Source organism: Cetorhinus maximus, chromosome 2 (assembly GCF_964194155.1).
Source record: "Cetorhinus maximus chromosome 2, sCetMax3.hap1.1, whole genome shotgun sequence".
In the NCBI taxonomy this organism is placed as follows: domain Eukaryota; kingdom Metazoa; phylum Chordata; class Chondrichthyes; order Lamniformes; family Cetorhinidae; genus Cetorhinus; species Cetorhinus maximus.
Window position 1 is genome coordinate 98,583,907 of NC_135880.1, and position 1,153,433 is coordinate 99,737,339.

A 1,153,433-nucleotide genomic window follows, 5' to 3' on the forward strand; every position below is an offset into this window, starting at 1 on the left:
AAAGTGCATAACCTCACATTTTCCCACATTATATTCCATCTGTCAAGTTTTTGCCCGCTCACGTAACCTGTCTATAACCCTCTGTAGACTCTTTATGTCATCCTCACCACTTGCCTTCCCACCTATTTTTGTGTTATCCACAAACTTGGTGATAGTACATTCACTTCCCTCATCTAAGTCATTATTATATATTATAAATAATTGAAGCCCCAGCACTGATCCCTGTGGCACTCCACTAGTTACAGCTTAGATTATGTATTTCTAAATGCTCTGCTATTACATCCTTTATAACAGATGCTAACATCTTCCCAATGACAGATGTTAAGCTAACTGGCCTATAGTTACCTATGTTTTGTCTCCCTCCCTTTTTGAATAAGGGTGTTACATTGGCCATCCTTCAATCCTCTGGAAATTTTCCAGAATCTAAGGATTCTTGGAAGATTACTACCAGTGCATCCATTATCTCTGTAGCTACTTCCTTTAATATCCTAGGATGCAGCCCATCAGGTCCGGGGGACTTATCAGATTTTAGCCCTATTAGCTTCCCTAGTATTTTTTCTCTAGTAATAGTTGTTGTATTTATTTCCCCACCTGCCACCCCCCTTTTGCCCCTTGATTATTTAGTATTTTTGGAATGCTATTAGTATCTTCTACCATGAAGACTGAAGCAAAGTATTTATTCAACCCCTCTGCCATTTCCTGGTTCCTCATTATTATTTCCCCAGCATCATTCTCTAAGGGACCTATGTTCACTTTGGTCTCTCTCTTCCTTTTTATATATTTAAAGAAGCTCTTACTGTCTCTTTTTACATTACTTGCTAGTTGACCCTCAAAGTTTATTTTCTCCTTTTTTTTGGTTATCTTATGTTTGTTTTTAAAACTTTCCCAATCCTCTGGCTTACCACTAATCTTTGCCATATTGTATGTTTTTTCTTTCAATTTGATACTGTCCTTGACTTCCTTGGTTAACCATGGTTGGTTTATCCCCTTCCTTGAATCCTTCTTCCTCACAGGGATATATTTTTGTTGACAGTCATGAACTATTTTCTTAAACGTCTGCCATTGTTCATCAACTGTCTTTTCTACTAAATTTCTTTCCCAGTCCACTTCAGCCAACTCTGCTCTCATTCCACTGTAATTCCTCTTATTTAAGTTTGGCACAGTTGTTTCTGACCCAAGTTTCTCACTCTCAAACCGAAGCTAAATTCTACCATATTATGGTCACTGTTTCCTAGGGGATCTTTTACTCTGAGTTCAGTTATTAAACCTGATTCATTACACATTACCAGATCCAAAATAGCCTGATCCCTGGTTGGATTCACAATATATTGTTCGAAGAAACAGTCCCAAATACACTCCATGAATTCTTGCTCGTGTCTTATAGAGTCATAGTCATAGAGGTCTACAGCACAGAAAAAGGCCCTTCAGCCCATCAAGTCTGCGCTGGTCAAACAAGTACCTAACTACTCTAATCCCATTTTCCAGCACTAGGCCCATTGCCTTGTCTGTCATGGCATCGCAAGTGCACATCCAAATACTTCTTAAATGTTATGAGGGTTTCTGCCTCTGCCACCCTTTCAGGCAGTGAATTCCAAATTCCCACCACCCTCTGGGTGAAAAACTTCTTCCTCACATCCCCGCTAAACCTCCTGCATCTTACCTGAAATCTATACCCCCTGGTTATTGATCCCTCCACTTGTCTACCCTATCTATGCCTGTCATAATTTTATACACCTCAATCATGTCCCCCCTCAATCTTCTCTGCTCCAGGGAAAATAACTCCAGTCTATCCAATCTCTCCTCATAACTAAAACTCACCAGCTCAGGTAACATCCTGGTAAATCTCCTCTGCACTCTCTCTTGTGCAATCACATTCTTCCTAGAATGCAGATTCCAGAACTGCACGCACTACTCTGGCTATGGCCTAACCAGCGTTTTATTCAGTTCCAACATAACCTTCCTGCTCTTTTATTCTATGCCTCGGCTAATAAGGGCAAGTATCCCATATGTCTTCTTAATCATTTTATCTACATGTCCCGCTACCTTAAGGGACCGATGGACATGCACACCAAGGTCCCTCTGATCCTTGATACTTCCCAGGGTCCTACCATTTATCATGCATTCCCGTGCCTTGTTTGTCCTGCCCAAGTGCATCACCTCACACTTATCCGAATTAAATTCCATTTGACCAGCCTGTCTATAACCTCCTGTAATCTAAAGCTATCCTCCTCACTATTTACCACACCACCAATTTTCGTGTCATCCGCGAACTTACTGACCAACCCTCCTACATTCAAGTCTAACTCATTTATATATGCCAAAAAAAGCAAGGGACCCAACACCGATCCCTGTGGAACCCCACTGGACACAGGCATCCAGTCACAAAAACACCCCTTAACCATCTCCCTCTGCTTCCTGTCACTCAGCCAATTCTGGATCCAATTTGCTAAATTGCCTTGGATCCCATAGGCTCTTACCTTCTACGTCTGACAATTTGATTTTCCCAGTCTACATGAAGATTAAAGTCACCCATGATTAATGTATTGCCTTTTTTACATTCCTTCATTATCTCCCGATTTATTCCCTGTCCTACAGTACAGCTACTGTCAGGGGACCTATAGTCTACTCCCACAGTGTCTTCTTCCCCTTGTTATTTCTTACCTCCACCCATATGGATTCTACATCTTCCGATCCAAGATCCTTTCTTGCTATACTACTTATTCCATCTCATACTAACAAAGCTACCCCGCCACCCTTTCCTTCCTGCCTGTCCTTTTGAAAAGTCACATACCCCTGAATATTATTTCCCAGCTTTGATCTCCTTGTAACCACGTCTCCATAATGGCTGTTAAATCATACCCATTAACCTCTATTTGTGCCGTTAATTCAATTATTTTGTTCCGAACACTACATGCATTTAAGTAAAAGGCCATTAAGTTTGCCTTTTTACCATTTTTTCCTCCTTTGACCCAATTTGCTGTTTTTTTATGTTTGTACACACTGTCCCTTCCTGTCACACTCTGGGTATCATTACCTAAATAGCTGCCCTGCAAGGCTGCCATATCCTTTTGCTTTGTTAGCCTACATATCCCCTTTCCAGAACACTCCCCGCCCAACACCCCCCACCCTCCCCACCCCCACCCCCTCTGCCCCCTTCCCCCGCGCCCCCCCCCCCCCCCCCGCTCCACCTCCCCACTATTTAGTTTAAAGCCTCACTTTTTTGTGATGGCGATTTAGAAATGTTTTGTAATGTTCTTCCAAATATTTTATGAAGAAAGTATATTTTTCAAAAAAAAAGTTTAAAGCCCTCTCCAGAGCCCTAGTTATTCGGTTCGCCAGGACACTGGTCCTAGCACAGTTCAAGTGAAGCCTATCCCACCGGAACACCTGCCTTCTACCCCAGTATTGGTGCCAGTGAACTGAAACCCATTTATCCCACACCAATCTCTAAGCCACGGAATTAACTCCTTGACTTTATTTACCCTATGCCAGTTTGCCCATGGCTCAGCTAGCAATCCTGAGGTTATTACCTTAGAGGTTCTGCTTTTTAATTTAGCTCCAAATTGTTCAAATTCTTTCAGCAGAACCTCCTTTCTAGTCCTATCAATGTCATTGGTAGCAACATGGACAACAACTGGATCCCTCCTCTCCCACTTCAAGTTCCTCTCCAGCCTGAGGAGATGTCCTTAACCCTGGCACCGGATAGGCAACACAACCTTCGGGGCTCATGCTCACGGCTGCAGAGAACAGTATCTATCCCCCTAATTATATTGTCCCCTACCGCTACTGTGCTCTCATTTCCTCCCCCCACTTGAATGGCTCCCTGTACCATGGTGCCGTGGTCAGTTCACTCATTCTCCCTGCAGTCCCCGCTCTCATCCACACAGCTTGCAAGAACCTTGTAACTGTTGGACAATTGCAGGGGCCAAGACACCTCGAACGCTATCCCCTGGGTCCCCACACTTGCTTCACCTGCAGTCACACCCTGTTGTCCCTGATCACAGACCAAATTTGAATGACCTAATCTGAGAGGTGTGACTGCCTCCTGGAGCAACATGTCTAGGTAACTTCCCCCTCCCTGATGTGTCACAATGTATGCAGCTCGGACTCCAGCTCCTTAACTCGGATCTGAATTTCCTCGAGCTGCAAACACTTGGTACTGATGTGTTCGCTCTGGATCACCTTGGTGTCCAGCAGCTCCCACATGCTGCAGCAGCAACACATCACCCATCCTGCCATCGTTATCATATTGTATTCAATGTATTAATTAATTACTCTAGTATCCCCACTCTTTACACTTAACTATAATTTTTTTTTATACGCACCAGTATCACTCTTATACTTAACAAGCTATCTTTAAGAAAAAGAGAAAAAAAAGACTAGAGACCTAAACATAAAGTCCTTACTTTTACTTTAAAGACTAGAAATACTCACTAATCCTACTCACCAATCAGCTGCTGTCCGCACTCTTTTCCCTCTCATGCTCTTTAATGGTCTTACACTCTTCTCTCACTCTCTCACTGTAAATGGCCCTGCTGTTTCTCTCTCTCTCTCCACCCTGTAAATGACCACGCTGTTCCTCTCACACTCTCTTGCTGTAAATGAGCAAGCTGTTTTTCTCACAATCTCTCACTATAAATGACCATGCTGTTTCTCTCTCACTGTAAATGACCACATTGTTTCTCTCTCACTCTCACCCTTTAAATGTCCAGTGGGAGGTCAGGGTTTGGCGAAGTGGGGGTTGTAGTGGGGTGGGTCTTTAGTATAGTTACCCATGAATTAGAAGTGGTTTTAATCCTTCTAACTTTTCCTGGGTAGCTATTCTGCTAAAAGAGTTGGACTATCCAGTCTCCCACACTCTCTCATTTACAGTGAGAGAGTGTGAGAGAAACAGTGTGGTCATTCACAGCAAGAGAGTATGAGAGAAACAGCGTGGTCATTTACAGGGTGGAGAGTGAGAGAGAAACAGTGGAGCCATTTACAGTGAGAGAGTGAGAGAAGAGTGTGAGACCATTAAAGAGCACGAGAGGGAAAAGAGTGCGGAGAGCAGCTGATTGGTGAGTAGGATTGGTGATTATTTCTAGTCTTTAAAGTAAAAGTAAGGTCTTTATGTTTAGATCTCTAGTCTTTTTTTTCTCTTTTTCTTAAATCGAAGTATTGGATGGTTCCAAGTGCAGAGTAATTGCCCATCAGCATTTTAAAATTCCCAGGCAATTGCCATGCAGTCCTTGCATGGGGACTTCCAGGCCAGCCCCCAATGCATCTTCTGGATTACTTCTGGGGTATGGTCCCTCGGAAGTCAGAAGTTCTGGGCCAATGATTTCAATGAAGAAAGCTTTGCGAGCATCAACCCACAGCACTATCTGCTCTGGGGAAATTAAGGCAAGTTTGTACGAACCAAACAGATTTTTCCCTATATATGTTTGAATTTTGAAATCTCTTTGTCAGCTATTTTAATGAAGGTATTAGCCAGTTTATTTTAAATGAGATTATGCCTCTGTCAAAATTAAAGACAAAAAGAATTTCTAATTGCAATCCTACATTATGTATTAAAAGAGTGTATTTTTAAAGCCTATTCTGAATCTCTAGAATATTCCCACTGACTGGTTTGCACCAATATCCTCTTAATTCAAGTTTCTTGATCAATTAATCTTGGCGAAGTTCAATAAATATGAAATAATAAATAAATTCTGAAGAAGCACCATATTGGACTTGAAACGTTAACTCTGTTTCTCTCTCTACAGATGCTGGCAGACCTGCTGATTTTTTCCAGCACTTTCTGGGCAGAATATGGAGCTCGGGGGCTGGGCGCGATCCTAAGCCATCCAAGCGTAAAATTACACGCGATGACATCAGGCAAGCGTTCTAATGTCATCGCATAATCTCGCGAGTTAGGTTGGCGGGCGTGCGCTGGAGCTGGAAGCGCGCCCACTGACAATTAAAAGGCATATTAAGGCCATTAAGTCAACATTTGTCCTGAATTTTTCATTGACCATTCAACCTAATGGCTGACAGGCAGGCGAAAAGGCCAAGCTGCCTTTGTATTTTTAGGAAACCTCATCCACAGGCGGGATGAAGTTTCCTAAAGCAAATACAAATAAAATAAGAGTTTTACACTTGAATTAAAAACATGTTGCTACTCCGTCACATGAGGGGACATGTTTTATGACATTTTTATTTTGTTCATTAAGTTTTTTCAAAGAGTGCTTCATCTCCCTGAGGCAGCTCTGTGCCTCAGGGAGATTGAAGCGCTCTTTCACGCGCAAACATGAAGTTCGCGCTAGGTCCGCTCGCCCTCCTCCCCCTGCCCACACAGGCAGTGCTGAGCACTGCTGCTTGCATTCCACACTGGGCGGGCCTTAACTGGTCCGCCCAACTAAAATCGCAATGTGGTGCCGATAGTGGGTGGCGGTCGGCTTCCCGATCGCCCCCCCGCCCCCACCGAGCACCCCGCCAAGAGCAAAATCCTGCCCTCTGTTTTTATTTCAGATATTGAGCATCTGCAGTATTTTGCTTTTATATCAATGAATATTCTATGCATTACACTATATAATACCTTTGTGCTCAAGATATCTGTGCTGTTTGATACCCTAGCTAGATAAGACTCTCTCAAATCTTCAGCGTTTTGAAACTAGTAATCTTGTCCCCAACTCTTATTATGCTATACATTGTGATATCTCAAATGCACTCAAGCAAGGGCATTTATGTATGAAGACTCTTTAGGGAAGTTACACAATCTTACATTCACTTGGCATTGTTAACTACAAGAGTATAGAATATGGGATATTTCAGTTGAATGAAAGTGCTGTTACAACCATATTTTGTACACATGATGTGCTTTATGTCAAGTAATTATTTATATAACCCCATTAAACCTTATGGTAGGAAAGTAAGAAATTGTTTTGTGAATATTTTAACAAATCTAATATGTTTTGCTTTTTACAACTGAGTGGTCTGTTGCCTTTTGTTTTTGAGTAATTCAGGGTCATCTATGCAAAATAAAGTACAGGTTTTTCCTTAAGGATCTTGAACTTCTTTGTCTAAGAACATTAACATCTTCATTTGCTGCCATCTAGTGGATGAGTAAAGTAGGTTAAATATCCTGGAACAAATGTTCCTTTTCAACAAATAATTGGGGCTATAAGCATGCACATGGATCCAAACATATATATGTGAACATTATGCCCAAATAATGAGAAAATGGTATATGTATATTCACTTTCTAACTATTTAGAGGTCTAGTTGAGACATTAATGTTAAGTTTGGATAAAGTGGCGAGTATGAAAGATATTTTTCCAATGTTTTAAAAAATGTTCTTTTCTTTTAAAAATTTCCAACTCTGTCAATGTTTTGTTTCTTGCTTTAAATACACACAATTCATTGGTTTTTTTTCCTCCAACTTTAATTGTGTAAAGAAATTGGGCCTTATTCACATCATTAAAGCAACACTTGTATTGTTTCAGAACTAAACCAAACAAAATTTAATGCCCTCAGTCATTTAAGGAAAATGAACACAATCCTTTTTAAAAACATTCATATTTTCCATGCAATCAGATCCACTGTAGGCAAGGATTAGAGATTACGGCATAATCCCTTTACAGGCTGTGAGCAATTCAAAGAAAAATTCTTTCCCATCTCTATGTTTGCAGTGAAACAGGCACTAGTTAAGCAATTACAAGTTACTTGATGGGATACTAAGATAATGCTTAAAGCAGAAATTTCTTTCCCCATTATTATAGTACTGCCTTTTTAAAAAATAGGCTATAGCCGGGATCTTCCGGCCCCGTCACGGGCAAGACCTGTCACGGGCAAGGCAGCGTCCCAGCCAGAAGTCCATTGACTTGCGGCGGGACCAGAAGATCGCGGCGGCAGGCGGGTGCAGAAAATCCCACCCTATAACAATGAATTCTGTTATTTTCAGGTGAATTATCAGGTCTTTCCAAGAGCAATCCTTTCCCAATCCTCAATTTTGCTTCTGCTCTCTCCTGAAAACACTGATTTATGGTGAAATATGATTCTGAGGAAACTAACAGCTTACCAATAACTTGTCCAAATGGTCATACTTCATCTGTGACCCTAGGCTGTGAGTATGGCAGGTATCCAACCAAGATTGATGTGCACAGACATCTAGATAATTCACCAAGGCTCCTTTGACAGCACCTTCCAACCCCGCAACCTCCGCCACCTAGAAGCAGCAGATGCATGAGAACACCACAACCAGCAAGCCACACACCATCCTGACTTGGAGCTATTTCGGCGTTCCTTCAATTTTGCTGGGTCAAAATCCTGGAACTCACTTCCTAACAGCACTGTGGGTGTAACTACATCACATGGACTGCAGTGGTTCAAGAAAACTGCTCACCACCCCTTCTCATGGGCAATTAGTGGTGAGCAATAAATGCTGGCCTGGCCAGTGACGTCCACATTCCGTGCAAGAATAAAAAATATCTAGCAGAGATTACTGAATGACAATGAGAAATGAGAACTCTGGATATGTTTTTCTGTTCCCTAGTCCAGGGATGGGGATGCCAGTTGCACCATTCATTTTATTAGCTAGTTGAGATTAGTTAACTCAACACTAATTAGGAGCTTAATATGGGACCCTCTTGGTTTACGTAACTCAATATCATATCAAATAATGCTGCATTAACTATTGAATGCATTAACATGCATTAACCAATGAGCCACCAGTGGCTTAAATTAAAAACAATTAAAGTATCATCTCAGTTGATTTGACTTGCAGGGGAAATTTGGAGAAAACATCAGCATTTACTCAGAAAAAAAACATTTTAAAACAAAGAATTTCAATCAACCTTTTAAGTGCAGCAAACTGTTCTAAATAGATCATTCATGGTTCTTTGTCATCAAATAGTATCAGTCAGCTATAAATGTGCCATCAAGCTAATTCCAAGAGGGCGACATTGTAATAGAAAATGAACTCTGCAAATTATGTGATTTTGTTTCAATTTAACTTAGCAATGTATTCATGTGGGCAAATTGCATAGGTTGCTGCAGTTCACTCCAAAAGGTCAGTGGAATTGAAGTGGAGAAAGAGTGAGCTGCTTATTTGTGAATATAGCTACATTTTGAAACTGTTTTGACTAATACATTTAATGAGTCACTCAGGATAGTTCTACTTGTGTGTCAGTGACTTATTTCTGCCTGTCATTTTTCATGGCTCATTTTGAAAAGTAATTTGTGAGCTTCTGCGGTGTCAAACAGTGGAGAGAATTTTCTCCTTATTGGGCGGGCCAGTCAGGAGCGGGCGCGGAGCTGATCACCGTCCACGATCGGCTGTGCGCCATTTTACATGGGTGGGCCAATTAAGACCCGCCCAGCGTAACGCGTGCCTGGTGGCGCTCAGCACTACCTGTGCGGGCAGGGGGAGGAGGGAGAGTTGGGGCCTGCGCTCTTTCACGCATGCGCACGAAGGAGGGCAGAAATCTTCCTGAGGCATGGAGCTGCCTCAGGGAGATTAAGTTCAGTTTTAAAGTTGGGGAAAAAAATTATTCAGACATGTCCCCTCATGTGACAGTGTCACATGAGCTGGGACATGTTTATGAATTTCCATAAAAATTTTTATTTAATTAATAAAACCTTCATGAAACCCCGACCATGGGTGAGGTTTCATGAAAAATGCGAAGGCCGCCTGGGCTCTTGGCCTGCCTGCTAATCTTAAGGTTGGATGGGCATCTTTCGCAATTGTGTTAATTGGTTTGTAAATAGCTTTAACAGGCCTTTGATAGTTCGGCGGGCGCGCAGCCAACTCCGGTGTGTGCCCGCCGAACGAAAGATTGGAATGACGTGCAGTAATGTTGGGACGCATGTCCGGCGTCACTGCGTGTCATTTTACGCGACAGCGTGCAGGGCCCACCCCCCACACAGCAAACAGAAAATGCTGGCCAGTATCTTTCTGATTATAAAATGCAAGTCAATCTCCTAACACAAAGAATTCACGGAAGTAACAAACTAAATGATAATAGCTGGCTACAAACTGAGGCCTAGAAAGATCTTTTTTGAAATATAAGTAACAAAATATGCTTGTATGCAACATCAATTTGTCACAAAGGCAAAGAAAATGGGGAAACATGGAATCAATTCAAAAAGGAGGTCCAAAACTGCCATGTTTTAATCTGAACAGATAAAATTTAGCAGGATTGTTTCATTTTCATGATCTTCAACCTTGAATGGAAGCTGTTGTTCCTAATGCCTATTTATCCTGTAGACTATCTCAGCTTCTAAGTGGATTTTATTATTTTTTTTAAATGGGCATTTTGAGAGAATGGAGTCTCATCACCTTCTATTTGGGACTGAACCCAAGTTAAAAAGCAAAATAATGATTTTCTGCACTCAGTACTCTGCAACAGTTGGTTCAATAGTAGCCAGAGAATTGTCAATGTAACCACATCTTTTACAATTGAAGTGCAAGATGCCTCTGCTTGTGACAATTTTCCTCCCTCATGCTTCACACTTTTTAGTCCTCCATCTTCGCTTTCTCCAAACCAGCCGATTTTATCCTCCTTGAACTCAATTCAGTTATGCTTGGTAGTCCTCTTCAGGAACTTCGAAACCTTATAGGTGATAACTGGAAACTGAAGGATGAAGGATAGACAAAGAACTGAACCAAAACTGAATGCATCTCATTTCTCTAGATAAGTTGTGCAAATTCTCACTCATTAAAATAAACCATTCATTTAAGGCTGCCTATTACATATAGAATGGAGTGAAATACATTTAGCAAATTACTGAATAAATATCATGCTGGTGTTGCAATTCCTCAAACATTTAAGCATTAGTATATTTTTACAATTCAAGCAAAAGACATTAAATGAATCCCTTCTCTTCCTGTCAAGTATAAATGTCCAATCCAAACCACAGTAGACATGAATATGTAGCTGGAAAGGCTGTGGATTTTTAGAGTCACATTGTCTAGGGTTATACATGAAGAATGGCCATATGAGAAAAGTACTAGATTGAGAATATTGTAGTACCCATGGAACTATATTCCAATGAAGAGTCACTGGCCCTGAAATGTTGCAGGGGTTCTCTTTCTCTCCTGTCTATAGATTGGCAGATGACTAACAGAAGCACCAGAGAAACAGTGTAAATGACTGAGAGCAATTAGTTGAACCATTTCTCTGGAGTACCCATCAATCTCCCATCAATATTATTGCAAATGACAAGTGAAAAACAATATCCTAAAAAAAAAAGCTTCTTAATTTCATGGTTTGCAATTAAATCTTTCCAATGAAACAAAATAAAATTACATAGAAATTACAACATGAATACAGGCTGTTTGACCTAGCCAACCTGTGTTGGTGTTCATCCCGCACATGAACAATTCTTCCCCATTACATGACAAAGTGACATACAACTTCAACAGAAGCTTATTTAAACCATGGATTCATAATATTCATATGTCATGGAAGATATTCAAATCATATTTGCAAATAAAAAAGGATTTTAATGGCATGATATCACAGCCCCTATTGTTGATTTTAGCAAAACACAAATTCCAGGATTAAAAACTGAGTGCTACATAACATTATTCACACTTTAAAAAGATTTATTACTCTTGCAATGAATGGCAGAAGCTGGCCTAGTTTCACTGGGAGTTATATATAGAAAGCACAGCCAGCATTGCCAGATTCCTGCAAAAGGAAGTTCAGATGCACTACTGCATTATCTCCAACTGTCACATCGCAAAGTTTAAAATTAACTTGCCAAACAACACCACAAGGTGGGGATCACATAACAATCAAAAATACATTTATGTTGTGTGCATAGAATATCATAATTTGATATTATTAGGTTACTTATATAATTGTGTCTTATAATCGTTATTGAAATCAAATCACTTGTTCGATTACCTTCCAGATTAATTACATAATTGCCAAACTGACTTGAATATGCTGATACATGATACCTTGTTTGCTAAAAATATAATAAAGCCTGTGACAAAAGTGGATGGCATTCCATTCCATTTTTGCAACAGACCTTGGTAAAATAATGTGACCTAGTCTAAACAAATTAAATTGACCTCACAATTTAAAGACATGCTGCACAGAGTTGATCACTTCAAATGTCGTCTTTGTATAATCAAAATTTAAGAGCTAAACATTAAGAAGACCAGAGCATCCCAGTTTATAGCCAAAATGACAGAGAGTGTAATGGTGCTTGCAGTTATTCATGAGTAAATTGTCCAGCAACTTCTGGGGCTGAATTTTCCCCCCGTCGGGGGGGGAAGTTGATGGGCGGGCGCGTGCAGGCGCGCTTCCAATCGGCGCCCCCAATCGGAGGTGCAGCGCCATTTTACGTGGGCGGGCCAATTAAGGCTCTCGCTCGCCGATGGTAAAATCCTGCCCATGGTGTGAAAGACACACCCCATGAATTATGATTCGCCACAAGTTTCTGCTCTGCTGTTGGCCTTGTAAAATAGCAGTTTATCCTCAACCTTCCCCTGAATTTTTTGAACTCATGAATTGTTGCACATGAATCAGTTGTACATAAATTGCCCATTAAACATGTTGCAGGAAGTTAGGGTTAGTACTTATCAGCATAAGTGCCTTTTTAATGAGTTCACTTATGATCCTGCAATGTCAAATGAATCTCTCCTGCCCAGAAAGGGGACCATTTACACTGTAGAGTACCATTCCTGTAGGTAGTAAGCTTGCTATAGGTCTTTAAATTTTTTAATATTTTAATGTATTTCTTTTTTTCTTTTCTCTCTCTTCTCAATCTTACTTTCCCTTTCTTTTTTAACTTTCTGTACCTGATTTAGCTCTAATTCACCCACTTCTTTCTCCATTATTCCACATTCTTCCTCAATCCTTAAATGTCATTGGTTAAGGAGACAGTCTGTTTGTCCCATTATTCACCAAGGACCCAGTGCCCCACTGGCCTTGCCACATAGTTAGCAACACAGACTTCTAGCAATTTGCAGCGTGATGATTTTTTTGAGCTGAAGGGTGAGGGAAAATGTCTAACTAAAGGGGAAAACCATGAGATGACCCACTACAGCAAATTCTGGGGCAGGATTTTATGGCTGACATGCGGGTGGCAGAGCCCACATGTCAGCGCTTAAAATGTCGCGCGCTGACGTCGCGTCAGCGTCCCGATGTCAGCGCGGGGCATCACGATATTTAGGTGGGTGGGCGCTATGAAGCGCGACACGCACCCGCCATTAATTAAAGGCCTTGTTAAGGCCCTTAACTCGGCAATTGAAGCCAGTTTTGAGGAGCCCATGCGATCTTCACTTTGGCGCACGGGCCCAACAAGCAGGCGGGTACCTGATTTTTTAACAAACCTCATCCATGGGTGGGATATGTGGGCTCAGAGGGGTTGTTCATGTTTTTCCTGAAGTATTTAATGCAGAAAGTGTTTTAAACTTGCCTGTGTGATCGTTAGCAGTTCAGATCGATTTCCAATAGTTTCCTCTGTACTTTGAAACTTCAGCTCAACAGTCTGCAGACAGTAATCTTTATTGGGCCTGCAGCTTTCCGGAGGCCTCCATTTAGCCTGGGTATGGGTTCTGACATCTCCACTGGAGGCAGCTCCTCTGAGGAGGAAGGAAGGGATAGAATAAGGAGGAGGCCAGGAGTTGACAATCAGCCTCCAGGGGAGCCACCTTTGGGAGGCCAGGCGCAAGCACAAGGGGCGCAGGGCCAAGAGGTTGTCCAAGGTGGAAGGGGCCACAGAAGACGCCAATATCCTGCTGCCAGGGTAAACAGTCGGCGAAGCAGCTACCTCAATATGACTGAGGTGCAGTGCCAAAGGAGTCTCCATCTGTCAAGGGAGACAGTCAACTATATCTGTCAGATGATTGGCCCTGAGATCTCCCCTGACTGTGTGGGTGGACACCCCATGCCAGCAGCTCTGAAGGTCACAGTTGCCCTCCACTTCTATGCATCTAGCTCCTTAAAGGGCTCAGTGGGTGATCTTTGTGGTGTCTCCCAATCAGCTGTACACATTTGTGTCAAGCAGGTTACAGACGCTCTGTTCAGACGGGCATTGACCTTCATCCACTACTGTTGGGAGCAGGCAAGCCAGACACAGCCAGCCAGAGGCTTCGCGGCCATTGCTGGCTTCCCCCGCGTCCAGGGTGCAATAGACTGCACACATGTGGCCATCAAGGCACCTGCAGGTGAGCCCGGTGCCTTTGTTAACAGGAAGGGATTCCACTCCATGAACGTGCAGATAGTGTGTGATCACAGGGTGCAGATTCTGCAAGTTTGTGCAAGGTACCCAGGCAGCTCCCACGATGCCTACATCCTCAGACACTCCCAGGTGCCGGCGCTCTTCAGTGCTCCGGCTCGGCTGAATGGTTGGCTGGTGGGTGATAAGGGCTATACCCTCAAAAGGTGGCTCATGACGCCTCTCTGCCATCAAAGAACAGAAGCTGAGGAGCACTGCAATAGGAGCCACGGCACCACAAGGGCTGTGGTGGAGAGAGCCATCAGTCTTCTCAAGATGCGCTTCCGTTGCCTGGATCGCTCAGGGGGCGCAGTCCAGTACCCCCCAGATCGCGTCTCTGTGACAGTTGGAGCATGCTGCGCTCTCCACAATCTTGCGCTGGAAAGGGGGGATGCAGTTGACGATGAAGATCTTGACGCAGTGGACGAGGCTACACATGATGAATCCAGCAGTAGCTCAGAGGATGAGGAAGCACAGGGCAATGAAGAGCGGCAGCACGCAGACCTGCTACTACACCAAGGAGGCAGGGACACCTGGGACACTTTAATCCAATGAACCTTCAGCTAGCTCCACACACATGGATCAGCAGGACCAGCATTGCCTGGCGCTTCCACATGTGGCACTTAGGTGCTACATCTTCCACCTTATCAGCTGCAACTAAGGGTTTAGTACAGAAACATCAATGTCCACTCAAACACTCATGATACATCTGTGAAACATATAAATGCAGCACAAAGGAAACACCCTTAGCCATGGTCAGAAAACTGGACTCTATTCCCACCAAAATAAAATACAAATGTCGCTCAGACGTACATAATTATATTTTCCCTAATCTAGGGCCAACACAAAATCACCAGTGACAAACCCATGGATGCCTAACGTGCCTTATGCTTACATTTGTGGGTGTTACGTCTGGGTGCCGCCCCATCGCTCAGAGTGGCTTGTGAGACAGCCTGCTGACTCTGCTGTCCTGTTGGCCTCGATGACCTTGGCGGCTGTCCTCTGGCCCGTGGAGCCTGTGATGGCCCCGCCTGGGAGGGAGTGGCCAGTTCCAGAACTGGCACCTCCCCAGTTGTCGCAGGCTCAACGGATGCAACGGTCACTGGCAGAAGGGCGGAGGAGCTGCTGCCCTCATCCAGAGTGCCCTGAGAGGAGCTCGCAGCGAGGACAGGCAGCTGCTGCGCCAACGTGAGGTCACATTGGACCTCCCTGCTCACCACAGATGGATGGGCACCGAGGGGTGACACTTGGTGCCCAGAACATCTCCCACATTGCGAATGACCACCTGTGGCCATTAGCGCTGTGAGGGTTTGCAGGTCAGAGCGTAACCCAATCAGATGCTGATCAATCCATTGGAAGCCCCTCTCCATGAGAGTCACCAATCTCTCAATGGAGGAAGCCTGAAGCTCTGTCCTGAGGTTCATGCCTTCACTGACACTATGCCTGGACTCCTCCACCCCAGAGACCAACTGAAGCACACCCTCATGCAACCCTGCCAGATGTTCCCGCACACCCGGCCGCTTGTCCTGCAGCTGCTGCATGATTGACATCTCCAGAGGCACATCATCACTGCCAGACTCAGCATGTGCCTGGTCCCCTGCAGTACTCCGGCTGCTGGTGCCATCGGCACTCTCTATCCGTGCCATCTCCTCCAGCGATTGTGAAGTGCCCTCTCCACTGTGCCCCGGGACATTAGCCGACATTATATTCCCCGCCGAAGTGTTTGTCGCTGCGCTGGTGCCTGGCTCGCTCAAAGGATGTGACGTAAGTTTCAAGTCATGGCCCTCAGGTGTGGAGATGGGGCGCTGGACGTGTTGGTGGTGGCCATGCGGTGGTGATGCTGAAATTAACAACAAGGACAGTGCATCATTTAGCGTTCAGTCAGTAACACCTTTCATCCCCTTCCCCCCCAGCCTCATAGTTCGCTCACCCTTCAAGAACATAAGGAGACGAACATTGGTGGGGTGGTAAATAGTCAAGAGGAGGCCCAAACATTACACGCGCATACAGACAGGCTGGTTAGATGGCCTAAGGAATGCCACATGGAATGTTATGTGGATAAGTGTTTGGTTAAACACTTGGGCAAGACAAGCAAGGTATGGGAATACATGAGTAATGGTAGGAACGTGGGAAGTCACGACGATTACAGGGACCTTGCTGGGCAGAACCGATAAGGTAACAGAACAGGAACATAAGGTGTTTAACAAGGTCGAAGCCAGGCTTGCCTTTATTAGCCGAGGAATAGAATGTAGGAAAAGGGAGGTCATGTTTCAAGTGCAGAAAACGCTGTCGAGGCCACATCTACACTTCTGCGTTCAGTTGTGACCTGCGCTTCACGGGAGGGATGGCATTGGAGTGGGGAGAGTGCAGAGGTTCCTGATCTGGATGCATGCTGGCCTGGAGAGTTGGAGTTATGGGGAAACATTGCATACACTTGCGACATTTGCCGTGGAGCACAGGAGATTGACAGGTCACATTATTGACCTTCATACCGTTATGAGGGGCATAGAACGGGTAGGCAGAAGGCAACATTTCCCCTTGGTGCAGGGATGACTAACGTGGTGGCATTTATTTAAGTTGAATGCCATGAGGTTGACAGGTGAGGTGCTGAGGACCTTTTGGACAGAGTAATGTGGGACGCACTGGCTGAAAGGGTGGTGTAGGTACAAACCCTCCTAAGATGCAATAAGTCTTTGGATGTGCAGCAGCGATGCCATGGCATGTTAGGCCATGGGAATAGTGGTCAGAAATGGGATAAGGCGACTTTTGAAGTTGCTAGAGACGCACATCCTCAAGGGGCCGAGGGACCTTTGTGTATGACCCACACGTCTGACTGTATCAGTCTGTGAATGAGCAGTGTTGCTGCATTAACGATTGCAGCAACCATCAGTGCTTTGGATGGTGGGCAGACAGAGTGGATGGGACTGTGACCCTCAAATACCTGGCCCCTGCACCCCAGCCTCGCCGACACCTGCCGACCTGGCCGCCTGCCTCCTCCCCAGCTCCATGGCCTGCTCCTCATATGTGGTGAGGCGCTGCAGCACGGCGTGCCCACCAACAGTCTGCTGCTGCTCCCGCATATTGCTCTCAGTTTTTGCCTGCAGAACAGAGAAGAGCATTTATTGGGGCTGATCGCTCACGTACTCTGCACGCGCACGCCGCACCCCAACCACAGTGGCCCATCTGAAGCCTCCAACGGTTCCTGTCCACACTACTGGTGATCAGTCCCCAGAAGATAGTATGGCTGCTCCCAACCCCCTCCCCCAACGGCCACCTTGGACACATTCGGCGTCCATCACTTTGAATAACACACGGGTCTTAGTGCCCATGGCAAGGAGGTGCAACTAGGTGCGGCAACAAGGCCAGGAGATGGCTCTTGGCCACGACACCTTGAGGCTCCCCTTCCACCATCTCATCACCATTAATAAGAGATGTGTTGGAGTTCTGAGCATGTGTCTAGCTGCCTCCCCTGCAGGTTGCCCCCAGACTACTCAAATGCGACAAACACCAACATACGCTGCGGGGAGAACCCATCTTCTCATCAACCACTAAGGCTGATGTAAGCATGGTCACTATCTGTTTGCCCACCCAGCGTGCGTCAAAAGCCCAATGCAGTAACGACACTAAGACGTGGGGTGGGGGGGGGCCTCAAAGGCTAAGGCTACCTGCTGGGTCAAATGGCCAAGGCCAACATGGTGCTTACCCTTCCAGAGCGCAGCAAATCATTGAAGCACTTGCGGCACTGTGTTCTGGTGTGCCGCACAGCATCATGAGAGCTAACAGCCTCTGCCACCTCCTGCCACACCTGCCTGGTGACGTGGGGGGCCCTCCTCCTCCCATCCTCCGGAAACAAGACATCCCGATGGTGGGACACCTCTTCCAGGAGGGCAGCAAGGCAGGCATCTGAGAACCGAGGGGCACAGTGGCCCCCCGCTAGCCTATCCTGCAGCCTGCCACCCTCCCCCTCCTCTGCCCTCACATCTTGTGCTGCCCGATGACTGGCCATGGTGAACAGCCTAAAAGAGGCTGCCTGGCCGCTCTTTATACAGACTGCCAGTTCCCTATTGGAACCAGTGGTCTGAACACGCCTGCCGCCGATTTAATTCTCCCGATGAACATGGGAGTCGAAACCTCGCTGGGCGGGCCTTAATTGGCCCGTCTGCGCAAAATGGTGGTGTGGCCCATTTCGGCAGCTGCGATCGGCTGCCCGCCCGCTGCCAGGTCGATCGGGCCTGCCCGCCCATCAAGCACAAAATTCAGCCCCTGGGCTGTTGTCTTTGGCTCCAGCAGCAAGCTCTTCACTCTTGCCAGAGACTCTATCCTTTTTCCCCAGTTACTGTTTCAGATTGCATCTAAGTTTTCATAACCTCAGTATACTATTCAAGCCCAAACTGAATTTCCACCCCTGAACATCTGCCTCAGAAAACCCACTTCAACCTCTTTAATATTGTCTACTTTTGGCCTTATCTCAGCTATTTTCCTTTCAAACCCCCATTAATACATTTGCCCTATTAATACATATTATTCCAGTGTTCTCTGGCTTTTCTTGAACCTCAATTATCTTCATTGTTGACAAAATTTCAATGCCTGTATTACATTTCTCACCAAGTCCTGCACATTTTTGTCCCTGATCTTGTTGAACTACATGGACTTTGGTACCCCAATGCTTCAAATTTTCAAATCACATCTTTGCATTTAAATCTCTCCATGGTCTTGCCCTTCCCTATCTCTGTAACCTTCTCCAGTGCTACCATTATCCTACCTGACAGGAAGTACACTACTCTTCTACAGAATTAGCAGGTCAAAACTGGGCATCCATAAGGTGCTGGGCCATCAGTAGCACCAGAGTTGTATTCTATCACAGGGCAGAATTTTACATTTGGCGTGCGGGCACGCACCCAACATGCCGGAACGTAAAATGACACGCGATGACGTCAGGCATGCATCCCAATGTCATCACGAACTCGCGTGACATTTCGTTCGGCGGGTGCGCGCCGGTGTCGGCTGTGCGCCCGCTGATAATTGAAAGGCCTATTAAGGTCATTAACGAGGTAATTAATCTGAATTTTACGCTGCCCATCCGACCTTACAGTTGGCGGGCAGGTGAAAAGGCCAAGCGGCCTTTACATTTTTTAGGAAACCTCATCCACGAGTGGGATGAGATTTCCTAAAGCAAGAACAAATTAAATAAAAACTTTCTTTGAAAAATAAAAACTTGTCCCATCTCATGTGACACAGTCACATGTGAGGGGACATGTTTCATTCAATTTTTAATGTATTTATTTACTTTTTTAACAAGGGCTTCAATCTCCCTGAGGCAGCTCCATGCCTCAGGGAGATTGAAGTGCTCTTTTGCGCGCATGCGCGAACTGCACTCGAGGCCCGGCTCTCCCTCCTCCCCCCGCCCGCACAGGTAGCGCTCGCACTACTGCTCATGATCCATGCAGGGCCGCCCTTAATTGGCCCACCCGTGCGAAATCGCCGTGCGGAGCCAATCGCGAGCGGTGGTCAGCTCCGCAACTGCCCCCAACGAATGGAAAATCCTGGCCCCAATCTCTAAACTCTTGGCTTGACATATACATCACTCTACCATTGTCATCCAGTTAGGGGATCAGTCCTGGATCAATGAAATGTGCAGATGAGCATGCCAGGAGCAGCACCAGTCTCAACTGAAAATGAAATGCAAACATGGTGAAACTACAACATAGGACTACATACATGCTAAACCGCAGAAGCAAATTGATATAGGCAGAGCTAAGCGATCCCACAAGTAGGAAATTAAATAAAAGCTCTGTAGTCCAACTATATCCAGTCGTGAATGATAGTGGAGCAGTCTCCACAAATATCCCAACTTTCAGTGATGGTGGAACCCAGCATGTGAGTGCAAAAGTGGATGAATTAATCGTGCAAATAGATGTAAACAGTTTTGATATAGTCGGGATTATGGAGACATGGCTGCAGGGTGACCAGGGATGGGAGCTGAACATCCAGGGGTATTCAGTATTTAGGAAGGTCAGGCAAAAAGGAAAAGGCGGTGGAGTTGTATTGCTGGTTAAAGAGGAAATTAACGCAATAGTGAACAAAAATATTAGCTCCGGCAATGTGGAATTTGTATAGGTAGAGCTGAGAAACACTAAGGGGCAAAAAACGTTAGTGAGGATTGTATATAGACCCCTAAACTGTAGTGGTGATGTTGGGAATGGCATTAAATAGGAAATTAGAGACGCATGCAATAAAGGAACATCTGTAATTATGGGTGACTTTAATCTGCAAATAGATTGGGCAAAACAAATTAGTAACAATACCATAGAGGAATTATTCCTGGAGTGTATATGGGATGGTTTTCTGGACCAATACGTTAAGGAACCAACTAGAGACCAGGCCATCCTAGACTGGGTATTGTGTAATGAGAAAGGAATAATTGGCAATCTAGTTGTAGCCCCTTGGGGATGAGCGACCATAATATGATAGAATTCTTCATCAAGATGGAGAGTGACGTAGTTGATTCTGAGACTAGGGTCCTGAATCTTAATAAAGGAAACTACGATAGTATGAGGCGCGAGTTGGCTATGGTGGATTGGGAAGCGTTACTTAAAGGGATGATGGTGGATAGGCAATGGCAAACATTCAAAGAGTGCATGAGTGCACTGCAATTGTTTATTCCTGTCTGGCGCAAAAGTAAAACAGGAAAGGTGGCCAAACCATGGCTTACAAGGGCAATTAGAGATAGTATTAGATCCAAGGAAGAGGCATACAAATTGGCCAGAAAAAACAATAGGCCTGAGGATTGGGAGCAGTTTAGAATTCAGCAAAGGAGGACCAAGGGATTGATTAAGAAGGGGAAAATAAAGTACGAGAGTAAGCTTGCGGGGAACATAAAAACTGACTGTAAAAGTTTCTATAGGTATGTGAAGATAAAAAGATTGGTGAAGGCAAATGTAGGTCCCTTACAGTCAGAAACAGGGGAATTTATAATGGGGAACAAAGAAATGGCTGACCAACTAAACACATACTTTGGTTCTGTCTTCACAAAGGAGGACACAAATAACATATCAGAAATGTTGGGGAACACAGGGTTTAGTGAAAGGGATGAACTGAAAGAAATCAGTATTAGTAAGGAAATGGTGTTGAGGAAACGGATGAGATTGAAGGCCGATAAATCCCCAGGGCCTGATAATCTACATCCCAGAGTACTTAAGGAAGTAGTCCTAGAAATACTGGATGCATTGGTGGTCATCTTCCGCGATTCTACAGACTCTGGAACAGTTCCTATAGATTGGAGGGTAGCTAATGTAACCCCACTATTTAAAAAGGGAGGTAGAGAGAAAACAGGGAATTATAGACCTGTCAGCCTGACATCAGTAGTAGGGAAAAGTCTAGAGTCCATTATAAAGGATTTAATAGCTGAGCACTTGGAAAACAGTGGCAGAGTCGGACAGAGTCATCATGGATTAACGAAAGGGAAATCATGCTTGACAAATCTACTGGAATTTTTCATTGATGTAACTAGGAGAGTTGATGAGGGGGAGCCAGTGGATGTGGTTTATTTGGACTTTCAGGAGACTTTCAGCAAAGTCCCACATGAGAGATTGGCGTGTAAAATTAAAGCGCATGGGATTGGGGGTAGTGTATTGAGATGGACAGAAAACTGGTTGGCAGACAGGAAACAAAGAGTAGGAATAAACGGGTCTTTTTCCGAATGGCAGGCAGTGACTAGTGGGGTACTGCAGGGATCGGTGCTGGGACCCCAGCTATTCACAATATATATTAATGATTTAGATGAGGGAACTAAATGTAATATCTCCAAATTTGCAGATGATACAAAGCTGGGTGGGAGGGTATGCTGTGAGGAGGATGCTGAGATGCTTCAGTGTGATTTGGACAAGCTGAGTGAGTGGGCAAATACATGGCAGATGCAGTATAATGTGGATAAATGTGAGGTTATCCACTTTGGTAGCAAAAACAGGAAGGCAGATTATTATCTGAATGGCTATAAATTGAGAGAGGGTAATGTGCAACGTGACCTGGATGTCCTCGTACACCAGTCACTGAAGGTAAGCATGCAGGTTCAGCAGGTGATAAAGAAGGCAAATGGTATGTTGGTCTTCATAGCCAGAGGGTTCGAGTACAGGAGCAGGGATGTCTTGTTGCAATTATACAGGGCGTTGTTGAGACCACACCTGGAATATTGTGTGCAGTCTTGGTCTCCTTATCTGAGGAAGGATGTTCTTGCTATAGAGGGAGTGCAGCAAAGGTTTACCAGACTGATTCCTGGGATGGTGGGACTGACACATGAGGAAAGATTGAATCGGTTAGGATTATATTCACTGGAGTTCAGAAGAATGAGGGGAGATCTCATAGAAACCTGTAAAATTCTAACAAGACTAGACAGAGTAGATGCAGGAAGGATGTTCCCGATGCTGGGGGAGTCCATAACCAGGGGTCACAGTCTTAGGATACAGGATAAACCATTTAGGATTGAGATGAAGAGAAATTTCTTCAACTAGAGAGTGGTGAGCCTGTGGAACTCGCTACCACAGAAGGTAGTTGAGGTCAAAACATTTGTATGTTTTCAACAAGGAGTTAGATATAGCTCTTGGGGTGAAAGGGATCAAAGGATATAGGCAGAAAGCGGGAGCAGGCTTTTGAGTTGGATGATCAGCCATGATCATAATGATAGGCGGAGCAGGCTCGAAGGGCTGAATGGCCTACTCCTGCTCCTATTTTCTATGTTTCTATGTAAGAGATAAGGCTGAAGAATTTGTAATCATATTCAGTCAGGGATAGTTAGTGGATGATCCATCTTGACCTCCTCCTCAGGTTCCCATCATAACAGAAGCCAGCTTCAGCCAATTCGATTCACTCCATGTGATATTAAGAAACAGCAGCAAGCACTGGATTCGGTAGAGACTATGGGCCCCGAGAACATCCCAGATGTGATGCTGAAGAATTATGCTCCAGAATTACCCATGCCCCTCATCAACTTTGTCCAGTACAGTTACAATAATGGCATCTACTTAATGAAGTGGAAAATTGAACCAGTATCGCCTGTCCATAAAAAGCAGAACAAATCCAATATGGCCAATAACGACACCATCAGCCTTCTGTCAATCAGCAACAAAAGTGATGTTTTGTGCATTGACAATGCTATCAGCCTACTGTCAATCAGCAGCAAAAGTGATGCTTGGTGCGTTGACAATGCTATCAAAGGCTATAACCTGCTCACTGATTCCCAATTTGGGTTCCGCCAAGATCACTCAGCTCCAGACCTCATTATGTACTTGGTCCAAATTTGGACAAAAGAGCTGAGTTCCAGAGGTGGGGTCAGAGTGATCTTCCTTGACATCAACGCAACATTTGACCAATGTGGCACCAAGGAGCCTTCGCAAAATTGAAGTCAGCGGGAATCAGCCGAAAATTCTCTACAGGTTGGAGTTATGTCTAGTACAAAGGAAGACAGCTGATGTTGTTGAAGGCCAATCAGCTCAGACCCAGGACTTTGATGAAGGAGTTCCTCAGGACTGTGTGTTAGGCTCAGCGTCTTCAGCCATTTCATCAGTGATCTTCCTTCCATCATCAGGACAGAAGTGGGGATATTCACTGGTTATTGTGCAGAATTCGGTTCCATTCACAATACTCAGCTAATGCAGCAGTCTGTGCCACAGTCAGCGAGACATGAACAACATTCAGACTTGGGCTGATGTTTGGCACAAATGTTACTTGAGTGCCAGGCAATGACCTTGTCCAACAAGGAGAGTCTAACCACCTCCCCTTGACATTTAATGGCATATACCATCGCTGAATCTCCCACCATCCGCATCCTGGGGTTCACCATTAACCAGAAACATAACTGGGCCAGCCACAAATATTGTGGCTACAAGAGGAGGTCTGAGACTAGGGGTGGAATTTAATTCCCCACCATGGAGGTGAGTTTGGAGGTTTTTTTTTAAAAATCGAGCAACAGGGTGCAGTATGGGTACCCTACCGCCCTCCACCTCTGTCCAATTAAGTCTGGGATGGGAAGGTTCATGGACAGCCTTCCCACTTGGACTCCAATTAAGGCCCTTAAGTGGGTATCCTACCGCTACTGGTATAAGAGGAGTTGCCGCATGGGGAGCCCAAAAAGCAAACTCTGTCATGTTTGCAGGAACTCAGGGGACGATGGGGGAGTCCCTAGTTCAAAGTGTGCAGTTCCTGATCAAGGGACCCAGCATTGGGAAGAACCACTGAAAGCCACCCCCTCCCTTTGCCTCATCCCCCCCTCCTGTGACCTCCATCCAGCAACCCCCATCTCGCCATCTGTTACCTTTGGCCTGGGTGCCTCGTTGATCCTGGCCATCTGGTGGGTGCATTGTCGGCAGCTGCCACTTATCCCGCTGGCACTGAAAGCATTGGAGAACTGTTGGCTTCTGATTAGCTTACAGCTCTAGTGCTCCTGGGGTTGGGGGGCAGGATTTCCACCTCTGGGGTTCTTAATCCTAGGAAAGACCCAATAGTGGCCACTTATGTGCCTGATGGGCACTTAATACAGTAGGCCTTACCCAATGGAGGTGGCACAGGCCTCTTGCTGGTTCTCCAGCCAGCAGGCAAGACTCCTGTTGCAAATATTAATTTCCACTCTAGATATCCTGATGAGAGTAATGCAACATCCTCACTGCTCCCAAAGCCTTTCCACCATCAAAGGGCATAAGTCAGGAATGGGATGGAATATTCTCCTCTTGGCTGGATGAATGCAACCCCAACAAGTCTCTAGAAGCTTCACACCATCCAGGGTGAAGAAGTCCATTTGATAGGCACCACATCCATCACCTTAAACATTCAGTCCCTCACCATTTGTGGCAGCAGTGTGTACCATCTATAAGATGCAGTGCAGCAACTTGCCAAGGCTTCTATAATACCACCTCTGAAACCCATGAACTCTACACCCAGAAGAGCAAGGGTACCATGCACATGGGATCACTATGACCTGCACGTTCCCTTTCAAGTCAAAAAACATCCTGATTTGTAAATATATCACCAATCATTTATGCCACTGACTTAATGTTCTGCAGCATCACACCTAACAGAACTGTGCAATAAATTTCACCACATGGACTGCAGCGGTTCAAGGAGATGGTTTATCACCACCTTCACAAGGGAAATTAAGGGTGGACATTAAATGCTGGCCTAGCCAGCAGTGCTCACATCAAATGAATGAATGAAAAATAACTCAGACTCTGGACTCTTGTGATTCCTCTTTGTCCCAAATTGGCAGTTCCTTTTTACAATTGCATAACATCGTTTAGAAGAGAGGCATGTTACCCAAGCTTTTCGTCTTCCACTCATCAGGACAAACGCAAGAAATCCAAATTTTAAATGATCACAACAATTTCTACTACAGGAGAAAAGAATGCTGATTGGATGTCAAGTCAACTTTGGTCAAGGCATTGCCATGGAGAAAGCATCGGGGAACTATGTGCTCCCGAAGTTCCCAGGTAACTCAAAATAGGTGTGAGGCTTGAACATATTCCTTTTATTTGCAGAGAACAGGCCCCTATCTATGAATGTATGTCACTTCAAGCAAGAGTAAATGAGCCATGTTATGAGCTTGACTGATTACCTTAAATTGGTTGTTAGTGTAGCTCACTCAGGATTGTTCAGCAAGTGTTGCCCAATCATGGAATCACATCTACCAGTAGATGTTTTGGTTTGGGTTTTGCAAATGCGGGCTGGTTGAGTATGGTCTGTATTCTGCCTATTGTGTTCTGCCTACCACACATCTGAACATCGTGTATGCCGGTGTGATGCCAGGTATGTTGGCTGTGTCCCAGTAATTGATCAAATTTAACAGTATGTTCCGTTGTTTGTAATAGGCAGAGAACAAAAGATATAAAATTAATAAGGACCTTATATAACTAGCAAGTCATCAAATTGTGTAGAAAGTGTTTTCAAAGAGAACAAGGGATTAAAATATGAATAAGCTGGCAAATCATTTATCACTGGCCCCTTATTATGGATTTTCAGCTTTATTGGAAAGTCTTCACACTAATTGCAAGGAGTCCATGTGGATCCAGTAACCTAATCCACGTTGGTATATTGTACAGCAGCAAACAAATCTAGTTGGTAATCAGAGACTGTCAACAGCAAACTTTTTTTTTTTACAAATAAAGCATTTGATCCCTCCTGAATTGACTTTATTTCTATTAAACTCCAGTAAAACTCTTTCGAGTTAGGGTATGTTTGACAGTGATTCTCTATCTTCATCAGTCATCTCCTGTTAATTCCCCTCCTCCACAAAGATCTGTCAGGCTCCTCTCTAATTAAATTGTTCAGCCAAGAGTATCTTCATACTCAAGTCACACTGCCTCAGTCCTCACAATCTTTAAAAAGAACTAGCTCCTTCTCAACTGATGCTTTCCACCCCACAGATAATAGGCCTACTGCTTCCAAAGAATCTTTTCAGTTGTCAAACTCATGTCTTTAGATTTCCTTTTGCACCTTCAGCAATATGCTCCATTGATCTACTCCAGTGCCAGGAAAGATTATTTGAGGAGCACATGATCTTGCTTAACAAAAGAGGCACAGTCAGACTCTCAGCTGAATGTGTCCTAAGTAAATTTACCTTTTGGGTGTGTGTCATCGCAGTTGAAGAGCTGTATGCTGAAAATTGCGAGGCGAAAAATGTTAGCTGCCATATGCTTTTGCAACTGATACCAGGCAAAATTCTTAAACAAAGCAGCATCATAATCAAAAACAATTTAATTTTAGATGAAGACTTCTTTTTTGATGGGATAGCTTAGAAAATCGACAAGAATATGCTCCTCAAAATGAATATTATCAATAAATGAACAAATAAAGAAATAAATGTGATACTCAGCTTGGAGTAAAAGGACTCCCCTCATTAATACTACTTTCGCCTCTGAAGTATTCTGAAGGTTCATATCATGGGAATCTGCATTCTATTGCTAAGGTATTACATCAATTCACAAAGCTTTTGGTAATCCTTTAAAATTGAATTTTAAGCAAATTGACAGCCAATTAAGATACATTGCAGAAAAATATGTTTTAACAAATCTGCAATAGGTTTACAGACTAGAGTTGATTTTACCAAGAAACATCAGTGGCATGGCACATTCAAGTACAATGCTCCTCACTCTGCCTTCCCTAGTCTTCTGCTCTACATCACTTCTCTAATCAACAAACCATGCAGTCTACGTTGAAGAACCTCCTGACATTCCCATTTGACTAGCCATCACTGGCACTTACCCTCACTGTCATGAAAAGATATTAATGTCTATAGTGTTACTGGAAATTATTTTTAAACTGGGATTGTAGGAGTCTATGTCTGTGTATGTCTTAATTGGATTAAAACCAGCTAGTCTGGGTGCTTTGATGTACACATAGAAACATAGAAACTAGGAGCACAAGTAGGCCATTTGGCCCTTTGAGCCTGCTCTGCCGTTTAATATGATCATGGCTGATTCTCTAACTCAACATCATATTCCCACTTTCTCTCCATACCCCTTGATGCCCCTAATATCCAAAAAATTATCAATTTCTTTCTTGAATATACTCAGTGACCCAGCCTCCACAGCCTTCTGTCGCAGAGAATTCCACAGGTTGACCACACTCTGAGTGAAGAAATTTATCTCCATCTCAGTCCTAAATGGCCTGCCCCATATCCTGAGACCGTAGACTAGACTCCCCAACCAGGGGAAACATCCTCCCTGCATCTAGTCTGTCTAGCCCTGTCAGAATTTTATACATTTCAATCAAGTCTCTTCTCATTCTTCTGAACTCCATTGAATACAGGCCCAGTCGAACCAATCTCTCCTCATATGACAGTCCTACCATCCCTGATATCAGCCTAGTGAACCTTTGCTGCACTCCCTCTAATGGCAAGTATACCCTTTCTTAGGTAGGGAGACCAAAACTGCATGCAAATCTCCAGGTGTGGTCTCACCAAGGCCTTGTATAACTGCAGTAAGACATCCCTACGTCTGAACTCAAATCCTTTTGCAATGAAGGCCAACATACTATTTGCCTTCCCAATTGCTTGCTGCACCTGCCTGTTTACTTTCATTGACTGGTGTACAAGGGCACCCAGGTCCCTTTGTACATCCACATTTCCCAATATATCACCATTTAAATAATACCTTGCCTTTCTGTTTTTCACACCGAAGCACATAACTTCACATTTGTCCACATTATACTGCATCTGCCATGTGTTTGCCCACACAAACAAATTGTCTAAATCACCCTGAAGCCTCCTTGCAACCTCCTCACAACTCACAACCCCGCCCAGTTTTGGGTTGTCAGCAAACTTGGAAATATTGCATTTGGTTTCCTCATCCAAGTCATTGGGCCCCGCACGCACGCGCATAAAATGACGCACGATGACATTGGGCAAGCGGGACGCCTTCACGGCGCGCCTTTGCAATATTTCATGGGGCGAGCGCACGTTGATCTCTGATGCGTGCCCACCATTAATTAACCGTCCACTTAAGGCCCTTGAGGCGCCAATCGACAGCGATTTTTTGGCGCCCGTACAATCTTCAGGTTGGCGCATGGGCACAACGGGCAGGCGGGTAGGACACATTTGTATAAACCTCATCCACGGGCAGGATAAGAGGGCTCAGTGGGGTTGCGAGTGTGCTCTGTCAAATATTGATGTTTCAAAGTTACTGATACTTGCCTGTGTGATCTGCAATACTTCAAAACGCATACCAGCTGCTTGGTCTGGACTCACAACCTTCAGGTCAGCACTCTGCAGTGAGGAATCTTTTTTGGGCCTGCATGTTTCAGGAAGCCTTCCATTATCCTGGAAACGGGAGCGGAACTCTCCACTAGAGGCACCTCCTCTGAGGAGGAAGGGGCGGCTAGAAGAGGGAGAAGGCCAGGAGTGCACATTCAGCCTCCAGGGGAGCCACCTTTGGGAGGTCATGCGCAGGCACATGGGGTGCAGAGCCAAGAGGTACTCCAAGGCGGAAGGGGCCGCAGAAGACGCCACTATCCTGCTGCCAGGGTATACAGGTGGCAAAGCAGCTACCTCAATATGTCTGAGGTGCAGTGCCGAAGGAGGCTCCGTCTCTCAAGGGAGACAGTCAACTATATCTGTCAGATGATTGGGCCTGAGATCTCCGCGAACTGTATGGGTGGACACCCCATGTCAGTGGCTCTAAAGATCACAGCTGCCCTCAACTTCTATGCCTCTGGCTCCTTCCAGGTCAGTGGGTGATCTTTGTGGTGTCTCCCAATCAGCTGTCCACATTTGTGTCAAGCAGGTTACAGATGCTCTGTTCAGGCTTGCATTGACCTTCATCCACTACCGTTGGGACCAGGCAAGAGAGACACAGTGAACCAGAGGTTTTGCGGCCATTCGCGTCCAGGGTGCAATAGACTGCACACATTGGCCATCAAGGCACCAGCAGGTGAGCCTGGTGCCTTCGTCAACAGGAAGGGCTTCCACCCCATGAACGTGCAGATAGTGTGTGATCACAGGATGCTGATTCTTCACATCTGTGCAAGGCACCCAGGCAGCTCCCACGACGCCTACATCCTCAGACACTCCCAGGTGCCGGGGCTCTTCAGTGCTCTAGCCCGGCTTGATGGATGGCTGCTGGGTAACAAGGGCTATCCTTTCAGAAGGTGGCTCATGATGCCTCTCCGCCATCCAAGAACAGGAGCTGAGCAGCGGTACAATAGGAGCCACGCCTCCACAAGGGCTGTGGTGCAGAGAGCCATTGGTCTGCTCAAGATGCGCTTCTGATGCCTGGACTGCTCAGGGGGCGCATTCCCAGATCGTGTGTCGCTTATAGTGGTTCCATGCTGCTCTCTCCACAAACTTGCGCTGGATAGGGGAGATGCAGTGGACGATGAAGATGTAGACACATTGGCTGCGGCTGCAAATGATCAGTCCAGCAATGAGTCCAAGGATGAGCACACACAGGGAAATTCTGAGGGGGTAGGCGCTGACCCGGGCATACTCCACGTAGGCAGGGGCACCTGGGAAGCTTTAATCCAATAAACCTTCAGCTAGCACACCTCATATGGACCTCCAAGACAAGTCTGGGCTGTGGGCTCCATATTCGAGACCTAAGTGCAAAATCTGTCTGGTTAGGAACATTAACTAAGGTCCTTGTCAATAAAGCTGAACATCCCACAAATCACTCATTACATTATTGGAAACCATCCACCTACAGAAGAAAAGAGGCATCCTCAGCCATGGTGACATGTCTGAATTTAATATTACAACCAAAGAAACGTAATGAAACAAAATAACAAAGGTGTTAAAAATCACACCAACTCATAAAGACCTCATTGTGGGCCAACACAAAAGCACCAGTGATAAACCCATGGTGTGCCTAAGGTGCCTTAAGTTTATGTTTTCGGGTGCTATGTCTTGGTGCTGACCCCTCGCTGGGAGTGGCATCTGAGACAGCCTGCTGACTCTGCTGTCCTGTTGGACTTGATGACTTTGGCGGTCGTCCTCTGACCCGTGGAGCCTGTGCTGGCCCCGCCTGGGAGGGAGCTGCCAGTTCCACAGCTGGCATCGCCCCAGTTGTCGCAGCCTCACCGGATGCAACGGTCACTGGCAGAGGGGCGGAGGAGCTGCCACCCTCATCCGGAGCACCCTGAGAGGAGCCCGCAGAAATGACAGGCAGCTGCGGCGCCGATGTGAGGTCGCTTCGAACCTCCCTGCTCACCGTGGATGGATGGGCACCGAGCTGGGAAACTTGGTGCCCAGACCATCTCCCACACTGGCACTGACCAGCTGAGGTCAATTCCGATGTGAGGGCTTGCTGGTCAGAGCGCATTCCCAGGAAGCCCTGATGGGTCTCTTGGAGGAGCTTCTCCACGAGAATCGCCACTGTCTCCATGGAGGATGCATGGCGCTCGGACATGTGGCTCATTGCTTCGGCGATAGTCCACGTAGACTCCTCCGCCACGGACACCAAGCCAAGCATAGCCTCATGTATCTCCCCCAGATGCTCCTGCACACCTGGCTACATTTCCTGCACTTGCTGCATCGCGGACAACTCCAGAGGCACATCCTCAGGCACTGACTGAGCATGTGCCTGGTCCCCTGCAGTCCTTTGACTGCTGGCACCATGGGCACTCTCTGTCTCTGCCAGCTCCTCCAGTGACTGCGAAGTGCCCTCACCGCTGTGCCCCGGGACACTAACCGATGTTCTAATTCCCACTGAGGTGCTAGTATCTGCACTGGTGCCTGCCTGGCAGAGATGGTATGACGCTGGTGAGACTTCAGGGCCCTCAGGTGCTCCTCCTCCTGGCCCTGCTGCGCCACTGATGCTGAAAGGAAAAAAGGAAGAATGAAGATATTGGATCAGTTAACGTGGAGACCATGTCAATGTGCATCCCTGTCTCCCGGATCATTATGCGCTCATCCTTCCATAAGCAATGGTCAAGCCATGTTGCAAGCTTCAATCATTCAACATTCAGCACTGCCATGGCTGCTGGGAGAACAACGGTGACCTCACTGCTGGGCAAATATACCTGCCCGTGGCACCCCAGCCTCACCGACACCAGTGGACCTGGGCGCATGGCACCTCTCCAAATCTTCAGCCTGCTGCTCAAAGTGGCTGAGAATCATTTACTGGGCCGGCCCGCCGCCAGTCCTCACCCGCCTGGCTGCACTATGTGCATTCTTCTCCTGAAAAGGAGAGAAAAGCATTGATTAGTGTTAATTGTACCTGGACTCCCTTCGCGAACGACCCACCCCAACCAGAGTGGGACATTGCAGGGCTCCAGTGTCTTCTCACCCCGCTGCTGCCGAACATTCACACAAACATGCTAGGCCTATCCCCCCATCAGACCCCTCAACCCCCTTGGCCAAATGCTACCTACATCACATTAGGCACCACACGGTCTAACCTTCCATAGTAAGGAGGCGCAAGCATGTGGAGCGCAGAGAACAGCAGATCGATCGGTGCCATGCCACCTTGAAGCTCCCCTCCCAGCATGTCATCACCCTGACTTTGACATGTCCTGACATTCCAGCACTGCACCTAGATGCAGCTCCTCCAGGTTGCCCCCAAAACAGGGTCTCAGTGTACCACATACTGCGGGGGCAGAACTCACCTCTTCACCACCCTCTCAGGGTGACCTCGGTATGGCCCACCCAGTGAAGGACACATGCCGTCAATGATTCAATGCAGTCACTACACTCAGAATTGGGCAGGGTGGGGGGCCACACCTTGGGGGAAAGCCTACCTGCTGGGTTAAGTGACCAATGCAACATGGTACTCACCCTTCCTGAGCACAACAGGTCATTGGAGCCCTTGCAACACTGGATCCAGGTGTGCCGCACCACGTCGCAGGAGCTCACCACCTCCGCCACCTCCTCCCAGGCATGCTTGGTCATGTGGGGGGGCCTCCTCCTCCTGTCCTGTGGTACGAGGACCTCCCCCCATGCTGCCACCTTCTCGAGGAGGGCAGCAAGGCTATCATTGGAAAAACAAGTGGCACAGTGTCCTCCTGCCCTACCCTCCTGCCTGGCCTGCTCACCAGTAGCACTCTGGGGAGCCCTATAACTGGCCATGATACGCAGCCTTTGAAAGGCTGCAGCAACTTTTTAAAATAGGCCACTAGGTTGCCATTGGACCCATGTGTCATTGCAGTCCTGCTGCTGCCTGCCCAATCCCGCTGTCCTCGGGAACCGCGATTCAAGCTGGGCGGACCTTAATTGGTCCACCTGTGTAAAACGGCGGTGTGGGCCCGGTCATGGGCAGTGATCAGGTCTGTGCCCTCTCCACCCCCCCGCCAGCCAGAAAATTCTGCCCCAAATGTTCTGTTACCACATCTTTTATAATAGACTCTAGCATTTTCCCCACTACTGATCTGAGGCTAACTGGTCTGTAATTCTCTTTTTCTTCTCTCCCTCCTTTTTTAAATAGGAGGGTTACATTTGCCTTTTACCGTCAGTTTTTATTTCCCTGCAAGTTTACTCTCATACTCCATTTTCCGTTTCTTGATCAAGCTTTTTGTCCACTTTTGCCAAATTCTAAACTGCTCCCAAACCTCAGGCTTACTGCTTTTTCTGGCAATTTTATATGTCTCCTCTTTGGATTTAATACTATTCCTAATTTCTTTTGTAATCCATGGTTGAGCCACATTTCCTGTTTTATTTTTGCACCAGATAGGAATGAATAATTGTTGTAATTCATGCATACATTTCTTAAATATTAGCCATTGCCTATCCACCGTCAACCCTTTCAGTAAGGTTCCCCAATCCATCATTGCCAACTCACGCCTCATACCCTTGTAATTCCCTTTATTTAGATTCAGGGCTCTAGTTTCAGATTCAACTTCTTCACTCTCCGTCTTAATGGGCAATTCTATCATTTTATGGTCGCTCTTCCTCAAGGGACCCCGCACAACAAGATTGTTAATTAATCCTTTCTCATTGCACAATACCCAGTCTAGGATAGCCTGTTCTCTAGTTGGTTCCTCAATGTATTGGTTTAAAAAACCATCACGTACACACTCCAGGAAATCCTCCTTCATAGTATTATTGCTAGTTTGGTTTGTCCAATCTATATGTAGATTAAAGTCACCCATGATTACAGTTGTACCCTTAGTGCATGCGTCTCTAATTTCCTGTTTGATGCCTTCCCTTACATCTCCGTTACTGTTTGGGGGCCTATGGGCAGCACCCACTAACATTTTCTGCCCCTTGGTGTTTTTTATCTCCCCAGATTCCACATCATGATTTTCCGAGCCAATATCCTTCTTCACTATTGTATTGATTTCCTCCTTTACTAACAGTGTTACCCCACCTCCTTTCCCTATTTGTCTGTCCTTCCAAAATATTGAATACCTCTGGCTGTTTAGTTCCCATCCTTGGTCACCCGGCAGCCATGTCTCCGTAACTGGAACTATATCATAACCGTTTGCATCTATTTGCGCTGTTAATTTATCTACCTTATTGCAAATGCTCCACGCATCAAGATATATTGCCTTTAGACTTGTCTTTTTAACCTTGTTAGTCATCTTAGCTTTATTTTGCACTATGACCCTATTTGTTTATCACCCTTATTTTTCTGCATTCCACTTTTGCTTTTTACTTTTCTGTCTATCGTTTCTATCCTTGTTTCCCTCTCCTCTGTCTCCCGGCTCAGGTTCCCACCCCCTGCCATTCTAGTTTAAACCCTCCCTGACAGCACTGGCAAACACCCCCGCTGAGCATATTGGTCCCGGTCCTGCCCAGATGCAACCCGTCCTGTTTGTACTGGTCCCACCCTCCCCAGAACCGGTTCCAATGTCCCAGGAATCTGAATCCCTCCCCTCTACACCATTTCTTCAGCCATGTATTCATCTAATATATCCTGTTATTTCTACTCTCGCTAGCACCTTTGAGGTCCTATTTTTTAATTTATGTCCTAACTCCTTATATTCAGCTTGTCGGACCTCATTGCTTTTTTTAACCTATGTTTTTGGTACCAATATGTATCACGGCCACTGGCTGTTCATCCTCCCCCTTTAGAATGCCCTGCAGCCTCTCTGAGACATCCTTGACCCTGGTATCAGGGAGACAACAAACCATCCTGGAGTTTCTTTTGCAGCTGCAGAAACACCTGTCTGTTCTCCTTACTGTTAAATCCCCTATCACTATAGCCCTGCCATTCTTCTTCCTCCCCTCTTGTGCAGCAAAGCCACCCGTGGTGCCATGGGCTTGGCTCCTGGTGCTTTCCCCTGAGAAGTCGTCTCCCCCAACAGTATCCAAAATGATATATCTGTTAGAGAGGGGGATGGCCACAGGGGACTCCTGCACTACTTGCCTTCCTCTGCTCTGTCTGGTGGTCACCCATCCCCTTTCTGCCTGTTTAGTCTTTACCTGCGGTGTGACCACCTCACTGAACATGTTGTCCACGACAATCTTAGCATCGTGGATGCTCCACGGTGAATCTACCTGCAGCTCTAGCTCTGAAATGCAGTTAGCCAGTAGCTGCAGCTGGATACACTTCCTGCACAGATGGTCACCAGGGGCACTGGAAGTGTCCATGACTTCCCACATAGAGCAGGAGGAGCATGTTACAGGTGCGAGCTCTGCTGCCATGACTCCCCTTTAGATTAAGCTCGTTAGTTACTCCCTTTAAAGAGTACTAATTACGTTAGGGGCGTTATTCCCCTCCAAACACTCCCAATATAGTCCAAAGTCCTCACCCTATTTTGTTTAAGCTAATAGACTGCAGCAGTTTAATTAGTAGAAAAAGTAGAAGTAGAAGTACTCACCTGACCCTACTTGCCAATCAGCAGCCTCCCCTGCGTCGTATCACTTTTTGAATTGTGACGTCACTTCGAACTCCACCCCCTGAAGGTCCTGAGGGTATGCCTGTCCTCTCCGGTCTCGGCCTCTGTTTCTCACACGCTTTTATATCGCTCTCACTGGTCTCTCCTCTCCCATCTAAAACTCACCTTTTTCCAGCTCTAACAGCAACTTTTAGTTAATAGCTAAATTAAAGAAAGACTAGACATTAGATAGAATTTAGCCCTTAATTTAACCCTTAAACTCCCTCAGTCACCAACCTCCAACTGAAGCTCTCTACTGCAGACAAACACAGCACTCCAGTGCAGACAAAGTCAGCACTATAAGATAACCTACTTTTATACTCTCTGAACCTAGCCTCTGAAAACCTGATTAAGCTAGTTATCTAATTAAGGGGTATGCGGAACATTCCTTGTTCCAGTTCTACTCAGGCCCCCTCCCACAACTCTTTCTCAGGTACATCGATGACTGCTTCATTGCCGCTTCATGCTCTCGTCTGGACCTGGAAAAATTTATTAATTTTGCTTCCAATTTCCACCCCTCCATCATTTTCACTTGGTCCATCACTGACGCTTCCCTTCCCTTCCTTGACCTCTCTGTCTCAATTTCTGGTGATAGACTGTCCACCAATATTCATTACAAGCCTACCGACTCCCACAGCTACCTCGACTACAGCTCCTCACACCCCACTTCCTGTAAGGACTCCATCCCATTCTCTCAGTTCCTTCACCTCCATCGCATCTGTTCTGATGATGCCACTTTCCAAAATAGTTCCTTCTTCGTTAATCAAGGTTTTCCACCCACAGTGGTTGACAGGGCCCTCAACTGTGTCTGGCCCATCTCCCGCGCATCCGCCATCACACCTTCCTTTCCTTCCAGAACCATGATAGGGTCCCCCTCGTCCTCACTTATCACCCCACCAGCCTCCGCATTCAAAGGATCATCCTCCGCCATTTCCGCCAACTCCAGCATGATGCCACCAACAAACACGTCTTCCCTTCACGCCCCCTGGCGGAATTCCGCAGGGATCGTTCCCTCCGGGACACCCTGGTCCACTCCTCCATCACCCCCTACACCTCAACCCCGTCCCATGGCACCTTCCCATGCAACAGCAGAAAGTGCAACACTTGCCCCTTTACTTCCCCCTCCCCACCGTCCAAGAGCCCAAACACTCCTTTCAAGTGAAGCAGCACTTCACTTGCACTTCCCTCAATTTAGTCTACTGCATTCAGTGCACCCAATGCAGTCTCCTCTACATTGGAGAGACCAAATGCAGACTGGGAGACCGCTTTGCGGAACACCTTCGGTCTGTCCGCAAGCATGACCCAAACCTCCCTGTCGTTTGCCATTTCAACACACCACCCTGCTCTCATGCCCACATGTCCGTCCTTGGCCTGCTGCAATGTTCCAGTGAAGCTCAACGCAAATTGGAGGAACAGCACCTCATCTTCCGACTAGGCACTTTACAGCCTTCCGGACTTAACATTAAGTTCAACAACTTCAGATCATGAACTCTTTCTCCAACCCCACCCCCTTTCCAATCCCCCTTTTTCCAATAATTTATAATTTTTAAATATATTTTTCTTTTCCCACCTATTTTAAAATTTTTTTTTGATCTATCGTTTTATCTCCACCTTTTAGCCTATTTCGATCCCTTCTCCCCACCCCACCCCCACTAGGGCCATCTGCTACTTGCTTGTCCTGCTTTCTACCCTTAATGTCACCATTAGCACATTCCTTAGATAATATCACCACGGTCAACACCCCTTTGTCCTTTTGTCTATGACACCTTTGGCAATCTCTTCTTTGCCTCCACCTATCACTGGCCCTCTCTCCAGCTCTACCTGTCCCACCCCCATCAACCAGCTTATATTTCATCTCATTTCTCTACTTCCTTAGTTCTGATGAAAAGTCATACAGACTCGAAACGTTAACTGTATTCCGCTCTGCAAATGCTGTCAGACCTGCTGAGTTTTTCCAGCTATTTTTGTTTTTGTTTCAGATTTCCAGCATCTGCAGTATTTTGCTTTTATCTAATTAACTAATTACAGTTGCAAGCAGAGCCTGTATGAGCCCTGTTTTAAGGCTGGACTAAAACTCACCTTCCAACCCTAACAGCAACTTTTAGTTAATTGCTAAATTAAAGAAAGACTAGACTTTAGATATAATTTAACCCTTAAACTGCCTCAGTCAGCAATCTCCAACTGAAACTCTCTAATGCAGCCAAACACAGCACTCCTCTGCAGACAAATTAGTTTGAGATGTTAATTGGGCAAACAGTAAGGAGGATAGAAGGTAGAGTGTAAATTTGCAATTGTTGAATAAAGCATTCAAGAGTGGGAGTAATATTTTGCACCAAGCTGGTAGACACCAAGCAATGTGTTTATATTACTATTAAAATTGGTGGAATGAAAGGATATTATTGTTAGGAGATGTGAAGAAATGCCAAGTGATACTATGGAAAATTTACATTCAAAGAAAAAGCTAGGTATAAACAGAAAGAGGTTTGTGTGTGTAGGGCAGAGGCATTTAAGATCTAACCAGCCTGTAAGCCTACAACTGTGTCTGCAAAGGAATCAAATTGCAAAGGAGCCTCATTTTGAATTTGTAAGGTCAAACGTGCTTTGTCTGGTGTCTGTTTAAAGTCTATGGGTTACTGTTACCTGGGAGTGATTAATTTGGGGATTTGTTTTAAAGTTATTATGGTAGTAATTTGTAGATATGTGTTCAATTTATTGTTAAATTAATAAATGTTTAATTTAGTTTTATATTAGAAACCTTTTGAGGCTAGGTGGTCTTATTCCTGAATTCAGAGCTGCATCTCAAACATACCAATTGAAAATATAGGTCATGACAGTTGTTCAAGTTTCCCTCTGGGATTTAAACAACTCAGCCTTTACCAGCTGCTGTGTTATAACAGATCAGTCCTCCTCTTTCTGCACTGGATGGTGAACCTCTTCTGTGCAGTGTTGGCATTGACCACTACTGCTACCGCCTCCCAAGCCAGAGTGGTGACACTGATGGGTCTCCTGTGGCCAGTGCGGGCGTAGAGGACATCACAGTGGGCTCCAACAGTGTCAAAAAGGTATCCTGGGGTGCATCACTAAATCAGAAGGCTGCAGTCTTCTTGCCTTTTGGGGCCATGTCTTCTGTGCAGCAGTCCTGGGCTGGAAGCACTGAGAGGTATGCATGCGGCTGCACTTTAAATATGGTGTCCAGCATGAGGAAGCAGCGAGGTGATGGCATGGTGGGCAAATGAGAACTGCCTGCCTTCAAAACGGCATGTTTTGCAGGAATGCATGATTAATGAGGCGGGTTTGGGACAATATGGAGCAAAAACCCGCCATTTCAGCCAGCAGGTAAAATGTTCTTTCTCCCTACCTACCACACTTTGTGCAAATCTGGGGTGATTCCACCCCTAGAGGCTGATTATTTCAATAGGAGTCGGATCTGCTTTTGGGCCAGAAACCTACCTCCAAAAGAAAACAAATTAAAGTTCAGAGTTTCACAAGTGTAAGCCCTTAATTGATATGGAGACTGATTTCCTGTCCACTTACAGGCAGAGGGGGCGTGAATGGAGGTTGATCAGACAAAGTATGAAACTCATTTAGGCACTGTTGCCTTGGTGGAGAAATTATGGTAGTAATTTGTAGACGTGTATCTGTTTAATTTGTTGTTAAATTAATAAATGTTTAATTTAGTTTTATATAAAAAGACCTCGAGGCTCAGCGGTCTTATTCCTGAATTGAGAGCTGCATCTCAAACATTCCAATTGAAAATATCAGTTGTTCAAGTTTCTCTCTGGGATTTAAACAACTCAGCCTTTAACAACTGCTTGTGTAATAACACTCATCTTATTACAATGTCACACCCACCCTCATGGTAATTCTCTGAAAATGTCCTTCTATCCTCTCAAAATATCCACAGCTCACACTCATAGGTTTCTTCTTTCTTTCCTTGCAGGAGAAAATGGCACAAAACACTGGGGCGAGGCAGAGTACCGAAGGTGGCCCTCCAGTCATCTCCACCTTGACAGCTCTGGAGTAGGCAGTGCTGGAGATAAGCTGGTTCTTGGCATGTCTGGTCAATGACAATGGAGGGATATGGGGCTAAATATTTGTTTGCCTAGTGCCACTTAAAAGCAGTGCTACATAGACTATATCAATTCACTGGGGGGGGGGGGCGGGGGAGAGTGCTACGGGCTGCTATCTGCATGGCCCTTGTGGCATTCCTCAGTGATTACATCAAAGGAACCCATGCAGGTTGTGCAGGTAGCGGCTAACGTAACTTTTGCCCATGGGGAATCAACTTAGTATTTGTAGCATCATTTTGAAGCAGGGCTATGCAAGCAAATACTTAGCTTGGGGTCTCCCAGCTACATGGTGACATAATTAAATACAACACAACCACATAGCATATAACAATCACTCATGTAGACTTGATGTCAGCAGCCACTGATATATGATGATCTACACAATGATAACTTAGAATGCTCTCAATTTGTCAGTTCTAATTCTTCAACAGGTCCTAAGGGTGTCCCTTAGGAAATGGTGCCAGAGGAGAATGAAGCGTCTTAGGAGAAAGTCACTCTGAGCTCTCAAAGCTCATGTGCCCCCTCCACCCTCAGGAGTCAGTGATGAAGAGAACTGTATGGGAGCAGCAGAAAATGAAGATACCCACTCCCCGGTGGTGTCAAGGCACAGGGTAGTTTGGTTGTCACATGGCGAAGCGCACATTGCAAGTGAGCAGGAGCAGTCGTTGGATACATGTCCAAAGTGGAGAGCCCCGATTGGGGGTGCAAGGTCCTCCATACACTGCTCAGCTAAATGCAATGCTGAGTTTCATGAGTCATTGGGAAAGAGAATGCTGTTGGAGCTGCAACAGGAAATGCATGAGGTTCTGTCAACCTTTCCAGAGGCACTGCACACGATTGGAGAAGTATGCCTCTAGCATGAGTGCTGTGATACCTCAGGCCATCCATATCTGCAGCCATGGAAAAAGCAGCCACCTCCAAGGAGCATCAGATGCGGCCTCACCAATGGCCTGTACGCTCAGACTGACACCTTTAAGCAGGGTTAAAGGAAAATTTCACCTGGGCCATTCAACATCTCATTAAATGGCAGCAAAGTGCTCTCCAGCTGTTAGCTAGTGGGGTAATGTGGAGGGACCATGAGAGGGAAGATGGAAAAAGGGCAGATGGAAGTGGGCACTCTGTTCAAGTGCTTCCATTATTGACCCTTTGCTCCATCTTCTGTCAGAGCCCCATATGCTGCAACCTGTCCTGGTAGCTGAGAGGTAGCTGTGCCACTGCAGAGTTGCAGGTGGAGCAGTTTTTGGTGGGGCCTTCTCTGCCTCCCAAACCAGGGGACATTAGCCAAGAGCATCTGAAAAGTCAGAGCAGGGAGACAAGCAGCTATACTGAAACCTCAGGGATTGCACCACATAAGTGTAGTAAAAAAATGAAAAAGTATATGCAGTTGCACAAGGGTATTCACTTGGGTGCTTAGCACTGTGTTACATGGTCATATTTCCGTTTTATGTTTATGAACTGCAAACTTTAGTTCAAAGTTCCATTATCCCCTCCTTCCCATTTTTGCTTGCTGCCTGCCAAATGGCCTTCTGCTTTGTGAAGAATGGTATGACAAAAGTATAAAACAAGCAATAGATGTCTGAGAGAGGAATGAATTGTGTTGCTTATAAGATGGCTCTGTGCTGGAGGACCACAATGGTTTCAGAGTCGTTATGCCAAGTGGCTGCACTGTTCTGAAGTTTGCCTAAATCAGTCCATCTTGGGCATCTCTGGCAGCTAAGTGAGTGGTTGCAAGTGCCTTCGACACAACAGGCTCTTCCACTTCCTCCAAAGATTCAGATCGCTCATCACTGTTAATCATATCAATTAAAGTTAAATACATACAGGTGGAGCATATTGATTGGATGGTTACTTGAGCACATTTAAAGAGACACTGACACAAGGGTGGAGTGGAGTCAGGAGATATATATTTGTAATGTTTCACTCTGTGAACAAACCTATTCCAAGTAAAGTCTGGCTTTGCATTCTTCCTTCATCAATTTTCTATCAGAAGTATAATATGGAAGCAGAGAATGGTTGCCTAAAGGTGAAAGTTGGAAAATAAAATTCAAGCAGATTACAATCCTAGTGGCTACAATGGAAAATGGCAGAAAGCAAGTGTAAATTGTCAGGGTATGATCACTCTTCGATGTTTTCAGAGTCTGAACTATATGACCAGTGGAAGAATGACGTGGACACAGATTATGTCCCTACCAAGGAGAAAAGAAGATATGACCTTCGCATTAGAAGCAAAATATTTTATGGAGGAATGCCTGTCAATTGTATACTGATGAAGGTTTGGATCTTCTATTCGGGTTCCTGGATAAAATTTACAAGAAAGATCATTTATTGGATGTCTACAAGACGTAGTCAGACTTTAATAGATTTTGAAAGACAGAGGGTCATTTCATGGAGGAATATATCATGGGCTCTAACAGACTGTCTGAAAGATTCAAAAAATTCAATTTAGAGATCTGTGGTTCAGCATTAACATTTAATTGCTGGATTGTGCTAGTGTGTCCATACGGACAGTTTCACGGTTCTAACTGCGGTTTGGTTCTCAGAGAGAGACTCCCTGTTGGACTAGATGTGTGCTACCTTAAAAAAAATTCCCAGGGAAGCAGTTCTTCCCAGCAGCCTTGGTGGAACAAATGGCAGATTCCATGGTGTCACAAAGAATAAAAGACTCCGTGAGTGTTGCATTTCAAGAGCGCTGATACTGGATGCAGGCCAATGGAAGAGCTACAGACAGGAAGAATGAGGATGAAAGCAAATCTTTAGTAGATCTGGATATCACAGCAGGAGACAGAATTGGAACAGCAATAATAGCTGAATGAACCCCAGGAATGCCTGGGGAACAGTTGACAGGTCCTTCAGGTATGACTCAGAATATCATTGAACTAACCAAAGTGGAAAAGTAGGGTCTTTGAAGTGACACACACCACAGAATCCTGAGCCTGAAGAAGATGATAATAATCAAGCAGAAGGAATTGTATTAGTCACAAGGAGCTTTAGTCTGGTGACGAGTGTGTTAGTTGCAGACTCGTTCAATATGCTGCCTCAGATAGTGGTTGCACTTTGGTGATATGTTGTACAGGCTGGTTAATATGTTAGCTAGATTCACTTGGAATTGAGGATCGTTGTAAGGTTAAGGAGTATGAAATTTCTACTTGTTTTAGGTTTGGTGATGACAACGCATTGAGGTCACTAAAAAGTGATTATTCCACACAAAATCGCTGGAGTAAGCCACTTTATCAGTACCAATGTAGTCTCTAGTGAGATACTCTTGTTGAGTTGTTGTCCTTGCCTTCATCGTCTGCTGTCATTCGATTTGAGGATGATGTCTACTCATGGTTGTGAGTTTCTACCATAGGTATTCATGTGACTGAACAGGCCGATTCTTGACCCAAAATCTTTGGGCATACGGGGCAGGATGTCCCACAGGCAGTGGGATCCAGAGTGCAGAATTTGTTTCCTTTTCTTTCCTTCTCTGCTGCTCTCTGCCTCATCATTAATAATAGACCCTGGTAGAAGTCTGTGATCTGTTCAGTCACGTGAATACCCATGGTGACTTGCAACCATGAATAGACATTGTCCTCCAATTGAGGGGCAGCAGACGATGAAGGCAAGGACAACATTTCAAAAGTATCTCCCCAGAGACTACATTGGTACTGATAAAATGGCTTACTGCAGCTATTTTGTGTGGAATAATCACTTTTTAGTGACCTCAATGCATTGTCATCACCAAATCTAAAACAAGTAGAAATTTCATACTCCTTAACATTGCAACATTTAAATGGGTCCTTGGGGTGCCATCATAGTCCGCATGATCTTGACAGGCTGGTGATTAGATTTCACTGACATGTCAAACCATAATTGCCCAGACCCTCTTGCTGCTGCAGCCTTTGTCTGCCTTCACAGTCGGTCTGCTTGTTCTGCCTTTGAGGGCTTTTTGGACTACACTTTGTCTGGTACCTCTTCCTGACCTTGCTGCCATTGGTGGCCCTACCAGGAGGAGGGAGCTCCTTTGACATCACTCAAGGGATTGCTGGAGTGCACAAGGCTCTCCACCACGTTAAGATGGCAATCCATGGAGGGATGCTGTTGTGTAAGCTTTCCATGAAAATGAAACTGGACATGGAGCATGATGAAACAATTGTTTTTGGAAAGTCAGTGGATGTGCAGTTTACTCAATCAAGGCATTATTACATTCCCCTAACAGTATTTGATGTTTCTAATCAAGGTGTTGGAGATGTATTAGTGGCATCAGATGATAAGAATCAGAGAGAAAAAAAGGGAATTGTCCTAAAGTTACTTAGGCAATTTGCTCACCCTTCCTGTCAAAGATTAAAAATCCTGCTAAAAGAAGCAGGTGTGGATGATGAAGAGTATATGAGGCTCATAGAAGAGATTACTGCAAATTGTGGAATCTGTAAAAAGTATCGGAGGACACGCGACTTTAACAAATTAGTTGCCATGGATTTAAAGGTATGGGACAAAGACAGGAATACTTCAGTATTTAAAATATTTTAATTCTACACTTTATAGACATGGCAATCAAATTTAATTTTTGCTCAATTATACAAAGCAAGGATAAAAAGGTGATTATAGACAAAGTACTGGAGAAATCAATAGGGTTGGGAATTGGGACAGCAGCTAAGTACTTGATTGATATTGAAGGGGAATTTGCTAATGATGAATTTAAAGACAAGTGTGAAAACATAAACATTATAGCCATGAATACTGCAGCTGGAAGTCATTTTAGCAATGGACTCTGTGAAATGAATCATATGGTGATCAATGAAATGCTGCATAAAATCTTAGCAGATCAGTCATACTGCAAGTTGATAACTGCACTGGTATGGTGGTTCATACAATAATTTGCTTCAGGTGGTTGCTGGGTATTGTCTATGTCAATATTTATAATAGAAATCCCAAATTGCCTTCTGTGCTAAATGATTGTTTTCCTGCTCTAGAAGGTTTCTCTTTATCTGCACATTTAAATTATTTACATGCAGGAACAAGGGTTTTCATCAAACTGGGGTCTCAGAAAAGTTTTGGAGAGCTCTAAGGCATCATATAAGACCAATCGAGGTAAACTTCAACTCAGGAGATTTGGTGCATTCAGAAAGAGAGGGCCGGAAGGAATGGTAGTCGGTTGTGATGGTAAGAGAGTGGTAATCCAACATGGTAATCAAACTGTTCAGGTTCATTCCTCCCGATTAATTGGGATTGATTACAAAATCTCAGAATCTGAGCAGATGATAGGTGTTGAGGCACCCTACATTTCACATACTTGTGCTTTGGCATCAAGGTGCTAAGGAAAGGAATATGATAGGTCAAGGGCTGGATGGTGATAAGAAGAGTGATCATGACATGTAGAACAGGGCTATCACATCCAAAGGCCAAATGCCTAGAATAGGAACGTGGGTGACATGCATTCCAGAGGGGTCTAGCAAATAGAGGGATGTAACAACTGTGGGACGTGAAGGAAAATTACCAGCAAGTTTAAGCATTGGTTGAATGTTTAGGATGATAGCCAAGAAGTGAGGCTCATGGACTGGCAGAATGGAAAGTAAGAAATCATAGTGCGAGTTCTAATTGTGGGTCTGAGAGTGACTCTTGTGTTAGAAAACGATCGTGTGCAGGACAAAGAGTCCCCGACCGTGTAAGGGAGAGATCTTACAGTAGTAGTCCCAAAAGTTATTGAAATGCAAGTAGAGGCTGGACTTTCAATAGATTACACAATGAAATGAGCAACAGTCTTGAGAAACGACTAGAGGTAAAAGTCCTCATAACCATGAAGTTTTGGTGGCTGCCAATAAATTTGAGGATAAATTAATAAGAGTGGGGAAAAAAGGAATTAGATAGTTGAAAGGAATTTGGAATGAATTCTGACATATCAGATGGGGATAGCCAGCCTTGTAACATAGATAGATTTATATTGAAAAGGTCCTTGCAAATGAGACTTATAAGGCTAAAGCGAGGATAGTTGCTCAGGGTTTTGAAAAAAGACTGGGCTATACAGATGTTAGAGTGGACTCTCCCACAGCAGGAAAAGTAATCTTGAAAATCTTTTTGGTACCAGTTTTCCAGGCACGCATTCATTTGCTTTATCCTACTACTTCTAAACTCACTTATTAAGGAGAGCATTTCAGTGCTGGAGAAAGAGGATATTCCAGAGGGGTCAAGGGCAGAGTCTATTTAGCTAGAGCTAAGGAACAAAAAGGTGCAATTATATTGCTCAGTGTATTCTATAGGCCACAAACTAACGGGAATGATATAGAGGAACAAATTTGCAAGGAAATTACGAAGAGATGCAGAAATTATAGAGTAGTTACATGGGTGACATTAAATGTCTGAATACAAACTGGGATAATGATAGCGTAAAGGGCAGAGAGGATCAAGAGTTTCTAGAGTGTGTTCAGGAAAATTTTCTACAGCATATGTTTCTGTTTTAATGAGAAAGGAGACACTGGTAGACCTGGTTCTTGGGAATCAGGTGGGCCAAGTAGATCAAGTGTCAGTAGGAGAACATTTAGTTGACAGTGATCATTGTATCATAAGGTTTAGGCTGACTATGGAAAAGGATAAAGAACAATCCAGAGTAAGAATAATTAGCTGGGGGAAAGCCAACTTCAATGGGGTAAGAATGTATCTGGGCTGAATAAATTGAGTCAAAAGTGGCAGGAGAAACAGTAGCTGAGAAGAGATAGTTCAGGCACAGTCAAACTATATTCCCTCAAAAGGAAAATGTAAGGGAAACAAACCTAGAGCTCTCTGGATGACAAAGGGATAGGGATTAAGATAAAGAAGAAAAAGTGTGCTTAAGACAGATGTCAGTTAGAAAATACAATTGAGAACTAGGCTGAATATAGAAGGTTCAGAGAGGAGGTGAAAAAAACAAAAGAGAAGCAAAGAAGGAGTATGAAAAGTGACTGGCAGCCAACATAAAAAGGAATCCCAAAGTTGTCTATAGGCATATAAATAGTAAAAGTGTAGTAAAAGGAAGAGTAGGGTCAATTGAGGACCAAAAGGGGGATTTACGCATGGAGGCAGAGGGCATAGCTGAGGTATTAAATGAATATTTTGCATCTGCCTTTACCAAGAAATAATTTGTTACCCAGGCCATGGTAAAAGAGGAGGTAATTCAGACACTATAAGGGTTTAAAACTGATAAGGAGGAGTGTTAGATAGATTGTCTGTACTTAAAGTTGATAAGGCCCCAGGACCGGATAAGATGCATCCAAAGATATTGGAGGAATTGAGTGCGGAAATTATGGAGACATTTGCCATAATTTTTTGATCTTCCTTAGACTGAGGGGTGGTGCTAGAGGACTGGAGATTTGCAAATGTTACACCCTTGTTCAAAAAAAGTTAAAAGGATAAGCCCAGTAACTCAGTTAAAATTTGGAGGTGGGGAAACTTCTAGAAACAATCATTTCGGGGAAAATTTATAGTCACATGGACAAATGTGGGTTACTTAGAGAAATCCAGCATGGATTTCTTAGGGGAAAATCATGTTTAACTAACTTGCTGGAGTTTTTTGAAGAGAGGGCAATGCTATTGATGCGGTGTACATGGACTTCCAAAGGGCATTTGATATAGTGCTGCACAACAGACCTGTGAACAAAGGTATAGCTCATGGAATAAAAGGGACAATGGCAACATGGATAAGAAATTGGCTTACTGAGAGGAAACAGAGAGTAGTGGCTAATGGACTTTTTTTGGGCTAGAAAAACGTGTGGTGTTTCCGGGGTCAGTGTTGGGGCCCTTGCCTCTCCTTATATATAATGACCTAGCTTTTGGTGTACAGGATACAATTTCAAAGTTTGCAGATGATGTGAAACTTGGAAGCATTGTGAACTGAGGAGGATAGCGTAGAACTTCAAAAGGACATACACAATTTGGTGGAATGGTTGAACAGGTGGCAGATGAAGTTCAATGTGGAGAAACATGAAGTGATTCATTTTGGTAGGAAGAATGTCAAGAGACAATATAAAATAAAACATACAATTCTCAAGGGGATGCAGGCACAGAGGGACCTTGGGCCAGGATTTTGCCCTCGTCGGGTGGGCTCAGCAGGGGTGGTTGGGAGCGGTCAGGAAGCTGACTGCCGCCTGCGATCGGGCCACGACCGCGATTTCATGCTGGCAGACCAATTAAGGCCTGCCCAGCATGAAATGTGTGCTGCAGCGCTGCCTGTGTGGGGTGGGGAGGAGGGCGAGCGGGGAACTGCGTGCATGCGCTTGGGTGTGTGCAGGAAAAGCTTTCTGAAGCACAGAGCTTCATCTCAAGGAGATGAAGATTTATGAAAATAAAAAATAAAGAATTTTAAAATGTTAAAACACATGTCCCCTCATGTGACTCTGACACATGAGCAGGGACATGTTATTAATGAAAAGTTAAATTTTTAAATTTATTTTTGATTGATGTGGAAACCTCACCCGGCTTGTGGATGAGGTTTCCTAAAAAATGCAAAGGCCACTTGGCCTTTTCGCCTGCCCGCCAACCATAAGGTTGGACAGGCATTGAAAAATTACATTTAATTGGTACTTTAATGGCCTGTTGTCAGCGGGCGTGCTGCCAAATCCCGTGCGCGCCCGCTGACCAAAATATCACGCGTGTGTTCGATGACGTCAGGACGTTTGCCCAACATCATCCATCGTGCGTCATTTTATGCCCATTCAGGGCGGACATGCACCTACCCAACGTGTGAAAAGTTCTGGCCTTGGTGTATATGTGCATAAATCATTGAAGGTGGCAAGCAGGTTGTGAGCACGGTTAATAAAGCATACTGTATCCTCAGCTTTATTAACAGGGGCATAGAGTATAGAGCAAGGAGAACTTGTATAAGACAGCAGTTTGGCCTCAGGTGGAGTATAGCATCCAGTTCTGGGTGCCGCACTTTAGGAAGGATGCGAAGGCTTTGGAGAGAGTGCAGAAAAGATTCATGAGAATGGTTCCAGGGATGAGGAACTTCAGTTATGAAGATCAATTGGAGAAGTTGGGGCTGTTCTGCTTAGAGAAAAGAAGGCTGAGAAGAGATTTGATAATATTCAAAATCATGATGGGTCTGAACAAAATAGATAGGGAGAAACTGTTCCTGCTTGGGAAAGGGTCAAGAATGAGAGGGCACAGATTAAAATAATTAGCTAAAGAAGCAAAAGCGATATGAAGAAATACATTTTCTCACAGTGAATGGTTAAAGTTTGGAATGCACTGCCTGAGATTGTGGTGGAGGCAAGTTCAATCAAAGCATTCAAAAGGGAATTAGACTGTTATCTGAAAAGGAACAATATGCAGTGTTACAGTAAGACGGTGAGAGAATAGTGTTTCAAATTGGTTTTGGGGTCTAGATGGGGTTTCTTAAGAGTTTGCCTGTTACCCAAATAATGTTACCATAGTCTGTTATTCATAAAAACCGTTCTCGTTTATTGAAAATCTATGTACATTTCAGTACTTAACACAAGGTTGTACTTCTGCTTCCAACTAGATCGCAGCCCCTTAGTCATGTGACATTGCATCATAGTTACATTATCAGTTACATCAGTATCAGGTGCTCCTCATATTAACCCTTTACTCTACATCTTCCCCACAAGTCTTTATCCCAACCACATACATCCTCCTACATCTCCCCCCAAAGTCTTAGACTTCACAGGGTTAGTTTCTACAGTGCCTTGACCAAGTTCCCTGATCTGGTTCTGATTATATTTCAAGGTTGAGGATGAACTGCTCTCTCTCGCTGTTCTTCTACTTGGGTGGTTGGAGAGTTTCTACTTCTTTTTGGTTCCTTGTCTCCATCCGGATCTGAGTGGTATGTCTAAGGTTCCATTGGTTTCTTTCCCAATGATATCAAGGCTCTTCAGTTCCTTTTAATATTTCCCTGGGTCTGTCTCAATTCTATAAGGTAGAATCAGCTGTGGAGTTCTTTCTATGACAATGCCTTCTTTCTGTTGATCTCGCATCCACACTCCCTACACAAGCTGTAGCACTTTCAAGTCTCATGCTCTGTGCCTGAAGTTGAAGTTACAAGCCCGACTGTCTCTTTGAGGCTCCTCACATTTCCTAACTTTCTAACAATCATCTGAGGTAATGTTAGATTGAGCTGGAAGTTATGCCTGCAGCTGTCTTCCCATCAATAGTTCTGATGGTGAGAACCTATTTTTTTAGTGATGTTCTGTAGTTACAAAGGGTTAAGTTAATATCTTTGTTCTTTTTCATCAATTCCTTGATTGTCAGTTCTTTTTCTGCTTCTCCATTCGACTGAGGAAATCTAGTCACATGTATTAAATCATATTCCTGCGCAAAGTTATAGAACAATTTGTTAGCAAACTGAAGTCCGTTGTCTAATACCACAACATCTAGGATGCCATGTGTCACAAAGTTTCTTCTCGGTGATGTAATGACTGTCTCCGCCATGGTACTATGCAGCCTGTTCACTTCAAACCATCTGGAATAGTAATCAATGACCACGATGAAAGCTTTGCCTTTAAACCCAAATAACTGCCATGACCTTGAAGGAAAAGTGGAAGGTGCCGGTGGTTCGCTCTGTCTTAGCTGTTCACTGCACATGTAAGGCAATTTGTGATAACTCTTCAATGAAATGACTGATGCCTGGCCAACAATCTGACTCCTGGACTTTTGCTTGGCATTTCACTAATCCCAAGTGACCTCAATGGTTCTTCTGGAGAATATCAAGTCAAATTGTTTTAGGGATGACTAGTCTGTTGTTAAAAACTAAGAAAGCATCGATGAATGTGAGATGATTTCTCTGTTCAAAGTATTGGCTTGGTACTGGGTTGTTGGGAATATAATCTGGCCATCCATTCTGGCAATACTCTTTTATTTTGACACACTCACAATCCTGCAGTTGTGCTTGCTTAATTTCTAGTAATGTCTTCTCAGTGACTGGTAAGTGTTTGCTAATGAGCAAAGTATATGCTTTAAAATTTAAATCTTCCTGCTTGACTCCATCCACTGGTATTCTTGACAATGCATCTGCTGTTGTCTGGATCTTCCCTTGAATGTACTCCAGTAGCTGAATTGTATCTCATGAGTCTCAGTATGAAACATTGAATTCTAGGCGACAGTTTTGCAATTTCCTTTAGGTTAAGGTGAGTAACCAAAGGTTTGCGGTCAGTTTCAATTTTAAACCTTAATCCCATGGCATAGTCAGGGAACTTCTCACAGGCCCATGTGGCTGCTAATGCCTCTTTCTCAATGGGTGCGCACCTCTTCGTATCTAAGAAAGATCTTGAGGCAGAATAAACTGGACTTCTTTGTCCATCTTTTCGAACTTGGATCAACACTGCGCCCAAGCCTGTAGATGATGCACCCGCTGCCACAATTGTTGACAACTCTGGATTGCAGTGTGTTAGAACTTCAGGTGAAATTAAGTGATTTTTGATCTTGTCAAAAGCATTTTGCTTGTCTATGTTTCAGCACTACTATTGACCTTGTCTCAACAATTGTCATAGTGGCTCATTGATTTCTGTCAAGTTTGGAAGGATCTTGCCAGCTTGATTGACTATCCAAGGAATCCTTGTAATTCTGTGATTGTTCTAGAATCACCTTGGTTTTCTGCAGCTTGGCAGCAATTCATGAAGTTTGCACAGTGTGACCTAAGAATTTTATAATAGGTTTTGTAAATTCACATTTGTTGTTCGATGTCAAACCTGCTTCTTGTAGAACCTTGAAGAACTTGTTCTCACTCAATGGTCGTGTTCTTCCCATGATGAACTGAGTACGAGAATGTCATCCATATGGGATGATATTCCTTCCTTGCCTCCCAGGGTCTGAGACATCATTCTTTAGAATATCTCGGGTGTAGAAGCAATTCCAAATGGTAACCTGTTAAAACAATAATGACCAAACGGTGTGATAAAAGTAGCTAGCAATCTTGATTCTTTGTCCAGAGTCAACTGCCAAAAGCCACTGTTAGCATCCAATTTTGTGAAGAAGGGGTCTTTTGATAATTTGGCGAGACTTCCTTCCACTGATGCCATCGGTAGATCTTGCGCTCCACTGACATGTTTAATTGAGTCAAGTCCACACAGATCCTAATTAAACCATTAGGCTATGATACTGTGACCATTCCAGAACACTACTTCATCAGTATGGTTGCTAGAGAGATGACCCCTCGTTGTAAAGTGTGTTCAATCTCGCTCTTGACTTTGTCTAAGAGTCAGTGAAGGACCTCCCTTGCTGTGAAGTGACATTTAAGCTTAGCATCTGCCTTATGGTTATGTGAAAGTCTGTCTTCAGCTTTCCTAAGCCTGAAAATGTGGATGTAAATTAATTCCCGAATACCTCACTAGACTGCTTGTAAGCAATTCCATCAACTGTGTAAGTTAGCTTCAGCTGCAAGCATGCTTTCTGCTCATTACCACTGGTTCTGTATAGCATACAAGGGCTCCACAATTTCTTCATCCTTGTATCTTAATCTCATCAAGTGTTGGCCTTATATGGGATATAGATCGGTTGGAGACTTGGGCGGAGAAATGGCAGATGGAGTTTAATCCGGACAAATGCGAGGTAATGCATTTTGGAAGGTCTAATACAGGCAGGAATTATACAGTAAATGGCAGAATCCTTAAGTGCATTGACGGGCAGAGGGATCTGGGTGTACAGGTCCACAGGTCACTGAAAGTGGCAACGCAGGTGGATAAGGTAGTCAGGAAGGCATATGGCATGCTTGCCTTCATTGGCAGGGGTATTGAGTATAAAAGCTGGGAAGTCATGCTGCAGCTGTATAGAACCTTGGTTAGGCCACACTTGGAATATTACGTGCAATTCTGGTCACCACATTACCAGAAGGATATGGAGGCGTTGGAGAGGGTGCAGAGGAGGTTTATCAGGATGCTGCCTGGTCTGGAGGTTATTAGCTATGAGGAGAGGTTGAAGAAACTCGAATTGTTCTCACTAGAGCGACGGAGATTGAGGGGCGACTTGATAGAAGTTTACAAAATTATGAGTGGCATCTACTCTGTAGTAGATAGTCAGAAGCTTTTTCCCAGGGTGGAAGAGTCAATTACTAGGGGACATAAATTTAAGGTGAGAGGATAAAACTATAGAGGAGATGTGCGGGGCAAGTTTTTTACACAGAGGGTAGTGAGTGTCTTGAATTCGCTGCCAGAGGAGGTGGTGGAAGCAGGTACAATAGTGGTGTTTAAGAGGCAGCTCAACAAATACATGAATAGGATGGGAATAGAGGGATACGGACCCCAGAAGTGCAAAATGTTTTAGTTGATGGGCAATATGATTGGTGCAGGCTTGGAGGGCCGAAGGGCCTGTTCCTGTGCTGTACTTTTCTTTGTTCTTTGAATTTTAGTGTTGTCTCTCCTAGTCCTTTCAACTGCTTGGAGGATGGCTGTAATATGATATTTTAAGCCATTTTACTTCATCAGTTAATACTGAAACACCTGCGCCAGTATCTAGCTTAAATTCTGCGAGGTGACCATCATCTTCTAATGTAATGCCCCAATAATTATTTTCTGTTTCATTTACTTCTCTTAGGAAGGTTATCTGTTTTTTCAGTGGCTCTTTCACTACTTGGATTCGACTTGGCCTTATTATTTTCTCTTTCTTCCTGTGAGTCACTTGTATTTTAGATCGGCTGACAGTTTTAAGATGTTCTAACTTGCCACAGTTGTGGTACACTGTTCCCTGTGGTGGGCATTCTTCCCTCTTGTGCAGAATTTTCCCAGTACACCGAGACCATTTCAAGATGGCAGTTAGCACACTTCTCCCAAATTTTGCAGGCTTCTGCTTCAACATGCTTTCACTTTTCTGTCCGGCATATTGAATGGCCTCACTCATTCTTTTTCAAGGGACATCACTTTCCCCAAGAACAACCTCTATGTTTTGCATGCTAAGCTCAGTTTGTCACACTATCTGTACTGCCTTTGTGAGAGTTAAATCTTTCCTCATTAGCAAGAGATAGGGTTTGATCTAGCATCCCGGCTACTATGCGATTGCATATTTATTCATTTCGGAGAATCCCGCAGTCCCAATTTTCTGCTAACCTGCATAGTTCATTTTTGAATGAATCCATGCATTCATCTGGTTTTTCTTTTGTCTTATTAAATTTTGCTTGTGCAATGATCATATTTTTTCAAATACTGAAGTCCGCAACAAATGCCTGGAGCACTTCATTGCATGAGCTTGAAGCCTCGACTCCCTATCTTGCCTGAAGGACTTCATTGTATGAGTTGAAGCCTCATCGATTCCCTGTCTCACTGTTGAATCATTTGCAATAGCCCCTACTACATAGAGTAAAGAAGTGACCTAATCCTTTTGTTCCTTCTTATGCAAACCTGAAACTGCTTTGTATCTGGAGTATCTACTCCTCCAATTGTCCCAGTGTTGAGTCTGTTGTGAGCCTTCAGTACTTCAGAAAGGTTCTGGGAGTGGCAATGTAGATGTAAGCTCTGGATCTGTTTTTGCTTCAGTAGTTTGGCTTGTAGATTGTGATCTGTGCTCACTGCAGTCTGGACTCTGGGTTTGTGTGTCAGCTTGCATCTGTTGCACCCACAATTCTGCACTCTCAGGTGAGTGTTCCATTTTTCTTCTTCTAGTCCTTTTTCCAAGGATTTCAAGATCTTTCAAGTCTGCAGTCTTCACATGGAGTTTTTTTGGATCTTTACGCTCTGTCCACTGCCACCATGTTTTGCCTTGGGTTCAGGGTCTAGATGGAGTATTTTTAGGGTTTGCCTGTTACACTAAGTGAATTGCTCATTTGGAGAACTGGTGCAGACACAATGGGCTGAATGTTCTCTTTCTGCACTGTAACAATTTTGAGATTCTGAACTCTTTAGGTCACATATTCACAGGAGTTTAGAATGCTATTCATTAGTTATTCATAAAAAAACATTCTTGTGTAGATCTATACATACATCTCAGTACTCTACACAAGGTTGTATTTTTGCTTCCCACCAGATCGCAGTGTCTTAGTCATGTGACATTGCTTCATAGTTGCCTCATTAGTTACATCAGTATCAGGTGCTCCTGATGTTAACCTTTTAATCTACAAATGTCACTAAGTGAATTGCTCATTTGGAGAGCTGGTGCAGACACAGCGGCCGAATGTCCTCTTTCTGCACTGTAATAATCTTGAGATTCTGAACTCTTTAGGCCATATATTCATGGGAGTTTAGATCAATTGACATAAAAGCTGCATTTCTGCATAACTTTCAGAGAGGAATGTTTCTGAAACCGCCTAAAGAGGCAAGTGATGCAGAAGGGACACAATGGACACTAAACAAATGCATCCATGGCCTGAGTGATGCTTTGAGGGAACTTTTCAGTGAGATCTGTTTTGCTTAAAATAGGCTGTGTTCAATTAAAAGCAAATCCTGAAATATTTTATTGGTATCATAAAGGAAAACTTTCAGACATCTTCATGATCCATGTTGATGATCTCTTATGGGGCGGTACTGCAGAATTTGAGAAATGTGTTACTAACTGGATGAAAGGGGAATTTCAGATTAGAATTCAGGCTTCTGGGGCCTTTAAATATAATGGTTTAGATATTAAGAAGAATAACTTTATATCAGCAATCCTATTTTAGAGTCTTATTCCCATTCCGGTTAATCATGCTGTCATCGGAGAAAGATGACATTACATCTAAAGAAGAGACCGAGCAGTTGCGGAGCTTGATTGGTCAGTTGATTGATTATGCACTCAGACAAGATTGGATGCTAGTTTTGATGATTTGGAATTAAGTACACCCGAAAGTTGAGGATGTTTTATGGGCAAATAAAACATTAAAAAAATTATATCTGGAGAAATGAGTGCTTAGTTTCAGTCCAAGAACTTTTTACAAATAACATAAAGCTAGTCATTTTTAGTGATGCTTCACATGCTAATCTTCCCGATGGGTATTTAAGTGCAGCTGGTTTCATAATATTTTTGATGGATGAAAATGGGAAATGTCCTTTTGCCTGGGAAGCTAAATAAAAGGGTTGTTACAAGTACTTTAGCTACAGAAACACTGGTTCTTGAGGAAGCGATGGATTACTTTCCCCCTCTTGGAACTCTGGTCCTTGCTGCTGTACAGTGTTATGCAAGGCACAGCAGACCATGTCATTCTGAAAAGCCTTGCTAATGATCCTTGAAGTGCACCCCCAGATTTGTCCACGCAGCTGAGTTGCATCTTCAGTATCCTGATTACTTGCTCAATTACAACTTTTCTGCTCCTGTGACATATGACTCCTAGGTGTCACCGGTGGGACTTCTCACAGGTATCATCAGCCACGTCCTTAAAGAGTAACTCTTGCCTCCAAGAAGCCATCATCTGACTCAGCTTTATGGTGTGAATTTGTGTGAGACTTGACTGGTGCAGGATGAATGCACCACAGTAGCTCCCTGGGTATCTTGCACAGACATGCATGAAGATCCTCTGGAGGTTGCAGGCCAACTGAGCATTGATGGAGTGGTATCCCTTTCAGTTGATAAATACATCTGGGTGATCTGTGCACACATGATTGCCAAATGTGTGCCTCCCTGGGCCTGTGGGAATCCAACCAGAACAGCAAATCTAAGCACATATGAACATATGAATTAGGAGCAGGAACAGGCCACTTGGAGCCTGCTCTGCCATTCAATAAGATCATGACTGCTTCATTTGCAATCTCAACTCCACATTCCCACCTACCCCAATAACCTTTCATTCCTTTGCTTATCAATAATCTATCTGCCTCTGCCTTAAAAATATTCAAAGACTCACAACCTTCTGAAAGAAAAAAATTCTCCTCACCTCTGTCTTAAATAGGCAAACTCTTATTTTTAAACAGTGACCCCTAGTTCTAGATTCTCCCATAAGAGGAAACATCCTCTCCCCATCCACCCCGTTAAGACCCCTCAGGATCTTGTATGTTTCAATCAAATCGCCTCTTACTCTTCTAAACTCCAATGGTTACAAGCCTAGCCTGTCCAATTTTGCCTATTTCTGGTGTAGTAAAACTTCTCTGAACTGCTTCTAACGCATTTACATCCTTCCTTAAATAAGGAGACCAATACTGTACACAGTACTCCAGATGTGGTCTCACCATTGCCTTGTTCAACTGAAGCATAACCTCTCTACTTTTGTATTCAATTCCCCTCACAATAAACAATAACATTCTATTAGCTTTCCTAATTACTTGCTGTACCTCTTATTCTGACTGGTCTCATCACCAGCAAAGTGCATGCAAGTGCTGGCCCTGGCAAACATTGCATTTGTTACCTGTGAGATGCACTTGTCGGCAGCAGATTGAGAGATTCAACAAATAGCATCATCAGATCCCTGCAATGAGCTGAAAGTGAAGAAATTAAGCATTGTGTTGAGTTTGATTGCCATTGGTAACATGCACCACCTGGTGCACTTGGAAGGAGGCCTTCTTTCAGGAGGCTTCAAAGGCCAGCAACTACCTGAAGAGAAAATCTGAGCCTCCTGAGGCACTGGTACTTGGTATTGTCCAGGAAGCTAATCCTTTGTCTGTAGAGCCTGTGTTTGGGATATTAGCTCCTATAAAAATGGAGCTTTGTGCCCATCACCTTTGTCCCACTGAGTGGCAGGTATTTGAGGAGTAGGTTGAGCCAGGAGCTTGGGTGAGAGCCTAGACTCTCATAAAAAGATTATCTGAGTTTGTTTACACATGTGCACATCCTTAAGTGGTTATAAGAAGTTATTTTTTTCTGCGATCTCTTTTGTCAATGTCTCAAAGTTTATTTGCACAAGATTAAGAGGTGTCAAGTGATTAAAGCTTCAGTTATTGATACTTTAATAGTCTGTTTGATTGACACTTGTATAGGGTGGTAGGAACACAAGTGTTTTTTTACAAATTGTGATTGGCTGTTTTTTTAAGCAATTTGACACAGGCCACTGTTACAGCAGAGTTCATTGATTCTGTACATAGTGTATTTTTTTTTAATTTGTTCATGGAATATGGGCTTTACTGGCTAGGCCAGCATTTATTGCTCATCCCTAATTTCCATTGAGAAGGTGGTGGTGTGCTGCAGTCCATGTGTTGCAGGAATTACCTACAGTGGTGTTAAGGATGGAGTTCCAGGATTTTGACCCAGCAACAGTGAAGGAATGGCAATATAGTTCCAAGTCAGAATGGTGTATGACTTGGAAGGGAACTTGCAGGTAGTGGTGTTCCCGTGCATCTGTTGCCCTTGTCCTTCTAGGTAGTCGAGGTTGCGGGTTTAGAAGGTATGCTGGGTGAATGGACATGGAATAACATGAGTTGGCATGGAGAGTGAGGGGCCATTGGGCATGAGTTGACATTAAGTTGTCTTGGGGCATTGAGATGGCATAGGAAGTGGGCGGGGGCTGATGGGGTGTGAAGGTTCGAGGGCCTAAAATTTACCATTTCCAAGAATTCGGGGCAGGCCTTTTAACAAGACCACCTTGGCACTTGGCAGTTCCTGTGGCTAGCTCTAATCTACTTCTGGGACCAGTGAGCTTGCTCCTGTCTCCCCGGACTGTAAAGGGGCATTTTATACTGAGGCGAGAATGCAGATTCAAAATGTTTCTTGACTCAAGCTGCCTGTCTCAGTAGCGAAAATCCGGTCTGCTACTTCAACAATGCATTCTGGCACAGATTTTCAGCCAGTAATAGGAACTGATCACTGTAAGTTCCAGAGGTGGTCTGTTGCATGGAACCAAAGCACTGGTATTGAGAAATGAAGCAGGTGGAATTCAATCTGCTCTACAGGAAGGTCTGTAAAGTAGATGGGATTCAATCTGCTCTACAGAAAGGTTTGTTTATGAGTCTAACCACAATTACTGCACAGTCCATTTCTTAAGCAGATGTTTCCCTATTGTTTCGACATTTGAAACACAACTATCGAATCAGTTAACAGTTATAGAGTGGCGCAATATGCTTGGCAAAGATTTTCATTCTTGGAGATAACTGGCATTGTGAAAGTACCTTTACCATATAGATTTCAGCAGTTCAAAATGGTCCACCAGCAGCTTCTCAAGGACAATTAGTGATAGATAATAATTGCTGCCCTTGTTAACAACACTTATATCCCAAAAATGACTAATAAAAAGAAACATAAGCCTAAATATGAACAAAGAATGCATGGTAACCCCCCCTGTCTAAGAAGGGAGTGAGGCAAAAGATGGGAAATTACAGGCCGATTAGCCTGACCTCGGTCGTTGGTAAGATTTTAGAGTCCATTATTAAGGATGAGATTTCAGAATACTTGGAAGTGCATAGTAAAATCGGGCAAAGTCAGCATGGTTTCATCAAGGGGAGGTCATGCCTGACAAATCTGTTAGAATTCATTGAGGAGGTAACGAGTAGATTAGACAAAGGAGAGCCAATGGATGTTATCTACTTGGACTTCCAGAAGGCCTTTGACAAGGTGCCGCACAGGAGGCTGCTCAGTAAGATAAGAGCCCATGGTGTTAGAGGCAAGGTACTAGCATGGATAGAAGATTGGCTATCTGGCAGGAGGCAGAGAGTGGGGATAAGGGGGTCCTTCTCAGGATGGCGGCCGGTGACTAGTGGAGTTCCGCAGGGGTCAGTGTTGGGACCACAACTTTTCACTTTATACATTAATGATCTAGATGAAGGAACTGAGGGCATCCTGGCTAAGTTTGCAGATGATACAAAGATAGGTGGAGGGACAGGTAGTATTGAGGAGGCGGGAAGGCTGCAGAAGGATTTGGACAGGTTAGGAGAATGGGCAAAGAAGCGGCAGATGGAATACAATGTGGGCAAGTGTGAGGTCATGCACTTTGGTAGGAAGAATAGAGGCATAGACTATTTTCTAAATGGGGAGAGAATTCAGAAATCTGGAGTGCAAAGGGACTTGGGAGTTCTAGTCCAGGATTCTCTTAAGGTTAACTTGCAGGTTGAGTTGGTAGTTAGGAAGGAAAATGCGATGTTGGCATTTATTTCGAGAGGACTAGAATATAAAAGCAGGGATGTGCTGCTGAGGCTTTATAAATCTCTGGTCAGACCACATTTAGAATATTGTGAGCAATTTTGGGCCCCGTATCTCAGGAAGGATGTGCTGACCCTGGAGAGGGTCCAGAGGAAGTTCATGAGAACGATCCCAGGAATGAAAGGCTTAACATATGAGGAACGTTTGAGGACTCTGGGTCTATACTCGATGGAGTTTAGAAGGATGAGGGGGGATCTGATTGAAACTTACAGAATACTGAAAGGCCTGGATAGAGTGGACGTGGGGAAGATGTTTCCATTAGTAGGAGAGACTGGGACCCGAGGGCACAGCCTCAGAGTAAAGGGAAGACCTTTTAGAACAGAGATGAGGAGAAACTTCTTTAGCGAGAGAGTGGTGAATCTATGGAATTCATTGCCACAGAAGGCTGTGGAGGCCAGGTCATTGAGTGTATTTAAGACCGAGATAGATAGTTTCTTGATTGGTAAGGGGATCAAAGGTTACGGGGAGAAGGCGGGAGAATGGGGTTGAGAAACTTATCAGCCATGATTGAATGGCGGAGCAGACTCGATGGGCCGAATGGCCTAATTTCTGCTCCTATGTCTTATGGTAGGGTGAACCTTGCAAAAACTGAAGTTTACATTACTAGGGTAATCTAGTTCATGCCAACCAATATGCTCCACTTAAACTTCCTCCTGTCTTTCCTCTATCAGAATAAACTTCTATTCCCTGCTCCTTATATGCTTATCTAGCCTCCCTTTATATTCGTCTGTACTACTTGATGTGGTTGTGAGTTCCACGTTCTCATCATTCTCTGAGAAAAACAATTACTTGTGAATTTCCTATATTTTTGGTGACCGTCTTATGTTGATGACCTCTAGTTTTGCTTTTCACCACAAGTGGAAACATTCTATTTGTGTCTATTCCATCAAAATGTTTCATAATTTTGAAAGACCTCCATTAGGTCAGCTCTCAGCCTTTTCCCTTCAAGATATGTATATCCCACATTTCTGCTTTCATCATTGCAATTCATTTTTGCACCCTTTCCAGTGTCTATGTTTCTTTTTTTAGAATATGGGACCAGAATTGTATAGGGTACTGCAGATGTGGGCTAACCAAGGTTCGATAGAAATTTAACATAATTTTTTGACAATTCAATTCTGCTGGGAATAAACCTTAGTTCTTGGTTTGCTTTTTAAATGGCCTTGGTTAATCTGATTCTCTACTTTTATTGATTTATTTATTAGTTTGGGACCTCTGTGAAGCTCAATTCTTTGTACTAGGAAAACCAGAGCAGGCACCTTCTGATTTTAGGCCAGCCTGTTAAATTGGCAAGATTATTTGATACATTAATCATGAGACTAGTTTTAAAAGCTGGCATGCCACATTAAATTGCCATTGTCCTCTTGGCCAGTCTTCTGGAATTGAGATAATTTGTGGGGAAGCTTCCCAGGGCTGAAGCTGTAAAAACGTGTTACAAGCTTTTGCTATTCTGGTGAACAGCAGCTATGCCTACATCATGGCTGTGGATGAATGCTGTGGAAATCTTAATTCTCCACAAGGCAGCTCAGTCAGAATACAACAGACGTGCTGGGTTGAAAATATATGATGAAGAACTTCCTTGTCAACTTACTAGGGAGTTCACCTTTGCAAAACAAGCATCGTTTTGAATGTTTGCCCAGACCCTTTGAGGGCAGTGCACCCAAACTACATATTAATGGCAACCATCTACATAAAACTGCTTGCTCTCAAGTAGTGTTATGTAGATGGTTCCCATTAATATCATGTATTGGGTAAAATAGACTGGGTAAACATTCAAACATGCTGCAATACCAAGAGTCCATGAATAGTCAGTTTGTTTGTTTCATATCTTCACACTTTTTCCCCTTTGGGGAACAGTAGGGAAGTGTTGTAAGAAGATTGTCAACCTGTTTGAACTTTTTTGTAGTTTCACCTCTTTCAGTGTTGACCAGTGTCAAATATATTTTTATTTCTAGATATGCCCCAGTTCTGTCTGGTACTAGAGACTGGTGAAGAGACAGCTGGAAAATGGCCTCAGTTAGCTTTTTTATCCACATCAGTGGCACTACAATCAGGTTGTTAGAAGTTTGGGTCTTATCGTGACTAGCTCAAGTAAATTATTTAAGACTAAAATTTAAGTGTGATCCTGCACTGCCCACTATTAAAATAGTTTAATCCGAGGGTGTAACAATGCGATCTGAAATGGAATAAAACAGAACATGCTGGAAAAACTCAGCAGGTCTGGCAGCATTTGTGGAGAGCGAAACAGAGTTAACGTTTCAAGTCGAATGTGACTCTTTTTGGAAGTAGATCCTGGTATTTTTCGGTGCATATCTTCAATCTTTCTACAGTCAGAAAGACTTAATTGTACAAGGCCTGATATGCACTTTTAAGCTGCTTTATTTCACAACAAATTAAGATTTAAAAAACAATTGTGATTGAACTCAATTAAGGCCCAATTAGTACAGTTGCCCTTTACAGAATAATGAACATACTACGCTTCAAAGTAGCAAAGGGTCATTTTGTTTGATTTAAAGTAAATTGTAAATTCCTTCCTGCAGGTTAATCTTCTGAACTTGGCCAAAGAATTGTCCTTGAAACTTGCAGATCAAAAATAAAACTGTCAATAAGTGTTCCTTGTTTTTAATCCTCTCATTCGGATAGAAAACCTGGGCTCCACAATGGCGATGAAGCGCGACATTTACAAAAAAAATAACCAGAGCTCGCCACGGTGAACAGCTCATTTCACATCATTAACTCACGCCTGCTCCTCCTGCTTCTGTTCCTCTCACCCCATCGGGCACACGTAGATGCGGGAGCGAGCAAAAGGCGGCGGTCTGAAGTGACGCGCACAACGCCCGCCCCAAATGGTTTTCGAGAGTTGCCATTGGTCGAAATGAACGCGCGTCGCTATTAAAGGGAGTGAGGCAGCGAGGCTCGCGCTAGTTCCGGTTCGCTGGGCGATCGTTGTGTTTTGAATCATTAAATTTGGTTCGGGTGCTCGGCGTTCGTGCTGAGAAGAGGCAGCGGCTCCGGCTGGGCCGAGAATGGTGATCGGGAGACGATGGTGTTCGAGTCTTTAGTGGTCGAGGTGTTGAACCGTTTCTTGGGAGATTACGTGGTGAACTTGGACACCTCGCAATTGCAATTAGGAATTTGGGGAGGTATAGTTTATGATCTGAGCGTCAGTTTTATATACAGTACCTATATAACGTCCGGGTGTTTGACAAGTACCTGCGTGAGCAGCTGCTGTCACTGGGTGTGGATCTCGGCACCCTAGCGAGGGAGTGACCCACCCATTAGGATCCTGCAGTAAAATGCACCATGGCAGGCAATTTTGTTATTAATAAAACAATTGATTTAAACAGTCTGCAATCAACCGAGAAATGTCACTTTTGCGCATTGATTATTAAAATGTTTCATGGCTGTTGCAAAGGTGCAAGTAGCTTTTTGTGCAAATGCTATTTCGGTATTGCATGGCTTTATATTCACATTTCAAGTCTTAGCTACTGCACATGCATTAGTGAAACATTTACTGATAATAGTCTATATTTAATTTGATAACGGAGGTATACGGAGAACATAACATGGGGTATGTTTTAAACATGTCGCCCATGCATTATATAGCAGTCTGCACGATATCTGTTCATTCCCTGTTTTAATGCTTCTCCAATATATGCAATGTGATGTATTAACTTAAATAAATGTAATCGTATACACATTTCATCCTTTTTGTAAAGGCGAATGTTGAAATAAAATTGAGCTACTAGATCGATTGAAAAAAAAGAAGCGCGCATAAACATTCTCTTCAAACTTGTTACTGGCTAGTTAATAGAAGAATGGCGTATAATCCGAGTTGTAAACTTTGAAGTCAAGGATTGCTTGATTTATACAGCCTGAAATGTAATCCAATTTCTTAGTTTCTTTTTCACTTTCGCTGAGTGTTGTGCTTTCTTCTTTGCAGTTATTTATCTTTGTGGTGTTATTGCTGTCATTATGGCTACAGAGTTGTTATGGTTCTGTCCGATCACTGGAAAATATAAATCGTTGTTTTGCAGTTCTGATTGGAGTGGACAGTTTAACTGGAAAGTAGTATATATTTTTAAAAAATCTTTCATTGATACTTAATATTCTATGCCAGATAAGTGACAAGGGCTGCTGAATGGTTTAAGCAGTCTGTAATGTCCTTGGGCCAGCATAAAGCAGGAAAAGCTTATTTTTGCTTCTAAGTGTGCGCTTATGGTTGTGCATACTTTATGTAAAGCAGCATGACTTCACCCCTAGGGAGTGCATTGGAAGGATTTGTTTGCGATCAGATATTATGACAAAATATCTGGGAATTAGTACTTCTGCAAGCTTGACTAGTATTGAGGTTGCTGGAAGCACATATGCTCAATTCATACATGTGAACTTAGATTGTGTTGGAAGCAGTTCAGAAAAAGTTCACTTGGCTGATTACTGGGATGCAGGTGCTATTTTATGAGGAAATGTTGTGCTAGTTGGGCCTATACTCATTGGAGTTTAGAAGAATGAAAGGCAATCTTATTGAAGCATAAGATAGAGGAGCTTGACAGTGGATTTTGAGAGAATGTTTTCTCTTGTGGGGGAATCTAGAACTAGTGGGCACAGTTCCTTTTTTATTTAAGACTGAGAAGCATTTTTTTTGAGTAGTTAGTCTTTGGAATTCTCTTCCCATAGAGTTGTGGAGGCAGGGTCATTGAATATATTCTAGGTTGAGTTAGACAGATTTTTGATTGACAGAAGAGTTAAGGGTTATGGGGACAGGCAAGAAAATGGAGCTAAGGCCACAATCAGATGAGCCATGATCTTATTGAATGGCAGAGTGGGCTGAATGGCCTACTCTTTTCTTATGATCTTATAGAATGATCCAAAAAGCTGACTGTGTTCAAAGCAGCCCTGGATGTAGGGTTGATGACACTTGAAGATAACAAGTTGAACTGAAAGCAGAATGGGACACAAGTTTGTCATAATTTTTGTTGGACATATCCAATTTTGGTTGATTCCTAGTGAAAATTTAAACATTTACAACAATCTAACTGGCTGATTATTCTATGTTCATACAATAATCATACAACAATACTATCTCATTAGCCTTTCCAACCATGTCCTTAGCCCCATAAACCCATTAACCCATTTAAAATAAATTGTTAATTCCCCCATTAAATTGTGGGCAGAGGAATACAATATAAACATTAAGCGATTGTAAACAACAATTTCTAATTTTATTTTGTCCTTGACCCTGTTGAAAAATACATTTTATGTGGAACAAAAAGCATTAAACACTGCAACTACAAAATTCTGCTAGTGACTCTTTTTTCTTTGAGTGCTCTTGGGTAGTCATGACTTTCTACAGCATGGCGTTTGCAACCCGTTTTGCTTTTACTTTACAACAGTGACTACCCCTTCCAATACAACTGACTGCAATACAAAACTACTTCATTGGCTGTAAAGAGTTTTGATGTTCCAAGGTTCTGTAAAGTGCTATATAAATGCAAGTCATTCATTCTTTTCTTCTGTCACTCCTTTGATGTGGATGTTGACTATGCGATTGTAGATAATGTGAGTTGCTACATGATTAATATATCGCAGTAAAGAAACATTTACAGATGCATATAAATCAGCTGAATACAGCTTTCTAAATTAGAGAACATAATCACATTTTAAAAGGCCAATAGATTTAACATTGCATAACAAAATTATAAAATAAATACAGATGGAGAAGCTATTGGCTATTTCAAATATTTTAGTGAGTCATAGCATAGTAATTAAGCTACTGCATGAGTAACCTAGAGGCCTGGACTAATAATCCAGAGATTTGAGTTCAAATCCACCACGTCAGCTGGGCATTGTAAATTCAATAAATTCAATCTGGAATAACAAGTTGGTATCAGTTATGATGACTGTGAAACTTCTAGATTGTTGTAAAAATCCATTTGGTTCACCATGTCCATTATGGGAGGAAATCTGCTGCCTTTATCTAGCCAGGCCTACCTGTGAATCTAGACCCACAGCAATGTAGTTGACTCTTAATTGCCCTCTGAAATGCCACAGCAAGCCACTCGGTTGTATCAAACTGCTATGGAAAAGTCGAAGAAGAATAAAATGGGATGAAACACCTGGCATCAACCTGGGCGTGACAAAGGCATATTTAGTTCAGTTGTCCTCACTAACATCTTGAGATTTGTGCCAACATTTGGAGAGCTGTCCCACAAATTAGTCAAGCCTGCCATGGTCATACCCACAAAATTGTACCTCTCACCCAATGTCCCAGCCATCTCATTCTTCAGTATGTCCTGTCCCTCTGTCAGGATAGACTCACCAACAACGGTGACACAGTGATATAGTCATGAAGATGACTTGTAGAGACAAAGTTCCGTCTTCATGCTGAGGTCACCCTTTATTGTTTGTTTGGCACTACCACTACTAAATGGGATAAATTTAGAGCAGATCTAGCATTTTAAAACTGGACATCCATGAGGCTCTATGGGCCATCAAAGGCAGCAGAATTGTATTCCATAACAATCTGTAACCTCATGGCCTGGCATATCCCCTATTTCTAGCAGTAGTGTAGAAAGCATGCCAGGATATAGCTAGAAATGAGACCTGATGAAGCTACTGCCCAGGAGAACATGCATGCTAAACAGCAGAAGCTGTGTGCTGCAGACACAACTAAGTGATCCCATAACTAACAGATAAGATCAAAGTTTTGTGATATCCAGTCATGATTAGTTGTGGTCAGTTGAACAACTAATGGAAGAAGGAGATTTCATGAGCAACCCATCCTCAATGATGGCAGAACCCAGCATATAGTGTCATTATGGCACATAAAGAGGTCCTTAGTCCATGCCAGCTCTCACTGGAGCATTCCAATCTGTCCCATTTCCCTGCTCTATCTCTATAGCCCTGCAAGTTTATTCCCCTCAGTGCATATCTAATTTCCTTTTGAAATCATTGATTGTCTCTGCTTCCACCACCACGCTTGTAGGCAGAGTTCCAGGTCATTACCACTTGCTGCATAAAAAGTGTTCTTCCTTGCATTCCCCTGTATCTCTTGACCAAAGCCTTAAATTTGTGTCCCTCTGACCTTGTACCATCAGCTAATGTGAACAACTTTTCTTTGTCTGTCTGATCTAAACCTGTCATGATGTTGTATGCCTCTATCAAATCTGCATTGCTCCGAGTAGATCAAACCCAGCTTGTCCACCCTAACCTTGTGGCTAAAATCCCTCATCCCTGGAGCCATTCTGCTAAGTCTCCTCTGCACTCTTTCAAGGACTCTCATTCTTTGTAAATGTGGTGATTAGAACTGGGCATAATATTCTAATTCTGGCCTAATCAAAAATATTTAAAGGATCAGCATAACTTCACTGCTTTTGTATTCAATACAGTAAATCCTCACTTAAGGCTATTCCTAAAATTTTTAAAATTGGACAAAGACCTTATAAAATGGCTGAAGCTTTGTCTGTCTGTGACCCTCAAACAAAATAAGCTGTCTGGCAATATCAGGTAAACTCTCACCTTGTTAGCTCTGAAGAGACACTAACCCGTGGGCTGCACAAACTAAATTCAAAGAGAACTGTACAAAGGCCATCTGCATTTCCTAACCCAGGTTAGCCAACCAGAGTTTACTCATCTGCTAGAACAAAGGACCCCATAACCTTCTGTTCAATTCTTGATGGTTAAATGTCTCAACCATCTTGAGGACCCAGATAAGGGATATATAGCCCTTGTCAAAGAGAATGTGGAGAGGTGGGAGTCATTTAACATGGACCTCTTGCTTGTGGAGCCAGTTATATTCCTTTGCTGTACTGGATACTCAGTCTGCTGTTTACCAGCCTACAAGCAGACTCACCAGAAAAGGGACTCTGCCCAGGCTGAGTCTCTGGCCCCATCTACACTGGGCTGGAACTTCTGTACTATCACCTACAAGACTGATTCATCTCTGCATGCCTACCTTATCGTGTGAAATCACCACCACCAGAAAAATGAATGAACCAGCATCGGTTTTCAGCCCGCTGACCTCTGTGAAAGACTACCTCGTTGGACTTTGATTTGGGACTCTGGAACTCATGTGAAACAATAATTATTTTCTGTCGTCTTTGCCCTGTAAATCTTTTTTTTCTTTATCCATCTTTTTACTGTATGAATGCAAAGGGGAAACATTGCGACCTGCCGCTCACATTTTGAGTGTGTCTAAATAAAGTAATCCTTTGAGTTCATCCTACTCAAATTTGCTGTGGGGTTATTAGTGGAAATTGGATCACATCAAAACTATGGGGCTGGGGAATGTGCCACCGCTTATAATGGGATAAGCAAATCAAAACGCCTTTCTGTTCATAGACGGATCGTGAGAGGAGAAATTAGTCCTGTTTAAATTAAACCACCCAATCATATCCATAATAATACCCTGTAAGTTAAAATACTTTGCTAAATTTCTATATTCATAAATCAAACAACTTTTAAAATAAATTTAAAGGAAATATACTAACTTATTTCACCAACCTTCCTGCTCCCCAATCCTCTGGCTCGCAGTCTATCTCGCTCCCTCACCCTCCCAGTCACCACACATCCTGCTCCCATTCGCCGTTTCCCTCTCCTGAACCCGCACTGTGGGCGAGGGCTTGGGTGATTAGTGGCAAGAGGCATGAAGAGCAGCTTTGAGTTGGAGGGTTGCAGAGGTAAGGGTTGGCAGCAACTGGGAGGTTTGGGAGCAGGAGTCAGCTCCATAATGGTGCCAAATGGGTGTCTCAATCTTATGTCAGACCTGGCGTGAAACAATGTTAAAACAAAATTCCAGATTCTAAACGTGAATACTAGCCCATTAACTCTGTAACGTTAAAGAGCGACGACTTAAAACGGGATAACTTAAAATGGGGACTTAACTTCTATTTATGAAGTCCAAGATCACTATCTTTTGGTAATTACACTCTCAATATGTCCTGCCACCGTCAAAGGTCTATACATATGAACCCCCAGGTTCTACTGCCCCTGCACACACTTCAGAACTGTGCCAAGTTTATGTTGCTTCTCCCTATTGTTATGATCCCTAGCTGAGGTTATCACTGGACAAGCCCAATCTTTGGGTGGAACCCAGCTTGATAGATCTTAACTTATTTGTTTGTTTAAATACAAGGAGGGGGTAACTGAACAGAGTCACCGGAGCCAGCTAATGAACTTTTTAACAGAAGCGTAAACCATTTATTAAACAAGAAAAGATGAACTATATTACAATACTCCTTCACCCACAACTATACTTTTTACAGATATATACAGATTTGTATGGATAACGCAAGTTACAAAGCTATCTTATGCTCTAATGTTCACAGTAAATACACAGTTCATGTAAACCAATAGGCACCACACCCTGTGGTCAGACGCACCACACTCTGAAACCAAGTGACAGATGCCACCTCAACCAGACACTCTGGATCTCTCCTCAACTCCCCCCAGACACTTGTCACACCGTGAGCCAACTGGTCTCACTACATTCCATCTTTCACACGAGGGTTGCCAATCTCCACTTTCCAAGAACTTGCCTTGGAATCTACTCCCAACCGACGCTTTCTCTCAGATGCCTTCCACAAGGGTTCACCTCCAGGGTTTCGAACTCTCTTCCGATGTTCCTCTTCCCTGGGTCACCACATGCATTCAAGCTGTCTTCAACGCACTCTTTCTCACCGACTCGGCTGTCAACAGTACACCACAACTTCACATGCCCATAGCAAAGAGTTGTAGACGTTCAGCTGTCTCTTTGGACCTTCTTGCCTCTTGTAAGCTTTTCTTGCTTTAAATCTGCTTTCTGCAGCTTTTGTCTCTCTAAATCTGAAGTTGGAGCCATTCTCTTTGCCCCTCACTCTTAACTTCATTCACAGGACCTTTTCCAGGTTCCTGTCCTTCTTTGACTAGAAGGTCTGCTTGGGACTTTTCCATGTTTCTGTCTCTCTCCTTTGGCCTTGGGACCTTTTTAGCTCTTTTGGAAAATCTCCCACTCTGCAGTTCCCCTTCCAGTATCCAGTCTCTCGAGTCCTGGTTTCAAACTGAACTCAAAACTGCTGTTTCCGTAGTTTTTCTTGTGTATGTCTGTGGGAGGGATCTGCCTCTCTGGACCCCTGTTGCTCGGCAACAGCCCAGTTTCTCTACTCTTGTTTGTTTAATTTAGCTGCCACAGTCCTAAAACACTTATTAGAAATGCAGACACCTTTTAAAGTGAAACTAAATCTCAATTTGACCTTTCTTAACACACTGATACAGAAATACAAATCAAATTTAAACATTAAAGCTAAGATTCATTCCTAACATCCACAAATACAAATATAACTTACTTAAACTGTCTCTATTTCCTAACACTATCCCTTAGGTCAAAATGCATCACCAAACACTTTCTGTATTAAATTCCATCTGCTGCTTGTCTATTTGTTATGCTAGCATATCTATGTCCTGTTGCAGTCAATTGGTGCCAAGTTTGGTATCATCATCACATTTCTCCAAGTTTGGTATTGTCATCACATTTTGAGGTTTTATTTTGTACTCCAATGTCCCAGGTTACTTATATACACCAAAAAAAGTAGTTGTTCCTGCACTGTCCCTTGGGAACATCGCCGTCCACCATGCTCCAGTCTGGGGGTAAAAAACAACCATTTACCACTACTCACTGTTTTCTGTTCTTAAGCCTATTTGGATCCAAGCTGACACTGACCCCCTCATTTCACAAGCTTCAGTTTTGTTAGCAAGCCTTTTTATGGTACTTCGTCACACAGTTTCTTAAAATCCATGTAGACAACTTATATTGCATTTCCATCATCTATCTTCTCTGTTACTTCATCAAACAATTCAATCAGATTAGTCAAGCACGGTCTGCCTTCTAAAATCCATGCTGGCTCTCCTTTTTAAATCAAACATCTCCAGTACCCGTTGATTTTTTTTTCCCCCTTGTTTATTATGTCTAAGATTATACCCACAACTGATGTTAAACTGAATAGCCTGTAATTACTAGGAATGCCCTTACACTCTTTCTTGAATGTGGGTGTCACATTTCCTCTGGCTTCTTTCTATATCTAGAGAAGATTGGGACATTATGGCAAGCCCTTCCACCACCTCCACTCCTCCTTGCTTTAGTAGCTGGCCCCCTGCATCTGTAAGCGCATATTACCCTATTTGTCCTTAATTGGCTCCACTCTGCCTCTTGCCACCTGCATGCTTACCACTCATATACTGGTAGAAGGTTTTTGGGTTCTCTTATGTTAACTGCCATTCTGTTCTTTCTATGCCAGTCTCATTTTCCTCTTCACTTTGAATCTCAACTTGGCCTGGTCCTTGGTAGAAGAATTCATATGGCATGCATTATACACCCTCTTTCTTTTTGTTTGTTCATATTCTCTATCTCCCTCATCATTAAAGAGTCCTAGCTTTGCTTCTTCCCCTTGTTGGAACGTACCTAGTTTTCATGTTATACTTCTCCTTAAAGATCATCCATTGTTTCATTGCAGTTTTTCCTGTCAGTCTTTGATTCCATTTTACCCTGGTTGGATTCCCCTCTTATTCTTATGAGGTTAGCCCTCTTATGTGGAAACTATAAACAAAGTAACCAAATTTACTGTGTGACCCTTGAATGAAGAAATTACCAACAAGATTTCACTTTTTGTAGCTTTTACTATAACATAAGTCCTTACCAATGCAAAGTACACATGCCATTAGGTAAATGATATTTCAAATAAACAAATAAATTTCACTTTAAATAGGTGATACAACAAATATACATGTTGTGCAGCCACAAGCATTCACATCACTCTCCACACAAACATGCACTACGTAGCTACACAGTTCTACAGTATTCATGCAGGGTGTGTTGGGATATGAGTATCGTTGGCTAGGCCAGCACTTTTCTTGCCCATCCCTAGTTGCCTTTGGTGGTAAGCCACCTTCTTGAACCGGTGCAGTCCATGTACTGTTTGGGAGAGAGTTCCAGAATTTTGACCCAGTAATAGTGAAGGAACAGCGATAACGTTCCAAGTGAGGATGGCATGTGGCTTGGTGGGGAACTTGCGGATGATGGTGTTCCCATGCATCTGCTAACCATGTGCCTCTAGGTGGTAGAGGTTGTGGGTTTGGAAGGTGCTGTCGAAGAAGCCTTCGTGAGTTGCTGTAGTGCATCTTGTAGATGGTATATACTGCTGCCAACGCGCATCAGTGGTTGAGGGAGTGGATGTTGGAGCTGGTAGACGGGGTACCAGTCAAGTGGGCAGCTTTGTCCTGGATGGTGTCGAGCTTCTTGAGAATTGATGGAGCTGCACTCATCCAGGCAAGTGGAGAGTATTCCATCGCGCTCTGACTTGTGCCTTGTAGATGATGGACAGGCTTTGGGGAGTTAGGAGGTGAGTTACTTGCTGTGGAATTCTGAGTCTCTGTCCTGCTCTTGTAGCCACAGTGTGTGGCTGGTCCAGTTCAGTTTCTGGTCAATGTTAACCCCCAGGATGTTGCTAGTGGGGGATTCAGCAATGGTAATACCATTGAATGTCATGGGGAGATGGAGATGGTTGGATTCTCTCTTGTTGGAGATGGTTATTACCTGGCACTTGTGTGCCACGACAGGTCAGGAGTGTTGTCCGACAACCAGCTTTCACCTTCGAGTTTCACAGGTATGATTATCGTCAGTAAGGCATACCTCTATGACCCCCCTCTACCTTGGGGCAGGATAATCCTAGTGGTGTAACTTTCCAGATTTCCATTTCAGCTGACCAACCAAAAACACCCTGGTTCATGGTTTGGCCACTTCTGGGGAAAATGCCCAGCTCTTTAGCAGCTCTGTGCTATTCTCACAGCTTTTTAGGTTTCGGATCTTTTTAGCCAGCTCGCACAGTACCTCCACGAGCTCCTGCCTCCTTTTCTGTCAAACAGAAAAGCTGACCGCTTCCCAAGAGTGATTTGCTGCTGCTTCTCAAGAATTCTGTGTTCCTCTTTCTGTCTCTGTCTGCTTTCTCTTTGTGCTGATCGCCTTCACCCTCCAGCTTTTTTACGGCTTTCCTTTCTGTCTGCCAGTCATACGGCTTCTTTCTTAACTTCCTCCTTGTTGGTCAAGGATTGCCAGGTCACATGGGCCAACATTTTATTATCCAAGAAAGTTACAATTGATTCCTTTTATAATTGATACAAGACTTTTTCAAACATTCTTAAAAACGATTACAGATTCCACAACCTTTAAAATTACAATTTTCTTTACATGCTTCTGGGTCAAAGGTTCTACTTTAGAATGTTCCTTGCTCTTCTCCATTATGTATCTAAAGTTTATGATGATCACTATTACCCAAATATTCCAACACAAACACTTGGTTCATCTCGTTTCCCAACACCAGATTCAGTAATGCCTTTTTCCCTAGTCCGATTGAGAACATACTGGTCAAGGAAGTTCTCCTGAACACATTTCAGAAATTCCTCTCATTCCTCTCGTTCCTTACCCTTTACCCTAACATTAATTTATCTAAATCTCGATTGAGATAGTCTCCCAATATCACAACTACATATTTCTTCCACACTTACTGTGATTTTTTTTCCTACAGATTTGCTTTTCTATCTATCTCTCACCATTTGGAGGCCTGCAGAATACCCCCAGTAAGAAGATTTCCAAATGGATTCTGTCCTTGCTGTTGAAGGTCATCCTCTCTTTCAGGTCTTTGGTACCACAGCTGGAATACTATTTGCAATTTTGGTCTCCATATTTAAGGACGGATATACTTGCATTGGAGCAGGACAGTGAAAGTTTTTTAAAATTATTCATTCAAGGGATATGGGCTTAGCTGCCTAGGCCAGCATTTATTGCCTATCCCTAATTGCTCCTGAGAAGGTGGTGGTGTGCTGCTTTCTTGAAATGCTGCAGTCCATGTGGTGTGTAGGTACACCCACAGTGCTGTTAGGGAGGGGGGTTCCAGGGTTTTGACCCAGCGACAGTGAAGGAACGGTGATATATTTCCAAGTCAGGATGGTGAGTGGCTTGGAGGGGAACTTCCAGGTGGTGGTGTTCCCATGTTTCTGCTGCCTTGTTCTTCTAGATGGCAGTGGTCGTGGGTTTAGAAGGTGTCATTGAAGGAGCCTTGGTGGGTTTCTGCAGTGCGCCTTGTTGTTGGTGTACACTGCTGCCACTGTGTGTCGGTGGTGGACGGAGTGAATGTTTGTGGATGGGGTGCCAATCAAGCAGGCTGCTTCATCCTGGATGGCGTCAAGTTCCTTGAGTGTTGTGGGAGCTGCACTCATCCAGGCAAGTGGGGAGCATTCCATCACACTCCTGACTTTTGCCTTATCGATAGTGGACAGACTTTGGGGAGTCAGGAGGTGACTTACTCGTCGCAGGATTCCTAGCCTCTGACCTGCTGTTGTAGCCACAGTATTTATATGGCTAGTCCAGTTCAGTTTTTGGTCAGTGGTAACCCCCAGGATGTTGATAGGTTCACTAGGTTGGTCCCTGGGATGAGAGGGCTGTTCTTGTGAGAAACTGAGTAAATTGGGCCTATATTCTCTGGAGTTTAGAAGGATAAGAGGTGCTCATATTGAAGCGTACAAGATTCTGAATGGGCTTGACAGGGTAGACATTGAGAGGTGGTTTTCCCTAGCTGTGGAAATCTAGAACACCATCTCAGAATAAGGAGCCGGCCATTTAGGACTAAGGTGAGGAGAAATTCCTTTACTCAGGTTTGTGAACTTTGGAATTCTCTACCCCAGAGGGTTGTGGATGCTGCATCATTGAATACAGCATATTTAAGGCTGAGTGGACAGATTTTTGGTGTTTCAGGGAATTGGGGGATATGGGGAACGGACAGGAAAGTGGAGTTGAGGCCGAAATCGGGCAGATCAGACTCGACAGGCCATATGGTCTACTCCTGGCTCCATTTCCTCATGTTCCAACACCTTAATCAGTTCTGCCACTATCCTTTTTGAATACGTTGGGTCCTTGGAATATTAAGGACCCAGCCCCCACCATTTTTTAACCCATGACATCATGTGCCCATGTGGCTATTTGTGCTTTTGGCTCGCAAACTGTATTTACGGCGCTGTGCGCTTACATATGTGCTTTCTGAATCTGTCATTGTATTGCTCATAGTCTTTCTTAATCTGCTAACTAATTTGGTACTACTTCCTTTTCTAGTACAACCCAACACTTCGCTTCTTTATGCACCTTTATTCTTCTTTTCTAATTCTATATGCTGATGCCCATCCTCCTGACAATTTAGTTTAAACCCTCCCCAACTATACAAGTGAACCTCCCTGCGAGGGCATTGGTTGAGTCCTGGTAAGGTGCAACCCATCCATTTTGAATAGTGCCTCCTGTCCCAGAACTGGCTCCAATGCCCTAAGAATCTGAAGCCCTTCCTTCTGCACCATGCCTCAAGCCATACATTGGTCTTCCCTATCTTCCTATTTCTACTCGCGCTGGTGCATGGTACTGGGGGTAATCCAGAGATTATTATCTTTGAGGTGCTGCTTTTTAACTCCCTCCCTACTGCTAAAAGTCTGACTGTAGTACCTCAATACTTGCCTTCTATGATGTTGGTACTGGCATGTACCACAACATCTGCCTCACTGCCTTTACCCTGAGAATATTTTGCACCTTTTTGGTGATGTCCTTTACCGTGGCACCAGGGAGGAAACTCAACATGCAGGCCTCACGATGGTTACAGAAATGCCTGTCTGTTTGTCTACCCGACTATGAAATCTCCTATAACAACTGCATTTCTATTCTTTGCTGTTCCCTCTTGTGCAGTCTCTTGGTCTGGACTCCACTTCAAGGTGTCAATACTCTCAGCTGAATCCAACTGAGTACTGGCTTGAGAGTGACACATACCTCAAGATTCCTGCACTTCCTGCCTTTTCCTAGACTTCCAGATGACCACCTATCTACTATTTGAACTCAATCTGCCTATGGGATGGCCACTCCTGCAATGCATAATCCAGGAAACACTCAGCTTCTCTGCTCCACAGTAATTACAGCTGCTCTCAAGCTTGGGAACCCTAATCTTGAGGTGAAACAACTGGAGAAACCTCCGACAGCCATGCTCCCCCAAGATACATGAGGTGTCCTGAAGCACCCATGTAACCCAGGAATTGCAAGCAACAGGTCTCTGCTTGCCTATCAGTGATCTTAAAAAAAAAAGGAAAAGCAATGTGCCACAGACAAGGCTGAAGTGTTTGCACTTTTGGCTGAAGATGGTTGCAGTGTGGATGATTCATCTCTGCCTTATCCTGAGGTCCCCACCATCACAGATGCCATTCTTCAGTCAATTTAAGAGCAAGAAATGGTTGAATGAACTAGATACAATAAAAGCTGTGGGCACTGGTAACATCCTGGCAGTAATACTGAAGACTTTATGCTGTAGAACTAGCTGCACCCCTAACCAAGCTGTTGCAGTAAAGATACAACACTGCCACCCATCTGACTAATTGGAAAATTTGCTCCGTTATGACCTTTCCACAAAAAACAGGACCAATCCAATCTGGCCAATTGCCACCAATCATCAGCAAAGTGATGGAAGGTATTGATGATCAATGCTTGATGATCAATGCTTGACATCATCCATTACCTTAAATATTTACTCCCTCCATCACTGGTGCACCATGGCTGCCCTGTATACCACCTACAAGATGTGCTACAGCAATTTCCCAAGACTTATTGACAGCAGCGCTCCAAGCCTGCAACCTCAGCACTGAGTAGAACAAGTGTAACAGGTGCAAGTTCCCTTGTAGAGCACAATTTATCCTGACTTGGAAATATTTTACCATTCCTTCACTGGGTGAAAGTCCTGGAGTTCCCTCCTGAACAGCACTGTGGAGTATCTTCACTACACAAACTGCAGCAATTCTAGAATATAATTCACCATTTTCTTGAGGGCAGTTAGGAATGGGTAGTAATGCTGGCTTTACCAGTGATCTACACATCCCACAAATAAAAAGAAAATTCAACTATAAATACCCTACATTGCTCCATCACTGTATCCAACTGATACTCACTCATTTGGTAGTACAGAACTTGAGTATTGCTGAAAAAAAGAGACATGTCAAAGCTTGTACTCAGGACAGTTGCAAGAATACCAATATAAGGGGAACGCAATAATTTATACTGTATGAGGAGAGGGGGCTGATTGACTGGCAAGTGGACTCTGAGTCCACTTAGTGGACTCACTACAGTATAAATTGTTATACTGTAACAATTTACAGTTTGTACTCATACAGTATAAATTGTTGTGTTCCCCTTATATTGGTATTCTTGCAACTGTCCTGATGGAAAAATACAGCTTCAACATGCCGTGTTTTTTTCAGCAATACTCAAGTATCCAACAATTTCTAAAATGTTTTCAGGGTTTGGACATCCACTAACCTACTTTGGAAGTGCATTTTAAATGTAAAGTCCTCTGGGGTGCAATTCATATTCCTAGTGAAGAGCTTTATGCAACAAAAGTGCATTTTGGAGAATTTGAATGTGGACAATGTTTACCTCCATGCTTGAGTTTACTGAAATGTACTTTCTTGTCAAAGCTCTGCATCACTTTAGAAAATGGAGCCTTTTAGACGAAGAAGGATTTCCTAAGTGCCCACATTTGACTTTTAATTATTTGATCTTTGTCCTAAAACCGTGATTTAGTTTGAAAATGTGCCATTTTCTTTGTTTCTGTCTAGTTTCCTCCTTTATGTCTTTGACAACAGACCCTGACTTTGTGCTCGAGATGTAGTTTAATCAGAGCAGGCAACTCTCTCTACATTCTGCTGTTCTGACTGTGTAGTTCAGCACTCAGTTTGTTTGGTTGATGACTGCTCTGCAGGATTAGGTATGTTGAACATTGAAGTAGTACACTGAGGTAAAGTTCTAAAAAGACTTTAAAAGAAAAATAGAAATACAGGTGATGATTTTTGTTTTTGCAAACCATGGTAGTTCTGTCAATACAAATAATGGCAAGTAATGCATCCTCTTAAGTGGCTGTTTTGTTGAAGAAGTCCCAAGACAGCAATTCTGTATGCCAGAGCAAATCCCTTTGAAGAAAGCAAAACATTTTAACAGATCATTTTCATAGGCTGCATTTTAATTGGGGGCAAACACAGACTCGTAACTGATTATCAGAAACTATTGTTCAATTTCAAACCTTTCTGCCTTAAATTCATGTGAAAGCGACAGTGGGAGAAAGCAATACCTGATAGGACTGCAGTTCACCAGAACCAATGCTTCAGTCATTTAGCTCTAACCATTTTAAGTTGTGACCTCTGACCAATCTGGTTCTGACATGCACCAGTCTTACTCTCCAAGATGGCAACTCCCAAACCTAGTGGGTAAATGATTTTTCATATCATAATCTGATAAATTAATTGATGTGCAAATGCTTCAATGGGAATTATAGTGCTTTGGTCAAACAAAATGTCAGCGCTCTTCTAAGGGAAGACCTTCTATGCTCTTCCCGTGAAAGAGAATTTCAAAGTCCTCTATAGGCATATAAGTAGTAACAGGGTGGTAAAAGTAGGAGTAGGGCCGATTAAGGTCCTAAAAGGGGATTTACGCATTGAGGCAGAGGGCATGGCTGAGGTATTAAATGAATACTTTGTATTTGTCATTACCAAGGAAGAAGGTAATTCAGACATTAGAAGAATTAAAATTTATAAGGAGGAAGTATTGGATAGTCTCTGTACATAATGTTGATAAAGCACAAGGACCAAATAAGATGCATCCAAGGATACAGAGGGAAGTGAGTGGAAATTATGGAGGCATTGGCCATAATTTTTCAGCCTTCCTTAGACTCAGAGGACTTGGGCTGGAGGAAGGTTTGTAGTGGAGTTTCCAGTGTTGAGACCTTTGCTTTTCCTGATTTTATTTAAATATAAAAATGACCTAGACCCAGGTGTACAGGGCACAGTTTTAAAATTTGCGAATTATACGAAACTTCAAAGCATTCTGAACTGAGGAGGGTAGTGTAGAACTTCAAAAGGACATACACAAGTTGGTGGAATGGGTGGATAGGTGGCAGATGAAGTTCAATGCAGAGCAATACATCACGTCAAAATCATGAGGGGTCTGGACAGAATTGATGGGGAGCAACTGTCACCATTTGTGAAAGAATCGAGAACACGAGGGTACGGATTTAAAATAATCTGTAAAAGAAGCAAAAGCGATGTGAGAAAAAACTTGTTCACACAATGAGTGGTTAAGGTCTGGAATGCACTGCCTGAATGTGGTTCAGTTGAGGCATTCAAAAGGAAACTAGACTTATTTTTGGGCAAAAGTATAATGATTTTCATAATATTTTTGATTTATTGTGAAGTAGGTTTATGGGGGTAAGTATAGATAGTTCTGTCTGTGTGACTTAATTCCATTTGGAGTCAAGTAGACTGCAAGCTTGAAATCATCAAAAGAAGCTAGGTGTAGAAATGTGCTTGATGTGCTAATGAGTAAACATCGATGCTGCCTTTGCATGTAAAGCGTGAAGGGAATTTGCATTTTTAGATAAATGAAGGGATTGTTGGATTTCAAAAGGATCTTAGTCTGTTTACAACTAGCCAGATAAGCAAGGCTAAGGAGTGTGTTTATTTTCCCCAGAGGTTATTGACAATATTGGCAACATGAAAGTTTTTATATTGAGGAAGATATAGCTTTAAAGACATACAGAACAATAGAATTTACATATTAAATAGAGGGAAATATACATAAAGGAGAATGAAAGGCAATTGGGGAAGGCCATGTAAGATCTAATGGGCGTGTGTGAAACAGCCTTCAAGAAGTCTCCAGCCATTTGTGCCGAAGTTTGCCATGTAAAGTAACTGAAGTTTGTGAAAAACCGTTTGGAATTCCACTGCAAAGTGGTTATTGGGTTAACTTGCTGGTTGTGCTTTAAATCTAAAATCTACTTGGGACTGTTGCCTTAAAGGGGGGTGTGTAATTGGGAGTCCGATCAATTCAAAATTTTAGGATTTGTTATAGTATTAAGTAACTGTAGTCTTATGTATGTACTTGAAATCTTTTATTTTGTTAATATTTTAATTTGATTTTTAAAAAATCTCTAAAGGTCTTGGTGGGCTCATTACTTCTGAATTCAGTGCATGCATCTTCTCATAATAAATAAAAATTGCAAAACCATTGTGATAACACAACCAAGCTTCCCTTGTGGATTTGGTCTGCCTGGCACACATCATCTACCATGTCATAACATTTGAATTCAGTGCACGCATCTTCTCATAATAAATACAAATTGCAAAACCGTTGTGATAGCATGACCAAGTTTCCCTTGTGGATTTGGGCTGCCTGGCACACGTCACCTGCCATGTCATAACATTTGAAAAAGAACAATGTATAGGGAGAAGGCAGGCAAATGGCACTAAGGAAATTGCTCATGCAGAGAGCTGATGCTGATACGGTGGGCCGAATAGCTGTCTCCTGCGTTGTAACAATTTCGTGAAATTCTGTGGGGGCGGAGAGGGGGAAAAGAAATGTAATGCTGCTCTTGATAAACAGCCTAGTCTGCAAATCTGTTTGGTAGTGGTATAGGCTCCTGTATTAGCTGAAACCTACAAAAGAGAGGTGTATATTTTCAGATTTAAATGATCATTCCAGATACATGTTTTATTAATCAGCCAAACCATTGAACAGCAACAATATTCTACTATTCTGGCTGTATAGTTTAGATAGGTAATTTTTGAGAGGTTGATGTATTTTGTAAAATTTTGCTTTTCAAGGTGATTAGCAGTACTGGAATAAAACATCCTTCAGCTCATGCATGCAATGGCTGTATTAAGTAGTCACAGATCAAATGGCTAAATTTTAAAAATGGAAATTGAAAGTCAAATCAGGAAATACTGAAAATACGCAAGATTAGTCAGCATATGAAAAGAAAAAAGATTAACACTTTGAGTACAGATCAAATGTCGGGAGAATTAACCTGTCTTTGCTTTTCAGATATTAATAAATATTTTGTATATTTCTAATCTTTTGTGTAATAAGTTAAATATTGAAACTTTCCATTCTTCAGCAATAAGATTAGGAATTTTAGGCGATCAGCGTCCATTGCACCTGCATGACATGTTCCTTGATTTAAACTCTGGTCCCAGGGATCACTGGACAATGTATTATGCTACCAGTCTGCGAGGATGAGACTTCGCAAATTGAAACTGTGGTCAATATGTGTAGCCAAACAAAAGTGGTTTCCCTGATTCTGTGTGGTGAGATAACGGTGGAGTTACTAGTGGAACACAGGAGTGGCGATGCCAGTTGGTGAATCTGGAATTCAGATGGGCCCTCTTTGGCCTGTATGTAACGGTAAATAAAATGTTAAATTTTTTTGCAGTATTTCAGGAATACAATAGACCTGGATGTTGTGAATAAGGATATCTAATGTGTACTCATTTGATACAATCAGTTAGTACTTTGCAGATACTACCTATGTGTCTGCATTCACAAATAAATATTGGCATGAGACAGGCTATAGCTCCCAGTACCACTCCAGTTGTTGTCCTGCTGTTGTTGCTGCAAGCTGAAGCAGTTCTTAAGTTTTGTATTTATTCATTCATCAGTTGTGGGTGAAGTTGGCAAGGCCAGCATTATTGTCCATCCCTGATTGACTACTATTCACTGCCATCTTCAAGAACAATGTGGTGAAGGTGGCCCCAGAGAGCTGTTAGATAGGGCATCGCTGGCTAGACCAGCATTTGCTGCCCATCCCCACTGGCCCTTGAGAAGTGGTGGGCCACCTTCTTGAACCGCTGTAGTCCATGTAGTGTGCGTTATGGTGTTAGGAAAGGCATTCCAAGATTTTGATCCAGTAACAATGAAGGAACAGTGATATAATTCCAAGTCAGCATGTTGTGTGGCTTTGAAGGGAACTTGCTGGTGTTGGTGTTCCCATGCATCTACTGTCCATGTCCTTCTAGGTGGTAGAGGTCACTGGTTTGGAAGGTGCTGTAGAAGGAGGCTTAGTGAGTTACTGCAGTGCATCTTGTATATGGTACACACTGTTGTCACTGTGTTGTTGTGTTGAAGTTGGTGGATGTGGTGCTGATCAAACAGGTCTTTGTCCTGGATGCAATGAAGCTTCTCGAGTGTGATTGCAGCTGTACTCATCCAGGTGAGTGGAGAGTATTTCATCACACCCCTGACTTGTGCCTTGTCGATGATGGACAGGCTTTGGGGAGTCAGGAGGTGAGTTACTTGCCTCAAAAATCCCAGCCTCTGGCCTGCACTTGTAGCCACAGTATTTTTAAGGCTAGCCTAGTTCAGTTTCTGGTCAATAGTAAGCTCCCAGGATATTGATAATGGGGGATTCAGCGATGGTAATGCCATTAAATATTAAGGGGTGATGGTTAGATTCTCCCTTGTTGGAGATGGTCATTGTCTGGCACTTAAGTGGCAAGTAACATTTGTACCACTTATCAGTCCAAGCCTGGATATTGTCCAGGTCTTGCTGCATTTGGACACAGGCTGCTTCAGTATCTGAGGAGTTGTGAATGGTGCTGAGCATTGTGCAATGACCAACGAACATCCTGACTTCTGACCTTATGACAGAAGGAAGGTCATTGATGAAGCAACGGAAGTTAGTCTTCCAGTGTCCTTTGAAGATCACTCCACTCAATCTTCTAAGTACCCTGAACTGACTTCCAGCAACAATACCCCCTCTGGTGACTCCTTGTTTCTTAAATCTCCATCAGTCCTGAGTCTTTGAACAGAGAACCAGTTCCCTTCAGCATTCTGCTTGGTATCTATAACAAAAAATGGTCTTTTCCTCTACATAGCAGCAGCTGTTTCTGTCTCTCTCTATGTCTCTTTGACTGCGTGGTTATGTCCAGAAAAGCAGCTGACCCTCTTGTGTCAAGGTGTGAAACCTGTCAATTAATTTTCAATAGGTTTTGGGTGCAGATCACATGGACTTGTCTCCAGGCAGAGTTTAGTATGATTACCATTCCCCTAGTCAGCTTAAGTTAAAGGAGACATTTTAAAACTCAACTTTCTTGTAAAGTCCCGCAATCATTAACCAGCTGTACTTGAACAGCTTGGTTAGTGATCAGCTAGTTCTGGAGCACAATCTTCAATACTATTGCTGGGATGTTGCCTGAGTCCACAGCTTTTGCAGTACTCAGTGCTTTCAGCTATTTCTCTATCACGTAGAGCGAATTGAATTGGCTGAAGACTGGCATCTGTGATGCTGGGTACATCAGGAAGGCTGAGATGGATCGTTCACTTCGCACTTCTGGCTGAAGGTGGCTGCAAATGTTTCAGCCTTGTGTTTTGCACTGATGTGCTGGGCACCCCCATCATCCTCCCTCCTGTTAGTTGTTTAATTGTCCACCACCATTCACAACTGGATGTGGCAAGCCTGCAGAACTTGGATCTGATCAGTTGTTTGTGGGATTGTTTAGCTCTGTCTATTGCATGATGATTCTGCTGTTTGGTGTGCTGTTAGGTATGCCTGGTGCTGCTCCTGGCATGCTCTCCTGTGCTTATTGAACTCAGTTGATTCCCCTGGCTTGATGGTAATGATGGAAGAGAGGAGATGTTGGGCCAAGGGGTTACAAATTGTGGTTGAAGGCAATTCTGTTGCTGGTGACTCATGGCGCTTTTATATATACCCCCGTTCTCAGCTGCTAGACCTGTTCTGAATCTATCCCATTTAGCATGGTGGTAGTGTCATAAGACATGATGGATATTATCCTCCGTATGAAGGTGGGACTTTGCCATGGACAGATGCACCTGCAACAATTATATTAGTAAGGGTGAGGTCAAGTATATTTTCCCTCTTATTGGTTCCCTCACCACCTGCTGCAGGCCCTGTTTGGCAGATATGTCTATCAGGACTCGGCCAGTTTGGTCAGTAGTGGTGCTACTGACCCGCTTTTGCTAATGGGCATTGAAATCCTCCAGCCAAAGAGTACGTTATTTGACCTTGCTTGTTGCTACCTTCAGTGCTTCTTCCAGTTGTTCCTCAATGTAGAGGAATACTGATACATCAGCTGAGGGACAGTGGTAGGTAGTAATCAGATATGTTTGACCTGATGTCATGTGACCTCATGGGGTCCAGAGTCAGTGTTTAGGACTAAAAGGGCAACTCCCTCTCTCCTGTATTCCATTGTGCTGGCATCTCTGTGGGTCTGTCCTGTCGGTGGGAAAGGATATACCTAAGGATGGTAATGGTGGTGTCTGGGACATTGTAAGGTATGATTCCGTAAGTATGACTATGTCAGACTGTTGCTTGACTAGTCTTTGGGACAGCTCTCCCAATTTTGGCACAAACCCCCATATGTTGAATTTCGTCAACTTTGTGACATGGACAGAATTTGTTAACTTTTCCGGCCCATGATCAGTGTGTTTTTTAATTATTCATTGGATGTGGGCATCGCTGGCTAGGCCAGCATTTATTGCCCAACCCTAATTGCCCTCGAAGCTGCCTCCTTGAACCGCTGCAGTCCATATGGTGTAGGTACACATTCACTGCTGTTGGGGAGGGAGTTCCAGGATTTTGACCTGGCGACAGTGAAGGAACAGTGATATATTTCCAAGTCAGGATGGCGAATGGCTTGGAGGGCAACTTCCAGCTGGTGGTGTTCCCATGTGTCTGCTGTGCTTGTCCTTCTGGATGGTGGTGGTTTGTGATTGGAAGGGGCTGTCTAAGGAGCCTGTACGAGTTCTCGCAGTGTATCTTGTAGATGGTACACACTGCTGTCTTTGTGTCGGTGGTGGAGAGAGTGAGTGTTTGTGGATGGGTGCCAAACAAGCGGGCTGCTTTGTCCTGGATGATGTCAAGCTTCTTGAATGTTGTTAGAGCTGCACTCACCCAGACAAGTGAAGAGTATTCCATCACACTCCTGACGTGTGCCTTTGAGATGGTAGACAGGCTTTGGGGAGTCAGGAGGTGAGTTACTTGCCGCAGGATTCCGAGGCTCTTACCTGCCCTTGTAGTCACAGTAGTTATATGGCTAGTCCAGTTCAGTTTCTGGTCAGTGATAACCCCCAGAATGTTGATAGTGGGGGATTCAGTGATGGTAATGCCATTGAATGTCAAGGGACGACAGTTAGATCATTGCCTGGCACTTAGTTGCCACTTGTTAATCCAAGCCTGAATGTTCTCCAGGTCTTGCAACATTTGGACATGGACTGCTTCAGTATCTGAGGAGTTGCAAATGGTGCTGAACATTGTGCAATCATCAGCAAACAGCCTCACTCCTGACCTTTATGATGGAAGGAAAGTCATTGATGAAGCAGCTGAAGATGGTTGGGCCTAGGATACTAACCTGAGAATGCCTTGGAACTGAGATGATTGACCTCCAACAAGCACAACCATCTCTTCCTTTGTGCTAGGTATGACTCCAACTAGTGGAGATTATTCCGCTGATTCCCATTTTGCTGGGGTGCCTTGATGTCAAGCACAGTCACTCTCACCTTACCCCTGGAGTTCAGCTGTTTTGGCCATGTTTGAACCAAGGTTGTAATTGGGTCAGGAGTTGAGTGACCCCGGTGAAACCCAAACTGAATATCAGTAAGCAGGTTATTGCTAAGCAAGTGCCACTTGATAGCACTTTTGATGACCCCTTCCATCACTTTACTGATGATGGAGAGCAGACTGATGGGGCGATAATTGTCTGGGTTGGATTCATCCTGCTGTTTGTGTATAGGACATACTTGGGCAATTTTCCACATTGCTTGGTAGATGCCAATGTTGTAGCTGTAATGGAGCAGCTTGGCTAGGGGCGTGGCAAGTACTAAAGAAGTGTGCTCCAGAACTATTGCTGGAATGTTGTCAGGTCCCAGAGCCTTTGCAGTATCCAGTGCCTTCAGTTGTTTCTTGATATCATGTGGAGTGAAACGAATTGACTGAAGACTGGCATTTGTGATGCTGGAGGCCTCTACAGGAGGAGGCCACGATGGATCATCCACTGGGCACTTCTGGCTGAAGATTGTTGCAAATGCATCAGCCTTATCTTTTGCAATGATGTGCTGGGCTCCCCCATCATTGAGGATGGGGATATTTGTGGAGCCTCCTCCTCCAGTGAGTTGTTTAATTGTCCACAACCATTCACAACTGGATGTGGCAGGACTGTAGAGCTTATCTGATCCATTGGTTGTCGCTTAGCTATGTCTGTTAGTTGCTGTTTTTGGTGTTTGGCACACTAGTCTTATGTTTTAGCTTCACCAGGTTGACATCTCATTTTTAGGTGTGCCTGGCATACTTTCCTGCACTCTTTGTTGAACCAGGCATTGACCCCCTGGCTTGGTGGTAATGGTAGAGTGGGGGATATGCCAAGCCATGAGGTTACAGATTATGGTTGAGTACAATTCTGCTGCTTATGGCCCACAGTGCCTTATGGATGCCCAGTCTTGAGTTGTTAGATCTGTTCGAAATCTATCCCACTTAGCACGTGGTGGTTCCACACAACAGGATGGAGGGTATCCTCAATGTGAAGATGGAACTTTGTCTCCACTGGGACTGTGCGGTGGTCACTCCTACTGATACTGTCATGGACAGATGCATTTGCAGAGGCAGGTTGGTGCGGATGAGGTCAAGCATGTTTTTCCTTCTTGTTGGTTCCCTTCCCACCTCCCGCAGACTCAATCTAGCAGCTATGTCCTTTAGGACTCGGCCAGCTTGGTAAGTAGTGGTGCTACCAAGTTACCCTTGGTGATGGACATTGAAGTTCCCCACCCAGAATACCTTCTATGCTTTTGCCAACCTCGGTGCTTCCTCCCAAGTGGTGTTCAACATGGGTACTGATTCATCAGCTGAGGGTGAGGTGGGGGCAGTATGTAGTAATCAGCAGAAGGTTTCCTTACCCATGTTTGACCTGATGATATGAGACTTCATGAGGCCTGTGTGTTTCTGTGTCTGAGTGTGTTGAGGACTCCCAGGGCAACTCCTTCCCGACTGTATACCACTGTGCCGCCACCTCTGCTGGGTCTTTCCTGCCAATGGGACAGGACATACTCTGGAATGTTGGCGTCTGGGACGTTGTTTGTAAGGTATGTTTCCGTGAGTATGACTATGTCAGGTGGTTGTTTGATTAGTCTGTGAGACAGATGTAAGGAAGACTTAGCAGGATCGACAGGGCTGAATTTGCAGTTGTCGTTTCCAGTGCCTAAGTTGATGCCGGGTGGTCTATCCAGTTCCATTCCTTTTAGATTTTTTAGCGGATTGATATAACTGAGTGGCTTGCTAGGCCATTTCAGAGTGTATTTAAGAGTCAACCACATTATTGTGGGTCTGGAGTCGCATATAGGCTAGACCAGGTGAGGACGGAAGATTTCCTTCCCGAAACGACATTAGTGAACTAGATGAGTTTTTGTGACAATCAATATTGTTTCATGGTCATCATTAGACTTTAAATTCCAGATTTTTATTGAATTCAAATTTCACCATCTGCCTTGGTGGGATTCAAACCCATCTCCCCAGAGCATTATCCTGTGTCTCTGAATTACCAGTCCAGCGATAATACCACTACACCAATTAAACAATTGCAGCAGCATGTTTTTGAGAGTTTAAAACCAAAGAATATTATTTGTTATCACACACTCACCCTGAATTTAATGCAATGTCTCACTCATTCATCTCGCACACAAAGATTAGATACAGATGATGGTAGTATGCTGTTACAGCTTAAAATTATCTCAGTCCCTTTTGTGGCATTCCTGTAGTTTCTTGGATGAAGTTTGTGCTTTAGCTGAAGTGAAGGTCTGATAAAGTGAAGGATTCTCAGTAAGCAGTGACGTTTCTTGTAGTCGAATTTCTGGGAGGTTGGATCTCAGATGAATTCTTGAGTTGGAATAGGTTGGAGAACCCATCTCCAAATAACTATATTTTTGTATATACTCTTATACTTATTTATATATGCATGAAACAGACTGAAACTTTTGTTCTTGTGTGAGGAGGTGCATGTTTGCAATGTGTATCTCTTGGGTGAGCAGAGATTGCTCACTGGAATACTCAGATGATGAAAATAACATTGCTGATTGCTCAGCTCAATCATCAGCCTCCATGAAGAAACCTTGATTCCCATGTGCAGTTTATCTTGGACCATTGATTAACATTATAGGATGTTTGGCAATTCCCTGCTAGTACAATCATATTTTCTTCAGTCAGTAATTGTTGCAAAAGAACAAAAGGCATTAGCATAAATTGCTACACTACATGCAAATCTCTGAAGTGCAAGCTGCTTACCAGCATTCAAGTTGAATGGTTAATATATATCTATTGGAACTGCTTCCAACATAGTGGAATACTGCATAGCACTGTAGGAATATGCAATCTAGACATGTGTTCAGAGTTCAGTTTACTATGGTTGTTACATACATGATGTAACAAAATAGTGTTTGCTCCAGCAGTACCAACAATGTTCAATTTGGGCTGAGGGTGTTGAGGAGCAATTTAACAAAACAAAGGGGCATTGTGTTTATCGAACCAGGGTGATCTCCCATGTTTTGATACATACCCCTACATAACAACCCTCCCTCCCCTGGTCAAAGAAGGGCATGGCAGATTAGAACATTCAAGTTATGCTTGGCTGCCTTGGAGTCACCGAGGAGACAAACTGCTCTACTTTTACATTTCACTGAATTGGAGGTGCCTTTTGTTATTTTGCCCCAAAAGCCAGTGTACTTTTTCAGGGACACATTTTTCCACCAATGCTCAGGAACAGGGGAAAACAGTAGAGGAGTTTGTATGCTCGTTGAAATGACAGGCGTTTTGAATGATTTATCGTCTGTGTTGAGCAAATCAAGAATGGGTTGTTGGCAAAAACTGGTCCTCCATGTTGAGGTGTAAACTGTTAGAGAGGGACATCACTTCACCTGTACAAGTTGTTGGAAATAGCCAGTGCTCTTAAGCAGATGAACCAGGAATGAAGTGGTGAATGCAATTGACAAGAGTAAGGGTAGAACTGGCACAAGGAAAACTAAATGCCTGCAACTGAAATGGATATTTTGCAGTATTTTTTTCTGGTAACACCACAGCTAGTGGGTGGGTTGAGTGTACCAATTAGTCCAAAGTAATGCTACCTGATGCTGATGGGGATGTTGAAGTATGCAAGGATATGTGGTGTGCTAATGCTGCATTGTTAAGTAAATGCCATTCATTTCTAATGCTGGAGGAGGCTATCTAGGAATCTTGGCAGTAAAGTGTGTTCTAAGTTGGATCTGAAATGCAAGTTTCCACCAAATTGAATTAGCACTCGAGTCGAGGTTTCTCGCTGTTATACAGACTGAAGACTAGTACAAATATGTGATTTTTAGAATTTATGATGCATCTATTAAAATTGAAAACCTTTTCAGATAATGCAATGGTTAAAGTTGGCAAAAACAAAAATACCTGGAAAAACTCAGCAGGTCTGGCAGCATCGGCGGAGAAGAGAACAGTTGATGTTTCGTGTCCTCAACAGAAAGGGTTGACTCCTTGGCAATTGGCTCCCGAGAGATCTCCTCACAATGCATGTTTATCTGTGGCCATTTGTTGCAATCCATTGATCTCATCCTAAATTCTTCTCTTCTGCAGTTTAAGTTCCCCTGATTCTAACAATGGTTGCATTTTAGCCAAACTTCAAGTTATTCCCTCTTCCTTATTGTTTCACAGCCAGCATATGTTGCCCATCCTAATTTTGCTTGATAAGGTGGTAATGAGCTGCTGCCTTGAACCACTGCAGGCCATGTAGTGTAGGTACACCCACAGTGCTGTTAAGGAAGGAGTTCTAGGATTTTGACCTAATAATAGTGAAAGAACAGCGATATAGTTCCAAGTCAAGATGGTGTGGCTTGGAGGGGAACGTGCAGGTGATTCCATGCACCTGCTACCCTTATCCTTCTAGATGGTAGAGGTTGTGGGTTTGTTGAAGGAGCCTGGGTGAGTTGCTGCAGTGCAACTGGTAGATGGTGTTGTTGGAACTGCACTCGCCAAGCAAGTGCAGAGTATTCCGTTGCACTTCAGACTTGTGCTTTGTAGATGGTGGACAGGCTTGGGCAGTCTGGAGGTGAATTACTCACCACAAAATTCCCAGCCTCTGACCAGCTCTTGTCAACACAGTCCTGTTTAGTTTCTAGTCAGTGGTAGCCCTCAGGATATTGTTAGTGTGGGATTCAGTGATGGTAATGCCATTGTATCTCAAGGGAAGATAGTTGGACTGTCTCTCGTTGGGGATGGTCATTGCCTGGCACTTATGTGGTGTGAATGTTACTTGCTACTTATCAACCGAAGCCCGAACGTTGTTCAGGTCTTACTGCGTAACCACACCGACTGCTTCAGTATCTGAGTAGTCATGGATGGAATTGAACAAACATCCCCACTTCTGACCTTGTGATGGGGCAAGGTCATTGAAGCAGCTGAAGATGGTTGGGCCTAAAACACTATCCTGAGGAACTCCTGCAACAATGAGCCAGGACTGAGATGATTGACCTCCAACAACCACAAGCATCTACCTTTGTGCTCGGTATGACTCCAACCAGTGGAGAGTTTCCCTCCAGATTCCCATTGACTTCAGGTTTTCTAAGTCTCCTTGATGCCACACTTGGTCAAATGCTGCATTGAGGTCAAGGGCAATCACTCTCACCTCACTTCGAGTTCAGCTTTTTTTGTCCACGTTTGGACCAATGCAGTAATGATGTCAGAGCTGAATGGCCCTGGTGGAGCCCAAACTGAGTGCCAGTGAGCAGGTTATTGCTGTGTATTTGCCACTTGATAGCACTTTCAATGATGCCTTGCATCACTTTGCTGATGATTGAGAGTAGACTGATGGGGGTGGTAATTGGCCAGGTTGGATTTGTTCTGCTTTTTGTGGCAGGATTAACCTGGGGAATTTTCCACCTTGCTGGTTAGATCTTAGTGTTGTTTCAGTTCTGGAACAGCTTGGCTAGGGGTGCAGTTAGTTTACCGTTTGTTTAAACTGTTTCTATCTTAGTTCAAACCCCTATCCCCAGACCTTATCTTTACTGCAGTTCACAAGATATGGAAAAGACCTGCATATGGGTTTTCTCTCAAGTCTGGTTCAAATTCCTGAACTTGTTTGGATATCAAAATCACATTTGTGCTGAACTACATTGGAATAAACCACAGGACTCTGCTTCTGTCTATATTCTGCTGCTATTTTTTGATCTATGAACTGTGAAATTTTTCCAGAACTTTTAAGTCTTCTCTTAAATATGGCTTCAAATTCCTGGATTTTGCTCGTCATCCAGAAGATGCTTCTGCTTTGGACTACATTCTTATACACTAAGACCTAACTACTGACTCTGATTAAGAACAGAGTTGGAAATACTCAGCAGGTCTGACAGTATCTGTGGGGAGAAAAACTGTTAATGTGTCAAGTCAAATATAACTCCTCTTCAGAGCTGCAGTGACTGTGTGTGTCCTCTGATACTCTACCCTCAAATAGCTTCTGGACTTCACTTGCTTCACTGATCTCCACTTGGATAATAGCTTGTCGATACCTCATGCTGATTCTGTCCTACCTACATCATTGTTATCCCATCAATAGAGCTCTGACTTAACACTAGATGACTTACCTTTGATCTATTTCCTGTTCATTGTTACAATCAGGTTTTTATATACATTAATTTTTATGTAACCAGATCGATATAACTTGAGCTCTCTCCGAGTCCATACACATGCACGCTTTGGCTGCTGCTCTGGACCTGAGCCCATCACTTTCTGTTTTTGCTCTTTTTAACTTCCTTCCTCTTTTCCTGTCTTAGTCCCTCTCTTCTATTGTCAAGCCTGCCTTCATTTCTGTGAGCAATGGAAAATAAGATCTGGAAAAGCTAGATGTCTCAAATGTGGCTTAAAATCCCTGGACTTTTCAGGTACCGTGCCCGCCCAATTCCCTACCTCAACCCTATTACTTGACTTTCATGCTGTCTCGCTGCAAGCCTGGGCTTGACCCTCTTTAGGCAAGTCTGCAGCTTCCCTCTGTGCCTTTTTAGCATCCTTTAGTAGCATCCTCTGATGGGCTTATTATGAGTGGGAGCCTCTGTTGCCCCATTTCACACTCTTGTCAACCTTCCCACTTAGTGTGCCTGCTGGGGGCTAGCCTTGCTAATCTCCTTCCTGCCCAACTTGCCCTTCCCGTTGCTGATCCTTTGGCCTTTGCCAGAGGATCAGCTCTCACCGTCCTTCTATGCACCTCCCTACAGAATACCCATTCACTTGTGATCAAGACCCTTGCCATCCATGAACTGTGGATGATTGTATCAACATCATCATGGCCTTAATGGAAAACTAGCTGAGGGATGATGACAGTGCCATTTAGTGCAGCTTCCCTGCCTGGCTACAACTTCTACCACTTGCCCAGCCAGGATTGTTGTGGTGGCAGTGTGACACTTTTCACCAGATCACCAGGAGGAGATGGTGGTGTTGTGGTAATGTCACTGGACTAGTTAGCAAGAGCCCCAGGCTAATGTTCTGGGGACAAGGGTTCAAATCCTACCATGGTATCTGGTGGAATTTAAATTCAATTAATCGAGTTGAGAAGTTAGCCTCAGCAACAGTGACCATGAAAAACCCATTTGATTCATTAAGGTCCTTTAGGGAAGGAAACCTGCCAGCCTAACCTGGTCTGGCCTACATGTAACTCCAGACCCACAGCAATTTGGTTGACTCTTAACTGTTCTCTGAAATGGCCTAGCAAGCTACTCAGCTCAAGACAATTAGGGGTGGGCAATAAATCCTGACCTTGTCAGTGATGCCCACATCCCATGAAAGAATAACTTTTTAAAAAAAAAAGTCACACATTGGCCTGATCCTCGTCCTCTTCGTCCGGCACTTCTTCCTCCTCTGGCACCTCTTCCTCCTCCTCTTCCTCCTCCTCCGGCACTTCTTCCTCCTCCTCCTCTGGCCTTATTCCACCCATCTTTCCTCTCTTACAAAATTATTGTTCTTTACTGCTGTCCCAAGTATAAAACTTTCCTGCAGTTTTCCTCTCTCAGCCTCGGCCTCTGCGCCAAACAACTTCTCATCCTTGGTGATTTCAACCTCCATCTCAACTTCTCATGCTCTCTTGCTCCTCTTGAGTTCACTGCATTCTTATCCTCTCTAAATCCTCTATGTAAACTCCCCATGTCTCTGCCACGCCCTTGACCTTGCCATCTTGTGCTCTTGCTAGTCCCATCGTATCAGTTATAAATAAGGCCATCTCTGATCACTTCCTTGTATTACTCAACCATATCTCCCTTCTATGACCCAACCCTACCCACTCTTGTATCCACCCCTGGAAAGAACTATCTTCCCCCACCCCACCATTCACTTACAACTGGGCTTTCAAAATCCCAACTATCCACCCTTTGGCCATCTGTTTGTCATAACATTTCTGCAGCTACAGAATTTCTCACCTGTGCTCTCACAGCTACCTTTGCCATAGTCCCTAATAAAACCATCACATTCTCTCAGTTGGCAGTTCCCTCTGGTATGGTGTTCATCTCTTTTTCCATAAGTCCAAGGGATACTGACTTGAAAAGATGTGGCTGGCAACTGATTTAGCTGGATGTGACTGGATCACTTGGAAAAACTATTGGGTCCAGTTCTCATCTGCTGAAACTTCCCACTATTCCAGGATAATCCTAGAATGCAAAGCTAACCCCTGATCCCTTTTCTCTACTGCAAACTGTTGTCTGAAACACTGCCCCCCCCCCCCCCCCCCCAAACAATAGGTTGAAGGTACTCTTGGGCTTCTCTATCATTTGAGATAGAGAACATCCAGTCAGTTCCTTTCCACTGGCCTACCTGGCTGGAATTTCTCTAAAGCTCATTGCTGCACTAACTCTGAACTCATATCTTTCTCTGGTTTGTCTCCTGTCTTCCCTCCTCTGAGTTCATTTCACGAGATCCACCTCCTGCTCCCTTGACTCTATTGGCATTAAACTCCTGACTATATAGTCCTGATCCACACAGTAGATGATATTCTTAATGGTACTCTTTTCATTCTTTTTTCAGGTGTTGCCCCTCTCTACTTTTAAATTTGCTGTTATCATTGTTATCCTCAAAAACCCAACACTTGACCAAGCCCTCTTCCCACCACTTGTCTTTGCAAACTAATGTCCCATCTCCAACCTCCCTTTTCTGTCCTTGAACATGTTGCTCTGAAAATCCATGTCCACCTTTCCCAGGGCTCTATTTTTGAACCCCTCCAATCAGGTTTCTGCACTGCCACAGTGCCAAAACAGCTCTTATCAAAGACACAAATGGCATCCAATGTGACTGTGTGACAATGCTAAACTTTTTCTCCCTCCTCCTTCTCAACCTGTCTGTGGCCTTTGACACCATCCTTCTCCAATGCCTCTGCCCAGTTGAATTTATCTGTTTGCAATTTATCAATTTAATCGTAGCCAGAGAATCACTTGCATTGGCCTCTTTTACTGTGTGCATGCCATTACCTCTGGTGTCCTTGAGATTTATCCTTGGCTCCCTCCTATTTCTTATTTATATGCTATCCTTCAGTGACATCATCCTAAAACAGTGTTAGTTTTCACATGTATGCCTAAAGCACCCAGTTCTACCTTGCCACCACCTCTCTCGACTTCTCCATGGTTGCTAAACTATCAGACTACTTATTCCAGCATCTGGTGCTAAATGAGCAGAAATTTCCTCTAATTAAATATTGGGAAGACTGGAGCCATTGGTTTTAGTCCCCCGTTCCAAATTCTGCTCCCGAGTTACTGACTTTATCCCTCCCATAGTGTCTGTCTGAGGTTAAGCACAACCTATGGTGTCACATTTGATCTCGATAAGCATCTGACCTCATATTCATGCCGTCACTAAGACCACCTATTTCCACCTTTTGTAACTTAGTTGCAGTCTCAAGTCATCTGTTGAAACTCACATTCACGCCTTTGTTACCTCTAGACTTGACTATTACAGCACACTGCTGACTGGTCTCTCACATTCTAGCTTCGGTAAACTTGAGATCATCCAAAACCTTGTAGCACATGACCTAATTTGCACCAAGTCCTGTTTTTTGATCAACCCTTGATTGCTGATCTACATTGGGTCCAGTCAAACAACATCTTGATTTGAAAATTTTCATCCTTGTTTTCAAATTCCTCCATGGTCTGATCTTGGCTCTCCTATCTCCCTGTCAGCTCCACAACCATCTGAGATGTCTGCACTCATCTAATTCTGCCCTGTTGATCCCCAGTTTTAATCACTGCACCATCTGTGGCCATGCCCTTCAGTTGCTTAGGCCCTAAGCTCTGGAAGACCCTACCTACACACTTTTAAAACCTACCCCTTTGAATCTTTTGGTCACCAGGCCTAATATCATATGTGGCTCATTGTCATGTTTTATAATCCTCTTAAAGTGAGTTGGAGTATTTTATTGCATTAAAAGCACTTGTATAAATATAAGCTGTTATTTCACTTTAGCTATTAGTTCTTTCATGTTCATCCAGAAGATCTTCCTCAAGTTTTTAACTGAATTGCATTGTGCTAGGTCCTGTTTTAGGCATTAACTACCAAATAAATTTACCGAACAGTAAATGAACAAGGCAATAAATAAATAGAAGACTTGTTGCAGCAGATTTTAGACTATGTTAACTTGGAGAGAAAATAATAAATAGAGGTTCACAACCTCTACATTAACATTAGCTTGGACTTTGTGGTAAACTAACCATTCACCCCGCTGATAGCTGCCTGCAAAAGTTGTTTTATCTGATTTCTGCTCTAATCAGCGCAGTGCTTTCCAGGGCACCTCTGGTGTCTGTGAACCGGGCAGGAGATAGCAAACGCCTTAAAACAATTGAAAAACCTTCAGAGTTATATAGTCTGAATCAAGTTTGAATCGTGTACAATAAGAAAAATAAAATTTTGGAAAGACGGATGAGATTAACTGAATGAGATGAAAGGCCAAGTTTTTTTTTGAAAAAAGCAAATCTTGAACTCCTTAACTTCTGAAGGAATGAGACTCCATACTTTAGAAGTTAAATTATCAGGACAGGGGAGGTTATTTGTTAGTAATTATGACTTGCCACATCATTTTAAAAATTCACTTACTCCTGGAAGTATCTCTCTCATTTATTACAGAGTCTTTAGTGGAAAACCAGTGAACAAATACCCCAACTTGATGCCATTGTATTGATTTCTGTGCCAATTCTATTGGTGGCCTTTAATAGCTGTGGAAGAGTGGATATCCCTGATAACATTTACTGATTTCCATATTTAGCTGTGCATGTGCAGACACCTGAAGTTGCAGTCTGAAATACTTGATAATGGTGAGCCTCACTGTTAAATAATAGCCTGTAATTTGCATAAATATCAAAATGTTGTCAGAGAGATGCAAGTGATTATTTGTATCACTAACCAAAGGTGTACCTGGTTAGCTAACATTTTCAAAGGTTTATGACCAAGTTGCTCAATGTCGCTAAAAGCCTCTTCCTCATGAGAAACACCCAGATTGATTCAGAAGCTAAACATGGGCATGGGATTTCCAAGATGGTCCAAGTGGTGATGTACCCCATAAAATTCCCACGCAGCAAGACAAATCCTATCTAGACAATTTTTATCCTATTAGTCTATTCTCTTTCTTCCAGAAGATTTAAATTGATGGAAGGACTCATCAACAGTGCCTGCAACCAGCACTTGCTCATCAGTAACCTGCCCACTGATGCTCATTTTAGGTTCTGTCAGGAGCACTCAGATCCAATATTTCAAAGAGGCTCTGTCCCTCCATTTTCTCCTTTTCTCCTCTTTCACCACCACCCCCCCAATCCTGCCCCCACGCACCCCATACCCCCATGCATCACCCCACTTGCCATTCTTTGTTGTACAGATTTCAGACGTCACACTCTTGCACTTGGATTCATGGGTTTATGGAGTATAAATTCAAAATAGACGCTTCTCCATTTTGTTTTTCAAAAGTATGGACACTCTGCTTTCGAAACAAAATGGAGTTGAGAAGTCCGGTAACCTTTCTTTTTTCTGTCAATTTACATGGAACTACACAAGGCCCTGGAAGGCAGCCTGCATGTCTGGCCAAGACTTTAAAATGCAAACGACCTTTTGGGACATGCCAATGAGAAGACATTAAAATGCAACACAAAGATAAAAACAAAAAGCTAAAAGCTACTGCGGATGCTGGAAATCCAAAACAAAATAAAAACAGAATTACCTGGAAAAACTCAGCAAGTCTGGCAGCATCGGTGGAGAAGAAATCAGTCAACGTTTCGAGCCCTCATGGCCCTTCAGCAGAACTGAAGCATAGTTTCAACAAGGGAGAAATATAAATTGGTTTAAGGTGGGTGGGGGGGAAGAGACACATTGAGGGTGTGGTGTGAGCAGATAATCAAAAGATGTCAGAGACAAAAGGGTCAAAGAGGTGTTGAAGGTGGTGGTCTTTGTCTGAGAAAAGTGCTAATTAAGAATGCAAGACAGGATATTCAAAGTACAGCTCTAGTGGGGGTGGGGTGGAAAGACTAAAGGTTTTAGTTTTAGATTTATAAATAATGGAAATAGGTGGGGAAAGAAGAATCTATATAAATTATTGAAAAAAAGGCGGGTGGGGGGGGGAAAAGAAACGGGGTGGGGATGGGGGGAGGGGGAGTTTAAGATCTAAAGTTGTTGAATTCAATATTCAGCCCAGAAGGCTGTAAAGTGCCTAGTCGGAAGATGATCATTTCCCTCATCTTCCGACTAGGCACTTTACAGCCTTCTGGGCTGAATATTGAATTCAACAACTTTAGATCTTAAACTCCCCCTCCCCCCATCCCCACCCCGTTTCTTTTCCCCCCCCACCCGCCTTTTTTTTCAATAATTTATATAGATTCTTCTTTCCCCACCTATTTCCATTATTTATAAATCTAAAACTAAAACCTTTAGTCTTTCCACCCCACCCCCACTAGAGCTGTACTTTGAATATCCTGTCTTGCATTCTTAATTAGCACTTTTCTCAGACAAAGACCACCACCCTCAACACCTCTTTGACCCTTTTGTCTCTGACATCTTTTGATTATCTGCTCACACCACACCCTCAATGTGTCTCTTCCCCCCCACCCACCTTAAACCAATTTATATTTCTCCCTTGTTGAAACTATGCTTCAGTTCTGCTGAAGGGCCATGAGGGCTCGAAACGTTGACTGATTTCTTCTCCACCGATGCTGCCAGACTTGCTGAGTTTTTCCAGGTAATTCTGTTTTTAAAATGCAACACATCTCTCCTGTTGGATTAATGGCTGTGATTGTCCAAATAATTGCAGAAACTACTTCACACTGAACTTGCCGACTTTTTAGCTTCTGAGTGGAATTTCAAAGAAAGGATGGGCTTTCTTTGTAGCCAATCACAAGGATATGCGAATGGGTGAAACTTGAAGATCATTGTGTGACAATGGCCAAGTTGTCAGAGACCATTTGTGAGGGCAATAGAGAAAAAAATACTCATCACGTGACAGACACCAGGTCTGATAAGGGACATTGAATAAGGGAGCATTTTTGGGAACAGCAGATGGAGAGAAAGGAGGAGAGTTCCAGACCAGCAAAGGAACGGGACTCTGCCTAAAATCCATCAGGAAACAGAGCATTTGGCCTTTACTTGCCTATTTGAAGAACCAAACCAGGTTTTGGCTACATGGGTGAAACTGTACCTTAACTGGAGTGAAGCCACAGAAATGTGCCACTACATGCAGTAAGGTACTGTGAATCCATCTAAAACCTCTTTCTTTAGTAGACCAAAATGGGAATCGCAGGTCTCCAAAGTTTCAAGACTTCATCTCAGTGAAGCAAGCATGACAGTGACTCTTTAGACTTTTAAAACCTAAGTGCATGCCACCTCCTCTTCAATCATCTGTGTGTCATTGCAAATACATTTTTGATATTATGTAATAAACATTTAACTGCTTTTTAAAATTCTACTGAAAAACCTATCATTTCTCTTTTCTGAGAGTTACAGCACTCAGTCAGGAGGGTGGGATTAAACACGTTTCATTTGAAACACGCCTATCTTTGGTCAGTCGAGAGGTGGAAAAAGGGTCGGTTGGGGCTGGGAACTATCCTGCTATCTCTCGATGGATCACCATCTGTCCATAACACAGCAAACAACCTAACTGTTTGAGGCAAAAATTGTGGTCATGCTGTATTGCAACCTGCACTATCTTTTATGTGCTGCTGTTGTGCAGGAATTGCAGCATCACAAAATGTTTGGTACCAGGAGCTCAATCTGATGAGAGAGATAGCAGGCCCTGATTATATGTTTGACTTTGGAAATGGCATGAAGTCAGCATTTGAAAGATCAGTGAATTTGACTTTCAGTGTCAGTCTTTTGTGTGACAGGGCTAGAAAATCCATCACCTTGTGGCTTCAAAGGAAGAACTCATCCTATTCGCAGCTGCATCTTTGTACCAAAGTATTAAGTGGTGTACGGCATAATGTTCCCACTTTATAACATCTCAGGAAACATTCTATTGTAAGCAGCACCATAGAAGTTTTATTCTACAGAATAACCAAAATTTGCTATTGATATCAAGGTAGAAATTCATTGAACCTTATTCTCCTGTGGTTTGTTGATTATTTATCATGTGTATATTCTATATTGTTACTTAATATCCACCCCCACCCGACCCTGCAACATGAAAAGTTTATTTCATATAAAAATTTATTTATTTTTTTCTTTTGCAGGAGATGTGGTACTCAATAATCTAGAAGTAAAAGAAAATGCACTGGTAAGCTGCCTTTTAAGTTTGATTTTTGTGTAGCAAATATTCTGTATTATTTATTATACTTAGCATTTTGCATTATAAATAAAAATCCAAGGCTCAAGTTTAAGTCTCACTACTGGAGGGGGATTAGGGTAAAACTGACTAGTTGAGCTGTGTTTTGTTGCCAGCTGGAGAACTCTGTTGGCTATGAGCTAATCTAATCTTTGTCATGGCCAAAGACCATGTGTGTAGCTATAAAGACGGAATAAAGTGGAGAAGGAAGCAGGACCATTGTACTGCCAGGCCAAATGTTACTTGATGTCGAGAGCATTCACTCTCACCTCAGCTCTGAAATTCAGCTCTTTGGTTCATGTTTGAACCAAGACTGTGATGCGATGAGGAACTGAGTGGTGCTGGCAGAACCCAAACTGAACATCGGAGAGCAAATATGTTATTGCTGTGTAAGTGCCACTTGATAGCACTGCCGGCGACTTTGCTGATCTAAAGTAGACTAGTGGGGCATAATTGGCTAGATTGAATTGGCTCTGCTTTTTGTGGACAGGATACACTTGGACAATTTTCCACATTGTTGGGTAGATTTCAGTGTTTTATTTGTACTGAAACGTTTTGGCTGGGGGTGCAGCTAGTTCTGGACCACAAGTCTTCAGTATTACTGGGATGTTGTCAGGGCCCATAGCTCTTCCTGCATCCAGTGCCTTCAGTTGTTTATCCATATCCTGTGGAATGAATCAAATTGGCTGAAGGTTGGCATACGTGATGCTGGGGACCTCAGGAGGGAGGCCAAAATGGATCATTCATTGCGACCTCTGGCTGAAGTTGGTTGCAAATGCTTCAGCCTTGTCTTTATCGCTGACATGCTGGGCTTCCCTGTCAATAAGGATGGGGATATTTGTAAAACATCATTCTGTGGTTAGTTGTTTAATTGACCACCACCGTTCAGAACTGGATATTGCAGGACTGCAGAACTTTGATCTGATCTGTTGGTTGTGAGATCTTAGTTCTCTGTACTGCATGCTACTTCCACTGTTTAGCATGCTTACAAACCTGTGATGTAGTTTCATCAGGTTAGTGCCTCATTTTTACATATGCCCGGTGCTGCTCCTGTAATGCTCTCCTGCACTCCTCCTTGAACTGGGGTTGATTCCCTGACTTGATGGTAATAGTAGAGAGGAGGATATGCTGGGCCATGGGGTTACAGGTTGTGGTTGAATACACTTCTGCTGCTGATGGCCCACAACACCTCATGGATGCCCAGCTTTGAGCTGCTAATTCTGTTCTGAAACTATCCCATTTAGCACTGAGATTTTGCCAAACAACATGAGTGAACTGTAATTTCCCAGTTTAACTGAAGGGTTATGGTCAAAAAAATTAACTTTGGTCTGTATAGATGTTGACAGACCTGAGTGTTCCCTGCACTTGCATTAATAATTTCAAAAAATGGATTGTATTAATAATGCCACTGGCTGCAGGACTCTCTTTCACAGGTTCCGTTAAAAATGAAGATTTGTATTGGTTCAGTGGGAACACCTGTAGATTAGATTATGTCAAACATTGCATCAAGATATGACAGAGTCATTTGATTCATCAGGACCCGAATGTTATCATGTTATTGGCAGGAAACAGGCTATGACAAGGGGAGGATTTGCAGACAGGAAAGTCATCCAAATGTTACATCGAGATCTGACAAATTCATCAGGACTTGTATATTATTGTCCTTTGTGTCTGCAGGCTCCAGCAAGAGATTGTAAAATTGAAAATGGTGTAATTGTGAAATTGTTTCAGACATCTCCAGCATTCGCAGTAATTTGTTTTTGTTTCAGAATCAGTCTAAACCCACATCAAACCTCAGTAACACAACTATTGCATTACAGGGCAGATTATATTTGAACAGAAGCCCAACCAGTCCTTTTACGCTGTCACCTTCCTCGTCTGGCTGAACTTGTTCTCACATTGAACGACTTCTTCTCCTTCAATTCTACCCACTTTCTTTAAATGAAAGGTGTTGCTGTGGATACCTGCATTTCATTGACTCTGTTTCAAAATTCCACCCTTCTCTTACCTTCATCTGGGCCATGTGACTCTTCCTTTTCCTTCCTTGACATTTCTGGTTAGGTTTCTGGAGATAGGCTATTATTCACTATAGCCCATAGGTTCTGACAGCCATCTTGACTATACGTCCTCACACCCCACTTCTTCCTGCAAGGACTCTATTCCATTCTCTCAGTTTCTAAGTTCCCATCGCATCCGTCGGGACAGTGCAACTTTCTGTACTAGCGCTTCTGATATATCTTTTCTTCAACTGAGGATTCCCCTGCAGCACCCCCCACCCCCGGCTTTGTTGACGGGTTGCTCCACCGTACCTAATCTACTTCACACACTTGTGCTCTCACTCCTTCCCCTCCCTACCAGAATCATGATAGGGTTCCCCTTGTCATCACCTTTCACCCCACCGACCTCTGTATTCAATGGACCATCCTCCGCCATTTCCTCCACCACCTGAGTGATGTAATCACCAAGCACATCTTCCCTTGCCCTCCCCTTTCAGCATTCTAAAGGAACCGTTCCCTCTGCCATGCCACATCCTGGTCCACTCCTCAGCCACCCCCAATACTCCCTCCTTTTCCCACGGCATCTTTTCAGGCAAGCAGAGAAGAGGCAACACCAGTCCTTTTACCTTCTTGCCATCCAAGGTCCCAAATGCACCTTTCTGGTGAAACAGGAATTTACTTAAACTTATTTCATTTAGTCTACTGTATTCGCTGCTCACGTTGTGAAGGTCTCTACACTGGGACAAACAAATACAGACTGGGTGACCACTTTGCAGAACATCTCCTTTCAGTGCGCAAGCATCACTCTGAGCTTCCTGTCTCTTGTCAGTTCAATTCTCTGCCTTGCTCCCAGTTTTGCCTTTCTGGCCATGGCCTGCTACAATGTTCCAGTGAAGGTCAATGAGGAACAACACCTCATTTTTTGATTCGGCACTCTACAGCCTTATGGACTCAACATTGAGTTCAGCAATTTCCGATCATGAGCTCTGCCTCCGTCTTCTTTGTTTTCTTTATTCCTTTTGTGTTGTGTTCAGATAGCTGCTATGTAGCCATTCGCATCTCATCTGGACCCATCTTTTTGTTTCTTTACTATATTAATTCCCACTTTCTTTGGATTTATAACATGAAACCTTTTGTCATTTTATCACCCATGCTCTCCACCCTATCACAGAACGTTCTTTTTGTTCTTCTTGCCACTCCCTCCTTTCCACTGGTTTAAAACCTATTATAATTCTATCTTTCCTCTGTTCTGATGAAATGTCATTGATCTGAAATGTAGGGCTGGGTTTTACTTTCCCTTGCCAGCGAGTTTGAAGGCAGTGGTCTGCTCGTTGTCTACCTGCCTGTCTCTGCCCCCAGTGCAATTTTGTGAACTGCGGATGTTTCCCCGACTCATGCCAGCTTGGCATTTGGTGAGAGCCCCAAACACTGATGAGTGAGATGAGAGGAGTGCACTGTTTGTCTCTAGTTCCGCTACTCCACAGATCACAATGTATATTTAAATTTTTCCAGCTAGCTATACAGCCAAACGTGTGCTTTACCTATTAATCTCAGAATGACCACTCAATGTCCAGATTCCTTCAATAAACAACAACATTATTAGTTTGTTGTAAAACCAGGCTTGTCAAGTAGAAGGCAAAGCTTATTAACATACAGTATGAAATATGAAAGTATAATTATTCTTTCTAAATATACTCATGCACTCGCACTCATTCGCTCACGCGCTTATTCACTTGCACGCACTCTCATGCATGCACACACACACATTCTCACCTAAAATAAGATAGAGGAATTCTGCCAAAAGATTTAGTCAATGGTTCAAGGAAAAATGATAGAAGATGGAGTTCTTGAAATCCCATCTGGTTTGTACGGTTGGTTTCTCAGTGCTAGTCTGTGAAACAATCCATGACGCACTACTTTTCAGATGGATTTGAGGACAACTTGTAGGCACTCAATTGTAGAACATAGAGCAACTTAGGAGCAGCTTCAATTCTCTTCTGGCATTGGACTGACTCTGTAAAGGAAATATTATTTTCAGTAATATTACTGTGGGATACTGAAGCAGATTTGAGTGTGTATGTTTGTGTGTGGATAAGTGACTAATTTAATTGAACTAAAGACACTCAGACTGCAAGGTTTGAATCCTCAAAGGGGTTAAATGTAAAAAAAAAAGCAGGCATTTTGAAATGGAGATGTGCAAGCTAAGATGAGTTGCAGCAGATAGCGTGAATGGAATTTGTATTTGTAGATAAGTTGAGAGGTTGTTTGATTTTTAAAGGGACATGATAAGATGTTTTACAACTGGCAAAATAAATTAGGCAAAGTTATTGAGCAGAATTTTGCCCTAGATTGGCGGGCGGGCCCCAATGGCTCGGTGGCGGGCGGGCAGCCGAACTCCGCTGCCGAAACGGACCCCACCGCCATTTTAAGCGGGCGGGCAAATTAAGGCCCGCCCAGCAGCCTGCCCGATGGGAAGCGCCTATGTGCTTACTGTGCTGGGGGGGGGGGGGGGGAGGATTCCCCATCTGTCAAAGTGCGTTCTCTCGTGCATACGCGCGAAAGAGCGCACTGCTCCCTGAGACTAAGTGCTGTCTCAGAGATCAATGAAAGTTTTACAAACTTAAAAAATATAAAAATTATTAACATGTCTTCCTCATGTGACAATGTCACATGAAATGGGACATGTTAATAAATATCACATAAAACTTATTAAACATTTTTAAAGTGGACATGAAACCTCATCCCGCCAGTGGATGAGGTTTTATGTTTTTTCTATTGCCTGCTGGGGCTCCTGGCCTGCCCGCCAGCCTTAAGGTTGGACGGGCAGAGCCTTTAACTACCTTAATTATCCTGTCAATGACCTTAATTGGCCATTGACAGGTCGGCGGGTGGACAGCTGATTTCGCTGTCCGCCCGCCTTCCTCAAAATTTAAGAGGTGTCAGCTGTGGCTCAGTTGCCTTTGAATCAGAGGGTTGTGGGTTCATGTCCCGCTCCCGGAAACCAAGAACTGTGATTGTACTCGAAAGAGTTGCAATCTGTGACTGTTGATAACTCGAAAGAGTTCCTCAATATTTAAATGGACCGGGATGATGCCGGGGGTTCTTCCCGATGTCATCCTGCGTCATTTTCCTGTCGGCGAGCGGACCCCACCCCCAAATCGCCGACGGGAAAATTAAGGCCATTAAGAAAGGGTGGGCAACATGAAAAATTTTTAAATTCTGGGAAAAGTAACTTCCAAAGCAAGGGTGAATCAATGGCATTTACAGATCAAAAGGGAGAAAATATATTTAAAGAAAGATGGAAAGCTGTATGGTGAGTGGCCCTTTGAGATCTTGAGAGGTGGACTATGTGAAATAGACCTGTGAGAAAGCAGCCTCTAGCCACTCCAGTGAAATGCTGGTTTGGTCCAGAGTGCAAGATTTTGTTAAAAGCCTTGGAGTTCCATTGTCGAGAGAGAAGCTGTGAAATACCTCCCTTACAGCAGCAGTGGGTGCTTGTGGTAGTATTGCTGGAAGTTTTTATAGATCAAGAATCTATTTGGAATATGTAGTTGAGTTTCTAGTCAAGTAGAAATCTTTTGGGAACTGTTATGAGATTAAGTATAACTGTATAACTGTAATCTTGTGTAGTTAACTTTTTCTTTTCTTTTGTTAATAAACGTTTTAATTTAATCTTTAAAATCTCCAAAGGTGGTAGTGGACTCTTTACTTCTGCCTTCAGTGTACATACCTTCTTGTAATAAATACAAACTGCAAAATCATTGTGAAAGCTTGACCAAGTTTCCCTTTTGGATTTGGTTAGCCTCGCAATTACGATCTGCCATATCATAACACAAGCAGTTGATCGTTTTCTTCCTCCGCAGCAAAACCAAGACCAGCCTTAAAACCTAGTTTTCCAGGCATGGTTTATGGCTTTGAAAAAAATCACCATGTGACACCTTTTGTACACAGTCCACCAGGGTCAAGATTCCCTTAAAACTGCCGAATGACCTTTTCTTGTAAAATGCTGTCTCTTCCATTAATAGCTAAGTCCTTGCATTAACCCTCTAAGGGATAGTGTTGTTTAAGAACACAAATTCTTCCAGAACCTTTATAGTCCTTGAAAATGAATCATTTTCTGTGATCAAAGTGTACATGACAACTGAACCAAATCCTGATCCAATGCTGCACACTTCTGTTTCGAAGAACTGGAGAGCTGCCAACCCTCTGATTAGCAGATCCTTCCTATCCCTGACAGCTCCATAAATGGTTGTGGGGCGGCTGGCGTTCTCCTTAGCAAGCTCCTTCCCCCTTTTTTTTTCCCCCTTCCCACCCTGACTTTTTAGTTGGGGAATCTGTAAGGAATCCTGCGCCTTGCATAATTCAGCCCACTAACTCTGTTTCTCTCCACAGATGTTGTTGTTTCTCTCCACAAACATTGCCTGACCTGCTGAGTACTTCTGTTTTTATTTAATTTTCCAGCATCTGCAGTATTTTGCATTCTTATTAGGCTGTATTTAGTTTTGTTCAATGCTTAAACATAGAGAATGATTTTGCTAGGTTTGTTTGTCAGTGTCTTTAAAATCCTAGAGATAAAAACAAAAAGCTAAAAGCTTAAAATCCTAATTGTACAGAAAATATTCCAGCAAAAGTAAAAATGACGAGGAATAGGAGCATCTTCATGACTGTTGATCTTGAGGATGAGTTATATTTGACTGTAACTTTTGCAGTTGTTTAAACATAACTGATCTTTTTAAACCTTTTTTCAGTGCGAGCTGAATGTTCCATTCAAAGTTAAGGCTGGCTATATTGGTAAGTATTTTTTTTCTCTGTTTTGTCTAGGCTGCTGTAATTAACTTATAAGGCCAGAGGATACCCAACCTATTAGATTCAAATGTTTGACGCTTTCTCTCAGATGCCTTCTGCAAGGGTTCACCTCTAGGGTTTTAAACACTCCTTCCCTTGTTCCTCTTCCCTGGGTTGCCACATGCATTCAAGCTGTCCTCCATGCCCCCTCTCTCACCAACTCAGCCGTCAACAGTACCACTGCTTCACATGCCCATAGCAAAGAGTTACAGACATTCAGCCGTCTTTTTGGACCTTCTTGCGAGCTGTTCTCGTTTTAAATCTGCTTTCTGCTGTTTTTGTCTCTTTAAACCTGAAGCTTGGAGCCTTTCTCTCCGCCCCTCACTCTTAACTTCACTTAACAGGACCTTTTCCAGGTTCCTGTCCTTCCTTTGACTAGAAGTTTTCTTTGGACTTTCCCCTCTTCCACACCTCTGGATTTTGGGGTTTTCCTTAGCTTAGGACTGACAATGTAGAAATGGGAAAACACAGAATCATTATCAAGTTGCATGTCCTAGAATCATAAAATGATTACAGCGCACAAGGAGGTCACTTGGGCCATCTCTTTGTGCCGAATCTCTTTGAGAACAATTTAGCCTGTCCTACTCCCTGACCTTTCACCCCTGCGAATGTTTTCCTTCCCAGTGTTTATCCAATTCCCTTTTGAAAGCCATCCTTTCAGGCAATTTCTTTCCCGATTGTAAACACTTGATGTATAACAACAACATCTTGCCTGTGGTTCTTTTGCCAATCACTTTAAGTCTGTTCTTTCTGATTCTTGACTATTATGACAATGGCAATGGTGTCTTTCTATCCTTTCTGTCTAGACCAGTGCTTTCCAAACTATTTTTCCAATGTGACTCCACTTTAACACTTAAAATTAATATGACCCTAGATGCCAGCAAAAACAAAACCAACAAAGCAGCACAGTAACCTTCAGTGTATAATTATTAAAGTTCACATATTATACATCAACATATAGTACATCATATAAATATGAAAATCTGTGTTTTTAAAGCATTTTGTAAAAATGCTACGTGTATTCATGTAGTGTCAGCCAAGTTCCCTATATTGCCTGGTGACAGAGGACTCGGCGAAGCCCCTTTTTCTTTCTCTCCCCCCGCCCCCACACTGTATTAGCTCTTTGCACACTCGCACGCTCACACCCTCCTCTCCCGCCACCACTGCCTGCCCTCCACCCCCACCTTTTTTTGGTCTAGCTGCCGGTGCCTTCGAAACAGTCGAAACACAGTAAAGTTTGAAGTGCCACCGCTCACCTTCCCAGCTCAGCAGCATGACCTCCTGGTTTTTTTTTCTGCTAGTCACTGAGTTACACTTGCCTGTCTCTGCCTGCACCAAGTCAGCACATAGACACCCTGGGCCTGCTCGGTGAGTGCCACTAGAAGTGCTTCCCAAGGTTAAAGCACTCTTTGGGTTCACCATCCACCTCTTTTATTTATTTTTTTATTATTCATCCATGGGATGTGGGCATCGTTGGCTAAGACAGCATTTATTGCCCATCCTTATTTACCCTTGAGAAGCTAGTGGTGGTGAGCTGCTGCCTTGAATAGGTGTAGTCCATATGGTGTAGATACACCCAAAGTGGTGTTTTAGGGACGGGGTTCCAGGATTTTGACCCAGCAACAGTGAAGGAACGGCAATATATTTTCAAGTCAGGATGGTGTGTGGCTTGACAGGGAACTTCGAGGTGGTGGTGTTTCCATCTGTTTGCTGCCCTTCTACTAGATGTCGTGGTCGTTGGTTTGAAAGGTGCTGTCTAAGGAGCCTTGGTGAGCTCCTGTAGTGCATCTTGTAAACGATACACACTGCTGCCACTGTGCGTCAGTGGTGGAGAGAGTGAATGTTCATAGATGGGATGCCAATCAAGCAGGCTGCTTTGTCTTGGATGGTGTCCAGCTTCTTGAATGTTGTTGGAGCTGCACTCATCCAGGCAAGTGGAGAGTATTTCATCACGCTCATGACTTATGCCTTGTAGATGATGGACAAGCTTTGGGGAGTCAGGAGGTGAGCTACTTGCCACAGGATTCCTAGCCTCCTACCTGCTCTTGTCGCTGCAGTATTGGTATAGCTAGTCCAGCTCCGTTTCTGGTCATTGGCAAATCCCAGGATGTTGATAGTAGGTTATTCAGTGATGATAGTGCCATTGAATGTCAAGGGGCGATGGTTAGATTCTCTCTTGTTGGAGGTGGTTATTGCCTGGCACTTGTGTGGTTCCTTGCCACTTGTCAGCCTATTGTCCAGTTTTTGCTGCATTTGGACATGGACTGCATCAGTATCTGAGGAGTTGGGAATGGTGTTGAACATTGTGCAATCATCAGCGAACATCCCCACTTCTGACCATATGATGGAAGGAAGGTCATTGATGAAGCGGCTGAAGATGGTTAGGCCTAGGACACTACCCTGAGGAATCCCTGCAGTGATATCCTGGAACTGAGATGATTGACCTCCAACCATTTTTCTTTGTGCTAGGAATGACGCCAACCAGTGGAGAGTTTTCCTCTGAATCCCATTGATTCCAGTTTTGCTGGGGCTCCTTGATGCCATGCTCAGTTAAATGCTGCCTTGATGTCAAGGGCAGGCAATATGTTCAAAGTCATGAGGGGTCTAGGCAGAGTAGATTAGGAGAAACTGTCCCCATTGCCAGAAGCTTTGTGAACCATAGGATATTGATAAAGAAGCAAATGTGACATGAGGAAGAACCGTCTTCATGCATCAAGTTAGTTGAGATCTTTACTGCGTTGCCTGAGCGTGTGATGGAGGCAGATTCAATCATGGCTTTCAAAAGGAAATTGGATAAGCACCTGAAGAGAAAATTTGCAGGACAACTGGGAGAGGACAGGGGTATCAGGGTAGCTGAGTTGCTCTTGCAGAGAGCTGACACAAATTGCCCACTTCTGTGGTTGTAACCATTCTATGATGATAGGTCAGAGCTGGAGTCAGGTGCTGAGGAAGGAGATGTGGCTATTTAAGTAAGTCTTGATAGACAGTTGATCAAACAACGCTTCCATTTTCCACCCTTCCCATACCTTCACAGGGTCCACCTACGACCCTTCCCTTCCTTAAGTTCTCTGAATCCATTTCTATGGATAGGATATCAACTAATATTTACTATTAGCCTACTGACTCTCACACTACCTTGACTATTTGCTCACGTCCTGCTGCCTATAGGGACTCTATTCCATTCTTTCAGTTTTTTAATGTCTGTTTCATCTGTGCTGACAATGCAATTTCCATGCTGGTGCTTCCAATATGTTTTAGACTTTTTTCCTCGACTCTTTCCCCGCTCACCCCCAACAATGAGGTTGGAAGGGCTGTTGCTTGTATCCACTCCCTTTCTGCTCTCAATCCTTCCCCTCCCGTGCAGAACCATGATAGGACTCCTGTCCTCGCGTTCCACCCCACCAGCCTCCATGTTCAACACATCATCCTTCACCATTTCTGCAACCTGCAGCATGATGACATTGCCAAATAAATCTCCCGCTTCCCCTTTCAACACTCTGAAGGGTCTGTTTCCTCTGCAACATCCTGGTCCACTTCTCTATCACCCCTTCCCATGGCATCGTTCCATGCAAGTGCAGCAGATGTAACACCTGCCATTTTACCTTCTTGCTCTTCACTCCAAGGCCCCAAACACTCCTTTATGTTGAAACTGCAATTTACTTGCACTTTCAGTTGAATCTACTGCATTCACTGCTCATGATTTGCTCTCCTCTATATTGGGGAGACCAAACGCAGGCTGGGTGACCGCTTTGCAGAATATTTCCTTTCAGTCTACAAATATGACCTGAGCTTCCAGTTGCCTGTAATTTTAAGTCTCCACCATGCCACTCTGATCTCTCTGTCCTTGGCTGAGAGCCCAGACATCCATTAAAGCTGTGCCCCCAGGGAAAACAATGTTTGGTTGACAGCTCTGGCTCTCTGATCTAGTCTGTCAATTGCATGATGTTTATTTATACAAGATAAAGAGGATTCAGATTGGCATGGGTATGGCCTTTTAAACTTAGCTTTCAAAAGGTTCCCTCATCCAGACTATGGTTCACGACACCTCTGAGGTGCTATGAACCACCAGTCCTTTAAAAGCTGGCCCAACTCCATGAAAACTACGGAGGACTAGGCCATGCCAATCCCAGCTATGGAGCCAGCCAGGTCGGGAGTGCAGGGTGAGGGGCTCATGACCCGCAGCAGCGCTCATCCTAAACCCACACTGATGAAAATTGGAGCCCTGGAAATAGGGTCGGGAGTCCTGGCTGTCATTTTCACACCTCCATGGAGCCTCCCCATCTCCATGAAAATCCAGCCCATTAACTGTTTCTCTCTCTATAGATGCTGCCAGACCTGCTGGTGTTTCCAGCATTTTCTGTTTTGCCTTACTTGCTCCTTAGTAGGCCTTAAAGCAGACCAGATTGTCACTTCAAATTTTTAGTAGACTGTATCAATCTTTGTTACTTCTGCACTATTTCTGGGTATCATTACTTTCTATAACCTTTGCTGTTTGAGTATTTATAAGGGGAAGGTGGTGGCATAGTGTTATTGTCACTGGACAGGTAATCCAGACACCCAGAGTAATGCTCTGGAGACCTGGGTTCAAATCCCACCAGGGCTGGCAGAATTTGAATTCAATAAATATCTGGAATTAAAAGTCTAATGATAATCATGAAACCATTGTTAATTGTCATAAAGATCCATTTGGTTCATTAATACCCTTTAGGGAAGGAAATCTGCTGTCCTTCCCTAGTCTGACCTATATGTGGTTGACTTTTTTTTAAAAAAAGATGCCCTCCGAACAGCGATGCCCACATCCCACGCCCACGAATAAAATTTTTAAAATGAGCTGAGAAATGAGCCAGGGCAATGTTAAAGATGTGGTCTTAGCGATGGCACAAGTGTGACACCAAGGTTGCGAACAGAATTGCTTAATCTCTCACTTGCCAAGGAGAGGGATGGAGTCAGTATCTAGCGAACACCGTTTTGGTGTGGAGACCGAAAACAGTGGCTTAAGTCTTCACACTATTTAATTGGAGGAAATTCTTCCCAAGAATTCTTCTCCAGTACTGGATGTGGAATAAACAGTTTGTTAATTTAGCAACAGTGGTGGAATCGAGAGAGTTGATGGTGTGGTAGAGATGTTGTCAGCATACATGTGAAAACTAATGTTGTGCCTTCAAATCATGTCGCTGAAGGACAGCATATAGATAAGAAATAGATGGGGGGTGGGGTTGCAGGATGCCAAAAATAGTTCCTTGGAGGACATGGACTATTTGGGAACCATTGCAAGTGATTCTCTAGTTATGATTTAGATAGAATAAGAATGGAACTAGGTGAGAGTAGGCCCACCTAGCTAAATGACTGTGGAAAGGAGTTGGAGGAGGATGGTGTGGTCAACTGTGTCAAAGGCTATAGACAAGTCAAGAAAGATGAGGAAAAGTTTCCCTTTGTCACGTCACATTGGATGTCATTTGTGACTTTGAGAGCTGTTTTAGTACAATGGTAGGGGCGGAAACCTGATGGGATGGATTCAAACAAGAGTTCTGGGAAATCTGGTAACAAATTTAGGAAACGACAACACATTTAAGGAGTTTGGAGTGGAAAAGGAATTTGGAGATGGGATGGTAGCTTGCAAGGCTGGTGGGGTCAGTGGTTGTTTGTTTTTAAGGAAAAGGGTGATGACAGCAGAGTTAAAAGTTCATTTCATAGCAAATCGCATCTGCTTGTTTCTGCTCATTCTGCTAAATTGTCTGTCTTGCTGGTGTTTTTTACATTCTTTTGCCTTTTTCAAACTATGTAATTTTCTGTTATCAGCAAATTTCAACATTGTGCTCCCCATGCCCAAGTCCAAATCTATATATACTGAGAACAAAAGTAGAGGAGCACTCATCCCTAAAGTAAAACAATTCTAACTCTTGTCCAATCCAAGCAACTCCTGCTTATGCTGTTTCCTGTTATATAAGTAAATTTCTATCCATGCTAGATTTCTTTGTACCATACACCTGATTTTTTTTTAAACAAGTCTGCTGTGAGCTGTCTTGTCAAACACCCTCTTAAAACCTATGTACAATACGTCTGCATTTCATTCAATTGTCAAGTTGGTTACGTCAAATAAAGAACTCTGTTAAACTTGTCATGTTTGTCTGAATCTCAGTCTATTAGATAGAACTTACATCATCCATAGACTGATGTGTTCTTTACAAGGGTTTCTTCACCTGGACATGAGGAAGAGTTTCTAAAGATCACCCAGTGTGATACCATTCTGACGTACCTTTTAGATTTTTGGCTGCCTATTTTAATTCCTATTTAACAAAAATTGTTGTTTTCTTAGCTAAACTTGAACTGAAGATACCATGGAAGAATCTTTACAGTCAAGCAGTGGAAGCTACATTGGATGGAATCTATTTGCTCATTGTTCCATGTGCCAGTAAGCAAAATGCATCTTGTAGTACTTTGGTTGTTTGTGCTAGGCAGAGTACAGACCAACCCAACCAGCCCGTGCTTGCAAGACCAAAAATAAAATATCCACTGTTTGATGTGATGCTGCGATTTAGCAGCACTTGCTGAACAATCCTGAGTGCTAATAGCTATACTAACAACCGATTTTAAGCTAACCAGTGGAGCTTGGCTGCATGTGTTTACCACTTTGTGCAACTTTCCAGAGTGTTGGGTTGTTGAAGATGCTCATATATGGCAGCGAGTGCTCTAAAGGCAGTCGATCAGTAAAGCAACTTCTGGGTTTTTGCATTTGGTTTTCCCACAGAATTCCAGATTTTGTTCAAGCTCCTTTTTGGTAAGGAATGTTGTAACTCACCATCACCTTCTGTCGGGCAAGTAGGGATGAGCAACAATTGCTGGCCTTATCAGTGATGCTCATATTCCGTGAATGAATGAAAGACAAAGACTTTTGAGGTCTAGTCTTCATAAACCTAAACATTTAATGTCTTGTCTGCAGAATTTCTACTGTTTCCTACAGCATTTGTTTTAGTTTCACAGGTTAGCGAGTTTATTTTAGAAAGATTGGAATATTCACAAGAGATTCTGATTTCAGTCTAGCTCAGCTTATTGCTGGGTTGGCAGGTGAAGCTTTTTTTGCTGTGAATTCGTTCAAAGGTATTTTTACTACTGTCATATATTGGGAGAGAGCATTGATTCTGATGTTTTTTCTACTGTCCTACATTGGAACAGGTAATTAAAACATCTTGAAAAATCTTTTTCTATTGTCCTACATTGGGAAGGCGCATTGATTCTGGTATTGCCTTTTCGCAATTTTTACCAGAATTTGTAATTGAAGCAGAGATGTCAACATGCAGGAATAGCTTAGGTAGGCACTTGAAAGAGAAATATAGGGAGATGGAAAGAGGCAGACGTGTGATTAGGATACAACCAGTGTGAACAGTAAACAGCAGACTGTTGGGCCAAAAAGTCTGACTATGTTTTGTAATTTCACACAGTTCCAATGTGAGCTACAGTAGGTAAAGCAATTCTAAAGCAAGATTTCTGTTCATTACTTGAGTACACAATTAGTGTAAATGGGTGCAAACTCAAATACAATTTTTAATCAATGGGCTTGAAATTCATCAGCAATTTTATCCTCTAGCTTGTTGAGGTCAGTGGTGGTTGGTTGGCATTGCAAGGTTCCCATCTGATTTTAGTGTGTTTTTTTTCCATCGGCGTGTGTAAATAGAAATTTTTGGCACTGACAGCAATAGGAATAGTGAACAGTCATCATAAATCAGTCAACAGCAAAAAGTACGTATAAAGCGCTCACAGTTTGTAGAATGTGGAACCACCTGGCAGCAAGTTAGTCCTAAAGTCTTTATCACAACCATTGTCAACTAACAACAATTTAATGAACAGAAATCTTGCTTTAGAATTGCTTTACCTACTGTAGCTTACATTGGAACTGTGTGAAATTCAAAAATGTAGTCAGACCTTTTGGCCCAACAGTCTGCTGTTTACTGTTCACACTGGTTGTATCCTAATCACACATGTCTGTCTCTTTCCATCTCCCTATATTTCTCTTTCAAGTGCCTATCTAAGCTATTCCTGCATGTTGACATCTCTGCTTCAATTGCAAATTCTGGCAAAAATTGCGAAAAGGAGTACCAGAATCAATGCGCATGGCTGTGGCCCCCTCCCCTCCACTGTCATGCACTCACCAGCGCTGCACACAGCTCTCCTCTCGGTGGCCTGCTCTCTCAAACCTACCCCCAAATAACCGCGCCCCCTCCCCCCCAGCCCCCAACTCTCTCAGGCAGGTCAGCACACGTGCCAAAGTGTCCCAAGAGTTGGTCACCCTGCTGCCCAAACCATTGAATTCGAGCATTGTTGTCACCAGGACTGCTGCAATTTTATAGTGGCCTCGCCAGAACCCATCAAATATACTATGTTCATTTATAGTCTGAAACATTAAGAGCTGAAGAAAGAGCAATGAGATTCATCACTAGAGTCAAAGGTTTGATAAAATGTGAAATAGTTCAGTTTTTTTTCTCTGTCACTGCACATTAATTTAAGGAAATCGACTATTGAGATACTAAGAAAAATCCCCATTGCATTGTTGCTTCACCAGTGTAAGTTTGCGTGACCTGCACTGATCAGGTATGTCTTAGCTGTAAAGCAAACTTGCAAAACTGATTGTATTTTTTCACTGTGCAAATCTTGCTAAGCAATTCATTCTTCAAAGTGCTGAGATGTTTTCCTGAGTTGTAATAAGATGCTAGATATATTGTAGAATCCGAGTTCTTCACTGACCATTAGTTGGTGTTGGTATATATCATCTAACAGTCAGATGGTACAGAATCATTCTTGCTAGATTATTTTGCTTTAATAACTTGAAAGTGTCAGAAAATATACTTACAAGGTATATCACTCTTGCAAGAGTCAGTCTGATTCATTATTATTATTAAGCAACAAAAATTTCAAGCAAAATACAAATGAACTCTAGATATCACAAGTCAGTGTATTTGTGTGCCGTTTTTGAGTAGTAAAATTGTACATGGCCAAATGAATTTTAACTATATTGTACAATGTAAATGCATGTGGCATTGTATGTAAGTTGTCATGACTGCTAACACTTGTATTTGTAAGTTGCGTTTTTAATTTGTTTTAGGTATCCAATACGATGCTGAAAAAGAGGAATTGCAGCTTCAAGAACTGAAGCAGAGAGAATTGCAAAGAATTGAAGAAGCTAAGCAAAAGGTTGCTGACAAAGGTACAGTGAACTGATTATATGTGTACCTTTCATTCGTCACGGCATAATATTTATGTTCTTATCAGCAAACGTCAATGCTATACAATGAAAGAGTAGAGAAATAAAGAATACCATGTAGGGAAGATGTCCAGTTGGTAAATATACCAGTGTGTACCTCATATATGCCTAAACTTGTATAAATCTTGCTCACATTCAACTCCACATACAAATGGATTGAAGTTTTGGTAGTTGGAGGTAATAGAGGAAAAAACAATCATTTGAGGTATCATACATGAAACAGTGACTCAATTCTGAAAAATGTTTGAATTTAAAAGGTCTCTCTGATCACTCCATAGATTAGATTAAACTGCTGTGTATTTTATGCCCTTCTGTCTTTTTTTGTTTCAGATTTCCAGCATTTGCATTCTTTTTTTTTTATTATTAGTTAAATTAGCTGTTTTAGCCATTAGGTACTTTGAATAGTGTGCCACTTTTGGGTGGCGGGGAATTTTATTTTCCATTGAATGAAATGACTTAAAATACTGAGGGGCATTTAATGGAGGTGACAGAGGGATCTCTGCTGTTGCAGCCTGAGCTGGCGAGAGACCCGAATTGCATCCCTTGGGGAAGGCCTGCTGAATTAGGGGCAATCAGACAATTAACAGACCATTAGCTGGCCTTCCACAGAATCAGGGCATTGTGGGTAGGATGCTCTGCCAACTGAGTTGCCGACCAGTCAGACACAGGCAAACCTTTCACTCAGCAGCGCCACTAGGGAAATGGTGGCTGCTACAGGAAATACTCACCACTGGCCCAGGATCGCAGAGTGACCTATGTCAATGATGTGATGGCGGGACGGGTTTTGCGGGATGGGGCCCCGTATGTAGGGAGGTCAGCAGTAAGGGCAATGGGGTGGCTCTTGGTGGGCTCTCCCTTCCCAATGCTAGGTCCCTTGATCAGACATTGAGTGCCTTTGAACGAGGAACCCCCTGGGACCACAAGCAACAGGTTTGCTTATCGTGCTCTCCACGTGGCATCAGATCCACCTGCCAGTGGTAGATGGATGAGGCCATTAATTGCCCACTTAAGGGCCTCCATTGGTGGTGGGCATGAAGGCCGCCCACCCATGGGTCTTCCTGCCACGACCTTAATCAGGGTGGAAATGAGAAGGTAGTGGGGTCTCCACCCTCCATCATCCCATGATATTAACTGCCCTATTCCCCTTCAAAAGCATAAAACATTGCCCAATTGCAGTCTATGGCATCATTTTTGGTGTGATCTTAATTTATTTTCTGCTGTTGACCTGACCTGAGATCAGTTAACTCATCACATACCAGGGATTCAATCTGCAACATTTCTGCATTTTGTAGATCAATACCACAACCATTTACCAGTACCGATACCATTTACCCATGGGAAATCACAGATTTCTAGATGTACTTTTAGAAGTGTAAAGGAAAAGCTTTGACAGATTATGAACCAAATCACATGATTTCCCCTTTATGTATGAAAATATAATCTAATATCCAGTTCTGTAACATTTATTCTTCATTTCATGGGATGTGGGCATCGCTGGCAAGGCCAGCATCTGTTGCTCATCCCTAACTGACCTTGCTAGGTCATTTCAGAGGGCAGATCAGAGTTATTCACATTGCTGTGGGCCTGGAGTCACATGTAGACCAGACCAGGTAAGAATGGCAGATTTCCTTCCCTAAAGGACATTAAAAACCTATCTGGTTTACTACAAGAATCGGTGATAGTTTCATGGTCACCATTACTGAGGGTAGCTTTATATAGCTGCCATGGTGGGATTTGAACCCATGTCCCCAGAGCATTAGTCTGTGTCTCTGGATTACTAGTCCAGTGACATTACCAATACGCCAACATCCTCCCCTCTTAAGAGAAAGGAGTGACCAGTTAACATTGCAGAGTATATTAAAGTGTTGTAGTAACAGCCTTTTAAGTTATATTTAAAACTTTATAGTGCATTTTAACTAATTTACAACTCCTAAGGTGTTTTAGTTGCAAGCTGCCCTAAATGTTGATCGAAGCTCTGTTAACTTTTGAATTTATTTTAAAATATGAGTAGGTAACTTTCTGAGTATGCACTTGTGACATGTAACATTTCCTGCTACATATTGGAAACTATTGGATATTTTCACAATTTTCTGATGATGATTGAAGTTCCTCCTGCCAGAACATTTTTGAAGATGGAGGAAAAATAATGAAAGTAGTGTGATTATTGCTGTTTTTAAAATTGAATTTCATTTTTACAGAAAATCCAAAAGAAGAAGAGCAAGACACTTTCGTTGAAAAAATAATTACTCAGGTTATTAAGAATTTGCAGGTCAAAATTACCAATATCCATATCCGTTATGAAGATGATGTGAGTATTTAGTTTCTTCCTATGTTTAACTTAGGTTCTTTGCGTTTGTGATGAGATTTGTTTTTCTTTCAGTTATGCTTTTAAAGACATGCACGTTTCTTCTGAGACACTTATTGCAGAAAAGAAGTTTTATCATAGTGTTAAAATTGCAATGTCTTTTTAATGATACATGAGATAGTACAAATATTGTAATCTAGTTAAATTACAATAGTAAACAATTGTGAGGGTCCTCCAGTTTTCCTCTTCTCCTCCTCACTGTAAGAGACAGTATGCTTTACTTGATCCAGAGTCTCTGGAGCAGGAACGAAACCTGCATCTGTTGGCTCTCAGGGCACTGGCTTGTGCAGCTGAACTAACTGCCTATTTTATGCTTGGTAAAATTTTCAGTGACTGAACACTTATAGTTCTGAGCTTGAGATGAGTTATGTTTTTTAAAAATGAGTTTTTCTTTCCTGATAATGCAATAATTTGAAGTTTCCATTGACAATATGCTGTGGAGGAAGCATGAGAGTCCTAAATGAGTGAGTACATCTTAAATAAGAAAGAAGAAAGCTGACACAGAAGTAATGTATAATTTGCTTTCCACTTTTTCACAGAAGACTAAATTTCTCACACCTGACTGAGATTCCCTAAAACATTTTCTGGCAACATGATCTATAAAATTGCCATGTTAATAAGTTTTTGCATACTTACTGAGACTTGCTTGTTGTTGAATAAGTTTAAAAACGTAGGGTTCTGCATCAACACTCAATTTTAAGACAAGTTATCTGAGCACATCTTTTATTAGGATGAGAAAAATAGCATAAAAATTCAGAAAGCTAGAAACAAATTATCAGCTTAATTTAATGGAATGATTTTGAAGAAAGTTGGATTTTCTGCATAGACTTATGTGGTAACAGATTTTGTGATCAGTGAAGGTGAGTGTTATTTCTTTATTTAAGTCACTGACAGCTGCCCACAATCATAGGCTTTTGATTTGAAGACTTGCTCTGATACAATGCACAAGTGCCATGCAGTATCTGTGGTCTCTGTGAGCAAGGCAAGAAACATTGAGGCTAATTAACCAATCAGATTGAAGAATCATCACTGAACCACACAGAATCTAAGCCAAGAAGTATAAAACAGATTTAAACCATGTGTAGAAAGTGAAATTGATTGGGAAAGACAAATGGAACAGAGAACCAAGAGACTGACTGAATTAATTTTTTTCTTTTTAATCTTCAACACTATTAAGTTATGAGAGAATGAGACTCCACATTTGTAAAATTAAAATTTCACAGCCTAAGCTGTTAAAAATTCACTCACTCCTGGATGCACCAGTCCAAATGTTTTCTGGTGTCTTTAATGGGCAACAATTGGGCAAGTACCCCAATTCACACCATTGCATTGATATCACTATCAGGACTATTACAGCATACCCTGTGGAGGAGGGGCACATCTCTGACAGTGACTTCCAGATTTCTGTTTTTAACTACACGTTCAGCCAGCAGACGTTGCTGCCCAATTTACTCAGTTGTAATGGAGTTGCAATGGTGAGGGCTATTAGCCTCACTGTTATTAATGCAAAATCCGGGCAATGAATTAATCACAGGTTATAATTTTAGGAAGAGAAAGTCTTGAGATGGGTGATTCAAATTTGCCATTACGATTACTCAGTTCTGAGTTTGTCACCGTGGGCTGGACTTTCTTGTCCTAAATTAGGATGGAATGGAGGTGGCATGGCAGAAAAATTGGTGCTGAAAGCCTGCCTGTCGGTTTGCTGCCTATGTTCCTGACTCTGCTGACTTTCCCAGGATGGGGGAAGAGCAAGGAACGGAGAAGTGAAGTTGCTCACCTAGTTAATTGGGTGTGGTGAGGTCATTAGGGAGCTTGTTAAGTGTTTGCCTTCTGATATTTTCATAGGGGCAGGCAGCCTTTAGGAGTTTCCTGAAGCTGATTAGTTGCAGCCTGGTTTAAACAAGGTGATGGCACTGAAACAATTTTATTTGATGCAAAAAGAAAGTGGAAGTTTGAACTAAAGAACTACTGAGCAGTAATTAAATTTTAATAACCAACCTTTCCGACCCTATTCCGGGTCACAACTCTCCATTTGTTCTGGCTACTTTGAAGGTGAAGATTCTCTCTCTTTCATAGTTATGGCTGTAGATTTGGGCGAGAATGTGGCCAGCTCCCCTGGTTTTCCTCCATTATAGCTCACCTAGCCACTAATTGGGCAGCAGACCTGTCTCTAGGGTTATTAAGATCCTGATCCCATGAGAATTGTGCTTCATGGTAGGCTGGAAATGGAGACAGAAACATGATGCGGGATTGGTTCCCCCTTTCAATTCCTGCATTTGATGAGGAAAATTTGGCCCAGTGTCTTCGAGTTTTATAATGCAGTGTGCACTAGAGGGATCTGAGAAATGAGAATGATTTATTTCTCAGAAGGTATGTGGAGTTTCATCTTTACAAACCAGACCAGTTAATTTAATTGACATGCTGGAAGTGATAAAATTTAAAAATCAAAGTTTTTAAAATTTTGTGTATGGTAACAAGTTAATTCTTTGCAACCACAAAAGGAAAACTAAATAGCAACCTGTTAGCATTAGTAAGGCACAACAAAATTTGTATCAGTTTCTATGCCACTTAAAAGGATGTTGGCTACATTGGATAGCCCCTGAAAACAGGCAAGGGGATTGTGATATATGATTAACCCACACCCCTTTGATGTAATGCAGGCAGTGTGCCAACTTCATGTTACTTGTTTGACTGATTGCTGCACTCTTCATTGGCTACACGCATCAGCAGTTGGCTCCAAACCATAATTTCTATGCACAGGGTTGGTGCAAGACCCTTAGGCATCCTAGGTGAACTTTCATCCTGGTGCGCCCTCGCTTCACTAAGCTACGTGACGCCAGTGTTCCCTTATCAAGGACTGTGCATTAACAAAAAGCACACATGCACAAACGCACATACACAGATAAATATGAGGTTCCTTTAGTAACGAAAAGGCAGGCATGCTGTATTTGCAGTTTTCCCCAGAATGACTCTTATGAAGCAAATCCACACAATACAGGGAATCACTGACCACCAATGCAGCAGACAAGGCACAGGGAATTTTGATGAAAAATGCTATTAAACTTCACGTGAAACTCTTTGAAGCCCATTTTATATTATGTTAGTGCTGCCAACTCCCAACAGACAGAAAAAGCAGTTTTAACATGCCTTATGCAAATAATGCCTTTAGTTTTACCTTAGTCTGACTCAAACCAAATTCCTGACCAGTATTAACAGAACAGAGAGGAAACTGAAATCTAAATATTAATGAGAATAATGATCAAAGTCATTGATAACATATACAATTACTGATGGTTCAAGTAATAGTTCAAATGGAGTGACAATGCGGGCGCTCCCAAGCACTTGTTCCACCTGAAGAGTTGCTTCAAAGCTAATGAGGGCCCAATCCAAGAACAAATCATGGCCACCAAATGCAAGACTGCTGCACGACAGGAATAAGGTTCCCCAAGAGTTGGGTGGGGGGAACCGAGAGCAGCATGGTGAAGTCCTCCCTTCAGCCACCATCATTGGCAGCCTGATAGCAGGAGAGGACAAGCTGAAAGTCCCCTGGGACTGGCAAGAGTTGTGATTTGAGGAGCAGTGAGTGTGGGAGTGACAGAGCTGCTCTTCCTAAAGCAGATTCTGTTTCTCCCACACTTTGCTGTTCTGTAGTAGAAGGATCTGGTGCCTAAAGTGTTAACATGAGACTGAGTACAATACTGCTTGGTGATGTAAGAAGGCACATGATCTAGAGCTAGGGCTAGTCTGCAGACAAGTACCAATGTGTAAGGGCCTAGTATGGAGTCCTCTCCATACCTACTGTAAATATGTACATAGTTAAGTATTGTTAATAAAGACTCCTTGCAACTTATACAAGACTGCCTCATGATGTCCACACAGTATCCTTCAAGCATAGCAACAACAGAATATATCATGGTGACAGCAATAGAATCTTGATGTTCCAGCTCCTGCAACCACTGTTCTCTCTCACTCTTTTACTGCTCCTCCAGATACAGAATCTTTGATTAGAGGAGCAACAGCAAAAGTGGGAGAAAGGGAATATGTGATTGGAGTAGCTGGAACAGCAAGTGTGGGAGAGAGAGAATCTGTGATTGGAATAGCAGCTCTGTCCCTCCCATGCTCGCTTCTCCTCTAACCACAGTCAATTGCCACTCAGTAACTGTCAATTTAACTGACCGGTAATGTTTTGTTAAAAAAAAGCAAAGAAATGACAGTTGGTGAAAGCAGGAAAGATCTTTGGGCAGCTCAGTTGGTTGGCTTTAAAATAAAATAAAAAATTCAGAATTGTCAGTTCTGATTTTTTTTTAAAACCAGCATCTTCAGATGAGGACTCAGATGAGCACTTTGGGGGAGCCTACAGAAAGATGCTGATGGGATTCATAACAAAGCCCTTGGTGAAGTGGGAAGACTGCCTGAAAGCCTGTGGTCATTGTCAGGGAGCTTAGCAGAGTCCATCACCAATCTGGCACAATACTTGGAGCTCTTTTCCAGAATGGAAGTAGTCGCCAACTTTGTTTACACAGCTGTAGACTCCACCATGATACAGCATTTAATGGCAGATGCTGCAGCTTCTTGTGCAGAACAAACAACAGGCACTCAGTGTTGAGTGCTGCAACCAAAGCTCAGACTGCTGCCCTCATCGCTGCAGATTAGTGTTCAAAAAGGCTTGTAGAGTCTTCCAGTAATCCAGCAATCTGTCCTCAAACAGATTACTAGGATTCCTGATACACTGTCCTGGCAGAATGGCAGTGTGCTCCATGGAGCACAAACCTGCTGTCCTCTTGGAACAGCACTGCCACTCAGCTGGTGCCCTAGCTGTTGCCTTTCCACCAGCCAGCCCAGACTGCTGCCCATGGCGAGATGGTGCAGACGGGCTATCTAGGATCAGAGCTGCTTGAGATTGCCCGACAAGGTCACCTGCAGTGTCCCTCACTGAAAGTCAGCAACCCTCTGCCAGCCATAATTGGGATAGTACTGTGTCGAAACACTTGGACAGGCAAAGGCACACTGAGGATGGGTAGTACAGGAATGCGTAAGGGTTTTTAGTTTTTTTGTATTCAATATGGCATGATGTATATTTTTTAAAATTGCTTTGGAATGTTATTTTGTGGAGACTTTTATTTTGTATTGTCTTTTTATTCGTTCATAGGATGTGGGTGTCGCCAGCTAGGCCAGCATTTATTGCCCATCCCTAATTGCCTTTGTTCAGAGGGCAGTTAAGAGTCAACCACATTCTGGAGTTGGGAGGGTCTGAAGTTGCATGTAGGTCAGACCAGCTAAGGATGGCAGATTTCCTTCCCTAAAGGGCATTAGTGAACCGGATGAGTTTCTACAACAATTGGCAATGGTTTTGTGGTGGTCATCATTTAATTCCAGATTTTTATTGAATTCACATTCACCATCTGCCATAGTGGGATTTCAACCAGGGTTCCCAGTGCAATACCCTGGGTCTTTGAAATACTAGCCCAGTGACAATGCCACTGTGCCACCATATGTGATGGTCAGTGACAAGGAAGGTAAGGTTTTAGACTGTTGGTGAATGGGGTATTGGGGTTACTGTTCGTGGCAACATACAGGGGTGCTTTCTTCATGAACATGCATACAAATTAGGAGCAGGAATAGGCCATTCAGCCCTCAAGCCTGCCCTGCAATAAGATCGTGGCTAATCTGATTGTGACCTCAACTCCACTTTCCTGTCTGCACCCCATAACCCTTGACTCCCTTGCTGGTCAAAAATCTAATCTAACTTGGTCTTGAACATTTTCAATGACCCAGCCTTCGCTGCTCTTTAGGGAAGAGAATTCCACAGACTAACGACCCTCAGAAAAAAGTTCTCCTCATTCCTGTCTTAAATGGGAGACCACTTATTTTTAATCTGTGTCCCCTAGTTCTAGTCTCTCCCACAAGGGAAACATCCTCTTGGCATCCACCCTGTCAATTCCTCTTAGAACTTCATTTTTCAATAAGATCACGTCTCATTCTTCTAAAGTGCAATGGATCGAGGTCCAACCCTTCCTCATATGTTAATCCCTTCATCCCAGGAATCAGTTGAGTGAACCTTCTTTGAACTGCTTCTAATGATATTGCATCCTTTCTCAAGTAAGGAGACCAAAACTGTACGCAGTACTTCAGATGTAGTCTCACCAGCATAGTACAACTTCCCTACTTTTATATTCCATTCCCTCACAATAACCAAAATCCCATTTGCCTTCCTAATGACTTGCTGTATCTGCACACTAACGTTTTGTGATTTATGTACCAGGACACCCATACTCCTCTGTACTGCAGAGTTTTGCAATCATACTCCATTTGAATGACATATTGTTTTGCTGTTTTTCCTGCCAAAGTGAATGAGTTCACATTTCCCCATATTCTACACCATCTACCAATTTTGTACCCACTTACTCAATCTATCTTTGTAGACTCTGTCCTCCTTACAATTTACTTTTCTATCTATCTTTGTGTCATCAGCAAATTTAGCAACCGTACATTCAGTCCCATTCATACAAGTCATTTATATAGATTGTGAATAGTTGAGGCCCCAGCACTGATCCCTGTGCCACTCCACTGGTTACAGCTTGACAACCCCAAAATGACCCATTATCCATACATTCTGCTTCCTGTTGGCCAACCAATCCTTTACTCATGATGATTATTACCCCCTACACTGTGAGCTCTTAATTTGTGTAGTAACCTTTGATGTAGCACCTTATCAAATGCCTTTTGGAAATCCAAGTATACCACATCCACAGGTTTCTCTTTATCCATCTTACTTAGTTATTTCCTCAAAGAGCTCTAATAAATTAGTCAAACACTATTTCCCTTTCACAAAATCATGTTGACACTGCCTAATTGCATTAATACTTTCTAATGTGCTGCTGTAATCTCCTTTAATAATAGCTTCTAGCATTTTCTCTATGACAGGTGTTATGCTACCAGCCTGTAGTTACCTGCTTCCTGTCTCCCTCCTTGAATAGAGGAGTTACATCTGTTATTTTCCAATCTGATAACACCTTTCTAGAATCTAGGGAGTTTTGGAACATTCCAACCATTGCATTTACTATCTCTGCAGCCACTTCTTTTAGGACCCTAGGATGAAATCCATCTGGTCTTGGCGACTTGTCAGCCTTTACTTCTAATAGTTTTCACAATATCCTTTCCCTGGTGATTGTAATTGTTTTAAGTTTCCCCCTCCCTTTCACCTCTTGATTTACACTTATTTCTGGGATGTTATTTGTGTCCTCTACAGTGAAGATAGACACACAATATCTGTTCAACACTTCCACTATTTCCTTATTTTCCATTATTAATTCCCCAGACTCATTCTCTAGAGGACCCGTGCTCACATAGTTACTCTTTTCTTTTTTAAATACTTATAGAAACTCTTACTATCTGTTTTTATATTTCTAGCTAGGTTTCTCTCATACATGAACTTCTCTCCCATTATTACCATTTTTGTCATTCCTTGCTGGTGTTTAAATTCTGTCTAATCTCTGTGGAATTGTTTGCTTTTTCTTTTGATTTAATACTATATTTAACTTCTTTAGTTAGCCACAGAATTTCTCACTGGAATGTATCTTTGCTGAGCGTTAATAAATATCTGCTACTGCGTTTCTAGTGGCCTACCCCTTAACCTATTTTCACAGTTCACTTAGCCAGGCCGGACAGGGGTTGTCGAGATTCCCCCTCCCCGCTCCTCCTCCTTCTGCTTCTCAGCTGTTCACTGTACAGCTGGCAGCTAGGGTTGCAGCAGATCACCGCAAATCTTAACATCTGCTCAGCCGAGCATTGGTATCCCTCCAGAGCGGGTCTTCCAGGTGGCATGATGTTGTTTCACCACTGATCGGCTACATTACATTTTGTGTAGCAGCATGTATTGTATGCATGTAAAACACATGAGTGGGAGTGGATTCATCAGCCATGTGGTCAGCAGATAGCCCTGTTCCCATGGTAGCCATCCTTTGGTTTACAATGGTGACTTAACAGCTGACTCAGCAGACTGCCATTTAACGTAGACATCGTATCTGCTGTCAGGAAAAAGTCATTGACCTGCATGAAGTGCAGACCCTGGCCCCACACCAGCTGCACAATGAAGGGGGTTGAATTCCTTTTAACTCTGGCATGGGGCAGAGTTGACATGGTGCCCATGAAGCGATGTAGGTGTTTTTTTTATTCACTCATAGGATGTGGGTGTCTCTGGCTAGGCCAGCATTTATTGCCCATCCCTAATTGCCCTTGAGAAGGTGGTGGTGAGTTGCTGCTTTGAACTGCTGCAGTCCATATGGTAGGTACACCCACAGTGCTGCTAGGAAGGGAGATCCAGGATTTTGACCCAGCGACAGTGAAGGAACGGTGATATATTTCCAAGTCAGGATGGTGAGTGACTTGAAGGGGAACTCCCAGTTGTTGGTGTTCCCACCGCCTGGAAGTCAGTGACACCCTGCAGTCCTAGCAAAGCCAGGTACTTGCCTTACCTGCTTGTCTCTGTCAATAGCAAATTAACATGTAGCTACCTTTGAGTAGAGAGCTTCAGTGACTTATGCAACAGTAGAAAGCTAACTACCAGATATTTAAAATGTCCCCAGTTCCAGATGGAAGGAGCTGGATGCATAAGATTATTGCCAGAACCACTGGCAGTGTGGTCTTTGACATGTTCTGAGGCTACAGATCTGGCTGCAGCAGGTGACAGATTTCAGTTATGTGTTCCACGTTGTTCTTCACTGAGATTCAGGTAGGAAAGTTGCTCTCTGAACGTCGTAGGCAAATGTGGCCTCCTGCTCTTCCCTTCCACCTCATCCATCTTTCTTTTATTTTTAATTAATTCACATTATTTGGTGTCACTAGCAAGGCTTGCATTTATTGCCTATCCATCGGTAATTTTGAGTAGGTGTTGGTGAGCTGCCACATTGAAAAGCTGCAGTCTATGTGGTGAAGGTAGGGCGTTCCTAGAATTTGACCCAATTCTGATGAAGAAACGGCTGTATATTTCCAAGTCGGGCTAGTGTATGACTTGGAACTGGTAGTGCACCCATGATCCTTGTCTCTAGGTGATAGCGGTTGCTGGTTTGGGAAAGAACCTGTGGCAAGTTGCCAAGGTGTATCTTCTAAATGATGCACTCTGCAGCCAAGGTGTTCTGGTGGTGGAGGGAGTGAATGTTTAAGGTGGTGGATGGGGTGCCAATCAAGTGGGCTGCTTTGTACTGGATGGTGTTGAGCTTCTTGAGTGTTGTTGGAGCTCTGCTGATCCAGGCATGTGGAGACCGTTCCCTCACACTCCTGACATGTGCCTTGTAGTTAATGGGCAGGCTTTGGAGAGTCAGGAGGTGAGTTAGTTAAAGGAGGCCAGAGACTTGGAATTCTGCATTATAAAACAGAAAATACTGGATATACCTAGCAGGTCAGGTAGCATCTATAGAGAGAAACAATTGACATTTCAATTGGAGATCTAGGTAGGGCATGGAGGGTTTTGATGTGAAATGTTAACTGTTTCGCTTCACAGATGTTGCCTGGCCTGAGTATTTACAGCATTTTCTGCTTTTATTTCAGATTTCCAGCATCTGTAGTGTTTTGCTTTTGTTCCTCTGATTTGCTGTTGTAGCCACAGCATTTGTGGCTGATTCAGTTCAATTTTTGTTCAATGGTAACCCACAGGATGTTGTCAATGATGATAATTCCGTTGAATGTCAAGGGGAGATGTTGGAGATGATCATTATATGGCACTGGCAAAAATGTTAATTGCCACATCAGCCCAAGCCTGAATGTTGTCCAGGTCTTGCTGGATACAAGCATGGACTGCTTAATTGCCTGAGGAGTTGCAATGGTACTGAACTCTGCCATCATCAGCAACCTTCCCCACTTCTGACATTTTGTTGGAGAGAAGATCATTGAAGCAGCAGAAGATGGTTGGACCCAAGACACTGCCATGAGGATCTCCTGCAGCGATGTCTTGGGGCTAAGATGATTGACCTCTAACAGCCATTTGTCTTCCTTTGTGCTAGTTATGTCTTCAGGCATTGGAGGGTTCTCCCCTCCCTGCCCCTGATTTCCATTAACTTCAATTTTGCTAGGGCTCCTTGATGCCACACTTGGTCAAATGCTGTCTTGATGTCAAGAACAGTTACTCTCACCTCACCTCTGAATTTAGCTCTTTTTTGTCCACATTCGGACAGACGCTATAATGAGGCCTGGAACTAAAACCCTACATTGGTGAGTAAATGCCACTTGATAGTGCTGTCAACGATACCTTCCATTACTTTGATTTGAATGTTGGCTGATGGACCAGTAATGGCTGGATTGGATTTGTCCTGTTTTTCATTCTCCAAGTCACACTGCGTTTGAAGTGGAATGCATACTAAATTCATGTCTGTGATAAACTGGTTTATGCAGAAGCCTTGAAGTCAGTGTCATAAAGAGATATTAATGTCTATAATGTTACTGGAAATTATTGTTAAATTGGAATTGTAGTAGGGTCTGTGTCTGTGTGCATGTCTGTGTGAGTAGCTCAATTGGATTAAAACCAGCTAGTCTGGGTGCTTTGATGTATAGCAATTTTGAGGTGTTAATTAGATAAACATAAATCAGTTAGAAGCCAAAGAATACATTTGCATTTGTTGAATAAAGCATTCAAAAGAATGGGTAAAACCTTGCACCTAGCTAGAAGACTTTAAGCGATACGTTTTTTTTTCAGCTTACTAATAAAATTGGTGGAATGAAAGGAGAGGTAAAATTTAAAAACCTAGTAATAAAATGGAAAATTTGTATTCCAAGGGGAAGCTAGGTATAAACAGAAGTATGTGTGTGTGTGTGTGAGTCAGAGGCATGTAAGATCTAACCAGATGTAAGCCTATAACTGTGCAAAGGAACCAAATTGCAAGGGATCTCATTTTGAATTCTTAAGGTCAAATGTGCTTTGCCTGGTGTCTGTTTAAAGTCTATGGGTTATTGCTGCCTTGGGTAAAGATTTACCTGAGAGTGATTTAATTTGGGGATTTGTTTAAGAGTTATTATGGTAGTAATTTGTAGACATGTGTATATGTTTAATTTGTTAAATTAATAAATGTTTAATTTAGTTTTATATAAAAAAATGTCTTGAGGCTCGGTGGTTTTATTCCTGAACTCAGAGCTGCATCTCAAACATAGCCATTGAAAATATAGGTTATGACACTTGTTCAAGTTTCCCTCTGGAATTTAAACAACTCAGTCTTTACCAACTGCCATGTCATAACAGTCAGCAAGAGGTTCTTTAGCACCTGCTAGTTTTCCACAACCTGAGATAACTATAGAAAACATCAGACACTTGTACAATTGTTGCAACAGCCAGAAGAAACCAACAGCAGCTAAACTGTAAGTAATCGATGATCCATTTTAAAGAGCACTGATGGGCGTTCCTTTCTACTGCTGAATGTGTATTTAGTTGCATGAAGATAAAATAAGGTGTTAGTGGAGAGTTGTGCTCCAAATTTGCATGCTGATGTGATTTGCCCGCTCTGTGTACTTCCAGCGGATATACAGCTTTTCTCCGATATGGCAGCTGGTATAATTTTTTACTTTGGAGCTATTGAGGGCAGCCAAGATTAGGTCAACCATGAACTTATTGAATGGTGGAGTAGACATGAGAGGCCAAATGGCCCGCTGCTGCTCCTGTTTCTTATGTTTAGTGATAGTGCCCAAAAAAATGGATGCTGACTTCTTGCCCATCGTGTTTTGCTATATCTGCAAAGTGGCATTAGAAGGAACATTATATATCACTATTGAACTTTGTCTTGTTTTCTCTAATTTCAAAAGTACAGAAACATTTTGAAAAGTTCACATCAATCTAGAAGAGAATTGCTATTCATTTGAACCTTAAATGATAACCATCATCATTTCTATCTAGTTTTGAGTAGCTTTTTCCAGCTGTACATGTTTTTGATAATTCTGTTCTTATTTGCAGATCACAAACCAAGACTCCCCATTGTCATTCGGAATTTCACTTCAGAATTTAAGTCTTGAGGTACTGTGGATTTAGGGCTTTTAATTCTTTCCCTCTTGAGATCTTTATTATGGTTTAGTGGTAGCACTCTTGTCTCTTGAGTCAGAAGCCCATGGTTTTAAGCTCCACTCCACAGACTTGAGCATGTAATTTAGGCAGGTACTGTCCTTCAGGTGAGATGTTAAATCGAGGCCCTGTCCACTGTCTCATTTGGAAGATCCCATGCACCATCAAAGACTTGCCAGTGTCCTGGCTAAAATTTACCCCTTTATCAACATCTAATAAATCAGATAATCCATTAATTTATTTCATTGCAGTTTGTGGGACCTTGATGTGAGCAAATTTGCTGTCACGCTTCCTTATCTTACCAATGCTTACACTTTAAAAACATTTAATTGACTATAAAGTACTTGGGATGTCCTTAGATTGTGAAAGGTGCTATATAAAGCTATTCTCCCCCTTGCTTTTTCTTCCTGAAGTTACTGAGATAGCATGAAAGCAAAATACTGCAGATACTGGAAATCGGAAATAAAAACAGAAAGTGCAGGTAAAACCCAGTAGGTCTGGCAGCATCTGTGGAGGGAGAAACAGAGTTAAGTTTTGAGTCCGTATGATGCTTCTTCAGAGTCGAAATGTTAATTCTGTTTCTCTCTCCATGGATGTTGCCAGATCTGCTGATGTTTTTCCAGCATTTTTTTTTTTGTTTGTTTTTATTACTGAAATAGTATATAGTTAGTGGTTGGCGACGTATTATGTGGGCACGTAATTAATTTCATGTGTATATCCATGACATGAACTTTGCTCGTTTACATCATTTGTCTGCTTGACCGATCACCTCCGTGTCCTTAGGCTACATGTAGGTGAGCCAGAATTTCCTCCTGCGGTACATCAGGAAAACCAAAGCTTTTTTTTTTGTCTTGTGTCAAACTCATTATTGGCACTATTCTTCTCCCTGGTTGTTTGTTCAGACATGTCAACTCCATTGTCTCATAAAGAAACAAACTCCTTTTAAAAAAAAAAATCAGATTTTGGTATAAAAATCATGCACTGTCTGTTCTCATAAGCAAATATAGATTGAAAATTGGTTTGTAAATTTGATTGCTGGCTTATTTAATCTCCCAACAGGTCATGGTTCTTTATACAAGCTATTATGTTACTGGTTCTCTCTCTTCAGGTACCTGCACTCTCTTTCAAACTACCTTCATCAAACTTCTCCTTTTTTAAAAAAAAACAACCCTTTGTGCCACCATTTTTGCAAACTATCACCATGTCTTCAACCTCCCTTTACTCTTGAGTCCCTGAATGTGTTGTTGTCTGCCAAATCCATATCCATCTTCCCTGGAATTCCACACTTGAATTCCTTCAATCAGGTTTCTGCCCCTGCCACAATACTGAAGCAGCCCTTATCAAAGTCACAAATGACATCCTTCGACTGTGACGAAGATAAACTATCCCTCCTCATCCTTCTCTACCTGTCTTGCAGACTTTGACACAGTTGACCACACCAACCTTCTCCAGTGCCTCTCTAGCATTGTACGGTGGGGTTGGAATGTATTATCTGTCTGCACTCTTATCTATCTAATTGTAACCAGAGTATCACCATCAATGGCTTCTATTCCTGCTCCCAAATTACTACTCTAGTGTTCCCAAGGATCTGTCCCAGGCTCCCTCATTTTTCTCATCTGCAAGCTTCCTCTTGGCAACGTCATCCGCAAACAGTTAATTTTCACGTACGCTGATGGCAACCAGCTCTACTTCACCACCACCTCTCTCAACCCTTCTATTATGATGTGGAAGGTAATATGTGCCAGGCAGACCAAATCCACAAGGGAAACTTGGTCGCACTATCACAACGGTTTTGCAATTTGTATTTATTATGAGAAGGCTTAATGTACTGAATTTTACAATCTCTAAAGTTGTTAGCGGACTCAATTCTTCTGAATTAAATTAAAACATTTATTAATAAAAGAAAAAATTAAACAAACACACACAAGATTACATTTACATGGTTATTTAGTCTTAACAGGTCCCAAAATTCTTAATTAAACAGGCTCCCAGCTACGCACCCCCTTTTAAGGCAACAGTCCAAAATAGATTTGAAATTATAAAATAAATCCAGCAAGGTTACCACAGCAGCCACTCGATAGTGGATTTCCAAAGGCTTGTAGCACCACTTTAGGTACTGGACACGGCAGACTTCTGCTAAAGTGGCTAGAGGCTTTTCCCCAAGGAATGCTTCACATGGTGTACCTTTCGATCTCCCACGGCCACACACTCTACATAGCCTCCCATCCTTCTATACGTTTTTTTTCTCTTTAATCTGTAAATTCCACTTTTCTACAGGTCTTTTGAAATTTACTTTTCCATAATATAAAAATCTTTCATGTTGTCAATATGGCCTTTTTCCATTTGGGAAAAATAAACATCATAACCTTGCCCTATTTATCATCTTAGTTGTAGACATCCTACCATCCCTTGGAAACCCAAACATCTGTCCACTTATCTTAAAATGCAAATTTCCTTCACACCTTATCTGTGGAACCCTCATCCATGTTTACTTAATAGCATTTTAAATATCTTTTTACCCTCATTTTCTTTTGATAATTTCAACCTTGCAGTCTATCTGACTCTAATTTAATTAAATCAGCCGCACAGACAACCATAAACCCACAATAATATTATGAAAAATATTATAATTTTATGACATCTTCAGTGTTGCTAACTTGTCAGATTGCTTGCCGTGCTGGATGAACAGAGATTTTCTCCAAATAAATATTGACAAGCCATCATTTCTGCTATACTATGGACTCCCACACCTATAAACTTGTATAGCCTCTGCGACTGACCCTGATCCCAGACATCCAAGAGCCTGGTGAAACAGCTGCGTCCAAGGGAAAGCATAGCTTGATTGATAGCTTTCCCTCAAATCTATTTCTCAGTTGCTCGGTGGGGGTTATTTACACAAGGTAAAAAAGTGTCAAGCGCTTGCAGATTCCACAATTGATGCGTTATAGGGCTGTACTGAATGAAGTATTTTGTAAGAAAGTTAGGATTTTTTTAAAGCTTTTTCCAGATATGACATTGTTACTGTAGGGCTCATTGGTTCTATATAGAGTGTATACTTTGTAATTTTTTTTATCCCTTCACGGGATGTAGGCATCACTGGCTAGGCCAGCATTTATTGCCCACCCCTAATTGCCCTTGAGAAAGTGGTGGTGAGCTTCTTTCTTGAACCGCTGCAGCCCACGTGGTGTAGGTGCACCCAAAGTGCAGTTAGGGAGGGGATTCTATGATTTTGACCCAGCAACAGTGAAGGAGCAGCGATATATTTCAAAGTCAGGATGATGAGTGGCTTGGAGGGGAACTTCCAGGTGGCTGTGTTCCCATGTGTCTGCTGCCCTTGTCCTTCTAGATGATAATGGTCCTGGGTTTGGAACGTCTAGATGATAATGGTCCTGGGTTTGGAACGTGCTGTCTTAGGAGGCTTGGTGAATTCCTGTACTGCATCTTGTAGATGGCACACACTGCTGCCACTGTGCTTCGGTTGTGGAGGGAGTCAGTGTTTGTGGATTGGATACCAATCAAGTGGATTGTTTTGTCCTAGATGGTGTCAAGCTTCTTGGTTGTTGTGGGAGCTGCACTCATTCAGGCAAATGGAGAGTATTCCATCACACTCCTGACTTGTGTCTTGTAGATGGTGCACAGGCTTTGGGGGGTCAGGAGGTAAGTTACTTGCTGCAGGATATGGAGCCTCTAACCTGCTGTTGTAGCCACAGTATTTATATGGCTCGTCCAGTTCAGTTTCCGGTCAATGGTAACACCCCCAGGATGTTGTTAGTGGGGGATTCAGTGATGGTAATGCCATTGAATGTCAAGGGGTGATGGTTAGATTCTCTCTTGTTGGACATGGTCATTGCGTGGCATTTGTGTGGTGCATATGTTCCTTGCCACTTGTCAGCCCAAGCCTGGATGTTGTTAGGTCTTGCTGTATTTGGACATGAACTGCTTTCAGTATTTGAGGAGTCACAAATGGTGCTGAACATCCCCACCTCTGATCTTTATGATGGAAGAAAGGGCATTGATGAAGCAGCTGAAGTTGGTCAGGCCTAGGACACTACCATGAGGAACTCCTGCATTGATGTCCTGGAACTGAGAGGATTGACCTCCAACAACCACAACCATCTTCCTTGGTGCTAGGCATGACTCCAACCAGTGGAGAGTTTACCCCCTTATTCCCGTTGACTCCAGTTTTGCTAGGACTCCTTGGTGCCATACTCAGTCAAATGCTGCCTTGATGTCAAGGGCAGTCACTCTCACCTCACCACTGGTGTTCAGCTCTTTTATCCATGTTTGGACTAAGGCTGTAATGAGGTCAGAAGCTGAGTGGCCCTGATGGAACCCAAACTGACCGTCGGTAAGCAGGTTATTGCTAAGCAAGAGCCGCTTGATAGCACTGCTGATGACCGTTTCCATTACTTTACTGATGATTGAGAGTAGGCTGATGGGGCGGAAATCGGCCGGGTTCCTGCGTTTTATCTACGGGGCATACCTGGGCAATTTTCCACATTGTTGGGTAGATGCCAGTGTTGCAGCTATATTGGTACAGCTTGGCTAGGGGCGTGGCAAGTTCTGGAGCACAAGTCTTCAGTACTGTTGCCAGAATATTGTCAGGGCCCATAATCTTTCCAATATCCAGTGCCTTCAGCCATTTCTTGATATCGCATGGAGCGAATTGAATTGATTGAAGATTGGCACCTGTGATGATGGGGATCTCTGCAGGAGGCCGAGATAGATCATCCACTCAGCACTTCTGGCTGAAGATTTGTTGCAAATGCTTCAGCCTTACCTTTTGCACTGATGTGCTGGGCTCTCCCTGGAGCTGGAAGCAGCTCCTCTCTGGAGCTGCTTCCTCCACGGAGTTATTTAATTGTCCACCACTATAGACAGCTGGATGTGACAGCACTGCAGAGCTTGGATCTGATCCGTTGGTTGTGGAATTGCTTAGCTCCATACAAACCTATGGCATTGAAGCGCCATAGGTTTGCATGGAGGGTTTTTGGGGCCATTGGGGTGGGTGAGGTGGTATAAGTTGGCATAGTCAGGGCATGGGGTGTGCATGTGGTGAGGGGGTGTGAGGGGTAAGAGTTAGGCTGTTTTCTGTTTAATTGTAGTTGGGATGTAGTCCCAGAGCGCACAGGTGGTCCTTTTAAATACCCTGCCTCAGCACCCAGCGGCTCCTGTGACTGTCTCCACCGTTTTTTCCAGGGGCATTGCACCCAATTCCTTCTTGCCACCAAACAAAAATCCTGCACTTTCTCCCGAGACTCCTGCTACCCACATTGAAGATGAAAATCTAATCCAAAATGTCAAACAAAAATCTTTCAGCAATAATATGCTTAATTAATCTTAAGCTAGTCAAAACATTTTTTTAAATAATCACAAATGACATCCCTTTACCAATCATATCATATTTCAATTGGATATAATCAGTGTTAGCAATAATGTGTTAACAATTACTGGGAAATAAGAGTGGGGATAAGGGGGTCCTTCTCAGGATGGCGGCCGGTGACTAGTGGAGTTCCGCAGGGGTCAGTGTTGGGACCACAACTTTTCACTTTATACATTAATGATCTAGATGAAGGAACTGAGGGCATCCTGGCTAAGTTTGCAGATGATACAAAGATAGGTGGAGGGACGGGTAGTATTGAGGAGGCGGGGAGGCTGCAGAAGGATTTGGACAGGTTAGGAGAATGGGCAAAGAAGTGGCGGATGGAATACAACGTGGGCAAGTGTGAGGTCATGCACTTCGGTAGGAAGAATAGAGGCATAGACTATTTTCTAAATGGGGAGAGAATTCAGAAATCTGGAGTGCAAAGGGACTTGGGAGTCCTAGTCCAGTATTCTCTTAAGGTTAACTTGCAGGTTGAGTTGGTAGTTAGGAAAGAAAATGCGATGTTGGCATTTATTTCGAGGGGACTAGAATATAAAAGCAGGGATGTGCTGCTGAGGCTTTATAAGGCTCTGGTCAGACCACATTTAGAATATTGTGAGCAATTTTGGGCCCCGTATCTCAGGAAGGATGTGCTGGCCCTGGAGAGGGTCCAGAGGAGGTTCACGAGAACGATCCCAGGAATGAAAGGCTTAACATATGAGGAACGTTTGAGGACTCTGGGTCTATACTCGATGGAGTTTAGAAGGATGAGGGGGGATCTGATTGAAACTTACAGAATACTGAAAGGCCTGGATAGAGTGGACGTGGGGAAGATGTTTCCATAAGTAGGAGAGACTAGGACCCGAGGGCACAGCCTCAGAGTAAAGGGAAGACCTTTTAGAACAGAGATGAGGAGAAACTTCTTTAGCCAGAGAGTGGTGAATCTATGGAATTCATTGCCACAGAAGGCTGTGGAGGCCAGGTCATTGAGTGTATATAAGACCGAGGTAGATAGGTTCTTGATTGGTAAGGGGATCAAAGGTTACGGGGCAAAGGTGGGAGAATGGGGTTGAGAAACTTATCAGCCATGATTGAATGGCAGAGCAGACTCGATGGGCCGAATGGCCTAATTTCTGCTCCTATGTCTGATGGTCTTATGGAAATGGGGTGTAATGTAGGGAAATGTGAAATTGTCCATTTTGGCAGGAAGAATAAAAAGAGAAGCATATTATCTACATGGTGAGAGATTGCAGAGCACTGAAATAAGGATTTTATTTTATACTAATTTTATTTTCATTGTGTTCACTTGTGGGGTGGGAGTTGGGTGATTTAAGTACTTCCTACTTCTGACTATTCAGGAAAATCAGAGCTGGAAGAATAAATCAGAAATTTGGCTTCCAGCTGTGCAGTGGCTACAGTGTGATTAGTTTACTGCAGAATAATAAATGTGCACATGCTAATTTATAATGGAGATAAAAATGACAAACACAACAAAAATAAATCAAATGATATAGGCCAGAAGTGCATGAGCATAATTTCTTAATGAAATACAATGTATTTATCTAGGCCTTCTTTGTGAAGTTGTTTTTCTCTGAAACCTAAGTGAAGTATGTTGTGCTAAATTTTGGTTTCAATATTATAAAACTGGAAAGATTTACTCTTTGAATAAATACCGAACCTGTGTTCCTGATTAAATGCAAATCAGAAGTTTGATATTAATTGTGCAAAGATTTATTATAATGCTATTTTAATGCAGACGGTTTTAAACATATTGTTTAAATTATAGACTACAGACGAGAGATGGAATCCATGCTTGCATGATCAATGTGAACATGTCTTCAATAAGGTAAAACTAGTTATCGTTTGTAACACAAATGCCAAATAATTTGATTTTAGTATGTATAATTTCTAAACTAATTGCTTGCATGTATTTATATTATCTTTTAGCTTGTTCGATTAGACTACCTGTGTGCATATTGGAATGTCAACACGAAAATGTATTCTAAAAGCAGTCAGGCTGAAGCTTTGGTAAGTTGACTTTAATATGATAAACATTCTGATTCCATGCTCCTGCTGCTGAGCTTTGCCTCCCTCCTTCCCTGCCTTCACCCCTTCCCCAAATTGTGTAAGCAGCTCCATGATTTTGCATCTATTAATTTTAATGGACAAGATACCATGAGTGGCTCATGCTTTTTTTTAATATCATAGTGCACAGGAGAATGCCATTTAGCCCATTGTTCCCGTGCCAACTTTTTTCAAAGAGTGATCCAGTAAACCGAGGGAAAAATATTCACCCCCCTATCAGAGAGGAGGGTGGGGGAGAGCGGGAGGGATCCCAATCGGCAGCCCTGGTTGGGGGTGCCCTGCCATTTTCTGTGGGTGGGCTAATTAAGGCCCGCCCAGCGTGATGTCCGCGAGGAAGCGCTATGCACTCCCTGTGCGGGCGGGGTGGGATTCCCTCAGCCGGGAGTGCGGTCTTTAGCGCGTGCGCGCGAAAGAGCGCACAGATCTCCCCGAGACTAAGTGCTGCCTCAGGGAGATTGGCTCCGTTTTGAAACTTTTAATAAAGGGTTTTAAAAATTTTCCCTGCCATGTCCCCTCGTGTGACACTGTCACATGAGTAGGGACATGTCCATAACCTTTTTTGCAACCTTTCATTAAAATTTAAAAATCCTCATGAAGCCTCATCCCACCAGTGGATGAGGTTTCATGTTTTTTCACAAGCCCGCCTGGGCACCTGGCCTTTAAGTTGGACGGGCAGGTCCATTAATAAGCTGAATTGGTTTCTTAATGGCCTTAATAGGCCGTTGACAGGTCAGCAGGTGCACAGCCGACTCGGCTGCGTGCCCACCAATCTGAAAATGTAAATGACATGGGGTGACGTCAGGAGTTCCACCTGACGTCCCCCCACGTCATTTTTACACGTTGACGTGCAGGTCCTGCCCCCTGCACGCCGATGGAAAAATTCTGCCCCTAGTGTCCGTTCCCTTTCCCAATTGTACTATTAAGTTTCCTTTTGAATATTTTTCTAATTCCTTATTGGCAGTTATTATTGAAGCTGCTTCCATCACCTTTTCAGGCAGTGCATTTCAGTTCATAAGGGCTCAATGCATTTGGGGAAAAAACAAGTTCTGCTCATGTCACCTCTGGTTCTTTTGCCAATTTCCTTTAATATGTACCCTCTGGTTACTAACCCTTCTGTCACTGGGAACAATGTCACTGTAGTTTCTCATCAAAACCATTCATAATTTTTCAACATTTCTATTGAATTTCTCCCTAATTTTTTGCTTTAACTGAAGTCCTGTATCCCTGGTACCATTCTAGTAAATATCCTCTGCACCCTCTCTTAAGACCCAGAATTGGACAGAATATGCCCTCCAATATTTTCTGTCCTGAAGTGCAAAGAAACAATAATTAAGAAGGTAGGAACTTAGAAGCAGGAGCAGGCCATTTGGCATGTCGAGCCTGCTCCGCCATTCAGTGAGATCATGGCTGATCATCTACCTCAACACAACTTTCCTGCGCTATCCCCGTATCTCTTGATGTCATTAGCATCTAGAAATCTATTGACTTCGGTCTTGAGCATGCTGAATGATTGAGCTTCCACAGCCCTCTGGCGTAGAGAATTCCAAAGATTCACCGCCCTCTGAGTGAAGAGATTCCCCCTCATCTCAATCTTAAATGGCCTGCTCCTTATTCGGAGACAGTGTTCCCTAGTTCCAGCCAGACTAAGCATACTATCTACATCTACCCTGTCACTCCCTGTAAGAATTGTAAGTTTCAGTGAGATCACCTCTCATCCTTCAAAACTCTAGAGAATACAGGCCCTATTTCCTCAATCTCTCCTCATAAGACTTTTGATCTGAGGAAGCATCATGTTGGCTGCATTAAAATGCATATGTGAATTATCTTTCTTGTTAAACTTGGACAGCTTATAAGCAATGTTGACTTGGGTCACTTCGATAGATTTGATGAGCATCTTTTTTTTAAGTAACTGGGTTGTTCCAATACCACCTCATATATTGGATAATTCCTGTGGCTTCTGAATACAATGCCAGTTTTGAGTTGATTTTGAAAGCAATCTCATATTGCTCAGTTCCACTGGGAACTAAATACCAACTAATCAAATACTTTTCATTGAAGCTATTTATATAACACATGATATGATTTTGTATTCTGGTGAAAGGATAGTTTTCTAACTCACTTAACCTCCTAAACTTTTAAAATATGTTTTATTCTGACGTCAAGCCTGAACAAATGCTGTTGCTGGATATTGCTGTGTAACGTAAAAATTATCTTTTCAGAAAGACTTAAAAGATGGAGTTTCAACAAGCAACTTTATTCCAGAGACTTATCAGTTCAGTAAGTTGCATGTTCTTGCACTTGTGTAATGCTTTTAACAAAATTGTACTGTAAATTCCAAAGGAATCCACTTTCTTAGACTATTTAGTAAGTTGACTAATAGCTTTTGGATAAATATACAAATATGGAAGGTGTATCCATTAAATTTGAAAAACGTCTCTCAGATTCTTTCTGAAAACTTGCCAAAGCAGCTGCCAGCATAAGGTGCAATGAACCAGTTAGTGTGACCCATGTTGAAATGAGAAACAGAGGTTCCTGCCAAGAGTCTCGGGAGCTAAAGTGAAAAAGCAGAACTTCTCTGATAATAATTTCAGGATTATTATCTGAGCATCTGATAACAATTTTAGGATTATTATCTGGGCAACAAGAAATTTGGGACGGGGCAAGCAGATTGGGGAAGTCATTGTGGTGTGCAAGGCTGATTTCCATTTCATGGGACATGAGCACCAATACTGGGAAAGAAAGGAGCTGTACTAATGGAACAAGTTGCACCTGGATAGGGCTGGAACCAAGGTCCCAGAAAGGATAAATAGGGCTGTAGCAAAGTCGTTAAATTCCGCTGCCTGAAAACAAGCCTAATCCAATTTATTTCTTCTATCATTTTCAACAGTGCATGTCTAATGTTGCTCCTGCAGGAAATGCCTCTCTCAACTGTCAGATCAAGACATTGGAATATGTAACAGGGCGAGGCAATTCTGCCCCTTAAACCTTCAATGGCCAATATATGTTTCCTCAAGTTCAGTCCTCATAGCTGAATGCAGTACTTCACATGGGGTCTGATCAAGGCTATGTACAACTGAAACATAACTTCCTCCGCTTTGTATCCCAGCATACCCTTTTTGAGATAAAGATCAGCATTCCATTTATCTTTTGAACACTTGATAGCTATCCACTGGGTATGAATGATTGATTTCTGTTCAAGGACGCACAATTCCCTTTATTACTGCACACTCCCAGTATATCTGATCAAAAATTCCAATTGGATCCAAAGTGGATTATCTTTTACTCGCCTGCATTGTACTCCATCTGCCATAGTTTTGCCATTCAATTAATGTGTCTATGTCCCTTTGTAACTTCTGGCTCCTATTTAAGCAACATTGAGCCTCCTAACTTAGTGTTTTTGTAAATTTGGATTGACATCTTTGTTCCTTCATCCAGATCATTAAATCATCATATAAGGCATAATACCACAGGTACTGGAAATCTGAAATATAAATAGAAAATGCTGGAAATATTCAGGTTTGCTGATATCAATGGAAAGAGTAAGGATTAACGTTTTGGGTTTGGAAAGTGATACAAATATTACCGGTTTTAAGCAAGTACACCGGCAGGGAAAAGGCAGGTAGATGGGAGGAAAAAGCAAAAGGGAACACCTGTGATAAAGTGGCAGGTACGAATGATTTAAATAAAGAAGAATTTGCATTTATATAGTTCATATATAAATGATCAAAAGGTGGGGTCCATGAACCTCCTCGCTGCCTATAGAGACTTTGCAAGGGTCTATGAAATAATTGAGTAGTGGTCGGAGACAGGCGTGGAGCCAGGAGGCAGGAGTAGAGTGTGGCTGCCAAATATGCCACCCCAATTTTAGAACTGCTACTGTACAAGTCTCTACGAATATTTTTGGGGATTAGTAACATTGTTGATCCACTACCTGGTCCCCTGACCTTAAATAAGTATTAATGTAAATATGTTCTCATTAGTTTTCCATAACATTTGTGTACTTGTTGGCTCCTTTTGTCTCTTGCCACATGTTGTTAAGGAATCAAAAACTTGATTGAGTCTATAATGCAATGGAGTAGGAGATGATCACCTCCCTGGATGCCAGTTTTCTTTTAAGGGGTAATGTCCCTTGCTGGTTACCCTGGGAGGTTGACCTTCTATCAAAGAATGAGGAAGGCTACTTGGTGCAAATGAACTGACTTGAATTTACATTGCTTTTGGCATGTGGATACTAACTTAATTTGAAAAACAAAATTTCTATGCAAAATTTTAACAAATCTACCTTTCAACTTTTTTTAAAAAAAAGTTTTTCAGCCACTATCTGCCAAAGCTAAACTTGAAATGAATCCACGAGCAGAAGTTGACTTTGCTTCACCAAAAATGAACTTGGAAGTAAATCTACAAGACATAGCCATTGAACTGAAAAGACCTCAGGTAATAGCTGCTGGTTAACTGTTTACTTGCTATAACCAGCTACAACTGTTGTATATGTTTCCTATGTAGCACATTGTAATAGCTTCGTAATTTCAGTAGTTGTGTTTTTAGGCTTGCATGATAATACGGTGAAGCCATTCAGAAAAAGTGAAATGTGGTCATGCCTTGCACATTCTTGTCAGTTGCAGAATTTGGGCTAAAGTCAATTATGATGAATGATCTCAGTTATGCTACTTAAATTTTGTTTGAAAAGTTGCAATGAAATGATACTCTATTAAAATAACAATTAAAATTTAACAAATGGGACTTCTCTAGATAAATTGCCTGCATATGGGTAGAAAGTTTCCTTGAGCAGGAGACCCAATTCAAAACAGTTTTTTTTCTATTTATTCCATAAAGAAGTTAGATTTTTGACATTCTGCAAGGGTGTTTCAAAAAGAAACAGTTTTGATGCAAGGCGTACAAAGTTCCCCATAATGGCTCTAGAATATTATTTTTATTGTGAGGGGACTAATATCTCACCCTGTAGATATTTTTTTTATAAAATAGATATCCTCATGGCTATTTCTAAAATGTTAAAAACTGGACAAATGCCTTTTTAAAATGGCTGAAACCATGTCTGCCTGGCCCTCAACTAAACGAGCTAACTGGCAGTATCAAAGAAACTTGCACCTCGTTATCTCTGAAGAGACATTAACAGCTTCTCTGTGGGCTGTACAGACCAAATTCAAAGAGAGCTATACAAAGGCCATCTGCATTTCATAATCCTGGTTAGCCAGCTGGAGTCTACTCGTCTGCTAGGAAAAAGGGCCCCACAACCTTCCTTTCAATTATTAATGGTTGGAACACTTCATAATCTTGGAGACTCAGGTAAGGAATGCACATCCCTTGTCAAAGTTGATGTGAAGAGGTGGGAGTCATGTGATACGGACCTCTAGTTTGTGAAACCAGTAATATTGCTTTCTGAAACTGCAAGCTTTGTCTGGAGTTTACCATTCAACACGCACCCTCAGAAAAGGGACTCTGTCCAGATTGAGTACCTGGGTCCAGATTGAGTACCTGGCTCCATCTGCACTATTTCTGCTGGAATTTTACCATCACTACAAGACTGGTTCATCTCTGCATACCTATCTCATTGTGTGAAGTCAACTCCACCAGAAAAGTGAATTATATAGCATTGGTTTCAGCCTGCTGACCTCCATGAAGGAATACATCATTGGACTTTGATTCTGGACTCTGGAATCCCTGTGAAACACCATTTCTTTTCTCTGCGGTCTCTGCACTGCAAATCTTTCTCGTCTCTATCCCTCTTACTGTATGAGTGTAGCAATGCTGTGACCCTTCTCCCGCAGTTTGAGTGTGTGCAAATAAACTAACCCTTTGAGTTCATCCTATCTCGAGTTTGTTGTGGGGTTATTAATAGAAATTGGAAACAGAGGGTGGGAAATATGCCACCGCTTGTAAAGGAGGAAGCAAATCAAAAACACCTGTTTATGGACAGGTGATGAGAAGAGAAATTGGTGCTGTTTAAATTAACCACCCTCCTGTCTGTAACATGTATAATTTTTTTTAATTTATACAATTCGCAAATTGAAATTCCTCTTGGTATGGTAGGTAAATGACTGTTGCTGTCTATAAATGTAGCTGAGGACTCTACAAACACAAATTGAAATAGTTGGAGAGTTGCTCATGTAAGAAAGCCACATGGTGTACTTGAGGGTTGGAGGGTCTCAATGTGGTGGCTTAAGGAACTCCGGGAAAACCAAATATGGCTCCGTGTTTCGCCTTCTGAAAGAGACTTGACATCATGCCAGACTTGAGTGATTCTAGTGTGCTAAATGTTCCATTATAGGGACAAAAGTTGGTAATTTGTCCTCTCAAGTCTGTTTTGCCACTGTCATGGCTGATCCGTACTTCAGTTATATTTATTGACCTTTGCTCCATTCTTCAGGACACATTTACCTAATTTAAAACTATCAAACTTCATTCTAAATTTCAGTTAACCTAGCATCTATGTTCTTGTAGGGATATGAATTCTGCCAATACCCTTGTGTCAAAGTGTTTCATGAATTACCTCATAAATGGCCTAACTCTAATTTTAAGATGATGCCTCCTTGATCCAGATTCCCCTACCAGAGGAAGTAGTTCCCCTGCATCCGGCATATTGAATCTCTTAATAATATCATCCCTCAACTTTTCAAACTTAATGAAATACAAGCTAAGTTTAAGTAACTTGTCCTTATAATTTGACCCTATCAATCTGGTGAATCTGTGTACTGGGATGATCCTTGTATTTCACTGTAGGCGTGTGGATTTGAGATGGTTTGTGCGATCAGTAATACTTATGTAAGATTAGTACACAATTCCTTGTGATTTGTTAGTCTCAGGTTCTACACCAGCTATTTTATCTTGCTGAGGATATTTGTCTTGGCACAGAAATTTCTCTTGTCCTCTGTACAAATTCACTATAGCCCTAATACCAATCAACCCATGATGTTGCAAAAGCAAAACACTATAAACCTGATATAAGAAAGTAGAAAATGCCAGAAATACACAGCAGGTCTGGCAGCATCCATGAAAAGAGCAACAGAGATACTGTTTCAGGTCAGTGACTGCATGACTTGTTTCTGTGCTGTAGAATCTGTGTAATTCTAAGTACCCCTGAATCCTCCAATACTAGTCCCCTCCTGAGACCAAAATATCTTTTCCTGAGGTGTAGTGCACAAAAATATCCAAATGGGGTCTAATCAAGGTGCTGCATAGCTAACGCATAGCTACCCCTTGAAAAGCTTCCATTCCACCTCCACCTCACAGGCCTAAAATATTAATTCTGAACGTGCCTACTGAATTTGCTTTCTCTCCCTTTTTAACGCAGTGCATTCTGGATCACAAAAACTTGCTGAATGAAAAAATGTTTTCTTATGTCATTTCTAGTTCTTCTGCCAATTGTGGTGAATTATCATCCTAGCCCCTTTTCTTTGTGAGAGGAGGGAGCAATCCCAGATCAGGCACTTTTCTTGGATGATTCCTCTAACTTTAGATTGAGAAAGACAGATCCTAAAGAAGTTAAATGGGTCTGAAAGACTAATTGGATTTGTTTGGCGCTCCATGCCAGTGGCCCTCGAGGTTACAGCAGTACTCAATTTCTACACCAGAGGTAGCTTGCAGGTATCTCTCAGGCGGCCACACATGGGTGCATAAAGGAGGTCTTCCTATTTAGTTGTGCCAATGATTTTATCCACTTCGCCACCGATGAAGACAGCCAGGCTACAATGGCAGCTGCATTTGGTGCCATCGCTCGGTTTCCTCGAGTACAAGGGGCCATTGACTGCACTTGTAGCTCTGAAAGCTCCCTGGGAACAGCCAACTGCATTTGTAAATTGCAAAGAGTTTCACTCCTTGAATGCACAACTGGTGTGCGACCACAGGAGAAGAATAATGCAGCTCGTGATCCAGGAAGCTGTCACGATGCATACGTCTTGTGCAACTCATGGTTCACAAAGCTTTTTGAAGCTCCGGCCCAAGTTGATGGATGGATCCTGGGTGAACATAGCTGATAATGCCAGCGAGGCATCGCCAGAGTGAAGCAGAGGAGCCCTATAACAAGCTTATGTGTCCACCAGAGCCATCATTGAGCTCACCATTGGGCAACTTGAAATGTGCTTCTGCTGCCTTGACTGTGAAAAGCCTCCAGTATTTGTGCATTAAGCTGCTGTTTACAGAAACCAAAGCTGCGAAAAGCCACTTTGAATTCTACTATCCAGGGCATTATACTGCCTTGCCTGGATCTGTTTAAATCTATTTGTTTTTACTGTTGCCTTAACGGGAGTGTAAGTGGAAGCCTGATTAATTAGGGGTTTTAGGAATTATTATAGTAGTAATTTGTAGACCTATGTAAGTGCTTGAAATATTTTCTTTTGTTAATGTTTAATTTAGTTTTCTAAAAATGTCTGAAGTCATGGTAGACATATTACTTCTGAATTCAGAGCATGCATCTCAAAATAAAATATAAACTACAAAACCATTGTGACCGTGTGATCAAGTTTCCCTCATGGATTTGATCCACCTGGCACACATCTGCTGTGTCATAACAACAGTGACATGAGGAAATTTTTTTACATAGCAAGTGGTTAGGATCTGGAATACACAGCACACAAGTGATTAAAATAAGGCCTTCAAAAGAGAATTGGGTAATTATCTAAAAGAGGAAAAACTTGCAGGGTCGCCTTCCTTCAGTGATCATTTCTTAATCATTCACTGATTGACAGTTTGGCCCCTTGCAAGCCCTTTGGGTTCAAAAACAGCAGGTAAATGAAGGCCAACACACAATGCACCTTCAAGCCACCTCTTGAGGTGTCAGCTGTGGCTCAGTTCATAGCACCCTCGCCTTTGAATCAGAGGGTTGTGGGTTCATGTCCCACTCCCGGAAACCAAGAACTGTGATTGTACTCGAAAGAGTTGCAATCTGTGACTGTTGATAACTCGAAAGAGTTTCAAGCCACCTCTTGAGGTGTCAGCTGTGGCTCAGTTCATAGCACCCTCGCCTTTGAATCAGAGGGTTGTGGGTTCATGTCCCACTCCTGGAAAAACCAAGAACTGTGATTGTACTCGAAAGAAGTTGCAATCTGTGACTGTTGGTAACTCGAAAGAATTTCAAGCCACCTCTTGGCCACTTTTACCCAGAGCATATCACAAACAGGATTCAAAATGTAGTTAAGTATAAGATTCAATGTAACTATCAGTCATTGTATTTAAACAAGTTTTCATCAATTAGCAAGGAAACTTGATGTAGGGATTTCCCAGGGGCTGGATTTAACACAGCCGTTCACTACGGGAACCATGGTAGCTGGGCCCACTTAATGGTGGGAGCGGCTCTGCATTAGTCTCCTGATAGTGGGCAAGCCATTCCACCACCCCCCTCCGGACCCCACCGATTTAAGTTGGAGGGCGGAAGGGGCTGATGCAGGATTCCTGGCTGGCTGTGGCGGGATATCAATTAGGCTCTTTTTAATGAGCAATCGATACCCGTTATCCCTGAGCCCACTGCAATTTAGTGGTGGCTCGGATTAAATGGGGGGTCCGCACTGCTTTCTGCATCCCCAGAAGGCCGCCCAGCAAACCTAATCAGTTCCGCCTCTTGGGGGGGGGAACCCTCAGTTGGGCACCCCTGAAAGCCACCCAGATGCCCTTGCCCCCAACCCTCCCACCTCATTCTCTCCTGTGATCCCCATCACATTATCACTCACCTTTGGTCTGGAGTCCCTCGTTGATCCTGGGACTCTAATGGGCGAATTGCCACCAGCAGCCATCACTCCTGCTGGGGCTGGCATCATTGAGAAGCTGCCAGCTTCTGATTTGGCTGGTATTTCTCGGGTGGGGCTTCCGCCGCTGGGAATCTCAATTATGGGGAAGGCCCGTGTGACTGCTTCTGTTGAATTCATTCGGCATCCCCCCCCACCCCCACAGAACTGATGGTTCCTCGCCGGTTCTCTGACTGGTGGGTAAGAGCCCTGTCGATTTGACAGAATCCCAACTCATGATTCTTACAACAGGTGATAGATAATTTTAGCCCAGAAATTACAATTGGTGATATTTGTAGATAACTGATCTCTGGATTCAAGACATCTTTAGCCTGCTGGTTTCAAATAGATTACTACTGCTGTTAAGATAGTCCAGGAAAGTAGTACAATTCTGCAAACTTCTAGGCTTTGCCTATATTCTCATAGAGAACCTATTTCTTTTTCTTTGAACAGTACCTCAGCATCATGGAGCTACTTGGATCCATTGAGATGATGTCACGAAATCTGCCATATAGGAAATATAAACCAAATGTCCCCTGTAAAAACAATGCTAAAGAATGGTAAATATTTTAATTAGGTTTGCTGTTTCAGAAATAAACTTCCTTATTTGAAAGGATATGATATAGAAATGAAATTTAAAAAATTTTTGGGAGAGAACTTAATTTTATTTTTGTTTATTAATTGAGTTATTTTAGTTAGTTTGTTAAGATTGTTAAGATACTCACATGCAATTTAACTTTAGCTGCTAACTATGCTTCATTACAATTCTTGGATGATTTATATATTTATCATGTATTTAACACTTTAATATAGGGACGTTTCTCAATAGAATGAGAAGTGCAATATACTATTTGAAAATTAGATATTGCTCTTTTAAAAGTAATTATTTAAATTTGGTCCGACAACAATTACACTTCCATGCTTGCATTAAGATTTTGCCACATATGTAGACTATCTGATGTTATTTATTGATTCCTTAAATTGACTTGATGGGCCAAATGATGATCTTCCGTGCCGTAATGACCCTGTTACATAGAAAAGTAGAAACTAGGAGCGAGACTAGGCCATTCGGCCCTTCGGGCCTGCTCCGCTATTCACTATGATCATGGCTGATCACCCAACTCAATAGCCTGCTCCTGCTTTCTCCCCATATCCTTTGATCCCTTTTGCCCCAAAAACTATATTTAACTCCTTCTTGAAAACATACAATGTTTTGGCCTCAACTACCTTCTGTGGTTGCGAATTCCACAGGCTCACCACTCTCTCCGGGTGAAGAAATTTCTCCTCATCTCAGTCCTAAATGGTCTACCCCATATCCTCAGACTGTGACCCTGGTTCTGGACTCCCCCATCACCGGGAACATCCTTCCTGCATCTACCATGTTTAGTCCTGTTAGAATTCTATAGGTTTCTATGAGATCCCCCCTCATTCTTCTGAAATCCAGCAAATATAATCCTAACCGACTCAATCTTTCCTCATATGTCAGTCCCGCCATCCCAGGAATCAGTCTGGTAAGCCTTCGCTGCACTCCCTGTATAACAAGAACATCCTTCCTCAGATAAGGAGACCAAAACTGCACATAATATTCCTGGTGTGGTCTCACCAAGGCCCTGTATAATTGCAACAAGACATCCCTGCTCCTGTACTCGAATCCTCTGGCTATGAAGGCCAACGTACCATTTGCCGCCTTTACCGCCTGCTGAACCTGCATGCTTACCTTCAGCGACTGGTGTACGAGGACACCCAGGTCTTGTTGCACATTCCCCTCTCTCAATTTATAGCCATTCAGATAATAATCTGCCTTCCTGTTTTTGCTACCAAAGTGGATAACCTCACATTTATCCACATTATACTGCATCTGCCATGCATTTACCCGCTCACTCAGCTTGTCCAAATCACACTGAAGCATCTCTGCATCCTCCTCACAGCTCACCCTCCAACCCAGTTTTGTGTTATCTGCAAATTTGGAGATATTACATTTAGTTCCCTCATCTAAATCATTAATATATATTGTGAATAGCTGTTGGCTCTGGGGCAAAAATATTTATTGGTAGATTGTACATACTCTGGCATAGTGCTTTGCAAACTAGAAGCCTAAATTGGGCATTTGGATGTGGTGGTGTTAGCCCTTATTGCAGGATTCTTTTGTCTATTAAAGTTAAAGTTCTGTGCTGACAACATGCATCTGTAAAATCCATTCTTCAACACAAAACTGGCCTATCATGCTTTTATTTTAGTATATTTAAAGCAACAGTACTGAACATGCAACTTGATAAACTTTTCTTTTTTTAGAACTAGGGTGAGAAAATGTCTGCTAATTTACCAAGTAGTAAATTTCATGTAATTATGATGCTATGATTTGCTGTGGTCCCATTAAGAATTTAACTGGAGTGAATGTTCTATATCAGTGCTTGACATATCATTTAATGGTGCTAAAAATACAAATTCTAATTGTTTTATTATTTAGTGGGGATTTATTACTGTTGCTCTCAATATACCACAGTAAAAGCTAATTGCAGACATTACAAGTTATATGGTCAGGATATATTTTACAATTGCAAGTTTCCAGCACAGAACTTGAATGCACAAAAAACCTTGCAGTGTGAGCTAACTACCCAGTGTGTAAACCACTACACTAAAGTGTAAATATGTGAAATCTACACTCAAATATTTTTTTATTCATTCATGGGATGTGGTCATTGCTGACTAGGCAAGCATTTATCGCCCATCCTGAATTGCCCTTGTTCAGAGGGCATTTAAGAGTCAACCACATTGCTGTGGGTCTGGAGTCACATGTAGGCCAGACCAAGTAAGGATGGCAGATTTCCTTCCCTAAAGGACATTAGAAAACCAGATGGGTTTTTATAGCAATCGATAATGGTTTCATGGTCATCATTAGACTTTTAATTCCAGATTTTGATTGAACTCAAATTCCACCATCTGCCATGGCAGGATTCGAACCCCGGTCTCCAGAGCGTTACCCTGGGTCTTTGGATTACTAGTCCAGTGCCAATACCACTACGTAGAGGCAACAAGAGGTTCTTGTTAGAGCAAATACATTTAAGGAATGAATCCATCAGTGCATTCGGTTGAACTTGGAAATGCTGTAAAAGAGTTTTTTCTATAATGGCTGTCTTTGACTGCTACTTTATAGCATAACATTTGGGAGATAAAACATATACTTACAGATCTTAGCCTAGAACTTACCATTATGTCACCATTCAGATGAACATGCCACCCTTTAACTGAACTCCAAGGTTTGACCAAATATTTACTGTAAATTGCAGAGTTTGAGTCAACCTGGCGTTGAAGATTACCTAATATTTCTGGCCCAAAAATCATGGTTTTGCTTAGACGTTGCATATAAGTTGCCCCCGCCCTTTTCAGCCACGACATGCTATACTTGCATTTGTAGTCAGGCTCAATTTTTCTCCCCAAAAATGCATGTTTTACTTAATGGCACTTTACAATTGGGGGAGGGATCAAGCAGGCAACATGGCTTATATTGTGAAGGTCTACAGGAGTTTTAAGACGTGTCACTCTTTGAGTTGGAAGTAGATGACATTTCAAAATGGCGACCACCCATTGCCACATGGGGTGTTCCACTTTTATATTTGATGTATAAGTTGGCTCCCATTTTTGGAGAGATTTTTCAAGGCTTCAAAAGTTAACTTATACGCCACTATCTAAGGCAAACGGTGTTCTTATAGAAGAGTTGAAATATTTCTGTACAAAATGACTTGTAATCTCTTTTTAAGTGGACATTGTTGTATTGCTTTTGCCATAATCAGGTGGGCATATGCTATAAAGAGCATTTTGGAAGAGAATATAAAGCCTGCGCTTAATGCATGGTCATGGAAGCACATTCAAAAGCACAGGCAAAAAATAAAGAATTACAGGAGCATCTATAAATCAAGAATCAAAACCAAGAAACCAGATGAAGAACTTATCAGCGCACTTAAGGTTGGTGGACAGCTTACATTAAACAAAATATATTTAACCATTTTAAAATGTTATTTCAAACAATATAATTATCCTATCATTTACATGGAATTCAATATGCCATGATACTTGATAAACTATAACAAATTGACCAACTTGACTATAATTTAGTTTTTGAATTTTTTTTTAACACAAACTGGAACCGAAAATTCAAGGCCCTAGCGATCCAAGTTTAAATACTAGGCTGTACCTGCCCACAATTGCACTGTCTGTCAAAATTCTCATTAGGGTGAAGCTGTTTACTTTAAATAAGATAGGTGTCTTGACAGTAATTGTCAACTGACTGTGTCTGTGGTGGTATTATGTTCAACTCAATCCTGTTCTCAACTAATGTATTGACACAAATGCACTTTTACCAGGAATGCAGGACACTGGCTAATTCACTCTATTCTGATCCAAGATTGCAAATAGAATCATAGAAAAATATAGCACAAAAGGAGGGTATTTGACCCTCCTGTGCCTGTTCCAGATTGTTGGAAGAGCTATTACTCCCATTCCACTGTCTTTTCCCCATTGCACTTTTAAGTTTTTCCTCTTTCAAATATTTATCCAATTTCCATTTGAAAGTTGTTATTGAACCTACTTCCATCACTTCCAGGTAGTGCATTGCAGAACACACCAAGTCGCTGCATAAAAGCAATCCTCATATTGCCACTCCCCCTTAAACAGCATAAATTTAATCACATTTCCATTCCCTTCAGCTCTGAAGAAGGGTCATACGGACTCGAAATGTTAACTTTGTTCTTCTCCCTCCACAGATGCTGTCAGACTTGCTGAGTTTTCCAGCATTTTCTGTTTCCAGCATCTGCAGTATTTTGCTTTTATCCTCATATTGCCCCTGGTTCTTTTGTCAACTGCATTTTTAAAATCTATAATCGCTGGTTGCTGACTCTGTTCTGCCACTGAAAATGCTTTCTCCTTATTTACTCTCTCAATCCTTTATGATTTCCGATATCTATTAAAGCTCCCATTCGCTTTCATCATTCCAAGGAGAACAATCACAGCTTCCCCAGTCTCTCCACATAACGGAAGTCTTTCATCCCGGATACCATTCTAGTAAATCTCTTCTACACCCTGACCAAAGTTTTAGCGTCCTACCTGACGTGTGGTGCCCATAAACTGTCCATTATGCTGCAGCTGAAATCTAACCAATGAATTATTGGCCTGGATCTTCCGCGAAGTGGCAGTCATCAGCAGATTGCTACGCCACTCGAACCTTTCCATGCCTTGATGCTTCTCTGTATTTCTTGCCGGGTCTTCCAAACGCAGCTTCTCCAGAAATGAGGAGTGCAGCATTCCTTGGAGAACTCCATAGCAGCTCTGCAGCGTTGTGGGGGTGGGGGGCAGCGGATCAAGACCTGCCCCATTTTAAGGGCACTAGCTGCTGTATGGTAACTTTAAAGGTCCATTGTGAATATTGGTGAATGGGTAAGTAGATGAATAAATGAATAGTTAGGTAGATGAGGTAGGTGGGTGTAGGTGTAGTGGCAGGTGGGTCAGGAGGTGTTATCGGATTGGGGGCAGTTGGGTGGTCATCGGGGGTCGAGGGGTATTGGGGTGGGGGGTAAGTGAGAGTGATTTGGGGGAGGGCCAGTTGTGTTGTTAGCCAGAAGTTAGACTAGATTTTTTTCTTCTAACTTTCCTGGGTAACTATCCAGGTAAGTACTGTGGAATTGTCCAAAGTCTCCAACTCTAACTCAGAGTTGAAGACATTTGTGCAGGCTCCCGATGAGCAGGAAAATTTCCCAACGGAAGTTCAAACTTCCCAGGCAATTCCCACGGAGGTCAGCCCCTCAGGACCTCGGTGGGGTTCTGACGTGCATCTTTGGTCATACACCTGGTCTCCAATGATCTGGAGACCGGAAGATCTGGGCCAATAAGGTTTAGCATAATTTCCTTGCTTTTATACTCTGTTAATGAATCCAAGAACCTGCCCATTTCACCAATCTATGTCCTTCTCAAGTATGTTACCATGGGTTTTATCCCCAGAATGATGCCTGCATTTTACTTTTATGTTTCTTAAGCCTGGCACCCAGGTCTGGAATCCCAGGTGAGCTTCAAATCTGCCTTTCAGCAGACTGAGCTTGGAATGTGTGACCTTGCAGCCCGGGACTCCTCTACATCACTGTTCAGGTGGGTGAAGGGTCTGTTTGAGTAAGGAACTGTGAAAGTTGCCAAGGAAGAGGAAGTCCAGGAGTGAGCACTTCTAGGTCCTGATCTAATTTGTGGCTGTTTTGGTAGAATCTCACTGGTGCTCTGGTAAGAGTGCTGGATGCTGATCACAATATTTTCAGAAAAGTGGGTAATGAATAATTATCTTCTGAAATGGTAAGGAAATAACCTAAAAGAAGTCTGAAATTTTGAGTTTGGTTATTAATGGCCTAAATGTTGATTTTTGAATTACATTCATCAATGTTTTCTTTTTCAGGAACTTGAAAAGGAGCTTGATTTATTCAATATTACACTCGCACGACAACAAGCGGAAGTGGAGGTATTTGGGCAGGAGGATTTTAAAAAGCTAATTAATTTAAGTAGCAAAGAACAGTTTTCCAATTCTGCTTATCTGGCTTTTTTGATCATTTTATAGAAGAAACCAAAATGTTTATCATATAAACTGATTTAAATTATATGTATAGCACACCAACAAACAAATTATAATTATTTATGTACATACATAAAGCATCAAATTCAGTGCCAAGAAAGTAAAGACAATGTGTTATTAAATATTTTGCTAGGTTATGAAATCAGGGCATAAGATTTACAGACCAGGTGCAAAGGTTGAAGAAGATAACTCTAGAGGATGGTTTGGTTGGGCTTGGAGTTGGACAGGAGCAAAAGAAGAGAGACCGCGAGACTCGAAATCTGGTACAAATGTTTTATTATCCATCAAAGCAGATACTTAATATTAAATGTGATGTAAAATTAGAAATTGCTGCTGGCAAATCCTCAAAGGATATATATGAAATTCCTATTTGCTTTATTGAGACAATGGACCCTATAATAACCTAGAACCTGAAAGGAAGGGGGAGGGTGGGGTGTGAGATTTCTGTTAGGAAACCCAGCAGTAAGAGTTTCCTAAATTTCGTGGGATCTATTTTAAGTTATCTGCACAGGTTTCCCACCTGACAGCCAACCAGATTCACAGAGAGGTGGATGGAATCTAGCATTTTGTGGTGGAGGAGGATTGTGATGGTGTGGGTGAAATCAGATACTGGGAGAGTCGGGGATCTGGGATATCTGAGAGGGGAGTGGGGGCATTATATTGTGGATGTTGCAGATAATTTTGCCAGCTGGGATGGGCGAAATGGCCACAAACTGTACTAAGAAGCTATGTACCTCATGGATCCAGCCTTGTTGCCTCCTTTTAGCTGCTGTATTTCCAGAGGCTGCAGAAGTTGAAATGGAGGCACATAGCCTCCTTAAAGTACTTTATTGAGATATGATTGGTCATCCACATCTCAACCCACCTCTGTTAAAATTAGCAGTGGAGTGGTGTGGTTGGGTTTCCTGATTGTTGTATCCTCCCATCCGCCACCCATCTAACCCACCCTGGAGAGTTAAAACCCTTTGCAATTTAACTTAAAAACCTAAAATTAACTTAAAAGAGATATTGGCATAGAGACAAACTTGAGTTAGGAAGAGGTACATTGGCCTGTGCCTGTGCCTGTACTGGAAATGGATTGTGTGGGAACATTGGTTGAATATAGCTTTGGGCTGGTCTGTAATGGCCCCACCATTCAATAGCCTGCTAAGCCTTGAAGGTGAACAATGGCTACTTAGTTGATGTACTGGAAGAACTATTGTCCATTGATTGCATTATATTATAAGGAGTTCACTTGTGCATGAGAGGAAGGGATGAGGAAAATTGGCAAGTTGTGGGGAGATGAAATATCTCTGTTTACTCACTGTATAAATATAGTTTCAATTTGAGAATCATCCTTAGTCCTTTGACCCTGTGGTCTGCACCATCTCTTTGTCCATGAACACAATTTTTTTTTTCATTCTCAAATAGCTTTTCCTGCAATATTTTTGATTGCAAGTAATCTAGTTTGCATTTCTAGGTCGTTTGCTTCCCTGCCATCAAAGTAATTCATGTTGAATTTTTTATCATAACACTGCAAATCGGGCTCGATCAAAGGTGGCAGAAAATAATTTCTTGCAGCATAAATCTCAAAACATGATCTTCTCATTCTCCAAACTTTTCCCATCTACATGTGCAATTCTTCCAACAATTTCTGCCGCTTAACTATTTCTAATTTCTTGACCTTAATCATCTCCTTTTCACTGTGGTCTTTTAATCCCTCTGCACCTTCATTTCCAACCAGGATGGCCTGCAGGACCTCTGTTCTTTGAATGGTGGCCCAACCAGTTCTGATTCACCACTACACCCCTTCACCTGACAGAACTTGTTCTTCTGTTGATCAACTTCTCTGCCCACTTCCTTCAAATCTCAGGTGTCAGTATAGAAACCTGTATAGATCCTAGCTATGCCTACCTTCATGTGGGATGTGTGGACCATCCTTTGTTCCAGTCCTATTCAGGTCCACTCCTTCGCCATCAACTTATTTTCTGATACCGTGATTGAGTTGGTGCTGCTTCATTGGAAAATTTCATTTTTCCTGAGCTGTAAGCCCTGCTTCCAATTTTCACCTTTTCCTTGGCTTCACGTTGTCCATCCCTGACTCTTCTCCTCCCTTTCTGAATTTCTGTATATCCATGGGGATACACTGTCAACTGATATCTAGCATAAGGCCACCAACACCCACAGCTACCTTAACTCCATTTCCTCCCATTCCACTTTTCTGTAATGATTCTCTTCCACTCTCTGGGCAGATTTTTCTGCCTATCGGGCGGGCCTGACCCAATCTCTGGCGGGCGGGGAGCCAATCCCCGCCGGAGAAGTGGGCCCTGCTGCCATTTTAAGTGGGCGGGCCGATTAAGGCCTGCCCAGCGTGACGCCCGGCAGGAAGTGCTATGTGCTTCCTGTGTGGACGGGGTCGGCGGGGGGGGGGATTCCCCAAATGCGAGAGTGCGCTTTTTCGCGCATGCGCACGAAAGAGCGCACATCTTCCTGAGGCTAAGTGCTGCCTCAGGGAGATCGCTGAAAGTTGTACAAACATTAATAATAAAAAAAAAAATCCCTTAACATGTCCCCCTCATGTGACAATGTCACATGAGATGGGACATGTTAATAAATTTCACAAAAACTTTATTACACTTTTTTAATCCCTACATGAAACCTCATCCCACTGGTGGATGAAGTTTCATGTTTTTTCTACTCCCCACTGGGGCTCCTGGCCTGCCTGCCAACCTTAAGGTTGGACGGGCAGGACCTTTAATTGTTTTAATGATCTGTCAATGGCCTCAATTGGCCATTGACAGGTCGGTGGGCGCACAGCTGATTTGGCTGTGCCCCCACCTTCCTGAAAGTTTAAAATGGGGCGGGATGACGTCAGGGGTTCCCCCCGATGTCATCCCGCTTCATTTTGCGTGTTGACGAGCAGGCCCCACCCCCTGCTCGCCGACGGCAAAATTCAGCCCTCTGTCTCTGCTGCATTTGCTCTGACAATGCCATCCTCCACACCTACTGATATGTCTTCCTTTTTCCCCTCAATAGAGGATTCCCTTGTTAGGGTTCTTAACTGCTTCCAACCATTTTTTGTACTTCTGTCCTCTCCTCTTTCCCCTAACTCCTAGAACCACAGTAAGGGGCCCCCTTATCCTCCTCATCTTTCTTACCAGCCTGCACATTCAATGGACCATCCCCCACCTCCAGTGTGTGGCCATCACCAAACACATCCGCTCCTCCCAGTTTAACATTCCATATTGACTGTTCCCTCTAAAGGCCTGGTCCAATCTTCCATCACCTTCAACACCTGTTTCCCTTCCCATACAAGTGTAGGAGATGCAATAGCTAAATTTTTACTTGCCCTCTTCCACCTTTGGGTTCAAGGCCTCAAGCCATCCTTCCAGGTGTAACAGCATTTAACTCTCCCTTTTAATTTGGTACACTATTTGCTGCGCTCAATGCGGTTTTCTTGACATTGGGGATAGCAAACTCCAACTGAATGAACAGTGGCATTCAGTGAAATGATCAATCGACAAATCTTACCTTGCGCTCCCCATCTCTTGTCATTTCAATTCTTTTTCCAAGTCTGATTCTGACCTCTGTGACCTCAGGCTCTTACACTATTCTATTGAAGCTCCATTAAAAACAGCTTATCTTTTAAGAAGGCATTTTACTTCTCAACTCTTCATTAATTAAGATCTCAAGTTGTTGAACTCCTGTTCCAATTTTTTTGTACAGCAGGTCCTGACAGTGGGTCAGCTGTTGCCATATATAGGTTCTAGACCCATCTTTTGTTTCTTTTACCTGCTCTATAATCACCCCTTTTGCCTTGGATGAGCACTATCATTTATTTTTATTATTTAATTATTTCTGCCCTCCAACTTTTCAGACTGTCACCTTTGTTCTTTCCACCCTCTTCCTTTTCCTTTTTATCTCTGGCTCTGTACTTGCTTATAAACTTAAACCTTTCACTACTTCTAGTCCTGATGAAAAGTCATCAATCTGAAACATTAACACTCTCTCTCTCTCTCTCCACCGATGTTGCCTGACCTACTGAGTATTTCCAGTATTTTCTGTTTTTATTTGATTTGCAGCATACATGCATACATAGTATTTTGCTTTTATTCTTGCCATGTTGTTTGATATGATTATACTCCTACAAAGAGATTTTTAAACTGTTTTTCACACCTTACTAAAGCCTACTTTGAGATGATATGTTTAAAAAAAACAATCACAAAAATGTAATATTAGTGTAACTTGCATGACGATGAGGTGTTTCCCTCACTCTAACATGGCCCTCCAGCTAGGGGACCATCCTGGGTTTAATGAAGAGTGCTGGAGAGCATGCCAGGAATAGCACAAGGCATATGACAACAGCTTATTTATATAGCACCTCTAACATAATGAAAAGTTCCAAATCGCTTCACAGGAGTATTATAAAACAAAACCGCTGAGTGTTGTGGGGCTGGAGAAGATTGCAGAGATAGGTAGGTAGGCAATGGAGGAATTTGAGAACAGTGTTGAGAATTTTAATGTCAAGACATTGCTTGATTTGGGAGCACTTGGAGTTCAGCAAGCACAGGGGTGATGGGGGAATGAGACTTGCGGAAAGTTAAGATTTGAACAGCTGAGATTTGGATGACCTCAAATTTACAAAGCCTACCTGAAAATGAGGTGCTAACCTAGTGAAGCTACAACGCATACTACATGAGTGCTAAGCATTGGATGCAGCATGCTATAGGAAAAGCTAAGTGATTCCACAACCAACAGATCAGATCAAAGCTCTGCAGTCCTGCAACATCTAGTCATGAATGGTGGTGGACACTCAGACGACTAATCTGCAGAGATTCTATGAACATTCCTATCCTCAAAAATGGCAGAGCCCAGCACATGCAAAAGACCAGGCTGAAGCATTTGCAACCATCTTCACCCAGAAGCGTTGAATGGATGATCCCAACTTCACCATCTCCTAAGGGCCCCTGCATCACAGATGCATGTCTTCAGCCAATGCAATTCACTCCATGTGACATAAAGGAACGGCTGAAGGCACTGGATACAGCAAAAGCCATGGGCCTCGACAGTATTCCGGCTGAAGACTTGTGCTTCAGAGCTAGCCATGCCCCATCCAAGTTGTTCCGGTACTGCTACAACATTGGCATCTATTTGACAACGTGGTGTGCCCTTTCCACAAAAAAGCAGGAAAATTTAATCCAGCTAATTACTGCCCCATCTCTCCACTCTACTCAATTATCAACAAGGTGATGGAAGTTGATGTTGACAGTACTATTGAGCAGAACTTAGGCAGCAACTGTGTGCTCACCAGTGCATAGTTTGGGTTTCACCAAGGGCACTCTGCTCCAGATCTCATTATAGCCTTGGTTCAAACATGGAGGTTCAAACATAGACAAAAGAACTGAATTCCAGAGGTGAAGTGAGATTGACTGCCCTTAACATCAAGGCAGCATTTGACTGAACGCGTGTGACATCAAGAAGCCCTAGCAAAAATGAAATCAATCTAGCACAAAGGAAGATGTTTGTGGTGTTGGAGGCAAATCATCCAACCCTAGGACATTGCTGCAGGTGCTCCGCTGGGCAGTATCCTAGGCCCAACCATCTTCAGCTGCTTCATCAATGGCCTTTTCTTGGAGTCAGAAGTGCGATCTTTGTTGATTGCACACTAATCCGTTCCGTTCACCACGACTCAGATGATGAAGTACATCATGCTCCTTGGAGCAAGACCTGGGTAACATTCAGGATTGGGCTGAGAAGTGATCAGTAACATTCATGTCCCTAAGAACCAGTTAATGACCATCTCCCATAACAGCGAATCTAACCACTTTTTACACTCAACAACATTACCATTGCTGAATTCCCCAGCAACAACCTTCGGGGATTCACCATTGACCAAAAATACAATGGGGCCAACCATACACAAACTGTAGCTACAGGAGCAGTTCAGAGGCTGGGAATTTTGTGGCGTGTAACTCACCCCTTGACTCCTTAAAGCCTGTCCACCATTAACCAGGCACAATTCAGGATTGTAATAGAATACTTCCCACTTGCTCAGATGAGTGCAGCTCCAACCACAGTTGAGATGCTTAGCAACAGGACAAAGCTCCGTTCTTGATCCGCATCACATCCACCACCTTAAGGTTTGCTCCTTCCACCACCAGCACACTGTAACTGGAGTGTCTACCATCTACAAGATGCACTGCAGCAACTGGCGAAGACTCCTCTGACAGCACCTTTGCAACCCATTACCTCTATTACCCAGAAGAACAAGGGCAGCAAGTGTGTGGGATCACTACAATCTGGAAGTTCCCATCCAAGTATCTCGCCTTGTAACTGACTTGTAAATATATCACCATTCCTTCATTGCTGCTGGCTCAATTTCCTACAACTCCTGTGTGGGTATACCTACACCACACAGATTGCAGTGGCTCAAGAAGTTTGCTTATCACAAGAATGATCCCAAGATCATGAGGGGCCTATACAGAGTACATAGGGAAAAACTGTTCCCGTTGATGGAAGGATCAATAATAAGCAGGCACAGTTTTAAGGTAATTGGCAAAAGAAACAATGGTGACATGAGGAAAAAGTTTATTTCTTTCAATGAGTAGTTAGGATCTGGAATGCACTGCCTGAGAGTTTGGTGGAGGCAGGCTCCACCAAGACATTCATGAGGGAATTGGATTATTATTTGAAAAGGAAGAATGTGCAGGGCTACAGGGAGAAGGCACGGAGGAGTCGAGGGTGAGTTTACTCTCCTTGTCTTACATCATTGGCAAACCGAGTGAAATCCTTGGAAAAGAAAGTAATTTGAAAGAAGCAGTTGTTGAAATGAGAGGTCCTGGAATAGAATTAAAACTGAGTCGCTGAATGATGGGTTGGTATGTCCAAAGGTACGTCTAGTTCTTAGATTAACTTCAAATGTTTGTGCTCCAATCTGCTAGTCAATGCCTAAGTCTGCTCCAAATGCTTTTTCATAATTGAACTCAACCTCAGAAGAGTGACCCAATGCAAATGAAGTGTTGCTAATGTTTGACTAACTGAGATGGATTTTCCAGGAATTGTCAGGATAGAAGTGGAAATGGGACAAAACCTTGGATGGCTTAAATGATTGCCACAAGTATTATAATTTTTCGTCTGCTTTAGAATCTTGTGTTTTCCATCCAGTTGGTGGAAAAGCTGGAGCTACCTCTTCCAGGTATTTTTGCAGGCCTTTTCAGTAATTCCATTAAGAGTTTCCACACAGAAACAAGGTAAAGTTAGCCCCTTTGGGTTTGGAAAAAGGGCATTTTTTTTTTTTAAACAAGAACAGTTTCTCCCTGAGCCAGAATAATTAGCAAAGATTTTGAAGTAACCCCCCTGTTCCAACTTCTACATCAGATGATAAATTAATCTTTCTGCTTCCTTGAAGGGGAGCGCTGTAATACACCTGACTATTTTTCTACAGATGTGTGCACTGCCTTATTCAGTGGGGCAACATTGTCTTTAGAAATTTGGCCTCTGGTATGTTAAAATAATAGAACTGCCAAATAAGTTAATCTATTTATTCCTTTTTGGCCTGAAACACAAATATTTGTTTCATTAAAAATGTACAAAGATACTTTTCGTAACATTTTGGAAATGTATTTATTTTTAGGAATTGATTTATTGATGACGCCTGAAGAGAAAGCTAAACTCTATACAGCAATTGGATATAGTGAAGCTGCGGTGGACCCAACGATGCCTAAAAGAGTATGTTATATAAAATTACTTGTTCAAGTTTGTTCCTGCATAATCATTTGGTACAGCATAGTAAGTGAAATTAAGGATGCTGTTGGATAATGTTTTATTCCATTACCATTGCAGGCTTAACCTTTCGGGAGAGTTGATGTGCCTTGCTTTGCTTAACGATTGTTAAACTGAGGTTTTTTGTCTTCTGAATTGTTGATCTCCCATTGTGTTTTTGCTCATGGGCAAGAAAATTTTTAAAACAAAATTCTTCTTTCTTCCAACTCTTTCCACCGTTAACTGAAAAGGTAGCTAGAAGTATCCTTCTTGGGCTCCAGTTTCTTCAATAGCTTGCTCAGGTACATAATCTGGTTTGCTTCAGTAGAGGGTTTTGAGCCTTGCTAATGAGAAGCAATGAAACAGTTAGAGAACAAGTACTGGCACAAGTCCTGGGGTTTAAAACAATACTGAATAGGGGACCAAAATCTGTAACGCTCCAATTTCTCCCTCTTTTTTGTGACATCTAAACCCCAATGAGGAATTCCCTTGCGGATCAGAACTGGTGTAAATGACTCTCTAGATATTCTCCCCTCAGCTGAAACCTGCGTAAGTGCCCCCTCTTTGAATTTGCAGGCATATGGGGAAGCATCACTGCAGACACATGGGCCCTAGGAGTTAGCAGAGAGCATTATCCAACATGGTGACAGATGAGTGTTCACCAAGAATTCCAACTGCTCGCTGTCTAGGTTGGTGTTGTCTCACGTGATGTTAAACCAAATCTTTATTTGCAATGAGATCTGCAAATCTTACATATGATGTCAATGTTAGAGGGGTTGCTACTGGTTTTGCAACGTTCTCACTTGTCCTGCAGGGACCTACCTCTGTTCTCCTCAGATATTGAGATTCCTTGATGATAGAAATGTCCTTATTTGGATCTGTTATGATCCCGGGATGAGACCCCCAATTGTTGTGATCCTGGGATGAGACCCATAATGTTTTTGTATTTTTAAGAATCCAAAAACTCAGATATTTACACGAATAAAGCCACAAGGTTCATGGTTTAAATCAAAAGAATTTTACTACTCAAGAACCAAAGGACATGAATGCTAACGCAGACACACTTAAATAGTCAGGTACGTTAAACATAATAAAAGCATAATGAACTCCTATTACTTATAATCTAAACCAAACTCTTTAAATCACATTATCTTCTACACCCATTAGACTTATACCCCAATAAACTCAAGTCAGTTGCCTATCAAAAATTAGAAGATTAACTGCTTGATCTGAGTACTGTTTTGAAGATTTGTATAAGGGTTAAGATTTCTTGGGTCTTCCGCTTACTTTTAGCAAGAGTTTCCCCTCAAATCTCCTCCAGCCATTTTATAGTTGCAAACTCTCCATTCAATGCAAGGTGACTGTAGCATCTTAAGAGTAGCCACCTCGGGTTGGAGCTTTCCTGGTCCTAGTATTCTTTAATTCTGGAATTAGGCATCTAAAACTTTCTCGGACTCTTGCGTTGAGTTTGGTTATCCCAGACATTCAACTTACTGTTGGGAGCCCTTCAGTTAACAAGAATTTTAAACTCTGATAGCGAACACAAAATTTCAACTGAACTCTATTTGAGAGAGATATTTTCTCTTATGCAGTCAGCTTGTTCTCAAACCTCAATCCTAAAACTTAGGTCACTCCTGAACAGCTGAGCTGTTTTCAAAGCACCTGCTTGGTCCACAGTGAGCCCCAGGACTAGTGCCAGCACTTTTTTCCGAACTAAAGTTTTGCTGCTTCTAGCACCAGTATCAACATGTGGAAGACTGTTTCATCAGAATCCCATTTCTGAAATCTGCAAGCATAGAATTATACAGTAGAATCTTAGACCGCAGAAGGTCAGTGGCCCAAATTGCCAATGTCAGCCCTGAGAAATAGAATTAATTCCACAGCGCAGCTTGTTCTCCATAATCCTACAAATTAGCCCTCTTAAGTATATGTCTAATTGCCAAGCCCCCATTGAACCTGATACAACCACATTTGAGACTGTGCAGTCTAGACCTTAATTCTTCATGTTTGTTCTAAAACTGCTGGTATAGTAGGATATAATTGTGGAAAAAGCAACCATGCATATGGCAGCCAGTAGAATAAGATTTGAGGCAGGATTTTTCGCTCGGCGTGCAGGCACATACCCGACACGCCCGAGTGTAAAATAGCGCATGATGACGTTGGGTGAGCGTCTCAACGCCATCGCGCACTCGTGTGATATTTCAGTCAATGGGCATGCACGAGCATTGGCAGCACACCCGCCAACAATTAAGAGTTGGCCATTAATGTATTCATTAACCTGAATTTTTCCCTGTCTGTCCAATGTTATGATTGGCAGGCGGGCGAACCAGCCAGGCAGCCTTTGGATATTTGAGGAAACCTCATCCAAGGGTGGGATAAGGTTTCCAATATTAATTTTTTAAAAATGTTTGGGCAGAGTTTTTATAATCTATATGCTTATGTGAGTGAGTCCGATGTGTGGACATCTTTCTTTATTGCTTTTAAATTCTTCAGCTCCTTGAGGCAGCTCTCTGCCTCCAGGGAGCTTTCATTGCCCGCTCCTCTGTGTATGCATTGACTTCAGTGCTCTCTCTCCTTCCGCCCCCACCCAGGCAGCGCTGAGCCTTTCAGTGCGTGTTTCACGCTGGCTGGCTGTTAATTGGCCAGCCAGCATGAAATTGCGGTCGGGGGCCGATTGCGGGTGGCAGGCTGTTTCCCAGCCACTCCCAGGCCCGGCCGCCGCACCCGCCGGACAACCTCAAAATTCAGCCTTTGGTTTCTTTTTGGAATGCCATATAGATGGTTTTTAGGTATAATCAAAATTAAGATCAATTCAACATTATTTTTAATATAAGAAATTACAGGTATATATGTTGACCTGGAGTTCCTAAAGGATCTATCCTTGATTTCCGACCTATTTCTTATCCACATGCTTCCCCTCAACGGTATTATCCAAAAACACACGGCATGTGTACTTACTTCCCATAGAGGGAACGCAGTGAAGGTCCACCAGACTGATTCCTGAGATGGTAGAATTGTCTTGTAAGGAGAGATTGGGCTGATTAGAAACAGAAAATAGGAGCAGTAGTTCATTTGGCCCTTCAAGCCTGGTCCGCCATTCAGTATGATCATTGCTGATCCTATGTCTCAATGCTGTACTCTGCTCTCCCCATACCCCTTGACACCTTTAGAGTCCAGAAATCTATCTATTTCCTTAAATCTTGGCTTCAACAACCTTCTGTGGTAGAGAATTCCATAGGCTCACGACCCTCTGAGTCAAGAAGTTTCTCTTCATCTCAGTCCTAAATGGTCTACCCTGTATCTTGAGACTATGACCGCCCCCCCAGCCAGAGGAAACACCCTCCCTGCATCTAGTCTGTCCATCCCTGTCAGAATTATGTCTCAATGAGATCTCCTCTTGTTCTTCTAAACTCCGATGAATACAGGCCTAGTCTGCATAATCTCTCCTCATATGACAATCCTGCCATCCCAGGAATCAGTCTGGTGAACCTTTGCTGAATGCCCTCTACGGCAAGTATATACTTTCTTAGTTAAGGAGACCAAAACTGCACACACTGCTCCAGGTGTGGTTTCACCCAGGCCCTCGACAGCTGCAGTAAGACATCCTTGCTCCTGTACTCAAGTCCTCCCGCAATGAAAGCCAACATACCATTTGCTGCCTTAACTGCTTGCTGTACCTGCATGCTTGCTTTCAGTGATTGGTGTACAAGGACACCCAAATCGCTTCGTACATCAACATTTCCCAATCTATCACCATTTAAATAATAATCTGCTATTTTGTTTTTCCTACTGAAGTGGATAACTTTGCGCTTATCCACGTTATACTGCATCTGCTATGTATTTGCCCACTCACTCAAGCTGTCTAAATTGCCTTGAAGCCCCTGAACACCCTCCTCATCGCTTACATTCCCACCAAGTTTTGTGTTGTCAGCAAACTTGGAAATATTACATTTGGCTCCCTCATCCAAATCATCGATATGCATTGTGAATAGCTGGTGCCCAAGCACTGAACCCTGCGGTACCCCACTAGTCACCGCCTGCCACTCTGAAAAAGACCCATTTCTTCCTAGTCTGTTTCCTGTCTGCTAACCAATTCTCAATCCATGCCAATATATTACCCCCAATCCCACGTGCTTTAATTTTACACACTAACTCCTTATGTGGGATTTTATCAAAAGCTTTCTGAAAATTCAAATACAGCACACCCACTGGTTCTTCCTTATCTATTCTGATAGTTACATCCTCAAAGAACTCCAAAGGTTTGTTAAACATGATTTCCCTTTCTGTGTATTCACTGGAGTTTAGAAGAATGAGAGGAAATCTCATTGAAACATAAAATTCTGACAGTGATGGACAGACTGGATGCAGGGATATTTCCTCTGGCTGGGGGGTCGAGAACTAGGGGTCACAGTCTAGGGGTCACTATTTAGGACTGAGATGAGGAGAAACTTCTTGACTCAGAGGGTGGTGAACCTACGGAATTCTCTATCACAGAAGGGTGTTGAGGTCATGTCACTGAATAGATTTAAGAAGGAAGTAGATAGATTTCTGGACTCTAAAGGCATCAAAGGGAATGGGGAGAGTGTGGAGTACAACATTGAGATAAAGGATCAGCCACGAACATATTGAATGGCGGACCAGGCTTGAAGAACCGAATAGCCTACTCCTATTTTCGATGTTTCTATGTACACAGATGACACCTAGCTCTACGTCATCACCTCTTTCGACACCTTCATTGTCTCTAAGTTGTCATGCTGCTGGTCCAACGTTCAGTCTTAAGCAGCAATGTCAATTTCAGCAACTTCAACTAAATATTGGAAAGACCAAAACCGTTGGCTTTGGCCCACTACAAATTCGTTCCCTGGCCACCCACATTATCCTTCTCCCTGCTCACTGCCTGGAGTTGAACCAGACCATTTGCAACTTTGATGTCCTATTTCATCCTTGGATAAGCTTCCAACCACAAGGCTGCTCCAACACCATGACCACTTCCTTCCATCCAGTCTGGCAACATCTCAATTTTAAAATTCTCCTCTTTGTTTTCAGGTTCCTCCATTAGCCCTCACCTCTTTCTACCTCAGTTACTTTCTCCATCCCTTCAACCCTCTGGTATCTTTGCGTTCCACCAATTTAATTTTAAATGTAGTGTTATTATGACAGACTTTTTGAAATTGAATGAACATTTTACATACATTGTAAAGTAAATAATTACCACTGTTTTTGATCTTATTGATTGCATAGTATGAAGCAGTGAAAATTTCTGTGAAGCTGGTTAGCATGTCCATTTCCATTAGAGAAGAAAGTGATGAGCTAGAGATCATGAAATTTGCTGTGATCGACTTGAGCACCATGCTGACTCAGAGACCAGGAGCACAAGCAATAAAGTAAGTTTTTATGACCTTTGTAACACAATAACTGCATGGGTTTATTCAATTTGAAGCAGATCCTCTATGTGACCATATACAATTAGCCTCTCTATGGATTTTCTCTTGTTATTCCACTTGTAAAGGATGCCAAAGCAAAAAGCTGAGCAAAACTTAATTCTGATTCTGAAGTTTGTTTATCAAAAGTTCAGTACAAGAAACTAACATTACATTCTGCATAACATAAACTTACATTCAAGAACTGTAATTTACCGTGACTCTGGACTCTCTTATTCATTTCTTAAATCCCATTTACTATCAGGTTTTTATTTATCAAAATTTTAATGTAACTGTGCCTCAGTAACTTGAACTTTACCCGAGTTCATTTACGTTCACATTTTGGCTGCCAATCTGGACCCAAGCCCATAACTATTATTTGCAGTTTTGTTTTTTTTTAACTGCTTTTCTCTTTACCCCTTCATGATTCCTCTTTGATCGTCATGCCTCCTTCTGTTTCTCCACCCTTTGGTGCTTTGTCTCTCAATTCCATACCCCAAACCTTCAGTATTCTACAAATTTCCAATTCTCTTGCCACAGTCCAGGGCTTGACTCCCTTTTATATAACCTACAGCTTCCAACTGTGCCGCTCTTAGCATTCTCCAAAGGGCTCATTGCGGCACTTGCTGCTGGCTCGTTTATGAATGGCAGCTCCAGTTGTTCTATGTCACTTTCTCATCGAATTTCCTACCCAATGCACCTGCTGGAGGCTAATCTGGCCAATCTTCTTTCTGCTCAACTCATCCATTCCACTACTGAGTCTGTGGACTCTGCTTTTACCACCCCTCTACACATTTCATTCCAGAATGTCTGTTCATTTGTGAACAAGAACCTTGTCCACCATGAACATGTTGTTGATAATTCCATGAACATGATGGTCTTAATGGGACAAAAACCGAGTGCTGGAAAAGCTCAGTAGGTCTGACAGCATCTGTGGAGAGAAAGACAGAGTTAACGTTTCGAGTCCTTATAACTTCTTCAGAACTAAAGAGAAGTAGAAATATAGTGAAATATATACTGTTTAAGGGGGGAGGGGTGGAACTGGTGAAGCTGGATAGGCTAGCGATAGGTGGAGCAAAGGGGAGATTGCAAAAGATGTCATAAATAAAAGGTCAAAGGGGTGTTGATGGTGGTGGTACCGGCTAAAGGAGGTGCTAATGGTGAAATTAAGAGTAGAGAGCAGAATGAGCAAGTGACAGAGCCCTAGTGGGGGTGGTGTGAGGGGAGGGGACATTGGTGGGAGAAAAGACCAAAATAGGCTAAATGGTGGGGATAAAACAATGAATAAAAATAGAAATAAATTTAGAAAAATAATAAAAATAGGTGGGGAAAAACTGTCTTTCTCTCCACAGATGCTGCCAGACCTGCTGAGTTTTTCCAGCACTTTTTGTTTTTGTTTCAGATTTCCAGCATCTGCAGTATTTTGCCTTTACCATGGTCTTATGGAAACCTGACTGAGGGATGATGACACCTTTTTTCCTTAATGAAGCCTCCCCACCTGGCTGTTTTACCACTTGCCCTGTCAAATGGCTGTGGTGATGGTGCAGCACATGGCCAAATCTTACCTTGGCCTGACCCCCTACTCCTCTTTTGTTAACCTTCTTCCATCCATCTCACCTCATGTTCAAAAATATTCATTCTGCACTCCCCTCCCAAGTATGATAATTTCACTGCTTTCTTCTCTCAGCCTCTGCACCAAATGACTTTACATCCTCAGGAACCCCCATCTCAACTAATCATGCTCTCTCTCCTCTGAGTTCACTGCACCCATATCCTCCCTAAATCTCTCCCTCCATGTGAACCGACCCATACTCACGGCCGCCCTCTTGACCGTACCGTCTCTTGTGATCTTGCTAGTCCTATCATATTACTTACAGATAAGGCTATCTCTGATCACTCCCTCGTATCATTCATCATCAAACTGTTCTTCCTGTATAAACACTTGGAAAAAAAACTGCCCCCTGATTCACTTAGAGCTGCTCTTTCACCAACCCAACTGTCTAGCCTTTTGCCCGTTTGTTTTCTGCAACATTTCTGCAGCCAGTGATTTGCTCAGCTGCACCCTCAGCTCCACCTTTGCCTTCATCCCTAATAAACCCATTTACTCTGAAACAGTCCTCAAGTCTGCTCCCTTAAGCTCAAGGGATGCAGACTTGAAAGGATAGGGTGGACAATTGGTTTAGTTATCCATTGCCAGATGCTTCTGGACCACATAAAGCACTATTTGGTTCCTCTCTCTTCTGCCAAAACTGTTCACTATTCCAGGATTATCCTGGAATGCAAAGATAACCCTGATTTATTTTCTCCACTGCAAGCTGTCGTCTTAAAACCCTGCCCCACTGTCTCCTTCACCCTCACCTCCAACAAGTATGATGAGTTCATGGACTTGTCACTGTGATCGAGAATGGATCAGCTGCCTCTGCTGATTCCTTCCTTTCCGTAGGCCACTGGGCCAAACTTCCTCAAGTTTCCTGCTGCCCTAAACGTGAACATTCTAGTTTCTCTCTTGTCTCCCCTCATGCCCTCTATAACTCATATATTATTGATGAGAGCTATTCATGCTCCCTTGACCCTATTCCTACTAAACCATTAACCACCCAACAGCCCCTCCTGGTTCCTATGTTAGCTGATATTGTTAACCGTTCTCTCTCTTGGGTGTTGTCCCTCCTTTGAACCTGTTGTCAACAACCTTCTCAAAAAAGCAACCCTTGATTCCATGTCACTGCAAACTACTGCCCCATTTTCAACTCTACTTTCCTCCCAAATCCATGCCTATCTTTTCTGGAACACTTTTGTTTCCATCCTTGCTACAGTACTGAAACAGCTCTTTCAGGATGTCATTTGTGACATTGATGTGACTGTGACTATCTCAAACTATCCCTGCTCATCCTTCTTGACCTGTGTGCAGCCTTTGACATGGTTGACCACACCATCTTCTTCCAACACCACTGTCATCCAACTGGGTTGGTCTGCTCACTTCTCATTTCATTTTTATCTATCAAATTATAACCAGCATAGCACTTGCAAAGGCTTCTCTTCCTGCTCCAGTTATCTCTGGTGACCCCCAAGGATCGATCCTTGGCCTTGTCCTATTTCTCTCCTACATGTTGCCCCTTGGTGACATCATCCGAAAGTACATGCAAGTTTTTACATGTATGCTGAAGACAGTCAATGCTACCTTACCACCTTTCTCAACCCTTCCACTGTTGCCAAATTATCAGACTGCTCCTCTGACATCCAATATTGGATGAGTAAAAATTCCCTCCAATTAAATGTTGGGAAGACTGAAGACATTGTTGGACCTTACTCCATTCCTCACTGCTGATTTCATCCCTGAGACTAAACTAGTCTGTTTGCAATCTTGGTGTCACATTTGAGATGAGCTGTGGAACATTGATCTGTTGCATCACTAGCTTCTTATTTCTGCCTGCATGAGCTTCACCTCTCTTTCAGCTCATCTGTCGCTGAAATTTTCATTCATGCCTTTGCTACCTCTAGACGTGACTATTCCAACACACTCTGGCTAGTTTCTCATATTCTACCCTCCATAAGCTTGAGCTCATCCAAAACTCTGCTGCATGTGTCCTTTCTCACAACAAGTCCTGTTCGCCTATCACCCTGTGCTTGCTGACTTAATTGGTTCTTGGTTAAGCAATATCTTGACTTTAAAATTCTCATCCTTGTTTTCAAATCCTTCCATGGCTTTACCCTTCCCTAACTCTAATCTCATTCAATGCACAACCATCTGAGGTAGCTGCGCTCTTCTAATTCTGGTTTTTGAGCAACTCTGATTTTAATTGCTTCCTCATTGATGGCCACGTCTTCAGTTACCTAGGCCCTAAGCTCTGGAATTCTCTCCCTACACCTCTCTGCTTCTCTACCTTGCATCCATCCTTTTAAGACACTTTTTAAAAACCTACCTCTTCAAACAATCTTTTGTCATATGTCCTAACTGCCTGGATATTCGCTCCTGAGGCTGGTACATAAAGCCTGGAAATCGGGCTCGCTGCATCCGCCTTGGGGAAATAGTGTCCTGGATGGCAAGTATCTTTGTTCAGGGGGAAGAGTGGGGGTGGGGGGGGTGTGCAGGTGTAGGGTGGAGTTGGACCCGCCAGCCCTGGATCCTGACTGGTGGCAGCCATAGGGGTTGCTGAGCGCCGAGGTGGGCTGTTTATAAGACCCACCTTGGTTCTCTGGAACTTAGTCCTAGTTGTTTTCTTTAAACATTAGGATCTCTAGACCTCGTCGTTCATACCTCCTCAACTTCCACCTGCTCTCCATGCCCATACATGCCAACCCATGCCCATGGCTCCTTATAGCTCCTATACCAACCTAGTCCCAACTTATGCCAACCCATAGCTCCCACCCACTACCTTTTCTCTTACACCCTCAATGCCAATTCACCCAGTATCCACCATGGAGCCATGCTGAGATTAAATAAAACAAAGTCCTAAATATCTATTACAGATTGCACTATACATATTTCCCTCCAGTATTAATCCCCTAATAAAAACAAACATTTTGTATTCATAACCCCATATCAGAGACAGTTAATCCTTTAATAACTTATTTGAACTGTCAATCAAACTGTGAATGTACAGTCCTTCCACTGTAGTAATGATAGGTTGTGGAAAACAGTGAAGCATTAATAATGCTATATTGACAGCACTTGTCAACAAACAGCAACGAGAGGGAAAAACATACTTGACCTCATCCTCGCCAACCTGCCTGCCACAGATGCATCTGTTCATGACAGTGTCAGTAGGAGTGACCACCTTGTGGAGACGAAGTTCCATCTTCACATTGAGGATACCCTCCATTGTGTTTTGTGGCACTACCACCATGCTAAATGGGATAGATATCAACAGATCCTGCAACTCGAGACTGGGCAACCATGAGGCACTGTGGGCCATCAGCAGCAGAATTGTACTCTACCACAATCTGGATCCTCATGATCTGGCATTTCCCCACTCTACCATTACCATCAAGCTATGGGATCAACCCTAGTTCAATGAAAAGTGCAGGAGGACATGTCAGAAGCAGCACAAGGCATGCCTAAAAATGAGGTGCTAACCTGGTGAAGGCACAACACAGGACTAGTGTGCCAAACACCATAAACAGCAAGCGATAGATAGAGCTAAGCGATTCCACAATGAACGGATCAGATCTAAGCTCTGCAGTCCTGGTACAACACAAGGCTAGTGTGCCAAACATCATAAATAGCAAGTGATAGACAGAGTTAAGCGATCCCGCAACCAACGGATCAGATCTAAGCTCTGCAGTCCTGCCAAATCCAGTCATGAATGGTGTTGGACAGTTAACTCACTGGAGGAGGAGGCTCCACAAATATCCCCATCCTCAGTGGTGGAGGAGCCCAGCACATCAGAGCAAAAGACAAGGCTGAAGCATTTGCAACAAATCTTTAGCCAGAAGTGCTGAATGGATGATCCATCTCGGCCTCCTCCAGATGTCCCCAACATCACAGATGTCAGTCTTCAGCCAATTTGATTCACTCCATGTGATATCAAGAAATGGCTGAAGTCACTGGATATGCAAAGGCTATGGGCCCTGACAATATTCCTGCCACAGTACTGAGGACTGGTGCTCCAGAACTTGCTGCGCCCCTAGACAAGCTGTTCCAGTACAGTTACAACACTGGCATCTGCCCGGCAATGTGGAAAATTTCCCAGGTATATTCTATACACGAAAAGCAGGACAAATCCAACCTGGCTAAGTATGGCCCCACTAGTCTCCTCTTGATCATCAGTAAAGTGATGGAAGGGGTCATCAACAGTGTTATCAAGTGGCACTTGCTTAGCAATAACCTGCTCACTGATGCTCAGTTTGGGTTCCACCAGGGCCACTCAGCTCCTGACCTCATAACAGCCTTGGTTTAAACATGGACAAAAGAGCTGAATAGCAGAGGTGAGGTGAGAGTGACTGCCCTTGACCTGAAGGCAGCATTTGACTGAATGTGGCACCAAGGAGTCCTAGCAAAACTGGAGTCAATGGGAATAGGGGGGAAAACTCTTCGCTGCCTAGAATAAAGAAAGATGGTTGTGGAGGTTCAATCATCCCCGTTCCAGGACATCACTGCAGGAGTTCCTCAGGGTAGTGTCCTCGGCCCAACCATCTTCAGCTGTTTCATCAATGACCTTCCTTCCATCGTAAGGTTGAAAGCAGGAATGTTCGCTGATGACTGCACAATGTTCAGCACCATTCACAACTCCGATACTGAAGCAGTCCATGTCCAAATGTAGCAAGACATGGTTTGGCTTGAGCTGACAAGTGGCAAGTAACATTCGTGCCAGGCCATGACCATCTCCAACAAGAGAGAATCTAACCACCGCCCCATGACATTCAATGGTATTACCATTGCTGAATCCCCCACTATCAACATCCTAGGAGTTATCTTTAACCGAAAGTGAACTGGACCAGCCATATAAATACAGTGGCTACAAGAGCAGGTCAAAGGCTAGGAATCCTGTGGTGAGTAACTTACCGCCTGATTCCCCAAAGCCTGTCCACCATCTACAAGGCACAAGTCAAGAGTGTGATGGAATACTCTCCACTTGCACGGATGAGTGCAGCTCCCACAACACTCAAGAAGCTTGACACCATCCAGGATGACATCCCACTTGTTTGGCACCCCATCAACAAACATTCACTCCCTCCGCCACCATTGCACAATGGCAGCAGTGTGTACTATCTACAAGATGCACTGCAGCAACTCGCCAAGGCTCCTAAGACAGCACTATCCAATCCCATGACTGCTACCGTCTAGACAGACAAGGGCAGCAGCCACATGGGAACACCACCACCTGGAAGTTCCCCCCCCAAGCCACTCACCATCCTGGCTTGGGAATATATCGCCGTTCCTTCACTGTCGCTGGGTCAAAATCCTGGAGCTCCCTCCTAACAGCACTGTGGGTGTACCTGCACCACATGGACTGCAGTGGTTCAAGAAGGCAGCTCACCACCACTTTCTAAGGGCAGTTAGGGTTGGGCAATAACTGCTGACCTAGTCAGCAACACCCACAAGGTGCTAAACAAATACAAGTTGTTGTTATTGATCTCAGCAATAAAAGAACTATTATATTTCATAAGCAATTGATCTTCTGCATCTGCAGTTATAACTTTATTTGCAAGCAAATAACCTGTAAGTTTGTTCCTAATGATTAATTATTTCATTTCCAAACTACTTGTTCAAGACTTATAAGCCTGCACTTACCTGTTTGTTTTGCCATTATTTTTGAAAATAGCTATCACATTGGCCTGTTCCCAGTCCAGCAGCACTTCCCCTCTATTTGCATGATGACCATCTGCACTTGTTGATTTTTGTCACTAATCCAATTCTGCTTTTTAAGTTTCTCTGCCTCACTCCACCCATGCTGTTTTCCTTTACCCCACACTCCACCACTGTTCATCCAATCCCTTGCTTTTTACAACCCATCACCTATTCTTTTGCCACTCTCTGATGCCCAGTTCCTGGTTGCTTTGTTATGAAGTAGTTGATTACATCATAAGCTGTTCAATTTCATCAAGTATTATTGTAGCCCATGTGTGTCCCACCACTTTTTGAAACTCTCAGCTTAGCTTCTTATAAAATTTGTCCTCAATCAGCATGCCCTCTCAACTATGGCCATCCTTTCTAAGATGCTTGAATACTTGATTGCCACCTCGATCTCTATCTAACTTGCTACCACACACTTCTTGGAATCTTTGCTAATGCTCATCTCACTGATCTCTTAAACCCTTCCACAATGGCTGACTAACCAGAAATTCCATTAACGAGCTGAGTTCCATTCACCTGTTGCCCCTATCCTTATTGACCCTTCTTACTTCCCTATCCCCAGCAATTCTGTGCCCATTCACACTTAGGCATGAAAGAGATTTCAGAGGAAGGACACTAAGTAGCAAACAGCTAACAACTTTTGATATTTTGATTTTGTACATATCTCCCCACATTCCTCTGCTTTCCTTTTGCTGAACCTATTGTCTTTCTGATTGCTCTCCTATATCTCCCATGCCTCATCTCTTCAATGAAACCTGCTTTTTACTTCCTAAACGTATTCTCACCCCACAAAACCTAACCCTGCCAAACAACATATAGTTCCATTTTTTTGATTGTCCAAGGGATGTGAGATTTATTGGCAAGACCAGCACTTATTGTCTGCCCCTAATTGCCCATGAAGGCGGTGGTGAGCCACCTTTTGAGCCACTGCAGTCCATGTGGTGCAAATATACCCACAGTGCTGTTAGGAGGGGAGTACCAGGTTTTTGACTCACGTGACAGTGAAGGAAGTGGCGATACAGTTCCAAGTCAGGATGCCTTGTGACTTGGAGGGGACCTTGCAGCTGGTAGTGTTCCCATGTGTGCACTGCCTTTGTCCTTCTAGATGGTAAAGGTTGTAGGTTTGGAAGGTGCTGTCGAAGGAGGCTTGGCGAGTTGTTGTAGTGCATCTTGTAGACAGTGCACAGTGCAGTCACTGTGCACTGGTGGGAATGGGTTGCCAAATAAGCAGACTTTTTGAAAAAGTTTAGAGCCCATGTGATCCAAGGTAAAGTGGCAAGTTGAATCTAAAATTAGCTCAGTAGCAGGATGCAAAGGATTAGTGATTGGCAGGTGTTTTTGTGACCGAAAGATGGTTTCAAGTGGGTTCTGCAGAGCTCATTGTTAGATCCCTTGCTTTTCATAGTGTATGTCAGTGATTTAAACTTAAATGGGACATGATTAAGAAGTTTGCAGATGATACATAAATTGGCTGTGTGGCTGATAGGAGGAAAGCTGTAGACTGCAGCAACATACTGGTTAAGTGGGCAGAAAAGTAGCAAATGCAATTCAGTCCAGAGAAGTGTGACGTAAAGCATTTGGGGTGATGATTCTATCTCCAATTTATTTTTTTGCTTTATGTCAAAAATATCACCTATCTCCTTCAATTTGTTCATTATTTTGCCACTTTCTATCTGTAACTTCCTCTAGCCCTACAAATGCTCAACCCAGAACTCTGTTCCTCAGACCCTAGGTTTATACCTTAATTCCCTGTCATTTGGTTCTACCATTGGTAGCTGTGACTTCAGCTGCCTGGGCCTCATTATGGAATTCCTTCCCTAAATTTCTCCCCTTCCTCTCCTTTTTAAAATGCTTCCTCCTACTCACATCTCTAACCTTTGTTTTTGTTAGGCCATCCTAATCCCTTTCTATATGCTTATCAACAATAATTAAGCATACAGTTAACAACTTAAATTTTTCAAGGCTGATTAGACCTCGGTGAATTTTGAGGTACCTCTTTTAACACAGGCTTCTAAAATCTTCTTTACATCTTTCTACATGACAAACCTCATGTTTCTGTTACCATGTCCGTTAACAATTACTGTACAACGCCCCAAATGTTGTAACAGTTTGATCTTGATTAAACTGACAATCAAATCATTAAACTGGGGACAAAGACAAAAGGATATAGGCAACACTTACTTTTTCACATTCCTCCATGTCCATATTTCCTTATGACTTTCTGAAGTGTCCTGAAATGTTTTTCTACATTAAAGATGCTATATGCATGCATGTTAGTTGTTATGATTGTTGCTGCAGGCAAGATCAGCTAATTCCACCCTGATTGGAACCAAACTTTGAGCTTCCTGGCCTATTTAATGATGCTTATGGAAGCACAAGGGGTGGAATTTTATGCCAGTGGGATTTTATGATCCGACCAAAGTCAATGGACTTTTGAATAGCTCGCCGCACTTTACTGCCCTGCCCCCGCCGTGACAGGGCTGTAAAATTCTGCCCCAAGTTTGTCAAAATATTGATTTGGAAATTCATCCTGATGTAATGTTGTGTGAAAGTCTCATCCTTTCACAGGAACATCTACCAAATGATTATTATTCAACAGGCTAGAAAAATGGCAAACTGCACTCATATACTAATCTTGCAAATTTAAATATTTTATGGGAAGCTTCATAAATTTAGAGACAATTCCATTGAACTCAAAGCTTCAAGTTACAGTATTATATATTTTTGAGATATTTGGCAGCATTTTTAATTTCTGATTTAAGATTCGTAATGTGGGTATAACTCGATTTTCTTGCCAGATGACCTACAAAGAAAGCTGCATCGTCAAAAGATTGAGGTTGACCAGAGGCTCAACAATCCCTCTGACCTCGTGGTCTCAATGATGACTGTTCTCACTACAGAAATAATTTCTATTTATATAGTACCATTTAAAACGTTACAAGGCACATCACGGAAGCATTATAAAGCAAATATTTGATACTGAGCCACTTGAGACATTAGGCCAGATGACCAAAAGCTTGATCAAAGAGCTGGTTTTAAAGGAGTGTCTTAATTGAGGAAAGAGCGGGAGAGGGGCAGAGAGGTTTAGATAGAGAGGGATTTCCAGAACTTAGGGCCCTGGCAGCTGAAGTTACAGCCACCAATGGGGGAGCAATTAAACTCAGTTGCGTAAGATACCAGAATTAGCAAAACGGAGAGTTGTGGGCCTGAAGGGGATTACAGAGACAGGGAGGAGGAAGACCATGGAGGGATTTAAAATGAGGATGAGCCTTTTAAAATTGAGGCATTGATTTACTGGAAGTCTATGTAGGTCAGTGAGCAACTGCAAACTTTAACACCAGTTTTGCAACACTTGCAGTTTTCACTACTGGCCTTCTCTAGATAGCCTAGATTTGAGCAACAGGGCAAATTCACAAATCAATTGAATTATAAATCAGTTTAAATTTTGAACAGTTTAGTTGGGCATCATATTTTTTTTAAAATTTTAATTTATTTAAGTTGTCTTGTTGGAGACACTGCAGAATAGCACTGTAGAGTAATCTGTGCCATTGTGCTTAGTGTTTTTAAGTTTATAAGTTATGGAAAACTAATAGGATTCACAGCGTATACTGACACTCACTGAAGTTTTAATGGCTAATTCTGTATGCTTATCGACAATAATTAAGCATACAGTTAACAACTAACTTAAATTTTTCAAGGCTGATTAGACCTTGGTGAACTTTGAGGTACCTCTTTTAACGCAGACTTCTAAAATCATCTTTACATCTTTCTATATGTTATGCCAGCATTTGTTACCCAGGCCTACTTGCCTTTGAGAAGGTGGTGGTCAGCTGCTGCCTTGAACTGCTGCAGTCCATGTGGTGTAGGCACACCCAAAGTACTGTTAGGGAGTTCCAGGAGACAATGTAGGAACTGTGATATAGTTCCAAGTCAGGATGGTGTGTGGCTTGGAGGGGAACTTGGAGGTGGTGGTGATCCCATGCATCTGCTGCCCTTGTACTTCTAGTTGGTAGACGTCGCAGGTTTGGAAGGTGCTGTCAAAAAGGCCTTGGTGAGTTGTTGCGGTGCATCTTGTATATGGTACACACTGCTGCTACTGTTGCCAGTGGTGGAGGAAGTAATTATTTAAGGTGGTGGATGGAGTGCCAATCAAGTGGACTGCTTTGTTCTGGATGTTGTCAAGCTTCTTGAACATTGTTGGAGCTACATTCATCCAGGCAACTGAAGAATATTTCATCACATCCCTGACTTGATCGTTGTAGATGGTGGACAGGTTTTGGGCAGTCTGGAGGTGAGTTATTCTATCCCAGCCTCTGACTTGTTCTTGTAACCACAGTATTTATATAGCTGGCCCAGTTCAGTTTCTGGTTAATGGTTACATCCAGGAAGTTGACAGGGGGAAAGTCAGCGATGATAATGTCATTGAATGTCATGGGGCGATGGTTAGATTCTCTTGTTGGAGATGGTCATTGCCTGGTACTTGTGATACGAATGTTACTTACCATTTATCAGCCCAAGCCTGAAAGTTGTCCAGGTCCTGCTGCATATGACCATGGACTGCTTCAGTATCCGCAGACTGGTGATTGGTACTGAAAATTGAGTAATCATCAGCAAACATTCCTATGCCTGACCTTTTATAATGGAGGGAAGGTTTTTTTTTTAAATTCATTCATGGGATGCAGGTGTTGCTGGCTCGGCCAGCATTTATTGCCCATCCCTAATTGTCTTTGTTCAGAGGGCATTTAAGAGTCAATCACATTGATGAAGTAGCTGAAGATGGTTGGGCCTAGGACACTACCCTAAGGGATTGCTGCAGCAATGTCCTGGGAATTAGATAATTGACCTGATTATTCTGCCATTCACACTGAGCAAATCTTTGTTTCTTTACTACAACCATTGCCATTCCCTTTGCCTTTACTGCCATGAATACTTTTGTCAGCTAATCTCTTTGCTCTCCACCCTATCACAAACCTTCCCTTTTGTTCTCCACCCTCTTCCTTCACTTGCTTAAAATCTATTACATTGTCGTAAAAAACCCATCTGGTTCACTCATGTCCTTTACGGAAGGTAATCTGCCATCCTCACCTGGCCTGGCCTACATGTGACTCCAGATCCGCAGTAATTTACCCTTCAGTTTTGAAGAAAGGTCCTTAACCTGGAATGTGTTTCTCTCTACACAGATGCTGCCATACCTGCTGAGTATTTTCAGCATTTTCTGTTTTTATTACTGGTTAAGAGTTGTACTGTACAACTTGCACATTAATTTGTATTATTGTGTTATCTTTGAGGGTACTTTTTTTTTGCAGATTTGAAGTGATGATAAGTACACTTGAAGTGACAGGACTACCTCAGAAAATAGGCAAGCCAGTGCTGCTTTCTTCAAGAAGTGTTATGACTGAGAATGAAGATATTCTGTTCAGAATCATGTTTGAGACCAATCCTTTGGATGAAAGAGCTGATCAGCGGCTGAAGGTGGATTCGCGCCCACTAGAAATTGTGTATGATGCGGTGAGTGGAATGCACAAATATATAAAGTGTATTTTTAAACTTGTAAATAAGTTGTATTGTCTACTCAACTAGTTTCTGATTGCTATTTCAAATTACTGGAGTAGAATCATAGAATGACAAAGCACAGAAGGAGGCCATTTAGTCTCTTGTGCCTGTGCCAGCTCTTTGGTAGTACAGTCCATTCAGTCTGACTCCTTTGTTCTTTCCCCATAGTCCTGTAAAAAAATTTTTCCTTTTGAGTATTTATGCACTTCCCTTTCAAATTTTACTAGTAAATTTATTACCCTTTTGTCAGTGCAGTCCAGATCCCAATGTCTTTTTTTAAAAAAAAAGCTGCCCTATCCCACCACTGGGTCTTTTGCCAAGAACCTTAAATCAGTGTCCATTAGTTACTGACCCTTCTACCACTAGAAACAGTGTAACTTTATTTACTGTATCACAATATGAAAAAACTATTATTAGTAATGGTGACCATGAAACAACTGGTCTGTCATAAAAATCTGTATGCTTCACTGATGTCCTTTGGGGAAGAAAAACTACTATCCTTTCCCATTCTGTCCAAATGTGACTTCAGGGCCACGGGAATGTGGTTGATTCTTACCTGTCCTCTGAAGTGACCTAGCAGGCTACTCAGTTGCAATCAAGATGGCAACTCACCACCTCCTTTCAAGGGCAGTTAGGATTGGGCAATAATTGCTGGCCTTTCCAGTGATGTCTCCATCCCTTTAATCACTTAATCTCCTGTTATCCTTCCCTGTTCCAAGGAAAACAAAAAAATCTGGAATTAAAAGCCTAATGATGACCATGAAACCATTGTTGATTGTCTTAAAAAAGGCATCTGGTTCACTAATGTCCTTTTAGGGAAGGAAATCTGCTATCCTCAACTAGTCTGCCTACATGTGACTCCAGATCCGCAGTAATGTGGTTGACTCTTAAATACCCTCTGTAGTGGCCTAGCAAGCCACTCAGTTGTATCAAACCGCTAAAAAGTCAATTTTAACAAAAGGAATGAAACCGGATGGACCACCCGGCATCAACCTAGGCACTGGAAATGACAACAGCAAACCCAGCCCTGTCGACCCTGCAAAGTCCTCCTTACTAACACCTGGAGGCTTGTGCCAAAATTGGGAGAGCTGTCTCATAGACTAGTCAAGCAACAGCCTGACAGTCATCCTCACGGAATCATACCTAAGAGACCATGTCCCATCACCATCCCTGGGTATGTCCTGTCTTACTGGCAGGGCAGGCCCAGCAGAGGTGGTGGCACAGTCAGGAAGGCGTTACCCAGAGAATCCTCAACATCGACTCCGGACCCCATGAAGTCTCAAGGCATCAGGTCAAACATGGACAAGGAAACCTCCTGCTGATTACTACGCACCAGTCCCCCTCAGCTGATCAATCGGTGGGTTGGAGTGGGTGGTAAAGCGGCAGTTGGATTTTAACATAGAGAAGTGTGAGATCATACATTTAGGGAGGTCAAACAGTTACAGGGATTACAAAATAAATGTGAATATACTAAGAGGGGTAGATGAAGTGAGAGATCTTGGCGTATAAGTACACAGGTCCCTGAAGGCAGTAGTTCAAGTAGACAAGGTTGTAAAGAAGGCATATGGAATGCTCTCCTTCATTGGCAGAGGTATAGAATATAAAAGTAAGGATATAATGTTGGAATTGTATAAAATACTGGTGAGGCCACAACTGGAGTATTGTGTGCAGTTCTGGTCACCACATTACAGGAAGGAAGTAATAGCTTTGGAGAGAGTGCAGAGGAGGTTTACAAGAATGTTGCCAGGGTTAGAAAAGTGTAGCTACGAGGAGAGATTGGATGGGTTGGGGTTATTTTCCTTGGAACAAAGAAGGCTGAGAGGTGACTTGATTGAGGTGTACAAAATTATGATGGGAATAGATGGAGTGGACAGGATAAAATTGTTTCCCTTGCTGGAGAATTCTAGAACCAGGGGACATAGATTCAAGATAAGTGGCAGAAGGTGTAGGGGAGATATGAGGAAGAACTTTTTTGCACAGAGGGTAGTGAGTGTCTGGAATTCGCTGCCCAAGTTGGTGGTAGAGGCAGAAACTTAAAAAAACTCTTAAAAAGTACCTGGATCTGCACCTAAAATGCTGTAAGCTGCAGGGCTATGGGCCGGGTGCAGGAAGGTGGAATTAGAAAGGGCACCTGGGTGTCCTCAGGCTGGCATGGACAAGATGGGCCGAATGGCCTCCTCCTTTGTTGTAACTTTTCTATGGTTCTATGGTTCCTCCATGTTGAACACCACATGGAGGAAGCACTGATGTTGGCAAGGACGCAGAATGCACTGAGTGGGGGACTTCAATGACCATCACCAAGAGTGGCTCAGTAGCACCACTACAGACTGAGCTGGCCGAGCCCAAAAGGACATAGCTGCAAGACTGAGTCTGCCACAGATTGTGAGGGAGCCAACAAGAGGATAAAACATACTGACCTCATCCTCACTAGCCTGCCCGCTGCAGAGGCATCTGTCCATGACAGCATCAGTAGGAGTGACCACCGCACAGTCCTTGTGGAGACAAAGTCCCAACTTCACATTGAGGATATCCTCCATTGTGCTGTGTGGCACTACCACTGTGCTAAAAGGGATAGATTTTGAACAGGTCTAGCAACTCGAGGCTGGGTATCCGTGAAGTGCTGTGGGCCATCAGCAGCAGCAGAATTGTACTCGACCACAATCTGTAACCTCATGGCCCGGCATATTCCCTACTCTACCTTTGCCACCAAGCCAGGGGATCAAACCTGGTTCAATGAATAGTGCAGGAGGGCATGCCAGAAGCAGCACCAGGGATACCTAAAAATAAGGTGTCAACCTGGTGAACACAAAACTGCTTACATGCCAAACAGCATAGGCAGCAAGTGATAGACAGAGCTAAGCGATTCCACAACCAATGGATCAGAACTAAGCTCTGCAGTCCTGCCACATCCAATTGTGAATGGTGGTGGACAATTAAACAACCAAGTGGAGAAGGAAGCTCCCCAAATATCTCCATCCTCAATGATGGAAGAGCCCAGAACATCAGTGTAAAAGATAAGGTTGAAACATTCGCAACAATCTTCAGCCAGAGGTGCCGAGTGGATGATCCACCTCGGCCTCCTCCAGAGGTCCCCAGCACCACAGATGCCAGTCTTCAGCCAATTCATTTCACTCCACGTGATATCAAGAAATGGCTGAAAACACTTGATAGTGCAACGGCTATGGGCCCTGACAACATTCCAGCAATAGTACTGAAGACTTGTGCTCCAGAACTTGCCACGCCCCTAGCCAAGCTGTTCCAGTACAGCTGCAACACTGGCATCAACCCGGCAGTGTAGAAAATTGCCCAGGTATGTCCTGTACACAAAAAAAAAGGCAAATCCAGCCCAGCCAATTACTGCCCCATCAGTCTGCTCTCCATCATCAGTAAAGTGATAGAAGGGGCCATCAACAGTGTTATCAAGTGGCACTTGCTTAGCACTAACTTGTTCACTGATGCTCAGTTTGGGTTCCACCATGGCCACTCAGCTTCTGACCTCATTACAACCTTGGTTCCAATGTAGACAAAAGAGCCAAACACCAGAGGTGAGGTGAGAGTGACTGTCCTTGACATCAAGGCCGCATTTGACTGAGCATGGCATTCAGGAGCCCTAGCAACACTGGAGTCAATGGGAATTGGTGGAAGCTCTCCACTGGTTGGAGTCATACCTAACACGAAGGAAGATGGTTGTGGTTGTTGGAGGTCAATCATCTCAGTTCCAAAACATCACTGCAGGAGTTCCTCAGGGTAGTGTCCTAGGCCAAATCACTTTCAGCTGCTTCATCAATGACATTTCCTCCATCATAAGGTCAGAAGTGGGGACATTCGCTGATGCTTGCACAGGACAATGTTCAACACCATTTGCGACGACTCAGCTACTGAAGCAGTCCATGTCCAAAAGCAGCAAGACTTGGACAATATCCAGGCTTGGGCTGACATGTGGCAGTAACATTCGTGCCACACCAGTGCCAAGCAATGACCATCTCCAACAAGAGAGAATCTAAATATTGCCCCTTGACATACAATGGCATTACCATCACTAAATCCCCCACTATCAATATCCTGGGGGTTACCGTTGACCAGAAACAGAACTGGACTAGCTACATAAACACTGTGGTTACAAGAGCAGGTCAGGCTAGGAATCATGCGATGAGTGACTCGCCTCCTGACTCCCCAGAGCCTGTCCACTATCTACAAGACACAAGTCAGGATTATGATGGAATACTCTCCACTTGCCTGGATGATTGCATCTCCAACAACACTCAAGAAGCTGGAGACCAGCCAGGACAAAGCAGCCTGCTGGATTGGCACCCCTTCGACAAACATTCACTCCCTTCACCACCAACTTACAGTGGAAGCACTGTTTAGCATCTACAAGATGCACTGCCTGAATTCACCAAGGCTCCAGAGGCAGCACCTTCAAAACCCACATCTGCTACCATCTAGATGGACAAAGGCAGCAGATGTGTGGAAACACCACCACGTGGAAGTTCTCCTCCAAGCCACTCAGCATCCTGACTTGTAAATATATCACCGTTCCTTCACTGTCACTGGGTCAAAATCCTGGAACTCCTCCCTAACAGTGCTGTGGGTGTACCTACACAGGGATTGTAGCGGTTCAAGAAGGCAGCTCACCACCACCTTCTCAAGGGCAGTTAGGGATGGGCAATAAATGCTGGCCTAGCCCATGATGCCCACATCCTGTAAATGAATTAAAAAAGCTTCTCCAACAATAACAATGACAACTTGTATTTATATAGTGCTTTTCATGTGGCCCTAAGGCATTCACAGAGTCATTATCAAACCAAATTTAACAGAGCCATATAAGGAGCAAATAAACAAAAGTTTGGTCTAAGAGGTAAACTTAAGGAGTGTTTTAAAGGAGGAAGGAGATGAAGGGAATCAGAGTTTAAAGAGGGACTTCCAGAAGTTGGGGCCTTGGCACCTGAAGACAGCCACCAATAAAAATCAATGATGCTCAAGTGGCCGGAAGTGGCAGAGCATAGAAATCTTGGAAAGTTGTAGAGTTGGTGGAGATTACAGGGATAGGGAGGGGCGACACCATGAAGGGATTTGAGAGCAAAGTCGGGAAGCAGTTCTGTTCCCTGAGAATAGTTGGCAACGAACAGTCTTCCGTGCTGTAGATGGAGATTTGCTGAATTCCCTCAAACATGAGTTGAAGCTGTCTTTAGTTACAGGGTTATCGCCTCCTACAAAATTTGGGTACTTCGGGGATTTCCTGGACTAGCTCTCAACATGTAGATGGGTTGGAGGGGAATTTCCCAGATTTTTTTTAATCCCCAAATTGACCTGGGTTTTCTTTTTTTTTCCTCTCAGGAGATGACATGTTTTGGGTAGGGTGGAGCATGTAATTGCTGCGATGCAAAGTATCACATTTGGATGGGACAAGCTGGATAGACCAGAGGGTCTTTACCTAATCGTCATTGTTCATAAGTTAGTCAAATTTGATTTTTTTTTCCACGCTATCTATCGTAGGGCAGAGATGGTGGGGGCGGGACCAAGTGGACCCCTCTGTTTCAGTTCCACCTCCCTCAGCCAGCTGAGAAAAGTGAAATCCAGCTCACGGCTTTGGCTAACAATTTTTGATTCCAAACCATTGCGCCAGATCCCTTCCCAATTTACTATAGTTGGCCATCCTCCAATCAAGTATTTTTATGCTTAATTGCTCTAAACATTAAATGATCACTGCTCCCTAAATGCTCTCCCATTGAAACATGCTATCCTTGCCCCACTTCATTCGTCAGAATTAGATCCAGCACTATTCCCTTCCTTGTTGGAGTGGAAACACACTGATTGATAAGTTCTTGCCCACATTTCAGGAACGCCATTCCCCTTTGCCTTTACGCTGTTATTATCTCAGCCCATGTTAGGATAATATGGAATTCCCCCTTTATCACTACTGTTCTCGTATCTTTCCAGATTTTGACCCTTTACCCTCCCTTTCACTATTTGGGTAGCCTATAGTCTACGTTGAGCAGCTCTTCTATTGCTCCTTAATTCTCTTTCTTTTCCCCCTCAACTGCATATAACTAATAACTAAATGTAGTGGGGAATTGGAGATCTTTGTGATTCTATTCTGATATCATAGTTTAGTAGTTATGGTGTTGTCAGCTGTTCCTTGATTCACGCATGACATCTACTCAGGGTCACAAGTTTCTGCCATGGGTCGTCTTCTGACTGAGAAGCCAATTCTTGACCCACAGATCTTTGGGAACAAGAGACAGGATGTCCCAAGAAGTAGTGGGATCTGGAGTGCAGGATTTGCTTCCTTTTCTTTCATTCTCTGCTGCTGCTCTGCCTCATCATTAAGTTATTGTGACTCAGTGTGATGCAGCTGGATGGGCAAGTTTTTGCCATTTTGAACAATTAGCAGCAAGCTTCTCCCAGTCATAAATGTCAATGCTGCTGTGCTTCAAGGAGAGCTTCAGAGTGCCTTAGAATTTTTTTTCTGTCCTCCCCTGCAATTTTGGCAATTTGAGAGTTGAGAAAACAAAACCTGGCTCGGGAGATGCTTTTTGGCCATCTGGACATAGTGTCTAGTCCATCGTAGTTGATTTTTGCAGGCGTTTTGCCTGTTGGTGTGGAGCTGGCTTCAAGCAGGATGCTGGTGTATGTTTGGTCCTCCCATTGAATCTGGAGGATGTGGAGGAGGCATTGCTGATGGAATTTCTCTAGCGCTCATGTGTCGCTGATGCATCATCCAGGTCTCATTAGAGTACAGGAGTGTGGTGATGACAACTGCAGAAGACTGAGCTGGCGCAGCTGATCCGGTATTGGACCCCCTCGTTAATGGTGGCCTTTTGAGACCACTGGCTGCCAAGGCATACATGTACAGTTTGTGGATGACTACAGTGTCATTGCTCACTGCACCAGATTTGCAAGTCACTCTTGGTCTCTTCAATTTTGCATAGAAAAAACATGACCAGTCCTTGAATGTTGCTAAAAACAAAACTCCATATATCAGCCCGCATCTCATCAGCCCAATATTCCATGTATGTTGAAGATAGAGACTCTGGAATATGTTACATGTTACCCCATACTGCACTAGCACCCTTGAGGTGAATTCACCATGGCAAGTTGTGAAACCCAAGTTGTTTATTACCCTGCCATTGCTACCCACTCTGGCCTGTGTCTGACTTCTGTCTCATGATATGTGGTTTTCCACTCTAGAGAAATGCTACAGAATCCCATGGCTCAGCCTTCGTTGTGAAAGGAGCAACTTAAGGAGAAGCTACTTCACATAGTTCTCCAAATTACCTGACACAAATGAAGATAGTCGTGATTATTGGAAGCCAATTATTGCTGGAGGAGTTCTTCAAAGAAGAATCCTGAAGCTAACCATTTTCAGCTGAGTCATTAATAACCTCCCCCTCTCAAGTCAAGAGTGAAGTTCTCAACAGACAATTCCATAGTGTTCAGCTTCATTTACAGCTTCGATAATGAAGCAGCCCATATCAGATGACAGCAAAACCTGACAGCATTCAAACTTTTTTGAACTAAAGCAGAAAACATGCAGGCCATACAAGTGTTAGATAATGACCAATGACCCCTCTTTTTTTTTTTCCATTGTGCACAGCCTGTTCAGTTCATTGTGTGGTACCCTTTAATTTTTTTGTGTGCAGTCTTACATGTGTGGCACCTTACAGGGAATAGGTTGTGAACAGGCAGTGCAGTACCTTCTGGGTTGCTGCATGGCTGCACGTGTACACAACTTACAGGGCAACATTGGAAATTACTATCTCTAACAAGGAATGCTCAGTAATATAATTGAATGTGGAACAAGCTTGAGGGGTTTAATGGCCTACCCATGCTCCTATGTTCATAAGCACTTCTCTCTGATGTTCTCCAACATAAACATCTTGGGGGTCAAATTTTAATAGAAACTTATCTGGACCAACCATAGCAACAATGTGGCTACAAGAGGCAGGATTAAAGGCAAGTATTCTGGTCTGGGATTTCACCGATTCTGGATGATTTGGGAGTCCTGACCCCATCCCAGGGTTTCCAATTTACGGGAGTGCCTTTTGAAGCCGCAAGCTGTTTCGGGTCAAAAGCCCGCACCATTCACTCTCTACCTGGCCAGCTCATTGTGAGGATAGACATGTCCTAGTCCTGTGCAATAATCATGGAGTCAGGCCAGGTTTTCGATGAGCCGTGGTTCAGACACCTCAGGTGTGCGAATCATAGTCTGCATGAGGGGACCTTTTAAAAGGGTAGGTTCAAAGGATACACATGCCATCCATGTGAAGGTATGACATTCCCAACAAACAACCTCCTATGATCCCTCATGCCCCCCATCCAAGGTATGCCCCCCAAACAACCTCATGGCCCTTAATGCCCGCATTCAGCCACTGTACACAATGTAGAGCTAATGAGCTCTATCGTGACAGTAAGATTTTTTATTTAAACAAAGAGCAATATTTCCACTTAAACAAACCTTTTTTTACAACAGTGTCAATCATCTAAAGCCTTCAAAGTTTCAATAGCTGAAACTGCAAGCACTTGAAACCTCTTTATCTTGTGTAAACTAACATTGTGAAATTGACAGCATAGATCAGAGAGCCAAAGTTATTAACCAAGCAATGTTTTCTCTGGGGCTCAGGTGTTTTAACACTCAAATGGATATCTGGGCTCTCCTCCAAGAATATGTAATGAAGCTTGGCTGAGATCCCAGAAATCTATCCCGGTGAATGGGCATGGAAGTGCCATTGCTTGGCATGGGCAGTACATGAGGGGCCATAGGGATTGTTTTAGGGGAGTATACATTGGCATGGAGGCATGAGGGGCCATAGCAGATGGGTGGAGGGCATGAGGTGATATGGATGGGGCATGGGGAGTTTGGGGAGGTGAGGTGGTGTGAGGGCTGGAGGGCTTTTCGGTTTTTATTTTAACTTGGATGAAGTCGCACAGCACCAAGACAGACCTTTTGAGCAGCCTGCCTTGGCATCTGGCAGCCCCTGTGGTTGCTTCTCAACATTTTCCTGGGTTAGCTGGCCTGACTCCAGCCTGCACCTGCTCCCACACAATGAAAATCCTGTCTTGTGGGCACTTTCTCCAGAAGTGGGTGGGCTGAGCTGGGAGTTTTCCTGACTCCTAGCACCTGCTTCGAGGATAAAAATCCAAGCATCTAATTGGGTGGTTCTCTTACTGAGCCCTTCGGGACCTGTCCACCATCTACAGTGCTGAAGATATGAATCTGATGGAAGTGTCAGTGCTTGCACTTACACAGATGAGTGCAGCTGCAACAAGACTCGAGAAACTTGACACCATTTGGGACAGCAATCCCTCTTGATTGCCACTCTTGTCTCTAGACTGGGCATTCAACATCTCCACCAGTGATATACTGTGTTGCAGTATGGACTATCTGCATAATGCACTGTCAAAAGCTTGGTGCTCAAGAAAGGTATTGGGCAGGAAAATCCAACGGAATAAGGCCTACAGCAGTCTAGATATCATCACTACTTTCCAGGGATATCTAGGATGGTTGACAAATAAGCTTTGTCAACATCGTCCATAACTGTACAAAAAAGTTAAGCATGTACAGAAGGTGCAATTTCTGCACCAGATTTTCAGTAAATGTTCATTACTGGATAGTTTAACATTAAGATTGTGCACAATTAAATACATGTTAGAAATAAGATATGATTAAAAGCAGCCAGGAAAAATCCGCCTTTTTTATGGTGCAAAATTCAGCTTTTAAGTCTAAAATTGCAGTAAATTTGTATTTGAAGACAGTTTGCTTTGCTAGCAACTTGAGAAATTTCTTCTGTTCATTATTCAACTTGTGCTGTTTCCACGATGAATAATAGTTTGGGTGCATAACACCACATTTTAGTAAAATATTTATACTTGAAGGTTACCTCAAAGTAGTTTCAAACATCTTCAGCTGCTTCATAACAACCATCCCTTGATCATAAGGCCAGGAGTTTAGAATATTCACCAATGATTGTACAGCGTTCAGTTCTATTTGTAACTCTTCAGATAATGAGGGCAATCTGTGCCCTTATGCAGCAAGACCTAGACAACACTAAGATTTGGACAAATAAGTAGCAAGTAACATTGGTGCCACAAAAGTACCAGGCAATGACCACCTCCAGCAAGAGAGAATCTAACTATCTCCCTTTGACATTCAGTGGCAGTACCATCATGGAATCCCTGCCATCAACATTCTATATATTACCATTGACCAGAATCTTAACTGGACCAGTCATGTAAATGCTGTCACTACAAGAGCAGGTCAGAGGTTGCGAATTTTGTGACAAGTGACTTGCCATCTGATTTCCTAAATCCTAGCCATTAATGAGGCACAGTTCAGGAATGATGAAATATTCTGCACATGAAAATGTGAAGCTCCAACAACACCCAAGAAGCTGAACATTCCCGGGCAAAACAATCCAGCCACCAACTTATAGAGGACACCGACTGATGAGATAACAACTGAAATTTAACATGGGAAGTGTAAAGTGATACATATTTGTAGGATGAATGAAGAGAGCAAATTAAACTAAATGATACACCTTAAACAATCATTTACTTCATCACCAATCCACCAGAGTGGCATCCCAAAGATGTACTGCAGAAACATGCCAAGCCTCCCTCCATAACACCTTCCAAACCTGTGACTTCTAGAAACTAGAAGAAAAAAAATAACAGGTGCATGAGATACCACCAACTGTAAATTCCCCTCAAAGCCACACACCACCCTAACTGGGAACTATATATGGCCTTTCAATCATTGCCATGGGTCAAAATCCTTCATCAGCGCTGTACCGAGGCCATGTGAACAAGTGCTGTTCAAGAAGGCAGCTCATCACTACCTTCTAGAGGGCAATTAGGTTTGGGCTGTAAATGTTGGCCTTGGCAGCAAAGCTCACATCCCATGAATTAATTTTTCTTTAATTTGTTTATTTCTGGCTTCTATTGAACGGCACTTGAAATGGCCAAAGAGTTTTCTAAGCCTTTAATATGGTGGGCAGAAAGCGCATTGTAAGTTTGAGTCAGAAGTACGCTGCCCACCATATTGGTAAAATTCAGAAAATGAGTGTACGCAAATAAAGGAGAAAGCAGCATGTTGAGCCACCTAGTGCAAGAATTGGTTTCCCTGAGTTACCAGCTGCTCTCAAGTCCTTTAAACAACCGCAGACAAGGTAGATTTTTAAAAAATAAAAACTTGAACATTGAGCTGAGAGGAGCAGAAGAGCTCTTTTGTTTTTTTATTCATTCATGGGATGTGGGGTTCACTGGCTGGGCCAGCATTTATTGCCCATCCTTAGTTGCCCTTGAGAAGGTGGTGGTGAGCTTCCTTCCTGAACGGCTGCAGTCCATGAGATGTAGGTACACCCACAGTGCTGTTAGGAAGGGAGTTCCAGGATTTTGACCCAGTGACAGTGAAGGAATGGCGATATATTTCCAAGTCAGGATGGTGTGGGGCTTGGAGGGGAACTTCCAGGTGGTGGTGTTTCCATCTGTCTGCTGCCCTTGTCCTTCTAGATGCTAGTGGTCGTGGGCTTGGAAGGTGCTGTCGAGGAGCCTTGGTGAATTCCTGCAGTGCATCTTATAGATGGTACACACTGCTGCTACGGTGTCAGTGGTGGAGGGAGTGAATGCTTTTGGACGTGGTGCCAATCAAGTGGGCTGCTCTGTCCTGGACAGTGTCAAGCTTTTTGAGTGTTGTGGGAGCTGCACTCATCCAGGCAAGTGGAGAATATTCCATCACACTACTGACTTGTGCCTTGTAGATGGTGGACAGGCTTTGGAGACTCAGGAGGTGGGCTACATGAGGCACGATTCCTAGCCTCTGACCTGCTCTTGTAGGCACAGTATTTATATGGCTAATCCAGTTCAGTTTCTGGTCAACAGTAACCCCGGCCATGTTGAGAGTGGGGGATTCAGTGATGGTAATGCCATTGAACATCAAGGGGCAATGGTTGGATTCTCTCTTGTTGGAGATGGTCATTGCCTGACATTTGTGTGGCATAAATGTTACTTGCCACTTGTCAGCCCAAGCCTGGATATTGTCCAGGTCTTGCTGCATTTGGACGTGACTGTTTCCATATCTGAGCAGTTGCGAATGGTGCTGAACATTGTGCAATCATCGGCGAACCTCCCCACTTCAGACCTTATGATGGAAAGAAGGCCGTTGATGAAACAGCTGAAGATGGTTGAGCTGAGGACGCTACCCTGAGGAACCCCTGCTGTGATGTGCTGGAGCTGAGATGACTGACCTCCACAGCCATCTTCCTTTGAGCTAGGTATGATTCCAACCAGTGGCGAGTTTTCCCCCTGATTCCCATTGACTCCAGTATTGCTAAGGCTCCCTGTCAAATGTGGCCTTGATGTCAAGGGCAGCCACTCTCACCTCCCCTTGGGAGTTCAGCTCTTTTGTCCATGTTTGAACCAGGGCTGTAATGAGGTCAGGAGCTGAGTGGGCCTGGTGGAACCCAAAATGGGCGTCAGTGAGCAGGTTATTGCTAAGCAAGTGCCACTTGATAGCACTTTACTGATGATGGAGAGTAGACTGATGGGGCAGTAATTGGCTAGGTTGGATTTGTCCTGCTTTTTGTGTACAGGACATAGCTGGGCAATTTTCCACATAGCCAGGTAAATGCCAGTTTTGTAGCTATACTGGAACAGCTTGGCTAGGGGCGTGGCAAGTTCTGGAGCACAAGTCTTCAGTACTATTGCCGGAATATTTTCAGGGCCCATAGCCTTTGCAGTGTCCAGTGCCTTCAGCCGTTTCTTGATATCACATGGAGTGAATCAAATTGGCTGAAGACTGGTACCTATGATGCTGGGGATCTCTGGAGGAGGCCAAGATGGACCATCCACTCGGCACTACTGGCTGAAGATTATAGCAAATGCTTCAGCCTCATCTTTTGTAGTGATGTTCTGGGCTCTTCCATCATTGAGAATGGAGATATTTGTGCAGCCTCCTCCTCCAGTGAGTTATTTAATTGTCCACCACCATTCACGACTGGATGTGGCAAGACTGATCTCAGATCTGAGCTGTTGGTTGTGGGATCACTTAGCTCTGTCTATTACTTGCTGCTTTTGGCACACGAGTAATCCTGTGTCATAGCTTCACCAGGTTGACACCTCATTTTTTTTTAGGTATGCCTGTTGCTGCTCCTGGCATGCCCTCCTGCTCTCTTCTTTGAACCAGGGTTGACCCCCTGGCTTGATGGTAATGGTAGAGTGGAGATATGCTAGGCCATGAAATTACAGATTGCGTTTGAGTACAATTCTGCTGCTGCTGATGGCCCACAGTGTCTCATGGATGCCCAGTCTTGAGTTGCTAGATCTGTTCGAAATCTATCCCATTTAGCACAGTGATAGTGCCACACATCACAATAGAAGGTATCCTCAATACGAAGGCGGGACTATGTCTCCACAATGACTGTGTGCGGTGGTCACTCCTACCAATACTGTCATGGACAGTTGCATCTGCGGCAGGCAGGTTGGTGAGGATGAGGTCAAGTATGTGTTTCTCTCTTGTTGGCTCCCTCACCGCCTGCCGCAGACCCAGTCTAGCAGCTATGTCATTTAGGACTCAGCCAACTCAGTCAGTAGTGGTGCTACCGAGCCACTTGGTGATGGACTTTGAAGTCCCCCACCCAGAGTACATTCTGTGCTCTTGCCACCCTCAAGTGGTGTTCAACATTGAGGAGCACTGATTCATCAGCTGAGGGAGGGCAGTATGTGGCAATCAGCAGGAGGTTTTCTTGTCCATGTTTGACCTGATGCCATGAAACTTCATGGGGTCCTGCATTGATGTTGAGGACTACCAGGGCAACTCCCTCCCCACTGTGTACTACTGTGCCACCACCTCTGCTGGGCCTGTCCTGCTGGTGGGACAGGACATACCCAGGGATGGTGATGGTGGTGTCTGGGACGTTATCTGTACCGTCTGATTCCTTGAGGATGACTATGTCAGGCTGTTGCTTGTCTAGTCTGAGACAGCTCTCCCAATTTTGGCACTAGCCGCCAGATGTTAGGAAGGAGGACTTTGTAGGGTCGACAGGGCTGAGATTGCTGTGGCCGTTTCCAGTGCCTAGATCGATGCCGGGCAGTTGGTCTGGTTTCATTCCTTTTTTGTGACTTTGTAGCGGTTTGTTACAACTGAGTGGCTTGCTAGGGCATTTCAGAGGGCATGTAAGAGTCAACCACATTGCTGTGGGTCTGGAGTCACGTGTAGGCCAGACCAGGTAAAGACAACAGATATCCTTCCCTAAAGGACATTTGGCCACATCTTCAAAGAACATGGGCAGTATTTTCTGCCCACCAGGTGGGCGGGCCCAACCCAATCTCCGGCGGGCGGGGAGCAGATCCCTGCCGGAGAAGCGGGCCCCACCACTATTTTAAGCAGGTGGGCCAATTAAGGCCTGTCCAGTGTGACACCCAGCGGGAAGCGTGTGCTTCTTGTGCAGGTGTGGGTGATTCCCCAAATGTGAGAGTACGCTCTTTCGCACATTCGCAAGAAATAGCGCACATCTCCCTGAGGCTAAGTGCTGCCTCAGGGAGATCGCTGAAAGTTGTTGAAACATTAAAAATAGAAAAATAAAAAAATCCTTAACATGTCCCCCTCATGTGACAATGTCACACGAGATGGGACATGTTAAAAAATTTCACTAAAATTTTATTAAAGTTTTTTAAACTCTTCATGAAACCTCATCCCGCCAGTGGATGAGGTTTCATGTTTTTTCAGAAGCCCGCCAGGGCTCCTGGCCTGCCCGCCAACCTTAAGGCTGGACGGGCAGGTCCTTTAATTGTTTTAATTATCCTGTCAATGGCCTCAATTGGCCATTCACAGGTCAGCGGGCGCACAGCTGATTTCGCTGTATCCCTGCCTTCCTGAAGATTTGAATGGGGCGGGATGACGTTGGGAGTTCCCCCCCGACGTCATCCTACGTCATTTTGCGCATCGGCGAGTGAGCCCCGCCCCCTGCTCACCGACGGCAAAATTCAGCCCCATGTGTCAGCGCCACTCTGTTATAGAATTTCATTTTTTTCTTACTTACCCTGGCCCCTCCAGCCACTGCTTCACCTTGATCTATTTGCCCCCTTCCTCACTTGAGAAGTGCAGTGGACCAATTTTCAACCACGTTTCACCAGGCAACCTGCACCTTGCTCTGCAGCTCAGTTTCCTCATGGAAATGACGTATGAGACCCAATATTGCGGATCCCTCAGCCTCAGTATTCAGGCGCAGGATTGTTACCTTGCATTCGAAAATGCACTCACCCAAATTTCTACGCCATAGTATTTCAGCAAAATTCCGAAGCATTGAAGGTTCTAGTTCTTGAAGGCACTTCTGTACAAATGTTATAAAAATGTTATGGGTGCTTCTATTCATTTAAGTAGAGTACTCGGTTTAGATAATTTTACACTATATTATTAATCTATTAACACCAACAGATTACTGTGAATGGATTAGTCGACTTCTTTCGACCTCCAACAGATGTTCAGCTGGAGGTACTGACGTCAGCTACTTTGATGAAGCTTGAGGAATTCCGTGACAAAACCGCAACTGGTAAAGATCGATATAATTTTTGTATTGGTTTTGATCAGGAAGCTTTTGAAATAGTTTGGATGTTCTGTTTGGTGAATAATTTATAATTCCTTTTAATCGCAGCAAGTTGCAATATTTGCTAAAGTATTGCCCAAAAGTGGGGAAGCAAAGAGAGTTTGGGTGGAAGAAGCTATCCATTTTTGTTATTGCAGCTGGGTATACAATGCATAATTTCAAAATTTGCTGAAGACATGAAAATCAGAAATGTATTTAACAAGAAGGAATGTGGTAACAGACTGCTGGAGGACATAGACTGGTGAAATAGCAGCTGAAATTTAACTTGGACATGTGAAGTGATGCATGTTGGTAGGATGAATGAACAGAGGCAAAGTAAAATAAATTATACACTACCTTAAAATTGCAGGAACAGAGAGACCTTGGTGTGTTTTTATACATAAATCTTTGAATGTGGTTGGCCAATTTGAGAAGGCTGTTTAAAAAACACATGGGATCCTTGGCTCTATTAATAAAGGAATAGATTGTAAAAGCAAGGAAGTTATGCTAAACTTGATACTATCTAGAAGTAACTGTGTCTTCAATTCCTTTGCTCTAATCTACTTTGGCGTTTTTCTTGCTCTGAATCTCTAACAGATTATGCTCAATGTACAATAAAATTAAAGTGCCAAATTCCAGAAATTAACATCATGTATCTGAACTGCTATTATTTCGAGAGTATTGTGACATCACTTGTTATAAGAGTTTTTGCCGTACCTATATAATTTTGGGCAGCAGTAATTCCATTGGTTAGAGCAAGTTGTCTGGACCACACATAACCATTACACAAGTAGTGAACACGGCATACAAATTTCCACAAGATAGGAGTGTAGTATGTTTACCTTTTCCTGTCTAGATAAAAATTCATGTGTTTAGCATGTCATTACAATATGTTTTGCTTTCTTTTAACACATGATCTCCATAAAGAATTCATGATTGCTCAGGTATTGTCTTCACTGAGTATTGATACACTTTGTACTGTTTACAGGCTTGATGTATGTTATTGAGACACAGAAAGTCCTGGACTTAAAAGTGAATCTCATGGCTTCTTACATCATTATTCCACAGAATGGTTTTTTTGATAAATCTGCCAACTTATTGGTTCTCGATCTTGGTAATTTAAAGGTAAGTTTGTATAACAACAGAATTGTTTGAATATTACTGAGTTAAAATCCCTTTGAAAGTTTTTTTTATGTGCATTTTTATCCGCTGATTAGACGTGCTCATCATATGTAGAAAACATAAAACCATACTTCAAATGTTTAGAACTTTTGTGAAGTGTGAAAAATACAATTTAAAATGTTAATTTACATGGTCTAATTGTGTAGAATAGTTTGTGTAGTTAATGTTGAATCTATAGGGAACACTTTTGAAAGGCAACTTTTCCAAAATGCTGTTACAATTGTAGAAGTCCAGTGCAGAGAGGATAATTTGAGTTGGTTGTGCTTCATATGCATTAAGCTTTCTCTCTTTAAGTATGCCCAGTAGGATCACCAGGAGTGTTAGTCTGAATGGTGGAGACAGACTGTGTGTCTGTTCAAAAATTACTGTTCATCATAATGAAACAGTTGATATTTTTTGGTATCTTCATTTAAGAGACATTGTTGATACTTTAACATCAGTGACTCCAGAAAAAATGCACAACATCATTAATATGTCTACGCTGTCTAATTCCACATTAGAGGTTAGAGGTTTCCAGTATTCAAAAATTAAACTGCAATCCGTAGTGCTTTATTGCTGCCTGTAGGTCCAGCTGCTGCACCATGTCCTCATAAACGTTAAAACCCTTATACACCTTTAGTTGACTGTTGTACTGAGGAGGTGCTACATTGTATTTTTGAATAAAATATCAAACCAAGGTTCTATCTGCCTTTAGGTGGACATAAAAGATCCCAAGGCAGGAAGTTCTCCAGCTATCCTAACTAACATTCTTCTCTTAATCAATACGCCACCAAGACTAATTTAAGTGGTCAACTTATCTCTTACAGTTTGTGGGATTCTGCTGTGTTCAAATTGTCTACCACATTTGCTGACACAACTTTGCATTTCAAATGTACTTGGACATTTCTGGGCATAATTCATATTCTTGATTGCACCATCTTTAGGAATGACAGAGAGAGAGTTAGGGAGGGAATTAGGGGAATGGAGTAGTAGTAGTATTACCAAGTAAATCTGTCATGGAGCAAAAATGAAAGGACATAGAGACAAAATCCATGTCGATAGAATTAAAAAAGGAATTAGTTAAAATTTGCTGTGTATTGCAAGCCTGTCAAATATTGGTGATGAGCGAGTGAGACTGACAAACACATTATGTAAGGAGCTGTGAGGCATGTAAAGAACAGGGCAATAATTAAATGCCCAGAATCTATTGCTAGTGATGTGTTTGGTGCTAGTCTTGAAGTTAGCTGCCCATAAAGATTTAGCGAGCTCTGTGGTGTGGATTTCACCTTTTCCAATGTTAATTTCATTCTGGTGGCAGCTACACAGGATCTCTGGCACAACTTTAGAAAGAAGTATTGGTTCTGAAAAAAAAATCGGTTGACCACAAGGTGGCTAGTTCATCAGGCTCTGATGTTACATGCCCTGTACTGAAGGAATTCAGTGGGGGCTTTGGTGGTTGATCAAAGAGAGGCTTTGACTACAACTTTTCATTTTTCCTAGATATGAAATTGTGCGGGAAGACTGTGGGGAGGCTAATATAACACCTTTTGTTCAAGAAGGGAGTGAAAGATTAACTGATCCATAGTTCCAAGTTTATGTAATGGCAGATGTGCACTAACCCTTGCAATTCAAAATTTGATGTAAAATCATTGAACATTTAAAAACACACTGATTAATCCAGGAAAGTTAGCAATGACAAAATTTCCAATCAGCAAATGTGGGAATGTAGTAGCATGGATAGAAAACAGAGTTTGGGCAAATGGGCGATTCATGGATGTGATTCGTGGATGTGTATGTATGTTATATAGTATATTATATTTTATATATAGACAGAGAGAGAGAGTCTGCGATTGGTTCAAGATTTTGCACAAACTCATTTGTATATTGCCATGAATCTGCCAAGGACTAATAAAATGGGCAGCATGTTAGAATGTTATTTTAAAAAGATATATATTTTTGCTTTAAAACATATATTCTTTGGTATACTTAAGAGTGGTAACTTGATGCATTTTGATTAATACAGATTGGTTGTTGCCACCCTTCCATTTGCGAGAGATGATGGGAATGCAACCTCAGAATTTGGCAAGGTCAGATGAGATCATCTGCTGCACTTTTGATGGATAAACCAGCCAATTCTGGAAAGGCAAAGTCAGCTACAATTGCCACTCTTAAATTGTCCCTTGCCAGTGGCACGGGCTGATCTCTGTTGAAACCTTGTTTTCAGGGCTGGAATCTGCTTTGAAGCTTCTGAAACCACATATCATTGTGGTGGCAAGCTCCTGCCCATGTCTGGTGTTGCTATTTACATTTGGTCACCCACTTGTCATGATTGGTGTTGAGGGCTTTTGACAGCATCCTTGAGTTGGAGCTTTGGGCATCCTGCTGGTCTCTTGGCATGGGCTACCTCCCTGTATAACATATCCTTGGGATGTGGCTATCTTTGATCCCGTACACATGCTCAAGCTAGCAAAGCCTTCTTTGCTTGATTAGTACTAGCAGCCTTTGGCCTGTTTTCCCAGAAAGGACTGCTTCATTGTTGATGTTGTCTTCCCATGTGTTGCCAAGGATGTGCATAGACACTGGAGATGCAAATTATTGGGACTTTTTGCCTGGTAAGTGTAGGTTGTCCAGACTTCACCTCTGTACAGCAATGTGCTAAGGATACAGGCCTCATAAGCACATGGTCCTGTGGGCCAGTTTGTTGTTTCTCCATGCCTGTTTTATTAGGCGGTTAAAGTTGGTAGCTCCCTTCTGATGCATGTGATGAGCTCTTCATCAAGAGAGAGGTTGTTTGTCACCATAGATCCAAGGTACCAGAATTTGTTGACTGCTTCCAGTGGTGTGCTGTTGAGTCTGATCACAGGTGGAAAATAACGCCCTGTCCTTTTAACTAACTTTCTTGACACTGATGGTGAAGTTGAATATGCCACAGCATGGGGACAGACAATTCATGAGCATTTGGAATTGGTCTTCTAGTTGGCAACTAATGCAGTATCATCTGCATATAGATTAATAATAAGAATAATATAATAATAATACAGTTGAACTAGGTTTATTGCAAGAGATGAAGGTAGTAATTTGCCTTGGGCGGTGGTGCAAAACAGGTGATATTGAATTGCCTTCCCCATTATATGCAGCGTTTGATATTCGGCTCCGTTGCAGTCAACGAGACAAAGTTCTACTCCAAGCACTTTTTAATTAGTCAGTATGTAGTCCTCCACCTGTGAGTAACTTGATTTTAGTTGACCGCAAATTACTTTAAAACACTATACAGAACTGTTCACTAGTTATTTTGTGTGCATTGGCCAGTTTCATTTGAAATATGCCAGTTGTGATGTTGTGTCCAAAAGAACCAACATGACCTTATAAGAACTTTCTCAAATGCCTGTAAAAGTTCATTTGGCAGAAGCTCGCAATGGTGATTCATTTGATCTGGGAGCGTGGCCAGTTTTTTGGGTAGGCTTTGAGTGGGACGTTTTTAAATTAGCACGGTAGATTGCAGAAACTGAATTAGTACTGTGAACTTTTGTACTAATTTTGCCAATTTTGGGTGAATTATATAAAAAAAAAACTACAACCAAGCAGAAACTCTAGGTCTATATTAATTTTTTTAGAAACGCTTTTTAATATGTACATAGGCACATATGTATCAACATTGTATAAAATGCAAGTCTTTTATTCTACCAGGTTCTTTCTCTCTCATGGAGGATCAGGTTAGGAAGAAAAATGCGTTTATCATGCACCACTCACAACCTTTGGATATCCCAAAGCATTTCACAGTCAATAAAATACTCTTGAAGTATAGTCACTGTGGTAATGCCGAAAATGCAATCACAGTAGCCTGTTTGCATATAGTGCATTTATGGGACATTATATGATTTGCAATTAGAAGTGGGCAAGAGTGAGAGGTGAGAGTGACTGCCCTTGACATCAAGACAGCATTTGACTAAGTGTAGCATCAAGGAGCCCAAGCAAAACTGGAGTCAATGGGAATCGGGGGAAAACTCTCCACTAGTTGGAGTCATATCTAGCACAAAGGAAGAGAGTTGTGGTTCTTAGGGGTCAATCAACTCAGTTCCAGGACATCACTGCAGGAGTTCCTCAGGGTAGTATCCTAGGCCTAGCCATCTACAGCTGTCTCATCAATGACCTACCTTCCTTCATAAGGTCAGAAGTGGGGATGTTCGCTGATGATGGCACAATGTTCAGCACCATTTGCAACCGAAGCAGTCCATGTTCAAATGCAGCAAGACCTGGACAATATCCAGGCTTGGGCAGACAAGTGGCAAGGAACATTTGTGCCACACAAGTGCCAGGCAATGACCATCTCCAACAAAAGACAATCTAACCATTGCCCCTTGACATGCAATGGCATTACCAGCACTGAATCCCCCACTATCAACATGGTCGGGGTTACCATTGACCAGAAACTGAACTGGACTAGCCTTATAAATACTATGCCTACAAGAGCAGGTCAGAAGCTAGGAATCCTGTGTGCAAGTAACTCATCTCCTGATTCCCCAAAGCCTGTCCATCATCTACAAGGCACGAGTCAGGAGTGTAATGGAATACTCACCACCTGCTTTGATGAGTGCAGCTCTAACAACACTCGAGAAGCTTGACACCATCCAGGATAAAGTCCACTTGATTGGCACCCCTTCCACAAACATTCATTCCTTCCACTGCTGACATACATACAGTGGCAGCAGTGTGTACCATCTACAAGGTGCACTGCAGAAACTCACCAAGGCTCCATAGGCAGCACCTCCCAAACCCACGACCGCAACCATCTAGAAGGACAAAGGTAGTAGACACATGGGAACACCATCAAGTGGAAGTTCCCCTCCAAGCCACTCACCATCCTGACTTGGAAATATACCTTTGTTCCTTCACTGTCACTGGGTCAAAATCTTGGAACTCCCTCCCTAAGAGCACTGTGGGTGTACCTACACTACATGAACTGCAGCGGTTCAAGAAGGCAGCTCACCACCACCTTCTCAAGGGCAATTAAGGATGAGCAATAAGGCCTAGTCAGTGAGGCCCACATCCCGTGAATGAATAAAAAAAAAAAACCCCACCTCATTTACCTGGTAGTAGCATTGGGCCAGGCAGCTCCGGTACTGCTTCTGTGCTTCACCTATAGACTCTGCACTCAACTAGGATGCCCAGCAGCATTGTTTAGTGATCATGTGCTCCAGGCCCAACAGTGTTTAGTGATTTTGTGCTCCAGGCACTCCTCTTACAGATTTTCTGTCTCTGAAAGGGAGGGTGCACACCTCAAATCATAGTTGATGGAAAATCATCCTCCGAGTGTCTCTTGAAGTCTTCGACATTTCTGTGAAGGACTCTTTGCCTTCTTATACCACTTTCTATCATACAAATTCTTGCTAACCCAATCTTAGGGTGACAATATTTGTGCTCCCACCAAGACCACTTCACCAGGGCCCTTATTGTATCCCAGCTAACTAGCCTAGACTGCTGCCACCAGTGATGAGGTGATGCAGTCCAAAGCTGGGCTATCAAGGGCCAGAGCTGCTCGAGGCATCCTGCAAGGCCATCTGCAGTCTCTCCTATTGAAATGTAGGAACCTTCCATCAGCCATGCTGCAACCTGTAGGGCTGACCAGGGCATGTGGACCAAAAGATCAGCAAGGGTGATTAGTTCATTCTTGTTTTGTGTAATTAGATGCATTGTTGCATAAAGGTGTTTGTGAAGGTTCTTGTTGGTGGCCTTTGTTGCTGGATGTTGGGCAAAGGGATGTTGTGATGGGAAGTGTGAAATGGATATCAAGGTATTGATTGGTGATTCCAGGTCGAAAGGGGAAGTTGTTTGAGGTGCAAGCAGAAGCCCAAAATCCAGTTGTGACATTCTGTCCCGTTACCTGGCGCCCAGGATGCATCCTCCCTGCCTTCTGCTGTTCCTCCTTCTCTCTCTTCTCTTCTCTCACTGGCAGAGCTTGCCATTTCTGTTCCCTATCTTGGTCATGATACACACAAGGAGGCAATGAAAGAACTGCCCCGATACATGGGTTAGAAAGAGAAGGAAAGGAAGATTTGCATTTATGTAGTCTTTCCTGACTAGAGACTGCCAGAGAGGTAGTCATCTGTCCTCCTTGGCTGTATTTCTAAACGAGTAGAAGGCACCAAAAACCCAGCACAGAGCTACCACCAACTCTACCTAAGGAGTAGTCACTGAAAACCGTTGCACCTTCAACTTGTGGAGCACCTCTTTAATTAGTACAGGTTAGTGAGTGATGTATGAATTGATGGGTTGGACCTTTTTGTCAGTGGAGTTTTCAGTCCTAGCACTATATTAGCCTGTTCAGCTGTTTGACATCAGGATTGTGTCAGTTCAAGCTACTTTGGCACACGTAGAGGACATATCTGCACTTGACGACACAGATCAACTTCTAATCTAAACAGAATCAAAACTAACAAGTATAAGTCAGAATATTTAATTCAATGTAAAATCATGAGCAGAAAGTGAAACAGAGAAAGTAAAATGGGAATGAGAGAGTAAAGAGACAAAGAAAAAGGCTTTAAGTTTTTCATTTGAGCAATAATTCTAATATGAAGGAATGATACTAATAAAAGTACATTTTCAATGCCAGTAAAGTTGTTTAGCACTAATTTAAGACTTTGTGTAAATCTGGGACGATTCCACCTTAAGTGCAGTAGGGGGTGTGAAAAATGACATTTTATCCACCGGTTGCAATGGTGGCTTTTCATGCTATATCATCCGCTTCCCACTTTATTAATTAGGCAGCTACAGGAAATACGCTGTCTCGTTGGCATGTGCCTTCTGAATTGCCCGCCACACCATTAGCTCACCATTTTCTCACTCCGGGTGTCATATCTAAACTGCAGCCACGCACACAGTTCTCAATGCTTGCAGCCAGGACTGCTCCAGTGAAGACATGGCCCTGAAAGCCAATAAGAGTCCAGTGACCCATCACTGGAATGCCTTTTGGAGGCCTGGCGTGATGTCCTCCACCTCCACTTCTTTCCGTGGGAGGTATAGCAATCTCACCACTCCAGCTTGGGAGGTGGTGGCAATGGTAGTCCATGCCAATGCTGCACAGAAGAGGTTGGCCATCCAGTGCAGAAAGAGGATGAATGATCTCATCCGTGCTGCCAGGGTAAGGCAGCCATCTCATCACTCTCAACTCTCACACTCATAAGGCCATTACACATTCACTGGCACCTCTCTCACTGCAGCTCAAGGGACATCACCACTCACTCTCTCTCACACACACCCTCACATCTCCATCTGGCCTCATCTCTTCTCGAGACTGCCTCCTCAGCCTGCACCTCCTTGAGGCCACTTGCACAGATCAACATGTGCTCCCACACACAGCCTGGGATACCCCACTTCCCCAGTACAGCCCTTGCCCTGCAGCCATTGAAAAGCCACCCCCTGCCTTATGGCTGGTTTGGTAGGTAGAGATGTGCCTTGAGCCCCCCCTAAAAGTGATGTTGTGCTGTCTGTGAAGCCTGGTGCTGATGACCGCAAGTTCTGCCTGAAGCAAGGTGGGCAAACAAATCTCAAAGTCCCGAGCGAAGTGAGGGTAGCCAGGTGCACATCCCTTATGTACGGTTGTGAAACACGTCAGTGTGCAATCATGCTGATGTGCCAGATGATCCAGCATGGGGAGATGATTCCAGTGAGCAGGACTTATAATGAGATGCTAATGTATTAAAATTAGGTTACCGACATGCGGACTGCCATCGACTGGTGGAGTGGACAATTGCAAACTGATTTTACGACTGTGATTTAGATTTTTGTGATTCCCCTGATATTTTCCACTCCCATATGCTATGACACCTGCCGCAAATGGGAGCAAACAATTCTGCCTTTAAAATTACATTTTAAAAGTCTTGAATGGACAAGCCCTAACTTTTTCTGGTACGTTTAGTGGGTAGGTACTGTAACTTCATGCACACCATTTGTGTGAATGGTAAGTCTCTTAGCAAAGTATCAATAGATTGAAGCTTGTGAGGGGGCAGGGCAACTTGCACCTTAACTTCCAAATTTTCATATTTAACTCTGCACATGCAGACACTGGAAGTTGCTGTTCAATTTACTTCTTTTGATGGAGAGCACTGATAGCCTCAAGTACTTTAGCTGCAAAATATGGGACGATAGGTTATTCACTAACTTGTTTCCGTAACAACAATTGTCAGAATTAAAGTTCAGTTTTATTTTTGAGCAAACAGGTTATGAAAAGTCATATGAGCTAAATTGGATAGCTGCTGATAACTGTCACAGTACCACAATGCGCAATTAACCTGAGCCCCTGTTGACTTACAACTTCATGCTGCCTGCTCATTTGATCCGTGTCCAGCTAGTGCTGACTATGCTGTTTGGTTACCTCTGGTTTTGCTGGTAGTACTCTTTCTTCTGAGTTAGAAGGCTGTGTTTTCAAGTCCCTCTCCAGGACTTGAGCACAAGATGTCAAAGGTGAAAAAGATACTAAGGGACTGTTGCACTGTTGCAGGTGCCGTTTTTCAGATTAGGCATGAAAGTATATCCGTCCTTCACCCCGCCCCACTCCTCCATCACACCCCCCCCCCTCCCCCCCCCACTCCCTCAGGTGGACGTAAAAGATCCCTCTAGGGGATGGTGACATAGTGGCAATGTCACTGGGCTAGTAACCCAAAGACTCTGGGTCACAACAGCTGGTGCAATTTAAATTCAGCTAATTTCTAAATCTGGAGTTTAAAAGCTAGTCTCAATAAAGATGACCATGAATCTATTGGATTATTTTTAAAAAGCCATTTGATTTGCTAATATCCTTTGGGGAAGAAAATCTGCCATCCTTACCTGGCCTAGCCTATATGTGATTCCAGACCCACACAATGTGAACTCTTAACTGCCCTCTGAAATGGCCTAGCAAGCCAGTTAGCTGCACCAAACTGTTATGGAAATGCCAAAAACGAATAAAACCGGATGGACCACCCAGTATCAATCTAGGCAATGGAAATGACAACAACGCACACTGCCTAGTTGATCCTACAAAGCCCCCTTGTCAACATCAGGGGTCTTGTGCCACTATTGAAGAGCTATCCCACAGACAGGTCGAGCAACAGCCCGACATTGGCTGTAAGGTATGTTTCGATGAATATACCTATGTCCCAGACATAGCTCCGTTACCATTTCTGGTATGTGCTGTACCACCAGCAGGGCTGACCAAGCAGAGACGGTAGCAAAATGAACCTATGAATTAGGAGCAGGAGTAGGCCATTCGATCCCTTGAGCCTGCTCCATTTTAGCTGACCTGATGGTGGCTTCAACTCCACATTCCACATACTCCCGTATTAGCCAAGAATCTATCTACCCCTCCCTTCAAAATAATCATTGACCTTGCTTCCACCACTCTCTGGGGAAGAGAGTTCCAAGGGTTCACAATCTCAGAGAAAAAATTTCTTCTCATCTCCGTCTTAAATGGGAGACCCTTTATTTTTTAAACTGTGACCCATTGTTCTAGTCTCTCCCACAAAGGAAAAATCTTTTCAGCATCCACCCTGTCAAGTCCCCTCAGCATCCTACATGTTTCAATAAGATCACCTTTCATAACGAACGTACATACGGAAATACAAATTAGGAGCAGGAGTAGGCCACTCGGCCCCTAATGTCTGCTCCGTCATTCCATAAGATCTTGGCTGATCTGTTTGTAACCTCCTGCCTACCCCCGATAGCCTTTAACCCTTTGTTTATCTACCTCTGCCTGAAAAGCCTGCTTCCACTGCCATTTGAGGAAGGGAGTTCCAAAGACTCACTATTCTCTGAGAGAAAATATTTCTTTTCATCTCTGTCTTAAATGGGCAACCCCTTATTTTTAAACTGTGGTCCCTAGTTCTAGTTCTAAACTTGGATGACTATGGGCCCAGCATGTCCAACATTTCCAGGCAAGGTAACCTAGATCCTTCTGCAATCTCTCCCCATTTAGGCAATATGCTTCTTTTCTATTCTTCCTGCCAAAGTGGACAAGTTCACATTTTCCCGTATTATACTTCACCTGCCAAATCTTTGGCCACTCACTTAACCTATTTATGAGCAGCATTTTCAAGTCTCATCAGCAGCGAGCATCATGGTGGGCTGAATGGGGAAAATGTGAAGAATGGCCCAAAGTCAGTTTCCCGCCAGTGTAAAAAAAAATTCACAATTTTCCGCTCGACTTTACCTTAGTTCTGCAGAAGCATCATGTGCAGGTTTCCCTCCATTCAATCACTCTCCTTCCACCCGCTCTAATTCTTTTATTCTTTCATGTGATGTGGGCCTCACTGGAAAGACCAGCATTTGTTGCCCATCTTTAATTGCCCTTGAACTGAGTGGTTTGCTAGGTCATTTCAGAGGGCAGTTAAGAGTCAACCACATTGTGTGGATCTGGAGTGACATGTAGGCAAGACCTGGTAAGGACGGCAGATTTCCTTCCCTAAAGGATGTTAGTGAACCAGATGGGTTTTTACAACAATTAATGGTAGTTTCATGGTCACTATTACTGACACTAGATTTATTAACTGAATTCAAATTCCACCAACTGGCGGTGGGATTTGAACCCATGTCCCCAGAGGATTAGCTTGGGCCTCTGGATTACTAGTCCAGCAAAATTACCACTATGCCACTATCTCCCAATCCTTGATCCTATCATTATAGTTGTTGATATCCCTGTCCTCCACCCAAACCGTTTGATGTTCATGTCCTGATGTCCCATGTAGACGTGACCCCTTCACATCTTGAGGCCCATTGTATTGTGATTTGGAGACACCCCACCCCCAACCAAGAGACCATTGAGTGCCCTCCCCCTCAACATTCTACCGCCTGCAGATGCCTCCCCTGACTCTGACTGCGCCATCTGCGGCCCAGTATCAAGCCACCAACCCCCAGCATCAACGTGTGAGGGACTCCCCAGGCCCTGCACACCATGCTGGGCAATCTCAGTTTTGGGTGGGTGACTGAAGATTTGTTGATGGGTCCTCACTGACTTGGGAGACTCTGGTCTCGCCTTCGACGCTGGCATGATCCCAATCATCTTGGCCAGCTCTGCCACATGCTCTGCACACTGGGTGAGAGGCCAGAGCTCAGGCATTTTGGCCTGAATGCCTGATGGGCTTGAGTGAAGAGAAGATTGATTTGCCTTGGAGGAGCGGCTGAGATCATTCATCCTCTTCCTGTACTGGATGGCGGTCCTCCTCTGAGGAGCGTTGGTGCTGACCAGAATCACACAGTGCAGAAGAGGCCCTTTGGCCCATTGAGTCTGCACCGACACATTCCCCCCTAAACCTCCTGCCCCACCTTGAACTTGTGCCCCCGCATGACTGACCCTTCAACTAAGGAGAACAGCTGCTCCCATCCACCCTGTCCATGCCCCTCATAATCTTGTACACCTCAATCAGGTCACCCCTCAGTCTTCTCTGCACTAACGAAAACAAGCCAAGTCTATCCAACCTCTCTTCATAACTTAAATGTTTTATCCTAGGCAACATCCTGGTGAATCTCCTCTGCACCCCCTCCAGTGTAATCACATCCTTCCTATAATGTGGTGACCAGAACTGCACACACTACTCCAGCTGTAGCCTCACCAAGGTTCTATACAACTCCAACATGACCTCCCTATTTTTGTAATCTATGCCCAAATTGATAAGGGCAAGTGTCCCAAATACCTTTTTCACCACCCCACTAACATGCCCCTCGCCTTCAGAGATCTATGGACACACACGCCAAGGTCCCTTTGTTCCTCAGAACTTCCCAGTGTCATGCTGTTCATTGAATAGTTCCTTGTCAAATTACTCCTTCCAAAGTGTACCACCTCACACTTTTCAGAGTTAAATTCCATCTGCCACTTATCTGCCCATTTGACCATCCCGTCTATATCTTCCTGTAGCCCAAGACACTCAACCTCACTGTTAACCACCCGGCCAATCTTTGTATCATCCGCAAACTTATGAATCCTACCCCCCACATAGTCACCTATGTCGTTTATATAAATTACGAATAATAGGGGACCCAGCACAGATCCCTGTGGTATGCCACTGGACACAGGCTTCCAGTCACTAAAGCATCCTTCTGTCATCACCCTCTGTCTCCTACAACTAAGCCAATTTTGAATCCACCTTATCAAATTACCCTGTATCCCACGAGCTTTTGCCTTCTTTATAAGTCTCCCATGTGGGACCTTGTCAAAGGCTTTACTGAAATCCATATAAACTACATCAACTGCAGTACCCTCATCTACACACCTGGTCATCTCCTCAAAAAATTCCATCAGATTTGTTAGGCATGACATCCCTCTGACAAAGCCATGCTGACTATCCCTGATCAAACCTTGCCTCTCCAAGTGGAGATAGATTCTCTTCTTCAGAATTTTCTCCAATAGCTTCCCTACCACTGACGTGAGACTCACTGGTCTGCAGTTCCCTGGCTTACCTCTATAACCCTTCTTAAACAGCGGAACCACAATAGCTGTTCTCCAGTCCTCTGGCACCTCCCCCATGGACAGGCAGGAATTAAAAATTTGGGTCAGAGCCCCTGCGATCTCCTCCCTTGGCTCCCTCAGCAGTCTGGGATACAAATCATCCGGACCTGGAGATTTTTCTACTTTGAAGCTTGCCAACACCTCCGATACCTTGTCACTCTTTATATCACTTTGCTCAAGAACCTTGCAGCCCCTCTCCCCAAGTTCCATACCTTCATCCTCATTCTCTTGGGTGAAGACGGATGTGAAGTATTCGTTCAACACTCTACCGATGTCCTCTGGCTCCACCCATAGATTGCCCCCTTAGTCCCTAATGGGCCTTACTCTTTCCCTGGTTATCCTCTTCCCATTGATATACCTGTAGAATGTCTTAGGATTTTCCCTACTTTTACTAGCCAGAGCTTTGTCATATCTTCTCTTTGTTCTCCTAGTTGCTTTCTTAAGCTCCACCCTGCACCTTCTGTACTCCACTCATGCCTCCGCTGATTTGCTCCCCTTGTACATGCTAAAAGCCTCTCTTTCCTTCACCCTGGTGATCTGCTCCCAAGTTGGCGTGGTGAGACTGCCATCACAAGGGTCAAGGATCTCCCAGGGTGCCTCCACAGCATCCAGAAGTGCCCCCAGTACGTTGTCGCTGGACTTGGCGGCAGTAGGCTTATTACCTTTTGGGGTCATCACTCACCATGATCGGTCTTGGGCTGCAGAGGGTGAATGATGTGTGTGTGTGCGGTTTAAATATGGCGCCCAAAATGATCCGATAAGGTCACGGCGGGGCGATCGAATCCCAGCCTGCGCTGCCATAAGATACAATGTTGTGCTTCATATTCTTGCATATATAATGAGCTAAAAAGTGGGAAATCTGGCGCGAAAACCCATCACTTCGGCCGGAGGGAAACACGCTGCTTTTCATGCCCACCACTGCACTTGGAGTAGGATTTTCTGTTCAGGAGACTATGTCCCTTTGTAGACTCCTTGGCCAGAATTTTACGCTCAACCCCCAATCCCCCCCCATCCCAGTGGCTTTTTAGGCGTGGGGGAGGTGGGGGCAAGAGTGAAATTGCAGGGACGGGATTCCCTCTGGATTCTTGCCCACCCTGACCTCGCAGTGATTTTATGCTGGGGCGGGCAAGGCCTTGGACAGGAAGCCTGCCCTTGCCCCAGTTGAGGCCCTTAAGTGGCCAATTAATGGCAGCTTAAGGGCAGTTCCCTGCCCAGCCTTCATTTTTAGGGTGGCAAGTGGATCAAAGCTCCTTGGGGGAAATCCGAAAATAAAGTTAGATCTTGGGCGGGAAGGGCCATGGGCCCCTCCGTTGGAACCCCCCTTCTGATTGTGGGGGCATACTTCCCTTAACCCCCCAGGCCTTCCCTACCCTTCCCGCCCTGGGACCCCTGACGCGTACCTGGGTCTCTGGTTCCCGGGGCTTAGTTTCAGGCAGCTCAGTGCTGTTTCTCTTCCGGCCACTGCAGTGCTGTTACTGCAGGGACCGGAGAGCTGCCGGCCAATCAGATTGTCCGGCAGCTCTCCAAGGTGGGATTTACTCCTGAGTGAGGGGTGTAGGTCTGCCAACTGCTATTTGATGCTCATTTGAGTGTAAAATGGCTGCAGGGCAGCCAGAGTCGGCGGGGATCTGTTCTGCTTTTCCTAAAAATTCAGGCCCTTATGTCCTCTCCTCCTTAACTTTGTCATCAGCAAATTTGGCAACCATACATTTTGTCCCTTCATCGTTGATGTAAATTGTAAATAATTGAGACCTCAGCACTGATACCTGTGGCACTCCACTCATCACATTTTGCCAACCAGAAAAAGACCCATTTGTCCCTACTTTCTGCCTCCTGTTAGCTAACCAATTCTTTATCCATACTCATATATGACCCCCTACACCATGAGCTCTTAATTTGCATTATAACCTTTGATGTGGCACCTTGTCAAATGCCTTCTCCGCAGATTCCCCTTTATCCATATTGCTTGTTACTTCCTCAAAGAACTCCAATAAATTCATCAAACCTGATTTCCTTTTCGGAAAACCATGTTGACTCTGTTTGATGGCATTGAGGTTTTCTAGGTGCCCTGCTATAACCCCTTTAATAATAGCTTCCAGCAATTCCCCTACAACAGAACTGGCCTGTAGTTTCCTGCTTTCTGTCTCCTTCCTTTCTCGAATAGAAGTCTCATTCGCTATTTTCCAACCTAATGGGACCTTTCCAGAATCTAGGGAATTTTGGAAAATTTGAACCAATGCATTACTATCTCACCAGCCACTTCTTTTAAGACCATGGGATGAAGTCCATCAGAACCTGGGGACTTGTGAGCTTTTAGTTCTAATGTTTTTCTCAGTACCCTTTCCCTATTTGTTTTTAAGTTCCTCCCTCCTTTTCACCTCCTCATTCACAATTATTTCTGGGATGTTATTTGTATCCTCTGCAGTAAAGACAGAGGCAAAAATATCTGTTCAACTCGTCCGCCCTTTCCTTATTTTCCATTATTAATTAATTCTCACTCCCTAGAGCATCAATGCTCACCTTACTCTTTTCCTTTTTACATAACTTCTCCTTCTTTATTAATCTTTTGCTGTCTTTAAATTATGTCCAATCTTCTGACCTGCCACTCATATTTGCAGAATTATATGCTTTTTCTTTCAATTTGATACTATCTTTAACTTCCTTACTTAGGCATGCATGGCCTATTCTTCCCTTAGAGTCTTTCCTTCTCACTGAAATGTAGCTTTTCTGAGTATTCTGAAATATATCCTTAAATGTCTGCCACTGCATCTCTACTGATCTATCCTTTTAACCTAATTTCCCAGTTCACTTTAGCCAGCTCTGTCTTCATGCCTTCATAATGGCCCTTATCTAAGTTTAAAGCACTAGTCTTAGATGCACTCCTCTCTCCCTCTAACTGAATGTGAAATTCAGTCACTGATACTTAGGGGTGCCTTCACTGAGGGCATTAATTAACCCTGTCTCATTGCACATTACCCAATCTAGTATAGCCTGTTCTCTAGTTGGTGTTAAAATGCACTGCTCTAAGAAACTGTCTCAAACACACTATGAATTCCATCATCCAGTTTACCTTTGCCAATCTGATTTGCCCAATCTAATATGTCGATTAAAATCACCCATGATTATCACCATACCTTTCTCACAAGCTCCCATTATTTCTTCCTACAGTGTGGTTACTGTTAAGGGGGCCTATAAACCACTCCCACAAGTGACCTTTACTATTTCTCATCTCTACAAAAACTGATTCTACATCTTGATCTCCAGAACTAAGGTCATCTTTCTCTATTGTGCCAATGTCATCTTTAATTAACAGAGCTACCCCTTCACCTTTTCCTAGCTTCCTATCCTTCCTAAATGCCATGTACCCATGAATATTCAGGTTCTAGTCTTTGTCATCCTGCAGCCATATTTCTCTAATTACTATCAGATCACAAATAGTTATTTCTATTTGTGCTGTCAATTCACCTGTTTCCTTATGAATGCTACATTCATTTGGATACAGAGCCTTTAGTTCTGTCTTTTTACTAATTTTGTAACTTCTAGCCTTATCTGCAGGTGCACTCTCAGGTTTGTATGCTCTCTCTCCCTTCCTGTCATGCTCTGATCATCATTCACCTTATTCCTACCTTGCTCTTTTGCCTTGTCTTCTCTATTTAATTTATCATATCTTTCCAAACTTGATGCCTTGTCCCCACTATTTAGTTTAAAGCCCTCTTTACTGCCCTGGTTATATGACTTGCCAGAACACTCATCTCAGCATGGTTCAGGTGCAGACCATCTCAGTGGTACAGCTCCCAGTTTCCCCATTACTGATGCCAGTGTCCCATGAATCAAAACCAATTTCTCCCACACCGATCTTCAAACTACACATTTAACTCTCTAATCTGATTTATCGTACGCCCATTTGCTCGTGTCTCAGGCTGTAATCCAGAAATTATTGCCTTTTTTGAGGTTCTGCTTTTCTAATTTAGCCCCAAGCTGCTCTTACTCCCTCAGCAGAACCTCTTTCTTAGGTACCAACAACATAGGTAGAACTACATGGACCATGACCACTGGATCCCCCTCCTTCCACTTGAATTTCCTCTGTAGTCCAGAGCATGTCCTGAACCCTAGCACTGGCCAGGCAACACAGCTGTCTGGAATCATGCTTTAGGCTGCATAGAACTGTGTCTACCCCCCTCACTATACTGTCCCCAATTACCACTGCATCCTATTAACTCCCCCCTGCTTGAATGGCCTCCTGTAACATGGTGTCATGGTCAGTTTGATAATAAAACCTTACAATTACTTCTAAATTATGTAAGTTTTGAAGATAAACAAACATAATTTTCACCAATCAATCACTTAGCTATTTTTCTGTGATGTAACATTTTGATTTCCCTCAGAATGCGGCCCCTCCTCTTTGGAGCCACAGACTGGACTGGATTGGATATCTCTTCTAGGTGGTGGTTACTGCCTCCAGGTCCTCTTTTCGTCCAGTTTTCTACATGCTGCTGACTGTCTCAGTCCCTGGGTCCTCTTTTCCCCCGCTTCTCTAAGTGGTGGTTATTGCCTCCAGGTCTTCTTTCCGCCCACACTTCTAGGTGGTGGTTACTGCCTGCAGGTTCTCTTTCCCCTGCTCCCGTGGTAAACGGGAGGGAGGGAGATGCCCTTGAAGTCCTCAACACTGACTATGGACTCCATGAAGTCTCAATATATCCGGTCAAACGTGGGCAAGGAAACCTCTTGTTGATTACCATCTACCACCCTCCCTCAGCTGTTGAGTCAGTACTCCTCCATGTTGAGCAACATTTGGAAAAAGCATTGAGGGTAGCAAGAGCAAATGATGTACTCTGGCTGGGGGATTTCAATGTCCATCATCAAAAGTGGCTCAGTAGCATCACTACTGACTGAACTGCCTGAATCCTGAAGAACATATATGCTAGATTGGGCCTGTGGCAAGTGGTGGGAAGAACCTAACTGAGCTCGCTCTCAACAACCTATCTGTCGCAGATGCATATGCCCATGACAGTATTGGTCGGAGTGGCCAATGCACAATCCTTGTGGAAACAAAATCCTGTCCTTACATGTCCATTGCGTTGGGAGGCACTACTGTGGTTCAGAATTGATCTAGCAGCTGAGACCTGGGCATACTTAAAGCACTGTAGGCCATCAGCAGCAGAATTGTATTCAACCACAGTCTGTAACATCATGGACTCATTCGACCAAATCCATCAAGCCAGAGGATTATAGAGTGGCCACAGCACAGACAAGAGGCCATTTGGCCAAATGTGTCCATGCCAGCTCTCTGCAAGAGCTGCTTTCCTGGTCCCATTCCCCCACCTTTTCCGCTGTAGCCCTGCAAATATTTTCTCTTCAGATAATTATCCAACTCCCTTTTGAAAATTTAGATTGAATCTGCCTCTACCACACTCTTGGCTAGTGCACTGCAGACCTGCACCACTCGCTCTTCTTAAAAATAAAAAAATAAAAATGTCTTTCCTCATGTCACTGTTGCTTCTTTTGCCATCAACCCTGGCTCTGGTTCAATCTGGAGCAAAGGAAAACATACGAGGAGCAACACCAGGCATACCTAATGGGGAAAAAAAAATGAGGTGCCACCTTAGTGAAGCTACAACACAAGGCTATATGCGTGCCAAACAACGGAAGCAGCATGCAGTGGAAAGAGCTAAGCGCGTCCACATCAATGGATCAGATCAAAGTTCTCCAGTCCTGATATATCCAGTCCTGAATGATGGTGGATAATAAAGCAACTAACCAGAGGAAGAGACTTCACAAACAATCCCATCCTCAATGTTGGAGGAGCCCAGCACATCAGTGCAAAAGACAAAGTTGAAGCATTTGCAAACATCTTCAGTCAGAAGAGCCGAGTGGAAGAGCCACCTCTGCTTCCTGTTGAGGTCCCCAGCACCACAGATGTCAGTCTTCAGCCAATTTAATTCGCTCCACATGATATCAAGAAACAACTGAACATACTGGAAACAACAAAAGCTGTGGGCTAGGACAACATCCTGGCTGTATACTGACGACCTTTGCTCCAGAACTAGCTGCATCCCTAGCCAAGCTATGCATCTACAACATTGGCATCTACCACACAATGTGGAAAATTGTCCTGGGCTGTCCTGCACATGACTTGCAACTTACAGCCATCAAGAAAGGAAGCTCAACAGTATTCAGTTTTGTTTATGGTTCATTCTGGGCACCTCGTGGTAGGACAAAATCAAGAATGCAGCGGTCGACTCAAAAGACAAATCTCCCAGTTGTGTTGGCATTCATCAAGCAGAGGTGATTTTGCTAGCTCAGGCACATTTCGTAGAATGGAAGACAGTCACATACCTAAGGATTTTCTGTTTGACAAGGTAGATGGAGCCATGTGACCAGTAGGACACTAAAATTCTGCTTCAAGGGTGCTTGGGCCCTAAACATGGACTTTTTTTTCACTTGGGAGACACTGGCTCGCGACAGGAAAATTACATCACCAGTGGGCCGGCATGCACTACCATGACTATGAGTAACAACAGCAGCTTAGCAACAAACATCAACACCGAAAACTATAACCCACAATGACCCCTGATAACCACTTTGCATGCAGTATTTGCATACGAATGTGCTTCTCCTGGATTGGTCTGTTCAGCCATTTACAAAACTGACGCTACCCTTTCTCCAGTGGATTTGATTTGCTGCATGTCCATCACCTTAAACAGAGGAAAGGATGTTGAAGATGATGCCAACACCGACCATGTCCTGCCCATAAGAAACAGCACAAATCCAATCCGGCCACTCGCATGTTATGATATGGCAGGTGGTATTTGCCAGGCTGACCAAATAAACAAGGGAAACTTGGCCATGCGATCACAACGATTTTGTAATTTGTATTTATTACGAGAAGGCTTGTGCACTAAAGTCAGAAGTACACACCCCTTTAAGGCAACAGTCCAGATATATTCCAAATTTATAAAGCCATCCAGCAATATTACCACAAGCTGAACTTGTTAACCACAACTGAACAATGGAATTCCAAAGGCTTCCAACTCAATTTGGGTAACTGAAACAGCAAACTTCTGCAGGGTGACTGGAGGCTTTTCCCCCCCAAGTCTGCTTCACACAGTCACCTTTGAAGACCTCACACAGCCTTCCATTCTTCTTTAAATATATTTTATCCCTTTCGATTTTGCAAATCCCATTGTTTCCACTTGTCTTTAGAAGTTACTTTTCCCAGAATATAAAAAAAAAATCATGTCTTCATTATGGCCAGCATTTTTGGGGAAAATCAACATCATAACCTTGCCTTATTTATCTTGCCAGTTGTAAACAGTTTCCATGTCCCTTTGAAAATCAAACACTTAACTTATCTAAAAATGCCAATTTCATTCACACTGTATCTGCCTCACCCTAGCTCTACTCATCTCCATTTCAAATGCCTGTTTTACACCTCACTTCTTTGATCATTTAAACCTTGCAGTCTAACTGCCTCTAGTTTAATTAAATTACACGCGCACACATACACACACACACACACACACACACGGAAAATATGATAGTTTCTTGACACGGCCCCATCACTCCACTCTCAACCATCAACAAAAGGATGGAAGCTGCCATTGACAGTGCTATTAAGCTGCACAGCGATAACCTGCTCGCTGATGCTCATTTCAGTTTCCACCAAGGCTAGTGTGCTCCTGACCACATTACAGCCTTTGTCCAAATGTGGACAAAATGCGGAACCTGAGAGGTGAGTTGAGAGTCCCCTTGACATTACGGCAGCATTTGACCAAGTATGACATCAGGGTGCGTTGGCAAAACTGAAGTCACTGGAAATTGGAGAAAACTTTCCACTTTGCATCATATCTAGAACAAAGAAAGATGGTTGTGGTTGGTTGTTGGAGGCTAACCACTTCAGCTCCAGGACATGACTGCAGGAGTTCCTCAGGGCAGTGTCCTAGGCCCTACCATTTCTGCTTCATCAATGGCCTTCCCTCCATCATAAGGTCAGAGGTCGGGATGTTCCCGGATTATTGCACAGTGTTCAGCACCATTCCCAACTCCAATACTGAAGCAGTCTGTTTCTGTATACTGCAATATTTGGACAATATTTAGGCTTGGGCTGATAAGTGGCAAATGTCATTGTGTGGCACAAATGTTCATCTCCAACATGAGAGAATCTAACCATCTCCCCACGACATTCAATGCGATTACTATTGCTGAATCCCCCACTGTCAACATCTTGGCAGGGTTACCAGTGACCAGAAATTGAACTGGACCAGCCATATAAATACTGTGCCTACAAGAGCAGGCCAGAGGCTAGGACTTTTGCAGAGTGTAACTCACCTCCTGACTCCCCAAAGCCTGTCCACCATCTACAAGGCACAAGTCCAGGAGTGTTTCCTGGGTGAGTGCAGCTCCAACAACACTGAAGAAGCTTGGCACTCTTCAGGACAAAGCAGTCCACCTGATCAGCCCCCTATACACCAATTTAACACATTCACTCCCTCTGTTGCCACTGTGCATCAGTGGCAGTATGTACCATATACAAGATGCACTGCAGCAACTCACCAAGAATCCTTTCGCAGCACCTTCAAAACCCATGACTTCTACTACCTAGAAGGACAAGAGCAGCAAAAACACAGGAACACCACCACCTGTAAATTCCCCTCCAAGCCACACACCACCCTGACTTTCAACTATATTGCCGTTCCTTCACTATTGCTAGGTCAAAATCCTGGAACTCCCTGTTTAACAGACTGCAGCAGTTCTGGAAGGTAGCTCGCCACCATCTTCAAGGACAGTTGGGGATGTGCAATAAATGCTGTGCTAACCAGTGATTATCACATCCCATGAAAAAATAAAAAAATATTTTGAATAAAGATCAGGACCATAATCCCCAATGACCTGACCAATATTTATCCCTCAACCAACATCAGAAAAACAAGTCATCTGACAGCTTGCTGCACCCAAGTTGGCTGCAATGCTTCCTACAATACAATAGTGATACACTTCAAAAGAAAGCTGCTTCATTGGCTAAAGCACTTTGGGACATCCTGTTTTCATGAAATAGGCTACATAGTTTCAAGTCTCCATTTTACCTGTTGCAGCCCAATACATTGAGTCCCTTTAAGCTAGCCCTGATTAACGCGGAGGTACATTGTGGCTGATGTAGGTGCTGCCAGTCGTGATTGAAGAGAACCTGACTTGAAAAAGGGTGAAGAATGGCACAACAGGCAAGAGAGTGGGCCCCAGGCTCTTTGGACACTCTATTGGAGGCCTTAGTGGAGTAGATGGAAAGGACAAGAGGTGTTTTGTATTAGCAGGGTATCAGGAGGCCCTCTAGGCACATGCTGAGAAGGCAATTGGAACTCAGCGATGGAGGTTAATGCCAGGACAAACGCCTTGATGACTAGGGTACCGTGCTAAAAGAAATTCAATGACCTCATGAGTAGTCAAGGTCAATGAATACATCTTCAAATATAATATGTTACCAGCTACATTACTAGCCTCAGATACCAGCTGCTCAATTCACCACATTCTTTTGCTCGCCTACAACAATTTCTATCAATCAAACTCGTACTAACATTCAAATACTTCACCTCACCCCCCACACTTAACGCGCTGCTGCAAATCTTACACCCACATCTCTTGCACACACAGCCAGCTAGTCAGTCATGACAGTCACATTACCCAAATATATTGTCCACACTCACTGACACATTTTCCACTCTTGCAGGACAAAGTGGCATATGACTGGAGGCAGCAGGAACTAACCGGAAGGATCAGGTGCACCCGCGTGTCCTAACTTCCGTGGCAACTGTCCTGGCAATTATTAGGGTGGCCATTTCTGAGGCTGTGTCTAGTGGTGGTGCTGAAACCATCAAAGGTAACCATGTCCTCATAGCTAACCCACCTTCTAACATCCCAAATTCCCCCTCATCTCACAATCTCTTCTAATTTACAAGCTGCAGATGGTGTTTCCTTTCCTCCTCACACCACAAATTCTTACGTCTACCTGTTTTCTTTCAGATGTCTGACAGGTCCAACCTGGCCAGGCACTGAATGAGGAGAAAAATGAAAGTGATGATGAAGACACTGCATTGTAACTTGATTTGATACAGGGCACCAGTTCAGATACTGGCACTCTACCTATCTTAAAGGATAGATTAGAGATGGGCTGAAGTTGGGAAAGGAGGCAAAGTAACCAAAGGTGCCAGCTCGCTGGATGGTGAGGTCACATGAGTTCCTCTGTGGCGGGCACGGATGAGCATTTTGATGGGGCAGGTTATGGAAGAAGGCTGATAGGTATGTACAACAGATTGTTTGTTCCAGTTGGAAGCTTACCAAATAATTTGCAATAGTGTCGAGCAGCTTTGAGGCTTCTGGCATCATCTCAGCACAATGTTTCACTTACATCTTGGAGCCCATCCTTTCCAGCATCAAAGTGGTAGTCAACTTTGTTCAGATATTTATGGACCCAACTATGATGCTGTGCATTACAGCTTAAACATCAGTCACCAAAGTCTGAGTGCTACAGTGGAAATTCAAATTGTTGCTATGCAAGTTCAGACCGCTGCCGTTATGGCTTTGGATTAAAGTGTGAAAAAGGGCTTGTGGGGCATCGCAGCAGCCCAGCTTTCTGTTCTCCAGTAGATTATTAGGATTTCTGAGGCGCCAGCCTGTAGAAGTGTCAGTGGTTTCATGGAGCATGAACATACTTCCCTCTCTCGGGATGATGACATTCATCTTGCCACCCTGCCAGTTTGCCGTTGCCAGTCAGTCAGCTTGCCCAACCTAAGCAGCCTCATGTGTGAAGACTGTGTGCAATCTGCAGCCAGGCTTCAGGGCCCAGAACTGCTTGAGGTCACCCTTTAAGGCCATCTGCAGGCTCTGCCACTGCAAGTCAGTTGCTACTTGTGCCCGCCTTGGCCCTCACCTGTCTCTGTACTTCACATCCCCCCACCCACCTCGACTCTATGTCCACCATTCCCCTCCCGTTGTCTCCCTCCTTGCTCTCCCCTCCAGCAACTTGTCCTTCTCTTTGTGGCACCTGTTTGTTCTCAAGTCATGTTGTATTCCAAGGGATATGTCTACAAGTGCAGCTATGTCTAGGAGCAATTGGTTTGTGCAGAAGTTAGCAAAGTGCCCTTCCTGTCTGCCATGCTCCTGTAGACTTTTGAAATAACCAATGAAAACCGCCTAAAACAAATGATTATAGCATCTGCCAGACAAAATCAACCAGCAAATCAGGTGCAGCTCGCTCTGCCAGCTTGTTTCTGCCAAGAGGGAATGAAATGTAATTGACTGTCTCTGAACTGAGAGCTTCAGTGACATCGCTTGTGGAACACAGGATGGGAAATTGAGATGTTGCAAGTATCTCCAGTTCCAGCGTAGATGGAGCCAGGAATATTAAAGACTCATTGCTATGGTCACCTTCACAGACGTTGGGAATGCAGTTCTTGCCCAGCTCTGAGATTGCAGTTTTGGCAAATTGCAGTGAGGACATCCTTACTGAAGCACAGACATCTTGCACATCATTCCTCGTTAAGGTTCAGATAGGAAAACTAACCCCTGAACATCCTAGGCCTCTGTTATTCTCCAGATCGTGCTGTATTTCAAAATAAATGTCTACAATGGCACCCATGTCTGGGAGCAACTGCAAAAAATCTTGAGTTCAGAAAAAGTCCTTCTCCTAAATTGTAAACTTTTGCAACTTGAAACAACTGTGGGAATCAGCAACACTTGTAGGTTATAGTAACAGCCAAAAGAAGTCAACCAGCTGTTAACCTGATCCCTTTAAAACGGGGCTCCTTCCTTCTGCTCATTGATGTTATAATCTGCCTGCTGTGCATACTTTTGATGGACATTCACCTCATGCATGCAAATGCCTTAATCAGTATGGCACTCAGTGCAAATCTCTTCACAACTCTTCGCTTGTGCTGTGGATGTTATTGAACTACTTAGAACACTAACACCCCAAAAGCAGGTGCCAATAAGCCCAATTTCTTGCCCATTAATGTTGGTTGAGCAAGCAATGTTGCTTCATAAGAGGAACAGAAGCGATTAAAACTGTTTTTCTATAACTCCAAAAATCCTGACAGAATAAATTACTTTCTCTAATTTATGTATAGGTCCTTCTTAAACCTTTGTGGTCAACACTGTTGTCAGGATTTATTTTGCCCATATGCACAAGAAGAGCAAAATTCTTAGCTTGGTCATCTTTAAATATTTCATAATCAACTTTTTTTTAATCTTTAAGATGACCAGTAAAAGCCGTGCACATCTGCCACAAATTACTGCTGGTGAAAGTACTTTGGAAGATATCATGACCCGAGCCTATGACTGCTTTGATATACAACTGAGTAGTGTCCAACTACTTTATGCTAAACCACGTATGTATTCACTTAAATATTTAAAATGTTTAAAGCTATTACTAGGTACTTAATGAATTTTCTGTTAATGAAAATTATGAGTTGAAGATTATTTATAAAATTCTATCACCTGGTGCTTTGAGTGATAGACAATTGATTGTAATAGTTAATAAGTATAGATTTTGTTTGTTTAAGCCAGACAGTGGTTACTACCTATTGATTGAAGAAAATGCTTGGAATTTTAATTTTGGTGAGGAAAAGGTGTTTCCTGTATCATGTAATTATCAGAAAGATGATCGAATAAGCTTAACTAGCCTTTGGTGTTTTGATTTAGATGAGGATTGGCAAGCAGCTCGCAAAGCAAAGCAATCATCTCAGCACATCTTGCAACCCATGGAATTAAAGATCGAGTTATCCAGAGCAATGGTTGTCTCTGATCCAAGAATGCCCAAGTATGTAAGCATGTAATTAAATGGGCAAAAACTGAGTGGTAAACGTTAAAAATGTGTTAGAAGTAAAACGTTTAGGAATGATGCCATGATAACTCAGTGGAATAAAGGTGAAAATTGGTCATCGTTGCACAATACTGTATTGTCTGACACGTTGAACAAGACAATTATTTTTAATGCTCAGTATTAATTTATAGAAATGTGACAGTGAAAACCTTGCAATGGTGATGTTCCACCCAATGGTTCATTTCCCTGAAAATATAATTGTTTAAAAAAATGAACACCTCTCTGGTGTAAATCTAGGCTAAATGGAGTGTGCTTGATCAGTTCAATACTAAATGGGAAAAAAAACTCTCATCAATGTTTATTAAACCCTTTGCCAAATTCTCGATTGCTACCAAAAACTTTGGTCTCTAAATCAATGTCTCCAAGAAAGAGATTCTGGCTGGAATTTTCCAGCCTCGTTGGCATTGGGCATCATTACAGGTGGGCAGGGGCACAATATGGCAAGAAGTCCAAAAATCAGCTACATGCTGGCATGAAAGCACAGCGGGATTATCCGATGGTGTCTGCCATGGCGGAACGCCAATCCCACTGGAGGCTGGCGTTAAGCAGCTTTGCATTCCGCTAATGGGATGCAAAGTAATGCCCAACCAGAGTCATTTCTCTCCCCCCCCATTCCAGATTTACCATTACAACGGCGGAAAACACGTCTGCCCAGAACACATCTGGACAAGTGTGCCATGCAGAAGTCGGGACTTACCATTAGGGCCTTGTTCGGATCGCAGGTATCAAAGGAGCAGAAGATGCTGGGGCCAAACAGCTACCTGACCCTGGAGGAACACATGCATCACATGCTGTGTGGATTCCCATGGACATGGCCCCGCTGTGAAGCAGCTCATGGAAGGTGGAAGGTCTCCGCTGATGTCGAAAGTCTGCTTCGGAACATCACCATCTTGCCCCATGGGCTGCTACAGATCATCATCGATGGGGGGACAGAAAGAAGGTCTGGAAGTGAGTGCGAGAGGAAGGTGTACCGGAAGTAGTGGGAGAGGAAAGAGGGGTGGACGGGGGGGCTGGGGGGGTGGGGAGAAGGGGTGGGGGAATGGAGGAAGGAGTCCCGGGAGGAGGAGGGATGGAGTCCGGGGGGGAGGAGGGAGTAAGGGGTAGCAAAAAGATGTCCAGGGGAACGTGCAAGGGAGAAGTCTGTGGAGTCAATGACTGCTTCCTGGGAGGTGAACTGATTTTGGGTGTAATAGGAGGGAATTGAGTATGAGAGGGGGCAGAGGGATCCAGAAGGATGGGAGGGTGAGTGCGACGGTAGCGGTAGAAGGGACGGCGAGGGTGGTTGGTGGGGAATCAGAGGCATAATGACCTGAAAGGCCATGCCACACACATACTTCTCCCGTCAGAATCAATCGTGACCTGGCTGCGTGCAGCTGAACTGATAGCAGTGGGGGGTGGGGAATGCAGTGGGAGGACTCGTGAAACCTGTAAATGAAGTTGAAAGATACCATTTCGCATTATTCAGTGAAAGTGAAAATTTTTCAGATTATGAAGTGACAAAATATGTTCAACCTTGCAACCACTTGTGATCAGAATTTCTTAACTTTTCTAGGCCTACCACATCTTCAGGTTGCTGCCCTGACATCTGCAGCAGGGGTGGAGACATCCTGTGCAATGGTTGGCCCTGTTGCCTCTGATGACTTTGGCGTGCGTCCTCTAGAGAGCTGAGGCCTTGAGGGCCTTGGCTTGCTTTGGCTGCCCTCTTGTGGGCCAGCACTCCCTCCAGAGGACGAGGTTGTGGGGGTCACAGGCAAAAGGGACTCGGATGATGCGGACAACCTCTGATATTCCTGAGTGGATGACCCAGGGGTGCCCAGCTGCTGCTCCTCCTCCCTTCGGGTGCCAGAGGGCCCCAGCCTGACTCCTTGAGGAGAAGGGGCACTTGGGGGGTCATTGAGGCACCCCATTTCCCTCTTGTGTTGCCACTGCAGGAACTCACCCATGGCTACCATGATGGAGTGCAGGTCTGCGTGCATTTCCATGTTCTGCTGGACCAGGGTCTCCATGGCGTCTGACAACCTCCCCATGGAGACCTCCATAAGCCCACATGTGGACACCTCTTCAGAGGGCAGGCAGACGCACTCCCCCAACTCACATGCCACTCTGTTGAAGGCTTCCAATAGCTCTGTGTGATGTTCTCCTGCCTTCTGCTGACTCTCCACGGTGAGTTGGAAGGCCAAATCCAGAGGCTCATCATCTGACTCGGACCTCACAGATGCCTCTTCCCCAGCAGTCCTCCAAGTGCTGGGGAGCTCAGTTGAACCTGCCTCCTCTTGCTGCAGACACGTGTCTGTGCAGTTACAACCAGATTGTGAACTTGGGCCTGCTCTAGATCTAGGTCCCACCAAGGTGTGTGTCTCTGTGCTGTTGGAGGATGTGGCTAAGGGTTGTGACTAGTCTTCAAGGCTACATATTGCCAGCTCCCCAATAGGAGAGGTGTCCTTTTGGCTGGAGGTGAGGACCTGGATGGAGCTGAGGTCCTCCTTGGCTGAAGGCGAGGACATGGATGGAGCTGAGGGACTGGCTGGCTGCAGGCGTTGGTCGCTTGGCAGGGCTCCCTGTGATCCAAAGTTGAGTTAGTTAGTGCATGGCAGCAGAGTCAAAAGTAGGAGAGAGAGCATTCTCTCTGGTGTGGTGCAGGATCCTCACATGGGTGTTCAATACTGACCTCACCGTCTCCGCAGGCATGATCAATGTCCTCACCAGTCAATGTGATGGCATGTTCCTCAAGTGAGTGAGGGGCCTAATGTGGGCTGCTCCACCCCTGGTTTAGGACCTCTCCCTGCTGTTATAAACCAGCTTCTCCTGCATGAAAACAGATGGAGATAGCGTAAGCAGGACGCATGGCACTACATGGAATTTTTGTATGGTGAGCGGAGCCATGGACAAGATGAGGATGCGAGCTCCAGAGACATGAGTCTGATGGAGATGTGAGGCTGTAAGTGAAAGTTAGTGGTGTTGTCCCTTGAGGTGTGAGATCCCTGTGGATGTGTGGGTTTGTGAGTGTGCGAGTTGAGAGTGATGAGATGGTTGACTTACCCTGGCGGAACAGATGAGAGCATTCATCCTCATCCTGCACTGGATGGCCAATCTCCTCTGTGTTCTAGTGGACTGACTGCCACAGCCACCACCTCCCAGGCCGGATTGGTGGCTCTGGTGGGCCTCCTGCGGTCAGAGCAGGGTAGAGGACATTACGACGGCCTTCCACTGCGCCTAGCAGGCGCCCTAGAGAAGCATCACTAAATTTGGGAGCTGCTGTCATCTTTGTTTTTGGGGCCATCTTTTGCCTGGAGCTGTCCTGATCTATAGATATGAAGTAGGCATGCGTCTGGTGTGCTTTAAGTATGGCACCCAGAGCAAGAAGCGCTGAGGTCACAGTGTGGCGGGCAAATCCGAGCCCGCCTGTAAGTGATCCAGCATGTTTCCCGTGAATGGATTATTGATGAGGCGGGACATGCCAGGAATGGGACCATATGGCGTGAAAACCCATTTGAGGCCGGCGAGCAAGACATCTTTTTTCCCACCCGCTACCGCACTTAAGACGGAATCGTCCCAAATTTGCACAAAGTTTCAGTCAGCACCAGGCACATGAAGCACCGGACATAACCATTAATGCCACTAGTCTCAAGGTTATAGAAAATTTGCATACTTTGGTAGTGTGCTGTAGTCTGTCCCCTTACTCCTCTGACATTTTTTTTCTCCTTTTGAACATCTCACTTTGTTCCAGCCCCCTTGACTGTCATTTAAAATCATCCTCTTCTTGGTTACCCAAGTACTAGATCAATCTTCTCACCGAGATATCTTCGCTGCTTTCTTCCCTCTACCTTTGTACTGAACCATCTCTCCTCTTCTTCCGTGATTTCAACCTACCAATCTGCTCAATTAACCCACCCCTATGCCTTTTCCCTTATCCCCCATTAAGACACCAATCTCTTTTACCCTGGTCCCTCCCCTAATATGACTGTCATCTCCATTCCCTTGAGTGCAAGGAATGCAGAACTGAACAGATATGACAGACAACTGGTTTAAATATTCATCGCTTGATCTGGCTAGACCATATAAAGCATTATTTCATCCTGCTCTTCTGTCAACAGTGCTCACTATTCCAGGATCACCCAAGAATACAACAATGACCCCTGACTTCTCTTCTTCACAGCGAGCAATCTTCTTAAACCCCTCTTCCCTGCATCCTTCACCGTCGTGGACTGCTTTCTCACTAAGATTGAGATCGTCTGATCAGCTGCTCCTGCTGATTCGCTCCTTTCCCCAAGCCCACTGGGCCAAATTTCCCCTTAATCTCTGCTCTAGCCCTAATATTGCATCTTTTTCTAGTATCTGTCCTATCTCCCCTCATGCCCTCTCTCTGTTGTCCAGGTGGGTGGGACTATGTTCACTGGTTTCATTCTTATTTATTCAGGCATAACCAGAGAATCACTTGCAGTGGCTTCTCTCCCAGCTTCCACACTGTTGCCTTTGTCTCCCAGGGAATATTCTGGGCCCATCCTGTTTCTCATCTTTACACTTCACAAGGTGTAAACACATCATCAGTTTGCACATGTTCACTGAAAACACTAGCTCCACATCACTGCCACAACTTTAGTCCTCTCCACTGTCTGATTTATATAAGATATGTGGCACAGAAATGGGCTATTTGACCCAACCAGTCCATGCCAGCGTTTACTCGCCGCTTGATCTTCTTCCCTTTTTGCCTCATCTAAGTCTATTATCATAACCATCTTCTCCCTTCTCCATCATGTTTGTTTAGCTTTCCCTTAAATGCATGGATATTATTTGCTTCAACCACTTCTTGTGGTAGTAAGTTTCACATTCTCACCACTCTTGGTAAAGAAGATTCTTCTGAATTCTCTATTGAATGTCTTGATAATTATTTTATATTGTTGGCCTCTAGATATGCTCATTCCCACAAGTGGAAGCATTCTCTTTGTATTTTTTTTATTCATTCAAGGGATGTGGGCTTCGTTGGCTAGGCCAGCATTTATTGCCAATCCCTAGTTGCCTTTGAGAAGGTGGTGGTGAGGTGTCTTCTTGAACCACTGCAATCCATGTGGTGTAGGTACACCCACAATGCTGTTAGGAAGGGAGTTCCAGGATTTTGACCCAATGACAGTGAAGGAACAGCGATATATTTCCAAGTCAGGACGGTGAGTGACTTGGAGGGGAACTTCCAGGTGGTGGTGTTCCCATCTATCTGCTGCCCTTGTCCTTCTATCCACTCTTACCAAAACCCTTCATAATTTCGTATCAAAGCCTTTCATCATTTCAGAGACCTCTTAGGTCACCTGCCAGTCGTTGTTTCAAGAGAGAGAAAAACCTAACCTGTCAATCCTTTCCTGATATGTAAACCCATGCACTTTTGGTATCATCCTTGTAAATTGCCTTTTTTTCCCTCTCCAATGCCTCTATTGTTTCTTATAATATGGTGACTGGAACTGCGTGTAGGTTTGATATAAGTTTAGCATAACTTCCATTACTTTGCATTACTTGCCCTCTAGAAGTAAAACCTTGCGCTTGGTTTGCTTTTTTATTTATATCCTTGCTAAACTGTGGTGCAACCTTCGATTGATGAATGTATACTCAGAAATCCCTTTTTCCTCTTCCATGTAGACTTGTACCTTCTAAGTAATAAACCAAACTCGCATTTATCTGTGTTAAACTTCATTTGCCAATTATTTGCCCATTCTGCAAAGTTTATTAATGTCTTTCTGTAATTTGATAGTATTGACTATCCTCCCAATTTGGTGTCATCTGCAAATTTAGCAATTGTGTTCTTGATTCCACAGCCCAAATTGCAAATGTAAATTGTGAACAATAGCGGTCCCAGCACTGATCCTTGTGAAACACCACTTCCTACCCTCCGCCACTTTGAATAACTACCCTTTATTCTTGTTCTGTGCTTCCTGTCTTGAAGCCAGCCAGCAAGCAGCCCATTCTTCCACTTGTCCTCTGACACCACTTTCTTTGACCTTATTCATTAGTCTATTATAGAGCATCTTATAGAGGCCTTTTGAAAATCCAGATAATTTATATGTACTACATTACTATTGTCTACTCTCTGTTACCTCCTCAAAAAATTCAATAAAGATGGTTAGCAGAATTTTTCCTTTTTAAATCCATTCTCACTATTCATTAGAAGAGCATTTAGAAAAGAAAAATATAATGTTCTCCCCTTTCATGGAGATTCCATTATTTTTCCTTTCACTGATCTTAAGTTGACAGGGCAATAATTCCTTGGGCGTGTTCTGTCCCCTTCTTAAATATAGAAATTCTATTGGCTATCTGCCAGTTCTCTGGGGACACACCTTTTTGTAATGAATTATTAAATATGTGTAGTGATACCTCTGTTACCTCGTCCCTAATTTGTTTTTAAATGTATGGGTGCTGTTCATCTGGACCAGGAATTTTATCCTCTTTGAATCTGATTATTTTAATCAATACATCCCTTTTTAAATTTTAAATATACTTGTCTCATTACTCATCTCTTCATTCAATGTTATGTCCACCTGTTCTATTTCCCCCTGGTAAATGCTAGAGTGAAATTATTATTTGTTTCTGCCATCTTTCTATTGTTAATCTGTTCCTATTGTAATTGTACTATTCCCATCACAAGCCTTCCTTTTTTATTTATGTGCCAGTAAAATATTTTACTATTGTTATGATCCCTGTGGTGGCAAATAACATGAAAGACCCAAACTTCCCTAATGACCCCAACGGGAGAAAGTGATTGACAAGGTTTCAGTAATAACCAAATTAAGGTCAACATAAAGTAAACAGAATAAATAGGCAAAAATGTATTCAGTAGAAACTATAAGTTACATTTTAAGAAGCTGATATGACAAAGGTAGATCTCATGGATTTCTCAGCTAGCCCTCTTAGCACAAATATGGGACTACGTATGGTCCCAATATCTCTCATGACTCCACCTTCCTCCGGTAGAGTTTAACCACTCTTGTTCACACAGGATCTGATCCTCTCAAGTAGCCTCCGACAACCACTTTACTCCATCTGAGACCCACGGATACAATTGCCACCAACAGGTGCCCTTCTATGGAGCCTCCTCCACCCAGGTCACCACAGTCCTGATGGCTTAGCTTTCCCAGAGTCCCCTTTATCCCGCTATTCAACAACACCTGGTAAATGGTATGGTGGGCTCTGGTAAAATACACTCAGCTCTTCAGCATGCCTGGTCACCTCATGCAGTTTTTTACATTTCAGTCTTTTCAGCTGCCTCACTCACACTACCTTCGCCAGTTACTGTGCTTATTCTCCTTCTGCTGGAAAGAAAAATGAACTTTTAGATCCCTGCTTATTCTGACCGCAGGCTGAAATCCAATCTCCTTACCTGTTTATTCTTCCCAATCTGTTTCCTTGGCAACCAAAGGCACATGTTCATTGTCAGAAGTTTGATGTTACAGCTCAGAAATCCAATTACCAAACTCTTCCAGAAACCTGAGCTGATGTCTCTTTCAGCTAGGAACAGTCCCAAAAAGTGCAGACTTTGAAACCATTTCATCACACTATTTTGTTTTACATTCTTTGATAATTTCATTTTATAGTTCTTTTTGCCTTCCTGGTTTTTTGACTTCTCTCCTAATCTCTTCATACTCTTTCTCAGCATGCACTCCCCTGCTGTCTATGTCCTTAATGTATGCCTTTTTCTTAGCCCTCAATTATTCCCTTGTGTCTTTATACATCCATGGAGTCTCACTAGTGTTTAGTTTGTTCTTTCCTAATAGCAGAATATATTTTTTTCCCTGCATTCTGAACACCAATTTACATGTTTCATATTGTTGTTCACCAGTATTGTAGCCCATTTTGTTTTCCTAAATTCTATTCTCAGATCCACTAAACCTGATTTTCTCCAATCTATTAACCTGGTTTTTGTCATAATTATAAAGTTTATTGCATTATGGTCATGATTGCCTAGATGTCCCCCTATTTTTACTTCACATATCTGCTCTGGTTTATTTCCATTACTAGATTCAATAATTTATCTTCCCATGTTGAACTTTTTAGACATTGGGTTAACAAGTACTCCTGTACAAATTGTAGGACCTTCATTCCTTTCTCTCCTTTACCTACCTCTTCTGTCCAATTAATACCTGGGTAGTTAAAATCCTCCATGATGATTTTCTGTTTTTTTTTACTCAGTTCCCTAATTTATCCACATGTTTCTTCCTCTATCTTCCTTCTGTCGACTATACCCATCAGCGTGATTCACCTTTCATTTTATCACTATCCATACAGATTCTATTTTTGTTCTGCTGATAGCTGCCCCCTTTTTTTTCCACGCCATTATGTTAGCTGTAGTAAGTACAACTACTCCAACTCTCCCTTTTCCCTTAACTTTTCTAAATATGTTATACCCTGCAATATTAATTCCCAGTCCTTATTTTTCTGTAGTCATGTCTCAGTAATCCCTACTATATCGGATTTCCCCCAAGGCAGAATTACCTCCAGCACTCCTGTTTTATTATGGTCCCTGTGTGCATTGCTATGCAGACATTTTTCAACTCATTTTTAATAGGATTTCCTCTCACTTTATTCTTAAACATCTTATTAGACTCCTGTGCTATAACTCTATTTCTTCTCTTGCGATCAATATCTTTCTTACTATATTTTTCCCTATGCTCTCCTTTCATGTTTTGTTTACATTTAGGCTATTTATGTTTCTTCTCTTCCCCCAATCCCCCACCCCCCTTACTCGTTTAAAGCCTTTGCCACCTTTCCATGAGGACAAGGACCCCATCATAATTGATGTGGAGCTCATCCCATCAATGTGGCTCCTTCTTCTCCCAGAACTGGTGTTAGTGATGCATGAAAAGGAATCTCTTTTTCCCCACACCAGCCCTTTAGTGTTAATTTAATTAGTGTTAATTTAGTGTTAATTCCCCTGATCTGTCTCTCCCATGCAAATTTGCATTTTGCATGGATAGCAATCCAGCATTTGATGTCCTGCTTTTTGATTTGGAGCCTAAGTCTCAATACAAGTCTCAATACATTTTCAGCAGGACCTCTTCTCTGTTCCTACCTATGTCATTTATTCCAACATGAACTATGATAGCTGGATTTATCCCCTCCCTTTCTATGTTCCTCTCTAGCCACTGTGTGACCACCCTTAACCTGGCACCAGGTAAGAAACTCTTCGGAATTCTTGTTCTTGGCTGCAGAGGACTTTATCTATACCCTAATTAGAGTCCCCTATAACTAAGACATTTTTATTTTGTTCTCCCCCTCTAAGCCATGGTGCCTTAGTCTGCACTGTGTATGTTCTCCTTGCAGTCTTTCTGCATGTTCTCACAGGTTTTGTACCTGTTGGACAGGACCAGTGTCTGTGGGACCACCTCAAACTTCCTTAAATTTGCACTTACCAGCTCCCTAATAGGCACTGTCTCCCTTTCCATTGTCACACTGCTTCTCCAATACCTTGTACTAGATAATTGGATATTTTGTCCAGCTAAATGTTAGGAAAGCCAAAGTCATTGTCTTCAGTCCCGGCCACAAACTCTGAATCTTAGTCTCCAAGTTCACCCCTCTCAGTGATCACTATTTGTGGCTGAACCATACTGTTTGCAACCTTGGCATTATATTTGACACAGATGTGTTTCTGACCATGCATCTGTTGCATCACCAGCCACTACAGGAGTAAAGATGTTTTATTGCAGTCGTGCAGTGGAGGTACATCAAATTAATCCTTGGGATGGGAGGAGAGATTGGGGAGACTTGGCCTGTATTCCCTAGAGTTTCGAGGAATGAATTACAAAATTCTTACAGGGCATGACAGGGTAGGTTTAGATAAGTTTTCCCTGGCTGGTGAATCTAAAACCAAGGGACATAATCTCAGGATAATGGGTAGGCCATTTAAGACTGAGATGAGGAGGAATTTCTTCAGGGTGGTGAATCTTTGAAATTCTCGACCCCAGAGGGATGCTCAATCATTGAGCATGTTCAAAACAGAAATTGATAGATTTCTGGAGACTAATGACACCAAGGGATATGGAGATAGTGTGGAAAAGTGGTGTTGAGGTAGATGATCAACCATGACCTAATTGAATGGCGGAGCAGTCTTGACGAGCTGAATGGCCTACTCCTGATCAGCCGTGATCTAATTGAATGGCGGAGCAGTCTTGACAGGCTGAATGGCCTACTCCTGATCAGCCGTGATTTAATTGAATGGCAGAGCAGTCTCGATGGGCTGAATGGCCTACTCCTGTTCCAATGTACCTAATTCCACCTCTGTAACATTGCCTGATTCTGCCCCTTCCTCAGCTCATTTGCTGAAACTGTCACCCATGCCTCTGTTACCTGTAAACTTGACTATTCCAATACACACCTGTTAGTCTTTTAACTTCCACCCAGTATAAACTTGAGCTGTTCCAAAACTCCTTTGCCTGTATCTTAACTTGCATCAAGTCTTATTCATACTTCACCCAGGTACCCACTGATCTACACTGCCTCCTTGTTTGGCAACATCTCAACTTTCAAAATGCTCATCCTTGCTTTCAAATTTCTCCATGGCACCCCTTATCTGTAGCCTTCTCCAGCCCTACAAGCTTTTGAGATCTGTGTTCCTCCAATTTTGACTCTTATGCATCCAGATTTTAAATCATTCCACCATTGGCGGTCATGCCTAGGCCCTAAGTTCAGAAATTTTCATCCCTAAACTTCTCTGATTCTCTACTGCTTACTCCTTTTAATGTGCTATTTAAATCTACCTCTTTGGCCAAGGTTTTGATCATCTGTCCAAATAACTATATAATATGGCTCAGTGTTAGATTCAGTTCTCTTGACACTTCTGTGTAGTATCTTGGGATGTTTTACTACATTGTTCTGGTGATCTGTTAAGGGTAGGTCCTCTGCTCATTTCTCCATGCCTCGCAATCCTGTACTTTCCTTTTCCATTGCTCATAAGAGCATCCCATTATCAAGTTCAGTGAAAAATGTGACTAGAGAAAAGAATGCATGAAGTGCCTTTCCATTCTCTTGTGTGCTTCAAGAAAATACAAGTCCTCTTCCTGAAGGACCCTCTACCTGTAAGCAGGTGTTGTTGTGTCCCCCACCATCACCACCGAAAGTTTGCTGTTTCTACCATTGGCCATTGTTCATAACCCTGAGCATGGGCCCTTTACCTGGGCCCTTACCTTCACTACATTAAAGATGCCACATAAATACAAGTTGCTGTTGTTGACTTTGTTAGAAAACCCACTGCTGGCTCAAGGTTAAATAATTACCGTCTTCATTTGTTACTCCTATGCATGCAAAGTCGAATGCTGCCATCATTCAGAAGGAGAGCACCTGGTTACATTGTGCATTCATTGACAGCCAGGTGATTTATTTTCTTGTTGCTTCATATAAATCCTTATTCTAAAGTTCTTTGCGCTATCAGCAGTGGTAGATTTCTCTGAACTGTTATGACTGGGATGGGAGGAATGCACAGTTTGACTAGCTCCACTACTCCACAGGTTGCACCATTAATTTAAAAGTTTGATTCACTCACTAAAGTGGCCAATTGTTTACCTTTGCTACTGTTACCTGGAATAAAAGAGACTTTAACAAGGCTTCTTTCAATAAACAACAAACTTATTGGTTTATTATAAAACCAGTCTTGTTAAATAGAAAGGCAAAGCTTATTAACATACAGTATGAAATATGAAAGTACACCAATTACTCTTTCGAGATACCCTAAGCGTGTCTCTCACACAGGTGTGCACATGCATACGTGCACAAACACACACTAAAATATAAGAGGAATTCTGCCAAAGGTTAAAAGTCAATGGTTCAAGGGAAAAGGAAAGATGATAGTGTCCTTGAAACGGCGTCCAGATTATGTGGTTGGTTTCTCAGCGCTGATCTGTGAAATAGTCGATGACTCTTGCACTGCTTTTCAGGCGGACTCGGGGAACTCTGGCAGGTACTCAATCCCAGCGCATAGAGCAACTTAGGAGCTGTTTATATTCACTTCCAGATGTGGACTGACTCTGGACTGCAAAAAGACTGCTGTCTTCCTTCTCAAGCAGTTGGTCCTTTTTCTCAAAGCCAAACCAAAACCAACTTTTAAATACAGTTCCTGGCATGTTTTTTTCTAGAGCCATAAACTACCATGTGGCCCCTTTTATACACAGTCCACCAGGTTCAAGAGGTTTCCAGCTTCTTTGCAACTGCTTAATTATCTTTTCTTGCAATCTGAGTTCTTGCATTAACCCTTGAAGGAACAGTGTATTTCAAAACACAAATTCTTCCAGAATGTTCTTAATCCTCGAAGATGAACTATTTTCTGTGACTATGTTCATCACAGAACTAGGATTTGTTTTTCTAATGATTGTATTATTCCTTGTCAGTTCAAAACATTTTGATATTTTCTATTACAATCCTAGTACTTGTAAAGAGAAGTTGTATTTCATTTTCCTTTTATTTCCTGTACTTATAGTTTTAATTACTGAGAAATTTCTTCAAAGATGTTAACTTGTGTAATGGTTAACTGTGGACTACCCTAATCCACATTGAGTGTCTGTTTAGCCACAGTTTTACATTTTCATTGAGTGCCATGGGTACATAAAATCAAAGCATTTGCACTATCAAAATAAACTACACAGCATCCTAATTCCATGTCACTTTAAAGTCTTTTTTTTTACTTGTCCTTACTGGTTTTGCTTTCCAAGTAATCACAACTCCATAAGCCTAAACAAAAACAGAATTACCTGGAAAAACTCAGCAGGTCTGGCAGCATCGGCGGAGAATAAAAGAGTTGACGTTTCTAGTCCTCATGACCCTTCAACAGAACTTTGAGTTCTGTTGAAGGGTCATGAGGACTCGAAACGTCAACTCTTTTCTTATCTTGAACATTTGTAAGATCTACATCTGGATACAAGCTGCAAAAATAATACTCTATCACATTCTCAGGTTCTGATTCTGCTGTTTTACTTCTATCTGGGCATTCAATTTACATTTGAGTTGATTGGATTTACTTGTTATAGTAATACACTCTGTGCATGCCCTTTTTATTGCACAATGCTGTCTTAATTTTTACACTACCTGGTGATTCCATCCAGAATGCTATTGTTAACCCTGTCTTTTGCCCATTTATTAACTTTAGCCAGTCTATATAAATATCTTTAGATCTGTATTTCAGATGCGATGTACTTTGCTATATTTTGAAATGAGCAAAACATTTAAAGATCAACATAGGTTTGTTTCCCAATGGAGAATAAAGATTGTTTTACATATATTGATTGTTGCTCTAATTTACTGTTTCCTTCCTTTAAATAGATTTAAAGTTTATGGTGGACTTGCTTTACTTTCAATTTGCATCTCAGACCAGAAACTTACAGGAGCTTTGGAATTAATTCATAGTATTCCTAAACCAAAAAGTAATTCACTGCCACCATCTTTAAAATCTCTTCAGGTAGGCTTAAATCATTATATTTGAAGTGAAAAAAGTGTGGAATGCTGTGAAATATCGATAGCTCTTTGGTTGGAGAAAATATGCTTCATAAACTATATGATATTCTGTAACAAACTACTGTATGTTACCAGTTTGTAGTAATTTTAAATTAACGTCCAGCTGTAAATTTTTCTGAATGAAATAGATGTCATTGGGTTGAATAGTTTTTACAAGGTATACTTGGAAAATGCTTTTTAGGATAAGTTGGAGAAATATAATTGAGGTCTAGTTAATTTTCTCTTATAACATGTGAAATTTATTTAGCCACAGAAATTATCACCTAACATGACTCCACGATCTATGCAAAAAAGAGCAGTACACAAGGACCTGTACTCTTCTGTTCTGAGTATGGCAGGTAAGATTGGCTGGAATACTGTACTATGAAAACGTAATCCATTCGTATTGTCTAAGTAGACAATAGCATTCTGCCTGTACCCTTTCTTCAAACCAGTCAGTATCCTCACTTTCATATAAACATCCATCTCCATTTTATGCACTTCAGTTGTTGCTGCATCTGTGTGTGTTCTGGGACAGTGCATTCCACGTTCTGCCTTTTAACTTATGAAGAAATCTTTCCTGAATTCACTTTTACTGCCAATGGTTATTAGCTTTACTTTAAACATCTCACTCAGTTATATCCGTGCTTGTAGGCAATATAACTTAAGTTTATCCAGTCTCTCATTGTAAATAAATCCATTCAGACTGGGTACGGTGATGAATCAGGACCAGAATAACCTTGCAAAGGTGGGTACCCAAAACAGCATAAGTATTCCATATGGAGATCAATCACATCTTTCATTTAACTCCAGTAGTGACAGTTTTTATATCCCATGCATCCTTGTTCATCTCCTTCCATTTGTTTATATCAACCCCACACTTCTCTTGTGCAACCCTAATGCTTCCCTATTTAAACTGTATTCCCATCTGCGATTCTTGTGTCCAAAATATACTTCACACTTCAGTAAGTTAAGCTGCACCTGTCATTGTTCTGCCTATTTACTTGATTTATTCATGCTTTTTTTGGTCAATCCTTGCTTATTTTGTATGGTTTAAAAGTTTTATTCATTCGTCATCAAATGAGCTTGGGATGTTTTATGATGTTAAAGGTGTTATGTAAATTCAAGTACTATTATTGTCAAATCAATCCACAAGTTTGAAAATTTTACAAACTCGTCTTAACTGTTTTGCTGCACACAGCAGTTAGTTTCAAACATTTCAGAGCATCAAAAGGATCAAAACTGATTTGGACAACAGGAAGAGCCAATGTAAATTGGCTTTATAAAGCTGAAATGAACTTGGCAGTGAACTTGGCCTTTGTACTCTCTGCCTCTGTTTATAAAGCCCAGGATCTGGTATGCCACCTTAACCACTTTCTCAATCTGCTCTGCCACTGTCAATGATCTGTGTACATGTGCCCTCAGGTCTCTCTACTCCGATATTCCCTTTAGAAATGTACCCTTTATTTTATATTGCCTCTCCTCGTTGTTCCTAACAAGATGTATCACTTCTCATTCATGTGTCACGTGTCTGCCCATTTCACCAGATTGTCTTTGTCCTCTTGGAAATCTGCCACTATCCTCCATATAGTTCACAATACTTCCAAGTTTTGTGACTTCTGCAAATTTTGAAAATGTGCCCTATCTACTCAAGTCTAGGTCATTTTTTAATGTGCCCTGTATCTGAAAAATAACCATTTGCCACAGCTCTCTTTTCTGTCTTTCGGCCAATTTTGTATGCATGCTGCCACTGCCCCTTTTATTCCATGGGCTTCAACTTCACTAGCAAGCCGATTATATGGGACTTTGTCTACTGGATATTGTCAGAGCCCTCCTTTTAAATTTTTGAAAATCATTTCAATCTTGGTCTTTTCCAAACGTAGTCCCATAATTATCCTTGTTGCTAAATTCTACTTGCCTTCCAATGAAAGTATATACTCCTGAAAGTGAAATGCCTAAAATTTATAACATATTGATAATCAAATGAAATGAAGATCTGTTTAGGATTAAGGAACAAAAAGGCAGTTTCAGTTATTGTAGGAAACCCATGTAAAGTGCAAACATGCTTTGTTTTTATGTAGTAGATAGCACACATTCTCGTTAAAATTATATCCTTTATTCTATTCATATAGTTTCATATATTTTGTCATGCTGAGATTTGTCTTCCATTTTAGCCATCCGCTATTTTGAAATTGAATCCAATATCACCTGCTTTACACAAAGTCAAAATGATTTCTTACATTGCTGCTAGGATTTTCTTTTTATCATAACCTGGCCACATTGTTTAATGTTAATAAATGGTACAGTTTTATATTACACAAGTATCATGCTCCATTATAGTCCCTAAATAGTGGAAAAAAACTTATTTCTTGAGTTCATATACATCTTGAAAAATTCCATTCATGGGTGGAGTCATTGGAAATGAATTGGACTTTGTAAACTGATATGAAATTGAGTAGTAAAGATTGTTTTTGTTTCAGATGGAAACTTGCTTTGGTCCATTCTAAGAAGGAATGTTCACATTTGTAATACTATTAATAAAGCTACATAACTTTTGAACATATAGCATATGTGTTTACTGATTTAAAATTCCCTATGTAAAATGTGTAACTAGATTTAGCTTCCGCAGATTCAGATGATGAATTCTATGATGCTCCGAGCTCACCTGTGGATGAACCAGTATTTCTGCTAGCCAAAGATAATTCATTACAAAGAACAGAAAGTGTACGCCAGAAACAGTTGAGGAAGCAAGAAACTATGAAAAATATGACTGACTTCCAAATGCAATTTGAAATAAAAAAGGTAATTATTGTCCCTATTCTAGACCATCAAGTTTGTCCTAAAATGCTTGTCACCTTTACTGATGCTGAACTAAGCTTTCATTTTAGAAAAGCTTCATACTTAATTTCAGAATAACCTCATTCATCTCACCAATATAAATTTGTGCCGTATTTTTAAAAACCTAAGGCAGATTTTTCAGATGATGGGGTTTCCCGCTCTGCCGCCGAAGAGTCGGCAGGAAACACATCCCCGTCAATCGCGGCAGCTCTGTAGCTATTAAATGCTCTGAGCAGTGTTGATTAGTTGAAGATGGGACTTCTGCCCCTCACTTGGGTGTAAGGTCCACCTCAGAGAGATGTTGGTCCATCTGATAGGCCAGCATCTCTCTAGTCCCAGCAGCGCCTGTGGCAGCAGTGGGCAGGACCGGGACTAAAAGAAATCCCCAGAGTCCAGGAGCAGGCAAGAACAGGGGGCCTCATGGGTGAAGGTGGGCGGATCACCCCAGGCCTCGCCCACCCTATGTAAAATTGGTAACATTGCCAGCAGGTTGTCGGCGGACAGGTCACCCTGGGAATTTTACAGGCCCTGCCACCTGCAAACCTGCCATCGAGGAACCATAAAATTCTGCCCCTACTGTCTTAAGTATGTGATGAAGCTATTAATTACCCAGTCATTTTTTTCTGTGTGTCTGTATGCATGTGTGTATATGTGTGAGGAGCTGTGATATAATATTGTTAGTCCTCTTGTGAATACAAATTTGCCATCTAAAGCTTTAATTCATTTGGATTTTAAACAAATCATAATATACTAATTAATATTAGTATGATGGCTTTTTCTTGTAATAAAAAGTTTCTTGGAGTAGAAAACGGGACAGACAAAATGGGGTTATTTACTGCGACGGGTGTAGGGGCTGTGCTGAATCATGTTATGAGCTATTTCTATGTTGCATCTATTCATGTCAGACCAGTGTCTGGATTTTTTTCTTAATGAAGACCAATGCTGTTTCAGGCAAGTTTTACTTTGGGTTTAAATAGATATGTAAATGCTGTCTTAAAATGTGGACATTTGAGTATTCAAGGCTATCTCATTTCCTAGGTAGGTAGTAAACAATGTATTAAACTTAGCAATAGAGGTTACTTCACCAATGCCTTAAGCTTTAAAAGGGATAGCCGACTGAGGTAGTAGGTAAAATCATTATCAAAAGTGGTTAACCCAGCAGGATACCTTCTGAGAGAAAAGAAAAATGTCTCTTGATTAATACCTGTGAATGAGAGACTCCTCTTGGTTGTTTTTTGCTTTTGCCTTACTGCTGATAGTTGGACTAAGAAACTGTGTTTCTTTATCATGCTAGTAAGATAGAACTCAGAGACAAAAGCATGTTCCACATTGAATTATTTGAATACACTAAAAAGCATTTGAGTAATTCACACCCTTGCTACCTACCTTTGCTAGCTTTTGGCCATCTGCCCTAATATCTCCTTATGTGTTACAGTATCAATTGTCTGATAACGCTCCTGTGAAGTGATTTGGGATGTTTTATTATGCTAAAGGCTCTGTATGAATGCAAGTTGTTGTTTCAGGAAATGTTTCAAGTATTGTATTGATCTTAAACAAAAACAGAATTACCTGGAAAAACTCAGCAAGTCTGGCAGCATCGGCGGAGAAGAAATCAGTTAACGTTTCGAGCCTACATGGCCCTTCGGCGAAGGGCCATGAAGGCTCGAAACGTTAACTGATTTCTTCTCCGCCGATGCTGCCAGACTTGCTGAGTTTTTCCAGGTAATTCTGTTTTTGTTTTGGATTTCCAGCATCCGCAGTAGCTTTTAGCTTTTTGTTTTTATCATTGTATTGATCTTTATCTGCTCATTTGCTTCTGCATACATTTATATCTTTCAATTAAGACAGAATCATAGAATGGCGACAGCACAGAAGGTGGTCATTCGGCCCACCGTATCTGCACTGGCTCTCTGTAGGAATGATTCATCATGAGCTAGTTTCCCTGCCTTCTCCATGTAGCCCTGCAATTCTTCCTATTCAGATAATATCCAATTCCCTCTTGAATGCTTCAATTAAACCTGTCTCGACCAGACTCTCAGGCAGTGCATACTGGATCCTAACCACTGACTGCATGGAAAAGTTTCCCCTTATGTCGCCAATGCCTCTTTTGCCAATTACCTTAACCAATTAACTCCAGTTCTCGGTCCTTCTACTCTGTCCAGATCCCTCATCAAACCTCCTCTCAGAACAGTCCAAACGTCTCCAATCTACCTAGATAATTGAATTTCCTCATCCCTGGAACCATTCTCTTGAATCTTTTCTGCACCCTCTCTAATACCTTCACATCCTTCCTAAAGTGAGGCACCATGAACTGGACACAATACACCAGTTGAGGCTGAACTAGTTTGCACAAGATATTTGAACTGATAGCAGCATCCATTTTTGTGCTGTTAGTCTCATTGTAAAAACCCTTGAAAATGTTATATCTTGTTGAATGAAGTATAACTGGGTTTTTAATGGCGTTCTGACTTCATGATTTATTGTTAAACACCCTTATTGGCCCAGAAAAGCTAATTTTATATTTATGGACTTTCAATTTTCTCCATTGTGATTTTTAAAAAAAGATGCATGTTTATTTTTCTTTAAAATGTGTTTACCTTTGAATCAAGGTAGAAACTGAAGTAATCAGTCATTTATTTCACTATCTGGAATTTTATATTACAATTAGAAGTACAGCGCTTTTAACTTTTTGGTTTCCTGTTAGTATACTTAATTGTGATTGGTTGCTTATCCTGCTTGTTGACATCAATACTGCTGCACACCTGGTAATTCCCTTGACTTGGTGCCAGATTTAAATGGCAATCGGGAAAGGGGAAGTCTGCACAAAGATTACTAAATCATTGTGGGCAGATTTCTTTAAGTTGGGCATCATCTGCTGACTGCATAACCTGGGCCATTGATTAAATATCTGCCTATTTGAAATTCCCCCTAATAAATGCATACCATATTGGCTGCAGAATGGTGCAAATTAAGGTTGACGTAATACCTAGGAGAGGAGAAAAAGATAACTCAAAAATTGAGATCATCGGCTGCATCTCATTTATTATACGGAATTTTTGTTTCAAAACGTGGGTTGCAATTTTCTAATTGTTATAATTTCAATAACATCTGTCTAGATGTCACTGGGAATCTATCGCCACGTAGAGGATACTGAAAGTCCTGTATTAGAACTGGAAATATTAGGACTTGGTACAGAGCTAAAACTCCGAACACATGATATGATTTCACTCACATTTCTGAAAGAAGTCAGCTTAAAATGCCCAGAGCATACAGGTAAGAGGAAAAAGTCTTAAGTAGTTTTCTAATACTATAATTGTGTTAAACATTTAAAACTCATCAAATGATAGTTATATTATGAATACACAGATTTAAAAATGATAAACTCTGGAATTTTTATACATAATTTTCATTCTCTGACTTGAGTTGTGACATTAAGACAGTGATAGTTTAGAAAATATTTCTAATTTACAGCTTGCTGTGTTATAGCTGGTCTGAAGAGTAACCATGTAAATTGTGGCTCATGATTCCACAACCGGATCAGTTTTAATTTTCCTGAATGGCACTATCGAGTACCATACCGAGATTCATGCCAAAATGCATGTATTAAATTAGTAATATGTTTAATAAATAAAATACTTCCTTTTGACTTCATAAAGCTTCTACATAGATAACAGAAATATCTCCACAGTCAATTATTACTAAAAATTACCCTTCTCTAAGATTGAGCCTCTGGTGCATGACATCAGTCATAAGCTTAGGGGATGGATATACTGGGTTTGTCTCCCAAATCTCCTGTCTGAGGTTGTGATGGATTCATTGGCACAAAGCCAGAATAATTTTATTTTACTCAAATCCCATGAAAGAGCTATGGTATGAGGAATTAAGGGGAGCTATGCATATGGGATCTTTGAGGAAACTAGGAAATCCATCCAGAGTTTAGTGTATGGGCTTTATAAAAACAAATATTGCAGATTCTAGAAATCTGAAATAAAAACAGAAGATCAGGCAGCATCTATGGAGAAATTTTACCTTTTAGGTTGATGACCTATCATTAGAACTCAATGGTCTTTAGTTTGGTTCAAAAATAATGATATATATTTGTGGTAGCCCCATTCCTTGAAAAGTTGATGAAAATTGTTTATTTTAAAGATAAATGTTACCTCCAGGAGAATACTGGCAATGTTGTTCTATTTACCCATGAGGGTTGCATTAATAGATCAGCTGGAATTGATCAGAGTGTTGTATCTACATCACGTGGTCCCTACCCTACTTGTTAATATAATGAACTGCAGTAGTTTTGTTAATCCACTTTTTCATAAAGCATGCTTCAATGCAAGGTTAAACATTTCTGTGCTGGACATGCAGTTTGCAATCTAAGCTTTTTATTTATTATGGAGTATCTTGTGCTGAGGCTCCCTGCAAGTGATTTTTCTGCTCTCTGCCATGTCCATTCCATCAATACCATGAAGGCGATCAGTCATTATTGAATGGAACTGAAGGGAAATGTCACAGGAGCTATGTAGGGTACAAGGAATGCATTCTGTGACATTAGCTTCCCCCACCCCTCCGCAGGAACTTAGTCAGAAGGGGCGTCGCAGTCAAAAGTAACATTTGACAAAAACTCTCCACACCCCAGAGTGGACGGTATTAAACCATGATGTGAAACAGTAATATAACTTTTTTTTAGCAGAAATGGTTACACTCAACAGGAGAAACTCCATTTGAAAGACATCCATATGGTAAAATAAAAGATCTTGATAAGAAATTAACTTGTCACGAACATGAGGACTGTTGTCCATGTATATACAAATATCAGATCCCTCTACTGCTACAGCCACTTTAGAATTGTGCCCTTAAGCTTCTAATTCTTCCTACCAAAATTAATCACTTAATATTTCACTGCATTAAATTTTACCTGCCACTTGTCTGCTCATTTCACCAGCCTGACTAAGTCCTTTTGAAGTTGGTCACTAGCCTCCTCACAGTTCATAATACTTCCAAGCTTCGTGTCAACTGCAAATTTTGAGTGGGGCAGTAGTAGCCCTGTACACCCAAGTCAAGATCATTAATATATATCGAGGAAAGCAGAGATGCTATCTCAGAACCCTGGGGAACTCCAGGATATACCTTCCTCCAGTCTGAAAAACAGCCATTCAACACTATTGTTTCCTGTCAGTTAACCAATTTTGTATCCATGCTGCTACTGCCCCTTTTTATTGCATGAGATTTAAGTTTGCTGACAAACCTGTTATGTAGCATTTTATCAAATGCTTTTTTGGATGTCTATGAACACCTCATCAATGCTCTCTGTTACCTCCTCAAAACTCAAGCAAATAAGTTAAGCTCAGTTTTCCTCATGGCCTGTTTTATAAGCAAGTCACAAACAAGGCTGTCTCACCATGTGACCTGTTACATGTCCAAATAAGATGGGGGCCAGGTCGATTATACATCCTGTGCTGAGTTTCACAGCTTGAGAGTTTGAGACAGCTAGTGTCTGTGTATCTGAGTGACCTATTTAATTTGAAATTACCCTTTTGAATTAGCTTCAGGAAAAAGCGTTGAATCAATATCAGCCTGAAAAGTTCCTTTTGTTCCCTCATGAGACAGGGGACATTTCAATCCATAAGAGAGGTCAGATGATTCTTGGGCAGCCATCGTTTTGTAGCCTTTTGTGGCTTTTAAAAATATAAAGTATTGACTGAGAGTTCATATTGTACTGGACCATAACAATTTTGTCCCAGATGATTGTTTTCTCATTAAGGTTAAGCTGACTTGCCTGTAGATATTAGGTGTATTCTTACATTCTTTTTTGAATAAGGGTATAACATTTGCAATTCGACAGTCCTCTGGCACCGCTGTATCTAAGGCGAATTGGAAGATTTGTGGCCAGTGCCTTTGCAATTTCTACCCTTACTTCCCTCAGTATCCTTGGATTCATCTAATCTGGTTCTGGTGTCCTATCAACTTTAAGTACAGCTAGCCTGCCTAATACCACCTCTTTATCAATTTTTAGCTCATGCAAAATCTCAACTAGCCCTCTTTAACTATGCCTAGGGCAGCATCTGCTTCCTTGATAAATATGGATGCGAAGTATGCATTTCTTATCCTGACCATGCCCTTTCCCTCCATGTGTAATTTGCTTTTTAGGTCCCCAATTGGTCCCACTCCTTTTTGCTATTTATTTACTATTTACATTTACTATTTATACGTCCGGAAGACTTTTGGATCTTTTTTACTGTTAGCTGCCAATCTCTCCACGTACTCTGTTTCTTTTTGTTTTTTCACTTCCCTTCTGAACCTCCTATATTCAGCCTGGTTCTCAATTGTGTCATCCACCTGACATTTGTCATATGAACCCTTTTTCAGCTTCACCTTACTCTTTATCTCATTCATCATCAGGGTGCTCTGGGTTTGTTTGAACTATCTTGTCCCCCTCATGAGACTGTCTCATTTTTGAAGGCAGCCCATTGTTCCATTACAGTTTCTGCTTGCCAATCATTGATTACAATTTACCTGGGCTACTTGACCCATCTCTTTCCCCAGAATCGGATCCAGAAATGCCTCCTTCCCTGTTGGACTAGACATATACAGATATAGAAAACGCTCCTTAACACACACACACTCGAAACTCTTGCCCTGCTCTGAAATTACTATCCCAGCCTATAATTAGGATAATTAAAGTCCTGCATTATAACTGTTCTTTCATTTTTACACCCCTGTATAATTTCCTTGCAAATTTGCTGCTCCATATCTTTCCCACTAGTTGGTGGCCTATAAAATACACCCAGCAATGTAATGTAACCTTTGTTGTTTCTTAGCTCAAACCAAATAGATTCTGTCCTTGATTGCTCTAGGACATCTGCTTTCTCCAGCACTATAATGTTCTCCTTAATCAATACTGCTACTCCTTTCTCTCTTTCCTTGTCTTTCTTGAGTACCTTGTAACCATGTATATTTAGCATCCAGTCCTGTCCTTCATTGAGCAGGGCACCAACTGTCGCAGATTTTCTGGGACTGTCCCATAATTCAGTCTTTTGTCCTGCATCCCAGGTCAAGCCTTCCTAGGATGAGTGCTGTCCCGGAGTTCATCGGTGTTGACAAGCTTCTGAGTACACATGCATTGGCCAGCCCTAGATTGGTGCATGCATTGGGCAGTGTTTTTTTGTGTGCGTATGTTGACCAGGTTTTTTTTTTTGCACACCTGTTGGTCCTGGAAGTGTCTTGATTTGCACTCGGGGCAATAAGCACATGTCCGGGGGTAGGGGGTGCCTATGACCAAATCCGCTAGCCCACTCTTACAGCTCTGGCACCCACCCTCACCCCACTTGTGCTAATGCCAAAGTGTCCCTTAAACAAAGAAAAACGGGAAGTTGCGCATTCACATACATGCACAGTAAACCTAATTTAGATCTTATTACATTTCCCCTTACACTAACCATTTTGGTTAACCATGCTTTACCATTTCCTACTCTAATGCTATCTGTTTCCCCTAATTCTTTTGTGCACTTTTGTTTTCCCCCCTAATATTATCTTCTGTTTCCCACACTCCTGCCAAGTTAGTTTAAACCAGCCTCAATAGCACTAGCAAATTATCTGCAAGGACATTGGTCTCGGCTATGTTTAGGCATCTGGCATGTATAGATCCCACCTCCTTGCGAATCATTCCCAATGTCACAGAAATCTAAAGCTCTCCCTTCTGCACAATCTCCCCACTATTCATCTGGTCTGACCTACTATTTCTAAACTCACTTGCATGCATTATCAGAGTAATCCAGGTATTACTACTTGTAAGGTGCTTCTTGTTAGTTTCTTTCCTAGCTGTCTGAACTCTGCCAACAGGACCTCACCACTCTTTCTCCCCAAGTTATTTGCGCCGTTATGGACCATGACTGCTGGCTGTTCATCCTCCCTGCTCACATTGCCATGTAGCTGCTCAGTGACATCCTTGACCCTTGCACCAGCAGGGCAACACACCTTCCTGGATTCATGCCTGCAGCTACATAAATGCCTTTTTGTTCCCCAAACTGTTGAGTTCACCCCCCTCCAGCATGTACAGCTGAGTCAGCCGTAGTGCCATGCACTCTGGTTCCTCGGATGTGCAGCCATCGCTCTCACTAGTATTCAGAATGGGAGATGCACTCAGCGGGTGGCCTTCCCTCCACCTCCCCACCCACTCCCAACATTTCCGAAATTCTATGGATGGGCTGGGAAGGCATCAGGTAGTCTACTCACCCATGGGCCTTGCTGAGAACCCCAACTCCAGACTTACCTGGGCCCCTCTCTTCGGTGCAGTGGGACTGCCTGTAGCAGTTCTCTTAGGTGGGATTTCCTCCCCAGATAGGGATGAAAGTCTTGTCTTAAAGCAATTAACGTTGCTTCAAGCATTAAACTGCTGAGGGGCAGCCATTGGGATTGAATGCGGTCATTTTAGCTGGGGTGCCGGGATGGCATCGCTGCTTAAAATCCAGACCTATGTTTTTCCTGTTGGGGAATCGAGAACTAGAGGGCATGATTTCAGAACCCCCTTCCAGGGGCGGAGACAGCCAGACCTGCAAGGGACACCTCTAGTCCGGCAGCAGATAAATAGAGGGCCAAGCTCCCGGCCTTCATTCACATTCCGGGAGCGGAAACAGCCAGACCTGCAAGGGACACCTCGGTCAGCGGGCTGAGTTTGAAAAAATCCAGGAGTGACATCACAGGAAAACTGTAAGTTTATTGGCTGGTGAGAAGCTGCTGTTAGGGAGTGTGTTTAAATAGCTTAAAACTAGTAAAGCGAATTATTTATAAAGAAGTAACTACTTGGATTTCAGTAAGGAACACTAGCAATAGGGAAGTAACGTTAAATCAAGTCCAAATGAAATAAAGTAAACCAAAGTAAGATAAAGTTAAGTTACTAGTAATTTATTCTACCCATTCTACTCATTCTAAGTGTAATAAATGGTTTTTAGAGTTACAGGATGGCAGGTCAGCTCAGCCAAGTGGAGTGTACATCCTGCGGTATGTGTGAAGTTGTGGACGCACCATGTGTCCCTGACAAACACATCTGGAGGAAGTGTCACCAGCTGCACAAGGCTTGAACTCCAGGTTTCGGAATTTGAGCAGCGACTGGAGTCACTGTTGTGCGTCCATGAGGCATAGGACTATATGGATAGCACATTTAGGGAGGTGGTCACATGCAGGTCAGAGGCGTACAGCCAGAGGGGGAATGGGTGACCACCAGGCAGTCTAAGAGAACCAGGCAAGAGTTCCCTGAGTCTATCCTGCTTGCTAATCAGTTTTCTATTTTGAATGCTGATGAGGGTGATGGTTCCTCAAGGGAGTGCAGCCAGAGCCAAGCCTGTGGCACCACAGGTGGCTCAGCTGTACAGGGGGTGGAGGAAAAAGAATGGAAAGGCAATAGTGATAGAGGATTCCATAGTCGGGATCAGACAGGCATTTCAGCGGCAGTAAACGTGACTCCAGGATGGTGTGTTGCCTCCCTGGCGCCAGGATCAAGGATGTCATGGAGCAGCTGCATATCATCCTTCAGGGGGAGGGGGTTCAGCCAGAAGTCGTCGTCCACATTGGTACCAATGACATAGGTAGGAAGAGGGATGAGGTCCTGAAAGCAGATTTCGGGGAGTTAGGAAGGAGATTAAAAAGCAGGACCTCAAACTCAGTAATCTCAGGATTACTCCCAGTGCTAAGTGCTAGTAAGCATGGGAATAGGAGGATAGATCGATTAAATATGTGTCTGGAGAACTGATGTAGGAGGGAGGGCATCAGATTTCTGAGGCATTGGGACCGGTTCTGGGGCAGGTGACGCCTGTACAAACTGGACAGGTTACATCTTAGCAGGACTGGGACTGATATACTCACAGGGAGATTTTCTAGTGCTGTTGGGATGGGTTTAAACTAGCTTGTCGGTGGGGTGGGAACCTGAGGGGTGGCCCAAATTGGAAGAAAGTGAAGTTGGTAATAGGAAGTAGTAGTGAGACAGGAATGCAGGAGAAACCAAGCAGAACATTGAGTATGCTTTGAATGTAGAATGATGTCAAAAAGACAAAGGAACACTCTACCTGAATGCGCACAGCATTCGCAATGAGGTAGATGATTTAAAGGCACAAATAGAGGTAAATGGACATGGTAGAATTGCCATTATGGAAACATGGCTGCATGGTGACCAAGACTGGGAACTGAATATTCAAGGACATTTGATATTTAGGAAGGACAGACAAGAAGAGAAAGGAGTTGGAGTTGCGCTGATAATAAGGGATGGGATCAGTGCATTAGTAAGGGAGGATCTCAGATCAGAAGAACAATGTGTGGAATCTGTTTGGGTGGAGCTAAGAAACAGCAAAGGGCAGCAGACATTGGTTGGAGTTGTTTACAAACCACCAAACAGTAGTGGTAATATGGGGAATGGTTTTAATCAGGAGATGAGAGAAGCATGTAGCATGGGCAATAGAGTAATCATGGGTGACTTCAATCTGCATTAAAACTGGGTAAACCAATTGAGCACTAATACTGTGGAAGACGAGTTTCTGAAGTGTTCGGGATGGTGTTCTAGAGCAGTATGTTGAGGAACTGACTGGAAGACAGGCTATTTTAGATCTAGTATTATGTAACAAAAAAGGGCTAATTAATAATCTTGTTGTAAAAGAACCTTTAGGGATGAGTGACCACAATATGACAGAATTTTACTTTATGTTTAGAAGTGAAATTATGAAGGCATGAGGGACAAATTGGCTGAGGTGGATTGGGAAATACACTAAAAGGTATGACTATACATAGGCAATGGGTAGTCTTCAAAGAACTATTACATAGCTTACTGCATCTATATATTCCTTCAAGGTGCAAAAACCCAAAAAAAATCAGTCAACCGTGACTGACAAAGGAAGTTAAGGATAGTATAAGTTTGAAAGTAAAAGCTTATAAAGTTGCCAGAAGTACTAGTAAACCTGAGGTTTGGGAGGTTTTTAGAATACAGCAAAGGAAGACCAAGGGCAGAATTTTCCCCCCCATCAGGAGGGAAGTTGATGGGCTAGCGCATACGGGCGCGCTTCCGATCGGTGCCCCTGATCGGAGGCGTGGCGCCATTTTACATGGGTCAGTTAAGGCCCGCCCAGCTATGCGCTTCCTGTGCGGGCGGGGGGGAATCCCTAAAATCCAGAGTGCGCTCTTTCGCACATGCGCATGAAAGAGCGCAGAAGGCAGAAAAGCAGGACCAAATGGCAGAAAACAGAGTAGGAATAAATGGGCCATTCTCGAGTTGGCAGCTTGTGACTAGTGGGGTACCACAAGGATCAGTATTTGGGCCCCAGCTGTTTACAATATGTATCAATGATTTGGACGTGGGAACCAAATATAATATTTCCAAGTTCGCAGAGGATACAAAGCTAGGCAGGAATGTGTGTTGTGAGGAAGATGTAAAGCGGCTACAGGAGGATTTGGACAGACTTAATGAGTGGGAAAGAACATGGCAAAAAAATGGACTATATTGTGGAAAAATGTGAGGTTATCCACTTTGCTAGAAGGAACAGATGTGCAGAGTATTCAAAATGGTAAGAGATTGTAGATGTACAAAGAGACCTGGGTGTCCTTGACCATAAGTCACTGAAAGCTAACATGCAGGCACAGCAGGCAATTAGGAAGGCTTATGGAGTGGTGGGCCTTTTATTGCAAGAGGATTTGATTACAGAAGTAGTGAATTCTTGCTTCAATTGTGTAGAAGCTTGGTTAGACTGCACCTGGAGTACTGTGTGCAGTTTTGGTCCCCCTACCTCAGAAAGGATATTATTGCCATAGAGGGAGTGCAAGAAAGGTTCACCAGACTTGTTCCGGGGATGGCGGCACTGTTTTATGAAGAGAGGCTGGGGAAACTGGACCTGTATTCTCTAGAGTTTTGAAGAATGAGAGGTGATCTCATTGACACCTACAAAATACTTAAAAGAACAGGCAGGGTAGATGCAGGTAAGATGTTTCCCCTGGTTGGGAAGTCTAAAGCCAGGGGACACAATTTCAAAATAAGGGGGAAGCCACTTAGGACTGAGATGAGGGGAAATTTCTTTACTCAGAGGGTTGTGAATCTTTGGAATCCTCTATTTCAGAGGGTTGTGGAAGCTCAGTTATTGAGTATGTTTAAGGTAGAGATTGATAGATTTTTGAATAACAATAATGTAAAGGGTTATGGGGATAGTGTGGGTAAAAGGCATTGAAGTGTTCGATCAGCCATGATAGTATTGAATGGCGGAGCAGGTTCAACAGGCTGAATGGCCTTCTGTTCCTATGTTCCTAATAGGGGTCTTCCATTTAACGCTAAGATGAGGAGGAATTTCTTCTCTGTGAGATGTTAATCTTCGGAATTAGCTTCCACTGCTCTCTAGGGTAGATAAATCATTAATTATATTCAAGTCTGGGTTAGATAGATTTTTGATCTACAAGGGAGTCAAGGATTATGGGGGACGGACAGGAAAGTGAAATTGAGGCTACATCAGATCAGCCATGATCTTATTGAATTGCAGAACAAGGTCGAGGGGCTTAATGGCCTACTCCTGCTCCTAGTTAATTGAACACAAATGATCAAATTGGTCTTAGTTGTATACTAATTAATTGATCTAGTATTTAAATTATACTTGATAAAAATTCAAAGCTCACCAGTGTACTTGCCCCACATGATGACTTGTCCTGCGATGTCACATCTCAATACACCCCTGTTTCCTGCTGCCCTGTCACTGCTGGTGATTCCCGTGCTCCTGCTTAGTTCTGATGTGCATTCATGTTGTTTTCAGTTGTCTGCTTGCTGGAAGACTGTGTGTGTGTGATGGTTAGGTTAAACGCATTGCAACTAGAGAGAAGGAGCTGGCCATTCAAATTTGCTCTGCCAATACCATGGTATCCTAGTACTCCTCTCCTTGTATTACAGTCTGCAGTGCCCACTTGGGCATTGCAATCACCAAGGATAATGATGTTATTCCTCTGCTGGAGAAACATCAACAATGTCGTGTAGCATTCCATGGATCTTCATCTTCTCCATAGAGTTCTGTGTTCCCTTCTGCAAGGGTGACTTGAAATACCCGAGTGCCTCTGAGAGGTGTGTACACCTGTATGCAGTGTAAATGATGATGGCCTGAATCATGAACACGCATAATGAGTGTGAGTGGCATGCCATTAAGGATTATGTTAAGTATCATTTCAGAATGAGAGATAAGCTGTTGAAGGGGACTGAGGTTGTAGATGAGGATTGTGGTCATAGGTAGTGGCAGAGGGAGCAAGTGAAAGCTAAGCTTGCCAAAAGAGTGATGGCAGGCGAAGTGCAATGAGTTGGTCCAGTTGGTAGTGATGCAAGTTACGTGGCGGGGTGGGTGAGGGGTGAATGAAAAAAGTGAGAGGGAATGCAGTGCATGATGTGGTTGAATGTAGTCATAAGCTCACCTTTTCTAGTCTAGTCAAGTCATTGAACTTCTTCAGTACAGAATCCATAACCCTTAGGTTACTGCTGCTGGCAGCTTTTGCCACCTTCAGCCATGCCTTGTTGGTGACAGTGGGTTTCTTCTTTGTGTAACGACAGCTCTCCTTATGTGCCCTGGCAATCCATGCAGAAACTCATCTGACAAACCTTTCCTCTTCTCCTACTGGTGGTTCAACCTCTTGTTTCGTTGTCAATTCATTCCTATAAGCATTTCCTCAATTTTATCTCCGAACTGAACCTTAAATAGTTGATACAAATCAAATGATGCTAAGGAGACATTCCTGAAAATTAACTATTCATATTCATCCTCCAATGTTGTGTTTTTGTCACCTGCCATTGCCCATCCTGCTCCAATCCTGCCTGTGCATTAAGACCGAGGCCTGTGTGTCTATCGAATAACATGAGTAACTGAGGTTTTCCTACACATGAACTCTGTTTCCCTCTGCTGCCCTGACAGATGACCACTCTTTTTCCTTTGTAAACATCCCTGTGATTTGAAGCATCTTGTGCATTCTCTTGGGTGATCACTTTCTGTAGAGTACGATCCAGAAATATCTCATTCTCTGTAATGCAATGGATTGTGGCCAGGTGCTCCTCAGCAACAAAAACTTTCTCCTCCAGATATATTTTTAGTGTAAATATGCTTCTTTGGAGCACACTAAGAACCCATGATAATGCACACATTGCACCGCACATGATTGTTCTCTCTGTAGCTAACTTAAAAATGCGCCTAGTGTTTGCTCCCACAAGTGCCAGTGTCTTGAAAGAGTCAACTCGATTTATTCACTTCGCACAAGAATTTATTATGGAAGAAAAATATCTTGCCTAACCAGTCCTTGCCATGTTGCTTTAGGTCCATTCCCCCTTTCATGCTGATTTCTGAATTTGGCAGTGCTTTTTTTTAAATTTTCCCCTTTGTGTTTCATCAAAAATTATTTTAAAAAAGGAACTATTTATCTGTAGTGGGTGAGGTTGAGTGGGAGAAAACTGTTCAGTAATGGCTTTCAAAAAAATCAAACCTCTTAGCTTCTGCTCAGATTGGCATTTGAAGCACAGGCAGTAATTTTTAAAATTTTATTAATTTCCACTAATTCCATTAATTTCCTAGCCTATGTATTTTAGTTTGTTCGTCAGACACTAGCATTTTGTCCTTTCCTGACATGCAGGCTATTTTAGTAATTCCTTTGATTAATTTCCCAATCCCAAAAACCGATTCAGAAATTTGTCCTTGGCAAAAGACACCATTTGTTTACTGTGGGACCTTATTGCGTGCATATTGAAGGCTGCATTTCCCTATAGTACAATAATGACAACACTTCAAATGTATTTCATTGGTAGTGAAGTGCCTTGGGTTGGCCTGAGGTTTTGAAAAAGAACTAGAAGCCTAGTCAAGGGGAATGTTTTTGTAAATAGGAAACAAAGTTGCAAGGCAGAGGAACTTGGCTGGGCACAAGCAGCCACAATTGGTGGATGCGCTCAGCGTGCATTGCACTCTAAGGCATGAAAGAGATCCTGAAGGTAAGATGTAGCAAGACCACGGAGGCTTTTGAAAGTTAGATACTAAAATTGTGATTCTAACTAGGGCATAGAAAGCCAGTAAAGCTTAGCAAAAGTGGGATTGACAGATTTTATTGAGGCTGAGAACATGAGCTTAAGCATTTTTATTGAGTTGAGGTTGTGTAGGCTTGAAGAAAGTAGGCTTAAAAGGTGGAGTAGTGGTAATGTCAGTGGGCTACTAATCCAGAAGTCCAAGTTAATGTTCTGGGAATATGGGATAAATCCTGCCACGGCAGCTGCGGGAATTTAAATTCAATTAACAAAATCTGGAGTTGAAAATCCAGAAAATCTCAGTAATGGTACCCATGAAACTATAATTGATTGTTGTAAAAAAAACCCATATGGTTCACTAATGTCCTTTAGGGAAGGAAATCTACTGTCCTTGCCTGGTCTGGCATATGAGTGACTACAGAACAGCAATGTGGTTGATTCTTAGCTGCCATCTAAAATGACTTAGTAAGCCGCTCAGTTCAAGGGCAATTATGGATTGGCAGCGATGGCCACATCCCATCAAAGGATCAACAAAGGGAAGGATTGCTCACCAGGAGCATTGGAGAAGTTGAGCCTCAGGAATATGAAGGCATTGTTTAGAGAGAGGCAAAGCTGGAAGCGGGCAATGTTGAGGTGGAAAGTAGCATTGATAATGAAACAGTTGTAGTAGGTTCAAAAAGATAGATAAAGAACTGAGCAGATACTTTGAAAAACTGTTGGATCTGATTGTAATTACTTAAGAAATCTAATTGGTTAATAGAAAATATATAGAAATTATCCATTATAATCTGATAATTTTTTTTCAGATACTGACAATAAACCTGTTTATATTGTCACCACACTGGACAATTATGAAGATGACCTCCTTACAATTGAATATAGTAAGGTATGCAATAGCGTTTATAAAACATTTGTAAAATAGTATTTGAACCATGGAATATTTGTTCCACTTATTTTTTCTGTTTGTAGTGACCATTGTGTTTATATCATAACTATCAAGTTTTGTCAGTTCTTTTCTTCCTCATTGGTTGGCTTTGTGTTTTTCTACTTTTTGTTTATTTTCTAATTTATTTCTCAGTTGTGCACAACCTTTCACCACAAAAAAAATTGATTTTTCTTTTCCAATTACATGAATAGAAAAAAATCTTCAACATATAAATTGGTAACCATCAAATATAAGCATTCAACAAATTAAACTTGCTTATCCTGTTTAAACTTTCTTCAACTATCCACATAGCCTGATCCACACTGGCTGGCTTAATGAATATTTACAACCCCCACCTCAATTGTTTCACATCCCTGCCTAGGCTTATCAGCTGAGCCCAAATAGCACTTATAAATGCAATAAAGTTCCTCTTTTTGGTTAGCTGTATTTTGAGACTGAGAGAACATATTCTTGCTCCTCAGTTTTCCTGTGATCTTACTCCACCTAATTTTCAGGATATTTTAAAAATCTTTTTGCCTTAGAGTAGGGGTGATACAGCATTCGTAATCTATTGAAACCTTGCTCAGCTGCACTTGGCATGTGAATTTAGTCCATGTTATACTTTTCTTAATACTTGTTTGTTTTTTGCAAAACTTTCAAAGACATAGGCTGCAGCAGTGCACCAAAGGTTATTGCAGAAAATAAAAGCTCATAGTATTGGGGATAACATACTGACATGGCTAACAGATTGGCTGGCTAACAGGAAGCAGAGATTAGGCATAAGTGGTTTTTTTTCAGGTTGGCAAGATGTAACAAGTGGTGTGCCACAGGGATCAGTGCTGGGACCTCAACTGTTTACAATTTATCTAAATGACTTGGATGAAGGGATTGAAGGAATGGTTGCCAAATTTGCTGATGACACAAAGATAGGTAGGAAAGTAAGTTGTGAAGAGGACATAAAGAGGCTACAAAAAGATATAGATAGGTTAAGTGAGTAGGCAAAGATCTGGCAAATAGAGTATAATGTGGGAAAATGTGAAATAGTCCATTTTGGCAGGAAGAATAAAAGAAGCATATTATCTAAATGGTGAGAGATTGCAGAGCTCTGAGGTGCAGAGAGATCTGGGTGTCCTAGTGCTAGTATGCAAGTGCAACAAGTAATTAGGAAAGCTAGTAGAATGTTATTATTTATTGTGAGCGGAATTGAATAGAAAATCAGAGGTGAGTTGGCAAGATGGATACAGAATAGGAGACAGAGGGTAGCAGTGAGTGCTTTTCTGAATGGAGAGCTGTGACTAGTGGTGTTCCGCAGGGATCAGTGCTGGGACCTTTGCCGTTTGTAGTATACGTAAATGATTTGGAGGAAAATGTAACTGGGCTAATTAGTAAGTTTGCAGACGACACTAAGGTTGGAGGAGTTGCAGATGGTGAAGAGGATTGTCAAAGGATACAACAGGATATAGATCGGTTGGAGACTTGGGCGGAGAAATGGCAGATGGAATTTAAACCGGACAAATGTGAGGTAATGCATTTTGGAAGGTCAAATACAGCTAGGAGTTATACAGTAAATGGCAGAACCCTTAAGTACATCAACGGGCAGAGGGATCTGGGTGTACAGATCCACAGGTCACTGAAAGTGGCAACGCAGGTGGATAAGGTAGTCAGGAAGGCATATGGCATGCTTGCCTTCATCGGCAGGGGTATTGAGTATAAAAGCTGGGAAGTCATGCTGCAGCTGTATAGAACCTTGGTTAGGCCACACTTGGAATATTGCATGCAATTCTGGTCACCACATTACCAGAAGGATATGGAGGTGTTGGAGAGGGTTCAGAGGAGGTTTACCAGGATGCTGCCTGGTCTGGAGGTTATTAACTATGAGGAGAGGATGGAGAAACTCGGATTGTTCTCACTGGAGCGATGGAAATTGAGGAGCGACTTTATAGAAGTTTACAAAATTATGAGTGGCATGGATAGAGTAGATAGTAAGAAGCTTTTTCCCAGGGTGGAAGAGTCAATTACTAGGGGACATAGATTTAAGGTGAGAGGAGAAAACTTTAGAGGAGATGTGTGGGGCAAGTTTCTTACGCAGAGGGTAGTGAGTGTCTGGAATTCGCTGCCAGAGGAGGTGGTGGAAGCAGGTACAATAGTGGTGTTTAAGAGGCAGCTTGACAAGTACATGGATAGGATGGGAATAGAGGGATACGGACCCCGGAAGTGCAAAATGTTTTCATTTGACAGGCAATATGATTGGCGCAGGCTTGGAGGGCCGAAGGGCCTGCTCCTGTGCTGTACTTTTCTTTGGTCTTTGTTCGGATGCAATCTTTCCCCTTTTTAATTTTAAATCTACTTATCTCATAACTCATCTCATCATTCAATGTCACGTCCTCCTGTTCTATCCCCTGGTACATACTAAATCAAAATAATTATTTAATAATTCTGCCATTACCAGTGATATTATCCTGTATGTCTTTTAATGGTCCTATTCCTGTTACAGCCTTTTTTTTATTGATGTGCCTGTAAGATATTTCATTATTTTTTTTTATACTGTGATATTTTAATTTTATAGTTTCTCTTTACCACCTTTGTTGTTATTTTTCAACTTCTCTCCTAATTTCTTTGTATTCTGTTGCAATACACTCCTTTGCTGTCTGTGTACCTAATGTATGTTCCCCCCCCGCCCCAGCTGATTCACCAGCCCCATTCTCCTTCAGTGCCTAGCAGCTATTGTCTATTAAGAATTCTATAATTTCCTAACATACTTTAATTAAAACTTGCTATTCTTGTAAAGTTCCCTCTCCCATATTCCATTAGATTAAACTGATGCTAGAAGAAAACTTGTAATTGAAGCTGTCCCTTTCAGACTGAATCATGTAATAAGTAGGAAGGTTATTTCTCCACCACCACTCCACCCCATTCCTGCACCACCCCACACTCACTAATGTATTAAATGACTCCTCCTCAGGCTCCAATTAATTTTTTTCAGATCAATTTCGTTGTTAATCCATCTTTCTATCACACAGTGCGTACCAGGTTCCAAATGGACCAAGGAACTAGAACCCCCAAGTTAGTGGGTCCCCTCATGTAACGCATTTAAATGTTTGTAAGAAGAAGATCCCACAGGCCAGGCTGCCAGTGCCAAGAACAGATCCAGTAGAAGGATTCAGTGGGAGAAAGATGAAATGGAGGAAGAGAAAATCAGAGATTCATGCTTCAAACTTATTGTTCATAGAGTTGGCACCAGGCGGGACTCTCCACACTGACTTGGTGGGAGAGAGAAGCCAAGAAGCAAGAAGAGCAAGATTGGGCCTTTGATGCAGGGTGCTGTCTCAGAGGAACGCCGGGGGGGTCACAACTCCATCCATAGTATGGGAACTATTATAGCAGGACATGGCCCCATCCTGGTTCAGATGGAGTCCATCAAATCAGTACAGCTTCTTCATCTGCCAGAACTGGTGTCTGTGTGTCATGAAAAGAAACCCCTATTTCCCACACCAGCCCTTTAACCGTGTGTTAATTCTTCTGATCTATCTGCTCAAATGCCATGTGGGTCTCAACAATAATCCAGGGATTATTACCCTTGAGGTCTTTTTAATTTAGAGCCTAACTCCTGATACTTTTTTATCAGGACCCTCCTCCCTGTTTCCACCAAGCTATTTGTTCCAAAGTGGACCAAAACAGCTGGATTTACCCCTTTCCTTTTCAAGTTCCTCTCCAGCCACTGTAAGCTATCCCTTACCGTCTCAGGGTAGATAACACACCCTTTGGGATAATAAAAGCAAAATACTACAAATGCTGGAGATCTGAGGCAAAAACAAAGTGCTGAAAAATGTCAGCAGGTCTAGTAGCATCTGTGGAGAGAGAAAACAGAGTTAATGATTCGAGTCCCATATGACACTTCGGAACTGAAGCGACACCCTTTTGGATTCTGTTCTCAGCTGCAGAGGAAGCTGTCTATCTCCCTAATGATAGATTCTTATTACTATAGCATTTCTATTCTGCTCTTCACACACACACACCCCCACCCACTTAATGTTCAGCTGTCTGAGCCCTGGTGCTTCAGCCTGAGTTATGGCTGCTGTCCTCTCTGCAGCCTCTCCCCTTGCCCTCATGGACAGTGTTGAACCTGTTGGACAAGACTAGTGTCTCCAGGACTTCCTTCTAAATCCAGGACCTCTCCTAAATCCTCACTACCTGACTCCTTATCAACCACACGCTCCCTTTCCTGTGTTATGGACAGGAGAGAGGGAGAAACTGAACTTCTTTATCTTCTCCCCATCTGTCCATAAGCAGAGATGTTTTTGAATTATTTTTAAAGTAGGCTGTGGGGAAGCATGCTTTACTCTTCCAAACTTGAAATCAAGCTGAATGACCCTGAGCCAGAGAGATTTGAGATGGGGACATTTCCTGCAGGTGTGTTTGTTCAGGACTGTCTCGCCATCCACAAGCACTCACCTTCTGAAACTCAGACACACAATTTCTCTGCCATATCTTAGATTAGTCAGATTTTATTTACTGCAGAAGGTGCAACACCACGGTTTACCGCAGTTATTTATTTAGTTGACTAAAGATTTTAATATAACTACAAATAATAAATTAAGAGTTAAGTTGTAAATTTAATTCTGTTACATAGAGGCAAAATACTGTGGATGCTGGAAATCTGAAACAAAAACAAAATGGTGGAAAAACTCAGCAAGTATAGCAGCATATGTGGAGAGAGAAACAGAATTAAGGTTTTGAGTCGAGTATCACTCTCCTTCAAAACCATAACTCTGTTTCCCTCTTCACAAATGTTGCCAGGCCTGCTGAGTTTTTCCAGCACTTTGTTTCATTTTCTTAATTTAATTCAGTACTTAGACTCACCCGGACATAATTTAAACTACTGCCCTACAATTCCTTCTTTCTGAAAAAGAAAAGGAATAGCCACACATTCATTCTCAAACATTTAATCATGCATATATCAGACACAGTGGCTGCATTCTGTGCAGTCTGGAATCAGTCTCCCACTGCCCAGCTTTTGGGATGATTTTGTGCTGATTTGCACCCTTGATGGGGTGTCCACTGTTGCATTTTTTTCCTGCAGTGAGTGTAATTTTCGAGTGAAATGGTTGCAGTAGTGGGTTCCATTTGAATAATCTTGCATTGTCTTTTGAATTTCTCTGCTGATCATGATTGTGATCCATGTAGATTAAGGTTCCTTTATATCCATTGCTGACGTATATTTCAAAGTGCTTGATGGCAAGCAGCAGTCCTAGAGTTTCCTTCTCCCACAGTGGAGTACCTCTTTTTTTGGTGCCCAATTTCTTTGAGAAATACCCAATCCATCTCTCAATGCCTGATTCTTCATCTTGGAGTAGAACTCTGCCTACTGCTAAGTCACTTGCATTGGTTGGCGGAAGCTTGGAGGTGCCAGCACCAATTTGTTTGTTTGTTCATGTGACTTTCAACCTCCTGAAAGCTGTTTGACACCACCTGACCACACTACCTTTTGAATTTTTCTGTAGCAAGTCTGTCAGTGGGGCAGCTAAAGTACTGAAGTTCTGGAGGAACTTGTAATGGAACCTACACATCCCCTAAAATAACATTGATTTCTGCGTCTCCAGCACTAAAACGGGAAATAATCAGTGCTTGTACTTTTGCTGCCTTTGGTAGCATTCGGCTTTGACCCACAACATGCCCGAGGTAGGTTATGTGAGCTTTAGTGAGCTTGCTCTTTGCAAGGTTTACCACAAAGTTAGCAGGCTACAACCTTTAGAATAGGGCTTCTAACTGGTCTAGGTGGCCTCTCTAGGTTCCACTGTATGCTGACAGATTGTCCAGGTATACTACATAATTGTGCAAGCTCGTCACTACCTGGCTCATCAGCCTTTGGAAGGTGGCTGGGCATTCCTTAACCCAAATGGCATTGCTTGGCATTGAAATAAATCATCTGATGTGAAGAAAGCAGAGATCTCTTTTGTTGGGGTGATTAGGGGGACCTGCCAATATTCTTCAAACAAATCTATTTTGGTGATGTAAGTAAAGTTTCCTACTCTGTCAATAGAGTCTTCCAGGCGAGGGATTGGGTATGAGTCGGTTCTGGTTACTGCATTAACTTTTCTGTAATCAGTGCAAAGCCTTGTTGTACCATTGGGCTTGGGTACAGTTACAGTAGAGAACTCCAACTACTGTGGCTGGGCTCATTCAACTGGTGCTCCAGCATATACTTAATTTTTTCTGGAAATTGAGCCAATTTCGCAGGACCTAGGTGATAGGGGTTTTGCTTTATAGGAAGGTTCTCTCCTACACATACATCATGTTGGGGTCGTGCATCCTGCTTGTCCCTACATATCTCTTTAAATGCTGCGAGCAGCTTTGTCAAGTCCCCTCTCTGCTCTACATGTCTTGCCTCCCTAGCATTTCAGTGTTGGCTAACCTGATGGTAGGGGATCAATTGGGAATCGTCCGGGCTGCCTTCTCCCTCTACCTCATCCTCACTGTTCCTTACGCCCTCGTCTTTCCTCACTATCTGGCATATCCATCCTTGTTCATCCACTTTCCGGTTGTATCACAGCTTTAGCGTGTTGATGTGACACAGCCTTTGCTCTTTCCTATGGTTGAGGTTGTCAATTAAATAATTCATTTTGCTGATCCTCTTTCGTACACTGTGTGGGCCACTGAACCTGACTTTCAGCGGTTCACCTTGTATTGATAGTTACAGTCTGCCTGCTTTTTCATAATGCCCTGTGAGGTTTTAAGATGTTTTTGAGCCACTCATGGAACACAAATACATAGTCTAATAAGGAAGTCTCTTCCCTTTGTTCCAAAAACCTCCTTGAGTAGTTTAAGAGGACCTCTCACCTTGTGACCATAAATTAATTCAAAGGACTAAAACTGGTGGATTCATTCAGTGAATCACTGGTAGCAAATAGATTTTTTTTATTCAATATTTTTTATTCAGCCCTTGATCTCAGTCATGGAGGTACTTACAGCAGTATGTCCTGATCATTGTCTTTAGGGTCTGTTGGCACTGTTCCAAAAGCCCCTTGTGACTGTGGGTGATAGGCTGAGGACTTCAGCTGGATTATGCCAAGGTTATTCAGGGCCTTTTGAAATATCTGGGACATAAAACCTGTGCCCTGATCCAATTGGACCTTGGTAGGCAGCCTGTATCGGGTTAAGAGTTAAGTTAGCCTCTCGCCCGCTACTTTGGCTGAGATTGTTCTCTGGGAAATGGCACCTGGGAATCAGGTAGCCACATCTATGATGATGAGAAGATATTGGTAATCCCTCCTGTTTTTGGTTGGGGCCCTACCCAGTCCACCAACGCTCTTGCTGAATGGTTCCCCAAAAGCTGGTATGGGAATGAGTGGAACAGCTTTTATTTCAGGTTGGGTTTCCCCCAACCTGACATGTGTGGCACATTTTGCAAAAATCCACCACATCCTTGTGGAGATGCGGCTAATAAAAATGTTGGCTTATGCCAGCTTGAGTTTTTCCGATACCAACATATCCAGCCATTGGAACTTCATGAGCAATCCTCACAATTTCCCTATGGTATCTGAGACGAGCTACTACCTTGTGGAGCACTTCCCACTCTTTGTCTGTGGGTCGCTAAAGGGGTCTCCATTTCCTCATCAGAGCCTCATCCCTTAAATAGGAGCGCTCTGGAATTCCCTTTTACTTCAGCTTCAGTCTGGACAGTCTGACAGTCAGTTTTTGAACACTGAGTTGGCTTGTTGAGCCTCAACTAGGGAAGAGCTGTACAGTATTTCCTTTGGCTCATCCAAACTTCTAAAGAAAGTTTCAGACAGCCAGACTGCAGATTCATCCATCTGCAGTATGAGTTCAGCCTCCTCTGATGGAGCTTGTTTGGTGATGGACTGGGTTACCATGCACTTGGAAAATGCAAGGAACTGCCTCCTTTATCTGTTTCATCTCGCTAACCTCAGTTGGCTTCTCTAAGGCCACAGGGGAAGCTACCACCTTAGACCCTACCAGGCCATTACCTGAGAGGAGGTTGATCCTCTCCACAGACAAACATGGGATAATCCCTATGGTAACTGGTCCTGAAATAAGGTTGCATTCTAGGTGCACTCGATGTGAAGTGTTACGGACAGGGGAGGAAGGACAAACTGAACTCCTTTATTTTCTTGCTGTCTGTAAGCAGTGGTGGTTTCATTTTCTAAATAGCCTGTGGCATGTTTCCCCAAACCCTCTGACTGTGAGGTCAATTTTTAAAGTGACTTGCAGCAAATTCCCTTTAAAGTTAAGTCAGAAGTATAATTTATTCACACATTCAAATCCAGGAATGGTCACAACTTCATACACACAATAAGAAGATAGGAAAGAAGAACTTTTACAACTATAAATAACTTAAAAGAAAAAAACACCATCAATATGGATATCAGTTCAAGTGATTGCCAAATTCCAGAAAGTCAGAGTCCAGTGCGGGTACCTTCATAGAGGAGCTACAGTTCAGGTGGATTCAACTAGCTGAAGCAGGATTTGCAGCATTCTTTTAAAGTTGAAGGTGACGCAGCGAGATGAGGTTGGTATACAGAGACAAGGTCTGCCTGGCACATGGTGGCAGGAATCTTACAGAGCAACAGGTTCGGAAGAGGCTTAGACTTGATGCAGGCTGTTGAATCAGCCTGGAGTCCTGCTTTGATGTGTACATACTGGAATTTAAACAGCACACTGAGTTCTGAGTCTAGAAATGTAATATTAAAACTTTCCAAAGGCCGGAACCTTGGGTCATATGATGTTGCCTATTAATGAGTCAGTTGCAGGCTAACAAGCAGTTTCTATATATGCCTCTGGTCAAAATCCATTATTCACCTTAGGAGATAGATGGTGGCTTTTTGTGCTTCTGCAGGTATGACTAGTTTTGATGGTTCTCCCTCTGTTATAGGACTAGGCTCAGGAGACAGATCATCTGCTGGTCCCTGGTTTGTTGATTGTAACGTGTCTTCACTTTGAGAGGTGTGAGATTCCACAGAGATGAGGGTTGAGCTTTTGTTCTGAAACTGCTGTTGGAAATTTTCAGAAACAGTAATCAACATGTGAATCATGTGACCTGTAGCAGCTATCTTTTGATTCAGCAAGGCCCACTTTTTTAAAATAAGCGAAAGAGTAATGTTTGATTTAGAGAGTTTATGATCTCTTTCATGTCTTAAGGACATGACAAAAGTATAGTCATCTATCTTCCATTAAAACCTTTGCATTCAGCGTGCCCTGTGGGGGAAGATTGTGCCTTTTCCCAGCTGTAAAGATTGGGTGCCCCCTGTATTTCTAAGTAGGATTATGGACTTAGTTACCTCATTTGAGGGATATGGGAGTCACTTCCCACTTAAACACAAAATCCTGGTAACCCTCAGGAATTCTGTTAAGTTCTGCTGCACTGAGTAGTACATTTACAGATCATAACAGTTAGAGCCACAGCCTTGTTACCTGTGCTTTCCACCAGGGGCCCTTGGCCTGCATGGGTCCGGTGTATGCAACAAAACCTATCGGTTTATCCTTTATTTTCCAGCAGTCAACTTGGAGGTGGCCTGTTTTGTTACAATGAAAGCACACAGGCTTTAAGGCATCACTCATGTTCTCAGCACCTTGCTTTTTAGCTCAAAGCCCTGTCCTGAGCTACGGTCGTTTACATCACTAGCAGCATTTCCACTGGGCACTGACGACCTTTCCCTACTCAGTTCAAGCTGCCTTATTTCCTGGTCTTTTTGTGCCATCAACTCCCTCTCAAACTTTTTCCTCTGGAAGGCTCTCTCTTTCCTGGAATTTGCTTTCTTCTTTTTCCTTTCTCTCCTGCTTTTCTCTTTCCTCTGCTCTTTCTTGAAATTCTAGCCCTAGGTTCCACTGCTCCAGCTATATCTTTTCTAATGTTAGCGTGTCCTTCTGGTTCAACTCAAAAATGAGTGGCCAATATTTTGAGGATTTCAGGTTTCCTATCTTTTGATCTGACACTCGCTTCTACTTCTCTAGCTATGCTCCATAACTCTTCAATGGATAGAACTTTTAAGGTGTCCCAAGTTATTTCCCTTGCCCATGAAGGTACTAGCCTCGAATGTGGATGTGTTAAGTATTCTAGTACTGTAAACCACGAGAATATCTTTCTGGAAGCTTTAAATCTTGGGATCAATTTGATTTCTCGCTTCCAATTCTTCATTGTCAAAGGTCCTATCTCTGACATGAGCCCCCATATTTCTGTTATGGCCAGGTGAGATGCGGTAAAATGGCTCCCGTCTCTGCCCCTCCGGTGACTGTAACAGGTGTTTTTAAAGGAACCTGTTTTTAACAGGTTCTCTTCTAAGTTTTAAAAGAAAAAGAAAGTGTTTATTGCCCTTAACACCCGATAGATTTAAAAAAAATGCTTCAACCTACACTTACACAAGCATCTGTGAGACCCACATACACGCATGCACGCACACAGAAGTAGGTTACAAGAAGGGATTGTAGGTTAAATTATTTGTCCAAAAGAAAGTCAATCATATACAGAGCCCGTAGGTTGATGCGTTGGATGGTTTTGGGCTGTTCTATGTGATTTTTCTTTTACTGATTCTGCGCAGAGACGATTTAAAGTTTTGATGGATGATCTCTCTTTCTTTCCTCTAGAGTCAGCAGCTGTTTGGTTTAAGTTGAAGATGCTGCCTGTGGTGTTTGGTTGTCAGATTAAGGCAGGGCATACACTTTCAGAATGGCTAGAGAGAGAGATGGAGAAAGACCAGAAGTTCTCCTCTTGTTGTTACCCACTCATGGTCCTTCTGACTCTGACCCTGGAAAAGCAGTTTCTTTTTTAAAACAAAAAGGGTTAGCTTGCTATCAATTAACCTCCATTTGCAAACTAGATAGTTGCTAAATATGGTCACAGCAAACTAGGGAGCCCTCATTCCATGCTCATTCTTTAAAGTGATTCAACTGAATGGCCGTGGAGCCCTCTTGTCAGCCAGGGTTCATTGTCCAAAGTGATTGAGTTTAATAGATTGGTTTCCACCCACATGAATAAACAGATTACGTCTGAATGTCTGTTAATAGTTCAGGAGATGGGCCATTCGCACCCACTTAAGTGATTTGTCCTGGTGTGCTATCTTCATAAACAACGATTCCTTTCTGATAGCTTCACCTTGCAAATTACAAAGCTAGCTAAACTTCGGTCATTTTAAGAACTGCCATTTAGGTCATTTAAAAATACTGTTGTCAGTCTTTTTAACACTTATCCTGTGGGTTCAACCCACTTAGTAACTAAAGTCATTTTTGATATAAAGCATTGTTTTGTAACAAAGATGCATTGATTTATTCTTGGTTTTGTGAATGATTTGCCATTCAATTACTGTATGTTGCACAAAATGAGGGAGAAATCGATTAAATATTTATTTTCCAGGCTAACCGAGATGGACCAGAATTCAAAACCACCTACAGCAACACAGAGCAACTCATAAAGGTAAAAATTCCACTGTGCATTTAATAGAGATTTTCTATATCACAGCTACATGCAACAACCCGAATGCTATTTTTTGGGCATTAGTACTGTGACCTCTTCGTTCAAGAAGACACATGCTGGGAGTAGTACTCTTGTCAGTTGCATCAGATAATAGAGGTAATCTGCCTTTTTATTTCTCACCAATGCATTTGTGGACATTCTTCTTGCATTTTCTGTCTCCTTTCTGCCAATGTCCCTTCATTTATTCGTTGGTGGAATATTGAGTTTGTTTCGAATATTGCCTTAGTTTTCTGTTCTGACTGTTGAATCTTGAAGGACTGTAATGTTCGTACTAGAGCATGATTTAGATATCCCATTTTTATGACAGCTCAAGAAAGGAATTAACATAGCTCATGCTGCAGTCTGCTTTTGCTCAAGTGCAAATAGGATCTGGAAATGATGACAGTTTTCAGTTTAGTTTCAAAAATGCTACACTGAGAGATCGCAAGCGATTTTAGAAGCGGAAAAACTCTCAAGAAGCTGTCATGGGGCCCAATTGGAAGAAGAGGATGTCTTTACTAGATCTATTCCCCTCATTATCAAATATTCTGGTCATTGCCAGACCTACTGCTACAGCACCAGACTTGCTGCGACCTTAGAATCATGGTGCATACAGAAGATTTCAGCCCATTGTGCTGTGCTAGTACCTTGAAAGAGCTATTTAGTTAGTCCTACTCCTGTACTCATTCTCCATTAATTTAGTCTCAATTAGCACAAGAACACCAGAATTAGGAGCAGCAGCAGACCATTTGACCCCACTAGCCTGCTCTGTCACTTGATAAGGTCATGGCTGATCTGATTGTGTCCTCAACTCTACTTTCTGTCTGCATCCCCCATCATCCTGACTCCCTTGTCAATCAAAAATCTATCTAACTCAGCCTTGAATATATTCAATGACCTAGCCTCCACTACTCTCTGGTGAAGAGAATTCCATAACGACCCTCAGAGAAAAATTCTCCTCATCTAATCTTAAATGGAGGGCCCCTTATTTTAAAATTGTGTCCCTAGATCTAGTCTCCCTGACGATGGGAAACATCCTCTCAGCATTGATCCTGTCCAGTCCCCTCTCATTCTTCCAAATGCTAATGGGTAAAGGTCCAATCTGTCCAACATTTCCTCTTAAGGATAACCCTTTCATCCCAAGAATCAGTCAAGTGAACCTTCTCAGAACTGCTTCTAATGCAATTATGTCCTTCCTTAAATAAAGAGACCAAAACTGTACACGGTACTCCAATGACCTCTCATTACACCCTGTACCTCTCATTACACCCTGTACAGCTGTAGCAACATTTCCTTACTTTTATACTCTATTCCCCTTGCAGTTACACGCCAACATTCCGTTTGCCTTCCTGATCATTTGCTGTACCTGCATACTAAGATTTTGTGATTCATGCACCAGGACACCCAGATCTCTCTGTACCAGAGTTCTGGAGTCTCTCTCCATTTAAATAATATACTGCTACTTTTTATTCTTCCTGCCAAAGTGGACAAGTTTCCATTTTCCCATATTATACTCCACCTCCAAATATTTGCCCACTTTATTTAACATATCTATAATCTCCTTATGGATTTTTTGTATCCTGTTGAAAACTTACTTTTCTACCTATCATTGTGCTACCAGCAAATTTATCAACCATACATTCAGTCCTTTCATCCAAGCCATTGAAATAGATTGTAAATAGTTGAGGCCTCAGTACTGATCCCTGTGGCACTCCACTAGTTATAGCTTGGCAACCTGAAAATAACCCATTTATCCCAGTCCTCTGCTTCCTGGTTAGCTCAGCAATCCTCTAACCATTCTAATATATTAACCCCTCTGCTATGTGCTCTTATTTTGCCTAAGTAACCTTTTGAGGCACCGTATCAAATGTATTTTAGAATTCCAAGTACACCACACCCACAGGTTCCCCTTCATCTATATTGCTTGTTACTTCCTCAAAGAACTCTAATAAACTAGTCAAACACAATTTCCCTTTCACAAAACTATATTGACTCTGCCTGATTATTTTATGATTTTCTAAATGTCCTGCAATTACCTCCTTAATAATGCATTCCAGCATTTTTCCTATGACAGATGTTTGGCTAACTTAATCTTAAATGCAGACTTCTCACCCTCAAACTGAATGTGAAATTCTATCACGTTATGATCACTGTTGCCTAGAGTATCCTTTACTATGAGGTCATCTCGCCTCATTGCACATTACCAGGTCTAAAATAGCCTGGCCGCCTGATTGGCACTGGAACATCCTGCTCTTAAGAAATTGTCCTGGATACACCCTGAGCCCATCTTCCAGGCTACCTTTGCCATTCTATATGAGGAGTAAAATCACCCTGATTATTGCAGTACCTTTTCTTACAAGCCTCCATTATTTCTTCCTGTATACTTTGTCCTGCAGTGTAGTTGCTATTAGGGAACCTATAAACCACTCCACAAGTGATGACTTTCTTTTGCTATTTCTTATCTCTACCAAACTACATCTTGATCCCTCACTACTGTACTCATGTCATGTCATGTAATTAATAGACCCACCCCACCATCTGTCCCTAGCTTCCTGTCCTTCTGAAATATCAAATACCCTTGAATATTTAGGGCCCAGCTTCATTCACTGTGCAACCATTTCTCAGAAATGGCTATCAAGTCATACGTATTTATTGCTTTTTGTGATATCATTTTATCCATCTTGTTACAAATGCTGCATGCATTCAGATACAGAGCCCTCAATTCTATCTTTTAACCATTCTTGCAAACTCTGTCCTTATCTGCTGTCGCACTATTAAGTTAATACACTCTGTTCCTTCTTGCCGCACTGTGGTTATTATGACCCAGAACACAATTGCCTCGTCCCTTCTCTTCAATTTACTACAGTTCCGCTGATGTAATCCCTCCCCTTCTCCACCCCCCGCAACGCCCCACTATTTAAGTTAAAGCCCTCTCTACCATCCTAGTTATACAACTTGCCAGAACATTTATTTCAGCACAATTCCGGTTAAGACCATCCCAATGGTACAGCTCCTGCTTTCCCCACTACTGAAGCACTGCCCCATGAATCAAAACCCAAATATTCCCCAGTAATCCTTGAGCCATGCATTCAGCTCTCTAATCTTCACAGAATTACAGAATTCTTACCATGCAGAAGGAGCCATTCGGCCCATTGTGTCTGCACCAGCTCTCGAAATGAGCATTTCATTTAAGTGCCATTTTCCAGCCTTCTCCCTGTAACCCTGCACATTGTTTCCTTTTCAAATAGCAGTCTAATTCCCTTTTAAATGTCTCGATTGAACCTGCCTCCACCACACACTCAGGCAGTGCTTTCCAGACCTTAACCACTCATTGTGTTAAAATGTTTTTTCTCATATAATTTTTGCTTTCTTTTGGCAAATTACTTTAAATCTGTGCCCTCTCATTCTTGATCCTTTCATGAATGGGAACAATTTCTCCCTATCTACTCTGTCCAGACCTCTCATAGTTTTGAATACCTCTATCAAATCTCCTCTTAGCCTTCTTTTCTCCAAGGAAAACAGTCCTAATTTCTCCAATCTGTCTTCGTAACTGAAGTTCCTCATCACTGGAACCATTCTCATGAATCTCTTCTGCACACTCTAATGCCTTTACGTCCTTCCTAAAGTGTGGTATCCCAAGCTGGGCGCAGTACTCCAGCTGAGGCCGAACTAGTACCTTATACAATTTTAACATAACCTCCTTTCTCTTGTATTAATAAAGCCTAGAATACCGTCTCTTAAACTGTCTGTAGTGATTGTAGTTATAACCTTTCCTACTGCCTTTAGGGGTCATGTGATTGTATTGACAAATCAGCCCTAAGCGCGGGTAATCTGAGGGGCGGAGTTTTCTAGTCATGGACCTGGTTCAAGCATATAACTTTATTACAGAGCTTATTTAAAGCTATCTGTTTTAAGTAAGAAACCTGTCCAGTGCATCAAGTTTATTACAATTGGCGACAAGGATAAATAGCTCTGACGCTGCACCTTGCCTTGTGAAGGTGAGTACATCAATTCCTAAGGAAATCTTAGGCACCCTTTCCTACAAGTGTTACTGAACTCAAGTCCTTTTGGGCGTGATAAATTATTACGGTCGCTTCTTGCCAAACTTATCAACAGTGTTAGTGCCTTTACACTTTCTATTGAAAAAGAACCATAATTGGTCATGGAATGTGCAACAGGAAGAAGCCTTCATAAAGGTTAAGAAGCTTATCATGTCTACTAGTACACTATGACCCATCAAAAGAATTAATATTAGTTTGTGACACATCTCCTTATGGGGTGGGAGCTGTGTTGGCACACAGGATGGAAGATGGTTCCGAAAGGCCATTAGGCTATGTCTCCAGAACCCCCTCTGCAATCGAGAAGGGTTATTCACAACTTGAAAAGGAAGGTTTATCAGCAATAGTTGAAGTGAAGAAATTCCATCAGTATCTGCATGGTTGACATTTCACCATAGTGTCAGATCATAAGCCACTCATGGGTTTATTTAGTGAAGATAAAGCCATTCTGCCAATAGCCTCAGCCAGAATTCAACGTTGGGTTTGATTTTATCGGTGTATGAGTACACCACTATGCACTATCCAGGTGTGCATGTTTCAGAATACACAATATATATATATTCCAATGAGAAAGAAAAATTCCGAGGGGAGGGCCCACCATCCATGTTTAACTAAAAAGTTAAAGACAGTTTCAAACTTAAAGACAAAGCATATAATTGCGCAAAATGGGTGGCAGGTCAGAAGATTGGAAAGAATATAAGGAATAGCAAAGTAAACAAAGATTAATAAGGGAAAATTAGAGTATGAGAGAAAGTTAGCTAGTAATATAAAGACAGATAGTAAGAGTTTCTATTGATATTTAAATAAGAAAAGAGTTAACAATGTGAGCTTTGGTCCTATAGAAAATGATTCTGGGGGGATTCATCATGGAAAGTAGGGGGATGGAGGATGAATTAAACAGGTATTTTGCTTTGGTCTTCACTATAGGGGACACAGTAACATTTCAGAAATAGCTGTAAACCAGGAAATGGAAGGGAGGGAAGAACTTGGAAAAATTACAACCACCAGTGAAGTGGTATTGAGAAAATTGTTGGGGCTATGGGCGGACAAATCCCCAGGTCCAAAGGGACTTCACCCTAAGGCCATGAAAGAAGTGGGCAGTGAGATAGTTGACACAATGGTTTTAATTTTCCAAAATTTCCTAGATTCGTGTAAGGTTCCATTAGATTGGAAAATAGCAAATATAACTCCTTTATTCAAAAAGGGAGGGAGACAGAAAGCAGGAAACAACAGGCCTGTTAGCCTAACATTTGTCATAGGGAAAATGGTAGAAGCTATAAAAGATATTATAGCAGGGCACTTAGAAAAATTCAAGACAATCAGGCAGAGTCAACATGGTTTTGTAAAAGGGAAATCATGTTGAACCAATTTATTGGAGTTCTTTGAAGGAGTCACATGCTGTGGATAAAGGGGAACCGTTGGATGCACTGTACTTAGATTTCCAGAAGGCGTTTGATAAAGTGCCACATTAAAGGTTATTGCAGAAAATAAAAGCTCATGGTGTAGGGGGTGACATATTGGCTAGCTAACAGGAGACCGAGAATTGGCATAAATGGGTCTTTTTCTGGTTGGCAGGATGTGTGCAGTTTTGGTCTCCTTATCTGAGGAAGGATGTTCTTGCTATAGAGGGAGTGCAGCGAAGGTTTACTAGACCTGGAATGGCGGGACTGACATATGAGGCTAGCTTGAGTCGCTTAGGAATATATTCGCTGGAGTTCAGAAGAATGAGGGGGGATCTCATAGAAACCTATAAAATTCTAACAGGACTAGACAGGGTAGATGCATGAAGGATGTTCCCGATGATGGGGGAGTCCAGAACCAAGGGGTCACAGTCTGAGGATACTGGGTAGACCATTTAGGACTGAGATGAGAAATTTCTTCACCCAGAGAGTGGTGAGCCTGTGGAATTCGTTACCACAGAAAGTAGTTGAGGCCAAAACATTGTATGTTTTCAAGAAGGATTTAGATATAGCTCTTGGGGCAAAAGGGATCAAAGGATATGGGGAGAAAGCGGGAGCAGGCTATTGAGTTGGATGATCAGCCGTGATCATAATGAATGGCGGAGCAGGCTCGAAGGGCCAAATGGCCTACTTCTGCTCCTATTTTCCATGTTTCTATGAGTGGTGTGCCACAGGGATCGGTACTGGGGCCTCAAACTTTTACAATTTATTTAAATGACATGGATGAAGGGACCAAAGGAATAGTTGCTAAATTTGCTGACAACGCAAAGATAGGTAGGAAAGTAATTTGTGAAAAGTACGTAAGGAGGCTACAATGTGACATAGATAGGTTAAGTGAGTGGGCAAAGATCTGGCAAATGGAGTATAATGTGGGCAAATGTGAAATCATTCATTTTGGCAGGAAGAATGAGAAAAGGAGCTTATTATCTAAATGATGAGAGATTGCAGAGCTCTGAGATTCAGAGGGATCTGGGTGTCTTAGTGCATGAATCACAAAAGGTGAGTATGTAGGTACAGCAGATAATTGGAAAGCTAATAGAATATTATCATTTATTGTGAGGGCAATTAATTACAAAAGTAGGGAGGTTATTCTTCAGTTGTACAGGGAATTGGTGAGAACACATCTGAGTATTGTGTACAGTACTGGTCTCCATATTTAAAGAAAACTGTAAATATGTTAGAAGCAGTTCAGAGAAGGATTACTAGACTAATACCAGAATGGGCAGGTTACCTTATGAGGACAGGTCAGGCTTGCATCCACTGGAGTTTAGAAGAGTAAGAGGCGACTTGATTGAAACACAAGATCCTAAGGGGTCTTGATAGGGTGGATGTGGAGAGGATGTTTCTTCTAGTGGGAGAATATAGAACTAAGGGTCACTGTTTAAAAATAAGGGGTCACTTATTTAAGAAATTTTTTCTTTCAAGGGTTGTGAATTTTTGGAACGCTCTTCCTCAAAAGGTGGTGGAAGCAGAGTATTTGAATATTTTTAAGGCAGAGCTAGATAGATTCTTGATTAACAAGGGGGTGAAAGGTTATCAGGGGTAGGCAGGAATGTGAGGTTGAGGTTACATTCAGATCAGCCATGATCTTATTGAATTGCAGAGCAGGTTCGAGGGGCTGAGTGGCCTACTCCTGCTCCTAATTCATATGTTTATATGTCCAGTCGTCTCCCGTTACCAGATAGCATTGTACATGCTCCAGTGCCGCAAGAAGTTGTATTTGTGTTGAATTTCTTGGGCTCCTTGCTGGTCTGTGTGAAGCAAATAAGGAATTGAACAAACTGGGATCCAATTTTGTCAAAAGTCCGAGACCAGGTATTGCAAGGATGGTCAAATTCACCGGTGTCTGAAGAGATGAGACCATTCCATGCACATAAAACAGAGTTGCCAAGATGGAATCTTGATGTGAGGCTCAAATATTTCCAATTCTCCAGTCCTCTGGCACCACCCCTGAATCTAAGGAAGACTGCAAAATTATGACCTGTGCCTCCGCATTTTCCAATGTCAATTCCCTCAGTCTCCCTGGATGCCTCTCGTCCTGTCGAGATGCTTTATCCACTTGAAGTTATAAATTGTAAACCCTTCTAGTGTCTGAATTACATCCTCTTTCACTTTGACCTGGTTAGCATCATCTTCCTTGGCAAAGACCGATGCAAAATATTCATTTAATATCTCAGCTATGCACCCTGCCTCCATGTGTAAATCCACTTTGTTATGGACAGGTGGGGGCTTAATTTAAAACAGCCCTGATTTCTCCTCTCACTGTCAGTAAACAGAAAATTATGTCCTTTATGTGGTGGTGTATTTTCCCAATCCATTGGTTTTGGTGTGATCCAATTCCCTATTATTACAGTGTACTAAAAGGGTTAGTTTATTTTTACACACACTCAAAACATGGGAGGGGGTTGTCACCATGTAGCTCCCGGTACATTCAGACAATAAGAGAGGGATAAAGGAAAGAAAGAGGTACAGGGCAAAGACCACAGACAAAAAAAGAATTATTGTTTCACCTGAGTCTAGAGTCCAGAATCCAAAGTCCAATGGTGTATCACTTCAGAGATTAGCAGGCTGAAGCTGATGCTGTGTAATCCACTTTTCCAGTAGCGTATGCTGAGGAGAGCTCAGATCTATCCTGGCTGCTTTCCCAAGGATCGCTCAGTAATACAAAGAGCAGAATTTCCTGTGCCCGCTGGCAGCGGGCGTGATAGGTGGTGTGAGCGGACAATATGGCGCGATGAGTTTCAGGACGGCGGGAAGGCAGGTTGCGATTGTCCGCTCAGCCCGCCAATAGCGGGCCACGTTTCCCGCCATCAGTCGTCAGGAACCTCGTTGTAATACATCAGCAGATCATTATCAGGCCATCCCGCCAGGCTCTTGCACCCACACTGGATCGTCCGTCCACATCGGTGGGAAAGCACGCTAGCATGTTTCACAACAGCACAGAGGCGACATGCACTTGGTGGCCTGCACTTTGGGTGAACTGGAAGTGAGTGCACAGCAACGTTTGCAGAGCTCGCCAGGGTCACCTGTTGCTTTGCAGGCTTCAGGGGCACCAGGGGGTTGGGGTTAAGTGCCGCCCTGCCTCGGAGGTGACTCTTGAAGGTGAGGGGGAGTGGGGGGTATGTGCAGCCCTGCCTCTGAGGCGACTTGAGGGTAAGGGGGAGCGGAGAGCATGTACAGCCCTGCCTCTGAGGTGATTCGTGAGGGTGAGGGTGAGGGAGAGCGGGGCCAAGTGCAGCACCACCTTTGAGACGACTTGTGAGGGGAAGCAAGTGTAGCCTTGCCTTTGAGGCAAATGGTAGCGGGGAAAGGGAGTCCTGTCGTTGAATATAACGCACAAGCATTTGGGGTGGGGGGATAGGGTGGGCGAGGGAAGTGGCCACACATTGGGGAAACCTGTAGAAAGTGACTGTTCCCCTGCAACTGAGGCAGTTCAGGTGCAGAAACATTGATATGATTGGGCTCAAGTTCCTAGCTTACCTGCCTACTTATGCAATGCAGAGGCATCAAAGTGCCACCAAGTTCTCCAGGGCTACCCCCCCTCCAGCACAGACTGCAAACGCAAGAACACTTTGGTAGACTGCAGAGCAGTTGGACTGCATACGTTTTACAATCTCCTCACTAAAGCTGGCCATGTAGCAGTCACTGCTGGAGGCGCTCACTTGCAATGCAAGTCACTGCTGGAGGCGCTCACTTGCAATGCCAGCATCCCGGTTTGGACCAGTCTTCCCCCATGGCTGAAGCTAACAGGGCAGCCATGCAGTGCACTAACTCTGGCCATCCTAATGGTGGCCAGCACGCCCCGGGAAGTGTAAAGGGGCCATCACACTTAACCAGGACAGGTTCTTAGTGCACCCATGCTAACCATCTGTCTCTCTCTCTCTCATCCTGCAGGAGGAGTACATCAGGATCATGGAGCCTGGTGAACTAGCTGTATGCCTGATGGCCTACAGACAATGGAGGAGAGAGCAACTGGCTCCTGGCTGCGCAGAGGCAGGAGCAGCAACCTCAGGAAGAACCTCAGCAACCTCCTGCACACGCCATCCAAGAGCCACAATGAGCCGGCGCCTAGCGACACCCAGGTCTATAGACGCCACTTTTCATTCTTGCCGATGACTGAGAACCAGTGTTGCCAAAGACTGCGAATGTCTGGGGAACTGGTTGCTCACATCTGCCAGTTACTGCAGGATTTGGCACCACAAGGACATGAGGGCATCCACTGCCAGTAGCTGTGAAAGTGACTGCAGTGCTCAATTTCCATGCTAGTGGCTCCTTTGTGGGATCTCTCAAGCCTCCACCCACAAATGCATCCATGACATCACGGATGCCATCTTCACGAGGGCACACAACTTTGTGCATTTCGCCTGGGACCAGGACAGCCAGGGTGCAAGACCAATTGGATTCGCCCAGATCTCGGGTTTCCCACAGGCGCAGGGTGCAATCAACTGCACTCGTGGTGCTCAGATCTCCATCGCAACACATGGTGGACTACATCAGCCGCAAGGGCTTCCATTCGCTGAATGTGCAGAAGGTGTGCAGCCGTCAGAAACGCATCCTGCAGGTGTGTGAACGGTTTCCAGGGTGTGTGCACGACCTACATCCTCCGTCGGTCACAGATCCCTGGGGTTTTCCAGGGTCCACAGAAGCTGCAGGGATGGCTCCTCTGCTGGGGGGGCTACCTGCAGAGGCCATGGCTGATGACACCCGTGGCGGCAGCCTCAGACTGCAGCAGAGTGACAGTATAATGAGGCTCATGCTGCAGCTCGCAACTTGGTAGAGCAGACCATTGGGATGCTGAAAATTAGGGTCCAGTGCCTGGACCAGTCTGGTGGAGCCCTGAGACACAGTCCGCAGAGGGTGTCACGCATTGTCGTCTTCTGCGCCCTTCACAACCTAGCGCTCCAACGGGGAGATGAGCTGGCTGAAGAGGAGCTGGAAGAGCTGCATGTCGTCTCCGATGAGGAGAATGCCAATGGGAATGAGGCTGAGGAAGTCCTCGGAGGTGATGATGACTGGGATGAGGCCCTCGCACTGGCTAGACAAGGCAGGCATGCTTGCTAGGCCCTCATAGCTGCTAGATTTGTGGAGGATGATGATGACATTCAGTGAGGGGACCCCATAGTCCTTTTACATCGCATTTGTGAACGTTTGACTCCAGTCTGGCTTATGGCAGTGCGAATACCCTCTGTGAGAATGCTCCTGTCATGGAGAGGTGCTGGAGGGCCTAATAGTCGCTCGATTGCAGGAGAATGATGACGACATACATTGAAGACACTGCATAAAACTTCACACAGCCAAGAGAATGCCAGACTCCTGTCTGGCCGAGGGCAGCTCGCTTGCACTCCATGATCAGGATCATTTCATGGAGAAGCAGCCATGAAACTTTAGAAGCATCTGATGCTTTGTCAACCTTCAGCACCTGAGCCCTTCAGGAGCTGGAGCACAGCATCAGTGGTCACAGATGCTGATGAGATGGGGGCCAGCCCCTCCTTAAAGGTGCTGAGAGCACACTGGGTCAATGAGAGGACCCTGAGTGCCTGCCTGCTACATTCTGGCAGCAATGATAAGCACTGCCGAGATGCAGGCATCATTAAGGGCTCCAGTGAGTGTGAGGCCAGACCATCACTTTGGTCTGAAGGTTGCACAAAGCACAGGGAAGAGGCCCTGGACTGAGACACCTGCCTTTATCTTGCGCAGAAAGGTTTCACATCTGAGTGACAAGAACATTGCTCATCGGAACAAGGAGCCATAGGCAGGAAGACATTCTTGGGAGTTTATTGACAATATTAAACAATATGTACAAGTGATTAACACCTGTGCCCAGGCTATGCAATCCCCTCTTCCGTGGTTATGTTTGTGGCTGGGTGTCCCTGGAGAGGGAGCATGCGGTGTCTTCCGGCACCGTCGAGGCCTTCCATGCCCAGTGGGCACCACGGGGACTGGGGTACTTTATCGCATTTTGATTTGCTGTTTGTAAGTTTCCTTTAAAATTTGTCTTTAGTTTTACAATTACCCTAACTTAGGGGCTGTGTTTATTTTGTCCCTGATTTTGTTAGTTTATTTGGTGGACTCTGAAAGAGTTAATTCTCCTTAATTGACCTAACCTTGCCGCTACATCTTGATGCTCCCTGGGCATCCACAACGGTGTTGGAGACAGCCTGCTGACTGCGACACCCTGTCTGTGATGACTTTGGCAGGCGTCCTCTGGAGGTCCCAGGCCTGCTTTCAGGGTCCTTTTGTGTGCCAGTGGCACCCTCCTTGGCCTATGGAGCTAGAGCTGCTGAGGTCACAGGAAGAGGGGAGTCGGATGGGCCTGACACCCTTGGAGTCACCTGGATGGATGGGCCTGGAGTGTGCTCCTGCGGATCCTCCTCCCTATAGGTTCCCAGGCTGACTCCTTGAGGAGCAAAGGTAGCTAGAGTGAGATCGAGCTGCCTGTCCACCCCTCTTGCTTACACATTGTTGGAGGCCAACTATGGCATCAGCAGTGAAGTTGAGCCAGCGCAGCAGTGCAGAAACAAAATCCTGGGCCAAGATCTGCATGGCCGCAGCCACCCTGCCAGCTTTGACCTCGGTGCGTTGGCATGCTGGCGCTATCACCTTGGAGCGAAGGCGGTCGGACTCCTCCATTGTGCCTTGCAATCTGAAGAGTGTAGCTGACATCCCTTCCTGATGTTCCTGAGCTTGCCTTTGCAGCCCCAGCAGCTGCGACATGACCGAGTCCAGAGGCTCATCATCTGACTCGGATTCAGCAAATTTCTGGTCTTCGGCTGTCCTTTGAGTGCCGGGCACCTGGGAAGCTCGGTGCCACTGAGATGTGTGTCTCCACACTGGTGGAGGGTGTGGGTGAGCGCTGTGATGGGACTTCAGGGAGGGTGCCTCCAGATTCTTCTTCAGCGGTTTCTTCGGGGCTTGATTGGAGGCCCTGAGTCATGGATTCTTGTCGGCTGATTGACAAATGTGCGCTCATGGCATGGTTGTCTGATGGATGTTGTACTGCTGGATCCTCACTTGGTAGAGCAGCGCCGACCTCACCATCAGCACAGGACCGGTCCATATCCTTGCACGCCAGTTGGATGACTGTTTTCAAAGTCCATGAAGACCTTGATTTCGGGCCTTCCGCCACCAGTCTGCGACCTCTCTCTCTTGTGTGCCAGCTTGACCTGCATGGATAGAGATGGAGAAAGTGTAAACAGAATGCCTGCCAGGCCAGATGATAAATGTGCCTGGTCTGTGCAGGTGGTATGGTCCCATGGACAGGATATGGACAATGACGGTGAGTGTGAGAGAGTGAATGGTGATGTCTCTTGAACTGGCAGTGAGTGAGGGCCCTGTGAATGTGTCTGGGGTTTGAGAGTGTGAGAGTTGAGAGTAATGAAAAGAGTGACTTACCCTGGCGGCGCGGAGATCATTCATCCTCTTGTGGCACTAGGTGGCCATCCTCTTCTGAGGAGCATTGGTGCTAACCACCGCTGCCACCGCCTCCCAAGCCAGATTGGTCACATTGCTGCCCGTCCTGCGGCCAGAGCGGGGATACAGGGCATCCCGGCAGGCCTCCACGGCACCCAGCAGTTGCTCAAGGGTCCCGTCATTACACCGGGGCGCTGCAGTTTTCTTGCCTTTGAGGGCCATGTCTCCCAGGCAGCAATGGTGAGCTGGAAGCAATGAGTGCTGTCCTTGCGGCTGGCCATTAAATATGCGCCTGGCGTGATGCAACGGCAGGGTGATGGTGGGCGGGCAAATAAGGGGCCCGCCCGCCTGCCATGGAAACGGCGTGTTTCCTGGGAGTGCATGAATAATGAGGTGGGCTTGGGATGATACGGCCTGAAAACATGCCATTGCCTATGGCGAGTAAAATGTCGTTTTACCCACCGCTACCGCACTTAATGCAAATTTGGGAAAATTCCGTCAAAGTTTGCGTCTCAATTTATAGTACTTTTGGTACAATTGTCAATCACTGATGTTGCTTTAGCACACGAATCGCATAGTCTAATGAACGAGTGGGATACTTTGTGCTTCGGATGTTCCATTATCTCAATGTTTGGCCTCGGAGTTTGTTAGCGTCTGGGGCCTGATGACTCCCTGTCTGTTTCCTTATCTCCTTAATACCTTGTTTACACAAGCTATGAAGGCCATTAAGTTTTATGGCTTGTGATTTTTAGTTGGTTCCACAGTACTGGCTACATATGCCTGCAGTGTTGGCTATATTTCTCATCATTTATAGAAAGAGCTCTCGTAGCTACATTTGTCTATTCTAAAGCTATTAATGTACATCTTAATATCAATCTTGGTATGAAACATTTTCAGTTACCTCACTTCAGGCCCTACTCCACCTTTTACCATCCTTTTATATGCCTATAGAAGACTTTGAAATCCCCTTTATGCCAGCTGTCGATTTCTTTTCATACTCCCTCTTTGCTTCTCTTATTTGCTTTTTCACCTCCCCTATATAGCCTTCTATATTTAGCCTGTTTCTTGATTGTATTTTTGACCTGACATCTGTCATATTCCAATTAGCTCATGGTTCAGGTAGGAATCCAGAGATTATTACCTTTTGAGGTTCTGCTTCTTAATTTAGCCCCTAGCTGCTCATAATGCCAAAGTAGAACCTTTTTCCTAGTCCTATTTATGTTGTTATCCTGACAAGTGGATTCTCCTCAATCCACTGCAAGTTCCTTTTGAGCCCCTAGCTGATGTCCCAAACCCTGGCATCGGGTAGGGAACAGAGCCTTCTGGACTCAGCCGCAGAGAACTGTCTGTGCCCCTGACTATACTGTCCCTCACTATCATGACAGTTCTATTTATTCCTCCTGCTTCAATGGATTCCTGCATCACAATGCTATGGTCCATTCGATCAACCTCCCTGCAGCCCCTGCTCTCATCCGTACAAGATGCAAAATCCTCAAACCTGTTGGACAATTCTGAGCACTGAGGCTCCTCCAATGCTGCCTTCTGAATCTCCATATGTGCCTCACTTGCAGCCAGACCCTCCTGTCGTTGACTGCAGATGAAATTCAAAGTGCCTAGCCTAAAGGGTGTCACTGCCTCCTGGAACAAAGTGTCCAGGTAACCTTCCACCTCCAAAAGTGCAAGTGTCTGAAGCTCAGACTCTGACTCATCAACTCTGAGTGACATTTGCTGACACCTACTACAGATGTGGTTGCTGTGGATCACACAGGTTTCCACCAGCTCCCAAATGCTACAGCTGCATCACATCATTTGCTCTGCCATCTTTATTGATTTTTATTTAATTCTTTAAGCTTAGAACTCGATAATTATCTGTAGCTTTGCGGTGTAACTATTTGAGCTCTAAATTTAATGCAATACGTGTATCTCCCCAGTATCAGTTTAAACTACTGTCCCTGTGTAGAGAATTTAAAAAACTTAAAATTCACCAACTACTCACCTATCTGCTCACCTAATTAATGCTCTCAAGGTTCAGCTATCATGATCACTGCTGGTCTCTGGCTCCCCCTCTTGGTCCACTCTTTTTTTTATAAAAGGCCAGAGCAGCACCTCCTCCCTCACTGCCTCTTATTCCCTCACTCACCAAATTCCCAAGCTCACGTCTGTTTTGGGCTCCACTCGGTGACGAGCTGCTATCTTCATGCTTGCATACTTTGTACGCATCGCAATACATCCTGTATTTACACTGGCTGAAATTGTACAGAGATGAGTCAGCATTGTTGGCTAGAAAATCCAGTTCAAACTAGCTATCTGATCAACTAATTGTAGCTGTCTCTCCAGTAGGGAACTTGTTCATCCCTGACTAAGAGTGAACAAATTTAAATTTAACAGTAAATTGTAGTTAAATGCAAACAAATTTTAGAAAGAGATTAACCTTTAAACTTAAAATTCCCTCATTCAACAATTTCCCAAGAGTATACTCTGAGCTACACTGCCTCTTATTCCCTCACTCACCAAATTCCCAAGCTCACGTCTGTTTTGGGCTCCACTCGGTGACGAGCTGCTATCTTCATACTTGTTTACTTCATCCATTTTCTGGTTTGGCTGATTTGGCTGGATTGTCCTGAAAAAATCAGCACAACCTAATGGCAACTCCAGGCCCAGATATCTTGCATATGGTTTTGCTGTGTTTTCACAGCATTAAACTTGATGCAGATAAAAATTATGTCCAGTAAAAAAAACCCCACCCCATTTACAGTTTCACAGAATAATGGGTAAGAGTTATGAATTTCAATCCCCAATGATCTAGAGGAAGGGGGCGCCCGACCATAGAGGGGGCCAGCAATGGAGGCGCACTCCCCGTCCAAGGCCTGAGCAGGATGACATGACCTGCTTCCCCACATTCCTTAACCCCCCCCAAACAAAATTGGGGCTGCACAGGAAATGGTCCTTCAGTGGCCATTAATAGGTCACCCAAGGGCTTCAATGGAGTTAGGGCATGCAGGTTGCCCTAGGCCTCGCCCTTGCCAACCTCTTTTTGCCAACCTCTTTTCCCCACCCCCCACCCCTCCTGTGAATTTGCAGGCAGGAGGGTGGCAAGGAGGCCACCTGTTGTATTTTACAGGCCCACCCCTCTCCCATCCACTCACCTGCAAACCTGCTGGTGGAGGCCTGTAAGTTTCTGGCCCAGAATAGTATAGAATAAAGATAGAATTTGATTTATTCAGCCATTGTAAATTCTTCTCCTACTTCTTTTCTCTCCCCACGCCTAGTGGTGTATAAGGCAGACGAGACGTGTGCTTACATCAGTTTCCATAGCTGGTTTTGCTGTCGCTAGAGGCTTTAGCTTGAGGGCTACCATTCTGCGCCAAGCATGGCTGACCAGGCGACTCTCCCATTCTTTACCGCCTTCCATATGGGTATTGGAAGGATTTACAGGTTGATAATCAGTCTGTTTGGCCACCTTAAGAACACACCTTCCATGGACATCAAGTGCTCGAGTGGGACTCAAATCTGGAAATTCTGGCTCAGAGGCAGGGACACTACCCACTGCACCACAAGACCTCGCCTACCATTATAAATTACATAGGAATTAAAATCAGAGTTTGTAACATAAAATTGTCATTTAAGATGAAGTTGTTCTCTAGTGTGCTGACATAGACAGTTTGCATCATAAATGTAGACAGCATAATTTATATTTTAAATTATAATGGATTTATAAATCCAAGAACAGAATATATGATTTCAAAATGTAAACTCAAATACATTTAATCTAATTATCCCTCTGCTGTATAAACCTGCTTTAAATGAAGCCTACATTTGGCCTTGACTCTCGGTTTTATCCAAGAGATCAACTGGGTGTTTAAAATAGGATATAGGAAAGATAATGGGCCTGATTTTTCAGTCCCAGTGGGACTTAGAACGAGATAAGTGGGTGCTAAAATTAGTGCCATGGTTTCCTGGCTTCATCTAGTCCTTAGGCCATTCCCTGGAGACGGGTTGGGGTGACACAGCTACTTATCCATATGCAGCAGTAGCCAATTAATTATTAAGGGCCTGTTAATGGAGGCATACTGGAATTTTCCAGTCAACCTTCAGATTCCTGCAGGTGGCAGGGGCTAGTTTAACTGCCTGGAGGAGACCTCATGGCAAGGCCAGAAGACCAGCGTTCCAGCGAGACCTACAAGCCCTCCTTAGCTACCTTCCTGCCTTCCTTGGTGCAGCAGCAGCCTCAGGCTGCTCTGCAGAGGGACTTTCCCACCCCCCCGCCCACAAGTTGTACCTTACCTGACACCACAGCCTGCTGCATCTTTCAAGCTGAATGGCCTCTGACCCTCCACCTTTGAGAACCCAACCAGGCAGCAAGCCTGCCCTCTTGCCATTGATTGGCCGTCTGAGGAAAATCACAAGTAGCTATTTCTCATACAACGCAGCTTCTGACCACATTTGAGTCTGATAGTAGAGTTCAGAAGCCCACAAGGTAAATCTTGCCCAATGTGTGGTTTTACAGTGTACACATTTTTATTTTCCTTATGCATGGATGGCAATTTGAGTAGTTTATTTCATAAAGATGTGAACATGCTCAGTAATAACAATGCACCAGGACTTGGGCAATGTCCAGGCTTGGACTGACAAGTGGCAAGTAACATTTGTGCCACGCAAGTGCCAGGCAATGATCATCTTCAACAAGAAAGAATATAACCATCGTCCTTGGTTAATGGCATTACCATCATTGAATCCACTACTATCAGTATCTTGGGGGTTACTATTGACCAGAAACTGAACTGGACTAGCCATATAAACACTGTGGCTACAAGAGCAGGTCAGAGGCTAGGAATCGTGCGACAAGTAACTCACCTCCTGACACGCCAAAGCCTGTCCAGTATTCACAAGGCACAAGTCAGGAGTGTGATGGAATACTCCCCACTTGCCTGGATGAGTGCAGCTCCCACAACACTCAACAAGCTTGACACTGTCCAGGACAAAGCAGCCCGCTTGATTGGCATCACATCCACAAACGTTCACTCCCTCCACCACCGACGCACATTAGCAGCAGTGTGTACCATCTACAAGATGCACTGCAGGAACTCACCATGGCTCCTTAGACGGCACCTTCCAAACACACAACCACTACCACCTAGAAGGACAAGGGCAGCAGACACATTGGAACACCACCACCTGGAAGTGCACCTCCAAGTCACTCACCATCCTGATTTGGAAACATATCGCTGTTCCTTTGCTGGGTCAAAATCCAGGAACTCCCTTCCTCACAGCACTGTGGGTGTACCTACACCACATGGACTGCACTGGTTCAAGAAGGGCAGCTCACCACCACCACCTAGAGCAACTAGGGATGGGCAATAAATGCTGGCCCAGCCAGCGAAGCCCACATCCTGTGAATGAATTTTTTGAAAATGCAGGACAGGTTCTAATATACCCACATGTGAGGAGAAAATAGCTACATGAACTTTAATGGAGCAGTTAAAGGATAGAGTTGGAATTGAATTATTTTTAACTAATGTTTCAAGAAGATACTATTGTCAGAAGCAATATTAAATAGATTTCTGTTTTTCATTAACTCAGAACACTTTTTTTATGTTGTACTTATATAGTCGGGTTTTTTTGAGAATTATTTGATATCAGAATTGCTCAAGTAGTGTTCTTTAAATTTTAATTTAGGTGAACTTTTCATCATTGGATGTTCATTTACACACTGAAGCTCTGCTGAGTTCCCTTCATTTCCTGAAGAGCCTTATCCCATATTCAGAAACCAAGGTCAGCTCAGATGAACAAGTATCTGGTATTGAGGGGAAGAAAGAAGAGATCCTCACAAAGAAAAAAACAGGTAAGAAATATCCAGGTCCAATTTTTCACTTTCTTTATTAGATAAAATAACTTCAAATCAGTTTTCTTGCCATCCCTTTAAGGTGAAGATTCATGCATAATTTTCCAATATTTTCTTATGGGGGAGAATTTTCTCCCCGTCGTGCGGGCTTGGTGGGAGCGGGTGCATGGCCGATCGCCGCCTGTGATCGGCTGCGCGCCCCCGTTTTATGTGGGTGGGCCAATTAAGTCCTGCCCAGCGTGACGCACACTCGGAAGTGCTCAGCGCTCCCTGTGGAAGCGGGGGGAGGAGGGAGAGTCGAGATCTATGCTCTTTCGCGCATGCGTGCGAAAGAGCGCAGAAATTTCCCTGAAGCACAGAGCTGCCTCAGGGAGATTACTTTGATTATGAAAACTTGAAGTAAAGAATAGAAAAAAATATTCAAACACGTACCCTCATGTGACAGTGTCACATGAGCTAGGACATGTCAATGAATTTTAATAAAAAATTTTATTAAACTTATAAACCCTTCATGAAACCTTGTCCCGCCTATGGATGAGGTTCCATGAAAAATGCGAAGGCCACTGGGCTTAGGGTTGGACGGGCAGCCCTGTTATGAGTTCAGTCGGTATTTAAATGGCCTTAACAGACCTTTGATAGTTTGGCGGGCGCGCAGCCGACTCCAGTGCGTGCCTGCCAAACTGAAGATTGGAATGACGAGCGGTGATATCAGGACGCACGCCCGATGTCACCATGCATCATTTCATGAGTCGGCAAGCGGGGCCCACCCCCGCATGCCGACCAGAAGATTCACACCATGGAGAACTACCAGTAGGCTTAGATTTTAAGAATGCCAGTAATGCACATTTATCTTGTGTAAATTAAATGATGGTTGGCACTAGGTTTTTCGACCATGGTGAACAATACAACCAGTCCAATGTTTTTCTTATCTTTTATTAACATATTTTTCAGCTGGAGGTATTGGATAACAATCAGGTGCCACATTTTTTTCCTCTGCCCTTTGTAATGTCTTTTTGTAGCTCAGTACCATCCTAGATACTCCATTGACGCACAGCCAAAGGAGAAACTTCTTATTCGTGCATACCAAAAGAACTCCCATAACTTTGCTCAAGGCATGCCAGAGGCTTTGGTATTTTATAACATTTAGGATTGTTAATGCCTTTTAGGTCATCGGCAGCATGATGATTAGTAAGTTTGCGGATGACACAAAGATTGGCCGGGTGGTTAACAGTGAGCTTGAGTGTCTTGGGCTACAGGAAGATATAGACGGGATGGTCAAATGGGCAGATAAGTGGCAGATGGAATTTAACTCTGAAAAGTGTGAGGTGGTATACTTTGGAAGGAGTAATTTGACCAGGAAGTATTCAATGAATAGCATGGCACTGGGAAGTTCTGAGGAACAAAGGGACCTTGGCGTGTGTGTCCATAGATCTCTGAAGGCAGAGGGGCATGTTAGTGGGGTGGTGAAAAAGGCATATGGGACACTTGCCTTTATCAATTGAGGCATAGATTACAAAAGTAGGGAGGTCATGTTGGAGTTGTATAGAACCTTGGTGAGGCCACAGCTGGAGTAGTGTGTGCAGTTCTGGTCGCCATATTATAGGAAGGATGTGATCACACTGGAGGGGGTGCAAAGGAGATTCACCAGGATGTTGCCTGGGATGAAACATTTAAGTTATGAAGAGCGGTTGTATAGACTTGGGTTGTTTTCGTTGGAGCAGAGAAGACTGAGGGGTGACCTGATCGAGGGGTACAAGATTATGAAGGGCATGGACAGGGTGGATAGGGAGCAGCTATTCCCCTTAGTTGAAGGGTCAGTCACGAGGGGGCATAAGTTCAAGGTGAGGGGCAGGAGGTTTAGGGGGGATGTGAGGAAAAACTTCTTTATCCAGAGGTGACGGTCTGGAATGCACTGCCTGGGAGGGTGGTGGAGGCGGGTCGCCTCACATCCTTTAAAAAGTACCTGGATGAGCACTTGGCACATCATAACATTCAGGGCTATGGGCCAAATGCTGGTAAATGGGATTAGGTATGTAGGTCAGGTGTTTCTCATGTGTCGGTGCAGACTCGATGGGCCGAAGGGCCTCTTCTGCACTGTTATTCTGTGATGCAAAATGCAGCAATTGGAAACCTATCTCCTTTTTTTAAGCACTATTAGGGAATGGGAGCATGTTAATTTCTCATTGGACACTGCTCTGAACTTTAGCAGCAGTCTGGAATGGGGATTCTGGGGCTTGGGGAGTGAGGTTGATGGTGGTCAGCATCACATTTCAGGCATACTATTTTTTTGTTAAAGAGTGTTGTGGAAGATGGGCTACAGAAATACTTGAAAGGAAAGATGAGAGGAAGCCAAATGAAGCACAAACGCCACAATGAACTGCTTGAGTTGTTTCTGTGCTATATATTGTATTCAAGCTGGGCTACCCATCCTTTGTTGGGGAAATAAAGGGATGAAGATTGAAAATAAGATTTTTTAAAAATAATGTAAGGAAAACAGCCCAGATCTTCCGGGGAGCAGCAATACAGGGCACGCTGCTGCTGCTGCTGTGAAGATTTCTGTGCCCCAACATTTTTTGTGCTGTTTCTTCTGGGACTTGCAATGCTGGCTGCGATGGATCAGATGAGCCTTTCAAGGAGAAGACAAGTGAAGAGATTACACCCCCACCCCCGGCCCTTTTATGACATTAGGTGCTGTATCTTTCAGTGGATGGGTGAGTGGGTGGTGGGATGAGAGCAGATGGCCGGGTTGCATCGGGGTAGTAGGGTCAGGTTCCGGGAAGTCGTAGGTTTAGGTCGGGGGGTGGGGGTAGTTGGGTCGCGGGGGGTTGTGCTGGGAGAGAGGGTCAGTCGTGGTGGTGATTTGGGGGGATGGGAGGCAGGGAGGGGTCAGTTATTGGTGCTCAGTTCAGTTATGCTGATGAATCACTGAGCTAGACCAGAGATTAACCATGGACAAACATTTCCAGGGTAAGTATCCAGGTACGTCACGCGTATATGGTCCAAATCTCCAACACTGAGATCAGTGTAAGAGAAATTTGGGTAGTGTCTCAAGCAGCTAAAACCAAGCCATCAGAAGTTCAGAGTTCCCAGGCAATGCATGTGCATGCGGCAGGATTTCCACAGGGTCCCAACGTGCATCATAGCCTTAAGTCTAGATTTTGCAGCTGTGAATCTCTGAAGATTCAGGCCAGTGTTTTTGTGAAGTAATAAGCTGAGATATTTGACATACAGACTTAGTGAGATAGGTATTCAATCTGAAAATCAGGCCACAAAAATCTTTCTATAAAGTAATTTATATGAAGCATTTCTTATATTCCACAGATTTCATTCAACAATTCACTTAATTATCTTCTTTCACGCGATTATTTTTTTAAAAAATAATTTTAATCCAACAAATATGAAACACAAGTACCTAAATTCACACAGGATTATTATACTCAAAAACATTGTTTGACAAAAAATATTTATTTTCGCAATTCATTTGGTTTCATTTGTTTTGCTCTTCTTGACTAGTTAATTAGATTTAAAATTTTTACTATACGATTTCTACTAATCGTTCTATACTTCCTCAGTGTCACTGTCAAAATCCTCAGGTTCAAAATTACTGTTATGACGTGGCAGATGATGCGTGCCAGGTGGACCAAATCCAAGAGGGAAACTTGGTTGCGCTATCACAACAGTTTTGTAATTTGTATTTATTATGAGAAGATGTGTGCACTGAAATCGGAAGTAATGAGTCCACTAAGACATTTAGAGATTTTTAAAAATTAAATTAAAATATTTATTAACAAAATAAAAGATTTCAAGCACATATGAGACTACAATTACTCACTACTATAATAAATCCTGGAATTCCCAATTAACCTGACCCCCAGTTACACCCCTTTAAAGCAACAGTCCAAAATAGATTTTAGATTTAAAACAAACTCAGCAAGTTAACACAATACCCACTTGACAGTGGAATTCCAAACAGCTTTTCTGCAACTTCAGTTTCGTTATAGCAGACTTCTACACAAATGGTTGGAGGCTTCTTGAAGGTTTTTTCACACTATCCTGTTAGATCTTACGTGGCCTTCTCCCACATAGCCTTTCATGCCCCTTTATATATGTTTCTTTTTAATGTGTAAATCCTATTGTTCCATGTGCCTTTGAAACTGTATCTTCCTCCATAATATAAAAACTTTCATGTTGCCAATATTGTCAGTGACCTTTGGAGAAAAATAAACACACTCCTTAGCCTTGTTTATCTGGATAGTTGTAAACAGACTAAAATCCCTTTGAAATCCAAATCTCTTAATTTATCTAAAAATGCAAATTCCCCTCACACCTTACATGCTAAGCCAGCATCCATGTTTACTCATTAGCATGTCAAGCACCTAGCATCTTTTTATGATTTCAAGCTTGCAGTCTACTTGACTCCAAATGTAATTAAACCACACAGAAATACCCAACTATACTTACCCCCATAAACCCACTTCACAATAAACCAGAAAATATTACGAAAATTATTATACTTTCATCATATCTACATCTACACCTATTTCCTCAATGTCTGTTAATACTCTGAATATTTCACCATCAGTCTCAAATCTGTAGTATCATTCTTTACATGTTCTGTTACTGTCTGCATCTTCAGTGTTTGTTGAAACAGTAAGTATTTCCTGATAGACCACATTAGAAGTTCTTCCTTGAGCCAACCTAAAGAGATTTCTTGGCAATTCTTCTCATCTGTTTGCTGATATTTTGCTGATGATGTTTTTCAAGAAGTGTTTTGATTTTGTTGCTCCCATAGAAGAATATTCACTGGGTCAGGTGGCATGCTTAAGGGTGGCAATCGCACTTTACCATTTGCACAAACCTTGAAAGTGGCTGTTTTTTCCACTTTGCCGCATCATAATATTTACATACTGCAGAATATAATTGTGGCAGTAGATCAGAGTCAGCCTCATAGGTGCGGAATTTCATGGAGTTGGCAATGCACTGTGGACCATTTAAAAATGGTGGATGAGACCCACATGCAGAAGTCCTGCCTCATTTCAAACATATTCAATATTTCAAAGGGCAAGGACCAGGGCGTGATTCACACAGGAGGGAAAGCCGAACTTAGTGATGCCAGTTGAATTTAGTGCTGAGTGTAAACAGACCCCATTTTGGCTATAGCAAGGGCTTTAACTCGCAGTGTAGAAGTCACAAATTGATGGAGTAGACATAAAAGCTCTTGAAGGGCGGTAAGGTCTGTTTAAGTGTTGTGATTTGATGTTTTTTAAATAACCCGCTCTTTAAACTTTAATTTGAAAAAGGCTGAAGCTGTTAACGAGAGTTTAACTAACCTGCTGAACTGCTTTGATTGGTTTATCTCAGGCTATCTCGTGTAGGTTAGGAAAAAAACATTTGTTCCTGCAGTTTCAATAGTCTTTTGTTGACATTCCCCAAGAACTACTGTTCTGTCATTAATTCCTGGTTGAGTTTCAAAAGCTATAGTTATCTCAGCAGATGTTCTGAGTTCACAGATTGACAGTTTAAAGAGGCTATTAAAGGACTAGCTGCCTTTGTGGCTACTGAATAAAACTTTGTTTTTATAAGAGATTGAACACTTTAGATTTAAAAGCTTTGAATGGGTTTCATTAATCAGAGTCTTTTCGCTATCAAGTGTGCATGAATGACAGCTGTCAGGTTGTTAGAAATTTAATTTTATTTCATCTCCACATGGCCTCTGAGGCCTGCCTATGGTGGATACTGGGTGATTGGCTGTGTAGGTAGGATGGGGATATGGGGTATTGGGGAGGGGTTGCAGGCATAAGTTGTCAAATAGGGGTAAAGGGGATACGAGGGGCTGTGGGTGGGCAGACATGATGGACATGTAGGGTATAAAGGGACATGAGGGGTGGGTAGGGGACATGAGTTGGTATTGAGGAGCCTTGGGAGTGTCATGGGGGTGGTGAAGGGGTGTGAGTGATGAGGGCTAGAGGGTCCACCAGTTTCTAAAGCAACTGGCCCTAAGTCCCAGCGCATCAAGGTGAGCCTACTAACCAGTCAACCTCGGCACTCCTTTGCCCCCATGGCCGTCTACAATCTATTTCAAAGGTCAGGGGGCCCAATTCTATCCCATCCACGGACTTCACTTCTTTACCATCATCTTGAACATTCAACTAATAGTTAAACATATCAGTAACTTTGCCAGCAGACCCTATGGCCAGGATTTTCCCCTCGGCGATTTGGAGGTGGGGCCCGGTCACCGATGGGAAAATGACGCAGGATGACGTCGGGAGGAATCCCCGATGTCATCCTGGGCCATTTAAATTTTTAGGAAGGTGGGCGGACAGCGAAATGGTCTATCGAGACCATTGACAGGCTAGTTAAACTACTTAAAGACCTGCTCGGCCAACCTGAAGGCTGGCGGGCAGGCCAGGAGCCCCAGCGGGCTTCTGATTATTCACGAAACTTCATCCACTGGTGGGATGAAGTTTCATGTCCGTTTTGTACAAAAATAATAAAGTTTATGTGTTCTTTATTAACATGTCCCATCTCGTGTGGCATTGTCACATGAGGGGGACACGTTAATAATTTTTTAATGTTTCTATTTTTAAAGCTTTTACCACTCAGTATTCTCCCTGAGACAACACTTTGCCTCAGGGAGAAGTGCGCTCTTTCGTGCGTATGCATGAAAGAGCGCACTTTGACAGATGGGGAATCCCTCCCCCCCCCTTCCTGTCGGGGATGCCGCTGGGCGGCCCACTTAAAATGGCGGCGGGCCCCGTTTCAGCGATGGGGGTCAGCTGCCTGACCGCCGCCAAGCCGGTGGGGCCCGCCCGCCATCCAAGGGCAAGATTCTGCCCTATAATTGTTGTATTATTCTGTTCACTACACCTGTCTGGAGTATATTCACCTATTCATCAGTCTGGGAAGTTGATATGATAGCTCTGTGATGTGTGTCATGATTGCTTACATTACCCATATCTAGCCCTGGATCTACAATATCCTGTCCTCAGGACCTTCATCAAAAAGATATGAGCACTTTCAATGATTTTTATCAGTTGCTCAAAGTCCAAGATTTTATAATTAATTCTGATTAATCATGAGGAATGAACGTTTGCAATTTGATTGCTATGTTTGATAAGTACTGTCTTACCATCATGACCTAATACCTTACCAGGGCCTTTCCATTCCCTTTGACCTACTAAATCGCCTGAATTGATGTCTCTCTATGATGGCCTTATACGATGTCTCAAAGCTCTCCAATTTTTTCTGAGACTTCAGCCTTGATGCAAGCCAGTCTTCCTGTATGTAAAACAATCAAATCTGCAGAAAATATGGAACTTCTAGAGCAGGAAAACTACACATACAATTTGGGCTTTCGCCAATAGACTAATTAATAAGGACCATATATGCCAATCAACTGGAATGAATTCTTTGCATCAATTCAACATTATAGGTACCTCTCTAGAGACTACATCAGTACTTATAGAATGGCTTGCTCAGCTATTTCACACAGAAATGTGTTATCAATGCCAAACCTAAAACAAGCAGTAATTTTATATCTTGCATCTATCCTCACTACTTAGTGAATCAAGGTAACATTTTGGCTAAGATAAAAGCAAAATACTGCGGATGCTGGTAATCTGAAACAAAAACAAAAATTGCTGGAAAAACTCAGCAGGTCTGACAGCATCTGTGGAAAGGAAGACAGAGTTAACGTTTCGAGTCCCTATGACTCTTCATCAGAACCCATTTGTAACATTTTGACTAATCTGTCCACATAGTTGTAGGAGTCTGTGACCAAGAAATTCAGCCCAAGACTAAAACTCCTGTGACCAGTATAATTTGTTCAAATTTACCACAATCTTCATCCTCTTCCTCAGAATTCTCTGCTTCACATGTCATTTCGAGTTTCACACCTCCCTGCTTTGGGCAGTTCATCACATGATTCTTCAGGACACACCTGAAGCACCTAAGAACTATTCTTTGGGCATTCTTGGGTTTTGTTTCCTTATTATTTATGTTCTACTTCTCTCTTTTGCTGTAATAGCCAAATCTGCCAAAGGTTCTTTCATCCTCATTCCACCTGCCTTTGACCTTTCCATTATGTTGATGCCTCTCTCCAGTATCTGGACCATTTCAAAATCTGGCAATCATTGTTGTTTGTCACCGCAGAATGTTCCATTTGTTCCACGAAGGCAGAAGGAAATGTCTGTTTCCCCAGGAATTTTTTCAAGGCAGCAGACAGAGGATCCAATAGGGTCTCCCTCTCCAAGTAACGGACACCAGTTGGAGTCAAGTGCCAGTCCATAGGAGACATCTTTGCACAATCCAGCAATTTATGTGCTTTTTTCAATATTTAAGATCCCCAAATGAATTTTGTGAATCTTTTCTTTGAATGTCCAAGCTACATTCCACCATTGAATGACCATCTATTTTTCAAAATCTTTTAAAGTCTGACCATTTTCAAAATCTTTTTAAGTCTGACCATGTCCCACTGGCATTTAACAAATCATCTTTCTTGTAAATTTCGTTCAATGACTTCAATAGAAGGTCAAAACCTTTGTCACTATCCAACTGATAGGCATCCAGCTCATAAAATACTTGATTTCTGATCTTATTTCTGCTAGGAAAGGATAATGCCAAGGCCATACCTTTGATAGGAGTGTAACCCATGTCCATACATATACTTCAGTCTTCGACTGGTTATGTGGTTCAGTCTCTGAGAACATAGGAGGGTAATCAGACCCTGACAATTTACCCTTGCTTTTTGTCATTTTTCACAATGGCTACTGGGATTGTAATTTTCAGCCTGAAAATATTTTTTATTTTTCAACCTTCACCTTTAGACAATAATTACTGTGTTCTACTTCAGAAAGTCAATTAGCAAAGGATTCGATCTTTGCTGGAATCAATCTTTACACACTTTTATATTTATTTAGAGTTGCACATTATAAGCATAGATGGACTAACTCAACAGTTTTAGTGTCTCTACTTATCAGGAGCTCAAGCGAATGCCCTATTAACGTCTACCACCTGTGTATTATTAAACCTACTTAACAGATTCTTGGGGGAACTCCAGAGGTAATGATGTAGGAACAGGAAGAGAATATTTTTCTGCAGATATAGTTATGACTGAACCAAGTGAGGCAGTTCCACTAACTTGGGCAATGGAGGAGAGCTGTTGGAAGATAATGGTGTGGTTGAACATATCAAAGACTGCGGAGTAGGTGAGGAGGGTAATGCACCACAGTCAAAGAGGATGCTACTTGTGACTTTGTGGCAGGCGTGGAAATCTGACTAGAGAGATTCAAATAGGAAGTGGTGAGAAAGTTGGATCGATTTAGGAAACAGTGGCATGTCCAAGGAGATTGGAGATCAGATCATCTTTAAAATCTGGGACTCTGGGGTAGGATGCAAAAAAATTTTGAAAGTATTCGCAATGAGGGTGGCATTAAAAACTGACAGCCATCAACATTGACAAGCAAATAATTTATGCCAACTGGCAATGACAAATAAAGTGCTCTTTATGCTTTAATTTATGCACGTTGTGCGCTTGATAAACAATACTTTAATTATGCCTTCAACTTTCATTGTTTTGAATCATTTTTAAGTTGATTCCATATCTGTATTTTACACTTCATTCACTTCTGAAAACATGTCGGGGAGAGTTGAGAATTCTTCCTTCCCTATTCTCTACGTTCTTTTGAGTGTTCTACCTAGCTTGATATGTTCTGCAGAAATCAGATCCACGTGTTGATTATGCAGAAACAACAATTTATATATAGCATCTTTAATGTAATGAAACATCCCAAGACACTTAACAGGAGCAAAGTAAAACAAAGTATGATACTGAGCCGCATAAGGAGATATTAGGTCAGATGATCAAAAGCTTGGTCAAAGAGGTAGGTCTTAAGAAGAATCTTCAAGGAGGAAAATGAGGTAGAGTTGGAGATAAAGGGAGGTAATTCCAGAGCTTGGTTATGCAACTGAAGGCACAGCCACCAACGGCGGAACAATTATGATTGGGAATGCATGAGAGGCCAGAATTAGAACAGCACAGCTATCTCAAAGGGATGCATGTAAAAATGGTATCATAAATGGGCAAAGCCTCACACAATCTCCACCTCCCCTGTGAATGTGATGAACATACCCACCCTCGGGGGTGGAAGATGCACATCATTCACTCATTCACTTACTTTTATTCACACTCTCTCTCTCTCACACACACACACACACACACACGTACACACATTGGAGCTTACACAATGTTATCTAATAGGCAGATAATTTGCCTCTATCATTTTTTTGGCTGGTTAATATTTAATTTTAATTATACAAGTGTTCTTTTAACTCCTTTTAGCTTCAAAAAGATCGAAGTTAGAAGATGTGATCAAGCTTCATATACTTGCAGAGCTGGCACTTCTGAAAGTTTTCATCTGTGATCAGACCAAAAGAATCGCAGAAGTAAGCATTGAAGGTAAGTAAGTAGTGAAGATGGTGTTTTTACAGTAAATGCAGAATTTTTTTCTAAGTCATTTATGAATCAAGGTAGCCTTCCAACAGGGAGTACTAAACATATCTTATATTGTAAATTTTATTTACAACGTGAACTTATTTAGAAATTTGTATCTGCTGTAGATTTGGGAAGTTAATATCCAGCTAAAAGTTTAGCTAAGTAAACATTCCTGGGGTCGGTTTGTGGGTTTTTTAAATGGTGAAGGGAACTATTATAACAAAGATGGCAGTGTAGGGAAATTGATTAATGAATGGGAAAGATACAAAGAAAAGCAAAAGTTGACAACATAGTTCCTTTTTGTAGCTCATACTAGCTATGAGAAGAAACTTGCAAGGAATATCAAAATCAACACAATGTTGTTTTACAATTATATTAGGAAAAAGAGGCTGGTCAGGAGCAATGTGGGTCACTCTTGCACATGTCACTGTTATTTAAGACAGCTGGGAGATGTAAACCAGGCAATTATAGACCAGTTAGCCTAACAGTTATCAAGAAATTACTTTGGTTATAATAGATGGCATTGTAAGTGGTATTGGAAGTATAAAATGATAAAGAGATATTTATTGATTAAGTGAATGAGCAAAACTGTGGCAACTAGATTTCACTGTAGGCAAATGTAAGATCATCCATTTTGGAATTAAAAAGGATAGAACAGGGTACATATAAACGATGAAAAGCTAGAAGCCAAGGAGGTCCAAAGAGACTTGGGGGTCCAGATGTATAGATCATTAGAATGTCATGTACAGGTGTAGAAAATAACCAAAAAGGCTAATAGAACGCTGGCCTTGATAATCTGATGATGGATTCTCCCTTCTCTTCGACAGTTGAGCAAGAAGACTTTTTGTTCACTGTCTAGTTTGGTGTTGTCCCACAAGTGATGTTTTATCAAATCTTGATTTGCAGGTTTGATTGCAAATATTATATTTGAAGTCACTCTTGGAGGCGTGGGTGAAGGCACTCGCTTTGCGGCATGCCCACTTGTCCTGTAGGCCCTAACTCTCTCCTCCTCAAATGTTGAGATTGCCAGGGGAGAGACTTCTTCAGTTGGACCTATCCAGGATTGTTTTTTTTTTCCCCATGTACTGAGCTTCAACTTGAAGGCTCCAAGATTGGTTTTCAGAATGTCTTTGTGTCTCAGTTTGGGAATCCTGTGGTGCAGGTTCTTGTGCTCAGCTGACTGTAGAATATTGCCTCTGGTATGCAGGAATGCTCCATGGAAACCACATGGCTGGCCCAGGAAAGCTGAGCTCTGATGAATATGCTCTTAATACCAGGTGTGCGGCAAGAACTTTGGTTTTAGGGATTTTGACCTACTACTTGATGACCACAGATAGATCTTAACCAGCAAAGATGGAATACATCTGGTTGTTTTATAATGCTGGTAGATTGTCCATGCCTCAGAACGATAGAGTACTGATGCAAGAACCACTGCCCAGTAGACTTTGATCTTTGTTTTGAGACAATCTGCATGCCCTCTCAAGTCTGTGGGTGAGCCTGTCGAATGCTGAGCTTGATTTTGCCAGACGATGGGTGATTTCATGATCTAATGTGTTGTTGTTGGTTAGGATACTTCTAACATAGCAGAACTTCTGAACTGAGTTGAGGGGCATATTGTTGATTGTGACTGTGGTCTTGGAGTTTGTGGACAGAGGCAGGTTGGTACAAAATTTTGTCTTTTTCAGACTTGTAAGGCCTAAGTGCTCTGAGGCTTGAGCAAAACATTCAACAAGCAGCTGAATGTCCTCTGCAGTGTGCAATGAGAGCACAGTCATCGGTTAAGAGTTTATTTAGATGTTTGTGCGAGGCTTGAGCCTTCACAGATTGAAGAGATTGCCTCAGTCCTGAACTAAATGTGTACTCTTATGTCAAAACCTTTGAGGGAACATAAGAGCTTAGCTGAAAAGTAGATAGCAAACAGAACTGGAGCCATTATTCAGCCTTGCTTGGAACCATTGGTGATAGGAAAGGCAACATTCTGCATCACGCTGGTCATCATGCAATCATGAAATGAATGGATCACCCTGATCATTATTTCAGGGCAGGCATATATGAACAGCACCTTCCACAGGCCTTCATGCTTTACTGTGTCGAAGACCTTGGTCAGGTGTTATGACCAGGTGAGAAGGGGTGAACTGGCTCCCCTCTTTGACCTCGTCAGTTGATCACAACAAAAGTGATCCTTTTCACGAGGATGTGTCTTTTTCAAATCGGAATATATTCAACTATTTAAGCAGTGAGCAATAAGGAACCAATCAAACAAGGTTTCCTTGAGCGAGTGAAAGAGTAAATTTATTAACCACTAAACCCAAGAAAAATAATAGAAACATGACATCAAGCATTTGACCTTCATGCAGTTATTAGCACACACGCACGCGAACAGGCATCAGAAATAGAGGGAGTTAAGAGTCCAATAAAAGGTGAAAGAATATACTGTAAGTGTCCCTGAGCCATAGATTTTAAACATTGCGGTTGATTTATGTTAGCTGGTTTCTTGGATGTGGTCAGATGTAGAAGACATTGCAATTATTATGAGATCTCGGTTGGCTGGTAGGTTTCAGGTAGGGTTAGCTTCTTAAACCAGGTGACACACTTAATTCAAAAAGAGAGGAGGAGAGAGAGCCCTCAGCTTGTTTCCTCTGCTGAAAACTTTCTGCACACCACCTTTGTTGTAATCTCTCTCGTGAAATATTTCACCTGTTGTGTATTTCCAAGAGGTTTGGGGTGGGTCTGTCTGTGGCAGCTATTGTTTCAATATCCAGTACTTCACATTTTTAATATCTCTTCCATAGGCAGTTACAAGTGTCAATGGGTGCCTGGATTATAGGAAATGTCTCTCTTTATGCTCCCCCGACAGTGATTTGTTGGTTCTCACCTCCACCTTGAAACGTAGCCTTGCATTTTTAAGCAGTTTGTTCCATCTCAGTTCAAATTGCAAAAGTTCCACCCATTTGAAAGTTGAAAAATCATATGTTCAAAAATAAAGGGTCATAGCCTTGTAACACAGAACAAGGACCTCTACATGGTGTTCACTGACCTGTTTCCAGGACTTTTCTTGAATTTGACTTGCTGCAAAGATCATGTCAACTGTTCCTCTTTCAACACTAGAGCTGTATTGTGATTCTGGGTACACTGAGTCTGTAAGATGAGTGACAATCCTGTTGAGAATAACCCTTGCAAGAATTTCTTATGCTCTGGAGAGAAGAGAAATACCAAGATGATTGTCACAGATGGATTTTCTTCCCTTCCATTTGTACAGGTGAGTTATCAAAGCATCCTTGTAATCTTGGGACAGAATGCCCTGGCTCTAGATTAAGCAGAAGAGGCTAATTTCCTAACTATTTGAGCTCCTCTACTTGAATACTTCAGGCGGAATGCCATTGGCTCCTGGTTACTTAACTTCAGACAGTTGCTTCATGACCATGATGATTTCAGTTGAAATGGGTTGATGGCAAGCATGTCCAGGATGCAATGCTGTAGACATGATTTGGTGGCACTGTCATGCACTGTGGATTCTTGGTTCAGGAGATTAGGCAGAGCATTTTAACAATCAGATAGAATCCCATGCCTGTTCATTAAGAGCTGATTGCCATCTGCTGAGAGGACATGTGGCGTACCTTTAGTTTTGAGGCCATAGACAGATCGGAGACCCTCATGGAGAGCCTTCAGGTCTTGTTTATCAGCAGTTTCCTTAAGCTCTGCAGCCTTGTTCTCCCACCATTAGTTCTTCTTGCTTAGTTTGGCCTGCAGCCTCTGTTTTACTTGATGATGATATTTGGCTTTTCTTGCTGATGTTTTCTTTGTCAGGTATGAAGGATCTATGAGCATTGCACACATCATCATCTAGTAGGTTGGCTATATCTTGATTGTTCTTGATGCATAGTCTTGGTGCTTCCGTTTGACAAATCCAAGGGCCTCAGAGTTTGCTATGAGTGACATTACTTCTTCCAAGAATCTTCAATGTCTGTTATCTTCTGGGTACAAGCAAGCTCTATGGCATTTTCTCTTCCAGATCCTGTCTCTTGGCCAAGCCTTATAGGATAATTACATCAAGATTCCTTTGATGCTCAACTGTGTCATTGCGCTTTATATGTCATCTTCAAGGACACTCTGATTCTGACAAGCAAATGGTCTGGCCAGCATTCAGCATCTCCAAGGCAGCAGATAGAGCACACATCTTTGAGGTCACTCTGCGATATAATAATGTAGTCCAATATTTGTCAGTGTTGAGACCTGAGGTGCAAGATGTTGTTTTCAGTTTCAGCTTATTGGAAGTTTGTGTTTGTGAGGGTAAGGTCAAACTCACTGCACTTGGAGAGAAGAAGCTGTCCATTAGAGTATGCTTTACCAATGAAGTGGTGCCCCAATACTTCCCTCCATGTCTTACAGATATGGATGGTATGAGAGGCCATTGGGGGTGGGTGAGGAGCATGAGTTAGCATGGAGAGTATGTTAGGCCACTGGGGATATGTGGGGGCCATGAGTTGGCATGAAGATTATGAGGGGCCTTTGGGTGGAGGGCATGAGTTACCATGGAGGGCATGGGTAAGACCTTCTGAAGTTACCTTTCAAATGGTTGCCTCACCCAGACTATGATTCATGACACTTCTGAGGGTGCAAGACCATGAGTCCTTGAGAAACTGGCCTGATTATATGAAAATTGCAGAAGGTGGGTAGGAGATACTTACACCCAAAATGGAGCCAGCCAGTCCAACCTATTCCCGCGCAAGGGATAAATAGAACCAAAAAACCTGGAATCAGTTCCAGTCCATCATTTTGAAAGATCTGTGAAAGTACATCGCTGACTCCATGAAAGTTCAAACTCTTGGCTCCCTCTCTCTCGCGTGCACGGCCCTCTCTCGCGCGCCTCCTCTCTCTCTCTCACGCGCGCGCCCCCCCTCTCCCTCTCTCTCTCTCTCTCGGGGGCGCACGCGCCCCCTCTCTCGTGCGCGTGCCGCCCCCTCTCTCTCTCGCGTGCGCCCCCCCCTCGCGCGCGCCCCCCCCTCGCGCGCGCGCCCCCTCTCTCGCGCGCGCGCCCCCTCTCACTCGCGCGCGCGCCCCCTCTCTCGCGCGTGCGCGCCCCCTCTCTCGCGCACGCGCCCCCTCTCTCTCTCGCGCACGCGCCCCCTCTCGCGCGCGCGCTCCCTCTCTCTCGCGCGCGCGCCCCCTCTCTGTCGCGCGCGCGTCCCCTCCCACCCTCTCTCTGTCGCGCGCGCGCCCCATCCCTCCCTCCCTCTCTGTCGTGCGCGCGCCCCCTCCCTCCCTCTGTCTCTCTGTCACGCGCGCGCCCCCTCGCTCCCTCCCTCTGTCTGTCGCGCGCGCGCCCCCTCCCTCCCTCTCTCACTCTGTCGCGCGCGCCCCCTCCCTCCCTCTCTCTGTCGCGCGCGCGCCCCCTCCCTCCCTCTCTCTCTGTCGCGCGCGCGCCCCCACCCTCCCTCTCTCTCTCTGTCGCGCGCGCGCCCCCTCCCTCCCTCTCTCTCTCTCTCTCTCACGCGCGCGCCCCCCCTCTCTCTCTCGGGGGCGCATGCACCCCCGCTCTCGTGCGCGTGCCACCCCCTCTCTCGTGCGCGTGCCGCCCCCTCTCTGGCGCGCGAGCACGCCCCCCCCCCTCTCTGGTGCGAGCACGTCCCCCCCCCCTCTCTGGTGCGAGCACGCCCCCCCCCTCTCTGGTGCGAGCACGCCCCCCCCCCCCCCCTCTCTCTGGTGCGAGCATGTCCCCCCCCCTCTCTGGTGCGAGCACGTCCCCCCCCCCTCTCTGGTGCGAGCACGCCCCCCCCCTCTCTGGCGCGCGCGCGCCCCGCCCGCTCTCGCGCGCGCCCCGCCCGCTCTCGCGCGCGCGCCGCCCCCTCTCTCGCGCGCCCGCCCCCTCTCTCGCGCGCGCGCCGCCCCCTCTGTCGCGCGCGTGCCGCCCCCTCTCTCTCGCGCGCGCCCCCTCGCTCTCTCTCTCGCGCGCGCCCCCTCTCTCTGTCTCTCTCGCGCGCGCCCCCTCTTGCGCGCGCGCCCCCTCTCTCTCTGTGTCGTGCGCGCGTCCCCTCCCTCCCTCTCTCTGTCGTGCGCGCGTCCCCTCCCTCCCTCTCTCTCTCTGTCGCGCGCGCGCCCCCTCCCTCCCTCTCTCTCTCTGTCGCGCGCACGCCCCCTCCCTCCCTCCCTCTCTCTGTCGCGCGCGCGCCCCCTCCCTCCCTCTCTCTGTCGCGCGCGCCCCCTCCCTCCCTCTCTCTCTCTCTCTCTCGCGCGCACGCCCCCTCCGTCCCTCTCTCTCTCTCTCATGCGCGGGCCCCCTCCCCCCCTCTCTCTCTCTCTCTCGGGGGCGCATGCACCCCCGCGCTCGTGCGCGTGCCGCCCCCTCTCTCGCGCGCGTGCCGCCCCCTCTCTGGCGTGCGAGCACGCCCCCCCCCCCCCCCACCCCCCCCCTCTCTGGTGCGAGCACGCCCCCCCCCCCCACCTCTCTGGTGCGAGCACGCCCCCCCCCCCCCCCCCCCCCCTCTCTCTGGTGCGAGCACGTCTCCCCCCCTCTCTGGTGCGAGCACGCCCCCCCCCCCCCCACCCCCCCCTCTCTGGTGCGAGCACGCCCCCCCCCCCCCACCTCTCTGGTGCGAGCACGTCTCCCCCCCTCTCTGGTGCGAGCGCGCCCCCCCCCCTCTCTGGCGCGCGCGCGCCCCACCCGCTCTCGCGCGCGCGCCCCCTCTCTCGCGCGCCCGCCCCCTCTCTCGCGCACCCGCCCCCTCTCTCGCGCGCGTGCCGCCCCCTCTCTCGCGCGCGCGCCGCCCCCTCTCTCCTGCGCGCGCGCCGCCCCCTCTCTCCTGCGCGTGCCGCCCCCTCTCTCCTGCGCGTGCCGCCCCCTCTCTCGTGCGCGTGCCGCCCCCTCTCTCGTGCGCGTGCCGCCCCCTCTCTCGTGCGCGTGCCGCCCCCTCTCTCGTGCGCGTGCCGCCCCCTCTCTCGTGCGCGTGCCGCCCCCTCTCTCGTGCGCGTGCCGCCCCCTCTCTCGTGCGCGTGCGAGCGTGCCGCCCCCTCTCTCGTGCGCGTGCCGCCCCCTCTCTCGTGCGCGTGCCGCCCCCTCTCTCGTGCGCGTGCGAGCACGCCCCCCCCCCACTCTCTGGTGCGAGCACGCCCCCCCCCCACTCTCTGGTGCGAGCACGCCCCCCCCCCCACTCTCTGGTGCGAGCACGCCCCCCCCCCACTCTCTGGTGCGAGCACGCCCCCCCCCACTCTCTGGTGCGAGCACGCCCCCCCCCCCCTCTCTGGTGCGAGCACGCCCCCCCCCCCCCCTCTCTGGTGCGAGCACGCCCACCCCCTCTCTGGTGCGAGCACGCCCCCCCCCCCCCCCCCCTCTCTGGTGCGAGCACGCCCCCCCCCCCCCCCTCTCTGGTGCGAGCACGCCCCCCCCCCCCTCTCTCGCGCGCGCCCCCTCTCTCTCTCGCGCGCGCGCCCCCTCTCTCTGGCACGCGCGCGTCCCCTCCCTCTCTCTGTCGCGCGCGCGCTCCCTCCCTCCCTCTCTCTCTCTCTCTCTCTCTCTCTCTCTCTCTGTCGCGCGCGCGCCCCCTCCCTCTCTCTCTCCCTCTGTCGCGCGTGCGCCCCCTCGCTCCCTCCCTCTCTCTGTTGCGCGCGCGCCCCCTCCCTCCCTCTCTCTGTCGTGCGCGCGCCCCCTCCCTCCCTCTCTCTGTCGCGCGCGTGCCCCCTCCCTCCCTCTCTCTCTCTCTCGCGCGCGCGCCCCCTCCCTCCCTCCCTCTCTCTGTCGTACGCGCGCCCCCTCCCTCCCTCTCTCTGCTCTCTCTGTCGCGCGCGTGCCCCCTCCCTGTCTCTCTCTGTCGCCCGCGCGCCCCCTCCCTCTCTCTGTCGTGCACGCGCCCCCTCCCTACCTCTCTCTGTCGCGCGCGTGCCCCCTCCCTCCCTCTCTCTGTCGCGCGCGCGCCCCCTCCTTCACTCACACGCCCGCGTTGGCGCGCTGCCACCCTCCCACTTCTCGATTAAATCAGGTTAAAAAAATTGGAGCCCAAATAAAGCACTAAATCCACACCACTTCTTCAACTATGAGTGTTTAAGTCTGAACTCTAACCATTATTCATGCACAAGATGGGCATATAGAAATAGGTCATGTTCTGGTATTAGTACATGTAATACAAGATGAAGTAAAAGCTAATTGCGTTAAACACTGAAATGCTGAGTCACTTTGTTGATTTAATACAAATGCATTGATCCAGTCTCTGGCAATAGGAGGTTTAAAAAAGGGAAAACTAATGTTTCTACTCACTTGAAGTCTAATTCCACCCATTTGAAATCCCTACAGGTCATTTAAAAGTGCTGTAATTACATGATTCCTCGTCACAAATTTTCATAAATTGGTGACCAACCAGGAACAGTGACCCGGGAGGCACAAGTTTCCTTTTCTTCTCCTTCCCTGGATTGGGGAGAGCAGTTGTCTACCTAAAGGTCTGCACAGTCATTTTGGGAGAATACAAACTCCGCATCTGCCCCAATCTCTGGAGAGCAATCATCACCCTGAGGCCACTTGTGTGCAGGGTTCTGACTGAAGACTGTCGGTAACATCGTCTGCTTGTCCCCATTGCCACTTCCCCATCACCAGAGGTAGTCTGATATGTTGATTGGTGTTTGCTGAAAAACCTACACATTGAGTATGTTTAAGTGGATGAAGTTTGTGCAGAGCCAGTGCTACTCCCTTGCCCAAGGCAGCTAATATTGCACTGGTACAACTTCAGCCACGAACATAGCAGCTGAAAGAATGCAGCTTTTCATTTTTGGAGTTGTCCCTCTCCTAGATCAAGTGCTAAACAAGCTGGAGAGCCTCATCTGCAGTTTCTATATCACCATCCAATCTATTAGCACTGTCTGTGTTGTTCCACCCTATCAGCCGGCGAAGATTTTACTATTTGGCCCATAGATTGGGGCTTAAAATCAGAGGTTTCCTTCTCCTAAGTAGGCTGCCAAACAAGGCTGATCAGCTCAACATGCTCGGAGCTCTCTGCTTTTGAGGTGCCAGAGACTTGCCTTCACACCCCTGCCCGCAGTTTTATACAGAGTTCAGCATACGAAGCTGAACAGTAGGAGTTTGATTAGGAGAGGCAATTTGAGACGCTGATCATACGAGATCTTTTGTGGATGAAGAGCAACTTATCCCTCTTTACAATCCAGTTTTTCCTAACTCTTGTATCCTTTTATATCTAGCTGGTGAGAATACAAGGGGTAGAAGCTATGCTACAGCTGTACCAAATCCTAATTAGACCACAGCCAGAGCACTAAGAAGTTCTGGCCACCCACCTCAAAGTTATATTGCCTCGGAGGGAGTGTAGTGTAATTTTCCAGAATGATACCTGGACTCTTAACAGTTAAACTAAGGGGAGAGATTACACAAAATTGGCCTGTCCGCAAGCATGACCCAGACCTCCCTGTCGCTTGCCATTTCAACACACCACCCTGCTCTCATGCCCACATGTCCGTCCTTAGCCTGCTGCAATGTTCCAGTGAAGCTCAACGCAAACTGGAGGAACAGCACCTCATCTTCCGACAAGGCACTTTACAGTCTTCTGGACTTAATATTGAGTTCAACAATTTCAGATCATGAACTCTCTCCTCCATCCCCATCCCCTTTCCGATCCCCCTTTTTCCAATGATTTATAATTTTTTTACAACTATATTTTTTTCTTTTCCCTCCTATTTTTAAATTTATTTCGATCTAGTGTTTCATCTCCACCTGTTAGCCCATTTCGATCCCTTCCCCCCACCCCACCCGCACTAGGGCCATCTGCCACTAGCTTGCTTCCCTTAATGTCCCCATTAGCACATCCTTTAGATAATATCACCACCGTCAGCACCCCTTTGTCCTTTTGTCTATGACATCTTTGGCAGTCTCTTCTTGGCCTCCACCTATCACTGGCCCCCTATCGAGCTCTCCTATCCCTCCCCCTTCTACCAGCTTATATTTCATCTCATTTCTATATGTCTTAGTTCTGATGAAGGGTCATACGGACTCGAAACATCAACTGTATCCCTCTCCGCAGATACTGTCAAACCTGCTGAGTTTTTCTAGGTATTTTTGTTTTTGTTACACAAAATTGGGTTGCATTCCCTGAAATTTAGAAAGTTAAGGGGTAATTTGATCAAGCTTTCAAGATATTAAGGGGAAACAGTAGAGTAGATGGAGCAAAACTATTTCTGCTTGTTGGGGTGGGTGGGAGGGGTGGTTTCAGTGACAGTGGTTTGAGGGCGAGAGTCTAAAAATTAGAGCCAGACCTTCCAGGAATGAAATTCAGAAATTCTATATGTAAAGGATGGTAGAAGTTTTGAACTGTTTTCCACAATGGGCAATTCATGCTTCATAATTCTAAAAGTTTCTCAAAGGTATTAATAGAGCAAGCGTGGGTTTATGGAGTTGGGTCGCAGATCAGCCATGATCTTATTCACTGACGCAACAGGCTCAAGGAGCTAAATGGCCTATTTTCCAATGATTTTCTTGTATTTGCATTCACTGTCAGCTGTAAATACTTCCAGATCAGATATATCTTAGGTCTGGAACAAAGTAAAGATCTCCCACCTGTGCCTTAAACCCAACCTTCCATGACAAACATAAATACTTTGTTCTTCTACTTTGTGTTTCTATAGCTACCTTGACTACAATCTTCACATCCCCTCACCCCCTCTAAGAACTGTCTTCCATTCTCCCAGTTTCTGTATCACATCTATTCTGATGGTGCTATTTGGGTTTTGAAATGCAACATTACAGCAAGCCAGATAGGACGTGTAGTCATGTGACCTCTGCCATGAGGGACTGTCTCTGCAAGCAGCCACCTTACGATCAGTTCAATAAAGACTTTACTCTAAGAAATACTGCAGTCTTTCTTTCGAAACATGGTGTTAGAGTGGAGCTAAAATAGAGTTTGAAAATGTTCGATCCTGCTGGAAGCTACTGTAAAAGGACAAGAAAAAGCAAATAAATCCGAAGGCTACAAGTAAAATACTGGGTGGGTTAAAATAGCCTTGAACTTTCCCTTCCCTGCTTCAGTAAAAATGAAAGGTGATATGTGACAGAAATGGCAATTTTTTCCACTTGCAATGGCAAAACTGAGATTGCAACAGATTTAGTTAACAAAGCCGAAGTCGATATGAGTAGCCACACTGCTAACTCTGCTAGGGAGAGACTGCTACAAATTATATTGCACCCTAAATCTATCCGATGAACAAAGGAAACAGCCGACGGAGATTTTAAAAGCCTTGAAGGCACACTTTGAACCCCAAGTGTATGTATCTTATGAATACTCTGCATTCACCGCTAGAGCTCAAGGTGAAAAGGAGTCCATTGATTAGTATACGAGTGCCGTAACACAGCTCGCAGAATCAAGTGAATTCAGGCAACTAAAAGATGATCTCATTCAAGATTCAATTGTCTTGGGCATCAGAGACCCCTCAATGAGAGCAAGTATACTGAAAGAGGAGAAACTTACTCTCATGAAAACGATAGATGTGTGTAGAAATGCAGAGGTTGTAAAATATCAGCCAGAGCACATGCATGGCAGAACAGACTAGGAGATGCATTATGCTGAGAGACATTCCAGGCGGAAAGAGCAGAACAATTGCAGACAAAGGGATGGATGCAAATGCTGCGGAGGACATCATACAAAGGAAAAGAAGGATTGCCCAGCATGGGGAAAGCAATGTTTTAACTGCAAGAAGCTGAATCATTTCGCACACAAGTGTTTGACTGGAGAGAAGCAAAACAAGCCTGCACAGATGGCCACTGGAGAGAGATCAGTAGAAGAGTCTGATAAAGCACTTTGCACCATACAACAGGTTGATTCTATCAAGTCTATGGGCTGAATCTTCCTCCTGTCGGGGGCGAAGTTGAAGGACGGGCACGCAGAGGCATGCTTCTGATTGGCGCCCCCAATTGGGGGCGTGGCGCCATTTTACATGGGCGGGCCAATTAAGGCTCGCCCAGCGTGACGTCCGCACAGAAGTGCTATGCGTCCCCTGTGCGGGTGGGGGGAATCCTAAAATCGAGAGTGTGCTCTTTCGCGCACACACACGAAAAAGCACACTCATCTCCCTGAGGCTAAGTGCAGCCTCGGGGACATAGGCTCTAAATGTTAAAAACCTAAAAATAAAAAAATAAAATTTCCCTAACATGTCCCCTCATGTGACAGTGTCACATGAGCTGGGACATGTCCATAATTTTCACAAAAACTTTATTAAAATTTTTTTAAACCTACATGTAACCTCATCCCGCCCGCAGATGAGGTTTCATGCTTTTTCTAATTCGCGCTGGGGCTCCTGGCCTGCCTGGCCAACCATAAGGTTGGACAGGCAGGTCCTTAATTGACTCTGCCAATGGCCTCAATTGGCCATTGACAGGTCTGCGGGCGCTGCGCCCCCACCTACCTGAAAATTTAAATGGGGCACAGTGACGTCGGGAGTTCTGCCCCACAGTTAATAAATAGTTTGTGGCTATTACTCTCCTGTGGTCATCATTGTATCAAGTGAACAAGAAGTGTCAGATAGACATTGGTGCGTCATGCAACATAACCTTCACAGACCTGTGTGAAGTGGCTCAACATAGCAATCCAAAGATGAAGCCCTCAAAAGTAAGGTTGAGGCTATGTGATGGCACGATACTCATACCGAGAGGACAGATTAGCCTGGGAGCCCAATGCAGCGGCAAGAATAAAGGTCTGGAGTTCTCGATCACAGATGGTACGCAACAGCCATTCATCTCAGCTGGGGCAAATCTAAAGCTTGGGCTGGTAACCCTAAATGTGCCAACAGAGATTCACAACGTGTCACAGCATGCAAAACCCATTGACTGTCAAATAGATCGTAGAGGAGTACAAAGATGTGTTTACAGGGTTAGGATGATTACCTGGAGAATATCATCTAGAAGTAGGTAAGAGTGTAAGACCAATTCAGCATCTGCTGAAGTCAAGCCTAAAAAACAAGACAGAAGGGCTGGAAATGAAGGGAGTAATCAAGAAAGTGACAACTTCTACAGACTGGATTCGCGGCATGGAGGCAGTGAAGCAACCTGGAACGCTGAGAGAATGCTTAGACCAGATCTCACTACCCCATACCAACCATCGAAGGAATTTTGCCGCAACTTGCCAAGGCAAAGATCTTTACAACCCTAGATGTGAAGAATAGCAAGTGAAGCTAAATGAAAGCAACTTTCTAACAACATTCTGGACACAGTTCGGGAGATACTGATGGTTGCACATGCCATTTAGCATTTTCACGGCTCCAGAAGAGTATCAGTGCAGACAGCATGAGATGGTCAGTGACTTTCTGGGAGTGGAAGTCATAGTGGATGATGTGCTAGCCAGTGGATGTGGAGACACAATGAAATAAGCCATAGCTGATCATTATCAGAATTTAATGTGACAGCATGAGAGAGCATGCTAGATGAACCTGAAGCTGAACAAGAAAAAATTGCAATTGAAGATACGTGAAGTTAAGTACATAGGTCATGTATTGACAGCAAAAGGTCTTTGCTCGGATTTTGATAAGGTGGGAGCTGTAGCAGCTATGCAGTGACCAGCAGAAATGAAAGCAGTGCAATGATTTATTGGACTTGTGAACTATTTAGCAAAATATTTGTCTAATTTGTTGTCATAGTGTGAACCATTACACAAGATCACTGCCAAGGGTGGTATTGGGGCACAGAATAAGAAACAGCGTTCACTAAAATCAAACAACTAGTGATGACAACATCAGTGTTAAAGCATGATTATGTCAATGATGAAGTCATCTTGCAGTGTGATGCCAGCGAGATAGGTCTTGGAACAATCCTAATGCAGCAAAGACAACCGGTCGCATTTGCACCCAGGGCACTAATGCAAACAGAATGACACTATGCTCAGATCGAGAAAAAGTGCCTGGCTACTGTTTTTGCTTGAGTATTTTCATCGATACCTGCTTGGGGGAAACAAAGTAACAATGAAGTCCGGCCACAAGCCACTTCAAAGCATTTTTCTCAAACTTCTGCTATCTGCTCCAAAGTGTCTGCAAAGAATGTTACTTTGTTTACAGAGATATTATGGGCATACAAGCAAGGGAAGAAGATGTACACCGTAGACATGTTTCAAGAGCAGCACCCCCCATGAGGAAAGTTGAAGATGCTACAACAGAATGAATCTGGAAGATTTCACAATGTGAAGCAGCAGTTCGACATGATCTGGAAGTCATCCACCCAGCAGAGATGTTGAATATGACAAACAAGTGCCTTGTTCAAATCAAGCGAACTACCCACCAAGATACAACTCTCCAAGTGCTCAAAGAAGTAATGATGAAAGGATGGCCTGAGAGCATCAAGGACACAGCTGTGGTCATAAGAGCACATTGGACATACTGAACTGATCTGACAGCCCAATTTGGCATCTTATACAAAAGAAATAGAATCATCATCCCTCAGGAGATGAGAGGAGAGATGCTGAAGCGCATTCATGCAAGCCATCAAGGAATTGAATTGAGTCTGAGAAAGGCAAGAGAAGTGGTCTACTGGCCAAACGTGAGCAATGGAATTAAAAACCACATCGGCTAGCGTGGCGCTTGTAACGAGTACTGAGCTAAACAAGCTAGAGAGCCATTGATGACACATGACATCCCAGACAAACCATGGATTAAGCTGGGAGTAGACCTCTTCACTATAGCAAGAACTGACTACCTTGTTATTGTAGACTACTATTCTAACTCCTGGGAGTTAGACCAGCTGACATTAACAATGATAGGAGAAATAATGGAATGCCTGAAAGCACGCTTCAGTCGTTACAGCATTCCAGACATTGTGATGAGGGACGATGGCCCTCAGTTCACGAATGAAGAATTCAGCCACTTCACAAAGGATTGGGAAATTCAGTACTATAAATCATCTCTGCACTATCCCCAGTCAAATGGAAAGGCTGAGGTGGCAGTGAAAATTGCCTAAGGAATCATCAAGAAATTGAGCAAATCTAACACCGATGTATACAAAGCAATCCTCGAGTGGAAAAACACACCGACTGAAGGCATGGGAAGTAGTGCAGTCCAAAGACTAATATCACGCCACACCCAAGCTACTCTTCCAATAGCAAAAAAGCTACTGAAACCAGAAGTAGTAACAGATGTGAGTGGAAAAAATCAAGGTGAAACGACAGAAAGCCGAATTTCATTTGACGAGACTGCCAAGCCATTGCCAGAGCTGAACAGTCAGGGTACAAACCTTCAACGCTCTCAACAGGAGTTAGCCCATGTGGCAACTTGGGATGTGCACGGAGAAGTTGTCACCTCGATTGTATGCAGTAGAAGTGAACGAACAAATATACCAGTACAACCGCAGGCATATATGAGCAACTAGAAAAGCTGCTGTTTAACTGCAGGCCGCCGATCAGTGAGTTGGGATCTCACCAGCTGTACTGAGTACAGAACTACCATCAATACCAGAGGTCCATTCGTCCTTAACAACTGCAGTGGAACAACACCAGTTACCATGGCAACAAGTGCCACTGAAACAATGCTCTCTGGACAAGGAACACCACCCAGACGAACAGCCAATGACAACACGATGCCTGCACGATTTTAAAGACTATGCAATGCATGTGCAGACTAGTAGAACAAATAGCTGTTAATGCATGAGAATAGTGGATAACTCACAGTAACACATGATCGTGCATGCAAATGTGTCTTCTATTCATTAGGAAAAGGAGGATGTTTGGATCTTTTGTCCTTTAGGAAAAAAGGGAAGTTTGTGACTTTTGTTCATTATGAAAAAGGGGATGCTTGGGTTTTGAAATGCAACATGTCCTATCTGGTTTGTTGAAGTCATGTGGCCTCTGCCATGAGGGACTCTCTGCAAGCAGCCATCTTATAATCAGTTCAATAAAGACTTTACACTAAGAAACACTGCAGCCTTTGAGCTTGAAACAGAGGCGACTTTTCATGCTAGCAATTTTGATATGTCTTCCTTTCCTCAACTGAGGATCCCCCCACATAATGGACAGGGTTCTCAACCATGCCTGTTTCATTTCATGCACTTTTGCTCTCACCATCTCACCTTTTGTCTCCCTCCTAGAACTATGATTCCACCAACCTTTAAGATTTTCACATCTTACCCCTCTGGGTGAAGAAATTTCTCCTCATTTTTCCTCTAGTTCTTTTGCCAATTATCTTAAATCTGTTATCTCTGGTTACCAAGCCACTTGCCAAAGGAAATAGTTTTTTCCCTACTTGCTTTATCAAAACCCTCAGAATTTTGGATATCTCTATTAGGTCTCCCCTTAACCTTCTCTGCTCAAAGGAGAACAAATTCATCTTTTCCAATCTCCATATGACTGAACTTGCTTACCCCCTGATGGTATTGTGGTAAACCTCTTCCTTAACCTGTTAAGGGCCTTGATCCTGCCTCTAGTCCCTTAGCCAATTTCATACCCAAGTTGCTGCCATCCATTTGATTCCATGCAATTCCATTTTCTGGGTAGGTCTGTTAGGAAATGCATTTTGAAAGTCCAGATATGCAAGTACTGCACCACCTTCATCAACCTTCTCTGTTATTTAATCAAAGAACTTAAATAGGTTAGGTAGTCACCATTTACCTTAGACAAATCCATACTGGCTCATTGACCTATTCTTTTCCAAGTGAGAATTAATTTTGTCCATGACAATTATCTGTGCTAGTTTTCCCACCACTAATGTTTGACTGATTAACCTGTAGTTACCAGCTTATCTCTCCCCTTTTTTGAACATGGGTGCAAACATTTGCAACCTTCCAATCCTCTGGATTCACTGCAATATCCATAAAGGTTTGAAAGATTGTGATCAGAGCTTTCTATCTCTTAGCTTCCCTTGGAATGTCTTCCATCTGGACTAGGTGGTTTGTTGATTTGGAGTTTAGTATCTCCTTTATATCCATTTTTATCTCATCCAATATCTCTGCTTCTCTCCACCCCTCTTCTCGGGATTAACTTTTTTGTGAAGAAAGATTGAGTACTAATTCAGTGTTTTTATGTTGCCCTTTGCCTCCACAGAAATATTCTCTTTTTTTTGTGTCGATAATCTGTCCCATCATTCCTATCACTCTCTTTTTAAAACTTTCTTTGTGTTTTGGGGAGAATTTTCTGGTGGAGTAGAATTAGGAAGATGCCCTTGGATGTGGGAAGATATGGACGTGTGGCTGTCCTTGAATCTAGAAAAACTAAGTGGGATGAAGAGAACCTTGTGTTATGATACGGCAGGTGGTATTTGCCAGACTGACCAAATCCCAAAGAGAAACTTGGCCACATTACCACAATAATTTTGCATTTTGTATTTATTATGAGAAGTTTTGTGCACTGAAGTTAGAAGTAATGAGTCCACTACCACCTTTTGAGATTTTAAAGATTAAATTAAAACATTTATTAATAACATAAAAGGAAACTTAAACACACAAGACTACAGTTACACAGTTACATTTAATTTTATAACCGCTTTCACAAGATTTCTACTTAACTAGACTTCCGACTACACATCCCTTACAGGCAACAGTCCAAATAGATTTTTAATCTATAAAATGTCCAGAAATATTACCACAAGCACCCACTGTTGCTGTAAGGGAGGGATTTCACAGCTTCTTTCCCCCTCTCACTTGACAATGGAACTCAATAGGTTTTTAACAAAACCTTAGTTACTGGAACAGCAAACTTCCCCAGTGTGATGAGAGCTTTTTTCCCACAAGTCTGTTTCACATAGTGCACCTTTCAAATCTCACACAGCCACTCCCCACACAGCTTTCCATCTTTCTTTAAATATATTTCCTGCCTTTTGTTCTGTAAATCCCATTGTTTCAACCTTTCTTTGGAAGTTACTTTTCCCAAAGTATAAAAATCTTGTCATGGCCAGCGGTTTTGGGAAAAATAAACTTAATAACTTTGCCTTATCTATCTTGCTAATTGTAAACATCTTATCATGTCCCTTTGAAAATTAAACAACCTCTCAACTTACCTAAAAATGCAAATTCCATTCACACTGTATCTGCTAAGACTTCATCCTAGCTAACTCATCTCCATTTCAAATGCCTGTTTTACACCTAATCCCTTTTGATGATTCAAGTCTGACTGTCTGCAGTTTAATTAAACTAAGAGACACACACATACACACACACACACACACACGCACACAGCCAGTCCCGATAACTCTGCTTTATAGTATCTCTCAATAATATTAGGAAATAAAATTATCTTTCCTTGTACCTGTAAGTTGGGAAGTTGAGTCTCAACTGTGAGAACACAAGGAGCAGAGTCTTGAGATCTGGGAAGTCCTGGTGGGTGGGTGGATGGGATGCTAGGGTAAATATGCTGGGATTTATGAAATATAAGAACAGTGAATTGGAAAGGGCAGTTGGATTCTTGAAGCTTTGGGAGTGATGTGTTAAGGTCACCTTGCTTTTAGTTGCCCCATTATTCTTAAGAACTTGCTGGATTTGCATATGTATCGTCCAGGAAACTTGCCACACAGAAAGTTTAATCTTATAACTATGATGTGATAATTGTTAACAAAAGACCAATCTCTCTTGCCCAAAAAGGGAACAATTAAAACGCTGGAGTCTCATTCCTTCAGGTAATGAATTGCTCTTAAAGATTTTAATTTGTTGTATTTTAAAATATTTTTCTTTCCTTTCTGTTTCACTTTTTCTCTCAATCCAGTCTTTCCTTTTTATAGTGAGTTCAATCTTACTCACCTCCGCTAATTAACACATCTTTTCTGTTGTTTCTACTTCTTTCTCGATCCGTAAATCACATTGGATACTGAGGTAGACTGTTGGCATCTGAGACCTTAGTGAACATTGGGACCATGTTTCCTCTGCCATACTATTAATTGCTTGCACATCCTCGCAAGTTACGCTGCAAAAGATCTGCACTCTGAAGGCTGCAGCATAAGGGCTAACAAATTGTGCATGCCATAGTTTGCTGCGCTCAAGTAGTGCTTCCGGTGCTTCCTTCATTATGTGCTTGAGTGTCAGCTGAGATTGTGTACTCAAGTCTTGCAGTGGGACTTGAACTCTCAATCTTCTGACTCAGAGTCAAGTTGTGCTGTCACTGAACAAAGGTGATTACCAGTCAAATCATGGATAAGGATAAACTTGACCAGTTTTGAAAAGAGATTTAAAATTTACACAAAGTGTTAAACTGTGTGTTCATCGGACTGGTCAGTGATTCAATAGACTTAAAAGATTGTTTAATAGTGCTTGAGAAAGAGAACAGAGATTCTTCCCAGTATCTTGGTCGACATGTTTCCTGCAACAACTCAAGCCAAATATAGATAGCTTTTTCTTAGCAAGCAAACCTGGTAACCACTTTTTATTAGTAACATCCCACCTGTTGCTTCACTTCTAAGTATCTCATTATATGGGAAATGCATTGAGACAATTCCATGTGCCTTTGTACAAAGTTTTATATGTTAAAGACTCTATACAATTTTTTTGTGGAAAATATAATTTAAAAAAGTATTTTTTCCCGAGTCCAAAGTTGGTGAGTGAGTTTTAGTCACAGGACAATAAAAGTAAGATAATTCTAGAGAGCTAAGGTGACCAGCTGAAACGTCAGAGCACAAATAAGCTCAGAAACGTCAGAGCACAAATAAGCTCATGTAATTCTTTTTCACCATTCCTTGAAGGAGCAAGTAGAAGATGGAAATTGGAAGGAGGAAGAGTCCTCGCGAGATTAAATTTGGATTTTGGTGTAAAATATTAGTTGATTGCAGATGGCAATGGTTAGAATTGAAATTTAAGGAGATGCTATAACTTTTGTGTATGGGCAGAATAAAGCAAGAGTTGGGAAGTAGCAGATGTGTAGGATAGGGTTTTGGGTTTTGTGCAAGCTGCGGTGAGTACCAGCTACTTTGGTAATGATCCTTTGTGTGTCAAATTTCATTCATGTGTTATATTTGGATAGGTCTTGATGTTGAGGTGATTTTGAGGAAGACTTTATCAGAAGTGACAGCAAAGCTGAAGAATATTGTAGTTTTGGATTCCAGTGAAGATGCAGCATTCAAGAAGGTATTTCTAAAGATTTTGCATTAAAACACAGCATCTCTTTTATCCGTCCACTGCATTATTGGGATGTCTGGAAGCTAGGTTACCATGCATCAGTCCATCATTGACCATTGCTTCTCATCTCAAAAATAAACTTTTATGAGAAAATGCAGTTACACATTTCCTTCCATATTTGTAGTGTCCTCACTTAACATTGACTCACTTAACATTTCACTTTAATGCCATTAATAAAGTAGTGTCAGTATATTCACTTTGTCAGTTTCATTTTACTGTCGATTGCCATTTTCTGTGCCTGCTTGCTCACATGACCTTTCCCACAGCGTTTCCGCTCTTGCCATCAGTCCCTCTTCCTCCTGCTGCCCTCCTTGCCTCTGGCCTGCCTTGCCTCTGCTCAGCTTTGCTTCCTGGTCTTGTTTCTGCCTGGTGTTGCTTCCCAGTTTTGCCTCCCTTTCTTGCCTCCTGGCCTCTGTTCTTACCTTGGTACCCAGGGTCTCTTTTTTTTTTCGCTGCTTCCCTTCTGGCTCCTGCTGCTGAACCTGAACTGAAGCCCTGGACTCCATCTAGTGGCAGAAGTTGGTCTGTGCAGGTAGTCAAAACTTCAACTGCACCCTGCACTGACCAACTTCTGCCACTAGATGGAGCCTGGTCAGTCTAAAAGTACCATTATGTAGGTGAGTGTACTTTAATTATTTTAAACATTTTACCTTATACAGTATTGTGTTTCCTCTGTTTAGAATTTAGTATTTTATTTTGCATGTTATTTCAGCTAGGTATGTACAGTGTTGCACATATATGGTACAACTAGTATATTGTTTTTTCTGGGCAAGAAATATCTGAAATAACCCAACTCTGGCTTTAACTTTGATTCCAGTGGGAACCAGTTAACGTTGTTTCACTTAAAGTCATAATTTTCAAGAACGCAATCAGAACTTAAGTGAGGATTCCGTGTATGAAGCTATATCTACCTTAGTTGAAGTAAATTTGATTCTTTAACAATTTTTATTTTCTTATTGCACATTTAAAGAAAAACTTTTCTTTCTTAAAATGTTAATTTTTATTTTAAAGGCTGTATCCATTGCTGGAAAAGAGGTCTTCAGCTTTAAAATGATCTCTCATGTGGAAGCTACAGAAGGTGCTGCCTATACTGAAATGGATGTTGTTGATAGTTATATTAAATTGACAGTTGGCTGTATCCAGGTCATCTTTGTAAAGAAGTTTGTGTCTTCATTATTGGTGAGGAAGTTTTACAATTACTAAAAAATATGCAGAATTCAAATCGTACTTTCAGGTGTTTAAACAAAATCTTATATTTTCATTGCAAGTGTGTTTCATGTCTGAATTACTGCAATTTTTCAAACTATGCCTAGCTTCTGTTGGTAACAATGCATTGTATTTTTTAGGCTTTCTTAAATATTTTCCAAGCTGCCAGAGAAGCTGTCACAGAAGCAACTGTTCAAGCAGCATCTGGGATGAAGGATCTTGCAGAACGGAGCACCAGAATGGCACTTAACATTCACATTAATGCACCTGTTGTTGTTGTGCCTCAATCTTCTGTGTCAAAAAATGTTGTTGTTGCAGATTTTGGTGTTATCGTTGTTCAGAACAGTTTCTCGATGATTAAACAAAAAGATTCCAATAATGTACCACCTATAATTGACTCCATGAAAGTTTCGTTACGTGAGCTTAAGCTGTACAGGTATGAAAATATTATTGATTTTCCTAACTAATATGAAAATATACATCATGCACTCATGACTGCTCTTTAATGCTTGAATATCATAACTTTAACCACCATCGTCCCTTCTTTTATAGCAAAATAAAAACTAAGGTGGACTTCTAAAAGAGTGAGAATGGGGAATTAATAATGGAAAATGAGGAAATAATGGATGAATTGAATAGATATTTTGTTTCTGTCTTCACTTCAGAGGATGCAAATAACATGCCAGAAATAATTGTGAATCAGGAGGTGAAAGGGAGGGAGGAACTTAAAACAACTGCAATCACCTGGGAAAGGGTACTGAGAAAATTATTGCAACTAAAAGCTGACGAGTCCTAAGGGTCCTGATTAACTTTACCCTACGCTCTTAAAAGAACTGGCTGCTGAGATAGTAGATTTTCTAAAATTCCCTTGATCCTGGAAAGGTCTCATCTGATTGGAAAATAGCAAATGTGATTCCTCTATTCAAGAAAGGAAGGAGACAGAGAGCAGGAGCCTACTGGCCAGTTAGCTTAACCTTAGCCTTAGGGAAATTGCTGGAATTGATTATTAAGGAGGTTTAGTGGAACACTTTAACCTCAGTGCAATCAAGCAGAGTCAAGATTTTATGAAAGGAAAATCATGCTTGACAAATTTATCGGAGTTCTTTGAGCAAGTAACAATCAATTTCGATAAAGGGGAATCAATGGATGTGTTGTACTTAGATTTCCAGAAGGCATTTGACAAGGTGCCACCAAAGTTTACTATGCAAAATAAGAACTCTCAGTGTAGAGAGTAACATATTAGCATGGATAAAGGATTGGTTAGCTAACAGGAAGCAGAGTTGGGATAAATGGATTTCGGGTTGGCAAGCTGTGACGAGTGGAATGCCACAAGGATTGGTGCTATGGCCTCAACTATTTACAATCTATATCAATGACTTAGATGAAGGGACAAAATGTATGGTTGCTAAATGTGTTGATGATACCGAGATGGGTAGGAAAGTGAGTTGTGAAGAGTACATAAGGAGTCTGCAGATAGGTTAAGTAATTGGCAAAAATTTGGTAGATGATATATAATGTGGGAAAATGTGAACTTGTCCACTTTGGCAGAAAGAATAGAAAAGCAACATCTTATTTAAATAGAGAGAGATTGCAGAACTCTTGAGGTACAGAGGGATCTGGGTGTCCTGGTACATGAATCAGGAAAAGTTAGTTTGCTAGTACAGCAAGTGATTAGGAAGGCAAATGGAATGCTGTCATTTATTGCAAAGGAATAGAATATGAAAGTAGGGATGTTTTGATACAGTTGTACAGGACATTGGTGAGAACACATCTAATGTACTGTGTACAGTTTTGGCCACCTTATTTAAGAAAGGATATAAATGCATTAGAAGCAGTTTGGAGAAGGTTCACTCAACTTTGGGGGGGTTATCTTATAAGGAAAGGTGGGACAGACTGGGCCTGTATCCATTAGAGATTAGAAGATTGAGAGGTGCTCTTAGGGAAACATATAAGATCCTGAGGAAACTTGACGGGGTGGATACTGAAAGGAAGAGACCAGGGGTGGAATCGTCCCAGATTTGCACTAAGTGCGGTAGCGGGCAGGGAAAACTACGTTTTACCTGCCGACTGCAATTGTGTCGTCCCAAACCCTCCACATTAATTATGTATTCCCAGGAAACACGCCGTTTCCATGGCAGGCGGGCTGTCATTTGCCTGCCATGCCATTACCTCACTGCTTCATCATGCTGGGTGCTATATTTAAAGGCCAGCCACGCGCACACCTCTCAACACTTCCAGCCCACAACTGCTGCAAAGAAGACATGGCCCTGAAAGTTAAAAAGACTGCAGCCCCCAGGTTCAATGATGCATCCCTCAAACGCCTTTTGGGTGCAGTGGAGGCACGCCGTGATGTCTTCTACCCCCGCTCTGGCCACAGGATGGGCAGCAACATCACTGATCTTGCTTGAGAGGCGGTGGCAGTGATGGCCTGCACCAAAGCTCTGCTAAAGAGGACAGTCACCCTTTGCCGCAAGAGAATGAATGATCTCCTCTCATCCACCAGAGTAAGTCACTCTTCTCATCACTCGCAACTCTCAAACCCCTTGCACATCCACAGGGCCCTCACTCACTGCCAGTTCAAGGGACATCACCATTCACACACTCATACACATTTTCATTGTCCTCATCCCACCCATGGGGCCACTCACCACCGCACATGCCAGGCATACTTATCACCTGGCCTGGCAGGCATCCTGCTTACACTCTATCTCTACTTATGCAGGGCAAGCTGGCACACAACAAGAGGGAGAGGTCGCTTCCTGGAGGAGGAATGCCTGAAATCATGGTCCTCACAGACTTTGAAAACAGAGCCATCCAGCTGGTTGGCAAGGATCTAGACCATTCCTGTGCTGATGGTGAGGTCGGCGGTGCTGTACCAAGTGAGGATCCAGCAGTACAAAATCCATCAGACAACCATGCTGTGAGTGATGTGTCCCGTTTCACAGGCCACTGCCATGCACTAATTATCTCTCTTGCTACTGCAAGCACATCTGCCGAACAGCTGAGGGAGTCCACAACCCAGGACCTCCAGTCAAGCCCTGAAGAAACTGCTGAAGAGGAATCTGAAGGCACCTGCTTTGAAGACCCGCCACAGCGCTCATCCACACCCTCCACCAGAGCAAGGATACACACCTCGGTGGGACCTAGCTTTACAGTAGCCTCGGGATAACAGTCTGGTGAGCACAGAGCACTTTCTGATCCACAGTAGGCAGCTGCAGGGACTCCTCAGGTCCCCAGCACTCATAGGGCTGCTGGAGGCCAGAAATTTGCCTCTGAATGCATTCATGTCACAGTTGCTGGAGCTGTAAAGGCAGGCTCGGGAACATCAGGAAGGGATGTCTGCTGCACTCCTCAGATTGCAAGGCCACCCGCCTTAAGGCTGAGGTGATAGTGCCGGCATGTCAATGTACCAAGATCAACACTGGTAGGGTGGCAGCCGCCATTGGTCCAGAATGTTGCTCTTGCACTGCTGTGCGGGCTGAACTCCCATTGCTGATGCCATAGCTGGCCTCCATAAGTGTGTATGTGAGGGGTGTGCAGGGCAGCTTGATCTCACTCCAGCTATCCCTTGTCCTCAAGGAGTCAGCCAGGCATCCGTAGGGAGGAGGATCAGCAGGTGCACGTCCCGGGGCCATCCACCCAGATGACTCCCAGAGTGCCCGCCCATCCGAATCCCCTCTTCCTGTGACCTCAGCTTCTCCAACTCCACAGGTTGAGGATGGTGCCACTGCCACACAGCAGGTCCCCGAAAGCAGGCCGGAGTCCTCCAGGTCTCAGCCCTCTAGAGGCCACCCGTCAAGGTCATCACAGACGGGGCATAGCAGGCTGCCTCCACCTCTGCTGTGGGGTGTCTCGGGAGCACCAAGACTTAGCGGCAGAGTTAGGAAAGTTAAGAAGATGCAGTTATACAGCCTGGGCACGGGTGTTAATCATTTGTACATAATGTTCATTATTGTAAATAAACTCCCAAGAATGTCTTCCTGCCTTTGGCTCCTTGTTCTGATGAGCAGTGTTTGTGTCACCCAGATGTGAAACCTTTCTGCACAGGATAAAGGCAGATGTCTCAGTCCAGGACCTCTTCCTTGTGCTTTGTGCAACTTTCAGACCAAAGTGATGGTCCGGCCTCTCACTCCCTGGACACATTACTGACGCCTGCACCTCGGCGGTGCTTGTCATTGCTGCCAGAATATCGTGTGCAAGCGTCACAGAGTTCCGTCATTCTCTCTGTGTGCTCTCAGCACCTTTTAAGGTGGGACTGGTCCTTCTGTGACCCTTCAGCATCTGTGACCAGTGACGCTGTGCTCCTGAAGGGCTCAGGTGCTGAAGGCGGACAAAGGATCAGATGCTTTTGAAGTTTCATCGCTGTGTCTCTATGATATGACCGTGATCACAGAGCGCAATCAAGCTGCCCTCAGCCAGACAGGAGTCAGACATTCTCAGAGGCTGTGTGAAGGTCTATGGAGTGTCCCCACTGCATGCTGCCATCATCCTCCTGCAATCGAGCGACTATTAGGGCCTCCACTGCGTCTCCATGACAGGAGCATTCTCACAGAGGGTACGTGCGCTGCCATAAGCAAGACTGGAGTCAAACGTTCATAGATGCAATGTAAGAATCATATGGTATCTCCTCACTGCATGTTGCCATCATCCTCCACAAATCTATCAGCTATGAGGGCCCCCAGAGCGTGCCTGCCTCATCTGGCCGGTGCGAGGGTCTCATCGCCGCCATCGTTGGATGTCCTCACCCTCATTTTCGTTGATGTTCTCTTCATTGGAGGAAATCTCCAGTTCCTCCACCTCCTCCCCTGCCACCACCTCCTCAGCCAGCTCCTCTCCCTGTTGCAAGTTGTAAGGGCGCAGCAGGCGATGACGATGCGTGACACACTCTGGACTAAATTACAGGCTCCACCAGACTGGTCCAGGCACTGGCACCTCATTTTCAGAATCCTGAAGGTTTGCTCCACCAAGGTATGCGTTGCAGCAAGAGCCTCATTATACCTTTGCTCTGCTGCAGCCTGAGGCCGCCATACAGGTGTCATCAGCCATGGCCTCTGCGTGTAGCCCTTGCCTCCAACGAGCCATCTCTGCAGACTCTGTGGGCCCTGCAGCCTCTGTGGACCCTGGAAGACGTCAGGGACCTGTGACAAACTGAGGATGTAGGAGTTGTGCACACTCCCTGGAAACCGTGCAGGATTCATTTGTAGTGGTCGCACATCAGCTGCACATTCAGAGAATGGAATCCCTTGTGGTTAACATAGTTGACTGCGCATTGCGACAGAGATCTCAGTGCCACATGAGTGCAGTCGATGGCACCCTGCACCTGTGGGAAACTCGAGATCTGGGCAAATCCAATTATTCTTGCATCCTGGCTCTCTTGGTCCCGGGTGAAATGCACAAAGTTGTGTGCCCTCACGAAGATGGCATCCGTGACATCATGAGTGCATTAGTGGGTGGAGGCTTGTGATATCCCACAGATATCACCTGTGGAGCCCTGAAAGGATCCACTGGCGTAGAAATTGAGCACCGCTGTCACTTTCACAGCCACTGGTAGTGAATGCCCTCCATGCCCACGTGGCACCAAATCCTGCAGTAGCTGGCAGATGTGACCAACCATTTCCCTGGACATGCATAGTCTTCAGCAACACTGGTTCTTGGTCATCTGCAGGAATGAAAGGTGTAGGTGCATGTCAGCTTCACCTCTGACTTCTGAGCAGTTCGAATCGCTCCCACTCCCTGGGTTCTAGACCTTGGACTTATTTGGGGGTTGTGACAAAGTTCAGCAGACAACTGGTTTTGGTGCAAGAAAAAAACTGAGTTTATTGAAGTCACAAATGAACTTATAACATTAGGATTACACTGATATTATACAGACTTACAAAGTACACTTAGTTAAGAATGGGAAACACACGGCATAACGAGGGAAAATCACGCTACTAATCCCCTTACCCTTGTCCCACCCCCAAAACCTAACTAAATTGAACTAGGAGAGGTCAGGGATCATGCTTACCAACCAGGGTTCTTTGACAGTTCGAAATCTAGCCAGGTAAGCCGGTTGCAGTTTTGGGGTACGCTCTTTGTGTCCTCTGGGGCCTGCCGTCCCCATGTGGTCCTGGTCTGTGGAATCTGCGAAGGTTCTTCAGTTGGGTGGAGGGCGCGGTTGTGGGTGGTCGATCTTCGTGGAGGGCTACGGTTGCGGCCTTGTTGTCTTCGGTTGAGCCTGCCACCCTGTGCCCCTTGTCGTGATGTTGCCTGCAGGCCTGCAAACCTCCAGATCGCCTTCCTCCACTTGGCTCAGCTCCCTGCTTAAACTCTGCTCACCTTCCTGTGTCAGCTTTCAAAACTGCTCACCCTTCTGTGTCACTGCCCAAAAAACTGCTCACTTCAGATCTCCTGGCACAGTTATACTGTTTTTTTCGAATTTCTTATCTCAGTCCAAATCAAGGTTAGTTCTTTGTTTGATTTTGGTGGGCTTCCCCAGATGATTGTTGTCTCGTTTTTAACGGGCTCGCATGATGTTTATCATTGTCTTCCTGCCCCCGTTACTAGTCTTGAACTGAAAGCCATTGTACGTGTGGAGTATTGATGGGTTCGCATAATTGCATTGATTGTGGTCTTCCTGCCCCCGTAGTTAATAGCAATTATTTATGCAAGATTTTGATGGGCTTTAGTTTCGTTTTGATTGTTTTAAAGGGAAGAATGCGTATTCTGTCTCCTAACGTTGTCTGGTTTCAGGTAAAAGTCATATCCTTGTTGATGATATGAAAACTGTGGGAATTTTGAGAACCCTTCAAAGGTGGTGTCTATAGACCCTGAGTCTAGCTACGCACCGACCAGTGACTGCTCGCTGTGGCTCTTCAGCAGCGTGTGCAGGAGCCCCAACCGCCCCTTCTTCCAGAGAGTGCTGCTCCTCCCTCTGAGCAGTCAGGCACCTCAGCCTCTCTCTTCTCTGTCGTCTTCTCTCTCGCTATGCCTTGAGGCATACAGCTAGTTCACCAGTCTCCATGATCCTGATGTACTCCTGCAGGACAAAAGAGAGAGAGACGTGTGGGTTAGCATTGGTGTGCTAAGAACCTGTTTTGGTTAAGTCTGAAGGCCCCTTAATGCATCCTGGAGAGTGCAGGGCACCGCTTGGATGGCCAGAGATTAGTGTGCTGCGTGGCTGCCCGAAACCCCGCTTCCTGCACCCCACTCTACCTGACTGATTGGCGGTGGCTTTGCCCATTGGACTGCATGCTGTGCTGTCACCTCAGGCATAGGCATCCTCCTAACCCATGCTGCAAGGCTGTACTGTTAGCTTGAGCCATGGGGGAGACTGGTCCAAACCAGGAGGATGACATTGCAAGGGGTTGTGAGCGCCTCCATCAGTGACTGCTCCATGGCCAGCTTTAGCAAGCAGATTGGACAACGTGCCCAGTCGTCCAACTGTTTTGCAGTCCATTAAAGCGCTCCATTAGTTTGCAGCCTGTGCCTGAGGGGTGAAAAGCTCTGAAGTACTTGGTGGCACTTTGATGCCTCTGCGTTGCTTGAGTGGGCAGGTAAGCTAGCGACTGACTCCAAGCATGTCATAAAAGCTAAATACTGCGGATGCTGGAAATCTGAAACAAAAACAGAAAACGCTGGAAAAACTCAGCAGGTCTAACAGCATCTGTGGAGAGAAAGACAGAGTTAACATTTCGAGTCCGTAGGACTCTTTTCAGAGCTCTGAAGAAGAGTCATACGGACTTGAAACGTTAACTCTGTCTTTCTCTCCACAGATGCTGGTAGACCTGCTGAGTTTTTCCAGCACTTTGTTTTTTTTCCAAGCATATCATGTCATGGCTGCGCCTGAACTGTCTCAGCTGCAGAGGCATGGTCACTTTATGCTAGGTGTCCCTACTGTGTGGCCGCTTCCCTCGACCAGTGCCCCCCACTGCCCCGCACATGTTTATGTGCTACCTTCAACCCTAGGGCAGCCTTTGCCCCACCCATCCCCCCCCAACACACCTCAAAGAATGCAAACTCTCTTCCTAACAGCATTGTGGCTGTTACTGCAACTAATGTACTGCAGTGGTTCAAGAAGGTGGCTCACCAACATGTTCTCAAGAGCTATTGGGGTGGTCAATAAATGCTGGCCTACCCAGCGATGCCCACATGCCATGAACAACTTTTTTAAAAAGACCTATTTTACTTTTTGCAACCCAAAATTGAATGAATTAAAAATACTTTTGAACTGTAGTCACTGTTATAATATAGAAAATCTGGCAGTTGATTTGCGCATTAGTGGGTTACCATAAATAGTAATGCGATCCTGACTGGATAATCAATTATTAATGGCGTTAGTTGAGCAATAAATGTCCCCAGGGTAACGGAGAAATTCCTCTGTTCTTCAAAATTGTCCATGGGATCTTTTAGATCAACCTGCAAGATCAGGCGGACTCTGGTTTAACGTCTCCTCTGAAAGGTAGTACCTCTGACTGGACTGTTCGTCTCTGATGTAAACCTACAACCTCTGACTATAGGCCGGGATTTTAGTTTTGCAAATCTGCGCCATTCCTGTGCATGTGTAAAATCTGGCGTGATGACATGGGATCGCGAACTCAACATCAACACATCCCTTTTCCATAATATGATAGGTGGGTGGGTGCTGAAATCAGCAGCTTGCCTGTCACTTAAAAAAAAATTAATAAGGCAATTGAGCTTAATTAATAAGGGCAATTGATATTAAATTAATAAGCCAATTGACTCGAATGTTACGCTGCCACACCATAAAGCAGTTGGGAGGTGTCAGCTGTGGCTCAGTTCATAGCACCCTCGCCTTTGAATCAGAGGGTTGTGGGTTCATGTCCCACTCCCGGAAAACCAAGAACTGTGATTGTACTCAAAGAGTTGCAATCTGTGACTGTTGATAACTCGAAAGAGTATAAAGCAGTTGGCGCGGGCAGGTGGGTGAGTGTGAGGAGTCCCTTTTTTTTCACCATCTGAAGTGAGAAAGCAGGAAGAGAGGGAGAGTGTGCATCATTTGCAGGGTATCCTGTGTACATTGAGGGCAACCCTGCTCCCCACCGCTCCCCCATCCCCCTGTGCCTCCCCTCATGACCTCCAACACCAATCCCCCACCCTTCTTGCCCTTCCTCCCTACAGTGCCCTCTCCCTCTCTGTGCTTACCTGATTCTGGGATCCATGTATCTTTTTCTCAGGGACTGTTTACAGTCCCAGCAGGGCCCACTACTGCATTGTGGCCCTGCTGGAGCTGCCAAAAAACCAGCTTGGCTGGTGGCTCTTTAGGACAGGGGTTCCTCCCGCTGAGGGGCGGAAGTTCCATTCTCTGCTTGTTTAGGCCACCCGCAGTGTGTTATCGCTGTGGGGCGGCCTTTTTAAAGTCATGATCGACTTTTCAAATGGGGTGCTGGTCGAGAAATATGCCCTCCCCTGTAAAATCCAGCCCATAGACAAGAGTACTCCCACTGGCGCCATGGTTAGCACCAAGTTACTCAGATATTTTGAGGAGCTTTATTAAAACTATAATATTAGCAGTCTATAGCACAAAAAATAAATATCTAGGATGGTATTTTATGCCCTTCCCTGCAGTGAAATTGAAGGCAAATAGGATATTTAATTTTGTGGGATGGTGGCAGGTGGCAACCCTGCCCATGGCAGGAAGGCTGCCACTTAAGGGCCTCATCTCACTGGTGTTAACCCAATGACAGGCGAGCCTGTTGCCATGCGGGGAGCACAACAAGCCAATCTGTGCGGGTTGCCTGTGATCTTCTGGGGTTTGTGGGGTAGGGGTTCTGATTCAGTTGCACTCAGTACTTTATTGAGGGAAGGAGGGACCTTGCATCGGTGGAGTGGGGGAGACTGGGAGTGCCATCCCCTGCCCTTGCTGCTAACCTCCCTCTACACCCCACTTCCCCACCCCCCGGCTCCGCAAAACCCTTCCCACCATGCAATTTTTAATAGAAGCTCATAGACAATTTTTCTTGTCTGCAATCCCTATTCTTTCTCTAATGTTTTTGTCACTCGAGCTTTAATTATATATAACTTCCAATTCTGTATTAACTACTTCAATTCTGTTGTATCATTTTTGTTCTGAAAATCACTTAAGTACACTTTTTCAGTTTTGTTTTACGGATTATTTTACAACTGGCAACATCTTGACGAAAAATACTTTTAGTTAACAGGAAACCTTAAAAGCTGCTTTTTAAATTGGATGAATGTTAGAGGAGTTTGAAGATTGGCCTCATCATGTCACAGATACTAGAAGAACAACATTAGGATTGTAGCACATTTACCACATGGACTGCAGCGGTTCAAGAAGGCAGCTCACCACCACCACCTCAAGGGCAACCAGGAATGGGCAATAAATGCTGGCCCAGCCAGCAAAGCCCACATCCCGTGAATGAATAAAAAAATGCTGAAAGCTCCAATTGTTCTAACACCCACAATCTTTTAGGGGAAATAGTTCCAAATTTCCATCATCTTTCATATGGAAAAAATGCTTCCTGATTACACTGCAATAACCTAGCTTTAATTTTAAGATTATGCTCCCTTGTTACAAATTTTTACTTATTAAAGCTGAAAAGATTGCTTGGGATGGTTTATCTTGGTGGGAGTCTTGATCATCACCAAACAAGATAATTCATCTGTGGTATGGTAAAAGTTGAAAATCATGGAATTTTTCAGATTTAAAGAAGAACTCAGCAATTTAATTAAATGATGTGCACATTGTCTATTTTACATTCTATTATAATCATATTTGATTATGTTAGATGGTTGTTTCGCACAACATTTACCTTCGTTATAAATTACAAGCAAACTAATTTTAGAACTCAGGATGGAGTACAACTACAACCTATGTTTACATGGCCCCTTTAATGTAATGAAACGTCCCAAGGCACTTCACAGGATCATTATAAAACAAAGTATGATACTGAGCCACATAAGGAAATATTAGGTCAGGTGACCAAAAGCTTGGTCGAAGAGGTAGGTTTTAAGCAGTGTCTTAAAGGAGGAAAGCAAGGTAGGGGATTCCAGAGCTTTGAACCTAGGAAAGAGCAATTATGATTGCACAAGAGGCCGAATTAGAGGAATGCAGATATATCAGAGGGTTGTGAAGTTGGAGGAGATTGCAGAGATTGGGAGGGGCAAGACCATGGAGGGATTTGAAAACAAGGGTGAGAGTTTTAAAATCAAGACATTGTTTGACCAGGAACCGTTGTAAGTCAGCGAGCACAGACATGAGATGAGAACGGGATTTGCTGCTTGTTGAGATATGGGCAGCAGAGTTTTGGATGCCCTCAAGTTTACAGAGGGTAGAATGTGGGAGACAGCGATAACAAAGGCATTGTTGAGAGTTCAGCAGCAGGTGAGTTGAGATGGGCAAAGTCATGCGCTGTTATGGAGGTAAGAAAATGGTGGTCTTAGATGGCACAAATATGAGGTTGGAAGCTCATCACAAGATCAGATGTGACACCAAGGTCGTGAACAGACTGACATAATCTCAGACTGTTGCCAGGGAGAAGGATGGAGTCAGTAATTGGGGAACATAGTTTGGAGCAGGGACTGACATTAAAGGATGTGGGCAATGTCGTCAGTCTTCCCAATATTTAATTGGAGGAAATTTCTGCTCATGCAATAATGGATTTTGGATAAGCAGCCTGATAATTTAGCAAGAGTGGAGGAGTCGAGAGAGATTTGAGAGATAGAGTTGGGTGTCGTCAGCATACATGTGAAAACTAATGTTGTGTCTTAGGATGATGTCACCAAGTGGCAGCACGTAGCTGAGAAATAGGAGGGTCCAAGGATTGATCCTTGAGGGACACCAAAGATAACGATGTGTGAGCAGGAAGTGAAGCCGTTGCAACTGATTTTCTGGCTACGATTAGATAAATAAGAATGGAACCGCATCAAGTTGTCTTTATAAATTTTATGAAGCTAAGTTGTTTTCACTGTTTCATATATACCTATTAAAGACCAAATAGATTTATGGTACTTTATATTTATTCTCTTGTATGAAAGGGCATATCTGGTCTAAAAAAACATGGTAAAATGATACTTTAGTTTTTAATGTTTCACGTTTCCCTCTGCCAATATTTTGTATTCTATATACTCCATTCATAGCAAGTGGTCTCATAACGTTTGGTTGACATTTGAAATCAGGAATATTTTTAATTTCACCAGGACAATATTTGAGGATGAAGTTTTTCGCTCTGAAATCTCATTGCTTCAGCCTGTTAATCTGGAAGTTGTTGTTGAACGTAATTTGGCTGCTGCTTGGTACCATGAAGTTCCTGATGTTAAAATTCTTGGAACCCTGAAACCTCTGCATGTAAGTGCATCTTTTCAAAATGATGTTTTGAATTAGATTTCATAGTGGCATAAAGCAAATATGTTACCCCCAATTAGGTTTCAAAATGTTAACAAACTCCCAATCCCTTAAATACTTCGCACAATTTGCTGTCTTAATTACAAACTAAGTTCCTGCTCCCCTTCCCAATCTAGAGCTTCACAATTTTGATGGTTATTTTTGAAGATTATATATATTCTGATCCTAAATAATGTTACTAAACTGTTTTCTAAACAGCTTTATATTGGGCCTATTCTTGGTGTTAGATAATGAGGCAAAAAGGTAGCTATTGCTATTGTTACGATCCCAACTGATGTTAATACTGGTCAAGTCAGGTCCGAGTGAACTAGATAGAATCACAGAATAGATCTTAACTTTTATTCCTTTTTTTATAAACTGTGGAGGTCAGTTACGGAACAAATTCACAGGAGTCTACTGATGAACTTTTAACAATATAATAAAACATTTATTAAACAAGAAAAATGAATTATATTACAGTAGACAAAAAGGTTGGAAAGATTTCAGTACAAACACCACTGTTCCTTCACCCCAACTATATATTTACAGATACATACAACTTCATTAAGATAACACAATTTACAATCTTGTACTCTGCTCTTCAGAGTTAGTATGCAGTACACGTAAACTAATAGGTAAACTGTGGTTGGGTACACAACACCCCAGAACAGTCACTGATGCTACCAAAGCAGATTCCATGGATTTCTCATCAACATCAACCACCCACCACAACCCCTGAAGCTTGTTACACTGTTGCACTTGTTACACGGTCTCACTGAAACTCTGTCTTTCTCATGAGGGCTTCCAATCTCCACGCTCAAAGAACTCACCTTGGAATTCTCTCCCAAAGATCGCTTTAGCTTGAACACCTTCAACTAGAATCCATGTCCAAGGTTTCATTCTCACCTTCCAATGTCCCTTCCCCCTGGATCGCCACATACACTCAAGATTCACCTCCCAAGCACACTTTCAGATATTCGACTGTGCTAAGCAGAACATCACTGCTCCAAATGTTTACAGTAAAAAGTCACCAACCTTTGGCTGCCTCCTTGGATCTTCTGGCTTCTCTCAAGCCCAGTTTGCATCAAGTCTGTTCCGCACAGCTTTCTCTTTAACCCAGAGCCAATTACACTGCTCCTTTCTTTCAACTTTACTTAACAGGACCTGTTTCAGATTCCTGTCCTTATCCCTTAACTTGGACTTACTTCTGAGATCTCATTCTGTTCCACTCCCTAGTTTGGGATCACCTTTTTGGTTTGGAACCTTCTCCCTGTTCCCCTCCCTTGTTCCTTGGGACACCTGTCGAATGACACTCCTCTTCAGATCACCTGAGCTCCAGTTTCATGCTGTTCCACTTCTTCATTTCTTTCTGCGCAGGCACATGGAGCTGGTTTCCTGACCTGAAGAAATAAAAGAAATAACTGTGCATGTGCACAGGGCCAGTTTCTAGCCTAAAGACTAGAAAATCCACCAACTGCGCACGTGCGACCGTTCTTTGACCAGCGCATGCACAGGAGACCCGAAAGTGTAAAAAAAACACGAACTGCGCATGTGCGGCCATTCTACAGCCAGCATATGCACACAAACCCTGAGGCCCGCTGGGAACTGGAGTTTTCAAGCCTCCGACTACTGATTACCATCACACTACATTTTAATTATTTTCTTAAAGAAGTAGAAAATGCTACCGTTAGCTGAAAAAAAAATGCATTGTGTGGATATTTATTTTTATAGTGGCTTCAATAATTTATTAAAATTGGCCTATGATCATATGACAAACCTATCTGATGCCCATTTGATCAAATTGGCTGACAAGTATATTTAAAAATTCTTGAAGGTTCTTCAGATCTCTTTGAGTACCAATTTTATTGAGTTTGAGACTTGAGTGAAAGAAACATATAATCTTATCCATGTTTTATTTAACTGATGTAGAGATATTATTGCTTTCAAAATATCAGTATTCATAAATGAATTTTGCCTCTAAGCTGTTTGTGCACATATGTTGTTGATTAATTTTAAGCAACAAATATTATTATTCACTTGTACCAACATGATGCTTTTATAGGTTGTGCTCAGCCAAGATGATCTGATCATTATATTGAAAACTCTAAATGAAAATTTGGGTGATAATTCAGTTGAGGCGACACCTGTACAACCTGATGAGGAGGGGAAAAGTTCAGGCCCTTCACAAATTTCTGCAGGTTTGCTTTTTTTTGTGTTGATTTTGAAATTAATAATTTATTATCTCATGGTTAGAACATTTGTGAATAAAATTACTGTCATCTTGCATGTTTTCTGAACAGATTAGTAGATAAAAATATGATTTTCACAAAAGCAGTTGATATTTTGTCAATTACATTGTTTCAAAGCTGGATAATTATATGTCTTTTCGAAGTGTGGACATTAATTAATTTTCCACCTCCCTCCCTCTCTGAGCTTGGCCTCCTGGACTGTCCAAATGTAAGCTTGAGAAACAGCACCTCATCTTTTGATCAGGCGGTTTACACCATCTGGACTCGATTCTGGGTTCAACAGTTTCAGATAGTCACTTCTACCCCGTCCCCATTTTGTTTCATTTTTCTTCCCCTTATTTTTTTGGTTTTCAAATGATAACTGTTCATGTTTCTAAGATTCACACCACCTCTAGACACACCTTTTTGTTTCTTTACTTACCCAATTATATATACAAGTATATAAATTAGGAGCAGGAGCAGGCCATTCAGCCCCTCGAGCCTGCACTGCCACTTGATAAGATCATGGTTGATCTGATTGTGGCCTCTACTTATCTGTCTACCCCTTTGACTCCCTTGTCAGTCAAGAATCAATCTAACTCAGCCTTAAAAGTATTCAATGCCCCTGCCTCCACTGCTCTCTGGGGAAAATAATTCCATGCACTAACATCCCTCTGTGAGGAAAAAAATTCCCTCATCTGTCTTAAACAGGAGACCCCTTATTTTTAAATTATGCCCCCTAGTTCTCTCCCACCATGGAAAACTTGCATTCAGCATCCACCCTGTCAAGTCTCCTCAGGATCTTATTTGTTTCAATAACATTACCTCTCATTCTTCTAAACTCCAGTGGATACAGACCCTTTTGCTTTTGATTTTTTTTTGCCTTGTAAAATCAACTCTTGGTCATTTAAGTTCTCCTGCCCTCCACCCTATCACAGACCTTCCCTTCTGTTCTTTCCCCTCTAATACCTTAAAACCTATTACATTTCTAATTTTCCAAGTTCTGCTCAGTATTTTCAGCATATTCTGTCTTTTATCCCACTTTTTTTGTGCCTTATTTGGCGTTAATTCACCCACTCAAATTCATCCTCCTCCTCCATCATTTCTTTCTCAATTGTTAACTCCTAAAGGTTGAGGAGATGCACTTGTAGTCATATTGTTCAATAAAATCCCAAATGCCCCATTGCCCTCACTGCACTTTTGCACTTCTAGCAAGTTATAGCAGAAATTATATTGAAGCGGAATGACATGGGAGAAAGTTTGACCAATGCACTGCTTGAGTTGGCTCATTGGGACAAGGGAAATATTGTAATGTGGAAAACTAATTTATTAGGGTTCTGTAAACTAGATTGAAATGAGAGATTGATATTTTTGAGTTTTGCAAGATTCTGAATTTTCAATTATTAGAAAAAATTAACCCCACTGTTTCACTAATGCCCTTCAAGGAAGAGGGAGCCCTGCCACCTCTGTTTGGTTTGGCCCCACTTATGATTTTGGTTCCAAATTGCCTGATAGATTCTTGGGGCAGAATTTAATCCAGGTAAGGAGATTCTTGACTGCTGGGTGAAAAGTCAGTGAGAGACCTGCGTCGCTGCCTTTGGGGAAGCCCTGCTATATTAAGTTCCTCTCGGGACTTAAGAGGCCAAGGCAAGCTTTATTGGGATTAAGGACCCTGGGGTGGAAATGCCACCCCACTCCTGAAAGCTGCTGCCAATTCTCCATTGCAGGCAGTGCCACCATGGGAATGGTGGTAGCTGCCAGTAATGCACCCGCCAGAGCCCCAGGATCAGCATGGGATCCAGGCCACTGGTGAGTGAGGGTGGGATGGGATTCATGAGGAGAGGGTTGCTGGCTGGGGGTGAATGGAGGGGGTCAGAAGAAGGGGCACAGGGGTAGCTCTCTGCAGGCCCCCCAGCCCCCTTTCCTGATGCAGGAGTCGTTAGATCAGGCACTGAACGCCATTGAATTTTCTTTATTATTCATTCACGGGATGTGGGCTTCGGCTGGCCAGCATTTATTGCCCATCCCTAGTTGCCCTTGAGAAGGTGGTGGTGACCTACCTTCTTGAACTGCTGCAGTCCATGTGGTGTAGGTACATCTACAGCGCTGTTAGGAAGGGAGTTCCAGGATTTTGACCCAGTGACAGTGAAGGAAAGGCAATATGTTTCCAAGTCAGGATGGAGAGTGACTTGGGGGCGAACTTCCAGGTGGTGTTCTATCTACTGCCCTTGTCCTTCTAGATGGTAGTAGTGAGGGGTTGGAAGATGTTGTCCAAGGAGCCTTGGTGAACATACCCTCCACTCCCTCTCTGGAAACGCGCAGGCAAATTTAACTGGGTTTGCTTTTCAGGCTTCCCATGGGACAACTGCCAGCCAGCAGCAGGGAAGCTCATTTAAGGGACACAATCGCCTTCGGGGCAGGAAGGCCGTCCATAAGCCTGCTTGACTTGGACTTAATCAGGCCAGAGGTGGGAAGGCAGCAGGGTCCCCACCCCACAACTTCTAGCTCGATTAAATGCATCCCTGCCTCCAAACACACCTCAAAGGAGGGTATTAAATCCACCCTTGATGTTCTCTGAAGTGGCCCAGAAATTGGTATGAGCTTAATCATCATCACAAGGACAACAAAGGCTCAAGGAGAAAGCCCACACCTTCTCTAGGCAACTGGAACTCATAATAAATGTGGCCTTGCCAGTATTGTTCACATCCTGAAAACAAAGGAACTAAGGAGATTAGCATTCATAATGGGACACTTTGTTGATAGTTTGTTGAAAGGTGCTGCTTTTGTGAACTATATGGCATATTTTCATTCTATATAATCTTTACACCATCAGATTTTAAAGTAGTGTTTGAAGGGGGTGTAATTAATAAGTTTTCAGATGATACAAAACTTGATTCTTTAGTCGATGGTAAGGAAAAAGCTATGGATTGCAAGAAGATATCAATGGACTGGTCAGGTGGGCAAAACAGTGGCAAATGGAATTCAGTCCAGAGAACTGAGAGAATTCATTTGAGGAGAGCAAACTAGGCAAGAGAAGGATGGGGGGACCTTGGACTGCATGTCCACAGATCCCTGAAGGTAGCAGGACAGGTTGAGAAGGTGATTAAGAAAGCATATAGTTTACTTACTTTTATTAGTTGAGGCATAGAATATAAGAGCAGGGAGGATATACTAGAACTGTATAAAATACTAGTTAGGGCAAAGCTCAATTATCCTGTACAGTTCGGCCACCACAGAGGAAGGATGTGATCACTCTATAGTGGGTTTATATAGTGGGTACAGAGGAGATATATGTAGATGATACTGGGAATGTAAAATTTTAGCTATGAAAACGGATTGGATAGGTTGGGGTTGTTTTCTTTGGGACAGAGGAAATTAAGTGGAGATTAAATTGAAGTATATAAAATTATGAGGGGCCTAGAGAGAGTGGATAAGAAGGACCAATTTTCCTTAGCAGAGAGGTCAATAACCAAGGGGCATAGATTTAAAGTAATGGGCAAAAGGATTAGAGGGGAGTTAGGAGATATTTTTTCAGAGGGTGACAAGGGGTTTGGAAATTCACCTGAAAGGGTGGTAAAGCAGAAACCCTCACCACATTTTAAAATTCCTTGGATATGCACTTGAAATGCCTTAAACTTACAGGGCTATGGACCATGAGCTGGAAAGTCGGATTAGGCTGGATAGCTTTAATTTGCTGGCACAGATATAATAGACCAAATGGCCTCCTGTTCCATGAATTTTCTGTTTCCTTCCTTTCATGCACTTGCATGTACCGATTGAAACCGAGCAAATTGGCTCAGAAACCTCAGGATCACATTCATTGTAGCAAACAGAACAGAGTATTTCACTCTTTCAACTTCCAAAAATGTATCATAGAAAATGTATCTGCGTACAAAAATATTATAATAAAAGGTAGTCCCTCAGCTTGGCAACCATAACATTGAATAATGTTCATGGTCATTGCTGCTTTAAAATTTGCATTGAATGAATTTTATTGGGAGAATTATTTGCATAGTGCTGCTTTTAGCAAAGCTACATGGACTTATCCTTGATTTTCTGGAGGGTTGAAGCCTTGCTACATAAACAAATTATTCCCCCGCTTCCACCCCCCCCCCCCCCCCCCTAAAAAAAAATCACTTGTTATGATTAATTCCCACAACAACTGCTGGTGGGCTTACTGTGCATTCTCACACAATATTCCGTCATTTTACTCCAGATTTTTGTGTTATGGGTAATAAACCAGCCATTGCCAGAGTGCTGCAGTACCTGAACAACATTCTGGCTTAGGCTAATGACTGACAGGTAAGAGTTGTCCCACATAAGCGCAGTGTTACGATTTACTGCAGTAAAAGGACGATCATCTTACCCTGACCAGCAACAAAACCACCATCACAGAGTCCCCCTGACATATTGGGGTCAGTCACTGACCAGAAGCTTCAATGGACCAATGTTACAGACCATTGGGGGTTAATTTTTTCAAAACCCCTGATTTCTCCTCCCACCACCCATCCTGTGATAGGATGAACTCAGAGTTAGTTTATTTGCACGCAATCAAAATGCAAGGAAGGGGGGGGTTGCTATGTAGCCCCTGTGCATTCATACAGTAAAGAGCGACAGAAATAGAAAGATTTACAGGGCAAAGACCACAGAGAAAAGAATTACTGTTTCATGTGTGTCCAGAGTCTAGAATGAAAACTCCAGTTGTTTATTCCTTCACAGACATCAACAGGTGGAAAATTGATGCTGGATAATTCACCTTTTCCTTAGAGATGACGTCCACAATGTGATAGGCACACAGAGATGAATCAGTCTTGTAGGCGATGGTACAAAAGGTGTAGTAGTTCCAGTAGAAACAGTATAGATGGGGCCAGGCATTCAAACCTGGACAGAGCCCCTTTCTGTGCTGCTGCTTGGTAAATGGAAAGATGGCAGATTGAGCTTTGCAGCTCCACAAGGCAATATTACATGTTCCACCAACTAGGGGTATCAAGGCACATGACTCCCACTTCTCCACTTTGGCTTTTGCCTGGATTCCTGAGATTGTAAATGTTCCAACCATCAAGACTCACAGGAAGGTTGCAGGGTCCTTTGTAGTAGATGAATCGGCTCCGGTTGGACAGGCCTGTCTTATGAAATGTAGATGGCCTTTATATAATTCCCTGTGAATTTGGTCACTGCAGCCCACAGGAGTTGTTAGCATCTCTTCAGAGGTAATGACATGCAAGTTTCTGCAATACTGCCAAATAGCCCCTTTTGTTCAGGGACCCAGACAGACATAGCTTCAGCCATTTTAAAAAGGCCTTTGTCCATATATATATATATATATATATATATATTATGAATTATAGTATGAGGTCTTAGCTGCATTACAATCAACTATATCAACAATCTCACTACAAGAGCAGGGCAGATGGTGCATGCTTTGCTCCTGATGCCAGAAGTGTGATGGAATGCTCATCAGTTGCTTCTTTGGATGCAGTTTCAATACTCAAGAAATTCAATACCATTTAGGTTGGAATAGTTGATTGATACGCCATCACTCAACTAAGTGTCAACCCTCTTCACTATCAGTGGACTGTGACTATAGTACATGCTGTATGCTAAATATGTCACAGCAGCACCAAGCTTACACTGACAGTCACATGACCTCAAATACCAGAAGGTACAACAGCAGTAAGATCATCGAAACACAATCATCTCTAGGCCCACCCAAGTAACACACATTGCCATTCTTTTACCCTCTAAGTCAAATTAATGGAAGCCTGTACCTAACATATAATGGGAACACTATTTGCTTTGTCAATGTTGCCCACATCCTGAGAATAAACATTTAAAAATGTGGATATTGAAGCTCTCTTCTCAAATAATAATAATGAACTTTTGACATTTAATTTCTCCTGTTTTACACCCTATCACAGCCCTCCCTTTTGTGCTATCCTCCCCTTACCCTGTTTTCCCTGCCTCTTTACTTGCTTTAAACCTCACATTGCCAAATTTTTCCATTTCTGATTAAACATTGGGCAGAATTTTCCAGCCCCTCCTGCCGGCAGGATCTTTCGGTCCCACCGAAGTCAACAGAGGTTCGAATGGCCTGCCGTGAGGGAAACTCGCTGCGGCGGGCCGGAGAATCCCGGCCATTAACTCTGTTTTTCTCTCCACTGGTACTGCCAGACTTCCTGAATATTTCTCCCTCTATACTAATGACCTAACTTAGTAGCTTTAAGAATTTACCATGGTGATATGAGTCTGGAATCACATATTGACCAGAGCAGTTATAAGGATGGCAAAGTTCCTTTCATGGAGGACTTCAATGAACAAGTTGAGCTTTTAGAACAAACCAGTAGCCCCGTTGCCACTTTTACCTTTTGTTGGTATCAGCTTATTAACTGGACTGAAATTCTTAAACTGCCATGGGGAAATGAAAAAAAAAAAATCTGTGGAGAAGGATATTCATATTGAGTAAAATACTGAAGTCATTGTAATACTGTAAAAAATATTTTTTTTTTCTTTTTTAGGAAGAACTGTGGTAACAGCTGCTGTTGTAGAAACACACAAACCTCTAAGAGTTAAAACGACACTGAAGTTGGATTTTAAATTAGACGAACTTTCATTAAAACTCTACAGTCAGTCCTTAAACCCGGTATAGCAATTTTCTTAAACAAATTATTGTCCGCTGAAGAAATATTCTGTTTCTCTTTTAGCACAATGCCATTTTAAATTTTTGTATTTAATACTTTCCTGGTTCTTCAGAATCACTGTTTACCGTAAGCCTTGTTTGAAGCTGAGTTCAGTATCTTGTAATTCAGATACAATCATTTGAAAGGGACTAGTTGACATGGGGTTGCCATAACATTAAATTTTAGAGAATTTATATGTTCCTTTTCCAGAATATTGATGAATATCACCTTAATAGTATGAAATTGAAATAAGGAACCTGGTTTAGTAAGCATATACATATTCTAAATTTCCCTAGGATGCATGCTAGCAGAACCAATACTCCAGTTACAACACATAATTTTCATAGTCAATATAAAACTACTAGTATCATCAATCATTTGGCTAATTTTTATGCATTACAATGTGACTTTTCTGGCTGCTACTGGAACAGCACCGTTAATTGTTTGATATGTATATGTTTTATAATTTTTTTTGTAGTGGTCCATGTGTAACAGGGATCCAGAGCTGGGACGGAACATTAACCACTGGGGGAGGGTGGGGTGGGGGTGCGGGGGCAGCTGGTGGAATGTAAAGTCAATTAATAAATCTGGAATATAAAACTAATTTCAGTTTTAGTGTGACCACTGAACTATCATTGAGTGTTGTAAAAACCCATCTGTTTCACTAATGCCTTTTAATTAATTTCCTTACTGCCATCCTTACTTGATCTGGCCCACATATGACACCAGACCCACAGCAATGTGGTTGACTCTTAACTGTCCTCTGAACTAGCCTAGCAAGGCACTCATTTCAAGGGCAGTTAGGAAAGGCCAACAAATGCTGGCCTTGCCAGGATGCCCCCATCCCATGAAAGAATAAAGAGAAATACTGAAGGGAGGCAACCTTTCTTAATTGTCACCGTTCTTTTGGCCTTCAACAGCCAATGACCTGCAAGGGAGCCATCACATTGCATGATACATTAAAGTATAATCAAAATCAACTGTGGGACAAGCACAGGCGGGAAGTTGGCTGTCACTTAAGGCCTAAGCAAATGCCAAGGGAGAACCATAGAAAAGTTACAGCACAGAAAGAGGCCATTCAGCCCACCGTGTCTACACTGGTTGAAAAAACTAGCTGCCCATTCTAATCCCACCTCCCAGAACGTGGTCCATAGTTTTGCAGGTTACATGCACTTCAAGTGCAAATCCAGATACTTTTTGAATGAGTTAAAGGATTCTGCCTCAACCACAAATCTAGGAAGCAAATTCCAGTCACCTACCACCGTCTGGGTGAAAATGATTTTCCTAATATCCGCTCTAATCCTTCTACAAATCACCTTACATCCATGCCTGCTGGTAATTGACCTCTCCGCTAGGGGAAATCAGTCTTCCCTGTCTATTCTATCTAGGCCTCTCATAATTTTGTACACCTCAATCAAGTCATCCCTTGGCCTCCTCTGTTCTAAGGAAAGCAACCCTAGCCTGCCCAATCTTTCCTCATAGCTGCAATTTTCAAGCCCTGGCAATATTCTTCTAAATCCCTTCTGTACTTTCTCCAGAGCAATTATGTCCTTCCTGAAATGTGATAACCTGAACTGTACACAGAACTCTAGCTGTGGCCTAACCAGTGTTTTATACAGTTCCAGCATTACATCCCAGCTTTTGTATTCTATACCTTGTCCAATAAAAGAAAGCATTCCATATGCCACCTTATCTACCTGTCCTGCCACCTTCAGGGACCTGTGGACATGCACTCCAAGGTCTCTCACTTCCTCAACCCCTCTCAATATCCCCCCTTTTATTGTTTATTCCCTTGCTTTGTTTGCCCTTCCAAAATGCATTACCTCACACTTCTGCAGATTGAATTCCAGTTGCCAGTTTTTCACTCAATCAATCAAACCATTGATATCATTATGGAATCCACAGGTATCCTCTTCACTATCAAGTACAAGGCCGATTTTTGTGTCATCTGCAAATTTTTCAATCGTGCCTCCCACATTTAAGTCCAAATCATTTCACGTATACCACAAACAGCAAGGTCCCAACACTGAGCCCTGTGGAACGCCACTAGAAACCATTTTCCATTTGTAAAAATAGCCTTCGACCATTACCTTTGCTTTCCTGACACTGAGCCAATTTTGGATCCAACTCATCACATTCCCTTGTATCTCATGGGCTTTTACTTTTCTGACCAGTCTACCATGTGGGACCTTGTCAAATGCCTTACTAAAATCCATGTAGATCACATCAACTGCACTACCCTCCTTGTTACTCCCTCAAAAAATTCAATTGAGACACAACTTTCCCTTACAAAACTATGCTGACCATCCCTGATTAATCCTTGCCTTTCTAAGTGACAGTTTATCCTTACCCTCAAATTGACCCTAATGATGTGCCCACCACCAAAATCAGACTGACTGACCTATATTTATTTGGCCTATCCCTTGCACCCTTTTTAAACAATGATACAACATTTGCAGACCTCCAATCCTCTGGTACCTCACCTGTATCTAATGAGACTTGAAAAATTATTCTCAGGGCGTCCGCTATTTCCTCCCTGGCTTCCTTTAACAGCCTGGGAAACAATCCAACCGGCCCTTGTGATTAATCCGCCTTCAAGGATGTCAGTCCCTCCAGTACTTCCTCTCTCATTATCCTTATTGTATCTAATATTTCACACTCCTCCTCATTAACTAGAATATCCGTATCATCCCTCTCCTTTGTGAAGACAGAGACAAAGTATTCATTGAGAACCCTGCCCACATCTTCTGCATCAACGCATAGGTTACCTTGTACGTCCCTGATAGGCCCTCCCCTTTCTTTAGTTTTCCCCTTGCTCTTAATGTACTGACAAAGCACCTTTGGGTTTTCCTTGATTTTACCTGCCAATATTTTTTCATATTGTCTCTTTGCTTTCCTAATTTCCTTTTTGACTGCACCCCTGTGCTTTCTATACACCCCTAGGCTTTCTAACGTATTAATTTTTTTGTGACTGTCATAAGCTTTCTTTTTTCTGTTTTATCTTGCCCTGTATGTTTCTAGATAAGGAGGAAGCACTAAGGGTGGCAAGGGCACAGAATGTTCTCTGGGTGGGGGACTTCAATGTCCATCACCAAGAGTGGCTCAGTAGCACCACTACTGACTGAGCTGGCCGAGGCCTAAATGACATAGCTGCTAGACTGGGTCTGTGGCAGGTGGTGAGGGAACCAACAAGAGGGAAAAACACATTTGACCTCATCCTTACCAACCTGCCTGCCGCAGATGCATCTGTCCATGACAGTATTGGTAGGAGTGATTACCACATAGTCATTGTGGAGATGAAGTCCTGCCTTCACATTGAGGATACCCTCCATCATCTTGTGTGGCACTACCACCGTGCTAATTGGGATAGATTTCGAACAGATCTAGCAACTCAAGACTGGGCATCCATGAGGTGCTGTGGGCCATCAACAGCAGCAGCAGAATTGTACTTGAACACAATCTGTAACCTCATGGTCCGGCATATTCCCCTCTCTACCATTACCATCAAGCCAGGGGGTCAAGCCTGGTTCAATGAAGAATGCAGGAGGGCATGCCAGGAGCAACACCAGGCATACCTAAAGATGAGGTGTCAACTTGGTGAAGCTATAAAACAAGACTACTTGTGTGCCAAACAGCATAAGCAGCAAGTGATAGACAGAGCTAAGTGATCCCACAACCAAAGGATCAGATCTAAGCTCTGCAGTCTTGCCACATCCAGTCGTGAATGGTGGTGGACAATTAAACAACTCACTGGTAGAGGTGGCTCTACAAATATCCCCATCCTCAATGATGGAGGAGCCCAACACAGCAGTGCAAAAGATAAGACTGAAGCATTTGCAACAATCTTCAGCCAGAAGTGCCGAGTGGATGATCCATCTCTGCCTCTTCCGGAGGTCCCCAGCATCACAGATGCTAGTCTTCAGCCAATTCGATTCACTCTATGTGACATCAAGAAACGGCTGAGGGCACTGGATACTGCAAAGGCTATGGGCCCTGACAACATTCTGACAATAGTACTGAAGGTGTGCTTCAGAACTTGCCGCACTCCTAGCCAAGCTGTTCCAGCACAGCTACAACACTGGCATCTACCCGGCTAGGTGGAAAATTGCCCAGTACATTGTCCTGTACACAAAAAGCAGGACAAATCCAACCCGGCCAATTATCGCCCCGTCTGTCTACACTCCATCAGTAAAGTAACGGAAGGGGTCATCAACAGTGCTATCAAGCAGCACTTGCTTAGCAATAACCTGCTCGCTGACGCTCAGTTTTGCTGTCGCCAGGGCCACTCGGCTCCTGACCTCGTTACAACCTTGATTCAAACATGGACAAAAGAACTGAACTCCTGAGATGAGATGAGAGTGACTGCCCTTGACATCAAGGCAGCATTTGACCGAGGGTGGCATCAAGGAGCCCTAGCACAATTGGAGTCAATGGGAATCAGGAGGAAAACTCTCCGCTGGTTGAAGTCATACCTAGCACAAAGGACGATGGTTGTGTTATTGGAGGTCAGTCATCTCAACTCCAGAACATCACTGCAGGAGTTCCTCAGGGTAGTGTTCTAGGCCCAACCATCTTCAGCTGCTTCATCAATGACTTTCCTTCCTTCCATCATAAGTTCAGAAGTGGGGATGTTTGCTGATGATTGCACAATGTTCAGCACCATTCGTGACTCCTCAGATACTGAAGCAGTCCGTGTCCAAATGCAGCAAGACCTGGACAATTTCCAGGCTTGGGCTGACAAGTAACATTCGCGCCACACAAGTGTCAGGCAATGACCATCTCCAACAAGAGGGAATCCAACCATCGCCCTTTGATGTTCAATGGCACTACCATCACTGAATCCCCCACTATCAACATCCTGGGAGTTACCATTGACCAGAAACTGAACTGGACTAGCCATATAAATACTGTGGCTACAAGAGCAGGTCAGAGGCTAGGAATCGTGCGACGAGTAACTTGCCTCCTGACTCCCCATCTACAAGGCACAAGTCAGGAGTGTGATGGAATACTCCCCACTTGCCTGGATGAGTGCAGCTCCTACAACACTGAAGAGGCTGGACACCCTCCGGGACAAAGCAGTCCACTTGACTGGCATCACATCCACAAACATTCACTCCCTCCACCACTGATACACAGTAGCAGCAGTGTGTACCATCTACAAGATGCACTGCAGGAGTTCACCAAGACTCCTTAGACAGCACCTTCCAAACCCATGACCACTAGCATCTAGAAGGACAAGGGCAGCAGATAGATGGGAACACCACCACCTGGAAGTTCCCCTCCAAATCACTCACCATCCTGACTTGGAAATGTATCGCCGTTCCTTCACCGTCGCTGGGTCAAAATCCTGGAACTCCCTTCCTAACAATGCTGTGGCTGTACCTACACCACATGGACTGCAGTGGTTCAAGAAGGCAGCTCGCCACCACCTTCTCAAGAGCAACTAGGGATGGGCAATAAATGCTGGCTCAGCCAGCGAAGCCCACGTCCCGTGAATGAACAATAAAAAAAAATAAATAAATAACCAGGGGCTCTAGATTTTGCAGTACGACTCTTTTTTTCTTTGTCTACACTGTGCCTGTAGAATCTTGCTTTTGAATGCCCTCCGACAGGGCTGTCACTGATTTCTCTTCAAGTAGCTGTAACCAGTCCACTTTCGCCAGATCACCTCTCAGCATCACAAAATTTGTCTTTCCCCAATTTAGAACTTTCACTTCTGTTCTATCTTTGTCCTTTTCCATAATAATGCTAAATTTAACTGTATTACGGTCACTATCTCTAAAATGGTCCCTCACCTCTACTTCATCCACTTGCCCAGCTTAATTTCCTAAGACTAAATCTAGAATTGTGCTCCCTTTCATTTGGCCTGTTATGTGCTGGCTAAAAAAGTTGTTTTGCATGCAATTCAAGAATTTTGTGCCTTCTGTGCCCATTACGCTCTTCATATCCCAGTTGATATTAGGGTAGTTGAAGTCCCCAACTATTATTGCCCTGTTGTTTTTGCACTCAGAAGTTTGCCTACGTAGATGCCCTCTCACTATTTGGGGGTCTATAGTACACTCCTACTAGTGTCACTGCACTGTTTTTACTTTTGAGCTCAATCCAATGGCCTCATTTGATGATTCATTTCTATATCATCCCTCCTCACAGGTCTAATTGAAGGTGCCCCGTTTGTTGCTAGCATCCAACTTTCCTATCCCTGCCTCCTGTGGGACTACCACAAAGACACATGCTCCATGCCTGGCGTGTCCTAAGCATATTTAAACAACTAACATTGCATTATTAGTGGATTATCTGACACACACACAGCTGTATGCACACAGCTGGGAGAATCTACTCAAAAGGGTGACTTACTGTACAGTAATTTCCACCATGAAGTTGCTTACAGAATAACCATTCCATGACGGCAATGGAGGCAGGCCTTTTACTGGGCCCAGGGTGGGATGCCTCTGTCTTTGCGCCTGACATAGTTTTCAGTCTCGTTCCTGCCTTCTCCTTGCTTCAGGGGGCTGCAGCCCCAACTTCACCCCACCCCTGACTCCGGGGATGAAAATATGCGAGTTTGTATAAGAGACAGGTTTGAAACTCAAGAATTGGCCAACTGTAAATTTCTGCCTCCAAGGGGAAAATCTCAACTAATGTTGACCCTTCAGCAGAACTCATCTGATGACCTGAATTGCTAACCCTGTCATTGAACCATCTGCCCAACCTGGATGTGCCCAGCTCCCAAGACCTTTAGTTTCCCATGCTTTGAAACATTCCGGGGATATTGTCTGACCAAATCTGGCCAAAACTGGGTGTTCAGTTATTTTGTCTCAATTTAACTATCTGTGCCTCTGAGATGTGTTTTATCTTAGTTCGCACACAAGAAGTTGTCTGTTTTCAACCCAGCTAGATTTCTGCTGAAGTCTGCCTTTTGATCATTTGGCCCCTTTTACATGTAAAATGTAAAATGTTTGGTCAATTCAGGTTCAAAACTAAATTCCCGTCCAGGTCACCTCTTAACTGCTTTTGCCCGGAATAACAACATTAAAAATATAGTTCAGTATAACAATAAAATTAAAGATATGAGTCAGCTATAGTATTTGAGATGGTTCCTATTATTTAGCAAGAAAACGCAATGTAGACAATCCCCACGATTCATGCGGAGGGAGACATCGCAGCCTTATTCTATCCTAAGCTCTTCTGATGTCCGTTCACCCACACTTTCAGTTGTGCCTATTAGGCAGTGACCAGGATCAGTTTTTCTCTTTCCATCCTTCTGTGCTGTAACAATTCTGTAATTGTTTTGGCTGTTTGGATTTTGAGACCAATTGTAGTGCACCAAACATTGGCATGGATGAGACCTACTAACTGAACGCAGCTGTGGTTTGAACTTCAGACTTTTCTGAACTATCTTAACTGGCTAAGCTGTCCAGGAATCTATGTATTCTATAAATACATTTTATCTTGATTGTTACACTGAATAAAACACTAGTGCTATAATAAAAACAGAAAATGCTGGAAAACTCAGCAGGTCTGACAGCATCTGTGGAGAGAGAAACAGTTAACGTTTTGAGTCTGTATGACCTTTCAGAGCAGAGAATGATAGGGCTGTTGCTTGAGAACTTTGAACTTTAATGATATTTATGTGTTTATATTTACAGATTAGTTTTATAATCTTTAGATGTGGAATAAACTCTGATCAATTGTATTTCACTCTATGATCATATTTCTTTTAACAGATTGTCTCTTAATTCTAAAAATATGAATTTCTCTGTTTAAAAATGTTTAAGTTTACGATTAAAACTAACGTCAGTTTTCTATTAAATCAGATGAACATTGCTGCAGAACAGAGATCTGAACAGGACGAACTAGCAGAGTTCAAATTACACAGACTTTCCAGTTCTATCACAATGCTTTCTGATGGATCCATGAATGCTACTGTGAAACTTCTTAATTGTATGCTGGATGATAAACGGAAGGCGATACAGAAAGCCACATCAAGGTGCTTTTATTTTTTCTATATGCAGTACCTAGCTCTTGTATGCTTTTACTTCACATCAAATGTTTTTGTTAAAAGCAATAACTGTTACCCTTCACTGCTGGCCCTCCGAACTCTCCAGAAATGTAACTTTTGAAAAGGTCCCCGACTGTGGTTTTTATAGCCAGGGCCCAACCTTCACCCATTTGTAGATCAATTTTAGTTGTACTCCTTGATGACATTTGTACCACATTTTGCATGTGTGTTTAACTAGCGGGTGTTTAAAGTGGTGCCCTGCTAAGTTGCTACGTTCCAATTCAGCTGCCAGCACAGTTCTGTGGGAGACTGGGTATGGTGCATTGTCATCTGAAATTCATTGTGCATCCTCATTTTTTGCCCACAATCTCCTACGAGAGAATTCAAGATAAGCAAAGAGACTATTACGGCAAAGTGGCTAAGCTTGCTTACATTCCTATTTTGCCTGTGAAGAATGTAATCTGTTGTATTTCTTCCACATGAGATAAGGTGTGGTCTGATCAGGGCACTGTGTAATTCAAGTACAACTTCCTCCAACCTGGCATTTAGCATTTTGTCAATAATTCTGTTTGCTTTATTAACTGCTGCTCTGGAGTGATTGGCAGAATCAGTAAATACCATTTTCTTTTAAAGCAGTTGTTTCAATTTTTATGAAAATCATACTACATTCCTTTGGAAGTCTTCCCAACTATTTGTGGATTACTGTCACTGATAGCTTATCCGTAACTTGAGGTAACACGTTTAGACATCCATTATCAGGATTGGCTGATTTACTCCATCAAAAACGTACACTATTGCAGGATCACGCTGGAGAGCAAAGGACTCTTGTGTTTATTTTTTCCTCTACCAAGATTTCTCTTGCTCTCTCACCCTCTTCTCCTACAAAGAAGAGCTCATGGGCCTCTGTCACTAAAATTGAGGTCATTGTTCTGCTGCCACTTCCTTCCCTTTGCTCATTAACTCCAGGCTCTCCTGCGTCCTAGCACTGACCCCGATTAAACTACACAGTTCAAAATCTATTTGGTTAAAATTGTGGAACAGAAATGGAGCTGTTGTATTGCTAGGCGTTTACTATAGATCCCATAGTCAGAAAGAGACTGTGGGACAAATCTGCAGGCAAATTTCAGAGGAATGTAAAAATATTGTAGGAACAATAGTGATAGCAGTGGACTTCAGTTGCCTTAATATGGACTGGGAAAAGAAACAGAATAAAGGGCAAGGAGATTGAGTAATTCCTGAAGTGTATACAGGAGAACTTTCTCAGTCAATATGGTTCTAGCCCCACAAGGAATGAAACGGCACTGAGTCTAGTTCTGAGGAATGAAGTAGGCCAAGTAGAGTGTTTCAGCAGGAGCACATCAGGTTAATAGTAACCTCAATATAATTAGTTTTAAAGTAATTATTGGGAGGGGACAGTGAAATGTCAAAGATGAACATGAACCCAACAGGAGGAGAGTCAATTTCAATAATTTGAGAAGAGATCTAGCATAGGTAGACTGGAAAAAAAAGATTGACCAAGAAAGCAGTAAATGAGCAATGGCTGTTATCAATGCATTGTTTTGGTACAAACCAAGGATATTTCCCTGAGGAGGAAAGATGGGGCATCTAATGTTAGAAGCTTGCTGGGTGACAAAGGAGTAGAGGTTAAAAATAAAATAGAAAATGGAAGTTTATGACATTTGTTAGGTTCAGGTACAGAATACAACCAAAAATCAGGCAGAACATAAAGATTGAAGGCATAATTTGAAAAAGTATATATGGGTAAAGAAACAGAATGAAAAAAAAAGATGAGCAGGTAACATAAAAGGAAACCCCAAGATCTTTTCCAAACATATAAAGACAAAAGGTTAGTTAAAGAAATGGTGGAACCAATTAGAGACAAAGAAGAAATCATCCTGTGGAGGCAGAGGGTATGGCTGAGGTACTAAATTTGTACTTCTCTTGTGGAGAAAGATGCAGATGAAGTTAATGGAGGATTGAGATATTGGATAGAATAAAAATAGATAAAAAGTAGGTTCTAAATCTCAGTTAACCAGTCACCAGGTAATGATGGGATGCATAGGATGGAGATAGCAGAAGCTCTGATCACAATCTTTCAATCCCCTTTTTATATTGGTATGTTTCTAGAGGATTGGAGGATTGTAATGGTACACCTATATTCCAAAAAGGAGAGGGGTATAAACCTGGTAACTACAGGCCAATCAGCCTAATGTCAGTGGTGGGAAAACTACCACATACCATTGTCAGGGATAAAATTAATACTATTTAGAGATGCATGGGTTAATGACTTCCAGAATGAATTTGTTAAAGGTGTCTGACTAACCTCTGATTTGAGTTCTTTGACCAAGTAACAGAGGATTGATGAGGGTTATGTGGTAGATGTTATGTGCATGGACTTTCATAAAATACCACATAACAAACCTGTTTCGAGTACAGAAATACATGGTATAAATGATAACTTATAAATGAAATTGACTAAGGGACAGGAAGCAGAGAGTGTGGTGAACACATGTTTTTATGACGGGAGCAAAACAGGCAGTGGGGTCCCCCAGGAGTCGCTATATGACCTGGACTTAGGTACAGGGATTACAATTTTGACGTTTATGATAGATACAAATCTTGACAACTGAATAAGTAGCAAGTATAATAGGTGCAGACTTTCGACAGTCAGGACAGACACATATCCAATGCAATTTAATGTGGGTGAGTGTAAATTGATGCACTTGAAAGAAACAGGATAGAGAGGCAGTATAATGTGAATGGTGCTAATTTGAAGAGGTGTAAGAACATAGGATCAAAATAAAAGCAAAATACTGTGGATGCTGGAAATCTGAAACAAAAACAAAAATACCTGGAAAAACTCAGCAGGTCTGACAGCATCTGCGGAGAGGAATCAGATGCTGTCAGACCTGCTGAGTTTTTCCAAGAACATAGGACCTGTGGATGTATAGTCCCAAACCTTTGAAGGTGGCAGGGCAAGTTTACAAGGTAGTTAAGAAAATGAATGGGATAATTGGCTTTGTAAAAGGGGCATTGAATACAAAACCAAGGGTGTCATGCTCAATGATTGCAAATCATTTTTTAGGCCTCAGCAGGAGTATTGTGTAGAACTCTAGCCACCAGGAAGGATGTCAAGTTTCTGGAGAGAGTACAAAAGATGTTTACCAGGATGATAACCAGGGATGAAGGAGCTCAGTTATGAGGAGGGATTGGAAAAACTGAACTTCATGGTGGGAGGAAGAGTGTGCATATTGCCGACTTTAGGTAAAAAGCCTGCCCCACAGTGATAATTACCGCCCTCAAGTTACTGGCCAGTCTGATTGATTGGCTGGCAGCTCTAGCAGTCCAAGCAGCACCAGAATGGAGTAGTGGGCGCCGCTGGGACTGGAAGTAGGCACAGGGATAAGGACAGCCATGTGTCCGGACCCACTAAGCCTGGGGATATGATTGGGGAGGGATCAGAGAACTTGGTGAGGTGGGGGAGGGGTGGTGTTAGGATGGGGGGAATGGGTTTTGGAGGCCGGGCAAGGAGAAATAAAGCGGGGTAACATCTTTGGGAGGGGGGCTGCCCAGTTGCATACAGTATACCCCACTGCTTTCCCACCTTTTCTGCAAAGGTTAGAAAAAAGGCCTACTCACTCCTACCCACCTGCCCAAGCTAATTATGGCATGGGCACATAATATTTGGATCAATTGGCTTGGTAACGAGCTCAATATCCAGTTAATTATTTATATAAAAATTGCAGCCAGGCTGCTGATCTTGGTGCCCGCCTACTATTTTATGGAGATTGGGTCGGGGTGGCTAGGAAGGCAGTGAGCTAGGCACCCATCACATTTTACATGGCTCCTCCCACCTCCCAACTGAAAACATCCCTGGCAGGGGAGGGGGTTGGGGTGGCCATAAAATCCAACCCTGGGATTGTTCTCCTTTAGAGAAGAAAAGGATGAGGGGCGATCTAGTCGTGGTATCCAAAATGATGAGAGGTTTTGCTATAGCAGGTGGAGAAAAATTAGTTCCTCCACGTGGTCAGGGATTTAAAGTAGTTGACAAAAGAACTAGAGGGAAAATGAGAAATTTCATTATTCAGAGGGATATAAGATCTGGAATGCACTGAAATGGCAGTAGGATTAAATTCCATAGGAAATTTTTGAAAGGTAATTGGATCTGTACTTGAAGAGAACTAATTTGCAAAGATGTGGAGAGGGAGCTAGAGTGTGGGATAAGTTGGACTGATCTTTCAAAAGAGCTGACACGGGCATGACAGGCTGAATGACTTCCTCCTATACTATTAAAAGCTAATATTCTATATATTGTTCTCTAATCTCTTCTACATCTCCCTTCATTTGGCCCTTGCCAAGTTCAACATATCTATGAATCCCATCTCCTGCTTTTTTTGACCCATTCCCAACAAAATACTGATCACCCAACTTTCCCTCCTGACATGTGTGCTAGCTGCTATTGTAAATGGGTACACCACCTCAGGCTCTATTTAACTTTCTTTCAAAACCCCATCAGTCTTTCACCTAAAGCCTGTAGACATGAAGTCTGAGTCACAAGCAAGGCGGGGTCGTTCCCACTGCTCCATCAATTCCTGGGTAGGGACCTGATGGGTATCCCAGTGCAGCAGTCAACTGCTAGAATGGCTCCTGCAGCTGCAGCATTGTCTGTGCAATGAAGTTGTTGATCAGCACTGTAGACCTACTAGATTTCTCTTGTTGCTGTTGATGGAACCCAGAGTCCTCATGCCTGTCATGAAAGTATAATAATTTTCATAATATTTTTCTGGTTTATTGTGAAGTAGGTTTATGGCGGTAAGTATAGTTGGCTCTGTCTGCGATTTAATTACATTTGGAGTCAAGACTGCAAGCTTCAACTAATCAAAAGAAGCTAGGTGCTTGACATGCTAAGGAATAAACATAAATGCTGGCTTAGCATGTAAGATGTGAAATGAAATTGCCTTTTTAGATGGATGAAGGGAGATTTGGATTTTAAAGGGATTTTAGTCTGTTTACAACTAGTTAGATAAGCAAGGCTAAAGAATATATTTGTTTTTCTCAAAGGTTACTGACAAATAGTGGCAACATGAAAGTTTTTATATTGTGAGGAAGATATAGTTTCAAATACATATGAAAACAGAATTTACATATTAAAAGAGAGTAATATATATAAAGGAGAATGAGGCTATGTGTCAGGAGAAGGCCCTGTGAGATCTAACAGAAATGTGTGAAGTAGCCTTAAGGAAGCCTGCAGCATTTGTGCATTAGCCTGCTGTCTACTGAAACTGAAGCTGGAGAAAAGCTAATTGGAATTCCACTATCCAGGATATTGTGTTAATTTGCTGGATCTGTTTAAAATCTTAAAATCTGTTTTTGGAACATTACCTTAAAGTGGGTGTAACTGGAGGTCGGGTTAATTAGGAATTTTAGGAATTATTATCGCAGTAATTTGTAGTCTTATGTATGTGCTTGGAATCTTTTATTTTGTTAATAAATATTTTAATTTAATTTTTTTACATCTCAAAGTCTTGATGGACTTATTATGTCTGAATTCAGTGCACGCATCTCAAAATAAATACAAATTGCAAAACTGTTGCGATAGAGCGACCAAGTTTCCCTTGTGGATTTTGTCCGCCTGGCGCACAACATCTGCAGGGTCATAACACCTTTTTGGTGCTCCATCCTCTAAACTCCTGGCTGTTAAGTCTGACTGTTAAGTCTGTCTCACCAGTCTATTCCTTCTAATTCCATCGTTCTCTTCTATCATGTCACCCCTCCCTGAAATTGGATTCAGACACCTGGAAGCTCACCTGGCATCACAGGATTTATTTGGCCTAGTGTAACGACTCTGATGTTGTACCTAGATAAGTCTCAGTTGATTGCCATTTCTTGAGGTGTTGAATTCTGGCTTTCCATTGACCCCGAGCTACATAACAAGGCCAGAGAGTTTGCCTGCTATCTCCTAGAAATGCTCTCTCTCCCTTTGCAACACTCTTGCCACTCCTTATATGTCCTTCCTTCTCATTCCCCGTCTTCTCCATAGTCTTCTTGCATCTTGGCTGACTTGTGAGAAGTTAGGATATTTTAATTACTCTGGCTAGTGTTGAGATGCCAATGGTGGAGATGGGGATTGGATGTCTGGGTAACTATATTGAGAAATAGTATGCAGGCAGGTGTTCACCTAGTTGTGGATTCCTTTCCTCTACTGGCAACAGTAATTCCAACACCTTTTCATGGGGGAGCCAAATAAACCTATTTGTCTTAGCAGTCAGGATAATTCCTTAATTGGCTTTGGTGGGCTAGAGCTGTTGCTGGGAGTCTGAGTTCTTCTCACTTATCTTCAGGTAACTCTGCAAACCAATGTACTTGTAGGGTAGGATGATTTTGGGTGGCCAAGCAATAGGAAGCTTATCAGTGTTCTAACTGTATCCCTGTGTACGCTTGAGGGTCTTGGTTCTTGTCAATGTTTGTTCCTGTGTAACAGAATTTGCTTTGTATTTCAATCAAATAGAAACTCTATAATAAAAACAGAAAATGCTAGAAATACTCAGTAGGTCAGGCAGCATCTATGGTTAGGGAAACAGAGTTAAACTTTCAGGGCATTGGCCTGTCACCAGAACATTAACTATCTTTCTCTCCACAGATGCTGCCTGACCTGCTGATTATTTCAGGCGTTTTCAGCTTTTAACTCAGATTTTCAGATTTCCAGCATTCACAGTAATTTGCGTTTGAAATTGAAACGCTACTTTTATAGATCTTTCAGTACCTTAAATTTGAGGCTCCTTAAACATAGCAAATGACCTTTTATATGCATCAGGCATTCAAATGGTATGGGGAAAAAAGAGACATGAGTGCTATATCTAAGTTTATTTTTCTTTTGCATTTCATTCCTTACAGGTGCATAGTAATTGCTAATTTGATTTCCTCCCCCAACCCCTTCCCCACCCCTCCAGAATAGTGGAAATGAAACTAGATGTTGAAAAGAATGAGATGATTGACTTCAGCTACAAACAAGGAAGAGAAGGCATGTTTCTAGATGCAACTGTACGTGATATCTATGTTTGCGCAAGTATGGAATTTCTACTCACAGTGGTTGACTTTTTTGTCAAGGCAAATAACCAAGTCTCTACAGTTCAGATGAATAAACCAACCGTAACACCATCAAAAGAAAAAGGTTTGGAAGATCGTTAAGGGCATTTAATTTTTTTTTAAATTTGCAAAAACTCTATGCATTTACATCCTTTCTCTTTATTTCTTCAAGTGCCATCACAAGCTGCATCCAAAATGGAACTTAGTGTTCACATTCAGAATCCAGAGATTGTCTTTGTGGCAGATTTGACAAGAGCAGATGCTCCATCACTAGTGGTGACTGCACAGTGTGAGGCTGACATTAATAATGATCCAGAAGTTCAACAGATAACTGCAACTGTTAAAGATCTCAAAGTTATGGCCTGCCCATTCCTGAAAGAAAAGAGAAAAAATCAAGTTACCACGGTATATGTAAATGATGAATTTAAAATTTTTGTGTGTTGTTCATAGTGAAATTTGCATTTGTGATACTTGTTAAATGAATCTATATGTATTTTTAGTAGATATTTCTGCATTTCAGGTTTAATTTTGAATAAAAGTAAGCCTGAAAAGCAGGTTTTTCATTTTGTGTATAATGCCACTAAATTTACATATTACTATTGATTAGTTTAATCTGAATTTAGTTTACTGGAACCACTGTATTTGCAACAGTAGAGTCTTGAACCTATAATTGTAATCATTATTTTTAATTCAAAAAATAGGTCTTACAGCCTTGCAGTTTGTTTTTCCGAAGTGTGCAAGCGTCTTGTCGTCCCAGTTTCTTGGAATTGGCAGTAAAATCGCTAATGCTGAAAGTAAGAAAAATATTTTGTCTGTGTATCGTTTTACAGTTGCACAATAAATTAAAACTAATGTTCAACAACTTGACGTGTTTTTATATGTGCTTATTGCCTAGGTATCTCCTGTTATTATTAACACGGTGATTACAATTACGTCTGCCTTAACTCCTGCTGTCGAAAGTCCACATGAAAAGGACAGTGAAATCCCGCCTGACTTGTGGAATAAGAAGGATGTGAAAGATTTAAAACTCTGGATTTTGGAGAATACTAAAAATAATGAAAGTAAGGATGGACCAACAGTACAATTACCATCTACAGAACAGAATCTAAAAATGACATTGGAATTTATTTGTTTGACGCTTGAAGCGGGTGTCGGGCACAGAACCGTTCCAATGCTTTTGGCAAAATCAACTTTTAAAGGAGATGTGAAAAATTGGAGCACACTCATTAATCTGCAATGTCACCTTAATTTAGAGGTAGGAATTTGCTGGAAAAGCCTATTTATTATATAAGCATGTATCTGTACTAGTCCTGCATGTACTAATTGTGTTTTTTTTTTGTTTTGCGGCATGAATTTTTGTGATGTGAAAATTTTGATGAATCATAGTAATTCAAACTTGATAGGTTTTCAGTCTATTTTAATGTAAGCAGATCTGTGTTTAGCACACAGCGTTAATTTAAGAAAGGCTGCATTGTTGGTCATAGAATCCTTTGAAAAGGAGAATGAGGGAATGTTGTATGGTGGTACAGTGCCATCTTTCAAATAAAACTTTATACTGAGGCTCTGAAGTGGACAGAAAAGATTCCATGATACTAGTTGAAGTGGAACGGGGGAGATCTGCTGAAATCCAGGCCACTACTTACCCCATCCAATCAAGAAACAATTAATTGATCATTCAACAATTGCTGTTTGTGGCATTTTCAAATTGGCTGTCATCTTGACGACAAAACAACAGCAACTAATGTTCAAAGGTAATTTGAAACAAAAACAGAAAATGCTGGAAAAACTCAGGTCTAACAGTGTCTGTGGAGAGAAAAACCAAGCTAATGCTTTGAGTCCGTATGACTCTTCAGAGCTAAAGAGAAGTAAAAATGTAATGAAGTTTATACTGTTTAAGGTGGATGGAGCAGGTGGGGCTGGTTAGAACGTCAGCGATAGGTGGTGGCAAAGGAGAGATTGACAAGGATGTCATGAACAAAAGGGCAAAGGGGTGTTAACGGCAGTGGTACTGGCTAAAGGAGGTGCTGATGGTGGCAGGTGCCTTTCAGGTGCTAAGGAACGCAAGCTCCAACAACTCAATACCAAAGCCCATCCAGGACCCTCCACCCCTTCCTGCCCCTCTGACCCCATCCCGTCTTCTAATCCCAGCCCTTGCCGTGTATTCACCATACCCTCTGACCTTCCCCTCTCTGATGTTGAACGTTCAGTACTCAGCAAAGGACTCAGTTTCATACCCTTACGCCCTCACCTCAATGAATTCCGGGCTCGGCACGATGCTGAACTCTCCTTCTGCCGCCTTCGTCTCCGTGCTCACTTCTTTGGGCAGGAATCCAAGCGCCCCCCACCCCATTCAACGGATCCTTTCACCCACCTCGAGTATTCTTCCTCCACCTGGACCTCTCCCTCTGGCATCTTATCTGCTCTTGATTTTTCATTGAGAACTGTCAGCGTGACATCGGCCATCTCAGTTTCTCTGCTCGTCCCACCCACTCTAACCTGTCTCCTTCTGAACTTACCACACTCCGTCCTCTCGGGTCCAAGCCTGACTTTGTTATCAAACCTGCCGACAAGGGTGGTGCTGTTGTTGCCTGGTGCACTGACCTCTACCTTGCAGAGGCTGAGCGCCAACTCTCAGACACTTCCTCCAACCTCCCCCTGGACCATGACCCCACTACCGAGCATCAAGTCATTGTTTCCAGGATTGCCACTGACGTCATCTCCCCTGGAGATCTTCCTCTACAGCTTCCAACCTCGTAGTCTCCCAACCCCAGACAGCCTGCTCCTATCTCCTCCCCAAAATACACAAACAGGACTGTCCCGGTAGACCGATTGTGTCAGCCTGTTCCTGCCCCACGGAACTCATTTCTTCCTATGTTGACTCCGTTCTCTCTCCCCTTGTCCAGTCTCTTCCCACCTACATCCGTGATTCCTCTGATGCCCTACATCATATCAACAATTTCCAGTTTCCTGGCCCTAACCGCCACCTCTTCACCATGGACGTCCAATCCCTCTACACCTCTATCCCCCACCAGGATGGTCTGAGGGCTCTCCGCTTATTCCTTGAACAGAGGCCCGAACAATTCCCATCCACCACCTCGCTTCTCTGTCTGGCTGAACTTGTCCTCTCACTGAACAATTTCTCCTTAAACTCCTTTCACTTCCTCCAAATCAAAGGTGTGGCAATGGGTACCTGCATGGGCCCCAGTTATGCCTGTCTCTTTATGGGGTATGTGGAACATTCATTGTTCCAGTCCTACTCAGACCCCCTCCCACAACCCTTTTTTTCGGTACTTCAATGTCTGTTTTGGTGCCACTTCATGCTCTCGTCTGAACCTGGAAAAATTGATCAATCTTGCTTCCAATTTATACCCCTCTATCACCTTCACGTGGTCCATCTCTGACACTTCCCTTCCCTTCCTTGACCTCTTTGTCTCAATTTCTGGTGATAGGCTGTCTACCAATATTCATTACAAGCCCACCAACTCCCACAGCTACCTCGACTACAACTCCTCACACCCTGCTTCCTGTAAGGACTTCATTCCAATCTCTCAGTTCCTTCGCCTCTGTTGTATCTGTCCCGACGATGCCACTTTCCAAAATGGCACTGCTGACATGTCTTCCTTTTTCCTTTGCCGAGGTTTCCTACCCACTGTGGTTGACAGGGCCCTCAACTGTGTCCGACCCATCTTCCACGCCTCTGCCCCCACACCTTCCTCTCCCTCCCAGAACCAAGACAGGGTGCCCCTCATCCTCCCTTTTCACCCCACCAGCCTCCGCATTCAAAGAATCAGCCTCTGCCATTTCTGCCAACTCCAGCATGATGCCACTGCCAAATACATCTTCCCTTCACCCCCACTGTCGGCATTCCTTAGGGACCATTCCCTCCGAGACACCCTAGTCCACTCCTCCATCACCCCCAACACCTTCATCCCCCTCCTAAGGCACCTTCCCACGCAATCGCAGAAGGTGCCACACCTGCCCCTTTACCTTCTCCATCCTCAACGTCCAAGGGCTCAAACACTCCATTCAGGTGAAGCAGCGCTTCACTTGCACCTCCTTCAATTCAGTCTACTGCATTCGCTGCTCCCAATGTGGTCTCCTCTACATTGGAGAGACCAAACATAGACTGGGTGACCGCTTTGCAGAACACCTTCGCTCTGCCCACAAGCATGACCCAGACCTCCCTGTCGCTTCCCATTTCAACACACCATCCTGCTCTCATGCCCACATGTCCGTCCTTGGCCTGTTGCAGTGTTCCAGTGAAGCCCAACACAAACTGGAGGAGCAGCACCTCAACTTCCAATTAGGCACTTTACAGCCTTCCAGACTTAACTGTGAGTTCAACAACTTCAGACCATAAACTGTCTCCTCCATCCTCACCCCTTTTTTATCCTCTTTTTTTCAATATTCATTTTTATTTTTTTATTTTTATTTTTTTATCCACTTATTTTTATTTTCATTTATTTTCAATTTTATTCATCGTTTTATCCCCACCCTTCATCCTATTTTCAATCTTTTTTCCCACCACGGTCCCATCCCCCCACTCCGCCCCCACACGGGCCATCTGTCACTTGTTCATGTTGTCCTTTCCAGAGTGCTTATCCTTCTCCTGCTATTATCACATTCTGCTTTCCTATCCTGCCACTATCAGCACCTTCTTTAGCCCTTACCACTACCATTAACACCCCCTTTGTCCTTTTGTCCATAATATCTTTGTCAATCTCTCCTTTGCCTCCACCTATTGCTGGCCTTCTATCTAGCTTCACCTGCTCTACCCCCCTTAAATAGTATAAATTTCATCACATTTTTACTTCTCTTTAGTTCTGAAGAAGAGTCATACGGACTTGAAACTCTGCTTTTCTCTCCACAGATGCTGTTAGACCTGCTGAGTTTTTCCAGCATTTTCTGTTTTTGTTTCAGGTTTCCAGCAGCCCTTTATTCAAAGGTAATTTGTTGACTGTAAGGCCCTTTCGACATCTAAAGGATATAAAAGATACTAAATAAATGAAAGTTCTTTAATTTTTTTCAAAGATGGACTTGTGCTGCAGAACTAAAACAGCTACAACACTGGCATCTATCCAGCAAGGCGAAAAATTGCCTAGGTCCACAAAAGAAAGGCAGATACAATCTGCTCAATACTGCCCCATCAGCCTAATCATCAGCAGCACTATTAAGCGGCACTTGGTCAAACCTATTCACTGATAGCTGTTTTGGGTTCCACTGCTCCAGACTTCATTACAGCCTTGGTCCAAACATGAGAAAAAGACACGAATTACAAATGAGGTGAGAGTCACTGCCTTGATATTAAGACAGCATTTGATTGACTGTGGTATCAAGGAGCCCATAGTAAAATTGAAGTAAATGAAAATCGAGGGAAAACTTTCTGCTGGTTGGCATCATACCTAGCACAAAGTAAGATGGTTGTGGTTGTTAGTGGCCAACCATCTCCGTCCCAAGGCATTACTGCAGGGATTCTTCAGGACAGTGACCTAGGCCCCAACCATCTTCAATATCTACAACAACAATTTGTATTTATGGAGCACTTAAAATGTAGTACAATGTCCCAAGCCACTTCACAAGAGTGTTAACAAACAAAATTTGACATATAGCCACGTAAACAGAAAATAGCGTGGTTGAGAAAAAGCTTGCTCAAAAAGATGGATTTAAGATGTGTTTTAAAGGAGGGAAGAGAGCTGGAGAGGTTTATGCAGGAAATTTGAGAGCTGAGGACTTTGGCATCTGAAGATACAGGTGTCAATGGTGGAATGATTAAATTTCCCCCCCTTGCTCAAGAGGCCAGAGTTGGAGGAGCACATATACCTCAGAGAGTTGTTGAACTGAAGGAGATTACAGAGATGGAGAGGGATGAAGGCATGGAGGAATTTGAAATTCAGGTTTAGAATCTTAAAATGGAGGCGTTACTTAACTGGGAGCCCAGTTAGGTCAGGGAACACAGGGGCGATGGATGAACATTACTTTTTCGAGTTAGGATACAGGCAAAAGAGTCTTTGACCTCAAGTTTACTGAGGGTAGAACTTGGGAGACCAACAAGGACTGCATTATATTTGTCAAGTATAGAGCTAACAAAGACAGAAGTGTAGGTTTCAGCAGCAAATGAGCTGAAGAAGGGGCAAAGTCATGCTATGCTACACAGATAGAAATAGGTGGACATAGCAATCTCATTGTCAAGTATGACTTAAAGATTGCGAATGGTCTGGTTCAGCCTCAGACAATTGCCGGGTAGCGCAATACTGTCAGTATCTAGGGATCGGAGTTTGTAGTGGGACCAAAGACAATGATTTCATGATTCCCAATATTGAAAGTACCTTCAGCTGTTTCATCAATGACCTTCCCTCCATCATAAGGTCCGAAGTGGGGATGTTCACTGATGATTGCACAGTATTCAACTGTAAATCGCAGATAATGAAGCAGCCCATGCCTGTGTGCAGCAAGACATGGACAACGTTCACACTTGGGCTGATAAGTGGCAAGTAACATGAGAACCATGCCAGGCAATGACTATCAAGAAACTCATCAAGGGAGGCATTGTTGGCATCCCATCCACTATCTTGAACACTCCTTCAACCTTCAGCATGTCGTGGTGGCATATGTACCAACTACAAGATGCACCACAGCAACTTGCCAAGGCTCTTTGACAGCACCTTACAAACCTTAGACCTCTACCACATAGAAAGTTGAGGGCAACAATGCATGGTACACCACCCATAAGTTCCCCTCCAATTCATACACCATCCTGGCTTGGAAATATATTGGTCCGTAACTTCCGGTAGAGTGGCAATTGAGTTGGATTGCCACTCCACTCATAGTTAATTACCTTGAAATCCAGCTACTCCTATCTCACCTGACTTTCCAACTCAGGCCAGTGCAGTGTGCTTCCAAGGCTTACAGTCGAAGGTAGCTCAGTCACAGGAAAGTAAGCCACATCTTTTTTACGGGTTGGGGCTGGGGTGGGGGAGAGTCGCGAGTTGGTTGTGCATGGGGGGCAGGGGAGTGTGCAGGGAGGGTAATTGATAGGGGGTTATTGGGGGGTGGGGAGGGTGGGAGACCCACAGTGGGGGTAGTTCAATGGGATCGGGATGGGTCAGTTCTATAGTTACCAGTAGCTAGAAGTGTTTTAATTCTTATGTTTCTGGGTAACTATTGCTGTAACACAGTCAGAACCACCCGAAGTTTGCTATTTTAAATGGCATTTTTGGATGGTTGCCAGTCGGAAGTTTGGACTTCCCAGGTAAGGATTGGGAACCTCCGGGGAGGGTTCCCCAGCGCATCTTTTGGGTACCCCCCCACACCAGATATTCTGCCTTGGGGATTGCCATTTCTTCATCGTTGCTGTCAAAATCCTGGAGACCACCCATACGCCCCCCCAAGCAATACTGTGGGCTACTTTCACCACATGGACTACAGTGGTCCAAGAAGGTGGCTCACCACCACTTTCTCAAGTGCAGTTAGGGATGGGCAATAAATGCTGACTTTGCTAGTGATACCTACAGCCCATGAATGAATTTTAAAAATAGAAAAGAAAGAAATAACTTGCAATTACATGGAAGCTTTCATGACACCTGGACATTCCAAATCATTACAGATAATGAAATACTTTTTGAAGTGAAATCATTATTGTAGCCTTAGAAATATGACAGCAAATTCCCACAAACAGTAGTGGAATAAATGACTATACTATCTGTTTTTCCATGTGTTGATTGAGTTATAAATATTGGCCAGGACATTGGGTGAACTCCCCTACTCTTCTCTGAACTTTGCTGTGAAATCTGTTATATTGACTTGAGAGAACAGAAGAGACCTTGGTTTAACATCCCAGTTGAAAGGTGGTTCCTCCAACAAGGCAATACACTCTGTGTTACCCTGAAGTGTCAGCCCTAGATTGTATTCAAGTTCTGAAAAAGGACTTTTTCACTCAGAGGCAAGTGCACTTCCAATGAGCTAAAGCCAATGCTGATTAGCAACATCTGACTACAATGTATTCGACTTGCAACAGCTCAGAGCTTTTGTTAACTCTGCTGCTGTTTGACAACTTTAATTTTTGGTACTTATATAGACAGTGTCCTCGAGATCTGTGAAAGGCCAAGTTTTGTTGTTTCAGTTGATTTCATTCTTTTACTATCCTTTGACTTATACCATTTTAATACCCTTTTTTCAAGTCAAATATTGCACCCAAACCCAGAGGTGTGCCATTGGTGGCCTTGATGAAACACAATGATAGTTAGATCAGGATTTTATGACCCCAGTGGTAAATATCTTCATTAATTTCCAATGCAGAGCCACTAATACAGCTTTTAAAACAAAACTGAAGAAGTTTTAGATTTAGTGCTGTTCAACTACATTGATTAGCTATGTTTCATGCCTTGCATGTTCTTTCTGTTTAAAGTCTTATTCTATTTGGGCCACTTTGTACTATTTCAATATTGTTTAACATATTTGTGTTTGGTATTTTTGGTCCTTTCTTCCTCATGGATTCATGTTCTGTGATTGAGTTTCTGGAATGAGGAGAAAAGGAATATGTACTTCACAGGGCCATCTTCTTTAATCAAATGATACGCATTCTCCACACACACAATCTCACTGACCTGTCACTGAAACCCTGCAGGGGCATAAGCCGGGAATTTCCAGTCCTGCTGATGGCAGGAAACGTCACAGGCAGGACAGAAAATTTGAAGAGACGGCCAAAGGTCTATTGACTTTAAGCGGGAATTTCCGTCAGGACTGGAAAATCCTGGCCATAGTTTGGGGAATTAATATTAAGTTAATTCTGTTTATTTTCAGACCAAATTAATTGGTCTTCTGATAGGTCACAGATCTGAAACATTAACTCTGCTTCTCTCGCCACAGATATTGCCAGACCTACTAATTATCTCAGCATTTTGTTTTTATTTTGTTTTATTTCAACATCTGCAGTGTTTTGCTTTTGTGTTAATTGTGCAATGTTTAGCCTTCTGAAATAGGAAACAGCATATGGCATTTTTCATCTTTGTGACCAGCAACCTTTCCCCCAAGAGGCTATTAAGATACAGTAAAATCCAACAGTGTATGCAGGATGCATATGATCTAAAGAATGAAGAATCGTCTACTTTCTTGGCAATGTTCTGTCAGAATAACTGCTATAAAAAACTTGATCATGGGCTATGGGCATTGCAGTCAAAGCCTCATTTATTGCCTGTCCTTACTTGAGCTAAGGAGATATTGGTGGGTGACATTTTTGAATCACTGTGATCCTTGTGATAACGATGTTAAATAGGGGATTCCAGGATTTTCAATTTGCAATAGTGAGGAAGTAATATATGTCCAGTCAGGCTGAATGTCAGATATGACTCCAGCCGCTGAAGATAATTTGTCTTTTGGCCTCTACCTTTGGCCTCCGTTTCGCTTGGTATCATACTCCTGGTACACAACTGGTGTTGCATGCTGCCTTGATGTTAAGGGCAGTTACGCTAAAGCCTTCTCTATTAATATCCAGCTCTTGAATCTGCCACTGAAGAAGTGCTTTGTTGAATCTTGAGCCAAGGTTTCAGTGGCATGCCATAGAATAAATTATTGGGAACTAGGTGCTAATTGATGGCACTGCACTATTAGTTACACCTTTTGCTATTTTGTGAATGATTGAGATGAGGCTGATACAGAGGTAATAGCTGGGTTAAATTTAACTTGCTTTTAATGGATAGTGCTAGATAGTTCTCAATGTTTGGAGGCACTTATGTTCTATTACAGTGCTATTAGCTAAAGGTGGTATGTTCTGGTGCCCAGGTCTTAAAAAGTTGCAATAACTTTTGCTCACTCAACATTTCTTAATATTATATGGAGTTAACCAAGTCGCTGAACACTTGCATCTATCATGGTAGCAATCTTGGGAGGCCAAGTAGGATCATCCACTTGGCACTTATGGCTCAAGACATCTGGAAGCAATTATTAGTTTAATTTTGTTGAATTTTCACAATGCTGATTAATGGCATTCATGTCCTGCGAGATCCTATCTTTTTGTTATGATTGTAGATTTTTATGGCTCTGCGATGCACATCACTAATTGATTTTTTAAAAAACCTTGAACAGTTGTGTCCTAGGCCCATGACCTTTCTTCCATCATGAGGGGAGAAATGGGAATGTTTGCTGATTATTGCTCAGAGTTCAGTTCCTTTTGGAACTCATCAGATAATGAAGCATTCCATTCCTACATGTAGCAAGACCTGGACAATATTCAGACTTAGGCTGATAAGTGGCAGGCAACATTCGGACCACGTAAGTACCAGGCAATGACTATCTCCAACAAGAAAGAATTAACCATCTCCCCTCATGTTCAACTGCATGTTGCTATGGCTAAATCTCCCACCACCAGCACCTTGGGGGGGCACCATTGACCAGAAACTGGACCATCCATATAAATGTTGTGGCCATAAGGACAGGTCAGAAGTTGGGAATTCTACAGTGAGTAACTCACTCCTGACTCCCCAAAGCCTTTCCATCTTCTATGAGGTACAAGTCAGGAGTGTGATTTAATAATCCCCAATTGCCTGGATGAATGCAGCTCCAAGATGCTTTACACCTTCCAGGACAAAACACCTCATCCATTACCTTAAACATTCGCTCGCTCCATCACCAGTGCATCCTAACAGCAATATGTACTATGCACAAGGTGTACTGGCAACAACTCACCTAAGCTTGTTCAACAGCATGTACCAAACCTGCAACCTTCTGAGATCTAGAATAACAATGGCAGTAGGCCCATGGGAACGGCACCATCTGTATGTTCCCCTCCAAGCCATGCACCATCCTGACTTGAAAATATATCACCTAACTTCACCGTTTTGGGTCAAAATCCTGGAACTCAATTCCTAACAGCACTGTGGGTGTATTTGCACCACATAGACTACAGTGTTCAAGAAGGGGGCTTATCGCCGCCTTCTCAAGGGCAATTAGGGATGGGCAATAAATGCTGATCTTGCCAGTAATGCCCACATCCTCTGAATGAATAATTTAAAAAGAGAAGGTTTAGGAAATCTGAGACCTCCTTTGGAGCTGGGTAGATTTGTGAATTGTTGCTTCTTCTGTTGGAAGAGAAAAAATTGAGGCAAACTAAACTTTGAAATATGACTGTAATGACAATATAGAAATAGCAAAATCAGTTCTACGTTTAAAGAGAAATTTACTTAACATTTTTTCACAGGTACATTACTATAATGAAGTGCTTGCTGTATGGGAACCACTACTAGAACCATTAGAAATTGAGAACAGTGATGACTTTAGACCTTGGGAACTTGGGATCAAGGTTTGTGTAGTTACCGTGATCATTTTTATAAATGTTTCAATTCAGATTATTACATCTATAGCTTTTATAAATCAAAACATAACATTAATAGTAAGAACAGAAGTTCATTCCAGCTGCTTCTAAGTTTAGTTTGATAATATTTGACATTTTGAAATTGATGTGATGTTTTGTTTTCTGTTTCATATTGTAACACTGGCAAAATATTAATATAATAAGTTTTATTCTTGTAATATGAAGCCAAAAAAAAAATGTAAGCAGAATTTTAGATGAAGGTTAAATGCTTTCTCCTCTTCTTCCTTGTTCTATTTATCCACACACTTAACTTGTCTTTTTCTCTTTGGAGCCTCTTTGTGCCTTCCTCACAGTTTGCATTCCCATCAGCAAACTTAGATACATTACTCTCTGTCTGTTTGTCTACATCATTATTATAAGTTGTAACTAGCTGAGGCTCCAGCACTGATTCTTGTGGCACTCCACTAGTCATAGCCTGCCAATTTGAAAATGGCCCATTTATCCCTACACTCTACTTTCTGTCTATTAACCAATTCTATACCCATGCTAATAGATCTTCCAACTCCATGAGCCCTCATCTTGTGTATAAACATTTTGTATGGCACACATCGAATGCCATTTGGAAATCCAAATATACCACTTCTACTCGTTCCCCTTTATCAACCCTACTAGTTCTGTTCTGGCACCCACCTGTTTACGAAAGATGGAGACGCAGCAAACCAATCCATTTCAGATGGGTTGTCTTCATGTGGCGCACCTTTGCTGATGGCTGAAGAGGCCAATCCTCCAGTGGCAGGTTCTGTCACAAGTGCTGCACATGAAGCTGCCAGCTTACATTCTCAAAAAACTCTTAACAAATTTGTCAAACAGTATTTCCCTTTTGTAAAACCATGTTGACTTTTTCTGATCATTCTATGCTTTTCTAAGTGCACTGTTGAGACTTCCTTTCGAGATGACTGATGTCAGGCTAACTGGCCTCTAGTTCTCTGTTTATTCTCTCCTTTTCTTGAATAGCGGTGTTACATCTATGGAATTTTGGAAAATCATAACCACCGGACCTCTATCTCTGCAGCTATCTATTTTAGAACCCTAGCATGTAGACCATCAGGTCCTCGGGATTTGTTGAATTTTAGTCCCTTGAGCTTATCTAGTACTTTTTCACTGGTGATATTAATTATCATAATTTCCTTATTCTTATTAGCCCCTAGGCTGCCCTCTATTGCTTGTATGTGACTTTTGTCTTATACTGTTGTTATAATCAGGAGAGGAGAGGTCAAATGGCTGCCCTCTTTTCCCGCTCCTCATTTGGCTACAACAAGGCTTTTTAAAGAAGGACATGCTTACCAGTCAGTGAGTGATGAACTGTTAACGTGCTGTGACAATATAAGACACACGGGTTTCCTTGAGTTTTTAAAAAGAAAGAAAATAGAATTTATTGTACTTAACCCAGTCTAAGTAAAATGGTAAAAACGCTCTAACTTTCACTTATTGCCCCCATCACTCACACTTTCACTCACTCATTCACTCACTCAGTCACACTCCCTCCCTAACAGCACAGTGGGTGTCGCTACGCCACATGGACTGTTACAGTTCAAGAAGGCAGCTCACCACCACCTTTTCAAGGGCAATAAATGCTGGCCAGGCCAGCAATGCCCACATCCCGTGAAATGAATTTTAAAAACTCACTCTTCCTCTCTCGCCCTCCCTCACTCTCTCGCCCTCTCCTGCTTGCCTTCACTCACTTACTTGCCTTCACTCTGGACCCCATTCTGGCCATCACTCTCACATACACACAAATAGATTACAGATTATATATTATTATAGATTACAGGGAGGATAGATTAAGCAATTTAAAGTCTAGTAAAGTTAAAGGGGTATATGGCTCTTGAAGGTTGGTGACTTTTCTGGCTTTAGGTTGAACTAGATCCTTCTGGAGTCGGCATTGAGATGGTTTAAATGTGTAGATGGGCAATTTATCTGTTCTTCTGAAGATGGCAGCTGCAGGGTTGAATTCTTTTTAAAATATCTGACTGCAGCACATGGATAATTAAAAAACAACAGACAAGGCTCAAAACTTGTCTGACTTGTCTGAAACCTGCAAGTTGTCGGGAGAGAGAGACCCAAGCAGAGATCTTGCTTCTTCAATGTCTCGTGTGTGTGTGCTGCTCTGCAGAGAAAACAGATGCTTAAACACACATGACCCTCTATCCAACTGCCCAGTGACCCAAATATGGCCATGCTAGTGCATTCCAGTTGTAACTATAGTATAAGAGTCTGGCGCGTTTAGGGTTAATGGGGGACTGAGTACAGTACCACCCATACAGAGAGTCGGTGTGATGTTGAATAGAACCACGTGCAGACCTAAGCATGCAGACCACTCCTAGCTTGTAGCCTTCACTGCGTACTTGTAAATAGTTCTAGTGTTTAATAATGACTTAAGTTAACCTGCTAAAAACAACAAAGATTTCAACAAACCTGCTGAGATGTAACCAACACTCCACAACATTAACTTGAATAGATTTTGGCTGAGATGTTCTCTCTCAGCCAGAGTCCTTTGTCTGAAGTGATTATGTCTAGTGCTGGTTCCCCATCCAGTTAATTCTGAATATCCTGGGAATGGAGACAGGAGATGTGATTCATTCACATTCTCCGAAGTCAGTTGTCTTTGGGCTCTTGCAGACATCTGGGCTCCACTTAATGGCCTTGAAATGTGAAAGGTACAGCAATGCAAATGTGCAGCTATCTTTCTGACTTCAAGTCACTGGAATGTGGCTTTAGTCTTTCCAAAAAATCAATTAATGGTTTTCAACCAGTAAATTCATAAAGTCATGTTTTCATAAAGCATAGTCTTACAACACTGTTAAGACATATGCACAATATGTCTTTGCCATTTCCTCATTCCTGATCATTTCTCCTGCCTCTACACCTAAGGGACCAATGTTTATTTCAGCTTCTCTCTTCCTTTTTATATTACCTGTAAAAGCCGTTACAATCTGTTTTTACATTTCTGGCTGTTTTACTCTCATTCTATTTTTTCCCTTTTTATCATCTAAACACTCCAAAATCCCAGACTTGCTACCATTTTTTGCAATATTATAAGCCTCTTATTTTAATCTAATATTATCTTAACCTCCTTAGTAAGCTCTGGATGGCTCTTTTTTGCTAAGTTTTTATTTTTCAATGGAATGTATTTTTGTTGAACATTTTTGAATTGTTCCTTTAATGTTTCTCACTGTTTGTTTACTGCCATAAATTTTAGTTCATTTGCCAATCAACCTTAGCCAACTTACCCTCATAACTTAAGGTTAAAACTCTTATTTGTGATTTACATTGTTTAAAACTTAATGTGGATCTTTTGCTGTGACATTAATAATTAACCCTACTTCATTACACAATATTAGATCCAAAATTGCTTTATCCCTAGTTGGTTCCACAACACATTGCTCTAGGGAACTGTCAGGAAAGCATTTTACAATCCCATCTTCTAGAACACCTTTGACAATTTGATAGGCAAGACCAATGTGAAGATTAGAGTCCCCCACAATTATTGTAAAGGCAAAATACTGTGGATGCTGGAAATCTGATACAAAAACAAGAAGTACTAGAAAAACTCAGCAAGTCTGACAGCATCTGTGGAGAGAAAGACAGAGTTAATGTTTCGAGTCCATATGACTCTTCTTCAGAACTAAAGGGAAGTAAAAATATGGTGAAATATATGCTGTTTAACGGGGGTGGGACAGGTGAAGCTGGATAGAAGGCTAGTGATAGGTGGAGGCAAAGGAGAGATTGCAAAAGATGTCATAAACAAAAGTCGAAGGGATGTTGATGGTGGTGATACTGGCTAAAGGAGGTGCTAATGGTAACATTAAGAGTAGAAAGTAGAATGAGCAAGTGACAGATGGTCCTAGTGGAGGTGGGGTAGGGGGAGGGGACAGTGTGGGAAAAAATATCGAAATAGGCTAAAAGGTGGGGATAAAGCAATGAATAAAAATGGAAATAAATTTTTTTAAATAGTAATTAAAATAGGTGGGGAAAAATCTTATATATATATATATATATATATATAAAAATTTAAAAAGAAATATTTGAAAAAGGGGATCAAAAAGGGGTGAGGATGGAGGAGAGAATTCATGGTCTGAAGTTGTTGAACTTGAATGTTAAGTCCAGAAGGCTGTAAAGTGCCTAGAAACAAAAACAAAAAGTGCTGGAAAAACTCAGCAGGTCTGACAGCATCTGTGGAGAGAAAGACAGAGTTAACATTTCGAGTCCGTATGACTCCTCTTCAGAACTAAAGAGAAGTAGAAATATGGTGAAATATATACTATTTAAGGGGGGTGGGACAGGTGAAGCTAGATAGAAGGCCAGTGATAGGTGGAGGCAAATGAGAGATTGCAAAAGATGTCATAAATAAAAGGTCGAAGGGGTGTTGATGGTGGTGATACTGGATAAAGGAGGTGCTAATGGTGACATTACGGCAGGATCTTTCGGTCAGCGAGCGGGGGCGGGGCCCACTCGCTGACACATTAAATGACGTCGACGTCACCCCGCGTCATTTCCATTTTCAGGTCGGCGGGGGCGCAGCCGAGTCAGCGACCTGTCAACAGCCTATTTGAGGCCATTGAAAAACTAATTAAGGTCATTAATGGACCTGCCCGTCCAACCTTAAGGTCGACGGGTAGGCCGGGAGCCCTGGCGGGCTTTAGAGAAAGCATGAAACCTCATCCACAGGTGGGATGAGGCTTCATGAGGGAATTTAGACTTTTCCTTTATCTTTCAATAAAAGCTATGGACATGTCCCAACTCGTGACAGTGTCACATGAGGGGACATGTCAGGGAAATTTTTTTATCATTTGTATTAAAAATTTTAATTCCCATCCGATCTCCCTGAGGCAGCACTTAGCCTCAGGGAGTTCTGTGTGCTCTTTCACACACATGCGCGAAAGAGCGCACTTCCAGCTGAGGGAATCCACTCCCACCCGCACAGGGAACACATAGTGCTTCCGAGCAGACATCACGCTGGGTGGACCTTTAATTGGCCTGCCCACATAAAATGGCGGCGTGCACCTGTCCCGCACTTCCCCCCACCCCCCACAACGGGGGGATAATTTTTGCCTAAGAGTGGAAAGCAGAATGAGCAAATGACAGATGGCCTTAGTGGGGGGAGGGGACGGTGTGGGATAAAAGATCGAAATAGGCTAAAAGGTGGGGATAAAGCAATGAATAAAAAAGGAACTAAATTATTGTGTTGCCTTTGTTACAAACCCCTATAATTTCTTGTTTAATGCTGTGTACAATGGTATAAATACAGTTGGGGAGCCTATAAAGTATTCCCACCAGCATTTTCTGACCCTTGCTATTCCTAATCTCTGCCCATACTGATTCTACTTCCTGATTTTCTGAGCCAAATCCTTTCTCGCTAATGCCCTGATGTAATCCTTTATTATCAGAGCTACTCCTTCACCTTTTCCATTCTGCCCTTTCGGAATGTTGTGTACCCTGGATTATTTATTTCCCAACCTTGACCACTTTGTAACCATTTCTCTGTAATCAGAATTAGATATAGATCATTTACCTCTATCTATACCACAGGTTCATCTATGCACAGAATTCTTACCTCATCGGGCAGGTCCACTGCCGGGCCTAAGAGCGGCTGCACAATGGACCACCACCCACGATCATCGTGTGCTATTTCATGCTCATGCGTGTCAGGCACACGCCCATACGCCAAGCTGAAAATTCAGCCCTATCTTATAGCAGATGCTCCACACATTGAGATAGTGATTTCATGTTATTTTTTTTTCCTACTATTCCCTGCATGGACCTTACTCTCTGATGCACTATTACTGTTAAACTCTTGTTCCTTCCTCTCCCACTCGGCTTGTCTTCGCCCACATTGATATGCTTTCCTATTGTCTCAATTTTTACCTTTGGATTTCTAAATCTCCCTTTACCTGAACCTCCCCCCCGTTCTCTGTTAGTTTAAAACAACTTTTCCATAATATGACCGTATTTGCTGTTGCACTCTTATGTTTGTCCCTCTGTTCCATCCTGTCACACTCTGGTTACTATTACCCATATCACTAACCTGGCCTATTGTCTTGTCCTTTCTCTTTAACTTTCCAAATCTCCCCTCATGTGAACCCTCCCACCTCACTATTTAGTTTAAAGCCCTAGTTATATGACTTGCCTAACTCATTGCTTTGCCAAGCTTTTCCTCCAAGGTGGGCATTCTCTGGAATAGGCATTCCCTATCACATATGCTGTGCTATTTGTGGCTTGGCCTTCTGAAATGTCAAAGCCAACTGGTTTGAAACCCTTTTGGGCACTCCAAATGAGAAAATAGATTGGAACTCTTCAGTTATACAAGGGAAGGCATATTAGGTTAATAGGCTTAAGGTAAACAAGCCTTCATCCCTAGCAATTTACATCTAATGGTGCTAATAGAGTTGATTGGGGAATTTGTTAATATCCCAATGAATTAGAAGATAGTTGGGGAATAGGGTTGAGATATCAAATTATAAGCATTTTGAGCTTTAAAGCAATTTTTGAGAAAATGTTGGGGACTTTGATGTGGGGTACCTTATGGACAAGGACTGGTTATAGAGAACCATGGATTCAGATGGGTTAAGTTGTACATACCAATTTCCTGAATTTTATTTGAGGTGGTCACAGATCTGTTGAATGGAGTGAGGCATTGCAGGTTACCTACCTGGATTTCAGAAAGGTGTTTTATGTTATATCATTTAATAGTCTCATTTACAAAGTGCATGCCTATTGAACATATGGGATTTATTAGCCTGGAATAGTGAAAGTTTGGTAAATAAATAGCAAAGTGGGGAATTATCAGAGTGATTGGCAGTGGAGCATCCCAAGGGCTTGTGTTGGAGTGTTGTTAATTTTTGGACAGAATGTTATCCAAGGTGTGTAAGTTTGCAACTGAGACCAAGTTGGGTGTAGTGGTCAATAATGCTGAAGTATGTGCAATAATCCAAAGATATATGAACAGGCCAGGTCAATGAATGAGAATGTTCATCACTGGTAAGAGTAAGATCATGAGAGATCATGGATGGAACAGTGGGTGAGATAGACCAATGGTCTTGTGTCCAAGACATGCTATGTTATTATGCATTCCATACTTGAAATTAACCTTACTAACCTTTTCCAACCTGCTTTCCATTCTCCCAACATTTCCCTAGTGAGCCTCTCACTATTGAGTGCTGCAGTTTATCCGATTCAATGTCCACTCCCTTGTGAAGCAGACGATTCCTAGACATCATCTCAATTTGTGTGAATCTGTTGGCCCCTTGATCTCATAATTATGCAAGAACTTAATCGCTCCCAAGACCAACTCTGTTAACTCTACATTTCCCTGCCTGCCTCCAACTTCTATTGCCATCATACTCGGAGAACGTACAGGTGGAACTGCATCTAGCACCTTCCCTAATTCTCACTCATTTAGCCCACTTTAGGATGTTTCTGAAAGATCTGATAATATATAAATGCATGTTTAACTTTCTCATGTTCCTATTTCTCCATTTCTTTGTTGCTATCTATATGTAGTAAACTTTATTTCTTCATTATTCTTTATTTTGTGCCACTTTCAAAAACATCTCCTCTGACATGTCTTCCTTCTTCCTTGACCGAGGTTTTCCACCCACGGTGGTTGACAGGGCCCTCAACCATGTCCGGCCCATCTCCCGTGCATCCGCCCTCACGCCTTCCTCTCCTCCCAGAACCATGATAGGGTCCCCCTTGTCCACACTTATCACCCCACCAGCCTCTGCATTCAAAGGATCATCCTCCGCCATTTCCGCCAACTCCAGCATGATGCCACCACCAAACACATCTTCCTTTCACCCCCCGGCGGCATTCCACAGGGATCGTTCCCTCTGGGACACCCTGGTTCACTCCTCCACCATCCCCTACACCTCAACCCCCTCCCACGGCACCTTCCCATGCAACCGCAGAAGGTGCAACACCTGCCCCTTTACTTCCCCTCTCCTCACAGTCCAAGGGCCCAAACACTCCTTTCAAGTGAAGCAGCATTTCACTTGCACTTCCCTCAATTTAGTCCACTGCATTCGCTGCTCCCAATGCGGTTTCTCCTACGTTGGAGAGACCAAACGCAGACTGGGTGACCGCTTTGCAGAACACCTTCGGTCTGTCCGCAAGCATGACCCAGACCTCCCTGTCGCTTGCCATTTCAACACTCCACCCTGCTCTCATGCCCACATGTCCGTCCTTGGCCTGCTGCATTGTTCCAGTGAAGCTCAATGCAAACTGGAGGAACAGCACCTCATCTTCCGACTAGGCACTTTACAGCCTTCCGGACTGAATATTGAGTTCAACAATTTTAGATCATGAACTCTCTCCTCCATCCCCACCCACTTTCCGATCCCCCTTTTTTCCAATAATTTATATAGATTTTTCTTTTCCCACCTATTTCCATCCATTGTTTTATCTCTGCGTTTTAGCCTATTTCGATCCCTTCCCCCCACCCCACCCCCACTAGGGCTCTCTGTACCTTTATTATCACATTCCTTAGATAATATCACCAGCTTCAACACCTCTTTGTCCTTTTGTCTATGACATCTTTTGGTTATCTCCACCTATCACTGGCCCTCTATCCAGCTCTACCTGTCCCGTCCCCCCCCCCCCCCTAAAACCAGCTTATATTTCACCTCTTTTCTATTTTTCCTTAGTTCTGTTGAAGAGTCATATGGACTCGAAACGTTAACTGTGTTCCTCTCCGCAGATGCTGTTAGACCTGCTGAGTTTTTCCAGGTATTTTTGTTTTTGTTTTGGATTACCAGCATCCGCAGTTCTTTTGCTTTTAAACTTATTTCTCTTTGCTCCTCTTGTTGTGTTTTGATGATCCTGATTTATATTAATTACTGCCCAATTTAGGATTTGTATTTGGGTGACCAGGGTTTAAGAATGGACAGGGACTCTTGCTTGACAGACACTCACCATGTTTTGGTGAGGAGCACCACTGGCAGTAGAAACACCAACCTCAAATAGTAGAATGCTCTGTTTAAATATGTATTGGGTGAAGGTATCCTACACACATTTTATCATTTTCAGATGTGCAAGTCTAGCGTAAATGACGCCTGTGTGAAATGGAAATCTATGGATAGTAGGCAGTAGAAATAAACTGGGAATAATAGAGCACATAACATTGTAAAGAAAAATTTATTTTGACCAAATTTTTAACACTTTTTTGCTCTCTCTTGGGCTCTTACAAGCTTTTGTACTAGTTTTTATTTTTGTTGTTCAAGCACATTTCTTGACATCAATGGCTTCCTCAATGGGAATATACTTACTGGATATAGTTGAAAGCAGAAGCGAGTCTACAGAGAAACCCCAACACGTTAGGTCACAGAACTTCTCATGCAACTATTTTCCACTGCCCACACACTTGGACCTGCAGATATAGCTTACTTTGGCAGTTAATTAGTGCATTTGGAGGCTCTTCTTACCAAGGCAGAACTGATGGAACTACTAGGGTATACAAATGCTTGATCAACCATAATGTTGGATGCTTCCTCAGAAGCATGTCAATCACAGAAAGGCCAAGGTGGTGGCCAGCCAGTATACATGATTGATGGCATCTAGCCAAGATCCCACCAAACACTTCTGACAAGTTCTCTTGACAATGACCATAAGATTTGGGTGAACGGTGTGGCAGATGCTGGTCTGTATCATCAATTGCAAGGGCATCTTCAGCTACCATACACCTTAAGGCTGGCATATCCAGTTGACAGTCTGGTCAGCTGAGGCCTAAAACATAGCTTCACCTTCTTGCATGTGTGTTGCAAAGATGATCGATGGGGATGATGCTATTGAATGCCATAGATGGCCACCATCATTATGGCCACCTTGTGTAGGAAAGCTACCATCAGACATTAAACAGGGTCAGGTTCAAGACTGCTTCGCTACTTCCTTGTGTATTGCATTTTTGTTCCTTCCATTTCCTGAAACAGAGACCAGCATTGCAGCGAGGGGAGGGAGTGGGAAAGGATGACGGAGACATGGGGGGGTCAATGGGCTACGGGTTTAGAGCAGGGGTTGGGGTGGGGATGGGGTGAGAGACAATGGCAGGCAGAGGAGAGACTGAGCATGGGGAAGCTGGAGCCTGCATGGAAGACTAGAACGCGGACTCAAGTGGGTGGATTGAAATCGAATTGTATGAATGGGAGAGGATGCACACAGACCCCAGAATGGGAGTGTTGAGGGGTATGATGTGGTTTGTGTTAGTGTGGCACAAGAGGGACATGTTGCACAGAGACTCCATGGAGGACGGGGTGAAGGGAGACTGTTGTGATCAATAAAGCAGGAACCGGAGTGCTCATTAAAAGACAGTCACAGTTTCTGGACTGGGGCCAAGAGGTCAGGGTGAGAGATTAAAGGCAGTTCTGGGATTTTGTGCACTTCATAGTCAGGATACGAGATTAAAGGCAGTCCTAGGGCTTTGTGAGCTATGCTACAGGGTCATACATGGCACGCGCAACATAGTCCCGCTCCTGGAAGGACAGGGCTTGTGTGTTCAATTGGGATAAGGCACAGCTTAGTGTGCAGGACATGTTCATCATCTTGCAGGCGGTGGTGATGGATTTGTCTGGCTCAGTACTGGTCTGCTGATGGGGTGGTCATGGTTAGGGGAGGCATCTGCAGCCTGTAAATGGGGAAAATGTAATAAAGGGGGGGGTGGTATTCAAAACTCTCCTGGAGGCGGAGGGAGCTCTCCTCTGTATGTGACTGTGCACACAGCCTCAAGATGGGGAGGGGTGAGGTCCACATGGAGCATGGGGACATCAACAGTGAAAGGTTCGGGGAGAGAGCTGGAATGCCCAGTGAAATTACAGTGGGATGCAAGATTACTGGGGGAGGCTCAAGAATAACCAGAGGGAACTCTACCTGCACATTGTGAGGTTCCAGGAAGATTAGAGGAACCTGAACAATGACAGGGAGGGTCAAAGCTGGCCTTACAATAAAAATGCAGCACCACCTTGAAACCCCGAAGTTGTTCAGTTTGAAATCAAAATTAGCAAAGAACCTGCGCAGGAGGAGTCTGAGGCAGTGAGAGAGAAGCCCATGGCTGGACTAAGGGCCCTTTCAGGGAGTGCCCTCAAACTGCTTAAAGTCACTTCATTGTAATAGAGTTAGAACTAAGAGAAAAGAGGAACACTTCCTTGAGACGGTGGAGTTGAAACCATTGCCTTTTTGTGTGCTTTAACAAGAGACTACATGAGTCATTGGCTTCACAATACAGTTGCTCCATTTGAGCTTCAGCAGAGGGGTATATGAGAATGGAAAATGCAAGCAACCGTAAATGAAGCATAGCTACTGCACATCTGCCAGATCATCCACGAAAGCATCTAATGAGCTATCTTCAATTGGAATGGATAAGGTGCCAAAGGGCATCCAGTCATTGCTGAAGTGCAAGTTGAGCTTGATCAGCATACCAGATCTGAGATTACAGGAGTGCCTTTGGTGAGGTGGCACATACCATGAACGTATCCAAATCTCTCCCAACCTCTGTGGGATTGAGATGTTGAGTATCAGGCCTGGCATCTTGGTCACCTAGATCTGTGAGTTTGCGCCTCAGCTGCAGGTTGTATTAGCGAAAAGCTAGTAGTGTAGATACAGCTCTAGGGCATGACACTGGCTTTCTGTTTACAAGCAGGAGGTCTACTATGTTTGCCCTGCATTCATTAATCTGTTGTATCAGTCCACAGGGAGGAGGTGGATTGAATAATGGAGCTGCACGCAGTGCTGCCTTCTTGATGGCAGTGATCTGATTGAGGTGGAGGAGAAGGGCCCAGCACTGCCTAGCGCAGCTTTGAGAGGAGGCTGGCCAGGGGTCCACGGTCCAGGGGAGCCCCTGTAAGACCCGGATAATGAGGAGGTTAGACCCATCCCAGAGAGGTGACTCTCAAGACCAAGGATCTGCCAAAGAAGACTTTCCTATCGAGATGAGTGAAAGAAGATGACACGCACATCTGCACTTGTCAAGAGATGTGGTGGATCATATCTGCCACATTCTGTGGGAGGATCTAATGGCCCATGGATTGGGAGGTTATCCCCTGCCAGTGCCCCTGAAGGTCACCACTGTGCTCAATCTTTTGCCTGTGGATCGTTCCAGGGATCTACAGGGGACCTATGCAGTCCTCAGCACTTAAATATATCAGGGAGGTGACAGGTGCCCTCTCCAGTAAGGCTCATCATTATGTGAAGTTCACACTCGATGAAGCTAGCCAGGCAGCTAGATGTCTGGTGTTTGCAGCTATCTCAGGCTTCCCTAGAGTACAGGATGTAATCAATTGCACACATGTGGCTTTGAGAGCTAAATGACAGCAGCGCCTGATGTTCATTAACAGGAAAGGGTTCCACACTGAGCGTTCAACTGGTGTGCGATCATCAGAAGTACATCATGCAAGTTTGTGCCAGGTATCCGGGGAGTTCCCATGACTCATACATCCTGAGGCACTCCCAGGTGCCTCTCATATTCAAAGGGCCTTAGCGATTACAGGATCGGCTGTTTTGGGATAAGCTGTACCCACTCAAATGATGGCTCATAACATCTGTGTGTTGTCCTCATAGTGTCTCGGAGAGATATACATGGCGCAAAAGTCGACACAATCCATTGTTAAGCAGACCTTTAGCATCCTAAAGATGCGCTTCCAATCTTTGGACTGCTCAGGTGGGACTCTGCAGTACTTCTTCCACAGAGGCTGTCCCGTGTAATCATGGTCTGTTGCGCTCTTCACAACCTGGTGCTTCAAAGGGAGCATCCCTTGCCAAAGAGAGACATGGAGGAGGCTGAGCGCTCCTCAGAAGATGAACAGCAGGAAGGGCAGGAACCTGAATTCGGAGATGAAGGTCAGCTTCCACATGAGGGTGCCATTGAAGAAGCACAACGTGGAAGGCATGCCCCTGCCACGATGATAGCCGTAAGATTCCAGGAGGACTAAGGAGCAGGCAACAGGGCACGGCCGCATTCCTTCTGTTCCTTAGTGCCATGATAGTGCACTGAAAGGCCTTTACAACCAGTAACATCGAGAGCAAGTTCAGCATTCAGACTTGCACCGTCAACCCTCATGATTCACCAGGCCCTGACCTTTGGAAAGGTCAGCAGCAAACTCTGTATAAGTGCACCCTGGGAAGTGAAAGTCGGCACAACAGCACAAATACTGTGTCAAAGGACTTGATGCAGTCATCACCACTTTAATTAGAAACTTTTAGCAGACACCGAGATACGCAAATGGTTGGAGAAACCGCCATGGATGCAGGTCTTGTGCTTTGGCACTACCAATGAAGGCAGACTTCTCATTTTGAGAGACATTACAGCTAACCCTCCAAGGCTAATGAGGACGCCTACCTCCATGTTGTCTTATAAGGAATAGAGGTCACTAATGCATTTTGAAGACACTTCCAGTAAAGAATTTGACACATCTCCATGACATAACACAAGGGTCAAGTAACTATCATGACTGAGCTACACATCACAAGAATGTGAGGCTCACAAAGGGAAGCAAACACTGAGTTGGAGGATAGCTCACCCTCGCAACGAGAGGGCACATAGATGCATATGCATGATGCTTTCAAATGAGACCATTCTCATGAACAGCAAACATATTTACAAACGTGCATGATATATGTGCAGTAATCAAACACCTGTGACCCAGAAGTAATGTTAAAGTTTCTTAATTTTTCTAACCGTACCGCTAGGTCTAGATGCATCCCTGACATCCGCAGCAAAGGTGGAGGCAGCCTGCTAACTGGTACGCCCTGTTGTCTTTTATGACTTTGGCGGGCGTCCTCTGGAGCCTTGAGGCCATGAGGGCTCTGCCCTGCTTTGTGTTTCCTGCTTTGGTGCAGGTGCACCCTCCTCGGCCTGTACAGCTGGAAGTGACGGGGTCACAGGCAGAGAGGATTAGGATCGGCAGAACACTTTGTGAGTCACCTGGGTGGATGGCCCTGGGGTCTCCAGCTGCTGGTTCCCATCCCTGTGGTTTCACAAGGACCTTTGCCTGACTCCCTGAGGAGATGGGGCTCCTGGAGGGAGATGAGGGTGTCCCCCCTCCCCCCAACTTTCGTCCAGGCACTGATGGATACAACCAATACTTTAGCGATGGAGTGTGGGTCCGAGTGCAAATCCGGCAGGATCTGCTGGACCAAGGCCTTCAAGGTGGCCGCCACCCTTCCCATGGAGACCTCAAGGTGTTTGCATGTCAGAGCCAAGGCATCAGACAGTACGTAGACTGACTCCTCCATCCTTTGCTCTAGTCTGTTGACTGCCTGTCACAACTGTACCTGATTTTCTGCTGCCTGTTGTTGCATCTCTGTTAGAGATGGCCACAGGCAGAGGCTTATCATCTGATACAGTGGGTCCTGATCTCCAGCAGTCGTCCGAGTGCCAGAGCCCTGGGTTGTCACTGCCTCTGACTGCTGCAGAAATGTGTCAGTGAGGTTCCCCAGAATGTAACCTCAAGCCTAATCTAGATCCTTGACCCACCGAGGTGTGTCTCTCTGCACTAGTGGAGGGTGCAGGTGAATGCAGTAACAGTCTTCCCTCTGGCATATCCTCAGCATCGTCCTCTGAGGTAGCCTGGAGGCTGGAGCTTATGGTAGGTCTGATGGTCTGTCTAGGCCTGCTGGTGCCTGTATGAGAGGAGATTTAGTTCATAAGCAAGCAAAATCCAACATTGCATCGCTTGTTACTGCCTCCCAGGCTGATGAGGTGAGGCTGACGGGCCTCCTGGAGCTATCCGTCAGAAAGAGGATATCTGATTCTGGCGGGCTCCACAGATGAGGGCCTCGAGGGAGTCATTGCTGAACCTCAAGTAGCTTTCTTCCTTGGTGTAGTCAAACCAAGAGGTTTTCTGACAACCAGCTGACCTGAGAATGAATAATGTGTGTTCGGGTGGCATTTAAGCATGGCATCCAGACCTTTGCCATATGATTCGGAGAGCTACTTGCCATTGCTTAGCTAATGAGCTTCCGAGTACGAAATTGGGCACGATTTCCCACCCCACTGCCCAGCGGGAAATCACCGTGAAACCCGCCTGCCACCTCACTTTGTCTCCAGAAGGGAAAATTCCGGCACCAGTGTTGAACAAAATGTTAAACCCAGGACCTGAATGCTTTCTCAGGTGAATGTGAACAATCCCATAGCGCAATTTCAAATAAGAGCAGGGGACTTCTCCCCAGTGTCCGTGTTAATATTTATCCCTCAATGAACTTTACTAAAAACAGATTATCTGACTAATGTTGCACTGCTTGCTTGGCCTTCTGTGCAAATAGCCTGCCCCATTTCCCTAAATTACAGCAGTGGCTATACTAAGAAAGTGCTTCATTTGGTATTTAGTACGTTGAGACATCCTGAGATTAAATTCAAAAATATGGAAAATCTAAGCTTCTCAATTTATCTTGAACTCTCACTTGCACTTCTTTTCCCTTCTCCCCTCAATATGTGCCAGTGTCTCTGTAATGCATGCACCTTAACCAATTTATTTAATGTCTATTTTTTAAAGCCCCTCAGTTGGGGGTAATAAATGAGGGTCAGATCATGAGAACCATGTAATACAAAGCAGCCACTTGGCAGATCATGGCTATGCCTGCTCTTTGAAAGAGCAAACCAATTAATCCAACTCATCTGATCTTTCCCCATACACCTGCATTTTTTTCCCTCCCCAGACCTGGAAGCAGAGATCTGGGAATTTCCCAGAAATGGGAAGGGTGTGTTTGAACCTAGCATCTGAACTCTCAGAGGATGAAGCTGGGAAAACTTGAGAATTAGGGAGTACTTGGATGGAAGCTGGGTGCTGTGATCATTCAAGGGAGGTCTAGGAAACTGGATCAATTTGAGGAGGCCAACTCTGGGAGCACTCAAGAGACCTGAGCTACTTAAACGCAGAGTTCTGATCGTACCTGGACTGGAGCCTTGGAGCATTTGGAATCGGGGTGTCAAACTTGAATTAGATGAAGGAATACTTGGGGCCTTGTGGAGGTAGGATTGGTGCTGGGAGCACTTCAGTAGAGTGAATCCTGGGGACGTTTGGAAGGATTTATTTCTGAAAGCATTTAGCATATGATGTCTGCAGTTTGGAATCATGTGACAGAGGGGTGGGAGATCAGAGGGCCTGAGGCCTGCAAGAACTTGAATTGAGTGAACTCGAATATGGGGTCAGGGAGCACTTAAGAATTTGGGAGAACAGGAGGGGTGAGGATAGATACTAGAACACTTGGGAGGAGGCAAGAGTTAGAACACTGAAAAAGTCTGAGGCTGGGAGAATTAGAGAGGGGTTGAGATTTGGTTGGTGGGGTGTTAGGGCAGGAAAGACTGACCAAAAGTTTCGGCAGCAGAGAGCACAAAAGAACAGTCTGAAACAAGGATCGAAGTCATCATAACTGCATGGAAAGGATTAAAAGCCTTGTCTGAACAGGGAAAATAATATTTTCCCCTCCATCACTAAAAATGGATGGAGGTAATGTTTCTTGACCTGCTTGTTAACAATTTATCTCAAAAAACCTGGTACACAGGTTCCCAATGAAACCTGGTACACAGATAAGGTATAGCCTAAGGAAGAAGTGATTAGTTTTTGGTGAAGGCCCCCAGATCTTGGAATTTTTTAAAGGATCTGTTAACATTGGGAAATATGACAATTGACTCTTTTTTTTCCCCAGAAAGTTGCGGATTATTGGTTGTTATAGAATGATGTGGATTATCTCAGCTGCTGTGGTGCAATTTGCCGTAGCTGTCAAAATGTGAGCAGAGTTTTCAGAGCAGGTTGTTGAAATGTGCATTGGCCTGAAGCTTCCTCAGTGAGATGGAAGCTCTTAATAAAAAGATTTTTTTTCAGCTTTGTAGTTACAGAGCATCAATCAGTCAAGAAAAAGCCTCAAGGAAGAGCTAAATAATTGTAACATGAGTTAGCACAGAATGGCAGAGGTATGCAATCTACTGAGTGTCCTCTTCATTTGTTAAATATTGCAACCCTATGCCCAATGGAATAATAAAAGCTTTAAGAAGCCTATGCAGATTAAATGTTTTGGTGTTATCGCAAGATCGGTTAAGCAAACATATTGGTTGAGTTGAGTTTTTTTCCTGACAAGTTGTTAATTCTTTTTCTATTTAAATCATACATGCTACTTTCCATGATATATTATATCATGGAAATGGTTGATGGTACAAATTACAGGCTAGTGGACTTTATTTAAAACAAGATTTTAGCATTGTGAATGGTTGATTTTTTAATGAATAGTAATTTTTGAGGAGTTAGTGAAATAAAATTTGGTATTTTGATTGGTTTATTTTTGTGAATGTGAAATTTGAGACATCAATAGGCTTTGTGTGACACTTGAGCTGACTGGCATGTTCCGTTGTCTGGAAATAAATCCAAAGACTTTCCACTTCCCTGTTCTGTTTGAGGTAGAACGCTTAATTACTAATTAAGCCAAGTCAGGAAAAGGAGTAGGTCAATTCAACCCCTCTCGCCCATTCTACCATTCAATCATGGCTGGTCTATATCAGATAACTCCATTTACCCATCTAACTATAACCCTTAATATCTTTGCATAACAAAAATTTTATCAGTGGGCTTGAAATTTCCAATTGGACCAGCCTCAATACCTTGTGGGGATGCAATTTCCAGATTTCCCCTAACCTGAAGAAATGCTTCTTAGCATCACTCCTGGATGGCCTAGCTCTAAGAAATTGTCTCCTCAGTCTGGACTCTCACACGATTGGAAATAGTTTCTACCTATCCTGTCAAATCCTTTAATCACCTTAATTGCCTCAACGTAAAAGTCTCATAAGTAGTTATGCTGATTAGTGGATATGTTAATAAGAAGCTCTTTTTTTTCAGATGAAGAAGAAGGCTGTCAAAACCATGACAAAAACAGAAAATGAAGAGGAAAATGTCCATTCCCTTGCATATAAAACAGTTATTCAGATCTTTTCAAAAGACCAACTTAACATTACAATGTCAAAATGTGGTTTGACCATGCTTAACAATTTAGCAACGGTAAGAAATCTGTTTTAAAAATCTAACAGAATTCCAATTGTACTTGCCCATGATAAGTTGGATCATGCACTACTTTTAATGACAGTTTTATACCATGCATATATGTAGTATTCTGTTGTCAAATTGGAGGTGCATTTAACGTGGTTCATTCCTCTAAGGGCACAATTGAGATAAATCCAAGCCCAAGTCAAATTAATGTTTAATCCCTTTGGTGAAGTGGCGTCCCATTGACCACACAAATTCTGGCGAAGCTTGAATGGCAGCACATTGGTGGGTACAATCCTGGCACAACTTCTGAGATTGTGTTTTCAGGTATTTTTGCACCTTGATCTTCACTTAAACCTATAACTGATTAGAGGTCAACAAATTGGATATTGGCATGTAACTTATGGTATGATGAGGTCAAGACAAGAAAGTTTCGAACTAATTATGCCTGCAAATATCATCACTTACTGCAACATGCATGGCATTTTCTGAAAGTCTTTTTAAACATGGCCATAAACATTTTTTGTTCTTTTGCGATCAAGAATGCTTGCACTTGTTCATGGGTAACACTTGACTAGCTCAGTACCTTGAGTTTGAGGCCTCCTTCAGCTGACAGCAGGTACCAATGGACAACTCAGTACTTGATTGGGGAGCAGCATACATTTTCAGAAAAGTGTTAGTTGTTGACCAACCAGTGACTGCCCTCCGGCCCCCAAGGCCCCAAGGGAGGAAGGGAAGTGAATGGTCATCTTTGGGACCAGATGACTGCAAAATTATATGCCTGACAAAAGATTGAAATACATTTGGTATTCTTGTGAAGTGTCCTGATGAGTGCAAGATGAAAAGCTTTACAAAAATGTTTCTCTTTTTTTCTTTTCAGCAATACCCATGTATTAATTCTTTAAATGCTAGCCATTGCCTTTCCACCGCCATTCCTTTTAATGTAGATTCCCAATCTACCACAGTGAACTTGCCTTTCATACCTTCATAGTTTCTTTTATTTAGATTTAAGACGTGGTTGAGGGAGAGGCAAGATTGGCAGCTCAACATTCCGGGATGTAGAATCTTCAGGCGAGACAGGGGAGGGGGTAAAAGAGGAGGCATTGCATTATTAGTTAAGGAGTCAGTTACTGCAGTAAGGAGAGATTATATCTTGGAGGGGGCATCGAATGAAGCTTTGTGGGTAGAGTTTAGGAATAAAAAAGGGGCAGCCACATTGTTAGGTATTTATTATAGACCCCCAGGTAGTCAGCGGGAAATTGAGGAGCAAATATGCGCACAATTGGCGGAGGTGTGTAAAAACAATAACAATAAGGTAATTATATTAGGTGATTTCAACTTTCCCAACATTAATTGGGATAGACATAGTGTTAAGGGCTTGGATGGAGTGGATTTCTTGAAATGTGTACAGGAGAACCTTTTAGATCAATATGTAGAGGGTCCAACAAGGGACGGCGCAGTGCTGGACCTAGTTCTGGGGAATGAAGCCGGACAGGTGGCGGAGGTGGTGGTGGGGGAGCATTTTAGTGATAGCGACCACAACATGGTACAATTTAAGCTTGTTATGGACAAAGAAATAGACAAGTTGCAAAAAAATGTTTTGGATTGGGGGAGAGAGGGTTTTAGTAAAATAAGGCAGGATCTGGCCGGGATAGACTGGGAACAGCTACTTGTGGGGAAATTTACAGAGGAGCAGTGGGAGGCATTCAAAAAGGAAATGGGGAGGGTACCAGCTCAACATGTTCCCTCTAGGGTGATAGGAAGGAGTAACAAGCCCAGAGAACCATGGATGATCAGAGATATTCAGGATACGATGAGAAGGAAAAGAGAGGCTTTTAGCAGGTACAAGGGAAGCAAATCAGTGGAGGCATTAGTGGAGTACAGAAAGTGCAGGGTGGAGCTTAAGAAAGCAATTAGGAGAGCAAAGAGAGGATATGAGAAAGCTCTGGCTGGTATAAGTAGGGAAGATACCAAGATATTCTATAAGTATATCAATGGGAAGAGGATAGTCAGGGAAAGAGTAGGGCCCATTAGGGACCAAGGGGGCAATCTATAGATGGAGCCAGAGGACATCGGTAGAGTGTTGAACGAAGACTTCACATCCGTCTTCACCCAAGAGAATGAGGATGAAAGTATGGAACTCAGGGAGAGAAACTGCAAGGTTCTTAAGCAAATTGATATAGGGAGTGACAAGGTATTGGAGGTGTTGGCAGGCTTAAAAGTGGACAAATCTCCAGGTCCGGATGATTTGTGTCCCAGACTGCTGAGGGAGCCAAGGGAGGAGATCGTAGGGGCTCTGACCCAAATTTTTAAATCCTCTTTGGCCATGGGGGAGGTGCCAGAGGACTGGAGAACAGCTAATGTGGTTCTGCTATTTAAGGAGCGTTGTAGAGATAAGCCAGGGAACTACTGGCCAGTGAGTCTCACGTCTGTGGTAGGGAAACTATTGGAGAAAATTCTGAAGGAGAGAATCTATATCCACTTGGAGAGGCAAGGTTTGATCAGGGATAGTCAGCATGGCTTTGTCAGAGGGAGGTCAGGTTTGATCAGGGATAGTCAGCATGGCTTTGTCAGAGGGAGGTCATGCCTAACAAATTTGATTGAATTTTTTGAGGAGGTGACCAGGTGTGTAGATGAGGGTAGTGCAGTTGATGTAGTTTATATGGATTTCAGCAAAGCCTTTGACAAGGTTCCACATGGGAGACTTATTAAAAAAGGCAAATGCACATGGGATATGGGGTAATTTGATAAGGTGGATTCAATATTGGCTTAGTTGTAGGAGATAGAGGGTGATGACAGAAGGATGCTTTAGTGACTGGAAGCCAGTGCCCAGTGGTATACCACAGGGATCTGTGCTCGGTCCCCTATTATTTGTCATTTATATAAACGACATAGATGAATATGTGGGGGGTAGGATTAGTAAGTTTTCAGATGACACAAAGATTGGCCGGGTGGTTAACAATGAGGTTGAGTGTCTTGGGCTACAGGGAGATATAGACGGGATGGTTAAATGGGCAGATAAGTGGCAGATGGAAGTTAACCCTGAAAAGTGTGAGGTGATACACTTTGGAAGGAGTAATTTGACAAGGAAGTATTCAATGAATGGCATGACACTGGGAAGTTCTGAGGAACAAAGGGACCTTGGCATGTGTGTCCATCGATCTCTGAAGGCAGGGGGGCATGTTAGTGGGGTGGTGAAAAAGGCATATGGGACTCTTGCCTTTATAAATCGAGGCATAGATTACAAAAGTAGGTAGGTCATGTTGGAGTTGTATAGAACCTTGGTGAGGCCACAGCTGGAGCACTGTGTGCAATTCTGGTCACCACATTATAGGAAGGATGTGATTGCACTGGAGGGGGTGCAGAGGAGATTCACCAGGATGTTGCCTGGGATGAAACATTTAAGTTATGAAGAGAGGTTGGATAGACTTGGGTTGTTTTCGTTGGAGCAGAGAAGACTGAGGGGCGACCTGATCGAGGTGTACAAGATTATGAGGGGCATGGACAGGCTGGATAGGGAGCAGCTGTTCCTCTTAGTTGAAGGGTCAGTCACGAGGGGACACAAGTTCAAGGTGAGGGGCAGGAGGTTTAGGGGGGATGTGAGGAAAAACATTTTTACCCAGAGGGTAGTGACAGTCTGGAATGCACTGCCTGGGAGGGTGGTGGAGGCGGGTTGCCTCACATCCTTTAAAAAGTACCTGGATGAGCACTTGGCACGTCATAACATTCAAGGCTATGGGCCAAGTGCTGGTAAATGGGATTAGATAGGTAGGTCAGGTGTTTCTCATGTGTCAGTGCAGACTCGATGGGCCAAAGGGCCTCTTCTGCATTCTGTGATTCTGTGAAAGTTTTGGATTGAACTATATCACGTTCAAACTTAAGGTAGAATTTTATCAGATTGTGTTCACTTTTCCCTAAATTTTCCTTTACAATGAGATTATTAATTAGCACTTTTTCATTGCACAATACTAGATGTAAAGCAGCCCATTCTGTAGTTGGTTCCTGAACAAACTCTTCTAGAAAACCATCTTGTATATATTCCAGGAAGTCATCCTCCACAGCATTGATACTAATTTGGTTTACCTAGTCTATATGTAGATTGAGGTCCCCCCTATATTACCCTTGTTATGTGCGCCTCTAATTTCCTGATTTATACCATGCCCCACGTTACCACTACTGCCTGGTGGCCTATAAATAATTCCCATCAATGTTTGCCATCCCTTGCTGTTTCTTAGCTTCACCCAAATTGATTCTACATCTTGATCTTCGGATCTAAGATCCTCTCTCACTAATGTATTGATCTCATCCTTTATTAACAGTGCTACCCAACCTGCTTTTCCTTTTGCCTATCCTTCCTATATGTTGAATCCCCTTGTACATTCAGTTCCCAGCCTTGATCACCCTGCATCATGTCTGGTGATGGCAATTAGATCATACCCATTCGCTTCTATACGTGCCATCAATTCACCTACCTTTTTGCAAATGCTGTGAGCATTCACATAGAGTGTCTTTAATTTTTAGCACTGCCTTTACATTTTGCTTACTACTTTTCATCAACCATTACCAGCTTTGTTTCTCCCCCATTTGAATTCCCATTCTGGTTCCCATTCCCCTGCCAAGCTAGTATAAGCCCTCCCCAACAGCACTAGCAAATCTCCCATCGAGGATATTGGGTCCTGATCCTGCTAATGTGTAAACCGTCAACTTGTACAGGTCCCACCTGCTCCATAGCCAGTCCCTTTACCTCAGAAATCTAAAGCCTTTCTCCTGCACCATCTCTCCAGCCATGCGTTCATTTGCTGTATCTTCCTATTCCTGTATTCACCAGCACATGGCACAGGGAGTAATCCGAGATTATTGCCTTTGAAGTCCTGGTTTTTAATCTCGTTCCTAGCCCTCTCAAATCTGTTTTCAGGACCTCATCTTTCTCTCTACCTATAGTTACTGGTACTGATGTGAACCATGACCTCTTCACCCTCCCCCATAAGAATGTCCTGCAGCTGCTCAGTGACACTCTTAACCCTGGCACAGGGAGGCAACATACCACCCTGGAGTCATGTCTACGGTCACAGAAATGTGTGCCTGTTTCTCCTAACTATTGAATCCCTTGCTGCTATTGCTGTACCACTTTTCTCCTCCCCTCCTGTGGTGCCACAAACATGCCTCTGGCTGCACTTCTCTGAGGAGCTATCACCATCACCAGTTTCCAAAACTGAAAAAGGTTAGTGAGCTAGATGGACTTTGGGGACTCTGTGCTACCTGCCTGGTCCTCCTAGACTGTCTGGCAGCCACCCATCCCCTCTCTCCCTGCACACTCTTAACCTGCTATACATGCTACTCACATAGTTCTCAGCCTTGTGGTGCGCCACAGTGATTCCAGCCATCACTTGATTTCCAAAACCCAGAGCTCAAATTTCTGCAGCTTGTGATGTTTCCTGCACATGCGGTTATCTAGGCCATAGGAAGCATCTTTCCACATGTTACAGTATGGGCATTCCAAAGCATTGGCTGCTTTGGACACCGCCAGAATAACAGCAGTAATTAACCGAGTAGTACGTGGCAGACTGTTAGCCAGAGTCAGTATAAATGGGTCTTTTTCAGAATGGCAAACTGTGACAAGTGGAGTGCCACAGAGATCAGTGTAGAGGCCTCAATTATTTATGAACCATATTAATATTACAAGTGGATGAAGGGACCATGTTGACCAGATATAGCATTTTAATAACCTCATTCTACTTTCCAAGGAGATGTGCTTATTTAAGAGGTTTGACATTTTGTGAAGGTTTGCTTTGCAAGTGTTATGTACTTCCTGATGTCTTGGTTACTTTTCCCATCAGATGTTATTAGGCTATCTCAATAAGAAAATAATTTGACTTGTTTTATTTCTTTTGATTCTACTGTTATTTTGCATCTAGGTGTTTTCCATTTTCATTGTTTTGTTGCAATTGAATGATAATTCATATCTGTTACTGTTTGTTACAATCGTGCCTAGGATTCTTTGTTAATTTTCCTCTGTCTGCTATAATTACTGTGTCATCTGCATATCTCAGATTATTTATATCCTGTCCACCTACTGAAACTGCTGGTAACTCAGATAGATGTCTTATAATCATTTCACTGTGAAGATTGAAAAAACCTTGAGACAGAACACAGCCTTGTCGCATTCCTCTTTTAATACAAGAATAAAAATGTAACATCAATAAACAGACATAGAAGGAATGTGATGCAGGAAAATAAAAATGGATAAGCGAACAATGAAGGAATTGAAAAAGAGGAAAAAGATATTCATATGATGTATAACAAGCTAATAGAGATTTACAACTCTTAAAAACTATCGTAGTAGAAACAGCTGGATCAAAGCTAAAGATGGCACAATAATACTGGAGAAAAATGACATTGTAGGCAGATGGGCAGGATATATAAAGAACTGTTCTCTGACAAAAGAGGAGTAAAACAACCCATTACAAAGACAATAGAGGTCTGCCAATCATGAAAATGAAAGTAATAAATGAAGATGGATAATGCTATGGAGCAGATAACGTGTGGAATGATATTGTCATTAGAAGAATTTGGAGATAAGGTGATGACATCATTCTGCAACAAAGGGAGTCGATTTATGGAGTCTGCAAGAGCGGTAAATGTGGTGTGCGGTGGGGTGACTTAATTAGAGGGGGGTTGCAAAATCTTGATTCCCCAATGGCAGATCGAGATGAAGAGATAAAGACAATGGCATGTTTACGGGGTGTTGAGCCTCACACCGGCCTATGGCAGGTTCATACTTGCAATACATTTGCATGGCATGAATATTCATTCACGTAAAACATTTTTTAAATAGTCCAACTTTCAAAGTAAAATAGCAGAGCACGAGAGTCTCATGGCACTCTGTTCACTATCCTTTAAAGGTGGCATATTCACCCTTAGGCTTTCTGCAGTTGTGTTTAGTGTCAGCAGTTTTCCTTGTTTAACTCTACAGCACAAAGGAGAATGGCAGTTGGCATGGAGGCTCGGGACTGGCAAGGGCGAGTCAGTAGCTGGGGGATGAGTTGCGTGGAGTGAGGTCGGGGGCATGGGAAGCGCCTAGTGTCCTGGGTGTGGTGGTGGCAGGGGTGGTGAGGACTGTCAGTCAAGGTAAGAAAATTAGGGTCCTAAAGGGTAGCGTCAGTATTGTCCAAATGTGGGTCCATCTCAGCATGTTGGCTATCCCAGTGAGTGTGATCTTGGAAAATGTCTGTAACAACACACAGAAGGGAGGGCCAGCTGAGCCTGCAGGTACAGCCATGTCCCACAGAGTTGTGTGTACAATACTGGACACAAATATGAACATTCAATTAAAAGTGAGTAAGAAACAGCAACATTGTTTCTTCTGCAAAAAAAGGAATTGTGCCCTGTAATCATCAATGTGTGCAAACCATGAGGTGTGCCAGTACATTTAGCTCCCTGACTAAACTGGACTCAACAAATAATTATGCACATGTGAATAAAGTCAAACCAATGTAATGTGAAATATTTACAAGTGAAATTTAATTTTGAAAAGCACCCATGTCATCATTATGCTCTCAAGTCTTATGTTAATGGAAATGCAGTTGGGCACAGAAGTTTTGGACGTGATGCAGAACCTCCCTGTTTGATCAGGATTATACATGTATTGGATTGCACGGCATCAGAACTTTAAGTTTTAATTGTAATTGCATGGGAAGTGGAGGGACAATGGAGGCAGAAGATGATGAATAAGCCACCTGAGGAGTGGCACCCTCAGTATCATTTTTTGTCAGCTTGTCACATCAACTCTTTCCCGGCGCTGTTGATCTCTGGAGGGGTCTATGAAGCCCCAAATGTCTTCCACTCCATGTCACTCTGTTACGTTTGCACCACTGACTGGCTTATGCTGCTGAGTGTACCATGAACCCTCTGCATGTCAGTGCGCTGTTCTCGCATCCTCTCTGAGCAATTCCATTCATGGCTCTCTGAAGTTCAGCAGTCTCTCAATAGATTAGGTCAAGTGCTCAAAGCACTGAGTCATTGTGTAGCACATGAGATGGATGGACTCCTCCATCCTCATCACATTACTCCACAGTCCCTCGGGTAACTCCAACATGTGAGCACACATCTCAGGCTGGTTGTCAGTAAAGAGCCGCCTGGTTTGTAACATCTGAGACTTAGCATCTCCACCTTCCTGAGCAGAGCTGTGCCTGCCCCCGTCCTCCAAGGGGGGCTAGCCACAGCCGAATTTGCCTCTCCTGAACCCTCCAGCTCTGAAATGTTACGCACATCGCCCTGAGCAACCATCTCTACTGACATGCAAGGACCCACCGAAGTCTGAGAATTTGCGTAGGTGTAAGGTGCACTTTTAGCATGTGACGGTGCAACTTCTGAGGTGTCTTCTTCCTTGGACTCTCGGAGATTTGTTGCTCATGAGGTGACTGCTGGACCTCTGCAGGTGACCCTTAGAGAGATATGAAAGGATAGTGAGGAAAGTTTAGTGCAAAAAACAAATGCTTTGGCAGTTTACATTGAGGACAGGACAGCTTCTGAAATGACAGCTGGTTGCATGGGATGCATCTACATGTATCCCCTGAACTGGGAGATGTTGAGGTGTCATCACACTGCCTGTAGTGGGCTCTGCCTATCCTGTCCCTTGCAGCGCCAGCTCCTTGAAGCGAGTGAGGATTGTCAGCTGTGCCTGTATTCCTTCCAGATATGCCCCCTCCATCTTGGCAGCATTCATCTCCCATTTCGCCTGCAAGGTGAAAAATGATGCCAGCAGCACAAGACCTCCCTCTCCACTTGTAGCTTTTCACTGACTGACAACATCACAGACTGCACTCCAGCCTCCTGAGCAGCAGCACTTGGGTTCAAACCTGTGCTAATGGGTCAGCAGACTCCACCACACACCCCACTCCCATGTTGATTGGCCCCCTCATAGTCCAAAGGATGCCCCTCTCACTTGCAATAGTAATCCCTGACAAGGAGACACACCATCTGTGCCTCTCTAGTCACTCAACCTGCCAGACCTAGTGAGGTCATTAAAGCACTTCCCAGCACTGCACCCAGGTCCTCTGCACCAGTCCTCTGCAGTTGACCTCATTTCTAACCTCAATCCATGCCCTCTTGTTCTGCTATGGGGTCCTGCTGTGACCACTGGCGGCGAACGAAATGCTCCTGCGAGCTGTTACAGCTCCAGCAACTCCATTTACAAAAAAAAATAAAATAATCATCTAAGAACCAAATGATGTGGAATGAGATCTTTTAAGCGGACTTTAACAAATACTGTTGTATGCCCATCTACGTTTTTAAAAGGGTTTATATGCCTGGAGCTTCAGTTCATTCTGCTAAGGAGAAAATTGGGGCAAGAGGGAGGGTAAGAGTGTTATCTTTTGAAGCAAGTACACGTTCCAGCAACACCTGAAGCGACTGAAAACCAGGGTCGGGGTGGGAGGGGGGCTCTGCTTGGCATAGGACCCTCCCTGCTGGTTACCTTTTACTCTGCCTTAGCCTCAGCCTCCATAATCTTCACGAATAGCTGCCCTTGGCTATTGCTTGCCCTTCAAATTGGCCTGTTCCTGAACTGGTCCCATCTCCCTTCCACTAATTGGGCGACGAATAAACCTCTTAACCAATTAATATAACTGTATTTGGCGATCTCGACAGATGTGTGTTTTGCTGCTGGAGCAAGGTCAGGACCTAGAAGTTCACGTGCTGCCGACGCCCTGGCCTGGAATTGAAAATCCTGGCCAAATATTCTATTTTGAGTTCTTAAAAATGTATCAATATTTTTATAGTTTTCTCCAAAGAAGACTGGCTTTTATCAGAATTGATTTCAGTCACTTCATAGTGTTTTAGCTGATATCCATGACCATTTTTGTAATATAAATTTGAAACAGCCACTTGTAACTTCAACTTGCACTTTAAAGCTTATACCAAGCAGGATTGGTTTCAAAAGCCACAGGATAACCTAAAGGAAAGAAAAAGGTGGAATGTTTTCCAATGCAGTAGACAATGACTGCCATTTTATCTCTGTGATATTTCTGAGCTAATGTGATCTGATGCTCAAACACTGTAGTAGCAGCATGTGGTCACTATTCCTTATTCCGCAAAAAAAAAGCAGTCTGTTTTTCTTGTGAAAATGTGTAACATTTGTTACTTCTTCAAATGCAAAAGCATTACAGAAAGAAAAATTCTGCACTCTTTGTAAGTATATATAAAGGAATACATGGAGGGATTTTTTATGTACAAAAAGTATCTTCATAGCCTTAGGAATTGGCCACATTGCACAAGATGCTGATTCATATCTTGCATTTCTCTTTCCAGGCATTTTCTGAAGCTGCTGGTCAAACCAGTGACATCTTTCAGAAAGACCAAGCGCCTTTTACAGTAAAGAATTGCCTAGGACTTAGTGCTACAATTTATCCCAGTGATTCATTTATTGTAATTGGTAAAAATCAGCAAAAAACATCTTATGAACTTAAAGATGGAGAGTTTCTCAATATGGATTACCAACGTACAAAGAATGAAAAGGAGCAACTGTCAAACCTGACTAATGCGAGCAGCAAATTGTTTTATATTTCACTGAGTAAGTGCATTCTTTTTCTGTTTAAGTTGATGAGATAAATGCATGTTCATTATTTCTTCAGTTGTGAAGTGACCACTTTTGTCACATGGTTGGCTTGAAAATTTTCAGATTATTTGCTAACCCTACAAAATATGTTCTACATTTAGTAATAACATTGCAGCTGAGAAAATAGAGCACCTTGGGATGACGCGTTATACGATGCTGTAACTGAAATCATTTCCCAATACAGCCTCCAATTCCGTTTTCATTCAAATGAATGCCCAATTATAAACACATGAGTACTTATCTACTATGTGGGTATAAAAGAGTGTCTGACTGAGATGTGGAACATGATCCTGATCTAATTTGTGGTACAAAGCGTAAATCATGTAAGTGTTTTTTCTCCAAATATTATAAAAACTAAAGAAACATTTGGAGAGAAAACGGTGACAAATGATGAAAGTGATTGAGATTTTTAAGGGTCTGAACTGAAAGAACCAAGTATGTGGTTTTTAGATAAGTTTCCATAGTGGGAGTGACTAAAAAGTCAGCCTCCAGTACAGCAAGTAAGAATCAATAACCTAAAGTATAAGGAAAGGGGATTGTTGGAAGAAGCTAACTCATAGGCTAGACTAGTAGATAGCCATGCTGAATAGAATAGCCCGTGTAATATCACTGTTTCTTTGACTTCTTTGAATTATTCAATGCAACAAAGACACAATAGTGTTAATATTGGCATAAAACAACTAACACATGAATAACTAAGGGAATACAGTCAATGGGCCACACAAGGCAACAATGTATCAGCCAGCAAACAAATTTATAATACTCACACTCCAAGGGTCACAGGTCACCACCAGCAGCTTGTCAGGGCTATATCTGGACTGATCTGTGGGAGCTGTGCCATTTGGTGCCCTTTTATAGGTGGAGGACAGAATCACAGAATTGTTACAGCACAGAAGGTGGCCTTTTGGCCCATTGTCTGCACCGGCCCTCCATAAGAGGAATTCATTTAGTGCCATTTGCCCACCTTCTTCCCGTAACCCTGCACTTCCTTCTCAGTAATAGTCTAATTCCCTTTTGAATGCTTTGATTGAACCTGCCTCCACCACACTTTCAGGCAGCATATTCCAGACCTTGGGGGAAAAAATGTTTGTTCGTCTATTGCTTTTGCTTCTTTTGCCAGTTACTTTAAATCTGTGCCCTCTTGTTCTCGATCCTTTCATGTGTGGGAACAGTTTCTCCCCATCTATTCTGCCCAGACCCCTAATGATTTTGAATACCTCTATCTTCCCTCAGCCTTCTTTTCTTTAAGGAAAAGAGCCCTAACAATCTTTCTTCATAACTGAAATTCCTCAGCTTTGGAATCATTCTCATGAATCTTTTCTGTACTCTTTTCATCTCCGCCTCGACCTTGAATGTGTTCCGACCCCAAACGCAAGCCTGAACCCAATCGTGTCTCACAATCTGCATCCAGAATGTGCCTCCTGCCGAAATTGACAAAAGTGGCAGGTGAAGTTGGACAGCGTTCATGGACGCGGTTTGCGAGTTGCAGTTTGGCCCAACTCAGGTTTCACAATCCGAAGATGAAAATTTGGCCATGCATGTTGGACTGGGAGATGTTGCAAGTTTAGCCTGCTCCAGCCTGTAAGAAGCCATGTGCATAAAGGTTCAAAGCCATGGTCTGTTCCACAGCTGCCCTCATTTGCTCTTAAGGTTGCAGTTGTGGCTGCAACAGGTGGCAAATTTTAGTGAGCACCTCTTTACTGAACTTGGGATGTCTGATAGACACTTTTGTTGAGGTTGTGGGAGGAAAATGCTCCCTGAAGATCCTGAACAGATATGGGCTCCTGCTGAGACCCCTATTCCTCCTCTCCACCTTCTGCTCCCTCTTCAAGCAACTTATTCTGCTCTGTGTTGCCATTGCTCAATGTCCTTGTCATGCTGTAGACCAAGGGAGATGCAAATTACTGTACCCATGTTTAGTAACAAGACTAAGTCTTACACCTTCTTGTAGACTTTAAAAATCAGTTTAAATCATCAAACACTTTCACAAACTTAGCTACAGTGAATACAAATCAATTAGCTACTAACCTGTAAGTTGTCCATGATCTCTTTTTATTGGGGGACAGATGAGGAAGGTTCTTCCTGCTACTGAATGCATGTTCATCTGTGCAAGGTTGAGAGAGGGCATTTTCTGGCCTGTTGAGCTTGAAAATTAATTTTAAATCAGTGTTATATGTTGATTGATTTCATGATCTGCCTACTCTGCATACTTTTGGTACAAAGTCCCTGCATGTTCATTAACGCCTTCACCAAAATGTCATTCAGTGCAGCTCTTGAGTGAGCTCACACAAGAAGTTTGCAGTCATGCTACAGATCCCATTTTGGAACCAAAACTGCATCCTTAGTATTAAAAATATGGGTGCTATGTAACTAAATTTTGTGGCTGCAGAGCTTGACCCATGTGTAAGTTATTATAGTAAATTCATTGCAAAGAGAGAAAGCAAGATGGGATTGAGAGAGAGAGAGAAAAGAGGCAAAGAAAAGTGAAACAAATTAGACTCTACAATTGTAAAAATTAATATTCAGTGCTAGAGACTTGCTAGAGACTGCAGGAACTGTTTTCGGTCTCTACTCCATGCTCCATTCCCTAGATACTGGCTCCATCCCTCTCTCTGGCAATAGTCTGAGATTAAGGCAGTATGTTCACATTTTTTAAAACTCATTTATGGGATGTGGGCATCATGCCCATCCCTAATTGCCCTTGAGAAGGTGGTGGTGAGCTGCTTTCTTAACTACTGTAGTGCCTGTGGTGTAGGTACACCCATTGTGCTCTTAGGGAAGCAGTTCCAGGATTTTGACCCAGCAACAGTGAAGGAACAGCGATATATTTCCAAGTCAGGATGATGAGGGCTTGGAGGAGAACTTGCAGGTGGTGGTGTTCTCATGTATCTGCTGCCCTTGTCCTTCTAGATGGTAGTGGCCGTGAGTTTGGAAGGTGCTGCCTAAGGAGCCTTGGTGAGTTTCTGCAGTGCATCTTGTAGATGGTACCACTGTTAGTTGGTGGCGGAGGAAGTGAATGTATGTGGATGGGGTACCAATCAAGCGAGCTGCTTTGTCCTTAATAAGTGTTGTTGGAGCTGCACTCATCCAGGCATTCATCACACTCCTGACCAATGCCCTGTAGATGGTGGACAGGCTTTGGGGAGTTAGGAGTTGAGTTACTCACTACAGGATCCCTAGCTTCCGACCTGCTCTTGTAGCCACAATATTTATATGGCTATTCCAGTTCAATTTCTGGTCAATGGCAACCCCCAGGATGTTTATAGTCAGGGATTCAGCGATGGTAATGCCATTGAATGTCAAGGGACGATAGTTAGATTCTCTCTTGTTGAAGATGGTCATTGCCTGGCACTTGTGTGGTGCGAATGTTACTTGCAACTTGTCAGCCCAAGCCTGGATATTGTCCAAGTCTTGCTACATTTGGACATGGACTGCTTCAGTATCTGAGGAGTCGCAAATAGTGCTGAACATTATGCAATCATCAGCGAACATCCCTACTTCTGACCTTGTGATGGAAAGAAGGTCATTGATGAAGCAGCTGAAGATGATTAGGCCGAGGATACTACCCTGAGGAACTCCTGGAGTGATGTCCAGGAACTGAAATGATTGACCTCCAACAACCATCTTCCTTTGTGCTAGGTATGACTCCAACCAATGGAGAGTTTTTCCCGATTCCCATTGACTCCAGTTTTTCTAGGGCTCCTTGATGCCACAAATTTGACCACAAGATGAGCTTCCGACCTCTTATTTACGCCATCGCTAACATTGCCTATTCCCAGGGTTAATGCAGGACTCTGCTTGATATTCCTGAAAAAAAAATCCTTTCACAAGAAAAGGAAGCTGAGCAGTTTTAAAGAAGCTGGAAACCTCTTGACCCTGGTGGACTGTGGACCCTGGTGTACTCCACCTTCTTTTCTTTTCCCTTGAACCATTGACTTTTAATCTTTGGCAGAGTTCCTCTTTGTTTATTTTATTATCTCTTTGTGCGTGTGTGTGTGAGAGTGACTTAGGGTATCTCAAAGGAATAACTAGTATGCTTTAATATTTCATACTGTATGTTAATAAGCTTTGTTTTTGGTTTCTACTCCAAACTCCATTCCATAGATACTGGCTCCACCCCTCTCTCTGGCAATAGTGTGAGATTAAGGCAATCTGTTCACAATTTTTTTTTACATTCATTTATGGGATGTGGGCATAGGCCAGCATTTATTGCCCGTCCCTAATTTCCCTAGAGAAGGTGGCATACTATATAAAAGTAGAGAAGTTTCAAAGGGAATGCAATATAACAGTAGAGAAGTTATGCTACAGTTCTACAGGGTGTTGGTGAGACCACATCTGGAGTGCTGTGACTATGGTATGAGTTTTATGCTTAACATCTATCATAGGGAGAATATTAGAAGCTAATATTAAAGATGTTATAGCAGGCCCTTAGAAAAATTCAAGGCAATCGGGGTTTTGTGAAAGGGAAATCGCATTTAACCAATTTATTGGAGTTCTTTGAAGGAGTAACTTGCGCCATGGATAAAGGGGAGTCTGTAGTCATACTATACTTGGATTTCCAGGATGCATTTGATAAGGTGACACATCAAAGGTTATTGCGGAAGATAAAAGCTCTTGTGTAGAAGGGTAACATTATAGCATGGATAGAAGATTGGCTGGCAGAAATCAGCAAGTATACATAAATGGGTCATTTTCTGATTGGCAGGATGTAACTAGCGGAGTCCCGCAGGGGTCTGTGCTGGGACCTCAACTTTTTACAATTTATAGCAGTGACTTAGATGAGGGGAGTGAAGAAATGGTAGCTAAATTTGCAGATGACACAAAGATAAGTAAGTAAATATGTTGTGAAGAGGACATAAGGAGTTTGCAGATGGATACAAATGGGTTGAGTGAATGGGCAAAAATCTTGCAGATGGAGTACATTGCAGGAAAATGTTAAGTTGTTCACTTTGGCTGGAAGAATAAGAAAGTAGAGTATTAACTTAATGGAGAACGACTGCAGGATTCCAAGGTACAGAGGAATCTAGGTGTTCTTGTGTATGAGTCATAAAAAGTTAGTATGCAGGTACAACAAGTAATTAAGAAGGCTAATGGAATGCTATCCTTTATTACAAGAGGAATTGAACATAAAAGTAAGGATGTTATGCTTCAGTTATACAAGGCATTGGTGAGACCACATCTCAAATACTGTGTGCAATCTTGGCCTCCTTATTTAAGGAAGGATGTAAACTCATTGGAGGCGGTCCAGAGAAGGTTTACCTGGAACGAGCGGGTTGTCTTATGAGATAGGTTGGACAGGCGGGCTTGTTTCTGCTGGAGTTTAGAAGAGTGAGGGGTGACTTGATTGAAATATAAATGACCCTGAACAGTTTTCATAAGATGGATGTGGTGTTTCCTCTTGTGGGTGAGTCCAGAACTAGGGGGCACTGTTTCAAAATTAGGTGGTGCCCTTTTAGGACAGAGATGAGAAGAAATTTTTTCTGAGGGTTGTGTGACTTTGGAGCTCCCTGCCTCAGAAGGAGCTAGAGCTGGGGTAATTGAACATCTTTACGGCAAAGGTAGATAGATTCTTGTTAGGCAAAGGAATTGAAGGATATCAGAGGTAGATGGGAATGTGGAATTAGAAATCAAAGCACATCAGCCATGATCTTATTGAATGGCGGAGCAGGTTCAAGGGGCCAAGTGGCCTACTTCTGCTCTTGTTTTCATGTTACGAACATACAATACAAGATATAAAGTAGCACATGGCAGGGAAAGCATTAAAAATGGAGAATAGAGCTATTGGTCTGAAGTTGTTGGACTCGATGATAAGTCCAGAAGACTGCCAATTGCCTAATCGGAAGATGAGGTGCTGTTCCTCCAGCTTGTGTTGGTCTTCAGTGGACCACTGCAGCAGGCCAAGGACAGAAATGTGAGCATGAGAGCAAGATGGTGAACTGAAATGGCAAGCAACCGGAAGTTCAACGAGCTAATGGGAGGAACGATCATGTAACAGTCTCTATCACAAGGGGCAAAGTATTTGAGAAACTAATGGGACCAAAGGCAGACAAGTCGCCAGGACCTGATGGCCTGCATCCAAGGGTTTTGAAGGAAGTGGCTGCAGATATATTGGAGGCATTGGTCAAAATATTCCAGAACTCACTGGATTCCGGGAAGATCCCAACAGATTGGAAAACCGCTAATGTGTCACCCCTGTTCAAGAAAGGAGGGAGACAAAAAAGCTGGAAACCATAGGCCAGTCAGCCTAACATCTGTTGTTGGGAAAATGCTAGAGTCCATTATTAAGGAAGAAATAGCAGGACATTTAGAAAAGCTAAATGCAGTCAAACAGAGCCAACATGGTTTTGTGAAAAGGAAATCATGGTTTGACAAATTTGCTCAAGTTATTTGAGGATATAACAAGCAGAGTTGATAAAAGGGAACCGGTATATTTAGTGTATTTGGATTTCCAGATGGCATTCGATAAGTTGCCACATAAAAGGTTATTGCACAAGATATGAGCTCATGATGTTGGCGGTAATGTATTAGCATGGATTGAGGATTGGTTAACACGCAGAAGACAGAGGTGGGATTAACTGGTCTTTTTCGGGTTGGAAAAACGTAACTAGTGGAGTGTCACAATGATCAGTCCTAGGGCCTCAATTATTTACTACCTATGTTAATGACTTGGAGGAGGGGGCAGATTGTAATGTATCCAAATTTGCTGACAATACAAAAATAGGTGAAAAGGCATGTTGTAAAGAGGACATAAGGAATCTGCAAGGGGATATAGACAGGTTGAGTGAATGGGCAAAAACTTGGCAGATAGAGTTTAATGTATGGAAGTGTGAGGTCATGCACTTTGATAGGAAAAATCAAAAGGCAGACTATTATTTAAACGGAGAGAGACTCCAAAGAAGTGTAGCACAGAGGGATCTGGGTGTTCTTGTGCATGAAACACAAAAGGTTAGCATGCAGGTGCAGCTAGTAATTAAGAAGGCAAATGGAATGTTGGCCTGTATTGCTTAGGGGGTTGGAGTTTAAAAATAGGGAAGTCTTGCTACAACTGTACAGGGTGTTGGTGAGGCCACATCTGGAGTACTGTGTACAGTTTTGGTCCCCGTATTTAAGAAAGGATACACTGGCATTGAAGGCAGTTCAAAAGAGATTCACGAGGTTGATTCCTGGGATGAAGGGGTTGACTTGTCAAGAACGGCTAAACAGGTTAGGCCTTTATTCATTAGAGTTTAGAAGAATGAGGGGTGATCTTATTGAAACGTACAAGATTCTGAGGGGGCTTGACAGGGTAGATGTTGAGAAGATGTTTCCACTAGTGGGGGAATCTCAAAATAGGGGACATAGTTACAGAATAAGTAGACACTCATTTAGAACTGAGATGTGAAGGAATTTCTTCTCTCAGAGGGTAGTGAATGTCTGGAATCCCCTACCTCAGAGTTGTGGAGGCTAGTTCACTGAAAGTATTTGAAGAGGAGGTAGATTTTAAAATATTGGAGTTGAGGGCTATGAGGAGCAGGCATGCAAGAGGAGTTGAGGCCTGGGGCAGATCAGCCATGATCTTTTGACCTTAAGGACCCACTTCTGGGTCTTTAGAATTGTACCCTTTATTTTATATTATCTCTCTGCATTCTTCCTACCAAAATAAATCACTTCATACTTCTCTGCATTAAATTGAATCTACTACTTGTCCACCCCGAGCAACTTGGCTTTGTCCTTTGGCTCGAGGGGCCGAATGGCCTACTCCTGCTGCTATTTCTTATGTTCTTATATGTTTGCAGTCAAGATTTTCCTCATGTTGCCATTGCTTCTTCTGCTAGTTACTTTGGTTCTCGATCCTTCCACCAATGGGAACAGTTTCTCCTTATCTATTCTGTCTAGATCTATGACTTTGAATACCACTATCAAATCTCCTCTCGACCTTCACCTTCAAGGAAAGTAGTCCCAACTTCCGCAATCTTTCTACATAACTGAAGTTCCTCACCCCTGTCATTCTCATGAATCTTTTCTGCACCCTTTCTAAAGACTTCACATCCTTCCGAAAGTATGGTGCCAGAACTGGGCACAATACTCTAGTTGAGGCTAAACCAGTGTTTCATAATGTTTTAAACATAACTTCCTTGCTTTTGCACTCTATGCTGTATTGAAAAAGCCCCGGATACAGTATGCTTTCTCAATCTGCCACCTTCAGTGATTTATATACACATGCACCCAGGTCCCTGTGCTCCTGTGTCCCCTTTAGAGTTGTACCCTTTATTTTATATTTTCTCTCTCTGCATTCTTCCTACCAAAATAAATCTTCATACTTCTCTGCATTAAATTTCATCCACTACTTGGCCACCCATTCCAGCAACCTGGCTTTGTCCTTTTGAAATGCTGCACTATCCTCCTCATGGTTCAAAATACTCCCAAGTTTCATATCATCCACAAGTTTTGAAACTGTGACCTGTACACCAAGGCCCAGTTATTAATGTATATCAGGAAGAGCAGGGAACCTAATACTGATCCCTGGGGAACTACACTCTAAACCTCCATCCAGTCTGAAAAACAACCATTCACAACTACTTTCTAAGCTAATTTCAAATTCCATGTTACTTTTATTCCTGAGCTCTAACTTTGCTCACAAGACTGTTGAGCCTTGGGACATTTTATTACATTAAAGGGACTACCTATATAGATGTTGCTGCTGTTGAAGTTGTAAAGGCATAGACTCACTGATATTTATTACGTTGGTTTAAGGGATTGAACATTAGTCCAATGGTTTATACACAGCATAGAAGGTGTGAGGCTTTTTTCTAATGTGTGTAATAATGTACAAATATCTTAAAACAAGAGTGGCCTCACACATTCCATATCACTGGACAAATGACGTGCTGACAAGTTTATCACACTTTGGAAAAATATAAAGTAGATGATTTTTCTTGAAATTTACAAGAAAAGTATATAAAATTACCATGTTTATAAAATAAATATTTTATGGAAAATAGCTTTCTCAAAAGACAACAAATGCACATTTGGAAACTACTGAATTAAGTATAATAATTATGTGCACATTTAAAAAAATTAAAAGTACTAATTTGCTGCTGAGAGGCATCTACAATCAATGCTGATTTATTATCTGGAGCTAACGTGGAATTGAATGTTTTCAACAGCAAATAAGTAACGTGTATCACTAGAATACCTCGTCACTCCAGTTCAGTAAACCATTTTTCTTATATTTCATTGCATGCAGTTCCTCAAGGCCACACTTCTGCAGACAAAATTCCACTAACTAGATTAGGCCGTCGTCTGTACAATGTTATACATGAGGAATCAACTGTTGAACGAACCATTGTATGTCAGATTGATGCAATCCAAGGAAGCAAAAGAATAACAATCCGTTCTCCTGTTCAGGTATACTGTTCATATTAGCAATTGCATTTCTTTCAGAACATGGCTGTTATTTAACTTTGTTAACCTTTTTAATGCATAATTTGACCTTTTATTTGTCTCGTTTCATACTTTTCTGCAAAACATATGTGTATGAACATAAAATGGAGCAAAACAGTAAGCCCAAAATGGGATCCAGCCAGCAAGGTGCTCAGGATACTCCTCAGATAAGGAGCAGATTACCTGACACATGCATCCATAAAGATCTGCTCCTTCCCTCTTCAATTTTAAAAGACAACAGCCAGCAATGGCTATAATACTCATCCACTTTGAATGAATCCCTATCTAATAACTGGGCTATGCTCAGATCACCTGAGAGATCCCCAGTGGTTTCAATTTTTACAGCAGAGGTAGCCCATAATCTGCTTAAATTGAAGAGAGTTTAATGGACCAGGGAAATAATTCTTTTCGCATGTGATATTTTGTATGAAAAAAATCCATAGTTCATTCCCTGCAGGAATCTGAAATCTTTTGAATTAGAGCAGGGGAGTTATACCCAGTGTCCTGGTCATTATAAGTTCCTCAAACAACAGCACAAATAACAGATTATCTGGTCATGATCACGTTGCTGTTTGAGGGAGCTGGTTGTGCACAATTTGGCTGCCTTGTTTCCTGCATTGTTGCTGCACCTCAAACGGACTTCATTGGCTATAAAGCAGCTTGAGACCTCCAGTTATCGTGAAAGGTGATATTTAAATTGAGTCTTTTCTTTCTGTTGGATCTGCCTGTCTGGTCTGGCTCGATCTCTATCCTTTCTGACATACTCCCTCACAGACCAGGCTGGAAACTTGGTACCAATGCTCTAAGTTGTTTGCCCACCCACCACATAATTGATGTTTCTTAGTCATTATAGCATTGCTCATCTTATGAACATTAGCCTCACCTGCCCTGGTGTAGCATAATATGATGGATTTAATTTCATATTTCCTACAAGTGAGGAGTTTTGTAAAAAGCAGTATTTCAAGCAGTATTGCATGGTATCTATCATTGATGTATCCACTTCTGAAATAAGGAGCTAATCAAATGTTTTATTTCTATATTAAATTTTTTATTTTAATTGAATTAAACCCTCATTTAAATTACAGATAAAGAATCACTTTTCAGTACCTTTCAATGTATTTGAAGATGTGGGATCTGATTTGAGGACCCTTGGTACAATTCAGCCGAATGAAGAGTTCAGTGTCCCTCTGTTTTCTTACAGGTATTTGAATTATATAATATTCCTTTCTAAATATTGTATTTTTCATGGGACAATTTGCATGAAGTTAAGAACTATTCCTGCGTTACAGTATAAATAAAAGAACCTGAGGAGGAATTTGATTTTCATTACTTCTTTTATGGTCGAATCTAATGGATTTTACTCAATTCAGCATTTCTCAACAAATAGCATTACATAGAATTTACAGCACAGAAACACACCATTAGACCATTGGTAAAGCAAGTGTTTATGTTCCACACCAGCATCTTTCTACCTGACATCATCTCACCCCTATCAGCATAATCTTCTCCCTTATGTACTTATGTAGCTTCCCCTTAAATGTATCTATGCTAATCACCTCATTACTTCTTGTGGTAGCAAGTTCCATTTTTGTGCTCTGAAGAAGAGTCATACAGACTCGAAACGTTAACTCTGTTTTTCTCTCCACAGATGCTGTTAGACCTGCTGAGTTTTTCCAGAATTTTTTGTTTTTGTTTCAGACTTCTAGCATCTGCAGTATTTGGCTTTTGTCTATACTTTATTCTGTGGATAAAGAAGATTGTCCTGAATTTCTTACTGGATTTTTTGCTGACTATCTTTTATAGCTCCCAGTTTTGGACTCCTTGATATGTAGAAACATCTTCCTTATGTCTACTCTATCAAAGTCCCTTCATAATTTTAATGACCTCTGTTAGTAGCCCCGCCCCCCCTTCTATTTCTTGAGAAAAGAACCCCCCTATCTATTCAATCTTTTCTGATAGCTATAACCTCTTGGGCTTTTATTGGAGGGGGAGGGGATTGGTTCTAATAAAGGGGCTTCACACAACTGTTACCTGCCTCCTTTTCCTTTCAATGCTAACAGATTTGCTGTGCGTTTCTGGCATTTCCTTTTATTATTTGTGAAAAAAATGCTTCAGTTAGGACCCTCCTTTAGATCAGGTTAATGGACTTTTTCCTTCAGAAAGTGACCACACTGTCAGTTTAATTTCTTTCGGTGACATATGGTTAGGTATTTATGTAAAATACTTTCAGATGCTGTTTTAACTGTGTTAAATCTTTTCAGTTTAAGCAGCTTAAAATGGCACACAAATGGCATTGCATAACCAAAAGAAATTCCCAACATTCAGCATATTTCCTTATTTTCCTCCTTGCATTTGTATAAACAACTTTAAAGTAATAAAACATCCAAAGGCACTTCACTTTGTGTTGTCAGACAAAATATGACACTGCGTCAGCAAAAGATTTTGAGAGGTAACCAAATGTTTAGTCAAAAAGTTAGGTTTTAAAGAGCATCTGAAAGGAAGAGAGAGCAGTAGAGATGCAGAGAGATTTGAGGGAATCCCAGAACTTAGCCCTTGGCAGCTGAAAGCACATTCTCCAATAGTGGAACAATGAAAATTGAACATTCGCAAGAGGCACATTTGGAGGAGTGCGGAGATCTTGGAGAATTGTAGGGCTGGAGGACATTTTAGAGATGGGGAGGGGTGAAACCATGGAAAGGTTTGAACACAAGAATAAGAATTCTAAAATGAAGGGTTTTAAAATTGAGGATTTATTAATTTGATTTAGAGCCTTGGATGACTTACATGTAGCATTTCAGGAAATTTTTAAGCAAATTACTAGACCTCACTATGAATCATAATTCTGTTTTTGTTAGTTATCAACCTCACAACCAGTATATTACTTTCCAAATCAAAAGAATGAACTTGTATTTATATAAGCATCTATCATGACTTAGAGTAATTCCAAGTGCTTCACAGCCAATTAAGTGCTCCTAATGTATAGCCACTATTGTAATGTAGGAAACAGGATCACCAATTTCTACACAGAAAGGTCCCAGAAACAGTAATTAACAATAAACAAATAAATAACCAGGCCAGCTGTTTTAGTGTTGGTTGAAGACTACCTGTTGGCCAGGATGCAAGAAGACGTCCCCTGCTCTCCTTTGTATAGTGCTGGAAGAAATTTATGCTGAGCTGAGAGGTTTCATGCCCAGATGGCTTAACATTGCTTCCAAAAGACACTTCTGACAGTGCAGCACTCCCTTGGTACTGCATTGAAACATCAGTTGAGATTATGTGCTTAAGTGACACCATGTAAATATAAAAGTGGTGTAATTGCTTTTTATAAGTTAATTGTTTCCAATATATATCCTGTTCACTTTAATATGTTAAACAGTAAATAAATCACTGTTTAGCAGTATTAGCAGCTTCACATGACATTGGTGTCCCTTCACTGAGTAAATTTGCATGAAATCAGATTTTAAAAAGAGATCCCTTCCTCTGGTGGAACTGTGGTGACAGTAACAGTGCTCAAATTGACCTTAAGACCCAAAATTAGAGGAGACAGAATTTTCTTTGGTTCAACTTTCAAATCCCAATCCATGTATTTGACTGGCAGCATTTTTGTGTGGGCATTGGGCAAGGATAGGATCATGTTCAGCCGTAATGCTGAAGTCAGAAAATGGACTGCTGGCACCATTGTAAAGGCTTACATGAATCACCGTTTTGCTGAGGTATCAAAAGATGGCAGGTTCCTGTGAGGCTAACTCTAGAAAGGTATCAACAAATGCAGGAGAAGATAAGGAAGGAAATTAGAAAGATAAAATGCAAACGACACTGGGGCCATAGAATTGGGCAAGGCCTGAAAACCAACAGGGGAATCACGATGCAGGGTTACTCTGCACCCCATGTTTCTGATCCAGGTGGCACAGAAACTTCATGATGCCTACTAATTTAATGATCGTTGCACCCAGCCAGAGCTAAGCACACTAACTGCACACATAAACAGGAGTGCAAGATTGTGAGAGGATAGCACAAGTTTATGCTAGCCTGCAATACTTAAAATCAAAAATAAAATACTGTGGATGCTGTAAATCTGAAATATAAACTGAAAATACTGGGGAAACGTCAGCAGGTCAGGCAGCATCTGTAGAGAAAAAGCAGAGTTAGCATTTCAGTTCAGACTGTTTGGTTAGAACTTGCCTCCATCAGCATGCATCTCAAAGATGAGTACAGACTCGATGGCCCGAAGGGCCTCTTCTGCACTGTGTGATTATGTTTTGGCTAGAGCATGTGTTAGAAGTCATTTTGATGTGGGAAAGACCAATGGGCTGGATTTTTCGCTCCCCCACAATTGTTTTTGAAGCAATCTGGCGTCAGGCAAGACGGGGAGGTGGAGGGGACAACCTTTCTGGGTGCCCAGGGCCCATCGGAGGTGCCCTTCTCAAGGTCATCTGGACCCCCAACTTCCACCCCTCCACACGCTTTTGTCCCTCTCCCCTAGTCTCTTGAACCCAGTCCTTCACCTCCCTCAACAAGACCTTCAACCCCAGACTTGCCAGGGCTCTTTGGTGCATTGGGTCTACCTGTAGCCCCAGCAGTGGCCACCGCTCCCAACTGGCACTTCTGGGATTACAGAACTGCTGACCATCCAATTGGCTGGTAGCTCCCCAAGAAACGACTCTCTCCAATGATAAGGGCACAAGTTTCACCTTAAAGCAATTAATGCTACTCCTAGTGTTAAGCTGCTGTAAAGCAGCCTTCGGAGTTGTGGTTGGGCTCTCCCTCTGGCTTTTTAGGCAAAGGGGCAGGGACCACAGTCTCCCATAAAAATCAACTCAGTGACACAAAAGAGTAGTGAATGAGCTCCAAGATTTTGCGATGTTGCACAGAGGTCTTGGTGCAGGAGGTGGAGAGGAGGAGAAATGTCAACTATCCTCGGGACCAGGAGACCCTCCAGCCAAAATTTGCAAAGGCAGTGGGACCAGATACCTGAAATGGCCAATGTCAAGAGTCTACTCCCAAGGACCTAAATGAAGTGCACAAAAACATTCAGTTAACTCACGTGAGTGGTCGAGGTCAACAAATACATCTTAAAAGCTATATCCCACCAACTGCCCCATTAGCCTCAGAGTATTCCATACACCACATTGCTATCACTCACCTACCAAAAATCTCTATCAATCATGACTCTTAGCCAACATTTATAACTTCATCTAACCCTCACACACTAAGCAGTGCTGAAAGCCTCACACCCACACTGACAGCCGTTTAACTATGAAAGCCACATCAGCAAACATTGCACCACGCTCACTTGACACACTGTTGTTCCCTTGTAGAAAAAGATGGCACAAAACTGGAGGCAGAAATCCCCTAATCGGTGTGGCCAGATATAGCTGCTTGTCCTTGCCCTGATGAAAGAGACAACGGTTGCCATATTTGCAGTGGCCGTGAAGATCGTGGTATCCTTGTACCTAATCCTCCTCCTCACATCTCATTTATCCCTCATCCCAGAGTCTTCTCTGATTTGCAGGCTGCTGGTGGTGTAAGCATGCCTCTTGCTTCCCTGCTGTGGGCTTAGATCAAAACCCTTCACAGACGAGCAGAAATTCTGGAGGTCAGGAAAGAGAGAGTTTGGAGAAGTCACAGTGAGAGCTGACAAAGGCATAGTGTAGGTAAAACTTGGTGTCAGCAAGAGGGTACTGAATTAGCCATGTTTGTGCCAGCTCTCTGCAAGGACAAATCAACTAGTCCCATTCCCCAGCCCTTTCCCTGTAGCCATGAAAAGGTTTTCTCTTCAGGTGTTTATCCAATTGCTTTTTGAAAACCACAATTGAATCTTCCCTTCCCACATTCTTGAGCAGTGCATTCCAGATCCTAACCACTCACTGTGCAAAAACATTTTTCCTCATGTCACCATTGGTTCTTTTGCTATTCACCTTATTTCAATATCCTGTCACATCCCATTATACACTATGAGGTTCATTGGTTCTAGAAAGTATACAGTGGGTCAATAGGCATGGAAGTGCCATAGCTTGGCATAGGTGGCATGAGGGACCTGAGGAGGTGGGTGAAGGGTAGAGCATGGCGTACGGGGCATGAGGGGACATAGGGGGAAATGAGGTGGCATGGAAGGGGCATGGGAAGTGATAGGGATTGTTTGGAGGATGAGGGCTGCAGGGACTTTGTGTTTTTTTTTAACTGGGATAAGGTCCCAAAGCACCAAGGCTGTCTTTTTAAACAACCCATCTCCGCATCTGACAGTCCCCGTGGCTGCCTCCGCACTCACTGGGTTGGCTGGCCTGACTCCATCCTGCACCCGACTGCCAGCAATGAAGATCCTGCCTTGTGGGCACTTTCTCCCAAGGCGAGCGGGCCAAGCCAGGAATGTTCCTAACTCCTCTACCAGCCTCAAGGATAAAAATCCAGTTAATACTTCTACTTATAATTCCCATGATTATGTATGCCTTTTAACCACTTTCACAGCTTGCTTTGCCACCCTCAATTATTCATGGGCATATACCCCAAGTGTCTGTTTCTACAGCCCCCTTTGAATTGCACCTGTTATTTTGTATTGCAATTCATGGATCACTTCACACTTGGCAGATGAAATTTAATGCAGACAGGTTTCTGCTGACACAACCAGCTTGTCTTTGTCCTCTTGAAGTCTATCTCTATTCTTGTCACAGTTTGCAATGCTTCCACTTTTATGTCATCTGCAAAACTCAAGTCTAGTTTATTAATATATATCGAGAAAAGCAGTGGGTCTATTACTGATCTCTGGGGAGCCCTAATCTATTCCACACTCCAGTCTGAAAAACTGTTGTTCACTACTGTTGTCTGTTCCGCTTAGCTAACTTGGTATCCATACTGCCCTGTTTCATTTATTTCATGACTGGCCTGTAGTTGCTGAGTTTGTCCTTAGAAACTTTTTTGAATAAATGTGTAACATTTTCAATTTTGCAGTCCTCTTGCACCAACCCTGTATTTAAGGAGGATTGGACAATTATGGACAGTACCTTCACAATTTCTATCCTTGTTTACCTGAGTACCATGGAATAAGTCCTCTCTAGTCCTGGTGACTTAATCAACTTTAAGTACAGCCAGCATTTCTAGCACCTCATTATCAACCTTTAGCCCATCTAGTATCTCAACTACCTATCTTCTTCCTTGGTAAAGACTGAAACAAAGTACTCATTTAGTCCATTAGTCCTGTCCTCTGCCTCCATGCATAGGCCTAATTTTTGGTCCCTAATCAGCCCCCTCCTCCTCTTATTACTCTTTTACTCTTTAAATTTCTGTCGAAGACTTCCTCGATGGGCTTGAAAGGTGCTGATCAAGAATGTTCTCCTGGACCCTATCACTTCCCCCTCTCTGCCCTTTACAATATTACTATCCCAGTTTTTATTAGGATAATTAAAGACTCCATCTTACAGCTTTTCACCTCTTGGGGCAGAATTTTCCATTCCCAGTGGCATCAGGGGTCATGGCGGGCGTGAGCGGACAATATGGCTGGAAGGCCAAAAATCGGTTTCATGATGATGTAAAACCAGTTTGCAATTGCCTGCTCTGCCTATCAATGGTGGGCCATCTTTCCCACTGCCGGACATCAGGAACTTAATTTTAATACATCTGCATATCATTATAAGCCTGTTCGCTGGAATCATTCCCCACCCCCAACCCCCACCATGGATCATCTGGGAATCATGCCAACTGTTCCACAACTGAACATAAACGACATGCACCTGGCGAGCTGCACTTCACTCGGGACTTTGAGGCGTGTTTGCCTACCTTGCTTCGGGCAACACTTACGGTCCTCAGCATCAGGCTTTGCAGGCAGCACCGCATCACTTTTTTAGGGGGGCTCACAGGCATGCCTCTACTTTGGAGAACTGCGGGGCTAGGTCTTGCTTGGGGAAGGGGGAGAAGTGGCCTCTGGCAAGAGAAGAGACTGCAGGACTAGGGCATTACTGGGAAAGGGGGGGTATCCCAGGTTGTATGCGGGGACACGTTGACCTGTGCAAGTGGCCTCGAGGGTGAGGGCTGAGGAGGCAGACCCAGAGGTGATGAGGACAGATGGAGATATGAGGGTGTGTGTGAGACAGTGAGAGTGGATGGTGATGTTCCTTAAGCTGGCAGTGAATGAGGTGCCAGTGAATGTGTGAATGCGCTTGTGAGTATGAGAGTTTAGGGTGATAAAATGGTTGCCTTACCCTGGCGGCACGGATGAGATCATCCATCCACTTTCTGCACTGGATGGCAAACCTCTTCTGTGCAGCATTGGCACTGACCACCTCTGCCACCACCTCCCAAGCCAGAGTGGTGACACTGATGGGCCTTCCGCGGCCAGAGCGGGGCTAGAAGGCATCCCAGGGATGTGTCATTGAAGGCTACAGTCTTCTTGCCTTTCCATGCCATGTCTTCTGTGCAGCTATCCTGGGCTGGAAGCACTAAGAGGTGTGCGAGCGACTGAACTTTAAATGTGGCGCCTAGCGTGAGGAAGCGGCGAGGTGACGGCATGGTGGGCGAATCAGAGGCCACCCGCCAGCAAAACAGTGCATTTCCCTGGAATGCATGATTAATGAGGTGGGATTAGGACGATATGGCGCAAAAACCTGCCATTGTGGCCAGCAGGTAAACCGTCCTTTTTCTCGCCTACTACTGCACTTAGTTCAAATCTGAGATGATTCCATCCTTGGTAATTTCTCTGCAAATTTGCTCCTCTATATTTTTCTCACTAGCTGGTGGCCTATAGCATATACCCAGAAGTAAAATGGTACAACTATTATTTCTTAGCTTAAAACAAAAAGTCATGGTAGATGGTGGTTTTTCAGACTGGAGGATGGGTAGACACTGCTCTTGCCCAAGGGTGAGTGATGGAATTAATGCTTTGTTGATATCTATAAATTACTTTGATATTGAAATGAAGTGTAAGATTTCAAAATTTGCCAATGGTAACAAATTGGACATGTGGCAAACAGTGCGGATTATATCAATTGACAGCAACAGGACATGGATAGACAGCAAAATGGACAGAAAAGTGGCAAATGATTTTAATGCAGAGAAGTTTGGGGTGATTCATTTTGGTAGAAGGCGTAGGGAGATCCAATATAGATTTAATGGCACAGTTCTATAAAGTATGCAGGGACATGAGGTTCGTTGTGCATAGATTAGTAGATAGCAAAGCATATCAGATCTTGGGCTTCATAATTAGAGGTGTAAGGGCAGATCCTCAGCTCAATTCTTCACACCTCACGGACTTGCATTTTTCTCTTGCTTTTGGCAGCCATTTTCAATTTCAAGCTGTCTCGCATCATCATTCTCTTTCTCCCTCTTGGATTACATCCCATGAATCTTCCTTCAATCAACTTCCTTCAGCAGATTCTCATTTTTTAGAATCTGGACAACCCAATTCAACCATGCCTTTTCTTGATGATATTCACTAACAATCTTTTCTCCTCCACCATCCTGAAAACGGAGAACAGCTGAGCTAACGGAATGAAGACTTGGAGTTTGGGGAAGAGGGGGGAGGAGGTGTTTGTTTCCTTTTTCTATCTTTCTCACCCCATAGGAATTGATTCTAGTACCAAGTAAGTGGGTAAGTTCTGTTCTATCCCTAAGGTTTAAAATGGTACAGAAATTGGTGGTAAAGCTCATAAAATATGCCAAAAACCAACATAAGTAAGTGATTAATATAATTAAGTAATTATTTAAAACATATTAAAAATAGCAGGACAGGTGATGTGTCAAGGCTTCAGCATGTGGGACCTACTGGATAACATTGTGATCCAGGGCAAACACATCTGTAAATGTTTACAGCTTGATGAACTTTGGCTCAGAGTCATTGAGTTGCAGAATCTGCGACACATCAGGGAGGTGGAAGTTACCTGGATGCTTTGCACCAGGAGGCAGTCCCACCACTTAGGATAGGGTCTTCTGATTTGGTCAGAGGTCAGGGACAGGAGGGTGTGACTGCGAGTGTGACAGGTAAGGGGACCCAGAGGGCAGGAGTGTGCGCCTCTGCAATTGTCCAATAGGTTTGAGGTTCTGTCAGCTTGTTTGGATGAGAACAGTAGTTACAGGATGGATGAGCACACTGAACATGGCACCGTGGTACAGGAACCCTTTCAAGTGGGGGGAGCAAAATGGAACGTAATGGTAGTAGGGGACAATATAGTTAGGGGGATTGACACTGTTCTCTGTAGCAAAGAGCGAGAGTCCAGAAGACTGTGTTGCCTGTCTAGTGCCAGGGTTTGGTACATCTGCTCAGGGCTGGAGAGGAACTTGCAGTGGGAGGGGGAGGATCCGGTTGTCGTGGTCCAAGTAGGTACCAATGACATAGGTAGAACTAGGAAATAGTTTTTGCGTAAAGAGTATGAAGAGCTAGGCACTAAATTGAAAAGCAGAACCTCAAAGGTTATAATCTCTGGATTATTACCTGGGCCGCGTGCAAATTGGCATAGGGTACATAAAGTAAGAGATGAACACGTGGCTCAAAGACTGGTGTGGGAGAAGTGGGTTCTGGTTTGTGGGTCACTGGCACCAGTACCGAGGAAATTGGGGACTGTACCCTTGAGACGATCTACACGTGAACCGGGCTGGGACCAATGTTCTTGTGAACCACATAACTAAGGAAGTAGAGTGTTTTAAACTAAAAAGTGGGGGAAGGGATCAAATGTGGAAAGATGTATGATATCAAAGAGTAGAGACAAGGTAAGACAGGAAAATAGTAATATGGGAACTGAGGATCAGAGAATAGCAGCAAGAGACAAAGAGAAAGAACTTAAGAACGCACAAAGAATCAAGACTAGATGTTACAAAGATAACAAAAAAACTAAACTTAAGGCTCTGTATCTGAATGCACATAGCATTCATAACAAAGTAAACAAATTGATAGCGCACATTGTAGTAAATAAATAAGATCTGATAGCCATTACGGAGACCTGGCTGCAAGATGACGAGGATTGGGTCCTGAATATTGAGGGGTATATGAACTTCAATAAGAATAGGAAGCTAGGTAAAGTTGGAGGGGTAGTACTATTAATCAAGGATGGCATTTGTGCAATAGTTAGGGATGACCTTAGTTTAGGAGATCAGGATGTAGAATCAGTTTGGGTGGCGATGAGGAATAGTAGGGGAAAGAACTAGTGGGAATGGTCTACAGGTCCCCTAACAGTAACCACAATGTAGGACAAAGTATACAAGAAGAAATATTGAGTGCTTGTGATAAAGGCTATAATCATGGGTGATTTTAATCTACATATAAACTGTAAAAATCAGATTGGCAGTAGCAGCCAGCATGACCTGGACAATATCCAGGCTTGGGCTGACAAGTGACGAGTAACATTCGTGTCACACAAGTGTCAGGTAATGACCATCTCCAACAGGAGAGAATCCAACCATCGCCCCCTGATGCTCAAAGGCATTACCATCACTGAATCCCCCACTATCAACATCCTGGGGGTTACTATTGACCAGAAACTGAACTGGACTAGCCATATAAATACCGTGGCTACAAGAGCCGGTCAGAGACTAGGAATTATGCCACAAGTAGCTCACCACCTGACTCCCCAAAGCCTGTTCACCATCTGCAAGGCACAAGTCAGGAGGGTGATGGAATAGTCCCCACCTGCCTGGATGAGTGCAGCTCCCACAACACTCGAGAAGCTTGACACCATCCAGGGCAAAGCAGCACGCTTGATTGGCACCACATCCACAAACATTTGCTCCCTCCACCACCGACGCACAGTAGCAGCAGTGTGTACCATCTACAGGATGCACTGTAGGAATTCACCAAGGCTCCTTTGACAGCACCTTCCAAACTCACGACCACTGCCATCTAGAAGGACAATGGCAACAGATAGATGGGACCACCACCTGGAAGTTCCCCTCCAAGTCACTCACCAGGGCAGCCAGGTCTCCGTAATGGCTATCAGATCTTATTTATTTACTTCAATGTGCGCCATCAATTTGTTTACTTTGTTATGAATGCTATGTGCATTCAGATACAGAGCCTTAAGTTCAGTTTTTTTGTTATCTTTGTAACATCTAGTCTTGATTCTTTGACATGGAAATATATCGCCGTTCCTTCATTGTCATTGGGTCAAAATCCTGGAACTCCCTTCCTAATAGCACTGTGGGTATACCTACACCACATGGACTACTGCGGTTCAAGAAGGCAGCTCACCACCATCTTCTCAAGGGCAGCTAGGGATGGGCAATAAATGCTCGCCTAGCCAGCAAGTCCACATACCGTGAATGAATAATAAAAGAAAAATGCCCGGATGAAGAGTTCATAGAATGCTTTCGAGAGATTTTCTTAGAGCAGCACGTTCTGGAATCAACCGGAGAGCAAGTTATATTAGTCTTGGTATTGTGTAATATGACAGGATTGATTAATGACCTCAGAGTAAAGGCACCCCTAGGTGGCAGCTACCACAAATGATTGAATTTTAAATCCAGTTTGAAAGGGAGAAGAGTGGGTCTAAGATTAGTATTTTAAACATAAATAAGGGACACTATGTGGGCATGAAAGCTGAGCTAGCTGAAGTGAACTGGGATACTAGGCTAGGGGACAGATTAATAGAGAAGCAGTGGCAGACATTTAAGGGGACATTTCAGAATACTCAGAATAAGTATATTCCTACTATAAGGAAAAATTCTAAAGGGAGCACCCACCATCCATGGTTAACTAAAGAAGTTAGGGAAAACATCAAACTTAAGGAAAAAGCATATAACTATTAAAGATGAGTGGCAAGTCAGATGATTGGTCAGAATATAAAGAACAGAGAATGACGAAAAGGTTAATCAGGAGAACGAAATTAGAAGATGAGAGGAAGCTAGCTAGAAATGTAAAAACGGATAGCAAGAGTTTCTATGGGTATTTAAACAGGAAAAGAGTAGGAAAGTGAGAGTTGGGAGTTGATAGCAAAAAATAAGGAAATAGCGGATGAAATGAGCAAATATTTTGCTTGTGTGTTCACTATAAAGGATACAGAAAAGATTCCAGTAATAGGTGTAAATCAGGAGATGGAGTGGAGAGAGGAACTTGGTGAAATTACAATCATTACGGAAGCAGTGCTGAGCAAATTGATGGAGCTGCAGGTTGACAAGTCTCTGGGTCCAGATGGACTTTATCCTAGGGCTTTAAAAGAGGTGGCTGATGAGGTAGTAGATGCGTTGGTGTTAAATTTTCAAAATTCCCCAGATTCTGGAAAGGTTCCATCAGACTGGAAAGTAGCAAAAAAATAACCCCTTCTGTTCAAGAAGGGAGAGAGGCAGAAAACAGGAAACTATAGGCCAGTTAGCTTGATGTCTGTCATGGGGAAGGTGTTAGAGTTGATCATTAAGGAGGTTATAGCTGGGCACTTATAAAAGCTCAAGGTAATTGGGAAGAGTCAGCATGTTGTTGCGAAGGGGGAATCATGTTTAACCAATTTATTAGAGTTCTTTGAGGAGTAACATGTGCAGTGAGTAGAGGGCAGCCTGTAGACGTGCTGTACTTGGATTTCCAAAAAGCATTTGATAAAGTGCCACATCAAAGTTTATTTTGGAAAATAAAAGTTCATGGTGTAAGGGGTACCATATTTGCCTGGATAGAGGATCAGATGGCAGAAAACAGAGTATGCATAAATAGGTTTTTGATTGGCAGGATGTGATGAGTGTAGTCCCATTAGGGCCTATGCTGGGGCCTCAACTTTTTGCAATTTACATCAATGACTTAGATGAGGGGAGGGAAGGCATAGTAGCTAACTTTGCAGATGACACAAAGATAGGTAGGAAAGTATGTTGTGCAGACGGATATAGATAGACTGAGGCAAAAATCTGGTAGATGGAGTATAATGTGGGAAAATGTGAAGTTGTTCAGTTTGGCAAGAAGAATAAAAAAACAGTATTACTTAAACAGAGAATGACTGCAAAGTTCCAAGGTGCAGAGGGATCTAGGTGTTCTCGTGCATGAGCCACAAAAAGTTAGTATGTAGGTACAGCATGTAATCAAGAAGGCGAATAGAATGCTATCCTTTATTACGAGAGGAATTGAACATAAAAGTAAGGATGATATGCTTCAGTTATGCAGGGCATTGGTGAAGACCGCATCTCAAATACTGTGTGCAGTTTTGGTCTCATTTAAGGAAGGATGTAAATGCATTGGAGGCAGTCTAGAGGTGGTTTACTAGATTGATACCTGGGATGAGCGGGTTGCCTAATGAGGATAGGTTGGACAGACTGGGCTTGTTTCCACTGGAGTTTAGAAGAGCAAGGGGTGACTTGATTGAAGTATATAAGATCCTGAATGGTTTTGACAAGGTGGACATGGGAAGGATGTTTCCTCTGATGGTTGAGTCCAGAACTAGGGGGGGCACTGTTTTAAAATTAGGGGTCGCCCTTATAGGACAGAGATGAGGAGAAATGTTTTCAGAGGGTTTGAAGGCGGTGGAGGCAGGATCATTGAATATTTTTAAGGCAGAGGGAGATAGATCCTTGTTAGGCAAGGGAATCAAACCTTATCGGGGGTGGATGGAAATGTGGAACTCAAAACACAAACAGATCAGCCAAGATCTTACTGAATGCCAGAGCAGGCTTGAGGGGCCGAATGGCATACTTCTCCTACTTCATATGTATAATAGTATGTTCTTAATTGCTCTTGTGTTCTCTCCAACTGACCCGCTCCATATTTCTCCAGAATCACATTTCACAATTTCCTAGTTTTTGGTTTCCATTTTTCTCAAGCTCCATGTTTCAGCCCCATACATCAAGGAATTCCAAAGTAGGGAAGTTATGTTCAGCTTTTATAAAGCTCTGGTTAGTCTACAACTATAGTGTTGTGTCTAGATTTGGGGTCATGACACTTTAGGAAAGATGTGAGGGCCCTTGAGAGGTTGCAGAGGAGATTTACCAGAGTGGTTCCAGGGATGAGGGATTTTAGATTGGAGATTAGACCCAAAGCCCAAATATTACCTTGCCTCGAGCCATATTTTCAGGCGGTTTTCAGCACTACACAAATGTCTCCTGCAATGTTTCTGGGTGCTTCTCCCCCTTGGTATGATGCAGCAGTGTAGTTTATTCTTTTGTTAATCAATGACCAGGAATAAAATAACTGCTGCAAGCAAAAGTTGCTATAGCATAGTAATAATTATGACTACCATTTGGTCAAAACTGGAGAATAATGACCTAACATGCTCTTACACCCAAAAACCAGGGGCAGAATTTTTCACCCAGCAGGTGGGCGTGCGCCTGACCCAAACGGGAGTGAAATAGTCCAAGATGATTCAGGCGAGCGTCGCTGCCTGCTCAACCATTCAGTGAGTGGGCAAATAGGCCAGGTGGCCTTTGCATTTTTAACAAAACCTCATCCCTGGGTGGGATGAGGTTTCCAGCACTTACTAAAAAAACAATTTAAAAAATTTAACATCCTTTTTCACATGTCCCTCTTCAAGTGACTCAATCTCATGTAGGGACATGTTTATCTCAAATGTTATAAGTTTATTTTTGTGTCTAAAATCCATCAGCTCCCTGACATAGCTCTGTTGTCTTCAGGAAGCAGTCAGTGTGCGCTCCCCTGCGCATGTGCACACCTCGGCACTCGCACTCCTACCGTCCCCACCCTGGCAGCGCTGAGACTCCCACCGCACGTTTCACGCTGGCTGGCCGTTGATTGGCCAGCCAACATGAAATCACAGTCTGAGCCCGATCACAGGCAGCGGACAGTTTCGCAGCTGCTCCCAGGTCCGCCTGCCGTGCCTGCCCAATGAGGGAAAAGTTCTTCCCTAGGAGACAGAGTCCTCTGGTGTGTGAGTCCAGAACTAGGGAGCACTGTTTTAAAATTAGGGGTTGCCCCTAAACATTCAGTTTAGGGGAGAGAGGGTTGGGTCTGAGACTAAGTTTTTAAAAATAAGGGCAATTATGAGGGCATGAAAACTGAGCTGGCTAAAGTGAATTGGCAAATTAGGTTTAGGGGTAGGTCAATAGAGATGCAGTGGCTAATATTTAAGGAGATATTTTTGAATGCACAGAATAGATACATTCCAACGAGTAAGAAATAGTCCAAGGGATGGACACACCATCCGTGGTTAACTTGAAAGGTTAAAGATTGTATCAAACTTAAAGAAAAAGCATATAATTGTGCAAAGACAGATGGCAAGTCAGAAGATTGGACAGAATATAAGGAACAGCAAAGAGTGACTAAAAGACTAATAAGGAGGGAAAAATTAGAGTATGAGAGGAAGCTAGCTAGAAATATAAAAACAGATAGTAAGAGTTTTTATAAATATTTGAGTTAACAAGATGAGTACTGGTCCTATAGAAAGTAAGTCTGGAGAATTGATAATGGAAAACAAGAAGAAATAGCCTCTAGTGAGATAGTTAATGCATTGGTTTTAATTTTCCAAAACTCCCTAGATTCGGGAAGCATCCCGTTAGATTGGAAGGTGGCAAATGTAACTCCATTCTTCAAAAAGGGAGGGAGACAGGAAGCGGGAAACTACAGTCCACTACAGCTTAATATCTATCGTAGGGAAAATATTAGAAGCTATTATTAAAGAAGTTATAGCAGGGCACTTGGATAAGCTCAAGGTCGTCAGGCAGAGTCAACATGGCTTTGTGAAAGGGAAATCGTGTTTAACCAACTTATTGGAATTCTTTGAGGAAGTAACGTGCTGTGGTTAAAGGGGAAATGGTGGAGCTACTGTACGTAGATTTCCAGAAGGCATTTGATAAAGTGTCACATCAAAGGCTATTGGAGAAAATAAAAACTCATTGTAACATATTGGCATGGATAGAAGATTGGCTGGTAATAACAGGAAGCAGAGACTAGGCTTAAACAGGCCTTTTTCTGGTTGGCAAGATGTAACGAGTGGTGTGCCACAGGGATCAATGCTGGGACCTCAACTGTTTACAATTTATATAAATTTATATTTGGATGAAGGGCTTTAAGGGATGGTTGCCAAATTTCCTGATGACATAAAGATAGAAAGTGAAGAGGACATAAGGAGGCTACAAAAGGATATAGATAGGCTAAGTGAGTGGGCAAAGACCTGGCAAATGGAGTATAATGTGGGAAAATGTGAAATTGTCCATTTTGGCAGGAAGAATAAAAGAAGTATATTTAAATAGTGAGAGATTGCAGAGCTCTGAGGTGCAGAGAGATCTGCGTGTCCTAGTGCATGAATCACAAAAGGCTAGTATGCAGGTACAGCAAGTAATTAGGAAAACTAATAGAATGTTAGCATTTATTGTGTGGGGATTTAATACAAAAGTAGGGAGGTTATGCTTCAGTTGTACAGGGCACCAATGAGACCACATTTGGAGTACTGTTTCCAGTATTGGTCACCTTATTTAAGGAAGGATGTTAATGCATTGGAAGCAGTTCAGCGAAGGTTTACCAGACTAATATCTGGAATGTCTTATGAGGAAAGGTTGGACAGGTTAGGCTCGTATCTGCTGGAGTTTAGAAGAGTAAGAGGTGACGTGATTGAAACATAAGATCCTGAGGGGTCTTGACAGGCTGGATGTGGAGAGGATGTTTCCTCTTGTGGAAAAATCTAGAACTAGGGGTCACTGTTTAAAAATAAGGGCTCGCCCATTTTAGCAGAGATGAGGTGAAATTTCTCTTCCTGAAAAGGTGGTGAAAGCAGAGTCTTTGAATATTTTTAAGGCAGAGGTGAATAGATTCTTGGTAAGCAAGAAGGTGATAGGTTATTGGGTGTAGGTGGGATGCAGATTTCAGGTTGCTATCAGATCAGTCATGATCTTATTAAATGGTGGAGCAGGCTCGAGGGGTTGAATGGCCTACTACATTCGTATGTTCGTATTTGCAGAAAGGGAAGACCTTTAACAACCAGTAAACATAGAAGCGCAAGGAATGTGAAGGCCCTGCAAATTTTATGACAGGTCCCATTTGAATTTTTTTTTTTGCTCAGTTTCCTGCTGGCAGCCAGCCAGATTAAGGCCTGACTGGCTGTTGAGCAGGGAGAACTGCACTGGTAGCCTCAGCAGGGGACAGGAAAAGAGGGAAGGAGGTACAGCTTGTGGGCCAACCTGGAGATCGTGGGCTGAGGGAAGAGATCCAGGCCTAGCCTGGAGATCACTGAGTTGGAAGAGAGAAGAGATACCAAGTCAACCTGGAGATTGCCAGATTGACCTGGAGGTTACCATGTGGGAGTGAGATCTCTGGGAGATACGCTTATCATGGCAGGTTAGCTGGTGGAGGGGAGCAGGGAAATAACCCCTGCTTCTGTTTCATTAGCTGTGTTCTAAAACACACACAACCTCCTGAATCTGGCCCTTCTTGCCTCTCTTCAACTGCCAGATTTCCCAGACCTACAGCTATTAAATCAAAATGGCTGCTGAAATCTGAGCCACGCAGCCACATTAACATATTTAAATTATTTACCTGCTTCTAGAGAGTAAGGTACTTACCTGCGCCGTCTCCTAAAATCCGGCCTGTTAATCTGGCAGTTGGCACACATGTAGTCGGTATGGGTCGTCTTTCAGATTTTTAAGAATTAAAGCCTGCCCCTCTGCCACCTGTCCTAGCGGATTAAAACTGCTTGCCCCTGCCCCTACCCAATTAAGGATCAGCTGAAGACACCAAAAGTTATGCCTTTTCACCATTTTTCTTGACCTGTTCCTTCCATGTATATAGTATGAGTAGTTCTCTGAGATGAAACCTTGGATAAACCAGTTTCTTCTAGCTAAACACTGAAGACCAAAGCCATCCCCTACCACCCCATCAATGAAAATCCTTGTCTGTCCCTCAAATTTGGTTCACCACAGAGGTCATTTTCAAACTCAAGCTAAGCGTGCTCAGCTTCCAACCTCATATTTTCTCCATCATAAAGACTACCTAAATTCGCCTCCCTAAACCATCAGTTTCATCCCTGTACCTCAGTCCATCTGTTACTGAAATCTTATTCATGTTTTTGCTACATCCACATTTGATTATCGCTTTTCCAGCTGGCTGTTCTCCACCTCCCATAAACTTTAACACTTCCAAAATCCTGCTTCGCATATCCATTCCAATGGCAATCCCATACATCTGGCACCCCTTGCCTTACTGAGCCGGATTGGCTCCTCATTATTGAATGCCTGCAATTTAAAATTCTCAACCTTGTGTTCCAATCCCTCTATAGTTTCAAAGTGACCTTCAGTGCTACAAGCCTCCCCAACAAAATGACTCTGGCCTTCTGTGCACCACCTTGTCCCTTTGCACCTATGCCTTTAGTCTACTTTGGCATTTCCTCTCTGAACTCATCCAAATCTCTACTTCCCTCTCCACTTTAAGGCACAGCTTAAATCCTACTTCCTTAGTTAAGCTTTTGGTTTCCCCTCTTAACTTCTCAATATTTGGCTTGGTCCCATTTTTCTTTCTTCCATCTCTGAAATGTCTTGGGATGTTTTCTATGGGCAGGATTTTTCAGTAGGTATGCGAGGGCGGGCCCGACACGCCAATGCATAAAATGACGTGCGATGACATCGGGTATGCGTCCCGACATCATTGCGCAGTCCCGTGATATTTCATACGGCGGGCGCGCGCCAGAGTAGGCTGCACACCCGCCAACGTGTAAATGGCCTATTAAGGCTATAAAAATGCAGATTTGTGCTGATGACCTTAGTTTTCAAGTAGAGCAGAAGAAGCTTTCTTGTAAATTTACTCATTTTATATCTGTTTTCATACCCTGTCAAATTGCAGGATGCACTTTTTATTTGTATAATAAAAGCAAATACTGTGGATGCTGGAGATCTGAAACAAAAACAGAAAGTGCTGGAAAAACTTAGCAGTTCTGGCAGCATCTGTGGAGCGAGAAACAGGGTTAATGTTTTGAATACAATATGACTTTCTTTGGAACTTCCAAAGCGTTAACTCTCTGTTTCTCACTCCACTGATGCTGCCAAACCTGCTGAGCTCTTCCAGCACTTTATTTTATTTATTTTTATTTATACTTCATGAAATTTCAAATACTTCATTTTAACACATTGTTTTTTGAATGCCTTTGCAGATCAGATCTTCGTTTGCAGCTGATAATGAAAGACAAGAAACTGTATGATCCCTGTGAAGCAATCACATTTGGTCATGTAAACACAAGTACTGAAATAGTATTTCATCGCAACTGCCAGTTTTCTGGAGGTGATGAACAGGATTCACTAATGATCAATATAATTGCAATGCAAGACAAGCTGGCATCTGACAATCCTGATGAAAATAATAATGCTTACATTCTCCATTTATGGCCTAGTGCAATTCTTCAAAACCTTTTGCCTTATACAGTCAGTGTTTCCTTAATGGAGGTAAGTTTGTCTGTGTATTTTATGTAAGTATGATATAATTATCAAAACTTTTTTTCTCAGTTATTCTTTCTCCACATAGAGTAAAATGTTATCACCAGAAACAGGGACCCAGACACACTATTACTCTTAAGAGTTCTGATTCACAAAATCTACTATCTACTAACAGAATAAACTTGCATGTTCTCATCTTTCTTGCTCAATCATTTATTTCACTTATTTCTCATTAGTGAAACAGTTAATTAATGCTCTTAACTGTCTAAAACTTTTTTGTGTTTCTTTACCTGTTTTTGCATAGAACTCTGATACAGTTTAAAGTCATTTAATAAACCCTTCAACATTTTAATGTAATTTTTCACTATTTTATTTAACCAACTTAAATGAAAAATTGATGTCACTGATCAAAGCAACCAGAACAATTTTCACAATGTTGAATTTCAATTCTGAAGTATTATTTGTTTGTTGAAAGTCTTTAATGTGTGTATCTCTTTTGACTGTCATATATCACATCAGATTTCCTTTGCTTGCTATGACACTATGATTCAAAATGAATCAGTCAACACCTGAGTGTCTACCAACTTGTTATTCAGTAGTGGCAACTTTACTGGATTAAGGCACCTTTCTTTTCTATGCCCCTTTTGATAATTCTTCCATACAAATGCTGTCTGAAAGCCAACAGCGCAACAGATTTCTTATATTTTAGAGAAAGCAAGATTGCCTACCAATCCCTGCTGGACTCATTGGGCAGAATTTTTCAGTCGGCGTGCGGGGTTGGGCCCAACATACCTATGCGTAAAATGACGCGCGATGATGTCGGGCGTGTGTCCCGACGTCATTGCACAATCCTGCGATATTTCATTCAGCGGGCGCGTACTGGAGTCGGCTGTGCGCCCGCCAATACATAAACGGTCTGTTAAGGCCATTAAGAAATTAATTGAGGTACTTGTTAACGCTGCCTGTCCAACCTTACAGTTGGCAGGCAGGCAAAAAGGCCAAGTGGCCTTCGAGTATTTTAGGAAACCTCATCCACGAGCGGAATGAGGTTTCCTAAAGCTCTTATTCAATAAATAAAATTTTCATCATAAATATAAAAACATGTCACATCTCATTTGTGTCACATGAGGGAACATGTTTAAATAAATTTATAAACCTTATATTTAATCATTTTAATATCGATTCAGTCTCCCTGAACGAGTTCCGTGCCTCAGAGATTGAAGCGCTCTTTCGCGCGTATGTGCGAAAGAGAGTTGGCACTGACTCTCCCTTCTCCCCCTGCCCGCATAGGTAGCGCTGAGCACTGCCGGCCACGTATTACGCTAGGCGGGCCTTAATTGGCCTGCCCGCGTAAAATAGTGGCGCAGAGCCGATTGCGAGCGGCGATCGGTTCCGCAACTGCTCCCACCGAGCCCACCCACCATATGAAAAATCCTGTCCAGTGATGTTCATAGCCTTTATAGGTGTTCAGTTTCTCTCAGCTATCTTTAAGTCATTTTTCAAGCCAGGCAACCCATATGACCCCTCTCTTAATAGAGAACAAAGTTGTGTTTGGGTCCTGATAGTAATGCTAGCAGCTTGTCACTTCACAATCATCTCGTAATCTCATTGGTTGAGGTGCCCAAAGGGCCTGATCACAAGACACATGACCTAAGATATACATTGGCTGATTGAAATTACACTAGCCAGCTTATGAACTAACTAGAACTTCAAATATATTTAAATCTTGATAATTTGCACTTATATAACGCCTTTAATGTAGCAAAATGTCTTAAAGAGATAGGTAAGTGACCGAAGAGCGGATTAACGATTGTGGTGGGGAGGTGAGGGGAGCCAACAATTGGAAGAAAAGCAGTGATTGGGAAGGTGAGTAGTGAATGGGATTGGAGGGCAAATGACGGCCAGCAGCAGCCAGTGTTTTTAATGTGAAGCTAGAAGGGGCACTTACCACTGTATGCGATTGGGAGTCACCACTCTCCTATGTCTAAAAAGGATAGATTTTCTTAATCACAGATATTCCATTCATATTTGGAATATTAAAATATATTCGAAGAATGGAGTTTGTTTTACTGAAGATAAGTAACTTTAATTTGTCTCTTATACACTTTACCTTCTCAACATTTGTTCTGTTATTTTGTAACTAAAAAGTAGTTTTGACATAAATCCCAAGTGGCTGGATGACATTTGTAATGTCACTCATTTTATATGGATTCTTTCTCTTTTTTTATTTCGGGAAAAAAAAGACTTATTTCAGAACATTGAGAGAAACTCAACAGCTAATATCAAATTAATAATTGCAAAACCTGCTAACCATTCTGGCTCATGGATTGCATCTTCCTGTCATTAATTCATTATTTTTCACATGTCACAGCACACCTCATCAGTTATACATATGGATCTTGTTATCCACCATATTTACAGCAGCATCATCTCTTACTTTTGTAAGTTGGTTATTGGAATTATTTCATAGTGTCTGGTAATACTGTCTGCTTCATTTCATGTCTGTGCCGCAAAAACCTTTCTTTAAAAAAAAAAGAGTGGATGAAAGCAAAGGCATGAATAATGCATGCAAAACTAGGAAAGCAAAACTGATTTTCGTATTTAATCCATCTATAGAACTCCCTCTCACCTTTTTCCCAATTTTCAGTTGTGTTCAAATTTAGCATTGTTATTCAGCTGTTGTAGCAGAACTATCTTAACAAATATCTAGTTTAACCCAACAATGGCTCTGATACTATTTCAGAAGTTTGTGAATTCCTTCTTGAAATAATAAGGCTACACAATGTTTGTTTGTCATCCAGTGTCTGTTAGAACATATTTTTACATGTGCAAATATACTGAACATGTTGAAAAAATAAATACAGTAACCAGAGCTATTTTTTAAAAAAAACTCTTGTTGCAGGGAAGTTTAAAACAGAGGCTGACTCTAAATGAAGGACATTCTGCCCAGCTTCATGATGCTGTACTGGACAAATCCAAACTGACATTGACTATTATTGACTACTTAGAACATAACTGGGCAGGAGAATACGACATCAAAAGCAATCAAACAGATATTGAATTAATCAAATTTAAATCATATATTGATGGTGAAGAGAGTGAAATGGATATTGCAATCCTTACAACATACAATGTTGGACATGTGATGCTAGCATTGTATAGCCCCTATTGGATGATAAATAAAACTGGGCGAATGCTTCAGTATAAAGCTGATGATGTTCACCGTAAACATCCTTTGGACTACAAAAAGCCACTGCTTTTTTCTTTTGGATCTAAATGCTTTTTCGAAAAGAATAAGGTAAGCTATGTTTCTACTTTTTGTTTTGCCTTACTAATCTTTAATGCTCATTTGTTTTACTCAAGTATTAAAAATAAAACAAAATTATAACATTGTACAAAGGATGTTATTGTGAGGAATTTTAACCTGCAAAAGTGCATGGGTTTAGGTGCAGGTGAGAGGTCTGTTATGATATTGGCCGAGATCAGTAACTTGTTTTCAATAAAAGGAATACAAAATCCCAGCTATTTATTGAAGAAATGAAGCCACAAGATTCCATGGTTCAAAACAAAATAATTTTTTTTACTGTACATGAGTCAAACAAAGCAAACACTAAATACAACCTTTGTATTTGTAACCACCTATACCTTAAAACCCAGAATCAGCATAGGTTAAACATGGATTAACAGACAAATTGCAATCAATTGTAAACTATAAATCACATATCAAATGACAGGTAAACTAAAACAGATCTTGAGACAGAATTGGCTCAGCAGTCTGTTCAACATGCATGTTATCAATCTCGGTCACAAAGTGCTTCAAAATTCTGTCTTCCTCACAAAGAATTCCAGCTCCTCCTCTAGGATTTAGCCTGATCACGAGCTGACAGCAGTACACAACCAGCAAGGGTTCCATGGGCGTGGTCTTCACCAAAAAGGCACACATCTGGAGAACTTCCTCAACTCTACTTACGATGTGTAAATGGCGTGGATCCACCAATGTTCTCTTAAAAGTAATAGAATCAGCTGCAGCAACTGTACATTTGCCTATTCTCAGTTTCTGGATCTCGCCACTTTTCTTCAACTGGCACCCCAGTCCTAAAGTGCATTAAGTCGTACTTTTGAAGTGAAGTCACTGCTGTAATGTAGCAAAATATGGTAGAACTGAGCATAATTAATTTCAGCACAAAATATTAATTGAAATACAGTGACATGAATACTGTGAAATTCTACCTGTTTTTAACAATAATACTTTAAAAATACAGGTTCAGCTTAGGATAACTGACAGCCAGTTGTCAGATTCATTTTCTTTGGACACCATGGGCAGTTATGGCTCAGTTAAATGCAAAGGACCAAAAAAGGAGTATCAGGTAAGATAATATAAGTACTGAAAATAATGATCTATAGCAGATTTATATATTTTTTAAGTGTGTAAATTATATTAACCCTATTATTTAAAGAGATAAGGCCCTGGCTTTTGGGCCTTCTTGCCAGTTTGTATTTTATTTCACCAATACATACGAACGTACGAATTAAAAGCAGGAATAGGACACTCAGCCCCTCGAGCCTGCTCCACCATTCAATGAGATCATAGCTGATCTTATTTTAACCACATATTCCTGTGTACCCCCGATAACCTTTCACCCCCCCCCTTGCTTGCTAGAAATCTATCTACCTTTGCCTTAAAGTTATTCAAAGACTCTGCCTCAACCACCTTTTGAGGAAGAGAATTCCAAAGTCTCTCAACTCTCTGAGAGAAAAACATTTTCCTCAACTCTCTCCTAAATGGATGACTCCTTATTTTGAAATAAGTGACCCAGAGTTCTAGATTCTCCCACAAGAGGAAATATCCTTTCCACATTCGCCCTATCAAGTCCTGTTAGGATCTTCTATGTTTCAATCAAGTCGCCTCTTACTCTTCTAAATTCCAGCACATACAAGCCTAGCCTGGCCTCATAGGACAACCTGCCCTCATAAGACAACCTGCCCATTCCAGGTATTAATCTAGGAAACCTTCTCTGAACTGCTTCTAATGCATTTGCATCTTTCCTTAAATAAGGAGACCAAGGAGAACCAGATATATTCTCACCAATGCCTTATATAACTGAAGCATAACCTCCCTACTCTTGTTGATTGCATGGGGAATTGAATACAATAACATTCTATTAGCTTGCTAATTACTTGCTGCACCCACATGCTAACCTTTTGCAATTTATGCACCAGGACACCCAGATCCCTCTGCGTTTCAGAGCTCTGCAATTTCTCACTGTTTAGATAATATGCATCTTTTTTGTTTGTCCTGCCAAAATGGACAACCTCACATTTTCCTACATTATACTCCATTTGCCAGATTTTTGCCTACTCACCTATCCTTTTGTAACCTCCTTACGTCCTCTTCACAACCTACTTTCCTACCTACCTTTGTGGCAGCAACAATTTTAGCCACCATACCATCGGTCCCTTCATCCAAATCATTCATATAAATTGTAAAGAGTTGAGGCTACAGCACTGATCCCTGTAGCACACCACTCGTCACATACTGTCAACCAGAAAATGAGCCATTCATGCCTACTCTGTTTCCTGTTAGCTAGCCAATCTTCTACACCATGAGCTGTTATATTCGCAATAACCTTTGATGAGCACCTTATCAATTGCCTTCTGAAAGTCTAAGTACAGTACATCTACCGGTTCTCCTTTATCCACAGCACCTGTTGTAGAGTCATAGAGGTCTACAGCACAGAAAAAGGCCTTTCGGCCCATCAAGTCTGCACCAGTCAAACAAATACCTAACTATTCTAATCCCATTTTCCAGCACTAGGCCCATAGCCTTGAATGCCTTGGCATCGCAAGTGCACATCCAAATACTTCTTAAATGTTATGAGGGTATCTGCCTCTACCACCCTTTCAGGCAATGAGTTCCAGATTCCCACCACCCTCTGGGTGAAAAAAATTCTTCCTCACATCCCCTCTAAACCTCCTGCCCCTTACCTGAAATCTATGCCCCCTGGTTATTGATCCCTCCACCAAGGAGAAAAGTTCCTTCCTGTCTACCCTATCCATGCCCCTCATAATTTTATACACCTCAATCATGTCCCCCTTCAATCTCCTCTGCTCCAGGGAAAATAACCCCAGTCTATCCAATCTCTCCTCATAACTAAAACTCTCCAGCCCAGGCAACATCCTGGTAAATCTCCTCTGCACTCTCTCTAGGGCAATCACATCCTTCCTATAATGCGAATTCCAGAAGTGCATGCAATACTCTAGCTGTGGCCTAACCAGCGTTTTATACATTTCTAGCATAACCTCCCTGCTCTTATGCCTCAGCTAATAAAGACAAGTATCCCATATGCCTTCTTAACCACCTTATCTACCTGTCCCGCTACCTTAAGGGACCGGTGGACCTGCTCACCAAGGTTCCTCTGATCCTTGATACTTCCCAGGGTCCTACCATTCATCGTGTATTCCCGTGCCTTGTTTGTCCTGCCCAAGTGCGTCACCTCACACTTATCCAGATTAAATTCTATTTGCCACTGATCAGCCCATTTGTCCAGCCCGTCTATATCCTCCTGTAATCTAAGGCAATCCTCCTCACTATTTACCACCCCACCAATTTTCATGTCATCCGCAAACTTACTGATCAACCCTCCTACATTCAAGTCTATCATTTATATATACCACAAACAGCAAGGGATCCAACACCTATCCCTGTGGAACCCCACTGGACACAGTCATCCAGTCGCAAAAACACCCCTCGACCATTACCCTCTGCTTCCTGCCATTCAGCCAATTCTGGATCCAATTTGCCTTGGATCCCATGGGCTTTTACCTTCGTTATCAGTCTCCCATGCAGGACCTTATCAAAAGCCTTGCTGATGTCCGAGTAGACAACGTCAAATGCATTGCCCACATCTACACACCTGGTCACCTCTTCGAAAAATTCAATCAAATTGGTCAGACATGACCTCCCTTTAACAAAACCATGCTGGCTGTCCTTGATTAATCCCTGCCTCTCCAACTGTAGATTAATTCTGTCCCTCAGAACTGCTTCCAATAGTTTCCCCACCACTGAGGTTAGACTGACTGGCCTGTAGTTCCCTGGTTTATCCCTTCCTGCCTTCTTGAATAACGGTATCACATTGGCTGTCCTCCAGTCCTGTGGTACCTCTCCTGTGGCCAGAGAGGTACTGAAAATTAGTGCCAATGCCCCTGCTATCTCCTCCCTTGCCTCACTCAACAGCCTGGGATACACTTCATCCGGGCCTGGAGATTTACCTACTTTTAAGCCTGCCAGACCACATAGAACCTCCTCCCTTTCTATGCTAATTTCTTTAATTATATCACAGTCCATCTGCTTGATTTCCATGCCCACATCATCCCTCTCACTTGTGAACACTGACACAAAGTATTCATTTAGAACGCTACCTACGTCTTCCGGCTCTACACGCAAATTATCACTATGGTCCTTAATGGGTCCTACTCTTTCCCTAGTTATCCTCTTACTCTTAATGTACTTGTAAAATACCTTTGGATTTTCCTTTATTTTACTTGCCATTGTTTTTTCATGCCCCTTTTTGCTCTCCTAATTTTCTTTTTAAGCTCCCCCTACACTCCTCTAGGGCTTCCGATGTTTTGAGCCCTCAGTATCTGCAATAAGCCTCCCTTTTTCTCTTTATCCAATCCGGTATATCCCTCGACATCCAGGGTTCCCTGGATTTGTTGGTCCCACCCTTTGTCTTTACTGGAATATGTTGGCCCTGTACTCTCCCTATTTCCCTCTTGAATGAGTCCCACTGCTCTGACGCAGATTTACCTAAAAGTAGCTGCTCCCAGTACACTCTGGCCAAATTATATCTGAACTTATTAAAATTGGCCTTCCCCCAATTTAGAACTCTGATTTCTGGTCCTCCCTTGTCCTTTTCCATAACAATCTTGAATCTAATGGAGTTATGATCATTATCTGCAAAATGCTCCCCCTACACGCCTACCACTTGCCAGGCTTCATTTCCTAGAATTAAGCCCAGGCCCACTCCCTCTCTTGTAGGACCTTTTACGTATTGGCTTAAAAAGCTCTGCTGGATGCATTTTAAGAATTCCGCTCCCTCTAAACCTATCACACTATGACTAACCCATTTAATGTTGGGGAAGTTGAAATCCCCCACTATTACTACCCAATTATTTTTACACTTCTCTAAAATTTGCCTACATATCTGCTCTTCTAATTCTGTCTGACTGAGGGTCTATACTACACTTCCAGTAATGTGATTGCTCCTTTTTTGTTTTTCAGTTCTACCCATATGGCTTCATTTGAGGAGCCTTCTAAGATGTCATCCCACCTTACTGCTGTAATTGATTCCTTGATCAATATTGTGATATCCACTCCTCTTTTACCTCCTCCCCTGTCTTGTCTGAAGACCCTATATCCTGGAATATTGAGCTGCCAATCCTGCCCCTCTCCCAATCTTGTCTCTGTGACAGGAATGACATCATACTTCCATGTGTTAATTTGTGCCCTCAACTCATCTGCCTTATTTGTCAGACTCCTTGCATTAAAATAAATACCATCCAACCTTGCTAAGCCCTCTTGTGCCTTAACTGGCCTATAATTTCTATGCCTTCCAGACTCACTTGCTCTCTCTTCTAGTTTTGGCTGTGCACCTCCCCCTGCCAAACCTCCTCTCAGGATCCCGTCCCCCTGCCAAGTTAGTTTAAACCCTCCCCAACAGCACTAGCAAACCTCCCCACAAGGATGTTGGTCCCATTCCAGTTCAGGTGCAACCCGTCCGCCTTGTACAGGTCCCACAGCCCCCAGAAACAGTTCCAATGTTCCAGAAATCTAAAGCCCTCCCTCCTGCACCATCTCTCCAGCCACACATTCATCTGGAATAACCTCCTATTTCTATATTCGCTAGCGCATGGCACCTGAAGTAATCCAGAGATTACTACCTTTTGAGGTCCTGGTTTTTGATCTGTTTCCTACCTCCCTAAATTCTGCTTGCAGGACCTCATCCCTCTTTCTAGCTATGTCGTTGGTACCAATATGTACCACAATTTCTGTCTGTTTGCCCTCCCCCTTTAGAATGCCCTGCAGCCGTTCAGTGACATCCTTGACCCTGGCACCAGGGAGGCAACATATCATACTGGAGCATGTATATGGCGGCAGAAACGCCTGTCTGTTCACCTTACTATCGAGTCTCCTACCTCTTTTGCTCTTCCCCTTTTTTTCATCCCTCCTGTGCAGCTGAGCCACTCACAGTGCCATGAGCATGGCTGCACTCCCCAGAGGAACCGTCACTTTCACCATTTTCCAACACAGAAAAACGGTTCTCAAGCGAGCTGCACCCTGGGGATTTCCTGACTACCTGCCTGACACCTTTCTTCTGACTGATGGTCACCCGTTCCTTCTCTGTCTGCACTTCCGTAAGCTGTGGGGTGACCACGTCTAAAAACGTGCTATCCACAAAGCACTCAACCTCGCAGATGCACCTCAGTGTCTCCAGATGCTGCTCAAGCTCCAAAACTCCAAGCTCAGGTAGCTGCAGCTGGTGGCACCTCCTGCACACGTGGTCAGTCACAGCGCAAGGAGCATCTAGGACTTCCCACATGTTGCAGGCGGGAACTGAGCTGCCCTGCCATGCCTCTAGCTGAAAAAAAACCCTTACTTCAAGTTAAATACAGTAAAAAAAAATTGTTAAATTATTTATGTACTTTAAATAAAAACTAGATCCTTACCTTTCCTTAGCTTGATCTATTTTAAACTGGTAACCTGTTAATTCTTCAAAGAACTCCAATAACTAGGTTAAATATGATTTCTCTTTCACAAAGCCCTGTTGGCTCTGCCTGATTGCCTTGAATTTTTCTAAGTGCCCTGTTATAACATCTTTAATAATAGCTTCTAACATCTTCCCTATGACAGATGTTAAGCTAACTAGCCTATAGTTTCCTGTTTTCTTTTTCCCTCCCTTTCTGAACAAAGGTGTTATATTAGCTATTTTCCAATCTTTTCTGAATCTAGTGAATTTTGGAAAATTAAAATCAACGCATCAACCATATCACTAGCCGCTTCTTTTAAGACCCTAGGGTGAAATCCATTAGGACCCAGGGACCTGTCAACCCGCAGTTTGCTAAGTACCACTTCCCTGGTGATTGTAATTTTCTTGAGTTCCTTCCTTCCTTCCATTTCCTGATTTACAGCTATTTCTGGGATGTTACTTGTATCCTCTATCATGAAGGCCGATGCAAAATACCTACTGAATTCATTGCCATGTCCTTATTTTCCATTATTAAATCCCCAGACTTAGTTTCCAAAGGACCAACACTCACTTTGTAAACTTTTTCCTTTTTTAAATATCTATACAAGTTCTTATTTTTTGTCTTTATATTTCTAGCTAGCTTTCTCTCGTACTCTAATTTTTCCTTCCTTATTAATCTTCTAGTCATTTTTTTCTGTTTTTTTTATTCTGTCCAATCTTCTGACATGCCATCCATCTTTGCACAATTACATGCTTTTTTCTAAGTTCGATTCTATTGTTAAGTTTTTTAGTTAACCATGGATGGTGGATCCTCCCCTTGGAATTTCTCTTTCTTGTTGAAATGAATCTATTCTGTGCATTCTGCAATATCCCCTTAAATGTGTGCCTCTGGGTCTCTATTGACCTATCCCTTAACCTAAATTGCCCATTCACTTTCGCTAACTCTGCTTTTATGTCTTTGTAATTGCCCTTATGTAAGTTTAAAATAGCAGTGTTAGATCCAGTCATGTCTCCCTCAAACTGAATGTAAAATCCAATCGTATTATGACCACTGCTACCTAGGGGTGCCTTAACGATGAGGTCATTAATTAATTCTATCTCATTGCACAATTCCAGGGCTAATGTATCCTGCTACCTGGTTGGCTCCAGAACTTGCTGATGTAAGAAATTATCCTGAAAAGATTCAATGAATTTGCCATCTATGCTACCTTTGCCCATCTGGTTGTCCAAGCCTATATGTAGATTTAAAATCCCCCATGATAATCACTGTACCTTTTTGACAAGCTCCCACTACTACTTCTTTGATACCTTGTCCTACTGTGTCATTACTGTTAGGGGGCCTGTACATTACTCCCACAAGCGACTTCTTGCCTTTTTCATTCCTCATCTCTACCCAAAATATCCTGGCTTCCTGAACTTAAGCCATCATGCTCTATTGTGTTAATGTAGTCTTTAATGAACAGGACCACCCCTCTAACTTTTCCTAACTTCCTATCCTTCCTAAAAGTCACATACCCTTCAATGTTCAGGTCTAATATGTCTCTGTAATGGCTATTAGATCTATTTATTTAACTCTATTTGCACTATATGTTCATTTGTTTTGTTTCAAATGCTACATGCATTAAAATACAAAGCCTTAAGTTTTGCCCTTTTATTATTTTTGTAACCTATAACCTTATCTGTTGGTTTAATCTTAGATTTGTACTCTCTGTCCCTTCCTGTCATGGTCTGTTTATCATTTCCTATATTAATACCTTCCTCTCTTACCCTGTCTCTACACTTCAATGTACCACACCTTCCCACATTTGACCCCTAGCCCCCATGATTTAGTTTAAAACCCTTTCAACTTCACTAGTTATGCGATTCAGAAGGACACTTGCCCCAGCATGCTTCAGGTGTAGACCGTCCCAACCGTACAGCCCCCACTTTCCCCAGTACTGGTGCCAGTTGTCCCATGAACCCAAACCCACTTCTCCCATGCCGGTCTTTGAGCCAAGCATCCATCTCTCTAATCTTATTTGCCCTATGTCAATTTGCGCTTGGCTCAGCTAATAATCCAGAGATTATTACCTTTTGAGGCTCTGCTTCTTAATTTGGTACCTATCTCCTCATACTGACTATGCAGAATCTCTTTCCTTGTCCTACCTATGTCATTGGTACTTACATGGACCACAACAACCCGATCCTCCCCCTCCCACTGCACGTTCCTCTCCAGCCCTGAGCAGATGTCCCGAAACCTGGCACCCGGCAGACAACACAGCCTTCTGAACTCTCACTCTTTGCTACAGAGAACAGTGTCAAAACCCCTTACTGTACTGTTCCCTACCACCGCTACATTCCTGTTTGCTCCCCCTGCTTGAATGGCTTCCTGTACCGTGGTGCCATGGCTAGCCTGCTCATCCATCTGGCAGACCTCGCTTTTGTCCACACAGGTTGTGAGCACTTCAAACCCGTTTGACAATTGCAAAGTCTGAGGTACCTCCCCTACTGTCTACTCGGTCCCTTTACATACCTCACTCACGGTCACATCCCCCTGTCCCTTACTGCCGACCCAAAACAGGCAACCCTTTTCTCAGGTGTGACCATCCTCTGGAACAAAGTCCTGGTATTTCTCACCCTTCCTTATGTTGCGCCGTGTCTGCAGTTCGGCTTCCAGATCATTAAGCCTGATCTGGAATTCCTCTAGTTCTCTGCAGACGTGTTTGTCCTGGATCGCCTTGGTGTCCAAAAGCCATCCATATTCCACAGCTGCAACATAACACCTGTCCTGCCATTGTTACTTATGTTATTTAGTTAATTTAGTTATTTTCTTAATTAACTTAGAGTAATTTCTTTGTATGCTACAATTTACTGTGCTTATTAAATGCTAGTACCACTGACAACTAAAAGTTACATGTTTCTTAACTACACAGGTATGTGTTTAGGTGTTTACTTTAATTTTTTTTAAAATTTTATTGAGTTCCATTTTATTTATAGATCTACCTTAACTCCTGTGCCCTTAGCTGGCTATTAACACACTGTGCCTAACACTAAGCACTTACAGGCCAATCAACTTACTATCAACTTAAAAAAGTACTGTGCCTATACTGTTTTAAACCTTAGGAATAAAATAACCTTACCCACTTACTAGATACTCACCAGATACTCGCCAAACAGCTAGCTTCCTCTCCAACCAATCAAATTGCTGCTTTGATGTGATGTTACTATTTGTTTTCTTGCACTGTTTTTCTCTCCCAATTGCCTCTCCACTCACGCTGTTTCCAATTCCCCGACTGCCTCTCCTCTCGGCTGTTTTCAGACTCCCGACTGCCTGTCTACTCGCTCTGTTTTCAATTTCCTGACTGCCTTTCCTCTCTCATTGGTTTCAGACTCCTGACTGCCTCTTCTCTCACACTGTTTTCAATCTCCCAACTGCCTCGTTAGGTGTTTTTAAAACAAAATTAGCTTTTATACTTCCCCTACATAATTTCTTTTTAAAATACAATATTCAGTTGGTGTGAAAATATTCTGGTGGATTTGCTGACATAGGCCTCGGGCAGGAGAAGGATCTCCATTTGACAAGAAATTAGCATTCTGATGGCTAACGTTCAATTCATCCCACAACTACAAAAGAACATAATCTGCAGCACTAGTAGCTCAGGCTGCATAAAGAATCTGTGCAGCTGTGTAAAGAGCTGTTTGCAATCCATACAAGGCAGACATGTGTAACAAGTATGGGCAGTAAAGGAATCCATTGACTGCATAAGCCTGAAGATTGGAGACATAATGCACAGTCATTTAGTAATGACATTATTATGATTTAACTGCAGTCAGGCCTTTTGTCAGCTTAGAACAGATGTCAAAAGAAATCTATAGTTTGTTTATAACTTTTGCCACAACTCTAACTGGACTGTGGAAGTGAGCAACCTTAGTAGACAGAAAACAGGAAGACAACCGAAAGTCATATAGGAAAGTAAACTTGTCAGCCATCAATGAAATAGTTAAGTTTCATATTTTTGCTGCATAATCATTCGATTTAAGTTTAATTTGTTAATTTTTTTCTCTAGGTTGGTGTGAGAATCGACAACAGCAGCTTTAATCTAACAAGAATCGTTACCTTTACACCATTTCACATGCTCATCAATCGAACAAAGCACAGAATAGAAGTAACTGAAGAATGTGAGTCAAAGTGGTTGGGAATTGATTCAAATCAGGTAATTTGGCATCATTTTTTCACTAGTAAATATTTAAAGGGGAACCATTTGCTTGAAAAAGATGAATATTGCAAGATGTGGATTGAGAAGAATTAAGTAGATGACTTAGGAGAAAAATAACTGACATGGACACAGTGAGCCAAATGTCCTTCCTCTGATCCCTAATATTGCATGTTTCTATTGTTTACAATTGGCCTTAAACAGCTTTAGCCCTTTAAAAAGCAGGTGCATATTGCAATTGTGGTGATGGGAGGATATTGGAATTCTTCTGCATGGGTGAACTAAAATGAGACTAAAGGGTTTACTCACTGGTAATTATCTCGTGATGTGACCAAAGCTGGACTCTACAGTAAATGATCTTAGCTATAGGCTGTTCCAACAGCCTTGTTTGTGAAATAAAAAGTTGCTCTACTATTATATATGTTAGACTCATCTTAATATATGTTTCCAACAAATAATCCTGTGATTTTTGGGTTGGACAGGGACCTGGTACCTTGTTTACATTTGCTTGTTTTCCAAGTTTGTTTAGTAATATAGTTTAAGTAGTGTGCATTTTTTTCATACAGATTTAATTCTTCATTAATTTGCCTGAATCAATAGTCCAAATATCTCATAGAAAGAAGCCCCATTGATATTTTGAATGGTCAAAGATGAAATATGTGTAATTTAGCTTTGTATCCTGTATTAAATATACCATAATTCTTTATTCAGTTTATGGAGTGATTTGCTCTGTTTCAATTAGTGCATCCCATTTTGGCCTGCCAGAGATTCTGAGAGATTAGTAGTTCGAATTGTCGGATGCGGTGCATCACCACATAAGGTTTACTTCAACAAACAAGAAAATTGTCTTTTACTTCATCTGAACAATAAGGTACGAGTGTTTTGGAAATGGTATGAAATAAGAACCATGACACATGAGAGTTACCAAGTTGCCTAGCCAATTGCCGTGAATGTTATCTATTTTTAAAAGACACAAGTAATTAATTGCTCTTATGCAAGCATCCTTAAACCAATGATTAACATTTAGGTTGTATTAATGGATTCTCATGGTATTGCTCACAGTTAATTGTAGGATGCATCTGCATTTTAACTGTGTTTTCTTTGCATTGTTGATGGGTCACTGTGTGTCTTTTTTTTATTTCCTGGTTGTGTGCTTAATTTTGTTTGAAATTAACTCTCTTTTTTGTTTCTTTTATTATTTGGTTAAAAATTTATTTAAACAAATCTTTGAAAGCAAAAATAAGAGAAAAACCGAAACATGCAAAGAAAAGGAAACAAAATTGGGGGACAGAGTTTCTGGTCTGAAATTATTGAACTCATTGTGGGGCCTGGAAGGCTGACAAGTGCCTAATTTAAAAATGAAGTGCTGTTCCTCAAGCTTACATTGAGCTTCACTGGAACAGTGCAGCAGGCCAAGGACAGAGATTTCAGCGTGAGAGCAAGATGGAGATTTAATATGACAAGCCAGCAGAAGCTCAAGGCCATGCTTGCAGACTGGACAGAGGTGTTCTGCAAAGTGGTCACCCAATCTGCGTTTGGTCCCCCCCTGTACAAGAGACCACATTGTGAGCAGCGAATATAATATACTAAATTGAAAAAGTAAACGTTGGTGTGGGAGGTTGCATCATTGGAACAGATGCAACAGAAAAGATGGAACTGGGAGAATGGTTTGGAATCCTCCAGTCCTTCCATTTAGTTTCCATTTATTGTTTTGGTTTTTCTCTTATTTTTTCTTGGAGTCAGCAGCACACCTCCCCTTGGTGTATCTTTTGTTTCTTTGCTTCTTTTCTTACCCCATCACCACTCCCATTGGCCCTCTAAGACTAACTCTTCTTTCATTCAGTTTCTCCTGTCTTCCACCCTATCACAGATCTTCATTTGTCCTTGTCCCACCCGCCCCTTGCTCAAAACCTATTACATTTCTAATTTTTCCCAGTTGTGATGAAAGGTCAGCGACTGGAAATGTTAACTCTGTTTCTCTCTTTACAGATGAAGTCTAATCTGCTGAGTATTTCCAGGGTTTTCTGTTTTTATCATTTTAAACACCTTGATTAACTCTCTCAGCCTTCAAACTCAAGGGTATACAAGCTTAGTTTGTACAACCTGTCCTCATAATTGAAGGCCTGGAATGATTTTGGTGGGATTTACAGTGTATCCTTTCCAAAACCAGAATATATTTCTTGAGGAACAGTCCCCAAACTGAATACATACCCCAGATGTAATCTGATTAAACAGGCCTACTGAAGCATAATTTTCTCCCCTTTGGCCAATATTCCATTAGCGTTTTGAATTCTACTTATATCTGTGCTCCAGCTTTTAGTGATCTGTGTAAATAAAAGATCATAATTTCTAATGTTGTCCTATTAACAGAATGATTCTTTCTAGATTTCAAAATGGATGACCTCACATTTTCCTACATTGCACTTTATCTGCCATTGTTTTGCCCAGTCACTTGTTCTGTGTTTTTTTGTAGCTTCTGCTCCCATCAGCAAAAGTTATTATGACTCCTAACTTGGTGTCATCTGCAAACTAAGACATACAACTCTCTTTCTTTCAAATCAATGATATACATGAAAAGCTGAAGTTCTTGTACAGATTGCGGAGAACATCACTTCTCACATCCTGCCAATTAGAGTACATTCCCTTTATCCCTACTCTCTGTATCCTACTGCCTAACCAATTACTAACCCATGTCACAAGGTTACCTTCAATTCATTTATTCTTATTTTTGCTAATAATCTCTTGTCAGAACCTTATCAGATGCTTTCCAGAAGTCTGTATAAATAACATAGGTGGACTGTACCACGTTAGTGACCTTAAGAAATTCAACTGGCTTAGTCTGACAGGAACTGGGAGTACTGAGACCGGGGATGAGGTGGGGGGAGATTGGGGGGTGGGGTGGGGGATGTGGCAGAGAGAGAGAGAGAGTGGAAACATAGAATGTAATAGTTTGTTACTTCTGATCTATAGGGTTGATTCAAAGGTGACTTGGGAATATATGAAGTGGAACAACAACCTAGTTGAACCTTGAAGAGTCCTAGAATCTTCAGGCGAGACAGGGGACGGGGTTAAAGAGGAGGAGGCGTTGCATTATTAGTTAAGGAGTCAGTTACTGCAGTAAGGAAAGATGATTTCTTGGAGGGGGCATCGAATAAAGCTTTGTGGGTAGAGCTTAGGAATAAAAAAGGGCAGCCACATTGTTAGGTGTTTATTATAGACCGCCAGATAGTCAGCGGGAAATTGAGGAGCAAATATGTGCACAATTTGTGGAGGTATGTAAAAACAATTTCAATACTGTAATTAAATTAGGTAATTTCAACTTTCCCAACATTAATTGGGATAGACATAGTGTTAAGGGCTTGGATGGAGTGGATTTCTTGAAATGTGTGCAGGAGAACTTTTTAGGTCAATATGTAGAGGGTCCAACAAGAGACGGCGTGGTGCTGGACCTAATTCTGGGGAATGAAGCCGGACAGGTGGCTGAGGTGGTGATGGGCGAGCATTTTAGCGATAGTGACCACAACATGGTACAGTTTAAGTTTGTTATGGACAAAGAAATCAACAAGTTACAAAAAAATGTTTTGGATTGGGGGAGAGTGGATTTTAGTAAAATAAGTCAGGATCTGGCCAAGGTAGACTGGGGACAGTTACTTGTGGGGAAATCTGCAGAGGAACAGTGGGGGGGGTGTTCAAAAAGGAAATGGGGAGGGTACAGGCTCAACATGTTCCCTCTAGGGCGATAGGAAGAAGTAACAAGCCCAGAGAACCATGGATGATCGGAGATATTCAGGTTATGATGAGAAGGAAAAGAGAGGCTTTTAGCAGGTACAAGGGAAGCAAATCAGCAGAAGCATTAGTGGAGTACAGAAAATGCAGGATGGAGCTTAAGAAAGCAATTAGGAGAGCAAAGAGAGTATATGAGAAAGCTCTGGCTGGTAAAAGTAGGGAAAATCCCAAGATATTCGATAAGTATATCAATGGGAAGAGGATAACCAGGGAAAGAGTAGGGCCCATAAGGGACCAAGGGGGCAATCTATGAGTGGAGCCAGAGGACATCGCTAGTGTGTTGAATGAATATTTCACATCCGTCTTCACCCTAGACAATAAGGATGAAGGTATCGAACTCAGGGAGAGAGACTGTGAGGTTCTTAAGCAAATTGATATAGGGAGTGACAAAGTATTGGAGGTGTTGGCAGGCTTAAAAGTGGACAAATCTCCAGGCCCAGACGATTTGTGTCCCAGACTGCTGAGGGAGCCAAGGGAGGAGATCGCAGGGGCTCTGGCCCAAATTTTTAATTCCCCTCCGTCCATGGGGGAGGTGTCAGAGGACTGGAGAACAGCTAATGTGGTTCCGCTATTTAAGAAGGGTTATAGAGATAAGCCAGGGAACTACAGGCCACTGAGACTCACGTCAGTGGTAGGGAAACCATTGGAGAAAATTCTGAAGGATAGAATCTATCTCCACTTGGAGAGGCAAGGTTTGATCAGGGATAGTCAGCATGGCTTTGTCAGAGGGAGGTCATGCCTAACAAATTTGATTGAATTTTTTGAGGAGGTGAACAGGTGTGTAGATGAGGGTACTGCAGTTGATGTAGTTTATATGGATTTCAGCAAAGCCTTTGACAAGGTTCCACATGGGAGACTTATTAAAAAAGGCAAATGCACATGGGATATGGGGTAATTTGATAAGGTGGATTCAATATTGGCTTAGTTGTAGGAGACAGAGGGTGATGACAGAAGGATACTTTAGTGACTGGAAGCCAGTGTCCAGTGGCGTACCACAGGGATCTGTGCTGGATCCCCTATTATTTGTCATTTATATAAACATAGATGACTATGTGGGGGGGGGTAGGATTAGTAAGTTTGCAGATGATACAAAGATTGGCCGGGTGGTTAACAGTGAGCTTGAGTGTCTTGGGCTATAGGAAGATATAGACAGGATGGTCAAATGGGCAGATAAGTGGCAGATGGAATTTAACCCTGAAAAGTGTGAGGTGATACACTTTGGAAGGAGAAATTTGATAAGGAAGTATTCAATAAACGGCATGACACTAGGAAGTTCTGAGGAACAAAGGGACCTTGGCGTGTGTGTCCATAGATCTCTGAAGGCAGAGGGGCATGTTAGTGGGGTGGTGAAAAAGGCATATGGGACACTTGCCTTTATCAATCGAGGCATAGATTACAAAAATAGGGAGGTTATGTTGGAGTTGTATAGAACCTTGGTGAGGCCACAGCTGGAATAGTGTGTGCAGTTCTGGTCGCCACCTTATAGGAAGGATGTGATTGCACTGGAGGGGGTGCAGAGGAGATTCACCAGGATGTTGCCTGGGATGAAACATTTAAGTTATGAAGAGAGGTTGGATAGACTTGGCTTGTTTTCATTGGAGCAGAGAAGACTGAGGGACGACCTGATCGAGGTGTACAAGATTATGAGGGGCATGGACAGGGTGGATAGGGAGCAGCTGTTCCCCTTAGTTGAAGGGTCAGTCTCAAGGGGACATAAGTTCAAGGTGAGGGGCAGGAGGTTTAGGGGGGATATGAGGAAAAACATTTTTACCCAGAGGGTGGTGACGGTCTGGAATGCACTGCCTGGGAGGGTGGTGGAGACGGGTTGCCTCACATCCTTTAAAAAGTACCTGGATGAGCACTTGGCACATCATAACATTCAAGGCTATGGGCCAAGTGCTGGTAAATGGGATTGGGTAGGTAGGTCAGGTGTTTCTCACGTGTCAGTGCGGACTCGATGGGCCGAAGGGCCTCTTCCGCACTGTGATTCTGTGATTCAGTAGTTCACAAAGTTACCTATGTGATACACCCTAAACTTGAGACCTCTCTCTCAATACCCTAGTAGAAATATATTGGCTCAGAATCAATTTTGAGTGCAAAAAAGTGGATGCAGTTCGCAGACCCTACATCTGAATGCTGAGACCCGATACACTCCAGACATTGAGTCTCGGGCCTGATTGCAGTGTTCCCAGTGTTCAAAATGTGAAGAACCTACTAGTCAAAAAGATACCAAATTTGGGCTGCAGTGGCCCCTCTGATCTGTGTTATATAGAATCTGGATGGAAATGTGTATTTGTATCCGCCTGGCATATTGAAGCCTTATGGGTTTGAGTAGCACCTGAAAAATAGATGCTACACAGACTGATTTCTGACCTATTACTTCTTCTTTAGGTGGCTTCCCACTGTAAATTTATTATTTTTGCTGCATTGCAAATGTTATGTCATTGCAGAACATTCTGAATGTTTAATTAACTGTTGATGTTTGAACAAAAGGATTTAGTATTCTATTTCAAAACTGTCCAGATGGCAGAAGCTTGGTTTTAAATTGTGCATTGTCTATTTGAATGAATTTAAAATGTCCTACAACATAATTCTCCTTCCTGATTGACTTTTTCTGTTGTATATTATAGTTTGGAGGTATCATCATGGAAGTACACTTGGCAGAACATTCTACAGTGATGACTTTTAAGGATTACCATGAAGGGGCTGCTCCATTCCTCATTATTAACCACACAAACGCAAGCACGATTGAATATTATCAGAGGTACATTACATATATTACAAGAATTTGTTTAAGAAATGGCAGCTGTTTTCAATAAAAGTTCAATTTATTCAGGAATTATATAAGCATAATGGTGACTGCTGATTCTTTCCAATTCCCAAACAAGAATTGCACTTGGCAAGATAACACGTTTTAATAAAGAACAATAATTTTTAACTATTGGCTATGTAAATCTCTTCAAAGGATGTGATTTTTAAAGAAGTCAGATAAGCATGTACGACTGCTGCTGGTTATCTCTGCAGATATGCTAACTCTAGAGCTTTGCTCTAAATTGCATATGACAATGTCTTTCAAGATATTTTAAGCATTATTTGCAGGTATGTTGGCAATGATTAAAAATTACATCTGCCACGAGATCAACAGACATGTTGGAATACACAAATTCATATAAACTGCTGTCCATTGTTGGTACTTCAATCGAAGCTTTTTTAAAATGCCTTAGGGTCATAGAATCATTACAGCAGAGAAGAAGGCCATACTGGTTCTCGGTAAAGCAATCTAGTTAGTCCCACCAACCCTCCCTCACCCCCTCCCAATCTACTCTATTCCCTGCAAGTTTATTTCCTTCAGGCCCCTATTCAGTTTCCTTTTGAAATCACAATCATCTCCACTTCATCCCCCTTGTATGCAGCAAGTTCCAGGTCATTACCTTTGTAAAAAAAAAAGTTCTTCCTCACATCCTCCTACATTCTTGTCCAAGAATCTGCTTAAGTTTATGTCGCTTAGTCCTGTGCAATCAGCTAATGGAAACAGCTTTACTTTTGCCTGGCATAATTGTGCAAACCTCTATCAGATCTCTCCTCTGTCACTTTTGCTCCAAGGAGAAAAGACTGAGCTTCTCCAATCTAACCTTGCAGCTAAAATTCCTCATACATGGGGCAGAATCTTGCCCTTGGCCAGGATTTTCACCTCGGCGATTTGGGGGTGGGGCCCGGTCGCCGAGGGGAAAATGACGCTGGATGACGTCGGGAGGAATCCTAGACGTCATCCTGGTCCATTTAAATTTTTAGGAAGGCGGGTGGACAGCGAAATCAGCTGTCCGCCTGCCGACCTGTCAATGGCCAGTTGAGGCCATTGACAGGCTATTTAAAGTAATTAAAGACGTGCCCGTCCAACTTTAAGGCTGGCAGGCAGGCCAGGAGCCCCAGCAAGCTCCAGACTATTGATGAAACTTCATTCACTTGCGGGATGAAGTTTCATGTCCGTATTGTAAAAAAATTAATAAAGTGTGTGTGTTCTTTATTAACATGTCCCATCTCGTGTGACATTGTCACATGAGGGAGACGTTAATAATTTTTTTATGTTTCTATTTTTAATGTTTTTGACACTATCAGTATTCTCCCTGAGACAGGACTTTGCCTCAGGGAGAAGCGCACTCTTACGCGCACATGCGCGAAAGAGCGCACTTTGACAGCTGGGGGTTCCATCCTCCCCCCCCCACCCCGCACAGGAAGCGCATAGCACTTCCCATTGGGGATGCCTTAAAATGCACTTAAAATGGCGGTGGGCCCCTTTTCAGTGGCGGGGGTCAGCTGCTCGCCCACCACCAAGCTGGTGGGGCCCACCCGCCATCTTGGAATTATTCTGATAAATTTCCTCTGCACGCTCTCAAGGACCCTCATGCCCTCCTAAAGTATGGTGACCAAAACTAGATGCAATATTCAAATTGTGGCCTAACCAAAGCTTTATAGAGGTTCAGGATAACTTCACTGTTTTTGTACTCAATACCACTATTTAGGAAACCCAATATCCGATATGCGATATGCTTTGCTACCTACTCTCCCAACATGTCCCGACACCTTCAATGATCTATGCACATGAACCCCAGGTCCCTCTGTCCCTTCACACTCTTAAAAACTGCCATTAAGTGTTTATTGCCCCTCTCTGTTCCTTCTATGAAAATGCAGTATTCATACTTTGCTATATTAAGTTCCATCTGCCACTTATCTGTCCATTCTGTTAGACTATCTGTATCCTGTTGCCGTCAAGTGGTGCCATCCTCACTATTTGCCACACATCCAAATTTGTTATTATTGGCAAATTTTGAGATTTTACTCTTGTATTCCAATATCCAAGACATTTACATATGTTGAAAAGCAGTGGACTGACCCTTGGGGAGCACCACTGTCTACCATCCTCCAATATGAAAAACAAACATTTCCACCTATCACTGGCCCTCTATCCAGCTCTACCTGTACCACCCCCCTCAAACTCATTTCTATTTTTCTTTAGCTCTGATGAAGAGTCTTACGGACTCGAAACGTTGACTGTCTTCCTCTCCACAGATGCTGTCAGACCTGCAGAGTTTTTCCAGCTATTTTTGTTTTTGTTTCAGATTTCCAGCATCCGCAGTTTTTGCCTTTACCGCAACATGCTGCTTTCTGTCTTTATGCCAATTTTTTATCCAAGCTGAAGCTGACCTCCTATTCCATGAGCCTCTATTTGGTAACCATTTATGTAGTACTTTGCCAAATACGTTCTTAAAATCTGTGTAGACAATATCTGTTGCATTCTCTTCATTAACTTTGTGTTACTTCATCAAAAAATTCAATTGGGTTAGTTAAAGGTCCTGTATTTAATAAATCAATGCTCTCCTCCTTAATTGACTAAAACCTAATCAAAGTTCTTTCATTATTTCCCTCAGACCTTATCCACCACTGATGTTAAACTGACCAACCTGTAGTTATTGTGAATGCCCTTGCATACTTCCTTGAATAAGGATGTCATATTTGCCACTTTCAATCCTCTGGCACCTCCACCCTCTCTAGGGAAGCTTGGGACACTATGGCAAGCCATTTGCTATCTCCACCCTCACTTCCCTTAGCGGCCAGGGATGTAAATCATCTGGAGCAGGTGACTAATAGAGTCTAAGCATGGCCAGCTTTTACAGTAAATCCTGCCTATCAATTTTCTTCCCATCCATTACTCTAGCATCTCTGCTTCTACTGATATTTTGTCAGCATCCTTTTCCGCAATAAGCACCAATACATAGTACTCAATAAATATTCTAATCTTGCTACGCACCTCGAAGCATAAAGCACCTACTTTGTCCCTAATAAACTCACCCTGTCTCTTACTACCCGCTTATTGTTTACATGCTGGTGGAAGATTTTTTGTTCCCTTTTATGTTGACTGCTATTCAATCTTGTATTCTGTCTTTGCCTGTCTTATTTTCCTCTTCACTTCCACTCTCAACTAGATTTGACTTGGTTCTCACTTGAAAAGTTCACTGGACATGCATCAAACACCCTCTTTTTTTTTCCTCCTCCTTATTCTCTATCCCCCTCATCTTAACCCCCTCGTCATCCAAGAAGCCCTGGTTTTGGTTTCCCTGCATTCTCTCTTCTTGGAATGTACCTGACCTGAACCTGAAACATCTGTTCCTTAACCTATCATTCTTTCACAGTTTTTCCTTTCCTCTTTGGTTTCATTTTACCTGGTTAGATCCCCGTTCATCACAATGATAAGCTGATCAGTCATAACCAAGCAAGGTCTAGCAAGATCTAAGCAACTAATTATCATTGGCCCTCTATGTTTAGCTATACAGCTGCACTTGCCCTTCAATTTTAAAATGATGCTTTATGTACAATGATGAAGGATATTTCAACATCTGTGAAACTTGGAGTAGATTCTAAATAAAAATGACATCTATGCTGACAGGAAATGAAAATGCCAGCCTGGATTTGGAGGGATGGAATTTGTGGTATATTCCCTCCTCAAATCCCAACAGCAATTTAACCAGAGAATATTTAGGTGAGAGGAAGTTCTGGTGAGCAATTGGAGGGATTTTGGAAGCTTCAGTTGGCATTTCAGGGGCTGTGGGTTAAGGTCAGGAAAGGGGGAGGATGTTTTAGCTGGCAATCAGGTTGTTGACAATTGGCCTTGGAGGTGTAGGCTTGCAATCAGAGGACTAGGGGAGGTTGAAGGCTTCCTTCAAGAACATTCCTTGAAGAACTACCTTCCTGGCCCACAAGGATTGTTGTAAGAGACACGACCTTGGGGAGTCGAGAGCTTTAGCTTCTGTTCAGCTGTCTGAAATCCCACAACTCGATTTCTTTTAAATTTATGTCATAAGGTTGCAACTTTGGTCTGGTAATTAAGTCCCCATTTTCAATTTGCAGGAGTGCTTATATCTTAAATTATGCGCTTTAAATTTTAAAGGGGTGGAGTTGGGGTGTGGTTTCCCAATTCTGATATTTTAACCCCCAATCCTCTCCTGCCTGTCAAGGAGCAGAGATTAAAAATGAGGCCCATAACTGTGAGAGGGAACATAGTTCCTGTAATTTCTCCTACTGGACATTAAATGACTGGTCCTCTACAGATGGTAAGTAATTCATTAGCAGCATTAGAGTCATAGAGGTCTACAGCACAGAAAAAGGCCCTTCGGCCCATTGAGTCAGCACCGGTCAAATAAGTACCTAACTATTCTAATCCCATTTTCCAGCACTAGGCCCATAGCCTTGTATGCCATGGCATCACAAGTGCACATCCAAATACTTCTTAAATGTTATGAGGGTTTCTGCCTCTACCACCCTTTTCAGGCAGTGAGTTCCAGATTCCCACCACCCTCTGGGTGAAAAAATTCTTCCTCACATCCCCTCTAAATCTCCTGCCCCTTACCTTAAATCTATGCCCCCTGGTTATTGATCCCTCCGCCAAGGGGAAAAGTTCCTTCCTGTCTACCCTATCTATGCCCCTCATAATTTTATACACCTCAATCATGTCCCCCCTCAATCTCCTCTGCTCCAGGGAAAATAACCCCAGTCTATCCAACCTTTCCTCATAACTAAAAGTCTCCAGCCCAGGCAACATCCTGGTAAATCTCCTTTGCACTCTCCCTAGTACAATCACATCTTTCCTATAATGCGAATTCCAGAAGTGCACGCAATACTCTAGCTGTGGCCTAACCAGCGTTTTATACAGTTCCAACATAACCTTCCTGCTCTTATCTTTATTAGCCGAGGCATAGAATATAAATATCCCATATGCCTTCTCAACCATCTTATCTACCTGTCACACTACCTTAAGGGATAGGTGGACCCTCTGTACTTCCCAGGGTCCTACCATTCATCGTGTATTCCCATGCCTTGTTTGTCCTGCCCAAGTGTATCACCTCACACTTATCTGGATTAAATACCATTTGCCACTGATCAACCCATCTGACCAGCCCATCTATATCCTCCTGTAATCTAAGGCTATCATCCTCACTATTTACCACTCCACCAATTTTCATGTCATCCGCAAACTTACTGATCAGCCCTCCTACATTCAAGTCTAAATCGTTTATATATATCACAAACAGCAAGGGACCCAACACCAATCCCTGTGGAACTGAACACAGGCATCCAGATGCAAAAACACCCCTCGACCATCGCCCTCTGCTTCCTGCCACTCGGCCAATTCTGGATCCAAATTGCCTTGGATCCCATGGGCTCTTAATTAGTTATTCTATTTGTTCTTGCTTTACCAAATTCAAATAAAAGCGCATGTTTCTTCTCTTTACGAATTTTATTTTTAAAATGTGTGCCCTTACTTAAAAGTCCAATGACTCAAAAAGTTAAAATATATTTGTCAGTAATAAGACCCCTCTAGGAGTAACTTAGGGAGAACACTGGAGCTCCACTTAGGACTTGCTTTAGTTTTATTACAAATGCCATAATTTGTTAATAGCAGCTCAACTGGAAAGGCGCATATACTAGAGCCAGGGAAAGCAACTTACTATACCTGGGAAGACCCAACAGGATCAAGAGTGCTGAGCTGGAATTGTTCATGTGAAGATGCAGCGGGAGAACTGAGTACAATAGAGGTAAGCATATAGAATATTTTTATTGTACACTTTCACCTCCTGTCTCTTCTGGCTTGGTTCAGACTTCATCCTGTTAAATTATCATCTTGTATTTATGTGCATGCTCCATTTCAAATTTCTGATACATTCTGTCAGGTTTTTATCTGATGGTTCTAGAAGCATCTTTGCTGGCTCTTGGTTTTATCACATTTCATTTTCAAAGTTTTACCCACAATTTGCTAAGTTAATGACCTGCATGTATGTGTTGAGCAAGGTGACATTTTCATTACATACTTTACTCTTTCATTTGTGTTGTTTTATAATATTTGTTGATATATTCCTTTGGTTAAAATCTATTTTCATGTCATGTACATTAGAGGCTAGATTTTTCTGATTGAATATATGGTCTGGTATGTTAGTTGTATCACATGACCATTAATGTACTGAGGAGATCATGTTAGCTCTGGTAAGAGGATCAGTGCAAAATCCAGCCTTAAGCATTATAGCCCCAATTTTACAAGGGCTCCGCCAAAGGTGCTAGCGGTGTTCTTTGATCAAGATCACATAGCATACCCGTTTTGCAACAGAATCTGTCAAATTTTGATTTTTGAGACAAAGAAAGATGTATGTGCAGTTCTCATTTAAATAGTAAAATTATTAAATTAAAATTCATGAGTTTGAGAGAGTTTTTTGCCCTGCCACATACTGTGGCCATATAAAATGGATGCATGAAATAAAAACAGAAAATGTTGAAAAAACTCAGCAGGTCTGGCAGCATCCGTGGAGAGAGAAACAGAGTTAACGTTTCAAGTCCGTATGACTCTTCGTCTGAGCAGACTCTTCTTACAAAATTTTCTGTTTTTATTTCAGATTTCCTGCATCTGCAGTATTTTGCTTTTATAAAATGGATGCGTGTCTGCTCCATTGGCCAGGCCTTCAGCATTCATGTTTATTTCTTTTTCTGCATTGCACATTTTGAAAACTTGTTTCCTATGTACTGATGTCTCTTTACTAAAGTCTTCAGTTTACTGGCCAACACTCTACTGATGTGGTACAACTTGCAGATTAGGTTGGAAAGATGAGAACCCCTTTGACTATTTTCATAGAGCCAAATGAGTTAATGAAGGACCAATCGGACAAAACTTTCTTCAGGTTCAGTGATGCCTTGAGCAGTATGTCTAACTTTACAGATCATGCCACTCCTACCTAGGAATTTCAGAGGAGACATGCCTTTGCTTCATAGAGGCAGTGACGAAGCTCTGCAATTTGCTGCAACTGACTCTCAGGCCCGGATTTTCACTCCCTAGGTGGGTGCACAAAGTCAGGAAAATTGCTCTCCGAACCCATCTTGGGAAAAACTGCCTCGAATGGACAGATTTTTGCTCCGAGGGTGCGAGTGCAAGATGGAGTCAGGCATACACCCCACCGCCCCCCTCCCTCCCCAACCAACCCCTGGAAGCAGTTGTGACGCTGAGGAGGGCCCTGCATGGGCAACATGTCTTGGGTGCTGACTAACAAGAGAACCCAGGAGTTCCTGCTGTGAGGCAGGAAGTAGCTGCAAGAGTGTTTCTCATCATGGGATGAGACACCTATTAGAGGAGTTAGGTGCACTAACTGTAATAGTTGTCCAACTGATTGCTGACATTGGAAGAGATGGCCCATCATGGGTCTTCCATGGGAAAATTTAGAGATTACTAATGCCTATTCACCCTGTAATTAAGGAATGCAGTCTACAAAGTTAAGCTTGGCAAGTTTCACAAGACACAGCCATGGAGATGGCAACATCTTGGCAGTATCAGCTGCTCACAATATTCTGTATTGACTCAGATTACCATAATGCCTCAGGAAATCACTGATAGACACTACATTTGCCAGGAACTGTTGCCACTTACCCTCTTTTCCCCCTATCTCTTGGGTTGCAGACATACAATTGAGCCTTGCATAAGACACTCACAGCTGTACACCATCATGCAGAACAGTGTGATTCAGATCAGGCAGGCCAGCAGAATGGTTTGTGTTCAGGGTGAGTGACAGGAACAGAAGCCAGACCACCCTGCATTCATGCAGCCCTCTTCCCTGCGCCCCCCAACATCTGGTATTGCTGAGCTAGGGAACATGGTTCGTGTATGTAAGCAGTCATATGTCCTGTGTGAGACCAGTTGAAGCTGAAAGCCCTTATGTACCCATGTTTTTTCTATTTGTCATGCCAGAATGTCTCAAGGAAGCAAGAGTCGAAAAGCAGCGGGAGATGTGGCGCCCTGCATTAGTGACCTGGACCTCCAGCTCCTGGTCGAGGAGGTCCAGCTAAGGTGCAAGATGCTATACCCAAGTGGCTGACGCTATTCAGTCACTAAGAGGGCATAGCAAAAGGTAGCATTCACCATGAGCACAGCAGGGCACCTTGCCAGAATTTGGCTCTGGTGTAGGAAGACCTGCTGCGCTCTGGTAAGATCAGTTGTTTGACGAAAAAACACATGGGTTCAAGTGATAGTTCACCATTGAATGACGGAGCTATGGTGGTAGACTTGGCACATAAATCACATGGAAACTTGTATGTCAAAGACCCTTCTGTAGTTGCACACAATAATGTGAATGTCGACTGAAGCACTGCCAGATTAATGAGATATGTCTCTGGCAGCCCTGTATAATAATGTAACACCACTTTGTGTGTTGTGTTTGCAGGCTAAGAGGGCCCACAATACAAGGGATATGGGGATGGGTCTGCGAGGCTACAGGCAATTAAAAACGTTGAGGTGGCAGCCATGGAGGTAGCGAGGCTGCCCGCCCAGCTTATTGTTGGTGTTGGAGGATCACCTATAACAAGTGTTAAATTGACACTTCGAAACATGTTGCTAATGGTAGAAGTGATCATGTTAGTGCGCTAAGTAGAAGAGGACGTTGGTGGAATTCACTGAGGAAATGCGAACTTACATACTGTGGGTGGAGGAGTCCATTGTAGTGATGCGCTCTCTTGTCTCAAGGGCTCAACCACGTGAGCTCCAACCATGAAAAAATGGCCAACCTCAGGGTGAGAACATGCTGCATCAGCAAGAGCAGTGTAACTCCTTGAAAAGGTTACAAGACTCAGGCAAGCCCGCTCAGAGTATGAGCGCTGATGTCCATGGAATACATGAGGAACTGTGTTCCCTAAACAGAACATTCACACTGGTGGCATAGAGGTTGCTAGAATGGACAATTGCTGCACCTGAACATATAACCCACCTGAAGGCCAACCTGGGGCTGTGGAGATTAGTGAGGAGGATGCAGTTTCTGAGAGCATCTTCTTTTAACTCCCCAGTCTCTACGCCAGAGCCCTTGACTGTTCTACTTGTCCCAGTGATGACGACTGCCCCTGCAGAAATGCAGAGGCCTCAGTCTAAGGTAGGTCCCCAGTGGGTCCCTGCATGACGAGGCTGGCCACAATGCTCCTCTGCCATATAAAGTGAGAGGTGGGCAGCCTGCCTCCAGCTCCTCCGAGGCAACACAGGGATCGCTATGTAGGAACTTTGGTAAGTGCAGGTCGCCATGTCACCTCAATCACTGGTGGGTTCACCGTGGTTTCATTTCATATCACTTTAACATCACAATTGAGCACTTTGTAAATACATATTACTATTGCAAAGAATGTTTTGTTCTGTTTTTGTGCACAAAGATCCTCAATGAGAAAATTTCATTCTGTAAGTAAGGTCCTTAGCATTGGCACTGAAGACTACATACTGAAGTGCATCTCACATTGACACCATCAGGACCAAGGGTGTGCCGGCAGTGGAAGGCAATTTCCTTATCCAGACCTTCAGATAAGGTAGTAGTACACCAAGGGTTACAGGTAAAGATGCCCCTTGCAGCATTTCTTGTCCATTTAATGATTGCTTTTAAGGGAGGATCAGCAATCAGATTCAGCGATCGAATCCAGTTTATCAGGTGCACTTCAAGCACGAGTGCTGTGTCAAAGGCAGTCATCCGCACATGTTTGTTACACATTGACTAAAGTGGATTCCCCGCATGTCAAGATGCCATATATGCTCCAGGGAAGCATATTTGTGTGTTTTTTCCACTACATTTGAAGCCTAAGGCCAGAATTTTTCGCTGAGTGGGTGGGTGCGCATGCACTTGAGCGTAAAATAGCAAGTGATGATGTCGGGCGAGCATCCCAACATCATTGCGCACCCACGCAATATTTCGGTTGACAGGCACGCTGAACTTGGAAGCGTGCTGCCGACAATTAAGAGGGCTATTAAGCCCAATAATGGTGCAATTAACTGGAATTTTCCGCTGCCCCTCCAGTGTTACGGTTGGCACGCGAGCGAATCAGCCAGTGACGTTGGGACGCTTTACATTTTTCAGGAAACCTCATCCAAGGGCTGGAAGAGGTTTCCATTATTAAATTTTTTAAAAATCTATGCACAGGATTTTTATAACGTCTATGCTCAGGTGACTGCTTGTGCCATGTGGACATTTTCTTTCCGGATTTAAAAATCTTTATTTGGTACTTTTGAAATCTTTAGCTCCCTGAGGCAGCTCTCTGCCTTCAAGGAGCTTTCTGTGAGCGCTCCCGTGTCCACGCTGACTTCAGTGCAGACCGTCCTCCCACCCCCAACCCAGCCGTGCTGATCACGTCTGGCCAGCCAGCGTGAAATCGTAGTCAGGGGCCGATCATGGGGAGCGGTCCATTCCCTGGACACTCCTGGGCCCACCAATCGCACCCACACGCCGACCTAAAAATCCTGCCTTATATCTTCTAGTTGGTAGAGGCCTTGGATTCACAGGAAGCTTAGATGTTTGACATTGACATTGCATGTTGCAGATGTCACACCCTTGTCAGTGGATGCTGGTGATGGATGGATAATGTTGAAGGTAGTTGAAGGAGTGACAAACACTTTTTTGACATCACCCTGCACACTCTGTAGTCACTGCAGTACTGTTGGCACACAATCATATCTGAAGGATGCGGGTCTAAAGTCATTCTTCCTACTGGCATTTTTGGCATAATGGGAATGGTTTGACAAGGCACAAGTTGTTTTTTTTCCTCCAAGTCTTTGACAACTCCTAACATGTGTGCACGCCCACGTTGTGAAGGACTTTTCAAGGTCTGTGTGTGCACTATGTTGAAGCCAAGGGTTGTGATGGTCATGGTTTCAGCCATGTTGATGACACTGAGGCCCAGATTTTCACCACGATGGAGAGGCTCTGGGATGAGGGGGTTGTCCTATGATGAGACGCTAAGTAAATTGGCTTCTGTTCTCTGGAGTTTAGAAGAATGAGAGGTGATTTCATTGAATCCTACAAAATTCTGATGGAGCTTAACAGGGTAGACGCAGAGCGATTGTTTCCACCGGTTTAGGAATCTAAAACACAGGGACCCAGTCTCAGAGTGAGGGGCCAATCATTTAGGTCTGATGATACAACCGGAATGGGAGGAATGTGCAATTTCTCTAGCCCAACTATTCTACAGGTCACACCATAAGTATAAGTGGTTAATTCACTCACCAAAATGGCCATTTGCTTATGTTCGCTGTTGTCAGACCCAGAATAAAAGAGGTTTTAACCAAGCTTCTTTCTATAAACTCAATGATTGATTATGAAACAAAACTGCTTTTTAAAAAAACAAGTTTCAAAAACTGGTTAACACACCATTTGTAATCCAGAAGTGTAACTTTCTCCCCTTTAAATCCCAACACACACACACATATACACAAAGGACAAAACAGATAGGATCTCTGCAGAGCCTTTAAGGGGAGAAGCACCTTCTGACCAAGGGAAAACTTTATGAAAAAGGATAAAATTCAATGGGTTTTGACGCTGTTGACCTGGTGTTCCTGCATATGAAGACATATCACTGGTCACAGTAGTTGTCTGGAAGTTCTTTTCAAAGAGCTCTGGTGTGGAGGTGAATAGAACGGAATTAATATCCTTGGGATCTCTCCCTTGCCTCAGCTTCCCAAATACTGACAAGTTATACTGAGATGAGGATCTCTGGCTGGATGCTGATAACTACACTGAATTTCAGTCAAGGCATGGAGAGGGCGAGTTGGGCAACCTTTTATTTCTGTTTTATTCCCAAAACTGAATCCAAAAAATAAACTTAAAACAGAAAACTCACCTCAATCAGGTGGGTTCCCGAAAATCATCAGGGCCCCACAGCCTGAAAACAGTAGTTTTTCTTTCTCTTTCCAACAATTAAAGTTCAAGTAAACAAGTAGTTCTATCTCCTCAGGTGCCTTGCTGGTCATTTAGCTGAAGTCATGTGACTTCTTGGAAAAGGCAGTTTGCTCACAGTCCGAAATGAGCTTACAACTTTTATTTTTAAAACAAGTCAGTTCCCAAGAAAATGTCCAAATAACTCAATATCTCTTCAAATCTTAAAAAAATATATAGTTCTTGGAAATATATATTTATAACACTGAGATGAGGAGAAATTACTTTACTCAAAGGGTTGTGAATCTTTTGAATTCTCTACCTCGGAGGATTGTGGATGCTCCATCATTGAATACAATTAAGGCTGGGATATACAGATTTTTGGTGTCTTGGGGTATTAAGGAAAATGGGGAGCAGCGGGAAAATGGAGTTGAAGCCCAGGATCAGCCATGATTGTATTAAGTAGCAGGGCAGGCTTGATGGGCCATATGGTCTACTCCTGCTCCTAATTCTTGTGTTCTTGTGGCGATAATCCTGGATACTGGTCAGAATTTCTAAGTCCTGCCCCCAATCCTGCATTTCCCATCTTCGCGGGGGAGGCACTGGAGTCCAGCTGGGGTCGCACAAGCGCGATCTGTAAAGGCAGCTGGCCATTTAAATAGGCTGCCTCCATTGAAGTGGGATTTTGGAAGGCCAGGAGTGTGAAACCCAGAGTGTACAAATTGGAACAGGTAAGAGGATGTCTGAACTTGATGGTTTCGTTTGGAGAGTCGGGGTATCCCTTTAGATACTCTGGATAGGGTCCCGTGACACCTTTGGGACAGATAAGGCAGCCTTTGGGATTATTAAAGGTGAATGTGATTATACACTTGTTCACTCACAAAATCATTGGAACTGTCCAGCTGTTAAAGAACTACCCAGCTGTCAAGAAGCTGCTGAAGGTCTGCCCAGCTGTCAAGGAGCTGCCGAAGGTCTGCCCTGCTGTCGAGGAGCTGCCGAAGGTCTGCCCAGCTGTCAAGGAGCTGCCGAAGATCTGCCCCACTGTCAAGGAGCTGCCGAAGGACTGCCCAGCTGTCAAGGAGCTGCCGAAGGTTTGCCCAGCTGTCAAGGAGCTGCCCAGGAAGTGTCAAAGGATACTAGATGAGTTTTCATGGAGGGGGTAAGGGCAAAGGCTGATGGGTAGAGGGGCATGGTTCAGCATAGGGGTTATAGGAGCAATTTGGTGGGTGGTATGTGTTGGCATAGGTTGGTATGGATGGGCCCTAGGGAGTGTTAGTGGGGGGGGGATGTGATTATTGGAGGGATTTTTTTTGTTTGTTCAAATAAATAAAAAATAATCAATGTGCACAGAAGCCTTTTGCGCTATTCTGTGGCCACCCACCCTGACTCCTATTTCAGCCCACAGCCCCTCTCCCCCATCACACCCTCCTGCCAACTGAAAATGCAACCTGTGCGCAGCTACATTTAAAGCTCAGGTTGACTGACCCAACCCAGGTATGAAAATCTGTGCCTGAGTTTCAGTATGTGCTGTGTGTTTTTTCTCTTGTCGGGGTTGGGCATTTCCCTGAAGAATTCTGGCTTCTATGTGATAGGTCAATTATGTGGAAGCTACTCCCTGGGACTGGCTGATGTACTTGGTAACATATCAAGAGCCTAGGAGAATCTGCTCTTTATTTAGAGGCTTCTGAAGATTACCCCGTCCAAGAAGGAATCTGGCTTGGGTACATGTACCTGCCCCTTGGCTGGTCTTCCATTGCCACCTCCTCCTCATCATTGTCCTCAGATGTCAAAACTAAAGTGCTGGCTTCTGTCGCCTCTGGTTGTAGGCCCTCCCCCGCTGTATCATATTATGCAGCAAGTGGCACATGACGACTGTTCTGGAGCCCCTTGAATGGGAACACTAGTGATCCTCCAGAAAGGCCAAGGCATCTAAAGCACAACGTCAAGATGCCAGTAGCATTTATCAACCGCACCATCTGTCTCTTCATCCAAGTCATTTATATAAATTGTAAAAAGTTGAGGCCCCAGCACTGATCCCTGTGGCACACCACTTGTTACATGCTGCCAACCAGAAAAAGACCCATTTATGCCTACTCTGTTTCCTGTTAGCTAGCCATTCTTCTATCCATGCCAGTATGTCACCATCTACACCATCAGCTTTTATTTTCTGCAATAACCTTTGATGTGGCATCTCATCAAGTGCCTTCTCGAAATCTAAGTACAGTACATCCATCGGTTCCCCTTTATCCACAGCACATGTGACTCCTTAAAAAAAAACTCCAAATCCATGTTGACTCTGCCTGATTGCCTTAAACTTTTCTAAGTGGCCTGCTGTAACATTTTAATATCTGCTTCTAACATTTTCCCACAGATGTTAAGCTAACTGGCCTGTAGTTTCCTACTTTCTGTGTCTCTCCCTTTTTGAGTAAAGGAGTTAAATTTGCTATTTTCCAATCTAATGCTTCCCGAGTCTTGTAATTTTGGAAAATTAAACCAACGCATCAACGATTTCTCTTGGAGAGACGTGACACAGCGGTAATGTCACTAGACTAGTAATCCAGAGGCCCGGGAACATGGATTCAAATCCCACCACGCTAGCTGGTGGAATTTGAATTCAGTTAATAAATTTGTAATCTAAAGCTCAGTGGTGACCATGAAACTATCATTGATTGCTGTCGAAACCCACTTGGTTCACTAATGTCCTTTAGGGAAAGAAATCTGCCATCCTTCCCTGGTCTGGCCTACATGTGACTCCAGACCCACAGCAATGTGGTTGACTCTTAACTGCCCTCTGAAATGGCTGAGCAAGCCATTCAGTTCAAGGGCAATTTGGGATGGGCAACAGATGCTGGCCACACCCACATCCCAAGAAAGAATTTTTAAAAAACTAGCCACTTCTTTTAAGACCCGAGAATGAAGTCCATCAGGACCTGGGGATTTGTCAGCCCGCAGCTCCAACAATTAGCTCAATAGCACTCCCCTCGTGATTGTAATTTTCCTGAGTTCCTCCCTCCCTTCCATTTTCTGATTTACAGCTATTTCTGGGATGTTACTCTATAGCAAAGACTAATGCAAAATACCTGTTCAGTTCATCTGCCATCTCCTTACTTTCCATTATTAATTCCCCAGACTCCCTTCATGTAGGACCAATGCTCCCTTTGTTAATGCTTTTCTTATTTAAATATCTAGAGGGCAACATTTTACCCCTGTCGGGGGGGGATGTGCAGGAGCGGGTGCGAGCGAATGGGTTCCCAATCGGCACTCCCGGTTGGGGCGCACCGCCACTTTACATAGGCGGGCCAATTAAGGCCCGCCCAACGTGACACCCGCCAGGAAGTGCTAAGGGCGGGGTGGGGGGGGGCTATTCTCTGAGCCGGGAGTGAGCTCTTTCGTGTATGTGCGCGAAAGAACGCACAGATCTCCCTGAGGCAAAGTGCTGCCTCAGGGAGATCGGCTCTGGTTTGAAAATTTCAATAAAGAAGGGGAAAAAAATTATTGACATGTCCACTCATGTGCCACTGTCACATGAGCTGGGACATGTCAATTTCTTTTATTTAAACATTTTATTAAAATTTTAATATCCTTATGAAACTTCATCAAGCCCGTGGATGAGGTTTCATGTTTTTTCACCATAGTATTTACAACCTCAAACCTGTTGGACGATTGCAGAGGCTGACACTCCTGCATTACTGGCCTCTGGGTCCCCTTAGCTTCCTCACTCGCAGTCATAGGCTCCTTTCCCTCTTTTGTTTTGAATGCTATGTGCATTTAGATACAGAGCCTTTAATTTTTTCCTTTTATTATTTTTGTAATGTCTGGCCTTGTCTGCTGATTTCCTCTTAGATTTGCACTCTCTGTCCCTTCCTGTCACATTCTATCTATCATTCCCATATGAACACCTTTTCTCTCTTGCCTTGCCTCTACTCTTTTGTTTACCACATCTTCCCAAATTTAATCCCTTGTCCCCATTATTTAGTTTAAAGCCCTCCCCACTTCCCTAATTATGCGACTTTCTAGAATATCAATCCCAGCCCGATTCAGGTGTAGACCATCCCAACAGTACAGCCCCCACTTTCCCCAGTACTGGTGCCAGTGCCCCACAAACCGAACCCACTTCTCTCACACCAGTCTTTGAGTCACGCATTCATTTTTCTAATCTCATTTGCCCTATACCAATTTGCATGTGCCTCAGGTAATAATCCAGAGATTATTACCTTTAAGGTTCTGCTTCGTAATTTGGTGTTTAGCTCCTCATACTACCTATGCAGAACCTCCTTCTTTGTCCTGCGTACGTCGTTGGTACCTACACGGACCACTGCAATGGATCCTCCCCCTCCCGCTCCAAGTTCCTCTCTAGCCCTGAGCAAATGTCCCGAAGCCTGGCACCAGGCAGGCAACACAGTCTTCTGAAATCTTGCTCTTTCCTACAGAGAACAGTGTCAATCCCCCTCACTATACTGTCCCCTATTACCACTACATTCCTTTTTGCTCCCGCACTTGAATGGCTTCCAGTACCACGGTGCCATGGTCAGTCAGCTCATCCACTCTGCAGCCCCCACTCCCATCCAAACAGCTAAGAGAACCTCAAACCTGTTGGACGATTGCAGAGGCTGACACTCCTGCATTACTGGCCTCTGGGTCCCCTTAGCTTCCTCACTCGCAGTCATAGGCTCCTTTCCTTGGCCGCCTTCCAAACCTGAAGTCCCTATCCTAAGGAGTATGACTGCCTCCTGGGACAAAGCGTCCGGGTAACCCTTCCCTCCCTGATGTGTGACAGTGTCTGCTGCTCAGCCTCCAGCTCAATGTCTCCGAACCAAAGCTCCTCAAGGTGCAGACACTTACTGCCCTGGATCACACTGGCATCCAGGAGCTCCCACATGCTGTAGCCATGACACAACACCTGTCCTGCCTCCTTTGTGCTCACACACTAACTGGTCATTCAAGAAGTGGAAGGATTTTCTGTTAATGAAGTTGGTTGATTACTTTGGGCCCTTATGGCCCTGTGGGTGCAGCCTATAGCTCTCTGTACTTGAGAGAAACCTGCTACTTCCGTGAAGCCCCTGACCCTCTGTGTCTGCACTGACACATCCATTGGGAAGTTTATGTGCTTCCCCATCTCAGCAAAGAGGTCATCTGTAATGGCCTGATGCAGCTGTGGGTAGCTGACCCATGGAATGAGCCAGCAGCACAAAAATTTAAAGCCACTGTTACCTTAAGTGCCACTGACAGGGCGTGCAGATCTCAGCCTGTAATGCCAGATCTTGTTGTATGGCACGTATCTCTACAATCATTTCTCAGTATAATCTGAGTGTTGTTCTGCACTGGTTTTCTGTCATGTCCAGATATGACCTTCGGAGTCAGTATACTCTTGGAGCAATACCTTGTGAACTGTTTCCTCCTCCTCCCTGCGCGCTGCGTTATCTCCAACTCCTGGCCTTGTCCCACGCCTAACCACGCGTTGCTCCTGCTCACATGCCTGTATGAGCTGCATAAACGAAGGTGCCATTCCCATTTCAGCAGCTTGGTTGGCATGAGGTACACTCATCCCCTTAACGGTACACTATCCTTCCTCCCATCGAACTCCCTTGCGTGTGAGCCATGCACCTGTGTTTGTGCTGATGGACCTTCTGAGGCATTTCTTTAAACTTTTTGCGCTCTTCAAAAACATTGAACATTACAGACCACTCCAAAGTCCTTTGGCACAAAGATGTAAGTCACACGAGTTGGGTTCTGGAAATGGCAATGACGAAAATCGCCTCTGATTGCAGTCAGCTGCACTTTGAAATGTGCTGCTAGTTCCGTGAAACATGAATGTGTGAAATCCATCCTGCGCCCATTTCCCTCTCGCCCCTCCCCTGCCAGCAAAAAGAGTTTGCGCCAGATATGGTGGCGGGACTTGCAGAATAGATGCTTTAGCTGTGAAGGATGCAACTGCATTAAGCTCTTGTGCAACAATATTCTCCTAGGCCAGTCACTGCAATATGCTTCCAAATAAGTCACTCTCCATTTCTGTATAAAGCAAATGTCTCATGGGGAATGCCTTTCTCACCTTCCCAGTGAAAAGGAGCCACTGACTGAGAGCGGCTGACAGGTTTTTAGAGAATCCACGGGTTTATTGATGGAATTGTAGTCATCAGGACTAAATATATTAACTAGAATGCTCTCATCAACAGGAAGGGATGCTCCTGAGTTGTTAATTGGATTTATTAATGACATTCTTCTAGTTCTGACCCTGCCTGCAAGTGAAAACATCTTCTCTAAACTATTATGATCATAAAGCACCTGTTCAATCTATCCTAATGGGCATAATTTCTTAGCTCTGGTATCATCCTAGAAAATCCTTTTTGTACCTTCACCCATATTTTTCTGATAATATGGAGACCAGAACAGTTCCATGTACTCCAAGTGTAGCCCAACCAAGGTTCAATGTAAGCTGAATATAACCTCTCAGCTTTTCAATTCTATCCATCTAAAAATGAACTTTATGCTCTCTTTATGGTCTTATTAAACCGCATCACTATTTTTAGTGATTTAATGCATCTACAGCCCTAGGTTCGTCTGCTATTCCAACCCATTTAGATTCTTATTTTCCAAGGAATATGTGGCCTCCTTATTCTTCCTACCAAAATGTGCCACCTCACACTAATCTATGTTGAAGTTCTTTTGCCAATTGCTTGTCCATTCTACAATGTTGTCACTGTCTTCCTGTATTTTGTCATAGTCCTCCCCCCTGCCCAACACACACAATTTGGTGTTATCACAAACTTTGAAATTGCGCTTCTGATTCCTAAATAAAAATTGTTTTTGTAAATGGTGAACTACAGTGGTCCCAGCACTAATCCCTGTGAAGTACCACTTCTCACTATTTGTCAGTCTCTGTTTCTGTTTTGCAGCCTGGTTGCTAACAATTCTGCTACCGGACCCCCGACTCCACACCTTCTACAGTAGCCATGAGTCTACTATGTGGTACCTCCATTGAAGGCCTTTTATAAATCTAATTATATTGCATCTACTGAATTCCCCTTTATTATTCTTTCTGTAACTTCTTAAACAAATTCAATGAGGTTAGTCAAGCGTGGCCTTCCCTTTTGAAATCTTTGTTGACTGCACCTTATATTTTTAGTTTCTACCTGTTTTTACTATTACTAAGTCAGAATTTTAAGTATTTTATCAGCAGCCTGCCTGCCCTCAAAGCTACTTAAGGCTCCTAAGTGACCAATTAATGGCCTGCAGTCCTTGCCATCACATCTGACTTTTGAAGTCCCAGCAGTGGGCAGCAGAAGAGCTGCTAGCCACCTGATTGGTCAGCGACTCTTGGAGGTTGAACGAACTGCCTCAAGTGTTGGAAGCCATGATCTCAGGCAAGCGATTGCCTGAATCACGTAAAATAGTGTTGCTGCTTCCAGGCCAGTGGAGGCATGCTTGACCCAGACTTTCTGATCAGTGGGCCGGGTCACAGTCTCTGCGTTAAATCCCTGCTATTAGTCTGTTGTTTGTGTTGTAAATACTATGGTGTAAGAAAATAGGCTCCATAGCATTCTATCGCACCTTGTAATCATTACTTGGTCTCCTAACTCTCAAAAATGGCATCTGAAATGCACATGCACATTTCTGAGTAGAAGTGCACCAGTCCTTTAAAGAAATTTGAGTGTACAGGCACCTAATGGCATTGGCAGTATGCAAGCTATGACATCAATCTACGTGCAGTGCTGACTGACGCCAGCACTACCAGTTTCTAAAGCCATTCCAGCCTACACCTGGTCTTAACTTCACACAGTTGAACTTAACAGTAAATTTCTTGAAGAAACCCCTACCAGTGCTACTTGAAAGGATCATGAGCAACTCGGTTTACCAAAGTGCCACCAAGCACTCCGGACCTTGCACATACACAAACACACACACACACACACACACACACACCACCCCCCTCCCCCACCCCCAAGCATAGACTGTGAGTCCACAACCACTTTACTGGACTACAGAGCAGTTGGACTGCACATGTTGTACAATCTGCTCGCCAACGCTGGCCATGTAGCAGTCACTGCCGGAGGTGCTTACAGCCCCTTGTAATCTTAGCATCCTGGTTAGGAGCAGACTCCCCCATGTTGCAGGCTGACAGAGCAGCCATGCAGCACACTCATCTGTGGTCAGTCGAGGGGTGACCAGCACTCTCCAGGAAGCGTTAAGGGGCTGTCACACAGGGCCAGGAAAGGTGCTAAGTACACCCATGCTAACCATATCTCTCTCTTTCTCTCTCTCTCATGCCGCAGGAAGACCACATCTGGAGCCTGGTGACCTAGCTGTATGCCTGATGGCCTACAGAGAGTGGAGAAGATGGAGGAGAGAGTGACTGAGGCATCTGGCCGCACGAAGGCAGGAGCAGCAACCTCAGGAAGATGGGGCTGCTGGGGCTCCCACACACACCGCCCAGGAGCGACAGCAAGCCGTGGCTGGTCAGTGCCTAGCGACACCTAGGGTCTATAGACACTGCCTGTTATTCCTGCAGATGGGCGAGAACCAGTGTCGCCAACGACCATGCATGTCTAGGGACCTGGTGGCTCACATCTGCAACTTACTGCAGGACTTGGCGCAAAGGGGACATGGAGGGCATCCGCTGCCAATTGCTGTGAAAGTGACCGCAGCGCTCAACTTCTATGTCAGTGGCTCTTTTCAGGGCTCCACAGGTGACCTCTGTGGGATATCACAAGCCCCCACCCGCAAGTGTATCAATGAGGTCACAGATGCCAGGGCACACAACTTTGTGCATTTCGCCTGGGACTATGACAGCCAGGATGCAATTGGATTCTCCCGGATCTCGGGATTCCCACAGATGCAGGTGCAATTGATTGCACCCATGTGGCACTCAGGTCTCCATCGCTACACATGGTGGACTACATCAATCGAAAGGGATTCCACTCACTAAATGTACAGCTGGTATGCGACCACCAGAAATGCATCCTGCAGGTGTGCACATGGTTTCCTCAGTCAGTCACAGATCCCTGGAGTCTTCCAGGGCCCACAAAAGCTGCAGGGATGGCCCCTTGGGGACAAGGGCTACCCGCAGAGGCCATGCCTGGTGACACCCGTCTGGCAGCCTCAAACTGCAGCAGAGCGACAGTATAATGAGGCTCATGCTGCAGCTCACAACTTGACCATCGGGATATTGAAGATGAGGTTCCAGTGCCTGGACCGGTCTGGTGAAGCCCTGCAAATACAGTCTGCAGAGGGTGTCATGCATCATCGTCGTCTGCTGCACCCTTTACAACCTGGCGCTGCAACGGGGAGACGAGCTGGCTGAGGAGGAGATGGAGGAGATGCACGTCTCTTCCAATGAGTAAGACACTGACAGGGATGAGGCTAAGGAGGTCCTCTGAGGCGGGGATGAGGCCCTCGCACTGGCTAGATGAGGCAGGTGCACTTGGGAGGCTGTCATAGCTGCTAAATTTGTGGAGGATGATGACAACATTCAATGAGGTGACCCCATAGATCCTCATCACATTTGTGAACGTTTGACTCCACCCTGGATTAGGGCAGCGCGAATACCCTCTGTGCGAATGCTCCTGTCATGGAGATGCAGTGGAGGCCCTAATAGTCGCTCAATTTGCAGGAGGATGATAGTGTCATGCATTGAGGACACTCCATAAATCTTCACATGGCCTCTGAGAATGTCTGCCTCCTATCTGGCCGAGGACAGCTCGCTTGCGCGCCATGATCAGGATCATATCATAATGATGCAGCCATGAAACTTTAGAAGTTCTGATGTTTGTCTGCCTTCAGCATCTGAGCCCTTTAGGAGCACAGCATCAATGGTCACAGATGCTGAACAGATGGGGGCCAGCCTCTCCTTTAAAGGTGCTGAGAGCACATCGAGAGAGTGAGAGAACTCTGTGGTTCCTGCCCACTACGTTATGGCAGCAATGACAAACACCATCGAGGTGCAGGCATCAGTAATGTTTCCAGGGAGTGTGAGGCCAGACCATCACTTTGGTCTGAAGACTGCACAGAGCACAGGGAAGAGACCCTGGACTTAGACACCTGCCTTTATTTTGTGCAGAAAGCTTTTTGGAGGGCCGAGACTTGGAGGGTCCCGGCCTGCTTTCGGGGTCGTGCTCTATGGCAGTGGCACCCTCCTTGGCCTGTTGAGCTGGAGCTGCTGAGGTCACAGGAAGAGGGGAGTCGGATTGGCCGGACACTCTAGGAGTTAACTGGATGGATGGGCCCAGAGTGTGCACCTGCTGATCCTCCCTCCCATGGGTGCCCGAGGGCCCCAGGCTGACTCCATGAGGAGAAGGGGTAGCTGGATGAAATCGAGTTGCCCAGCACCCCTCACGTACACACGGTTGGAGGCCAACTATGGCATCAGCGATGGAGTTGAGCCTGTGCAGCAGGGCAGGAGCGAAGTCCTGGACCAAGGTCTCCATGATGGCCGCCACCCTACCAGCATTGACCTCAGTGTGTTGGCCTGAAGGCGGATGGACCTCTCCATTGTGCCTTGCAATCTGAGGAGTGCAGCGGACATCCCTTCCTGTTGTTCCCTAGCCTGCCTTTGCAGCTCCAGCAACTGTGACATGGCCAAGTCCAGAGGTTCGTCATCTGACTCAGACTCAGCAACGTTCTGGCCTCCAGGAACCCTTAAAGTGCCGGACACCTGAGAAGTCCCTGCCGCAGCCTGCTGTGGATCAAATTGTTATCCCGGGGCTACTCTAAAGCCAGGTCCCACTGAGGTATGTGTCTCTGCACTAGTGGAGGGTGTGGGTGAGCGCTGTGATGGGAGTTCAGAGAAGGTGCCTCCAGGTTCCTCTCCAGAGGTTTCTTTGGGGCTTGATTGGAGGCCCTGGGTCATGGGCTCTGTCGGCTGTTTGGTAGATGTGCCTGTGAAACCAAGGAGAGATAATTAATGCACAGCAATGGCCTGTGAAACAGGACACGTTACTCAGGCATGGTTGTCTGATGGATGTTGCACTGCTGGATCCTCGCTTGGTAGAGCAGCGCCGACCTCACTGTCCACATGGGAGCAGTTCAGATTGTGGCTGGCCAGCTGGATGGCTCTTTTTTCAAAGTCCGTGAGGACCTTGATTTTGGGCATTCCACCACCGGTCTGCAACCTGCCGATGAAGTGGGGGGCTGCAGCCTCTTTTCCTTTGCTGGCTATGCCTCCCATGCAGCAGTGGTGAGCTGGAAGCAATGAGCACTGTGCTTGCGGCTAGACTTTAAACATGGCGTCCAGCATAATGCGGCGGCGGGGTGATGGCCGGCGGGTGAATGAGAGCTCACGGTGTGTTTCCCGGGAGTGCATAAATTATGAGGCAGTATTGGGACGATAAGGCGTGAAAACCCACCATCACAGCCGGCGGGTAAAACGTCGTTTTACCTGTCTGCTACTGCACTTAGTGCAAATCTGGGAAAATTCCACCCAACATGTCCAACTGTGCACAATTCCCATCAATACATCATTGGAATTTCAGCCTAGAATTTTGTGCACAAATCTCTGGAGTAATGCTTGAACCCATGACCTTCTGACTCAGACGTGAAAGCATTATCAACTGAACTCCAGTTGATACCCAGGAACCTTAACCATATACATTCGCCAATAATTCCTGGACTTGTTCTATCTCCCTTTTTAAAAATTAGGAACCATGTTAGCTGTTCACAAGTCCTCTTGCACTATCCTCTTTTCTAATGAATTTTTATATACGTGGAATAGTGCTCCTGCTACATCTTCACTAACTTCTGATATGTGCAGATGCAATCCAGCTAGACCAAGAGTTTTATCCTCTCTAAGTTTGATTAGTTTATCAATTGTCTTCCCCCTGTCTATCTTAAATCACTATCATTGTTGATCTCAACTTCATGCCCACCATCACTGGTAACTACTGAAGGAAAGTAATTAATATTTTTACTTAGTTTAATTTAGTCTGTTTTTACTTTGTTCTGTTGAAGAGTCATACGGACTCGAAACGTTAACTGTGTTCCTTTCCACAGATGCTGCCAGACCTGCTGAGTTTTTCCAGGTATTTTTATTTTTGTTTTGAAAGCAATTAATACTTCTGCCATTTTGCTGACTTTATCTGTGAGTTTCATAGGGCAGAATTTTGCCCATGATGGGCGGGCGAGTCCCACCGGCTCAGCGGCGGGCGAGCAGCTGACCGCCACTGCCAAAACGGGCCCCGCCGCCATTTTAAGTGGGCGGGCCAATTAAGGCCCGCCCAGCATGCCACCCGATGGGAAGTGCTATGCGCTTCCTGTGCAGGGGGGAAGGGATTCCCCAACTGTCAGAGTGCGCTCTTGTACGCATGCGTGCGAAAGAGCGCACATCTCCCTGAGACTAAGTGCTGTCTCAGGGAGATCACTGACAGTGTTTCAAACTTCAAAAATAGAATAATAAAAAAATTATTAACATGTCCCCCTCATGTGACAATGTCACACAAGATGGGACATGTTAATAAATATGACAAAAACTTTATTAAACTTTTTTAAAACAGTCATGAAACCTCATCCCGCCGGTGGATGAGGTTTCCTGTTTTTTCAGAAGCCCGCTGGGGCTCCTGGCCTGCCCGCCAGCCTTAAGGTTGGACGGGCAGGGCCTTTAATTGGCTGAATGATCCTGTCAATGGCCTCAATTGGCCATTGACAGGTTGGTGGGCGGACAGCTGATCGCGCTGTCCGCCTGCCTTCCTGAATATTTAAATGGGGCGGGATGACGTCGGGGGAACCCCCGACGTCATCCTGCGTCATTTTCGCATCGGCGAGCGGGCCCCGCCCCCCAGCTCACCGACAGAAAAATTCTGCCCATATTGTGGAATTCCTAGCGCCCCTATCCTGTATTTTCTTCTAATATTGTGTCTGTGGAATATTTTCTATTTTTTAGATTCCTTAACAATTTAATTTTGTAGCTGCTCTTTGTCCCGTTGTTTTCTTTTTACTTCTTTCCCCAGCCTTTTTGTAATTTCTTTTATCATCCTCTCATTGTCTACATATTTGGTATATGCCTTTTTCTTTTATTTCAATTTTGCCGTTTTGCTTCATTTTACATTACTGTAATAACCTGTGTATTTTCAAAGTTGCAAAGGACATATAATGCTCAAACCTGCTATTTTACTTTCAGGATAAATGCTCAAAGCTTTCTGAGAAGATGTATTTTGCATCCTTGTTTGAGGGTCTGCAAAGAATCGTTCTGTTCACAGATGACAAAGAAACATACAAACTTGCTCAAGGAAGTGAGAATGCAGAGTTAGCAGAACAGGAGATTATTCTGTCATTGCAGAACCTAGGAATTTCACTGATTAATAATTCCACAAAGCAAGAAGTGGTCTACATTGGTATAACAAGGTGACTGTATGTTTTGTAGCAGAATATTCTGAAATGCAATTCGACTGAGCTTGACCTTTAGCTTTCCCATCCTGTTACCACTGTTGCTTGACTTTGACCACTGGTCACTACTTCCTTTCTTTCAAAATGAAATAGGAATACAACAATATTTTCTCATGTTGAACACAGCAATTTCAAAACTGTAGTCTACATTAATGATATAATCTATAATATCAAGTTTTTTCTATGTTAGGACAATTGGATGCAATTTTGATGAACTTTACTTATTTGTTACTCTGTTTACAACTCAGTTCTGATGTTGTTTGGGAAAGTAAACCCAAAGTCAAACCACGGTGGAAACCAATGAGTAGGAAGCATACAGCTCAGCTGGAGGAGGTTTATAAAGAATACATAGAGACTTCGCCCCAAGAGAACCAGATTGCTGAACTTTCATGTGATTTTCAGGTTCGTTGAAAATTATGTTTACACTAAACTGCCAAATACAAAAGATGCAATGACTAACAAACAGAGAGCTCCATGTTCAACAGAAGAAATACTTGTTCCTTAGTTTGCTTAAATATACGTTTAATATATTCTTACCAGGTCACTCCATAAAATAAGCACTCCCCATGTGCTAACTAAATAAATGTGTGAAGAAATTCATTATCTGGTTACGCTTCTAAACTTAACTTGTGTAGATTTTATAATGACAATGATGAAGAGGAGAGGGAAAGTCATATAATATTTCATATTATTTCACGTGGTGGCTAAATCAAACTGAAAGTGACTTTGAATTTAGTATAAAAATAATGTCTTTGGTAAGAGTTTCAAAAAGTGTTTACTATCTCTCTAAAAAGGCTCTTCTGACCCCTAATGGTGTGGACATGAAACTTCTACAACCTTCTGAAGTACCAATAAGGAGAAATTATCTTCCTGCTATAAAAGTAGAGTATACTGTCTCAACTCATCAGAAATCTCTCAGACTTCAGATTTACAAGATCCAGGTACGTCACAATTTGACAAGATAGGTCCTCGTTGTTACACAAGTAGTACATAATTTGCTTATAAATTGCAGTTGATTCAATTATCATTAATTTGATTTACTTGTGTAACTCAAACCTTCAGAAAAGAGAAATATTGAATTAAATCATAGAATACTGCAAATGTTGGAAATCTGAAAACAGTGAATTAATTTTGTGTGGCACCGATGTATGGTGAAACTGTGCAAAATTGCATTTTTACCATACAGTATTCTGAAATTTGTTAGCAAAGTTCGAGGATCAAATTTGTTAGACATGAGAAAATCACGCAGCATTTGTGAAGAGAGCAAGGTAAAATTAGTGTTTCAAATTGTTAAAGAATTTAAGTTTGCTTAATTAGGATAACATAACACTTTTTTTATTCAATAATTTATCTTGGTTTTCATGAGCAGTGCCAAGAACAGAGTGTGGTATAGGTTAAAGATTGAGGTAACCAATTTATTACTTTACATTTTATAGTTGGTATAGGAAAGTTGCAATAATGATACATTCTTTTACTTCAGATTTCATAGTCTGTATTTTATGGGATTTCTACTAGTGATACAAATATGAAAGAGGAATACCCAAGATAACCCTATTCACTACCTTTCAATGTACTTGCTGATGAGAAGAAAATATACAAAATTCTGTATTGCTTTGAAAATTACAATGGGCATTTTATTGCTCATCTCCAATCCAGGCCAGCTGAAACTCAAATTGCCTTAGCTACTTTGAAACTTTAGTGAGTCCACCTTTTTTCTGTGCTTTCATTTTTGTGCTCTAACCATGCCTTGATAAAAAAAATTGCTCTTTTGGTCTCTAATAAACCACCTGATCCTATGGTATCCTTCCTAATGTCCTACAGGGGCATATGCCACAGAGATTCAAAGATGAAATTCTCTCTCTAGATAACTTAGCTTCTAAGCTCACCCCAACAACACCCCTCTCCACCCAATACATCCTTAAGTACCCTTTTTTCCTTCTTAAGAACCACCTTTTCCATTTAGTGCCATTCTAAAACACTTGGAGACTTTCCTTTGCATGAAGAAAGGATGCTATGTCAATGTGAATTATTGCAACAGCCCTTTTATAAATCTGTAGTTTGTTTCTATTGAGCTTTGAAGTCAGACCCACTGCCGATGCCAAGTAATTCTCACCTGATCCAGGTTCAACCACCCTGCTGAGGTTCTTTATACTAGGGAGAAAAGTAATTTGTAATACTTTTTCTGACCAAGCTGCTAACCAGTCAAAATGGGTAGAATTTTCTTGGGCCTGGGATTGTAGAGTGGGTGTGAAAGTAGGGGAGGAGCTGTGTTGGTACAGCTCCCTGATGCATTTTAGCCTCGGGGAAATTTTTCCAGGAATCCGGATCAGTTGCCCAAATCAGCGATGAGCAGCCAATTTGACTGAAGGTCCTAAATAGGGGTAATTTAGACGGCCCACCGGCATTTTCCCAACGGCAAGAGTGTCCTCCTGGAGGCCAATAGCTCCATGGAGAGACAACCTGGAGGACCATTGCAGGTTTCAACCCCATTCCATCCCCCAAAGAGAGGCCTGCTTCTAGCAAAGGCAGCAAAGGGTTTCCCTTCACTCTGACAGACCTGCACACTTAGGCTTTCTAAATTTATGTCTTTGAGAGTGCCTCCATTTTTATGCACCATTGCAATCTCCTACCTGTCTCAACCACTCCTGTTGGGACTGCCGTGTCTCTAGAGTTACCATTACGCTGATCAAGTGGCAGCATCAGGAACCCACCTGCTGTCCTTAATAGGACAGAGAGCAAGGCCTGCAGGAAAATAGCTCCTCTGGTCTGGTTCCTGACAAGCAGGGTCTCGGGATCCACATTAGGTCCTGACATCAGGGTCCCGAAGCCTGTGGGAAAAGCCAGTAAAATTAGGGAGAGCCATGGTGGATGAACTCACCAATCATCTGGGAATTTTCTGATGGTGAGTAAAGAAGCGGGCAGGCTTACTGCTACAAAGATGCAGGAATCCAATTTGAATATGCCACGGCCCTATTGAGGGCTATTTTACCAGGCTGTTAGCGGATCAATCTCACAATGAGTGGCGAAGCCCCAGCTTGAATGTAGGTGGCTTCCCAGCAGCAGCCTAGGGGGAGTGTTTTTTTCAGTTAAAGAAGGGGTGGCAAGTAGGGAAGGCAGCCCCAGTTCTGATGAAGAGTCATACGCACTCGAAACATTAACCCTGTCTTCCTCTCCACAGATGCTGTCAGATCTGTTGAGCTTTTCCAGCTATTTTTGTTTCTGTTTCAGCCCCAGCACTTTCCTTGGAGGCGTATCCTCTCCATCAACAGCGATTTGTTTTATTTTAAATTATCTTTGGCCTACCTGCTGTAAGCTGCAGGGCCTCTTCCTTCCTCAGCAGCGGCCAATGTTCCTGGCGGAGCTGCTGAGGTTGCTGAACCATGGGCTTTGAGAGCAACCCTTGTGACAGCTTATTCATGAGCTGCCACCTGTAAAATTAACAAGTGAGTTCCGCTGGCTGGCCATGCATGTTGTCAGCAAGGTTGCATGGCAATCAGAGAGGTCAGGTAAGGAGTGATCATTAGAGTCTGAACACAGGGGCATTAGTAGGTTTACCTGAGGGCCAGGGGAAGCACACCTGCTACTCCTGGTCCAAGTAGTTCTGGTAAGGTGCATACTCGTTGGATAAGGTGATTTTCATACCTTCAGCTGCCAGTTTTCCTGAGATTTGGGAAACTTGGACTCTATGCATTAAATTAGAAACACAACTAAGTTTGGAGGTATGCAGCCTCATTAAAATGTTTAAATTGGGATCCTATCTCTGGTGACCAGGTTAAAGCTTCCCCTTAAAACCAAAGATGGGCAGGTTAAGGTCGGGTTTCCCATTTTTGGAATATTAAACCCCTCATTTCCTGCAGGATTAGAATTATTCCCAGCATGTGTGTAAATAGCTGAAGATTTGGGGTCTATGAAGGAAGAAATAGAAACATGGAAGCAAAACGTTACAGGTTCCAGTGGCTCAAGGAGCCTGAAAAAAGCACAGGTTGAAACCAGGGGTATTCCCACCAGCACAATATTTTGATGGGGGTGACAATATCCCAACCAGCAACTCATTGGAACGCCTCCGTTTCAGACTTCTGTCATCTGCGGTTCATTGCTTTTTCTCCAATACTCTTGTGGTGCCCTAAGATAGGCTGCATTGCTGTTAAGTGGGCCTTTAATGTACTGTTATCTTCCAGAATTCCCAAGATTCTACAATGGTCCCCATGGATTGAAAGATGGAAAGCATAACCTCCTATTCAAGAAAGGACGGATAGAGAATAGAGAAAACTGGAAACTATAAACCAGTTAGCCTGACATCAGTAGAAGAGAAAATGCTGAAATCTATTACTGATGATATAAGAGGTTGTTTAGAAAAAAATCATTAATATGATTAGACAGAATCAATGTAGATTTATGGAAGGGAAATCACTTTTGACAAATCCTTCAGAGTTTTTGAGTTTGTAATAGCAGGGTAGATAAGGGGGAACCAGTTAAAGTAATGGGATGGATTTTGCAGTCCCGAAGTGCATCGAACCAGTTTTAAAAAAGACAAGCGGGACCCAGATCCAGAATTTCCATCCTCATTTCCAGCGCCAGCCATTTTCATCAGCGCATGAAAGGAGGCTGGTTTGGAGCTGAAATGCACGGTGAGGGTCTCAGCGTTAAGCGGAATGCTAAAGCAGTAGCAATTTTCAGGGCATTGTGCAAGCTCTAGAAGACTGTATAAACCATGCCACAGTGCAATCAGAAATATTTGAGAGGCCACTCAAAAGTGCAGGAAAGGTCCGAAAAGTGCGCAAATAAGGATTCTTTTACTGTACTTGAGCAGAAAAGCCTCATGGAAGATGCTTGATATGCACCAGGGAGAGGGGAGGAGACAGGACTGTGCTCTTTGAAAAATCAGGCTCTGGACAAAAATCTGCCAACATCAGGACATCAGTCCATTCAGACATGCTTGAAAATTCTCTACTACAAACAGGAACTCTGCCACTGGACATGGATGCAGCTCCCTCACACCTGCTATTCAGGCTGAGCAGCTGCACCAGCAGCTCCGTGTGCCGTAAGGAAAGATCCCCGGGCAGCAAGAGGCAAACTGCAGCAGCCAGAACAAAGGAGGAAGAGCCGAGAATACCCTGAGCACTGTGTGTACTGCAAAAGGCTCACCTACCTGGAGATGTCTAAGTGTCAGTGCAGGAGGAGACTTCAGCTGTTCAGAGAGATAGTGACCAACCTTTGTACCCTCTTTAATAATGACTTAGCCCTTAGAATAATTCATTGACAGACTCTGCTGGTAGCACTGAAGGTAGCCCTCAACATCTTCATCTTAGGTTCATTTCAGGGCTCTGCTGCTGACCTCTGTGGAATACGACGTCACAGGTGCCCTCTTCGCAAGGGTCACTGACTTCATCAGCTTCCTGATGGATGCGGCTTCACAAGTGCAGACGGCAAAGGGTTTTCTATCAATAGTTGGCTTCCCCCAGGTTCAGGGCGCCATAGACTGTACCCATGTAGCCATGAAGGCATCCACAGAAAAACTGGACATGCTCATTAACAGGAAGGGGTATCATTCCATCAACGTCCAGCTAGTCTGTGACCATATAAAGAACTTCTTGCACGTCAATGCATTCTTACCAGGAAGCTGCCATGACTCCTTTACACTCCACAACTCAAGGCTGCCTAACTCTTTTACCCCAACCCCATGTATACAGATGAATTCTGGGTTTTAAGGGCTACACCCTGAGTAAGTGCTTCTAACCCCATTGATGGATCCTCAATCCAAGCCCCAGCATCGTTGATACAATGAAAGTCACCTGCATACCAGGACACTCACTGAGCAGAACATAGACCCACTCAGAATGAGATTTCGATGCTTTGACCGCTTTCATGGAACCCTACAATACTCACCTGCTAGAGTCTCTTGAATGGGTGTTGTATGCTACATGCTGCACAACATGGCTGTGGTGCTCGTGGAGGCTGAGCATGAGGAAGGCCCAATATCATCAGAGACAGAAGATGCCAGAGGACTCAGTCAGATGTGACAGATGCACAGGGTGGCACTTCAGTCAAAGAAGATGAGTGTTTAATGGCATGGTTTACTGACAGTGGTGGCTAACACAAGGGGTACATGCCTTTCAACTTTTCCATTTCGATATGCTCAACAGCCTCTTTCAAGACCTGCAAAGCTGCTTGCTCATAAAGGATAAGCAGGCTGAGGTTTGAGGGTTCATCACCAGTCTACTATCTCTTCTGGCTGTTATTGTCTGTTATTCCCTTTAAGAACAATTATCATGAGATACAGTAAGTTCCAGATGCATTTGAGTTATTTTGAAACAAATGGAAAATTTTGTTTATCTCATTATAGGATTGAATTTTATTGCGAATGAACATATTAGTATCACAGATAACATTTAAATTATTAGATAACATCTATTATTTTTGAACTAAATAGCTGCTTTATTTTTGTTTTTATTTTCAGATTCAAAATCAACTTTCTGGAGCCATCTTTCCTTTTCCATTTTATCCAATTATTCCCCCTAAATCTATCACCATGGATTCAGGTTGGTTTTATATGATTAACTAGCTCAGCTATAAAGAAACTATTGCATGTGATATTTGCTGTAAATGGAATAAACAAATGTTTTCACGCTCATTTGGATAATCATTGGCATTTTGTGATTGTCCTATTAAATGATTATAAACTCTGCAGTTTATAACAATGTTTATAGTGTAAGTTGAGGTCAGCAAAACCCAGAACTACAGAAATTTCATTTATAATGAATTTATATTTTACTTGACTTCTTTAAGTGTAATTTTAAATTGTCTGCAGCACTGAGATGGGAATCCCGCAACCTTTTGAGCAAATAAAAATGAAATATAAACTTTTGATCAAAATAATATTTGGTGAATTTAATATTCAGATTAGAAATTAAAAGCAGTTCTAGAATTGAGTACTTCTTTAAAAAAAAAATCAATAAACAATTTTTACTTCATTTTTTATCTTTTGATAGCACCAAAACCATTTGCCGATGTCAGTATTGTCACAAGGTTTGCAGGACAGTCTGAAATATGTCGTTTCAGGTAAGTCATAAACATGAAATTGACCTTGTCAATGATCATATGGTCAGAAGTGGGAATGTTTGCTGATGATTGCATCATGTTCAGTACCATTCACAACTTCTCAGGTACTGAAGCAGTCCATGTCCATATGTAGCAAGACCTGGACAACATTCAGGCTTAGGCTGATAAGTAGCAAGTAATATTCGTGCCAGGCAATGACCATCTCCAACAAGAGAATCTAACCGTCACCCCTTGACATTCAATAGCCATCACCATCACTGAATCCCTCTCTATCAACATCCTGCAGGCTACTATTGGCCAGAAACTTAACTGGACCAGCCATATAAGTACTGTCACTATAAGAACAGGTCAGAGGCTGGAAATTCTGAGATGGGTAACTCGCCTCATTACTCCCAAAGCCCGTTCACGATCTACAAAACACAAATCAGCAGTGTGATGCCACTTGCCTAGATGAGTGTGGCTCCAACAACACTCAAGAAGCTTGACACTATCTAAGACAAAGAAATCTGCTTTAAAATCACCCTATCCAGCAGCTTAAACATTCATTCCCTCCACACCAACACCTATTGGAAGCAGTGTGCACTTTACACAAGCAACTCACCAATGATCCTTCAACAACACTTTACACTTAACAACACTTTACAAACCCGAAATCTTTATCACCTAGAAGGACAAGGGCAACAGACACATGAGAACACCCCCACCTTCAAGTTTGCCTCCAAGTCACACACTATCCTGATTTGGAACTATATTGCCACTGTTGCTAGATCAAAATTGTGGAACTCCCTTTCTAACAGTGCTTTAGGTGTACCTGCACTAAATGGATTGCAGTGGTTCAAGAAGGCAGCTCACCACCACCTTCTTGAGGGCAATTAGGGATGAGCAACAAATGCTGGCCTTGCTACTGACACTCACATTCCATGAAATAATTTAAAAATAAGAAATTTTCAAGCAAGCTATTAACAATATTATTCCTTGTAATCAATTCTGTTCCCTTGTACAAAATAATTTTGAATAAATCATTTGAAGACATTTTTGTACCAAGATAAAAAATAGAAATATGTTGAAGATTTTTTTTTCAGTTTAAAAACTAAACATCCTATAGGGAGGGGGACATGATGCTCTGACCTTGGATTTTTCTGTGATTACTACATGCTGCCCTGTGACTGCCAACATAAGCTTGAGGTTCCAGTAAAATGAGCTGTTCAGCACTGAAATAAAGACAAAGTGCTGGAAATACTCAAAAGGTCAAGCAACATCTGTGGAGAGATAAACAGAGTTAATGTTTCAGGTGGATGGCCTTTCATCAGAACTGGGAGAAGTTAGAGATGTAACATTACAATCTCTAATTAATATTACATCTCTAACTTCTCCCGATTCTGACGATAAGTCATCAGCCTGAAACATTAACTCTGTTTCTCTCCACAGATGCTGCCTGCCCTGCGGAGTATTTCCAGTATTTTCTTCTTTAATTTCAGTTTTCCGATAACTGTAGTATTCTGCTCTTTGATTTATTCAGAACTGAAACTGTTAACCAAGTTAGTAATAGAAACTATACACTGGAGCTTTTAGAAAGAAAGCAATTTTTAAAGTTCATTTTGCTAGGTGTTTTGAATGTACCAGTTAAAAAAAGAAACTGGATCAATTTGATGTAAAGAATTGTTAAAATTTAATTGAAGGTTACATTTCTATTTTAATGTTTTTTTTCTAAATGAGAAATACGGGAATAGGATTTTTATTATTTAAGTACACCCTGCAGTAATATGTGTTTTCTGTACATTTGCTTCCTAAAAACGGTAAAATCACTGGTTGGGATTCAGTTTATGGAAACTTTTTTATTTATAGCTATACAATATTGCATATTTTCTAAAATGATAGTTCAAAACTAAATGGTTACTACTATGACAATGATTTCACTAAGTCCTGCTTGAACCCCAGTTGCCTACACATGGAGATTCTTGTACTTTCCCATTTAGGAAGAAAAACTTTCATTTATATCGCATTTTTATTATCACTATTAGCATGTTTTGAAGACATCTCCGTGCACTTCACAACCACCTACCGCCAAATTGTTTTTGAAGTGAAGTTACTGTCATTATGGAGGCCAATTTGCTTGTCACAAAGCCCTGGCGACCTAAATGATTAAAAAAAATCAACATCTAACTTGTTTTTCAAAAGAACTGTCTGCACCACAGATAATATGGATTTTTACGTTCATTATCAGCATCAGACAGGATCTCCGCGGAACATTTCACCAGAAAGACAGTGCTTCCTACATTTCTGCTCATTCAGTGTCAGCCTAAAATACATATGCTTTTGTCCAGAAATGGGACTTGAACCTTTGGATTTTCTACTCTGAGTCAAGTGCATTACCAACTAAGACATGCTGTCAAGATCCTACAAAGACAAGGTGCACTGCCACAGGATTCTCTTAGTTTCCCATCCGGTAGTTCTCTCTTATAGGCCCAGGATAAGATCGTTTTACTTTCTGCTCTCAGGTCTCCTGACTCCCTTCAACCTACAATATGAATCCACACTATAACCCTTCAAACAGTAGTTCTTTTATTGGACAGCGACAAGAAGTTGTAAAACCTAGTACTGGGCCCGGTCCTTTCCAGCTTGATTCAAGGCTCCTACTCCTGTCTCAAGATGTCTGCTCCATTCTGATTATCCCAATTCTAGTTTCTTTCACTCAAGTGTGTCATCATAGCTCCTGAATTATTTCTCTTCTCAGTAAAGCATCACGTATCAGAGACTTCATAATGAAGGAGAGAAAAAGAATAATATAGAAGTAACAAAATAAGAAATAGGGGTGTGGCAATAAGAGAGAACCATACAGAGAAACGGAAAAAGGGATTGATGAACAGAGCCTCAGTCAAGCAGTGAAAAAGGACCTTTTTTTCAATCTTTGGCTTGAGCAACGCCATGAATGGTCAATATTTTAATTGTTACAATTACAAAAATATTTCAATCAGTTGCACATTGACATTAACTTGAAATTAATCTTAATTGAATTTCTGTCATAAAGATATGTTAAATATTTGTAACAGGTATTTTAAGGTTCTAATTCAAGAAATGGATCTGAAGTTGGATCTTGGTTTTCTTTATGCTGTGATGGATCTATTCGCCCAATCAACAGATGCAGATGCAGAGCAAAAGGTGGAAAACAACATATATAACCTAAGTATAAACAAACAAAAAGGATAGTATAAGTTGTATTTAGTTTAATGTCCTTTCCTTTCACTTCTCCAAGTTACTGGTAGTAGTTTCAAAATTTCCATTCGGATATGAATACATTTTCTTTGGCTGGTGAATGTGGGGTTGCAGATAAGGACTTATGGTACTTCTGATCCAACTAGCCAGTCAAAAACATAATGCATCTCAATCGCCACTCCTTTTGATACCATCCAATTCGTTTCCACGCTATCTGCTACCAAGGCAGTCATGAACAGTCCCACGCATTCACTTTTTAAAGAGGTTGGCAGCAAAATTAGACTCTGAAGTCCCTATGGGGTTGGTACCAAAATGGCGTCTGCATTCACTTCTGGAACAGCCTGTGCCACACACCATCTTAATGCAGATGCTAGCGTGGGTATTAGGAGCATGTAGTGAAAGGATGCAGAGTAGACAGATCAAGACGCAAGTCAGCGTGTTTGATGCCAGTGCTGCCATTTTAGGCCTCACCACTCTAGGAAACACCCTCTCTCTACCAAGCACAGCTGAATATGCATTCAGCAACAGGAAAGACCCCACCATCATCAGTGCTATTTAATGGAATCATCAACAACTTGCAAGTTAGTTGCTGTTTACCTTTAATTAGCTCTGTTTGGGTCTGTGGAAGTGCAGGGTGTTTTTCAGAATTGTTTCCAGCAAATGAAATCTGGAGGGAATAGTACTGCATATGGAGAAGGCCTTGATTATGACTACAAGGGCTGTCAGGGCAAACTGCTTGCTCCAAGTCATGCAGCTATAGCAGCAGTCCCCCTTGGCTGCAGCTTGAGAGGGAGAATCAGTAAATAGGACAACAAGTTGCATATCGAGGGAGGAGTGCAAAAAAGGCCTCTCATCAGAAGGTCTTATCCACCTAGTGTTTCTGGAGCACTTTTCATACCTCCAATTAAGCCAGGAGCAGTGTCTGTGTTGTCTGTGATTCATGAAGGAGGTGCTCTCTCTATACTTATCTTATGAAGCCAGGCCTGCAGCCACAGAGTAGGGCAAGTGTGCTGCTGCTAGTATAGTGAAGGTAAACATAGTGCTGAATTTCTTCACGCCTGGATCCGTCCAGGCTGGAGCATGTGACAGCTAACACACCCCCCAGTTGTCGTCATTGCTGCACCAGTGAGGTGACAAGAGGCTTGTTATGCCACAAGGGGACTTCATTGTGTCTTCTATGAACAGAGAGAAGCAGGTGGAGAGCATATGTGACTTTGCCAGGATAGCGAACTTCCTTGTGCGGCAGGGTGCCATCGACACAAGACTTTGCAAGAGCTGCATGTCAGTGTGAGGTATACCACAACCTCCAACATTGCCACTTGCTGAATTGCAATTGCTCTGTGACCACATTCATACATCATGCTGGTGAATGCCTGCTATCCTGGCAGCATTCATGATGTGTTCATCCTGAGTCAGTTCACTGTTCCATCAACCCACATCAAAGCTGAAGGTGACTGCTGGGTGAAAAGGGTCATAACAGCACAGATAAGAAATAGGCGCAGGAGTAGTCCATTTGGCCCCTGAAGCCTGCACTGTCATTAAATATGATTTTGACCGATTTGCCTCAACTCCACTCCACTTTCCTGCCCGCTCCCCATATTCCTTGATTCCCAGAGAGATTAAAAAAATCTATCAATCTCAGTCTTGAATGTACTCAACGATGAAGCATCCACAACTTTGTGAGGTAAAGAATTCCAGATTCACAATACTGTGAAGAAATTTGTCCTAATCTCGGCTGCCGAGGACACTTGGTGGCTTTGACGTCACAAACACTGCAACTACATGTGCATGAAGCCTTTTCTTTTCCAATTACTTTATTGGAAAATAAATTGGGCTGCTGATTGACTATCAATCATTTTGTACTACCACCCAAGATCAATTTAAGTACCCCCCAATGCCGCCTCCCTCCTTCCCTGCCCATGTGCAGTCACATACGAATTGACTGACTTCTTGCACACTCAACACAGTGGCTGCTGTTTTTACTGAGATGCATGTCCAGAACAGGTACGCGAAGACAGAAAACCCAGATGTACATGTTTTCAATTTTTTTTTCCAGGTTTCCCACCCGACAACTAGCCTGATTGATAGTTGGGCAGGGTAAATTGTGGCACAAGGCTGCAGTAGGCTCAGTGATGGTGGAGGGGAAAAAGATTGTGTGGGTTGGGGGAAGTTCGTGGATTGTGGAAGATGCAGGGGAATTGGGATTGGAAATCATGAAGGTGGGACTGATTACTAAACAAATTGCTCGCGGCCTAGAGCTGTGATTAAGTTGTGGGGAAATTGGGAGGAGATCATGGAGGTGGGGTGTTTTCACAAGGTGGGTAATTGAGCCTGGAGGAGGCACTCTTACTTCTCCTGGCCCAGAAGCAGAACTGGAAAAGCATTTCTCTTATGGATCCAGCCCTTCTCATCTCCTTTTGCCTAACAAATGTCCAAAGGTCAGAGAAATCTAGCCAACGGTACTTAGAAACCTTGTTAAAATGGCACACCGTTTCCTTGAAAAGGTTTCAACCAACAACCCACCTCCTGAGAGTGGATTGGTCACATGCTGCCTGACTTGCCTCAGATCAAACCAAAATTGGACAGCCTTGTAGTGGCTTGGGGTCAATTTGAAATTGTTACAATGTTAACTTCCCACCTGACCCAAACCTATCCATTTTGGTGATGCTCAAAGTGTCTGCAAGATGTTGTGGGTCAAATAAAAATCAGAACTCCCGGTTGGAAAGAAAGTAAAAGCAATGACAAATTACCACAATATTAGGAGCTTTAAAGTAAGGCAGTTCTAATTTACAAGTTCAAAATTTAAATATGACTTGTTTTAACATTGTTTTTTTAAGCTGGAATCATTCAAGGACGACCTTGAGTATATTCAAAAAGAGCTGTTGACTGAATCTGCCACAGACACCTCACCTGTCAGTCTATATGAGTATTTCCATATTTCTCCTATCAAAGTAAGTCGAAGTTTTAAGTAATTCACTAAAGTAATATAGGATTCTATTTGTTTAAGATATAATCAGATTTGAAAAATTAGTTCCTTATGTATGCACTACATAGCCTTGAAGGTTTATTTATCGGTTAAACTTTTTAATGGGCCAGATCCTCCGGTCAGCGGAGATGCTGAGGTGATTGCCACTGGCTGGGAAGAGAATTACGGCCCTACTTCCTTCCGTAGTTGCAGCCAGCTCTTCCTGTCCCAGCTGCAGCAGCAATTCCTCGGTACAGTCATTCACAGAGAGCAATGGTGAAGAGGAGCGGGGAGAGGCCATGTCCCTTTTTACCACACCAGCTGTCATTCAGGAAAGTTTTTAAAGGTCATATGGATTTTTGTGGGTTAGTGAGTGGAGAAGAGGTGTTGCAAGTGAGAGAGTGGGAAAGGGTGTTGAGGGAGTGAGTGTGGAGAGGATGTTGAGTGAGTGAGTGGCCAGCATTTTCCGGCATCTCCCACTGGCGGGATCTTCCGGACCCGCCAAAGTCAATGGCCTTTTGTGTGGCCTGCTGCATTTTCCGGCCCCGCCCCTGCCGCGATCGTAGGTGGGCGACTGGGTGAGGGGGATAGTGAGGGGGGAAGTGAGTAGATGGGTGACTTGTGGCTGGTGGGGGGGAGACTATGTGGGTGGGTGATGACTGGGGGAGGGGGTCTGCACGGGTGGGCGACTGGGGGAGGGAACACTGAGCAGATGGGCGACTGGAGGTGGGGGACACTGGGTGGACGACAGGGGGAGGGTGGCATTGATTGGGTGGGTGACTGGGGGAGGGGGACACTGAATGGGTGGGTGCCTGGGGGAGGGGGCGAGTGAGTGGGGGGCGGTGGGTTTGTGGGTGGGTGAGTGAGTGGGTGGACGATGGGGCAGGAGAGTGAGTGGGGGGGGAGGCCAGAGTGGATGGGCAACTGGGGAAGGGGGCGAGCGAGTGGGTGGGTGACTGGGTGAGATGGGGGTGGGTGCTGGTGAATGGGTGGTCGACTGGGCAAGAGGGCAGCTGGGGGAGGGGGTGACTGAGCAAGGGGGTGATTGGTTGGGCGGGGGGGGCAACTGGGGGAGGGGGTCACTGGGAAAGGGGGTGACTGGGTGAAGGGGCAAATGAGAGGATGGCAACCTGGGTATGGTGGTGAGTGCACGGGTGGACGATTGGGGACGGGGGGGCGAGTGCACGTTTGGGCAATTGGGGGAGGGGGCAAGTGCACGGGTGGGCAGGGGACAAGTGATTGAGGAGGCGACTGTGGGAGAGGATGGGGTAGTGATTGAGTAGGTGTTGTGGGGTTGGAAATCAGATCGGGGTGTTGTTGGGCGGTCAGATTGGGAGGTAGTGGTGAGGTGTGGTCCCTTGTTAATCAACGACCTAGGCCAGAAACTAATAGTTGGACAATATTGGGGTAAGTATCCAGGTAAGCACCTCACAACAGGCCCAAGGCTTTGACGCTGAGATCTGTATCAGAGGTGTTCTTGGAGGCCCTGCGGCGCAAATCTGTCTATTGGAAATTTAAACTTCCTATGCAATTACTGCACATGTACACGGGTCAGGACTTGCGCAGGGTCCCAATGCACGACAGTGGCGAACACCACGACATTCGCCACTGTTAGTATTGAAATATCCAGTCCATTGAGCTCTCAAAGGCACAGCTATGTGGTTGAGTCACACTGTGATTTGGTCAAACACAACTTTGCATACGTAACTTAGTGAACCAGATGTGCATTAATAAAAGATGTTGCACATTAGGGGAAAAAGACTGTGTGGTCAATTGTAACTTGAAGTTGCTGGGGATAGGTTGGTTAACAGGTGATATTGGCACTGGGAGGGAGAAACATGCCTTGGGATGGGGAGACTCCACAACTCATTACAGGTCCCAGGATAGCCCTCTTCCACCTCATGGCTTTCGAATTCCACATTTACATTTCAAAGTTACATTTTTAAATTTACCTTGGCCTCTGAGTGGTTTGTCTGCTGGGGTTGATGGTGACTAATCTGACAATTAATAGCACCATCCATAGTTTCAGAAAATACAGATATAAAGACAATGGGTAGAAGTTGAATTAGAGATAGATGCAACAATGACCAATTTCAGGGTTAATATTCTGCATCTAAAAAACATGTGAAAGATGTTGGGTGAATTTTAAAGCACCTTTGGTGACTGCCTAAAGCAGGTATGAGACCCTTTACAGATGTAAATGGCTTTTTTTTTAGGCACCCCCCCACCCGACCCGCAGGTAAGTTTAACATCACACCACTCAAAATTCTCAAACTAACATTGGGTGACCACCACCAAAGGTGAGTTTAGAAAAAATGTTATTTTAATAATCATAGCTGTGGAGCAGGAGTCCGGACCCCCCCGGTACAACAGTATCTCAACAGTACCTCCCTCTCGCCCGGATTGCCACTCCACCTATTAACTCCCAAGATTTACATCTAGTTTGATATCATCAAGGCAAGCAACCTGATATTCAAATCTTGAAATGGCAGTGTAGCCTGTAAAGGCATCAACCATTAACATTAATGAACTTCAGGCTGGCCTCAGGCCTCTCATTTTGGGCATGCTTTGTGGTCGTTTTGCTGTCTTCACAGTGAACCTGCACACCAATGAATTTATACCGAATGACTTTCCACAGTTTAAATGTTTTAGATTATTTTACAGGAAATAATTAAAAACCAGCAGTAATCATTAAATATTCAATCTACATAAGAATGAACAAGAATAAACCATACAGCCCCTGCTCCATCATTCAATAAGATCAAAGCTGTTCTGATCTTGACCTCAACTCCACTTGCCTCCTAGAACCCATAATCCTTGACTCTCCTATAGTTCAAGAATCTGTCTATCTCAACCTTGAGTATACTCAATTAATGACCCTCCACATCTCTCAGCTATAGCAAGACTGCCCTACTGTTCTACTCAATCCCCCATGAAATCAAGGCTAATATTTCATTTGCCTTCCTAATTAGTTGTACCTGCATGCAAACATTTTTTATTTCATGCTTGGGGACACCCAAATCCCTCTATACCACAGCATTTTGTAGTCTGTCTCTATTTTAATAATATTTTGCCTTTCTATTCTTTCCAGTAAAGTAGATAACCTCACATTTTCTCAGCATGCCTGTGATTTTTTTTCCAACTCTCTTAACTATTTATAGCCCTTGCCAGACACTGTGTCCACAAAACTTGCTCTGCCACCTATATTTGTACCTCCTGGAAATTTGGCTATGATACAGTCTGTCCCTTCATCCGAATCATTAATATAAGTGGTAAATAGTTGAGGCCTCGACACTGACCCCTGTGACACCCAACGAGTGACGGTTTGGCAACTGAAAATATGCCATTTATCCTGACTGTTTGTTTTCTGTTGGTTAGCTAACAGCTAATATATTACCCCCAGCACCATGAGCTCTTACGCTGTGCAGTAACCTTTTATTGAATGTCTTTTGGAAATCCCCAAATACACTACATCTACTGGCTCCCCTTTGTCCACCCTGCTCTTTACATCCTCAAAAACCTCTAATAAATTTGTCAAACGCAATTTTCCTTTCATAAAAATGCTTGATGGTATTAGGACATTTAGAAAATCATAATGCAAAAGGAAGAATTTTCCGCTCCCTTCTGCGGAAGGCACCATGGCGGGTGGGAATGGAAAATATAGCGGGAGCGTAAAACTCAGTTTACCGTTGGCATAAAAACAGGTTGCAATCGTCCGCCCCAGACCTCAGTGGTGGTGCGCATTTACTGCCACACTATGTCGAGAATGCCATATATATTTGAATCTCATGAATGCTCATTATAAAGGATACTCACCGGAATCACCCCCCCTCCCCGATGCTGGATCAACCAGCCTCACCGGTGTCCAATTAGACCGGTGTGTTTCACAACCACATATAAGTGACGTGCACCCAGAGACATGCACTTTTGTCGTGACTTGAAGGTTTGTTTGCATCGTGCAGCGCTCACGGCATCTCGGATTCCACGCCAGGCTTTGCAGGTGACACCTCATCACTTTCAGGGGGCTTTCAGAGGTAAGGCTCTATGTGCCAGACCAGCGGTAAGGCCAGGGTGGGTTGTAATGTGCTGCAGAGCGAGGGCTTGACTGGGTAGGGGAAGATGAGACAGAGGCAAGGGAAGGGGCTACAGGGCTAGGGCTGGACTGGGGGTTGGGGAGACTGGGGAAGGTTGCACTCAGACACATGACTGAGGGGGCATTGGCGGGTTGTGGGGGGGGTGGTGCATCCTCTGGGCCACAATGATTAGAGTCTTTTACAGAAGGATATAAGCAAGTTGGGGCCAGAATGGGAGGGTCGCAGGTAGTTTAGCAGCATTCGATGGTCTCATGGGGATGGTGTCTCCGCATGTCACTGTGCAATGGGCCTCAAGATGGGGAGGGGTAAGGTCCACATGGGGCATAGACACATCCACTTCAAATTATTCAGGGGGTCATACAGGGATATCCACCACCATCAGAATGGGATTAAGGATTACAGGAGGAGGACTGAGGGTTTTTGGAGGGTGGGAATTCTGAACATTTATGCTCCTCCAGGATGATGGGAGGGGTTTCACAGTCACTCAGGGAGGGTCCAAATTGTTCTGGTAGTAATACAGCACCACCATCTTGAAACCTGAAGTGATGGCGCAGTAGAAATTAAAACTGAGAAATAACTCTGTTGGGGAGAGCACTGAGGGCCTCGAGGAGGAGTGCTGCACTGCGCTGGGGGGCCACCCAACTGAAATGTGCATTATCAAATGAAAGATGCACAGCTTGAGAAATATTAGGAGCCTTTCAATGGCAATTCAGAGAATCAGGAGACTTGAGCAATAAAGCTCATTCATGCGAGACTAATCCCAAATCCTGCCACTAATCGATCTCCTTGTGATAACCCTTTGTTCCAAGCGCCAAAATTCCCCAGAGCGATAACGAAGTCGAGAGCAAATGGACAATTGGACCAGCTGCAGATGCTTGTTAAAAGCAGCAGCTCAGAATCTTGGGCACTGGCAGGTTCACATATGAAAGCCCTTAGCCTCCCCTGAAATAGGTGGTAACACTGGTACCAAACCCTTGAACCCACATTCACTGACTCTTGATCGACAGAAATAACACCTTTGGAGGCTGATGCTCACTCATGTCGTCTTCTCATAGATCCTGCAGAGAGGTGACCTTCAGGAAGATGATTGCTGCCTGCATAATCACATACAGGCAGCTGAGAAGGCGAAGAAGTTTGCAACAATGGTGCTAGGCTCGCCAAAGGGAGGAGCTTCACCCTGATGAGCAAGGGACAGCAGGGCCCCTGCCGGACACAGACAATGAGGATCGTAGAAACATTGAGCGTAAGCGGCTCCCAGGACCGATGGTCTACAGAACACGCATAACTTTTCTGCAGATGCGTGAGAGACAGTGTCACCGATGCCTCTGCATGTCCAGGGATCTGGTGGCTCACATCTGCCAAATTCTCCAGGAGTTGATGTCACAGGGACTGAGAGGACATCCATTGCCAGTAACTCTGAAAGTTACCACCGCTCTTAACTTCTATGCGAGTGGCTCTTCCCAAGGCTCTACTGGAGACCTCTGCAGCATTTCTCAACCTTCCACACGCAAGTGCTTACAGGAGGTGACAGACGCCCTTTTTGTCAAGGCCCACTATTATGTGCACTTCTCTAGTGATCAAGCTTGATCTCTAGGATGCCAGAGCACTGGGCTTTGCTGCTATTTCCAGGTTCCCACAGGTGCAGGGTGCCATTGACTGTGCTCATGTGGCTCTAAAAGCTCCCTGGCAACAGGCACTCCAATATCTCAATATGAAAGGGTTCCAGTCACTCAATGTGCAGCTAGTCTGCGACCACAAGAAACCAATCATACAGGTTTGCATGAGATCACCATGATCCATCTCCAGCATTCTGTATAACCTCGATGGTGATACTGATAGGTGACACTTGTGCCAAGGCAGCCGAGGACATTCTGCAGATAGTAATCCATTTTGAGGTCACTCAGTCCCGTGTGTCACCTTCATCTCCATCACATTGAATCTGGCACACTCAGTCAGGGATATGGGCTTGCATTTAGCTGGACCTTTCAATGGAGGTGGAGCACCTCAGGATGACCATGTTCACTTGCCTGTCGGACATCAAAATGCCTCCTCTTGAACACAGTCTCTCTTAATGGCCAGCCCTGGCCCTTGTGAATTCGAAAATGCAAACACCATTGAGCCCTCAAGGTGACACTTCGTTGATAATAAAGAACACGCATCAGCTTCATTACATCCTCATTCCTAGCCCATTGTTGCCCTTAACATTGTCTTCTCATCAAGCTAAAATATGCACATTGAGAGCATAGTCAAAGGCTCCATAAATTGCAATACATTATAATTTGGATTTATCATCGCTGACCTCAGCAGATGTTTAGATGGGTGGATGCTAAGCAGAACATATGGCCCAGTGCTGCATCCCTACATTGTGACAAGAGCCTTGTGGACGCAATATAGAAAACTACAAGGTGAGAAATGCTCAGCTTTGAATTCCAGGACAATAATATGGCTACGATGGGCAGATCTCTGGCACAGTGAGGTGGGAAAGTGCTCACACTTATAGGTGAGCTTAGCAGGTGTACAATCGGAGAGTCAGCAATGTGCAAGACAGAAAGGAGTGAGAATGAGCTCTGAGTATATGCTCATAAATTGAAAGTCCTGCTGGATGACAGAGAGTACTTGGAGTTCCAGGAAATATTCCCCTTCTCCAGGCATTTCGACATCTATCCTTCTACACTACACATTCACCTTTCAAGAATGCAGATGACTGAACACCTCAGCCTCAATCTTAGACAGCCAAGAATGAACTTGACATGACCCAGCAAAACAAGTGAAAGAGGTGCCTTCACAAAAACACTACATTGAGGGTGAGGCATCACTGATGTCGGAAATGAGCTGCGAACGGACACACACTGTGGTAAGATGGATGCGCAAAACATCGAACAGAGGCACATGATAATAACAATTGGAGGGAGGGACCATGACGTAACACCTGATTGAATACAACACAGCTCAGCATAAAGAGGAGGCATGCGCAAGAGGAGATGTGAAATGGGTGCCATTCTGTTTACAGTGGTGAGAAGTATATACATGTGGTGAACACTTATGCCACCATTGTGCTCTTAATATTTCTTGATCTTCCTAACCCTACTGTTATGTCTTGGTGCATCCCCAACATCCACAGCAGAGGTGGAGACAGCCTGCTGACAGCTACACCCTGTTGTCTGTGATGATTTTGGTGCTTTGGTGGGCATCCACTGGAGGGTTGAGACCTGGAGGGCTCTGGCCTGCTTTGGGCCTCCTGACTTGCGGTAGGTGCACCCTCCTCGGCCTGTAGAGCTGGAGGTGATGGAGTCACAAGAAGAGGGGATTATGATTGGCTGGACATTCGCCTGGGTAGATGGTCAGGGATGTCCAGCAGCTGGTCCTCATCCCTATGAGTTTCTGAGGGCCTCCAGCCGACTCCTTGAGGAGAAGGGGCAGACTGGCTGAGATTGAGGCGCCCTAGCTCCCTCTCACATAGCCACAGCTGGATGCCACCAAAGCCTACATTGATGGAGTGCAACTCCTGCAGCAGCACAGGCGGTTTGGCCTGGACTGAGGTCTCCATGGCAGCCACCATCCTATAGTGCTGACCTCTGTGCTGGCATACCGGCGCTATAACCTCAGACTGAACGCGGACAGACTGCTCCATCGTCTGTTACAATCTGTGGAAAGCAGCTGACGACACTTGCTGATATTCTCCTGACTGTCACTGCAGTGCCACCAACTTAGTTGGTGGAAAAAACAAAAATTGCTGGAAAAACTCAGCAGGTCTGAAAGCATCTGTGGGGAGAAAGACAAAGTTAACATTTCAAGTCCAGGTGACTCTTCTTCAGAGTCATCTGGACTCGAAACGTTAACTCTGTCTTTCTCCCACAGATGCTGTCAGACCTGCTGAGTTTTTCCAGCGATTTTTGTTTTTGTTTCAGATTTCCAGTATCTACAGTATTTTGCTTTTATTTTATTTTGCTTAGTTGGAGGCTCGCTATCTGACTCAGACTCAGCAGGCCTCTGTGTGCTGGTGACCTTGGATGCCCCTGCCTCCGCCTGCTGTGGACCAGATTGTGTGCTGTGCTGTGCTGTGCTCACCAGTTGTGACCCCCAAGCCTGCTCTAGAACTAGGTTCCACCGAGGTGTGTGTCTCTGCGCTGGTGGAAGATGTGGAGCGCTGTGACGGGTCTTCTCCACAACTTTGTTCTACATCCTAATTCAAGGTGTCCTCAGGTCTTGAGGTGAGGGGCTGGCCCCTGGGGCACTTTCCAAAGCTGCCTATGAGAGTAGAGAAATTTGAACATGGCAGACGATTCGAAAACAGAACAACGGACTCACAGAATCATTGAGGGATCAGCTGGTGCAGGATCTTCACATGGGTATGCACTGCCGACCTCACCATTGCCACATGATCGGTTCTGGTCCCCTCTGGCCAGCTGAATAGCTCACTCCTCAAGGGAGTAAGGGACTTTATTTCGGCCATGCTATCACAGGTCTGGGGCCTCTCCCTCCTATTGTAGGTGGGCTTGTCCTGCGTAAAGACAGATGGAGAGAATGTGAGCAGGACACATGCCAAGGCAGAGGATAAGGATGCCTGTTTTGTGTGGCTGTTGAGTGGAGCCGATCACATGTGAGCCCAGATGGAGATGTGAAGGTGTGTGTAAGAGAGTGAGTGGTGATGTCCCTTCAGCTGGCAGTGAGAGAGATCCCTGTGCAGTGTCATCCTGTGAATGTCTGGTGAGCTTGTGTGTATGAGTTGAGAGTGATGAGCTGGTTGACTTACCCTGGTGGAATGGATGAGATCATTCATCCTCTTTCTGCACTGGATGACTGACCTCTTCTGTGTGGTGTTGGCGCTCACCAGCATGGCCACTGCCTCCCTAGCCACAGTTGAGAGGTTTGTGGACCTCCTCCAGCCATCACTGGGGTACAGGACCTCCCGGCAGGCATTCACGGCATCAAAAGGCGACCCATCAAGGGGTTACTGAATTTGGGGGCAGCATGTTTTTTCCCTTTGGGGGCTATCTCAATTCTGGAGCATTCCTAGGCTGCAGACATTGAGAAAGCTGTGTGTGGGTGCAGTTTAAATATGGCAACCGGAGCAATGATCCACTGAGGTCACTGGGTGGACGAATCAGAGGCCACCTGCCGTGTGTTTCCTGCTGATGCATATTTAATGAGGCAGGAAGCATAAATACAGCATCCATTGCAGCAGACAGGAAAAACGGTGCTTTTCACGCCCACCACCGCACTTAGTGCGCGGAGGGAAAATCCTGCCCTAAGTTCTTAATGGGTTACAGCATTTTCCCAATGACATGTTAGGCTATCAGGCCTATAGTTTCTTGCTTTCTGTCTCCCTCCTTTCTCGAATAGAGGTATTACATTTGCGGTTTTCCAATCTGCTATGACCTTGCAGAATCTTGGGAATTTTGGAAGATTGCAACCAATTCATCCACTATCTCTGTAGCCACTTCTTTTAAGACATTAGGATGCAGACAGTCAGGTCCAGAGGACTTGTCAGCCTTTTGTCCCATAAGTTTGCTTAGTACTTTGCTTATATTGATATTGATTGTTGCAAGTTCTTCCCTCCCTTTTGCCACTTGAGTTTCTACAGTTATTGGGATTCTTCTACCATGAAGACAGATATAAAATACTTGTTCAAAGTCTCTGCCAATTTCTTGTTTCTCATTATTAATTTCCTGGTGTCCTTTAAGCGACCATTATTTAGCTACTCTTTTTTTCTTTTCATATATACTTATAGAAGCTCTTAATGTCTGTTTTTTTATATTTCTTGTTTACTCTCATAATCTATTTTCTCCCTTTTTTGGTCATTGTTTGTTTTATGAAATGTTTCCAATCTTCTGGCATGCCACTAATCTTGACCACATTGTATGCCTTTTCTTTCAATTTGATACATCTTCAGTTTCCTTAGTTAGCTATGGATGGTTCATCCTTCTTGTATTGTCTTTATTTCCCAATGTTACTACATCTTTGGGAATTATTAAATATCTCCTTAAATGTCTGCCACTTTTCATTTACTGTTTTACCTTTAATCTATTTTTGTAGTCCACTTTACCAACTCTGTCTTCACGGCTTGGTGATAACCTTTACTTTAAGACATTAGGTTCAGATCCAAGCTTCTTTATGTTATGATGGCTCTTGCCTAGAAGATCCTTTCTTATAAGATTATTAATTAATCCTGCCTATCACGCATTATCTTATCTAAAATAATCTGTTCCCTGGTTGGTCCCTTACTGCATTGTTCTAAGAAACTGTCCCAGATACACTCTCTGAGCTTCTTTTATTTCTCCTTTTGCACTGCCTAGGCCCTCATGCCAAAACCTAAATATTTTTAGTTTCTGTGTTTGAGACCACTCTTGGATAATACTGAGCATGCTTTATATTTCAGAGTATTTTCATTTGCTCTGATATCTAGATTAAATTTATGGTAAATCAGGGCAAACAAACAACCATTTTAGATACCCTTAGCTATTATCTTTTCACATGCCTCAAAGATCATCTTTTTGTTTTCTAGAAGCTGCGGAATAATGGTACCACTGGATCATATTTGAAGCTTCAATGACAAACTAATTTAAAGCTGTAAATAGAACAAATAAAGCAGGACCATAATATGTGTATTTACAATAGTTGCTACACCATGGCAGCTCTCTATATAAAACATAATAAATTTGCACCTCTTGTGCTAAAACTGTGATTATGATTTTTCAACTAATTGCACTTTTTATAATAATACTTCATACAGAAGGTGTCTCATTTATTCCTACCTTCAAGATAGCCTCTTGCAGAAAGACTTCAAAGCAAACCCATTGATTCAAACAGTGCAATAAACACTTTAAATCCTGGAACAAAATTAAAGAATTATCTACCAATCTAAATTTTTAGAACGAAATTTTAGAAAACTCAGGATTGCTTGGCATTGCAGGCAATCTGAGTGCCAAATCGACAAGTCAAAATGAAAATGATCCAAGATTGTCAATTATGTAGATTTTAAGTTCAGTTATCTGTAGGTCAGCTAAAGCTACATTTTCTGGCCCATTACTATTACTGTCAGAATTATTTGAATAGCATTTCCACATTCCAACATTGTTGCCAAGAATAGCATTAATTATCATTGTCTTGAACTAATGTTTATGTTCTTGTAGCTGCATTTGAGCTTCTCTATTAGTTCTGGAGGAGAAGAAAGTAGCAAACAGCAAGAAACCGAAGTGATCGCACTGCAGTCTCTGAACCTTTTGCTAAAAAGCATTGGAGCAACGCTCACCGATGTACAAGATGTTGTCTTCAAGTATGTGAATTACTTGTATGGTTTTATAAAATTTTTGGTGTACAACTCTGAAAAAATAATGACCCTTCTGAGGATTGCAATAATAGTGTTTATATACAAAAACAAAGAATGTATTCACTTGGTTCAGTGAAAACTCTCAGTGCCATGTCAACAAGTTGCAAATTCAAGCTGCACCCCCTAGAACTTGAGCATATAACCTAGGCTGACATTTTTGTACAGAACTGTGAGAAAGCTGTAATACTGGTAGTACCATCTTTCAGATCAGACATTAAATTGAAGCCCATCTACTTGTCAATATGGGTATAAAAAATCCATTGCATTTTTAAAAAAAGAATGGATAAGTCTGGGCTACCATTTGTCCCTCAGCCTAAAATGCCAAAAACAATGTAATTCATCATACTACTTTTTGAAACATATTGCAATATGCAAATTTGCTACTGTGATTTTCCAATGGAGCAATTTTGTGCATCCTTAAGTTGCTATTCTTTTATTTGTTCATGGGATGTGGGCATCTCTGGCATGGTCAACATTCATTGCCCATATCCAGATCTGATAGATGAATAGCTCTATTGTTTGTCATTCAAATAGAAATCAGTTTTGAAAATTTTATTTAATTTGTCTCAGGAAATCATGGTGCTGAAATTTTATCTGCACGCATGCTAGCTAAAGTAGCATGAGTTCATCGGGCCATGTTTGTCTATTAAATAGAACTACTGACCTTTGATAATCTGGAAAGTTATTTGTTTCTGTGATAACTTTAGGCAACCCCATTGTTAAATAGCTAAAGTGCTGTAGATTCCACTATTTCATCTTGTTATCTAATTATTTGAATTAAAGTGAATAATGTGCTAAAGGTTTCTCTTTTCATACTTATCTAAAAGCTAGCTATGTGGTTTAGTCTGCTTGATTTTACTGGCCACTGGAGTTTTAATCTGAATGCTATGTTGCAAGTGTATTGGCACTTCTGCCTTCTAACCTGGCCTCAAAATTATCATAGTTTGAAGATGTTAGGACTTATTGAGAGAGAAGTTAACAAAAGCATGTGGGATCCTAGACTTCAAAATGGAGGGTTTTTTTTGGTTCTGTTGAAGGGTCATGAGGACTCGAAACGTCAATTCTTTTCTTCTCCGCCGATGCTGCCAGACCTGCTGAGTTTTTCCAGGTAATTCTGTTTTTGTTTTGGATTTCCAGCAACCGCAGTAGTTTTTTGTTTTTATTTCAAAATGGAGGTATTAAGTAAAAAATAAAGTTATGCTGGACCTGTATAATGCTCTGGTTAGATCACAACTAGAGAATTGTGTCCACTTCTGGTCGTCACCACACTTTCGCAAGATGTGAAGATCCTTGAGAGAGTGCAGAGGATTTTTACCCAAATGGTTCCAGGAATGAGGGATTTTAGCTACAAGGTTAGTTTGGAGAAGCTGGGCTTGTTCTTCTTAGAACAAAGGAGATTGAGGTGAGATTTTATAGCAGGGTACAAGATCATAGGAAGTTTAGATGAGGTAAACAAAGAAAAGCTGTCCCCATTAGCTGATGGCACAAGGGCTAGGGGACACAGATTTAAGGTTTTGGGCAAGTGATGCAAGAGGATGTGTGAGAGAACTTTTTTTTTACAGAGCAAGTGATAATGATCTGGAACCCGTTGTTTACTGAAGTGGCCGATGCAGAGATGACGAATGATTTTTAAAGAAAATTGGATGGGCTCTTGAGGGAAATAAACATTATAGGGCTAGAGGGATAGAGCAATTGCTGTACAGAGAACTGGCATAGATTCAGTGGGCTGAGATAGCCAACTCCTGTGCCATAATGACTATGTGACACTCTGAATTTCCTGTTTCATTTTCTGTACTACTTTGGCACAGTTTCTTCCATGTTGACCAATTGGAAAGATTATTACAATTCATTTTTTTGATTTTTTGCCGTGTAGTACAATGTCCAGCGAACATTCATCCATCCTGTCCCTCAGTTCTTTCATGTGAACTCATTTTTTGATTTTTTTTTTCCCTATATTGTAATTTTCATCAGTTGTTTTCCAAAAGAATTGTAGGAGCAAAAGGGTGCAAAGTGATTCTATACTTTAATTTGAGGAATCTCCTTTTTATCTCCATATATTTTAATTTTCTTTTTAACCTAAAGGGCTTAGGTCTTGAGATGAGGCATATACTCAGGCTTAACAGAATCTTGTTGGGAAGATTCATAGCAAGTAGTCCAAGAAAATGCAAGACAAGTTGGAACAGTCGTACACACATAGGAACATACGAATTAGGAACCGGAGTAGGCCACTCAGCCCCTTGAGCCTGCTCCGCCATTCAATAAGATCATGGCTGATCTAATTGTAACCTGTCTACCCCGATAACCATTCACCCCCTTGTTTATCAAGAATCTATCTACCTCTGCCTTAAAAATATTCAAAGACTCTGCTTCCACTGCCATTTGAGGAAGGGATTTCCAAAGACTCACTACCCTCTAAGAGAAAGAAATTCTCCTCATCGCTGTCTTAAATGGGCAATGATAAACAGACCGTGACAGGAAGGGATAGAGTACAAAGCTAAGAGTACATCAGGTATGGCTAGAAGTTACAAAAATAATAAAAGGACCAAACTAAAAGCTGTGTATCTGAACGCACGTAGCATTCATAACAAAACAGATGGGAATTCTTTTTTATTGATTCATAAGATGTGGGCATCACAGGCAAGGCCTGCATTCGTTGCCCATCCCGAATTATCCTTAAGAAGGTGGTGGTGAGCTGCCTTCTTGAACCCCTGCAGGCAATGTGGTGTAGGTACACCCGCAGTGCTGTTAGGAGAGGAGTTCCAGGATTTTGACCCGGCCACAATGAAGGAGCAGTGATGTAGTTCCAAGTCTGAATGGTCTGTGACTTGATGGGGAACTTGCAGATGGTGGTCTTCCCATGCATCTGCTGTCCTTGTCCTTCTAGGTGGCAGAGGTTGCAGGTTTGGAAGGTGCGGTTGAAAGAGCCTTGGCGAGTTGCTGCAGTGCATGTTGTAGATGGTACACACTGCTGCCACTGTCCATTGGTGGTGAGGGAATTAATGTTTAAGGTTGTGAATTGAGTGCAAATCAAGCGGCCTGCTTTATCCTGGATGGTGCCGTGCTTCTTGAGTGTTATTGAAGCTGCACTCATTGAGGTAAGTGGAGAGTATTCCATCACACTCCTGACTTGTGCCTTGTAGATTGCCCCAGGGGCAGGATTGAATTGGGGAATCAGTATACCAGCTGGCAGTGTGAATTTAAGCACCAGCTACCTTGCTCCATTGGGGCCTAGCAATTCAGTCCTAAAGTAGTTTTATTTTACTTGGTTTATCAAAATAGTATCTGAGATGTATGCTTAAAATCCTGCGTGTCTGGGAAGCTGTGTATTTCCTCAAAAATAATTTAAGGGTTAATATGTGTTTTCAAATCTAGAAAGGGCATTCACTACCCAGAGAGATGAGCTAATTGTGAAAGGTTTTGAAGTTAGGGACTTGAGAACAAATTCTAGGCTGGCACTTCCATTGTAGTACTGAGGGAGTGCTGCACTACCAAAGGTGTTGTCTTTTTTCAGATCTAATCATTATAGATTTGTGTTACTTAACATTTACAAGGAACTACCACGTTAAAAATTATGGTGAAAAACAAATAAATCTTATGTCATTTTATTCAATTACTCTGTTCTTTGCAGGCTTGCATTTTTTGAAATCAAGTATCAGTTTTATACTACACAACAACTTCAGTGGGAGGTAATCCGCCATTATTCTAAGCAGGTATGTTCTATATTTGAAATGCAATTTTTAATAGTACTATTACTTCATAATCCCATTCTTCCCAGGACTGGTACTTATTCTGTTAACTTGTAAGTTCTTAAACGATTCTGTTTTGCTCCCTCTAGGCAATCAAACAATTGTATGTGCTTGTTCTTGGACTAGATGTCCTAGGCAACCCTTTTGGCTTAATCAGAGATTTATCAGAAGGAGTGGAAGCATTTTTCTATGAACCTTATCAGGTCAGATTGCATTCTACAAACTATTTCATACATGCATTATTCAGTAGGGACACTTTAGGTATAAGTAAATTTTTAAAAATTGCAACATGTACTGCTGTTTTTGCGTGCATATTTTTATAAACTTAAAAATAGCTGAAAGTTTTACTGAAATATTGAACAGTAAACTGCTAACTTTTTTATGACATTCATTCTCTAGAAGAGGATTCAATATTCAATCAATGATCAATGATGGCCAGAATTTTTCTGTCGGCGAGCTGGGGGCGGGGCCCGCTCGCTGACGCGAAAATAACACGGGATGAGGTCAGGAGGAACCCCCGATGTCATCCCGCCCCATTTAAATATTCAGGAAGGCGGGCGGACAGCGCAATCAGATGTCTGCCCGCCAACCTGTCAATGGCCAACTGAGGCCATTGACAGGATAATTAACCCAATTAAAGGCCCTGCCCATCCAACCTTAAGGCTGGCGAGCAGGCCAGGAGCCCCAGCGGGCTTCTGAAAAAACATGAAACCTCATCCACTGGCAAGATGAGGTTTCATGTCTGTTTTTAAAAACTTTAATAAACTTTGTGATATTTATTAACATGTCCCATCTCGTGTAATAATTCTTTTATTTTTCTATTTTTTAAGCTTATAAAACTTTCAGTGCTCTCCCTGAGACAGCATATGCGCGAAAGAGCGCACTTTGACAGTTGGGGAATCAAAAATGAACAACATTTTAAAGATTTTATAAAATAACTTCATCAAATTTTATATGGTTCGATGTGGATGATTGCATCGACATTATGGCCTTAACCTCTCAGCAAGGTTTCTGTTACTGCACCTTTCCCTTTAATGAAGCCTCCCTAGCTGGCTATAGCTTTCACCACTCAACCTCCCCAGACAGTGGTGTGGCTCTTATCACACCTTGGCCTGATCCCTTACTGCTCTAGCACTTTCTCCACCTTTGTTCCATCTGGGAGGAGTGTGAAGCAGGTCAAGATCACCAAAGTGAGAGCATAAATAAAACAAACTGTGGCTGGTGAGTATTGTAGCTTTGTTTCCCCTTCTCCAAAGTTAGGACGTTAGTCTAAGGAGCTGGAAAATTAAAAATTTCAATTTTTTTGTTTGCATTAAGTAAAGCATTTCAATTAACCTCCCTAAATTTAAGTAACAACAGAAGAAGAGAAACAAGTAGCTAGTGGGTCTTTTATTTTAGTAAGTTTTATTGCCTAATAGATATAGGAATGGCAGGGCAGTTCCAGCTCCTGGAGAGCACACTTTGTTCCATGACATGTCAGTTGAAGCAGCTTGAGCTCCAAGTTTCACAGCTTGGGCAGCAGCTGGCATCACTGCATTGAGGGCCTTATGGATAGTACATTTATAATGTGGTCACCCGCATCTTAGAGTATGCACGGAGAGAGGGAATGGATAACCACCAGGTTAAGAAGAAACAGGCAAATAGCGCAGGAGTCCTCTGAGTGTATCTCACTCTCCAACCAGTATTCAGTGCTGATTACTAATGAAAATGATAATTCATCTGGGGAGTGCAGCCACAGCCAAGTCCATGGCACCACGGTTGGCTCCACTGAACAGCGGGACACGAAGGCTGGAAGAGCGATTGTGATAGGGGATTCAATAGTCAGCGGAACAGATGGCCATTCTGTGGCCATAGATGTGAATCCAGGATGGTATGTTGACTTCTTGGTGCCAGTGTCAGTGATGTCACTGGTTGTAGAGCACACTGAGAGGGAGTAATCATGGTCCACGTCAGAACCAATGATGTAGGTAGAAAGAGTGATATGGTTCCCCAGTCAGAATTTAGGGAGGTGGGTAGGAAATTAACAAGCAGGACCTCAAAAGCAGTAATCTCCAAATTACTCCCAGTACCACACACAAGTGAGTGTAGAAATAGGAGGATGGAGCAGATGAATATGTGGCTGAAGAGATGGTGCAGGAGGGAGGCCTCTAGATTCTTGGAATATTGGGATCAATTCTGGGGAAGATAGAACTTGTGCAGGCTGGATGGGTTGCATCTAAACAGAGCCGGAACCAATTTCCTTGCGGGATGATTTGTTACTGCTATCGGGGAGAGTTTAAACTAACTGGGCAGGGGTGTGGGAACCAAGACGTAATACTAGAGAGGAATGCCAAGATGCATAAATATTGGGAGAGACAGACAATGCTTAAGTAGGAAATAGTGAGGTATTAGGTGGATTCCGTGTAAGAGGGAAAGCATTAAAGTCTAAATTAGGGTTACAGTGCTTGCATGTGAAAGCAGAGTGTGTTAAATAAAGTTGGTGATGTGCAGATAGCCCCATGGAAATATGACTTTGTGGCAATAATAGAGACCTGGCTCAAAGAAGGGCAGGACTGGGTATTAAATATCCTTGGATAAAAGGTGTTCAGGAAAGATAGGAAAGGAGGAGGATAGAAGTATCAATTAAGGAGAAAATTGCAGTGCTAGAGAAAGAAGATGTCCCAGAGGAGTCAAGGACAGAATCCAAATAGCTGGACGTAATGAACCAAAAAGGTGCAATTACATTACTTGGTGTAGTGTGTTCAGGAATATTTTCTACAGCAGTATGTTTCCAGTCCAATGAGAAAGGAGGCATTGCTGGACTTTGGTTTTTAGGGATGAGGTGGGCGAAGTAGATCAAGTGTAAGCAGGGGAACCTTTAGGGGACAATGAGTGTTGTATCGTAAGGTTTAGGTTGGCTATGAAAAAGGGCAAGGAGCAATCCAAAATAAGAATAATTAACTATGGGAAAGCCAAATTCATCGGCGTAAGAACAGATATAGCCCAGATAAATTGGAACCAAAAATTAGCAGGCAAAACTGTAACTGAACAGGGCTCACTTTAAAGAAGAGAGAGTTTGAGTACAGTCAAGGTATATTCCCACAAAGGAGAAAGATGGAGCAAACAGAAAAAGTGTGCTTATGACAGATGTCAGGTGGATAATACAATTGAGAACCAAGCCGAAAATAGAAGGTTCAGCGGGGAATTGAAAAAGCAAATAAGAGAAACAAAGGGAAAGTATAAGAAGAGATTGGCAGCCAACATAAAAGAGAATCCAAAAGTCTCCTATGGGCATATAAATAGTAAAAAGGTGGTAAAAGGGGGAGTGGTGCCGATTAGGGACAAAAAAGGGTATTTATGCATGGAGGCAGGGGACATAGTTCAGGTGCTAAATGAATACTTTGCATTGATATTCACCAAGGAAGAAAAAGCTGGCCAGGTTTTGGTGAAAGAGGTGTTCAGACACTTGAAGGGCTTAAAATTGATAAGGGGGATATCTTGGATAGGCTGTCTGTACTTAAAGTGGATAAGACACCAGGACAGATGAGAGACATCTAAGGATACTGAGTAGAAATTGCAGAGGCACTGGCTATAATTTTCCAATCTTCCTTGGTCTCAGAGGTGGTGCCAGAGGACTGGAGAATTACAAATATTACACTCTTGTTTAAAAAAAGATTTAAAGTTAAACCCAGCAACTACAGACCAATCAGTTTAACTTTGGTGATGGGGAAGCTTTTAAAATTAATATTATGGGGTGAAATTAATAGTCCCTTGGGCAAATGCGAGTTATTAAGGAAAGCCAACGTGGATTTGTTAAGGAAAAATCATGTTTAACTAACTTGCTTGAGGATTTTGAGTTAACTGAGGGTTGATGAGGGTAATGCTGTTGATGTAGTGCATATGGACTTCCAAAAGGCATTTAATAAGGTGTTGCACCACAGACTTGTGGGAAAAGTTATACCTCAGAATAAATGGGATAGTAGCAACATGAATATGAAATTGGCTGAGTGACAGGAAACAGAGAGTAGTGGTTAATGAAAGTTTTTTGGGCTGGAGGAGGTTTATGGTAGAGTTCCCCAGGGAGTGGAGTTGGGACACTGCTCTTCCTGATATATATTAATGACTTGGACCTTGCATACTGGGCACAATTTCAATATTTGCAGATGATATGAAATTTGGAAGTGTTGTGAACTCTGAGGAGGATAGTGTAAAGCTGCAAAAGGACATAGACAAGTTGGCAGAATGGGCAGACAAGTGGCAGATGAAGTTTAATACAGAGAAATGTGAAGTGATTCATTTTGGTAGGAAGAACACGGAGAGACAATACAAAATAAAGGGGGTGCAGGAGCAGAGGGACTTGTGTGTATATGTGCATGAGTTATTGAAGGTGGCTGGACAGGTTGCGCAAATGATTAATAAAGCATATGGCATCCTGGGCATTGAGTGCAAAAACAAGGAAGTTATGTTAAACCTGTACAAAATACTGGCTACAAAGCCACGAGGTATCAAAGAGGATGCTAAAAAGATTCACTAGAATGGTTCCAGGGATCAGTAATTTCAGTTACATAGAAAGAGTGGAGAAATTGAGACTGGTCTCTTGGAGGAGAGAAGGCGGAGAAGAGACTTGATAAAGGTATTCAAAATCATGAGCAGTCTGGACAGGATAGGGATAAAACTGTTCCCACTTGTGAAAGGATCGAGTATAAGAGGGCACAGATTTAAGGTAATTGGCAAAAGAAGCAATGGTGACTTGAGGAAAAGCTTTTTCACGCTGAGTGATTAGGATCTGGAATGCACTGCCTGAGAGTGTGGTGGAGGCAGGGTCACTTGAGGCTTTCAAAAGTGAATTAGATCATTATCTGAAAAGGAAAAATTTGCAGGACTACAGGGAGAAGACTAAGGAGTGGCACTAGGTGAATTGCTCCTCCAGAGGGACAGCACAGACATGATGGGCTAAATTACTTCCTTCTGTGCTGTAACCATTCTATGATTCTCTTGCCTCTGATTCAAAATCATCGCTCTCTACCACCCTCCCAAGTGCCTTCACTGCTTTACTCTTTTGCACTGGATGATTTCACACCCTCAGTGATTTCAACCTCCATCACAACTAATCATGCTCTCTCTCCTCCTCCCTAAATTTCTCCCTCCTTGTAAACACTTCCATGTTCACAGCCAGCGCCTTGACCTTCCCATCTCTAATAGCCTTTGTTACGATCTCCGCAGACTTTTAAAAAGGTATTTGAATTTCCAGTGACTGACTGAAAGGATCTCACAACAAGATTTCAAGTTTAAGACTTTTACTGTAGCAAACAAAATAATAGAAACTTTGATCAAACATTATTTTATAGGCCACTTATTCTCTGAACTACAGGTAAGTTTCCCCTTTTAATTTTTAAAACTACCAAAAATCCCCTGCCACGGTCATTCTTTACACTGTCCCTTAAGTAGATACTTTAGCCCAAAGCTACTCTCCACTCCTGATGGCCTGCTTCCTTTTTCCTTTACCAGCTGGGTAACTTCTAATCCCAGAACTGACTTTCATTGTGAGGGTTACACTGGAGATTTGCTCCCTCTAGCCAAACTAGTTGAATCTTCCAGCCTCTTTTAAATCCTCAACCTAAGCCCAAGCTCCCACCTACGTTCTGCCTGGTGGACAATAGGGTCAGCATCTTCTCTGCTTCAAGTGCAGGACTTATCTGCCTTTTATTTCCTGTTCTTGGCTCTAAGGTGGCAGCAGACTGACTTGTCTGTGAGGTTCAGTGATATCTTAGCAACCCTGTAACTCAATACTACAATATTCCTATGGACTTCACCCTTTCCAGAGCCCACCTCCATGGCAGTATGAATCAAATGAGCCTTGTATCCAGGTAGAGATGCTAATTAGCTATCCTCTAGAGCCCCAACTCCATTCTGTCTTGAAATTACGCAAAGTATAAGTGTTGATAAAACCTAAGCACTCCCTGTGAGATTTAGAGACTAACAATTTACCCACAGTCAGCTAAACTGTTTTTATAGTTATCTACAGGTGTGAATATTTAGCATCTTCTTCCTAGTAAGACAACCTGGACCCATTTAACAATCAGGCCACCCAGGCCTGTTACTGAGCAGAATTCAAAGCAGGTCACATGATCCCCTTCATTCCTTGGTTTTACCTTAAGTTGAGAGACAGTCCTAAAATATAACAATGTTTTTGTATTTATAACATCTTGCTAGTCCCATTGTATCAAGCACAGACAAGGTCATCCTGATCACGTCCTTGTATCACTCACCACCCAGATCCACCTTCCAAACACCAAGACTTCCTCCTGTATCCACGCCAGAAAAAAAATCTATCCCCAATTTATTTAAAACAGCCCTTCAAAAATCCTAACTGCCTAGCCTTTGGTCCTCCTTTCAGCACAACATTTCTGCTCACCTGCACCCTCACCTCCACGTTTGATGCCCTAGCCCCCAATAAAACTATTATTCACCCTCAGCTTGGCCCTCATCCTCCAATCTCTTATAACCAGGGCACAGAGTTGGAAGGATATGATGGTTTAGGCATCCACCACCAGATCTGGCTGGACCACATAAAGCACTATCAGGCCCTCCTGTTGTGTGTTGAAACTGTTTACTATTCCAGGATTATCCTGGAATGCAAAGATAACCCCTGACTTTTGTAGACTGTAAATTGTTGTCTTAAACCCCTATTGCCTGCCTGTTCCACCCTGAGCTCCAATAATAATTACAAGGAGCTCATTAATTTCTTTGTCACCAAGATTGAGACCATCCTATCAGCTGTTTCTAGCATGGCCCTCCCTTCCACTAACCCAAATGGCCAAACTTCCTCTAATACTCCCCTCACCCTAGCCCTAAACTCCCATTGTTCTCTAGTTCCTCTCCTTTTTCCCCTCACGCTGTTCCAAGCTCATTTTGTCCATGAGACTGTCCTTCTGCTCCCTTAATCCTATTCCCACTAAACTGCTGAACCAACTGAGAGCAGTCCCACCTAGCTGGACAACAGTGCAGATGAGTGGGAGCAAAATGGTGTGTCCCCGTCTTAGTCTACATGTTAGCCAATATTGTTAATGAATCTCTCTTTAAATCTGCCATCATCACCCTTCTCCTCAAAACAACAACCCTTCACCTCACCTTCCTTAAAAATACCTCCCCATCTCCAACCTCCCATCACTTTATTCATTCACGGGATGTGGGCATCGCTGGCTGGGCCAGCATTTATTGCCCATCCTCAGTTGCCCTTGAGAAGGTGGTGGTGAGCTGCTGCCTTGAACCGCAGCAGTCCATGTGGTATAGGTCCACCCACAGTGCTGTTAGGAAGGGAATTCCAGGATTTTGAACAAGCAACAGTGAAGGAACAGCGATATACTTCCAGGTCAGGATGGTGAGTGACTTGGAGGGGAACTTCCAGGTGGTGGTGTTCCCATCTATCTGCTGTCCTTGTCCTTCTAGATGGTAATGGTTGTGGGCTTGGAAGGTGCTGTCAAAGGAGCCTTGGTACACACTGCTGCTATTGTGCATCAGTGTTGGAGGGAGTGAATATTTGTGGATGTGGTGCCAATCAAGCGGGCCGCTTTGCCCTGAATGGTGTCAAGCATATTGAGTGCTGTGGGAGCTGCACTCATCCATGCAAATGGGGAGTATTCCATCACACTCCTGACTTGTGCCTTGTAGATGGTGGACAGGCTTTGGGGAGTCAGGATGTGAGTTATTTGTCACGGGATTCCTAGCCTCTGACCTGGTCTTGTAGCCATAGTATTTATATGGCTAGTCCAGTTCAATTTCTGGTCACTGGTAACCCCCAGGATGTTGATATGGGGGGATTCAGTGACGGTAATGCCATTGAACATCAAGAGGCAATGGTTGGATTCTCTCTTATTGGAGATGTTCATCACCTGACACTTGTGTGGTGGGAATGTTACTTGCCACTTGTCAGCCCAAGCCTGGATATTGTCCAGGTCTTGCTGCATTTGAACATGGACTACTTCAGTATCTGAGGAGTTGTGAATGGTGCTGAACATTGTGCAATCATCATCGAACATCCCCACTTCTGACCTTATGATGGAAGGAAAGTCATTGATGAAGCAGCTGAAGATGGTTGGGCTGAGGACACTATCCTGAGGAACTTCTGCAGTGATGTCCTGGAGCTGAGATGACTGACCTCCAACAACTTTGTGCTAGGTATGGATTGACAAAGGATATCCCTCTTCATTATCTCAACCTGCCAGTAGCCTTTGACATGGTTGACACACCATCTTGCTCCAACTGCTCTGTACTATTGTCCTTCGGGTGGGACTGCTCTCAGTTGGTTCAAATCTTATCTATCTAGCCAGAGTATGATTGGCAATTTCTTCTCTTCCCATTCCTGCACTGTTACTTCTGGTGTCTCCTTGGCCCTCTTCTTTTTGTCATCTACATGCTGTCCCTCAGCGATAACATCCATAAACATAACATGAGCACATGTATGCTGACAACTCCCAGCTCTATCTCACCATCACCTCTCTTGGCTTCTCTACTGTTGATGAATTAACAATGGTTTGGAAAGATGGAAGCCATTGTCTTTGGTCTCCATTACAAACTTTGTTTCCTAGCTACTGAATCCCACCCTCTCCCTGGCACCTGCCTGAGAGTAAACCAGACTGTTCGCATATTTAATCCCGAGATGAGTTTCTAACCATGTATTTGCGCCATCACCAAATCCGCCTATTTCCATCTCCGTAACGTCGTCAGCCTTCATGCTGCCTCAGCTCACCTGCTGCTGAAATCCTCATATTCATGCTTTTGCTATCTCAATACTTGACTATTCCAGTGCACTTCTGGCTGGTCTCCCACGTTCTGCTCTCATGAATTTGAGGTTATCCCAAACTTTGCTTCCTTTGTCCTAACCAGGTCCTGCTTGTTTATCAACCCTGTGCTCACTGGCCTTCATTGGATCCCGATTATGCAATGTCTTAACTTTAAAATCTTTATTCTTGTTTTTAAATCTTGCCATGTCCTCGCCCCTCCCTAACTCCATAATCTCCTACAACCCCAGAACCCACAGATATCTGCGTTCATCTGATTCTGGCCTCTTGAGCATCCCTGATTTAATTGCTTTGCCACTGGTGGCTGTGCCTTCGGTTGGCCCTAAACTTTGGAATTCCCTCTGTACACCTTTCAGCCTTTCTACCTCTCCCTCCTTTGAGACACTCCATAAAACCTACCTCTTTGACCAAGCTTTTGGTCACCTGACCTCCTTATGTGGCTTGGTGTCATGTTTCTATTTTAGATTGCTCCTGTATATTATGTTAAAGGTGCTGTATTAATGCACTTTTCATACCTCAATTATTTTAATATATATTAAAATCATTCTGAGCTATGAAACCAGTATTAATTCTTAAAAACTCAGATGCAGATTTTGACCATTTCAGGTCACAATAAGTTGGAAAAATAGACAAAACATAGGGAATCAAAAGCTCCAGTAGAAAGTGCATTAATATGCAGTCTTACTAAATGTAGCTCTTTCCCTATAGCTACTGCGGGCTGTAACTGCCAAGCTCCCCAGCGCCAGATTGGGTGGGGTGGGAGGGGGTGCAGTACCCCAGAGTTGTGCTGGGGAAATCTGTTGGAACTTCACAGGTAAGAGTCTGCATGGCAATTGCCCAGAAGTGCACACTTCCTCTGGGCAATTGCCCTGCGCTGGAAACTATCCGAAAATGCGATTTAAATCGCAAACTTCGGATGGTTCCGACAAGGTTACACCAGTAGCTACTCAGAAGAGATTTTAATTCTTCTAACTTCTGGGTAACTATTGTAAATACCTAGACTGAACCCCCCACAGGGGATTGCCCCTCCCAGATGGGACTTCTTCCCCTGCCATGGGCCCAACACTCAACCCCACCCCGTACCCAGCCCCACCGCAAGCTTGACCCACCACCCCCCTCCAACCTTTAACCCAGCCCCACACCCGCTTGGATCGCCCACACACAACCCCCCCCCCCCCCCCCCCCCCCATTTTGAGTGGGCGGGCCAATTAAGGCCTGCCCGACGGGAAGCGCTATGCACTTCCTGTGGGGAGGGGGGATGGATTCCCCAACTGTCAAAGTGCGCTCTTTGCGCACAAAAGAGCGCACTGCTCCCTGAGACTAAGTGCTGTTTCAGGGAGATTACTGACAGGTTAAAAAAACTCTAAAAATAGAAAAATAAAAACATTATTAACATGTCCCCCTCATATGACAATGTCACACGAGATGGGACATCTTAATAAGAAGCACTGGATGAGGTTTCATGTTTTATCAGAAGCCCTCTGGGGCTCCTGGCCTGCCCACCAACCTTAAGGTTGGACAGGCAGGGTCTTTAATGATCTTAATTATCCTGTCAATGGCCTTAATTGGCCATTGACAGGTCGGCAGGCGGACAGCTGATTTCGCTGTCTGCCTGCCTTCCCAAAAATTTAAATGGACCGGGATGACATCGGGGGTTCCTCCCGATGTCATCCCGCGTCATTTTCCTGTCGGCGAGCAGGCACCGCCCCCAAATCGCCAACAGGAAAATTCTGGCCTCTGAGTGGAGTATCAGTTGTACCTTTCACTTCTTTATTCCATCCCTACCAAATTATTTATCTTTCAGTTTGCAGCTCTGATGAAGAGAGAGATTCAAAATGTTAGCTTGTCTTTTCCCATTACAGATACCATTTGACTTGCGTGTATTTCCAACATTTTCTGATATCTCTATGTTTCTGCATATCATATATATATATATATATATATATATATAGCAGTTTTACTTTGTTTCATAGTATGTACCAATGTAATAGAATATGCAAATGTTTACCAAATGTTATTTTCAATTTTTAGGAAAGATCTTACTACTCATGATAACTATGATAGTTAAAATGTTCTTATTTTATTGGTTCATTGAACCATTGTTGTTAAACTGTATCCCCTTATGGATTCCTCTGCAATAAAATATTGCCCTATAAATACATGCAAGAACAGCCAAATTTAATATGCTCTTCAAATTCCTTTCCTTTCCCACTAAGAATCTCTTGGCTTATCTTCATTGTGTTGTCCCTTGAATTGTAAAGATTGGAACTTGTGTTTTCCTGAAACATGCAATGAAATAAATTAAATATAATTTTTACTTGAATGTAAAATCGTGACTTGATTATAGTAGCTTGCAATCACCTTCTGTCAGCTATAGTTGCCACCATGTGTCAAGCGAGTAACTATGTAAAATAGGTCATTAACCTTCACTTATAAATATAATAAAGAATAACACAGGAGTGTGTCATAAATTGGTATCAAGTTTCTCCATTTTGAAGGCATTAGTAGGTCACTCTGATAGTTTACAGTGTCATCTGACCCACATAAGTATATGTTTGTTACATGTTTCAATTTCTGTATATAATACTGCATGCCTGAGATCAGTGCTGAAAGAATGGTGCTTGCCATTCATTACGCTTGTTGCTGCCCAGACGTTTTGTGGGCCTTTGAGCAGCAACCTTTGGTTATTAGAGATCTTTTCATCTCTTAAGAGAATCTGTGACGTATGTGACCAAGCAATCAGGAGGAACTCAGCCAACAACTTCCTGATTTCCACCTTTAACTGCACCTGTGTAGACACTGGAAGTTGTTGTCTAATTTACTCCATAGTAATAGTGAACACTGATAGCCTCAGTTATTTTTAATACAAAATCAGGGACAAATAAGTTAGAATTTGTTAAATAATTTTAATTTATTTTTCCCTAGGGAGCAATTCAGGGACCTGAGGAGTTCATGGAAGGAATGGCCTTGGGTGTAAAGGCATTAGTGGGAGGTGCTGTTGGTATGTATTTGCACTTTCTGAAAGTAAACTGATTATATTTAATCGGTTAGTTTTGCAAGTGCTGGTTCCCTTGATAAAGGTATTAGTCTAAATTTTCAAAATGTTTATATTATGAGGCTATCTTTCTGTTCAGTTCTGTTGCCTTTCCTTGTTGCAGAATATTTCAAATTTAGCTATTTAACAATCCTTTAAACAATGAGTCAGTAATGAGAACAATGAGAACACCAAAGAACCAAAGTTTAGCTTTGGAGAATTGTTTTAGATGAGGGCTGTTCAGATATGGAAAGACCTTTTGGAGACAGTGGAAAGCAGAATACAAATACCTATTGAAAGAGAAATGGTTAAATATTTGAAAAATAAAATGTGAAGATTATAGGAACAGGGTAGGGAAATAGAACTAGATGGATAGCTTCATCAGAGCACTGAATGGCAACCTCCTGGACTACAAAATTATATACAATAAATTGCAATTATACCGTAGCTTAGTGGAAGAAAAATGTCCGGAGACGCTTCATAGAAGTGTAATCAGGAAAAAAATTGAAACAGGCCAAAGAAGGAGTTATTAGAAGGGTAATTAAAACTTGGTCGAAGAGCTATGATGTAAGGAGGGTATTAAAAGAAGAAAGAGGGATTTAGGGAGCAAATTCCAGAGCTTGAAGCCTAGGCAGCTAATGGCACGGCCACCAATGCTGGGGCAAAAGAAGTGAGGACACACAAGAGGTGATTCTAAATTGTGGAACAGGACTAAAGAATGGTCAGATTTTGGGTTTTTTTAAATTCCGCCCCCACCGCCCCCCAGTAAAAATCTGAGAAGAAAATAATTATTTCTATATTTTGTATTTTTGAGGAAAATTGTATAGACCAAAGTTTAGAACAAATAGCACTGAAGAAACACTAGTTAAAATGCTCGAGGGGTGAATTTTGTTGTTTTGTAAATAAACAATTCATTAGCATTTCTCAGTTATCAATGAGCACTTTGCACCAATGTACTTGGGAGTTTCTGTTTCTGTGCACTTGTAAAACAATCTGGCTGTCTTTCCCTTATTTCTGTTTTGAAAATAAAAACTACAAGGGCAATCTTTGATTAGGCTCAAGTTGAGCCTGCAAGTAAGAAGGCAGTTTGGAGTTTTTTATTAAAGAAAAGCTTGCATTTGATTAGAGCCCTTCATTACCTCAGGGTGGCACAAAGTGTTTTACAACCAATGAACTGCTTTTGAAGTGCAGTCACCTCTGTAATGCAAGTCAAGTAAGATAATCTTTTTGTTCTTTTGGTGTTCTTTAGTTACTGACTCATTGACCAGTTTTACTAATTTATCTTATCAACAACCCTCAATTTTGAACAGCTCCAACAGATGAGGGATAGCAAGTGCATTTCTATAATTCTTGGGTCATAGAGGTCATTGAGAAGGCTTGCGTTTGTTGCTTATCGCTAATTGCCCTTGAGACGGTAGTGATGGTAACATTGTGATTGTACTACTGGAGAAACATGGTTCCCACCTCTTTTTACCTGGTCCCACTTTTCCCAGGCAGCCACCAAATGGGCAAATGGTGTAAACCATTCGCTATTACCGTTTTTGTCAATTACAATAGTGTAATAAAAATCATATCAAGAACACAAGAAATAGGAGCGGGAGTAGACCATATGGCCTGTTGAGCCTACTCCGCCGTTCAATATCATGGTTGATCTTCAGCTACAGCTCCATTTTCCCGCCCGATCCCCATATCCCTTAATTCGCAGAGAGACCGAAAATCTTACACATATTCAATGATGGGTTCTCTAGTTCCAAAGATTCACAAGTCCTTGAGTGAAGTAATTTCTCCTCATCTCAATGCTAAATGGTTGGCCACTTATCCTGTGCCTGTACCTCTGTTTTAGACTCCGGGATCAGCGGAAGCAATCTATCAGCATCATCCCTATCAAGCCCCTTCAGAATTTCGCAGGTTTCAATAAGATCACCTTCAAAATTTCAGGGAATATAAGCCCAATTTAATCAGCCTCTCATCATAGGAAAACCCCTCATCCCAGGGATCAATTTAGTGAACCTTCACTGTACAGCCTCCAATGCAAGTATATCCTCCCTTTAATCTGGAGACCAAAACTGCACACAAATGTGGTCTCACCAAAACCCTCTACAATTGTAGCAAGACTTCTTTATTCTTGTACTCCAATCCCCCTGCAATAAAGGCCAATATCTGATTTGCCTTCCTAATTGCTTACTGCACCTGCATGCTAACTTACTGCGTTCCTTGCACACCCAAGTTTCACACCTTTTTTAGAAAAAATTCTAAAATATGTTAAACACAGACTATTTTTAGAAGTTCAAAACTCATTCTTAAATTAAACTTAACAAGATTTTTAAAATGAGGCCAAGCACTTGGTTTATTTAACTCATCTAGCTATGGAGATCTTTCATCTGCCACATCACAGTCTGGCTGCCTCTTAAGAGGTTCTAGGGCATTAATCTATGCATGTATCGCTGACAGTAGTGGCAGCCTGGACTCCTGCTAAGAGTAGAGAGCTTCTCCTTTCTCAGCTCACACCATTCCTCCAGCAGTGATAGCTTGTCCTGGAATGTGTAGCCTCCATCTTGATGTTCAGATCCTTATCCAGATTGAAGCAATGCTCCTTACAAGGATAAGCTGTCTTTAGCAGAACCATGTTTGTAGTAAAATTTTAGCCTAAAAGTAACTGCGGCTCAGTGAGTTTTAGGGCCTTGGTGAATCTACCCTCTGTACCTTGATGCTCATAGTTCTCGGGTGGGCTCAGGTGCCTGACGTGAACATTCACGTGTGTGGTCATGGTGTATCGGGATTTTACCTCATACTGTGATGTACCATTGTAGAGTGGGAATGGAAAGACAGAGAACTAAAATTCCTTCTGTGCATTTAAACAGTTTTTGCTTACAGTGGCCACCACATATAGCAGGAAAATGGTGTTGACACCAGTGTACCTGCCTTAAATGATAAGGATTGTGATCAAAAAACCTTGATTAATAATCCAGACAGGGTGTTCAAATGCCACCATGGCAAAATTTGGTTGAAAGAAAATCTGGAAATAAAAAAACAGCACTTGTGAAACTGGCCATGACATTATTGGATTGCTGTTTTAAAAAACAAGTTGGTTCACTAATGTCACTCAAGCAAGGAAAGTGTCATCCTTATCCTTTCTGACCTAATATGGTGTGACTCCATGCCCTGACTAATGTGGTTGAGTCTTAACTGCCTTCTGTGGTTTAGAAAGTTTCTCAATTGTATCAAGTTGCTAGATGTGCAGCATGTTCAGTATCGCGTTGCTATTACAATTGCACTGATTTGAATTAAATCTGAACATAACTCTTACTCCATCTGTTCGTTTAGTAGGAAATAAAACATCTTAATAATTAATCATCATATTGTGACATTTTTTCTAGATAAAGGTGCTATATGAATGACTATTATTGTCGTTGCTGCTGTAGTGGTTGTTTTAATAGTACCTGGTACCGTCTTACTGGTTATTTTCTTGCTCCGCCTTCAAGGATATTAAAAAGATGCAAAGAGTTAAGAATGTAGGAACTTGAATAGGCCACGGAGCCCCTTAAATCTATTCCACCATTCAATGAGATTTTAGCTGAGTTGTAACCCAGCTGCATATACCGGTCTTTTCCGCATATTCTTTATATCTCTGGCTAACTAAAATCTGTCCATCTTAGATTTAAAATTAAAAATTGACCTAGAATCAACTGATATTTGCAGAAGAGTTCCAAATATATACCATCCTTTGAATGTAGAAGTGTTTACTAACTTCATTTCTGAACATCCTGACTTTAAGTTTTGAGCTATGTGCCCAAGTTGTAGGGCTGAATTTTCATCTGAGTGCAGAGGCGCATTTTGATGCACGAATGGTCACACTTTGATTTTCTTTGGAGGATATCCAGTTTTCCCCACTTCCCGAACCCACGTTGTATTTATATGCCTTTTTGACAGTTTGGGGATGCCTGTTGTGTGAAATGCATATCTTCCCCCGCTGATGTCGGGTTCCACAGTATAAGATGGGGATAAAATCTCTTTTCTTCACTGCCCGCCATTTTCGTTGGGTCCCCAGGCTTTTTGCATAATGAATAAATGTAGTTTCTTCTGTTGAGTCAGGAAGACATTTGCCAGACCAGGAAGATGTCATGAGTAAAGTGTAGCAACTTTCCTTTGTTTTTCTCTGCAACTTTTAAACCGCCAAACACTGCAGGCAAGCAAGTTGAGATTCTGGCAGGGAGGGGAAAGTGGAAGGAGGATTCCCTTTAAAGCCACATCCAGCACATTTGAACACTGGGAAGGAGTCCTGTACCTTCAAGCTCAGCCTCCTGAGTATTAAGAAAAGCACTTTTAAAATCTGCAACCTGGAATGGCAGCAGCCCCATCCCATAAAGCACAGGTGGAGCAGCAGCAGCAGCTTCAAATGCCTTGCTCGCAGCATATATGAGTCCAAAGCAGGGAGGTACCAGGATGCTGAATGCCTACAAGAAGGAGGCGTAGAATGCTTTGGCGGTGAGATGTCCTGGTTTTTCATTAAGTGTCCCGGTGTCCTGATAATTTGATCAAAATAGTTCAACTGTCCCAGTTTTCAGCTTTTCCCTCTTTACAGGAACCATATCAGAGATTTCATCAACACTTCATTATGTCATGCACTATTATATAGTGCTCCCCTTGTTGCATTGGAGGAGGTGGGGACAGACTGCTCAAGTTCCTGTCTGTATGGCAGTGAGTGTCGTGGCGGTCAGCTTCATTTGTGCAGGGTCCCGTTGGGTCACTGCGCTACCTGCATCACTCTGCAGGGGCAGCTGCCCTCACTTGGGCCCAACTAGCAGATGGAACATCTAGCTAAGGGGCCTGGGAACCAGAGGATGGTAAATTCCCTCCATGAGCATGGAAGTCTCACCACCTTCTTCTGAAATCTGAGCCTTTCTGGTGGTGTCTCAATGGCTGGATGGGCTGTGATGCTGGGGATGGGCTGTGATGCTGGAGCTCAGCTGGCATCCCTACTAGCCACCAATCTGTCATACTTAAGGTAGTCCTGTATGGTATAAGGGGATGCACGGAGAGGAGAATATGCTGGAATAACACGTAGACATGTGTAGCTGGGAATTTGGCTCACATGGGAATTCGGTGCAGAGGGGAAAAGAAGTGCTTTTTTTTCTACTTTGTTTTCAGTCTCCAGTAGTTGGTGAGTTTTCTTCCTTTGTCTCTAAGGTGGGAGGGTGCAACTTTCTGTTACTTTAGCTGTGTAAATGATGAACTAATTCACCAATTAGATAAATAAGGTTGGACAGAAATGGCATGGCTGGTGGTGTGCCATGACTGCAGCTTTGGGAGTCGGTGAAATGCGCTGCAGTCCTGGACAACCGTATATGCAACTTGCTCAACTTTGGCTTAATGTTACTGAGCTGGAGTCTGAGTCATGGACATTGTGGGGCATGCGGAAGGGGGAGATTTACCTGGATACTTTGTTCCAGGATGCAGTCACACCCCTTAGGTTAGGTAGAATAGAGCTAGTCAATGGACTGGGATAGGAGTGTGTGACTGAGTCAGGCAGATATGGGGAATCAGCATGTAGCAAGGGATGAGCCTCAGCCCCTGACTTTGTCCAACAGATACAAGGTGCTGGTTACCTTTCAGCACGAGGAGAAGAACTGCAAGGTGGATGAGCAGACTGACCATGGTATAGGATGTCATTAAGGTTGGGGGAGCAAAGAAGAATGTGATAGGGGGATAGATTCTCTACAGCAGCAACCAGGAGCTCCAAAGGTGGTGGTGTCTGCCTGGTGTGAAGTTTAAGGACGTCTCCTCGGGGCTGGAGAGCAACTTGGAATGGGCGATGGGGGAGGATCCACATTATTGTCCACATGTGAACCAACGACTTAGCAGAACATCACTCCTAGTTCTACCTAAGAGAATTTGAAGAGTTAGGGACCAAATTAAAATGCGGAATATCAAAGGTAATCATCTCTGGATTGTATGGTCTCTCAATCCCTCAGGAAACTCAGCTGGATGAGTACTTATCTACTACTGCAGGTCCAAATACTCAGTCCCAAAGGGGGATTCTGGAGGCTCTACTTCACTTGGCTGTGGGGCAACCCTGCCACTGCCCCCTCCTTTTCAGGCTGAACTCTGCACAAGCAAGGAGGGGGTGGGGGGGTGGTGGGGGGGTGGGGGTGGGGGGGTGCGGTGTTGGGGTGGGAGTAGGAATGCAGCTGATGGACCTGTGAGAGAAACCTAAGACTGAATGAATTGAGATCTTGCTCATCATTCCCCTCCTCCTCCCATTGACTTTCTTCTCCAGCCATCCCTGACATCTGGTGCTGACACCAGTCAACACCTCGCAGCCTGCACACCTTCCTAACTTGGGGTGAGGTATCCCCTTTAGTAGCCATCCTATCATCACCAGGTATTACCATCTGTCTTCCTCCATCCCCTGGCAGTAAATACACCCAGCTGTGCGCCTTTATGACGCCCACTGCCATGTGCACCTGGGAGAGGAGACTTGCCGTCACGCACTGCCCATCACTGTCAGTCATTCTTGTGATGGCCATTGCCCTCTCCTCCACAAGCTTAAGGTTTCAGGTTTGGGGCCCACATCTAGTCCTCGCCATCTCCCATAGGTTGTGGGCCTTCTCCTCCTGAAAGGCAAAAATGGAAACAGTAAAATGGAGGCTCACCAGGGCACAGTACTTGGAGATTCCTCCAAGGTGTCTCACATGTCCCTCCACCAGTTTCCTCTAAATTGTTTCCTCTTGACCATGGATATTTGCTCCTTATGCACTGCAGAGCATCATGCATACTATGTACACACAAGGCCAGCTATGCTACATGCATTGAGGCCAAGCTGCATGTGTTGGAGGAGCATCTTACTCACCGTACTGTTGTGCAGAAGGTCACTAATGCACTTACCCATTGGATCCAGGTTCTCTGGTGCTGTACCAAGGCATTGATCACCTCTGGTGATCTTGACCCAGGTTGCCTTAGCTGGGAGGCTTCCTGGGGTGGGCCTCGACCTCGTGCAGAAGGATCTCCAGGTCAAGCTTGACGATATAGTTCCAAGTCGGAATATTGTGTGACTTGGAGGGGAACTGGAGGGTGATGGTGTTTCCATGCATCTGCTGCCCTTGTAGAGGCTGTGAGTTTGGAAGGTGCTGTCAAAGGAGGCTTGACAAGTTGCTGCATTGCATTTCGTACATGGTACACATGTGCTTCATCAGTGGTGAAGGGAGTGAATACTTATATTGCTGAATGAGATGCCAATCAAGCATGCTGCTTTCTCTAGGACAGCGTTGAGCTTCTTGAGTGTTGTTGGAGCTGCACTCACCTAGGCAAGTGGAGAGGATTCCATCACACTCCTCACCTGTGTCTTGTAGATGGTGGACAGGCTTTGGGGAGTTAGGTGGTAAATTACTCACTGTATATTCCCAGCCTCTGGCCTGCTCTCGTAGCCACAGTATTTTTATAGCTGGTTCAGTTTCTGGTCACTGGTAACCCCCAGGATGTTGATAGTGGGCGATTCTGCGATGGTAATGCCAATGAATGTCGAGGGAAGATGATTAGATTCTCTCTTGTTGAACATAGTCATTGGCTGACACTTGTGTAGCACAAATGTTGCTTGTCATTATCAGCCCAAGTCTGAAAGTTGTCCAGGTCTTGCTGCATATGCACATGCAGCACTTCAATATCTGAGGAGCTGCATGGTGCTGAACATTGAGCAATCATGAGTAAACATCCCATTTCTGATCTTATGATGGAGGGAAGGTCATTGATGAAGCAATTGACAATGGTTGGGCTGAAGGCACTACCCTGAGGAACTCCTGCAGTGATGTCCTGGGACTGAGATGATTGGCCCCTTGCTTTGTGCTAGATATAACTCCGACCCGTGCAGAATTTTCTCCCTGATTCCCATTGACTTCAATTTTGCTAGGCTCCTTGCTTCCACACTTGCTCAAATTCTGCATTGTCAAGGGCAGTCACTCTCACCTCACCTCTTGAATTCAGTTCCTTTGTCCATGTTTGGACCAAGGCTACTATGAGGTCAGGAGCTCAGTGTTCCTGGCGAAACCTAAATTGAGGATCGGTGAACAGGTTATTGCTGTGCAAGTTCTGTTTGATAGCACTGTTGACGACACCTTCCATCACTTTGATTGAGAGTAGATTAATGGAGTGATCATTGGCCAGGTTGGATTTGTCTTGCTTTTTGTGGTAGGGCATGCTTGTGCAATTTTCCATGTTGTCGGGTAGATGCCAGTGTTGTGGGGTGTGGCTACTTCTGGAGCACAAGTCAGTACTAGAATGTTGTCACGGCCCATAGCCTTTGTTGTCTCCAGTGCCTTCAGCTATTTCTTGATATCACATGGAGTGAATCAAATTGGTTGAAGACTGGCACCTGTGATGCTTGGGATTTCAGGAGAAGGACAAGATGGATCATCCAATCAGCACTTCAGGCTGAAGATGATTACAAATGCTTCAGCCTTATCTTTTGCACTCACCTGCTGGTCTCCCCTATCATTGAGGATGTGGATGTTTGTGGCGCCTTCTCTTCCAGTTAGTTGTTTAATTGTCCACCACCATTCATAACTGGATGTGGCAGGACTGCCAAGCTTTGATCTGATCCATTGTTTGTAGAATTGCTTTGCTCTGTCTTACAATGCTGCCTATCATTGTATCATTGAAGACTTGGATATGTAGCTCTCTATCTCATTATCTAAGTTCTTAATTAAAAACAGTGAATAGTTGAGGTCTCAACCTATCTGGAGGGATACCCTATCATGTCATCCCAATTAGCGTACTCATCCATCAAGGGTCATATGGACTCGAAACGTTAACTCTGTTTCTCTCTCCACAGATGCTGCTAGACTTGCTGAGTTTTTCCAGCATTTTCTGTTTTTGCCTTGACAAATCCATTCTGGCTGTCTCTGATCAGCTGAAAATTAAGGCGTTGAGACGCTCCTTTTCCTTTAATGATGAACTAATTTTCTGACGATGGATGTTAGGCTAACTGCTATAACTTCCTGATTTTCCTCTCACCTTGCTCAAATTGCTGAGTGATATGCAATTGTCCAATCCACAGGAATGGTCCCTGAATTTAAAAAACTTTGAAAGATATAGTTAGCACCTGTGCAATGTTTTCACCGACTTCATTTAAAATCCTAGGATGGAAACCAATCAGCCCTGTGGATTTGTCACTCTTTAGTTCCATTATTTTCTTCATTGCTGTTATTTAGCTTATGTTAATATTGATGATTTTTTAATATTCATTCTTGAGATGGGAGCATTTCTGGCAAGGCCAGCTTTTATTGCCCATCCCTAATTATCCTTCAGAAGGTGGTGGTGAGCTGCCTTCTTGAACCACTGCAATCCATGTGGTGCAGGTTCACCCACATTGTTGCTAGGAAGGGAATTCCAGGTTTTGGTCCAGCAATGGTGATGGAATGTGGAAATAGTTTCATGTCAGGTTGGTGTGTGACTTGAAGAGGAATTTTCAGATAACAGTGTTCCCATGCGTTTGCTGCCCTTTTCTCCCAGGTGATAGAAGGGTACAGATTTGGAAGTTGCTGTTGAAGGACCCTTGGCGAGTTGCTGCAGTGATTTTTGTATGATTCACACTGCTGCCACTGTGTGTCAGTAGTCGAGGGAGTGAAAGTTTAAGGTTGCAATAAAGGGGGCTGCTTTATTTCCTTGAGTATTTTTGAAGCTGCACTCATCTAAGCAAATGGAGAGTCACACTCATGATTTATGCCTTGTAGATGGTAGACAGGCTTTTGGGAATCAGGAAGTGAGCTACTCAACATGAAATTCCCAGTCTGTGACCTGTTCTTGTAGTCACAGTATTTATATGGCTGGTCCAGTTCAGCTTCGGGTCAATGGTAACCCCCAGGATGTGGATTGTGGAGAATGTTGATATTTGTTTCCTTTGGATGTCCGGCATGCTACCCTCTTCCCCTAATGTAAATACTAACACAAAGTAATTACTCGACACATCTACCATTACTTTATTTTCATTGACAATATTACTGTTACCAGTTTGAGTGGCCCACATTGGTCCTGACCACCTTTTTCTGTCCTACATGAAAAAGACATGTGCATTTCTTTGACAGCCAGGATTGGAAGGTCCCGGAAGAAATGTACAGCAGCATCGGGCCAGGAGAATCTTTGAGCAGCAATCCTCTCGTTGCTGCTCGGAAGATTCAGGCCATTATATCTCTTGGGCAACTATCCAGGTAACTGCCATGGAACTGTCCGAAGTCTCATGCACTAGCTCAGAGTTGGAGGCATTCGCGTAGGGTCCCAGGGAGAAATAGAATTGTCCATTGGAAGTTTAAATTTCCCAGGCAATTCCCACTTAGGTCTGTGTGTCAAGACTTCCACAGGGTCCTGATGCATTTCTTCAGTCATATGTTCAGTCTCTAACAATCCAGACACCGGAAGATTTGGCCCAATGTCTTTTTCTTGTAGGACAGAAAAAGGTGGTCAGGACCAATGTGGGCCACTTGAAAACTGGTAACAGTAATATTGTCAATGAAAATAAAATAAAGGTGGATGTGTTGAGTGATTACTTTGTGTTAATATTTACATTAGGGGAAGAGAAAAGCATGCCAGATGTCCAAAGGAAACAAATATCAACATTCTCCACAATCAACATCCTGGGGTTACCATTGATCTGAAACTGAACTGGACCAGCCATATTAATACTGTGGCTACAAGAACAGGTCACAAACTGGGAATTTTGCTTCAAGTAACTCACTTCCTGATTCCCCAAAGCCTGTCTACCATCTACAAGGCACAAATCATGAGTGTGACTCTCCACTTGCTTGGATGAGTGCAACTCCAAAAATACCCAAGAAGTTCAATGCCATCCAAGACAAAGCAGCCCTCTTGATTGGCACTCCATGCAACCTTAAACATATGCTCCCTCTGACAGCCAGGATTGGAAGATCCCAGAAGAAATGCGCAGCAGTATCAGGTCAGGAGAATCTTTGAGCGCAGCACCAATTCGCTCATCACTGACACTGCTTGAAAGATTCAGGCCATCATATCTGGTTCAAATCACAGTGAAATACCATTATTACATCCACATTGCACAATTGTGTAGTTAGATATTGTGCAGTAAGGGCATACTTCTAAATATAAGATAATCAGACTGCTATTTGTTCCCTACAGAGCAGCAAATAAACACTTCACAACGAGTGTGGACAAATATGCAACAAATATCTGCATCTGTAGTAAAGTTTTACATATTATTATGCATGCACATAGTTCATACATTCATATGCTTTTTCTTCACCACCACTCAAGTCTTCCACTGAATTCTAGGAGGTTTCAGTGATAGTGTTGGGTTAGGGTTTTAAATTTTTCTTCACAGTAAATTGAAGAGTGAAGACTATCAAGATATATGTGAACTCAAGTTATCAGTTCTTAATAGAACACTAATGGGTGAATTTCCTTGGCGTTTCTTATAATTTTCTGCCATAAGTTTGCAGAAGAACTGGAAAAAATATTTTTTGAGTTCTGAAGAAGAGCCATATTGGACTCAAAACGTTAACTCTGTTTCTCTCTCCACAGGTGCTGCCAGACCTCCTGAGATTTTCCAGTACTTCTGGTTTTATATCAGATCTCCAGCATCTGCAGTATTTTGCTTTCATTTTTATATTTAATTCACTGCCATCTTTCTTCCAGGAATGCCTACCTTGAAGTTCTGCTCTTCTCTTTCACCTTGTTCGCTGTTTTGCATTGCTTTCATTACTTTCCATTTCCCTCCTGGTTTTGATTAAAGGTTTACCAAAACTCACTTTCACAGCCCAATCTCCTTCCTCAGAGACTGTCTCCAGCTACAACTTACCCCATATGGATTCCAACTGAAGTTTTATCCTTCATTTTCGAATCCACCCAAGATTACAGCTATCTCCGAGACATACAAAATTCCTCAGACTGCTGTTCTTGCAACATCCTGAGTTCCACACTGAGTGCCATGTGCACACGCTCAACCTCTCTGTCCAGCAGCATCAACTCACCCTATCTCAGAGCTGTCCTTGACCCCACTTTCATTTCATTCTTCATCGCTTACAATGCCTTAACAAAAAAACTTTTTCTCTTCCTTTCAGGTGTTAAGGAATGCAGCCTCCAACACCTTATTGGTAGCAACGCTCATCCGGATCCATCTTCCCCTTCCCTTTCCCTTCTCTCCGACCCCTTCCCAGCACAAGAAAAACAGTTCCAATGAATAGCCATATTGAACTTGAAACATTTACTCTGTTTCTCCCTTCACAGCTTCTGGCAGACCTGCTGAGTTTTTCCAGCACTTTCTGTTTTTATTTCAGATTCAAGCACTTTGCTTTCATTTGCACACTGTACTGTGTAAATTCTTGGAAGGTAAAATAAATTGGGGAGAATCTATGACAAACCCATTTAGTTTATAAAGAACAGGTGGATTTTTTTTCCATCAATTTAGTGACTGGTTTATTATTTTTGAAAACTTTTATGATTCCTTAAATTTGCAGTGTTTACAAACCTTGTGCATTGATTCTTTCCACATAGATAAAGTCAAGAATGTTGAAGAAATGTAATAATTATAAATGAATAAATTGCAGAACTGTTATCAGTCATAATGTTACTAATTCTAAACTGTTCCTGCAGGTGGTATTGCAGGCGCTGCTTCTAGAATAACCGGTGCAATGGCAAAAGGTGTAGCCGCTATAACGATGGACGAAGAGTACCAGCAGAGACGTAGGGAAGCCATGAACAAACAACCAAGTGGGATTAAGGAAGGCATTGCACGTGGAGGAAAAGGCTTAGTGTCGGTAAGATTTGCTAAATTACTTCCTCACCCCCCACAACACAGTGCATGATATAGAAACATAAGTATAAAGCAACAGGAGTAGGGCATTTTTAGCCCCTTGAAGCCTGTTCCACTATTTGATGAAATCATAGCTGACCTGTGACCTAACTGCATATACCTGCCTTTGTCCTTTATGCCTTTGGTTAACAAAAATCTCCAATTTAATTGAGCATTTAACTTAGAATCAGCTGCCACCAGCAGAAGAGTGTTCCAAACTTCTACCACCTTTTGTCTGTGGAAGTGTTTTCTAATTTCACCCCCGAAAGGCCTAGCTCTAACTTTTAGACTTGTCCCCATGTCCTTAACTCCACAAATATTGGAAATAGGATAGAAACAGAGAAACTATCAGTTCCCCTTAATATTTTGAAAAGATGAATTAAAATGCCCCTTAACCTTATACATTGCAGCGAGTGTGACCCTAGTTTTGTAATCCTTCCTCATTCTAAGTTAAAAGGCAGGTATATGCAGTTAAGTCACAGGTCAGCTATGATTTCATCAAATAGTGGAACAGGCTTCAAGGTGGTAGAAGTTTGGAACACTCTTCTGCTGGTGGCAGCTGATTCTAAGTTAAATGCTCAATTAAATTGGAGATTTTTGTTAACCAAAGGCATAAAGGACAAAGCCTTGGAATTCAGGTACCTTTCTGGCAAATCTACAAAAGCTGAAAGCAGACAAGTTGCACGTTACTCTGCAACCTTATTCGTAGAGACAAGAATAGGCATTCAGCTCTTCAAATCTATTCCATCGTTCAGTTAGATCCTGGATAATCATATTGTAATCCCATCTACCTACCTTGGTTCCATAATCTTTATATCCTTGGCTACAATAAGCCTACCGATCTCCATTTTGAAATTTGAAATTTATCTAGCTTCATTAGCTTTGTGGAGGTGAGATTTCCAAAGGAACACCTTGAAGGAGGAAAGAGAGTTTGAAGTGGAGAAATTTAGGGAAGGGAATTCCAGAGTGGAGAGCCTATGCAACTGAAGATACAGCTGCCAATAATGGAATGATAAAATTCAGGAATGCTCAAGAGGCCAGAATTGGCATAATACACAAATAGTGGGATTGTAGGTCTAAGGGAGATTACAGTGATAGGGCGAGGTGAGGACATGGGAGGGATTTAAAAACAATGAGAATTTTAAAATCAATGTGTTGCTTAAATAGGAGCCAGCGTAGATTACCAAGCAAAGGAGAGATGAGTGAGCAAGACTTAAACACTGCATATCTTGTTCCATTCTGAGCACCACATTTTAAGTGGAAAGTCTTGAAGAGAGTGCAGAAGTGACTATTAGAATGAGACCAGGAATGAGAGACTTCAATTATGTGGAGAAACTGAAGAAGTTGGGTTTGTTCTCCTTGAAGCAGAAAAGGTTTTGAGGAAATTTGATAGAGGTCATAGGAACAGGAGTAGGCTATTTAGCCTGTCAAGCCTGCTCTGCCATTCAGTTAGATTATGGCTGATCATCTATCTCAACAACACTTTTCCACGCTATCTCCATATTCCTTGATGTCATTCGCCTCCAGAAATCTATCGATTTCTTGAACAAGTTCAATGATTGAGCTTCCACAGCCCTCTTGGATTGAGAATTCCATAGATTCTTCATCCTCAGAGTGAAGAAATTCCTCCTCGTCTCAGTCTTAAATGGCCTACCGCTTATTCTGAGATTACGTCCCCTCACCAGCCAGGGGAAACATCCCATCTACATCCACCCTGTTGAGCCCTCTAAGAATTTTGTAAATTTCAATGAGATCACCTCTCATTCTTCGAAACTCTTAAAGAATACAGGCCCAGTTTCCTCGACCTCTCCTAAAAAGACAATCCTGCTGTCCCAGGGATTAATCTGGTAAACCTCCTTTGCACTTTTTCTATGGCAGGTATAAGGAGATCAAAACTGTACGCAGTACTCCAGGTGAGGTCTCACCAAGATTCCATACAATGCAGCAAGACATCTTTACCTCTGTACTCGAATCCCCTTGAACTGAAGGCCAACATACCAGTGCCTTCCTTATTGATTGTTGCACCTGCATCCTAATTTTTAGCGACTCATGAACAAGGACACGCAGGTTACTTTGGACACATAAACTTCCCAACCTCTCACCATTTAAGAAATATTCTGTTTTTCTGTTTTTTCTATCAAAATGGATAACTTCACACTTGTTCACATTATATTCCATCTGCCATGTTCTTGCCCATTCGCTTAGCCTGTCTCAGTCTGCTTGAAGCCTACTTGCATCTTCCTCACAACTTACATTCCCACTTAGTTGTCATCAGCAAATTTGGAAATATTACAATTTGTCCCCATATCCATATTATTTATATGGATTGTGAACAGCTGTGGCCCTAGCACTGCTCCTTATAGTGCCCCACTAGTAGCAGCCTGCCATCCTGAGAATGACCAGTTTATTCCTACTCTATTTTCTGTCTGTTAACCAATTCTCATTCCGTACTAGTATATTACCCCCAGTCCCATGCACACTAATTTTGTTTACTGACCTCCTGTGTGGGACCTTTCAAAAGCCTTCTTAAAATTCAAATACACCACATCCATTGGTTCCCCTTTGTCTGTGCTACAAATTACACCCTCAAAAAAAACTCCCTACAGGTTTGTCAAATATGATTTATCTTTCATAAATCCATGTTGACTCTGCTCAATCATGTCATTATTTTCCAGTGTCTAGTTATCACATCCTTCATAATAGATTCTAACATTTTGCCGACTACAGACGTCAAACTAACAGGTCTGTAGTTCTCCATTCTCCCTCTCCCTCCTTTCTTAAATTGGGTTTACATTAGGTCATGAGGTTTTGATTGAGTAAATAAGGAGAAGCTATTTCCAGTATCAGAAGAGCCAGTAACTAGAGGACACCGGTTTAAGGTAAATGGCAAAAGAACCACAGGTGGCATGAGGAAGCTTTTTTGCTACATGCTAAACTACTGTGATCAACTACTGTTATCTGGAGTATGTTACCTGCAAGGATGTGTTACCTGCAAGGATGATGGAAACAGATTTAACAATAATAATCAGGCCAGAATTTTCCAAGATTCGCACTAAGTGCGGTGGCAGGCATGAAAAAGATATTTTTCCCGCCAGCCGCAAGGACGGGCTTTTGCACCATATCGTCTGCTTCCCGCCTCATTAATTATGCAGCCACAAAAAACATACTGTGTCGCTGTCGGGCAGCCTCTGAATCACCTGCCGTTACCTTACCATTTCTTCACTCCGGGTGCTATATCTAAACTGCAGCCGCACACAGTTCAGGGCTTGCAGCCCAGAACTGCTCCAATGAAGACATGGCCCCGAAAGCCAAGAAGAGCTCAGCAACCCGTTCCTGGAATGCCTTTTGGAGTCCCGCCGTAATGCCCTCTATCCCTGTTTTGGCCACAAGAGGTTCAGCAATCTCACCACTCTGGCTTGGAAGGTGGTGGCAGTGGTGGTCAGTGCCAATGCTGCACAGAAGCAATTGGCCATCCAGTTCAGAAAGAGGATGAATGTTCTCAACTATGCCGCCTGGGTAAATCAAATATCTCATCACTCTAAACTCATGTACTCACAAGCCCAACACACATTCGTTGGCATCTCACTCACTGCCAGCTCAAGGGGCATCACCACTCACTCCCTCCCTCACACATGCCTTCCCATCTCCTCTGGAGACTGGCTCAGCCCTCGCCATCTTGAGGCCAGTTGCACAGATCAACATGTGCCCCCATACACACTATGGGATATCCCATTCTTTCCCAGTTCAGCCCTGGACCTGCAGCCACTTCCCTTGCCTGAGGCCCCTTCTCTCCCTTCCCCAAGCAAGCCATAGTCCTGCAGCCATTGAACAGCCACCCCCGCCTTATGGTTGGTCTGGCTAGTTGGAGACATCCCCATGAGCCCCACTCTAAGTGATGTGGTGCTGCCTGTGAAACCTGGCGCTGATAACTGTGAGTGTTGCCCAAAGCAAGGTAGGCAAACAAACCTCGAAGTCCCAAGTAAAGTGCAGCTCACCAACTGCACATCACTTATGTACCATTGTGAAACACGGCATGCAATCACTCCAGTGTGAGCTCAATCCAGTATGGGGGATGATTCTGGCTAGCAGGGCTTACAATGAGATTCTAATGTATTGAAATTAGCTTCCCAACATGCAGCAGCGGGAAATGCGGCCCACCATTGATGGGTGGACAATCGCAAACTGGTTTTATGACAACATGAAACTGATTTTTGTAATCTCCTGATATTTTCCACTCCTGCTTGTTACGATGCCCACTGCAAAGGGAGTGGAAAATCTTGGCTTCAGAAGAGAATAATAAATACTTGAAAGGAAAAAATTACAAGACTATGGGAGTACAGCAGGGAAATGGGATTAATTGCATTATTCTATTAAGATCCAGCGCAGGTACAATGGGCCGAATGTCCTCCTATGCTATATTTTTATGATTCTACCCAGAACATTCCTACACTGCTTTCTTACCCTTATTGACATCAGAATTAAAGAAGTAACCTGTCACAGCGTACTAATCATTTGCTCAGCAACATTACTCTAAATAAATCAGTTGTTCCAAGCTTTCCTTTTCCCATGGTCCTAGCTGTGGCTCCAATGTAGTCAGTTGAGGGTTAGTTGCTTATTTGTCGACCACCATTTATGAATGGCTGTGGTATGCAGATCTTCAACCTGACCCATTGTTTGTGAAATCACATAACTGTATAGAGTGCTATTTCCTCTGTTTAACACACTTATATTCTTGTGTTGTTGCTTCCATGGCACCTAATTTTCAAACATGCCTCATGCTGCTCCCACTATCCTTTTTCTACGTTGTTCATTAGATCAGAATTGGCCATCCAGATATGCTAGGCCTTAACTCTACAGATTGTGGTCGCATATAATTCTGCTCTTCTGGTATATAATGTCCCACAGAGACTCACAGATGGATGGATAGATATATTGGCGTTGCTGGGACTGTAGAGAAGAGAAAGATGAGAGGAGATTTGATAGAGATGCTCAGACTCATGAGGGGTCTGGACAGATTGGATTACAGAGAAACTGTTCCTATTGGTAGAAGGATTGAGAACCACAGGATATCGATTGAAGATGATTGTCAAAAGGACCAGAGACAGCACAAGGTTCAGGAATGGACTGCCTGAGTGTAAAAACAAAAAACTACTGTGGATGCTGGAAATCCAAAACAAAAACAGAATTACCTGGAAAAACTCAGCAGGTCTGGCAGCATCGGCGGAGAAGAAAAGAGTTGACGTTTCGAGTCCTCATGACCCTGCTCTGCTGAAGGGTCATGAGGACTCGAAACGTCAACTCTTTTCTTCTCCACTGATGCATCCAGACCTGCTGAGTTTTGCCTGAGTGTATGGTGGATTAAATCGTGGCTTTCATGATCTATCTGAAGATAAAAAATTACAGGGCTGTGGGAGAAAGGCAAGGGAATGGGACAAGCTGCAAAGCCCTTAGAGAGAGCCAGCATAGACACAACATACCGAATGGCATTCTTTTTGCTGTTACCATTCTATGTATAGTCAATTGGAACTGTTGGTGTTAATCTTCCCTTAGCACAGTGGTGATGTAACACAATGAACAGTATCCTTGGACTGAAGCCAGGAATCGCGTTTTGGGCCATTTAAAAGCATCAGGATCCCACCTCCTGCGCAGTGCCCACTAATGCTACTTTCATGGTAGGATGGTGGCGACAGGTTGGAGTCAGGGCTACCGCTAAGATGAAAAGGGGCAGGCGAATGCTGAAGTAGGCATGTTAAATGGCTTGCCCCAATCCACTGGGACATCAGCCCTGTTCTGTAGATGAGTGTGAGGCCCGCAACCATCACACCCCTACCCTCCCCCCTCAACTCCAGTGGCCCACTTCACCTGCCCATCATCCCCATTTTCCCCAATTCCCCTTCATGCCCCTATACCCCCATGCCCACTCACCCAGAATCCATTATGTACAGAACTCGGAGTCCAATAATAACTTTTGAGGTATTTGATATGCTCATAAAACTGTCAAAACAAACAACCCTATTCAGAAACCACTTCAAAAAAAATTATCTTGACAATTTTACGACCGCTAAATAGAATAAACAAAAACACAGCAACTTTCACGGCTGTATGAACAATTCCTGCTGGCCTGAAATATTAGTGGGGTTTGGAACTCAAGCAAGCATTCATAATAAAATTCCATTTCACAGCTGTGTCAACTGAACTTTCAGGGCTGAATACATTAATGCCTTTGAAGTCCTTGAAAGAGCTCAGCCATCTGTTCAAGCTTTAAAGCAGGGAAACAGATGTCTGACTTATTCAATAGAAAGATTAGGTCAAAGAGAACATTGACACAGTCAGATCTGAATATCAAAATTGTTCAATGCATAATGCGTCAGAAGACTTCCACTTTCCTAATGCTGGTCAATTCAATGGTCACTCATCTTTTAAGAACAAAGCCCTATCATAAATCACTGCATTAAAAAAATGTAACGTTTCATACAGTATTTCATTATGGCATGTGAAGTTGGCAAAAACTTTGAACTCTCCTGTCATAAGCCTCCAACTCCAAACTAAAGTTCTACCACTGTTGACAACACTACTCAGCTGGTGTGAACAACATATTCTTCAGAAGCCAGCCCAACTCCATCAAAATTACAGGGGGGTCTGAAATGCTTACGCAGTGGAGCCAGCAAGGTTGGGACAGCTGTAGGCTTGCTATCCACACCCTTATCCTGCACTGCTAAAAATTGCCAGTGACGGGAATAGGCATTGTGAAGCCCAGAATTCGGTCCTATCCATCATGTGTTTTGCCTCTGTTCTGCCATGGGCGGAGGCTTGAAAATCCAGCCCCTGATCCCCACATGAACTGTGCAGTGGGTATTCCAACAATATTATCATGAACAAACTCATCTGTGACAAGTAAATTGGTGAAGATTAGCACAAGTATATTGGTGTCTCATGTTGTTTCCTTCACCATCAGCTGCAAATCCTGTTTGGCAGTCTGGCAGTTACTACCAAGAAACTTTTCTTGGATATTGAAGTCCACCATGAAGGGCACTTGTTATCCTCAATACTTCCTCCAACTGGTGTTCGACATGTAGCATTGATTCATCAGCTAACTCCCAGAGTTATTTCACTTCCCCCACCTACCACTGTCCTGCCAGCTATGCTGGAACTGTCCTGCCTGGAGTATATTGGCTGAAAAATAAGATTCTATGCTAACCACTTTGACACTTGACTGTGGGACAGCTTTTCCATCTTTGGTACCATTTCCCAGTTTTTAGTAAATAGGGCAGTGCAGAGTGCACTGGGCTAGGTGTGCCTTTGCCGAGGTCACATGACAAGTGGTCCATCCAGTTTTAACATTATTATCTTTTGTAGGGGTTTTATGCAACTGAGTGGCTTGCTAGGGCATTTTAGAGGGTGGTTAAGAGCCAACCATATTTGTGTATAACTGTAACAATTGTAGATTTTATGAACCAGTAGGGTTTTTATGATAATGCATAGCCTCAGGGTTCCTTTTACTGATTCCAACTTTTTATATGCAGATTTATTTAAAAATTGAAATCAAAATTTCAAACTACCATGGTGGGATTTGAACTTGCATCCTTTCAATTATTAATTCAGATTTCTGGATTACCAGTTCAGTATATAAGTACTGCACTGTAATCTTCTACTACATAGATGGTTGCTGATTTTTTTTGGTTGCTTCTCACACAGTATAGTTTAGAGTTGTAAACTTTGTAATATTCAATAAAGGAAATATGTTTGGGTAATGTAATTTTTATGTAATGGTATTTTTTTCTTTATCTTCTTAGGGTTTTGTGAGTGGAATCACAGGAATAGTGACAAAGCCTATTAAAGGTAAAAGGAAAATTGTGATAATGCATCGAATTTTAAATATTCATAGTTATGAAAAAATAAAATTATTTTAATTTTGTAGGTGCACAGAAGGAAGGTGCAGCTGGTTTCTTTAAAGGCATTGGCAAAGGCTTGGTTGGAGCCGTGGCACGACCGACTGGAGGCATCATAGACCTAGCCAGCAGCACTTTTCAAGGGATAAAAAGGTAAAATATGGAGCAAAATCATATATATATGGGTGGAATCTTCTTCTCACACTATGGGTCCTGACAGCAGGACTGGAAGTGCATAACACTTCTTCTTGGAGAGGGAGCAGCTGGCTATAAGCAATCACATGGTGACCAGCCAATTAGATGTACAGAGGCATGGGCCCTGGCCAACCATGCAGTGAGGTCACGCAGGAAGTCGCCGGCCCTGCTGTTATCTGTGTTGAAGGTCCATGCGCCATGTTTGAATGGCAGTCAAATAGGCATCCACTCCCTGCCATCCAGCAGCATTAGTCTGGCTGTTTGTGAGGAGTTTATACTCCCTGGATCTGTTAACATTTGATCTCCTCACAAAATGCTGCTGTGCAAGAGATGATGCAGAAGCTGCTGTCTGGCTGGAACCTGGATGCATTGAGGGTGTCACTGGCCTGTCTGGCAAGTCACTATATTAGACTTGCCCTGCCTTCGGTGACCCTCAACCCACCCCTATCACCCTTGACCAACTATCACCCTGCAGCTTGTACCGTCATGATCAGTCAGCTCTCCCTGGCACACTGGAACTGCCCCCTGATACCCTTGACTTGCATCAGTCACCTTTGGCCTGCCAGTCAGCCTAACATCTGTCATTGGGAATGTTAGAGTCCATTATTAAGGAAGAAATAGCAGGATATTTAGAACAGGTTAATGCAATCAAACACAGCCAACGTGGTTTTGTGAAAGGGAAATCATGTTTGACAAATTTGCTAGAGTTCTTTGAGGATATAACAAGCAGAGTTGATAAAGGGGAACCAGTAGATGTAGTGTATTTGGATTTTCAAAAGGCATTCGATAAGGTGCCATATAAAAGTTTATTGTACAATGCTTATGGCATTGGGGGTAATGTATCAGCATGGATTGAGGATTAGTTAACACACAGAAGACAGAGTTGGGATTAATGGGTCTTTTTCAAGTTGGAAAGACGTAACTAGAGGAGTGCCACAGTGATCAGTCCTAGGGCCTCAATTATTTACTATCTATGTTAATGATTTGGAGGAGAGGGCAGAGTGTAATGTATCCAAATTTGCTGACGATACAAAAATAGGTGGGAAGGCATGTTGTGATGAGGACATATGGAATCTGCAAAGTAATATAGATAGGTTGAGCGAGTGGGCAAAAACTTGGCCGATGGAGTTTAGTGTAGGAAAGTGTGAGGTCACTTTGGTAGGAAGAATCAAAAGGCAAAACAAAAACAGAATTACCTGGAAAAACTCAGCAGGTCTGGCAGCATCGGTGGAGAAGAAATCAGTTAACGTTTCGAGTCTTCATGACCCTTCGGCAGAACGGATTTTGGCCTGTATTGCTGGGGGGTTGGAGTTTAAAAACAGGGAAGTCTTTTTATAACTATATAGGTGTTGATGAAGCCGCACCTGGAGTACTGTGTACAGTTTTGGTCCCTGTATTTAAGAAAGGAGATACTAGCACGAGAGGCAGTTCAAAAGAGATTCACTAGGCTGATTCCTGGGATGAAGGGGTTGACTTATCAAGAACAGCTAAACAGATTAGGCCTTTATTCATTAGAGTTAAGAAGAATGAGGGGTGATTTTATTGAAATGTACAAGATTCTGAGGGGACTTGACAGGGTAGATGTTGAGATGATGTTTCCACTAGTGGATGTTGAGAAGATGTTTCCACTAGTGGGGGATTCTCAAACTAGGGGACATAGTTACAGAATAAGAGGACACTCTTAACTGAGATGTAAAGGAATTTCTTCTCTGAGGGTAATGAATGTCTGGAATTCCCTACTCCAGAGAGTTGTGGAGGCTAGATCACTGAAAGTATTTAAAGAGGAGGTAGATAGCTTTTTGAAATATCAGGGAGTTGAGGGTTATGAGGAGCTGGCACAAGAGGAGTTGAGGCCTGGGGCAGATCAGCCATGATGTTATTGAATGGCAAGGCAGGCTTGAGGGGCCAAATGACCTACTCATGCTCCTATTTCTTATGTCCTGTTATCCTGAACTCTCAGGACCTCACCATTGACCTTCATGCTTGACCGACCATCTGTAAATATTGACTTTGCCTGCCTATTCTGGCTTCTTCCCTCTGTTCCCCACAAGCCACCACCCTCCCTCTGTTAGCCATGTCCCATTCCCCTTTCACAGCCACCTCCCTCCCTCCGTCGTCAGCCACGACCTGTTCCCCTTTCACAGCCATCACCCAATCTCAATGCATCAGTGCCTCCTCTCCCCCGTTGAACAAAGTTCCCCATGCAAGCAGCTCCTACTTAGTCCAAGTCCAGTAGAAAAACTCCCTCACTTGCTACACGCCACGTTTAACCAGTCATAAATCTGAAAACACGTACTTCTCGTTTACTGCATTCTTAATTCCAAAAGTAGAGTTTAATCTGGTGTAGTCGTGTTTTAATGAGCATGCACGATATGCTAATTAACAATAGGTTCTGCTGCTTGCTGTCGAGAAACATGATTTGACCTCAATCTACCACCAACTTAATAACCAACTTTTATTCCACTGTCGGAAAGCTGGTATTTTGCGTCCTCCTCAATTAAGAGCCCCCTGCATTGTTTCCTGTTCCCAGGAACTTCAGACGATTCCGGCCCTCATTTCAAAAGCATCCTGATTTCTTCACAGTTTTTGTCATGTTTATAATTTTTGATCTTTTTCTCATCGTGAAAAAGATTTGGGAATGAATGATGTATTTTCTTTATAAATCGTCAAAAAAGGTGATGTACAAAAACAAATAAGTCAGCCTACAAAAGGGATCTGGTTTATATTTTTCCTCAGTTTTAAAGGAAAGGTGAACGGGTGAAGGAATTGAGATTTGCTTTAACTGTTAACCTGTCTGTAAAACAGCTAGATGATATGCATCAGATGGTCTCTCACTAAGGCTGGGATTTTCCGGCCCCATCGCGGCCAGGACCCGCTGCAGGCGAGGCAGCGTCCCAGCCAGAAGTCCATTGACTTGCGGTGGGACCAGAAGGTCCTGGCGGCGGGCGGGTGCAGAAAATCCCACCCTAAGTGTTTTCAGTCTGCCTACTGAAAGATTTTACAAATGTGTATGAAAGCATGTCTAAGAACCAATATCCAATTCAGACCACAAGGGGGTACTATGGTTATACTCTTGGTAGCACTGATCATATAGTTAGATACTGGCAAGACAGACGCAAGATGCCAAGATTGTGCATACCTGATTCCGCTGAGCAAGTGTCAGAGGGGGATTGCATTGGTTGAAATATAGTGAAATTCATGGAAGTCTTCCCAAACCAAGTTTGAATTTAAGTGTTATGAAATACATCAGATATTCCTGCTGAAAGCCTTGCAGTGTTTAATTTTTTACAACTGTAAAATAGTCATTTGGTAGTATAGAACTCGAGTATTGCTGAAAAAAAGAGACGTCAAAGCGTTTCATCTTGCACTCATCAGGACACTTCGCAAGAATTCCAATATAAGGGGAAAACAACAATTTATAATATATGAGATGAGAATGCTGATTGGTTGGCAAGTGGACGATTGGTAGAGGCATTGCCATGGACAATATGAATGGAGAATGCACCAGTGATGGTGACTTAACTGCCAAGCATTGTTTGAAATTTAAACCAGACAGCTTGACCATGATTGGTCAAGGCATTGCCCTGAGGAATGAGTCAGCGAATGGTTGTCACTTTTTTTGTTTAGCTGAAAGGCGCAATTTGTGTACATATCCTCTGTCTGCAAAGAACAGGGCCATGTATTAATATGTGTAGCTTCCAGTACATGTAAATGCGCCACATAGCGAACCCGACTGACCTTATTAAATTGGTTGTCATTGTAATTCTGTCAGTACACTGAATTATTTTGCAAATGTTGTCCAATCGTGGAATCACATCTAATTTTTTTTTAATTTGTTCATAGGATGTGGGCATCACTAGCTAGGCTAGTAATTGCCCATCCCTAATTGCCCTTGTTCAGAGGGCATTTAAGAGTCAACCATATTGTTGTGGGTCTGGAGTCACATGTAGGCCACACCAGGTCAGCAGATTTCCTTCCCTAAAAGGGCAACCAGATGGGTTTTTGTGAGAATCGGCAATGGTTTCATGGTCATCGTCAGACTTTTAATTCCAGCTATTTATTGTTTCAAATTTCACCATCTGTCGTGGTGGGATTCGAACCCGGAATACTAGTCCAGAGACAATCCCACTATGCCACTGCCTCCCCATCTAATGTTGGACACTGTTTGGAATTTTGCAAGCACAGGCTGGTTGGGTACGGTCTGTACCTTGCCCATTGTGAACAGCGGCTGGGACATGCTGTTTGATACGATCCACCAGTCTTTGGAACATATGATCTACATACCTAGCATCACACAGGCACTGAAATTCACATCCCACATTACATTACTCATTTGTGTGTTAGACAAAGTGTCTTTTTGGCTTGACGGCAGCATCCTGTTAGTGGTGAATACCACTCGTGTTGCTACTGCATAGTCGCAGCGTGAAACATCTAGCTTCGTCTGTTGCGCAAATTCAACTTTGCTCATTTCAACTGTAAAATAGTCATATTATTCACATTAGTACTAGCACTATTTAGATCATGTATTCCAAGAATTTGGATAAGAATACACAAGGAACATCTTAGCTCATCTAGCCTGAGTAAACCTATGGTTCCCTCACCGCCTCACTCTCCATAGAAGTAGAGAGCTATTGCACAATTCAGCTACTTTACTTTACATGTTGATCACACTCTTCCTTCCAGTAGTCAGTCCTTAAGTTGCCTTTTACTATTTTGGGCATGTGCCCCAATGTCCTACTGTCACAGCCTAATTTGAAGTTGTTTACAAGATTTTTTTTCTATGCCACTTACTAGCTTACTCTCCCACAAAGGGTCGCCGTCCACTTCTTTGACTCTATTATGTAGCTTCGCTTGTTTTTCCCTGCTAAATCTGCATTTGCGAATTGTGCATAGACAAACAAACAAAGTTAATGCTAAACTATTTTGACCCCTTGACGACCTTGTAATCAGTATGACCCAAAGTAACCTTTCATCTCAGAAGTGTGAGCATTGTTTTTAATCAGTATTCACTCTGATTCACAAATATTTTACAAGAATGAAAATATCCATAAAGCCATTTATGTCATTGGTAAAATTCTAGTAGGTAAGCTTGTAACTCAAAACTTTGTTCAGAAGCTTTCTGCACATTTTTCAAACTTCATCCAAAGATTCAGGAAATCTGAAAAATAGCACTCTAACAATTTGCCACTATTTTCAGAATAAAGATCCAAATAATTTTGTAAAATAATGTAATTGGCTACTCTTTCCTATATAGCTATTTTTAAACTAGCATCATTTTAGTTGCCATTCTGGGGCACTGGCATCTGTGAGACAACATTTACACTTCTAAATCTGTCTCCCCATCTTGTTGTACACCCAGTTTTTCAAGGATCTGCATATCTGCCACTGGGATAAGGGAGCCAGATGTAGCAGTATAAATATTACACCCTTGAGATGAGCAGAGCTCATTTGATTATACTGATATCATCAAGTGTTGAAAGTTGAGAGAATGAAAAACTCAGCATAACCTACTTGCTTATTTATTGGTGTGATAATTTAAGTGGTTATATGAAACAACCCTGGGCCAGCCACAAAGAAGTTTTCTTCTGATTGCAGATTGAAATTGATGTAATTATAATTTACTGTTCACATATCCATGTTACGGATCACACACACACACGCCTGCATGGGTTCTCTCTTATGGTTCTTTGGAGATGAATAGAAGTTGGAAGCCTCTGGATTTCCAGATGAGGTTGTGGCCAAGTGTCTGTAGAGATGAATTTTTGCAGATGAAAACACATTAGACCCCCTTGCATGCTTGGAAGGACTGGTTGTTATGCAGGATTCTGTTCTTCTGGCTGGTTGAAAGGTCCCTCATGACCTAATGGTTTCCAGACTGACCTGTCTCTTGGAATAACAAGATTTCTTATCTGAAGCCATTCATTTGATTTGACCACGTGATCAATACTTCCATTGTCCACATAAGTTATTCAAAGTTAAAAACCATTGCTATACAAATGGGAGTTTAAATGGTGGCTGTTCACATCTGCTTGTGATGAACTGGTTTCTCTGCACCTTTCCTTGAAGATTGACTGGCTGGCAGAAAACAGAGGTATGCATAAGTGGATCTTTTTCTGATTGGCAGGATGTGACAAGTGGAGTCCCACAGGGGTCTGTACTGGGGCCTCAACTTTTTACAATTTATATCAATGACTTAGATGAGGGGAGCGAAGGCATGGTAGCTAAATTTGCAGATGACACAAAGATAGGTGGGAAAGTATGTTGTGAAGAAGATGTAAGGAAATTGCAGATGGATATAGAGAGGTTGACCGGGCAAAAATCTGGCAGATGGAGAATAATGTCAGAAAATGTGAAGTTGTTCACTTTGACAGAATAAAAAAGCTGAGTATTACTTAAACAGAGAACGGCTGCAGAATTCTGAGCCGCAGAGGGATCTAGGTGTTCTAGTGCATGAGTCCAAAAAGTTAGTATGCAGGTAAAGCAAGTAATTAAGAAGGCTAATGGAATGCTATCCTTTATTACAAGAGGGATTGAACATAAAAGAAAGGATGTTATGCTGCAGTTATACAGGGCATTAGTGAGAGCACATCTTGAATATTTTGTGCAGTTTTGGTCTCCTTATTTAAGGAAGGATGTAAATGCATTGGAGGTGGTTCAGAAGAGGTTTACTAGATTGATACCTGGAATGAGAGGGTTGTCTTATGAGGAAAGGTTAGACAGACTGGACTTGTTTCCACTGGAGTTTAGAAGAGTGAGGGGTAACTTGATTAAAGTATGAAAGATCCTGAACAGTATTGAGAAGGTGGATGTGGAAAAGATGTTTCCTCTGGTGCGTGAGTCCAGAACTAGAGGCACTGTTTTAAAATTAGGGGTCACTCTCTTTTAGGACAGAGATGAAGAGAATTTTTTTCTGAGGGTTGTGTGACTTTGGAACACACTGCCTCCGATGGCATTGGAGGTGGGGCCATTGAATATTTTTAAGGCAGAGGTAAATAGATTCTTAGGTAACGGAATCAAAAGTTAATCGGAGGTAGGTGGGAATGTGGAATTCAGATTCTACAAACAGATTAAACAGAATCTTATTGAATGACAGTGGGCTTAAGGGGCTGAATGGCCTGTCCTGCTCCTATTTCATATGATCGCATGAGCTCACAGACACTGCCTGGGAAGGTGCTATTGATTGAGTTTTTGTAAATACACAGAGATTGGGGCTGTAAATTCACAAGCCATGTTGTCTCCAGCATACCTATCAAGGGAGGGCACCCTACCCACTAAACTTTCTAGAGACTTGAGGCACTTCTTCATCTGTGCAGAAATTACAAAAGTCACCTGACTCTCTGCGGCCATGTTTGCAGCATTATCCACTTTTAAAATTCAAGTTGAAAAAGTCCACTGACCAGGGTGACCAATTCTCATGGAGATGGTTGAGGGACACTCTAGCATCAGTTAGAACAGGGGGTGGAGTGGTGCTAGGTTTGTCAGAGTGAGGGGATTGGGAGGACGAAGGGTGTTACTCAATAAGAGGTTGTGGTGGAAGAATTAATCCAGGCAGGTCTCTCGGTTAAAGCTGGTTTATTTCCAAGACAACTCCTCAGTGCTACTAACTTCCTAGTAGCTTCTACCCAAAGTGTTCCAGCCGTACCTTTTTATTCACACACGCACGCACGCACACTGTGATCCGGTCTAGGGCCACTGTCAGAACTCATGCCGCGCTGTCTGGGGTTCCACATCGTTACCTCGGTTTGCCAATTGATAGGCCATGTCTCCTGTCCTTCATCCTGCACATGTAGCCAATGTTTGTATGTACTAGTGGCCTTTCCTGCTCTCCCTGTGATGGTGGCACCCCTCCACACACTGGTCCCTTCTGGCATGTATGTTACCTTTGTTCCTACTTTGGGTAATTGCCCTTTTGGGTAATTGCCCTTTTGGATGAATAGCGTTGTCCTGTACCTCAGTATTACTTTGTTCATAGTCAGTCAACCCTGTATCTGCCATTGTCTGCTCCTCATAACTACTCAGTGTATGTGTGTGGGAAGTGCATGGTGCCTCCTCGCGTTCTATGTCCTGTTCAGAACCTGTAAAAGTATAGTCAGTACCAATTAACCGTGAAGAATGTACCCTAACAGTTTGATTGCCGTGTTGCACAATTTTACTTTCCCATCACTCCCTATAACTTTTCCAGTTCCTTTCCACTCTTTCTGGCCTTCCCTTTCATAATATACCATATCTCCTTGTCTAAACTGTATTCCTGATGGTCTTATGCGGTTCTGTAGGGCCTGCTGAATTTTCTCCAAAACCTCAGCCTTAATTAAAGCTTTTCTGCCCGCAAAGTGTTCAGATGAGCAGAAAAAGTGGAGCTAATGCTAGTCCCTTCTAGAGCAAGGGGAGCATCTGACAACACCGAAGGTAACTTCAGATTTCTTCCGTACATCGACTGATACGGACTGTACCCCCCACAACCATTTGCAGAGAGTTCTTTGCATGCACCACCCATGCTAGTGCCGTTTGCAGTTTACAACCTGATTGATCAGCTAATATATTTTATGTAACATGTCATCTACTACTGCATGGTTTCTTTCACAAAGACCATTACTAAACAGGCTCTCAGCTGCAGTGTGCATAACTATGATGTTTACATTTTCGCACATATCTCGAAATTCCTCATTGGCGAATTCCCCACCATATCCGTGAGGAACTTCATTGGTGTTCCTAATCCTGTTCCTACCCATTTCTCCATGACCTTATCGACAATGGTCCTTTTGTCTTTACTATGTATCACAGTGGATAGACTAAATCTGGTTGCCATATCTAAGAAGCGTAGTAAAAAAATACCCCTATCATTGTCCCAAACTTTCAAGTCCATTGCCACTGCATCGTTAAATTCCCTGGCTAGTGGCAAGCTCACAACAGGTTGCGGTGGTGTCCTGCGATATTTAAGGCAAATTCCACACTGAGCAGTGATGTGTTCAATAAGATCATCATATTCTTTATCGACCACTCCTGCATCTCGAAGCAGAGTCTTCAGTTTCTGTGGCGCCGGATGTGTAAACGATCTAATTTCCAAATGAACTTCTTTTTGTCCACCAAATTCTCATTCTCAGCAGTTAACAAAACTTCATGAACTTTGATGAGAAATCTCTGGCTTCCTTAGTGGCAAGCAATAATGGTCTGACCGTGTAAAATGGAGATCCACATTTTTCCCCAAACACGACTGCTCTATCATTCTTCATATCTCGCGTTATCTGAGCCTTCTTCATCGCAAATCGACACAAAAGCGGTATCTCATTAGAAACCACATTAGTACTGATAAACAGATTGCAAGGGAGTACCAGTTTGGAGGATGTTAATGTATTGTCACCTCCGAACCTGAAGCAGGTAGAGCTTTCATACTCCTTGACCTTCCGCCGGTCTGCCGCATGGAGAGCCTCCAGATAGCAGTCAAGCCAGTGCATGCTGCATACCATAGAAGTGCAACCACTGTCCAGAACTGCGCAGTTGAAGGAATCTACCATCAAGATACTTATCACTGGATTCAAACTGTGATCAATACAATTCCATTATGGCAGTCACCATCATCATTTTCAGTTTCAGATTAATCCGTCTCGTGGGTCACTTCAAAAACACGATTCCGTCGCTGTAGGCAGTTCATTGTGTAATGGTACTGGGAATCACACCAAAAATCATTCCCTGTGCATTTTTTGAGTTTAAACATCTACGATCACCATTCCAGACATGCTTTTTGTCCAGACTCTCAAATTGGCTAGGGTTACGACAATTTTCAGACCTCTTGTCATTAACCCCATCTTTGTATTGGAACCTTCACATATATTTGGTTGACCGTGAAATTCAGTCACTTTTGAATCCTCTATCCTTTGTTTTACAGCATAGTTGTTCGCATTTGCTAAAAAAGTGGCAGTTTCCCCAGAAATTCTTTTAGGGCAGCAGCCATTTGATTTATGAGGGGTTCTTTCCCCCAGAACTGAACCCCTGTTAGTACTAAAAGACCATCAACATGGGAAATGTGAGCACAGTCCAGTAATTCAAATGCCAATACCAATTCTGGAATTTCAAGTTCAAATCGCTGTAGTCTCCTGTACCATTTATCAAAATCCATGATATATTCTTCCATGGTCTGATCATCCAATTTCCTAAACCTATCAAAGATCATCCAAGCTTCATACGCTTCCAATAACTCATCCTCTTTGTAGAACTTATCCAAAAATTGTATCAGCCGGTTTAATCTCTCTTCATGATCCAAATCATCCACTTTCCACTCTGAAAATACTTTACTCCTTATCTTACTTTTGGCTGGTAACGATAACACCAAAGCCGTACCTTGCTTCTTCCGGGGTATAGCAGTAACCCGGGTCCACATTTCAACTTCAGCCTTCCATTGCTGATAAGGTTCAGAGTCAGAAAAAAATTGGTGGATAGTCAAAGCTTGCGATTTTGCACCATCCTTCTGCAACTTAAATTGTTAGCAACAGTACTTCTTTTCCCTGAGGACTGAGACAGAAAGCTTCATATACAGCAATCAATCAGCAAAGCTTAAAGTACATTCTCTGCTACCATGTTACTCCCAATAAGAGGTTGTGATGGAAGAATTAATCCAGGCAAGTCCCTTGGTTAAAGCTGGTTTGTTTCCGAGACAACTATTCAGTGCTACTAACTTCCTAGTAGCTTCCACCCAAAGTGTTCCAGCTGTACCTTTTTTATTCGGTTCAGTTGGGATAATTAATGCCCATCACCTGTTTAACTACCAATTGGTTTTAACAAGATGATTGCCATATTAACAAAGGGTGGATAAAATTAGGGGGAAAACAGCATCCCAACAGCATTTAACATGGGACAGTGGCCTCAAATACAGGACAATCGTATAAAATTAAGGATCGGTGTTTCCCTGACGTTGACTGCAGTCTGTACCTTGAAAGTTAGAAATATGAAATCCTTAGTGGGCATGACAATCCAATTCTTTTTAATATGAATTGGCTTTAAGATGGGTTTCACTATTGCAGAAATTTCTTGTAAGAAGGACAACAGTATATTACATTCATTATTGAAGTTTCTAAAGCAGCTTTCTTGCTGGTTCACCAAGTGAAGCATTAGATATACTTTTCACACTGTGTGTCAGTAGTGTTCAACCTAATATCTGTCCCTGCAAATTGCACTTTATACATGGAATGAATGCTGTCAGCCAGAAATTTAAATACACTAGGAGATTTTTTTTCACATTTAAAAATTGTATTTTTGTACATTATTTAGATGTTTCCTCCTTTTTGATAGAGCTACAGAAACATCAGAAGTTGTTGTGAGCCTTCGCCCACCTCGATTTATTCACGAAGATGGAGTAATTAGACCATATAGGTTGAGAGAGGGGATTGGCACGCAGATGTTACAGGTAATTGATTATAGTTACTTGGCTACATTACTGTACAAGGGCATTTTCTAATATTGAAAAGTAAACTTTGCATTTCTAAATTCTTTTTACATATGAGGATTTCTTAGAACAGTGTATGTTTCAGCACTGCTTGCTATATATACAATATGCACTCAGTATAACTGATATTGATGACAGTGTGCTTAGAGAATTTTTCCAATGAAAGGCGGCACAGAAAACTACAGTGAAACTAACCAGTTATTTTACTTCTTTCCTTCTTTACCATGCTTGCAGAAAGGAAAGGCCTGCAAAGAATGGAATAGGTTGACAATGACCATGCTGATGATTAATCTGATCAAATTGCTGTATACCATCAATGCATGCATTCATAACAGCCCAGTTGTCTACAGCCAATACCATCAGTGGTCCTGTTAGTGTCTTACTGTTCTATGATGTTTTTGTTTTTAGTTGAAAAGTTGCATACTGGAAAAAACATAGGGATAGACAGAGAAACGGACAGCATACCTGTATTCTTGAACATTTCCAACTAAAATGCATGCAAGTTACACAAATCAAAGAAGGCTAAGAAGAGAATTTTGCAGAACATATTCTTAGTGTAGGACATTGTTCCCTTGGTGTTTGTTTACTCTCACTTTTGCAGTTTTAATTTGGTTCATTCTCATGTCTTCTTGCTGTTTCTAATTCTGTGTTAAGTGTTGTAGTTTGTATTTAATAAGAATTGCATACAAAACTCCAGGTAATTGTACAATTGTGAAGATACTGTAATAAAAGTTTTGTCCAATTTTTATAGTTCCATTCATGTCACTCATCGCACTACTTTTCCCTGTTCAACTCCTACATGGTTGCTTTTCAATTCACACTAGTACTGCAACTAATAAAATCATAACATGCACAAAAATGGCTTTTTATAATTTTTGCTTAGGCATATATTAAGTATGAACCTGAAACTGTCTTCACTACTCCTATGTTGTTCTATCATTTCATGACAAATCCACTATCTTTTAAGAAAGTGTGGCCAGTTTTAAAAAGAGAATATTCCATTGTCCTAGTGTATTATTGTTATGAGGAGGTGCTCTACATAAAGTGAACTATAACTTCAGATTGACCTAGAAACTGATTTTGAGCCATCGAACCCTGAGAAACGTGCATAGTGTGCTTTTCCAAGGTTCTAAAAGCACTGGGTTAGGCATCGAGCTGGCTTGAACTGATGGCCTCGGTTGCAATGAGTTTAGCCATTTCAGGATTTAAGGAAGTTAGTGGAGGGGAGGTTGGGAGATGCTGGTGGTCGAAGGAACAGATAGGAATTGATGTTGACATCAGTACAACAGCCATGAATGAATCTCAATATGGTGGGTCTCTATGGAGTAAGAATTTTTTTAAAATAGCATTAATCAATTTCCTTTTAATCTATTTTTTTTTCTGGAAGAAACATGCCCTCAGGTTTTGAAGGGGAAACCTTAAAAAAATAACAATATCAAACTTTGGCACTTCCTTGGTAACAATGGAAAAAATGTTAATATTTATGGATTATTGCTTTCCTCATTTTTAGGATAATAGTTTTAAATATAGCATTTAACTGTTGTCTGTGATTTGATATATCACTTGTACACTACCTTTTAACCAAATAAAACTCATAATTTAGTCTCATATATTTTAAGTGACCTAGTCCTAGATAAAAGACATTAGAATTTTTATGTTTTTTTAATACAGAAATCCAAGACTGGTTTAAGATCACTGCACCCCAAGTACGTAAGAAATGATCTTGATTGATCATGTTTTAAGACATTTAAGTTAATTACTTAGGTTCTAGAATGCACTGCCTGAAAGGGTGGTGGAAGCAAATTCAGTAGTGATTTCCAAAAGGAATTTGGATATATACTTGAACTGGAAAATTTGCTAAACTATTGGAAAAATGTTGCAGAGTGGAACTAGTTGGATCATTGTTTCACAGGACTGAGTGGCCTCCTTTTCTGCTGTAAGATACTTTCTCACATGAACTGTCTATCACCAACTATTGCATTTGAGAACCATTAGGATCCCCACCTTACAAGTAGCAGATACTTGTATCCTCTACTAAAACAAATAGAAAACAAGTTTTACTCACTAGTCAGCAAAAACTATTAACAAAGAAACACTTGATACATTCTCTGGCATTGCAGGATTGCTTTCTAGTGTATCTAGTGAAATCAATGGCTCTAGGGAATAGTTAGTTGTCTATATCCGAAAAGTATTATGAAATGAACATTACACAGTATTACTCAATAGTTAGAGTTATTGATGATGCTTCTCTTGTGTCCTATTCAACTGTTCCTCTGTCACTCAGTGAAAGCACTCTCCCCTCTGAGTCAGAAAGTTGTGGGTTCATGTCTTGCTCGAGAGGCTGACACCCCCGTGCAATATTGAGGGAATGCTGCACTGTTGGAGATGCCATAACAGGTGGTGTGTTAAACTGAAACCCATTTGTCGCCCCAAGTGGATACAAAGGAACCTGTCACAGTATTAAAACAAAAGCAGGATGTCTTGGCCAGTATTTAGTTTTCAGCTTACATCACTAAAAACGAATTATCTGGTCATTGCCTTAGCTTCAATATCAAAAGAGCATTCTTTATTTATACCAGTGTGTATTTTACATTTCCTGTGTTGACAATTCATGTGCATGTATAACCTCTCTCTCCCTCTTTCTCTCTACTATATGTCTGTGTAACTCCTATCTTTCTCTCTCCTCTCTGTGTCTCACATGCACATACACACACGCGCGCATGTGCTCCTACCTCCTATTTCTCTCTCCAGTCATTCTTGCTTCTATCTGTGTGTACTTCCCTTGCACTCTCTTGCTCTTATCTCTGGCTCAGACTCACTTTTTGTCTGATTTTTTTTTTTATTCATTCATGGGATGTGGGCTTCATTGGCTAGGCCAGCATTTATTGCCCATCCCTAATTGCAGTTGAGGAGATGATGATGAGCTGCCTTCTTGAACCGCTGCAGTCCCTTTGGCGTAGGTACACACACAGCGCTGTTAGGGAGGAAGTTCCAGGATTTTGACCCAGCGAGAGTGAAGGAACGGTGATATATTTCCAAGTCAGGATGGTATGTGGCTTGGAGGGGAACTTTCAGGTGGTGGTGTACCCATCTACCTGCTGCCCTCGTCCTTCTAGATGGTAGTGGTCATCGGTTTGGAAGGTACTCTCTAAGGAGTCTTGATGAGTTCCTGCAGTGCATTTTGTAGATGGTACACACAGCTGCCACCATGCATCGGTAGTGGAGGGAGTGAATGTTTGTGGATGAGGTGTTCATCAAGCAGGCTGGACGGTGTCGAGCTTGTGTGTTGTTGGAGCTGCACTCATCCAGGCAAGTGGGGAGTAATCCATCACACTCCTGATTTGTGCCTTGTAGTGAGGAGGTGAGTTACTCGAGGCAGGATTCCTAGCCTCTGACCTGCTCTTGTAGCCACAGTATTTATATGGCTAGTTCAGTTTCTGATTATGCCTAGTATGAAGTGCCTTGGGACATTACTATGTTAAAGGTGCTATATAAATTGTTGTCTCTTTCTGTCATGTCTATTTCTATCTTTCAAATTCCGTACTTGTCTGCTCCTTTCAATCTTTGTTCCCACCTGTCCATCAGATAAAGCAAATTACAGAAAATATAAATTGTTATGCTGAACAGTACGATCTGTTGGTGTCAATAGATGTTTACACTGAGATGACAGAAGCAGAGATTGGACCTAATCAAAAAAAGGTTGGAATTATTAGACCAAATATTTATAAAATTTCCAATGTCACTGTGATTGCTCATTTTTTTATTTATTCATGGGATGTGGGTGTGACTAGCAAGGCCAGCACTTACTGGCCATCACCATTTGCCCTTGAGAATGTGGTGGTGAGCTACCTCAAACCGCTGCGTCAGTGTGGTAAAGGTAGCCCACAGTGTTGTTAAGGCAGGAAGTTTCAGGATTTTGACTCGGTGACAATGAAGGAATAGCAAAATATTCCAGTCAGGATGGTATGTGACTTGGAGGAGAACTTGTTTTCCCATGCACCTACTGCCCTTGACTTTCTAGGCATTAGATGTTGCAGGTTTAGGAAATGCTGTCACTGAAGCATTGGTGAGTTACGCGGTGCATCTTGTAGATGGTATGTTATGCAGCCCTTGTGTGCCAGTGGTGGAGAAAGTGATGTTTAAGTGATGGAAGGGGTGCCAATCAAGCACGCTGTTTTGTCCAGCAAGTTGTGAAACTTCAGAAGTATTGTTGGAGCTGCAGGCAAATAGAGTGTGTTCCATCACACTCCTGATTGGTGACTTGCAGATGGTGGAAAGGCTTTGGGGAGTCAGGAGGTGTGTCATTTGCCACAGAATACCCCTGACTTGCCCTTGTAGCTGCAGCATTTATCTAGCTGGACCAGTTAAGTTTCCTGACATTGGTGACCCACAAGACATTGATGGTGGGGGAATTCAGTGATGGTAATGCCATTGGGTGTCAAGTGGAGATGGTTATACTTTCTCTTGTTGGAGATAGTCAGTGCCTGGCATATGTGTGGCACTTACCAGAACAAGCTTGAATGATGTTCAGTTCTTGCTGCATGCAGGCACTGACTTCTTCATTATCTTAGAAGTTGTGAGTGGTGCTGAACACTATGTAATCATCAGCAAACATCTCCACTTCTGCTCTTAAAGTGGAGGGAAGGTCATTGAAGGTTATGAAGATGGTTGGGCTAGAACACTGCCCTGAGGAATTCCTATAGCATTGTCTTAGAACTATGATGATTGACCCACAACAACCATAACCATCTTCCTTTGGGCTAAGTATGATTCCGACCAGTGGAGAGTTTCCCCCCGATACCCATTGACTTCAATTTTACTAAGGCTCCTTGATGTTTCATTGTCAAGGGGAGTCATTCCCACTTCATCTCTGAATTGGGCTCTTGTGTCCATGTTTGGACCAAAGGAGGTCTGGAGCCAGTGATCCTGGCTCCAGCGAGCAGGTTATTGGCAAATAAGTTTTTCTCGATGGGACTATTAACAAAAACTTCCCCATCACTTTGCAGATGATTAAGAGTAGGCTGATTATTTAATTTCTAAATAAATTTAGGCACTCTGTAAACCAACCTAAATAATGCAGTTCCTTTGATTAATTCAATTGGAATTGTATTAAACAGTGAAGAAGATGGCAATAGAGGTCATAGACTGTTCAGAATGAAATTCAATGCGGAAAGGTGTAAAGTGATGCATTTTAATGGAAAGAATAAGGAAGGACAATACATGCTAAATGGTACAATTTTAAATGGGATGCAAAAAGAGAAAGGCCTGGAAGTTAGTTGCACAGAAATCTTTGAAGGTGTCAGGGCAGGTTAACAAAACAGTTAATAAAGCAGTTGGGATCCTGGGCTTTATAAATAGAAGCAGATGTATCCCATTTGGCCCCTATGTCTTATGATCTTTTTAGAGGACAAAGGCCAGGAAGTTAAGCTAAACCTATATAAATCACTAGTTTGGCCCCAGCTGGAGAATTGTGTCCAATTCTAAGCTCTACATTTTAGGAAGGATGTGAAGGCTTTGCAGCAGGTACAGAAAAGCTCTGAAGAAGTCATATAGACTCAAAACGTTAACTCAGTTTCTCTCTCCACAGATGCTGCCAGACCTGCTGAGTTTTTCCAGCAATTTTGTTTTTAGTACAGAAAAGATTTACTAGATTAATTAAGTACATGAAGGAGAAAAAATTGCAAGATTATGGGGGAAGGGCAGGGAAGTGGAACTTACTGGATTGCTCTTTTAAAGAACCAGAGCAGACTTAATGGACCAATTGACCTTTTTCTGTGCTGTATTTCCTATGATAGGATTTAAAATAAAATTCACATTTTTAACTGTATCACAAGCAATTGTACAAAATTTGAGAACATGGATATCTATTGCCTCACTCTGATACTGAATGTTTTGAAGTGGGGATCTTTTTGTTTTGGCTGTGGTTCAGTTGCTGTAACTCTTGCCTCTGTGTCAGAAGGTTGAGGATTCAAGTCTTATTCCAGGACCTGAGCACAAAAATATAGGCATTCCAGTGCAGTACTAAGAGTGCTGCATTGTTAGAGGTGCTGTCTTTCAGATGAGACATCTGCTCTCTCAGGTGGACATGACACTAGTTTTAAGACTAGGGTGATTATACTCAGTTATGGCCAATATTTATCCCTCAGCATTACAAACATAGATTATCTGGTCATATATCACATTACTGTTTGTGGGAACTTGCTGTGCACAAATTGGTTACTGCATTTCCTGCATTACAACAGTGAATACACTTGAAACAAAACTACATTATTGACTGTAAAGTGCTTTGGTACATCTTGTGGTTATGGAAGGTGCGATACAAATGTAAGTCTTTTCCTTTCAAAATTAAAGGAAAATTCTGATTACCTTTTTCTCTCCTGAGTTTGTGTCAGGACCTTATTGGTACACATTTATTGTTGTTCCAATTGTGTTATTAAATAAAAGCAGTTGAATTGATTCACAGCCTCAGTATATTGAAGCCCTTGATTATTGAAAAATTGAATTTTGACTTTTACTCGCAATGGGCTGTTGGTACAATACATTAAATGTGCTTAAAACTGCAGCTCTGCAGATGATATATTGGATGTCATTTCAAATTTATCTGACTGAAGAGCTTTTTACACATGTACAAAATCCTATTGTGTAATTTCATTGCACACACGGAAAAATGAAAACAAGGAAAATTATTTGTTCAAAGAAATTGGTACAATAGACAATAAACAAACACATTTTGATTAAATGAACTGATTCAACTTATGCAAAGCCAAGCAGTAACATGTATATGTTAACTTCGACAGAAGTTCTTGTACATCATACTTCATCCCATCCATGAGAGTATTTCCTGATGTATTCAGAATTGCATTATATTTAAATAAACCACTAGCAGATATTTTGTAACTGAAATTAATAATGAGCACCTCGTCGAAGTGAACGGTTAGCAAAAATTCTTGCATAGTCTGCTTGTCAACGCTGTAGTGAAGCCCAATCAATTAACATTTCTTCCTTTTAGTTTTTGTTTTGCCCACAAGATTATTTTTGATAACCGCCTTTCCAACAACCAAAAGCACATTAAAAGATCAAAGGTTTTTATGCTGAAATAAGATGTATAACTACTACACGATTTAAACTGAGTATATAGGGCACAATTTCAAAAGTCATAGATGACAGAAAACTCGGAACTATAGAGAACTGTGAGGAGGCTAGTGATTAACTTCTAGAGGGAAAAGGCAGGCTAGTGAAATGAACAAGTGTGTGGCAGATGAAATTCAATACAAGTTCGAAGTGATTCTTTTTGGTAGGAAGAACAAAGAGAGACAATATAAAATGAAGAGTACAATTTTAAACAGGGCGCAAGAACAGAGAACTGAGGGTATATGTACACAAATCATTGAAAATAGCAGGGCTGTTTGAGAAATTGGTTAATTAGGCATATGGGATCATGGGCTTTATAACTGGGGCGTAGAGGATGCAAGCAAGGAACTTATGGACCTTTATAAAATGCTGGTTTGGCCCCAGCTGGAATATTGTGTCCAATTCTGGGCACTGCACTTTAGGAAGAATGTGAAGGCTTTAGAGAGGGTGCAGAAAGGATTTACAAGAATGGTTCCAAGGATAAGGGACTTCAGTTTCACAGTTTGGAGAAGACTTGGTTGTTCTCCTTAGAGAATGATAGGAAAGGTTAAGAGGAGATTTGATAGCGGTGTTCAAAATCATTTAGAGGACTGGACAGAGAATGCCTCCATTGGAGGAAGTGTTAAGAACCAGCAATGCACATTTGAAGTGATTGATTGGCAAAAGAATAAAAGGTGGTATGAAAACCTTTTTACGCAGTGAGTGGTTACAATTTTCAATGCACTTTCTGAAAGAGTGGTGGAGGCAGGTTCAATTGTTGCCTTCAAAAGGGAATTGGATAAGCACCTGAAGAGGAAAAGAAATTGAAAGCTAAGGGGAAAGGGCAGGGAATCGGACTAGGTAAATAGTGATTGCAGAGAGCTGGCATAGGCTCGATGGGCTAAATGGCCTCCTGTGCTGTAACTATCCTATAATTCCATTAATCAATTAGAGAGATTTTGAGAGTGTTTGTATTCTAAATTACCTCATTTGTTCATATTGTTAGTACCTCCAGTATTTCTGAGTTTGAGTGATAGTGAACCTCCAGAACTCAGTCAAATGTTGCTTTGATATCAAGGACAGTCACTCTCAGCTCACCTTTGGAATTTAGCTTTTGTGTACCTGTTTGTACCAAGTTTGGAAAAAAGTGTTCCTGGCAGAATCCAGAGTGAGCATTGGTGAACAGGTTATTGGTGAGTTGGTGTAGATTGAAGGCACTGTTGACAACTTCTTCCGCAACATTGTTGATGATTGTGAGTAGTTCAATAGGGCACTGATTAGCTGGGTTGGGTTAGTCCTGTGTTTGTAGACAGGAAATAGCTGGGTAATTTTCCACATTGTGAAGTAAGTACCAGTTTTGAAAGTGTATTGAAACACCTTGGTTAGGAACATGGTTAGTTCTGCAACACAGGCCTACAAGCAGAATGTTGATGGGGGTCATACCTTTGCTGTATTCAGTGTATGCATTTCTTGGGACACTTGCAGTGAGCGAATTGGCTGTAGACTGATGTGTGATGGTGGGGACCTCAGAAGGAGTCCAAGTAGAATCATCTACTTGGCGCTTCTGGCTAAAGATAGTTGCATTCACTTTCTCCTTTACATCCACTTGCTGGATTTTGCTATTATATGAGGACTGGGTTATACATGGAGCCTCGTGCTCCAGATAGTTGTTTAATTATCCACCATTGGTTACAAGTGGATGTGGCAGGCATGCAGACCTTCAACCTGGTTGCTGGTTGTTAGATCCTTGAAGAAACATACTATCCTCACCTGGTCTATCCTATCTCTGTTCCACACCAAACTCTTGGTTGACTCAACTGCCCGTTAGCTCCGTCTGTACCATGATGGTATTCTTAGTTTAACATACACATAGTCTGTGGTGCAGCTTCACCAGGTTTGTAACTAATTTCCTTTATGCCTGGTGCTGTTCTTGGAATGTTTTTCTACTCTATTTAGTGCATCAGTATTGGTCACCTGGGTTACTAGTGATAGAGGAATGAGAGATATGCCAGGCAATGAGATTACTGATTGAAACTCTTTCGAGTTATCAACAGTCACAGATTGCAACTCTTTCGAGTACAATCACAGTTCTTCGTTTTCCGGGAGTGGGACATGAACCCACAACCCTCTGATTCAAAGGCGAGGGTGCTATGAACTGAGCCACAGCTGACACCTCCAAGATTACTGATTGAAATTGTACATATTTTTACTATTGTGTTAATGACCCACAGTACCTCTTGAATGCTAGTTTTAAGCTACTAGATCTGTTAATCTAATACCACTTAGCACTGTGCTAACACCAGACAGCACAATGCCGTGTCCTCAGTGTAAAAATGGGATTTGGTTGCCAAAAGCATTGTACAAGAAGGTAGGGAGGGGGAGAGAGAGATGGGGCTTTGGATTAACATCCCAACAAAAAGATGGCACCTCCAATAGTGTAGTGCACGATTAGCAGTGCACTAGAATACCAGCATAAATTTTTGTGTTTCAGTCTTTGAAGTGTGACTTAAATCCACAACCTTCAGACTCAATGTTACCAACTGAGCCACAGCTGATTGTTCACATCAAAATTGTCATAGACAAACTTTATCACAGGATCAGGTCAAGTAGATTGTTCCTTCCGGCCAACTTGTTCAATGGCAGTACAACAGAGCCACTGTTGATGATGAAAATTGAAGTCTTCACACCCAAACTATATTCTTACCCCTTGCTTCCTTCAATGACTCTTCCTAGTGGTATTGAAATGGAGGAGTACTGATTTATCACCTGAGAGAAGGCATTAGTGGTAATCAATAGGAGGTTTTGTTGCTTGTATTTGACCTGAAGTTACGAGACTTAATGGGATGTGGTCAATATTAAGGATTCCCAGGCCAACTTAGCCACCCCAACTGTACAATACCATGCCCCTATCTCTGCTTGGTCTATCCTGCCAGTGGAGCAGGACATTCCCACGGATGGTGATGAAAGGAATCTGCGATGTTAGCTGATAGGTTTGACTGTGGATATGATTTTGTTAGGCTGTTGCTTGATTAGTCTATGGGATAGTTCTCCTAACTTTGACAACATTCCCTGAATAATAGTGAGGTGACTTTGCAGGGTCCATTGAGCTGGTGTGTCTTCGTCACATCCTGATTTGCTGCATAGGATGCAGCCAAGTGCTCCAAGTTTGTTGGTCTTCGTAGCAGTTTAATACAACTGAGTGGTTTGCCAGGTCACTTTGGAGGGCACTTGAGAGTTAACCAAGAGTGGAACAGACAAAAGTTAGACCACGTAAGGATAGTGTGCTTCTTTAAGGACATTAATGAATCTGCTGGTTTTTAAATATAGTTTGACAGCTTTCTGGTCCTTACTGATATCAGCTTTATATTCCATTTTTTTTAAACTGATCGAACATCCATGGTGGAATTTGAACTTACAACCTCTGGATTATTAGTCCAGTATCATAATTACTGCACGACCGTCTTGTAATTACTGTGCAGTTGCACCTGCTGGGAACTCTGAAACTACCATGTTTCAAATACTCTGAAGCACTTATGCCTTTTAGCCATTAGATGTGGAGGCAAGATGTGTTTGGTGGACACTCAGCCATATCTGTACAGAAGGCTGTTTATATTTGGCTAAGTTCAACCTGTTAACTAAAAGGAAATATATGAATCCTATCAAGCTCCTTCAGTGATTAAATTAGAAATGGCTATCATACGAGATATTGTTGAAAAAGCATAAGAATAGCATGAAGGAGAAAATGGTGATTAAATTTATTCATCAATTAATGAACATAGCTTAACAACTAAGTAATAAAGTGATTCAGGGAAATTATCTGACTAAATGAGATAGGAAGAAGCCCTATAAAGCTATCATTTGCAGTTCATTTTCGTTTCCTGCACATATGGCAGTTATGGCTATATCCCCATCCTAACAATGCAAGGGCTGGATTTTGCCCCTGCTCTCCCCCCTCACTGCTCAAAAGGTGGGAATGGAGGCTGGGGGCCCCGAAAATACTGGCACCAGGCAGCGGTTCAATTTCAAGGTGCCAATCCCAGATATAGCAGTGATCACCAGGGCAGAAGGAGGGCAGGACCAGAATCCTGCTGCTCTTCCAAGTGAGGCACACCAAACTAGTTAAGTTCGTTAGTGTTAATTGAACGGGAGGGTGGAATATTTAAAGGGATGGATGGATTTCAGAAGCTGTCCGTTTCTGAATAGCTGAGGTTCAGTGGGGAGCAAGTCAAGGCTGCCCCAGGGCATCACCCTGGTGCCATAAGAGGATCAGTGAAGCAGAATAGATCTTGGCACTTAGTGAGTGGGCAGACTTGGTAAGAGTGGACATTCAATGATCAGACATTGAACAGAATCAGAAGAAGAGGGGCAAGGTTACCAATCACAATACGACGGCCACTTGTCTAAAAGGACACAAATGTCAGTTTTTGGGACCAATGGTGAAGGGGCAATATCTTCCACAGAATGAGTGGAACCCTGAGCATCCAGATGGTATGGGAGAGGAAAGAAAGGGAGGAAGGCAATGGAGGCCAAACACTGAACACACGGTCTACTGTCAAAGATGAAGTTACCTGGAGAAGACCATGACCCACCACTGGAGACTGCGACTCTCCAGTCAGGTGGTCACTGACATATATGCCCTCATTGTCAAAGATTTCGCACTTTGCTGCACTGCTTGCCATGCCCTGCCAGCAGCCAAAAAAGTCACTGTTGCCTTGAATAATTTCAATTCTGGCTCCTTCCAAGGATCAGCTGTAGACCATGGTGGCATCTTGCAAACAGCTGCAAACCATTGCATCTCACAGGTCACTTATGTCATCTTTGCCAAAACTAGACAGCATGTTCATTTGACGACAGGCAGAGCCTCGCAGGGACAGACGACATCACTGGGATCCCCCAGGACATCATCAATTGCATCCATGTGGCTATCAATATACCCAGTGACCGGCCAGTGAGATCCATCAACAGGGAGGGCTTCTACACCTTCGATGTCCAACCGGTCTGTGACCAAAGAAGCTTCCAACATGTGAGTGCTCGCTTTCCTGGCAGCTGCCATGACTCCTTCATCCTCCCCCAATCCAGTCTGCCTCAGATCTTCACTCCACCCCCCGCCAAAGTGCCAGGGGTTTCCCTTGAAGACATGACTATTCATTCTTCTAATGGCTACTCACCATTCTACACAAGTTCCAGACAGTCACCGAAGTGATTCAACAAATGTTAGTAGGACAACCACTGAGCACATCATATGGTTCTGAAGATGAGACACCATTCAGGTAGTGCTCTCCAATACCTTCTTGCAAGGGTCTCGGTCGTTGTGGCAGTCTGCTGTGTTCTTGATAACATGGTCCTCCAGATAGGTGTGAACCTTGAGAACAATGAAGCCTGGAAGGAGATAGCTCATCGGGGGCAGGGGGGCAGGTGGTAAGAAGGATGAGAAAGTGGAGGCGGAGAGAGATCATGCTGAATCAAAAGGCGCTGTTGCTGAACGACAAGTGGTCTCCTACCAGCCTCCTGGAAAAGGATTTCCCTCTTCTCCCTCATAGTCTACAGCATAAGATCTAGGTAGGCATTGGTAAAGTAAGGGGTTGTCTTGACCCAGCTGCCAGGCCTCCAACTTCCCTGTGACATCTTGCTTCCCCCAAATGCTGTTGAATGCTTTGATACAATAATCCAATTTCTCCCTTGTGATAACCAGTAGGCTTGGTGATGGCTGCCATGGTGCAGACTAAGTCAGTCCCGTACTTCATCTGATTCACCTCCATTCCGGCCCCTACTGGCTCTAGGCCATTATCTTCGGGCCACCACGAACTCAATTTCCTAGCCAAACTCCATTCCTCTCATTGCTCCTTGTGAGACTGAACCAGATTCTTTGCTAAATGCAAAATACTGCAGATGCTCACAATCTGAAATAAAAACAGAAAATGCTGGAAATACTTAGCAGATCAGGCAGCATCTGTGGAGAGAGAAACAGAATTAATGTTAACATTTCAGGTGAATGGCCTTTCATCATGAAGGTTATTGACCTGAATTGTTAACTCTGTTTCTCCAAAGATGCTGCCAAACTCTTTGCAGCCTTGGGATCATATTTGATCTTGAGCTGAGCTTCCTTCTCAAGATCATCTACTTGCACCTCCATAAAATTGTCAGTCTCTGCCCCTGCACCAGCTCATCTGGGTAATGAAAATCTCATCCATGCCTTATTACCTCTAGATTTGCCTATTTCAGTGCACTCCTGACCAGCTTTCCATTGTCAATCCTCTATTAACTTGAGGTCAGTGAAAACTCTGCTGACAATATCCTAGCTCGCACCCAAGCCCAATCCATAATCCCTGTGCTCACTGACCTAAATTAGCTCCAGGTCCAGCAATACCTCAATTTTAAACTTCTCATTCTTGTTTTCAAATTGCTTTATGGCCTTACCCCTTCCTACCTCTGTAGCTTCCTCCAGCCTCACAACTGGACAAGATCTCTGCACTTCTCTAATTTTGGTCTCTTGTGCAGCCCCTACTTTAATCAAAAGCAAAGAAAATACCACAGATGCTCGAAAACTGAAATAAAAACAAGTGTTGGAAATAGAACGGTTCTGAAGAAGTCGTATTTGACTTGAAACATCAACTCTGTTTCTACCTTCACGGATACTGCCAGACCTCCTGAGTATATGCAGCATTTTGTTTTTATTCCCTACTTTAATTGCTCAACCATTGGCAACTGTAGATTCAACTGCCTAGATCCTAGCATCTGGAATTTCTTCCCTAAACCTTTCTACCTCTCTGTACCTCCTTTTAAGATGGTCCTGAAAACTTACTACTTTGGCTAAGCTTTGATCATCTGTCCAATATCTGCTCATGTCTCTGCATCAATTTTTTAAGTAACACTCCTGTGTAGTGCCTTATTAGGATGCTTTACTACATTAATGATGCTATATTAAAAAAAAACAACTTGCATTTAAGATTTTGCATGGCTTCATCCCTTCATCCCTGTAACCCCCTCCAATCTCTGCACTCTTCCAATTCTGCCTTCTTGCACATCCTCCACCATTGCCAGCTATGCTTTCAACTGCCTAGGGTCAAACTTCAGGAATTGCCTTCCTAAACAATTCCCCTCTAAGTTGCTCCTTTGAAACCACCTCTTTGACCAAGCTTTTGATCACCTATCATATTATCTCTTGACATGACTTGGTGTCAAACTTTCATAATTGCTCTCTACCTTTTATTTAGTATTGTTGAGTTTCTATTTGTACCAAATAACTTCAATAGGCCCAAGTAAAGGGCTGAGAAGGAAGCTTGCAGCATTACTCGGTGTTAGGTCTATACCCGTTAAGGGACTGTCCAAGATCTTGCATGTGTCTGCCAGCATGGTGGACTCCATCTACTAATGTTGCAGTTTCAGAGCAGAGAATGGTCGGATACTCAGAATCATTTCATTTAAATGCTGACAAGTTTCAGATATGTGACATCACTTTCCGGGGGTGTTCTCCTGAACAGTGGTCCTTTCCATCCCCCAGGGGATGGAGTGGGGGGAGGGTGGAGAACTTGTACTTCAACAACTCCTAGAAGGCAGTGTTTTCGATTACTAATACATCCAGGAAATGTGTGGTGATATTGTACAGTTCATACTGCCTGTAAGGAACACAATTAGCTTTATCTGTTCCAAAGAAAAGTCATATTGGACTCGACGTTAACTCTGTTTCTCTCTCCACAGATGCTGCCAGACCTGCTGAGTTTTTCTTATCTGGATCTGTTCTGGAGGTCTACATTTGAGAAATAAGCTCTGAGAATCTTGATCTCGGCAGATTTTTTTTTTTTTGTCTACTTGGTCTGTAATTAAGGAGATGGCCAGAGTAATCTTTTGTACTGGATCCTTTACACCTCTTGAATAACAACAATTTACAGCTCTGTGTTTGACTTCCATTGCAGATTCTGCTGTATTTTATCAGGTGCAGTCTAATTATGGTGAAATGTTTGATCAGAATTTGAAATCTGAGCGTTTGATATGTGAACCTGCTTGTTTGCACAATTGTTCATGTCCCTTAGGTGCCCCCATGTGCTACTTCAGGTATTGTTTAATCAAAGTGAAATTTTGTCAGTGGAAAATGATCAGTGGAATCAATGGAAAATTCCTGATTGCTTATACATCAATCCTTGCTGGAAATAGATGTGTGGACATCAGGTGTTACATGCCTGCACTTATGTAGCCTGCCAACACTAGGCACAAACGCAAACAAAGATTGCCAGATTTAGATGAGGTACCAAGACAATTGTTGCATATGAAACTGTCCCACAGCTTGGACTGCAGGAAAGGAAAAGGGGACTAAATTCACCAAAAAATATTGAATATGAAAATTGTTCGTAAAGATTCTTGATAAAGAAACTTCAAACTTTCCAGGAGACATGGCTGCTCAAAGTATAAAGATTGCAATCCAAGGCAAACATGTTGGGAAACAATGCCAAGATTTCACATAGTATTCGATGTTCTGTTTCCATGTTTAAGATATTAGTGGTCACTTGAACATATTTTTGCTGTGTTTCCATAGATCTAGATTGAAGTCAGAATGATGGGCCTGGATTTTAACAATTCACAGCCTACATGAAAGTATAGGGAGGAGGGGCTAAATTTTTGAAGTTGCTGATCCCTCCCGACCACAATGTGCTGTGTTTTCAGCTGCAGCAATATTAACAGCAGTGAGTATGTAGTCAACAATATCTCATCGTAGAGAGGCGGGAGGACTATGAATATATGCAAGTCAAGATCCTATGTGCTTTTAACTACTGTAGCACAGTTTCACATGATCACCAGGAGATCCCTTTGCTGAATATAAAGTGGCCATGTTGTGAATAAAGCTGCAACATTCACAGGTGCTCTATCATTTCATTGTGAGTTGTGATTTTGTAATCATTGGGCATAATATTGCCATTGGCGTGCGGAGGTGGGCCTGACACGCTGACATGAAAAATGACGTGAGATGACCTCAGGCATGCGTCCCAATGTCATTGCGCGTCATTTCGATATTTTGTTCAGCCAATGTGCACCGGAGGCAGCTGCGTGCCCACTGAACCTATTAAGGCCATTAAAAAAAATAATTTAACTTATTAACATGGCTGTCCATCCAACCTTAAGGTTAGCTGGCAGGCAAAGAGCCCAAGCAGCCTTCGCGTTTTTCAGGAAACCTAATCCACGGGTGGGATGAGGTTCCTGAAGGTTTTATAAAATAATTAAATAAATTTTGTCAACTTCACAAACCTGTTCTAGCTCATGTGACACATAAAGCTTGTTTAACCAATTTTTAACTTTATTTTTTGATAAGTTTTATTATCTACTTAATCTCCGTGACACAGCTCTGTGCCTCAGGGAGCCACGCAAAAGAGCACAGGCCCCGACTCTCCCTCCTCCCCCGGCCAGCATAGGTAGCACTGAGCGCTACCGGCTGTGCAGTACGCTGGGCAGGCCTTAATTGCCCAGTCCGCATAAAATGGCGGTGCGCAGCTGATCGCGGGCTAGTTTTTGCTAGCCCTTTGAAGAATCTTTATGAAGAAGTCAGAGAAGCCATATACGAATGAACAAGAGCAGTACCAGCAAAAGAATGATGAAAAAGGAGCTGCAGGAGGGGCAAGAAAGAGGGGGCATGCTCACAGAAGGCTTTTTGCTCACCTGACAAGCCCCTGATAAGGCCCTCTGCTTCTTTGGACTGTATGAGGAACCATATTTCAGGTCATTTTAGACCTCGGCATCGACCTGAAATAAGACCTGCTGCCTACTTTGCCACTGACACGATCATCTGGTCGTGAAAGTGACCACAACCCTCAGCTTTTACACGGCTTCCATGGGGACCTATCTCACTCATCCAACCATTAACGTAGGAGGCAGGTCACAGATGCTTAATTTGCCAGAGCCAGCCAATTTATTTAATTTCCAAATGATGAGAGCATTCAGACTGAAAGAGCATTAGAGATGCACCTCTGACATGCTTTCCCAAACACAGGGCACCATAGACTACACACACTTTAAGGCAGTTTCTGACTAACCAGGAGTTTTTCTAATTGCAAGGGCTTACACTCCATCAATGTTCAACTTCCATGCAGCCACAAGAAGAGGCTCTTGCAAATATGTACCTGATACCCAGGGAGCTGCAATGATGCCTTCATCACAAGGCAATATAATATCTCCTCTTCCCCACCACACCATGTTTTGAGCTGCCATCAGTGTTTGAGAATGGCAGCTTGGGGATAACTCATGGCTGATATCTCTTTGAAACCCCACCTTTCTATTACAGAACAGGTATAATAACAGCCGCATCACTGCAAGGTTAGTCACATAGCTGACCATTGAACACTCATTGAGGTTCAGATACCTTGATAGGTCAGGAGGCTCCCTGCAATACTTGCTATGTAGACTCTCCAGACTAACTGTGGCATTTTGCATTCTGCATAAACACACTCAACAAAGAAAAGTGGAGAAGGAGGAGGATAGCCTGCAGGACTTATCATATGACAGGAAGAGGCTGGAGATCCTGAGGGGCCTTGACAGCTTGGATGCCGAGAGGATGTTTCCCCTTATGGGAGAGAGTAGAACTGGGGACACAGTTTAAAATTAAGGGGGCTTCCATTCAACACGGAGATGAATATTTTTTCCTCTGAGGTTCGTTAGTGTGTGGAATTTTCTTCCCCAGAGACCAGTGGAGCCAGGGTTCATTGAATATTTTTAAGGCTGAGTTAGATAGATTCTTGATTAACAAGGGAGTCAAAGGTTAGGGGGCAGACAGGAAAATAGAGTTGAGGCTACAATCGGATCAGCCATGATAAGGGGCTAAATGGCCTACTCCTCCTAGTTCATACGGTGAAAGAACCACAAGGTGATGATGCATAGTGTGAGGAGCAGTTTACAGCCTGGAATCCAGCAATGCACTTAGCACAGTACCAACATTGAGAGATCTCTTAGTGCCATATCAGAGTAGTAGGAATGACAGTCGTGTAACCTTCAGTCTCTAAATTGTAACTTTGAAAACACTATATTGGCTTCCACACCTGTGACATAACGATAAGGGAGAGACAGAATGTGGCTTGTTGAGCAGCTCAGAAGATATGAGGATGGTGAGCAGAGAAAGGAGAAAAAGGGAAGTGAGCATGTGTAAGGTGTGAGGATACAAGAGATTTTTTTTTTTATTACTCGCTGGATGTGGGCTTTGCTGGCTGGCCCAGCAATTATTGCCCATCCCTGGTTGCCCTTGAGAAGGTGGTGATGAGCTGCCTTCTTGAACCACTGCAGTCCATGTGGTGTAGGTACACCCACAGTGCTGTTAGGAAGGGAGTTCCAGGATTTTGACCCAGCGATAGTGAAGGAATGGCAATATATTTCCAAGGCAGGATTTTGAGTGACTTGGATGGGAACTTCCAGGTGGTGGTGTTCCCATCTATCTGCTATCTTTGTCTTTCTAGATGGTAATGGTAATGATGGGTTTGGAAGGTGCTGTCTAAGGTGAATTCCTGTAGCCCATCTTGTAGATTGTACACACTGCTGCTACTGTGCATCGGTGGAGGAGGGAGTGAATGTTTGTGCATGTGGTGCCAATCAAACAGGTGTCTTTGTCCTGGACAGTGTCAAGCTTCTTGAGTGTTGTGGGAGCTGCACTCATCCAGACAAGTTACACATTACACTCCTGACTTGTACCTTGTAGATGGTGGACAGGCTTTGGGGAGTCAGGAGGTGAATTACCCGTCGCAGGATTCCTAATCTCTGACCTGCTCTTGTAACCACAGTATTTATGTGGCTAGTCCAGTTCAATTTCTGGTCAATGGTAACCCCCAGGATGTTGATAGTGGGGGATTCAGTGATGGTAATGCCATTGAACATCAAGGAGAGACGGTTATTGCTTGGCACTTGTGTGGCACGAGTGTTACTTGCCACTTGGCAGCCCAAGTGTGGATATTGTCCAGGTCTTGCTGCATTTGGACATGGACTGCTTCAGTATCTGAGGAGTCGTGAATGTAGCTGAACATTGTACAATCATCAGCAAACATCCCCACTTCTAACCTTGTGATGGAAGGAAGGTCATTGAGGAAGCAGCTGAAGATGGTTGGACTGAGGACACTACCCTGAGGAGCTCCTGCAGTGACCTCCTGGAGCTAAGATGACTGACCTCCAACAACTGCAACCAGCTTTTGTGCTAGGTATGACTCCAACTGGTGGAGAGTTTTCTCCCTGATTCCCATTTGACTCCAGTTTTGCTACGGCTCCTTGTTGCCACACTCTGTCAAATGCAGCCTTGATGTCAAGGGCAGTCGCTCTCATCTCACCTTGGGAGTTCAGCTTTTTTGTCCATGTTTGAACCAAGCCTGTAACGAGGTCAGGAGCTGATAGCCCTGGCGGAACCCAAACTGGCCGTCAGTGAGCAAGTTATTACTAAGCAAGTGCCACTTGATAGCACTGTTGATGAGCCCTTCCATCGCTTTACTGATGATCGAGAGTAGACTGAAGGGCTGGTAATTGGCCAGGCTGGATTTGTCCTGCATTTTGTGTACAGGACATACCCGGACAATTTTCCACATAGCCGGGTAGATGCCAGTGTTGTAGCTGCACTGGAACAGCTTGGTTAGGGGCGTGGTAAGTTCTGGAGCACAAGTCTTCGGTACTATTGCTGGAATATTGTCAGGGCTCATAATCTTTGCACTATCCAGTGCCTTCAGCCGTTTCTTGATAGCACGTGGAGTGAATTGAATGGCTGGAGTCTGGCATCTGTGAAGCTGGGGACCTCTGGAGGAGTCTGAGATAGATCATGCATTCACCACTTCTGGCTGAAGGTTGTAGCAAATGCTTCAGCCTTATCTTTTCCACTGATGCATTGGGCTCCCCCATCATTGAGGATGGGGATATTTGTGGAGCCTCTTCTTCCAGTGAGTTGTTTAATTGTCCACCATTCACGACTGGATGTGGCAGGACTGCAGAGCTTAGATCTGATCTGTTGGTTGTGGAATCACTTAACTCTATCACTTGCTGCTTATGATGTTTGGCTTGCAAATCGTCCTGTGTGTAGCTTCACCAGGTTGACAACTCATTTTTAGGTAGGCCTGGTGCTACTCCTGGCATGCCCTACTGCACTCTTCATTGAATCAGGGTCGATCCCCTGGCTTGATGGTAATGGTAGAGTGGCAGATGTGCCGGGCCTTGAGGTTACAGATTGTGTTCAAGTACAATTCTGCTGCTGCTTGCCCACAGTGCCTCATGGATGCCCAAACTTCAGTTGCCAGATCTGTTCGAAATCTATCCCATTTAGCATGGTGGTAGTGCCACACAACATGATGGCAGGTATCCTCAATGTGAAGGCAAGACTTTGTATCCACAACCACTGGGTGGTCGTCACTCCTACCGATACTGTCATGGACAGATGCATTTGCGGCAGGCAGGTTGGTGAGGATGAGGTCAAGTATGTTTTTCCCTCTTATTGGTTCCCTCACCACCTGCCACAGCTATGTCCTTTAGGACTCGGCCATCTTGGTCAGTAATTGTGCTACCGAGTCACTCTTGGTGATGGACATTGAAGTCCCTTGGCCATTCTGCGCCCTTGCTACCTTCAGTGCTTCCTCCAAGTAACGTTCAACATGGAGGAGCACTGATTCATCAGTTGAGGGAGGGAAGTATGTGGTAATCAGGAGGTTTCCTTGCCCATGTTTGACCATGGGTCTGGAGTCGATGTTGAGGACTCCCAGGGCAACTCCCTCCTGACTGTATACCACTGTGCCACCACCTCTGCTGGGTCTGCCCTGCCAGTGGGACAGGACATACCCAGGGATGATGATGGTGGTGTCTGGGACATTACCTGTAAGATATGATTCCATGAGGATGACTATGTCCGGCTGTTGCTTGACTAGTCTGTGAGACAGCTCTCCCAATTTTGGCACTAGACCTCATATATTAGTAAGGAGGACTTTGCAGGGTTGAAAGAGCTGAGTTTGCTGTTGTCGTTTCCGGCGCCTAGGTCGATGCCAGGAGGTCCATCTGGTTTCATTCCTTTTTTTGTGACTTTGTAGAGGTTTGATACAATTGAGTGGCTTGCTTGGCCAGAGTCAATCACGTTGCTGTGGGTCTGGAGTCAAATGGCAGATTTCCTCAGTAAGCCAGATGGGTTTTTACAACAATCAACAAAGGTTTCATGGTTGTCATTAAACTTGTAATTCCAGATTTTTATTGAATTCAAATTTGTGGCAGGATTCAAACCCAGGTCCCCAGAGCATTATTCTGGCTATCTGGATTACTAGTCCAGAGCCAATACCACAATGCCATTGCCATCGTGCTGTGCTGTTGTGATTGATAAGTGAGGGAAGTGATACAAGAGTGAGGAGTTGTCTGCATGGTGCAGGGGGGAGAAGAGATTGGAAGGGGATGCATAGTAGGTGTTGGTTAAAAAACAATATTTACTTATCTAACTAAGTCATCCTGCACTGGATGCATGTCCGTGACATGATATTGCTGATGCTCACATCTTAACAACCTCGCCTTTGTTGGGGGAACAAGTTTCTTCACTTGAGTGGATCAGTACATCCGTCCTGACCCTCACTGCACCTGTCAAGAACTCTGGGGAAGATCCCCCTCTTTGCAGCCATGTGGCTGGGCAGCATACCCGCAGAACCATGAATCAGCCAAGAAACCCCAAAAGCACTATTTAAATTGTTCAGGCCCCCACGTTACATCATATTGTGCACAAATTCAGAGCACATTCTGTTACTGAGTTAAAAAACAAGGCCACGGCGTTTATGTTGATGATAACCTTTCAGATGGATTTGAATTTCTGAGCATCATTTCTCTTCAAATTTTATGAACCCAAAGTTTGCGAAAGTTGTGTGAACCAATATTGCCAAAGAACTCAACTGCATGGTAGACTGTTGAGCTTCAAAACCAAGGGGAATTTCATACATTAATTTTCACCTCCCAGACACTTGATTGGTTTTCCTGCTTCACTATATACACTGAGATTATTTGGAACTTAGTTTATGAGCAACCAAGATGAAGGTTCATAGTGCAAGGCATCACCAAATTTGAAATAGTAAAATAATATATGTTAAATTGCAGAGTAATGAGTAAGTTTTAAATTCTTGAAGCAAAATTGAATTAGGAGTTTGACAGTTTTGAAGAATGAACTGGAGATTATGCAATGAGACTGAGAGGGAGGGAAGATTTAGTTTAGTAGAAAGATAAGATTACTGAAACCCATATGAAAACAAAATGTATTGTAATATTCAGATTCTCCCTCTAGCTCTAATCTTTGCTGTGATAGTAAAATTGTGGTGTGTTACCAGAAAGGCAAGAAGCTTGCTATGAGGCAAAATTCCCACTTCTGAGTCAAGTTCAGCTGGTGCATAACCATAGATTTAAAAAGATCATTCTGCGAATGAGATATTTGTGTCATAACATTGACAAAATAAAAACAGGATACGCTGGAAAAACTCGGCAGGTCTGGCGGCATCTGTGGAGAGAGAAAACAAAGTTAACGTTTCGAGTCTGTATGACTTCTTCAGAGCTTTCATGACATTGACAAAGTTCTGGTATATTAAAATGAATGAATACATTCTAAAAACATATTAGAATTTCCTCATTAATGTTTATTAACATAAAATGGCATCTTTCGCTTCTGAAAAACTTTAAAGATATCAGTGTACTAATATGCACCCATAGCAGAAATAAAAAGGTGTGCAGTGTAACAGGAAATAAAAAGCTTGTAGGCACAGCCATAAGCTGACATCAAATAATGATTTTGTGAAATGTTTTGTGTGACAAACTGTAGACATGGTGAAAAAAATGCACCATTTAAAAATATTTAAAAGAACAAGCACATCACAATTTGACGACACCGAATTGGAATTTGCAGGGGATTTTTCTACATTGCTGACCCAGGTTAGGCTCTTTCTTCTAATTTTTATCATTACTTTTCAGACAACCAAACTATATTAATGTTAGACTTAAATCTACACCTCCATTTAAAATGAGCTGTGTTCTACTGGTTCAGTGAGAGGATGTTCTCTGGTATTACTCCAAGCCAAATAGATAAGGATAGTACAAAATGTAATCTTTGCTATTTACGATTTAACCAATTCCCTCTAGAATGTCAGTAAATCCACTGCACCCAAGGGTTACAAAGGAGAAAAAAAATAAAAACAAAAAACTGCGGATGCTGGAATTCCAAAACAAAAACAGAAACAGAAATACCTGGAAAAACTCAGCAGGTCTGGCAGCATCGGTGGAGAAGTGCACAGCCGACGTTTCGAGTCCTCATGACCCTTCAACAGAACTTCTGTTGAAGGGTCATGAGGACTCGAAACGTTGGCTGTGCTCTTCTCCGCCGATGCTGCCAGACCTGCTGAGTTTTTCCAGGTGTTTCTGTTTTTGTTTTACAAAGGAGAAAATTGGCCATTGTTTCTGTTCTTGCTTCCTCGCCAGAACCCCCCCCCCCACACTGTTGCTGCAAGTATGTAATTAGACACTGATAAGACTAGATTAGAGTTAGCTGGGATTGCCTCTAAGTAAAGGGCTGTTGCAACTGGCAAAATCATCTCTAGCAGGTGACCACCTTCCAGAGAGGAGGATCAAGGGAAGAAAATTAGAGGATAAAAAATGTATGTGAACCTTGTCAACAGATATTTTGCTGATGGTAATTCATCCATTTATGAGAGAAAATAGTTTAAAGTAATTATTCCATTAATGGCAATTATTCAAGTAATAGTATCGTAAATCATTTTTAAAAGAACATTAGTGCATCGGGATGTGAAGTAGACAATGAATGGTTTCTTATTAAAAGCACTGTAGCACTACATTAAAATTCATATTTCCCTTGGGTAGACAGGCTATAGTTTCTGCCACTCCATGAAATGTGTTGGCCATAGCTAAAACTATTACTCATGTCTATCTCGAGCAGAAAACGGAGTTCTCTCTACCAACAGAGACATCTAATTAATGATCTGGGAAAAGACATGTCAGCAAAAAAGAACAGATATTGGAAATATCAATAAGCTTAATTTTCTCTTAACCAGTTAGTCTTTGCTTTCAGATTTTGGTGTTGCAGAACAACAAAGTGCTATAATGAATGATTAGTATCCTTGGGATCAAAGTGCAAGAAATAAATGCCATTTTAAATAATATCAATGAAGTTTCACACGAATGGAGCAGAGGTAGAATGGTATAATTCAGCTGTCCTAGGTGGGGCATCAGCTCACTGCTGGTGTTGTCAGATCAATTTTCATAAAAACAAACCAAGAGATTGTGATAACCTTAAAAATACTAGGAAACAAAAAACACAAGCAATATTGCTGAGCAGAACTTACGAAGGAAGAAAACAGTTTAGCTTAGTTTCCTCCTGTGAACAGTGTGATGTAGAATCAATGAACACGAGAGCAATGAAAGAAGCCACAGATGCCATAGGATATCCATTAAGCTAGGCCAGGAGAAGTTAAAAGACAATGTACCGTTTATTAATACAAATAAGGAAGATTGTTTTAATTTAGGCAATCATAAAGAGGAACAGCCAACTCCAGGACAGAGCATAAGGAGCTCATATGTCACTGTGATGTCACTCAGAAAAGATGGCTGAGAATGTGTCTTTGTCTGTCTTAACCTTTGTAAAAAGTTAGCATATAAATAAATGTGTTCTCAACAAAAGACCATTGCCTTCCAGCTAGATCTCTTCTAGAGTAAGAAGCTAACGAATCCCGAGATAAACCCATGATAACAGAAAAACAGCACTGCCTGTAGGACCACTACCAAAGATTTCAAAAGCAGCAATCCTTTCAAAATAAGGATATCCTCGCTATACAATTTAACTATGCTTGATTTCAGGACTACCTTCCATAGTCCCCACTGAAAGTTACCATTTTTGTTGTCTCATGCATACAAAAGTCATTCCTCATTGTATTCATGTCTCTAGAACAAGAGTCCAATAGGATTAGTGGTTTTGGCTCCTATTGCAAGAAAGCCATCGATGGTGCCTGATTCAATTCAAGGGCATCCAGATATGAAGAGCTGAATCACAAAAGGCTGTGCACAATATTTGTAAGAACTAAGTTTTGGTTTGTGTTGGATTCATGAAGCCAGCAATGTGTGATTGACCAACACAGCACGTTAGCAAAGCATTGTCTAGGATTAAATTACTTTCTGGTGCCATTGTAATTTTGGTTCAGAGTAGCCCTGCATACACCTACGTACAAAATATCAAGGTATAATAAAGTTCAAGATTAGGCTAAATGGTGTTCCTATAAACTAACATTTATTATCACAGTAATACAGTTCTAAACAGTAACCTCAGAAAATTACAGATAAAAGTGGCTCAGGTAAGACACTGGCCACTTCAAATGCTGATGGTCATTTGATTGTTTTCTTCTATTGTTCCCATATATGTTAATTTAGGATAATTAATTCAGTTTGGTATGACATAGTAATTTTTACAGCTGGTATGCTTGATATTACTAAAATGCCCTGAAAGAAACCCCTCACTGAGTTTCCTTCCCTAAGCATATGAGGAGTAATAGACAGTTCTTTAAAGGTGCAGGATGAAAATTATATACTGCACATGGTCTTCAAAAGAATTTTTGTTATTGCACATTAACAAATATTGCGCTAGTGGAAAAAGAACTCCAGAAAGCACGGTACAAATTATAACTTTTTGATTCTGGACATTGTTTCTCTTTTATAGCTCAAGTTATCTTCATAAGATCAGATCATGGGACATCCAGCCATACATAACTGAGAAGTATACTTTCTAGTTGTCACAAAACCTGGTGCAGTGCTTCAAAAGGTCAAAAAGGTTCTTTTTTCTGTTTTGAGATTTCTCAAGCTTCAGGCAGGTTTACTTGCCCCCCGCTGATCAAGTATTTTTTTTCTTTCTGGTGTTTAGAAGAATGAGAGGTGATCTGATTGAAATATACAAGATTTTCAAGGGGCTTGACAGGGTAGACACAGTTTCTGCTGGCTGGGGAATCTTAAAACATAGGCACAGCCTCAGGATAGGGGGACAATCATTTATGATAGAGATGAGAAGAAATTTATTCACTCAAAGGGTTGTGAATCTTCTACCCCACAGGGTTGTGGATGCTCCATCTTTGAATATATTTAAGGCTGGGATAGACAGATTTTTGGGGTCTCGGAATCAAGGGACATGGGGTACAGGTGGGAAAGTGGAGTTGAAGCCCAAGATCAGCCAAGATTATGTTGAATGGCAGAGTAGGCTTGACGGGCTGCATCGTCTACTCCAGCTCCTACCTCGTGTTCCCTTGCATTCTTCTCTAGTTAGCTAAAATAAAATTTTGCTCTTACTCTCAATAGTTACTTCAACAACTACAGAAACTTGTATTTATATACTGCTTCTGGTGTAAGAAAACATCCCAAGATGCCTCATTGAAACATTATCAAACAAACTTTGACACAGAGACATAAGTAGATATAAGGGCAGATAACCAAAAGCTTGGTCAAATAAATAGGTTTTAAGGAGCATCTTAAAGAGGGGTAGAGAGGTTCAGGGAGGAAATTCTGGAGCTTAGAGCCTTGGCAATTGGAGTCATGGTGGAGTGATTAAAATTGGAGATTCTCAGGAGGTCAAAATTAGCAGATATCTTCAGGGCTGTCAGGCTGAAGTAGATTGCAGAGATAGGGAGGGGTGAAACTATGGAGGGGTTTGAAAACAAGGATAAGAATTGAGATGTTGAGTCTTAACCAAGAACCAATTAGCACAATGAGCATAGAGGTGATGAGCGAGCAGAATTTAGTGTGATTTAGGGCACAGGCAGCAGTTTTGGATGACCTCAAGTTATCAAGGGATGTTTTATCAAGGGTAGAATTTGAAAGGCTGGCCAGGAGTGCATTGGAATTGTCAAGTCTAGAGGTAACAAAGACAAGAGTGAGGGTTCCAGCAGCAGATAAGCTGAGAGTGGGTCAGATGGGGCGATGTTATTGAGGTGGAAATAGGACGGTCTTAGTGATGGCGTGGATATGTGGTTGGAAATCCATTTTGAGATCAAATGTGACACCAAGGTTACTGTAGCTTGGTTCAGCCTCAGACAATTGCCAGAGAAAGGGATGGTCTCAATGACTAGGAAACAGAGTTTATGGTAGACACCAAAAACAATGTCTTCATTCTTTCCACTATTTAGATGGAAAAAAATTCTGTTCTAGTCTATGACTTGAACATTATTCCAAAATTATTTAGAAAAGATGCTTCTTGTGCTGATTCTTTAAAGATAATAACAGAATCACTCGTCAACCCATTTAGCTTTCCTAACCTCTTGAGAAAGTAGTTTGACTTCATAGAATGATTTCTGTTTTAGCCTATACACTGCAGATATAGTTTTATGGGTTTACTGAATCTTATGAACATATGAACTAGGAGCAAGAGTAGACCACTCGGCCCCTCGAGCCTGCTCCACCATTCAATAAGATCATGGCTGATCTGGATGTAAGCTCAACTCCACATTCCTGCCTACCCCTGATGACCTTTCACCCCCTTTCTTATCAAGAATCTATCTACCTCTGCCTTAAAAATATATAAAGGCTCTGCTTCCAAAGACTCTCAACCCTCTTTAAAAAAAAATTCTCATCTCTGTCTTAAATAGGCGACCCCTTATTTTTAAAAAGTGACCCTAGTTCTAGATTCTCCCACAAGAGGAAACACACTCCACATCCTCCCTATCAAGACCCCTCAGGATCGTATTCAAATCAGTTTCCAAATTAAAATAATTGACATTATAATTTAAACATTTCCCAAACAGTCGATTCAGTAAAGTTCACTATCTTCACATTAGCTCTTTCAGCAGCCAAGTAATGTACGTGAAGAAGCCAGATTCCAATTTAGGTGCTTCTATAATTAGTTCATAATGCTCCTGTGATCAGCAGTTCAGAAGTAGACTTTTAAATGGATATCCAAATTTTGCTCAAGTATTTTCCTTCCTCAGAAATGGAAAATTGCATCAAAGTAAGGCATTCTTGGATGAAGAGACCAAACGTCTATAAATTTGCTGCTAACACAAAGATAAGTAGGAAAGTAAATTGTGATCGAAGAGAACAAAGAAATTTAGATAGGTTGAGTGAGTGGGCAAAAAATTGGCAGATGGAGTATAATGTGGAGAAAATGAACTTGTCCACTTTGGCAGGAAGAATAAAAAAGCAGTATTTTATTTAAATGGAGAGATTGCAAAACTCTGCAGTACAGACAAATCTGAGTATCCTGTATACGAATCACAAAATATTAGTATGCAGGTACAGCAAGTGATTAGGAAGGCAAATGAATGTTGTCGTTTATTGCAAGGGGAACAAAATATAAAAGTAGAGATGTTTTGTTACAATTGTATAGGGCATTGGTGAGACCACATAGGGAGTACTGTGTAGCTTAGTTCTCTTTACTTGAGAAGGGATTAATATCATTTGAAGCAGTTCAGAGAAGGTTCACTCGACTAATTCCTCAGATGAAGGAAGTTATCTTATGAGGAAAGGTTGGACAGAATGGGTGTGTATCCACTTGAGCTTAGAAGATTGAAACATTATAAGATCAAAACATTATAAGATCCTGAGGAGAATTGACAGGGTGGATGCCAGGAGGATGATTCCCCTTGTGGGAGAGACTAGAACTGAGAACACAGTTTAAAAATAACGGGCCTATCATTTTAAACGGAGATGAGGAAAACAGTTTTTCTTGAGGGTAGTTGGTCTTTGGAATTCTCTTCCCCAGGGAGTGGTGGAGACAGGGTCATTGAATTTTTTTAAGGCTGCATTAGGTAGATTCTTGATTGGCAAGGGAGTCAAAGGGTTTCCTGGGTAGACAGGAAAGTGGAGTTGAGGCCAAGGCCAGCACCTTCCGGTCGGAGGACGGGGCCCACTTGCCGACGCGTAAAATGACACGGGGATACGTCGGACGTGCGTCCCGACATCACCCGTCATTTAGATTGTCAGTTCAGCGGGCGCGCATCCAAGTCAGAAATGTGCCTGCCGACTTGTCAACGGCCTGTTAAGGCCATTAAAAAACCAATTGAACTCATTAATGGACCTGCCCGTCCAACCTTAAGGTTGGCGGGCAGGCCAGGAGCCCAGGCGGGCTTGTGAAAAAACATGAAACCTTATCCACGGATGGGATAAGGTTTCATGAGTGATTTAAAAAATGCAGAATATTTTACAATAAAAGTTATGGACATGTCCCAGCTCATGTGACGCTGTCACATGAGGGGACATGGCAGGGAAATTTTTTTCTAATCTTAATTCAAAATTTTAAATCGGAGCCGATCTCCCTGAGGTAGCACTTTGCCTCAGGGAGATCTATGTGCTCTTTCGTGCATATGCTCTTTCCTGGCTGAGGGAATCCACACCCCCCCCGCCCGCACATGGAGCGCATAGCGCTTCCTGGCATATGTCATGCTGGGCGGGCCTTAATTGGCCCTCCCATGTAAAATGGCAGCGCGCCCTGATCAGAAGCCCGCCCGCTCCCGCACTTCCCCCCCCAATGGGGGGAAAATGTTGCCCCATAATCAGATCAGCCATGATTTTATCAAATGGCGGAGCAGGCTTGAGGTACCTAATGACCTACGCCTGCTCCTTGTTTGTATTCCATTTAATTTCCATGGCAAAGCTAGCTCTGAAACAGCAGTAGACAAAGTTCTAGTCTGATAGATCTTTGTCTTAGACTTACACCATCTGATTGCCTGGCATGAACTTTTATTTGTAATGCTAATTAATTTTCTTTCATTAGGTGTATTGTTTAATTATACATAATTATTTACTGTTTTTGAAACATAGGACTAAACAATTTATGGGCCCAGCTACCTTCATTTTAAAGTTTTATTTCTTCAACTTCTAAGTACCTTGCTCTGTCAGAATTTCTCTATCATGGTCTTAAGTGATTTAGCACTAAGGTTAGCTGACACAAGGTGTGCTACTATTAGGCTGTTTTAATTATAGTAATTTATGATTAATCTCTTTCTCGAATATGGAATTGTTTATATTACAAAGTGTTTCCACTTGCAGCCTGGCTGTGGCATACAGCGAGGGTAGGTGAGTTTGAATATTAACCAAGACTGATTTTTTCCATCTGGATATTTGTGCAATGGTTATCATCTTGAACTGTTTATACAATACTATTACAATAAATAAAATTGTTACATTTCATGTTAATATCACATTTACACAAGGTGATTAAATTGTTTCTCACTTGAGTCATATTTACATTATTTACAATGCACTGAAGGGAAAATACATACTTATCAAGTTTGTTTTACCACCTCTATTTTTTTTCTCCTAGAAAATTGAAAGTGGAAGATATGCCAAATACAAGTACTTTGGCCATAAAATGATTAATGACTCAGACTTGTTTATGATTACAAAAAGGTAAGATTGTAAGCTATTACAGGGGTTTGGAAAATTTGTTTTGAAAATTTCCCCATACTGACAGTTATTGTTCTGTTCGCTTTGCTTGCAAGGTTCTGTAACCAAACTACACTTGAACTGAGTATTTGAAAGATTTCAAACCCTTGGTGTGAAGTTAATATTATGTTTTAAGGTTTTTATGTTAATGTGCTATTTGGGAACAACGTCAATTACCACTTGCGTAAGTGGAATTATTTCCTATAAACTTGGTGTCTTATCTGCCCAAACCTAAGTAAATGCCGCAAAATTGAAAGATTGAACATGGAACACTTATCATTGCATGCCAGTTTACTGGAATATGTCATCTGTCACAACATCTAGCAGAAACATGTACACTCTGGTGGACCAAGGTTCAGTCTATAAATCAACAGACAGATGTATTTAATATAAAGATAAAAGCAAAATACTGCGGATGCCAGAAATCTAGAACAAAAACAAAACTACCTGGAAAAACTCAGCAGGTCTGACAGCATCTGTGGAGTGGGATACAGTTAACGTTTCGAGTCCGAATGACTCTTCAGCAGAACTAAGGATAAATAGAAAAGAGGTGAAATACAAGCTGGTTTAAAGGTTGGGGGGGGTGGGGGGGGGACAGGTAGAGCTGGATAGAGGGCCAGTGATAGGTGGAGATTGCCAAAAGATGTCAGACAAAAGGGCAAAGAGGTGGTGATATTAGCTAAGAAATGTGCTAATGGGGACATTAAGGGTAGAAAGCAGTAAGAGCAAGGGACAGATAGCCCTAGTGGAGTTGGGGTGGGGGGGATCAAAATAGGCTAAAAGGTAGAGATAAAACAATGGATGGAAATACATTTAAAAATAATGGAAATAGGTGGGAAAAGAAAAATCTATATAAATTATTGGAAAAAAAGGGGGGGGAGATCGGAAAGGGGGTGGGGATGGAGGACAGTGTTCATGATCTACAGTTGTTGCACTCAATATTCAGTCCGGAAGGCTGTAAAGTGCCTAGCCGGAAGATGAGGTGCTGTTCCTCCAGTTTGCGTTGAGCTTTACTGGAACATTGCAGCAGGCCAAGGACGGACATGTGGGGATGAGAGCAGGGTGGTGTGTTGAAATGGCAAGTTACAGGGAGGTCTGGGTCATGCTTGCGGACAGACTGAAGGTGTTCCGCAAATGGGCACCCAGTCTGCATTTGGTCTCTCCAATGTAGAGAAAACCACATTGGGAGCAGCGAATGCAGTAGACTAAATTGAAGGAAGTGCAAGTGAAATGCTGCTTCACTTGAAAGGAGTGTTTAGGCCCTTGGACAGTGAGGAGGGGGGACGTTAAAGGGGCAGGTGTTGCACCTTCTGCGGTTGCATGGGAAGGTGTCGTGGGAAGGGGTTGAGGTGTAAGGAGCGATGGAGGAGTGGACCAGGGTGTCCCGGAGGGAACGATCCCTGCGAAATGCCACCGGGTGGGTGAAGGGAAGATGTGTTTGGTGGTGGCATCATGCTGGAGTTGGCGGAAACGGCGGAGGATGATCCTTTGAATGCGGAGGCTGGTGGGGTGATAAGTGAGAACAAGGGGGACCCTATCATGGTTCTGGGAGGGAGAGGAAGGTGTGAGGGCGCATGCACGGGAAATGGGCTGGACACGCATGAGGGCCCTGTCAACCACCGTCGGTGGAAAACCTCGGTTAAGGAAGAAGGAAGACATGTCAGAGGAACTGTTTTTGAAAGTGGCATCATCAGAACAGATGCAACGGAGGCAAAGGAACTGAGAGAATGTGATGGAGTCCTTGCAGGAAGTGGGGTGTGAGGAGCTGTAGTCAAGGTAGCTGTGGGAGTCGGTAGGCTTGTAATGAATATTGGTGGACAGTCTATCACCAGAAACTGAGACTGAGAGGTCAAGAAAGGGAAGGGAAGTGTCAGAGATGGACCATGTGAAAATGATGGAGGGGTGGAAATTGGAAGCAAAATTAATAAATTTTTCCAGATCCAGACGAGAGCATGAAGCGGCACTGAAGCAGTCATCGATATACCAGAGAAAGAGTTGTGGGAGGGGGCCTGAGTAGGACTGGAAGAAGAAATGTTCCACATACCCCATAAAGAGACAGGCATAACTGGGGCCCATGCGGGTTCCCATAGCCACACCTTTTATTTGGAGGAAGTGAGACCAGTTTAAGGAGAAATTGTTCAGTGAGAGAACAAGTTCAGCCAGATGGAGGAGAGTAGTGGTGGATGGGGATTGTTTGGGCCTCTGTTCGAAGAAGAAGTGGAGAGCCCTCAGACCATCCCGGTGGGGGATGGAGGTGTAGAGAGATTGGACATCCACGGTTAAGAGGAGGCAGTTGGGGCCAGGGAACTGGAAATTGTTGATATGATGCAGGGCGAGAGAGGAATCGCGGATGTAGGTGGGAAGAGACTGGACAAGGGGAGAGAGAATGGAGTCAAGATAGCAAGAAATGAGTTTCGTGGGGCAGGAACAGGCTGACACGATCGGTCTGCCAGGACAGTCCTGTTTGTGGATTTTGGGTAGGAGGTAGAAGCGGGCCGTCCGAGGTTGGGAGACTATGAGGTTGGAAGCTGTGGAGGGAAGATCTCCAGAGGAGATGAGGTCAGTGACAGTCCTGGAAACAATGGCTTGATGTTCAGTGGTGGGGTCATGGTCCAGGGGGAGGTAGGAGGAAGTGCCAGCGAGTTGACGCTCAGCCTCTGCGAGGTAGAGGTCAGTGCGCCAGACAACAACAGCACCACCCTTGTCAGCAGGTTTGATGACAAAGTCAGGGTTGGACCTGAGAGAACGGAGTGCAGCAAGTTCAGAGAGAGACAGGTTAGAGTGGGTGAGAGGAGCAGAGAAATTGAGACGACTGATGTCACGCCGACAGTTCTCAATGAAAAGATCAAGGGCAGGTAAAAATCCAGAGGTAGGGGTCAGCCATGGTTCAGTTGGTAGTAGTCTTGCCTCTGATTCATAAGTTTCTGGGTTCAAGTTCCGTTCCAGGCTTGAGCAAAAAAATCAAGGCTGACACCCCTGCCCCACCCCTGCTAAACACAAAGGTGTAAGAAATGCTTCTAAAGAATAATGAATCAGATGTAATCCTTTTGAAATTCCAGGCTGAAATGTACATTGTTTGAAAAATCCCCTCACATACCTGACTACAATTCTGTTGTCAGCAACAATAAATCTAATAGGGAATTGATCATAGGCAGAAATGCCTCATTTTTTTGTCAGTCAGTGCATCCGTACAAGACCATTTCAGGTAGAGGTTTATGACCGTTACTTAAGCTTTTAGAACATAATAAAGCTGATCAGTTCTCACAACTCAATCCAATGGAAAATTGATAACTTGTAGGTTCATATCGTACTGTTCCAGCTGGGAAACATAAACACCAGGCCCAGAAGAAATGTATCCCAGGCTGCAAAGGGAAAAAATAGCCAAGGCTCTGACCATCATTTGCCAACCCTCTCTGCCTACAGACATTTTGCTGGAGGGCTACTAACATTGTACTGTTTAAAAAGGATGAAAAGGATAGCCCAAGTAATTATAGGCCTGGTGGTGGGAAAATTATTGAACGAGTTCTGAGATGGTATAAATTGTCACTTAGAAAAGCACCAGATTATGCAAGAGCAATCACCATGGATTTATTAAGGGAAGGTCATGTTTGAGTAGCTTGATTGATTTTTTTTTAGGAGGTAACAAGGACAGTCAAAGAGACTAGCACTTTTGATGTAGGTTATTTGGATTTTAGCAAGGTTTTTGGCATGGCAGACTAATCAGAAAATTAGAAGCTCATAGCATCCAAGGCAATGTGGCAAGTTGGATCCAATATTGACTCAGTGGCAGGAAGCCAAGCAGTAATGGTCAATGGGTGTTTTTGTGACCGGCGGTCTGTTACCAGCAGAGTTCTGCAGGGCTCAGAACTGGGTCCCTTGCTGTTTGTGGTATAAATCAATGATTTAGACTTAAATATAGGAGCATGATGAAACAGTATGCAGATGATACAAATATTTAAAAAAGGTTGGGAAACAAATATTTCAGTGTACATGATATTTTGAAAAGACAGACAGAATGGCAAAGGAGAAGGGGTAACCCTGATAGTAAAGGATATCATAACGACATTATGTGGAAGGAACTTGGCTCAGAAGGTCATGAAGTAGAATTAGTATGGGTGAAGATTAAAAATAGCATGAGTCAAAAAATGGTGGGAGTAGTTTATAAACCCCCTAACAGTAGTTATACTTTTGCACAGAGCATTAAACAAAAATTATTGGAGTGTATAACAAAGGCAATGTAATAATTGTGGGGGACTGTAATCTTACAGACTGGACCAATCAAATTGGCAAGGGTGGACTAGAAGATGAGTTTGTAGAATGTTTTTATGGAGCAATATGTTATGGAACCAACTAGGAATAAAGCTAAAACAAAAACAGAAACAGAAATACCTGGAAAAACTCAGCAGGTCTGGCAGCATTGGCGGAGAAGAGTACAGTTACTCTTCTCCGCCGATGCTGCCAGACCTGCTGAGTTTTTCCAGGTATTTCTGTTTCTGTTTTAGTTTTGGATTTCCACCATCTGCAGTTTTTTGTTTTTAATCTAGGAATAAAGCTATTTTAGGTCAGGTATTGTGTAATGAGTCAGGGTAATTTAGTAATCTCCTAGTAAAATATCCACTAGGAAGTCATAATATAATTGAATTCCACAGGTAGAATTTTTCCTGCCCCGATCACAGAGGCCCTGCAGACACTTAATGTTACACGGAGTGTTAATTGGCTGGAGACAGAACTTCTGCCCCTCATTGGGGGGGTCAATCCCACCTCAGAGATCTGCTGCCCAATCTGATTGGAAATTAAGGAAATTAATAGAATTAGCAGAGCAAAAGTACTGGAGAAATTTAAGGCACTAAAATCTGACAAATCCCCAGATCTTGGTAGCCTACATCCTAGAGTTCTAGAAGAGAGAACTTCAGAGATAGTGGATGATAGCTATGATTTTTCAAAATTCCGTAGATTCTGAAATCATCCCAGCAGACTGGAAGTCTTTTCCTCAGATTTTGAAATTTTAATCTGTAGGTTTCTGGAATCGACTCGTGTGTGTTAAATACCACAGTCTTAACAGTTTCTTAATTTGAAGAACGTTCACCCAAAAAGGTTTGAGTAGATATCCATTGCTTTTCTTACGAAAAAACTTTGTAAAAGAATAATCCATTCTCTTGTGGCTAAGCTAGCTTAGTAGCAATTTTCTCAAACGAGACAAAATATTGTACCCAAAACCTTCCTCACTGAATTTGATAATGAGGAGAATATTCCAAACTAAATCAAAACCCAGACTATGAATTCAAATCATCATCCAATCTGCCAAATATTCCCTTTCTTTATTCAATTCAAAGTTTTTTGTTTCTTTTAGCTTTTGGGTCAGATTTTCCCCCCCGTTGGGGGGGAAGTTGAAGTGCGGGTGTGTCCAGATGTGCCTCCAATCGAAGGCGTGCCACCATTTTACATGGGTGGGCCAATTAAGGCCCGCCCACGTGACGTCCGCCAGGAAGCGCAATGCGCTCCCTGTGCAGGCGGGGGGTGATTCCTTAAACCTGAGAGTGTGCTCTTTCGCGCATGTCCCCCCCACTGGGAAAACCCTGCCCATTAAAATTCTCTCTATTCCTTGTCCCTTTCCTTACTTTCTAAATTTTTGCTTTGGAATGTAAGTTCAAGCCTCCACATTTCACTTTCTTTTCCTTCTCTTTCCGTTTTACTTTCCTTTCTAGTTTGAGCATTTTCATTTATTTTTCCATTTCAAGTTGCTTCATCTGCAACTAAATCATAGTTAACATGAGCTGCATCATAACTGGGTTAGCCTTTTCCTCCATGAGTTTCAAATGTTGAGCCAACAGCTCAACAATTTCTGCTTTTGTAGCATCTACTTTTAACTCTATCTGTAGATTTTCTTCTACTCAGAGATAAATCTTTCCCCTCGAGAAAAGCAATTGACAAAGCCATTTCACCTTTTCAATAAAGACAGTAAAAGGCACCGTGAAACCTTGTTGCTTAAATTTTAGCAAACCCCAGTGTATCCGTCTCAGTCAATGGATTCAATAGCCTCCAATTGTTATGTTCTTGAGGGAGACCATTAGCTTTTAAAAAATCAATTTGAACACTTAATTAACTAAGAATTATACCACAATATTTTATGTTTTAAATAAAAATTTTATTGTACAAGGATTAAACAAAGCAAGTACTACACTGTTTTTAATTCCACCCAAGAATTCCCCTATACTCTCCAGAATCTCGAGGGTTCTTTCACTTGTCCTGGGGCCAAACCAAGATGTGCTACAGCTCTTAGGAATTCACTTTGATTCCCTGAGATATGAGATTCCTTGGGGTCCTTCCACTAGGATTCAGCCAGGCGACCCTCTAATTTTTTTTAAGCACCTCATAATTATGAACATCCCAGCTCAAGCATGAGCTTCACTGCTTTCTTGCTCAGTGACTCCAAAATCAGAAAACCCTTTTTGTTTCAGATAGCCCTTTGCTACTGATCTCAAGTTGTTTTCAAGCACCAACTGCTGGCAGCTCTTTCCCGTGTGCCTGTGAGAAAACACACAGATAAACCTAACACACAAGGGCACCTTGCCGGCAACTTATCCCCATGGCAACATGGCACCCCAGGGATGTCCAAGGTAGAAATTCAAACCCATCATTCACAATTCCTAATCCTGTCCTTTGATCTGAAAAGTACATGGATACTTTAAGAACTTTTCCTTGTTTCCCAGTTGAATTTCAACCTCTCTTTAATCTGAGAATTACATGTTATTCATTATATCTCTAATGAAGACGAGCATTTCTCCTCAGGCTTAAGTATCTGCAGGTCCCCAGCTAAACCGACCCGGTTGCCGTTTTATGGCTGTCAACCTTCTAACTCCATCCTTGTAAATGCGTATAGACCATCCTTTGAATGGTAATTACTTTAAGTTTGTTTACCAATGTTATGGCACAGCAGATGGTAAATGCTGAGCTACTCAAATCCCAGAGGAAAACTTGAAACAGCTGCCACAACTGTTTTGTAATTTGTACTTTATTTCGTGATGTATGCCTTGAATTTAGTAGTAATATGTCCACCAAGACGCGAGATTTTTTTTACAAAACTAAATTAAATATTTAATAAAATAAAAGATTTTAAGCAAATACATAGGTCTACAAATTACTACTACAATAACTCCTAAATCCCCTAATTATTCTGGCTCCCAGTTACACCGCCTTTAAGGCAACAGTAAAACAAATAGATTTAAACAGACCCAGGCAAAGCACACAAATATCCTGGACAGTGATATTCAAAGTGAGTTTTCTTAGCTTCGGATCCTGTAGACAGCAACTTGATGCACAGAGGCTGAAGGCTTTTCACACTTATGTTAGATCTTAGAATGTGTTCTCCCTTACACACATCATCTCCTTTATATATGTTTCTCCCATTTAATGCAAATTCCATTGTTGCCCCCATATGTTTTTCCAACTTTATTTTTCTCATAAATATTTTCAAAGTACTAATTTTATCAGTAACCTTTGTGAAAAATAAACACACTGTTTGACTTAGCTTCTTCTGGCTAAGTCTAACATCTTACCATCTCTTTGAAAGCCAAACTACTCTGGTTTATCTAAAAATGCAAATTTTCCTTACAACTCACATTCTAAAGCTTTAGCCATGTTTACGTATTTAGCATTTCAAATCTAGCTTCCCTTTTGATAACACACAGCCTCCAGACCAGCTGTTTCCAATTCAATTAAAACACACACAAAATCCAAATCCTACTATTAACTTACTTTTACAATAAATCACAATAATATTATGAAAATTATTATATTTTCATGGCAACCAACCTCTCAAACTCAGGTTTTTCCCCATCTCTCCTACATTTAACACTTCAATCCCCAAACTAAAAGTTATATTCCTAAAATATATGAATCATGAAATTAGACATTTTCATAACAAAGTGCAAGTTATTGTACAGAGTTAACTGATTTTAAAAATGTAGGAAATATACATTACATTTCTAAGATATGAACAGTTTATTTCAAATGTATTATTCATAAACAGAAAGACGAAGTAATGTTTCGTGTTTCTATATTCAAATTGGCCATCTTGTCATACCAATTGGAGGCGGACAGAGTCTTTGCAAACAGAAGTATAGCTGCCATTTTCTGTTCAGGCACCATTTGAAAATTTGTATGGCTGAACATCCAACGTACTTAAGAGAAAATAATCTTTAATTCCTTTTATATAGTCTGTAATATATTTACAAAATGGTAGGGGATGAAGTCCACGTAAGAGAGTGGTCAATGGCATTAAGTAAAGAAAAATAGCTTAACGTAAGCCAAAACTGTAACTGTAATCCAAAGGAAGGGAGGGTGAATACAATAATGAAAAGGATATATTTTAACCTTGGAAATGGCAGCACATTTGTACTGTGTATCCACTGCCATTTTGCAAGTGGTTCTTGCAGAAGTGTTCTTAACAAAATACCTAGGCAAGTGAATACTGCATGCCATCCAAGAGGCATTAATCTGGATGTTCTGGGCAAGTGAGTACAGCTGCATGAGTGTTTTTTTCTTAATTCCCTATTGCTCCCTGTCACTCAATTAGGCAAAGTTCAGTCTGCTCTAAAGGGAGATTGAACCATGAATCAGCCTGTACATTCATTGATAAATTGCACAACTAAGATCAATTCAAATAAAATTTTAATGTAAATTCCAGGTTGCCAGTCTCCACCAAGATGAAATGAAACAACCTTTGGATTGTACTAAAGCTTAATATTTATGGTGTGCCCTTTGTTAATCTTTTGCACAAAATATCATTTTCCAGTGGTATCTTATTTGTAACACAAGGAACATTTGGGCAGTTGAACTGTGAATGGCAGTACAGCTTCGAGGAATTTACTAAAGAGCCTTTCATTGTTGATGGAAGGAGGTTACGTATTGAAGCCAAAGTAAGTAAATGATTGGAAATGGGCCTTATTTCTACTTGCATTGTTATTGATGACGTACGCTGTTTAAGAAATTAGAAATAAAGATTGTATATATTGACTTGGAAAAGATACTTTCTTTTACATGTATCGTCAGTAAACTTTAGCAATACATACAAAATGTTTTTTCTCTATAAGCTCTGACATCAGAGCTTTAGCACCATCATCTCTAGCTTGAATGCCTTTTGTCCCAGTAAAACCATTACTCTCTCCCACCATGAACATTTTTCTTGGTACGGTTCCCATCTTTGTTTGTTTGTTCATTAGTGTCATCATCTTCCCAGAAGGTTGACTGCCATGGATCTCCACCCCTGTCCTGCACTGCCCTTACACATTCTACATAAGTCAACTGCATCCAGACCATTATATCCATCAACCACTTTCTCCTCTGCTTCCCTCATCTACATTTTTCATCAATCTTACCTTCCAATAATTGTGCCTGTCTACCGTCTACTCTAATACTGTGACCAAAATATTTTATCTTTCTCTCTTTGATGTTATGCACTATGTTCTTCTTTTGTCCAACCATTTCCTCATTAGTCTTTTTCACTTTTGGATATGCAGTACATCTTTTTATATGCTCGCATTGCCAAAGATGTCCAAGGGATGCGGATTTGTATATTTCTGGCTCACAACTGGTTTAGTCAGTCATCATCAGATCTAGCTGGACCACAGGAAATACCATTGCGCCCTGACTTCAGATTTGACTACTTCAATGTTTTCCTTGCTGACATCCCATCTTCCACCCTCCCATAAGCTAAAACTCATCCAAAACTCTGCCACCTATATCTTAACTGTCACCAAGTACCATTTAGCCATGACCCTTATATTCACTGGCCCACAATGCCTCTTGGTGCAGTAATTCTTTCCTACCTTCATTTTCAAACCTCTTCATGGCCTCTGTAACCTCCTGCAGCCCTACAGTCTTCTGAGAACTTCAGCCATCTAGGCTCTAAGCTCTGGAATTTACTTCATAAGCCTTGCTACTTCTCCAACACACCTCCTGCCCTAAAAACCCACTCTCCCTCCCAGCTCCTCCTTTGAAGCCTACCTCTTTGAGCAAGCTGTTAGTCACATGTCACAATATTGCCTTTGGGTGGTGTCAGTTTTGGCTGATTACGCTCCTGTGAAATGCTTTGGGATTTTTTTATTCTGTTAAAGGCCCTATGTAAATACAGGTTGTTGTTGTAAAGTGAACTTAGTGAGAGTCATATTTTATAGGCAACTTTGCAAAAAAATATTGCAAGTTTGCATTGAGTGATTTAGTTTTCCTCAACTATTCCCTACTTTTTCTTAAAGGAACGTGTCAAGTCTGTATTCCATACAAAAGAATATGGAAAAATTGTGAATTTCAAAACTGCAGATGATGCAAAGGTATGGAATTATTTTGTTCAATATGGGTGCACACCATTTTGATCATTACCCATTAATTCTTTAAGTAATGATAGTCTGATTTTGTAATCTCATTAGCCATTTCCTCCACTTCAAATCTGCTCTTTCTTGGCCTGCTGTCTCTCCCCTGGTGGCTCCTCTGTCCTCTCCCCAGTGTAACCTGACTGCAAGTGCCAATTAAATCTCAAGGATTCAAAGTTGGAAATCATTAAGCTGAAAGGGTTGCTGTAGACACACTAGTGTCTGAGAATGAGGAGAGGCAATATTAGCATGAATAGTGTGACCTGGAGACAGAATACGTAAATTTTTGAATGTGATAGGTAGGATAAGTTGTTTTAAGTACACATGGCTTTGTAAATAGAGGCAAACAGTATGAACAGAATGTTCTACTAAACATTTAAAATCATTGGTTAAGCCTTCAGCTAGAGTATTGTGTCCATTTCTGTGTGCCACACTATAGGAAGGATGTCAAAGCCTTAGAGTCCAGATGAATTTACTAGAATTTTGCTTTTAATTCACTCATGGGATGTAGACATTACTGACAAGGACAGCATTTATTGCCTGTAAGTAATTGCCCTCAAGGAGGTGGTGATGAGTAGCCTTCTTAAACCGCTGCAATCTGTGTGGTGTAGGTAAGCCCATAGTGCAGTTACGGAGTTTCAGGATTGTAATCCAGTGCTGATTAAGGAACAGCAATATAGCAAAATATACATAACACTGTATTTCATAGTCAGGATGGAGTGAGACTTGGGGGCAAACTCTCATGTGCCTGTTACCCATGTTCTTCTAGCTGGTAGAGGTCACAGGTTTGGAAGGTATTGTTGAAGGAGCCTTGGTGAGTTGCTGCTTTGTATCTTGCAGATGACACAGGCTGCAGACATAGTGTGCCTGTGGTGGGAGGGGAGTGAATGTTTAAGGAAACTGTGCTAAACAAGTGGACTGCTTTGTATTATCCCCTTCCCACCTCATAAATGATGTAGTCACAGGAAACAGTGTTTCTGCTGGTGGCAGGCCTCCGATTGACCCGCCACACCATTACTTCACTTCTTTTCCTCACTGGGCACCATATTTAAAATGCAGCCGCGCGCACACATCTCAATGCTTGTAGCCCAGGACTGCTCCGCTGAAGACATGACCCCAAAAGCCAGCAAGATTGCAGCCCTGGGACACCTTCTGATCATTGTGGAAGCCCCGCCATAAAAGTCCTCTATCCCCGCTCTGGCCATAGGAGGCTCACCACTCTGGCTTGAGAGGCAGTGGCTTAGGTGGTCAGTGCCAACGCTGTGAATGAGGTCAGCCATCCGGTGCAGAAAACGGATGAGTGATCTCATCTGTGCTGTCAGGGTAAGTTAGCATCTCAACTCACCCACTCACAAGGCCATCACACATTCACTGCCAGCTCAAGGGACACACACCCTCACATCTCCATCTGGCCTCATCTCCTCTGGAGACTGCGACACGTGGATTACCATATGGGTCCCTAGAACCGCTTTTGGTTAAGTCCAAAGGTCTCTTCAGGTATGCAGGAGTGTGCCGGCCACCACTTGGATGGCCGGTGTGTAGTGTGCTTCATGGCTGTCCAAAACCCCACCCATCTCTGCCCAACTCCACTTGATGACACCTTTGCCCACTGGACTGCATGCTGTGCTCTAGCTCAAGCACAGGAGTTATCCTAACCCACACTGCAAGGCTGCAGCGTTAGCTTGAAGCATAATGAATACTGGCCCAAACTTTAATAAAGACATTGCAAGGGGCTTTGAGCGCCTCCACCAGTGTCTGCGCCATGGCATCTTTTGCAAGGGGCTTCAACAACTTTCCCAGTCAGCTAATTGTTCTGCTCCCCACTAAAACACACATTTATTTGTAGTCTGCACCTGAGGGGTGAAAAGTTCTGGAGCATTTTATGGCACTTTAATGCTTTTGCATTGTGAGAGTGGGCAGAAAAGCTTCAGAGGGCCGACGCCAAGAATGTCAATGGAGTTGCTGAAGAATGATCTCAGCAGTGGAAGGAATGCTCACTTTTGACAAGCTTTTCCAAGTGCGTGGCTGCTTCCCTACCCCACTCCCCAGCATGTGTTTGTGTACTTCCTTTAGTCTGTGTTGCCTTCCACCCACCCAGCCTCACCCACACTGGAGCCCATGCCGACACTGCACTGAAAGCCAGCTAGGAAAAAGCGGCTTACCTGTGCCAACCCCTCTCCTCCCAAATGTGCCTCTTCCTTGATGTCCTATGAGCAATGCTCGCTACCGCTGTGCAAGGCTGTGTGTACCCACCTTCGAGTTCCCCTCAAAGTTCAGGTCACCTCTTAAAGGCAGTTATGAAGCGCACCATTCTGAAGTCATGCTGACGAGTGGTAAACTTGACAGGGAGGGGGGACGGAGAAATTATTCCGACGAACAGGGCTTACAATGATATGCTAAAGTATTAAAATTGGATTCCCGACATGTGGTGGCGGTAACGTGGCCCGCCATTGACGGGTGGACGATCACAAACTGGCTTCATGATGGCATGAAACTGATTTTTGGCCTTCTCGTCATATTCCACTCACTCCCACCGCCACCGGACTGGACAATTTCACCCATAGTCTTCAAAGAATACGGTCCACAGTCGCTCCCAGCTTCCAATGGCTCCACATTTTCCCTTAGTTGGTTTGGGAATTTTCTGAAAGCTAGCAGCAGTAAGACCCACTCTGGTGATTTCTCCTCCTTGCCAGGGAAAATCTGCCAGAATCTTTCGATAGTCATGGTATGTATGTGTCTCTTTGAAAAGAGACTATCCTCCCTCCTGCTTCTGCCTGCTGGTTCACAGCAAGGCAGCATATTCCTCTGTGGTAACATACTAGTTGCAGCCTTTTGCCTTTCTTGGACCTTTCTTTCCTGTCCAAAAAAACAGACGATGTCCATAGTTAGCTCAGCTGCTTTTGCCTTTGTTTCAGATGTGAACTTTTTCTACCTTATTCTCAGTGAATCGCATCCTGGACCCACGTTAACCAGCTCAGACTGCTTGTCAGTCAGAATTCAAAGCAGATCACATGACTCTCTTCACCACTCCATTTTACCTTATATTAACAGAGTCCCAAAACATAAATCATATAAAATGTTGTATTCATGACACACTGAATGACCAGGGGAGGTGATTAGGCTCTCTTCTGTTAGAGATAGTCATTGTCTGACATGAATTACTTTCCACTTATCAACCCAATCTTGATGGGTATGCATATGGACAGCCTCATTATCTGAGGAATTACAAAGAATAGGATGTACTAGGAATGAAAGATTATTATATTGCAAGATTAGAGAAATTGTGATTATTCTGCTGAGAGCTGAGAAGGTTAAGGGGGTGTTCAAAATTACGAAGGGTTTAATTGACTTGCAGGAGCATTAGAAACTAGAGAACAGATTTAATTGGTAATAGAACCAGACAGTAGATGAGGAAAGATATTATGTAACAAGTTGTGATGATCTGGAATGTACCGCCTGAAAGGATAGTAGTAACAGATTCAAGTGGCTTTGTGAAGTGAGTGCTTGAAATGGGGCAGGAGAATGGGACTAATTACGCCCGTCCAGCTCTTTGAAAGAGCTAGCCAATGTGCAGAATGGCCTCCTTCTGGAAACATTTTGTGTTAAACATTTTTTAGCCTAACGTGTTGTGTATAAAAATTATTGTGCACAACTATTTTCTCACAATGCTTATGCAGCAAGTGTGACAGTTGAAACAAGAAAACTAGCAACGGTGTACTGTTTTGGAAGTATATCTCTACAGTACAGGTGTATATCTGATCAGATTGTGGCACTTGGCAATCACAAGACCATAATCCATGTTACAGGGGAAAAAGCAGCCTTGTTTAACTGACCGAGTACATAACCCTTACTTTCTTGTTCAGAGGAATGGCAGCTGTCTTCCAGCTTTCACTCTCTTTCAGCTGTACTTTAGTCTTGAGATTTGGTTCATGGGATTTAATAGTGGGGAAAAATGTGCTAAAAAGATCAATACCTATTAAAGGAAAGACTCTTTTTAAAGTATGTTCTCCCCTTTTACTTGAAGCTAGCAGTACATGGTTGAGAAAGTAAACTGCCATCTTTCTCGAAGATCATTCAATCCCTTTGTGTGGAATGGCTGAAATTGACACTTGGAGAAATGTAGGAATTGTAAAACCAATGTTCATGGTATGTCAGGGCTAACATGGGAAAAGTCTTAAATCATAAGGGCATTTAAACATAGAAGTTTATAATTGATTATAAAAAAAAACAAACATGTTCAGTTAAATTACTTAGTTATTGTACAAGAACTTTCTATTAATTTAAAGGCATTTTATAAATAATGCCCCAAATGTTTCACAGGATAGTTAAAAAGTAAAATTTGACACTTAACCATTAGGAGATATTAGAACTGATACCAAAAACTTGATCAAAGAGGTAGCGTTGGCAGAAAAAGGTAGAGGTTTAGGGAGTCGAGGGTTATGGGAGGGGTTGTGGAGTTAAAGCCACAGTTAGATCCGTCGTGATCTTATGGAATGACACAGCAGGCTAGAGGGACCAGATGGTCTACTCCTGCTCATATTTATGTTCTTTTGGAGGGACCGAATTCCAGCGTTCAGGGCCTTGGCAGCTGAAGACATGGCCACTAATGGTGAAGCAATTAAATTCAGGAATTCACTAGGCCAGAATTAAAGCAGCACAGATCTCGGAGGGTTGTGGAGATGACAAAAAAATTAACTATCTCAACATTTTCTATTCCTAGTGGATTCTGGCAAAACTGCAAGAAGTACAGGAAAGAGGAGTACATGATCACCATCCAAAGATATGAATGATAAAAGTGTTACGAATTTCGTAAAACCATCACGTGTTGTAACTAGATTTTCTATTACTATATGAAAAGAATTCACATGAACAGAACTTTGTATCTGTATAAGATGTACACAGAAGTATGGGGATTCCAAGTCAGTTTTGATTGATAATCATGACTATTTGAATGACTTATTCTAATTCAATGAATTCTAGAAATTAGAAATTTAAAATTGCATCTCAACCATATAACTACTATTATAATTGTTTTTGATCTTCAATGGTTATGAGTCATCAGTTCTGAATTTTTAGCAGATGTTAGACTGCAGTGTAAAATGGAAACTTCACTTGTATTGAATACCTTTAGTAGGCATAATAGTGTTTAATTCACATAGCTAAATGGCTTTCTAAAAGGAAAGCAACATGCTACCAAGTGCCACACAATGACTGTCAACAACACATATGTGCCAACAACTTTCTCCACTGCAGTGCTCAAGTATGTTCAGTGACTCACTTTTGTCACTAGGTCAACTTGAAATATCCAGATGTTTAACACTTATTTCAAAGTTGGCTTTTTTGTAACTTTTTAAAGAAAATTATGTATTAGTGTATTTCAACATTAGGAAGATCTTTCCTGTGTGTTTTTTTTTGTTTATTGCATTTTGAGACTGAAACTAATGAGAGTCAGCTTAGCTGCTAATCAAATACAGAAGACCCTCTATGGAATGTAGATCAAGCGCAAAAGATCTCCTCTAATTATATCCCATCATTTAGAAGATTCAAATTCTAGTTATGCATTGTAAGTGTGCACATATATTTACTAATGCATACATGTAAATAATTAATCATGCTCATCATTGAAGTGTTAGCTTATATACTAAGATGGTTAAAAGGATATGTGAAGTATTGACTGCATTCAATCCACTTTCTTGCAAACTTAATGCACTGAAATTGAAACAATTATAGGGTCCTAAATGATCCAGGCAAACTTTTATTCCTTGCTTAATGTATTTTATATAATAGAATTCTAATGTATTCAAAGATTCTATGGTTTTAATCATGGAGATTTGAACACTGGGCTTAATTTTTTTATATTAAAGTTTGAAAATGAACTGCTGGATATTTCAAACTCTGCATGCTCCAGGTCACATGCATTTGCCACTTGTTCAATATCAGTCTAGTTCCTGAAGTACACATGTTGCTGAATCCATTCACAAATGTTTTCTGTTAAGAAAATTTTATGTATACCATTCAAGAAAATTATGCATTAAGTGTGAATGCAACCCTTATTGACCATAGTGAATATTTGCTTTATAACTGATCATGCTCATGGCTAACTGGCTTTAAGTTCCTGCCTTTGATAATATGTTGATATGCAATTTTCTATAAACAACTTTCCATTGCACTGTATAGTCTGAAAATTTTACCTTATGTTTGCTAACAAGAATTTATATTGTGCTTTTTCATTAAGATATGTTGTAGGTAATTACTGCATAAGATTTAACAACTGTCATTTTACTCCCAAAGGAATAGGTGACCATGAAAAATGCTACATTCAAAGGGGGTACAGGGCACATTTTTTACAGGCTAAAACAATTCTAAGAATAACAGTTGTGTTCTCAAATTTATTATGTCAAGTAGTTGTTGACATAGAGCTGATTTCTTTTTCAATAAATCCTTCAGCAGTAAATAAGCACTAAAATAGTAAAAGCATAAATATAGGCAGTATCATTTTAAATTGCACAACTCTGCCCCTCCATGAATTTCACATGGTTAGTTTTTTTTTAAATGGAGATTATTGACTACCATCCATGCTTTTAAGTAAAATTCAAATAACTTGTAGATCAAATTGGATATAAACCCAGTGTCAGAATTAAATGCATCACATAGTGCTTGTTGATAATACTGACATACGAGTTAAACTGGCTAGCTTTATTATCAACAGATTCCCAAAAAAATCCATTATTTATATTAATAGATGTTGGAATCTAATACCAAGTTTAGGATCTAGTCTATAAAACTGCAAATAGCCAATTCCAAACAAATGTTTTGAGAAATGTACACACCTGTGAATAAACACTTAAAAAATCGGCAGGCCTAATCATGGACAAAGGCTACCTTCACAAGGCTTCTGATCGATTGCTAATGATGAAACAGTGGCTACACTTAAATTGATAGAATTTAAAAAGCTACTTAAAATTATGCGGAATGCTGGAGGGCATTGATGTACAATGGCACCAAATCGAAGTCATGGAGCATGGGAACATGCCTGCAGTTCTCAACATAACCCAGATTTTGAGGTTGATGGCAAAGGAAGGTACTGACTGCTAACTTCAAAAAGTTGCCACAAATATTAGTGCTTAAATTTCCTCTATTCTGAAGTCACTTTGAATTTGGTACCATTTACAGGAAATCTGGGGGCGGGGGGGGTCCAGCTACAGAGAAGGCAGGGTGATCAGGTATTTGATTGAAGACTTCTTAGACAGCAAAATAGGAAGTTAAAAAGCATGGAAAATAATTAACATTTGTACAAAAAAGTAGTCAAATAAAAATTAAGGCATACACACTGACTAGGGGAGAATATGAAATATCAAAAAATTTAAATTTTAAAAATCATGAAATTTTGAGGGAAAAAATATTCCATATTTTTATTAGCACCAGTAATTAGGAGCCAGTGCACCATTAAAAACTGTTACTTCTGATTGAACAAGGCTTAAAGTCATCATTACTCATTGTACAAAGTTAAAGTTCAGTGAATCTCTGTTGATTGCATCTTCAAAAGTTGCAATAGTGCATCATGTGGAGGAGCAGATCATCACCAAAAGCAATTCCCAATTTGCACATTTATGTGCAGATGCCAGAAGTTGGAGTCAGTTTCACACAATAATGATGTTGAATACTGACAGTGAAACTGTCATTACAGCTACAAATTTGTGATATTGAGCACACTAGTTCAGAAAAGTGACATTTCATGAGGTGGATACATACACCTTCTACTGGCAATTCAACAAAGATGAAAATCCAGAGAACATATTTATGAATACGAGGAAAATGGGTGAGGGAATAATAAAATCGTTTAAACAACTTCCGAAGCAGAAATCCAACTAACTGGATTCTCTGATCCTCGTGCTTATTAAAAACACTCTAATCTTGTTGTTCATTAATCAGACATCACATAGCCCAATAAATTGCAGACCATAATTAATAATATGCAAGTAATGGCCTTGCAAATATAATGCAGCAATCCACATAGTTTTTCTATAACTGTTTGGCACATTTACTTCAGCATAGTTTAAAACAACCCACAGCTACAGTTAACATTATTTCAATGATAAAATTAGAAAATGCCAAAATTACACATCATAATCATTTGAAATGAGAAAAGTTAGGCAAGTTTTTTTTTATTGTGTAGATCATTGGTTAGAGCTGATGCAGAGAAGGTTTTATATACATCTTAATTCTCTTCAGTTGCTGCTGGATTTTTATATATTTTTACATGGTTTATTTTATATTTATTTTTAGTTAGTCAACAATGACTAATTGAAAATGCATTTACAAATGAAAAATTCCCCCAATGTATAAGTTTGGACTGTAGCTTGGAGGCCAAGAATAGTTATGTATCAATTTGGCCAATGTTTGCCCTTGTGAATTCTGTACCTAGGAAGATGAATAAAACTCTGTCACTATTATGCTATGTTGTCCAATCTGAAGGATAAATATCAACCTTCCCTCTACTCACCCTGGCATTTTAACAATTAGATAAACTTAAATCATTTACATCATGAAGTAATTGGAAATTGTAACTAGACATGGACAAAGTACTTCTATAGAGATTAACCTTACAGACTGATTACTGTTGTACCAACATTTGTTACAGGGATACATCATTTCTAAGAACTAAATTGAAAAATTGTGAATTAAGTAGTGCTTTATTATTTTTCAAGAGCTGCCTCTTTTGTTTTAACATTGCTCTATGCTTCTTTTGTTTTGTACCTGGTGCCTCTGGTACAGTTGAATTTTTAAATGTAAAACAAATACAAATTGTTAAATAAAAGTATACTGCCATTTAGTTGGAATTATTCATTGTGTGGTTTTCAACTGTAATGCATAGCTGCATAATCATCTCATAAGATGGAATGTTGTATATGCTTAAGCTATTAAATATGTCAACGGAGACACAGATATTTCTCAGGACGATTACAAAGCATTAACATGTGGATTTAACTGGTTGGGAGGGGGGGCGTGCAAAATGCTGTCCACGCTTTTCCTAGGGTTTCTATAGCTCTTCCAGCCAAGTTACAGTGAATAAGCTGGACAACACATACCAAAATTCACTCCCACCATGTGCTTAAAAAACACTCTTGTTTGTGGATTGGTACATCACCTTGAGTGTAATTAATTTTTTAAAAAATGCCCTTGAATGCCCAAGTTTGTGGTGAATTCCAGGTATTTTATGTATTTAAAAACAGGAAAGGCTGGAAATGCTCAGCAGGTCCGACAGCATCTGCGGAGAGGAACGCAGTTAACGTTTCGAGTCCGTATGACTGTTCTGTTGAAGAGTCATACGGACTCGAAACTTTAACTGTGTTCCTCTCCGCAGATGCTGCCAGACCTGCTGAGTTTTTCCAGGTATTTTTATTTTTGTTTTGGATTTCCAGCATCCGCAGTTTTTTTGTGTTTATCTTAGCGAAACAGAGCTATTGTTTCAGATTCATAGCCTTCATCAGTGTTATTAAAGAAAATACAAAAAATTATTAACGTTTTTCATTTGGCTACACTCTTATGAAGATTACAAAACTGAGATTAGCCCCTTATATGCAGTGGTTTGAATCAGCTCTACATCTCTAGCTCATCCACCAACATGTAAAGGTGTGAAGAGACCTCATCTACATTTCAAGAAAAACTGGAATGACTTTATACGCCATGACAACAAAGGAAAATGAATAAATTCGTGCAAAGTTGGAAAGCTCCTGGAACTTCAAGTCGCATGTGAAGGACATGCACTTGCTATTGTCTTAATGCAGGAGAAAACATTTTAAAATGCATTTTCTATTATGCAAAGTTATTTCATACATCACATTACAAAACAAATCTTCACTAGCTAACAGTGGTACCATAGCACTTTAGTATGCAATTGCCCAAGCACAGGACCTTATGTTTTGTCTAAATCTTGTCTTTTTACACAGCTCCCAGCAGCAGTAAAATAAGCACATGGATTTGGATATCAAACCAAACCACTTAGCAATGTCCCCCCGCCTTTTGTTAACAGATGTCACTAGTTCAGGTGATTCAGCACTCACTTAGGCACTACTGTCTCAGAAGCTGATTCTGACACTATTCATTGAGTTTAAGGATTTATGTAGGATCCATGTAATAAGAGATCAAGAACCCAATCAAGATATCTAAAGCAACTCATTATAAAGAGGATGAATTGATTCTTGAGAAAAGGAGGATGTTCAGCAAGAGGAGTTAGGGGTCACTCACCTTACAGGAAGATCCTCATGCGTAACAAGGATGTCCTAAGTTTGGTAAAATAAAAGCAAAACATTGGAGGTACTGAGAATCTGAAATGAAGACAAAGTGCTAGAAAAACTCAGCAGGTGTGGCAGCATCTTGTGGAGATAGAAACAGTTAATGTTTCAAGTCGAATAGAACTCTTCTCCAGAGTTTTCTAGCACTTTCTGTCCTACGTTTGGTGTGGTTTCAAAAAAAATATTTATCCACAATCATACCTCTGCATAAAAGGGGCCTCCAATGTAAAATTAATCAAAAATTAGGTGAAGCTACTGTAATCTGTTACAACAACCTGGCCACAAAAATTGTACAGGTGGTGATTAAGATTTGTTTATTTACCAACCAGAAGATTTTTTTCAGCAAACCACAGAATTACATTTAGGAGTTTGGTCTTTATACCTCCTGATTCTAGAGTTACCAATTATTTCTCACTGGTGCAATACGAGGTCCAGTTCGCCACTGGATTCCCCTCAGTTCCAAAACTCAGCTTTGCATTGGACAATATTCTATAACAGGGGGAGGAATATACTCTTGGTTCCTTTTGGAAATAAATGTATTTTTTCCCCCAAAGTAGTCCTTTACTAAGTATATGCATTTATTAACATTTTTAATAGTGCATTCTGTTGCATAGATGAAAGAGAAGGCAATCTTTTGCTTATATGGTAGTTACAAAGTACAAGCTGTAAATTAACAGTAAGCTCATTTCATGATCATTTTCCAAATAATTGGCTGATAGAACTATTGATGCCTAATGTAGACTTTCCAGGAAAATAAAATCGGATGAACTGAAACATAAGAACCAAGTTTGTGTTTAATTTCGGATCAAAACAGCAGCATTACCAAATGTGAAACATCTTTAGTTTCAAAGCACAGATCAGTTAATTATTGATCAATGAAAACTTTACAATACAAGAATAAAAGAATCTTAACAATCTTTCATCTGTCAGATGTTAAGATTTGTAAATTATAGAATCTAAAAGCCTATGTAAAGGGTGAAATATTTGGCTAATTTAAAAAGATAAAACAAAATTACATTGAGTGCCATGCAGCTGAAACAAGGATACCAAAAGTGCATTCATCTCAGATTTCATCTTTCTGTTGGCTATTTTAGCAACCTCTGATTTGGTATTTGGCAAGTTGATTGTTTATGGCAAGTGCTCTTCCCCTGAACCCATTGCTCAATTTTTAAAGTTACAGTATGTACAGATAGGTTTAAATTTTCAAAGTAAAATTATATATCCAAATGAAATCATTTTGATTCCCAGTTTGTAAAATGAGTTTTGCTTGCAAAATTAGAAATTCCTGCTTTGGTTGGGTGGCTTTCGCAAATTGCTCTTGGCTATCAGCACACGCATAACAAAACATGTTGAAACAACACTGAATTATCTGTTTAAATATGCATTGCAAAATGATTTAGTACAAATCCCAGTGAAGCTATGCTAATTCTTTTCACAAATTCAAAAGAGACAGAGTACATGAACACTAAGAAAGATGTATAATCATCTTTCACCCAAGTTAAAACTCCATTGTATGTGAGGAAACCCAGGTTTCTCCACCCTGCGCCCTCCCCACCCCTCGACATTTCCCACCTCTATTAGTATTCAGGCCAGTCTCTCCTAGATTTGGTTTCATTTGGATTTCTTGTAAAATGAAGAGTCCTATTCAAAGAAAAAAAAGACAGCACAAACTTGTTTTGAACTAGACTCCTAGACTACATTGGCCCCACAAAGAATTCTGCAGCTTTAGTGCACCTTAGCATCTGATTCATTCAAAAAGTAGCATAATAAAAAAACATTAATGACTAAAGAAACTAACACTGCAGACTAACTTCACTCAGATGCATCACACTGGTCATATTCAGATGAGATGTCATAGCAAAAGCAAGTCTTTTTATGCATCTGATTCAAAGGCACAGTATCGTAACATTCAAAAACCACCACCTATTGCATATAATGTAAAAATCCAATAAAAAGATAAGACAGCGGTGAACTTGAAAAATTACAATAATTTCTAACATACCTTCTCGTTATGAAATATAGCAGTGAAAGAAATTTTAAAAATCAAAATGAGATTAAATGACAGGATTGTGTATTACAAATTAAATCTCAGAACTTAAAAAAAGTGATTACTTATAGCTTTCCTAAAATGTGGAAACACCTGTACATTCTTTTACAATTACTGATAGTACATTATTTCAAATATTATTCCTTTTTGACCAAGATAAATAATTTTTAAAGCTAGAAAAGATGCGATATATATATATAATATATATAGGATACATATTTACAGTTGCTTGTAAGCATTTTAACACTATGTACCTATCTGTAATTCCTATTATGATGGTGGTAGAACAAATAAAATCCTGTTAAGCAGTTCCATCGATCTTTTGCAACTCTTTGGTATGTGAAGGCGCTTTCATCTGTACAAAACAGAGATTTGAAGTCTTCTACAATCTAAGCTTGTACATTTGTCATTGTTCACATATAGAGAACCTTATCTTTTAATAGGTTGAACAAAAACATTTTATACTAATTCAAGAACCATTCTAACCCTTTTCTGCTAATAAAACCCATTTAAAATCCTTGTCTAAATTAGTAAATTTAGCATTTTGCATTCAAAATTCTTACTAAGTTCATTATACACTGCCTTCAATGACAGCAATAATTTATGATGTTAGCATTTTAAATGTTGAAGGCATCTGTAGTTTAATTTACACTATGATTCCAAAATTGGATTAATTGGATAAAATTGGAATAAAAACTCGAAGAAAAAGTTAAAATATTTTTTTGTACACCAATCATTTACTTTCTTTAAATAGGTTATTCATAATTAAAACACCTCCATATGCTAAATGTAACTCAGCCAGTAGTCATAATGGGAACCATAAAATAAAGTTTTTTGTACCTTTTATTTAGGTAATCTTTTGCATTCAGTAAACCTCTGGATTCCAGGAATGCCACATATATTTTGACACAGTGAGATAGATAAAACCAAAGTTGGGAGCATTCTTACTATTACAAAAATTGTAAAACAATCACCTTTGGAAAACATATTTAAGGCCCATTTCAACATGACCCATATCCCAGCATTTTTTTTAAACCCACCTCGGTTAATAAAGCTATAAACTTCCCTGTTCGACCCATTTTTCAGAAATGCGCTGAACACCACCAGCACATTTTCTTTTGCAAATAGAAGAATTCTAAGTGAATGAAAAATTCTAAACAGAACACAGATGATTAACCACAAGCGATGTATCTGCAGTGTCATCACCAAGCTCTCCATGGAACTGGCAACTTGTGTGCAAGTTTGTAAATGTAGTTTACAGGTACCAAGTACAACTTTGAACTGGCAAGTAAAAATATAGAGCTTTACAAAAAGTATTGAGTGATGTGAAGTGAATTCATGGTATAAGTCTGTCCTTTATACAAGGTTAAATTCCTTCAGGTTTAATTGTAGGATAGTGTCCTTGACGGCAGCAAAGACAAACCGTATATTCTCTGTATCTGTGGCACATGTGAAGTGAGAGTAGATGACCTTTTCTTTGTCTGGATTCTGATTTTGATAGGTCTTTAAGATGAAATCACGAGCAGCCTTGGCATCTTGTTGAGGACCTAAGATGCATCAGATTTACACAAATCAAAAGATATGATACATGTTATTGAAATATTAACAAATCAAGTTGCTCAGAAATTACATAGTGAACTGTTCAAAATGTGTGTGTGGGCAAACTGCCCCAATGCTGATTAAAAAGCTAAGGATGAAATTGAAAGAAACAAAACATGGCGTTGTCCATCAGTGTGCAAACATTCCATGCACCAGTGGTGACCCGTGTCACCTTTACTTTCTTTGCTGAGATTAACTTACAACCACATGATGGGATCGCTGCCAGCTGCAGCCAGTCATGGAGGTGAAGCAGGCAATGCTTAGGGCACTTTTTTTAGCCCGTTCCTCAAAATAGGGAGGTGGGCAGTGTATCCCTAAAAAGATGAATGACAGATAATAGAAAGATGATGAACATGACTTGCATCTGAATTGGATTAGTGAGGGAGAGTTGCACATCATCAGCCTCATTCTCTCATCCTGACCTATCTTGGTCTAGTGGCAAGACGAGTCTAGACAGTTGGAGATACATACACAACATGGTGCTAACTCGCCTTCAAGGCCGTTGGACCTTAGATTAGTCTCATCTGCTCAGCTGGCTGGAATCAGTCTTCACATTCCAGTGTAGAAAAATCCTCAAGTCACCAAGGGTTGGAGACTGACGACTACCCTCTCTAGGATTTCCTGTACGTCAAAGCGGTTAACTGGGGTGTAGTCACTGCGGTATAAGGGAGGGGTAGCACCTCTCCCAGGCAGGCTCGCTGCATTCTTTGGAGTACCTCATCCTGTAATGATCCTCACTTTCACCCATCTCTATAATGGGATGCTGCAATGAGGGAACTTAAGGAAGTTTCTGTAAGAATGAATTTAGATGTGCTGGATCGTATTATTCAATTATAACTATCTTTCAATCTTCCTCCAACTGAACACTGGAAAGATATTCAACCCATATTCTTATCAGTGATCATCTCAGGTCAAAGCAATCTCAGCATCCTATTCAATTCTGAATTAACTTCCAACCACATACCTTCACCATCATAATCGCCTCTGACCCTATCTTATCATGCCTTTGTCACCAAGTCCCAACTATTGCTATGCATCACTGCCTAGTCTTTCTTCCTCCAAGCACTATTAACTTGAGCTCATCCAAAACTTCCCACACCCTATCCTGCACTGAAGTCCTCCTTGCCTATCTCCACTCTCCCTGCTGATCTATGTTGGCTCCCACGAATATACCATTTTTAACTTTGCGTTGTTGGATAAGGAAGAGTAAAGTTCGCAGAGTTATGGCGTAAAGGTAGGGAGTGGAACCAGTTGATTTGCTCTTGCAGACAACCTGCTTGGACACGATGGGCCAAATAATTACACAACACAGCTATTCTACAATTCTCCATGGCCTTGCCCCTTCTCATCGTTAGAACTTCTTCAAGCACTACAACTCCTGCCCTCCTCGCTCACCAAGATTGGCACTGATGAAAGTGGCCTATAATGGAATCAGGACATGGTGGAATTAATTCAGGAATACCCAATAAAAGTATATTAAGAAGCTCTATTAATAAAGTTTCATAACCCATTAAAAGGGGGAAAATTACTTGAGTTATTGATCCTAGGAATTATGGCCCGATTTTAACCAGGAGGCAAGTTCTGTGCAGGAGAACTATAGCGAGACCTGGAAAGAACAGGTTTTCCAAATGACCTGCAAAACTTAATTGCTGGGCTATTTTATTTTTTTTCTGTGGGATTCTTACCCACAGGGAGTCTGATTAACAGGCTAGAGGTCTTTTGGGAGGAAAGTCTGCTTCAATAAAGCCAAAGCTTGAGAGCAGATGGAGTGAAAAGATTGTGGTGGTGGGGGTGATTTACTGGGTAACTTGCGCTAGAAAATACTGCTGCTCCTCCTGGCCTACAGGTAAAGACACTTGCCTCATGGATTCAGCCCTTCTGGCCTTCCTTAAGCTGCTGTGTTTCCCTGAGGTCTGGGAAACCCAGCCTGTAGCAACCTGTAGTTAAAAATAGAATGACTACTAACATAAAAGCAGGCAGCCTGCTTATAATTAAATAACCAACCCAACTTCCGTGAGCAAATTAGCCACCTGCCACTCATCTCACCTCTGTTGATATCGGAAGTAGGTGGATTTGGCTCCCATTTCAGGTTTTTTGCACTTTAACCTCTGACACAACCTCAACCCACCTGTTTTTGGGAGCTAAGGTACAGTTAGAAGCCTATTCACGCAAGATCTATAGTAGGAAAATTACATGAATTTCTTACAAAAGAAACAAACTTCTAATGTATTACTGACTAGTTTGTGATCACGAACAGATAGAGATATGCAGCTTATGTACCTACAAATGGGAATAAATATATACATTTACTACAATTTTGATAAACCACTATTTTCCAACAGAGACGAATTCATTTTTAAATTATTTTTAAGCCAGCACAAGACCCATTTATCCAGTTTGAAAAGTTTTCAATTACTATTCTAAATGGATCAAATTACTATAAAACACTCACCATTATATTCTGGGAAATAATCAACTAGATGAGAATACATGATCTTTTCTTCCAGAAGATCCTTCTTGTTCAAGAAGAGAATGACCGAGGAGCTGTGAAACCAGGGATAGGTGATAATCGTCTTAAATAGTGCCTTGCTCTCCTCCATTCGATTCTAAAAACAAAATATTAAACACATCTGCACTAAACAGATATAACAGGAGGATACAACAACAGATAGCTGAGAGGAAACTTTCCAAACTATTCTTTCCGCGGTATTCTGTTTCAGAGCATCCCAAAGATTTTGGAAAGTTAATTCTGTATAAGGCCAGAACTCTGCCCAGTTTCCTTGCTTACAAGTCAAAATTTTATGCAGCAGCCTGTACAAAATGGTATTATTTTGGAAAAGCATTTTAATTGAGGAAGTTTATTAATCAGATTTTCCCACCTCGATAACTTGGGTAATGCACTCTGATCCTTCAGTGGTGAACTGATGTCAAAGTTTACTGAAAACTGATTTAAATATGCCACAGCAAAAATAGTGATGAATTAGAAGTGGCACAGCCAATGGCCAGTAAATGGATTTCGGTTTATAGGTGATTAAATCGAAACAAAATAAAACACAACAGACCGCCCAACATTGACCCAGGTACCGGAAATGGCAATGGCACAGCCAGCCCAAAAAAAATCTTCCTCACCGACATCTGGGGACTTGAGCCAAAATTGGGACAACTAACCCATAGACTAGTTGAGCAAAAGCTTGGCATAGCCATACACTCCAAACCATACCCTACAGCCAATTTCCAGATCCCTCCATATCATCCCGGGGTATGTCCCGATACACTGGCAAAACAGACCCACCAGAGGTGGCGAGGCGCAGCAATATCCAGTCTGGAAGGTGTTGTCCTGGGATTCCTCAACACTGAATCCCGATCCCATGAAATCTCATGTACCAGGCTGAAAATGGCCAAAGAAAGCACCTACTGATTACCACTTACTCCCCTCCCACAGCCATTGAATCAGCACTTTTCCATGTTCCACGCCACTTGGAAGAAACATTAAGGGTAGTAAGGGTACAAATGCACTCTGGGTGGGGGACTTCAAATGCCAATCACCAAAAGTGGTTCAGTATCACAACTGCTGACTGAGCTGACCGAGTCCTGAAGGACATATCTGCTAGGCTAGGCCTGCGGCAAATGATGAGGGAACCAACAAGAGGGAAAAACCTACTTGACCTCACCCTTACCAATCCACCTGTCGCAGATGCATCTGTCCATAACAGGATTCGGAGGAATAACCACCTTGTCCTTGTGGAGGCAAAGTCCCGTCTTCACATTGAGGATACCCTCCATCGTATTGTGTGGCACTACCAGTAGGCTAAATAGGATAGATTCCATGGGATAGATATCGAACAGATCTAGCGACTCAAAACTGGGCCATGAGACGCTGTGAGCCAGCCAAAACAGCAGAACTGTATTCAACCACAATCTAACCTCATAGTCTGGCATATCCCTCACTCTAGCATCACCACCATTTTAGGGGATCAACCCTGCTTCAATGAGGAATGCAGGAGAGCACGCCAGGAGCAGCAACAGGCACACCTAGAAAACAATACCACATGCATGCCAAACAGAAGCAGAAAGTAATAGGCAGATCCCACAACCTACAGATCAGGTCAAAGCTCTGCAGTCCTGTCACATCCTGTCCTGAATGGTGGTGAACAATCAAACAACTAACCGGAGGCAGTGGCTCCACAAATATATCCACCTCCAATGATAGGGGGAACACAGCGGTGTAGAAGAAATCGCTGAAACATTTGCAACCAATTTCAGTCAGAAGTGCCAAATGGACGATCCATCTTGGCATCTTCCCAAGGTCCTCAGCATCACAGATGACGGTCTTCAACCGATTTGATTCATTAAACATGATATCAAGAAATGGCTGAAAGCACTGGATACTGCAAAAGCTATAGGCTCTGACAACATCCTGGCAATAGTGCTGAAGACTTGTGTTCCAGAACTAGCTGTGTCCCTATCCAAGCTATTCCACTACAGCTACAACACTTGCATCAATGTGGAAAATTGCCCACATATGCCCTGTTCACAAAATTTGGCATTAACCACCCGATCAGTCTACACTCAAATCAGCAATAAACAAATGGATGGTGTCATCCACAATGCTATCAAGCGGCACTTGCGTAGCAATAACCTGATATTGATGCTCAGTTTGGGTTCTGCCACTTGGTTGCTGACCTCATTACAGACTTGGTTCAAACATGGACAAAAGAGCTGAATTCCAGAGGTGAAGGGGGAGTGACTGCATTTGATATTAAAGCAGCATTTGATCGAGTGTGACATCAAGGAGCCCGAGCAAAATTGAAATCAATGTGAATCAGGGGGAAATCTCTCCACTGATACCTAGCAGAAAGGAAGATGGTTGTGGTTGTCAGAGCCCAATTATTACATTGCTTGGTTGCTTTCATGGATATCGCTGCAGGAGTTCCTCAAGGTAGTGTCCTAGGCATCTTGAGCTTCTTCATCAATGACCTGCCCTCCATGAAAAGATCTGAAGTGGCAAAGTTCACTGATGATTGCACAGTGCTCAGTACTATTTGCAACTCCTCGAATACTGAATCTGTCCGTGTCCATATGCAGCAAGGCCGAGTCAACATTCAGGCTTGGGCTGATAAGTGGAATGCAACATTCATGCCACACAAATGCCAGGCAATGATCATCACCAAGAAGACAGGAACTAACCATCTTCCTTTGACATCCAATGGCCTTAGCATCACTGAACCCCTCACCATCAACATCTATTGATGAGGTTAGCATTGACCAGAAACTGAACTGGGCGAGTCATATAAATACTGTGGCTAGGAGAGGAGGTCAGAGGCCGGAAATTATCTGGTGAGTAACTCACCTTCTGGCTCCCCAAAACCTGTCCACCATTAACAAGGCTCAAGTCAGGAGTGTGATGGGGTACTCTCCACTTGCCTGCATGACTGCAGCTCCAACAACACAAGAAGTTCAACACCATCCAGGACAAAGCAGCCCACTTGATTAGCACCCTATTCACCGCTTTAAACTTTCACTCGCTCCATCATCAATGCACACTGGCAGTAACATGAACCATCCACAGGATGGACTGCAACAAATTGCCAAGCATCCTTTGACAGCACCTTCCAAATCCATGACATCTATAACCTAGAAAGACAAAGGCAGCAGATGCATAGGGGCACCAATAATTGCAAGTTCTCCTCGAAGCCTAATGCCATCTTGATTTGGAACCAAATCATCTTTCCTCCACTGTCACTGGATCAAAATCCTGGAACTCTCTTCCTAATAGCATGGTGGATATGCCTACACCAATTGGGCTGTGGCAGTTTACCACCACCTTCTCAAAGGCAATTAGGGTTGGGAAACAAATGCTGCCCTTGATGGTAAATCTCACATCCCATGAAATAATAGACAGCCACCTTGATTTTGGAATCATAGAATGATTACAGCACAGAAAGGGGCCATTCACCCTCAGTGTCTGCACCACTCTCTGCAAGAGCTACTCTGCTAGACCTACTCCCCATCCTTTCCCCATAGCCCTGCAAACTTTTTTTTATCTTTAGGTGCTTACCCAATTCCCTTTCGATAGCCCAGATTGAATCTGCCTCTATAGTATTCTCAGACAGTAGATTCCAGATCCTAACCACTTGCTGCATAAAAAGGATTTCCCTCATCATTGGTTCTCATACCAATCATCTTAAATCAGTCCTCAGGTTTTATATCCATCCATCAATGGAAACAGCTACTCTTGATCGACTCTGTTCAAAAATAAAATCATGGCCTGGATTTTTGCAGAGTCATGGGGGCCTTCCAAAATGGTGGACTGGAACCAGAAGTCCCAACCCCATTTTCGACAGATCCTATTTTTACCGGGGATGAGGGCGGGACGAGGCATGGCTCCCACATATGGGAAATCCAGACTCAGCAGGGCCATTTCAAACAGACCCTATGCTCGCTGGAGTAAGGGTCACCTTCTGCAGTATGGAAGTTATACATTTTTGGAGTAGTCGAAAATGCTCCTGAAAGGCAGTTAAGGTCTGTAGAAGAGTCAAGATTTCAAGTTATTTTCATGGTTTACCTTTTATAAATTGAAGAAAAAAAAAACTGCCTGCCTGTGTCTGTGAAAGTTGATAAAAAACCTGCTCTAGCAGTTTCAATAGCTATTTGTTGACATAATCCCAAGTGCTATCACTGTAGCATTATTAATGCTTGGTTGTTCTCCACAACCTATCATTATCATGGTTGTGGGGTGACTGTGGCGGGTGATGAATCCACAGTTTGACAGCTCAAAGAGGTAATTTGTCTTTGGTGTCTGGTTATGAATATAAGCCTGTTCATTTTGATAACAGACTGCGTACTTGAAGGGGTTAAATATTTTGAATGGGCTTTCATGCTTGGGGCTTTTTTGAGATAGTGAACTCCATAATAAATATTTAGAATCGTATTTTATTTCATCTCAGCCTGGCTCCTGAGATTTGCCCAAGGTGAGCTGCATGGAGGATGTAAGGGCAAAGGATGGTGGATGGGTTTTGAGTTGGCACTAAGTTGACACAGGGGCTATCAGGGACCATGTGGATGGGTGGAAGTCATGGGTTGGCCTGGGGAGTGGGTGGGGGGATGAAGGGGTGTGGAGGGGGGTGGAGGGCTGGAGGGCCTAATATTTTTTAAAAAACAACTGGGACAAAGTCCCAGAGAACTGAGGCAGGCTTTTTAAACAGTCCGCCTCGACACTCAGCAGTCCCTGCGCCAATGTCCAACCTGCACCCAGGGGCAGGTTTATCCCCATCCCTTATCACCCCCACCTCCCCGAGAATCAAAGATCCCGTCATTTGGATTGCTTATTCCTCCAAGGTAGATGCAGCAAGTCCAGAAATTTCCAGATTCACACTCCCTGACTTGGGAGTGAAAATCCAGGCCCATGTATGCACTATTAATGTGAAACAGAATCAGAATCTACAATTTTTACATTGAAAGATGAACCAATTGATCACCAGCATCGTTTATTTCAAAAACAGGTAATTTTGAAATTCAGTTTCCATTAAGCTGCTTCAACTATAGATAAAATGTATCAGTCAGACTGCCAAGGCTTGCTAGCTGCTCCATTTCATCTATTTGGTTTTATTTTCATTTTCAATTGCTCATTTCATTTGAGTTTTCAGGTCAGTTGAAGTCTCAATTTTGAAATAACAACCACTAAATGATGTTGTTTGAAATTACTTTTCATGTAAACTAGAAAAGAGCTGCTAAATGTACACCAGTTAGTGAAACTCCACTCTAGGCATCTTATAAATTTTTATTTTTGCATGGAATAACATAAACTTACTGTTTGCTCCCCAGGTCTTCGGTTGAAACCGAAGTCTCTCGCTATGTCTTTTGCTCAGATCATTAGTGTAAAGTTAGTGTAGCTAAAGAACTAATTTACTTTCAGAACTTCTAGCATCATTTAAAAGTAAGAGTTTGATTCAGTAAATATGTTGTAAAGTCTATATGCTGCTGCTTCCACAGCAGCGGTGCCATCATTTTTAAAACTAAATGGCAATGGGATGAAAATGGGTATAAATTCAGGAAAATGGTATTCATTCTTCTTTTCCATTGGGAACAAAGCTATGATATATGCCTTTCAACTGTTTCTGACAAGGCCAATGGCACAAAGTTCCAGAAAATGCAGACTAGCAGAACAGATGGCGCAAGTCACCTACTTCATAAATTCCCCTATCTTTTGTGCCTTTAAGGGTTCCAAATACTGCAGAAAATGGGGCAAGCTACCAGTAAAATCTGGGTCTTGAGATAATCTTATTAAACTATTGCTGATAAACTATTACCTCATTATCGCACTCAGCCAGGACCTGATCATATTCACTTAGTGCAACTAGGAAAATGATTGAGGTGACATTCTCAAAACAATGAATCCACTTTCTTCGTTCAGACCTCTGACCTCCAACATCTACCATCCTACAAAGTAAAGCAAAACACATTTCAAAATTTGAAAAATATTTTCAAACAACATTTAAATGAATAGCTTTGAGTATTCTTAATGAAGTATGTAAAACAGAAATAGAATTTTACAGAAGTGGATTATTGATAATACAGTGCAGTCAGTGAAACTTTCAGGGATTTCTGTCATTTATTATTTTCAACATAGTATCAATCATGAAAATTATTATTCATAAATTCTTAATATGATCAACTGAATCATCCTGAATAGCACCAATCACAATCTATTTTTAAATCAAACTTTGCATCTAGTGTCATGTGCAAGGTTAACTTTACTAGCATTGTAGAGAAAAAAATCTAATTTCTATAGTGTTTTTCCCCAACATGAACAGGCTGGCCGATTAAGCTGATCCATCGACATTGGAAATGTGGAAATCTGAAGCACTCAACTTCTGTTAGACATGATGCACTAGCATTGGTTAAGAACAAAAAGCAACTTGCAAGTAGTTGCAGCTGGTGCCCTCATGCTGGGACACTACACATTGGGTATTGTACTTCATAGGCATGTGACGAAACTCTGACCTACTGGCAAGGCTTGTCAAGATTTTTTTCAAGTCGAAGTATTTTTAAAAAAGCGACTTGAGAATATAAATAATTTATAATTAAACAGAGAGTTGAAAAGTCATTCCCAGAACAAATTATTGATTCAACTGCTCCAACTAGGCCTCACCACAAAATGAAACCAGGACTCTTTTTGAAGAAGCAAGAAACTGAATTTATAATGCCCAGGCAGGAAAACACACAACCACCTACAAAGCTAGCTAGTTATACTGGTATCTCCAAAAATAAGAGGCCTGATTTTTCTTTTTTTTTGATAAATGGGACTTCACTGACCTATTTGCATTGGTGAGGGTAATATTCAAGGAAGCTTATTCTCTTGGTGTTCAGAAAAGCTTTCAATAGTTCAGGTAAAAAAATTGAGGCTTTTGGTTTTAAATATTAGGAATTTTTTTAAATCTCAATACTTGAAGAGGACTGCCCTTACTTTCACACAGATTACTGCATAGTCATGACAAATTCCTGCATTTTTATCTTTAAGATGTTTTGGATTATAAATGTAGCTGTTTAGTTAGTGTTGATGCACATATTCATATGTAAAAATACCGTCATTGCAAGTACTTGTGGTAAAAATGTTCAAGGAGCAAATGATCAATTCAAGTACTCACTTTGGGCCAAACATCAGCACCCAGGAGGGCTCAAAGCGGCTTGTCAGCAGCTGAATTTCAGTTATCAGAGTGCCAAGTGATGTAGGATGCAGTATTAAATTTGAACCTCAGGTAAGTACAGTAGTCAAATTAGTGCCATATATTTCCCAAATTATGAATGGGTGATGCAGAAGAGTCTCAGTTTTTACGCAGAATGTACTGTAGAATACTCCCCTACACATGATGTTGTGTTTTTTGTTTGGCCTAAACTGGAATTACAATTCTTCACATTAGGGAAAAAAAAATCTACTGACCATTTTTAACTATTCAGTTACCTGAAGATTATGTTCTCCAAATCAAATGGATATTCAATGATTCCAGTTGTTGGTACTCTGACCCGCAGTATATCTTGCTGAGTTGGTATATATACTGGTGAACTAATGCGGTCTACATCACTAAGGTAGCTGCAAAATGCAAACAGATCGATCAAAACAAGTTACAAAAACCTCCAAACAATTCATTGCATCGCTGTTTAAGAAAAGCAGAATTAAGAGTGATGCATGGCAACAGTTGTCAAATCAAACATATGTAAAAGTTTCTAGTTAATCTGGTTGACAAAATCCCCATAGTATCTTAGAACTTTACAGCATAGAAAGAGGCCATTTGGCCAGTGCTGGCTCTCTGGTTGAACAATCCAAAGCTAATCGCACTGCCTTGCTTTATCCTCATAGACTTAGAGACTCCCCCTTATTCTAATATTTAGACACTTTCCCCTCAAAAGATGCAATGGCCTCAGCCTCAAACATTTTATAGCAGCAAAGTACTCCAAGTTCTGTTAAATCTCTGCCTAAAAATCTGCTAACCTCTCCTTATTTGCAGTGACAATTTGAATTTGATGATCCCTCATCAGGCTCCCCAGTCAGAGAAAATATCTTTTCTCCATTTACTCTATCAAAACCCAATATAATTTTAAAAATGTCTATCAAATTTACTCTTAGCCTCTGTTCCAGTGGAAATAATCCTTATTTATCCTCATAACTTCTATTTCCAATCAATATATTGATGAATCTATTCAGTATGTGCTCTCCTGGGCTATTTCCCTACTTTCATATCAGCATGACATTTTGACATTGTGTGCAGTGTATCTAAATTCAAATCAGTTATACAAATATAAATACAGAGAACAATAGTGAACCTAGCACTGACACTTTGTTTCCTCTTCATCAACCCACTTTCTAGCCTTGCTGCTACATTTTCTAATACACCATATGCCTCTGCTCCAAAGAAAATAATTTGAATATCTAATAACTACGGTTTTCTAACTCTGGCATCATCTGGTGAGTCTACACTGTACTTGCTTTCTATTGCTTTAATGCCTTATTATAATGGTTGTCTATAACAATCTTTCTTTGTCAATCTTAGATAGATCATGGGAGTGACATTGGGGATGAAAAGGGCGAGGTCAAACTTGAGGTATGTGCATTGTTTCCGCAGGGGCACACCAGGTCGAGATTAGATTTAATCAAAGAATTTCAGCAACAATTTGCGTTTATGTAGCACTTTTAATGTCAGAAAAAACCAGGAGGAATTAACAAAATTTGACACCGAGGCATAAGGAGATATTAGGACACATGACTAAAAGCTTGGTCAAAAAGGTATGTTTTAAGGAGGTACCGAGGTTTATGGAGAAAATTCCAGAACTTGGGTTTTGGCAGTTGAAGGCATGGTCGCCCATGGTGGAGTAATTAAAATTGGGGATGGGCAAGAGGCCAGAATTAGGGGAGTACAGATATTGGAGGGTCGTAGGCTACAGAGGAGGTTACAGAGATAGAACAGGGATCAATCAATCAAGAGGCCATAGCAAGCATAGGGCACTTGGGTGAATTAAACTCCATGCAAGTTAAGATACAAACAGCAGAGTTTTGTCTAAGTTCAAGTTTATAGAGGGTGGAAGTTTATAGAGGGTGGAAGATGGGTGGCTAGCCAGGAGAGCACTGGAGCAGTCAAGTCTAAGACATGGATGAATGTTTCAGCAGTAGATGAGCTGAGGTGGGGGTAGAGTTGGGCAATGTTACAGAGTTGGAAGTAAGGGTTCTCTTTGATGGAGCAGATGTGTGGCTGAAAGTTCTTCTTGGGTCAAATTCAAAAACAGAAATAGCCTGAGTGGCCAGAGAACGGGATGGAGTCAGTGACTAGGGAACTGGGTTTGCGGTGGGGACTGAAGACAATGGCTTTGGTCTTGTCAATATTTGGTTGGAAGAAATATCTGCTAATCCAGTGCTGGATGTTGGGAAGCAGAGTGGCAAATCAGAGACAGTGGAGGGGTCAAGAGAGGCAACAGTGAGGTGAAGCTGGGTTTCATCAGTATACAAGTGCAATTTGATGCGTTTTTGGATGATGTCACCAAGGGGCAACACTTTGGTGAGAAATAAGAGAGGGCCAGTGATAGATCCTAGGGGGACTCCTGAGGTAATGGTGCAGGAGCAGGAAGAGAAACCATTTGCAGGGGATTCTCTGGTTATGAAATAATTAAAATCATGAAGGCCATAAAAGAAAACAAGGCCAGTGGTAAATCATTTCTTTCAATTTATCAGTTCCTCTATTACATTTAAGCCTATTTTTTATGCCAGTTGGCCGTAAAATAGCTATAAGGCAAGCCTGACAACTGGAGGCAGGCTCTCCCCCAAGATTTTTATGCATGGGGGTGGGACACTGCCCCCAACATAAATTCCTGCCCGGACTTAACATTGAGTTCAACAACTAAGACCTTGAACTCTGTCCTCCATCCTCACTTCCTTTTTTATCCCCTTTTTTCAATATTCATTTTCATTTTTGAAATTTTTTTTTATCCACATATTTTTATTTATTTTCATTTTTATTCATTGTTTTATCCCCATCTTTTTTCTCACCACTGCCCCTCCCCCATCCAACCCCCACAATGGCCATCTGTCACTTGTTCATGTTGTTTTTTCCAGAGTACTTACCCTTGTCCTGCTATTATCACATTCTGCTTTCTAACCTCAATGCCACCATCAGCACCTCCTTTAGTCAGTACCAACATCATCAACACCCCTTTGTCCTTTTGTCCATGACATCTCTGGCAATCTCTCCTTGGCCTCCACCTATCGCTGGCCTTCTATCCAGCTTCACCTGCTCCATCCCCCCTTGAACAGTATAAATTTCATAACATTTTTACTTCCCTTTAGCTCTGAAGAGTCATACGGACTCGAAACGTTGACTCTATCTTTCTCTCCACAGATGGTGTTGGACCTGCTGAGCTTTTCCGGCGTTTTCTGTTTTTGCTATAAATTCCTGCCCCACAAGTTATTAAGCCACCATTACAATACAGTCCCAGTTAGGAAAAATCTGTCATTATCATTCAAATACAGAAATGGAAATTCTCTGAAAAATTTAGTAAACATTTAATTCCTCTAACAGTTGCAAACGGTTTCTTAAATTGGCACATGCTGCTTCTTTGTAAAAGCCTTCTTCTGTATGGTACAAAGTTTTGGTCATGTTGTGATAGTCCCATCGTTACATTGCAGTTGTGCCTTGACCCAGATTTATATAACCTGGGACTGACCTTTGGGGTGATTAATAATCATTAACTTGGCAGTTATTTTGCACTGCAGTGAGTTTATGGACCCTGTGTCATTTTATTTGGCATTCCATCCTGGAACTATTTTTCACCCAAGAAACAAAAAAATCTTGCTAATAGATACGTCAGCTTAATTTTAAATATATGTTAAATCTAAACAAATTTAGGCAAAATAAGTTTGCGTCATCCCATGTTACAGCTAAGTACAACAGACAGAATTTGAATAATTTCTATTTCAGGTAAAATTTTGACTCCTGACTACATAAGTAGGATCTCAATTTATACATGACTCCAAAAACCGTTCTGACAAAAAAAATACCGAACTGAAACATTACTTCTCTCTCCACAGATGCTGCCTTACCTGCTGAGTATTTCCAACATTTGACTTATCAAGTTTGAACTCCTATTTCCTTAAACTATTCTCTCAATTTAATTTCAGGTTATATATAGAATTTGAGCAGGAAATAAACCAGAAATGCTAGAGAGAGTGTGAGATAAGAGCAGCAATAAATTAGATAAAAACTGCGATATATATCCATTTATTCATAGAAGGAATAGAACAACTCAATTGTTTGGCATGCTTAATATCTGTAGATGGAAGATATAATAAAGTAATAAGAGCAAGAATAACAATGAGAAAGGCTGCATTTGGAAAGAGACTGTGCTAACCAGAGAACTAAATAAACAACTCAAGAAAGAGGAGTTGTGAGTGGAAGGAAAAATGAGTGAGGGGAAGCGGGGGATGGAGGGGGCGAGGGGAAGCAGGGGATGGAGGGGGCGAGGGGAATGGAGTGGGCGAGGGGAAGCGGGGGATGGAGGGGGCGAGGGGAAGCGGGGGATGGAGGAGGCGAGGGGAAGCGGGGGACGGAGGGGGCGAGGGGAAGCGGGGGATGGAGGGGGCGAGGGGAAGCGGGGGGTGGAGGGGGCGAGGGGATGGAGGGGGCGAGGGGAAGCGGGGGATGGAGGGGGCGAGGGGAAGCGGGGGTTGGAGGGGGCGAGGGGAAGCGGGGGAGAGGGGAAGCGGGGGATGGAGGGGAAGCGGGGGATGGAGGGGGCATGGGGAAGCGGGGGATGGAGGGGGCATGGGGAAGCGGGGGATGGAGGGAGCGAGGAGAAGTGGGGGATGGAGGGAGTGTGGGGTAGTGAGGGATGGAGGGAGTGAGGAGGTGGGGATGGAGTGAGTGAGGGATAGAGGGGGTGAGGAGAAGTGGGGATAGAGGGGGTGAGGAGAAGTGGGGATAGATGGGGCGGAGATGTGGGGGATGGAGGGGGCGAGGAGAAGTGGGGGATGGAGGGGGTGAGGAGAAGTGGGGGATGGAGGGGGCGAGGAGAAGTGGGGGATGGAGGGGGCGAGGAGAAGTGGGGGATGGAGGGGGCGAGGAGAAGTGGGGGATGGAGGGGGCGAGGAGAAGTGGGGGATGGAGGGGGCGAGGAGAAGTGGGGGATGGAGGGAGAGAGGAGAAGTGGGGGATGGAGGGAGAGAGGAGAAGTGGGGGATGGAGGGAGAGAGGAGAAGTGGGGGATGGAGGGAGAGAGGAGAAGTGGGGGATGGAGGCAGAGAAGAGAAGTGCGGGATGGAGGGGGCGAGGGGAAGTGGGGGATGGAGGGAGCGAGGAGAAGTGGGAGATGGAGGGGGTGAGGAGAAGTGGGGGATGGAGGGAATGAGGAGAAGTGGGGGATGAGGGGAGTGAGAATAATGGAGAATTGGTGGAGTGAGGAGAAGAGGAGGAGGGAAAGTGAGGAGACAATGGGAGAGACTAAAAAGAAAGGGAAAAGAAAACGTGAAGAAAAAAGGAGGCAGGAGAGGAAAATAATAAAATGGTCTGTTTCCTGTCTCTGCCCCTTTGAACCTTGAGATCGTCTCCTCTCCTGCCCTCTCTCTTTCGACCTAGATTTGGCCACTCCTCCAATTATCACATCTTTATGTGGCATTTGATCAGATTAAATTGTGGCTGCTTTACCCGAAATAGTCACATATCTTATTTAATTCATTCTTGAGCCTGTTCCACTTCTATAAAAATATTAGGAACAGGAGTAGGCCACTCAGCCTTTTGGACCTGCCCTGCCATTTAGTTTACCTCATGGTTGATCTGTACTTGAATTCCATATCTCTTGATGAAAAAAAACTTATTAAAAAAAATCTCAGTTTTTGAAGCTCAATTATCTAACATCCACAACTTTTTTGAGAGGTTGTTCCTAATTCTCGGCATCATTTATGTGAAAATGTCCTTCTCAATTTTGTTCGCAAATTGCCCTTCTGCAATTTTGACCACCTTGCATTGAGTTTGAATCCAGCTCACATATGTAGTAATCGTGGCACTAATCCCAGAGATGCCGCACTATAGATTCCTTTCAGCATTATTCCTCTAATAACCATTGGCCCAGATTTTCGGGTTTCCGGATCATCGGAGACTGGGCATACAACCCAAGATCCTCAGAAATCCTGAAGTGTTGATCTCCATGGGAATTGCCCAGGAAGTTTGAACATCCGACAGGCAATTCCCCTGCTCCCCAGGTCCCTCCACCAAAGTCTCTGACTCTGATTTAGAGACAGAGGCTTTGAAGAGTTGTTCCAACATACATAACTGAATGGTTACCCAGGAAATGTTAGACAGGGAAATCCTTGTCCAGGTAACTACAGAACTGATCCCCCACTCACTCACACTGACATCCCCTCTCCCTGACACCCCCAACTAACCCCCTGACCACACTCCATGACCCCATGACTAACCCCAACTAACATCCCAACCTGACCTAACCTGACTGCCACCCTATCCATCTCATGCGCCCACACTAACTGGATTCACTAAGGAAAGATCAATCTCAGACTTGTTTGAATCCACTTGGGACTCCAAATAAATGGATTATCATCACAGGCAAGACCATAAATCTCAGGATTCTTGATGGTTTTGTTCCAGTTACATACACATTCACCAACTATACCAAGTCATTTCTAAAGATAACACGACAGAAAAATTATAAGCCGAAACATTACATTCATGAACTATTAATAGGAGAAAATGATGACAAAATGTTAGCATTTTCATGATTAGGAAACAAAGCAAAAAGATTTTAGTTTATATAAAGTGCAACATTTGATGCCAATCTGAAAGTGCATGAATTTAGAACTTGAATTGGAGAGTTTTAAAATCAGCCATACCCTCAAAAGTTGGCAAAATATTAGTTTGTCACATTGAGCCTCTCAGGACAATACTGAAAGGAATAAAAAAAACAGCAAAGCAGTTGGACCAGATGAGATACCAGCGAAAGTACAGACCTCCCTAGGTCAATTTGGGGTCCAGGTCCTGAACAAGCTACTCAATTGTGTTATGCTAAGAGAGAAAATCCCATGGGCATGGAAGCAAAGGGAGGCATTCAAGATTGCAAAAACTAGAGGAATTAAACTCCTACCACATACCTTCAAGAGGGAGTCATGGTTTACACACTGAGAAAAATAGTAAAAAAGCCATGAAGGTCAGTTCACAATCATTTTAGTTTTGAGACAAGGGATGAAGAAATATCAATGAAGCCAATGCAAATTGAAGATCATGTTCATCGATCAAGAGAAAGCTTATAACTAGGTGCCTAGGGACAAGGTCTGGAGATGTGCTACAATTTGTGGAGCCCCCGAGGAGTATGCACGACTGTTACAGGACTTGTACAAGGAGTGCCAGACAAGAGTAAGAAGCAGTGTGGGGGAGAATGAGAGTTTCGAAGCCAAAGTTGGATTAAACCAAAGATTGGCGCTGAGCCCCTTTCCTCTTCCTAATTTTCATAGATGTTCAAATTGAGCAAGTGAGGTGGCAAGTACCATGTCAATGATGTTTGCAGATGACACTAAGCTATGTGGTGGGGATGATGAGAAAATGACTGAGTATCTGGCGAACTGGAGAAAAGCACTGGAAGACAGGGTTATGAAAATCAGTAGGCCAAAGGCCAACCTGTGGACTGTCAGTTTGAGCCTAGGTAAGTCATTAAGAGCAAAGTGTAAAGATTATGGATGAAGGCTTGGAAAAAGTTAGTAGTTTCAATTGCCCGAGGGCAGTAGTGGTAGAAGGTGGAAATATGAAAACGGAAATTAAACAACAGGTTAGCGCTGGTTGGAGGAATTGGAAAAGGTGCAGTGAAGAAGTGCGTGACAGAAAAACATCACTGAAACTGAAAGGACAAATCAACATGATAGTTGTGAGATCAGCCTTGTCATATAGTGCAGAAAATTGGGCAACATCAAGAAGAGAAGAACAACAACTGGATACTAATGAGACACAGATGCTGAGGTGGATATGTAGAGTAACAAGAAAGGACAAAATCAGGAACCCAGCACATCAGGGTGTCAGTGAAGATTGTGAGAGCATCAAAGAAAGTAGCCGAGAAGAGATTGAAATGGTATGGTCATCTTATGCAGACAGAGAGGGAGGAAATGTAATGAGGCAAGTGATGGAGATGGGTCTGCCAGGAGGAAGGAGAAGAGTTAGGCCTAAGAACAATTAGAAAGATGTGGTCGTGAGAGACTTAAACAGAGTGGGATCGGAAGAGGAATGGGTGACTGACTGGAGAAAATGGAGAAAGGTTTCAGCAATGTGGCGAAACCAAGTAAAATGGAATAAGGCAGGACAATGATGTGATGACGGAAGGCAACGACAGATGATGATGATGGAAGGAGATTGAACATATCAGACCCATGTCACCACCTATTATTTATATTACATCCATGCTACAGGAATTTCAAGGAATGTTTTTCTGCATTTGTGCCAGGAATCATCACATAGCATACGATTTTTTATTCCCCCATGTCTGTTTTAGACTGGTGGTGCAGGGTACATTACAGAGAAGAATTTAAGGGGAAGCTGTGTTAAAATAAAAACTTCATAATCCTTTATATAAAAACACCCTTGGAAATGTGCAAGATTGAAGTAATCTTTCAATTTTCTTGGTAAATTTTAGCTTCTTGAATAGAGTTGAGAGGATATAATACCCACACAAGATTGTCTTTGGAGTTCAGGAATGCAGGAAAAATGAAAAGAATGCACTTCTTAATATACATAAGCCCCAATCCCCAAAAGCCCGAACATAAAAAAAATCTTCTTCGGCTTTTTGCTACTTTCTCAACCCTTTGCTAAATGTTAACTGAGGGATGAAAGATAGGGGAGTGTATGAATCTTAAGGGTGATAGTTTAGAACGTAAATTTCATACTTACTATTTGGCAGAATCAGAGAGCTGATATTCTCGACGTCTGTCATAGCACTCCTGGATCCCAGGATCATTCCATAATTTCTTAATTGCTTCAACATACGTTTTGTCAAACGCGATGACTTTATCCACCTCTACTTCTCTGACCATATTTGCATTTTCCTATTTAAAATAATTTAGCATATTTAAGAATCTTGTCATATCTATATTGAAATCATAAATTGAAAAGAAGGAAACATCTAATTATACATCTTATACAAGTGCCTTAATGGAAACCTATCCGGTAAGCATAAATTCTGTTTGTCTGATCATTGCTTTTAAAGGAACACAGTAGAAAATGTGGTAAGAGTCATGGTTGAGCATGTTTCTTTTAAACAACTATTACCACTACTGGAATAGCTTATCAATACATAATTAGTATGACAATATATTAATTTAGATCAGATGAAGGTCTGGCCAAGAACATTTTATATTTTAATTCATTTCATATGAAGGATTCCAGCAGTCTTAAACACTCTAATTTTGAAAGATTTCCTATAATATTGCTGAAAAGAGACAAATGTTGCCAGAGCTCTCTTTTCAGCAATATTCATTTTCTACCATGTTACTTTGTGACGCAATGTTCTCCAAGATGTGAGGCATGTTGTGTATGAAGAAAATAGCAAAAATATTACAGGTCTGTTTTTCATGGTGATCTTTCCATTAGATTTTGGCAAAGTGATCCTCCAAATTCTCTTCAAAACCTCACGACTATGGTCTTCTCAGCTCAAGCTTAGACCCCACTGCATTCTCCAAGCTAACTGCTGGTTTTCACTATGAAGGTTTCTGTAGATTTCTTCCTCTAGCTAGGGAAATCTTCCAGCTGTTTTTTCCCCTCGCAAAACCCAAACTGAGCTCGAGTCCCACCCACATTCTACGCCGTGGATAATAAAGTTAATATTTTCTTTCTCTGCTTAAAGTGCAGGCCTGGCTAACAATCGTCTCCTCTTGGCCCAATCCAATGAGATGCAGTCTACAACAAAACGGAATGCCTGCTTTCTAACCAAATGTCCAGAAAATTTAAACAAAAGAATTACCCAAGGGCCCATCCCTATGACAATGTGGCATGCTTTGGATCTCCTAAAACCGAAAATGTAAATGAATTATTTTTACCTTCAACACAACTCTCTGATTTAGTCACCCATATTAATAAAACTCTATTAGAAATAAAAATTGTGAGCCCCTCTCCCAGAATTGTTGTCCCTGTTAAAGAATTCTCTTGCTTACAATCGGTTTTCAATGTCTTTTCACCTGAGGAATACATGAACAATTTAAATGTTTTATTGAAATGAGGGTAGACCTCCTGGCTCCAGTACAAGCCCAGAGTTGTGTCATCCATTGTTCACACCTCTACCTCTGATCTTATAAGATAAGCACAGATTACCTTTTAACTGTAATTAACGCAAAGCTTTTTAAATTTGCATTTACTCCAGGATTGTTCATCAGTTTCTCAATCAGATATTCCCATTTATCTCACATTTAAAACGTTAATTCCTAAAACTAGTAGTTATATTCTTAAAACATATGAATTATGAACTAGATATTCACAACACAATAGATAATAAAACTAAAAAAAATCATTCTGGATATCAGCAGTTCAGGGGCTGGATTTTACAGGTTGCCGGCATGTGGGAATGCAGGCATGCGGACCTGTAAAATAGGACACCGTGCCATCAACTGCATGTTCAGCTCCTGCCCACCCACCCCACCATGATTTTATGAGTGATGGGACTGGCTGATAAAGGGGGTGGGCATGTTAGACAAGGCAGGGGGAGGGTGGACGCGGGGAGGGAAAAGAGATAGACACCAGGGGCTCGGACAGGAGCCAATCCCTACCTCCTCCAATTTCACTGGCCAGTAGCCCTCAGGGTCAAACCTGCCAGGCTGCGTGTTGGGCGCAGGCCTCTCCCACTACCTGTTAAACTGGAACAGTGACGAGATGAGGCCCAGAGTTTATAAAGGGTTATAGAGAAGTTAGGTAAATGGGCAAAAATTAGGCAAATGGCAAATGTGGGAAAATGTGAGGTTATCCACTTTGGTCAGAAGCATAGAAAAATTTAATATTATTTAAATGGAGAGACACTGCAGAATGCTATGGTGCAGAGGAATTTGGGTGCTCTTGTAAATGAATTGTGGGAAGTTAGCGGAATAATATTTCGGCACAGACTAGAAGGGCCGAATGTCCTGTTTTCTGCGCTGTAGTGTTCTATGGTTCTAGGTACAGTAAGTAATTAGGAAGACTAATGGGTTGGAGTTTATTGCAAGACGGATGGAGCATAAAAGTAGGGAAGTCTTACTACAATACAGGGCATTGAGTGGGACCACGCCTAGAGTACTGTGTACTGAGCTTTCGTCTCCTTATTTAGGAGAGAATATGCTTGTGTTTCAGATAAAGTGAGGGCAGCCAGGAATGTGAAGTTAAGGCCACATCAGATCAGCCATGATCCTATTGCCAGTGGAACAGGATCAAGGGACCAAAGGGCCTGCTCCTGTTCCTCCTCAGGTACAGACTAAATACATTGTCACTAGAGGCAAAGAAAGAGCATCCAAAGTTAGAGCTCCTTGAATAACTGAAGACATGGAGAATAAAATGAAACAGAAAAAAGAAGCCTGTGATAAATGCCAGACTCATCATTCAACAGAGAACCAAGCTAAATATGATAATTACAGGGGAGAGTGAAAAAGGAAGTAAGGAGGGCAATGGGAGTGAGTGAAAATAAATTAGCAGGGGTGAATTTTTACAGGTCCCTGCCAGCGGGGGTTTTCCCCCAGCCCTCCCCCTAACTGTCCACAATTTTATGAGGAGCGGACAAGGCCCTGGGCAGCCCATCCATCTGCCCTCTTTCCAGTTGAGGCTTTAAGTGGCCAATAACTAGACCAATAAGAGTCCACCCCCACCACCAAGTGCTCCCTCCTCCCCTGGCCTCTCAATCAAGACTCCCAACTCTCTCTCTCCCAGCCCACTCCATCCAACCCCCATGGCCTCCCCTCCCATCCCTTCTGCAACAGCCTCCACATTTACCTCTATCCTGGCTCCAGCACTTAGCCTGTAGTCTCATCAGTGGCCCGACCCCCTATTAAATTCTGCCCCACGTGACCTAATGGTCCGTAACTAGAGGACACAGATTTAAGAAATTGGCAAATGAACCACAGGGCAGATGGAGAGTTTTTTTTTTAAACGTAGCAAGATGTTATGATCTGGAATTAACTGCCTGAAGTGGCAGTGAAGCAAACTGAATAATGACTTTCAAAAGGTGAAAACATACAAGGTTATGGGGAACAGGCAGGGGACTGGGACTAATCAGACAGCTCTGTCTCTTTCGGACAGCTGGCACAGGCATGATGGGCCGAATTGCCACCTTCTGTGCTTTATCATTCTAAGGTTCACTAGGCTGATTCCTCAGATGAAGATGTTGTCTTTTGAGAAAAGGTTGAGCAGGTTAAGTCATGTTCACTGGAGTTTAGAGGAATGAGAGGTGAACTTATTGAAACATAAGATTCGGAAGGGCTTGACAGGTTAGATGCTGAGAGGGTATTCCTCCTCGTGGGGGAATCTAGAACAAGGGGGCACAGTTTAGAAGTAAGGGATATCCCATTTAGGATGGAAATAAGGAGGAATTTCTTATCTCAGGGGGTCATTAGTCTTTGGAATTCTCTTGCACAGAAAGCAGTAGAGGCTGGGTTATTGAATACAGTCAAGGCTGAAGTAGACACATTTTTGATCAACAAGTAAGTTGTGAGTAATGGAGGGCTGCAGGAAAGCGGAGTTAAAACCACAATCAGATCAGCAATTACCTCATTGGACGTTGGAGCAGACTCAAAAGGCTGAATGACCTACTCCTGGCTCTTATTTCTTATGTTATGTTCTTTCCTTCTTTAAGATACTCGTTAAAACTTGCATCCTTGACCAAACTTTTGGTTATCTGCTCCAATATATCTTTTTTATGGAGCTCGGTGTCATATCTTGTTTTGTAATGCTCCGGTGAAGCACCATGGGACATTTTATTACATTAAAACTGCAAGTCGTTGTTGCAGTGGGACAGTTTAAAAAGTCATGTAACATGCATACTTCACTTCAGTATTAATTTATACTATTTAATATTTACACATCACATTGCACAAGATCTGAGAATCAAAATAAGAGTTTGAATCACAGCTATATGGTTGCAGGCTATGCAGTTATGAAACATTTTCTCTCAATGATGCTACTTGTTTTATAATGCTCAACAAGATAATCTGTGCTAATACTGATACACTGGATTTGACAGAGTAAATTATTAACTATTTTCACTGTTTTCACTGGTTGATGGGCCAGTAACCAGAGGACACAGATTTAAAGTAATTAACAAAAGAACCAGAGGTAACAAGAATTTTTTTTTATTGTGGTGATCTGGAATGCACTGCATGAAAAGCTGTTGGAAACAGATTTGGTAATAATGATCTAATTCCATTTTGAAAATTTATTGCAAAAAGCAACACATTTAGGGCTATGCGGAGTAAGCACAATGGGCCAAACGCACGAAGAGTGTGGTGGAGGCAGACTCAACCAAGGCATTCAAAAGGGAATTTGACTGTTTCTGAAAAGGAAGAACGTGCAGGGTTACAGGGGAGAAGGCGGGGCAATGGCAATAAGGGAATTGCTCATTCGGAGAGCTGGTGCAAACATGACGGGCCGAATGGTCACCTTCTGCACTCTAACAATTCTGTGATTCTGAAATGGCTTCCTACTGTGCTGTACAATTCTATGTCTGAGTATTTTTATTATCAGCTTTCCCATTCGAACTACAGCAGGAGGAGGGTGATACGAGATGTATATTTACTCTTTATTTAACCTTTGTTTTCCACATGTCTGCAAGCTCAGAAATAAGCTCAACATGAATTAGATCCAGTAAATTAAGAATTGGCTTACTCTTTGCTGCCTAATTACAAAGGCTGAGCTCAGCACAATCCCTCTGAAATCTTTCTTTATAAGAAACCTGAAACATGCATCCTGAATCATTTTTCATTGTAGCACTACCTAAAAAGCCTATTAAAAGACCTTTAAAAGTACACGGGTTGATCATTTTGCATCATTAAAATACCATTGTTGCGACTGAAATAAAGGTCAGGTCAAGACGCGTGAGCTATTTAAAATGTGAAATCATCAAGGTGAAACATTGAGAACAACAACGCTACCTCTATAAACAATGGGGAACTTTACCAGAACAAAAAGGACTGATACAGGAGAAATAATCAAATAAGGACAAAGACATTTTATTAAAATATTGTGGCATCAATTGAAATTAATTGACATGGTGAAGGAGAGGGGAGAGGAGATAACTAGATCACATACAAAATCGATCACGGGATACATGGCATTTTGGACACATGGCTGTAGACACAGTAACCCTGAGAAGCATACAGGTACAGGAGCTCAAGCAAAGGAAAACTGACACTGGGTGACCATAAGGGTGGTGTCAGAGGAGGTGAAGCTCTTTGGAGCATCTCCAGCTCCTTTTTCGTAATTGCATGTTCATGCACCTAAATAGGGTTTCAATCCTGAGGAAATTCACCTTCACATGTGTCTTGGGCAACATGGAGGTAGATTCAATTGATCCCCGCAAAAGAGAGGTAAGCCACAGGAGAACTACTCCCGTTAGAAATTTGTAATGAGTAAGTTCAAGACAGCAAACCAATGACAAATACACAAGAGCAAACTACCTTCCTCCTGAAGGGATAAGAAGAGTATGCAAGAACAGGAGCATTATTTAAATTCAAGGCTTCAATCAATCCAATATAAAATGGGAAATAACCAAGTGGCTTAGAATCAGAATTGACCAATGACTGCTTCCATTATTCTGCATAAGAGAACTGAGGAGCATATGTCTTACTTAAATATTTTTTGAATAAAACTAAAACAATAATGAGACTCCACACTTCTAAGTTAATTTTCAATGCCAGAGTGGTTGGTTGCCAGTAATTAAGATTTATTACATCACTAAAATGCAGTTATGCATGAACGAACAAGCTCTAACTTATTTGGCATGCTTAGTGGTTATCACGTGAGTACCACAAATTCGCATCCTTCCAAAAATAACTGAATGCTGAGTCTCTCTGGAGTAGAACTTTTGGGGAGCAGCGTAACATGGACTGCAACTTTCTTTTTCCCACATTTAACTGTCCATGTGCAGTTGTCAGAAACTGCTGTCTGATTTACATTTTATCAGTAAGCACTAATAGCCTCACCATTATTTTTTACTTGAATTCCAGGCCATTGGGTACTTGGAACTTCCAAAAGACACTTGATAAAAGTACCACATAAAAGAATATTTATTAAGCCTAAAGTGTATGCGTTCAAGGCAGTACTTCGGTATGGATTAAAAAAAACTGACTGAAGGCTAGAAAACAATAGGTTGAGGCATACAGGGGTGATACCAGAGCTCAGAGTTGGGACCGCTAGTGTTTCTAATTTACATCACTGCTTTGGATTTGGAAACCCAATCTATGCTGGCTAAATTTGCAGATGATACCAGGCTAGAAGCAACACTGGAATTAATAGAGGTTACTCATAAAGCTGAAGAAACGTGAATGGGTCAATCAGTGGCAGATGGAATTAAATGCAGACAGGTGGAAAGAAAAAATGGGCAATATGCATACTTCATGAATAGTGAAGAGTAAAGTTAGGATAAAATTGAAAGAGACCGAGGAGTCATGATGGACTCAATGCTCAGCAATTCAACCTGCGCAGAACAGCAATTAATAAAGTGAACAGAATGTTAAAATATATAGATAAAACAATAAAGTGTAAGGTACGGGAATCGTGATCAAATCGTACACAGTGTTCTAGTCTACTGCATCCAGCCCTGGTCACAGAAACAAGAAGGACACTTGGAAGCCCTTGTGAATGGCAAGTTGTCTAAAGTGGTGTTCCACTGGGCTCGGTGTTGGGACCCTTGCTGTTTGTGTTATATATTAACAATTTGGACGTGAACGTGGGGGACACGATTGGGAAATTTGCAGATTACACAAAGATTGCCCGAGTAGTGGATAGTGTAGAGGATAGCCATAATCTCCAAAACGATATAGATGGGTTGGTGGAGTGGGCGGTAAAGTGGGAGAAGTGTGAGGTCATACATTTAGGGAGGTCAAACAGTTACAGGGATTACACAATAAATGGGAATATACTAAGTGAGAGATCTTGGCGTACAAGTACACAGGTCCCTGAAGGCAGCAGTTCAAGTAGACAAGGTTGTAAAGAAGGTATATGGAATGCTCTCCTTCACTGGCAGAGGTATAGAATATAAAAGTAAGGATATAATGTTGGAATTGTATAAAACACTGGTGAGGCCACAACTGGAGTATTGTGCGCAGTTCTGGTCACCACATTACAGGAAGGACGTAATATCTCTGGAGAGAGTGCAGAGGAGGTTTACAACAATGTTGCCAGGGTTAGAAAAGTGTAGCTACGAGGAGAGATTAAGATAGGTTGGGGTTATTTTCCTTAGAACAAAGAAGGCTGAGAGATGACTTGATTGAGGTGTACAAAATTATGAGGGGAATAGATAGAGTGGACAGGATAAAATTGTTTCCCTTGATGGAGGATTCTGGAACCAGGGGACAAAGATTCAAGATAAGTGGCAGAAGGTGTAGGGGGGGACACGAAGAAGAACTTTTTTACGCAGAGGGTAGTGAGTGTCTGGAATTCGCTGCCCAAGTTGGTGGTAGAGGCAGAAACTCTAAACTCTTTTAAAAAGTACCTGGGCCTGCACCTAAAGTGCTGTAAGCTGCAGGGCTATGGGCCGGGTGCAGGAAGGTGGAATTCGAAAGGGCACTGGGTGTCCGCGGGCTGGCAAGGACAAGATGGGCCGAATGGCATCCTTCTGTGCTGTAACTTTTCTATGGTTCTAAAACATTGGAGGCAGTGCAGAGAAGAGCCTCATAAGACTGAATTAGGTAAAAAGACTGGAGAAACTTGGGCTTTCCTGCTTGGAAACACCACATCCAAGTTGTTTTCACAGAATAAATGATATGGAAAAGGTTAATCTGTAATACTACTTTAAATTAAACAGTAGGAGTCGGGCAAGGTGACAGCTTCAAACTAGTGTGAGATAATTGGAATGGCATTGTAGGTAGAATACTGGAAACAAAAAAAACTCTGTAATCATTTGTCAAACAATTGGATGCAGCAATGAAAGAAAATGTAGGATTGCTCAGATTGGACGAAGGAAGATGAGCCAAATATTCCCTTATTCTTGATCATGGCAGGGGTCATCAACAGTGCTATCAGGCAGCACTTGCTTAGCAATAACCTGCTCGTTGATCCTCAGTTTGGGTTCTGCCAGGGCCACTCAGCTCCTTACCTAAAGACAGCCTTAGTCAAACATGGACAAAAGAACTGAACTCCAGAGGTAAGGTGAGAGTGACTGCCCTTGACATCAAGCCAGCATTTAACCAAGTGTGGCATCAATGAGCCCTAGCAAAACTGGAGTCAATGGGAATCAGAGGGAAAACTCTCCACTGGTTGGAGTCATACCTAGCACAAAGGAAGGTGGTTGTGGATGTTGGAGACCAATCATCTCAGTTCCAGGACATCACTGCAGGAGTTCCTCAGGGTAGTGTCCTAGGCCCATCCATTTTCAGCTGCTTCATCAATCCTTCCATCATAAGGTCAGAAGTGGAGATCTTCGCTGATGATTGCACAATGTTCAGCACCATTCGCGACTCCTCAGATACTGAGCAGTCCATGTCCAAATGCAACAAGACCTGGACAACATCCAGGCTTAGGCTGACAAGTGGCAAGTAACACTTCTGCCAAGCAATGACCATCTCCAACAAGAGATAAATGAATCATCGCCCCTTGACATTCAATGGCATTACCATCGCTGAATCCCCCATTATCAACGCCCTGGGGGTTACCATTGACCAGAAACTGAACTGGACTAGCCATATAAATACTGTGGCTACAACAGCAGGTCACAGGCTAGGAATCCTGCGATGAGTAACTCGCCTCCTGACTCCTCAAAGCCTGTCCACCATCTACATGGCACAAGTCAGGAGTGCAATGAAATACTCTCCACTTGCCTGGATAAGTGCAGCTTGAACAACGCTCAAGAAGCTTGACATCATCCAGGACAGGGCAGCCTGCTTGATTGGCACCCCTTCCACAAACATTCACTCCCTCCACCACCAACAAACAGTGGCAGTAGTGTACACCATCAACAAGATGCAGCTGCAGTAACTTACCAAGGCTCCTTAGGCTGTACCTTCCAAACACTTGACCTCTACCATCTAGAAGGGCAAGGGTAGCAGATAGATGGGAACACCACCACCTGGAAGTTCCCCTCCAAGTCACTCACCATCCTGACTTGGAAATACATTGCCATTCCACCATGTCTCTGGGTCAAAATCCTGGAACACCTTCCCTAACAGCACCGTGCGTGTACCTTCACCACATGGGCTGCAGCGGTTCAAGAAGGCAGCTCACCACCACTGGCTCTGTCAGGCAAGCAGTCTGATAAATTACCAACAGTGGAGGCGTTGGGAGGGGTGGTGGTGGGGCAGAGCTAGAATTTGTCAATGTACATGTGAAAACGAATGCTGTGTTTTGGATAATGTGACCAAGTGGTAATATTCAGACAAGAAATTGCAGGGGACGAAGGATATATCCTTGGTGATGCAAGAGTTAATGAAGAGGGAATGGGAAGAAAAAGCTATTGCAGGTGATGTTCTGGCTACCATTTTTGAATCACTTTTAGCTTCTTCTCATATTTGTCTAAATTACTGAAATACGTAGAGTCATTGAGTCATAGTGGTCTACAGCACGGAAAAAGGCCCTTCGGCCCATCGAGTCTGCACCAGTCAAACAAGTACCTAAATATTCTAATGCCATTTTCCAGCACTAGGCCCATAGACTTGTATGCTATGGCATCGCAAGTGCACATCCAAATACTTCTTAAATGTTATGAGGGTTTCTGTCTCTACCACCCTTTCAGGCAGTGAGTTCCAGATTCCCACCACCGTCTGGGTGAAAAAATTCTTCTTCACATCCCCTCTAAACCTCCTGCCCCTTACCTTAAATCCATGCCCCCTGGTTATTGATCCCTCCACCGAGGGGAAAAATTCCTGTCTACCCTATCTATGCCCCTCATAATTTTACCTCAATACACCTCAATCATGTCCCCCCTCAATCTCCTCTGCTCCAGGGAAAATAACCCCTGTCCACCCAATCTCTCCTCACAACTAAAACTCTTCAGCCCAGTCAACATCCTGGCAAATTTCCTCTGCGCTCTCTCTAGTGCAATCACATCCTTCCTATAATGTGGATTCAAGAACTGCACGCAATACTCTAGCTGTGGCCTAACCAGCGTTTTATACAGTTCCAGCATAACCTCCATGCTCTAATATTCTATGCCTCGGCTAATAAAGGCAAGTATCCCATATGCCTTCTTAACCACCTTATCTACCTGTCCCACTACCTTGAGGGGCCGGTGGACATGCACACCAAGGTCCCTCTGATCCTCGGTATTTCCCAGGGTCTTGCCATTCACCGTGTATCCCCGTGCCTTGTTTGTCCTGCCCAAGTGCATTACCTCACACTTATCCGGATTAAATTCCATTTGCCACTGATCAGCCCGTCTATATCCTCTTGCAATCTCAGGCTATCCTCCTCACTCTTTGCCACCCCACCAATTTTCGTGTCATCCGCGAACTTACTGATCAGCCCTCCTACATTCAAGTCTAAATCGTTTATATATACCACAAACAGCAAGGTATCCAACACCGATCCCTGTGGAACCCCACTGGGCACAGGCATCCAGTCACAAAAACACCCCTCAACCATCACCCTCTGCTTACTGCCACTCAGCCAATTCTGGATCCAATTTGGCAAATTGCCTTGGATCCCATGGGCTCTTACCTTCATTATCAGTCTCCCATGCAGGACCTTATCAAAAGCCTTGCTGAAGTCCAATTAGACTATGTCAAATGCATTGCCCTCATCTACTCATCTGGTCACCTCTTTGAAAAATTCAATCAAATTGGTCAGACATGACCTCCCCTTAACAAAACCATGCTGACTGTCCTTGATTAATCCCTGCCCCTCCAGGTGTAGATTAATTCTGTCCCTCAGAATTGCTTCCAATAGTTTCCCCACCACTGAGGTAAGACTGCGTGGCCTGTAGTTCCCTGGTTTATCCATTCCTCCCTTCTTGAATAAACGTACCACATTGGCTGTCCTCCAGTCCTCTGGCACCTCTCCTGTGGCCAGAGATATTGAAAATTATTGCCAGCGCCCCTGCTATCTCCTCCCTTGCCTCACTCAACAGCCTGGGATATATTTCATCCGGGCCTGGAGATTTATCTACTTTTAAGCCTGCCAGGCCACTTAGAACCACCTCCCTTTCTATGCTAATTTCTTTAAATATATCACAGTCCTTCTGCCTGATTTCCATTCCCACATCATCCCTCTCACTTGTGAACACCGACACAAAGTATTCATTTAGAACCCTACCTACGTCTTCCGGCTCCACACACAAATTACCACTATGGTCCTTAATGGGCCCTACTCTTTCCCTAGTTATCCTCTTACTCTTAATGTACTTGTAAAATACCTTTGGATTTTCCTCTATTTTACCTGCCAATGTTTTTTCATGCCCCCTTTTTGCTCTCCTAATTTCCTCTTTAAATTTCTCCCTACACATTCTATACTCCTCTAGGGCTTCCGCAGTTTTGAGCCTTCGGTATCTGCCATAAGCCTCCCTTTTTCTCTTTATCCAATCCTGTATAATCCCTTGACATCCAGGGCTCCCTGGATTTGTTGGTCCCACCCTTTGCCTTTACTGGAATATGTTGGCCCTGTACTCTCCCTATTTCCTTCTTGAATGAGTCCCACTGCTCAGATGCAGATTTACCTAAAAGTAGCTGCTCCCAGTCCACTCTGGCCAAATCATATCTGATCTTATTAAAATCAGCCTTCCGCCAATTTAGAACTCTGATTTCTGGTCCATCCTTGTCCTTTTCCATAAGAGCCTTGAATCTAATGGAGTTATGATCACTATCTGAAAAATGTTTCCCCACTGATACCTCTACCACTTGCCCGGCTTCATTCCCTAAAATTAAGTCCAGAACCTCTCTTGTAGGAACTTCTACATACTGGCTTAAAAAGCTCTCCTGGATGCATTTTAAGAATTCCGTTCCCTCTAAACCTATCACACTATGACTAACCCAGTTAATGCTGGGGAAGTTGAAATTCCCCAACATATCTGCTCTTCTATTTCCCTCTGACTGTTTGGGGGCCTATAGTACACTCCCAGCAATGTGATTGCTCTTTTTTGTTTTTTAGTTCTACCCATATGGCTTCATTTGAGGAGCCTGCTAAGATGTCACCCCTCCTTACTGCTGTAATTGATTCCCTGATCAATATTGCGATACCCCCTCCTCTTTTATCTTCTTCCCTATCTCGCCTGAAAACCCTATCGGATGTGGGCATCACTGGCTAGGCCAGCATTTATTGCCCATCCTTAATTGCCCATCCTTAATTGCCCATCCTTAATTGCCCTTGAGAAGGTGATGGTGAGCTGCCTTCTTGAACCACTGCAGTCCTCGTGATGTAGGTACACCCACAGTGCTGTTGTAGCCTGGCTCTAGATTAGCAATCAGTGAGGCCATGCCACTGTCACCCAACTCCTAAGAACATTTTTAAATGCTTCACAAACTTAACTGAATTGCCCAAGCAAAAATAATCATTCTGTGGCTTTTATTTCACTTAATTTCCAACTGTTCGCCATCAGTGTCACCATAACAGCTTGAATTTCACTCTTGGGGGTTAATTATTTCATCATTACAAGTCACTCGTTTAATGAGTCATTCATTCTATATATAGCATATGGCTATGACAAGGTGCCAAATAAAATAGCCTTTCGTCAACTATTTTATAATGAATGGAATATATCTCCACATGCCAAAGACCTTATTCATTCATCTGTACATAGTGTTTTTGGAAAAAAGAATCCACTTATTACCTGCAAGGAATAACAGCCTATTAAGAGTTACAAACCAGGTGAGCCAACACAATACCATAGAACCACAGAAATGTGAGCAAAAAAAAATCAGTCTATTGCATCGATGACAGCTCTTTACTAGCATTATCCAGAACGAATCCAGTTTTTGAGTTCTTTCCCCATAGCCACATATAATCCCTCCTTCAGTATGTGTCCAATTGTCCTTTAAATGATGCAATAGTCTCTCCTTCAACCACTCCCTATGGCACTGCATTCCATGTTGTAACACTGTTGTGAAGTAAGTTTTCCTAATCTTACTCCCCTAATGTAGCTTTCATCTGTCACTGTAATTCAGTCAAAGCAGCAACCAGAATTATTTCCAATTGCTTTAATAAGTAACATGATACAGTCGTCATTTAGCATCCACTGCAATGCTTCTAACAGAATTCACAGACAACTCAAACTTCACATTGACAGTAAGATCAGTTCAGTGATGAGAATATATAACTTTTTCAGCATTGATTACTGAAGTTTATTTCAAGGTTTAGGTTTCACTAGATGATTCCAGGTTCAGATTTCATTTTTCCTCCTTGGATATAGGGGAGCATCTCACTGACCACCTGGAACATCAGACGCATAATGTGCACCCACTAAATTACCAAGATCATCAAATTGCTCGTATAGTTAGTCCACGTTGGAAAAAAATGCCTTTGACCTGCAAACTATAAAAATTAGTGACAAATGAAAGAATGTGAATGTCATACATTAACCCCACTAAGGAACTATTACCAGTGCACAGAACAATTTATGTTTATATAGCACCTTTAATATAATGAAACATCCCAAGGCACTTCACAGGAGCATTATAAAACAAAGTGTTACACCAAGCCACATATGCGCAGATTTAAGCATGTTTCTGCATTATGTAAGGGACATAAACTTATCATATACATTAGATGAGGAACACAATTTAAGCACTCATTTGCATTTCTTGCTCTCCATAACAAATGCAAAATTCCTAACAGGAAGCGATGCTATTGCTGGAACAAGACCCCAATTAGTGTCTCAACAGCACACTGGACAGAATGACGTCATACAAGCTGCCATTCGCTACTGTATTCAATAGCAGATCAGATGTTGTAAAGTGAATAATGTATTCATTTATTTAAAATATTGTATGTGATAAAAAAATCTTGTATTTCGGGGTTACTGTTGAGATTTATTTTTAAATTACTTTCATTGAAAGACCATGCAGAGGAAACCAAAAATAAAATTCAGGATGAGCTCCTTTCAAATTTTTTGAAAAAAACCACCAGGGGGCACTCGAAATTAAAGTCACATTTGTAGTTGCAGACAGAATACCAGTCCTAACACTAGGAAATCAGCACACTTTTTGCAAAGCAGTTACTCAGATAATTGGCACTACTGCATACTTACAGTACCCACTCTAAGCAAAAAGTGAAAGGAAGTGAGCCAGAGAACATTGGAATGTACATAAATCTCTTGCACTGCTCAAACTACTTTCATGACCAAGTATATGAAATGTATTCAAAACTAGTTCTAAGGGTGAAAGCAAAAATGTTAACTTATTCTCTCTTTTCAGCTGATTGACCAAATGTGTATTTACAAAGTGTGTTTCCCTTTATCTCTTCAAATCTATTGTGTCACCTTCCTGCAGACATTTATTTTTCTAAGGCAATCCACAAGGCTTCAAAATCTCAACAATTCCACAATTTGTTGGATTTTCACAAATAGCATCCACACCTAAGCGTTCCATACACAAATTCCTAAATAGGAGCCTTTAAAGCTTACTATGAAGTTATTTTATAACATTTTGCCCTTTGAATTGCAAGTTGTGTATATCACTCTCAAGGTATAACTGACCTGATACTAGCAGCTGGTAGCATATAGGTTAGCGAAGCCACAAGTGACAGTTTTCTTTTCTATATTTCAAACTCTCTGCTGATGTGACCGAGAAGTAGAATTTCCTCTGTAAGGAACCACTCCAAAGGTAATGATCTCTGAATTGTTACATGAGCCAGGCACAAATGGCTATAGGGTCAAGCGGATTAGAGAATTAAACCTGTGGTTCAAAGTGTGATGTGGAAGAAAGGGTTTAAATTCATAGGACACAGGCACCAGTACTCAGGAAGGTTGGTTGGTTGGGATGCTTCCTGGTGAATCATATAACTGGGGCCATGAACAGGACTTTAAACCAAAAGGGGAGGGATATAAAGGTCATGTGGAGGGAGATTTAGAAACCTAGGGTAAAGCCAAATGGAATGGAATAGGGAGGGATAGAATGTTCTTACAAAGAATAGTGGTTAAAAAATAAATTAAAGGCTCTTTATTGGAATGCACAAAGCATTTGTAACAAGACAGACAAACAAGCTGCACAAATAAAGATCAATGGGTTTGATGTAATCACCATTACAGCGGCATCTTTGCAAGGTGACCAAGGGAAATAAACATACCAGGGTACACAACGTTTCATAAAGGCAGACAGAATGGAAAAGGAGTAGCAACCCTTGTGAGAAAAGATGAGAAAAGGGCAGTAATCAGAAAGGATCTTGGCTCAGAAGATCAGGAAGTAAAATTGGTACGAGAGAAGTTTAGGAATAACAAGGGTCAGAAATTGCCTTTCGGAATATTTTATAACCCCCCTAACAGCAGTTATGCTATTGGACTGAGCATTAAGCAAAAAATCATGGATCTTGTAACAAAGGCAATGTAATAATCATGGGGGATTTTAATCTTCAAATAGACTGGAAAACATTAAATTGGCAAAGGTAGCCTGGAAGATGAGCTTGCAGAATATTTTCATGGCAGCTTCCTAGAAAAACACATTGTGGAACCAAATAAAGCCAAAGTTATTTTAGACCTAGTGTCATGAGGCAGGATTAGTTAGTAACCTCACAGTAAACATCCTCTAGGAAAAAGCGATCATAATACAATTCAAATTCAGATTATGTTTGAGAACAACATGCTGCAGTGCAAAACAAGTATTTTAAACTTCAATAAAGCCAATTACATCGGTATGAGGGGAGAACTGGGAAGGTTGATTTAGTAAATAGGCTAAGAAGGTACAGCAGGAAATAAACACTGAGAAACATTTAGAGAAATGGTTCAAAATGTTAAACAAAAATACATTCCATTAAAAAACCTGAGGAAGAGCCACCTGTGGCCTATTAAGGAAGCTAAAGATAGTATTACATTAAAAGTAGGTGCTTATGGTATTGGGGGTAATGTATTAGCACAGATTGAGGATTGGTTAACACAGAAGACAGAGTCGGGATTAATGGGTCATTTTCAGGTTGGAAAGACCATAACTAGTGGAGTGCCACAAGGATCAGTTCTAAGGCCTCAATCATTTACTATCTATATTGATGACTTGGAGGGGGCAGAGTGTAATGTATCCAAATTTGCTGATGCTATAAAACTAGGTGGGAGGATATGTTGTGATGAGGACATGAGGAATCTGCAAGGGGATATAGTCAGGTTGAGTGAGTGGGCAAAAAACTTGGCAGATGGAGTTTAATGTAGGAAAGTGTGAGGTCATGCACTTTGGTAGGAAAAATCATAAGGCAGACTATTATTTAAATGAAGAGAGACTCCAAAAAGTGTAGTATAGAGGGATCCTGGTGTTCTTGTGCATGAAACACAAGAAGTTAGCATGCAGGTGCAGCAAGTAATTAAGAAGGCAAATGGAATTTTGGCCTGTATTGCTTAGGGGGTTGGAGTTTAACACTAGGGAAGTCTTGTTACAACTGTACAGGGTGTTGGTGAGGCCGCATCTGGAGGACTGTGTATAGTTTTGGTCCCCGTATTTATGGAAGGATACATTGGCATTAGAGGCAGTTCAAAAGAGATTCGCTAGGCTGATTCCTGGGGTGAAGGGGTGGAATTATCAAGAATGGCTAAACAGGTTAGGCCTTTATACATTAGACTTTAGAAGAATGAGGGGGTGATCTTATTGAAATGTATAAGGTTCTGAGGGGACTTGACAGGGTAGATGTTGAGAGATGTTTCTACTGGTGGGGAAATCTCAAACTAGGGGACATAGTTACAGAATAAAGAGACACTCATTTAAAACTGAGATCTGAAGGAATTTCTTCTCTCAGAGGATAGTGAATGTCTGGAATTCTCTACCTCAGAGTTGTGGAGACTAGATCACAAAGTATTTAAAGAGGTGGTAGATAGATTTTTTAAAAATATCAGGGAGCTGAGGGCTATGAGGAGCTGGCACAAAAAAGGTGTTGAGGCCTGGGACAGATCACCCATGATCTTATTGAATGGTGGAACAGGCTCAAGGGGCCGAATGGCCGACTCCTGCTCCTCTTTCTTATAATGTTGCAAAGAATAGTAGTAAGCCTGTGGATTGAGGCACCAAAAAATTGATAAAAGGGGTCGGGTGGGGGGGGGGGGGGAATAGAACGAGAGTTAATGAGCCAAGAAAACAAAAGCAGATTCTAAAGCTTCTATAAGTGTATAAAAGGAGGGTAGCTAAAGTAAACGTTGGTCCCTTAGATGGAGAGACAAGGGAAATTAACATGGGAAAGTCATTGAATAAGTATTTTGTGTCTATCTTCACAGTAGAAGACATTAATTACATAGCAGAAATAGAAGGAAACTAAGAGGTTAATAAGAGTGAGGAATTTAAGGTAATTAATATCAGCAAAGGAAAAATATGGGAGAAACTTAAGGACTAAAATCCAACAAATCTCCAGGACCTGATGGCGTATATCCTAAGGGTCCAGAAGAGGCAGCGACAGAGATTGTGGATGCTTAGGAACGTAGGAGCAGAAGCAGGCCATTCAGCCCTTCAAGCTTGCTCCATTGTTCAATAAGATCATGGTTGATCTGGTTATGGTCTCAACCTCACTTTCCTGTCTACCCCACATAACCCTCGATTCCTTGGTCTATCAAATATCTGCCTAACTCTATCTTGAATAAATTCAAATGACCCAGCCTCCACTGCTCTCTGGAAAAGAGAATTCCGCAAATATTAATGACCCTCAGAGAAAAAGATTCTCATCTCAGTCTTAAAATGGAGACTTCTTATTCTTAAACTGCGTCACCTAGTTCTAGTCTCCCCAACAAGTTGAAGCATCCTTCCGGTATCTACACTGTTAAGTCCCCTCAGGATTCTAAATGTTTCAATAAGATCACCTCTCATTCTTCTAAACTCCAATGGGTATAGCCCCAACCTGTTCAACCTTTCTTCGTAGGATGAGCCCTTCATCCCAGCAATGAGTCAAGTGAATCTTCTCAGCACTGCTTCTAACGCAATTATATCTTTTTCTCAAATAAGGAGACCAAAACTGTACACAGTATTTCAGATGTAGTCTCACCAATGCCCTGTACAGCTGCAATAAAACTTCCCTACTTTTATATTCCATTCTCCTTGCAATAAACACCAACATTCCATTTGCCTTCCTAATCACTTGCTGTACCTTCATACTGACTTTTTGAGATTCACATACCAGATTGTAGAACAGTGATGGAAGATTAAAAGTCAGCAAATGTAACATCGCTATTCAAGGAAGGAGAGAGTGAGAAACCAGCAAACTACAGGCCAGTTAGCCTGACATCAGTCATCAGGAAAATGGCAGAATCTCTTAACAAAGTTTAAACAACGCACTTAGAGAATCATAGTATGACCAGACAGGGTCAACATGGTTTTACAGAAGAGAAATTGTGTTTGACAAATTTATTAGATTTTTTTTGAGGAAGTAACTATCAGGGTAGATCAAAAGCAGCTGGGAGATGTAATATGCTTGTATTTCCAAAAGGTATTGAACAAGGTACCACACAAAAGGTTAATAGGCAAGATATGGGCTCTTGGAGTCAGAGATAACATATTAGCATGGATGGAAGGTTGATTAATGAACAGGAAGCAGAGTAGGGATAAATGGAGCATTTTTAAGTTTGCAGGCTGTAACTAACTAGCGGGGTGCCGCAGCCTCAACTATTTACAATCTACATTCATAACTTAGACAAAGAGACCAAGAGTAATGCATCCAGGTTTGATGATAATACAAAGCTAGGTGGGAATGTAAACTATGAATGCACAAAGAGGCTACGGAGAGATAGGGGGACAGATTAAGTGATTGGGCAACAAGAGGGCTGATAGAGTATAATATGGGGAAGTGTATGGTTATCCACTTCGATAAGAATAGGAAAGTAGGATATTACTTTAAAAGGTGTGAAACTTTCACATATTGATGTTCAAAGAAATTTGGGTGTGCCTGGATAAGTGCAGGAGGCTTGATACTATCCAAGACAAAGCAGCCCACTTGGTCAGCAGCCCTTCCACCACCACTGCACCGTGGCAACAAGTGTGTTCTATCTACATGATGCACTGCAGGAACTCAGAGCGTCCTTTGGTGGTGCTTTCCAAACCCATAACCTTTACTACACAAAAGGACAAAGGCAGCAGACACATGGGAACACCTTCACCTACAAGTTCTCCCCCCCAGTCACACACCATCCTGACATGAAACTATATTGTTTCCCTTTCACTGTTGCTGGGTCAAAATTATGAAACTCCTTCCCTAACAGGACTATGGATGTACCTACAACAAATGGACCACTGCAGTTGAAGAAGGCAGCTCACTTGTTAAGGACAATAATGGTCAAGAAATGCTGGCTTTGCCAGCGATGCTCACCATCCCAAAAATGAATGAAAACATTCACATAAGAAACAGATGTTAGCATGCAACTGCAGAAAGCAATTAAGAAGGGAAAAGGCACGTGTGCCTATATTGCAAAAGGATTGGAGTACAAGAACAAGGAGGTCTTGCCACAATTGTACAGTGCTTTGCTGAGATCACACCTGGGTGTACTGTGCGCAGTTTGTTGTCCATATCTAAGGAAGGACATACTTGCAATGGAGGCAGTACCCAACATAATTTACTAGATTAGTTCCTAGGAGCGTTGCTCTATGATAAAAGGCTGAGCTAATTGGGCCTTTACTCTCTGGAGTTAAGAATAACTTACTGAAACATATAAGATTCCCAAGAGGTTTGACAGGGTAGACAGAGAGGTTATTTCCCCTGCCTGGGGAATCTAGAACACAGGGGAAAAGCTTCAGGATAGGGGTCAATCATTTGGGATTGAGAAGTGGAGAAATTTCTTCACCCAGATGATTGTGAACCTTTGAAATTCTCTGTGCCGGAGGATTGTAGATACGACAGTTACAGATTGTTTAGTATATTCAAGGCTGGAATAGATAGATTTTTGATCTTTCAAGGTATCAGGGAAGTGGAGACAGAACATTAGCCATTATTGCATTGAATGGTGGAGCAGGCTGTAGTTTGGTCTACTCCTGCTCCTTATTTTCTTAAGCAACTGCTCTGTACCATAGCATGTTATTGTATTATAGAATGTTTCTTTCCCATTTATAAACAGGTTAAAATATGGCAAATAGAGGATTTTTTATTTATATTTTTCAAATAAACTACATGCTTTAATACTTTAGTCATGAGACAACTTCTAATTAACAACATAATTGAAACTAAAGTATATGCGGTTTTACATAAAACTTGTAAGATACCTCTAGATTGGAAATAAGGCTGAAATAATACTCAAAATAATTCACAAATACAAATTACATTGCGCCATTATCCACTTACTAATAAATGGATTTCACAGAGTTAGTACAGTACAGAAGGCAGCCATTCAGCCCATTGAGTTTATACTGGTTCTCTGAAGAGCAACTCAATCAATCCCCTGCTCTATCCCATAAACCTACAAGATTTTTCCCCCCTCAGGCACCTATCTAATTTTCTTTTCAAACGATTGATCCATCTCCTTCCACCGCCTTCATAGGCAGCAAATTCCACATCAATGCCACTCATTGCATAAAAAAGTTCTCCCTCGTGTTCCCCCTGCATCTCTTGCCCAAAACCTAGGATCTGTGTCTTCTAGTCCTTGTAGGTAATTAGATAACGGGAACAACTTTTCTTTGCCAACCTGATTTAAGCCTGTCATTATCTTGTACACCTCTATTATATCTCCCCTCAGCTTCCTTTGCGCCAAGAACAACCATGCTGTTATGGCACAGCCGATGGTAAATGCTGAGCTGCTCAAATCCCAAAGGGAAACTCGAAACAACTGCCACAACAGTTCTGCAATTTGTATAAATTTCGAGATGCATGCCTTGAATTCAGTAGTAATAAGACCACCAAGTCATATAGGTTTCTTCTAAAACTAAATTAAACCTTTATTAACATAAGAAATGATTTTAAGCAAACACATCACAGAATCTTAACGACACAGGAGACAGCCATGGGGCCCATCGTGTCTGCACCAGCTCTCAAAATGAGCATTATGACCTCGTGCCATTGCCCTGCCTTCTCCCCGTACCCCTGCACCTTGCTTCTATTCAAATAATTATCTAAAGCCCTCTTGAATGCCTCGATTGAACCTGCCTTCACCACACTTTCAGGCAGCGTATTCCAGACCCGAACCACTCATTGTGTGAAAAAGTTTCTTCTCACGTCACATTTGCTTCTTCTGCAAATCACTTTAAATCTGTGCCCTCTCGCTCTTGATTCTTTTACGAGTGGGAACAGCTTCTTCCTATCTACTCTGTCCAGCCCCCTCATGATTTTGAAAAGTTCTATCAATTCTCCTCTCAACCTTCTCCTGTCCAAGGAAAACAGTCCCATCTATCCTCATAGCTGAAGTTTCACATTCTTGTAAACCTCTTCTGCACTCTCTCCAATCTTTCCTATAATGTGGCACTCAGAACTGTACACAATATTCCAGCTGAGGTCTAACAAGGGTCTTATATAAATTCAGCATAATCTCCTTGTTTTTGTACTCTATGCCGCTATTAATAAAGCCCAGGATACTATCTGTATGCTTTATTAACTGCTCTCTCCACTTATCCTGCCACATTCAATGATCTATGCACATATACACCCAAGTCTTTCTGTTCCTGCACCCCCTTCAAAATTTCACCCCTTATTTTATATCGTCTGACCATGTTCTTCCTGCCAAAATGCATCACCTCACACTTCTCTGAACTTCATCTGCCACCTATCTGCCCACACAGATCTACAAATTACTACTACAATAACTTCTAAATCACCTAGTTAATCTAACTCCCCGTTACACTTCTGTTAAGACAACAGTGAGACACATAGCTTTTAAAAGGCCCAGGCAAAGAAACAAGATAGCTTGAGCAATCCAATTCAAAGTAAGTTTTCTTAACCTCAGTTCTTTGTAGACAGCAGCTTGAGGCTTAGAGGCTTTTCACACTTGTTTTAGATCTTATAATGCCTACTCTTAAATACAGCCTTCTCCCCATCATACATATTTTCCCCTTTGAATGCAAATGCCCATTGTTTCACTATGTCTTTAGACTTTACCTCTAATAATAAAAATATCTCATAGTACCAATTTTATCAGTAATCTTTGGGAAAAATAAATACACTGTTTCTTAACTTCTCCTGACTAGGTGAAACATTTCACCCCTCCTTTGAATTCAAGCTAGTCCGGTTTATTTAAAATGCAAATGTTCCCTTTACCTCTTACATTCTAAAACTTCCCCCATGTTTCCCTACTTAACATTTCAAATGTAGCTTATCTTCTGATACATCAATACCTTCAGACTAGCTGCCTTTAATTCAATTAAGTCACACATACACACACAGATATGGACATAGACCCCACTATTACTCTACAATAAATTCCAATAACATTATGAAAATTATTATATCTTCCTGACACATGCAAGCTTCTCCAATTCAACCTTGTACCTAAATTCCCTAATCCCTGGAACCATTCTGGTATATCTCCTCTGCACACTCTCAAGAATGTTCACATCCTTCCTAAAGTGTGATGACCAGAACCAGGTTCTTCTAATTGTGGCCTAACCAGAACTTTATAAAGGTTCAGCATAACTTCCCTCTTTTTGGTACTCAATATCTCTATTTATGGTGCTCAAGGGCCCAAAAGCTTTGTCAACTACTCTCGCAATATGTCCTACTGCCTTCAAAGAACTATGCACATGAACCCCCAGGTCCCTTTGTGCCTGTATTCTATTTAGAAGTGCGGCATTAATTATATATTTCCTCTCCCTATGCCTTCTGCCAAAATGCATCACCTCACTTCTTTGCATTAAATGCCACCTGATGCTTGTCTGCACATTCTGCTAGCCAGCTATTTACATCCTGCTGCAGTTGATTGGTATCATTCTCATTGTTTCCCACACCTCCAAATTTGTTTGCATCATTGGCAAATTTTGAAATTTTACTCTGCATTCTAACATCCAAGTCACATAGATATATGAAAAAAACAGTGGTTCTAGCACTTACCCTTGGGAAACACCATGGACTATCATCCTCCAGTTTGAAGAACAACCATTTACCACAACTTGCTGTTTTCTGTTCTTAAACTTTTTTTTAATCCAAGCTGACACCAACTCTCTTATTCCATGAACTCAATTTTGTTAACCTGATTTTTATGTAGTATTTTGTCAAACACTTGAAAATCCATATAAACAATATTCACTGCATTCCCTTCATCAATCTTTTCTGTTAACTCATCAAAAAATTTGATGAGATTCATCAAACACAATCTGCCTTTTACAAATCCCTGCTGGCTCTCCTTTAATTATTCAAACTTCTCCAAGCCTCTGGTAACTTTTTCCCTGGTTACTGTTTCTTAAATCTTACCCACCACTGATGTTAAACCAACCACCCTGTAGTTAGTAGAAATGTCTTTGCACCCTTTCTTGCAAAACGGTGTCACATTTACCATTTTCCAATGTTGTGGCACCTCCCTCGTATCTGGGAAAGATTGGAAGAATATGACAAGCGCTTCTGTTATCTTTACCCCACGCCCATAGTAATCTGAGATGCAAGCCATCCAGCTCAGTGACTTATCCATCCTAAGCATAGCCAGCAAGGGTCAAAACAATTCCCTAATTACTTTATTAGGTGATGCCATATTTACATACAGCTCCCACAAGCAGAAAATTGATAATGACCAGATATTCTATTTTTTAGAATGTTGCTCCCCAAGTGGGAGGATGAAGGGGAGGGAAGGTGCATAAACCTTGCAGGAGAGGGGGTGGTGGCTGGGAACTTGGTGATGCCACTGTCCTTTCGCCTCAAGACCTAGGTTTAATCCTAGCCCTGGCTTATGGGCAAGATTCTCTGCTTTCCTTTTGCTAGCTTGAAATATACTGCTTGGCACAATACTTGGACAGTCTCAAACCCCGTTTCTCATTGGGCTTGGGACCCACCAAATTTAGACCCAGATTACCAACCTCAATCTGACAAGCCACATGATTGGCTGGTGTGTAAAATGGAAAGGCCACATTGAAACAACTGATAGTCATCTTAATTTGTTTATTGATGGACAGTTACCCAAAATTTGTTTCTTGATGGATAGTTTTTACTGACTTTGGTCCATTCTACAGGTTTCCATGACAACAGAAAACACGAGCATTATGAACGATTTTTCAATGGCTATTTAAGCACTGGCACAATGATGTGATAGAAATGACTAATTCAGAAGTAACTGAAACAATTATCTCTGGGGCATGTCTCTGTGTTGTAGCATCTCAGATAACCAGCACCAGGCCAGCCACAGAGCATCTCAGAAGTACACAACCTGTTCTGTTGATAGTTGTCTCTCTGCTTCTGCAATAGGGGAAAAGAAACTTTCAAAATCAAAGGATCCACCCTCAAAGGGAGGCATTTGGCTAGTGATGGGAAGAGAAGCTAACCCCACACCATCGACTCAAATTTACTTCTGAACAGGTGACACAACAATTAAGGGTTCCCCCACCACCCCACCCCAAGAAGAAATTTGTTGGCTGAAGCAGCCAGTCCCAGTCCCCACAACAAGCTCCATCTGCCCCAGGCTGGGGTAGCAATATACCATTCCAAATGATTCCCTTGTCTGCAAGTGCCGGACCTGAATGCTGCACTTGGCTTTGACACCCTGTGCGCAACTTACACAGGTCGACTGATGCATTAAATCAAAATTGAAGCTGATAGAACCAAGGTTGATTTATAAGTAGAAAAATTTGGATGGAGCTACATGTCATGTGACACAATGAAAATGTAGCCGGATGTGATCTCTACTCTGCGCCCCATTATTAGGTTTCTGGCCACCTCCTCCTTCCTCTTAGCGTCCAACAGCTGATTGAAGTGGTTGGTGACGCTGCGGCCGAAAGTCTCCAGCATGGCGGTAGTGGGACTGCCGAGAATAACTGCCCCCTCATTTCCAATCACAGGTTCCCTCCATCTCACCCTTGCTGCTCCTCCAATTACAGATTCTGCCTTTGGATTAGCAACAGGAGGGAAGCAAGAGGAGCTGGAGCAGCAAGCTTGGGAGAGACAGAATCTGTCACTGGAGGAGCAGCTCCTCTCAGATTCTGTCTCTCCCTTGTAGGGAGTGACTTTTGTCTCATTGGTTGTCCCCGTGATTGAATTTTCCCAAGCTTTTTGGGTGCTTGTGAGGGCAAATTCGCCCACCACCTCCGCGTATTTTGATCTGTTAACCAGCTTTTCCAGTACCATCTTGCCCAAAAATTCTCAGTCACATTTCCGTGACAGTATCCATTCCATTGGTGCACTTCATTTTAGAACAAAAACAAGGTTGCTCTCACCATCTTTGATGGCACATTGTTTTCTAGAACTGAACATCCCCAGTCAGATTTCAAGCTGAGATACAGATACAACTGAAATAATTAAAAGAATTAAATTTCTTTCATGGGAATAGCTGGTGATTTTGGAGCTACATAAAGAGTGAACAAAAGTAAAATGTTAAAATTTAGGTGGAAGGACTATTGGCTCATTTTAGTTCATTCACCTTGAGATTCTACATCACCCCATTGTAGCAACCAAACGTTTCTTAAATGAATCCAGGACATCTGTCTCCACTTGTCTATTGGAAGTTTATTCCTAATGTTGATGAAGTTTATGCAAAAACAGATCTCCTCTCCCAAACACTGGAACTATACCAGAGTATTTTTCCTTTGTATTCTCATATATTTCACTTTTAAGGTCCTGTCTTATTTCATCCCATGTCACGTACTCCTATGTGGACTGCTTACACAGAGTTCAAACTGTCCCTTGCTGTATCCATTTAACTTTTCCCCAATGTGCACCTTCCAATTCCAGGTTAAGAGCTCAACGTACTTCAGTTCACCATTTTCATAAACAAGTACAAACTCAAGGTACGTCCCTTTTTTATTACAGTTCTTCTATTTCCAAACATATCTCCTGAATTTCTGTCCTGAGGGCCAATCCCTTTATAACCTACTCTCCAGTTAACATCCCTAATTGATCCTTATCTTCATTTGTTCATTTTTTTTTCGGCGCAGCCATTTTTATTAAAACGATTCAGGTGATTGAACACCAGCTGCCTTTTCCACGATAACCTTTCCATTTAATTTAATTGCTGAAATAAATGCCAACACAATTGCTTAATTCAGTTTAGTACCTTCCTGCTGGAGATTAGGAATGCATTATATATGAGGCACCATGGATGCAAACCTGCACCCAGCCAACCTGCAGCACACAGAGGGCACATTCAGCAACAAAAAGATCTCATTGTAATTAAAGGTCTCTGCTACTCTGCAGTATTAAAAATCCCTCTGATTAATAACTGACATTCGTGAATGTGTGCGCCGGCTATAAATCTAAAAAGGAACATTTTTTTCCAACATGGAAAATATGTCCATGTGTTCTATATGATTGACAGAATTGTTACAATTTGACTACCTGCAGGTTTTAAAAGTTTCCTTCATTTAGCAGCCATAATTTGATGGGCAGCATTTCTGCTGTGATATGGTAGCTCTTCACCAGTACATCAACTAATTGAGTGTGATTTCCTGCTGCTTTCACCTAAACTAACTACATTTTCAAGGCAACCCCGTCTGTTCTGTTCAACAGTCTCATGCAAAGTGGATAGATTCAACTGACAATTGAACAGCATGGAACAGATAACACAACTCTGTTGCAGGCAAAAACAGAAGTTCAGTGCAGCAAACTTTGAAACCAACCCTTCCAACAGCTAGAAAAGGCCAAAAATAACTGAATAAAATAAAATTTTCTTAGTGCAAAAAAATGAGGCTATGTCAATTCTGCCAAGACATTCAGAAAGATTAAAATAAAGTGTACATAAAACAAAAAGGTTTAACAAACCCTGCAAAGTCCCCCTTACTAACATGTGGGGGCTTGTGCCAAAATTAGGAGAGCTGTCTCACAGGCTAGTCAAGCAACAGCCTGACATAGTCATACTCACAGAATCATACCTTATGGATCATGTCCCAGACACCACGATCACCATGGGTGGGTATGTCCTGTCCCATTGGCAGGACAGACTCAGCAGAGGTGGTGGCACAGTGGTATACGGGGTGGTGGGGGGGGGCCTCAACATCAACTCCGGCCCCCATGAAGTCTTAAGGCATCAAGTCAAACATGGGCGAGGAACCTGCTGATTACCATGTACCACACACACACCCCAAAGCTGATCAATTAGCACTCCTCCATGTTGAAAACCACTTGGAGGAAGCACTGAGGGTGGCAATGGGGCAGAATGTACTCTGGGTGGGGGAGTAAATGTCCACCATCAAGAGTGGTTCAGTAGCACAACTACTGACTGAGCTGGACGAGTCCTAAAGGACATAGCTCCTAGACCGGGTCTGCAGCAGGTGGCAAGGGAACCAACAAGAGGGAAAAACATACTTGACCTCATCCTCACCAACCTGCCTGCCGCAGATGCATCTGTCCATGACAGTGTCGGCAGGCGTGACCACCGCACAGTCCTCATAGAGACAAAGTCCCACCTTCACATTGAGGATGTCCTCCATCATGTTGTGTGGCATTATCACCGTGCTCAATTGGATAGATTTCGAACAGATCTGGCAACTCAAGACTGGGCAACCACGAGGCACTGTGGGTCATCAGCAGCAGCAGAATTGTACTCAAACACAATCTGTAACCTCCTGGCCAGGCATATTCCCCACTCTACCATTACCACCAACCCAGGGGATCAACCCTGCTTCAATGAAGTATGCAGGAGGGCATGCCAGGAGCAGTACCAGGCATACTTAAAAATGAGGTGTCAACCTGGTGAAGCTATGACACAGGACTACTTGCGTGGCAAACAGCATAAGCAGCAAGTGACGGGCAGAGCTAAGCGATCCCACAACCAGCTGATCAGATCTAAGCTCTGTAGTCCTGCCACATCCGGTCGTCAATGGTGGAGGGCAATTAAACAACTCACTGGAGGATGAGGTTCCACAAATATCTCTATCCTCAATGATGGAGGAGCCCAGCGCATCAGTGCAAAACATAAGGCTGAAGCATTCGCAACAATCTTCAGCCATAAGTGCCAAGTGGATGATCCACCTTGGCCTCCTCTGGAGGTCCCCAGCTCTCAGATGCCAGTCTTCAACCCATTCAATTCACTCTGTGACATCAAGAAACAGCTGAAGGCACTGGATACTGTAAAGGCTATGGGCCCTGACAATATTCCGGCAATAGCGCTGAAGACTCGTGCTCTAGAACTTGCCGCGCCCCTAGCCAAGCTGTTCCAGTACAGCTACAACATTGGCATCTACTTGGTTTTGTGGAAAATTGCCCAGGTATGTCCTGTACACAAAAAGCAGGACAAAACCAACCTGGCCAATTACCGCCCCATCAGTCTACTCTCGATCATCAGTAAAGTAATGGAAGGGGTTATCAACAGCGCTATCAAGCAGCACTTGCTTAGCAATAACCTGCTCACTGATGCCCAGTTTGGGTTCCACCAGGGCCACTCAGCTCTTGACCTCATGACAGCCTTAGTTCAAACATGGACAAAGAGCTGAACTCCCAAGGAGAGATGAGAGCGACTGCCTTTGACATCAGGGCTGCATTTGACAGAGTGTGGTATCAAGGAGCCTTAGCAAAACATGAGTCAATGGAAATCAGGGGGAAAACTCTCGGCTGGTTGGAGTCATACCTAGCACAAAGGAAGGTGGTTGTGGTTGTAGGAGGTCAGTCATCTCAGCTCCTGGACATCACTGCAGGAGTTCCTCAGGGTAGTGTCCTTGGTCCAACCACCTTCAGCTGCTTCATCAATGACCTTCCTTCCATCATAAGGTCAGAAGTGGGGATGTTCGCTGATTGCACAATGTTCAGCACCATTCGTGACTCCTCCGATGCTGAAGCAATCCATGCCCAAATGCAGCAAGACCTGGACAATATCCAGGCTTGGGCTGACAAGTGGCAAGTAGAGTCATAAAGGTCTACAGCATGGAAAAAGGCCCTTCGGCCCATCGAGTCTGCGCCAGACAAACAAGTACCTAAATATTCTAATCCCAATTTCCAGCACTATGCCCATAGCCTTGTGTGCCATGGCATCGCAATTGCACATCCAAATACTTCTTAAATGTTATGAGGGTTTCTGCCTCTACCACCCTTTCAGGCAGTGAGTTCCAGATTCCCACCACCCTCTGAGTGAAAAAAATCTTCCTCACATCCCCTCTAAACCTCCTGCCCCTTACCTTAAATCTATGTCCCCTGGTTACTGATCCCTCCACCAAGGGAAAAGTTCCTTCCTGTCTACCCTATCTATGCCCCTCATAATGTTATACACCCCAATCATGTCCCCCCTCAATGTCCTCTGCTCCAGGGAAAATAACACCAGTCTATCTAATCTCTGCTCATAACTAAAACTCTCCAGTCCAGGCAACATTCTGGTAAATCTCCTCTGCACTCTCTCTAGTGCAATCACATCATTCCTATAATGCGGATTCCAGAACTGCACGCAATACTCTACATTAACACCACACAAGTATCAGGCAATGACCACCTCCAACAAGAGAAAATCCAACCATCACTCCTGGATGTTCAATGGCATTACCATCATTGAATCCCCCACTAACTACATCCTGGGGGGTTACTATTGACCAGAAACTGAACTGGACTAGCCATATAAATACTGTGGCTACAGGAGCAGGTCAGGGGCTAGGAGTCATGTGATGAGTAACTCACTTCCTGACTCCCCAAGCCTGTCCACCATCTACAATGCACAAGTCAAGAGTGTGGAAAAGTGTTTCGCTCCAGTAAACGTCAGATTTAGCTCCTCTCGTATTGATATCTTACGAGAACATCTCTTTTCAGGTTTTGTTTGGACCCGCGGAGGCTAAACATAGTCAAATTGAGCCATCCTTTTTTTGCAGTAGCGATGGAACTGCAACAGTCCGCTTGATGTTGCACTTATTGAATGACACCTTGTTTTTCCGTTCCAACCTCAATTTTTCTCAAATGTGCACACTGTTTTTTGCAGTGGGTCAATTGACGGAATTATGCCTTCAAATTGTAAGACTGTATCCCCGTGGAAATTCCCAATGGTGTCAAACCGGTCCAGGTACAACCTCTGGCAGTCTTGTACCCATCCAATTGGTGTGCCGGTGCTTTGACTGTTATGATCCTCAGACTGGGTCATCAGCTCATGGATGGTGATTATGTTCAATTGGTTGCACACTAGCAAACCTGCTGCTTCCAGTCCTGCTACATCCATTATGTAAAATATCTGAAAAGACTATGTTGACTCCTTGTTACTGCATTCCAAGTCTAGAGAACCTGGGCACTTTATTGTCAAACTAGTGTATGCCATAAACTTCACGCTTGTGGGTTGGACCACTGACTTCCATACCTCGTGTAACAAGTCCTTGAGAATATAGAAAAGTAGAGTGTTAACAATTGCACCTGTGTCAACCTTCACTCTCAGTTGATGCCCGCCAGGCTTGTTGAGACAGAAGATCCGAATTGTTGTAAAAGCTTCCATTTTGTTAACTGAAATGACATATTCCACTAAGGTCATTGTGTCGAATAATTGTTCCTCTGTAGTGTCTTCAACTCGATCCATCTCCTCCATTTTGGCCAGGCACTCCCCCATTTCATGTACGGATCTGTGCTTTCAGTGATTCCTGGAGGTTTCCCACCACCCTTTGCCTCTGGATGATGCACTTCTGCGGTTTGAGCGCTGCCTGCTCTGGCTTCTCCCTCAGGCTTTGCACCTGTTGGTGAATGTGGGGCAACTTCGTGGTTTACGGGAGAGTCCGCAGTTACTGCACACCTTGTTCTGCCTGGGCACCTTCAATATCATGCTTACAAACGTTTTGGACCCTGAGGCCCATAAACACCGTCTCCCTGTGACAATTATCTAACATCTGCATCCGTCCATACTGCATTCTCCGCGCTGTGTCCTTTTGGAACTCCTCAATAGGGGTGGAGATGATAACCAACTCCACAATTCGCTCAAGAGTTCGGCATCAGAGAAATCACATTCCTTTGGCTTTTCTCTGTATCATTTAACAAAGTCATCAAGGCATACGCTGGCTTTCTCTGTTCCGCTCGAATTTCATGGCAGCATACCTGGAATTCACATTAATCTTAAGTTGACTTTCCAACATTGCCCATAGTTTTGCCGGACTCTTCTAGTCATACTCAGTCAGGCCAGGAGCATTAATTCTGCACAGACCTTAGTTTCCAAAGACAATCCTTTGATTGCTTGCTTCCCTAGATCAAAAACCTCGTGGCCTTGGAAGCATAATGAATTCCTTTGCCTAAACAGTCTGAACTCTCATGGGACATCAGATGCTTTCCAGTCTACCTTTGCTATTGCCTCAACCTTTTGTTCTTTTATCCCCTAAGAAGCAACTGTAGCTTTAAGAGCTGCAGCAAACCACCATGACTGCAGAGTTGAGAAAGGGACATGCCCTGAGCTGGATTGCTGTTGTGCGGGAGGGGCCCCAGCTTTGGGGTCGGCAAATGCGGCAATGGCAGGAAGGGCCACATGCCAAAGCACAACTCTGCACTAAATCCTGCAACTGAAAATGTCAGTGCTTTTCTTTGCCGGCTCAGGGAAAACTAGGGGGGTGCACAATTACATTACTCACTCAGATGTGAAAATCATGATCCAGCCATAACACTTCAAGTACTGCTTCCAATTTAATCATTTTTTCAGCTGCTGCTCAATACTGTCTGCTCATTTCCACTGCTAATATGCTGTGTTCTCTCTTTCTAGGCTAATTCAAATGGAGCTGAAGACAGTCATAGAGGTTGATCACGGATCTTTAATGAAGGCTTCTTGCTGCTGCTAAATATGTTGCTCTCAGTTTGTTAGTTAGCAGCCAACTAACTACGATGGCTGCATCACATTGACAACTATTTACACTATCATATATTTAAATGAGTATATGTTACATATTAGCAAGATCATTATGACAATACTTACTGCATTTGTTCTTCTAGGTGGTTGACATTATGAGCTTGGGAGACACTGTCTAATAATTTATATTCCATCAGCTGGAAAATGTGGTTTCTTTAAACAATCCCAAGTAGGGTAAAGTCTTCATCAGAGAATGCTTTTCCATCCAACTTTGCCTCCTGTTTGCCCCTGGTTATGATTTCTAAGCCAAGGAGGTTAGTGTCTAACCAAAGAGGCCTCAGGAGATCAGTACGTAACAAAGTCCACCTTTCTATAGAGTTACTGATTTATTAGCATTGAAAATGTCTCAGTCATTTCTCTGCCCACTTTGTAATCTTCTTACATTAAGTTACTGCTTGCCTTTTAGACGGAGAATTAACCATTCTGTTTAGGATGGAGACATCAACAAAGAGTGCAATTCCAAAGGACACTCCATCATGGTTTATGTTTATAGACATAACAAGCTGAAGTATAACCTTTAAGACATGAAATGCATGATTACAAAAGTCTTTTGTTTTAGCTAACAATGAAAGAAACAAGGGATATAGTGGAGATATTTTAAACAGCTCTCAATTAATAATAGCTCTTGAACCAGAAAAATTAAGTTCTTAGTTGCTGTGAGATCAAAACATAATTTCAACACATTGGATACCTCACCTGGTCAGAAGAGTTGTTAGCTTCACAAAAATATGGCTTGTGATTTTTAATCCACAAAGCAGTTGGTATTATATCTGGTTGTACAGTGCTACTGGCAGTAATGATTGCCATTTAATATAGGGTTCTTCACATGCAGGCTAGAAAAAAGATAAAAGCCTTAGCAGACACAACTTATTCTAATTTTAAAACTACAAAAACAAATACAAAAAAAAGTCAAATACAAAAGGAACAAAATCTTCAGCGTTGACAAGGAAGAGATTAGTTTTATATGGAACATAAAACAGAAGAATTAAATGCAAAAAGGAGGAATCACTATAGATGAAGAAATAAACATGCAGAAGTTATCTGCAAGTATCTAAGCTGCCGCATTTTTAGTTTCATGGCATTCACCTCAAGTTATTCAAGTTAGAGTTTCTCTTTCTCCTCAGGTACCATGCCCTGAAAGGTCATTGGCAATCTTTGTGGTCTCTCTGAGCAAGACTGCCAATTGCTGCATACTTTCGCGCAATCATCGAGACAGTACTGATCGAGGCTGCACAACCTAATTTCACAGACTGTATTTGTACTGAATTATATTAGTGCAAAATATGTGCTGACCCAACATTCATCAGGTTTACTGGCCGAGGTCACTTTTAAATGAGATTTAACATCTGAAGTAAATCTCTGGAATAATGTAAGAAGCAACTTACTTGGCAGAAAAGTGCTGATTCTTTTTCGAACACAATAAATGCTATGGTGGGAAAGTTGGTATAGTAGAGGATTTAGCGATCATGAGCCAAATGCCCTTTTTCATTCCCAACTTTTCACACATTCTTAACTTGCTCGAATAAGAAATGAAATGTTCTAGGCCAGGTAATGCAATTATCTTACTGCACATATATCCTGAAGGTATAAGCATCTCATTACATATTGTCCTCCAGTTTTAGTTGGATTAACTGTATACAGGATGTTCTGGTAACAGGAAATTCCTCTTTACAACTTATCATTACATCTGAAAAGCCAGATGTCTACACTCCACTCTTCAATCAAATGGGTGGTTTCTTTTTCTTCCTGTTGGTATTTATAGAACTACACAACCAGACACCGTAGCAGAAATGGACCATAAATTACCTTCAGCTGATCCTTCCATTTGCTAGAGTTCCTCTTTCCACACCAATTAGAATAAAATTACCGTTAGAAATTTTAAGCGTCATCTCTGCTATGAACGGATTGGAACCACATTTCATACATGATGTTTTACTCCTAACTGCATTATAATAATCTTGGCATGTGGAGTAATATTAACCAATATCACTTCAATTTGTACACCATATAAATGCTTATCAAACACCTCAACTTGTTCAAAAACTCAAAAGCACTGTTGCAAGGTTAAAAGAAAAAACCTTATGAAAGGGCAGAGGTACAGCATTCATTGTTTCACACAATCACCTTTGCTTCCTTTTGAAACACTGTACGTTAACTGACCTTTATAAACTCTCTTTTTGTTTTTTAGCTTAAACGGTGGAAATCTGACATCCATAAGCCAATGTGCCATGTTTAAATCACTAAATCCAGTTCATGTCCTGGTAGGCTTCACCAGCAAGAGTATCATTCACAGGGAAGTATCTGCTCCACACAACTCCATCACTTCTCTCCTAAAAGTGCCTAAATTACCAATAACATTAAACTACCACATGATTCTACTCATTTCTGCCTTTAACTGGCATGCGCCCATGGAGATCTCAGGTCCCTCATTTGGATATGTCAAAAGGCAATTATTTGTAAATTAAACCTGTGTTTGGCTTTAGCAGCTGATGCGTAAGGCTCCTGGACAGTGAGAAACTCGCCAGGGTCAGCACATTGGGGATTTTTTTTATTCATGTGGTTGGGGAAGAAGTTATAGTTCGATGTCGATCTATTCAGTTGACACAGTGTGAATAGATGAGATATCACTAGGGAATGGATCTCTCAGGGCAGAGGTTCAGTATGCGGATGATGATCTGACTTGGACGGCCACAGTCACCATTTGAGCCGTTTCTTACGCTCCACTTCTGCAGCAAGCGGCTACATCTTCCCTGGCCAGTCCTCAGGCAGTTGAGGTTGTCTAGGTTTTCTGTTGAAAGTTGGGACTTCACCACTCAGGTCAGTTGCGGTTGGTGATGTTTGCAGCTGATCAGGAGGTACGCCATCTAAATGTGGGGCTGTCGTCAGTTTGTAGGGTGTGGAGTGTGCTCCTGTAGGGACTACAGGATTTCAGACGAGTGCATAGGGTTTTTTTTTGAGGTCCTGTGTCAATGGGAGTGCCTCGTTAGCTGTCAGCCAGTGGTGTTCTAGCACAGGAAGACACTTGAGCTATTGGTATCAACATCAAAACAGGGGATATTCTTGGTTGTTGTGAAACTGACAAGCCAGAGAGCCTTTAAATACTGAAACGGCACAGCTACTTAAGTGTCCAGATGCAAGGCTTTTGCTCACAGGACTTGTTCCAAGACCGTGCTCTCACTGCTTTACTGGTAATTTCCAATATTTCGGAAGTCATTTCTACAATTTTGGTCATTATTCGCCTTAAGCTACTCTTCCGTGCTGTCAGACTTCACTGCAGCAAGGTGTTGAACAACTGTTGCAGTTCTACTTTAGAGCCCTGATGAGGAAGAAGAATACCACCCAGCATGTCCCCCACTCTACCATTGCCATCAAGCCAGGGGATCAACCCTGCTTCAATGAAGAGTGCAGGAGGACATGCCAGGAGCAGCACAGGCATACCTAAAAATGAGGTGTCGACCTGGTGAAGCTATAAAACAGGACTACTTGCGTACCAAACATCATAAGCAGCAAGTGATAGACAGAGCTAAGAGATCCCACAACCAACAGATCAGATCTAAGACCTGCAGTTCTACCACATCCAGTCGTGAATGGTGGAGGACAATTAAACAACTCACTGGAGGAGGAGGCTCCACAAATATCCCCATCCACAATGATGAAGGAGCCCAGCACATTAGTGCAAAAAAAATTTGCTACAATCTTCAGCCAGAAATGCTGCGTGAATGATCCATCTCAGGCTCCTCCGGAGGTCCCCAGCATCACTGATGCCAGTCTTCAGCCAATTAGATTCACTCCATGTGGTATCAAGAAACGGCTGAAGGCACTGGATCATGCAAAGGCCATGGGCCCTAACAAATTTCTGGCAATAGTACTGAAGAATTGTGCTCCAGAACTTGCCACGCCCCTAGCCAAGCTGTTCTAGTACAGCTACAACACTGGCATCTACCCGGCTATGTGGAAAATTGCCCAGGTATGGCCACACATTCGTGTCACACAAGTGTCAGGGAGTGACCTTCTTCAACAAGAGAATCCAACCATCACTGCCCCTTGATGTTCAATGGCATTACAATCGCTGAATCCCCCACTATCATTGACCAGAAACTGAACTGGACTAGCCACATAAATACTGTGGCTACAACAGCAGGTCACAGGCTAGGAATCCTGCGATGAGTAACTCACCTCCTAACTCCCCAGAGCCTGTCCACCATCTACAAGGCACAAGTCAGGAGTGTGATGGATTACTCCCCACTTGCCTGGATGAGTGCAGTTCCCACAACACTCAAGAAGCTCGACACCATCCAGGATGAAGCAGCCCGCTTGATTGGCACCACATCCACAACCATTCGCCCCCTCCACCACTGACGCACAGTAGCAGCAGTGCATACCATCTACAAGACGCACTGCAGGAACTCACCAAGACTCCTTCGACAGCACCTTCCAAACCCATGACCACTACCATCTATAAGGACAAGGGCAGCAGATAGATGGGAACACCATCACCAGTAAGTTCCCCTCCAAGTCACTCATCATCCTGACTTGGAAATACATCGCCATTCCTTCACTGTTGCTAGGTCAAAATCCTGGAACTCCCTTCCTAACAGCACCGTGGGTGTACCTACACCAAGTCTACTGCAGCGGTTCAAGAAGGCAGCTCACCACCAACACCTTCTCAAGGGAAGCTAGTGATAGGCAATAAATGCTGGCCCAGCCAGCGAAGCCCACATCCCGTGAATGAATAAAAAAAGCCAACAGTGCCAGTAGCAGCAACAGCAGCTGCCTTCTCCTCAGTCACATGCTGTCCAGAGACAGAGGGGATGGAAACAGAGCTTAAGTTCAAAGGAGATGTCAACAAGCATAGGGTATTATAGGCTGGAATTGTATTTTCAAAGAGAGACTTTTAGTGACACTCTCAGTTTAGTAGCTCCCAAATTAGACTGATCAAAAAAAAAGCTTAAAATTAGTGAAGTGATAAATATCCACACGGACAGATCACAATTTCAATTTCATGAAGTTAGCTTATTCTTAGGGTGAGGCTCAGTAATGCTCTAATCAATATTATTAGTGCTGTAATCAATATTATTTAAAATGGTTAAATGCTACTCAGGTTTGCAGGCCTTAAAGTGGTTTGAACTGCCAATACACTGCAGCATGGGTCAGCTCAACACAACCTAGATCATCAATTCCCATATATTGAATTGCCATATGAATGGAAAAGGTGGCAGAATATGGACTCACTATATGTGCTTTCATTGTACCTCCCTTTGGCCAACTTCAGAATGGCCAGGGAGCACTCAGCACAAACGGATACAAAGCACAAAGATAAATAAAAACAGAGACATGCCTAAGCTTTTCATCTTGCACTCATCAGGACACCTCACAAGAATACCAATGTAAGGGGAAAACAACAATCTATATTCTATGTGAAGAGAGTGCTGATTGGTTGTCAAGTGGCACTGCCATGAAGAATGCACCAGTGATGGTAACTGACAGTTAACTGCCAAGCATTGTTTGAAATTTAAACCAGGCAGCTTGACCCTGGCTGATTAAGGCATTGCCCTGAGGAATGAGTCAACGAATGGCTGTCACTCATTTTGTTTAGCTGAAATGGGCACAGTGTGAGTACATGTTCTTTCAATCTGCAAAGAACAGGGCCGTGTATTAACATATGTAGCTACCAGTACACGCAAATGCACCACACTGCGAGCCCAACTGATAATCTTAAATTGGTTGCCAGCGTAATTCTTAGCACACTGAGGATTGTTTAGCAACTGTTGTCCAATCGTGGAATCACATTTAATATTGGACACTGTTTTGGAAGCATGGGTATGGTTGGGTACGGTCTGTACCTTGCCCATTGCGAACAGCGGCTTGGGATGCTGTTTCACATGATCTGCCAGTCTTTGGGACGTATGGATACACACCGAGCATCGCATGTGAGAGAGGCAGAGCATCTTTTTGACTTTGCTGCAGCATCCTTAGTGGAGAGTACCGCTTGTGCTGCTACTGTATAGTAGGCAGAATGAAACAGCTAGCTTCACCTGTTGCTCAAATTTTTGAGATACCTTGCCCTTCCAGGGTAATCTGAGGTAGACTGGGCACTTTTCTGGGCTGAAGGTTGACAGACAAAAAACTTAGACATGTCTCTTATTTCAGCAATATGCAAGTTCTGTACTGCCAAATGACTAAAGTTAAAAACATTAAACGGTCAGGTACAGTGAGCCCGATCGAAGGTTCTCTATGCAGGAATCCTTCCCTGCACTTTTGGGGATCTGGGTGGAGAGTGATGCATGAAGCAGTTCCATTGAACAGTTTTTTTAAAATTATTTCACATACTCACAGGCTACCTGTAACTTCTGCAGTCTAGGTGAGACCATATTTCATATAGGGCAGAATTTTGCCCTCGGATGGCGGGCGGGCCCCACCGGCTTGGCGGCGGGCGGAAAGCCGACACCCGCCACCGAAACGGGGCCCGCCTTAAGGCCCGCCCAGCGGCCTGCCCGACAGGAAGCGCTATACACTTCCTGTGTGGGGGGTGGAGGGAATCCCCATCTGTCAAAGTACGCTCTTTCAAGCAAGTGCACGAAAGAGCGAGCACATTGCTCCGTGAGGCAAAGTCCTGTCTCAGGGAGTTTACTGACAGGTAAGAAAAGTCAAAAAAGAGAGAAATATTAAAATTAACATGCCCCCCTCATGTGACAATGTCACACGAGATGGGACATGTTAATAAGAAACACAAAGTTTATTAAATTTTTAAAAAGCGGACATGAAACTTCATCCCGCCAGTGGTTGAAGTTTTATGAATAATCTGGAGCCTGCTGGGTCTCCTGGCCTGCCCGCCAGCCTTAAGCTTGGACGGGCAGGGTCTTTAATTAAAAACAAAAACAGAATTACCTGGAAAAACTCAACAGGTCTGGCAGCATCGGCGGAGAAGAAATCAGTTAACGTTTCGAGCCTTCATGGCCCTTCGGCAGAACTGAAGCATAGTTAGGAGCTTCAGTTCTGCCGAAGGGCCATGAAGGCTCGAAACGTTAACTGATTTCTTCTCCGCCGATGCTGCCAGACCTGCTGAGTTTTTCCAGGTAATTCTGTTTTTGTTTTGGATTTCCAGCATCCGTAGTAGCTTTTAGTTTTTTGTTTTTATCTCAGGGTCTTTAATTATCTTAATTAGCCTTGCTAAAAGGCTAAAAATTTAAAGGGACTGGGATGACGTCGCGGATTCCTCCTGACATCATCCCACGTCATTTTCCCCTCAACTAGCAGGCTCCGCCCCCAAATCACCGAGGGGAAAATCCTGGCTATAGATGTTGAAGCCAGAGGTTGCAGTCACTGTTCAATTATTTACACTGTGAATAAAATCAATTTAATTTTATAAATTTCCTCTTTTGTTCAAAGTTATTAAGAAAAAGTAAAATAAGTTGAAGAAAATCCCCTTTAACACAGATACCATTTGACAAGATGCCAAGCATTCATGTAATGGTTGACGATTTCAACACATGCCAATAAATGATATTTTAGGACTTAACAGAACAAATTCTATTGCTCATAACAAGACTACGGAGGACTACAAGCAGACAGTAGCATGCATGTGTACATACAAAATTAAGACAATATTAAGGGAATTGGGCAGCTACGAATGGCTGAAGTTTTAAAGATAGTTTTTGAAAACAATGTTCTACAAAATCAAACAACAAATTCTTTAAAATCAAACAATATAATTTGACACATCCATCAGATACTCTTTTACAATTCTGGTATTTGTGTAAAATTGCAGCATGCTTTTAAAGCTACATAGCTTGCTTAAATTGCTTCACAGAAAAATAAATGCATTCAATTTTAATTAGTCAAAAAATGATGTGTCCAGATATAGTTCCTGCTGCTTATAGTGGGCACCTTGGTTTAAATGCAATTTTGTCTGTTATACATGGTGGCCAGCACTACTGATAAAATTAAAACCATTTGGCCAATATAGGTAACTGCCTGGTATAAGCAGGGACAGTGTAGGTAATAGAGGCCATATCATATAACCTCAAATGCTACTGATTCAGCATATTAAATTACTCTATGTGGCAAACATTTCTTTTTAAAGGCAAGCTAAAATAGAAACTTAACATTTTCTGGATTTTAATTTTTATTCAGCTTAAAATGGCTGTTCAGTCAACAGAATTTTAAACGTGTCTGTTATGTATTGAATGTCTTGTTTGGCTTGCCATACTTTGCAAGCCAGCGCATTGTGGGATCATAGAATCCATGTTTTTTTTGTTAGTTCTGTTACTGCAGTATAATACACGAGATCTACACTGTTCAATCACCTCCACGAGTATTGATTAGTCTTTAAAAAGCATCAACCATACCAACATTAAAACATAAGTGTTCATTTCTCCAGGTATCAAATTTCAGAAATGTACGTTTAATTTTTTGTTCTGCAGTGGGGTCAATTCGTCAGAGAGCCAGTAATTGTTTAAAAATTGCAAAGTACCAGCCTTGGCTGTTGCTGACATTACAAAAATTGCATCTGTCGAGCAGCATTATAATGCATGCTACATGCTTCCAGTAACAATTGGCGAGATTCGTATATCGCTAATACGACATTATGCAGGACAGCAAATATGCTTTCACATGCAGCACTTTGAGGCATTCAACCGTGGAGCACACTCTTTTGCATATAATGCACTAAGCACCTTATCGTGGAGTCTATCCCACCACCTCAATCTCAAGAACAAGTTTAGCATTATTATTGGGAACAGAATAATTGAATAACCAACTGCTTGTTCGGGGAATAACTAGGAACAAGGGTAATGGGAGAGAACCTTATTTATGAAAGTCATACTGAAGAATATTGAAATTATAAATATTATTTTATTGCAAATGAAGAAAGCTACAACTGCCTCACTGAAACATTCTAACTTTTATGTCTCAGTCAAAGACAACTACAATAGTGAAGAAAGCTAGTTTGTGAACTGAAAGAGTGCAAGACACTTACGTCATAATTCAACTCTGTAAAAGTGCTTGCCAGCACATGGAATAAACAAAACGGACAGTAGAACTCAAATATCAATTTCCACTGATGGAATTTTCCTGTCACTAATAACAGAGAAACAGGATACTGAAGGCCGTCCTCTCCGGTACCCTGTTTTTCCTCACACTCCTACTAACTTCCTGTCCTCCATTTCTTCTATCCTCTCCCCATTCCCTCCCGCCACAACTTCCTTTCCTCTACTCCTTTTCTAGCATCTTTTTTTACCCTCCTTCCTTCCTTCCCACAATCTTACCTCCTCTTCATTGCCATTGCCCTCCACTTTCTAACACTGCTTGTCTGGATACATTCAAATTAGTTTTATGTATCCATGGGTAATATTATTTATATGTAAGAAATATTGCAAAAATTAAAAGTCTATGTCTGCTCTCTGTAGAGAAATCCAATCAGTCCCTTTCCTCCACTCTAACCTATAGCCCTGCAAGTGCCTATCAAACCTCCTTTTGAATCATTAATTGCCTCTGCTTCCACCACCCTCATAAGCAGCAAGTTCCAGATTATTACCACTCTATGTAAAAAAAGCTTTTCCTCACAATCCCCCCTGTATCTCTTGCCCAAAACCTTAAACTCCCCAAATCCTTGTTTTGTGAAATGAAATGGTTTCATGCCACGGGTGACTAACCTAAGAATTCTTGGTTGTAGTGTTAGGATTAAAAAAAAACATAACCACGCGTGACCATTTAATTTCCACAGAGTTAAACTTGAATACTGAACAGAAAAGTTGAAGGATTCTTTTTTTCCCCAGGACAACGTGAGCACATGGAAAAGGCAGTCTTTTTAAAATTTGTCTTCACTGATGGAAAATTTGTTTTTTTTTCCTTTTGGTGTTTTTTTCCTCACTTCTGTACTTCTAATTAGTTTCTCATGATACACTTAACAACTTCATCCTGAACCATTAAATTTTTTTGCAAACCCTTACTAGGGAACCGCATTAAAGGAAATATTTCCTGTTCTGCAATTTTCTGGATGACCTGGAGGTGGATATGTACAAGAGTAGTGCAAAAAAAATGCCACAAACACAAATCATTTTAAAATGGGAGAATTGTAAAATTGCTTATTTACAAATAAACAATGGACTGAAATTCAACTCTGCTTAAGCTGAAGTAAAACCCAAAGTGACTTCTGAAATAAGAAACATTGGCCAGCAAGCTTTTAAAATGTGTAAATAAAGAGGCAATAGACAAATTAGGGATACTTGACCGAACACACCACATTTTAATTGTTCTTGGGATGTGGGCAACACTGCAAAGTCAGCATTTAATGCCCATCTCTAGTTTAGCTGCCATGAAAAATTCAAGTATCAACTACATTGTGCCTCACAGTAACAAGTAAGCCAGGCGAGATACATAAATGAAGATACTGGCCAAAGTGGCAGACTTATTCTTCTTAAATCCATGAAGTCTGCATCAAGAAAACCAGTAAACAAAAAGACCACACTAAATATTAAGACTTAAATGATAATCGTAGGCAGAAAAAAGTTAGATTCATTATACCTTTTTAAAGAAAGCTTCAATGTTCAACAGTAGATATAAGTTATATCATTTGCCAGTCCGCAAAACAGGGTTACAGTTTTTAAAAATTATATATTTGATTAAAACTCGACTTATGATTCAAAATGAAATATATTAGCAGGATTTCTTTGATTGACAATTCTTTGGATTACAGAAATGCTGCTGGTGCATTTCACAAATTTCTTCTATGAAGGAAAAATACCTAATCAACAAATTTATAATGTAGTGCAAATATAAGTAGAATAAACAATCTACCACAAAAACAAGCTTCCTTAGAGATGTATGGTTGTAAGGAGAGGATCGTTACACTATACAAAAGTGCAAATGGTGGCTCCAAGCAGGTTTGAGATGGTACATGAATATAAAAACTGACAAAGTGTGACATCGGTCTCAAATTTTAGGTCTTTTTAAAAAATTCATTCACGGGATGTGGGCTTCACTGGCTGGTCCAGCATTTATTGCCCATCCCTAGTTGCCCTTGAGAAGGTGGTGGTGAGCTGCCTTCTTGAGCTGCTGCATGTGGTGCAGGTACACCCACAGCACTGTTAGGAAGGGAGTTCCAGGATTTTGACCCAGCAACAGTGAAGGAACGGTGATATATTTCCAAGTCAGTATGGTGAGTGACTTGGAGGGGAACTTCCAGGTGGTGATGTTCCCATCTGTCTGCTGCCTTGTCCTTCTGGATGGTAGTGGGTTTGGAAGGTGCTGTCGAAGGAACTTTGGTGAATTCCTGCAGTGCATCTTGTAGGTGGGGCACACTGCTGCTACTGTGCATTGGTGGTGGAGTGTATGTTTGTGAATGTGGTGCCAACCACGTGGGCTGCTTTATCCTGGATAGTGTCCAGCTTCTTCAGTGTAATGGAAGCTGCACTCATCCCAGGAAGTGGGGAGTATTCCATCACATTCCTGATATGTGCCTAATAGATAGTGGGCAGGCTTTGGGGAGTCAGGAGGTGAGTTACCCATTGCGGGATTCCTAGCCTCTGACCTGCTCTTGTAGCTACAATATTTATATATGGCTTGTCCAGTTCAGTTTCTGGTCAATGGTAACCCCCAGAATGTTGATAGTGGAGGATTCAGTGATGGTGGTGCCATTGAACATCAAGGGGCGATGGTTGAATTCTCTCTTGTTGGAGATGGTCTTTGCCTGACACTTGTGTGGTGCGAATGTTACTTGCCGCTTGTCAGTCCAAGCCTGGATATTGTCCAGGTCTTGCTGCATTTGGACATGGACTGCTTCAGTATCTGAGTCGCCACAAATGGTGAACATTGTGCAATCATCAGCGAACATTCCCACTTCTGACCTTATGATGAAAGAAAGATCATTGAAGAAGTAACTGAAGATGGTTGGGCCGAGGACACTACCCAGAGGAACTCCTGCAATGATATCCTAGAGCAGAAATGACTGACCTCCAACAACCACAGCTATCTTCCTTTGCGCTAGGTATGACCCCAACCAACGGAGAGTTTCCCCCGATTCCCATTGACTCCAGTTTTGCAAGGGCTCCTTGATGCTCAGTCAAATGCTGCCTTCATGTCAAGCACGGTCACTCTCATCTCTCCTCAGGTGTTCAGCTCTTTTGTCCATGTTTGAACCTAGCCTGTAACGAAGTCAGGAGCTGAGTGGCCCTGGCAGAACTCAAACTGGGCATCAGTGAGCAGGTTATTTCTAAGCAAGTGCCACTTGACAGCACTGTTGATGACCTCCTCCATTACTTTACTAATGACTGAAAGTAGACAGATGGGACGGTAACTGTCTGGGTTGGATTTGTCCTGCTTTTTGTGTACAGGACATATCTGGACAATTTTTCACATAGACGGGTAGATGCCAGTGTTGTAGCTGTACTGGAACAGCTGGACTAGGGGCGCGGCAAGTTCTGGAGCACAAGTCTTCAGAACTATTGCCAGAATATTGTCAGGGCCCATAGCCATCATAAGGTCAGAACTGGGGATGTTCACTAATGATTGCACAATGCTCAGCACCATTCGTGGCTCCTCAGATCCAGTGACTTCAGCCGTTTCTTGATATCACGTGGAGTGGATCGAATTGGCTGAAGACCGGCGTCTGTGATGCTGGGGACCTCCAGAGAAGGCCGAGATGGATCATCCACTTGGCACTTCTGGCTGAAGATTGTTGCAAATGCTTCAGCCTCATCTTTTGCACCGTCTTGCCATCAGTTGAATGATTTGCACAATTTGCAGATACGGTGGTCATCTCAGAATTGAAATTACATAACATAGTTTACAAAAATTGGAGTTAAAGGTCACCTTCACTTTTTTGGTTTGTGAGTGCTGTGATAGATGAATTACACTCTAACATGTCCAAGTTAACAGATGAAAATTGGGTAATGAGTAATCGCTAAAGGTTACGACTAGTCTGTCAAACTAAATTCTTCAGTACTTTAATTGGTATGGGCTCAGTTGCCATAATGCTCTGTTAATTGCCTGTGACAACAGTATGAAGTATGCTGAAATATGTTTAAAGCAAGTCAAAAACGAGTGAAAAATTCAATGCAGTTCTTGATTTGCAGTTTGGGAGAATTCTTCAATGTGGTTGGCTGCTGATTCTGCTTGATGACATCACTATTGCTGGATACCTGCAGGTGCCAGAGAGATGACAAGACTTTTGTGGAAACTACACAGGTTAGTGGCGAGTGCCATTGCTTTGCCGCTGACAACAAAATCCATGCCAAAAGAATACAAGTCTAGCCTATACATGCTGCCCTCAAAATTTATACCTTTTTAGCCCTGGTATCACTAATGAATCTGTGCTGCACAGTCACCAAAGTCAATAAATCCCTCCTGAGGTGTAGTGCCCAGAACTAAATGCAGAATTCCAAATGGGATCTAACCAGAGATTTCTATAATCGTAGCATAACTTTCTGTCCTTTGTATTCTCGTCCTCTTGGGCGAAAGGTCAGCATTCTATTAGCCTTTTTATTTTTTTTTTAACCGGCCCACTAACATATGGTGATTTCTGTACTTGAACCCCTAAATCTCGCTACTGATGCACAGTTCCTAACTTCTCATCATTCAGAAAATACTCTGATCTATCCTTCTTAGATAGAACGTGAATGGCCTGACGTGTCCCCATATTTGGCTCCATCTGCCACAATTTAACCCACTCACTTGATGATTGTTCAAAGCCTCTTTGCAACTTTCTGTTGCAATTTACACTACTTACTGTGCACCTCACTTGGTGACATCAACAATCTTTGATACACGGCTCCTTCATCTATATAAACAGTGAAAAGCTGAGGCCACTGCACAGGTCCTTGAGGGACACCAATGAATGCATACCCATTTTTGCTACTCTCTGTAGGCATCTCAGTCAGATTAGCACCTTAATCAATTTAATCCTTACACTTATTTCCAGCACTAGTCACAAATAACAGAATCTCAGAACTTTAACGGCACAGAAGGAGGCCATTCGGCCCACCTTGCCTGCACTGGCTCTCCAAATGAGCATTATGATTTAGTGCCATTGCCCTGCCTTTTTCTCGTACCCGTGCACATTACTTGAATAGAAACAATCATCTAATGTCCTCTTGAATGCCGCAATTGAGCCTGTCTCCACCACACTTCCAGGCAGTGCATTCCAGACCCAAACCACTCGTTGTGCGGAAGAATTTTTTCTCATGCCACATTTGCTTCTTTTGGAAATCACTTTAAATCTGTGCCCTCTCGTTCTTGATCCTTTTGTGAGTGGGAAGAGTTTCTCCCTATTTACTCTGTCCCGCACCCCCACCCCCCACCCCCCTCGTGATTTTGAACATCTCTATCAAATCTCCTCTCAGTCGCCTCCTCTCCGAGGAGAACAGTCCCAATCCTTCCAATATATCTTCGTAGCTGAAGTTTCTCATCCCTGGAACCACTCTTGTAAACCTCTTCTGCACCTCTCCAATGTGTTCACATCCTCCCTACAATATGGTGCCCAGAACTGTACACAATATTCCAGCTGAGGTCTAATGAGTGTCTTATATAACAGAAGGGCAAATGCCCAAACTCAAATTGACTAAGGCCTTGTTGAGATTTACTCACTCAGAACAAGACAGCCCACTGATGTTGGAACTTTCCTGATCTGTAGGACTCAACTAATAACTGGATAAACTAGTTGAGCTATCAGGAAGTTGTCACTCTATTACTGTATCATGTAAAGTTTATCCATACACACTGCACATCTAAATACATGTAATGAAGAATTGCAAAAAGAAAATCTGCAAAAATTGTAGTGGTAATTAATGAAAATTTCAAAGGAATGGAGTTGCAATTTCATTGGAAAGACCCTGAGGTTTGAGTTGATAGTATTTGAGAAAATCTGTGCACATTTTTCTATCAGGACTTTAAAAGGAAGTGTTCTCCTCTGCACATAGAAACTAACCCACTGTTGCACAATATTAGCATGAGGCTGGTGGAGGGGACAAGTTCTGAAAATCATCTATTCACTGAAAACAAACTCATCTGTTGTTGATAATCAGTGTTATATTCTGCATTGTACAATTTAACAATGAATATCCTGTACTGGTAGAATTGCTTTAATCATAAGGTAGAGGTTGGCTTTTACCCTTTCAAGAATAAAGCAGCATTGTGTTAAAATGTGTTTTCACTGAATACTATGAACTAAACACTTCTTTGAATTATATAACTCAAATCTTTAAAAATAGAGACACAAAACATCTTGCTGAAAAATGGAATAAAAAATGAATCAATTTTAAAAACAGGAAACAATTTTCTATGCTTAATCATTAAGATCAGTAAAACAAAAATACAACACAACTGTGTTAGAAATTCACCAATCAGTAAATGTCTTTCTGAAGATTTTTAAGAGACCATTTAAAATCTTGCATCTCTTTATCTCTTCATGTACAAATTACCTCACTCGAGGCATCTGGAGACTCAGCACAGCTCACAGCAATCATGCCTAATGAAGCTCCAAACTTTACTAGTAATTTGCTGCAGGGGACAGAGATCGAACAATGGATAAAGTGTAGTGTTGTATTCTTCTAGGGCAAAGCTCAGTAGAATTTCTCAGCATCACACAGATTGAATTAGCTGCCTAATTGAAGTCTTCATTAGCAATCCATAAGAGGCTGAGGTCCATTTTTTCAAATAAAGTTACTTCAAAAAATATTAAGTTTTTAAGCCAAATTAATTTTACTACAGAAAAATGATATAGATAACTCAAGAGTAATATTAAATGTAAAGTGAAAAAATGAAACACAGGGCTGCACTGTATTTTTTCATATTCCCTGTGATATACCATTTTGCATCGCTCTAATTCTTCATTCCAAAAAAAGCATTTTCATGACAGTTAAATAAGAGGCAAACTTTCATTTACACAAGCTGATCTCCCTTGGGGTAGCAGAATGAGAATTAAGGCTAAATGCAATCCACATATCAAATGGAGAAGGAATATGTGAAGTAAAGAAGAACTGATGGTTGAAGTGGGAATGAAGAAGAAAAGGCACCCAGGAGACAGAGAAAAATGGAGACGAGTGTGAAGACTAGAGGACAAAGAGGGGAAGAAGGATATTGGCAAAGTGCTTTTACCAAGTACCAGAATTCCAGTGAAAAGTTTATTTCTATCTCCTGGCATATAACTGTTCTTATAACCGAAGTTTACTCAGAAGAACCATGACATTTCCTAAGCTGAACTCATAGCATCACCTTAAGTGCAATGACAATGATTTTTTGACCACAAACTTCTCATACCCTAGAGTTAGAAATATCTACAAAAGCAGGGCCACAGTTTGAAACATCACCTTCATAAGAAACTGCAAGCCTAAACAAAACGTTGCAAATGCTAAGTGTTATGGGTGCTGGAATCTGAAATAAGGACGGAAAATGGTGGGAACGGTCGGCAGGCCTGGCAGCATCTGCAGAGAGAGAAAGTTAACATTTGACCCTTCATCAGAACAAAATTCTGCACGTGGTGGGTAAAAACTGGTGAATACGGTTGGAAAGCTCATAAAGTTGAGTGTTCACAAAAGATTCTTCACAGCTCGGACCTGTGGTAGCTTTTAATGGGAATATAGTAATTATTTATAAGAAGCATTTCACACATTTGCCGCAAAGGCAAGGATGAAAGCAACAGCAACTGACAAAGATGCAGTGGCTCAGCTGCGCGGGCAGAGAGCAGTGGCAGTTGGCAATGGGATAACAAATAAATCAGAGTCATTACAGCATAAAATGCCATTTGGCCCATCAAGTCCAAGTCAGCTCTCTGTAGAACAATCCAATTAAGATGCATCCCTTCACTGTATCCCCGCAGCACGGCAAATTTATTTCCCTCAAATTTCCATCCAATTTCTTTTTGAAATCATCTATCATCTCCACTTTCACCATCCATGTAGGCAGCGAGTTCCAGGTCATTGTCACTTGTTGTGTAAAAAACAGTTCTTCCTCTCACCTCCCTGCATCTCTTGTCCAAGACCTTAAATCTGTGTCCCCTAGTCCTTGTCCCATCAGCTCCTCTTTGTCGACCTTTTCTAAGCCCATCAGAATCTTGTACACCTTGATTTAATTGGTCCTCAATCTCCTTTACTCCAAGCAAAGTTTCTTCAACCTAACCTTTTACTTGAAATCTTGCATCCCGGGAACCATTCCCACAAATGCCTTCTGCACCCACTCAAGGACCCTCACATGCTTCCTAAAGTCTAATGACCAGAACTGGACACAATACTCTAGTCATGGCCTAACCAGAACTTCATAAAAGATTCAGCAAAATTCCCCAATTTTCTAATCAATGCCTCTATTTATGAAGCCCAGGATCCCATATGCTTTGCCAACTATACTCTCAATAGCTTCAAAGATATATGCGCATGTACAGGTCCCTCTGTTCCTGCACAAACTTTAGAATTGTGCCACTTGGTCTATATTACCTCTCCCTACCCTCCTGCAAAAATGCATCACCTCACAGTTTCTGTATTAAATTCCATCTGCCACTGGTCTGTACATTTTGCCAGTTTATTTATGTCTTGTTGCAGTCGATTTATATCATCCTCAATTTGGCATTGTTGGCAAATTTTGAAATTTTACAGTATTCCAGTATCCAAGTAATTTATATTTAACAAAAAACTGTGGTCCCAGCACTGACCCTTGGGGAACACTACTGACTACCACCTCCCAGTCTAAAAAAACCAACTATTTACACAACTCGCTGTTTTCTGTTCATAAACCCATTTTTTTTAATCCAAGCTGATACTGAACATCCTATTCCATGAGCCTCATTGTGTTAGCCAGCCTTTTATGTGGTGGTTTGTCAAATGATTTCTTAAAATCCATATAGACAACATCCAATGCTTTCCTTTCATCAACCTTCTCTGCTGTTTCATCATAAAGTTCAATTAGATTAGACCAGCATGATCTGCCTTTAACAAATCCAAGTTGCCTCTCCTTAATGAAATCAACTTTTCCAAGTGTCTGTTGATTTTTTCCCCTGATTATTATTTTTGCAGTCTTACCCACTACTGATGTTAAACTAACCAGCCTGTTACTAGGAATGTTCCTAGACCCTTTCTTGAATAAGGTTGTCACATTTGTCACTCTCCAAGCCTTTGACACACCCACTGTATCTGGAGAAAATTAGATTACGGCAACCACTTCCATCATTTCCACTCCCATTCCTTTAGTGAACTGGGATGCAAGCCACCCAGACCAGGCAATTTAACCACCCTAAGCATAACCAGTCTTCCCAGTACATCCTTCCTATCAATTTCACCCCATCCATTACCTCTACCACCTCTGCTTCTACCGATACTTTATCAGCTTCCTCTTCCTTAGTAAACACTGATGCAATGTGCTCATTAAGAATCCTAGCCTTGCCCTGCTCCTCAAAGCATACATCAGCCTCTTGGTTCCTAATAGGCCTCACCCCAGCTCTTAGTGTGTGCATCCTATTTACATGGTGGTAGAAGATTTTTCAGTAGCCTTTTATGTTAATGTCCATTTTATTTTTACTTTTCTCCCTTTGCCAGCTTTAACTTCCTCTGCATTTCCCCTCAGCTTATTGTATTTGGCCTGGTTTACACATGTAAAAAAAATCAGCCGACATGCAGCATACACTCCTTTTTATTTGTTTCATCATATTCTCCATCTCCCTCATCATCCAAGGAGCCCTGACTTTGGGGGTTCCCTTACCTTTTGCCCTTGTTGAAATATACCAAGCTGTACCCAAAACACCTATTTACAGATCACTCATTGTTCCATTACTGTTTTTCAGGTCAATCTTTGGTTCCATTTTAACCTGGGTAGATTCCTCTCATCCCATTGAAATTAACCCTCTTCCAATTTAGAAGTTCTATTTTAGATTGTTCCTTGCTCTTCTCTCTTCCCAGTCTACACCTTATAATATGATGATCACTCTTATCCAAGTGTTCCCCACAGTCACTTGGTCCACTAGTCTCACTTCATTCTCCAGCACAAGATCCAGCAAAGCCTCCTTCCTGTTCGACCAAGAACATACTGATCAAGAAAGTTCTCCTGAACATATTTCAGAAATTCTTCCCTTACCCTTTACTCCAACAGATACTTGGGAAATTAAAGTCCCCCAAAAACACAACTCCATAGTTATTGCACATCACTGATTTCCCTGTGGATTTGCTCCTCTATCTCTCTCTCACTATTTGGAGGCTTATCTAATATCCCAAGTCATGTGATCATAACAGTTTTGCATCTCAACTTGAGCAAATTACTTCTGTCTTTGCCCCTGTGTCAAGAACATCTTTCCTTTCCAACATTACAGTGTCTTTCCTAATCAGTACTCTCACCCCACTTCCCTCTTTTCCTTCTTGACCTTTACTTAACACTGTGTATCCTTGAATATTAGGCACCCAGTCCTCACTTATGCCATGCTTCTTTTATTGCTACTTAATCATATTCCCATACTGCTATTTGTGCTTATAGCTCACCAACCTTATTCACCACACTTTGTGCATTTACACACATGCATTGTAAACCTGTCTTTGTATGCCTCATCGTCCTTCTTAGTCTGCTCTTGTTAAATGTGGCACTACTTCATTCTCTAGTACTATTCAACACTCTTGCTCCTCTTTGGGCCTTATTCTTCTTTTCTGCTTCCATATGCTGGTACACAATCCCTGCCAATTTAATTTAAACCCACACAACAAGTGAACCTCCCCATGAGGTCATTCATCCCTATCCTATTGAGGCACGACCCATCCCTTTTGAATAGGTGCCTCCTGCCCAGAATTGATCCCAATGTCCCACGGGTCTGAGACCCTCCCCTTCTTTACCATACCTCAAGCCATGTTGTTGATCCTCTCCATCTTCCCATTTCTACTTGCACTAGTGGATAGCATTGTGGGTAATCCAAAGATTACTACCTTTGAGATAATACTTTTTAACTTCCTCCCCTAGATGCTGAAAAACTGACCAAAGGACCTCAACACCTGCTCACTTTATACTGTTGGCACTGACAGGCACCACAACTTCTGGATCACTTTCTTCCTGCTGTAGGGCATTCTGCACCCTCTCTGTGATGTGCTTTACGCGGCACTAGACAGGCAACACACCATGTGGGACTCTCAGTAATAGTTACAGAAATACCCATCTGTCCCCTGACTGGAATCTCCTGTAACAACTGCATTTCTACTCTTTGCTGTTCCCTCCTATGCAGTCCCTTACCCACTGGGTGCCATGGTCTAGACTGCACTACTTCAAGGTGCTGTCACTCCTAGCAGTCTCCAAAACTGAGTACTGGTTTGAGTGGCACACACCGTGAAGATTCCTTCACCTCCTGCCTCTTCCTACTCTCCTGGATGGCTACCCATCTACAATCCATGAACTCTCACTTCTGGTGGGGCAACATCTCCCAGAACATTAATATCCAGGAAACTATCATCCTCCCTGAAGCTTCACAGTGACTCCAGCTGCCCCTCAAGATCTGAAATTATAAGGATGAGTATCTTTTTTTCAGGGCAGGAACTCCACAGCATGTCAAGGATGGCAAGAAACTGCTCTGCAGAGCACAGAAAAAACAATAGTTGTTTGTGGGGGTGAAGGTGGCAGGGTCACTCTATGGTAGTCAGAAGCAGGGCAAGGGGAAAAGAAAAAACATTTTTTATAAGCGAAATAGAGTACCCCTCTCATGAAAATATATACAGTATCTTTAAATAATGAGATTTTTCAGGGACTAAGTGCTGAGAGGCAGGTGGAAGAAAAACATTTGATAGTTTTAAAATCAAAATGAACATAAAAGTTAAAAAGGTGCCTAATTGATAGAAACTTAAACTCGTCCAAGCCAGGTGAAACAGTTCAGAGATTTGGTTCGCAGAATCACAATGGGCATAGAAATTTATAATGGAAAGGAGGTGATACCATCGACATCCTGGGGGTAACCACTGTTGAGTAACAGTGCTGGCCATTTAAATACCATGGCTACAAGAGCAGGTCAGGGTCTGCGATTTCTGAGCTGAGTTACTCACCTCCCAATTCCCCAAAATCTGTCTGCCACCCATAAGCCATGAGTCAGGAGTGTAATAGAATACTGTCCACTTGCACTTCAAACACCACCTCATGAAGCTCAACACCATCCAGGCCAAAGAAGCCCATCCACCACCGACATACAGTGGCAGCAACGTATGCCATCTACAAGATGCACTGCAGTGACTCACCAGGCTCCTTCAACCCACCTCCACCACCTAGAAAGACAAGGGCAATAGATGCAAGGGAACACCACCACATGTAAGTTCCCCTCCAAGCCACACACCAGCTCCTTCACTCATGCTGGGTCGAAATCCTAGAATTCCCCATCTAACAGTACTGTACCTACACCAGATGGACTACTGTGGTTCAAGGCAATGGCTCACCTCCACGCTCTCAAAGGCAATTAGGGATATGCAACAAATGCTGGTCTTGCCAGTGATGCTCACATCCCAAAGAATAAAAACAATGACAAAAACATAACAGCAGAAACTAAGCTTTCATTGGCAGAAGGTGCAGATTAAGAAATCGCCTTAACGCATCCTCAGAAAATCCAAATAATTTGTCACTTTTGAAGCCCAGTCACCATTATGTAGGTAAATAGAGCTGCCAACCTGCATACAGTAAAATCCTAAATACAAATGAGATAAATGGCAATTTTGGTGCAGTGTTGTTTGAGGGAAGAATGTTGGCCCGAACAGTGGGAAAACTCTATTCTTCTTCTTCTTTGAGCTATGAGATCTTTTACCTAAGCAGGAAGATGGGGTCCCTGTACAACATATTATTCAAAAGATATCCAACAATGCATCATTGAATACAGCACTAAAATGTCCAGGTAGATTACATATTAAGTCCTGGAGTAGGGCATGAACCCACAACCTTCTGACTCTGATGCAAGAGTTCTACTGAGGCAAGCTGAAATGTAAACTATTTGAAGCCCAGTGTTCATGAATAATCTGCAATATTTAGTAGTGGGTCAATTATTTTAAAATATTTTGGCTGTCAATATACAACAATCCTTTCTTAACATTTTTTTTGTAAGCTCACCACTCACTTATTAAAAGCACAAAAATTGTGCGTCCCTGGATACAGATACAAACACGCAGGATTTGTTAAAATTTCATCTCCAAATAGTACAAAGAATTTGATTAGAAGACATTGTTTGTCAAGTATAGGAAAAATTTGATAACATTAAGCTGTTAAGGAAACTATAACAGTACATATTTACAGGTGGGCAGTCAGATTGTTTTCATTTGTACGCTACACATTTTCAAAATGAGGCCAAGCAGCTGATAAAAAAAGCACACCAACACATGGTCAATTCCCACCATAACCATTTTGAATATGCTTCTTTTTTTTCTAAAAAAAAGGATCTACTTCAGATTTTACATTTAAAATTTGTCTGGAAACAATTTAGGTGCCATGTATAGCTGCTACAGCAGCAGCAATGAAGATACTGCATGCAAACAGGAAAATTATTCTGCTGCACCCCCCTCACACATTCTTCACAGTAAGATCTGGAATTACTTGAACTAAATTATTCTGCTTATTGAACAACGCACTTGAGTGCAATTTTTTTCTTCTTACATGCTATACATTTTATACAGTGGAAATGTGGAAGCAAACATCATATACATATGTAGATAAACAATTATCTGAAGTACTTTAAAATTCAAAAAACAAAATGAATGGTGACTCAAAGGCACATATTCAGTTCATGACATTAGAAGTAACATTTAAATCATAAATAGGATTTATTCAATCATGACCTACAATCAATCATGACCTACTGTAGTATTTTAGACTATGAAACAATAATATGTGTTACTAATTGCTGAAACAGGTTACCAACATTACCCTTTCACCTGAGACCTGGGTTCAAAACCACCCCAGACTGAAGGGATGTCCACATCAAAAAGCTTATTTCAAGACTAACAAAAGACGATAACTTTGGATCACTGTCACCATCCTTTGGTTAAGATCTCAGATTCTACAGTAGAAGAATTGTCCAAGAAATGGCAACACCGAAGAGGCAATGCACCTTATGATGTGCTCTAGTAATGAGAGGAAGACATCTGACATCATATGGTCACTATACTCAAAACATTTTCAAAGAACATTGCTCCCATGGGTTTCTTATTGTGATGTGTCAGTAATGCACATAAAGAAATATGGGCTATTTGTTAATTCCTATTACTGGAAAACAGAAATAAATTATAATTTCTTTTTCTCAGAGAAATGCTACTGGGGTCCTAAAAGGGTTAACTGACATTTAAGAACGATGCCATATGTAAAATGTCACTGTAGCAAGATAACATACCTTTTACCTGATAAGCCTTTGACCTGGGGCAGGTAGAGTATCCTTGTTATTTACAGGGAGGCAGGGAGGGAATGGACTTGGGTGCGGGGACGTGGTCATAGTGCCCCGAAATGAGGATAACATGGAGACCTCATTTGAACTTTCCTGGGCGGTAGCTTGTCAGATTGGAAGACTAGGCAGGAAGGCCTGCGATGGTCAGGAAAGAAAGGACAGGGCACAGAACGTGGGTGAAGTGTTGAAGAGATCATAATTCAGGGAAATCACAGTGGGGTAGGAAGCAGGTTTACCTTGAGGGGAAAGGCATAGTATCTCAAAAATTTGAACAACAGGTTAAGCAAGCTGTTTCATGCTGCTACTGTGCATGAGCGTCAATGCAAGTGGTATCTTCTACTAACAAGATGGTGCCATCAGTCTAAAAAAATGTTCTGTCTACGACACAATTGAGCAACATTGTGTACAAATTCCAGTGCCAGTGTGATGCCAAGTACATAGGCCATACATCTCAACCCATTTGCAGATCGAATCAAACAGCATTTTCCTTCAGTTGTTCACAATAGGCGGAGTACAGGCGTCACTCAACCAGCCCGCGCTTGCAAAGCCCAACACAAAAGATTTGTTAGATGTGATTCTGCAATTAGGCAGCCTTTGCTGAACAATCCTGAGTGCAGTAATAACTAATTAACAAGCAATTTAAGATAATTAGTCGAGCTCATAACTTGGCTCATTTACGGTTGCTAGAAGCGATATACAAAGGAATATGCTCAAGCCTTGTGCCTTTTTTGAATTTTGAATTACCTTGGACAGCCTCTAGTTCTCCATTGCTTTCTCCATTGCAATGTCCTCGGTCAGAGTCAACTCACCAACCAATCAGCACCCTTTTCTCCTGCAGCTTACATTTTTGTCATCGTTTGAAATTTGGCATTTTTGCACTTGTCCTGATGAGCGCAAGACGAAAAGTTTCGAGCAACATGTCTCTCTTTTCAGCAATATCTGACAAATACGAGGGGCCCAAGGCAAAACACTGTGGTATAGGTTCAAATTTGATTCCTTGTAAGTAAACATTAAATCACAATTTAATATACAACAGGAATTAATTCATTTTCATTCCAGCATTACAAACCTGGCACTAATGTTATCATTTGTAAGCAAATTAAGGACAATCTTTAACTGGTCATTCATCTCTTTGCTGTTTGTGGACATTTCTAGGACAGAATGACTATGTCTTTGCCCATGTAACAGTTACTAAGCTTCAGGAGTAATGCAGTATGTGAGATACACCGACATCTTGATATGAAGACTGTGTTGTAATAATATTTTCACATAAATTGAATTGCGGGCTGACAGAAAAGCCATTGTTGACCAAATTCTTACAGAAAAAGATAACCACACACTTATCCATGCAGGAGCAGAGGAGATAGTATAGACATTCTTTCACCTCATCAGTTTCAAAACTCAGAAAAATATCAATTTGTATAGGAAACAACCAAATCGCAGGCCCAATCTAATGCACTTGTCAATCTTATTCATCCTGTGGAGCTGCAACTTCCATCCATAGATCAGAAACAGCTGACCCTCAGTGGGGTTCTGTAAGTTGTAAGCATTTCAGAAGTGCTGTCAGCTTTCCCAGCAGAAACCCAATGAATTAGCATGAGCTCTCCTTCAGTCTGAACCTGCAGTGTTGTGGATGCCTGAGCCAGGTTTAAGTTGAAGGAGAACAGTAACATTGCTGGGATTCAGAAGTAGAATAACAATCTAGAGCATTCCTGCAGAGAAAACCAGCAGTATGATCTGTGATTTTTTTTTAAATGATCATAATCCTATCAGATCAGCTATTTGTGTCAGCAGTTCTTCTGAGCAGTGACCACTTTATTTTAAATAAACAGAATTCACCACAGCTATCTGTGGCTTTCTTGTGGAACTGAGAGCAGGAAAGCAGATGGGCTACTTTAGAAACGTAGAACAGGATTAGCCCATTTAGCCCCTGAGCCTGTTCTGCCAATCACTGAGCTCATGGCTGAACTGTGACTTAACTTACACCCACCTTGGCTCCAGAATCCTTGATACATGTGGCTAACAAACATCTACCCATCTCAGCTTTAAAATTAACAATTGGTGTAGTATCAAAAGCATTGGCGGAAGAGAGTTCCAAACTTCTACCAACTGTTGCATGAAGAAGAGTTTCCTAATTTCAATCCCGAAAGATCTGGTTCTAATTTTATGACCATGCCCCCAGTCCTAGGCTTCCAACTAGTGCAAACATAGTTTCTCCCAATCTACCCTTGCCCTTCCCCATATCATCTTGAAAACTTTGATCAAATCACTCCTTAAGCTTCTTAATTCTAGGGCATACAACCTAATTGTGTAATCTGTCCCCAGTTTAAGCCTTGGAGTGCAGGTTCCATTTTGATGATTCTAAGGTGCATTCCCTCCGAGGCCAATATATGCTTCCTAAGGCAAAGTGCACAGAACAACTCACAATACTCCAGATGAGATCTAAACAGGGCTTTCTATAGTTGAGCCTGACTTCTACTCCCTTCCATTCTATCCCTCTGGATTATAAAGGCCATCATTTCATTAGCCTTTTGGATTATTTTCTGTACATGTTCATGACATTTTAATGGCATCTGTACCAAGACACCCAAGCCTCTGGATTTCAACAATTTTTTGTTTTTCACCATATAGTAAGTACCCTGTTCAGTCCTTTTTAGATCCGAAGTGGATTAACCCCTCATCTGGCGGAGACGGTGGCATTGTGGTGATGTCACTGGACTAATAATCCAGGAGCCCCTGCTAATGCTCTGGGGGCATGGGTTCAAATCCCACCATGGCGGCTGGTGGAATTTAAATTCAATTAATTTGGAATATAAAGCTAGTCTTAGTAATGGTGACCGTGACAACTATCATTGTTGTAAAAACCTATCTGATTCACTACTGTCCCTTAGGAAATGAAATCTGCCATTCTCGCCTGGCCTGGCCTACATGTGACTCCAAACCTATGCAATGTGTTAACTACCCTCTTAGATGTTCAGTTCAAGGGCAATGAGGGATAGACAACAAATACTGGTCTTGCCAGCGATGCTGAGATCCCATGAAAGAATAAAGAAAAAAAGTTACCATCGTTAGACCCACCCCACCTTCAACCACACTAACAACATACTGAAAGTTGGCATTGACCAGAAACTGAACTGGACTAGCCATATAAATACTGTGGCTACAAGAGCAGATCAGAGACTGAGAATTCTGCAGAGAGTAACTCACCTCCTGACCCCGCAAAGCCCGTCCACCATCTGCAAGGCAAAAGTCAGGAGTGCGATGGAATACTCTCCACTTGTCTGGATGAGTACAACTCCAACAACGCTCAAGAAGCTCAACACCATCCAGAACAAAGCAATCCACTTGACTGGCGCATCATCCACCAACTTAAACAATCACACACTCCACCATACTCTTGCCTTTTAGGGGGTGTAAGCTGATCTGTACCACATTAAATTATTTTCTGAACACCTCCCACTAATCTTGACAGATTTGCCCAGTTAACAAATTCTGTCTCATTCCATTAAAGTCAGCCTTGCCCAAATCTAGAATCTTCATGTTTCTTCCTTTCAAATATTATGTTTAATTCAACTATGTTATGATCACTATTAGATAAATATTCACACACTGTTATATGTAAAATCTTAAAAGCCTAACAAAAAACAATGAAGACAACATGGAAGTTTCTTATCCCTCAAGGCCCAGGATTCCTTGAGCATTGCCAGCACAGGTGATGCCTTTCTCTTCTTCTCTGAAGTGATATTGAACTGTGTCCAGAAGAATCATACACAGAAGCCATGGTAACACTGTGCCATCAAAGATTCCAATTTTTCAACTTTTAACCCCATTCCTCATTATTCCGGAATCCCTCATTTGGAAATAGCCCAAATTCACCTCTTCCATTGGCTGAGGGTGCAGGTCATCTGGCATCTCCCTACCTCTGCAACTAGAGTCATGTAGACTAAAGACAAATGTCCATCCCTTTTCCTTGGGCCCCCTGAGTGAACAAGTTATACATTTCCTTTAGGTACAAAGTGGTCACAACAATGTCACATCCTCCTGTCAATAGTACATTTATCATAAACATTCATATCAACATACTCTAACCTATTCTCACAAATACGAAATTAACAAATGTTAAAAACACTTCCTACTATAATGTCAAAACAGAAAGAAAAGTTCCCCTCTAATACAGATGTTCAACCCTACAGATATGGTTAATAAATTAAATCAATGCATGCGTTTTGTTTAAAAATAGTGTCATTCTAATTTCAAGCTACTTTTTAGCCATTTCTTCAAAGTGGATAAAGAGAGTCTTAATTGCCCGCAATACAATTAAGACAACATACAACTGCTCGAACCAAGACTCTCAGGCAACTGAAAATCATAAATCAACTGTGTGGTTTCTCACAAGCAGCAGCTGCCATCCTTGTAAAGTGTCCCAGCTGCCTTGACTGCCCATTGTCTAACAGAAATTCAAACTTAACTATTTAAAAAGTGGTTAAAATAAAAGCCTTAGGTGTTACTTCAGACCAACAACAAACACTAAAATTAATATCAAAATCTTAGAGGCTGTTAATTAAATATGGCTTTTAACTCATTACTGAACCTAACATGGCCTTGCCTCCTTTTGATTTTCTGACCTTTTGTTTCATAAAATTATCCCAGACACACTCATGAAATTCACTACCTTTATGACACGTGTTAGTCTACTTGTCCCAACCTACATGAAAGTTAAAATCACCAATGAAAATCACACTGCCTTTACTACCTGTCTGACCTGCCTGTCAAATTTCAGGATTCATATAAGCTACTACTAGGTGTCCTATACAAAAACAAGAATTGCTGAAAAAACTCAGCAGGTCTGACAGCATCTGTAGAGAGGAAGACAGAGTTAACGTTTCGAGTCCATATGACTCTTCATCAGAACTAAAGAGAAATAGAAATGTGGTGAAATATGAGCTGTTTAAGGGGGATTGGATAGGTGAAGCTGGATAGAGGGCCAGTGATAGGTGGAGGCAAAGGAGAGATTGCCAAAGATGTCATAGACAAAAGGTCAAAGGGGTGTTGACGGTGGTGATATTAGCTAAAGGATGCGCTAATGGTGACAATAAGATTAGAAAGCAGAATGAGCAAGTGACAGATGGCCCTAGTGGGGGTGGGGTGGGGGGCAGGGATCGAAATATAGTGTCCTATACCTGACTCCCACTTAACTCTTTTCTATTTCCTAATTTGACCCATAAAGTCTCCACAGTCTCCTTAGCTCGATATATCTTCTGTTATCATTGAAGCGATTTCATCCTTAATTGTTAAGGCTACTCTCCCCCTCCACCATTTTCCCTATCTTTCCTGTAGACATTATAGTTCCCAGTCCTGACTGCCTTGCAGCCATGTCTCTGTAATGGCTACCATGCCATACCCTCCAAGGTGACTTTGAGCATGCAATTCAATTTGTTCCTTACAGTCCATGTACTTCTTGCACCACACATCCTATCCTGTTTTTACTCTCATATTTCCCCATTTCTCTTTCCTATTTTAATTCTTCTACATCTTTTTGTTTTCCCTTTGTCTCGAGTGCTGTAAGCACCATTTTCAACTGTTACTCTAATCTCTCCCCTTCAGTTTGTTTTTGAACTATTATCTATAATAGTTAAATTATCTATAAATTTAAAGTCCATGTGACTGCCCTATCCTATCCCAGTTTAGGTTGAGCCCATTCCAGCACACAGTTCCTTCCTGCTCTAGTACTGGTGCCGCTGTTCCAAGAAATGTTGTTCCCACACCGTTCCTTCAACCACATGATCACCTCTCTAATCTGTTCACCCCAATGCCGATTTGTGCATGGTTCAGATAATAATCCAATGATTATAACCTGAGATCCTGTCCTTTAATTTAGATCCTAATACCTTAAACTCTCCAAACAGGGCCTCTTGCCTACTCTTTTCTATGTTGTTCATCCCATCATGGACTATAATGACAGGATTCTTCCCCCCCTCCCACAACAATATACTATCAAACCAATTTGAGATGTCCCTCACCCTGGCACCAGGTAGACAGCCAACCATGTGCACTCTGAATCCTGCTTACAAAGAATGTTTTCCATCCCACTAACTATTGCATCATCTACAATTAACACATGACTCATTCTTCCCTCATCCCTTTGAACAGCCTCCTGTTCCAACATGGCTGGTGCTCAATCTGACATCCCGTTCAATAGTTTTTATCCTTCCACTCACAGGTACAAAATATATTGTACTTGCTGGATAGGATCAGTATATGTGGTTCTGCATTGTCTATCTCACCTGGATTCCCCTTACTCTGTACACCAGCAGTCACAATCAAGTCTGAATCTGTACCTCTACAAGATGTGATCAAAGTCTAGAGCAATCTGTGCAGGTCCTGCTCCCCCTCCCTTATGTGTTAGCGTCCCAACTCATACTGCAGCTCAATGAAACGAAGCCTGAGAGATTAGAGATGGAGATGTCCACTGCAGATGTGTTCACTTGGGACAATCTTGCTGTCCATAAACTCCCATGTACTACAGTCCAGACAGCCTACTCTGCCACACTTTAGTCTAAATTAGGTATACTGGAAATCTAAAATAGATGATGAAAATGCTGGAAATACTCAGCAGGTCAGGCAGCGTCTGTGAAGTAAGAATTGTGTTTTTACCACAGTAAAAACACAGTTCTTACTTTTCTCAACTTATTTTTTGTTTAGGCCTTCATTATGTTAATGCAATCAAACCGGAAAAGGATGGGAGAGATATTAAATGAGATAGTAAAGAGCTGCATGCACTTCTATCTAAATTTACCAGAAATAGACTTAAAACTTGTCCTTGATCTGGGCAAAAACAAGAAACTCACCAGTTAGCTCATTACCTTGTGCTGACATCACTTCAGGAGTTTTTACCTCTTCTGTATTGCAGCAGTTGACAGCTTATATGCTGCTCAAGGCTAAGCGGGAGGATGCCAGCATGCTGCATCACCCTGCACTGAAGGCCACCATACAGAACCTCTTAGACTTCATCCCCAGCTTATGTCTCTGTCTCTAGTATCCCTTTCTTCCATATCCTAACCACTGTGGCCAAGGGAGCTGATTTAATCTGCCAACTCAAATGAGGCTTGGTGTTGCTACTCCTTCCCACCAACAGTTACAGAAATAAACAGGAAAGAGGAGTAAGAAAATAAAGGGACTGAGGAAATAAAAAAATAAAAAGAGCAGAGGTACAGAAATACACACACACACGTGAAGGATGAGACGTTGAAATAAGGGAAGAGGAGGAGACAGGAAAAGAGAAAGGCTGGACTGGCAGAAGTGGTCACATACAGAAGTGAAGAATGAGAGATTCTGAGTGGAAACATGAATGGGCATAAGAGTGAAGTGGAGGAGAGGAGATGAACTAAAGCAGGACTGAGAGTAAAGTGAAAAAACTGAAAGATTTTAGTGGAGGAGAGAGTGAGCAGTGAAGTGATTGATCCGAGGTGGTAAAGGATTAGAGAGATGAAGGGAGAAAAAGATACATCCTGATTCAGAAAGTGACACAAATAAATGCAAGTGGAAGTAGCAAGAAAGAATGAGATTGAAGTAAAAGGGGTGGAGAGAAGCAAAGTAGTAAGAAGGAAGGAAATTAAGTTATGGAGAATAGAGGTTGACTTGGAGGAAAGCCGACAGGCATTGAAGTGAAGGAGCAAAGTACAACCGAAACAAATGGAGGGAAGAATGAAAGTGAGATAAGCAGATGTATAAATAGCATGGCCAAAAAATTCCAGGGTATTCAAATAAATAGCATTTCATATTGATTCTGCTCAACTCAATACAATTTAAACATACATTGCTCACAAGTATCTAACGTGGATCTCAGAAGGTTGAACACTTTTGCAACAGACCAAGGGTTGGCAACCTTTGTTACCTGAAGAGTCTTTTTTTTTTAAATTTACCCAAAATAAAAACTTGGGAGCTGCAAGACAAATATTTGGCATTTGAAAACTAAATACTTGTCAAATTGCTAAGTATCCCTGCTAGAATGCAAAATTTACTATAAAAACTCAATACATATATTGAATTTATGTATCGATAGAATCAGAACTAAAATGGACCAAACTCTGATGTGTTCTGATGGGGATTGTTTTTAAACTATAATTTTGCCAGTAAAGTCATCTTTAAAACAAACTTCGGCTTAAGGTGCTGTAGAATTAAGGCTTTTTTCTCAACTAATGATTCTCATAATAAAAACATTATGCTATTAGAAGCTGTCAGAATAATTTATCATCTCAGCTATATTAAAAACAATAATGGGTACCACAATAAAATCTGTTCCTCAAATCAATGGCACTATCCATAGCTATGTGGTGTAACAATACCACTCAGACAAGTTTATTTAGAGCACAATGATGTTTGTCATTAAAATAATCATTTGAAACCATAAAGTGCAGGATAATAATTAGACTTATATTACCACAGTAAAAACACAGTTTTTTCTTTTCTCAATTCATTTTTTGCTTAGGCCTTTATCATGTTAACGCAATCAAACTGAAAGTGGATGGGAGAGATATTAAATGAGGTAAAGGGGTGCATGCGGCTCCAGAACTACACATTGCAAGCTCCTGCAATAGACTAATTTTAACGAGTAATTTAACTGCATTTTCTAAAATATTTCAGGCAAGAGGCATGAGTTCCCACCTCCAGCACACAGAGCCAGCAATCCATACCAGTAGTATTGGGAGCAGCTTAAAGAGGGAAGTGACTTACCCAGTGCAGCAGCCATCAGATTCAGGGGCAGGGGTGCACACTGGGCCCAGTTCCATTGATTGTATTACAAAACGCTGACACACCAAACAGGCCATCAAAACACTAACTGCAAGTATGAAATACCGACTGTTAACATGTATGTGTGTTCTGTGAAATTAATTAACTCTCTAGGGAACATAGGAACAGGAGTAGGTCATTTAGCCCTTCAAGTAATTTCTGCCATTTAACAAGATCACGATTAAACTGAGAGGGATGGGAACAATGAAGCAGATTTTGTTCCTTTGAAGAGGTGGAAGAATGATAGAAAAGCAGTGAGCTGACATTTGTGAAAGTATTTTTGTAAATAAAGTGCAGTCATCAAATGCGATCTCATCCTTATCCCCCAAGCAATGAATGAACTAAACCAAGTTCAAAAATGGTGGCCGTGAAGGCCTTTTAAAAAAAAAAATCTGGATCTTTCCAGTGGCCATCTTAGCAAATCTGCCAAGTTTATTTTGAGGTTGCCAGCAACTGTCACAAACCTGTATCCCTACAGCTAGTGTCAGTAGCATGGGTCTTTTTCCATATAAATGCAATACTCTGCAAGTCCATCATTATCACATCTCTGTCTAAGGTCAGCCTTCTGTGAAAAGTTCCACTGCATGACTACAAAAGCTCTTTTGGCACTATAGTTAGATAAAAAATATTTCAGTTAAATTCATCTCTGTGGTGTCCAGATCACACAGCCACACAAGTTATGAGTATGCTTAGAAACAAACCATCTTCAGCTAGGCAAAAAACAAAAATAAAAATACCTGGAAAAACTTAGCAGGTCTGACAGCATCTGCGGAGAGGAATACAGTTAACGTTTCGAGTCCGTATGACTCTTCAACAGAACTAAGGAAAAATAGAAGAGAGGTGAAATATAAGCTGGTTTAAGGCGGGGGGTGGGACAAGTAGAGCTGGATAGAGGGCCAATGATAGGTGGAGATTGCCAAAAGATGTCATAGACAAAAAGGACAAAGAGGTGTTGATGATGGTGATATTAGCTAAGAAATGTGCTAATAGGCGACATTTCTACCCTTAATGTCACCTATTAGCACATTTCTTAGCTAATATCACTTCTTTGTCCTTTTGTCTATGACATCTTTTGGCAATCTCCACCTATCACTGGCCCTCTATCCAGCTTTACTTGTCGTCGTCATCCCCCCACATCCCCCCCCCCCCCCCCCCCCCCCCCCCCCCCCAAAACCAGCTACATTTCACTTCTCTTCAAGAGTCATACGGACGCGAAACGTTAACTGTATTCCTCTCCGCAGATGCTGTCAGGCCTGCTGAGTTTTTCCAGGTATTTTTGTTTTTGTTTTTGGATTTCCAGTATCCACAGTTTTTTGCTTTCATCTTCTGCTAGGTTTCCTTATTTTTCCTTTTTTACTATGTTTCTCTCTCCATAGGTACTGCCTGTACGAGTATAGCATTTCAAGGTATAAAACCCTTCGTATTAAAATCTTTAAGTTCCGAGTTTTTAATTTCTAACACAAGGGTCCTCAGCTGTGCCTGACCTAACAAGGTATGAATAACTAATATTTATGATCAAGTAGAAGTTAAACAAGATTTACATATACTTCACAAAAATAACAGTAAAGACAACATGGAAGTTTCTTATCCCCCAAGGACTTGGATTCCTTGAGTGTTGCCAGCACAGTGATGTCTTTCTCTTTGTTTGTCTCTGAAGTGATGCTGAACTGTTTCTTAAGAATCGTACCACAGAAGCCATGATAACACTGTTCCATCAAAAATTCAAAATTTCCAACTTTTATCCCCATTCCTCATTATTCCAGAATCCCTTATTTGGAAATAGCCCAAATTCACCTCTCAGCTTAGGGTGCAGGTCATCTGGTGTCACCCCACCTCTGTAACTAGAGTCATATGGACTGAAGACAAATGTCCATCCCTTGTTTCCTGGGCTGCCAGAGTTTACATTGCATTGTGAACACATGCTACATCCTTTAGATACAGGGCAGTTGCAACAATGTCACATCCTCCTGTCAATAGTATACCTATCGTAAACATTCACATCAATGTACCCTAACCCATTTCCACAAATGCTAAAGCCATTAAGATCAATTGTTAAAAGCACCTGCTACCATAATGTCAAAACAGAAATAAAAATTTCCCTCTAATACAGATGTTCTGCCCTACAAATATGGTTAATGAATTAAATCAATGCATGGGTTTTGTTTAAAGATAGTATCATCCTGAGTTCAAGCTACTTTTTAGCCATTTCTTCAAAGCTCATAAAAAGACTCTTAGCTGCTCACAATACAATTAAAACAACATACAACTGCTCAAACACAGGCTCTCAAGCAACTTAAAGTCATAAAACCATTGCGTACTTTCTCACCAATAACAGATACCATCCTGTAAAGTATTGCAGCTGCCTTGAGTGTCCATTGTCTCGCTAACAGAAATTTAAACTGAACTGCTAAGAAAATACAATCCATAGGTGTTACGTCAGACCAACAACAAATCCAAAAAATGATCAAAATCTTACAAGCCAGACCTGCTATGTTTTTCCAGCATTTCTGTTTTTATTTCCAATTTTCAGCATCCTGAGTATTTTGCTTTCATTTTCCTTATTTTACACACTCCTTCAAGAAGTTATGCATTTGATTCTTCTTATTGTATAAGCTAAAACAACAAACTTCAGGTTTGTCCCAGATATTCTCTCTCAGATTCAGCATCATAAACTCTCACATCCCTTTATGCACAGGCATGCAGCTTTTTAGTTGTTTTTGATTTATATCCAGCTTATCGACAATCTTTAAGATCATTGATTCCTGTTCTTAATGTATGCCTCCAATTTACCAACTTACCAACAGCATGGCATTGTTAGAGGTATTTGGGAATTCACTGTTTTACAATAATAGGGGTGGTGTCAACAAAGTGCGCCTGGCAAAATATTTACAAGAAATAAATGGGACACTTAGAGAATCACATTTTATACTTATGTCTTGGAATATATATTTTAGAAATTTGCACTAACTTTAATAGCCTGACCTCATTGAATTCGAGAATATTCAAGAATAGCAAGATTATTCCAATAACTGGTCACCTGACTCAAAATCTTTGTTCGCGAGAAGGGATCCTACATTACAATCTGGTTGTGAATATTTCAAAGATCTGTTTGCATACAACATAAAAAAAATTCATACCATGTTTTGCTCATTCTTGTATTGTACCCGGAGTGTGTCCATAGCTCTGATCATTGCCTGCATTGCAGTGAATATGTTCTGAAATACGAGCTTTGTGAAATTTTTCCTGTCTTCATCCGAGTAGCCATCCCCATGGATGATTCTCATCTGCTTAATGAACGTGCTCTTGCCACTTTCACCAGTACCTAAAGGCAAACAAAGAAAACATAAGGTCACAGGGATATTAGCCTACCCTTTTTTGACTAATCTCAAACCCACAACACAAAACCTACTCATCTCCAACAACCGCACTCTCAATTACATAGCCATTCTTTATGTAAAGTATGTCAAAAGTGGACAAAAACATTTTGTTCTCCAGCAGAATGTCCTTCATGCAGTTAAGCACCATTTTCCAGAATGTACATAATGTTAATGTTTTTCAATGATAATCATTAAAAAAGCAACCCTAAACATTTAGCATAAAATTAAGAAGTGGTCTTGGGTTACTGGGTTATGTTAATTTTGTAGACTGTAAATATCTGAACCACAAAGTAAGATTACTGTCTGGTGTTTAGCCCCATAAAAATTCATTTTGAGAGTACATGTGCATTGTAGAGGGGAATCAGTCAACATATGCCTGATGGTGTTTATTGATAATCTATATCTAGCCTGCCACCAGGAAATCATGTAATTATCTGCTTCAATTTATGAGGTACGTGGTATTATAATTAACAAGTTATATGTACATTTTAACTTCATTGTACTAAGCTAAATGGTAAGTTATTATTCAAAACACTATTTGCAGCCAAACTATACACCACCAGCTGACAGATACATGCATATGCAAACAAGAAACAGTAGCACTAAAACATTATACGCTGAAAAAAAGTGATCAGACCTAGTTCAGTGCTAATTTCAATTATTGTTCTATCTTTGTCTTAATATTTTCCCAATTTCACACATTATCTAGCAATCACCATCCCATTATTACTAATTCTTCTGTTTTAGCATCAAATTTGATCAATGCAATATTGAAACATTGACTGGTTTCCTATAGAAATGTCTTCATTGTTGTCCTGTAAGTCATCCCCTAAATTCACTTGCGTAGAAAAACATGAATACAAGATAACATGATGGCCACGAAATAGCACCACTGGTATGGAAGCGGAAAACAATGCACAACATGCTGACGACCTTTTAAAGTGCGGCCGCACTGCGCCTCCACATTGTGAAGGGCACTAGTGCTGACATGCTGTGCATACACCAGAGGCATCAGGAGAGGACACATGGTGACATCAATGAGCCATTCCTGCTGATTCGATGCAAGTTTTCATAACTTCGACAGCACAGGTCCACTGAAAGCCTGTGTTAGTCACTCAGCTAAATGAGGGAACCACAACTAGTGCTATTTAAAGGAACAATTATCCAACTTGCAGTTGCGGTGCTTTTGACTTACTTCTGCTGCGGCAAAGTTTCTGGAAGTACTACTGCTTGTTTTTGGAAGTCTATTGGGGAAATTGGTGCATCCATCCCAGGAGGGCGATTTGGTCACCCATACAAGTCTGCAGGTCTGGGGGCTCTAGTTTTAGCACCTCTGGGTCTGCAACATGACCAAGAAATGGAACAGAGGCTGCAGAGAGGTGAAGCTCTGTGAAGGCAGCAGGAGGACAACTCCCCAACAAAAGGCTCTAGCCACCTTGGATTTCAGAGAGCGCTTCTCATATCTCCACCTCACCCAGTAGGAATGCCTTAAGTGACTCAGCTTCAACAAGGTGATCACAGAACTGTGCCACCTCCTTCAACAAGGTGTTGTGTTATGGGTTCATTGATGAGCTCTTAAGACTTGTATGTTTAAGCATGAATCATTTATTGGCAATCCTTAACTATGTACAGATCCCAGTTATTGCCATGCATGGTGCTGCTCGCATGCAGGTTCCTTCTATACTGGTCTCAGAGTCTATTTCCATGTGACTCTATACATCATACCGCGGGCGGTGCAATTCTCCAGTCTCACGTTAACTCTTGCTCTCCACAGCACCTTTACATTACAATGGCATGCAGGCATACACAATAGAGGGCCTGCAGCCTCACAGCTGAACAAGGACTGTGCTGCCGGTAGCTGTAAAGGTCACAGTCTCATTAAACTTCTACACAACTGGATTATTCCAAGCAGGAGCAGATGACATAAGGAACATCTAAGTACATCATTCATTGCTGCATTTAGGCTGCCTCCCGGAAGCCCTAAATTGGTTTTCTCTCTAAGGAGGGAAAAACAGGATGAGGAGACATGTGGTTTTACCAGGGCATGGGCATTCTTTATGGTCTTCCACCCCATCAACTTTGCGCACAAGGCTCTGTGGGTTCCCCAAGTCAACAGAGAGACACACAGGAAATGCAAGGGCTACCATTCTATCAACGTGCAGTTGGCATGCATCCATGCATACTATTAGTGATTTCCTGCTACTCTGACAGCAGCCATGATGCCTTCGCCCTGAGGAATTCTGCCATTTCTGTCGTCAGGCCTCCAGAAGAACCAGAGACAAGGGGTATTCATGCAACGCTTAGCTGATACCCACCACCTCCACCCAACCACATGAGGACATCGGGTATATGGTGAAAGCCATGCAAAAAACCAGAAATCCTCATGCACCAAACTGTGAATTTATTCTGCTCCCTGGACCACTTAGCGGTACCTTCCAGTACACACCAGGGTGTTTCCAAGCTCATGGCATTCTCCATAACACCGCATTCATTAGGGTGCAAGACATTGCCATTAGACAACCAGAGGCCAGCGAGAGGATGTGGGCAAGGCAAGGAGGAAGCAGCCACAACCCTTTCATTTCAGATGGACTGTGAGAATACCTGCTCAGGCTCTGCTTCCCACAGGGGGACATCTCTTCTTCACCATCTCTACCATTCCCCAATTGACCATCCATAGGGGTACCCCACCACACTGTCACCTTGGCAAGGATCCTGCAATAAAAGTCATCAATAATCGTAGCATGACATCTTTATCGAAAAATATGTCCACTTAGAACTATTCACCCTAATGCACCCCTTAGTGCTTGTGTTATTGCTCGTCTTATTGCTCCAATGCAGCATAGCTGGTGGAAGACCACTGACTTTCACTGGGAGAGGCCACAGACAGCCTTGCAAATGCTCTCAAACAGCTCTGGGTCTAAAAAGCCAAGATTCAGGCTGTACCATTTTGGCATGGATGGCAGCAATCTAGGCTTGCTAATAACAGCAAGAGCATTAGCAGGAGCATGAATGCCATCATCCTGCAAGAGGCCAGTAGATTGATGCTTCATAAAACCACTGCCACTCCCACAAGATGGCACCTCAACACCCAGTAATCTGATGGAGCACATTTGTTGGACTGTCAGGAGACCCTGTATGTCCCTTTGAGCACTGAAATCCACAGCCATGATGGCAGCAGTCATCATGATGGGAACAGCACTGCCTATAAGTTCCCCTCCAAGCCACAGGGCATCCTGACTTGGAAATATATCACCGTTCTTTCATTGTTGCTGGGTCAAAATCTTGGAACTCTTTCCCCTACAGCACTGTGGGTGTGCCTACACATAGGCACAACATGGACTGCAGTGGTTCAAGGCAGCAGCTCACCATCACCTCCTCAAGATCAATTAGGGATGGGCAATAAATGTTGGCTTAGCCAGCGCCGCCCACATCCTGTGAAAGAATTTTAAAAGTCTGAGCCTGTATGGATCTATATGAGTGGTGTGGTGTAGTGAAAGCTAAGACAGTGGACACCAGATATTGCAGCACGGCTAGCTCATGGGATTAGCCACTACTTCCATGCTAGAAAGGATGTGTTCCAAACTCTGCACAAAGATCCATGCCAAGTTGGAGCTAGACTCCACCATGCTCTCAAACAGTGACAGAAGGCTGTCTGAAAGGCCAGTCAATACACCAAGCACTTCAGTGTACATCATCTGCATTCTCTGGTATGCTGGTCCATCAAAGTCCTCATCTGAGTCTACTGCAGCAGAACTCGTCTGTGGCCTTGTGTTCCAGAGAGCTGGCATACAAGCTATTCTTTCCTCTTCGTCTCAATGCAGCCCCTTAAAACACCTGGTGACTCACTCCGTGCAGATCTCAACTCTCTGCTACCCTCTAAGGTACACAGCGTGCCAGTATCTGAGTTGATGACAGAGTGTCAGATCAAATGACTATGCTTGTTCATCACTAGTGTGATTCTTGCTCTCTGACCAGGCAGCAGTTTTTGGGTACCAGAAATCAGAAAATTAGAAGGGGAGCATTGGGATGAGGGACGAGGACATGGGATGGAAAGCAATAGGTTGATTATGACAACAGACTTCACTTCATGCCAGAATGCAGTTTGAGGGTGAGGTGGAAGTTGAGAAGAGGCATAAGGCAGTAACATACTGTCCTCCTCAATGTTCTCAGCACTGTTGGATGCAATGAACTCTGTCACAGCTGCCTCATGAAGCAGAGCACCATCGCCTCCGTAGGAATCAGGTGTGCCTGCTTGTGTTTGTTTTGTGCCACCATGTCGCACAAAGAGAGGGGAAAGCATCAATGATTGTGTTACTGTGTTCGGGTGGCATAGGAAGCGAGAGATGAATATGAGGCTGGCATCATGCAAGGTGTCTGTGGTGAGGCAGTGTATCTGAATGAAAGGCCTGAGTCCTGACTACTAAGGGGAGAGTGATGGGAATGTGGTACACTGAGCAGTATGAGAGTATGGTGGTGTGCTGCATATGTAATGTCCTTTGAAGATGAATTCACTGACCTTGACCACACACTTGAGGTCATTGAACTTATTCCAAGCATTGCTGCCAGATTCTGTGCCAGACTCCTTGCACTGATCTGCCTGGTCTAACTGCTCCCATTTGCTTTCGAGGACATTTCTTGATGGTCTCCTGCACCCACTCCCCTCACCCCCTGCATAAATATGACCTCTCTCCTCCTGTTAACTTCTATGGCTAAGGCCTTCAGCACCACATCCATGAACCTCTCTCTGCCCTGCTGCTCCATCAATTACAACCAGTTTCAGTAATGGCAGTCAGCAGCAGCTTCCTTTCTGTCAGCGCTACTCTCCTTTAAGCAGGACAGAATGTCTTTCAAAGCTGGAGGCTAGCTAGAACATGTGCTCGCCTCATTGGCTATTAGGCCCTCTCACCGAGTCAAAGGGGCAACAAGAAGGTTGTCTCAACAGGATCAGATGTGGGCAATTGTGAATCATGACTCCTGCACTCAAAAGAAAGGTTGCAGACCAATTTTTAGCCTGATGCATTCATTCTGCTCAACAACCGTTAATCAAATATGTTTTTAAATGTTTCTTCAACCCGCGTTTGAAGTTAACGCCCCTAGCTCACATCATGTCCATACTATCACAAGAGTTGTGGATTCTTCTTACCCAAATAAATTTGCATCTCCAACTTTTATCTCCAACATGCTTGAACTTGTTCTTCAATTTTAAATCAGAGAATTTGCTGAAACTCCTTGTTTAAATCTCTCCAATTAGTCTTCCACACCTGTGATAGCCTGTGCAAATGCCACAAATGACATCCTGTGACTGTGACCATGATTCATTATTCTCCCTAATCCACACTGTAACTTTTGATAGTTAACCAAAACTATTATCCTCCAACATCTTTCCTCCAATGTTCAGTATACTGGATTGCCCTGGCTTGGTTTCCATACTTACCCTATCAATAATAGCCAGGACATTCCCAGCAATGACTTCTCCCCACCTTGACACTGTTACCAGTTGCGTGTCCTTGGATCTTCCCCTAAACTACATGCTGCCCTTTAACACTAATACGCATCAACATGGAGTCAGTTTCCACACAAACACTCATGACACTTACTTCTATCAATGAACCACCTTTTTCAACCCTCCAAACCATCTGCAATGTGTTATGATCTCAATAGAAACCAGTAAAGTTTTTTTTTTCTGGGGTGTTCCGAAAACCCAGGTATTTACTAAAAAATGAAGCCACCAGGTTCACTGTTTAAAACAAGATAATTTTACTACACAAAAATCAAAGGACATGAATACTATAACTACATTATCTTAAGCAGTCAGTTACATTAAAGTGCAATAAACAGAGTTGTACTCTAAACCAAGCTTAACTCGAATTTCCTTCTACAACTACTTTATTTACACCCCCAACAATTCACGTCAGATACTTAGCAGAAATTGGAAGATTAACTATTTGGTCTGAGTTCTGTTTCAAAGATTCGAATTGGGTTGAGATTTCATCGGCCTTCCACTTACTTCCAGCGAGGCTGTCCCTGCAAACTACCTCCAACCATCTCACTAGTTGTAAACGCCCAGTTCACCACAGACATTGGTTGCATCTTAAGCGTAGCCACCTTGGGTCAGAGCTCTCCTGGTTCTAAAGTTGTTTAGCTCTGGAGTCTTGCATTAGAATTCTCTCTCTCTCTCTCTTCTGAGCCTGGCTATCCCAGAACTCCAATTCACTGTTAGAAGGGTTCTTCAGTCATCAAAGGTTTTAAACTGTGTTATCAAGCACACAAAATTTCAACTGAATTCTGCTTGAAAGACATATTCCATGCAGCCAGCTTGTTCTAAAACTAAACTGCTTGAAAACAGAACCGTACACAGGAATCTACTCCCCCCAGTATTAGTTTCTTGCTGACCCCTTTGCTTTACAATTATTTCTCTCCCAGGCAGCTTGGTCACATGATAGTTGCTGGAAGCAAGTTTAATTTTACAAAAAAATCATCTTCCAGAGAAACCTAGTTCTTAAAGGGACAGCCACCCCAACATAAAACACAGGTATTCCCCAAAAGCACATGGGCCATCACAGGTGCCCAACAGCTTGCCCACTATCCAGTCCTGGATGAGCCCAAATTTCCTCCAGTAAAATTGAAATCATTGTTTTTGGCCTCACTATAAGCTTTGTACATTTAACAATTCTAACCCATTCACAATTCTAACCCATTCCCCTGCCATTGTTTCAGTTAAGCCAAACTATCTGCAACATTAACATGCTATTCAAACTGGACTTGAGCTTATAAATCCATATCTACTCTTATCAAAAGATCTTTGCTACCAACGCCATAATAAAGCTTGCCTCCACGCCTGCCTCTGCCCATGTACTTCATCCATGCCTGTTAACTCCAGACTCAACCCTTCATAAACTTCAGCTCATCCAAAATCCTGCTGCCCATATCCAACCCTGCATCAAAACTCATTCATCTATCATACCTCTACTGGCTGCTCCACACTGTCACCTGGCCCCTCACTGTCCAATTCTCATCCTGGTGTTTAAATCTCTCTATGACCTTGCCCTTCCTTACCTCCGTAATCTTTTCCCATCTACAACCATTCGTGACAGTCATTGCTCGAACTAATCTTTTCTGTTTTTACCTGCCTTCATTAGTGAACAATGGTTCAGTCTCCTCGGTCCTACCTACACCAGTAACTACACTTTAGAAAGTAACTTGGACTACAAAATGATTTGGGACATCCTGAGGTCCTGTAAGGTACAGTATTTTTGCACCCATTTTTGTCTGAATATGCCTCTGTGATCTATGTTTAAGGTGCTGCATAAATAAACGTTGTTGCTTTGTTATATTCTTTTTACAGGATTGTCATTGAAGGTAAGACGACATATATATATTCCAAAATTCAAACCACAAACTTTAAATACACAGGATTTGAATTATAATTAAAATGGGACATCAGTCTGCATTCTTATTTATGGTTCATCTACAAATATGAATATATTCCATCTCAACTGTAGTAAAAAATAAGGCCAAGCACCTGGTGATACAGGGAACAATTTCTGATGAGCTACCTGCACTATTCATATACCTTCCAGCAACCAGGTTTAGGCAAATATTAGCAGAAGCCTAGAAGCAAATTACCTGCCTGGCTGCAGATAGAGGAGCAAACACCTTTAAAAAGAAATAAAAATAATTTATAATGACACTCCTTTTAAAAGCAAATAATAATGGGGCTGGCAATTTATAGTAAAACAATCTCTTAAAATAAATGAACATCTTCACATCACAGTCTCTGGATGATCAAGATTTAAGCCTGTGGTACAATATATGCAAGAGAAAAACAGACTGGTATTTGGGAAGCAGTATGCTTCATTTTTGAGACTAAGCCATTTTCTCTCATTGTTATCAAATCATTGGGCATTTGACAGACTTCCTGACCTCACTTGTATTAAACATCTAACATGCAATTTGTTCAGTTAGTGTACTTTTTTCCAAGAGTAAGTTGACTGGGTGTTCAATTCCCAATCTAGTACTGCAGCAAATAATTTAGGTTGGTACTTGAAGGCAGCATTGAGGAAATGCAACATTGTTGGAGTTGTTCTTCAGATGAGGCATTATTGATTTGCCATAGTCATTCGGCTGGGCGTTAAAGATCCCATTGCATGCTCTCTAAATTCTTCATATGTGAAGCACTTGGAGAACTGGTAATAAGGTGAAATATAAATGCAAGTTTTCTTTAAATATTGCAAAAAAGTTTGCCAACTTTTCAAAAAACAAAGAGAAAACTCAAAAGGATAGACTCTGCATAATTAAGGAGCCCTTCACAATTAACGTGTTATGAACATATTTTTAACACAAACACAAAAATAGCTGGAAAAACTCAGCATGTCTGACAGCATCTGCCAGAGAGGAAGACAGTTAACATTTCGAGTCCATTTGACTCTTCATCAGGACATATTTTTAAATTCTGACACGAGCACCATTGGCAACACTAGCTTTTATGCCCATCCTTAATTGCCCTTGAAAAGGAGATGGTGAGCCATCTTCCTGAACTGCTGCAGTCCATGTCATGTAGGTACGTCCACAGTGTTATTCGGAAGGGAGGTCCAAACTTTTGAACCAGCAACAGTGAAGGGACAGTGATATAATTCCATGTCAGGTTGGTGTGTGGCTTAGAGGGGAACTTTCATGTCTTGGTCTCCCCACATGTCTGCTGCCCTTGCCCTCCTAGGTGCCAGAGGTTGCTGTTTGGAAGGTGTTGTCAAAGACAAGTTGGTGTGGTGCATCTTGATGGTACTGCTACTGTGTGCCAGTGGTGGAGGAAGGAGTTAAGGTGGTGGACATGATACCAATCAAGCAGGCCGCTTTGTCCTTGATGGTATCGAATTTCAAGTGCTGTTGGAACTGTCTTCATCCAGACAAGTGTGGCGTATTTCATGACTTGTGACTTGTGTCTTGTAAGCAATGAACAGGCTTTGGGTAGTGAGGAGGTAAATTACTCGGCACAGGGTTCACTGCCCCTGCCCTGCTCTTGTAGCCAGTATTTATATGGCTGGTACAATTAAGTTTGGGGTCAATGGCAACCCTGGGATGTTGTTGGTGGGTGATTCAGCGATGGCAACGCCAGTAATTTCAAGGGCAGATTGTCTCTTGTTGGAGATGATCATTGCCTGGCATTTCTGTCACATGAATGTTACTCACTCCTTGTCAACCCAAGCCTGAATGTTGTTCAGGTCTTGCTGCACGTGGGCACGCACTGCTTCATTATCTGAGAAGTTGTGAGTGGTACTGAACACTGCAATCATCAACAAACATCCCACTTCTGACATCATGATGGAAGGAAGGTCATTGATGCAGCAGCTGATGTTCAGCAAAAATACATTGAAAATCAAAAATTCAGCAAGAAAGATCCATCCTTGGCTTACTAAGAAGGTTAAGCATAGTATTAGATTATAAGAGTTTTATAATGTTACGAAGAATAGTCACATGTCTGAGGATTGGGAGCGTTTTAGAAACCGGCAAAGGGCCAAACATGTGATAAAAAAAGAAATAGATTATGGGAGTAAAATAGCCAGGAACATCAAACAGATTGTAAGAGTTTTTACAACTATATAAAAAGGAATAAAGCCAAGGTAAACATTGGTCCCTTACAGGCAAAGATAGGAGAATTCATCATTGGAAATGAGGAAACGACAGAAATTGAACAAATATTTTGTGTCTGTCTTCACAGAAGACGACAAGTTCCATACCAAAAATAGAGGTAACTTAGGAGCTAAAAAGTAAGGAAATTAAGGTAAGTAATATTAACAGAGAAAAGATACTGGAGAAACTTAAGGGACTAAAATTCAACAAATCCCCAGTGCCTGGTGGCCTATTTCTTGGGGTCTAAAAGAGATAGCTGCAGAGATAGTGGGTACGCTGGCTACGATTTTCCAAAATTCCTCATTCTGGAATGGTCCCAGCAGATTGGAAATTAGCAGAACACCATTATTCAAGGAAGGAAGGACGGACAGTTAGCCTGACATCAGTCATTATGCAAATGATTGAACCTATTATTAAGGGTGTCGTACAATGCACATAGAAAATTATAGTGTGCTCAGAAAGTCAACATGGTTACACGAAAGGGAAATCATGTTTCATAACTTTACTAGAGCTTTTTGATGATGTGGTTAGTAGGGTAAAGGGGAACCGATAGGTGTTGGATACTTGGATTTCCAAAAGGCATTCAATAAGGTGCCCCACCTTACAGGTTGGAATTCTGCAGAGAGTGACTCACCTCTTGACTCCCCAAAACCCGTACACCATCTACAAGGCACAAGTCAGGAGTGTAATGGAATACTCCCTACTTACCTGGATAAGTGCAGCCCCAACAACACTCAAGAAGCTGGACACCATCAGAACAAAGCAGCCACTTGATTGGCACACCATCTACCACCTTCAACATTCACTCCCTCCACCACCAACGCACAGTAGCAGTAGTGTACGCCATCTACGAGATGCACTGCAGAAATTCATCAAAACTCCTTCGTCAGCACCTTCCAAACCCATGGCTTCTACCAACTAGAAGAACAAGGGCTGCTAATGCATGGGAACACCACCACCAGCAAGTTTCCCTCCAATCCACACACCGTCCTGATTTGGAATTGTATCACTGTTCCTTCATTGTCACTGGGTCAAAATCCTGGAACTCCCTTCCTTACCTGTGAGTGTTCCTACAACACATGGACTGCAGTGGTTCAGGAAGGCAGCTCACCACCACCTTCTCAAGGGCATTTAGGAGTGAGCAATAAATGCTGACCTAACGATTGAAGCTCACATCCCATGAACAAATAAAAAAAACATAAAACACTTGTGGAGTTGGGGGTAACATATTAGTATGGATAGCGGACTGGTTAATGGAGAGGAAGCAAAGAATTAAATGAAGCATTTTCAAATTGGCAGACCGTGACTAATGGAGTGCTGCAAGGATCAGTTGCTGGGGCCTCAGCTATTTACAATCTATATTAATGACTTGGGCAAAGAGAAATGTACCTACATTTTCTGATAACACAATGCTAGGTAGGAATGCAAGCTTTGAGGAGGATGCAGAGAGGCTGCAAAATGATATTGACAGGTTAAGTGGGTGGATAACAAGGTGACAGATGGAGTAAAAAAAAGTGGGGAAGTGCATGGTTATTAACTTTGGCCGTAAGAATGAGAAGAATTTTTTTTCTAAAAAAGCTATGAAGCTTGTAAATGTTGATGTGCAGATAGGCTTGGATGTACTTGCACAAGGAGCACAGAACATTAACATGTAGGTAACGTAAGCACTTAGGAAGGCAAATGTCATGTTGGCCAATACTGCAAGGGGGTCGGCATACAAGGATAATGAAGCCTTATTACAACTGTACAGGGTGTTGATGAGACCACACCTAGAATACTGTGCGCAGCTTTGGCCTGCACATTTAAGCAAGGATATACTTGCATTAAAGGCAGTACAGCTAAGGTTCACTAGATTGGTTCTGAGGATGAGGGGGTTGTCTATGAGAGGCTGAATAAACTGCACCTATTTTCTTTGGAGTTTAGAAGAATGGGAGGTGATCTAAGTGAAAACATAGAAAATTCTAAGTGGACTTGACAGCGTAGATACAAAGGGGCTGTTTCCTATGACTGGCAAATCTAGAACTCGGGGGCACAGACACAGGATGAGTGAACGATCATATTCAAGCTGCCTCTTAAACACCACTATCGTACCTACTTCCACCACCTCCTCTGGCAGCGAATTCCAGACACTCACTACCCTCTACGTAAAAAACTTGCCCCGCACATCTCCTCTAAAGTTTTCTCCTCTCACCTTAAATCTATATCCCCTAGTAATTGACTCTTCCACCCTGGGAAAAAGCTTCTGACTATCTACTCTGTCCATGCTACTCATAATATTGTAAACTTCTATCAAGTCGCCCCTCAATCTCCGTCGCTCTAGTGAGAACAATCCGAGTTTCTCCAACCTTTCCTCATAGCTAATAACCTCCAGGCCAGGCAAGTTCCTGGTAAACCTCCTCTGCACCATCTCCAACGCCTCCATATCCTTCTGGTAATGTGGCGACCAGAATTGCATGCAATATTCCAAGTGTGGCCTAACCAAGGTTCTATACAGCTGCAGCATGACTTCCCAGCTTTTATCCTCAATACCCCTGCCAATGAAGGCAATCATGCCATATGCCTTCCTGACTACCTTATCCACCTGCGTTGCCACTTTCAGTGACCTGTGGACCTGTACACCCAGATCCCTCTGCCCGACAATGCACTTAAGAGTTCTGCCATTAACTGTATAATTCCTGCCTGTATTAGACCTTCCAAAATGCATTACCGCGCATTTGTCCGGATTAAACTCCATCTGCCATTTCTCCGCCCAAGTCTCCAACCTATCTATATCCTGTTGTATCCTTTGACAATCCTCTTCACTATCTGCAACTCCTCCAACCTTAGTGTCGTCGGCAAACTTACTAATTAGCCCAGTTACATTTTCCTCCAAATCATTTATGTATACTACAAACAGCAAAGGTCCCAGCACTGATCCCTGCGGAACACCTCTCCATTCTCCATAGTCACAGCTCTCCATTCAGAAAAGCACCCTTCCACTGCTACCCTCTGTCTCCTATGACCAAGCCAATTCTGTATACATCTTGCCAGCTCACCTCTGATCCCGTGCGACTTTACCTTCTGTACCAGTCTGCCAAAGGCCTTACTGAAATCCATGTATATAACATCCACTGCCCTACCATCGTCGATCATCTTTGTCACTTCCTCGAAAAACTAGATCAAGTTAGTGAGACACGATCTCCCCTTCAGAAAACCATGCTGCCTCTCACTAATACGCCCATTTGCTTCCAAATGCTAGTAAACCCTGTCATGAAGAATCTTCTCCAATAATTTCCCTACCACTGATGTAATGCTGACCGGCCTGTAATTTCCTGGATTATCCCTGCTACTCTTCTTAAACAATGGAACAACATTGGCCATTCTCCAGTCCTCTGGGACCTCACCCATAGCCAGTGAGGATACAAAGATTTCTATCAAGGCCCCAGCAATCTCCTCCCTTGCCTCCCTCAGTACTCTGGGGTAGATCCCATCTGGCCCTGGGGACTTATCCACCTTAATATTCTTCAAGACGCCTAATACCTCCTCTTCTTTGATCTCAACATGATCCAGGCTATCGAACACTCTCCCCTAGACAAATCGACTGCTAAGTCCTTCTCTTTGGCAAATACTGATGAGAAGTACTCATTTAGTATCTCTCCCACTTCTTCTGGCTCCACACACAGATTCCCACCTCTGTCCCTGAGTGGGCCTACCCTTTCCCTGGCTAACCCTCTTGCTTTTTACATATGTAAAAGGGTTATGAATCTTTGGAATTATCTGCTCCAGAGGGTTGTGGATGTTCCACTATTTAATATATTTAAAGCTGAGATAGACAGATTTTTGGTCTCTTAAGGAATTAAGGGACATGGGGAACAGGCAGGAAAATAGAGTTTAAGCCAAAGATCAGCCATAAACATATTGAATAGTGAAGGTGGCTCAGTGGGCTGCATGATCTACTGCTGCTCCTAATTCTTATGCTCTTATAGTTGGGCCGAGGACATTATCCTGAGGGACTCCTGCAGCATTACCCATGGAGGAACTGTCCCATTATTCCCATTAACTTCAATTTTACTGGGGTTTCTTGATACCATAATAGGTCAAATGCTGTCTTGGTGTCAAGGGTAGTCACTCTCACCTCACCTCTGGAATTCAGTGCTTTGGCTTTGTTTGAACCAATGGTGTAATGAGGTCTAGAGCTGAGTGGTCCTGGTGTTACTTAAACTAAGGATTGGTGAGCTTGATACCGCTGTCAATGATGCCTTCCATTTAGTTTGCTGATGATTAAGGGTAGGCTAATAGGGAAGTTATTGACCCAATCAGAATTGCCCTGCTTTCTGTGGACAGGACAGACTTAAACAATTTTCCACACTGGTCGGGTAGACACTTGCACTGTAGCTGGTCTGGAACAGCTTGATTAGGGTTACGGCTAGTTCTGGAGCACAAGTCGAAAGCACTTGAGCTGGGATCTTGTCAGGGCCCAGAACCTTTTCTGTTTCCAGTGAATTCAGCTGTTTCTTGACATCACATCAAATATTTGACCATTATAAACAGCACAACAAAAATCCTAGAAAACTGGTGGGGGGAGAATTGGGCAAACTGGTTTTTACCAATGGAATTTCTGGAAATAACCTTCAGCTCTTCTGATTATCAATTAGCTGATAAAACATTTAAGTCATTGGCCTAGATCTTCCAATTCCAATAGCAACCAATGCTGAGACATCGATGCTAGAGACGCAATGTCATCAGAAGTTCTGGAGAGCTGACTTATGCTGAAACCCCAAACCTCCAGTTCACTAGAAATGGTTCCATGGGAGCCCTCGCTGATGGTTTCCCCCTGGACCTGTAAGCATATAAACTTGGTCTATTTGCCTGATACTTATATAGTTTTTTTTAACCCTTGTTTATTTGCGTTGCTCAGTAAACCAGGGAGAGTGCCAAAGTACTCCAGCATCCTTGTGGGGACAGGGTGAGCGGTTTCATGGGGGGAGAACCTAGTCAGGGAGGGCAGGGAGGTATGAAATTAAAACATTAAATTAACAGGTCCATTTAAAAAGAGCAAGATTCACTGAACTGAGGATGGGCCTCACAGGGAGTGTCTTCAGTTTGTGACCTGGAAGGAGGTGTGACATCCCTGGAACTGCGCCTCACCACTCAGACTCTCGGCTTGCATCATTGCTAGATTCAAGCTGGAGCTAGGTACAGGAAGGTCCTAAGGCTCCTGCATAATAAGGTATGGCCACAGTTCCAAACATGGTCAGCAGCATGTGCTCCCTCTCCCCCGCTGACCAGTAGATCCAGACAAGTGTTTATTATTGGCCATCATGTAATCTTTCATGTTTAAGTTTTGCAATCTTAAGACTGTAGGTATTAATTACGGAAGTGAAACGCATAGGATTTTTAAAAAATTGACAGAAGACCCAATTTATAACAATGATAAAATACCTTAGAAATTATAGAAGTGGAAACCACTATTTGACCCACTGAGACTATGGTGGTGCTAGTTCTTAACCTCTGCCCTAATCTTTAACTTTCCATGCATTTTTGCTTTCTTTCAAAATACTTGAGTACATAGTTTAAAAATAGTTTTTTCTCAATATTTTACCACCTTTATGGCATGAACATATTGGTCCAAGCCTGACTGAGCAAAGCATCTCAACCTAATTTAAGCAATAACTGCCATGCACTCCTTCTGTATAAACATGGTAAATTAATATTGGTAATATCCATTATTAGTTCATCTGGTGAGACTTCCCAGTCATTTTGGATTGGTGTAGAAGCAGTCTACATCAATGTTCTTGACAACATATCTATTTCCCAAATTATGATGCATGAATGCACAAGTGCTATATCGCTGGTCAATAGTTGTATGTTTACAGGTTTTGTGACACGAGGACTTAAATTTCCGTTGTGCCTCAAAACATCCTTGGGATAGTCTCAAGTATTTTTTAAGTGCAGGATTCCCTTTCAAATTCCATCACTCTAGGCAAACATGGCAGCCAAATTGTACCCAGCAAGATCCATCACACGACAAATAAATGATGGAATGGAGGCATTGCTGAAGGGAGACAAGAGCACAAGGACATCAATAGTATTCCTTGCTCTCTAAAATGATGGCCATCTGATATTTTATATCTGCCTGAGTTAGCATTGGTTTAGCGTTTCATTCAAAAAGCAAATCTCTAACATTGCAGCACTTTCTTAGTACTGCACTGATCTAACAGTCTAGATTACATTTTCAAGAGTGACAGGATAGAAATTTTCCAAGTTGATCTCGTAATTGAACTGAAGTATAATCGTCATAAAGCAACATAGTTTTCCTTTGGGACATTTACTGCATCAAAGACACTTTACAAATGTATGTTGTTGCAGAAAATTTGGGACCACTACCATTGTATCACAGAGATTTCCTAGCACTTCATAAGTTACAAGTTTTGCTTCACACACAGATACATGGTAGAAAGTCTGGTTGAGCATCGATTCCTTTGGCAGACCAGAGCCAAGATGCATATAAACCGTTGTGGCTCTAAAATAATGGATCATGGCGATTTCAATTTAATTTGTACCTCATGGCACTTAATTATTATTCAGTTGAGTTTTTTAATATTTAAAGACTGAACTGTAATGTTTCAGTCTAACACTTAAAGCTTTGAAAGATTTATTACACTGTTCTCCTCAATGAGCCAGCATGAAACCAGATATGTATAGTAAGAAAGGTGAATCATTAAGGGAATCAAGGACTTAATCAGTAACAGGATCAAGAGCTGTGGGTAAAAGACAGGAAAGTGGAGTTGAGGTTAATCAGGTCAACCATGATCTCATTGAATGGCAGAGCAGACTTGATGGGCCAAATGGCCTACTTCTGCTCCTATGTCTTATGGTGAACCATGCAGAAAGGAAACCCGTGCAAAGAAATATTCCCAACGGCAAGCATTACAAGTCTGAGAGCTGGTAAGCCTACCTCTAGTCTAATGAGTACTTCTCGAACTGTATCTAAACTACACATTCAGGCTCCAGCAACACTACTTACAGGAACACTCATCAGTTTGTATTTGCCACATCCTGTTAAGACCACGCTTTAAAAAGGAAAGCACATTACTTCTCCAATTTAACAAAAGGATTGCATCCCCTTTTGCATGCAGTTATACAGTGAAACATAGTGTGCCAAATAACTAGAAATAACCCCTCCACAAAAAAAAATCACAAAATATCTGCAAATCATCCTGAAAGCAAAATGGCATAAGTTCTGAACAGATATTAATAAGGTCCTGTTTGAAGTGAAAATACCTTCCAGTACACAATTAATTGTTACACATAAAGGCCGCGAAAACGAGGGGCAATCATGAATACAATAAATCTGTTGCAGGCTTATTTAACAGTCCAATTCAACAAACACCATCCCATTTTATTTACAGATATGAAGCGAAACTACATAGTAAATTAAAAATGTCAGCTCACATAAATCTTTCTGCTGAAGCATTTTAAAAGTTACTAAGGGCAACAAATTTGCATTGACAAAGACAAATAGCATCATAAAGGCCTGTTCAATTAATTTTAACTGGGGAGAAAGACAAAAAAAAAAGGATTTTAAACACACATATGATTGTGCAAACATTGCTTGTTTATTAAAAATAAAATCTCATTGCCATTAGACTTGGTACTATGACAAATACCACAACAGTTTAGAGTAAAAATGGACTTAGAGTTATAAGTTGGAAATGCACTCCTCAGTCCCTTCCTATAATTTTAACTCATCAATTTTTCCCCATTTGGAATCTTATGAGCCAGAGGTTTGGAAAGTCCTCTTTTTAGCACTATTGCCTCATTGGTGAATAAATCCTCAAATCAGCACACCAAGATTAAACCTGTGACATATTCAAACAAGTAGGCATGTAGAAATGGCCTCCATGGTATGTACCTATACAGCTCACAAAGGCAAAAGCTTGGTCACCTTACTTGGGTAATTTATACTTTAAACTATAGAAATAAAGAGTTCCTTGTTACTGATCAATCTTCCCAGATTTACCAGTCTTATAACAAACAGTTCGCAGTTGCTCCCGGCTTCCAGCGGGTTGCTTTCTTTCTACTTTCCCAGCCAGCTAATTTCTAATCTCAGAACTGTTTCTCACTGAGGGTTACACCATAGTTCTCTTCCTTCAGCTCCAAGCTAGGAAAAATCTTTCAGCCTATTTTAATTCCTCACAACTTTTCAAATTGAGTGCAAGCTCATACCTACATTCTGCGTGGTGATCAACAGAGTCAACATTTTCTCCGCTTAAGGTGCAGGCCTGGCTGATTTGATCTTGTTCTTGCTCTCAACCCCTCAGTTGCCTGAAAATCACACATGTCCGAACTGCAAACCCCGGCTGTCCGAGAGATGCCTGGCTTTAAAGGGAACCTGTTACCTGATCTCAAAATGGCTTCCTCCAACCTCTTTCCCATGGCAACGGGAAACACATTAGCGTTGCATCTAATTAGAAATGTTAATTCAGTTATCTAAGGTGAAAGGCAGCTGTGATCAAAAAACTAAAGGGTTAAATTCCAGCAAAACTGTTTACAACTTGTTTTTGATACCATCTTTCTGGGACTTCAGGAAGTGCAAGATCCACCCACCGTAGCTTTAGGAACAGCTGTCATTTTCCCCAAGTGTAAATACTGTGCATCTCACTCATAATAAGAGTCTTCTTCTAATCTCTAATAATTAAACCACCCAGGTTTACTGTCAGGCAGACTCCAGCACATGTCACATGGCCCCTTTCATTTACCCTAAATTTAAAGATACAGTCCAAAACTATAACACTCTTATGTACCAAAAGATATCGTTCTCAAACATCAATCTTATAAATATCACACCTGCAACAAAAGGAACACCACCACCTGCAAGTTCCCCTCCGAGATATATACCATCCTGACCTGGAACTACATCACTGTTCCTTCACTGTCGCTGGGTCAAACACCTGAAATTCCCTTCCTAACAACAGTGTGGGCATTACACCAGATGGACTGCAGTATTCAAGAGTCTAGCTCACCATAACCTTCTCTTTAGTAATTAGGGATGGGCAACAAATACTGACCTTACCAGCAATGCTCACATCCCATGAATGAATAGAAAAAAAGGCCAAGAAGAGATTTGATAGAGGTGCTCAAAATCATGAGGGATCTGGACAAAGTAGAAAGGGAGAAACTGTTCCAATTGGAAGAGTCAAGAACCAAAGGATACCAACTTAAACTGAATGACAAAGGAACCAAAGGCAGCATGAGGAAAAGCATTCTTTTTTATAAAGACAGCATGTGGATAGGATCTGGAATGCAGTGCCTGAGAATGTGGTGGAGGCAGATTCAATCATGGCTTTCAAAAGGGAATTGGATAATTATCTAAAGAGAAAAAGGGAAAATTTCATGGAGAAAAAATTGCAGGGATACAGGGAAAGAGCAGGGGAGTGCAACTAGCTGAGTTGTTCTTCAGAGACTCAGCATGGACATAAAGGACTGAATGGCCCTTCCCTCTTTGATGTAACCATTCTAAGGAGATCTGTCAGCCTTTGCTAGTCTGGTTTACGTGCAACTCCAGGCACAATGCGGTTGACTCTTAACTGCCTTCACAAATGGTCTAACAAGCCATTCAGTTGCATTCAAAAAAGAGGTTCACTACCACCTTCTAAAGGGCAATTAGAGATGGACAATAAACGCTGGCCTCACCAGTGACACCCACATCCCATAAACTAATGAGATAAAAATAAATTTAAAATTATACAACCTACTGCTTTAAGGAGGTTTTTAAAGACCTACCAGCTTGACAATTCTTCTTCTGGATTCTCCATTTCTCAATTACAACCACCATTAACAGCACAAAACTTTCATTCCGAATGCTTCTGGGCTTGTCACAACTGATGCTGAATGTTTACATGGTTATCTTACAGGAAACATACCAAGTCACACTCCAAGGTCAATAAAGGCGCACACAACTTTATGTTGAGTATTGTTTATCAAAAAGGTCAACAGTTTCAAAATTTATGCCTTTATTTTTTTACAGCAAATCTAGTTTCATACCATTTATTCACTGAAGGTTTTGCAACATGATCAAAAATGTATTTTTGCAGTACACAGGTATGATAATTGTGTATTTGAATAAGTAAGTTTTTAAGAAAGCAAAATATAAGGAAGAAAGAAGCTAAATGAAAATGGAATAATTCAAGCTCACGAAAGGTTTAAAAACCTCAGAAGCAAAACTATATTTTGGAAGGAAAAATATATTTGGCAATCAAGTAAATGTTTGAAAAAGTTTTTCATCTCATTGTCAATCTACAATTGAAATAATTAGATAATTTCCAAGGTTTTCAGGATCCTCTCCTAGAACTATTACAAAAAGCAGCTCGGAGGTCTGCATCAGGTGCCAAGAAATGATGCAGTTTTCTCTCCCTTCTGTACAAGGCATCACACCATCATCATGAACCTCCCCACAATAATGCAGCTGAAATAGAAACCTTTTTAACTGAAATTGAGGACAAGAAGGTTCAAGCACGCACAATCCCACGCCCTTTTTAACCAAGTCTAAAATCCTAAACTTAGCATTTCTCAATGTGATTTTTTTTTCACAAAAACCATATATGAAGATATGGCATATCGAAAAAGTAATACTTAAGAAATACATTCTTAGTCTTATATTTCTCTTGCCTGACTAAGCTTATATCATTACAGAGCAATCAAAATTGCATTCAGTAGATTTGGGAACCGAGAAATGGTCAATGATGCAACAATGCCATGCCAGCATTAAAATATTTCAGCAATACATAAAATTACTAAACTCAATTCATGGTATAATAGCAAGGTTGACATCAGTTATGACAGCAACTATTTCTTTTCTCCATTACCCCTCTTGCAGTTCGAGGTATTTTGGAAAATTCACTGTTTAACATACTTTAGGTTGCTGTGGTTGCAAGTTGAGGTTTCTAACTTTAAAAAAAATTGCTAAAAATATAGTAGCGACAAGAATTATGATAAAAGTACAGACCAGAATCTCAGAATCCCAAAGCTCAAATTTAGAGGGTTCGTCAACAGAGCTCCAGGTTATCATCAGAGGTTTGGCAAACCGGCCTCGATTTTGCATTTAAAAATGATGGTGAGGGTAAAGGCACGAGTTGTTAATATGTACACTGAACAGCAATGCTGGCCACTGCACATATGCAATTAAATGCAGAAATCAGGAGGTTGCTGTCAAAGTTGAAGCTTCACCATATGCTAATCCTCAGAGAGACTCGGCACGGAAGCACATGGAACCATGTGAAGCTGTACTTATGTGATAGATACACGCTAAACCCGGCTAAAGAAGGTTAAGGCTTGTCCATTCCCATCTAAGAAAATTTTGAATGGTTTGATAAAGCTTAGTCACTCCCAAACAACCTCTCTGCAACTGAAACTTTTACAAGCATGGAGATTCACTCCTTTAGATTTTAGTTATTGTTAGAGATAAAAAAAAAAATTTTAAAGTTATTTCTCTCTCTTAATCCATTCTTTACTTCCTCCATTTTGCTGTCTGCAGTTAAGTTGGCAATGAATTAACTACTCCAACTGGCACACTTCATGATTCAGACTCTGTGCACTTCATCAAGAATTCAATTTGATGGGCTAAAGAAGTTGTTTGCCGTTTTCACCCAGGTCCTAGATCCGTAACTCACCATTCATCCTTAGACAACGCCTTCCAAAACTACGGCCACTGCCATCCAGAAGGACAAGGGCAGCAGAGAGATGGGAGCACCACCAACTGGAAGCTCCCCCCGAAGCCACTCACCATCCTGACTTGAAAGTATATCGCTATTCCTTCACTGTGACTGGGTCAAAATCCTGGAACACCCTCCCTAACAGCACTGTGGGTGTACCTACACCACATACACTGCAAGGATTCAAAAAAGCAACTCACCACCACCTTCTCAAGGGCAATTAGGGATAGGCAATAAATGCTGACCTAGTCAGCGACACTCACATCCCATGAAAAAATAATTTAAAAAGAGAGGGTGCTGAACTGAAATGGATTTCTAATCACTGCAAGTTCCATTGCTAAGCACCATAGAGTGTGTGAACTAAGTTAAATGAATGGCTAGAGGAGTTCATTCACTACTGAATGCAAAATCAGGCCTAATATCTTTTCATGAAAAACATGTTGCATACAGCTACAATAATTACCAGGGCAGAGGAAAAAGAAACACATTCACAAAGTAATTCGGTCATCAGTAAAAAGAGATGCAAGTAACCAGAGCACGATTAAAATGCATTTTACTTCAGTTAACCTTTACTACAACCTGCATCACTATAAACGCAGTGCTGAATTTTAACATAACAGAAACAACCATCACAAACACAAACGGCAGCATAGTCTGTTTATAAACAGAGTCACACAATAGTTACAGTGCAGGAGGCCATTCAGTCCATCATGTCTACACCAGCTCTCAGAATGACCATTATGACTCGGTGCCATTCTCCTGCCTTTTCCCCATTACCCTTGCGCATTGTTTCTATTTAAATAATCACCCAATGCATTCTTGAATGCTTCGATTGAACCTGCCTCCACCACATTTCCAGGCAATGCATTCCAGACCCAAGCCACTTGCTGTGTGAATTGTTTTCTCTCACATCGCTATTGCTTATTTTGCAAATCATTTTAAATTCGTGCTCATTTGTTCTTGGCCCTTTTATGAACAGGAACAGTTTTTCCCCATCTACTCTGTCCAGCCTCATGATGTTGATTACCTTCATCAAATCTCCTCTTAGCCTTCTCCTCCTCAAGGAGAACAGTCCCAACCTCTCCAATCTATCTTCATAACTGAAGTTTCTCATCCCTGGAACCATTTTTATAAACCTCTTCTGCAATCTCTCCAATGCGTTCACATTCTTCATAAAGTGTGGTGCCCAGAATTGTACACAAGGCTCCACGTGAGGTCTAACTAGTGTCCATATAAGTTCAGCATAACCTCATTGCTCTTGTCCTCTATGCCCTGACTAGTAAAGCCCAGAATACTGTATGATTCACAACTGCTCTCTCCACCTGTCCTGTCACTTTCAATGGCTTATGCACATATACACTCAGGTCCCTCTGCTCCCTGCACATCTTTTAGAGTTGTACCCCTTATTTCATATTGTGTCTCTATGTTCTTCCTACCAAAATGAATCACCTCAAACATCTCTGCATTGAACTTCATCTGCCACCTATCTGCCCACTGATCATTGAAGGTTGCAGGACAGGTGCAGAAAAGATTTACAAGAATGGTTCCAGGGATGCGAAACTTCCATTATGAAGATAGACTGGAAAAGTTGGGACCATTCTCCTTGGAGAGGAGAAGGCTAAGAGGGGGTTTGATAGACATGTTCAAAATCTTAAGGGGCTGGATAGAGTAGATGGGGAGAAACTGTTCCTGCTCGTAAAAGGATCGAGAACGAGAGGGCACAGATTTTAAGTGATTTGCAAAAGAAGCAAATGTGATGAGAAAAAACTTTTTCACACACCGAGCAGTTTCAGTCTAGAATGCACTGCCTGAAAGTGCGGTGGAGGCAGGTTCAATTGAGGCATTCAAGAGGGCATCAGATGATTTTTGAATAGAAACAATGTGCAAGGGTACAGGGAAAAAGGAGAATGGCACAAAGTCACGATGCTCATTCAGAGAGCCAGCACAGACACAATGGGATGAATGGTCTCCTTCTGCACCGTAACAATTCTGTGATTTTGATTCTCTCTACACTTTACACTAACACTATCCTAGTCTACATTCGGGTAATTTAAGTCCCCCACTATAATTAGTCTATAATGTTTACATTTCTCTGTAATTTCCCTGCAGATTTGTTCTTCTACATCCTTCCCACCAGTTGCTGGCCTATAGACTACACTGAGCAATGTAATTTTTTTTTATTTGTTCATGGGATGTGGGTGCTGCTCGCTAGGCCAACATTTATTGCCCATCCCTAATTGCCATTGTACAGAGGGCATTTAAAAGTCAGCCACATGTAGGCCAGACCAGGTAAGGATGGCAGATTTCCTTCCCTAAAGGACACTGGTGAACCAGATGGGTTTTTAACGGCAATTGGCAATGGTTTCGTGGGGGTTATCATTAGACTTGTAATTCCAGATTTTTATTGGATGCAAACTTCACATCTGCCATGGTGGGATCTGCACCTGGGTCCCCAGAGCATTACCTTGGGTTTCTGGAATACTAGTCTCATGACAATACCACTATACCACCATCTCCCCAATTGCACCTTTTTTGTTCTTTAGCTCTAGCCAAATTGACTCTGTCCTTGAGCCCTCTGGGATATCCTCTTTCCCCAGCATTGCAATGCTCTCCTTAACCAATACCGCCACCCCTCTTCCTTTCCTTACCTTTCCAATCTTTCCTTAACACCTTGTACCGAGGAATATTTAACACGCAGTGCTGCCCTTCCTTGCGCCAGGTCTCTGTTATTGCCACAACATCATATTTCCACATGGCAATCTGCACCTGTAACTCCCCAATCTTATTTACTATACTCCATGCATGCAGCATAACCCTGATTTACTCTTCATTACTTTCTTCCATACTCCGACTCCACCTATTAACTTACTATTCTCTATTCTAGTGCTATCTGGCTCTCCCACTATTTTGTGCACCTTGGTATTATCTCTAATATTCTCTCCTGATTCCCATATCCCTGCTGAATTAGTTTAAAGCCCCCCAGCAGCACGAGCAAAATTCCTTGCAAGGAACTCAGTCCCAGCTCTTTTCAGGTCCAACACGTCTTGCTTGTACAGGTGCCATCTCCCCCACAGACAGTCCCAGTGTCCCAGGAATCTAAACTCCTTCCTCCTGCACCATCTTTCCAGTCAGGCATTCATCTGCCTTATCCTCCTATTTCTGTCCTCATTTGCACATGGCACTGGGAGCAATCCAAAATGACTACTTTTGAGGTCCTGCTTTCTAATTTTCTACCCAGCTCCCTAAAGTCTGTCTGCAGGACCACATCCCACTTCCGACCCAAGTCATTGGTACCAACATGGACCTCGACCTCTGGCTGTTCACCCCCCTCCCAGAAGAATGCCCTGCAGCTGCTTTGTGACATCCTCGACCCTGACACCAGGGAGGCAACATACCATCCTGGAGTCGTGTCTACTGTCGCAAAAAGGTCTGTCTGTTCCCCTGATAAATTCCCTATCACTGTTGCTCTTCCTTTCTTATTCCTCCCCACCTCTACAGCCAAGCTGCTCGTGGTGCCAGAAACTTGGCTCTGACTGCACTCCTCTGAGGAACTAATGCCCTCTCCAGTATCCAAAACAGAAAACCAATCAGCGAACAGGACCCCAGGGGACCCCTACATTACCTGCCTGGTTATCTGTAACATGCTTATACGGCTTGAATTCAGCCGTTTAGATATTGCAGAAGAAGTCACAGTTAGCCAAATTATGATTAATGCCAGCCTGGTAATGTTGGCTACCTTTAAGTAAGATGCCATGTCAATTCTGCAGAAAACATGCAGCATTTACATCAGTTAGCAGGTCAGCTCAGGAACTTTCTTTCAATGTCTTTGCATAGATTATGTCTGGATAAAGAATGGCTGCATGGCTGTAATCAGCTGTCAGGAAAACATTTCCAAGGAACATGACTAACTACAATCAATGTTCTTCCTATTAAAAATAGCATTTCAATATAACAGTACAAAATATATTTCATATAGCAGGTACCAGACCACATATCCAGGACATGCGGGACTGGATGTGTTCCAGATTTGGGGATTTTAGGTCCTATATGGTGCACTTATATAACACATAAAAAGTATGAGAAATAAAGACTAATAGGCGTTTATTTACTTTTATTGTTTTTATTGCCCTCCAGTATGCATCTTTAACACTGAATTCTTTTTGGAATTCCTCAAATCCCAAGCATCTGTTGCATGCAGTGAGCATTTTACACAAGAATTCAGCCACATGCCTGGTCTTGAATGCCCGCAGAATGCCTTGATCCATGGGTTGGGTGAGGGACATACAGTTGGGGAGCAAATAAACAACAAAAACATTGTCTCCGATGAGGAGTTCTGCATCGGGATATGCAGCACAATAATCAATGAGTAACAATTTTGCAACCACTGGGAGGACCCAAAGACTGACAATGAGCCCTGGCTTCAGAGACAAAATGGTTCTCGTACCAATCGAGGAAAATTGGTCTCGTCATCCATAAGCACTTATTGGCCTTCTAAACAACAAGGAAAACCCTGATCCCCTTGAAAGGCCTACGATTCTGACTTTTAACCAATAATAAGCAATTTACACTAGTGGGTAACACCAGGAACGGGCAAGTTGTCTTATAAGGAAAGGTTGGACAGGTTAGGCTTGTATCCAGTTTACAAAAGTAAGAGGCGGCTTGATTGAAACCTTTAGGATCCTATAGGGTCTTGACAGGGTGGGTGTGGAGAGAGCATTTCCTCTTGTGGGAGAGCCTAGAACTAGGGGTCACTGTTTAAAAATAAGGGGTCGCCCATTTAAGACAAAGATGAGGAGAAATTTTTTCTCTGAGGATCGTGAGTCTTTGGAATTTTCTTCCTCAAAAGGCAGTGGAAGCAGAGTCTTTGAATATTTTTAAGGCAGAGCTAGATAGGTTCTTGATTAACACGGGGTGAAAGGTTATCGGGGTTAGGCAGAAGTGTGGGGTTAAGATTACAATCAGATCAGCCATGATCTTATTGAATGGCTGAGCAGGCTCGAGGGGCTGAGTGGCCTACTCCTGCTCCTAATTCGTGTGTGTGCGCGCGCACGCGCGCGTGTGTCTGTCCGTATGTCCGTACATTATGTCATTATTTATAGTCGGCTGGTAGTTTAGAACTTGAGTATTGCTGGAATACTCAAGATTTTAGTCTTGCACTCATCAGGATGATTTTAGTCTTGCACTCATCAGGACAGACTCACTCACTTTTCCAGAACCGTTTCATCCAATTCAGGATCATGGGGAGTTGAAACCTATCGTGACAGGCAATGGGTGCCAGGACAGACTCAAGAATACCACATTTTAAAGGGAACAACAATTTATACTTCACGAGAAAAGGGATACTGATTGGTTGACAAGACTGTTTGGTCAAGGTGTTGCCATAGAGAATGCATCAGGGAACAGTTGTCCTCCGTGCTTTTAATTGAATAAGGTGCAGTGCCTGGAAATACTCTTTCTGCTTGTAGAGGATTGGGCCCTGCGTATGAATATATATATACCTTCTAGCAAGCGTAAGTGAACCACATTGCGAGCTTGAATGATAAGCTTAGCACACTCAGGGCTGTTCAGCAAGTCTTGTCCACTAGCAGAATCACATCTAATGTTGGCTGAGTACAGTCAGTACTATGTCTGTTGCAATCAGCTGAAGGAGTATTTTGGTTAATATGATCAGCCAGTTGCCGGGATGTACAGCCAACATACTTGGCATCGCAATGGCACTGAAAATCATATACCAGATTATTCATTTGCGTGATAGACAAAAACATCTTTTTGGCTTGACGGCAGCATCCTATTAGCAGAGAATACCACTCATGTTGCTACTCCACAGTAGCAGCATGAAGCAGCTGGCTTCACCTGTTGCTCAAATTTTTAAGACACCTTACCCTTCTAGGGTAATTTGAAGTAGGCTGGACATTTTTCAAGACCAAAAGTTGCCACCTTAGGCCCATTCGGGGTAGCCATTATCCTACAGGATAGTTTTGATGCACCCTATTTTGACATCAAGCTTGCACAGTGAACAAATGGCTCAGGCCCTATTTCATTATGTCATTATTTCTCCAGCAAGATCAGCACATTTCCTCCTCTTCTATAACACAATATCCAACTGCACCATAGGAGTACCACCACCACCAAAGGCTGCAACAGTTGAAGGACAACATTTGCCACTATGTTCTCAGAGTGGCTAGAGATAACCATTAAATGTGGCCTCGTCAGCATGATCCACATCCCAAGGGCAAATTTTAAACTATTTTCTAAAATCATTGATGTTCTATGCAAATTAATTTCTTTCCACTTTCTGCTCTCACTTGGGACTAGACTGAAGAAAATGATTCAAGATTTATCACACAAGGCGTTGGTTCTTCTCCGAATGAGCACCTGAACATCGTGACAATCAGGTACTCTCATATGAACGGCAACAGCAGTAAAAAAAATCCTTATGATTGATTTGGAGGGTTTGCTGTATTGTTTCAAATGTAACAGACACATTTATAGTATTGTGTGTGAAAATCAACATGCAAGCACTGTAACCTGAAGCATCCATTCAATGTTTCAAGATTTGAAGGTTTTCACTTCAAAAGGATACATGCCTAGCAGCAGCACAGCCCAAAACCAAGTAAATGTTCAGTGTTGCTGGCATCTCAGCAGACAAGGTGCCTTGGTAAGAGAGGTATTGCTGGATCATCACACCTAACAGCATTAACAGATTAAGATTTACAAGAAATCGCATTTCCTGGTTTATTGGTTTTCAACAGAAAGTGTACCAAGTTATTTCAGCACAAATCTACCTTGTATTACAAGCTTGGTGATTTCTTCAGCACCACAGAGTAGGATTGCAGAACCATGCTACAAACATTCACTCAGGTAGTGAATCTGAACATAAGTAATTAGCTCTACTCAACTCAACTCCTCCATTGCCTTTAATCTGTCGAACTGTATGTCCGACATTTCCATATTGGATGAGCAGAAATTGCCCCCCAATTAAATATTGGGAAGACATCGCCTTTGGTCTCCATCACAATCTCCATTCTCTAGATTTCTCTAACGATTCCATCTCTCTCGCCCTGGACACTGAAGCTGAACCAGACCGTTCGCAATTTTGGCATCCTGTTTGACCCCAAGCTCAACTTCTGAACTTAGCATTCCCTCCATCACCATTACCACCTAATCACCTCCATAACATCACCTGTCTCTTCCCCATCTCAGCTCATTTGCTGTTGAAGCTCTCATTCACGCTTTTGTTATCTCTAGACCCGGCTATTCCAAAGCTCTGCTGATTTGCTTGCCACCTTGCACCCTCCATAAACCTGACCTCATCAAAACTCTGCTGTCCATACCATAAATCATACCTAGTTCCATTCACCCATCACCCCTGTGCTCAATAACCTAATTGGATCCTGGTTTTGCCTCAGTTGTAAACTTTTCATCCTCATCAAACCCCTCAATAGCCTCACCCTTCCCAACTTCCTCCAGTCTTAAAGTCCTGTGGGATCTCTCCATTGCTCCAGCCTCTTGCACACCACTCCAATATTGACAGCTGTGGTTTCAGCTCCAAAGCTCCTAAATTCCGGATTTTGCTCCCTAAACCTCACTGCCTCTCGCTCCTCCTTTAAGATACTTCTTAAAATCTCTTTTTGACCAAGCTTTCAGTCACCTGCCCTAACATCTCTTTATACGGCTCGGTGTCAAATTCTGTTTGATAAGCGCCTTAGGATGTTCAAGGTGCTATATAAATGCAAGTTGTTGCCGCTTTGTAGAATGAAACTTACCTCAAGGTTGCACATTTCCCAGCAGTGAGCTGAAGTACAGCATTGTCAGAAATATGGAAGCAGACCTCCCTATATGCATGATGTGGGTGACTTGTACTATTTGAAAGAGAGAAGAAATCACAATTTCATCTCAAAATACACACAAATGGTTATATTTATGAGCTGCCGGTTGGGTTCAAATGCCAGTCTACTCAACCAGCACCAGAACTGAAAAATGCAGCAACAAGGTGAATACCTTAATTACTAAACATCGCAGTTTCATTACCATCAATTTACAAACACAAACAAAGCTGTCTGGGAAAGTGCAATGTTGTAAGGAAACGTACAGTTCGAAAATCTACAGAAACACTCAACAGACCTCGAGAGAGAAAAAATCCACGACAGTGGTAATATCACATCACAAGTGCAGATTTGATTCCTCCATACCACCTATTGCCTGATTTCAAATTTCCTAATAAAATAGTCTGCAAGCAAAGCGAGAGATATAGATGGACAGGCTTCACTGGATTGCTCTCAATAGGTGTAATGCCTATGCCCATGGAGCAAGCCAATACAGTGATTATACAACATCAGGCCTGGGAGCAAAGAATAATTAGTCAATTTTCAAATTAAAAAAGCTTAATTGCATAGTATTAAAAATTAATTATAGCACAGAAGCAAGCCATTTTGTCCAACAGATCCAAACTTGTAATCCTGCTCCACACAAACCGCTCCCCTCCTTCACCTAACCCAATTAAAGTATCCTTCCATTTTTTTTTTAAAATTGTATTTCCTTTCCAACATAAACAGTGCTCCTGCGTGGCACAAAAACAACAAACAAATGAACTAGGAGCAGCAGTAGGCCACTCGGCCCTTCAAGCCTGCTCTGCCATTCAATAAGATCAAGGCTGATCTGATTGTAACCTCCCGCCTACACCTAATAATCTTTCACCACTTTGCTAATCAAGAATCTATCCAGCTCTGCCTTAAAAATATTCAAAGACCCTGCTTCCACTGCCTTTTCAGGAAGAGTGTTCCAAAGACTCACCGCCTTGGATAAAACATTTCTCATCTGTCTTGAATGAGTGACCCCTTATTTTTAAATGGTGGCCAGTAGTTCTAGATTCTCCCAACAAGAGGAAACATCCTCTCCACATCCATTCTGTCAAGATCCCTCAGGGTCTTACAGATTGCGATCAAATCGTTTCTTACTCTTCTAAACTCCAGTGGATACAAGCCTAACCTGTCCAACCAGCCCATTCTTGATATTAGCCTCTTAAGCCTTCTCTGAACTGTTTCTGATGCATTTAGATATTTCCTTAGATAAGGAGACCTACAATGTACGCAGTGATCCACATGCAGGCTCACCAGTGTCCTATACAACTGAAGCATAACCTCTCTACTTTTGTATTCAATTCCACTTGCAATAAATGATAACATTCTATTAGCTTTCCTATGTACTTGCTGAATCACAGGACCCAGGTTTGGTGCCATAACACAAGGAGTCCTGAAACCTAGAAAAGGAACCCAGAGAGGGGGAACCCAGGGAGATGTCCCAGAGAGAGAGGACCCAGGAGGAAAGAATACTAGAGAAGAAGTCACCGGAGAGAACCACCGAGGACAGGGGCAAAGAAAGAGGCTCCAAGCAATAAAAAAGCGATGCTGTTTGGAGGCTCCAGGTAGTGAGGGCTTGGGGGAAGCCCTGGAGACCTTAAAGGCAGAAGGTCAGTGACTCTGTGCTGCAGACCATTGGGGAAAAGGTAACCCTTTAGAGCGGTGGTGTTCTGCTTGGCATGGCTGAAGAGCTGGAGTTGTGCCTCAGAGTCGGTGCTGGAGTGCAGGTTTGGGAAGCCAGCGGAACGTAGTCTCAGGAGAAGATATTAAACCATCAAGAGGTGAGCAGTCGTTGAGGCAGTCTGAGTCAGAGCATCTTTTGGGCAGAATTCGAAGACTAGATCTTCGACAGTGAAGACGTGAGATTCATCATAAAGGACAAAGCTTTAACAAGATTGTATAATTCAGTGGACGCACATCTGGGTGGGCTGCTGAGAAATCCATGGGATCTGTCTTGGTTGCATCTGCCATTTATTATGCATTGTGGTGTGTTCGGCCATAGTTCGCCTGTTAATTCACATGCGCCTTGTTAATTCTGAATGTCAGAGTATAGGATAGATATTGTAAATTGTTTTACTTTTCTGACTTTGTATAGTAAAATTTATTTTGTTTAAAACCTGTGCAATCTTGTGGTTTTATTCCCTTAGTAAGTACATTGGATCTCAAATGTTGTGTACTTTAAGAAAAGGTTAGTGGCCCCTAACAGGATAGTAACAGCTGTTCTGAAAATAGCTTAGTAATAATTTTAACGAAACAAGCAGTTAATCCAAAAGTATTTCAAATAGAGCAGAATACAAGGCACACAGAACTAAAGAGCATACACTGTTTTTGTGCATGATGAAGTTGTGATACGTGTCCACAAGCACTGACAAGCAAGTTGGTTCAGAGCATAAAAAATAAATCATTCAATAATATGCATCTAAAGAAAAACAGTTCCAACCAAAATTGATTTTATAATAAGAGCACAGTTCAGTTATAGACAAAACAGACTTTTATAATACATTTAAAAAAAAGACTATGATATTGGGCATCTCTGTATACCATTAACAAAATACAAGTACAGTAAGTCCTCGCTTAAAGTTATGATTGCATTCATGACAAGTGTATCTTTAAATGAAACAACTTAAAGCGAAATAAGATTTTCCCCATTACATCCAATGTAAAAAAAAAGATAAAAACATCATACCCTGTACGCTGAAATGCTGTACATTCTGAAATCCTATATTTTGAAATGAAATCTTTATTTTTATTTTTAAAATCTATTGTATATTAAATAGGCTCACTCTTTCTACTTAGCTCCACTCGCCAACACTCTCCCGCTCCTCACTTCCCGTCCTGAGCCTCACTGTGAAGAAGGGCTCAGAAGAGGGGCAGCGAGTGCGAGGAAGTGAGCGAGGAAGCATGGCTATCTGCGAGCAGGAGAGTCGCGCAGTGATGCATGGGGCAGGAAGCAGCCTCAGCCAGCAGGGGGAGACACTCTAGGCCAGCAAGGAGAGGTGGTCCAAAATGGTGCCAACTGGGTCACACACACTCCGTCGGCCCCATCTCGAAACAACAAAATAGCAAAGCCCTGATGCTAAGTGCGCATACCAGACCTATTATATCCACAAGATTAAAGTGAAACAATACTGAAGGAGGCAACATAAAATGGGGATTAACTGCGTGCAGATATTTTAAATGTTAAAATGCCTTGGAATTTTTTTTTAATACTTTCACAGGATGTGGGCATCGCTGCCAAGATCAGCATTTGGTGCCAATCCCTAATTGTCCTCAAGGAAATACTGGTGAGCCACCTTCTTGAACCACTGTAGATCATGTGGTGTAAGTACACCCACAGCACTGTTAGAGAGGGGGTTCCAGGATTTTAACCCAGCAACAGTGAAGGAACAGCGATAGAGTTCCAAGTCAGGATGGCGTGTTACTTAGAAGGGAACTTGCAGGGTGGTGCTCCCATGTATCTGCTGCCCCTGTCCTCCTAGGCTGTAAAGGTTGTGGGTTTGGAAGGTTGGTTGAAGGAGGCTTGCTTAGTGCTGCAGTGCATCTTGTACATGGTACATACTGCTGCTACTGTGCAGCAGTGATGGAGGGAGTTAATGTTTAAGGTGATGGATGGGGGGCCATTTAAGTGGGCTACTTTGTTGGATAATGTTGAGTTCTGGAGTGTTATTGGAGCTGCACGCATTCAGGCAAGTGGAGCGTATTCCATTACACTCTTCATTTGTGCCTTATTGATGGTGGAAAAGCTTTGGGAAGCCAGGAGGTGAGTTAGTCGCCGCAGAATTCCCAGCCTCTCACTTCCTCTTGCAGCTACAGTATTTATATGGCTGTTCCATTTCATTTTCTGATCACTGGTAACCACCTGGATGTCGAAAGTGGGGGTTTCAGTGATGGTAATACCATTGAATATCAAGGGGTTTGGTTAGATTTTCTCTTGTTGGAGATGGTGATTGCCTAGCACGTGTGACATGAATGTCAATTGACACTTAGCAGCCCAAGTCTGAATGTTATCCAGGTCTTGCTACATATGGGCACAGGCTGCTTCAGCCTCTGAGGCATCACGAATGGTGTTAACATTGTGCAATCATCAGTGAACATCCCCACTTCTGACTTTATGACAGAGGAAAGATCAATGATGAAACAGCTGAAGATAGATGGGCCTAGGACAGTACCCTGAGGAACTCCTGCAGTAATATCCTGGGACTGAGATGATTGACCTCCCACAGCCACAACCATTATCCTTTGTGCTAGGTATGACTCAAACCAAGAGAGAGCTTTCCCTCTGGTTGCCATTGACTCCAGTTTTGCTAGGGGTCCTTGATGCAACACTCGGTCAACTGCTACCCTGATATTAAGGGATCTTGCTCTCACCTCACCTACATGTTTAGGTTTTTTTTTAAACTAAGGCTATATCGAGATCAGGAGCCAAGTGGCCCTGGCAGAATGCAAATTGAGCATCAGTGAACAGGTTATTGCTGAGTAAGTGCTGCTTGATTGCACTGTCAACGACATCTTTCAGCACTTCGCTGATAATCGAGAGTAAACGGATGAGGTGGTAACTGGCTGGGTTGGATTTGTCCTTCTTTCTCATGGACAGGTCATATCTGGGCAATTTCCAATTACCAGGTGCATGCCTATTATGACACAGCTGATGGTAAAGGCTGAGCTGCTCAAATCCTAGAGGGAAACTTGAAACAACTGTCATAATCCATTTTTGCAATTTGTATGTTTCGAGGTGCAGACTTTGAATTCAGTAGTAATAAGGCCATTGAGTCTCAAGAGGTTTTTTTATAAAGCTAAATTAAACATAAGAAAAATTGTAAGCACATACATACGTCTTCAAAATTACTACTATAACAAAAATCCCTAAAATCACTAAACTCTATTTTAAAAAATAATTCCCAGTAACATTACAGACATTAATCTCTTCATGACATCCCCTCCTTATCAAAAAAAGACCGCCATATTTCTAAAGGACGGCTTCATTTTTTAAAAATTAACCCATCTTACACTATCTTCTATACTTAATTATATACTTACACTATTACATTACCAGATGCATGCATTAGCACTATATATATATATATATATATATATATATATATATATATATATATATATATATATATATCACACACAAATCCTTGAAATCATTGCTGTTCAGTGTCCAGGTTTTAAAATTTCCAATTTTTCCTTTAAGCTTCAAACTCTTGATAACGCATCTGCAAACAGATTCTCTCGTCCAGCAACATGCATTATCTGTAGATTAAATGGTTGCAGTAATAAACTACATCTGAATAGCCTTGCACTTCTGTTTTGAAATTTGTCCAGAAACTTTAAAGGATTGTGGTCTGTATAAACAATTGTTTTTGACGAATTGTTTGCCACATAGATGTCAAAATGCTGCAATGCCAACACCAAACCCAACATCTCTTCATTCGCTGAATATCTTCTCTGCTGTGCATTCAACTTCCATGAAAAATGCCCTATCGGTTTTTCAATTGCAGTGTCATCATCTTGTAACAGTACAGTCCCAATGCCTATGTTGCTTCCGTCAACAGCCAACTTAAATGGCTTGAAGTAATTGGGTACTGCCAGAATGGTGTTGTAGTTAATACAGTTTTCACCCTATCAAATGCCTTCTGACATTCCAGCGCCCACTGAAACTTCTCGTTCCTTTTTAATAGTTCAGTCAGTGGAGCAACCATACTGCTAAAGTTTGGTACAAATTTCCAGTAAAAGCTACTTATGCCCAGAAATCTCAAAACTTCTCGTTTTGTTGTAGGCACTGGGAAATCCACGATAGCCTTGACTTTTGCATCTCTTGGAGTCACCTAACCATATCTAGGCCATACCATTGAATACGTAACTTGCACTTTTGCAAGTTCACTTTTAGCCAAGTTCAACACCAAATTAGTTTCTCGTAATCGAGAAAATAATTCTTCCAGATGCTGTAAATGCTCCTCCCATGTCCGACTGAAAACTATCAGACCATCAATATAAACAGCATAATTGCTTTGACCTCCAATTACTTTGTTCGTCAGTCTTTGAAATGTCGCAGGTCCAATCTTCATACGAAATGGCATGACTTTAAATCGATATAGTCCATCTGGTGTCACAAAAGCTGATATCTCCTTTGCTCTCTCTCATAACGATACTTGCCAATATCCTTATAGCAAGTCAATCTTTGCGATAAATTTTGATTGTCCCACTCTCTCAATGCAATCTTCCAACCATGGTATAGGATATGAATCTGCTTCTGTCACCGCATTCACCTTTCGATAGTCTCTCACAGTCTGTGTATTCCATCCAGTTTCAGTACCAGTACAATAGGCGAACTCCAGTTACTGCAACTAGTCGCAATGATATCATTTTGAAATATGAAATCAATTTCTTTCAGTACTTGCGATAATTTTGCTGGATTTATTCTATAAGGATGTTGCCTTATCGAAGATGAAACTGTTAAAAACATCATGTATAGCTAAATCTGTCCTCCCCAACTTATTCCCACAAATAGGTTTGTGTGACTGCAATAGCTTTTTCAAATCACTGACACTTGTCTGGAACGTAATTCAATATTACATATAAATTTTCAAGTACCCCCTCATTATCCAATTTGATTAGAGGAAAATCAAATTCAGGGTCTTGCATTTCTACCTCTTTCTCATTATCTACCAGCACTAAAACCTCCTTCTTTTGGTCCTCTTCCCTGTCAAAGTATTTTTAAGCATATTTACGTGACACACCCTCTGGTTCTTTCTTCTATCTGGTGTTTTTATTAAATAATTTACTTCACTCAGTTTCTTTTCAATCCTGTAAAGCCCACTAAATCTTGCCTTTAACGAAACACCTAGTACTGATAAGAGCTAGCAGTTTCGCTCCAGCAATAAAACCGCAAGCTTTAGCTTTCTTTCCTACCTTCACTTTCGTCACTTGCTGTGATATCTTTAAACGTTCCCCATCCAACTCACATGTGTTTAATCTCTCTCTGAAGTTTAATACACAATCCAGGAGAGTAGTTTCTGGATTTTGACCCACCAATTTCTCAAACACCAATTTCAGTGGTCCCCTTACCTTATGACCTTAAACTAGTTCAAAAAGATTAAAACCAGCCAATGCATTAGGAGCGTCTCTAATGGCAAATAACAAGAATGGAATTCCCCTATCTCAATCCTGTGCATAATGCTGACAGTACACTCTCATCATAGTTTGTGAAGCTTGATGCCATCTTTCCAAAGCTCCTTGTGATTCCGGATGATAAGCTGTTGACCTCAACTGTTTTATCCCCAAACTGTTCATTACTTCCTTAAACAGCTGTGACATGAAATTTTAACCCTGATCTGATTGTATTTCTTTAGGTAAACCATATCTTATAAAAGATGTACTTAATTCTTCCATAATCATCTTAATTGTAATATTTCAGGAAATCTGGTAGACACATTCATTATTGTCAGTAAGTATAGATTTCCACTTTTAGTCTTGGGGAGGGGCCCTACACAATCAATCATGACCCTAGTGAAAGGTTCTTCAAATGCTGGTATTGGAACTAAAGGTGCCGGCTTAATCACTGCTTGTGGTTTCCCCATTACCTGACATGTTCTACAGAATTTGACTATATCCTTATGCAATCCTAGCCAATAAAAATGTTTCTGTACTGTACAACGGGATATAGATCGGTTGGAGACTTGGGTGGAGAAATGCCTGATGGAGTTTAATCCGGACAAATGTGAGGTAATGCATTTTGGAAGGTCTAATATAGGCAGGAATTATACAGTAAATGGCAGAACCCTTAAGTGCATCGACGGGCAGAGGGATCTGGGTGTACAGGTCCACAGGTCACTGAAAGTGGCAACGCAGGTGGATAAGGTAGTCAGGAAGGCATATGGCATGATTGCCTTCATTGGCAGGGGTATTGAGTATAAAAGCTGGGAAGTCATGCTGCAGCTGTATAGAACCTTGGTTAGGCCACACTTGGAATATTGCGTGCAGTTCTGGTCACCACAATACCAGAAGGTTATGGAGGTGTTGGAGATGGTGCAGAGGAGGTTTACCAGGATGCTGCCTGGTCTGGAGTTTATTAGCTATGAGGAGAGGTTGGAGAAACTCGGATTGTTCTCACTAGAGCGACGGAGATTGAGGGGCGACTTGATAGAAGTTTACAAAATTATGAATGGCATGGACAGAGTAGAGTCAGAAGCTTTTTCCCAGGGTGGAAGAGGGAACATAGACTAACTGGCTTTAATCCAATTAAGACACACACACACAACCAAACTATTTTTAAAAATATCTTCCAATAACGTTATAGATATTAATCTCTTCATGACAATGCAAATGTTATAATTGTACTAAAACAGCTTGGCTAGGGGTACAGCTAGTTCTGGAGCGTAAGGCTAGTTCTGGAGCAAAGGTCTTCAGCACTATTGCCAAAATGTTGTCAGAGCCCATAGCCTTTGCAGTATGCAATGCCTTCATCTGTTTCTTGATAGCACATGAAGTGAATAAGATTGGTTGATGACGGGAATTCTGTGATGTTGGAGACCTCTGAGGTCTCAATGCTTCTGACTAAAGATAGTTGTAAATGACGTTCATTGATGAGCTGGGCTCCCCCATCATTGAGGATGGGGATATTTGTGGGGCCTCCTCGTTCTATTAATTGTCCACCATCATTCATGACCCTGGATTTGGCAGAACTGCAGAGCTTACATCTCATCTGTTGGTTGTGGGATCGATTAGCTCTGTCTATTCCATGCTGCTTCCATTCTTTGACATGCAAGTAGTCCCGCGTTGCAACTTCACCAGGTTGACACCTCAGTTTTAGCTATGCCTGATGCTGCTCCTAGCATGCCCTCCTGCACTCTTCATTGAGCCTTGGTTGATTATGGTAATGGTTATGGTAGTGGATATGCTGGGCCATGAGGTTACAGGTTGTGGTTGAATACGATTTTGCTGCTGCTAACGACCCAGAGCACCTCATGGATACCAGGTTTTGAGATACTAGATCTGTTCAAAATCTATCCTATTTAGCATGATGATAGTACCACGCAACACAATGGAGGGTATCCTCAATGTGAAAACGGGACTTCGTCTCCACAAGAATTATGTTTGGTCACTCCTATCAAGACTGTCATGAACGGATGCACCTGAGTCCAGAGTCAATGTTGAGGACTCCCAGGGCAGCAACTCCTCCCCTCACACACCACCCCCACCACCCAACCCGACTGCATTGATTACCACCTTTCCAGAGATGGTGATGGTGGTGTCTGGGATATTGTCTGTTAGGTATAATTCAGTGAGTATGACTATGCCAGGCTATTGGTTGATTAATCTGTGGGACAGCTCTCCCAATTTTGGAACCAGCCCTCAGATGTTCACAAGGATGATTGTTCACGGTCAATAGGGTTGGGATTGTAATTTGCAATGCCTAGGTCGTTTCTGCGTGCTCTGTCTGGATTTATTCCTTTTTGATTTTATAGCAGTTTGATACAACTGAGTGGCTTGCTAGGCTATTTCAGGGGGTATTTAAAAGTCAACCACATTGCTGTGGGTCTGGAGTCACATCTAGGTGAGATCAGGTAAGGGCTGCACATTTCCTTCCTTAACTTCTCAAGGGCAACTAGGGGTGGGGAATAAATGCTGGCCCAGCCAGCGAAGCTCACATCCTGTGAATGAATTTTTTTAAAAGGGCATTGGTGAACCTGATGCGTTTTTATGACAATTACGATGGTTTCATGGTCACCATTACTGGGACTAGCTTTTTAATTCCAGTTTTATTAATTGAATTTAAATTCCACTAGCCATCATGTTGGGGTTTGAGCCTATGTGCCCGAACCTTACCCTGGGCCTCTGGATTACTAGCTCAGGAACATGACCACTAGCCCACCACCTCCTCTGTCAATCAATAGCAACATCAAAGTAAGCACTTGTGAAGCTGTTTTCAGAAGTGCTCAATTAAAAAAAAAGCTCAATTTGCAGCCAATAAAAAGGACAAAAAAAATCTGGAATCTACTTCTTCAGATTCAGAATCAATATCCAAATTCTCAAACTAGATTTCAGCATCACCACAGTAGTATGCTTAAGTGCCCTTATGTTCAACATTCAAGGCTATCCCACAATTCCCTTTGCAGGTCTCATATTTTCATGTACTTGTTTAAATTTCAGCTTCATGTTAAGTCCTTAAAAAATGCAATATTGAAAAACTGTGCCATATGCTTCTAACTACCTACATCTTTCTATCTGTATTCTAGTTTACTACATATAAATGAAAACACAGCAATGAAATTAAAGCAGCTTTAACTCTAAACATTTGAAATGATTGTTGTTAAAATCTCCAACATTGTGACTGTCATTAGTCTGTCAAATTCCAGGGTTGCTTGACCATTCATTTGACATGGTTTTGAGACATCTGACATGCCCTTCCAAATCCTTCTATGCACACAGAGCTAAATTCACACAAATACCTGTCCTTGATATACAAGAATATATGAGTAAACACAAATGAGAAAACACCACTTGAAACATCATGATCCTCCTTTCCAGAGGCCATGCAGTAAATCATACGTTCAGTCCAATGTCCTGAAGCAAGGTTCTTTATACGTCCAGGAAAACTCCACAATACCCGGATAATCTTGCATTCCATGTTGCATGTCCTAGACTTCCTAGGTATGAAAGTTCCATGGTCCCAGCATGTCAGAAACCATGTTCTACAATGCACTTACTATTGCTGTCTATTGTAAACTGGGAAACTTACATACAGCCAATTTTTTGTAGCAGCACTGTGGATAAATTTGGCTGTGTTAGTTGTCACACGAAGTACATGTTGGTGAAATTGGGGACACAAATATTCAAATGGGTTTTACTTTTGCAACAATCTACCAGATAAAGAATTCCATAAAAACGAAATTGATCAAAGGGCACTATTTAACAGTATCTTATATATTATAATTTGATTCCTATGTGCTTATTCAGATCGAGTGTTTGAGTCAAAATAGTGTCAACTGTTTTATTCAAGTCTTTATTCTCAGATTGTGGGCTTGGGGGCAGTGGCAGGGAGACTCTTGGAGAATACCTTAAGGTTCTTTGTTAAAATAATAATCATGGCTTTTATTTCTGCACTCAATTTATTAAGATGCCATTAGTTATGCTGCTTGCATGTACATTGTCCATTATTCTCAGCATTTTAAAAAAGGACATTGGATAGTCGTCCAGTCAGCCTTCCTTTTCAAGGAAAGATAAGTTTTCTGGTTCTTTCTCTGCAATTTAGAATTTCAAGTCCCCAGTCATTTGTCTCTGAATACACTTCAACTGATTAATACCCTTTTATAGAGGAATGGTGGCCAAAACTGCATGCATTACCCTAAATGTCACATACCCAACAACCTACATAAGGTTAACATGGATTCAGATATCGTAATCCCTAGGCCAGCGTGCTAATTTCTGATGAGGCATTTGAGGCAGACAGAATCTCTTTCCAACCCAACGACAATGGAAGTGGGACCGATGAGATCAATTTTCCATGTTAAGATTTTCTTGGCCCAGGGGCCTGGACACCAAGATGAATTTGGTACACAGGTTAGCTAATGGGGCTCACTGGAGTCCTTGCCTGGAAAATTCCAGAAATGGAGCCAACTTTTTCCCTTATCTATCCTCTTATAAAGAGCTGTGCTTCCTGCAAATTGGGGACAGGGCAGAATAGTTGCTAATGGCGCACAGACTGCCATCGGTGGACAATCTTGGCAGATGTCACAGATAACCCAACAGTGGAATGGGTTACCAGTTGGCAATATGAAAATCAAATGACCTCAAATGCCCTGTCAGTCAAGAGCATTGCTTGAGGATTTCTGACCCAATTTATTTAAAAAATGATTAATTCTAATAATTTTAGCATTGCTGGCAAGGCAAACATTTATTGCTCAACCCTAGCTGCTCTGAAGTGGGGCATCTTCTTGAACAGCTGCAGTCTTTGTGTTTTTTTATTTTTTGACATTTCTTCTTACCACAAGTAATTTTGCATCTGGACACTTGGGTCCTTTTGCTCTTTTACTATATTAAAAAGGTATTTTTCATCCTCTGTTCATTCCCAAAATGTATCCATTCATATTTTCCTCTTGGCCATATCTTTTGGGGCCATTGGTCATCCCAAAACAAAAAGGTAGACAACCAAGTTGTTCAGGTTTTTGTATTTATATGACTTGTCGTTTTAGCTATTTCTTGAACTGCAATAAATATTTAACAAGCAAAGTCCATTTTCTTTTCCTTAAGACCTAAGACAAATAACCTGTGCACAATTTTGGGTGCATTTTAGATACATAAATATCTGCAATACTAATTTATAGCTTAGCAATCTACATAGACATACACATCAATCAGTGGGGAGGCGATGGTGTAGTCATATTGTCGCTGGACTAGTCATACAGAGTAATGCTTTGGGAACCCGCCATGGCAAATGGTGGAATTTGAATTCAATTTTTAAAAATCTGGAATCAAAAGTCTAATAACGATTGTTGTAAAACCTCATCTGGTTCACTAATGTCCTTTAGGAAAGGAAATCTGCTATCCTCAGCTGGTCTGGCCTACATGTGACTCTTAAATGCCCTGGCAAGCCACTCAGTTGCATCAAACTGCTACAAAGTCTCAAAAAAGGAATGAAATCGGACAGACCACCTAACATCAACCTAGGCACTGGAAACAACAATGGCAAACTCAGCACTGTTGACCCTGAAAAGTCCTCCTTATTAACATCTGGGGATAGTGCCAAAATTGGAAGAGCTGTCTCACAGACTAATCAAGCAACAGCCTGACATAGTCATCCTCACGGAATCCTTACAGATAAAGTCCCAGACACCACCATCTCAGCAAAGGTGGCAGCACAGCGGTATACAGCCAGGAGGGGGTTGCCCTTGGAGTCCTCACCATCGACTCCAAACCCCATGAAATCTCATGGCATCAGGTCAAACCTGGACAAGGAAACCCATTGACTACCACATACCGCTCTCCATCCGTTGATGATTCACTGCTCCTCCATGCTGAACACCACTTGGACGTAGCGCTGAGGGCAGTAAGGGTGCAGAATGTACTCAGGTTGAGGGACTTCAATGTCCATTACCAAGAGTGGCTCGGTAGCACCATTACTGAACGAGCTGACCAAGTCCTAAAAGACGTATTTGCTCGACTGGGTCTGCGGCAGGTGCTGAGGGAACCAAGAGGGAAAAACATATTTGACCTCATCCTCACCTGTCTGCCACAGGTGCACCTGTCCATGACAGTATCGGTAGGAGTGACCACCACACAGTCGTTGTGGAAACGAAGTCCCGCCTTCACATTAGGGATACCCTCCATCGAGTTATGTGGCACTACCACCATGCTAAATGGGATAGGTTTTGAACAGCTCTAGCAACTCAAGACTGGGCATCCATGAGGCACTGTGGGCCATTAGCAGCTGCAGAATTGTACTCAAACACAACCTGTAACCTCATGGCCTCGCATATCCCCCACTCTACCATTACCATCAAGCCAGGGGATCAACCCTGGTTCAATAAAGAGTGCAGGAGGACATGCCAGGAGCAGCATCAGGCATACCTAAAAATGAGGTGTCAACCTGGTGAAGCTTGTGTGCCAAACAGCATAAACAGCAAGTGTTAGACAGAGCTAAGCGGTCCCACAACCAACGGATCAGATCTAAGCTCCACAGTCCTGCCACATCCAGTCGTGAATGGTGGAGGACAATTAAACAACTCACTGGAGGAGACGACTCCAGAAATATCCCCATCTTAAATGATGAAGGAGCCCAGCACATCAGTACAAAAGAAAGATAAGGCTGAAGCATTTGCGACAATCTTCAGCCAGAAATGCCAAGTGGATGATCCATCTCAGCCTCCTCCCAAGGTCCCCAGCATCACAGATGCCAGTCCTGAGTCAATTTGATTCACTCCACGTGATATCAAGTAACGGCTGAAGGCACGGGATAGTACAAAGCCTATGGGCCCTGACAATATTCCAGCAATAGTACTCCAGAATAGTGCTCCAGAACTTGGCACACCCCTAACCAAGCTGTTCCAATACCCAGCTATGTAGAAAATTGCCCAGGTATATCCTGTACACAAAAAGCTAGGCAAATCCCACCCGGCCAATTATCTTGATCATCAGTAAAGTAATGGAAGGGGTCATTAACAGTGCTATCAAGTGGCACTTGCTTAGCAATAACGTGCTCACTGACACTCAGTTTGGGTTCAGCCAGGACCTCTCAGCTCCTGACCTTATTACAGTCTTGGTTCAAACATGGACAAAAGAGCTGAACTCCCGAGGTGAGGGGTGACTGCCCTTGACATCAAGGTCACATTTGACCGAGTGTAGCTTCAAAGGAGCCCTAGCAAAACTGGAGTCAATGGGAGCCAGGGGGAAAACTCTCCACTGGTTGGAGTCATACCTAGCACAAAAGAAGATGGTTGTGTTTGTTGGAGGTCAATGATCTCAGTTCAATGACATCACTGCAGGGGTTCCTCAGGGTAATGTCCTAGGTCCAACCAACTTCAGCTGCTTCATCAATAACCTTCCTTCCTTCATAAGATCAAAAGTGGGGATGCTCATTGATGATTGCACAATGTTCAGCACCATTCACAACTCCTCAGATACTGAAGCAGTCCATGTCCAAATGCAGCAAGGCCTGGACAATATCCAGGGCTGACAAATGGCAAGTAATATTCGCACCCCACAAGTGCCAGGCAACGACCATCGCCAAAAAGAGAGAATCCAACCATTGCCCCTTGATATTCAATGGCATTATCACCGAATCCCCCACTATCAACATCCTGGGGGTTAGCATTGACCAGAAACTGAACTAGCCATATACATACTGTAGTTACAACAGCAGGTCACAGGCTAGGAATCATGTGACGAGTAACTCACCTCCTGACTCCCCAAAGTCTGTCCACCATCTACAAGGCACAAGTCAGGAGGGTGATGGAAAATCCCCACTTGCCTGGACAAGGCAGCTCCCACAACACTCAAGGAGCTCGACACCATCCAGGGCAAAGCAGTCTGCTTAATTGGTAACATATCCACAAACATTCACTCCCTCCGCCACTGACGTACAGTAGCAGCAGTGTGTACCATCTACAAGATGTACTCCAGGAATTCACCAAGGCTCCTTTTACACCACCTTCTAAATCCATAACCACTACCATCTAGAAGGGCAAGGGCAGCAGATACACCACCACCTGGAAGTTCCCTTCCAAGTCACACACCATCCTGACTTGGAAATATATCGCCGTTCCTTCACTGGGTCAAAATCCTGGAACTCCCTTCCTAACAGTACTGTGGGTCTACCTACACCACATGGACCACAGCAGTTTAGGAAGGCAGCTCACCACCACCTTCTCAAGGGCAATTAGGGATTGGCAACACATGCTGGCTCAGCCAGCAAAGCCCACATCCCACGAATGAATTTTAAAAAAAGAGAATCCTTGGAATTATATTAAAAATATTTGAAATGTTGTACAGGAAAAAATCCAAACAAGGAGAAGCTACTCAACTTATCAAGCTCACTGTATCTCAAGCTAACATACATTTATTTTATCATACATTACCAATTGTTAATGGCTCAGATTTTGCTGTGTTCTGCTCACAAGCCAAAGTGAAACTAAAACTGGATCACATGACACTTCCTTACTAGTGATAGCTTATAGACATGTCAAAACATCCTTTCTTTTTAAAGATACTTTCCCCCTTCCAAATAACTATGATTGTTTACAATACATGTTCATGTTTAGTTGCCATTACGTTCAAGTGTATAGGACTGGTGAACCTATGAGTCTCTAAAGTGTAGAGGTAATCTGCTGGTACACCCAGATCTTGTAATGGTAACTTTGTCTGGAGGTTTCTTTAATTGCTCACAGTGATCTGTGGGATTGTCAAACTTGGATGCTGTTCCTGGTTGCGTCCTAGATGCAACAGGACTTCATGGTAGTTGAGGAGCTGGAATGGATCCAATTCATCATTGGTAACACCTCAACGTTGTGCCTTTGCATGTAATGACTTCATAGGACCTTGGTTCCAAACAAATCCTCATCACCTTGGCTGGTTGCCACGTACCTTCTGTGGGATTCTGGATGTGAACTTATCCCAACAGTAAACTTGACAATTCACATTTTTATCGTGCATGATCAAGCATTTTCTTTTGCAGTTTTAAAAGTTGCTCTTAAGTCTCTTGAGTAGAATGGGTAACAGTAGGTAAATTGGTACACACTGGTCTGCCAAATATGAGCTCTGCCAGTGATATAATAGTTGCACTTAAAGTTGTTGCTCTGAGATCTACACATTGCCATGTGTAGATCTTGTTTGGTCTGTCTACACTTCAGAATTAGGGATTTCACTGTGCTAATCATTCGCTCAGCTAGGCCATTAGATCTAGGGTAATGAGGAGAAGTAGCAGTGTGATTGATACTCCACTTCTCACATATTTCCCAAAATGGCTTACGAATAAATTGCCCGTAGTGATGTCTCTAGGCACACCAGATGAACTGAAAATGGCACTTAATGTGCATGACAGTTGTGCTTGAGGTATTATGCAATTGTCAAATAATGGGGTACTTGGTAAAGTAGTCGGCGATGACGACGAAGTCAGTGCCATGGACATAAAAAGAGGTCAGATGAAATTTTGGACCAAGGATGGATAAGAACTTCATGTGGACTCAGCAGTTCTTTGTGCTGACTTGACACATGGTCTTGACATGCCCTGCACTTCCAGAAAATGACGATGTGCATGACAAGATGAAGAGAAGAAGTGAACACAGGTTTTACAGCGTTAACACCGTGGAAAACATACACTGTCACACCATCCGGAGTGTTTGCCGGTATTCAGATTATCTGCCCTAAGTAGTTGGCACCGCTAATTGCGTTCACCGGTCTTCATCTTGTCATGCACATCATCGTCATTTTCTAGTTTGTCAATCATCTCTTGTATATATTTCTTATGGGATACCAACTGGTCATTCTTGTTGCTTGAAGGTACCCATCTGTCCTGTATTTGGATCAGTGAACAGCTCTTTGTAGCTGCGTCAGCCTTTGCTGTAGTGCACTGTCGCTGCCAGCAGCCCTTTCTGCCACATGCCCTGCAGAATTGCTGAAAAGCTGGACACTTCCTTGGTGCAGAAAGGAGGTCACACCTTCCACATGTTTTGTTAGGTTTGGGCTTTTTACTAAGTGTGTCAACAATCAGGGTCATAGAAACATAGAAACTAGAAGCAGGAGTAGGCCATTCAGCCCTTTGAGCCTGCTCCGCCATTCATTATGGCTAATCATCCAACTCAATAGCCTGCTCCTGCTTTCTGCCCATACCCTTTGATCCCTTTTGCCCCAAGAGCTATATCTAACTCCTTCTTGAAAACATACAATGTTTTGGTCTCAACTACTTTCTGTGGTAACAAATTCCACAGGCTCACCACTTTCTGGATGAAGAAATTTCTCCTCATCTCAGTCCTAAATGATCTACCCCATATCCTCAGATTGTGACCCCTGGTTCTGGACTCCCCCACCATCGGGAACATCCTTCCTGTATCTACCCTGTCTAGTCCTGTTAGAATTTTATAGGCTTCTATGAGATCCCCCCTCATTTCTTCTGAACTCCAGCAAATATAATCCTAATCGACTCAATCTCTCCTCATATGTCAGTCCCGCCATCCCAGGATTCAGTCGGGTAAACCTTCGCTGCACTCCCTCTATAGCAAGTACATCCTTCCTCAGGTAAGGGGACCAAAACTGCACACAATATTCCAGGTATGGTCTCACCAAAGCCCTGTACAATTGCAGCAAGACATTCCTGTTCCTGTACTCGAATCCTCTGGCTATGAAGGCCAACATACCATTTGCCTTCTTTACTGCCTGCTGCACCTGCATGCTTACCTTCAGCAACTGGTGTACAAGGACACCCAGGTCTCGTTGCACATTCCCCTCTCTCAATTTACAGCCATTCAGATAATAATCTGCCTTCCTGTTTTTGCTACCAAAATGGATAACCTCACTTTTATCCACATTATACTGCATCTGCCATGCATTTGCCCACTCACTCAGCTTGTCCAAATCACACTGAAGCATCTCTGCATCCTCCTCACAGCTCACCCTCCCCCCCAGCTTTGTGTCATCTGCAAATTTGGAGATATTATATTTAATTCCCTCATCTAAATCATTAATATATATTGTGAATAGCTGGGGTTCCAGCACCGATCCCTGCGGTACCCCACTAGTCACTGCCTGCCATTTGGAAAAAGACCCGTTTATTCCTACTCTTTGTTTCCTGTCTGCCAACCAGTTTTCTATCCATCTCAATACGTTACCCCCAATCCCATGCGCTTTAATTTTACACGCCAATCTCTTATGTGGGACTTTGTCAAAAGCCTTCTGAAAGTCCAAGTAAACCACATCCACTGGCTCCCCTTTATCAACTCAGTTACATCCTCAAAAAATTCCAGTAGATTTGTCAAGCATGATTTCCCCTTCATAAATCCATGCTGACTGTGTCCGATTCTGCCACTGTTTTCCACGTGCTCAGCTATTAAACCTTATATAATGGACTCTAGAATTTTCTCCACTTCCAACATCAGGCTGACTGGTCTATAATTCCCTGTTTTCTCTCTGCCTCCCTTTTTAAATAGTGGGGTTACATTAGCTGCCCTCCAATCTGTAGGAACTGTTCCAGAGTCTATAGAATCTCAGAAGATGACCACCAATGCATCCACTATTTCTAGGGCCACTTCCTTAAGTGCTCTGGGATGTAGATCATCAGGCCCCGGGGATTTATCGGCCTTCAATCCCATCAATTTCCCCAACACCATTTCCCTACCAATACTGATTTCTTTCAGTTCCTCCCTCTCACTAAACCATGTTCCCCAACATTTCTGGTATGGACTCGTAAGCTTTGTCGACCTGCAAGGATCGCTTCATACTTACGTCCATCCTCCAGTAGTTCTTCAATGATGCACATTTTGGACTTGTCCAGCACAGGTCTTTCTGGAACCACTTCCATGGGAGTGGACACGATCACCAGCTCAACAATTCTGTCTGATAGCTCTGGATTTGAAAAATCACAGTATATACCCTTTTCTCTGCATCAGCTGATGAAATGGTCCATGGATTCTGTAGGCTGTTCTCGCAATGATATGAATGCTAGTTGATGAATAATAATCAGAATCAGGTATACCTGGTGCTGGATTCTGAACTGGCCTTCCAAAGTAGTCCATAGCTTTTGGGGGTCCTTTAGCTCTTCTTCTGTTAATTCTGGCATGTTCAGACTATATAGACCTTCATTCCTAATTACTATGCAATTTTTTATGGCTTGCTTGTCTGATTCAGACACACTTGAAAAAAGAAACCATAGCTTTGTGTGTTGTTTAAAAAATTTCATTTCCGTTAGTAGGTCTGCTGCATCCCAATTCAAACTGGGGAGTTTTGTGGACATTTTGACAATATCGCTTTGACCTTCCTTCTCCTATAGTACCGGTAGAAGTGCTACTGTAGCCACTTTTACGTGCTTTTCCGAATCTCCGCCCGTTATAATTGCAACCTGCTCTGGCCCGATTATTTTGATGGTTTTGTTTTTTCTGTTTGACCCTCCCTCGCTATTGATCCGGTCCACACCCTGGTCGCTCGCCTTTCCCGAATGAGCTGACCCTGTACTGGCCCTCTCGATGTGCTGTCCACTCACCACAAAGGATCTGTCTGCTTACCAGCTCTTTACTTGAGCACTCTCCCGGCAGTGTGTCTTCAAAGCTTTTCTGTGCAGTCACCACCCATGAGTTCAACATTCTCCAAAGCTGCTGCTTGATTGCAGTCTAACCAAAACGTCGAGCGTCATCTCATGCCAAGTAGCACAATCAAAGGCTGCTCACTATATTGTCCCTGTACTTAATCTTGCTGCCAGACTGCTTGGCCACTGCTGAACACCATGTTGTGTTTTTACAATGATATAAAAGCAGCAATCGCACATAAGAGATTAGATAAACACATTAGATAAACATGTTGTGGGTTCAGTTATTGAAACTAGACACATGAGAACATATATGCATGGATGGAAAGCTTGAAGGCACCAGCAGCAGAGCTGTGTATGCTGTTTTGTTCACAGGCCTAAGTAAAACTAAAACTTGATCACATGACATACTTCCCTTCTATTGATGGCCTATCCTACCCTTTAAAGGCATATTACAACATGTGGCAGGTGGCAAGAGAACCAACAGGAGGGAAAAACCTAATTGACCTCATCTTTTCCAATCTGTCTCAGCTGCATCAAGTATTGGTGACAGTATTGGTAGGATTAAAAACAGTACAGACCTTGTTGAGATGCAGTCCTGTCTTCACATTTAGGATACCTTCCATCATGTTGTGTAGCACTAATACCGTGCTAAATAGGATAAATTTAAAACAGGTCTAGCAACTCAAAAACTGGGCAAACATCAGTAGCAGAGTCATATTCCACCACAAATTATAACCTCATGGCCTGGCCTATCATTTACTCTACCATTACCGTCAACCCTGGTTCAATGAGGAGTGCAGTAGAGCATGCCAGGAGCAGCACCAGGTATACCTAAAAATGGAGGTGCCAACCTGGTGAAGTTGCAACACAGAATGACACACATGTTAAACAGTGGAAGCAGCATGATATGGACAAACTTAAGTCATCCCACAACTGACAGAACATATCAAAGCTCTGCAGTCCTACCACATCCAGATGAATAGTGTTGAATATCTAAACAACGAACCAGAGGAGGCTCCAACTAAATCACGATCCTCAGTGATGGTGGAGCCAGCAATTCAGTGAAAAACATTGGACACAATTGTCTTTAGCCAACTTGTTTAACTCCATGTGATATCACTAAACAGTTGAGTTTGTTGGATAGAGCAAAGATTACATGCCCTGACAACATCCTGGCTATAGGGCTAAAGGCTTGTCCTCCAGTACCAGCCATGCCATGGTCAAGCTGTTCTAGCACAGCTACAACAATGGCAGCTAGCTCACTATGTGGAAAATTAACCAGGTCTGCCCTGGTCCTTCACAAAAAGCAGGACAAATCCAATCCACACAATTATCTTTCCATCTGTCTACTCTCAAAGTGACTGAAGGTGTCATCAACAGTGCTATCAAGCAGCACTTACTCAGTAATAACATGCTCACTGATGTTCAGTTTGGGTTCCACCAGGACCATTCAGTTCCAGGCATCATTAGAGCCTTGGGCCAAACATGGACAAAAGAGCTGAATTTTAAACGAGGTGGGAGTGACTGTCCTTAACATCAAAGCAACATTTGATGGAGTATGGCATCAAGGAGCCCTAGCTAAATTCAAGTCAATGGGTTGGGGAAATATTCCACTGGCTGAAGTCATACCTAGCACAAAGGAAGACATCTGGGTTGCTGCAGGCCAATCATCTCAGCCACAGGAAATCACTGCAGGAGTTTCTCAGTATAGTGTGCTAGGCACAACATCTTCAGCTGTTTCATCAATGACCTTCCCTCCATCATGAGGTCAGAAGTGGGGATGTTCGCTGGTGATTGCACAGTGCTCAGTGTCATCCACGACTCCTCAGATACTGAAGCAACATGTGCCTCCATACAGCTAAAACTGGACAACATTCAGGCTTGGGCTGATAAGTGGCAAATAACATGCGTGCCAAAAGCACCAGAGAATGACCATCATCAACAACAACAACATCTAAGTATCTCCCTTTTACATTCAATGACATTACTAACACTGAATCCCCAATCAAGACCCTGGAGGCCACCAATGAACAAAAATTTAACTGGACCAACCATACAAATACTGCGGCAACAAGAGCAGGCCAGAGGCTATGTACTCTGCAGCAAGTGACTTACCTCCTGACTTCCAAAAGCCTGCCTATCACCTACAAGGTACAAATGTCTCCTTCGACAGCATCTTCCAAACCCACAACCACTACCATCTAAAAAGACAACATCAGCAGATAGATGGGAACACCACCACCTGGAAGTTCCCCTCCAAGCCATCCTGACTTGGAAATATATCACCGTTCCTTCACTGTTGCTGGGTCAAAATCCTGGAACTCTCTCCCTAACAGCACTATGGGTGTACTGACACCACATGGACTGCAGTAGTTCAAGAAGCAGCTCATGACCACCTTCTCAAGGGCAATTAGGGATAAGCAATAAATGCTGGCCTAGCCAGTGACACCCACATCCCATGAATGAATAATATAAATCAAGTGTGTGATGCAATACTCTCCACCTGCCTGATTGAGTGCAGTTCCAACAACACTCAAGGAGCTCAATACCACCCAAAGCAAAGCAGCCTGCTTGATCAATGCCCCATCTACCAACTTAAACATTCATTGTCTTCACTACCGCCATACTGTGGCTGCAGTATGTACCATCTGCAAATTGCATTTCAACATTTTACCAAGGCTTGTTCAACGTTTTTCAAACCCACAACCTTTACCACCAAGGAGGACAAGGGCATTAGGTCCATGGGAACACCAGCACCTGCAGGTTCCCTGCCGAGTCACACAACATCCATACTTGGAAATATGCCTCTGTTCCTTCAATGTCGCAAGGTCAAAATCCAGGAATTCCCTCCCTAATAGCACTGTGGCTATACCTACACCAAAGGAACTGCTGCAGTTCAAGATGGCTGCTCACTACCAGCTCTCCAAGTGCAATTAGGATGGAAAATAAATGCTGGTGTTGCCCACATCCCATAAACAAATAAAACAAGTAAACAGTCAGTCGCATTTTAGAATTCTCAAGAGCAAATCAGGAAGTTCAAAACACTGATTATTGTTCACTTTTTATAGAGTAAAATAAAGGTTTGTACATACACATGCAATTAAAGATAGAATTTGAAATGTCATTAACTTCAAAATAAATATTAATAATGTGGGGCTTTATCATAGTGGAGAAATTTGACACCACAAAATGGGAAATTAGTTTTTCAGGGCAAGCGAGGTTATGAAGCAATAACAATGTTTAGTACCCCATTCAACAAGGTATAACTTTTTCAAGGATTTTTACAGCAAAGCTAATTGCATAGAAGTGGAAGTTCTCATTCGTTCAATGAGTTCCAACAGATTACAGTCTGTGGAGACTTCACCAGCTCATCCTACGGAGAGACACAGAATCATCGAAAGCAACTTTTGGATCTCTACATTTAACTGCGTCTGTGCAGACTCCAGAAGTTGCTGTCAGTTTCAGTGGGATTATGACAGCAAATGCTGACAGTTTCAATGTCATTACTACCATAAAATCAGGGCCATTGAATCTTTAAGAAATATTAAGCTTCCATTCAAGCTTCCTCTTGGAATCAAATTAAGTCCTAATTAATTTCTATTAAGAAAAGTATTATAACATGAAATAAAATACATTTCTGTGTTGACATATTTGACGTGTTGTGAAGAAGTAAGTGTTGGTTTAAAAAAGACCAAAGGGCAGCAAAAGAGAGAAATTACACAGAACTCCATTTTGAAATTAATAAAATGAATTTGCACTTTGAAAAACTAACTATAAAGTTGCATGTGAAGGATTTGTAAAATTTGTAGCAAATGTTAAAAATAAGCTAAATTTATGAATGCCAACTTTTTGAGTACTAACTTTGAGTGGGGGAAGCTTGCACAGATGTTGAGTGTGTGACAGTGGCTGTGACATCAGGCAAGAAGTTGGAACATAGCATTTAAGTGAAAGATAGTACGAAAAATGTCATATCATTAGCCTGCGTAACCTAAACTTCAGAATACAAAGAGAAATTAATGGTGAATCAACAAATGGCACCAACCATATAATTTTCTGGAAACATCAAAGGGCTCAAGGGTGAGGATTGCTATGTCCGCTCAAGAAAATTAAGAAGGATAAGCCAAAGACCAAGGAACAAAGACTAATTAGTCCCTTATTAGTAGTAGGAAATCATAAGGGATAACATTGGTGAACAATTCTACATGAATTAACTGGGAGCTGTCACAAGTTTGTAAAGGACGGGAATGCTTGATTAATTTAATTCTTCCAAGAAATTACTGTGTATGGACAAAAAGAATCAGCACATTTCTTTCTTTTCAAAAATATTTTCATGAAGTAGCATGTAACAGATGTTCAAATTATGGCTTATGACATTACAGGTAAAAGAGCACAGAGAGAAGAATGGCTACAAAAAATAGAAAGCAGAGGGTATGGTTAAATGGACATATTATGATTCAGACTTTTTTCATCAGCATTTTTGTTTCATGCTTACTGCAAAAAAAAAAGCAACTTCCACAAGTAAAGCAAGGATTTTTTTTTAATTGAATCCTGCTGAAAACTAAGTGCAGTAGTATGCAATGTAATTAACAGCTGCACTCCATCTGTAGAGAGAGAGAGAGGGGTGGGGAGATGGGAAGTTGAGTTAATGTTTCAGATCAATGACCTTTCAGCGGTTCTGAAGTGTTAACTCTGTTTCTCTCCCCACTGATGCTGCCTGACCTGAGTATTTCCAGCATTTTTTATTTTATTTTAAGTGCTAAGCAGTGCCCCACAAAAATCAGTGATAGAGCTACTGTAGAGTTTAATTTAAATTAATGATTTTGAGTTGGGAACAAGACAACAATGACGAAAAATGCAAAATACAAGATGAGATTGGAAAATGAACTTAAACATAGGTAAATGCATTTTGGCAGGAAAAAATAGAAGCAATAGCTACACTTTAGAAAATAGAAGTGTGACGTGATCTAGGGACACAGGTGGACAAACCATTAAAAGCGGTATTGCAGGTCAGCAAAGCAATTAAAATGCTAACAAAAGCACTAGGATTTACTTCTGGAGATATAGAATTCAAATGTATTCAGGTTATGTTAAACCTGTAAGGACTGTAGTCAGGCCAGACTTAACTGTTCACAGTTCTTGTTTCCATACTATAAAAAAGACATAGAAGCATTGGCAAAAGTGCAAAAATGATTACAAGGAAGGTGTCAGAACCAAGAAATTACAACTCTGTAGGAGAGTTAATTCTTAACAGTCAACTTAAAACTTTAAATGTTTCTCTCACCTCAGATGCTGCCAGACCTGGGCATTTCCAGCACTGTTTTCATTTTACACTGAAGTATATGCATGAGCTACTGTATTAATCAACAATGAAAATGAAGTACATTTTCTTCAAAATTTGCTAACATTAGAGTTAGCAAAATTGGAATTGTTTAATATGCCAAAGGATACATTCTAAAATGGACAGCAAAACCACAGCTTTATTTTTTAAGTAGTAGGACCCCAAACAAAATTGGCATGATTCTCCAGGTAATGGGAATCTCCATAACTGTTAATGTATGTTTCCCATCTTATGTAGCCATCTTACTAGCTCTTGAGCAGGACAGAAATTAATCGTCCCTTAATAACCTACACATCCAAATTATCCATTCCATCTTCATACAAGCAGGTTCATACAAATCTCATCAAAGAGCAGCAGTGTTTTTAAAGAGCACTTCTCTACGGACACCTTATATTCCCAAGCTCAGCTGCATCGTTATGCAAAGCAACAATAGTCACTAGCCACCTGCAAGATGACAAAGGTTGGGTCCTGAATATTCAAGGGTACATGACATTTAGGAAGAACAGGAAGCGAGGAAAAGGTGGTGGGGTAACTCTGTCAACTATGGATGAAATTGGTACAATAGAGAAAGGTAACCTCAGCTCTGGAGATCAAGACGGAGAGTCAGTTTGGGTAGAGATGAAGAAATAATAAAGGTAACAAATCACTTGTGGGAGTGGTTTCCAGGCCCCTAACAGTAATCACACTGTAGGACGGGATATGGGTATACAGGTAGTAATAATGGGGACTTGTGATCATGGTTGATTTTAATCCACATATAGGTTGGATGAATCAGATTGGTAATGGTAGCCTGGATGACGACTTCATAGCGTTTTCGGGACAGTTTCTTAGAGCAGCACATTCTAGCACCAGAGAGCAGGCTATCCTCGATCTGGTATTGTGCATTGAGACAGGATTAATTAATGACTTCATAGTAAAGGTGTCCCTAGGTAGCAGTGATAATATGATTGAATTTTGCATTCAGTCACCTGAGGGTGGTTTTGCTGAGGGACAGGAGTGAATCTAAGACTAATGCTTTAAACTTAAATAAAGGGCAAATATGAGGGCATGAAGACAAAGCAGGCTGAAGTGAATTGGGAAATTAGGTAAATGGATAGGTCAGTAGAGATGCAATGGCAGACATTTAAGGAGATATTGCAAAATACTCAGAAAAGTTAAATTCCAATGAGGAAGAAAGGCTCTAAGGGAAGGGACACACTATCCGTAGCTATCTAAGGATGTTAAAGATAGTATCAAATTGAAAGAAAAAGTGAGTGACAGGTCAGAAGATTTGACAGAATGTAAAGAACTGCAAATAATAACCAAAAGATTAATAAGGAAGGAGAAATTAGAATACGAGAAAAAGTTATCTAGAAATATAAAAATAGATACAAAGGTTTCTACAAGTATTTAAAAAAGAAAAGTAAAGTGAGCATTGGTCCTGTAGAGAGCAAGTCTGGGGACTTAAAAATGGAAAATAAGAAAATGGCAGATGAATTGAACAAAATGTTTTGCATCTGTGTTCGCTGCAGATAACTGTGATTCAGGAGAAAAAAGGACGGAGGAAATTAAAACAATTACAATCATCAGGGAAAGGGTATGGTGAAAATTATTAGAACTAAAAGCTGACAAAGCCCTGATGGTCTTCATTCTAGTCTTAAAAGAAGTGGCTGCTTAGATAGTAAATGCATTGGTTTTAATTTTCCAAAATTCCCTAGATTCTGGAAAGGTCCCATCAGATTGGAAAATAGCAAATATGACTCCTCTATTCAAGGTGGGAGACAGAAAGCAGGAAACTGCAAGCCACTTAAGCTCAACATCGGTCATAGGGAAAATGTTGGAATCTATTATTAAGGAGGTTATAGCAGGACGCTTAAAAAATCTCAATGCAATCAGGCCGCCAACATGGTTTTGCGAAATGGAAATCATGTTTGACTAATACTTTTTACAATATATATCAATGACTTAGATGAGGGGAGCGAAGGCATGGTAGCTAAGTGTGCAGATGACACACAGATAGGGAAGTACGTTGTGAAGAAGGCATAAGGAGTTTGCAGACAAATATAGATAGGTTGAGTAAGTGGACAAAAATCTGGCAGATGCACTGTAGCATGGGAAAATGTGAAGTTGTTCACTTTGACAAGAAGAATAAAAAAGCAGAGTGTTACCTAAACGGAAAACAACTACAGAAATCCAAGGTGCAGAGTGATCTCAGTGTTTTAGTGCAGAGCCTTAAAAAATTCGTATGCAGGTACAGCACGTAATCAAGACGACTAATGGAATGCTTTCCTTTATTATGAGAGGAATTGAACATAAAAGTAAGGATGTTACGCTTCAGTTTTACAGGGCATTGGTGAGACTACATCTCGAATACTTTGTGCAGTTTTGGTCTCTTTATTTAAGAAAGGGTATAAATGTGTTGTGGGGGTTCAGAGGAGGTTTACTAGATTGATATCTGGAATGATCGGGTTGTTTAATGGGGATAGGTTGGACAGGCTGTGCTCGTTTCCACTGGAATTTAGAAGAGCGAGGGGTGACTTGACTGAAGAAAGAAAGATCCTGAACGCTCTCAACAAGGTGTACTTGGAAAGGATGTTTCCTCTTGTGGGTGAGTCCAGAACTAGAGGGAAGTTTTAAAATTAGGGGTCGCCCTTATAGGAGAGAGGTGAGGAGAATATTTTTCTCTGAGAGTTGTGTGACTTTAGAACACTCTGCCTCAGGAGGCAGTGGAGGCAGGGTCATTGAATATTTATAAGGCAGAGATAGATTGATTCCCTAGCTTAACAAGAATCTAAGGTTATCGGGGTAGATGGGAATGTGGAATGTGAAACACAAACATCACATCCATGATCTTAATGAACGGCAGAGCAGGCTCAAGGGGCTGAATGGCTACTTCTGCTCCTATTTTGTATATTCGTATGTAATAGCAACATGGATAAAAGGGGATCTGTGGATGTGCTGCACTTAAATTTCTGGAAGGCATTTGACAAGGTGCCACATCAAAAGTTACTATGCTAAGTAAGAGGTCATGGTGTAGGGGGTAACATATAAGCATAGATAGGGAATTGGTTAGCCAACAGTAAACAGCAGGCATAAATGGGTCATAAATGTGAACTTGTCTGCTTTGGCAGGAGGAATAGAAAAGCAGCATATTACCTAAATGGAGAGAGATTGCAGAACCCGAGGTACAGAGGGATCTGGGTGCCCTGGTACACGGATCTCAAAAACTTAGTATGCACATACACGTGATTAGGAATACAAATGAAATGTTCTTGTTTATTGCAGCGGAAATGGAATATAAAAGAGGGTTGTTTTGCTACAGTTGGACAGGGCCTTGGCGAGACCACATCGGGAGTACCGTGTACAGTTTTGGTCTCCTTATTTAAGAAAGGATATAAATGCGTTAGAAGTTGTTCATGGAAGGTTCACTCGGCTGATACCTGGGATGGGAGGGTTACCTTATGAGGAAAGGTTGGGCAGGCTGGGACTGTATTCATTGGAGTTTAGCAAAAAGAGAGGTGATCTTATTAAAACATACAAGATCCTAAGGGAACTTGACAGGGTGGACGCTGGAAGGATGTTTTCCTTTGCGGGCGAGACTAGAACTAGGGGACACAGTTCAAAAATAAGGGGTGTCCCATTAAGATGGGGTGGAGAAATTTTTTCTGAGTGCCATGAGTCTTTGGAACTCACTCCCTGAACGTTCAACTGGTGTGCGATCATCAGAAGCACATCTTGCACATTTATGCCAGGTATCCTGGGAGTTGCCATGACTCAATCCTGAGTCACTCCCAGGTGCCTCACATATTCGAAGGGCCTCAGCGATTACAGGGCTGACTGCTTAGGGATAAGCTCAAACTAGAGCAGTGGAGGCAGGGTCATTGAATATTTTTAAGGCAGAAGTAAATAAGTTCTTGGCTAACAACGGAGTCAAAGGTTTTCCAGTATAGGCAGGAATGTGGAGTTGAGGCCACAATCAGATCAGCCATGATCTTACTGAATGGCAGAGCAGGCTCAAGAGGCTGAATGGCCTACTCCTGCTACTAATTTGTATCTATGTTTGTTTGAGCGTACAAATAGGCACACTCCCTCTCCATCCAACACAAAGGGAACATATTCCGAACTATTCTCATGCAACATATTGCCACTAGCTTCAGAATGGCAATTGGAACGAAGCACAGTCCAAAAAAGGAACTTTACTGCCTCAATCTCAACCGAATGATCTTAGTTAAATAAGCTCAGGTTTCCTAATTAAGACTCCAATATTTATCATAAGGCCTTAAGAATAACAGTGTTACACATCACAGTCTTGCGGAAGAAAATAAATGGGGAAAAAAGTAGCAGACCAAATTAAAACTCCACCTCTCTGAAAATCACAAGCCTCCATTTATCAACCACAATGCAATAGAACAACACATTCCTTCCTCATTATAACGACTGAAACAATAAGCCTCAACTCTTCTTTGGTTTATTAAGGCCCTTGTTGAAGCTTGTGAGCATGAACTGAGCAGGAACTGCTAAGACTGACCTCAGAAAAATTTTATTAGCTGTAATATCTACTAAAATCAAAAATGGCAGGTATATATATATATATGTTTCTAGAGACTTAATCGTATTAGTGCACTATTGAACAAAAATTAGGGTGCTTGGGATTTCATCCATATGTATCTGGGTTGAAATGGATTTATATTTTGATGTGGATAAGCAGTGTTATGTTCACGCACTATGGAGGGGGTTTTGTGAACAGTGTGCTGGTCTCAACTGCGTAACCTGAAATGTGTGTCACTTCTGCCCTCTTGCATTTTCCTGTTCCCCACACAATTAAAATTAAAATTTAAAGTGCTGGCGACATGCAGAGAGACACGCACAATCATGCAGCAACGATGTTTTGCAGTGGTGAAACCTGCTGTCAGCTGACAATACTGCAGCTCTGGGTGAGCTATAAAAGAGCCTCCCTGCATCATAACCAAAACCTTTCTGCCCAACCCCATTGCCATTAACCTAAGGCTTATTGAGAGCACCAAGGTGTTTTTCAAAATTAAATTTCACTTGTAAATATTTCACATTACTTTGGTTTCACTTTATTCATGTGTGCATCATCACTTATTGAGACCAGCTGAGTCAGAGAGCTGAATGTACTGGCATGCCTCCTGGTTGGTATGCACTGATGGTTACGGGGGAGTTAGGAACATTTCCTTTATTCTGGAAGAAATAACGTTGTGTTTTTTTGTTCACTCTTTATTAAACATTCATCTCAGTATCCAGTGTTGCACTCGCCACTCTGTGGAACAGGGCTGAACTTGCAGGCTCAGCTGGCCCTCCCTTCTATGCATTGCAAAGGACATCGTCCAAGATCACTCTCAGCGGGGACAATTAAAATCTTGTTGGTGAACACAAAAGCCCATAAGAACTCTGCCAGCCAACATCCTGAGATGGACCCACATTTGGACAGTACTGACACCAACCTTTATGCCCTTCGTTTTCTTACCTTGATGACTGTCGCCACCACCCACCCCACCAAACTGATGGTGCCAAGTCCTTCCCACTTCATAACTCTACACTCCTGACCCCACCCTCTGTCCTCCCGTGGATCCTTCTTCCACCCCTCCATGCTCCTGAGCCCACTCCACAGCTTCCCCCCTCACCTGTGACTCACTCTTGCTGGACGAGCTTCCATTCAAGCTGTCATTCTCCTAGTCCCCTCCCTTGTGCCGTAAAGTTAAACAAGGAAAACCATTGGACTAACATACAGCTGCACAAAGCCGATTGGTACATCTTACACTAAAATAAATGTGAACCCGGTGCCATAAGATTCTCTTGCATCGCTGGCTTTATCTTGAGGGCAGGGCTTCATTAAAAAGAGTCTCATGCTAACGAGTATTCATGGCACACAAATGTATGAACCTGCCACAGACTAGTGTAATGCTCAACATGCCACAAACATGCAGCTGAATTCATCTATGCATCTCAACCTGCCATCAGTAAATCAATATTTCATGTCCCACACACCGAGTTTCCTGCTCTTGTGGGCTCCATAAAGTTCCCCCCTTTAAGTATTTCAAATGGAAGAAAGTAGCAACAGATTCACCACCCAAGTGAATAGTATTGGACACTAAAGAAAGAATGCCAAACTGGAACATGTTGATCAGTTATAACTATGGCTGCAATTTGATTTCAGAACTACAATGACATAATGCAGGGAAGAACAAATTGCATTATGTTCATTATTTCTTGAAGATATGGACATAATGGACTGGATTTTATGGCAAAAATAAACAGCAAGGCTAACAGCCTTACCATTATTAACTTGTTAAACAGGGAGCAATTTCCAATGATTGCACACAGATACAATTAAATGCATAAATCAGGAATGCAGGACAAGATGCCCTGCTCCTCCTGAAACTGCTCGAGAATAGTATCTCACCAAGAGACTTACCATCAAAATACACTGAACAGCATGAAGTTGCGGTATTTTTTCCATGTATACCCACTAAACTTGCCAGGAAAAAAAATTAGGATGTTTCCATTGCATGCAAATTATTTTTTAATTGTGTGTTAAGTCTTAATTACTGCAAACCACCCTCTCTGGCACAGAAAATTAACTTTGAAGGAATGAGACTGCATACTTGTAAGATTTTAATTGGTAGGGATATAAAAATAAAATTTTCTTCCAGCCTCATCTCTCTCTATCAATCCAATTTATCATTCTTTTGCTTCATAAATTAGGTTTGACATTAAGTGTCTAACTGACTACATTCTGGTTCAGATACTACGCTGTTTATTACTGATCGCTCAATTTGATTAGGTAAAGTGATGCATTGTTACTTGCCCTGTTTAAAACAGGTCTTAGTTGTTTTATACAGTGCACTGTACCTTTGAAAGTTAAAATCACAACTTGTCCATGGACAATTACAACAAACTGACATCATTGTTTGTTCACACTGTCCACAAAATCTGGTCCTAAATGATAATTTGCTCTGCTGTCAGGCATCCCTTAAACTATCAAACATTTCTCAGTAGGCATCCAACCAGCCAAGCACTTTCTTAGCAAATAAAAAACAGAAATGCTTGAAATAGTCAATGGGTCCGGTAACATTTGTGGAGAGGAAAACACAACAATGGAAGGTCACCAACCTGAAATGATCTTGTCAAAAATTGAAATCAGTGTACAAAATGATATTCTAGAAAAACAATTCCGAGCAAACAGAATATAGTAAGAGTTAAATTGGATTATTAAAACAAGGACGAACCTCTGCATGCATACTGATCCAGCCTTCGAAATAATGTACTAAAAACCCTCATGTATCTTACAGGAGTGCTTAGGCAATGCGGATTTATGAAACCTCTGGTACAAGAGTCTCTCTGTGAACTTTGCAAACAGAAAAATACTGAAGCATTTAAATTTGTTCTGCAGGTTCCGCATGTACACCGCCTTTTGTTTAAGGAAAGCTATTTTCTCTATCTATTAGACCTATGTTTTATCCAATTTTATATCCCTGCTAAAATATTAAAACGGCAGATTAATTCTAGCAAGTTGTCCATCTGCAGGATTATTCCTTTTTTTTAAAATAAGGGGTTGTATCTTGACGAGCTATCATGTCACTTCATTACAACTTGCTCAAGTTTCATTAAAGTAATCCTTATCCTCAATTTTTATCTTCAATTATAGACCTAGTAATATTTTCCATGAATCTCTTTTAGATAAATGTGTCCTCTTACATCCCACTTGATTTGACTCGTGTGAAAACGCCAGTTGGAAGATAATTTATTTCACTTTATCACAAATCAATAATGTACAGTAAACTAGGGAAATCAGAATTTTGATCTGAGCACCCCATACCTGGAGATAACCTGGAGTTTTGTTACGAACAAAACACAATTTAGTTAAATGATTCCTTCTATCACAGATCTTTGCCAAATCCTTAAACTTCACTCACCTTAAAGTACCTTATGTTTTGCATTAAGTTGATATAATCATGGCGCACAGACTGCTAAATATCTTGCAAACTACCGTACATTTTCTATGATTTGATGAAAAGGCACTGAAAGCCAGCAAGATGGGAAATTTCTGCCTACCCTATACAAATCTCACTGCAGCAACTTCAGTGCCTGGGTGAGCTGTTATTAGGTCATTATCAATATCACTCTTCAATTTATAATTGACAGGTGGGCTAATGCTGCAGGCAACAACTCTCTCTTTCCTCCCCACCCCAGGAAGTGCATCGCGCTGAGTTTTGAGAGATTGACAAGTTCCAAGAGAAACCAAAGAATGACAAGGAATTGCAGATGGAATGGATGAAAGATGGAGAGAGAAATTGGAGAAAGCATGGAAGTCACAGAGATAGTAGTATGGTTAATCTCAATATTAAACACATTATTTAGACAATTGGAAGTGCTACCTATCAAAATTGTCAATGTAAAATAGTAACAGGCCTTCATTACAATTGGAGCATTAGGAGATACATTGAGTTTTTGTTCAATTGCACAGGCAAAAGAAGTTGAGACTAACTAACTAGTATACCTTTGTCTCCTAATTTGAAACATTCCTGAGAGTTGCTGAGCTTTTAAAAAACTAACTCTTCACTCAAGATAGACCTAACTACATGGTTGCTGCAGAACCTTTAATTTTTCACAATAGCATCAATATATTTTTTGTTCATTCACAGGATTTGGGCTTCACTGGCTAGGCCAGCACTTATTGCCCATCCCTAAGTGCACCTGAGAAGGCGGTGGTGAGCTGCCTTCATGAACTGCTGCAGTCTATGTGGTGTAGGTACGCCCACAGTGCTGATAGGGAGTTCCAGGATTTTGACTCAGCGACAGTGAAGGAACGCCAATATATTTCCAAGTCAGGATGGTGAGTGACTTGGAGGGGAACTTTCAGGTGGTGGTGTTCCCATCTATCTGTTTCCCTTGTCCTTCTAAATGGTAGTGGTCTTGGGTTTGGAAGGTGCGGTCTAAGGAGCCTTAGTGAATTCCAGCAGTGCATCTTGTAGATGGTACACACTGCTGCTACTATGCGTCAGTGGTATAGAGAGTGAATGTTTGTGGATGCGGTGCCAATCAAGCAGGCTGCTTTATCCTGGATGGTGTCAAGCTTCTTGAGTGTTGTGGGAGCTGCACTCATCCAGGGAAGTGGGGGAGTATTCTATCACACTTCTAACTTGTGCCTAGTAGATGGTGGACAGGCTTTGGGAAGTCAGGAGGATTATTAGCCTGTGACCTGCTCTTGCAGCCACAGTATTTATATGGCTAGTCCAGTTCAGTTTCTGGTCAATGGTAACCCCCAGGATGTTGATAGTGAGGGATTCAGTGATGGTAATACCATTGAAGGACGTAGAAGAACAAATCTGCAGGGAAATTACAGAGATATGTGAGCATTACAGAGTAGTTATAATGAGCGACTTTAATTACCCGAATGTAGACGGGACAGTAGTAGTGTAAAGGTGGGGAGAGGGGCAAAATTCCTAGATTGTGTTCAGGAAAATTTTCTACAGCAGTATGTGTCCAATTCAACAAGAAAAGATGTACTGTTGCACCTGGTTCTTGGAAATGAGGTAGGCCAAGTAGATCAAGGGTCAGCGGGGGAACATTTAGGAGACAGTGATCATTGTGTTTTACGTTTTAGGATGATGATAGAAAAGGACGATAGGCAATCCAGAGAGAGAATAATTATCTGGATGAGAGCCGACTTCGATGGGGCAAGAACAGAACTGGGCCAGACAAACTGGAACGAAAGATTGGCGGGAAAAACTGTAGCTGAACAATGGGCTACCTTCAAAAAAGAATTGGTTCGGGCACAGTCAAGGTACATTCCATTGAAAGGGATAAAGGTGGGACAAACAAATCCAGAGCTCCCTGATGAAAAAGGAGATAGGAATTAAGATAAAATAACAGAAGTGTGCTTAGGACAGGTGTCAGGTAGAAAATACAATTGAGAACCAAGAGGAATACAGGAGGTTCAGAGGGGAGGTGAAAAAGCACATTAGAGAAGCAAAGAGGGATTATGAGAAAAGATTGGCAGCCACATAAAGGGGAATCCCAAAGTCTTCCATAGACATACAAATAGTGAAAGGGTGGTAAAAGGAGTAGGGCCGATTAGGGACCTAAAAGGGAATTTACACATGGATGAAGGGGCCATGGCTGAGGTATTAAATGAATACTTTGCATCTGTCTTTACTAAGGAGGTAGATGCTACCCAGGCCATGGTGACTGACGAGGAAACTGTCACTAGGAGGGTTCAAAATTGATAAGGAGGAAGTGTTGAATAGACTGTCGGTACTTAAAGTTGACAAGGCACCGGGACCGGACGAGATGCATCCAAGGATATTGAAGGAAGTGAGAGTAGAAATTGCAGGGGCACTGGCCATAATTTTTCACCCATCCCTAGACTCAGGGGAGGTGCCAGAGGACTGGAGAATTGCAAACATTACACCCTTGTTCGAAAAAGGTTGTAAGGATAAGCCCAACAATTACAGACCAGTCAGGTTAACTTCAGTGGTGGGCAAGATTCTAGAAACAATTATTCGAGATAGAATTAGTAGTCACATGAAAGAATAGGGTTGATAAGGAAAAGCCTGCATGGATTTCTAAAGGGGAAATCATGTTTAACTAACTTGGAGATTTTTGAAGAGGTAACAGAAAAGGTCGATGAGGGTAATGCTATTGATGTGGTGTACATGGACTTTCAAAAAGGCACTCGATACAGTGTCACACAACAAGTCTTGAGAGAAAAGTTAACAAAAACAAAAATACCTGGAAAAACTCAGCAGGTCTGGCAGCATCTGCTGAGAGGAACACAGTTAACGTTTCGAGTCCGCATGACTCTTCAACAGAACTAAGGAAAAATAGAAAAGAGGTGAAATATAAGCTGGTTTTGTGGGGTGGGGTGGGGTTTGGGACAAGAGAGCTGGATAGAGGGCCAGTGATAGGTGGAGATAACCAAAAGATGTCACAGACAAAAAGGACAAAGAGGTGTTGAAGGTGGCGATATTATCTAAAGGAATGTGCTAATTAAGGGTAGAAAGCAGGACAAGCAAGGTACAGATAGCCCTAGTCGGGGTGGGGTGGGGTGAAGGAATCGAAAAAGGCTAAAAGGTAGAGATAAAACAATGGATGGAAATACATTTAAAAATAATGGAAATAGGTGGGAAAAGAAAAATCTATATAAATTATTGGAAAAAACAAAAAGGAGGGGGAAAAAATCAGAAAAGGGGTGGGGATGGAGGAGAGAGTTCATGATCTAAAATTGTTGAACTCAATATTCAGTCCAAAAGGCTGTAAAGTGCCGAGTCAGAAGCTGAGGTGCTGTTCCTCCAGTTTGCATTGAAAAGTTATTGCTTATGGAATAAAATGGACAGTAGCAACGTGGATACAAAATTGGCTGAAAAATAGGATGCAGAGAGTAACGGTCAATGGATGTTTTTTGGGCTGGAGGAAGATTTGCAATGGTTGGAATTGGGACCCTTGTTTTTTCTAATATATATTAATGATTCAGATCTTGGTGTGCGGGGACGATTTCAAAGTTTGCGGATGATACGGAGCTTGGGGGTGTTGCAAACTGCAAGAAGGACTATATAGAACTTCAAGAAGGCCATAGACAAGTTGGTAGAGTGGGCAGATAGGTGGCAGATGAAATTCAATGTGGAGAAGTGTGAGGTGATTCATTTTGGTATGAAGAACATGGACAGACAATTTAAAATAAAGGGTACAATTCTTAAGGGGTGTGTGGTAACAGAAAGGCCTGGGTGTATATGTGCATAGATCATTGAAGGTGGCAGGACAGGTGGCGAGAGCAGTTAATAAAGCATATACTATCCTGGGCTTTATTAATAAGGGAATAGAGTACAAGAGCAAGGAGACTATGCTGAATTTATATGAGACACTTGTTAGACCTCAGCTGGAATATTGTGTACAGTTTTGGGTGCCACACTATAGGAAGGATGTGAACACATTGGAAAGAATGCAGAAGAGGTTTACAAGAATGGTTCCAGGGATGAGGAACTTCAGTTACAAAGATATATTGGAGGGGTTGGGACTGTTCTCCTTGGAGAGAAGGTGACTAAGAGGAGATTTGATAGAGATGTTCAAAATCTTGAGGGGGCTGGACAGAGTAGATAGGGAGAAGCTGTTCTCACTCGTAAAAGGATCAAGAATGAGTGGACACAGATTTAAAGTAATTTGAATGTGACCTGAGAAAAACTTCACACAATGAGTGGTTCAGGTGTGGAATGAACTGCCTGGAAGTTTGGTGGAGGCAGGTTCAATTGAGGCATTCAAGAGGTCATTAGATGATTATTTGAATAGAAACAGTGTGCAGGGATACGGGGAAATGGCACTAGGTCATAATGCTCATTTGGAGAGCCGGCGCAGACATGTTAGGCCAAATGGCCTCCTTCTGTGCCCTTAAAACTGATTCTTGATTGAACATCAAAGCACGATGGTTATATTCTCTCTTTCTGGAGATGGTCATTGCCTGGCACTTGTGTGGCGCGAATGTTACTTGCCACTTGTCAGCAAAAGCCTGGATATTGTCCAGGTCTTGCTGCATTTGGACATGGACTGCATCAGTATCTGAGTCATCGCAAATAGCAAACATCCCCACTTCTGACCTTATGACGGAAGGAAGGTCATTGATGAAGCAGCTGAAGATGGTTAGGCTGAGGACACTACCCTGAGGAACTCCTGAGGTGATGTCCTGGGATGAGATGATTAGCCTCTAGCAACCACAATCATCTTCCTTTGTGCTGGGTATGACTCCAACTAGTGAAGAGTTTCTCCCGATTCACATTGACTCCAGTTTTGTTGAGGCTCCTTCATGCCACACTCAGTCAAATGTGGCCTTGGTGTCAAGGGCAGTCATTCTCACCTCACCCCAGGAGTTCAGCTCTTTTGTCCATGTTTGGACCAAGGCTGTAATGAGGTCAGGAGCTGAGTGGCCCTGGCTGAACCCAAACTGGGCGTCAGTGAGCAGGTTACTGCTATCAAGTGGGCTTGATAGTACTGTTGATGACCCCTTCCATCACTTTACTGATGATCAAGAGTAGACTGATGGGGCGGCAATTGGCCAGGTGGGATTTGTCCTGCTTTGTGTGTACAGGACGTACCTGGGCAATTTTCCACATAGCCGGGTAGATGCCATTGCTGTAGCTGTACTGGAACAGCTTGGCTAGGGGCGCAGCAAGTTCTGGAGCACAATTCTTCAGTATTATTGCTGGAATACAAAAAGCATCCTCCCTCATGGAAGAATTTTCTCACACTGCAGACTATTTTCAATGCTGCCATTAAATTGCACTTTTGCTCCAGAACTGTAGTTTGATTAAGGAAGCTAAATTGCAATATCATTTGTAATGCTTAATTTTGAAAGCAGGACCACTATGGGTAAATAGCCCACTCCAGATGGTCAATTTTCATGTCATGAATGAACTGTGCTCATCACCTGCTCATGCAAACCAATAATCACAGACCTCTGACTCTCTTCCCTCCCCAAAATTATGTAAGGTTTTATAATTCAAACAACAATCGCCATCTTAAACAGTTGCACAAGGTCCCCACTGCTTGGAAACCCATCTGCATTGTAAATTGAATGGAACAAACAGCACTGGCACCACCAGCAAAACAACAAAACCAGTTCACCATGGAAAACCTTTGCAGATGTTCCAGGTACTTTACCAGAGTGCTGCACCTTAATAATGTCAGCAGGACCAACCACCCCTCCACCCCCACCCCCCTCTTGAGCTGCACACATCAGCTGTACAAGCAAAAATTATGTCAACATTTGTGTCCCTGGCTAGTTGGCAGATTTGGTAAGAGGTTTTATGAAAGCAGGGATCAGACCTTAATATTTAAAAGAACTGAAGAGGAAGAGTAAAAGAAAAAATTATTGTAGTCACTTTGTATGTTGGAGCAACGATTTGAATTGAATACTACTTTCACCAAAACTTCTTTGCTTTAATACATCCCTGACAAATGAAAAAAATTGAGTTTATCTTAGACAGGAATCTCAAACAGAGGTATAAAACAGATGGGAGGTGTAACCACAGTTGAATACTGATGTGCACATAGAACTAGTTCATCATTTAGGATTTCTACACATTGGTCATTAAAAAGAATTACCTTACTTAATCATTAACTCTGCAACATGATCTGTCTTACACATCTAGTTCACAACAGTTTTCTTATGCTTGGTTTTCCCATGAAATTAGACCAAAATTGGCACAAGTCCATTTGCAAAGCACTGAAAATAGGACCAAATAGGGTAAGGTTTTGCTTGGCTCAGAGTTACTCATCTTACAGGATTTTAAAAGAATTTCTGTAAAAGGGACTTCAAGAAAATGATTCCAACTTTATTATTTTGCTTGGATCACAAATCAAAACAGAGGAGAAACCAGGCATCCAAAATGGTCATTCAGTCTATTGAAGCTAATCTCTCTGCTATCCAATCTCATCACAGTTTTCACCTTCTATCTCAAACAACGTCCATGGTGTCCGTCAGATACTTGAAAACATATCAGTCTTGGTGATTGTTTGTTTTGCCTTCAATTATTACTACTATCTTTTCCAGGCTTACACTGAAATAATCTGCTTCATTCAAAGTTTACACCATTCAAATATTTCATACCTGAAAGAAAATGCCCCCAAACTTCTCCCATTTTTCAGTCGTAGCTCTTCTCCCAACCAGGATGAGCGCTACTGTCCTTTTCCGTATCTATATATTTTGATTTTCATCGTGGCCTAAACTGATCACGGTGTGGTTTTAATAGGCCATCATAAACACTACTCATGCTCCTTCACATTGTCAGGACATTGAAAAAAAAAAGTGATATGTCTACCATGACTTCCTCTGTTAAGCCACAATGTGCAAAAGAGAAAAAAGCTTGAGCTGATCACACTACTGCCTCTAAAGACTATTCACAAGACATTCAATGAACTCTATCCAATCCATTCATTTCACTGAAAAATAATAAAAAGATAAAAATGCACAGCAATTACAAAGAGACAAGACAACGTTGTCAAGCTTCAGAGACCAGTTAGATCCAAATGAGGAAACCAACCCATCCACAAAGACCCTACAATCCGTCACCACCACATCCATTTCACCTCTCTTCTATTTTTACTTAGTTCTGTTGAAGAGTCACACGGACTCAAAACGTTAACTGTGTTCCTCTCCGCAGATGCTGCCAGACCTGCTAAGTTTTTCCAGGTATTTTTATTTTTATTTTTGATCCAAATCTGTGTGCTTATCACTCTAAGTTCGAGGGATAAGATCCGAAATTATGATCCCAGATCACATAAGGTAATCTAAAACAAGGGGTACCCAACCTTCTGCAACAATGCACTAAGTCACATCTGTTTTATATTTGCAGGAGCCCTTGGACAATGCTCATAATTAGAGTTATGATGCATAGGCATTTAGAAATTCAGGGGTTATTCAAGGTCAGCCATTACTTTTGCTAAAGGGAAGTCACACTTAAATTCAATAGTATTTTCTTTTAAATAAGTGGCTACTCTGATAAAGAGAATGCAGTGATGGATCTTCAAAAGGTGTGGATAAAATGTCACACAGAAGACTTGACAGAAAAAATTCAGTGTATTGTTATGATCCTAGCTGATATTAATACTGCACAAGTTAGAACCCAGGGCGGAACCTGGCTTGAACGATCCTTTTATTTTTTGTTCAGAAATGATGTGGAGGGCAGCTACTGAACAGAGTCACAGGAGTCTGATGAACTTTTAACAAAAGAATAAAAAATTTCTTTAACAAGAAGGATGAACTTTATTACACTACTCCTACACCCCAATTATACCTTTAGGCACACAATTTTGTAAAGATAACACAAGTTACAAAATCTATCTATTGTTCACAGTAAGTATCGAGTCCATGTAGACTAATAGGTGATCTGCTGTCAGACACAGCACACTCCCAAACCCAGTTTCTACAGATTTCTCATCAACCCCCCCAGACGCTCATTACACCATGAGCCAACCAGTCTCACCAAAATGCTGTCTCTCTCACGAAGGATTCCAATCTCCACATTCAAATAACTTGTCCTGGAATTCTCTTCCAAACGACGCTTTCACTTAGACATCTCCGATAAGGATCCACCCGTCAGTTTCAACCTTTCTTCCCGAGGCTCCTTTCCCCTGGATCTTTATGTGCATTCAAGCTTCACCTTCTACACACGTACACTCAGATATTCGGCTGTGTCAAGCAGAACATCATTGCTCCAAAGGCCCATAGTAGGGAGTCACCAGCTGTTTCCTTAGATCTTCTGACTTCTCGCAAGCCCACGTTGTTCCAAGTCTGCTCCCTGCAGCTCTGTCTCTTTAATTCAGAGCCTTTTCCTCTGCTCCTCACTCTTAACTTCACTTAACAGGATCTGTTTCATATTCCTATCCTTGTCCGCTAACTTGATCATCTTCCTGGGACCTCTTTCTGTCCCACTCTCTGGTTTGGGAGGACTTCTTTGTTTTGGAGCCTGCTCCCGGTCCCTCTCCTGTGTCTAGCTTCCTCTGGCACTTTCTTCCAACTGGCGTTCTCTTCTAGATCGCCTGATCCTCTTTTCCCACTGCTTCACTTTTGTTTTCTTGTTTCCCTCCTGTGCAAGTCCACAGGAACAGTTTCCAGCTGAAGAAATAGGGAAGGAGATGAAACATCAAGCTGCAGACATATGCGGAAATGGGAGATGACAGATTTGAAAGGGAGGGGGACAGTAACTGAAAAGAGGGAACCATGTATAATATCCACTAGCACTTAGACTAGGAAGGAAAGCTAAGTGATCAGCAGCATATTGGAATGACAAGTTGATCATTTAAACTTTAACTTAAATTCATGCTTACCAACCGCTTTGTCTCGTTTCTCCTGTGCCATATCCTGTTTTAGCATGAGCAGCAGCACAAGATAGCTAATAATCTTAACTATAAAGAGACAAAATTAAGTTGAAGTTTATCCCACTAAATGAATCTAGCTCTCTTTTTAACTACAAAACACACCGCTCTAACGACAATGATTCTTCTGTATCTATTTACACATCTCCTCGAGCCATTTTGGTCTTTATTTATCCCATTGCCATTTTTTTCTTGTCTTGCACCATCATCCCTTTTGTCATTTAATCCCTCCTACCTTTCACCAGACAGACATTCCTTTTTGTTCTTCCCCCACTCTGCCCACACGTCTGTACTTAAAACCTGTTACATCTCCAATTTCTTTCCAAGTCTGACAAAAGTTCATTGACCACAAGTATTAATTGTTTCTCTCTCCACAAATGCTGCCCAACTTCTGAATAATTTTAGCATTTTCTACTTTGAATGCAGAATCACAGCGTCTGAAGAAGCACTGCTCTTCTTTGATAGGATATCTATTTATCTTTCTTACCTTGTTTAACTGTTTTTTTGTTTCCCTTTTTGATCAGGCATCTACCAAAAACTTGCTTTTCCGCATCTCTTTCCACAGCAAATACCTCCAGCTCCGACTTACTCCACATAGATTCAAACTGAAATTCCATCCCTCATGTCTCAGATCCAGCCACGATTATAGATATCTTCCAAATGTACACAGCGTTCCTCGAACCATTGTTTTCATGACAACGTAAGAGCCATGCTCAGTACCATACAATGCCACATGCAGGTACTCAATCTCTCCCTTCAGCAGCACCAACTCATAGCTCTAAGTTGTTCTGGTCTACCATTCCATTTCATCCTTCATCCCATCTAGAATTTAACAATAAACTTCTTTTCTTCCTTTCAGATTTCAAGCATCGGAGAATTTGGCAGATCCTTTGTCGTATTTTAATTCTACCCTCTGACATTACTCTGTCTAACCCCAAATGATCAGTCTTCAGCTTCAATTCCTTACACACCACCTCAGCGAATTAAGAGCTCTTCTTCTGTCACCTTCACCTCCAGGCCTAGGGATTTAGTTCGGAGACCCATCCCCAAACCTGCTGCAAAACTGATCCTTGCTTCAAATGAAAGGTGCTGCTATGTGAATGCGTATGGGTCATAGTATGCCTAGATTTTCATGGAATAAGTGATAAATTCTTGGTTCAGTCCTACGCAGGTACCCTCACTCACCTCTTTTTGAGTGTATCAGTGTTGTTTCCTGCCCTTGTCCAGAATTGAAAAATTTCAAATTAGCTTTCAGTTTGCACCCTTCCCTCACCTTCACTTGGCCCAGCTCTAACTCTCCTCATTCTTGACACCTCTGTATTCATTTCTGAGGATAGGCCATCAACCAATATCCACTATAAATCTACTGATTCTGACATCCACCTTGACTACACTTTCTCACATTGTTCCTGTATGGCTTCTTGCATTCTCAGTCTCATCCGCTCTGATGATGTCATCTCCCATAGCAGTGCTTCAGATAGGTCTTCCTTATTCCTCAACCACGATATGGTCCCCCTTGTCCCCACAGCTCACCAGCCTCCACACTTAATGGATTATTCTCCACCATTTCCATCACCTCCAGCATAATGTCATAACCAAACACATCTTCCCTTTCTTTTCCCTTTCTCAATCACCCCTCACAGCTGCTCCCCTTCCTATTGCATCTTTCCATGTAAATGCAATACCTGCCCTTTTTCCTCCTCACTGTCCAAGGCCCCAAACTCTCCTTCCAGTTGAAACAGCAATTTACTTATACTTCTTTCAATTCCATATATTGTATTCATTACTCTCAATGCTGTGTGTTCTACGTTGGGGAGATCAGTTTGTGGAACACCTATGTTCAGTCCATAAGGATGAACCCAAGCTTCTGGTGCCTGTCATTTTAATCCTCCATCATTCTTGTTATTTAATCTCTCCTATCTTCCACCATACCAGGGACCTTTCCATTTGTTGTTACCGCTACTCCCCACCACCTCCTACTATTTCCTTGCCTCTGTCGTTGTTTAATAGACGTTACATCTCTAACTTTCTGCAGTTCTGACGAAAGGTCATCGACCTGAAACACTAGCATCTGAGAAGGGAGAAACAGAGTTAAGTATTTCCAGCATTTTCTGTTAATCATAGATGTAAGCTACTGGATTTTGGAAGGCATAAAACAAATACAGGTTTTATGAGAATTTATAAAATAGATTAATTGAACTACCCTATTTCAGTTGTAGTTTCTGGACTATTATATACATAAGCAATCAAAAGATTCACAAGTTAATAGTTATTATGCTCATCAAAAATATACCTTCATGTTGTCCAGGATGTGGTGCACACACAATGTAACCAAGATTAAAAAAAACCTGTGGTTAACAGAAAATAAAGCATTCAAAACCAAACAAGATTAGAAATTAAAAGCAGCGATTCACAGGTGGTTTTTCTCACAGATTTTGCAAAGATAACAGGCCAATTCTTGACACCAACCATTCGTTCAAAGCTTCTAAGTATAAAGTATTTACATTTCCCCTTTGTAAAAGTTAGCTAGTGGACAGATTTAATTTGCTTATTCATTTCAAAAGTAATTCAAAATATAAAACCATTGCTTCATAGAGCATTGAACAAGACCATTTTGATCATGACTGTTGTTTCTTTGAAATAACTGCCCTAAAAGTTCCTTTCCTATGCTCTTTTCCCATGGCTCTGAAAGTTTTCCACCTTCAATTAATTATCTAATTCCCTTTGGAAGTTATTAGTGAATCTGTTTCTACCATCAGTTTCCTGGTCAGCCCTCTGCAGAAAGCAATGGTAGAGAGAGCGAGTGCGCGAGTGTGTGTGTGAGTGAGTATTTCTACCACCCTTTCAAGCAATTTATTCCAGGTCATAAAAACTCTGAAAAGGGTGCAAGGTTAAGCCCAGCATCTACAGGTCAGTTTAACCGTGATGATGGAGAAGCTTTTAGAACAATATTCTGGGCCAAAATTAACAAATGTGGATTAATTAAGGAAAGTCAGCACAGATTTCTTAAAGAAAAATCATGTTTAACTAACTCGAATGAGTTTGTTGATGAGGTAACAGACAGGGTTGGTGAGGGTAATGCGGTTGACCTGGTGTAAATGTACTTCCAAAAGGAAATGATAAATTGCCACATCATAGACTTGCCAGCAAAGTTGAAGCCCATGGAATAAAAAGGAAAATGGCAGCATGAAGATGTTGGTTGCATGACAGGAAACAGTAGCGATGAATGGTTATTTTTCGGACTGGAGGAAATTATGCAGTGGGGTTCCCCAGGGGTTAATACTTAGAATGATGCCTTGACCTAAGCGTGGATACACAGGGCACAATTCCAAAATTTGCAGATGAAATAAAACTTTCAAGAATTGAGAATTGTGCCAAGGACAGTGATAGACCTCAAGAAGACATAGACATGCTAGAGAAATGAGCAGAAACCTGGCAGATAAAATTCAATGCAGAAAAGTGTGAAATGATATGTTTTGGTAGAAGAATGAGAAGATGCAATATAAAAAAAATTTTCAGAATTTTCAAGAGGGTGCAGGAACAGAGAGACCTGGGGGTATATGTTCACAAACCACAGGAGGCGGCAGGACAAAAATTAAAAAGTGGTTAAAAAGCCATATGGGATACTGTGCGTATGAATAAGGGAATACAGTACAAAAGCAAGGAAGCTGAGTTCAACCTTTATAATGCACTGGTTCAGCCTCAACTGGAGTCCAATGTTTTAGAGAAAGTGCAGAAAAGGATTATGAAAAAGGTTCCAAGGATGAGAGTGCTTCAGATACATAGAGAGATTGGTGAAGGTGAAATTACTCTGCTGAGTGAAGGTTCAGAGGAGATTTGATAGAAGTGTTCAAAACCACAAGTGGTCTAAGCAATGATAGAAAGAAACTGTTCCATTGGCAGAAGGGTTGAGAACCAGAGGACGCCAATTTAAGATGATTGGCAAAAGAACTAATGGTGACATGAGGTTACACAATGAGTAAGGATCTAGAATGCAATGGAGTGTTGAGAAAACTACAATCAGGGCTCTCAAAAGGGATAAAAACAAAAAACTACTATGGATGCTGGAAATCCAAAACAAAAACAGAATTACCTGGAAAAACTCAGCAGGTCTGGCAGCATCGGTGGAGAAGAAAAGTGTCGACGTTTCGAGTCCTCACGACCCTTCAACAGAACTGAGTATAGTTAGGAGAGGGGTGAAATATAAGCTGGTTTAAGGTGGGCGGGGGGAGAGAGAAGGGAATTGGATGAGCTCCTCAAAAAAAAATGTTTACAGAACAACAGGGAAAGAACTATGGAGCGAGACTAGTTGAGTAGCTCCTACAGACATGATGGGATGAATGGCCTCCTTCTGTGCTGCAGCCATTCTTCTAATCCGTGATTTGTAATCCGTATGCCATATAGAGCGATTTCTGCTTTTCAATCCATTAAAATCATCACTTTTTTTAAAAATCCCTGACAAAATCTCCCCTTAACCTCTTCTACTCTAAGGAGAACAACCCCAGTAGGGGTTAAAATATTTTTGAGGGCTCTTTTTGAGAAAAAAAAAACTGCCTAGCCTAATTTTCTCAAGGGCTAATTGTGGTTTTCGGAGGCTTCTTTTTCATTTTCACTAACTCCTTTATTAGGTATGCAGTCACATCATGACATTATCTTCTGTATTTGTGTTGAATTTTTTTTTACCTTTTCTTCTTTCGATAGATAAGAATGCACAATTACTAAACAGAAAGACTCTGTATATAAAATAATTACAGACAAATGTTGCTCAAAGTGGCCATTTTCATCATGGAACAAAAGTAACCTTGAAATAAGAACAAACTTGCATTTATATAGCACAACCTCAGGAAGCCGTGACAATGTTCACCCATGCTGAAACAGAAGGAGAATAGCAATCTTTTTACATTAAAAATTGCATTTTTATTTTAAAAATTAACATTCAACACAGGTTTAGCTTCACTCCTCACAACCCAAAAAGAATCCAGTTAACAAAAATTCAAAATTCCCAATTTTGTTGCCATTACTAGAAATTTCACAATCCTTTATCAACAGTATGTCACATGTCCATAGCCAAAATTCATAACCAAGCCATAGGTTTCATTCACCATACTGCAAACCGCAGTTTTGCTGCTCATTTGCCATATTGCCTGCTAGGTTCCTCTCAATACAAATGTATGGCAGTACTTGTAAACACCGCCCCCTTCACTTCAATTACTACCAGTGCCTGTGACTGCTGCAGCCTTCCTGTCAAAAGAGCTGCACTATTTCCAATGTTAAATGATCGTAGAGCTACAATTGACCAACGGGCCAACATGTACCTCACAAACCTCATACTGGACACCAATGATCTAATACATTACATGAACTTGCATTTATACAGTGCTTTCCTGTAAGGCACTTCATGAAGGGTTATCAAACAAAAATTGGCACTTAACTAAAAGCTTGATCAAAGAGGTAGGATTTAATTAGCACCTTAAAAGGAAGGGAGGTTGTGGGGCAGATGTATAAGGAGGGAATTCCAGAGTTTTGGGTTTAGGCAGCTCAAGGTCCACTTAAGGTGGAGTGAAGTAAGCGGGAGATGCACAAGAGTTGGAAGAATGTAGAGATCTCAGGACTAAAGATGTATTACAGAGATAGGGAAAGGCAAAATCAGGGAACGACTGAAAACACAAGAATGGCAATTTTAAAATTGGGCCTTTATTAGACTAGAAACTAATATAGAGCTTTCACAGAAATCTGCCTTATGTGGAGAGATACATTCCAGCTCAGCTCAGAATTTTCATTGTGTATACTTGTTATTCACTGGTTGGCCTAGAGACCAGTATAGAATGGGACTCCGCCAAAAACACTCTTCTTCCTTTACTTTCACTTCTAGCAACCAGGCGGAGATTGTCCAACACTTACTGAAGGTTTAGGAATGTTTCAGCTTCGCTTGTTACTTTGGAAAATAAATTCTGAAGCATTTTTTTTTTACACCAAATGGAACTACAGCATCATAATTGTTGTGAAGCTATCTACGTAGATCCATGTTCGTGTTTTAGATGAGAGAGTGAGGCAAATGGTTGAATTCAACAGTACACGTTATACTGGTCTTGAGTATTGTATCAGCAATAAAAAAGATAGGCAAGTTATGGAGTAATTTAGTTACAAAAATAAAAGTAAAGTATTGAGGGCTTCCATGTTTTCTTCTCTATTGAGTGGAGGATTACCTACTAATTCCTAAAGCTACAAATCAAACCATTCCTAAGTCTTTCTTCTTGGCCTTTACAATGATTTTCACTCCCATCATTATTCTTAAGAACATTAGAAATAGGAGGAGGGGTAGACCATATGGCCCCTGGAGATGCCCCACCATTCAATAATATCATGGCTGATCTCCTGCCTCAACTCCACTTTCTCATCCACTTCCCATACTCTTGATTCCTTGAGACCCCAAAATTCTGTCTACCTGAGCCTTAAATATACTCAATGATAGAACATCCAGAACCCTCTGGAGTAGACAATTCCTAAGGTTCACAAGCCTGAGCGAAGAGATTTCTCTCATCTCAGTCCAATATGATCAGCCCCCTATTCTGAGACTGTATTGCCGTGTTCTCGATTCCCCAGCTAGGGGAAACAACCTCTCAGTGTCTACCCTGTCAAAACTGCTCGATATTAATAGATACAGTAGATTTACTATGCTGGAAACATCAAATAAAATGGTCATCTTTACCCATAACTATTTTGAAATAACATCCTCAAGAGTTAAATGGATGTCAAAACAAATGAAGTTAATTAAGACAATGGAATTCAAATGAAATCCAATATGTTGCAAGGTTTACTGCAACATAGTAAAATCATATTCAAATTTTGCTCTTGTTTTATGAAATCTAAAAGATTATCTACACTATAAATACATGCTATTCGGTAGCACGATATTACTGAGTATCACATGACCTTTGCTCCAGTGTACAGTAATGGACTCATAACTTGAAGCAAAACTTCGGGTCGCCATTTTATGGTTGGGTTAGAACCTTAATATTAACTGACATTTGAACATCTTAAAAAAGGATCATGGGCAGAGACACATTGGCATTGTGATAATGTTGGCGGGCTAGTAATCCAGAGACCCGGGAATACCTTGCCAATCCAAAGCCCCTCTTCCTATGACCCCTGCGGCTCCAACTCAATGGGGAGATGGTGGCATAGTGATAATATCACTAATAGTAATCCAGATGCCCAGGCTACTCTGGGGACATGGTTTCAAATTCCACCATGGTGGCTGATGGAATTTGAATTCAGTTAATAAATCTGGAATATAAAGCTAGTCTCAGTTTCATGGTCACCATTACTATCATTGATTGCCATAAAATCTACCGGTTCATTAATGTCCTTTAGAAAAGGAAATCTGCCATCCTTACCTGGCCTGGCCTATATGTCACTCCACGTGCCATCAATGAATAAATAAAAATTAAAAACTTCCACATTCCACTGGGAAATAATACCTACCAATAGGAAAACAAATCAATAATGTCTTTCCTCTGGCATACTTTGGACTAATCTTAACCCATTACAGTTTGAATATCCTTTATCCATAAATCCAAAAAACTCACTTTATTTGAACCACATCCACCTTTAGTTTGGGAAGTCTAATTGTTTGTCTATACTGTTTACCTTGTGATTGTTGTGGTGAACACGTCAAAAAGAAATTTATTACAGGTGCCCTGTATTTATTTTCAGTGATGCATCTTACTTTTCTAGCCATTTTATTTACTTTAGACTATAGCCAGCTTAGGCTATTGTAACATGAGTTTATATGCAGTATCCAAAAACCAAAATTATCTGAAATCCGAAATGCAATCAGCCCCGAGGATTTCGGATAAAGGATACGCGACCTGTAATTTGTTTTGAAAAGTTACACCTTGCCAAAGAGGCTTTTGGACCAGTATTAGAATTTCTTTCATTCTTATAATGTGGGTGTTGATGGCATGGGCAACAGCCATTATCTATTATTTACTGCACACAAACAGACCATTTTTGGACTAACAAGTCGATACCAGTGTTTATGTTCAACGTGTGCCTCCTCTAATCATCTCACCTCATCAATATATCAAGTTATTAACTTGGGATTATGGTCATGGGCTGCCTTAGAACCATAAAAAAGTTACAGCGCAGAAGGATGCCAATCGGCCCATCTTGTCCATGCCAGCCTGAGGACACCCAGTGCCCTTTCTAATTCCACCTTCCTGCACCCGGTCCATAGCCCTGCAGCTTACAGCACTTTAGGTGCAGATCCAGGTACTTTTTAAAGGAGTTTAAAGTTTCTGCCTCTACCACCAACTTGGGCAGTGAATTCCAACCACCCACTACCCTCTGCGTAAAAACGTTCTTCATAATGTCCCCCCTACACCTTCTGCCACTTATCTTGAATCTATGTCCCCTGGTTCGAGAATTCTCCAACAAGGGAAACAATTTTATCCTGTCCACTCTATCTATTCCCCTCATAATTTTGTACACCTCAATCAAGTCACTTCTCAGCCTTCTTTGTTCTAAGGAAAATAACCCCAACCTATCCAATCTCTCCTCATAGCTACACTTTTCTAACCCTGGCAACATTCTTGTAAACCTCCTCTGCACTCTCTCCAGAGATATTACATCCTTCCTGTAATGTGGTGACTAGAACTGCGCACAATACTCCAGTTGTATCCTCACCAGTGTTTTATACAATTCCAACATTATATCCTTACTTTTATATTCTATACCTCTGCCAATGAAGGAGAGCATTCCATACGCCTTCTTTACAACCTTGTCTACTTGAACTGCTGCTTTCAGGGACCTGTGTACTTGTACGCCAAGATCTCCCACTTCATCTACCCCTCTTAGTATATTCCCATTTATTGTGTAATCCCTGTTTGTTTGGCCTCCCTAAATGTATGACCTCACACTTCTCTATGTTAAAATCCATCTGCCACTTTACCACCCACTCCACCAACCCATCTATATCGTTTTGGAGATTATGGCTATCCTCTACACTATCCACTACTCGGGCAATCTTTGTCTCATCTGCAAATTTCCCAATCGTGCCCCCCACGTTCACATCCAAATCGTTAATATATAACACAAACAGCAAGGGTCCCAACACCGAGCCCTGTGGAACACCACTTGAGGCAACTTTCCATTCGCAAAGGCATCCATCGACCATTACCCTTTGTTTCCTGTTACAAAGCCAACCTTTTATCCAGTTTGCCACATTACCCTGAATCCCATGGGCTTTTACTTTCCTGAGCAATCGGCCATGTGGGACCTTGTCAAATGCCTTGCTAAAATCCATGTACACAACATCCACTGCACTACCTTCATCAACCCTGCTTGTCACTTCCTCAAAGAATTCAATCAAATTTGTGTGGCAAGACCTTCCTTTAACAAATCCATGCTGGCCATCCCTGACTAGTCCATGCCTTTCCACATGACAGTTAATCCTATCTCTCAGGATTGATTCTACTAATTTGCTCACCACCAATGTAAGACTAACTGGCCTATAATTGTTTGGCATTTCCTTTGATCCCTTCTTGAACCACATTCTATGTAACGAAGCTGCTCCCAAAATACTTTAAATAGAAGTTCCAGAATTTTGACTCTGCAACAATGGAGGCTCGCTGTTCTTTATAAGGGTACTCAAGGCTTCCCAGGCAATCTCAGAGAGCAGTTAAGAGTCAACTGGTGAGGGGCTGAAGTCAGATGCAGTTCTAATCAGGGTGACAAGTCTCCTTCTTTAAAAAGGACATTAGTGAACCAGTATTTTTTTTTAATGGTAATCTAACAACTTCAATCACTTTTACTAATGCCAGTTTTTAATCTCCGGATCTTTTTTTAAAACAACAGAAAAAACTAAATTCTCAAAGTGCCAGGGTGGGATTTGAACTCTCATTCTCTGGCTTATTAGTCCAGGCCTCTGGATCGTTGCACTATTTTACCCATCTTGCAATAGGAATATGCTTAAAAGTTCTATATGGTGACATCAATGAAAAAGAAAATCAAGAGAAGTGTAGAGGTCAATATCTTATCAATCATTTTGCACCATCAGCAAAGACCAGTTACACTCCCATTGCCTTTTCCATTATAATTTCTGGATTAATTTTAAGTAGTTCAATGCCGTTGATTTTGCCTCCCATTAGCAAAGATTTCACGGATGGCTGCAATAGCTTGACTATGTCCTGGGACAGACTCCTACAGCCCTATCGCTGAAGAGCTCAAGCTAATTGCTCTGACTAATTTCTGTAAATCAACTCCACATTTTCAATAACACAATATACTAATGGACATGGAGGGAAGAAAAGATGTAACTGGTGTAATTTTCAGTGCTGTTTAAGGCAATTAAAATAATTACATGAATTCAAGATAAAGCTGCAGATTAATGCTAAACTGTATTGAAGTACGTAACGAATTTCAATTCCTCAGTAGTACAAAATGTGTTTTCTTTCACATTAAAACAGAGTTTTAAAACATCAAAAAGCTAACCTCAGTGTTATGTTATGGTGAAAACTTTTAAAAAGCAATAAACTCTCAATGCACAAACACTATCGCCCAAAGCCTGCTTAGCCATACATGACGCTACATCTGAATATATGGATTTATTTCCTGCAAATAATTCTGTTGTCACTACTTTTCTCCCAATTCAGGAATCTAAGATAAGCTCAGACATTAAAAAATACATTCAAGGTCTAACAACAAATAAAATTAGGTCAAGTCTATCACAAAATATTTTAATTTTCCCCTTTCTCTAGGCAAGAGAGATTTACGGCAGCGATAACCAGCTCTACCTCTCTGCCGCTGCATTCCCCCACCGCCCCATTTCCCCAGGGCTGTCAAGTGATTTGTGACATCCAATTTTGGCTGAGTCTTAACTTTCCCTACTAACCTTTAACAGTAAAGCTATTGGCTCCAGGCCCATCGCAAATTTTATTCCTGCTGCACCAACGCCATCCCCCTCCCATGGTTATCGTAACAAGTTGAACAAGAGATTGCAACCTTAGCATTCCGTTTGACCACAAATTTCTGATCTCCTATCAAAGGCCGCAACTATTTTCATTGTGTTGCCTGCCTCTACCACTACCGCAGTCCACCTGCCGCTGAAACCTTTTCATATCTCTGCCATCTTTAACTCAATTACTCTGATCATTTCCTGGGCAGCGTCCCATCTTCTACCATTTATCAACTCAATTTCATCCAAATCTCCACTACCCATATGCTTTCCCACATGAAGTCACGTTCATCCATTACACTGTGCTCTGTAATATATTAGTCTCTGGTCAATTTAAAATTCTTATGCTCATCTCAGGTCCCTCCACGGCCTTACCCCTACTTATGGCTATGATACCCTCCAGATCTACAACATCTCCCTCTTCCGAACTATCCATTCCTCTGACTCTTGTTAATTGTGCATTGGATCCCGCAACCCAAAACTTCCACCATTGGTAGCCATGCCTTAAGTAACATAGGTTCCAATCTCAAACTCCCTCTTTTCCTTAAGATTCCACTTAAAACTCACCTCATTCACTAAGTTTTTAGTCACATTTCCCAATCTCTCCCCCTTAGCCTTGGCATCCATTTTCTTCATGTCTGTGAAATGTTTTAAGATGTTTATCCTAAGTTAATTGCACTATATAAATGCATGGTGTCGATATTTGCACTTGTACTCCAATTACCACTATGGCTCACTAAAAGTACGACGCATCTGAAGTCTCTTGCAGTTACATGGTTGGTGATCTCAGGTTGTACTCAATTACAGGAACATGGAGACCAATAGTCATTAAAATATCTCATACTTACTGTATGATAAATGGCACAGTTCAAAAATTGAACCTTAGGATCACATCTGTATTATCATAATACAGAAACCACACCTATAAAATGAGTTAGCTTTTCATTCTAATGTAAAACATTCTCATTCGTTATTACATAAAAACGTTTGTTGTGACGTCAAATCTATAGAATACACTATTAATTAAACATGCAATGTAAACTATTCTTCCAAATATACATCCCTATGATTCTGTGCATGTTAATGAAGGTTTAAGATGTTCCAACAGCCATGGTATACAGCATACACAATTTTAATTGTACAATATATGGAAACATTTTTTGGATTGGCGAACAGGCTTTTTACACTTGTCATCCATTTATGGTTATGTAGATCTTATCTGTCAGATACTTTTTAATTTGCCTCATGTTACTTTCCTCCATTCTTTGCGGCTATTCTTATGTTGAAAACAATTTCCACAAAATTCCATCCATTCATGCATTATGTCCTCTGAATAAAATGTGTAAGTGCAACATATTATTTACTAAACAAAATGAGATTATGCTCCTGTGAAGCATCTTGGGACCTGTTATTATATTAAAGATGCTATATTAATGAAAGTTATCAATGTAAACATCAAAATACCCCATCAAGCACTGTTTGAACCTAAACAGATTTGTGCTAGTCAGTTAATAGAGCATGATCCGTTTTTAAATTACTGCCAATTTTTAAATATATATATATATTTTTGTGCATAATGCACAAATGGTTATTTACACAAGTAAAACTAATATAAACAATATGGTAACATAGTTAAAATTCTTTGCAGAAATTAAAGTATTCATGGCAAGAGATTACTCAATGGCCAGGTACAAAAAATTGCAGGTCACCTAAGTTATTTGTAGCCAAGGACATATAGAACTCATATCAATCAAGAAGAAACTGGATCACTCAGGATGCAACTACAGTTCAAGAATTGCAAACATTTTTTGACTTAATTTAAACAGCAACAGGTAGGTAGCTTACGTTCTTCTTACAACTGATGTTAGCTATTGAAACCACACACGGTGATCTAGTGGAATATATCCAGTATCTTGCTTTTAGCATTTACTACTCAATCTTGCAATGTTATTTCTTTCACTAAGCACTAACCTTTGAAATTAATTTTCAGCATTTTGCATTCAATCGTGTCCAATACACATCCAACTGACAGGTCTGTATGACTCTGGCTTTTTTCCCAGCGTGGAGCAATGAGCTGCCCAGGTGTTCTCAGCTTACAGGTTGATGACTAAAAAAGTGAATCTAAGCTAATGAAGACAATGGCTCAATCAATGTTATTTCCCTCTTCAACCCGGGAATGAAGAAAATTTACGATCGATATAGAGAGCCCAGTATTTGAAAACATGGCAAACTAATAAAAACAGGCCGCAAATTTATTTTCCTCACTCGTTTCATTCCAACAATACCACGTGAGTGGGGGAGCTTTTTATCTTTATTCTTTTATAGGATGTGGGCTTCGCTGACAAGGCCAGCATTTATTGCCCATCCCTAATTGTGTTGAACTGACCTTGTTAGGTCATTTCAGAAGGCAGTTAAGAGTCAACCACATTGCTGTGCTATAGGCTATTTAGTGACATGTAGGCCAGACCAGGTAAGGATGGCAGATTTCCTTCCCTAAAGGGACATTAGTGAACCAGATGGGTTTTTACAACAATCGATGATAGTTTTATGGTCACCATTACAGAGACAACTGAAATCAAATTCCACCAGCTGATGTGGTGGGATTTGAACCCACATCCCCAGAGCATTAGCCTGGGTATCTGGATTACTAGTCCAGTGATATTACCACTATGCCACCATTTCCTCATTTCCTTTGTATACTTGGCTTCAGCAAAATTATATGATTATTGCTGCTCCTAGCACAAAATAATTTTCACTATAGCAATACATATTAGAAAGGAAAATATTTTTCCTAGACTTAACTTCCAAACATGACTGACTTTCCCCTAATGCAAGCTGAACACACAATTGCCATGGCACCCGTGTGTTTCTTCTTCCCCGTGTATAAAACATCCTTCTTAGGAGATCTCATCACATGCTTCATACAAAGAGTGGACATGCAATCCACTATCAGACCCCTGTTCATACGGCCCGAAAACAAACAAATAGCAGTGTGGGAGAGGGACAAGTGTTCACTTGCTCTCAAGCTATTATTCCCACTGGCCCTCTTTACTTCTATTTAATACATCTTCCAAAGTGTCAACAGAGACTGCATGAAAATGCTGCATTATTGAAGCCTTGTAATGGGTGGTGGGGACGAGGTTATTGAATATTTTTAAAGGCAGAGGTAGATAGATTCTTGTTAGGCAAGGGAATCAAAGGTTATCGGGGTTAGGCGGCAATGTAGAAATCGAAAAACAAGACGACCAGCCGTGATCTTATTGAATGGCGGAGCATGCTAGAGGGGCCGAATGGTCTACTCCTATTCCCATTTCTTAGGTTATGCTCTTATAATACTAAATTAAATGATAATACTTTCCTTTCTCCTTTTTACATCAATTGAAGGTATGAACTTCACCCCAGGATGTGATTCCATTAGCACCAGACTAGGATATCTATGAATGACCTTCCTTCACAGGCAGGGCGTTGCAATTTGGCCCAATCCTGACACACATGCATTTTCAGCAGGGTTTGTTGAATATATTTAAGGTTGAGATAGACAGATTTTTAGTCTCTCAGGGAATCAAGGGATATTGGGAGTAGGCAGGAAAGTGGAGCTGAGGCGGAGGATCAGGGTCACCAACTCAAATATAATCCAGGAGGCTTCACCACACAACTTCAGGCCTCCAATGGCCCTCCTCGAACCATGGTCATCCAATGCATTCACTCTCATGGTGCACTGCTTCCCCGTGCTTTTTGGAAACCAAACAGACTGTTATCCTATTGAATGACTCTTGACTGTCAAACAGTCTTTCTCCACTTACCAAACAGTTTCAGTTTTTTTTTATGCCTGTAAGTTTTCACCCTCAATCCAGGAACACTGACAACCTTATCCCTAACCAAAAACACTGAGGATAAATGTAGCATCCTTCCTCTCACACTTACTGAGATTGGCTCAGTCCAGACCTTGGATAGAATTTAGAATCCTCCTGGCTCATACAGTTCATGAACTGACTAATTTAAGCAGCTGACCCACCAGGAGGGCTTTTGGTTATAATATAGCCCCATCAAGGGCCTTCTTTAAAAATTCTGATCAAAAACGCTAGCCTCAAAACTCAGTTAGATAATTGAGAGCTGGAAAATCACAAGAAGAGTATGTAGCAAGAGGTTGTAATTTAGTAAGGCAAATCCACTTCTTCCATTTTGAAGAGATTTTATTGTATTTAATCACCAAAGGAAATATGCAATTAAATGCAAGCTGCTCTGCCAAGAGATCAAAACATTTCTTCAACCCACAATGTTTGGAAAAAAAAGAGGCTGAAATAAATTATATGTACCCCTTAGCCAAAAAGGAAAAATATTTGAGGGCGGGGGTAAGAGGACTACAAAGCACACACAGAGTAATCGAAAGGGTAACAAAACTTTCAGCCAAAAAAAAGCATTAACACAATGTAAAACACAAGAACTATTTTAAGAGACTGCAATGAAAAACGAAAGCAACTTTAAAAGATAGATAACGAAATCAAGGAAACCATTATGTCCCTACTAAGCACATCGCCACACCCAGCCTGTTCATCCAGTTAGTGAAGCTCTGGAATAAATACAAGTTGAAAGAGACTCGTGTGATTATTAGCGATATTGACAAGAAGTTAAAACAATATCTCAGAACAAGGGAGGGAAGAAACCCCAAGTTACAGAAACTTGTTCAAGAGTGGAGACATACATCTGTTTTCGTTAGCACAAAGAATGCTGAGCAGGAAACTGGTTCATCAGTTATTCTGAAATAACTCCAAACTTCTCTAATGAAAAAATATGTTAATAATCAATCATCAGCCAGAAAACAAGTAATAACGACTTCATTGAGACCCATGACTTATTTTTTATAAGTCAGAGTGCCTGTACAAGCCGGACCAGTACATCCACCTTCTCTCTCATTCTACTTCCACCTGAGGATCAAGTTACAGCAGACGAGAACGGGCCGCCAACTTTAACAAACTTCAGTTCCAACACAGCGTCCAACACTTTGAGAAACGTCTGCCACCACATAAAGTGCCACTTGCTTTTACTTTTTTTTAAAAAAAAGCAACCTGCACCTTTAATTCGGGACTTTTATTGTCGTATTTTTCTTTCTGAACGTTAAGTAAGGAGGGGGAACTAGAGGAAAGGATAAAAAAGGATTCAGGCCTCTAAAAGTCGATTGGAAAACGTTAACATGCCGACGCACCGGAAGATTAATAACTTTCACCAAAAATACTCGAGTTACCAACAGCCATTGATACAAAACGAAGTATTTATCAACCTCAAAAGGTTTCGCTTTCAGGCGCGGAACTGAATTGCAAGATATAGTTTATGTGACTTCAGCAGCTTAACCCCACTGAGATACAGTGTAAATAACTCAGCAAATCTCTCCTTGCAGCTGAAATACTTTGTTACTCACCCAGTAGGAGCAGCTTGAGTTCCCTTCGGGCGTCTCTCTTGTCTCTCCGCAATTGTCTCTCGATTTCGGCGTTTATCCGCTGAGACTCTTTATCTTCTTCGGACAGGCAGCACCCGGCCATGATGGAACCCAAACCAATGTCCCTCAGAAAATACAGTTGGTAAAAAGAGGAGCGAGAAGAAGACACCTCACCCGACCCAAACCAAAGCGAGCCGGGCGCCGACTCTCCGGGCTGCTATAGCAGCCGTGCCTTCACACCCTCACTGCCGCCTCACCACGGCATGGAGGACTGGAAACAATGCAAAGTCAGACAACAATAACAAAAACAAATGTTGTTTATATTTTTTTTTAAAAGCAGGGGATTGTTAAGCCAAAAGTTAACTTCAGTCCAGGGAATTCAATACATTTGGAAACTGCTCGTACTAGAGATGTCGGAACTCCAAAGTGGGCGGGAATACCCGAAGGGGAGGAGAAGAGGAAAAAGAAACCCTAGCCACACACACTGAGCCGGCTGACATGCCTCAGACCATCAGATGGATACAAAAAAGGCGGTCCGACATGAAGACGAGGGCAAGACTAGTCCAAAAGAGTTCGTGCGGACGAAAAATGGCGTTGTTGAAAATCTTCTTCCTTCACCAAATGTTTCAAAATACCTTTTTTGATATAGTTTGGACAAATACTTGGTCACTTTCCCATGTGTTTTCGTTATGTAATGTGTGCACATTTCACATTTCAAGGCGCGCCTTGAATTAAGTCGTCGGCTGAGGATCTTGTTTGGATGCCACTGGTCATCAAGCGACATCAATTATCAAAATGCAAACACATTCGGATCGTACAATTTTATGAATGTCATACAACAACTATTTATATTGTTCTCTTGAAGAGTGGTCTACCTGAAACGTTGACCGGGATTTTCCGGCCCCAGGGGCGAGGTGGCCCCTCAGCCAGAAGTCCCATTGACTTGCGGCGGGACCGGAAGATCCCGGCGAGTGCCAAAAATCTCGCACGTTAACTCTGTTTCTCTCCACAGGTGTTAACTGACCTGCTGAGTATTTCCAGCATTTTCTGTGTTTATTATTTATATGTATACTGTACAGCACATTTAACATAATAAAATATCCCAAAGCGATTCACAGGAGCGTTAAAAACAAAGTATGACATTAAGCCACAAAAAGAGATATTAGGTCAGATGACCAAAAGCTTGGTCAAAGAGGTAGGTTTTAGGTGGCATCTTAAAGAAGAAATGTGAGGCACAGAGTCAGTGAGGAGAGAATAGCAGAGTTGGGGCCTCAGCAACTGAAGGTCTGGCCACCCATGATGGGATGATTAGAATCAGGGATGCATAACGGGCCTAAATTAGATGAGCAAAGATATCTCAAGAGGGTTGTGGGGCTGGAGGGGATTACAAAGACAGGGAGGAAGTTGATTAAATGTATTCTATAAATTAAACGAAATCACAAGTACGTTCCAAAATCTTGGTTTGTGATGTACAATGGTCATTGTCGTCTTCTTTATTTCATTTTTTTCAAAAATATATTTCTACAAATTTTATGAATTAAGTATGTTACAAAACGCTTCAACTTGAAAATGACAGAACGTGCAATAAAATTCAACCTGTCCCCATATGGTATGTTCTACTCCTAGGTGCCTCTATACAATTGTAATACTCTTGATATCTACAATATACATTCCATGTCAGACATACAGCCTGAGGGCAAAAACATTTCAAATTGAAAATTTACAGAAAGTGCAATAGAATTCAACTTTTCTCCATGTTCCTCTCAGGTGCCTCAATATGATGTCAATACTTTTAACATTCACAATATACATTCCATGTCAGGCATACACCCTGAAGGAGTTCTACAAATTTTCAAGCCCCTCATTATTTCACTAAATTGTTTAAATATTTCCTGTATTTTTCACCCTGATGTCTCTATCAGATTTAATTTTCCATGTATTCCATATCTCATTTGTACTTTCCATGGTAAACACATTAAAACGGATTTTTTTGACTGTATTCTCCCTCCCCACAAACAAAATCCCTTCGAACTTAACTTCTTGACTTCGATTCTGCCTCTTGAAATCTAGTGTACGTCCTTTATTGTGCTTTGTTTGATAGAGCATCATAGATATTCACCAATTTGCAAAGGGCCCACCAACTCAACCTTATATAAGGTCAATTGTTCTTTTTATTATTGGATATACATGAGATCGACATGTCGAGTATCAGAATTTGAGTCGCCGTTTAAAATAACCGGCATATATTCTCACCTAAGGCCTCAAGTCTCTAACTTGGATGCTGGCTCTGGCTAACTTACTGTGCTTGTATTTCAGACCCACAAGAACACGTCTGACCCCCTGTGTTGTACGTCTGTTGAAAGTTCGTTTTCCAACTTTTGAAGGCTCAATTGAAACAGATTCCATTCATTTTTGCCTCAGGTAAGTGTGCAACGTTTCTTTCTCTCGATAATATTGCGAGAGGTATTACAATCGATACAACTGGCGCTTTTAGTGCAGTCGGTGCTACAGTATAAATTAGCTCGTTACGTCACTTTGCAAAACTTGCTAAACTTCCGAATCCAATAGGAGAACAAAACTGCCACGTTTCGGGTCTGCTCCGTAAACCTCTAACTTTGCTGTTGATTGTTGTCATTTAGCCCACATTTTACCAACAGGAGGCGCTCGCAGCATCGAAACTTTGCCTTGGGTTGAGAGTTTGATAACATTATGCGGTGGTTTGGGACGACCTGACCTGTGAAAACTGAACATCAGTTGTCGAATTTTCAAACACGTCACAGAGCTTTTCGATAGTGTAGTTGTATTAAACATGGTAAGATTTTGGAGAACTATTGTATTGAAAATATATCTACTACGCAATAACGCTAAAAGTATTCTACGATTGTTTGCTGGCACATTCCTGGAGGAACATCGAAAAAAACTGAGCTAATCAGCTGTGTCATATGTAAAAACGTTTCCGTTATTATAATTTGCATATAAAGCAAATGCCTTCTTCAGTTTCCTCTATCAAAAATAAAACAATGCGATCGATGCTTGATGGCAATTAAATCACAAGGGTTGCCCAAAAATATCAACGTCAAGAATATTTGGACGCTTTAGTGTTATTCCCCCCCAAACAGGTAGCTGAAGAAAGGGCTGAACCCGCCTTCATCGGGTAAATTCAATTTAAAAGCCGGATCTTAAAAGATAACAAGAGTAAGTAATTATTAAATATCAACTGTTATGCAACTGCAGTCTCCCCCACCCCCTTCTGTCGAAGCGCTGCTGCCAACCCTTATATGAACTACAGATTTGTCAGTTTAGCATAAACAGTTCGTGTTTAACGTGACAGATCCTTTCCTGTTGACCTTCCCTGATGTGTGTGGGCGTGCCGATGCTAGGGAAAGTTCTGAATATCTTGAAGAGTGTTCCGAGACCTTTTCCAAATCGGAAGAAATAAAGTGCTATAAATGAGACAACATAATAACGCACTTGACAGGAGATAACGATACAATTTAAAGTGGAAAGGATTATTCTCTACCCTTATTTTCCTGTAGCTTTTTTTTGCTGAACACAAAGTATGCTGGCGGATTTATCCTTAAATTGATGATGAAAATACAGCATGTACAATCGAAAGAACACACACTGGGAGCAAGTTAGCAACGTAAATGCATTTACAGTGCTTATAACCAGGTCTGGCTGGACCATATAAAGCAATTTATATGGGGTCCTGTTCTCTGCTAAAGCTGCTCACTATTCCAGGAACTTCCTGGAATGCAAAGATATACTCCCAGCTTCCTTTCTCTACTGCAAAGCATCTTCTTAAACACCTCTTCCCTCACCTTCAACAACCTGCAAGACTTCTTTGTCACTTAGAACAAGGCTATCTGATAAGCTGCCCCTGCGGAGTCCCTCCCCTCCACTAGCCCACCTGGCAAACTTCTATCCATTTCTCCCCCACCTCCCCCTCCCCCCACACCCTCCCCGCCCGAGCCCTGAATTTGCATCTTCACCTAATTTCTCTCCTATCTCCTCTCATGCCCCCTCTGCGATCATATTCTTCATGACAACTACCTCCTGCTCCCTCGATGTTATTCCCACTAAACTGTTGACCGCTCAGCTCCCCTTCCTGATTCCCATATGAATTGATATTGTTAACAGTTCCTTCACTTCAGTTGTTGTCCTCTGTCCTTTAAATCTGCTGTCAACATTCATGTCAAAAAATCACCCTTGACCCCACCATCCTTGCAAACTACCACCTCATTTCCAACCTCCCTAACCTCACCAAAGTCTTTGAACGTGTTGTCTTCTTCCAAATCCATGCCCATCTTTCCTGAAATTCCATCCTTAAATCCCTCCAAACAGGCTTCCGCCCCTGCTAGGAATATCAAAATGGTTCTTGTCAAAGTCACAAATGACATCCTATGTGACTATGACAAAGGTAAATTATCCCTCGTCATTCTTCTCAACCTGTCAGTAGTCTTTGATACAGCTGATCACACCATCCTCCTCCAGCATCATTCAGCTGGGTGGGATTGCTCTCACTGGTTCCATTCTTATCTAGCTAATCGCAGCCAGGGTATCACTTGTATTAGTTTCTCTTCCCACTCCGTTACCTCTGGTGTCCAAGGATCTATCCTTGGCCCCCTCCTATTTCTCATTTACATACAGCCCTTCAATAACATCATCCAAAAGCACAATGTTAATTTTTACATGTATGCTGACGACACCCAGCTCTACCTCAACAGCACTTCTCTCGAATCCTCACTGTTGCTAAATTATCAGATTGCTTTTCTGACTTCCAGTAATGGATGAACAGAAATTTCACCCAATTATATATTGGGAAGACTGAAACCATGGTTTTCAGTCCCTGCTTTGAATTTTGTTCCCTAGCTATCAACTCCATCCCTTTCCCTGGCAACAATCTGGGAATGCATCAGACTGTTCGCAACTTTGGTAACATATTTGACACCATGATGAGCTTTGGACCACATATTCACACTATCCCTGACACCATCTATTTCCACCTCCCTAACATTGCCTGACTTCACCCCTGCCTAAGCTCATAGGATGTGGGTGTTGCTGGCTAAAGCAGCATTTATTGCCCATCCCTAATTTCCCTTGAGAAGATGGTGTTGAGCTGCCTCCTTGAACTGCTGCAGTCTATGCATTCTAGGAACCAGAATAGTTCTAGAATAATTATTACATCAACAATTGTTTTTCTCCATGAGTCACATAGCTTGATCCCACTGGCCTACTCACTTCCTATATCCTTTAATATTTCTTTTGAAGAAACTTTCTAATGCCCCTCAAAAAAAAAAATCCCTAGGCTCTGCTTCAACAATAACTTGAAACAGAGTTCCAAATTTTACCCAACCTCTGGGTGAAGAATTTTTTGAATCTAATCTCCCCTTTTAATTCTTTTTGTGACTATCCTAAATTTTCCTCCATTCCCTCATTGCAATCTCATCAATCAGTGGAAACAGTTAATCACTAACCTTTCATAATTATGAATGCATCGATTAGTTACCTTCTCAGCTCGAAAGAAAAAGGGCTCAACTTCACAACTCTCATACTTGGTAACATTCTAGTGCTTATATATTGCACTGTTCCCATTGTTTTTACATCCTAAAGTATCATGCCTACAACTGTACACAATATGCCCAATTAATAAAGCATATAATATCCTGGGTTGTATTAATAGGGGCATAGAGTACAAGAGCAAGGAGGTTATGCTGAATTTATATAAGACACTGATTAGACCTCAGCTGGAATATTGTGTCCAGTTCTGGGCACCATATTGTAGGAAGGATGTGAACACATTGGAGAGAGTGCAGAAGAGGTTTACAAGAATGGCTCCAGGGATGAGAAACTTCAGCTATGAGGATAGATTGGAAAGGATGGGACTGTTCTCCTTGGAGAGAAGAAGGCTGAGAGGAGATTTGATTGAGATGTTCAAAATCATGAGGGTGCGGGACAGAGTAGATAGGGAGAAACTGTTCCCCACTCGTAAAAGGATTAAGAATGAGAAGGCACAGATTTAAAGTGATTTGCAAAAGAAGCAAGTGCGACGTAAGAAAAAACCTTTTCACACAACGAGTGGTTTGGGTCTGGAATGCACTGCCTGCAAGTGTGGTAGAGGCAGGCTCAACTGAGGCATTCAAGAGGGCATTAGATGATTATTTGGATAGAAACAATGTTCAAGGGTACGGGGAAAAGGCAGGGCAATGGCACTAGGTCATAATGCTCGTTTAGAGAGCTGGTGCAGACACAATGGGTGAATGGCCTCCTTCTGTGCTGTTAAGATTCTGTGATCTGCTGCTGAAACCCTTATGCCTGTGTTACCTCTACACTCAGCTATTCCAATGCACCTCTGGCTGGTCTCTTACATTCTGCAATCCGTAAGCTTGAGATCATCCAAAACTCTGCTGCTTGTGTTCTAACTCACACCAAGCTCTGTTCACCTATCACCCTTTTGCTTGCTGGCCTGCATTGGCTCCCAGTCAAGCAATATGTTTTTAAAATTCTCATCCTTGTTTTTAATTCTTGCCTTGGGCCTCGCCTTTCCCTATCTCCACAATGTCCTCCAGCCCACAACCCTCCAAGATATCTGCACTCATCTAATTCTAGCTACCTGGGCATCCCGATTTTAATTGTTCCACCATTGGTGGTCCTGCCTTCAGCTGCGTAGACTCTGAGCTCTGGAATCCCCTCCCTACCTAAGCCTGCCCCTCTATCTAGCTTTCCTCATTTAAGACACTCCTTAAAACCTAGGTCTTTTAGTAAGTCAAGGCCATCTGATCAAATATCTCCCTATGTGGCTCAGTGTCATATTTTGCTCCTCTGAAGTGCCTTGGGATGTTTTATTATTTTAAAGGTGCTAAATAAAAATATTAGTGGGAGATAACTTGATTGATCTTTGATACTTCGATTGAGCCATAAAACATCCATTATTGTGGCATTTATACGAAATACGGGACTCTTTTGGCAAACGGCTGCTGTGCTTGACCCTTATATATTGCAACATTTTTAAATGTTCACTTATTTTTCTTACTGTACCTTATGCAGTATTATTGCGAAAACAACTGTACATTGCAAATGTATTCCATGGAAAAAAAAGTAATACAAATAATTTTATAATTTATGCTATCGTGGAATAATTAATTTAAATTAATTTATTTTTCCAGATCACCTCTATAAATTGAAGAATCTCGATCATAAAATCATTCAGGATAAGGAAAGCAATTGGGCTCATCTAAGTGCATGTATTCAACAGAAAGGTTGTTACCTCATTGTGGCATCCAGTTCATTCTTAAATGATTCCTGTGGGATATTTCACTTCTATCACTCTATCTTGAAGTACATCCATAATGTGAGCCCTTCTTGTGTGAAGAAAAACTTAATAGAATCATGGAATGATTACAGCACAGAAGAAGGCCTCTCAGTCTGTCACATCCATGCCGGATCTCTGTAACAGCAACTCTCCCAGTCTCACTCCCCTATCTTTCCTCCAATTATTCAACACCTTTTTGCAAGCCATGATAGATTCTGCCTCCACAACACAGTATATTCCAGATCCTAACAAGTGACTGTGTAAAAAGGATTTTCCCTGTATCGCCTTTGGTTTTTTCGCCATTAACCTTAAATCAGTGTCCTTTGATACTTGACCATTCCACCAATGGAAACGTTTCTCACTATCTGTCCAGGCCCCTCATGATTTTGAATGCCTCCATCAAATCTCCTCTCAACCTTCTTAAAAGGAGAACAGCCCCATCCTCCCTAATCTACCCTTCCTAACTGAAGTCCCTCATCCCTGGAACCATTCTTGTAAATCTTTTCCACACTCTTTCTAATGTCTTCACATCCTTCCTAAATGTGGTGGCAAGAATAGGACACATCCTTGCTTTTGTACTCCGTGCCTCTAATTATGAAGCCCAGGATCATGTATGGTTTATTAACCACCAGATTTCTCTGCTCCTGCACTCACTTTAGAATTGGATCCTTTATTCTTTATTAGCACTCTTCACTCTTCCTCCCAAAATTATCACTTCACACTTCTCTGCATTAGATTTCACCTGCCATATGTCTGGCCATTCCTGTCTCTGTCCTCTTAAGTCTATCTGTATCCTCTTGGAAGTTCAGAATACTTCCAAGTTTTGTGCCATCCATAAATTTTGAAATTGTGAAAACCAGTGGTGTCTAATACCAATCCCTGGGGAACCCCACTGCATACCTCCCTCCGGTCCAAAAAACAACCATTCACCACTATGCTATGTTTCCAACTTTGTATCCGTACTGCTACTGTCCCTTTTATTCCACGGGCTTTAACTTTGCTGACAAGCATGTTTATGGAACTTCATCAAACACCTTTCTAAGTTCATGTACACCATATCAACCTTCTCCTCATCGCAAAACTCAATCAAACTAGTTAAGAACATGAGTTGCGCTTCAAAAATCTGAGCTAGCTTTCCTTAATTAATCCACATTTGTCCAAGCGACGGTAAAGTTTGTCCCAGATTATTGTTTTTAAAAGCTTTCCCACCGAGGTTAAACTGATTGGCCTATACTTGCTGGGCTTATCCTTACACTTTTTTTTGAACAAGGGTGCAACATTTGCAATTCTCTGGTCCTCTGGCACCACTCCTGTATCTAAGAAGGTTTGGAAGATTATGGCCAGTGCTTCTGTAATTTCCACTCTAACTTCTCTCAATATCCTTGGATGCATCTGATTCGATGGTGTTGTCTTTTCAACTGTAAATACAGTCAGCCTTTCTAATATTTCTTCTTTATAAATCTTTAGCCCATCCAGTATCTCAACTACCTCCTCCTTCCTTAAGATTTTGGAAGCACCTTCTTCCTTGGTAGAAACAGATGCAAAGTACTTATTTAGTACCTCAGCCCTGCTCCCTGACTCCATGCATAAGTCTCTATTTACCACCCATTTACAATTAATATGCCACAGAAGTCTTTTGGATCCCCTTTTATGTTACCTGCCAGTCTCTTCCCATACTCTCTGTAATTCTCATTTATTTTTTCACTTCCGCTCTGAACCTTCTACATTCAGCCTGGTTTTCACTTGTGCTAGCAATCTGACACCTGTCATATGTACGCATTTTCTGCTTCATTTTACTCTCAATCTCTTTTGTCACCCAGGGAGTTCTGGCTTTGTTTGGCCTATGTAAATGTACTTCGACTATATCCAAATGATCTATTCTTTAAAGGCAGCCCATTGTTCTGTTACAGTTTTGCCTTCCAATCAATGATTCCAGATCTGTTCTCACCCCTTTTGAAATTGGCCCTCCAGCAATTAATTATTTTTTAGTCTGGATTGCTCCTCGCACTTTTTCGTAGCTAATCTAAACATACGATATTACGATATTACGTTACTTTCTGACCACTGTCCTAATTTTACTAATTTGAACTTGTGCACATTTGTTCAACTTTTTGGAATTGAATTTATAATAGCCTCAGTTTACCTTTTCTATATCTTTAAATACCTTGAGTACTGCCATAAGATCATCTTGGAGACATTACCTTTCCAAGCTGAACACCACATGATTCTTCTGTCTTTTCTTATAACATAGACCCTTCATGCTAGGGTTCATGTTTTGTTTTTTTGTGTTGTTCCCAACACTTGAATGTCTCTTGTTTCTCACTATCCAGAACTGGACATTGCAATCATGACGTGGACAGATCTGAGCACTGTACAGTTTAATCACAATTTATATCAAACATTAACTCTATTTCTGCCTCCTCAGATGCTGCCAGACTTGCTGAGTATTTCCGGCAATTTCTGTTTTTGTTTTAGATTTCCAGAATTCACAGCATTTTGCTTTTGCCTTATGTGACTGGTTTTGCCATATAGTTTAAAAATCTATTCATTTTAATGAAAACAGAAAATGCTGGAAACAGTCAGGACGGCAGGCAACATATTTGGAGAAAGATTAGAGTCAACATTTCAGGTCGATAACCTTTAATCAGAATTATGTAGCTTTGTTGATTTGTGCTCTGTATTAAGTGGACGTATTAAGCATCAGGTCTAGTAAGTTCCAAAGTCTCCTTCAACTTTATCTTCACCTTTTTCAACCCCATTCATGGCATACATATTGCCTTTTTTTCCCTTCCAATTTTCAGTACTTCATACTGTTATGACATGGCAGATGATGCGTGCCAGGCAGACCAAATCCACGGGGGAAACTTGGTCACGCTATCACAATGGTTTTGCAATTTGTATTTATTACGATGCGTATACTGAATTGAGAAGTAATAAGTCCACAAAGACCATTAGAGATTTTAAAAATTAAATTAAAATATTTATTAACAAAAACAAATGATTTCAAGCACATAAGACTACAATTTACTTATTACTATAGTAACTCCTAAAATTCCTAATTACCCTGACCGCACTCCCTTTAAGGCAACGGTCCAAAATAGATTTTAGATTTAAAACAATTCAGCAAGTTAACACAATACCCTGGACAGCGGAATTCCAATGGCTGTTCCCCAACTTCAGTTTCATTATATAACAGACTTTTGCACAAATGCTGGAAGCTTCATTAAGGCTATTTCACACACTCCTTTTAGATCTTACATGGCCTTCTGACATGTAGCCTGTTATTCTTCTCCTTTAACTTATCTCACTTCCTCCAAATGTAAGGTGTGGCTATGGGTACCTACATGGGCCCGAGTTATGCCTGTCTTTTTGGAGGGGTATGTGGAACATTCCTTGTTCCAGTCCTACTCAGGCTCTCTCCCACAACTTTTTTTTTGGTACATTGATGACCATCTCAGTGACGCTTCATGCCTTCACCTGGACTTGGAAAAGTTTATCAGTTTTGTTTCCAATTTCCACCCCTCTCTCCCCTTCACATGGTCCATCTCTGACATTTCCCTTCCCTTCCGTGACTTCTGTCTCCATTTCCGATGATAAACTGTGTACCAATATTTATTACAAGCCCACTGACTCCCACAGCTACCTCGGCTACAGCTCCTCACAACCTGCTTCCTGTAAGGACTCCATCCCATTCTCCCAGTGTTACATTTCCTGCAATTGCATGGGAAGGTGCGTGGGAAGGGGATGAGGTGTTGGGGGTGATAGAGGAGTGGACTAGGGTGTCCCAGAGGGAGCTGTCCCTCCGTCGCATCTGTTCCGATAATGCCACCTTCCAAAACGGCGCTCCTGACATGTCTTCCTTTTTCCTGAGCCAAGGTCCCCCCCCCAAATTGTGATTGACAGGGCCCTCAACCATTTCCGACCCATCTCACACACTGCTGCCCTCATCCCTTCCCCTCTCTCCCAGAACCACGATAGGGTTCCACTTGTCCTCAATTTTCATCCCACCAGCTTCCGCATTCAAAGGATCATCCTCCGCCATTTCCGTCAACTCCACCATGATGCCACCACCATCATCCCCTTAACCCCCTTTCAGCAGTCCATTGGGACAGCTCTCTCCAGGACACACTAGTCCACTCCTCTATCACCCACCTTTACCTCCTGCCTCCTCACCACTCCTTTCAAGTGAAGCAGTGATTCACTTGCACTTCATTCAAATTAGTCTATTGCATTCCTGCTCATAATACGGCCTCTTCTACATTGGGGAGTCTAAACGCAGACTGGGTGATCGCTCTGCAGAACACCTTTGCTCATTCCGCAAGCATGACCCTGACTTTCCTGCTTCGTCGCTTGCCATTTCAATTTATCATCTTACTCTCGTGCCCAAATTTCTGTCCTTGGCCTGCTACAATATTCCAGTGAAGCTCAATACAAACTGGAGGCACAGCACCTCATCTTCTGATTAGGCACTTTATAGCCTTTTGGACTTAACATTGAGTTCAAAAACGTCAGACCATGAACTCTGTCCTCCTTTTTGATGTATTTTTTCCCCAACCACCTCCCCCCACAAAGCCAGTCTATAACTTGTTCTTATGTTTTACATTCAAAGAGCGTGCTGACCCTTGTTCTGCTATTAACATATTCTGTTATCTGACATTTATGCCACTATCAGCACCTTCCTTAGTCTTTAACACTATCATTACCACTCCCTTTGTCTTGTGTCCATGACATCTTTGTCAAATCTCTCCGGAGCTCCTACCAATCCCTCACCTTCTATTTTGCTCCACCCCCTCTCTTCAACAGTACAAAACTCATCACATTTCTACCTCTCTTCAGCTCTGGAGAAGTTGTACAGACTCAAAACATTAACTCTGTTTCTCTTTCCACAGACACTGCCAGACCTGCTGAGTTTTTCATTTTCAATTTTATTCCTTCCATGCTCATCCCTTCTATTTTGGTGTTATCTGCAAATTTGCTAACTTTGCATTAAGTTCTTGAATCCAAGACATTGGTGTATACACTGTAATCTCCCCAGTCTGGAATGCTTGAGACCAAGGCATTTTTGGATGTTGGAATTTTCTGGATTGTAGAATAACGTTAGAATGTCTATACACAAGTGTGTGAACTGGATATAAATATGTACTTGAGACATAAAACAGTGACAAAACATGATGAAGCACTAATAAAAATTGTTTTATTTATCCAAATACTGTATTTTCCATGTTTTCAAAGTACAATGCCGATGACATCGAGGAAACACGTGATTCCAGGTGACCCAGCATTAGCAGTACCACAGGCCCTGGCTGGGGAAAGTAGCGTAATTGTTATTTACTAAACATGCAATATAAAAAACGGAGAATAATTTCCTTTCTCAGAAATATTGGCAACGTACTACCAGTGTGAAAGACTTTGGGCAGAAACGTCCCAGATTTGCACTAAGTGCGGTAGTGTGCAGGAAAAAGGAATTTTACCTGCTGGCTGCAATGGCATCTTTTCGCGCCAGATCGTCCACATCCCGTCTCATTAATTATGCAGCCACAGGAAATACCCATTCTCGCTGACGGCGTGTGAATCACCCGCCATGCCGTTACCTCACCATTTCCTCACTCTGGCTGCCATATCTAAACTGCAGCCACACACACAGTTCTCAATGCTTGCAGCCCAGGACTGCTCCAGTGAAGACATGGGCCTGAAAGCCAGGAAGAGTTCAGTGATTCATCACTGGAATGCCTTTTGGAGGCCTGCCGTGATGTCCTCCACCCCCACTTCTTGCCACAGGAGGCAGCAATCTCAGCACTTCGGCTTGAGAGGCAGTGGCAGTGGTGGTCAATGTCAACACTGCACAGAAGAGGTCGGTCATCCTGTGCAGAGAAAGCATGAATGATCTCATCTGTGCTTCCAGGGTAAGGCAACCATCTCATCACTCTAAACTCACACACTCACAAGTCCATCACACATTCATTGGCATCTCACTCTGCCAGTTTAAGAGACCTCGCCACTCACTTTTTCACACATACCTTCACATCTCCATCTGGCCTCATCTCCTCTGGAGACTGCCTCCTCAGCCCTCACCATCTTGAGGCCACTTACACAGATCAACATGTGCCCCCACATACACCCTTGGTAACCCCTCTTCCCCAATACAGCCCTCGCCCTGCAACCATTGAAAAGCCACCCCCGCCTTATGGCAGATCTGGTAGGTAGTGACCTGCCCATGAGCCCCCCTAAAAGTGATGTGGTGCTGCCTGTGAAGCCTGGCGCTGATGACCATTAGTGCTGCCCGAAGCAAGGTAGGCAAACAAACCTCAAAGTCACGAGTGAAGTGCAGCTTGCCAGGCGCACGTCGCTTACGTACAGTTGTGAAACACATCAGAGTACAATCACACCAACGTGCATGAATGATCTAGCGTGGGGGGATGATTCTGGTGGGCAGGGATTATTATGATATGCAGGTGTATTAAAATGACATTCCTGACATCAGGTGGCAGGAAATGCAGCCTGCCATTGACTGGTGGAGATGATCGCTAACTGGATTCTCAAAATCATGAAACCAATTTTTGGCCTTCCCACCATATTTTCTGCTCACACCCGCCATGACGTCAGACACCAAAGGGGACGGAAAATTCTGGCCTTTGATTTTTAATTTTAATTCCTCCCTCAGTAGCCAACTTTTCTCTTTTTTCCATGTGTGACTCTGAAAACATGTTACTCATCTTCAGTAGAAGCAGAACCACTAGAATAACTAAAGACCATCACAGTCACTATTTTGCAATTTGTTGCAGCACCGCTAGTGGTGAGTCCTTGAGTTGTATGGGTCTGCTCAAAAAAAATTCTGGACAAGTGGTATCTCTGGACATCGATTTCCAGACTGGAGAGTTTACAGTATTCGAAAAAATAATGGTCCCAACACTGAGTGCTACAATAAATCCCATTCAGTACTTCCCTAGCCCATCCTAACATAACCCTTTAAAAACTCCCCTTCTACCCTTCACCCACTTTCTTATCCCAGTATTTATGCTATATCCCTTTAATAAATAGCCTTCAGTATTGATTTCCAAAAACCATCTGAAAATGTTCTAAGTACACCATATCACACATTTCGACAGTCCTCTTCACATATTATTTCCTGAAATACACAGAATTAGGCAGGAAGATCTTTTTGTGACACCCTGCAGACTGTTTGTTAGATTATTGTTGTGCAGATACTCGAAGTTTAATCTTGATATGCTGTTTCATATTTTTTTTTACATTAAATTAAGGGCCAATGGGTCTGTTGTCACTTGTGCCCATTTTGTGACTGTTTTTAAATAAGGGGCATTTTAGCTTGTATCCAACCTACAGGTATCTCTCTCCAGTGGCCAGTGACCTGTTACATTGAATGTCAATACCCATCCCTCCCTCGTCTTTCTCAACACTGAGATAAGTATTATAAATAGCTGAGGATTTATGTGTTCCCAGTCCTTCTAGTTTGTCTGCAACTTGCATCTTGTTTGTATTAAAGCAGAAAATAGGAGGAAGGAACAGGAGAACAGTGTCTATTAATGTGATCAGAACAACTTGTTCACGTGGAGGGCCAAGGTTCACACAGACAGTTTGAGCTAAATGGTCCATTTCTGTTTTAAATCTTAGATGCAATTATTTTCTCTTTGATTTTCATTGTTACAAGAGTGCATGTTGTTCATGCTGGTGCTGGTAAGGAGTAATCATTAAACATATTTACCATTTTGTGCTCACCTCAGTTTCAAGCTTGTTTTGCATCTTTTACGGTGTTCACCTCTGACTGCCCTTTTACTATTGGAGTACTAGGAGAATTCTTTACTGTTAAGTTTTTGTCTCTGCAACTATTCCTTTCTCTAAATGCCTTTGGATTTATTTCTACAACTTTGTATATTCATCCTGTAAATCCCTCTTACTTCTTCCCACAGGATCTATAGATTCATTTTTCTTCTATTTCACTTTAAATAATGTTATTCAACTAGTAATCCAGAGGCCCAGGCTAATGCCCCGGGGACACGGGTTCGAATCCCACCACGGAAGCTGATGTAATTTAAATTCAATTCATAAAATCTGGAATTGAAAGCTAGTCTCAGTCATGGCAACCATGAAACTGTCACTGATTGTCGTAAAGACCCATCTGGTTCACTACGTCCTTTAGGGAAGGAAACCTGCCATCCTTACCTGGTCTGGCCGACATGTGACTCCAGACCCACAGCAATGCGGCTGACTCTTAACTGCCCTTTGAAATGGCCAAGCAAACCATTCAGTTCGCGGGCAATTTGGGATGGGCAACAAATGCTGGCCTTGACAATAACACCCACATCCCTTGAAAGAATAAAGTGTATTGATTAATTATGGTTATACTAGTTTAATCTGTTTGGTGATTCAAGTTGTATATGTAATCCTGTGCCTAATAGCACTGCATTAAGAAGGCAGGTGGGACTAGGGCTTGGGCCGTGATAATCATTGTCATTTCCTAGAACTTGCTTTTGATCACCTGAGCAGGGAGAAGGGAGATTGAAGTGGAATTTCCTAGATAATGTCCCCTCTAAAATTGTTTTTTTGCCTCTTTCAGGTTGCATGACTGCTAATGGGAGTCACAATACTTTGTTGTATGATGATTGGTCTGTCAAGTCTGCCCTAAACAATGTTTTTTTGTCTTTTTGTATGGTATCATCCTGCATATTCAGCATTATTCCATTTAACCATTTCATTTCTTTATTATTTGTGTTGTTGAACATCGTTTACCAATATATTTGCATAGTTCTTCCCTTCTTTCATTGAATTTCGTTCTTTTAAAATGATATAGCTAGTTCCTGATCTTTGGTACATCTGAATCCTAGATAATACTAAACTTGGGGGTATTATGGCCACTGTCCTCCAGGGATGTTGGATCTGTAACTCCTGTATGTTGTTGGGGTCATTGTTAAATAACAGGACAAGACAAGCATCATCTCTTGTTGCTTCTTTGATGCACTGGATCATGAAACTGTCTCAAAATTCAGCGATGGTGAATGACCATCTTCGCAAAGACACAGCCGTTTCCCCACTCAGGCCAAGGTTAATTGTAATAGATGTCCTCTTGACATAATAGGACCCTAATTTGCATAAACTCATGAGCCCCTGTCATGCTTGAGGTGGATGCTGCATTCCACCGCAGTATTTTAAAGTGGAAATGGAATGAAAAATTTGTTGTTATGTATAGGTAAGCAACCTGCTCATTTCACTACTCCCCTTTCTGATTTCTGCAGAGTTAAAATCAACTGCTTTGTCTTGGTCATATCTGTCTTGGCCACTTTTATGTTGCTGTTTCTCCCTTGATCTCTATATTTTCCTTCTATCTTTTCAGATGCAGGATATGAATGCTGTAATGTGATTTGAAAGGAAACCACCAAGCAATGTAGGAGAAAAACCACCAAGCAATGTAGGAGAAAATGCCCACCTATTTCCATTATTTTTAAATGTATTTCCATCCATTGTTTTATCTCTACCTTTTAGTCTTTTTCGATTCCTTCACCCCACCCCACCCCCACTAGGGCTATCTGTACCTTGCTCGTCCTGCTTTCTACCCTTAATTAGCACATTCCTTTAGATAATATCAACACCTCTTTGTCCTAATAAAAACAAAAAACTACTGCGGATGCTGGAAATCCAAAACAAAAACAGAATTACCTGGAAAAACTCAGGTCTGGCAGCATCGGAGGAGAAGAAAAGAGTCGATGTTTCGAGTCCTCATGACCCTTCAGCAGAACCTCTTTGTCCTTTTGTCTGTGACATCTTTTGGTTATCTCCACCTATCACTTGCCCTCTATCCAGCTCTTCTTGTCCCCCTCCACCCCCCCACTCCTTAAACCAGCTTATATTTCACCCCTTTTCTATTTTTCCTTAGTTCTGTTGAAGAGTCATGCGGACTCGAAACGTTAACCGTGCTCCTCTCCACAGATGCTGCCAGACCTGCTAAGTTTTTCCAGGTATTTTTGTTTTTGTTTTGGATTTCCAGCATCCGCAGTTTTTTGCTTTTATCTTTTTTATTATAGGAGAAAATGCCTTCTTCCTACCTCTTTTCTCACGTCTCATTCCCTCATTCTTAGCTTTCCGATTATTCCGCAATGTTGCTCCGTCACCTCAGTCTCATCACTTCCTCTACCCATCCCATTTGAATTACTTATTCATTTACTGCACATTTCTTCCCCTTAACTCTTGTCCACTCTTCCCCTGCCCCCCTCCATCACCCCTATTCCAATCCAAATCACCCAATGTTTTCAAGAGAGCAGTCAAAGGAATTCTCACCCTCACATCCCCTTTGGTTTTCGCTATTGTTTCTCTACCTGATCACAATGGCCGGAATTTTCCAGCCCCGTTGGACGTCGGGTGTCATGGTGGGGTGGGGGGACAATATGGCGAGACAACCAAACATCATGAAACCAGTTTGCAATCATTGGCTCTACCTATCGGCCGTATTTCCCATCGCCACATGTCAGGATCTAGTTTCAAGACTTTAGCATCTCATTATCAGCCCTGCTCACTGGAATCATCCCCTCATGCTGGATCACCCAGACACGTCGGCGTGATTGCACACTGATGTGTTTCACAACTGTACATAAGCGACAGACACCTGGTAAGCTGCAATTTGCTTGAGACTTCAAGGTTTGTTTGCCTACCTTGCTTCAGGCAGCACTCGCGGTCATCAGCGCCAGGCTTCATAGGCAGCATCACATCGCTTTTAGGGGGCTCACAGGCAGGCCTGTACCCACCAGACCAGCTTTAAGGCGGGGGTGGCTTTTCAATGGCAGGAGGGCTTAGGCTTGCTTGGGGAAGGGGGAGAAGTGGCCTCAGGTATGGGAAGAGGCTGTACTGGGGAAGTGGGGTATCCCAGGGTGTGTGTGGGGAAACATGTTGTTCTGTGTAAGTGGCCTCAAGATGGTGAGGGCTGAAGACACAGTCTCCAAGAAGAGATGGGACCAGATGGAGATGTGAGGGTGTGTGTGAGAGAGTGAGTGGTGATGTCCCTTGAGCTGGCAGTGAGTGAGATGCCAGTGAATGTGTGATGGCCTTGTGAGTGAGAGAGTTTGGACTGGTAAGGTGGTTGCCTTACCCTGGCGGCACAGATGAGACCATTCATCCTTTTTCTGCACTGGATGGCCAACCTTTTGTGTGCAGCATTGGCACTGACCACTTCTGCCACCACCTCCCAAGCCGGAGTAGTGAAGATGATGGGCCTCCAGCAGCCAGAGTGGGGGTGGAGGACATTGCGGCAGGTCTCCACGGCATCCAGAAGGCATCCTAGGGATGCATCACTGAATTGGGGGGCTGCACTCTCCTTGGCTTTTGGAGCCATGTCTTAATTGGAGCAGTCCTGGGCAAGCATTGGGAAGTGTGCACGCAGCTGCAGTTTAAATATGGCGCCATGCTTGAGGGAGCAGCGAGGTAAATCGGAGGCCGCTCGCCAGCGAGACGGTGTGTTTCTTGTGGCTGCCTAATTAATGAGGCAGGAAACCCTGCCATTGTGGCCAGCGAGTAAACAACATTTTTCCCGCCCGCTACCGCACTTTGTGCAAATCTGGGACAATTCCACCCGATGTATCTATTCCTGTCTACATAAGAAAATTTACCAGGATGAAACATCAAACTCAATATGACATACCACATACATTTTATTACAAAGTTACTTCACTCCTCAGATAATGAGACTGTCTATGTCTGCAATGCTACAAGACCTGGACAACATTCAGGCTTAGGCTGATAAGCGGCAAGTAACATCCACAACCACTCAGTTGTCAGGCAATGACAGCCTCCAACAAAAGAGAATCTAACCATCTCCCCTTGACATTCAATGGTATTATCCTTGTCGAATACCCCACTATCAATATTCTGGGGGGGCTCACCATTGACCAGTGACTTAACTGGAACAGCCCCATAACATTGCTACAAGAGCAGGTCAGAGACTGAGTATTCCGTGGTGAGTGACTTGCCTCCTGACTCTTTAAAGCCTTTTCGCCATCTACAAGGCACAAGTTAGGAATGAGATGAGATACTTTCCACTTTATTGGATGAGTGCAGCTTCAACAACGCTCAAGAAGCTTGACACCATCCAAAACAGCCTTCTGGATCATACTAAACACCACCTTAAACATTCACTTCCTCTGAATCTGGTGCACCATGGCTACTCCATGTACCATCTACAAGTTGCACTGCAGAAACTCTCCAAGCCTTTGTCAACAGCACCTCCCAAACCTGCGACCTTTACCGCCTAGATAGACAAGGGCAGTAAGCGTGTGGAAGCACCACCATGTCCAAGTTACACACCATTCTGACTTTGAAATATATTGTTGTTCCTTCATTGTTGCTGAGTTAAAATCCTGGAATTCGCTACCTAGTAGCATTATGGAAGTATTTACACCACATGGAGCACAGTGATTGGAGAAGCTAGTTCACTACCACCTTCTAAAGGACACTTAGGGATGGAAAATAAATGCTGTTTTTTTTTTAGTGGCACTCGCATCCTGTGAATGAATAAAAACAGTAAAAGTATTGCTGTAAATTTTTTCAATTTCTAGCGATAAAGGCAGTTAGTACATAATTGTTTAAGTCTTTATTCATAATATCACATTCAATGAGAAAATAGCAATGATAAAAGGGTTCATTTTCTTCCTGGCACAAACAGTAGAGCTTTTCAGGCTAGTTTCAGTTTCAAGGTCAGGAGTTCTCGGAGATTAATCTCAGTCACACTCCAGGAAGTCTCAAAGATACTACAGAGCGATTGGTAGATTTCCCAATCTATTTGAAATGTAAACTGGTTTATCCAACCAAAACCCCTCCTCTTTTTTTTTGGAATTACAGCAGAATCAATGTTTAAGTTTCCCAATACTCAAACTAAATAGCTTTCGCTCCATTAAAGGAACTGCAAAACTGTGCAAAAAATATTATGCTTTTGACTATCCTGATCAAATTTAAGAATGTTTTGGTAAGAATAGTTCTGAACGTCGAAGAGATGGAGGTTCAAGTTTGGATTTGGCCAGCAGAGATTTGGACAAGCTGAAGTTTACAGAGGAGAGAGGGTGGAAGGCTACCCAGAAGGGCATTGGAACAGTTGAGTCTGGTGGTGATAAAGGCAAAGTCAAAAGTGTCATCAGCTGCTAGGTTGAGGTGGAGGACATTAGAGATGAAAATAGTGTTCTTTGTGATGGCGAGGATATGGATTGAAAATTCAGCTGCTGGGTTGAATACCATACCAAGGATGCAAACAAACAATCTGGTTCAACTTGCTCAGAGCAGGGGATGAAATTGGCAGCAATGGAATAAAGTTCAGAGGGAAGAAATTTACGCTCATGCAATACTGGATGTCAGACTGCCCGTAAAGAATTTGGATGAAGTGGCAGAGAAGTACTGCTAGACATCATCAGCATGCATGTGGAAACTAAGCCAAAGTTAATGGATGATGCTACCAAGAGGCAGCATGTACCTTAGGGAGAGGAGGGAGTCAAGGACAGATTCTTGGGATGCTCCAAAGGTAATGGTGTAAGAGGCATGCAAAGAAGCAATTGTTTGTGCAATTCTAGATATGATTTGATACTTAAGAGTTGATCTAAGTGAGGGTAATCCCACTATGATTGGCAATGGAGGAGAATAGTGTGGACAACTTTGCCAAAAGCTGCAGCTGCGAAGGATAGACATGGATAGTGCACCTTGATCATTGTCACAGAAGATATTTGTTTGGTTGGGGCTGTTTCAATGCCATGACAAGGATAAAAACCTGACAGGAAAAATTCAAACCCAGAGCCACAAGAAAGATGGGTACAGATTAGGGAGGTGACGCTGCTTTAGGGACTTGAATAAAGCAAGGGAGATGGGGCAATAGGTTGCAAGAACACATGGGCCAAGGGTGTTTTTTTTTAAAGAAGGAGGGTAATCAAAATGGCTTTGAAAGGGAAGACATCACTGAGGAGGGTGAACCATTTGCAATGTCTGATTGCGTGGGGAACAAAAAATGAAGTTGGGTGGTCAATAGTTTAGTGGAAATCGCATTAAGTGAGCAGACAGTCAATCTCATGGGCATGATGAGCAAACAGGATAGGAGAGATAGAATAGAAACCAGTGATAAACACAGTTTGCGGGCATGGTGGGAAAGGGGAAGACAACAGACAAAACTGAATGACTGGTTTCATTCTTAGGTGACCAATGAAGGCTTATACTTCTTGTTCAAGTTGAAAGTAATGGGAAGAGAAATGAGTTTAAGTAGATAACTGGTATCATCTGATGTGGGTCCACAGGTGTGGTGATGGGTGGTTAAAACTTTTGGGCATTAGATATGCTGAAAGATGTATCTCTTGGACTTTAAGTGAATTTAGGTGTCATAACAGGGGACCAATCAGGAAAGAGAGATGATGTTTTGCTGCTGAAAGGCAGTTAAAGTGGAAGAGTAGGAGTAGTTGATTGACAGGCAAAAGGCTAATTGGGAGTTGGAAAATGCAGCAGTAAATGATTAGCGGGAGACTTTGTTCAAGGGAAAGACACAGAAGGAAATGGGGACAAGGGGATGTGTTGGTGAGAGATGCAAGGATGTGTCTAAGATGGCAGAGCCATCCCGCCGTTGGAGAAGGTTCAAAGGTCCAGTTGCAGGTCATGGCAGAGTGCTAACAAAAAGTTCTGACGCTGCCTTCCTGTGACTTGTAAGCAGTTTGCTCCTCAGACATGTCCAACAGCAGTATGGTCTGTATCCCTGCCTGTCTGCATTTCTTTTTATTCATTCACATGAATTTGGCATGGCTGGCTCGGCCAGCATTTATTGCCCACCCCTAATTGCCCTTGAGAAGGTGGTGGTGAGCTGCCTTCGTGAACCACTGCAGTCCCTGTGAGGTAGGTACACCCACAGTGCTGTTAGGCAGGGAGTTCTAGGATTTTGACCCAGTGACAGTGAAGGAACAGTGATATAGTTGGCGTGTGGCTTGGAAGTGAACTTGCAGATGCTGCTGTTCCTATGCATCTGCTGTCCTTGTCCTTCTATGGTAGAGTTTGCTGGTTTGGAAGGTCCTGTTGAAGGAGGCTTGGCAGGTTCCTGCGGTGCATCTTGTATATGGTACACATTGCTGCCATTGTATGTAAGTAGTGGGGAGAGTGAGTGTTTAAGGTGGTGGATGGGGTAACAAACCGACGGGTTGCTTTGTACTGGATGGCATTGAGCTTCTTGAATGTTGTTTGATATTCCATCACATTCCTGACTTGTGTCTTGTAGACAGGCTTTAGGGAGTCAGCAGGTGAGTTAGTCACCACAGAATTTCCAGCCTCTGACCTGCTCTTGTAGCCACAGTATTAATCTGGCCAGTCCAGTTCAGTTTCTGCTCAATGGTAACCTCCAGGATGTTGATAGTGGAGGATTCAGCAATGGTAATGTCAAGGGGCAGTGGTTAGATTTTTTGTTGGAGATGTTCATTGCCTGACACTTGCGTGGCACACATGTTACTTGCCACTTGCCAGCCCAAGTCTGAAGGTTGTCCAGGTCTTGCTGCATAAGGACAGAGACTGCTTCAATATCTGAGGATGGTGCTGACATTCTGCAATCATTAGCGAACCTTATTGATGAAGCAGGTGAAGATGGTTGGGCCTAGGACACTACCCTGAGGAATTCCTGCAGCAATGTCCTGGGACTGAGATGATTGAACTCCAACAACCACAACCATCTTCCTTTGTGCTAGGTATGACTCCAACCAGTGGAGAGTTTTCCCCTCATTCCCATTGACTTCGGTTTTGCTAGGGCTCCTTGGTGCCACACTCTGTCAAATGCTGCCTTGATGTCACTCTCACCTCACCTCAAGTTCAGCTCTTTTGCCCATGTTGGGACCAAGGTTTTTATGAGGTCAGGAGCCGAGTGGTCCTGGTGGAACCCAAACTGAGCTACCTGCTTAGTTGCAGGTCCGCTGAGTCCTCCTCCAATGTAGACATCCATGACTCTGCTCATGCCTATGGAACTCCTCTTGATCCTTCCTTAGGGTTAAAAGAATTCCTAAAGAAATACAGGCAGGGCTGTTTCTGGACGATGACCAACTCTTAACAGCAATGAGTTAAAATATAAAGAAACAACTTCAAATTTAGGAATAAACTCATTTCAGGCAAAAAAAAAACCAATGACAAGCCCAAAATGCAGCAATAAATAATCTTGCAAGTTAATAAAACCATCAACTGCAATAGCAGCTTTAAGAAATTCTGGTCGGCACAGCAAGAGCCTGGGTTGCAAGTAAGACTGTTTGATACAGAAGTACCACAATGACAGTGTGCTCTTGGAAGAAACGATTTCCAGCAGTTTAATGAGGTTTGCATTTTGGAGCAGCAAGTGCCTCCTGATCACCAGTGCTACCTGATCAGAAATAACAGAGTGGTGCATTCCTAGTGCTAAGGCTGTGACAACAAATTTCCATGTGTCTGACATGGCTCCATGGTTGCCTTTTGAGTCAGATGATTGTGGGTGCAAGACTCACTCCAGAGACTTGAGCATAGATTTGAAGTTGATACAGTATGAGGAACAGTAAACAAAGGGCCTGTTTATCCTCTCAGGTGGAGGTAGCAGAACCCTCAGCACTATTCCAACGCCAGGGAAGTTCTTCCTGTGTCCTCACCACCATAAACAGATTGGCCCAAATCTTCTCATCTCCCAATCATCGGATATGGGATGTACATTGGAAGATCTATGTCAGGAGCCTGCGAAAGTCCTGATGCACGGACATATGGGGGAATTGCCGGAGAAGTTTAAACTTCCGATGGGCTGATTCCCTGCTGCAGAGTACAATGCACAAATGTCTCTGATCCTGAGCTTAGGGCAGAGACTTGGGCTGGATACACAGGGCTTACCTGTGTATTTACCCTGGAAATGTTAGGCAGTCTAAAACCTGGTCTAACAGCTAGGTAACCCCATAACTGACCCCTTCAATCAGACCTCTGCCCTCCCTCCCACCCAACCACTCAGACCAAATCTACCACCCCCCCCCGAACCAGACCTGAAAACCCCGACACGACTACCCCGCCATAACCTGACCATCTTCCCAACCACCTCCCAAACAAACCTGATGCCCAAGCACCCCCTGACCACCCACCCCCGCCAGCCTACTACCCCCGACCAACCCCTAATTCCCTGACTACATCCCTGACCCAACTACTCGGCTACCCACTTCGACAATCTGCCCCCACCACCCGACTACCCCCCGACCACTTGACTATCCTGACTCAACTACCTCCAATTCATCTACCACCCGACTACCTACCCCCACCCGACTACTTCCCACGATCTGTCCGCCTGACTTCAACTGATTGCCCTGACCACGCCCAAATATCCCTGACCCAACCACACCCCACCTGATCACCCCCAACCCGACTATCCAACCAACGCCCACCCCCCCCGAATCCACACACCTGACCACCCGACTAACCCCGACCCAACCCTACTAAGCCCGACCCAAACTTACTATCCCTGACCACATCCAAATACCATCTCCCCCCCACCAACCTATCTACCTACCCACCCACTGATCTACACACATTCATTAAAAGACCGGACCTTTAAAAAATACCTGAGTACGGCAGGTAGTACTGGATGAAGGGGCATGTCCTCTCCTTCCCCCAACTCTACCACCCTCGCTGGACCTACCTGGGAGAGACAATGCTGCTTATTTCTCCTTCAGCTGGCATCAGAAGATCCCAGAAGAATTGGGCAGTGGCATTGGGTTGATAAAAACTTTGTGGGCAGCAGCCGCCGTTATTTAGTTATTTATCTAATTGCTATTACTTGGAACTTGCTGTTTGTAATTTGGGTGCCACATTTCCTACAATGCAACCCTGGCTATACTTAAAGATATTGTATTCATTGTGAAGCAGTTTGAAATATCCTGAGGTTGTGCAAAACCAATAATTGCACACCCTAGAACTGGGTACGCACATGTAAGAATATATACAGCAGAAAACTGTCCCTTGTGTGTCTGGAATATTTAAATGTGATTTTCTGTTTTGTTGGGATGGCAATCTTGTTTGTGAATTTCAAACTTGTTAGAATGTTAATAAGGCCAGATTAACTAATCCAATTGACATCACTTGTCTATAAGAAGTTGGAATAAAGTTTTATGCACTTAACGAGCCAGACTAGTTCTGCAAATAATATCAAAATATTTTAAAATGAATGCTGTCACCTTTAGCAGATAAGTGTTCCACTGTGAACATACATTCCCTGATGTTTTTCTAAATGCTTACTTCCTGTACAGATCTTAACTCTTCAATTATACAATTATTTTCTAATTATGAACTGCAATACTTTTTCAGCCAGTCTTTCTCCCCCATCCCTTCCTGTAAAATAACTTTTGCAAGTGGAGAGTACAGTTGTTTCTCTTTCTTTACAACAAAATCAGAGTTGATTTTTTCTATCCAAATGCACATTGGGTCCAAACCCTCCTCATTTACATTCCAACTGAACTGGATTCTGAAACAGAGCACTGTGTTGGCACAGAATAGGAATGCTCGTACATGTAGGTCCAGGTATGCAACAGGTGTAGGCGTTAAGTTAGAAGCTCTGACATGTTACCAAGTAATTTTCTGCTTCAAGGTAAGTTGTATATCCATGCCCTACAGATCTAAAAGCTAACCTGACTGAATCTAAGGGAACCAAGCGCTTACATGCAAACAAAGTGTTCTGATATTGCAAATAGCAAGTGCTGAAAGTGATCACCCACTCCCACCTTGTATAAAATTCGAGTTCATTTTGACCTGAAGTTAAATTGAAATTGATGGATTATCAGTTCCGTAGACTAACACCGGGGCCTGAAATATTTGCAAATGGTTCTGCAGAATGTACAGGATACAACAGGTGCATAAATATGTTTCCTACTAAGGTTGAAAATATCTTATCTCAACCCGATTAGTTTATTGCAAATAGTTTTGTCACAAGATCATTGTATTTTGATTAGGAGAAAACATGCAGTTGGAACCAGTTTGCAGGTAGGATCACAGACAACTCTGCCAATTGCTTATACCTATTCCCGCCTTGGAGAATCTAAGAGAAGTTTGCAATAACTTCTAAGCATCAACCACAGCCTCTATAACTCAAGAGGGAAGCTCATCAGAAATCCTTGAAAGCTGTTTGTAAAGCTCTGGATTAGTGCATTGATTCTGCAACCAGCATGTTGAGGCGTTGCATTGAGGGAGAGCTAAAAGGCTGACTCCTTGATTTGAGTGTTTTAACAAAAAATAGTCGACCCTTGGAATTTACAATCTAGAAGAGGAGGATGAAGGAAAACTTGACAGGAGTCTGATCTTTATCTCAGCTATTGATTTACTCAACCCCACCCTCACCTCCACTTTTGATGTCCTAGTCCACAATAAAACCATGACTCTTTCTAACCCTGGCCGTTCTCCCTGTACAGACTTCACCTCCCCTTAAATCCAAGGGTTGCAGATTTGAAAAGGATATGGTGGAAAACTAGTTTAGCCATCCACTGCCAAACCTGATTGGACCACGTAAAAGACTATCACGTCCTGGTCTCCTTTGCTAAAACTGCTAACTACTCCAGGAATACAAATATAATCTCCGGCTTCTTTCTTCTACTGCAAACCATCCTAAATCCCTCCTCCCTATCCCCTCCAACAAGTACGAGGAGCTCCTGGACTTCTCTGACACCAAGGTTGAGAAAATATGATCGGCTGCCTCTGCCAGGAACCTCCCTTTAGCTCGCTCACCTGGCCAAACTTCCATAATGCTTCCCACTGCCATCGCATCTTTCTTTAGTTTCTCTCCAATCTCTCCTCATGCCCTCTGAGCTCATCTTGTCCATGAGACCCACCTGCTGTTCCCTTTATCTTATAACCACCAAACAGATCACCCAACTTCCCTTCCTGGCCCCTATGTTATCCGATATTGTAAACTGTTCTCCTTCTTCAGACGTTGTCCCTCTCTCGTTTAAATTTTCCATCATCACCCCTCCTCAAAAAACCAATCCTTGACCTCACCATCCTTGTAAACCATCATCCCATCTTCAATCTCCCTTTCATCTCAAAAGTCCTTGAACATGTTGAAATGGTTCTTATTAAAGTCACAATGGCATCCTATGTGACTGTATCAAAGGTAAACTTTCCCTCCTTATCCTTCTCAACCTGTCTGCAGCTTTTGACACAGTTGACCACATCATCCTCTTCCAACACCTCTCCACTGTCATCTAGCTGGGTGGCCTGGTCTTATCTGGCTCCATTCTCATCCATCTAATCGTAGCCAGGGAACCCGCTTGCAGTGGCTTCTCTTCTACTCTCACACCATTAGAGGACACTAGAGGTGATGTCCCTGTTCCAAACTCCATTCCTTAACAACCAACTCCATCCCTCTTCTTCCTAACAGTGGGATTAAACCAGTCTGTTCACAACCTTGGTGTTATATTTGATCCTAATACGAGCTTCAGACCTCACCAATACTAACCTTTTCTTTGTTTCAGCTCACCTGATGCTGCAATCTCATTCATACCTTTGTTACCCATAGACTCAAATATTCCAACACCTGGCTGGTCTCCCACATCTACCCTCCGTAAATCTGAGGAAATTCAAAACTCTGTTGCCCATGTCTTAACTCACAGCAAGTCCCATTCACTCATCACCCCTTTGCTTGCTGAACTACATTGCTAGTCTGGGAATCAATGTCTTGACTTTAAAAATTCTCATTCTTGTTTCAAATCTCTCCATGGCCTTGGTCCTCCCTGTCTTTATAATTTCCTCCAGCCTTACTCAGATATCTGCTCTCCTCTAGTTCCGGCCTCTTGTGAATTCCCAATTATAATTGCTCCTTTATTTGCCAAGGACCCAAGCTCTGGCATTCCTTCCCTACAACCTCTCTACTCCTCTCTCTCCTTTTAAGACACTTCTTAAAACTTATCTCTTTGACAAACCTTTGGTCATCTTACCTAATATCTCCTTATGTGGCTTGGTGTCATACTTTGTTTTATAGTGCTCCTGTGGCAGTTTTCAATACATTCAAGGCACTACATAAGTTATTCTCAGGAAATTTCTACCGGCAGAGGTTTGAAGACGAGGGGACAGTTTAATGTTGGAAGAAAATATGAATTTTAGACAAATTTTAATAATTGAAAGCCAAGGCAAGTTCAAAAGGATTGGTTGTATTTTAGGGGAAGAAATAAAAGGGCCATTATCCTAGAATCACAGTAAGGAAACTAATTAGTGATTTGAAAGGATCGTCTAGATGGGTCAGTAGTCTACCTCTGCCCAAAACATTCCCATTGTTTGCAAATGTCCCCTTGGGTAGTTCGAAACTGTTGTCTCCAACATCCCCCCATCCCCCAACCTGACCTGCTGAGTATTCTCAAACAAAAGCAGCTAGATAAACTGAGATGAGGAATTTCAAACTCTCAAGAGGACATTTTTGATCTTTTTCCGACCCCTCCCCTTCAGGCGTAAACCTTGCTGGGGTGGCCTGTTTTCTTGGGCAGCAGCACAACCTGGATGTTGGGCAGGACCCCACCCTGGGCTGTGGTGCTCCTCCCAGCAGCTCCTCGTCGTTTCGGATGGTGAGCTGCAGGTGATGGGGGATGATGTGGGTCTTCTTGTTGTCCTGGGCTGCGTCGCCAGCCAGCTTGAGGATTTCGGCCGTCAGGTACTCGAGGACGGCGCCCAGGTAGACGGGGGCTCCGGCCCCGACCCCCTTGGCATTGCGCAGCAGCCGGTGGATATGGCCGACGGGCAACTGGAGCCCGGCTCTGGTGGAGCGAGTCTTGGCCTTGGCACGCCCTTTGCCTCCGGTTTTACCGTGGTCAGACATCTCTCCCTCATAACAATCTTTTCCAGCCGACAGCCAGAGAATCCAGAGAACATTTTTATTTCTTGAGAAGCCAAAGCATCCGTAATGACTAATGTACCATATTTTGTTAACAAATATTGTATCAATTGTATCCGTCAACAATAATGCATTCTATTTGAATTAGCGTGTTCATATTTTCTAAATTAAGAGGCAGTTATTTCATTAACTGCAGTTACAGCAGTCAGTATTGGTGAGTGGACAGCGTCAGGAGTCCAACAGGGGTGTATCCTCTCTACTGAACGTAAATTCACGTTATACTTCAGTCCCTATATTTGTGCTTCATTTTCTTGTTTTATTCCTATATTTCAAAACAGCCGCCTCAAAAGAATGTGTTTGGTTGATGATTGTTGCCATTTAGGTTGGGATTTTCCAGCCCCGTCGCAGGTGGGACCCGCCACGGGCGAGGTGGCGCCTCAGCCAGAATCCCATTGACTTGCAGTGGGACGGGAAGATCGCAGCGGCGGGCGGGTGCGGAAAATCCCGCCGTTAGTCTCAGTAGTGTGTTTGGGCATGTTGAGGGTCTTTTTAAAATTTGTTTGGTTCACATGCATAACCTGATAAGGACATTACATCACTTGTTGTTCGCCCTTAATGGAGTTTCTCAGTCAGTGATGAGAGGTGTAACTCCTCAATTCCCACAGTAAAGATTGGTCAGTTGGAAGCACAAGGGCAAACTATTATGATCTACAAATGGGGTAACATAAACAACCTTTAAGCTGGGAAGAACAAACTGGCACTACGATTCAGATCTGGGACTTTATGTAAAGTGGAAGTAGATGGTCTTAGGTGAGATTGCTTAACTGCAATACATGACGACATTTTTGGATGTACACTCACCTATGCTTTTCCCAGAACCAACTGAGCTAAGAAAGAAGAGCAAAGCACTGTGGATGCTGGAAATCTGAAACACATGCTTGAGGAACAGCACTCCATCTTTCGGCCAGGCACTTTCCAGCCTTCTGGATTCAACACCGAATTCACCAATTTCAGACCAAAGCTGTTTTGTTTCAGAAGGCAGCTGTTGGTAGTGATCCTGCTTTACCATTTACATCTCTTTTAGACAAATATTTTGTTTCATTTGTGCCATTATCATCACTTCTTGCTTTCATGAGCATTCTTTTTGTCATTTAATTTCTCCTGCTCCTCACTCCATCACAGATGTTCCCATTTGTTCTTCCCTCTCCCCTTCACACCTGGCTTAAAAATGGTTACATCTCCAAGTAATTTCAGTTCTTGCTTAAGGGTTACCAACGTGAAACATAAACTCTGTTCTGCTCTCCACAGACGCTGCCAAACCTGTTGAGTATTTCCGCATTTTCTGTTTTTATTTCAAGCTAAGATATACATACACTGGTGGGGTGAGCAAGTTGGTTGGCTGGACTATTCCTACAACACGAGCAAACGACAGGCAAGAAGCATTAATTTAATAAGATAATTCATCAAGTTTGGTAATCATAGAATGGTTACAGCACAGGAAGCCACCATTTGGGTTGTCTGTGCCAGCTCTCTGCAAGAGCAACTCGGCTAGTTCCAACCCCCCACCTTTTCTCCATAGTCTTGAAAATTGTCTCTCTTGAGATAATTATACAATTCCTTTTGAAAGCCAGAATTGAGTCTGCCTCTATTACATACTCAGGCACCTATCTGGGTTCATGTTTGGCACAGCACTTTTCTTTGGTTTGGGCATTATTATTGTGACCTCCTTTACATTGTTTTGCACAGCAAGATCATTATCAATAAACTGATTTGTACAGTGAATAACTGAGGGGTCAAAGAGGTTGAATGCCAGCATTAAACAACTGTAATCAATCAATTGATTACAAATGATGGATACAGAGACTCGTTTGAATTGAATGCAAAATAATTATTGCTGAAAAGATAGACATGTTGCTGAAACTTTTTGTCTTGTACTCATCATGATAAATGCAAGATTGCCAAATGTCAAACGATCACGACATTCTATACCATAAGAGAAAATGGGTGCTGATTGGTTGGCAAGCTAACAGATTGGTCAAGGCATTGCTGTGAAGAAAGCAAGGAGGAACTACAAGCTCCCCATGCTTCTGGGTAATTTAAAGAAGGTGCAAGACTTGAACATATTCCTTTTGTTTGCAGAGAACAGGTCCCTGCGTGTGAATATATGTCACTTATAGCAAACATAAATGAGCAACATTATGAGCTCAACTGATTATTTTAAATTGATTGTTAGTGTAGCTATTAGCGTGCTCGGATTTTTCAGCAAGTGCTGCTCAATCGCGGATAACATCTAACAGTGGACTTTTGGTTTTGTATTTTGCTAGCGTGGGCTGGTTGAGAACAGTCTGTAATCTCCCTATTATGAACAGCCGGAGGAACGTTTTGTTTGACTCGATCAGCCTTTTGTTGGGATGTACAGCTTACATACCTGGCATCACAGTGGCACAGAAATTCATACATGATGTTCTCAATTTTGTGGTCGGCAGAATGTCTTTTGTGGAATAACAGCAGCATCCTATTAGTGAAAACACCACTTGCATTGCCACTACATAGTAGCAACATGAAACGGCTTGCTTTAGCCTGTTGTTCAAATTTAAGAAAATTGCACATCTTGCAAGCTCAATACAGAAATAGTGTGCATCAAAGCTAGGACAATGGATATCCTGATTAGATAATTGTTTGCTGTCTATCATGCAAACTCACAAATGGGCCAAAGGCCACCACTTTTGGTCCTGAAAAGTGCCTAGTCTACCTCAAATTACCCTGAAAAGGCAAAGTGTTTTAAACATTTGAACAACGGGCTAAGCAAGCCAGTTCACACTGCTACTTCATGCAAAAGGAGCTACCTCAAATAACATTTGAACAACGGGCTAAGCAAGCGTTCACTGCTACAATGTGCCATGAGTTGCTTTTCCATGAATAGGATGCTGCCATCATCCAAAGAGACTTATGTCCAAACAATTGGCTGATCAAATCAAACATGTTCTTCTGGCTGTTTGTAATAGGCAGAGTACAGACTATACTCAACCAGCCTGCACTTGCAAAACCCAAAACATAAGACCTACTATTGGACATGAGTCCACAATTGGGCTGCACTTGCTGAACAATCCTAAGTGTGCTAAAGTGACACAAACTACTAATTTAATATGATCAGTCAAGCTCATAATGTGGCTCATTTACACTTACTAAAGGTGGCATACATTCATATGCAGGGGTCCGTTCTCTGCAAAGAAAAGTAGTATGTTCAAGCTTAGCACCTTTTTCAATCTTGACATTCAATGGCATTACCATCGCTGAATTCCCCACTATCAACATCCTGGGGGTTACCATTGACCAGAAACTGAACTGGACTAGCCATATAAATACTGTGGCTATAAGAGCAGGTCAGAGGCTAGGAATAATGCGATGTGTAACCCACCTTCTGGCTCCCCAAAGCTTGTCCACTATCTACAAGGCAAAAGTCAGGAGGGTGATGGAATACTCTCCACTTGCCTGGATGACTGCAGCTCCAACAACACTCAAGAAGCTCAACACCATCCAGCACAAAGCAGCCCGCTTGATTGGCACCCCATCCACCACCGATGCACAGTGGCAGTGTGTACCACCTACAAGATGCACTGCAGAAACTCACCAAGGCTCCTTAGACAGCAACTTCCAACCCACGACTGCTACCATCTAGAGGGACAAGGGCAGCAGACAGATGGGAACACCGCCACCTGGAAGTTCCCCTCCAAGCCGCACACCACCTGACATGGAAATATATCACCGTTCCTTCACTGTTGCTGGGTCAAAATCCTGGAACTCCCTCCCTAACAGCACTGTGGGTGGACACCATATGGGCTGCAGTGGTTCAAGACGACAGCTCACCGCCACCTTCTCAAAGGCAATTAGGGAAGGGCAATAAATGCTGGCTTAGCCAGCGACTCCCACATTCCATGAATGAATATAATAAAAAAAAAATCAAAGCTGATTTGCTAACTATCACCCATAATATAATTTTCTCCTATGGTATAAATTGTCGTGGTCATTTGAAATTTGGCCTTCTTGCGTTGGTCCTGAAAAGTGGAAGATGTAAAGCTTCGGCAACATGTCTCTTTTATCAACAATATTCAAGTTCTGTACTACTAAGTGACTATATAAAATAAACACCAGAAACAGTAACTTTTTATTTGCTTATCTAATTTTATATTATGCACATTTACTATCGAAATCTTGACACTGGGAAGGGCCCAATTTTTATAGCAATAGTTCCTTAAGTACTAATATTAGAATGAACATGTGGAGCACTAAAAGTTCAAAGTATCCATTTTATTGAACATACAATCCATGACAAGGGACAAGTCTGTTTTGTGCTACTACATTGATACTGTTCAACTTTCTCCCATGAGAGTCTAATGGACAACTATTAATTTCACGTGCTGAAAAAATACTGGATAATAACATGATTTTTTTTTAAGTGAAGACAAAAATCAGTGGAATAAAATTTTATTCCAGGTACAGTATCATGAAAAGCAGTTTAGAAGAAAAATACAACCAGGAGACATCAAATGAAACCAGTACAAAATTATGGCCAAAAAATACTATATTTGTAACCAGCAAGATCATTTGGGGCATTAATATACAACATTAGTTTTTTCCAAAAACTATTTCCCTTCCCCAAACAATGACAATACATGCATTTAAGTAACAATTTAAAAACAGCAAATATGATTTTTAAATATTGCATGTTAAAATTTATCTAACAGGAATTAAATATACAAGTCCTACCAGAGCATTTAAAAGAATCTGGCACTACAAGAAATTGCCCATGGCGCACAATGTGTTCACTATACTGTGACTTAGATCTCTTCAATTCTGCATTATGAGCAGGACTGATCTGACAGCCATAATACCATTCACAATTTTCAATTAAAATATTTAAATTCTTAAGAGCTTTCATTATCTCCTCTGGAAGTGCCAACATGCTGAAATTCTAGAAAGACCAATTGACAGAGCAGTTTAAAAAATAAATGAAGGCAGATCTTTGGTAGGCCAAATTAACATACTGTGTATGTACACTCTGGTCAATTAGAAAAATGTAGATGTTACAACAGTAGACCAAGCTGCTGATCATTCTTATACCTTTACATATAGCATGCCTAACTTCATTTATTTGTTTACAGTTGGTGACATGAACTCGTGAATGGTAACAGCTGCTTGATCTGGCTTTAATTCATATCAACAGTATAAATAATGTCTTTATCCTTTCATAGGAATTAATGACACTGCATTGGTCCCTCCAGTGCATACCAATACCCTAAAAGCTGACATCTAACTTTCAAATCTGACACCCAACACAACACAGATGTTTCAGCAAAGTCAAGAGACCATCTTTTGTCTCAGGCTTTAATCTTGAGGCACAAAGTTCTTGACTCCACCTCCATAAGGCAAAAAAACCCACAAATTTCAGATGTATTTATTGGTAATACATACATCCTGAATAATACAAACTGTGACCAATCCCATCAAAAACACTACAGTTACAAAAATTTGGCATATGGCATTCCCTAGAATACAATCCTTGTTTTTAAAACTCATTCTAATTTCAGAAGGATTGCTCCATGGCAAGTTGCTTTCTTTCACACATGACGGTGTGAAAAAGTACTGAAGCCAATTTCTTGTCTGCTTCATGGGCTGAGTCATTTGACTAAACTTTGTATAAGTACTTTCTGGGAGAAAAAGGAGGGACTTAGGTTTTATCAAAAAGAATTCTTTGATCAGAAACCCATGTGGTGACATATATTAATCAAAGTACCACACTGTGATAATTATCTTGACTTTCAAAATGACATTTTTTTTTTTAAAGATCCCTAGCTGAGAAATAAACTGCCAAAAATTTACATTCGCTTCTCGTAAAAAAAGTAAATAACATTATTCAAAATGCGACTTAGCTATAAGACTTACAATACAATTACATAGATACATATTATCAATACAGCACATTCAATCTGCCAAAATTATCACAAAGCCAGTATGGATGTGTGCGCTTGTGTGTGCACATATATATATAATATATATACACGTATTCACACACAATTATTACAGCATTAATAATTACACTATGCCTACAGCCAGGTTTTACAAATTATAGGAGTTTTGTTTATGACAGCACAAATGCATGTTTGGTGGAGGTGCAGGAATTAAGGGAGACAATCACTGACCATTAACTTTGGTACTCCATAGAAACAAAAGCTACTCTTTTGATGCAGAAAACCATGCACAAAGACATCCCACCTTTGACAATGGACAGTACAGATAATTTTAAATTAGCTAACTGACCTATCTATAATCTCTGTGTTACCAGCTCAAAGAGCAAAAAAAAACCCTGAAAACTAGCTCAAAAGGAACATGGTGGTATCCATTCAAATTTTTGCTCTTTAAACAGTCACCAAAGCCCATGACTCAGATTTTGAAAAGCATGTCTCATTAGAATGAAAGTAATGATACAGGTTCATTTTTCAGGATGTAATGGCAAAGAAAACCATTCTGGTTTAAAATTAAGGATCTGGCAAGATTTTATCAAAACATGATTACAGTACCTTTTAACATATGTGTAAAAAAGTTAAGATACAAAATTGGTCATGGACACTGATCAGCCTATGTTAAAGAATAATACATAGCTAATGGCAAATATTACACAATGTGGAAGAGCACCAGTTTTTTTTCCCCCTCACTTATTTTGGCATGTGTCCAACAAAACTGCTTTTAGAAGAACCTAGGAGCCAATACTGCAATGTTATTTGCTTACCATTCATCTTCTGCTCAAGTGCAGTTACTGTGATATGAGCCACATGATTTCAGGCATATTGAGTAAAGCAATTTTTATATCTTAAAAATTCAAAAATAGTGAAACAAATGCCATGAGCAGCAATATTAAAACTTTCCTCACTAAAAGCCCAAAAAGTAACATTTAAAAATTACACTGGTGCAAAGTAAGTATGTCAATGATGTCTCCAGCTACAGTTCTAAGAAAAAAGACCCAAGCAGAGATTTCAAAAATCAGCAAATGTAGTGTACATAACATTTTGTTTGGCATATTTCAGTAAAACAAGTCTAGTAATAGCAATAGAGTGGCACATAATAAATAGAAATTGAACCCCATATACTGTTTTACAAGTACACAACATTCTCAATATTGTACTCTTACCTACATCTATCCATGTTTTTGGGAATCCAAGTGTGGCAAGATTTACAGATGAGCAATCAGCTATTGCTTTATGAGCTCCCATCTTTATAGTTTAAGATGAAGACAGATTGTTTAGTATGAAACTTGATGTTTAAATTATACATATCAATAATTTAAAAATCACAGTACCAATACTTTTCATCTATCAGAAAAAAAGTACAATAATTATACCAGTGGCAGCTTGGTTTCTGCCAAAAACATCACCGTTTTTACTGTGTACCATAGAGCATCAAGAGGAGCAGATCACAAAAAAGGGACATTGTACCTCAAATATTCCTTCGGGGAGAAGAAAAGGAAGGGGTGTGCTTAGAGAAGCAAAAAAACCCAACCCTCCAAGTGCTGAAATCGGAATTTACAGTGAAAATTGAGAATTTTACATGAAGTCACAAAGTTTTGCCTAAAAAGTGGACTAGTGCTGCAAAGGTGTGTCAGCATCTTTTGCCCCATTTTTGTTAAATAAAATCATAATATTTACTAAAACTCTGTGGAAGCGCACAGAGTCCAGAATGGCAATAAATTAGCATTATGCAAATTATTTTCACAGATAATACAGTTGCTGTTATTTTTTTCCACCAAGTCAGTTAATAAACTAGACCAGGTTATATTCCTTCAGGTTTAATTGTAGGATAGTGTCCTTGACAGCAGCAAAGACAAACCGTATATTCTCTGTATCTGTGGCACATGTGAAATGAGAGTAGATAATTTTGTCACTATCAGGATTCAGGTCCACAAACATCTTCAAAATAAACTCTCTTGCTGCTTGTGCATCTCGCTGTGGTCCTGTTAATGAGATAATTTGAGAAGGCACATAGTTAGTTAATAAAATGTTCCTCAGTCTTAAATGTCTTCATATAGAGGTGTTACAATGACTGTTCCAGACCCAACCCACTCGTTGTGAGAAAAAGTTTTTCTCACGTCACACTTGCTTCTTTTGCAAATCACTTTAAATCTGTACCCTCTCATTCTTGATCCTTTTATGAGTGGGAACAGTTTCTCCCTATCTACTCTGTCCAGCCCCCTCACGATTTTGAACATCTCTATCAAATCTCCTCTCAGCCTCCTTCTCTCCAAGGAGAACAGTCCCAACCTCTCCATTCTATCCTCATAGCTGAAGTTTCTCATCCCTGGAACCGTTCTTGTAAACCTCTTCTGCACTCTCTCCAGTGTGTTCACATCCTTCCTATAATGTGGCGCCCAGAACTTACACAATACTCCAGCTGAGGTCTAATGAGTGTCTTATATAAATTCAGCATATAAATCCTTGCTCTTGTACTCTATGCCCCTATTAATAAAGCCCAGGATACTATATGCTTTATTAATTGGGCATATTGTGTACAGTTGTAGGCATGATACTATAGGATATAAAAACAATGGGAACAGTGCAATATATAAGCACCAGGATGTTACCAAGTATGAGGAGTTACAATTGTGAAGGGAGTGTTGTGAAGTTGAGGCCTTTTTCATTCGAGCCGAGAAGGTAACTGATAGATCCATTCATAATTATGAAGGGTTAGTGATTAATTATTTCCACTGATTGTTGAGATTGCAAGAGGGAGTGAAGGAAAATTTAGGATAGTCACAAAAAGAATTAAAAGGGGGGGAGATTAGATTCAAAAAAATTCTTCACCCAGAGGTTGGGTAAAATTTGGAACTCTCGGTTTCAAGTTATTGTTGAAGCAGAGTCTAGGGATTTTTTTTTTTTGAGGGGCATTAGAAAGTTTCTTCAAAAGAAGAAATATTAAAGGATATAGGAAATGAGTAGGCCAGTGGGATCAAACTATGTAAATCATGGAGAAAAACAATTGTTGATGTAATAATTATTCTAGAACTATTCCAGTTCCTAGAACACAGACTGCAGCAGTTCTTGAAGGCAGCTCAAAACCATCTTCTCAGGGGCAATTAGGGATGGGCGATTGGGGGAGGCAATGGCATAGCGGTATTGTCGCTGGTAATCCAGAGACCCAGTGAGATGCTCTGGGGGCCTGGGTTCGAATCCCACCATGGCAGATGGTGGAATTTGAATTCAATAAATATCTGGAATTAAACGTCTAATGATGACCATGAAACCCATTGTTGATTGTTGTAAAAACCCATCTGGTTCACTAATGTCCTTTAGGGAAGGAAATCTGCTGTCCTTACCTGGTCTAAATGCCCTCTGAACAAGGGAAATTAGGAATAGGCAATAAATGCTGCCAGAAACACCCACATCCCATGAACAAATAAAAAAAACAGGTTTTTCAAGTTCAGTTCTGGCACTTCCCAGCATGTTCATTTATTAAAAGAACAGCATGTTCATTTATTAAAGGAATCCCAAACACGATGACATGTTTACCATGTAAAAGAAAAAAGTTATAATTGTAGAGGGAACTCCTCAGAGTTCAGGCGCACAACTGGACAACATTGCCATTCTCAAGGAAATTTAAGAGCATACGTTCCCTTTTTCTTTCCAAAAATTCCTTTTTTTGTCAAAATCAATGAATCACTAACAAAATTATAGAAATATACGTGACATGCGATTTTGTTGTTATAATGATAATAAGAACCCAATTATGACACACCACAATTAATAGTTTAACACTTAAAACTAAACAAACCAGTTAATCAGCAGAAACATTTGAAACCTCATTAATATATCTGTTTGCAATAATTGTAAAAAATTATTCAACACCAGTGAGAAAGCCACATTTTACTGACCAAGTCCTGGAAATCCTGGTGAACCCTAATGCTTTGCTGCAGAGACATTATTGGTGCCAGAGATTGGCCCCAAAACATGCAAGCTGGAGACAAGTATGGGAACATGTGACAGAGTGGGTGAATTCTGTGTCAACCACTGAAGGAACACGGACAGAAGTGATTTTGAAGTAAAATAGAGCGCGTAGAAAGAAAAAACATAAAAATCTATTTGACGTACAGCTGAAGTAAAGTAACTAGCAACCTTCAAAACAAGAACAAAAACAAGTCCCTTTGTACCTTTCAGTTTGCCAACTAATTTCGTAAAGAAAAGTTGAACTATAAAAATCTATTAAAATTATCAGGTTGGTTATAAGAGAGGTAAGACGTTTCCTGCTGGTACACTAAAACCTCATATGACCAGAAAGGAAGGCATGTTGACAGATGCATATTTGGTAACAAAGAAATACATAAACATCAGTATGCTACAATACATACTACTGTCTGAGTATAGATACACCAAATTTCAGTAAGCTGAGAGTAGTTGAACATCCAAATTTTTAAAAAATGAAAACAAAGGATAGACTGCCACAAGAAATTCAACCATAGATTACTGCATACTTTAACATGAGATTTGACTTAGCATACAGGATGGATTATATTTGAAGACTATTAAGAAATTATACGGTTTCATATAACAGAAGAGACATGAAACAAAGTTCATTCAAGCATCAGAATCTAAGTTATCTTTTGAGAGCTGGAGAAGTGATTTACAGGTCTCTGATGAACAAGAACAGAGACAAATGTGAGATGTACAACAGCTTCCAGTAAACCAGCAGAAGGAACCAATTATTAACCACCAAATGCCAAAAAGGCCCTAAGATAGAAAAGGGTGCGATCTGTTTTAAGAAATGAATAGCAAAGACAAAAACTCACTTAGCACATGATGGCATTGCAAATGAGTTTATAACAGTCTATGGACCAGGGTCTATACCCAAATGAAATAGCAAGGCAAGGGACACTGAAGGTATTCCTGGAAAAAGCTGGATTTGGATACTGAGATGGCTAGCTTGAGTCGGAAAATTTCCTGACTTGCCAGGCCCACCTTGGTAAAAAAGTACCCCGAGAGGTGCAATTTTATTCCTGGAGGCAGGTGGGATGGAATTGGGGCCACCAACCCCAGAAACAGAGCATATGCGGGTGAGTGAGTGCCAAAGTGAGCTGGTTAGAAGGACCACCTCAGTTCTCTGGGACCAAGTTATTAGGCCCTCTAGCCCTCACCTCTTGCACCCCCTCACCCACCCCCATGCCCTCCATACCAATTCATAACCATCCACCCACCCCGAAGACTCCTCATATCCCTATGCCAACTCATGCCCTCCATGTCAACTCTATAGCCACTCATTCGGTATCCAATGGGCAGACCACAAGAGCCATGTGGAGATGGAAAAAGAAACTTCTAACAACCTAATACTGCTCTCACACCTACACACTTGAAAGTGCAAAAAACTCACATTCACAGAAGGTATTCGAAGCCATTAAATCTCAAGTGGTTAATCTCTTATAAAAGCAAACATCTATTTCACTAACCACATCAAAGACAGCCATTCATATAATAGTCTCTTTACACTATCAATTAAACTGTGAACTCAGAACACCCTGCTGAGATAATTGTAGATTTTGAACCTCAGCCAAGCTTTCATAATGACATAATGATGGCCCGGGGGGGAAACGTCAACAAAGAGCTCTACTGAAACTGCACAACCAAATGATACTTTTCTTTTAACCAACACCTCTCAAGTAGTCCAGCAGAGGGTTTTTTAAACTTTGTGATAGCTGCAGCCTGTGTTTTTTTTTAAAGTTTAAAGATCAGGCAATTTAAAAAAGTTTCAGATCATAATAGTTACACAGAAATTATCCATGCTTCAAGAGTGTTTATGTCTACTACTCCATCAATTTATAACTCCCATACTGTGAGTTAAGGGCCTTGCATCAGCCTGTCCAAATCATGTCCCGCCCCCTTTCCCTTGCAGGTAAAAATGGTTTTGGCCACAAATTGGGGTAGGACTTGCAAATCTGGGTCCCACTTGCCATTTTTAAGGTCCATGGAGTCTTCCCAACTCCATGAAAATCCAGCCTAAGTTCAGCACAAACCCTTGTCCCACTTGCATTGACAATACACCAACTGAGATACTGGATAGTTTAACACATCACGACAATTTGCCAACTAATTGACCCCTCATTACAGCAACATTATAGAACTTGGTGAATGATGTAAAATAGAACTATGGGCTGGATTTTCAATCCAGGTCCAGGGACCTGATGTGCAGATCATTTCTGGGTTCTGACCCCATGTCATGATGCAAAGGGCTGATTGGCCCAGCAGTTAAGGTCAGCACCCATTAGTGGCATCAGAAGTGACCTGGAGATGCGACCCAATAACTGAGGCCCTTTGGAAAGGCAAGAAGCAGTCATGACTGGACCTGCTGTTCACTGATGAAATTAAGCAGCAGGGTGCTCAGAGGGCTAGCGCTGGCATGGGCAGGCATCCACTGACAGCACCAAAGTTCTCCGATGCCTCCCTTGAGGTTTTACTGAATACAACGGCAGACAGGAGAGAGATCTTGCAGCTGATGTCTGGAAGAAGAAACTTACCTGGAGACATAAAGAGGGCCTGGATGGAGGTGGCAACGGAGGTCAGCAGCCTTGGAGTGACCAGATGGACGGATGCAGTGTACAAAAATATTTAAAGTAAGATCTGGGAAGATGAGTGGCAAGTGACACCCAGGTGTCAGGTCTCCAACTCTGAATACAGCAGCAAGCGGATGAGCTGAGCTGATTGAGTGCTTCCCGATTGAAAACTTAAAACTGCTCCCCTGAGGCTGGTTAATAGGCTCATCAGTGAGTTCAACAAGCAGTTAATTGGAGGCAAGAACAAAAATAGCTGGAAAAACTCAGTAGGTCTGACAGCATCTCGGAGAGGAAGTCAGTTAACGTTTTGAGTCTGTATGACTCTTCATCAGAACTAAAGAAAAATAGAAATGAGGTAAAATATAAGCTGTTTGAGGGGGGGGGGGGGGGGGTGGGACAGGTAGAGCTGGGTAGAGGGCCAGTGATAGGTGGAGGCAAAGAAGAGATTGTCAAAGATGTCATAGACAAAAGAAAATGGGGTGTTGATGGTGGTGATATTAGCTAAAGGATGTGCTAATGGTGACATTAAGGGTAGAAAGCAGGAGAAGCAAGTGACAGATGGCCGTAGTGGGGGTGGGGTGGGGTGGGGTGGGGGTGGATCGAAATAGACTAAAAGGTGGAGATAAAACAATGGATGGAAATAAATTTAAAAATAATAATAGAAATAGGTGGGAAAAGAAAAATATATTTAAAAAGTATATAAATTATTAGAAAAAAGGGGGATCAGAAAGAGGGTGGGGATGGAGGGGAGAGTTCAAGATCTAAAGTTGTTGAACTCAATATTCAGTCCGGAAGGCTGTAAAGTGCCTAGTCGGAAGATGAGGTGCTGTTCCTCCAGTTTACATTGAGCTTCACTGGAACATTGCAGCAGGCCAAGGACGGACATGTGGGCATGAGAGCAGGGTGGTGTGTTGAAATGGCAAGCGACAGGGAGGTCTGGGTCATGCTTGCGGACAGACCGAAGGTGTTACACAAAGCGGTCACCCAGTCTGCGTTTGGTCTCTCCAATGTAGAGCAAACCGCATTGGGAGCAACGAATGCAGCAGAATAAATTGAGGGAAGTGCAAGTGAAGTGCTGCTTCACTTGAAAGGAGTGTTTGGGCCCTTGGACAGTGAGGAGGTGGGGGGGGAAGTAAAGGGGCAGGTGTTGCACCCTCTGCGGTTGCATGGGAAGGTGCCGTGGGAGGGGGTTGAGGTGTAGGGGGTGATGGAGGAGTGGATCAGGATGTCCCGGAGGGAACGGTCCCTATGGAATGCTGACAGGGGGGTGAAGGGAAGATGTGTTTGGTGGTTACATCATGCTGGAGTTGGTGGAAATGACAGAGGATGATCCTTTGAATGCGGAGGCTGGTGGGGTGATGTGAGGACAAGGGGGACCCTATCATGGTTCTGCGAGGGAGAGGAAGGTGTGAGGGTGGATGCGTGGGAGATGGACCGGACACGGTTGAGGGCCCTGTCAACCACCGTGGGTGGAAAACCTTGGTTAAGGAAGAAGGAAGACATGGCAGAGGAACTGTTTTGGAAAGTGGTTAATTGGAGGTGGGCTCTCCCCCACAGTCCCTTTGAAAATCGTGTTACATTCCGGAGATGTCAGGATCCAGTGACTCCTTCCGGGAATGCAATTTTCAATGTGTGCCTTCATCCATACTTGCCTTCATGGGCAATTGAAAATCCAGCCCTATGTCTCAGGAAAGTCTAAATCAGCCTGGTTTTACAAAAATAGAACTCAGCCAATTGGGAAAGTCAAATAGATACAGTTAACAAAATTAAGACTCGGATAAGGAGGATCAGTGTCAACTTGGATAAAAAAAAAAATCGGTATACGGACCGAAAACAGCAAATCATGATAAACATAAAAGTAAAATACTGCAGAATACTTGAGAACTGGAATAAAAACAGAAAACACTAGAAACACTTAACAGGTCAGGCAGCACCTGTGGGGGGGGGGGGGAAACAGAATTAACATTTCAGGTTGATGATTCTTCATTGTGGTAAATAGGTGTTTTTCAGACTGGAGGATGATAGACAGTGGTGTTCCCAAAGTTCAGTGCTAGGATCGCTGCTTTTATTGATATATAATGACTTGGATATTGGAATACAGGGTAATATTTCAAAATTTGCAGATAATGCTGCACCTGCAGGCATGGGAAACAGTGAGGAAGATCCAAATCGACTGCAACGAGACAGATAGGCTTGCCGAATAGACAGACAAGTAACTGATGGAATTTCATACAGAGAAATGAGGTGATGTATTTTGGCAAAAGGGATAGGGTGAGGCAACATAGATTTAATGGAACAGTTCTAAAGAATGTGCTGGGACAGAAGGACACGGGGTTCATGTGCATAGATCCTTGAAGGTGGCAGACATATCAAGGAAGTAGTTAATAAAGCATATGTGGCCTTGGGCTTCATAAATAGAGCTATTGAGTACAAAAGCATCCAGTTCTAATCACCACACATTAGGAAGGTCCTTGAGTGGGGGGGGGGTGGGGGATGAGAGATTTGAGCTACATGGTTAGGGTTATTCTACTTAGAGCAAGGAGATTGAGGAGAGATTTGATACATTTGAAGATTATGTTGGGCTTAAATAAGATAGACAAAGCTGTTCCCTTTGCCTAATAGTACAAAGATGAATGGACAAGAACCTAAGGTTTTGGACAAGGGGCACAAGCAGAGAAGTGAGGAAAAACTTTTTTTTTTAAAATGCAGAATTGTTTGTTTTTTAAAACGCAACAGGTGGTAATGACCTGGGATTCACTGCCTTCGAGGGTGCTGGAAGCGGAGACAATGAATGTTTTTTTTATTTTTTCGTGGGATTTGGGCTTCGCTGGCTAGACCAGCATTCATTGTCCATCCCTAATTACCCTCAATAATTACCACTCAATGAGCTGTCTTCTTGAACTGCTGCAGTCTATGTGGTGTAGGCGCACCCACAGCACTGTTAGGGAGTTCCAAGATTTTGATCTAGCGACAGTGAAGGAACAATATAATTCCAAATCAGGATGGCGAGTGGCTTGGAGGAAAATTTGCAGGTGGTGGTGTTCCCATGCATCTGCTGCCTTTGTCCTTCTATATGTTAGGGGTCGTGGGTTTCGAAGGTGCTGTCGAAGGAGCCTTGGTGAGTTGATGAAGTGCATCTTGTAGATAGGATATACTGCTGCCACTATGCGTTGGTGGAGGAGCGAAAGTGGATGTGGTGCAAATCAAATGAGCTGCTTTGTCCTGGATGGTGTCGAGCTTCTTGAGTGTTGTGGGAGCTGCACTCATCCAGGCAAGTGGAGGGTATACCATCACACTTCCAACTTGTGCTTTGTTGGACAAGCTTCGGCGAATCAGGTGGTGTGTTACTCACCACAGAATTCCCAACCTCTGACTTGCTCTTGTGGCTACAATATTTTTATGGCTGGTACAGTTCAGCTTTTGGTCAATGATAACCACCAGGATGTTAATGGTGGTGAATTCAGGATTAATAATGCCAAAATCATGCCTGACAAATTTATTAGAATTCTTTGAGGAGGTAACAAGCAGTATAGATAAATGGGAACCAGAAGATGTAATATATTTAGATTTCCAAAAGGCATTCGATAAGGCTACTTAATAAGATAAGAGCCCATGGTGTTGGGGGTAGTATATTAGCATGGATAGAGGACTGGTTAACTAATAGACGATAGAGTGTTGGGATATGGGGTGCATTTTCAGGATGGCAACTTGTAACTAATGGAGTGCCACAGGGATCAGTGCTGGGGCCACAATTATTTACAATATGTATATTAATGACTTGGATGAGGAAAATGAATGTACTATTGCCAAGTTTGCAGACGACACAAAAATAGATGGGAAGGCAAGCAGTGAGGATGACACAGAGTCTACAGAGGGATATAGACAGGTTAAGTGAGTGGGCAAAAATGTGACAGATGGAATATAATGTGGTAAAGTGTGAGGTTATGCACTTTGGCAGGAAGAATAGAGGAGCTGAATATTATTTAAACGGAGAAAGACCGAAGAAAGCTGCAACACAGAGGGGTTTGGGGGTCCTCGTGCATGAATCCCGAAAAGCTAGCATACAAGTTCAGCAGGTAATAGGTAAGGCAAATGGAATGTTGGCCTGTATTTCAAATGGAGTATAAAAATAGGGAAGTCTTGCTAAAACTATACAAGGCACTAGTTAGACTACACCTAGAATACTGTGAGCAGTTTTGGTCCCCTTATCTAAGGATAGATATACTGACCTTGGAGGCAGTCCAGAGAACGTTCACTAAGTTGACCCTGGGGATGGAGGGATTTTCTTACGAGGAGAGGTTGAGTAGGTTGGGCCTGTACTCATTGGAATTTAGAAGAATGAGAGGCAACCTTATTGAAACATACAAGACTCTTAGGGGGCTTGACAGGGTAGATGCTGAGGTTGTTTCCCCTTGTCGGGGAGTCTAGGACCAGAGGGCATAATCTTAGAGTAAAGGGGCACCCATTTAAAACAGAGAAGAGGAGGAATTTCTTCTCTCAGAGGGTAGTCAATCTGTGGGATTCTTTACCGCAGAGGGCTGTAGAGGCAGGGTTAAGTATATTCAAGGCTAAGATAGGCAGATTTTTAATCAGTAAGGGAATCAAGGGTTATGGGGAAAAGGCAGGAAAGTGGAGTTGAGGATTATCAGATCAGCCATGATCTCATTGAATGGCATAGCAGACTCAATGGGCCAAATGGCCTACTTCTGCTCCTACGTCTTATGGTATTATGGTCTTATTGAATGTCAAGGTGAGATGGTTAGATTCTCTCTTGCTGGAAATGGTCATTGCCTGATATTTGTGTGGCATGAATGCTATTTGCCAAAGCCCGAACCTGAATGTTGTCCAAGTCTTGCTGCACATGGACGTGGACTGCTTCAGCATCTGAGGAGTCGCGAATGGTGATAAACATTGTGCAATCATCAGCGAACATACCCACTTTTGATCTTATAATGGAAGGAAGGTCATTGATGAAGCAGCTGAAAATGGTCGGGCCTAGGATACTACCCTGAGGAGCTCCTGCAGTGATGTCCTGGGACTAAGATGATTCACCTTCAATAACCACAACCATATTTCTTTTTGCTAGTTATGACTTCAACCAGTGAAGAGTTTTCCCCCAGATTTTCATTAACTTCAATTTTGCTAGGTCTCCTTGATGCCAGCCAGTCAATGCTGCCTTGATGTGAAGAGCAGTCACTTTCGCCTCGCCTCTGGAGTTCAGCTCTTTTGATTTCAAAAGGAAATTGAATTGAAACTTGAAAGAAATGAACCTGCCGGGCTATGGGGAAAGAGAGGGGGATTTGGTCTGACTGGATTGCTCTACAGAGAATTGGCATGGACTTGATGAGCCAAATGGCCTCTTTCTATGCTGCACTGAGTCTACGAGATGTAAGTGCAAATGCAAATCAGTTCCTACAATATAGTGATTGAAGATGGAAAGGTCTTCAACGAAATCAGTGGTGTATGAAGACATCTAATAATCCAGTTATACGCACTAATAGAAGTTGATTTATCCAATCAGTCACCACAAACCACCATAATGAACAACAGAAGTCTGTGACAGCGAACCAGTGAGCCACCACAAAAAACACAACCTCCACATTGTAAATAACAAATTGACTACCCTAAAGGAGTGGTGCAGCAAGGTATTTCTGGAACCTTTTATAGTGGATTTTAGATTTTACAGTTGTTGATTTAGTGCTTAGTTGCAGAACTATTTCCGTTTAAGGGGAATTTTTTGGTATCAGTATAATTTTATCTCAAAAGGAAGCTCCCTGACATTAAAATGGCGCAGTATTAAAAAGCACTATTATGAAATGTTTCTAATTTGTTATTGACTCATTTTAATAGCACGCACTATATAGTTCATGCTGAACAACTCTTACATAAATGGTGAAATCTGATCATAACTAAACTCCCTGCAACCATATTAACTCCAGCTTTTGGAGATATTGATTGAGGAAAGAATGTTAGCCAAGTTCTTGTCTCTGATTTTCTCTGAATCATGCAACAACATCTTTAATATCCAACTGAACAGACTGATATCTCACCGAAAAGGCTGACAATGCAGCACTCCCTCAGTACTGCACTGATGTTAGTCAAGATTCCTATTTTCTATTCATTAATTGAAAAGAGCTGAAACTTTGAGTTTGTTTCAGTTGGTACCGTTCTCCAATTTTGTATATTTGTACAACTGTGTCACTTTTTCAGTGCGTTACTGCCATCTGCAGGGTAAGGGTAATTTGTGCTGGTTTGCTTTCCATTTTCACAGCAACATACCTAGGGTCCCCAGCCAAGCAACGTTTCTACAAATTTTTTGCATGCATTGCACGAAAATTACAAAAAGGTATATTTTTTGCAGATCTTATATCTTTTTATTGCTATGTTATTCCTAATAAATTCATGTCTTAATTTAAACAATGATTAACCTTTCTACATTTCGAGCAGGTCTTTTCCTGGTACTGAATATTTATTAAATTACTTAGTGCAGTTGCAAACTTGTCATTCATTTGGATTCAAATATCTTTCCATCTATATTATTTTATTGAAAAGATCTGATAGATAAATGTAATTGTGAAGATGACCTTTGTTTTCTCTTATTACCAATGTGATTGACCTCAACAATTTGATTACGAAAGCATTCATGACAAGGCCAGTGGTAAAAATTCAATTAGAGTCCTTTTCAATAAAACACTTGGGAGAGCTTCCAACAATGCAAATTTAAAGAGAAAACAACTGAAAACTTAAACAGTTTGCACATATTTTTGTCCAACTATCTAATTAATCTGGTGATAAGTAGAATACTTAGGTGTTACATGTGGTCAACAACATTGCATGAACATTGAATGTGAAAAGTGGACAGGCAGTACAGAAGTACAGTTATGGAGGCATTACTGGAGATAATAAATAGCAACGGTAAGGAGTCACTTGTGGGAGTAGTTTATAGGCCTCCTAATGGTAGCTAGACTGTAGGAAATATAGGAAGACATAGGGCAGAATGTTGCCGTTGGCAAGCAGGGGCAGGGCCCACTCGTCGATGTGTAAAATGATGTGGGATGACGTTGGGCGGAACCCCCAATGTTATCCCGCCCCAGTTAAATTTTCAGGAAGGTGGGGGCACAGAAAAATCAGCTGTGGGCCCGCCGATCTGTCAATGGCCAATTGAGGCCATTGACAGGATCATTTAAATAATTAAAGGACCTGTCCATCCAACCTTAAGGTTGGCGGGCAGGCCAGGAGCTCCAGTGGCAAATAGAAAAAACATGAAACCTCACCCAGCGGCGGGATGAGGTTTCATTTAGGGATTTAAAAAGTTTAATAAAGTTATAGTGTAAATTATGAACATGTCCCATCTCATGACATTGTCACGAGGGGGACATGTCAGGGAATTTTTTTTTTCTATTTTTAATCTTTTTCAAAGTGTAAGCGATCACCCTGAGCCAGCACTTGGCCTCAGGGAGATGTGCGCTCTTTTGTGTGCATGCGCGAAAGAGCGCACTCTCGCTTTTGGGGAATCCCCCCTGCACGCACAGGAAACGCATAGCGCTTACCGCCGGATGTCACGCTGGGCGGGCCTTAATTGGCCCGCCTGCTTAAAATGGCGGCGGGGCCCACTTCTCCTGTGAGGATCGGCTCCCCGCCCGCCGGAGATTGGGTCGGGCCCACCCGCTCAACAGGCAGAAAATTCTGGCCATAATGGGGGATGTAAGAAGGGTACTGCAATAATTATGGGTGATTTTAATCTTCATACAGATTGGATGAATCAGATTGGCAAAGGTAGCCTGGAAGATGAGTTCATACAGTATATTCAGGATAATTACTCAGACCAGTATGTTCCAGTGCCAACGAGGGAGCAGGTTATTTTAACTACCACCCCACATGCGACCTGCCCCATGGAACCCCTCCCACCTCCCGACTAGCTTCCCCCCACAGGACTCCCCCACCCCCGCAGGACTCGCCCGACTACCATCCTCCCTCCCCCCCAACAGGACTCCCCCACCCCTCTCACTGCCCCCAGGGGACTCTCACCCCCTCCTGATGCACAAAGGACTACAGCCCCACCAGAAACTCCCCAACCCATGGGATTCCCCACACCCCAACAAGACTCCCCTCCCTGCCAGGTGGAACACCCCGTTACAAACCCCCTCTCCCACCACCACCCCCCAACCCTCTCCGAAAACCACTGGCCAGGCCTGACTCTAACCCCAGCCCACCAAAGGCCAAACCGACCTAATGCCAGCACCCTCATCCACCCAATGCCCAATCTGACACAGCACCCACCCCCCCACCCTTGAAAAGGCCTGATCCAACACTGCCCCCCAACCCTACCCACAGTGCTTACATAATTACCTTCTCCCTGGCTTGTCAAGGACCTTTAAACCTGGCTGGACGTTTAAACTTACAAAGGGGGCGTGGCTTCCTTATCTGCAACTCTACAACACTCAACGCTAGGCCCCACAGATGCGCTGCACTCCCAGGTCATACCCAGCCTGAGTCGGGCGAGATAGGATTGCCTGGATTTCAAGGTAAGTACTTTCAAGCGGAATGGCAATCCGACTCAATTACCACTCCATCGGAAGTTACAGCCCAAGGTTAATTAATTACCAAATAGTAAAGGTGCTTCTTGGCAACTGTGATTATAACATGATAGAATTTCAAATTCATTTTGAGGGGTGAGAAATGTGGGCCTAAGACTAGTGTCTTAAACTTAAATAAAGACAATCACACAGGTACGAGGACAGGGTTGGCGAAAGGGTACTGGGAAAATAGGTTAAAAAGGACAGTTGAGAAACAGTAGCAGACCTATAAGGAGATATTCTATAATTCTCAGCAATGATATATTACATTGGGAAGAGCCGATGATAAGGACACACCATCTATGGCTAACAAAGGAAGTTAAAGATAGTATCAAATTGAAAGAAAAAGCATACAATTCTGCAAAGATTTGTGCTAGGTCAGAAGAATTAGGTAGCTATTAGAACTTAGCAAAGAATGACTAAAAAAAAAGTTGGGAGAAATCAGAGGATGAGAGAAAGCTAGCTAAAATATTGTCAGGAAGATATAATAATTTTCATGTTATTGGAATTTATTGTTGAGTAATACTGGAGTGCGTGTGTGTGTGTGTGTGTGTGTGTGTGTGTGTATATGTGTGCGCATATGATTAAATTGAATTAAAGGCAGCTGGTCTGAAGGCTTTGATGTATCAGAAGGTAAGCTAGATTTGAAATGTTAAGTAGGTAAACATAGGGGTAAAGGGAACATTTGCATTTTTAAATAAACCAGACTAGTTTGAATTCAAAAGAGGAAGTGAAATATTACACCTAGCCAGGAGAAATTAAGAAGCAGTGTGTTTATTTTTCCCAAAGATTACTGGTAAAATTGGTACTATGATAAATTTTACAATTAGAGAGTTAAAAGTCCAAAGACAGTGAAACAATGGGAATTTGCATTCAAAGGTGAAAATATGTATAAATGATCGAAGTTGTGTGTAAGGGTAGGCATTCTAAGGTCTAACAAATGTGAAAAGTCTCCAGCATCTAAGCCTCAAGCTGCTGTCTACAAAGAACTGAAGTTCAGAAACCTCACTTTGAATTGGAATGTTTAGGGTATCATGTTTCTTTGCCTGGGTCTTTTAAAATCTGTGTGTCTTACTATTGTCTTAACGAAAGTGTAACTGGGAGATTATCTAGGAGTTAGATTAACTAGGGGATTTAGAAGTTATCATGGTAGTAATTTGTAGATTTAAGTATGTGCTTCAAATCATCTCTTCTATTAATAAAGGTTTAATTTAGTTTTGTAAGAAACCTATAAGACTCGGTGGTTTTATTACTACTGAATTCAAGGCACGCATCTCGAAATTTATACAAATTGCAAAACAGTTGTGGCAGTTGTTTCAAGTTTCCCTTTGCGATTTGAGCAGCTCAGCATTTACTGAATGGTTCTGAGGGCTCTCTGCTTCTTCCTTGAACAGAGGCCCGAACAATCCCCAACCACCACTACTCTCCTCCGTCTGGCTGAACTTATTCTCTCACTGAACAATTTCTCCTTAAACTGGTCTCACTTCCTCCAAATAAAAGGTGTGGCTATGGGTATCCATATGGGCCCCAGTTATGCCTGTCTCTTTATGGGGTACGTGGAACATCCCTTGTTCCAGTCCTACTCAGGCCCCCTCCCACAACTCTTTCTCCGGTACATCGATGACTGCTTCGGTGCCGCTTCATGCTCTCGTCTGGACCAGGAAAAATGTATTAATTTTGCTTCCAATTTCCACCCCTCCATCATTTTCACATGGTCCAGCACTGACACTTCCCTTCCCTTCCTTGACCTCTCTGTCTCAATTTCTGGTGATAGACTGTCTACCAATATTCATTACAAGCCTACCGGCTCCCACAGCTACCTCGACTATAACTCCTCACACCCCGCTTCCTGTAAGGACTCCATCCCATTCTCTCAGTTCCTTCACCTCCGATGCATCTGTTTTGATGATGCCACTTTCCAAAACAGTTCTTCTGACATGTCTTCCTTCTTCCTTAACCAAGGTTTTCCACCCACGGTGGTTGACAGGGCCCTCAACTGTGTCTGGTCCATCTCCCATGCATCCACCCTCACACTTTCCTCTCCCTCCCAGAACCATGATAGGGTCCCCCTTGTCCTCACTTATCACCCCACCAGCCTCCGCATTCAAAGGATCATCCTCCACTATTACCGCCAAGTCCAGCGAACTCATCTTCCTTTCACCCCCCCGGCGGAATTCCACAGGGATCGTTCCCTCCATCACTCCATACACTTCAATCCCCTCCCACAGCACCTTCCCATGCAACCGCAGAAGGTGTAACACCTGCCCCTTTACCTCCCCTCTCCTCACTGTCCAAGAGCCCAAACACTCCTTTCAAGTGAAGCAGCACTTCACTTGCACTTCCCTCAATTTAGTCTGCTGCATTCACTGCTTCCAATGCGGTCTCCTCTCCATGGGAGACACGAAACGCAGACTGGGTGACCGCTTTGCAGAACACCTTCGGTCTGTCCACAAGCATGACCCAGACCTCCCTGTCGCTTGCCATTTCAACACACTGCCCTGCCCTCATGCCCATATGTCCATCCTTGGCCTGCTGCAATGTTCCAGTGAGGCTCAATGCAAACTGGAGGAACAGCACCTCATCTTCCGACTAGGCACTCTACAGCCATCCGGACTTAACATTGAGTTCAACAACTTCAGATCATGAACTCTCTCCTCCATCCTCACCCCCTTTCCGATCCCCCTTTTTTCCAATAATTTATAATTTTAAAAATATATTTTTCTTTTCTCACCTATTTTGAAATTCATTTCGATCTATCGTTTTATCTCCACCTTTTAGCCCATTTCGATCCCTTCCCCCACCCCACCCCCACTAGGGCCATCTGTCACTTGCTTGTCCTGCTTTCTACCCTTAATGTCACCATTACCACATTCCTTAGATAATATCACCACCGTCAACACCCCTTTATCCTTTTGTTTATGACATCTTTGGCAATCTCTTCTTTACCTCCACCTATCACTGGCCCTCTATCCAGCTCTACCTGTCCCATCTCCCTGAACCAGCTTATATTTCACCACATTTCTATATTTCCTTAGTTTTGATGAAGAGTCATATGGACTCGAAACGTTAACTGTGTTCCTCTCCGCAGATGCTGTCAGACCTGCTGAGTTTTTCCAGCTATTTTTGTTTTTGTTTCAGCATTTACTATTGGCTGTGCCATAACAATATAAAAACAGATATTAAGAGTTTCTACAAGTATTTAGAAAGTAAAAAGGGTAACTCAAGTGAGCGTTGGTCTCTTAGAGGATGAGAATGGGGAATTGAGAATGGGGAATTAACAATGGGAAACAAGGAAATGGCAGAAGCACTGAACAGGTGTTTTGCGTCCATTTTCGCTGTAGAAGATACAGAAAACATACCAAGAACATAAAAATCATAGGAAAAAGGATCTAGGCAACTTAGAGCAATCACAATCACTAAGGAAAAGGTACTGGGAAAACTATTTGAAGTAAAAGGTTGACAAGTCCCCTGGACCTGGTGGCTTTCATCCTAGGGTCTTAAAAGAAGTGGCTTCAGAGATAGTAGGTGCATTAGTTGTGATCTTCCAAAATTCCACAGATTCTGGAAAGGTCCCAACAAATTGGGAAATTGCTAATGTAACACCTCTCTTCAAGAAAGCGGGGAGACAGAAAACAGGGAACTGCAGGCCAGTTAGCTTAATGTCAGTCATAGGGAAAATGCTAGAATCCATTAATAAAGGAAGTAATAGCAGGACATAGAGAAAATTAAAATACAATCAGGCAGTCTATATGGTTTTGTGAAAGGGGAATCGTGTTTAACTGATTTATTGGAATTCCTTGAAGTAACAAGCAGGGTGGACAAAGATGTGGTGTACTTAGATTTCCAAAAGGAATTGCACAAGATGCCACCTCAAAGATTACTTCACAAAATAAGAGCTTGTGGTGTTTTTTTATTCTTTCACAGGGCGAGAGCCTCACTGGCTAGGCTAGCCTTTACTCCCCTTCCCTAGTCACCCCTGAGAAGGTGGTGGTGAGCTGCAATCCCTGTGGTATAGGTACACCCACAGTGCTGTTAGGCAGTTATTGTTGAGCAAGTGCCATTTGATAGCACTGTCGAAGACCCTTTCCATCACTTTTGCTGATGATTGAGAGTAAACTGATGGGTGGTAATTGGACAGGTTGGATTTGTCCTGCTTTTTGTTTACAGGATGTACTTGGGCAATTTGCCACATTACCGTGTAGCTGCCAGTCATGTAGCTGTACTGCTTGGGTAGGGCGCAGCTAGTCCTGGAGCACAAATCTTCAGTATCTATTGCCAGAATATTGTCAGGTCCCAAAGACTTTGCAGTATCCAGTGCCTTCAGCCATTTCTTGATAACACGAGGAGTGAATCAAATTGGCAGAAGATTGGCATCTGTGATGCTGGGGACTTTAGGAAGAGGTCTATGGGAACTCCTGGACGGCACCGTGATCCATGGCAAACACGTATGCAGTAAATGCCTGCAGCTTGAGGAGCTTCAGCTCAGAGTCACTGAGCTAGAGGCCAAATCTGGACACTGCAAAACATCAGGAAGGGGAATGTTACCTGGACACTTTGTTCCAGGAGGCAGTCACACTTCTTAGGATAGGGTCTTCTGTTTTGGTTAGTGGTCAGGGACAGGAGGGTGTGGCTGCAAGTGAAGCAGGTAAGGGGACCAAGGCAGCAGGCATGGAACAGCCTTGATCCTTGCAATTGTCCAACAGGTTTGAGGTGCTTATACCAGTACAGACGAGAGTAGGGACTGCAGAGTGGATGAGCAAGCTGACCATGGTACAAGAAGCCATTCAAGCAGGGGCAGCTAACAGGATTATGGTGGTAGCGGGGGACAGTATAGTGAGGGGAGTTAGACACAGTTCTCTGCAGCCAAGAGCAGGAGTCCAGACAGCTATCTTGCCTGCCCAGTGCCGGGGTTCAGGACATCTGCTCTGGATTGGAGAGGAACTTGCAGTGGGAGAGGGAGGGTCCAGTGGTTGTGGTCCACGTAGGTACCAACAACATAGGTAGAACCAGGAAGGAGGTTCTGTTTCAACAGTATGAGCAGCTAGGGGCTAAATTGAAAAGCAGAACTCAAAGGTGTTAATCTCTGGATTATTACTGGAGCCACGAGCAAACTGGCATAGGGTACATAAGATTAGAGAATTAAATGCATGTCTCAGAGATTGGTGTGAGAGAAATGGGTTTTGATTCCCAGGGCACTGACATCAGTATTGGGAAGTGGGAGCTGCATCATTGGGTCGGTCTTCACCTAAACCGTCTTGGGACCAATGTTCTGGCACGTTGTATAACTAGGGTAGCGGAGAGGGCTTTGAACTAAATAGTGGGGGTGAAGGAGGATGTGATAAACTAAAGAGAGAGAAGGTGGTAAGAGAGCAGGACAGCAATAAAGGAAATGGTTATCAGTGTGTTGCAGGAAGGGACAGAGCATATAAACATAAGAGTGCGTCAGCAGTTAAGGCTAGAGATTGCGCAAGTAATAAGACAGAATTAAAGGCACTCTATCTGAATGCATGCAGTATTCGCAACAAGGTAGATGAATTGACAGCACAGATGGAAGTAAACTGATATGACATAATTGCCATTACAGAGACCTGGCAGCAGGGTGACCAAGGTTGGGAACTGAAAGTTCAAGGGTATTTGACACTTAGGAAGGATAGACAAAAAGGAAAAGGAAAAGTAGGTAATGTTGCACTGTTAAAGGATGGAATCAGTACATTAGTGAGAGAAGATCTTAGATCGGAAGATTAAGATGTAGAATCAGTTTGGGTGGAGCTCAGAAACAGCAAAGGGCAGCAAACGTTGGTAGAAGTTGTTACAGGCCACCAAATAGTAGCGGTAATGTAGGGCACAGTATAAATCAGGAAATTAGAGGTGAATGTACAAGAGTAATAGAGTAATTGAGTAATCATGGGGGACTTTAATCTACATACAGACTAGGTAAACCTATTTAGCACTCATGCTGAGGAGGGTGAATTCCTGCAATGTGTAAGCGACGGTTTTCTAGAACAGTATGTTGAAGAACCAACTAGAGATTGGGCTATTTTAGATCTAGTATTATGAAATAAGAAAGGGCTAATTAATAATTTCATTGTAAAGGAGCCTTTAGGGAACAGTGACCATAATATGACAGAATTTTACATGAAGTTTTAAAGTGATGTAGTTCAATCTGAAACTCAGGTGTTTAATCTAAACAAAGAAAACTATGAAGGTACAAGGTAGATTGGGGAATCACATTAAAAGTTATGACGGTAGATAGGCAATGGCTAGCTTTTAAATAATTAATACCATTGTTTGCAACAAATTTACATTTAAGGCACAAAAAGCCAGCAGGAAATGTGATCCAACCACGGCTAACAAGAGAAGCTAAAGATTGTTTTAGATCAAAGGAAGAGGCATATACAGTTGCCAAAAAAAAAAGTAAGCTCGAGGATTGGGAGCATTTTAAAATTCAGCAAAGGAGAACCAAGAATTTGATAAAGAAAATAGAACATGAAAGTAAACTAGGGAGGAACATAAAAACAGACTATAAAAGCTTCTATAGGTATGTAAAAAAAAGGGTTAGTAAAGACAAATTTGGGCCCATTACAGGCAAAGAATGGAAAAATTATAATGGGTAATCAGGAAATGGCAGAGAAACTAAGCAAATACTTTGTGTCTGTCTTCACGAAGGAAAATACCAAAACCTCCCTGAAATACTGGGGAGCTAAGGGGCTAGTGAGATTGAGGACCTGGAAAAAATGAGTATTAGTAAGAAGTAGTGCTGGAGAAATTAATGGGACTAAATGTTGATAAATCTCCTGGGCCTGATGATCTACATCCCAGAATGCTGAAAGAGGTAGCTGTAGAAATAATGGATGCATTGATGATCATCTTCCAAAATTCTATAGATTTTGGAACAGTGCCTGTGGATTGGAATACAGCAAATGTTTTCTCTCTCCCTACTATTTAAGAAAGGAGGGAGAGAGAAAACAGGAAACTACAGACCTATTAGCCTGACATCAGTAGTAGGGAAAATGCTGGAGTCTATTGCAAAGGATGTGATAACTGGGAACTTAGAAAATAATGGTATGATTGGGCAGAGTCAATGTGGATTTATGAAAGGGAAGTCATGTTTGACAAACCTGTTGGTATTTTATTCAGGATGTTACTAGCAGGATAGATAAGGGAGAACCAGTGGATGTGGTTTATTTGGATTTTCAGAAGGCTTTTAATAAGGTCCCACACAAGGAGGTTAGTAGGCAAAATTAGAGCACCTGGGATTGGTCATAATATACTGGCATGGAGTGAGGATTGGTCAACTGACAGAAAACAGAGTAGGGATAAACGTATCATGCTCAAGTTGGCAGACTGTGAATTTAGTGGGGTACCACAAGGATCAGTGCTTGGGCCCCAGATTTCACAATATATATCAATTTTGGATGTGGGGACCAAACATAATATTTCCAAGGTCACGGATGACAAAAATAGGTGGGGTTGTGAGGAGAATGCAAAGAGGCTTCAAAGGGATTTAAACAGGCTTAGTGAGTGTGCAAGAACATGACAGATGGAATATAATGTGGAAAAATGTGAAGTTCTCCACTTCAGTAGGAAAAACAGAAATGCAGGGTATTTCTTAAATGGGACGGGATTGGGAAATGTTGATGTCCAAAGGGACATGGGTGTCCTTGTTCATAAGTCACTGAAAGCTAACATGCAGGTGCAACAAGTAATTAGGAAGGCAAATGGCATGTTAGCCTTTATTGCAAGGGGATTTGAGCATTGAAATAAGGAAGTCTTGCTGCAGTTGTATAAAGCCTTGATGAGACCACACCTGGAGTATTGTGTGCAATTCTGGCCTCTTTACCTAAGGAAGGATATACTGGCCATAGACAGAGTGCAACAAAGGTTCACCGACATATTCCTGAGATGGCAGGATGTGTCCTACTTGGAGAGATTGAGGAGACTGGGCCTGGAATCTCCTGATCTTAGATGAATGAGAGATGACCTCATTAAATTGTACAAAATTCTTACAGGGTTTGACTGGGTAGATGCAGGGAGGATGTTTCCCTTGGTTGGGGGGTCTAGACTAGGGGACACAGTCTCAGAATAAGGGGCAAGCCATTTAGATGAGGAGAAATTTCTTCAGTCCGATGGTGGTGAATCTTTGGAATTCTCTACCCACAGAGCTGTGGACACTAAGTCCCTTATCTTCATCCTCTCTTAGGTTAGATAAGTGGTTGAATAGAAAGGGCGATATAGGGATACAGAAATAGAGAGAGCTCATGGTATTAAGATCACTGCTCACTTGGAGGATAATTAAATAAATAATGTGGACTGTTTGGGCCAAAAAGCATGTCTATGTTGTAATTTCTACATGCTTCATTGTCATATCAATTTAATATCTATAAATTAAAAGGAAAGTAAACAGTGTTAATCATGATTCCCTGCAACCAAAGGATTTTTAAGAGCTGACAGTGATTCCAATTCAATACATCCCAATACTTGATCAGTTGCTTCAATAATTAGCAGGATATTGCCAAGAAACTGCTTTTCAAAATTTCATATCCAGTCTATGTACAAAAAAATCCAGCCATACTTCTATTAAAGTTATTGGGCGATAATTTTAAATACAACTTACTCACCATCATATTCTGGGAAATAATCAACTAAGTGAGAATACATGATCTTCTCCTCCAAGAGATCTTTCTTGTTTAAGAAGAGGATGACTGAGGAGTTCTGAAACCAGGGATATGTGATAATTGTTCTAAATAGTGCTTTGCTTTCTTCCATTCGATTCTGGAATAAATTACATTGAAGCAGATTAAGTTCAGAAATCAGGAGTATAAAAATACGAGTCTGAAGCACAAATTTTATTCCTGTAGGCATTGATTCAAGCCCAAATGAGGGAACAATATATTTTTTATAACGCATCTGTGACACCATGTATGAGAGCATTGCTGAAAAGTGACGTATAATAACCACTGATTAATTTAAAAGGACAAGATTATCGGGAACTATACCTCTATTAGGAACATAGGGAGGAGTAGGCCATCCAGCCCCATAAGCCTGTTTGTTCTGCCATTCAGTTAAGATGGCTGATCTCAACCACAATTCCATTTTTCCATTAGGTCTCAGAGTACTGCTGACAAGTGATGTATAATAGTCAGAATTCATGTAAATATATCTACACACACAAAACTACTCCAGTGGTTAGCAAAATCTCCACTAGTGTTCCTGTTTACGTTGGCATCTTTGGGTGTCGGTTTAGACAAACATTGGAGATTAACTCAAACTGGGAAAACCAGTTTTGTTACCTTACAACTGCTAATGATATAAATAATAATTTTTCTTTTCCTGGTGCATTTATAGATGCACACGCACACACACACATCATAATACAATAAGAAAAAACATGTTAAGATCATGATCAACCTTATTTTTTTTGTCTGAAGTTCAACATTCAGATACGGTAGAATATTGTTTGTCATCCACCAGGGCACTTCATTTTTATACCTTCCCTGAATAGCTGTAATGCAAGGGATACAGCTCAATGAACACTGGAATCATGTCACTCTTTGTCATCAACAGTTGTTCCTCCCCTGAATCTTAATAATGAATAATGACACCTTGTTAAGACTTTGGTTGGCTATGTACCTGAACTGGTTTTTATTTCCCAACGTCCATTTCTATACGTTCCACAGAACTCGACGGATAAGATTTCTACTACCTAATGAAAGGGCATTCCAGTCATATAAATGACAGAAAACTTTGTGATTAAGGAAGTTCCTCCTCTTAGTCAAAAGAAATGTTACATAAACTAATCAAACTCAAAGAAGTTAAAACCTTTGTTCCATATGGATTGCATCTGTACATTTTAAAGGAACCTAGGGAAGCGATAGCAGAGGGACTATCATACAAAATTAAATTTTCTGTAAGAAAAATGCGTAGTATCAGAGCACTGACAGATAGATAGCTAACATTATACCTATATTTAAGGAAGATAGATCACGTCCAGGGAACTACAGACTTATCAGTAGGAATAATAATAGAATCCCAAATAAAAGAGAAAGTAAAATAAAAATCTAGAAACAAAAAATAATGAATAGTCAGCATGGATTTCAAAAAGGGGAAGTCTTGCTTGACCAACCTCACTGAATTCTTTGAAGAGATAACAGAGAGAGTAGACATGCGTAATGCAGTAGATGTAATTTATTTCCAGAAGGTTATGGATAGGTTGCCACATAGTAGACTAACGAATAAAGTCAGAGCATTCCGAGCTTATAGAGTCAAGGGGTAATCAGAATAGATTCCTTGCTGATTGCAAGACAGAAAACAAAGAGCAGGGATAAAGGATAGCTGTTCAGAGTAGCAGAAGGTGGAAAGAGGGGTTCCACAAGAATCTATTCCAGGGCCACTGTTGTTCACAATTTATGTCAACGATTTAGATTCTGGAACACAAAACACAATTTCTAAGTTTTCAGATGACACAAATTTGGGGGAATAAGTCAAGACTGAGGAGAAGTGCAACAAATCAAAAGATATTAGCAAATTGGCATATAATTGGCAAATGAATTTCAACATCACCAAGTGAGGGGTATGATATTTTGGTAAAAAAGAAATGAGGCCTCACATTACTTCGAAAACAAAGATCTAAATGGGATAGAGGAGCAAAAGGGATCTAGGAGCATAAATGCACATGTCCTTAAATGTAGTGATGCAGCTTAATAAGTTAATTTAAAAAGTGAACCATGCACTACGGTTTATTTCTAGACAGACATGGGGAAGGCATAGTGGTATTGTCACTGGACTAATAATCCAGAGACCGAGGGTAATGCTCTGGGGACCAGGGTTTGAATCCCACCACAGCAGATGGTGAAATTTGAAGTCAATAAAAATTCTGGAATTGAAAGTGTGATGATGACCATGAAACCATTGTTGATTGTTATAAAAGCCCATCTGGTTCACTAATGTCCTTTAGGGAAGGATATCTGCCCCCCACAGCAATGTGGTTGACTCTTCAATGCCCTCTGCCATTCAGTTGTCACTGTGGGTGTACCTGCACCACATGGGCTGCAGTGATTCAAAGCGGTAGCTCACCACCTCCTTCTCAAGGGCAATTAGGGATGGGTAATAAATGCTGGCTTAGCCAGTGATGTTCAAATCCCATGAATGAATTTTAAAAAAAGGATAGAATTGAAAAGTGGAGAAGTTGTGCCAAAATTCTAATGAAGCTTGGTCAAACTACACTTGGGAATAATACCCACAGAACATGGGAAACTGGAGCAGGAGTTGACCATGCTGCCCAAGCTTGCTGCCCAAGCTTGCTCCCCATTCAATATGATCATGGCTGATCTTCTGCCTCAACTCTCCATATCCCTTGTTTCCCCGAGATATCAAAAATCTGTTAATCTGAGCCTTAAGTATACTCAATGATGGAGCATTTAGAATCCTCTACCCCAGAGAGTTGTAAAGATTCACAACACTTGGAGTGGATCAATCCTTCCTCATCTCAGTCTTAAATGATTAACCCCTTATCCTGAGGCTGTGCTCCCATGTTCTAGATTGCCCAGCCAGAGGAAACAACCTCTCAACCTGTCAACCCATCAAGCCCTTTCAAAATCTTGTATGTTTCAATTACTTCACCTTTCATTCTACTAAACTCCAGAGAGTAAAGGCCCAATTTAGTCAGCCTCTCATCATAGGATACCCCTCTCATCCCAACAACTAATGTAGTGAACCTTTGCTGTACTGCCTGCAATGAAGTATATCCTTCCTTGGATATGGAGACCAAAACTGTAGGGTAATTCAGAGCTGGAAATCTATGACCCTTCACTCCACCTGGAGAGTGGGCTGGCAAGTTTGGCGGGTGGGGCAAAGAAGGGGGTTGGTGATGTAAAATTGGTTGTCCTGGCAAGGGGGTAAATCAGGTATATTTTACCAGTGATTTTGGGGGGGGGGGGGGGGGGGGGGGGTGGTCGTCAGCCCAACCCTTGGGCTGATTGAGGCCCTTCAGTAGCCAATGGATGGCCACTTACAAGTCTCCTCCCATCCCCACTGGTATTTTATGAGCAGCAGGGGTTACCCATGCCATATTATGTGAATCCTGGTGGCCTTATTGCAGGCTGCAGCGGTCCCTCTTGTTTGGCAACTCTGTGCACAATGGAGGAATGCCTGCCAACCCCCTACCCATCTCAGTATCCCAAACATCCATTACCGAAGTCTGCTACACTGGTCCCAGTGAATCAATTCTCAGGCTTACTGCTATTCACAACATAAGTCTCTTCTTTTAATCCAGTACTATCCTTAAATTGCTTACTAAACCACAGATCAATCTTTCTGGCTGTAGTTTTGATGTTTAATGGAATGCACTTCTGTTCAACATTTTGAACTGTTTCTTTAAATAGTGCTCGCTGTTTATTCACCACCATAACTTCTAATCTGTTTACCTACTCAACCTTGCTCAGCTCTCCCCTCAAGGATATCTGATTGATTTTGTTTAAATTTAAGATTCTTGCTTGGGATTAGAGTATATTGTTCTCAAATGTAATATGAATTCAATTGTATTGTGATCACTTTTTTCCCCAGAGGAGCATTTACTATGAGATTACCAATTAACCCTGTTTCATTGCACATTACTAGATATAAAATAACTTTATTCCTCATTGGTGCTCCAGTAGCATGTTCTAGGAAACTGTTGCCAAAGTATTCTACAAACCTATCTCCGGATTACCTTTGCTAACTTGATTTTTCCAGTCTATGCAAAAAATGAGGTCCCGTACGATTATTACATTGTCTTTGTTACAAGCTCCACATATCTCCAAATATGCTCCATCAAATGGTATAAATACTATTACAGGGTCTGTAAACTAATCCCATCAGTATTTTCTGACCCTTATTATTCCTAATCTCCACCCAAAGTGATTCTACTTCCTGACCTTCTGAACCAAGATCCTTTCTCACTACTCTCCTTAAGTCATCCTTTATTGTCAGGGCTACTCTTCCTTTTCTATTCTGTATGTCTTTTCAAAATGTTGTATATCTTGGAATATTTATTTCCCAAACCCGGTTACTCTGTGATCTTGTCTCTGTAATGATCCTCCAATTCTCACGCCAGGTTAGTCTCCAGCTGTAAGTACTTATAATGTTCTAATCATCATATTATATGAACGATATTGAGCCATTGGAGATTGTGGAAAAAAGATTTACAAAGATGATACCAGAAAAACAAGGTTATACCATCAGCCAACGATGAACAGGCTGGGTCAAGGTTAAGGGCTCTCCTAATAGAGATCTTTAAAATTATGAAACGTTTTGATAGAATAGATATAGAGAGGCCATCAATATAAAATAGTCACCAAGAAATCAAATAAGGACCTTAGAAGAAACTTCACCCAAAGTAGTGAGACTATGAAATTCACTACCAAAGAAGTGGTTGAGGCATTTAAGGGGAAGCTAGCTAAGTATGTGAGGGAGAAGGGAATAGAGAGTTATGCTGGTAAGAGTTGGATCAAGAATGGTGGGAAGAGGCTCGAGCAAAGCACAAAACCAGCATTGACTCTTTAGGCAGAATAGTGAGTTTCTGTGCTATACTTCCACAATTCATCTCGATTTACTCCCAACTTTATCTGCCAGGTATTCCATCTTTGGAAACTTGATTGGAAGCACTGCTGAGAGTTGAGCACATTGCTGTTTTGCCCATGAAAGGAAAAGTCAGGCTAAAGACTTTGTGGTTTGTAAAGATGGATGGGTTAATAGTCCATTATTGGACATTGTTTTTTTCCAGCCATTACACCTTTGCCTCCTGGAACATCCTTCTGAAGCCATGAGTTGGCACCTCGAGGAGTAGGACCTATGTGGGCTGAGACCCAAAGTGTAAAATAAGTTGGAATGAAACACAGAAAATCAATTTAAAAAGTATAAAATAATGTTTCTACCAGATGATCTTACTGAAAGAAATATATTTCCAGCATTTGGTATCAAGCTGAAAAATGACAACTAAAAATACAACTTCAAAATTTTGATGAATAACCTCTGCCCTCGCACCTTCCTCTCCCTCCCAGAACTATGAAAGGGTTGCAACACCTGCCTCTTTACCTCCTCCCCCTCACCGTCCAAAGGCGCAAACACTCCTTTCAGGTGAAGCAGTGCTTCACTTGCACCGCCTTCAATCTGGTCTACTGCACTCACTGCTCCCAATACGGTCTCCTCTACACTGGAGAGGCCAAACGCAGACTGGGTGACCCCACTTTGCCGAACACCTTCGGTCTGTCCGCAAGCATGACCCAGACCTTTCTGTCGCTTGCCATTTCAACACAGCATCCTGCTCTCATGCCCACATGTCCGTCCTTGGCCTGCTGCAATGTTCCAGTGAAGCTCAACGCAAACTGGAGGAGCAGCACCTCATCTTCCGATTAGGCACTTTACAGCCTTCCAGGCTTAACATCGAGTTCAACAACTTCAGACTATGAACTCTCCCCTCCATCCTCACCCGCTTTTTTCAATATTCACCATTTAAAATTTTTTTTTTTCATTTTTTAAATTCTTATTTTTTATCCGCTTATTTTTATTTATTTTCATTTTTACTCATTATTTTATCCCCACCTTTTATCCTATTTTCAATCTTTTTTCCCACCACCGTCTCCTCCCCCCACCCCAACCCCACTAGGGCCATCTGTCACTTGTTCATGTTGTTCTTTCCAGAGTACTTACCCTATTATCACATTCTGCTTTCTGACCTAAGCCAGTACCACCATCATCAACACCCCTTTGTCCTTTTGTCCATGACATCTCTCGCAATCTCTCCTTTGCCTCCACCTATCACTGGTCTTCTATCCATCTTCACCTTCTCCACCCCCCTGCCCTTAAAACAGTATAAATGTCATCACATTTTTACCTCTCTTTTAGCTCTGAAGAGTCATACAGACTTGAAACGTTAACTCTGTCTTTCTCTCCACGGATGCTGTTAGACCTGCTGAGTTTTTCCAGCATTTTCTGTTTTTGTTTCAGATTTCCAGCATCCACAGTATTTTGCTTTTATAAAAGTCATGCTTCAGTTATACCGGATATTGGTAAGACCACATCTCGAAAACTGTGTGCAGTTTTGTTCTCCTTATTTAAGCAAGGATGTAAATGCACTAGAGGTGGTTTACTAGATTGATACCTGGGATGAGCGGGTTGTCTTATGAGGAAAGGTCAGAGACAGACTGGGCTTGTTTCCACTGGAGTTTAGAAGAGTGAGGGGTGACTTGATTGAAGTATAAGATCTTGAATGGTATTGACACGAAAAGGATGTTTTCTCTTGTGGGTGAGTATAGAACTAAAGGGCACAATTTTAAGATTAGGGGTTGCCCTTTTGGGACAGGGATGAGGAGAAATTTTTTCTCTGAGGGTTATGCGACTTTGGAACTCTTTGCCTCAGAAGGTGGTGGAGGCATGGTCATTGAATATTTTTAAGGCATAAGTAGATAGATTCTTGTTAGGCAAGGGAATCAAAAGTTAGAGGATAGATGGGAATGTGGAATTCAAAATACAACCAGATCAGCTAATATCTTAATGAATGGCGGAGCAGCTCAAGGGGCCTACTTCTGCTTCTAAAATCTGGAATTGAAAGCTAGTCTCAGTAATGACAACTATGAAACTATCAACTGTTGTAAAAACCCATCTGGTTCATTAATGTCCTTTAGAAAAGTCCTTAATCAGTCTGGCCTACATGTGACTTCAGACCCACAGCAATGTGCTTGACTCTCAAATGGCCTAATAAGCCACTCAAGCTCAAGGGCCATTAGGGATGCGTACAAATGCTGGCCTTGCCAGTAACGCCCACATCCCACGAAAGAATAAAAAACATACAATATATTGAGAGAAATGATAATGCCACTCACTGACAATTCCTTCCCTAGCGGTGGAGAAATGCCAGTTTGTCGTTTTCCCACAATACACAAGATCAGGAGTCCAGCAGTGTATAGGGGCTACATATATCCTATCATTCCAAGACATAGTAAGCAGCAACGGTGCATCAGCACACTGAATTTTATGCCAAGTAGCTCAAGAAAGCCAGATAAAGTAGAGAAAAATCTTTGTAAAATTTTATATTTTAACATTTTGTCACAAAGTACATAAATAAATCATTACTGACCCCATTCCCTTCCCTGCTTCTCATCTCAGGCATAACCAGCTGCCCATATCCCATCTCACACCAAGCCTCGCACAACCATCATCTTCACATTTATTGACCTGGATTGGCTCCCAGCCTCATAATACTTGAAATGTATTTTTTTATCCTTGTGTTTAATTCCATGACCTCATCTCTTCCAACTCTGTAATCTCTTCTAATGTTACCATCCCCTCTACTCTCCTTGCTCTCAGACTGGTCTCATGTACCAACACCTTGCCCACCATCAACTGTCTAGCTTTCACCCTTAAATTCCCTCCCTAAATCTTTCTGCCTCTCACACCTCCTTTAACAACCTGCTACAAATACATGTTTATAAGATTGTTACGTTTTAGTACTGTCTCTTTAAATTAAGGTAAAATGGAGGAATGAAGGGGTCATGTGACCTGCCTTGAATTCTGGCCAACGTCAAGCCTAAGTGGCTTGGTTATTAAAGGGGGGCCTAGGTTATCTTACTGGGAAGAAGGCTGGATATTCACACCTGTAGCCAATGTTAAGAACAGCCCTGTTGATTGTGGGTAAACATCAATTTTTATAAATGTTTATACGTTGAACTGTGTAAATCTAAAATAGAATAGAGTTGGGGGTCTAGAAGATAGTTAATAAGCATTTCTAACTAGATACAAGGCTCATAGGATAGACGTTGCCATGGAGTCAGGCCTTGGGAATTGGAAGATTCCATGGCAAACCATTGTAATATCAGGTTACAGGGTTTTCCAAGCATTCAGTAAACCTCGTAGACATACTCAGGCTCAGATTTGAGAATCATAGGGACTCCACAAAGCTTTAGAAATGTCGGCTGGAACTGGATGTGGATTTCCCGCCCCCATTTCAGCCAGATCCTCTTTTCACCAGTAGGGGAAAGAAGGCAGAGCATGACTCACACATGAGGGAAGTCCAAACTCAGCAGGGCCATTTAAACTCAGTGCTGAGTTCAAACAGAACCCATTTTCACTGTAGCAAGCACCTTAACCTGCAGAGAGGGTATCACAAATTTTTTTAGCATAGATGTAAATGCTCTTGAAGGGTGGATTAGATCTGTAGAACTGTCATGATGTGAAGTTATTTAAATCCCCAGCCCTTCAAAAATTAAATACACAGCTACCTGTGTCAGAGAGAGTTGAAAAGAAAACTCTGTTCTACCAGTTACAATAGCTGTATTTTGACACATCCCCAAGGGCTATCGTTATGTCTGAATGAATGGGTGCTTTCCACAAGCTATTATTTTAACAGGGGCTGCTAAGTTCACAGTTTCATTGACAGCTCAAAGATTTATTAAAGGATCAGCTGTCTTTGACGCGAGGTTATGAATAGAAGTTTGTTTTTATAAAGGATCAAACACTTAAATAGAGTTAAAAGTTTTGAATAGGGTTTCATGATTGGGAGTGTTTTCTAACTAAAATTTAACAAAACAACTTGGATGAAGTCCCAGAGAACCAGGGCAGCCTTTCAACCAGCCTGCCTTTGCTGCCCCTGGGTACATCTCTGATTTGTTTCCAGGTGCAGTGGGCCTGCCTCTATACCACACTCGCATCCCCCAACCCCGGAGTAAAAACTGGGTCTGACCAGGAACTTTCCACTGAGGCAGGTCTGCTGAGCTGGGAAATTTTGCGACTCAAGCCACCCACCTCAGTAGCGAAAATCCAGCTTTCAGTCTGTAAGAATCAGAGAGAGAAAGGGGGGGGGGGAGATAGACGCAAATCAGAGAAAATGCTGACTCTATTGGTCACCATACAGAACCCAGGTGAGAGCTCGTGCTTAGATCAAAGAGACCGAGCTTGTGACAGTTTAAAGGAGGCTGCAAGATTCGCCTAGCTTGAGCTATTGGGAAGGCATCTCCAGTGTAACCCTCGCAGTCAAAGTCAGTTTTGGGATTAGAAGCTACCCGGCTGGGAAAAGAAAAGAGGAGAAGCAAGCCATTGGGAGCTGACAATAGCATTAGACTGGTTTCTGGAGAATGAAGTGTCCATTTAAGGGATAGTGTAACATATAACGGTGGTATGGAATTTTTGGTCATGTTAAAACTTAAATGGGCAATTTCTTTTCTATAGTAGTTGCCTACTGAATGGTGTTCAGACATTGTTGCTATTAGTTTGTTTGTTACAGTAAAACTCTCAAAATTTGAAATCTTGTCACATGATCCTTTGTCACTCAGTCACTGGAAACTCATATCTTAAAAAGTTATTGCTCTCTACATAGATTGCAACAGACTCACCCCCCCACACCCCTTAAAATCACCAAATGATTTGTCACCATATCCTCACCAATTCTTTGATTCAGTGTTCTTTTTAACTCACTAGATGTTTTTCTATGCTCCATAGGCTACATTTTTTTTAAAAATGGTGGAGCATATCAAATTAAGATTAATAATGTAATCTTTATTGAAAATTAACCATGTAATAAAAAAGACTGCTTGGATTGTCACCCACAATATAACTCACCTCATTGTCCGATTCCACAAGTACTTGATCATATTCACTAAGGGCAACTAAAAACATAATAGACGTCACATTTTCAAAGCAGTGAATCCATTTCCTTCGTTCTGACCGCTGACCCCCAACATCGACCATTCTGAAAGACCAATTCAACATCAAATTGTATGTGAACCAGATTAGAAAGTCATGAAAACCTTGATGAGTTGGTTAATATATTAGATATGCAGCATAATAGCTAAGGGGTCCTTAAAATTTTAATGTACATGCATTTGGCTAAGATTCATATTATTAATGATTAGTGTAGAAAAATCATTTAAGTCATCCTCATTTTGAAGACTTTACATAAACCTCAGTCAATTTTTACTAAGCAAATGATGACATGTTGCAATGCAACATAATATACATTTCTTAGTTTATCCAGTGATTTTGCTATTTAATGAAAATATATATTTATGTATTTATATATGAGCACAAACAGCACTTAAAAAATACAATATGTTCTAAATATATATTGTTTTCAGAAATTATTCACAGATTTATGAAGCATGCACTTTCCATTTGTTCTAATCATTTCTACAACTTTACAAATATGAAATTCCGTTTACATCATGCTCAAAGATTTTCGGAAAATGGAAGCTTTTTGTCCAAGTTGTAAAAACTGATACTGTCTTTTAGTAACTTTCTTCTACCTGAAAATGACGGTTTGTAAGTCGAAGGGGTATTCAATGATCCCTGTTGTTGGGACTCGCACTCTAAGCACATCCTGTTGAGTGGGTAGATAGGTAGGTTCTGCTATACGGTCCAAGTCTTTAAGATAGCTACAGACAGGGAGAAACAACAGGAATGCAAAGACTGTGACATTGGAGAGGGAAGACAGGGGGAGAAAAATAGAAAGGGGACATTGTGGTGATCACCATTCCTCCTGTCGACAAGAGTCACGGTGAATTCCCCAAGATGGTACCACTTATTCAAGGAGGTGATATGGGATAGTTATTTACATTTAAGCCTACTCCTCACCAGATTGTGCCACTTTCCCTAGAATGCAGAGTCCATTTTCCCAGTATTGCTTTAATACAGAATTCCTGAAAATGTTCTTTTTCAAAAATAAAGAAACATTTTAGTTGAATTGGCAAGACTGTCTGAAGGATGAATTTACACAGAGCATATAAGATTCCTAAGACAGTAATTTTTTTCAATTTTTGCCTCTGACACTACCCTACAAGTATTACTTAGAGATAAAGTCATTTACTGGTAGTGTATGTCATCATATTAAACGAGAAAATACTGGGAAGACACAACTTCTGCTCCCTAGGAAATTTACAACAGGCCCCAATCAGTACCTGAAGATTATATTCTCCAGATCAAATGGATACTCAATGATGCCAGTTGTGGGAACTCGAACCCGCAGCACATCCTGTTGAGTTGGCAGATAATCTGGTGCTGAGATACGATCAGTATCACTAAGGTAGCTGTGAAATAAGAAAGAAAATTAAATATGATGCATCGGCTCCCCTGGTGGAGCTCCTTGATTTATTTGTGGAAAGCAAAGTATGAAAAGATTCTGCAAAAATTAAAACAAATACATATGTATTGATTATTTTTAAATGAATGAGCAGGTCTCTCCAGGGGTTGCTCATAGTGAGAGGGAGGATACACTATTATCTCATTTACAGCACAATATTGTAACAGGGTTATCGATTTAGTGATTGAACCAGTGAACATTGGTATTTTTAAATTCTACAATTATGTATATATGTAAAAAGTATAAATTAGTGACTTTGTTTTCTTATAACTTTTTTAAAACTGTGTAGCTAATTTTATCTTAACCTTTTTTAAAAAATAAAAAGTTCAAGACACAGAGGAAGATTATAAAAACCAAACAGGTCTAAGCAGCATGATGCAGTATCAGGAGCAGAAATCTCATGATTTGGTAGTTTTTGAATACTGGTAGGTGGGTTTACACTCAAGTATTGATGAGAGGGATTCCTGGTTCAGGAGTATTCTGGTAATGTTGACTAAAAACTACCATTCTGGGAAATTGTGCATATAGCACATACTCAGAGTGCAGGAATACACCTTCAGATAGAGAAATAAGGCTCTGCATAACCATGCCACTCTCAAGGCTACGATTATGGGAGGTGATGAAGCTTCACGCAGAAATCTTACTAAAGATTTTAAAGACAAAATTATATTCCATTTGGTAGAGTGCATCAAACTATCCTAAAATATGCACTTTAAAAAAAATCTTATTTTGGATGAGAAATTTCAATTACTGAGATAATAATTAGATTCTTTTTAGCATAGAAGTATTTTCAGTGGGTTCACCACTTTTTGTCATTACCCACTGGCTGTTTCTAGACGATTCTCACTTTTGAACTGCATTGTCACTACCCCTTCAATTCTGATTTATTGCTGTTTTACATAACAAGTAAAATCAACAAAGTGTGGTGGTGAAATTGCAACGGTGAAGTGTTACAGAAAATGCAGCACTGAAGAATTTTAAACTGTACCCATGACTAAGTATATTACTAACTCCCGGAACATTATGCATGGGAAGAAAACCTCCAAAATTTTGAAAATTTCATTGTGACAATATCAGTGAACAAAGCAGGACAGCTAAATAGGCATTAGTGAATTTTTAAATTAATAGAGCAGCAGGCACCAGTGAATCAATAAATTGATTGAGCAACAAATACAAGCAAATTGATAAATTAAGTCATCTGTAGGCACCAGTTAATTAACCAGAGAAGAGGGCACTGGTAAATTAACAAACTCTTAATATTAAGGGCAGCCAAATAAAATTTTTCAGAATTCAAATTTGGGCTCTGTTAAAATTTGAATGGTTATGTTTAATCTATGAACATACAAATCATGGGAAACATTAAATGCAGTTTGACAATTTTACTGTTATCAGACTGAAGAAAAGGAATTCAAGGCACGACATGCAGCGTTACTCTCCCGTGCATCATCATAACCTGGAACACTAAATGAAACAGGCCAATCTTTTGCCAAGCAGCTGAATTGTCCTGATTGCCAGCTTCATTTGCTTTGGAAATTGCATCACTGAAGAATGCCTCTGGCAATGTCTACAATAGTTTCTGTTTTAACAGTGAGTCATGCTACAAAATCTTGGAAGTCTAATTGAACCAAGTAGTGCGATTACACCAGGCACAGCTGGCTGACACTCCACATATTTTGCTTAAAAAAAGTCAAAGAGCAATAGGAAATCGAAGAGTTATCAAGGAATCCATAACACAATAGATAAAGTTTTGAGACTAATCAGATCAATCTTTGCAGAACACCTTCGGTCTGTCCGCAAGCATGACCCAGACCTCCCTGTTGCTTGCCATTTCAACACTCCACCCTGCTCTCATGCCCACATATCTGTCCTTGGCCTGCTGCATTGTTCCAGTGAAGCTCAACGCAAACTGGAGAAACAGCACCTCATCTTCTGACTAGGCACTTTACAGCCTTCCGGACTGAATGCTGAGTTCAACAATTTTAGATCATGAACTCTCTCCTCCATCCCCACCCCTTTTCCGATCCCTTTTTTTCCAATAATTTATATAGACTTTTCTTTTCCCACCTATTTCCATTATTTTTAAATGTATTTCCATCCATTGTTTTATCTCTACCTTTTAGCCTATTTCGATCCCTTTCCTTCACCCCATCCCACCCCCACTAGGGCTATCTGTACCTTGTTTGTCCTGCTTTCTACCCTTAATTAGCACATTCCTTAGATAATATCGCCACCTTCAACAGCTCTTCGTCCTTTTGTCTATGACATCTTTTGGCTATCTCCACCTATCACTGGCCCTCTATCCAGCTCTACCTGTCCCACCCCCCACTTAAACCAGCTTACATTTCACCTCTTTTCTATTTTTACTTAGTTCTGTTGAAGAGTCATACGGACTTGAAACGTTAACTGTGTTCCTCTCCGCAGATGCTGCCAGACCTGGTGAGTTTTTCCAGGTATTTTTATTTTTGTTTCAGATCAATATTTAGTCTTCTTGACTTACAAGTTGTTTTATCGTCTATGAAACTAATGTTCAAGTGAGTCATCAGATTCATATGTGTTTCACGAATAAAAGTATTTGAAGTGAATGCAATTTAAAATGGTAGCTGTATCTTCGGAATTGAAGCAGACTCCATTCTCTTATTCCCCTGGTCAGCTAATGGTTTAAAAAGAATTCTTGATTGTATCAGAGTGATGAAATGTATTGAACATTCTTAGTTTTCACCATTGTGAAAGATGTTAAGGCAAGCCTAAGTGCTTTCCCAATGGGAATAAAAACAATACAGTCGCCTTCCATGGATTATGTTTGTGTACTTCAACAAATTGTTTCTGTTGCACTGGTTTGTCTGTTCTCTGTCACAGTTAATGCAGACAGAACATTGGGAGAAAACTGAATTGGTTTAATCTCTTTGGGGAAAATTAAACCACTGACCTACAGATTTTGCACGTGTTACAAAGAGCATAACAAATTTATACAATGTGCTTAGTGTATCTGTTGATTATTTAAGAAATGCTAGATACGAAGAGTAATTCTTAGGCAATCATCTCCACAGTATCATATTCCAGTTTGGAATCAATGATTACTGGTGGTGGTGGGGGGCGGGTGGGGGGGGAAGAGAAGAACTGGTTAAATTAAAGGCAGGAGGTCCAGAGAAGATGCCTCTGGTCAGTTTTCTTTGGATTAGATAAAGATTTACATGAATATAATTTAAATTAGAAATCCTTTAAGGCTAGTGAAAATTGTGTAAGTTAGCCAATATATTGTGAAAACCAAGTACTATAGAAACAATGGCTATGAAATAGAAGGCCCCTATTTTTAAGTTTGGAACTACTTATTCAGCATAAGATAAATTTGCTTGCTTTTGTATACCGACCGGGTCAGTGTTTTCAACAAGTACAGCTTTGTGAATTAAGGAGGCAAAAAGAGATTGCAAGTAAAACAAAAATGTTTCAAAAGTTTTACAGGCCTTAGTTTTAAATAACTATGAACCAATGAATTTTAAGAGAAATTTTGCCTTTCTTGCTACAAAGGGTGGCCAGTAAGAGTTTTGATAATGTCTAGTGAAAATATTGCAATTACAGGTGCATAAAGCAGATCATGTTGTTGCTTCCAAACTCGCTTGTTTTCAAAAAGAGTTTAAAGAAGTCTTGAATAATAAAGTTCCATCAATCATCTTGCTATCAAGTATTCTTTTGATGAGCATCATAATTATCTAAAAAAAAAGTACTCACAACGCTAAGTATGGAAAGAGCTTCCCTTAGTTCACAGCTAAGAAGCAGAGGCTAAACAACATAGTGCACATTCCACGTTTAATCTTGGAAACATAGTAAAGATGGGATTACTGATCAGGAGAACAGTCACTTGTTCTCCAATAATTTAGCTAAGATTACTAATTCACTGTGTATTTTTGGTGCAGTATACTGATGCCTGGTAATGCCTTTAAAACTCAATCCACTCCAGCTGAAATGCAATATAATTTGCCATTACTATAATACAGCCATTTTATTGAAGTATATAGCTGGCACCTTTGCCTATCCCTTTATAAAAGATGCAAGTAACTTTATTTTTTCCTGCCTCAAAACCTATTGCCAATAGTTTATATAATAAAACATTTATTTTCCTGCTTTATCTCCCAAGATGGATTTGAATTGGATTCTTAACATGTGAGTAAACTTTTTGTTGATCCCTTCCTTCCTTACCTACTTTAGTTATTTACATGATCAGAACAAGTTCTCTCTCTCTCCCTTCCCAAGGTGGATGCCTAGTTCTTGATGAAGCTGTTGCTCGTGGGGTACTTTGTCAGGAGATTTTCCCACTGTTGAGTCTCTCATTGCACCTGAATTCGTCGTTATTCTCTATTATCAGACCAGGCTCATGTTTCCCAATGTCAATGAAGGCAATCATCAGTGCCCATGAGTGAAAAAACAATATCCCAAACGACACTGTTAGCTTGGGAATTAATTGTGAATCTTTTTATTTTTGACATTTTCCCCTGCATTCATGCCTCTTATTTATATATATTTTTAATTTATTGGTTCTCACAGCACACTCTGGGCCTTGCTGTTCCACAGCTCACGGTGCAAACTACAACTCCTATCATGCATCATGCACAACACAATTCCTCTACACTAGCTGGGAATTCCCAAAAGTTTAGGCCCAAATGAAGTCTTCAACTGAAAGCCCAGGCGGGCAGTTCTAACATTAAGCAACCAACTTTATGAGTAACTACGATGAATTTTTTAAAACTCTGCAATTTGTGTATTATAAATGCTAATCCTAGATCTATACGCTGACCTGAATTAAGAAAAATAAAATCACTGAAATCAATACTAACATTATTTGAGCAATCTCATTTTGTGGTAATCATTGGTTCACGAAGGGTAGTTTTGAAAAGTCAAACTTGATTGCTTATTTTTCTGCTGTTAACTAGTTCCTCATTGCTACATTTGATGTTATTACAAATTTTGCCAATGCATTTCCTGTACGTAAACTACTGGGGAAGCCACTACCCTAATTTCCAAAGAAGCTGGGTCATTGGAATCCAAATACAATTATGTAGAGCCATTTTTAAAACGTGGCAATTCTCACCAATATTAAATACACTAACATCGCAGTTTTGCCAATAATTTCTACAAATAAATATTTTTTTAACAGAAGAGTGCTACTATTCTGTCTAGCCCACCATTTCAAAGGTGACTAGCCTTAGTAGAATGCAACTCTTTGTTGTCTACAACAGCAGCTTAACCCTGTTTAACAACTTAAATGTGCAATACTAATTGATGAGGTATCACTGCATCAGTCACTTCAAAGGCAAACACCAAGTGTCACTACGTGCTGAGGTTCTACCTGTCCCCGGTGTTGCGAAGGATGGGTCTGGCCACGCTGCCGCGGAACGCTCCAAGTAGTTGGACCGTGCCGTACCACCTGTCCCTGGTGGAAAAATTTATGCAGAAAAACACCTTTGACCACAAGTCCATCAGGCAGTGGTCAGTACGTAACGTCCTAGAGGCCCTGAGGGATAAGGAGAGGGTGGACCCTGTGGGATGGTTCCCCGAGCAGACTGTCAAAGTCATTTGGCAGAATGCCTCATCGCCAGAACTTTCCAACAAGCACCAAGACGTAGCTTGGCTGGTGGTGAGAAAGGCCCTCCCCGTCAGATCCTTCCTACACGCCAGGAAGCTCACCCCCTCTGCACGTTGCCCTCGAGGTGGCTGCGGTGGGGAAGAGACCGTTGTTCACCTCCTTGTGGATTGTGCCTTTGCAAAGAAAGTCTGGAGAGAGATGCAGTGGTTGCTGGCGAGGTTCATCCCGAGCAGTTCTGTGACACAGGACTCTGTGCTCTACGGGCTGTTCCCAGGGACACACACCGAGACAAACATCAACTGCAGCTGGAGGATCATCAACTCGGTGAAAGAGGCGCTTTGGTCTGCCCGAAACTTGTTGGTCTTCCAGCACAAAGAGTTGTCCCCGACTGATTGTTGCGGACTGGCACAATCCAAAGTCCAGGACTACGTGCTGAGGGACGCACTAAAGCTTGGGGCAGCTGCCGCAAAGGCGCAATGGGGAAGGGTCGCTGTCTAAGACCTTTCTACCACAGCGCACCGAGAGACTGGGAACTGTTTAGAGCCCCTCGGGCTGTACAGATCAAAATGAAAGGCTGTAAATGATTGTAATATTGTTTGTACTGATGCACCTGGTGATACATTTTGTAAAAGTTTAACCTGGATTGTACCCTTGTAATGTTGTTTTTGAAATGGTTTTGAATGTGATTGAAGATATTTTATGAATAAAGTATATTTTTACAAAAAAAAAATCAGTCACTTCAAAGGAAACATGAACCAGCTGGGGTTGATGGGCAGTATTACAACATATATTGAAATAACAATAGAAACACCCTTGAAAAAGATTAGGCTAAAAAGCTTTCATTTAAAGCAGCAAAAGTGGCAACATTTGTTACAGGGAGATCTACAGCTTCAAGCATCCTTCCCTTTTGTAAAAGGAGTAGAATATAGAATGAGAATAAGCAAATCAAGCTGTCAATGCCCCTCCTTCCAACAGGTAATTGCTTAAAATCTGGCGTAGTACTCGTGCTCTTGAGGTGACATATGGGTAGATAGCACCATAGCATAAATCCCTCCTGTTCCAGCAAACTGGCTAAATCAAAAATTAGAAAGAGCATTATTTCAATTGAATGAGTCAAGTCTTGAGTGAAAATACAAGTATATCAAGCTGAAGTCACTACTCAGTAGGTGGCACTGTCTGCCAAATTTGGGGCCCAGTTTCTTGTTTCTCATTCTTCAAACAGTGATGTAAAATTGACTGAAATTAGTGAGGTTCGTTTACAGCTATTACTAATTTCAAATATTGCTATTCAGTATCATCCATAGACAGTCAGTTTCCGTACGCATACTGGCAACACCCCTATTGCTTCCTTTAACCCCATGACTAACTGTCCTGCCAGGTTGCCTATTTGACAATAAGTCAAATGTTGCAATGATGAAATTCAATGCAGAAGTGTGAAGTGATTCAATTTATTTGGGAGAACAAGGAGAGGCAACATAAAATAATTGATCCAATACTAAAGGGGTGCAGGAGCTAAAGGACCTGGGTGTATAAATGCACAAATCATTGAAGACAGGTTGAGAAAGGAGTTCATGAGACATATGGGATCCTGAGCTTTATAAATAGAGGCATTGAGTACAAAAGCAAGGAAGTTATGATGGGCCTTTAAAAATCGCTGTTCTAGCCTCAGCTGGAGTATTGTGTCCAATTCTGGACACCACACTTTAGAAAGGGTGTCTCCTTCTTAGGCAATTCCTCAGGATCCATGGTGACTTGCTTCCATTCTGGTTTTATGGGTTTTGAGTTGGCTGATAAGTTCAATGTGCAATCTTCAGATTCATGCAAGGCAAGTGGTGTGTGGAGGATCTGGTAGCTGAGTTGTTGGGAGGTTTGTGTGCTCGCTGATTCCTTGACTTTACCTCTGTGTGTTCCCGACAAAGAATCTCGATCTGTTCGGTGCCTTCCTGAATGAACCTTCTCCATTTTGGTCGGTCACAAACCAGGGTCTCCCATGAGTTAGCGGGAATGTTTGACCTGTTCAGGTATGATTTGAGAGCTTCCCCAAAACATTTCCCTTGTCCTCTGGTGAGTCTCCTGCCACAACCGAGTTCCGAGTAGAGCAGCTGTCTCAGGAGTCTAGTGTTAAGCATATGAACAACATATACTGGCCAGCAGAGTTTTAAGTGATCAGTGCCTCAATGCTAGACATGTTGGATTGGGAGAAGGTGCTGCTGTTGAACCGCCTTTCTTGCTACCGGGTTTTTAGGATCTTGTGAAGGCACCTCTGGTGGTACTTTTCCAGTGCTTTGAGATGTCTGCTGTAGATTGTCCAAGTCTCTGAAGCATGTAGAAGCGTGGGGGATCACTACTACCATGACCTTTGTCTCAGGTTTGAGATCCTGGTCCTCAAATACTCTTTCCTTAGTCAGCCGAAGTCTAAACTGGCCCACAGGATGTGAAGACATTGAAGAATGTACAGAAAAAAATCACAAGAATGGCTCCCGGGATGAGTGAATTTAGGCCCCTGGATAGATTTGAGAAGCTGTTGCTATTCTCTTTAAAGAAGAGCAAGTTTACAGGAGATTTGTTAGAGGTACTCAAAATCATGAAGGGTCTGGACAGAGCAGATTGGAAGTAACTTCTCATTGGCGGAATGGGCAAGAACCAGAAGACGCCAATTTAAGGTTAATGGCAAAAGGAGCATGAGGAAGAACTTTTTTTTTTTACGCAGCAAGTGATTAGGATCCGGAAAATACTGCCAGTGCGGTGGAGGTAGATTCAATCATGGCTTTCAAAAGGGAATTGGATAATTATCTTAAAATAAAAAAATTGCAGGACTGTGGGGAAAAGACAGGGGAGTGGGGTTGGCTGAGTAACACTTAAGAGATCTGGCACAGTCAAGACCGGCCAAATGGCCTCCTTCCATGCTATAACCATTCTATGATTCTACACTTCAAGGATAGAATTACAGAAACATAGAATGACACAACATCGAAATAAGCCATTCAGACCATGTTGTCTCTTTGAAAAAGCTATCAAATTAATCCCAGTCCTCTGCTCTTCTCCACAGCCCAGCATCTTTCCTCCTTCAATGACCTAACTACCTACTGAAAATTATCCTGGAATCTGCTTCAACTACCTTTTCAGACAGTGCATTCCAGATCATAATGTGCTGCATAAACACTTCTATTTCCTCATGCCACCTCTGGGTATTTTTTTTTTATACCAATTACTTTAAATTTGACTCTTTTGGTTACTGACAGCTTCTCCTTAGTTATTCTAACAAGCCCATCATGAGTTTGAACACCTGCATCAAATCTTCCCTAACCCTTCACTACTCTGAGAACAGCCCCAGTTTCTCTAGTGTCTCCATGTAGCTTTCTTACTTTCATATTCTGCGCCTGTATAAAAGGCTCCTTGTGTTTTTTTTTTAAAAACATTCTCAATTTGCACTGACATCTTCAAAGACTTGTATACCCCTCAGTCTCTCTGTGCCTGCATAGCCATTAAAGTTGTACCATTTAGTTTCTATTGCCTCTCCACATTTGGTAGGAATCTCTTCCTACCAAAATTAAAAATTTCACAGTTCTCTTGATTTGAATTTCAGTGGTCACTTGGTCCATCATCCCCATATCCACTGAAATACAATGCCTCCCTTACTCCAGTTTCATTGAATTTAAACTTCCTTATCCAGATCTAAAAGTCCACGAGCTTGTGTCCTCCAACTCTGGCCTTCTGTGCAACAATTCTGTTCAATTAGTGGGAGAACTCAAAGTCACTTCAATCATGCTTTCTGGAACCTCATTCCTAAACGTTATCCTTTTTTTTATTTCAAATGCTCCCTGAAGTTCCATCTTTTTGACGAAGTCTTCAGTCCTCTGTTGGAGCAAACAACATGAAACTTTAATCTTCATCCAATGCAAGCTATATGTGGCCTAGGAATGCTCAATGCTACTACTAAGTTTCCAAAGTAGAATTATGTTCTGTTCCCCAGTCTTCTCTTATTTTAATAGGGTATGCACAAAATTCGCTCCAAAGAAATTATAGATTATTCCACTGAGTGATGTCTGTGAACTGACATATACATGTACTTTCGGTTTTGTGTGTTTGGAATGGGAACTAAAAATGTAGCAGGAGTATATTAAGATGTTTTACCAATCTTGATTCCATATTTTGCTTACATGTCTTGGGGATGAGGGGTCAGTGGCGCTTGAAGTGGGATTATGAAACGTGGCTATGAACTTTAGTCATACCATTAACCAGAGCAGGCAGATAATATGAAGTTATGAATTTAACTGGTCACCAGAAAATTTATACTCTAAAATTTCAGTTTCATCATTTGCATTCTTTTTATTTTCCTTTGCGGCACAGAGTGCATCACAAATCGGTGCATCAAATTAAAAATTTATCTTAAATACAAAGGAGTTTCTTAACGAAAAATGATATTTCTTTATATGGAACATGAACTTTTGCTCATACCTTGGCTGAGAAATATCAACTGCTTATACACAAATTAAGTGAATTAGATTTTTAAACTTACTATTTAGTGGAATCAGACAGTTGGTACTCTCTCCGTCTGTCATAGGACTCCTGGATGCCTGGATCAATCCATAAACATTTTATTGCTTCCACATAAGGGTTATCAAATGTTGTCACCTTTTCTACATCAATATCACGAATTAACTGTGCATGTGCCTGTGAAGAAGAAAAAGAAATTCCTCAGTTTTAAGATTTTGTACGATCTGTTTCCCATTGTAAATATTTCCAAATAAGTGACCAAGCATACACATATGCCCCATTATTGCCCTTTTAAATTCTTCTTGCATGACATGCATTCTCTGATCATCAGGATAAGCTGAAGAACTGATCCTCAGCCCTAGTCAGCCTACATACTAGGGAGTGCACAGGGTTCCTAACCCTGCTGTAATGACTGAGCTTCCCGAAATCAGTGATACCTATCTTGAGCACAAACTCTCGCGGCCCAGGAGATCAATGTTTTAAATTACCAGCTGCTGGTGCTGTAAATAACTACCGAGCTGGAATTTACTGGTGCAGGGCATCTCGTAGCATGCCTAGGTAGTTAGGCTTGCCCCGGAACCCTTCAGATCAAAAACTCTTTGCCCTGTAAGTTGCTAGAAATGCAAATAGATAATGGCATAGCAAGTACAACAAGGCATCTGGGACATTGCTTCATCAATAAGATTTAAGGATTGAAAAAATAAACAGAAGCTACAAAGAGATATAGACAAGTGAGTGGGTAACAAGGTGACAGATGGAGAATAATAATCTGGAAATTTGAGGTTATTCACTTGTGTAGTTAGGATAAAAAGCAGAAGTTTTTCAAAGGCACGAAACTTTTAAATGCAGATGTACAGACAGACTTGGGTGTGCTTGTACAAGGAACATTGTTGGCCTGTGTTGTAAGGGGCCTGGAGTACAAAAGTAATGAAGTGTTGCTACAATTGTACAGGGCTTTGCTGAGACCACACCTGGAATACTGTAAGACATTTTGATCTCCATAATTAAAGAAGGATAACTTGTCTTGGAGACAGTACACTTAAGATTCACAAGATTTGTTCCTCTGTGACGAGAGGCTGAGTAAATTGGGCCTATGCTTTCTGGGGTTTAGAAGAAAGTGAGGCGATCTCATTGAAACATACAAGACTCTGAAGGGACTGGAGACGGGGTAGACATTTCCCCTTGCTGCGAAATCAAGAACACGAGGGCACAGTGTAAAGATAAGGGGTCAATCATTTGGGACTGAGATGAAAATAATTTCTTCACTCAGAGGGTTGTGAATCTTTGGAATTCTGTATCCCAGAGGGATTTGGATACTCCACCGTTGAATATATTCAAGGCTGAGATAGAAAGAATTTTATACTCTCAGAGAATCAGGGATATGGGGAATGAGCAGGAAAGTTGAGTTGAGATAGAAGATCAGACATGATCATATTCCACGGTGGAGCAGTGTCGAGGGGCCGTATGGCCTATTCCTGCTCTTATTTCTTAGTTTTCATGTAGTTAGAAGGGTACTTGCACGAGTAATTACTGCACAAACTGTGTGTGGTGAGTTTAAAGGCCAATTAATGTGAAAATGTGTCATTTACATGAAACACAGGTAGGTTAGGGGTGAAATAATGTATGTGTGAAGCTAACAGTGGAGTTGTGCAACATTTGCAGCAACTTGTGGTATCTCTTCCTTGCCACAAGATACTGGCCAATTTACACAGTAATAATGGATGCGTCATTCGCACATCAGTTATTTCCAGCAAGTCCCATTCCATAAATTGAAAGCCTGGGGTATCAGGAGTCAGGGTGAAGTTGTACTACATTAATTTTAAACAAATTCCTTTTCCAGGCTTTTCCAAGGAGCTGGCCAATGGCTTCTGCTCAGTGCCAGGTTGGCTGGGAAAAGGTGCAGAATGGGAAAGGGGGTTTCACAGAAAGGTGGAGACTGGGGCTCGGGGACAGAAAGAGATGGCATGGGGGGAATCAAGGGATTGGAGGTGGGGTTTCCTGAGAAGTCAGGAACAGCACCAGCAACACGCCGAGTGTTGGAGGCACTGAGTGAGGAGCAACCTGTGAAGGAGTGAGTGAAATCTGGTGCTTTTCCATTGGTATCCCTACAGGAAACAAATACCAAGGATCTCACTGGAAGAACCAAAAGGAAAAGTGGGGAGGAAGATTCTTGAACTGAAGGCTATTGCATCATGGGATCTTTCACAACATGTACCTACTAAGGCAGACTAAAAACAATTTAAAAAGGGAAAGGAATAAATATTCAAAAAACAGGACCATGAAAGAATCTGGGAGAGTATGGTTACAGGAAAGAGTGCCAGCATGGGGACCTGAATGGCCTCCTCCTGTAATTTAGATGAACATTCTTCTTCATTGAGCCCAAGCTCATGGAGTGGTATAGAAATGTTGGTGCTGAGCTCAATTTCAGATGACGTACCCTGTGAGAAGTGCTCCAAACACTAAGTTCACTGCTTTTGCGCAATCTCTCTCTTTGGCTCAGGGAAATCAGCTGGTACCAGCTGGTTTTGCCATGTGAAGCACAAGAACAGATCAGCTCTGCCTAATGGCCCCCATTTCAAAGTTATCACCTGCACACAGAAACAGAGCTCAAAGGTAACTGAGAAAGAGATGGGGCTTATCAAAAGTCACATCAACTAGGGAATCCTGATTTTTAAAAATTTATTCAAGGGATGTGGGCTTCACCAGTTAGGCCAGCATTTATGGCCCATCCCTATTTGCCCTTGAGGTGGTGGTGGTGGTGAGCTGCCTTCTTGAATTGCTGCAGTCCATGTGGTGCAGGGAATTTCTGGCTATGGTTTCATGGTAAATATCAGTGGGTTACAGGCAGGACATTGGCATTATAATTATTTTTATGAGTTACATGCAGACAAGGAGTTATTGTATTACTGTTATGAGGAGTATCAGCATGTTACCAGTATTAGTATTAGTAATCAGTGCAATTTCTGGGAGTTACCATTTGTTACTTTTGGAATCAAATATCTTTCAAAATCTGATTCCCCCCAAAATCACTACCCCAAATTTAGTTTCCCTTCTTTCTGCCCTTGGTTTCCCCTCTTCATCTACCAACAAGTATCCCCTGGTTGTTGAAACTTCTCACACAACAGCTGCTGACGCAAAACTATGAGCAAAGATTGTTAACTACAGGGGACCCAACCGTTCAAGTCATGTGATAAATCAACTCGAGATTAGGTCAGATTACATGATTAACCCTCCAGGAGTGCCTCCAACCAGAGGTGGCAACCCTAGAAGTACACCAAGTGTAGCAGAGTGGCTTATCCTTAGATTTTCCTTTCTTGCGTCCCAATAGGAATTAACTAACCTGTTCTCATTTCCTCTCTCTCCATTTAAAGGCAAGATTAGAAGGTATAGTACTGTATGCAGAATCACAGACGGAAGCACATGTCCCGATACTCCACTGCCCAATTGACCAGATCAGCAATACCAAACACAATATAAAACATGCTTACATTCCTTATCTACAAAATGGACCTGCAAGACAATTTTATAAAAAGCACAGAAAAGTCAACTATCAACACAACAATTCTGTCATCTTAACTGAGGTGAGTCTCTATTTATATATCAGCTTATGTTATTTAAAAATAGCCTCTTTACAGAAAATTCTCCTCAATGTCCTTCCCTCCCTTCCCTAATGTCAAAGGAAGTCTTTTAATAATAAGATAAGAAATAGGAGTAGGAATGGTAATTCGGCCCCTTGAGCCTGCTCCATGTTTCAACATGTCCACACATTGAACCTCTTTCAACTAAACAAAAGCTTGGGGGACTGCCATTCCCTGGTTCATTCCCCATGGCAATTCCTTGACAAATCAGAATTATCCTCCCTGGCTTGAATTTAAACAAAAGCTTGGCAGTTTGCTGGTGCATTCTCCAAGGCAACACCTCTACTAATCAGAATCCACTTGCCAACCAATCACCTCCTCATGAAGTATAAATTGTTTTTTCCTGAGATTTGGTATTCTTGCAAATCTGCCCCAATAAGAGCAAGACAAAAAGCTTCAATAGCATGTTTCTATCTATATCCCTTTGCAAAGTCTTTGTATCCTCCTCACAACTTGCTTTCCTACCTATCTTTGTATTGTCAGCAATTTTGACTACAATAAAATCGAGTCCTTCATCCAGAGCACTACCATAGATCATAAAATGATTGAGGCCCCAGCACTAATCCCTGTGGTACTCCATTACATAGTCTGCCAATCTGAAAATTACACCTGACTGTTTCCTGTTATTAGCTCCTGTGTGAGATTAACAATCTTCTTATGGAACCATTTGGCTTAGGAACCAGTACCATCCCTGAGCATCAACTCATTGGTTCTTTTACAGGTGAAATGACTCCTGTCTTACTATTGCATCAATCTCTCTCTTTACCTTTGGAAGTAATGGGTGTGGAACCTTTCTGGGTGCATATAGAAGCGTATCAGTTTAATTTCCGGCTTAGTGATATACGATATGCTGTTACAGCTTTCCCAATCCTGTAAACAATTTTGGGAATTCTGCCTCTTAACTGACCTCTGCCATTCTTTATTTCTTCTATTCCGCAAATTAGATTAAATTCCGTACATCCCTTTCTACTTAAGTAAACAATTCGTCAAAAGTCAAAAGTTAAGTCAAAAGTCAACATATGAACACGGAGCAGGAGTACACCATTTGGTCCCCCCAGCCTGCTCTGCCATTCAATAAGATCATGGCTGATCTGAAGTAACCTCAAATCTGCATCTCGCTACCCCGATAACCTATCACCCCTTTGCTTACCAAGAATCTTTCCACCTCTGTTTTAAAAATATTCAAAGGCCTCTGCTTTCACCGTCTTTTCAGGAAGAGAGCTCCAAAGAATCACTAACCTCAGAAAAAATTTCGTCTCATCCCCACTTTAAATAGGCGACTCCTTATTTTAAAAAGTGACCCCTAGTTCTAGATTCTCCCAGAAGAGGAAACATTCCCTCCACATCCACCCTGTCAAGACCCCTCAGGATCTTATATGTTTCAACCAAATCACCTCTTACTCTTCCAAACTCCAGTGGATACAAGCCTAGTCTGTCCAACCTTTCCTCATAAAACAACCTGACCATTCCAGGTATTAGTCTGGTAAACCTTCTCTGAACTGCTTCCAATGCATTTACATCCTTCCTTAAATTAGATGACCAATACTGTACACAGTACTCCAGATGTGGTCTCACTAGTGCTCTCTATAACTGAAGCATAACCTCCCTACTTTTGTATTCAATTCCCCTTGCAATACATGATAACATTCTATTAGCTTTCCCAATTACTTGCTATACCTGCATACTAGCCTTTTGCGATTCACGCACTAAGATACCCAGATCCCTCTGCATTTCAGAGCTATGCAATCTCTCACCATTTAGATTATATGCTTCTCTTTTATTCTTCCTGCCAAAATGGACAATTTCACATTTTCCCACATTATACTCAATTTGCCAGATCTTTGACCACTCACATAACCTATCTACATTTTTTTCTAGCCTCATGTCCTCTCACAACTTACTTTCCTACCTATCTTTGTGTCATCAGCAAATTTGGCAACTAACCTTCCTTCATCCAAGTCATATAAATTGTAAACAGTTGAGGTCACAGCACTGATCCCTGTGGCACACCACTTGCTACATCTTGCCAACCTGAAAAAGACCCATTTACTCTCTGCTTCCTGTTAGCCAGCCAATCTTCTATCCATGTCAATATGTTACCCCCATACCATGAGCTTTTATTTTATGGAATAGCCTTTGATGTGGCACTTAATCAAATGCCTTCTGGAAATCTAAGTACAGTACATCCACCAGTTCCCCTCTATCAAGTCAAAAGTCAAGTCAACAAAAGTGAACAATTTACTTAAGTTAATTATGTACAGTACTTGAGTAATTACTTTCTCTGTGCTTTTAAGTAGCTGTTACTTCTTCCAGAACCTTGAGCTATGTTCCTCCTGGTCCATGTAGCTTTTTGTAGGATATTTGAAGAACTCTCTTGTTTAACCATGGTTCAGCATCTGGAAGAACTGAAACTGCTGCTCCAGTATCTAATTTAAAGTGTGCCTTTTGACCTTCAACCAGAATCGCTGCAATCAAATAGTTTCCACTTATTTCTTTAATTCTCCTAAAAAGGGTATCTCAATGTCTTGTGAATCTTCTACTTCATGGACTCTATTTCCATTTAAAACTCCCTCTCTCTCTTTGAGTGTTCTACTCATTTTTTCTGCTGCAGCTTACTACCTGAAAATGCGCCATCTTTTTGCAGCAATGACACTGAGTAGCTTTGGCGTGACAATTCCCGGCCTATGTCTTTCTCTACCACACTAGCAAAACCTCATCTGGACTGCCGCCATTACTTGTTTTTCTTGCTGCAGATGTCTCCTTCTCTCTATTTTACCTTTTTTATGTCTGACAAATTCATCTGTATCTGTTACTTTGGGGTTTGGGCTGTCTCTCTCTTTCCTCAAACTACTGATCAGATTTGCCTCTTGACCTCGACTTGTCTACTTAATTAATTGCCGTTGCCAGTTTCGTCATCTTAGGACTGCAAATTATCTGATAATGCATCATCCCCCCACTACTCCAAGAACTATTCTGTCACAAATTAGCTCCTCTTTCAGATTACTGTACTCAGTCTTCTGCTAATCGGTACACCTCATTAATAAATGCATCAACGCTTTCCCAGCTACTCTGGGTACGTTTATATAACTTTGCGCATTCCACGATGGTGTTTTTGCATATTTGGCTTTGCCCTCACTGATCCCCAGGGTAACCAGGATATTATCCACATAGTCACCCATTGTATACGTCTGACCTGCTCACATTCTGGATTCACAGCGAGACCCGATGCAGTGCAAAATCAAGTGAATCTCCTGTACTCCTTTGGCCTAATTGAGTCCTGCAACGGTCTCAAAGTGCTCCAGTAGAGGTAGAGATTTTACTATTACCATCTTTTTGTACCGCTGCCCATCATATATTATTGTTGTTGGGTTGGAGTAGTTTCAATAAATTGTCAAAGACTGTTAGCTGCAAACACTCGCTTTAATGTAACATTTTCACAGTAATAAGAGCATTCCCTTACACTAGCTTCTTTCCATTGTTACAATCCTGGACCAGACCCCCAGGTTTTTGGTATGATCCGGTTAGCGGCTAGTAACTTTTTGTTAAATTTTGACAAAGTTTGAGATCCAGGGTATTTGGGAAGCAAATAAATGACAACGGAAAACCCAACCCTGTTGGCTCTGCAAAGTCCTCTTTACTAACATATGAAGGTTTATTGGATGAGCTGTCCCCTAGACTAGTCAAGCAACAGCCTGACATAGTCACACTCATGGAATCATACCTTACAATGTCCTAAACACTACCATCACAATCTCTCAGTATGCCCTGTCCCACCAGCAGGAAACCCATCAGAGGTGATGGCACAGTGGTATACAGTTGGGAGGGAATTGCCCTGAAAGTCCTCAACATTGACTCCAGACTCCATGAAGTCCCATGGCATCAAGTCAAACATGGGCAAGGAAACTTCCTGCTGATCCACGATGTTGAGCACCAATTGGAAGAAGCACTGCAGGTGGCAAGGGCACAAATGTATTTTGGGTGGGGAACTTAAACGTTTATAACCAAGATTAGTTCAGTAGTACCACCACTAACCAGGCTGGCTGAGTCCTAAAGGACATAGCTGCTAGGCTGGGTCTGCGAAAGGTGGCGAACCAACTAGAGAGATAAAGTTATTTGACCTTGTCCTTGCCAATCTTCCTGCTGCAGATGTAGCAGCCTATTACATTATCAGCGGTACCACCACACAGTCCTCGTGGAGTCAAAGTCCTGTCTTCAGATTGAGGATACTCTCCACCCTGTTGTGTGGCACTACCACCGTGCTAAATGGATTTCGAACAGATCTAGCAGATCAAAACTGAGCAAACATGAGGCGCTATGAGCCATCAGCAGCCACAGAACTGTATTCAACCACAATTTGTAACCTCATGGCCTAGCATATCCTTCACTCTACTATTACTATCAAGCCAAGGGATCAACCCTGCTTCAAAGAAGAGTGCAGGAGGGCATGCCAGGAGCAACAACAGGCATACCAAAAAATGATGAGTCAACCTGGTGAAGTTATAATGCAGGACAATTCTTGCATGCCAAACAGGGAAAGCAGCATGCAACAGATAGAGCAAAGGGATCCCACAACCAATGGATCAGATTCAAGCTCTGCAGGCCTGTCACATCCAGTCGTGAATAGTGGTGGACAATTGAACAACTCACTGGAGGAGGCGGCCCCACAAATAACCCCATCCTCAATAATGGGGGAGCCCAGCACATCACTGCAAAAGATAAGGCTGAAGCATTTACAACCACCTTCAGCTAGAAGTGCCAAGTGGATGGTCCATCTCGGCCTCTTCTGGAGGTCCCCAACATCACAGATGCCAGTCTTCAGCTAATTTAATTCACTCCACACGATATCAAGAAATGTTTGAAGCTACTGGATACCTCAAAGGTTATGGGTCCTGACAACATTCTGGCAATAGTACTGAAGACTTGAACCAGCCATGCCACCAGCCAAGCATTTCCTGTACATCTACAACACTGGCAACTAACCAGCAATGTGGAAAATTGTCCAAGTAGTTCCTGTGCACAAAAAGCAGGACAATTCCAACCCGGCCAATTACCACCCCATCAGTCTACTCATGATCCTCAGCAAAGTGATAGAAGGTGTTGTCGACAGTGCTATTTAAGTGGCACTTGCTCAGCAATAACCTGCTCACTGATGCTCAGTTTGGGTTCTGCCAGGGTCACTCAGCTCCTGACCTCATTACAGTCCTTGGTCCAAACATGGACGGAAGAGCTGAACTCCCGAGGTGAGGTGAGAGTGACTGTCCTTGACATCAAGGCAGCATTTGACTAAGTGTAGTGAAGTGGATATTGAAATAATTCAATATTAAAACTGATATTAAAATGTGCATTAACAACTTTAAAAATAGACAAGAGAAGTTAGGAGAGCTCTTTCTAGGTATGATGGGAAATAGAGTCAATACAATGAGAACTAGCTAAGAATCACAAGCAATAAACATAATGGCCTTCACAGCTTGGGCAAACAAGGTGTTAAGGAGATAAGGAAACAGACAGGGAGTCATTAAAACAAAATAAAAACAGAATTACCTGGAAAAACTCAGCAAGTCTGGCAGCATCGGCGGAGAAGAAATCAGTCAACGTTTCGAGCCCTCATGGCCCTTCAGTTCTGCCGAAGGGCCATGAGGGCTCGAAACGTTGACTGATTTCTTCTCCGCCGATGCTGCCAGACTTGCTGAGTTTTTCCAGGTAATTCTGTTTTTATTTTGTTTTGGATTTCCAGCATCCGCAGTAGCTTTTAGCTTTTTGTTTTTAAGGGAGTCATTAAAACCCAGACACGAACATATCCCTGCTGAGACCAAATGCTGAAACTGTTGAGATAACAGGGAACATTGTCAGAATGAAGTACCCCGATTCTTGATTAGGTGATGTATGCGTTAAGGCATTGCCGGTGATGGGTGGTGGGTGACGGGGGTTGTACCACACGGTGTTTTGCTATGTGAGAACCAAGGGCTATAAAATTGTGACACAAACTTTGTATTGTCAGAGGTCCTTGGAAAAGCAACCAGGATGATCTGTGTCCAGCATATGCTTGAATAAATTCTTGCTTACTGGAACTCTCAGACTTGAGTGGTCTAATCTTTTACAACAGTGGCATCAAGGAGCCCTAGCAAAACTGAAGTTAATGGGAATCCGAGTGTAAACTCTCCACAGGTTGGAGCCATACCTAGCACAAAGGAAAATAGTTGTGATCAATCATCTCAATCCAGGGACATCACTGCAGGACTTCCTCAGGTAGTATCCTGGGTCCAACCATAGACAGCTGCTTCATCAATGGCCTTCCCTCCATTATAAGATCAAAAGTGAGGATGTTCGCTGATAATCGCACAGCGTTCAGAACCTTTTGCGACTCCTTACTGAAGCAGTGTCCAGATACAGCAAGACCTGGAAGTCATTCAGGCTTGGGCTGATAAGTGGCAAGTACCATTTGCACCACACAAATGCCAGGCAATGACCAATTCCAACAAGGGAGAATCTAACCATCTCCCCATGACATTCAGTGGCATTACTATCACCGAATCCCCCACCAACAACAGCCTGGGGGTTACCATTGACCAGAAACTGAACTGAACCAGCCGTATACATACTGTAGCTACAAGAGTAGGTCAGAGGCTAGGAATTCTATGGCGAGTAACTCACCTCCTGACTCCCCAAACCCTGTCCACCATTCTACAAGGCACAAGTTAGGGGTGCGATGGAATACTCCCCACTTGCCTGGATGAGTGCAGCTCCAACAATACTCAAGAAGCTTGACACCATCCAGGGCAAAGCAGCCCACTTGATTGGCACCCCATCTGGTACCTTAAACATTCACTCCCTCCACCACTGATGCACAGTGGCAGCAGAGTGTGCCATCTAGAAAATACTCTGCAGTAGCTCATCAAGGCTCCTTTGACAGTACCTTCCAAACCTGCAACCTCTACCACCTAGAAGGACAAGGGCAGCAGATACATGGGAACACCATGACCTGCAAGTTCCCTTCCTAGCCACACAGCATCTTGACTTGGAACTATATCGTTATTCCTTCACTATCGCTGGATCAAAATCCTGGAACTCCCTCCCTAACAGTAGTGTGGGTGTATCTACAACACATGGACTACAGTGGTTCAAGAAGGTGGCTCACCACCACCTTCTCAAGGACAATTAGGGATGGGCAATAAATGCTGGCCGAGCCAGCGACGCCCACACCCCGTGAACAAATAAAATTAAAAATACTAACAATCCCAACATGCTGGATAAATTCAAACAAATGAATTGCTTTCAGCAAAATATATTGTACACAAGTCATGAAACAGATAGTATAATCACATCTTATTTTAAAAAATCCAAATTTCCTTGTACTCAAAATGAGACAGATCAGTACAGGGTGGCGGAACTCATGGTTTTGCTACTCATATCAGGGATAGGACAGTCAACTGCGAAGTAAAGTCCTCTACTCTCAACAAAGTAGGTTTGGTGTCAAAGGAAAATCAATGTCATGGTCAATAATGAAGTCAGATTTCTGTAAGAAAAACATTTTAAGTGTTTGAATGTGTTTCATTTCTGACACAAAATGTGTCACAATGTCAGAAATTAAAAATGTGGTTAAGGAGGCAAGTGCTGCTAAAACAAACTAAAGCATATCAACTGTAATCAAAGTCATCAATTGAAAATATTAATACGGTAAAATTGCTAAATCTTTTTTGATGGATAATTGAAATAATTTAGTCTTAATGTGAACAATTCGATCAGATAACTAGGCAGACACCAGGGGGCCATGATTTCCACTCAAACCACATGAACTCAAACTTTGCTTTGAGGGAAAAACAGGAAGAATTTGAATTGTCAATCAAGTCAGCTCCTCCCACTCCTAAATTTCAAACAATCACAACTGCACATATGTTAACTATCTAAAGCCAGTAACAGACCTCGAAACACAATATAATTATGTTGTTGTATGTGAAATTTTTTCAAATCCCACATATGCAGTTTTGTATTTTACTTCTTTTTCATAAAATTGCCCATTAATTTTGTTGTGTATTGCACTGAGTAAGACCAACACGTGCTTAGCTACAGGCAGCCATTATTGAACTAACTTTATTTACAACTCTCCAACACAGAGGGCAGCAGAGAGGGCAATATGACATTGGAACATAAGAGCAGGAGTAGGCCAGTCAGCCCATCAAGCTGACTGTATTCCATCTGCCATGTTCTTCCCCAGTCACTAAATCTGTCCAAATCCCCTTGAAGCTGCTCTGCATCTTTCTCACAGCACACATTCCCATCTAGCTTTGTGTCATCAGTGAACTTGGAAATATTACATTTGGTCCCCACATCCAAATCATTGATATATTGTGAACAGCTGGCCCTTATGGTACCCTACTAACCACAGCCTGCCAACGAGAATAACCCATTCATTCCTACTCTGTTTTCTGTCTGTTAACCAATCCTTAATCCATGCCATGTATATTACCTCCTATCTCATATGCTTTAATTTTGCAAACCAATGTACTAGACCGCCTCTCTACTTAAAAAACTTGTACATTAAAATGTAAAATGGTACATTTACATAAGTTCCCTGAACAAAATATGACTAAGTCAATACCAAAAATATCTGAAGATTTAAGAGTTGGGTCACATACTTGTTTTTACTGGAACCACAACCAAAACATATGACCGATACTGTCAGAGTAATTTACATGTAGAAGAAATGTTTTCCCTTTACACCAGTGTAACGTCCAGTGAAAGCATGCCCTATTCATAACTTCAAACATGGACTGTGTTTGTACGGAAGTTTCTGGAACTGTTTTTTTAATATATGGACCCCAACAAGGTGACTAAAATGGCCAATGGTCAGGTAAACTTACTTAAACAGAGACTCTCTCAAGGTTCTGGAAAGTTCCTAATTGAATTATCTTGGGTGGGGGGGGACACCCCCTTGAATGGACATGCCCAGACAACGCTGCTCTCTGGAATTCACATCTGGCATTGTTTGAAATTTACTCCAAACTCAGAATCAATGGACTTCCAGACTCAATTTTTCCAAGTTTGCAATTTAACAAAGGAAAACTGTAGAAAACCAATTTTAACCATAAGTGGGCATGAAGATTCATCATCTATCAACATTGTATAGCAACGGCTTTCAGCTTTAAGCCATTCTGAGTAGACAAAAGCAGTTGATCATACAACCAAAACTGGCTTCTGATACCAAAATCCTTCATTATCTGAAGACCCAGAAAGACCTGGGCAATCTGCTAAGAATACCACTGCAGACTAAGGCAGCAACACTGAAGCCTTTTTGAACTTGGATGTAGGAATCAAGTTGGGAGGCTTTTTAAAGATGTAGCAGCCTCCAAGTCCACCTGTAGAGTAATTTGTCCTCCTGATACGAAAACCATAAGTGCCTAACTGCATGGCTAGCTGATCAATTGTCTCTTCAAAGGAATCCTGCAATAATCTTGATATCCAACTCCAGCTATTTGAACTCATCTAAACTGCAATTCAAGACTGGAAAAGACTCCTTTCCTTACCATACCCGCAATGACTGTTCTCCCACAATAAGCCTGACATGTGAATTGGAACTATTCTTTTGTTTACAAGTCTATATTTTATTCTTGAGCAAGTATGTGAGTACTGAGTGATTGACATAGTATTGAGACTTTTGAGGTGAATGCATGAATAAGTTATCCCCTTTATTTAAACCCACAAAAGCTTGCTGCTGGTATTCAAATTGACTATACCTTCAAGGGGGCAACCACAGTGATTAGCAACAGCAAGGGAAAGGATCCAAGGGTTTCAGGTTTAATCCCAACCCTGTCCATAACACCAGTGTCTGTTTAACAAAAATATCATTTGACAAGAGATAATTAAAAGAGTAACTTCTTTCTTCTTTCTCCCTGCATTCCCTCAATTAACTTATCCGGCTTCTTTCTCTTTTGGTACCTCCTTCCATTGCTTGACTTTGATATCTCAAATTCTTGACTGTGAAATATCTGAACTTAGACTACCGACTCCATTTAATAGTTGGGACTATGACATTGACTGACTTGTCTTAATCAAAGACCCTGACTCACTTTGATCTACTAGTGGATTTTGTGATACTAGCAAATTTTCAGTTTCTTTGTGCCTTTCACTTACTTTCTGCCTTTCACTTTGGGCTGCAGGAGGAATTTGGACAAAAGGAAATTTCTCCTATTCTCCCTTTGTCAGATTTCCTCTTTCAAGCAAATGAGCTACATGAGACAGAGTCTCCCTCCAATCTTCACTAGATATGTCTCAATTACATACAAAAGAAAATTGTCTAGCCTGTGTCGAAGAGAAATATGGAAAACATTGTCTAGCTTGTCACCTGGCAAATACTTCTGCAAAGACCTCTTCATAATCCGTACACTTCTTATTGCAGCGCCATTCGATGTTGGGTGATATGATGGTACTAGAGGGTGTTTGACTCCATTCTTACTTAGAAATATTTCAAACACTTTTGACATAAAAGATGGACCACTGTCTGACACCAACACGTTTGGAAACCCATAAATTGCAAACCAACTTCTCAAAACCTCAATAATTTGGGCATTGTTATGAATTCAATTCATTATGTCTGTGTGTTAAATTTTCAGTCTACGGAAATGCTAACATTTCAAAGTGCAGGATGTTCCAATGCTGTTACAGAGGTTCCTACCTTAAAACAAGGGAGAACAAAATACTCTGGGAGTATTTTGATAGGTTGCCTAGATCAATTCAAGGGTTAATGAACAACTCTTCTTCAGGGAGTCAGTTTGAGGCAGTCTGCTAGCCAAGAAGTGTCGCAGATACAGGGACAGAAATAAGCTCTGTTGAAGGGAGCAACAAAATAGGCTCTGAATTAAAGGAAGAGCTGCAGTTAGCAGACTGACTCCATACAGTGGACATTGGGGCAAAGGTACCCCTTTGGAGCAATGGTGTTCTGCTTGGCACAGACATAAGTCTGAAAGCATGCTTGTGAGCTAGTGTTGAGTCACTTGGGAATCCAGGAAGAAGGAACCTCGGAAGGTAAGACTGAAACCCGAGGTAGGCCATTGTGAAAGCCACCCGAGTGGGAGAGACATTTGGAGAGAATTCCAAGGCAGGATCTTCAAAGGTGAAGATTGGAAACCCTCGAGAGAAAGATCAAGTTTCAGTGAGATTGGTTGACTCTCAGTGAGACTATCTTCTGGGTGATTTGAGAAATCTATGGACTCTGTCTTAGTTGCATTGGTTATTTACCTTATATTCTGGCATGTTCAACTACAGTTTGTCTGTTAATTCACATGTACCTCATACTTATTCCGCATGTTAGAATATAAGATACATATTGTAAACTGTTTTATCTTTCTAAACATGTAAAGCAAATTTTGTTTTTGTTTGTTCATACCCATGGAATCTTATGACTTTGTTCTCAAAAGCAGGTGTTTTGAATCTTAACCTTTAATTACTTTAAAACGAGTAGTTACTGGTCCCTAACCAGACCTCCCCCAATACCCTGGGATCTGGCCAAGGACCATAACAGCATAGACTCTATATTTACCCACTTGCTTTAACTATTGATCAAAACAAGGTGCTCTTTCCCTTCCGCTTCAAAGAAATTGACATGTACTCATTTCCATGGTTTCCTTGTATTTAAACATGGAAAAAAAAAAATTTGGTTGGATAATTTCTCATTCTGAGACACATTTCAACTTTTAACCAACTCTTCAATATCTCTATTTACCACTGGATACCACAAATTGCTTCTTGCTACTGCTTTCATACAGACTATACCAGTGTGATCTTGAAGTCCCTCGAACAATCTCTCTCTAAATCTTGGCAGAATAATGACTCTTAAAGTCCATAGGAGACAGCCTTGACTTACGCACAATTTATTCCTACATGTAAATTTATCTTCATCATTCTCTTTAGGCCAGCCATTCATGACACAATTGAGCACTTTACTGAGCATTACATCCTTGCGAGTTTCTTCGCTAATTTCTCTAGCAGACTGGCGTGTTATTTGTACACGTGAAGTCATTCCATTAACTCAGTGGCTACAAATGAATCAGTCTTCACAGGAAATCTTGAAAGGACCCCTGCACTTTCATGATCTGCTAACTTATGATATTTAATGGTGTACTAATGGGCCATCAAAATCAACACCTATTTCTGAAGCCATGTTGCTGCCAGGGATGGTACACCCTTCTTTGAACCAAATATGATTGTAAGGATTTGGTGGTCAGTTAACAAAGTGAACTTCCTATTATACAAATATTTGGGGAACTTAGTAACACCATACATGATCGTAAATGCTTAACTTGTGGGAAATTTTGCTCTCACTTCGTTAAAGTACGTGAAGCATATGCTACAGGCTTCTCCACGCCATCTTCCATTATGTAAAATAGCACCACACCCAACCGCTACGTTAAGGCACAGTACGCTTTTGTTTCTTGTACAATTGTTTCTTGGGATCATAGTGAGTCAAAACAGAATCACTAATCAGTACTTACTTTACTTCTTCAAATGCTTTCTGACACTGCGGATCACGCCCAACCAAATCCATCTTTCAGCAATAGATACAGTGGAGCAAATGTATTAGCTAAATCAGGGATGTTGTGTATTATTATTCAAAGTTCTTTGTTCTCTGGTCTCTGTTTTCAAAATCTCCTCAACCTTCTCCTGCATTGGGTGGACATCTTCTTTATCTTTTTGGTGACCCAGGGATGTTACACTTGATACCACAACGCACCTCTTGTACTTTTTAGCCTCGGTTCCATATCCTTGAAGTTGATCTAGGATTTTGCTCAATCTTACAATATGCTTTTCCTCTGTCTTACTGCTAATTAGAATGTCAACTAAGCAGCAGCACACTCCTTTCATCCCACTTAGTACCTGATCCATAATGCTCTGGAACAATGTAGGAGCAGTAGATACCCCAAATGGTAACCTTTGGTACTGGTACAAACCTGTGTGTGTATGAATGGTAAGCAGTTCCTTCCTCTTTTCAGTTAATTCTAATTGAAAATATGCTTTTGACAAGTCTATCTTACTGGACACTTTTCCATTGACTAAATTAGAAAACAAATCTTCACTGGTAGGAAGTGGGTAAGTATCATTTTCAATCACCTTTTTTTACTATTTGTTTACCATCTCCACAAAACAGAACAGACCGGTCTGCTTTTTGAACTACCACACCGGGTGTGGCCCATTTTCTGCTCTTTGTCTTCTTAATTGTCCCTGTTCTTCTAATCTCTCCAGCTCTTTACCTACTGTTTAGCTGTGCATGAGGCACTGGCCTCACCTTCCAAAACATTGGCTGTATTTAGTCCTTTATCTTGACTTTGGCCTTGTGATGCCGAATTTTATCATTCGGTCCCCCGTTCTCAAAAGCCCCTTTGTGCTTTTTGAGCATTTCCTCAACGTCAGCTGTACACTTACTGATCACGACAGGAAGTAACGGTTCAACTGGGCCGAGTATCTTCTTAAGCCAATTCCTTCCCAACAGGGAGATTTTGTTCCCTCCTACTACTACCAACAGCAAGTAATAGGATGTATCATCATATTCCACTCGAACACCAACTTCACCTAGCACTGAAATACTGTTATTGGAATAACTAGTCAGCTTTGCAAAAGGGAATGTGACCCAGGGATTTCTTGTACTGTCCTTCTGAGATAACAGATACTTCTGCAGCTGTATCAACAATGAAAGTAGTGAATCTGACTTTCATTTCTGACTTTCATTTCTTCAGCCCTTTTACTCTCATCTTCCATGTGCTGTTTTTCTTGCTCTCTGATCATGTATAACTCTTGATCTTTGTGCTCAATAACATAAGCTTCTGTTTCAATAACTATCATATGTGCATTCAAGGGTTTCCAGACTCCTGAACTAGCTTTAGATCTTCCACGACCATGACGTGGTACATGGCTGCGACCTGGAGCTTTACTCTTTCCTCTACTCCTGCATGCTATCTGGGTATGACCAACTTTCCCACACTCAAAGCACTGATTGGAAATGAGGCATTTAAATGTTTTTTATTATTCATTCATGGGTTGTGGGCGTCGCTGGCTAGGCGAGCATTTATTGTCCATCCCTAATTGTCCTTTAAAAGGTGGTGGTGAACTGCCTTCTTCAGCTGTTGCGGTCTGTGTGTTGTAGGTACAATCACTGCTGCTCAAGGATTTTGACCCAGCGACAGCGAAGGAACAATGATATATTTCCAAGTCAGGATGGTGAGTGGTTTGGAGAGGAACTTCCAGGTGGTGGTGTTCCCATGCATCTGCTGCCCTTGTCCTTCTAGATGATAGCAATCATGGGTTTGGAAGTTGCTGTCTAAGGAGGCTTGGTGAGTTTCTGCAATGCATCCTGTAGATGGCATGAAGTGCTGCCACTATTCTTCTGTGGTGGAGGGAGCAAATTTTTGTGGACGGAGTGCCAATCAAGCGGGCTTCTTTGTCCTGGACAGTGTCGAGCTCCTTGAGTGTTGTTGGAGCCGCACTCATCCAGGCAAGTGGAGAGTATTCCATCACACTCCTGAATTGTGCCTTGTAGATGGTGGACAGGCTTTGGGGGGGTCAACAGGTGAGTTACTTGTCACAGGGTTCCTAACCTCTGACTTGCTCTTGTAACCACAGTATTTATATGGCTAATCCAGTTCAGTTTCTGGTCAATGGAAACCCCCAGGTGTTACCATTGCCATGGTGGCTAGCATGGCAATGGTAACATCTGAATTGCTGACTCAGACTGTGAACTTGGCTGCCATGGCCTTAATCACACTGAAATCTGGTGGACCTCTGTGCTGGCTCAAAAAAATAACTCTCTTGCAATTTGCAACTCTCTCATTCTGCCATTTCCATGGCTTCGCATCATTGCAGGCCTCCTTCCACAACAGCTTATTGCCTTTCTCAAAAGCTCAGCCTGGATTTTAAAGTTCATAATTGTTTACCACTGAGATGCAGTTGTGCTCATTAACAACAAGCGCAGGATAGAAACAACCTGTGCTTGGAGGAGCAGTGAGCAGCAGAAAGGTGAGTGGTGGCAGCACATGGGCTTGACGCCGGTGCAGCAATGGTGCCTGAGGAACAGCTGTCGGCTGAAACACTGTCCGACTGGAGCTGTCTCACAAAGGTGCAAAGCCATCACCCTGGTTCAGCAGTCTCACAAAAGGTACGAAGGAGTAAGTAGAGGTAGGAGTTTTGGGAAGAGGGGCTGCTGAGCAAGTGATTTGGCGGGCTGGAGGCGATTGAGAAGAGGGGCTGCTGAATGAGTGAGTGGCAGGGCGGGTTGTTGGGGAGAAGGGCTGCTGAGTGAGTGACTGAGAGGGGGTGGGGGGTTGTAAAGAGGGGCTGCTGAGTGAGCAATTCTGTGGGGGTGGAAAGGGCTCATTGATACATCAACTAGCAAATGTTTTCACAACACGTTGATCAAAATTTTATAATTGACTCCTTTGTCGTATTGTTAAAAAGGAATATTTAAATTTTCTGTATTCTCACTACGAGAGTACAGTGAATGCAGAAAATAAAATGTGCACTGTTTGTATCCAATGACCATACAACATGGCATCAAACTGTCCCTATTAGAGCCTTTTTGATTGTCACTTTTCCATTTGTACAGGATGAATTAAGGACATGAGTAAGTAACCATTCAAAATGGACAGATGGCTTAAAATAAAAGGTGTTAAAAAAAACTACCAGTAAATGAGAATGAAATTGCGAGCACCAGTACGACTACTGTGGACATCACAAAAGTAACAACTGATTTCACGTGTGAGCTCTGCCCTGGACTGAAGTAAAACAATAAACGACATAAAATAGGACGCGTATCAAAGAAACCTCCATACAATGAAAAATTCATTGACATTGGATTCATTTGGATTGGACCCTTTGATTATCCTCATCCACTTGGTGTGCTATGTGGTGAGGTTCTTTTGAACAACAGTTTAAAGCCATCTCTTTTACTCAAACATTTGGAAACAAAATACAAACAATACAAAAAAACCCCCAAGAACTTTTCAAACACCGTCACAACTTTTGGCTAGCAAGAAAGTTTTACATTCAGCTTCTGCAGATGGCACCCTTGAAGCATCATACCTGGTGATTTATAGAGTGCCAAGGTCGGGGAAGCCTCATGCGAAAGCCAAGGACATGGTCGGCACTATAATTTTAAGAGAAAGCCAGAAAGGCCATTCAAAATTGCAGCATTGTCAAACAACACAGACCCAGCGCAATGACAACATGGCTGATGATGTTCTGATTCAAGCAATGAACCAAATAATTAGCAGCAATCATTTTGCTCTGCAACTGGACAGTATACAGATGTGGAAAACCTAGCTCATTTCTTAGTTTACCTGAGGTCTATTTATGAAGGGTCAACACAATAGGACATTTAATTTTTCAAATCACTATCTAATATAACAATAGCTGAGGACATTTTCTGGTTGCTTGAGAGCTTCATCACGGAATATGGAATTTCATGGTCAAAATGTGTTGGAATCTGCACTGAAAACTAAGTCAATGACAGGAAGGCGCAGTGGAGTGGTGACATATGTGAAAGCAGTCACTCCAAAGCTAACATGAGAGTGCACTGCAACATACACAGGGAGGCATTTGCCACTAAAAACATGCCTGTCAGCTTAAGGGACATGCTGGATAATGCTGCGAGAATGGTTAACCTTATAAAAGCCCGTCCCTGAATTGGTGCATCTTTTCTGCTCTATGTAATGAAATGGGAAGTGAACATGTCAATCTGGAGCTCCACATCATTGCTCACTGGCTTTCTCATGGCAAAGCGTTGAACAGGCTATTTGAACTGTAGTCCAAGGTGAAGTTATTCTTCACAGGTCACCCATTCTTTCTCCCTGCACGTCTGCACGATGCGGCCTGGCTCTCACGTCTGGGCTACTTGTCAGAATTTTTTTCTCACCGAATTGAGCCAAATACAGGGCTCCAAGGGCTGGGCATGACAATATTCAATGTGCAGGGCAAAATTGAGCCCATGATTAAAAAGCTGGAATATTGGCTTCATCGTGTGGAGGAAAGCAACACTGAAGTATTTCCAAACCTGCACGAATTCCTTTTGACTAACAAGCTAAAAACTTGCAGGACAGCATTAAAGGCGATATCAGGCAACATATCAGTGAACTGGCACAACAGTTACATGATTACTTCCCCCCAGTGGATGATACAAGGGTTGGTTCTCTACCCATCCTCAAATTTTCTTGCAATTCCCAAGCCAAAGAAGAGTTGACCATAAACGAACAAGAGAATCTCCTTGACGTATCAACTAATGGCACCCTCTGGATTGAAATCCAACAAAAGCAACTGGTAGAGTTTTGGGGCCAAAAGCAAGTGCAGTTTCCTCAGCTGTCAGACAGAACTACGAAGGCTTTGATGCCGCTTGCCACAATGTACCATTGTGGAAGAGGATTTTTGGCACTCAGTGGAATGAAATTAAAGTATCATCACTGTTTGTGTGTTGAAAAGAGTTTGCGACTGAAATTCAGCCATTGTCACTCATTTCTCCCAACTTCAAGTGCTTATGCTCCAACAAACAAGCTCATCCCGCACATTAGTGGTAAGTTAAAAGAAAATTGTCATATATGGGCCTGTAATGAATAATTATAATGATTTACAAAACATGTGGTCATTAGAGATAGTTAAAAAAGAAACTGCCGGTAGAGATATGCAAAAGTTGGTAAACCCGAATAGGGGTACACAACCAAAACAGTTTGGGAACCACTGCTGTAGAGAAATTAGAGAAGCTGGGTTCTCCTTAGAGCAGAGAAGGTTAGTGGGAGAATTGATAGAGGAGTTCAAAATAATGAGCGGCTTGAGTAAAATAAGTATAAACTTATTTATAAGGGAAAGTAACCAGAGGATACAGATTGAAGATAAGTTGCAAAATAATCAGAGTGGAGATAAAGAGATTATTTTTTAATGCAGAAAATTGTGATGTTCTGGAGTGCATTCTCAAAGAGTGGTGGAAGGAGCTTCAATGCTGATTTTCAAAATAAACTTTTGCAGGATAATGGAGAAAGTGTGGGATTAGAGTTTATTGGAAAGCCTTTGCAGAGAACCAGCATGTGCACAGTAGGCCTCCTTCTGCGCTCCAAGATTCTATGGTTCATCCAACTCTTCATCACTAAATCCAGGTTATAATTGGCAATCTTGGACAGTAATGTCTAGATTATTCTGATGCAAACACAGGGTATTTTTGTCTACAATGGATAATTTATTTGGACTGTATCTTGTTTGTTACAACACATATAGGATTTAAATTAAATACCGTCAGTTGATGTTTCAAACTGCAGATAATATATATTATGAATGATAATGGAAATCTGAAAAACTCTTCTCCAAAAAGCTGATCAATTTAAATTTTCAACACTGCGATGATTGATTGTTGTTACTAAGGTACTTGAAACCAAAGGTGAGCAAATGGAATTAAGATACAGATCAGCCACCATTAGTTAATTCAATGTTGGGAGAGGTTTGAGGGGCTATTCCTGTGTTGATATAGTTGCCCAGCAGTGGATTTAGGGATGGTTGAAGGAAATATGTACATGCTGAAGGGATGAAATTTACTTTCTAGGGGAGTTGATCTATACAGTAAGTCACTTCAAGAAACTACTAAATTTGCCAAACATAATTTGCCTTTAACAAATTCATTCTGGATGGCCCTGATTATCCCTGCATAATTTGATTTTGAAATGCAGATAAATAAAAATTTACTTGCAACCAATATTTGACCAGTTGGACATTTTATATGTGGATTCCCAAAGGATTCATCCTCCTCCATCACTCTTCGACTTCGACACCAAGGTCAGTGAAGTTTCCACCATTTTGCATCATTTTTATTATAGATATGCAAAGATACATTAACATTTTATTACACCTGGAGCTTTAGAGAACATAAACTGCTGTTTACACATTGCACTCAGCTGTAATGAACATTCAATAAGACAGTATGATAGGATAAAACTGCCTTGTTAAAATAGAAGGTGACCCAATTGGCTTGTTCCTCTTTCCACCACAGGACTACACTGTGGCTGCAGATAAGGTTCCTTATGTGTAACAAAAGATGAAGCTACAAGTTTACTGACTAGTTCTTCGAACTAGTTAAGGAAATTGTAAATCAAAACTTGGTCCCTCCAAGTTCACTCCCAATCAGATTTTATAACAGGACATGAATGAATAGATGAAGGTGAAGAGAGCTGTAGTGTGCATCTCTAAACTTGTGTTACAGGCTACTCTCAGTTATACATGATGTAAATACTTTAACTAAATGTAAATTTCTGACACAGTGAGGTGTAATGACAGAGTGAACAGCAGAGGGAGCAAGTCAGTAGAGGTTGTCATGCATGTGTTTTCAGACCAGTTTGTATGTTATGTTCCTGATATTTCCCTTTCGACGCACAGCATAACAATGTATAGAAATGAAGTCATAGATGCTATTGCTAACCTCTTGATCTCAGATGATTCCAAGTTCTCATATGAAGCTCTTCAGCCATACGACACAATAGTGTGTGCAGAATTTTGCCATGGTGAACTCGCAGAGCTGAATTACTCTGGGAAATTTAAATGGACTGATTTTTACTGACAAATATTTACAGGCTAACACTAGGCTAATCATTATAAAATGTGTGTTGTTGCCATGTAATTGAAATATCACCAATCTAATACATGCCAACCAAACTTCTCTCAGGCATTTATTGTTTATCATTAATTAAACATTGAAAATGCATTATACATCACTAATCACTATAACTGTATATACACCATTAACCCCCAGTAACACCATTCGCTATGTGCAATCAATTTGCAGGATTCTGGAAGTTGGTGACTAACCTGCTCTAACTGCAGATTTTCGAGGTTAAGGTTTAAATACTGTTGCTGATTATCTTTAATTTCTTAAATTGCTTTTCTAATTCAACAATCAATCTGTGATTTCCTTTGCAGAACAGTCCAGTGACTGAAGATCCCAGTTCTTCATGAACAATTGTTAAACATAATGCAGCATGAGAAGTGGGCAGTGCCACCACTGCTGTTACATACTATTCTGCCAAGCCTAGGAGCTACTTGATGTGCCTGGTGTGCAGGCAACAGTGCCTGCACAGAAATATGAGATTACCCTGTTACACCGCAGTTAAGTTTAAGCTCCTGACAAGCAAAGGCGTGGATAAAAGGTTAAATTGTTCTGATTATTTGTGCATGTACACCAAATTATCATTGATTTTGTCAAAACTATTTAATTTCATGTCAAACAGATCACTAAAAAAATCCCTGATTGCCAAAGGTAATCAAGCCAAAATGAAAATATTTGACTATCCTCCTTTCTCCACTATTCAGTTTTCACTGGCTGCCCTCCACATATAACCTCTTCATCCCAACAGTGCAGGAACTATTGAGCCGCGAAGAATATATTCCCAAAAACTTGAAATCCTATCCTGAATAAGATATTTACTCAGTAGTTATTATTTTGAAGGAGTTAATCAACTCTACGTCAACTGCTTTAGCTGTAAGTTTGTTCAGAAGTCAAAATTTCAAGTGCTGAAATCTAAATTTCTTACTTGTTAATTTTGAACCTTTCCCTGTAATTCTGTCCTCACTATTTAAATTAAATCCTCCACTTACATTCAGCACACTCACCATTTTAAACACCTGGAAAATTTATCTTAACCATCTTGCATTCAATTAAAATTTGTTCAACACTGCAAGTTTCACCCCAGGTGGTCCTAAAGCCCCTTTTCACTCTTCTTTCAAACCCATCCAATATGCAGCAGTAGGGGAACTTATTTTATTTACTCCACACAATAGTATTCAAGTCTTACAGGATTCTTTTTCTTTGAAAGGTGATCAACTAAAATGTGCAAAATGAAGTCAATCACTCAGTGCTTTAAGGAAGGAAATCTGCAGTCCTTATCCAGTCTAGCCTACATGTGACTTCAGATCCAATGTGGTCAACTCTTAGCTGCTCTCTAAAATGGCATACAAGCCAATCACACCTCAAACTGCTACAGAAAAGTCTATTAAAAATACAAGTGGACGGACCACCCAATATCAACCTAGGCACCGGAAACAACAAAGGCACGCCCTATTGAGTTGGCCCTGCAAAGTCCACCTCAGTAACATGTGAGGACTTGCACCAAAATTGGGTGAACTGACCCACAGGCCAGTCAAGCAACATCCTGACATAGTTATACACACCAAATCATACCTACAGTCAATGTCCCAGCAACTCCATTACCATCCCAGGATATGCCCTGTCCCACCAGAAGGGCAGACGCATTGGAAGTAGCAGCATAGTGGTATACAGTCAGGAGGGAGAAGCCCTGGGAATCTTCAGCATTGACTTCGAACCCCTTGAAATCTCTTGGCGCCAGGTCAAACATTGACCAGGAAGTCTCCTGCTGATTATTACCATTACTCCCTCAGCTGACAAATTAGTACTCCTCCATGTTGAACATCATTTTGAAGAAACACTGAGGAAATCAGGCAAGGGCACACAACGTATTTTTCAACGTCCATCGTAGCACCACGACTGACCAAGCTGGATGTGTCCTGAAGAATATATTGCCAAATTGGCCATGAGGGAGCCAACAAGAAGGCAAAATCCACCATCACCAATTTATCTATCACAGATGTATCAATCGATGACAGTATTTGTAAGAGTGACCACAGCATAGTCCTTGTGGAGACAAAATCCCATCTTCACCTTGAGGATGTCTTCATCTTGTTGTTTGACACTACCATTGTGCTAAAAGGGGCTCAGAACAGATCTCGTAGCTCAAAACTGGGCACACCGCACCTCATGAATGCTATCAGCAGCAATAGAATTGTATTCAGCCACAACCTCTAACCTCATGACCCGGCATATCCCTCATGCTACCATTACCATTGGGGAGATGGTGGCGTTGTGGTATTGCCACTGGACCAGTAATCCAGAGGCCCAGGCTAATGCTCCTGGGACATGGGCTCAAATCCCACCATAGCAGCTGGTGGAACTTAAATTCCATCAATTAATATAATCTGGAATTGAAAGCTGGTCTCAGTAATGGTGACCACAAAACTATCAATTGTTGTAAAAACCCATCAGATTCACCAATGCACTTCAGGGAAGGAAATCTGTCATCCTTACCTGGTCTGGCCCACATCTGCCCTCTGAATTGGCCTAGAAAGGCATCCAGTTCAAGGGAAATTAAGAATGGACAACAAATGCTGGCCTTGCCAGCGAAGCCCACATTTCACAAAAGAATAACTTTTTTAAAAAATTACCATTAAGCCAGGGGATCAAGCCAGCTCAATGCGGAATGAAGGAGTACATCTCAGAAGCAGCAGCAGGCAAAACTAAAAATGAGATGCCAACCTTGCAAACACAGGAGTACATGCATGTTAAACAGCAGAAGCAGCAGTCCCACAGCCAACAGATCAGATCAAAGCTCTGCAGTCCTACTACATCCAGTCATGAATACTAGCGGACAATTAAACAACTAACAGGAGCAGGAGGCTTCACAAATATCTCTATCCTCAATGATGGGGGAGCCCATCGCATCAGTGCAAAAGACAAGGCTGAAGTATTTGCAATCAACTTCAGCCAGAAGTGCTAAACGGATAATACACCGCAGCTTTCGCCCAAGGTACCAACATCACAGATGCCAGTCTTCAGCCAATTCAGTTCACTCCACATGATATCAAAAACAGCTGAAGGCACTGGATACAGATGGACCCTGGCAACATCCTAGTTTTTAGCACTGAACTCTTGTGTTTCAAAACCAGCTGCGCCTCCAGCCAAGCAGTTCCAGTACAGTTACAACACTGAAATATACCTAACAATACGGAAAACTGCTCAGGTATGCCTGCCCACAAAAAGCAGGACAAACTAATCCAGTGAAATACCGGCCTATCAAAGTAATGAAAGGTGTCCTGGACATTGCGATCATATGGCACTTACTCAGCAATAACCTGCTCACTGGCGCTCAGTTTGGGTTCTGTCAGGGTCACTCAGCTCCAGATTAATTCAGATTCATTAGGATTTGGGGAGTCAGGAGGTGATGTTACCATTTGCCTGCTGCCCTTGCTGCAGAATTCACAGTCTCTGATCTGATTTTGCAGCTCTGAAGAAGGGTCATACAGACTTGAAACACTAACTCTGTTTCTCTCTCCACAGATGCTGTCAGACCTGCTGAGTTTTTCCAGCATATTTTGTTTGTATTATTGGAGCCAATGGGAACTGGATTCGTTGGTGGACAGTTGTGGTGGGGGGGGGGGGGGGGGGGGGGGGACTTTCCACTGGGTGGAGTCAATTGTGGTTTTTGCAATGCCAGGACAGTCTGCAAGGAAGTGAAATAACTGTGTACTCCAGGTTATCAGAGCTTTGGTGACATGCTAGCAAAAAAGGAAGATAGTTGGAGGCCATTCATCTCAGACCCAGGACCTCACTGCAGGAGCTCCTGGGGGGGGTAATGTCCTAGGCCCAACCGTTTTCAGCTGCTTCATCAATGACCTTCCCTCCATAAGGTCAGAAGTGGGGATGTTCACTGATGATTGCACAATCTTCTGTACCATTCACAACTCAAATATTGAAGCAGTCTGCATCTGCATGCAGAAACATCTGGACAATATTCAGGCTTGGGCTGATAATGTGGCAAGTAACATTCACACCACACAAATGCCAGGTAATGGTTATCTTCAACAAGAGAGATTTTAACCATCTCCCCTTAACATTCAATGGCATTATTATTGCTGAATACCCCATCATTAACATCCCGGGGGTTACCATTAACCAGGAACTGAACTGGACAAGCCATATAAATACTGTGGCTACAAGATCAGATCAGAGGCTGGAATTCTGCAGCAAGGGCAAGGGCAGCAGACACATGGGAACATCACCTCCTGACTTCCCAAATCCTGTCCACCATCTACAAGGCACAAGTCAGAAGTGTGCTGGCATTCTCTCCACTTGCTTGGATGATTGCAGCTCCAATAACACTCCAGAAGCTCAAAACCATCCAGGACAAAGCAGCCCGCTTAAAGGGCACCCCATCCACCATCTTAAATGTTCATGATGCACAGTGGCAGTAGTGCGAATCATATCTAACATGTATAAGCTTGCTGAGGCTCCTTCGACAGCAACTTTCAAACCCACAACCTCTACCAACAAGGAGGACAAGGGCAGCAGACACATGAGAACATCAGCTTCTGCCAGTTCCCCTCCAAGCTACATACCATCCTGATTTGGAACTATATCGTCGTTCCTTCATTGTTGCTTGGTTAAAATCCTGGAGCTCCCTAACAGCACTGTGGGTGCACCTACTCCACATGGACTGCAGCAGTTCAAGGAGGCCAATTAATAACAGGCAACAAATGCTAACCTTGCCAGCGATGCTCACATGCACTAAAAAAGCCATGGCAGGTGACAGTGTACAGATGATGATATGAGCTGACCTGCATTTGCCCCAAGACAATACTGTAGCACACTTTTTTTAAAAAAGATGTAGCTGTTTGAAATCTGCTGGATCAAACAGAGCCTATTCCAAAATGCACATTTAGTTGACCTAGATAACTACTACCAATCTGGAGAAAGGAATCTTGTTTGTTGAATGTTAATGAGTTCCTGTATTATGCAGCTCAGGATGCACAGAACTGGTGGGGGTAGGGTGGGGGTGGGGTGGTTACCATTGCAGCTTACATCAGAACAGAATGATTTTCAACCTACCTCTTGTATTACTTTAGAAGTGTCTCTCACAGGCCTGCTGTATTCAAAATTTTAAAACATTTTCATAGCAACATAATTTAATCAATTTAACTGTAGTGTGTGTTATTTAATGCCTGGACTATTTTCTTTTTGCAGGTATCTTTTTAATTTGAGGAACATGTCACCAAAGCTCTGATAACCTGGAGTACTCAGTTCTTTTACTTCCCTGCAGTCTGTCCTGGCATTGCAAAAACCACAATTCAAGTCGAATCTTCAGGAGCTTCATGGCAAAAAAAAAATACGAGGACCTCTCATGAGAGCAGAGTTGCCAATTTGGGTATTCCAGGAGATTGCATCATATAACTCCCTGCCTTCAGCTGTTCCATCCCCATACTCCCCCCACTGGTTATCTAAATAGTCAATCCTCGTGTTACACTTCCTTCCCATGTTAATTGGAAAGCCAACAGACACTGTTACTCAATTGGGTGGTTCTTGCCTACCAGCTGAGTAGCCTCTTTTCCCAATTTTTTAATGCCTCTATTATTTTTCTCCCAGATTGCTCACAACAGCATCCAGGGAATGAATCTTCAATTTCCAGAAACCTCAGGACAATCTAGGCACAATGAGAATCCTACAGATTCTGGCATTGCAGCTTTGTCAGACGTTTTCAAGCTTTTGCTAGTTTTGTAGGGTGACATAAGACTGAAGGCCTCCAAGCCACTCACCATCCTGACTTGGGACCATATCGCTGTTCCTTCACTGTGGCTGAGTCTAAATCCTAGAACTCCCTCCTTAACAGCACTGTGGGCGTACCTACACCACAGGGACTGCAGTGGTCAAGACGGCAGCTTACCACCACCTTCATCGGCAATTAGGGATGGGCAATAAATGCTGACCTAGCCAGCGACACCTATATCCCATGAATTAATAAATAAAGAAACACGTGAATTAGATCAGATGGCTCAGTAGAAAAGTAAAGAAACTTCCTTTGCCTGAAATCAAGGAGCCTATCTAGGGTTCTGTGATATCTAATTCTGGACGAACAACCACTACTGCATGTTCTTACTTTTGATTAATTGATCTCGCTAACAAACTTCCCACTTAGCTAATAAAAATATTAATTATTTCCTGGATAAGAATCATCATATTAAGAAAATGTTTTACTCTGCTAGGTCGACTCTAATTTCTGTGCTTCCATCAAATGTTCAGCGCCAGATAGCATCTGCAGCAATTCTCAATCTCCAAGATTTCCCAAAATGTTCTGGATTTGTCCATTAATGTTTCTTACTACCATTGCATCATTGGTCGCAATGGCTAATAAGTTTGAAAATGCAGATTTAAAAAAAGCTGCAGCTTTACATATAATACATAGTACCACAGGGTGTAGTACATCAAAATGTTGCTTTTCCATACAAATGATTAATGGTATTTATACTGTCATTGTCCAATGTCAGAAAATACTGACACTTATTTATGATGCAATTTGTCTACACATTACAAATCAATTAAATAGCTTTTCCATACACCAAAGTGACCTTGGAGCAGAGCATATAGAGCATACATCCAGCAAGGGATGTTTAGATAAATCAACATTGATGCACAGTGGATATCAGTTATACATCGTTAAAGCAGTCTGGATCACTAAAGTCAAGACCAATGTGATAATTCCTATCAATGGTGCTAAAGCTTCATATTTTAAAAACTGTTTCCATTAACATAAACAACTGTTTCCATTACCATTCCATCCCAATTATAACACTGCAAAGGGAAACAAAATAAAGGACCATGCAATATACAAACTTCTGATTTTAATTTCTAAAAACTGAAATGAATATTTATATACATGTTTTGACTTTTTTTTGAAGAATATTCAATGTTGCACTGCTTCCTCAACTTAACTTAGATTCATATAATTTTTCGAATTCAAGCATCTCTCAGCAGTGACTGAAGTGCTCCCCAGGGACTAGGCACCATATGTCACAGAATGAATCCCCAGAGTTTCATAAATGAAGATGCTTCAAAGACTGGTCCTTAATATCCAGTGAGAATAAAAATGAATGAAATTATAGGTTCAAAATTTATACTTTAAAAAAAAAACTCCATTTATATGCAGTTCACAAACATTTAATTTATTGCTGCAGGCACAAGCATTTCACTCACATACTAATGAAGCAGCTCCAATTAATTTTAGCTTGAGCTCTCCACAGGAATAATTAATCTCTATAATATGAGTTTGATTTCTGTAGTACTTTCAGCAAAGAAAAAAAGCTTTGAAAAACATTTTGGCAGTTTGGTTCATATTTTGCCCAAAGAACCCCGAGAACCACAAGTTAGGAATGTAATTCCCTGCTTTTGCAATTTGACTCATTAGTCACAATATTAATATAGTTAATATTAATTAACTATAATTAATTAATATATTATATTAATATAATATTAATTATTATACACAAGACTAGTCAGACACAACTGCAGTCACTGTTGCAGTTGTTTTCCAAAGTGCCTGGAAGAAAGAAGCCACTGGTAAAATGTGCTTAAAACCTAAGAAATCAATCTCAAGTTATCAAATCCATATGTTGAATGGTGGCAAAATAAACAATATAATTTACAGGATTACAAAAGAAACTAGGTATACCTCTGCAGAGGAGAGAGAAAGAGAGAAAAAAAACATGATGTATTTTTGTGCCACCCTAGCATGACTAAGTAATAGCAGACCAAGAGCATTATTGGCAGGAATATTACGTGACATGGCAAAACTTAAAATAGGGAAGTAAAACAACTTTCATTAAAATAACACCATTCAAATCACAGACTGATACAGCACCGAAGGAATCCATTTGGCTCATGGTATCCATCAGCTCTTTAAAAGAGCTATCCAATTTGTGCCACTCCCTTGCTATTTCTCTGTAGCAAAGCAAATTTTACCACTTCAAGTATTTATCCAATTCTCTTTTTAAAGTTACAACTGAATCTGCTTCCACTATCCTTTCAGGTAGTGCATTCCAGATCATCATAATTTGCTGCACTATTTTTTTTTGTTTCTCTCATGCTGCTGCTTTTGTTTTTGCCAATCACCTTAAATCTGTGTCCTCCAGTTAGTCATCCTCTGCCACTGGACAAAGTGTTTCTCTATTTACTCTTAACAAAACCCTCAGAATTTTGAGCACCACTATCAAATCTCTCCTTAACTTTCATCACTCCAAGGAGAATAACCCAGTTTCTCTTGTCTTTTCATGTACCTGAAGTCTTTCATCCCAGCCCCATTCAAGTAAATCTCCTCTGCATCCTTTGCAAGGCTTTGGCATCCTTCCTAAAACGTGGTGTCCAAAATTGGCCAGACTATTTCAGCTGGGGCCTAACCAATATTACATGAATATTTAGCATAGCTTCCTTGGTTTTATACTCCATGACCTTTCTTCATCCAGCCATGGATCCATAAGCCTTTTTGACAGCCTACTCGACCTATCCAGCCACGTTCTAAGACTTGTGTACATGCAACCCTAAGTCTCTGTTGTTCCTGCACCCCCTTTTAAATTGTAGAATTTAGCAGATATTGCCTCGTTCCATTCTGCCTACCAAAACAAATCGCTTCAACACTTCCCTGCACTAAATTTGATCTGTTATGTTTCTGCTCATTTCATCAGTCTATGTCCTCCTGAGATCTGTTACTATCCTCCTCACTGTTTACTACATTTCCAAGTTCTGAGTCACCTGTAAACTTTGAAATTACGCCCTGTCCAAGTTCAGGTCAATAGTATATATCACAGTGGTCCCAATACCTATCTCTGGTGAACATTACTGAACATTTCCCTTTAGTCCAAAAAACAATCGTTCAAACTACTCTACTTCCATCCTTTCGTCAATTTTGTATCCACACAGTCGTCCTCCTAAATTCCATGTGCTTCAATTTTACTTCATTTGGTACTCCGTCAAACACCTTCTGAAAGTCCATATACACTATCAACTGTATAACCCTCATCAACTCTATTTGTTACTTCAAAGAACTTGATTAAGTTAGACAAACAGAATTTGCCTTTCGCAAATATATGCTGGCCTTTACTGATTAACCCATATTTCCACAAGTGTCAATAAATTTTGTCCCACATTAATGGCTCCAAAAGTTTCCACACTACTCCCGTAAGGCTGGATTGTGTGCAACTGCAGGGTTTACTCACCTCCCTTTTTTTGAATAGGGGTCCCATATTTGCAATCTTCCAGTCCTCAGGCACCATTTTCATATCCAAGTAAGATTGAAAGATTGAGGCCACTGCCTCTGGCCTTAGTTCTTTCAGTGACGTAGGATGCATCCCATTTAGGCCGGATGACCTTTCTACTTATGAGCATTGCCAACCTTTTAGGTACCCCCTCTTTTATTGATTTTTATCCTATCCAATTTATTTTCCATCTCCTCCTTTACTACTATATTGACAGCATCCTCTTCAGTGAAGACAGACATAAGGTGCTCATTTAGCACCTCAACTATATCCACTACCTCGAAGATCTCCTTTTTGGCTCTGAATCAACAACAATCATTCTTTCACTCCAATTTTATACTTGATATGTTTACAAAAGACTCAAGTTCTCTTTTATGTTACCCACTAACCTATTCTCACGCACTCTCTTTGCCCTTCAGCTCTTTCCTGTACTTTTTGAATTCAGCTTATTTCTTTACAAACCTACAAACTAGGAGTAGGCCACTTGGGCCCCTGGGCCGGCTCCACCATTCAATAAGATCATGGCTGATCCAATTGTAACCTCAATTCCACATTCCAACTTAATCCTAATAACCTTTCACCCCCTCGCTTATCAAGGATCTATCTAGCTCTGCCTTAAAAATATTCAAAGATGTTGCTTCCACTGCCTTTGAAGGAAAAGAGTTCCAAAGAATCACGAATCTCAGAAAAAAATTCTTCTCATCTGTCTTAAATGGGCAACCCCTTATTTTTAAACAGTCACCCCTAGAGTTCTAGTTCTAGACTCTCCCACAAGAAGAAAAATCCATCCTGTCAAGGGCCCTCAGGATCTCAAAAGTTTCAATCAAGTCGCCTTTCACTCTTCCAAACTCCAGTGGATAAAAGCCTAACCTGTCCAATCTTTCCTCATAAGACAACCTGCCCATTCCTGGCATTAGTCTAGTAAACCTTCTCTGAATTGCTTCCAATGCATTTACATCCTTACTTAAATAAGGAGACCAATACTGTACGCAGTGCTCCAGACGTGGTCTCACCAGTGCCCGAAAAAACTGAAGCATAACCTCCCTACTTTTGTATTCAATTCCCCTTGCAATAAATGACAACATTCTATTAGCTTTCCCAATTACTTGCTGTACCTGCTTACTAGCCTTTTGTGATTCATGCACAAAGGCACCTAGATCCCTCTGAATCTCAGAACTCCTCAATCTCTCACCATTTAGATAATATGCTTTTTTTTTATCCTTCTTGCTAAAATGGACAATGTCACATTGTCCCAAATCATACTCCATTTGCCGGATCTTTGCCCACTCATTTATCCTATGTCCCTTTGTAGCCTCCTTGGGTCCTTACTTTCCTACCCATCTTTGTCTCATCAGCAAATTTAGCAACCAGGCCTTAGATTTCTTCATCCAAGTCATTTATATAAATTAAAGAAAGTCGAGGCCCCAGCACAGGTCCCTGTGGCATGCCACTCGTTACATCCTGCCAACCAGAAAATGACCCTTTACGCCTACTCTGTTTCCTGTTAGCTAGCCAATCTTCCATCCAGGCTAATATGTCACCCCCTACACCATGAGCTTTTATTTTCCGCAATAACCTTTGATGTGGCACTTTATCAAATGCCTTCTGGAAATCCAAGTACAGTACATCCCCTTTATCCACAGCACATATGACTCCTTCAAAAAACTCCAATAAATTGGTTAAACACGATTTCCCTTTCGCAAATCCATGTTGACTCTGCCTGATTGCCTTAATTTTTTCTAAGTGCTCTGCCATAACGTTTTTAACAGCTTCTAACATTTCCCTAAGTCAGATGTTAAGCTAAATGTTCTGTAGTTTCCTGCTTTCTGTCTCCTTCCCTTTTTGACTAAAAGAGAGGTCCATTTGCTATTTTCCAATCTAATGGAACCTTCCTCAAATATAGGGAATTTTGGAAAATTAAAACCAATGCATCAACTATCTCAATAGCCACTTTTTTTAAAGAACATAGGATGAAGTCCATCAGAACCCAGGGACTTGTCAGCCTGCAGCTCCAACAATTTGCTCAAAACCACTTCCCTAGTGATTGTAATTTTCCCCGAGTTCCTTCCTCCCTTCCATTTCTTGATTTACAGCGATTTCTGGGAAGTTACTTGTATCCTCTATGGTGAAGAACGATGCAAAATACCTGTTCAATTCATCTGTCATCTTATTTTCCATCATGGATTTCCCATACTCACTTTCTATAGGACCAACACTCACTTTGTTAACTCTTTTCTTATTTAAATATCTATAGAATCTCTTATTATCCATCTTTATATTTCTAGCTTGCTTGCTCTCATACTCTAATTTTTCCCTCCTTATTAATCTTTACTGAATTATGAACCCAACATTTATTATAACCTTCCCTTTTCATAGAAATATGCTCATGGTTATTCATAGAAAAGGACAATGGTTATATTTGTTATAATGAAAGCCTTATTAAAAGCTTAGTCGTAGAATTGAGAGGCAGAGCAATATAAGGAAGGAGTTCCAGAGAATAAGGCCAAGGTAGATGTTTCTGTAACCAACAGTGTAGCTGTGGAGAAGATAGTTGGCTTTTCTCTTGTTCAAGATAGTCAATACATGACATTTTGGTGGTGCAGATGTTACTTAATATTTGTCAGCCCAAGTCTGGATGTTATCTAGGTTCTGCTGTAGACTGCTTCCTTATCAGAGAAGTTGTGAAAGAAGTTGAACAACATAGAATTTTCAGTGACCAGTCCTCCTCCTGAACAACTTATTTCATAGAATTACAGAACTGTTAGGATGTGAAAAGAGGTAATTCAGCCGAACCAGTGTATGTTGATGTTCATCACCCACAGGAGCAGAGATCCACCTCCCACCTCCTGTTCCTCACTTCCTTTCCTTCAACCACCTATCTAATCTATTCTTAATGTGACTTCAATTACTAGTCCAACCTGGTAGTGCATCCTTTCAGTAAGAAAAGTTTTTCCTGCTCTGTTCTAAATTACTTACACATCAGACATATCTAAAAATGAGGTGCCAACCTAGTGATGCTACAATATAGGGCTACGTGCACACCAGAGAGCAGAAGCAGCATGCTATGGATAAAGCTTAGTGATCCCACAACCAACAAATCAGATCAAGCTCTGCAGACCTGCCACATCCGGTTGTGAATGGTGGTGGACAATGAAAGGTGAAGGATGCTCCACGAATATTCCCATCCTCAATGATGGGAATCATGTGATATGAAGAAATGGCTGAATGCCCTGGATACATCAAAAGCTAAGAGCTCTGACAACATCCTGGCTGTAGTACTGATGGTCTTGTGCTCCAAAACTAGCTGCATGCTTAGCATAATTGTTCCAATACAGCTACAACACTGGAATCTACCTGACAATGTGGAAAATTGTCCAGTTATGTCCTGACCACAAAAAGCAAGACAAATTCATTCTGGTCAATTACTGCCCCATCAGTCTACTCTAAATCATTAGCAAAGTGATGAAAGGTGTCATTGACAGTGCTACCATGTGGAACTTACTCAGCAATAGCATGCTCACCAATAGTCAGTTTAGGTTATGCCAAGGGCATCAGCCCAATACTTCCTTAAAGCCTTTGTCCAAACTTAGGTAAAAAAAGACTTCCAGAGGTGATACGAGGGTGACTACCCTTGACCTCAAGGAAGCATTTAACTGAGTGTGGCATCATGAAACTCCAGCAAATTTGAAGTCAATGGAATCAGGGGAAAAATCTCCATTGGTTGGAATCATACCTAGCACAAATGAAGATGGTTCTGATTGTTGGAGGTCAATCGCAACACATTTGCAACTCCTCAGATACTGAAGCAGTCTGTGTTCGCATGCTGCAAAACCTGGAAAACATTCATGCTTGGGCTGATAAGTGGCAAGTAACATCTGTGCCACACAAGTGCCAGGCAATGATCATCTCCAACAAGAGAGGATCTAACCATTTCCATTTCCTCTTGATGTTCATGTACATTACTATTGCTGAATCCCAGGGGTCACTGTTGACCAGAAACCTAACTGGACCAAGCCATGTAAATATTGTGGCTACAAGGGCAAGTCAGAGGTTGGGAATTCTGCAGGGATAAACTCACCTCCTCACTCCCCAAAGCTTTTCCACCGTTTACAAGGCATAAGTCAACTCTCCACTCGACTGTATGAGTGCAGCTCCAACAACACTCAAGAAGCTCAACAAAATCCAAGGCAAAGCAACTCACTTGAATTGCATCTCATCCACCAGTGCACAATGGCAGCAGTGTGCACCAGCTACAAGATACACTTCAGCATCTTACCAAGACTTCTTTGAGAACACCTTCCAAATATTTACTACCCAGAAGGGTAGCAGACGATGGGAACACCATCACCTGAAGGTTCTCTTCCAAAGTCACACACCACTGCAACTTCAATGTCACTGGGTCAAAATCTTGGAATTCCCTCCCTAGCTACACTATGTGTTTTCCTACACCAGATGGACAGCTCACCACCACATTTTCAAGGGGAACTAGTGATGGACAATAAATGCTGGCCTTGCCTACGAAGCTCAGATCCCATGAATGAATGGAAAAAAACTAAATCTTATGTCTGTGCCTCACTTTAGAGGCAAATGTTCTAATTCAGAAAGCCAGGTGGTAAAAGGTGGAACTGGAGCCTAACCTTTACATAGTCCATAGCTTTTATTTGCAGGAGAAAAAAAACACAATTTTAGATTACTGCTGTATCTAGGCCCACCACCTCTGAATATAGTGAAACTTTCATTTAATGTGCAATTAACACCAAAAGCTTCTGGAAAGAATTGGTTTATATCTACCCCATCTCAACCCTAAGTAATTTGGAACAACTCCATCAAATCACTTTCTAATCTTCTCTGTTCTAACAAAAATATTGCTAATTTTTCATATTTGTATTTGGCCACAGCAGGCAGGATCCCAGTAAATCCGTGCTGTACCTTCTGTATAATAGAGGGAAGATCATTGATGAAGCAGTAGAAAATGGTTAGGCTGAGGAGATCACCCAGAGGAACTTCTGCTGTGATATATTGGAGCTATGATGACTAGTCTTCAAAAACCACAACCATCTTCCTTTGCATGACTCCAATCATTGGAGCCTTGTCCCCTCGACTCCTATTGGCTAGTTTTGTTAGGGCTTTATGGTGCTACACTTGACCAAATACTGCCATGATGTTCATTACCTTTCCCACCTGCATTTTGCTTGTGTCCATGTTTAGATCACTTCATAAAAATAAACTTTGAAGTGCAGCATCTACTGTTATGTAGTCCCGTTTCCTTCAAAAGGGCTATTTATTTCCACCTCTGCTCCCTATCTCAGGCCCCTCGCTGCTAGAACCACGATACAACCCTTCCTGCACTCAAGATCCAACATGGTCATTGCTAACCCACCATCCCTGAAGCTACACCAAATCAAACTCATCCAAACTCTACTGAATGGATTGTGTCGCACATCAGTTCCAGTACCCCCATCCCAGCTGTCCTCTTTAAAGTACTCTCGCTCCCTGTGCCAATTAAATTAAATTTAAAATATGCATCCTTGTCTTCAATTCTTTCATGGACTTGCTCGGTCCAACCTCAAATTTCTACCTGCCCTATATCATCCTCCCTGTCCCTAAACACTCTGTTCCTCTGACTTTGGTCTTCTGGGTGTCATACTTAAGTTTTATAATGCTCCCACAAAAAGCCCCTTGGGGTATTTCATTACGTTAAAAGTGCTGCATAAATAAGTTGTTGCTCCCTCCCTTTGCTTCACCGTTTCAAGTGATATTTGTATCGTCTAGGTCCAGCTGTCAAATTCCTTGCCTCATCTTCTCCATGACTACCTTTAAAACCTTTTCAAAATCTATCTCCTTAACCAGTCATCTAGTAACTCATCTGTCCCTTTCTGGCTCAATGTCTGTTTACCTTACACCCATCTGTGAAATGTTTTGGAAAGTTCTATACATTAAAGTCATTATATAAATGCAAGTTGTAATATTTGCACCATACAAGTGCCAGGCAATGATCATCTCCAATAAGAGAGAATCTAACCATCACCCCTTGACATTCAATAGCATTACCATTGCTGATTACCTCACAATCAACATTCTGGGGGTTACCATTGACCAGAAGTGGAAATGGGACTAGCCACATAAATACAATGGCTACAAGAGCATGTCAAAGGCTAGGAATCCTGCGGCGAGTAACTAATCTCCTAACTCACCAAAGCCTGTTCACCATCTACAAGGCACAAGTCAGGAGTGTGATGGAATACTCTACATTTGCCTGGATAAGTGCAGCTCCAACAACACTCAAGTAGCTTGACACCATCCAGGACAAAACAGCCCGCTTGATTGGCACCCCATCCACAAACATCGACTCCCTTCATCACTGATGCACAGTGGCAGCAGAGTGTACCATCTACAAGGTGCACTACAGGAACTCACCAAGGCTCCTTAGACAGCACCTTCCAAACCCAGGAGCACTACCATCTAGAAGGACAAGGGCAGCAGACAATGGGAACAACACCACCTGAAGATTCCCCTCCAAGCCACTCACCATCCTGATTTGGAAATATATCACCATTCCTTCACTGTCACTAGGTCAAAATCCTGGAACTCCCTCTCTAACAGCACTATATGTGTACCTACACCACAAGGACTGCGGCGGTTCATGAAGGCAGCTCACCACCACCTTCTCATGGGTAATTAAGGAATGGGCAATAAATGCTGGCCAAGCCAGCGATGCCCACATCCCATGAGCGAATAAGAAAAAGTAAGCAAATGCGACAGCCATTTTTGTGTACAGTAAGATACAATGAAAAACAATGACATAAATGGTCACATTTTAAGTGGCAGTAGTTATGGGAGGAACATTTGTTAGGACACCAGGAAAACTGCTCTTGTTTAAAGTACTACTGGATCTTCAAGATCAGAGAAGGTAGGTGGAGGTTTTGATTTAATGATTGATTTGAAAGATAAAAATGGAGACGGTGGTAATCCAAATTTCATAACCTTTAAAATTCTATGGCATTCTTCAATAACCAGTCAATATGTACTGTATAACGAACATTTTTTTTTACTAATTACTTATATTCTGATCCTGAATCAGTTAATTTTGTGATATCCCTCTATGTTCAGTTTCATTATATAGCAGTATTCTGTTCAAAGCATGTAATGTGACCTTTATGAATTACAAGCTCCTTTTGAGCATTAAACATACACAATGCAATTAATATAAATTGAGACCTAATTAGGTTATGTATTTTAGTATTTCTCTTTGTTAAGATCTATTTTTGAATATCTACTTAATCCCATAACACATTTTATAGCAATATTGCTTTTCCTTTTTCATGAACACAGTAAAACTGATACAACTCTCATTTTCTGTAAAATGGTAAGGAAAAGCATAGGCTAGCGTTGCAAAGCTATGTTTTATATCGGAAATTACTTTATGTATTTAATGGCCGAAAACTGAATTTTAAAACACTAAAACAGCAGCTGCTAAGATGGCCACCTAGTGTCAGCTGACTTTTGTAATGTCTGCACAGACTCAGAATTACCTCAAGTCTCTGGAAAGTTCTTAAGTGACAGTATGTGGGGTACCCTCTATTGAATGAACATGCTGAGATGAAAGAAGTGGAATTCACATCTCCTACTGTCTGTGTTTATCAAAACTCAAAATCCATGAACTCCCAGACTCACCGTCTCCAAACTCAATGTTTAAAAAGAGCTGGAGAGAAACCAGTTCCTCATAAGTAGTTGTGAACAGCGACCATGCATTTCCCATTGAGTAGCAACGGCTTCTAACTTCGAATCATTGATTGGACAATGGAAGTACTGATCATGTGGTCACCTGATCAAAACAGAAATTCAGATAACAAATCTTATTTACTCCAAGAACCAGGGAGGAACAGGCCAGTCTAAAAACCAACAGCACAGTAGAGCCAGGGGACAAGAGGTCCTTCCATGAAGTGGCAATGGCGTAGTGGTATTGTCACTAGACCAGTAATCCGGAAACCCAGGAGTAATGCTCTGGGGACCTGGGTTCGAATTCCACAACAGCAGATGATGGAATTTGAATCCAATAAAAAATTTGAAATTAAAAAGTGATAGCTGTGAAACCATTGCCGATTGTCATTAAAAACCCATCTGGTTCACTAATGTTCATTAGGGAAGGAAATCTGCCGTTCTTACCTGGTCTGGCCCACATGTGAGTCCAGACCCACAGCAATGTGGTGACTCTTAAATGCCCTCTGAAGAAGGGCAATAAATACTGGCTGAGCCGGCGATGCTCACATCCCAGGAACGAATGAAAAAAATTGAATGGCTTATCTCTCCATTCATTTGCAGCAGCTACCGTCTCCAGAGAATCATCTGTCTATAATGTGGGAAAATGTGAAGTTGTTCACCTTGGCAGGAAGAATAAAAAAGCGGAGTATTACTAAAACGGAGAACAACTGCAGAATTCCGAGGTACAGAGGGATCTAGAAGTCACAAAAAGATAGTATGCAGGTACAGCATACAGTAATTAAGAAGGCTAATGGAATGCTATCCTTTATTATGAGAGGAATTGAACATAAAAAGTGTTATGCTTCAGTTATATAAGGCATTGTGTGCAGTTTTGGTCTCCTTATTTAAGGAAGTATGTAAATGCATTGGAAGCAGTTCAGAGGAGGTTTACTAGATTGATACCTGGAATGAGTATGAGGAAAGGTTAGACAGACTGCGTTTGTTTCCAGTGGAGTTTAGAAGAGTGAAGGCTGACTCGAGATGGGAATGTGGAATTTGAAACACAAACGGATCAGAACGTGATCTTGTTGAATGGCAGAGCAGGCTCAAGGGGCCGAATGGCCTATTTCTTTAAAATGCCTCAACGCCAAATCCAGAAGGATCACTGACCTCAACCTAGATCCAACTGAATTATCAACCTACGAGGACTAATGTTTATTGGAGTTTAAGATATCACTTAATCTAATCTCCCACCCTGTAATTTTTTTGTGTGTGTTAATCTGAGTGCATGGGAGTTGGAGTGTTTTTATTATTTATACTGGGTTAAGTACAATAAATATAACCCACTTTTTTAAAAAGCTCAAAGAAACCTATTGGCTTGTGTCTTTTACAGTTACAGCAAAAATAGTTAAACTCTCGCTGAATTGGCATAGACTATTTTCTAAATGGGGAGAGAATTCAGAAATCTGGAGTGCAAAGGGACTTGGGAGTCCTAGTCCAGGATTCTCTTAAGGTTAACTTGCAGGTTGAGTCAGTAGTTAGGAAGGCAAATGCAATGTTGGCATTTATTTCGAGAGGACTAGAATATAAAAGCAGGGATGTGCTGCTGAGGCTTTATAAGGCTCTGGTCAGACCACATTTAGAATATTGTGAGCAATTTTGGGCCCCGTATCTCAGGAAGGATGTTCTGGCCCTGGAGAGGGTCCAGAGGAGGTTCACGAGAACGATCCCAGGAATGAAAGGCTTAACATATGAGGAACGTTTGAGGACTCTGGGTCTATACTCGATGGAGTTTAGAAGGATGAGGGGGGATTTGATTGAAACTTACAGAATACTGAAAGGCCTGGATAGAGTGGATGTGGGGAAGATGTTTCCATTAGTAGGAGAGACTAGGACCCGAGGACACAGCCCCAGAGTAAAGGGAAGACCTTTTAGAACAGAGATGAGGAGAAACTTCTTTAGCCAGAGAGTGGTGAATCTATGGAATTCATTGCCACAGAAGGCTGTGGAGGCCAGGTCATTGAGTGTATTTAAGACCGAGATAGATAGGTTCTTGATTGGTAAGGGGATCAAAGGTTACAGGGCGAAGGCGGGAGAATGGAGTTGAGAAGCTTATCAGCCATGATTGAATGGCGGAGCAGACTCGATGGGCCAAATGGCCTAATTTCTGCTCCTATGTGTTATGGTCTAATTGGCAAGCATATCCTCTTAAAAAAATTGTTGCGGTCAAACAAGGAGTGGGAAAAGAAGGGAGCCATTCGACATCTTCTCACCTTATCATAACTGAAGTTTTAAAATAGGACAGACAAAGAAGTATTAACGACGTTCAGGCTTGGGCTGATAGGTGGCAAGTAACATTCATAAGTGCCAGACAATGACCATCTCCAACAGGAGAGAATCAAACCATTTCCCCTTGACATTTAATGGCATTGCCATTATTGAATCCCCTACTGGCAACATCCTAGAGATTACCATTGACCAGAAACTGAACTGGGCCAGCCATATAAATACTGTGGCTACAAGAGCAGGTCAGAGGCTAGGAATTATGATGCGTGTTACTCACCTCCTGACTCTCCAAAGCCTGTCCACCATCCACAAGGCACAAATCAGGAGTGTAAAGGAATACACTCCACTTGCCTGAATGAGTGCAGCTTCAACAACACTCAAGAAGCTTGACAGATCTAGGGCAAAGCAGCCTGCTTGATTGGCACCCTATCCACCACCTTAGACATGCACTCCCTCCACTAACACCCAATGGCTGCAGTATGTACCAGCTACAAGATGCAATGAGTACCTTCCAAACCTGTGACCTCTACCACCTAGAAGGACAAGGGCAGCAGATGCATGGGAACACCACCATCTGCAAGTTCCCCTCGAAGCCACACATCATCCTGACCTGGAACTATATCGCCATTCCTTCACTGTTACTGGGTCAAAATCCTGGAACTCCCTTCCTAACAGTACTGTGGGTGTGCCTACACTACTTGGACTGCAGTGATTCAAGACAGTGGTTCACCACCACCCTCTCAAGGGCAATTAGGAATGGGCAATAAATCTGGCCTAGCCAGCAACATCCACATCCCATGAAAGAACAAATTTTTAAAAATGAGCAATATATCCCACTCAATAGAACAGAAATATCAGAAATTCATTCACAGCAATACTTTATGCAGAATAACGGACAGGATGTAACCTGTTCTGAAGAAGAGTTATATTGGACTCGAAATGTTAACTGTTTCTCCCTCCACAGATGCTGCCAGACCTGAGTTTTTCCAGCATTTTCTGTTTTTATTTCAGATTACTAGCATCAGCACTATTGTGCTTTTATATAATCCGCAAAATCCATGCTTAATTCCTTAAATATATAAAAATCAAACAGTAGTTCACTTTTTAAAAAAAAGTATATGTAACCATTAAGGCATGAGAAAACTCTTTGGTGGTACCTAACTATCTCACAATTCCTAAAAAAGGAAACTAAAATAAGGAAAAAGTAAAATGATTGTGAGTCTGTCTAAACGCATTACTTAGTGTCTATAACAAATAGATATATTGTGTGCAATAGCAAATGGATCTACAAAGCAATCAACTGTGAAATAAGGGAGAGAATAAGACTGATACCAAGACTTCAAGAGAAATGCAAGAGTACAGATGCCAATAATACTGTTATAACACTGGAAGAATTTTGTGTAAGAGGGCTAAGCTTTGAATGACATCTCAAATGAATTATAAAGAAAAAGCATACATGATATGATGTAAGCAAACTTCCAAAAGCCTTGGACAAATTCCGTATGAAAAACTGCAGCTTGAACTTAAAGCAGTAGGAGCTTAAAGGAAAACCTAGAATGAATAAGAAACTGACTGAAAAGTAGGTAGATGCCATTTAGGGCATGCTGAATAAAATAGCCTTGAGAATCATTATTGGGACTTCGAGTGCTTTGAGTTCACATTAATGGGCCAATAATAACTTAATGCATCCTGAATATGATGAGGCAGCCAAGGACCTCTGAACCTTGATTGCGAAGTAGAAACCACTTAACACAGAAGCTTGCTTTGTCCTGCTTGGGCAAACATTTATTGATAGGATGGGTTCTCACATATGGGTACAATTCTGGGAAGCAAATTAATTTATAAACTTGGTTCAATTGTGAACAGTTCTGTTTTTCTGTACCCCAGTCTTCAACTTTAAAAGATGCAAGGGGGAAAATAGGGACAAGGATCAAGAAAGGAACATGGGTGAAGGAAAGAAAAGAGGCAAAAGGGGAAAATAGAAAGAAGAATAAGAAGGAAACAAATGCATTAAATTACATTTATATAGTATCTTTTGCATCCTTCAGTCATCCAAAGTTCTTCATCGCCAACAAAATACCTTCATGAGATTTTACTACATTCAAGTGATCAGATTTTCAAAAGTCAAAGCCTGAAAAGCCTTGGGAAGGCAGGATTCCATGATGATTGACATGTTGGGCAACCAATGCCAGGATCTGGGGGAGGAGCAGTTGAAGGTAGGAGGCCATGTGCTGGCATCTCCCAAAATATGTCCAGCCAGAGTTGGCAACCCTATTAAGACACCCAATCACTGAAGGTAGCAGTTATGAAGCAGAGATTTTTGTTTCCATGACATTTCTACCTCATAACTGAGCCAAGGCTTCGTTTGTCACAAGGCCCCAACCAGAATCCTCCATTCTACTCAAAGTTTACTGTGCAATGCACAATGCCAAGACCAATCTCTATTTAAAAGTCTTATTTATTTTCATTTGTACATTGGGTTCTAACAATAAATATTTTTAGCCTGAAGCTGGATTTTAAACTTGCAAACGTACCTCAAGTGTGGGAGATTTTGATTGCACCCAGAGTCCTAAACAGGAATGCACACGATCTTTCAATGAAAGGTTTGGTCGAACACGCCACAGTTGAACCAAACTTGCCTGCCGCCTTCCTCAGCGCTGGTTGGTGATTTAGCGATGGGCACCGTTAAATGATCTCTTCAACTGTAGCTTGCAGTTGGCGGACATTACTATCAATCTTGTGTCATCACCAGAGTCTAGTTCCTTCTTGTCTCTCAGGTGGTCATGGGGTTAATTTATTGGAGGTTATGGGGGTAAATTAAACCCAAGACCTCCTATAAATTATCCCCAGTAACTTGTATAAATTAGTGCCTTTTCCACTGGTCTCCCACTCTCACACACTGGCCTTTGGGAAAATCACTGTTCTGGGTGCAGCAGAGGAACTTAACAACACAAGTCAGGATGATGCCAGAGACTGCACTTGTCTAGCATCCGTACACTTATCACTGACTTTGGCATATCCCACCAGCAGGGGAATGAGAGAATTGGCAGTTGTGCCAATTGGTTGGCTTCATTAGGGTCCAATCATAGATGGCACTCAAATAGCCAATCAATCCATTCAATTACCTGAACAGAAAAGGCTACCATTCATTTAATGTTCAACTCTTAAGTGATCAACACAACAGAAAGTGAATGGCAAGCATACTGGCAGCTGCCACAACTCTTTTAATCCACATGATAAGGTAAAAACTCAGAATATCATAAAAATGAAATTTAGTTTATTCAGGCACAACCAAAATATCTGTACTCGGATTTTCCTTAGGAGCCTTCCCAAGTGGTACCATAACTTTGATGCTTTAAAGATACATTCCGATTTTATCATTAGACAATGAAAAATTAAAGATGATTAATTTGTAGTATACTGTTAATGTGCCTCCTACCATGCTTTAAACTCCATTGCACATGAGAGAGAGGTTTTCTTTCTGTCCCAGATTGAAACAAGTATTTGCATTTATATAACTTTTTATTTGGTGAAAATCTCCTGAGGTGTCTCATAGAACAAATTATTGCTGATGTACACTAACTGAACTGTAGGCAAAGGTTAGATGAGGTAAAAGTTAAATGAAGAACAAGTTGCCTTCTATTCTGATCTATCAACATAGTCTGGATTATAAAGGGTACCTATGTTACACCAGTGTGACATTTTCACCCCCAACACAGCTATTCTTTTGGCCTTGAGTAAGTTTGTCAATTAACACCAACTTTCGAGCAAATGCACACTCTGAACTCACATCTGCTTAGCTCTCCCCCAGTGGCGCTGGCCTCCCACTCTCAGCCACTGGTCTTCCCAGTCCCACTGCACCCCCCCTCTCCCCCACATCCCCCACCACCCCCCCATCCTCCAGCTCTGCCCCACCCGAGTACTGCTCTCCCCCACCCACTTTCCTGCTCTCCCCCACCCACCTTCCTGCTCTCCAGAGTCCTGGTCTCCTCCATGGAATCTGATAGGCCAATCAGACAGAATGGCCTATCAGGGTGCTGCAATGTGATCCACGTGCAAGTATATGGAACGTGGGGTAAAAGGGGAGGGGCCTCAATGGAGCTCCAAACCCAGACATTTGAGCAATTTGACGAAAACTGTTGAAACACCAGGACACTTAGTGAAAAACCCAGACTGTGCCGGTTAAACTGGGATGACTGGTCACCCTATCCTACATCTACCTAAAAGGGTGGAAGGATTTTGGTTTAACATCTTTCTAGCAGTGCAGTACTCTCAGTATTAAACTAGCTGCAATTATGTGTGCCAGTTTCTAGAATGTGGCTTAACCCCACAGCTTCCTTGCTTAGAAATCAAGATTACAGACTCCAGACTACAAGCTACAACTCATCATGGAAGCAGGCCATTTCAACCCAAATGGTCTATGCCAATATTTATACTCCATATGAGCCATCTCCCCCTCTGATTACTTTTTCCCACCGGTGTCCCACTGTTGCTCTATTGCCATCTCCCTCATGCATGCATCAAGCCTTGCCTTGATTGGATCAACGTTGTCTGCTTCAAACACTCCACATTGTGGCTGCCTCTGCCTTTTCACCATTCTAGGTAAATAAATTCCTCCAAAGTTGTTTAATTGAGCCGTTAGTTGCCAGTTTATATTTCTGTCCACTTGTTTAGGGTTCACACAAGTGGAACATCAGTAATATTGATCGATTGGTAGAGGTGCTACTCAGCTATCATTCTGATATCGCTACATCCTGGGTGTCCTCTGCTGAAATGTGGTCTGTTTGAAGGAGGCCTGAAATCTCCTGCCTCTCAACACTGGAAGAGGGCTATCCAGCAGGTTATTTCTTACTAATCCTGCTTGTTTGAAAACATCTGTCAATTGGATTTAAACAGTGCAGTCAATTAATCACCTCAGTCACTCATTGATTGAAATTGATCATATTGATATTGACATAGCCATCGATATTCCTCAGCTCTGGCCTATTTCTAAAAATTACTTCTTTTTCACAGTAGGCAAAGACTGGCATTTGGGAACTTCTTTACAGTCTCTGGTTATCATCCATCAAATCAGAACTGATGGTTTGAACAATGACTTTCACCTCCATTTTAAACAACAGAACAATTTTGTGTCTCATTATTTCAACCGTCAGATTTACTTATAGTAATTCAAGAGAACTCATTCATATTCACATAAGAACATAAGAAATAGGAGCACAGGCCTGATCCATCATTCAATAAGATTATGTCTGACCTGATCTTGGCCTCAATTCCACTTTCTGCCTGATTCCTCCTAACTCTCGACTCCCCTATAGTTCAAGAATCTGTCTATCTCAGCCTTGAATATATTCAACACCTGAGCCTCCACTACTCTCTGGGACAGAGAGTTCCAAAGAAGACATTCTTCCTCATCTCAATCTTAAATGGGAGACCCCTTATTCTGAAACTGTGACCTCTAGTGCTAAATTCTCCCATGAGGGGAAACATCCTCTCAGCATCTACCCTGTTAAGACGCTTTAGAATTTCAATAAAGTTTCAATAAGACCTCTCATTCTTGTAAATGCCAATGAACAAAGGTCCAACCCGCTCAACTTATCCTCAAAACTCCAGGTATGGTCTCACCTACACCCTGTATGGTTGTAACAAGACTTCCCTGCTTTTATACTCCAACCCCCCTTGCAATAAAGGCCAACATTCTACTTGTCTTCCTAATTACTTTCTGTACTTGAATTCTAACATTTTGTGTTTCATGTACAAGGACACCCAGATCCCTCTGGACCGCAACATTCTGCAGACTCTCTATATTTAAATAATATTCTGCTTTTCTAGGATAATCTCACATTTTCCTAAGTTTTACTCCTTCTGCCAAATATTTGCCCACAGGCCAACCTATCTATATATTCCTTTACAGACTCCTTTGTCCTCCTCACAACTTGCTTTCCCATCTATCTCTATATCATAAGCAAAATTGTCTACTAATCACACTTGGTATATTCATCCAAGTCATTAATATAGAATGCAAATAGTTGAGACCTCAGCACTGATCCCTGTGCACCCCGCTAGTTACAGTTTGCCAATCTGAAAATGACCCATTTATCATGACTGTTTTCAGTTAGTTAGCCAATCCTTTATCCATGTAAATATATTACCTCCAACATCATGGGCACTTATCTTTTGCAGTAACCTTTTTTGTGGCATTTTATCAAATCTCTTAAATATCATCACATCTACTTGTTCTCCTTAGTCCAACCTACTCATTAACAAATTTATCGAACACAATTTCCCTTTCATAAAACCATGTTGCTAGACTGTTTTGAGATTCTCTGTGTGGCCTGCGACTACTTCCTTCCTTATGGTTTCCAGCATTTTCCCCCAACATTAGGCTAATTGGTCTTTGGTTTCCTGCTTCCAGACTTCCTCCTTTTCTTTAATAGGGGCATTATTTTTGCAGTTTTCTAATCTGCTAGGATCTTTCCAGAATCTGTGTTCAAACAAGAGCAGGGGTTGCAGGGATGGTGAGCAAACTGTAAAAAAAAATACACTACGGCACAGGGCACCATTCAAGTTGGGGAAGTAAAAAGAAATGTAGCAATAGTAGCATGGGACAGTATAGTTAGGGTGATTGAAGGCTGTGCATCCAGCCCAGTGCCAGTGTTGAGAATTTCCTTAGGGCTAAAGAGGAACTTGGAGTGGGAGGGGAAAGATTAGTTGTTGTAGTCCATGTAGACACCAACAACATAGGTGGGGCTAAGATAGAGGTTCTGCTGAAGGAGTATGAGCAGCTATGGGCTAAATAAAGCAGAACTACAAAAAGATGGTTATTTTGAGATTACCATTTGAGGCATGACAAATTGGCCTAAGGTCAATGAAATTAGAGCGTGAATGTGTGGCTCAAACATCAATGTGGAATAAATGGGTCTCAGCTCATGGGTCACTAGCTCTAGTAGCGAAGAAAGACAGAGCTGTTTGGTTTGGGAAAACTTTACTTGAATCATGCTGGGACCAGTGCCCTGGCAAATTGAGTAACCAGGGCTGTAGATGGAGCTTTAAACTCAATAATTTGGGGGAGTGGGGGAAGGGTTCAGGTGAGGAGAAATTTAGAAAGTTGAGGGGAAATTTAGAAATTTGAAGAGATAAGAGAAGACAATAGCCACACAGGTAATGAAAAACAGAGTATGACAGGTTACATCTACGGGCTCCTCAAGCTCCTGGATAATTCACAAAAGGCTCAAGGCTTGAACATATTTTTGTTTGCAGAGAATGGGTTCCTTTGTATAGTTGTACGTTGCTTTTAGCAAGCATAAATGAGCCACATTAACAGCTCAAATGATTATCTTAAAAAGGTTGTTCATGTAGCTATTACCACACTCAGAACTGTTCAGCAAGTGCTGCCCAATCACAGAATCCAATCTAGTAGAATAGGTTTTGTTTTGGGTTTTGCAAGCATGGGCTGGTCGAGTATGGTCTGTACTCTGCCTATTACCAACAATGAAAGCAACATGCTGTTGACTTGATCAGTCAATCGCTGGGACGTACAACCTGGCATCGCACCAGCACCGAAATTCATACATGGCATTGCTCATGGTGTGGTAGGCAGAACATCTTTTTGGGCTGACAGCAGCATCCTGTTAGTGGAAAATACTATTCATGTAGCCACTGCACAGCAATGAAACAGCTTGCTTAACCTGTTGTTCAATTTGAGATACTGTGCCTTTCCGGGATAATTTGAGGTAGACGGATACTTCTCGTCTGAAAGTGGTGGCCTTTGGCCCATTTGAGAGTTTCGTGATACACAGTGACCAATCACGACACACAGGGAACACATTGAGGGAAGGAAGCTTGTTAAACCGCTCCATGTTATTAGTGAATTTGAGCATGGGATGGTGCATATTTAAGTGTGCAAGGAAATCCTTATATGCGACTGCAGAGTCAAAGATCATGAACGTATTATCTACATATCAGAAAGATGCATGGGGTAAGAGGTTACGGCTCATTTAATCAAAAAGGCATTTCTCACGGAAACCAAAAAAAAATGTTAGCAAGGACTGGGCCTAGAGGGGATCCTATGGCTAGACAATTTATTTGGGCATACATGATATCATCAAAACTGAACTCGACCACGCTAAGTTCAATATAGAATCAGAAAATGGTGGTGCGTATATATTGTTGTGATATAACGATCTGGTACAAATGTTGATGGTTTCCTTCAGCAGCACATTCATAAAAAAGCTCACAATGTTGAATGAATGCACAGACAAAGCGTTGCTATCAATATGTAAGTCACGTATAGCAAAGGTGAAGGAATCCTTTAGCGTGTAGGTGGAAAACTCATTAAGAACTGGATGTATGAATTTACTCAACCATTTGGCCAATTCATGCTGTACAGAACCAGTCATTGATAAAATAAGATATAATAGGGCATCACTTTTGTGTGTCTTCAGCAGTCTGTACATGCGTAGACATACGGAACCATGAGGATGAATCCGATCATATTCGTTGCAAAGCAGCTCGCTATTCTTACACAAGTCCAAAAAACATTTTTGTAGCTTGCTTTCAAGCAAGGTTGTGAGGTAATGCTCGTCAGCAGATTCAACAGATACGATTTTGGAACTGTCATTAAGAACGGCATGCATTTTGTCAACATAATCGTGATCGACTGAAATGACTACATTGGTCAGGCTTACAAATATGTATGTCTGGGTTGGCCCTAAGGCCTCACAATACAACCAGGTATTTGTTCTGCATGTGAAAAATCAGACAAGGCATTAGGTATTCCAGAATATGCATGCGCTAGATCCACTTGGTGCACTTTCAAGAACTCAGCATCTTCATTGGACACTGGTTTGTGGCGGGATAGCTGAGAACGGAGGAGTTACCTGTTCTTAACTTACCTGCAACTCAAACTATACAGTTGATGTCTTGATTGAATTTCCCCAAGGGTGAATTCAACCCAAGGTTGTGCCTGCATTTATTTCCAAGTGCATTTACGATCCTAAGGTGAGATATTGTCACACAATAGAGCTAACGTTCATACAGGATGAGATTGAGCAGATTTCGATTTGATGCATTTGTGTCAATATATTGCCTCAATGCCAAAAGCAAAACCATATGAAGCACACCCGCACTGTAAATTCGCTTGAGCAGAAATGTTTTGGCAATGCAGTTAATGACTCTACCACGTGTTGATTGGATTAAAGGCAGCTGGTCTGGAGGCTTTGACCTAACAAAAGATGAGCTAGATTTGAAAAGTTAACTAGGTAAACATGGGGGCAGTTTAAAATGTAACAGGTAAAGGGAACGTTTGCATTTTAAATAAACCAGGCTAGTTTGGATTCAAAGAGAGGGTGTGAAATATTGCACCTAGCCAGAAGTAGGAAACAGGGGGCGGGATTTTCCGCACCCACCCGCTGCTGCGTTCTTCTGGCCCCGCCGCAAGTCAATGGACTTCTGGCTGGGGTGCTGCCTCGCTCGCAGCGGGTCCCGTCCCCACCCACCACCAGGATCGTCCGGGCCCGTCGAAGTCAATGGACTTTTGGCTGGGCCGCTGAATCAGGTGGGTCCTGCCACGACAAAGCTGGAAAATCCCAGCCTGTGTGTTTATTTTTTCCCCAAAGGTTACTTGGTAAAGCTTGGTACTATGAGGGATTTTTATTATTAGAAGGTAAAGTCCAAAGACATAGTGAAACAATAGGAATTTGAATTCAGAGGAAAATATGTATAAAGGAGCAACGGCTGTGTGTAAGGGTAGGTATTTAGGATTTAACAAGTGTGTAAAGCTTTCAGAATCTAAGCCTCAAGCTGCTGTCGACAAAGTACTGAAGTTAAGACTCACTTTGAATTGGATTGTCAGGGTATCATGTTTCTTTGCCTGGGTGTTTTAAAATCTGTGCTTCTTACTGTTACCTTAATGAAAGTGTAACTGGGAGCCAGATCAAGTAGGGGATTTAGAAGTTATTATAATTTGTAGACATATGTATGTGCTTAAAAACATGTCTCTTATTAATAAATGTTTAATCTAGTTTTGTAAAAACCTATAAGGCTTGGTGGATTTATTAATACTGAATTCAAGGCATGCATCTTGAAATTTATATAAATTGCAGTACAAGCTGTGGCAGTTGTTTCAAGTTTCCCTCTGAGATTTGAGCAGCTCAGCGTTTATCATCAGCTGTGCCATAATGTATGTAGTAAATGTGTCTGATCATGTACTCTCTGAAAGTGAAGAGTTTGTCTCAGCACACGGTTTCAACTTTGGCGTTCCTACATCCCACGTCAAACAGGGAGCAGTATTTGCTGAGTTTGAACTCCTTTATTCTCAGCCATCCCACCAGAAACTAACATCCAATTAACAAGTTCTGAAGAAGTGATATTTGACTTGAAATGTTAACCCTGTTTCTCTCTCTCCACAGATGCTGACAGACCTGTTGAGTATTTTGTTTTTATTGTAGCTTCTTAAAACCTGTTAGGAGATTAAGTAAGTCACTATTGAGATTCATGGGCCAACTGTCTATCTATATTATTAGTTGATGCTTGAAGAAAAAGCAACTCACGGTCTTGATACCAAATTTCTTGATTTTTTAAAGAGTTTGTTTCATGAGACTGTGAAGTTGTCATTACTGGATTACCAATCTTCAATACACATAGACAGTAAACTGGTTTCTAATCCTGTGCATTATCTCCGCAACAGAGGAAGAATGGATCAGAAGGAGGGAGTGAATGGAGAAGGCCCAATTTGTATCAATTTGTTTGGGAAATCCTGCTAGTTGGTTTGAAGGTTAAAATGTGGCTGACTTGCATTATCTTAATGAGTTGGATTAAAGCAAAGAATTTTTTTTTTAGCTCAACATGTAAATTACTAATTTATTCCATAAATGTTCACACTGAAAGTAAATTCATTCACTTTCAGTATGTCCAGGTATTCTGGAGCTGCCTATTTATAGTTTGCAAAATGCAAAGCAGTTGCTGACTCTTAAGCAGTTATTTTTCTCAGTCTCTGAAGTGCTACAATGGAATGTTTATATAATTGGTAATGTGGGCAACATCAGCAACTTATGCTGCATAATGAAGAGTTATTTCGCATTCAAGTCACAGCCTCACATCAGAAGTTTTAATCTGGTTTTCTTGCAGAAATGACTGTTTGGGTTGTGTATTAAATCAGTTAGCAAGTAGTAACATAAACAACCCTGATGGATTTGCTAAGTCTGAAATTGTGGCAGCCTTTAAAAAAAGTATAAGAAATTTGCGGCATACTTGGCCCTTTTTTGTACAGATTATGTTTCAGCAAATTTGGTACACATATTCAATTGTCATGAAGAGGTGTTAATGTTTATTGGAAATTTTTAAATTGGAATTGTAATAGGGTCTGTGTGTGTCTTAATTGGATTAAAGTCAGCTAGTCTGAGTGCTTTAATGTATCATAGTTTGAGATGTTAATTAGATAAATGTAAGGAAGATAAAGGGTAAAGTGCAATTTGCATTTGTTGAATAAAGCATTCAAGGGTGGGAATAAAATCTTGCACCTAGCTGGGAGATGCCAAGCAATGTGTTTATAGTGCTAATAAAATTAGTGGGATGAAAATGTTATTATTAGAAGATGTTATGTTAAAAGCCTAGGATACAATGGAAAATTTACATTCAAAGGGGAAGCTAGGTATAAACAGAAATGAGTTGTGTGTGTGCAGGTCAGAGGCATGTAAGATCTAACCGGATTGTAAGCCTACAACTGTGTCTGCAAAGGAACCAAATTGCAAGGAACCTCATTTTGAATTTGTACGGTCAAATGTGCTTTGCCTGGTGTCTGTTTAAAGTTTATAGGTTATTGCTGCCTTGATGAAGATTTACCTGGGAGTGATTAATTTGGGAATTTGTTTAGAAGTTATCATGGTACTAATTTGTAGACATGTCTATATGTTTAATTTGTTGTTAAATTAATAAATGTTTAATTTGGCTTTATATAAAAAAAACCTTGTGAGGCTCAGTGGTCTTATTCCTGAATTCAGAGCTGCATCTCAAACATACCAATTGAAAACATAGGTTACGACAGTTGTTCAAGTTTCCCTCTAGGAGTTAAACAACTCACCCTTTACCAACTGCTGTGTCATAACACAATGCACTAAAAATTAGGTTTGCAGTATGTCAAAATGTCCAGTCAGTGCTTCATTTTGGTAAATTACACTTGTAAAATTGAATGTATAGTAGTTACGGTAATTTTAAAGAAAAAATTTAGTACTTGATCAGATGAATTTGCAAAAAAAGTCAAAATCTAATGAAATCCAAATTAGTGTTATAAGTCAGTCAAGATAAACAGGAATATATGTTTTGGAGCTCATCCAATATCAAAAGGAAGCAAACATCTAACTAGAAAAGCTTTTGCCTAATTTTGATTAAGCACTATGACACTTAGTTATTGAAGAAACAAAATTCATACTTTGAGCATTTACAAATACGTGGTTCAAACCTTGTTTGAGGGAATACTACAGATTAAGAACTGCAATTTTCAATGTACTTTTTACAAAAAAAAATTAAACTAGCACATTCACCTACCTGTATATACTTTCATAATGTCTTAAAGCTAGACATGAATATATGGAACTTCTGGGGGTGACTCAATGGAAATAATTTTCAAACAAGCCCTCCCAAGTAATCATTTGATCTCACCAATCCTCAAAGCAGCAGTTCTGTCAAGATTTCATATAACTCTCCTTCTTAACAAGGCTAGCTATATCTACTTTTGGATCTGAACAGGTCTTTATTTTTGCTGGTTTCCCACCTCAAGATTTCACACAAACCACAACAATGTTTAGTTTTGAATCATGTTTAACCACGGTAATGTTTTCAAATTTGACTATGAACAGCACAGTTAAGTTACACTGTCATGGTCAGTTCAATGAGGGACAGTTCCATTTGCAACAGCAATTAGAATATCACCCTGAAGTGAGGTCCTGACCAGACTCTGGGGCACAGTAATAGACAATTTGGACAAGGAAAATCTCTTCCCATTAGCTGATTTTATAAGGACTAGGGAACACAGACTTAAGATTTTGGGAAAGAAATGCAGGGGGAATGAGAGGGAGAACTTTTTACGCAGTGAGTGGTAATGATCTGGAACTTGCTGCCCACAAGGGTGATGGATGCGAAAGCAATCAACGATTTCAGAAAGAAATTTGGATGGGTACTTGAAGGAAATAAACTTGCAAGGCTACAAGTACTGAGTGGGGAGTGGGACTGATTGCGCTGCTCTGCGGGGAGCTGGCAAGAACTCAATAAGCCGAATGGCCTCCTCCTGCGCCATAAATGACTGACTCTCAGTACAACACAGAGACCTACTGCAGGAGTGTGGGTCACACCATTTTGGCTCAACACTGCATAGAATATTAATAATGTAGTATCATGGCTAGTTTAGAACTGCTCAGGGATTGAGGTGCCTCCTAGACATCACATCATCAGAGCTTATTACATGTTTTTGAGTGTAGTTAAAACATGATGTAAACATGCATTTGCAATGCTTTCTCCTGGATGCACAACTAGTAACATAAATACAGTGCTACTATCTTCAAATTGATTTACTAGCTAGTGATTGAAAGTTATTGTACCAGAAACTGTAAAACAATTATGATAAATTAAAGACCTGTTTTAAATATATAATGTACAACGGTGATTCCTCTGCATTGAAAATACGCTGGTTTAATTCCAAATATCTAGTAATTGACACACAAAGATTTCAACCACAGACATGAGAAATATTTTGCTGAAATCTGTTTGTTAAAAATATTTAGCTTCTTGCAGAAAAAACTGGGAACATTTATGCATCTTACACAAATTGAACTAAACAGTGACTGATCATGCAGTGCTAGTGAGACCTTGCCTTTTGAGGAGCCAGATCCATGGGTTAGGACAATGCACAAGCTGCAGAATGTGTTTCAAGGCTGTGAAGTTTCCAAAGGTTGAAATGACATCATAAAAGTTCAAGAGGCTTAGAACACATCAGGCTAAGTATGCTCAGAATACTATATTGCAATTGTCCATTTAATTTAACTATGTGGTTTTGGGGTTTTTCAGCACCAAGGTCATAGCAAGTAGCAATCATGGCGGGGTGGGGGTGTGCGGGAGGAGAGAGGAAAACTAGTGGGATGCACATCACAATTTTAGACAAAGTTACATTAGGATTTCAAATTCTATTGCATTATACCATTATTATACTATTATATCATTGACTGGTAAAAGGAAATGCTGCTGTAGCTTTTACATATATTAGAATTATACAGCTGTCAGTCAAAAAATAAATCGCTAAAAGCAAAATACATTACAAAGTGTGCTATGCTAGGTTATACTTCGCAGCTACATACCAGACCTTAAAAGGAATTGCAGTTGAAAACACAGTACTGGCATTAAGAATCAAATTCCAGATTATAGAAGTCCTGAAATCTCACTGCAAAGTAAATATGTCGTTACCAAGCCCAGCCTAATGACGACTGACAGTTAACTGCCTTAAATTAAATCATGATCAAACAGATTCCAGCCTATTCTTGGTAAGTGGTTCAGAAAAAAATGATTAAATTCCACAAGGTTTTTTTAAAAATAAATAAAAATTAAAGAAACCTAGGTGAATGGCCAACACCTATATTCTTGGACGTCATCATGACTGAAAACAGCAAGAGAGAAGAGAAATTAGTTATCTTGGTTAGCTGATGCCAACTTGGATTTCTGTAAATTGTAGAAAGGAGGGAAAACTGAAATTGAATATTGTGTTTCCCAACCTGAACACAGGTCATTCCAGATCAAGTCAGTAAAATTAGAGGCAAGTGGGGACAAGAGGCAGGAAAGGCACGATTGCAAGATAAGCATGATAGAGGAAAGTTACTTGGGCCCACATTAGCTCACCTAGATAAACCTGCAGATCTCTGCTCTCTGGCAACTGTTAATAGGGTCTAAGCTGGTTGGTGAAGTCAAAACCAAGACACGAAGTCTCACAGCTCTCCTTCCGCCCCCAGTGTCCCAGCTATCCCCTATTTATACTCTTTTACTGAAACAAAAATCAACAAATTAAACAAAAATCAATAAATGAGAGGGGATGACAATCCCTGGTGGGACACTAACAAAAATCAAAACGTCAAGGAAAACTTAACGAACTAAACCAAAGTATCATTTTCAGGGGCAATAATGTACCCCAGTCCCCACCGGGGGTGCCCACTGGTCACCAAAGGCCTCAAGCGTGCTGGTGGACACCGTATGCTCCCTCTCCAAGGCCACCCAGCCGCAAACATTGCCATGGCAGAGGGGCAGACAGTCAGTTCGGATGACACCATTGACCACCTGCTGCCTGGACCTGTTGATGGCCACCTTTGCCAGGCCCAGAAGCAGGCTCACGAGGAGGTCCTCCTTCCTTCCCGCCCCCTCTGCACTGCATGACCTAATATCAGGAGCATGGGGCTGAAGTGCAACCAAAAATTGAGGAGCAGCCGCTTCAAATAACTAAAAAGCAGCTACAAACTCAGGTACTATACATAACCGTAGAACACAGAACCACCCCACCTTGGCCGCAGAAAACACATACGGCCTGGGAATCCATGAACCACCTTAACCTATGAGTGCATAGCACTGCTGCATGCAACACCCTCCACATCAGGTCCCCAATGGAAAAAGGGAGGGCTCCCACGTAGAGCGCCCTCCACTGGGGACCTCCCCCACCGCCAGGCAGCAGGACAGAACACCACAGCATGTCCTGACAGTGGAGGAAGGCAAGGAAGTGGAGGGTTTGCAGTAGCAGGCTATACAGGAAACCACTCCGTGCCGAACGGAAAGGGAAGGAGGGAATTTCCATGAGACAGCTCAAATTGTGGGGCTGCGGCTCCCAAGGGATGTATTGGCACGTAGGACCAATGTGAAATTCTGATGGAATGGGGGTCAGTTTGGATAGAAGTCCACCACACGCTTAAGCCGTTTAGACACCACGGGTGCAGTCAGGTCCAAGCACTGTTTTCCAGCTGTGGATGGCTTTGGCTGTGAGCTGGACATCAGCAGAAACATGCCTGGAAAGCTGTTGCGGCGTCATCCAGCCCATCCCTGACAATGGTCACTCCAGCGGCCCGAGCCTCTCTTCTGCCAGCCGTCAGAATCCATATTGATGGAGGTGCGGATTCCTGAGCAGCGGCCCTCTGATGACAGTCCCTACTTCTGATGAGAGGGAACTCCAGCATGAGGCAGCCATGTTCCAGACCTTGATCAGTTCCCTATAAAAGACATGCAACTCCTGCAAGGAGGCATGGAAACCTCCCAAGTCTACAAACAGGAGCTGCAGGTCATAGTTGAGGCCATGCACTTGGCGAAAGAAATACATCGCCAAGGCACACCATCGGGAAGGAAGCTCAACGTGAAGGTATCATTGCAGGGTCTAGAGACTGTAAGTCACCACTTGGGTGCAAAAGCATATCAGTAACTGACAGCCCTCCCTAAGCTGGAGATATAAAAACTCAGCAGTGAGTCACCCAGAGCACCCTTTTGTCCCAGAAGTCATTGAGCCTCTTCTCTATTTTTGTGACAAAGTCCTGGGGAGGCGTCAAAGTGACCAGCCGGTACCACAACATTGCTGCGATCAGCTGGTTTATGACCAACACACAACCCCATAGGACAGCACTCAGAGCAGTCTTATCCAACTGCCCTAGGTAACTTTGGCCTCCAGCCCTTGTCAGTTTACTGGTTAGGATTCCTCAGGGGGGCTAAGATGGACTCCCAGGTAGAGGAGATTGATGGTACTCCAGCAAAAAGGCTCTTCCCATAGGGAGCCCATCTGCCACTGGCCAATTAAGAGTCCAGAACATTTGTCCCAGTTGATCCTGGCAGAGGACGCTTCAGAGTAGATTTTTTGGCACTCTCGCAATCTCTGGGTCTGTAAACATGAGGAGCAATTCATCAGCATAAGCCAAAAGGACTACCCTCATCCCGACCCGTGCAGAGCCAATCTGGACAACCTCCTCCGCAAGAGGCGCAGGAAAGACTCCAAGCAAACAGAAAATAGCTGGCGAGACATGGGACAGCCCCGACGCACTCCTCTCCCAAAATGAAGGTGCGCCGTCAGGGACCAGTTAACCTTGATTAGACACTCTGCGACAGTGCACAGGAGTCGGATCTTGATGACAAAATGTGTCTCAAACCCAAATGTTCGTAGAGTCCTGAACAGATATTCGTGATGCACCTTGTCAAATGCCTTCTCCTGATCTAGGGAGAAGAAAGAGCTCGAAAGACCAGCCCTCTGGGAATGGTTGGTCAGATCCTGGACTAGCTGAATATCATCATAAATGGTCCAGCCGGGACCATGATATTCTGGTCCATCCATGTGGCAAAAAGGGCGCTCAGGCTGGACTAGAATACTTAAGCGGTGGTTCCAGTCGTTTCTCACTTGGCTACTGACGGAGAGGAAAACTTAAAACATCCTCTGCTTCTACACTGCACACGAGGTGATGGTGGCACATACTTTTGACAATGAAGATCATATAGGACTGGCCTGGGTGGGTCATGTGGTTCAAGGGGTCAAGGCGCGAGGCCATCGCCCTGGTGAAGATTTTATACCCCATGCTGAGGAGGGAGACAGGGCGCTAGTTCTTCAGCTGAAGATCCTCCCTCTTAGGCAGCAGGGCAGTAACAGCCCTGCACCACAGGAGTCCCTGGTCGCAATACTCTCCCCCAGGACCCACACGTAATCATTCCTCAGGATGTCCCTGAACGCCCTGAAGAACTCCACAGTCAGCCCGACCAGCCCTGGGGAGTTGCCCTTGGAGGAGTGAGTGGAACATCAAGCTTCCCTGTGCCCCGTGGGCCGACCTGAGTTAGATCCTCCCACAAAACTCTGCGATCATCTTCGCTGGTTGGATCTGGAGAGAATAGAGCAGAATAGTACGCTCTGGTTTGAGGTCACACCCTCTCCACATCGGAGACAAGTGAGGAGCTGCTTACAGACCTCGTGCCTTTTTCCAGCGAGTACAAGGGGGAGCCGTGGTCCAGGTCCTCAAGGAACTGGATCCATGACCTCACATACACGCCTCGGGTCCGGACAAATTGCAAGTCCCTCAGCGCACCTTTCTTCTCTTCATACACCGTCTGCAGGGCCGGGTCCTCATCGAGCTGACCAAGATGCAACTCCACGCCAAGCACTTCCTTGACCCTGAATTTCTGCCTCTTTATCAGCTCCTTCGTGTACTCCTGACCGAAGACATGGACGTGAGCCTTGCCCATATCCCACCATAGCCTCAAGGAGAAGCCTCACTGCTCCCTTCTCCAGCTGGCCCAGAAACGACGGAACGAGTCCAGGAAACACTCATCCTCCAGCAGCAGATTGTTAAAAGTGCCAATACGTGGACCTCAACCGAGCGCAGAACAGTCAAAGTTCCGCCCAGCCTGACAGTGGCCCAAGCTCAGCACCTGCGACACAGAAGCCGCCAGAACACAGGACGCGAAAGTCTTAGAAATGTGAAGGCACTCGATTCTGGACACTCCGACCCCAGGAATCACAAAAGAAGATGTTGGAGTCAGAATGGAGATTCCACCAGACGTCTGCCAAGTCGAAGGAGCTAATCAGGTCCTTCAACATTGGCGGGGAAGTTGAATGGTGTGGGGCACCAGCAGAGCCCCTCTCCTCAAGGGTGCAGTTGAAATCCGCACCCCGCCCACTTCAAGGAAAATGCACTCACCCTCATCGATGGAGTAAGTAGAGTGGACACTTCATCAAAGAAGCTCGTTTGCTTCAGCCTTGCCCAAGGAGTGTACAGATTCACAAAGTGACTTGTCTGGCCATGCACCCTAAGCAGACGGTGAGGTGCAGCAATCGGCCTGACACGGGCTCCGTGACACTTAAAATCTCCGGCCAGAATTTTGGGGCCAACAAGATAGCCATCCCACCAGAATTCGAGGCCAGGCGACTTATGTAGACACCGCTTGTCACTCCAGGAGCCACGTGGCTTTGTCTCCCAGAACAGTGTGAGTTTCCTATAGGAAGCACACCACATACTTCTGAAAGTAGTTCTGAAATCTGCGCTGTGCTTCTCCGCTGCCATTGATGTTAAGACTGGTTATGGTTATCTTCATTGTCAAAAGTACGTGCTACCATCACCTTGTGTGCAGTGTAGAAGCAGAGGATGTTTTAAGTTTTCCTCTCTGTCAGGAGCCAAGTGAGAAACGACTGGAACTGCCGCTTAAGTATTCTGGCCCAGCCTGAGCGCCCTTTTTGCCACATGGACGGACCAGAATATCAGCGAGAATGAAGGCCAACTGGATTCTGCCTTGGCAATGCAGATTATTCTGCAAAAAGTTCTGGAGTTCCCCAATGGGGATGAGGGAAGGGTTAGAGTGGAGCACCAGGGCTTCCATCACCTCATCCAACAACGAATCAAGGTCATCCCTGGTGCTCCCCACCGAAACCCCGTCCTTTTCCAAGTCATTGCCTCTGTCTGCTGACCCCTCCCCAACATTGAATGTGGAGGCTGGTTCAGAGCCACCAGTTGACTCAACCTCTGCCTTGATCCTACCCCCGGGATCAACAGCAGAGGAGCCCTCTCTGATTGCCGAAGAGGTCGAGTCGCGAGGCGGCCACGATTCAGGGCCCTGCCCTAATCCCAGTATCAGGGGGCCCAGTGCTATGACAGGGGAAGGGGCAAGGGGAGGTGGTGGCATAGTGGTATTGTCAGTGGACTAATAATCCAGATACCCAGGATATTGCTCTGGGGACCCCGGTATGAATCCCACCACAGCAGATGTTGAAATTTGAATTCAGTAAAAAGAATCTGGAATTAAAATTGATGACCATGAAACCATTGTTGATTGTCGTAAAAACATCTGGTTCACTAATGTCCTTTAAGGAAGGAAATCTGCCGTCCTTACCTGATCTGGCCTACATGTGACTCTAGACCCATAGCAATGTGGTTGACTCTTGAATACTCTGAAATGGCCTAGGAAGTCACTTCGTTCTCAAGGGCAATTAGGGATGGGCAATAAATGCTGGCCCAGCCAGTGATGCCATAAACGAATATAAAAAAAAGGGGGGCCGTCCTCATTGCCACCTCCACCCATCAACAGTGTCTGGGGTGCCACCGCAGTTCCCGGGTGGGCCAGTGGGCACCTCGGTGCTGCATTGCTTTTCTTGGAGGTGTGCGCCCTCGGGCCGTATCCATGCCATCTCGAGGCACCCTGGCCAGGGGACTGCAGCAGCGTGTCCGCACTCTCTGCCCCTGTCCGAGGGTGGACGAGGGTTTTCTAGGTGGCAACACCATTTCATCAGGAGAAGAAACATACTTCACAGCACATGTGATGAAGTCTTCGTCATCCAAGGGATGGTGCGTTTTCCAGGGGAGGTTAGGGGCCGCAGAGACTCCCATTCCTTCGGAGGCACCCTTTTCCTCCCCAATTTCCTCCTCCCGTCGCTCCGCCCTCTGGGCTTTGATATTTTCACCCTCTTAAGGACTATTATGGGCTTGGGGAAAAGCGGGGTGGTGGGGGGTTTTAAAGTGGGAACCCACACTGGTTCGGTGAACACAGGTTCTTTGTTCCAGGTTCCAGGGGTCACACGGGTTGGGCTCAGCAAGGGGCGCAGCTCTTTGGGCTCAGATTCTGGGCTAGGGGTGCTGTTACTAGAGGGTTGGGGGCTCGCCTCAACCCTTTTGGCTTTCTTGCCCCACTGACGGCCGCTCTCCTTCCCTTCCCTGCTCCATACCCCCAACGCTGATCTCGATGGGAGTGATCACTGGCCCAGACCCTTCCTGTGGGTTGGCTTGAGATGGGGAAGGGAGGGTGGGCGGCGCCAGCCATGGCCACCTTGGTGGTGTTGGTGGCCTTGGAGATGGGCAATGTTTCTGCAAATGCCCCACCTCCTTGCAGGTATGGCATTGCACCCCGTCCACGACTACAAAACCTTCTAGCTGGCCCCTCCATGTTGGGCCGTGAAGCCTCCCTCGAGTTGCTCCAACGGGCCAGGTTGAGGAAGACCTGTCACCGGCATGTGTATATGTGGTGCAGGCTAGGCTCCCAAAGGTTAAGTGGGATTGGTACCACCCCAGACCTGACCTCTCCAAGTTGGAGTAAGTGGGGTGGAGTCGTTCAACAGGGACGAAAGGCTGGACATTCTAAAGAGTTATCCTCTGTGCTGTGGCCTCCAAATGATCCATCGGTAAGAACATTCCACCCACGTTGAGCCCCTTGGCCAGGGCCAGGTGCACTGCCCGCTCAGTTGTCAGGAGGACGATTGCCTTGCCATACAATTTTGAGACTGCCACTATGGCTGAGGGGCCGACAATCACAGCCATAGCCCACAGTAAGTGTAACTCTTAGCCCCAAGTTTTTTGGTCAGTAAGTTAAATGGTGGCACAGCTGTACAAGTTGCAAGGTTCACAGAAGCAGTTGCTCCTGCATAGGTCTTTCTAGAAGGCACCACCTCTGGTGACAATGTCGTTACCATTAGGTCAGAGCTACACCCACCCCAAGTTTATGTCAAACGGCATTTTTTTTTTAAGGAGAAAAAGGACAGGTGGCAAAATCTCTCCCCTAAACAGAGTAGGGATGAGGGGAGAGAGAAGTGGGGGGGGGGGGGGGGGGGTGTTGGGGAGGAACAGCGAGGCACAGGAGATAAAGGGGCATAGGGAGGGTGGCTGCCACTGGGTGGGGGTTGTGGGTCTTGATGTTTCTTTCTTCTAGTTGGGGTAGGGGGGGGAGAGAGGAGGATGTCTTTGCTAGGCAGCTGGCACTGCCCAGTACACAGTCCACAAAGGAATTAAATGTTCTGTTTTCCTTTTCTTCACCAGTTGTCACTAGCTACCTGGATTTAAATGCAAGAGGTGGTTGGGGCTGGGTGATGGGGCAAGCAGGGTCTTTTAAATGGGCCCCAAGGCAGAAGGCAAAAGGACACTTCGGCTCAATCACACACACACACAAAGCCCTCCTCCCCAGGTCTTTTAAAATTTCTTCTCTCCTCCCCCTTTCAAAAGCACAGTTCTTATCAAGCCCCCACAATAATGTCCAGGCACCCACCTCTAAGTTGTCCTAAAAGTCTCTTGTTTTTCCAGTCCTTGTCTCCTGGTCCTCTGATTTCCCTCTCCAGCTCCTAGGCCTTTTTTTTTTTGTAAAAATATACTTTATTCATAAAATATCTTCAATCACATTCAAAACCATTTCAAAAACAACATTACAAGGGTACAATCCAGGTTAAACTTTTACAAAATGTATCACCAGGTGCATCAGTACAAACAATATTACAATCATTTACAGCCTTTCATTTTGATCTGTACAGCCCGAGGGGCTCTAAACAGTTCCCAGTCTCTCGGTGCGCTGTGGTAGAAAGGTCTTAGACAGCGACCCTTCCCCATTGCGCCTTTGCGGCAGCTGCCCCAAGCTTTAGTGCGTCCCTCAGCACGTAGTCCTGGACTTTGGATTGTGCCAGTCCGCAACAATCGGTCGGGGACAACTCTTTGTGCTGGAAGACCAACAAGTTTCGGGCAGACCAAAGCGCCTCTTTCACCGAGTTGATGATCCTCCAGCTGCAGTCGATGTTTGTCTCGGTGTGTGTCCCTGGGAACAGCCCGTAGAGCACAGAGTCCTGTGTCACAGAACTGCTCGGGATGAACCTCGACAGCAACCACTGCATCTCTCTCCAGACTTTCTTTGCAAAGGCACAATCCACAAGGAGGTGAACAACGGTCTCTTCCCCACCACAGCCACCTCGAGGGCAACGTGCAGAGGGGGTGAGACTCCTGGCGTGTAGGAAGGATCTGACGGGGAGGGCCTTTCTCACCACCAGCCAAGCTACATCTTGGTGCTTGTTGGAAAGTTCTGGCGATGAGGCATTCTGCCAAATGACTTTGACAGTCTGCTCGGGGAACCATCCCACAGGGTCCACCCTCTCCTTTTCCCTCAGGGCCTCTAGGACGTTACGTGCTGACCACTGCCTGATGGACTTGTGGTCAAAGGTGTTTTTCTGCATAAATTTTTCCACCAGGGACAGGTGGTACGGCACGGTCCAACTACTTGGAGCGTTCCGCGGCAGCGTGGCCAGACCCATCCTTCGCAACACCGGGGACAGGTAGAACCTCAGCACGTAGTGACACTTGGTGTTTGCGTACTGAGGGTCTACGCACCGCTTGATGCAGCCACACACAAAGGTGGCCATCAGTATGAGGGCGATGTTGGGCACGTTTTTTCCCCCTTTATCTAGAGGCTTGTACATCGCGTCCCTGCAGACACGATCCATTTTCGACCTCCAGATAAAGCGGAAGATGGCTCGAGTGATCGCCATCGCGCAGGAGTGTGGAATGGGCCAGACCTGCGCCACGTACAGCAACAGCGAGAGTACCTCACACCTGATGACCAGGTTCTTACCCGCAATGGAGAGGGAGCGTCGCTCCCACATGCCCAGTTTCCTTTTCACCATAGCCACTCGCTCCTTCCAGTTTCTAACGCATGCCCCGGTCCCTCCGAACCATATCCCCAGCACCTTCAGGCCGTCAGCCCTGACAGTGAAGGGGACAAAGGATCGGTCAGCCCAGTTCCCAAAGAACATGGCCTCGCTCTTCCCACGATTTACCTTGGCTCCCGAGGCCAGTTCGAACTGGTCGCAGACGTGCATCAGTCTGCGCACCGACAGCAGATCCGAGCAGAAAACGGCGACGTCGTCCATGTACAGGGAGGCTTTTACCTGAGTGCCTCCACTGCCTGGGATCGTCACTCCTCTTATGCCCGGATCCTTCCTGATGGACTCGGCAAAGGGTTCTATGCAGCACACGAAAAGGACAGGCGAGAGAGGACAGCCCTGCCTGACTCCAGATTTCATCGGAAAGCTATCTGTTTCCCACCCATTGATTGAGACTGCGCTACTGATGTTAGTGTAGAGCAGTTGGATCCAATTTCGAATTCCCTCCCCAAAGCCCATTTTGGAGAGCACATCCCCCATGTAGGTGTGCGATATTCTGTCAAAGGCCTTCCCCTGATCCAAGCTGATGAGGCAGGTATCCACACCCCTGTCCTGTACATAGGCAATCGTATCCCTGAGCAGCGCCAGGCTGTCAGAGATCTTCCTGCCTGGCACAGAGCAGGTCTGGTCAGGGTGAATCACCAATTCCAGAGCGGATTTGACCCGGTTGGCGATGACAGGCTGCTGAGCCTGCGGTAAACAGCAGCAGGCTAGGGTGCAGGCTTCAGAGACCTGCAGCTGTCAGCTAGGCCTGCAGGTGGTGGTGTTTTTCCAGACAAGTTGCTGAAAGGTTTGATTGAATCAAAGTAGTTCGCTTAACTAGCTATCTCCCAGTCCTTGTCCTTAGAAAGCTGTTATTTTTACCCCTCCAAGCAGGAAAAGCCCATTTCCTCCTCCCCCTCCTCCTCCTCCCCCTCCTCCTCCTCCTCCCCCTCCTCCTCCTCCTCCCCCTCCTCCTCCTCCTCCCCCTCCTCCTCCTCCTCCTCCTCCTCCCCTCCTCCTCCTCCTCCCCCTCCTCCTCCTCCCCTCCCCCTCCTCCTCCCCTCCCCCTCCTCCTCCCCTCCCCCTCCTCCTCCCCCCCTCCTCTCCTCCTCCTCCCCCTCCTCCTCCTCCCCTCCCCCTCCTCCTCCCCCTCCTCCTCCTCCTCCCCCTCCTCCTCCTCCCCTCCCCCTCCTCCTCCCCTCCCCCTCCTCCTCCCCTCCCCCTCCTCCTCCCCTCCCTCCTCCTCCTCCTCCCCCTCCTCCTCCTCCCCTCCCCCTCCTCCTCCCCCTCCCCCTCCTCCTCCTCCCCTCCCCCTCCTCCTCCCCTCCCCCTCCTCCTCCCCTCCCCCTCCTCCTCCCCTCCCCCTCCTCCTCCCCTCCCCCTCCTCCTCCCCTCCCTCCTCCTCCCCCTCCTCCTCCCCTCCCCCTCCTCCTCCCCTCCCCCTCCTCCTCCCCTCCCTCCTCCTCCCCCTCCTCCTCCTCCCTCCCTCCTCCTCCCCCTCCTCCTCCCCTCCCCCTCCTCCTCCCCTCCCCCTCCTCCTCCTCCCCTCCCCCTCCTCCTCCCCTCCCCCTCCTCCTCCCCTCCCTCCATCCATCCATCCATCCATCAGTAGAGTCACAGTGAGAGAGAGTGAGGCACTGGACAGTGAATTGTTCAGGCTCACAGCTCTCCTCCCACCCCCAGTGTCCCAGCTATCACCTATTTATGTGTTCAAAGTACTTAATTAAGCAATGCCCTTCACCTGTGTATCCTAACAATATAAGTAACAGCATTAACAACAGCATCCACTGTGTGCTAAATTACACCACGATGTTTTGGCTCCACTGTTCATTCACAGTGCCAATCATGAGACTTTATCTGAAGAACTGCTTCAGTATCCAGGAAACATTCTGCATGCTGACATAAAAGATGCTTACATGACTGTGAACAGTATATACAGGTGAGTCAGTTGTATGCCAATTTTCCCAATGAGACACTTTCACCGTTTTCCTCCCTCATCTGAGGTGATTATGACCTTCATCTCAATTCATTATTTTCTCTCTCTAGAATTCCCTGCCCTCTTAACCTGCCTTGATCTCAATCCCAACCCACAAATAACAGCCACCTGCTTTACCTTGCCATCCCATGAGGTCTCATATCCCCGTAGTATCAATCACATAAGGTCACCTCATCACTTCCTTGTATTTCTCTCCACCAATATACTGTTTTCTCTTCCAAATATTACTTCCTTTCGCATCTGCCCCTGGAAAAAACTCTCCCATAATTCACTGAACTGCATTCTCAAATTTCCAATTGCCTTGCCTTTGGCCCTTTTTCACTGCACCATTCCTGCAGTTGCTGTTTGTTCAACCACACCCTCATCTCCAGCTTCAATGCCCTAGTCCCCATTAAAACGATGCCCCTCCCTCACCTGACTGCCCTCTCTGGGGGCCCTCATCTTCATTCCCTTAAGTCCAAGGGATGCAAGGCTTGAATGGATAGGATGGTCAAGTGGTGTGGCCAATCACAGCCATATCTGGCTGGAACACAAGAACCATCAGCAACTACTCTCATCAGCAAAAAAAACTGCTCATCCTGGAATGTAAAGGAAGCCCCGACTTTTCACCACTGCAAGCCGTTTTCTTAAACTCCTCTCCACATCTCCACCTCCCTTATCTCCAACAGCAAGTGGAAAGAGCTCATGGATTTCTTTTTCACTAAGATTCAGAACATCCAATCAGCTGCCCCTGCCACTTCCATGCCTTCCCCTATGCCCACTGGGACAAGCTTTCTCTAGGGCTCCCTTTGCCCTAGGCCTGCACTTTCTTTAGTTCTTCTCGTATCTTCCCTCATGTCTTCTCAGAGTTCATCTTGTCCATGGGACCCACCTCTTGTTCCCTTGATCCTATACCCACTAAACTGATTACTCAATTTTTCACCCTTGTCCCTAGGTGAGCAAATATTGTCAATGGTTCTCTCTCTTCAGGGGTTGTCCTCTTTCCTTTAAATCTGCTGTCATTACCCCTCTCCTCATAAAGCCAACCCTTGAGCCCATCACTCTTGCAAACTACTGTTCCATCTCAATCCTCGCTTTCTGCTCTATCCCTGCCCTAAGCTGGCTCCCAGTTAGGCATCAATTTTAAAATTCTCATTTTTGCTCCCAGGTTTTCGCCCATCTTCCTGGGGACTCCATGTTTGAGTCCCTCCAAATCAGGTTTCAGCCCCTGCCACAGTACTGAAAATGCTCTTAAAGTCACAAATGACATGTCATGAAATCCACTGATGTGTGCGCCCTGGGTGCTAAATTAACAGTCTGTGGAGACTGTAACATTTAAGGTACAGGATGTTTCAATGCTTGTTACATTGGTTCCTGCTTAGTAACAAGGGTGGGACCATCTGGGAGTGCTTTGATAGGTCACCAGATCAGTTCAAGGGTCAGTGAACAGCTCTTCTTGGGGCAGTCAGTATGAGGCAGTCTGCCAGTCAACAAGTGTCACAAAAACAAAAGGGACAAAAACAAGTCCCAGTTAAGTTAAAAGAAAGGAGCAGAGAAACTGGCCCCAACTTAAAGAAAGTGCTGAGGGGAGCAGACTAAGTAAAGAGGGCCATTGGGGCAAAGCTTGAGAACAGTGGTGTTCTGCTTGGCATGGCCACAGATCTGAAAGTGTGCTTATGAGCTAGTAGTTAAGTGTACTCGGGAATCCAGGGAAAAGGAATTTTGGAAGGCAAGATTTAAACCCTACGAGGTGGGCCATTGTTAAAGCCGCCAAGATGGGAGTGACCTTTGGACAGAATTCCAAGACAGGATCTTCTAATACGGAGATTGGAAATCCTCATGAGAAAGACGAAGTTTCAGTGAGATTGGTTGACTCTCAATGTGACAGACTTCTGGGTCAGGTGTTGATAAATCCATGACATTGGCTTCATAACTACGCTGAATGTTAGAGAAATTTTTTAATTGTTTTATCTTTCCTCCATAAACTGGAGGTCATCCAAAATTCTGCTGCCTGTGTCTTAATTTGCACCAAATGCCAATCACCCCTGCTCACTGACCTACACCAACTCCTGGTTAAGCCTCAATTTTGGATGACCTCCAGTTTATGGAGGATAGGATGTGGGAGGCTAACCAGTAGTGCATTGTAATTGTCAAGTCTGGAGGTAGCAAATGCATGGATGAGGGTTTCAGCAGCAAAAGAGCTGAGACGGGGCAGAGTCAGGTGATGGTGGAAATAAGCAGTCTTAATGACGTTGTGGATATGTAGTTGAAACCTCATCTCGTGGTCAGATCTGACATTGAGGTTGCACACAGCCTGCATCAGCCTCAGGCTGTTGCCAGGGAGAAGAATAGAATTGTGGCAAGGAAGTGGAGTTTGGTGTGGGGACTGAAAACAATGACTTCAACCTTCCCAAAATTCAACTGGAGGAAATTTCTGCTCAACCTTAAAATTCTCATTTTTTTTTCAAATTCCTCCATGGCCTACCCCCTCCCTATCCCTGTAATTTCCTCCAGCCTCATAGCTCTCCGAGATATCTGTGCTCCTCTAATTGTGGTCTCTTGGGCATCCCCGATTTTAATTGCTCTGCCATTGATGGCTGTGTCTTCAGCTGTCTAGGCCCCAAGCTCTGCAATTCCCTCCCCATCTACAAACATTCACTCCCTCCTCCACCACCGATGCACAGTCGCAGCAATGCTTACCACCTACAAGATGCACTGCAGGAACTCACCAAGGCTCCTTAGCACCTTCCAAACCCACGACCACTACCATCTAGAAGGACAAGGGCAGCAGATGCATGAGAACGTTACCACCTGGAAGTTCCCCTCCAAGCCACTCACCATCCTGGCTTGGAAATATATCGCCATTCCTTCACTGTCAATGGGTCAAAATCCTGGAACTCCCTCCCTAACAGGTCATCCAAAATCGTGCTGCCTGTGTCTTAATTTACACCAAATGTCAATCACCCCTGCTCACTAACTTACATTAGCTCTCGGTTAAGCCTCATTTTTGGATATCCTCCGGTTTACGGAGGGTAGGATATGGGAGGCTAACCGGTAGTGCATAGGAATTGTCAAGTCTGGAGGTAGCAAAAGCATGGATGAGAGTTTCAGCAGCAAAAGAGCTGAGACAGGGGTAGAATCAGGTGATGGTGCAAAAAGGTGGAAATATGAGGTCTTAATGATGTTGTGGATATGAAGTGGGTGAACCTACACCACATGGACTGTAGCGGTTCAAGAACGCAGATTACCACCGCCTTCTCAAGGGTAACTAGGGATGGGCAATAAATGCTGGCCTAGCCAGCGATGCCCACATCCCATGAATGAATGAAAAAAATGCTCTGTCTTTCTTTCTCACTTTCCTCCTTTATGAGGCTCCTTAAAATCTACATCTTTGGCCAAGCTATAATTCATCTGGCTCAGTGTCATATTTTGTTTCACAATACCTCTGAAGCACGTTGGAATGTTTTGTTACATTGAAGGTGCTATATAACTACAAATTGTTTGTTATTTGGAGGTTGTTTGATTGCATTTCTCTCCCTTTAATTAAAATGGTTTGCTATTTTATATTTGTAAAACCATTCATGTAACCATTAGGATTATTAACCCTACTTGATCATTGTGGAAGGTGATTCAGGGCATAGAAATGGTCACATCTTTAATGCTGCTGAAGCAGGAGAAACTAAGGCAAAAGCAAAATACTGCAGGTGCTGGAAACCTGAAAAACTAAAGTTGCTGTAAATATTCAGCAAATCAAGCAGCATTTGTGGAGAGAAACGGAGTTAACACTTCAGGTCGAGAGTTGATCTGTGTTCCTTGGCTTTTGCTGATGTAGGTGTTAACAACATGGCAAGGAACAGTGCAGACACTTAGGAAATAATGTGGCACAGTGACAGTGCACAATATCACTGGTTCACTCATTTTTATAATTGGAGACTGGCTATGTGTGTGGGCTGGGGTGGAGGAGGGGGTTGTGGGGATGGAAGAATAAATCAGATAAGGCGTCCTTACCAAATTGATGATGCCTTCCTTAGCAGTTAAAGAGCAATCACCATTTTTCTGAAGAGGTTTTATGATTGAGGGAAAGTGAAAGGGCGTTTGAGGCCATTTCTCTATTTCATTTTGAAAAGTAGGATGTCAAGTTTAAAAAAAAATCATGAAATGGGGGTCTAGGGGTAACGTTCCCTTAAGCTGCACACACATGCTGCCGAGCAATAATCCAGAAGCTGCTAACAAGTCGTTAACAAGCTGTCCCCTTTAAGGGACCATGCATGCATACCTGTACAAAAGAAATCGAAAGGTACCATGCACCAAAGTGAACTGGCTGTGCACAGCAGAAAAAAAAAAGAGCGAGCATTGGTGCAGAGGTGGGGTGGTGTGGTTAAACAACTAATTTATCAACTCCAATACTCAGGAAAAAAATTCTAGTAATTACTGCTGCTCAGAGTTATAATCCTACAGCAACTGCCAAACTGGGCCACACATAATGTAGGTCTACAATGTAATAAGACACTACAAACACTAACTGTTGATCCTCTACAAAACTAACTAAATTGGAAAGAAATGAGATATTTTCATAATGAAATATGACGTATCAATTCAAGTACAAAAGTGCTGGATAACACAATCTGTATCTGTTTTAAACAGAAGAGATTCCCCAAATTACTTCAATAGCCTTTGTTGAGTTTCACTTGGTGCTGACTGAACACCAAGCTCCACCTGTAGTCTAAAAAACAAAGGCTTTGCTTGATATGGCTGCACTATAGATTTTACCACCTGCTTTAAAATATTTGTTATATAATTAAGCCAATCAAGTAAAATATGTTACACACCAAATAATGTAAAACACTCAAAGAATATTTTTGTAAAATAAAATTTAGCAAACATCTCACATTTGAGGAAACTGCTGTTTGTTTGGACTCTGGTTATCCTGTGGGAGTGATTGATCTTCTCAATTCACTATTATCCTACACACAAAGCATTCTGACAAAAGCTGCCAAAAATACAGAAAGGCCCAGGTACATGAAATAACTAGATGAATGCAATATATAATGTCATACAGAAATACATCAATTTCACTGAAAATAAAGCTGAAGCATGTAGCAGGAACAATTGTACAAAGAAAAAAGTCTGGAACTGCAAGCCACAGTGGTGTGATGCATTGCCCACCTTCAAACTTATTACTTTATTGTTTCTGGTTAGTATGAAGGATGAATTTCAGGATAGAATCATAGTGGTTGCGGCACGGAAGGACCGAGTGGTTGCGGCACGGAAGGACCGAGTGGTTGCGGCACGGAAGGACCGAGTGGTTGCAGCACGGAAGGACCGAGTGGTTGCAGCACGGAAGGACCGAGTGGTTGCAGCACGGAAGGACCGAGTGGTTGCAGCACGGAAGGACCGAGTGGTTGCGGCACGGAAGGACCGAGTGGTTGCGGCACGGAAGGACCGAGTGGTTGCGGCACGGAAGGACCGAGTGGTTGCATGGAAAGAGGCCGATTTGTCTTGTCATGTCCATGCTGCTTCTCTGCAAGAGCAACTCAGCTAGGTCCAATCCCCCACCCTTGAATTCCCGTAGCCCGGCAAACGTTTTCTCTTCAAGCGCTTACTCAATTCCCTTTTGAAAGCAATGATAATATCTGTCTTCGCCACACTCTCAGGCAGTGCACTCTGAATTGTAACCACCTGCTGCGTAAAATAAGGTTCTCTCATGTCTATGTTGGCTCTTTTGCTAATTACCTTAAACTGGTGTCCTTGGATTCTTGACCCTTCCGCCAATGGTAAGAGTTTCTTCCCATCTATTCTGTTCAGGCCCTTCAAGATCTTGAACATCTCGGTCAAATCTCCTCTCAGGAGAGCAACCCAGCTTCTCCAATCTACCCATGTAACCTAAGTTTCTCAGCCCTGGAACCATTCTCCAAGCCTCTATTTATAAATCCCAGGATTCTAATTAACTACTTTCTTGACCTGCCCTGTCACCATTAATATGTGTGCACATATACCCCTAAGTCTCTCTGCTCTACCACCCACTTCAGAATTGTTTCCTTTATTTTATATTGCTTCTCCTCATTCTTCCTATCAAAATGAATCACTTCATACTTCTCTACATTAAATTTCATCTGCCCATTCCATTCGGCCTGTCTATGTCCTTTTGAAGCCTATTGCTATCCTCCTCACAGTTCACAATACTTCCGAGTTTTTTGTCATCTGTAAAATTTGAAATTGTCTAGTCATGCAAGTCTAGATCATTAATGTAGGTCAAGAAAAGCAGTGCCCCTAGTACCAATCCCTGGAGAACACCACTATATATCTTCCTCCAGTCTGAAAAACAAACATTCACTACCATTCTGTATCCTGTCACTCAGCCAATTTTGTAGCCATGCTGCCACTATCCCTTTTATTTTTTGGGCTTCAACTTTGATGGCATCCCTATTATTTGGTACTTAATCAAACATCTTTTGGAAGTCCATGTGCAACACATTACCTTCCTTGACACTCTCTGTTACCTCTTCAAAGCACTCAGGTTAGTTAAATATGATTTGCCCATAACAAATCCTTGCTGGCTTTCCTTAATCAATCCACACCTCTCTAAGTACATATCAATTTCGTCCCAGGTTCTCATTTCTAAAGGCTATCCCACTACTAGGTTAAACTGACTTGCCTATAGTTACATCTTTGTTTATCCTTAAGTTCTTTTTTGAGCAATGGTGTAAAACTTGCAATTCTCCAGTCCTCTGGCGGCACCCCTATACCCAAGGAGGATTGGAGGATTAGGGCCAGTACTTCCACAATTTCCATCCTCATGTCCCTCAATATCCTTGGATGCATCCCATCTGGTCCTGGTGACTTATCAACTTTTAAGTGCAGCCAGCTTTTCTAACACTTCGTTATCAATTTTTAACTCATCCAATATCTCAACTACCTTGTCTTTCACTGTGGTTTTGGCAACATCTTCTTCCTTGGCATAGTCAAGTCATTAATGATCGGTTAACAAATTACATATGGTCAAATTATTTTGAACAGTTCTTCAAAAACCTTTACATGCTTTAAGTGTGGATTTTGACTCCATATTTTCAAGATTGAAAGCAGAACTCTGCCACCACACATTCAAGCTCCATCTTTGCCCTATTTTACACATTTCCATTTCCAAAATAAAATGTGGTCAACATGAACAATATACTTTCGAGGAAACTGTTTTTTCTCTGGATAGGAGATTCTAATGGTTTAAAAAGTAGCTCAACCTACTTATACATCCAAAATGCAACTGCCATCTGTTTCCACTGTTTTGGGAACGTGTGTATCTAGTCCAGGAGTTGCTTGTAAATTTTATCCTTCGCATCTTGGAGTACACAAACAAACCAAAGAGAAAGTGTGACAAAAAAAGTGAGTGAAGAAACATGACAAATCAGTCTCTTCTGGTGAGCAATGATTCTGGCCTAAACATATTGTCTGAAGGAAGCAAAATGTGAGCTGGCAGCAAAATGATGGGACAGGAAGGGAGGGTAAATTATAAAGATCTTAATCCACGGTTATATCAAGCAGCAAAGTCACAGGTTATATTCTCTGCTTGATGCATTGCCACATGCTATGCATAATAATAAATAATGTTTAAAAACCTCCATTTGGTCCAAAACATTTGGAAAAATCAAATTGTGAACTGTGGGTACTAACAGCTCAATAAAATTTTATGGATGATGTTAAATCATGAATGCATTAACACTCCAATGCAGTACTGAGGGAGTACTGCACTGTTGGAGATTCCGTCCTTCAGATGAGACATTAAACCGAGGCCCCATCTGCCTGCTCAGCTGAATATAAAAGATCCACTATGGCACTATTTTGAAGACGACCAAAGTTATTCCCAGTGTCCTGGCCAAAATATATCCCTCAATCAACATCACAAAAACAGGTCACCTGATCATTATCACATTGCTGTTTGTGGGAGTTTGCTGGGCGCACATTGGCTGCCAAGTTTCATACATTACAATAGTGACTACACTTCAAAAGCACTTCATTGACCGTAAAGTGCCTTTAAATGCCTGATGGCTGTGAGAAGTGCTATATAAATGCAAGTCTTTCTTTTTAGAAAAACTGTGCAACATATTGACAAAAGTAACTTTGAAACTGAACAAAAGAATAACATTCACCAAAATGGTTTTAAGGCACAAGTGCTACTATCTACAAGAATTGGGGATAATGAACTGCAATATAATTACAAAGCAACTCCATGTTGTAATCAATCAGGTTTCTGCTCCACCACAGTCCCTGAAGTCATTCTTATCAAAATCACAAATGACAACCTAGGTGACTATGTCATCCTAAAACAGATCAGGTTCCACATTTACACCGACGATGCCCAGTTCTACCTCACCGCCACTTCTCTCGATCCCTTCACTGTCTTGACTATTCCAAAACTCTCCTGGCTAGACTCTTATCTTCCACCCTCTGTAAACTTGAGCTGATCCTAAACACAGCTGCTCATATCCTAACTCAAACCAAGCATTATCCACCATCATCCCCTTTCTCACTGACCTACTTGGGCTCCCAGTTCGAAAATGCCTCAATTTTAAAATTCTCATCCTTCTTGGCCTTTCCCCTTCCAATCTCTTATGACCTCCTCAAGCCCACAACTGCTCCCTAAACCAGGATATCTGCACTCCACTAATTCAGGCCTCACACACATCCCCTATTTTAATTATTCACCATTAGTGGTGGTTCTTTCAGCTGCATAGGCCCTAAAGCTCTGGAATTCCCTCCCTAAACCCAGACAGCTCTCTCTTGCTCCTCCTTTAAAATTCTACCACCTTGACAAAACTTTTGGACATCTGCCTCACTATCTCCTTATGTAGTTTGAGTCAAACTTTGTCTGATTACACTCCTGTGAACCACCTTGAGATGTTATACTATGTGAAGGTGGCTACATAAAGGCAACATCCCAGTAATGGTACTGAAGACTTGTGCTCCAGAACTAGACACGCCCCGAGCAAAGCTATTCCAATACAGCTATAACATTGGCATCTACCCCACAACGTGGAAAATTACCCAGGTATATCCTGTCCATAAAAAGCAGGACAAATCCAATATGCCAATTTCCACCCCATCAGTCTTCTCTTAATCATCAGCAAAATGGTGGAAGGTGTGTTAACAGGGCTTTCAATTGGCACCTACACAGCAATAACATGCTCATCGATTTAAAGTTTGGGTTTGCTAGGGTTACTTGCTCCAGGCCTCATTACAGGCTTGCTCCAAATGTGGACAAAAGAATAGAATTCCACAGGAACACAGGAGCAGGAATAGTCCAATTCAGCCCCTTGAGCTTGCTCTGCCATTCAACCAGAGTGAATGTCTGCTTCAATGACATTTTCCCACACCATCCTCATATCCCTTGATGTCATTAAAGATAGAGATCAATGGGTCTCTAGATATTAAACATATTCAATGAATGGGCTTCCACAAACCTCCGGGTTAGAGGATTTCAAAGGTTCACTACCCTCTGTGTGAAGAAAATCCTCCTCATTTCAGTCTCAGAATAAGGGACAAGCCATTTAGGACTGTGTCCCCTGGTTCTGGACACCCAGCCAGGGGAAACATCTACATCTGCATCTATCTTGTCTAGCCCCTTAAGAATTTTGTAAATTTCAATGAGATCAACTCTCGCTCTTCTAAACTCTAGATGAATACAGGTCCAATCTCCCCAAACTCTTCTCATAGATCAGTGCCGCCATTCCAGGGATTAGTCTGGTGAACCTCCACTGTACCCCAACTATGACAAGTATGTACTTCCTTAGGTAGGGGACCAAAACTGTACACAATATTCCAGTTGCGGTCTCACCAAGGATCTACACAACTGAAGCAAGATATCTTTTGTATTGTATTCAAACTCAATACTCCTGTACACTCTCATTGGTGAGGTGAGAGTAACTGCCCTTGATACCAAGCATTTGATTCAGTGTGGCGTTAAGGTGCTCCAGTAAAACTCAAGTCAATCAGGGGAAAAACTCTCCACTGATTGGAATCATACCTAGCACTAAAGAAGATGGCTGTGGTTGTTGGAGGTCAATCATCCCAGCCCAAGGACACCGTAGCAGGAGTTCCTCAGGGTAGTGTCCTAGGCCCAACCACCTTCAGCTGTTTCATCAATGACTTTACCTTCAGCGTAAGGTCAAAAGTGGGGATGTTCGCTGATGATTACAGAGTGCTCAGTGCCATTCATGAATCCTCAGATACTGAAGCAGTCCATGTCCATATGCAGCAAGAACTGGACAACATTCAGGCTTGGTCTGAAAAGTGACAAGTGTAACAGACAGGAGGGGGTTTAATTTAAATAGCCTTGATTTCTCCTCCCAGCACTCCATCTGTAAACAGAAAGGTGTTTCTTTGCTCCCATTTATAAGCAGTGGTGTACTTCTCAACCAGTCAGTTTTGGTGTGATCCAATTTCTACTAATAACTCTACAGCAAATTTGAGATAGGATGAACTCAAAGGGATTAGTTTATTTGCACGCTCAAATGACAGGAGGGGGGAAATTGCTACATAGCCTTCTGTGCACTCATACAGTAAAAAGAGGAATAGGGAAATAAAGATTTACAGGGCAAAGACCACAGAAAAAAGAATTATTGTTTCACTGTGTCCAAAGACCAGAATCAAAGTTCAATGGTGAATTCCTTCACAGAGGTTGGCACTGATGCTGGATAATTCACTCTTCCAGTAGAGATTACTTCCACAATGAGATAGGCACACAGGGATTAATCAATCTTGTAGGCAATGGTACAAAAGGTTCAGTAGTTCCAGTAGAAACAGTGTAGATGGGGCTAGGCATTCAAACCTGGACAGAGCCCCTTTTCTGTGCTGCTGCTTGACAGGTGGAAAGATAGTAGACTGACCTTTGTAGTTCCACAAGGCAATAGTACTGGTTCTACGAGCAAGAGTAAGGGGTGGGAGCATCATGTCATGACTCCCACCTCTCCACTTTGACTTTGACAGAGGGTGTATATCCTTTTGGCTGGGTTCCTGAGATTGTTAATTTTTCAACCATTAAGTCTTAATAGGAGGGAGCAGGGTCCTTTGTTCTAGCAGACGAATCGGCTCTGGCTGGCCAGGCCTGGCTGATGATATGTAGATGGCTTTTGAATAATTCCCTTTGAGTATTGCCAAAAAAAGACACGTAGAAGCTTTACGCCTTGCACTCATCAGGACACTTTGCAAGAATACTAACAAAAGGGGAAAACAACAATTTATACTGTTTCAGAAGAGAGTGCAGAGAGTCTGACCAATCAGGATCAAACTGTCAAATTTCAAACAATGCTTGGCAGTTAACCATCAGTCACCATCACTAGTGCATTCTCCATGGCAACACCTCTACCAGAGTCCACTTGCCAACAAATCAGCACTCTCTTCTTATACAATATAAATTGTTGTTTTCCCCTTCTATTGGTATTATTGCAAGTATCCTGATGAGTGCAAGGTGAAAAGCTTCAACATGTCTTTTTTTATCAGCAACACTCAAGTTCTGTACTATAAAAATTCCCTTTGAATTTGGTCTCTGCAGCCCATGGGAGTGTTAGTGTCTCTTTAGAGATAGCAAGGCACAAGTTTCTGCAATACTGCCAAATAGCTCTTACTATTCGAGGGTCACAGCCAGACATAGCTTCAGCCATTTTAAAAAGCCACTGTCCAGTTTTAAAATTTTAGAAGTTAGCCATGAGGATATATTAACAGAGTGTGAGGTCTTAGTCCCATTACACAAGTAACATTTGCACCACACAAGTGCCAGGCAATGACCATCTCCAACTAGAGAGAAGCTGACCATCTCTCCTTGACATTCAATGGCATTACCATCACTAAATTTCATCCTATCAACTTCCAGGGAGTCACCATTGACCAGAAACTGAACTGGACCAGCCATATAAATACTGTGGTTACAAGAGCAGGTCAGAAGGTGGGAATTCTGCAGCGAGTAATTTATCTCAAGGCTCCCCAAAGCCTGTCCACAAGGCACAAATCAGGAGTCTACTGGAATACTCTCCACTTGCCTGAATGAGTGCAAACTCAACAACATTCATGAAGCTTGACACCATCCAAGACAATGCTGCTTGCTTGATTGGCACTCCATTTACCACCTTATAAATTCACACCCTCCACCACCAATGCACAGTGGCAGCAGTATGTATCATATACAAGATACACTGCAGCAACTCACCACACCTCCTTTGACAGTGCCTTCCAAACTCACAATCTCTATCACTGAGAAGGACAAGGGCAGCAGAGGCATGGGAATGCTAACACCTGCAAATTCCCCTCCAAGCCACAAATCTTGGAACTATATCATTGTTCTTTCATTGTCGGAAGTCAAAATCCTAGAACTCTCTGCCTAACTGCACTGTGGGTGTGCCTACAACAGCAGTTCAAGGCGGTGCTCACCACCACCTTTTCAAGGGAAATTAGGGATGAGCAACAAATGGTGGCCTTGCCAGTGGTGCTTACATCCCATGAAAGTGGGGAAGTTTGCTGAGAATTTCATAAGCAGAAAACTTTAGGCAACTAAGTACTCACATCAACCTTACCATAAAAAAATCAGAACATTTAAATTAATTAAAAAACATATTCAAAGTATTTCTTACTTTAAAATGTGGAACCCATACTGCTTGCACCATTTACTTCTTCGATCTTTCTAAGGCACATTGCTATTCTTAAATGAAAGCATAGTTTACTGGTACAAAGTCTACAAAGGTTTGATAGTTATAGATAGCTTGGTCTTTCTTTGGATTCAGCTAATTCAGAGCAAATATCATTTAAATTTCTCAAGTAGCATTTGACTCACTTTAAACCAAAATCAGCCTTATTGTCTGTTGAACAGCGTACACTCTTTTTTCCAAGATACAAACATAGCTATTAAAGTCAAGTCGCTGTACCATGCGTACTCAATACTACAAAGATCCAGGCTAAGTTTCTGGTTCGATCATTAAGATCACAAAGGAGAAAAACAGAGTTAACATTTCATGTCAATGACCTTTCATCAGAACAGGTCATCAAACTGAAACATCAACTCTGTTTCTCTCCACGGATGCTACCTGACCTGCTAAGTTTTTCCAGCATTTTTTGCTCTATCAGATTTCCAGCAACCACAGTATTTTGCTTTTGACCAAAAAATGTTGGCTAAATCTACCTTTCTATATGTGTAAATATAGACTAGCAAATTGCCAATGGCATTGGACATCACGAACTAGCAGAAAAGCTGTTCTACACTGAAGATATAATAGCAAAATTTCTTCGACTCAGAACAAAGCCTAAGATATCAGCCTCCCCAGCAATGAAAGGGTAAATTCAGAGAGAGAGTGCACAGGGCTTGTTTTAACATTGTGCTCCTAACTCTCAAATTAATAGTACAAGTGTTATATGAAGGTTTGTGTGAGGTTCTAGTCTTATATTAAATGCCTGCACATGAATTTGATTCATTTCTGCTGCATTCTTAGATTGATTCACAAAATTCAGGAGCTGCTGACCGGATGGTCATTATTCAGTGGGGACAATGCACCTAGAATTCCGGACGTTTAGTCAATCATTATGTTGCTTGTGAAAGGAGGGAGGAAAAAAATGGGAGATTGTATTTTATTTTTAAAATTCTGAAATTTTGGGTGAAGAAAGTCATGCCGTTTGTATTTCAGATTTTTTTTGCTGGAATGCGATTGGGAAGAAAGTGACATGGAGGAAATCAAAAATGATAGAGGTGAAAACAGAGACTTAAATACTCAAACACTAATGAAGAGAACTGGCCACCTATTTGCCCATCTTGGTAGCTTACCTATATCCTCCTGCAATTTTTCACAACCTTCATCACAATCTGCCAGACCTTAACTTGGGAGTCATGAGAAAATTTTACTATTGTTTGTTAATTCTTAAGACCAGATCATGAATGCATATATTTGATAAGAGCAGCCACAAGACACACCCCTGTGGAATAAAAACAGAAAATGCTGAAAAAACTCAGCAGCTCTGACAGCATCTGTGGAGAGAGAAACAGAGTTAACATTTCGAGTCGGCACAACTCTTCTTCAGAGCCCTGTAGACTATCTCTCACCACATCTTTCCAGTCTGAAAAATGTATTTTTGTCCACAGTGTTTGCTTTCTTCCTTCCAACTATCTCTCCATCCACGTAGTCACAATTTCTTGAATTCTTAACTGCAATCTTTGGGGTCACATGCATCTAATTTAGTGCTTTATGAAATGCTTCTGAAAAGCCATATAAACCACAGATACTGCATTTCCTTTATCAATGTTTGCTGTTAGTGAAGTGTCCACACTGAAGGATTGGATTATTTCATGTTTCTCCAAATGCTCAGTAATTTCAACTCATAATAAAGATTTTATAACTGGCACACAATTTCCTCGTTTAGTTCAGTATTTTCCGGCTCAATTCTTCTTTTCAGATAAAGTTAGAGCTGCCACTATTTCTTCTTTACTTATCCTCAGGATCCTAAATGTAAACCACCAGGTCTCAGTCTACCATAACTTTGATCAATTTCTTTATTACCATTTCCTTTTGGTCCAAGTGGCCCCCCTATCACCAGAATAAGTTAATGTTTTTTTGTGTGCTCAGTTCTCTCGTCCCCTCTCATTGACAAACAATCCTTTGCATATACCCAAGGACCAAATAAACTATGAAGTAATAGATGTTAAGAACATACAGCATGAAAAAAGGTTAATCAAATCCATTCTCTCCACAAAATATGTGCTATTTGCTGTCTGAGAATCCACTTAAAGTAATATGTTTCTGATGAAAGGCCACCAAAAACACACACAAAACCTCAAAGATAATAAAGATCCTTGAAATTTATAATGCATTTTCAAAAGGTACTCGAACAACATGGCAGGATATAGACCTACTCCTGGAACCTATGCTCTTCAATTGAGTAACTGTGCTCCACAAATGACTTATCTTTAAACCTAGCTGCAGAGGAACCATTATGCCATGAGCTCTTCCAGCCCATTCTTAAACATCTATTATAACTTGTTTGTTTTAAACATTAATTGACATGATATTAATCGTTTTTGTTGGCAGCAGTCCTAGTATCCAGAAGGAAAAGAAAATCTACATCTGGATTTGTTGTTGCAGAATTCAGGTAGCAGTTTAGGAACAGGAGTAGGCCATTCAGCCCCTTCAACCTTTTTAGCCATTCAATTAGATCATGGCTGATGTGCACCTCCAACTCCACTAGCCTATCTTTGCTCCACATTTCTGGTACCCTTACCTAATGAATATCTATTAATCTCAGTCTTGAAGATTTCAATTGATTCAGTAGCCTCAGCATTCTTGGGAAAAGAGAAAGTTCCAGATTCCTGCTACCCTTTGTGTGCAGTATGTCCTTCCTGATTTCACCCCTAACTGGTTTTGATCTAATTATGAGATTATGCCCCCTTTTACTAGATTGCCCAAGTAGAGAAATATTTGCCCTATATCTACCCAACCAAAACCCTTTATTGTTTTAAATACCTCAATTATATGACACCTCAAATGCAAAGGAATATAAAATAAAGTTTATTCAATCTGTCCTCATAATTTAACCCTTTAAACCAGACTACCATTCTAGTGCAACTGTTCTGTACTCCTTCGAAGGCCAAGATACCCTTCCTGAGATGCAATGTCAAAATCTCAACGCAGTACTCCACAGAGGATCTGACCAAGGTTCCTTGTAGCTGAAGCATCAATTCCATATTTTTGTATTCCAATCCCTTTGAAATACAGGACAAACATCCATTAGCCTTTTTGATTGTTCTTTGTATCTTTGCACTCAGTTTTAATGATTTGTATACTTGGACACGCAAATCTACTTGATCTTCCATTGTTCCTAGGTTTTTCAGCAGGTCAGTATTTCTGCGCTTCACAAAGATTTCACCCTGAACTACCCTGAAATCTGCTGATTTCATGAGCTCAGGGTAATTCACATTTTTAAAGCAAACTCCATGACCTCTATTGTAAAGTGTGCCTGAAGGCAGGCTGAGACTACCCTTGATAGACTTCAAAGGTCTATAATGTAGTTCCAGAAGGCCTCAAAAATTCAGCATGAAAAGTACACAATTTAAACTGTCTGATCCTAAAATAGCTAATTTATAAGTTGTCCCTTACCCCTTCCTAGTGACAATCTTCAGATAGTGATCTCTTTGGGCTCCCAGGATTTCCAGAATGTCAATGTCCAGCTCTTATATTTCATTAGTTTAAGGTATAAAATCTATTGCAGTATTTGCTAACTGTATGCAACTCCAATATTGAGAAATTATAGTACTAGAGCACTAATTTATTTAGAGTAACTAAAAACAGATTTCTCCACTAGTGCTGGGAAAGCATTGTGGTGAAGATTCTCAGGACACTCGGGTACAAAGAATTCATGCAAACTTGCAGTCTTCACCTTCAACTTTTTCCCACTGTAAAACGCTATTAAACCAATCCCAACACTACCACATCTCAGACCTTGTCAATATACTCACAAACTTAAGGATCCCTTTCCTCAATTGTCCCAGACCATTTCACCTTCCTTCCAAGTACTTAAATATTGCACAATCACCTTTCCCTATCAATGCTTCTAGACTGCAGCACATACTCCTGTTGTCTCAGGTCCACGCACTCAAAACTCCAAGCCCTGCAAGTTGTCCTTGCTGTTCCTCAATTCAACTCTAAGCAACTGCATCACACAATGCAGGGGCATGGTTTGAATTCCCATCCCTAGAGTAGAGCCCCAGATTGTAGCCATGCTGCTCCAAACAGGGAACAGATAGTTTTCAGTGGCCTATTCTTGAACTAGGCAAGGCAGGCAGTCAAGTTAGCCTATGTACCCCCATAAATGCAAGAGGATGGGGTGATGTAGGCAGATAGAAGCTGATATATCAGCAGGACAGAATTTAGTGGGATAGTAAAGGAATTTGTGGACTGCTCTACGGAGCTTATCCATTGATTTTTTTTAACAAATTCAATGCTCTCTAGTCCCATTTGATATTGATAACGGGCAAGTCCAAAGGTTTTTTTTTTAAAAACCTGGGATTTCTTTTTCTAAAACTCTTAAGTAATCTTCCCCTCCCATTTCTTCTGGAATCTTGAAGATCTTGAATCTGCTGGAACAATTTTGACGATTGAACCAATCCATGCTCGTGTCAAGAAAAATAGGCCAAAAATCAAGTTCTAATGTTTTCGATGCTTAATTTTCAAATAATTGAATGGGCTTAACTATTTTTGTTAACTTTTTGGTACTTAGCAGTCTCTCGTCTTAGTTTTTCCTAATGGGTTCAGTCTCCTCCCATCACAATTTCTATCTTGGAGACATGTATCTTCAACAGTAGAGATCTTAAAAATATCCAGGATAACCAATGATTTCTCACCATCTCAGAAAGCCTCCTGTTGGGCTGATGCTTACAATGACTGGGTGAAGTGAATTATAACCCCAACCCCATTTGGAGCTATTCGAGATCAGGAGCACTCTCCTAATAATCATCTTTACCAGAGTTTAAAATAGTTATTTCCTGCAGACACTTGTTTTGGGTCTAGGCAAGGTGAACCATTTCTCCCCCATGGAAGATAACCATTAAGAGATAACTTCTTTCAGGTAGCTGATCATTATTTTAAAAAGGCTAAGTTATAATTACCGGGACATTATAAGGGTCGGCTGGGGGGGGGGGGGGGGGGGGGGGGGGCGCGGGGGGGTGGTGGCAGTTGGGGTCTCTTAAACAAATTGCATCTCTCCACTTTAGGAGTATACAGAGAGGGGGCCCTTAAATTGTATACAGAATACTGTGAGAAGTTATATTTTATTATAAGTTTATTAAAGAACTATAACATGCAACACACTTCAAAGTGGATAAGTACATTGCAATGTTAAAAACTATAGAAAGATGGAAAACAATCTTAGTTCTAATATAGAATCCAGTAAAAGAGACTCTTAAAATGCTAGACTAAAATCTCTTGGGATATCCAACAAATAATTAAAGCAAAATGTTATCATAAATCCCCGAGTAGTTTCGCTGTCTGAAGAGTAAAGCACAAAAACCACTTGATTAAAACATCCAGTTCTTCAACAGCTTGAGAAGCATCGATTTAAGATTTCTCAATATTTTTGAGTTATTAGGGAAATAGCCTCTACTTGTATACCCCATTGAACTAAATTACATCATCTTTAGCAGTTATGGGTGTTGCTACTTTGTTTAAGCACCTCCCTTCTGATTATACTTTATCATTCCCTATTATTGATATTTAACTGTTGAGGATTGCCTTATTATTTGAACATTGTGAGCATTTATCTGATCAATACTTGTTTGTAATGCGTTCGAACATCAACCTCAATTGATTTCACTTGTTTCTGTATTTTCATGTGGTGATTTTTAAACTTGAATACATATATAGTCATTTTTAAAGTTTTTTTTTCCTTTAGGTCATTTAAAGGCTGCATTCACACAGCATCTGTCCTTTGTAAAAGGTGTCTCAAAATGTTCCGTTATGACTGTTAGAAGCCCATTAGCCTTTCATGATATCCTGAGCAAAATTTTAAGAATCCTTTAATAGCAAATTTTGCTAAGTTCCAGACTAAACTATCATTGATAGACATTACTACCCTTTTAACATTCCTTAGGTAAGGAATAAAGCATTTAAAATTGTGAAAAGATAGTCCTTATCGATACCTGTATTCAAAAGAAAGCCTAAGATTCCAGTGGATTCTACAAAGATCGGGGAGGATTTTCCCCTTGTCCGGCAGATGCAGCGTGCAGGCCCGGGAGCGGCCAGGAAACAGTCCGCTACCCGCAACCGGGTCCTGACCATGATTTCACACTGGCTGGCCAATTAACAGCCAGCCAGCGTGAAAGGCACGCTGAAGAACACAGCGCTGCTGTGGTGGGGGTGGGAGGAGGGTGAGCACTGAAGTCTGTGCATGCGCGCTGGAGCGCACACCAAAAGCTCCCTGAAGGCATGGAGCTGCCTCAGGGAGCTGAAGAATTGTACACAAAAATAAAGATGTTAGAAATGATATAAACACGTCCCCACATGTGACTCAGTCACATGAAGAGGGGCATGTCAGAAATGAGTTTGAAAATTAAAAAAAAAATTTTTTTTAAATCACTGATCGAAACCTCATCCCTCCCGTGGATGGGTATTTCCAAAATATCCAAAGGGCGCCTGGCTGATTTGCCTGCCCGCCAACCATAAGGTTGGCAGCAGCAAAAAACTTTTAATTATGACTTTAATGGCATTAATAGGCCTGTTAGTTGTCGGCGGGCGTGCTGCCAACTCCCGCATGCACCCACCAACCGAAATATCGCTCGAGTGCACAATGTCGGGACTCTCACCTGACATCATCGTGCAACATTTTACCCTCGTTTGGGTCGGGCGCACACCCGGCCAATGAGCCAGAAAGTAATGTTCATCTGTCTTTAATTAAATTCAGTGGTGTGTGTATGTGTGTGTGTGAGAGAGAGTGTGAGAGAGAGAGAGAGAAATTCTAAAGTTTAATGTCCTAATTATATATGAATTCTAGCTAAAATCTATATTCTAAGTAACTACGTCTATAACCTGTGACATGGGCACAGTCAAAGATCCATTTTATTTAGTTAAACTTAAGAGACCAATTGCAAAATAAATACTGTGTACTATATATTGGAAAATGGAATATTCTATTCCCATTCTCCAATGTAAGAATTGTCAGTGAAAAAAGCACTGAGGAAAGCAAATTGATAGAAATAACTTATATTTAGATAATTATTTATATAGGCTTAGGCAGCTTAAGGCATGGTCACCAATGGAGGAGCAATTAAATTTGCAGATGGTTCACAGAATTAGATGAGCGCAGAGATCTTGGAGGGTTGTGAGGCTGGGGGAGATTACAGAGAGGGGGAGAAGCAAGGTCATGGAGTGATCTGAAAACAAGAATAAGAATTTTAAAATCAAGATATTGCTTGACTGGGTGTAATGAAGCTGAGTGAGCAGAGGAGTGATATGTGAATGGGACTTGATGTGATTTAGGCCACATGGAGCAGTGCTTTGGATGACCTCAAGTTTACGGAGGATAGCATGTGGGACACGCACCAGGAGTGTGTTGGAATACTCAAGTCTAGAGTTAACAAAGATATGAGTGGGTGGCATAGTGATACTGCCACTGGACTAGTAATCCAGAGGCCCAGGGTAATGCTCTGGGGACCCAGATTCGAATCCCATCATGGCAGATGGTGAAATTTGAATTCAATAAAAATTCTAGAATTAGAAGTCTGATGATGACCATGAAACCATTGCCAATTGTTGTAAATACCCATCTGGTTCACAAATCTGCCGTCCTTACCTGGTCTGGACTTGAATATTCCAACACACTCCTGGTGTGTTGTGTCCCACATGCTATCCTCCATAAACTTGAGGTCATCCAAAACACTGCTCCATGTGGCCTAAATCACAGAAATGGTGGTAAACTCTTAAAAATTAGTAATGGGCAATAAATGCTGGCCAAGACAGCGACATGAATAAAAAAAGTGGCAATAAACAAATTGACACAAATATGTGGTTCATCTCCTAGTCAAATATGACACCAAGGTTGTGAAGAGTTTGATTTAGTTTCAAGTAGTTGCCAGGGAAGGAATGTATTTTCATAAGATAAGGTCTCACCTGGCAGACTGGTCAGGGACAGGGGAAGGCGGTAAGTTGGATCCAAAATTGGCTCAGTGACAGAAAACAAAGGGTCAATGGATGTTTTTGCGAATGGAAAATGGTTTCTAATGATGTTCACAGGGCTCAGTGTTGGGGGTACTTGCTGTTGTTGTACATATTAATGATTTGGACATAAACGTGGGAGGTACGATTTGGAAATTTGCAGATGACACAAAAATTGGCCGTGTAGTTGATAGTGAAGAGGATAGCTCGTCTCCAGAATTATATCAATGGTTTGGCTGAGTGGTCAGAAAAGTGGCAAATGAAATTCAATCTGGAAAAGTGCGAGGTAATGCATTTTAGGAGGGCAAACAAAGCAAGGGAATACTCAATAAACGGGAGGATATCGAGAGGGGTTGAGGAAGTGAGAGACCTTGGATTGCATGTCCACAGGTCCCTGAAGGTGGCAGAGCAGGTGGATAAGGTGGTAAAGAAAGCATATGGAATGCTTTCCTTTATTGGATGAGGTATTGAATACAAAAGCAGGGATGTAATGATGGAACTGTATAAAATGCTGGTTAGGCCACTGATGGAATTCTGTGTACAGTTCTGGTCACCACATTACAGGAAGGACATAATTGCTCTGGAGAAGATTTACAAGAATGCTGCCAGGGCTTGAAAATTGCAGATATGAGGAAAGATTGGATAGGCTAGGGTCGTTTTACTTAGAACAGAGGAGGCTGAGGGGTGATCTAATTGAGGTGTACAAAATATGAGGGGCCTAGATAGGGTAGATGGTAAAGACTTGTTTCCCCTAGCTGAGGGGTCAATTATCAGGGGGCATAGATTTAAGGTGATTGGTAGAGGGGACATGAGGAAAAACTTCTTCACCCAGAGGGTGATGGGCGTCTGGGATTCACTGCCTAAATTGGTGGTTGAGGCTGAAATGCTCAACTCATTTTAAAAAGGTACTTGGATTTGCATCTGAAGCGCTGAAACCTGTAAGACTATGGACCAGGTGCAGGAAAGTGGGATTAAAATGAGTGGCCAGTTTCTTTTTCTGGCCGGCACAGACATGGTGGGCTGAATGGCCTCTTTCTGCGGTGTAACCTTTCTATGGTTTTATGAATGGGGTTTGGAGCAGGGACCAAGATCAATGGCTTCAGTCTTCTCAATATTTAAAGTGAGAAAAATTCTGCTCATCCAGTACTGGATAGGCAGTCTGATAATTTAGCAACAGTGGAGGAATTAGGATGGGAGTGGTGAGGTAGAACTGGGCATCATCAGCATAGGTAAAAACTGTTCCTGTGCTTTCAGATGATGTCCATGTCCAGCATGCAGTCCAGAAATAGGACTGGGCCAAGGATAGGTCTGTGGGGGACACCAGATGTAACGGTGCAGCAGGCTTCTCTCAAAACAGTTATGAAAAGCCTTCGACATGAATACAAATTGCTCTGTAACTAAACACATAACTTTCTACACTCGCAGACAAGGAAACCTGACTCCAGGGAAGGTGTTTTTTTTTTAAAAACTGTCAGCTTTGACAGAATCTCAACAGATCTGCATATAAAATGATTTGAACACAAATACTTCAAATTCGAGATGTTTAAAGCCAAAAACCTGAAAAATTGAGATTTTTGAGAAATTGAATCATTTTTTAAAAAACCATTAAATAAGTCATTTTGAGAGGAAAGGAAAACTGTCAACCTTAAATAGAAAAGGGGAAGACTGCATCGGAAAGGATAGATGAATGTCTTGCTGAAGCATCTGATTGCAACCTTAGCCTGATTTTTCTCTTTCAGGTGTTGACTGACCAACTGCACATTTCCAGCATTTTCTGTTTTATCAGCCATAAGTAACTTACTCTAGTTTTAAAAATATAACTATCTACGTTCATATTACAGAAAATATGACACCAAATAAGTGAACATTTGAGGTGCTCTTAGATGTATTGAGACCTTAAAAAAAACACATAGCCTTCGAGTGCTGTTCCATTTATGTGCTAAATACAGATTTACTTTTATCAAAACTTGCTATAAATAGACAAGTCCTTATGTTCAGCATTGCATTTGTGCAGAATATAATTTTTGAACATGCATGTTTTCTCAAATGTTAAATAAGCCATTTTGTTAAATCAACATCATCTTTTTATTTCACTAATTGGGGCAAATAAGAAATATTACTGCATTAGTTGGAAACATTTAAAGTGCTCCTGCCAACTTACCTCAGAGAAAAATATATGATGATGAAAAGACACATAAATTTCTACTCCTAACCTCAATATTTAATCTATTTCTTATGCTAAACATACAGGTGTCCCATCATTTACGAGCGTAAGCATTAAAGGTTAATTGTCTTATTCACATTTCCTATTTCTGATAATTATATAAGCAGACCCATAATAGGGCAAAAAAAGACAGGAGATGGTTACAAAAGGCTGCTGCACAGAAACGAGTCTTACACAGTGTCAGTTTAAAAAAAAAAATCACGTTTCCAAACAAAGTGATGTATAATTATGCACCAGTGTCATAATCTTACTGCTTTCCGTTTGCTAAATATGCAATCATTTGTCACCAGCGTGACACAGCACTAAAAGCCATTTACAGGAAACAGAATAATGTTCAATCAATTTTACATCTAATTTAAATTGCATTAACAGCAGGTTGTGAAGAAGCTAATGACCAAATGGAAAATAAACTTAACCCTGGATCGGGATTATGACACTGACATGACTGTTTACAAGACACCATTCAGAACTGAACACTTGCTAGGGTGAAACACATACGTATTCAATAAATACATTTATCCAAAGACAAAGTCCAGTATGAAATTTCAGTATTTTTAATATCAAATTTTTGAAGGGCAACCATGTAACTTTTCTTTAAAAATATCAGCTATTTACAAGTGGGAAGGGTAAGTGATGTACAAAGAGGATAGAGAATGGGGACAAGGATACAGAATGGAGCAAGCGCAAGTGGCAAGGAGGATGGCGGAGAGGAATGGATATCAACTGAGTGAGGGTTGGGGAGGGACGACGAGGAGGGTGGGGGGGGGGGGGACGGGGGGGGACGAGGAGGGTGGGGGGGACGACGAGGAGGGTGGGGGGGACGACGAGGAGGGTGGGGGGGGACGACGAGGAGGGTGGGGGGGGGACGACGAGGAGGGTGGGGGGGGAACGACGAGGAGGGTGGGGGGGGAACGACGAGGAGGGTGGGGGGGAACGACGAGGAGGGTGGGGGGGGAACGACGAGGAGGGTGGGGGGGGAACGACGAGGAGGGTGGGGGGGGAACGACGAGGAGGGTGGGGGGGAACGACGAGGAGGGTGGGGGGGAACGACGAGGAGGGTGGGGGGGAACGACGAGGAGGGTGGGGGGGGAACGACGAGGAGGGTGGGGGGGGAACGACGAGGAGGGTGGGGGGGAACGACGAGGAGGGTGGGGGGGGAATGACGAGGAGGGTGGGGGGGAACGACGAGGAGGGTGGGGGGGAACGACGAGGAGGGTGGGGGGGAACGACGAGGAGGGTGGGGGGAACGACGAGGAGGGTGGGGGGGAACGACGAGGAGGGTGGGGGGGAACGATGAGGAGGGTGGGGGGGACGATGAGGGGGGCGAGTCGGGGGGGGAGGGAGAAGGAAGGTGGGGGGGAAGGAGAGAATATAAAGTGAGGGGAGGAAGATGGCAGAGAAAAAAAGGCGAAAAAAGAGGCAAGGGGGGAAGCAAAAGTGAGAGTGGTAGGAAGGACCATGTTAATGGAAGGAAAAGGGAAGCAGATACAGAAGGGGTGGTCTCTTCCCTCATATGCACTGCCCTAAAATTTGACACATTTTTCATGAGATTTGTAACTGGGTTTGTCCGAGATTTCTGCCATAAATGAAATGGCCTGCAGCATTCCTGACCCCGTCTTATTTTCCTGTGTGAATGGCTCTCAAGTGTCCCAGCAGGTGGGTACCTGAGTAATCCTAGCAATGTAGTTTGCACTCAGGCCTCTGTGGACCCAAAGGGTTGTCTCATGATTTATGTTGACTGCTGGTGAGGTATATCCTCCACCTGCAGCCAGAAGACCTGCAACCACGATGTGACTTGGTGCTCAATTTTCAGGCATTAAATCCTGTCAACAGGTGGAGCTGTGCCTGGATCATGTAAATGTCTTAAGTTTAGTAACATGATATGCGCTCATCTGCTGACAGGCATAGCGGATGCCCATAAATGTAAACCTTCCCTCATTAGTTCATCCATTAAAGTTGAATAACTGTCATGATCTTGTGGAGACTGATAACTTTAAAAAAACTGAACTTTCGGTTAATAGCTGAATGGATGACACACAATTTCACATTTTAAGACATTTACTGTAACTAACAGACTAAAATCACTACAGAACAGGACTTTTAGTGCAACTGATAAAATATACTACAGGGTATAGTTGCACTCATTTAAATAGACATTCAGTTATCCCAGAATCAGTACAAAATGAATCTTGGCTCCCAAGAGTTTACTTCTGTTCTTGTCCTTTCTCAGCCTGACAACTTCTAACCCCAAAACTACCCTTTACAGTGAGGGTATTACTGGAGATCCTCCTCCTAGCACAAGGTGAATCTTCAAGGCTCGTTTTAACTCCCCATGAATTTGGTCTTTGCAATCCAAGCAGGAGCAGCGACCCACATTCTGGCATGGTGAACTAGAGAGATTTTTGGCCTCTAGCTGCTCTCTCTCCTGGACCCCGACAGAGTAACCTGTCATTGATATTCAGTGATATTTTAGAAAAACATGTAACCCAATATCACCATGCCTTCCTCTGTACCCTTCTAATCTCAAATTCCATCACCATGACAACATGAATCACATGGGCCTTGTATCCAGTTAGAGATGGTGATTAGCTATTTTTGAGACCCCAGCTCTCTTTTATCTTGAAAGTAAACGGACAGTTTAAAGCATAACTGTTTACAACCTGACATTCTCAGCACTTTTCTAGGACTTGGAGACTCAGTCTATCCAATGTGAGTACACAGGCTGCTGCCAAAGTCGCCAATGTAAACATCTTGCAGCTTCTTCACTGTAAAACAATCTTGGCCCCCTTTAATCTCTTGCAATCAAACCACCCAGGTTTGTTGTCAAACAGGCTTCAGGTCAGGTCACAAGACCCATTTCTTTTACCTTAAAGGCACAGTCCCAAAAACATAATTTTATAAACCTTATAATTCTAACGCTGTTCATTAAACACGTTGGAAATATTTAAAGTTATAAGGGCAGTCATTTTTATTAAAAACTTTCAAGCTATCACCATCAAATTAATGCAGAGCATAAAGGTACATTTAAGAAAAACAGAAAATACAGCTGCTCCAAAATGTATGGAAGAGGATTATTTTCTTCATGTAGGAATTAAAACATCCTTGGGACAAACAAGTTTTACAACAAACAGCCAGATACTTCAGTTTCTGCTTCATATGAAATTGAAGTCAATGTAAAGTTGGTTTAAAAAAACAGCACCTTTAACGACACACTATCAAGTTTTGTGGAGAAAGGTACATTACCAATAGAATAGCTGTGATCATAATAAACACCGCGAAAATCTGAAATCTACATTTGTCTACAGATAAAAGTGCACCATTTCAGAGGGCAATCATGTTCCAAAATGGATTCTAGGAAAACTGCCACAACTTTATAATATTGCCAGTTCATATGGAAGTTCATTTCTCTTATAATCTAAAGGGAAGACATCAGTTATTGGTTCTTGGGAACGAGGTGGGCTAAGTGGATCAAAGGTCAGTAGAGGAACATTTAGGGGATAGTGATCATTATTAGGTTGGCTACGAAAAAGTACAAGCAACAATCCAGATAATGAATAATTAACTGGGGGGAATCAACTTGAATAGAGTAAGAATGGATCAGACCGACATTGGAATCAAAGACTGGCAGGCAAAACTGTAACAGAACTGTAGAATTTGTTACCACAGAAAGTAATTGAGACCAAAACATTGTATGTTTTCAAGGAGTTAGATATAGCTCTTGGGGCGAAAGGGATCAAAGGGTATGGGGAGAAAGCGGGAGCAGGCTATTGAGTTGGATGGCCTACTTGTGCTCCTAGTTTCTATGTTTCTAATGTTTCTAGAACAATGGACTGCCTTTAAAGAGAGATATAGTTTGGTACAGTCAAGGTATGCTCCCACCAAGGGGAAAAGGTAGGGCAAACAAATCCAGAGCTCCTTAAATGTCAAAAGAGATAGAGATTAAGATGAAAAAGAAAAAGTATGCTTGTGACAGATGTCAGGGGGATAATAAAACCATGAATCGGGCTGAATATAGAAGGTTCAGAGCGGAATTGAAAAATAAGAGAAGCAAAGAGAGAGTATGAGAAGAGACAGGCAACTAACATAAAAGGGAATCACAAAGTCTTCTATAGGAATTTAAATAATAAAAGGGTGGTAAAAGGAGGATTGGCATCTATTATGGACCTAAAAGGGATAGGGGGCATGGATGAAGTATTAAATGAATACTTTGCATCTGTCTTTACCAAGGAAGATGATGCGCAGACGACAGTGAAAAAGGAGGTAGATCAGACACATGAAGGGTTTAAAATTGATAGGGAGGTGATATTTGACAGGCTGCCTATGCTTAAAAGTTGATAAGGCATCAAAACCAGATGAGATGCATCCAAGGATACTGAGGGAATTGAGAGTGGAAATTGAAGAGGTGCTAGTCATAATTTTCCAATCTCAAACTTGGGTGGTGCCAGAGGGTTTGAGAATTGAAAATGTTACACCCTTGTTCAAAATAGGGTGCATAGCTAAGCCCAGCCAATTTAACCTTAGTGGTGGGGCGGCATCTAGAAAGAATAATTCAGGACAAGATTAATGGTTAACCAGGCAACTGTGCATTAATCAAGGAAAGCCAGCACAGATTTGTTAAGGGCAAATTGTGTTTAACTAACTTGTTGGAATTTTCTGGTGAGGTAACAAAGAGAACTGATCGGGGCAAAACAAAAACAGAAATACCTGGAAAAACTCGGCAGGTCTGGCAGCATCGGCGGAGAAGAACAAAGTTGACGTTTCGAGTCCTCATGACCCTTCAACAGAACTAAGTAGAAATAGGAAAGGGGTGAAATATAAGCTGGTTTAAGGGGGATTGGGGGGGAGGGGGGGGGGGGGGGGGGCGCGGTTGTTAGGACAAGCAAGCAGTGATAGGAGCAGATAACCAAAAGATGTCACAGGAGCAGATGAGGACTCGAAACGTCAACTTTGTTCTTCTCCACCGATGCTGCCAGATCTGCTGAGTTTTTCCAGTTATTTCTGTTTTTGTTTTGGATTTCCAGTATCCGCAGTTTTTTGTTTTTATCACTGATCGGGGCAATGCTGGTGATGTGGTATACATTGACTTCCAAAAGCAAATGATAAAGTGTCATAGAACATGTTTATCAGCAAAGTTAGAACCCATGGAATAAAAGGGTCAGTAGCAGCACAGACATGAAATTGGCTGAGTGACAGGAAACAGAAGTGGTGAATAGTTGTTTTTCAGACTGGAGCAAGGTATGCAGTACGTTCCCCAGGGGATCACTGGTAGGACTCCTACTCTTCCTGATATATATTAATGACCTAGACCTTAGTGTTCAGGGCACAATTTCAAAATTTGCAGATGATAATCAAACCCGGAAGTACTGTGAACTGATAGAGGATAGTGTAGAACTTCAAAAGGACAGACAGGATGGCAGAATGGGTGGACAAGTGGCAGATGAAATTTAATGCAAAGAAGTGTAAAGTGAATCATTTTGGTAGAAAGAATGTGGAGACACAATATCAAATAAAGGGTACAATTCCAAAGTGGGTGCAGGACTGGAGGGACCTGGATTTTATGTGCATAAAGCATTGAAGTTGGCAGGACAAGTTGAGAGTGCAGTTAACAAAGTGTACAGCATCCTAGTTTTATCAATAGAGACAGAGAATGCAAAAGCAAGGAAGTTATGTTTAACTGTATAAAACACTGGTCCGGCCTCAAATGGAGTATTGCATCCAGTTCTAGGCACTACATTTTTAAGAAGGATGTGAAGGTATTAGAGTGGGTGCAGAAAAGATTCACAAGGATGGTTCCAGTGATGAGGACCTTCAGTTATGTAAATAGATTTGAGAAGTTGACACTGTTTTACTTGGAGAGGAAAAGGTTGAGAGGAGATTTAAGAAAAGCATTCAAAATCATTGGAGGTCTGGACAGAGTAAATAGGGAGAGACTGTCCTATTGGTGGAAGGACTGAGAACCAGATTTAAAATACTGGCGAAAGAACCAATGGCGATATGTGGGAAAAGTTTTTCATGCAGAGCGTGGTTAGGATCTGGAATGCACTGCCTGAGAGTGTGATGCAGGAAGGTTCAATCGAGGCATTCAAGTGGGAATTAGATTATCTGAAAAGGAAGGTGGTTTAGTGCTGCGGATAGAAAGCAGGGGAATGGCACCAAATGAACTAATTTTTCAGAGAGCCAACGCAAGCATAATGGACCAAATGGCTTCCTTCTGTGCTAACACCATTCTATGATTCAATTATTAAAGAGATGTGACAAAATGTCATTATACTTTTGTTCATGCTGCGTGGCTTTCCTTCTGAATGTGAAAACACTGACCCTCAATACCTAAAATCCTGACTGAAACTGCAACTGGCAGTCAAGTAGAGGGCCAATGATAATTTAAATTAGTTTCAACTAACTTACTAAAAAGAAACTGCTTACTTTTAACTTAAAACCTTACAAGTGAAGAACAATACAATGCCAGACTATGCAAACAATTTGTTAATGTTGTTAAAGGATTGAAACTAGCACGTGATAAACTGTTATAATGTCATTAGATATGCTTGCAGTAATGCATGCTTTAAAAATGCCCTTGTGTACTATTTATATAATGATTTATGGTGTTTATTTTACAAAAGTATTGTCATGGGTTCTAAAGAAATTACAATCACTTCAAATGGGGAGATCAAGTGCTCAACTAAAGTTTTAAGTATTTTTAATTCTTGGTTCCCTCTATAAAGATATTTCTCAGTGCTTTATTAGAAATAAGGAAGTATTCAACGGGTTAATAATGCAGCATTTGAATTTGGTTCTAAAGCTGTGCTCAATACCATTTTTAAGGCAATGCACTTCATACAAGAACCAAGTGTCAGTCCTCATTCCATATTGCAGCATTTGCCTCTGAGTCAGAAAGTTATGGGTTCAAGTACCCTTTCAGAGACTGTCCACAATGTCACAAGCACAATTTTTGAATACGAGGTTAAGCCAAGACTCCCAATGGCCTCTCAGCTGAATATCCAAAAACATTATTTGCACTATTCCAAGAGCAAGGCCAAAATTGAGCCCTCCACAAATACCACTAAAGCAGCTTACCTAGTCACATTATTTCATTGTTGTTTATATGCAAGTTGGCTCACATTTCCCAACCTTGGAACACATTAATTCAAAAATACTTAACTGGCTGTGAAGCATCTGGAATATTCTGAAGATACGAAAAGCTGCTATATAATGCAGGTTCTTCCCAAATACTTTGACAACACAAGCAAATTTTTCGGTACAGGATTAATTTGAGGCACCAGTGGTATGCACAAAACAAAATATAAGCAACCCCCACTACACAGATTCTAAGCATTTGTACAAAAATTAAATTAGGGCAGTTAGGACAATAGTGTCAGTTTATTTTAAAAAGTGTGCACATTATTCAGATAGCAGTGGATTTTTTGAAAACACAAAGAGGCAATGGAAGTGCAGTGCTGCTTTCAGCTTATGAAAGAGCAAAGGAAAAAACTTATTTGTTGTTTGGTAGTGCAGAACTTTAGTACTGCTGAAAAAAGTTATTTTGTCAAAGCTTTTCATTTTGTCCTCATCAGGACAATCGCAACAATACCAATGACAGGTGAAGCTGTATGAGAAGAGAGTGCTTCTTGCAACTGTCCTGATGAGTACAAGATGAAAAACTTCAACAAAATGTCTCTTTTCAGAAAAAAGAGTCACTCAAATTAAGCAGCATAATAAACAAGCTCACAGGATAAAGCTGTTCAATAAATTTAAACTATTCCAGAATTTAAAAAAATATAGTTTCAGCAGTGGTTCAGTCTTGGCACAAGCTATGACTATCATTTATCTATGTAAATAGATGGTCTAAGTATGGAGAATTGTTTAGTACCTTAAACAAACACAAATATTCTGTTCTTTCATTCATGGATAATATTTCGTAAGGAGCATGAGGAGAGAATGGAATTAGACAGCCATTTTGGTTCGTTGGCAAAAATAGTTTTTACTGGTATGTGGCCAAAATATTGAAATACACTTTATGCCAAAATTCCTTGCAGACTTCATTGGGTTTATAATTTTTATAAGACATATGCCTTTTTTTTTTTTGTTTGCTTCAACAAGAACAAGCAATTCAACAATAGCAGCAGTCAATGTGACATCCTCATGATTATGTGGTTATTTTTGAGAAGCTGAAAATTTATGATGAATGTTAATGTGTGCTCCAAAATATGTTTAGATTGGGAAATGTTGAAAATATTCGTCCCTTATTGTTTGAAATATTGCAGACTTAAAAAATTTCAAAGCTGTTTTTCATATGTAAAACTCTGGTAAGTTTAAACTAAAACCAGTTGCCAGTTTAAGTCTCCATATTCATAACTTATATTCTAACATTCCTGTGGCATCCATTCAGTCATTCTCTATTTTACCAAAATACTCTTCTTACTCTATTTTAAGATTTATTATTTCCTGTTTTAAAATATCAACTATTTTTGATCATTGAAATTGTAAGGGTAGCCAAGTTCAGGTGAGAAAAAAAATGAAATTACCTTAGAACACCTCTAGGCACTCGAACACTGCTGAATCTGGACTCTTTAAACAAGAAGAATGATCCATCTCTCTGTTTGAAAGATTGCTTTAATGCTTCAAAATCATCTTGTGTGTTTGATAATGTTGCTACATTAGGATTTCAGTTATTTACTCTATTTCAATAATGGACTAGAATTGTGTAGGTAGACTGAAATTAGTTAATGAAATAAATATATATTTATTATAAAATCTAATATATATAACTATAATAAAGATACATCAACTAGCAGCAACAAGTGGTAGTGATACTTGCTTTTCTTATGATTTTTTTGGAGAATCCATTAGAAAGGCATGCCAGGAACATTACATGGCATACTTGAAAATGGGGTGTTTACTTTGTGAAGCTACAACACAGGGCTTCTTGCATGTTACGGCCAACATGGCCAATTACTGCTCCACCAGTCTACTCTCTATCATCAGCAAAGTGCTGGAAGGTGTCGTCAACAGTGCTATCAAGCGACACTTACAGAGCAATAAGTTGGCCAATGCTTATTTTAGGTTGTGCCAGGGCCACTTAGCTCCATACCTTATTACAGTCTTCATCTTCATGGACAAAACAGCTGAAATCAATAGGTGAGGAGAGAGAGACTGCCCTTGACATGAAGGTGGCATTTGACTGACACTGCACTAAGGAGCCCTAGCAAAACTGGAGTCCATGGGAATCAGGGAGAAAGCTTGCCACTGGTTGGAGTCATATCGAGCAGAAAAAAAGATGGATGTGGTTGTTGGAGATCAATCATCTCAGCCCCAGGAGTTCCTCAGGGTAGTGTCCTAGGCCCAATAATCTTCAGCTGCTTCATCAATGACCTTCCTTCCATCATAAGGTCAGAAGTGGGCTTGGTTTGCTGATGATTGCACAATGTTCAGTATCATTTGCAACTTCTCAAACACTGAAGCAGTCCATTTTCATATGCAGCAACACCTGGACAACATTCAGTCTTCAGCTGGTAAGTGGCAAGTAACATTCGGGGCAATGACCATCTCCAACAAGAGAATCTGACCATCTCCCCTTGACATTCAACAGCATTACCATCGCTGAATCCCCCATCATTAACATCCTGATAGCTATCATTGACCAGAAACTTAACTGCAATAGCCATATAAATGCTGTGGTTAAAAGAGCAGGTCAGAAGCTGGAAATTCTGCAGCAAGTAACTCACCTCCTGACTCACCAAAACTTGTCCACCATCAAAAGGCACAAATCACAAGAGTGACGGAGTATTCTGCACTTGCCTATACAAGTACGGCTCCAACAACATTCAAGAAGCACAACATCATCCAGGGCAAAGCCATCCACTTGATTGACATCCCATCGATCACCGACACAGTGTGTCATAAACCAGATGTACTGCAGCAACTTGCCTAATCTCCTCTGACAGCATCTTCAAAATGTGCGCCTCCTGCCACCTAAATGGTCAAGGGCAGCCAACACATGGGAGCACCACCACCTGCAAGTTCCTCTCCAAGCCGTGCACCACCCTGACTTGCACTTACATCATCATTCCTTCGCTGCTGCCGATCTTCCTTCCTAACAGCACTGTAGGCATACCTACAACAGATGGATTGCAGTGGTTCTAGAAGGTGGCTCACCACTACCTCTTCAAGGGCAATTAGCGATGGGCAACAAATGTTGTCCTTGCCAGCATTGCTAAAATCCAAGGAAAGAGGAAAAAATGCTAAGCACAGAAGCAGCATGCTATAGAAAGAGCCAAGCGATCATATAACCAACGCATCAGAGTGAAACTCTGCATCTTGCCACACGCAGGCGTGAATGGTCATGTACAATTAATCAAGTAACTGGACAAAGAGGCTCCAAGAACATAGCCATATTCAACAATGCACTTGGGTACATAAGGCAAGGCTGAAGCATTTACAACATTTTCAGCGAGAAGTGCAGAGTATATTATCTATCTTAGTTTCCTCCTTAAGTCCCCAACATCACAAATGCCTACCTCCAGCCAATTCGATTCACTCCACATCATATTAAGAAATGGCTGATCGCCCCGGATACAGCAAATAGGTCCTGACAACATTTTGGCTGTAGTACATAAGACCTGTGCTCCAGAGCTAGCCTTGCACCTAGCCAAGCTGTTTTCGTACCTGGCATCTATCTGAAAAAATGGAAAATAGTCCAAGCATGTTGTGTCCACAAAAAGCAGAGAGAAATCCATTCTTCCAAATGATTGTCCCATTGGCCCACTCTGAATCAAAGTGAAGGAAGATGTCATTGACAATGCTAATCAGAAACAACCTGCACAACAATGCTCAGGTTGGGTTTTATTAGGACAATTAGACTCCAGACCTCATTATAATCTCGGTCCAAATATGGACAAAAGGGCTGAATTCCAGAGAGGAGCCAAGTGACTGCCCTTGACATCAAGGCAGCATTTGAATGAATGTGACACTTAGGAGCTCTAGTACAGCTAGAGTCAATTGGGGTCAGGGGAAAACTCTCCACTGGTTGAAGTCATACTTAGCACAATGGAAGATAGTTGTGCTAGCTGGAGGGCAATCATCTCAGCCCTTGAACATCACTGCAGGATTTCCCCAGGGCAGTATCCTTAGCCCAAACATCTTCAGCTGCTTCATCAATGACTTTCCCTCCAGTATAAGGTCAGAAGTGGGGATGCTATGCTTGCTGATGATGACAATGTTCAATTCCATTCACAAATCCCTTTGAAATGGAGCTTGGATAATGAAGCTGTCATTCCTACATGCAGCAAGACTTGGACACCAACTAGGGATGGGCTGATAAGTAACAAGTAATATTCACGTCACACAAATTAATTTTTAAAAAAATTTCATTCATGGGATGTGGATTTCGCTGGCTGGGCCAGCATTTATTGCCCACCCTTTGTTGCCCTTGAGAAGGTGGTGGTGAGCTGACATCTTGAACCACTGCAGTCCATGTGGTGTAGGTACACCCACTGTGCTGTTAGGGAGGGAGTTCCAGGGTTTGACCCAATGACAGTGAAGGAATGGCGATATATTTCCAAGTCAGGAATGCGAGTGGCTTGGAGGGGAACTTCCAGGTGGTGGTGTTCCCATTGTCTGCTGCCCTTGTCCTTCTAGATGGCAGTGGTCGTGGGTTTTGAAGGTGCTGTTGAAGGAGCTTTGGTGAATTCCTGCAGTGCATCTTGTAGATGGTGTACACTGCTGCTGCTGTGCATCAGTGGTAGAGGGAGTGAATGTTTGTGGATGTGGTGCCAATCAAGCAGGCTTTGTCCTGCATGGTGTCAAGCTTCTTGAATGTTGTGGAACTCATCCAGGCAAGTGGGGAGTATTCCATCACACTCCTGACTTGTGCCTTGTAGATGGTGGACAGGCTTTGAGGAGTCAGGAGGTGAGTTACATGTTGCACGATTCCTAGCCTCTGATCTGCTCTTGTAGCCACAGTATTTATAGAGCAAGTCCAGTTCAGTTTCTAGTCAATGGTAACCCTCAGGATGTTGATAGAGGGGGATTCAGTGATGGTAATGCCATTGAACATCAAGGGACAATGGTTGGATTCTCTCTTGCTGGAAATGGTCATTGCCTGACACTTGTGTGGCGCGAATGTTACTTGCCACTTGTCAGCCCAAGCCTGGATATTATCCAGGTCTTGCTGCATTTGGACATGGACTGCTGCAGTATCTGAGGAAACGCAAACGGTGAACATGGTGCAATAATCAGCAAACATCCCCACTTCTGACCTTACGAAGGAAGGAAGGTCATTGATGAAGATGGTTGGGCCGAGGACACTACCCTGAGGAACACCTGCAGTAATGTTCTGGAGCTGAGGTGACTGACCTGAGACAATCACAACCATCTTCCTTTGTGCTTGGTATGACTCCAACCGGCAGAGAGTTTTCCTCCTGATTCCCACTGACTCCTTTGGTGGGGCTCCTTGATGCCACACTCATCAAATGCGGCCTTGATGTCAAGGGCAATTACTATCACCTCATCTCGGGGATTCAGCTCTTTTGTCCATGTTTGAACCAAGGCTATAGAGGTCAGGAGCTGAGTGGCCCTGGCAGAACCCAAACTGGGCATCAGTGAGCAGCTAATTGCTAAGCAAGTGATGCTTGATAGCACTGTTGACCCCTTCCATCACTTTACTGATTGAGAATAGACTGATGGGACGGTAATTGGCTAGGTTGGATTTGTGTACAGGACATAGCAGGGCAATTTTCCACATCGCCAGGTAGATGCCAGTATTGTAGCTTGGCTAGGGGCATGGCAAGTTCTGGAGCACAAGTCTTCAGTGCTAGTGCCGGAATATTGTCAGGGCCCCATAGCCTTTGCAGTATCCAGTGCCTTCAGCCGTTTCTTGATATCACATGAAGTGAATTGAATTGGCTGAAGACTGGCATCTGTGATGCTGGGGACCTCCGGAGGAAGCTAAGATAGATAATCCACTCGGTTCACTGGCTGAAGATTATAACAAATGCTTCAACCTTATCGTTTGCATTGATGTGCTGGGCTCCTCCACCATTGAGGATGGGGATATTTATGGAGCTTGCTCCTCCAGTGAGCTGTTTAATTGTTCACCACCATTCACAACTGGATGTGGTAGGACTGCAGAGGTTATATCTGATCCGCTAGTTGATCTGATCACTTAGCTCTGTCTATCACTTGCTGCTTATGCTGTTTGGCATGCAAGTAGTCCTGTGTTATAGATTTACCAGGTTGACACCTAATTTTTAGGTATGCCTGGGGCTGCTCCTGGCAGGCCCTCTTGCATTCTTCATTGATCCCCTGGCTTGATGGTAATGTTAGAGTGGGTGATATGCCGGATCATGAGGTTACAGATTGTATTCGTGTACAATTCTGCAACTGATGGCCCACAATACCACATGATGCCCAGTCCTGAGTCGCTAGATCTATTCTAAATCTATCCCATTTAGCATGATGGTAGTGCCACACAACATGATGGAACGTGAAGGCAGGACTTAGTCTCCACAACTATTGTGCAGTGGTCACTCCGATATTGTCATTAACTGATGCATCTGTGGTGGGCAGGTTGGTGAGGATGAGGTCAAGTATGTTTTTCCCTCTTGTTAGTTCCCTCACCACCTGCCGCAGACCCAGTCTTGCAACTATGTCATTTAGGACTTGGCCAGCTCGGTCAGTCGTGGTGCTACCGAGCCACTCTTGGTGATGGACATTGAAGGCCCCCACTCAGAGAACATTCTGCGCCCTTGCCAGCTTCAGTGTTTCCTCCAAGTGGTGTTCAACACGGAAGAGCACTGATTTATCAGCTGAGGGAGGGCAGTACGTAGTAATCAGCAGGAGGTTTCCTTGCCCATGTTTGACCTGATGCCACAAGACTTCAGCGGGTCCGGAGTCAATGTTGAGGACTCCCAGGGCAACTCCTTCCCACCTGTATACCACTGTGCTGCCACCTCTGCTGGGTCTGTCCTGCCAGTTGGACAAGGCATCTGGAGTCACATGTAGGCCAGACCAGGCTAGGACATTAGTGAACCAGATGCATATAACAATCAACAATGGTTTCATGGTCATCATTAGACTTTTAATTCTAGACTTTTATTGAATTCAAATTCCACCATCTGCCATGACAGGATTCGAACCCAGGTCCCCAGAGCATTACACTGGGTCTCTGGGTTACTAATCCAGCGACAATACCACTGCGCCATCATCTCTCCCACAAATGCCAGGCAATGACCATTTCTACAACAGTCTAATCTCTGGCTTCAATTGTATTACTCTCACTGAATCCCCCACCATCATCATCATGGGGGTCACCACTAGCCAGAAATGAAAGAAACCACAAATACTATGGTTACAAGAGCCCAGTGGCTCAGTATTTGCAGTGCCGAATCCACCTCCAGACTCCCAAAGCCTGTCCACCATCTGCAATGCACAAATCAGGAGTGTGATGCAATACTCCACAATTATCAAGATGAGTACAAATCCAACAACTTTCAAAAAGCTCAACACCATCCAGGATGAACCAGTCCACTTGATTAGTACCCCATCCACCACCTTAAACATTGATTCCCTCTACCACTGGCGCATCTTGTTGACAGCACATACCACCTACAACATGAACTGCAGCAACTGCCCAAGGCTTCTTCAACAGCACACCCCATACCTGCAACCTCTAACAGCTGGAAGAAGCGCAGCAAACACATGAGAATAGCACTGCCTTCAAGTTCCCCTCCAAGTCACAAACAACCATGAACTGGAAAGATATCAGCATTCCTTCATCATCAATGGGTCAAAATCAGGGAACTCCTTACCTAATATCACTGTGGGTGTACTTTCAACACATTGGCTGCAGCAATTCAAGAAGGCAGCTCACCTTCTCATTTGCATCTAGGAGTTGGGCAACAAATGATGATTACAGACAATAAATTCCATAATATAAAATCAAGAGTATTCTTAAACTCAAGTAGTTTTTTTGGCTGCTTATCCTCAAGACCATTAAAGCCTGCCACTGCAAACAAAAACCTGATCCTATAAACAACCAACAGCAGATTCAACCATACGTCTCATTTGAAACACTTTCCTTCCCTGCAAGATTGAAAGGCTTGCCTGTCTTTTAATGAACAGGATCACCATGTCAGAATCACCATTTTGGAATCAAATCTCAGAACAGCCAAGTTATTGAATCGGTGGTTTGCGTCAACTTCACTGCAACGCATGTCATTTTTAAAAACATTGCTTATGGTAAATATGGAACCTAATACGGCAGAATTTGAAAAAGATAAGCAGTTTAGCTTTAGTTTGAAAACACTTAGACCGAAGTATATCACACTTCTCCTTCAAAAAAACCAAGAGTTTAATTGGACAATTAAAGACCTTCATGTATCCAACTTTGTCCCATTCTGTAGATATTTAAAAGGTAATACACAAAATATTTCAGGATGATTGATTACACTTAAGAGTACGGTACACCACACTCAGGGAACTATACATGGATCTATTCTCTATTATCACAAAGATGTCGAAACATTGGAGGAGAGACAAAGAGATGCACAAGGATGTACAATCATCAGAAATGGCTGAACAGGCTGGGGCTCATTTCTCTTTTTAAAAAAAACACTGATGGGTGACCTTAAAGAAGTCTCTAAAATTATGAAAGGGTTTGACAGAGTATGCATGGAGATTATGTTTCTATTTTTGGAGAGTACTTGGAAATTAGGGGTTATAACCATAACATAATTTACCATATACCCAATAAGGAATTCAGGAGAGTTTTACACAAAGAGTTGTTAGAATGTGGAACTTGCTACAACATGGAGTTGCTGAGGCAAACAACATGAATGCATTTAAGGGGAAATTAGATTTAAGTACACAAGGTAACAAGAGTGGAAGATATGCTGATAGAGTTGGATGGAGTAGGGTAGAAGGACGCTTGAATGAGTATAAACAACGGCAAAGACCAGTTGGGCCAAATAGATGTTTCTCAGCTAAATATTGCATATAATTCTATGCAAGAATGTGTACTGTTTTAATAAAAGGAAACGGTAGGATTTTGTGAATTAATTTGCATAAAAACACAAAGTCTAACCAATGTCTTCCAAGTTATAATTTTAAAAAAAGGAAAGCTCACCCCTATCATTTAAGACAAAGACATGTTCAACAAACTCACAGGCTACAAGGATAACACCAAAAAATACAAAATCACTCATTTGGGAAGAGGAAGCTGTTTACATTTTGACTCCATGTTCTACAAGTCCCAGAGCACTATTTAATTCATTAAATTCTTTTGGGAGTAACTTTGCAGATAAGTCCTGGTAAGTGATTACCTAATGAAACTAAGTGCTAATTATAAACTTTCAATGCCCCGTTTATCGATCGCTTAGCAACTGGCCCAAAAAGGCCTACTTATCTCAATTGCACAGCCGAGTGCTTTAAAGCAAAGTGGTAACCATTAACTTTAAATGCAGATGTTCTCAATGGCTTTCAAGCGCTATCATGTTTTCTTACATCATGTCATTAAGTTAAAATTTACAAAACAAAAAAAGCTCCAACTTTACAGACAAGGATTTTAGTATTTGAACATTATCTCAGCCTCACAATGTTACTGGTTTTAAAAAAGAACAAAGAAATTAATGAATATGAATGCAGGTCTATTATTCAAGACATCCAACAAAAAGTGGCAGCAATGGGTCCGGAGTTCACTTTTGATACCAATAATTCTCTGAATAGTTTCTACGCTGGATTTAATGCCTGTGCCCTCAACAAAAATTCCATACAGGCTAAATAAATTGTGTTAAATGAATGCTGCTGAAATTTACTGAAACTCAATTGCAAAGCATACAGCAGCAGAACAGTCAAGGATCTCCCTATAATTTCCATGCTTTTTTGTTAATGACTATTAGACCACACAGATATATATTCGAACCAGGTTGAAAATTCCCAATGTAGCATAATGTTATACTACATTGGGAATTACAGTGGGAAATATAAATAGTCACAAAAGAACATGTTCCATATGACAACGTTTCAAACTTAGAATTTCTGCTGGCCATAGGTTACTGGAAAACGTAAAAGTATTTTTCAATACAAATTTATTGGAAGTGAATTCGAGTTGATCAGTTTGCCTTCCAGCATAAACTTACCTTAAAAGAGGGAGTTGGCAGCTCTTTGGAGTGAAATAAAACATTGAAGCTACAACAGTGTGGTCACTTTGCATCAAGTTGCTTTAAATGTGTTCTTGAAATTTACCAAAGTCCCATACTCACACTGTTTTTGAATCATGAGTATTCAGCCTAGCAGTGTTTAATTTTAAATCAGAACCAACACATTCTCATAGTAGCAGACATCAACAAGAAACAAAATAAACCAAACTTATAAGCTGTCACAATTTTGGTTAAAATTAAAATTTGGTTAAGTTATCACATCTCAAAGGGACAAATCTGGTGCACAATTGTTTTAAATTGCCCTTGGCTAAAATTAAAACAAAAGGTTTTGAAAACAGTAAGGACTGCAAAATTTGCTATAGTGTTAATTTACCTTATTGTACTCATATTTGTACTGTATTTTGAGTGTATCCATTGCTCTGATCATAGCCTGCATGGCAGTGAAGATATTCTGATAAACCAGCTTTGTGAAGCCTCGTTTGTCCTCATCAGAGTATCCTGTACCATGGATAATTCGCATTTGTTTGATGAATGTGCTCTTGCCACTTTCTCCTGTGCCTGAGAAAACAAACCAAACAAGTACAGGGTCAACAATATTGATTTTTACTTTGCAAATCTTCCTAGAAATTGAAGGTATTAAATAAATAAATTTTACTACATCAAATCCAATGTTAAAACCAATTATAAGAAAGTAAGTTAAAGGAAAGTGACAAGCGGCCATCTTAAAAGTGTTTTCAGACTACCCAGAGGTGTTAGATGACAGAGACTGCCAAAAACCCTTCACACCACATGAATGTGTACAGAGAGTTGAATCATTTTCAAGTCTATCATATATGCTAGTTTACTGCAATCATCCTTGTTATGACAGCTACTTAAATGAATACATTGTTGAAATCTCTGAACTTCATATCTATGTTAGTGTACATTCACAAGCTATTCATCAGGTTTGGAATTTGTGTGCTGATAATATACATCGTAGTACTATAAAAATAAAAAATAAAAACTTTGTTAATAAGGGATTATAATTTTGAGATAAGCAATGCAGTTTTGCCTTAATTGTCAACGCTTTCTAATAGTCTCTCTACACAGCTATTATATCCCATTACTGACTAAAGAAATTGTATTTGTTAATTCAATATTCTTAAAATTATTGCCTAAAGTAGTACATACATATATTGCTGCAGTGAATACAACTCTTTTAATTCCGAATAACACAAAGAAAACTTGAATTGTGAGGCAGAGACCAGGAAATGCTCCAATAGGGCAGACAAAAAAAAATCAAAATAAGCAATCACATCCACCTGGGCACATGCACACACCTCCTGACAGTTAACTCGAGAATGGCTTCTGGATTCCTGGGACTCAGTTTTCAATTTATGCTCTCAAGACAGTGTGTGATAGGGGAAAAAAAATAGAACTACTAAATGGAGCTAAGGAGGAAAATGGTCTTGCCCATTTCCTCCCACTTTGTTCTGAGCCCACCTGACTGCAAGATATTCCTCGTGCCTTTATTTGGTAATGTTTCCTTTCTACCTTGCACCCAACTTTCAAAGAAAGCAAAGGGCTGTTATTCAGAAACAAACCTATCATTCACAGTGCATCATCCACCGACCAAGTGGAAAATTGAAGTGGAATTATATTAAGTAGCTAAGTCAAACGAAGCAAACGTCATGGTCATGGGTTATATAAAATCACAGTTTAAGATTATTGAGAAGCTCAACAGCTAAAGAAAAACAAAATTATAAACAAGGGTTTCCTCTTAACCAGAACTTAAGTGTCAAAGGTTTGGTGCATATGGATTTTCAAAAGGCATTTGATACAGTGCCACACAACAGACTTGTGAGCTCATGGAATAAAAGGGAAAGTAGGCACTTGGATAAGAAATGGGTTATGCGACAGGGAACAGAATAGTGATAAACCGTTGTTTTTTCAGATTGAAGGAAGGTTTGCAGTGTAGTTCCCCAGGGGTCAGTGTTGGGGCCCTTGTCTTCCTGATATATATTAATGAATTAGATTGTGGTGTTCAGGGCATGATTTCAAAATTTGGAGATGACACCATGATTGGAAACGTCAACTGTGATGAGGGTATTCGTGAACTTCAAAAGGATATAGACATGTTGGTGGATTGGGCAGACAAGTGGCAGGTTAAGTTCAATGCAGAGAAGTGTGAGGTGATTTGTTTTGAAGGAAAGATATGGAGAGATAGTACAAAATAAAGGAAGAAACTTTAAAGGAGGTGCAGGAACAGAGGGACCTCAGTGTATATGTACATAAGTCATTGAAGGTGGCAGGGTATGTTAAGGGAGCAGTTAATAAAGCATATAGTATCTTAGGCTTTATTAATAAGGGCATTGAGTACAAGAGTAAGGAGGTCATGTTGAAATTGTATAAGACATTAGTTAGGCAAAATCTGGAGTACTACGTACAGTTCTGGATGCCATACTTGAGTGAGGATGTGAAGGCATTGGAGAGAGTACAGAAGAGATTCACAAGAATAATCGCAGATATAAAGAACTGTTGCTATGAGGATAGATTCGAGAGGTTGAGTGTTTTCCTAGAAGAAAAGAAGACTGAGAGGGGGCTTGATAGGAGGAATTCAAGATCCTGAGGGGTATGGACAGGGTAAATAGTGAGAAACTGTTCCCACTCAAGAGAGCATCAAGAACTAGAGGGCACAGATTCAAAATAATTAGCAAAAGGAGTAGAAATGATGTGAGGAAAAGTTTTTTCACCCAGAGATAGTCGGAATCTGGAATGAACTTCCTGAGGACAGTGGTGGAGGCAGGTTCGATTGAGGTATTCATAAGCGAATTGGATTGCTATTTGTAAAGAATGAATGTGCATGGTTACGGGGATAAGGCAGGGGAGTGGGTTGAGGTAGAATGCTCTTTCAGAGAGCCAGTGCAGACTTGATGGGCTGAATGGCCTCCTTCAGCACTGTAAAGATTCTGAGAAAAGTCTGAACATGGGGCACAGAGGTTCCCATGCTTTTTTTACCCCCCTCCCTCTGTAAATTCAAATCCTATTCTCACCCCCGCCATTTTTCTAAAATAAAGTTATTTTTTTTAGTTCCCAAGGCAACAGTTGGGGTTTTCAAAAATTGGGAAAAAAATACTGAAATAACTTTAAAACGTTACCTCTATCTTCAGATATGTAGGGACTGTGAATCTTAAATAGCCAATTGCTTCAGGGAATTCTACTTTCATGCAGCAACCAAGAGGTACCACAGAAATATTTTTCGTTTTAACTGATACAGCCTCCCAGAGACAGGAAACAAGCATTATGGAACTTAGCAGAGTGAGGAGGTTGGGATCCCTGACAGTTTCAAGAAGTGGTCATCAGACCTCTCAGAACAGTTTTTGATGCCTGGTAAATTACTTCCTTCCTGCTCTTCTGCCACTATTCCAGGCTTCAAGATTCAAGCCCATCTTTTCTAGCAGTCAATGTCTTAACTTCTACAACTAGGTTTTCATCTCTCTATAACATTCAAACAGCCCTAATCAAAGTCACAAATGGCTTAATATATAACTGTGACCATGGTGCACTTGCTTCCTTTATCTATATGCAGCTCTTCACACAATCGACTATCCCCCCTCTCTTTTGATGCTCCTGCTTCCATTCTGACTTCTCCCAGTCATAGCTAGAGCCCTCTCAGTAAAGAAAATTCTCCTAATTTTAATCTTAAATGATTGATTGGAAAAAAAAAATCATAGCCAGAACAACTTCAACAGTGTCTTCCCACGACTGGCACAACTACCTTCAAAGTCCTCAAAGAATTTATCTTTAGTGCCCTCCTTCCTCATGTACATGTTATCCCTTGGTGACAAAGAGATGGGAATCAACTTCCACATGTATGCTGGAAACACCCAGCTTTACTTTCATATCACCCAGCTCAATACATCTGCTGCCTGGTTGTCGGACATCCATTATTGATTGGACACAATTTTCTCCAGCTAATAATTGCTTTTACCAAAGCTATCATCTTTGGCTCTGCCAACTCCATGTTCCTGACATCAATTCCATCCTTATGAGGTCACTGTCTCAAGCCGAACCAGATTGTTTGCAACTTCAATGTTTTATTTGACTCCAAAGACCTGCCAACCCCACATTCTCTCCATCATATTCCACCTTCAAAAAACTGCTTTTGTCCAATCTGCTGCTGGAAAAAAACTCACCCGTAACTTTGTCACCTCCTGATTCCAATCTTCTAATAATCTCCTGTCCTACATCTTTTCCTCATCAAAAACTAGTTGCCCTTATTTTATCCAGTGCCAGCACCTGCTCACCTATTATTCCTATCTTTGCTGACCTACATTGGATCCTGGTTCCCCAACACCTTCAATATAACACTCTCATCCTCAAGCAAATACAGTGAGTGATGCAAGAAACTAGCAGACATTACAGGAATATGCACTGAAAAATACAGAGGAATATATATCTCAAATTCTATATCTTTGCATTTTGGAAAAAAATACTGTTCCTTGTTCATTGAGCAATAATAATAGGCTAGACAGAGATTTTGTCCCCTGGCTGGGGAATCTAGAACATGGTTGCAGAGTCACAGAATAAAAGATTTAGGATTAAAATTAGGAGAAATTTCTTTACTCAGGGTTGTGAAACTTTGGAATTCTCTACCCCAGAGAGTTGTAGGTTCTTCACTGAGTATATTTTAGGCTAAGACGGATAGACTTTTGGTCTCTCAAGTGATTTGACAAGCAGGTGGGGGAGTGGAGTTGAGGCAAATCAGCCATGATCATATTGGCTGGTGGAGCAACCTTGAGGGGCAGCCTGATCTAGTCCTGCCCCTATATCTTATGTTCTGATGTTCGTAGTCAATTACCACAAAGAACAGAATTGACAAGAAGTCAATTAAGTAACTGTAACTTAAGGTAGTGATTCTTCATCTGGTTGTGAAATCACTCTGGGGATTTTTCCATCTTACTTTTTTTCAGTTATATGACAAGGGATATATTTTTCTCTTCTGCGTGTCCCAAGGCCAAGAACATAGTTACAATTTTTAATCTATTTGTATGCAGATTATCCTTTCCACTCCTTGCATCCAAAAAAGTCCTATGTTAGATTTTGAGGAATCACAAATATTACGCCTTACATCTAAAACTGTAGTTGCATTTGAAAAATAAAATGGTGCAACTTCCACAAGTGTCACTGTTTAGGTTAGTTACTCCAACATTATACCACATGCCTCAGGAAATTGCAACATATCCTCAAATGGCTAGCTGTTATTTTCAGTCAACTGTTCTAACATCCCAAACAGATATTTTGGGGGGTTTTATGTGATGTACACAAAATAAAACTCATTTTTGCTTTGGATTTTGCAAGTCATGACTACAAGTTGCATGTGTCCTTCCAAAATAATTGTTTGTTTAGGTTTATGCAATGCCTGCTGTGAGATTAAATCATTTGCAATCCATTATTCAGAGTCTGAACACAAATTAAATCTCAGACCATTGGTATTTCAATGATCTAACCCGTTAAGGTCCAACACTCTTATTTTAACCATTTACATTTATGGAATTGCCTGTAATGGAACAGTTCTGTAGTACAAGTGGTTCTTATGCTGGCAAACTTGCCGTACTTGCAACTTATTATCTTGCACATACATTTACTAAAATGTTATATTGGAGACCATTATATTGCCACTAATGTCACTGATGATCTGGACAAATGGACTCAGAGCTCACTAATGCAATGTAAGATATTAAAAAGGTATATCAGTGTAAGCATCCACTAGTGGCTAGCATACACAAATGAAGAAGGCGCTGAACAAGAATAGAGTCAGAGTTTTACAGCATGGAAAGAGGCCCATGGTGTCCACGCTAGTCATCAAGCACCTATCTACTCCAATGCCATTTTCCACCATTTGGCCCGTAAACAAAGAGCTATTTTTTCATGCTTTCATGATCAATTGGTTCCACTATTTGAGCATATTTATCTAGTCATAATCCTAAACTTTTTTCCAACCAGTTTAAACTGTTATTCACATTTAGTCAATGCTCTACTGAAATTTCAGTAGCGTTTAGGCTGTTCCCATCTGTGTTCACAAATGCCATTACCAGCCTAATTATTATTATGCAGTTATGAATTTTAATGCTTTTAGATGTCTTGGTTTCTAATTTGACTGCAAACATTGACACAAAATGAAAACAAAATGACCGATTTTCAAAAGCACGTTTTCTTGGGAGGGTGTTGGTTACAGGATGGTGTGTCTTAAAGAAGTCTTCATAGCCTTCACTAGATTAACTGTAAGTCTTTATTAACTACTAGAACTATTTAAACATGTACAGTAAAGGGAACAAGCCAGGAGCTGTCCCAATGCTTAGGTCTTTTCCTGTCTCTGCTCAACACCACACTGACCCTCGGGTCTAGGTCATGTGCCTTCTTACATCACTATGTAGGCTGCTCTATACTCAGTACCACATTAACCCTCTATATGCCAGATCCTTATACCACACATTTTACAGCTGGTTGCATAATTACTGAAAGCAGAAAGTAATGTCTAAGAATTAAGTAAAAACAGAAAATGGTGGCATTGAGCTACAGGTCAGTCAGCATATGAAAGAGAAAGATAAGTTAATATTTCAGATAGAATTTGCTGTGTACAGTACTGAGGAAAGACTCACCATGTTGACCTGCTGCATGCAGCCATTGTTGAATTAGCTTTATTTACACCTCCCTAACAGAAACAGGCAACTCTTAAAATATACTCACTACCTTCCCACTTTAACAACTTGTATATTAAATGTAAAATGCAACATATACATAATTTCCCAGAATATGATATGACTAAACCAATACTACAATACCTAAAAGCGAATTTCAAGCTTGGTATGACATTAAACTGTTCTTCCGTCACCTTTGCCGCTATACCCACTGGTTTGGTTAGAAGTCCTACCCCCACTCATCAGACTCTTTCACCCATCTCCAATCATTTTGCTCCACCTCGACCCCCTCCCTCTGGCCTCTTAGCGGCTCTTGATCTTTTTAGAGAACTGCTGGCTTGACATCGGCCGTCTCAATTTCTTTGCTCCCTTCACCCACTCTAACTTGTCTCCCTCTGAACTTGCTGCACTTCGTTCTCTCAGGTCCAACCCCGATATTGTTATCGAACCTGTTGACATGGGCAGTGACCACTCCCTTGCAGACGCTGAATGCCAACTCTCCGACACTTCCTCCTAACTCCCCTTGGCATGACCCCACCACCAAACATTAAGCCACTGTTTCCAGAACGGTTACTGACCTCATCTCCTCAGTTGATCTTCCCTCAAAACCTATTTCATGTCTAACTTTTTCCAGTTCTGATGGAAGATCATAGACCTAAAATCACAGGCCCAAAGATCATAGACTCTGTTTAAAAGCAAAATACGATGGATGCTGAAATGAAAACAGAAAATGCTGGAAAAACTCAGCAGGTCTGACAGCATCTGTGGAGAGAGAAACAGGGTTAACGTCGAGTCAGTATGACCCTTCTTCAGAGCTAAAGAGAAATAGAAATGTGATGAAATTTATACTGTTTAAAAGTGGTGGAACAGGTGAAGCTGGATAGAAGGCCAGCGGTAGGTGTGGGCAAAGGAGAGATTGGACAAAAAGACAAAGGGAGTGTTAATGGTAGTGGTAAGGGCTAAAGGAGGTGCTGATAGTGGTATTAAGGTAAAAAAGCAGAATGTGTTAATAACAGAACAAGGGTCAGCACTCTGTGAAAGAACAACGTGGAACAAGCAACAGAAGGCCCTTGTGGGGTTGGGGAAAAGGGTAGAAAAAGGGATAAAAAAGGGGATAAAACAATTATTAAAAAAATAAAAAGTAAGTAGATAAAAAATAAAAACATTTTTTTTAAAAAAAGGAGTTCATAGCCCGAAGTTGTTGAACTTAATGTTTAAGTCCAGAAGGCTGTAAAGTGCCTAATCGGAAGATGAGGTGCTGCCCCTTCAGTTTGCGTTGGGCTTCATTGGAACACTGCAGCAGGCCTTCGGAGATGGACCAGGTGAAGGTGATATAGGGGTGGAAATTGGAAGCAAAATTGATACATTTTTCCAGGTCCAGATGAGAGCATGAAGCAGCACCAAAACAGTTACTGATGTACTGAAAAAGAGAGTTGTAGGAGGAGGCCTGTGTAGGATTGGAACAAGGAATGTTCAACATACCCCATAAAGAGGGGAGGCAATGGTGTAGTGGAATTGGTGCTGGACTAGTAATCGAGCTCTGGGGACCCGGGTTCGAATCCCGCCAAGGCTGATGGTGGAATTTGAGTTCAATAAAAATCTGGAATTAAAAGTCTAACGATGACCATGAAACCATCGTCAATTGTTGTAAAAACCCACCTGGTTCACTAATCCCCTTCAGGGAAGGAAATCTGTCGTCCTTCCCTAGTCTGGCCGACATGTGACTCCAGACCCACAGCAATGTGGTTGACTCTTAAAATGCCCTCTGAAATGGCCTAGCTCAGTTGTAACAAGCCGCTACAAAGTCACAAAAAAATGAATGAAACTGGATGGACCACCCGGCATCAACCTAGGCACCAGAAACGACAATGGCAATCTCAGCCCTGTCAACCCTGCAAAGTCCTCCCTAATAACATCTCGGGGCTAGTGCCAAAATTGGGAGAGCTGTCTCACAGACTAGTCAAGCATCAGTCTGACACAGTCATCCTCACGGAATCATACCTTACAGATAATATCCCAGACACCACCATCACCACCCTTTGGTATGTCCTGTCCCACCAGCAGGAAGGCCCAGCAGAGTTGGTAGCACAGTGGGTATACAGTCAGGAGGGAGTTGCCCTGTGAGTCCTCAACATTGACTCCAGACCCCATGAAGTCTCATGGCATCAGGTCAAACATGGGCAAGGAAACCTCTTGCAGATACCACGTATCTTCCTCCCTCAGCTGATGAATTAGTGCTCCTCCATGCTGAGTACCACTTGGAGGAATCACTGACGGTGGCAAGGGCGCAGAATGCACTCTGGGTGGGGGGCTTCAATGTCCATCACCAAGAGTGGCTCGGTAGCACCGAGCTGGCCGAGTCCTAAATGACATAGCTGCTAGACTGGGTCTGTGGCAGGTGGTGAGGGGACCAATAAGAGGGAAAAACATACCTGACCGCATCCTCACCAACATGCCTGCCGCCGATGCATCTGTCCATGACAGTATCAGTCGGAGTGACCACCGCATAGTACTTATGGAGACGAAATCCCACTTTCACACTGAGGATACCCTCCATCGTATTGTGTGGCACGACTCTAGCAACTCAAGACTGGGCATCCATTAGGCGTTGTGGGCCATCAGCAGCAGCAGAATTGTACTCGAACACAATGTGTAATCTCATGGCCTGGCATATTCCCTACTCTACCATTACCAACAATCCAGGGGATCGACCCTGGTTCAATAAAGGGTGCAGGAGGGCATGGCAGGTGCAGCACCCAGCATACCTAAAAACGAGGTGTCAACCTGGTGAAGCTATAACACAGGACTGCTTGCGTACCAAACAGAATAAGCAGCAAGTGATAGGCAGGGCTAAGCGATCCCACAACCAACAGATTAGGTCTAAGCACTGCAGTACTGCCACATCCAATCGTGAATGGTGGTTGGCAATTAAACAACTCACTGGAGGAAGAGGCTGCTCCACAAATATCCCCATCCCCAATGATGGAGGAGCCCAGCACAACAGTGCAAGAGATAAGGCTGAAACATTTCCTACAAATCTTCAGCCAGAAGTGCCGAGTGGATGATCCATCTCAGCCTCCTCCGGAGGTCCCCAGTATCACAGATGTCAGTCTTCGGCCAATTTGATTCACTTCACATGATATCAAGAAATGGCTGAAGGCACTGGATCCTGCAAAGGCTATGGGCCCAGACAATATTCTGGCAATAGTACTGAATACTTGTGCTCCAGAACTTGCCGCACCCCTAGCCAAGCTGTTCCAGTACAGCTACAACATTGGCATCTACTTGGTTTTGTGGAAAATTGCCCAGGTATGCCCTGTACACAAAAAGCAGGACAAAACCAACCTGGCCAATTACCGCCCCATCAGTCTACACTCCATCATCAGTAAAGTAATGGAAGGGGTCAACAGTGCTATCAAGCGGCACTTGCTTAGCATTAACCTGCTCACTGACGCCCAGTTTGGGTTCCGCCAGGGCCATTCAGCTCCTGATCTCATTACAGCCTTGATTCAAACATGGACAAAACAGCTGAATTCCCGAGGGGAGGTGAGAGTGACTGCCCTAGTCATCAAGGCCACATTTTGATGCCACACTCTCTCAAGTCTTAGCAAAACTGGAGTCAATGTGAATCAGGGGAAAAACTCTCCGCTGGTTGGAGTCATACCTAACACAAAGGAAGATTGTTGTGGTTGATGGAGGTCAATCATCTTAGCTCCAGGACAGCGCCACAGGAGTACCCCAGGGTGGTGTCCTTGGCCCAACCATCTTCAGCTGCTTCATCAATGACCTTCCTTCCATCATAAGTTCAGAAGTGGGGATGTTTGCTGATGATTGTACGATATTCAGCACAATTCGCGACTCCTCAGATACTGAAGCAGTCCATGTCCAAATGCAGCAAGACCTGCACAATATCAGGCTTGGACTGACAAGTGGCAAGTAACATTAGCGCCACACAAGTGTCAGGCCATCTCCAACAAGAGAGAATCCAACCATCGGCCCTTGATGTTCAATGGCATTACCATCACTGAATCCCCCACTATCAACATTACCATTGACCAGAAACTAAACTGGACTAGCCATATAAATACTGTGGCTACAAAAGCAGGTCAGAGGTGAGGAATGGTGCAACAAGTAACCCACCTCCTGACTCCCCAAAGCCTGTCCACCATCTACAAGGCACAAGTCAGGAGTGTGATGGGATACTCCCCACTTTCCTGGATGAGTGCAGCTCCCACACCACTCAAGAAGTTTGTCACTGTCCAAGACAACAGCAACCCGCTTGCTTGGCAATCCATCCACAAACATTCACTTCTTCCACCACCGACGGACAGTAGCAGCAGTGTACACCATCTACAAGATGCACTGCAGAAATTCACCAAGGCTCCTTAGACAGCACCTTCCAAACCCATGACCACTGCCATCTAGAAGGACAAGGGCAGCAGATAGTTGGGAACACCACCATCTGGAAGCTCCCCTCCAAATCACTCACCATCCTGACTTGGAAATATATCGCCATTCCTTCACTGTCGCTGGGTCAAAATCCTGGAACTCCCTTCCTAACAGAACTGTAGGTGTACCTACACCACATGGACTGCAACGGTTCAAGAAGGCAGCTCACCACCACCTTCACAAGGGCAATTAGGGATGAACAATAAATGCTGGCCCAGTCAGCGAAGCCCACATCCCATGAATGAATGAAAGAAAGAAAGAGATAGGCATAACTGGGGCCCATGCATTTTTATTTGGAGGAACTGAGACAAGTTTAAGGAGAAATTGTTCATTGAGAGAGCAAGTTCAGACAGACAGAGGAGAGTGGTGGTGGATGGGGGACATTCAGGCCTCTGTACAAGGAAGAAGCGGAAAGCCCTCAGACCATCCTGGTGGGGGATGGAGGTGTAGAGGGATTGGACGTCCATGGTGAAGAGGTTGTGGTTAGGGCCAGGGAACTGGAAACTGTTGATATAATGTAGGGCATCAGAGGAATCGCGGATGTAGGTAGGAAGAGACTGGGTAAAGGGAGAGAGAATGGAATCAAGATGGGAAGAAATGAGTTCCGTGGGGCAGGGAACTGGCTGAAACGATTGGTCTACCAGGACATTGATGCTTGTGGATTTTGGGAAGGAGGTACAAGCAGGCTGTCTGGGGTTGGGAAACTATGAGTTTGGAAGCTGTAGAGGGAAGATCCCCAGGGGAGATGAAGTCAGTGACAGTCCTGGAAACAATGGCTCTGACAAACTCTGTTTCTTCTCCACCGATGCTGCCAGACCTGCTGAGTTTTTCCAGGTAATTCTGTTTTTGTTTTGGATTTCCAGCATCCGCAGTAGTTTTTTGTTTTTATATCTGTTTGTCTCCCCACAGATGTTACCTAACCTGCTGAATATTTCCAGCATTTGCTGTTTTTATATTTGAAACTTAACTGGTTGAGTTGAAAATTTGTTTTTACAGTAATTCCAACTAAAACACATATATGAGTTGAGTGTTACAAGCACAGGCTGATTGGCTACAGTCAGTACTTTGCTTGTTACGAACAGCAGAAGGGACATGCTGTTTCATACGATCCGCCTATTGACGGGATGTACGTCCTACATGCCTGGCATTGCACCAGCACTGAAATTCATATACCACATTACTCGTGAATGATAGGCAAAACGCCTTTTTGGCTTGATCGCAGCATCCTGTTTGTGGAGAATACCACTCATGTTGCTACTGCATAGTAGCCAGCATGAAACAGATAGCTTCACCTTCTGCTCAAAATTTTAAGACACCTTACACTTCTGGAGTAATTTGAAGTAGATTGGGCACTTTTCAGGACCAAAAATGGTGAGCTTTTCCCATTCATGAGTTTGCGCCATATACAGCAAGTAATAATCTAATCAGGGTAGCCATTAACTCACAAGACGGCTTTGATGCACCCTATTTCAGCATCAAGCTTGCATTATAAGCAGCCCAACACAAACTGGAGGAACAGCACCTCATCTTCCGACTAGGCACTTTACAGCCTTCCGGGCTGAATATTGAATTCAACAACTTTAGATCTTAAACTCCCCCTCCCCCCATCCCCACCCCGTTTCTTCCCCCTCCCTTTTGTTTTTTTCAATAATTTATATAGATTTTTCTTTTCCCACTTATTTCCATTATTTTTAAATCTACAACTAATACCTTGTCAGTCTTTCCACCCCATCCCCACTAGAGCTGTACCTTGAGTGTCCTGCCATCCATTCTGAATTAGCACTTTTCTTAGATAATATCACCACCTTCAACACCTCTTTGATCCTTTTGTCTGTGACATCTTTTGATTATCTGCTCCTATCACTGCTTGCTTGTCCCTATAACCACCCCACCCTCAACTTCTCTCCCCCCGCCCCCCCACCTTAAACCAGCTTATATTTCACCCCTCTCCTAACTACACTCAGTTCTGTTGAAGGGTCATGTGGACTCGAAACGTCAACTCTTTTCTTCTCCACCAATGCTGCCAGACCTGCTGAGTTTTTCCAGGTAATTCTGTTTTTGTTTTGGATTTCCAGCATCCGCAGTAGTTTTTTGTTTTTATCTCTGTGTTTAATTGACTGCCACTTCTCTTCAAGAAATGCCTTCCTTGAAGAGGTATTGCTCTGTTCTCCGACAGGATTTCCGCCTGTCTCTTCTGCCCTGTTCACCTTCATTGCTTTCCATTTCTCTCCTGGTGTTTGACAAGGTGTTTACTAAAACCTGCTTTCACAGCCATATTTCCTTTCTCAGTGACTGTCTCCGTCTCCGACTCACCCCACGTGGATTTCAACTGAAATTCCATCCCTCATGTTTCGAACCCACCCAGGATTACAGGTATCTCAGGGACATAAAACGCTTCTTGGACTGCTGTTCCTGTCGCATTCTGAGATCCACGCTCAGTGCCATGCGTCGCCATATGAACACACTCAACCTCTCCCTCCAGCAGCACTGCCGCACCCTTTATCAAAGCTGCGCGTGCCCCCAGTTTCATTTTATTCTTCGCCTCATCCAACGCCTCAACAAGAAACTTTTTCTCTTTCTCTCAAGTGCTAAGGAACGCAAGCTCCAACAACTCATCGACACCAACACCCATCTGGGACCCTCCACCCCTGCTTGTCCCTCCGTCCCCACCCCATCTTCCAATCCCAGCCCCAGCCGCGTATTCACTATACCCCCTGACCTTCCCCTCTCCGATGCTAAACGTTCAGTGCTCAGCAAAGGACTTAATTTCATACCCTTACGCCCTCATCTCAATGAATTTCGGGCTCGGCAGGATGCCGAACTCTTCTTCCGCCGTCTTCGTCTCCGTGCTCACTTCTTTGGGCAGGAGTCCTCTCCCCGTTCAACGGATCCTTTTACCCACCTCCAATATTCTCCCTCCACCTGGACCCCTCCCTCTGGATTCTTACCTTCTCTTGATCTTTTCATTGAGAACTGTCGGCGTAACATTAGCCATCTCAATTTCTCTGCTCCTCTCACCCATTCTAATCTGTCTCTCTCTGAACTTACTGCACTCCGTTCTCTCAGGTCCAACCCCAACACTGCCATCAAACCCGCTGACAAGGGTGGTGCTGTTGTTGTCTGGCGCACTGACCTCTACCTCGCGGAGGCTGAGCGTCAACTCGCAGATACTTCCTCCTACCTCTCCCTGGACCATGACCCCACCACAAAACATCAAGCCATTATTTCCAGAACTGTCACTGACCTCATTTCCTCTGGAGATCTTCCTCCCACAGCTTCCAACCTGATAGTGGCCCAACCTCGGACGGCCCGCTTCTACCTCCTACCCAAAATCCACAAACAGAACTGTCCTGGCAGACCGATCGTGTCAGCCTGTTCCTGCCCCATGGAACTCATTTCTCGTTATCTTGACTCCCTTCTCTCTCCCCTTGTCCAGTCCCTTCCCACCTACATCCGTGATTCCTCTGACACCTTACGTCACATCAACAATTTCCAGTTCCCTGGCCCCAACCGCTTCTTCTTCACCATGGATGTCCAATCCCTCTACACCTCCATCCCCCACCAGGATGGTCTGAGGGCCCTTAGCTTCTTCCTTGAACAGAAGCCCGAACAATCCCCATCCACCACTACTCTCCTCCGTCTGGCTGAACTGGTTCTCACACTGAACAATTTCTCCTTTAACTCCTCTCACTTCCTCCAAATAAAAGGTGTGGCTATAGGTACCCGCATGGGCCCCAGCTATGCCTGTCTCTTTATGGGGTATGTGGAACATTCCTTGTTCCAGTCCTACTCCGGCCCCTTCCCACAACTCTTTTTTCGGTACATCGATGATTACTTCGGTGCTGCTTCATGCTCTCGTCGGGATCTGGAAAAATTTATTAATTTTGCTTCCAATCTCCACCCCTCCATCATTTTCACATGGTCCATCTCTGACACTTTTCTTCCCTTCCTTGACCTCTCCGTCTCAATTTCTGATGGTAGATTGTCCACCAATATCCATTACAAGCCTACCGACTCCCACAGCTACCTCAACTACAGCTCCTCACACCCCACTTCCTGTAAGGACTCCATCCCATTCTCTCAGTTCCTTCGCCTCCGTCGCATCTGTTCTGATGATGCTACCTTCAAAAACAGTTCCTCTGACATGTCCTCCTTCTTCTTTAACCGAGGTTTTCCACCCACGGTCGTTGACAGGGTCCTCAACCGTGTCCGGCCCATCTCCCGCGCATCGGCCCTCACGCCTTCTCCTCCCTCCCAGAAACATGATAGGGTCCCCCTTGACCTCACTTATCACCCCACCAGCCTCCGCATTCAAAGAATCATCCTCCGCCATTTCCGCCAACTCCAGCATGATGCCACCACCAAACACATCTTCCCTTCACCCCCCCTGGCAGCATTCCGTAGGGATCGTTCCCTCCGGGACACCCTGGTCCACTCCTCCATCACCCCCTACTCCTCAACCCCCACCTATGGCACCTTCCCATGCCCACGCAGAAGATGCAACACCTGCCCCTTCACTTCCTCTCTCCTCACCGTCCAAGGGCCCAAACACTCCTTTCAAGTGAAGCAGCATTTCACTTGCATTTCCCCTAACTTAGTCTACTGCATTCGTTGCTCCCAATGCGGTCTCCTCTACATTGGAAAGACCAAACGCAAACGGGGCGACCGCTTTGCAGAACACCTGCGGTCTGTCCGTAAGAAAGATCCAAACCTCCCTGTCGCTTGCCATTTTAACACTCCACCCTGCTCTCTTGCCCACATGTCTGTCCTTGGCTTGCTGCATTGTTCCAGTGAAGCCCAACTCAAACTGGAGGAACAGCACCTCATCTTCCGACTAGGCACTTTACAGCCTTCCGGGCTGAATATTGAATTCAACAACTTTAGATCTTAAACTCCCTCCCCCCATCCCCACCCCGTTTCTTCCCCCTCCCTTTTATTTTTTCAATAATTTATATAGATTTTTCTTTTCCCACTTATTTCCATTATTTTTAAATCTACAACTAATACCTTGTCAGTCTTTCCACCCCACCCCCACTAGAGCTGTACCTTGAGAGTGTCCTGCCATCCATTCTTAATTAGCACTTTTCTTAGATAATATCACCACCTTCAACACCTCTTTGATCCTTTTGTCTGTGACATCTTTTGATTATCTGCTCCTATCACTGCTTGCTTGTCCCTACAACCACCCCACCCTCAACTTCTCTCCCCCCGCCCCCCCACCTTAAACCAGCTTATATTTCACCCCTCTCCTAACTACACTCAGTTCTCTTGAAGGGTCATGTGGACTCGAAACGTTAACTCTTTTCTTCTCCATTGATGCTGCCAGACCTGCTGAGTTTTTCCAGGTAATTCTGTTTTTGTTTTGCATTATAAGCAAATGGCCTGGACCCTATTTATGAGGTTGCCAAAAGCCCAATCTTATTGTGCATGGAACTGTAGGAATCCCAATGCATGCATTGAACAGTGAAGGTAGGCTTGTGGTAGACAGCAGTAGAGAACCCATTGGCAGATTTATCAACAAGTACGTGAAGGAAAGGAAGCTCATTTGATTGCTCCATTTCAAAAGGTGAATTTCAGCCCAGAATGGATCCAATTAAGATGTGTAAGGAAATTCTTACATGCAGCTGCAGATTCAAATATAGCAAACGTATCTTCTACATATTGGAAATGTGCAAGGAGTAGGAGGTTAGGTGTCATTCCATCAAAGATACATTTCTCATGGAAACCGACAAAGATGTTTGGCAGAGCTGGGCCTAGAAGGGGTCCCACTGCAACACCATCATCTATTTGGGCATACCTGGTGTCATCAAAACTGAACTCAACTGCATGAGTTGCTGAATTCATGAATGCAATGAATATTCGTCTAGATCAGCATGAATTAGTGATGTGGTGCAAATGTCTAATACCAGCCTGTGCTTGATATACACAAAACATTGTGTCCAACATTAGATGTGATTCACGATTGGACAGCACTGGCTAAATAATCCCGATTGTGCCAAGAATTACACTGACAACCAATTTAAGATTGCGTCAGGCTCGCAGTGTGGCTTGCTTATGCATGATAGAAGCTACATATATTCGAACACATGGCCCTGTCCTTTGCAGACAGAAGGAACATATCCAAATATTGAGAGTTTTTCAACAAAAGCTTGGGAGACAACCAATCCTTGGTTCATTCCCCAGGGCAACGCCTTGACCAGAGTTGCCCTGCATGGTTTGAATTTAAACAAAAGCTTAGCAGTTTAGTGCTCCATGGTGCATTCTCCATGGAAACACCTCTACCAGAGTCCATTTACCAACCAATCAGCACTCTCTTCTCATGCAGTATAAATTGTTATTCCCTTTACAATTGGTATTCTTGTCAATCTGTCCTAATGCATGCAAGACGAGAATTCAATAGTGTGTCTCTTTACTCAGCAATACTCAAGTTCATTACTACCAAACAAACATACATGTATGACTGATATTATCAGAGTAATTTACATGTTAACAATTGTTTTTCCTTTACACCAATATGCATTTAACAAAAAATATTTGACATGTAGTAATGGAGAGAAATTCTTTTTCTTCCTACATACAGTACTTCCAATTAACCAAACAGGCTTCTTTCTCATTCTCTAGGGATATCTTCTTCCATTTCCATGAGAATGAACTGCAGACTTACAATATTTAATACTGTACTGATGGGTCATCAATATCATTGTCCATCTCTAAAGCCAGGCTGCCACTAGGAATTGTACTGCCCTCTGTGAGCCAAATGTGATCGTAAAGGTTTGGCAGCTAGTTAACAAAATGAACTTCCTACTGTACAGGTATGTGTGGAACATTGTAACATCATGTATATGAAGTGGGATAACTGATTAGGATAGTCATGTATTAATAGTTTTAGAATTGACAAATGTAGTTATTAGAGCACTTTCTAAACATGATGGGAAGCACATAGGCATGATGAGTATGGTACTTTGGGAACCCCACTAACAATCACAAGTCATAAAACTTAATGCCTTTGCAGAACAGGTAAACAAATGTTAAGGCAATAAGAGCACAGAGTAGGAGGCGTTACAACCGAGGCATTTCCCAGCCTCCTAGTGAAATAACAGCAATATCTGTAGCCTGAATAATTCTGCTTATTAGGTATGTAACTGGAGGTTGTACTTGGCAGTATCGTGAAACGTGATAACTTTAAAGATATAAATATGCTATGCAGCCTTTGTATCGGGGGGGACACTGTAGAACCAGTCTGTCTCCTCCCAGCATATGCTTGAAAAGACCTTTGCTTCCTGGAAACTCACAAACTTGAGTGGTCTCATCTTTGTATTAATTCCTCGCAATATCGGACACCGACACTAGATAGAAAGTTGATTCCAGAGGACAGGTGAGTCTGTTCATTTACCACCCATTAGATAGAGTGGTCAGCTTTTGAAATGGGAAGCCAGTGGGTCAGTCTGAAGATCCAAACCAGGACATGGGTCCGAGAGTGCAATGAAGAATTTGTGCATGAGCTTTATCGTATTTTCTTCCCTAAATTGTCATGTGTGTTTGTGGAGTTCAGCAGTGTGTGGAGTTAAAAGCCTCAGGTTATGAGTTGGATTAAAGTGAAAGTACAATCAAACAAACTAATGTTTTAAGTTATAAGGTTCGAGTTGAGATTTCTGGCCACAAACCAAAGGTATTCTAAAGATACACCAGGGTTTTCCTTTGTTTGAAACGAAACAGCCTTTGCACCACCCTCTTGCAGACTAGCAAGGAGTTAACTCTTCCCACCAGCTTTAGGCTGCTGAATTAATCCATTGCATCTCAAGCAGAATGGACCCTTCTGCTTTTGTTTCAAAATTAATGCAAATGTAACAAGATTCTTGCAGCTTTAAGAATCTAAGAATTTATACGTAGATTTTCAATGCCACAGCTTGTTCATGGTTTAAAGGCTTCACTTTACCTTTTAAAAAAAAATTGACTTCACCCATTCAAGCCAGGAGATCTGATACAAACACTGACCAATGAGTATCAGACCTTTTGCAAGTTACTTTTGAAAACCTATGATGCCACCTAAAATAAAGAATGTGTGTTGATAAACATGCGGGACTTTTAATCTTGATATAAATTCATACACGAGAACAAGGTAGTTTTAATTCTGATTGTCTAAATTACAATTCAGACAAAGTTTAAAGATTTGAGATTTGGGTGCCAATTAAGTACTGCTATTTGAATCTGGGATAACTTTAAAATGAAAAAAAGTCAGACACAATCTAGTGGGTTACTTTTGATAAAATAAATTGTTGTTTAAGGGGAAGATGACAAAGAAACAAAACATGTTAGTGCCTGGAATCAAAAGGAAACGTATGATTTCTGCTTTAGAAACAATACTTTATCGGGCTGTAAAGTCTCTCCAGAAAGCCTGAATGAAAAGATGGTAACTATTGCATATGTAAGATGGTACCATGATATGATTAAGGGTAGGAGATAGGGAAAGAGGACTCAATATACAAACTTTCTAAAAGAACTGAATTTGATAATCTGGCCACCACCTGAGACATTGAACCATAAAGCAGGAGATAAGCAAAAGATCTAGAGACAGAAACCCTCTGACAAGAAATGGTTAACATGGCCTTAAGAGTAAGGAAACATTTTAAAACCATCAAGGCAACAGAGAAACTGACTTTAAAAGAATCTTAGGATAATCATGGTCAGAGGGAGTAAAAAAAAATGAAAGTAGAAGGGATCTGAGGTTGAGACAGTTGAAGGATAAGGAGAAAAGATGGGACTCAATGGGCCCCTTCTGCACTGTGATTCTGTGACACTTAACAATGATTTACCACAAGATGGATACAGGTAACGGGAGAGCTGGAAAAAGAATAATTAGATGTCTTATTTACCATATTAATGCGCCTGCAAGCTACAAAAAGTAGGACCACAAAACTAACACGATGGTGACAGGCTGAGTTAAGCGGCTCACAGAGAGAAGCACCACTGGAAGTGAACTTATTGGACCATTAAAAGATAGGATAAGAAGTTGCATTGTGGAGTTGTGCAGGCAGTTTAAGGAATTGAGGTCCAATGTGAGACTACTGCAGGAGGTAGAAGACCAGGAAAGAAGCGAGGAGTGACTCCCCCAGGGCATGTGTCATGGCACAGCGGATGGTAAATGATGAGCTGCTCAAATCCAGGGGGAAACTTGAAACAACTGCCACAACTGTGACAATTTGTATTTTATTTTGAGATGTGTGCCTTGAATTCAGTAGTAATAAGTCCACCAAGGCTTAGAGGTTTTTTAACAAAACTAAATTAAACATTAATTAATAAAAGAAAAGATTTTAAGCACATACATAAGTCTACAAATTATTATTATAATAACTCCTAAATCTCCTAATTAATCTGACTCCGCGTTACACCTCCATTAAGGCAACAGTAAAAACAAATAAATTTCAACAGACCCAGGCAAAGCACACAATACCCTGGACAGTAATATTCACAGTAAGTTTTCTTAGCTTCGGTTCTTGTAGACCGCAACTGGATGTACCAAGGCTGGGAGCTTTTCACACTTGTGTTAGATCTTAGAATTTCTTTGCCCTTACACATAACATCATCTCCTTTATACATGTTTCTCCCTTTTTAATGTAAATTCCATTGTTCCAATATGTCGGTTGCAACTTTGCTCTTCTCATAATATAATTCTTTCATAGTACTCATATTATCAGTAACCTTTGGGAAAAATAAACACAAATTCTTATGGGTAGGTGTAACATCTTACCATCCCTCTGAAATTCAAATTAACCTAATTCATTGAAAAATGCAGATGTTCCTCACACTTAACATTCTAAAACTTTAGCCATGATTACATATTTAGCATTTCAAACCTAGCTTCCCTTTTGATAACTCAAAAGCTCCAGACCAGCTGCCTCCAATTCAATTAAAATGCCCACACACACATCCACACAGAGAAACTAATCCAAACCCCACTATTAACCTACCTTTACAATAAATCACAATAACATTATGACAATTATTATATTTTCATGACACATGCCAGAAGTGAGGGATAAGCTAATGGTTAAGGGGGCACTGGAATGACCAGGATCTACTCCGTGATCCTAGACCTTACTGGATAATTTTGACTAGTGACACATGTGTATGTTTGGAAGCATTGGTCACAGGCGAAACCTTATATCTCACAATCTGCTTCTGTCAGCAGGAAAGCAACCAACAGCCCGCTTAACTACTTTCTTTTAGACAAATCCTCAGTGCATTGGCAATCAGGAGGACAGCAGCAGCAGTAATCACCCTCTTAACAATATCAGCATGGGAGGTGCCTACTGTGAACATCATTAAAGCCACTTGTCTGCACCCAGTATGTGCAGCTATCTAAAGGAGGGAGCAGAGAGTGGATAAGGAAACCGAGCGTTTGGATTTCTCAGTCACTAACTGTAGTCATCGTGTTATACAGGTTATATTTTCAAAAGGGGACAGTCTGACTCAGACTGCCTCGACATTTACGCTAATGACATGGCTGGAAATGTGGACATAAAGGGAGTGTATAACACAAGCTCAGGTGTGGTATCTGTGTCCAACACAGGAATGAAGATTATGGCGGGATAGGCTAATCTGCCCCCATTTGTTTGGGAGTCAGGAATAGAGGGACAATATTGTCAAGAACAACGTATAAATGCTGTTAATCGGCTCAGTTGTCATGATACAAGATGCTTTGATTTGTCAACCTGCGGGTATTAGAAACCCACTAAGTGCCCAGCCACTATGTCACCACCCCTGGATGGTATAATTAGAACTGGGAAACCCAAAGTGATACCACATGATGTTACAATGGATACTCTGGAGGTGACCTACAATTTGACCAACCTCATCCTGGTCTTATTGGCTGATTGGACAAAACAAAAGTTACAGCACTTATACCTCCAAGGTAGCAAATAAAACTGCAGCTATACAAGCTCTCGGGGAAGGTATACTAGAGGGGATTAAAATCATTAAATGACTTATTCATAGTTTAAAGGGAGGGCATGTGACATGTTGGCTCAGGACTTGATAGATAATGTTAGATCAGATATTGAAGATAAAAGATTTGGCACTGCGCCTCAACACATACAATCAGGCTGCGGAGAAATTAGACCTTATCAATTTACAGGAAGAACGACAGGAATTAGTAGTTACACAGTACCATGTCAGGAGGCAAGGGAGACACAATAAAATTTCTGATGAACATACCACAGGAACATACTAACAGAACATATTTGGCAGGGGGGATATAAATTCAAATCCCTGGGCGTGGTAAAGAATGGGTGGGTATACAGTCCCAGGGTGGAATGGCACCCTTCTAATGACAACACAAGAATGTTGCAATTGCAACATTACATCATCTGCTCCTGCAATATCCTGGAACCCACAAGTAACGATTCTGCCATCATGGTGTCGGTTAAACCTCTTGAAAGGTCTTCAAAGCAGTCCAAACCTCCCCTACAGAGTGGTGCTTTCAGACCGACAGGACAAGATTCATAGATGGAGGATTAGAGTGTGACAATAACTACACCTTCTGCTTACAGATCACTGACTCTTTCACTATGGGGGACTTTCACCTTGCAGGCAGGGCCCTCACTGGCTATGTATTCAGTCCATGGTAGGACATTACATTAAACATCAACAACACACTAGATCGATTGACTCTGGTAGCAGTGGCCACCACTAGGAGGTTTTTGGAATCAAGCCATCAAGCAATCATGAGGGTAAGGGTGCAGGAGAATCTGGCCACAAGGCTAGGAGATTGGAGGACTCAGCCAGTAATCGGGCCAAGATGGTAAGAATGCAGTATGACTAACTGGTGGGAAATAGGGAGGGTGGCAGCAGCTGTTGCAGTCTTAATAGCTAGCAACAAATACAGAGATCATCAGAGACTTAAGGTTTCCCAAGCAGTACGAATGTTAATGCTGTAAAATAGAGGGTTTACCTCTGTATCAAGTGCAATTGAAACTCCTCTCCCAAGGAACACAAAAAATGGGGAACATTTATAAAGATTTTGCAATTTTAATGAATTGATGGTTCCGGGCCTAGCTTAGGTCAGTAGGACTTAGGCAAACAGTAGAGTAGCAAACCTGAAGCCCATCAGACTCTAATAGGATCCCTAGAGTGTCTGGTGGGCAGGCGATCTTGGGAATGTCCCTCCTGGACCAGGTACTGCCTGACCAGGGGTCTAAAAGGAGGGCCTGAAGTGGGATAACTGATTAGGATGGTCATGTATTAATAGCTTTAGAATTGGCAAGTGTAGTTATTAGAGCACTTACTAACCATGGTGGTAAATACTGCTAACACAAGCATGATGGGTATGGTACTGTGGGAATCCAACTAATAATCACAAGTCATAAAGCTTAATGACTCTCACAGGACGGGTAAACAAATGTTAGGGCAATAAAAGCACAGATTGGGAGGCGTTAGAACCGAGGTGCTTCCCAGCCTCCCAGTGAGATAACAGTGACATCTGCAGCCTGAATAATTCTGCTTATAAGTTATGTAACTGGAGGTTGCACTAGGCAGCATCATGAAATGTGATAACTAAAAGATATAAGTATATTACACAGCCTTTGCATCAGGGCGGGGTGGGGAGGGGGTGGCGAGGAACATTGTTGGATCAGGCTGTGTCCTCCTAGCATATGCTTGAATAAAACCTTGGCTTACTGGAAACTCAACAGACTTGAGTGGTGTCATCTTTGTACCACAACATATGAATGCTAATGCCTCTTTTTCAACTTGAATAGTTTTGCTCTGCCTTTAAAGTACGTGAAGTTTCTCCACACCGTCCTTTATTAAGTAAGATAACACCACATCTAACCCTGTGGTGAGGCAGAGCACACTAAAACCAATTGCTTCTTGCCATCATTGTAGGTCAAAACAGCATCACTAGTCAGTACTTTCTCCACTCCTTCATATGCTTTGATTATCCACAGATCACTCCACTTTGATCAGTTGATCAATTGGAGAAAATATGTTGTCTAAATTGAGGAAGAATTTAAAATTATACACAACAATCCCTATTAATGCTCTTAATTCTTCTTTGTTCTCTGGTGTCTTGGCTTTCAGAATCCCTGAAACCTCCTCCTGCCTTGGGTGGATATCGTCACCATCTATTTGGTGACCTTGCTATATTACTGTTGACACCAGAAAGCAACTCTTGTGCTTTTTAGCTTTGATGCCATATTCTTGAAGTTGATCTAGGACTTCGCTCAACCTTACCATGTTCTCTTTCTTGATCTTACTGCTAATTAGAATGTCAGCCAAGAAGCAGCACGCTCCTTTCATCTCACTTAGTACCTGATCCACGATGCTCTAGAACAATGTGGGAGCTGTAGACATCCCAAATGGTAACCTTTGGTACTGGTACCATCCCCTTTCTGAATGATAAGCAGCTCCTTGCTCGTCAGTTAATTTTAAATGCAAACATGCTTTTGACATATCCATCCCACTGAACACCTTTCCACTGGCTAAACTAGAAAGAAAATTCTGCACTGGTAGGCAGTGGGTAAGTATCATTCACGATCACTTTATTGACTGTTTACTTATAATCTCCACAAATTCAAACTACCACAATGGGTGTGGTCCATTCACTGCTCTTCACCTTAATTGTCCCTGTTCTTTCTAATCTATTCAGCTCCATTTACTGTTTCTAACTGTGCATAAGGCACTGCCCTCGCCTTGCAAAATGTCAGCTGTACACGGTCCTTTATCTTAACTGCAGCCTTGTGATGCCTAATTTTATCATTTGGTCCTCCTTGCTCAAAGACCACTTTGTGCTCTCTTAGCACTTCCACAATGTCAGACTCTTACTGATCCCTATTGTAAATAACTCAGCCCAATTTGACCGTACCTTCTTAAGCCAATTCCTTCCCAGAGAGATTATTTTCCCTCCTACTACTGCCAGTGACAAGTAATAGGGTGGAATACGATATTGCATCCGAACACTAATTTGACTTAACACTGTAATACTGTTATTGGAGTAACTAAGCAATTTCATGCTAGTTTTTCAGAAGAGAATGTGATTGAGGGATTTCTTGTACTGCCTTCTGAGAGATCAGACACTGCTGCAGCTGTATCAACAACAAAAGTAAGTTGTGAATCTCCAGCTATAATTTCTACCTTTCTGCTGCAAGTACTCAAATTATATCATCAGCCTTATTACTTTCATTGTCCATGTGCTGTTTTCTTTTCTCTCCGACCGAATACAACTCTTGATCTTCCTCCTAAGAGACATTAGTTCCTGTTTAAATATCTATCATATGTGCATTCGAGGGCTTCCAGACTCCTGAACTAGCTTTAGATCTACTGTGACCTTGACCTGGTGCATTGCTGCCACCTGGAGCATTACTGTTTCCTTTACTTCTGCATATCATCTGGGTTTGACCAACTTTCCCACAGGCATAGCACTTTCACAGGAAATGAGCGCATTTAGATGGTTGGTGGCTACCATAGCAACGGTAATATCTAAATTGCTGACTCAAGACTGTGAACCTGGCTGCTGTAGCCTGGATTCTGCTGAAATCCAGTGGACCTCCCCTGCTAGCTCAGGAGAAGAACTCCCATGCAATTTGCAACTCTCTCTTTCTCCCGTTTCCATGTCCATTGTCTCATCGCAGGCCTCCTTCCAAATCAGCTTATTGCATTTACTCAAAAATTTTACTCAAAAGTCATGTCACCACAATACGAATCCAGAGTCTCATTAATTTCATTATATTCCATAGTAATGGATATTGTCTGCAGGACCGCAGGATAGCCTTCAGTTCCATTTTTTTTTCTAATCAATTACATTCCATGCTAACTCACTGAGCTGTACCTGAACATGACGTGCACATGGAACAATCTTTCAAACCAGATTTCCTCAAAATCAACTTTAGGAGTTCCAAAAAATGTCACAATGTTCTTCCATCTTCAATTTCTCAAAATAATGTTAAATAATTCCACGCTAGCTTCAATGTCATTTTTGTGTACTGCACTGAGAAAAGACTCACCATGTGGGCTCACTGCAAGCAGCCATTGTTTAACTAATTTCATTTATACCTCTCCAACAGAAATAAAGTGGGGCAGCTTTTACAATATACAGAAGCCTTTATCAGCAGGAATTTCATCTTCTATATTTGATATCAAGCCTGAAGTTTTAATGGTTCCTTTCTTGTAAAACACTGATCCCAATCATACATCAAATAGGAAAACAAAAATAAAAATACCTGGAAAAACTCAGCAGGTCTGGCAGCATCTGCGGAGAGGAACACAGTTAATGTTCTGAGTCCGTATGACTCTTCAACAGAACTAAGTAAAAATAGAAAAGAGGTGAAATATAAGCTGGTTTAAGGGGGTGGGGGTGGGGGACAGGTAGAGCTGGATAGAGGGCCAGTGATAAGTGGAGATAGCCAAAATATGTCATAGACAAAAGGTCAAAGAGGTGTTGAAGATGGTGATATTATCTAAGGAATGTGCTAATTAAGGGTAGAAAGTAGGACAAGCAAAGTACAGATAGCCCTAGTGGGGGTGGGGTGCGGTGGAGGGAAATGATGGAAATAGGCTAAAAGGTAGAGATAAAACAATGGATGGAAATACATTTAAAAATAATGGAAATAGGTGGGAAAAGAAAAATTTATATAAATTATTGGGGGAAAAAAAGGGGGATCGGAAAGGGGGTGGGGATGGAGGAGAGAATTCATGATCTAAAATTGTTGAACTCAATATTCAGTCCGGAAGGCTGTAAAGTGCCTAGTCGGAAGATGAGGTGCTGTTCCTCCAGTTTGCGTTGAGCTTCACTAGAACAATGCAGCAGGCCAAGGACAGACATGTGGGCATGAGAGCAGGGTGGAATGTTGAAATGGCAAGCAACAGGGAGGTCTGGGTCATGCTTGCAGACAGACTGAAGGTGTTCTGCAAAGCAGTCACCCAGTCTGCATTTGGGCTCTCCAATGTAGAGGAGACCGCATTGGGAGCAGCGAATGCAGTAGACTAAATTGAGGGAAGTGCAAGTGAAATGCTGCTCCACTTGAAAGGAGTGTTTGGGCCCTTGGACGGTGAGGAGAGGGCAAGCAAAGGGGCAGGTGTTGCACCTTCTGCGGTTGCATGGGAAGGTGCCGTGGGAGGGGGTTGAGGTGTAGGGGGTGATGGAGGAGTGGACCAGGGTGTCACGGAGGGAACAATCCCTGTGGAATGCTGCCAGGGGTGGTGAAGGGAAGATGTGTTTAGTGGTGGCATCATGCTGGAGTTGGCGGAAATGGCGGAGGATGATCCTTTGAATGTGGAGGCTAGTGGGGTGATAAGTGAGGACAAAGGAGACCCTATCATGGTTCTGGGAGGGAGAGGAAGGAATGAGGGTGGATGTGTGGGATATGGGCCGGACACGGTTGAGGGCCCTGTCAACCACCGTGGGTGGAAAACCTCGGTTAAGGAAGGAGGAGGACATGTCAGAGGAACTGTTTTTGAAAGTGGCATCATCAGAACATATGTAACGGAGGCGAAGGAACTGAGTGATTGGGATGGAGTCCTTACAAGAAGCGGGGTGTAAGGAGCTGTAGTTGAGGTAGCTGTGGGAGTCGGTAGGCTTGTAATGAATATTGGTGGACAGTCTATTACCAGAAATGGAGACAGAGAGGTCAAGGAAGGGAAGGGAAGTGTCAGAGATGGACCATCTGGAAATGATGGAGGGGTGGAAATTGGAAGCAAAATTAATAAATTTTTCCAGGTCCAGACAAGAGCACGAAGCAATCATCGATGTACCGAAGAAAGAGTTGTGGGAGGGGGCCAGAGTAGGACTGGAACAAGGAATGTTCCACATACCCCATAAAGAGACAGGCATAACTGGGGCCCATGCAGGTACCCATAGCCACACATTTTATTTGAAGGAAGTGAGAGGAGTTTAAGGAGAAATTGTTCAGTGAGAGAACAAGTTCAGCCAGACGGAGGAGAGTAGTGGTGGATGGGGATTGTTCAGGCCTCTGTTCGAGGAAGAAGCGGAGAGCCATCAGACCATCCCAGTGGGGGATGGAGGTGTAGAGGGATTGGACGTTCATGGTGAAGAGGAGGCGGTTGGGGCCAGGGAACTGGAAATTGTTGATATGATGTAGGGTGTCAGAGGAATCACGGATGTAGGTGGGAAGGGACTGGACAAGGGGAGAGAGAATGGAGTCAAGATAGCGAGAAATGAGTTCCATGGGGCAGGAACAGGCTGACACGATCGGTCTGCCGGGACAGTCCTGTTTGTGGATTTTGGGTAGGAGGTAGAAGCGGGCCGTCCGAGATTGCGAGACTATGAGGTTGGAAGCTGTGAAGGAAGATCTCCAGAGGAGATGAGGTCAATAACAGTCCTGGAAACAATGGCTTGAAGTTCAGTGGTGCGGTCATGGTCCAGGGGAAGGTAGGAGGAATTGTCTGTGATTTGACGCTCAGCCTCTGCGAGGTAGAGGTCAGTGCGCCAGACAACCACAGCACCACCCTTGTCAGCAGGTTTGATGACAACGTCAGGGTTGGACCTGAGAACGAAGTGCAGCAAGTTCAGTGAGAGACAGGTTACAGTGGGTGAGAGGAGCAGAGAAATTGAGACGACTAATGTCACGCCGACAGTTCTCAATGAAAAGATCAAGAGAAGGTAAGAATCCAGAGGGAGTAGTCCAGGTGGAGGGAGAATACTGGAGGCGGGTAAAAGGATCCGTTGAACGGGGAGAGGACTCCTGCCCCAAAGAAGTGAGCACGGAGACAAAGGCGGCGGAAGAAGAGTTCAGCATCGTGCCGAGCCCAAAATTCATTGAGATGAGGGTGCAAGGTTATGAAACTAAGTCCTTTGCTGAGCACTGAAAGTTCAGCATCGGAGAGGGGAAGGTCAGGGGGTATGGTGAATACACGGCCGGGGCTGGGATTGGAAGACGGGATGGGGACAGAGGGACAGGCAGGGGCGGAGGGTCCTGGATGGGTGTTGGTGTTGATGAGTTGTTGGAGCTTACATTCCTTTGCACCTGAAAGAAAGAGACAAAGTTTCTTGTTGAGGCGTCGGATGAGACGAAGAATAAAATGAAACTGGGGGCACGGGCAGCTTAGAAATAGGGTGCAGCGGTGCTGCTGGAGGGAGAGGTCGAGTGTGATCATATGGCGGCGCATGTGTTCATATCCCGTCACATGACGGGAACAGCAGTCCGAGTAGCGTTGTCTGTCCCGGAGATACCTGTAATTCTGGGTGGGTTCGAAACATGAGGGATGGAACTTTAGTTGAAATCCACGTGGAGTAAGACGGAGACAGTCACTGAGGAAGGAAATAAGGCTGTGAAAGCGGGTTTTAGTAAACACCTTGTCAAACACCAGGAGAGAAATGGAAAGTAATGAAGTTGAACAAGGCAAAAGAGAGATACGGAAATCCTGTCGGAGAGAAGAGCAATACTTCTTCAAAGTAGGCATTTCCTTGAAGAGAAGTGGCAGTCAATTAAACACTTAAGGTAAAAGCAAAAAACTGCGGATGCTGGAAATCCAAAATAAAAATAAAAATACCTGGAAAACCTCAGCAGGTCTGGCAGCATCTGCGGACAGGAACACAGTTAACGTTTCGAGTCCGTATGACTCTTCAACAGAACTAAGTAAAAATAGAAAAGAGGTGAAATATAAGCTGGTTTAAGGAGGGATGGGACAAGAGGAGCTGGATAGAGGGCCAGTGATAGGTGGAGATAGCCAAAAGATGTCATAGACAAAAGGACAAAGAGGTATTGAAGGTGGTGATATTATCTAAGGAATGTGCTAATTAAGGAAAGTTGATCTCAGTGTACCTTACGGTGTAGAAGTTTTTCCATAATGTGTTATTTTTGAGATCAGTACTTCAAAGTTCAATGGTGAAATGTAAAAGAGAAGCAACATGGTCACTGATGACATTCTCTCAACATTCTGCTAAACATACCAACCCCAAATAAGTGACTTCAGTCCGATATAAAACCACCTGCCTGTGGGCAACAACTTGGTCTCACTGCATTTTTACGTATGCTATTTTCTCCCTTTCCCAAGTTCCATCCTTTTTAATTAATGTAGTTGCCTTCTTTCTCAAGCGCTTTTGTCTTTCCTTTCATTCCAATTTCTTTTGCATTGCTCCTTTTTTTTCTTCTGAGAGTTAATTTTTGTCTTATTACATCGAATCTTTTACTTTTCTATTTTTATAGTCGTTTGGTAGTATGGAACTTGAGGATTGCTGAAAAAAAAAAGGCTTTTTGTCGAAGTTTTTCACCTTGCACTCATCAGGATAATTCGTGAGAAAATACCAATGTCAGAGGAAACACCATATTTATACTGTATGAGAAGAGAGTGATGATTGGTTGGCAAGTGGACTCTGATTGATAGAGTCATTGCCATGGAGAATACACAGGGAACGGATAGGGAGGTAGATAGAGAGAAGCTATTGCCACTAGTTGTGGAGTATAATGAAGGGATGATAGTCTAAAAATTTGAGCCAACCCTTTCAGGCCTGAAATTAGGAAACATTTCTACAAACAGTGGGTGGCAGAAGTTTAGAATCCTCTTCTTAAAAAGGCATTGGTGCTAGATTAATTGCTAACTTTAAATCTGAGATTGATAATTTCTGTTGATCAAAGGTATTTAAGGATTTGGGGCAACGGTGGACGTGGAGATCAGCCCAAATCTATTCCAATGATTCCTATTCAACTCTGTTGCTTTCTGCAGCAAAATCCTCTAGTCATGTCCTGAAAATTTTACATATCAGATACGTACATCTAAAAAAGAGTCAATTATATAGATCACATTTTTATGCAGGGATTTATGAAGTGAAAAGCTTGGGGGTGAGTGGGAGGTAAAGGAGGAAAAGAAATAAATGATTGGTTTCCCTATTTTCTGACTGGGCCCCAATGTAAAAATTATTTCAATCAATACTGCAAGCCTTATTTATTTATTAAAGTATCCCGAGAGACTGATCCTGGGGAATAGGGTCTCTCTTGCGTGTCATTGTTGTGTCTGTGACGCTGGTTTTGCCTTCACCTCTATTTGTCTTCTTTTGCCTCTTTCTCCTGACCTTAATACTGCTTTCTCTGTCCTGCCCTGCTTATCTGTTTTTTCTTTTCTTAGTGTGGAGGGTGGAATGAAGTGTTATGGTGTGACAAGGAGCCAGCAACAGCTTAATGTTGGCGTGGTGGTGGTTGTAGGGGAAAAAAAGTGTCCCTCAGTGGTTTTTTTCCCATGCTCCCCACCAGACCTCCCCCCACCTTCCCCATGGCTTATCCTTCCAACCATCACTCACTTCCAGCAAGTCTCCTCCATATTTTCATACCTTCCACTTCATATCATTCAGCACTTCCACCACTATCCCTACATAATCAGTTTTGAATTATTTGCTGTATCCTCCTTCCCCATCGATCTGTTGGTAACCACCTCATTAACCTCCTTCTCCACCCAATCATCTACTCAATCATTTGTGAGGTGGGCAACGGGGAGAGGGGGCTGAAAGCCAATGGCAAGAGGCCAGGAACCCCTACCCTCAACCTGTTTGTTTTTCTTTCAAAATTTCATTTTTAACATCAGAAGTTTCAGTTAGAGAAAAAAAATGTCCTGTCAGCATTTTACTCAAAGCATTTTTATTAATTTGCAGAAAACAGATAACATAGCACCATGTGGTAGTGTTTCAGGGAAGAGAGCCAATTACCAACAAATTTCCAGATTAACATTACAAATCCTATTACAGTTACCTAGCAACATACCTGGGAACTGTGAATGATAAACTGAACATTGTTACAACAAATTTCCCAAAGAAAACATTCACATCATTTTCAAGAGAGCACAGGATTCATAAAAGAATTTAAGCATTTATCTTTTGAAATAAAATCAACAACAATGGCTGCCCCTTTACTACACAATGCATTGTTACACTCAACACCATGCACTCAAGTCATTGGATCCACAAGACAGACACAAGTACAAACACAGAGAAAGTAAAACAGCATGAAGAGAGGAAGGGATAATCCAGGATGAAAGAAAGAGAAAACTCAAAAGGACAAAAGAAAGGATGGCAAGGCAGAAGAAAACAAAAAAGAAAGCTTTGAAAAGAAGGGCTAATCTTTTCAAAACAGATCCTTTCAACCGCTTTCTCATGCGATAGATATCCTGGGGGATATGAGTTTGTTTCAAAAGGGAAAAGAATATACATGGTAAAAGATAAGAAGAATTGTCATTGAAATTTCCAGTTCCTTCCAAGTTCAGCTTGCACTGCAACGTTTGTGCATTAATGAGGAAGTGTTGCAATATTAGAGGTACATCATTTGGATGGGATACTAAACTAAGACCATGCCCACACAAAAGATGCAACAGCTGCCCCTTCACTTCCTCTCTCCTCACCATCCAAGGGCCCAAACACTCTTTTCAAGTGAAGCAGCATTTCCCCTAACTTAGTCTACTGCATTCGTTGCTCCCAATTCGGTCTCCTCTACATTGGAGAGACCAAAGGTAAACTGGGCGACCACTTTGCAGAACACCTGCGGTCTGTCCGCAAGAAAGACCCAAACCTCCCTGTCGCTTGCCATTTTAACACTCCACCCTGCTCTCTTGCCCACATGTCTGTCCTTGGCTTGCTGCATTGTTCCAGTGAAGCCCAACGCAAACTGGAGGAACAGCACCTCATCTTCCGACTAGGCACTTTACAGCCTTCCGGACTGAATATTGAATTCAACAACTTTAGATCTTGAACTCCCTCCTCCATCCCCACCCCCTTTCCGTTTCTTCCCCCTTCCTTTTGTTTTTTCCAATAATTTATATAGATTTTTCTTTTCCCACCTATTTCCATTATTTTTAAATCTATACCTTTTATGCCCTGTTAGTCTTTCCATCCCATCCCCACTAGAGCTGTACCTTGAGTGTCCTGCCATCCATTCTTAGTTAGCACATTCGTTTAGATAATATCACCACCTTCAACACCTCTTTGATCCTTTTGTCTGTGACATCTTTTGATTATCTGCTCCTATCACTGCTTGCTTGTCCCTACAACCACACCTCCCCCTCCCCCCCCCAACTTCTCTCCCCCCACCTTAAACCAGCTTATATTTCACCCCTCTCCTAATATTACTCAGTTCTGTTGAAGGGTCATGAGGACTCGAAACGTCAACTCTTTTCTTCTCCGCCGATGCTGCCAGACCTGCTGAGTTTTTCCAGGTAATTCTGTTTTTGCTATTAAACTAAGATTCTATTCAGGTAAAAGATCCCATGACAACACTTGGAGGGCCACCAAGAATTCTCTTGCTGTCTTGCCCAACATTTATTCCTTAACTGCCAAACCTTATTAGTCATTCACTTCACTTGCTGTATGTAAAGTGTCTGCCAAATATGCCTAGAGAACAACACTGGTTTCGCGACAAAGAGTGCTGTTTGTTGTAAAGTGCTTTGGAATGTCCAAAGGACATCAAGAACATTATGACAAATGCAAGCTATTTCTTTCTGGGCAGGGAACACAGCCAAGTGAATAGTTACAGTTTCTGTTTTGCTTCTCTTTATCAAGGGGCACAGGTTCAAACTATCAAAAGGCAAAGTTAAGACTTGTATCAGGAAGTCGGGGGCAGTTGAGGCAAAACCATTGGCATTGCCCGAGTAAAATGTAGATTCTCCATTGGGGCTGTATTTTATTTCAGGACTTACCTGTTAGCTTAAAATGGGCGTCTATCTTTCAGAGACGACTAAAGAATGGCTCTTCAATTCTTCCCCCTCCCACCCTTTCTGAAAATAGCACACTTCAATGTAAACTTGTGGTACTTAATAAAAATCAACCTGGATTACTACTACTACCACTTGGTCACATGAACTGCCATAATGTAAATCAAGTCAGTAATCATTTTTTATCCCAATTTGAGACACGGGGTTATTCTGCAAAGACCCTGAACAGTTTGCAAGCATATATGCTCTACTACTATTTTTTCTTAATAGTTTGTCTGCATTGATTTTCAGAAAAAATGAATTCGTAATCACACTATTATTAATTTTTAAATTGTTAATACATTTGTATATTTATAGACACACACACACACACACAAAGGAGCATATCTACAATATAAAGACTTACAACTGAGTACTATTTCCTACATGCATGCCTGTAAAATTGGGCTTGTTGTCCAATGATCCCCCCACTGCCTCTTCTGAGCTACCATTTCTCTACACCCAGAATTTGCACTTCCCCTGCTCACTGCCCACCTACCAGTTCCTGATTTCCACAGTGAAGTAAGTCATCCTGATGTCACCAGGAATGACATTTTATATATATAATTGAAAGAATGAGGAGTTTTATTTATTATTTGTTTTCAAGATATGGGCAACTTTAGCAATGTAATGTAACACATGTAATGCCACCTCTAGCTGCCCTGAGAAGTTAAACCACTGCTGTCCTTGTGCTGATAGTGTTCCCGCAATGGTGTTCATTTGGGAATTCCAGCAATCATGAAGGAATGACAATACACGTCCCAGGCTCAATGGTATGAGACTTGGATGGGAACTTGGAAATGAAGGCATTTCAATGACATTGCCGCTGTTGTCCTTCCAGTTGGTGGAAGTCGAAAGACAATAAAAGTACTGTCAAAGTAATCTTGGTAAGTTGCTGCAGTCCATCCTGGGACAGCGGTCTCACGGACTAGTCAAGCAACAGCTTGGCGTAGTCATACTCATGGAAACATACCTTACAGATAATGTCCCAGTCACCACCACCACCATCCCACCAGCAGGACAGACCCAGCAGAGGTGGCATTACAGTCAGAAGGGAGTTGCCCTGGGAGTCCTCAATATCGACTCCAGACCCATTAAGTCTCATGGCATCAGTTCAAACATACTGCCCCACACCACCGCTTCCCCCACCCCGCAACCTTCAGCTGATGAATCAGGACTGTTGAACATCACTTGGAAGATATGCAGAGGGTGGCAAGGGTGCAGAATGTACTCTGGGTGGGGGACTTCAATGTCCATTACCAAGAGTGGCTCGGTAGCACCACTACTGACCGAGCTGGCCAAGTCCGAAAAGGACATAGCTGCTAGGTGGGTCTGCGGCAGGTGGTGAGGGAACCAACAAGAGGGAAAAACATACCTGACCTCATCCTCACCAACCTGCCTGCTGCAGATGCATCTAGCCATGACAGTATCGGTAGAAGTCACCAGCGCATAGTCCTTGAGGAGACTTCCTCTAAGTGGTGTTCAACATAGAGGAGTACTGATTCATCAGCTGAAGGTGTGGCAGTGTGGGGGTGGTGTGGGATGGGGGTATGTGGTAATCAGCAGGAGGCTTCCTTACCCATGTTTGACCTGACGCCATGAAACTTCATGGGGTCTGGAGTGGACGTTGAGGACTCCCAAGGCAACTCCCTCCCGACTGTACAACACTGTGCTGCCATCTCTGCTGGGTGTGTCCTGCTGGTGGGACAGGACATACCCAGGGATGGTCATGGTGCTGTCTGGGATATTGTCTGTAAGGTATGTTCCCGTGAGTATGATGATGTCAGGCTGTTGCTTGAGTAGTCTGAGAGACATCTGTTCCAGGATAGACTGCAGCAACTTACCAAGATTACTTTGACAGTACCTTTATTGCCTTTTGACTTCCGCCAACTGGAAGGACAACAGCAGCAATGTCATAGAAATGCCTTCATTTCCAAGTTCCCCTCCAAGTCTCATACCATTGAGCCCGGGACACATATTATCATTCCTTCATTATTACTGGAATTCCCAAAGGAACACCATTTGAATGAAGTCCCGTCTTCACATTGAGGATACCCTCCATTGTGTTGTGTGGCATTACCACCATACTAAATGGGATAGATTTCGAACAGATCAACTCAAGACTGGGCAACCATGAGGCACTGTGGGCCATCAGCAGCAGCAGAATTGTACTCAACCACAATCTCTGACCTCATGGCCCAGCATATCCCCAACTCTACCATCACCATGAAACCAGGGGGTCAACCCTGGCTCAATGAAGACTGCAGGAAGGCATGCCAGGAGCAGCACCAGGCATACCTAAAAATGGAGGTGTCAACCTGGTCAATCTACAACACAGGACTACTTGCATGCCCAACAGCATAAGCAGCAAGTGATAGACAGAGCTAAGCGATTCCACAACCAACTGAACAAATCTAAGCTCTACAGTACTGCCACATCCAGTCATGAATGGAGGGTGACAATTAAACAGCTCACTGGAAGAGGTGGCGGCTCCACAAATATTCCCATCCTCAATCATGGGGGAGCCCAGTACATCAGTGAAATAGATAAGGCTGAAGCATTTGCAATAATCTTCAGCCAGAAGTGCCGAGCGCATGATCCATTTTGGCCTCCTCGAGAGGTCCCCAACATCACAAATGCCAGTCTTCAGCCAATTCAATTCACTCCACGTGATATCAAAAAACGGCTGAAGGCACTGCTGCTGCAAAAGCTATGGACCTTAACAACATTCCAGGAATAGTACTGAAGACTTGCGCGCCAGAACTTGCCGAGTCCCTAGCCAAGCTGTTCCAGTACAGCTACAACACTGGCATCCACCTGGTAATGTGGAAAATTGCCCAGGTATGTCCTGTACACAAAAAGCAGGACAAATCAAACCCAGCCAATTACCACCACATCAGTCTACTCTCTACCATCAGTAAGGTGTTGGAAGGGGTCATCAACAGTGGTATCAAGCAGCACTTGCTTCACAATAACCTGCTCACTGACGCGCAGTTTGTCTTTGGCCAGAGCCACTCAGCTCCTGACCTCATTATAGCCTTGGTTCAAACATGGGCAAAAGAGCTGAACACCAGAGGTGAAATGAGAGAGTGACTGCCCTTGACATCAAGGCAGCATTTGAACAAGTGTGGCATCAAGGAGCCCTAGAAAAACTGGCATCAATGGGAATCAGGGGGAAAACTATTCACTGGTTGGAGTCATACCCTGCTCAAAGGAAGATGGTTGTGGTTGTTGGAGGTCAATCATCTCAGTTCCAGGACATCACTGTACAAGTCCCTCAGGGTAGTCTCCACAGCCCAACCATCTTCAGCTGCTTCATCAATAGCCTTCCTTCCATCATAAGGTCGGAAGTGGAATGCTCATGAAGGATTGCACAATGTTCAGCACCATTTGTGACTCCACAGGTACCGAAGCAGTCCATGTCCAAATGCAGCAAGAACTGGACAATATCCAGGTTTGGGCTGACAAGTGGCAAGGAACATTTGCGCAACAGAGGTGCCAGACAATGACCATCTCCAACAAGTGAGAATCTAACCATTGCCCCTTGACATTCAATGGAATTATCATCACTGAATCCCCCACCATCAACATCCTGGTGGTTACCATTGACCAGAAACTGAACTGGACTAGCCATATAAATACTGTGGTTACATGAGCAGGTCAGAGGCTAGGAATCCTGCAGCAAGTAACTCAATCCAATTCCCCAAAGCCTGTCCACCATCTACAAGGCACAAGTCAAGAGTGTGATGGAATACTCTCCACTTGCCTGGATGAGTGCAGCTCCAACAACACTCAAGAAACTTCACACAATCCAGGACAAAGCATCTGCTTGATTGGCACCCCATCCACAAACATTCACTCCTTCCACCACTGACGCACAGTGGCAGCAGTGTGTACCATCTGCAAGAAACACTGCAGGAACTCACGAAGCCTACCTTCGACAGCACCTTCCAAACCAGTACCATCTAGAAGGACAAGGGCAGCAGACATCTGGGAACACCACCATCTCAACGTTCCCCTCCAAGCTACTCACCATCCTGACTTGGAACTATATCGTTGTTCTGTCAAAATCCTGGAACTCCTTCCCTAATAGCACTGGGGATGTACCAACATCACATGTTCTGCAGCGGTACAAGGGGGCAGCTCACCACCACCTTCTCAAGGGCAATTAGTGATGGGAAATAAATGCTAGCCTAGCCAGCGACATCCACATCCCATGAATGAATTTAATAAAGGCAATACATGGTGTTCAGTAGCAGACATATCAATTGAGCAAATTCATTCCTCGTAGATGATACTGAGTTTAGAGTGTTGTGGGCACAGTTGAATGGCGAGACACCAGCACACTCCTGACTTGAACATTTTGATAGTAAAGAGTGTTTTGAGGGGTCAGGAAGAGAGCCACTCATCCCAAAATACCGAACCTCTGCCCTGCTCTTGTTGCCAGTTTGTTGATATGGCTGGTCCAGTTAAGCTCATAAATAGTGGCACCCCTCTACCCCCCAGATGTTGATTAAAGGGGGCAAAACTCTGTGCTAGTGGTGCCATTAAAGGTCAAGGAAGATGGTTGGCCTCTCAATTATTCAAGATGGTCATTAACACTTACCAAACATTATCTGTGGCTTGTCAAGCCTTAATGTTATCTGAGTCCTTTACAGGCTGTATAGACTGCTTTACTATCGAAAGGGTAAAAGTGGTACAAGCAAAATTTGTGTTGCAGGAGGTTACATTAAAGCAATTACTTTGTACTGATCTGGGGAATGCTATAACATTCAAAGTACAAATACCCCTTTCCTAAATCTTGAGGATGGAGTATGAAGGTATGGACAGACAACAGACCTCAAACACGTTGAGAAACAGATGGTGATTTTAAAACCTTTAGATCCTACAACTCATATGGAGATGACAAAGAGAAAATATATAGTAATTACTTATAGAGATACAGGATAGGTTTCTCATCTTTCTTTCATTTCCCCATTGAGGTGGTCGGTGACAGTATTGTTATTATAAATATATTGCCATATAGTTGCTTATTCACAGTTTATTCAAAAATTTGCTAAGCATTTTAAAACTAAACCAAGGTCTGATATGATGATCCTATCAAATCAAGACGTGACAAAAATACATAACTTTTTTTCTAAATGGAAAACAAATTTGCCAAAAACTTATGAAGACAGTATTTCTTTGAAGAGCCCACATTCGGTGGTGAATTTAGGATTTAGGACCAACAAGACTGTCAGAAACATTTTGAAATTATTGAAGTGTTTGTATCCACAAAAAGGACCAGCAGATAACATGGCACTTAACTTTTTTGGGAATTTAAGGAAGAAAGGACGTGAAGAAAATTAAAAAGTAGGACTAGGTCCCTCTTACTCATTCCAATAAAACCACCATTAAAATAGAGGTTCTCATTTCCTGACCCTCACAGTTGGGCAGGTGAAGTGTGTTTTATGGTACTTGAACGTCTCACTATAAATAGCTACAAATATTGTGCCATGAAAATAAATAAACTTCATGATTTCAGCAAGGATCAATGATCAAAGCAGATTTGACAAATCCCTTTACATGCCATGGAACTGACACCCATATAATCTGAAGACATTGGGTTGGTAATAGTAAACTGTCAAACCATCTATACATTTGATTGAAGTGCGCAGTTAAACGTGACACACAGTTGGACTAGACTACATGAAATGTCAGTGCTCCCAACCTAATTTTTCATGCCTTACCCGATCAGAAAGCCCATTATGGTAAAGGTTTGTGTAAGCAGACTATTGTGTGCATAATTTCTCCAAATTGTTAATGTTGAGAAGAATTGTTAAATATTGTCAGTTATTTTATAAAAGCAATCCAAATGAATGACTGATTTCAAACTTTACTGCCCACTTTATAGAGAAAACAAAACTCATTTTTTATAGGTAATCTTTGAATTCACACATCACTAATTACATTTTTGTTAAAAGATATATTAGAAAAGTAGAAAACTCCATGGAGTATACTTCAGGAGCTGCAACAAATATAAACTAATGTATAAAACATGATGTACAGGATCATGTAAAAAAAAATTAAATAACTTATACTCTACAAAAGACCAACAACATACAATTTTAAAAGGTTTACTAGTTGGGGGAGTTGGAATATCAAATTTATTTTTGGATTCTTAAAGGTCTCTCCATATCACTCCAGAGAGGTAGGCAAATAGGGACTTTCATGCCGACAAAAGTCTGGGATCAAAAGTAAAACTGCACTGGTGATCACTAGCTCAACAGGCTACTATAAAAGGGAATCACAAACTAAAAATTCAGCATTCATCTACATTCACATTTGCTTGTCCCCATTGTCAAGTTCTGGCAGTGCTAATAAGAGTTGCCAGATGGTGAAATCACATAACTTCAGCATTACACCATGGTCCTAGGGGCAAAAGGAAAGAAGCCAAATAATACTATTTTAAAAGCAAATACTATGGATGCCGGAGATAAAAACAGAAAGTGCTGGAAAAAAATCAGCAGGTCTGGCAGCATCTGTGGAGAGAAACAAAGTTGACATTTCAAGTCCGACATGATTCTTCTTCAGAACTCCAAGGGTCATATTGGGCTTGAAGCAATAATTTTGTTTCTCTCTCTACAAATGCTGTTAGACCTGCTGAGTTTTTCCAGTACTTTGTTTTTAATACTATTTTGTTTGTGTGCCACATGTATGAAAAAAAACTGTGCGCACCAAGTATGATATGACCTTCAATGACCTTCAAGTGCTGCTGCAAATTTGGACATAGAACTAAAAATAAATTCTACATTTTCTATCTTCCTTTTGTGGATGTTTTAATAAATGACAGAGTTATTTATGACACAGAAAGAGACCATTCCGCCCATCAAATCCATGCCAGCTCCATGCGGAGCAATCCAGTCAGTTCCACTTCCCAAAGAGATTGCACAAAGGTATGACTTTGCAATGATAGAAAAATATTGTAAAGTTCTATTTAGCAATGAGCCAAAGAAATATTTTCTTTGGATGTTTCAGCTGAATGTTGAGGAAGTAGAACTCCTTCCTGTTCATCAATCTCACCAGACGCTCAGTCAGTGCCTTGACGGCCATCTGGGTGCAATCAATGATGCCCAGTACCTGCAGGGGGAGTCTAGCAATGCAGACAAAACCCACTGCCCTCTGTGTCTGTTAGGCCCCATCTGTCTAGAATTGAGTGTATGCCCAGCTCTCGCAAATAGGGCATCACAGTGACCTGTGAGATACAATGATGTGTATCCATTTGTGAGAATGCACCAAGGTCCGCAGCTGATCCTTGGAAGGATACAGAGGCAAAGTAGTTCAAGGCCACAGTGACTTTAAAGGCTACTGACAGGACATGGTGACTAGAACTGCGAGATCTGAGGTCTTCGGCCACCAGGGCACAAATTCCTGTGACCATTTGCCTGGAGAGTCAGTCTCCTGCAGCACTGGTTGTCCAACATCTCAACGTAGCTTCATCTTTACTGGTAGATCCAATGCTGGGGGTATGGCCTCTACTGCCTTTCTGCCCCTCTCCACTGCCCTCTTCACACCTGGGTCTTCGCCTTTCCTGCAGAGCATGCTGATCCTCATTGCTACTCAACCAAAAAAGAGAACAGGGTTCTCATTTCAGCTGTTGCCTTCCTTCCATTCAGCTGGGCTCCCAATAATACCTGGAAACTTTACCCCCCCCCCCCCCCCCCCCCACCCCACCCCCCTTATGCCCCCACGATGCCAAGAGGGTGACAGCCCCCTGCACTGTCTGAGTACATACTCAACACTCTCCCAGGAACCTCTGCACACTTGATAGCATCTCGGTGCTAATGGCCTAGTTTTACTCTCTGCCATTCTCCCTTTGAAGGGCCCATCTAATTTCAGGAACAGCCAGGGCTGGCTCCCCACTGTGCTGCTGCTTTCGTGTACTTGGTCTGCTCCTAACCAGCATGCAACCAGTGTGGACCCAACAAGATTCCAAACTGGTCCTCTACCAGTTCTCCATGAGCTCCTTAACTAGATTAATTGGCCTTATTGCTGAGGCAGGTTTCCCCTGTTCTGATGAAATTCACTAGTGACAGAAATGGCAAGAGGAAACCAGCATGCCAGCCAGCACCATTACTTTCACCCCCCACCAGCCTTCGTTCTTGCCCCTGGAGGAAACTAAACATCCAGCCCATGCCTAAAAGTTAGACCCAGTGAAGAGTCCAACATCTGTAACTCCCAATAACTGGCATTACTGTTACACCTACCATTCAGTTGAAAGGAGTGAGCAGTTTGATAATGGGACAAAATAGCTCATACTACCAGCCCCTGCTCAAACCGCCAAATAAAGGGTGCCAAAGTTGACAACAGAAGTTAATGTCTTTTGTTTGAAAACTAATTGGGTTCTAAGGTTGAACAGACACCCTTGCAGCCAATCGTATCATTATTTAACCTTTCACATTGCTTCTGGGCCATTCTTTCACATCATTGATCAACGAATTCAATTTGTTATTTGAATATGAACTTCTGCATTGAAGAGGAGAACAAAATGCTCCAACTCAAGTCTCAGGAAATATATTTACACACCACAGCTTCTATAAGTAGATGCCTTGCTGGCACAAAGATATGCAGATGACGACTTGTCTCCTATCCCTCCTCTGTTGCTTGAAAGTTGGTTCAAATTCTCAGGTGAACATTTTTATGATACTCCATCTCTCAGATTTGAAGTAATCTTTGCTTGCAGCTGTCGTACTTTTCCCTTCCCAGGTTCTGTCTTCAAATTTCATTTCACTGCCTCCCCTTCCAGAATTTTCTTCAGAAACTAACACATTGAGAACTGTGCACAAAATCATTAAATTATGAGATTTTATGGAAAACAAAATTTTCAAAAATGGTGCAGAGGTCTTAAGCAACAAACTAAATAGTAGAAGTAAAATGAATTGCTTAGTAGTTTCCAAATAACCTTGGATTTAAGATGCAATGACATCATCTTACCCTCCATCATCAAGAAGACAAAGCAGCATGAAACACATCTCCAATTTAACTATTCTAAAGAAAAGTGCATGTAGAATTAGTGGGAAAGATAAAAGGAAGATATTAAAAAGCAAAAAAATGTAAATTATGAAAATTAGTAAAAGTTCCCTTCCATGAAATCCCTCAAAAATACACAAGAAAAAGCTGATTGCTACACAGATGCACAGTCAAATGTCTGCCCAAAAGAACAGTGAACGGATCAGGTAAAGAATGAAGAACAAAGAGCACTAGCCGTGAACTTAGAAACGATCTTCAGTCTCCCTCTCCTGCTCTTTATCTATTGCCTCCATACCCAGAATCTCCATGTTGTTTCCTGGCAAGAAATGAGGGTTGCAGCTTTGGTGAACCCCATCCCTCTTTTTTGCAGGCACAAACTCTTATTCTACATATGTTGACAAGAGGAACCCCAAGTATTGTACAATCCAAGTACCCAGGCCACAGCAACATATTAGTCCACCTACTATGGTAACCTTGCTTCCTCAACTATTACTGGGTTTAGTCTTGGCTAAGCATTCAGTTGCTTGGTCACTCCATACACTATTCAGATATGATTCTTGATTCTTTCCATAAAGCCATTGGCAGGAGGCAGGCTCTATGCATTCAAAAGTGCTCTTATATACTGTAACAGAACTGGGAGGCAAGGCTGAATTTGGTGAGGGAAATAAACACAACAGACTAATTAATTTTCAAAGCACTTAGCAAGCATAAAGCTGCTTCTACAAACGATAGAAACTGGCTTTCAACATCACAGGGACCTGAAGTGGGGCTTGGGGCAGTGAAGAACCAGCTGATCTTCATTTGGTACAAAGACGACAAGCAGTTGATGTGCTGGATGGTAGGTTGTACTGTGACCATTCAGTCCTGGGTGGCATAAGGAATTCAGCAGTCATCTTTTTCGCTGTTTATAAAGACTTAAATACTTTCCCTCCTCTGTTGAATGGTCATTCATATTGAGAAATATGTCTATTTTACTTCTTTTGTGGCTAGCCAGAGCTTACTTGCTTATCTTACTCGTACTGTAATTAATAGCTTTCAGGTGAATTCATATTTAAGGTAAGCAAAGAATATATGTAAAATAAATAGGGAGATTACATATATTATGCACCTTCAGCATTCTATACATGAGGCCATGGAAAAGTGTCAGAAGTGATATATGAATTTGTTGACTTATTCCAACTATTTTTCTTGCTTTTTGATAGTTTCTACAGCTTCATACAGAGCCAGCCCAAATTAAAATGTTGCTTCAAGCCAAGTCATTTATTTACCCTTTATGTACTTAATGCCGCTTGCAGAGAATTATACACTATTTCAACTGTAATAAAAACACAATGCAAGACAGCATTCTTAATCACTACATATTGCTTCATTCAATAGTTCCTATGAGGTCAAAGTTCTTCAGTTCTTGAAGTGTTACTGAAACAGCCGTAAATCATTAACAATTTCATCTGGAGCAAAGGTTGCACTCTACTAAATAGCATGTCACAGACCAAAACAAACCAGTCAGAAGCAACGTTTTTTTTTACACAGAATATACAGGACAGAAACAAGGCATTCAGCCCAATACTAGTATTCACGTACCAGTCAGGTATTTTCACAGCCTTCCTCATCTGACTATCAGCTAAATCCTCCATTCCTTTTTCCCCTTAAATGCATCTACACCATTTGCCTCAACTATTCCCTCTTGTAGCAATCTCACCACTCACTGGGTGAGTTTCTTAATTCCCTAGTTGCTTTCTAGGTAGAATCTTATATTGCCAGCCTCTAGTTTTGTTCTTCCCAACAAGTGTAAACACAGTCTGTAACATAGAAACGAGGAGGAATAGGCCATTCGGCCCTTTGAGCCTGCTCCGCCATTCATTATGATCATAGCTGATCATCCAACTCAACAGCCCGCTCCTGCTTTCTCCCCATACCCTTTGATCCCTTTTGCCCCAAGAGTTATATCCAACTCCTTCTTGAAAACATACAATGTTTTGGTCTCAACTACTTTCTGTGGTAACGAATTTCACAGGCTCACCCCTCTCTGGGTGAAGGAATATCTCATCTCAGTCCTAAATGGTCTACCCCATATCCTCAGACTGTGACCCCTGGTTCTGGACTCCCCCACCATCAGGAACATCCTTCCTGCATCTACCCTGTCTAGTCCTGTTAGAATTTTAAAAGTTTGAGATCCCCCCTCATTCTTCTGAACTCCAGCGAATATAATCCTAATCAACTCAATCTCTCCTCATATGTCAGTCCCGCCATCCCAGGAATCAGTCGGGTAAACCTTTGCTGTACTCCCTCTATAGCAAGTACATCCTTCCTCAGATAAGGAGACCAAAACTGCACACAATATTCCAGGTGTGGTCTCACCAAGGCCCTGTACAATTGCAGCAAGACATCCCTGTTCCTGTACTCGAATCCTCTGGCTATGAAGGCCAACATACCATTTGCCTTCTTTGCCGCCTGCTGCACCTGCATGCTTACCTTCAGCGGCTGGTGTACGAGGACACCCAGGTCTCATTGCACATTCCCCTCTCTCAATTTATAGCCATTCAGATAATAATCTGCCTTCCTGTTTTTGCTACCAAAATGGATAACCTCACTTATATCCACATTATACTGCATCTATCATGCATTTGCCCACTCACTCAGCTTGTCCAAATCACACTGAAGCATCTTTGCATCCTCCCCACAGCTCACCCTCCTTACTTATTCTATCAAACAATTTATAATTTTAAAGACCTCTATTAGGTCACCCCTCAGCCTTCTTGTTTCAAGAGAAAAACAAGAGATCCAGCCTATTCAACCTTCCCTGATGGGTATAATGTCACATTTCTGCTGTCAGCCTTGTAAATCTTTTTTTTGCACCCATGTATCGTTTTTATAAGATGGCGACCAGAACTATTCAAGCTTTGCATAATTTATCTACTTTTCAATTCGATCTCTCTGGAAATAAACCCTCATGCTTGGTTTGCCTTTTCAGGCCTTATAGCCTTATTAACACTCCTCATGACTTTGTGATTTGTTTATCCGTACTCTTTGCTCCTCTACCCCATTTAGATTCTAATTTTCCAAGTGATACGTGACCTTATTTTTCTTACCAAAATCTCTAACCTCACACTTAGCTCTGTTGAAATTCATTCGCCAATTATTTGCCCATTTTGCAAGTTTATTAAAGTTGCCTTATAATTTGTTGCAATCCTCTCGAGTATTGACTGTTGTCCCTAATTGGATGCCACCCACAAATTTGGAAATTGGGTTTTGGATTTCAAAACCTAAATTCATTAATATAAATTGGACACAACAGTGGTCCCAGCACTTATCCTTCTGTGGCCCTACATCTCATCTGCTGCCACTTTGAGTAACTACCCTCTACCTCTTCTCTTTGCTTTCTGCCAGCTAGTTAACCATTCTGCTGCTTGTCCCCCTACTTTGAATGCTCTGACCTTATTCACTCGTCTACTGTGTCATGTTACAGACAGAAGGGGCGAAGTTAATTTAAATAGCACTAATTTCTCCTCCCACCACCTATCTATAAACAGAAAGGTGTTTTCATTCATTTCTCTCTATTAGCAGTGGCATATTTCCCAGCTCCTCGGTTTTGGTGTGATCCAATTTTCTATTAACTCCACAGCAAACTCAAGATAGGATGAACTCACAGGGTTAGTTTATTGCTCACATTCAAAATACGAAAAGAGGGTCGTATCATCGCCTCCACGTTTAGACAGTAAAGAGAGGGATAGTACAGTGAATACAGAAAATGCACATTGGAACTCATTGAATTATGATTGTGGTTCACACGAGGTATTCCTTTACAGAGCTCAGTGGGCTGAAAATCAATGCTGAATAATTCATTTTTCCGGTGGTGTTGCCTTCACACTATGAGATGGGCATGCAGAGATGACTCAGTCTTTTTCTTAGAAATCAGAATTTCTAGCATAAGTAGTGTAGATAGGGGACAGGTATTCTACCTGGGCAGAGTTCCTTGTCTGTGAGACTATTTAGATAGTAAAAGCAGGCTGAGCTATACAGTTTAGCAAGTCAACGTTACTTGTTCCACAAGCCAGAGACCCAGGTCACATGACTCCCACTTCTCCACCAGGTCTCTGACAAAGGATGTGTATCCATCATCTGGATTCCAAAGATTGTTAAATGTCTCAGCCATTAGGAATTGAAAGGAAGGTTGAGGGGTCTTTGTCTTAGCAGGTGATTCATCTCCTGTTGGCTAGCCTGGGTTATTAAATGCAGATGGCCTTTGCATAGCTCTCTTTGAATATGATCTATGCAATCCACAGGTGGTCATTAATGGTTCTTCAGAGATAACAAGGTGAGAGTTTTCCCAAACTGCTGTGTAGCCTTTGTTCAGGGGTCACAAACAGACATAGGTTCAGCCATTTTAAAAGTCTTTGCTCAGTGTTAACATTTTAGAAATAGTACTGAGCATATCTATATGTTATAAATATATACAGTCAGGTCTTCGCCCCTCACAGTCACCTTATTGGTGGCCTTTGGAAAGTTAGATAGATTGCATTTACTGCATCACCCATGCCTACTCTTCCTGTTACATCTTCAAAAATTTCAATAAGATTGGTCAAGCAAGACTTTTCCTTTTGAAATCCATGCTGATTATTCATCATTATATTTTTGATTCCTAGATGTTTTTTCTATTTTCTCCTTTAGTAAAAGTTCCAACAATCTTCCTTCCATCAATGTCAAGTTGGTGGGTCTATAGCTCCCTGAACATATTTTATCTTTCTTAAATTTAGGTATAATGTTAGCTATCCACCCAGTCCTCTGGTATTACATATTTTTCTAACAAAATACTAAACATGCATAACAGGGCCTCTGCTATCTCTCCTCTTAAAATGCAAGGATGCAATCCATCCAGACCAGGGTTTTTACCCTCCAAGTTAGAATAGTTTATTTAATGTTTTAAAAATGGAATGCCCTTTTGTGCGTGCACTAACATCTCTCAAATTAGGATGTTTTACAGCTCTTTTCATGTTGGCATCCTCCCATAGAGATACATAAATCAGGTTTGAGGGCTAAAGTTTGTACATTGCTTGAGTCATTCATTATAATTGCACACCACTGATTTTTTTTAAACATTGGAGACCTCCTGTTGAGTCAGAGGATACTAATGTCCAATAACAGGGTTAATGTAAGAAACAGAGTCACTCATTTACAATGACTAAGTCAAATTTTACTTTTTAGTGAATTACATTCTGGGATTCTTATTTATTTATTTGGACTTCACAGTTCTCCATTATGGAGAAAATTATAAATGATTGGCGCATTCTACGTTTTCATTAATTGTGTATTTAATTAGCATTTTTAAAAAACAAAAATAAAAGATGTACAAGTTGGAATTAGATATCTGGTGTTTAGCAGTATCAGCAAAGGCAAGTGCAATTAATGACATGAGGGCAGCTATGGTAGCATAGGGAATGGTGTTGGTAGCACTAGGGAATGGCCCTGGCTGTGGAAGAATTAGAGTGGGGATCCTGGACTTTGAAAGCACTGCTTTGAAGCCATTGGTGTCGGACAACATTTAGGATCCTATAGTGTGACAGAGCAGGTATGACATACGGTATCTGGCTCATGAGTGAATATCCAGGATCTAACTGAAGTGGTGGGAGGACATGGGTTGAAGAGCACTGGGGTGGCACAGCATTCTAAATCTAACAGTACTGCTTTGTAACTTTCTAAGAGATGACTGAAATCATTAAATTTGCTAATTCATGTTTTGTGCTCATCTCCTGGAACTGCATCAGTCTTTTGTGCTCTCAGTTTCTTACTTCCCCTACCTGCCTTTCTCACTGGTGCTAATAATTAGAAGTTTCCAATTTCTAATCAACAAGACATGTGACAATGGCAGGCTTTGCTTGCTCTGAAAAATCAACTTATGAAATAAGCATGTTTTTATTTTGGACATCAGTTGGTAGAGTTTTCACAAGCACAAATAGAGAAATTGTATTCCAAAGGTGATGTTTGGGTTACAGCTTTAATTTCTGGTCATCAATTTTTTTCTATAATCACAAATGTAAAATGTTCAATGAACCAGCAGAATCGAGCATAACCAGTTATTTCTTTCTTTACATTAAAACATATTTAAAGGTGGTAACTGTTGTAAAGTTGTTTGATGGCTCACTAGGAGGCTGGGAAGCTTGCATGAAACATAGAAAATGAGGAGGAGTAGGTCATTCGGCCCTTCGAGCCTGCTCCTTTATCTCAACACCGTACTCCTGTGCTCTCCCTATACCCCTTGGCGCCTTTAGAGTCCAAAAATCTATTTCTTTCTTAAATATATTCAGTAACCTGGCCTCCACAGCTTTCTGTGGTAGAGAATTCCATATGCTCACCACCCTCTGAGTGAAGAAGTTTCTCCTCATCTCAGTCCTAAATGGTCTACCCTGTATCCTGAGACTGTGACCCCTTGACCTAGACCCCCAGCCAGAGGAAATATCATCCCTGCATCCAGTCTGTCCACCTGTCACAATTTTTTTATATTTCCATGAGATCGCCTCAAAACTGCACACAATACTCCAGGTGTGGTCTCACCAAGGCGCTTTACAGCTGCAGCAAGACATCCTTGCTCCTGTGCTCAAGTCCTCTCGCAATGAAGACCAACATACCATTTGCCTTCCTGCATGCCTGCTTTTAGTGACTGGCATACAAGGACACCCAGGTCCCTTTGTACATCAACATTTCCCAATCTACCACCATTTAAACCATACTCTGCCATTCTGTTTTTCCTACCAATGTGGATAACTTCACACTTATCCACGTTATACTACATCTGCCATGTATTTGTCCACTTACTGAACCTTTCTAAATCATCTTGAAGTCTCTTAAAACCCTCCTCATCGCTCACATTCCCACCAAGTGAAAATATTACATTTGGTTCCCTCATCCAAATCATTGATATATATTATGAATAGCTGGGGCCCAAGCACTGATCCCTGCGGTACCCCACTAGCCACTGTCTGCCACTCTGAAAAAGAACCATTAATTCTTACCCTGTTTCCTGTCTGCTAACCAATTCTCAATCCATGCCAATATATTACCCCCAATCCCAAGTGGTTTAATTTTACACAACAATCTCTTATGTAGGACTTTATCAGAAGCTTTCTGAAAATCCAAATACACCACATCCACTGGATTTCCCTGATCTGTTCTGCTAGTTACTTCCTCAAAAAAACTCCAGTAGGTTTGTCAAACATGATTTCCCTTTCATAAATCCATGTTGACTTTGTCTAATCCCATTGATGTTTTCTAAATGCCCTGTTATCACATCCTTTATAATAGACTCTAGCATTTACCTTACTAATGATGTTAGGCTAATAGGTCTATAATTCCCTGTTTTCTCCCTCCCTCCTTTTTTAAATAGTTGGGTTACATGTGCCACCCTCCAATCTGCCGGGACTGTTCCAGAATCTACAGAATTTTTGAAGACGACAACAAACGCATCCACTATTTCCATGGCCACCTTCTTTAGTACTCTGAGATGTACATTGTTGGGCCCTGGAGATTTATCAGCTTTCAGTTCCATTAATTTCTCCAGCTCTATTAGTTTAGGAATACTGCTTTCCTTCAATTCCTTCTTCTAACTAGACCCTTGGTTCCCTAGTATTTCTGGGAAGTTATTTGTGTCTTCCTCAGTGAAGAAAGAACTAAAGTAGTTGTTTAATTGCTTTGCCATTTCTTTGTTCTCTATTATAAAATTCTCTTGTTTCAGACTGTAAGGGACCTACATTTGTCTTCCCTAATCTTTTTCTTTTTGCATACTTATAGAAGTGTATATATACACTAATACATAGTTGAACATAAACTGGTTATGAACAACTCTCAACCATATACATCTCCAAGGTACAGCCCTGCTTGGGCGCTTTCTCCATGCTGGCTTCTGCTAGGCTCTATTGTACTCCATCTAAAATCATGTGACTCTCTACATCATACTGTGGGTGGTACTGTTTCCCCAGTCCCACATTAACCCTTGCTCTGCCCAAACACCCTTACTGCACCGCCCCCAAGTCCTTACCCAAATATATTTACAATACAATATTCTTTACTACTGTCCCTTTCTCTCCCCACTCACCCAAAGTCTCTGATTTTATAAATTCAGAGAGTTGGGAAGCTTGATAATTCTTCCAGATCTTGTTTTTGTCACGTTTGGAAAAATGGTAGTCTCAGTTGCTTTGGGTTGACTTTGTCAGTTAAGCGTGGAAATTGTAGTATTTGGTTTCTGGCACTTGGTTGCCTCCATTTGATTCACTTTTTGCACTCCTTAAGAATTAAATTTCTCCTCATCGACAACCCGCCTGCTTTATTCAGAAACCGTGAGTTTGTCCTGATCCTCCTGGAGGGAAAGTTCGCTCCTTTCGTTCTGAGAGTGGAGTCAGATTTTCTTTTTCCAGGAGGTCTGCCATGTTCTGCCTGGAAGCCGACCTCAAAAAAAAAATGGAACATTAATTTCCACTCATTTCACAATTTTAGCCAAATACTTGTTTACTCTTTTATTTTCCAAATCTTTTACAAGCTATGGATCTTTTCATTCAGCTCAGCAACTATCCTGGTGGGTTCAATTGTCTTTGTTTCAGAGTTATCGGCTTTTAAAGTTTGGATTTACTCTTCCACACTGCGCATCTCATCTTTAATGTTCTTCAGATTGGATCGAAATTCAAGAATTTCCTTTGTCTTTTCACAATGAAGTTCCAACATGTCAACAGTTTTAATTGTTAATTCTGCATTCAACTAGCTGTTCTGATTCATCAGTACTTCCTTTTCCTGTACCAGGCATGATACTGAATAGATACTTCTGATACTTGAAGTTCAAGTTCTAATTTTTCATCAGCAAACACATAAGTGAACATTTGTTCTCTGCATCGAAGTCTTCCCTTAGCGGAACCTAATTCCTGTGTGCTATCCTTCAAGTTCACATTCTTTAGCGGACTTCTGCTAATTGTTTCCAACACTCTTCATGCTCTTTTGTGTGAACTTCTACTTTCACTTGCAACTTTTCAACTTTTTCTTGACATTCTAGGCTCTTATTTTCATTTCAACCATGTCATTTTTCAACAACTCAATGGTTCTCAGCAAGTTTGATGCATCCAGTGCTTTTCCTTCTAGTTCCCTGATCTTCAGCGGATTTACATTTTCCAATTTCATTTGTCTTTTTTTTCCTCTCTCTTTAGCTAAGCTTTGTGCTTGTCCTTCATTTTGGTTTCATGGTCAGCCCGCTGTGTCTCCAGCGAAGCCTTAACTTGTTTCAGTTCGGTAATCGTGCTACTCATGGCTTCATTATCCACTTGCAGCTTGGGAAGTTCCAAGGCTTTTCCTTTCAATGCCCCCTTTTTCTATTCAGCTGGTCCTTCAGGTCTTCAGCCTCTTTCTTGTGCCACTTGGCTATTTCCTGGAATATTGACCAGTCTTCTTTGCCAACTGGTTTTTCAGTTCATTCGGAGTGACATTAAATTCATTGTGCTTCTCTTTGTAATTTTCCAGGGAGAAAAACTTTGACCTGAGGGATTCTTGTAGCATGTGAAGGTTTTCATTTTCTTTGCAAAGCTCAATTGCTCAGTCTTATTGAGTTTTCTTGTAATTCAACAGAATTTCCTCAACTTTGTTCTTCTGTTCTTCCATTCTGCTGTTCAAGAGTGTCTTCATTTCATCTTGCTGCTGAAGGGTTATGTACTCCTTTTGCATTTGATCTTGAAGGATGATTAACTGTTCTTTCAAACATTTATTTTCTGCTTGACCTCTTGCCAATTCACGCTGCACTTCAGTGCATTGCTTTGTCACTACTGATAGTTCTAATGCTGCTTTTTCCTGAAGTAATCTTCAACATCGTTTCTTAACTCTTCTACACTGTAGTCTCCTCTACACTGGGGGGACTAAATTCAGACTGGGTGACGTCTTTGTGGAACACCTTCACTCGTTCCGCAAACATGACCCTAACCTTCCTGTTACAATTCACCATCTTGCTCTCATGCTCACACTTCCGTCCTTGGCCTGCTACAATATTCCAGTGAAGCCCAATACAAACTGGAGGAACAGCACCTAATCTTTCAATTAGGCACTTTACAGCCTTCTGGACTTAACATTGAGTTCAACAGCTTCAGACCATGAACTCTGCCCTCCATTTTGATCATTTTCTTCAATAATTCTTCTTTTTCCCCAAACCCCTCCCCCTAAAGGGCCAGCCTGTAACTTGGTCACAAGTTTGACAAAAATAGGTGGGAAGGCAAGTGGTGAGGGTGACACAAAAAGTCTAGAGAAGGATATAAACAGGTTATGTGAGTGGGCAAAAACTTGCAATATAATATGGGAAAATGCGAGGTTATGTACTTTGGCAGGAAGAATAGATAAGCTGAATATTATTTAAATGGAGAAAGGCTGAAGAAAGCTGCAGCACAAAGGGATTTGGGGGTCCGCGTGCATGAATCACAAAAAGCTAGCATACAAGTTCAGCAGGTAATAGGGAAGGCAAATGGAACGTTGGTCTTTATTTCAAAGGCAATGGAGTATAAAAATAGTTTTGCTAAAACTATACAAGGCACTAGTTAGACCACAGCTAGAATACTGTGAACAGTTTTGGTCCCCTTATCTAAGGAAAGATATACTGGCATTGGAGGCAGTGCAGATGAGGTTCACTAGGTTGTTCCTGGGTATAGAGGGATTTTCTTATGAGGAGAGGTTGAGTAGGTTGGGCCTGTACTCATTGGAATTTAGAAGAATGAGAGGTGACCTTATTGAAACATTTCTTCGGGGGCTTGACAGGTTAGATGCTGAGAGGTTGTTTCCCCTTGTGGGAGAATCTAGGACCAGAGGGCATAATCTCAGAGTAAGGGGTCGCCCATTTAAAATAGAGGAGAAGGAATTTCTTCTCCCAGAGGGTAGTTAATCTGTGGAATTCTTTACCACAGAGGGCTGCAGAGGCTGGGTCGTTAATTATATTCAAGGCTAAGATAGGCAGATTTTTAATCTGTAAGGGAATCAAAGGTTATGGGGAAAAGGTAGGAAAGTGAAGTTGAGGACTATCAGATCAGCCATGACTTCATTGAATGACGGAGCAGATTTGATAGTCTGAATGGCCTACTTCTACTCCTACATCTTACGGTCTTATGTTTTGCTTTCAGAGAGCACTGACCCTTCTACTACCATTAGCACATTGTCACCTGACCTTTAAGCAACTATTAGCACCTTCTTTAGTCTTTAACACTATCACGCACTTTGTCTTGTGTCCATGACATCTTTGTCAAATCTCTCCTGAGGTCCCACCTATCCATGACTTTCTATTTTGCTCCACCTCTTCTACAGTATAAAATCCATCACATTTCTACCTCAATTCAGCTCTGAAGAAGTCATATGGAACATTAACTGTTTCTCTCTCCACAGATGCTGCCAGCCCTGAGTTTTTCCAGCATTTTCTGTTTTTATTTTAGATTTCCAGCATCAGTAGTATTTTGCTTTTATCACTTTTTAACTCCATATTTTTCCAGAGCTACATATTCAATCTTTCAAAGAATCTTTCAAAGCCTTGGGGTCTCCTTGCCCCTTCAGGGCTTTATTAGGGGTGTTCTAGACTGTTTTTTCAGGTCTGTGCTATCCACAGTATGGAGTTTAAAATATTTGTCAAATGCTTTTAATATCTCACCAAATGTGGTTGAGGATTTTTCTGTGCCTTGCCTTTGGTGTATTTGTGGATGAAGTAATCCTAACAGGTATAAAAACTTATTAACTTGCACTTCTGATTTCTTACTTAATCTAAATTTTTTCTCTCCAGGGCACCCAATTTTGCGTCTGGTTTGGCACTTGCATGAGCTCAAATTGGTCTAGTAGTTTTAATTTACTATCCACGACCATTTTTCATCACAGGTATTTTTTTTTCTTCAAGATGGCTCAGCTGCAGCTCTTTTGTTCCCCCTCTCTCTTCTCTCTGTTCTTCCCGCTCTGGTCAGGTTTTGGCAGGCTCCCATAGCGCTGAAGGGGCCATTTTTAAAAAATTGATTAAATTAGAAAATCATCAAAACAAGCAGCCCGGGCCATCAAATTGGATTTTTAAATCAGAGAAAATATGCTGGAAGGCAATTTTTCAGCTCTGCCTTCAGTTTTAAGAATTTATTTTCATTCCGTCAAGCTCAGCCACCATGTGTTATGGCACCAGCTGTGGACCCGTTGCTGCAGCTTTCTTCCAGCTGTGCTCTGTTATCCTAGTGCTGATCCTGATGCTGCCTATTTTAAAAAGTAATTTCTGCATTTTTACTGTATTTTGTTCAGCCTCTTTACGATCTGGCTAGGTCCTATGACTCAGCGTTCACTCAGGTTCTTCTTTTCATTGGCACAGCTGCATTCTTCTTTTTCTGAATTTTGTTCAGCCTTTTGTGTTCTAGCTAGATCCCTTGACTCTGCCTTCGATCAGGTCTGGCATTGGAACTTGCTTTTAGGCAATCTCCAACTGTGCCTTCAATGTAGATGCACATCTTGCAGGTCACATTGCAGATTCTTTACTTTTTCATGCTTTTAGGATTTTGGGGTCCATCCTTCACTGCCATCATGGTGTAAGATTGTTTGGTGTCTCACTAAGCTTGGGAAGCTTGCACGGTTGAACATAAACTGTTTATTAACAACTCAACTATATACACCTCTAAAGGTACAGCCCTGCAGAGGTGCTGTCGCCGTGCTGGCTTCTGCTAGAAGCTACCTAACTCGGTCTACCATCATGTGACTCTCCAGATCAGACTGTGGGTGGTACTGTTTCCCCAGTCCCACATTAACACTTGCTCTGCTTGAACACCCTTATACTATAGTAACGTTACCCAGTTTTATTAAGTTGTTGGCACAAAAAAATCATTTTAAATAAGTCTATCACCTTTCACCTGTGAATATCCAACTTAAATCACTGAAAATAGGTTTAAAAACAATATTGAATCATTTACTACTTGCATTTGTTTCATAATTATTTTTTGATATGAAGAAACTTTTAAAATGTGCTGACTATTGCCTGAGCAGCAAAAAAAACAAGCACAAATTGAAGACCCTTCCTTCCCTTAGACAAGAGTAATTGGTGAATTCTTGCAATTTCAACTTGGGGGTTGTTGACAGAGCCTGATCTAACAAACTGAATCTTAAACAAGCGCCAAAGATTGGGAGAAACACAAACTGAAGTGTTTTGGAGCACAATTCAGACTAAAATTCCTTAATCTTTCACACTGTTTTGACTGGTTCTGCCCAGACTGTCCTGATATTATTGGCATAACCAAACAGAAAATCTGCCACAGAAATTAGTTACTAAGACAACAACTGTGTTCTCTCTGCAGATGCTGTCAGACCTGCTGAGTTTTTCCAGGTATTTTTATTTTTATTTTTGTTTTGTGAGCAAGAGGTTTGTTTTCGAAAAACTTGATTCAAGTGGGCCATCAACAAACTGGTGACAAAAGTCCATCATTTGCTGTCAAAATAACACTGAACACTTTTTTTTAAAAAAGTGCCAGGTGAAATGCAAGGTGAAACACAGAAATCTAAAGGTTGCTCACCACTGAAATGCATTGAAAAAAAAAGTGAATTTGTTGTATTTGTGTGGCAGGTACAAACTAACCTCAACATAAAAAGTTAATTCGTGTCCATTTCAGTCCAATTACCCTTTTAGCGATGTCTAACTGTTAGTTAGTGAACTTCTCTGGTACTGAAAACTGGCCATTATAAAGTGTTGAGCCTTATTTTTTCAGGTTTGAATTGTTGTTGGAGATTTTAAGAATGTTTTTTTTTAAAATTTCTCTTTAGTCTCCTTTTTCTCCTCTTAAACAAGTCTCTCTCCCTTTTGTACCTGATTTGATGTTGATTTCACCTATTTTAACTGACCCATCCTTCTCAATCCTTATGTATTAATTTCACAATTCTTCAACCTGATTGAACACAAACTGCTTGTCTTAATCACTCAGGTTCTAGATGCCTGGTTTCCCTTGCTGGAACATGATTAGCTCTCATTTTCTGCAACTTTTCACACAAATTTTAAAAACCTACATATGCAAGGGCAAGTCTAATTCATGGTAGATGCCATTAGGTGCCCTATGACAGCAAATTATGGCCCAAAACGTTTTCATACAGTTTTTCTAATACAGAATGTTTACATAGGCAGTTTCTATTTTAAATGTTGCTTGTAGACAGGAAATGTGTCCCATGTTATGTTCTTTAACATGTAGATACACTTCAGCATTGGGCTTTGCCATGGTTCTTTAACTAAACCATAAGCATCCCACTTCCGAGTTTCCCAACCAAGGAAAGCAGATGGGGTGACCCATCAAGCGTGTCGAAGGAATTATATCTAATTGAAGGAACTCTGACATAGGTCAGAGAGGCTCAACTGGACATGGATTTTTGAGGCTGCAGCACCACAGTTACAGAGAGGAACGCTGGGAAGGCTGCTCCCCACTCAACCTTTCTCTCTCACCTGAACGTCCTGCTGCAGGATCTCAGGAAGCAATGAGGTGAACTTTCCCAAAGACGCAGGAGGTGGCCAGACTAAGACCAAGCAAGCATGCACGGAAGAAGCCAAGAAGTCAGCAGCGCAAATATGATCCTTCTAGCTTAGACTAAGACGATCAAGGACCTCAGGATGGCAGGAAAAGTGATCGGGATAACATTTTCAGGTGCCAAGCCCCATACTCTGCCTTTCCCAGCATTCCCCTGCATGACACTCCTCAGAACAACACCTCCACTGATTCCCTTCTCTCCAGGCACCCCACATTCTTATTTCAGCAGCCAACATTCATATTCACCCGCACCATGTTGCTCTCTGTCACCCATGCCTCACAGCCACCCTCCACAATTGTTGTCCTTCCCTCCTCTCCATACAAGCCATTTGTAGCAAGCCTTCCAGTGGCGGTCACTGACAGTCGCTGGCAATGCATGCCCACCTAGTTCACTGGGAAGGAGGTCTTGTTGCCATGAAAACTTGATCCTCTTAAGGCATGGATCTTCTGCATGTAGACCCTATATTGGGGCGCCACTTCCTTAGAACTGGATATGTGTCCATTCCCTCTGTCCTGTGGAGCAGCATGTGGCTGATGCTGCTGCTAGTGTTACTCCTACATCTCCTGGTGCTGCTCATCAGAGGTGGAAGGTGTAATCTACTCCTATGCCATTAATGACAGCAAGAAAATGCAGCTCAAGGTGAATAAAGTGCAAGACAGGTGAACTGACTTGGCAATCACCAATCAAGCAGTCAAAGCACTCTCTGAGAAGAGTGCTGTGATCAGCAGCCTCTCACCTGGCCACAGCAGTAGCTCTTCAGTTTGATTTTTCAAATATGAAGAAGCACTCCCTGCCTCCACTCACCTAGTTGGCCCTGGAAAGTTGTTGACAGCTGGGGAAATCGGTGTGCTGGCTATTAAAGCCAGAATGTTTGGTTAGAACATCAGTTTATTACCTATCTGCATACCATAATTATTTATCCAACCACTCCAATTCCCTGCTCCCCTGCAAACCTGGGGGCACAGGATTGATGTCAGGATACCAAAAGAATATCACTTTTAGGCGATTTAACTCCCTGTACACACCCAAACGTGCCTCCTCTTGGCAGTTAAAATTTCCCATAGAGAGAGTACTGCAGCAGGTCAGCAAGGCTTCTTCCAAAGCCATGAATTCTACCCACCTAGAAGAGAAGCAGCAGGTGCAACTAAGCACTTTCACATGCAAGTTCCTTTTCTCTTTCAAGTCACACAGCATACTGCCTTGGAAATATATCACCGTTCCTTCATTGTCTCGGAGTCAAAATCCCGGAACTCCATAGCACTGTTGGCATGCCTACACCGTGGTGCACTGCAGCAGTTCATGAAGGTGACTCATCATTACCTTCTCAAGGGGAATTAGGGATAGGAAAAAAATGCTGGTCTGGCCAGTGGTGCTCACATCCCATAAACAAAAAGACAGCTGAGAAAATCTCAGGACTCAGGGTCAAGTTATCTTGGACTAAAAATTGTGTCACGGGCAAAAAGAGCTCGAAGCATAATACCTGATCCAATATTGTGACGGAACAGGACCTAACAGTATTTTTTTTAAAATACAAAATATATCCTAATGGCTATTTCTTAATTTTAAACTGAACCTTTTGGCTGACAAAGACCATTAAGATAGCTGACCCTATGTCTGGGACTCACCAGAGCAAAAGAAGACACATCACAGTGTCAGAAATGTCACATCTCATTATTTCTGAGGAGCTACTAATAGACCATTACTAATAGACTGCACAGCCCAACTTCAAAGGGAGCTACATGAAGGCCACCTGCATTTGATAGACCAGGCTTGCCAGTGGAGTCAGAGAGTCTATTAAGACATTGGCCTCTCAAACATTCCTTTCAACCCATAATGGTAGGGATGTTAGTAGCCCTGAAAATCAAGCCGAATTCCAGACACTGGATAAACATCCTTTGTTGAAGACCTTATGGAGAGGTAAGGTCACATGACCTAAGACTCTGGCTTGTTGAACAAGTTAATATTGCCTTCCTGAGCTGCAAGCCAGTCTGCTGCTTTAACATCTGACTTGCAGGCCACACAGAAAGAGCTCTGGACAGGCTGGATAACTGGCCCCATCTCCCCTGCCTCAGCCAAAAGTTCTGTACCATTGCCTATAAACTGATTCATCCCTGCATGCTTATTTCATCTTGTGCAGTCAACACCACAGGAAAGTGAATCTTACACCACTGATTTTCAGTCTGCCAACCTCCGTGAAGGAGTTCCTCATGGGACTCGAACTCACATGAACAAATATTTATTTTCTCTGGTCTCTGTTGTGTAAAACCTTCTTTTCTCCATCCTTATCTTTTACTGTATGCGTGCAGAGTGGGATATTGTGGACCCTCTTTTTTGCAGTTTTTGAATGTGTGCAATGAACTAACCTTCTGAGTTCATCTTAACTCGAGTTTGCTGTGGGGTTATTAGTAAGAATTGGATCACACAAAAACTGAGGGGTTGGGAAATGCGCCACCGCTTACTGAAAAGCAAACAAATCAAAACACATTTCTCTTTATGGAAAGGTGGAATGGGAAAAATTGATGCAGTTTGAATGGGCCTCCCTCCTGTCTGTAACAATATAAACTGATGAGTTTGTTATTTTCATTCAGTTGGTAATTGAACTACACTCAAAGTTCCTGGTTCAATCTAATAGCTTGTTCAGTTAGCTGATCTCACTAGGGGTGGCAGAAACAGCATTACAATTGGCCTCAGAAATTTTCGTCAGCCCAGATTTCAACTCCTGTTCAGTGTTCATATACATGGAAGGACATGACTAATCTTGATTGCTATCCTCCCCCATCACCATACCTCCCCAAAAAAAATTCAACCAGTCTCACTCTTCAGCAACAGCACTTGGATGGGGTGTCTACAGAAATGCTGGTATTCCCCAAGAAGAAGCAACACCTTCAGAAGGTAAGAGGACAAGAATGGCAAGAAATGTAAAAAGTAAATTGATAAGCACCAAATGGTGCAGGTATGCCCAGATCCAAAGGAATGGGAACACAAGCTTAGTTTGGCCTGTGGAAACAAGCAGCCCACTTCACACGCATTAACGTGCAATGGGATTAAAAATGAAGGGGATTCATTCACTGATTATCGACGCTCATCTCAAATAATTTCAACGCAAATTTACAGTCAGGTGAAGTTGCATAATTAAGGACCATTTATAGTCAATTTTATTACAAATGTTAAAACATCCAAAAATGGGAGAAAAATCCATGAGGAAAAAAGAAATGGACCCAAAATAAAGAGAAAAATCAGTTTGGTGTTCTATCTTGAGCATTGCGAAAACTCAGGAAAAATAAGGGCCATCAAAAAATGTCAAACTAACTGAAAACTGACAATTATTTACACACTCCACTGACACAATGTTCATGTGGCTCACGATGAAATCCACAGCCCCAATTTTTTTTTTTAGGTAGTAAAATTGACTAAGCTAATTACTATGGCATGAGTCACTGTGATGATGGAATATTACAAATTGTTGGAGATTATGTCCCAGGGGACATTCGCAATCTTTTGTTTAGCAGACAATACTACTAGTGTGTGACCCAAGTCAGCTTTTGATTAATGACAGAAAGTACTGGAAAACTTCAGAAGATGAGTCATGAAGGACTTGAAACGTTAACTCACTTTCTCTATCTACATGTGCTGCCAGGCTGGCTGAGTTTTTCCAGCACTTTGTTTTTATTTCAGACCTCCAGATTCTGCAGATTTTGCTTTACCTTTGATTAATGACTACAACCTTTAGGGGACTATCAGTGTAGTAACTGCGGCGTGACTCCGAACCCACAGCAATGTGGTTGACTCTTAAATGCCCTCTGAAATGGCCTAGCTTGCCACTCAGTTCTATCAAACGGTTACAGAAAAGTCAAGGAATTAATGAAACGGGGATGAGCCATGCACATCGAACAAGGCACAGGAAATGACAACGCCGTCGACCCTCCAAAGTCCTCCCTAGTAACATCTTCGGCTTGTGTCAAACTTGGGAGAGTTGTCCCACAGGCTATCAAGCAACAACCTAACAATCATACGCACGGAATCATATCTTACAGACAATGTCCCAGACACCACCATCGCCATCCATGAGTATGTCCTGTCCCACCGACAGGGCATACCCTGGAAAGATGGCTGCACAGTGGTATACAGTCATGAGGGAAATGCCCTGGGAGTCCTCAACATTTACACCAGTCCCCATGATGTGTCATGGCATCAGGTCAAACATGGGTAAGAAAATCTCCCGCTTACCATCTACTGCACCCACCCCCCAACCAACTCGGCTAATGAATCAGTACTCCTCCAAGTTGAACAAACACCTCTTGGAAAAAGCACTGAGGGGGGCAAAGGCACACAATGTATTCTGGGTGGGGGACTTCAATGTCCATCACCAAGAATGGCTCATAGCACCACCACTGACTGAGCTGGCCGAGTCCTAAATGACATAGCTGCTAGACTGGGTCTGTGGCAGGTGGTGAGGGAACCAATAAGAGACAAAAACCTGCTTAGCCTCATCCTCACCAATCTACCTGTCGCAGATCTATCTGTCCATGACAGTCTCGGTTGAAGTGGCCACCACACAGTCCTTGTGGAGATGAGGTCCCATCTGCACACTGAGGATACCCTCCATCGTGTTGAGTGGCACTACCTCCCTGCTAAATGGGATAGATTTCAAACAGACCTAGCAACACAAAATTGGGTATATCCATAAGGCGCTGTGGGCCATCAGCAGCATCAAAATTGCAATCAACCATAATCTGTAACCTCATGACCTGGCATATTCCCTACTCCACCAGGCAGGGGATCAATCCTGGTTCAATGAAGAGTGCAGGAGGGCATGCCAGGACCAGCACCAAGGATACCTGAAAATGAGGTGTCAACCTGGTAAAACAACAACACAGGTCCACTTGTGTGCCGAACAGCAGAAGCAGCATGCAATAGACAGAGGTAAGCGATCCCACAACCAACAGGTCAGATCTTAGCTCTCCAGTCCTGCCACATTCCAGTCATGAATGGTGGTGGACAATTAAACAATGAATTGGAGGAGGATCCACAAATACCCCCATTCTCAATGATGGAGGAGCCCAGCACATCAGTGCAAAAGGGGAGGTTGAAGCATTTGAAGCCAGAAGTGCTGAGTGGATGATCCATCCTTCTGAGGACCCCAGAATCACAGATGCCAGTCTTCAGCCAATTCAATTCACTCCACGTGACATCAAAAAACATCTGATTGCACTGAATACTGCAAAGGCAATGAACCCTTACAACATGCCAGCAATAGTATGAAGACTTATGCTCCAGAACTAGCCATGCCCCTAGCCAAACTGTTCCAGTATAGTTACAAAACTGGCATCTACCCAGCAATGTGGAAAATTTCCCAGCTATGTCCTGCCAACAAAAAGCAAGACAAATCCAGCTTGGTCAATTATGGTCCCATCAGTCTACCCTCAATCATCAGCAAAAGTGATAGAATGTGTTGTCGACAGTGCTATCATGCCGCACTTGCTTAGCAACAAGCTGCTCACTGATGCTCAGTTTGGGTTCTGCTAGGGCCACTCGGCTCCTGGCCTAATTTCAGCCTTGGTCCAAACATGGACAAAAGAGCTGAACTCCAGAGGGGAAGTGAGAGTGACTGCCCTTGACACCAAGGCAGCATTTGACTGTGTGTGGCATCAAGGAGCCCTAGCAAAGCTGGAATCAATGGGAATCAGGGGGAAAACTCTCCACTGGCTGGAGTCATACTTGGCACAAAGGAAGATGGAGTGGTACCAGGACATTGCTGGAGTTCCTCAGGGTAGTGTCCTAGGCTCAACCATCTTCAGCTGCTTCATCAATGACCTTCCTGTCATCAGAAGGTCAGGAGTTGGGATATTCACTGATCATTGCAAATGTGCAACACCATTCATAACTCAGATCCTGAAGCTGTCCGTGTCCATAGACAGTTAAGACCTGGGCAATATTCAAGCTTGGGCTAATAAGTGGCAAATAACATTCGTGCCACAGAAGTGCCAAGCAATGACCATCTCCAACAAGAGAGAATCCAACCATCTCCCCATGACATTCAATGGTATCATCATCACTGAATCCCCCTCTATCAACATCCTGGGGGGGGGTTACCATTGACGAGAAACTGAAATGGACTAGCCATATAAATACTGTGGTTCCAAGAGCAGGTTAGAGGCTGGGAACTCTGTGGCAAGTAACTCATCTCCTGACTCCTCAAAGCCTGTCCACAATCTACAAGGCACAAGTCAGGAGCGTGATGGAATATTTTCCACTTGCCGGATGAGTGCAGCTCCAACAGCACTCAAGAAGCTTGAAACTGTCCAGGTCAAAGCAGCCTGTTTGATCGTCATCCCAGCCACCACCTTAAACATTCACTCCCTTCACCATGGACACACAGTGGCAGCAGTGCGTACCAGCTACAAGGTGCTCTGCAGCAACTCACCAAGGCTCCATGGACAGCACCTTACAAACCCGCAACCTCTACTAACCAGAAAGACAAGGGCAGCGCATGTATGGGAACACCACCATCTGCAAGTTCTCCTCCAAGCCACTCACCAGCCTGATTTAGAAATATATCGCTGTTCCTTCACTGTCCTGGGTCAAAACCCTGGAATTCCCTCCCTCACAGCACCGTGGGTGTACCTACACCAGATGGACTGCAGCGGTTCAAGAAGGTGGTTCACAACCACCTTCTTAAGGGCAATTAGGAATGGGCAATAAATGCTGGCCAAGCCAGCAACGCCCACATCCTGTGAAAGAATAAAAAAATGGTGTCAGTACACTTGTCCTTTTTTTCCTTTCCAGCATCATGGTTTGACATTTGCTGCAAACTCTCAAGAGTCCCTTAAAACCCAAACCAGGCAGAATAAAATACAGTAAAAAGTGGCAATGCTGAGCAAGTTAGGCACAGCATCTGTGGAAGGCAAGCAAACATTCAATGTTTCAACAAAGCAATGTAAAGAAAAAGGGAATCCCACTCCAAACTCCCAGCACTTACTCCCCATCCCTGTCACAGCCATTCCATTTTATTACCACCAACTGTCAAGAGGGAAAATGGGAGCTGTGATTATGACTTGAAGTTGTTGAAGGTGTAGGTTTCAAGCATAGATTCAGTGATTGCTTTGCTAAATGCCTCCATTCCATCCTCAAGTGTAATCCTGAGCTCCCTGTTGCTTTAATTAGCTATCCTGTTCTGACCCATTTGTCCATGGCCTTCTATACTGATTCAGTAAAGCTCAACACAAGTTTGAAGAACAGCACCACCCCTTTCTGCTAGACATTTTGCAGCTGTCTGGCCTTAATATTGACTTCAAAAGTGCTTTTGTCTTCCACCAGAGTCCTGAACCACTGGGACCTTTGCCAGGTTTTCATACTCCTCCTCTTCAATTTAACTAACCCACTTTAATTATTCATACATTCTCTGATCTCTTATTTCTCTAACTACTCTCATCTTCCTCTTTTTGTCTCACACTATTATCACTTCTGTCAATTAACAATTTCCTGTTCTCCACTGCAGCTCATCATTTTCATTTTTTGACATCTGTTTACCCTTTCCTTCTTTCGTCATTATGTTCCTTCCTATAAGTTGCTCATACGTAATTTTTTATGATCCTGATGAAAAGCAATGCCTAGAATATTGAAATGTTAGTTTTCTCCACAGATGTTGAAGCTGGACTTGCTGTGTGGCAGTTTTCATGACTTTTGTTTCAGATTTCCAACTTCTGCCGCATTTTGCTTTTATGTTTTAAATTATGCAGTCTTTGTTTTCCTTCCCGTAAATCAAATCAAGAGATGTATGTGCACTGAATCTGTAATCAAAGCATGCCAGATACAGCGCCCATTAGGAATGCTGAATTCAATTATGCAATCTGCATGCATCTCCAGACTGTTTTGTGGTAAGAAAACAATGGGAAATTTGAGTGATTTTTCCTCTCAAATTGGAAAGAAATCATTTGTGACCAACTTACCATCCCACCCCAAAATATCCAAAGATTTTAGTTTTTTTTTTAAATGGTAAAAACTGATTTTAAAGGTCCATTTCATGAACTATCGAAAATAACACATGCAGGAGTGCTTGATGTCATCTCTGTATTTTGAATTAGAGATCCATTTATAATATAATTTGCATCTTTCTATTACAAAATCAATCTATTTGAGGAAAATGGCAGTCACTAATTGATGTCTGCATTGACTTACAAATAGTTACTGAATCCAGAATCGCTGATGGGCAATCGCTTGCGCAGTTACACTTCTACAAATGTATGCCATAAGATTTCATGTGCACTAACGGGAGATAACTGTGCATGCTCAGCTGCCATGGCATGGTGGCATTACAAGTGGCCTTATTGTGCAGCTGTGTGGTTCAGCTATTTGTTGCAGTATACTCACAACAGACCTTGAAGTGAAGTGAAGTGAAGCAAAGTGGACTCATGTGGAGCGATTATATTTCATGTTGCGTTACCAGATCTGTCAACTAACACAATCTGGCAGCAAAAGCTCGTCGGATCTGGCAACAAACCAAGGCAATGAGCAATATTGCTAGCTGCAAAATGCATGTCCTAGTATGGATATAAAATACAATTTTTAAGTTTTAAGTTATAAGGTCTTCATATTTTTTGTGTTGTGACTACAAAGTATTTTAATGTCTATTTTAATGCATAATTGATTAATACTCATAACCTTACATGGTGAAATTCCTGCATTTTAATAAATTCACAAACTATACCATTCCTACTTTTTCTGTAAATGCATGTTTCAATTCATCTCCTACATACGACAAAACACTGCACTGCAACGTACTCAAGCCTTCAATAAACTCCATCACTTGTACCATTAAGTCTGAACTTTGGAAACAAAAATATTAACATTAAGTAGTGGTTGGCTATGCTAACATTTATTTCACACTAAACTATTTACCTACTTTTAGATGCTTATCTTTTGAAGTTGTAAGAAATGTGAATCCTGGATCAACTTTTTAAACCAGAAATTATCATAACTTGGGCATGTTTATGAATCTTTTCCAGATAAGCAATCCCCCTCCCTCCCTAACCAGGTCTCCAAAATATAGAGGGCAGTGGTGGCTAAAAAATAAACTAAAATTAAACAATTAAAATTGGCAGCTTTTTATACTAAACACCAAAGTGCATGATTTGTGGGCTTTATTTGCAGTTCACACTGCATTAAATGACCACTGCTCCACAAAACTTCTGCTAAACTGTGACAAGCACCCAGAACACGGAAGAAAAAGAGCCAACATCATACATCACTCTGAGCAGGCTATAACAGCAGCACTTTTTTTTTTAAAAGAGCCATGTTCTTAATGAAGCATTATTAATTCATCAATGATGAAAAGAGAAGATGCACATCGACCTAGATTTTGCATTCAACGTTCGTTACACTTACAGCTGCCTAAAGATCTTCTGTGGGCTTTTAAGTGGCAATTTACAGTCATCAGGAATCTGATAACAAAGCATCCTCTACAAGGTGTGTCTAGGACCTGTGCGAATAGGGCAAGAAACAGCGTGCCTCTTCAACCAAACTGAAGAATCCTTACTGAGGCGCACACAGTCTGAACCAGGAATTATAAAGTTGGAAAATTTAAAGTAAAATCATGTATAGAAAGCAAAATAAAGGAAAAGAAAGATGAGATTAAGGGAGAGACAAAGAAAGATGAGAAACAAAGTGGTAATTTTTGTTTATAAAATCTCCTATAATTACAATCTGAAGGAATGAGATTCCACTCATAAGTTTCGCTGCAATAGAGATTGTTCGGTAATTCAAAATTCACTCACTCATTTTTCCAGGACTGCTTCATCCAATTCAGGGTCATGGGGAGTCAGAGCCTAAGCCGCTAGGCAGGGTACACCCAGGACGGGGTGCCAGTCCATCACAGGGCGCACACACATGCACAGACACACACACCGGGGGGAAATTTTCTTTCGCCGATCCACCTAACCAGCACGTCTTTGGACAGTGGGAGGAAACCCACGCAAAACGTGCAAACTCCACATAGACAGACACCCAAGGTCAGGATCGAACCCAGGTCCCTGGAGCTGTGAGGCTGCAGCGCTAATTCAAAATTATTAGATTAAAAAAATATATTTACACTTGTGTACACAAATCCTAACTCTCTGCAGGAGGTACCAGAGAAACGAAGTCTATGGAGCAGCAGGCCAAATCTGACAGCAATTTCCTGATTTCTGCATTTCACTGCAGGTGTGGATGCTGGAAGTTGCGCCTGGTTTACTCCTGCAGGACAGTTAAGTGTTGATAGCCTCAGTGTTACTCCAACCACAAAACACAGGCCAAAAATTGCCCTCCTACTAAAAAACCTTCCAATGGAAAAGGCAGTGAATGGGCATCTCAATAAATTGTGCCAACATCCAATTCTCAGTCAGCTCATTTGGTGGCCCACCTGAATAAAAATGCAAGAGGGAAGCCAGCTTAATCCCACTTCCATAGAGAAAACTCAGCTGAGGGAAACTCGTGTTCATATAATTAAGACTAGCAGAGGCCTGCAAAACATGTGTATTCAAATTAGTATCCTTGTTACAGCACTACTTCTTTAAATACAGAATTTATAGCTATTCTTTCACCAAGGACTTTAATAGAATCAAAACTTCTCCCCCGGAACAAACTACATAAAGCTATCTATGTGCAAAAACAGGCCTGGAAATATGAATATAAATGTTGTCAAGTCTAGCCTTATGATTTCTTTATAGTCATATAATATGAAAATCCAATTGATCACTGTTTTCTTCAGAGTTGAAAAGGCAGGTTTACATCTGATGGGCTCAATATTATTTGAGGAATAAGCACTATTTCTTTAAAATCTGCCTGCTATAATTTCAACATCTATCAAAGAAGACAGCTTCACAACTCCCAATCTTATTCCATGACAAAGTCTCTGTTCAGATTTCAACATTATAACTGCTCCTTCCTTGAATCTAAGTTTGCATAGTGACATGCTCATTTGAGCTAGACTGCGTAGAAACTCTGAAGGTATAGACTATCATCTTCATCTATAGAATCAACCTTAATGTATTATTTTAATTCACCCAACAGCTTTTCTAAAGCATTTTCATTCAAATCTAATGAATCATATTATTTAGCACAAGGAATAGCTTTCAAATAATAAGTTATATAAACATAACTATCCTGCCATTTTGCCACATTTAACCAATCCCATCATCACATCCACTCCTCCCATGCTATCCCCACCCAAGCCATCTCTCATGCCATCCCCATCCCATTCCGTCCACCCTTCCCGTGCCAACCCATCGCTCATGGAAACAATCTCTGCAGCTAGGATAACTTGTTGGGCTGCCCTTAGCTTCCGCTATTTTCTGTTCGTGAGCGCCCCGCCCCACCACCAACCACTGGCGGCTATATGTGCATCACACACACTCCAGTCCTCCACGCGTCCCCTGTATTTCCACATGCACCAGGCGCTCCCCACCAAATAAATCCACCAGCTGATGTGTTCCTTAAAACTGACTAATGAAAACAGTCTAGACAAACAAAAACAGAGAATTATTATTTTAATAATATTAATCTACCAATCCATACAAGAAATAGACTGCTCTGCATGTGCTCTGACAATATTATGGGCCAATATAGTGGAGAGTTTTGTTTGATGCTACCGTAGGTAAATACTTAAAATAACTTGTGTGCTTTCACTGATCTTTATCGCCTCAATCATTAGTTAAGGATCATAGGTGTTTCTGAAATGGCGTGCTCCAGTATGATTTGCAGATTCTAATCTGCAGAATCCCACCAATTTGCACCATTTTTGTATGTTTCTATTTGTATCCAAATCTAATGATCCAAATCAAATGAATTAGAAAGGAAATTACAAAATATTGATTGTAGCTATTGTTTTATTGTTCAACTACACACTCAAGTCATCAAAAATCCTGCCTCTTCTGTTTTTGAATTCGATAATTTAATACTTCAATTTCTCTGCTACCTTCTATAATAATTACAGGTTAGTAGATTGTATTGATATTGATTCTATCCTCAAGACAAAAATTTAATGATGTTCATAAATCTGGTAATTGCTATTTCAAAATGTATTATTTGCAACATAGCAACAGGACATTTATCCCCTCAATCTTGTTCCATCATTCAGGTCATGGATGATCTGTGATCTAACTCATATCCATAAGGGGTCTTTTTCCCACATCCCTTAATACCTTTGGATTGCAATGCCTTTTGTATTGTCCACTGGCATGCTTTTTTCAACTGCATCACATTGAACAGCAACAGAACTTAATTTTAAATTGTATAAAATTAAAAGCATTCTTCAAGGCTACAAATTCTGGATCAAGACCAACAAGTGACTTCAAAGGTGTCACTACAGAACAGCTCACTGTGACAGCCAGCACACTTTATACCTTCACACCATTCAGCTTCCAACAATTATTTTTAACGCAAAATTAAGGCCTCTACCCTGACTACATTAGGTGCTCTTCAAATCCTTGTATAAACACTTATTGTGAGATGAGTTTGTGATGACAGAGGTAGCAGAAAAAGCAAGATGTTAAATTATCAAGTCCAAAAACAGAAGAATCAGGATTGTTGATGACCTGAGCGTGCAGAAGAATTAAGACAACATCTACAATCTATATTTTATAACATTCCCTCATTCATTAGATTTGGATACAAATAGAAACATACAAAAATGGTGCAGAAACACAAATGGGATTCTGCAGGTTTGAATCTGCAAATCATACTGGAGCACGCCATTGCAGAAACACCTATAATTCTCAGCTAATAATTGAGACAATAAAGTTGTGAAAGCAACAAGTTGGTTTTGTTTTAAGTATGTAATTAAGAGGGCATCAACCAAAACTCTTTATTGGCTCATTATATTTTCAGAGAACATGCGGAGCATTCTGTAACTTTTCTTGTAGCTCTTGACCAGCCAAGGACTAAACTAAAAGTGACATATTCTAACCTGTGGAGAGGTGTCAATCTCAGAAAATGTGTGCAACTGCTGCAGTTTGTGAACACCTACCATGCAAAGTGTGTCCCTGCTGCAATCCATTATAATCTCACTATCTCAATCTGATTAACTTCTGCTTATGATAAATTATATAGCAAGAAGGGGAATTGATCTAGAAGATCAGCCATGATCTTACTGAATGGCAAAGAACAGGCTTGAAGGGAACACTCCAGCTCCTATTTCTTATCTTGGGGAAAAAAATAGTCCAGCTTGGTGAAAACTCTGGTCTACCTGTAACCAGGTGAAATCTCCTTTCCACAAGCAATTTGAAAAGCATCTTTTAAAATTTTGATGGCATGGTTTCCTGAAATAAATTACATTCCAAAACAATTTTTGGCAAAATTGTCAAATGTGGTCTCTACAATTGCAGATCATTTAAAATGATCCTGTCACCTTAGTATTTAGATGATGACCTCAAGTTTTAAAATCTTAAATTTGTGGGTGAAATATTAAATTTACTTAGAACAAGGTTAAAGATTCAAATCCTGGGTGAACATTAGAAAGTTTAACTTTCCAATCTCAGGTGGCACGAAACAATCTGCAACTGAATCCTCTCCCACTGTTGGGTGATGGTTTAATGCAGCACCCAATTCAGCACTGATTAAATAGCACAGGTAATAGGACAGGATGGTAGGAATATCACACCTTAAAGGGTTATAACTGTGGTTGACATCAAAAGATTAATGTCTTCAACATTCAGACTTGAAGTGCAAGATGTGACAATGAATTCCAACACTGAAAACAAAACCACATGTGCTCAGGTTGGCTCTTTTAGAGTCAAACCAACCGTGGAGATACTACACGTGTCTGTGTTATTAGGTCCTGTCTGAATGATCTGGAAGCAGTCAATACTCAACAGACAGAAGGTGCAAGAATGGTATTCTATTCAGCTAGTAAAAGATGACCATAATGACCCTGATCTCATTTAACTGAGTTTTTGAACAATTTTAACCAAAAGCTAAATAACACTGGAGAGGAATACAGCACTGCCAAGTCTTGTTCCTTCCTTGAACACTGGACCTAACAAAAATGGTTAGATATTTTAGCTATTTATATGCCAGAAAGTGTGTGTGTGTCAACTCTTTTGCTGATGTACACTCTAGGCTGTGGGAAGGTATCTATCTCAAAAGGGAAAATGGCAAGTGCAACAGTTTTCACGCCCCTACCATGACAAACAGGTGTGTCAGCATTTCTCCTTATGTGATCTGTGGTACTGCTTCCGTCTGCAAAGAGTTCCTGAGATTGAACGACTTCAAACTCTCCTGAGCAAGTTGCTCTTGTAAATACAGCGGGGAAATCCCTCAAGGACAGAACTTCTCGGGCAGATTTCCACATCTTCCATCAAGTGGAATATGGTCACATTTTAAAAAAATATTGAACTTAATTCCACACTCAAATTTCCACTAGAACCAAAGCCAAATGCAACAAAGCTACTACAGAGGATCTGCAAAATGTTTCTTTTTTACTCCCTACTTCCCTTCATATCTTACTTATGACTCCTAGCTTAAAATAACATATTTGCCCTTTTATAAGTCAGAAATATAGGCCATGCTTCACATTTGGTGAGGCCAAGTCGTTGGGGCCATGTTTAGGATGAGTTCAAGGTTCTATTGATGCTCCTTGAAGCTTTTCAAAGTATTGTCCAAAGACAAATTCCCCGCATTCCAAAAAGGAAGATCCAGGAACTTCTTATTTTAGTCCTGCTGGAAAGCCTGAGATTTTTAGTGGTAATATTATGTAACAATACCTTGGCAGAGGTCTTGGTCTTTCAGTCAAGAGCATCCATGTTGGAGTAGTTTGCCTCTTTGGACAATATTCTCTGTTTCAGCTTGAATGCTGTTTTATTTGCACTGAAGCCTGGGCTGATTAATCACCTATATGGGGAAATCATCAGCTTATGAATAACAGCCAAAAGAAAGAATGAACAAACTTGCATTTATATTGTGCCTTTCACATCTTCAGGAGATCCCAAAGATTTTCACAAATCCATTGTTTTTGAACCATTATGTAAGCATTTTGCATACAAGGTCCACAAACACTTGAGATATATGGTTAATTAATCTGTATTCATTTACGTTGGTTGAGGCATACACTTTGTTCAGGAAGAACTCCTCTGCTCCTCATTGAATAGCGTCATGGAATCTTTTACATCCACTTCAAACAGCTGGACCTCGTTTCAACATTCAAAAGAATGCATCTTGGATGATGAAGCATTCCCTCAGTACTACACTGAACTGTCAGCTTAGAGTACATTCTGAAATCTCCAGAGTGAGTCTTGAAACATGTGACTTGGAGATGAAAATACTACCCCTGAGCAACATGACCCTAAATTCCACGTCATCTGTAGAAAATCCTTGGCATGGAATAAAACTCCACACAAAAATATTTCTACATACTATACATTTAATAAGTGTTGTCATTTTAATACACTAAGGCTAAGATAATACTGGTTTATAGCAATTCATATGCCAATTCATAGAACAAGCAGAACGGTTGTGCTGTAACTTTACAAATATATCCATCCTTTCCTACACTTCCATTCTAAAGAAATACTGAATCATCTTTAAAGTAATGGCGATCTTCACCTAACATGCATATCACAAGATTTTTAGAATGAATGGTCTGTTTAATAGAGTCACAAACATAGGCACAGACACATGTCAAAGCTTCAGTTCAAAAAGTCAAATACACAATTCTCACTGGAAAACCACAGAATAATGCTGCAGCCTTGTTTTCATTCCTTACTCCCTGGTCCAAATGAGAGTACTTGCATAGCATCAACTGTCATCCCACTCAATAAACAGAATAATCAACTCAGCACCCTGCTCCAACAAGAGTATGGTCCAGTTGAACAGGAGGTTAGAAAACACCATCATCAAATGGTGGAAGTTTACTCACAATTTCTCCACATAGCAAATTCATAATTTCATCTGCATCACAGGAAAGATATTTAACAGGAAGCAATAATAGCAAAGTTACGTAATACCAAAAAAGTGACCGGCAATTGGCCCCAACAATTCTGTTGGTGCTATTCTCAAAACTAGCAAAGGATCTCATCTTACAAATATTTTTTTCCCCCATAAAAAGTGAAAATGATCATGGGTTCTAATGTAATTATCAAAAAATTACTTTTTAACTATTTGACCTTTTTCATGATAACACATTTATGGCTAATTTGCTTCAGTTTCTAAAATATAAAATACATCCTAAAATAGTAGAATTTTAAATCATGCTGGAAGTTATTAGAAAAAACAGCTACACTCTGAAGCACCGTACAAAAATTCACCAGATCTTCATTCTCGACATCTCTGCCTCTCACTGTATCTAGTGGAGATCTTTCAATTATGTCACAGGTCAGCTGCAGCAAACCCAAAATAAATAAGAAATGGAACGAGTACAGTAAGTTCCAAATACTTTCATACGCAAAAAATATCTACTTCAAATTGATACATACTCAAAAATATTTGTTGCCCACCTCTCTTGTTTTTAGAGAAGATTATGGTAGAATTAAGCTGAAAATCCATAAACATAAGATGGCGTAATACAAGCCAGCATTCCTTTAACCAATAAAACCGTCACTATTCTTACCAAGCAGTTAAGTATACTTTTTCTTCCAATCTCATTACAAAGTAATTTGCGAAGAAAGTAAGTTAATCTACTTGTCGTCCTTAAACTACCTGCATCCAAGATTTGCACTTAATCTTTTAATGCTACACCTCTGTTTAAGAATACGTAAAGGAATGAGCCTGAAAATTGCAGGCCAGTTAGGCTCCCCTCAGTTAGAGGTAAATTTCCAGGGTCTGTAGGACAAGGTTAAAGTAGTGAATGCTTTGGCAGGGCTAATTAGGGATACTCAGCATGGATTTGTAAAGGTAGGTCAACCTTGACAAAATTAGCTGCATTCTTTTTGTGGAACAAGAGTATATAAATGAAGGGAAAGTGGTGGCTGTAAAACATATAGATTTCAAAAGTCATATGGTACAATTGGAGACTTTAAAAAATGAAGACATGCAGTATTTAAGGAAATGCAGAAATAAAGAGGTGACAATGGGACAGAAAACAAAGTGTAGAGGTAAGTCAACGTGTTTCAGATTGATAAGGTAAGGGTAGCCTCTGGCCGCGTCATCATAACTGGAACCTCTCAAGGTCCATTTATATAATAATGATGTCAAAGCCACAAAAGAAATAACAGTACAAGCTTTTCACTAAATTCTAAATTCAGGTCAAAACAAACTGCAAGGGGCAATGTAGAAGGTCATGAAAGGACAGGGTAGGCAGGGAGAAGATGTAGTTCAGCGAAAAGAACATTTTTTGAGAAAAGAAAAACGAGGCGTGCATTCCATATAATAATAGTAGTATATTGCAAGATCTGAGCATTTTGTTATATTGCCCTCTCTGTTGGAGAGGTGCAAATAAAGTTAGTTCATATATTGGCGGCCTGCAGTGAATCCACATGGTGAGTTTTTCCTCAGTGCAACACACAACAGAAAGATGGTGATGAGAACAGGAAGGAATGCTTTTTACACTTCATATAAGAAACTAAATACTCAAGAACCCTAACACACTTTTTGGTACATCTATGGTTGATTTTGAATAAGCTTGAGCAATTTGAAAGATTGCTCTGTGTGCACATCATGTTCAGGTATACAGTGAGTCAGCACAATGTGTAATTGAAAAATGGCATGGAAGACATATTTGGGGACAATGGGGGAATTCAACCATGACAAAGAGGACTGCTGTAATTACCACCTAAGGTTACACATTTGGCTGTTAGTGAGTAAAAAGAGATGACGATAGAGTAAATATCTTCCTCACCATGATGGAGCCAGATGTACTTTTTAACCAATGTTGTCTAAGAGGCCCCAGTTCGATGGACTATTCTGAAATTCATGAGATTCTAGACTCATTATGGCGCGACTAAGAATCAAGTTGCACCGAGAGTTACATTCTGTGAAAGGAGGCATTTGCCAAGCCAGACTGTTACAGCTTACATTCTCGAATTAAAGGAAATCTCTCGTCACTGTAGGTATGGCGCAAAGTTAGAAATCAACTTCGGACATATGTTCATCAGAGGCCTAAAGAAGAATAAAATCCAGACCAAGCTTTTGAACAAAGGCTGACATGGCCATGCAAATTGCAAGGGAGTTCTTCACCTTAGCCAGCAAGGACATCCTCCAGATTTTAGCAAGATCCAGGCCACAGCAGCCAAGTTCACAGGTTCAGAGTTAGAAACTTAGATGCTACCATTGCCACGGCAGCAGCCAACAACCATTTGAAAATGCAATGCAAGAATAGAGGAAACAGTATGCCATGGTAAAGCCACAGGGCACAGCTATGCACTAGGTTGAGGTCATGGTTGATTTAAAGTTAGTTGAGGAGTCTGTAAATCCTCAAATACACATATAATAGACATGGAAATACAAGTTTATGTTACCAAGGAGGAAGATCAAGAGTTATAATCAGTCAGGGAGCAAGGAAAACAACACATGGAAGGTGAGAGTAAAAGGACTAAAGATATAATGGCAGAACCCACAGTAAAAATGAAAGTCAGAGATTCACAATTTATTTCCATCACTGATACAGGTGCAGCAGTGTCTGTGATCTCAGGAGGAGAATTCAAGAGGTCTCTAAATCACATTCCCTTACACAAAACTGGTGTAAATCTGACTAGTTATTCCAAGAACAATATTCCAGTGCAATGCCATGTTAGTGTTAGGGTGGATGGTGGTGATATAGCCTATTACTTACCTTTGGAAATAGTGGGAGGGAACAAAGTCTCCCTGACAAGAAGGAATTGGCTTAAGATACGGTTAAACTGGGCTGAGTTATTTACAGTTGGGATCAGTAAAAGTACGTCTGTTATTGAGGAAGTGCTAAAAGAGCACAAAGTTGTCTTTGAGCAAGGAAAACCAAATGATAATATCCATCAGTATGATATTAAATATCCTAAGTGTTAACATGGACATTCTTTCAAGACTTCACATGAATACGAATTCACTTTCAGCCATTGAATTCCTGTGAATTACTTTACATACACAAATGACATGCCAGTGTCTGCCAGAGACATTAGTGAAGAAACTCACAAGGATGTGATACACAATAAAGTGCTCAATTATGTCATGAATGGCTGGCCTAAAGAGCGTGATTGTGAGAACCTGTTAGAATATTTCACATGTAGAAATTACTAGATTAAGGCTGTCTCCTATGGGGTTTAAGAGTCATTATTCCGCCAAGGTTTAAAGAGAGATTGTTCAAGGTTCTTGATCAAGAGCACACAGGGATAGTCCATATGAAACCAGTAGCAAGCAGCTATTTTTTGTATCCAAAGTTAGAGAACGATATTGAAGAATTGGTGAAAAGTTGTGATGTCTGTCTCAGAATGAGAAACAACCATCCAAGGTTCTTTTCATTCCATGATCAAACACAAGGAAGATGTGGGAACAAGTAAATGTCAATTTCTTTGACATGAAGTGAAAGAGTACTTTGTTTTGATCAATAGCTATAGCAATGTTGAGTCTATGCTCAATACCGTAAGTGTCAAACTATTGAGGTTTTGAGAAGTTGGTTTGCAATTTATGGATGGCCAGAGGTGGTGATGTCAGATAACGGTCTACATTTACATCAGAAGAGTTTGAAATGTTTCTGAGTGAGAATGAAGTCAAACACACAAATGCCACCAAATTACCCAGTATCGAATGGTGCTGCAGAAAGAAGTGTACAGATTGTGAAGAAGTCTTTGCAGGAGCACCTGCTAGATGACAAGCTAGGCAATAATTTCCAAGTTTCTCTTCCACACAGGCTGGACAATTTTCTGTTCTCTGACAGAATAACCCCACAGTCTGCAACAGATTTCTCATCTTACAAGGTAGTGTTTAAGCATGCTCCCAGGACAAGGTAAGCCTGACATCACTAGCAAAGAAAAAGAAAAGCAAGACAAAGTGAAGATGAGTCATGATACACCATGCAAGAAACTTAGAGTTCAGTGCTGGTCAAAAGGTCATGGTCAAAAACCACCAAGGTGTTAGGCAGAGGTATGTGATTGGAGTTGTTGCAAAAAGACTAGGTGCATTCACATATCTAGTGAAGATTGGAGAATGACTCAGACAGTGCCATGTAGCTCATTTGCTTGAAAGAGGAAATCTGACAAAGGGAGAGCAAGAGAAACCTCTTATAATCCAAATTCCTCCTGCAGCCCAAAGTAAAAGTTAGAAACAAAGTGAAAGTCACATAGAAACTGAAATTTTGCCAGTATCTCAGAATCCACCAGTAAAGCAAATTGAGACAGGGTCTTTGATCAAGTCAAATCAATCAACGTCACAGTCCCAACCACTAAGTGAAGTTGGTAGTCGGTAGTCAAAGTCAAAGTTCAGATTTGGCATAGTCAGAGATGTTGAGAGAGCAGAGTCAAACTAACGGAAATGGAAGGAGATACCCAGAGAGAGAAAAAGAGAAAGAAGTCAGATAGGTTAATTGAAAGTATGTAGGAGAGAAGAAAATTTACATTTTATTTTCATTACTTATCAAATTATGATATTTTTGTTAAATACATACTGATGTTAAGGAAAAACAATGTTTTTTACTTGCAAATTACTCTGGTAATTTTGGTCATAAAAGTGTTTTAGTTAAGATTACTGTAAAAACAAACATGCAACCCAACCTGTTAAATTTCAGGTATTATTGATGCTGGTTTAAGCACATTATACTCTGGAAAATTATGTACATGTATCATTATACCTTCTTTGGTGGAGAGGTTTAAATAAACTTAGTTCAATATTGACTGCCTGCAGCTGAGCATGTGTTAGTTTTAGTGCGATGCACAACAATATTCTTAACATAGAAAAAGGGGAAGATCCATGGGTGCACATGTAGATTTGACAAAAAAAAGGGATTTTGCGTTTTGTACATAGGGGCGATGGATATAAATGCAAGGAATGATGCATTGGTTAGGCATAGTTGGGAGTGCTGTATGCAATTCAGGGCATTCCATTATAGGGAGAATACTCACCGGAATGATACCAAGAATGAGATGTGTTATAGCTACGAGGAGAGGATGAAACAACTGACTCTTTGCATTGAATGAGAAGATTAGGGGGAAATTTAAAATAAAGACTTTGAGGGGATAAATAGTGAAAAGTTGCTTCCAATGGCGGATGAATTTCTAACAATGTGGCATAGATTCAAAATTGCTACAAGAACAAAAAGGAGGAAATGAGATGCTTTTCACAGTGGCATGCGTTTAGGCATCTGTTAAGGCAAAAAGGAATCTGAAATGTATTTGAAAAACAACATAAAATGGTTCACGAATGGAAAAAATTGAATTAGATCAGATAGCACCAGATGAAAAGCTGGCATAATGCATTGTACAATTTCCGTCTGTGCAGTAATTCCCATGATTACACATAGTCTAATCGTTATTGGGCAGACTTTGCAGGTGTGCTGAATCTGCATACCAGTGAATGAGAGGAAACAGACCTACTACATCAGTTTCCTCCAAATTCAGAGCATCATTACACTTCTGCAGGCACATATGTACAATCAGCATGCTTTTGTCAGAGCAGTGCTCGTCTTGAGTTTCAGGGGAAACCAGAGAGCTTCTGTATGCAGGTACTATAACTCATCACCAAGGAAGGTAACTTGCATCACGCTAATTTGTGCTGGATTTGAATACAGTTTAGAGAGATGAAAGAGCACTCTGCTAACAAATTATAACAACTAACTCTCGAAGATCAATTAATTTGCCAGTGTTCAATAGATTTCTTTCCTATGGAGATGGCCATATGTTTTAATTTTAATATAATGGGGGCAATTCCATAAAATTGTTCTACATTTATGAACTTCCATTCATTACCCATGATCTCCAGTCCTCTCACAACAATGATCAAATTCTATATTCTTACCCACTTGCTCATCTCAGCATAAATGGAACTCCCACACTGAAAGTCCAAGAAGCTGAGTCTCTTGCATCGAACATTTATTTACCTCATGACTCTTTATAAAGCCCCAGGTCGCCAATACTCTGCCCTTATCTAACGAGGTGCAAAATCATAAGCTCCTGGGTTTGGGAAAAATATATGAGCATAAATTGAGAATTGGTTGACAGGCAGAAAACAAAGAGTAGGAGTAAAGTGGTCATTTTCGGATGGCAGGGCGTAACTAACGGAGTGTCGCAATAATCAATGCTAAGGTCTCAGCTATTTACACTCAGAATCAATAATTTAGATCAGCAGTTCATATTCAGATATCTGCGGCCCCCTAGAGGTCCATGTGAAGGCTTTCTGGGATTTGCTAGTGGCTTTGTTGCCACCGTGCAGCCAATTTCAAGTTGATTTAATGCCAATCTTGAAAAGGTTACAGCATCCAGGCACAGTTTCGCCTCCCAGCCAAAGCACCAATCAATACTAGCACAACCTAACTTAGTCCCTTGCCTCCGAACAGGATGTGAGGAACCACTGCATTGTCAAGAAGGTGTCCAGTCTCAGCAGGTGTGTTCCACTTGGTTTGCTAGCAATGGACAAGAGGAAGGTCACTACCATCTACCTCATCAGCACTCAGAGTTCCGGCGACAGCCTACCAACCTCAGCATAACCGAACTAGTGTGAATATCAACAAGAACATGAATGGCATGCTCAATGATGCCTCCAGAGCTTGACACTCACCACCATCAACAAACGTCACATTAAGTAAAATAAAAATTAATAATGAACACATATGTTTAATTATATAGCAATTATTTGTACAGAGGAAAAAACCACTTACAGGATGGTACACTGAGTTTTCATAACCTGGGAGAGGAGCCTCAGAAGCAAAAAAAATTGCAAACCCCTCGACTTAGTTGAGGGAACTGAACATAATATGTCCAAGTTTACTGAAGATACAAGTCAGGGTGGAAAAGTAAGTTGTGAGGTGAAAGCAGAGAAGCTACAAAAGGGATATAGACTGGCTAAGTGATTGGCAAAAATTGGCAGTTGGGGTCTAATGTGAATAAGTGTGAAGTTATCCACTTTGGTGGGAAGACTGAAAAAATAGAATATTTTTTTAAAGGTGAAAGACGAGTGAATATTCAATTCAGAGAGATTAGGGTGACCTTGTACGCAAAGTTAATATGCAGGTACAATAAGCAATTAGGGAAGGCCAATTGTATGTTAGTCTTTTTTTCAAGGGGATTGGAGTGTAAGAGTAAGGGAATCTTGTTGCAATTATGTAGGACTTTGGTGAGATCATACCTGGCATGCTGTATAGTTTTGGTCGCCTTACCTAAGAAATAATATATTTCTCATAATATAAATGTGAAAACTCCTTCAGAGAGCAGAGAGGGACCAGGCCTGCATGGGAGTATTTCTAATCAGAAGCGAATGAATAGAGGGCGAGGCCTGGGGCCTTCACTTATCTTCAGGGAGCGGAAAGGAACTGGACTTGTATGAGGACACCTCAAATCGGGAGCCTTCTGGAGCTGATTGTGCTTGAAAATAATATCAATGACATCAAAGGAAAACCAAGAGTTGATTGGCTGGCATGAAACTGCTGTTAGGGAGTGTCTGTAAATAACTGAAAATTTAAAAAAACATTTTTTTTTATATGCAGCTACTTAAAATTAATTAAGAGATGCACGCAGAACGGAAGTAAAATAAAGTTAAGGTAAGTAAAGTGAAGTAGTGAAGGCATGGCAGGGCAACTGAGCCGCATGGATGTGCAATCTGTGGCATGTGGGAGGTCACGGACATTTCCAATGGCTTAGTCAACCATATGTGCAGGAAGTGTTGCCAGTTGCAGAAACTTGAGCTCCAGTTTCCGAATCTCGAGCGACTGCTAAAGTAATGGTGGCGCATCTACAGGCTGAGAACTACGTGGATAGCATCTTTAGGGAGGTGGTCACACCACAGGTTAAGAGGATGCAGGCAGAAAATGGTTGATTGCCAGGCAGTTTAAGAGGGACAAACAGGTAGTGCAGGAGTCCTCAGAGTCCATCTAACTCACTAACCTGTTTCCGTGTTGGATACTGGTGAGGGCAAATTTTCCTCAGAGGAGTGCAGCCAGAGCCAAGTCTGTGGCACCATGGGTGTCTCAGCTGTACAGGAGAGGAGGAAGAAGAGTGGAACAGCAACAGTGGTAGGGAATTCAGTAGGGGAATAGACAGGCATTTCTTCAGCCGCAGACGTGACTCCAAGACAGTATGTTGACTCCCTGGCGCCAGGGTCAAGGATGTCACCGAGCGGATGCAAGACATTCTTATGGGGGAGGGTGAACAGCCTGCAGTCCACATCTGATACGAGCAACATAAGTACAAAGGGGAATGAGGTCCTGAAAGCAAATTTTAGGGAAGATAGGAAAGAAATTAAAAAACAAAGAAATTATAAACCAAAACTTCAAAGGCATTAATCTCAGGATTACTCCCAGTGCCACATACTAATGTGTACAGTAATAGGAAGATACAGCAAATGAATGCATAGATGGAGAGATAGTGCAGGAGGGAGGACTTTAGATTTCTGAAGCATTGCAACCAGGTGGGACCTATATGAGGACAGATTACATCTTGACAGGACTGGGATCAATATTCTCACAGGAATATTTGTTAATGCTGTTGGGGAGGGCTTAAACTAGCTGGGCAGGGGGATGGGAATCAGAGAGGGAATTCAGATAGGAGAGAAACAAAGCTGGTAATAGTAGAAAAAAAAAGGAGTAGCGAAACTGGAAGGCAGCGGAAACAAATGCCAGCATCCAATAGGGTCAAAATACGGAAAATGTTAAAAGGACAAAATTAAAGGCACTCTATCAGAAAGCCTTTGCCAGAAGTTAAATGAATTGACAGCACATAAAGAAGTAAAACGGGTATGATCTAACTGCCATTACTGAGACAGTGGTTGCAGGGTGACCAAGGGTGGAAACTGAATATTCGACATTGGCATAAAGAAAAAGGAGGTGGGGGTAGCACTGTTAATAAAGAATGAGATCAGTACATTAGGGAGAGTGGATCTTAGATCAGAAGATCAAGATGTAGAATCAGTTTGGGTGGAGTTAAGAAAAAGGGCAGCAAACATTGGTGGCCTATAAATAACTCGCACCAAACAGTAGTGATAAAGTAGGGCATAGTATAAATCAGGAAATTAAAAGGTGCATGTAATAAGGGTAATACAGTAATCATGGGGAGCTTCAATTTACAGATAGACTGGGTAAACTTAATTAGCACTAATGTTGAGGATGATGAATTCTGGCAATGCATTCAAAATGGCTTTCTAGAAGTATGTTAAGGAACCAACTAACCAATCTGCCTGCAACAGATGCATCTGTCCATGACAGCGTCAGTAGGAGTTACCACCGCCCAGGCCTTGTGAAGACGAAGTCCCATCTTCACATTGAGGATACCCTCCATTGTGTTGTGTGGCACTACCACTGTGCTAAATGAGATAGACTTTGAGCCAATCTAGCAGCTCAAGACTGGGCATCCATGAGGCGCTGTGGGCCATCAGCAGCAGCAGGATTGTACTCAACCACAATCTGTGACCTCATGGCCTGGCATAACCCCACTCTACCATCATCAAGCCAGGGGGTCAACAATGGTTCAATGAAGGGTGCAGGAGGGCATGCCAGGGGCAACATCAGGCATACCTAAAAATGAGGTGTTAACCTGGTGATCTACAACTCAGGACTACTTGCATGCCAAACTGCGAAAGAAGCATGCAACAGACAGAGCTAAGCGGTCACACAATCAACGGATCAGATCTAAGCTCTGAGGTCCTGCCACATCCAGTCGTGAATGGTGCTGGACAATTAAAGAGCTCACTGGAGGAGGCGGTGGCTCCACAAATATCCCCATCCTCAATGATGGAGAAGCCCAGCACATCAGTACAAAAGATAAGGCTAAAGCATTTGCAACAATCTTCAACCAGAAGTGCCAAGTGGATGATCCATCTTGGCCTCCACTGGGGGTCCCCAGCATTACAGATATCAGTCTTCAACCAATTTGAGTCACTCCATGTAATATCAAGCAGCAGCTAAAGGCACTGGATACTGCAAAGGCTATGGGCCCTCACAATATTCCAGCAATAGTACTGAAGATTTGCTCCAGAACTTGCCACACCCCTAACCAAACTGTTCCAGTATGGCTACAACACTGGCATCTACCCGACTATGTGGAAAATTGCCCAGGTGTATCCTGTACACAAAAAGCAGGACAAATCCAACCTGGCCAATTACCACCCCATCTGTCTACTCTCAATCATCAGTAAAGTGATGGAAGAGGTCTTCAACAATGCTATCAAGTGGCACTTGCTTAGCAATAACCTGCTCAATGATGCTCAGTTTGGGTTCCACCAGGGTCACTCAGCTTCTGACCTCATTACAGTCTTGATTCAAACATGGACAAAAGAGCTGAACTCCAGGAGGTGAGGTGCAAATGACTGCCCTTGACATCAAGGCAGCATTTGAGCGAGTGTGGCATCAAGGAGCCCTAGCAGAACTGGAGTCAATGAGAATCAGACAGAAAACTCATCACTGGTTGGAGTCATACCTAGCACAAAGGAAGATGGAGGTCAATCATCTCAGTTCGAGGACATCACTGCAGGAGTTCCTCAGGGTAGTGTCCTCACCCCAACCATCTTCAGCTACTTCAATAATGACCTTCCCCATCGTATGGTCAGAAGTGAGGGTGTTTGCTGATGATTGCATCATGTTCAGCACCATTCACGATTCCACAAAAAGTGAAGCAGTCCATTCCAAATGTAGCAAGACCTGGATAATATCCACACTTGGGCTGTCAAGTGGCAAGTAACATTCATGCCATACAATTGCCAGGCAACAACCATCTCCAATGAAAGAGAATCTAACCATTGTCCCTTGACACTCAATGGCATTACCATTGCTGAATCCCCCACTATCAACTAGCTGGGGGTTACCATTGACCAGGAACTGAACTGGACTAGCCATATAAATACTGTGGCTACAAGAGCAGGTCAGAGGCTAGGAGTCCTGGGGCGAGTAACTCACCTCCTGACTTCTAAAGCCTGTCCACCATCTACAAGGCACAAATCAGGAGTGTGATGGCATGCTCTCCTCTTCCCTAGATGAGTGCAGCTCCAACAACATGCAAGATGCTTGACGCTGCTAAGCAGCCCGCTTGATTGGACCACATCCACAAATGTTCACTCCCTCTACCACCAATGCACAGTGGCAGCAGTATGTACCATCTACAAGATGCACTGCAAGAACTCACCAAGACTCCTTAGACAGCACCTTCCAAACCCACGACCACTACTACCTAGAAGGACAAGGGCAGCAGACACATGGGAACACCACCAGCTGCAAGTTCCCCTCCAAGCCACTCACCAACCTGACTTGGAAATATATCATCATTCCTTTACTGTCACTGGGTCAAAATCCTGGAACTCCCTCCTTAACAGCACTGTGGGCATACCTGCACCATATGGACTGCAGTGGTGTAAGGCGGCAGCTCACCACCACCTTCTCAAGGGCAATTAGGGGTGGGCACTAAATGATGGCCTAGCCAGTGATGCCCACATCCCATGAGTGAATAAAAAAGATCTAGTATTGTACAACGAAAAAGGGCTAATTAATAATTTTGTTGTGAAGGAGCCTTTAGGGAAGAGCAACCATAATATGCTAGAATTTTACATTAACTTTGAAAGAAATGTTGTTCAATCTGAAACTGGAGTCTTAAATCTAAACAAAGGAAACTACGGAGATATGAAGAGCAAGTTGGGTCTGATAGGTTGGGAAATTACATTAAATGTAATGATGGTAGACAGGCAATGGCCAGCATTTAAATAATTAATACATGGATTACAGCGAATATTCATTCCTTTGAGGCATAAAAGCCCAACAGAAAAGGTGAGTCAACCGTAGCTAACAAGAGAAGTTAAAGATTGTACTATATCAAAGGAAGAGGCTTATAAAGTTGCCAAAAATAAAGCAGCAAGCCCAAAGGTTGGGAGCTTCTTGGAATTCAGCAAAGGAAGGCCAAGAAACTGATGAAGCAAGGGAAAATAGAAATAGAGCAAACTAGCGAGAAACATAAAAACGGAGTATAAAAGCTTCTATAGGTATATAAAAAGGAAACGGTTAGCGAAGATAAAGGTGGCCCATTACAGGCAGAGGAATTTATAATGGGGAAATAAGGAAATGGTAGAGAAACTAGGCAAATACTTTCTGTATATGTGGTGTATTTGGATTTTCAGAAAGCTTTTGATAAAGTTCCACATAAGAGGTTGGAGTGCAAAATTAAAGCACATGGGATTGAGGGTAATATATTGGCATGGATTGAGAATTGGTTAACTGATAGGAAACAGTAGGAATAAATGGATCTTTTTCAAAGTGGCAGGCCGTGACTAGTGGGGTACCACAGGAATTAGTGTTTGGGCCCTAGCTATTTGGACTAAGAGAGATTGAGAAAAATGGCCCTATGCTCTGGAATTTAAAAGAATGAGGGCGATCACATTGAGTTTAAAATTCTTAAGGGGCTTGATCGGGGTGGATGCTCAGAGGCTGTTTCTCCTAGCTGCAGTTTCTAGAACTAGCAGTCATGGGCTTAGGGATAAAGGGTCAGACATTTAGGACTAGAATGAGGAGAAGCTTCTTTGTCAAAGGTGAATTTGGAATTCCCTCTCTCACACAGGCATGAATGCTCAGTCGATGAGCATATTAGAGGCTGAGATCAATAGATTTATTGGCGCTATGGATACCAAGGGATATGGGGATAGGGCAGGAAAGTGAGTTGATGAAAATATTCAGCCATGATCCTACTGAATGGCAGAGTAAACTTGAGGGCAGAATGGCCCATTTCTGCTCTTGTTCATGCTCATATTTGTATTCATTGCAAGGGGGACATAACAGTTCTGATAGGATATAAACAAAACGTAAATGAATACAGCTTTGCATTAAGTTATGCCTTTTTCCATATCACTTGTAAGGCAATGCATGGACAGCCCCATAGAAAATAAAAGGACATTAACCTTTCTCTACTCTTCATTCATTTATCTCCACTTAACTAGTTATTTTGTTTAAAAGGTTTCTTAAATATCATTGTTGTAAGCTCACACTTTTAAATCAGCTTATATTCCAGAGATTTTGTTCAGTGCCACGCAGCACAGAATGGATTAATGCATTAAAATGTATTTAACAGTCAAACCCAACAATGTCTTTCTCACACTGTTCAGTTATTGTCTCAATACTCATCTCAACTGAAGAACTGAAATAATAAGCTTATATGAGCCAGCTAAACTGATTAATTCCAAAGGAAGGCTGAGGGAATCAATGGAATTTGTGTGTGTCAATAAATCACATTCATTTTTGACAAAAGCTGCTTCATTTCACTTAGTTTAGGATACCAGAATATATTTTTTTAAATCAGTAACATGTGTACATTAGTACCAATGCAGTGGTTTTCTTTAAAAATTAACAATGCAAAATGCCTTGTTTCAAGAATCTATTATACCAAACAATGGGCTATTGAAGATATTGGATTATTTGGTTAAAACTTGAGTCTAGACATTTTTCTTTTCTTTTAACTAGTTAACAATAATGGAACAAATACAAGAAGTTAGCATCATTTCAAAATTCAGGCAGCATCAGAATCTCAAATACACAATGAAAAGTGTTAACCCTGTTTCCTCCCAGCCCTTCTTGGATGTATTTAATATTTCCACTAGCCCCCTAAATCCAGGTTAGAAGCAGCCACTTGGACTTCACTGGAAGCAGCATTACTAGGTTGACCTGATTTTAGCAGGTCAACCCAGGGTACATCGTTATATTCCCCGCAGAGACCATTAACGTTTAAAGAGAAGTTTGAACACTGAGTGGTTAACGGAAAGAGATCATTCCACAAGAATTTACATTTTTGAACAAAAATAAACTTTATTTTATGTAAAAAAAGCTTGAAGAAAGCAAGTGCCACTATAGTTTTTAAACTATGCATGTATGAAACCAGTTTTACTTTTACTTCCCCTCCCCCCAACCACAGTTCCCATATCTTACGAAATCTTGAAATGATCATTCATTTCTTCAGGCACCAGCCCAAAAAGTGTGCCACAGCCCTCAGGCATTCACTTTTCAGGAATTCAGTCCTCCGTGTTCCAACTACTCTGAGGTACAAGCTTTCGCGGGGCTTGTTCCACAAGTTCTTGGCTAAGCGACCCTCTAAATTTTCTTTAAGACCTCACGACTGTGCACATCTCAGCTCATGCCCAGGCTTCACTCCATTCATACTCAGTGATTCAAAAATCAAGAACACTCCTGGTTCCTAATGGCCTGTGTGCTCCTTTGTCCTGGCTTTGGACAGATACAGACTGCGTTCACCCAGTCTGCTCACAGGCTAAATGCTTTTCACTATGAGGGTTACTGTAGATTTCCTCCTCTAGCTCCAAGCTAAGCAAATATTCCAGCTTCTTATCCATCACAAACTCTGTCTCCAAAACGAATGTGAATTCGCACCAACATTCCATGCCATTAGTGATAAAGATAGTATTTTCTCTGCTTACTGTGGGTGTGGGTAATGTTCACCTCTTTTGGCTCACTTGACTCAGTAAATTGCAAACTGCACAAGACCCAAAGCTGCAACTGCTTTGTATGTGATCCCAAACTGAACTGCTGACAGCTTGTTTCTGTGAGCAAACATACACGCAGATAAATTATTCAAAAGAACCTCCCTGACTAGTTTCTTTTTCTGGCCAACACAGACATGATGGGCTGAACGGTCTCTTTGTGCATCATAGCTTTTCGAAGTCCCACAGCCCATCTCCAGGGAAATGTGGCATACCTGGGATGTTCCAAACAGAAATGTAAACCAATTATTCTTTAGCTTCAAAATAAAAACTTTTGATTCTGGGGTCTACATTTACATAATTTAAATTTCTAATGAAGTCAGGGCAATTCTCCTCAGATGTACTGTCTGCAGTTCCCCAGCTAAATGTAGGCCACCTGCCATTTTATGACTTTCACCCTCCTAACTCTGACCTCATAATTACACATGGAACTTTTTGAACTGCCACTACTTGGTGTTCTAGCAATTTCTAAAGTCCAGCATTTTAATTATCTTACCCTTATAAATTTAGCCTTCCCAAAACTAAAAGTTACCTCTAAAATGTTAATAAGAATCATGAACTAGATGATTATGATAACATCCAGTAGACCAGGAATGTAGAGGCAACGCATTGTATTTTGCCAACATCAATACAGTCAACATGCAGCAAAATAATGGAGCCAGGACAGGAGAGTTGGGTGACAGTCAGAAGTGTTGAGCAACGTTATTTTTCTTTAAATCTTTCCTGTAAAGGATTCCTTCTAGTGATGAGAAAAATGGAGGAAGCGTGGTTTCAGTGGTGACTACAGAATGGGCCTTGGCCCAGTAGCAGAATAATGGAGGCAAGGAGCAGTGGCAGAGAGAAACAAAAAAAAAACAAAAAAATTGAATTGAAATTTTAAAATGAGAAAACTAACTTACTGAAGGATGAAGAATGTAAAATTTAAGCAAGAATCAAAATGACATACAGTTCAAATAGCTGTTCCAAGGGCACCCATGAAACTGCAATGAGTTTGACAAGTTTACTTAGGCACAACCAATATCAAGCATGGATACACAAAATTATGAGAAAAAGTTGCCAAAAGTTGATGATAGGAACCTAAGGGATGCAAAGAGGAAGGGCCTACAAACATATTTATGTTATACATATCTCTTTTCCACCCTCCACTTAACTCTTTGGTTCATTAGTATGTTCATTCTGAAACGAATTAAGTCAACAATTTATCTACTTGCTTAACTGTATTTCCATATTGTTCACACCAGTATAGATTTCTGACAATTTTTCCTCATAATTATCAAGGAATTTGTTGTATTAACATTTATTTTCAATTAATATCCCAAAACTGTTTGATGCACTTTTCAAGTATGTCTTATAATCTCTCATTTCAGTCTAATCTATTGCATCACTGGTGCACTTCAGATTATAAAAGGGTAATAAAGGGATACAGGAACAGAGCACATACATGGAATTAGGACCACTACTTACACACAATAAACACCAATACCCAATGGTTGCGCTGAATGGTTCGTTTTTGTGTTGTATTTTATAAACAGTTCCTCACTCATTTTGAACCTGAGTTATAAACTACCCAATCTGACTCTCAACAAGCACTGACAAAATTGGATGATAAAGCACACAAAGTGTGATCTTAGCCAATTTTATTAATGCAGTAGCTCGGCCACTAAAGGTGGTTGGAGTTCACGTTTTCACCTCTGTTATATTGTTTACAAACAGACAAGCAAGCAAGCTAGCTATCTCAAAAACTAATGGGTGGATTTCATCAAAACTTGGCACACAGATAGGATATGGCCCAAGGAAGAACTAATTATTTGTTGGCAAAGATGCAGATCCAAATCCAAATCCTGGAATTATTTAAAGGATCCTTTAACATTGGGAGATAGAGTGAATTGACTTTATTTTTTTAAAATGTTGTGGTTGCTTTAGAATGTTGTGGATTGTCTCAGCTGCTGTGATGCAATTTGTCACAGCTGTCAAAATGTAAGCAGTGTTTTCAGAGCAGGTTATTGGATGTGGATTAGCCTGAACCCTCCTCAGTGAGATGGAAGCTCTTATTTTATTTTATTCAGCTTTGTAGTTATAGGGCATCAATCAGGTAGGGAACAGTCTCAAAGAAGGGTTGTGTAATTCTAATAACATTGAGTTAACACAGGGAAGGCACATGCTCTGAGTGCCCTCTTCATTTGTTCTAACTTGTACTTTTCTCCACTAAGATGCCCAATACTATGCATGTCCTTTTCTATCAATTCCAAGACTTTCAGGAGATCAAGTTTTCCATTCTATAACCTTTCAAACACCATTAAATACTGAGAAGCAGAGTTCAGTTTCTTACCACTTCTATTGCCTACTTACAAATCATTACTATTCTTGCTTCTAAAACCAAAAAAACTTACTAAATTATGTTATATAACTTTCAGCAGCATTTGCACAGCATGATTTACAAAACTAAGGCATCTGCATTCTTCATATTCCGTGGCCTGTTGATTTAATTATAGACCTGGCAAAGTAACTAAGTAGGCCAGTTAGCTGTAGATCATACTAAAGAGTAGGGTCATTTTCTGCACGTCATTCTCCCGATACTGTGCAGCATCTCTCCATTTTCAACACCAGATTTTACTTCCTCAAAGTTTACAGCGTGTACTCAATCTGTTCCTTCAACCCATTTGTTTTAGGTTATTAGAATACAATCAATTTTTAAAAGCTAAATCTAAATATTCTATATTTTACTCACCTGTAAAATATTAAGCCTTCTACAACTAAAAATAGTGCTCCTGAAGTTAATGGAAAACAACATACATATTCTGCAAAATGCAAAGCAGTACTTGACCTACTTAGGCTTATTTGTGCAATCCTTTGTAAAAATCACTTCCATAAACCAACTTTAACATACTTGACATCAAGAATATGAATTTTAGAAGCTAGTATTAAACAATATCAATCTTTTTAGACTAATACTCTAAAGATTGTATCTGGCAAAGTTATCATTTTCATAGAAATGTAAGCGATTACAAGGACACGCCTCAGAAACATTAATGGTGTTATGGATAGTATTCAACTTCAACACATCTTTCAAGTGTGATTTCTATCATAATGATATGCGAAAGCTTAGGCAAAAATGTCACACAGAAGCTGATATATGTCAGCTAATCAGCTAGTAGAATTGTTCATATATTAATTTAATTGCTCCTAAAATTCTTTTGGCCACCCTTTTGTTTTCCGTTGGATAATTTTAAAAAAAATATACATTCATTCATGGGAAGCTGGCATTTGTCACCCATCCCTAATTGTCCCCGAGAAAGTAGGGGTGAACCACCTTCTTGCATCACAGCAGTTCAGTGGTGTTAGGAAGCGAGTTCCAGGGCTATGATCCAGCAACAGTGAAGGAACAGCAACATAGTTCCAAGTTGGGATGTTGTGTGGCTTAGAGGGGAACTTGCAGCTGATTGTGTTCTCATGCTGCTGCCCTTCTAGGTGGTAGAGGTCACAGGTTTAGGAGGTGCTGTCAGAAAGGGCTTGGCAAGTTGCTTTGTGTAGTTTCTGCGGTGGGCAGAATGAATTTTGAGGTGGTAGTTTAAGGCGGGCGCCAATCAAGCAGGCTGCTTTGTCCTGGACGATGATGTCGAGCTTCAGGAGCTGCACTCATCCAAGCAAATGAAGAGTATTTCAACACACTTCAACTTGTGCCTTGTAGAAGGTGAGCAGGTTTTGGAAAGTCAGGAGGTAAATTACTCTCACAAAATTCCCAGCCTCTAACCTGCTCTTGTAGTTACAATATTTATAAATCGCTACCTCAGTTAAGTTTCTGGTTAATGATAACCCACAGGATGATAATGATGGAGGAGTCAGCACTGATAATGCGATTGAATGTCAAGGGGAAATGTTGGATAGTTATTGTCTGGCATTTTCGTGTGGCATGAATGTTACTGTCACTCATCAGCCCAAGTCTGAATATTATCCAGGTCTTGCTGCACATGGACACTGATTGCTTCGGTATGAAGTGTTCTGATAGGTACCAAACAATCATGGAAGGAAGTACCTTATAATGGAGGGAAGGTCATTGATGAAGCAACAGAATATGGTTGGGCATAGGACGTAGGAGCAATTGCTCTAAGGAACTCCTGCAGCGATGACCTAGGGCTATTGCTCACCCCTAATTTCCCTTGAGAAGGTGGTGGTGAGCTGTCTTCTTGAACCACTGCAGTCCTTGTGGTGTAGGTACACCCAGTGTTGTTAGGGAGTTCCAGGATGTTGACCCAGCGACAGTGAAGGAATAGCAATATAGCTCCAAGTCAGAATGATGAGTGACTTGGATGGGAACTTCCAGGTGGTGGTGTTCCCATCTATCTGCCACCCTTGTCCTTCTAGATGGTTTGGAAGGTGCTGTCTAAAGAGGCTTGGTGAGTTCCTGCAGTGCATCTTGTAGATGGTACACACTACTGCCAATGTGTGTCAGTGGCGGAGGGAGTGAATGTTTATGGATGGGGTGCCAATCAAGTGGGCTGCTGTGTCCTGGATGGTGTCGAGTTTCTTGAGTGTTGTGGGAGCTACACATATCCAGGCAAGTGGAGAGTATTCCATCACACTGCTGACTTATGCCTTGTAGATGGTGGACAGACTTTGGGGAGTCAGAGGATGAGTTAATCACTGCAGGATTCTGAGCCTCTGACCTGCTCTTGTAGCCATAGTATTTATATGGTTAGTCCAGACCAGTTTCTAGTCAATGGAAACCCTCAGGATGTTGATAGTGGGGATTCAGTGATGGTAATGCCACTGAATGTCATGGGGTGATGGTTAGATTCTCTCTCTTGTTGTAAATATAGTCATTGCCTGGCACTTGTGTGGCGCAAATGTTACTGGCCACTTGTCAGCCCAAGCCTGGATATAGTCCAGGTATTTGGAAATGGACTTTGTGCTAGGTATGATTCCAACCAGTGCATTCCGATTGACTTCCATTTTACTGGGGCTCTTTGGTGCCACACTCAGTCAGATGCTGCCTTGATGTCAAGGGCAGTCACTCCCATTCACCTCTGGAGTTCAGTTCTTTTGTTATGTTTGTACTAAGGCTGTCATAAGGTCAGGAGCTGAGTGGCCCTGGCAGAACCCATACTGAACAGGTTATTGCTGTGTAAGTGCCGTTTGATAACATTGGCGATATTACCTTCCATCATTTTTCTAATGATTGAGAGTGGACTGATGGGCCGGGTTGGATTAGTCTGGTTTCCTGTGGACTGGACATACCCGGACAGATTTCCCATTCTGGAGTATAAGTTTTCAGTACTAAGAACCAGGACACTGTTAGGGTCCATAGGCTTTGCTGAATCCAGTGCCTTTAGCCGTTCCTTGATATCACGGGTGAATTGACTTGGCTCAGGACTGACAACTGTCATGGTAGGATCCTCAGAAAAAAGACAAAGATGAATCATCTACCCAGCACTTGCGGCTGAAGACGGTTGCAAATACTTCAGCCTCGTCTTTTGCACTAATGTGCTGGGCTTGCTCATCACTGAGCATGGCTCCTCCTCCTCCTCCCTCCTCCATTTAGTTGTTTAATTGTCCACTACCCCTGGATGTGGTAGGACTACAGATTTTGGATTTGATTCATCGATCCATTGGTTGTAGGATTGCTTAGCTGTTCAACATGCATTTAGTCTTGTGTTGTAGCTTCATCAATTTGCTACCTCATTTTGAGTTATGCCTGGTGCTGCTCCTGGCATGTTCCTCAACACTTTTTATTGTGTTGAAAGTAATATTTTTCAATGAAACACCACAACAAAGGCCTTTTGTCTTTAAAGCTTCTGTAATGGAAACCATGGTAGGTAAATTTACTCCTCTTCATTCCCAGACTGATGTTGAAGCCTGTCAAAGACTACACTTGCTTTGGTAATTCATTTCACATGTCTCGCGCCAATATAGGCAGCTTGAGAGAGTGTGCAGCCAAGATAAGTGAACTCAGCCACTGCTGACAGGTTCTGGTCATGAACTGAAACCTTGGGCTCGAGGTGGTGCTTTCCTGGGGAAGGCTGGTACATTATTTCAGTTTTCTTTGTGCAGATCATAAGACTCAAATTGTCACATGCACTGGAGAACGAGTCCAAGCTGTATTGCATTTCCAGCTAGCGCACAGTTATCAGCAAACAGGAAATTGTGAACGATGTCCTTGGAGACTTTGGTCTTTGTCTGGAGAAATCTCTGGTTATGCAGCTTCCTGTCCATGCAATATCTGATTTTGATGACAAGAGCCTCCTTAGACAGCATCTTCCAAGCCAATGACAACTACCATCTAGAAGGACAAGGGCAGCAGATACATGGGAACATATGGGACAGGTGGCACTGGAGAACATGGAAGAGAAAAACATGCGGAAGAGGTTTTGTGCTAGTGCACAGTGCCATTTAACTTCATTAACAACTAAGAGTAGGTAGAAGACTCACCCATCATCAAGGACAAGCATGAGCACGTTGTCAAGGAACTGTCAAGCCATTGTAATGAGCTTCTCAAGGCAGCCGAATTTCTCCATTACCTTCTAAAGGTCCTTATGGCTGAGTGTGTCAAAGACCTTAGTTAGGTCAACAAACGTGGTGTACAGGTTCATGTTCTGTTCTTGGCATTTCTCCTGGAGCTGTCTAACTGCAAATATCATATTATTGGTTCTTCAACCTTTTTGAAACCACACTGACTCTCTGGCAACTGATCCTGGTTGAGATTTTGCACTAAGTGGTTCCACTTGAGCTGCTTTCAAAAGCTTCTGAGGATCAGGTGGCAGGACAAAATATCAGACAGTGAGATGCTCACCCTAACTGGCATGCCAAGCATCCACATCATATTGAGACAGTCATAACTGAGTTGGGTTGGTCATGTAGCCAAAATGTCTGACACACGCTTATCAAAACAAAATCTGCTATGGAGAGTTTCAGTTTGGGGTGCATTCTCATGGCAGTCAAAGGAAGCATTACAAGGACATTCTGAAGGCTTCTCTTAGGAGTTTTGATGTTGACACCGAGTCCTGGGAGAAGCTCACCCAGGATCACTACACCTAGCACAACCGAATAAAAGAAAGTGCAGCCTCCTTCGAAAGCAAGAGCATATCAGAGGCAGAAAGAAAAAACACAAGGAAAGGAAATCCAGAGCCAGCAACTTGCCCAAAACTCAATCATCTGCGGCATCCTGTCCTATTTGCAGCACAACCTCCAGGTGCAGATCGAGCTTAACTGTCACCTATGTACCCACTGGAACCCTACCAAACATCCCAGATGATGAACATGGTGATCTTTACTTCAAGGGACAAACAAAAATGGAAACCCAATTATAATCAAGAAGCCTCAGTCTTTATTTCAGTTTCTATACTGTATTACTGCTATGTTTTGTGGGTTTTGTAAACCTGCTTTTCACACCCTCTTTTTCCTTTAAAACATTAAGCAGATTGCAACTAAAAACAGTCCTTCTAAAGATAATGCGAAACATACATAAGCAGCAAAACATAGCAGCATTTCTATTGTGTATTCAAGGCTGTTGATTCTGCAAACTAATTTTTGACATACTAGTTGATTTTCATTTTCTAACTCTTTGTTCTTACTTTCACCATCATTCCCGCTTACGAGACACAGACAGTGTCAGATTGCAATTTTTATTTTTATGCAGCTTTCCTTAAAATATATATTTGTTTCTTCTGATCTAAGGATTTTATTACTTTTCCCCTCTCCAAAATCCACATAACCCTGTACATCACCAACTCACTTCATCTGTCAAAATTTTTACATCTGGGCACATGTTGTGTCAATCTTTTCCAATTATAACTTCTATATTTACAATGGAAACTTCTAATGTAAACTACTCACATTACACATTGCCTCTTTCTCACTGGTAGTGCACTCCAAGCACTGATACTATCATAGCATTATAAATCTACATGATTTACACATTAGCTGACAAAATTCAGAGAGCTGATCCCCAGTCTCAAAAAATCTGACCAAGCTCACTACAAACTGACAAATCAAAAGGTAAATTAAAAATAATCCCGAATAGAAGCCTATGACCAAGATATTTACTTCAAAGCAGCTGAATAAATATAATATATTCATTACATTGAAATTTCACATCTTTACATATTTTTGGATCACAAGTTAGTTTGTACTTCTGTGAGAAGTGAAACTCAAATGTCTTAAGGATAACACTTATAGAACTAGTTACATTGGAGGTGTTGTGTGGCATGAACTTACTAGGAGTTAAGCTACGACTCCACCCAATATCCCATTCATTTGTATTACAGGGAGGAAACTCAAAAAACACAAAAGTGTAATTTTTGAGTGCGCTGGATTTCTAATTTTTGAAACTTTGGTAGCACAAGATTAATTCTGATGGAGCAGGATGGGGAGGTGGATCTGCAGGCATGGTTGATGAAGGAAATATTTGCATTAGAAACAAGAATAAGGGTAAGGTTATTAGGGATCACTGTTAAGGAGTAAATAGGACAACATCTTCCCCCATTCACACATGCACCAGCTAAATGCAAAAAATCAGAAAGCTGCTGTCAGATTTGCCTTGATCCTCCACATACTTTGTTACACCAATGCCTCTCAGAGAGGTTCGGCATTAAAGCACATGAAGGATGTGAACCTCTCTGCCATTGAAAATTTTACTTTCAGAAGTGCGAATTCTCACGCCATCAGATTTTAAATCATGCTGGAAATCTTTTAAAAATTAAAATTTAAGGGTTTTTTTCATTTTTTTCTCTCTCTCATTTAACTCTCTCTCGTAATCCCGACTTTCTTTCTCATTCTAGTTCACTTTCTGTATATAATTTTATATAGAATTAAATATTCTAACTTACACTTCCTTGTTTCGACTCTTGAGCACTCAAGAAGGATTTGTCAATCTCATTGGTTGAAGAGACACACTTGCTTGCCATGATCCACATGCTGAAATGTCGAATTACCATAAGTTGCTGCACAAAAGTCCAATAAAATAATGAATAGTGAGCACCGCTTCTTGGCCACTGACTGCAAGAAGTGGGCCAATAATATACCTTTTGTTGCATTTTCTGCATTTTGCAGCAAGATTCTTTTTTTTAAACCATAGTGTCAATAAAGCATTTTTTAAAAGTGTAGTATTCATTAATAAAATATAATAGAAATGAAACAAACTCTGTATATGACAGAAAGCATCAGCAATGCGAATTTTAAATCTTTAGCTACTTACAGAAATTAACAAAGAAGCAACAAAATAGTGTGACAGAAATTTTTCAATTAAATATCTAAAATGGATACATTATGGCCTGAACTCAGCTAGTAACTGGGGAAAAAAAGGATAAAACTTATATAATTTAACAACGCTTAGTTATATTGGAAGATAAATATAGCAGGAAAGTTACAACAAATTAATGACCTAATAAGCTGAAGCATCAACAAAACAATATTGCTTAATAGAGAAAATGACAGATGGAAACAAGGAACTTCTCAAGCTGAAATCATACAAAGGAAAAATGTTGACCCATTTTCCGAGAAAAAGTTCATTTGCATCTTACTTAGTGCTGAGAAAGTGCAGGAGCAATTCGTATTACACACAAGCACAGGTAGCTCCTTACATACACATAAAAAATGGGCTCCTGGGACAAACTAGAGGATCTCAGCCCCAGCTATTATTGGAGAAGTTAAAAACGCAGAGTTTCATCAGCAAACACATGAACTGCACCTCATAAAATGAGGCAGTACATGAAAAATATGGAAAACTAGCATCTATAACAATTAGCTAATGGTGACATACAGGTTATGTAGTAGGCCTTTCTTGGTTGGCAACATTTCTTAAGAACAAGAATCTCAACAACAAAAAAAACTGCTAAAATCATGTACATCAGGCAAATTTTATTATTAAGCTTTGGGTTCCAGTTTACTTTCCTTTTCCATTCCTTAAGACAAATTTACAGTGCAGTAATTTGAGCATCACATCATTCTTCATGCTGTTGAAACCAAGACAAAATGCATTTGTCGCACCAGATATGATCAGCAGCACAGTTGTACAACTGCACAATTATGCCACTGATCACCAAAGTTTGAAGAGCTGGAGATCCAGTGTCAGCTCTTACATAATTTCGTTTTACTTTTTAAAAAAATGAATCAGCATTTCAATAAACGGGAATCTAACAAAAAATTATTTCTGACCTACAGTGCCAAGCCAGTGCAGGACTCAAACCTTTGGTGCACAAGTGTTTGGAACTTCATACATGCAGTTTTCACACGTGTGCACAAAACAGGAGTTTAAAATAGGACTTTCCAAAGCAGGTACTTGACATCCAAACAGCTCAAAGAAGCTAGTATCCCCTACAAAACATTTGGCATCTATGACATGGATAACTTTGCCACAAGTGGACCTATGAATTTATAGTTAGAGTTCATAAAAATAAGTACACTGAATTCCCAGTATGCCCCACAATGTTTTTGAAATGTTTTTCTGTACCAATTCTTCTCCCATGATAACTGGAAGTTTTAATGTCCAAAATGAAAAAAAAATTACATTTATTCACAATTTTCTTTTGAGAGAACACACAAGAGAGAAAACAAGTGAGTAAGGAAGAACGAGAAAGTACAAGTACACCCAAGCATATATGAAGAGAGCGAGTGCGTATGTTAGGCTGAGGGGGGGAAAATGTGAGTCCTGCCTCAAGTAACGTTACTTCAATTTTCGAACAAAAGCTTTTGAATTTTGAAGTTAGCCAATTATTTTGCCTGTTTTATTGACAGTTAGAGAAAGATGAAAATCGTCTACCTGTGACTCAGAGATTCTGAAAAAAGATAAAGGCCTGAGACATTAATTCTTTCTCTCTACAGATGCAGCCAGACCTGAGCATCTCCAGCATTTTCTATTTTTTTATATCAACCATTACTTTTGGCCAATCTGATACTATACCCCCACTGACTCCCCAAAACTTTCTACCACTCTAGATATCCATCGCTGCCACGTTCTGCAAAATATTCACTTCCTTTAACTAACCAACAACATCCCCTGCAAATAACCATTATCCATCACCTTAACAACTCATGTTGCTCAAATCCACTACCCTTCCCCCATACTAATTACTTCTTTCCACCAATTAGATTCTTGCTACTCCATGCCTTTCATCCTGAGTATTTATGACTACAATCCACCAAATAGTCAACACTCCTACTCATATATTTTTTTAAAATTTGTTCATAGGATGTGGGTGCTGCTGACAAGCACAGCATTTATTGCCCATCTCTAACTGTTCTTGAGAAGGGGGTAGTGGACTGCCTTCTTGAACTATTGCAGTCTATGGATTGTAGCTGTTGGGAGGGACTGCCAGGGTTTTGACCCAGCGGCAGTGAAGGAGCAGTAATATAGTTCCAAATCAGGATGGTGAGAGACTTGGAGGGGAACTTGCAGGTGGTGGTGTTCCCATGCGCTTGTTCCCCTTGTCCTTCTAGGTGATAGAGGTTGCGGTTTGGAAAATGCTGTGGAGGGACCCTTGGTGATTACTGTACTGCATCTTGTATATGGTACACACTGCTGTCACTGAGCGTCAGGGGTGGAGGAAATGTTTAAGGTGCTGTCTGGGGTGCTAATTCAGTGGGCTGCTTAGTCTTGGATGGTATCAAGCTTGTTGAGCGTTGTTGGAGCTGTACTGATTCAACCAAATAGGAGTATTTCAACACACTCCTCTCTTGTGTGTTGTAGATTTTTGACATGTCTTCAGGAGTCAAGAGGTGAATTATTCGCTACAGAATTTCCAGCCTCCAACCTGCTCTTGCAGACACAAAGTTTACATACTGGTCCAGTTAAATTTCAGGTCAATAGGACGTTGATGGTGGGAGATTCAGCATTGGTAAATATCATTGAATGTCAGTGGAGGTGGTTAGATTCTCCCATGTTGGAGATGATCATGCCCTCAAGCTTGTGTGGCACGAAATGTAACTTGTCACTTATCAGCCCACAACTGAACGTTGTCCTGGTTTTCCTGCATGTTGGCACAGATTGCTTCATTATCTGAAGAGTTGTAAATGAAAATGAACAATGTGCAACTATCAGTGAAATCGCCATTCCTGACCTTATAAATGCTAGTTCTTTTGTGAATACAGCCTTGTTTTAGAAACCTATGCAAGTTTTGTGCTAGAACCTTTTCCTGTTATACATGAAAACATTTTTCCATATACTAACAGATGTTGTGTCACTGGACATTAGGATACAAGATATATAATTTTCCAAGAAAAGCTTATAATGCCTAAAGTAATATGCTGCTGGCCTTTTAAGGCAACAAAAACATGTAAGTATAGGTATATCCTGGAGTCATGGGCTTTTACCTACATCAAGGCAGACAATTCCTTGATGACACCATTAAGCATTTTCATCTTTTTTTAAAAAAGATAATTAAGGAGGAAGATGGTGGGAAAGACAATGCAATTACTCAAGTTAATAGTTTCCTGAGAAGTAGAATTCCAACTTTTCTGAGCCATAACCACTGTTATAGACCTCAATCATGTTGAGGTCCTGACCAAATCTAAGATTCGCAGGTGACACTTGTGACAGTTCATCTTTGACTATCTTCATGCTCATGGGTGCCTCATTCCTGGACATAGCAAATACTCTGGAGCACTCAGTTCCAGGGCTCAGCATCTAGTACAAAGGCACATTAGGGATGGGCAATAAATGCTGGCCTTGCCAGCAACATCCATACTCCATGAAAGAAAGAAGATATACTTTTTCCAAGAACAGGAGTGTTACTGTACAGTATAATGCATTATTCTGCTGTGATCTGTCTCCAGCAAGTTGATTTGTCACTCATCTTATCTTGGGTGAACAAACAATGAAGGAAGTACTTTGCATTTACTCCTCTTCCCCCAAAACTCAATCACTTTCCTTTTGTTTCCTATAAAACAGATCACCCCTAGCTAAATCGATTGGTGAAATGAAAAATGTTCAATACTGTTGAATACACTGAAAAACAAATGGTATCGTTGATGTGTCAGCCGTGGCTCAGTCGGTAGCACTCTAAGTGGGTCAAGTACCACTCCAGAACTTCAGTGCAAAAATCTAGGCTGGCAATCTAATATTGAGGGAGTGCTGCACCAAAGATGCCATCTTTTGGATGAGACATTTAAACAATGGCCCCATCTGCCCTCTTAGGTGGATGCAAAAGATCCCATGGCACTATTCAAAGAAAAGCAGAGAAGATATCCTCATGCCATGGACAACATTTATCCCTCAAATCAACAAAAAAATAATTGTGGTCTTTATCACATTGCTGTTTGTAGGAGTTTGCTATGCACAAATTGGCTGCCCGTTTCCTACATTACAACAATTAAAGCTGTTACGATCCCCGTACAGGCCAATAACAGTTGGAAAGAAATTGGAACTCCCAGTTAATAGCTGAAAGAATGACACATTGAGATTTCATGCTTTAGAACTTTTACTATAACAACTATCTCAAACAGCAGGAATGCTCAACCAATCTTAAAGCTAAGATGGAAATGTGACAGACAGAACAGGGGGAAAAATACTATTTCAGGATATACTGAAACTTGGAAAATAAACATCTTAGTTTGGGTCAGTTAGCAGCTCTCGTTTTGTGGGAACGAGATCACCACATTAAAACAGTCTTCTGTGGAGTATGGGATGCATTACCCTAAGGCAAGGACATCGTCAAGGAAAATGATGAAATTTTTGAAAGTAATATCTCACCTAGGTCCCTTGTTTATGGGGAATAGGAAGAGTTTGTAAGGATAATATGACCAAGATAATAAAATGATGGAAAGAGTTCAAGAATTCAATATAGCATGACTAACAGGATGATTAGAAGCCTGTCCACCATGGACAAGGCACAAGTCAGGAGTGTGCTGGAATATTCTCCACTTGCCTGGAAGTGTACAGCTTGAACAACACTCTAGCAGCTCGACACCATCTAAGACAAAGCAACCTGCATGACCGGCACCCCATCCACCACCTTAAAACATTAACTCCTTCCACCACGGGCGCACAGTGGCAGCAGTGTGTACCATATACAAGGTGCACTACTGCAACTCACCAAGGGTCCTTTGACAACATCTTCCAATTTTGTGACTGCTACCCCTAGAAGGGCAAGGGCAGAAGACACATGGGACCATCACCACCTGCAAGTTCCCTTCCAAGTCAATCACCATCCAGATTTGGAACTATTATCACTGTTCCTTCACTGCCATTGGGTCAACATCCTGGAACTCCGTAACAGCACTGTGGGTGTACACCACATGGACTGCAGCATGTGGACTGCAGTCCAAGAACGTGGCTCATGACCACCTTTTCAGGACAATTAGGAATGGGCAATAAATACTATGTATGGAATATAGTGATCAAAGGTAAAATGAGTACATGGAAGTGAGATTCTAGTATGCTGCACTCACACTGGAATCATGAGGTATGGTGTTTCAATAAAGACCCATCACTGCATTGTTATAACTGCATGACTCTACGCCCCAGTGTTAAGTAACAAGATGAATTAGAACTGAAAAGCAGTCCAACAGCCTCCAAGTCAGAAAGTTATGAATTCTATTCCAGGACTAAAGTACATAAACTAGGCAAACACTCAGTGCAGATCCTTGTATTCAAATCCCTCCATAACCTTGCGTCTCCTGAGCTCCATAACCTCCTCCAGCTCTACAACTTTCAGAGTTAACTGCACCTCTAATTCTGGCCTCTTGAGAAACTCCAATCTTAATTACTGTCCCATTTGCTGCTATTGCCTCAAGTTTTGGAATTTCCTCCAGAAACCTCTCCGCCTCTCTACCTTTCTTTCCTCCTTTAAGATGCTTCTTCAAACTTATGTCTTTGAACAAATTTTTGGTCACCTTTCCTAATGTCTTAAGTGACTCAGTGTTGAGTTCCGTTTGATAACATTCCTATGAAGCACATGGGGTGGTTTACCATACTAAAGATGCTATATAATTGCAAATTATTGTTGTTGTTGGAATGCCGCATTGTCAGAAGTCCCATCTTTCAGATGAGGCCCAGTCTGTCTGTTGCAGCAATTCATGTGAACGTAAAAGAAAAAAATCCATGAAACTATTAGGTGTAGAGAATTTGTCCCCTGTCCTGGACAAGATTACATCTTCATCCAACACCATCAAAAACTCTGTGCTTCATTTCATTTGCTGTTTGGGAGACTTTGTTGTGTAAATTGGCTGCTGCATTTATCCATATAACAGTGACTGCACATCAAAAATAATTGAACAAACGTAGAGCATCTCATCATTTCTCTCAAGATATTCCAAAATACTTCACAAGTTCTTTTCTTCAGTAATTTACTGCATAAAAAAAATGTAGTTGTACAATACCTGCCACATGATCCTACACGCCTTCAGGTTGTATACAAGGATATCACAAACACTTACTTCAATACCAAAGTATGCTCAATATGCTCACCTCAATATGATAAAACTATTCATAACACACCTCTGAAGTTAAATGTCATTTGGTACTAAACTATGCAAAGCAGCAAGGTCCTACTCCATGTCTAATGATCTCGACTAGCACAATAGTATGGAAACCACAACAAAAATAAAAATACCTGGAAAAACTCAGCAGGTCTGGCAGCATCTGCAGAGAGGAACACAGTTAATGTTACTAGTCATACGGACTCAAAACGTTAACTGTGTTCCTCTCCGCAGATGCTGCCAGACCTGCTGAGTTTTTCCAGGTATTTTTATTTTTGATTTCCAGCATCTGCAGTTTTTTGCTTTTATCTTAGTATGGAAACCACAATCACTTTCAGTGCAGCCAAAAGGGAAAACAAATTACTGATAAATTAATGTCATCACTGGATCAGACTCACTGATGTGCTATTGTCAAACACTTTTTAAGCTAACACAAGAAGAATGCAGCCCATGAAGACAAACCACCACTTTTACAGATAGGCTAACTGTGACTAAAAAGACTGTTCACTAAATATATATTTATTACGCATGTATTTTAATATATTAGAAAAACCCCCAATTAATTTTAAAGCTACAGGATACAGACTTGTGTTTTTTGACATCAGAACATCTTGCCCCAGACAAATTTAGCTTCTCAATACATTGATAACATTTATGATATATATTTGTAGAACACAGCACAATTTCAATTATTCTGTTGCAGAAGCCAGGATTAATGTCCCAAAGTCTGCTCTGCCCTTATAACTAAAAATCAGTTCAGCTAAAATACTTCCCTAAAACAGCAAGCCTTAAAAGCAGTACTAGTATGGTAAATAACTGAATGTGACAGGCTTACAGTAAACATAGTGACAGTTTCAGGTAGGAAGACAATTAGTACATCTAGCCCAGCTATCCACAATATTCCCTGGTTCATTTCTAATAACCCGAGTCCTATTTGTTGACAAGACTTGTTTAATTCGTCTTGAACCCCTAACGTTGTTGGTGTACCTACACCAGATGGATTGCAACGATTCAAGAGGGCAGCTTAGCACCACCTTCTCGAGGGGAATTAGGGATGAGCAACAAATGTTGGCCTTGCTAACAACACTCACATTCCATGAAAGAATTAAAAAAATAGGGTACTTTGTTCCATCACTCATGCTGGCAATCCACTTCACATTCTTATGATCTATTATAGTGAAAAAAATTGCTTCTGTATTTCTATTTTACTTTGTTTCCCTTAATTTATAAACATGACCATGTGTGCCTATATTCTATACATGGAAAAAAAGTCTACTTGAATCCAAATTGTCCATACCCTTCATAGCTTCAAAGCATATTATATTCCCTCTCATTATTTTGTTTACACAGCCTAAAGACCTAGGGTAATCAACATTACCTCAGGTGCCATTCCTTTAAGTTATTGGATCAACAGGTGGCACCCCTCCTCTGTCAAGAACAAACTGCATGCTGTAATACAGATGTAGTCTCACCAGGATCAAATACAGTTTTAAAATGTCCTCCCTGGATTTTGATGACAGGTGTAGCACTTTTGATGGAATCAGAATGTTTCAGGTTTAAGTCCCATTGCAGATACTTGTGCACATAATCCAGCCAGTTTCAGATAGCAGCCAGTCTGATCTCTCAGGTAGACGTAAAAGAAGAGGAGTTCATCTCAATGTCCTGGCCAATATTTATCCTTCAACTAATCACACTAAAACAGGTTATTTGATCATTGTCGCATTGCTGTTTGTGGGTTGTTGCTGCGTGCAGCTTGGCTTTCATATTCCCTAAAACAGTTCACTTCAAATGTATTTAATTAGCTGTCAAGTGGTTTGGAACAAACAGTTCATAAAGGCCACTATATAAATGCAAGTGTTTTCTTTATATCCTATATGTTATACTATTTGCTATGTATCCAACATTCTGCTTGCTTTTTGACAGCCTGGGATTGTGGTGCTGATGGTTTTAGGACCTGTCCACTAAAATTCCAAGACATCCTTCCTGCTCTGGTAACTTATGATAGTTGTATCCAACTACAAAAGGACTGAAACTATAATTCAGAGATATATATATTGACCAACTGTACTGCAAAATTATAAAAACTGGGATTGGGTTCTAAACAGAGTTACCTTTTGAGACAGGGAGCCCCACACTGGTGTTCAAATCATTTTTTTTTAAACATTCAGTTTGAGATTATGTTTTATGTTTATTCAAGAACAAGAAGCCACTCATACATAACAGCAACACTTCAAAAGTGTTGTGTATGCTTTTAATAGTTTCATTATTTTAAAAGTCTAAAATTATATTTTTCGCATGGTCAAAGTATGTTCTAATGACACATAATAAAAACAAATCTCCACTTGCAGTTATCTGGTCAACACTGATGGAGAGATAGTTGTAACGCATTTCCAGACGTAACTAATTGTATTTGTATCAGTCAAGGACCTGCTACGAGGGTTAAACAGTGGTGATAACATCTATACTCATCATAAATAATACAGCAGTGTTAATATAAATTATGTTCAGCAATGCCCACACACCAACTTCAAGATCTGTCAGTCAGTACCTCAGAACAAATACCAGTTCGCACTGACAAGAACATTAATGCAGCCAGAAGTGCAACCCAGACGCCTGACATAGTCATTGTGGATGCCGCATTGGAATCTTTAATTGCATCATCTGCATTCCTCTACTTTCACCTTATAACCCAATGCTGCTGCAACAAATGGTTATTCTAGCTTCAAATGCTATTTTAAGTTCTACTGTGGTGTTATGATGTCATCCATTCTGATACAAATCAGATCAAAGAAAAATCAGATGGTTCAGCCTTCTAAAAATCAATTTGAAAGCACAGTAAAATGCTTTTGCAGCCAGCTATAGATCAATATCTCACATAGAAACAAGATTTGATGTATCACGGCAAAATAACAACTCATGTAGCATGTACAGATACTTCTCCCATACATTTTTACCTATTATTCTTAATCAACATGTTGGGGATGAGAGGCTATGACCACATGGTCAGTTCCATCTTGATACACAAAGTCATGGGTTAATAATTATTTCACCAAACAGAATGGATAAATTAAAATCAAGCAATATTTATGCTGATTTGATTTCACAGGCGGTAACCATAAGCTTGAATATGTATGGTGGAGGAGTTTGACTGAGCAGCCACATTGGGAATGCCTCAGTGCATGAATATACTTCATTGTTCTGCCAAACAGATAATAGAAATCTAATTTGACCTGGATCCATGTCACTGCTTACAGGAGCTAACAAATGATGTCCTGTGGATGCAATGGTACAGCCATGGATATTCCTGTTCTTTGCTGCACACAGATGAATTCTAGTCATATGGTGATTAATAAAACTTCCAGTTCAAACACAAGAATACAAATACCACTGAATATAACTCAAGTCAAAAACAGTGCATATTTTCACCGCCCGAAACAAAATACATTTCTGAAAGTGTGATTCTCTCTTTTTTTATCATTAAGGATATGCTTCCACACTTAAGATGAGACTGTCATATCATTCCTATGGTGTCCCTCTTATTCCTAGTTTGGAAATCTTTCCCTCTGACAAAATTTGGCTTTTGGGTAATAGGATCGCTGTCTCTGGCTGATGTGATCAAGCAATCGATTTAATCATGTAATCTGAGGCACAATAATATCTCCTGTTATATAATTGGCATTTATCTTAAAGCACTTTGTACAGTTAACTTGAAAGCATTTCTCTGCTTCTGGCCTTTTAACTGCTAAAAGGCTTGTTCCAGCTACACTCTGTTGATCCTGTGTGAATTTCTGGACTGTAAATTGTTGTTTTTAAATTTTGAGAAACATTGAAAAGTTTAGGAAACCACACATTATAAAATGCTGTTGTGCGATCAAGATTTTGAAAGAAAGATTGTCAAAAGTATTTTTTAACCAATTCTTGGATGGGGCATTACTATAGAAATTTACTCAATCTCCCCAGCTGAAACAAACATTAAAAAAATGCTAAATTAGATGACTTGCTAAGGTAATTTAAATTAGTCCATCTACAGTAACTGTTCAATCCTTGTTTTACCACTTGTATCATCTTCAGTTAAATACAGTATGATCAGCCACACATCCAAAAATGTCACCTACAGTATTAAAACAGAACTAACGTATTGAGAACACACCATATACGTTTTCCTGCATAAGCAATGCTTCAACACAAATTTCACAATATAAATGCACAAGTTACATACTGTAAGTATATCAGCATTTCCTTCATATTTAGCAATGCACAAACTGTACAGATAAAAAATGAAGGGTTTAATAATCTACAAGATTCCAATAACATGAGCATTGTGTAAAACTCCATCTACACTCCAGACTACAGAAATTGACCAAACATGTTCACAATATACACTCAGATAAAATGGCTTCATTTAAAGAATTCTGGTTATCACTTCCAGCTATCACTGCAAACAGGCCGGCTATTTTGTTTTCCCGCAAGATATTCTGAAGAATAACCTTAACTCCCTCCCATTCTGGGGTTACGCATCTAGTACTAAAAACAATGTCGGCAAAAATTCATTGTCGCTACAAACAACTCTTACCACATGAAAAGTAAATAAACACGCACAAATGTCAGGTTAACAACCCCCACACCCCACTGCACATATCCGACGGACTTGGGGGGGGGGGGGGGCGGAAAGCGGGACATAACACAGTCTGTTACATTCCCGTGTTGGGAGGGTGCGGGGGGGGGGGGGTGATGTTTGAAAATGTAAACTATTTCCATTGTTTTTTATATATATATACGTGAAGTTATTTTACCTTCCTCACCCCACCCCTCCCCCATGTCCTCCTCACATACAAGACTCACCGAGCAGCAGTAGTTTGAGCTCTCGTCGCGCATCCCGCTTGTCTCTCCGGAGCTGCCTCTCGATCTCCGCGTTGATCCTTTTGGCTTCTTTCGCCTCTTCGCTCAGGCAGCACGCCATGATGGAGTCGAGAGTCATGTAGCCGACTGGTGTGTGTGTGTGTTTGTCTGTGTATCTGTGTTGTGTTTGGAGGTGGGGGGGGGGGGGGGGGTGTCTTCTCTCAGTATTCCACAATCTTCCTAAACATGGAGAATTCACTGGGAGTTTTAAAGGGCGGGGGTTGGGTTGAGCCGGCGGCGCGCGCGGGGGGGGGGGGGGGGGGGTGATTCGAGAAAGACAATTAAAAATGTTTAAAAAAAAAACTAGCCCAAGCTGAGAGAAGGGCTGACGCTGATTATTTTGCAATCCAAAGCTTGGGGAGGGGAGGGTCTCTGATCTCTCTCGCTGATGTTCTCCTCACGCTCGCTGTAAAGGGATGCAACTATATCCTGCGGCAACCTCCCCCCCCCCCCTTTTTCACTCTTGTTTTTCGCGTACAAATATAGAGATATATATAAAATCGCCCGGTTGTGGATCCAGTATCGCTGACACTTTCTCCCGTCACGTTCTCTGCGAGTTTCTGAAGCAAGCGGCTGAGAGCAGAGGCGAAGAGAGAGAGAGAGAGAGGAGTCTTGTCGCTGCTGCTTTCCGCTAGATCCACGGGCGTGGTAAACTGGAGCGAATATGGCGGATATTACCTCCCTCCCTCTGACTGGAGAGACTGGGAATGCAGCTGCTAAATCACAATCGCTGCACACACCTTGGGAACACATTGAGGGAGGGGGTGTGGGGGGAAATACATAGTAAAATGGAAACCAAAGCAATTAGAATGCTGTACAAAGCCACCTCTTTTTCTTTCCATGTGGGCGTTTTTAAACAATTTTCCATTTTCATATTTATTACATTTATATAATGCATACATTTTTTTTTCACAGCTCCTCCGTCCCTGGTTTTATTATAGACCATGGTGGCTCTCGATTCACAACGTCATTTTATGCATAGAGAGAGAGAGAGGGTGGATTTTATGACCAGAAACAACATGCAGAGTTTTAAATGAATTCTGCACGGAGATGGATGGAAAACCGTAACTGAAAGAGGAAACCCGGCCAGGACGTGTTTCCTCCCCCCACCCCACCCCCTCTCTCCCCTTTGTCGAGGTGTATCAACAGGACATCATTTGATGTTACAGTAGTCGGAAGTCGGTCAAAATAGTCCGAACTATGTTGAGATGTTCATCTCGGACATGGACGATTTCAAACGACCTTTTCCGTATTCCAGTGACTATGACATCCACAGAGCAACAAGAGGGCATTCCTGATAGGAATTCAAATCCAAACCGAAACACAAAACTCCACTCAAAACATGACAAGATATTATTGAATTAATCCGTGCATTTTTATGTTGGAAAATCCCATGTTGCCATTAACTCATTAAGACCACAATAGTATTTTATCAACAGGAGTCAATAACACAAAAAGCATGTTTATATTAAAGCAATGGATACTGTTGCTGTGTTTCTTTCGCCATCTTTATATCGGGGGGGGGGGAGAGGCCACAATGCTTAAAGGCTTTCGTAACGGTAACCTCTTCCATTAGCGTTGTGATTAAGTTAACAGAACTCAGTTCTTTACAATCGGGAAGGGGGCTGTCTTTTTTTAAATGCACAACTTGTGGTGTTTATGCAGCAGTGCACGACCCGGCCAGCCCCGGGGGGGTGGGTGGTGCGGGCATGGTACTTCATACTTGTCATGCAAGATGTCAGGTACCAATTATATAACTATCTTGTTTCAATCTAAACAATTTGGCATTATCCTGTTTTACGTCAGTTTTAGTGCTAGCGATGGTTCACAGAATGGTCTCGTGAAATAGACACTTTTCAGTGCTCAATACGAGTTATTACAGTGTGTTCTATACTAATGACATGCCCTACTTGTTGCTGTTATGTATAGGTATTGTAAAGAATTAATCTCATTTGTGTGTTGTACAGCAAGTTTTATCTTTACATTTTAATGATCTTTCAAAGTCAGATTATCTTTTAACGTTTTCACGTAAATTTAATATGAAGAACTGATTGACAAATGCTTTCTACTTTTATGGGTTTTTTGATCGTGGTTTACTTGAGCTGAAAAACATGACACTTCGTTCCACAGATTTAAACAACTCAGATTATGCAATTGCACAACGTTATTAGCAAACAGGTTTCTTTAATACTGACAATAATCTATCCATAATTCACCAGCAACACCGCTAAACACGCACAGCTATTGTAACTATGTGTAAATATGTCCATATATGCAGCCATATAATTATATAAAGTGATAAAATTCAACAATGTTGACTACAGCTAAGGGCTAATGTGATAAACCAATGATCTCTTAAATAAATGTGCATTATTTAGAGAAACTACATAAAATCAGCTAAGGAATTGTGTAGCAGTGTGGGTTAGCAGATTTCTGAGATACTGGTGTGAATCTATTTTAAATAATAGTTTAGTTTAGATAAAGATGATTTTTAAAGTTATTTCTCTGAATCCATAATGAGCGTAATTAGGGTTCAACCGGTTAGAAGTAAGGGCAGCGAACCCTTATGCTGAATCTAGCTCCAGGTCCTCTCAGTGGTATCATTTTCAGTTCTGAGTCAAAAAGCTGAGGGTTCAAGAACTTGACCACATAATCCAGGCTGATGGAGTATTGAGGGAGTGCAGAATTGTTAGAAGTATGCTTGCTTGGTGGAATGTTAAACTCAGGCCCCACTTGCCTGTTAGGTGGATATAAAAAGATCCTACTATAGTTTATCAAAGAGTGGGTTCTCCCAGTATCCTGGCTAACTGCCAACAAAACTGTTTTTTCCCCACATGTATCAGACATTTGAAATGTTGGGGGTTTGAGGGTGAATGCTCTGGATATGTTATTGACCAGACAGAGAGCATCATCATCATCTCTGCCCATTTCGCATCTACTATTGGACTCTGCTATGTTCAATGATGTATATGATAGTAGACCTGCAGCAATAATGCAATTATTAAACCCCTTAGCAGTAGTTGTCTCCTTTTGATGTGCAAAGAGGAAACAGACTTTTGCATATTAGAGCACTGAAGTCACTGGCATTCTGGACATTAACAAGACATGATGAGGGGCTCCTGGTTTTGCACATGCTCTATGGTGGACTGAACTATTTAAATTATATGCATGAAGAAATTACAAGTGTTTGTAATGGACTCCTCCGCTTTATCTATCATCTGCTTGCAATAATCTTTCATTATTTTAAAAATAGATGCCATGAAACTCAGGTCAGTTGAGTAGGTATCTGAGCATGCCTTCCAATAGTATCCACGTCCTGTCCTACTACCATCAGCTCCTAGCCAGTCATGCACTATATATTACGCACTGCACTCCCTTCACCTTCACTCTCCAAACATCCTGAAATTAATATATCCGAACTGTGCTTTGCAGGGTGGAGAATGGGACAGTGAGTGTCAAGTTCCTGGCCCTGACTGTGCTGCATGTGGTAACACAAAAAAAAAACCCAAAGTGTTTCCTAGATGCAAAACCAGAAAAAAAAATTAACACAAAGCCAAAGAAGGAGAAACAGTGATAAAAAGTGAGGTCAAAGAGTGACTTTTTAAGAAATGTCTTCAAGGAGGAGAGAGAAGAGGGATTTATGAGAGAATTTGAGAGCATAGGCCCTAGCTGACTGAAGATACAGCTGCCAATGGTGGGATGAAGGGATGGGGGGATCCAAAAGAAGCCAGAGGTGGAGGGACGGAGCTTTGGGGAAGAAAGTTATACAGCTACACAAGGTTACAAAGTTAAGGAAGCAAGAGACCATAATGGAGCAATATGACTACAAGGTTGAGCATTTTGATTTGGATGAAGAGGGAACCAAGAGCTGATGTAGATCACCAAGAAAAGAAGTAACATTTTTTGTGTAATAGGATATGGGCAGTAGTGTTTTGGGTCAGCTGAAGTTTATGGAGGGTGATGAATGGAAGGCTGGCCAGCAGAGCATTGGAACAGGCAAGTCTAGAGTTGGAAAAGGCATGGATGGGAATTTTCACAACAGTTGGGTTGTCATAGGGGCAGAGATGGATGGTTATAGAGATAGAAATATTTTTGAAGTAGTGGATGTGGATTTGGAAGCTCAGTTTGAGGTCAAGAAATTTGCTGACATTCAAAAAGTTTGATTCAGTTTGAGACAATGGTCTGGAAGAGTATTTAAATTGATGGCAAGGGTACAGAGGGTGCTATATAAACGCAAGTCTTTCTTTCTTTCAAATATACTATGACCACGTGAGCCTGCACGTGGCTATGACCTGTGAATACTGAATAGAACTGATTTTAGGATATTGGGTTCACCAAATAGGGTGGTCACTCTGTTCCCACATGTGCTTTTTCCCTTCAGTTCTCACTTTTCCATCTCCACTTCCTGGAACGTGCATCAGGATTGTGCTCAGGATTTTGAAATTGTGCAAAAAATAATCTTAAACCCCCACTTTTAATAATAATACAAAATAGCAACTATTTTGTTTTGGCTTTCATTTGTTACCTTTCTAATTTTAAGACACAGTTTGATGGTGAGAGTAGGAACTAATTACAGGGGCCCAGTAAAATAAGAACATATGCACAGACAGAACAAACTAATGAGAAGTGGATGAATGACAGTAAGAAGAGGAAGACAAAGAAGAACAATATTTGTTGATTTCTCACATACAAAAACAATTTAGTTTTGATATACAGGGCACATAAAAATGGCAGATGGGAATCTATGTACATGACTATTCCTTTGTTAAGTTTAATGGCCAGGTCTATTCTGTATGAAATATAGAGGAACTTAAAGTGTATTTTTCACTTGTGTCAGCATGCAGATAGATTAAGTTACAAAAAAGGGCAATAACATTTTCAGTTTTATATATCAGGCACAAAATACAAGTATTAAGAGGTATTGATACATTTGAACAAAGCAATTATTACGCCACTGTTAGAGAATTCTGAAATTTTCAATGTCCTTTATAGAAAGGACATTAAAACTACAGAGAATATTTTTTAAAAATCAGATGATATTAGGGATGAAAAACTATAATTGAGGGAGAGACAAGAGGCAATGGAACTTTTCTAGTGGAGTAGAAAACGCTGAGGGGGTTTAATATAAGTTTTTTTCCAATTATACAGGGTTTTGAGTGACTGCATTGAGAAAGATATTTCTCTGGTTGAAGAGCGAATGAGTGAGGAGAGAGATTAGGAGAAATTTCTTTACATAATTTGCTTGAGTGTGGAAGAAGTAAACCATTTCATTTTTTTAAACAGGACAGCAGAAAAACATATGAAGCAGAAAACAATATTGGGCTTTAAGGAGAGAATACAACAGTGAGATGAAGATAGCTGGTGCCACGTTCCCGGAAATTTGAGAAGCTTGGTCCAAACTCTTACCTTTAAGTATTTTTAATCTTTTCACCCAACTTTTTGTTTTTCTTTTCTGTTTCGATTTTCTTTTTTTTCTTTTTTATTTACTTCCTATGGTTTTGTATTTCTCTTTTTACTCTTGCAAATAGCAAGTACAACCTGAATATCAATGGGGAAGAATGTTTCACTTCATACTTTGTTTCTGCAGTTTCATTGTCAACCAAGGTTATTATGCCCAAACCATAAAAATTAGTTATGCTGAAGACCTGCCAGCTGCTAGATGTGAGGTAGTTAATTGAAAGCAAGCTACATGCCTGTTCCATCATCGTATTAAAAAATGATTTAATTCTCCGTTCAGCTGCATGTTTGAGATGGGAAAACAGTGATGTTCTGGTATTTGAAAGTGAAGCTGTCTGATGATAATAGTGAATTGTAATTTTGCGTGCTAACCATGTGAGAGAGCATCCGATCTAAGGTGACAATTTGAAAACGTGTAAAATCACCAGAAATATCAATCAACATAACATTGCATGTTTCCAACTGAATCTATGGCTGGAAAAATTCTCCAGACTACTTCCACTCTACTGATAGTACTTTCAGCAAAGTAATGCTGATGGAGCAGCAGCAGTTCTGAGAAATTTCCTGGCACATGTATATTAGCATGTCTGCTGAATTAATTCCAACTCTCTTGATTATTTGTTTACTATTCACCCTGGACTTGCAATTCTTTTACTCGTAGTGTGCTTCAAATGCTTACTGTTACTTTGTTCATCAAAATAACATCTATGATAAATACTCAGATTAAAAGCCCAAGTGCTGTTTTGCAAAGTATTTTCCTGCTAAGCTGTTCCAGTACAGCTACAACATTGGCGAGGTGTCAGCTGTGGCTCAGTTCATAGCACCCTTGCCTTTGAGTCAGAAGGTTGTGAGTTCATGTCCCACTCCCGGAAACCAAGAACTGTGAATGTACTCGAAAGAGTTACATGCGATCTGTTGATAACTCGAAAGAGTTACAACATTGGCATCTGCCCAACAATGTGGAAAATTGCCCAGGCATGTCCTGTCCACAAACTGCAGGACAAATCCAATTCATTCAATTATCATCCCATCTGTCTACTCCCAATCATCAGCAACACAATAGAAGGACTCGTCAATGATGCTCCCAAATAGCACTTACTCACCAATAACCTGCTCACTGATGCTCAGTTTGGGTTCAAGGCACCCCAAACAAAGAATATATAGGAACCCTTCTCCAACATGGTGACTTTATGTGTCAGCTGGATTGTAAACTTCTCGATAGCACAATTTTAAGGCCTCTCCTGAGTAGAAGGCCTGCCTGGGCATGTACATCATTAAGTATATAGATAATTATGAAATTAATAGAACACCCATTATTGGTGTATGAGCACATAATAGCAACTACAAGCCACTAATCAAGGAGTGTTTAATACTGAACCATCCTCGAGTGCCCAGAAGGAAAGAAACAGCAAAATTTGGGAAATGACTGGTCCAAACTGGAGTTCTATTTTAAGGTATACAAGACCAGTTTGGACCAGTCGTTTTCCCAGATTTTGAGGATGCAGCACACATCCCTGTGGCTCTGCACCAGTTATCATTGAACCACTTGAAATTGACATATTTATCCTGATTCTCTGTTTCCTGTTAGCCAATCCTCTACCCCTGTTAATATATTACCCCTACCACCATGAGCCCTTATCTTGCATATTAACCTTTGATGTGGCACCTTATTGAATGCCTTTTGGAAATCCGAATACACTATATCTACTGGTGCCCCTTTATCCATCCCACTTGTTACATCATCAAAGAACTCAAATATGTTTGCCAAAACTTTAGGGAGGCAATGACATAGTGGTATTGTCGCTGGACTAGTAATCCAGAGACCCAGGGTAATGCGCGGAGGTCCGGGTTTGAATCCTGCCATGGCAAATGGTGGAATTTAAGTTCAATTTAAGAAATCTGGAATTAAAGGTCGAGTGATGACCATGAAACCATTGCTGATTGTTGTAAAAACCCAACTGGTTCACTAATGTCCTTTGGGGAAGAAAATCTGCTGCCCTTACCTGGTCTGGCCTACATGTGACTCCAGATCCATAGCAATGTGGTTGACTCTTAAATGCCCTCTGAACAAGGGCAATTTGGGATGGGCAATAAATGCTGGCCGAGCCAGCAACACCCACATCCCATGAATGAATATTAAAAAAAAACACATAAAAACATGCTGACACTACCTGATTATATTATGATTTTCTAAATGCCCTGCTACTACTTCCTTAATAATGGACCCTAGCATTTTCCTAATGACAGTTGTCAAGCTAAAAGCAAAATACTGCGGATGCTGGAAATCTGAAACAAAAACAAAATGCTGGAAAAACTCAGCAGGTCTAGCAGCATCTGTGGAGAGAGAAACAGAATTAATGTTTCGAGTCTATATGACCCTTCTTCAGAGCTAACTGAGCTGATACTTTCTTGCCTTCTGTCTCCATCCTTTCTTGAATGCATGTGTCACATTACCGGTTTTCCAATGCACTGGGATCTTTCCAGAATATAGGGAATTTTGGAAGATTACAACCAATGCATCCACTATCTCTGCAGCCACTTTTTTTTAAGACAATAGGATGCAGGCCATCAGGACCAGGGGTTTTCTCAACCTTTAGACCCATTAGTTTTCCTAATACTTTTTCTCTATTGATCATGATTGTTTTAACTTGCTCCCTCCTTTGTGCCTCTCGATTTGCCACTATTCTTGGGGTGCTTTTTATGGCCTTCTACTGTGAAGGCAGATACAAAATACCTGTTAAAAGTTCTTGTCATTTCATTATTTCCCATTATTAATTCCCCAGTCTCTTCATTTAAGTGACCAATGCTTCTTTAGCTATTTTTTTCTTTTTATATACTTGTAGAAGCTTTTACCGTCTGTTTTAATATTTGTTGCTAGTTTACTTTCACACAATAATTTCTCCCACTTTACTACTTTTTAAAAAATCATCCTTTGCTAGTTTCTAAAATTTTCCTAATCTTCCGGCCTACCACTAAACTCCACAGCATTGTAGGCATTTTTTTTCAATTTGATACCATCCTTAACTTCCTTAGTTAGCCACAGATGATGCATCCTTCTCAGAGTCTTTCTTTCTCATGAAATATGAAATATCTCCTTAAATGTCTGCCACTGTTCACTACTGTCCCACCTTTTAACCTATTTTAGCAATTCTGTCTTTATACCCTTGTATTTGCCTTTATTCAAGTTTAAGACATTAGTTTCAGACCAACATTTCTTATCCTCAAACTTAATATGAAATTCTATCACGTTATGATCACGCTTACCTAGACAATCTTTGCTATGAGGTCTCCTGAGCCAAGATCATTTCTTACTGCTGTACTGATCTCATCCTCTACTAACAGAGCCACCGCACCTCCTTTTCTTTTCTTCCTGTCCTCCTGAAACGTCAAATACCCTTTGATATTCAGCTCCTAGCCTTGGTTACCTTGCAACCACATCTCTCCAAAGGGTAACACATCATACTCATTTATTTCTATTTTTGCTATCAATTCATCCATCTTGTTATGAATGATGTGTGCACTCGTATAAAGAGCTTTTAATTCTGTCTTTTTATCATTTTCCCTACTTTGACTTTATTTGCTGGTGCACTCAAGTTTGTATGCTCTGTCCCTTCCCATTACACTCTGATCGTTATTACCAGTATTGCTACACTGCATTATTTCTTCATCCTTTCTCTTTAACTTTCACAAATCACCCCTCACACAAACCTTCCCCTTACTAGTTCAAAGCCCTCTCAGCCGCCCTAGTTATCTGATTCACCAGGACACTGGTCCCAGCATAGTTCAGGTGAAAGCCATCCCAAAAGGTACAGCTCCCGTTTCCCCAGCACTGGTGCCAGTGCCTCATGAATTGAAACCAATTTCTTCCACACCAATCTTTGAACCACACATTCAACTCTCTGATCTTATTTACTGAACTGTTTTGTCACTTCTTAATTAAGAATATGCACACACACGCACACAGCTATCTGCTTCTGAACCCCCAACTTCCTGTGTATAAACAGAAAGTTCCTTTATTCCTTATTCTACACCAGAGGGCAATACATCCGGGACTTAGTACACACTACTGTCAGGTGTTTTACATAATACTTCTTAACCAAATTATCCTTATACCAAAAATCATAAATGTTAAACACAAACATCACCTCTCCTCCCCTTTTAGCCAGGAACAAATCGGTCAGGCGGTTTGTAGGTTCATTTTGGTCTATAGAGGAGTGTTAGCCTAGGTATCTCAGTTTGTTTGCTTAGACATGGAACATTCTGCTATTCCACTTGTTTCTGTTCAGGTTCAACAATTGTAGCTGCAGGTGCTACAGGTTTGTCAGTTGAATCAAGTCGGGTTTCACCAACTGGAGCAGATGGTTCCCAGAAATCTTCCACTGTGACTGGAGATCCCTGGAAATTTTATTCCTTGGATTTGGCTTCTCTAATCTGGTCAGTGTCTCTCTTCCAGATTCCACAGGAAGACTCAACATCATAGGTCAGTGTCCTCAATGTTTGATAATTCTTCCCAGGAGCCACTTTGGTGTACGACAGTAATTTCAGACCCAGTCAGACTGATCCAGATTAAACTCACAAGCGGGCTTACTTGTGTCATGTGACATTTTCTGATCAAGTTGCCCTGAACCAATCGTTCCTTTCAAATCTGGACATAAACAAATCCATTCTGGTATGCAGTCAACTTCCAAACGTCAGCTCAGCAGGAGATACGCCTGTTGTTGAATGTGGAGTGTTGTGATACATCATCAAAAAGTTCTTCAGCTTCAACTTCCAGTCTGTTTGCGTCCTCATCTTCAATATGGCCATTTTGAATGTCTGGACAAAGCGCTCCACTTCACCATTCAAGGATGGGTGATAAGGCGAAATGAAAATCTGCTTGATCACATTGTTTTTCAGGAGTGTTTAAAATTCACACGATGTATACTGTTTGCCATTGTCAGACACAATCTTCTCAGGCAATCCAAAAGTAGTGAAAACATTCCGGAGAGCATCAATACTCCTTGCTGAAGTAGTCAACTTCATGGGAATAACATGAGGCCACTTTGTGTGGGCACCCACCATAATCAGGAATATCTGTCTGAGAAGTGGTCTGGCAAAGTCCACATGAAGTCTCTGCCATGGGTAGTCAGGCTAAGCCCACGGATGTAATGGGGCAGGTGCAGGAGAAGACTTCATTTCTTGCCATGGAAGGCAATCACTGACCAAGCCTCGATGTCTTTATCCAGGTGTGGCCACCATACATGTAGACAAGCAAATGCTTTCCTTCTGACGATTCCCATGTGACTGAGGTGAAGTTCTTGTAACACTCGTGTTTGGAATTTTGGAGGAATAACAACTCTGATTCCCCATAACAACCAACCATCTTGCACAGTCAGCTCAAATCTATGCATGTAGTAAAGTTTAAGACCAGTAGTCACTTTTTGAGGTACACACCAACCCTTCTGTGTGTACAGGTAAACTTTGAAGAGCACAGCATCCCTTTGCGTTTCAAGTCAAATTTGATCCACTTTAACAGGTAACATGTCTATCTGGTTCACATTGAAAGCAGTGACTTCACTTCGAGTTGTGGAGCTGTGGTGTAACTGAAGTATGGAAAATGTGTCCACATTTCCATGATTCTCAGTAGAGCAAAATATAATTTCATACTGGTAAGCAGATAAGATCAGTGCCCACCTTTGTAGGCGTGCAGCAGCAAGGGTCGGGGTTTGTGACTTCGGCCTAAGCAACCAGGTCAAAGGCTTGTGGTCTGCGGTTAACGTGAATTTATGCCCATACAAACATTAGTGGAACTTCTTAACTCCATAGATTAATCCAAGAATGTAATAATTATGGTTTTATTTAGTGTGTAATGTACCTTTAAGAATAATGCTTGTTAAGGAAGATCACATGATCTGTAGTAACCAAAAGGAGAGTAGCACGGGCTACCTCAGCAGTCAGTGTAGAGATAGAGTTGGAGTTGAAAGCACACATGTAGTTGCTGCTGACTGTGTTGTAAATAAACTTAATGGGCAGGATTTTCCCCTCAGCGATTTGGGGGCGAGGCCCGCTCGCCGAGGGGAAAATGATGTGGGATGACGTTGGGAGGAATCCCTGATATCATCCCGGTCCCTTTAAATTTTTAGGAAGGCGGGTGGACAGCGAAATCAGCTGTCTGCCCGTTGACCTATCAATGGCCAATTGAGGCCATTGACAGGCTCATTAAGATAATTAATCACTTGCCCGTCCAAGCTTAAGGCTGGCGGGCTTCTGATTATTCATGAAACTTCATCCACTGGCGGGATGAAGTTTCATGTCCGTTTTTTAAACATTTAATAAATTTTATGTGTTTATTATTAACATGTCCCATTTCGTGTGACATTGTCATATGAGCGGGACATGTTAATAATTTCAATATTTATCTATTTTTAGACTTTACTTACCTGTCACAAATCTCCCTGAGACAGGACTTTGCCTCAGGGAGCAGTCCGCTCTTTCGCGCACATGCGCGAAAGAGCACACTTTGACAGATGGGGAAATCCCTCCCCCACCCGCACAGGAAGCACATAGTGCTTCCTGTCGGGCAGGCCGCTGGGCAGGCATTAATTGGCCCGCCCACTCAAAATGGTGGTGGGCCCCGTTTCGGTGGCAGGGGTTGGCTGTACTCCCGCCACCGAGCCGGTGGGGCCTGCATGCCAGAGGGCAAAATTCTGCCCAACGTTTCCACCCAAGAAGTGTCTACAGATCAACTTTATCACTAATAGGACAACTCGGCCACCTTGCAACAAACTGCCGATAAGAAAGGATTGGACAGAAGAAATTAAGTTAGAAACATATCAGCACTGTACCTCGCCCAGTGATTGTAAGTAGCAAGCTCCGTTAGAATTGAAGTGATCCCCTCTCAAAATGCCACAATTTGGGAGAATTGATCCTTTGGAACCAGCCACAGACAATTGGTCTCATTACATGGAACACCTCACGTTCTTTTTTCAAGCGAACAAGATTACGGTGGAAGAGAAGAGGTGAGCAAGTGAGGTGAACTCTTGAGTACTTGTGGGAGTAAATCCTACAGTTTGAATCAAAGTTTTATGGCACCCAGCACCCCAGATTCGAAGAATTTCGATGAATTGGTGGACCTTGTGAAGGGTCACTTTCAACACAAGCCCTCAGTCACGATGCATAGGTTCAGGTTTAATTTGTGAAATAGAGCCCTGGGTGAGACAATTGCATGCTAGGTGGCAAATCTGAAGCAGCTAACGGAACGTTGAGAGTTCAGTATGACTCTGAATGACATGCTCAGAGATCATTCAGTGTGTGGTGTGAAAGAGGACTCTATTCAGAAAAGATTATTGTCCGAAGTGTATCTGGATTTCAACAAAATTCCAAGAAGCAGGAAACAGCCCCATTAGCCCAAGAATAAAGAAAAATATCATAGCAGCAAAATCGAAGAATAATTTAAATAGAGGTGGAAACAAGCAGCCTTTTAGCGATTGGCAGTTTAAAAAAAATCGAATGCTACTATTGTCACAGAAATGAACACATGAGGAGGCAGATTCAAGCAGGCTTGTAAACAAAAGAAGAAGCCCAATGAAATCTACAATGTAGAAGAGCCTGAAACAACAAATTCTGACATTTACTCATTGTTTAATCTGAAAGTTGGAAAGACAGAACCAATATTTGTCCAGTGAAAGTAATGGCAAACCTCTTAAAATGGAAGTAGACATGGGAGCTTCCACTACATTAATTGGGGAACATACTTTCAGATATTTGAATTATGGTGAGCATCAATTAAGCTTAGAACAAATAGCTGCCAAACTAAAAAACACATATGGGTGAAGAAATTCAAGTAAAAGGCATAAGCAGAGTAACTGTCCTTACGGAAGCCAGTTGGCACAGCTACTTGTGACGATGGTAGCAGGTGAAGGGCCAAGCCTCCTGGGGCAAAATTGGTTAAAGGAGATTAAGTTAAAATGGTCTGAAATCTTTCAGTTGAGAGCAACTGGGCTACCAGAACTACTTAAAAAGTATGCCACCATCTTCCAGGAGAAACTGGGAAAAATCCGGAGCCTGCAGGCCAAGGTTTATGTGGATCCGGAAGCAACCCCATGCTCATGAAGGCGAGACCGGTGCCACATGCCCTGAGAGAAAAAGTCGACCTACAGGCTAGAACTGGGTGTTATACAAGCTATTCAGTTCTCAGAACGGGCAGCACCCATAGCCCCTGTCCTCAAACCCGACCAAAGCATCGAATCTGTGGGGACTACAAACTGACAGTTAACAAAGTAGCCAAACTGGACAGGTACCCCATTTCAAAAATCGAACACCTGTATGCTAAGCTGGCAGGAAGGACAACATACACAAAGCTTGACGTGTCATGCTTATCAACAACTAGAATTGGATAATGCCTCCCAGGAATTTGTCACAATTAATACCCACAATGAGTTGTACCAATTTACACAATTGCCCCGTGGCGTCTCCTCAGCTTGTGCCATCTTTCAGAGAAAGAATGGAAAGCTTACTGCAAGGTCTACCCTGGGCTGCAGTCTATTTAGATGATGTATTGGTGACAGGATTCACTGAAAAAGAGCATTTGGCAAACTTAGAAGCACTGAAATGTCTCTTGCAAGTTGGAGTGCGTCTAAAAAAAGAAAAGTACACGTTCCAAGTGAGGGAGGTCATCTATTTGGGTCACCGGGTAGATTCACAGGGCCTCCAGCCAGTTGAGGAGAAAGTGAGAGCCATAAGAGAGGCACCTACACCAAAGAACACCTCAGAACGTAAATCATTCAAAAAATTCAACTATTATGTGTGGTTCTTATCCAACAGTGCTGGCCCCCCCCTCATTCACTACACAAAAAGAACCAACGTTAGTCTTGGGAGGCGCCCCAGAAAGAAGCTTTCATAAAAGGTCAAACAATTGTTACATTTGTCCAACCTATTTGTGCATTACGACCAGACGAAGGAATTTGTGCTGACATGTGACACATCTCCCTAATGAGTGGGAGCAGTTCTATCTCATCGGATGGATGATGCATGGAATGGCCAATAGGTTATGTATCAAGGATGCTCACCACAGCGGAAAGGGGATACTCACAGATAGAAAAAGAAGGCCTGTCCATCATCTTTGGTGTCAAGGAATTTCACCAGAACGTACATGGCCGCCATTTTACTATCGTTTCATACCACAAATCATTGCTAGGATTGTTTAGTGAGGACAAAGCTATATCACCCATAGCCTCAGCAAGAATACAATGATGGGCCTTAATTATGGCAGCATACGAATACACTTTCGTACATAGGCCTGGCAATCAAATAACAAACATCTATGCCCTTAAGTGGTTTGCCTTTACAGGAAAATGATGAGCACATCCCAGCTCCACAGAAACTTGTTTTGCTGTTAAAGTTCTTAGATTCCTCGCCGGTACGTGCTCGACAGATCAGAGACTGGACAAGTTGGGACCCAGTCCCATCTCAAGTATGAGAACAAATCCTTCATGGTTAGTCTCAGGAAAATTTCAAGGAACTCAAGCAAGAGCTCACTTCTGCTAAAGTCCTGGCACATTTCAATGAAAAGTTACCTGTCAGCCAGGCTTGTGATGCTTCTGGATATGGTGTTGGAGCTGTTATCTCCTACACATTTCCTGATGGCAGTGAAAGGCCCATTTCATATGCCTTACACCTTTCGCCAAGGCAGAACAAAATTATGCCCAAATTGAGAAGGAAGCTCTTTGTTGTCGGGTGGCTGAGTTGTACTATTAGTGATAGAGTTGATCTGCAGACACTTCTTGGGTAGAAACATTAAGTTTATTTACAATATACTCAACAGCAACTACATGTGTGCTTTCAACTCCAACTCTATCTCTACACTGACTGCTGTGATAGCCCACACTACTCTTCTATTGGTTACTACAGATCATGTGATCTTCCTTAAGTGGTTTGAAGAACGTGGTTTGAAGAACCTTGGAGAAGCTTTGGCTTTCACAGCAAGTTTGTCTTCAATGTCTTTAATAACTTCAAGACCTTCTTTGAAGACATCAATATGTTTGTCTAACAAGGACTGCAAAATGGAGTTGCAATGCACTTTATTTTATTCCAGTCCAGCTGGATTTCTTTTAGCCAGTTCCTGCCCATGAGTGATGGACAATCCCCTTTCACAATGATAAGTGGCAACCTTGCTATTTGATCTCCATATTTAACTTGAACGGACATTTTTCCAAGTACATTCACAGGCTCACCAGTGTAGGTGCCAAGCTGCAGGAGGGTTTTCTCCAATGGGCATTTCCTGAAAATGTTCTCCTATGATTTCTCTAAAGCAATAGAAACTAATGCTCCAGTGTCAACCTCCATTTCAACAATTTTACCATCTAAGGCAATGCCAACCTTTAGTCCTTCATCTAGTTTCAGATCAGACTGAATGCAATACAATTGCTCTTCTGCATTGTCACTGTTAGTTTCACTTTCTGTCTTGTCTGGACTTGCATTACTTCTGTATTTTGTTTCCAAGTATGCGTCTTTTTAAACTGACTGTTTATTTTCAAGCAGACTTGACTGTGTGCTCCTTGTGATGCACTTTTCTTGGCGGTACTGCTTTACTGTGACCAGCCTTTGATCTACATGCACACTGTATGTGCCTTTTTCCCCCCCACAGTAGTGACAATCAGCAGTTTTCTACTTACAAGCTTCTGCATTATGCCCTATTCCATTATGATGGTAACATGTTTGGGAGCAAATATACCCTGACTTTACTATTTTAACTTAGACATTGTTAGAATGCGCTTTCAAAGCTCCTGCTTGTTTCTCTGCTATTTCTATGCTTTGCGCAATCTTGAACGTTTTCTTCAGTGTCAACTCTTGCTCCACTAACAAACTCGACTGAATTCTTTCATTTCTTAGTCCACAAACTAAGCGATCACACAATGCTTCTTCCAGGTAACCTTTAAAGTCACAGTGTTCCACTAAATTTCTCAACTCAGCCAGGAACTGGGAAACTGACTCACCCTCATGCTGTTCTCTTCGGTGAAACTTGAATCTCTCAGCAATAATTGCTGGTCTGGGATCGAAGTGCTTTTTCAAAACATCCACAAGCTCTTGAAAGCTTTTATTTGCTGGCTTGTCAGGAGCAATGAAATTTCTCAGTAAAGTGAAATTTTTCATTCTGATGACTGTAAGAAACACTGAGGCCTGTTTTTCCTCTTCAATCTCATTCGCAATGAAAAACTGTTCCATTTTCTCGACATGAACTACAAAGTCCATAGTAGCTGGATCAAAAGCCTCTAAAGCCCCTAATAATGATGATTTCATCCTCGTTGCCATTTGAAGTATTTTGTCACTTCTTAACAATTAAGAATATACACACAGAACTATTGCTTCTGAATCCCCAACTTCCTGTGTAAAAAACAGAAAATTCCTTTATTCCTTATTCTACACCAGAGAGCAATACATCCCAGACTTAGCACACCCTACTGTCAGATTTTTCATATAACACTTCTTCTTAACTAAAATGTCCTTTTACAAAAACTCATAAATATTAACCACAAACATCACATTTTCCTGATGCCAATTTGCTTGGGGCTCAGGTAGTAATCCAAAGATTATTATCATTGCAATTCTGTTTTTTAATTTAGCTCCTAGCTGCTTATACTCCCTCAGCAGAACCTCTTTCTTAGTTTTATCTATCTCATTGGTACCCATATGGACCATGACAACTGGACCTTTCCTCCCCAACTCCAAGTTCCTCTCCAACTCTGAGGAGGTATCCTTAACCTTGTCACTGGGCAGGCAACACAGCTCATGCTCTTGGCTGCAGGAAACAGTATCTATTCCCCTAACTATACTGCTACTACTACAATTACATTCCTTTTTACTCCCCCAACTTGGTCTTCTGTCAGTTTGCTCATCCTCCCTTCAATCCCTGCTCTCGTCCACACAAGCTTCAAGAACCTCAAACCTGTTGGACAAGTGCAAGGTTCCTTCATTGCAACCATCTGGATCCCCATACGGCCTCACTTGCAGTCACACCTTCCTGTCCCTTATCACGGACCAAATCTGAAGTAATTAGCTTAAGGGGTGTGACTGAATTCCTAGAACAAAGTATCCAGCTAACATTCCCCCCCCCATCTTGATATACTGCAGTGTCCGAAGCTTGGATTCCAGCTCATGATCTCTGAGCCTAAGTTCCTTGAAGTGCAGATACTTATTGCAGATGTGGTTGCTGTGGATCACACACACAGCTCCCATACACTCCAGCTGCAACATATCACTTGCCCTGCCACCATTAATGTATTTTATTTAAATAGTTAGACTTCAAGTTTGGAAATATCACTCAATGATTATTTGTAGTTATATTTAGTAGTTTAACTAGTTAAGCTATAAATTTAATACAATACTTATATCTCCCCAATACCAGTTTAAACCACTCCCCCAGATTAGAGAGAGAAAAACACTAAAACTTACCAACCAATCACCTAGCTGCTCATCTAATTAATGTCTCCGAGCTTCAGCTCTGAGGTCTCACTACCTCTGGCTCCATCTGCAGATCACTTCTTGTTCTGTAAAAGACCAGAGCAACACCTCCTCCCTCACTACACTCAATTCCCTCACTTACCAAATTCCCCAAGTTAAACACTATCTTGCTGTATTCAGTCAAGTTGGGTTTCATGCTACTTACTTTGTGCATTAGCAAAACCTCTTGTATTTATACTAGCTGAAATTCAAGAGAACTGAGTCAGGCCCTGCTGGCTAGGGAACCAGTTCTAACTACTACCTAATTAACTAACTGTGCCGTTGCCTCTAGCAGGGTGCTTGTTTGTCACTGACTGAGACTGAAATAAACTACAATTTACAATCATAATTAAGTTAAATGCTAGAGGCAAACTTGGCTAGATTTTAGAAAGAGATCAGCCCTTAAAATTCCCTCACTTACCAGATTCCCTGATTTAAGCACTCTGCCTCACAGTACTCAGTCAAGCTGGATCCTGTACTACTTACTCATCCAAAAGATAGCCCTTCCTGCAGTGGAACTTTAACCCACAACATTCTAACTCAGAGGCCAAGAGTGCTACCCACTGAGCCATGGCTGGAACCTTATGCCCCTCCCCTAGTAGTGGGCTGACTAGGCAGAGGAGGCATAAAATGAGGTCCAATGGGGGTGATGCCACGCCCATTGTCCACCATCCTTTGCTAGTATTTTACCTACAGCAGGATAGGTGTCATGTGGCCCACCAGCTCTTGGGCCAATTAATGCCCTTAAGTGACTAATTAAGGGGTAGGTGTTGCCCAAGCAACATGCTGTAAGGCTGCTAGGTAAACCTTGGTGGCCTGGCTGGGGGTGGGGATATCCCTCCTGTTTAAGCACCCTGTTCCCAACAGAGTATCTCCCTAGTGGAATGGGCCTCCCTTGCTTGAGGCCACCCACTTACTTTCCAGTCTGGGCTTCTCATCAGGGAATGATTGTAGTTCAACAGTTGCTGACGGTACTACTGGAACTGGCGAGCTGCCGGCCCTATGATTGGCCAGCAGTCTTCGAGGCAGGACAACCTCTAACATGGGGATGGAACCTAGGACCTCAGGTAATTAAGTGCCTGACAATAGTTAAATCCGGCCGTGGCTTTCCGGGCCAGTGGAAGTGGGATTGCCCCCGACTCATACAGCAGGTGGGCAGGGCCATCACCTTCAGATAAAATCCAGCCACATATTTCTCCTTTATCATCAGGCTTATATGGTTACTTCTCTGCTGATCACTTGTCCTATTTCTAAATCATACTTATTACTCTTTTTATTTTCCCTTGAAGCTTTACTTTTACTCTCCCTATTGAGGTATCTAAATTAGGCTATATGACAGTGGATAGAGACTTTATTCATTTCCAGACAGCTCTGTTGGACATTTTAATTAGCTTAATTATCTCCCAAACAGTTTCACAGTGTTCACATGGTCACACTCTTAACATTAATATTGTAGGTGAGGAAATGTCACTTACTGAAGGGTGAAGATTTCCTCTGTGCACTGTTTAACAAAATTATAATCATGTTTACAAAAAATGAGTTTACAATTTTGTTCTACATTGCAGAGATGAAATCTCCCTTAATGTTAGCAAAGGAAACTTCTTTGGCCCAGTCAGTTCCCTTTTAAAATAAGCAGCTATAGGAGATTGACACTTCATTTTATCTCTGTTGAACAACTGATGTTAATTTTTAGCTGTAGCCACAATTTTGCGGCCCCCTTTATCTCATTGGCTGCTAGGCTTTTTGTGGATTTTAGGCATACAACTGTCCTAAAGACTATCAATTTATTTTGTCCTCAAAGAAAAGCCCAAATAAATAAAAATCTGGTAAATATATTAAATTTCACTGATCCTTTAGGACCCTTGCTATGTTGCTTTGTAGATGGAAGGTTACCAAAATTATGCATTCCGATGTTAATTATGTCTGTTTCTCTCCTTTTTATATTATTAAAGCCTGGGGTTTCAGTTAAACCTATGCCACAACATATAAGAAGATGCAAATTATTCTAATCTAATTTGGCCAGGTGCCTACTCTTTCATGATGCTTCTAACACTTGACTTAGGCCCACTTCTATTCCATGCTTATGCATGGTCTAGTTATAAAAGTTCATAAATTCAACAACAGAATATTGAATAGAAATAAGTCTCATAGGTAAGGATTTTACTCTGTTGTCACTCATCAGCTTGTGATTTTTTTGCTATTTCATTTTATTGGCAGAAAAATGGATGCAGCTAAGTGTAGAAGCAGAAGGTGCTGGTCACTTCAGCAAGGTGCCTGTCAGATATTTTGCACAGCTCACTACAAATTTTGTATTTGAGAAATTGTTCCTATTGCTCTCTCTCTCGGTACTATGCCCTTAAAGGGCATTTGCAACCATGGACTTCTGAGTTGGTCCATGGTTATGCTTGGCAAGGTACTGCAGTGGTTTGCCATTGCCTTTTGCAGATGGCTGACCAGGAAGCTCTCCTGCTGTTACTGCCTGCCATAGGTATTGCGGATTTACAGATTGTTACGACTCACTGGGGATAGTGTATTGTAATATCAAGCCCCCCTACTTCCCGAGCCATGACAAATGTGAGAAGTTTAATTCGACCACCAAATTTCCCCAATTTTACCTAACTGTCTAATTTAGTTTAGATTAACAGAGTATGAGCACTGGGTTTGTAGACTTAACAAGTAAGTAACTGTTTATTAAACAAATTGTTTTTAACCAATGACAAAAGAAAGAAATATGAACTGCTAACTCTTAACTCTATAACTTACTCTACCCCTTTTTAACCCCTATACACAAACACACACATACATAAGACACACAAAACAAAGATTTTAAGGGTGAGGTAAAACCGTTTGATAGCATCAATCTAGAGTACAGCGTTTTATGAGTTGATTTTACTTGAAGTCTTCCAAATTCCTTGCAGACTTGTACTGCTAACATGAGGTGATCTTTCAGCACTTCCAGTCTGTAGTTTACTAGTTGAAAACCTGCTTTTATTGTCTCTACTAGTGATTTCTCCCCATTTCTTTTGACAGCGGTATCTCAAAAAAACAGGATACGGAGATGTGAGGAATAGCTAGCTAATTACTATGGCAGAATTATTGGAGTTTTACCAAAAACCCAGGAGAGAGAAGTATTTAGGTCTTTCCTCTTGGCACGTTAGGATCCCTCTGCTGGCTACTGCTATCACAAAACCCTGGTCACCTGGTCACCTGGTCAGCAGCCAATCAATGCCTTTGCTAGGCAGTTCTCTCTTAAACCATATCCTTTTCGACACCATCGTCCAACCTGGTACACGCTGTTCAAAGAAGTAGTAACATTGTAGATTTTCTCTTCCTGCTTCAGGGGACATGTTTTTTTTTCATTGCAACCACAGTAGGTTTTTAAAGGCACAGTCCAACCTTAAAGTCACAGTCCAAGAAAAAAAAACTGACAATCAACATGTTAGGTGGCACCATGACACACCTTCTAAGGCCATCAAGTCCTGAAATAGGGCTAGAACCCAGAAATTCTGGCCCAAAGGTAGGAACATTACCACTGTGCTGCAAGACCTCCCAGCCCTAATGCTGTAGTTGACCAAAAGACAAAGTGATGGATTTTCATGGAGTCAGATGGACTCTGGAGGCCTTTAAAAATTATTAGGAAGGAGCTGGATACGAAAGCCCCTCTCCCATTTCCAACAGGTCTCATTTTAACCCCGCAGGGGGAAGAGGGTGGCATGTGAAACACACAGATGGGAAACCCAGCTCAGCAGGACCATTTGAAATGAGTGCTGAGTCACAAACAGACTCAATTTTCACTGTTCCAAGGGCCTGAACCTATAATATGGGAGTCACAAATATGGAGAGTTGGCATACATGATTGTGAAGGCCAGATAAGGTCCTTTTAAGTGTTGTGATCTGAAGTTATTTAAATCCCCAGTGCTCTAAAAATGAAAAGAAAAAGCAGACTACAGCTGTCAGTTCTTCTTCTTCTTCAGTTGTCCGCCTGGAGGTAGATCGAACCCACAGCACCATGATATCCACCATTGGTAGAGCAAGGAGGCAGGTCCTGAATCCAGCCCAAGTGGACCAGGGAGCAAACCCCATGCTGTTGACACTAATCTGATCCACACCAGGCATCCAGCCAACTGAGCCAACTAGGCTTCCAAGGGGTTGCTGTGGCAACGTACACATTTACATGCATGTTGTGGTCCAGAGCTATGGATAGTGATTCAGGGGGCTCAAATTTCTTTCCATCACATGGCTGACCAGGAATCTCTCCCATTCTTACTGCCTGCAATTGGCCAATGTTGGAAAGATTTACAAGTTGATATCTGTTTGGCAACATTATGACACCCCTTCCTTGGCCATCAAGTCCTGGGTCAGACTTGAACCTCAGGCTTTTGGCTTACAGGAGGGACACTACCCACTGCTCCACAAGACCTTTGCTATCCGTTAGAGTTAAAGAAAAACAAACACCTGCTGCTGAAGTACACTGATTGACAGACCATCTAATGTAGTAGTGAGTGGGCAAGAACATGGCAGCTGGAATATAATGTGGAAAAATGTGAGGTTATCCACTTTGGTAGGAAGAGCAGATGCTCAGATCTCTTACTATCTCTTAAATGGTAAGAGATTAGAAAGTGTAAATGTACGAAAGGACCTGGGTGGCCTCGTCAGTAAGTCACTGAAGGCTAACATGCAGGTGCAGCAAGCAGTTAGGAAGGCTAATGGTATGTTGGCCTTTATTGCAAGGGGATTTGAGTACAGGAGTAGCGAAGTCTTGCTTCAATCATACACAGCCTTGGTTAGACCGCACCTGCAGTAGTGTGTGCAGTTTTGGCCCCCTTAACTTAGGGAGGATATTATTGCCATAGAGAGAGTGCAAGAAAGGTTCACCAGACTTGTTTCCAAGATGGCAGGACTGTCCTATGAAGAGAGTTTGGGGAAACTTGGTCTGTATTCTCCAGAGTTTTGAAGAATGAGAGGTGAGCTCATTGAAACCTACAAAATATTTAAAGGGATAGACAGGGTAGATGCAGGTAGGATGTTTCTCCTGGTTGGGAAGTCTAGAACTAGGCGACACAATTTCAACATAAGGGGGAAGCCATTTAGCACTGAGTTGAGCAGAATTTTTTTTTTACTCAGAGGGTTGTGAAGCTTTGGAATTCTTTACCCCAGAGGGCTATGGAAGCTCAGTCATTGAGTATGTTTAAAATAGCGATTGACAGATTTCTAACTGCCAATTACATAAAGGGATATAGGGACAGTGTGGGAAAAAAGGTATTGAAGTCTAAGATCAGCCATGATCATACTGAATGATAGAGCAGGATCAATGGACTGAATGGCCTACTCCTGTCCCTATGTTCCTATGTAGCTTAGAAGCAACCATTACCATCTGTACCTGCAGTTTCAATAGACTTGATTGTTGACATTTTTCAAGGATTGTTATCACAGCTGAGCCCATTATGAATGCTTAACTGAGTTTCAAAAGGTCCGAAGCCATTATTTCAGCAGGGGGTCTGAGTTCGCATTTTGATTTACACTTTTAGGAGGCTAATAAAAGATTAGCTGTCTTTGATCGGGTTAGTGAATAGAGGTTTGTTTGTTTTTATAACAGATTGTCTACTTGGGGAGGATTTTAAATTTTTGAATGGGTTTCAGGAAAGGGAGTTTTTACCCTATCATGTGTGTATGAGTGAGAGCTCTGGAGCCATGTGGAGATTGTTAAATCGCCACATGTCTCCTGAGGTTTGCCTATAGTGGATACTGGGATGAATGGCTATGGAGATGGCATGGAGGTATGAGGTGGCATGGGGGTATGAGTGGCCATGGAGGTGGCATGGGGAGTATGGAGAACATGAGGGTTGGCTGGGGGTGTGAGGTGGCATGGAGGTGGCATGGGAATATGAGGGAGCATGGAGGTGGTATGAGGGTATGAGTGGCCATTGAGGTGATGGGGTTATGGTGGGCAAGGGGTGTGGGATCGGGCCTTCTAACCAGCCTGATTCGGCACGCACCTGCCTCTGTGGCTGCCTCTGAACTGCCTTCAGAGGCGACCGTCCCAATCTGTTCACGCCTCTGCCCCTGCCTCCCATAGCAACAATTGTGTGTATTGGGTCTCTTCCATGGAGGTGGTCCTGCCTCCATGACGAAAATTCAGCCCAAACTGTCCTGTGCAATTTTGCCCTTTTTATTGGCCTATCATAGTTAGTTGACCAATCTCTACATTATGAAAGAAATATTAAATTCATTGATTGATTAAAATGTGTTTTTTTTTAAAGAAATGTGCGAACTATTGTTTTACTTTTGGATTTATAGGCCATCCAAAGACTTGACTTTTCAGCATGTCCATTGTGTTTTGTTTCTACACCACTGCTAACATAGGAATATACAAACATATGAGTAAGGAGCAGGAGTAGGCTATTTGGCCCCTCGAGCCTGCTCCACCATTTAATAAGATCGTGGCTGATCTGATAATAACCTCAAATCTGCATCCCACCTGCCCTCGATTACCTATCATATCCTTGCTTACCAAGAATTGATCTACCTCTGCCTTAAAAATATTCAAAGGCTCTGCTTCCATTGCATTTTCAGGAAGAGACTCACGACCCTCAGAGAAAAAATTTCACCTATTCTCCATTTTAAATGGGCAACGCCTTATTTTTTAACAGTGACCCCTAATTCTAGATTCTCCCACAAGAGGAAAGATCCTCTCCACATCCACCCTGTCAAGACCCCTCAGGATCTCATGTTTCAATCAAGTCACCTCTTATTATTCTAAACTCCAGCGGATACAAGCTTAACCTGTCCAACCTTTCCTCATAAGACAACCCACCCATTCCAGGTATTATTCTGGTAAACCTTCTCTGAACTACTTCTAACACATTTACATCCTTCCTTAAATAAGATGACCAATGTGGTACTCCAGATGTGGTCTCACTAGTGCTCTTTTTCACTGAAGCATAACTACTTCTGTATTCAATTCCCCTTGCAATAAATGATAACATTCTATTAGCTTTCCTAATTACTTGCTGTACCTGCTTACTAGCCTTTTGCGATTCATGTACTAAGATACCAAGATCCCTCTGCATCTCAGAGCTCTGCAATCTCTCGCCATTTGGATAATATGCTTCTCTTTTATTCTTCCTGCCAAAATGGACAATTTCACATTTTCCTACATTATACTCCATTTGCCAGATCATTGCCCACTTACTTAACCTATCTATATCTTTTTGTAGCCTCCTTATGTCCCCTTCACAACTTACTTTCCTACCTATCTTTGTGTCATCAGCAAATTTGGCAACCATACCATCTGTCCCTTCATCCAAGTCATTGATATAAATCGTAAACAGTTGTGATCCCAGCATTGATCTCTGTGGCACACCACTCGTTATATCTTGCCAACATGAAAAGGCTCCATTTATGCCTGCTCTCTGCTTCCTGTTAGCCAGCCAATCTTCTATCCACGTCAATATGTTACCCCCTATACCATGAGCTTTTATTTTCCATTATAACCTTTGATGTAGCAATTTATCAAATGCCTTCTGGAATTCTAATTACTGTACATCCCCTTTATCCACAGCACTGGTTACCTCCTCAAAGAACTGCAATAAGTTGGTTAAACATGATTTCCCTTTCACAAAACCATGTTGACTCTGCCTGATTACCTTGAAGTTATCCAAGTGCCCTGCTATAGTGTCTTTAATAATAACTTCTAGCATTTTCCCTACGACAGATGTTAAGCTAACTGGCCTATAGTTTTCCACTTTCTGTCTCCCTCCCTTTTTGAACAATGGGGTTACATTTGCTATCTTCCAATCTAATGGGACCTTCCCCGAATCTAGGGAGTTTTGGAAAATTAAAATCAATGCATCAACTATCTCATTAGCCACTTCTTTTAAGACCCTAGGATGAAGTCCACCAGGACCCAGGCACTTGTCAGCCTGCAGCTCCAACAAATTACTCAATACCACTTCTCTGGTGATTGTAATTTTCCTGTGATCCTCCATCCCTTCCATTTCCTGATTTATAACTGCTTCTGGGATGTTACTTGTATCCTCTATAGTGAAGGCTGATGCAAAATACCTGTTCAATTCACCTAACATTTCCTTGTTTTCCATTATCAATTTTCCAGACTCACTTTCTATAGGACCAACACTTACTTTGTTAACTAATTTCTTTTTTAAATATTTATAAGAACTCTTACTATCTGTTTTTATATTTCTGGCTTGCTTTCTCTCATACTCTAATTTTTCCCTCCTAATTAATCTTTTTGTCATCCTTTGCTGTTCCTTATATTCTGTCCATTCTTCTGGCCTTCCACCTATCTTTGCTAGTCCTATTTTAACAGTCTGCAAAGAGGACAGATAAGCAGTCTTCAGCTTTTCCTTTTTCCCTATGGAAAAGTAACCTGTTTCCATCCATCATCTCCCCCACATGACCTAGCTAAAACTGGAAAGTCATTACATGCAGAATAAAGCTGTATATCTCTGTTCTACCGCTGAAAAAATGGATCAGTAAACCAGGAGAAAGTCTATAAGCAAGTTACTCTGTCCACCTGCTCAGCTTGCTCCATGCTATCCATTATCTTTCTATTTTGGAAAAAGATCCTACCACCGGCGAGAAAAATGAAGAACATGAAACATAAGAAGAAGAATACCAACAGGGTCAGGAACATTAGAAGTAAGGTTACACCTTTTGTTTGTTCTGATTTACAACCAATCATATATATGACCTCCATTTTACTTTGTTTTTCTAACTTATTAGTCTGTCTTTCATGGGAAAGGAAAGCTAAGGGAACGAAGGAGAAGTGGGTAAAAAGATGATAGTTTTCTGATGGGATTGTGGGAGGTAGGATTGACAGTTACCTGTGTAAATCTTTGTTTATTTGCTACATTTAGTAAACAAATATACTAAATACTAACCATTTAATCTGGTGTCAAATCTGAACAGACATGGTTGTGAAAAGGCATGTTTGTTATAGGTTATGTAAAAATAGTTGACAACATGATCAGGAATCAGAAATTGCTATTCCATATGTGTTCTGTCACGAGATCCTCTCAGCGTCCTGGAATGGCTGGGGGCCTCATGCAATTGCACCAGTTCCATGGTCCTAGGGTTGTCATGGAGAATGGCAGAGTTATGGAAAGAAGCTACAAAGTGTAGGGGGACAGAAATGAGGTTTGGATGTTCAGGTAGGGAAGGTAGGGGTAGGCTAGCGAGCAGTAAGGGGAAGTAGAGTATACTTATTGAATGGAAGTGAGGCGGAATGGTAGACATGGGTTAGAGGTCAGATGTGTGAGAAAGCAGATCAGGGTTTGAGGCTGCAAGGAATAAGATTAGAGATTGGAGAGAAGGGAGATGAGAGGGTGGTGATTGTGGTGAGGAGAGTCAGGTGGGTCTGGAAGGGGGTAGAAATTTTGGGCAGCTAGAAGGGGAGAGGAAGGTGAATGTGACAAAGAAGAAGGGAGGGGTGAGATACGAAATGGATTCCGAGGGTGGAAGGGGCAATCTTAGAATGGGGGAGGAAGGATAAGGGCAAAGGAGGACTTAAAATGTGCTGGAGGGGAAGAAGAAACAGGAATGAAGGGATCGTTCATAATGGCAAATGAATGGATCTTAAATTGCAGCTCTATACCTTCTTTCCTCCTGTGCAGCATTGATTCAATGGGCCGCTCATGAACTCTTAAATTGTGAATATTGCAGAATCGGGACTTTGAGTTTTGGAGTTCCATTTTCCCTCCTTGCAGTTCTTGCTTAATGGACTCTTCATATTATTGTGTGCTTTATATCTTCAAAGGAGTTGAGTTGGATATAAGTAGGGAGCAACCAGATGAGAATGACTGCACTGATTGGGAATTACAGCAGTTGAAGAAAATGGGCTGCTAACTAGGTAATTGAAAGACTGTGACTGACAACTGGACAGAGGTTGATAGGGACAAGGGGCAGAGCCAGCTAAGAAGAAGATATGGTAAGGGGTATTAGTGGAAAGTTGAGGCAAACTGAACAACTATTGGCAGGTTAAAGGCAAAAAACTGAGGATGCTGGAAATCCAAAACAAAAATAAAAATACCTGGAAAAACACAGCAGGTCTGACAGCATCTGCGGAGAGGAACGCAGTTAACGTTTCGAGTTGTATGACTCTTCAACAGAACTAAGGAAAAATAGAAAAGATGTGAAATATAAGCTGGTTGAAGGTGGGGTGGGACAAGAAGAGCTGCATAGAGGGCCAGTGATAGGTGGAGATAGCCAAAAGATGTCATAGACAAAAGGACAAAGAGGTGTTGAAGGTGGTGATATTATCTAAGGAATGTGCTAATAGGTGACATTAAGGGTAGAAAGCAGGACGAGCAAGGTACAGATAGCCCTAGTGGGGGTGGGGTGGGGGGAAGGGATCGAAATAGGTTAAAAGGTAGAGATAAAACAATGGATGGAAATACATTTAAAAGTAATGGAAATAGGTGGGAAAAGAAAAATCTATATAAATTAGTGGAAGAAAAGGTGGATCGGAAAGGGGGTGGGGATGGAGGAGAGAGTTCATGATCTAAAATTGTTGAACTCAATATTCAGTCCAGAAGGCTGTAAAGTGCCTAGCCGGAAGATGAGGCGCTGCTCCACCAGTTTGCATTGAGCTTCACTGGAACATTGCAGCAGGCCAAAGACGGACATGTGGGCATGAGAGCAGGGTGGAGTGTTGAAATGGCAAGCGACAGGGCGGTCTGGGTCATGCTTGCGGACAGACTGAAGGTGTTCCGCAAAGCGGTCACCCAGTCTGCGTTTGGTCTCTCCAATGTAGAGGAGACCGCATTGGGAGCAGCGAATGCAGTAGACTAAATTGAGGGAAATGCAAGTGAAATGCTGCTTCACTTAAAAGGAGTGTTTGGGCCCTTGGACGGTGAGGAGAGGAGAAGTAAAGGGGCAGGTGTTGCACCTTCTGCGGTTGCATGGGAAGGTGCCGTGGGAGGGGGTTGAGGTGTAGGGGGTGATGGAGGAGTGGACCATGGTGTCCCGGAGGGAACGATCCCTGCGGAATGCCACCAGGGTGGGTGAAGGGAACATGTATTTGGTGCTGGCATCATGCTGGAGTTGGTGGAAATGGCGGAAGATGATCCTTTGAATGTGGAGGCTAGTGGGGTGATAAGTGAGGACAAGGGGGACCCTATCATGGTTCTGGGAGGGAGAGGAAGGTGTGAGGGTGGATGCGTGGGAGATGGGCCGGACACAGTTGAGGGCCCTGTCAACCACCATGGGTGGAAAACCTCGGTTAAAGAAGAAGGAAGACATGTCAGAGGAACTGTTTTTGAAAATGGCATCATCAGAACAGATGCGACGGAGGCGAAGGAACTGAGAGAATGGGATGGAGTCCTTACAGGAAGTGGGGTGTGAGGAGCTGTAGTCGAGGTAGCTGTGGGAGTCGGTAGGCTTGTAATGAATATTGGTGGACAGTCTATCACCAGAAATAGAGACAGAGAGGTCAAGGAAGGGAAGGGAAGTGTCAGAGATGGACCATGTGAAAATGATGGAGGGGTGGAAATTGGAAGCAAAATTAATAAATTTTTCCAGGTCCAGATGAGAGCATGAAGCAGCACCGAAGCAATCATCGATGTATCGGAGAAAGAGTTGTGGGAGGGGGCCGGAGTAGGGCTGGAACAAGGAATGTTCCACATACCCCATAAAGAGACAGGGATAACTGGGGCCCATGCGGGTTCCCATAGCCACACCTTTTATTTGAAGGAAGTGAGAGGAGTTTAAGGAGAAATTGTTCAGTGAGAGAACAAGTTCAGCCAGATGGAGGAGAGTAGTGGTGCATGGGGATTGTTTGGGCCTCTGTTCAAGGAAGAAGCGGAGAGCCATCAGACCATCCTGGTGGGGGATGGAGGTGTAGAGGGATTGGACGTTCATGGTGAAGAGGAGGCAGTTGGTGCCAGGGAACTGGAAATTGTTGATATGATGTAGGGTGTCAGAGGAATCACGGATGTAGGTGGGAAGGGACTGGACATGGGGAGAGAGAATGGAGTCAAGATAGCAAGAAATGAGTTCCATGGGGCAGGAACAGGCTGACACAATCGGTCTGCTGGGACAGTCCTGTTTGTGGATTTTGGGTAGGAGGTAGAAGCGGGCTGTCCGAGGTTGGGAGACTATGAGGTTGGAAGCTGTGGAAGGAAGATCTCCAGAGGAGATGAGGTCAGTAACAGTTCTGGAAACAATGGCTTGATGTTCAGTGGTGGGGCCATGGTCCAGGGGGAGGTAGGAGGAAGTATCTGTGAGTTGACGCTCAGCCTTTGCGAGGTAGAGGTCAGTGCGCCAGACAACAACAGCACCACCCTTGTCAGCAGGTTTGATGACAATGTCAGGGTTGGACCTGAGAGAACGGAGTGCAGCAAGTTCAGAAAGAGACAGGTTAGAGTGGGTGAGAGGAGCAGAGAAATTGAGAACAGAGGGCCCCAGTTATGCCTGTCTCTTTATGGAGTATGTGGAACATTCCTTGTTCCAGTCCTACTCCAGCCACCTCCCACAACTTTCTCTGGTACATCGATGATTGCTTCGGTGCTGCTTCATGCTCTCGTCTAGACCTGGAAAAATGTATTAATTTTGCTTCCAATTTCCACCCCTCCATCATTTTCACATGGTCCATCTCTTACACTTCCCTTCCCTTCCTTGACCTCTCTGTCTCAATTTCTGGTGATAGACTGTCCATCAATATTCGTTACAAGCCTACCGACTCCCACAGCTACCTCGACTACAGCTCCTCACACCTCACTTCCTGTAAGGACTCCAGCCCATTCTCTCAGTTCCTTCGCCTCCGTCTCATCTGTTCTGATGATGCCACTTTCAAAAACAGTTCCTCTGACATGTCTTCCTTCTTCCTTAACCGAGGTTTTCCATCCACGGTGGTTGACATGGCCCTCAACTGTGTCCGGCCCATCTCCCACGCATCCACCCTCACACCTTCCTCTCCCTCCCAGCACCATGATAGGGTCCCCCTTGTCCTCACTTATCACCCCACTAGCCTCCGCATTCAAAGGATCATCCTCCGCCATTTCCGCCAACTCCAGCATGATACCACCACCAAACACATCTTCCCTTCACCCACCCTGGCGGCATTCCGCAGGGATCGTTCCCTCCGTGACACCCTGGTCCACTCCTCCATCACCCCCTACACCTCAACCCCCTCCCACGGCACCTTCCCATGCAACCGCAGAAGGTGCAACACCTGCCCCTTTACTTCTCCTCTCCTCACCGTCCAAGGGCCCAAACACTCCTTTCAAGTGAAGCAGCATTTCACTTGCATTTCCCTCAATTTAGTCTACTGCATTCGCTGCTCCCAATGCGGTCTCCTCTACATTGGAGAGACCAAACGCAAACTGGGTGACCGCTTTGCGGAACACCTTCAGTCTGTCCACAAGCATGACCCAGACCGCCCTGTCGCTTGCCATTTCAACACTCCACCCTGCTCTCCTGCCCACATGTCCGTCCTTGGCCTGCTGCATTGTTCCAGTGAAGCTCAACGCAAACTGGAGGAACAGCACCTCATCTTCCGACTAGGCACTTTACAGCCTTCTGGACTGAATATTGAGTTCAACAATTTTAGATCATGAACTCTCTCCTCCATCCCCACCCCCTTTCCGATCCCCCATTTTTTCCAATAATTTATATAGATTTTTCTTTTCTCATCTATTTCCATTATTTTTAAATGTATTTCCATCCATTGTTTTATCTCTACCTTTTAGCCTATTTCGATCCCTTCCCCCCACCCCACCCCCACTAGGGCTATCTGTACCTTGCTCGTCCTGCTTTCTACCCTTAATGTCACCTATTAGCAGATTCCTTAGATAATATCACCACCTTCAACACCTCTTTGTCCTTTTGTCTATGACATCTTTTGGCAATCTCCACCTATCACTGGCCCTCTATCCAGCTCTACTTGTCCTACCCCCTTTAAACCAGCTTATATTTCACCTCTTTTCTATTTTTCCTTAGTCCTGTTGAAGAGTCATACGGACTCGAACGTTAACTGTGTTCCTCTCCGCAGATGCTGTCAGACCTGCTGAGTTTTTCCAGGTATTTTTATAAGTATTGGCAGGTATTGCATCCATTAAACAATCAGTTGGTGTGACAATGCATTAGCTGTTTAATTCTATTCATCTGGAACATTCCTTCGTGGATATATTAACCAGCATCAAAGGGAAACTCGAAAGTTCTTTTTTTTGTATCTACTGTGATTCAGTTGGTAACACTCTCGTCTCTGAGTCACAGGGTTTTGGGTTCAAGTCCCACTCGTGGACTTGAGCACAAAAATCAAAGCTTGCAATCCAGTGCAGTGTTGAGGCAGTGCTGCACTTTTGGATGTGCTGATGTTAAACCTGCTCAGGTAAACATAAAAGATCCCTGACACTATTTTGAAAAGAGCAGGGTAGTTATCTCTGGTGTCCTGGCCAATATTTATTCCTCAACCAACATCATAAAAACAGATTATCGGGTCCTTATCAATTGTTGTTTGTGGGAGTTTACTGTGTGCAAATTTTCTGCCGTGTTTCAATAATGAATACAGTTCAGCTGGCTGCAAAGCACTTTAAGATGTCCAGTGGTTGTAAAAGGCAATATATAAATGCAAATCTTTCTTCCTATTTAACAGCATGATTAATGCCATGAGGGGGACCTCTAGTGTTCAATTAACAATATTCAAGCAAAATATATATCAGTGGGAAGCAGAGCAGAACCAGAAGGGGTACTGCCAAGTGTTTTAGGGCGTTGGTTACAGTTCGGTAGGTCTGAAGTCGTCTTCCTTGGTTAACTGTAAGTGTTTATTGACTCTTAGAACTATTTACAAATATACAGTAAAGGGTAAAAGCTAGGAGCTATCTCCATGCTTGTTGGTACACATGGCCCTGTCCAACACTAGACTGACCTGGGTGTAGGCCATGTGCTCTCTTACATCACTGTGTGGGTGGTATTTTTAAAATTTATTCTTTCATGGGATGTGTGCGTTGCTGACAAGGCCAGCATTTGTTGCCGATTCCTAATTGTTCTTGAACCGCTTGGCTTGCTCGACCATTTCAGAGGGCAGTTAAGAGTCAACCACACTGCTGTGGGTCTGGAGTCATGTGTAGGTCCAACCAGGTAAAGATGGCAGATTTCCTTCCGTGAAGGACATTTATGAACCAGACGGGTTTTTATGACAATTGATGATAGCTTCATGGTCACAATTACTGATGCTAGCTTTCAATTCCACATTAATTGAATTTAAATTCCTGGGCCTCTAGATTACAAGTCTGATGACATTATCACCATGCTACTATCTCCGCTAAATTGTACTTAGTCCCACATTAACCCTACATGTGGCAAACTCTTATACTACATAGCACCCCAAGTCTTTATCCAATGTATTTTAAATGATTATAGTTTACCTTATGTCTTACATTGATATTACTATTGGATATTTACATTGTCATTACTACATTATCACTAACCCATCTCACCCTTTCAAGTCCTTGAATTCAAAGGTTCAGGTGGTCTGGAGACCTTATAACCTTTCCATATCTTGTTTGCACTACTGTCAGAGGAGTGGCAGGCTCCGTCGTCACTAGTTCTTCCTTTAGGCTTGGAGGTTGTTCTGGCATCTGGGTATGTTTTCATCCTTTTCTTCCATTCTTTTGTGTTGAACCACACTTGGTTGGTTCGGCTGTTGCACTGGTCGGTGGTTGCTAATCTAACTCATTTCTTGCAGGATGGATGAACGTTGTATTCGTCTCCTTGTCATTTCTTTTGCTTCTTCTGTCATTGTGTGGGTCGTGGCGATGTTGTCTGTGGTGGAGAATGAGCATTTCTGTGACTAGAATGAGGTATAGTGGTACACTCGCCTCTGTGTTTTGCTGTCAGCAATGGACAGCTGCTGCCAGGCTCCAGCACCTTTTGTGGCTTTAGCATGCTGGCTGGAAGCTGCAGCGTATGTTCAGTGGTTGCAGTGTTGACCTGCTGCACTGTCGTCTGAGCCGGAGGCTGAGGCTCATTGGACTGCTGGTCACTCCCTCTTACATCTTCCACTGGAGGCATTGTGGTTACCCCCTGGGTGGTTGGCTGGTCTGGCCATTGAAGATTTTCTAGCACCTGTAATGAGAATGGACAAGCCTGCTTGGCAAAGAGAAAGTTCAGAGCTGAAGTCCCAGTCAGGATACTCTTTTTTGTTTAAGTACTTGGGAACTTGCAGTTCTGTATGATTAATAACAGTGTTTGTCTTGACATCTTCTGCCATTTTGAGGAGATCCAGGGCTACACAGGCACCTCTGCTCAAGAGAGAGAAAGACTGATTATCGATGACGTACATCAACTTGAAGATTTGTTTGCTGCTGTACCTTAGTGGTTCCTGAATCATACTTATGACTGAAGTTGGATTCCTCCGGGCCCATACAGTGTGCCTGTTGTTTAAAGCCAGAGGTCTTTTAGCCACGGTTCTTTGTCTGGCAGTACTGTTACACTGGCTCCTGTGTCTAATTTAACATTTATTAAATGGTCATTAACTGAAATGTCTGCATTCCAGAGTGAAAAACCAAAATCTTTGACCTCATCCAAGAAGCATGGCTGTGTGTCTTCCAGGCTTGCAGTCTTGACCTTGTGAATAATCTTTAGGCCTTCTGTGCATTTCAGAGTTTTTTCCCTGCACAGTTTGCCATAGTGTCCAGTCCTGTTGCACTGAAAGCATTGGGCTGAAATTGCAGGACATTCATTTCACCAATGGGGGCACTTTGCTCCACAGCATTGGTATGATTGCTCTGCTGGCCAGTTCGGGTATTGCTTTCCCTGGCCTGGAGTGTCCCTGTGTCTTTGTTGCTTAGTTAGCTGAATTGTGGGTTGGCCCCTGCACTATGGTTTATTTTCTCCCCTTAAAATGGTTCTGTGCTGCTCACTGAGTTCTGACTGCCTATCTGGATTGCCTTTTCCAGGGTTAGATCTTCCTTCGCTTGCGTGAGGTCAAAGAGTGCGTTATGTGCTACTTCTAACAGTGTTCTGTCTCTGATGAGTTTGGATTTTAAGTCTCCATATTTGCAACCTTCTGCCATCCTGTACAGACCATTGATGAATGAATCAATAGGTTCTCCTGGCTGTTGGACTCACTTGTTAAATTTAGCTCTTTTGAGTATTTTATTGCTTCCTAGACTAAAATAAACATTGAAAGATTTTAGTGCTTCTTCAAATTTAGCAGATAATTCACTGATTCTCTGTCTTGCAATGATGTAATCCGCAATTGGTCCTACCAGGTAAAGAAGTGTGTTAACCTGCTCTGCTTCTGACGTTTTGTCCAAACCTGAAGTGATCATGTATCTTGGAGACAAAGGGATTTCCTTCCCTTGCTGGATTTGGTGGAATCCTCTACAATGGTGATCACCCTCAGTTTAAAAAAAATTCAACAATGGCTGACTGGATAGACTGCCTACAAGGTTCTCTTGCTCAGCATTTTATTTTAAAGTCCCAAATTTGTCAAATCCTGGTTTTTTTCTTTCTCTTAGCTGAGTTTAGAAGTTGTGATTCCCTGGATTATTTATTTAATTAATTTTTTTCATTTCAGAGTGAGCTCAGGGATATTGTTTTTGCAATGGGTTTTTTCAAACTGCATTTCTGACTATGAATTATTTAAAGATTTCTCAGGAGTTACTGTAGTCTACTCTGGGATTAGAAGCTGGACTTCCAAAGGAGAGTTATTGGAGTCTTCTGCTGCAGAAATAAATTTTAAATTTCTGCCTTCAGTTTCTTTGAAGCTTTTTTCCTGGCAATTTTCCCTCCACACCTCTGCTTCTGGATCCTCTTTTCAGGTCAGGCTGCTTTGTTGAATTTTTTCACAGTCTTCCAAAATTTTAGTTTTTCTCTGCATTTTCTGCAAGGTCTTATATTTTTCCACAAGCTGCCACCATATTGTAGGGTGTTGGTTACAGGTCGGCAGGTCTGAAGAGGTCTTCCTAGTCATTCGTAGGTTAACTAAAAGTCTTTATTGACTCTTAGAACTATTTACAAATGTACAGCAAAGGGTACAAGCTAGGAGCTGGCTCCATGATTGCTGGCACACAATCCTCTGTCAAAACTAGACTAACCCTTGGTACAGGTCATGTGTTCTCTTTCATCACTGTCTGGGCGGTACTGTACTCAGTCCCACATTAACCCGATATGTGTCAGGCCCTTATACTACACCAAGTAACACAGGGAATGTGGGAGGAAGAAGCTGATTGCGCTCAGGGCAGGTGCTCTGCTTGCGCTAGGAGTCAAATGTGATAGAGGCTGGAAAGAGGCAATATTAAAACAAAATTCCAAATACAAGCAAAAAGAATGTATAAAAGGTCTAAAATGAAAAGAAATTCACCTAGAATCATAGATTCATACAGGAACAGAAGGAGGCTATTTGGCCCATCAGCTCCATGCTGGCTCACTGTCGAGTCAGTCCTATTCCCTTGCTTTATTCACATAGCCTTGTATTTATTTTCCTCCAAGTGCCCAACCATTTTCCATTTGAAATCATTGATTTTCTCTGCTTCCACTGCCCTCATATCACTTTCTTTCTTTGGTGGCTGACCAATGGAAGTTTTTGACACCGGCAGCAGAGTTTTAATCAGGGGTTGGGAAGCAGACATGGAGACTAGTTCTGAGTCCTGACACTGCACAGCATGCTCGAGACATGCCCATTGCAATTTTCACTGTTCCTTTCAATTAAAGGTCCAGGAGCGGGCTTGCTGTACAATCAGGGATGGTGGGCAGGCTCTCAATGCTGGAGGACTAATGGGAGGCCTTCCAACACTCAGAGATTAGCAGCCTCCCTGGCCAAGTGGGTGCGGCAGATGTGAGGACAGCAAGAGACAAGGGGCAAGTAAGTTTAATTTATATTTTTTAAAAAGCCGCAGCTGCTTGGCCTTGATCCTGGAGAGGCAAACTCTCCAGGGGACAGCCATCTGCTGTAATTGAGACCCAATGACCATTATGGGCTTGGAATAGGAGGAATGTTGAATCTCGTTTATTCCATCGTTCTCCTCAGCTTGATCCCACTCTGAGCACACCACTTTGGCCTGGACATGTTCCAGGCCAATGTTCTCCCAGAAAACCAAGAACTGTGATTGTACTCGAAAGAGTTGCAATCTGTGACTGTTAATAACTCGAAAGAGTTCCAGGCCAATGTTGGCTGCCTGCATTGTCGACTGGAAATTCCAGTCAGCATGGGAACAGGGCCTTAATAGGCACCTAAATTAATTCTAATTGGCCTCAATTGGCTACCCGCTGCTTGCTGGTGCACAACTGATCTGACCCCGAGCTGGCCTCTTTCAAAATAGTTTGGGGTTGGGATCATGATGGAGAACGGATATGAAGGCCAACAGCACCAAAGTGTGGCCTCATTCGTCTCTGATGTGGACCCTAACCTGTTTTTAAAATCCAGCTCCAGATATTGCACCGTACAACTGCCTGATGGTCACAGAATAGAACTGTAGTGTCTCACTGATCCTCATCTACAATCCACTTGAAAAATAATGTTACATCACAGGAAAAATATTACATTCAACTTTTTAATGGAAGATGATAGATTTAATAATACAAAGAGTTCAAGACCTAAACTGCAGAGACAAAAAAAATGCTTTTTATTGTACTCACTATTCAGTCAGTACTGATTAATGTCTGGTACAAGTATGGCTTGTTACTCAATTTGTGTATGACACATAACTTTTCAGAATTGGCAACCCTTTCCCCAAATAATTGCTAAATTGCTTTTTCTGATTCCAGCTGCATTAATAATTTGCCATTTTGCTAAATCTATGTTCGAAGTTGCAAACTTCAATTACAGACTAACTTGTCATTTTCTGAATGATGTTAAATGCATGATAAATATATCACTAAACAGAATGAAAATCTAGCTCTATCTATATATAATATGTGTGCACTTTCTGTGTCAATTGTTCCGTTATAAATTCCTTTGTCCACATTTATTAATGTGCCAATGTTATAATTACACCCTTTCATCCAGTGGTGGTGCCACAGTACTACAGTTTTCCATATCCCAGCTTATTAGCCTGCAAAACACAGACAATCTGATGCTGCAACCGTCAGTATCAAATATGTGAGTTATACTTAAATTCTTCATTGTACTTCCCTCTGATTGATCCTCCTAGCTCCATTTCCAATATAGGTAATGTTATGGTGCTGTTTTCTTAATAATTATACTTACTTATGATTGAATTCGCCCACCTGTAGAGATCAGGTTCCTTGCCAAATGATTAATTTGTGAACTCGGTACATTCTCTCCTGCTACCTTTCCTGCTCCTCCATTCCCCAGATGACCTATTTCTCTCCCAAATGTCCTCTGCTGCTTCTTCTCAAATCCAAACCCACTTCAAGTGTCCATGCCTTTCCTTCTGCTCCTGCTCCACTACAAAGGCTGCCATCCTGGCCACGCTCAGAAACTGGCCTTTAAATTCTTTCTAAAGGTGGAGGTGGTGCTTTAAGGAACTCAAAAGCTGACCTGGAGACATGACTATAGTGCTGGTGCAGGGCAGGGGTGGAATTTCCTAAAGGTTTTTCTCAGCACAGAGTTGGAAAAAAAAACCTTTAGAGTACTCATGCTTATAGGCCTGAATTTTCTGTTAGGGGTGCAATTGGTGAAATGTACTGGACACGGCACCAGTTTCACTGAAGTGAAATTACATTGAAGTTTCTATGTAAACTAATTAGAATAAGCTTAAACAGAAGATCTCCCATGAATCAGCAGAATCAAACATGATTGATTCATGACTTGAACAGAGCCAATGTGGCCTCAAGGTGCTGGGTGGAATAGAATAACCAGCAAGGAACAGATTTCCCCTAGAAGTGAGGCAGGAGATCACAGGGTAAGCACACTGCCATCTGTCCATTTAACTGCTGGTCATTGCTGCCTTCATGTAACTACTTGATATTTCTGTAGTGGAGCAGGGCACCCATGTGGCTTATTGATTTCTGGTCACAGGCTTTATGAACCGCTTGAGAGCTAAGCAATTAAATGAATGTAAAATAATTGAAACGGAATATAAGTGAATTGCTGCAGCAGAGAAACAAACCAGGATCAGTTGCTGAAGACTGCTGGTCACTGCAGGTCAAGTGATTAATGCTGGATTCATGTGACTGTGTGTGGCTGTGCACCATAGAATCTATCCCTTACAAATAAGCACAGCCAGCTTTCCAACCTGGGGGAATGGCCAGTTTTGTGGACAGGACTGTTCCTTGCAAAGGAACTTTTAAACTACCACACAAGCTACTATCACAGCTACCCAAGCATAAAGCAATTATGGGTGCAATTCACCACTTAAAATTCCACAATCTTTAGTGCTATTTGCTTTGGTTCTGCCCAGATTAAGCTGTTATTTGGGTAGAAATCATATGGAAACTCCAGGCCACAATATAAGTGGACTAAGCTATTTAATAACTAAAACAGATTTTGCAACTCAGGAGGACATTGTTCTAAAACTTCAGGGAGGGGGGAAATGGGGTGAGTGGAGGGGTGACAAGAATTCACAAAGGCTTACAGACTCGCTGCTGCAAACCGGTCCCTCCATGTTAATGGTTTGTTGATTATGTTGTTAAACATACACAGGCGATGGGCATTGTTTTATTAAGGACTGTCGTCACGCGTAAAGAGAATCAGCTGGGACACTGGGGTACTAGTTAGGAGGCAGAGATCTATAAGGCTGCATCCTGTGCATAAACCTACTGTTAAGGAAAAGAGTTGTGTCTTGTTTTGTACTTCACCATCTGGCTTGGATCCATTTAACATGGTTGCAGAAGATGGTTGCCTGAAGGTGAAGATTAGAAACTAAGATATTGTTTTGATAGAAGATTGTAATTTGAGTTACTTTTAAGAAGAATGGTTGAAATCAACTGTAAAGTGTCAGGGTATCATTTCCCACCAATATTCTATGAATCTAAACCTTATTATCAATGGAAAAATGAAGTAGATAATTGGATATGGATTACATCCTTACCAAAGAAAAAGCGATTACTTCCTGTCAAAAACAGGATCAGGTGTAAAGGGCTGTAGGGGGTTGTCGGCAGCAAGGGTAAGAAGTGGCCCTCAGTGCACCCCACTTCTTGATGCCTGTTCCCTTGATCAGGAACTGAGTGTCTTTGATTGAGGAATCCGCCTGCTCCCTAGAGTAGACAAGCTGACTGCACAGTTTTACCTGTCGATGGACCAGCTTCCATTGGGCTAATACTAGCGGCAACAGAAATTAGGCCCTTAAGTAGTCATTTATTGGCCACTTAATTGACTCAATAGGTGGTAAAAATTATTTCGAGTTATCAACAGTCACAGATTGCAACTCTTTTGAGTACAATCACAGTTCTTGGTTTCCGGGAGTGGGACATGAACCCACAACCCTCTGATTCAAAGGCGAGAGTGCTATGAACTGAGCCACAGCTGACACCTCTCAATAGGTGGTAAGGTGGACCATGGGCATTCCCACCTAGAACTTAATTCTGGTGGATGCAGGAAAGTGGTGGTATTCTGGTAATTACCATCCTGCCAAATTACATGCTCTTCCCACTTCTAAGTTCTTCACCAGTGAGAGCAGAAGATTTTGCCTCTAGACTCTATGACTCCAGGTTTGCAATGTAACAAAGGAAAGCTGAGACCAGTTATCCACAAATGAAGTGTGAAAGACCACCATCTACCTCCTACTGAATATCAATGACCTTTGACCATGTGACTGAAACTAATTCTTTACGTCTGAAAGACCACCATTTGCCTTCTATCATGTATCAATAGCCATTAATCATGTGATTGAAACTGTTCTCTGATATTGAAAATCTTTTATTCCAAAACCCAGAAGAGAGCAGTGTGCAACCAACAATAACAACACCACAGCTGTATGGAAAAGCTGTGCCATCTTACCTTTCAAGGGCTGCGAGGCTTAAAAGTTCTTTTAAAAAGCCTCTTCCAGCCTGCTTCCAAAAAGCTCGGGTTCACCTGTAAAGAAATTGGACCTTTGGTTACAACAGCCACCAATGCCTGTCTACATGACCCGCTGAACAGCCTTCCCTTTGAAGGAACTCTGCAGTTAATCCGGATCTCACCCTAGCCATCTGAACTCACCTGAACTACAATTCCAGAGTGGGAAAAGCTCCCTCCTTCACTGGACTCTCAAAAACATGTGAACTGCTAACTATTCTGTTTGGTTTTAATACCTGTAGAAGTGCACTACCTTCTTTAGTTATATCTTTCTTGTGTGTGTGATTGTGTGATTGAGGAGGCATTAGATTTTCTGGAGCGAGTGTGTGAATAAACAATCTTCCTTATTTAAATCCATGAAAGTCTGCTGCTGGTGACTTTTAAATTGATTGTATGCTAATGGGCGTTTGGGAACACACACCTTTTCAAAAAATATACTACACTGATTATGGACAGAAGGGGAATTGGGAGTTTCAGCTTAACTCTCTCCCCTGTCCATAACAGATCGGAAGACAGCAGTAATTCTCCAACATAGTATTGAATTATTAGGGTACGTTCATCTAGTTAAATTAGGACTGATTACAAACTTGCAGAATCTGAGCAATTCGTAGAAGATGATGGGGCATTCTGCACTTCACATACTCATATGTTTGACTGTTATGAAGAGCAGAATATGTAGATAAAGGGCTGAATGATGGTGGACAAAGTGATACTCATGCACAAGATAGGGCTATTTATCCTAAAGGACATCTAGCAAAAGTCGGCACTAGAATAATCTCTGGAGGTCCCCAGCATCACAGATGCCAGTCTTCAGCTAATTCGATTCACTCCACGTGATATCAAGAAACTGCTGAAGGCACTGGATACTGCAAGGGCTATAGGCCATGACAATATTCCAGCAATAGTACTGAAGACTTGTGCTTCAGAACTTTGCGCACCCCTAGCCAAGCTATTCCAGCACAGGTACAACAGTGGCATCTACCCGGCTAGTGGAAAATTGCCCAGGTATGTCCTGTACACAAAAAGCAGGACAAACCAAACCTGGCCAATTAGTCCACTCTCCATCATCAGTAAAGTAATGGAAGGGGTCATAAACAGTGTTATCAAGTAGTACTTGTTTAGAAATAACCTGCTCACTGACACCCAGTTTGGGCTCAGGGCCTCTCAGCTCCTGACCTCATTACAGTCCTGGTTCAAACATGGACAAAAGAGCTGAACTCCTGAGGTGACGTTAGAGTGACTGCCCTTGACATCAAGGAGCCCTAGCAAAACTGGAGTCAATGGGAATCAGGGGGAAAACTCTCCATTGCTTGGAGTCATACCTAGCACAAAGGAAGATGGTTGTGGTTGTTGGAGGTCAGTCATCTCAGCTCCAGGACATCACTGCATGATTTCCACAGGGTAGTGTCCTCAGCCCAACCATCTTCAGCTACTTCATCAATGACCTTCCTTCCAACATAATGTCAGAAGTGGGGATGTTCGTTGATGATTGCACAATGTTCAGCACCATTTGCAACGCCTCAGACTGAAGCAGTCCATGTCCAAATGCAGCAAGGCCTGGATAATATTCAGGCTTGGGTTGACATGTGGCAAATGACATTTGCGCCACACAAGTATCAGGCAATGACCATCTCCAACAGGAAAGAATCCAACCATCGCCCCTTGATGTTCAACAGCATTACTATCACTGAATGCCCCATGATCAACATCCTGGGCGTTACCATTGACAAGAAACGGAACTGGACTAGCCATATATATATACTGTGGCTACAGGTGCAGGTCAGAGGCTAGGAATCCTGTGACGAGTAACTCACCTCCTGACTCCCCAAGGCCTGTCCACCATCAACAAGGCACAAGTAAGGAGTGTGATGGAATACTCTCCAATTGCCTGGATGAGTGCAGCTCCCACAACACTCAAGAAGCTTGATGCAGTCCAGGACAAAGCAGCCTGCTTCATTGGCACTATATTCACAAACATTCACTCCCTCCACCACCGACGCACAATAGCAGCAGTGTGTACCATCTACAAGATGCACTGCAGCAATTCACCAAGGCTCCTTCGACAGCACTTTCCAAAGCCACAACCACTGCCATCTAGAAGGATAGATAGTTGGGAACACCACCACCTGGAAGTTCCCCTCCAAGTCACTCACCATCCTGACTTGGACAGTTCCTTCACTGTCGCTGCGTTAAAATCCTGGAACTCCCTTCCTAACTGCACTGTGGGTGTACCTACACCACATAGACTGCAGCTTACCACCACCTTCTCGCTGGCCCAGCCGGTGAAGGCCAGGTCCCATGAATGAATTTTTAAAAAACATACATAATGGAAGGGGCCAGTGAATGGAGGGATGCTACCATTGTAGGGAGAGCAGGGAAAGCCACCAGCAAATTCAAACATTTGCTAAATGTCCAAGATGTTGGACAAGAGTTAAAATCTATGGACTGGCAAATTAGGTGACAGTGTGGAAAGGCAGAAAACGTAGTGCGAGTTTCCATAGTGGATCTGGAAGTGACTTGTTCCCTGGGAGAAGATCACATACAGGCAACAGAACCTTTGACTGCAGGATGGAGAGATTATGTAGCAGTAGTCTAGAATGAGCTAGGAGGGAACGTAGGGGCCATAGTTCGACTAGAACAAGGACTATGGAATAAAATAGGAATGCCACTAGAACTGACTCAGTTCTGAAGAAGAGCCATATTGGACTTGAAACATTAACCCTGTTTCTCTCCCCACAGATGCTGCCAGACCTGCTGAGTTTTTGCTGCACTTCCTGTTTATTGGGCAGAATTTTCTTGTCGGTGTGTGGGGATTAAATCCACAGCTCCCATAACGCTTATATCCTGAGACACTCCCAGGTGCTGAGGCTCTTTAGTGCTCCAGCCCGGCTGGATGGATGGCTGCTGGTGACAAGGGCTATCCCCTCAAAAGGCAGCTCATGACACCCCACCGCCATCCAAGAATAGAGGCTGAGCAGTGGTACAATTGGAGCCATCCCTCCACAAGGGCTGTGGTAGAGTGAACCATCAGTCTTCTCAAGATGCGCTTCCAATGCCTGGACCATTCAGGGGGCGCATTCCAATACCTCCCAGATCGTGTGTCGCTGATAATGGTTGCATGCTGTGCTCTCCCACAATCTGGCACTGGAAAGGGGGGATGCAGCGGAGGAAGAAGATGTAGACACAGATGCTCCGGCTGCACACGGCGAGTCTAGTAGTGAGTCTGAGGATGAGCATGCACACGAGAACGCTGAGGGGATAGACGCTGATCTGGGAATCCTCCAGGGAGGCAGGGACACCCGGGAGGCTTTAATCCAATGAACCTTCAGCTAGCGCACCACAGATGGGCCTCCAACACATGCCAGGGCTGCACACTCCATACTCGATACCTGAAAGCAACATCTGCCTGGTCAGCAACATTAACTATGTGCCTTGTCAATAAAGCTCAATGACAAACAAGTCACTCATAACATCATGGGTTCCCGTACACCTGCAGAAGTAAGGAATTACCCTGAGCCTTGTTCACACATGAAGAATTTAATGAATTCACAAAATAAAACAGAAAAGAAACTTACTTCAAAGGTGTTCAGCATCACACCAAATTATAATCAAATAATAGCGGGGCAACATAAAACTACCAGTGTGGTGTAGCCTGTGGTGTAACTAAGGTGCCTTAAGTTTATGTTTTCAGGTGTTATGTCTAGGTGCTCCCCCCTTGCTGGCACTGGCATTTGAGCTAGCCTGTTCACTGTGGTGTCCTGTTGGCCTCGATGACCTTGGAGGGCGTCCTCTGGCCCATGAAGCCTTTGATGGTCCTGCCTGGGAGGGAGCAGCCAGTTCCACGGCTGGCATCTTCCCAGTCGCTGCAGCCTCATCGGATCCCACGGTCACCTGCAGAGGGGCGGAGGAGCTGCTATACTCATCCGGAGTGCCCTGAGAGGAGCCCACAGAGTTGACAGGCAGCTCATGCGCCTATGTGAGGTTGCTTCGGACTCCCCTGCTCACCATTGATGGATGGGCACCTAGCTGGGATACTTGGTGCCCAATCCATTTTCCACACTGACACTGACCAGCTGAGGTCAATGCTGCTGTGAGGGCTTGCAGGTCCGAGCGAATCCCCAGTAGGCCCTGATTGTTCTCCTGGAGAAGCCTCTCCACGGGAGTCACCATTCTCTCCATGGAGGAAGCATGGCGCTCAGCCATGAGGGTCATTGCATTGCTGATGCTCCGCGTTGACTCCTCCAGCACGGCGACCATGCCATGCATAGCCTCATGTATCTCCGCCAGATCCTCCCACACACCCTGCTGGACTTCCAGCATCTGCTGCCTCAGGGACGACTCCAGAGGCACATCATCAGCCACCAACTGAGCATGCGCCTCCTCCCCTGCAGTCCTCCGACTGCTGGAGCTATAGGCACTCTTTGTCTCCGACTACACCTCAAGCAAGTGTGAAGTGCCCTCACCGCTGTGCCCCGGGACACTAGCCGATGATCTAATCCCCACCGAGGTGCTAGTATTTGCGCTGGTGCCTGCCTGGCTGAGATGGTGTGACGCTGGTGCATGTAATTCTTCTTGGCCCTCAGGTGTTAGTGGTGGCCCTTCTGCCTCCTCCTCCCGGTCTGGCTCTGGTGATGCTGAAAGGAAGAACAAGGACATTTGATTAGTTCAAGTGGAGTCAATGTCAATGTGCATCCCTGTCCCCCGGATCAGCATGTGCTCATCCTTCCGCAATCAATGGTCAACCCATGTTGGGAGCTTCAATCACTGAACATTCAACAATGGGATGGCTGCTGGGACATACATGGTGACCTCAGCGCACAGCAATCTTATCTCCCCGTGGCACCCCAGCCTCACCACCACAGGTGGACCTGGGCGCATGGCGCCTCTCCAGCTCCATCGCTTCCTGCTCGTATCTGGTGATTATAGCCAACTGGGCCTGGCCTCTGCCAGTCCGCATCCGCTTAGTGGTGTTTTGTGTGGTCTTCTCCTGAAAAGGAGAGAGGAGCATTGATTAGTCCACCCTGTACCTGCATTGCCATCACATCCCTGCCACTGCTCCCTGAGTGAAACATTGCAGGGCTTGAGTAAATTGTGACCCTACAACTGCCGCACGCTCACACCATGAAGCCAGGCTGACCCCCCTTGCCCATATGCTGCCTCCATCACATTTGCCATCCACATGCTTTCACCTTGCAAAGCAAGGACGCACAAGCACGTGGAACGCCAAGGACAGCAGATGGATGGGTGCCCCGCCACCTGGAGGCTCCCCTCCCAGCATGTCTGCAGCCTGACTTTGACATGTTTTGGAGTTCCAGCCTTGCGCTTATGTGCAGATCCTTAAGATAGCCCCCAAAACAGTACTCTGGGTGTCAGTCTACCACATGTGGCGTGTGCAGAACCCAGCTCAGCACAAGCCTCTCAGGGAGAACTAGGCATGGGCAATATCTGCTGGCCCACCCAGCGAAGGACACATGCCATGAATGATTCAATGCAGCAACTACATTCAGAGTTGGGGCAGGTGGGGTGGTGGTGGGGGGTAGGGGGAGAAACCTAACTGCTGGGCTAAGTGACCCATGCCAACACAGTACTCACCCTTCCCGAGCGCAAGAGGTCGTTGAAACGCTTGCGGTACTGGATCCACGTGCGTCACACCATGTCCTGTGAACTCACTATCTCTGCCACCTCCTCCCAGGCATGTTTGGTCATGTGGGGGGTCCTCCTCCTCCCGTCCCTGGGAATAAGGATCTCACGCCGTGCTGCCACCTTCTCGAGGAGGGCAGCAAGGCACTCGTCCGAAAAGCGAGGGGCACAGTGCCCCGCTGACTTGGCCTCCTGCCTAGCCTGCTCACCTGCAGCGCTCTGGGGAGCCCTTCTGATGACCATGGTTCACCTCCTTTGCAAGGCTGCAGAGGCGCTCTTTAAACAGGCTGCCATGTCGCCTTCAGACCCGGCAATCATTGCAGTCTTGCCACTGCTCGCCTACTACCGCTGTCCTCGGAAGCCGTGTTTCACACTCGGCAGGCCTTAATCGCCCCGCCCACATAAAATGGCGGCGTGGAGCCAATCATGGGCGGCGATAGGCTCAGCGCCTGCCCGTGTCCACTCCCAACAGGCTTGCCTGACAAGGAGAAAATTCTCCCCTCTATTTAAGATTGGAAATCAAGCTTCAGGGGCCTTTAAATGTGTTGGGTTAGACGTTAATCAGACTCAGTCAGAATAACCTTGAATTAACAACCATATCTAGAAAGTCTCCTGATAAATTGGGACCGGTCTTCAAAAAAAGATAATCTTGCATCCAAGGAAGAAACAGACCAGTTAAAAAGGTTGATTAGACAGTTAAACTAGCTGTGCACTCAGAAGAGATCCAATGCCAGTTATGATGTGTTGGAACTGAGTATCACAATGAAACATGCTGCAGTTGAGGAGGTTCTGAGGGAAAATAAAACATTTAAAAATATATATTTGAAGAAATGTGCACTCAAGTTTCCAACCTTGGGTGACCCAAAAGCTATGAAGTTTGTCCTTTTCAGTGATGTTTCCCATACCAATCTTTTGGGTGGATATTCGAATATGGCATGGTTTATTATATTCTTGGTGGGGAAAAATGGAAGGCGGCATCCCTTGGCCTGAGAAGCTAAGAAAATAAAAAGGGTGCTTAACAGCACCCAAGCTACAGAAACACTGGCTCTAGTAGAAGGGATAGATATGGGATTGTATTTATCTAACATTCTATAGGAATGTTTAAGTATGTTAGAATTTTTTTTGCAGAAAGGAGAATCTGCTAATGGTTTGTTGATTATGTTTTTAAAGATACACAGGTGATGGACATTGTTTGATTAAAGACAGTGAAATAGTTTCTCTCTTTGTACCTTACAAGTTCCAATTAATATCATGAAAACTCTGAACAAATCTTCCCTTAAGGAGAGTCAGCTGGAACACTGGGGCAGTAGTTAGGAGGCTGAGTTCAGCTGTGGCTCAGTTCATAGCACCCTCGCCTTTGAATCAGAAGGTTGTGGGTTCATGTCCCACTCCTGGAAACCAAGAACTGTGAATGTACTCGAAAGAGTTACATGCGATCTGTTGATAACTCGAAAGAGTATCCTGTGAATAAACCTACTATCAAGGAAAGGAGTTGTGTCTTGTTTTGTACTTCACCATCTAGCTTGGATCCCTTTAACACTCCACACCTCCTGGTTGTTCCTCAACAACCCCCAGATCCTAGGAATCCCTCCCTGCCATACCTAAAAACCCCTCAACTGCTGTCAGACCCTCGGTGCTCACTCTAGTTCTCCCAGCTGCAGGGATCCCTCAGTATATAATCCCCAGTATAATCCTCTCTGCAGTGCATCCAGACCTAACACTTCACTAGTATACAACCAGAATACTGCCTCATAATGGTACTACATTTCAAACCACTCTTTCTTTGTTCCAGATCAGAACACCCTTCCAAAGTGCTGCATCCTCTAGGGACATTTCATTCTCAAATCCAGCAAGCCCTAATATCTCTTCCTAATGCTCTTAGATGCTAGCATCTGCCAGTTCCTCCACCCAACCAATGATGCCATAACACAGGACTGCAGCCAAGCTTAGATCCCACTATTGCCAGACCTTATATTCCACCTCATAATACTACCACATTGAAATTTTGCCTCCCCAGTACGCCATACCTCAGAACTATCCTATTGATAGCAAAGCCCAGCACTCCCCATACCTGCTGATAAATTCTTCATTCTCTCTTTCCACAGTTTCTAAATCCCACATACTTACTTACAATCAGCTTTATGTAGCCTACTACTTACCTTTTTTAAAAAGAACATAAAGGTAGGTGGTAAAAATTGAATCCATAGATAAAGAAATTTGTCTTCATTGATGACAATTGTTTACATGGGAAAATGGACAGTACCATGGAGTTTGATTCAACAAATGCTGGTAAAATGATAGAATATCATGAAATATAAACAGAATTTGCTGTTTTCAGTTACTGTAAACTAATACATTGTGTTTCAGATAGCAGGACACCTCTTTTGATAGTGTATCCTTTAATTTATCAAACCCAATGCCAGGAGGCTAACTGGCAATATTATAAACCATAATGGTTCTAAATTTGCTGGAGCAGGGCACATTGCTCTATTTGCACTATTTTACTCACCCTTCAGCTTGAAAAAATTTTGCTCTGCAAATTGCTGGATGTGCAAATCAATTGCAAGGTCAATGAGGCATCCAGGACCTTGGTGAATGATGGAACCAATAGTCTATTTCTTGAACACATGAGGGTTAAAAAGAAAGAAAGAAAATGGTGATGAGGACTAGTCAACTGAATGTGAGTTAACTTAGAAACGGAAAGAGAAATAAAAAGGAAAGAAAGATTTGATTACAAGAGAGAAAAAAAGAAACAGAAAGGGTAAAAAAATACATTTAAAATTTTTATAAACCTCTTAAGAATAACTTATTACCTGTAGGAGTGAGATTATACTGTTTGAATTGTTCCATTTCAGGTTTGGAGAGGCTCATTGGCATTGTAGGAACATCTCATCTTTATAAGAGTCCTTACACCATTAAATACCAGCCCTAACTTTCTGCAGCAAGTTTAATTTATTTTAACACCACAAATGCAGCAATTTCTTGACACTTATAGGGAGGTTAATGGTAAGCTTCTGATTAATAAAGCTAATAGCAAATTGTTCCTATCCCTATCTCTCCCTCCTACAAATTGCTGGGATTTTTACATACTAATAATATCAAATTCTGGGTCTATGGGCAGAATTTTCCCCCCCATTGTGGGGGATGTTCAGGAACGGGAGTGTGGAAGCGTGCCTCTGATCGGCACCCCCGATTGGGGATGCGCCGCCATTTTACGTGGGTGGGCCAATTAAGGCCTGCCCAGCGTAATGTCCACAAGGAAGTGCTATACGCCCCCTGTGCAGGCGTGGGTGGGGGGGTTCCTAAGGCAGCTATTTAATATCAATGGAAAAACTCTCCATAAACACAAATTGGCTGATCTATAATCCCTGCAACATCTTAATTAAGCTTCACACAAACAAATCTAGAAATCTGACCTCTAGCCAGAATCACAGTTAACCTTTGATTCAGTAATGGGCAGAATCTTCTTCTCATGTTCAGGGTCCCAACAGCAGAACCAGAAGTGTGTGGCACTTCTTCACAGAGGCATAGCAGCTAGTCATGCGCAATCAGGTGGTGGCCAGCCAATTAAATAAGCGGACGTGAAAACTCTGAGCCATCATGCAGTGGGGACGGGCACCATTATCACTATTATCTCATGGAGTCAAAGGTCTGGGTGCCATATTTTGAACAACATCCAGACAGGCATCCACTTCTTGCCATCTAGCGGCATCAGTCTGGCTGTCTGTGAGAAATTTATAATCCCTGAATATGCTTTAACCCCACACTCCCCTTTGGATCTTTCACCCCCCTGGATGTCTGAAACTGGAAGCCATCCCCCTGTACTCTCCCACTTTGACCTTTCCTCCATCACCCTTGACCCTCATTCCATCTTCCTTGCCCTGCATTTGGTGATCTTCAACCCAACCCCATCTTCTTTTGCCAACTATCATTCAGCCTAGAGCTTTCCCCCATTGGTCAGCCCCTGGCACATTGGAACTGCCCACCGCCCACCCCTGTTACCCTCAATCTGCCATCTGTCATCTTTGACCCTCCCTCTACCATCCTTGGCCTGCCCACTGTTACCCTCGACTCTAAGGACCTCACCATTGAACTTCCCACATACATGCTTGACAATCTGCAGACATTGACTTTCCCTGTGTAGTCCAGCTTCCCCCTTTTGTCTCTCATGAGCCGTCATAGGGTTGGCACCTCCCTTCTTCCCTTGGTCAGCCATGCCCTGTTCCCCTTTCAAAGCTGCTACCCAATCTCAATGCATCAATACCTCTTCTCCCCTGGTTCAACAAAGCTCCCCATGTGAGAAAAGCAACTCCTACTCAGTCCAAATGCACCAGGAAGACAACCTCACCTGCTGCACACCACCTTTAACCAGTCATCAATCTGAAGGCAAGTGCTGCATATTTAATGTCAAAGGTAGAATTTAATCCGGTGAAGTTTTGTTTAATGGGCATACATTACATTGTTGTGGGATGCACATTCCACCCTCAATCAAGCCAACTCAATAGGCAACTTTCATCCTGCTGTTGGGAAGTTGACATTTTGACCGGGATTTTCCGGCCCTGCTGTAGTGGAATCCACCATGGGGGATGTGGCAGGCCAGCCAAAAGTCCACTGACTTTCGGCAGGACCGGAAAATCCCATCCTTTGTCTCCCACTCAATTAAGTGCCCCCCACCTGCTTTGTTTCCTACTCCAGGGAGCTTCACAAGATTCCACCCCTGTTTATTTAAGAATTAGGGTTGGTAGTCATAGGAGGCCCCCCCACATGACAAAAAGTGCCTGGGAGGAGGTGGCGGAGGTGGTGAGCTCCCAAGACATGATGCGACACACCTGGGTCCAGTGACGCAAGCGTTTCAACGACCTCTTGTGCTCGGGAAGGGTGAGTACTGTGTTGGCGTAGGTAACTTAACACAGCAGGTAGGCTTTCCCCCAAGCCACCACCCCACCTGCCCAAATCTAAGTGCAGTTACAGCGTTGAATCATTCATGGCATGTGTCCTTTGCTAGGTGGGCCAGCGGATATTGCCCATGCCTAGTTCTCCCTGAGATGCTTGTGCTGAGCTGGGTTCTGCACACGCTACATGTGGTAGACTGAAACCCAGAGTACTGTATGGGGGCTACCTCAAGGATCTGCACCTAGGCGCAGGGCTGAAACTTCAAAACATGTCAAAGTCAGGCTGCAGACATGCTGGGAGGGGAGCCTCCAGGTGGCGGGTCACCCATCCACCTGCTGTCCTTGCGTCCTGAGGGACGAGGACCTCCTGCTGTGCTGCAAGGAGGGCAGCAAGGCACTCGTTGGAAATGCGAGGGGCACAGTGCCCCACTGACCTGGCCTCCTGCCTGGCCTGCTCACCAGCAGCGCTCTGGGGAGCTTCTGTTTGCCATGATTTACAGCCTTTGCAAGGCTGCAGGAATGCTATTTAAACAGGTCGTGAGGTCGCCATTTGGACCCAGCAGTCATTGCAGTCCCGCCACCGCCCACCCACTCCCGCTGTCCTCGGGAGCCGCGTTTCACGCTGGGGAGGCCTTAATTGGCCCGCCCGTGTAAAATGGCGGCACGGAAAATTCTCCCCTATATGTTTCAATAAGGTCAGCTCTCATTCTTCTAAAGTCCAATGAGTACAGGCCCAATCTACTCAACCTCTCCACATAAGAAAATTCCTCCATATCCAGGATCAGTCTAGTGAAACTTATCTGGATATCTTTCCTTAGATAAGGGGACCAAAATTGTTCATGTTATTCTAGGTGTGGTCTAACTAATGCTTTCTATAGTTTTGGCAAGATTTCCTTATTTTAATATTCCATTCCCTTTGAAATAAAGGCCAACATTCCATTTGCCTTCCCCATTACTTGCTGAACTTGTATGCTAGCTTTTTGTGATTCATGCACAAGGACTCCCAAATCCCTCTGTGCTGCAGCTTTCTGCAGTCTTTCTCCATTTAAATATTATTCAGCTACGCTATTCTTTCCACCAAAGTGCATAACCCCGCATTTTCCCACATTATATTCCATCTGCCAAGCTTTTGCACAGTTACTTAATCTGTCTATACCCACCTGTATACTGTTTGGGTGGAGTTTTCCCACATTTGCATTCAATGCAGTAGCGGGTTGGTAAAACGACCCGCCGGCCACGATGGTGGGTTTTCACGCTGTATCATCCCGAACCCACCTCATTAGTTATGCACTCCCAGGAAACACGCCGCTTCCATGATGGGTGGGCTCTCATTCACCCGCTCGCCATCACCCTGCCGCTGCATCACGCCGGGCACCATGTTTAAAGTCCAGCCGCAAGCACACACCTCAGTGCTTCCAGCTCACCACTGTTGCACGGAAGACATGGCTCTGAAACTGAAGAAGACTGCAGCCCCAGGTTCAGCAATGCGTCTCTCAAGTGACTTTTGGATGCCATGGAGGCCCACTGGGATGTCCTCTACTCCTGCTCTGGCTGCCGGGTGGCAGAAAAAGCACTAAATTGGCTTGGGGGGGTGGTGGCAGCGGTGGTTGGAGCCAATGCCCTGCAAAGGAGGACAGACACCCAGTACCACAAGAGGATGAATGATCTCTTCTGTTTTTCCAGTGTAAGTCACTCACCTCATCACTCAACTCGTACACTCACAAACCCATCATGCATCCACAGGGCCCGCACTCAAGTCGGTTCAAGGGACATCACCGTACACTATCTCACATTCACTGTCATTGTCCTCATCCCGCCCACGGGACCACTCAACAGCCACATAGGATAGGCATACTTATCATTTGGCCTGGGAGACATCCTGCCTACACTTTCTACATCTCTATCCATGTAGGACAAGCTGGCATACAACAAGAGAGAGGTTGTAGACCGGTGGCGGAATGCCAGAAATCCAAGTCCTCACGGACTTTGAAAACAGAACCATCCAGCTGGCCGGCGAGGATCTGGACCAGTCCTGTGCAGATGGTGAAGTCGGCGCTGCTCTACTAAGCGAAGATCCAGCAGTGCAACATCCATCAGACAATCACGGTATGAGTGAGGTGTCCTGTTTCACAAGACAAAGCATCAGATGCTTCTAAAGTTTCATGGCTGATCACGGAGCGCAAGTGAACTGCTCTTGGCAAAACAGAAGTCAGACATTCTCAGAGGCTGTGTGAAGATCTATGGAGTGTCCTCAATGCATGTTGTCATCATACTCCTGCAATCGAGCGACTATTAGGGCCTCCACCGCGTCTCCATGACAGGAGCATTATCACAGAGGGTACTCATGCTGCGATAAACCAGACTGGAGTCAAACATTCACAACTGCGATGTGAGGAACTATGGGGTCACCTCACTGCATGTCGTCATCATCCTCCACAAATCTGGCAGCTATGAGAGCTTACCGAGCATGCCTGCCTCGTCTAGCCAGTGCGAGAGCCTCATCTCCGTCATCGTCGCCTCCGAGGACCTCCTCAGCCTCAACCCCATCAGCATCGGAGGAGACGTGCAGCTCCTCCACCTCCGCCTCAGTCAGCTCGTCTCCCTATTGGAGCGCCAAGTTTTAAAGGGCGCAGCAGACGATGACGATACATGACACCCTCTGAGGACTGTATTGCAGGACTCCACCAGACCGGTCCAGGCACCAGAACCTCATCTTCAGCATCCCGATGGTCTGCTCCACCAAATTGCGAACTGCAGCATGAGCCACATTATACCATTGAGCTGCTGCAGTCTGAGGCCGCTGCGCGGGTGTCATCAGCCACGTCTCTTGTGGGTAGCCCTTGTCCCCGAGGAGCCATGCCTGCTGCCTCTGTGGACCCTGGAAGAACCAGAGATCTGTGACTGACTGAGGTTGTAGGCGTCGTGCACACTCCCTGAAAACCATGTGCACAGCTGCAGGATGCGTTCCTGATGGTCGCATACCAGCTGCACATTCAGCAAATGGAAGCCCTTGTGTTGATATAGTTCACCTTGTGTTGTGATGGAGATCTGAGCACCACATGAGTGCAGTCGATCGCACCCTGCACCTGTGGGAAATCTGTGATCTGAGCAAATCCAATTGCTCTTGCTTCCTGGCTATCCTGGTCCTGGGCAAAATGCACAAAGTTGTGTGCCCTCATGAAAATGGCATCCGTGACCTCATGGATGCATTTGTGGATGAAGGCTTGTGGAGCCCTGAAAGGAGCCACTGGCAGAGAAATTGAGCACTGCAGTCACTTTCATAGCCACTGGCAGTGGATGCCCTCCATGTCTCCGTGGCGCCAAATCCTGCAGTAACTGGCAGATGTGAGCGACCACTTCCCTAGACATGCACAATCTTTGGCAACACTAGTTCTCGGTCATCTGCAGGAATGAAAGTCGGCGTCTATAGACCCTGGGTGTCACGGCGCCGCCCAGTGACGCTCGCTGTGGCTCTTGGGCAGCATGTGCAGGAGCCCCAGCCGCCCCTTCTTCCTGAGGTTGCTGCTCCTGCCTTTGTGCAGCCAGGACCCTCAGTCACTCTCTCTCCTCTCTCATCTTCAGGCTCTGTGGGCCATCAGGCATATAGCTAGTTCACCAGGCTCCATGATCCTGATGTACTCCTCCTGCAGGATGAAAGAGAGAGACACATGGTTAGCATGGGTGTACTAAGAACCTGTCATGGTTAATTGTGACGGCCCCTTAACGCTTCCTGGAGATCCATTTGGATGGCCAGAGATTAGTGCGCTGCATGGCTGCCCTGTTAGTTTGAACCATGAGGAAACATGGTCCAAACAGGGATGCTGACATTGCAAGAGGCTGTGAGCTCCTCCAGCAGTGACTGCTACATGGAGATTGTACAACGTGTGCAGTCCAACTGCTGTGTAGTCCGCTAAAGTGCTCACAAATTTGCAGTCTGTGCCAAAGCGGGGGCGATGCAAGGGGAAGCTCTGGAGAACTTGGTGGCACTTTGATGCCTCTGTGATGCTTGAGTGGGCAGATATGCTAGGAGCCCAACACCAATCATATCAATGTGGCTGCGCCTGAACTGTCTCAGTTGCAGAGGAATGATCACTTTCTACAGGTTTTCCAAATGTGTGGCCACTTCCCTCGCCCACCCTAACCCCCCATCCCGAATGCTTGTGCGCTATATTCAATGCAGGGCTGCCCTTACCCACAACCCCCGCCACAGTCGCCTCAAAGGCAGGGCTGCCCTTAACCACCACCCCACCCTCCACCAACTGTTGCTTCAACGGCAAGGCTGCACTTGCTCCCCCCTCCCCCTCACCCTCAAAAGTCTTCTCCGAGGCAGGGCGGCACTTAACCCTGACCCCCTGGTGCCCCTGAAGCCTGCAAAGCAACAGGTGTGCTTTCCTGCTGACATGGTCAGATGATCCAGCGGGGGTGTAAGAGCCTGGCAGGATGGCCTGATAATGATATGCTAATGAGGTTCCCGATGACTGACGGCAGGAAACACGGCCCGTCATTGGCGGGCTGAGCAGACAATCGCCACCTGCCTTCGCGCAGTCATGAGACCAATCATGCCATATTGTCCGCTCACACCACCTATCATGCCTGCCACCAGCGGGCACGAAAAATTCTGCCCTTTGTGTCATCCTCAACACTTGCCTTCCCAACTATTTTTGCGTCATCTGCAAACTTGGCGATAGTAAATTCACTTCCCTCATCTAAGTCATTAATATATATTGTAAATAATTGTGGCCCCAGCATTGATCCCTATGCCACTAGTTACAGGTTGCTACCCTGAAAATGCCCCCCTTATCCCAACTCTTTGTCTTCTATTAATTAGCCAATCCTCTATTCATGCTAATATATTACCCCCAATGCCATGGGCTCTTATTAAGCAGCCTTATGTGCGGTACCTTATCGAACGCCTTTTGGAAATCCAAATATATTACATCTAGTAGTCCCCTTTTATCTATCCTGCTTGTTACCTCCTCAAAGAATTCTAATAAATTTGTCAGGCATGATTTCCCCTTCATGAAACCATGGTGACTCTGCTTGATTAAATTATGCATTTCTAAATGCTCTGCTATTACATCCTTTATAATAGACTCTAACATTTTCCCTATGATGGATGTTAAGCTAACTGATGTATAGTTACCTGTTTTTTGTCTCCCTTCCTTTTTGAATAAGGATGTTACATTGGCAGTTTTCCAATCTTCTGGGACTTTTCCAGAATTTAAGGCCAGAAATTTTCATTTGGTGGGCAGGCTCGGCGGGAGCGGGCGGGGTGGTCAGGAATCCACCTGTGATTGGGTGCGCACCGCAATTTTACGTGGGTGGGCCAATTAAGGCCCGCCCAGCATAATTCGCGGATCCAAAGATCTGCTGGAAGGGGTGGGCGGTGTCGGGATGCCAATGTCCACCAGGTCCAATGGTGACCCGGTGGCCTATTCAAAAATGGCCTAAGGCTGCCACTGATTTTGTTTAGCTGCTACTGATTTCAGTTAGCTGCCACTGAGTTTGGTCATCTGCCATTGAGTTTGGTTAGCTGCAATGGACAACATTGTCGGAATGCAGGCCAGGCGGGAGGGCAGGTTGACGAGGCAGTCGGCCCTGATGTTTTCTGATGAGTGCCTCGCTGTCCTCCTCGAGGAGGTGGCAACACGCCGGGATATCCTTGTACCAAGGGACGGGAGAAGGAGACCCCCCACCTAACCAAACGTGCCTGGGAGGAGGTGGCATCACGGGTCAGCTCCCATGATGTGGTGAGACGCACATGGGTGCAGTGCCACAAGAAGTTTAATGGCCTCCTGCGACCGGGAAGGGCGAGTACCATGTTGGCATGGGCCACTTAGCACAGCAGTTAGGTTGGCCACCCGCACCTCAGAATTTTATTTTTTTACTCATTCATTCACAGGATGTGGGCTTCGCTGTCTGGGCCAGCATTTATTGCCCATCCCTAGTTACCCGTAAGAAGGAGGTGGTGAGCTGCGTTTTTGAACCACTGCAGTCCATGTGGTGTAGGTACACCCACAGTGCTGGTAGAGAGCGAATTCCAGGACTTGGACCCATCAACAGTGAAGGAATGGCAAAAAATTTCCAAGTCAGGATGCTGAGTAACATAAAGGGGAACATCCAGATGATAGTGTTCCCATCTATCTGCTGCCCTTGTCCTTCTAGGTGGTAGTGGTCGTGAGTTTGGAAGTTCTTAGGGTGTGAGTGGCAAATGTCATGGAGGCAGCATCTGGGCAAGGGGGTGAGCCCTGGCTGCTTGGAGTGAGTGTTTGGCGGCTCCAGGGTCACGAATTGGATGAGCCCTGCAAGGTTTCACTCAGGTGGGTTTGGCCAGGCTGCAATGGCAATGCAGGTACAGGGTGGACTAATCAATGCTCTTCTCTCCTTTCAGGAGAAGACAGTACCCAATAATGCTGCGAGGCTGCAGACTGGCGGAGGGCAGCCCCACCTTCTGATCCTCACCAGATACGAGCAGGAGGCACTGGAGCTGGAGAGGTGCCACACGCCCAGGTCAACCGGCCGCAGTGAGGTTGGAGATTCAGTGGGAGGTAAGAGTGCCGTGCACTGAGGTCACAATGTCTGTCAGTGCAAACATTCCACTGTTGACTGTATATTGATTTCATCCTCCAATATGGGATCCCCATTGATAATGGAAAGACGAGCGCATCCTGATCCGGGTTACACATTAATACACATTAATAGTGCATCTACTTCAATTAATCAAATGTCCTTGCTCTTCCTTTCAGCCTCACCAGAGCACGCCCGGACTCAGGTGCCTGAGGGACCGCTGCTGACCCCTGAGGGTACAGGTGATATGAAAGCACCAGTGTCACACCTTCTCAGCCAGGCAGGCTCCAGTGCAGATACCAGCACCTTGGTGGGAATAAGATCGTCAGCTAGTATCTCAGTGCACAGCGGTGAGGGCACTTCACACTCGCTTGAGGTGCAGACGGAGGCAGAGAGTGCCCAGGGCACCGGAGTCAGAGGACTGCTGGGGACCAGGAACATGCTCAGTCGGTGGCTGATGATGGGACTCTGGAATCGTCCCTGAGGCAGCAGATGCTGGATGTCCAGCAGGGTGTGTGGGAGGATCTGGCAGAGATACATCAGGGAATGTGTGCCATGGTCTCCGTGATGGAGGAGTCCATGTGGTGCATCAGCAATGCAATGACCCTCATGGCCAAGCGCACTACCTCCTCCATGGAGAGGCTCCTCCAGGAGCTCAATCAGGGCTTCATGGGGATGCGCTCAGACCTGCAAGCCCTCACACCGGCAATGACCTCAGATGGTCATTGTCAGTGTGGTAGATGGATTGGGCACCCAGTATCCCAGCTAGGTGCCCATCCATCAATGGTGAGCAGGGAGGTCCAAAGCGACCTGACGTTGGTGTACGAGCTGCTTGTTGTCTCTGTGGGCTCCTCTCAGGGTGCTCCAGATGAGGGCAGCAGCTCCTCTGCCCTTCTGCCAGTGACCATGGCATCCAATGAGGCTGCGACAACTGGGGAGATGCCAGCTGTGCCACTGACCACTCCCTCCCAGCCGGAGCCAGCACAGGTTCCATGGGCCAGAGGACGCCCGCCAACATCCTCAAGGCCAACAGGACAGCAGAGTGAGCAGGCTGTCTCCAATGCTGCTGCCAGCGAGGAGGGAGCATCTAGACGTAGCACCCGCAAGCATAAACGTAAAGCACCTTTTGCACAACACGGGTTTATCACTAGTGGTTTTCTTTTGCCACACTTTTAAGTTACTGTTAAGTTCGTGTGATGTTGAGCACCTTTTCATTTAGTTTGATTTCTGTATGCCAAGCTGCAAAGCATTATATATGTTGGTTCTCAACAAGCCTCTGGGTGCTTCATTAGTTCTGCAGGTGAAGGGGAGCCCATGATGTTGTGAGTGACTTGTTTGTCTTTGAGCTTTATTGAAATGGCATATAGTTCATGTTATTGACCAAGCAAATGTTGCTCTCAGGTATTGAGCATGGAGCCTGCAGCCCTGGCATATGGTGGTGGTTCATCTTTGGTAGGCTAGCTGTAGGAACGTTGGATCAAAGCCTCCCGGGTGTCCCTGCCTCCCTGGAGGTTTCCCAGGTCGGCATCTATCCCCTCAGTGTTCCCCTGAATGTACTCGTCCTCGGACTCACTGCTGGACTCATCGTCTGCTGCCAGAGCTGCTGCTTCAACATCTTCCTCCACTGCATCCCCCCTTTCCAGCGCCAGATTGTGGAGAGCGCAGCATGCAACCACTATCAGTGACACATCATCTGGGGGGGAATTGCAGTGCACCCACTAAACGGCCCAGGCATTGGAAGCGCATCTTTAGAAGACCAATGGTTATCTCTACCATGGCCCTTGTGAAGGCATGGCTCCTATTGTACCACTGCTCGGCCTCTGTACTTGGATGGCGGAGGGGCATCATGAGCCACCTTTTCAGGGGATAGCCCTTGTCACCCAGCATCCATCCATCCAGCCAGGCTGGAACACTGAAGAGCCTCGGCCCCTGGGAGTGTCTCAGGATGTAGGTGCATTGGGAGTTGCCAGGGTACCTTGCACAGACTTGCAGAATCTGCATCCTATGGTCACACACTACCTACACGTTCATGGAGTGGAATCCCCTCCTGTTGACAAAGGCTCCTGGCTCACCCACTGGCACCTTGATGGCCACAGTATGCAGTCGATTGCACCCTGGATGTGGGGGAACCCAGCAATCGTGGCAAAGCCTCTGGCTTGCTCTGCCTGGCTGGCCTCGTTCGTGCGTTAGTGAATGAAAGTCAATGCATGCCTGAACAGAGTGTCTGTCACCAGCTTGACACAACTGTGGACAGCTGATTGGGAGATTCCACAAAGATCACCCACCAACCCCTGGAAAGAGCCGGAGGCATAGAAGTTGACCTTCAGCGCCACTGGCATGGAGTGTCCACCCATACAGTTGGAGCTGATCTCAGGGCCGATTGTCTGACAGGTGGAGGTCACTGTCTCCCATGAGAGACGGAGCCTCCTTCGGCATTGCACCTCAGATGTATTGAGGTAGCTGCATCGCTGCCTGTAAACCCTGGCAGCAGGATAGTGGCGTCTTCTGTGGCCCCTTCTGCCTTGGACTTCCTGTTGGCCCTGTGCCCCTTGTGCCTGCACCTGTCCTCCCACCGGTGGCTCCCCTGGAGGCTAAATATGGATGCCTGGCCTCATCCCCTTCTGGCCATCTTCCTCCTCAGAGGAGGTGCCTCCAGTGGAGACCACAATCCCCAATCCCAGGGTAAGGGAAGGCTGTCTGATACCTGGAAGGCCCCAAGTGTTATCACTCCTCCAGAGTCCTGAACTGAAGCCTGTTATTTCTGTCAAAGCAGCTGTGAAATGAAATGAAGTTGTCCTGTTCACACAAATAAGTAGTAGTAAGTTATAAACTAAAGTTCTAACAATTCCCATTAGCGAGCCCACTCACCCCTCTTATCCCGTCCGTGGATGAGGTTTTTAAAAATGTGCCCTACCCGCCTGCCCAAAACCGGATGGAACACAAAGACTACGTGTGGACTATCGAAAGGTAAATGCAGTGACAAAAGGGGATTCATATCCTTTACCGTGGTTGGATGATTGCATTGAGAAAGTGGGACAAGCAAAATTTATCAAAAGATTGACTTGCTAAAAGGATATTGGCAGGTACCATTGTTGGAAAGAGCAAAGGAGCTATCAGCTTTTGTAACACCAAGTGGACTATATCAGTTTAAAGTCATGCCCTTTGGTATGAAGAATGCAGCTGCGACATTTCAAAGACAGACAAAGTAATTGTGGGTCTAAGCAACTGTGCTGTTTATATTGATGATCTAATTGTTTTCAGTCAGACATGGGAGGAGCATTTACAGCATCCGGAAGAATTATTTACTCAACTACAAGAAGCTAATTTGGTGATGAACTTGGCTAAAAGTGAATTTGCAAAAGCGCAAGTTACATATCTAGGCCATACCATTGGACATGGTAAGGTGGTTTCAAGAGATGCAAAAGTCAAGGCTATTGTCGATTTCCCAGTGCCAACAACAAAGCGAGTAGCTTTGAGATTTCTGGGCATGAGTGGGTTTTACCAGAAATTTGTACCAAATTTTAGCCAAGGGGTTGCTTCACTGAACTGAGCTATTAAAAAAGAACAAGAATTTCAATGGGCACTGGAGTGTCAGAAGTCATTCAATAGTTTGAAAACTGTATTAACTACAACACCAGTGTTGGCAGTGCTCAATTATGCCAAGCAATTCAAGTTGACCGTTGATGTAAGCGATGTAGGCATTGGGGCTGTACTGTTACAAGAAGGTGACACTGGAACTGAAAAACTGATAGGGTATTTTTCACGGAAGCTGAATGTACAACAGAGAAGATATTCAACGATTGGAAAAGAGACTTTGACTTTTAGTTTGGTGTTAGCATTGCAGCATTTTGAAATTTATGTGCAAACAATTCATCAGAAACAATTGTTAACACACGCCATAATCCTTTGAAGTTTTTGGACAAATTTCGATACAAAAGTACACGGCTTTCCAGTTGGAGTCTATTATTACAACCATTTGATCTATCTATTATACATATTGCTGGAAGAGAAAATCTGTTTGCCAATGCATCATCAAGAGTTTGAAGCTTAAAGGAAAATGGGACATTTAAAAAAAATACCTGGACACTGGACTGGAGGGATTTCTGTTGATACCAAGGACTTGTGTCTATATATGGCTGTGTTAATGCATGCAGATGGTAATGTCATAGTGTAAAAGTATAGGAGATAGTGTGAGATGGGTTATTAAAATGAAGCTGTCTTTTAGAGTTATGACGGTTTATTTTCCGATAAGGAGGGGGATGTCATGAAGCTATTGATGTATATAATATTTTGGAAAATATTTTTCTTTTAAAATAGAGGCTTAGTCTGCGGGTGTGTCTTAATTGGATTAAAGCCAGCTAGCTTGGGTGCTTTGATGGGTACTAGTTTTGATATGTAAAAGAGATAGCGTGCATTTGCATTTTTTGAATACAGCATTCAAGAAGGGGGGTGAAAACTGATGCCTTTCTAGCAGCTACCAAGCAATATGTTTATATTACTAATAAAATTAGTACTATGAAAGGGGTTTCATTGTTAAAAGGTGAAGTTCAAAGAGGCAGGTGAGACAATGAGAATTTGAATTCAATCAGTGGTGGTAGGTATGATTTCAGCAGTTTTCGGGTGTGCAGAGCAGAGGCAATGTGAGATCAAAAGGCAGCTGTAAGCTTCCAACTGGATCAACTGGCTCCACAGTGAAAAGAACCTAATTTTGAATTTGTAAGGTGAAAATGCTTTGCCTGGCACCTGTCTATGTCTATGGGTTGCTATTGTCTTAATGGAGATTAGTCTGGGAATTTTTAAAAAGTTATGTTAGTAGTAATTTGTAGCCATGTGTATATATATATTTTAACCTGTGTAAATTAATAAAATGTTTAATTTAGTTTAATGTAAAACCTCAAGAACTGATTCCTGAATTTAGAGTCGCATCTCAAACATAACACTTAAAATTATAGGTTATAACAGTTGTTTAAAGTTTCCCACTGGGATTTTTAGATAACTCCGCTTTACCAACTGCATCGGCCATAACAGAAGTTGAATGGTTTAGGCTCTACATGGCTAAATGGTCATGGCTCTACATATAAAGCTATATGGAACAAGGGGTGGAATCATCCCAGATTTGCACTAAGTGCGGTAGCAGGCAGCTAAAACGGCATTTTACCTGCTGGCCGCAATGGCAGCTTTTCATGCCGCATTGACTCAAACCTGCTGCATTAATTATGTATTCCCATGATGCATGCCTTTTCCATGGCGGGTGGGCTCCAGTTCACCTGCCATGCCATCACCTCACCGCTTCATCACACCAGGCACCACATTTAAAGTACAGCCGTGCTCGGTGCTTCCAGCCCAGGACTGCGGCAAAGAGGATATGACCCAAAAAGGCAAGAAGACTGCAGCCCTTGAGCACCTTTTGGATGCTATGGAGGCCCTCTGTGATGCCCTCTACCCCCACTCTGGCCGCAGGATGGCATCGGCATCATCAATCCAGCATAGCAGGCGGTGGCAGCGGTGGTCAGCGCCAATGATGTACAGAAGAGGTCGGCCTTCCAATGCAGATACAGGATGAATGATCTCATCCCTGCAGCCAGGGTATTGCAACCATCTCATCACTCTGAACTCGCACACTCACATTCACTGGCATCTCATTTACTGCCAACTCAAGAGACATCACCGTGCTCATTCTCACACACATACCCTCACATGTCCATCTAGCCTCATCTCCTCTGGAGACTGCTTCCTCAGCCCTTACCACCTTGAGGCCATTTGCACAGATCAACATGTGCCCCCACACACACCCTGGGATGCCCTTCTTCCCTAGTACAGCTCTCATCCTGCAGCCTCTTCCCTTGCCTGAGGCCACTTCTCCCCCTTCCCCCAAGCAAGTCCTAGTCCTGCAGCTGTTGAAAAGCCACCCACATATGGCTGATCTGGTTGGTAGAGATCTATCTGTGATGTGGTGATGTGGTGCTGTCTGTGAAGCCTGGCACTGATGACTGCGAGTGTTGACCGAAGCAAGGTAGGCAAACAAACCTTGAAGTCTTGAGCGGTGCAACCCACCAAATACACTTCTTATATATGCCGTTGTGTTGGTGAACGATCCAGCCGGGACTAATGAGTCCGGCAGGCTGGCCTTATAATGATATGCTGATGTATTACAATGAGGTTCCTGACATCCGATGGCAGCGCCATTGTGGCCCGTCATCGGCGGGCAGAGCGGACGATCGCAAACTGGTTTCACGACGTCATGGAACCGATTTTTGGCCTTCTGGCCAAGTTGTCCACTCACACCACCGAGCATGCACAATATCAGCTGGCACGGAAAATCCAGCCAAGAAGTTGAGGAATACCAAGAAAGCATGGAATAGACAAAGTCAGGAGTGAACTTGTCACAGAAAGGGATACAGATGATTAAGTAATGAGGTTAGTTCAGAACTGACAACAGTGAAGTCAATTCATTTGGCCAGAGCTGAGCTGACTGATGGGGATTTACTAGAAATTGTACTTATAAAAAAAACTTCAAAATTTCCCAATGGACTCTAACTTGAGTAAGTGTACAGTGATAATGTTCAGACATGATTCTGGTAACTGTATTTTGGGGAAACAGTTTTGTATGAGATGAGATGAAAAGAAAAAAGCAAATGCTGAAATCTGAAATAAAAATAGAAAAACTGGAAATGCATATAGGCTGGTCAGCATCTGAAAACTAGCCTAGGTATATAGGCAGCAATGGTTTAACCTGTGCTCCATTGTTAGAGCCTGCTTTTGCATTTAACTCATTAGCAACACATGCTAACTCCATTATCTGATGTAAATGCAGATGGAAAAAAACCAGGCAGAAACAGCAAGCATCAGAATAATGCAACTAATATATGCTGTATAATCCTTATTCTTTTTGGGGTTGTGTCAGCTTTTTTGAAGTTGCTTGTTAGCTTTTGGTAGTTGTTAGGTTGGCATATACATAATGTTGCCAATCTCCCTACAATGAATGGCAAAGAGCAGCCTTTTTTGATGTTTTCTTTATCTTGGTAAGGCAACAAATGTGAATATTCAATTTCAGCATAAGTGACATAAACAACAAATTGTATTTATATGACACCTTTAATGTAGCAAAACATCCTTCGCAGGAGCATTAACAGAAAAAAAAAGTTGACACCAAACTATTTAAAGCGATTTTAGGGCAGATGACCAACAGGAAGAAGAGCATCTTAAAGGATGAGGGAGAGATAGAGAGGTGGAGAGGTTTGGGGAGGAAATTCCAGAACTTAGGGCCTAAGTAGCTGAATGCACAGCCATTGGAGGTGGATCAAAGGAAATCAGGCATATGCAAGAGGTCAGAAATTTTAACTTGCAGTGCAACATCCTTTCATTCAAGAGAACATTGGAATAATAAAATATGGAGGTAACAAAGACGTGGATAAGGATTTCAAAGGCAGATGAGTTAAGGAAAAGGTAATGATGGAGTATACTCTGGAGATGGAAGTAAGTGGTCTTGTTGATGCGAAGAGTAAGATGTCAGATGCTAACCTTGGGGTTATATGCTGAAGATGCAAATAGTCTGGTTCAGCCTTAGACTATGGCCAGGGTAGAATTTGGAGCTAGTGGTTGGGGACCAGAGTCTGTAGCAGGTGTTAATTGTACATTGTCTGTATTTAATTGTATGAAGGTGGTGAGCATTAACTGCAGATTCACCTGTGCCCCTAAGGAACAGGCTGACACTGTAGTTGTTGGATAAGCAGGTGTGTGTTTGTAAAATGTATCTTATAAATAAATGCTTAAAGAAGTATGTAAAGTTTGGCTCCAGTTCTATCCCCCACCAGCTGGCTTTCTGAAATATATCATAGTAACAGAGGATGGTTGCCTAAGGATGAAGATTGGAAATTAAGAAAAAAAAAATCAGATGGAAAATTAAAATCCTAGTAGCCATTATGGAAAATAACAGAAAGCAAGCGTAAATTATCAGGGTTTGAACTCTGATGTTGTTGGAGCCTAAACCAGATGACTAGCGGAAGAATGAAGTGGATATGTGGACATGGGTTATGTCCCTACTAAAAAGCAAACAAAGTATGGTCACTTCCTACAAGAAGTAATCTCAGAAGTAAAGTATTTTGTGAGACAGATGCCCATCAATTGCATAGTGACAAAGGTTTAGACCTTCTATTAGAGTTCAAGGATGAAATATACATGAAAGATGATCTGTTAAGTGCCTGTGGGGTATGGTTATAATTTGATAAATTTGTGTTCATATCATTTTAGAAAATATTATGAACTTTAACAGGTTGTATAAAAGGTTGACACTTTAATTACTGGATTGCCTTTCAGCAATGGGCATTGTGAAAAGAATCATGTGGTGATTGATGAAAGGCTGCATACATTTTAGCTGATCAAGCAGACTGCAAGTTGACAACTGCCCTGGCATGGGCAGTTCATGCAAAGAGTTCACTCTGGATGGCTGGAGGGCATAGCTGCTATCAATTAGTCTCTAGGTGAAATCCCTAATTGCCTTCTATTCTGTCTGGAAGTGTTCCTGCTCTAGAAAGTACTACAGTTAGTTGCATTTTTCCTGCACAGCTGAATGCTTTACATGCAAGGAGATGGGCTTTCATTAAGACTGAGGTATCGGAGAAAATTCAGAAAGCATTGAGGCATTTTATAAGACTGTCTGAGACAGTCTTCAATTTATATGATTTAGTGTCATGTTATGTATCCTCGGCCAGACGCCCAAGTTTTTAGTAAGATCCACTTAGGGACCAATAACATTTTGATTAAAGTAGACAAAATTTGAGATTTAAGACTTGCTCAGTGAGGAAAGCCACAAAGTTTCACGGGTCTTGAATGATCAAAGATGAACTTTACTATACAAGATCAGAAAGGTAAAACAATTTATAATATCTATCTTATACTCTAACATTCAGGGTTAATATAAGGTACATGTGAATTTACAGACAAACTATGGTCGAACACACCACACTACACAATAAATGTAGGTGTAACAGAATCCACTGACTTCTCAACAACCCACCTAGACATCAGTAACACTGTGAGTCAACCAATCTCACTGAAACTCTGTCTCTGTCACAAGGGATTCCAGTCTCCATCTTCGAAAATCTAACCTTGGAATTCTCTCTAAAAGTCGCTTCAACTCAGACGACATCAACAACAGTCCATTTTGCAGGGTTTTGATCTTGTCTTCTGAGATACTGTTCCCCTGGATTTCCAAGTCTGCACTCAAGCACCAACTCACAAGCATAACTTCAGCTCTTCAGCCGTGCCAAGCAGAACACCACTGCTCCAAAGGGGTACCTTTGCCCCAGTGGCCCGCAGTACAGAGTTACCACCTTCAGCTGCCTTCTTGGATCTTCAAGGCTTCTCCTGACCCCTCTTCAATTACCAGACTTGAACATCATCAACAACGGTCCACCTTGCAGGGTTTCGATCTTGTCTCCAGAGATTCTGTTCCCCTGGATTCCAGAGTCTGCACTCAAGCACCAATTCACAAGCACAACTTCAGCTCTTCAGCCATGGTGGGCAAAACCCTACTGTTCTGTATCTTTGCCCTAGCAGTCCGCAGCATGGAGTCATCAACTTTCAGCTGCCTTCTTCACTTAAAGTCTGTTCCCCACAGCCCTTTTCCTATTTGGAGCCTGTTTCTCCACTCCTCTCTTCTTACTTATCTGGGACCTAATCCTGACCCCTTTGTGGGACTCTTTTTTTGGGACCTCTCCCTGTCCCCTCTCCTTGGACCATGCCTGGGACACTAGCCTTCCATGGTGTTCCTCTGCTAGTCACCTGACCCAAGTTTTTGCACCATTTTTCTTCTGGTACAGGTGTGCTGGGCCCAAAGAATGTAAAAATGCCGATCTGTGCATATGCAAAAACTCCAAGACCTGTCGGGAGTTGAAGTTCCCAACCTTTGCTCTCAATGTTGAGATAAGTTTGACTTTCATAACAAGTATAATATAAAAGACAGTGTCATTTGGAAAAGCCCTGATAAGGTAACAGGTTGTGATGGCAAGGCAGAACTGATCAAATATCGCAAACAAGCTGTCAAGGTTCATTCATAATGATTCAATGGAATTAAATAAAAATCTTGGACTCTGAGCAACTGTACCTCAAATACTCATGTGCTTTGTGATGAAGATCCTAAGAAACAGAATAAGGTAGATCAAGGGTGGATAGTGATAATGTGAGAGATCATGACACACACAGGACAAGCCAACTCACATCCACAGGCCAATTGCCCAGAGTGACATATGCCACAGAGGGGTCCAGTGAATAGAGAGTTGCAACAATTCTGGGACGTGAAGGAAAGGCTACTGGCAAGTTTACATATTGTTGAATGTTCATGGTGATGGATGATGGATGCAAGCACTGATAGTGGCTCCAATAGTAACACTTACATCAGAGAAAGAGTTGCTGATAGGACAAGGGGGAGATCTTGCAGTGGTAGTCCTGGCAGACATAAAAGTGAAAATGAGGGCTGTAGCTTGAATAGATTAGGCAATGAAATAAGGGCCACAGAACATTCACGTAACAGAACCGGAAGCAGAAGTCCTCATATTGGTGGCTGTCAATAAACCTGAGGATAAATTAATAAGCGAGGCAAAAGAAAATAAATTAGAGAGAGTTTGGAATTTATTCTGAAGTACCAGATAAGGATCAACTAGCTTTGCCATATAGGTGGATTTGTACTGAATAAGTGCTTGCAAGTGGGAGGTTTAGTTGTTACGGGTATTGATGAGTGCCTGGATGATACACATATAAGAATGGATTCTCCCACAGCTGGAAAAGTAATTTTAAAGATCATTTTAGCTCTTTCGGCCAGGAGGTGTAATCAATCAATGTAACAGCCACGTTTCTACAAGGTGATACTTTTCATACAAAAGTGTTTCTGAAACCAGCCAAAGAGACAACAGATGCAGAAGGAAAGCTATGGAAACTAAACAAATGCACTTCTGGCCTAACAATGCCTCCAGGGTCTAGTATATTTGGGTGAGATCTGTTTTACTGAAAAAAGATTGTGTTCAACTAAATGCATATCCTGCAATGTTTTATTGGTATCATAAAGGAAAACTTTCAGGCATCTTTATGATGCATGTTGATAATTTCTTTTGAGATAGTACTTTGAAATTCGAGAAGTATGTTAGTAATAAGATTAGAGCAGAATTTAAAATTGAGAATCAGGCTTGTGGGGCTTTGAAATATATTCGTTTAGTAAAGTATGTCTGGTATAACTTTAAATCAACAATCTTATTTAGAGAGTGTTCCTCCCGCACCAGTTACTTGCATGAGTTCACTACAGAAAGATTATGTTATATCTAAAGAAAATACAGACAATTATAAAGCTTGAATGGTTAGTTGAACTTGTTGTGCACTAGACTAGACCAGATGTTAGTTTCATGTGTTTGAATTAAGTATACAACGAACTACCCTAGCATAGAGAATATTTTAAGAGCAAATAAGAAATTGAGAAATTTATATCTAGCTAAACATGTGTTTATGTTTCCATTCTTAGGTGACCAAGGGAACATGAAGCTAATCATTTTTAGCAATATTTCACGTACTAATTCTCCTGATGGATATTTTAGTACCACTGTTTTCATAATATTTCTGATGGAAGAGAATGGGAATGTTGTCTTTTAGCTTGGAAAGTTAAGAAAATAAAAATGTTCGTTAAAAGTACTTTGACTATCAAAACACTGGTTCTTGTGAAGGCAGTGGGTACTGGATTCAATATGTCAAATATTTCAAGAGAGATTCTGAACAATGAATGTATTGAGTATACCCATTGAATATTTTGTAGATAATTAACTGTGCCTTATGGGAGAATGTACACTTTACAACTAGTGTGAGAAAGAACAGGTTACGGATTGAATTTGCTGGTTTGAAACAAATGTTGGACAGAAAAGAAATATTGAAAATTAAATTGGTGGATATCAACCATAAACAGTTGGATTGTTTTACATAAAGAATGTGAAGAAATTCTTAAGGATCCTAGAGGAGGAGAGTCTTGCAATGTAATGATTTATACAGAATATGAAGGCCTTTGATTTAATTTGTTTCAAAATTTTGATTGTACATATAAACTCTTAGTTTTATTTAAAAAGGGAGAAGGGAATCTGTTAATTGTATTTAATATATGCAGGTGGGGACATTAACTGAGGATTCACTTGGACTCCTATAAAAGGGTGTTTTGTGTTTGTGTATGGCGTGAGAGGTTGCAGCCTCAATTCCATTACCCGAAGGGGTTATCCCTCAATTTCTGGTTGCACTTCAGTTCCAGACTCCTGATCTTAGGCCACCTGTTGTGGAGAGGGACAGGCAGATCAGAGGACCTCCTTGTCCTGAGGCCTGGCCAAGTGGGTGGCCATTAACAGTCAAAGGGTCATTTTGCCTGACAGCTGTCCCTCTCTTCCATGGCTATGTCCATGCCCAGGTGTCCCTTTAGAGGGAACATGCGGTTTCCACTGGTAGGCCTGAGGCCTTCCATGACCAACGGACACCAGAGGGGCTGCAGTGCATTATCATCCCCATAAATCACATTTTAATTTAAGTTTATTAGTTCCCTTAATTTTTTTTGTTGCAGTGGGGTAAAAGTGCCCATTTAAATGGGATAATTGATTATGGGGCATAAATAGACACCCCCCCTCCATTCAAATGGGTCGCTAAATTGGGTTAAAGGTGCTGCAAAAGAGCTATAAAAAGGAACAGACTGAAACTGTGGTTGTTGGATGAGGAGGTGCATGATTGTAATGTTTATATCTGTAAACTAAATTTTATAAAAATGTGTAAAAGTTGACTCTCGTTTTATTCCTCACCACCTAGCTTTCTGAAATATAATATTGGTAATCAAGGGTAGTGGCTTTGATCTTCACAATATTATATGAGAGAATTTTCTACTTATCCAATATTGAATGTTAGTCAAGCAGTATGACAAATCAGGGACAGTGGAGGGTCAAAAAAGGTGGTGGTTGTATAGGTATTATGGAGAACTTTGCAGAAATTCACCACATATGCATGAAAGAACAACTTAGCTTGGTTTTTGTACAGAATCTCTCCCGGCATATCTTGAGTAACCTAAATGCCATCCCCATGAACATGCAGGCAATGTTCAGAGTTGCCACATTTTCATGGAGTCATGGAGACTCTGCAGACCTTTCAAAGTGGCAGACAGGACCTGGATCTGGAGGTCCCACTCCCATTTCCCACAGATCCCTTTGTGCCCATAGGGGAAAGGGGGCAGGACGTGAATCACACAGGTAGGAAACCTGAACTCAGCAGGGCCATTTGAACTCAGTGCTGAGTTCAAACAGACTCTATTTTCCCTGTAGCAAGGGCTTCAACCCACAGTTTTGAAGTCATAACTTTATGGAGGAGACATAAACACATATGAAGGGCAGATAAGGTATGTAGAACTGTCAAGCTGTGAAGCTATTTATTTTATTCATTCATGGGATGTGGGCATCATTGGCTAGGCCAGAATTTATTACTCATCCTGAATTGCCCTTGTTCAGAGGGCAGTTAAGAGTTAGCAACATTGCTGTGGGTTTGGATTCACATGTAGGCCAGACCAGGTAAAGGCAGCAGATTTCCTCCCCTAAAGGACATTTGTGAACAAGACGGGTTTTTACGGCAATGGGTTCATGGTTATCATTAGACTTTTAATTCCAGATTTTTATTGAATTCAAACTCCACCATCTGCAGTGGTGGGATTCAAACCCAGGTTCCCAGTGCATTACTCTGGGTCTCTGGAATATCAGTCCAGTGAAAATACTACTACGCCACAACCTTCCCTTTAAATCCCCAATACTTTAAAAATTAAAGAACTGCCTGTCTTTGTCAATAAGAGTTGAAAAGACTCAAGCTGTCCTTTAAAATTTTTGAAAAAAAACAGTCTGCCTGTGTCAGTGAGAGTGGGAAAAAGTTGGTTCTATCAGTTACAATAGCTGTTTGTTGACATTGTCTCAAGGGCTATCATTATATCATTATTAAGCTTGGCTGCTTTCCATAACCTACAATTATCCCAGCTTGGGTTCTAAGTTCACAATTTTATTGACAGTTCAATGAGGTTATTGAAGGATTATCCATCTTTTATGTAGGATTATGGATACAATCTGTTTGTTCTGATAATGGATTAAGTACTTGAGAGACTTTTAAAGTTTTGAATGGGCTTTTCTGAATGGCAGTTTTTTTTTATGATAGTAAAGGCTGTAATGTTTATTTTTATATTTTATTTATCACAACATGGCTCCTGACATTTGGGCATTGTGGGTCCTGCGTGAGTTGGCATGGAGGAATAAAGGAAAAGGGTGGTGGGTGGGGACATGGGTGCGCATTGAGTAGAAATGGAGGGTGTAAGGGCCCGTGGGGAATGGGCGGGGACATGAGATAGCATGAATTGGCATGGATGGGACATGGGGAGTGTGTGTGGGGCTGATGGGGTGTGAGGAGTGAGAGCTAGAGGGCCCAATATTTAACAAAACATCATTTCAATTCTTTTGTTAAAATCTGCAGGAATGAGGTGAGCCTTTTAAACATCCCACCTTGGCACTCAGCAGCCCCTATAGCTGCCTCTGATCTGCGTCTGGGGGCAGCGGGCCCAAATCCATCCTGCACCCAGCCTCTAGGAATGAAGATCCTGCCATTCAGGGCACTTTTTTGCAAGGCGGGTGTGCTGAGTCGGGAAATTTCCCAACTTAAGCTACCTGTCTTTGGAGCGAAAATCTAACCTATATCTCACAAATCTTCCAACCAGCGTCGATACCAGTGCATTTGATGCCTATCAGGCAAAAAATTACCAACTTACCTGGATATGTTTAAAAAGGTCAAATTTCCAATTCATGATGCAGAAGAAGTCCCTTAGTACAGAAATCCATGCAGAAAGCAGCGAAGAGAATCTGCACAGTTGAAAATGTAACTGGGCTAATTAGTAAGTTTGCAGACGACACTAAGGTTGGAGGAGTTGCAGGTAGTGAAGAGGATTGTCAAAGGATACAATGGGATATAGATCGGTTGGAGACTTGGGTGGAGAAATGGCAGATGGAGTTTAATCCGGACAAATGCGAGGTAATGCATTTTGGAAGGTCTAATACAGGCAGGAATTATACAGTAAATGGCAGAACCCTTAAGTGCATTGACGGGCAGAGGGATCTGGGTGCACAGGTCCACAGGTCACTGAAAGTAGCAACGCAGGTGGATAAGGTAGTCAGGAAGGCATATGGCATGATTGCCTTCATTGGCAGGGGTATTGAGTATAAAAGCGGGGAAGTCATGCTGCAGCTGTATAGAACCTTGGTTAGGCCACACTTGGAATATTGCGTGCAATTCTGGTCACCACATTACCAGAAGGATATGGAGGCGTTGGAGAGGGTACAGAGGAGGTTTACCAGGATGTTGCCTGGTCTGGAGGTTATTAGCTATGAGGAGAGGTTGGAGAAACTCAGATTGTTCTCACTAGAGCGACAGAGATTGAGGGGTGACTTGATAGAAGTTTACAAAATTATGAGTGGCATGGACAGAGTAGATAGTCAGAAGCTTTTTCCCAGGGTGAAAGAGTCAATTACTAGGGGACATAGATTTAAGGTGAGAGGAGAAAACTATAGTGGAGATGTGCGGGGCAAGTTTTTTACGCTGAGGGTAGTGAGTGTCTGGAATTCGCTGCCAGAGGAGGTGGTGGAAGCAGGTACGATAGTAGTGTTTAAGAGGCAGCTTGACAAGTACATGAATAGGATGGGAATAGAGGGATACGGACCCCGGAAGTGCAAAATGTTTTAGTTGACAGGCAATATGATTGGCGCAGGCTTGGAGGGCCGAAGGGCCTGTTCCTGTGCTGTACTTTTCTTTGTTCTCTTTGTTCTCTTGTTATGGTATGTTTTCTTTCGTATTGTATTGTATCATCCCAGCTATGCATTCTCTACTTTATCTGCTTTTGCTATAACCTGGCAATGCTGAGCCTTTCGAAATTGATGCACAATAACAGCTGGGCATTTTTCCTGCTCAACAGGCTTTAGTTTAGAATTCTGCTTGGCATATTTATGTGTGGCATTTGCTTACTGACATGCGTTACACTACATTGAATGGCATCTGCCATATGTGGGCCTATTCCCCCATCACATCAAGGTCTGATTGTAATCTTTTTTTCTCGTTAAGTGTTCTGACACTAGAACTAATCTTTGTGTCAATGGGGAATTTGCAGACCTCAATGCTTTCAACCAGATCATTAATATAGATAATGAAGAACAACAGTCCTATTACCAGTGCCTGCAGAACTCCATTAGTGACTAGACTCCAGGCAGAAGCATTGCTATTAAAAATAACCCTCTGCCTACAAAAATGCAACCAAATCTTTACATAACCATTGATCTTCTGTGTGAATCCCCCAGCTACTGTGCAGCACCTTGTCACAGCCTTTTAAAAATCCAAGTGTACTATGTAGACTAGACTATTTTAATTCACCTACCTATAAATCTCCTCAGAAAAGTTAGCTAGTTTAGTTATATATGACCTTCTTTCCCAGAAACAACTTGAGAGTCTCGAATTACCCCTTCTCTGTCCAGGTGGTCATACAGAATATCTCTAATGATTCCTTTTGGCAATTAACCTATAGCGGAATTCATGCTAATGAAACTATAATTTTCCAGTTCTAACTTATTTCCCCTTTTGAATATTGGCACCATGTTAGCTTCCCTCCAGACCATTGGAAAATTCGCTGAATCCACCGTGCTATTGAATATATAAGAAATGTGCTCACTGAGCAGAGATTTGAGCACCATCTCATGAATGCTTTTTCTTGTATTGTATTGTATCATCCCAGCTATTCATTCTCTACTTTATCTATAATCTCTTATTAATAACAATAAGACTTAGGAGCAGAAGTAGGCCATTTGGCCCATCGGGTCTGCTCCGCAATTCGATGAGACTATGTCTGATCTGATAATCCTCAACTCCACTTTCTTGCCTTTTCCCCATAACCCTTGATTCCCTTACTGATTAAAAATATGTCTATCTCAGCATTGAATACACTTAACGACCCAGCCTCTATAACTCTCTGCGGTAAAGAATTCCACAGATTCACTGACCTCTGAGAGAAGAAATTCTTTCTCATCTCTGTTTTAAATGGGTGACCCATTACTCTGAGATTATGCCCTCTGATCCTAGACTCTCCCACAAGGGGAAACAACCTCTCAGCATCTATCCTGTCAAGCCCCCTAAGAAATGTTTCAATAAGGTCGCCTCTCATTCTTCTAAACTCCAATGAGTACAGGCCCAACCTACTCAATCTCTCCTCATAAGAAAATCCCTCTATATCTGGGATCAACTTAGTGCACCTTCTCTGGACTGCCTCCAATGCCAGTATATCTTTCCTTAGGTAAGGGGACCAAAACTGTTCACAGTATTCTAGGTGCGGTCTAACTAGTGCCTTGTATAGTTATAGTAAGACTTCCCTATTTTTATACTCTGTTCCCTTTGAAATAAAGGCCAACATTCCATTTGCCTTCCCTATTACCTGTTTAACTTATGTTAGCTTTTTGGGATTCATGCACAAGGACTCCCAAATCCCTCTGTGCTGCAGCCTTCTGCAGTCTTTTTCCATTTAAATAATATCCAGTTCCTCCACTCTTCCTGCCAAAGTGCATAACCTCACATTTTCCCACATTATATTCCATCTGCCACTTTTTTGCCTACCCACTTAACCTGTCTATATCCCTCTGTAGATTCCTTGTGTCAACCTCATCACTTGTCTTTCCACCTATTTTTGTATCATCCACAAATTTGGTGATAGTACATTAACTTCCCTCATCTAAGTCATTAATATATATTGTAAATAATTGTGGCCCCAGCATTGATCCCTGTGGCACTCCACTAGTTACAGGTTGCCATCCTGAAAATGCCCCCCTTATCCCAAATCTCTGTCTTCTATTAGTTAGCCAATCCTTTATCCATTCTAATATACTACACATGAAACCATGGGCTCTTATCTTATTAAGTAACCTTATGTACAGTGCCTTATCGAACACCTTTTGGAAATCCAAATATATTACATTTACTGGTTCTCCTTTATCTATCCTGCTAGTTACCTCCTCAAAGAATTTTAATAAATTTGTCAGGTATGATTTCCCCTTCATGAAGCCATGCTGATTCTGCTTGATTAGATTATGTAATTCTAAATGCTATTACATCCTTTATAATAGATTCTAACATTTTCCCAATGACAGATGTGAAACGAACTGGCCTTCAGTTACCTGTTTTTTGTCTCCCTCCCTTTTTGAATAAGGGTGTTACATTGACTGAGCTTTTAGAAATTGATGCACCATAACAGCTGGGCATTTTTCCTACTCGAAAAACTTTAGTTTAGAATCCTGCATGGCAGATTTATGTGTGGCATTTGCTTACTGACATAGATTACACTACATTTCTCTACATTAAATGGCATCTGCCATATGTGGGCTTATTCTCCCATCAGAAAAAGTAGCCCAGTTTCATTTAGGGACCCTTATTCTTTCCACAATTACATCAGCATCCACTTTGACGGTTGCAATTTTGGTGAACTGTACATTGCATTCTTGGTAGCTGAGGATTGACTGCTGGAATAAAGACTGAACCGTCAAACCTCATTTCTTCTTCTTCTTGAGTTCTCTGCCTGCAGGCAGGTCCGACCCACAGCGTCGCAATCTCCACCACAGGAAGGGAAAGGAGGCAGGTCTCAAATCCACCCCAGCCAGAATGGGAATCAAATTCCATGCTGTTGGCACCAATCTGATCCACACTGGCTGTCCAGCCAACTTTTCCCCCACCAAGGGGTCCAGATTGCTGTGGCAACATGCACTTTTATATGCATGCTGCAGCTTGGAGCTATAGAAAGTGATGGTAATAGCGATTTATTTCCATCACATGGATGACCAGGAATCTCTCCTGCTCTTAGTACCTGGCCATTGGCATATGTTGGAAGGATTTACAAGTTAATACTAAACCTGTTTGGCCATGCTTTGAATGAACATTCCTTGGCCATCAAGTCCTGGAGTGGGGCTTGAACCCAGAGTTTTTGGGTCAGAGACAGGGACATTACCCACTGTGCCAGAAGACCTTTAATGTGCAGATATTAAAAAAATGAATTAAAATGAGATAGGGTATAGATAAATATATTACACTATCACTAGGAGTTAAGGGTTGCCTTCAATATGTTGGAGCTATTTCCTAACTTGGGTTTTACTGCAAAATATTTATCTGCACCCTTTCTGGCTCAATTTACATTTTTAAAGTTTTTAGCTGGGACTGACTGCTCCTTTCCTCGCCTCCCCTGAAACTTCATTTCAAGGCTCTAGTAGTTTTGCAGCAGCTGAAATAGTTTAAACCAGTCCAGTTATAACACATTACTGAAATCCCTGCAATACCAAAGGAAAAAAAAATCTTTAAAACCAGACTTTTTCTATTTCATTTATGTTAAAAATAAAAACGGAAATAACGTTCATAAACAGTCCAGAAAAGAAATGAGTAACCCAACATTGATGTTTAAAGATCTCCCTTTCAGGAAGTAACCACCACCGCTCAGCCACCACCACTCACCGCCTTCCTCCGCCCACAAGAATTCAGCAAATTTTCTAAAGAAACTGAGGAAATATTGCAAGAGGAAGAAAAGGGCCCTTAGAGATTTATTATGTTCTGCCTCCATGGTCTTTATATATTGAGAGGAATTTGCAAAGAGAGAGACACCAAAGTGGCTATATCACCTGTTTAATGATGCCATCACACACTAGGCATGCTCATAACATAGGAATACATTAAACTGCTTCCCCCTTTTTAAAAAAATTGTTTTTTCTTCAATAAACTATTTACTGTTTCCCCAGCTATACAACTTCAAAAGCAAATAAACACATCTTTGTGAATATGCACACTTGGCAGAATAATAGCTGATTCTTTTTTCTCTTCAAACTATATCTATAAATCAAATATAACAACTTGTTTATGAAGTCTTTCTGATCTTCATACAGGTTTTGATGTAGGGTTAGGTTTTCAACTCATGGTTTCAGTTCAGGGCTCACAGGAGATCTTTTTTCTTTTTCTTTTAGGCATTTCCTTTATTTGCTTTCTTTCGACGCACTATAATATCCTTGTGGTTCATAATCTCAGTAGGTTCATTAATGGCTTGTTTTTAATCTATATTCCTGGTTAATTATTTTTTCATAATTAGCTTTCATGTGGTTTAAGTCTTCCTCTCTCTCTAGGTTCAATTTCAGTTGTAATCTTTCCTTTTCACAAAAGACTATATGCACTGTTTAAAATGATTGTGTCATCTGTGACTATGGTTGTAAAGGAGTTCTTGGCGGTTTATCTCTACAATTTTGGTAGATCATAGATTTGTTAGCCAATGGATCACCATCCAGACGAGGCCAATAGGCAAAACCTCTGTCTACAGATTTCATACTAATTATGCCCATTTGTTCAGTATGTTTTTTGTATTCATTCATGGGATGTGGGCGTACCTGACTCACCCAGCATTTATTGGCCAAACCTAATTGCCCTTGAAAAGGTGGTGGTGAGCAGCCTGCTTGAACTGCAGCAGTTCATGTGGTGTAGGTACACACACAGTGCTGTTAGGGAGGGAGTTCCAGGATTTTGACCCAGCGACAGTGAAGGAACGGCAATATATTTCCAAGTCAGGATAGTGTGTGGCTTGGAGGGGAACTTCTAGGTAGTGGTGTTTCCATGCATCTGCTGCCCTTGTCCTTCTAGATGCTAGCGGTTGTGGGTTTGGAAGGTACAGTGTGCCAGAATCTTTTCTCTTACAGAGTGAGGTACCACCACTCTGTGACCTCACCTAATGCATCCCTATCCACATGGCAACTCATTACATCAGTTGTGGAATGGTTTCTGTTCCACATCTGTACAAACTCTGGCCAATCAAACAAAGTCAGGTCATTAGCTCTTTTCATAACTAGGGACAGGATTTTATGGTCTCCTGCTGCCTGGGGGGGCCTGCAAAATTCCATGGGTAGCCCTCCCACTGCCCTCCTGCCTGCCACTGCCACAATTGAGGGCTGCTGTATGATGTTGTATGTGCCTGTGTGCCATTGTAACGCAAAGGTGCTCGGCAGAGTAAGGGTTAATGTGGGACTGGAGAATAGCACCGTCCATGGTATGAGGTATAGAGTTACATGGTAACAGACTGAGAGAACAGTCTAGAAAGAACACTATAGAAGAAACACTCTAGAAGCAGCCTACCTGCATGGAGAAGCACCAGGCATGACAGTAACCTGGGATCTGTAAATAGTTAAAGATTAACAATAAATGGTTTATGTTTAATCATACAAGTAACACGAGACATCACCATGCACACCATAATACAGCAAGGTGAAAAGTAGTTATAATACAACATGGTGGCAGTGGTGGGATATGAAAGGTGGAATATTAACAATTAATGCAGAACAGTATCCCAAGGTGTGAGAAACTAAAAGCATCTGAAGCTAAACCGGAGAGATGTGCGCCTAGGAAGAAACAGTTGAAGGAGCTTCACTACAGTTGCGGAATCCACCAAAGTGGTGGTCCATTGCAAGATGCCCAGCTGACACAGAGTAAAATGATAAAACCTGGTCAGATCACAAAGACGGGTAAGAACAACTACAAAAATTGCAAGATCCCTGAGTGACGCAAAGCAAAAAAACTGTTTAGATCACAAGTAGGGTGAGTAACACGACAGAAAATTGTGAGGCTCTGAGTCATGCAGTCAAAGGACCTGGACAGTTCATGAGAAAAAAATAGTTCAGTGAGCAAAAATACAAAAAAAAAGCTATATTTACATTTTAGAATAGGTGGCAGTCCCAGGGTTCAGTATCCAGAGGGCAGCTGACAGACAGCTGCAGAGGGAATCTACAGGCACACCATAATACTTGGCGGCCGGGTTTAAGTTAAAAAAAAGTTAAGTAAAAATTGGCTGGCAGAGTAAAGAGAGAATTTTGCAGAGCTAAGAAAAAAGAAAACCTGCAGAGTTTAAAAGAAGAAATCACCGCAGAATTGACAGCTTGCAACTTTAAAAAAAAACATGTGCCCATCAACACTCCCAAAGTGCAGGATATTCAAAAAAGCACCTGCAGAGAAAAAAAAAATAAAGAATCACCCATAAAAGAAATGCTGCAGTATTTTCTTTAACAAGTTTAAAAAACAAAGGCCCATGATCATCAGGGAGACTGCCAAAATCATAAAAGCACAGGAAATTCACAGACAAAGTAACCGACAGCCTGAGTGAAAAAATGGTTCCTGTACGGATAACCTTAAAAGGGCATTGACATTTAAAGCAGTAACGACAGAAAAAAATGCCCATACAGAGGGCAACTCCCAATAATGCTGAGGGCAACGAGAGATCCCAGAGAGAGGGCAACTCCAAAAAAAGCACTGAGGGTAACAAGGGACTTCAGAGAGAGAGCAACAAAAGGCCCCATAGTGAGGGAGTGCAGAGTGAGCAGATGGCTGTGAATGAAGGAAAGTTATCTGAGGCAACTCAAAAGATGCAAAATGTGCATTAAAGTAAATGAAGTTGTTTGACAGGAAAATGTTCGCATCAGTGCTGAACTGGAAGATTTAAAGTGCAAGATTCAAGTTGAGTATATGCCTCTGAAAACGCAGATTAAACTGAAGTAGTCAATGAAACAAGCTGTTCAAGATCTGAACAAACACATTTCAGAGACAACACAAAGGCACCAGGAGGAAATAACAACCCTCAATTGCACAGTTGGCAAGTCAAAGCAGGAGTTGGGAAAACTTAACCAGGAGTACAGCCAGGCAAAACAGCAGGCAGAAAAGGCACATGAAAAAGTTGTGACCCTGATAGGCTCCTTGAAGTAGCAATGGAAAAAACATTAGGAGCTATACAAACGTTGAATATTACTTCAGAAAAAGCTGTGTTGGAATTATCTGTAACATAGAAACAATGCACTGAAGCCCAGAATGAGTTGGCAAGAGGTCAACAAGAATATAAACAGTTGAAAGAACAGTTGATTGTCCTTCAAGATCAAATGCAAAAAGGAATGTGTAACCATTCAGCACATGAAAAATGAAGACTGTCTTAAACAGTAGAATGGAAGACTAACAGAAGAAGTTCGAGGAGACTCTACTGAATTACAGGAAAACTCAAGATGAAACAAGCAAGCTTTGCAAAGAAAAGGATGACCTGTTAAAGAATCTCCACACGCTACAAGAATCCCTTGGGACCAAGTTTATTCCTCTGAAAAATTATGGAGAGAAGCAAATTGAAGAACCAGTTGGCAGAGAAGACTCAGCAATGTTCCATATTCCAGGAGGAAGCCGAAAGCTGCAAGAAACAGACTGAAGAGCTGAAGAAGCAGCTGAATGGAAAAGGGGAGACATTGAAAGGCAAAGCCATAGTACTTTCCAAACTGCGAGCAGATAATGAAGCCATGAGTAGCACAATTATAGAACTGAAACAAGTTAAGACTTTGCTGGAGATAGGCCTGGCCAACAGTGAAATCACAAAGAAGGACAAGGACAAAGTTCTGTCACAGACAGAGAAAGAAAAGACAGAATAAGATTGGCAAATGTAAATCTGATATTTAAGTGTAAAGTACTAGAAGAAGAACAAACACTGCATGTACTGAGAACCATTTAGCTGAATGAAAAGATTCATAAGCTTTCAAAATGGTTTAAAAATAAAACAGCAAACAAGTGTTTGGCTGACATTGTGAAACAAATGGAAATGAAGGTTCCATTTGTGAAACGTGTACGTCCAGCAAGATCATGGCAGGCATCACGGATAAAGAAAATCTAAATCCACTCTAGGAATAAAAGGCCTGCATGTTCCCCTCAGAAGGAACAGGACAAAACCACAAAAAAGCAAATGGGTAGTTAATAAAGAGACATACAACTCAAAGGAGTGCAAAAAGTGAATCATATGGAGATAACAAAATACCAAAAACACAGAGTACTAAGACCATTCCTGTAAATGTGACAGACTGTGATGTGGAAGAGCTGTCTAGCTTCAAGACCATTTGAATGTGTAAAGTCAGTGACTTGATGTGGGGGAGAAGGGATAGCAAGTAAAGATTGTATTGTAATACTCCTTGGGAAGGGAGGAAAGATTTATTTGGAGAAGAAAGGGGTATGTTCTATGATGTTGTATATGCCTGCATGCCATTGTAATGTAAAGGTACTCAGCAGAGCAATGATTAACGTCGAACTGGAGAATAGCACAGCCCATGTTATGAAGTATAGAGTCACGTGGTAATAGACTGAAAGAACACTCTATAAGAAACCTACCTGCATGGAGCAGCAGAATGCAGGGCAGCAACCTGGGATCTGTAAATACTTAAAGATTAACAATAAATGGTTCATGTTTAAACATACAAGTAACAAGATCTCATAATTGAGACGTAACTGCACACCATAATACAACATGATGATCGGCGGTGATAATACAAGAAGGGCCTTAAGTGGCTAATTAATGGCCACTTAAGGGCTGCTTCCCACCCAGACTCAATTTTGAGGCTAGCAGGAGGAGATCAGGGACAAGATGGAAGCCTGGCAGGTTACCCTGCTTGGGCCATGGACAGGAAGGGGTAGAAGGACCTCCATCATGGCACCTTTCCAAATTGAGTGCCCACATTCTGCCCCCACAGTGCTTCCTCCCTGCCTGGCCTTGCCTCTTATGTTCTTCTGTTCAACGTGAACATACCAATCACACAACAAAGATTAGTGAAACAATAATGTGGGTTCTTTATTTGAAGATAAGACTATGTACGGTTAGAGTTAACCGGGAAACTATGTATAATACATCTGACCTTGACTACTGCTGCTTGTAGACTGAATACAAGTCATGGGACTAATACATCACATACATCCTGTTGAGGTGGTAGTGATTTAGAGCAGTTGAAGATACAGTCCCTTAAAGGTACATGTATGTCATGTCACAACATTGCCTTCAGGACCTCCACCCTCCAGTACCCCCCCCACCCCTGTCGCCCACCCCACCCTGGCCTCCCCTCCTGTCCCTGCCACGAGATCTCCACACTTACCTCAGGGTAGGTGGTGGAATAGTGGTATTGTCACTGGACTGGTAATCCAGAGACCCAGGGTTCAAATCCCACCATGGCATTTGAATGGAATTAAAGTCTAATGATGACCATGAAACCATTGTCGATTGTTGTAAAAACCCATCTGGTTCACTAACTTTAAGGAAGGAAGTCTGCTGTCCTCACCTGGCCTGCATGTGACTCCAGATAGGCAGTAATGTGGTTGACTCTTAAATGGCCTAACAAGCCACAAAGTTGTAACAAACCATGAAAAAGTCAATAAAATGGAATGAAACCAGACCAGCCACCCAGCACCAACCTAGGCACTGGAAATGACAGTGGCAAATCCAGCCCTTTTGACACTGCAAAATGCTCCTTAGTAACATCTGGGGGTCTGTGCCAAAATTGGGAGAGCTGTCTCACAGACGAGTCAAGCAATAGCCTGACATAGTCATACTCATGGAATCATACCTTACAGATCATGTCACAGAAACCACAACAGTATGGAGCCAACCCGCCCCTCTGTGGGGTGGTCAGCCCTGGCAGTGGCAGGAAGGTGTCAGTGACTGTTGCCAGGACTGCTAGAGAAGAATAGACCCCAAGGCTTTGGATCGCTGGAGCAGGTATGGCTGGGGTCTTGAGCTGGAAGGGTTTGGGTTGGTTAGGCAGAGGGAGTGGGTTTAAGGTACAGAGTGGGTAGGAAGGAAGGGGGCATTCAATCCAAGGGGTTTTGCACAAGACAGCCCTCGAAGAGTGACCCCCACCCGGTTCCTGCCCATTAAGCATTTGAGGTAAAGAAATGGGCTTCTTGCTGCCCATGCCAAATGTTTTATGGGGGACAGCATTGGAGAGGTGGAGACAATGTGGGAGACGGCATGGGGGGGGGAGGAGCGATTGCCTAAGAGGTGTGGAATGGGGTATGGGATGGCATTTGAAGAAATAGTGGGATAGGGGTGGGATGTGGATGATATGAGAGGGGTGAAAGGAATGGGAAAGGTACGGCATGAGAGGAATTGCATAGAAATAATGGAATGGCATGGTTTTGGGGATTTAAAGACATACTGTTGTCCTAAAAATACTAATTTCACTGCAGATGTTTTGCGGTTCTTTGCTGGCTCAAACATAATTATTTCCTGTAATATTGAATTAATAAAATTCTTTCCCTCTTCCAATAACCATGGTTTTGTTCTTCATCCTGTACCTTTTACTGTCTCTTTATGGTCTATCACAAATTTTTCTGACTTTTTCTGTAACTTCTCCCCTAGAGTCTATAGACTGTAAGAGAACGGGATGGGAAATTAGAGAATCACCGATGCTTTCAATTCTCTTGCAACTGCCAGTGGTGCAGCACCCTCTGACATTCTCCCCCTTCTTCAGCTCAATATGTTATTGCATAACTTCACACATACCCTAGACCGCAAAAAAGATATAATAGACATTGACTACCTCAGTGAAAGCACACGTATTAGAGTCTCTTAGAGATATTGGGAACACAGAGAAAAGGAAAGAAAGGCTGGAGACTTGGAGAGGTGGAGCACAGGGGAAATTGGCATGGAGTGCAGGAAGAATCAGGTTGATTTGGGTGTAGTCGTAGTGTTGGGTAGCTGCACTAAGAAGGGCTAGGGTTATGGAAGCAATGAGGCGGAAAATGAGAAATTGCAGCAATTAAGCAGCATATGAACACTGAAGGGGGAAGATGGTTTCTGGGAACACTGAGTAGATGAGAGCATCAAAGGAAAACAGTCCAGGAGAAGCTTGGACCCCAAATATGGGCCCAGGCCTTGAATACTGCCCTAGATCTGCAAGTGGCCAGACTCAGGAATATAGTGCAGATGATGTTCAGAGGCACAAGGAAGGTTCTGCACTAGAACACAGCAGAATAAACTGTTGTGACAAGAAACAGAAATATTGAACAGGAGGATTTGTAGAGAAAGTACAGCTTAAGAGGCTGTCAAGATATTTTTAGATGGAGAGTGCCAAGATGTGCTGTAGAAGAGTACGGTACAATTAATTGTGACCATCATATCTTTTGCCCATGGGTTGGCATAATTCATTTTGTTCCATAAAACCCTAAGGCACTGCAGCCAAGTATTTTGCTTTTATATTTTAAAGTCAAAAAATGATTTATGTAGCATGTCCATCCGTGATAATAAATATAATCAAAGCTACCTGATTTTAATCCTGATTTTTTTTGGCTGAGGTCCCATCAAAAAATTTTAACCTATCATGCATCTATGGCCAAGAATATTGGTCATCTGCAAAAAAACCCCTTTTCTTCATGTCTTTCTTCCCCTTCTGTCTCTCTTCCTCCCTTTCTCTCTCTCTCACCTTCGGCACATGTGTCTCTTCTCTTTCACTGCACACACCAATTCCCCTGTCTCATTGCTTGGCATATTTTCCCTTCACCCCTATGTCCCTTTTTCTCCTCCCTTCAATTTTCACCTTCTTTCATTTTCACTTTTTGCTGTCTCACCTTCCTTCACCTCTTTATTCTACTCATTTAATTACTGTAAACCACCCACAATACTTGAATTTAGCTTAATTAAGATCTTTTGTGAGTTCAATGCTTTTGTTTCTATGATTGTATATATAAAACCAATTATTCCATTTACCTTTTTAAGCACCTATTCACATGTATTGCCACTTTTAATGACTGTTGTATCTGCAGACCGGCCGCCACTTATCCTCCATCCCGGTGTCATCCAATAGAAATCACTAACTAGACACAGGCATTGCAACAGTGACACCACAAAATCACAGAATCATTACAGTGCAGAAGGAGACCATTCAGCCCATTGAGTCTGCACTGGCTCACTGAAAGAGCATTCTACCTAGACCCACTCCCCTGCTTTATCTCCATAACTTTGCACATTCTTTCTCATCAGATAGCAACCCAATTCTCTTTTGAATACTTCAATTGAACCTGCCTCCACCACCCTTTCAGGAAGTTCGTTCCAGACTTCAACCACCCTCTGGGTGAAAAACATTTTCCTCACATCACTCCTACTCCATTTGCCCATTATTTTGAATTTGTGCCCTCTAGTTCTTGATGTACTCTTGAGTGGGAACAGTTTCTCACTAGTTACTCTGTCCATACCCCTCAGGATCTTGAATACCTCTATCAAGTCTCCTCCGAGGAAAAGACCCACAACCTCTCCAATCTATCCTCATAGCTACAGTTGTTTATCCCTGGAATCATTCTTGTGAATCTCTTCTGTACCCACTCCAATGCCTTCACATACTTCCTCAAGTATGGCGCCCAGAACTGGACACAATACTCCAGATGAGGCTTAACTAGTGTCTTATAAAAGTTTAAAATGACCTCCTTACTCTTGTACTCAATGTCCCTATTAATAAAACCTAGGAAACCATATGCTTTAATAACTGCTCTCTAAACATGTCTTGCCACCTTCAATGACTTATGTACATATACACCGATGTCCCATTATTCTAATACCTCCTCCTTCTCAATTGTAAATTCCTTGAGTGTACCAGTTACCTTCTCTCTCACCTCGGGATGGGTAGCATCCTCTTCCTTTGTAAAGACAGATGAAAAGTACTCATTTAATACCTCTGCTACTTCTCCTGCCTCCACATACAAGTCTCCTCTTTTATTGCTAATTGGCCCAACCCTTTCTTTTACCACTCTTATTATTTGCATGCTTATAGAAGATCTTAGGATTCTCTTTTATGTTAGCTGCCAGTCTCTTTTCATGTTCCCTGCTTGCTTTTTTGATTAGTTTTTTCACTTCTCCTTTCGTCCTTCTATTTTCGATCTAATTCTCCATTGTATTTTCTACCTGACATCTATCGTATGCACACTTCTTCCTTTTCATCTTCACCTCTCTCTCTCTCTCATCATCCAGAATGTTCTAGATTTATTTGTCCTACCTTTCCCCTTCAAGGGAATATACCTTGACATTGCCTGCAATACTATCTCTTTGAAGGTAACCCATTGTTCAGCCACCATCTTTTCCGCGAACATTTGATTCCAACTCAAACAGAAAATGCTGGAAAAACTCAGCAAATCTAACAGCATATGCTAAGTTTTCCTGCATTTTCTGTTTTTGTTTTAGATTTCCAGCATCCACAGTATTTTGCTTTTACCTTACTTGATTCCAACTCACTCGACTCAGATGCATTCTTATCCCAACGAAGTTGGCTTTCCCTCAGTTAATTGTCCCTGCTCTGGATTGCTCCTTGTCCTTATCAATGGCCAACCTAGACCTTATGATATGGTCACTGTACCCTAAATTCTATCCCACTGTTTTTTGATCCACTTGGGCCAACTCATTCCACAGAACCAGGTCCAACAGGGCATGTCCTCTCGTTGGACCGGAAACATACTGTTGCAGAAAATTATCTTGAACACACTTTAGGAACTCTTGCCCTTCTTGTCTCTTTGCACTATTCCTATCCCAGCCTATATTTGGATAATTGAAGTCTCCCATTATAATTGTTCTATAATTCTTGCACCGCTCTGTAATTTCTTTGCAAATTTGTTTCCCTACATCCCTTCCACTAGTTGGTGGTCTATATAGTACACCGATCAATGTTATTGCACCTTTTTCATTCCTTGCCTCTAGCCAGAGAGATTCCTTGACCCGTCTTCAACAACCTCTCACTCCAGTACATCTTTAATCAATACTGCCACTCCCCACCCTTTTCTTCCTTTCCTGTCTTTCCTAAATATCTTGTACCCATGAATATTTAACACCCAGTCCTGTTCTTCTTTCAGTCAGGTCTGTTACAGCAATAATATCATAGTTCCATTTGTCAACCTGTGCCTGTAGTTCATGACTCTTATTAACCATGCTCTGTGCATTCACATACATGCACATTAATCCTGATTTAGGCTTTATAACTTTCCTCCTTGCTCTGACCCCAAAATAATGACTTACTATAGCCTAGGTGAACCCTAGTTCCACCAAACTCTCCTAAGTATTCTATTTAATTTGATACTACTCTCTGATATATCCTCCTTATCAGTTAATGCTTCTCTACTTCCCACTCCCAGTTTTCCTCCTCTCCTCCCTGAATTTCTCTTCAGGTTCCAATCTGCCTGCCAATCTGGTTTAAACCCTCCCCAACAGCACTAGCAAACCTCCCGTCGAGAACATTAGTCCCAGTTCTGTTAAGGTGTAACCCGTCCTTCTTGTACAGGTCCTATCTGCCCCAGAACCAGTCCCAATGCCTCAGAAATCTAAAACCCTCTCTCATACTCCATTTCTCCAGCCATTTATTGAACAGCTCAATCTTCCTATTTTTATGCTCACTAGCACATGGCAATGGAGTAATCCCGAGATTACTGTTCTTGAGGTCCTGCTTTTCAATTTCCTTCCTAACTCCCTACAATTCTGCTTTCAGGATCTTGTCCCTTTTCCTGTCTATGTCATTGGTCCCAATGTGGATCATGA

General features: G+C 42.4%; 4 protein-coding genes and 1 long non-coding RNA gene across 13 annotated transcripts; 2 read left to right on the plus strand and 3 right to left on the minus strand.

The window, feature by feature from the left end:
* Positions 1-62,380: 62,380 nt before the first annotated feature.
* vps13a (vacuolar protein sorting 13 homolog A) lies at positions 62,381-585,701 on the plus strand. 6 transcript variants are annotated; one of them, XM_078567491.1, is made up of 72 exons: positions 62,381-62,620; positions 99,049-99,092; positions 105,886-105,928; positions 112,299-112,394; positions 115,080-115,181; positions 117,437-117,546; positions 129,536-129,595; positions 136,792-136,851; positions 136,953-137,033; positions 139,310-139,367; positions 141,397-141,524; positions 147,278-147,384; positions 150,616-150,787; positions 153,255-153,317; positions 153,562-153,691; positions 161,041-161,135; positions 166,410-166,552; positions 179,189-179,390; positions 194,869-194,983; positions 196,005-196,141; positions 220,897-221,029; positions 221,343-221,460; positions 234,808-234,943; positions 235,247-235,337; positions 237,608-237,780; positions 240,933-241,089; positions 253,621-253,700; positions 265,105-265,164; positions 283,808-283,973; positions 294,313-294,429; positions 314,364-314,467; positions 315,530-315,697; positions 315,865-316,160; positions 327,884-328,031; positions 330,130-330,265; positions 336,811-336,935; positions 344,787-344,959; positions 351,922-352,142; positions 352,230-352,462; positions 352,759-352,851; positions 352,953-353,312; positions 363,249-363,350; positions 381,233-381,391; positions 391,685-391,946; positions 401,218-401,378; positions 402,500-402,615; positions 421,391-421,679; positions 424,573-424,968; positions 425,933-426,037; positions 435,463-435,609; positions 436,352-436,480; positions 442,026-442,159; positions 447,848-447,983; positions 467,203-467,426; positions 467,717-467,870; positions 468,263-468,409; positions 473,926-474,007; positions 474,458-474,527; positions 477,578-477,686; positions 480,578-480,691; positions 491,933-492,075; positions 495,758-495,839; positions 495,965-496,078; positions 507,581-507,656; positions 520,302-520,465; positions 528,294-528,339; positions 528,419-528,542; positions 539,868-539,982; positions 570,383-570,468; positions 579,299-579,422; positions 580,758-580,832; positions 585,592-585,701. In XM_078567491.1, the coding sequence occupies exons 1-72, from the start codon at positions 62,521-62,523 to the stop codon at positions 585,655-585,657; spliced, it is 9,585 nt and encodes a 3,194-aa protein (XP_078423617.1). In that variant the 5' UTR covers positions 62,381-62,520; the 3' UTR covers positions 585,658-585,701. The 6 variants fall into 6 exon arrangements, with proteins under 6 accessions (XP_078423617.1, XP_078423625.1, XP_078423634.1 ...); XM_078567499.1 differs by having other exon boundaries at positions 447,851-447,983; XM_078567508.1 differs by lacking the exon at positions 580,758-580,832.
* An 8,337-nt stretch (positions 585,702-594,038) lies between these two features.
* LOC144696184 (guanine nucleotide-binding protein subunit alpha-14) lies at positions 594,039-768,861 on the minus strand. Its single transcript, XM_078567527.1, has 7 exons — positions 768,449-768,861; positions 680,718-680,902; positions 613,235-613,389; positions 604,774-604,902; positions 603,122-603,251; positions 597,265-597,418; positions 594,039-594,760 (listed from the first exon to the last, which is right to left on the minus strand). The coding sequence occupies exons 1-7, from the start codon at positions 768,567-768,569 to the stop codon at positions 594,570-594,572; spliced, it is 1,065 nt and encodes a 354-aa protein (XP_078423653.1). The 5' UTR covers positions 768,570-768,861; the 3' UTR covers positions 594,039-594,569.
* Positions 768,862-797,109: 28,248 nt separating this feature from the next.
* LOC144691304 (histone H2A-like) lies at positions 797,110-797,565 on the minus strand. Its single transcript, XM_078559319.1, has one exon. The coding sequence runs from the start codon at positions 797,563-797,565 to the stop codon at positions 797,110-797,112; it is 456 nt and encodes a 151-aa protein (XP_078415445.1).
* Positions 797,566-801,873: 4,308 nt separating this feature from the next.
* Positions 801,874-1,105,871, minus strand: LOC144696200 (guanine nucleotide-binding protein G(q) subunit alpha-like). Of its 4 annotated transcripts, none has more exons than XM_078567531.1 (8): positions 1,105,851-1,105,871; positions 957,238-957,422; positions 848,944-849,098; positions 838,665-838,793; positions 838,014-838,142; positions 837,331-837,460; positions 827,361-827,514; positions 801,874-805,585 (listed from the first exon to the last, which is right to left on the minus strand). In XM_078567531.1, the coding sequence occupies exons 2-8, from the start codon at positions 957,382-957,384 to the stop codon at positions 805,395-805,397; spliced, it is 1,035 nt and encodes a 344-aa protein (XP_078423657.1). In that variant the 5' UTR covers positions 957,385-957,422; positions 1,105,851-1,105,871; the 3' UTR covers positions 801,874-805,394. The 4 variants fall into 4 exon arrangements, with proteins under 4 accessions (XP_078423657.1, XP_078423654.1, XP_078423656.1 ...); XM_078567528.1 differs by lacking the exon at positions 1,105,851-1,105,871 and adding an exon at positions 1,064,993-1,065,128; XM_078567530.1 differs by lacking the exon at positions 1,105,851-1,105,871 and adding an exon at positions 1,028,941-1,029,057.
* Positions 1,065,005-1,065,818, plus strand: LOC144696246 (uncharacterized). The gene is made up of 2 exons (XR_013580144.1): positions 1,065,005-1,065,139; positions 1,065,607-1,065,818. It is a non-coding gene; the product is annotated as an uncharacterized LOC144696246 (long non-coding RNA).
* Positions 1,105,872-1,153,433: the final 47,562 nt, after the last annotated feature.

What these genes read in the sequence shown, in the direction of transcription:
- LOC144696200 (XM_078567528.1), bottom strand. Translation starts at nt 1,065,128, where the DNA reads ATGACTCTCGACTCCATCATGGCGTGCTGCCTGAGCGAAGAGGCGAAA. An exon ending in CTGTCTGATTCCACTAAATA is followed by an intron (nt 838,794 to 848,943) that starts GTAAGTTTAAAA and finishes CTTATTTCACAG; the next exon opens with CTACCTTAGTGATACTGATC. An exon ending in CTGGAGAATATAATCTTCAG is followed by an intron (nt 838,143 to 838,664) that starts GTACTGATTGGG and finishes CCCTGTCTGTAG; the next exon opens with CTATCTTAAAGACTTGGACC.
- vps13a (XM_078567491.1), top strand. Translation starts at nt 62,521, where the DNA reads ATGGTGTTCGAGTCTTTAGTGGTCGAGGTGTTGAACCGTTTCTTGGGA. An exon ending in ATACAGAAAGCCACATCAAG is followed by an intron (nt 344,960 to 351,921) that starts GTGCTTTTATTT and finishes CCACCCCTCCAG; the next exon opens with AATAGTGGAAATGAAACTAG. An exon ending in GAAAAAATCAAGTTACCACG is followed by an intron (nt 352,463 to 352,758) that starts GTATATGTAAAT and finishes TTCAAAAAATAG; the next exon opens with GTCTTACAGCCTTGCAGTTT.
- LOC144696184 (XM_078567527.1), bottom strand. Translation starts at nt 768,569, where the DNA reads ATGGCCGGGTGCTGCCTGTCCGAAGAAGATAAAGAGTCTCAGCGGATA. An exon ending in ACTCAAGCTGCTCCTACTGG is followed by an intron (nt 680,903 to 768,448) that starts GTGAGTAACAAA and finishes GTTTGCCTTTAG; the next exon opens with GTACTGGTGAAAGTGGCAAG. An exon ending in TTGGAGAACATAATCTTCAG is followed by an intron (nt 603,252 to 604,773) that starts GTAACTGAATAG and finishes TTTACTTTGTAG; the next exon opens with GATGGTAGATGTTGGAGGTC.
- LOC144691304 (XM_078559319.1), bottom strand. Translation starts at nt 797,565, where the DNA reads ATGTCTGACCACGGTAAAACCGGAGGCAAAGGGCGTGCCAAGGCCAAG.